This window comes from Lithobates pipiens, unplaced genomic scaffold, assembly GCF_037356315.1.
Source record: "Lithobates pipiens isolate NorthernLeopardFrog02 unplaced genomic scaffold, aLitPip1_a1.2 Scaffold_18, whole genome shotgun sequence".
Taxonomy (NCBI): Eukaryota; Metazoa; Chordata; class Amphibia; order Anura; family Ranidae; genus Lithobates; species Lithobates pipiens.
Genome location: NW_027507758.1, coordinates 553,567,455 through 554,527,425, shown reverse-complemented (window position 1 = coordinate 554,527,425; position 959,971 = coordinate 553,567,455). Strand labels below are relative to the sequence as shown.

At 45.0% G+C, this 959,971-nt stretch overlaps 2 protein-coding genes across 10 annotated transcripts; one reads left to right on the top strand and one right to left on the bottom strand.

The window, feature by feature from the left end:
* Positions 1-217,447: 217,447 nt before the first annotated feature.
* Positions 217,448-387,316, bottom strand: TNFRSF21 (TNF receptor superfamily member 21). The gene is made up of 6 exons (XM_077488914.1): positions 387,022-387,316; positions 326,779-327,388; positions 320,004-320,438; positions 295,021-295,286; positions 228,598-228,820; positions 217,448-223,842 (listed from the first exon to the last, which is right to left on the bottom strand). Exons 1-6 carry the CDS (start codon positions 387,076-387,078, stop codon positions 223,613-223,615), a joined length of 1,821 nt encoding a protein of 606 aa, XP_077345040.1. The 5' UTR covers positions 387,079-387,316; the 3' UTR covers positions 217,448-223,612.
* Positions 387,317-387,382: 66 nt separating this feature from the next.
* Positions 387,383-958,246, top strand: LOC143988956 (uncharacterized). Of its 9 annotated transcripts, none has more exons than XR_013276941.1 (15): positions 387,383-387,477; positions 434,104-434,203; positions 480,417-480,516; positions 518,063-518,162; positions 630,109-630,208; positions 670,268-670,367; positions 703,998-704,097; positions 738,824-738,923; positions 769,004-769,103; positions 801,714-801,813; positions 839,612-839,711; positions 882,152-882,251; positions 913,726-913,825; positions 929,758-929,850; positions 958,091-958,243. XR_013276941.1 is itself a non-coding variant. In XM_077488909.1 (14 exons), exon 1 carries the CDS (start codon positions 438,827-438,829, stop codon positions 440,165-440,167), a length of 1,341 nt encoding a protein of 446 aa, XP_077345035.1. In that variant the 5' UTR covers positions 438,365-438,826; the 3' UTR covers positions 440,168-440,758; positions 480,417-480,516; positions 518,063-518,162; positions 630,109-630,208; positions 670,268-670,367; positions 703,998-704,097; positions 738,824-738,923; positions 769,004-769,103; positions 801,714-801,813; positions 839,612-839,711; positions 882,152-882,251; positions 913,726-913,825; positions 929,758-929,850; positions 933,598-933,930. The 9 variants fall into 9 exon arrangements, 3 of the variants coding, with proteins under 3 accessions (XP_077345035.1, XP_077345037.1, XP_077345036.1); XR_013276942.1 differs by lacking the exon at positions 387,383-387,477 and adding an exon at positions 387,529-387,550; XR_013276943.1 differs by lacking the exon at positions 387,383-387,477 and adding an exon at positions 392,620-394,676.
* The last annotated feature ends 1,725 nt before the right edge of the window (positions 958,247-959,971 follow it).

Below are 959,971 nucleotides of genomic sequence, written 5' to 3'. Positions count from 1 at the left end.
CAAAGGAAAACTGAATGCTACTAGAATGGAAATACAAAATGTACTACAAAGGGTTGAAGAATCTGAAGCACACTTGGATGAACATAAAAAAGCAATTATGGATCTGTGGGTGAGGGCGGAATAGGATTAGCTGGAAATGAGGAATATACGTTACAGATTGGAGGACTAGGAGAACCGTAGTAAATGGAATTATTTGAGGATTCGTGGTCTACCTGAGTCCGTGAAAAACAGTGATCTTGAAAAAACAGTCTGTGAGGTGATTAATAAAATACTGGGCAAAGAAATATCATCTCCTATACATTTTGATAGAGTTCCCCGGATACAAGTAGTTTTACTCACTACGAAATAAAACAAGTCTCCTTTGGCATGAAAAGTGCTGCACCAATTAAATTCAATGGAAGCGAGATATTTATCTTTATGGATTTGTCACAAGAGACTCTGGTCAGAAGGAGAGCTTTGAAACCCCTGATCAACCAGCTACAGACAAAAAAATATCTCGTATGGATGGGGTTTGCCAGCTTGTCTGGTAGACAAAAATCAAGGGATATTAGCCACACTGTGATTCCCAGAAGACTTGAAAGACTTTTGTAGCAAATTAGATTTGCCATGCATTAACTTGGGAATTGGGTAAAAAAACAGAATGGGGGAAGATAACCGATCAGCAATGGAAAAAAGCTTAGTGTTCATTAAACAGAATATACTAGGGACTAAATAAACAAACAGCATGGGAGGGGTTAAGGGTATAATGGTTCACTAAGGGAGGAAACTTGCTTGGGGTGCATGGGGGTCCAGTGATGCCTGTCTGCTCCCCCAGTTCCATTCCTGAATTTGGGATGAGGACTGGGGGCCCAGACAGACATACTATAACCCCCAAGGGATACCCTGCTTGGCTAGGCGCTCACAATTTGAGCGACAGATATTCCTCTGATAAGAGATCCAAAGGAATAGCAATAGGGTTGGACAAAAATACATTTAATTTAAAAGCAATGGATTCTGATTCCAAAGGAAGGTATTTGTTCATCAAGGGTTCTATGTTCCATATTGATTATACATTGATGAACATATACTGTCCTAATATACATCCTTTCTGAGAAAAGTAATGAATAAGCTAGATAATTTTAAAGAAGAGAAAGTAATTATGGCAGGGAATTTCAATTTTGTGCTTAATCCAACCCTGAATACACAGCCCTTCTCCCTATGTTCAGAGGGCAAACATCTCAAGGTAGTAAAATAAAAACTACACCAGCATAAGCTTGTGGAGGCCTGGAGAATTATGCACCCTAGACGGAGGGATTTTACATATTATTCCCAGATACACTCCTCTTATTCGAGAATTGACCTTTTTTTTCGTCAAGAAGCTTTGGGGGCCTATATATCACTTCTATGTAAAGAAGGAAAGGATCCAACATTGTGTTCGAGCTATAGGCTGGTATCCCTGATCAATGAGGATGTTAAAATATATGTTCAGATTTTGGCCGACAGATTGAGACCACTTATGCCTGATTGTATTGAGAAAGATCAAGCGGATTTTGTTCCCGGGAGGGAGGCAAGAGATAATATATTAAGAACAACTTTATTAATGCATGTTGCAAAAAAGGGAAATAAATCTGCTCTTTTTCTATCAATAGATGCCAAAAAGGCTTTTGATAGATTAGATTGGGACTTTATATTACGGACATTGCATAGATTTGGTATAGACCCACGAATGCGGAGGTGGATAGAGGCTCTGTACTGGAATCCTAAGGCTAAAATTCAAGTTAATGGAACCCTGTCTGAGACCTTTTGGATGTTCAATGGTACACAACAGGGTTGCCCACTTTCACCTCTACTCTTCGTGTTCTCCTTGGAACCCCTTTTAGCTTCAATAAGAGCTAATCATACAATTAAGGGTATAGAAGTCGCGGGACAGCAACATAAGATATTCGCTTTTGCAGACGATGTTATGTTATACATAATGAACCACACACAAACACTCCCAGATATTTTGACAGAATTGAATAATTACGGGGGTATTTCAAACCTTAAGATAAATATGAAGAAGATATCTCAGTTCCCTTAGATGAGGGTAGGGATCTTAGAATTCTATACCCCTTTAAGTGGAGGAAGAGAGGATTGAAATATCTAGGAGTTTTTGTCAACACTAACAATTGATTTATATCAGGATAATTAACTGCCCCTACTCAATAAAATAAAAGAAGATTTGAAAGGTTACCCTGTTCATAGACTGTCATGGTTTAGCAGAATAAGCGTGATTAAAATGATGACCCTCCCAAAAGCCTTGTATATCTTTCAGTGTCTCCCGATAGACATTCCTGCTGCTTATTGTAAAACTCTTAGATTAATATTACAAAAACATATATGGAATAATAGAGGGAATCGTATTGCCTATACAATTTTGAGTAGATCAAAGGAGAGGGGGGGTTATTTCTCCCAGGTTTTGAAAAATACCACGAGGCGGCAGTATTGCGGAGAGTTATGGACTGGGACATGGCTCTCCATATAAAAAATGGGTGTCACTTGAGTCAGAGTTGAGTAATTCAGCTCTGAACCAGATTATCTGGATACCAAACCAACATAGGGGTCTCCCCAGAGATATGGCCCCAATTACCATAGAGACACTTAGAATATGGGATACGTTCTCTAAAAATAGATCTTGGCAATACAATAGCCCTTTGATGCCCCTCACAGGTAATAATTATTTCCCTCCAGGTAAGGATAATAAATTATATTTAAAATGGACTTCTTTGCACCATCTGAGGTTAAAAGATGTTCTGTTCATTATTGGAACTGCGAGAAAAATATGGTAAAATGCCTTGGGATGTATGGAGATATAGACAACATTTTGTAGGATCTCTTCCAAAGCCTCTTCGGTCAGCTAGGGGGCTGGATCCATGGGAAAGACCAAGGGGGAAAAAATAGACAAGGGATTTCCAATGTTTATAGCCTACTGATAACTCCCCAGGTGTGGACTCCATGTGTCTTTTGGAGAATTGAGAACTGGAACTAAATCATATACTGCCTGAAATAATGAGAAGTAAAGTTTTTGATTATGTTCACTTGTCTTCAATGGACACAAGGACAGAAGAAATTAATTATAAATTACTAATGAAGTGGTACTGTGTCCCAATAAAATTGCATAAAATTAATCCCGATCTATCGCCTATTTGTTGGAGGAACTGTGGGGAGGAGGGAACTCATGCACATATATGGTGGCAATGTCCCCTAATTCAACCATATTGGAGGGAAGTAGTAGACTGGATAAAGAAGATTAGTGGGATTGAAACTGAATTTGATCCTAGGCAATGCCTGTTTCACGTAACGTTGATACCAAGGAAGAAAGATAGAGAACCTATTACACCATTCCTGTTAAACGCAGCAAAGGTATTAATTCCATAACACTGGAAGTCAAAAAATATCCCAACAATGAAGGATTGGTTTAGGGAGATAGATAAAATTAGGTGTATGGCAGAAGTAATACACATGCAAAATAACTCTGAAATAAAACATGCCAATATTTGAAGAGTTGGCTGGAATTTAGACCAACCTAGGCTTATGTAAATTATATAGGGAGCAACTAGGGGCCTTGCTGTTCCCTATCCATTTTCCCCCCCTTTTTTTTGGATTATGTATATCACTAAGGAGAACTATTATGATGGAAGTAGGTCGCGACTTTCTTGGAGCAACTAGGGGCCCCGCTGTTCCCTATCCATTTCCCCACCCCCCCTTTTTTTTTTGGATTATGTATATCACTAAGGAGAACTATAATTATAGAAGTAGGTTGCGACTTTCTTCTCTTCATAAATAAATAAAATTGGGTTGGGGAAGTTACAGTATCACATGTATAAGGTGGAAGTCACATTAAAGTGGAATTTACAAAACACAGTAGGGGATAAAAGACAACTATGATCGGGAACAACAAGGAGGGGGGAGGGGAGTGGGGGTTATTAAAATATTATTAAAATAAAGGAAAAGGGTAATGGTATACACTTTAAAGTTTGGAGGTTTTTTTTGGATTATGTATATCACTAAGGAGAAACATAATGATGGTAGAAAGTTGCAACTTTCTCCTCTTCATAAATAAATACATTTGGGTTGGGTAAGTTACAGTATCACATATATAAGGTGGAAGTCACATTATAGTACAATTCACAAAACACAGTACCTGTATGGGATAAAAGACAACTATGATCGGGAACAACAAGGTGGGGGTTATTAAAATGAGGGAAAAAGGGTAATGAGATACACTATAAAGTTTGGAGAATTCTTTTTTTTTACCTGGGGGATTTGGGAGAGGAGGGAGATGATGGAATACCCTTAATATTTCTGGAATGTATTTTGAGATTGATCCATGTCTTATGCCGCGTACACACGACCGGACTTTCCGGCAGACTTGGTCTAACGGTCTTCCAGAGTTCCGACGTACCTTTGGAACGAACGGACTTGCTCACATATGAACGGACTAAGTCTGTTTGAAAGTCCATTCATTTTGAATGTGATGACGTAAGACGGGACTAAAAAAGGAAGTTCAATAGCCAGTAGCCAATATCTGCCTTTGCGTCATATTTGGTCCGTCGGACCAGCATGCAGACGAACGGTTTTCCCGATAAGAATTGAGTCCTTCGGACAGATTTGAAACATGTTCTATTTCTAGGTCTGTCTGATTTTTTTTTATGAAAAACGATCGGATTAGTCCACACACGATTGGATTGTCCGACGGACTGATTCCGTCGGACCTAGTCTGCTGGAAAGTCCGGTCGTGTGTACGTGGCATTATACTGACTGTGTTTTTTCATGTGTCTTATTTTTGTATGTATGTATATGTATGTTAAAGTATGCTTATATATAAGGTTTTGAAATTAAATGATACAGAACGTTTTTATGTGGAAAATATCTTAATAAAAATAATTGAAACATATAGTTTAAAACCATTAATTTTATTAAAAAATGTTCACTTCCATAGCAAACACTTACAATCTATTAGACATGTGCACACTGAAATATTTTGTTTCGGAATTTCATTTTTGTCTGAGAAAAACATTTATTTAGTTACTCCCGAAATCCGTTTTTTTATTTATTTCATTTTTCATTAACCACTTGCCTACTGGGCACTTAAACCCCCTTCCTGCCCAGACCAATTTTCAGCTTTCGGTGCTCTCACACTTTGAATGACAATTACTCAGTCATGCAACACTGTACCCAAATAAATTTTTTGTCCTTTTTTTCCCACAAATAGAGCATTCCTTTGGTGGTATTTGATCACCTCTGGGTTTTTTATTTTTTGCGGTATAAATGAAAAAAGAACAAAAATTTAGAAAAAAAAACACATTTTTCTTTGTTTCTGTGATAACATTTTGCAAATTATTAATTTTTCTTCATAAATTTTGGCCACAATTTATACTGCTACATATCTTTGGTAAAAAAATAACCCAAATTAGTCAATATTATTTGGTCTTTGTGAAAGTTAGAGAGTCTACAAGCTGTGGTGCGAATCATACAAAATTGATCACATCTGATGTACTGGTGGCCGATCTCATTTCTTGTGACCCGAACAAGTCAGGAAAGTACAAATACCCCCCAAATGACCCCTTTTTTGAAAGTAGACATTCCAAGGTATTTAGTAAGAGGCATTGTGAGCTTTTTGATGTTGTCATTTTTTCCCACAATTCTTTGCAAAATGAAGATTTTTTTATTTTATTAAAAAAAAATTCCACAAAATTGTCATTGTAATAGGTTATTTCTCTCACTTGGCATGTGCATACCACAAATAATGCCCCAAATTAAATTCTGCTACTCCTCCTGAGTATTACAATACCACATGTGTGGGACTTTTCCACAGCCTGGCCACATAGAGAGGCCCAACATGCAGAGCACCAGGACAATGACACGTGACACCGACGTGGCACTGATGACAGATGGCACTGATACGTGGCACTGATATGTGGCGCTGATGACAGATGCCTCTAATACGTGGCACTGATGACACGTGACACTGACACATGGCACTAATACGTGGCACTGATGACAGATAGCACTAATACGTGGCACTGATGACAGATGGCACTGATACCTGGCATTGATGACACGTGGCACTGATAACAGATGGCACGTGACACTGACAGGTGGCACTGATGACAGATGGCACTGATACGTCGCACTGATGACTGATGGCACTAATATGTGGCACTGATGACACGTGACACTGATATGGCACTGATGACAGATGGCACTATGTGGCACTGATGACACGTGGCACTGATGTGGCACTGATGACAGGTGGCACAATGTGGCACTGATGACACGTGGCACTGATGTGGCACTGATGACACGTGGCACTGATGACAGATGGCACTTATACGTGGCACTGGGGACAGGTGGCACTGGGGATAGGTGGCACTGATGACAGATGGCACTGGGGACAGATGGCACTGACGACAGGTGGCACTGATGACAGATGGCACTGGGGACAGGTGGCACTGGGGACAGATGGCACTGATGACAGGTGGCAGTGGGGGCAGATGGCACTGACAGGTGGCAGATGGCAGTGGGGGCAGGTGGCAGTGGGGACAGATGGGCACTGTATTTTCATTTTTTTTTTACACTGACCACTGCATCTTTGCAGCGGTTCATCTCTCCCTCCTCACACGCTGTCTGTGTGAGGAGGGAAAGCCGGCGATGAGAGTTGATCTCATATGTTTGCATATGAGATCATCTCTCATTGGGCATGCCGATCACGCTGTAAACAGCCGCTGTGATTGGCCATTTACAGCGATCTGTGACTGGCTTTGTCCGAGGGACAGAAGTTAAAGGGAGGACGTCCAGGGACACCCTCCCGGCAGTTAGCGTCCACGCTGCAGCCGTCTTTTGGCTATAGCGTGGGCGCGAAGTGTTAAAAATTGCATTCGTCCGAAAATCCGAATTAATTAAGGTCGAATCTGTCATTGAGGGCTTATGGTGTCTGTTGAATGTTCAAAGAAGATTCGACGGAACAGCTAAATTGTATGACACCATAAGCCAAAGATTCAAAGTTTTTATGTTTTCCACTGCTTTGTCGAATCTTTGTCGTTCATGTCGAATGTATATAGTTCAAACAGAAAATGGACTGGTGATAGTGATCACTGATCAGACAGGTAACAAGATAGGGTATATAGAATATCAATCTATAATATATAATCTATAACAATAAATCCCCCCCCCCCCCCACAACACGGGCAGCCTCTGAGGCTATCACAACACTAGCAACAATAGTATCATTATCAAGTTTACAACACTAACACAATAGCAGCAGATTATTATGAAAAAGTTAAGTTGAACTGTAGCTTGCTTCACTATTGTTCTGCTGCTGTGCTTATACTTAATTACTAAATAATTCAGGTTCTCTGACAAACGGACCAGCTAAGATTGACTGCCTTCTGAAATGATTCAGTGTGTTTGTCTCTCTCTCTCTGCTAGCAGATAATGTGGATAATGACAGAACTCTGGACGGCAGCACTCCAATGCTAAAACAATGCTTTATTCAAATAATATTTAGGACACAGCAAATGATATCACAGCGAAAGATGCTAACAGCTGACGCGTTTCGCACTAAGGCTAGTGCTTACTCATAGCTAGGTCTACTGTTACTGTGACTAAACAGTCTATCTTTGATATATCAGTCCAGAGCACATTGTTTTAGAAGATCTTGTCTTTGCCTATGTAGAACCCCCCCCCCCCAAATTTCTGGAGGCATGTTGGTCACCCCCGGAGTCAGCGAGGGCATACATTCCTCCTCAGGGTGCAGATTACTAGGCATGGTGGATGGTGTACAAGGTAGAAAGATGGGCACCAGTCACTTTTATGCTTGAACAAAGAAAAGTACATTTCTCACAAACAGGAATATGTGGGAGAGAGGGGATGGGGCTCAGGACACCCTTAGTCAAAAATGGTAGCGATTAGCAGACAGGCAGACTCCTTAGACAAAAAGGTGAGATAAGGCAGACCACTGTAGAGGAAAAGAGCCTTTAAGCTGAACCAGCACATCTGTACTTTGTAGGATAGGCTGTTTTCTGTTTACAAAAGATTTTTATTATGTAAAAAGCTCAGGGTATAAAACAGTTACAATGACGGTACAGGTATAAATTAAATTATCATTGATAGTGAATGTTGTACAGGAAGAGACAAAGGGTTAGTCTGGCAAAGAAGAAGAAAAACATTTTTTTACACAGTTTTATAATCAGGCATTTCGAGAGTAGTAGTGGAGGGAAGAGACAAGCAACAACTAATGCGTATGTGTTAGGAAGGGGAGGCGAGAGAAAAAAGAACAAAACCAAAACTTCTCCATCTTCTCTCTCTCCCCCCCCCCCCCCCCACGCACCCAACTTCATCATCAGTCAAATGGGTAGTATCCCATAGAATCCATTTTTTTTTTTTGATAGAGTAGCATTGAATCATATAACGTGTGGTGAATTCTTTCTGAAAGTTTGATGCTTGTCATGCGGTTGAGAATTTGTGGTCATGGTACCGCATTGGAGCGCCAATTAAAAGCTATGGCCCAATGTATAGAGCTAAGGAATGTATGGATAAGGTTAATCTTTGGAATATCATGTATAGGGGAGAACAGGAGACATGTCTGGGGTGTAAGGGCAAACTTTCTACCGGGAAATAGAGTTATATAGTGTTGCGAATGGCCTTTTATGTTGTGGTTAGTTTCGAATATAATTCGCTGGGCGATCGGGAGCCAGTGTAGGGATTGGCGGAGAGGGGTGGCCGACACTGAGTGGTTGGTAAGGTGGATAAGTCTGGCAGCAGCATTCATGGTAGACTGAAGAGGGATAACAAGGGAGTGAATGAGTAGCTTGGTGGTTTCATTTGTTAAAAAGAGGCAAATTTATAATATTCAATATAATAATGTAACAGCTGGAGGAGCAGACTGTATGTTCCTGTGCTTGCTTTCCTCATCCCCATGCCCATGCCCCTACCACGGTGCCACCAGCTAGAGGAGAGGCTGTGTGTGTTCCTTGGTCTGCTGTTCCCTCCATTCCCACCCACAGCTAGCGGCAAACAAACATGTTTGAAGGACAATTTGTCTATCCTTTCCTATGCAGGGCACCAGAAGTTAACTATAGACCAAAATCCAGCAATCCATGTCCACAGTGGGAAAAGGCACATATTTTAGGATGGTGGACAGCATCCACCGGTAAAAACAGTTATCAATGCACACAACCAGACCAAAGAAAGCACCAAAACAAATAAACTATAATGCAAGGGGGTAATGCAAGGTGAGTGAGTATGTGATTCCCAGAAGTGTGTAGTATATACAGTATATGTATACAGTATAATATACTTCAGGTGCTTTTTTTTTCACTATTATATATAATATTCAATACAATAATGTTACATAGTACGTTTTTCCACTTTCTCTTCATCAAATCTTTTTTATTTGGATCTGATATTGTTTTCTACACAATTTTTATATTTATTTTAATAAAATCTATAAATACATTGGGTGTGATTTTAACAATATTAAAAAAAACATCCTTGAATCCTTGAATTAGAACCGTTCACCCATCCTTTCCTATGTAAAGCCCCATACACACTATCAGCTTTTCTGATGTTTTTCCTTCAGGTTTACCAAAACCATGTAGTGCAAGGGCCTGCCTGATTGCATACAAATTGAAACTCCTAAGGTTTGACCTCATATTATATGGTTTTGGTAAATCTGAAGGAAAAACTGATAGTGTGTATGGGGCTTAAGGCTTTGCTCCTCCAGATTGGTGAAGAACGCTCACTTTTTACTCTGCCACGTTTGGTCTGTGAATGCAGCAAAGGTTTATGAATCACGTGGCTGGTGAAACATAAAAACATATCATTTGGAAGACAATACCGTTTATATGTACAGTATGTATTTCAACTGTATATTTAGCTTTTAGCCTAGAGTCCCACTTTAAGGTGAATCTGCCTTACATAAAGGCTGCAGTCAATTCCCCAAGCCACTTGAAATAATAATTTTTAGATTAAGCCATATGCTTTTCATAAAGATCCCTGAAACGCCATCTCCTTTCCCACACATATTTCTCCTTTGACAATCCGTATTCCCTTCTATAAGTCAGTAGGAGACAGTGTACTGCCTCCCGCTGTGTAGGAAGGGTTTGTTTGGGCGGGTAGGGATGGAGAAGAATTGTTCCTAGAGGAAGCCGGGTCAGTGACACTGGGGATTGCTGTGACATTTCTATTGAACATACATATTGCTGGCTACAGTACAGTGCTGTGTCCTTGTGCTGTGTTTACAGCTTGGCATTGCCTTTAACTTTCACATAATTCTCCATTCACACAAACAGACGGCTTGAAGAGTCAATAAATACGACTTTTTTTAACACAAAGATTTTTTTTTTCTTTGGGATGGTTCTGGCAACAGGCAGAAATTACAGATTGAGTTTTATTATCCCAGAAGAGGAAATAATAGTTGGTGCTGACAGACAAAATCTGTTTTATCAGACAGGATATTATTTATTCCTGTGGCATTATCCTGCTCTGTTTAACCTGCCAGCAGCCTAGAACTCCAGGAATGATATTTTTTGCATACTTATATTGGTCCGGCATCGCTCGATCTAAGTACAGCATCGCACAAAAGTGAGTACACCCAGGGGTCAAGTCCTGGGGAAAAAGTGTGGAAACTCACCCAAGATTCCCGCCCCCCCCCCCTTAAAATAAAAAAGTGTGTGTGTGTATATATATATATATATATATATATATATATATATATATATATATATATATATATTTACTGTATATACATATATATACACACAACGGGGTTGATTTACTAAAGAAAAATCTGAGGGGTAGATCTGAAATGAGGGGAAGCTCTGCTGACATTATCATCTAATCATGTATAAGCAAAAATGCTGTTTTTTATTTTTCTTGCATGTCCCCCTCGGATCTACAGCGATTGCACTTCCAAAGTGGATTTGCCTTTAGTAAATAAACTCCAATGTCCTCAGGCCGCCTGTGTTGATTGTACAGTGGGGCACAAGCCCCGGGCTGCTCAGCCTTACCAGTGCCCATTAAATGCAGCTTTACCAGTGCCCATCAATGTGGCCTTACCAGTGCCCATCAATGTGGCCTTACCAGTGCCCAGCAATGTGACCTCACCAGTGCCCAGCAATGCAGCCTTATCAGTGCCCAGCAATGCAGCCTTACCAGTGTCCAGCAATGCAGCCTGATCAGTGCCCAGCAGTGCAGCCTGATCAGTGCCCCCAGCAATGCAGCCTGATCAGTGTCCCCATCAGTGCAGCCTTACCAGTGCCAAGGGGGGTCAGTCCGCCCTGGGTGGCTGCTGTAACAAGGTCCCGCCTCCTATAATACAGGCCGTGACACCGCCATTGTTATACCTATCACTGGACTCCATTAGTACAGACCCCCCTCGATTAGTACAGACCCCCCCAGGACAAACCCCCCCTTCCATTACGGTACATAAAAACAGATGGGAGAACAGGTGGAGAACATATCGCAGCAGGCCCCGCCCCATTTTCCGTTCCATTATCGGGATGATTTCTCTTTCGGCAAATTGGCGAAAAGGCAATTTTCGGCCAAAATTTCGGGGCATCCCTAGTTCTGAGGCTGATTTGATGCAGATAAGGCACCAAGTGCGTTTACTTACCACCTTAATCAGCCACAGAACCTGTGTAATTAATGTATGTCCTGCATTAAAGGGATGATGTGCAACGCTACCTTCACACCCACTCTGCCTGCCACAGCTCGCAGCTCATGCGCCTGCTAATGGGAACGACGTTTCTGCTGTGAAAAAAGTACGGGAATGTCCTTCCCTGGCATTCCCGCAGGACTCAGGCCCTGAGTACACCCCTCACATTTTTGCAAATGTGTATTTATTCTGAAAAAGATGAATATTGTATGGTTCTAAAATACCCAGCCCCTCACTAGAAAACTCTGTCCCTATTATATGTGTGAACTCAGCCTAAATTGTGTAAACACATTATTGTTTACAGTTTAGATAGCGTTGCTTTTAACACATTGAATTTTGTGCTATTACAGACACAGATTCATTATATAAGCACTTTATTCATATAATTACATAGGGATTTGCACTTGCACTTGTTTTTAGATATGAATAATTACACAATTTAAGCTGATTTCACACATATAATAAGGGCAGAGTTAGGGGCTGGATATTTTAGAACCAGGGCTGGTACAAGGAGTAGGCGGAAGGGGCGTATGCCTTGGGCGGAGCAATTTATTGTAGGAAGTTGGGTGCCAGACAGTGTTTGTCCCCCAAATGTTTGCTTCCTGTGCCCCTTGAGTGGCTGGCGCCCTGTGATCCGGTGAATGGTGTCATGTGGTGGCCACGGCTGGCCTATCCGTGATCGCAGCAGGATGGCTTATCCACGATGTCAGCGGGCCTGGCCTATCCACGATCATGGTGGGGCTGGCCTATCCACGATCGTGGTTGCTCCTGGTGTCCTGCCTCCAGCTCCACCTCGCTGTGACCACCGCTGCTGTCTTCACCTCCTCCAGGCTCCCCCTCTTCTCCAGACTGATGGAAGCTGCAGGTGAGGGAGTGGATAAGGTCTGGGTAGAGAGGGTGCAGCCAGCCAGAGAGATAAGACAAGCAGTTAGAGTGAGTATAAATGAAAGAAAGGGCTGGTGTCAGTATAAGTGTAGTGTAGAGTTAAGTGTAGTGTAGTGGTCATTGCAGGACCATAGCGAGCTGCTGGTGTCCTGTCAAGAAAGGTGAACTTACACTTTAACCATTTGCCAACGCAGACGCAGTACATATACTGTGACAGAGCTACAGTAATTTATTGTTGTATTATTGTATTGTTTTAAGTGTTTCCTGGTTTTGAAAGGACACTTAAACCTCATACACACTATCAGATTTTCTGGTACCCAAGGCAAAGATGGCAAACTGTGCCCACCCCCCTACAAAAAAGAGTTAAGCCCCATACACACTATCAGATTTTCTGCTGATTTTTTCCTTCAGATTTATCAAAACCATGTAGTGCAAGGGCCTGCCTGATTGCATACAAATTGAAACTCCTATGACTGACCTCCTATTATATGGTTTTGGTAAATCTGAAGGAAAAAATTTGCAGAAAATCTGATAGTGTGTATGGGGCTTAACTCTTTTTTTATAGGGGGGTGGGCACAGTTTGCCATGTTTGCCCTGGGCACCAGATGGCCTTGTCCCGGCACTGTTTAGAACCATATAAAGTTCATCTTTTTCAGAATAAATACATATTTGGTGGGAATTGTCCACACACACTTGATATTTCATAGATTTGCGCTGCAAATTTGCTTATTCTTAATACCTACTAGTATTTTACTAGGAATGAGTGGCAGCATTCTTAATTGGGATCCACAATTGTCCTGGTATTTCTGTGGGGCTGATTCCTCTTTCTGTTGTGTGATTAAATGCTGTGTTTTGAGTTATTTTGAGGGGACAGCAAATTTACACTGTTATACAAGCTGTACACTCACTACTTTACATTGTTCTTCAGTGTTGTCATATGAAAAGATACAATAATATATTTACAAAAAAGTGAGGGGTGTACTCACTTTTGTGAGATACTGTATATCTGAAATTTGGAGGATCACTGGGGATGGTGCAAATCACCGAAGTCCATGCTACATACAGTGAGAGCCGTGATCTTCTGTGTTCTGTGTGAGCGGCTTCTTCTCTGGAGCACCGCCACCATTCACAGAACGCCTTGTATTTCTTTCAATTAATACAAGGCATTCTGTGATTGAATGAGGCAGAGATCATGATGCCATTTCCCCTCCTTCTTACTTTGTCTAGTCACAGAAAAAAAAATTTAATAAAAAATTATACAAGTGTAGCGCTACCCCCGTAGGAGCCACTATATATATTACCCAGACCTTCTCCTAGTCCAACTCCTGCTGCCAAGCACACAGTATTTTCTTCCACAGCCAGGCACATTCCTACCTCCACTCGTTTCTTCAATGATCAGTCTAGGGATTTTGGTTGATTTTGGTATTTTATTGTAGATCTAGGATGGGGAAGGGAATGTAGTGGGATAATCCAAATTCAAATTGTTACAAGGTGGATAGCATCTTTAACCAAACTGTGGAATTACTATCTGATACACTGTACACTCGTGATCAAGTCCTTTGTAGGAATAATGGACGGTTGCTCTTCATGACACTAGCCAGTCCCCCCTTTCCTGCTGACCCAGTAGCTGACTTTCCTAGCACAGAGGGGGGTAGCCAAGGAACTAGGCCCAAAGATCTTTACAGTCTATACTCAAAAGGCCTCTGAACTGAATGGGAGCCTGCTTCCAACCTTCCAGCAGCATCCTCTAGTGATCCCAGACAGATCACATGGGAACGTCTCCCCCTCAGTCAGCTCTTCAGGTAAGCATTTCAGCTCTCAGGCCTCCGGCCCGATCCCACATGGAAGTAAGTGCTGAGGAGGGCACAGCACCCCCTCCTCAGGTGGACTATCCTCTCAACTAAAAGACCACTTCCTGTATGTTCCACCAAATATAAATACCCCTCCCAGCATGCATAGTTGCCCCTATGCTTGTAATTGACTGAGATGGCATACATATTAATGCTCCTGATCTGCATGAGTCACTCCTATTCATCCAGCACTTTCCAAAGTTGCCGGGAAATAGAGGAGCCAATACAGTCACAGCAGCACTGTGAAACACACAGGACTTCCTGTTACTTTCCCGTTCCTGTGTCATGTTTTAAGAGACCACACTACACAAACCTACCTAGGAAGGTGCTATACAAGGAGTTCTATGAATGGTGGAGGTGCTGAGGGAGCATCCCCTGTTGCCAGTGTGCAGAGAGGAAGCCACGTGCACAAAACCTGTAAAATCACAACTCTCTCTATATGTAGCACCGGCAGTGGTTTACAGCATCCCCAGTGTCCAGATGTCAGATATAATTACACTGAGTCAAACGGGACCGATGTAAGTTTGCAAACAGTATCATTTCTGGACCTTAGCTTTAATGGCAATATTTTTTAATAGGTTAACCAGGAAATTCAAGTGTTTGTTCAGTTACATAAAAATTGGCAACACATCTCAGTCATTAAATAAGATAATACCAAGTAAATAAAGTGGTGTGTAGTTGTTTATCCACTTCAATACCAGGCACTTACACCCCCTTCCTGCCCAAGCCAATTTTCAGCTTTTAGCGCTGTCACTTTTTAAATGACAATTGTGCGGTCATGCTACACTGTACCCAAACAAAATTTTTATAATTTTGTTCCCACAAATAGAGTTTCTTTTGGTGGTATTTGATCACCTCTGCAGTTTTTATTTTTTGCTAAACGAATAAAAAATGACCAAAAATTTTGAAAAAAAAAAAGGTTTTCTTTGTTTCTGTTATAAAATTTTGTAAATAAGTAAGTTTCCTCCTTCACTAATGGGCACTGATAAGCTGCACTGATTGGCACTGATAAGGTGGCACAAATTAGATGGCCCTGATAAGGTGGCACTGATGGGCACTGGCAATGGGCACTGATAGGCAGCACTGGTGGGTGACACTAATATGCAGCACTGATGGGCATTGATAGGCAGCACTGATGGGCACTCGTAGGGGGCACTGGTGGGCACTGATGGGCACTTATAGGTGACGCTGATGGGCACTGAAAGGCTGCACTGATGGGTACTTATGAGTGGCACTGATAGACTGCACTGCTGGGCACTGATATGCGGCACTGCTGGGCACTGAAAGGTGGTACTGATAGACTGCACTGATAGGCATCACTGGTGGCACTGGCAGGCATTTTTAATTGCCACTGATTGGCAGCTGCCTGTGCACTAATTGGCAGCTGCCTGGGCACTGATTGGCATATCCCTGGTGGTCTAGGTTGGCATACCTGGTGGTCCAGTGTGGTGGCCATCCCTGGTGGTCCTGGCAGCATCCTGGTGGTCCTGGACGGGTAATCAGCACAGACCCCCCCCCCCCCATCAGGTAAGCAGCTGATGCGAGTGAGGAAAAGCTGATCAACAGCTCTTCCTGTTTACATTGTGATCAGCTGTGATTGGACTCGGCTGATCACATGGTAAAGAGCCTCCGTCAGAGGCTCTTTACCAAGATTGGTGTAGCAGTGTGTCAGACTGACACACTGCACCACCAATCGCCGCGATGCGAGCCCCCACGGGAGTGCGGTGGCTGTTATCCTGCTGGACATCATATGACGCCCAGTCCGGATAACTGAACAATCGCCCTGCTGTCATGCTGCTATAGGCCAGGGCGGGAAATGGTTAAATGCAATCAGACGTTCTGTTGTTAATGTACAAAGATAGCCACGCTCACACCCTTTGTGCATTAGCATTCATTTTTTTGTTTTTTATTTTGCTAGCAATCTGTTCGTTTTTAAACGTTATGTTTATTTTCGTGTGACTCGGTGGAGTCACTTTTCAGCGCTCAAATTATTCGGTTGAATAAAAATCTGTTCAAACCATACTACACGATTTGGCGCATTTTTGTTTTGTTTTTTCTGGTGATATGACGCTTCGAGGCCTATGAGAGGATCCGAGCGGATTTGGAGATTACGTGATATCCGAAGGATATCCGAAGGATTGGGTCGTTTTCCGGCTTTCTGTATCGAAGCGTCTATGTGATCGTATCTGCGCAGACTGACCTCCCTTAACAGGGGGTCACCGGTGATCTGGTAAGCCTCCATTCATTATTGATTTACAGAGGTGAAGGGTCCACGTGGTCAAGCATTATTATCGTTGTTTGAACAAACAAGATTAATCACTTTTTGTTTCATATTCACTTGGGACATTATTTATACTGTGCTGCATCATTTTTTATGATCATTTGGTTTTATAGTTTGTTTTTTCACTCTATTGGACACTTGAGTTATAGATAAACGTCTTTTGATTTCATTGGACATTTGAGTTTGAAAGTATTTTTCATTAATGACTTTCACATTTAGGTTTTTCACAAATATTTATATTTTTTTTATTAAGTCACATTCATATTTAGAGGCTAAGCACTGCACTTTTATTTCTTCTGTTTTCGTTGTGCCCAGTATCCTGGTTACAGTGTTCAGCTGCTGATTTTTATTTTTATTTTATTTTACTAAGCGCAGATTTTTTATTATTTTAATGTACAAAGATTGTGGCACCTTAGCACTCTGTATTCCCAGGATTAATTGGGGAAGAAGGAAAGGGGAAGGAATAAAGGGGCAAAAGGTAGGTTTAGTGAAGAGGCAGGAAGGAGGAGGGGTGAAGGGGATGGAACCGAGATATGGTTTTGGTTTTATCACTGTTGCTCTTTCCATGCACATAGCTCTATTACAGATCTGTGAAATCCCTGTTTTCTCTGCGTCTATCCAAGTTTTATCCTGTGTTGAGCCCAGATGAAGGGGGAGTGGTGTTGCCCCCTGAAATATGTTTGTTTTTTTATATGGATTTTTCACCAACAATTAAAACTATCTTGGACACTTTTATCCAATTTTGGCTTGGCTCTCCTTTTTGTATGTCTATGGTTTGGGTTACTGTAGGGTGTCTTGCTGTGTGGGAGCACCTCACCATATCTATTGAGCTTTTTCAAAGTTTTATCTGACTACATTTGCAAGTCTAAAAGTGCCTCTTTGAGTATGTTATTCTATAGTTACAAAGTCTGACTATAACCAACGATGTAAGTAAAGTGAATCTGCAGCACTCCATTGTAATGCTGACAGGTATGAGAGGGTACTGGGGAAATAGTATAGCTTTGAAAAACATCCCTTTTGCTAGTGTATAGATCTGCTGCCCTCTACTGTTAGCTGCTGATATTACAATGTTATGTAAAATTATGTTTTTAGCACTTCCTGTCATTGGTTTTGCTGGCTTAAGTCTCAGATGGAGGAAATGAAGAGAGAGAGAGAGAGAGAGAGAGAGAGGGAGAGGGAGAGAGAGAGAGAGAGAGAGAGAGAAGTCTCAGCCACATATCTTGCCCATTCTGTTAACTCCAGGTCAGTATGGACTATTATTTAAGTATCCCTATGTTCTATGTGTAACTTCAGCTGCCCATAGCTTCTTGAGTTTTCTATCTGAATCCTTATGACAGAGTATCTCAGTCCTATTGTTATTATCTTACATGCACAGTGCCAGATAGCTCAGTCTGTGCTATTGTATGTGTGCTGTGGCCACCCTCCAGTATATTAATAGGTAAATCTGTTTATTGCAATAGATTTTATATATAGCTCTTCTTATTTCATTTAGCCCTGTCCCTTCCAGTCTGAGATTCTATGGCTAGTTTTGGCTTAGGGCTTAATAACCAGCAAAGGCTTAAGCCAAGTTAGACATCCAACAGTCATGTCTGGTAGTTTGAGTTCCAGTTGCATGATAGATGAAAAACTACTAGGGACTAAGATGCAGAATGCATAGGCTGACTTGGAGATCCATACCACGGTTTTGGCTGGTGAGAATTTGCGTTCCAGGCTGGTTGGACAAAAGTTAGAGAGGATCTCCCTATCACTGCTGATCTTGTTCTCAGGTCCCTGACGCAAAGACGGACGCCATATCATAATCATGCTCAGGGGCCCCTGCAACTGAACTTTGCTGCAACTTCATCTGGAGGTATCTTTATAAATAACTATATATATACCCAGGTATATGTACACAATTCTACCAGGGCTCTTGTTAATACCTGTTTGTACTTTGTCTGTATGTTCAAATATTTTTTTTATTATTATCAGTTCACAGAGGCCCTGTTCTGGGTGGAGACACTCTTATTATCAAACCCACTAATCCACATAGCAAAGGTTCTGCTTCTGTTATTTACCTACAGGTTTAGTGCAATAACCTGTTTATTAAGGGCTATTCGTCCTAACCCCCTCCCCCCAAAATCAAGAGAGCTACACTAGTAACAATTAATTAAAATTTGGGCTTTAGGCTCAAAAACAAGTAAAATTACTAAATTGCAGGTTTTATTTTGGGGAGCACCAATAACAAACCCTGCTATATAGGCTGTTGCATTTTGAATACTTCTATTTGTATTTTTTTTTCCAATAACCCTGAGCCTGGTAACTAGAAAATCCTATATATTTTCCCATACTCTATTTTTTCTGCTAAGGGCATGCAATTATCATAAATATCAGTTTTTCAGAAAAAGCTTAGAACATTACCAGAAGAGCAGTAGTCATCAGTTTGCTAAGTGGCCTGACCCAAAGCCTAAATGACAGCCATTGATACGCATATGTCACAGCATTATATTTTATTACATACTCTACAAGAGTCCCCTGCATTCCTCACATAACGCACTCCTATCTATCAAAGAGCCCTTGACTCTTACAATAAATCTATTTTTTTTAAAGAGTCTGTGATAGCTACAGTACAGGCGCATACATTAGTATTATTAGGGGTGACAATTTTCATTGAAAACTGTGCTTTACATACAGTATCTCACAAAAGTGAGTACACCCCTCACATTTTTGTAAATACTTTATTATATCTTTTCATGCGACAACAATGAAGAAATGACACTTTGCTACAATGTAAAGTAGTGAGTGTACAGCTTGTATAACAGTGTAAATTTGCTGTCCCCTCAAAATAACTCAACACACAGCCATTACTGTCTAAACCGCTGACAACAAAAGTAGGTACACCTCTAACTAAAAACGTCCAAATTGGGCCCAAAGTGTCAATATTTTGTGTGGCCACCATTATTTTCCAGCACTGCCTTAACCCTCTTGGGCATGGAATTCACAGGTTACCACTGGAGTCCTCTTCCACTATTCCATGACGATATCACTGAGCTGGTGGATGTTAGAGACCTTCTGCTTCCCCTCCTTCCATTTGAGGATGCCCCACAGATGCTCAATAGGGTTTAGAATTGGAGACATGCATGCCCAGTCCATCACCTTTACCCTCAGGTTCTTTAGCAAGGCAGAGGTCATCTTGGAGGTGTGATTGGGGTCGTTATTATGTTGGAATACTGCCCTGCAGCCCAGTCTCTAAAGGGAGGGGATCATGCTCTGCTTCAGTATGTCCCAGTAGATGTTGGTATTCATGGTTTCCTCAATGAATTGTAGCTCCCCATTGCCAGCAGCACTCATACAGCCCCAGACCATGACACTCCCACCAGAATGCTTGACTATAGACAATACACACACAACAGCCATGAAAACCAGTTTGATACAGTATGCAGTGTATGGTCTGAGCACTGACAGGCTTACCCCCCACCCTTTCAACCTCTGTAGCAATTCTGACAGCACTCATATGTCTATTTCCCAAAGACAACCTCTGGATGGAACCTTTCCTGTTAAACTGCTGTATGGTCTTGGCCACCATGCTGCAGATCAGTATTTCAGGATTTCCACAAAAACATGGAAAATATTGAGTCAAATTGTTTAAAAAACTTTGTAGAATGTAAAGAATGGGGGAGTGTCTTAGGATATAGAGGAAAACAAGACGTATTTTCATTTTACTAAGGATGATTCTACCTATAAGGGACTAAGGGTGGTTGTCCCATGCTTCCAATTTTTGTTTGGTAATGGCTAACAAGGGCTATTAAAGGTATACCCATGTCACTGATATCGTGTTTGAGAAATTGGGTGTTTATATAATTACTCTGAGCCAAGCTGTCTCGCAAACTCACTTCCTGTTCTGTCTTTAATTAGTCATGCTGGCCAAATTGAATTATTACTCTTAGCCCCCACCTTTGTGGGGAGTGGAGGGGAGGATATAATGGGAGTAACAAGCATGGGCGTAGCATAAGGGGTTGCAGGGGTCACAATCGCATCCCCACCCCTAGCTCCAGGGGGCCCCTGCAGCCTCCCTGTCACATTATCATATCCTCCACAAAATCCAGCTCCTATCTGCCCTAGGGCCCCACAGCCATGCTCCAGTACTGGGCTTCTACTTTGCCTTGTACAGTCCACACCCTCTCCCCATTGGCTGGGGAGAAGCTGTGAGCCATTTCCTGAATGGAGAGGAGCACAAGGTGAGAACAGCCCAGTGTCTGTGCTGTGTGCTGGCAACATGGAATGGTAACTGAGCTCAGAGAGGCAAGAGGAGAAGAGTGCCATCCTGTAGCCACAATGGGACTGATGTCACTGGTGAGGTATGACACTGCTCAGTGTCTCCTAGTCACCAGCTGGGATCCTCTGTATGCCTGAAGGGCTGCAGGCTCCACATTTTGTGTCACATGGCTTTGCCCTCCCAGATCTAAGTTGCCCCCCCAAAGCCCCTTGACCACCCCCTCCACCCTGCATGCTATGCCTGGCTGCTGAGCTACTTTCCCATTACGGCACTCTATACTGCTCCTCCTCCACAGGACTGAAATCACATTCCTTTACAACACAGCCAGTCAGCCACGATCTTCACAGGGTGTATCTGCCTACTGCTGCACTGCCTACTACTGCCAACTACACTGCCGTTCTGACCAGAGAATTTCACAGGTCAGACGGCAACATGAAAGCCGGATACACCCTGTGAAGGCTGACAGACTGTGTGCAAAAGAATGTGATTTTAGCCCTGTGTAGTGTGGGGGGAGCTGTATAAAGTCCTGGAATGGGAAAGGAGCTCTGCCAAGTGACCTGCCAGGAGTACCTGTCCTCTGATTCTCCAGCGATGATCCCTGTCCTCTGATTCTCCAGCGGTGATCTCTGTCCTCTTTGTCCTCTGATGTAAAGAGGAACTCTGGGAATTCAAATCTCTTCAGCCCCTTTGAGTATCTTGGCATGCGGTGGATGTATCTGCACGCACGTTGGAAGTAGGGGAGGGGCCCAGGTCAACTTTTGCATCGGGGCCCACAAGCTTCAAGCTACGCCTCAGGTAACAAGGGAGTGGTTATTTTTAGGTGCACTTTCAACAAGAAAATTTAGTTTCTTAAAAGAAAGACACATGGTTAGAGTCACTCTTCTTCTTCTCTTCAGTTCTAACATATCTACATAAATCTGCATACAGACAGCTGCTCTCAGAACAAAGGAATTTTTTAGCTATCTCAAGCACATGTCTTGAACTTATATTTTTTGAAACAAACAACTTTATCTTATAATCTTTGATCTTATTTGAATCTACATTTATTTAGTATTTTAATCTGCAACATTTGTAAGTATTTTTGTAAAAATCAAATCACACTATTTGATTCAAGCTGATTCAGTCATAGAACTAAGAAATTTGTCTCACAATCATCTAGAAAAGGCAGAAGAGTATTTTCACAGTTATATTGACTTTATTACATCCAGCCAGTATCAATTTTGCAGAAGTTATTTTTACCATGTCCTTCCTTGATCAGAGGGGAGAAGTGATGTATTGAAATTAAACTTTGGAACTATTGAATGAACCTAGAAGAAAATCAATTGATGATTGTGAAGACTAGAGATTTTAATGTGGAAGTCTTGAAAGATGGTGAATTGAGATCAGCGCATAAAGGAGAAAGTCCTTTATTCAGTGTACAGAAATCATGAATGAAAGCAAATTGGAATTTAAAGTTTTAGAAAATCATGTGTCTTAACCATTCCACCTCCTTTTTTAATCCTCTCTGAAATTTTGTGTCTCAAAATGGGCTGTCCAAATCTCACTTACTGCACTATTATAGTTCTCTTCCAAATCCTACACTAAACTTAGTCCCTAACTATGGCAATATATATGCATTGATTTTGTACAAGATTTTTTATGAAGATTTTCTATGTATAACTTGTAATTTTTTGTAGCTAATATGTTATATCTATGCATACTCTCTGTACTGCATTTATGTATCAAATAAAAATAGTTTGTAAACAAAGAAAATCATGTGTCTGACACTGTCTTGTGGAAATCAATGTATGAACAATGTTTACAGGCGAATGTTGAGCACAGCACGCCTGTCTTGACGGCAATTGGCACCAACGGCGCTATTTAAAGGGGATCTTTGCCTTGCTGTCTTGCTGCCTGATCAACAGCATTTCTGTGTACTCTGCTACCCTGTATCCGAATCTACTTGAGCCGTATTGAACTTGGCCTGTTCCTGACTTCTCTGCTTGCTGCCTGCCCTGACCTTGGCTTCTGAACCTGACTATTCTCTTGGATTTCATTTTGGTACCTGATCTGCTCGCCTGTGTTTGACCCGGACTGTTTAACTACTCTGCAACCTGCCAGTTACCTGCCTACCGCTGCTGGACTACAGAACACCTACCCGTTCTCTGCTGTATCCGGCCAGTGCCTTCTGCTGTGTTCTGCTACCACCTGCATCCCGCTGTTGGACTACAGGACTCCTCCCTGTTGTTTGCTGCATTCTGCCCGCAGTCTGCATTCCGCCACTGGGCTACAAGGCACATCCCTGCTGTCCATTGCTTCCGGTCGGTACCGCCTGCTGCATATTGCTATCATCTGCATCCTGCTGCTGGACTACAGGACACCTCCCTACTACCAATGGTCTCCTGCCTTCTACACCGACCACCCAGTCAGGCGCTTGTGCTCCTTTGTGCTCCTGAGCCCCTGTCATCTCTACCAGGGCCTCCCGAGTCAGAGGTTTACGAGAAGCCGCTCCCTGCACTCCGGGCTCTGCCTTAAGGTATGTGACAGCAACTTACTTGTTTCTATTGCCAATGAGTAGGTCATTATAAATCACAGTGTAGGAAGTATGTAAGAAATATTGAGTTGAAAACATTGGGAAAGAAAATGGACTGATATCCATTCACCTTCGTCCCCACCTCCAGCAGAAGAAGTCAAGACTTTTTCTCCTTACACTCCTCCGAGGAAAGGGCTAAGAGAGATTGGTATGAATATGAATGCACATTCAACCAGTGAAATCAATGGGAGACAGCCATTATTGGCTTCCCTATGATGTAGAGGAAAAATAATTAATATCTCACAATCTAGATTATGTAGCTTCCATATTTCTAGACAAGAGTGGTGGTCCTTTTTTAAAAGCTAGAATTCTTGGGGTTTTTTTCCTTCGTCTGATTACTTCTGTGGAAAAGAGGTTCTATGAATGTGTCCAGCAATTAGTGGGCAATTATGCAGTAAAAGCAACAGAGCATATTGTAGGTTTTAACAAAATCATTTTACAGACACCACATAGTACCTTGAAGTGCCTTTATGAGTATAATGTTCCTGGAGTTTCCAAACAAAGATTTTCTCAATGGTTGTTGGCTCTGTCACCTAAACAAATATAGGTTGAACACAATGGCAAGTATATCCTTGGGCTAGAACATGAATGTTTGTGTGAAGTCCATGAGACTCACTCTCCTCTCTTCCATAGAGAGGCAGCGAAATGTAGAGGTTTTGTAGCTTCATCCAATAAAACCCTTGTGCAGAAAGTGACACTTGAATCAGTTTTTGAACTTGCAGAGAGAAATCCTCTGGCATATGCTATTGTAAAAATGTCACTACATATAAAAGACAATAGAGAGTTAACTGTAGGCAATCAAACAGCACACACATTAGCAAAGGAAGCAGCTTTGCATGGAGAACTAGTGATTCAATCTGAATCTGTCCCAGTTAATGTTGTAAGGAAAATAGACACACGGATTCTCTCATTTGCAGAGGAACAGAAAAGGAATACTTCTCTTTTTTCTTCTTCTCCGGGTGACCCAAAATCTTACTTTGTGAAAACGGGATCTTGTGTCATGACTTAGATGTGTTTCTGTGTCCTACAGGTGGAATTCACTAAATTCAATCATGAAAGTTTAGGCCACATTAGTAAGCAGAAATTCATTGAAATTCCTAAAGAGAAGTTTTATTGGGATAAAACGTATGAGACTGTAGACAGTGTAATTAAATCTTGCCTAATTTGTGCACAGATGAATCCTAGACCAAAGAGTCAGAAACCTCCATTACAAATAATTCCTCCAGCAGACGTACCTTGGTCCACTATACAAATATATTATATAGGACCAATACCATCAGGGAAAAATGGATTTAGATTTGCTTCAGTTTTGGTTGATGTTTTTTCATAGTGGATCGAGATCTTACCGGTTCGCAAAGAAGATGCTTTAACAACTGCTAGAATTAATCATGTTTTTTCCAGTTTGGGGTATACCAACAAACCTCACTTTACAGGTAAAATCATGCAGGTAATGTGCAAAATCTTGGGAATAGAACAGAGATTTCATTATTATTATTATTATTATAATAAGGGATATATATAGCGCCAACAGTTTGTGCAGCTCTTAACAAAATGAAGGCAGTAATTACATTTACATTACAATTTGGTAAAAGAGGAATCAGATATATATACATCTCATCACATATCATCCACAGTCTGCAGGTATTATGGAAAAAATGAATAGGACTATCAAATCTAGAATTTCAAAAATGTTGTTGACAGAGGAAATACTTGGGTTGATGTTGTACCATTTGTTCTGATGAGTGTCAGAAGCACATCATCTTCAATAACACAGTATTCTCCTTTTGTATTAATGACAGGAAGGAAAATGCCGATTGTGTTTCCCAATGAATCTTTTTTGTCTACACCGCAAAGAGAGGCAATATTGAAAACAAAATGGTTACAGATGTTACAGGACAATCTGAACAATATTTTGCCACAAGCAGCTACTTGTATGCAAAAAATGGCTCCTCCACATATTTCTAAGTTTGAGAAAGGAGGACAACTTATGATAACAATTTTCAGGAAAAGTGGACTATGGCAAAGTAATGGGGAAGGTCAATTTGACATTTTAGATGTTCAAGGTGTAATTGTGCAAGTTCAAAGACCTCTCAATTCAATGAAAAATTCACGTAGACAACAAAAAATGTGGGTACACACTGATCAATGCAAATTGTATATGCTGAGATAATGATGCTGCATTTCTTTTTTCAGGAATGATTTCTAAAAATCTGAACTGGAGGAGTCATGGATTTCAAAAAGAAGGAAAGATGACAACAAAAGAAAAAAAGTTTTAAAGAGAGAAAACATCATCATAATCACAGGAATCATCTTTTCTCTAGTGACAATTTTATCTGTGTTAAAAGATAACACAAACTGTTCCAGCAATGCAGAGGTTAACAGGATTGAAGATTAACACAACAAAGGCATTACATTATTCAGAAACAAAAGAGATGTAGACATTGATATCAGTATAGATAACAAAAGCTAGCAAGATATTGATGTCAATACAGATAATAAAAGTAATAAAGATATTGATATCAATACAGATGACAAAAGTGATAAAGACAACAATATCAATATACATGACAAAAGTGATAAATTAAGATACCCTGATATCAATACAGGTGATGATTTGTTTGGATATGTATGCATAGGACAAGGGTATACTTGCTGTATGGAATTGTATTTCATTCATAATATGATGTTGAAGTCAATGTTAAAATAAAATCTAAAACTTGTTAAAATGCAGGGATCTTATAAACTAAATAACAGAACCAGAACCTTTGAATGCCTTATAGTGGAAATGGGTTTGTGGTCAGTATTTGTAAAAGGTAATGACTCAACAATTTGGTCTGGAGATGTTACTAATAATATGATAAGGTCTGGGAAATTACTTTAAACAGAATTACAGTTTTATTACCTATTACAAAGTTTTGTAAAAATATGAGTTCCAGAACATTAAAATATAATAGGAGATGAAAAAGGGGACATTGTAAAAATATGGGATTTTAAAGTAACAAGAAAATTAGCTAAAATAAGTGTTACAATTAGTATTACTGTGGTAGATATGATTCTTACAGAAATAAAAGTGTCTCCACAGTCTTTAAAAATGATTGAAGACAAAGATAGTTTGCATTTGTAATGTAGTACACAGATATATTTACCTCGAAGTTCGTTGTTAACTTGGAAAAGGAATGGTGACTTTTTGGGTAGTTTTCTTTACAGTACTACTAATATAATTTATAAAGTACTTTTTGGTAGTGTGAATTGGATTAATGATAAATGTATTTATCACCAAAAGGTGTATCTTTAAATGATACCGGTATATATGAGTGCTGTATATCAATAGAAAACTATCTATTGAAATGTGCTAATGCAAGTGTTGTAATGTCTCCAAGGAAAACTCCATGTATTGTTAAGAAAAGTGTTCCTACTAATCCTTTCCAGATTAACCATTTCCAATCCAGACCTCTCTTGAGAGAGGGAAAGTTTGTCATTATATTGTGGAACTTTAATATTTCAGAATGGAAAATTTGTACAAGTTTCGACAATGTCAAGGACATTTGGTTAATATGGAATTGGGCATTGAAAGATGGTTTGTAAATAATAGTAGGAATTGTAATAGAAATAATCGTGGCATTGTTGAAGGTATTTTAGGAGGAGTCGGTACTATTGGAAGTATAACAAATAGTATGGATTTTAAAACTTTGAAGTCTGATCTTGAGACAGTTGGTTTAGTGTAAAGTAAAAGTATTAAGGTACAACAAAATCTAAATCAGATATTAGAAGATATGGTTATTAAAACAGCTAATGTAATGGGTCCATCTATATTACATGTGCAAAATATTATTCTTAATTTAATGACAGGTGCACAACATTCTCATATAGCCAGAGCATGTTTAGAGATCCAGACGGAATATTCCACTAATTTGAAAATAATTGTGCAGGCATTTCAGGGTGGAATAACTCCTCTTACCCAGAATTTACCCAGAGAATATGTATGTGCAATAAATCATACAATTTATGGGTAAATAAATGGATAGGATGCAATCAGAATGTATGTTATAGTTCTTTTATGATTCCAATAGCAAGGAAAGAACAAATATTGGTTCCAGTTACTGTCTTGGGATAACCTGTCAGCAATACACAATTATTATATTACAAATTACATTACATTACATTACAAGAGCGACTGCACTTCCAAGTGCACTTTCAGTGCAAAGTGGATTTGCCTTTTGTAAATAACCCCCTGTGTCTTGAAAAAGTATTGGTGGTTGCAGCCAGGTGGAGGAAAGGACAGAGTGGGCGCATCCAGGTGGAGGGGAGGACAGGGTGGATGCAGACAGGCTCATGGTCCCTCTTCTCCTCTCCCCTCCTCCTGCTCGACATGTTGCAGTCCCAGGGAATCATCCTGTGCCTGCTGGTATCCAGGACTGCATGTCCCATAATCCTCTATTGTTAGTATCCCAGCTACTCGGCTCAAAGAGGAGACGGAGGGGTGAAAATTCCCCTGCAGCTGCAGCTCTGCCTATGTCCCTTCACAGAGCCTGTCAGCAACAGCTGATGGGGGGTCAGCATCAGCACAGCCTGCTCACCTCGGGGAGGGGGGGAATTGACCCATTGCCCCCCTCCATGGTTCCACTCCAGCCCACAAGTGTTTTTTTTTTACCACTACTATTACTTTATATTGTCTTCTGCAATTTAAAAATGTAGCAATTTAGAAATTGGATGAAAGGTTTAGCACTGGGGAACACTTTTTGATAGATACATAGTGCATTTTATATACAACTATATAGATAAGGGCAAAATGAGAGAAATGAGAAGGAAAGAGGGACAGAGGAACTTTGTTCTGAATGAGAGACAGCCCCCCGAAATTAGGTACACTTGGGAGCTATGTAACTGTACTGCCCAATTTTTGTACAGGCATTTTAGGGACAGGAAGTAGGCGAAAACCTCTCCAGTGGGGGTAACAAACAAAAATAAAAACCTGAAAAATGTTATATGTTCCTCACTTTACTGAAAATATATTTTTTTACTTGTCTGCATGTTTCTTGCTTAAAGTGGTGTTGCCACCATAAAATAAAAAATAGTTGAAAATTCTTAAAAAAAATAAATAAAATAATTTGAAAAAAAAAAGTTTATTCACCTCTAAATACCTGTTGCTAGAGGGTCCCTCGTAGTCTGCCTTCTTCCTTGCCCAGGCTGGTGACATCACTTCCCCTCGTGCTGCACAGTCATCTGGGACCTGTTATGTGTCCTAGATGACCGTGAGGCATATCACGGCGCCCTGCGCCGCTCGCACATGCGCAGTGGGTGCCCGGCTGTTAAGCCACAGCCGGGTGCCCACAGTACGAATGACGGCGCCACGAGCGGAGCGGGGAACGAGGGGGGGCTTCATTCCCCCGCATCACTGGACCCTGGGACAGGTAAGTGTCCGATTATTAAAAGTCAGCAGCTGCAATATTTGTAGCTGCTGACTTTTAATTTTATTTTATTTATTTTTTTAGGGGGACCCCACTTTAAGCATTTTGTAAAGACATTTTTTTAATTAAAATATTAAACATGTTATACTCATCTGCTCTGATCCCCGAACCTCCTCTTGTGGGGGGCCTTGCCAGAAATCTGGCTCCTCCTCTTCTGTGTCTTCTCCCATAGCAAGCACTTGCTATGGTGACAGACATAAGAGCACACTAATGAGCAAGACGGTGTGTGTCCATAGACACACACAGCGCGGCTCAGCCTCAGGCCCCGCTCTCTGCTCACAGGATTTGACTGACAGCAGCAGGAGCCAATGAACCAATATGAAAAATATTGCCCCACTCCATGGAATCATATGAATGAAAACAAATTGTCAAAATTAATTATCTGTAGCTGCCACAGTTAACTCTATGTGCTAAACAAAAACATATGTCAAACATACAGTATACTGTATGTGAAATTGAAAACCACGCTGCTATCTACATCTTGACCTGTAAAGCCCACAGTGATCATTTTGATATAAAGCAATAATATGCTGTGATATAAAACCAATAACAGCAAACAGTCCAGTAAAAAGTCCCAGTATGACGGTGCTCTCAATATAAAGTGCTTGTGCTCCTATGGACATAAAATGTGCTCCATTCAAATTGTTTCTGTTGTCCTCATATGGACTGACACTCAGCACAAGATATTGTTCTACTACTCATATTTCTAGATAGGTCATACTGTGCTTTTTGGGATTGTTTGTGTATGTTTTCTACACCGTTCATACTTTACCCAATGGTCTTCCATGTGTATTGGGCCTCCACTCTCACCTCTCTTCCAGGTACACACCCGTCTTAGAACCCACAAACGGCTTCCAATCGGCTCCGTCCACAATTGTCTACTTTTCAGTTGCGCTTCAACTTCCCCAATGGCTCCCACTGTTCTCAGCAAAGCCTGTGAGATCAGAAAAAGAGGGAGAGAAGACCTGCTGCCGGACAGAGTGTTGGATCGATGGACAAGTAAATATTTGTTGGGTGAGTCACAACAAATGGCAACACATTTTTTTACCTTAATGCAAGGAAATGCATTATGTAAAAAATATTTAACCTTTAGAACCACCTTGACCTATTTATTAATTTCTCTATAATTTTAGCAAAAATCTGAAGATTTTGGTGAAATTTCGCCATATTGATGAATTGGAGTCAATGCGCAAGGTGAAATTATACTCTAAACCAAAAAACAAAAATGTAATATATTGCAGTAGCTTTACAGTGCTTAGGTGTGATGGCTGCATTCATTTTCTTTTTTCAAGCTTTTTTCCCTTTATTTTTACCTGGTAATCCACTTCCTACATATAGGTGGCCATATTTATTTCTTTACTGTGTCTATGGGGGCAGTCATGGTTGTCACTTAGGCTGGATTTCAGAAATGTTTGCCTTTGTTCATCTCCATCACATAGGTCACATTCACTCACTTGTTCCACGCTTCAGTGCCAGATCTTCCCCTCTTTTAGGCATCTGCTGACTTCCTGCTTCAGTCTATTATTTCTCAGAGGGACGTTTTGGACCATGCCTAGCCCAAATGGGAGCTTGGCTGTTTTGTACTGCCATGCTTATGCAACAGAGGGAAAGAAATACAAAGACGTGTTCAGATGTTTTTGCATGTTTGAAGTCACTCCATGTTGCTTTTCTAAAGCTCACAATACACGTTGCAAGTATGTAGTGAAAGGAACTGCTTGATTGGATAGACGTTGAATGGATTGTCTTGGTAGATCCTCATTTCACAAAGTTTTCAGAAATCTTATGCCCTGTACACACGGTCGGACATTCCGACCACAAAATCCGTCGGATTTTGTCCGACGGATTTTGTCCGAAAGTTGTGTTGCATACACATGGTCTACACATGGTCGGACAAAGTTGTTGGAAAATCCGATCATTCGGAACGTGGTGACGTTCGTTGGGTACGACGGGACTACATAGAGGCTAGTAGCCAATAGCTTTGGTCTCGTAATTTGATCGGAGCATGCGTGGCACTTTGTCCATCGGAATTCTCTACAAACGATCGGAAAAAGTCAGATCGGATTTTTTTGTTGGAAAATTTTAGATCCTGCTCTCAAATTTCCGACGGAAAAAGTCCGATAGAGCCCACACACGATCGGATTTTCCGACAATATAACCTGATCGGACCTTTTCTGTCGGAATTTCCAACCATGTGTACAGGGCATAATACTGAAAATGATCAAATTGCAATATGTATGGTGATCCTAAGATGGCTAATTCACACTGTGGGGGGTCTTTTGGAGGTTATGATGAGCCTACCTCATCATAACCTCTGTGTTCAGGATTATTTTTAGAAATTGGTAGAATCTATTGCTCTCTGACAATAAAAGTTTCTGAAAGAAAGAGATGACACGAGGACATTTGTGTGTTTCTGTCTGTTTCTCATAAATCTATTCTTACCATTTCCTAACCACAGTGATGCTCCCCCCATGGAATTAGCTGATGTCTCTGGAAGCTACACAGGATAAATAAAGGTCTTCTCTCCCTGGGAGGTCTGGCTTCTATTTTCAATAAAACATCTGTAGGAGAGCATTCTAGATTCATGGGTCTCGGTAACCAACTGTGGTGCCCAGCCAATGTATTTGTTATCAAGGACAATTCAGTCCGCATATTTAAATAATGTCATGTATTATAAACATGGAGGCCAATTTTACCAAATTTGGAATTTTACATGAGGGATGAGTGATGTCACCATTGCCTAGGAGAATAATACAAAAGCTGTGATCTAAGGTAGGTATTTTCTTCCTTCTTTTAGTTAAGTTTTTTTTGTTGTTATTAGGCTTAAGGATTTAGAATTGGGGATTGGTGGGGGAGGGGAGGAATACCTTATACTGTATGTCTTAGTTGCTCAGAGCTGCAAGACGACATCACTTGATTCCAGGACAGGTAAGAGTTCTAATATTAAAAGTCAGCAGCTGCAGTATTTGTAGTTACTGATTTAAAACATTTTCATGGGGGGGCTGGAGCACCACTTTAAAGCGGGGTTCCACCCTAAAGTGGAACTTCCGCTCATCGGAACCCTCCCCCCCCCTCTGGTGTTACAGTTAGCACCTTTCAGGGGGGAGGGGTTGCAGATACCGGTCTAAGACAGGTATTTGCACCCACTTCCAGGCATAGACTCCCACGGTGTTTCCTGTTTCCTGTCTCAGCGCGCTGTCTGTTGGGACACACACGGGTCCCAGAGACCCAAGAGATCGATCAGCCTCGGCTGCCGACATCGCTGGACCCTGGGACAGGTGAGTGTCCATTTATTAAAAGTCAGCAGCTGTAGTATTTATAGCTGCTGGCTTTTAATCATTTTTTTGTAGGTGGAATCCCTCTTTTAGTCACCTTGTAAATGAGCATATAGAATCATAAATCCTATGAAGTAGGAATTGACTTTTGTCTCAGCTGTATTGTTTTCAGGGAGTGCATTTTAAATTCAGTACGGCAATTCTACCAAACAGTAAGTTAAACCTGAACTTTATGCCAAGTAATTATATGACTTTCATGGAACGTAAGAACCATACCTAATAATTATGTCAGTTAGAGCATGTCAGGTGCCAATATACCACTTTACAGGCATAAAATTCTGAAGTATTTAAACAAAGGGTGTAAAAAAACGTTTGCACAACAAAATGACAAAATCCTCCTCTCTTCTGTAACTTCCCTTGAGTCGTGACACTTTGTTCCAATGCCCTGAGCATTCCAAGAAAAACAACAGAGGACAGGTCATAATCCCCATTTATCTCCTTGAACACCTTGTGCTGCTGCTAATATTTGGCAGTCAAAGCATCTAGCCTTGTTTTGTCTCCCACAATATCCCCCACCCCTTTTGACAATTGCCAACTGATCATCAAGACAAAAGGACAGTTTTGGGAGTTTGTTGCGACAGAAGGTAGTGTAACACAGCCTTCCTTTCCCTGTTATATTTGGGGAAATATAGTATATGTTTATACACCTGCAGTATTCTGACTAACAGTAATTAACAGAGAAAAACTGCATTTAGCCTATAAGAAAGTCCTGATTTGCTATAAAGGTCCCATTGATGAAATAGAATAATGTTTGATGAAAAACATTGGCCGCCAAAGTTGGGGCTCTTGAAGAAAGCACAACAGTTCCCAGCAGACAACAGATTAACTCGTAATAGTTTTGACATCATTTCCTGTTCCGATTGACGTTACTTCTGGTCCGTGGATGGCCGCTTCCTGTATCTACAGCTTTTTATCCATGCTTGTTTTCATTTCCAATAATTTTTATTGATTTTAACAGATAAAATGTACAATGAACATTTAGAAAATGCAAAGAAAGAAACAGAAACATGTCTAGGCCATCACGACCTATAAGGCTTTAAGACAGGGATCTCAAACTGGCGGCCCTCCAGCTGTTGTAAAACTACAAGTCCCATGAGGCATTGCAAGGCTGACAGTTACAATCATGGTTCCCACAAGCAGAGGCATGATGGGACTTGTAGTTTTGCAACAGCTGGAGGGCCGCCAGGTTGACTGTTCCAGTGTCACATTGTTTAAGGTACCAAGGGTGATCTAATCATTTCAATCAAATTTGGCTGAACTCTTCACATATGTGATTCGACTTTATTTACGAAAATCATGTATTTTTAAAAGAAAAAGAAACAAACAAAAACATAACACATAAAAGGAAAGGAGATAAAAGACATCAACTTTTTTTTATCTGTTTAGGCACATGGGATTGCCCACACTATACTTATTTTTGTATGGGAGGGGAGAGGGCAGGCGAGAGCCCCACCAGCCACCTCACATGGGATCACACTGTGGGTGGAGGGACTCCAGCCACCCCCCTCCCCCGGATTAAATGACCATGGGGCCTTCTGCTCCTTACAGGTCTGTCATGTAGGGTTCCAAAGGAAATAACTTGCAGAGGAGGAAAAATAAGGATAAAGGGGAAGAAAGAAGGAGAAATAAGAAACTAAAAAAAGGGGGGGGAGTGCACCCCTGTTATTCTCTGTTTAGTTATACTAACAGCTCATAAACCTTCAGACAGATATTTTAACCACGGTTCCCAGATCTTATCAAAAACTGGTTGTTTATCTTGTAAGATTGCTGAGAGGCGTTCATTAATCATGAAGTTGAAGGGGATTCCCGGCGCCCTCCAGAATCTAGCTACCGATATCCTGGCTGCCGTAAAGATAAATGATAGACATTTTTCGTGTGCCTTGGTACTCCCTCTATTTGGTCACCCAACAGCGCCTGTTGTGGTGATTTAGTTAGATTTACCTGTGTTATTGTGTAGATAAAATTATAAACAAGTATCCAAAAATGCCTAAGGCCGCGTACACACGCGGGGACTGTTCGCCCAACTTTGTCCGTCAAACAGTTTCGGCAAACAGTCCGCTCAAAATTAGCATGGACGGACATGGCCACACACGACGGACGAACAGTTTGCTGAAACCGTGCGCGATGACGTGAACGGAACGTACGACGGGGCGAAAAATACGACGTCCTATACACTGCATTATAACTTTCGGCGTGAAAATCCTTTCTGAGCATGCGCGCAACTTTGTTTGACGAACAAGCCTACACACGCGGGGACTGTCCGCTGAAACAAGGTTTCAGCGGACAGTTTTTCGGAATTTCCGAAAAACCTTGTTCAGCGGACTGTTCGCTGAAACTGTCCGCTGAAAGCCCACACACGAGCGGACTGTCCGCTGAAACTTGGTTTCAGCGGACAGTTTCAGCGAACAGTCCCCGCGTGTGTACGCGGCCTAACTTTTCGGGCATGTCCACCATATATGGTCTACTGTGCCTTCTATACCACAGCCCCTGAAACATAAAGAGGAGATGTTTGGGACATAAGTAGCCACTCTCGCTGGTACCATGTACCATCCTTATAATTCGCCTCTATCAGAGAGGTATTGATAAATGCTTTTGAGGCGGATTGCGCCATTTTAACCCATTTATCAAGTTCCATCGTTGTCTCTATATCCTGTTCCCACTTATTTATGTAAAATAGCTTTTAAGACTTTGAGGACAAGATACTGTATATTTTCGAGATGTGGCCTGTATGCTAATCAATGGACCTGCACAGGTATTCCATAGAGGTGGAGGTGGTGATATCATTTGCCCTTCATATAATGCACAATCTGGAGGTAGCGGTATAATTCGTTATCTCGCAAGTTGGTATTTTTCTGTTAGAGTTTGTTTCGATAAGATACCTTTGTGGTCGCACATATTGGCAATACGTATCAAGCCCTTATTAGTCCACCAGGCGAACTCCTGAGGATTAAGACCCGGGGGGGAAATTGGGGTTTCCCAACAATGGAGCTAGCGAGGAATGGGTGGAATGGAATGTATAAGGCTTCAACAATCTGTCCCATAGACTTAATGAAAAATATAAAGTAGGGCACAATATGATTGGTCTGTCATGCATGCATAACCACATCATGTGACTAATCGGTTTAGTGGGATGGAAGGATGATTCGATTTTTATCAATGATGGTTGAGCTAGTGAGGAGTAAGAACGAATTACTTGGGCTAGCTGTGCTTCTTCAAAGTATTTGGTTAGGTTCAGAACCCCCAAGCCCCCTCTCATTTTGGATGTATAGAGGGTGTGAATATTCACCCTGGGTCTTTTGTCTCCCCAAATAAACTTCATAATCTTATTCTGAAATGCTTCAATATCAGGTTTATGGATTGCGATTCGGAGCATTCTGAACATGTACAACAGTCACAGCAAGAGGTTACGTTTTATCGAGTACAGCCTGCCGAACCACGATGGTAGATTGTTAGTCCACCATTGAAGGTCCGCTGTCAGTTTTCTGTATATGGGAGGATAATTGGCCTGATATAGAGTCTGTAGGGAAGGAGTTAGGGAAATTCCTAAATATGGGAGGGCTTCGTTTTGCCACCTAAACTGGAATGATCTTTGAATTTGTTGCACCGTCTGTGGGTCCAATATGAGGTTTAGCGCTTCCGATTTTGAGTGGTTTATCGTGAGACCTGAAATAGCCGCGAAATGGCATAGGGTTTGATACAAGTTTGGCAGTGATGTTACTGGCGATGAAAGAAACATTAAAATATCATCGGCAAAGAGGGCGCATTTCCGATCCGCATCTCCACAGTAGATGCCTTTTATATCCGGGTGTTTTGTTAATTTGATTGCTAAGGGTTCCAATGCCAATATAAATAAGATGGGAGACATGGCAGCCTTTTCGTGTCCCTCTATGTATATCTATTGTGTGTGATCTATATCCTTTTATCAGGAGTCTGGCAGTAGGTGTGCTGTACAGTGTCCGCATTGTAGTCATAAAAGTAGGCCCGAATCCATATCTTTTCAATGCATAGTGAATGTACTCCCACGTCACTGAGTCAAACACTTTACAAAGATCTAATGACAATAGCATGCCTTTGTGTTTGCTCTGATTGTCCCAATTTGAATAAAGCGCTGCTATTATGTCTATCACCCATCTGGTTTGGTCAGGGGCCTGACGATTGGGTACAAATCCCACCTGGTCTGGGTGTATGTACTTGGAAAGGAAAGTGTTCATTCTAGTCCCTAAGATTTTGGTCATCAGTTTGAGGTCCACGATAATGAGCGAAATCGGACTATAATTAGCTGGGCCCCCATGGTCTTTCCCTGGTTTGGGAATTACATGTATGAAGGCAGTGTTCTCTTGTCTGGCCAAGGGTGTTCCCCTTCTTAATGCTTTGAAGAAGGAGCATAGATGTGGTGTCAAGATGTCTGCATATTTTCTATAGTAGTGGCCAGTAAAGCCATCTGGGCCCAGTGCTTTAGCAGGATTCAGGCTCTTAATTGTTGCCGCTATTTCTCCCTCTGTGAAATCATCTTCCATTAATTCTATATGCTACCTTCGGGAGGGGGATATCCTATAAGAATTTGTCCGCCTGGGTTACTGGGAATGGGTTTGGTTTCTTATATCGTTTTGAGAAGAAGTTTGAAAATTCCTCTATAATTAATTGGGGATTTTTAGTTAACTTTCCTTCCTGAGTCCGCAATCTCGGCATGGCAGGGTTGTACAGTCTGGGAGTGAGTTTCCTAGCCAGGAGCATAGTGGGTTTGTCTCCTAATGTGTATAATTGATGCCTAGACCAGCGTAAATACTTCTCAGTAGGGATGAGCTTCGAGTTCGAGTCGAACTCATGTTCTACTCGAACATTGCCTGTTCGCCTGTTCAGCGAACAGTGAACAATTTGGGCTGTTCGCAGCAAATTCGAAAAGCCAGAACACCCTATACAAGTCTATGGGAGAAATCTAAAGTGCTCATTTTAAAGGGTAATATGCAGATTACTGTCCTAAAAAGTGTTTGGGGACCAGGGTCCTGCCCCAGGGGACATGGATCAATGCAAAAAAAAGTTTTAAAAACGGCCGTTTTTTCAGGAGCAGTGATTTTAATAATGATTAAAGTGAAACAATAAAAGTGTAATATTCCTTTAAATTTCGTAGCTGGGGGGTATCTATAGTATGCCTGTGAAGGGGCGCATGTTTCTGGTGCTTAGAACTGTCGCTGCACAAAGTGTCATTTGTGCAGGAAAAAAGTCCTTTAAAATCACTTGCGGCTAAATTGTCGGGTCTCCGTAATACAGAGAACACTCAATGAGTGTTCTCTGTATTAGCCGACAATTCATTCATTCATTGATTAAAAAAAAAAAAAAAAAAAAGCGTGGGGGTTCCCCTAAATTCAATTACCAGGCCCTTCAGGTCTGACATGGATATTAAGGGGAACCCCGTGTCAAATTTTAAAAAAAAATTGACGTGGGGGGTCCCCCCAAATATCCATACCAGACCCTTCAGGTCTGATATGGATATTAAGGGGAACCCCGCATCAAATTTTTTTAAAAAATTGACGTGGGGGTCCCCCTAAAAATCCATATCAGACCCTTTATCCGAGCACGCAACCTGGCAGGCCGCAGGAAAAGAGGGGGGGACGAGAGAGCGGCCCCCCTCCCTCCTGAACCGTACCAGGCCACATACCCTCAACATTGGGAGGATGCTTTGGGGGTCTGTGACCCCTCAAAGCACCTTGTCCCCATGTTGATAAGGACAAGGGCCTCATCCTCACAACCCTGGCCGTTGGTTGTGAGGGTCTGCGGGCGGGGGGCTTATCAGAATCTGGAAGCCCCCTTTAACAAGGGGACCCCCAGATCCCGGCCCCCCCCCTGTTTGAAATGGTAAGGGGGTACAAAAGTACCCCTACCATTTCACAAAGAAAGTGTCAAAATGGTTAAATAAGACAAACACACTTTTGAAAAATTCCTTTATTAAAAATGAAAAAAAAAAAAAAAAAGATTCCAGCGGTGCTAATCCACTCTTGCTATCCAGCGACGGATCTCCGGGGTCCAGCGATGGATGATCATATCCAGCGACGGGGGAATCTCTCAGTCCAGCGCTGTCCATACATCCGTCTTCTGTCTCCTCTCCGGAGACACTGCAGAGAGCACAGCGCTGACGTTTCTTATATTGGGAGGGCGGGGCCACCCGTCACCTGACCCCGCCCCTCTGACGCTGGAGAGGGAAGCCAGGGGTTCCCCAGTGACGTGTGGGTGACCCCGCCCCCTCTGATGTAACGGAAACCTGCGTTACATCAGAGGGGGCGGGGTCACCCACACGTCACTGGGGAACCCCTGGCTTCCCTCTGCAGCGTCAGAGGGGCGGGGTCAGGTGACGGGTGGCCCCGCCCTCCCAATATAAGAAACGTCAACGCTGTGCTCTCTGCAGTGTCTCCGGAGAGGAGACAGAAGAAGGATGTATGGACAGCGCTGGACTGAGAGATCCCCCGTCGCTGGATATGATCATCCATCGCTGGACCCCGGAGATCCGTCGCTGGATAGCAAGAGTGGATTAGCACCGCTGGAATCTTTTTTTTTTTAATTTTTAATAAAGGAATTTTTCAAAAGTGTGTTTGTCTTATTTAACCATTTTGACACTTTCTTTGTGAAATGGTAGGGGTACTTTTGTACCCCCTTACCATTTCAAACAGGGGGGGGCCGGGATCTGGGGGTCCCCTTGTTAAAGGGGGCTTCCAGATTCTGATAAGCCCCCCGCCCGCAGACCCTCACAACCAACGGCCAGGGTTGTGAGGATGAGGCCCTTGTCCTTATCAACATGGGGACAAGGTGCTTTGAGGGGTCACAGACCCCCAAAGCATCCTCCCAATGTTGAGGGTATGTGGCCTGGTACGGTTCAGGAGGGAGGGGGGGCCGCTCTCTCGTCCCCCCCTCTTTTCCTGCGGCCTGCCAGGTTGCGTGCTCGGATAAAGGGTCTGATATGGATTTTTAAGGGGACCCCCACGTCAAATTTTTTTTAAAATTTGATGCGGGGTTCCCCTTAATATCCATATCAGACCTGAAGGGTCTGGTATGGATATTTGGGGGGACCCCCACGTCAATTTTTTTTTTAAATTTGACACGGGGTTCCCCTTAATATCCATGTCAGACCTGAAGGGCCTTTTGATTGAATTTAGGGGAACCCCCACGCTTTTTTTTTTTTTTTTTTTTTTTTAATCAATGAATGAATGAATTGTCGGCTAATACAGAGAACACTCATTGAGTGTTCTCTGTATTACGGAGACCCGACAATTTAGCCGCAAGTGATTTTAAAAGACTTTTTTTTCCTGCACAAATGACACTTTGTGCAGGGACAGTTCTAAGCACCAGAAACATGCGCCCCTTCACAGGCATACTATAGATACCCCCCAGCTACGAAATTTAAAGGAATATTACACTTTTATTGTTTCACTTTAATCATTATTAAAATCACTGCTCCTGAAAAAACGGCCGTTTTTAAAACTTTTTTTTGCATTGATCCATGTCCCCTGGGGCAGGACCCAGGTCCCCAAACACTTTTTAGGACAGTAACTTTCATATTACCCTTTAAAATGAGCACTTTAGATTGTGAACGTTCGGGTCCCATAGACTTTAATAGGGTTCTAAAGTTCACACGAAGTTTAGGTCTGTTCGCAGGTTCTGGTGCGAACCGAACAGGGGGGTGTTCGGCTCATCCCTACTTCTCAGCCCTAGTGGTGATATTAAGATTTAATGGTGTAGGCACCACTTCTATTTTATGACTCAGGTCTAGTTGGTGGTTCGATTTTTGTTCCTGGACTATATGTTGCAGTTCCTCCTCTTGTGGTTGTATCATTTGTGGGTGATTTCGTTTGGTTCTGGAGGCTATTTGAATCTGTTTATCACGAATTGTGGCCTTGTGTGCCACCCAGTTGACACAGGGGGAGGTATCTGTTGTGTGATTATCAATGAAATAATGGCGTAGGGCAGTCTCTATCTCAGTATATATGTTAGGATCATTAACTAGTGAGGCATTTAGACGCCACGCTGAGGGTTTTGGTCTGGTCCATATATCAGTTGAAATTAACACTGGAGAGTGGTCTGACCACGAGGTGGACAATATTTTGGCCGTGTCCATGGAAGGAAGAAATGTTGATGGCGTGAATACATGGTCTATGCATGAATATGTGTTTTGAACCTGAGAATAGTGAGTATAATCTCTGGTCATGGGATTGACTTCCCTCCAAATGTCTATGAGGTCATAGGAGTGTAATATCCGAGCCAGTTTACAACCCTGTTTGGGGGTATGTTTTAATATTAGTTTTTGTGCATTGGTTCTATCCAGGGCTTAATCTAAGGAGACATTACTATCTCCCCCTATTATGATATGGCCCTGCATATGTGGCATCAATATTTTGAGCATAATCTCAAAAAATTTCACTTGGCCTACTTTAGGGGCGTAATATGAGACTAGCGTGACTGTGTGTTCATTTGTTTTTCCCACCACCATGATATATCTTCCCTCTTTATCTTTAATCTTTTTTAGCACCCCCTTTGCTATACAGATCGCTACCCCTCCTTTTTTCTCTGTTCCATTAGATAGGTAGAAAGTGGGATATCTAGCATTCAAATATTTGGGAGCTGAGATGCGGGAAAAATGTGTTTCCTGGAGGAGCAGGATATCAATACCTAATTTGTGATATGTTTGGAAGGCCATAGTTCGTTTCGTAGGGGAATTGAGGCCCTGAACGTTATGCGTTAATATTTGGGTATGGGACGGATGGGTTATTGACATTTAGGTTTGGCAGACTGTACTCGCCTGTTGTAGTTACCCGTCTTCTCTCTCGCAATGTTGATGATTCGGTTGAAAACTTCCGACTTCGGGATCAGGGGTGCACTCAAAAATAAGGGTATGACATAGAAAAGAAAGAAGTAATAGTTATTATCGGGATGAGGTAAACTGGACCAACATTTACCTTCAACCCAGAGACAGAAAAACAACGTCAGCTGGCTTAATAGAAACAAAAACTTTGAGGTCCGGGAAATCAGAATTCCCATCAGGTAGTATGAGGTTGTCAACACCTGTCAGGTAACGAAAAGCTTACCGCCCTGGTCTTTACTTCTAAAATGTAATGAAAGGGGTTAGTACAAACCAGTGCATCTGCTTGAGCAAAAAAAAAACATTGTAAATAAGCCTGGGGAGAGATTATCATCTAACATCCTGGTATAGCCCATTAAACCAATCTTTTGTGTTTTCGTTTATCGTCCCCCCCCCCCCCCGAATAGGAGGGCCCCCCCCCAGAAGTCCGGTAAACCTATTATAACAAAGTAGCAATGTTAACTTAATAAAACTGTAAGCAACTGCGTAACTCTCAATCCGCTAGGGGGAAGCCTTTCACAGACGTTTGGTGATTCAAAATATCACGTGTGGGTATCATTCCCATGAAAAAGTCATTATGGTCATCCATTTGGTCCTGTGGGAGGGTGTAGTCTCTTGGATGAAAATCGCTGGCGTTGTTCCCATAATGGGGAGAGGGGGCGGCCTCTTGCCTGCTGCGCTGTGGAATAGAGAGGTTCTTTGGAAAGCAAACCCAGGCTCATGAGGACTTCCCCTCCGTCCGAAAAATTGGCGATGGAATGTGCCTTACCCTTATAGGTGAATTACAAACGAAAAGGAAATAACCAGAGGTATTTAATTTGGCGATGAGTGAGCTGGGCCAAGAGTGGTTTCAATGCATGTCTCTTTTGTATCTTCAGTGGAGATATGTCATTGTCCGCAAATATTTGTATTGGATGGCCCAGAAGGGTGACATAGCCTCTGACGTGGGCCGTGGCCATGACTTTAATTCTGTAAAAATATGGATTGACTATGACGTCTCTAGGTAGGCCATCCTGTCTAGGAGCCGTCAGGGACCGATGTACTCGATCAGTTTCCATTTGATGTGGTGCAATGTCTGGTATCAGATCCTGCATCAGGACGTGTACAGCCCCCTCAAGGTCAATCACTGTCTCAGGCAGGCCCCGTATTCTAAAATTGTATCGCCTGGACCTGTTCTCCTGGTCTTCAATTTTAGCGTTTGCCTGGTCCAGTTGATCTTGTGGAGAAGAGATCAAGTTAGAGTTTGATTAACCCTCCTCACTGTGCCATCCATCTTTGATTCAATAGTGTCTAGCCGTTCTCCAATGCTATTAAAATCATGCTTCATTTCAGCTGTAATAGATTGGCAGGCTTTAGATAGTTCTTGACAGATGGTGTCTCCTGAATATGGCTCGGGGAGTGGAGGGGATGATCACTCCCCGTGCTGTTCTGACTTAAGGCTAGTTCAGCTATTTCAGCCATGTTTCTATCCATAGATGAAGCTGGAGAATCAGCATTGTCCAATCCTTCCCCCTGATATGTATGAGAGGGAGAGAGAGAGAAGCATAGGGACTCATCCCTCTGCGGCTGTATCATGTCATCCTGAGACTGGGATGAGAAGGGATCCCTCTCATAATCTGCTTTAAAGGCAGCTGTGCTGTGGGGAGAAGTAGCCACTTGTGCAGGGAGGGCTGTGTTTTCCTGTGTCCCGCTCACCTGCTTGGCTGTGCTAGCCTCTGTCCTCTGGCCCGACGCCATCTTGGCTGGGGGAGTCCTGCCTGTCTCTGGTGCTGTGTTCCCAGAGCGAAACAAATAGGCGGGTGGCGGGGGTTTCTTTTTCGCTAGGCCCCCCGTTGCATGGTGTGGTTCGCTCTTCCTCTGTACTTGTTCCGGCTCCCCTAAGGCTTTTGGAAGCTTGGAATGACTGGCAGCGTGCGGAGCAGGTCAGATCATGTCCGCTCCCATGCCCGTGCACATGCGCACTGTCCATGCTTGTTTTCAAGCTTCTTTTTTGTAAGTACCGATCCCTATGCGCATTAAATTAACTTTTATAACAGTACTTCATTATTAGTCCATCCTCTATTCATTTCTGTGTGCCTGCTTATCCTGCTGAGAGCCTTCTATTGGAAATCTATCATCTGACGTTCTTACATCGATCTATGATCTGATGTTTTGACACCAGTCCATGTGTGTGGGATATCATTTACAAGCCTAAAGTGGCCCCTGGACTGCAAAGCTGGGGGTCATCCTGTTCTGGTGAGTGGGATACAAAAGGGGGTGTCACTGTACTCCTGCAGGTTTATGAAACATTTCTTGCACTTACTCCACTGCAGATCAACACTTCAGTTATAGTTATTTTGACTTTTTTGTTTATTTCACTGATTTATTTTCTTATCTACATTCATTCAAGTGATTAGCAACTTGTGTACAGCAGCTGCAATTTATTATCACTTAGTTGTTTCCATTAGGGTGAGTTTTATATTTAAAAATATATTGTCACAACTCGTAATATGTTATTCCTCTAAGGCCTCTTTCACACGGGGCGGATCAGTAATGATCCGCCCCGTGAAGATCCGCTCGCTCAGCGGGGATCGCTCCGTTGTCCCCGCTGAGCCGGCTGCGGACAGGGCGGTCTCCGCACACTGTGCGGGGACCGCCCTGTCAGCTCTCCGCTCTCCTCTATGGGGATCGGACGAGCACGGACCGTCTGTCCGTGTTCGTCCGATCCGCTCTGCAGACGGATAGAAAAATAGGATTTTCCTCCGTCTGCAGAATCGGACTGTTGCGGAGGCGGACAAAATCGGGTGTCTGCGGATGCTCATCCGCAGACACCCGCTATCCCATAGGGATGAATGTATGTCCGTATTTCATCCGCAAACGGATGGATGAAATACAGACATATCGTCCGCATGTGTGAAAGGGGCCTTACTAATCCCAGGACACTCTTTTCTGGGTCTCTGGACAGGTGCTCTTTTTCAGTACCAGTCCAGTTCAAGTCAGACGGGGATAGAAACTGCTGATGATCTTTCTCTTTCAATCCTTTTCCATCTCTGTTTTCCTTTCATACAAGTGGTGGGAGTGTTCTCTAGTACAGTCTGATCATACCAGGCATCCAAATCCCACCCTTCCAGGGGGAAGGTTCTCAGTCTCTTTGCTTCTCTGAGTTCTTGACCGATTGTAGTCAGCTATGGCAGGGATCTGTTCATCCCATAGCTGCAGTAGCAGCTCAGTCTCTTTCCCACACACATGCTTTCCTCCAGGACTGTCCCCTCACATGTAGCATTGCACAGAGTATGATAACAGCAACAGTTTCCAATCAGCCCTCTTCTCCTGGGGAGCACAGCATCAGATAGCTCCAGCAAACTCTGGCCACACACACCACTGTTCTCCCTTCACTGCAGCCTTGTGGTGCTCCCTCCCAGCTGCTTAACACAGGAGAATGGTTGCAGCAGCACATGGTCAACACAGTGGCTTCCTACCTGGCTGGTGGTACAACAGACCTCCCTTACTCCAGCAACACAGTTCACTCTCCATGTTCTGGTGCATCATTCAATCATTGTCCTCTAGACCCAGTCAAGATGGCTGCTGCCTGCATTGGAGACACTCCATAGATGAGAATCACAAAGTGGTCTCCTTAAAGCGGTATTAAACCCAAAAACCAAAAATGTAATATATGTCAGCTTACCGATTCTTAGATGTTGTGGCTGCATTAGCTTTCTTTTTTTAGTATTTTTTTCCTCTGTTTTTACCTGCTGATCTGACCAGTAACACAATTTGAGTGCACAACATAATTCAATTCTCAGAAAATAAGGGTGGAAGACAAGAAAAGAAGATTCTCATCACCCAAAATCCATCCCTGAAGACATCATCATGACGAAAAGTATAAGGTGGGGCTTGTGCAGCATTGGTCTGTGTGCCTGCAACCAGTGTGTGCAGCTGGAGCCGCCGCAGTTTAAGGTCTGATTTACACTTATGCAGGTTGCAGTTGGCATATTCCAGGTGCATTTTGCATTTTTCAATACATTAATAAAGTATATACAAAGCCGCGCCAACCCTCCACTACATATAATATAAAATTAAGATTAAACAAATAAATAAAATAAAATAAAATATGAAAATAAATACTGATACAATTATGCAAAAAGACCTCAAATAATGTGTAGATGACCAAAAAAGTCAAACATGGCATTAAAGTGAAAAAAGTCCAATTAGAAAAAAGTTCATAAGTGAATCCAAATGACGGACGTAAGTGTTCTTAAATGACAACACCACAGTGGTTCAACACTTTCCAAGGCGTGTGAGATACCCGTCACCATATGTTGAATGCGCTTACCAGAAAATATATGGAATGAAGCATATACAAATGATAAGTGGATGACATCCAGGTTAACCTTCCTCAGCTGGGTCAGCACTCCATCTCTTAGCGGTGTTTCCAAGATAATAGTCTGTTCAGTGGTCTCGATATGAAGCACTCAGAGACCCCCAGAAAAGAAAGGGACTGAAATAGCGTAATAACGTAGGAACAGTTTAAGAAATAAAAGTAATGCACTTACAAGTACGTAGATAAAATACAGCATATAGAAGCAATGTAAAAAGCCAGCCGGCAAACAGGAGCCCGTCCTCCTCTCCTACAACGTGGTGGCGTCACTGCATGCCTTCGCAGACGCGTTTCGTCATACCTGACGTTGTCAATGGGGAACGGGCAGCGCAGTGACGCTCTGCCTAATAAAGCTAACGAAGGGAACCAAGCCTCGTATTGAAATACGAGGCTCAGTAACGCTCCGCCTAATAGAACTAACGAAGGGAACCAAGCCTCGTTTTGAGATGCAAGACTTAGTCAACATACGCCATTACGGAAAATGGCAAATAACCCCAATACGAGCACTATCTATCCAGAATTGAAATATTATAGCAACCCGTAACGAACACACTTAACGTCTGTTAAATAGAACATCATAGATGAAAATCACATCCAACAGAAATATTGTGTGTTTAAAAAGAAAAGAAACATTAAAAAGTAAATAAATAAATGTGCTCGTGTAACACGAATAGAAAGTTGGCAATATCTAAATCGCATAACACTTCATTATCGCATATCCCTCCGTGAAACACGAACGAAAAAATCAGTTAAATCGTGAAACGAAGGAATTACATCCAGTCCTTCTAACGGGATTGGCGCGAAAAAGACGTCTGCATATATGGTGTCATATGCCAAATAGTATGCTGACAGTATGAAGAAATCGCATACCCTTCGCAATACACGAATAGAGATAGAAAATCAAAAGAAAATAAGTAAATACAAAAGGATTATTGGAGAAAATTATTTCACACAAATCCATGGGTATAGTGTTTATCTAAGTAGAAAAGACAAATGAAATAGATGTTAATGAAGAATATATATATATACTATGGAGTAGTCAATGCGCATAGATCCAACCGTAAATAATACGATGGAAAAAGTATGTAAACTGCGCTTGGGTGCAAAATAATAAAATAATAAATAAATAATAGGCCGCAGCTCAAAGTGAGATACAATCACTCAAATGCAAATATAAAAATTAAAAGAGCAGCTCCAGTAATGAAAAATAAATAAATAATAAATGACCATATATTGATGTTAACAGAGAAAGTATCACCAATCTGTGAACAATGAAAACTCTATATTAAATAGAATAGACATAACTCAAAATAGATATGAAATAAAAGTTCATCAGGAAGATTAGAAAATCCAGACGTTCAGCATATCACCACTGTGGTCACAAATAATTCTTGAAAAATCTTGTGCCCGTCACCAGATAAGTGATGCGCTTACCAGATAGACAAATAATTAAAGCCTTGGAGATATTAGCTCGAAGTAAGGAGACTCTAGCTCCAATCAGTCCTCCTGTGTCCTGAAACCCTCAACGTGGAAATATAGCCAAATCGCAATCTCTGGAGCTCCAATGGGTAAATCACCAGCAGCACCGTTGTTAAAAAGAAAAAGATGCTTCCATAGCGTAAAAACGTCAAACAATTTATTTGGAATAAAAGAATCTCACTTACAAATAGCAGCTTGTTAACGAGCGTTGAGACAGAGCAAAAGCACGCCGGCCGGCATACAAACAAACGAGCGTCCCGTCCTCCCCTCGTAGAGCGTGGTGGCGTCACTGCGTACCTTCCCAGACGCGTTTCGTCATAGATGACGTTATCAATGGGGAGATATGCAGGGGAGGACGGGACGCTCGTTTGTTTGTATGCCGGCCGGCGTGCTTTTGCTCTGTCTCAACGCTCGTTAACAAGCTGCTATTTGTAAGTGAGATTCTTTTATTCCAAATAAATTGTTTGACGTTTTTACGCTATGGAAGCATCTTTTTCTTTTTAACAACGGTGCTGCTGGTGATTTACCCATTGGAGCTCCAGAGATTGCGATTTGGCTATATTTCCACGTTGAGGGTTTCAGGACACAGGAGGCCTGATTGGAGCTAGAGTCTCCCTACTTCGAGCTAATATCTCCAAGGCTTTAATTATTTGTCTATCTGGTAAGCGCATCACTTATCTGGTGACGGGCACAAGATTTTTCAAGAATTATTTGTGACCACAGTGGTGATATGCTGAACGTCTGGATTTTCTAATCTTCCTGATGAACTTTTATTTCATATCTATTTTGAGTTATGTCTATTCTATTTAATATAGAGTTTTCATTGTTCACAGATTGGTGATACTTTCTCTGTTAACATCAATATATGGTCATTTATTATTTATTTATTTTTCATTACTGGCGCTGCTCTTTTAATTTTTATACGTAAATAATACGAGTTGGATACCCGCACATGGGCCAAACCCCATAACAACATAAAAATAAAAATAGCCTAATCTGTACGATCAATGGATCGTCTATAATAAAAGGATCCATATATAAAAATAAAAATAATACATATACCTAAAATGTATATCCAGAAATGGCGCACATATCTAGAATCTATGGACCAGTCTAGCATCTCACAACAGGCAAGGCCAAAAAGATATTGTATATAAAAAACTAGTATAACATTCGAAGTACAAAAAATACATAAATTAAATGTATAAAAAATATATATGAATAAAGAATCTAAACCAAACAGATAAAAAGAGAGGTTTAACTAAGAGTTATCAATGAAGGCGTTGACATCGGTGTCGATATTAAGCCCAAAAGGGGTATAAGTTTTGAGACGGTGGACCCAAGACATTTCCAGTTTAGAAATTTCTCTTACTAAAGAGCTGCCCCGCCAGTGAGGCTTATATTTATCAATCCCCAAGAAAAGGGTCTTAGAGGGGTCTTTACTATGAAATTTCAAATAGTGTTTGGACACAGAGTGGTTGGGGAAACCAATGATAATATTACTTATATGTTCATTGAGTCTCACCTGTAGGGGGCGCTTTGTGCGTCCCACATATTGCAGCCCACAAGGGCACTGCAACATGTACACCACTCCCACGGTGGCACATGTGATGCATGGTTTAATGCTATGGTTTAATCCAGTAGCTGTACTGCGAAAAGTGGTGGTCCGTCTCTGAACACAAGAATTCAAGGAACAGACCCTACACTTACCACATTTGTAGAATCCTGTGAGCTGGTCAAAAAAAACCCTACCTCTAGCTGGAGGGTCTATGACATTTGGTGCCAAACGATGACGGACTGACGATGCTCCTCTAAACACTATTTGGGGCCTCTCACTAACCACATTTTTTAAGATAGCATCGCTGCTAACAATGTGCCAGTGTTTGTTTATCAATCTCTTTATGCTCTTCTGTTGGAAAGAGTAAGTGGTAATAAAGGGGACTTTTCCTTGAGTGTCATTAACACGTGGGCCCCTTTCGACCAACAAATCAGCACGGTGAATATTGGTCACTTCATTGAGAGTCTTAATTAAGAAATCTTGTTGATATCCTTTTTCTAAAAATCTGGAGGTGAGAACTTCGGCCTGTGCCAAAAATTCCTCAACTTCAGAGCAGTTGCGCCTCAATCGGATGTATTGACTTTTGGGAACTGATCGAAGCCAGGGGACATGATGGCAACTATCAGTCGGGATGAAAGAGTTCCGATCAGTGTCTTTAAAGAACGTTGAGGTGACAAAACGATCTTTTTTTATAACAATATTAAGATCTAAAAAATTTATTTTCACCTGACTTATCTCATAACTGAGATGTATGCCCCTTTCGTTATCATTCAAGGAATCCATAAAGTGTCTCAAATCTCGCTCATGGCCATCCCAGAGGAGGAGGACGTCATCTATATACCTAGCCCACAAAACAATCTGAGGTATATCGTGGGCATAGATTTTCCTATTTTTCAATACATGTTTTTGATCCATTGAAGTCTATGGAATCAAAAAACAGAAAAAGTCCCTTTCCCTTTGCATAAAATGCACAGATGTGAACATGGCCCATAGGAAACCATGTTCAATGGACTGTACTGTGTTTCTGCAAAACTGAAAATAAAAAATGCATAGATGTGAACAAGGCCTAATAAAAGGATATTCAGCCTCCTGGCTTACACGTGCAGCATTGCAAAAATACCAAGCCACCTGGCTCTCTTCAGCAGCAGATGCACCACTGCTCAGGCTCCCACATGGAGCTCTCCTGTCTACTGTCAGCAACCTCAGACTCAGGTCTCTGGCTTACACAGTGCAGCCTGCACTCTCTTGCTATTTCAGTGCATATGTGCACTCTCTGGGTTCTCCCTTGCAAGCCTGGACTCCTCAGGAGGGTGAAGCCCAGAGCCATGGTCCTGACTCTACTATCAGGCCAACACACACCTGAACAATCAGTGTGCAGGTGAGTCTCAAATCCCGGACCCAGGACTGGGGATTTCATCCCACCCCGGATCTCTAAGCCCTTGTACACACAGTCGGAAAATCCATTGGAATGTGTCCTATCAGACCGTGTTGTCGGATATTCCGACTGTGTGTGGTATGCATCGGACTGATTCCGTCGGAATATCTGTCGGACCCAATTTTCCAACTTGTTGGAAATATTTCCCGACCAACTGGTTCGATCGGACATACTCCGATCATGTGTAGAGAATTTTGATCGGACCAAGTGCCACGCATGCTCAGATCAAATTCCTACATCAAAGCTATTGGCTACTAGCCTGAACGTAGTTCCATCGTAACGAAATTACGTCATCACGTTCTGAATGATCGGATTTTTTGACAACTTAGTCTGACCGTGTGTATGCAACAGTTTCAGACAAGATCCAACAGACAAAATCCGACGGACAAGATCTGACGGATTTGGTTGTCGAAATCTCCGACCGTGTGTACAGGGGCTTAGAAATCCCCAGGCTCCAGGTCCCAAAGTGGACTTTAGTAAATAATGAGTAAACTAAAAAGTCAGTTTCCTCTTCACGTTACAAGCTCTCTGGAGCCCCTCAACCCATCTGGTTGAGAATTCTGGGTACATGCACTGGTGGGGTACCACACTACCACAATATATATATATACATACACACACACACACACACACACACATATACACTATATTACCAAAGGCAGGGCTTGACAAATTTGCTTGGAATCTAGGAGCCAGCTTAAAAAGTTAGGAGCCAGGTCGGTAACAGCGATCCGGACCTGTCCCTGGCCTGACATAGAGACGAGTGAGGGGAAGATAGCACTGCCGTCTCCAAGTCATTGTCCATAGCTTTTAGAGGGACATTTTATTTCATTTTTTCAAATGACAATTATTTTTTTTTAATTGCATTTTAGTGTAAATATGAGATGTGAGGTCTCTCTGATCCCAGATCTCATATTTAAGAGGACCTGTCATGCTTTTTCTATTACAAGGGATTTTTACATTCCTTGTAATAAGAATAAAAGTGACACAATTTTTTTTTAAAAGAACAGTGAAAAAAAGAAAAAGAAAAAAGTTAAAATAAGAAAAAGAAAAACAATTTTTAAACGCGCCCTGTACCGCCCGCATATGAAAGCGGTGTTCAAACCACACATAGGAGGTATCGCCGTGATCGGTAGAGCAAGAGCAATAATTCTAGCCCTAGACCTCCTCTGTAACTCAAAACATGCAACCTGTAGAATTTTTTTAAAGTTGCCTATGGAGATTTTAAAGGGTAAGTTTGTCGCCATTTCATGAGCGGGTGCAATTTTGAAGCGTGACATGTGGGTATCAATTTACTCGGCGTAACATTATCTTTAACAATATAAAAAAAAATTGGGCTAACTTTACAGTTGTCTTATTTTTTTATTAAATTAATTTTCCCCCAAAAAAAAGTCCGCTGCGCAAATACGGTGTGAAAGACAGTATTGCAACAACCACCATTTTATTCTCTAGGGTGTTAGAATAAAAAATATATATATAATGTTTAGGGGGTTCTAAATAAAGGGAAGGAGATAGGCAGGCAATAAAAAAACAGACAGAGGAAGATCCATTAGCATTGCTGGTTGTCATACCAATGGCCACCACAAGAGGGTGTCAGATTCCAGAAGGAATCATAGGACCACAGAAGGCCTCAAAGCCGTGGCCTCAGTTACCGGCCGTCGGCGGAACGGCCCGACACGATCACGTCGGGGGGGTCCACGGAGAAAGGATACCCCCAGCTGTGCTGCCCCAGGCACCAGGTCGCTAATTCTAGTCGCAAATGCGACCTGGCGCCCAGGTTTTGTCGAGCCTTGACCAAAGGTATTGGGAAGCCTACCTTTACTCGCACATAAACTTTAACCACATCCCAGTCTTAGTCCTTAGGGTTCAATATCGCAATGGCCCACTCTTTGCAGCTATAACAGCTTTAACTCTTCTGGGAAGGCTGTCCACAAGGTTTAGAGGTGTGTCTATGGAAATGTTTGACCATTCTTCCTGAAGCACATTTGTGAGGTCAGGCACTGATGTTGAACAAGAAGGCCTGGCTCGCAGTCTCAGCTCCAATAGTCAGGACACTGTGCAGGCCAGTCAAGTACCTCCACCCCAAACTAACTCATCCATGTCTTTATGGATCTTGCTTTGTGCATTGGACCAAATCATTTGGTGGAGGGGGATTAGGGTGTTGGGTTGTTTTTCAGGGGTTCTAGTGAGGCCCCCCACCCAAGTATGTGCTGTGCAATTTTAACATAATTGGTTAATAAAATATTTTTTTATTTTATTAAAATAGTGTGATGTTTCCAAATCAGATATATGTATCTTTAAATTCCCCAAAATGATTTTGTTGTTGTTGTCCTGGTACCATATTGAAGGGGCAGGTACAACTCCCAAGAGGGGAATAATGTTTGTTAATGCCATGCACAATTATTTGCTGATTTACAAGGCTGCTGCTCAAGAACCATACCAAAAGCTCTACCTAATCTGACTGCAGGAGATTATTGGAGAGAGAATAATGCAGATACAGAAATTAGTAGATGTTGACAGGCTTTACTACATTTCTAAATAAATGGGAACCATTTTGTCAACATCCTCATTAACATGAGTGACATATGGCATCTCTCCCCTGACACTACAACTTGCAGATAAGGTGCCTTACCTGGGGCTGATAGGTTAATTAGATATGCATGGAGGTAATCAACTGTGACAGCAAATAGCTTTGAAAATATTAAAGTGGTGCATTGTCTAGACTTCTCTCTCACCGCTTTAGTTCAAAGCTTAAAGGAGCTGCTGAATAGGAATTCCTCGTTTAACAAGTCCTCCAACACTGATGACATACTTATGCTTCCCTTCCCTTGGGTCTGGAGGTCAGAAAGCTGTTTCTGGGTTTCTTCCATAAGCCTTATGTACACATGACCGAAGTTTCCGTCAGAAAAGGTCAGACGGAATCATTCCGACGGATATTACGATCATGTGTGGGTTTCATCTGACTTTTTTCTTCAAAAATTCTAACTGACCTAGAAATAGAACATGTTTCAAATCTGTCCGATGGCATCAATTTCTATCGGGGAAAACCATTCGTCTGCATGCTGGTCCGATGGACCAAATACGACGCAAGGGCAGCTATTGGCTACTGGCTATTGAACTTCCTTTTCTAGTCCCGTCGTACGTCATCACGTTCAAAACGAACAGACTTTGGTATGTTCGTGTCTCGGCAAGTCCGTTCGGTCGGAAGTCCATTGTAACTCCGTCGGAACTCCGTCAGGAAGACCGTCGGACCTTTTCTGCCGGAAAGTCCGGTCGTGTGTGTACGCGGCATTATACTACCAGTTACATGAATAATAGAAAAATAAAAGGGCGACAGCAGAAAAAGATACGATTCTTCATTGAGTCTGCCCCTTTTTTGATCTTTTCTTTTAGTATAAATTTATGTTTGACCCAAGCATGTTTTAGTTCAATTATTGTTGACTGACTCCCTACATCTGCTGGAAGTTTGTTAAAAGTATTGCCTATTCTTTTAGTGAAATTATTATTTTTTAGGTTAGTTCTGAAGTTTCCTCCTGCTAGTTTGAGGTTATGTCCTTGTGTTCTCAATCTTAGCTTAAAATATAGAAATACAACCTTGAATCTTATCCGAACCCTTAATGTATGTAACAGGTTTTAATCATGTCCCCCTTTTTCCCTCAAGAATGTATATATTAAGTGCCTGCAGTCTTTCCTGATATGTTTCATTTCTCAGACCTTTTACGACGTTGCCCATCTCTGGAGTCATTTGGGGTTGTTTTACTAAAGAGAGAGTGCAACATGGTACTCTAAGTGGTATTGTAAATGAGGTCTAACTAAGAATCATTATAGAGGAATCAGGACTTCCTTCCTCCCGATGGTGATCCTTATATGATAACTAAAGATCTATCTAGGAGAATCAGGACCTTCTACCTCCTGCTGATCAACCCTCTAGTGATAACTATAGATCTATTTTAGACCATCGGGACCTCCTTCCTCCTGATGGTGATCCTTATATCATAACTAAAGATCTATCTAGGAGAATCAGGACCCCCTACCTCCTGCTGCTGATCCCTTTAGTGATAACTATAGATCTATTTTAGACAATCGGGACCTACTTCCTCCTGTTGGTGTTCCCTCTAGTGATAACTGAAGATTTATATAGAGGAATCAAGACTTCTTCCTCCTGCTGATGGTCCGTTTAGTAATAACTAATGATCTATATAGGAAAATCAGGACAGCGTTCCTCCTGCTGGTGATCTCTCTATTTATTTTCCCCATTGCTAAGGCACGTTCTTTACTCATTTTGCAATCATCTGAAATAAGCACCGCGGAAAACATTTCTTTGGTAGGATGAATGCCGCAGAATAAGAAAGGTTCACAGGCCCACACATTATACAATCAGAAATCCCACTTCTATCCAGTTATACGAGTCTAAAAAAAAGGAAAATGTGAGGATAATCTGACTTTAGCATAAAAGCAGTATTTTCTTAGTAGTACCAGCAAATCACTGTATAGATTTTATCTGCTATCTGGTAAATATCATCAACAAGCACCAGTATTTAAACAGGCAATTAAATCCAAAAGCAAACATTTATTATATTGCAGCTTACCATTTCTTAGATGTGATAGCTGAAATCATTTTCTTTTTTAGGCTTTCTTACTCTCTTCTATTTTCATCTGGTGTTCCAGCCAGTAAGTCTGTTGTCTTTCAAGAGAAGAAGCTTTCCAGCAGAATGTAACAGTTACTGAAATGAGTCAAACCCTTTACCACTGGCAGGGGTGCTTACAACGAACCGCTTTTATTTATTTATTTATGTAAAACCTTTAGGCCAAAGGAACAAAACTGTTTGCTGAAAGTGCTAAGGAAAAAAGTCTTAAAGTGTTATTAAACCCACAACAGTAAAATCAGTCTGTATATGTAGTAAAACATGCTGGTTATACTCACTGTGAAACCTAATGGGTTAATACTGCACTGTGCGTAAAAATGCTGTTTGATTCGGTCTTTTTTAAACTTCCTCTTCTTTTACTTCTTCTTCCAATCCATCTCGAGCCTTGTAGGCACTCTGCACATGCTCAGTTTGGTGTGTTTTGCTAGTGTGTTTCTTTTTCTTTTTCTTTTTTGGTGAGGGTTCATGTGATCAGCACAGTCCAGACAAAGGGTCAGGGGTCAGGCAGCCTCAGAGGAGAATGAAAACTCCTCCTACAAGCTTTAACCAGTGCTCGGCCGGACACTGAGATAGAAGTCCCAAGACTGCTATATACTGCTGAGGAGAAAAGGTATTTAGCAACTTATATTTACTAAAAGAATTGCATTTTCATGTTTTTTGTACTGTGGGAGACCAGATAAAGTGAATGCAGGCTCGTGGGTTTAGTAACAGTGTAAAAACGAAAACAAAATCAACCACTAAATCTAATGATTGGAAAAAGTGAAAATAGATTACATATTTGGTTTTGCCTTTAATACCGTTTTAATTACTTGGCGTTGCAGGTTGCAAAAATCCATATTAAAATTTACATTTTTATTAAAGGATGTCCCTCTGATTAAAGGTCTTACCCTTTATCTCTTTACCCTCAACATAATGACTATGAGTACAGAGGATGGAGTTGAAGTTGATTATTTTATTAAAATCCCATAGCTGTAAAGAATCTGGGACTTTTCCACATGTTGCTCACTAGATCCCAAGTTCCCCTTGGACACAGACACAGCAGAATGTTTGAACAATAAAATATTCCATATTCAGAAATAAATATGAATTTAGAATGCAGTAGGTGAAAGTTCAAATCATTTATTCACTGCTTTCTGACACAATTAAGTGTTTTCTGCATTCCATAAAAGACCAGTCAATATTTTGTCTTAAAATAAATGAAAATGGACTTATTGCTTAACTTCATTTTAATAAAATATATTTAGATGTCATCTTGTTTTTTGGCTCACTTTATGATCTCTCAATGTTTTTGTACAGATTAATGTTTCTAAGTAAGTATATAGCCTGTCTTAGCGAAATAGAGCTTTCTTTTGGTGATATTTGATCACCTCTGCGTTTTTTTATTTTTTGCGCTATAAACAAACAAAAAGTAACAATTTGGGATTTTTTTATTTTATTTTTTTACTTTTTTCTATAATACATATCCAATATAAAAATATAAAAAAAAAATGTATTCATCAACTTAGGCCAATATATATTCTTCTACATATTTTTGGCAAAAAAAATATACAAAAATCACAATAGGTGTATATTGATCGGTTTGTGTAAAATTTATCGCGTCTACAAACTATGGGACAGATTTAGGTGGCAAGCTGCGGTGTTTAGCGGGACTGAGACATTGCGGCGGATCTGACCCCAAATGACACTTTTTGGGGACCAGTGATATTATTACATTGATCCTGCACCATCATTGTAATTTTTATTTACCTTGACCTTTTCCAGAAAAAAAATCGTTTGTAAACGGAAAAATGCACTGATCAATGTAAAAATTACACTGGCAGGGAAGAAGGGGGGGGGATCACGGGGTTAACTGTGTTTTCTCAGCATGTTCTAACTGTGGGGGAGATGACAGAGATCACTGTACCTGATCACTGGGAATAGTAGATCTCTGTCTTGTCACCTATCAGAATGGGGATCTGCCTTGTTTACAAAGGCAGATCCCCATTCTGCCTCTCCTCACCACGATCGTGGGTCGCCAGCAGCCATCGAGTCCACCCAAGCCGCGGGCATGCTCCTGCAGTGTTCATTGGGCATGAGAGCATGCTGCTGCCAGAGTATGCCTGCCCACAACTGCTCCTGCACGAGCCGACACAAAATGACGGCGATTTGTGCAGGAGAGCCAACCTGCCGCAGTACAACTGCGGCGGGCAGCCGTTAACTAGTTAAACCAAAGTCCTCTCTGTATCCTCCGTCATGCAAGTAAGAACCCAATGGTATTCTGTTGGTGAAGAGTACTAAATGCATTTCAGAATTTTATGTCACTTACATAGCGTATTTATGTATTATTAATGTTATTACAGCCATACTGTAGTTAAAAGAAAAACACTGACCTCATCCATCCATCACATTAGAGCTGCCATCAACATCTGTAAAGAAGCTAAAAGCTGGAGGGAACTCACTAAGGCCAACCATTCGCATCAACGGGGGAGAAAGCCAAAGTGTCCCAAAAGAACCTATAATGATAGAGCACAGAGCAACAAAAATTGAAAAATCTTAAACGTAAGGGAACCAATCCACAGCTGCTAAGCATATTCACACTCCCATAATCTGTGTATAAAATATTAAAAATAAACAAAATGCAGCGCTATGTGATATATCATTCAGGTGAAAAAATATATATAATTGGCGTGGGCAATGCACAAGTTTAATTTTTAATATGTGTAGCGCCAACTTTCTGGGAGCCTGGTAGTGACCCCCAGAAGCGGGGAGGGCTGACATACTCCCTCAGGGTGCAGGTTACTAGCCATGGTGGGTGATGAACAAGATAGAAACTGGGCGCAAGACCTAGATCACCTGACTTCTTCCAAATAAATAGCTTCTTCAAGCAAACATAGTGGCCAGTCTGATTGGCTGAGAAAGGTATGTTTATTCATAAACTGAATTCACTACAGCTCATCATATTAATGTCAAAGGCAACAGCGCCACCTACTGACAAAAAGGAGAAGACTGAACTAAAACAGGATTAGGAAGAAAACCATTAAACACTACAAGTTAGTTAGGCTGGCTACCACACAGCACAACTAAATTTACCTATATCCCTGCTTTCTGACAAGGGTGCTACATATGTCAGAAAGCAAATCCATGTTTGTGCTGATGTGCTGATGTGAAACAGTTACTAAAATGGGCATATATGGGATGATCTATATACAGCGGATATAAAAAGTCTACACACCCCTGTTAAAATGTCAGATTTCTGTGATGTAAAAAAATGTGACAAAGATAAATAATTTCCGAACTTTTTCCACCTTGTATGTGACTGATAAACTGTACAACTCAATTGAACAACAAACTGAAATCTTTTAGGGTGGGGGGGGGTCGAAGTAAAAATGTGTTCCCCCTAAGCCAGCTTAATTTCATCAGAGTATGTAGAAAAGTGTGCATTATCTCATCAATTTTTGGAGTTTAAAGGACATGGCAGTCTCCCTTTGGGTGGTGACAGTCGTGAGGTCATCCCGCCGGAAGTCCACCTGTGCACTAAGATGGGTGGAATCCCAGAAGAGACCGCAAAAGACCAGTGGGGGAGAGACAACGATCCCAGGCGATGGCCCGGGAAGAGTTCGGCTCCACTCACCGCTCATTGGGCCACTGAAAACAGACCGCCCGAACGAGACCATGCTCTGTGTGTGACGGGTGACCCCATACCAAAACAGTAAAGCATTCTAAATGGCTGATTTTGTGGACAATAGTTTATTAGGAGCCAATGGGGGGATACAAGTGGAGAGTGAGCCTCGAGCTGGGAGTAAGTGAGTAGCCAAGATGGTGGAGTTGTCTCCTAGTAAGATGCTTTGAGACCCCAATCTGGTCAAGACACATAAGAGGAAGTGAGGTGTTCTTGGTCAGCATGGCCATTGCTGGTGACCAACTAGAAGCCCGCTCACAAGTAAATAAGGAGACCTTGCTTTAAAACATATTAAAGCATAAGTGGAAAACTCAGGGTATCAGTGAATTCAAAAATAGGCCTGATGAAAAAACTGTAGAAAAGGAAAAGAGGACTTGGTATCCATTAAAGAATTTTCAGGTCATGTCAGATCATCCGTTAGTCCTGGGCATTTGATGGATACCGGCCAGTACTAAATAGAACGTTATGCTAACAAGCATCTGTCTTGAAGATACTTCCCATTTACACTAAATCCTCTAACATTTGTTTATGTTTTTTTTTTTTTATCAACCATGCTGCCTAATTTGCATGTTTTTTTTTTTTTTCAAGTTTGCTTCCTCGTTTGCACTTCAGTTACACTGTGTACTTTAAATTTCCGTGCTTAATTTGTAATTAGTCTGACAAAGGGGCCTACTATAAAAAATATAAAATGACAAGCTGTTGTTGACTACAGATGGCTACTCATCTTTTACTCCCTCCTCCTTTCTGGTGTTCTGTTTGCTTTCCAGTTGTTCCTGCCTTTTCCCTTTCTCCATTTCTGCTCTAATTTAGGATAACGTTTTTTTAACAATATGCTTTTCTACTCGGAAACCTTTTACGCTATGCCAAGGCTAGCTTTGTACACTTCTAACCCTTCTACTCATTTGTGATGACTCTTTGTGTATTGTTCTGATGTTTGGATGGACCTACTACTGTGTATCAGCCTCTGTCACGTTTTCTCTTACTCACAGTTTTTTATATGCCAGAAGCTTTGTACTTTGTTTAAAACTTTAAAACCCAATAAAACAATTTGTGAAATAAAAAAGATAAGATGATGTGCTGGACTGATCAAAACACTGTGTCCTACTGTATTTAAATCTATTGGACATCCATTCCTATAATAACACAGGAATTTTATGGTTCAAATTTATATGTCCTTACATAGGACACATCATAGCATGTTTTAATTTGTAACAAATAACTGTTAAAAAAAGCATGTAAAAGGCAGAAACAAGTTAGAGTCTAATCAATTTGACTAACTTTGCTACATTGCTTTCATATGTATGGTCCTTACTCACCATTTCCTGATACATTCATAAATTATCTGATTTATGGATGTTATAGTTGTTCCCAAGATATTGATTCCAGTAGGGTACTTTTCTCAACACTCTTCATAGACTACTGCTCTACTCCCTCATGTAAAATAGGAGGTATATATGCTGTATGCAACCATTGTCAGTTATGGACGGAGCCCAAAAATGTAACAGATTCACAGTACAGGGGGAAAACATCTGAAGACATACACAGGGAGTCCCCAAAAATTAAAGAAAACTATCAAACTATGGTCACTCAAGTAACTATAGTCTCTGAGCAAGGCTGCATGGGGAGTCTGTCTTCTCCTTTTGTCAATTTAATGCACTTGGCAAAAGCAAGTGTAGCGCTAACCCCACAGGAGCTGCATGGTATGATGTTCTGCCACAACTCCTTAAAGTGGAACTTTAGACCAAAAATAAAAAAAGGGTGAATAGGCAGAAATTTTAATGCAGTAGACACATGCTTTGTTTCTTCTGCATTAAAGTTACTTACCTGTCTGTCTGCTCCCGGACAGTGAGCTGCACACACACTGTACAAATTCGGCAATCCCAAAGCTGACTAAACTTTTATGCATGGGAGTGACAACTTCCCCATCTGGTCAATGAAAACAGGCAACAATCAAGGCCCGGGAACCAGCCACCCGGAGATGTCAGCAACCGGGTAGGGAGATCTTGGACGCTACATCACTGGGGCTGAGGTGAAAATAGTTCTGATTTATGCTCTGTCCCTCTTGACACACCTGTTTATAGCTTGCAGGTTGATCATACCTGTGTAATTTAAGAGTTAATATTTCGCTGCTCTATTATAGTACACCGAAAAATAGACCACCAAACAACTTGAAAAAGAATAGGATGAATGTATTATAAAGGGTAAGCAAATGCAATGCATAGAACAAATAAACAGGACATTAGAATATGTTAGAATAAATGACAAGGGGGTTAGCCTCACCTACAGCCATAAACTTACACCACAATAAGACTAAGGCATGTGTGAACCATCAATGGCATAAAAGAAACATTACTATAATTTGTAGTAACAACTACTCAAAGGGTGCACCCAAGGACACTCTGCACATATAGCCCTTTAGTGGATGGATGTACTCCTTCCTAACAAGGGAGTACCACTGGAGGTGACTGCAAAGTACCTGGCTCCCAATTGTCAGTTTTGGCCCACCTTAAGTAGGGCCCTACTGTAGGTGATGCAAATGTAGCTGTCCACTTGAGATTGTACACAAGGGATGGCTGATTGTCTGCTAAGTAAAGGAAGTCTTAGCATTGATTGTGAGCAGCAAGAGGTTAAACTCAGTAGTTCTGCTCACCACTCCAGGTATGAAACGGATCAGGTCCAGTACACTAGGCAATCAGTTGTTCCAGAACAAGGTCTCTCAGCTCTGGTCCCAAGATACAGTAGCTCTTGATGGCTCAGTCTCTAATGTACGACTCCAAAATCTGCACAGCTGCAGCCCAGCACTCAAGAACTCGGACCTTACAGTATCTCACAAACGTGAGTACACCCCTCACATTTTTGTAAGTATTTTATTCCATCTTTTCATGTGACAACACTGAAGAAATTACACTTTGTTACCATGTAAAATATTGAGTGTACAGCTTGTATAACAGTGTAAGTTTGCTGTCCCCTCAAAATAACTCAACACATAGCCATTAATGTCTAAACCACTGGCAAGAAAAGTCAGCACACCCCTAAGTGAAAATGCCCAAATTGGGCCCAAAGTGTCAATATTTTGTGCGGCAACCATTATTTTCCAGCATTGCCTCAACCCTCTTAGGCATGGAATTCACCAGAGATTCACAGGTTGCCACTGGAGTTCTCTTTCACTCCTCCATGACGACATCACAGAGCTGGTGGATGTTAGAGACCTTGCGCTCCTCCACCTTCCATTTGAGTATGCCCCACAGATGCTCAATAGGGTTTAGGTTTTTAGACATGCTTCGCCAGTCCATTACCTTTACCCTCAGTTTCTTTAGCAAGGCAGTGGTCATCTTGGAAGTGTCAGAGTGACGAAACGCGTAGGGCGTGGCCACGTTGCGTGCACCCATTCCAACAGATAAAGACTGCCGGCGGAGATTACATGCATGTGTTTTTAACATTAAATGTGAGTAGTTTTATTTAAATAAACGAATGATTCTGTTTAAAAACGTATTACACTATGGATGTGTCTTTCCTCATGTATAAACTTTAATGGAGATTACACGAACGGAACAGTGAAACTTTCCCCAGTGCATCAGCAGCAGCCAGACAGCGACACAGTGGCTTACATTGTGAAGGTCCATCCAGCCCCACAAGGGGCGTAAGTTCTGGTGAGAGCATTTACATACTATAGCACTGAGTGGCGCTCCGGGGATGAACGTTTCCCATTGAATACCCACACTGTTTGCACCAGTATTTTGCGGTGGCAGTATCATCAGCCAAAACACCAATATTGGATACGTGTAGAGAATACACATGCATCCTTATGTGATTATTGGTTGAACTTAGATTTGACTTTTAGTCTTTTTTGCACTTTCCTTGCACCTATTTACACGGTTCACTTTTCATTTTGAATGAGGACACTGAAGGATATTTCTAGTGTTTTTGTGCTGTCCAAAAGAACTTTTGTCATTTTTGTATAAGAACACAATATCTGTTATGGTCTATGTGAACATTTATCATATGAATTATTTGGGGTTTTACTTATTGTGAGATGACACTTATATGATGGTTTAATACTGATTGTATTTTACATTTATTTTTATTCAATTTTTCAAATATAATTAGGAAGCACTTGCACTTTAATCTATATAGCACTTTTTATATCACCAATTTTGACGATAGGTCATTTTGAGCACAATTATTTGGGTTTAGCACCATAACCTATCTATTTGACTTCTTAAATTTTACCTCCCCTCCTAAATTAGGAAGTGGGGGCTTCAGGTATAGGCAGCTCTAACCCCGTAAACAAATACTTTTTACCACATTGTGGTTTGTTTTTTACACACTTAGGGTGAACATTCCATAGCGCGACTTTACCCATTTACCCATCTTGGAAGTGTGTTTGGGGTCATTATCATGTTGGAATACTGCCCTGCGACCAAGTCTCCAAAGGGAGGTGATCATGCTCTGCTTTAGTATGTCAAAATACATGTTGGCATTCATGGTTCTCTCAATGCTCCCCAGTGCCGGAAGCACTCATGCAGGTCCAGACCATGACACTCCCAGCACCATGCTTGACTGTAGGCAAGACACACTTGTCTTTGTACTCCTCACCTGGTTGTTGCTACACATGCTTGACACCATCTGAACCAAATAAGTATATCTTGGGGTCATCAGACCACAGGACATGGTTCCAGTAATCCATGTCCTTAGTTTGTTTGTCTTCAGAAAACTGTTTGTAGGCTTTCTTGTGCACCATCTTTAGAAGAGGCTTCCTTCTGGGACGACAGCCATGCAGACCAATTTGATGCAGTGTGTGGCGTATGGCCTGAACACTGACAGGCTGACCCCCCACCCCTTCAACCTCTGCAGCAATGCTGGCAACACTCATTATTATTATTATTATACAGGTTTTATATAGCGCCAACGGTTTGCTCAGCACTACTCATACAACTATTTCCCAAAGACAACCCCTGGATATGAAGCTGAGCACGTGCACTCAACTTCCTTGGTTGACCATGGCAAAGCCTGTTCTGAGTAGACCCTGTCCTGTTAAACTGCTGTATGGTCTTGACCACTGTGCTGCAGCTCAGTTTCAGGGCCCTGGAAATCTTTTTATAGCCTAGGCCAACTTTAAGTAGAGCAACAATTCTTTTTTTCAGATCCCCAGAGAGTTCTTTGCCATGAGGTGCCATGTTGAACTTCCAATGACCAGTATGAGAGTGATAACACCAAATTGAATACACCTGCCTCCCATTCATACCTGAGACCTTGTACTGCTAACGAGTCACATGACACCAGGAAGTGAAAATGGCTAATTGGGCCCAATTTGGACATTTTCACTTAGGGGTGTACTCACCTTTGTTATCAGTGGTTTAGACATTAATTGCTGTGTGTTGAGTTATTTTGAGAGGACAGAAAATGTACATTGTTATACAAGCTGTACACTCACTACTTTACAATGTAGCAAAGTGTAATTTCTTCAGTGTTGTCACATGAAAAGATATAATAAAATATTTACAAAAATGTGAGGGGTGTACTCACTTTTGTGAGATACTGTATATGGTCCTCCATGACTTTGGCTTAGCTCTTATCCATTCTCTCGCTCTGTCTTTTACTGGGAGTGCAGACCCAGACAGCACAGGTCTGCGCTCTTTCTCCCCCTGTGTGACACTAATTTGTCCAGGAAAAAAACTGTATCTCTCCTACTGTATTGAACGTCTGCAGCCATTCACTTGTATTGTACAGTACCCCTTTAAGACTACATTTCCCATGATCCTCAGTTTCAGTATAGTAAGTACTCTCTCCACCTCTGATCGGTTCAGGTACACTGAACCATTGTGATGTGCAAAAATTAAGGAAGCTCAGGGTGAGAGGCAGCTGTGTCACACACAGTGACAAAAGTGAAGGGCAAGAGGCACATGCAGCTGGCAGAACAACCAGCAATGCAACTATTGGAGAATTGGCTCCTGGACTGTTTTCCAGCAAGTTCTTCTTATTGAATTTTCTAATGTGTATATTTATTAACACCCATATCCATAAAGTATTTTTACTTTTCATAGAAGCCTAATTTCTGATATCTAATGCAATCACTACTGACAACATTCTTTATAGCGAATTACAGTATATCAGTCTTGTAATGGCTTATTTGTATTCTGCAGAGAAGACCAGCCCAGCTGACATGTGAAACATTCAGCATTAAACTCACTCAGAGACTAAAGTTACTTGAATGACCATAGTTTACCTCAATGTGTAAATCCCCATCAGTTTTCCCTCTGTACTATGGATCTGGTTACCTTTTTGGACTCACCACATAACCAGCAATAGTAGCATCACCTTTATAACGTCTATGTCTTCTGAGGAAGCAGATTGGTAATCGGTGAAACACGTTGAGAAAACTATCTCTATCCCACTACTGGAATCAATGTCTTGGGAACAACTAATATCTAACAACTAATATCTATCAATGAAATAATATATGAATGCATTATGCAATGGTGATTAAGGGCCGGTTCACACAGCGAGGCGCGGCGAGGCGTCTCCGACTTGCCTCGCCGCGACCTGCGGGGACCTCAGCGGCGACTTGCAGAGGACTTCTGTATAGAAGTCAATGCAAGTCGCCCCCGAAGTCGCCCAGAAGTAGTACATGAACCTTTTTTCTGAGTCGGAGCGACTCGAGTCGCTCCTCTCAGAACGGTTCCATTGTACAGAACGGGGGCGACTTGCGGGAGCGAGGCGAGGCGAGCCGTGTCGCCTCGCATCGCCTCGCTGTGTGAACCGGCCCTAAGGGCCATACATGGGGCAACATACTGAACTTAGTCAAAATAAAGTATAACTAAAGGCATTTTTTTTTTGTTTTGGATACAGTGGAGAGGGATCAGAACATGTCAGTTTTGATTGCTGTCTGTGCCCTTGTTAGGGAGATTCACCCTATCTATTTGTCCCGTTTACCATTATCATTGAAAGTGAAAGTAAAACAAAAGTCCAAATTTTGGGTTCTCCCAAAAAAGTAATAGAAGTGAAATCTTCCAATAGGGATACTATTAGTGGTGGCCAGGAGGCCCCAAGAGATTCCCTTAATTTGCAGGGTTTTCCCCTCACTTGCTGTTTTGGCTATGGGACAAATCTTCCCAATGGGACACAGATGGCAAAAAATGCTGACCGGGTTATAACCCAAAATGTTTTGTCTATAATTCTACTAAATGAAAAAAAAATGTTTTTATTATATATGATCCTACGTGAGTTTGTGTTGCCTCAGCACTTTAAAAGTCTTGTGTTCTGATATGAACAATTGTCCCCTGACAAAGGAGCCTATCTATTTTGATATGATTTTCAACACAGTTAGCCATTAAAGTGAATTGTGTTTTCGTTTTATGACAAAAAACGACTTTCCCTACAAAATCTATGTGGGGACACTAATGATGGGATGTACACTATCCTCTCCTATGTGTCACTTATCATCTTACAGCTCTTCTGTATGATGTTCCTTAGGAGTAGACACTGGATAAGTACAGGGCATATAACATTCCTTAAAGTTCATAGTATGATCAATTTGGAAAAGGACAGACTTTCAAAACCCAAAGAATACTTGTACTGTGGAAGCCGTGCCAAAAAAATGACAAACAGAGTACAAATGGCTAGTCACCAGTATTTAGAGAAGAAAAAGTTCTGTGTGGGAATTTTACAGCTTCATAATACAACCACAATGAATATGTTACCAATATGTGTATGATCAGCATTGTGATTCATAGAAGCTACTGCAAATTATATGAACACCACACAGGCTGTATGCCATACAGTGACAGAATATTGTCTGTTTTGTTTCCTCTATCCATCGTCTCCATGTGAAATTTCAGGTCATGTGATTCTAAATGATGCCTTTAACAAAATAAGTCTTGATGATCCATAATATGATTATTATACTCAGCAGTGGTCCTGAACCCAGTTCCCTAGTGCAGCAAGATATAAAGCCACTTTATAAGAAAATAGATGGTCGGTCATACTGAGTTCGAAAATTATCATAAGCCTAAAATAATGATGAAAAGTTGCTGTTAATGAGTTTTTGCCCTTCTGTATAAACTCAGCATTAATCATTGTGTTTTGTGACATTGAAGGAAGCCATGCTGATTGTAAAATGACAAGATTGTAGGAACTAAACAGTTTTTTAGCCTATAGTTTCATAGTTTCATAGTTAGTAAGGTTGAATAAAGACACCAGTCCATCCAGTTCAACCTGAGTGCCTACAATTGTCCCTATCCCTGTACAGTACACACTCACATTGGTCCCTACCCTCAAGGAGCCCACAATCCAAGGTCCCCATTCATATACGAGGGCCAATTTTTGACAGAAGCCAATTAACCTACCTGCATGTCTTTGGTTTGCCTATAGATAGGCAATGGTTTCTAAGTTCCTGCTTCTCATTTCCTGTTCTGGTGGTGACATGCATAAAATGAGGGTAAAATCTCCCCTATAGGGATAGAGACAGTGATAAACACCCATCAGTCATTCTATGTAGTTCAGGTTGGAGTTAAGGGGAAGTATTGGAACCTTTGGCTTGGGGCATATAAAACCAACTGGTCCATTTATGGTAGAGACAGATTCATTTGGGCCAAAGAAAAAGAACTTTGCAACATATTCCATTTTGACACAGTGATTGGTGTGCATGATGAAAGACAGCTGTTTCTGAAGGGCGTGATTTATTGTGACAATCCTTTTAAAATCAGCCAGCATAATGTTTGCTTTGCACCCTTGTAATTTGATCACATTACATTTCAGAGTCACAATAAAGTCAGTGCTGCTGCCAGAATCTATGATCACAGGTCCAACAGGGAGCAGGTAGATGTATAATGTGTCACTTACTGCAGGTCCCACTCTAATCAATGTCTGAATGGTACAACATTTGTGTTCAGGGCTATCAGCACAGCATATATTATTAGTGCTGGCCCAGGGAACAAATGTCCCCTGCGCCTAAGCCAAGTACTCCCCTGCTTGAGTTACAATGTAAAAAAAAGTGTTTATTACTAGTGCTGTATCATGTACCTGGCAAAAACTGAGTAGATGAGTTGGACCTCCTGCCCAACACTCCTGAGGGAGGTGACAGAGAGTGTGAGGGCACAAAGTGCCACAAGTTCTGGAGTTTTCAGGCCAAACCAGATCAGGGGGCTGAGGATCACAAAAAATGAACTAGGTACAGGAGGTCAGTAACATAAATGTAGCGCCGCCTCCTGAAGAGCACATGCTATGTGTTTTTGTCATTTAACTTTACCCTTGAACCGCAGTTTGGTTTTGAGTTCAATTATCCTACATTTTTGGACCTCAGCACCTGTCTAGCTGGACTACCTGGTGTTCTGCCTGGCCATAGGTGGCGTTGTCATCATGGCGGGGTGCAGAAAGCAGTCAGAGGGTGCTTGAGGTGTGGATGTCACGTGTTTTGGGGTTTTGTTCCAGTCCAGAAGTGCTTTCTGGCTGATGGTCCTGGTCCTCCTGACCAGCCCCCAGGACAGTCATGGTCTGGGGGGCAGATCCACCCGACTACAGGTCTCGGGGCTGGCTAGCCCAAGGCAAGGAAACTGAAGGAAGGATTCGGAGGTGGTCTGGTGCCGTCTCAGTTAGTGGAGAGGCCCAGCAACTGTGAAGGTTTCCAGGGGAGGACGATTCGGGAGAAGGCCACGCAAGGGTTGGCTTCTCAATAAGAGCCTGGACAAGTTGGGAGACCCCAAGTGAATCCAATCTCGTGTGGTATCGCCAGATCGGCTGCAAGATACTGGTACCATACGAGGGTTCTACAAACTTCAGTTTCACTCAAGTGTTCTATAGCAAGTCTGTGGCAGAGACTGTATTTGTTTGAAGCACCCTTTTGGCTGCTAGGCCTGGTGAGAGAAGGACTGTCCAACAAGGGTGAAAATCCAGCTGTGAATGGCTATTCTCTGGATTTTCTACTGGTGAGAGACTTTCCCTATTGAAATTATCATTAAGAGTACCTGAACTTTTCCCTATCTTTTTCAAATAAAAATCCTTTTGAGTGGATCTAGCGTCAGTCTCTACAGTTCTTGGGCCATCTACCTTGGGAAACCCCTAGACGTGCACAAGGTGAAGAAGGTAACGGTAAGCCCAATTAATTCAGCCGCTCCTTCGGGATTCAGTGCTACATAAGGGCAGTGTGGTGCTAAATCAGGAGGCAAAGACAGAGTCCAGGAGACAAGCTGAGCTCAGTAACATATGGGCAAACAAGATCCAAGGCAGAAGGTGATAGTAGAATCCAGAAGGGAGGCCAGGTCTTACATATCTGTATATAAGCTATATATGACCCAACTTGGTGACTCTCAAAAACATAAAATTAGGACTGCAGTACAGAGAAGTGCCTTGACGTAGGCACTGCAGCTTCCACATGTATTTGCAAATGAGTGCAACTAAAACCTCTGTTTTTAGAGTAAATTATTGGACAGGGTCAATTTTTTTTTTTGCAAGCTATCTGGTAAGTGTGCTGGGAAATTTGTGTCTGTTTGTTTTCCACAGTGAGACAGAATCAGTAGGCCAGGTATCAGGAGGTAAACAAAGACAAGCTAAAGACCACTCAGCATCCTCCTACCGCAGTACTTAATTTTATATAGCTGATGAGAATCAGACCTTCCTTATACTAGAAAGAAAAAGTAAAACGACCTGTTGAACAAAAGTAGGAGGATTTTTGCATAAAGATCTGGAAATCTCAAGATAGCTATAAGGGTCAGATGTGCAGCCATTATCTTTCGGCGCACCGTGTTCTCTTTTGATTGACTGAGCATGTATGTTTATGCTATGGACTGCTCCATTATTAGTGTATCATGTTAATAAAAAAAAAAGAATGTCCATAGCGTCTCATAGACATGAGATTGTTGGACAATTTTCCCCAAAGCAGTATTGAGTTATCCATCTTCCTAGGTCTATGTAGACACCCTGATGGTAAAGAGACTGTATAATAGCATGGTTTTGAAATTTATTTTTAAAGATTTTTTTTTTTGATTTTTTTTTGTTTTAGACAAGAAGGAGTTACATGTGTCTTGGGCATATAAGCAAAACATCTGCAGGTTTACATTTATATTGACGTCATTATTACTGTTTTCCTTTGGATTTGGCAGCAAATTGTGAAATACTGGCGCTCAATAAATATACAGTGATAATAATTCTAATTGTCTCTTTTCCCTCCACTGTACCAGGAAGCAAGGCCAGCTACTACTGGAAGTAGGAGAAGCATGTATACCTCTGCCGATAGTAATAACATTTTATTGAGGTCAGCTCGCTCATTGTGCTATAAGAACAACAAGCTGTAATGGGTGTATAAGCAGTGTGGTAGTGCAAGATAACAAGCCCTAATCAGTTTTTTGTCTATATCACCAGCCTGGCTGCAAAACACACACAATGTCCACTCACCAATGCAGAGATTGGATGGGATAATACATGCCCCTGCACTAATTCACAGATGGTGAAGAATAATACACAATATCCACTAATCAGCTTGATGATCGCAGGGAATAACACATGCCCATACACAATCACAAAGGTTGTGTGAAATAGCACAACACCCACATACAAACACAAAGATTGCATTGAATAAGAGATTGTGGGGAATAACACTCAATGTTCAATCATTGAATCACAGATTATTTGGAATAACCCTTCAATCACCAGTAGAGAGTTCATGTATTAACACAGAATATTTACTCACAAACTGAGATTGTGTGGAATAACACAGTATATACCTTATAACACAGTGTATATAACAATGAGAAGATCTCCAGGAATGGTTTTACAGGTGGAGGCCACAGAGTTTGCATTTGGCTAGGGTACGTGTCACTACTGGTAGCATGAGATGATACCTGAACCCTATAGAGGTTGCACAGGCAGTCCAACTCCTTCAGGATGGCACATCAATATGTGCCATTGCTAGAAGGTTTGCTGTGTCTCCCAGCACAGCCTCAAGAGCAAAGGAGGAAATCCCAGGAGACAGACAGTTACTCTAGGAGAGCTGGACAGCATCATAGAATGTCTTTAACCCATCAGCAGGACCAGTTCCTGCTCCTTTGTGAAAAGAGGATGAGCACTGCCAGAGCCCTACAAAATGACCTCCAGTAGGCCACTGGTGTGAATATCTCTGACCAAACAATCAGAAACAGACTTCATGAGGATGGCCTCAGAGCCCAATGTCCTCTAGTGGGCCTTGTGCTCATTGCCCGACACTCTGGAGCTTGATTGACATTTGCCATTGAACACCAAATTTGGCAGGTTCGCCACTGGCGCCCTGTGCTTTTCACTGATGAAAGGATGAGAGCAGGTTCACGCTGAGCACATGTGACAGACGTGAAAGGATCTGAAGAAGCTGTGGAGAACGTTATTCTGCCTGTAACATTGTTCAGCATGACCGGTTTGGTGATGGTCTGGGGAGGCATATCCATGAAGGGATGCACAGACCTCTACAGGCTAGACATTGGTACCCTGACTGCCATTAGGTATAGGGATGAAATTCTGGGATCTATTGCCAGACTCTGTGCTTGTGCAGTGGGTCCTGGGCAGTGTTGGTCATCTTACTTTAAAAAGGTATTGGCAGGATATTGTAGAGTATTGTAGAGTATTGGCAGGGTATTGCAAAGTATTGGCAGGGTATTGCAGATTATTGGCAGGGTATTGCAGAGTATTGGCAGGGTATGGCAGAGTAGTGGCAGGGTATTGCAGGGTATTGCAGAGTATTGGCAGGGAATTGCAGAGTATTGGCAGGGAATTGCAGAGTATTGGCAGGGTATTGCAGAGTATTGGCAGGGTATGGAGGGATGGCTGTGACTTCAATTGACACAGAGCAGTGCTGTGGGCACTACAGATGCAGCCCACAGTGCTGCTGCCATCCAATCTTTACTCTCCACTGTACAGATCTGTACACAGAGGGGAGAGAGGAACCGGCATCATCATGACGCCAGTTTGTTTACAAGTGATCGCTCTGTCATTTGACGGAGCAATCACATTGTAAACGGCCGGAGGGTGCACCAAGATGGCCGCCGCTCTGGAGCTAGGCCGAAGCCATGGCCTTTCCTAAGGCCAAGGCGTGGAGCGTTCCGCGGATCGCGGCGGGTGCACCCCTAGTGGCGGTAGATGTAATTGCGGTAACACCGCCCAAGTAGTGGGAACGGCATTACCATGAGGGGAAGAGTAATCAGTTACATTACTCGTTTCCCTCTAAAGTAACAGCGTTAAGTAATGCCGTTTACTTTAACACCGTTAGTTACATCACTGGTCCTGGGTTCCTCCTGGTGCACTACAATGCCCGGTCTCATGTTGCAAGAGTATGCAGCCAGTTCCTGGAGGATGAAGGAATTGATACCATTGAATGGCCCCCACATTCGCCTGACCTAAATCCAATAGAACGCCTCTGCAGCATTATGTTTCGGTCCATCCAATGTCGCCAGGTTGCACCTCAATCTGCTCAGGAGTTCAGTGGTGCCATAGTCCAGAACTGAGAGGAAATACCCCAGGATACCATCCATCGTCTCATTAGGAGCATGCCCCAACGTTGTCAGGCATGTATACAAGCATGTGGGCACCATATAAATGACTGAGTACCAGTTTGAGTTGCTGCAATGAAATTTCAGCAAAAAAGACTAGCCTACTGCATCATTTTTCACTTTAATTTTTGGGGTGTCTTTGAATTCAGCCCTCCATATGTTGATAATTATAGTTGATAGTTGATATGATAGTTTTATAATATAAAAATTGTTCTTTCTGCCTGGAAACTGGAGATTGTACGTAGCAACCAAACTGTCCCTTTACATCAAAAGTGGTTTTAGACCAGCTAAAAAACAGCGATAATAAATTAGAATCACTCGCAGAATTGAACGATAGTGATTTGTGGGGAGATCTGTCATCAAATACTGAAAAGTAATGACAGCGACAATTCTGCAACTGAGCAAATTTCAGTGTTTTTGATTTGATTACATTATTGAATAATTTTTTTGTATTATTATATTATTATTTGGGATAATTCTATATAGTTATTTATTATATTTTCATTTATGATTTTGTTTTTCAAATTTTATCATACCCGGGATGTCCACTAGACTCTGGTTTGGACAGATTTAAGTGAGTTATTCCTAAGAATTACAGGCCTACAATATAAAACGCCAAATTTCCATGCAAAATAATGGTACTGCTTTCAGCACCAAAAATCTGAAATAATCATACCGCCAGAGAGGTTAATAATAGCAGGCAATGCCAAGCTGCGGTTTCTAAAGTGAGCAAAGTCCTTTCTTGTATTAAGAGAGGTATGGACTTCAGAGAAAGAGATATATTTTTTCCCCTGTTCAAATCATTAGTAAGACCTCATCTGGAATATGCAGTTCAGTTTTGGGCACCAGTTCTCAAAAAGGATATTGGGGAACTGGAGAAAGTGCAGAGAAGGGCAACCAAATGGATAAGAGGCATGGAGGAGCTCAGCTATGAGGAAAGATTAAAGGAACTGAATTTATTCACTCTTGATAAGAGGAGATTAAGGGGGGATATGATCAACATGTACAAATATATAAGGGGTCCAAATACTGAACTTCGTGTGGAGTTATTCACTTTACAGTCATTACTGAGGACACAGGGGCACTCTTTGCGTCTAGAGGAAAAGAGATTTACCGTATATACTCGAGTATAAGCCGAGATTTTCAGCCTCTTTTTTGAGGCTGAAAGTGCCCCCCTCGGCTTATACTCGAGTCATCGCTGTCTGCCCGCTCGATCAGCGTGTCGAGCAGACAGACAGCGGCCATTCTATAATTCAAAAGCTGCGCCTCCGGCTCCGCCTTCGCCTGTGATAGGCGGAACACTGAATTTCCCAGCAGCCTGTGTTCCGCCTATCACGGACATCGTATCATCCTCGTACTACGGACGAGGATGATACGATGTCCGTGATAGGCGGAACACAGGCTGCTGGGAAATTCAGTGTTCCGCCTATCACAGGCGAAGGCGGAGGCGCGGCTTTTGAATTTTACAATGGCCGCCGAGGCGCCGACGAAGAGGGCACGGGACGGAGGCAAGGCAAGGCACGGCACGGGACGGGACGGGACGGAGGCAAGGCAAGGCACGACACGGGACGGAGGCAAGGCACGGCACGGGACGGAGGCAAGGAGGCAAGGCACGGGACGGAGGCTCGGGACAAAGGCTCGGGACACAGGTAGGCTGGACACACACACACACACACACACACACACACACACACACACACACGGATGGATGGATGGAGACACACACACACACAGGGATGGATGGATACACACACACACAGGGATGGATGGATGGATGGAGACACACACACACAGGGATGGATGGATGGAGACACACACACACAGGGATGGATGGATGGATGGATGGAGACACACACACACAGGGATGGATGGATGGATGGACACACACACACACAGGGATGGATGGACGGACACACAGGGATGGACGGACACACAGGGATGGACGGACACACAGGGATGGACGGACACACACACAGGGATGGACAGGCATGTCTCACCCTCGGCTTATACACGAGTCAATAAGTTTGCCAGTTTTTTTGGGGGTAAATTGGGGGCCTCGGCTTATATTCGGGTCGGCCTATACTCGAGTATATACGGTAATCTCCAAATACGGAAAGGTTTCTTCACAGTAAGAGCTGTGAAAATGTGGAATAAACTCCCTCCAGATGTGGTTCTGGCCAGCTCAGTAGATTGCTTTAAGAAAGGCCTGGATTCTTTCCTAAATGTACATAATATAACTGGGTGCTAACATTTATAGGTAAAGTTGATCCAGGGAAAATGCGATTGCCTTTCTGGGATCAGGAAGGAATTTTTTTCCCCTGCTGTAGCAAATTTGGTCCTCCTTTTCTGGGGGTTTTTTCACCTTCCTCTGGATCAACAGTGGGTATAGGATTGGGTATATGGGATTGTATAATATTTTTTATTTTATTTACAGTTGCAAAAAAAAGTATGTGAACCCTTTTGGAATGATATGGATTTCTGCATAAATTGGTCATAAAATGTAATCTGATCTTCATCTAAGTCACAACAATCGACAATCACAGTCTGTTTAAACTAATAACACACAAAGAATTAAATGTTACCATGTTTTTATTGAACACACCATGTAAACTTTCCCAGTGCGGGTGGAAAAAGTATGTGAACCCCTAGACTAATGAGATCTCCAAGAGCTAGTTGGAGTGAGGTGTCAGCAAAACTGGAGTCCAATCAATGAGATGAGATTGGAGGTGTTGGTTACAGCTACCCTGCCCTATAAAAACACACACACACCAGTTCTGGGTTTGCTTTTCAAAAGAAGCATTACCTGATGTGAATGATGCCTCGCCCAAAAGAGATCTCAAAAGACCTACGATTAGTAATTGTTGACTTGCATAAAGCTGGAAGGGGTTATAAAAGTATCTCCAAAAGCCTTGCTGTTCATCAGTCCACGGTAAGACAAATTGACTATAACTGGAGAAAGTTCAGCACTGCTGCTACTCTCCCTAGGAGTGGGCATCCTGTAAAGATGACTGCAAGAGCACAGCGCAGACTGCTCAATAAGGTGAAGAAGAATCCTAGGGTGCCAGCTAAAGTCTGCCTTCGTCTTGGTCTTATCTCTAGAGACGCTCTCCTGTATTTCTGTTAAAGACTTGCTTGGCTGACATTTCTTCTGGCTTCAGATCCTGCTTGCTGTTCTACTACGCTCATCTCTAGCTCCCTGACGTTTTGGCTTGTCTGACTATGCGTTCTGGTTCCTGAACTCTGGATATGTTTTGACTACGTTTACTCTGTTTACCTTTTTAATTATTATTAAACAAGTGTGATTAAAGGGTACTTCTGTCTCAGTCTGATTCGTGGCTTCTGACACACAGACAGCAAAAACTGATAAGTGTTCTAATCCATCTCCACTCGATCCAAAGCTAAAAAAAAAGTTTTCCCAAAGTTTTCATGGTATCTTTGTCAATGGTGCCTCTATCTCAAAAAACAAATCCTGAAAATGCTTAACCTTTCCCACAGAGGATGAACTATACCAGGGGTGGGAAATTCATTTTTTCAAGGGGCCACATGAGAAACTGGGACCATTGTGAAGGGCTGAATAAAATTCTCTACATAAGAAATATTAATGTTCTACCTGAGAAGGTCCGTAAATAGAATAATAGGTACAACTGCTCATGAAATAGGTTTCTTTCAGATAGGCAGTCTGGGGTGGTAAAATTGGTTGCAGTTTTACTGCCCCCCTGGCTGCCTACCCAAACTGCAAAATCACAGCCCGGCAGGGTTGGTTACATGCCACAGTATGGTTTAACTTGGGCACAGATTTTGACAAGTGGTTTAGAAAGGCTCACTTAGAGAATGGAGGGCAATGTCCACACTCTTCAGCCAAAGCATATGTTCACTGATCAGTGCACTTACCACTTTATGAATTTGGTGTGACCCTGAATTAATTAAAATAAAATAGGAATATGTACAGTGGGGATCGAAAGTTTGGGCACCCCAGGTAAAAATGTGCATTAATGTGCATAACGAAGCCAAGGAAAGATGTAAAATCTCCAAATGGCATCAAATTACAGATTAGACAATCTTATAATATGTCAAAAAAAGTTAGATTTTATTTCCATCATTTACACTTTCAAAATTACAGAAAACAAAAAAATGGCGTCTGCAAAAGTTTGGGCACCCTGCAGAGTTAATATCTTGTACTGCCCCCTTTGGCAAGTATCACAGCTTGTAAACGCTTTTTGTAGCCAGCCAAGAGTCTTTCAATTCTTGTTTGAGGTATCTTTGCCCATTCTTCCTTACAAAAGTGTTCCAGTTCTTTGAGAATTCTGAGCTGTCTGTCACGCACTGCTCTTTTAAGGTCTATCCATAGATTTTCAATAATGTTGAGGTCAGGAGATTGTGAAGGCCATGGCAAAACCTTCAGTTTACGCCTCCTGATGTAATCCACCGTGGATTTTGAGGTGTGTTTAGGATCATTATCCATTTGTAGAAGCCATCCTCTCTTTAACTTCAGCTTTTCCACAGATGGTATCAAGTTGCCATCCAAAATTTGCTGAAATTTTATTGAATCCATTTTTCCTTCTACTCGTGAAATGTTCCCTGTGCCACTGGCTGCAATACAATCCCAAAGCATGATTGATCCACCCCATGCTGAACAGTTGGACAGAGGTTCTTTTCATTAAATTCTGTGCCCTTTCTTCTCCAAACGTACCTTTGCTCATTCCGGCCAAAAAGTTCTATTTTAACCTCATCGGTCCACAGAACTTGTTTCCAAAATGCCTCAGGCTTGTCTATATGTTCATTTGCAAAGTCCAAACGCTGATTTTTGTGGTGAGGACATAGAAAAGGTTTTCTTCTGATGACTCTTCCATGAGGACCATATTTGTACAAGTATCTCTTTATAGTGGAATAGTGTATCACAACTCCAGTGTCTGGAGGGATCTTTCTGGAGGGATCATGCAGTCAAACGTGGGTTTTGAATTGCTTTTCTCACAATCCTGCGAGCTGTTCTGTCTGATATTTTTCTTGGTCTTCCAGATCTTGCTTTAACTTCCACTGTTCCTGATGACTGCCATTTCTTAATTACATTCCGAACAGAGGATATTGACATCTGAAAGCGCTTTGCTATCTTCTTATAGCCTTCTCCAGCTTTGTGAGCGTCAACTATTTTCAGTTTCAGTTTTCTAGACAACTGCTTAGAAGAACCCATGGTGCTGATTGTTGGGGCAAGGTCAGATGAGTCTGGCCATTTAAAACCTTTGAGATTGACTTCAACTGGTCTTCCCAGACGATGATTGAGAACAATCCCTTACACTGGCAGGTCTCAGCTTTGCAAAGGGGGCAGTGCATGCTATAAATTCTGCAGGGTGCCCAAACTTTTGCAGACGCCATTTTTTTGTTTTCTGTAATTTTGAAAGTGTAAATGATGGAAATAAAATCTAACTTTTTTTGACATATTATAAGAATGTTTAATCTGTAATTTGATGCCATTTGTAGATTTTCCATCTTTCCTTGGCTTTGTTATGCGCATTAATACACATTTTTACCTGGGGTGCCCAAACTTTCGATCCCCACTGTAAGACTAATAATAAGTATAAAATGAATAGGGGAAGAAGTGTTCACAAAAATAAAGAAGGCAAATGGTAATCTTTACTGTTGGGAATTCAGTCCTACATTCACTGTCTCAGTTTGGATTATTGAGGAGTGTCATCCAATTTAAATTACATCCACTTTACAATGTAAACAAGAAAAAAAGGTTAAAAGGGACATTTTAACACAGATGATTTAGAAGCTCTAAACATGGTGTTCCATATTTTATTTTGAAAGATTAGGATTTCCTATCTTGGGAACATGTTAAAATCAAGATGTAACACATGGTGTCAAATCCAGAAATAGATTTCATTAGCTAATTGTTTATGTGGCAAATGTTCAAATCTGGCACTCAAGGGAAAGTGCTTAAAAGCTTCTTTTTGCCTCTCTAGCACTACGCATTGAGACATATCTAATCGTCACTTGACCTAACGCTAATTAAATGATAAGTGTGCTAAAAGTTCCAGTGAGGACCCACTTGTAAAATTATTGAGAGAATTCAGTAAAGCCTTTACAACACATTTCTGGAAGTTGTTTACTTTCAAACTACCTGCGCCTAATTTAGGCAACCATTTGCTCCAGTTTTAGTAACATTATAGACATGGTCAACAAAGTCAGTTAGTTCTTATTACTGCCACTCTAACCAGTTACACTCTAGAACAATGTTTTCATTTTTTTTTTGCACATGTGTTAAAAATCTGCATTTTTGGTTATGAAATTACTTAAGCCCCCCCCCCCCCCCCCCCCCAGAACATTTTGAGGCTCCATGCACACGATAAGCTAAAAAAAATACCAGAAAAGCGCTGGATGAAAAACGCTCATGATACCATTTTTGTGCCAGTTTTTAGCAGCAGTTAGGCATGTTCAGTTTTTTTTTTTATGCTGGCAAATTGTTCCCAAAAACGCAAACATAGGAGGTTTTTTTTCTGCCTCTAGAAGCTGAAGCTTCAAAAACACTTCTAGACTAAAATTCAGTGCATCCGGAAAGTATTTACAGCGCTTCACATTTTCCACACCTTGTTAAGTTACAGCCTTATTCCAAAATGGATTAAATACATAATTTTACTCAAACTTTTATAAACAGTACTCCACAATGACAACATGAAAGAAGTTGGTTTAAAATCTTTCCAAATTTTTGAAAATAAAAAACAAAAAAATCCTATGTACATAAGTATTCACAGCCTTTGCTCAAAACTTTGTTGACGCACATTTAGCACCAATTACAGCCTTGGGTCTTTTTGAGTATGATGCTACAAGCTTGGCATACCTATTTTTAGGCAGTTTCTCCCATTCTTCTTTGCAGGACCTTTCAAGCTCCATCAGGTTGAATGGGGAGTATCAGTGCATTGCCATTTTCTGATCTCTCCAGAGATGTTCAATCGAGTTTAAGTCTGGGCTCTGGATGGGCCACTCAAGGATATTCACAGACTTGTCCCATAGCCACTGCTTTGTTATCTTGTCTGTGTGCTTAGGGTCGTTGTCCTGTTGGAAGATGAACCTTTGCCCCTGTCTGAGGTCCAGAGCACTCTGGAGCAGGTTTTCATCAAGGATGTCTCTGTACATTGCTGCATTCATCTTTCCCTTGATACTGACTAGTCTCCCAGTTCCTGTCACTGAAAAACATCCCCACAGTATGATACTGCCACCACCATGCTTCACTGTAGGGATGGTATTGGCCAGGTGATGAATGGTGCCTGGTTTCCTCCAGTCACAACGCTTGTCATTCAGGCTAAAGAGTTCAATCTTTATTTCATCAGACCAGAGAATTTTGTTTCTCATGGTCTGAGAGTCCTTCAGGTGTCCTGGTGGTTCCAAACTTCTTGCATTTACAGATGATGGAGGCCACTGTGCTGATGGGCTGCTGTGCTGGGTCCTTCAATGCTGCAGAAAATTTTCTGTACCCTTCCCCAGATCTATGCCTCGGTACAAACAGTCTCAAACACTTACAAACAGGTACAAACAGTTTTTATTTTTAATACATTTGCAAAGATTTCAAACAAACTTCTTTCACTAGGGATGAGCCGAACACCCCCCGGTTCGGTTCGCACCAGAACTTTCGAATGGACCCCAAGTTCGCACGAACGTTAGAACCCCATTGAAGTCTATGGGACTCAAACGTTTGAAATTAAAAGTGCTAATTTTAACGGCTAATATGCAAGATACTGTCCTAAAAAGGGTTTGGGGACCTGGCTCCTGCCCCAGGGGACATGGGTCAATGCAAAAAAAAGTTTTAAAAACGGCCGTTTTGGCGGGAGCACTGATTTTAATGACGATTAAATTGAAAAAAAAAAGTGAAATATTCCTTTAAATATGGTGCCTGGGGGGTGTCTGTAGTATGCCTGTGAAGTGCCACGTGTTTCCCGTGTTTAGAACAGTCCCTGCACAAAATTACATTTAACGGAAATAACGTCATTTAAAGCTGCTTGCGGTTTTAATGTTATATCTGGTTCCTGCAATATGGTTGAAAATCATTGAGAAAAATGGCATGGGTAGCCCTCCCTGCCCATTACCAGCCCCTTTGGGTCTTGTACGCATATTAAGGGGAAGCCCGTACCCATATTAAAAAAAGGAAATGCGTGTGGCCCCCAGGCCCTATATACTCAGAACAGCAGTATACAGGCGGTGCAAACAAGACAGGGACTGTGTAGGTTTGTTGTGTTAAGTTGAATCTGTTTGTAATTTTCAACTGGTACATTTTTTAAGTGTAGCTCCAGTCAAAAAAAAATTTTTTAAGCTTTTTGGAAAACATAGGGAAGGGTTATCACCCCTGTATAATTTGTTTTATCGTCCATCTTTTTTCATCTCACTTGCTGTTGTCTCCTTCCTTTTGCAAGTAGGAGATGTTTGTAAGTTGGATGTTTGAAAGTAGGGGCCTGCCCTATATGCTCTGCAGAAATGGCAGAACAAGGTGTTGGTTTTGCCACAACATTGTAAGCCCTCAAAGTGACTCTTGGTGGGCGCTGGAGCGCCCTGCTGTGAATGATTATATCAAGAATTGTAATTACATGCCATTGTTGAACAGTGGTAGAAAAATTGACCTTTGGTGGTTGTGGTGCTGGTGCCACAACACTATAAGTCCTCACAGTTACTCTGGGTGGGCACAGGAACGGGCCCTCCTGTGAAATATTATATCAAGAATTGTAATTACATGTCCCTGTTAAACAGGGGCAGAAAAATTGGGCCTTAGGCACTGGTGCTGGTGCCACGACACTGCAACCTCTCCCATATACTCTAGTTTTATTGCAGGAATTAGCCCTGCTGCAAAGCATTGCATCAAAAATTGTAATTAAACACCCCTGTTAAACAGGGGCAGAAAAATTGGGCTTTAGGCACTGGTGCTGGTGCCACCACACTGCAACCTCTCCCATATACTCTAGTTTTATTGCAGGAATTAGCCCTGCTGCAAAGCATTGCATCAAAAATTGTACTTAAACGCCCCTGTTAAACAGGGGCAGAAAAATTGGGCCTTAAGCACTGGTGCTGGTGCCACCACACTGCAACCTCTCCCATATACTCTAGTTTTATTGCAGGAATTAGCCCTGCTGCAAAGCATTGCATCAAAAATTGTACTTAAATGCCCCTGTTAAACAGGGGCAGAAAAATTGGGCTGATGGCATCACCCAGAACCAGAAATGTTCTTCCAGCATATCATTGGAGGAGGAAGAGGATAGACAATCAACATAACAGGACAGTCACTCAGCATCAGCATAGGCAGTCTTGAAGGGATGTGATATTTCAAAAAAAAATATTCGGTTACATCAGCTTCAGGTGCTTGGTAGCTGTGGGTGATCCAAGACTAATTCATCTTGATGAAGGTCAGTCGATCAACTGATTCGGTAGACAGCCACACCCTGTGATCGGTAACAAAGCCTCCAGCAGCACTGAAGGTGCGTTCCGAAAGAACGCTGGATGCAGGACAGGCCAGTAGCTCAATTGCATACTGTGCAAGCTCTGGCCAGTGATCCATCCTCAAGACCCAGTAAGCCAGAGGATTTTCGGTGGGAAAGGTGTCCAAGTCTGACCTTGCCCCTAGGTATTCCTGCACCATGTAAATCAGACGCTGGCGATGGGTGCTGGAACCGATCATACCTTGGGGCTGCGGACTAAAAAATTGTCTGAAAGCATCAGTCAGACGGCCACCTTCTCCACCGCTCCTTCTGACCGATGCCTCAGCAACACGTTGTCCAGGACCAGGAGTTTGTAACCTCCCAGTCTCTGGGAACGCGTTGCACAGACCTTTCTGCAAGGCCTCCCGGAGATGTCTCATCCTCTGCTCCCTCTGCGATGGCAAGATAAGGTCGGCAACCTTACCCTTGTACCGTGGATCAAGGAGAGTGGCCAGCCAGTAATGGTCCCTCTCCTTGATCGGAAGAATACGAGGATCCTTCCGCAGGTTTTGCAGGATCAGGCAGGCCATGCAGCGTAGGTTAGCTGAGGCATTCGGTCCGGAGTCCTCTGGGTCACTAAGGACAACATGATCCGCAGCTACCTCCTCCCAGCCACGTACAAGTCCACGTGTTTCTTGGGACTGTAAATCATCCCTACAAGACTGCTGCTGCTGCTGCTGATGCTGAGTGCCAGCCTCCACCTCCATGCTGACATAATCATCCTCCTTCTCCTCTTCCTCCTCCTCATCCTCTTCCTGTGTGATGGGTGGCACAGCAGGAACACTGTCTGGATAAAGGGGGCCTTGAGAGGCAAGGAAGTCCTCCTCTTCCTGCCTCTGTTCTGCCTCAAGTGCCCTGTCCATTATTCCACACAGCGTATGCTCCAAGAGGTGGACAAGAGGTACAGTGTCACTGATGCATGCACTGTCACTGCTCACCATCCTTGTGGCCTCCTCAAACGGTGACAGGACAGTGCATGCATCCCTGATCATGCCTCACTGGCGTGGTGAGAAAAAACCCAGCTCCCCTGACCCTGTCCTGGTGCCGTAGTCGCACAGGTACTCATTGATGGCCCTCTGCTGCGTGTGCAGCCGCTGCAGCATGGCCAACGTTGAGTTCCACCTGGTGGGCATGTCACATATAAGGCAGTTCTTGGGCAGGTTCAACTCCTTTTGGAGCTCAGCCAGCCGAGCACAGGCATTAAATGATCGGCGGAAATGCACACAGACTTTCCTGGTCTGCTTCAGGACATCCTGTAAGCCGGGGTACCTGCCCAAGAACCGCTGCACCACCAGGTTAAGGACGTGAGCTACACAGGGCACATGGGTCAGTTGTCCCTGTTGGAGGGCAGAGAGGAGGTTGGTGCCATTGTCGCAAACCACCATTCCTGGCTTAAGCTGGCGTGGCATCAACCACCTCTCGGCCTGCCCCTGCAGAGCTGACAAAACATCCGCCCCAGTGTGGCTCCTGTCCCCCAAACAAACCAGCGCAAGCACGGCATGGCATTGTTTTGCCTGCGTACTTGCGTAGCCCCTGGAACGCCTACGGAGCACCGCTGGTTCTGAGGACAGAGCACTGGAAGAGGCCATGGAGGAAGAAGAAGAGGAGGGGGTGGAGGAGAGAGGTGTGTCACAACCAATAGTAGCATTTTGGAGGCGTGGTGGCGGAACAACCTCCAACACTACTGCACCTTGTCCTGCATCCTTCCCAGCTGCCAGAAGAGTGACCCAATGGGCCGTGAAAGACAGGTAACGTCCCTGTCCATGCCTGCTGGACCATGAGTCAGCAGTAATATGCACCTTACCGCTGACCGCCCTGTCCAGCGAGGCAAGGACATTGCCTTCCACATGCCGGTAGAGAGCCGGAATCGCCTTCCGTGAGAAAAAGTGGCGTTTGGGGACCTGCCACTGAGGAACCGCACATTGTACAAACTCACGGAAGGGGGCCGAGTCTACCAACTGAAAAGGCAGCAGTTGAAGTGCTAGCAATTTAGCCAAGCTAGCATTCAACCGCTGGGCATGTGGATGGCTGGGAGTGAACTTCTTTCGCCGGTCCAGCAGCTGGGGCAGGGACATTTGCCTGCTATAATCGGACGTGGGTGTACTGCTAGCAGAGTGCCCGGAAACACTTGGCTGTGACACACCTAATTCTACACCTTCATTCCTCTCAGAGCAGGTTTCAGAGAGGACTGAAGGTCTAGTGGGGTTGGAGATGCCAGCTGATGAGGAGCAAGGAGAGGGCCGCTTTGTTCTTTGGTGTGGGTCTTTGAGGTACGCTTGCCAACAAGCTGCATGGCAGGTCAACATATGTCTGGTCAAGCATGTGGTGCCCAAGCGGCTGATGTTTTGGCCACGTGAGATACGCTTGAGACATATGTTGCAAATAGCAGCGGTGCGATCTGATGCACTCGTCTCAAAAAAGGCCCACACCAAAGAACTTTTAGAATAACGTGCAGAGGCAGTGCCCTGCACAGGCGGAGCTCTGCGGTGTGATTCAGTCGGTGTGCTGCCCCTAAGCTGGCCCCCGGAGGGCATCCTGCCTCGTTGGACATGTGCCTCCTCCTCCTCCTCCTCCTCTCTCCTACCAGGCACCCACGTGGAGTCAGTGCCCTCATCATCCCCTCCCTCTTCATCGCTGTAGCAAACCTGGCAGTATGCTGCAGCTTGTGGAACATGACTGCCAGATTGCTGTCCTTCTTGAGCATCCCCTCTCTCAGCATTTACGCTACTGCCTTCCTCTAGCTGAGTGTCATCATCAGAGCCTACAAAACACTGGGCATCCTCCTGGAGCATGTACCCAACACTGTGCTCAAAGAGTTCAGGAGACTCCTCAGGAGGACGTGGTGGGTCTAGGGAAGGAGTCACTGATGATGACATTGAGAGGAGGGAAGACGATGCGTTGGCAGCTGCTTTGCTAGTACCCTGAGACTGGGTGAGAGAGGATGAGGAGGATGAAGAGGGCTTGGTCATCCACTCTACCAAGTCGTTGGCATGTTGCGGCTCAACATGTCCAGCTGCCTAAAAGAAGGACAAGCGTGTCCCATGCCCACGTGCTGATGACAATGCACCGCGTCCACGACCAGCACTGTTGTCTCTAGACACAGAGCCTGCTTGCCCTCTTTTATCGGCTTGCGCCTGTCTGCCTCTCCTTGCTGGCCTTCCAGACATGGTAATGGCCTGAAGGGAGTTGGGTAAAAAAGCAGTTGGGTAGTGTATATTGTGCTAGAGGCACACAACACCCACTAACTCCTGCAGATGCCTTTATTATAGAACACCAGAGATAAAGGGGTATATACAGATGTATACTGTGCTGTGCTGGAGGCACACACAACTTCCAATAACTCCTGCAGATGGCAAGTGGGCTCAAATAGAGAAGAGCTATGTAGGTGGATATAGCGGTATGTACTGGGTACAGAGCACGCAGACAGCACGCACAAGCTCCTAACACTACTGACTGCAAGCTATATTATAAAAGATAGATCACTAGCTATATAGGTGAGGTGAATATAGCGGCGTATACTGCGGTCAGGGCACGCAGACAACAACCACTACACAACAGCAAGATCGAAAATCGGCCGAAAACGATCGGTGTGTACTGTGTTGAAGGTACACAGAACACCCACTAACTCCTGCAGATGCCTTTACTATAGAACACCAGAGATAAAGGGGTATATACAGATGTATACTGTGCTGTGCTGGAGGCACACACAACTTCCAATAACTCCTGCAGATGGCAAGTGGGCTCAAATAGAGAAGAGCTATGTAGGTGGATATAGCGGTATGTACTGGGTACAGAGCACGCAGACAGCATGCACAAGCTCCTAACACTACTGACTGCAAGCTCTATTATAAAAGATAGATCACTAGCTATATAGGTGAGGTGAATATAGCGGTGTATACTGCGGTCAGGGCACGCAGACAACAGCCACTACACAACAGCAAGATCGAAAATCGGCCGAAAACGATCGGTGTGTACTGTGTTGAAGGTACACAGAACACCCACTGCTTTAGACGCCAACACACTACACAAGGCCGCCGCGCTGGCGGCCTTATATAGTGTGGGGCGTGCACTACACAGCCTGAGCTATGATTGGCCACAGGCATCCTGCCTTTGGCCAATCATGGCTCTCCTCGCTGCTGGCGCTGCGATTGGCCAAGCATGCGGGGTCACAGTGCATGCTTGGCCAATCATGAGCCAGCAATGCACTGCGCCATCGCAGTGCATTGTGGGCCGTGAGCGCCACACGAATTTGGCGTGAACGGACCAAAACGTTCGGACTTCGCCGAACGGGCGAACAGCTGATGTTCGAGTCGAACGCGAAGCTCATCCCTATCTTTCACATTGTCATTATGGGGTATTGTTTGTAGAATTTTAAGGAAAATAATGGATTGAATCCATTTTGGAATAAGGCTGTAACAAAATTTGGAAAAAGTGAAGCTCTGTGAATACTTTCTATATGCACTGTAGTGTTCATGGACACTTAGAATAACACTATTTGCTTCTAGAAGCAGCAAAAAAATGCAAAAAAAAAAAAAAAAAACAAGCTGTTGCTCTGAGCTTTTTTTTAGGTTAGTGTGCACGGAGCCTACATTTTCTGAAAGAAAGAGGCCTTGCAGAACAAAAATATAGTAGTTTAAATTTTTTATCTAACATATTTGTGCAACTGTTTATGAAATCTATATTTTTTACGAAAGTATACACTAAAATGAATGTTATTGAACACATACACAGTTTAATCCCTGATTTCTTTGTACAAAATAAAAAAACACTTTAAAGGGTTTTTGCAGCTCATCAGTTTATAGTAAACAATAAATGAAGGTCCTAGAATTATTGTTCTTACTCTGATGTTAACGGTGATATGTAACGTGTGGTGAGATTGCAAGATCTCCATACACGTGCACACCCAGTGAGTCCATTTGCATTTTTTTTATGAAAATATATATTTATTATTATTGTCTTTTTTTAGCTTGGAATGTGGTTTTCGCTCAAGAAAAATTATATGCAATGTGGTGCGCCTGTTCTAGAATTGTTTAAAACTAAATGAAATTTTTAAAGGGTTTTTAAAGGAAATGATTTGACTCATGAGGGTTGATTTTACTAAAGGCAAAAAGACTGCACTTTGCCAAGTGCAGTTGCTCCAGAGCTTAGTAAATGAGCAAAGGTTCAGCTGTTTTCCATCATCCAATCATGTGCTAGCAAAAATATATTTTTTTAAATTTTCATAGAACTTGTGCATTACATTGCATATGACTTTTCTTGAACAAAAACCACATTAACATTTAGAATTTTCCATCACGAGTTTTGAATTATTCATCACTACATATCATCGATTGCACTCTGTAAGTGTAGTTGCTTTAGAGCTTAGTAAATGAGGGGCATCTCTACTGACTTCCATCATCCAATCATGTGCAAGCAAGAAATTCATTTTTTTAAATAATTTTCCTTGCATGTGATTGGGTATTCTATGCAAAGTGAAACTGTATCTCAATACCTAAGCCCTGGAGCAACTGCACTTGCAAAGTGCTGTTTCAGTTTGCCTTTAGTAAATCAACCCCAATGAGTTCATCATTAACCACTTCAATACCGGGCAATAGTCATATGACGTCCACAGATGGGATCTCCCATCCTGTGTCATATGACGTCCTCAGTTTCTCGCCGCTCATGCGGGCTCCCGGGGGCCCGCAGCACGGCGATCGGGAATGAGGTGTGTCCCTCGGACACAGCCCATCACAGATCCGTGTAAAGAGCCAATAAAAAATGTCACTTTACCATGTGACCAGCTGTGTCCAGTCACAGCTGGTCACATGTACTGTCCACGTGCATGGCGTTCGTGCATGCCCCTAGGGCGTGCGCAGGGTGGTGATCGGGGACAAGGCTTGTCAACCTGACACAGCCCAACCTTGATCGTAGTAAAGAGCCAATGAAATTGTCTCTTTACTGCGTGACCGGCTGTGTCCAATCACAGCCGGTCACAGAATGTCAACACATCACGGTAATGAGATGTATGAGATGTAATGAGATGTGTGTGAGAAGGAGATTGCGGTAACATATCGTTACCGCTTACAGTGTACACCAATCACACTGATTGCCCCCCAATAAAGAGGACCTGTGCCACCCATCAAAGTACCTGTCACTGCCCATCAAAGTACCTGTCACAGTTCATCTGAGTACCTGAGTACCTTTCACAGTCCATCTGAGTACCCGAGTACCTGTCACAGTCCATCTAAGTACCTGACTATCTATCACAGTTCATCTGAGTACCCGAGTACCTGTCAGAGTTCATCTGAGTACCCCAGTACCTGAGTACCTGTCACAGTCCATTGAGTACCTGAGTACCTGTCATAGTTCATCTGAGTACACGAGTACCTGAGTACATGTCATAGTCCATCTGAGTACACAAGTACCCAAGTACCTGTCACAAGTCATCTGAGTACCCGAGTACCCAAGTACCTGAGTGCCTGTCACAGTTCATCTGAGTACACGAGTACCTGAGTACCTGTCACAGTGTATCTGAGAACCTGTCACAGCCCATCTCAGTACCTGAGTTTCTGTCACAGTCCATCTGAGTATCTGCCACAGTTCATCTGAGTACCTGTGTACCTATCACAGTTCATCTGAGTACCTATCACAGTTCATCTGAGTACCTATCACAGCCCATCTGAGTACCTGTCACAGCTCATCTGAGTACCTGAGTACCTGTCGCAGCCCATCTGAGTACCTGTCACTGCCCATCTGAGTACCTGTCACCAGCCCAACAGAGTACCCGAGTACCTGTCACCAGCCCATCAGAGTAACCGAGTACCTGTCTTCAGCCCATCAGAGTACCCGAGTACCTATCTGCTGCCTATGAGAGTACCCGAGTACCTATCTGCAGCCAAAGCATTATAGAATATATGCTGGGGTGTTTGCTTTTCAAAATGGGGTCATTTTGTTTGTAATTCCATTGTCCTGGTGCTCAAGGAACTTCAAAAGTGTGATAGGTAGGAATGAAATGAGGTGTAATTTATGCTAGGAGAATGCCTGAAGGTACTACTTCAATGTTTGGCCTCTTTGTGTGGCCAGGCTGTGTAAAATTCTCACACATGTGGTATCACCATACTCAGGAGGAGTAGCAGAATGTATTTTGGGGTGCCATTTTTGCTTTGAGTTAGAAATATCTTATAAACTGACCACTTTGTGGAAAAAAAATTAACTGTTCAAAAGACTCAGGCCGCGTACACACGCGGGGACTGTCTGCCGAAACTAAGTTCGTCAAACAGTCCGCTCAAACTTTTGAATGAACGAACACGCCCACACACGGCACTTTTTGAGCGGACAAATACGGCAAACTTTGTTCGTCGTACTAAGTCCGCGCAACTTTTGAAATGAACGGACTCGCCCACACACGAGGCAACAGTCCGCTCATTTCGAGCGCGTGTGCAGGTAGGCGGGGCCCGCGGCGGAGACGTCGCGGGCTCCGCCGCCTGGAATGTACTTAAAGGGGAACCCCAACGCTGAAAAAAATCGGCGTGGGGGTCCCCCCAAAGTCCACAACAGACCCTTGTCCGAGCACGCTACCCGGCCGGCCAGGAAAGGGGGGCGAGCGAGCGCGCCCCCCCTCCCGAGCCGTACCAGGCCGCGTGCCCTCAACATGGGGGGTGCCTTGGGGAAGGGGGGGCCGCGCGGCCCCCCCACCCCAAAGCACCTTGTCCCCATGTTGATGAGGACAAGGGCCTCTTCCCGACAACCCTAGCCGTTGGTTGTCGGGGTCTGCGGGCGGGGGGCTTATCGGAATCCGGGAGCCCCCTTTAATAAGGGGGCCCCCGGATACTGGCCCCCCACCCTATGTGAATGAGTATGGGGTACAATGTACCCCTACCCATTCACCTGTAAAATAAAAGTACCCAAAAAAAAACACAACACACGAGATAAAATATTTTATTGCACAGCTCCGGGGGTCTTCCGTCTTCGGGGGTCTTCTCGCCGGACTCCTCCGCTATCTTCTTGTAGCTCTTTTGCTAGCGGAGGAGTCCGGCTTTCACATGGGTTGGTCACATGGTGACCCCGCCCCCTTACGATGTCATAGTCCCCATGTGACATCAACCCATGTGACCAACCCATGTGACATATACCATGTGACACCGCCCCATTGTCACTATATAAGTGGCCGCGCAGCGCGGCTCTGGCATTCCGGCCGGAGAGAGCGACGTGTCAACATCTCCTGGAGAAGAAGAAGAAGAACAAGAAGAAGAACGGAAGGCGACCGGAAGGCGACAGCGGCGACAGAAGACCGGGCCACCGCCTCTAAAAGAGCTATAAGAAGGTGCGGTGGCCCGGCAGAAGAACGGAAGGCGGCGGCGACAGAAGACCGGGCCACCGCCTGTAAAAGAGCTATAAGAAGGCGCGGTGGCCCGGCAGAAGAACCGAAGAGGGGGACAAGACCCCCGAAGTCGGGAGAAGAGGCCGGCGGCGGGGAGGAAGAAAGCCGGACTCCTCCGCTAGCAAAAGAGCTACAAGAAGATAGCGGAGGAGTCCGGCGAGAAGACCCCCGAAGACGGAAGACCCCCGGAGCTGTGCAATAAAATATTTTATCTCGTGTGTTGTGTTTTTTTTTTTGGGTACTTTTATTTTACAGGTGAATGGGTAGGGGTACATTGTACCCCATACTCATTCACATAGGGTGGGGGGCCGGTATCCCGGGGCCCCCTTATTAAAGGGGGCTCCCGGATTCCGATAAGCCCCCCGCCCGCAGACCCCGACAACCAACGGCCAGGGTTGTCGGGAAGAGGCCCTTGTCCTCATCAACATGGGGACAAGGTGCTTTGGGGTGGGGGGGCCGCGCGGCCCCCCCTTCCCCAAGGCACCCCCCATGTTGAGGGCACGCGGCCTGGTACGGCTCGGGAGGGGGGGCGCGCTCGCCCGCCCCCCTTTCCTGGCCGGCCGGGTAGCGTGCTCGGACAAGGGTCTGTTGTGGACTTTGGGGGGACCCCCACGCCGATTTTTTCCGGCGTTGGGGTTCCCCTTTAAGTCCATACCAGGCGGCGGGGCCCGCGACGTCTTCTTCGCGGGCCCCGCCTACCCGGAGACGCGCTCGAAATGAGCAGACTTTCCTCCGAGCGGGAACAGTTTGCTCATTTCGAAAGTGGCCTACACACGGGCGGACTGTCCGCTCAAACCAAGTTTCAGCGGACAGTTTTTCGGAATTTCCGAAAAACTTTGTTCGTCAAACTGTCCGCTGAAACTGTCCGCTGAAGCCCCACACACGAGCGGACTGTCCGCTGAAACACTGTTCAGCGGACAAAGTTGAGGGAACAGTCCGCCCGTGTGTACGCGGCCTCATTGTGCCTCATAGAATAGACTTTGGGGTGTTTGCTTTACAAATTGGGGTCATTGTGTGGGTAATTCCACTGTCCTGGTACTCCAGGGCCTTGACAAATGTAATAGGTCATTAGGAAATTAGAGGTGTAATTTATGTTCCTAGAACCCCTGATGGTACTCCCTGCATGTTGGACCTCTCTGTGTGGCCAGGCTGTGTAAATGTCACACACATGTGGTATCGCCATACTCAGGAGGAGTAGCAGAATGTATTTTGGGTTGTAATTGAAAGTATGTGCGTGCTGTGTGTGAGAAATAACTTGTTATTATGACAATTTTGTGAAAAAAATAAATAAATAATTCTTCATATTCCCAAGAATTGTGGGAAAAAATTACAACTTCAAAAAACTCACCATGCCTCTTATTAAATACCGTTGACTGTCTACTTTTCAAAAAGGGGTCATTTGGGGGGTATTTGTACTTTTCTGACATTTCAGGGCCTCAGGAAATAAGATAGGCCGTCAGTGCATCAGGTGGGATACATTTTCAATGATTTGCACCATAGCCTGTAGACTCTATAAATTTCACAGAGACTAAATAATATTCACTACTTTGTTTTTGTTTTTTTACCAAAGAGATGTAGCAGTATAAATTTTGGCCCAAATTTATGTACAGAAATGACTTATTTGCAGACTGATAATAAGACTGATCTTATTGTGTATGACCCCTGGCCTGGCCTCTGATTCTCCTACCAGATTTCCAAGCTACCTGCCTTGTCTGGCTCGTTTCTAGTATGCCTGCCACACAGTGCATCCAGCTTTCTTCAACAGCTCCACGGTGATCAAGTCATCGTGCCACAGCCACCAGCAAACCCTGCTTCTTTGGGCACTGCATTCCCTGTTCCACCTTCAGGGTTATGCTTCACTTAGCCGCCAGGGGTGCCCTCTCAGCACCTTGGCCTCCAACTAGACTTCTGACAGTAGGGCTGTCCTCCACATTAACCTAGGAGATGTATTCCTCTCACTCCCCAAACAACTGGAGGGGAGAGAGAGGAGACGCCGGACCCCAGCACATGCTCCCACCATCTATATGTGTAAAGAGGGATGGTTAGGATATCTATAAGCTCACCCCTAAGATTAACCCCTGAGGTGTAATATGGTAAAAATAACAAACAAAACAGAGTTGGAGCGAGAGTGCTAAAAGTCATTATATCCTGCAGTAAGGCAGTGTTGAGGTAGAGCGACTGAATCAGTCAAAAACATGGCACTAAGACCTCTGCTTAGCTTGAGGATATAGGAAAAAGAGCAGCATACTAACGGCCTCCGGATGATGACTCCAGAGAGTCTTGGCAAATGAGTTCCTCGCTGGGAAACAGAACAGCTGGAATATACCTTCACAAAGAAGGAGAAAACATTTGGGAAACCAGCCCACAGAAAACATTGATGAGAAAGCTGTCACATCAGTTCATGTGTACCGACACTTACTCGTTACCTGTATCATCTGGAAGCAGGGCTCCACCATACTGCAAGATATATATCTCCAATTATAGTGATGGCATTTAGTTAAGGCAGCAAATGTAAGGTACATAGACAGCAGCAGGATTGTGCTCTTGATCGCCGCCCAGTTTGCTGTGGCCCGAGAAGCACGGTTTCTCCAAGGTGGGGCTGAGCACGACCATACCGTTGGTTGCGGGAGAAACAGCAGTCAAATTGGAACAGGGATAGGATCCATTTTCAGAAACATAAAGAAAGGTGGGAGGTCTATCGGTGTGCGGAGGGTGAACGATCATTGATCCTTCCTGAAATGTAGGTACAGATATCCCCACCTGTACATAGCACCAAGCTCATGGGCCAGCTACAAGACCGGGCGGAGCAGGGCACATCTGTGCAGAGTAGCTTTGGAGAGATCAGGCAGGATTTTCACAACTGCTCCATCAAAATCGATATCTTTGGCTTCCCACCCTTTAAGGGCAATGGAATCCTTGTGTCTGTTGTGGTGAATTCTGCAGACCACATCCCGCGTCATTCAGGATCTGTGGGTTTGGGGCCCAGGGCCCTGTGGATCCCGTCAAGTTCCACATTCACTGGGAGGATGCCATCAGCGATTCAACAAAAGACGGCCACTGCTGTCTCCACCAAGTTATCGGGTCCCATCACCTCAGGCAGGCCCCTAAGCCAGAGGTTATTTCACCTGCTCCTATCCTTCTTGTCCTCCATGTGAAGCTGCAGGGTCACTGCGGCGCTGGTGCGGGCATCCTGGAGGGATTCCATGGTGCTCACCTGTTGCCGCAACGATTCCAATGACGACTCTCCAGAAGTGAGCCGAGAGTAGTGGGGCTGCACATCCTTCTTGACCGCCAAAAAATCCCTGTGGTGCTGTTCATTCAATTGACCGATAAGAGACTCTATGTCTGCCTTAGTCAGGAGGGCATGGAGGAGTGCCCGCAGCTCTGAATCTACTCGTAAGTTAGGTGAGTCCAAAAAGTAAAACCCATCAGGGTTTACTTCCTCTTTAACTACAGGCTTTGGGAGTGTCATTTCCCATAACCCACCCCCCAAAGGAGATAAAGGTTTCTAAAGAAATAATTTTTTGCTCTAGTAAAAACTTTATTTCTCATCACTTTATTCTAGGGAATTCTGTTTGTGAGAATCAAGTGAGCTGAGTAATGTGCCCCCCCCCCACCCCCAGACCTTCAATAATAGTTACATAGTTAGTCTGGTTGAAAAAAAGACACAAATCCATCTTTTTCAACCAATAAAAAGGGGAAACAAAATGTTTACAATCCTATATACAAAATCCCATACACACAGTAGATCCGGAGGAAGGCAAAAAAAAAAAACCAGCACAGCATGGTCCAATTTGCTCCAGCAGGGGCAGCTGATAGGAAGCAGTTTGAATGATGATGGGCATGATTAAACCCGGTAGAGGATTGGTGATGGATCGCAAATAAGGTGATTCTGTGGGGGACAGCACCAGAGAGAAGGTGAGTATTGCATTTTTTAATGATTTTTTTTATTTAGAAGTGGAAATGTCAACATTCTCTGTTTGATGCCCTATAAATAAGTGAAATCAAACTTTTATCCAGATTCTTCTAGTTAGGATTTCACTAAATTGTAATGCTTACCCTGAGAAGTATTTCTGAACTGGTTTACACATTTTTATGAGAGACGGGACATTCTATTAAACCAACATCATATGTAAACACGCCAAATGCGAATCTTCAGACTTTGTAGACGATATTCTCAGATTCACTATGAGAACATTCCAGTTATAGAATATGATGATTACTAGTCCCCAGGAGGATTGTTTTTTTTAAATACTGGGAGAAGAGCAGACTGTGATAGCTCACATTAACCCCTTTTATCTTTTACTAGAAGGAAAATTTGCAGTGCGCTACATGAAACGCCGACTGAGCTTATCTCCTGGGAGTTATAACTAGCATGAAGGACAGCGACATATACTGCATATGGAGTAACACAGATAACTCTAGGGACCTGTAAAAGAGTTTAAGTGTCGCCTCGTGCTGAAAACTTTTCAAACAAAAATAATCTAAGAGACAAAATAAAGAGAGCCAAGATAACAAAACAGTTTTGAGCACCATTTAAAACAGAAGTCTGAACAAACAGCATTCAATATTTTTGAAATATATACACTAGTTAGTCAGAAAATGATGGACATCTGACCATCACATCTACATGAGCTTGTAGGATAGCCAGTTACAAAATCATTGGCTAAAACAGCCTCACTCTTTCAAAAAAAGCTTTCCAGCCATTTGTGAGACTGTTGGATTAAAAAACTTGTGGGGTTGAAGTCAGGGCTCTGTGCAGGCCACTTGAGTTCCTTCACACCAAACTCATAAAACCACTCCTGGACGTCATAAAGAGTGTCTAAGACACTCTTTAGAATTCCAATGAGCCTCCACACAAAAAATGTCGGTGTGGACAACAGATTTATGTACCTGTTGTACACAGGTACATGAATATGGGGCACAGACTGAATGAGGAGGCGCACTGAGAGAGGAGTGTCCATACAGATACTCCGACCTCAATACAGTGGCGCCCCCTCCTCTGTGCAGAAAATGTCACACAGACAGTGCATTGGTGGGGGGGTCCTGTACCGGGGGGGGGGGGGCAGTGCCTTATGGGATTTACAGACACTAGGTTTGCTCCCCTTGTGATTAAAAGCAGGCAGTGGGCAGATCCTTATTACATTAGCTATTGGCTAAAGAATCTACCCACTGCCTGCTGTCAATTACAAGGCAAGTGTGGACCTGATGGGAAACTAGTGTCTAAGTTTCCTCATCAAGCTCCACTCACTGCAGCATCATTGGCTGTGAAGCCAATAGCATCCTTAAAGAATAAGTCACCCCAACATTTCAAATTTCTGATATGTGTCTGTTGCACCATATACATGTATTTTAAAATATCTTGTTTTATTTGTATCGCTTCCTTTGTGTGAAATAGCTGGTGATCCTGCCTTAGGAGAATATCTATCCCAGTGTGGTCAGTTTTCTGGCAGTGTTGGGAGAACAGCCCATCTGTCCTCCAATAGCGAAGACTTGTGCTGACACCGCCCCCCTCCCCCTGCACAACTATATGATGGGAAAATCAGTCTACTGCTGTTTCTCCACCCCGATCTCTCCAAGCCCCTGTGAACAGAGGTCATGTGATCACTTATAAATATAAAAAAGGGTATTTATTATTTATTTTAATATATAAACACAGATGTTTGGCCTTTTAATTCTATTTTAAATTGAATGGGTTGTTTTTACAAGGTGAGGGTTTACATATACTTTGAAACGGATCTCCACCCTTTCAATCAAGTTGGCTCCTCTCCATCTCTTCATAAAGGTCCATAACGCCAAAAACAATCAACAGTCATGCTGGAACAGAAAATGTCCTTTCCCAAAATATTGTCACAAATAAAGAAAGGCACAACTGTCTAAAATGTCTTTGTATGTTGTAGCAAAAACAGTACTCCAATAGTTAAACTATGTACAAGGCATATCCTCACACTCATGTGTGTATGTGTATGAATTCATTCTGTTCAGCCACTTTAACGATTTACACACCCCTAAATGTTTATATTCCATTTGGCAGAATAACATGCATTTTATTAAGTTCATTTCCTAATTCCTGATAAATGTGGAAATGGTGAATAGTGAACAGTAGATGCCCAGGAGGGTGTGATTAACTTTATTACTTTTAGACTTAATTTATTAATCTAAACTGCAATAAGGCAGAATTAAAACCTAGATAAAATCCTGTACCCTAAGGTTTATTATGACAAGTATATCAGGATCTTTTTTTACATATATTTAAATCCTCGCACCGATGATATAATGTGTAGACATGCGGGGCTTAGTAAATAGACTGTACTGCTGTACACACAAGTAGCGAGCATCCTAGGGTGACAAGGCTGCTCCTGTATAGATAGACATAATAAAAGACAGACAACATGAACATTTAAAATGCAGCATTGATATTTCTATTATGACAAATTTACTTTAACTATCAGGACAGCAAAGTTCACAAGAAAAATGCAGCAATGACAAGCCACTTGGTGGAGATGTGTTTAATGAGTGAGTTTATGTGCAATGTTCATGGTAAAGTGTTTACAAAGCCAAAATACAGCAAGAATTAAAGGTAAAAGCCCCGGTAAGATTCACATTATTCTTTATGTCCCGCTGGAGAGATTCACCTTCTCTGCAGCGGCGCATTGCCGGCATTTTTAACCCTTTTTCAGCCGCTAGCGGGGTTTAAAAGCGCCTTGCTAGCAGTCACAAAGTGCCGCTAAAATGACGGTAAAATTATTGGCGCTTTACCGCCGACGACCCCCTGCCCCAGTGTGAAAGTGCCTTAATTGACCTTAATCTCTCCCAATGCAAGCTTGTCAGCTTTCTCTACAACAGCTTCCAATTCACTCACACTATGGCTGATCTGTGCCCCTCAATTTATAGTGACATATAGTATACATCTCAGGAGCCTATAGGCAGAGAATTCTGAAGCACCCCCACCCCAAAACAAAAGTCAGTAAGACCGACTTTTTTTTCATGATAAATTACAGCAAAGGTCTGTGAAACGCAATTTTGTTGTGAAAAACACACTAAACTACCTACATTATTGGTAAAATCTAAAAAATTTGGTTGCACCAAGTAAATAGATATCCAACATGTCAAACCTTACATTTAAGTGCACATGTGAAATGGCGACATACTTTAGCACCCTATATTTTCAATAGGCGACTCTTCAGTAATCAGTTTAGTGTTACGAAGGAGGTCTTGTGCTACTATTATTGCTTTCACACAGTGATATGTAACATGTGTATTGCAATCAATATTTTCACATGTAGGTACCCCCGACACATGCATTTACGTTTGTACATTCGTATATGTGGGGGTCAGGGTCCTCAAAATGTTTTTGGAGTGGGGTTCTATGTACTTAACTTTTTCCCATTGCATAGTGGACTAGTGGACAAAACATCCCCAATATGATGATTTTTAGGTGACATGTTCTCTTTAATAAGAAAAGCAGGGTATTTTAGACCCTGCATGTCTCCTTTGGGCTCAACTAAACGTATTGCAATTCACACCCACAATGCACACCCCCTTTCAGGGTCAGTGCAAGAATGGGAGGAGAGTGGACGTGTGTCCACTATTCTCCCGCCACGCCAACCACCGGCACCCACCATGACGGGCACGCAGATAGTGTGTGGAAGAAAATGAATGCCTCCACCAGGCAGGAGGCCACCTGTCAGTTTTACACACAATGCTGGTGGCTGCAGCCACTGGATTGTGTGTGAAACCCCTTGCTGTCAGGCAGTGAAAGGGTTAAAAAAACCTCATACAGTCGAAAGTGCACCTGTAGGCAGGGCCAGGACAAGTGGTGGGCAAGAGGGGAAGCCGCCCTGGACACTATGGTATCATGTGAGGTAGGAGGGGGAGGCCACAAGGGGAAAAGGGCAGAGAAGATGTGTGTTGGGTGGGGGAATTTGGGAGGCAGCATGGGCTAAGCTTGTTCTAGAAGAGGAAATTTGGAGGGGGTGCTAAAAGTTGTGATTTAGGAGGATTTGTGTTGGGAGGGGTGCTAGGGGGGAGGATTTGGATGGAATTTGTGATGGAAGGGGGGAGATGTGTACTAAGAGGGGACATTTTAGGGGTAGGGGATTTGTGCTAGGAGGGGAAATTATTTTTGGGGAGGGGCATTTGAGCTAAAGGGATATTTTTTTTGGGGGGGGGGCAAATATTTGTGCTGAGAGGAGGGATTTCAGAAATGGAGGGGGCGTTTGTACTGGGAAGATGGGGAATTTATGCTTATGGGGTAAGCATACAGTGTAGTGCTCAGTGTTTTTGTGGGGGGGGATTTTTGCTGTCACATAATGTTCATACATCTTGGGGGGGGGGGGGTTGTTTTGTTCTCTCTGGGCTCTAGATAACCTTGTCCTGGCACTGCCTGTAGACACATGCCTACAGTGCCTATTGGGAAATCCGGCCCTGGGTGTTGACTTAGCCAAAAGACCCCTTGTTGGCCCTGTAAGTCTGCTAGCCAAAGTGAATCTTTACAAAAATGTGCAGAGACCACAAATCTCTAACCCATAGTGACATCTAGAATTGAAAACAAAACACCGATGCATTCCAATTAAACTGCTCCACAGAGCTTAACCACTACAATACAGGGCACTTTCGCCCCCTTCCTTCCCAGCCCAATTTTCAGCTTTCATCGCTCTAGCACTTTCAGTGACAATTGCGCGGTCATGCTACACTGTACCCAAATGACATTTTTATAATTTTGTTCCCACAAATAGAGCTTTATTTTGGTGTTATTTATTCACGACTCCGTTTTTTATTTTTTGCGATATAAGTGCAAAAAAAGCGGAAATTTGGAAAAAAAACAATATTTTCTTTTTTCTATTTTAAAAGAAATCCAATAAAATCAAATTTTGTCATAAATTTAAGCCAAAATGTATTCTGCTACATGTTTTTGGTAAAAAAAATTCCGTTAAGTGTTGTGTGATCACGGACATATGTACGCAAATGATCATGTACAGATGTGTGCAGGTGATCACGTACATATGTGTGCAGATAATCATTGGAACATGTGATTTTAGTGGGACATATGTGGGGGACATGTGTTTTTTTATTTGGGGACATTTCTTTTTATTATTTGGGGACATGTGTGTTTTGGGGACATGTATGGTGACATGTGTATTGTGGTGACATGTGTGTTTACACTGTGTGGTGATGTGTGTTTACACTAGACTGGTGATCAGTTAGTAAAAAGCTGTGAAAACAGCTCATACTCACTGATCACCAGCCGGCTGCAGCGATTTGCTCTCCTCTCCTCAGCGATGACTTCTGTGTGAGGAGAGGAGAGCCGATTGCCTAGCAACCGGCTGTTTGTTTACATCACATGACGGCCGTGATTGGACACGGCCGTCATGTGATCAGGAGGGCCAATCACAGAGCCCTCCTGCTGATCCGAGGTGTGCCATGTCCGGGTGACACGAGCACATCGGGATTGCGCCGATGCGCGGGCACGCGCGTGCGCGATCCCCCTCCTTCTGAAGGACGTTCCTGAACGTCCTATCAGAAGTAGACGGCTCCCACCCGGCCGTATATGTACATTGGCCGGGTGGGAAGTGGTTAATATATGCCACCAAGAATAGCCACCATATATGGCACTGACTTGGCGGAATCTTGGTGCTGTTCCACCTCTCCTGCCGATTTTGATCACATATTTTGGCATTGTCAGCTGATACAGGAGTTTTGGACTGGGGTTACTCATGCTTTCCTGGACCAAGTTTCTATCCCAGTTCCTATGACCATTCCAATTTGCATTTTAGGTCCAGTGAAGGAGGTGGCACCACGCAAGGCCCAAAGCACCTTTCTTTAATTTTCCATCTTTATATATGTAAGGCCGTTTTATTGTGCTGGAAGAAACCGGAGGCTCCCTCCTTATCTTATTGGAAAGACATTGTTAACAAAGTTCTGCCTTTACAGTATCTAAAGCCACATACTTAAGTAGGGGCTGTCCCCAAAAGTTTGAAAAGGCATGGCAGTGTTGGCTTTCAGCCACTGACGCTCTAGATTGAACCTTACTTTTGATATTAATGTAATGGGTCTGATGTCTCTCTCCAATGTGAACTGAAGCTACTACCCCTGGCCGGGAGATCTTTATTGATTACATGTAAGATAATCTCTGTTAAAGTGGTTGTAAACCCTTACAACACACTTTGACCTACAGGTAAGCCTAGATTAAGGCTTACTTGTAGGTCTAAGAAATATCTCCTAAACCTACACGGTTTAGGAGATATTTGCCGAAACACAGGCACCGCTGTCTATGGCGCATGCACCGTAGACAGCGGCGCACAGGCGCACTGAGCACGCCACAGTTAACGGCGATATGCCGCGAGTGGCAGCTCCCGTGCGCATGCGCGGGAGTGACGTCATCACGGCTCCGACGAATGACAGCACCGGAGCAGCGAGACCCATCAAGAAGATGGAGGCTCCGGACTACAGGGGACAGAGGTGACTTCGTTGGCTCCTGTGTCAGGTAAGTGACACATAATGGACTACTATGCGATGCATAGTAGTCCATTATGCTTTACCTTTGCAGGGAATCAAAGAGGAAGTAAACTCATCAGTCCTCTTTAAGGTTTTGTGTACAGCTGAGCAGGCTAATGGGGCTATTTCATTCTCTTATGCACTTTATGGGATATTGCACTTATGGGGGGGGGGGTACTTTTGTGTATTTTTATCTAGCTAGCCTCTTTGTTAGTTAGGCTTCCGATCTGGTGAGATTTTTTTGCCGGGTTGTATTTGTTCTTACTGTTTGTATGGTTTCTTATGTCTGAAAAATTCTAATAAGAATAATTTTCCAAAATAAACATAAAACTGTTTTGGCTACATATATCCTTTAAGATAAAATAAATACAATTCTAATAACGTATCTGAGACCTTTGATGCCCAAAGTTGTTCCCATACATGGGAAGATATTTAAAAAAGTTTAATAGAGATTAGTGGAAAACTCGATGGTATGCCAACAAGCAATTATAGAGATCATCTTTTGTGCTTGTAATAGTAGCAGATATTTTTTAGTCTGCATCTGCCCCGTACTAATTTCAGCGACATGACTTGAAAGCCACCATCTGCAGAAAATAATTGTACAACAAGTTATAAAATTCTTTTGAGCACACGTCATTGATTATTTTTGTGTCTAGAATGCTGCATTTGTCACTTTGTATTTTGAAATAAAGACTCTTCTAAAAGAATCTTCTAAGTCTACGCATTGGGAAGCCTTTTGTTTTTATTTTCTTATTCTTTTCTAGACGAGTTATTATTTCAGCCATGTGACTCCTTTGTTTACACACAGCAGGGTGTCAGTGTATATTATCAAGTTTTGCCCTATAGATGAAATTAAAGAGACCCTGTCGCTAAGTTTAAAACTGCAGATAAAAGCACACAAAATAAAGTATTTTTACTGCTTACTTGCAGTGTTTTTTTCTTTCCATAAACAATTTTTATATATTTTCACTGAGCCTTTAAATGTGCGATAAAAGTTGAATTCTTTTGGAAGAGTCACTTCTCTAGCACAGTCCCCCCCTGTCCTCTTGCATAGTCCTCTCCCCCTTCTGGTAGTGTTGTCTAATTACTGTCTATGCTGGTCCAGCTCCTCCACCCCTCCCCTTACCTCCTTATATGACCTTTTTTGTATCAATCAGAGCAGAATACTATAGAGGAGGGGTGTCAAACTCAAATTCATCACAGGCCCTATCAGCATTATTGTCACCTTCAAGGGGCCGGTTGTATCTGTAGAACTAGATTTCCAGAGCAACCCTTCCACACCATATGTCAAGAGCCCCCCACCATCAGAAGTCAAAGATCCCCCACCTTACCTTACATCACAGTGCACCACCCTTACCTTGTGCTGATACAAGGTTGGGAAGCAGAAAGTATAGGGTCTGGAGGAAGACCAGAGGGGGGGGTGGAGTCAGCTGCTGGAGTCTGCTGAATGCTACATTTAGGGGAGGTGGGGACGAGGGGGTACTTCAGCTGGAGGAAGAGTTCTGCCCTCCTCTTTGCTGCTGACTGATGAGAATTGGAGAGGGCCAAGACAAGCCTCTCTGTGGCTGCAGGGAGAAGGGCAGAATCTGGAGGAAGAGTTCTGTCCTCTTCTTTGCTACTGACTGCTGAGACAAGGTGGGGTTGGAGATGAGGGGGTGCTGCCACTGCAGGAGAAATGTGAGGGCCACATAAAATGGCCTGGAGAGCTAGATTTGGCCCCCAGGGCCTTGTGTTTGACACAAACACACACACACAGAAGCCCAGAATCTGTGGGAGGAGTTCTGCCCTCCTCTCTGCTGTTGACTGCTGAGAAGGGAGGGGGCCAAGATGAGCCTTTTCTTAGTTGAAGGGAGAAGGGCAAGATCTGGCAGAGGAGTTCTGTCCTCCTCTGTGCTACCGACTTCTGAGACAAGGTGGAGGGGGGAGACGAGGGTGGTTCTACAGCTGCAGGACAGATGCAAGGGCCTCGTGAAAGGGCCTGGAGGGCTGAATTTGGCCCCGGGCCTTGTGTTTGACACATGTCCTATAGAGTATCACTTATGTGACAGCTCCAAGTCTGCTGGGGCTACTGACATCACATCTAAAAAGGCAATGCACAGCAGAAGCCTCAGGGCTTTTGGATGTCGACATACAGGAGGCTTTTGCAGGGAAATGATATGCATAAAATATGTTAAGTACACATATAATCTTATGGAAAGATTGCTGTTAATATGAATGTTGGAGACAGGATCAATTTATCTATGCCACTGTGTTGTTTTTGAATCAAAACTTTTTTTTATTGACAAGGATAATGGGTAACCGTCAAGTACAATAAAAAGTACATAGAAAGTAGCAACAGAAACGTATACATAGTGTATATACCTAAATGTATAGTATGCAGTTACCTGGTACCAAGCTCATATAATATTTTTACTGGTAAAACTTAAAACCAACAGAAAGAAAGAAAAAAAAAAACCCACCTTTCTCCATGCTTGTTTGTAGGCAAATGCAGGGCTCAAGTCCTGTGGGAACGCATGGGAACCGAGTTCCTGTACTTTTTCCACAACAGGAACTCAGTTCCTGTTAGCACTCGGGTCCTGCAAGACTTTGAAGTATGCGAGCTGTGTGGTAGGTGCTACACCAGCAGCTGCCGACACAGCTCACAATAGTAAATGCCGCACACCTGACCATTCAGGCATTGCCAGTATGGAAGCACAATTGAATGAATGCCGATTATTCAGAGAATTACCGTATTTATGTTTATTGAGGATTGTTTTTTTTTTATGTACTAACAGTTAAGCTTCATACACACAATACGAAAATTGGATGAAAAATACCACTTTTGAAGCGTTCGTGTATATGACCGTATCATTTATTTATTTTTTGGTGGGGGAGTGGATCTTGGGTGGGAGTTCCCACACTTTTTTCCCCAGGACTTGATCCCTGGGCAAATGCATTGAATTATGTTTCATCTACACATCATATATGATGTAGCAGAAGCCCCAAGCTCTAAAAGGAAACTCAAGAAACAATAAAGGTGTATAGAACTATAGCAATCTATCCATCACCAACTGTGGAGGAGCAAGGTTAGGGTTGTCCAACCAGTTCTGCCATATAAGGTTAACCTTTTTAACCGCATTGCGATGTCGATATTCCAACTGTTCCCTGAAGAGAAGAGAGTTAATAGAACATATGTATAATATACGCTTTGGACAGCGCCAGATCATATGTATGAAGTCTCCCCTATGGATGGTACACTTTGAGCATAAGGGAGAATCACTCATGCAATTGAACGGGTGTGCGGTAGGACCTAGGTAGTATGAATAATTGCGATAGTTTATGAGATACCGACACCACCGGGATTGATTCTAAGGTCATATCCCATTGGTCTCCATCTATACCTCCCACATCAGTGGACCAACGAGTTCTACATTTGAGAAGAGCAGGGTTCTGAATTGAGGAAACTAGTGTAGAGTAAGCTTGTGATTATACAGCTCTATGGTTTACTTCCTGAAGAAGTAAAGATTTAGCGACAGATAAATAACAGTCTGTGTGTGCCTGGGTTTGTAGCGCGTGCCTGAGTTGGAGGTATTGATAAAATTGTTTCCTTGTTAATCACTTGCCGACTACGGCATGTAGCTTTATGTCAGCAGAATGGTACGGCTGGGCAAATGGGCATACAGGTATGTCCCTTTGAATTTTCCGCTATGTGGTCACGTGCGTGCCCTGCTGGGAGCTCCGTGAGTAGGATCGCTGGTCCTGCAGACTTGATGTCCGCGGGGATACCCGCGATCGTCTCACGGAGCTGAAGAATGGGGAGATGCTAATGTAAACAAGCATCTCTCAGTTCTGCCTAGTGACACTGTCACTGATCATAGCTCCCTGTGATCGGGAGCTATGGTCAGTGATGTGTCACACACAGCCCCTCCCTCTAACAGTTGGAATCACTCCCCAGGACACACTTAACACCTTCACTGCTAGTGTCATTTTTACAGTAATCAGTGCAATGTTATTGCACTGATTGCTGTAAAAATGACAAAAGAAGTGTCAAAATTGTCCAACGTGTCCGCCATAATGTCGCAGTCCCGATAAAAATCGCACATCGCTGCCATTACTAGTAAAAAAAAATTAATAAAAAAATTCCATAAAACAAACCCCTATTTTGTAGACGCTATAATTTTTGCACAAACCAATCAATAAACGCTTCTTGCGATTTTTTTTTTTACCAAAAATATGTAGAAGAATACGTATCGGCCTAATCTGAGGAAAAAAATAGTTTTTTTATATATTTTTTGGGGATATTTATTATAGCAAAAAGTAAAAAAGAATGTGTTTTTTTCAAAATTGTCGCTCTAGTTTTGTTTATAGCACAAAAAATAAAAAACGCAGAGGTGATCAAATACCACCAAAAGAAAGCTCTATTTATGGACAAAAAAATGATGTCAATTTTGTCTGGGAGCCACATCGCAAGGCTGCGCAATTGTCAGTTAAAACTACGCCATGCCGAATTGAAAAATGTGCTCTGGTCTTTGGCCAGCAAAATGGTTCAGGGCTTAAGTGGTTAAGGAGAACTTGAGATGATCAAATGACTTGAGTACACTACGTCATATAATTGTTAAAAAAAAAACAGATCCCTTGTCATGTCCAAAGGAAGAAACCCAGCACATTGTGTTGTTTACATACAATATACATATATGATTGAACTTTCCTTAGTAATACATTTTGAGCTACATTTCTGAAATAATAGGCAGAGGATATAGGAAAAACTGGATGACAGCATGTTACAGGCGTCATCCATGATCTTTCTTATCAGTGTCAGTAATTCCATTTTGGTTGTCATTTTATTGCTGTATCATAAAAATACAATTAAGACTTTATATTATAGTGGGCTGAGTTACATGGACTACAACCTGCACATAATGTAAGGTTTGGAGGGATGACAGATGAGACACGGATGAGGAAAGGCAAGAATGACACTTGGAGGCAGAAGGAAAAAGGGAAAAGGTTTTCTTTAACCTGAGTCTCACCTGAACATTGATCAGTTCATTAAAAAGGTTAGCAAAACACTAACAAAAGTTTATTTAAATAAACCTTGAATAATCTTTGTAATTAATCATAAAGGTGATTGCTAGAACTTCAGATAATTGGAATTAAAGTATAACTAAAGGCAAAATCTTTTTTTAAATTTGGAAAGAGTACAGAAGAATTAGAGCCCCTGTCAGTTTTTATTGTTGTCTGTGCAGCCTGTCTTATTTGTCCTGTTTGCCCTTATTATTTAATGTGAAAGTAAAAAAAAATCCCAAATTTTGAGTTGTCCCCATACAAAAAAAAAAAGAGGAGAAATCTTTTAATGGAGACCCTAGTTCTGGTCACTTGGGTGTCCCCACGGAGTTCCCTTAATTTACAAATATTTCTCTCACTTCCTGTTTGGCTATGGGACAGGAAGTAAAGGGAAATCATCGCAATGAGACACAGATGGCGGGAAAAAAAATCTGACTCCCTTAATCTATCCAAAATAAAAATAAAAGTTGTGCCTATAGTTCTACTTTAAGTTTTACTCCTGGAGAAGACAACTTAATATACACCCCTGATCCCTTTTCAGTAATTCTGCTTATGTGCATTTAACCTTTTTTAACAATTGTCCACATTGTCACGTGTTGCAAATGTATTGTCATAATTGCCCATTTGTTGCCTTCATATTGTCACAACTCCCCACTTTGTTTCCCACATTTTATCACAATTGCCAATTTGTTTCATTTGTATTGTGTGTAATTACCATATTTATCGGCATATAACACACACTTTGTGTTATACACTGATCCCCGCTGATTGTGATGTTTTCTGTGGCTCTCGGCTGTTCTGGGTGGCCTTTGGCTATTTTCGGGCACTCTTGGAAGCTTTCAGCCGCTCTCGGCAGCTTTCGGACAGCCGAGTGCCGCCGAAAGCCGCCGAGAACGGCCGAATGCGGCCAAGAATAGCCGAAAGCCGCCTAAGTTACTGAGCACCGCCGAGATACACAGGACATCTGCTCTGTATCACGGCAGCACCATTTTTAAACGGCAAGCCTGCAAAAGACACTGACAAGGCTGCAAATGACTGACAAGGCTGCAATGGAAGGCTGCAAACGACACCATAAGGCTACATTGATGGGAATTTAAATGTAAGTTTTTTTCCTTAACCACTTCAATACCGGGCACTTAAACACCTTCCTGCCCAGACCAATTTTGAGCTTTCAGCGCTGTCGCACTTTGAATGACAATTGCGCGGTCATGCTACACTGTACCCAAATGAAATTTGTATAATTTTTTTCCCACAAATAGAGCTTTCTTTTGGTGGTATTTGATCACCTCTACGGTTTTTATTTTTTGCTAAACAAATAAGAAAATACCGAAAATTTTGAAAAAAAAAATGTTTTTTTTTTGTTTCAGTTTCAAAACTTTGCAAATAAGTACGTTTTCTCCTTCACTGATGGGCACTGATGGGGTTACACTGATGGGCAATGATAAGGCGGCACTGATGGGCACCGATGAGGTGGCACCAATGAAGTGGCACTGATGAGGTGGCATTGATGGACACCGATATGTGGCACTGATAGGCGGCACTGATGGGCGACACGGATGGGCACTGATAGGTGGCACAAATTGGCACGGATTGGCATGGATGGGCATGGATAAGTGGCACAGGTGGGCATGGGTTAGGCGGCACAGGTGGGCATGGGTAGGCGGCACAGGTGGGCATGGGTAGGCACTGATAGGCGGCACAGATGGGAACTGATAGGCGGCATTGTATTATAATATATTGCACTAATGGATGCCAATCAGTGCCAATCAATAATGCATGCCAATCAGTGATGCCAATTGTGGGCACTGATTGGCATCCATTATGGGCACTGATTGGCATCCATTGTGGCACTGACTAGAATCCCTGGTGGTCTAGGGTGGCATACCTTTACCTTGGCATCCCTGGTGGTCTGGTGGCGTCCCTGGTGGTCCAGTGTGGGCATCCTCGGGGGGGCTGTGCTGATAATCGATCAGCACAGACCCCCCCCTGTCAGAGAAGCTGACAGACGCGAGTGAGGAAAAGCCGATCACCGGCTTTTCCTATTTACACTGTGATCAGCCGTGATTGGACACGGCTGATCACGTGGTAAAGAGTCTCCGTCGGAGACTCTTTACCGAGATCGTAGTTGCCGGGTGTCAGACTGACACCCCGCAACAACGATCGCCGCGATGCGCGCCCCCGGGGGCGCGCAGCGCCTCATAATCCTGATCACGTCATATGACGTCCGGTCAGGATTATGAAACCACTTTGCCGCCGTCCATTTGCTATAGGGCGGGCGGCAAGTGGTTAAACTTCCCTCCTAAAAGTTTTTTTGCTTAAAATTCCCTCCTAAATTTGGGGTGCGTGTTATACGCCAGAGCGTGTTATACGCCAATAAATACGATACTCATTTGGAGCCCAGGTAATGTCAAGTTAGCCATTTTTACCCAGTCATAGCTGTTCAGAGCAGTGTTTCTCAACCTTTTCTCAATCAAATCACCTTTTAAAATTATGTACAATCTTGAGGCTACCCATTCTAAAATTTGAAAAACGAAAGAAATGGTGCCCATTTCCTTAGAAAATCTGTCATTTGGACAGTTTGTTCGTGTTTCGTCTAGTAGTTAATGGGCAAAAATCAGTTGTGTGACATTTTTGAACCAAAAAAATCAAAAGAAAAATTTGGAAAACTTCTGCCGAATGGATGATAAATTTATAGGTTAATGTGTTTCTCGCCCGTTAAAAAACTGTTGGTACTGCGCATATGTGACCCAGAAGCAAAAATCTAACGAGAAACTGATTCATTTATGATCATTGAGTGATTTATTGTTCAAAATTTGTTCATTACATGATGGGAATATCATTTGCGTTCACGACAGTGTGTTCGTTTTTCCGAAATGGGTTTAAAATGTTTTTCCAACTGGTGTATGTCTAGCATAACATTAGAGGTTCATTCTTCCAAAGCAAACATACCTTTGCACACTGATACTGACTAATGTCCCATACACATGGTCGGATTTTCCGACGGAAAATGTGCGATCGGATCATGTTGTCGGAAAATCCGTCCGTGTGTGGGCTCCATCGGACTTCTTCCGTCGGATTTTCCGATGCACAAAGTTTGAGAGCAAGATCTAAAGTTTTCCAACAAAATCTGATGATAGCATAAATTCCAATCGTGTGTAGACAATTCAAACGGTCAAAGTGTCACGCATGCTCAGAATAAACTAAGAGACGAAAGCTATTGGCTACTGACCTGTTTATAGTCCCGACGTACGTGTTTTACGTCACCTCGTTCAGAACGATCGGATTTTCCGACAACTTTGTTCGACCGCGTGTATGCAACACAAGTTTGGGCCAAAATCCAACAGAAAAAATCGGACGGATTTTGTGGTCGGAATGTCCGACCGTGTGTACAGGGCATAATAGCCCAATGTTTCTCTTCTCCCTCATTCAGCTAATGTAACTCCAGTGCTGATGGAGAGGGGCAGGTGAGGGGCAAACAAGGATGTTCTGCAGGCACCTACATCCTCCTTATCAACCGACGACGTCCTTGGTTGTTAGGAGACCAGCGGCAGAAAAATTGTAGTGGTGCACAATGAAAACTGGCTTGTATACAATTTTTTGGCAAATTTCAGAAATTTTGCCAAGGCATGCTGGTTCAAAATGGCTGGTTTAGAGGATTGTGTTAATCTAATTTAGTTTTGTCTTGGCCTGTCATTATTAAAGCACAACACATAATCCTTATGTTTGACTGCAGTTATTATCCTCATGTTTCGCCATGGCGCACTACTAATAAAACCTTGGATTTCATTTCATTCATTGTGCAGATACCTACATTTCACCACAGCACACGTTGATTTTTTTTTCTTCTTTTTACAAACCTGATTATATATAAAACATACAGATAAAGAAAGTCTTCACTGTCTCCAGTTTTGTTCTATCCATTATTAGTAAAAATTTATTTTCATGATTACCGTTGAAAATAATTGCGACTTATAGAGAAGGGGGGGGGGTAAAAAATTCAGGTGCCAATTAAGCTAGGTACAGCAGTGATTGCTGACTTTCTTGTTGAAGTCAATATTTAAAAAAGAGGGCACTCCAGGTTTTGTGGCTCCTAGAGTGCTCTGGAAGATAACTGAAACTATAGCAGGCACCCCTGGGTCTACTGCTTGGTTATGTACTAAGTAAGTGCAGATTTGCTTTAATGTGTCTTTTTTTATGCTTTTTCTCTCTGCATGTAGTAGGGTTGCCACCTGTCCAGGATTCACCCAGATAGTTCGGGTTTTGGATCATGTATCCAGGTTTCAGTCCACCTGCAACCCGGACACATTATTCTGACCAGGCTGTAGCTCCCCAAGTAACCGAGATAATCATACACAATTCTGTTGCCACTGTGGGCAGCTGTTTGGAGGTGGGTTTGGCATCATTGAAGGGTGGGGTGATGATGTCAGCAAGAGCAATTTGGCCACACCCACTAGTGCGCTCTGTGCGCTACATTACTACTCCCCTAGGGGCACCCAAATGTGTCCCAGGTCTTTTATAATCATATAGTGCTTACTGCAAAAAAATAAAAATAAATTGCCCTGTGCCGCAAAAGTGTTCGGGTTTGGCTTGAAGAAAAGGTGGCAATCCTAGCATGTAGAGATGAATGGGCAGAGGCTTGGGTGTGAGAACCAGCACAAGCACCCAAAGAGCTTCTCTCAAGGCTAATAATAAACTTAAACAGGAAGTGTCCACATGCTGCACATAACAAGCAAACAGAGACAAAATCACCAAACATGATTGAAGAACTCTTATTAATAATTTCCTCCTGAGAGGCAGGGAAGACAATTAGCCACCAGCGGATGGAGATACAGAATGTGCTATTTTAGCCTCTTTTAGGAAAAGGAAATCAATCATACAAGGATTGGCATCAATGAGTAGTGCATGTTGAAGGAGCGCCCTCAGCTGGTCACACAATTATCTATGTCTATAACCACATTATAGAACTGGCCACAGACAGAATGTTTGGATAACATGTTTTGAGAGAAACTATAGTGTTATTTTTGTCTTTACAAATTTGGGGTTATGACTGTAAATTGCATGAGCAATGTTGTGGGATGGAAGCATTCATACAACCACCACACTTGGGTGCACTGGGAACTTCGGTTGCACTAATACCATTTATTTATCCGCGAATACGTGTACCAATACTTTCGGTCAAGTGCTCCCCAATACCGAGTACCAATACCTTGCGGCACCGATACTTTTGCATCAATACAAAAAATTGTCAAAACTTACACTGCAAAAAAATCGCATTTGAACAGGAATGCGGTGCGATTCCTGTCTGAATCGCATTTAATTTCCCCCACTGCTTGTGTGTGTGTGTGTGTGTGCGTGTGTGTGTGTATAAAAGGGAAAAGCGCCATCTAGTGGGCAGTTTAAAAAATGTTAGAACTCACAGTATATATCTGGCCGCATGCAAAATAATCTACATAGGTATCCCAGTTCACGGATGATAGAAAATCAGGGCAACTGGAGGTGCTCACATGCCTGAAGGAGAAGTTCCAGGACCCCATGGGTATAAGACAGAAATTATGTCAGCTTGGGGCTGGACCGCCTCTACATTCCCTCCAGCCCTGTGAGCACCTCCAGTGGCCCTGATTTGCTATCATCGGCAGACTGGGACACCTATGTAGATTATTTTAAATGTGAAAAATCACAGATATGTACTGTGAGTTTTACTTTTTTAAGCTGCCCACTACATGGCACTTTAATCCCTTTCTATACACACACACACACACACACACACACACACACACACAAAGGAACGAGGGGGGGGGGCATCGCATTTGATTCGGAGAGGAATTGCACTGCATTTCTCTTCAAATAACATGCGATTATTTGCAGTGTGATTTACGCACCTTCATTTTGTATGGACGCAAATCGCACTGCAAATTATTGGTTTCAGTATCGGGAGCATTTGGCCGAGTACTGATGCTCACGCATATGTTTGGTATCGGCACCAATACCGGTATTGGTGCATTTCTACTGGGAACCATTAATTACATACTTGCATAGTTTCTAAGATTGAAAACAAAAAGTACTCCTGGTTCAACCTACATGTGTTTTTTTTTTGTTTCTGAATTTTATTCTCTAACTATTCCCTGTATATTCTGCTTCCTGAAGAAGACTCTTTCAGCTACTACCACCTTCTGGGAGAGAGAGTTCTTCATTTTTACTGCTTTTAAGCTGGCCATAGACAGCAGGAACCGGCCAAGATTCAAGCCAATGTATGGGCAGCCTGAATGTAGCAAAGTTAATTGATCAATCAATTTGGGTACACCCAACCTGTATTTTACATGCAATTATTGCTAACGGCTGCTATGGCCACTATCAATAATCACTGTGTTCTCCTAGTGGGGACGACTTCCCCCTGCCGGGAGAACACAACAGCTCTACGGGAGAGATTCACCTGTCAACACTGTCTGTGTTGATGGGGGAACCAAGAGATATTCTTTCCTGCAACCAGCGGTTTTGCCCTGTCTATGGCTGCCCTTACAGTAAAGAACCCTTTCCTCAATCTAAGGTCAAACCTTCTTTCTTCTAACCGCAAAACATAGCTGTGTGTCCTCTTCAACAACCTTTATACTGTTTTACAACTGTTTTACGACAGTTTATCACAGTTACTGAAGCCACCATTAACATACTGTTTTTGTACATTGTAATCATATCCCCAATTAAGCATCTTTTCTCCAGAGTGAAAAACTGTAATCTATTTAACCGATCCTCATAGTCCTCAATCATCAGACTCTTACAGGGTCCACTGGCAGAGAATAGAGCAGGGCGGCAATGAAGGAACACAACAGGTACAGAGCATTATCACCCTGTAACAGGAAGTGTCTACAGTACAGGGAGGACTTAAAAATCAAAAATTGCTGTGCTAACGCTAGAGCTGGGTTTCTCAACCAGGGTTCCTCCAGTGGTTGCTGGGGGTTCCTTGAGAAATGAGCAATTTCTGTCTCTCAGATAAGTCCCCACTGCCACCATTGATATTTTTAGCTATCTGTAAGGGGTAATTCTTCCCGGTGTCCACAAGCGTAAGGAGCATTCTTCCCACTGATCATCACACTTATGTATCATGAGTTGTAGACAGGGGCGGACATTGGGCCACTCGGGCACTGCCCGAGGCCCCCCGAGCCACTAGGGGGCCCCATCAGGGTTGCCAGCCTCAGTAAAACCAGGGACAGTATGTAAAAATCTGTGTTTTTTTTACATCTGTCTCTAAAATGTCCCTTACCGACATCCTTTTGGTCTAAAAATCCCAAGATTATAGCTGCCCCACCTCTCCAGTACCTTTTTAGCCAATATAAACATGTCTGTGTATACTGTGTGTATTTGCATGTGTATACGGTGTGATTGTGTGTGTATACTGTGTGGCCCCATAAACTCGGATTGCCTGGGGGCCCCATAATCTCCTATTGCCCGGGGGCCCCATGAGTTGTCAGTCCACCCCTGGTTGTAGATATAGTCATTTTTAGTAGGGGTTCCCCCGAGACTAGAAAGTTATATCAAGGGTTCCTCAGTGTTGAAAAGGTTGAGAAAAGCTGCGCTAGAGAGACAGACTGTGTCTTATATGACTATTTTGATTTTGCCTATTGTTACACTTTAGCCATAAATTTGCGCAGCTACGTTTTGAGGGACAACAAATATCAAGTGCAAGAACAATGGATGATTATGCTAATGTAGTTTTTCTACCAACACCGTGTTACTTGTTATGTACAACAAGTGTTAATGGCAGATACCTCCCAACTGATCGTGTCAAATATTTAGAGGAGCAAACGGATGGTAGGACAATAGCAGGAAATAGCTCCCAACTGTCCGGCAATCAATTATAACAAAGACAAAATCCACAGGGATGACACGTATTTGTGATTTAAAGGGACCAAAAATATTCATAGAATGTAAAGGAATTTAGATTGTTCATACAGCTGGCTAGTAGGAAATTGCAAACTGTGAGAATTGAGAGTTTCAGGCAGAATATAACTTGCCGCCAATATTAACAGAAAATAAAAGAAACTACAAAACGTCTACAGCCAAAATGAAATAAAACAGATCTTTTGGTTTTGATGTTCCTGAATTGGGTTCTAGAGTTTGGAGCCACGAGGAGCTTTGTGGGGGGAAGAAGATTCCAAACCAGTGTCCAGGTCTTGCACAGTTGTTATAATGGCAGGCTTGGGCATAGACCAGGGCTCACTGTAGGAGACAGGTGTGCTCTGCGCAGGAGCAAGCACTCCATGCTGGAGACCGGCGATTCCCTTGTCTAGGGGACTGAGAGTTGGGTCTGGAGGACTGAGGAAGCTGAGACAAGCACTGAGGGGATCTAGAGGTTTCGGGGTACTGATAAAGCCAGGACAGCTAAGACAGCCCAGAGAGCAATGTCCCCATTGGAAAACACTGTTCTGGTGACAACTGTGAAATCTTGGATTTCCAAACGCTTTCTATCTAAATGACAATGTTCACCCCTTTAACCCTTTTACCACCACTGCTGTAAGCCCTATGTTGGTGGCTGTGGTGTTTGTTTTGCACACTCCAGTGGCTGTAGCTGGCGGGAGTGTATGTAAAACTGCGAGCCAACTGTTGGCTGTGAGATAGAAATGATCCACCAGCTGTACAGCCGCCTGATCGCTTCAACACACCCCTGTGAGTACTGTGTATTTTTTTTTTTTTTTGCGGGGTGGGGGGCTTACTTGTCCCAAGTTTATCTACAAAATGCTTTGTTATGAAGCTGCTTTTGGAGCTGGACTCTCAGTGCTGCATGTGATTGTCCTATGTGCTATTATAGTAGAGGATCCTGATGTAGGACAGCCTGCACCAGAATATCAGTTAGCATTAGGTCTTAGATAAAAGCTCATCTCCAGTTAAGAAAATAAACTTCCCCTGTCTGCTTTGCCCCTAACTAATCACAAGTTGTTTTTTTTTTTCAAAACATCTAACTAAAAGCCAAAAACTAAAATCTTGGTCACTCGATAACTCACAATTCTTCCTATTTCTGCTCAGTAGTATGGGATCGTTCTTCTAGCAATACCCACATCACTTTCTGCTAACACGGACACTGCCCATTGACTGCCTCAATTGTCTAACTTAGGGTCCTCAAAGGGTCCTGAACAAGACTGGTATTGGTCTATCTTAGGGGTTCAGTGATGAGGGAGTTTGGGGGTTTAATGCTGGGAGGGGGCAAATGTTAGGTGATTACATGCTGTCAGAAAAGCAGAGATGGCCACATTAGTGTTTTTGCTCTTTGACCATTCATTATCAGAGGGCGGGGAGGTGACCTAACTGTGTTGCTTAGCCCAAGTTCACATTGGGCCAATTTGGCATGCAATTTGACAGGATTCCCTGATGAAGCCACGTGACTGTGACGAACACGCGTCGGAAAAACGAGATACCGGAAGTGACGTATACAAGCTTGCCGCTCGTCCTTGTTCTCTGCTTAGTTATCTGTTTTTAAAATGTGAGTACCATCTTTTTATGCTGCCTTAATAAAAATAGTCTTAAACAATACTGCACAATCAAGCATCCCTCTTGCTGTTTGCGAGGTACATCTACTGCATTTGATGAGAAAAGAGAGACTGCATATATACGCTTCAAGTGCATGTAGTGAAACTATCCTGGTGACACCCCGCTTGGGGACACACAAGGGTTTTAAAACCTATTTTTATGCTGTAACCTTACAGCAGTAAGGTAAGGGGACACCCATCTACTTAATGAACAGAGTAAATGAAAAGAGAATCACCCCCTATTACTGCACTACCTAGGAGCACTAGCACTTTACCTGGGATACCTTTGCACGGACACTTTTTGTATTGCATTTATTGCGAATCTTACACATTGTTTGCAGTGTTTGCAGGGACATTATTTTTACTTGGCACTTGCACTTTATATATAATTTTCTTGGATCATCACACAATTGCACTTTATATGGCAATAGCCTGTATGGACATTTTCTATTAAGTTGTTAAAATGTTTCTTTTTATAGTTTCGTATGAATATTCACTGATATATTCTACACCAAATTCAGTTAAATATTTTTTTACTAGAAGGAGTTTATATATATAGATAGAGTGTGATTGGAATACTGTTAATACACGGGATTATGTCATATTGACTTGAAATAGCCTCAATCTTTTATTACCATATATACCCCTCCTTTTTTCCCCTGCCCTTTACCCCTTCCCCCTTCTCTAATCTTACCAATTCCCCCTCCCTCTTGCCTCTTCTTCCCTCTCTTACATTGCGCAGCACTACCTCGTGCAAATAAAAAAAAAAAGTTTTGGCTTGACCCTGTAACTTCGACCTTGTCTGGACAGCTTGGTCTGTTAAAGTAAGTTGAAAAATTACAGACTTATTGGTCTAATTACCAGGTATAAATACAGGAAAATACAAGAAAATGAATGCAGCCACCACATCCACGTATCAGTAAGCTGCAATTTGAGAAATGTATGTTTTTGGGGTCAATACTGCTTTAAAAGGGTTAAGAGAGGGTACTTTCATGAAGGTAGACTTTATTTATTTTTTGTGTTCGGAGACATACAGAGGTTTCATTTGTTGCCAGGAGCCACATACCCAAAACTACCAATTCAGGTTTACTTTGCTGAGAACACAAAGATTGCTCTTTATTTACACATAACAGCTCTTTCTTCCTCCACCAACCTCCAGTAAATCCTAAAATTGCCCTGATAAACAAAAGCAAATATCAGCAAATATGGCCAGATAGAGCACATGACTGTAATAATCTAATGAATGAATAGAGCATGTCGTTAAAATGTCCACTGCATTCCTGCTGGATATACGAGAGCTGTACCAAAAGAAATGCAAAAGTGAGCATAACTTTTTATTAACTTACGAAGGTTGTTCAAATTTCACGTTACTAGAGTAACTTTTCCTCTATAGTAACTCTTCTTTTTTATTGCAAGTATATATTGGATTCCAAGCATAAGCAGTGTGTCGTCATTGAGTTCTTGATGAAGGAGGGGGTGCGGGCTGTCCGACATCCACAGAAAGCTACAGAATGTGTATGAAGGTAACACCATTGACAAGAGTAGTGTCTTGTCATTACAGATAACTGAACCTCTGCGCTACTATGTAACAGTTGCAAGTTAGTAATGATCACCAGTACAATGGTGAATGGTGAGGTTGCTGCTTAACACTTATATGTGTTCCCACATATAACAGTTTTGTCATTCATCACATGACTTTCTCAAGGAGTCCCCTTGAGAAAGTCACGTGACGAGTGACGAAATGCATCCGGGCAGAGCCACGTGACGTCATCAGGAAGGAAGGAATTCAACTGTTTACAAATTTGAAGTAACGCTATGTTTCAAAACAAAAAGAATAATAAAACTACATAAGGAATTGCCAACAGTAATATTACATATGTCTGATCTCTCAAGGTAGATATTGAACAAAGTGAATAAAAATTAATAAACGATCTACTGAGTTTGTACTTAAAGTGCTAGTGCTGCATCAAGCAGTACAAAAAAACAAAAATAAAAATAATTTTTTTTTGTCTTATCACAATCCAACTTTAACCACTTCCATGACCGGCACATTTACATATATGTCGGAAGGTTGGCGGCCCTGCACAAAATGACGTACAGGTACTTCGGCTTCTTTAAAAGCCTTAGCAGGCATGCACGCACACCCGCTAAACAGCGGGGGACCCGATGCGCATGGCTGGTGGTCGCAATGACCGCCGGCCACCCGTGATCATGGGCGCGAGAGACAGAATGGGGATCTGTGTGTGTAAACACACAAATCCTGGTTCTGTCAGGAGAGGAGAGACAGATCGTGTGTTCTCTGTAGTTAAGAACAGCGATATGTCTCCTCCTCTAGTCACTCCCATCCCCCCACAGTTAGAACACACACTGAAGGAACACATTTAACCCCTTGATTGCCCCCTATTTAACCCCATCCCTGGTAGTGACATTCACACAGTAATCAGTGGCTATTTTTAGCTCTGATTGCTGTATACATGTCAATAGTCCCAAAAAAGTGTCCCATCTGTCCACCGCAATGTTGCAGTCCTGCTAAAAATTGCTGCTCGCCACCATTACTAGTAAAAAATAAAATAAAAATGCCATATATCTATCCCCTATTTTGTAGATGCTATAACTTTTGCGCAAACCAATCAATATACGCTTATTGCGATTTTTTTTACCAAAAATGTGTACAAGAATATATATTGGCCTAAACTGATGAAAAAAAATTGTTTTTGGGGGATATATATTATAGCAAAGACTAAAAAATATTGTTTTTTTTTTTTCAAAATTGTCACAATTTTTTTATTTATAGCACAAAAAATAAAAAACGCAGAGGTGATCAAATACTACCAAAAGAAAGCTCTATTTGTGGGAAAAAAAGGATGTAAATTTTGTTTGGGTACCACTTCGCACGACGTGCAATTTTCAGTTAAAGCAACACAGTGCCATATCGCAAAAAATGGCCTGGTCAAGAAGTGGGCAAATTCTTCCAGGGCAGAAGTGGTTAAAAAAGTACCCCTACTAGGTTTTGTAGCCAAAAACACAAGTGCTGTAAAGAATGCAAAATTGTACAAAGATGTGCAAATAAGCAAAAATAGATTAAATATTAATCAATACAGTGATAAAGTGAAAAACAATCCAATTTAGTGACTTGATTTTCATATAACAGTGTCCATTAACAGAACAAAATCAGTGTATCTCGGGTTATCCATTGTGCAAATGTCATCAAATTCCTCAGTGATGTGATCACTCTCCCTTTCCAACTCAGTCCACACTGTATGTGCTAGCAGCTCACCTCATTCCCTAAACTAGAAGGCATTTAGGGTGTAAGCAATTCCTCTTCATGGATGGCTATATCATATCCTTTCTTCCAATCAGCAATGCGATGGTTTATGAGTCTGTCTACACTCTCTCCCACTATCCACTCTCCTCCAGTGGGTGATATGGTTATACAAGAAAGTACATCCTCATTTTGTAGTATTCCAGTTAAAATTTATTATATAAGAACGTATTAAGTCATATTTGAAATCGATTACAACAGCATCAGAAACCATGAACTTCCAGGATCGGCCTAAAACTGGAAGTGGCGTACCCAACTTCTTCCCGACTAGTTGCGTCACATACCACATGACTTCATCAGGGGTCTGATGCCGTTGCAATCAATTTTAAATGTGAGTTACTAAATTTTTATATAATACATTTTATAATAAATAATAACAATTCATGGAAGTAAAGTACAAGGCGTTTGGCAAGAACCTTTGCCAACAGTTTGGTATCAGTGTTAAAGGTCTATGAGAGCGCTGTGATACCTTGAGTGGGAATTACTCATTCATACAACACTGTATTCAAATAGATTTTATAACACTTTTTTGAGACAGATAGAACTTTATTGTGGTGGTATTTAATAACCACTGGGTTTTTTTATATATATTTTTTAAATTTCTTGTGTAAAATATATCAAATGTAAAAATTTCAAGACAGTACTAACTCCACCAAAGTGAGTCCTATGGAAAGTGGACATCACAAGGTGATCATATTTTTGCCACAGCATTTTGTAAATTAAGAAACATGAAGTGATGTTGGGGTAGGTAAAGTGCCCTTAGCCTGGAGAATGAAACTGCACTTTAGATGTCATTGATAAACCCAAAACATTTTCAACCCAATCCCACCCACCACCACCCAAAAAAAACAATCATACCACAATTATTGGTTGTCAGTGGCATTTTAACCCCACTCCTTATTGGTGATCAGTGGCACTTTAACTCTCCTTCCTGTTACAATTCTGCAACATTGGTGGTCAGTGAGATTTTAAACCCCACAACACTGGTGGTTATCTGCCTATGTACCCTTTACAGGAATATATATAATATCTTTTTTCCAGGTGTCTTCAGTCTGGTCCAGCAACGTCACAGATCCTTTTCACCTTCTTGCTCCAGCTGTGGGTGGGTCCTAAATGCTGCACACAGCAACACCACATAATGACATGGCTCTACTCTCTGCAGCATTTTCATGTGAGTCCAGTGCAGTGAGTAGAACCTTAACACATTGGGCTAACAAGAAGTAGGTTGAATGACTTCGTGCCTCAGTTAACCTGAACGAGGAATGTCTAAGCACTGTTGGATCAGTAGCAGGTGAGTGGGTGATAGAAGCCAGATCTGCATTTGACAGATGGCAGAAAAACTGACCAAATCATTCTTTGCTATATGTAAAATTATCCTTTTCTATAGTTTGAAAACGTATAATCAATCACTAATTGTTCCATAGCATTAGACTCAATGTAACACAATATAATGATATCCATGTATAAATCATAAAAACCTGACTTCTAACTACATTTCTGTCCCCCCCCCCCCCCCCCCCAGTTCTCTTTCCGGCATGTCATCTTCTCACTGGTGGAAGTGTCCTGACATTGGAACTCCTACCCCCTCTGAGAGTGAAGATGAGATTTCCTAGAATATATAAAGACAACTTCCCAACTTAAAATGGTTTAGGAAAAGCCACTTCAGGTCATTAAAAATAGTTTAAAAGAACAGATTTTTTTTTTTAGCCTCTCATTGTAAAACAGCAGTTAATTTTGAAGCTGACTTTCTGACAGCGGTCCTCATTCCATGTGAAATAAAATTTACAATGGAATATAAATACATGTTCAATCACAAATATAATATTGTAAACTAATAGTATGCTTACGCCTATTTTCCTTATAGAGTACATAGCATAGTTCTAGTAATATTCCCAAAAGTACACGTATTTATTAACTATTTATAAATCTGTAACTTTTAGCAGTGATATGTTGTTAACATTTCTTTTTATTAACATGCAGTTTGGATTTTCTGTTTTCACTCCATCCATCATGTCATATCATAAATACATTCAGGGCCATGGCAAGGGTAGGGGCAGGAGGGGCAGCTGCCCAGGGTGAAGTTTTTATCTGGGGGGTAGGGGACCACCACACATGACCATCATTCACTGCTACTCTTTAAACTTCTGAACTGCTAAACTCTATGGAATGAGAAGCACCCAGCTTAATTAGACTGGTGGGGTAGAGGGTACCCCCGCCCCCCCCCCCCCCCCCCGCTCACAGCTACCATATCTCATGTGTGACAGTGTGCTCCCTCTTACGGTAAACTTCAGTGAACTGCATTGCTTGGAAGGCAAGGCACAGCCGGAACAGAGCAGTGCCTCTTCGGTGGCAGCACCATCTATCCAACGTCAAGCACAAGCACTCGAGTCAGGCACCAACATCAGCAAGGGGCCACAGGATTACCTTCTTCTGTATGCACTGTCTACCACACAGCCCATTGTACCACCTCAGCCCCAACCGAGGGAAGGAGCGTGGGAGAGTTTAGCATCTTCGCCTTGGGCACTGATTAAACACCACGGTAGGAAACTTATTTTAGATTTGCAAGACTTTTTTGTTAGTATTGGATAGAATGGAGAGAGAATAGAACACCTGTAAAGTTTTTATTGCTGTGTCCCTTTAGGGAGATTCACCCCCTCTGTTTTGTTTATTATTAATATTAAATGTAAAGAAAAATCCCAAATTTTGAGTTTTCCTCAGAACAGTAAGGGATGGGAAATCTTCTAATGGGGACAATAGATCTGGTGACCCTGGTGACAATCAAGAATTTCCTAATTTTAAAGGGATTTCCTCTCACTTCCGGCTTTGGCTATGGAACAGGAAGTGAAGGGAAATCTCCCCAAAGGAATGCAGATAGTAGATAAAAAAACTGTTATGGGTTAAAAAAAAACTCTCAAAAGTTTTGCCTTTAGTTCTATTTTAAGTATAAGTTCACCTTTATCAACTTTTCCATAAATCCATCTTTGCAATCCATATCTTCTAAATAGAAGAGATCCTCCTGTTTCAAATGTGATACTTCTTCCCATTACACATGTAGCTGTGGGGAAAAAGGGGCACTCTGCAAAAAAAAACTATTCCTTAAATTCCCCTCTGTCCTGCCATTTGGTCTGGCTGGACCATACCATTGTGTATGCTCCAGGCTACTAAAACCACATACATGCGCAGTGCACTCTCTCTTTCTCTAGCTGAGCTTAGCCACCACAGAATAAGAATGTATACTGAGAATTAAACCCAGTATACAGAACAAGAAAGGTGCTACTTTGCAATAGTCATACAAGCAGGATAAAAACAGATACTTACACCTACATTTAATATGTGAATCAGTACTGTATCGCATTTACCTAAACAGAAATAAACTGCAAAATTCACATTTAGGGCCTTTTACTATTAGGAACATATCTGGATTCTTCCAAAATACGGGATAGCTGGCACGTATGTCAAGAAGAGGGCTGGTCAGGTCCAGTGGTGGCTGATGGGTCACGGGAAGGCAGCCCCCGACCCCCAGGTCGGTCGGTTGGCCAGGTAACAGGGGGTCACGGGCACCAGCCCCCCCTCACGGTTGCTCAGTCAGTCAATAGTCGGTGCCCCGCACTTAGCCCAATCTCGCAGGCAGCGTGGCAGGCGGCATCTGCTTTTCCCTGTGCTGTTCTCCCTGGCTGCTTGTTCGCTTCATCTGCGTCTCCTCCCTCCTCCTCCTGGCAGCCAATCTCATGACCCACTTCCTGTATGGCTGAGAGGAGAATCAGTGTTTCAATAGCGAATATTCATTTGCAGTTGTCACACAACTGGGTGGGCTTCAGGCACAATGCTCTGCGCACCGAGCCCACCCATTTTTGAAGTCTATTAGAGCCTCTAGCTCTAATCATGTGCTTAAACCACCCCCTTCCGCCAATTGAAATCCATTTGTCTGGTGCCCGGCATGCAGATCAGGGGGCCTGACGCATGGATGGGGGGGGGGTAGTACCCCAGCGCTCCTAATGGATAGGCCGCCACTGGTCAGGTCTCTGGTGAATAAAGAAAATGATCAGAGATTTGTACATTATGTGGGGTGAGAGTGGTAGAATTCTGTGGATTTTAGGCTGCACTTACATAGCTGTGGCTGCTGATTGCTGGATGCTGTTACTGAAATTATCTGGCATTAAAACTACTGAATTTTACGGTTTTGATATAGCATAAGATAACAGGATTGGAGGTAGATTTGGCTAGAACAATCAAGGACTGGATTTGGGAATTAAATAAACAGAAATTAACATTAATTTACACACTGTGCTTACCTCCCCCTTATCTGCAGATCCTGAATCAGTAGATTGGCAGAAAGTTGTCCTCCAAATAAAGACCATAGGATTAGTTTAAGCTAGAACATGGCTGACTTCATTTCACAAAGATATTAACTGTGCTTAAAATATTATTTGTTCTTAATTTGTCCCTGTTAATCTTTGAAATGAGAAAGGCAGCATTTATCATTTTCTAAGAAGACTCAATTCCCTGACTCGTTCTTAAGAACAATATTGTTCATTGTCACAAAAGATGACAAATGAAAGGACACTTCTTTAAAATCCTTGACAGTGAGGAGGCCCTGCCCTCATGGTAGAGACCAGATAAATGTGGAGTGACAAGCTGGTACACTGGGAAAGGGTGGAGAACACATCTGATAAGATTGTATTTGGACAGAAAATGCCAACATTATTGTTCATGTTCAGGCAAATCTTTCAGGGTTCATATATCACTGAAATCCAAAAAAACGATCCTTATATACATTTCTTAGGCTCTCGTGATATACACAATATGAGTAAATATGGCTAAATCATGACTTTTAGGTGTTTCCAATGTAGCACTTACTCCAAAGGAAGCACTGTGTTAACGACCCAAGCAATACCACACTGTCTGACATAGCAAGCCTGAAAGAAAGGTTGTTTATTTGGGCACCATGTTTGGTAAAGAAAATAGCAGCAACAACAACAATATTAAAAAATGGTGGCAAACAATGGCATATGGCAGTTGCTGCACCAATAACAAAAATATCAAACAACATGTTGTCTTAACCTCTTAAAAGTGTAATCCTTGTTCAAGTGGGTAGGGGGTAAACTTTATACCTCCTAGACCATGACTTAAGGGCATGTCCTAAATGGGAAAGATATACACTCCATGGCTAACGAGTCACAGCCCCTTATTATTGCCCTCCCACGGGTCAGAGTTAAGTAGCTGTTGGGACCCAAATCTACATTAGAGCACTCAAAACAGAGTTTTCGTATTTCTAATTTGGAAAAGGGGGATACTCCTTGGAAAAAACTCCATGGGGGTCCCAGAAAGGGGTGGTGCTGTCTCCTTAAGCAGAAGTATAGCAAATATGATGGCCAAAGGCATCTTGGCATCTTATCACTCAAGTTCATCAGAAATTCCTTCCCTTTTTATCGGCAACACTGGCTACACGAAAAGGCTAACACTTGTGGTCACTGAGGGTAAGGGCACCAGTCCTGAACACAGTAGCAGCAACCCTGGAATGAGCAGCAGATGTGCTGGGTGCAGATATTCTCTGCAGCATGCTGGGCCTTATAATACTAAGATGACATGGGTCTGGACACCACAACTTTAGTGAAAACCGATCAGGATAAGAAATGGGAACCAGTCTTTTAATGACTGTGGTGCACAGTCCTCCAGCTGCAGCTTTGTGAGTCCCTCCAGACCATGGTCCGCTGTGCACACGTTGCAGTCACCTTGGCAGTAGCAGCCACTAAACGGTGGCTTCAGTCTCCATGCTACAGCAAACAGGATCTTCTGGCAACACAGCTCCTTCCTCTCCCTTTCGCCACATGAGACTCCCCACAGCCTGTGCCTTTCCAGGCCTCTTTCCTCCTCCTTAGCAGCTCACTTCTCCTGGGACATGTAATACCACTTTTTCACAGGCTGCTTCTGGAGGACTACAGCGCCCAGCAGACCCTGTGCCTGCAGCTTCTCCTATCCAGTCTAGCTGTGGGAGCAGGATTCGGCTGTAACTCCTGCCAACTGTAAAGCCCAATGAACAGACCTGATGTACAAGGCTCCAGCCCCACTGATGGTAGCTGATCTCTCCGTTGATCTCCGCTGAGCCAGCAGATGATAGGTCCCTCTCTGCTCACTGAGCGGGGAGGGGCTTATTGAGTGCCTCTGCTTGCTATGGAGAGATTGGACGAAAAACGGACAGCATGTCCGTTTTCATCAGATCTCACCCAATCCAATCCACCAAGGACAGATGTGAATGTAGGGCCATCCATCTGATTTTAGCGGATTGGCCCGGGTCGGATGTCAGCAGACATGTCACCGCTGACAACCGTCGCTCCATAGACTAACATGGAGTGCCCGTTCAGGTCTGCTGACAAAACTGACAGGTGGACGTGAATGGTCCGACAGTGTGTAAGGGGCCTAATAGGGATAAAGACAGCAATAAAAACCTGGAAGTGAGTTTAACCTCTGAAATCTATCCAAATTTAAAATAAAAGTTTTGCCTTTAGTTACAGTTTAATTAAGAAAATAAATAAAATGCATTTTAACAACATTGTTGCATTTGTGTGATTTTTTTTTTCCACTGAGGGCCTGCACCACATTCACCATGCACGTGTTATGCCCTGTACACACAAGCAGAATGTCCGACAGAAAAAGTCAGACGGGAGCTTTTCATGGTATATTTGCCGTTCGTAAAAAATCAAATACCACTTTTTTTTTACGAAAATATATAAAATATGCACAGCACTAAAAACAAAATACAATTAGGGTGTCCACCAGGTAAACATAAAGTTGCTTTATCTTCTTTTTTCAAAGCAGCCACCCCCAGAAAAGACTATTAGAATAGGCACTTATCGGTTCTTGTGTGACCCATGCTACACCAAGGTCTCCATGTACAGGAAGAGGCTGTCTGAGCATGTTCATAGTACTAGGAAAGGGAAGAAATCCCATAGCTGTCATTGTAACTTTGTAATAAACATCCCAATGTCTTATGTTTTATGGGTTACAAGCTTGTAATGCATACTGGAGGGTTCTAATAGGCTTGGAGACGTTTCTAAAATAGGAACAAAAACGGGCTTTGAAGTTAATGCCTTGTTTCCAGATGGTTTACATTCAGATATTCATTTGAACTGTTTAATAAGTAATAATTATTAGGAGAGAAAAAAAACAGACTTTTAATTTCCCTGAAATTTCCCTGAAATTTTGTCATAATGGCCAAATGTATTGAAGTCAATTGTGAGAGCGAACTTTAGATGGTCCTTTTTATGAGTGCAATAGGCTCCCAGGGGTTAAGGAGGATCCTTTGAACTATATTGAACAAGTTTTAGTACCAAAAAATGGCCCACAAAGGATAAATACACAAAAAGGGGAAAAAAAACATAATTACCAAGCACACTAATTAAAATAAACATAAATACACCAAAATCACCCCACTTATGCCCAACAATTAACTTATATTTTAAGTGTGTAATATGTTAATATTTTTATTACTATATATTAATCTGCTAATTTACATTGGGGGTTATTTACTAAAGGAAAATATACTTTGCACTGCAAGTGCACTTGGAAGTGCAGTCACTGTAGATCCGAGGGGGACATGCAAGGAAAATAAAAAACAGCATTTTAGCTTGCACACGATTGGATGATAAAATCAGCAGAGCTTCCACTCATTTCAGATCTACCCCTTAGATTTAGAGCGACTGCACTTCCGAGTGTAATTACAGTGCAAAGTGGATTTGCCTTTCGTAAATAACCCCCATTGTGTCGATAAACTTTGGGATTGTGATGAGTAGCGACTGCATTAGTGATTGCGCACATAATTTTTTGACAGCGCACCACAGACATATTAGCACATTACTGCACATTGTATTACACACAGCGGGAGCCAATCAGTGGGTACAGTGGATTCGATGTCCGCTGGCACCCACCAATCATTAGGCAGAGTTAGAGCGGCAGTCTGCCTATGTAAACAAGGCAGGTTGCTGCTCTGACAGGTAGGAAGGGATGGCATTTTTGTCCCTGCAACAAATAATAATAATGAATACATTCCATCTCTTCCCCTAGTAAAAGCAACTCTAACAGTATAGTAAAACACTGGTTAGGCACATAGTTAACCAGGCTCTTCCTCTTGACTCTTCCCCACGTATGTGATGCGTCCAATGGGACTTCATCATAAGTCCCATTAGACATAAAGAGCACAGGAAGGGGGGCCACGTTCGGATGATGTCAACTGCTGCCATCCTGTGTGTGAGAAGGAAGCTTCGTCCTATGCATATAAGCCTGTATTACATGAGTGTATTTCACATTTTTTAATAAAGACTTGGCAAGTTTAGCAGAGAGCACTTAGATTTTAGTTTTATCTAGAGGTACATGGTAAATGCCCGGCACTTGCTGTCTACATCGTGGGTTTTTACCTTCACCCCAATTCAGGGGGACATGGGTGTATGGCTTCCTGTTAGCTCAGATGTCCATCATCTAAAGTGAGCAAGCAGGATACCCATTGGTGGAGGGTTTTGATACTCATTCTCTGCCTCTGGATCTCCTCTGCTTCTACATGTGGGTGTCTGTGTTGCTCTCTGGGCCATGTGGTGCTTTCTAAGAAACTTTGGACTTTTTTATTTATAGTGAATATTTCTGGAGTTATGTGAATATCCTCTAGTGTTCACCTGGTAATATATTATGTGCATCTCAGTTTGGTTGAACTGATTATACTTGTTATATACAATATCTCACAAAAGTGAGTACATCCCTCACATTTTTGTAAATATTTTAATGTATCTTTTCATATGACAACACTGAAGAAATGACACTTTGCTACAATGTAAAAGTAGTGGGCATACGGCCTGTATAACAGTGTAAATGTACTGCCCCCTCAAAATAACTCAACACACAGCCATTAATGTCTAAACTGCTGGCAACAAAAGTGAGTACACCCCTAAGTGAAAATGTCCAAATTGGGCCCAATTAGCAATTTTCCCTTTCCCCCCTCATAAAACAGTTTGCTGAAGACAAGCATATTAAGGACATGGATTACTGAAACCATGTCCTGTGGTCTGATGAGCCCAAGAGAAATTTATTTAGTTTGGATGGTGTCAAGCATGTGTGGCGGAAACCAGGTGAGGGGTACAAAGACAAGTGTGTCTTGCCTACAGTCAAGCATGGTGGTGGGAGTGTCATAGTCTGGGGCTGCCTGAGTGCTGCCAGCCCTAAGGAGCTACAGTTCATTGAAGCAACCATGAATACCAATATGTACTGTGACATAGTGAAGCATAGCATGATCCCCTCCCTTTGGAGACTGGTTCACAGGGCAGTATTCCAACATGATAACAACCCCAAACACACCTCCAAGATGACCACTGCCTTGCTAAAGAAGCTGAGGGTAAAGGTGATTGACTGACCAAGCATATCTCCAGACCTAAACCCTATTGAGCATCTGTGGGGCATCCTCAAACGGAAGGTGGAGGAGCGCAAGGTCTCTAACACCCACCAGCTCTGTGATGTTGTCATGGAGGAGTGGAAGAGGACTCCAGTGGCAACCTGTGAAGCTCTGGTGAACTCCATGCCCAAGAGGGTTAAGGCTGTGCTGGAAAATAATGGCAGCCACACAAAATATTGACAATTTGGGCCCAAGTTGGACATTTTGACTTAGGGGTGTACTTACTTTTGTTGCCAGCGGTTTAGACATTAATGGCTGTGTGTTGGGGTTATTTTGAGGGGACAGCAAATTTACACTGTTATATAAGCTGTACACTCACTACTTTACATTGTAGCAAAGTGTAATTTTTTTAGAGCCCATAGCAGCCTTCACCAACCTTTTTGCAGGCTAAACAATTTTTTGCGGGCAATGGCTGGTGTTGGCACTTCAATCATCATGCGGATTGTCACTTTCCATGTCACCTGCCACCATTTGCAGATTGTCACATGCCACATCACCTGCCACCAGATGTGGGTTGTCACTTGCCATATCACCTGGCACCAGATGTGGATTGTCACTTGCCAACCTAAGTGAATTGTCACCTGCCATGCCAGCCAGTGCCACCAAATGTGCATTGTCACTGCATTGGTAGCAGCACTGATTCCTTTAGTGAGGGCAGGAGAATGGTTATGTGGGGCGGGCAGTGAGAGATGATGTCATCTCTCTGCTCCCCGCCGCACCTAGCTCCCACTTTAAAGAGGCCCAGCTGTGAGGGCAGAAGAGCGGTGCTGTGGAGCGGGCGGAGAGAGATGATGTAATCTCTGCTCAACCGCCCACTCGCTCACTTCTCTCCTCTCATCCGCCTCTCTAAAGCAGCCCACCCACTCGCCACAGCCACGACCCACTGGTTAGGCAGGGACCCTGCGGCAAGAGACTTGGGGCTTTAGGCCTCAGATTCTGGGCTGTAGCCTCAATAGCCACCCCCTACAGATGCCACTAGTATAATGGTTATATCTTCTCCCCACATAGACTGCCTGTGGTCAGTTCCTAAACCCTGACCTGACCTGTGGCTGTTGTTCTGTTGACCAATTAGATGATGACACAGCAACCAATGATGCTGTGTGACCTAATTGCCAGTGCCCTAGTAACCAAACAAGCTGTGCATCATGGGTTGCTAGGATGCTGTTGGCTGGGCCATACAGCCTCATTGGTTGCTGGAATGCAGGTGGCTGGGCAGCACAGCCTCATTGGTTTTTATGGTGCAGGTACCCCAGGGGCTGAACGTATATATGACCAGCTGTCAAGGCCCTAGCAACCAGCTCAATAATGTTGCCATGTGTAAAGAGAGCAACATTACTGAGCCTCAGTGAGGAACAAGCCCCCCACGTCATTGGCAACACAGCCCTGTCTCTAAGATTTATAAAACACTTTTATGTCCAGCTACCCATGCAACCCAGATACCAGCTTTCTGTCCAGGTGTTCTAATCTTCTTTCTGATTGGCTGCTGCAGACTATTGTGTGTTACATAATTTCCCATCACATCACCGACAATAAAAAAAAAAAAAATACTGTTACAAATACTCATGGAAGAATTATTATTGCCTTGTAAATAAATCATTTTGCATGAGAATCTTAAATTGGCACTGACAAGTTGTATATAAACACTCCTAATTGCTTCCTTCCAGCAGATTACCAAAACATTTCCCTTCCTCTTCTCTTCATTGCTATTTCTCAGTGCAGCTTTTATGTAGAGAAGGGCCTCCATCTGCTGGCCAAATACTACAACTGCAGATCCGTCCATAGAAAGAAAATGACTTAAAAGTATTACTCCTGAACAGAAGACAGGATGGTGATCATTTGATTACATTTTAGTTATACTTTGGATCATAAAATAACTTTTATCAATATATTCATTCAATGTCTGATACATCTAATTGTGACACTGATTTCAGGTTCTCTTTGGAAATGTTTCAATATTACTTTGCTTTGTTTTGTTTTGGACTCCTCCTTCTCCTGTAGCGCAGACCTATTTACTGGTCCCACTGTTTTATCACTTGACTTCTGGAAGATTTACCCCCCTTCATGACCAGGCCATTTTTTGTGATACGTCACTGCTATTTATTTTTTTATTTCATTGCTGGTTATTTTAACTGACATTTGCACGGTTATGTAACGCTGTACCCAAATAAAATGTATGTGATTTTTTTCCACACAAATAGAGCTTTCTTTTGGTGGTATTTGATCACCACTGCGGGTTTTATTTTTTTGTGCTATAAACAAAAAAAAAGACTATTAAGAAAAAAAATTAAAAAATAAAATATATATATATATTTTTTTTTTTACTGTATGCTATAAAACAGATCCGATAAAAAAAATGTAAAAATTTTAACTTCTTCATAAATTTAGGCCAATATGTATTCTGTAACATGTTTTTTGTAAAAAAATTCCAATAAACGTTTAACGATTGATTAGAACCAATAGGAAAGTTATAGTATCTACAAACTGGTATATATTTACTTATGGAATTTTATTTAATTTTATACTAGCAAATGGCGACTTATAAATGGGACTGAGATATTGCAGCGGAAAATCGGACACTAACTGACACTTTTAACACTTTGCAGCAACCCATGACCCTAATACAGTAAAGTCCATCTAGTTCAACCAATTAAAAAAAAAATTACACAAACCCTTATACACAATCCTTCACCCACAGTTGATCCAAAAGGAAGGAGAAAACCCCAGCAAAACATGATCCGATTTGCTACAGCAGGGGAAAAAATTCCTTCCTGATCCCCTGAGGGGCAATCGGATTTTCCCTGGATCAACTTTACCTATAAATGTTAGTACCCAGTTATATTATGTACATTTAGGAAAGAATCCAGGCCTTTTTTAAAGCAATCTACTGAGCTGGCCAGAACCACCTCTGGAGGAATTCTATTGCATATTTTCAGAGCTCTTACTGTGAAGAAGCCTTTCCAAATTTAAAGATTAAATCTTTTTTCCTCTAGATGTAAAGAGTGTCCACTTGTCCTCTGTGATGACCTTAGTGACCTTTGTAGATTTTATTTCAAAACTTTTTTGTTCCTTTTGTTTTTTTCTTTCTTGATGGACTGTTTTTTTTTGGCACAAAAAAGGGTGATTTCTTAAACCCACAGGATTACACCCTTAAAAATAACCAAATTACACCATAAAGTGTATATCTAGTAGGACTGCAACTAACGATTTATTTCATTTTATTGTTTTGATTAATTCGAATAATAACCTTAAAAAAAAGTGTGGTGTATAATTTAGTTAATATGTAAAGGTTAAAAAAAGGCAATTTATTCTTAAATATCTCTATGCAGTGGTAAATATTAATAACCAACTATATGGTTAGGGAGCAAAATATCTAATCCACTCTGAGAATAACAGACATAAGAGATATACTGTATATACTATTAGAGGAGATATACTGTATATACTATTAGAGGAGATATACGGTATTTCCTGGCCAGCCTCACGTCAGCACACAATGGGTTAACCCCTTCCTCTAGTCTCTTAGTACCACCTTCTCTTAGCTGATAAAAGGGAGCCCCTCCTCCCCCGCCCTTGTCCCTTTTTTTTGGTCGGACTCCAGGCCACCATGCTCGTGGATTACCAAACCTACCCACCCAGTTTCAAGCCTCTCCTGGGATCAGAAGGTCCAGAACAATAGTTCCTTTTATCACACTGGACGCTCTATGTGCAGGAGCCATGCAGGCATACTAAGGCTTAAAGAGCTTACCATTTTAGGCTGTGGTGTTGCTGTAGTATTGTGCTTTCCTTTCCGACTTTCTGGGAGCTGCGCCGGCCGCCTCCCCTTTGTTTTCTGATGGTCGGTGATGACCTCACAGGGGGGCGGGGCTGTGGGGCTATAAAGCTTGGAGAGCCAAAAGCTCCAGTGCTGTTTGCCACAGCTAGTGAGGGAAGTGTACTGGTGAGTTTTCCTTCACAGAGGGGGAGGGGCGGCTGGGCTGTGTCAGTGTTTACTGAGCCTTGATCACAAAATGCATTACACTATGTGTTTACAGCTTTTCAGATACCCTACAAATCTTCTGCCACCCTGACTGACTCCATATCCAGTATTAAGGTAAAGTTATTTCCTTTAAAGAGCCAGTAAAAAAACTAAAAAGCGATAGAATAGGAAATTATTTTTTCTTATTTCTATATCATGTCTTTTTTTGCGGTAATATGAGCTCACCACAGCCCCAAAGTGCACGAAGATTGTGGGAAAGGTAGGAGGAGTCTACGAGGGCTACAAAACAAAAGAGTGCAACACCAGTCTACTAAGGTGTTTTGTCTTAAAAGTCCTGCCACCGCTCAAAATCTCTGCATACATCTGGGTCACACACAGAACATAGACCCCAAGCAACGGGCAGTCCACGCCGCAAAAATGCTCAGACAGCTAGGGCTTGGGCAGAACCAAGTGTGACAAGAGGCCGTCCCGCCGAAGGCCTCTGCTGGGCTTGTTCAGTGCCCTGAAAAGCTCTTGCACGCAGAAAGCAGAAGAGATGTAGCCACAGATAGAGAAACAGAGGCACGTAGGAAAAAGGACTATATTCAGGAGGTAGTGACGGAGAGTATGCAGGCGTAAGTGCCTCCGGGACTAAGCCTAGAGCCCAGAAAGCAGAAGGGAGACTCATCACCAGGGCTCTTCAGGAGATTATTCAGACTCTGATGAACTGTCGAAATATTTGTTCGACTTCCAACTCATAGACTCTTACATTGTAGCAGTGAAGGAGGCCATAGACTGGGAACAAGACACTCAGCCTCCGAAAAAAATTCAAAGATATTTCCCTAACTTGAAAAGGCAAAGTGCAGCCTTCCCGTTCATGACGGAGATCCGCAAATTATTCTATGAGGAATGGGGAAAGCCAGAAAGGAAGGCGAATATACAAAATCGCTTTTTAAGATTATACCCATTTAGCACCCCAGATGCTGCCTTTTGGGAGTAACCTCCAGGGGTAGATGTAGCCTTGCAGAGCCTAGCAAGGCAGGTGTCCCTGCCATTGCAGGATTCTACAACCTTCAGAGACCCGATGGACAGACGCACAGATACAGATCTAAGGAAGATTTATTTAACCGCTGGAGCAGCTTGTCGCCCAGCCATAGCCCTAACCTCAATCTCCAGGGCTCTGAAGGTCTGGGTCACAAATGTGGAGACGGCCCTGAAGTCTGACGTAGAGATGGCCAGAATCATTTCAGCAATGGAGGAACTTTATCTCTCAGCCGACTTTTTGGCAGAAGCCTCTACAAAACTGCTCGCAAGAATTATGACGTTTTCAGTAACGGCAAAAAGACCCTATGGTTACGCCATTGGGTGGCAGACAGTACCTCGAAACAGGCACTTTGTAACATTCCATACAAGGGCAAGATGCTTTTCAGGGACACCCTAGAGGAAGCTATTAAATGAGCTACTGGAGGGAAGTTGGGTCTGCTACCACAGAGACCCAAAAGAAGATAGTAAACAGCTCGGTCAGGCCAATAAGAGTTCAAAAGGGTGCAGGAGGCCAGGTCATATAGACCAGGCCCTGAATATACAAGACCCCAATGGAGAGGCTCACAAAGCTCCTTTCTTCGGAACGTGAAGGCTAAGGCCGCTCAGACCGCTAAGAAACCGGAGAAGTTCTTTTGACGGGTTGACCACCCATCACCCCCAGGTGGGTGCCAGGTTGGCATCCTTTTGGAATTTATGGGCGGAGAAAGTCAAGGACCAATGGGTCCAGCAAACAGTCAAGCGAGGGTACAAGATAATGTTTTGAGAAAAACCACTGGACATCTTTGTCCAGACAGAATGGCCACAAGATCAGAAGAAACAAAGGTGCTTGCAAGAATATGTGACCAAATTACTTCAGAAAGATGCAATCTCGCCGGTTCCTCTAAAGTAGCAGGGAACAGGGGTTTGCTCCCCAATTTTTCTGGTGCCCAAAGCGTCCCGAGATCTCAGACCGGTCTTAGAACTAAGATCTCAAAACCACTACATTGATCCCAAGACATTCAAGATGGAATCAATATTTACAATTATATAAATTCTGCAACCAGGGGACTGGCTAATATCAGTCAATTTAGCAGATGCCTACCTTCATGTCTCAATCAACAGGGATTCATGTTAGGGGAAGATCATTTCCAGTTCAAATGTCTTCCCTTCGAAATCAGCACAGCACCTTGAGTCTTTTCCAAGATCTTGCTAGCTACCATCGCTGTTTGAGGGGCATAAAAAATTTTCACTACTTATACGACATCTTGGTAGTGGCCCATGCAAGCAAGCGAGTTAACAGCACAAGGCTAAGTGGTGTTGAAAATTCTATTAGAATTTGGCTGGGATATCAACAAGCAGAAGAGCCAGTTGATTCCCTCCCAAGAGATGGAGTACCTAGGGCTTGTTTTCAACACAAGCAAAGGGCAGGTCTCGCTACCACATCGCAAGATAGCCGAGGATGATGGGACTGTGACATCATAATGGGCGGGGACATCATCCGGCGATGTCCCTATATAAGTTGCTGCACACCGCGTGTCTGTCATTGTTCCCCCCTTCCCCAAAGCACCCCCCCCCCATGTTGAGGGCACACGGCCTGGTATGCTCGCTCGTCCCCACCCCCTTTCCTGACCGGCCGGGTTGCATGCTCAGATAAGGGTCTGATATGGACCTGGGGGGGACCCCCACGCCGTTTTTTCGGCGTAGGGCTTCCCCTTTAACTCCATACCAGGTGACGGGGCCAGTGACGCTTCATTCGCTGGTCCCGGCTACCTGGAGCCACACTCAAAATGAACGGACTTTCCTCCGTGTGTGTGGGCAAGTCCGTTCATTTCAAAAGTATGGCGGAAGAGTCACGTGTGTGGGCAGGTCCGCTCGTTCGGATAGTCCGGTTTGTCCGCCAGACTAAGTCGCAGATTAAAAAAACACAAATTGCTGCAAAAACGCATTACATGCTTTTCTGCAGCTTCTCCATTGAGGTACATTGAACCAAGAAAAGCACTGTTTTGAGTTAAAAAAAAAAGTCCCTGACCCTTTCCAAAATGAACTGTAGTGCGTTTCTGCACAAATCACCAAAAAAAGCATAGATGTGAACCAGGCCTAAGACGTTTAGTAACATAATGGCGTTAAAAAAACTAAAATTAGCCCTTTATAGTACAAAAAAAAGGAGATAATCACTACTGTAAGGGGTTAATTTTTTTACTGTAAAAATGTGAAAGTAATATTTACAGTAGCGATTATTTTCTCTTTTTGTACTATAAAGGGCTCATTTTCATTTTTTTTTTAACCCCCATTATGTTATTGGCTGATTAATCAATTATGAATATAGTAATCGATTCATTTCATAATCGATTAGTTGTCGATTAATTGATTAGTTGTTTTAGCCCTAATATCCAGTGTAACGTGAAGGTGTATATCTTTTATCTTTATTTTTAAATAAAATGGGAGAAGGTTAAACCCCCTGTGAAGTTTTTGTTGTCTATGATTTCCTTGGGGAGATTCGCCCCTCTGCTTATACTGGTCCATTGTTACCGAGAAAGAATGTGAGAGTCATTCCAAAATTTTAATGGGGAATTCCACTCACTTTCTCAGAACTTCTTATTGCATCAACAGGCGAGGAAGTGAAGGAAAATGTACCCAATGGTATACAGACAGCTAAAAAAAAAAAAAAAAAAAAAAAAACATTTTGAGGGTTTAATGCCTTCTTCACTCTATCCAAAGAAAACAAACAAAAGAATGGAAAATTGTATCATACTTACCGTAATGTTCCTTTCCTGGTGCCTATCCATGGCAGCATACCTGTGATAAGCTCTGCCCCGGACTCCTCCCCTCAGGATAGTGAACTATTATTATTATAAAAGAAAGAACAATACCCCCCATAGCATTCTCTTGTCATATCGAATACCAAGAGAGGGCATGTATGCTGCCATGGATAGGCACCAGGAAAGGAAAATGACGGTGAGTATGATACAATTTTCTGTTTTCCTGGTGCTTCCATGGCAGCATACCTGTGATAAAATAACTAGCTGAAAAACTGGGTGGGTAATGCTCATAAGAAATGTATTAAGTAAACGCAAAAGCTGATTCAATTGCCCTTCTTCTGAACTCCACTGAAGTGAGTGCTCCTGGATCAATTCTATAATGTCGCATTAACGGGTTCGGAGAAGACCAAGTAGCCGCTCTGCAAATTGTCTCCAAAGACACATTAGCCCTTGCTGCCCAAGATGAAGAAACTGCCCTCGTTGAGTAGGCTTTTACCGTCAGAGGATCCATCCCTCTAGCCCTATATGCCCTTTGGATCAGCTTACAAATCCAAGAAGCAATTGTTCTCGAGGCTGCTTTCTTCCCTTTATTCTTACCCCAAGGGAGTATAAATAATTTATTTGATGCTCTGAAGGGCAATGTAGTGTAGGTAATATCTTAGAACTCTGGAAATGTCCAATTCATGCAAAGACTCTGACTGTGGCTCTAGAAAGGTAGGTAGTGCCCAAGCTTACGAGAGAGTGGATCGGGAAGATACCTTGAGAATAAAACCTTGAACTGTCCATAGCTCCACCCTATCTGGAAAAAAAGATATATGCTCATCTTCTGCCCCCAATGCTTGAAGTTCTGAGGCTCTTTTACCTAAAGTAGCTGCAATCAAAAAGGCAGTTTGGAGCATCAGGTTCCATAAAGAAGAGGATTCCGATGGTGCAAAAGGATGATTTGTTAGAAAGTCCAAGACAAAGGACAGATCTCCAGCAGGAAAAGATCGCTTTACTGGCAGCCAAATCTTCTTAACTGCTCTGAAGAATGGGATAATAAGCGCGTCTTCTGCCCATCTCTTCTGTGTTGCTGCTGAAATAGCCGCCACTTTAACCTTAAGGGTCGGTTCAAACTAGGACAACTTGTCAGGCGACTTAGCCGCCTGACAAGTTGCGTCCCGCTCTGTACAATGGAACCATTCCAATTGGAGCAACACAAGTCGCTCCGACTTAGAAAAAGGTTCCTGTACGTCTTTGGGGGCGACTTGAGGCGACTTGCATTGACTTCCATAGAGAAGTCGTTTTGCAAGTCGCCGCAGCGGTCGTGTCCAGGTCACCTGAGGCAGTCACGCTGCAAGTCGTGCTGCCTCAGTGTGAACCGACACTTAGAGAACTTGGTCTGAGACCAAGGTTTATGCCTGCTTGTAGGAAATCTAAGAGGAGTGAGGAAAAAGGGACAGCGGGGTCCGAACACTTGCCAGCTTAAGACATAAATTTATTCCAGATTTTTGTGTATATACAATTTGTTTATGGTTTTCTAGCCTTTAACAGTGTTGAAATTACTTCAGATGAGCAACCTAGGGATTGGAATTTTTTCCTTTCAACATCCACACATGAAGATTCAGCTTGTGAGACGCTGGGTGTACAAATCTCCCTTGAGAGAGAAGACGACGTAAGATCGGAATCTTGACCGGGCAACAGGTACTGAGGCACATTGCCCAAGGGAACAATGGCCTCCCTGGCTAGTATGGGAGAATTGCCACCACTCTAACCAATTCTTTCAGTATTCTGAGGAGGAACCTCGAGATTAGAGGTTTGGGGGGAAACGCAGATGCTGTCCTGCATTGCCAAGAACTCGAAAGGGCATCCACTGCTTCTGCCTGGGAATGAGGCAGACGAGAGAGGAACCTCAGTAATTGGGCATTCACTAATGAGATGAAGAGATCAATTTTCTAGGGATTCTAGAGACTTGTGATCCAGTTAAATATTGAGGGGTGAAGGAACCATTCGTTGCTGCTTGGAAAGTTCCAGGACAGATGATCTGCCTCCTCATTCAGGTGACCTGGAAATTAGACTGCCTTCAGATCCAGCAGGTTCCTTTCTGCCCACAACATAATGGGCTCTACTTTCCTCAATAAAGGGATGCAGTGAGTTTCCCCCTGCCATTGGATATACGACACCAACGCTCTGTTGTCCAAGTGTAACAGGACCGTTTTTTGTTGCAGATGATCTCCCAGGTTCACTAGGGCTAGATAGGCTGCTCGTATCTCCAGGACATTCGAGACTATTCCCGCAGTGGGGAAGTCCCATTTCCCTTCAACCGCAAATTGATTACAGTGCGCTCTCCAGCCCCTTGAACTTGCATCGGTAGTAAGTATGGTCAAGGAGTGGCACTGCAGATGATGCGGCTTTGAGATCAGATCTTTCTTCATCCACCATAAAAGACTCTTCTGCTTGGGGTTTGAGATGAATATCCGCAGATACAACGACTGTTTCTTCCACTGTGACAGGAGGCCTACTTGAAAAAAATCTCAGGTGCCAATGAGCCCAAGGCAGCATCGGGATACAGGATGACATGGTCCCGATTAAACGCAGACAACCTGATGCAGAGAGGTGGGATAGTGACCTGACATGACTCATCGTCTGGGAAATAGCTATTACTTTCTGGGGAGGAAGATACACTGTTCCGACTGAAGTGTTGAATAAGGCTCCTAGGTAGATCATTGATTGGGTTGGGGTGAGAAGACTCTTCTCCCGATTCCCTAGCCACCAGAATTATGCAAGGGTGGATATCAAGGTCTCTTTGTGTTCCGGATTGGGAGCTAGCAACAGGATGTCGTCCAGGTAGTGAAATACTCTCAGTCCTCTCTCTCTCTTAGAGGGGCTAGAACTGAAATCAGGACCTTTAAAAATACCCTCGGGGAGGTGCAGAGGCCAAAGGAGTGACACTGAAATTGGAGTTGTGTGTTTCACACTGCAACCCTTACATATTTTTGAAAGGTGGGAAGAATGGGAACATGGAAATAGGCATCTTGGAGATCCACTGAAATCATCCAATCTCCTGGCTGCACCATCTGGATGATCATTTGTAAGGATTCCATTGTGAAGGTATCTAAATGAATGAAATGATTTAGTGGTTTTAAATCCACCACCGGTCTCCATTCCCTATTCTTTTTGGGGACTAGAAAATGGTTGAATAGAACCCTTTGAACTTCTTGGAGGGAGGGACAGGAACTACAGCTTGTTGAACCTGCAACAGGAGTAGAAACTTTTGCAGTGCTTCTGCCTTCTGCGGGGAGACTGTAATTCTCATTGGGGCAAATGACTCTTGCGGGCGGTGGTCTGAAAACGTCCAGAAATGCCAAAAATGGATGGTGGATACCACCCAAGGATCTTTGCAACGGTTGAATCAGACCCTGGAGAAGCGACTTAACCTGGCCCCGACTGGAATCACTTGGGGTGGCCTTGCATCAAAAAGGTTTTGCCCCATCCTGGGGATTGGGAAGACTCCTCTGTTTACTAGATTTAAAAAAAGTGGCTTGAGTGCTTCTCTGGTTCTTTTTAGGGTCTCTGTTTTGACAAAACTGTGAGAAATTCCTCTTCCTGGAAGATTGAAATTGGAAGAGAATACCGATGAACCTCTCATACTTCTGTCTTGATGAAGTAATCCTGACTTCCCTCCAGTCACCCCGGAGGAGCGCTTTTTCAAGCCTGTACCCCAAATAATGCCTTCCCATCAAAGGGGATCTTGCACCAGTTTTGCTTACAGGCTGCATCTGCACCCCATGGTTTTAGCCACAAGGCCCATTTGGCCATAACTGCATGCAGCATAGCCCTAGCTGAATATCTTATTGAATCAATGGCAGCTTCCCCCACAAAATCAGCTGATATCTTGAGCTCTTCCAGTGCCTTTATGATATCATGTTTTTGGTACGTCTTGCCGAATGGCCACCTCTATGTTTTCCGTCCAGATTCTAATAGCGTTCAAGGCGTAAACACCACTGCTGGTCTGCAGGCGCCTCCAGCTGACTGGTATGCCTTTTTAAGGTCTGAATCAATGCGCCTATCTAAAGGATCCTTAAAGGAGGCTGAGTCCCCCTTTGGCAAGGTCATGTTCTTGACTAGGCCAACTACTGCAGCGTCAACCACCGGAGAGGTGTCCAAAAGAGCTGAGTTTAACTCAGCAAAAGGGTCAAGCTTATTTAAACGATTCAGGGAAAATCGTTTTTCCGTCTTTTTCCATTCATCCTCTGTGAGGTCCTTCACTTCCTCCATAAGAGGAAAAAAGGAAAGTCTCTTCTTCAAAAATGGAAAATAAGACCTCGACTTCTTAGGAGGTTCCTCGACCTCCTCCCAGCCTATTGCTTGCTTTACTGCTGAAACAAACGGCTGAACTAAAGAAAATCCTGACGGGTCAGTCTCATCAGCTAAAGGAGGAGGTAATGATGCAGACATTACAGGACCAGTGGCAGAAGGACCTGGGAGCACTACATCTGAAGTTTCACCCTGCCCACTTGTTACAGCCTTCTGAGAAGGTGTTGATCCCATTAGTTCCACTAGTGAGTCTTTGATGATTTTCTTGATCAAATCTGTCACTTGTTGAGCTTCAGCCTCCCCTTGAGTGGCATAGGTTCGGAAACAGTCCTTGCAGACCAACTTATTTGCCATAGGGACGGCTCCGCAAGCCCGACACCTTCTAGAACTTTCTCGTCTGGGAGAATTTGCCGATCTTTTAGATGAAGACCTTTCATCAGAATGATGTTGTGATCTAGACGATCAACTGCATTCGGGGCTTGGATGGGAATGACCTCCAAGTCGGCCAGAATTCTTGTTAGACTTATTTTGGCATATAGGGCTTAAACAAAAGCACTCTTTTAATTTCCTTTCAACATAATTGATTTCTTTTTTTCAGGAATGAGGAACCAAAGTGCATGTCCTTACCTAAGTAAGCGATGGTCTTGATCTGAAGGTGGCTGACTCATTACTGTGGGGCAGGCAGTAACAGTTAGAAATCAGATAGAAAAACTGGAAAGAAATAGAGAGAAAAAAAGACAGATTTTCAAAAATAAGCATTGGCATGGTCCAGCACGCCACAATTGCTAGTCTTATATTTCTCCCCTCTTTTGTATATCTTATTTTTTCTTTTTTTTTCTTAATAAAAAATATCACCCACCAGAGCACCAGCGATCTGGGGAATTCAGGAGCACTCAGTACAGAGAGGATCCAAAGCAGGCTGCTGTACAAACCTCCCCTCATCCTTAAATAGGAAAAGGGGAGGAGAAAGGGGAGCATGGGATTAACTTAGTCCACGCCCTCCCATTCCTCCTATTGTGAGGGCAAAACCTGAATCCGTTTCCCTCAAGGAAGATGGCACTAGAGCCACCCGCTAATCGTGCATGCGCCCTACGGCGACAAACGTCGCCCAGGTCCCGTCTACAGTCTCTAATTCATGGAGACTATATTTGTTATGACGGCGGCACGCTTGCCGCACAGCACAAAGGTTTCCACCAGACCTAAGGGAAGCTAAAGGGAGAGGAAAGAATGGAAACCAAAGGGAAAATTTTAAAGTTTAGCAAAAAATGACAGTGTCATACCAAACAAAAATAGGAGAGCTGCCTTACCTGCCCACACAGCCCATACTCAGAATACAGGTCTAATGCTCCAGGTTAGGAGACTGCTGCTGCCCCAAAAGACCCTTAGAAGGGGCTTCCCACATTATCAGCGCTTTTAGCAGCCCAAGGATGAGAACCACATCAGGGAGAGGCTGAACCCAGATGGAACCTGCACACAGCAGAGGCAGGGGCATGCAACAACACCATCCATGAGGTATGAGGAAAAAAAGGAGAATGATATAGGGAGTATTGGTCTTTCTTTTATAATATATTCACTATCCGGAAGGGGAGGAGTCCAGGCAGAGCTTATCACAGGTATGCTGCCATGGAGGCACCAGGAAAAAGTTTTGCCTATACATGCACTTTAATTTTGCCTTTTCATTGAATCCGTTACATTTCACAAAACTATCCTGATTTTGAATGAAAAGTTGTGGGAAACTGAAAATCTCAATTTTGCTCATCTCTAACCCCAATGTAATTGTGCACTGAACACTTGTGTTAGGGGGCATTTCTCCACTTACCACCAATGTTTGAGGGCTCTTTTTCTCTGACCAGCAACATAAGAAGGCATTTCTACACTGACCACTATCTAAAGATTATAATCCTATCCTGACCATTGCCTAGAGGGGTACTTTCTTCACTGACCACCAACATAAGGAGTAGTTCTCCACTGAGTACCAACATGAGGGGTAGTTCTCCACTGACCAGAAACATAAGGGGTTGTTCTCCACTGATCACCACATAAGGGGTTGTTCTCCACTGACCACCACCATGAGGGGTAATTCTCCACTGACCACCACCATGAGGGGTAGTTCTCCACTGACCATCAACATGAGGGGAGCCTTTGCTACTGACCACTGTATAAAGGGACATTTCTTTACTGGCCACTAATGCAAAAGTGGTCATACTTTTCTGCCCATTGTTATTAGTCAACTGATCCATGCCAGGTAGGTAGACTGCTGGATGCAAGGACATTGACAGTTGGTAAGTGTTGTCTTGCACCTAGGGGAGGATGGCTGATGATATCACGCATTAGTTCCAAATTACATCCCCAACTGCCCCTTAAGTAAAGGCACTTTCTAATTAGGACCAATTAGGCTCACCTATTTTTCATATGGGCCTGATTGAAAGCTCCATGTAGGTCTATGGGAGTATGAGAAGAGGACTGTGTCCTTTCATATTTTTGCAGACCTAAACATGCCAGATCAGAGGTAGCTTGATGCAAATGGACATAAATCTGTTTATATCGGCTACCCATAGAGCCATTGTAAGTGCACTCCTGTGCGCTGTGTGTATGTGGACACAAACTGAACAGATACGGATGTCAAAACACTGACATCTGCTCCAATTCAGCAGGGAATGCGCCCACGGATCCCCTGCTGAGCAGAGCGGCTTTGTTTGAAAGAACTCTAATGCTGGAAAGGCAGCGGAGGGGAATTTACATATTCCACAACTGCAATGCTTTTATCCCCACTGTCACCACCCACCATGTTGTCTGCTCAACAAAATGCCATTTAACTGCAATTGGGATTTTTAAGTGTTTAAAACAGGTGGTTGGGAGGTGATACAACTCCTCATCAGCACCAGCCACCTAATCTCTGAAGAGAAATCCAAATGTAGATTGCTTTTCAGAGAGCAATGCTAGTGTGAATTGTTTTGAAAAGATTTTAAATAATTATTGGAGCGTATGCTTCAGCTGATTTAAACACATGTTGCACCCTCTACCAATAGGTAGGTGCTAATAATAGGTTTTTACTAGGAACTGTCAGCGCAGGCAAATTTAGGCAGGCCTATGCTGCAAGCTAGGCCTGTCTGTTTTGATCTGGGGGCTGGGAGTGGTTAGAGTATTAGTGGGTGTGACATGTGCTCCAGTTCTGAGGCGCCTCCTTTGCTTCCAGGCAGAATGTTCTGGAAGAGGGTCTGGGCCTAGAACTGGAGTGGCAGGCAGCTCATGTGGGAGCCCTGACCAATCCCCAATTGGTATTGGCAGGGGGCAGACCTCCTATATAAGCTGAGGTAACATGCCACTGGGGGGAAATGTCAACTGAGTGAAGTGGAGGATGGGATACTAGGCAGTAGCAGGAGGGCACTCACATCTTGAGTGGCAGGCAGTTCATGTAGGAGCCCAGACCAATCCCCAATTGGTATTGGCAGGGGGTGGTCCTCCTATATAAGCTGAGGTAACATGCCACTGGGAGGAAATGTCGACTGAGTGAAGTGGAGGATGGAATACTAGGCAGCAGAAGGAGAGCACCCCCATCTGGGGGGAGGGGGTACAGTGATTGCAGGAGAAGGCCCAGGGAGAGCTGTGAAGGATCTTTGCCTCTATGTGTCATTGGCAATGTCTTTTTCATCACACAGTGATTGATAAAGAACTCCTGGAGCAGAGGGGAAGTTGAAGCTATCGGAACGTATGGTTCGGTCAAGTTCTCCATCAAGGAATCAGGACAATGAAAGGTCGGTGAGTGTTACCGCAGTGGAGGGCTGGATGTGCCAGAAAGTCTGTGAGGGAACTTTGCTTCTACACGGTCATTAGCAAAGTCTTCATCATTTACATGGTGAATGATGGGGAGTCCTGGATCAGAGGAGTGACTGTGGGGTTATGTGTCAAATTGATGTGGCCAGAAGGCACAGGATTTGCAAGCTGGGCTAGCTGGGAACAGTAGTCCACTATTAAAGAGAATGCTTTTAACCTACTAGGCCTCCAGGGAGAGGTGCTGCAGGCCTCTGGCTTAGTAGCCGTGAAGCAACCAGAGCCTGCTTAAGGATTTATTCAGAGTGGGTCCTTCTTGCTCAATAGAAGAACAATACAATTGTTTAAAACAACCTTGTAGGAGAAAAAAGTAATGAAAAGGCAGTAATAGTAACCAACAGCTCTGGAAAAGGCGATGTAACATTACTTCACTTCAGGATAAGTTTGTGCAGGAGGAAAGAAGTTCTGGGAACATCAGTCTTATGCCGCGTACACACGGTCGGAGAATCCGTCGGAATGCGTCTTATCGGACCGCGTCGTCAGATAATCCGACTGTGTGTGGTATGCATCGGACTGATTCCGTCCGAATCTCCGTCGGACCCAATTTTCCAACATGTTGGAAATATTTCCCGAACCAACTGGGCCGGTTGGACGTAATCCGATCATGTGTAGAGAATTTTGATCGGACCAAGTGCCACGCATGCTCAGATCAAATTCCTACATCAAAGCTATTGGCTACTAGCCTGAATGTAGTCCCATCGTAACTAAATTACGTCATCACGTTCTGAAAGATCGGATTTTTCGACAACTTAGTCCGACCGTGTGTATGCAACAGTTTCGGACAAGATCCGACGGACAAAATCCGACGGATTTGGTTGTCGAAATCTCCGACCGTGTGTACAAGGGCTTACACGGTCAGGAGTGATTTTCTCATTCTGTACACAGTATTGAATTTGGAATTCTTGGAAACAATAATCTGCGGGAGTTAAGTGCAGGAGGAGCAACAGTCTGCATGGAGATGCAGGAGGAGAATCATAACTGTTACTGATGCACGTCATATCTTCTGGCTCTAAATATGTGCTAGTGCATATAATCTCTAAAATATGATGGCAATTGAAACATCCTATGGGCATCCCATATAACCTTTTTTCCCCAACCAAGTTGCACCCCCAATAAAAAAAAAAAAAATAGCAAAAGACAGTTCATTGTCTCCGGAAGTGAAGTATGACGTTTGGCAGCGGGGTGAATGGGTGGATTGTCTGTTACTAGTGGCAACTACACCGCTACACACATAATCGCCATATTCTCATTAGCAAGGATGGGCTGAGGCATGTTTAGAGCCAAGTCTAATCTAATTTATAACAGGCTACAAGATAAAAATCAATTGAAGACAAAGCTGCATTTTTTTTTTTGTAAAGGTAGGTGGATGGAAGCGCATCGCGGTGTTTCCGGACTTCTCCGCCGAGGTCCAGAAGAAGAGGGCTCAGTTCACGGAGGCCAAGAGACAACTTCGTATCCGCCACTTGGCGTACGCCATGCTGTTCCCTGCTCGGCTCCGAGTTATACGCGACGGCAAGACCCACTTCTTTGAGGATCCTGCAGCTGTGCTGGCGTGGTTGGAACAACGCCCGGATGATGCTCCTGCTTAACCCTATCGCCTGCCGGGCTGTTCTCCTGCATCCCGGCTACTGCCCTTGTCGGGCGCGAATTTGACATGCCCCGTGCCGTGAGTAAACCCCCCCTTTTTTGTTTCCCGATGTTCTACTATGTTATGTTGACTGCTGGGTTTCACGTGCACACCTATGAGCCCCTTGATGCTCCTCCTATGCCCTGTCCTGCCGGGAATCATCTGTGTGTTATGTTGTTTGGCTCCCCCTGCTCCACAGATGCTTATGCAGCCGGATAGCTGAACACTGTTCTCGGCCGAGAACTCTTTATGCTGCGACTACCTACCCAACTGCACAACGAGACTAACTTTTGTTCGTCCCCGTACCTGACGGGGAGTGTGCCTGGTCACATGTTTTGCTTGATCCTGGATGCTCTTCCTTTTGTTTTTTGTGGCCAGGGGCACTCCTCCCTGTCATCCCAAGCACTGTTTCCCTGGCCGGCCTCAGCTCACATGTGTTTTTTGTGCTGCTGTGTACTTTCCATGCCCTGCCGGTCCAGTGTAGGCACTGTTCAACTGCACCTTCCCAGCCTTAGTTTCGGCTGGATGTTTCAGTTTTGTGTTTCCCCCCACCCCCCCCCCTTTTCTTTTCTTTTTACTTGTACGTTTAATATGCTGTGTCTGACGAATGTTACGCTACCTGATCATGTGTACCCAGCTTTACCTGTAATGCCCTCTGCTCCTTCCTTTGCTGTGGATAAGATCGCTGTGTATGGGAGTGGGGCGGGCCTGTGGCGGGTGGTCGGGCTGCCAGCCCTGTGCAGGCTGACTCCTGTGTGGGCCCTACGGCAGGGGATTGTGGGCCCAAGCTCTCCACTTCTGCTTTTATTGTTTTATGATGTAATAGTTGCCTGTGATGGGTCCCCTTAAACTGGTAACCTGGAATGTCCGAGGCCTGAGGGATAGATCTAAAAGGGTGGCGGTGCTCTCTCACCTCAAGCAAATGCACGCTGATATTATGGTGTTGGTCGAAACCCACGTTACGGGCCAGCTGCAGTTGTCCCTTAAAAGGCCGTGGGTGGGGTGGATGTACCATGCCCCTCACACTAATAACTCTAGCGGAGTGGCTGTGCTGGTGGCTAAAACTGCCCAATTTCACCTTCATAGCCTGAAATCGGATAGACGGGGACGTTATCTGTTCTTGCACATTACGGTTGGAGGCTTGGAATTCTTATTACTTGCCTTTTATATACCCCCCCCCCTTCCAATTTGAGGCCCTGCAGGAGGGGATTGATTTTATGCTTCAGCACCCCACGCTTCCAACTGTGTGGTTGGGGGATTTTAACTCAGTGGTCTCCCCCGCGCTGGATAGGTTCTCCTGTTCCCTGGGGTCCTCTCCCTCCCCCACGCGGACCAGATTCGGCAAGTTTCTTGCGGAATTTGCTCTGACGGACACCTGGAGATATAGGCATCCTGCTCGGAGGGAGTACTCCTGTTTCACGCCAGCGCATAATGCTATGTCCCGCATTGATCTGATCCTGTTCTCCCCCACCCTACTCCCATATTTGCGGGATGTGGGGTTTGGGACCAGGGTACTATCTGATCACTCGCCCTACTGGGCCAGCCTCGACCTGCCCTCCAGACCGGTGCCCCGGGTGTGGAGGCTGCACCCATTTTGGCTAACAGTCCTCCCCGATCTAGAGGACGTCCAGCGCGAGTGGGGGCATTACTTTAGGGCTAACATGGGCACTGCCCCGTTTGGTTTGGTGTGGGAAGCTTTTAAGTTACATGCCCGCATGCTCCTGTCCACTCGCATCAAGCGCTACAGAGACTCTTCGAGACTAGCTATACAGCAGGCGGAGAGGGCGCTTGGGGAGGCGGAAAGCGAGTTTTTGTCACACCCCACACCCTCCAACTCCGCCAAACTGAGAATGCAATCTAGGCTCACCGACCACTTGCACCTTGATAGGGCGGGCAAAAAGGTATTTTACAGTAAGCATAGAGTCTATGAACATGGCGAGCGGGCTGGGAGGTTGCTGGCCTACATGGCTCACTTGGATCATAGCCCCCCGGTTGTGGTTCAACTTCTGGATGCGGGAGGTGTCACGTTGTCCGATCCACTGGAGGTGGCTCAGGAATTTCGGCGGTTTTACGCTGACCTCTACACCTCTGAGGCTACTGGCTCCTTGGACGGACTGCGGGCCCTGCTGCAGACAGTGCACTTCCCGGTCCTCTCGGACTCTCAGGTGGAGCTCCTTGAGGCCCCCATAACTGAGGAATGTATAGCAGAGGCTATAGCTTGTTTGCCACCGTCCAAAGCACCGGGCTCGGATGGCCTCCCCCGGGAATTTTACACCCAGTTCCAGGAGGCTCTACTCCCCAGGCTTAGCCAACTCTACGCCCACATATTTGAAACAGGTGTGCTCCCCCGCACCATGAGTGAGGCCCTGCTGGTGCTGATCCCCAAGCCGGGTAAAGACCCCCTCCACCCCGAGTCATACCGCCCTATATCGCTCCTACAACTAGACATTAAAATACTGGCCAAAATCCTCGCCCTTAGACTCAATAAGGTAATCCTCTATCTTATACACACTGATCAAACTGGCTTTATGCCCGGTAAGAACACGGCTTTCAACCTACGCAGACTGTTTATGAACTTACAGGCCTGTCACGACAACACCGGGTCCAGGGTGGTGGTTAGTCTGGATGCCGCAAAGGCATTTGATTCGGTGGAGTGGGCGTATTTGTGGGAGTGCCTGCATAGGTTTGGGTTTGGCCCCAGGTTTGTGCGCTGGATACAACTTCTATATCAGGACCCCTCTGCCCGTATCTTGGTGAACGGACAGATTTCCAGCCCCTTCTCCCTTTCCAGAGGCACGCGTCAGGGGTGTCCCATCTCGCCACTGCTTTACGCGTTGGCAGCGGAGCCCCTGGCTATTGCCATCAGAGCGCACCCGGACATCCGCGGTCTCCGCATGGGGCAGCTCTCAGAGGTTATTAGCCTTTATGCGGATGACATGCTGCTGTACTTGGAAGACGCAGGCCCCTCCCTGACGACGGTGCTGGATGTGATTCGTCGCTTCGGTTTTTACTCGGGCCTTCGCATCAATTGGTCTAAGTCCCAAATTCTCCCCATTGACGTTTCCGTTCCCACGAGAGAGCAGTCCCTGCTACCCCTCGAGTGTACGGCTCAGATTAAGTACCTTGGCGTTCACTGCTCTCGCTCCCCCGCGGACTATGCTAGCCTTAATGTGGAACCCATGTTCCCACTTTTGAAGCGCAGGACCCAGGTCTGGTCCAGACTCCCTATCGGGGTCATGGGCCGACTGGGTCTTGTAAAAATGATCCTCCTGCCCAAGTTGCTCTATTTATTCTGGCACGCCCCGCTTTATCTACCGCGTCACTTATTCCGTGACATGGAGTCCATTCTCAACTCCTTCATTTGGGGCTCCTCCAGGCACAAGTTGGCCTGGCGGACCCTCAAATGCCCTGTCCACCTTGGGGGAGCTGCGTTGCCGGATCTGGAGTTGTACTATCTGGCCTCCCAGCTTTCTCATCTATACTACCTCAATTCCTACGACAAACTGAGATACTCCCACCTGGTGTGCACCTCGGTGACGGATGTAATAGCGCACCCCTACCAAATTATCTTTTGCAAACACCGGGGTCTCTCCGGACTGGGGACTGGACGTACCATGCTTGGGCATCATGCCCGTGTTTGGCGGGAGGCGCAGCTCAGGGCTGGCGCCGCCCCCCTGCATGCGCACACGCCCCTTTGGGACAACCTGGATCTGCCTGAATTGCTGGGGATACCGGACTATAAGGTGTGGATATGCAGGGGGGTCGTCTATTTGTCCCAGGTCTACGCGCCTCACGGTGTCAAGTCATTCCAGGTGCTTAAGGATGAATTCGGCCTCCCCAACCACGCGTTTTTTCGTTATTTACAGGTTCGCCATGCCTTGCAGGCCCAGTTTGGGAATGCGCCCCCGCCCCTGCCGCATTTGCCCCTGGTGCAACTGATTCTTGGTGATGACTCCCGTAAACTTATCTCTGCCATATATTCACATCTCCTTACCCCTGCGGCCACAGCTTATGCTTATAATCTCAAGCCTAGATGGGAGGCTGACATTGGGCAGGTGGATGACGAGCAATGGGGGGAGGCCCTGGCGGTGTCCGTCGAGGTCTCTCCCAAGCTGTCGGACAGACTCACTCACCTTTACATACTACACCGCTCCTATGTCACCCCCACCCGGCTAGCAAAATATAAACCCGATTTTGACCCTGTGTGCCCTAGATGTGGCGACGCGGCTAGCACTTATTATCATCTTATCTGGACCTGCCCCCCCATACAGCGGTACTGGGCACAAATAATTCAATTTCTTCACGATCACATGGGCTCCCCCCTCACTCTATGCCCTCGCCAATGTATTCTTGGCCTTCTCCCTACCCGCGAAGAGAGCAAATATCTTAGGATATTTCTTCAAGAGGTTCTCTTCACTGCTAGGATGCAAATAGCTCAACTATGGCTCCAACCCCAATCCCCAACGATTCAGCAGTGGAAGAGTGCCATCAACCGAACTATACCATACAAAAAAATCATCTATTCTAATCGTGGGTGCCCACAGAAATTTCACAAGATTTGGGATAGGTGGCTGGAGAGTTCCCTCAGCTGTGTGTGATGGGATGGCGGGGATGTGGGAAGGGGGTGGACTGTCACCCCTCGGGGTATCCTTCTGGGGGACTTGTGGGGTTCACTTGTATACTGCTTATGGATATTGTACCTTGTACACTGTGTCTTCTCTCTTATTATGTCAGACATGGAATATGTGCTCCTCCCTGATGTTTGGTGCCTGTTGCACCTATTCTCGACTGTGTATCCTTATGTCTACTCCTTTTTTTTGAATGCTCAATAAACTTTGACTTGGTTAAAAAAAAAAGGTAGGTGGATGGGGTCAGTGACATGGTCAGGGGGAGCTCCATCAGGTAGGCTGTACGGGGCCCCATGATTTCTAAAACCGGCCCTGATGATGGTGAACCCCGCCCCCCACACAAATTCTGATTATGCAATCATTGTGTCTAGTGGTGTGTGTGCTGAGAGCAGACCGACTGATACAAAGTATAATCGCAGCCTGAGTGGTGTGATAAGAAAGCACCGCAGTCACTGGGTATAATGGGAAGTATTTATGTTGGTGTCTCACAATACCTGTCAGTAAGGAGCAGAAATCCCTCGATTGTCTGGGAAATGATGCGGCTGAGTTGAATCACTCCTTGAATCACAGACATTCTTTCATCAATCCTCCGCTACTGGAGATGGCTGTGCTAGAGAGGATGGAGGAGTCTGGGAAAAAGCAGTGTCCTCACATAAACCTGCCTGCTAAAGAATGAAAAATGAAGCATATATATATATATATATATATATATATATATATATATATACACATGCAATATTTTAGCTATCCTGGGAGTTGACCTTAAGAACCAAAGAAGTCCTGGGAAATTTCATGTGCAATATATTCATGCTACCTAGCAGTGACGTACCTAGGGTACATTTCTTTAGTATCTACTCTGTGAATCAAAATTATTCTAAGTGATATATTAATAATACATATATAATGTATAGAAATCCATCCCCACCCACAAAGTGATGACTGATTAAAATGTGCTCCCCTCACATAGCAATATCAGCAAACAACCTAACGATATCATTCTAAGGGAATGAGACCCCACTTCAGACGCTGAGGTTAGAATGAACTCTGCTTTTTTATATTGCTACATATAAAGTGCTTTATATTTATTAATTGGGGAAAATGCATTTTACATCAAGAAGAGTGCAACATTCTTCCAACTCACCATCAATGTAAGGAACATTCTTCTTCCCACCGACCACCAATGTAAGGAACATTCTTCTTCCCACCGACCACCAATGTAAGGAACATTCTTCTTCCCACCGACCACCAATGTAAGGAACATTCTTCTTCCCACCGACCACCAATGTAAGGAACATTCTTCTTACCACTGACTACCAACGTAAGGAACATTCTTCTTACCACTGACTACCAATGTAAGGAACATTCTTCTTCCCACCGACCACCAATGTAAGGAACATTCTTCTACCCACTGACCACCAATGTAAGGAACATTCTTCTTACCACTGACTACCAATGTAAGGAACATTCTTCTTACCACTGACTACCAATGTAAGGAACATTCTTCTTCCCACCGACCACCAATGTAAGGAACATTCTTCTACCCACTGACTACCAATGTAAGGAACATTCTTCTTACCACTGACTACTAATGTAAGGAACATTCTTCTTACCACTGACTACCAATGTAAGGAACATTCTTCTTCCCACCGACCACCAATGTAAGGAACCTTCTTCTACCCACTGACTACCAATGTAAGGAACATTCTTCTTACCACTGACTACCAATGTAAGGAACATTCTTCTTCCCACCGACCACCAATGTAAGGAACATTCTTCTACCCACTGACTACCAATGTAAGGAACCTTCTTCTTACCACTGACCATCAATGTAAGGAACATTCTTCTTACCACTGACTACCAATGTAAGGAACATTCTTCTTCCCACCGACCACCAATGTAAGGAACCTTCTTCTACCCACTGACTACCAATGTAAGGAACATTCTTCTTACCACTGACTACCAATGTAAGGAACATTCTTCTTCCCACCGACCACCAATGTAAGGAACCTTCTTCTACCCACTGACTACCAATGTAAGGAACATTCTTCTTACCACTGACTACCAATGTAAGGAACATTCTTCTTCCCACCGACCACCAATGTAAGGAACCTTCTTCTACCCACTGACTACCAATGTAAGGAACATTCTTCTTACCACTGACTACCAATGTAAGGAACATTCTTCTTCCCACCGACCACCAATGTAAGGAACCTTCTTCTACCCACTGACTACCAATGTAAGGAACATTCTTCTTACCACTGACTACCAATGTAAGGAACATTCTTCTTACCACTGACTACCAATGTAAGGAACATTCTTCTTCCCACCGACCACCAATGTAAGGAACCTTCTTCTACCCACTGACTACCAATGTAAGGAACATTATTCTTCCCACTGACCACCAATGTAAGGAACCTTCTTCTACCCACTGACTACCAATGTAAGGAACATTCTTCTGCCCACTGACTACCAATGTAAGGAACATTCTTCTTCCCACTGACCACCAATGTAAGGAACATTCTTCTTCCCACCGACCACCCATGCAAGAAACATTTTTCTTCCCACTATTCACAAATATGTAGGCAGGTGTGGTCTATTTTCTTCACTGCATGTAACGCTCAATCACAAAGGCAATGCAGAGAGAGAGGAAGTCAAGAGGAACTTGGTTCCTCTATGGTTTTCTGGGCCACTGGGGCAGCGATTCGCTTGGATGCTGACAGGCCATGTGACTTTGGCAGCCATCTAGGGTCAGGCAGAGTCTGATTAAAATGGTTGTAAAGGCTGAAGGTTTTTTTTACCTTAAAGCATTCTGGGTAAAAAAAACTTCTGTGTGCTTCTGCCCCCACAGCACCCCCAACACTTACCTGAGCCACATCTGAATCCAGCACTGTGCACGGGAGCAACGTCTCTTCCAGGTCTCTCTCTCCTCATTGGCTGAGACACAGAAGAGCGAGCAGTGAGCAAGGGGTAGGGTTGAGCTTGCTCTGTGTGTCTCATAGCAAAACCATTGCACAGAGCAGGTAAGTACAGTGGTGTGAAAAAGTGTTTGCCCCCTTCCTCATTTCCTGTTCCTTTGCATGTTTGTCACACTTAAGTGTTTCGGAATATCAAACCAATTTAAACAATAGTCAAGGACAACACAAAACACAAAATGCAATTTGTAAATGAAGGTGTTTATTATTAAAGGTGAAAAAAAATCCAAACCATCATGGCCCTGTGTGAAAAAGTGATTGCCCCCCTTGTTAAAACATACTATAACTGTGGTTGTCCACACCTGAGTTCAATTTCTCTAGCCACACCCAGGCCTGATTATTGCCACACCTGTTCACAATCAAGGCATCACTTAAATAGGAGCTGCTTGACACAGTAAGGTCCACCAGAAGATCCTTAAAAGCTACACATCATGCCGAGACCCAAAGAAATTCAGGAACAATTGAGAAAGAAAGTAATTGAGATCTATCAGTCTGGAAAGGGTTATAAAGCCATTTCCGAAGCTTTGGGAATCCAGCGAACCACAGTGAGAGCCATTATCCACAAATGGCGAAGACATGGAACAGTGGTGAACCTTCCCAGGAGTGGCTGTCCGCCAAAAATTACCCCAAGAGCGCAGCGACGACTCATCCAAGAGGTCACAAAAGACCCCACAACAACGTCCAAGGAACTGCAGGCCTCACTTGCCTCAGTTAAGGTCAGCGTTCATGCCTCCACCATCAGGAAAAGACTGGGCAAAAATGGCCTGCATGGCAGAGTTCCAAGGAGAAAACCACTGCTGAGCAAAAAGAACATCAAAGCGTGATAAAAGGAACTATGAATTCTGCTGTCTACCAAGAGATCCTGAAGGAGAATGTCCGACCATCTGTTCTCAAGCTGAAACGAACTTGGGTTCTGCAGCAGGACAATGATCCTAAACACACCAGCAAGTCCACCACCGAATGGCTGAAGAAAAACAAAATGAAGACTTTGGAGTGGCCTAGCCAAAGTCCTGACCTGAATCCTATTGAGATGTTGTGGTATGACCTTAAAAAGGCCGTTCATGCTCGAAAACCCTCTAATGTAACTGAATTAGGACAATTCTGCAAAGATGAGTGGGCCAAAATTCCTCCAGGACGTTGTAAAAGCCTCATTGCACGTTATCGCAAACGCTTGGTTGCAGTTGTTGCTGCTAAGGGTGGCCCAACCAGTTATTAGGTTTAGGGGGCAATCCCTTTAATAATAAACACCTTCATTTACAAATTGCATTTTGTGTTTACTTGTGTTGTCCTTGACTATTGTTTAAATTGGTTTGATGTTCCGAAACACTTAAGTGTGACAAACATGCAGGAACAGGAAATGAGGAAGGGGGCAAACACTTTTTCACAGCACTGTATAACATGCTTGGCATTTACAAACCTCCTATAATTTGGAGGTTAGCTTTCTGGTTAGCAGCCCTCCTCTTACACGGTGGTGGGCTTACACTCCTGAATGGTGGTAATACATTTAACATCGGTGGTGGAACATCAGATGGACTTATGTATTTGGATTCTTGATAAATTGCATGGACAATTATCCTAACAAAATCAGACTTTATTGTAAAGTTTACTGCACAAGGTACTTTGGTGAATTGTTTTATATCACATATTGCACTTGACTAGGGGATGTGCTCATTTGTGAGGCTCTTCTATAACCACTTATACTCGAAATTACTTATCTAACAAATGACCAGACGACACATTATCCTCTTTGGAGTCGAATGGCCATAGCAGCCCATTTTTCTTTATTACAAACATATGAAAAAATACAAAAATACAAAAATACTCTGAAACATAACTTAAATGCATATAAATACATTTTCAACAAAAAACATTATAAACCAAATATATATACATCCAGCATTAACCCATTTTTTGATCTAGAGGTCTTTTAAGGTAAATTAGAATTTTAACCCACCAGTTGTATCGGTAAACCATAAACAGGCCCCCCGCCGTGTAATTACGCAAGCTCAGGGACAAACCAGCAACTTCCTTCCAGATACAACCTCCTCCATTCCATTATTAACCTTTTAAGGGAGAAAAAAGGACACCCATACCTCCATCTGTGCCCAACCCCCTTTAACCTCCATTATTTTTTCCAGCACCCCCTTCAAAGACCCCATAGACCTAACGCCACAGCAAGCGCATGTGACACCTTACATGCGTGACGCCCACCACATCCTAACTGCCCGTTGCACACCGTCTTGCACCCCCAGTTGCCAAAGGTCAAGTCCGATGGCATTCAAATGCACGCCATCAGAGCGCAAAAAACGCCAAGTCTCCTCCTCCAAATCCCGATGACGCACCGCCAGCCCTCCATTCCGGACAAAAAACTTGGCCACCGCCTTGTTTACCTTCACCCTGGCCCTATTCAAGCCCGCTACAGAGCGCGCCAAACGCCAAGCCGTCCTGGCCACAATATCGGACCAAATAAAAATTGTATCAGGGAAAGAGGCTTGCAACCGTAGCAGATCAAATTTTATATCCCTGATTAATTCCCGGGCACACCGCAAACCCAGATCATTACCACCCACATGTAACAAAACCACATTAGGAGGACGATCCAAGCGAGCGTACCTGTGTATTTCCGGCAACACCCTAGACCACAGCATCCCCGGGATACCCAACCAGCGAACCGTGCCTTCCTCCTTAGACAAACCCAACAACCTCCCATCCCTCCGGACCTCAGCCCTCCTGGCACCCCAATAAACATATGAGTGTCCAAGGATCCACACCAGACAGGCCTCTGAGTCTGAAAGAAAAGAAAAAACACAAAGGAATAGAGTGGCAGGGTGGGATGAGAGGAGAGCAAGGTTGCACAACGCTTCCTTAAAGAACAGAACGTACCAACCCGGCCCACCCCCGAAAGAAATAACTGCACCCCCCAATCCGACCGAGCCCCAGCATCACCCCGTACCTACAATAAATAAGGGCGGACGTACAACCTAAATTGCGCCGATTCCCAACGCCCAATGCTCTGAACAGCTTGGTCATCCAATCCCCACCGGACCGCCTCAGTGGCAGCCCCAATGCGGAAAGAGTGAGAAGAATAGTTGTTAACCGACAACCTCGCGGCCACCAAACACTTTTTAAATACCGCCTGAAATTGAAACCTAGACAAGGCCGTGCCATCCTCATGTCGGAAGAAAACCCCCTCCCCCTGGGGCCGGATACAGTAAAATTCCCCCACCGATGCCACCGGACACACAGGGGAACCCGGAATCGACCGCAATTCCACCCACACACCCTTGCCCAACCTATCTGTCTTGGACCTGCGCAAGAACACACCCAACGCTCCACCCCGCACAAACACTTCGCTCACGTCTAAACCCCCATCACCTCTCTTATTCCTACTCACAATCTCCCCAACCCAAAACGCCCCAAAAAAGGCCAAAACAAAAACCGCCCGGAACAACACCCTCTCAAAACGTGAAACGCAAACACGTTGCAACTGTTTTACCACCTCGCCCAAAAGCTGGAACGAAACCAGTCGCCTGGTATCAGCCACCGAGCGACCAGCGCGGTAACCACGCATAGCGCGCCGAACCATAAAAACCTTAGTAGCATCCCTCTGGCCCGCCAACTGAAACATAAAAGCCAGCCCGGCCAGCTTTTGCGACATATACGACGCCGACACTCCACTTTCAAAATTCTGACCAATAAAATAAAGCAGCAAATGAACCCTACCCTCCTCGCTACTGCAATCTCTCACCTCCTGTACCAAAGCGCCCCATTCACTCCAGACCTTACTGTACGCTGACCAGGTAGCTGCCGATACGGACTTACGAATCAACAGCTGTGCTGTGGTAAGGCGATGCTCCATAACCTCTCGGGGCACTGAAGCCCATGCGCCTCCGCTGCCGGTGCCAACTGACGGAATCTGTCCCACTGGAAACGAGACAACGCATCAGCCACTGAATTTTCTACTCCAGGAACATGCACAGCAGTCACAAAACAATTAAGACACAAACACTTAAGAACCAGATAGCGCAGCAAACGCACCACAGGAGGAGAAGATGCAGTGTTATTATTAATGGCGTGCACCACCCCCAGATTATCACAATGAAAGCGATTCCGGAAATCGCCCTCCCACAATTCGACGGCCAGTACAATGGGGAACAGTTCCAGTGCGGCCAGATTGCGAACCAAACCCGCTTCCCTCCAAGACACCGGCCATTCCCCAGCGCTCCACCGACCCTGAAAGAAAGCCCCAAAACCACCTGAACCAGCCGCGTCCGTGAACAATTCTATATCAAAGTTAGAAACCACCCTATCCAACCAAAGCGAGCGGCCGTTATAACTGGCCAAGAAGGAATCCCACACCAACAAATCAGCCTTGAGTTCCTGGCCCAAGCGGATGAAATGATGAGGAGCCCGCACGCCAGCTGTGGCCGCCGCCAAGCGCCGGCAGAAAACACGCCCCATCGGCATAATGCGGCAGGCGAAATTCAACTTGCCCAAGAGCGATTGCAGGGCCCGAAGCTGAATCTTCTTCGCCCGCAACGCCCCGGCCACCTCCCGCTGCAGATCCTCCAACTTGTCCATCGGCAAACGGCACTCCATCGCCATGGTGTCTATGACAATCCCCAAAAAACGCAGCTCTGTGGTCGGACCTTCCGTTTTATCCAGGGCCAACGGGACCCCAAAAACCTCAAACAAGCAGGCCCGATACACAGAAAGTCATCCAAATAATGGATGACGGAAGATAAACCAGAAACATCCCGCACCGCCCATTCCAAAAAAGAACTAAACTGCTCAAACAACGAACAAGAAATTGCGCACCCCATGGGCAAACACCGATCAACGTAAAACATGCCCTGCCACTGGCAACCCAACAAGTGGCAGCAATCCGGGTGAACCGGCAAGAGGCCGCCTCTACATCCGTTTTCGCCAACAATGCCCCCTTGCCGAAACGCTGCACCCAGTCAACCGCCGTATCAAAAGAAGTGTAAGACACTGTGCAGAGGCTGGGATCAATGGAGTCATTAACCGACCCCCCCGCGGATGGGACAAATGATGAATGACCCGAAATTTGTTCGGCTCCTTCTTCGGAACCACGCCCAATGGGGAGACCACCAAATTAGACATGGGCAGATCCCCAAACGGACCAGCCATGCGCCCCAAAGCAACTTCCTTGAGCAACTTGTCTGTGACAACACCCGCATGCTCCCTAGCCGACTTCAAGTTGTTCGCAACCGGCGGAACCACCTAAAGCTGACTATTCAACCGAAAACCCTCCGCATACCCCAACTCCAGCAACTTGGCTGCAACTCGATCAGGATAGCGCCTTAGAAAAGGCACCATCCTTCCTACCCTCACCGGCGTCACCCCCTTTTCCAGCGTCCCCCCCTTTCCCCCGTCCCTGCTTGAAGCACCGGGACTGGGAATGGGAACCTCCACACGCGGAACACTCGTGCCGGAATCGACACTTGGCCCCGAATTTGCAAGTGCCGGCATTGAATTGCCAACAGAAACCCATGCGGTTTCCGGCCGGTTGTCCGACGGCTGCCGGGCTCCCGGCCCCTCCCTGAAAGGGAGGCAAGGAGCCCCTCGGGGAGGACATCAGCTTCATCCAAAGACTAATGTCCTTGTGATCCCACCGCAAGGACGGGCGGACCGCCTTCTTCTGCCTAAATTGCTCATCATAGCGCAACCAAGCAGTCCCCCCGTAGACCCTCTGCGCCTCCCCGATGGAATCGAGGTAGCAAAAAAGTGGCGAGCAGTTTTCCGGCGCCTTCTCCCCAATAACGCTAGCCAGAATCGCAAACGCCTGCAATCAGTTTGCAAACGTGCGCGGGATCAGCCGGTACCGCCGCTTCTCTTCCTCCTCCTTCTTGCTCTCATCCGGCTTAACTTTGTCCAAGTTAAACTTCTCCAGAGGTAGCAAGGAAAAAATCTCCACATATTCCCCTTTCCAAATGCGGTCTCTCACCTCAGTCTTCAAGTGAGCGCCCAAAGGCCCCTCAAAACAGACGTAGACCTCACATTTCGCTGCGTCAGCTAGGCGCAGGCCATCCCCTCCCGCTACTCCCTTAGCGGCTACCGCCGCCTCACCAACCGCAGCCGGCGCAGCAACCACCGCCGTCGCAGCCGCAGGAACAACCCCCCCAACGGCCGGCCCAGGAGCAGCTGCCAGCGGACCGATCGCCGGCCCATCCGCAGCAGCCACCACCACAGGGGGAACCCCTGACGGCAAACCCCGAACCCCAGACTGCGCACCCAAGGCGCACGCAGCCACCGGAGATGCCTCCGCCGCCGGCCGTGAACCAGCCTCACAGCGCGCCAGAACCTCCCGCAAACCCGCCAACAAGGTGTGAACTACCCCCACATCTGGAGAACCCGCCCCAGGGCCGACCCCTAAGACGGCAGATGCCCCAGCGCCCCCCACCCCTCCCGAAGGACCCCCCTCAGGAAGGACAGAAAAAGAAGAAGAAGACAGAGTAGAAGGTCTCTTACCTGGCTGCCGCTGCCCAAGGGGACATCCAGCTGTAGGTCCCGTGCCTCGTGCCGTCCTCGGTACCTCATCCTCCTCCAGCTCGACCAGCTCCCCCTCCGACAAGCCGTCTTGGGAACTCCCAGCCTCCGATCGTGCCGCCACACCAGGCCGTGGGTCAGGATTCCTCGCCGGCATAGAGCGCCCTGCAGCACCGTCCGTACTGCGTGCCGTGGAGGTCCACAACCCCAGCTCAGCGTTCTCACCACGACGAGCCCTGGGCCGGGCCGGGGAAGCCCGCCTAGCCACAGATCCAGACCGCAATGCGGACCGGTCCCCCCGATGGAGCCGCAATGTCCCGGCCGTCCTGCTCCGCCCCCGTCCATCAGGATTACAGGCCCTGGCCGTTCCAAGCGACTGGCCAGCACCCGCCGAGGCCTCTCTCCCACGCCGAGCCCCCCTCGCTGCAGGCAAGAGGCCCGCAGAGGTAGCCGCCATCTGACCCCCCTCCCGCACCTGAGCAACTCGGCCCCCGGGATCGCCACCCCCCCGCGCATGCTGCGAACTAGCACTCCCCCCAACCGCCACCGGCCTACGCTTAGCCGGCGGGGTAGCGGTGTCCCTATCCGGGTTCCCCCCAGCCCTGTCAGCGGCCAGCTCGGGGCTGTTCCGCTCCGGAGGCCGGGATCTGCGGGCCCCGAGGCGGCCGGGAGGATGAGGGGGGGAGAGAGGGGGAGGGGGGCCGCCGAGCACCACGCACGAGGCCTGGCCGGGGCCCCGCAGCAAGCCTGCCACAGAGGCCTCCAACCAGCCAGCACCCCGGGTCACCGCCTCCTCCCGCAGCCTCGACAATACCGCATCCACGTCCATCATGTACACCAGTCAACACCGCCGGTCCGCCGGGCTCGATATGCTAAACGCAGGGGAGAGCTGAAAAAAAACTCTCCTCCTGCTTCCTATTCCCCCAGCGCGCACTGAAACTCTGCGCGCCGACTCCGCCCCCTTTCCTCGTCATCCCCCCGCTCAAGGGCCCACCTCCTCCACACTTCCTTTCCGCCCAGCCGAGCCTCACCGCCCCCACCCTCGTCATGTCGGCCCTCCCCTTATCCTAATGTCCGGGCCATTTCTTTATTATAAGAAGATAACATAATATACTTTATTATTAATATTATTGTTATTCACCATTTTCAATGTGGTACAAAATATAAAGTGGTTGTAAACCCTCAAGGTTTTTCATCTCATTCTATGCATTAAGATGAAAACCCTTCTGTGCTGCAGCCCCCAAGATCCCCCCCCTTTTCTTACCTGAACCTGATCGTTACAGTGACAAGCACAAGCCCAGCAGCTCCAGCAGCTGTCTCGGGTCCCCTTAGGATAGACTGATAGCAGCGGGAGCCATTGGCTTTCTTTCTCATACAAGTATATGGTACAGCAGGCACATATCAGAAATATGATGTGTTGGTTAACCTCTTTACTCCGGCAGGTTGGCTCCGCTGCTCGAAATCACTTCATTGTACGTGATCTTGCGAGGTCCGCATGGCAGGCTCTGCCGCAAGCTCCGTGAGTCCGACCGCAGGGATGCTAATGCAAACAAGCATTTCCCTGTTCTGCCTAGTGACACTGTCACTGATCACAGCTCCCTGTGATCGGGAGTGGAGATCAGGGTCATGTCACACATAGCCCAGCCCCCCCACAGTTAAAATCACTCCCCAGGACCCACTTAACCCCTACAGCGCCACCTAGTGGTTAACCCCTTCACTGCCAGTCACATTTACACAGTAATCAGTGCATTTTTAGCCACACTGATTGCTGCATAAATGTGAATGGTCCCAAAATAGCTCCAAAAGTGTCCAATGTGTCCGCCATAATGTCGTAGTCACGATAAAAATCACTGATCACCGCCATTACTAGTGGAAAAAAAAAATGATTAATAAAAATGCCATAAAACTATCCCCTATTTTGTAGACCGGGGATATGTAATTAGCGGACCTCCAGCTGTTGCAAAACTACAAGTCCCATCATGCCTCTGGGTGTATCAGCCTAAACTGAGGAAAAAATTTTTTTTATATATTTTTAGGGGATATTTATTATAGCAAAAAGTAAAAAATATTGCCTTTTTTTTCAAAATTGACGCTTTTTTTGTTTATAGCTCAAAAAAATCAAAACAGCAGAGGTGATCAAATACCACCAAAAGAAAGCTCTATTTGTGGGGAAAAAGTTAAAATGACGCAGTGCTGAATCGCAAAAAGTGCTCTGGTCTTTGGCCAGCCAAATGGTCCAGGGCTGAGTGGTTAACAAACACTTTAAAGGGGTTGTAGAGGTGTGTGTTAAGGTGAAAAAACATCCGACAATACCACCCCCCCCCCCCCCCCCCACCGTTTTACTTACCTGACCCCTCGAAAGTCCCACGCTCATCTCCTACATCCTCTTAGCCACTTGTTGATTGCTTACAGTGGATGGATTTAAAGTAGTGCAGCCATTGGCTTGCGCTGCTGTCAATCAAATACAATGACGCGGTGCGCCTGGGGGCGGGTCAAGTGATACAGTGAGCAGCTATGGTCGCCGTCTGTATCACGGGAGCGCGCCTGCAAGCACTCTACACCGTGCGAGGGAGCTCGCATGAAGGTGTTGAGTCCTTGCGGGGAGGAGCTGAGACAGCCGCCGAGGAACCCCAGAAGACCAGGTTTGGGGCCACTCTGTGCAAAACGAGCTGCACAGTGGAGGCAAGTATAACATGTTTGTTATTTAATAAAAAAAATATCTTTATTGATCCTTTAACCACTTCCCGACCAGCACACGACGATGTACGTCGACAGAATGGCACGGGCAGGCATATTGGCGTACAGGTACGTCCAATATTCAATGCCGCCCTGCCATCGGGAGCGCGCCGCCGGCGGCGACCTCCCGCGCTGGTCGGGACCCCCGTGAGTCCGGTCTCGGGACCCGATCACCGCGGGCATCCCCGCGATCGTCTCACGGAGCGGCCGAATGGAGGAAATGCCGTGTACACAACATTTCTCCATTCTGCCTAGCAACTAGTGACGCTGATCTCTGCTCCATGTGATTGGAGCAGAGATCAGTGTTCACTAAATGAAAGCCCAACCCCCCCACAGTTAGTAACACACCCCTAGGAACACTTAACCCCTACACTGCCACCCACTGGTTAACCCTTTCACTGCCAGTGTCATTTACACAGGAATCACTGCATTTATATAGCAGTGATTACTGTATAAATGACAATGGTCCCAAAAATGTCTGATGGGTCCCCCACAATGTCGCAGTCACAATAAAAATCGCTGATCGCCGCCATTACTAGTAAAAAAAAAATAATAAAAAATTATTAATAAAAATGCTATAAAACTATCCCTATTTTGTAAACGCTATAACTTTTGCGCAAACCAATCAATAATTGCTTATTGCGATTTTTTTACCAAAAATATGTAGAAGAATACGTATCGGCCTAAACTGAGGGAAAAAAATGTTTTTTTATATATTTTTGGGGGATATTTATTATAACAAAAAGTAAAAAATAATGCGTTTTTTTCAAAATTGTCGCTCTATTTTTGTTTATAGCGCAAAAAATAAAAACCGCAGGGGTGATCAAATACCACCAAAAGAAAGCTCTATTTGTGGGAAAAAAAGGACGTCAATTTTGTTTGGGAGCCACGTCGCACGACCGCGCAATTGTCAGTTAAAGCGACGCAGTGCCGAATCGCAAAAAGTGGTCTGGTCTTTGACCAGCAAAATGGTCCGGTCTGCAAGTGGTTAAGAAGTTAGCCAATAAAAGGAACACATCCCTAAATCTAAAATGTCTTCTTTCCCGTAACTGGGACCTCCCCGGACTCTGGATCTCTACCATTCCTTTAGATGGAGATACTCTGGATCATAGCGGGGAAATATTGTTAAACCCCGTCAGTTTTGGGTTACAACAGCTGATGGATAAGCATTATGGCCATACCGTTTATTTTTCTATATTGTTATGTGATGTTCTGAAAACTTAACGCCAATATGTCTATGTGTCTGGCTATCCTGAACTTGATTGTTCTTGGTCAATAAAAATATTGAAATATAAAATGTCTTCTTTCATTAATAGTAGCACATCACACCGATGCCACTAAATGTATTCAATCATTCAATACATTAAAAATTCATTTTTTTAAAACATCGGCACGCATTTTATCCCTAGTTACAGTATATAAGTGGCCATTAGATGGTGCCAGGAGGCTCTCATGCAGTAAGAGAAGTTACCATTGAGATTGTGTCATTCGGGAATGCAGCAGCATTACTTCTTTATGTCTCTCATCCTGCAATCTAATTATTTCCATTCCATGAGGGTGACTGGGTATTGCATTGTCATTATTTCAAATTTTTAAACCTGCTATTAAAGCAATACTCTACAACAGGACAGGCTGATGATGTTTGTTGGAGGGATATCATTTATGATGTGAGGAATGCAGGGATTACAGTTGAAGCAGATGTGTAGTATGGTGACTTATAGGTGTCATATAGCTGGCTGACGGAAAAAAAACAGTTTTACCGTAATGAGCTTGTGTCATTCCAGTGACTGCTTGTGATGAGAATTTATTTAGTAACTTGTTTTTTTTCTCTGTGCTGACTTGATTGGGACATTACAGACCATAGAAAAAAAATGTTATAATTTTTATAAGTTTTATATGTTTAAACCCAGAGGCCATTCATTCTTAATGGCACCCCAACACACCCTGCTAACTCCTGTGCATTGCAGCTCACTACAAAGCATGGTAACATTCTACAAGTGATAAGGCTACTTTCACACTGAGGCGGTCTTCAGGCGCTTTAGCGTCAGAAATAGCCTCCAATAAAGCACCTCTCATTCATTTTAGTGTGTCTTTTCACACTGGGGCGATGTGCATGCGGTATGTTCCAAAAATTCCTGCAAGCAGCATCTTTGGGGTGGATTGGGAGTGCTGTAAATAGCTTTTCCGAAACGTCCTGCCCATTGTAATGGGCAGTGCTTCCAAAGTGCCTGAAAAGTGCTTTGATAGCGCCGGCAAAACTGGAGTTTAAAAAAAAAAACATTTCGGTAAAAAGCCTCTTGCTAGCAGCCGAAAATTGCAGCAAAAGTGCTGCAAAAACGAGTGGCGCTTTAGCCAGTGTGAAAGGGGTCTTAAAGTTAATTTAGTTGTATACATACCTGGTATCTGAAACATAGCAAGTTCTCCCTATATGATTTTATGTACTTGCCTAAAAAAGGTCCCCAATACAGGTTTTAGACAATCATCCCTCCAACAAAGGGGCTACTTACCTTCTGGGAAATTACTCAGTATGTAACCCTGGAGTCCAGAAACTGGAATTGTAGGGAGTCTCTAATACTAGTGGAGTCTGGTCATACTAAAGTGTAGATCTTCCACACTTATCCAGTGAGTCCCGCAGCTAGCATCCACAAGGGGGAGGTAGGCGCAGGGACGGCATGACATGTGCTGGACTGCACAGTGGCCGTTTTAAGGGGAGTGTATGGCCGCTTTAAGGATTAGGGGTGGGCTGAGCCAGGGGGCGGAGCCACGGCATCCATTACGTGCTAGCAGGGACAATGCTAGCAGTTGGAGAGCGGAGGAGAAAGCAATCCCCACCCACCCTCCCTGGTTTGGTACGGGGCTTCGGTCTCGGGTGATAGTGTGTTTCATTGGGCGGTTCTGGGGGCTTTAGATGAGGAAGTGAGGTACAGGTAAAAGGCCTGTTGTACCCATCCATGGGATGGGAGTGGTTGTAGGTACTTCCAGGTTACGAGGGTTTAACCTGGAAGGGTTTAAAATGGGTAGGTCACTGCTACAGTTGGTTATAGCCTCCGAGACAGGGGTTGCCGTCTGGAGGTCAAGAGGTTACAGTTGAAGTTGTTGGCAGTGACCATTTTATGTTGTGATGCTACGTACCCATGACCCCTTGGAAAGGCTGGGAAAGTTTTTTACCGTATTTAAATGTTGGTATTTATTAAAGATTATATTTTGGTTAATAAAAAGTTTAGGCCTGATGGCCATTTACTCCAAAACCTGTCCAGTCATTTGTTAAGAGGGACAAGGTTTGGGAGGGGGCGGGTAAGCCGGGTCATGAAGGTTCCGAGGTAATGTAAAATATAACACTGGGTTGAGTCCTACAGATGTCATGCAGGCTTTTCAACATAGAACATTTACTATTTTACAGGGTGTAGAATAGCCATTCCCAAATTTGTGCTTTCAGGGCATATGAATAGAACTATCTTAATCCATATGGTCAAAATATATTTTACTGTATCAGTAGTTCACTTTCCTTAATTGTATTTACTGTATATACTTTCATCTCCATCCATTAATTATCCACTTCCAGTTCTTGGTATTGCTAACCTCCTTTTGTACCCTCATGGTTAATGCATCATTATTTAGGTGTCCAACATTGTTTGATTTTATTGAAGCAACCACTGCATTCTTAGGGAGGCCATCCCTAGTTCAAGCAGGGTGGTTCCATCTATGTACATTTTATTTACATTTATTTTAACTTAGTTAATTTAAAATAATTTCTTAGCATTGTGCCTACCTTTCCTTTTATTGTTCAATTACAGTGTTCTTGATTTTAGTCCATAGCAAATTGTATGTTGTTATTTTATTGTTACATTGATTTAAATTAGGGATGCACCGATACCGGTATCGGTGCCGATACTTGGCATTTTTTCGGGGGTATCAGTACTCGTGAAAATGCACCGATACCGGAAGTGACGTCAGCTTTGGCAGAGCTCGGGAACCGGATAAGGCTGCGGCCTCTCCACACGGCGGGTAGTGCTGTTTCCCTCATGACATGTTTTGCTGCTGCTGCGTCTGCTACATGGCTGCCCCACATGGGGAGCTTCCTCCTTAGTGAGTCAGTGAGTGCTCTTCTCTATTTCTAACTGTTTGCTTGCTTGCTTTCATATAACATGTTCTGTGAAATTTGCACTTTAACAGCTTTGTGACCAGCAAATAAACATGTTTTCTTTCACAATGTCTTTTGACTGCGTTTCAATTCCTCATATTATGGCGAAAATGTGTAATTTTTCATAATTCTTTTTAAAAATGGTCTCATGACCAAAATCAGGTATTGGTAATTGGTATCGGCGAGTACATGATGTCAAGTATCGGTACTCGTACTCGGTGTCAAAAAAGTGGCATCGGTGCATCCCTAGTTTAAATACATGAAATAATTTTTTTCATTATCAAGCAGGGGGCGTTTCCCCCCTTTGCTATCATTTGTTGGTCTTATATGTACAGGGGTCGCCCTGGGTTGGCATGGGTGGTCCCCTTCCACATCTACAAAGCTGACTGATCACTGACATTGGATGACTATGGAGGATAGCTTTACTTTAGGGGGGTTTTAATACATTTTTTTTACCCCTGACTTTTTTGGGGGTCCGGAGCCACCAACATACTATTTAATTAATCTATAACTAGATGCAATTAGGGTTTTTGTAAGAGATAGTCCTCTGGGGGTGTTACCTATCCCAGGGCTGGCTGTGTAGAGCCTGTGGTGAGTTTTTTAACATTATACTTTCACCTTCCACCAGTCTTGTCTGAACATGAGGGGTGACCACCTGTTTTCCAATTTTACTGCTATCCTTTTAATTAATTCAGTTTAAGTTTTCATATTTTTTCTAGGAAATTCGTAAACAAGATTTTCCTAAAGTCGCCTCAAAGTAGCCATTTTATTTATTTACTATTAGTTTATCATATGTCCATATGTCTTTTTTAACCCCTTTCCGCCGAGCGCACACAGATGTGCGTACTCGGCTTCCGGGGGTTATACCGGGATGATGCCCGCACCTGCAGGTATCGTTTTTCACAGCAGGCGATCGGCTTTCCAGCCATAACAACCGATGCGGCTAAAACCCGCTCGGCTGTTATGCCGGAGGAGCGGGAGCGGACGTCCCCCCTCCCGCCGCCTCCCACCATGACATCACTTCCCGTTTACTCGGCTGCCAATTGCGTTGATTTAAAAAAAATATACAGTATTCAGAATCGGCGTTTTCGGTCATCTGAATACATTGAAGTGTAAAGGAGGGATGGGGGTCTTTTAGACCCCCGATCCCTCCATAAAGAGTACCTGTCACCATCTATTACTGTCACAAGGGATGTTTACATTCCTTGTGACAGCAATAAAAGTGATCAAAAAAAGTTTTTTTTTAAAAAACTCTTTATTAATTTAAGATAAAAAAAAAAAAATTTTTAAAGCGCCCTCCGTCCCCACGAGCTTGCGAAGCAAAGAAAACGCATACGGAAGTCGCGCCCGCATATGTAAACGGTGTTCAAATCACACATGTGAGGTATCGCCACGATCGTCAGAGCGAGAGCAATAATTCTAGCACTAGATCTCTTCTGTAACTCTAACCTGGTAACCGTAAAAAAAATTTAAAGCATCACTTAATGAGAATTTTAGGTACCGTAGTTTGTCGTCATTCCACGAGTGAGTACAATTATAAAGTGTGACATGTTTAGTATCTATTTACTCGGCGTAACATTATCTTTCACATTATGCAAAAAAATTGGGCTAATTTTACTGTTTCATTTTTTTTTAATTCATGAAAGTGTCCCTTTTCCCAAAAAGTTGCATTTAAAACACCGCTATGCAAATACCGTGTGACATAAAATATTGCAACAATCGCCGTTTTATTATTTATTTAGTCTCTGCTAAAAAAATATATATAATGTTTGGGGGTTCCAAGTAATTTTCTAGCAAAAAATATGGATTTTAACTTGTAAACACCAAATGCCAAAAATAGGCTTATCCATGAAAGGGTTAATATAGCGCTAACAAAGGAGGAATCTCTTCCGGCAGCTTCTATATTTGAATACCCAAACAGTGACTGCATTTTACATAGTTAGCCTAAACCTACATCTTTCATAGTTTATTGTAGATCAATTCTCTGAGCTGGTTTACACCAGGAATTGTACAGGAAGGTGCTGTGTTGAATGGGCTGGATAACACTGGAAGTAGTGCAAAATACTGTGAAACTAGATTGCATGGTACTTGTATATCATGCAACCTGGAACATCATGTTGTGGGGATGCTTTTCTTCAGCAGAGACTGGGAAGCTGGTCAGAGTTGATGGGAAGATGGATTGAGCCAAATAGAGGGCATTCTTAGAAGAAATCCTATTAGAGTCTGCAAAAGACTTGAGACTGGGGCGGAGGTTCACCTTCCAGTAGGACAACGACCCTAAACATACAGCCAGAGGTACAATGGAAGGGTTTAGATCAAAGCACATTCATGGGTTAGAATGGCCCAGTCAAAGTCCAGACCTAAATCCAATTGAGAATCTGTGGCAAGACTTGAAAATTGCTATTCAGATGCTCTCCATCCAATCTGATAGAGGTTGAGCTATTTTGCAAAGAAGAATGGGCAAAAATGTCACTCTCTGTGTGCAAAGCTGGTAGAGACATACCCATAAAGACTTGCAGCTGTAATTGAAGGTAAAGGTGGTTCTACAAAGTATTGACTCGGGAGGGGGGGCTGAATAAAAATGCACACCACACTTTTCAGATATTAATTTGTAAAAAAATTGAAAACCATTTATCATTTTCCTTCCACTTCACAATTACGTGCCACTAGTGTTGGTCTATCACATACTGTAAAATCCCAATAAAATACATTTATGTTTTTTTAAAAGGCATTGTACTTTGAGACTGACTCCTCCTGTTCTACCTTCAGGGGAGTCTGGAACTTAGCCGCAAGGGAAGCCCTCTCACCATTGGCCTCCAGCACCAGGTATGTAATAAACAGGAAGTCAAAATCTTTACAAGGTGAGGGGACAGCTGCTACTGCATCAGATGTCTCTCTTTTAAGATTTCCTCTCACCTGTTCTGGTAACAACTGTAAAACTTTGAATCTTCAAAAATGTTACGTCCTATTGCTATACTGTATAGAGAGTGGATGTTATAAAACAAGTGGTAAAAGATCCTATACACATTTATTGGACTTTTGATCGACTAAAATCGTTTGTGGAGAAAGATTGCATCCAAGTATTCAGCTTGTCTGATGAACGAACGGCCGCCTGAGAATCTCATATATATATATTGACACAGCAAATCTGAGTGAAATCCCCAGGGTATGGTAAGCCAGTGTGTCTGAGAATCATTCATTTTTGGTGCAAGGCATCTTTTATGGAACCGCTGAATATATGGAACTTTAAAACACACAGTCACAGTATTATAGGAAAGTCTGACATGTGTGACAAATAGTGCACTTTAAATACGACTGAGTTTGAATATAATCAATTCACTGCCACTGATTGTTACAAGTTCATTTTCATTGACTGTCATTTATGCCGCTGCTTGCAAAAGGCTAAAAGTGAAGGTGAAGGCTTCACATGTCGGGTTCAGGTTTGCTACACTCGGCTGCAAGTGATTAAGTAGAAGGAGACTCAGAGCTATAATAATTGACTGAGAGATCTTCATGAGACTTTTATAATCACAAGCCTGTGATATTCCTATTTCAACTAAAGAGAATTGCAATGTAGGTTTAATGGAGGTACTAATGAGAGATTAGGACTGGTGACTGGTCATAATTATCCCCTTCTCCAATTACTGCTACCTTGATGACCATACATGTGCAGATTTCCGAGAGATTTTTATCTCATGCTTCCTAATAGAAGCGTAATATTGGAACCGCTGAATATATGGAACTTTCAGTCACAGTATCATAGGAAAGCTTGACATGTGTGACAAAAAGTGCGCTTTAAATACAACTGGATTTGAATATATTCAATTCACTGCCACTGATTGTTACATTTTCAGTATTGTCTGTCATTTATGCCGCTGCTTGCAAAAGGCTGAAAGTGAAGGCTTCAGGTTTCCTACCCCCTGCGACAAGTGATTAAGTAGAAGGAGACTCAGAGTTATAATAATTGACTGAACTAACTGAGAGATCTTCTTCATGAGACTGTTATAATCACAAGCCTGAGATATTCCTATTTCAACCAAAGAGAATTGCTATGTAGGTTGAATGGAGGTACTAATGAGAGATTAGGACCGTTGTCTGGTCATAATTATCCCCATTTCCAATTACTGCTACTTTGATGACCATACATGTGCAGATTTCCGAGAGATTTTTATCTCATGCTTCTAAATAGAAGCGTATTATTGGTACAATTTGATCATACTTGGTATATCACCACATGTATGGCCATAGGAGGCACCTCTATCTGTTTTTTTGTTGTATGTATGAGTATATCTGGTTTTGTTTGTTGAAAGTCAGGGTGTATGGACTGTGCAGATAAGGATGATCTTTGGGTCATCTTTGGTTAATGTTGTGTAAACATCTAGGATCGATTGATGCAATTCAATCAAGGTTTATTGTTTTTATGTATAGAAAGAAATAAAAATATTTTTGATATTAATCAAATGTCCTATGTGTTCACCGAAACCTAAGGTAGCTACTTTTCTTTTTTCCTGGTGTTGGTACGCAAGTTAAAAGCGGGACACAACAGCAGGGGAAAAGTCTCTTTTCTTTCTTTTTTTCTGACTATATGTTAGCTACGGCTTCGGCCTTGTAGACTCTGAGGAGTGACATAAGGACTTATTTCTTTCAGAGGGGCCCACTGCCACTATTTGGATTTATTCGGTAGGGACAGTGGATATGGTCATGTAACGGTATAAAGAGTGTGAATCTCTCCTGAGGGGATACAGACAGTAAAAAAACTCAACATGGGATCTAACTCCTTCCATACTCTGTAGAAAAACTAAAAATAAAGTTTTAACTTTAGCTATACAGTATGTTTAGCTGATGTTTTAAATGCATTGTTTGTTTATCAAATGTATTATACATTAAAAAACCATCCCTCCAATATCTATCTTAAAAATATTATCTTAATTTAAAAATAATTAATTTATAAGGCCTATACATATTATTTTATATGTGGTTTCATGGGCATCTTGGAAGCTATATTGTCTATCTGTTAAAAGGTGAATGTAAGTTCATTACTTGTGGACAGAGACTCTCACAGAAGATTTTAAGAGCCTTATTGCATAATCTCCCAGGTTGTAAATTGTGAGGGTCCTAGACAGCAAAATCAAGATAAGGATTGGCCATGGTGCCAGAATGCGTGTAATGAGACTGATGACTTATGTCTCAACTAACAAAATGAATAGAGACTGTGAATTTTTTTTCTCATTACTGGAAAAAAGAAAAGGGGGCTTATTTAAAAGTTGCCGTTGCCTTATGAATAAGTATTATTAATTGCAAGTAATTATATTAGCAATAATGCCTATTGTATTATTATTACATTATATGGAGTAGTTATATGCCTACTTATTTGAATAATTTCACATATCTTTTGTTTATGTACTTTTATAATATTCAACATTTATTTATATTTATATTGTTTGATTGTACTTATTGAAATATATTAGTAGATGTATTATTAATATGATGGTAGACTTTCGTAAAGCAATATATCTTAGGAAGAGACAATAAGTCTGACAGATACCACCATAAAATAGCCCATCCAATTTTATTTATGTTTTTTTTTAAGGCTGCGGTCAGAGGTTTTTTGAAAAAAAATCACAGTAGTTTTAAGGAAAGTTCCAAAATAATTTTTAATCCTATACTGCCCCCTTTAGGTAGTTGGAGTTATGGGTACATAGTAAATAAAACATCATTTGACAGCATTATTTAGTGGAAAACATATCCATGCCTACTTTCTTTAAGAGTTTGAAGAAAGATTAAGAGGGGGGAGAATGGAAAAAAATCAAGGAGGGGAAGAAGTGTCCAGTGGGACAAACAGCTGACATCTCTCAGACAAAGGATTTTGAGATTGCTGGTAAAGTATACATTTCAATTTATCTGTAGGAAATTGACTAGATATACATAAAGCTGAACCATTCTTTGTAGTATAAGATTTGGAATTGTAATAACTCTAACTGCAATATGAATTGTTCCTCTTTCAATCAAAGAGAGGAATACACACATGTATAATCTCATTGAAACTGACTTCAGTTTCTAGTAAATGGTTTAGTTATAATGTATGCTTAAAATAAAATAATTTGTTGGAAATTATCTTTGCCTTAAATATAAGTCTTGGTTAACCAATTCTGTGCATGGTACAACAAGTTTGTCCATATGCTGTTAACATAATTTGAGCTTGCAAAATCTGTTGACTGAGAGAGGTCACGTGTCAAAATCAGCACCTTTTTGTTTTCACATTCTACTGTGCCATTAATAAGCTCTTAATCACTTTTAAGGAATTACTCAATGTTTTGCTACATTGATATTTTGAAACAAGGTCCTGTGGTTATTTTCTCATCATCTGTATTATTCACATTATTGAAATGTTGATCCATATTCTGTGCTTGTCACCAATTATATTTTGATATTATTTTGCATTGATTTTTAGTAAATAAATAAATATATATATATATTTGCACACTTTTGTATCCCTTTTGTCTTCAGGTTAGCGTGAATAAACAAATTTGAGTTAGTTTGTTGATTTGTGGAAATAAGTGGAATTCTCCTTAACCACTTCTGGACCCCCGCATGCCAATATACATCCTAACATTGAAGAGGAATATCGTTGTTATGGCAGCAGCTAGCTGCCATAACCCCGGTATCCTCTTTTTTGGCCAGTGGTCCGGTGGTCTCAGCAGCGGATTTGCCACAAGATCACTTTTATCGACAGCGGGAGAGGGGCTCCCCTCCCGCCATGCTCCGGTGTCCTCCACCGCTTATCAGAGCCGGCGGCAGAGGCGATCAAGATCCTCTCACGTCAGTAGCATGGAGATGAGTGAGGGGAAGATGGCCCCCACCCGTCTCCATAACATTGCAGGTTGGAAGCAATTTCAAAACATCACTTTCACCCATAGCTCTTAAAAGGCCATTTTTTTTTTTAAATTTTTTTAAATTACAATTATTTTTTAATTGCATTTTAGTGTAAATATGAGATCTGAGATCTTTTTGACCCCAGATCTCATATTTAAGAGGTCCTGTTGTGCTTTTTTCCTATCACAAGGGATGTTTACAATTTTTTTTTAAAGAACTATTTTGAAGCATGACATGTTGGGTATCAGTTTACTTGGCATAAAATTATCTTTCACAATATAAAAATAATTGGGCTAACTTTATTGTTGTCTTATTTTTTAATTCAAAAAAGTAAATTTTTTTCCAAAAAAAGTGCGCTTGTAAGACCTCTGCGCAAATACGGGTGTGACAGAAAGTGTTGCAATGACCGCCATTTTATTCTCTAGTGTGTTAGAAAAAAAATATAATGTATAAAGTTTGGGGGTTCTAAGTCATTTTCTAGCAAAAAGAAATGTTTTTAACTCGTAAACAACAAATCTCAAAAAGAGGCTCTGTCCTTAAGTAGTAAATCATACATCCTTGCTTATTTTCATAAATATAAAACTGTTTAATATTGCAGCATTCTGACAGGAGTATTGGCTGCAGCTGAGAAGGTATTTCAACAGGGTGGAGGAGTTGGAGGTTATGTCAGTGTAAGAAAATTGGATAATTCTTTAAGTTGATATCCCCTTTAAATGTAACTATACGCTGCATGAATATCCAGAGCTTTGCTAGGCAGCTGAAGGGAGCAGTTAAATAGGCCATTAATATAGACCTAATCATCATGCAAAACCACATGCCATCATCCTACTTTTGCAATGTAAAGGAGACCCTTCAGCTGAGTGTAGAACTAAGGTAAATGAAATGATTACACTCAAAGCAATTAATATTAAAATTTTAAAACTGGAAAGTCATCTGCACATCTCATAAATAAATTCAGGAGTACAAAAGCTCTTCCTACCAATTATTTTTTAAATGTATTAAAGTCCTAAAATCCATTCTGATGATGCCTGCTCCTTGAGTGTTGATTGAAGTCAGTGTAGGGGAGTGTTCCTTTGTACACTGTCTGTGAGGTTGTTTACATTCATACCTGGTACTTACCAGAGAGTTCTTCTTACAAACTGATTCATCTTGCCCCTGCTTAAGGGTCAGGAAGCCCCTCAAGGCTATATACATACCTCCCAACTTTTGAACTTTGAATGAGGGACACTTGAGAGATGAAGTGTCACTACGCACGACACTGCAAAAATGGGTGTGGCCAAATGATTAAGAGTGGGAGGGGCTTATGGGGTGTGGTTAAACAAAACCTGGGCTTCCTGCTTTGATTGCTGTGTCACAAGCAAAAGTCTCACAAACACAAACCCCAGCATAATCGTTTAAAAATAAAAAGCTTCCATTACAAATGGTTTTGCACACACAGTGGAAGAGTGTGTTACACAGAGTGTGACGTTCAGGAGTGCATTGCGTACAGAGTGTGAGGTTCAGGAATGCGTTACGTACAGAGTGTGAGGTTCAGGAATGCGTTACGTACAGAGTGTGAGGTTCAGGAGTGCGTTACGTACAGAGTGTGAGGTTCAGGAGTGCGTTATGTACAGAGTGTGAGGTTCAGGAATGCGTTACGTACAGAGTGTGAGGTTTAGGAATGCGTTACGTACAGAGTGTGAGGTTTAGGAATGCGTTACGTACAGAGTGTGAGGTTCAGGAGTGCGTTACGTACAGAGTGTGAGGTTCAGGAGTGTGTTAGGTACAGAGTGTGAGGTTCAGGAGTGATTTACGTACAGAGTGTGTGGTTCAGGAATGCGTTACGTACAGAGTGTGAGGTTTAGGAATGCGTTATGTACAGAGTGTGAGGTTCAGGAATGCGTTATGTACAGAGTGTGAGGTTCAGGAGTGCATTACGTACAGAGTTTGAGGTTCAGAAGTGCATTACGTACAGAGTGTGAGGTTCAGAAGTGCATTACGTTCAGAGTGTGAGGTTCAGGAATGCATTACGTACAGAGTGTGAGGTTCAGGAATGCATTACTTACAGAGTGTGAGGTTCAGGAATGCGTTACGTACAGAGTGTGAGGTTTAGGAATGCGTTACGTACAGAGTGTGAGGTTCAGGAGTGCGTTACGTACAGAGTGTGAGGTTCAGGAGTGTGTTAGGTACTGAGTGTGAGGTTCAGGAGTGATTTACGTACAGAGTGTGTGGTTCAGGAATGCGTTACGTACAGAGTGTGAGGTTTAGGAATGCGTTATGTACAGAGTGTGAGGTTCAGGAATGCGTTATGTACAGAGTGTGAGGTTCAGGAGTGCATTACGTACAGAGTTTGAGGTTCAGAAGTGCATTACGTACAAAGTGTGAGGTTCAGAAGTGCATTACGTTCAGAGTGTGAGGTTCAGGAATGCATTACGTACAGAGTGTGAGGTTCAGGAATGCATTACGTACAGAGTGTGAGGTTCAGGAATGCGTTACGTACAGAGTGTGAGGTTCAGGAATGCGTTATGTACAGAGTGTGAGGTTCAGGAGTGCGTTACGTACAGAGTTTGAGGTTCAGAAGTGCATGACGTACAGAGTGTGAGGTTCAGGAGCGCATTACGTTCAGAGTGTGAGGTTCAGGAATGCATTACGTACAGAGTGTGAGGTTCAGGAATGCATTACTTACAGAGTGTGAGGTTCAGGAATGCGTTACGTACAGAGTGTGAGGTTTAGGAATGCGTTACGTACAGAGTGTGAGGTTCAGGAGTGCGTTACGTACAGAGTGTGAGGTTCAGGAGTGTGTTAGGTACTGAGTGTGAGGTTCAGGAGTGATTTACGTACAGAGTGTGTGGTTCAGGAATGCGTTACGTACAGAGTGTGAGGTTTAGGAATGCGTTATGTACAGAGTGTGAGGTTCAGGAATGCGTTATGTACAGAGTGTGAGGTTCAGGAGTGCATTACGTACAGAGTTTGAGGTTCAGAAGTGCATTACGTACAAAGTGTGAGGTTCAGAAGTGCATTACGTTCAGAGTGTGAGGTTCAGGAATGCATTACGTACAGAGTGTGAGGTTCAGGAATGCATTACGTACAGAGTGTGAGGTTCAGGAATGCGTTACGTACAGAGTGTGAGGTTCAGGAATGCGTTATGTACAGAGTGTGAGGTTCAGGAGTGCGTTACGTACAGAGTTTGAGGTTCAGAAGTGCATGACGTACAGAGTGTGAGGTTCAGGAGCGCATTACGTTCAGAGTGTGAGGTTCAGGAATGCATTACGTACAGAGTGTGAGGTTCAGGAATGCGTTGCGTACAGAGTGTGAGGTTCAGGAATGCGTTAAGTACATGCTGGCAGTTGTAGTCCCCCTGTCAGTTGGTCATGCTCGCAGTTGTAGCCCCAGTTGGGTATGCTGGTAGTTGTAGTCCCCCTGTCATGCTGGTAGTTGTAGTCCCCCTGTCATGCTGGCAGTTGTTGTTCCTCTGTCATGGTCATGCTGGCAGTTGTAGTCCCCCTGCCATGGTCATGTTGGTAGTTGTAGTCCCCCTGTCATTGTCATGTTGGTAGTTGTAGTCCCCCTGTCATGCTGGCAGTTGTAGTCCCCCTGTCATGGTCATGCTGGCAGTTGTAGTCCCCCTGTCATGGTCATGTTGGTAGTTGTAGTCCCCCTGTCATGCTGGTAGTTGTAGTCCCCCTGTCATGCTGCCAGTTGTTGTTCCTCTGTCATGGTCATGCTGGCAGTTGTAGTGCCCCTGCCATGGTCATGTTGGTAGTTGTAGTCCCCCTGTCATTGTCATGTTGGTAGTTGTAGTGCCCCTGCCATGCTGGCAGTTGTAGTCCCCCTGTCATGGTCATGCTGGCAGTTGTAGTCCCCCTGTCATGGTCATGTTGGTAGTTGTAGTCCCCCTGTCATGCTGGTAGTTGTAGTCCCTCTGTCATGCTGGCAGTTGTTGTTCCTCTGTCATGGTCATGCTGGCAGTTGTAGTGCCCCTGTCATGCTGACAGTTGTAGTGCCCCTGTCATGGTCAGGCTGGCAGTTGTAGTTCCCCTGTGATGCTGGCAGTTGTAGTCCCCCTGTCATGATCATGTTGGTAGTTGTAGTGCCCCTGTCATGCTGGCAGTTGTTGTCCCCCTGTCATGGTCATGTTGGTAGTTGTAGTCCCCCTGTCATGCTGACAGTTGTAGTGCCCCTGTCATGGTCATGTTGGTAGTTGTAGTCCCCCTGTCATTGTCATGTTGGTTGTTGTAGTCCCCCTGTCATGCTGGCAGTTGTTGTCCCTCTGTCATGGTCATGCTGGCAGTTGTAGTGCCCCTGTCATGCTGACAGTTGTAGTGCCCCTGTCATGGTCAGGCTGTCAGTTGTAGTTCCCCTGTGATGCTGGCAGTTGTAGTCCCCCTGTCATGGTCATGTTGGTAGTTGTAGTCCCCCTGTCATGCTGGCAGTTGTTGTCCTCCTGTCATGGTCATGCTGGCAGTTGTAGTGCCCCTGTCATGCTGACAGTTGTAGTGCCCCTGTCATGGTCAGGCTGGCAGTTGTAGTTCCCCTGTGATGCTGGCAGTTGTAGTCCCCCTGTCATGGTCATGTTGGTAGTTGTAGTCCCCCTGTCATTGTCATGTTGGTAGTTGTAGTCCCCCTGTCATGCTGGCAGTTGTAGTCCCCCTGTCATGGTCATGCTGGCAGTTGTAGTCCCCCTGTCATGGTCATGTTGGTAGTTGTAGTCCCCCTGTCATGCTGGTAGTTGTAGTCCCTCTGTCATGCTGGCAGTTGTTGTCCCTCTGTCATGGTCATGCTGGCAGTTGTAGTCCCCCTGTCATGCTGGCAGTTGTTGTCTCCCTGTCATGGTCATGCTGGCAGTTGTAGTGCCCCTGTCATGCTGACAGTTGTAGTGCCCCTGTCATGGTCAGGCTGGCAGTTGTAGTTCCCCTGTGATGCTGGCAGTTGTAGTCCCCCTGTCATGGTCATGTTGGTAGTTGTAGTCTCCCTGTCATGCTGGCAGTTGTTGTCCCCCTGTCATGGTCATGCTGGCAGTTGTAGTGCCCCTGTCATGCTGACAGTTGTAGTGCCCCTGTCATGGTCAGGCTGGCAGTTGTAGTTCCCCTGTGATGCTGGCAGTTGTAGTCCCCCTGTCATGGTCATGTTGGTAGTTGTAGTCCCCCTGTCATTGTCATGTTGGTAGTTGTAGTCCCCCTGTCATGCTGGCAGTTGTAGTCCCCCTGTCATGGTCATGCTGGCAGTTGTAGTCCCCCTGTCATGGTCATGTTGGTAGTTGTAGTCCCCCTGTCATGCTGGTAGTTGTAGTCCCTCTGTCATGCTGGCAGTTGTTGTCCCCCTGTCATGGTCATGCTGGCAGTTGTAGTCCCCCTGTCATGGTCATGTTGGTAGTTGTAGTCCCCCTGTCATGCTGGCAGTTGTTGTCCCTCTGTCATGATCATGCTGGCAGTTGTAGTGCCCCTGTCATGCTGACAGTTGTAGTGCCCCTGTCATGGTCAGGCTGGCAGTTGTAGTTCCCCTGTGATGCTGGCAGTTGTAGTCCCCCTGTCATGGTCATGCTGGCAGTTGTAGTGCCCCTGTCATGCTGACAGTTGTAGTGCCCCTGTCATGGTCATGTTGGTAGTTGTAGTCCCCCTGTCATTGTCATGTTGGTAGTTGTAGTCCCCCTGTCATTGTCATGCTGGCAGTTGTTGTCCCCCTGTCATGGTCATGCTGGCAGTTGAAGTGCCCCTGTCATGCTGACAGTTGTAGTGCCCCTGTCATGGTCAGGCTGGCAGTTGTAGTTCCCCTGTGATGCTGGCAGTTGTAGTCCCCCTGTCATGGTCATGTTGGTAGTTGTAGTCCCCCTGTCATGCTGGCAGTTGTTGTCCCCCTGTCATGGTCATGCTGGCAGTTGTAGTGCCCCTGTCATGCTGCCAGTTGTAGTGCCCCTGTCATGGTCAGGCTGGCAGTTGTAGTTCCCCTGTGATGCTGGCAGTTGTAGTCCCCCTGTCATGGTCATGTTGGTAGTTGTAGTCCCCCTGTCATGCTGCCAGCTGTAGTCCCCCTGTCATGGTCATGTTGGTAGTTGTAGTCCCCCTGTCATGCTGCCAGCTGTAGTCCCCCTGTCATGGTCATGTTGGTAGTTGTAGTCCCCCTGTCGTGCTGGTAGTTGTAGTCCCCCTTTCCTGCTGGCAGTTGTAGTCCCCCTGTCATGGTCATGTTGGTAGTTGTAGTGCCCCTGTCATGCTGGCAGTTGTTGTCCCCCTGTCATGGTCATGCTGGCAGTTGTAGTGCCCCTGTCATGCTGACAGTTGTAGTGCCCCTGTCATGGTCATGTTGGTAGTTGTAGTCCCCCTGTCATTGTTATGTTGGTAGTTGTAGTCCCCCTGTCATTGTCATGCTGGCAGTTGTTGTCCCCCTGTCATGGTCATGCTGGCAGTTGAAGTGCCCCTGTCATGCTGACAGTTGTAGTGCCCCTGTCATGGTCAGGCTGGCAGTTGTAGTTCCCCTGTGATGCTGGCAGTTGAAGTCCCCCTGCCATGGTCATGTTGGTAGTTGTAGTCCCCCTGTCATGCTGGCAGTTGTTGTCCCCCTGTCATGGTCATACTGGCAGTTGTAGTGCCCCTGTCATGCTGACAGTTGTAGTGCCCCTGTCATGGTCATGTTGGTAGTTGTAGTCCCCCTGTCATTGTTATGTTGGTAGTTGTAGTCCCCCTGTCATTGTCATGCTGGCAGTTGTTGTCCCCCTGTCATGGTCATGCTGGCAGTTGAAGTGCCCCTGTCATGCTGACAGTTGTAGTGCCCCTGTCATGGTCAGGCTGGCAGTTGTAGTTCCCCTGTGATGCTGGCAGTTGTAGTCCCCCTGCCATGGTCATGTTGGTAGTTGTAGTCCCCCTGTCATGCTGGCAGTTGTTGTCCCCCTGTCATGGTCATACTGGCAGTTGTAGTGCCCCTGTCATGCTGACAGTTGTAGTGCCCCTGTCATGCTGACAGTTGTAGTGCCCCTGTCATGGTCAGGCTGGCAGTTGTAGTTCCCCTGTGATGCTGGCAGTTGTAGTCCCCCTGTCATGGTCATGTTGGTAGTTGTAGTCCCCCTGTCATGCTGCCAGCTGTAGTCCCCCTGTCATGGTCATGTTGGTAGTTGTAGTCCCCCTGTCATGGTCATGTTGGTAGTTGTAGTCCCCCTGTCATGCTGCCAGCTGTAGTCCCCCTGTCATGGTCATGTTGGTAGTTGTAGTCCCCCTGTCATGGTCATGTTGGTAGTTGTAGTCCCCCTGTCGTGCTGGTAGTTGTAGTCCCCCTTTCCTGCTGGCAGTTGTAGTCCCCCTGTCATGGTCATGTTGGTGGTTGTAGTGCCCCTGTCATGCTGGTAGTTGTAGTCCCCCTGTCATGGTCATGTTGGTGGTTGTAGTGCCCCTGTCATGCTGGTAGTTGTAGTCCCCCTGTCATGGTCATGTTGTTAGTTGTAGTTCCACTGTCATGCTGATAGTTGTAACCAAGCATTCAAAACTGGAACGCAGACCGCGACTGGCCCACAGGCCGGACTCTATTTCCTGTAGTGGGTTTCGCAGCCCCTGGTCTGTGCCACCCATGAAGGAGGTGTCCTCCTCCTCTCTCTCCTCCTCCTCTCTCTCCTCCTCCTCTGCTACCTGACAGTCACTGCCCCCCCCCCCATCACTTCGCCACTGTCCGTCCCCCACCACCACCCGCGATCTCCATGCAGAGTGGGATCACAAATCACCGGATGACAGCGGGGGGATCTCGGGCTGTGACAGGTAGTGCACTGTATGTGAAATACCGATCTCTGTAATGTCCCTCCTCCCGTTGGCATTGTGATTGACAGTGCACTGTTCCAATGCAGGCGAGAGGTGGGAAACTACAGAGATTGGTGTTTCACATACAATACAATACCTGTCACAGTGGGTTATCCCCTGCTCTGTCATCCCCATGATTTCTGATAACTACCCCCATTCTGCACTGGTGGTCCTTGACATGCGTCATTGGTAGACACTGATAAGCTGCACTGGTCCCTGACATGTGACACTGATGAACACTGATAAGCTGCACTGGTGGTCCCTGACATGTGGCACTGGAGGTCCCTGAAATGATGCATTGGTGGTCACTGATAAGCTGCACTGGTGGTCCCTGACATATGGCACGGGTGGACACTGATAAGCTGCACTGGTGGTCCCTGACGTGGCACTGGTGGTTCCTGAAATGCCGCACTGGTGGACACTGATAAGCTGCACTGGTTTGCATTTATATTGAATGTATTAATTTAAATGTACATATTAAATGCATTAAATTTATATTATATTAATATTCATTTATATTAAAATGCTTTGCATTTATAAGGCTGTAACATATAATACCGTGTTACTGAGTAGTGTGGCTTGCTTGCCTGCAGAATGAGGGGTGTGTTTATGTTGAAGTGAGTGAGTTATCATTTACATGTAGAAGCCTAGTGTACCTCCCACATTCATTGCAATCCCAAGAATTCATGGGAAATGTAGTCTGCGGTTTTGAGCGGCCCGCCTGGTCTTTCTCAATTTAGTGTGCCGCGGGATCAGAGCTGTCAGATGAGCTCGATCCCCGGCACTGTGAGAAGCTCCTTGAGCTTCAAAAGTGGAAGTAAAGTGCAGAAGAGTGTGCTGTGCTCTCTGCTTCCCCCTACAGTGCAGTACCCGGCTGAATGAGGAAGCTGCAAAGGTATTGTACTGTGCTACAAGCTAAATTAGTGTTAAAAAGGGCTTTATTCATGTGTGTGTATGTATGTATGTGTGCGCATGTATGTGTGCATGTATGTCTGTATGTATGTGTGCGTGCACATATGTCTGTATGTATGTGTGTGTACACATGTGTCTGTATGTATGTCTCTATGTGTGTGCATTTATGTCTGTATGTATGTGTGTGTGCATTTATGTCTGTATGTATGTGTGTGTGCATATGTGTCTGTATGTATGTCTGTGTGTGTGTGTGCATGTATGTGTATGCGTGTGTCTGTACAGTATGTCTGTATGTATGTGTGTGTGCACATGTGTCTGTATGTCTGTATGTGTGTGCATGTATGTCTGTATCTGTGTGTGCACATGTGTCTGTATGTATGTCTGTATGCATGTGTCTGTATGTATGTGTGTGTGTGCGCATGTGTCTGTATGTATGTCTGTATGTAAGTATGTGTATGCATGTGTCTGTATGTATGTGTACGCATGTGTATGCATGTGTCTGTATGTGTGTGTGCACATGTGTCTGCTGTATGTATGTCTGTATGTGTATGCATGTGTCTGTATGTGTGTGCGGCGTGCATTCGTCTGTATGTGTGTCTGCATGTGTGTGCATGTGTCTGTGTGTATGTTACTTTTAATCCGGACCCCCCCCCCCCCATTCTTATACCATCAAAACTGCTTTTGTAGGGCTTGTGTGTGATATTAGCCAGGACATACACTCCAAAGACATGCAGGTAGGTTAATTGGCTTCTGTCCAAAATTGGCCTTAGTATATGAATGGACCTTAGATTGTGGGCTCCTTGAGGGTAGGGACCAATGTGAGTGCAATGTACAGGGATAGGGGTAGACACTCACTCAGGTTGAACTGGATGGACTGGTGTCTTTATTCAACCTTACTAACTATGAAAACTATGAAAACTTGACTGCTGCTCCTCTGAAAAGCAATCCATGCACAGATCTCTTTTCAGAGGCATTTGAATGGTGGTAAAGAGGCATTATGTTGCCTCCTCACCACCTGCTTTAAGCCCGTAAATGCAACATCTGTGTGGCTGCGTACTGTGTGTAGGGCAGCCCATTAATTTCAATGAACTTCCCTACTCACTAAAATGCTGGGAAGAAGTTCCCAAGCTTTTTTTTTTTTTAAATTGCACTGCACCAAAAGCACCCTACATTTTCCAATGTGTGGGGTACCATTAAGAATGAACGGTACCCCTAAAGTGCAGAGCATTCGTCTGTGTGTTGGGAACGAGTGCGACAAAGGCAAGAGAATTCTTGTTGGGCCGTGTATTAGTGCTTGGATGGACACACTTAGACCGAATTTTCAATGGTTCAAAGAATGTCAGGCAAAATGGTCGGCCCTCACGCATGTTCACTTCATCAAATCTGGCCCTCTTTGAAAAAAGTTTGGACACCCCTGGTTTAGAGAGAGAAGAGGATGTAATGCAATCACTGTTCTATAAGATCCTCCCGGCCAGAATTCAAGCAGCATTTTTTGAATCAGAGCTGATTCCCTGAAAATTCAAGACATTTCTATTAAACAGAAAGAAATTTCACAAATGTAACAACTGTTTAATGTTTTTTGTGGGGGGTGTACTAATGGGGGATTTTTTGAAAATCCCGGAGTTCTGCTTTAAAGACAGTTTTGCCAAAGTTCATAAGTTCTACCAACATGTGAATTTTGTAACAAGGGGGAACATACTGGACCTTGTTTATACAACAGAGAAAAATGCATACAAGGCTGAACCCCGCCCCACCTTCATTATTCAGATCACATCTCTGTAATCTTAATTCCAGCATACAAACCATTGCTAACACTTGCAAAACCGGTTCAAAACAAATCACAGTATGGCCAGACAATGCTACCCTAGTACTACAGGACTGCTTTCAGCACACAGACTGGAACATGTTTAAAGAGGCAGACACTTACAACAATCATACAGACTTAAAGCGGAGGTCCACCCTAAAGTGGAGCTTCCGCTCATTGGAACCCTCCCCCCCTCCGGCGCCACAATTGGCACCTTTCAGGGGGGAGGGGGGTGCAGGTACCTGTACAGTACAGGTATCTGCACCCACTTCCGGCATAGATATCTGCAGAATGTACGCCCCTTTCCGCAGAATCTACGCCCCTTTCCGAAGGTCCCCCGCTGTCTGCTGGGAAACACACGGATCCCAGAGACAGCAGGAACCATCCTTATTGCGCAGTGCGACTCGCACATGGACAGTAGGGAACCGGGAAATGAAGCCGCAAGGCTCCACTTCCTGATTCCCATACCCAAGATGGCAGCGGCAGCACCCGAGAGACGATCGAGAGATCGGCTTCGGGTGCCGACATTGCGGGCGCGCTGGGTGGGTAAGTGTCATTATTTTAAAAGTCAGCAGCTGCAGTATTTGTAGCTGCTGGCTTTAAAAAAAAAAAAAAATGGCGGACTCCCGCTTTAAACAAAGTACACTGAAACAGTGACTGCTTACATTAAAAAGTGCTTAAATGATGTGTCAGTCACCAAGATTATCACCACACATGCCAACCAGAAGCCATGGATGACAGCAGAGGTTTGTGGGGTGTGAAAGACCGGAGATGAGGTATTCAGATCAGGAGATAAATCAGCGCTCACAACAGCAAGAGCCAATCTGTCTTATGGCATCAAGAAGGCAAAACAACAATATGATCAAAAAATCAATCAACACTTTAGCGACAGCAAAGATACACGGGCCCTGTGGCAAGCCACCCAGGCCATCGCGGACTACAAGCCCCTGCCACAGGCCAGTGACAATGGTACTTCCCTCCCAGATGCACTCAAACACTTTTATGCATGGTTTGAGATGCAGAACCAAACACTTTCACAAAAACTACCCACATCCCAAAACCAGGCCAACGTAAGGAAGACCCTGTTCAGGATCAACTGACAGAAGGCTGCTGGCTCTGATGACATACCTGGATGTGTACTGAGAGACTGTGCTATACAATGTCCCTACAGATAACATGTCGCTGAGCCAGGCAGTTGTCCCTACATCTCTTAAATCCACCACCATAGTTCCAGTGCCAAAGAAGACACCTCTGTCCTGTTGGAATGACTATCGTCCCATAGCACTAACTCCAATAATGATGAAGTGCTTTGAGAGGTTAGTCATGCATCACATTAAGTCCAGTCTTCAATACACGCTGGACCCATATCAGTTTGCATTCCATCCAAACTGTTCCACGGACGATGCAGTATACTCTACCCTCCACCTGGTCCTTACCCACTTAGAAAAGAAAGACTCTTATATTAGAATGCTGTTCATTGACTTTAGCTCAGCATTTAATACAATAACTCCTCAGCAACTTATCACTAAATTTAACTTACTGGGCCTCAACCTGCTCCTCTGTAATTGGCTACTGGACTTTTGAAGAGGAAGACCTCAGTCATTCCATGTTGGCTGCAGCACCTCGAACACTACCATACTGAGCACGGGTGCCCGACGGATGTTTGCTCAGCCCGCTGCTCTTCACACTGCTGACCCACAAGTGTACTGCCAAGTTCAGCTCCAACCATATCATCATGTTTGTGAATGGCACAACTGTGCTAGGCCTCATCAGCAACAATGATGAAACACTCTACAGAAAGGTGGTGGCACAACTGTGCTAGGCCTCATCAGCAACAATGATGAAACACTCTACAGAAAGGTGGTGGCACAACTGGTTAAATGGTGTAGTACAAACAACCTGTCACTTAATGTAAGCAAAACAAAGGATGGGTTTCAGGAGAAATTCTGTTAATTGACTCCCACTGACCATGGACAGCTTGACTGTGGAGAGAGTCAGCAGTACTAAATTCCTGGGAGTGCACATCTCAGAGGATCTTACCTAGACAACCAACATCACATCACTAAGCAAGAAGGCACAACAGTGCCTATAATTTCTCTGCCGCCTTAAAAAAGGCAGTCTTCCTCCACCCATCCTTACTACATTCTATAAGGGAACCATTGAAAGCGTGTTGACCAGCTATATCATTGTCTGGTATGGGGACTGCAGTTCTGCTGACCGCAAGACCCTGCAGAGGCTAGTAAAGACAGCTGAAAAGATTATTGGTGTCTCTTCCCTCCATCCTAGACATTTTCCATACAGGATACTTCAGCAAAGCTATCAGTATCGTGAAGGATCCTACTCATCATTCCCACAGTCTCTTCCAGCTCTTGCCATCAGGTACAAGGTACCGGAGTATAAAAACCCAGACTGTCAGACAGCTCAACAGTTTTTCCCCCAGGTTGTGGGAGCCCTCAACCCCAATCCTCTTTGAAACCTCTTCTACGACCTGTATATTATGACCAGGAACATCTCACGTCCCCTTCTTTTTACTCTTGAATATGCACTAGACACTTTTACAAGCACTTGCTGCTAAAAAGACTCGTAGAAATACAGTATATGTACAGTTACGTAGTTCCCAGATGTGTATAGGTTTATATATTTTTTTATTTTAACTTCTTCTCTGTGTTTTATTCTTTGTATATTTATAATTATCTTTAATCTCTTGCCAACCAGCGTCATTATACTGCGACAGGTCTGCTCTCCTGCAAAAACCGCAATAGGTGTTTGTCGGTCTGTGCAGGGAGGCTAGCAGGCAAGTGCGCGCCTCCAGCGGCACAAGCCCGATACGTGCCACGGGAGCGTGCCACGGGAGCTTGCCTGCGGGTCTCGCGGACTCCATGTCCACCTGCAACTCGCGTTAACGGTGTACAGAGGCAAAACGGGGAACTGCCTATGTAAACAAGGCAATATCCTGTTCTGCCTAGTGACATGTCAGAGATCTTCTATTCCCAGTCATCGGGAACGGCGATCTCTGTCACGTCCTAGGTAGCCCATCCTCCCTACAGTTAGAACACACCTAGGGAACACAGTTAACCCCTTGATCGCCCCTAATGTAAACTCCTTCCTTACCAGTGACATTTATACAGTAATCAGTAGCTATTTTTAGCTCGAATCGCTGTGTAAATATCACTGGTCGCAAAAAAGTGTCAAAAGTGTCTGATCTGTTCATTGCAATGTCGCAGTTCCGCTAAAAATCGCAGCTCGCCACCATTACTAGTAAATTATAATAAAAATGCCATAAATCTATTCCCTATTTTGTAGAAGCTATAACCTTTGCGCAAACCAATCAATATATGCTTATTGCGATTTTTTTAACCAAAATTATGTAGAAGAATTTTTTTTTTATTTGGGATATTTATTATAGTAAAATTATATATATATATATATATATATATATATATATATATATATATATATATTTCAAAATTGTCTGTCTTTTTTTGTTTATAGCGCAAAAAATAAAAACCGCAGAGGTGATAAAATACCACCAAAAGAAATCTATATTTGTGGGAAAAAAGGAACATAAACTTTGTTTGGGTACAGTGTTACATGACCACGCAGATGTCAGTTAAAGCAACGCAGTGCCGTATCGAAAAAAAGGGCCTGGTCATTGAGAAGCCAAAACCTTCCGGTGTTGAAGTGGTTAATTAGTATGTATTACCATGGCCCTGTGACATACGACATTTAGTTCTACCTTACGTCCTCACGTGTAGTAGAATGACAAAAAAGCTTGATTTTGTTTCTTAGTTAAAGGGACAGGGTCACTTTAAAACATTAATACCCGTTAATAGGATTAGTTACATAAGGCTTACATTAACATATAGATTTACAGAGAAGTTAAAAGGACAATAATGTGCCGTTAAATTAGAAAAAATAACTTTACATTACATTAATACAACTTGCTATGCAGAAAATACTTTATCTAATTTTACCCAGATTATGCAACTTGTTCTGCCAAACGCCCACATTCAGCCGTATGTATATTTGTAAGCTGTTTTCTGCCTCAGTAAATTATCTGTGCCTATAATTCCGCCTCTTTTGATTTAGAACAGCGTGCCCCGCTGCGTGCACAATCAGACTCTGAATATTCCTTTAAAGGGCCAATTGTTTCTAGAAAGACCTTTGTTATGCGTTAATGAATGTGGAACTCTGTGCTGGTGAACGTGACTTCAGGAATGGATGGGGTTCCCATCTCCACTGCCATGACTTAGGGCATTGGCGTGAGCGTAGGTGACTCCGTTCATACAGAATGAGAGTAGAGGGTGACATATAAAATATTCTTTACGTCATTGTACAGAGCAGTGTGGGCACATGCCATTTAAAGCACAACTGCAGCAATTAGCTAAGTTACCAATTTGTGAACTGTATTAATTGCCAATGGATTTTCAATTCTGTCCAGCAAGTTTTGCGATTTATACACCTCTGCCAGACTGCACAGCTATTATTATTGCACTTATTGAGCGGATATAACAAAATAATTTTAATAGTATATTAAACAGACCAAAAGGGAGCAAATAAGAGAATTTCTATGTTAGGCTAGGTTGATATTGTTGCATTTTCTTCCCCATGTTAATGTGCATTGTGTTATAGCAGCCCTTTCATTTCTAAAATCTACAGCACAATTGCATGTGCTATTTTTTTTTTTATGTGGCACACTGCAGGGCACAGTAGTGCTTTATTGTACATTAGGGTGCAAAGCTGGGTATGTCCCTCAGCAGGGTGCATTGGGGTGCCTTTGAGAATGAATGACACCGCAGGACACCAATGTGCAAAATATACATTTTCAGCTGAGCCTTATACATTGTACACACAATCAGATTTTCCGACGTGAAATGTGTGATGACAGGCTGTTGGCGGAAAATCCAACCGTGTGTATGCTCCATTGGACAATTGTTGTTGGACTTTCCGACCAACAAATGTTGGCTAGCATTAGAATTTTCCGAGCATGTGTATGCAAGTCCAAAGTACAAACACGCATGCTCAGAAGCAAGGATGAGCCAGAAGTGGTCGGTCTTGTAAACTAGCGTTCGTAATGGAGAATTAATATTCGTGACGCGGCAAATTATGAAATCTAGAAATGCAGCTCACATTTTCTTCTTCTTTAATGGGATAATAATGAAGCTGCTTTGCTGGTGATACTGATGGACTTATTGCAAACAAATTTTCAAAGGCTTTTTTTTTTCTAGTGATATCAAGAATATTATTATGCTTTTTTTTTTAATTTGTGCAAGTTAACACAACACCATTATCCCGTAGTTTTTAAGATCAAAGACACAACTATGTTGGTGTCTCTTGTTAATTTTACATTGTATTTTTTTAAATGTAACTGCATACTCCCAAACTGTCATTGGAAGTAAAACACATAGCCAAGTATTATTCTACACAATTTTTTTCTTGTGCATTAAAAAAAGAAAACAAATAAAATTGGACATGCCAATAGAACTTAACCAAAAAGTGCATTCTATGCATCCAAAAATATAGAAAAATATAACAAGTAAAATCATTATTCAACCAAAAAAATTATGTCAAAGCAATAACTTCAAGGCCAATAATAAATAACACCTTATCCCCGCCGATTCCGCAACATTTCTGGTTGATGAACAGCCGATCAGAAACTAACTGAAAAACACGAAATGTAAAAAAGGCAAACTGAAAAGAGCTAAATGAAAAGCACGAATCAACACTCAAACTTTTACTAACATGAAATTAGCAGAAGGAGCCCAAAGGGTGGCGTTAAAGAGCTGAAAAAACATGTAGTACATCACTATGTTTGTGATTGTTGGCCAACAATTGTGTGTATGCAGGACAAGTTTGCAAGACAGAAGTCCACAGTTTTGTTGGCCAACAATCCGATTGTGTGTACGAGGCTTTAGAGTTTACAAATCATTACGGTTTATACCCACTGTGGACTTTTATGATGCCTCAGGATAAAAAACACACCAATACAATGTTAAAAATTCAGGGGAAATACTATCACCTTTACAATACAGATGATTAAAACTAGACATAAGCCAGACTACAATATTGTGACATAAAAGAAAAGAAATGGCATCCCCACCATAACTGTTTGCCAAGGGTCTCCAAACTTTCTAAACAAAGAGCCAGTTTATTGTACTTCAGACTTAAGGGGGGTCTGACTGTGGCCATTGGTAGTAGAAGAAGATCCAACGTCAGTGGGGATAAACAATGCCCCATCTTTGTTGTCAGTGGGAGGAATTGTGCCCCATCGTTGGTCTCATTGGGAGGAATTGTGACCTATCATTGGTGCCATCTGGCCTCATTGTTGGTGTCATTGGGAGGAATTGTGCCCCATCTTTGGTGTCATTGTAAGGATTTCTGCCCCATTACTGGTGTCATTGGGAAGGATTTTGCCCCTTCATTGGTGTCAGTAGGGGAAATGATGTCCGACTATAAGTATCAATGGATGAAAATAGTGACCCAAGGCCTAGATAAAAACAAGCAAAGGGCCGCATCTGGCCCCCGGGCTGTAGTTTGGAGACCACTGCTGCATACCATAACTGTATACCATGCACATGCATAATAAAGAATTTGTTTTTAACATGTGGTAGTAAATCTCCTCAATAAATGTAACACCCACTTTGGTTATAAGTGTTGTTCCTAAACATTTTCCACAAGAATCAATGCCTGTATCCTCATGAGGAAGGTAGGTGGGCGAGCCGCTCTCAAATTTTTCAATAAAATATAGTCACTCTATACTGGATGCAATCCCAAGTAGTCCCCACGCCTCCAAGATGCAAAAAAAATCCTCCCCCTGTGCAGGCTCCCCCGCTGTGTTCTTTGGCGAGTCCCCAAAAGATCCATGACACAGCAGATGGTGTATTACTATTTTTCTCTCCCCTCTTGTTATGGCCGGCTATTTTCTGGTTCCCTCTATGCTCCCCACGTCTGCACCTGGGGGATACCTGTCTCCAACTATCTCTGGTCTAGATGTCTAGGAAGCTGCAGGAATCCCAGGAATGGATGTACAAAGAGGCCACTTAAGATACAGGGCCACCCCACTGGAAAGGAAGTATTCTGGGGGCCACTAGCACAGTGCCTCCCACAGTTACTGGGGCTAAATATGAAGCTGTTTGCTCTTGGGCTTTCATTTGGTGGTTCGCATGCCAGGAACAATCAAGGTGATGATAGCTAATGTGCCCAATCACTGCTGTCTCATAAGGCACAGACTCTCTAAACACCTGAGGGTGTGATACAATGGAATTTATGTCCCCTGGACATGTTCAGGAGTCCTGGGGATTGTGGGAGCCCAAGGGATTAGGTTAAAAGGAATTAACGGGGCCTGGACCCAACACTGAGCAAGATGGGCAATGAGGGAATCAACTATAATACTATAGAGCAGTGTTTCTCAACCTTTTTTTCAGTCAAGGCACCCTTTAAAATTATAGACAAGCTTGCGGCACCACATTCTAAAATGTAAAAAACTATTCTAATAGTTTTACATAATGTGGCAGCATCGACACATGTAGGACACCAAACATTGGAGGTGATTTATTCTTCCAAAGCAAGTACACTTCTGTACACTGGTACAGACTAGTATTCCAAAGTTTCTCTTCTCCCTCAATTTCTCTCCATCACTCAGCTAAGATGACCCCAGTGTTGACAGAGAGGAGCAGGAGAGGGTCAAACAAGGATGCTGTGCAGGCAATCAATAACCTTATCAACATTGATGAAATCACTGGTTGTTGAAAGTTGAAATGGTGCATAAAAACCTGTGGCTTTGTGTAACTCATGCCGTGTACACACGGTCAGACTTTCTGGCAGAAAAAGTCAGACAGAATCATTTCATATTCCAATCGTGTGTGGGCTTTAGTGGATTTTTATTTTTTGAAAATTCTGACGGACCTAAAAATAGAACATGTTTTAAATCTTTCCAACGGAATCAATTCCTATCAGGAAAACCGTTTGTCTGTATGCTGTCCCGACGGACCAAAAACAACGCATGGGCAGCTATTAGCTACTGGCTATTGAACTTCCTTTTTCTAGTCCCGTCGTATGTGTTGTATGTCACCGCGTTCTAGACGATCGGACTTTGGTGTGATCGTGTGTAGGCAAGACTGTTTCAGCGGAACAACGTCGGAAAAACCGTCAGAGTTTATTCTGACAGAAAAACCGGTTGTGTGTAAGCGGCATCAGAGGCAGACTTGATCCACCTGCAGACTTGTATATATTTCTGGACAATTTTTTGGTATTTTGCCAAGGCACCCCTGAAGAAACCTCAAGGCACCCTGGTTGAAAAAGGCTGCTTTCTCGGTCTTTCTCAGATAGGGTGTCCAGGGGTTCCTTGATATGTGGCTAAAAGAAAATAAGTATTAGACAACAATTTTCATTTTCTTCATCAGAACTTTAGCAAAGTTTTAAGCTTAACAAAACTTTTTTTTCTATTCCTATAAGCATTATTACAGCTCAGTCATCACCTCCCTTATTGTCTGGTAGCAATAATAATGATTACACAACTGGCCTCTCAATGGCATTGTGTCTAGAAAATGGACCTTGTCAGGGAAACATTTCTTTTCTATCTGAGCCAGTTTCCAGGCACTTAAATATCTTGATAACCATAATGCGTTCCGTAATTGCTTACAAGACCCAGGTGTGCTTTTATTTGCCATTTATTTTTAGATTTCTTTTTTTTCTTTCCCCCAATTCTTTAAACATATTTTTTTATAAAGCTACTGCAGCCTTTCAGCTTTTTAATATTTCGCTGAAATTAATGTTGTTTGTTAGCTTGTCAGTAATTCCGATCTTTAATTTAGAATAAAATTAGTTTTTTGACTAAGTCGTTACTCCAATTGAGAAACTAATGTTTATCAGAACCTTTAATATAAAAAAAATACTTCCTGAATCCTTAAGGGTCGGTTCACACAGAGGCGACCCGTCAGAAGACTTATCCGCCTGACAAGTTGCGTCCCGCTCTATGCAATGGAACCATTCTAATCGGAGCGACTCAAGTCGCTCCAACTTAGAAAAAGGTTCCTGTACGACTTTTGGGGCGACTTGCATTGACTTCTATACAGAAGTCATTTCACAAGCCGCCGCTAAAGTCGGATCCCGGTCGCCTGAGGCAGTCGCGCTGCAAGTCATGCTGCCTCAGTGTGAACGGGCTCTCAAGGGAAACTGTGGGCAAATATATGATGCAGTTCATCACTAGCTATAACAAAGCAGGTTTTGTCTTTCTGAGCCCTCCCATAACAGTTTTATTTCCTATTGATCCTGCCAGTATGGCTGATATTTTTCTATGACACCCTGCATTCACAATGCTCTGCACTCACACATTCGCAGACATCTCAAGTCTCCCGGAAGGTGCGGGAGACTCCATTTCTGCGGTGGCTCCCACACACCCGCAAGCGCCTCCCGATCTTCCGGGAATGTTTGGTGTGGTGGCTGTCCCTCCTGCTGCACACCGATCATCCACAGCTTCTCTGTGTTCTCCTTCCCTGTCCCCCTCCATGTCCTTCTCTGCTCCCCCCTGTCCCCTGCAACCGGCTCCCCTCTTCTCCTGCCAGCTGTGGGGGGAACTTATAATTGGACACAGTGAGCGAGATCCCTCCTGTGTCCTGTGATTACTGAGCAGAGTAAACTATGTTTACTCTGCTCAGTTTATAAATGGACAGGAGCCTCTGTCTCCTGTTCATTCATCTTTAGTGCTGAGAAAGGGATTGGGGAATCGGTGCCCTCAGTCCCTTTGTCTGTCTCAAAGGGGAGATGTCAGCGGTCTCATCTCACCAAAGCCCCCCAAAAATAAAAAAATAAAATATTGTAAAAAAATTCTAAAAAATGAAAAAGTGTAAAAAAAATAAAAAAAATTTTGATTTTTTTTTAAACAAATTAAAATGTAAACAAATCAATTATTAAAAGTATTATTAAAAGTAAAAAAAACTACTGACACCATCCACTGCCACCCACCCCCACCCCCTTCCCCAGAAACACTATGGAAAAAAATATGGAGAAAGTGATTTAAATGATATTTTGCCACACCAAAATGTTGACATACATCCCAGGAGGCTTCATGAGCATTTTTTTGGTTTCATCTAAAGGAGGGGAGAAGGGGCTTTCTCAGCTAAGCATGCCCTCCTGTCTGCATGCCTGAGCTAAGGGCACAGAAGGATTCTAGGAAGTAAATGGAACATAAATTATGTGCCATTACTCAAGATGGCCATGGTTAGAAATGCTAGGGAGATGTTTTTCAAAATGATTTCTCAACAAAATGAAAGCATGGAGACATGGATGGATGGGTATGTTTGCTTTGAATATGATAAACATTAATGAAATGCGTTTTTTGATTTGTGGTACTCAGACAGTTTTGTTCCACTTTAACGGGAGTTGAATCTGTAAAATCAATATTAGATCAATAATAACCATTTTGCTGGCTACTAGGCTAGGGATTGTCAAACAATGGCATGGGGGCTGAGCAGTGACCTAGTAACCATGTACTAACGCAAGAGAAAATGTAAAAAAATTCAATTTGGCTGGGAGCAGCAATTTAACCACTTCAATACAGGGCACTTTCACCCCCTTCCTGCCCAGGCCAATTTTCAGGATTTAGCTCTGTTGCATTTTGAATGAACAATTCATGCAACACTGTACCCAAAGTATTATAGTTTTTCCCCCACAAATAGAGCTTTCTTTTGGTGGTATTTGATGACCACTGGGTCTTTTATTTTTTGCGCTACAAAGAAGTTTGGAAAAAAAAATGTTTTTCTTCGTTTCTGTAAAACATTGTAAATAAGTAGGTTTTCTCCTTCACTGATGAGCACCGTTGAGTCTGCACTGACAGGCACTGACAGGCACTGATGGGCACTAATAGGCAGAACTGATAACCAGCACTGATAGGCACTCATATGCAGCACTGATGGGTGGCACTGATAGGCAGCACTGGCAGGCATCACTGATGAGCACAGATTTGCATCCCTAATGGACACTGATTGGCATCCCTGGTGGGCTCTAGTGGGCATCCTGGATGGATCTGCACTGGTAATAAATGCGCTGATTATCAGCACATACACCCCCCCCCCCCCCCAATCGGGACAGCCGCCGATCTGCTCTCTTCTACTCGCACCTTGTCAGCACGGTTAGAGGAAAAGACCATAAACTGAACTTCCAGCCATAGCTGCTTTTTCTGCTAATTTTTGTTTTTTGTGACCACAGTTAGGATATAACAATTGTTTGTGCATTCAAAGCTCCCAGGTGGACAGGAAGAGAGTGAATATAGTAAATGATCCTGCTGTTGAAGTATGAGAAATCACTCCATCGATAACTAAAATATCTTATTTGGGTAGACCAATAGCATTTATCTAGATAAAATGTATCTATAGAACATGCAATGTTTCTATTAATTTCGTTTTTCTTATTTTTAGAGAAGCTATTGAGAACCCACACTTATTTTTCTTTGGGTTTCCATAGTGAAGACTGCAGCAAAAAAAAAAAAAAAAAAACTGGATGGGTAATACAGAAGAAATTACATTAGAACAATATTAGTAGAATAAGCGATTGTTCCGGCGTTTGTAAGACATGCACTGGACAGGAATACTTTGTATCTCCTGCCAATAAGATAACTAGATTAGCCTTTATAGGAGCTTCTAATCATTACCTATCTGCCTGAAAGCATACACTTTACATTAATAATGGTTAAAGCAGTTCTTCTGTATGTTCAGGGCTAATGTGAAGCTCTGGGTTTTTTCTCATCCACCCTCTTGGCTCTAATATTTACCATTGTGCTTAGAATTTCATTACTGGGCATGCTGTATAATTATTAGGGATATCAGTAATTCTCTGTTTGTCAGTATTAGGAATGAGCGAAATGATTTTGGCAAAATGACTTAAGTTTAGCAAACACGCAAAGTCTCAAATTCTCTTGTTGAACTTCTCAGATCAAATTTTCTTGAAATCTACATTTCCTTTATTTAAAGTAGTGGTCTCCAAACTGCGGCCCTTTGCTTGGTTTCATCCGGCCCTTGGGGTACCATTTCATCCACTGATACAAATAATGGAGCAAAATTCCCCCACTGACAATGAAAGGGCACAAATCTCTCCATTGACACCAATGAATGGTCACAATTCCTCCCAAAGACACCAATGATGGGGCAAAATTTCTCCCAATGATTTGGCACAATTTCTCCCGATACCAACAATGGGACACAAGTTTATCTAGTCCAGGGATATGCAATTAGCGGACCTCCAGCTGTTGCAGAACTACAACTCCCATAAGGCATAGCAAGACTCTGACAGTCACAAGCATGACACCCAGAGGCAGAGGCATGATGGGACTTGTAGTTTTGCAACAGCTGGAGATCCGCTAATAGCATATCCCTGATCTAGTCCATCTATATATATATATATATATATATATATATATATATATATAAAAAAGAGGGCCAGTATGGTGGCCCGTAATTATGGGAGGAGCCCGGAGGGTATTTAATCAGACCACCCACAACTGTCTGTGTCGGTTCCAGTGCAAGGTACTGCACATCAAGGGGCCGACTCTTCTCAGCTCCCTCACGGTCGACTATCTGTGCGTCCAATCGCAGGTGCACTTTGGCTTCTTCATTCGTGGTCTTCGTCGGCGGTTCCCGCTCATGGTCGCAGATAAATAGTATCCGAATCTTTTCATATCATGTGCAAACTTGCGGCTTATCATGCTTACTATCCTGCACCCCTTTCGCAAAACCTACCTCTGAGTTGTTGACACTCATGTCCCAACATCTTTCGGCACAGGCATAGTACATTCGTAAATTCCTTCTACCAAACATACGATTCATTCATAGGTCCAAGCCTCCGAGTCGCTGTCGGTTGTTCTCCAATATCACTCGCCATAGGCTTCACTGGTTATAAGATTCACTGTTCTCATCCTTTTTTGAGATAAACAGGTATTGTTTGTATGGGTTTCTGTGGCTGATTGAGGTGTAATTAAACCCACCTGATGTCTTTCCTGCACTTGACTAGCCTGGGGGGGATGGGTGGTCGATAGGTGTTTGGTTTCACAGTAAGGAATGGCATACACTCTACAACCAATTTGTATCAGATACTCCTTACTGCCAATTTATATCAGATTCATCTCATACATTTTTTAAGCTGATTCGTGTCAAATGCATTGCACAGGCTGACTCTGCCAACTCACTGCGTGTCCACGTAGTTGTACCTTCGAGATCGGTCGTATATCTTCATCGATTGTCCCACGCTCGGAACACTACACACTTGCTGTTGCAGGTAGGACTTTGTTGTTACCGCTCCTCTAAACTCTAGTAGTTACGTTATCATGTTCGTTTATCATGTTCGTTTTGCAAAAAAGTCGCACTTACGCCACCGTAAGTCTTTCTATGTCATCTTTCATGTATTTCATGCTTTCTACCCAACGTGGGTTTACTCGAGCCGTTCACTTCACGGCGATGCGGTCAAATCCGACATTCAAGCCCCTTACTCACCTCGCATCTACGGCCGATTAGAATCTAGTCGCAACTTCGCTTCTATGTTTCGGATCCTCGGCAATCACAAAGCCCCTTCAACCGCCATCACCATTTATTTGATTCAAACCCAGCCATATCATCGGCAATACGGTCAGATCTGTCATACGAGCCCCGCAGTCACCTCACATCTATGGCCGATTAGAATCTAGTCGCAACTTCGCTTCTATGTTTCGGATCCTCGGCAATCACAAGCCCCTTCAAATCACCATCACCATTTAGTCGATTCAAACCCAGCCATATCATCGGCAATACGGTCAGATCTGTCATACGAGCCCTGTAGTCACCTTGCATCTACGGCCGATTCGAATCTAGTCGCAACTTTGCTTCTATGTTTCGGATCATTGGCAATCACCAGCCCCTTCAACCTCCATCACAATTCAATCAATCCGAACCCAGCCATATCTTTAGCGATACGGTCGGATCCCATATACGAGCCTCTCAGTCGCATCTACGGAGGATTCGAGTCTAGTCGCAGCATAGGCGCAATGATTCCAGTCCTTGCCAAACGCAACTCTAACAACCAAGCCGAATCCTGTTGCATCACCGACTCAAATGAGTCAAATCTTTCGCAGACTATTCCATAGCTATAACCCAGTTCAAACTAGTCACATCGACTGTACGAATTCAGCAGTACTTACGTTTGACTTCCTCAGTCTATCCATACATGATCATACACAATTCTCGCCACCAATTTGCTCAGTGTTGTGCACGGTCATTCCTACATAATCACATTTTCTCTATAACCTTTTCTTTCGCCTTTCAACAAAGCTCCTTGCAATCGCTGCAAGCATCAATGCAATGGCTCAATACGGCCACTCATCTCCAGTAGCAACACGGCTGCTCTCCTCATTCCTACACACTTATAATTGAATTTAAAGATTCAAATAAAGCTGCTTTCTTGCAATCACTGCAAGCATCTCTGCAATAGCTTAATACGGCCACTCATCTCCAGTAGCAACACAGCTGCTCACCTCATTCATCCATTCATTCATTCTCACCTCATAATTCAAATAAGGCCGCTTCCTTGCAATCGCTGCAAGCATTTCAGCAAGTGGCTCAAACTGCCACTCATCGTCTCCAGTAGCAACACGGCTGCTCATCATTTTCTCTGTCGCTTTCCCCTTTTTAGGCCAGTTAGAACACCAGTTAGTCCACCCTGCACCAGGTTTGGACAGTATCTCCCAAAAAAAAAAAAGAAAAAAAAAAACCATTGTCGAGGGCTTGCATCTTCACCAGGGGGCCAGCTTTGCCCCAAACAGCTCTTTGCAATCCCCCTTGTCAAAACGAAATTCTCATGTCACCTTACTACAGGCTCCCGGTCAACTCAGTTCTCGACCCAACCAGTCGACTTCACAACTAGGGCATAAAGTCAGGTGTTTAGTTCAATGGGATTCCCCCTTTCTCTTAAACACTCTTTCACTACATATTTTTACTTCACATACAGAATTTGACCTGCTCCTGAGGTGTTAGCAACTGTCACATACTTCTGTGCACTTCACTCTGTTTTCGAAGCACAAGCCTTCAATACACAGACAAGGTCGCCTAATCTCCATACTTGCTGGCAGTGCAAGCATTAGTAGACCGAACCCACGTTAATTAACTACAGATCGCAACATTCCTACTTAGTATACCAGACTTCAGCTACCCACCCCAGTCCGCCCTGGGGCGCTCTGGTTCATTAGTCTGTGCCGAGCACAGACGGACACCAAGCTATCGGTTACCTAGCCAGTCACCTCCTGGCTCACCTCGGTTGTCACGCATTCTTTTGAGTTTTCTAAAGTCACTCAACAGCGCTCGAGCGCAAACCAACTGTCACTATGGCTGTCGTTCCTTGTCCTATTCTTCTTGTTTCCTTCCGCCTTTCATCTTATCTACCCAAACACAACTATCCCCTCCTACCTTTGCAACTTACCTCAAACATACGCACCCCCCCCCCTTGCTTTTAGTTGACGCCATGTCGCAGGCAGACAGTGAGGACTTTGCCTCAGCCCTGCCATCACCCTTTATGGGCTCAGCAAGCGGCGGTTTACAGTCTCACAAGAGCTTGGACCAATAAAAAAAAAAACTCATAGCAGAACGGTGTCGCAGGAGTAAATCCTACCCTGCCGCAGCCAGGAAACCAAGCCTTTAGGCTACTGTTTCCACCGCCAGTGGCAGCCCTTCCAGGCACCACTTCAGTCTATCTTCTTTGCGACTACTCAGCTGCACTCCTGGGTAACCACACTGTCAACAGCAGTCGCCGAAGTCCAAGCAGAGTGACAGCCCTGGAGGTACGCCCAGCCGTGCCCCTACCAGCTCCAGTCACCACCGTCATTCCTGTACCTTCACTTACAGATACACCCAACTTCTGCACCATCGTCTTCCCTGCACACCTTGTCCTAGCAGGGCATCTAGGAGGACATCTTGGATGACAACGACGTTAACTTAGCATCCCTCCTCATAGCAGTACAAAACTTGGCCTAGAACAAGTCATATTCGCGGGGAGATGTCTCCGTCATCCTGAAGGCCAGAGACCCTTTACTTAATCGCAAGCTCACTGTCACAGAGTTTGTGCTGGCCTTGGGGATAGTCAGAGACATGCTAGGCAGAGCAACCCCAACAGGAGGGTAGAATTGGACCCGTATCTGCATGCAGCAGGTCACAAGTACGCAGGGTGCCCATCCTTTGACTATCACCGCTCATTTTCAGCCAATGCAGCAGCCAGACTCAAGGTGATCCTTTACCTCCCACCTTTTAGTGTTTCTCTTCCAGGTAAAGACCCTGACTAAATCCTTAAATTAAGATGTGCCAGCTATAGCAGATCTGTCCATGGGAGTCGAATTTCTCACAAATTGGAATGGCATGCCAATGTGTATTCCCTCAGCATCTCTCTCTTCATCTCAGGTAGTCATGGTCACCACAGCCTCCACAGGTCCTCGCCTCAATTTTTGGCCAACTTGGGTTTATAGGGCCATGGCCGTCAGAAATCCTCTTGATTCCTGGGTTCAGCTAGTCCTCCTCTTTGTTTGACCTCTACCCCATTGTCGCAGCAGCTCAAGTCTGGTGCAACAACTGGGCAGGACAAACAGTGACGTTTGCCACAGACAACCAAGCCACAGCCAGTATTATAAATAAAGGAGGTCCTAGTAGCCGGCCATCGTGGCCTTCCTGCGCAGGCTGGTGCCACTATCCCCACAGCACCAATCTAACGTCCTATGCGTCCACATCCCAGACAAATGCAATAATCTGGCCGACACACTACCCGTTAACTTTGCTTCGTTATTTTTTGCAGGAACCTGGAACCGACCCGACCATGTCTCTTATCCCACACTGGTCGTAGCTAACCTCGGATTCAAACAACACTTTCACGACGCTACCTGCCTTATTAATCTTTCATTATCTCACAACACCCTGAAGGCCTACTGTGCAGCCTAGAGGTTCTACTGCATGTCAGGTTACTAGCCTCAAACCCCAGAGCAATACCAAGAGTTCTCCATCACATCCTGGTCTTCATATTATGCCACCACACACAGTGGGGCATTGTCACACAATACCTTAGACCCCACTCAGCTGACATCCAGTATTTCATCCCCTTATGAGATCCTAACAAACCGTCTTGTTTGCCGCCCATAATGTCAAGACCATGTTGTGTGGTATTCACAGGCAATGACCCCAAATCAGTATCAAACGGCTACCCGTCACCAGCACCATATTCCGATACGTGTCTTTCATCCTGTCACAATCCCCTTTGGCTGAATTCAGCCTGGTCATTCAAGCAGCCATCTACCTGGCTTTCTACAGCTTCTTACGCCCCAGTGAATACTGCCACCATCCCAGTTGTAAAGTGTTACGTAGACGCCACCTCACACGCCATCAGACTTACTTCATCTTGCTCCTCAGGGTGTCCAAAACACAATAGTCTGGTCCAGGGGTTGACATCAAACCTTTCCAAACCCTCAAAGCCTGGTGCCCCGTGTCCATCCTAGATCAATTTTTGGCCCATATGTTTGATCCTTCGCAGGACAGGCCATTACTACCGTTCCTGATTAGTACCCCAGGCAGCAACCAGTTCATTAGTCACGTCAGGTTCCTTTTGAGCAAATTAGGCCAGGACCTTGGTCATTTTCTTGGACATTCTTTCGCATTGGAGCAGCATCAGCAGCCTCACGAAACGGGGTCCCAGTCCACGCGATCAAAGATGGGCAGGCGGGAATCCACCTGCTTTACTCGATACATCTCCAATCCACAAGTGGAAATGTCCTGAGCCTTCAGCAACTTTGCCCCGTAGTGTCTTGTTGTACATAAATTAATAATTACTTCCCTAAACCAAGTCTTTTGCGGCCTTCTCTTGGCATATCGCCCAGCTCACCAGGGCTTACCTTACAGCAGACCAAGGGCACAATTCAGGTCTATTTTATGTTGTTAGTCTCGTGACATGTTTATGTGTTCTTTCATATCTCTTAGAGCGGAGGGCTCCGACCATAAATAAGAGGGCCAGTATGGTGGCCCGTAATTATGGGAGGAGTCCGGAGGGTATTTAATCAGACCACCCACAACGGTCTGTGTCGGTTCCAGTGCAAGGTACCCACCCACCCATTTCCCTTCTCAGAGTACTTCTCTTAAAACACGTTTCTCTACAGAAACATCCATTTACTTTCTTAAGGTATGCGGCCTTCTCTTGGCATATCGCCCAGCAGACCAGGGCTCACCACCCAGCTCACCAGGGCTTAAGTTACAGCAGACCAAGGGCACAATTCAGGACTATTTTATGTTGTTAGTCTCGTGACGTGTTTATGTGTTCTTTCATATCTCTTAGAGCGGAGGGCTCCGACCATAAATAAATAAATAAATATATATATATATATATATATATATATATATATATATATATTTATATATACACATACATACATACATACATACAATCATATACCCACAGTTGATCCAGAGGAAGCAGAAAAAAAATGCAATTTCACTCACAGTTAATTGAGTTAGGATCCTAAGATGGTCATTCGAGTCAATTTTTGAAGCTACTAGACATGATAGGGGGAGATTTACTAAAACTAGAGAGTGCTAAATTTGGTGCAGCTCTGCATGGTAGCCAGTCAGCCTGCAGGTTTTATTGGCGATGTTTAATTGAACAAGCTAAAGTTAGAAGCTGATTGGCTCCCATGTACAGCTCTGAGTGCTCCAGTTTTAGTAAATCTCCCCCACAGTTTTCTATTCATCATAGGTTTGATGTACAGTACCTGTCTTCATATATTATTACCTGTCTTCATATATCTGGAAAGAATGTGCCCCATGTGTGAGTGGCATGTAAAGGACTCCCATACAATGCACATTTACAGTAACTGTAATTAGAACCAGCAGCTGTGTAGGTATGAACTGGTGCATGAGTACAGAAGTTGTGTGTATCAATGGGAAATACATAGAATGTAGAAGGGAAGTCTGCTTAATTGGTTGTGAGTCAAGCTGAATCCCAGCTAGGTGAAGAAAAAACAGTCCTCACTGTTCAGGAGTAAAGAGAGGTACTGCAACAATCAGGGCTATTTTTAAGGCAAAAGGGGCAGCTGCCCTGGGCACCATCATTGTTATGGGGCCCAAAGCGGCTGACATACTTGCCAATTATGCTTTTTTAAATTCCCTTGTCCCTTGAAGTTTTAGTCCCTGCTGTGTCCCAATATCTCAATGTGAAGTTCTGTTAGTATTGCTGCTCAGTTCTGTCCTATTGCCGTTTACAGATGACTCACCTGCAGACCCCACGTTTACATGTAAATAACCAGCATTAATATGAAAATAGAGGTGACATTGATATGCAAATAGCTGTGGCCCAGCGGCATTGATATGTAAATAGAGGCAGCATTCATATGTATATAATGCCCCCTAGGGCAACATTCACCAACTGAAGGATGGCTGTGGACAATGTATTCCATTTTTCATGAAATCATCTTACTGTGTTTATTCGCCTCCTTGCAATGTCCTCCACAAATTGGAGAGCCAATCCTTTTCCTTTTCACATTTGTTTGTTTGGAACAACTGCTCTGTGCACACTACAAATCCCATAATCCATCTCAGGAGTGAGCAAGAGAGGGTGGCTACATACAGTGGGACCATGGACAATGAATGACCCTCTAACAGGAAGTTGGATCACAGTAGCAGCAAACAAAAAAGGAATATGGAGATTTGGAGGTGGGTGAGCAATAGAAGGTACTTTTTTGCGTTATAAATACATACTTAAACACAATATTTTTTACCGCCTCTTTAAGGGCAAAGCAAAGCCAAGGACAGAGGCCCACAAAGGTAGCCATTTTTGCCACCTTCCCCTGCCCCAGGGCAAAGATGCCAGCCTTGGGTGGCAGTAGCACTGCCATTTATACACACACGGCAGTTAGCTCATTGACATGGAGCCTGGGACGTATTGAGTGAAAGTCCCTGCCCAGCCAATGCACCTGTCTCCCAGGTAGGTGCAGTGGCCAGCAGTGCTCTGCTCAGTAATGGTGAGACTGTAGGTGGGGTGCAGTGTGGTGCGGAGTCAATAATCCGTACAGGCAGGTACAATAAACTAAAAACGCCTACAAAGCGCCCCGAAAGAGCCGCTCCTGTGTCTCCAATGTGAAAGCCCGAGGGCTTTCACACTGGAGCAGTGCGCTGGCAGGACGCTAAAAAAATTCCTGCTAGCAGCATCTTTGGAGTGATGAAGGAGCAATGTGTATACTGCTCCTCCACCGCTCCTGCCTATTGACATCAATGGGCAGAGTGGCTAAACCGCCGGCAAAGCACTGCTGCAGCAGCGCTTTGCGGGTAGTTTTAACCCTTTCTCCCCCGCTAGTGGGGGTAAAAGCGCCCCGCTAGCGTCCGAATAGTGCCGCAAAATTGATGACGCTAAAAATAGTGGCGATTTACCGCCGATGCACCCACCTCCCCAGTATGAAAGAGGCCTAATTAATTTATTCTTGCATGGTGTATAGATCATATACCATTTAAAGCAACAGCTACACAGGCTTTTTCTTTTGCACTTCTTTGTTAAAATAATTTTCTTTGTGCAAGTGATTTATTGTACTTGGTCTTAAACCCGGTGGGAAAGTCACCCAGCCAGCCACACTCACAGTTCAGTAGCATGACAGGAGTAGATTCCAGCCGGAATGATAGCATCTGTTAGGAGAGGACTGAGTTTGGCCTGGTCACCTTGTCCACTATCGGGAGAATGTTCAAAAGAGATGAGGTCCTACTCTTACCCCCCCCTCCTCAGGAACCTTTCCCTAGCACTGTTACTGTCCCTCACAGACAGTATACCATTCCCTACTCTGTCCACTTGCCAAAACCCAGGAGCCAAGTCTGTAAAAAGGTTCTTCCTGACCCAAAATGGCTACTTGAATGATGTGGAGCTGCAGCATTCAATAGGATAGCTTCCCCAGTGACCCAGGAAACCATAGAGGAACCTTGTTCCTCCTGACTTCCTCTCCAGCAACAGGGCCTCTGCAGAAGAGCGCCACCTGCTGTGGAGAAAGTAGACTTCACTTGCCTGCACAGTTAACACGCTCTGTTTCTGTCAGGTCACCTTGAGGTGAGGTGACAGATGCACACCATAGGGATCAGGAGTGCACCGCAAGGTTGTGGACCCTACGGCTGACTGCTGCACACGGGAGACAGATCCCACTGGGGTTCGAGCGTAAGATTCCCTGGGGCGCGGAGTCTAAGAGCCAGCAGGTGTTCGCCAGCGCCTCTAGTGGTGAGGATGGACTTGGCTGCAACTGGCTCCAGGTCGTGACCCCCAGGATCCCCCAGCTCACACCCACAGTAGGCAACAGGAGGATAGGGATCGTGAGGGACAAAGCCAAGGTCGGGGCCACAAGCAAAAAGGAATAGTCAGGGACACGCCAAAAGGTCAAGATCACAGGCAAACAGGGATAGTCAAGGACATGCCAAAGTCGGTAACGGAAAACAACAGAAGAGCACACGGCAGGTAACAGGAAGCTAACACACAAAGGTTGATCAGCAGGGTTGGCCTGCAGTGCACAGGTTAATATAGAGCTCCCTGATAGGAGCTAGGGTGGAGCCATGCCAGAGGATGGATTACAAAAGCAGACAGGTGAGGGTTGGCTGGTCTCTAGATGAACACATGGAAACAGGTAAGCAGACAAACTATTGCATAACCATGACAGTTTCATTGAAGAGGCTCCTTGTGTGACAGACGCAGTGGCTGGGCAAGGAGCTCAGTAATGCAGATCTGTAATTTTATCAGAACAGATTTCAGGAGGACGGCGTGTCCAGTATGAGTATAAAGTGTTTCCTGGTTTCAGCAGAAAATGGCGGACAGCTCGGAGTGCAGGTGTATAATATATCACACTGTACAATGTAAGGGGATGGATGGCACTGTCTCGTGCAGGCAGAAGGTTTCATTAGCAGACTGAATATTCATGTACACTGAGGGGGCAGCAAAGCTACGTATCTTCTTCTGTCACAGCAAGCTCTCTCCACAGATCCTGGCTGCGCTCCAGAATACGAATTACGGCCCCGAAAGCCATTTGGAAAGTTTAGTTACTCAATTTAAATAATGAAATATCACATTTGAAACTCACTGCCAGATAGGGCTATTGCTTAGTAATGGAAAGCGAGACATTCTGCTGACTGAAAATATTGGACAGATTTTCTGATTAACACAATCTCTATATTGTCTGTCAGGCAATAGACATTTAAAGTGGACTTGTCACCAACGCATATACACCAATCACCCTTAACATTATGACAGACAGCTAATTTTGAGAAGGTCCCCCTTTTGCCACCAAAACAGCTCTGACCCTTTGAGGCACAATCGGCACTACCTTTGAAGGCATCGTGCACCAAGCCATTAGTAGCAAATCCTGTAAGTTGCAAGATGGGACCTACATGGATTGGACTTGTTTTTTCCAGCACATCCCACGGATGCTCGATTGATTTGAGATCTGGAGAATTTGGAGACCAAGTCAACACTCTGCTGTGTTCCTCAAACCATTTTTGAATTCATCAGACCAGGACACCTTCTTCCGTTGCTCCATGGTCCAGTTCTGATGCTCATGTACCAATTGCAGGCATGCTTGTCTGTGGACATGGGTCAGCATGGGCTCCCTAACAAGTCAGCAGCGCCACAGCCCCATACGCAACAAACTGTGAGTTCTGACACCTTTTTTTCAGAATCTGTGGTATCTTTTTCAGCAATTTGAGCTATAGTAGCTCTTCTATTGGATCAGACTACACAAGCCAGACTTTGCTCCCCATGTACATCAATAAGTTTTGGCCACCATTGACCCTGTCACTTCTTCTACGTTTTTTTTTCTCTCCTTGGACCACTTTTGGTAGAACCGGACTATTGCAGATTGGGAACATCCCACAAGTCAAAGTTGCACAAATCCTTGTTTGCCCAATGTTTCTGCTTTCAACTTCATGGACAACATGTTTACTTGCTGCTTAATCTATCTCACCCAATTTCAGATGCCATTGTAACAAGATAATCAATGTTATTCACTTTATCTGTAAGTGGTCATAATGTTACGGCTCAGTGTATATATCTACTTATTACTTGAGCAAGTAATCTCAACCCTCCTCATTTCCTATTCTCCCTGCTGAGGATTTTTCCTGTAGTGAGAAAATAAAAAATAAAAATGTATTATGGCGATAAATACACCCACTCTCCAGTAATGGCCATATTTAATGACAGAATATCACTTAAAAATCAGACTTTTTAATGCTATAACAGTAAGCGCTCCCCCTCTGGGAAGAGTTTCTTACTTCCTGTTGTGCCTCTTTATCAAAAATTACGTGGGAATTTCTCCAAAACCATATAAACAACAAAATTCCGAGAGAATAGCTAACCCTGAAAAATTCTGAATTAACCCTCTGCACACTGCTGTGCACCCCTAGATATTACTTTTAAATATTCTATAGGGATTCTATATTCTCCCTGGCCTCTGGTCTCTACTCTACTGAAAAATGCCAAACACTTATTTGCTCATAGCATACGTTAACCATTTGCCAGGCCAATTCTGACATTTCTCTCCTACATATAAAAATCATAATTCTTTTGCTAGAAAATTTGCATAGAACCCCCAAACATTATATATGTTTTTTTTTTAGCAGACACCCTAGAGAATAATGCCGCGTACACACGAGCGGATTGTATGGCGTACTTAGTCCGTCGAAACACATTTCAGCGGACAATCCGCTCGTGTGTGGGCTTCAGCTGACTTTTTCAGCGCGCAGTCCGGAGTACTAAGAATTTCGGTTTTTTCGAAATTCTGTCCGTCGTACTTTGGTTTCAGCGGACAATACGGTCGTCAGTATGCTAGTTCGACGGACTAAGAATGGCGCATGCCCAGAAAGGATTTACACGGCGGAAGGGTGCTTTGCTGTGTCTTGGACTTCCTATTTCTAGTCCGGTCGTACGTGCTGTACACGTCATCGCGCAAGCTTTCGACGGACTGTTTGTGTATCCGTGTGTGGTCAAGTTCGTTCAGTGGAAACTACGACAGATTGTCCGTCGGATTGTATGACGGACTAAGTACGCCATACAATCCGCTCGTGTGTACGCGGCATTAGATGGCGGTCATTGCAACTTAACTCGCACAGTTTCATGCTTTAAAAAAAAAAAAAAACAGTAAAGTTAGCCCAATTTTTTTGCATAACATGAAAGATGATGTTATGCCGAGTAAATAGATACCTAACATGTCATGCTACAAAATTGCACATGCTAGTGGAATGGAACCAAAATTTGGTACTTAAAAATCCTAATTTTTTTACAGGTTGCATGTTTTGAGTTACAGAGGAGATCTAGGGCTAGAATTATTGATCTCGCTCTAACATTCGTGGCGATACCTCACATGTGTGGTTTGAACACAGTTTACATGTGTTTACATATACTTATATATATGCTTCTGCGTGCAAGCACACGGGAACAGGGACATTTTAAAAAAACATTTTATTTTTTATATTTTTTTATTGTTCATTTTATTTTTATAGTTTCACACTTTTGTTTTATATTTTTTTTGATCACTTTTATTCCTATTACAAGGAATGTAAACATCCCTTGTAATAGGAATAAGCATGACAGGTCCTCTTTACAGTGAGATATGGGGTCAATAAGACCCCAAATCTCACCTCTATGCTGGGAAGCCTGAAATAAAAAAACGATCTCAGCTTCCCAGCTGAGGCGTTGCCATTTGTTTGAATGCAGAGGCCGGGTGTGACGTCATAACATAAAATGTCTATGGTCAACATCCGGGGCTGGCGGATCCGTTCTCCGACTCACCAATGGCAGGGGTGAGGTGGGAGAAGCACCAGAGGGTGGCGGGGGGGGGGGAGAATTCCCTCTCACCACCTGTAAGAACTGAACAGCCGCTATGATCACTCTTATGGTGTAGGGAATCACTGGCTCTAAAAGACAGTATCTGAACGGTGCCTGTAGCTGCAGGCATCATTCAGATATCCCTGCTCAAAGTCAAGGATGTTACATGACGGGTGGTGGGCGGGAAGTGGTTAAGGAGAAACTTTACCCCCTCAGGATTATTTTAATATGAACTCTTTGGCTTCACTTAGACCAGGGGTCTCAAACTGGCGTCCCTCCAGCTCTTGCAGAACTACAAGTCTTATGAGGCATTGCAAGGCTGACAGTTACAACCATGACTTCCACAAGCAGAGGCATGATGGGACTTGGCAGCACTCTGTTATAAAAAAAGGATCCACCATAAGAAAAAAAAATGTGAGCGCAATTTGCTGAAAGGGGGAGGAGTCAGGTGGACAGAACACAAAAATAAGAGTAAAATTCATCCGGTAATGGACATATCTAGGGGTTTAACAAACTGGAATATATCTTTGTGTGAAAATATCAGTGCATTTTCTGTGCACCAAATCAACAACGCCTTGTCTATGTGTTGTAGCACTGGCCATGATGGTAAAAGTGATATGCAATAATTTCCATAGGGGCACCAAAATAATTAAACACTAATGCCAATGTTCTAAGAAAAATTGTTCTGAAATGTCCACCATCACCAGATCACCATAAATAGTGTAATGATGACAAATGGACAGCGAGGAGCAGCGCTGCAGGAGGAAGTGGAGAGGGAGATGTGCATCAACAGAAATGTCACCACTATCATGTAACTGGATAGATTTTTAGCCTTTAGGCTCGGTTCACACTGGAACCAGCTGCGGATCGCACAGGAGTGCTGTGTGTCCCTGTTACCCATTTCAGGGACAGATCTTTGCCTGAATTTGGTCATGAAACGGAGCCAAAGACGCACAGCGTTTCTGTGCAGTGCACTCCGCAGCCGCAACGGAGATATGTGAACCGGCTCCATAGGGAGCCAGTCACATTCTCCTGCTATGCGAATTGGATGCAGCGAAGCCCACATCTAATTTGCATAGGTGTGCACCCAGCCTTAGTTCTTGGTTTTCTGTGAAGGCATCAGACCCCTTGAATTACTGATTGTAGTATGCACTGCCTTTAAAGACCAGGTAAGGATGTTCTCAGGCTGATTGTGCATATCTATGTTAATACTGACCTCTCTAGAAAATAGTATTTGTTGTACTCACCGTAAAATCCTTTTCTCTTTTCGCTGACTGACACAGCTCCTTTCTTAGACCATTGGGTTGTTACGCCACCTTCAGGAGAGTACTAGGTAGAACATGTTAATATATTATAACAAAACTAGAACTTTCTAGTTCTGTCCAAGGGGCAGTCCCTTAGGTAACAACCCTCCAGCCTGCTACTGCAGCCTCAGTACGTCAACAAGTAGTATAACATAAAAATAGGAGGGGAAGGCGCTGTGTCAGTTGGTGAACTACAGAGAAAAGGATTTTATGGCGAGTACAAAAAATACTATTTTTTCTTACGTTCACCAACTGACACAGCTCCTTTCTTAGACCATCGGGATGTCTCCAAGCAGTGCCAAAACAAGGGGTGGGAAAACAGCATAAAAACTTCACCCACAATGGCATGTGGGAACCAGTATAAAAACTTTACCCACAAAAACAGTGTGTGGGAATGACAAATAATTTTTTACCCACAAAAAAGTGAATAGGTAGTCACTACCTACAAACCGCCTCCAAACTTGCGGTAACAAATGCAACAGTGCATTTACTTAAAAGGTACTGTGTTACCAAAAACCAGGAAAAAAAAAAAGTAAGTGCAATTGTGATTATACGGCCGCCTGCAAAACTTTGCGGCCAAAACAGGCATCAGCTGATGCACCGACAGCAACCTTGTAGAATTTTGTAAAAGTGTGAACAGATGACCAAGCCGCCGCTTTACACACTTGAGCGACAGACGCTTGATGTCGGAAGGCCCAAGACGTTCCAATTGACCTGGTGGAGTGGGCCAGGACCGGAAAGGAGGGCACCTGCCCCTTCAAGGCATAGGCCTGTACTACAATCTATCTGATATACCTGGAAATGGTGGCTGATGAGACCATCATGCCTTTTTTCGGACCAGCCACCGAAACAAACAAGGAGTCTGACTTCCGAAAGGGTGCCGTAGCAGATAAATACACCCTCAGAGCCTGAAACATGTCCAGGGAATGGAGGGCCACCTCCTTAGGATGTGTCGGCTTAGGACACAGAGATGGTAACACAATGTTTTCATTAATCTGGAACGCCGAAACCACCTTTGGCAGAAAGGAAGGTTGCGGACGCAACACCACCTTATACTTATGGATAACCAGATAGGGTGACTTGCAAGACAAGGCCGCCAGTTCCGAAACCCTCCTGGCCGATGTGATCGATAGAAAGACCACTTTCTGGCAAAGGGTCAACAGAAGGATCTCTATGATATTTTCAAAAGGCGGGTTCTGAAGCGCCAATAACACCAGGTTCAGATCCCACGGGGGTAACGGTGGGCACACCAGAGGAACTACATGTTGCACCCCTTGAACAAAAGTGCTCACTAGAGAGTAAAACGCCAGGGGTGGCTGAAAAAAGACAGCCAAAGCTGAAATTTGTCCTTTAATGGTGCTTAAAGCCAATTTCTGGTCTACTCCATGCTAGAGAAACAGCAGGATTCTGGATATAGAAAAGGAGTGTGGACGCCATCCTTTCTCTTCAAACATGGAGATGTAGACCTTCCAGGTACGATGATATATCTTCCGAGAAGAAGATTTCCGTGCTCTCAGCATAGTTGGAATACCGAGTCTGAAAGACCCCAGCTTCTCAACACCTGGCTCTCAATAGCCATGCTGTTAAAACCAGCGATGGTAAAGCAGGGTGGAGAATCGGACCTTGAGACAGAAGGTCCCCTCGTAACGGCAGTCGCCATGGGGCGTCCGCCACCAGACGCACTAGGTCTGCATACCATAGACGCTGGGGACAATCTGGGGCAATCAGTATTACTGGAATCCCCTCGGCCTCCACTCTGCGGTGCAGACGTGTTAACAGTTTTAGCGGAGGAAAGGCATAGATCAGCTGGTACTGATCCCACGGAGCCACCAACGTGTCTGACGCATCTGAACAAGGATCTCTTGTCCTGGTGACAAATCTCGGCACCTTCCGATTGAGACGGGAGGCCAGAAGATCCAAGTCCGGTGTGCCCCATCGCAGGCACAGTAGCCTGAACACCTCCTGATGCAACGCCCATTCTCATGGATCCAGCATCTGGCAACTTAGATAGTCCACCTTCCAGTTCTCCACTCCCGGGATGTAAGTGGTGATAGGGCCGGTACATGTCGCTCTGCCCACTGAAGCATGTGAGCAACCTCCAGTGCGGCGGCCGAGCTTCTTATTTCTCCTTGGTGATTGACATATGCCACCGTCGTGGCGTTTGACTGGATCTTGATCAGATGCCCTCAAAGTCTTAGCGACCATGTGGAGAGGCATAGTCTGATCGCTCACAGCTCGAGTACATTGATCGGCAACTTAGATTCCTCCTCCGACCAGAGGCCCGGGGCCGACTGAACTCCCATTACTCCACCCTAGCCGGTTAGGCTAGCGTCCGTTGTGACCATCATCCAATGTAGAGGTAGGAACGACTTCCCGGACAAAAGTGCCATGGACCTCAGCCACCAGAGCAGGGGGTCCCTGACTAACTGGCTCACCTGAATCTGCCAATCCAGGGATAATGGAGATTTGTCCCACTTTGTCAAGATCTCCTTCTGCAAGACTGAGCATATGGTACTGCCTCGAAGGAGGCCATCATGAGTCCCAGGATTCGCATGCAGAAGCGTAGTGACGATCACCTGCAGTTCATCAGCAGTTTTACCACGGCTCTAAGAGTCTGCAGCTTATCTGAAGGGAGAAACACTCTCGCTTCCATGGAGTCCAGCAGTAAGCCTAGGTACTCCAAACAGTACGATCACAGACTTCTTTTTTAGGTTCAACAGCTACCCAAATTCCTGCAGGGTCTGCATGGTGATCGCCACATCCTCCTATAATTCTGAGGCGGAACATGCTCTCAGGAGGAGTTTGTCTAGGTAACCTATGATCGCAATCCCACATTGACGCAGCAACGCCAAAACAGGAGCCAACACCTTGGTAAAGACTCGGGGGGCTGATGCCAAACCAAAGGGGAGAGCCACAAACTGGTAGTGGGCTTCTCCAATTGCAAATCGCAGAAACTTCTGATGCCGAAGACATATGGGTATGTGCAGGTACGCATCCTGGATGTCCAAAGATGCCAGGGAGTCCCCTTGATGGAGTGCAGCGACAACTGAGCGAACTGATTCCATTCTGAACCTCTGTACTTTTACAAAAGTAATTGAGGGCTTTTAGGTCCAAGATTGGACGTACCCCTTCCTTTTTGGGCACTACAGATTGGAGTAGAACCCCTGGAAACGTTCCGGCTCCGGAACAGGTACTATCACCCCGTGACTCAGCCGGTCCCTTACCGCCCCCATTAGCGTCTCCCGGCACGCTGCGAGTACGGATATACTGGAGGAGAAGAATCTGTTTTGTGCCCAAGAGAGGAACTCTATCTTGTAGCCAGGGGAAATCAGATCGCAGACCTATTGGTCGGACAGCCGAAAAGCACACCGGGCTGCAAACTCCCAAAGGAGACCCCCCCACCCGAGTTGCGGGCAGGGGCAAACCTTCATGAGGTAGCACTTTTGCTCGCAGGCTTGTTAGGCTTGCGGTTTTGTCCTTCAGAGGTCATCCTGTCGGGCTGGGGACGTTTAGGCGAAGCTCTGGGCAGACGAAAAAGCCGTTTATGAGCGGAAAATGAGGGCCCTTGCCTACGGCGTTGCTCCTTAGCCTTAGATGAAAAACAAGCTCTGGACTGCCGCACTCTTCAGAAAACCTCTTTTATTGGAAAATCACATCACAGCTCAACAAACACAGTGAACAAGGAAAAATTGCTGACCCTTAGCCTTCCTGGCCTGTGGGAGTAGTGTACTCTTACCACCTGTGGCATTTTTAATAATGTCATCCAATGAGGCTCCAAAGAGCCGCTCGCCAAGGCAGGGTAAATGCGTCAGGGCTTTTTTAGATGCCTGGTCAGCCGACCAGCGTTTTAGCCAAATCAGGCGCCTCAGCACCACTGCTGACACTGAAGCCCTGGCTAACAAAGTGTATCCCAGGCTGCATCACAAACGTACATAAGGCCTTGCACTAACTGGTCTGCTAGTTCCACGCAGATAGGAGAAGCCTGTTGCTCCCCCAATTCAAAAGTTTTGCCCACTCAGTAAGCGTCTGCGATGCGACACAAGTGCGGATGCCAGTACTGGTCGCATTGCTGACCTCACAACCGTAAACAAGGAACAAGCCACTGCCTCTGCCTTCCTGTCCGTGGGATCCTTAAAGGCAGGAGTCCCCTCTACCAGGATCGTGGTTACCTTGTTTAACATGGATACTGGGGGGTCCACGACCGGATGAGCCGACCATTTTTTGAGAAGGCTCTCCTCAAAGAGGTAACGCACCGCCATGTATTTGGGGACCGAAAAGTTCAGTTGCGGTCGGCCCCACTCCTTGTATATGAACTTATCGAAATAAGTCAGATACGGAAACACCTTAGGTGTACGGGCTGGCTTACGGGACCCAAAAGGGACCACTACATCAGCAGAGGGATCTGCTGGCTCCTGAACTTTCAGGGTATCACGCACAACTGTGATCAGTGCTCCAACAAGCACTTTGTCGCGCACGGACCCGGAAGGGGAATCATCAGTGTCGGTCAGTGTCATCTGAAACAGAGCAGGGGTCACCAGCCTCAGCAGGGTCGGCGCCTGCGTCAGAGCTCTCCCCTGAGGACCGGGGGGGGTTTTTTACCACCTTTGAGCCCACGCACTGCCTCCATCTTGGCATCAAATGAATTAAGGACCACCGACAAAGCGTCCAGAGGCACTGCACTGTCTGCAGGCGAACCGGTTGCAATTGCCTGGATTTTGGGGGAAGAAACACCAGTTTCTGAAGCCATGCTGACCCTACCCTGTCTGCCACCTGTTGGGGACTTAGGACAGTGATGGTCCCACCCTCCTAACTGTTGCAGGCTGAGAGATCCCTACCACAGGATTCACCACCCTGACCAAGTTCTGCGCCTTCCAGATAGGTGTGCCTGTGTCAGCTCCCAGATGCATAAGAGACAAAACCACGCTGTGCTGAGCTCCTCTGTATAGTGCTGAAGCTGAAAAACACATTCAGGCTTCAACAAAATGGCCGCAGAGCGTCCAGTATAAAGGAAAAATCGCAGGGAAAATGACCGCCGACTACAGTAAAATGGAGACAGAGCATGCTGCTCCCTGGTCACACCAAAAATGGCCACCGAACACTGTATGCAATGAAGAACAGTGACAAAACAGGCAGAGAAATGGTGGTAAACAGCGCTACAGCGATCAGCAGACACAGCCTCCAGACACCTCAGGGGAGTGACCTACAGACATCCAGGGTGCAGCTACCCAGCGCAGACTCCCCAGGTGAGAGCCCCCCCGGAGAGCCCCTGTCTATGGCACACACCGCTCAGCAGCCCATGCAGCATCCCCCACAGGGAAGGGAGGAGGGAAGATAGGGACAGGTAGAGAAGAGAGGGAGGTGAGGGACCCCCGAATCGACCTCCCAGCTGTTCAGCCCCACCAAGGCAAGGAGAGCTGTACTTACCAGTGCTGAAGAGCTGGGAGACATTCCATCACTGACCCACTCTCCGATGAGTACGGGGTGGCTGCTGACCCGGCACACTGTGATGCAAATATCAGTAGCCCGGTCATGTGTGCCCCAGGGCTTTACACCCACCAGCCGCCCCTGGAGCTGGGGGCATGTCGTGGCCAACCCAGCGTGGAGCTCTGGTCTGCACACGCTTGCTGGCCAGGCTGGGGAGACTACAAGGATAAGAGTATCCAGCCTGCCACCCAGCCGGCTGTTGATAGCAGTTCACAGGATCTTTAATCTTGCACAAAAAGCAAAACTTGTGCAGAAAAATCCATGGACCGATGGGCCCGCAGGGTCCCTAGGTCCTTCTCCTTCACTAGGCAGAAAAAAACTGAGGCTGCAGTAGCAGGCTGGGGGGTTGTTAGCTAAGGGGCAGCCCCTTGGGCGGAACTAGAAAGTTCTAGTTTTGTTATAACATATTAACATGTTCTGCCTAGTCCTCTCTGGAAGGTGGCATAACAACCCTATGGTCCAAGAAAGAAGCTGTGTCAGTCGGTGAACGTAAGAGAAAATACATTTTTATTGTTTAAATAAAATTGTGCTTTACAAGTTTTGTATTGATACGACTGTTTGTATATATTTTATTTATTAGAAGGCTTGTACCTCAAGTGGACAGTATTCCCCTGAGGAAGCCCAGGATGCGGGTGAAATGCCATCTAAAGTGCTGTATCCACAAGAACCATGTTTTGTGTACTTGCTACAATTGTTTTTAGACAATTTTTTATCTCTGTTTAATAAAATCCTTTTATACCAATTTTTCTTGTGATCACTGTATCACACTTGCACCTTAAAAATCCCATAAATCCCATTGACACAATCATGTAACACTTTTATTTACTTGTCACATAAAGCTCAAAATAAACATGTATATAGAAATTGGAAGATTTTTTTTTCATGCGTCAGTCTTTGTTAAATCCCCCCCAGTAGGGTCAATATGGTTCATTTATAATCTCCCGTGTTTATATGTGGTCACACCCTGCACCTCATGGATTATATACATAAGCTATTTGGGATATGAGGACAGACATTTGTCCTGCTTGACAGAAGATCTAATCCTTCCCCATTCAGAAAATGTTTTGGCTGGATTATCACTAGAGCCATTTGAGATCAGCCTGTGCTTTGCTTTTATTGCAAGATCATACCAGTCATTGTAAATTCATGGCATCTTAAAAGCTCATATGCACCCCAGGCAGGTATAGCTGGTGTCATTATCATCTCCATTAGTTGCTTGGAACGAGTGATGTTGCTCAAGCTATTTGTTTTCAATCATTTTCAAAGCTGGGCTGCATTGCCATTAAAAGTAATAGTCTTTGTATTGACATGGTTATAAACACTGTACACATAGCTCCCAACTGTCCCTGATTTGGAACAGTGTCCCTCTTTCCTCCTCATTTTGATTTGATCTATATAGTTGTATATAAAATGCACTTTTTATCTTTTAAAAAGTGTTTCTTAGTGCTAAACCTTTCATCCAATTTCTGCATGGCTGTCAAATCAATTACCCAATCCCAATTACCATGAATGGGACTTTCTGCACAGGGATGCACAGAACATCCCATACATTGCAGTAAAAATAGAATAGTGCATGGGAGTGCAGTGGCAGCGAGTGCAAAAATGCCCATGGGTACAGTAGTAATGAGTGTAAAAATGCCCATGGGTGCAGTAGTAATTAGTGTAAAAATGCCCATGGGTGCAGTAGTAGCAAGTGTAAGAAATGCCCACTGTGCATTTAGGAGTGAGCACAATTGCATCCAGTCCAATTGCATCCATCCAGTCATCAGTGCATGGGAGGGGGTGGTGATAAGCTTCAGGAAAGAATAGGATCATGCACATTCAGGTGTGAGGGGAGCTAGCTTTGCATTCCTTTTATCCCCTAGCCTCAGGCATGTACTGGCCATCGGGACTACAGGGAGTTTCCCGGTGGGCCGATGGCTCAGTGGGCCACTCTGATGTAAGGGGGCTGGTGATGGGACACTCTGATGTAAGGGGGCTGGTGATGGGACACTCTGATGTAAAGGGGCTGGTGATGGGACACTCTGATGTAAAGGGGCTGGTGATGGGACACTCTGATGTAAAGGGGCTGGTGATGGGACACTCTGATGTAAAGGGGCTGGTGATGGGACACTCTGATGTAAGGGGGCTGGTGATGGGACACTCTGATGTAAGGGGGTGCTGATGGGACACTGATGTAAGGGGGCTGGTAATGGGACACTCTCATGTAAGTGGGCTGCTGATGGGACGCTCAAAATGTAAGTGGGCCGGTCTGGATGAAGTCCAGGGCCAAATTTCTGTCCCAGTCCAGCCCTGCCTAGCCTACAGCAAAGTGTATGCAGCGTGCTTATGCGCTGTGGACATTTTCCATCATGATGGTGGCCGCACACACATGCATACATAGAGCTTCTGTAATGTCTGGGCACTTGTTTGGAGTAACACATTACACAACAAGTGGCCATCTGTATGCCTCAAAACATTTGTTGTGGATCGTGTACAATGATCTAAGTCGGGCACAACACAAACCAAGTTTTGATATAACGCACAATTCCAGCGTGATGTCATACAAACCGGCCAGCTGGATTCTGTCAATGTAAAGAAAACAATATCCACTGCTGAAATATAAATAATATTTTAATTTTTTTCTTAGAAAACAAGAAGAAAAAAAAAATGCACTTGCTTAATGCTCGCCATATCAGATTGCTCACTAGTCAGGTTAAATAAGTACACTGAAATATATATATTTTTCTTTTTTCCATGAACTGAATGTACAGAAGCAATTTCAATAACAAACATCTAGGATTTAGTAATAAATTAGTACTTGAAGGCAATTTCGTTCCGTCAGTCGTTTTTTTTTTCTCTTGAGCATGTGTAAAAGCACCAAAACATGGTAAATATTTTAATAAAACAGGAACAAAAAATGAAATATATGGAGATCCCTTGGGGAGTATAAGTAACGCACACCACCGCCGCTTTCATATGCACGACCAGGACACTTAAATTGACAGTTTGTGAAGGTTGTCAAAAGTCAGTGTGGTTTGCTTATGTATGGTTACACTGGGGGTTTTGTCAGACTTGGAGGGGGGTTTTGTTCCAGATATTTTAAAGTGCACCTATAGTTGCTTACAAGGACCTGTGAAAAATAAAGCTTTTGCAGCAGTGGCGAGGAGCTGTGAGATCACCTACATCTCCAATCACCAGAAGCTGGCCCAAAATATGTTATTTTTTTTTTTTTTTTGTACATTTTTGGTAAAAGCTTTATATTTTTACAGGTTTTTAAAAGTAATACAGTAGGTATTTGGGGGATAAAGAGTGTCAGTAAAGAAAACCTTTTTTTTTATTCTTGGATGTGTACTGGAGGAGGTATAAAAAGTTCAAAAAATCTCATCTGAAGGACTTTTTGAAACATTTAATAATTGAGAGAAATGCTGTCAACACATTTTGGGTACAAAAGCCTCTCCTTTCAGGAAGTGAGCTGTGTTTAAAAAAAAAAAAAAAAACGGCAACAGAATGCACTAAGAGAGGCTTGATGAAGACCAACGTCTCTGCGTGACCCCAAAGGTAGCCAACCAAGTCTCACCCATGGGCGTCAACTGCTCAAACGTTGAACTTTTTAACCCTAAAATGCATTGGCTGTATTCATTGCTCTTAAGCATTAAAAGGTTTCAAAAATTCCATCAAGTGAGATGAACTAGTACAAGAATTGACCACCCTATGGTAGCGAGGTATCAGCCTAGGACTGGAATAGGGTTCACCTATACTTTTATTTCAACCACGCCTCTGCTTCTTTGAAGGAAAAAAAAATCACTTTATGGTAGATTCTTGGGAACCAACTTTAACTTCTGTCAGTCCAGCTCACACATCAGGCCTTTTTATTTATTTTTTAAGGAAGGTCTGCTTTAAACCCATCATGGGAGAAATATGGAGACTGCTGAGGCTCTTCTTAAAGGAGTTCAGATTGGCTGATCTTTCAACAGAGCTAATCTGACCAAAGTTTATGTTTTTAGCCATGTGAGCAGTACTGCGGGGAACCTCAAGTAGCATTTGATCCAAAAATATTTTTGCTACTCATTACTCTTTTTTTTTTTTTTTTTATCTATTTCAAGACTGTTAAAGTGGTAATAAGCCCCAAAACAAAATGTATTATATCACAGTTTGCCAATTCTTAGCTGGGGTGGCTGCAGTTCTTTTTTTTTTATGTTTTTTTTTCTTTATTTTCTTCTGGTGATCAAGCCAGTACTGTGAACAAGTCTACTTTGCCGAAATGTGTTCGCATGTTTTATTGTCACTCCTGTATCTACAATAGAGTCTCAGAAGAGTATTTCTGGAGTTGCCGGCTCTTCCTACTACTTGTTTGTATCCAGAGATTGGAGGACACTTTTGGAGCCAGGGCATCCATGTTTATATTTCATTCATTTATTCCAGGGTGTGTTTCCTTTGAGAGCTCTGCTTTGTCTCCATTGCTTGTCCTGATCAAGCTAGTAAGTCTGTTTTTTAGATTCCTAAAGGAGTCAGGTAAAGACTTGAGACAAACCATTTAAAAGCCGAGTTCCAGGAATGGCTTTTCTGCATGGTAACATTGCTTCAACTTGGACCAGCGTAACCATGTATATTTTATACTTGTGGAAGTGGAGAGTCACTGTCGTAGTCCCTGCTACTATATTGATCTCCTCTTTCTCCAGGGTCCTGTGCCAAGTGGCTTCCCAGTTGTATAGTGTTCAAGGTGGGAAGGTACGTGTGCGTCATTGGCATCCTTCACAGAACGCCTTGCCATTTTCTCAGAGACTATAAAGCGTTCTGTGATTGGGCGAGGTGGAGATCATGACACTGCCTTTCCAGTCCATCCAAAAAGAGAATGCCTTACATTGAAAAATGCAAGATGTTCTGTGAATGACTGTCTTACTGAACAAGCGACCCACTATGTACTCCTCTGCGTACCAAGACAGGAAATGTGTTACTGGTCAGATCACGAGGTGAAAATAAATGAAACCCCGCCCCAAAAAAACTGCAGAGTCCATATTTAAGTATTGATAAGCTGCAGTACATTGCAATTTTGTGTCTGGGTTTAATACCACTTTAATGAATATATCTTCATTGCAACTATGTATTAATGATTACAAACAATTCCATCCATTTTTTTTAATACTGTAACAGCCATGCTGACGTAAAAATAAAAAGTTTAATAAAATGTGCCCAATGCAAATGAGGTGTTAGAACATCACATATCCTGCTCCCTGCGAGGAAGTAAACCCCCCTGATGGGTTTTACTTCCTCTGTTTCCCTGCAAAGGTAAAGCATAATGGGCTACTATACATCGCATAGTAGCCCATTATGTGTCACTTAGCTGACAAAGGAGCCAGCGATGTCACTGCTGTCCCCTCTTCCACGAAGCGTCCTTCTTCCTTCCGGGTATCGTCGCTCCAGCGCTGTGATTGGCCGGAGGCGTGATGACGTCACTTCTGTGCATGCCACTAACGTCACGATCGCCGTTAGCAGCGGCACACTCAGTACGCCTGCATGCTGCTGTCTAGCAGCGGTGCCCGTCTTTTGCACGGTTTAGGAGATATTTCTTGCACCTACAGGTAAGCCTTAATCTAGGCTTACCTGTAGGTAAAAGTGGTCTGTAAGGGTTTACAACCACTTTAAGGCCCCTTTCACATGAGAGATCCAGTCATGTCTGCCTGTTTATTTTTCTGGCAGGCACAATTGGACCCTCCCTCCTCCTCTATGGGCAGTAGTATGTAAACACTCCCAGAAGTGTAGAATTAATTTGATTTTTCCCAGTAGCGGCCTATCCACAAGTAAAGAGTGATCACCTATGTGGGGAATAGCAGAGGTGAACCTTAAACATCTTTGATGCAGGGGTCCTGTTTTTAAACTTTTTTCTTTAAGTTGCTTTAAAGACTTAGATCTGTTAACAGTTTTATTTTTTACAGTGAATATTACATTTGCTTTAGTAAGCAGAATTGCCTCTTAAAAGAAGTATGGCCGAAGCTTTTCTGGCCATGCTTCTCTTGTGGGTTACAGGAGTGCACTTACTTCTGCTCTGTCACCCAGAGTCAACCGATAGCGGTATTATGTTAAATTAGCATTATGATCACTGGGAACAATGCACATAGAGATAACTTAAAGGTTCATTGTTGTCAGTGGTTGTTTATCTGAGAGGCATACGTTGCTCAAGGATCCCCTAGCAACCTCTGGAGGAACCTTAAGTCGGCCATAGATGGTTCAAATCTCAGCCAGTTCAGCGGGAACCAGACAAAATTAGATTCATGTACGGGCAAGATGAATGTACCCAAGTTGATTGATCAATCATCTTGGGTACAACCAGCCTGCCAGATTTTACATGGCACAGCAGGGACAGCTTCCCCCACCAGGAGAACATTATAGATCAGCGGGAGGGATTCCCATCAACACCGACTGTGTTGAAGGGCTGATTGATTTTTTTTTTCCTGCAAAAGAAAATCGCTCCATCTATGGCCAGCTTTATCTGAGAGGCATACATTGTTCTTTGCTCCCCTAGCAACCTCTGGAGGAACCTTAGAGGGTTCATGGAACCCTGGTTAAGAACAGCTGCCCTAGATAGTAAAATGGAGAGGGTCTGCGATTGGTGACTTTTTCTTAGCAGTTTCAGTTTTCACTGCAGTTTGCAGCCTGCAGGTGTATGTTCAAGATCACCGACTTCCATCACAAAATAGCTAGCTGCCTGTGTCCTGAAGGCAGATGCATTTTAAATATCACACTAAGAAGCAAAAAAAAAAAAAGGAAAAAAAAAAAAGAGGTGCTCTCATCCTGAGAAAGGATAGTTCATATGACTAAATCTTTTTACTTTGTTTCACCTTTAAAGACAGAAGGGGCAACCCTCTCCCAAATAGAATTCATATGTTTGCATCTGAAAATTCAGCTCCTAAGCACACTTATTTTACTTAGAACCCCTCATGCAGGTGCTGTCCCCTTTGTGACAGTGGGTACCTCCTCCGGGGGTTTATATCTCTGGGTCCAAAATCTTTTCCGCCACTAGCTGCACCTAAGCAGTAATTTCCTATAAATCTAAATAAGGGGCCATGTTACTGCTGCAGAAGTATGGATCCATTAAGGTATATATGGAAATATTGTACAGGAACAGTCAGTACCATGGAGGATCACAGACCCGGGTATGGAAGTACGCTGCCAAGCATGGGTAGTCAAGAAAGAATCCTGCTGTTGACGATTTCTTATGAAAATGCTAGTTCCTTGGCTGCCATGCTAGTGCCATGGCTTCAGCTATTCACTGATAGGAACAAGTATAGAAATTAATAATTTTAGACTTTTCTGATGACAAATGACACCATGCTTGTTCCGGGTCTGTGACTCAAAGCTGTGATACCAGACATGGCCAAGCAACAAGCACTTTTTTTTCTATCTTTGAAGTGAGCCAGCAATGGCAGGCCTAGTACTTCACTTACGTATGACAAGATTCCTTTAAGAGGTTTGTTAACCCAGAAATTATATTTCCATTTTTGGAAACGGTCTACTCCACCATGGAGTCTTGCTCCTACAGCAGCTCTCTCTGCTAGCAGTTGAAGGTGGGCAAAGCAGGAAACATCAGTTAAGAGATCTTGCCAGTCTCGAGTCTACCGGTATTGCAAGATGGTGGGCGATTCAAACCAAGTTTTGGGTGGACTTACCCTTAAAGCATATCTAAATCCAAAAATGAAAAAAATTATATAATGCAGCTTAGTCTTTCAATGTGGTAGTAGCATTCATTATTCACCTCCTGTGAAATGGAAAGAAAGCACAGACATCCTTATCTATCTTGTTTAAATTAACACCCCTATCAATCCACCATGTAACAGATGAACAAAGGCAGACACAATTAATGTCCAGACTATGACTATCATGCCCCCTTCAATAAATCCTTTGGAGAAATGACTGTAGCCTTGCCTTAAGGGGCAGAAAGTGTATTGTTCACAGGACTAATAGACAAAAGTAAAGGGTAAAAGTCTTAAAAAAAAAAAAAAAAGAAAAAAAAAAGAAATGCAGCCACTAAATCCAAGAACTGGTAAGCTACAATATATAATTTTTTTGTGTTTTTAATTTAGATACACTTTCAACATGAGAGAAAAGCTCCTCTAGACGCATGGAGGAAGGTGTGGTATTTAAGACGAGTGCAGCATTTAAGAACGTAATAAGTCAATCCTGGAAACAGTCACCAGTGTGGTCATAGAATTTCCACTTGAGGATTCTAAACCATCTTTAGCGTACCGACTTCAGTATACTGTAGGTATGTACCATGCATTATAAGTCTATTTAGCAGCCAGAAAGGTAGGTAGGTGTCATCTCCGGCCCATTAACTGTAATCCAAAAACAGATCAGCAGACGCAGTCCAAAGTTCAACAATAAATACTGTCAATCAAGCAGCTGTTGGTGCTGTACAGAAGGCCATACTATGTAGAGCATGGGATCTGTCGATCTGGCTGTAGAATGCATCCTGATTATCATATGGTGCCAAGCATGTTTGGAATGCCTTCTGAATGCAAGATGTCCCGAGCAATGTCCAACACATGAAACACAACAAATGTGCTCTGCCAATGAAAAGATGTGAATTCCCTTAAACTGAAATAAACATGAGATGTACAAAGCTGCAAATGAAGTTATTTGCAGTTTTATTTGAAGCATCCAGAGAAAAGGGGCCAGTGTGTTGTTGGCTTTGGGTGGTTGAGGATGTTCATGGATGATATGAAGAAAGCAGTAAAACCACTTGTACAAGGCAAGCTGAACTCTCAACGCTCACTTGTAAGGCTACAGCAGGTCAGGGAGGTGGCTGTAGACAGAGTCCAGGAGTTTTTGGCTTGCCTCCTGGCTCTTGACGCCGGCGATCTCGAAGAGGCGGTCCAGTTTATCCTCTGCCTGCGGTATCTCATCAATGACCTGCAGCTCCTCTGGACTCAGGATGGGCAGCAAGTCATCAAAGATGGGCTGCAGGTCACAAGGGTCCAAGCGGACCTGGCGCAGAACGGTGTCTTTCTTTTCTGTATCAGGCAGAGTAGAGACATTATACGGTAAGCTAGGATGACATGAATGTGTGTTCTGAATAAATATTTATTGTCAGCAAAAACAAATTCAACCAACCTTGGAATGCATCAGTAAACCTTAGCAGACATTTGGAAATCACACTGTGTTCCTTGGAACACATCTTACTTTGTTCATCTACTGGAGTATTTCAGGAGTCTATTTGTCAAGTCTTTTTCGTAGGATTACAGGGCAGCATCCTTATTACAAAGGTCGTTGACTTAAAGTGGTATTAAACCCAAAAACAAAAATTTAAATTTTTTGCAGCTTAATAGTTTTTATGTGGTGGCTGCATTAGTTTTCCTTTTTCTAAGTTTTTTTAAATTTTATTTGACCTGTTGATCCAAGCAAGGAACTTTTATATTTCAACTTCCTTTAACAGACCAAGCTGTCCAGCTAAAGTGGCAAGAGGATGGAGACAAACCATTTATCACTGAAGGGTGCTTACAATGGTCAGCTTCTCTTACTTTATGTAAATTCTTTATTACAAAAGGGGGGGGTTAGTTTCTGTAAGGCTTTGTGTACACTGCTGCTGGTAAACGGATGTTTAGGAGCAGTTGGGCGCTTTTTCAGCTGCCTCTGAACTCTACTCTAAACAGGTTAGTTTATATTTGTTTCTAAGCAGTCGAGTTTAGAAGCATTTTTTGGAAAGCAAAAAGATGCGTTCAGGGCGGATGTTCACAGGCATTTGAAAAACGCCAAACGCGTGTAACAGCTTGTAAAAACACATAAACGTGGTAATTCGCATTTATGCGCATTTTATTTCCAGTTTTTAACTGCTTGCCGACCAGCCATCATTTTACTGCAGCAGGTTGGCAGGTAGCTATACGTCTGCTCGTGGAATCGGGATAGCAGGTGCACGAGCTGCACATCAGGGGTGCCGATGGTCGTGGCCAACAGTCACAATGACCGCTGGCCATGAGCGATCGTGAGCACGAGAGGCAGAACAGGGATGTGTGTGTGTGTGTGTGTGTGTGTGTGTGTGTAAACACACAAATCCCTGTTCTGTGAGGCGTGACAAATTGTGAGTTGCTATTAGCTAGTAACCACAATCCGTCACTTCCTCTAGGTCAGTCCCCTCCAGTTAGAAACACACATAGGGAACAGTGTTAACCCCTTGATCGCCCATAGTGTTAACCCCTTCCTGCCAGTGACATTTTTACAGTAATCAGTGCATTTTTATAGCACTGATCGCTGTATAAATGGCAATGGTCCCAAAAATGTGTTGAAAGTGTCCGATGTATCCGCCATAATGTCGCAGTCCTGATAAAAATCGCAGATTGCCACCATTGCTAGTAAAAAAAAAAAAAAAAAAATACAAAAAATGCTATAAATCCATCCCCTATTTTGTAGACGCTATAACATTTGTGCAAACCAATCAATATACGCTTATTGCGATTTCTTTTTACCAAAAATATGTAGAAGAAAACATATTGCCTAAACCGAGAAAAAAATTTTATAGCAAAAAGTCCAAAATGTGTTTTTTTCAAAACTGATGCTTTTTTGTTTATAGCGCAAAATATAAAAAAAAAAAAGGTGATCAAATGCAGTCAAAAGAAAGCTCCATTCGTGGGGAAAAAAAAAAAAAAGACGTCAATTTTGTTTACGTGCAACGTCGCACGACCGCACAATTGTCAGTTAAAGCGACGCAGTGGCGAATCGCAAAAAATGGCCCGGTCATTCAGCAGCCAAATCTTTCGGGGGTGAAGCAGTTAATTTTTGGCTATTTAAAGAAGGAAAAAAACAAAAACGATTAAACGCTTCTTCTAAATGTAAAAGTGCCTAAATGCGGCATGTAAATGCAGCAAAACTGACAATTTTAAAAGTCGTTTACAACCTGTCAAGTTGAATTGTTCAGGCAAGGTGGTAAAACATCCCGTGTACATTAAGCCTAACTGCTTGAAAATTGTTAGCTCAAGTTTGGCTTTAATTTGTAAGTCAAGTTCATTTAAATCTACTAGTACATCTAAACACCACCCTCTCCACAGACTGACCACCAGAGTGTGGTCACCCTAACAGAGGAAGTTACTGGCTGGATCACTAGGTAAAATTAAGGGGAAAAAGCCTAAAAAAGAAAAATGAAAGCAACCACCACATTTAAGGATGGCTAAGCTGTACTTCATAAAAAAAATGTTTTGGGGTTTATTACTGCTTTAATCTATTTATTGCTACGGACGTAAGGCTTAGGTCAGTGGTAGTGTAGGGTTTTATACACACTGGGGTAGATTTACTAAAGCTGGTGCACACAGAATTTAGTGTAGCTGTGCATGGTAGCCAATCAGCCTCTATTTCAGCTTGTTCATTGAAGCTTTGGCACTAAAACCTGGAATCTGGTTGGTTTCTATGCAGAGATGCACCAGATTTTGCACTTTCCAGTTTTAGTAAATAACCCCCACTGTGTATCTTTATGCGGTCTTTCACAAGCTGTCGGATATCTGATAAAAGTGACTGGGAAGCTATACAGTCACCCGATCGCTGGGGGTATTCGAGGACAGGGTTGAGAACCACTGATCTAAAGCACTGCTGACTCTGGCTGCTAGCCTCGCAAGATTCTGGGTGAGATTTGGTGAAGTCACTACTGTGCTGCTCACTGTTCTCCTTGCTGGAGAGAAAGCTGTACCTGAGAATCTGCAGTGTGAGGGAATCTGCTTTGTCAGTTCTGTTGATCTATGCTTTCCGTGTTGCCCCTACTGCTTTTACAATAATCCTTTACCAGTCATCAGAACCCCAGTCATTTATGGGACAGTTCTAACTTGAGAAAACAAAGCTCTGCCTCTACTAACATAGTTGCCTCCATGCAGAAACACGGTGCATGGCAATTCAGTCATGGGGAATACGTCTGTTTCAGAGAGACTACAGGCAATACAGGTAATAAATCCTTTGCCCTCTGCTTGCTTTTTTTTCCCTCAGCTTCCACAGTTCAGGTTACCATTAAAGAGGAAGTAAAGGCTAAAAAAACAACACACCCTGTAAGGCAAAGGCATAATGAGCTAGTATGCATAGCATACTAGCTCATTAGGAATAACTTACCTGAAAACAAAGCCCCCGAAGTGGTCCTCCGTCTTCATGTCCGCCACTGCCATGGATCCCGGAGTGACTTCCGGGTCTCGCTGCTCCGGCGCTGTGATTCGCGATGACGTCACGCCTGCGCACGAGAGCCGACACTCGCGGCATATCCCTGCGATCTGCAGCCTGCCCAGTGCGCCTGCGCACTGCTGTCTACGGCGCATGCGCCGTAGACAGCGGTGGCCGTCTTCGGGTAAATATCTCCTAAACTGTATAGGTTTAGGAGATATTTCTTGGACCTACAGGTAAGCCTTAATCTAGGCTTACCTGTAGGTCAAAGTTGGTTGTAAGGGTTTACAACCACTTTAACAGTTGCATGACTATACAAATAATCTACTTCTTTGATATCTTTGTCTGCTCACTCCAGTAACCCTCAAACTCACAGGTAAACTGTATGCATGTGTTGCCCTGAATCCCAAGTCTAGCATATTCCTGTCCTCCCCACCTTTACATCCCCTCAATACCATGCCCTATCAAACCTATAGAGAGGAGCAGGCATTACTAAGTAAGATGCAAATGTGTCCTAGAGCTTTAACTTGGGGCAAATGCACACAAAATGGGGGAGAGATACAAGGTGTAGGTCTGGCCACTGGCCTGCAATACAACAGAAACAAGATACACCTGTGCTCAGATCCCAATAGCTTGTACATGCATATAACCTACCAGGTGCTAAAGGGGTGTGACCACATGTTAAAACTAAAAATACTGAATGAACCCTCTGCATACGACTATATAGCCACTCTAGCAAACAGTGCAATAACAAAAAAGGGCTATTTAGTTTACACATATTGCAACACATGTTTAAGCTGGCCAACTGCATCAAAGTAATCCCTTTTTGGCCAGTCTCACCCTGGTTTGCCACTACAAATGCTACTGTGAACCAGTGGCAGCTGGTGGGGGGGGCGGATAACAACCCCTCCCCCTCCCACTCGAACAGTCACCACCAAAGTTGCGACACTCCTATCACACCTCTCCTCTCTCGGCCTGTCTCCTTCTATACATAGAAATCCCCCCATCAGACATGTCTCCCTCTAGATGTGTGCTCTGATCACAGCCACTCCTACCTCTACCGATCAGATCCCAAAAGAAGTCTCAGCACACCCTGCACCGCACACCGCTGCCCCCATCATTCTTGCTGTGCTTGTAGCCATCCTCCTCTCCGTGGTTTGCTCTAAGACTCCCAACCTATCGGGTCTCAGGAGCTGCTTCCTGATTGGCCAGAAGAAACAGTGCTTAAAAAATAAATAAAATAAAAAACCCATTGGAATCCATGCATCCGACACCCTGGATGTAGATTAGGGGCCGGGCCCATGTATTAGGGGGGTGGTGTCCCTTATCCCCCTGCTGTGGATAATGCCAACATGAGGCAAGCAGACAAAATGGGGGACAGCTACAAGGTTTAGGTCTGGCCACTAACCTGCAATACAACAGAAACAAGATTACACCCCTTTAGCACCTGGTAGATTATATGCATGTACAAGCTAATGGGATCTGAGCACAGGTATAGCTTGTTTCTACAGTTCTAACTTGGACAGCATCACTGATAAAATTAGGAATGTCTACCTTTCCTATCCTCCACTGTCATTATGTTAATTATTATAGCAGTGTGGTATTTTTAAATTACAACGTAGAAAGGCCTACATCATTACCTTTGGTTATAAACGAGCCTGTTCTGCTAAGGGCAGAGGAGCCACTGGAGGTGGAGTCACAGCGAAGGAGAGGTTCAGACTCATCAGCGAAGAAGCCTTTACTCTTGTCGAGAGGGGAGGGGTCTGTAGGCGGTGCAGCTTGGTCAGGAGCCTTGAGGCAGGTATCAGGAGCTGGCATTGGCTGGGTGGAGCTCACCTGGAGAGTAAGCTTCTCATCTTCTATCTAAGGAGAGAAGAAAGAAATATCATGTAATGTTTCTTCTTTTTGAATTAGTCACACATGCCTATTTCAAATATTTCTCAGAAACGTTCTTTGAATATTTAGTACATTTGGACAAATGGATTTTAGTTAAGGGTCGACCGATTATCGCAATTGCTTCAATGGGTTGTACCTGGGTGATGCATGCAGCTTCACGCTTCACCCCGGTACTGTTCTTTAGAGGGGATGGTCAGCTTTCTTGTAACAACTGATGGGGTTCAGCAGCTGCTTGGCTGTTATTACAAGCAGCGGGAGGGGGGACCCTCCACCGCCAATATCGGTTGACACCTAATTTTAGTATTAAAATTCCACAATCACCTGAACATAGAATGTGACCTTTTCATCATTCACAACCTGTATATTATGAATTCTGGTTTGGTGCCCTATGTGAGTTGTGAAAGCCCTATGAATGAGTATGGCAGCCGATCGCTAAAGTGTGCACCAAAACTCACCAATTTCTTTTGACTTTCCATCTCACTGTTCTCCAACCATCAACTGCTAAAAATAATAATTGTAATAATTAGCAATGCTGTGGTCTCCCCAGGACCCAGGAAGGTCATGTGGGCTCTGCTTGAACCACAGATCTTGACTATTAGCAGGCATTATGACTGCCCCTTCTTAGCTTTGCTCCAGGATTAGGAGCTGCCGTTAGGTATGCATTACAGAGTCCCCTTAGCTAGTTAGGAGGCGAAGATAAAAGGACAACTGGCACAATAGGAGGAGATAGGAAAATAGGTAAGGTTAGGATATAGACTTAACGCCAACTTTAGGGAAAGCAGCTGTGAAACTATGCATGTGTCCAAAAAAAGCAGGAGTAGAACACACCTTCAAAACAACATTAAAAAGCTCCATCAAATGAAAAAATTCATCAAATTTTGTAAAAAATTGTATTAGCTGAGCTGTTTAGAACGTTATTACCTGCGTACAGCTTGTCTCATTTTCTGATTAGCAGATTTCCTAAACCAGACTCCAGTAAGAACTTGCTCATCCCTACCTTTGCATCACCGCTCTCTTTAATTAAAGTAAAAAGGAGTATCAGGAATTGTAAGTGGCGTCATAATGATTGCTCTACAAATCAGACTGGTTATTGGAGATTGAGTTTAAGGTTTAGGTCAAGGTTATGATCAGCATAGAGTGGTGTAATGCCATGTAACATGGAATAATGTACTGAGCTGTTTTACTGCATACACCCTTTCAAACCTGAAGGTTGGAGGGTGCTTGACAAGTATTGAAAACAAAAATAAAAATAAGAATAAATAATTGCGCTTAGCGCAAACACAATAAAACTAGTAAGAGTGGTTTCACCCGGATGTTACTTTTTTTTTTTTACAAATAAACGGAACAAAAAAAGTATCAAAAACGTATATGGATGCCAATTTTTACATCCATTTTCATATCGGCCGACATCTGTTTTTTACCAAGAAAATTTTGTAAAAAAAGTGACTGAACTTCATACACTATATATAGCTAGTTGCTAAGGAGGGGGCCGTGCCCTTAACCGATGAGTCATCTACTGTCAGCTGGATTCCCATAAAATTCCCAGGATTTTGTAAAAATAAATAAATAAATAAATTGCTGGCCAAACAACCCCCCCCCCCCCCCACCAGGTCCATACCAGGCCCTTCAGGTCTCGTCTAGTCTAGTCTCCAGCCGTCATCTTCCCACAAAGCCTTCTCTACCACCGCTGTCTTCTTCCTCGCCACCGGTTACCAGCTTGAAAAAAAAAAAAATGTTGCTGTTCTTCTGTTGTAGTCTTCCTCCGTTGTGTTGCTGTCCAGCATTTGTTATATAGCCATGGGGCATGGCTATCCGATGACGTCACCTGGAGAGCTCGCCCTTGTGACGGCATGACACCAAAATACATACCAGACCCTTATCCGAGCATGCAGCCCGGCAGGTCAGAAAAGGGAGGGGACAAGTGAGCACACCCCCTCCTAAACCATACCAGGCCGCATGTCCTCAACGAGAGGGTGGGTGCTTTGGGGCAGGGGGGCTTTGCGCCCCCTCACCTCATAGAACCTTGCCTCCATGTTGATGGGGACAAGGGCCTTTTCCCGACAACCCTAGCCGGTGGTTGTCGGGGTCTGCAGGTGGGGGGGCTCATCGGAATCTGCAAGCCCCTTTAAACAAGGGGGCCCCCAGATCCTGGCCCTCGCCCACCCTGGTGAATGCATATAGGGTACATTGTATCCCTACCCACTTACCAAAAAAGTAGTGAAAAGTAAAAAAAAAAAAAAAAAAAAAAAAAAGTTTTTGACAAGTCTTTTAATAGCAGCTCTGAGCCGTCTTCTCCCTTATCCGCTGGTTACCAGCTTAAAAAAAAAAGCTGCTGTTCTGTGGCTGTCTGTCTCTGTTGTGTTGTCGCCCGCTGTCTGGCATTTGTTATATAGCCATGGGGCGTGGCTATCTGATGTCACTCGGAGAGCCCACCCTTGTGATGTCACAGGGTGGGGGCTCTTTTGGCAGGTAACCGGTGGCGAGGAATACGACAGCAGCAGAAGACAGCTGCAGGAGAAGACAGCTCAGAACTATTAATAGGACTTGTCCAAAAACAGCTATTTTTTACTTTTCACAGCTTTTTTAGTGAATGGGGGGGGGGGGGGCCCGCAGGCCCCAACAACCACCAGCCAGGGTTGCTGGGAAGATGCCATTGTCCCCATCAGCATAGGGGCAAGGTGCTTTGGGGGCGAAGCCCCCCACCCCAAAGCACTCACCCCCCCCTCCCATGTTGAGGGCAAGCAGAATGGTAAAGTTGGGGGGGCCCTTCCTTAGCAACCAGCTATATACAGTGTTTGAAGTTCAGTTACTTTTTGCTGTAAAAATCGGATGTCAGCAGACATGAAAACGGATGTAAAACATTCCTATCAGTTTTGATCTTTATTTTACAAAAAAATATATAAAAAAAATGACTGAACCAAAAAAAAACAAAAAAAAAACAAATCCAGTGTAAAACCAGCCTAAATCAAGTGCTGTGAAATCTATAAATCCAACTGCTGAGCGCCATCAGACTACTACTTGTATAATATCCTAAAAATTTAAATTTAAAAAATGGGTTCCGCTGTTGTAAATACAAAGATCCAAAAACAATTTCAATTAAAAAGCATTAAGTCCACAAAACAGTCCCAAAATGATTTTTCCAACTATAAACGACAAGTCACGAGAAGCCTCTACCAGCCTCAGTGCTCCAACCACCACCACATGGACATCCCCACCACAGACGGAGACCTCCTAAGAAAGGAGGTCTAATAATGCTTTAAATGTCTCCAGGAAACATTTCATACTAGAATAAAACACCAGCATCCACCAAATTGTCACATCCACCCCAGGCAGCACCTTGTACACAGAGAAGAGGGAGACCTTAGTATAGAATTTCCAATCATCATTTTATTAGTAACATTAATGAACTCACAGGATAGAAAACTGATAGTTATTCGCACAAAAGCGAACGCTGCATGCCAGGGTCAGCGTGAGGTCACTGCCTGGCTCCGCCCTTATGCGTATCGTCCCCTAGATCATCGTCAGTTGGTTCCCAGAGAAGCTGAAAGCATTCTTCCTTTACAGCATCTTTTTCACATCTTCCCTAAAACTTTTGCACAGTATGCAATAGATAGAGGGAAGGTCATTTGTGTTTGCATTAAAGTTAATGTTCTATGTGCTGAAACCCTCAATGTGATAGGTTTCTGGTGCCAGAAGTATTGCATCATAAGGAAAGACCCAGTTTATTCATGGAAGCGGAGGATTTTATTCTCGATTCAGAACTAGTCTGCTATGACATCTTGAGGAGGAGTGGTTGCATAGCCCCAGTTTATTGAAATGTTACCTATGTATTTAAGGGTCTGTGTTGATGAGCGTTCGGCTTGGGTAGATGCCATCAGTTTGAGACGCTCATACACAACTCACTGACAGCTGCATTTCACTTGTAGTTGACTTCCATCTGACCTGCAATTAACATGCTTCAAGCAGGTTTTGCATATCCATACATTTGCCTTGGAATGCAAAAACCACTTAAAACAAACGAAAGCCAGTCTACATGGGCCTCAATTATCATGAGAACCTCAGGAACACCAAGCAGTTATAGCTGTGCAGAAATTATAATGAAGCCATGTTAAGATGCAAACATTGCTTGGCTTCTCAACAGCTGTCTGATATATATAAGCCAAGTTCAAAGCAGTATATTCAGTCTAGGTCAATGTTACCTAAAGGTTGCCATTATTGTTTGATGTGATGGCTGCCTGGTCACAAAAATCAGAGGACACTGAAGGTAATGGTTAATCGGAGAGAAAGGAGGCAGAGCTGTCAATCACTGTCAATTAAAGGGAGGGGGCATGGTAGCAGGAGCTGCTCTCCTCATATCAGAGAGGCTCAGCGTGTGCCCTGACAGAAGAGCCTGTGTGAACGCCATGTGAATATGAATATCAGCCATAGATGAAAATATAAAAAACATTTAAAGTGAACTTGTACCTGTACTACAGCTGGCAAAGTAATAGATTCACTTTATAGCAGGCCAAGTACACACCCTTTACTTACCTTTCCATCATTGCCCTGCAACCAGAGACTAAACGCTTAGAAACCAAAGGCACCAAAATCTATATTGAAACAAGCATTGTATTATATATTGAAATAAGTATTGCATCATTGTATATAATATTTTGCACTCACTGGCCACTTTATTAGGTACAACTGTTCAATTGCTTGGTAACACAAACTGCTAATCTGTCAATCACATGGCAGCTACTCAATGCATAGAGGCATCTAGACATGGTGAAGACAACTTGCTGAAGTTCAAATCGAGCAACAGGATGGGGAAGAAAAGGAATTTAAGTGACTTTGAACGTGGCATGGTTGTTGGTGCCAGACGGGGCTGGTCTGAGTATTTCAAAAATCGCTGATCTACTGGAATTTTCACGCACAACCATCTCTCGGGTTTACAGAGAATGGTCCGAAAGAGAAGAATATCCAGTGAGCGGCAGTTGTGTGGGGAAAAAAAGTATTATTGATGACAGAGGAGAATGGGCAGACTGGTTCAAGGCGATAGAAAGGCAACGATAACTCAAATAACTACTCGTTACAACCAAAAGTATGCAGAATACCATGTCTGAATGCACAACACATTGAACCTTGAAGCAGATGGGCTGGCAGAAGACCACACCGCGTGCCACTCCTGTCAGCTGAGAACAGGAAACTGATGCAACAATTTGCACAGGATCACCAAAATTGGATAATAGAAGATTGGAAAAACGTTGCCTGGTCTGATGAGTCTCAATTTCAGCTGCAACATTCAGATGTTAGGGTCAGAATTTGGTGTACACATGAAAGCATGGATCCATCCTGCCTTTTATCAACGGTTCAGGCTGGTAGTGGTGGTGTAATGGTGGGGGGGATATTTCAATGGCACACTTTGGGCACCTTAGTACCAATTAAGCATTGTTTAAATGCTATGGCCTGTCTCCGTATAGTTGCTGACCATGTCCATCCCTTTATGACTACAATGTACCCATCTTCTGATGACCCCTTCCAGCAGGCTAAAGTACCATGTCACAAAGCTCAAATCATCTCACCACTTGTTTTTTTGAACAGGACAAGGGGGTCTCTGTACAGCAAAGGTCTCCAGATCTCAATCCAATAGAGCAAGGTTTCTCAATTTCAGTCCTCAAGTACCCCCAACAGGTCATGTTTTTAGGCTTTCCAATATTTTGCACAGGTGATTTGATCAGTTTCACTGCCTTATGCAGGCCATACATGTTCAAATTTTTTTTGTGGTCCGATGATGCCACCATTGATTTTCGAAATTCAGCTGACCAAGCCTTCAATTTCACCTCATGTTGCTACAGAAAAGAATTTTCGTGGCTGGGAATCTTCTTTTCTCTCCGTAAATTTTCTTTTCTTATTACATTTCTCACCCATCATTGATTAGAAAATCGTTCATTTTTCAAAAAATTTCCAACATGTCCGATTTCTCAAATTTGATTTCCACACGAAAATCGGCTGTTGCTACAGCCCACTGATGGTGCAAAATTTATATGAAAATTCTTAGATACGATTTTCGAAAGAAAATTCTTTCGAAATTCGAACCGTGTATGGCCGACATAAGTAATTACCACAGCCGTTTCATCTGAGGGAAATCCTGAAAATATGACCTGTTGGGGGTACTTGAGGACTGGAGTTGAGCAACATTGCAATAGAGCAGCTCACGGATGTGCAGCTGACAAATCTACAGAAACTACGTGATGCTATCATGTCCCTATGGACCAAAACCTCTGAGGAATGTTTCCAACACCTTGTTGAATCTATGCCACGAAAAAAATGAAAGCAGTTCTGAAGGTAAAAGGAGGTCCAACCCAGTACTAGCAAGGTGTACCTAATAAAGTGGCCGGTTAGTGTATATTATGTCTATGCTCCACAGTTTAAACCTTATTACACTCATATATTCACTTCAAAGACATGCTGGTAGGTTAATTGGCTTCTGTCTAAATTGGCTCTAGTATATGAATGTGAGTTAGGGACCTTAGAGTGTAAGCTCCTTGAGGGTAGGGACCGATGTGACTGTACAAAGTATATGTAAAGCGCTGCGTAAATTGACGGCGCTATACAAGTACCTAAAAGTGCTGTGCAACCAAAAAATAAACAAAAAATATAGCTCAAAATTCACAAAAAAAATTAAAATAATTGGAAAATAATTGGAAAAATTAGTCATTTACTCACCTCTAAATGGATGTTCCTGGGGGGTCCCTCGTAGTCTTCCTTCAATGCCCAGGCTGGTGATATCACTTCCCCTCGTGCCGCACAGTCATCTGGGACCTGTCACGTGTCCCAGATGACTGTGCGGCGTATCAAGGCGTCCGGCGCCACTCGCGCAATAAGTGCCCGGCTGTGAAGCCACAGACGGGTGCCCAAAGTAAGAATGCCGGCGCTGCGAGCAGAGCGGGGAATGAGGGGGGGCTTCATTCCCCCGCATTGCTGGACCCTGGGACAGGTAAGTGTCCGATTATTAAAAGTCAGCAGCTGCAGTATTTGTAGCTGCTGACTTTTAAAAAAAATTTTTTTTTTTTTAGGGGGCACCCCACTTTAAATAATAATAATAATAATATTAATGTATCCTTCCGCCAGTACACAGTGCTGTGACCGCTCTGTCACCACCAACCACAGAGATAGTAGCAGGGAGGGGGGTTGACAGTGCTGCAATATGCTGTAAGCTAAAACAACAACAAAATAAAAAATAAAGCCACCAAAGGAGATCACTGGCTTGGAAGACATTCAAAAGAGATATTCTAGATCACTTGAACATTTAACCAGTCCACTTGAGTTTCTAATGGCAAAAATTGATAAGCTGGATGCTATGAGCAGAACAACCCTTGAAGCAAAGTTGTTTTTTTTTTTTTTTTTTAATTAGCTCAGCACATGACTTTCATATCAGAAGAGACAGCAGCAGGAAAATTGCATGTTGCCAGCCTGCAATTTCTCTAGAATGCCACTTTTGCACTGCAGGGCCGTGTGCACAAATACAGAGGAGCTTACAACACTCAGAGCCGATGAGACATTAAATGACACCGGCTATCAGCAAGGAGGAGTACGAGTCACATGACCAGGGAGAGGCAGCTCATCTCTAGATTGTCATCTATTTAATATCATACAGACTGTACTGTAATCAGATAAAAGGCTTAGTTGGGTGGCATTATCCCCCTAGCGCAGTGTACAATCGCATATTCCTTGGCTGAAAAAAACAAAAAAGAAAAACAACACCTCAAAGGCCTATTCACATGTCGTTACAGCGTGCTTTACTGTTTGCGTTGGTGCAATGTGGTGTCATTTTTGGCGCCATACATCGCAAGGTGCGTTGGCGTGCCATTTAGAATAACTAGCATCACACCAATGCACTTAACATGTGCTGACATGCCTTACTGCAGCAACATGGTGTGAATGAGTCCCCATACCTCCCAACTTTTTGAGATGGGAATGAGGGACACCTATCAGCAAAAGTATGCAGGCATAGGACACACTTCTCCCTTAAAGGAGAATTGTACAAAAAAAACAAACGCGATTTGTTAAACCCACAAGTGCTTTTTTTAACCACTACTATTCATTTATATTGGCTTTTGGAATTTACAAATGCAGCAATTTAGAAATCAGATGAAAGGTTTAGCTCTGGAAAACACTTTTTGATAGATAAAAAGTGCATTTTATATACAACTATATAGATCAGACCAAAATGAGGGACAAATGAGGAGGAATGAGGGACAGAGGGATGTTGCTCCAAATCAGGGACAGTCCCTTGAATTCAGGGACAGTCCCTTGAATTCAGGGACAGTTGGGAGCTATGGGTCCCAGGGGCTCATGCATACCAGCCTAACTGGGATTCAATGACCATTGCATTCCCAAATACAAGACTTGCTTTATATGAGGCCTGTTTACACCAACGTACTGTATCGGTGTGCGCTGCAATAAAACAATGCCAGAACACATTTTATTGCAACGCAGAGCCTTACGACACTTTGCAACGCAACACAGCATGTGGACTCTCATAGGTTCGAATGGAGTGAAAGAAAGTTTAAATCAAGTATGCAATAGGGCTGGGGGTCCACCAATAGACCAGAGCTTTGGTGAAGAGGAGTAGGCCAAAGCTTGCTAGACCAGAGAGTCAGGGTAAGTAATACTGCCTGTTCCCATATAAACATGGTGTGAGAGCGTATATCAAGCACCACATCCCTAAGGGCCGGTTCACACTGGGGGCGATGCGAGGCGACACGACTTGCCTCGCCGCGACCTGCTGCGACCTCAGCGGCGACTTGCAAATGACTTCTGTATAGAAGTCAATGCAAGTCGCCCCGAGGTCGCCCAAAAGTAGTACAGGAACCTTTTTTCTAAGACGGAGCGACTCGAGTCGCTCCTCTTAGAACGGTTCCATTGTACAGAACGGGGGCGACTTGTCAGATCGCGGCACGGCAAGTCGTGTCGCCTCGTGTCGCCCCCTGTGTGAACCGGCCCTAAATTGTACACAACAAAAAATTTGTTGAAAAAAATATAGGACTAGGTGCTACACGTCTCAGGAAAGGACACACACTTAGTAGAATAAAAAATGTTTTTTATTACATAGTTAAATACAGATTCTGGTTATATCCAACAAGCCTTCATTAAAATATACCAGACACTTCCAGCCTCGGACCCACAATAAACATTTACAGGTGGTCCCGTAGTTACAAACATCTGACTTACAAACGACTCCTACTTACAAACGGAGGGAGACAACAGGAAGTGAGAGGAAATCTACCCCTAGGAAGGGAAATTCACTCCTGTAAGCCCTTGTACACACGGTTGGAGATTCCGACAGAATGTGTCCTATCGGACCGTTTTGTCGGATAATCCGACTGTGTGTGGTCTCCAACGGACTGTTTCGGTCGGAGTATCCGACGGACCAAGTTTTCCAACTTGTCCGTAAAATTTTCCAACAAAATGCTCCGATCGGACATACTCCGATCATATGTAGCCTACTCCGACGGACAAAGTGCCACGCATGCTCAGATCAAATTCCTAGACCAAAGCTATTGGCTACTAGCCTGAACGTAGTCCCGTCGTAACAAAATAATGTCATCACATTATGTACAATCGGATTTTCCGCCAACTTTGTCCGACCGTGTGTATGCAACAGTTTCGGACAAAATCCGTCAGACAAAATCCATCGGACAAAAAAAACGTGTGTACAAGGGTTTAGAGTTATTATGGGAATGAGGTGTCACCACTGAAGCTTTATCACCAAGGCTTGTTTCCACAACCCCAAATTTTCAAAATCCAATTTTCATTGGGACAGAAAGGGAGGTGAAATCTTCTGAACAGTAAAACAAACATTACAGGGGTGATAACCCTTCTCTATGCTATCCAAAAAGCTTAAAAATATATATTTTTTGGCTGGAGCTACACTTAAAAAAAATGTACCTGTTCTGACTTACAGATTCAACTTAACAAACCTAAAGACCCGATCTTAATTGTAACCCGGGGACCACCTGTATAGAGAATATACAAAAATTGTGACAATCCAAAACATGATATATATCAGATATAGTGGGATTTGGACATGGGATGTATTCTTCCATCTACCTTTATAGGTTTGTTTTTATATACTGAGCATACAGGTTAATCTTTATATTACATTTCAAGACCTTGATCCTAGTTTGAGCCAGCATTAATTTCGTTTTTTAAATTACCGCTATTTTTGTATTTTCGGAATATTTGATATTATGGTGTGTTGTTTTCTAAATAAAATGTAATTAAATTCAACCGTAGTGTTCAGTTCCTGCGACCCGTTTGGAAGGCCTTGCCCTTTCCTTTTTTTTCTTATATGCAGTTTCTGTGGTCGCATGGACTGCGCCATGTTGTTGATACTACATCGTGAAAGGTTGCAGTGATTACTATATTAATTATCTAAATAGTTGTATACTAATAGTGGGGTAGATACGGGCACCCCTTTTTTTTTCAGCGTTAATTTAGTTGACTAAAATATGTCCATTGACAAAATTAACACCAATTCTAATCAACTAAAATACGAATAAAACAAACAATTCAGATGACTAAAATAGAACAAACTAAAAAATGACATTTTAGTCAAAAGACTGACAAACTAAAATCGAAATTTGATGAGCCCCCCACATTTTGTGCCCTCCCTTCGGGGATGACTGGACTAGAGACTTGTACTGCCCGTGGCCCCTCACCCCTGTCCTCATCCTTTCTTTGGTTACAAGCAGCACCACCTATACTACTATACCAGTAGTGAGTAATAACTTAATGTAATGATCACATAGGTGAATGTATTTAGAAGCTTTAACAATGCTCATCTTTGTCATTACCAGCACTATTCTAGAACTCCTGAAGAAGCAACAGTAGCAAAACGCGTTGAGATCCTACAGCCTTTCAATCCCACTATATCTGTGATATCGGTTGGATTGCCACGTTTTGTATATTCTTTATTAAATGGTTATTGTGGGTCCAAGGCTGGACGGGTCAGGTATATTTAATGGACTGTTGGATAAACTCAGGATCTATTTTTCATTTTTTTGCATGTGATAGAGCTTTTTAGGCTCCATGCACACTGAAGCTCATAAACGGCCGTATTTGGAAGTTTGGGCATTTTTTATTTTTATTTTTTAACAGCCCATGAACTCCCCTCTATGTTACCCTGTGTCCATGTACACAGGGACGTTTTTGGATGTTTATCAGCAGTGGAGTTTATGGGCTGTTTTCTAAACACCATAAAATCACGTCCAGGAGTCGTTTTTCTGACCACAAAAAAAGCCAAATGTTCATAAATGCTGATAAACATTGAGAAATGCTCAAAAATGTTTCTCCCCAGCATTTAACGTTTTTGATTCATTGAAAAGAAAAACACTAAAAACGCTAACGCGTAAAAACGCTAGAAGTGCTAAGCCTAATAAGCACATCCCCTGTCACTTTGCTCTTTCCTTCTGAGACTGCTGCTAGCTAGCAAATGAGTACTGCAGCACAACTGCCATTCTCCTTGTGCTGCTTTTCCATTTGCTAGTCTGAGCTCTGCTGTGCAGTGGACCGCGAGAGGACGATAAGTTAAATTCAAAATTACACCGCTTGCATTAAAAAAAAAAAAAAAAAATGTAATGATGTATTCATGCACACAAAATGCCATTTATTTGTGTCTTTTATATCTGCTTGGAGCTCAGCTCTACAATCCTTTCGATATTCGTTTTATCTGGAGAGGACCTTTCTTCGCGTAGAATTGTGGCGATACACAACATGAGACGCAAATGGGCATTGATTGGAGGTCTAAGCCGATTTTGCTGCACAGTGGTCCATTATATATGTCAGCCATAAAACTACTGGGGCTCTCATTACCATGCCAGCATGAAAAAAAATAATTACACCTACCTCAAAATTACTACAATTAAGCGTAAACTTGCAGGCTAATGAATGGCGCTGCAATTTTTTTTTTTTATAGGCATAAAATGAAAAATATACATAAAATGTGGTAGTTTGATTTACAGCAAGCCTGAGCAAATACAAAGCACTCTTGTCTGCCTAAGATGAAAAACATGGCTGCAACTTTTTATGCTTTCAGGCTGCCAGAGGAAATGTCATTATTGACTCAATTATATACTGACTCAGTGAGCACCTGATTTAATACAGGAGTCTTTGTGAGGGTGGCAGCCTGTGTGCCAAGCAGACACAATTCATTATGAATGTGCCCGGCAAAATGTAACTGTATGTCTGCTCCAGAAGTACAGAATGGCTCAATGTCAGATCTCCCTATGCCGTCTGTTTTATCTCTACATCCTAATGTAAGGCCAAGCTACATGGCCGATTTCAAAGCAAAATCCAGTTGCTCAAGCCGTACAACCAGAAAACGACTCCCGGCTGCAGCCCACTCTGTGGGTGACCGCTAGACGTGCTGCTGTTATAAAATGCTCAAAAGTCGCATTGCTCTGGACTGTTGCTACAACACGTGAATGTGACAATGGGGGAGATTTAATAAAACTGGAGAGTTGCAAAATCTGGTGCAGCTCTGCCTATAAAAAAAACAAAAAACATTTACAGTGCCATGAAAACGTATTGATACACCTTGAAATTTTCCACATTTTGTCATGTCACAACCAAAAACGTACAGTGCAATGCAAAACTATTCACCTCCCTTGGCTTTTTACCCATTTTGTTACATTGCAGGCTTTAATGCCACATACACACGACCGGACTTTGACGGACTAAGTCCGATGGTCTTTCCGAATGACTTTCGGCGGAGTTCCGACGGACTTTCCGAATGAACGGACTTGGCCACACACAATCACACCAAAGTCCGACGGATTCGAACGTGATGACGTACGACAGGACTAGAATAAGGAAGTTTATAGCCAGTAGCCAATAGCTGCCCTAGTGTCGGTTTTTGTCCGTCGGACTAGCATACACACGAACGGATTTCTCGGTCCGGAGGAGTTCCGGTGGGAAAATTTAAAACATGTTCTATTTCTAAAGTACGCAGGATTTTTGGCAAGCAATGGTCCGATGGAGCCCACACACGATCAAATTGTCCGACGGACTCGTTCCGTCGGACCTTTGCTGTCAAAAAGTCCGGTCGTGTGTACGTGGCATAAGTCAATGTTTTTTTAATCTGAATTCTATGTGATGGATCAGAACACAATAGTCTAAGTTGGTGAAGTAAAATTAGAAAAATATATACATAAAACTATTTTTTCAGAAATAAAAAAACTAATAATTGCCATGTGTGCATGTATTCACCCCCTTTGTTATGCAGCCCATAAAAACAAAACTCTCTGAGAGGTCCAATTGTAGTCATTCCACCTATGTACCCCAGCACGAGGACATGCTAATAATTAACTCCATTAACAACCCAGTAGCAGGAAAACAAGTTCTATAGCAGGCACCAGACAGCAATAGAAAAACGCCTCAATCATATGGCTGGGTAATAATCGTAACAGTCAGCACTGCAGCCAACAGCTGAAAAGTTAATACAGGTGAGCAACGTAAAATATTTAACCAAGGTAAAAGGTCAATAGCCTCATTAAGAGCAGTTTAAAGCATAATTGAACTATTATTCGGGAGAAAACAGTTTTTACAAATTACTTTGGATTCATTATAGCTCCTTATTTTAAGGAGAAAACTTTAAAGTGGAGGTCCACACAAATTATTAAACCAATCTTAACCCCATCAGCGCTATGAAAAGATGTTCAAATTAACAAAAAAAAATGTTTGGTGCTGTATTTACCTTTGTATAGGTCAGGGATATGCAATTAGCTGACCTCCAGCTGTTGCAGAACTACAATTCCCATGAGGCATAGCAAGGCTCTTAGAGCCACAAGCGTGGCACCCAGAGGCAGAGGCATGATGGGACTTGTAGTTTAGCAACAGCTGGAGGTCCGCTAATTGCATATCCCTGGTATAGGTTTTCATACTGGCACTTCCTGTTTGTCACTCCCGCGGGAGTAGGTGTGTATAATCTTTTCCCCCTGCGGCGCACTGTCTCCTGGAAGTGCCAGGCTTCCCAGGAGTCAGTGCACAACGCTGCGGTGGTGAAATCGAGAGATCGTAAGAGAGTTTGTTTTGTATTGGTTTTGGCAACCTGGAAGTTTACAGTGCTCCACGCCGTTAACACTGAGCATGCGCGAGAACGAGCGATGAATGCTGCATCCAGGAAATGAATGCTTGTGGGCTTCACATGCCCACAAGCAAGATGGAACCGGCCCACATCTATTATAAGTTCAATTCAAAACCGGACATCGGGGGAGATATTACATCTAAAATGTGAGTGTTATATTGTCATTATGCAAGTGTCTTAATGGCTGAAAAAAAAAAAAAATGAATGGTTGGTGGACCTACGCTTTAAAAACCCATCACCAGTCAAAGAATAACCCCCAAAATGGCATCTCGGCATATATCATGCAGGCAGTTCCAGGTCAAAACAGAAGTGAAATAAAGAGAAGGGATATATTGCGCTAACCTTAAAAAATAAAAAAATAAAGCAGCTACACACGAATGTGACCAAATTCATACAAACAGAAAAACTACAATGTAGCGCTAAAATTAACACTGTAAAAAAAGAAAAATTAATGAGTCTTTGAAGTTCTTAACGTGTAAGTGTCACGCTCCAACGTGATAATTCACGCGGAGTATGTGCCAAAGGTGAAAATGTGTTATATCACACGAAGTATCCACAAAGAATGATCCGGGACAGGCTTAACTTCATTGGCATCGAAATAAGAAGAAAGGCTGGACCAGTGCGTGAACACTAGGTCATATAGGCATAGAAAAATGGAACCCCAATAGGTCAACGCCAATCTGTCAACCACTAGAAGGACTGTAGATCCTTACGTAGAACCTATCCTCCAACCAACCAGGGAATCTGCATCCAAATCCGTAATACCACAGAGGCTCCGATCCTTCTCTCCAGGAGTCACAAGATGGAAGGGCAAAAAAGGGGCGATTCCGACCAGTAGTAAGGCAGTGTGTAGAGCCAGACTCGTGATAAAAATCATGTAAAAAATAGAAAAGAAAAAAAGCTTCCCATAGTGTAGGTTTGCAAGAATATAAACTGTCTGTTTATTGGCATAAAACCAGCATGAAAAAAGCAAAGAAATTAAATATAAAAACGTGATCACATATTAAAAAGCAATACAGGGAACGCGATAACCTACACCCTATGCGTTTAGTCCAAATGGACTTCAACAGGGGCATATAACACATTTTCACTTTTGGTACATACTCCGCTTGAATTATCACGTTGGAGCGTGACACTTACACGTCAAGAACTTCAAAGACTCATTAATTTGAGATTTGGACACTTTTTTCCATTTTTCACATTGTTACTTTTAGCGCTACATTGTAGTTTTTCAGTTCCAGGTCACATCAGGTCTGTTCAGCATTTAGGATAATTGCCCTGAAAAATTGGGATGCTCTGATATGCCACCAACTCCAATCAATTCCAGTGACGGGCAGCCTCAATAACTGACTGTAAGGTACAAGAGGTGGGCAGAGCTGGCAGTCAAACTAGTTGCATTTCAGAGCACTGCCATTTTCCAGGTGTCTGGGCGCTCTTCTGAAAATCCAACAAGACGCTTGAACAAGTGCATCTTGAGGTTTTATTTGAAACAGATTTGCTTTAAAGTACAGGTTTTACCAAGTAAAAATTGAACTTTGCAGTTCTATGCTAGACAAGACACCAGCAAATGCCACCTTTTCCACATTCCCCTACAATCCAGATTATTAAAATATACCAGAATCTATAGGATTTGTCCAGAAGCGTGTATAATAAAAAGGGGTCTGATCACCGAAAAGTGGCATTTCAATTATGGGTGCATCTAAACCATGGGTGCTCCACCTGTGGCCCTCCAGCTATTTATTTTGATGACTAATCTCATGAGACATTGCAAGTTTGAACGGTTACAAGCATGACCCCCAAAGGCAAAAGCACAATGGGACTTGTAGTTCTGTAACTGCTGGAGGGCCACAGGTTGAGCAGCCATGATCTAAACCCAAGAACAAAAAATGTAAACATTGCAGCTTACCCATCCATGGATGTGATGGCTGAGGTTTTTCTTTTTATACTTTTTTGCTTCATTGTCACCTGGTGCTTCTGCTAGTATGCTTCGTATCCAAGGGTGCCAGCACTCATTCACTGTATTGTAATTATGAAGCACTTTAAAAATGTGTGACTTGAAATTTGCTAGAATGAGCAATCCCTGACTTTCTGCATCTCCCTAGGCATTCGATGATCCCCAATTTTCTAGCTCCGTTGCCATCTTCCTTGGAGTGCTGGCTGTTCCCATCCACATAGAATTCCTTTATTCAGATTTAAAAAAATATACATAACAGGGGCAGTAGGAATCCATTGTAATGGCTACAGTAAAAGTGAAAATCTAGAAACCAAATTCTCAAAGATATAATCAATGGAGCGCCCAAGAGTTATTGTACAGAAACTTTTCAGAGGGTTTTTGGCTCTACTGTCTACCAAACCCTAAATAAATGTTTAGGTGGACTGGCAAATCCCAACTACCCACCCTGGGTTGGGCTGTCCAATGGTAACATACACAGAAAGTCTCAGGGCTCATACAGTTGAGCATTAAAATTGCGTGTTTGGTATGTGAAGATAAAAAAAAAAAAAAAACAGGTATTTGATAATTACACGGATATTAATCACTGACGATTTTTTTTCTTTATAAATGTGTGCATATCATCAGTCCACATGCCTGTTGCTGTTTAATACTTCCGGCTCTTCATTACAGTCAGCGGGTGGTTGTTGCATCAGTTTCCTGCCATTTGTTACACCATGGTTCCTTGCAGTGCCCATAGTCTAGTGACTGTATGCTGCTCTTTCTGAGCCAAAGTGAAAAAACACATCCTGAGGCCCCATGTAGATGTGAATGTTCAGGGGAGAGCTAGTCACTGGATACTATAGACTTTAGCTATGCAGTCTGCTCATAACTTAGTCGATTACATTCTATCAGACCTGCTTCTGAAGCAATAATCAAGCTACTGATCCAATGTGCAGAAGGGAAGAACATGATCGTATAAAGGGATCCCGGAGAGGTGTTCTTTCATTTGGGCTTATCAATTCTTAATCACTTAATCTTTCTGCTCTCTGTATATCTGAATGGGTGGCTACAAGGGGAGATAGATACTGAGAGAGCAGAATGAACTGTAGACACAGGCATAAAGAAAATGAATGCAGATGGGAATCTTTGGTACCATTCTATGGTATTGATGGGGACTAAATGTACAAAGAATTTTAAAGAAACAAGATCAAACAAACAATTGAGAATTAAAACTTGAAATAGAATATGTAATTTTTGTGTTTTTTTACTTGTTGCACCTTAAAAGGGTAAAGTTCACCTTTACAGAAAATCTGTAACCTGTACATTGGACCCCAGCCCCCATGTCCCCACCGTCAGGCATCAGGACGTCGATTTACTGATGCAGGGATTTTAAAACCTTCTGGATTTCTCTCCTCTCCTCCCCTCCAGCGCTGACAGGATGAGCTAGGATGGTGCTGATTGGTCAGCGCTGTCCATGTGATGGTGTTGACCAATTAGAATGCCTCCTATCCATACACGCTGAGAAGTACAGATAGGAGATTAAGTCACTGGAAATTCAAATCCCTTAACTGGAGGAGCGGCGTCCCGATGTCTAACAGCGGAGATCGCTGGACTCTGGTACAGCGGGATTGGGGGGGGGGGGGGGGGGAGTTCCAGTGTACGTTCACCTTACAGATTTTCTGTAAGGTGAAATTACACTTTAAAGCTTCGGGTTTGGGCTCAGGTTGAGGCTCGATTGAACCCGCCCGCCGCACTGTCGCCACATACCCCATTATGGGGGAATCCACGAATGAAGCATCTCCAGTTGGTTGCTGATCCCGCTTTATGGACTAGATATGGTGTCACTACTCTGCAGCAGGTGATGCCTGGGGGCTCACTTATTCCCTTAGAGAGGAATATCAATTCCCCTCCAGAATGATTTTTCGCTATATACAACTACGCCATGCCCTAAGAGCACAATTTCCTGCAGGAGTAAGCCTGCACTCCAACAACGTTGAGAGATTTCTCATGGCCCAGGAGGCGGATCGTGTCCTCTCATCTCTTTACCTTAGGATTTCCACGGAGTCGCCCGAGGGGGGACGTGGCCTCTTCCAGAAATGGCTGGAGGACCTCCCCACCCTGGCGACTGATGATTGGGAGGAGGGGCTACAACAATACTTGCCACTGATGATATCAGCTAAGGACAGGTTCATACAGTTGAAATTTATTCACAGGGCGTACCCCGCAACGCCTGTCTAGAATATACCCGGGACACTCGGATAAATGCCCGAAGTGTACCACTGAAGTGGGATCCTTTCTGCATGTGGTGTGGGAGTGCCCGGTTATACGACGATTTTGGGAAGGTGTGGTGCGGGAGATCAACGAAGTTGGGGACCTCTCGGTGGGCTTGGATCCGGTAGTCTTATTATTGGGTATGTGTGACAGGGTGGCACCGAATATACATAGACAGCTGTTTGTGTTTTATGCAGCATTTTATGCCAGAAAGGCTATCCTTATGCAGTGGAAGAAGTCGGACCCACCTAGTATAACCCACTGGAAGGCTTTGATAGATTCTGCCCTTCTGCTGTATAAGCTTACTTATACGAGTCGTAAATGCCCTAAAAAGTTTACTAAGATCTGGGGTTGTTGGGTGCAGGAGTGAGGCAAAAGCCTGTCCGCTCCTGCTGAAATAGTCCTCAGTTTTATGGATCCCCCCGTTTCTAGAGGCCCCCCCTCCCCTCGCCCTGATTTAGTGTAGAAGACCGAATATCCGACTTAGATTACATGGCCTGGAACTCTGCAACAGCCAAACTAAAGTGTTGTCCCCTCTGGATACTGGATCAGGTAGGGGGAGGATGTGATCTGCAGACTGTGACTGCTAAGTCTGTCTATACGCTATGAGCTACTGAATGATTTTGCTCTGCTGATTTGTGAGTTTTTTTTCTTTTCTTTTTTCTTGTTCTCTATTTACTGCTTGTTACGCTGTATTTTATATGTAAAAACAAGCTGTGATGTACTGCTGTATCCGTTCAGAGACCAATAAAAACGTTTGTTAAAAAAAAAAAAAAAAGTAGAACTAGACTGCATCTGAGCATCACAAACCAAACCACTATTAAATTTAAATCAAATTAGTTTTTAATATTTAAAGCAAACTCCCCCATCCATTCAGGTCTCCATATTTTGCTGAGAAATCACTTTGAAAAACACCCACCTAGCATTTCTGATGATGACCAGAAATTAAGGGCAGATTAATTTACTTCCTGGAATCTGGAAGCCACCTGCCCTTGGCTCATACAGGAGGGTGTGCTTAGCTGAGAAAGCCCCCTCCTTCCCTCTTAAATACTGCTGGAATGCATGACATTCTTAGGCATGGGAACCATTAAGTAAATGAAGAAATAAAAAAATAAAAAAGTTTAAACACAAGTAAAATGTAATATCTTTTCCTATCCATTTATGATTATTAGCAGCATAAGAATTAAAAAAAATAGTAGTTGTTGATTGAGCGAGTGAAGTTCTGCTTTAACCACTTCCCACCCGGCCAATGCACATATACGGCTGGGTGGGAGCCGTCTACTTCTGATAGGACATTCAGGAACGTCCATCAGAAGGAGCGGGATCGCGCGCGCGTGCCCGCGCAGCGGCGCGATCCTGATGCGCCCATGTCACCCAGACACGGCGCATCTCAGATCAGCAGGAGGGCTCTGTGATTGGCCCTCCTGATCACATGACGGCTGTGTCCAATCACGGCCGTCATGTGATGTAAACAAACAGCCGGTTGCTAGACAATCGGCTCCTCCTCTCCTCACACAGAAGTCATCGCTGAGGAGAGGAGAGCAGATCGCTGCAGCCGGCTGATGATCAGTGAGTATGAGCAGTTTTTTACAGCTTTTTACTCACTGATCACCAGTCTAGTGTAAACACACAACACACCACACAGTGTAAACACACCACACAGTATAAACACAATGTCCCCACACATGTCCCCAAATAATAAATACACATGTCCCTAATAATAAAAACATGTCCCCCACATATGTCCCACTAAAATCACATGTCCCAATGATTATCTGCACACATATGTACGTGATCACCTGCACACATATGTACATGATCATTTGCGTACATATGTCCGTGATCACACAAACCAATTATTATACACTTAACGGAATTTTTTTTACCAAAAACATGTAGCAGAATACATTTTGGCTTAAATTTATGACAAAATTTGATTTTGTTGGATTTCTTTTAAAATAGAAAAAAGAAAATAGTTTTTTTCCCAAATTTCCGCTGTTTTTGCGCTTATATCGCAAAAAATAAAAAATGGAGTCATGAATAAATACCACCAAAATAAAGCTCTATTTGTGCGAACAAAATGATAAAAATTTCATTTGGGTACAGCGTAGCATGACTGCGCAATTGTCACTGAAAGCGCTAGAGCGATGAAAGCTGAAAATTGGGCTTGGAAGGAAGGGGGCGAAAGTGCCCTGTATTGAAGTGGTTAAGTATCCCCCGAATACCCATCTTAGACAACTGAGAACGACGTCTCATGCACATGCAGGGTGTAGTTTGACATCAAACAAGCCTGAACATTGGAAGCAAAATACATGGCTTCTCCCGGTGAGTGAGCGCTGTAGAATCCTGTCTGAATGACAGCAGTAGCTGGCTAATCTTCTGTATCCCACAACCAACCTGTGTGAGCCCATCACAAGGAGGCACTTTGACCACAAACCCGTATCTTATAATACATGTAAACCTTGTAGCCAGACTGAGTTGTATTAATGAAGAGCTCTTAATACATGTCAAGGTGAAGGGTGAGGAGGACAGGAGTTTCTAAAGTGGTTTATCAATTGCTCTGTCTTCCTCTTCGTGTTCCAGACAGTTGCAAAGATATGAATAAATCATAAATTGTCCGTCTCTGACCTGCTGACCAGATAATCCGCTGACTGGCATATTATTGACTGCCTTTAACATTCTGTGAAGGTAAAAAACGTCAGTGTGCATCTTGCCCCTCAGCGCCCCTAAGCCTGAGAGACATTGGCCGCTGAAGGTAATCTCGGGCCACAGTGCCTCCCAGCTCCAACAGTGCACCCCAAACTCCCACAGTGGCCCACAGTGCCCCTTCAGCCACCAATGTCTTTCAGGCTCCCAGCCTGCTGCAAATCCTCCAGCCCTCCATAGTGCCTCCAACAGTGTCCCACAGTGCCCCTTAGCTTCCCATAATGCTCCTCAGCCCCCTCCGGAAACCTCATCCCCTACAAGGCCACTCTACTCCAGGGTTCCGGCAGTGTAAACTCCGAGGAGCCCTGTCAGTGGCATTGATCGCCAAGCATCCAGGCAATCAGCTCCAGAGTCGGCTGTATCCCGGTAACAAGGGAAGGCTAGTGAGGGCCGCGAATGCAATGGAAACCAATGACGACTGTGTGTCCAGCTGCTGACAGTCCCAATGCACCAAGGCGCGGTTATGGAGAGAGCGTGGGGAATATAGTGCCCCTTCTTTGGCGTTCATGGAAAGAATAGTGCCCTATCATTTGTGTCAGAGGAAGAATTTTTGCTGCATCAATGTCAGTGGCAGGAATAATACCCCATTGTTGGTGTCAGAGGGAGGAATCGTGTCCCAAGGGCTGGATAATGTCAAGCAAAGGGCCACGGGCCCGTTTGGAGATCATCAGTCTTAGATCATCCACTAGACTAGTGAAGTGTTGGCTGGTATTGGACACTGTGGAAGTGGTGTTGTCATTCCCTCTGGTCATATGTTCTTCCATATTCAGAATTGCTGGCACAAAGCCTGAACTGCACGTTTGAGCTCTCCCCAGAGTGGCTCAATGATATTGAAGTCAGGAGACAGATGGCCACTCCAGAACCTTCACCTTATTCTGCTGTAGCCAATGACAGGTCGACTTGGCCTTGTATTTTGGATCATTGTCATGTTAGAATGTCCAAGTACGTCCCATGTGCAGCTTCCTGGCTGATGAATGCAAATGTTCCTCCAGTATTTACTACTAACATACTGCATTCATCTTGTCAACAATTTTGACCAAATGTCCTGTGCCTTTGTAGCTCACACATTCCCAAAACATTCCCAAAACATCAGCGATCCACCTCTGTGTTTCACAGTAGGAATGGTGTACCTTTCATGAGGGGCCTTGTTGACTCCTCTCCAAATGCAGCGTTTATGGTTAAGGCCAAAAAGCTCAATTTTGGTCTCATCACTCCAAATGACTTTGTCCCAGAAGGTTTGAGGCTTGTATCTGTGTTGTTTGGCATATTGTAAGCGGGATACTTTGTGGAATTCTTCTGGCAACTCGACCATGCAGCTCATCTTTCTTCAAGTACCTCCTTATTGTACATCTTGAAACAGCCACACCACATGTTTTGAGAGAGTCCTGAATTTACCTGAAGTTATTTGTGGGTTTTTCTTTGCATCTCGAATAATTTTCCTGACAGTTGTGGCTGAAATTTTAATTGGTCTACCTGACTGTGGTTTTATTTCAACAGAACCCCCTAATGCTGATTGGCATTCTCAATTCCTTGGATATCTTTTTATATCCCTTTCCTGTTTTATACAGTTCAACTACTTTTCCCTGCAGATCCTTTGACAACCCTTTTGCTTTCCCCATGACTCAGAATCCAGAAACATCAGTGTAGCACTGGATGAAAGATGCAAGGGTCTGTCAGGAGTCCAGAAACTCACTGACCTTTTATACACACACACCAATTACAAGCAAACAGATCACAGGTGGTTCCAAGTAATTTTCAAGCAGAAAATACTGTTTTTAACTTGTAAGCTACAAATGTCAGAAAAAGGCCTGGTCTTCAATTGGTTAAAGATTATATAAGATTTTATGGATTGGATTAAGATAGACTTTTAGGCCTGGTCTCCCCCACTTTTTTTTTGCTAAATAATGATCTGTACAAACGCAGTACAGAACACACCAGCTGCAATGCACCAATTCCAACTTGCTTAGTTTATTTTGCATGCTTGATAGACAGGTACACTTTCATGTACATAATACAGGCAGAATGTGAAATGTCAAAGCTCCATGCAGAAAAAGTAGCTGTCTCTTGCATTTTTATAGGCAGGTGCTGTAGCTGTTACTCCCTGGGGAAATCAGGTCTTTTTTTTTTTTTTTTTTCCTTTTTACAGATCCATCAATTCAGAGAGGCAACACAGAAAGCTACAGAGCTCTGCAACATTATGCTGAGCAGCCAAGAATATTGTTTGTCAACGAAATGCAAATCCATTTACCCCAGACTTTCCAGCTGGATCAGGAGAGGAATAAAACAATAAAATGATGCAGGAGGTACAGGTAAAATGACTGATCCTTGGGTTAGGTCACATGACCCATTTAAAGTGTTTGTTCACCTATATCAGCCTCTCTCAACCTTTTCAACACAGAGGAACCCTTGAAATAGTTCTCCGGTCTCGGGGAACCCCTGCTAAAAATTAGAAATTTTCAACTCATGATACATTAGTGTGATGGTCATTGGGAAGAATGGTCCTTACACTTGTGGTCATTGGGCAGAATTACCTCCTTACAGATAGCTAAAAAGATTAACGGTGTCGGTGGGAACTTATACGAGAGGCAGAAATGGCCCAATGCTGAGGGAACCCCTAAGAACCTCTGGAGGAACCCTAGGGTTCCACGGAACCCTGGTTGAGTATCACTGACCTATATAATAAAATGTATAGTACAATTAAGGGGCCCCAGTAGTTTCCCCAATTGTGGTGCCATATAGAGAAACTGATCTTTGTTTAAATTAAATACCTATAGGCCAAGTGAGTCTTCTTGACCTTCTCCACTGAAAACCGAAGTAACCTTCAGGACTGAATTACATCTCATACACATACATGTATGTGTATGTATGTGAGAATACACAAATTACCACAACGAACGTTTGCAACACCAGCAGGGCAGGACTGGGACAGAAATTCGGCCCTGGACTTCATCCAGACCGGCCCACTTACGTTTTGAGTGTCCCATCAGCAGCCCCCTTACATCAGATTCTCATCAGCAGCCCCCTTACATCAGATTCTCATCAGCAGCCCCCTTACATCAGATTCTCATCAGCAGCCCCTTTACATCAGATTCTCATCAGCAGCCCCTTTACATCAGATTCTCATCAGCAGCCCCTTTACATCAGATTCTGATCAGCAGCCCCCTTACATCAGATTCTCATCAGCAGCCCCTTTACATCAGATTCTCATCAGCAGCCCCTTTACATCAGATTCTCATCAGCAGCCGCCTTACATCAGAGTGTCCCGTCAGCAGCCCCTTACATCAGATTCTCATCAGCAGCCCCCTTACATCAGAGTCCCATCAGCAGCCCCCTTACATCAGAGTCCCATCAGCAGCCCCCTTACATCAGAGTCCCATCAGCAGCCCCCTTACATCAGAGTCCCATCAGCAGCCCCCTTACATCAGAGTCCCATCAGCAGCCCCCTTACATCAGAGTCCCATCAGCAGCCCCCTTACATCAGAGTCCCATCAGCAGCCCCCTTACATCAGAGTCCCATCAGCAGCTCTTTACATCAGAGTCCCATCACAAGCTCTTTACATCAGAGTCCCACCACCAGCTCCTTACATCAGAGTCCCACCACCAGCTCCTTACATCAGAGTCCCACCACCAGCCCCTTACATCAGCTTCCCTTCAGCAGCCCCCTTACATCAGAGTCCCGTCACCAGCTCCTTACATCAGAGGGCATAAATACATGGCTGGCAGGTGATCTAATCCCTCTCCACTCTTTCCCAAAACTAAGAAGAAAAGGTTTTGCCTTTAGTTATACTTTTAGTGAAACAAAACCGCTTTACATCCTCAGGGTACATCAGTGTTCTGACCAGAATCCTCCCTTACATCAGGGTCTGCCCTTACATCAGGGAGCCCATCAGGGCCCGCCCTTACATCAGGGAGCCCATCAGGGCCCGCCCTTACATCAGGGAGCCCATCAGGGCCCGCCCTTACATCAGGGAGCCCATCAGGGCCCGCCCTTACATCAGGGAGCACATCAGGGCCCGCCCTTACATCAGGGAGCACATCAGGGCCCGCCCTTACATCAGGGAGCCCATCAGGGCCCGCCCTTACATCAGGGAGCCCATCAGGGCCCGCCCTTACATCAGGGAGCCCATCAGGGCCCGCCCTTACATCAGGGAGCCCATCAGGGCCCGCCCTTACATCAGGGAGCCCATCAGGGCCCGCCCTTACATCAGGGAGCCCATCAGGGCCCGCCCTTACATCAGGGAGCCCATCAGGGTCTGCCCTTACATCAGGGTCCGCCCTTACATCAGGGTGCCCATCAGGGTCCGCTCTTACATCAGGGTGCCCATCAGAGTCCGCCCTTACAGGGTCTGCCCATCAGGGTCCTGCATTACTTTGGATACAAGTGAAGGTTGACGAAGCAGCGGAGACTGCACACATCAACTGTGGGCAAAGTCAAATCTTGTAGCGTGCCGCATGTCCGCATGTGACCTGCCGTGGCAGGTGTTCTAATTCCTCTCCACTCTTTCCCAAAACTAAGAAGAAAAGGTTTTGCCTTTAGTTATACTTTTAGTGAAACAAAACCGCTTTACATCCTCAGGGTACATCAGTGTTCTGACCAGAATCCTCCCTTACATCAGGGTCCGCCCTTACATCAGGGAGCCCATCAGGGTCCGCCCTTACATCAGGGAGCCCATCAGGGTCCGCCCTTACATCAGGGAGCCCATCAGGGTCCGCCCTTACATCAGGGAGCCCATCAGGGTCCGCCCTTACATCAGGGAGCCCATCAGGGTCCGCCCTTACATCAGGGAGCCCATCAGGGTCCGCCCTTACATCAGGGAGCCCATCAGGGTCCGCCCTTACATCAGGGTCCGCCCTTACATCAGGGAGCCCATCAGGGTCCGCCCTTACATCAGGGAGCCCATCAGGGTCCGCCCTTACATCAGGACCCGCCCTTACATCAGGGAGCCCATCAGGGTCCGCCCTTACATCAGGACCCGCCCTTACATCAGGGAGCCCATCAGGGTCCGCCCTTACATCAGGGAGCCCATCAGGGTCCGCCCTTACATCAGGGAGCCCATCAGGGTCCGCCCTTACATCAGGGAGCCCATCAGGGTCCGCCCTTACATCAGGGAGCCCATCAGGGTCCGCCCTTACATCAGGGAGCCCATCAGGGTCCGCCCTTACATCAGGGAGCCCATCAGGGTCCGCCCTTACATCAGGGAGCCCATCAGGGTCCGCCCTTACATCAGGGAGCCCATCAGGGTCCGCCCTTACATCAGGGAGCCCATCAGGGTCCGCCCTTACATCAGGGAGCCCATCAGGGTCCGCCCTTACATCTGGGTGCCCATCAGGGTCCGCCCTTACATCTGGGTGCCCATCAGGGTCCGCCCTTACATCTGGGTGCCCATCAGGGTCCGCCCTTAAATCAGGGTGTCCATCAGGGTCCGCCCTTACATCAGGGTCCGCCCATCAGGGTCCGCCCTTACATCAGGGTGCCCATCAGGGTCCTGCATTCCTTTGGATACAAATGGAGGGTGACGAAGCAGCGGAGACTGCACACATCAACTGTGGGCAAAGTAAAATCTTGTAGTGTGCCGCATGTTCGCATGTGACCTGCCGGTTGTAGTTTGGAGGCACCTGCTTTAATTGAATGTTCTGGACTAAAAACTCCTGAGTTCAGAATGATGAGCAAATGGTTGTTGCCAGTAATCTGCATGTCTATGAGCACAAAAAGATCTCAAAGTGCAAATCATTCTGAACTGAGGCTGCAAGTTTGTACATTTCAACCAATCCCCCCCCCCTCTGACGCCACTATAGACCTTGTTTAACAATCATTTGACAAAAATAAAGCTTCCTGACTCCATGACTCCAGCAGAACATCAGTAAACAAGGTGTGCCTGGCATCCAAGGTGTTCCTGGGTCACAAGTCCAGCTGAGCATGGACATTGTTTAAACATCGTGAGCATTGAACACACACAATAGATTCAATAACAGCAACTAGTACAATGTTCGTCATCACCAGACCCAACAGGTTATAAAGACCTCAATATACTATGTACTGTACATACCTGTATTAGAGCTTTAGTGCAGAAAAAGGGAACAACTGCAACTAAACGCAACCATGGGAGCAGTCTGCCGACCATCTCTATGGCTACTTAGATATTAGAGAAAGCTCACCAATCCTTGGCGTGGAAGATTGTGTCATAAACAGTAAAGATTATTCCTTAATTCAGAGTAGGGTGCCCACTCTGTGGGCAACTATGCATCCAGAATCGCTGTTTGTTGGCCATAATTAGTGTAAAGAAGCCATGGTTTTGGTGATATAGGGGTTGTTGACCAGTGAGGCCGTATAGTTACAATCATGTTGGCAAAAAAAAAAAAGAGAGAAAAAAAAAAATGGGAAATATTCCCCCGAACCAGTGCAAAGCAAAGCTAAAACCCGACTAAAGTACTCTGCTTACTTCACTTCAGCCAAACAAAAAATAAAATGGGGACCAAATCCTCATTTTATAATAGAGGGAGCAGCATTGCAAATCATCCCATTATGCCCTGCAGCCTGCTGTGCATCCAGAAGAGCCGATTTACATCACAGATACAGCTTATCGTTATTGCATGCAGCTATTTCAGGGATTCATGGATTCTAAGGAGTACAACTTGTATAGCATTAAGCCAATATAACCAGACAGGTCAGGATGAGACTAGAAGGAAAAAAAAAAACCCCTCTACTATACCAGAGCAAAGCATAGTTGTGCTTTGTTCTGGTGTAGGTATCTGCATGCTTCACTTGCATTGCAAATGCCAAAAGTAATGCTTATTCATCATTCCTCTACGAACCAGCGCTCCATGGACACGTCGCCATGCATAAGAGGCTGTATTTTAAAAAAAGAAAAGAAATGAACATGAAAAAATATGTTGTGTTCTTTAGGATCTGTCCACCCCAATATTGTGCTTTGCAGTGTGTTGCAATGTGTACATGGTATGTCATGCCTGGGCAAGGGGACAGGATCTCTGTAGACAGCATCTCGCAACCCCCACATACACTATATTGCCAAAAGTATTGGGGCTCCTGCCTTTACACACACAAACTTTAATGGCATCCCAGTGTTCGTCCATAGGGTTCAATATTGAGTTGGCATACCCTTTGCAGCTATAACAGCTTCAACACAGCTTAGGAGTGTGTCTATGGGAATGTTTGACCATTCTTCCATAAGGGCATTTGTGAGGTCAGACACGGATTTTGGACGAGAAGGCCTGGCTTGCAGTCTCTGCTCCAATTCATCCCAGAGGTGTTCTATCGGGTTGAGGTCAGGACTCTGTGCAGGCAAATCTAGTTCCTCCACCCTAAACTCACTCATCCATCTCTTTATGGACCTTGCTTTGTGCACTGGTGCGCAGTCATGTTGGAACAGGAAGGGGCCATCCCCAAACTGTTCCCACAAAGTTGGGAGCATGAAACTGTCCAAAATGTCTTGGTATGCTCACGCCTTAAAAGTCCCCTTTCACTGGAACTAAGGGGCCAAGCCCATCCCTGGAGAAAAAAAACAAAAAAAAAACAACCCCCCCCACCAAGAGATTTGGACCAGTGCACAAAGCGAGGTCCATAAAGACAGAGTGGAGCAGGTCACATGCCTGGTAAGGCTGGGATGATCCCAGCCCAAGTAAACAGAAAAGGTACCTGATGAGAAGAGTGTATAGCCACGTTTCTCTATTAGGGTTCCTCCACCGTATGAGCAATTTCTGCCTCTTCTCCCTCAGAGCTTTTCCCTCTGACCATCATGGTAATTGGGCCCCTCTTTCAATGATCACCAATATAAGGTGGCCCTTCTCCCACTGGCCATAATCATATTGAGGCTCCTCTCTCAATGACCAGAAATGTAAGGTAGACCTTCTCCCTCCGACCATCATGATAATGGGGCCTCTCTTTCAATGATCTCCAATGTAAGGTGACCCTTCTCTCATTAAACACCAAACTAAGGGGGCCCTTCTTCGCTGACCACCAGAAAAGAGGGCAACACACTAACCACCAGTGTAAGGTGCATCATGTTTGCTGAAGCCAATTGTGTTGTATAGAGCAGCCCCGGGTGTCAAATACTTAAAGTAGGTCATGTTTCTTACCCTTTTATTTATTCCTTTACCTAAACCTCTGTTTATGGCAATTTACCCTCAGCTGTTTATATAGCAATTGTTATCAGGGGTTCCTTGAGACCCCAAAGTGATTCAAGAGTTAAAGGGTGGAGAAAAGCCGTCTTCTAGAAAACACTGTATGCTTTCCTCATATTATAGAAGGTGTATCTAGGTCACTACCTTGGTCTATTTCTCTAGCGGTGCTTCTCTTGGCAGGCTAGATAAGGTGTGAATGTTATTGGCTCCCGGGGCAGAGTGACATCAGCCATGTAAACACTGGTTTTGCGATAATATTGTTATAACACTCCAAATATACATGCCTATGTGAGGTGTTGCTGGCGGGCTATGCTGGCCTTTAAGGGAGGCAATGTGCTCCTTAACTGACAATATTTCTCTACAGCATTTAATTAGAATTTTAAGAGCAGCAGAAGTGCTGTGTATGATTGCTGGAGGCGGCAGAGCCTACATTTTTTAGTTCTTAGACCCCTTTCACACTGAGAAGTTTTTCGGGCGTTTTTCAGGCGCTTTAGTGTTAAAAGAAGCGCCTGTAAAGCGCTTGAAAGAAGCTGCAACTGCAATCCCAATGTAAAAGCCAGAGTGCTTTCACACTGAGATCCCTTTCACACTGGAGCGTTTTTCGGGTGCTTTAGCTTTAAAAAAAGCACCTATAAAGCGCCTGAAAGAAGCCGCAACTGCAATCACAATGTAAAAGACCGAGTGCTTTCACACCGAGGCGCTGCGCTGGCAGGGCGTCAAAAAAAGTCCTGCAAGCAGCTTCTTTGTAGAGCTTTTGGAGCGGTGAATACATGGCTCCTAAAGCGCCCCTTCCCATTGAAATCAATGGAAAGTGCCTGTAAAACGCCTGAAAAGCGCTATTGGCAGCAGCGTTTTGTGGGCGCTTTTAACCCTTTATTTGGCCACTAGCAGGGGTTAAAAGCGCCCCAATAGCGCTCGAAAAATGCTGGTAAAGCGCTGCTAGTTTAAGCGGCGCTTTACGAGAGTTTTTCGGGCGCTGACATTGTGAAAGGGCTCTTAAAGCACTTGGGCTTTCACATTGGGACTGCAGATGAGGCTTGTTTCAAGCGCTTTACAGGCGCTTTTTTTTAATGCTAAAGGGCCTGAAAAACACCCCAGTGTGAAAGGGGTCCTTGTGCTAACACTTTAATGCAGCCTTCCTCAACCAATTTTACCCCAGAGGAAAATCATTAACAGTTACCAGGGAACCCTTAAAGTGAATTAGGTGTCTGTAGGAAAAAATGCCCCTTACATTGCTGGTCAGTAGAAAGAGTGCCCGTCCTAGATTGGTGGTCATGATGCCACTCTTGCATACAACTAAAACAGGGGTCTACAGTCTCTAAACAAAAAAGGAACAGCTTATGGTCTTTCAAACTATAGGAGGGCCAGATTGTGGCCACAGGGAAAATAAAATGACCTGGTATCAGTGGGACTAAACAATGCCCCATCTTTGGTGTCATTGGGAGGAGAATAGTGCAATATTTGTGTCAAAGGAAGCAATTGTGCTCCATCGTTGGTGTCAGCGGGCAGAATAATATCCCATGGTTTGTGTCAGTGACCGGAAGCATGCCCTATTGTTGGTGTCAGCAGATGGAATAGTGCCCCATGGGCCGGATAGAAGCAGGCAAAATGCTACATATGGCCTCTGGGTCACAGTTTGGAGACCAGTGTCATGCTGCTGGCTCTGCCAAATGGTGCTGGCCCCAGAACTATGCAGACACCATCAGATGGGAGGGCGATCAGCCACAGTTTAAGGAACCCCTAGAAAGATGTGAATCGCTATCTGTGAAAGCCCTAGCCCTCCCATCAGAGGGGAGGGCGATCAGCCACAGTTTAAGGAACCCCTAGAAAGCTGGGAACCCCTAGCTGTGAAAGCCCTAGCTGTTTAAGCCTCTAGAAAGCTGGAACCCTATGGTTCCACAGAACCATGCTTGAGAAAGGGTGCACAAGACTATCCTCTCTAAATTATTTTACACCAGAGGAAGAACGCTGGTTGATAATAGCTGCTTCAATACATCAGATCCTGTGTAAATACTAGAATTTTGAATAATAAGATGGCTGCATGTATGACAATCCCAGCCATTTCCCCAGCCTGGTAACATAATGCTGATGAAATCTCTCTATGACCCTGAGACAAGCGATAAATCTATATCCTCTCTGCCTCTAAAATGGAGCATCATCTCAATTTACCAGAAAGCCTATATCCTATACCGAATGACGCTGTGCACTACTCGGACAGCTAGGGCAGTTTGTGTACATAGAAAAAATATATATATATATTAGATAGCACTTCACATTCATCACAAGGTTATATTCCAGTTACACTGAACAATAAAGAGTCTCTTTAAAGCCCACTCCTGCAGCCCCTTCCCACAGATGCAACATAATATGAAGAAGGTCAGTTATGAAGGGGAATATAACTGGGTTGGGGTGGGCTTTAAAAGCACTTAATGACCACCCACTGTAAATATACTGTGGCAGGGCGGCCGCTCTGCCCCCAGATCATATACTCAGTATGTGATCTGACATTTCTGGGCCTGGGGCGCGTGCCGCTGGCGACCCGCTCCTGACTATTTCACATATCGGGAGCCTGGAGTCCGCGGCACCGCTTATTACACAAGACAAAGGCAGAACGACAATCTGCCTATATAAACCAGGCAGATTGTTGTTCTGTCAGAAGGGAAGGCATTGAACCTGTGTTTCTGCAAAGCATCTTCCCCACAGTGAGTATGCACAACCTAGCCACAGAGTTGACCCTTTGATCGCCCTTGATGTTATCCCTTCCCAGCCAGTGTCATTAGTACCGCAACCGTGCATATTTTTAGCAATGATCACTGTATTGTTGTCACTGGTCCCCAAAAAGTGTCAGGTGTCTGATACGTCCGCCACAATATTGCAGTCCCCACTACAATTCGTTGATCGCTGCCATTACTCTTAAAATAAATATATCCCATAGCTTGTAGATGCTATAACATTTGCGCAAAATCAATATACGGTTATTGGGATTTTTTTTACCAAAAATATGTAGCAGAATACATACTGGCCTAAACTGATAAAGAAATTACATTTTTTTAAATTAGTTGGGTATGTTTTATTTTAATCAGAAAGTAAAACTTTTTCTTTCAAAAATTTCCTTGTTTATAGTGCAAAAAAAAAGAAAACCCGCAGAGGTGATCAAATACCACCAAAAGAAAGCTCAAATTGTGGGGAAAAAAAAACGGATACATTTTTTTGTGTACAGCGTGGCACGACCGCGCAATTGTCAGTTATAGTAACGCAGTGCTGTATCGCAAAGAATGGCCTGGCCATGAAGGGGGGGGTAAAACTTCTGGTGTTCAAGCAGCAGGAGTGACATCGCAGCTCAGCCAACCAAGAGGCCAAAAAGTTGGGAATGTGGAAGAAAACTAGGAAGACCTGGCAGTCGTGGACGCATAGGTGCGGCAACTGGGAGTTAAAGCCCACTTTTCCTGCTGCATCATACATGCGTTATGTGGTCAATGAGAGGTTAATGCTTCCAGTGGATATTCTGTAAGGTGAATGGCCCGTAAACCAGGGCTATATAAACACACACTATCCTGTATAACACTTTCCCCACAACAACACACCAATCAGCGGCTATTTCTGGCCCTTTATATGTTTACTATGATGTGAAATGAAGAAGGATATATTTATAGATCGCAGATCGTTCAATCGGCCTGCTTTGTAAACATCACACCCCATGCAGAGAAATGTCTGTCCAGCTTCCTAGGGTAGCGGAAAATATTCTATTTATGTGTCCCACACACACAGACCACTGTAAGGGCGAGACTGTATATTATAATAACTGAAATAGCTATCGCTCCAAGCACAGGCTACAAAGTTTATGAATAGTTACCAAATGATCACATCTAAAGAGGGAGATCTTGTTTAAAGCTAAACTCAGGGCACAAAAATGTCGTTTAACCACTTAAGCCCCAGACCAATTTGCAGCCAAAGGACCAGGCCCCTTTTTTGTGATTCGGCACTGCGTCGCTTTAACTGACAATTGCGCGGTCGTGCGACGTGGCTCCCAAACAAAATTGGTGTCCTTTTTTTCCCCACAAATAGAGCTTTCTTTTGGTGGTATTTGTTCACCTCTGCGGTTTTTATTTTTTGCGCTATAAACAAAAATAGAGCGACAATTTTGGAAAATATGCAATATTTTTTTACTTTTTGCTATAATAAATATCCCCAAAAAATATCTAAAAAAATGTTTTCCCCTCAGTTTAGGCTGATATGTATTCTCCTACATATTTTTGGTAAAAAAACAAAAACAAAACCCAATTAGCGATTATTGATTGGTTTACACAAAAGTTATAGCGTTTACAAAATAGATAGTTTTATAGTATTTATTAAATATTTTTTTTTTTTGTTACTAGTAATGGCGGCGATCAGCGATTTTTATTGTGACTGCAACATCATAGCAGATACATCGGACATTTTTGACACATTTTTGGGAACCTTGTCATTTATACAGCAATCAGTACTATTTAAATGTGTAAATGACACTGGCAGTGAAGGAGTGAACCACTAGGGGGCGGGGAGGGGTTAAGTGTGTGTGTGTTTTTTTTAACTGTAGGGGGCGTGGCTTGGCGTCTGACATCACTGATCATCTTTCCCTATAACAGGGAACAGACAATCAGTGACAGGCTCAGTAGGAAGCACGAGGAGAGGTTTGTTTACACAGACCTCTCCTTGTTCTTCAGCTCTGTGACCCGATTGTGGGACACCGGCGGCTATCGGGTCCGCTGGTCCCGCAGCCACAGTGACAGGGCTCAGGACCGGGTCACGAGCGCGTTGCGCTCACGACCCACGGCTGGGCACTTAAAGAGCAACGTACCTGTACGTGCTTGTGCCCAGCCGTGCCGTTCTGCCGACCTATATGTGCAGGAGGCGGTCCTTAAGCGGTTAAATGACACTCCTGCACAGCTACAAAGGATGAAAATCCACTGTGTGCTCCAGTCCCTGCTGCAGAGAAATACCCCCAAACAGATTACACCTTCATGTTTTACTGTAGGAATGGTGTTATTTGGATGGTAAACTATATTGTATTTCCGCCACACATATCGATTGGTGTTGAGGCCAAATAATTCAGTTTTAGTCTCATCTGATCAGAACACCTTTTTCCACGTGGCCTCAGAATCTTCAAGGTGCTTTTAAGGTGTCAGTGGGCAGAATAATATCCCATTGTTTGTGTCAGCTTTAGAACAAGTACGGGGATCTATGTGTAAACACACAAATGCCCGTTCTGTCAGGAGAGTAGAGACAGAGCTTGTGTTCCTACCAAGTAGGAACAACGATCTGTCTCCTCCCCCAGTCAGTCATATCCCCATACAGTTAATCCCTTGATTTCCTCCTAGTGTTAACCCCTTCCCTGCCAGTGACATTTATACAGTACAGTAAAACCTTGGATTGCGAGCACAATTCGTTCCAGAAACATGCTTGTAATCCAAAGCACTTGTATATCAAAAGCGAATTTCCCCATAAGAAATAATGGAAACTCAAAAGATTCGTTCCACAAACATTTATTCATAAGTCTTTCAGTTTATAGTCCATATAAAAAGATTATAGCAATGTGACCAGGTTGTGTAACCATAAAATGTCCATCCACAAATGGAAGCCTCCACAAGGCGATCAGAAGCAAAGCCCATCAGGAGCTACAGAGTATACAGTAAGAGAAGAGAGGCACCTCTAAAGCATTAAAAAATGTTGCTCGCCTTTCAAAACGCTCTCAAACCAAGGTTTTACGGTAATCAGAGGCTATTAGGTCTGATCGCTGTATAAATGCCAATGGTCCCCAAAAAATGTCAAAAGTGTTGAATATGTCTGCTGCAATGTCGCAGTCCCGATAAGGAAAAAAACAAAAAAATCGCCGCCTATTACTAGTAAAAAATTAAATAATTAAAATGACATAAATTTATCCCCTATAACTTTTGCGCAAACCAATCAATATACCATTATTGTGATTTTTTTTTACCAGAAATATGTAGAAGAATATATATCAGCTGAAACTGATAAAGAAGTTTTACTTTTTTGGGGTGGGGGATATTTATTAAAGAAAAAATGACAAAATTGTGTTTTTTTCAAAATTGTTGTTTTTTTTGTTTATAGTGCAAAAAATAAAAACCGCAGAGATGATCAAATACCACTAAAAGAAAGCTCTATTTGTGGGGATAAGAAAAGACTCAGTTAGACTTACCGGTGACGGTATTTCTAAGAGCCTTTCAGGACAACCCCGGAGAGAGTGTAGCTCCACCTTGCAATCAGGAAAAACATGCCCACTTTAAAAACACCTCCTCCTCCTCCATGGCTTCAGTTATTGTGGCCTTCCGACGCTGGAAAACAAAGCACAGAAAGCACAACACCATGGTAGAACTTAATACATTTACTAAGCATAACCTAGGGAGGGAAGTAACGGTTGTCCTGAAAGGCTCTTAGAAATACCGTCACCGGTAAGTCTAACTGAGTCTTTCTCAAATCGCCTTTCAGGACAACCCCGGAGAGGATAACCGAGAAACTTACCCTAGGGCGGGACTACTGCCTGCAGTACCTTCCTGCCGAAGGCCTGATCTGCTGCAGACAGTAGATCTAACCGGTAATGCCGGAGAAATGTCGAATAACTGGACCAAGTGGCAGCCTTGCAGATTTGTTCAGGCGTGGCACCGGCCCTTTCAGCCCAGGAAACTGCCGTGGATCTAGTAGAGTGGGCAGCAATACCTGAGGGAGGTATTTCTCCTTTTGCTTTATAGGCTTCTGTTATAGCCAACTTAAGCCACCTACCCAGCGTACTTTTAGAAGCTTTCTCCCCCTTGCGTGATCCAGAAAATATCACAAAGAGGGCGTTTGATTTTCTAAATTCTTTAGTAACTTTCAGAAACTGTAAAAGACATCTTCTCACATCCAATGTGTGAAAAACTTCCTCTCCTGCATTTACTGGGCTTGCAGAGAATGTAGGTAACACTATTTCCTGTGATCGATGGAAAGTTGAGGATACTTTCGGTAGGAATGCTGGATCCGTCCTCAGTACCACCCTGTCCTGATAAATTCTAAGGAAGGGTTCTGTAATAGCTAGAGCTTGGAGCTCGCTGACTCTCCTGGCCGAGGTGATGGCCACCAAAAAGATTGTTTTTAAAACCACCTTCTGCAAAGAAGCTTCCTGTAAGGGTTCAAACGGTGCTCCCGAGAGACCCTGTAAAACTGTAGACAAATCCCAACTGGGAAAGTCTTTAAGGGCTACTGGTCTATTTCGAGCAAGAGCCCTAAAAAATCTAGAAATTAAAGTTTCTTTAGATAAAGTCTTTTCAAAGAAAACTGATAAGGCAGCCACCTGAGTCTTCAGGGTACTGGCTGCGAGACCCTTCTCCATTCCTTCATGGAGAAACTCCAAGACTGACACCGTGCTCTTGACCTTGAGTTCTCTAGAACTGCACCAGGAGTTGAACTTTTTCCAGACCTTCATGTAAATTGCCTGTGTAACTGCCTTCCTACTGGACAGCAGGGTCTTTACTACTTTATCTGAGAGACCTTTAGCCTTTAACAGGTCCTCCTCAGAAACCAGGCGGTTAGCTGCAGGAGTTCCACTTCTGGATGACTTACTGTCCCCTGGGATAACAGATCTTTTCTGAGTGGTAACCTCCATGGGGGCTTCGAGGCTAGGTTTCGAAGACCCGCGAACCAGGGTCTTTTTGGCCAAAAAGGAGTGACTAGTATTAAGTCTGTCCTTTCTTCCCTGAATTTCCTCAGTACTAGTGGAATTAGAGGAAAGGGGGGAAAGGCATAGCACAGCTGGTAATGCCAGGGGTGAGCGAATGCATCCAACCCTATTGCTGCATCTCCTCGGTGAAGAGAAAAGAATCTGTCCACCTTTGAGTTCTGCTGGCTGGCAAAAAGGTCTACCTGAGGAACCCCCCAGGCCTCGGAGATCATCAGGAACACTTCCTGATTCAGACTCCATTCTGCCTCTAGCAATTTGCGCCTGCTTAGGAGGTCCGCAAACAAATTCTGAGAGCCCTTCAGATGCACTGCCGATAGTGAGGCTGTGTTCTGTTCTGCCCAGGCTAACAACAGATTGGCCAGCTCCATCAAGCTCCTGCTTCTGGTTCCCCCTTGCTTCATAATGTAGGTAACCGCTGTTGTGTTGTCTGACAACACCTGAACATGGTGGCCTCTCAAACTCTGCTGAAATGCCACTAAACCCAGAAAGATCGCCTTCAACTCCCTCCAGTTGGATGATCTTTGAGCTTCCTGTTTGGACCAGACCCCCTGAGATGTCTGACCATCCAGATGGGCTCCCCAGCCCCAGGCACTTGCGTCTGTAGTAAGGCGCTTGTCCACAGGAAAGGTCCACACCAGGCCCCTTGAGAGGTTTGCCTGGTCTCTCCACCACCAAAGAGCCCTTTTCGTCTTTGACGAAATTTTTAGCTGTTTTTCCAAAGGATCCTGATGGGACCAGCTTGACAGAACCTCCCTCTGAAGGGGTCTGGAATGGAACCTGGCCCACTGAACAGCCGGGATTGCTGCCGTAAGCAGGCCCAGAACTGCCATAGCCATCCTGACTGAGACTGTCTGGTTGCTCTGTATCCGCTGTACAGCTAGCTGTAACTTTTCCTGTTTTTCCAACGGCAGGAAAACTTTCTGGAGAATCGAATTTAATGTATACCCCAGAAATTTCATTTCCTGTGAGGGGGTCAGGATTGACTTCTCTAGGTTTAGAAGCCATCCCAGGCCCTCGAGGTGAGACTGGGCCCTCTGGAGATTGACTAGGACCTGCTCCCTGGAGTCTGCAAAAAACAAAAGGTCGTCCAGATAAGGAACAACTGGAATCCCCTTCAATTTCAGGGGTTCCAAAGCCTCTGCCATAATCTTCGTAAAGACCCTGGGAGAGGACGAGAGTCCGAACGGCAGAGCCCTGAATTGGAGGTGCCATACCGAACTCCCTACCTTCAATGCCAGGCGCAGGAACTGCTGCGATGCCTGATGAATTGGTATATGAAGGTAGGCATCCCTTAGGTCCAGGGATGCCATGAAGCATTCTGGGGTCAACAGCTTTGTGATGGAGAAAATTGTATCCATCCTGAAATGTTTGTACCGAATGAACCTGTTCAGGAATTTCAGATTCAGGATTAGACGGTACTTCCCTGAGGGTTTTTTCACCAGAAAAATATGTGAATAAAAACCCCCGCCCTGCTGGTTTACTGGGACTTGAATCAGAACCTCTTGCTGTATCAGCTCCTGTAACAACAGCTTCATTGCAGAGGCCTTCTCCTGATCCCTTGGCAATGTTGTCACATAAAACCTGCTCGGGGGTAGTTCTGAAAACTCCAACCTGTACCCCTGATCGACAACGCTCTTCACGAACAGATTTGGAGACAGCCTGTCCCATTGTTCGCGAAAAGCTGACAGTCTCCCCCCCACTGGGGAGATATTGTCACTTGTTCTTAGGGGACTGCTCTGGGGGAGATCTAAAGAGGACTCCACCCCTGCCTTTGCCCTTCTGTGAACCCCATCTGCTCTTGTGCTCCTGGTCTTTTTTATGGGACTGCTGAAAAGCACGAAAATTCTTTTTAGCAATCTGCTTTTTCTTAACTGGAAAAGCCTTCTTTTTATCGGCTGTTCTATCCAGCACAGACTCTAAATCAGGACCAAAGAGCAAGTCACCCGAGAAGGGAAGACCACACAGCTTGACCTTAGAGGCAGTGTCCCCAGACCATGTTTTCAGCCAAACTGCTCTCCTGGCTGAATTTACAAGAGCCGAAGACCTAGCGGCCAGTTTAACTGATTCTGCTGATGCATCCGCCATGTATTTGACTGCATTCAGGATCAGTGGAAAGGACTCTAAGAGATCCTTGCGGGGTGTCCCCGCCTCAATATGGCTCTTCAGCTTCTCTACCCAACATTCCAGATTCCTGGCCACCACCGTAGCTGCCATTGCTGGTTTTAGACTGACTGACGCAGCATCCCAAGCTTTTTTAAGGATGGAGTCAGCTTTTTTGTCCATTGGGTCTTTAAGGATCCCCATATCTTCAAAGGCTAGATCCGTTCGTCTGGATACCTGCGAGAAAGCTGCATCGACTCTGGGTTTCTTGTTCCAAACCTCTGAGTCCTTATCTTCGAAGGGAAACCTTCTTTTGAGAGCTTTAGAGAAGAAAGGGGCTTTTTCTGGGTCCTTCCACTCCTTTCTCACTGAGTCTGAGAGGACCCTGTGGACAGGAAAAACTCGCCGTTTTGTTTCGTCCAACCCCTGGTACATTTTGTCATGAACTGACAGTTGTACTTTTTCTTCCTGAATTTCTAGAGTAGTGTAGATTGCTTTTAAAATATCATCTACTTCCTCTAGTGATAGCTTGAATTTGGAGCCCCTGCTATCTTCTTCCTCTTCCTCCTCCTCAGAATCCCTGAAGGAGATGAGAGTACTACCCCCTTCGTCTCCAGACTCTTCAGTTTCCACCTGTCTGGATGACGACGCCCTGGGGCTGGGCGGTAAGTTCTGAGGCTCGGTCTGTGCGGGAGGGTTTTGTATCAGGATGGACTTGACTGAACTCAAAGAGTTTGTCAGCTCTTTAACCGAAGAAAACAAATCCTTATATTGTTGAGATGTTTCCTCTTCCACCAATTCTCTGATACAATTTCTGCACATTGCCTTCTGCCATGAATCTCTGAGGGGGGTTTTGCAAGAAGGACATTTTCTCTGACCTGGTCTAGCTTTTCCTAGTGATTTTTCCTGAAACGACATACAGGTTTAATTCACTAAAAGCTCTCAACAACCAGTTGCTTAACACCAAGCCAGTGCAGAGACCCACCACCAAACAGACCTACTAGTGAGACCCCAGAACTAGGCTGCAAAAGGTCAGAGCGAAGTCCACCTCTGACCTGCAGCGACAGGCCCCCAAGAGGGGGGAACAAACAAAGACATACCCACAGTAAAGCAGAGGGTGCCAGTGCACCTTACGTACCTGGGCTGGACCGGTGCTGGGGGCGCCTGTCTCCGCCATAGCTGGCTTGCACTCTTCCATCGTTTGAGTGAGGCAGCTATTTTACAAACAGCTCTCATTTTAAATTTTCCCGGCCGCCGCGTCATCAAGGCCGGCCGGAAGCGGAAGCACACGGTCACCTGACCCGCCCCATGACCCCTGCGTTCCAGGCGCTGAACCACGGCGCCACGCCCCCTCAGAGCGCCCGCGCGTCACCGTGAACGACGCCGTCGCCGCCCGGGACCCGGCGCCGAAAACGGAGCCATGCCGCTGACCTGCAGCGGCCTCCGCCAGCAACAGAGCCCTCCCTGCGCTAACAAGCGGACACCGGGCACCCGACGCCGGCACTCCGAGGGTCCTTACTCCCGTGAGATGGCGGGACCAGGAGCTCCAGGAGTCCTCTCCCCGTGGAGATGCTGCTGGGGGTCAAAGAGAAACAACCTGCAACAAAAGGTAAGCCTTACTCCCCTGCAGAGAGTGTAGCTCTCCCTGGTTCAGGCACATGCTTCCTCCAAGGAGGAAACACAATAACTGAAGCCATGGAGGAGGAGGAGGTGTTTTTAAAGTGGGCATGTGTTTCCTGATTGCAAGGTGGAGCTACACTCTCTCCGGGGTTGTCCTGAAAGGCGATTTGAGAAAGTATGCCACTTTTGTTTGGGTACAGCGTCACACGACCCAGCAATTGTCAGTTAATGTGACGCAGTGCTGTATCGCAAAAATTGGTCTGGTCCGGGGTGGTGTAATCCTTCCAGGGCTGAAGTGGTTAAACCCCATTGAAAATATGTGGAATGACGTTAAGCCCCTGTACACACGGTCGGACATTCTGCCAACCAAATCTGTTGGATTTTGTCCGACGGACTGTGTCCGAAACTGTTGCATACACACGGTCGGACCAAGTTGTCGGAAAATCCGATCGTTCAGAACGTGATGATGTAATTTCGTTACGACGGGACTACGTTCACGCTAGTAGCCAATAGCTTTGGTCTAGGAATTTGATCTGAGCATGCGTGGCACTTTGTCCGATCAAAATTCTCTACACATGATCGGAGTATGTCCAATCGGACCAGTTTGTCAGAAAATATTTCCAACAAGTTGGAAAATTGGGTCCGACGGATATTCCGACGGAAACAGTCCAATGCATACCACACACAGTCGGATTATCCGACAACACGGTCTGATAGGACACATTCCGACGGATTCTCCGTCCGTGTGTACAAGGGCTTAGACTGCAGTCCACAAATGGTCACCATCAAATTTAAGTGAACTTGAGCAGTTCTGCAAAGAAGAGTGGACACATATTGTAAAGTCTAGATGTGCAAAGTTAATTGAGACATATCTCAACAGTCTAAAGGCTGTAATTAACCACTTCCCGCGTGCCATATAGCAAAATGACAGTGGGAAAGTGGTTTCATTATCCTGACTGGGTGTCATAGGACGGCCAGCAGGATAAGCCATGGAGGCACGCAGCCATCGGGGGTGTGGTGTGTCAGTCTGAGACACCGCATCTCTGATCTAGGTAATGAGCCTATGACAGCAATGGCAACCCCAGATGTTTTGGAACTACATTTCCAAGATGCAGGTACAATAACAAAGGCAGGCTGCATGCAATGCAGGTGCCAGGGCTGGTCTGAACAAACCCTTAACATTAAGAAAAAAGAAGTGTGGCTGGAGAATCCTCATGAGATATATGGCACCTCATCCCAATAAATTTGGCAACAAAATTGTATAATGAGGAAAGGTAAAGGGGATTATAGCGGTGCCATAGATTTAAGAAGTTCCAATATTTAAAGAGAAATGTATTAAAATTCAATTTATTTTATTACATGAACAACACAGAAAATTATAGAAATCAGTACATATGCAGTCAAGGGTGTGAATACAAATAGCACAATCATTTAAATAGACACACGGGCCTAGATGTTAGAAAGGCCAGTAGGTAATACAGGTCAATTCCGACATGTTTCACCAAAACATTGGCTTCCTCAGGGAATGATACATGCCTGTGTCAAAATTCTAGATTCTAAATAAAAAAGCAAAATATGAGATCTACATGCATATCAAATTATGAGTATAAACATCATTTATTAATAAGGAATGCATGACATGGCCATAAAATCTCCCACGACTGGTGGGTCCAGCCAACCACCACACCTACCTAACCCCTGGCCCCCGACGGTTGTCCCGGACCTGCTGGCCTTTCTAATATCTAGGCCCGTGTGTCCATTTAAATGATTGTGCCATTTGTGTTCACACCCTTGACTGCATATGTACTGATGTCTGTAATTTTCTGTGTTGTTCGTGTAATAAAATGAATTGAATTTTTATACTTTTCTCTTTGAATATTGGAACTTCTTAAATATAAAGCACCGCTATAATCACCTCATTATACAATTTTGAAACCCTTAACATTACAAAGCACTTACTTTTAAGTAAAAAGCACTTACAGTAAATAGGTAACTCGAAATATATATATTTTTCCTTATGTTAAAGGGACAATTTAACAAATATAAAGTAGGTGTTATTCCACTTTAGCTGTAAAAGTGGAATTACTTTAAACTTCAGCTTTAAAGTGGTTGTAAACCCTTACAAACCACTTTGACCTACAGGTAAGCCTACCTGTAGGTCCAAGCAATATCTCCTAAACCTATATGTTTTAGGAGATATTTGCCCGAAAACAGGCACCGCTGTCTACGGCGCATGCGCCGTAGACAGTGGCGCGCAGGCGCACTGAGCGCGGCATTCTCAGCGACGGAGCTGCCGCGCGTGTCGGCTCCCGTGCGCATGCGCGGGAGTGACGTCATCGCGGCTTTGCCGAATGACAGCGGCGGAGCTGCGAGATCCCACCAACAAGATGGATGCGGCGGACTACAGGGGACAGCGGCGACTTCGCTGGCTCCTGTGTCAGGTAAGTGACACATAATGGGCTACTATGCGATGCATAGTAGTCCACTATGCTTTGCAGGGAATGAAAGAGGAAGTAAACTAATCAGGGTTTACTTCCTCTTTAAGTAATGCAGAAAACAAGAGCAACCTTTTTCTGCAGATAAAATACAGAGATTTAAAGGCCTTGTTCACACAGGTGTACACAGGTGTACTTAAAGAATAGGTTAACCCAACATTTCACATTCCTCGTATGTGCCTGCTATACCATTGCACTATGAAAAAGTATCCTGTTCTTTTTGTATTGCTTCCCTTGTGTGAAATTCCTGGTGTTCCCGGCCAGTCCCTCTGCTTTCCTAACAAAAACTGACCATACTAGGCATAAGAGCCCATCCCAGCATGGTCAGCTTTGTAGCTGTGCTGGGAGCTCAGCCTTCTCTCTTCCAGTGATCACACGTGTGCTGATCAGTGAGGCATCACTGTAAAAAGCAATAACGGAAATAATCTATACAGCTCAAACAGACTGCATTTATGAAAAAAAAAAAAAAAGTTTACTAAAACGGAGATGGTGTTTTGGGTGAAGATGGTTCTGTTGGGGACCCCATTGGTGACAACATTCTCTGTAGATTAGTAAAGGACAGTGGGTAGAGCAGACAATTTCTTGTAAAGGTCTTGCAATCGGATCTGTAACTGATAAAGACAATGGCACTACTGAGATAATTACCGATTCTGTGTGCCATTTCTGCTGTCCTGCTCATTAGCTGCTTGAAGGACCGGGGGCAGAGCTGTCGGGATATTCTAGTTCTAAGGCGGTGAGGTTTGATTACAGTGTGCTGGGAACACGGAGTGCACAGCAGCCCCCATTCATTATTCAGAACACAGAGAGGAGCTGGGCTCAGCATATCTCCGGCACTCCCCGCTAATGTATTAAGAAAAACAAGTGCAGGGGTCAGCCCCGGGCAGGACGCCCTGTGAGAACAAAATGAAATGACACCAGCGGTCAAACAGCTAAATACACATACTTGGTTTTCCAATAGAATAATGCATGTAGGCCTGTGATTCAGCCCTGCTGTACAGTACGACTGAGAAGCATAAATAGAGCGAAAACATTCCACACATCTACAGGTTCTGTAGACTCCATAGCATGGCCTTGTTTACTGCCTGCTCTGGTGGAGATCACCGTGAAATAGTTCCCAGGTATTTGCCCAGAGCAGTGATGCATCACTGGGCTGATTCAGTTAGGTAAAGTAGAAGCTACAGGTGGTATTCTCTGGCTGCCAATCAGAATTCAATTTTCACTGATGCGACCTCAGTCAAGAGTTACGATTGGTTACTCTGGGCTACTGCTCTCTGGAGATCTCCATTGATCTTGGAATTGTCCTACTGAATAATCCTTGGTGTTTTCCCTTAAAGGCGACTCACCATTTACTTAACATTTAGAATGAAAGATCCAGGGATTCCCCCATGCATGCAAAACAGCATGGATAGAAGAATCAAATCTCCTGCTGCAGGGAACTGTATTCTGACAGCAAAGCACCCCCGGCTGCCAGAATGCCCAAACAGTGGCTGAAACCGATTGGCTGCAGTCACAGGTCAGCTGGCTTTTTTTCGGCCTAGTTCACTCGGTTAATTGAAATTGGTTCAGCCAGGTGGTAAGGGTAGGATCACCTACAGATGGAATTTTAGCCAGTTCATAAGAACCATACATGTGTAACTCGGGGTACATTCTCAGCACAGTGCTTGAATGCCAGTATGGATGAGTTCCTGCATATGTACACGTTACGTCATTCAGCACGAGCTTATGGAGAGCCAACTAGAAAAAGCCAGGAATAATAAGCCAGTGCTGGACTTCCTGGGCGTTGGAGGAGATGGGAGTATTTACAGAGTTTAATGTCCCCACCTATTCACCATCCAATGCTCTTAATTTCCATGAGTAAAGTCAATCAATGAATTGCGAATGCTAACTGGGAAATATTGCCCCTGTACTACAGTCACCAAGTTCATGCAACTTACATTTTTAAAAAGCAAAACCCCTGATATTAGCTGCAACAGCTTTTTTGTGGCCCCCACTTATTTAGGCGACTTGCTGGATTTCTGGAGTAAAGCTGGCCATACATGCTGGACTGAACGAAAAAAATTCCGAGATTCATCCATCTATGCTGTTGAGCATGAATGAGGCAATCTCCTGCTGTTGGCTATTGTATTCTGACAGCCAAAACCTGCAGCTGTCAGAAGACCCAAAGAGTGATGGTAGCTTGTTGGCTGCAGTCACTTTCAGTCAAAATGTCTCAAATCTGTCAAGCAAGCAGGGCCAGTCACAGCTCAAATAGGATGGAATTTGAGCTATATATATGGCCAAATTATTTATTATATAAACTTATATAGTACTGTCAATTTACGCTGTGCTTTACACATATAGTATATACATCACACATTCACATCAGTCCCTGCTCTCAAGCTTACAATCCAAGGTCCCCAACTCACATTCATACACACATACACACACACACACACACACACAATACCAGGGCCAATTTAGTCAGGAACCAATTAACCTACCAGCATGTCTTTGGGGTATGGGAGGAAAATAGCAGTACCTGGAGGAAACCCGCGCAAGCACAGGAAGAATATGCAAACTCCATGCAGTGCTTGGGATTCGAAAAGACAACTCTAGTTCTGATAGGTGGAAGTGCTAATCACTTAGCCACTGTGCTGTTCACTATAGTAGAACTAAACCTAAGTAAAAACAAATGAACAGGCAGAATCTTTATTGTAGATGAGACATACTATGGAGGGGCAGTCACTAAAACTGGAGAAGGCAAAATCTGATGCAGCTCTGCATAGAAACCAATCAGCTTCCAGGTTTTATTGCTAAAGCCTAACTGAACAAGCTGAAGTTAGAAGTTGATTGGCTACCATGCCCAGCTGCACCAGATTCTGTGTGCTCCAGTTTTAGTAAGGCCCCTTTCATACAGATGATCCGATCAGGTCTACCTATAAATTCTTCAGGCAGACCTGATCGGACCCTCTAGTCTCTATGGAGCGGTGGATGTCAACTGACACCTGCTGCCATCCCATCTGATCTACCAAAAACAGACGGATGTTAGTTCTGTTCCCCATCCGTCTGGTGGATCAGATGCCATCCGATTGCCCCATAGGAGGAGGAGAGCAGACTGTCTGCATAGAGGAGAAGACACAGACATGGATTCCACTTACCGGGAGGCACCCATGTGAAAGGGGCTCAAATCTCCCTGTATCTCTTCTGCAATAAAATAAACTCAGCTGCCTGTTCACAATCTTCTTCCAAATGTACACTAAGTTGCGCATGCGAGGCTCGGGGTATATTCTCAGCACACTGCCTGTGTGCCAGTATGAATGAACTCCTCCATAGGCAGAATTCCTTGCTAGCTGGTCAAAGCAGCCCAAGACTCGGCACCCAAAAAACTCCAGGGAGAAGATGCTGGCACCAAACCTCATGGATGTTGGAGGGAAATATTTGCAGGGTTAATTTCTGCTTCAAGTCACGTCCCTGTAGGTACACACCCCACCTACCCACCATTCTCCTGTCTAATAAAAAAAAAAGCCCTCACTTGCCAAGAGACTCGCAATGAGTTTTAAGGAGAACCAGTTTGAGCAGATTCTCCCTAACCTCAATTCAGCCCCTCGCTGACCTTATCTTTTTTTTTCAAACAAAAGCGGCAATGAAAACAGTACCTTAGCATGCAAGTACAGTGTACATTCAAATTAGTTTGCCAGCAGCCGGAGAAGAAGCTTTTATTGAAAAACAGGCATAGGCCCCGATTTACTACCAGTCTGATAAATAAGAATCAGATTGACATAGAAGTTTGCCAGTGGTGCACTATTGTAGTCACACAAAATTGAATGCATGGTTAGAGATGACCCAATGATGAATGTGAAAATCCGAGGATAAATGTAAAAAATGTTTGCATGTATGTCAGTCAAAGCAGCGCTATAGTCTACAAAGTGTTAAATATCAATAATAGGAGGTGAGGTGTGCATTACTGCACCCATTGCATGATCTTGCACATAAAACGTTAGTACCTTTTCTTACATACAGTGCCTTGCAAAAGTATTCACCTCCTTGGCTTTTTAACCATTTTGTTACATTACAGCCTTTAGTTCAATGTTTTTTTAATCTGAATTATATGTGATGGCTCAGAACAAAATAGTCTAAGTTGGTGAAGTAAAATTTATAAAAATATATACATAAAACTATTTTTCAGAAATAAAAAAAAATAATTGCCATGAATTCACCTCCTTTGTTATGAAGCCCATAAAAGTTCTGGTGCAACCAATTACCTTCAGTAGTCACATAATGATGTCCACCTGTGTGCAATCTAAGGGTCATATGATCTTTCATTACATATACACGCCTTTTTGAAAGGCCCCAGAGGCTGCAACACCTAAGCAAGAAGCACCACTAACCAAACACTGCCATGAAGACCAAGGAACTCTCCAAACAAGTAAGGGACAATGTTGTTGAGAAGTACAAGTCAGGGTTAGGTTATAAAAAAATATCCAAATCTTTGATGATCCCTAGGAGCACCATCAAATCTATCATAACAGAAAGAACATGGCACAACAGCAAACCTGCCAAGAGACGGCCGCACACCAAAACTCACAGACCGGGCAAGGAGGGCATTAATCAGAGAGGCAGCACAGAGACCTAAGGTAACCCTGGAGGAGCTGCAGAGTTCCACAGCAGAGACTGGAGTATCTGTACATAGGACGACAATAAGCCGTACGCTCCATAGAGTTGGGCTTTATGGCAGAGTGGTCAGAAGAAAGACATTACGGTCAGCAAAAAGACAAAATGGCACGTTTTGAGTTTGCGAAAAGACATGTGAAGACTCCCAAATGTATGGAGGAAGGTGCTCTGGTCTGATGAGGCTAAAATTGAACTCTTTGGCCATCAAAGAAAACGCTATGTCCGGCGCAAACCCAACACATCACATCACCCACAAAACACCATCCCCACAGTGAAACATGGCGGTGGCAGCATCATGCTGTGGGGATGTTTTTCAGCGGTCGGGACTGGGAAACTGGTCAGAGTTGAGGGAAAGATGGATGGTGCTAAATACAGGGATATCCTTGAGAAAAACCTGTACCACTCTGTGCGTGATTTGAGGCTAGGGTGGAGGTTTACCTTCCAGCAGGACAATGACCCCAAACACACTGCTAAAGCAACACTTGAGTGGTTTAAGGGGAAACATGTAAATGTGTTGGAATGGCCTAGTCAAAGCACAGACCTCAATCCAATAGAAAAACTGTGGTCAGACTTAAAGATTTCTGTTCACAAGCCCGAACCATCCAACTGGAAGGAGCTGGAGCAGTTTTGCAAGGAGAAAATGGGCAAAAATCCCAGTAGTAAGATGGGGCAAGCTCAGAGACTTATCCAAAGTGACTTGAAGCTGTGATAGCCACAAAAGGTGGCTCAAAGTATTGACTTTAGGGGAGTGAATAGTTACGCACATTGACTTTTTTTTGTTATTTTGTCCTATTTTTTGTTTGCTTCACAATAAAAAATAAAATAAAAATACATCTTTAAAATTGTGGGCATGTTAACAAATGCCAAGGGGGTGAATACTTTTGCAAGACACTGTAGTATGCGTTTTCTGCAACGGGAAGCTTTCCTGTAGGAACGTTTTTTTCTTTTCTTTTGTAAAATTCCGTTTTAAAAACATGCAATCCGCTCACTTTTTTGCACTAGATAAATGCAGGTCATCGGTAGGGCTCACAGAAAACAATTCTGGTGTTATGTTGTTGCCCAACAGTGTAATGGCATTAATAATAAAAAGGAAAAAAAAACTAAAAAAAGCAAGCAGTGCAATGTGCGGAGTTGACACAGCACTAGCCTGTACAGTACACTGTTTTTCCAAGCAGGCTAGTGTGAACGTCTCCTTAATGAGTTTTAATAACTTAACCAGCAAGCTTATCACATTTGTTCTGGAAGGGACTGCTGCCTCTTGTTATAGGAGTCTCCACCCTCCTTTTTGTGGTTTAATAAAAGGCAGTAACATTTTTCATAAGGTATGATGTAATTATAGAAAACACAATCTAATGTTCATTTTGTAACTTGGACTGGAGAGTTGGAATCTGGCAGCTCTGGCCAGTCATTTACCTATAAAGACCTCTACTGCATTGCGTGTTCGTTCCTTCAACTAAATGCACACTGGAAATGCATCATAACAAATCAACACAGCCAGGCTGGCCAAAATCTTGTGCAGGCTGCAGTTTTAAGACTTGCATCGTCCTTGGTGTCTACTAAAAGAAATAAGCCAGCGGCCCCTGTCATAGCCTATCAGTGAAACACGGCATGAAGAGGTCATCTGAGGGCACCTTCCTGCCTGCCACCAGAACCAACTGTTCAGGCTTCTGGAAGCAGTGCCCACATCATGGAAAGTAGATTGCAAGCTCTGTGGGTTGGTTATACCTACACCTGCAGAACTCCACAGGAGATCAATGGGGATTTAATAAAAAAAAAAAAAAAAAAAAAAAAAGGTGTCAGTGGACGTGACTAATGCCTTTTATTATCTTGTTTTTTTCAGAAGACAGAACAAGCCTCACCTCTAGTTCTGTCAGTGAGTTCTCTAGTCTTAAACGTCCTGTCAAGGTAAAATAAAATAAAAAATGCAGTTAATCCCTGCAAGACATGCACATTTCCCTGTTTTTTTATTATTTTTTTTGTTTTGTTTTTTAGCTCTTTAAAGGCCCTGCAAGTACAGAAAAATACCTGCTGATCTGCAAGAAATGCACTCAGTTCCTAAGTCTTGTTGTGGGCTGACACAGCTTTTGTGAGGACTGAGCGGTGTCAGCCCTGCCCAGTTGTCTATTGCTAAACTACTTTACCAGGTCGCTGCCTTCTCCCATCTCCATAGCATAAGCACTATCTGTAGTCCCAAGATAAGAACAAGAAAAGCTGATCTGACTTTAAAGCGCAACTCCACTTTTGTTGAGAAAAAAAAAAAAACACATTCCCCTCTGGGTGATCTCTGTACATTGCAAGGATTCTAACAATATTTGTTGCAGATTCTTACCCTGTGTTATTCGGAAGAAATCCATGTGCGTTTTTCTGTACTTCTTTGCTGAGTGAGTCTAAAGGGAGTGGTTCCATATTTATCAGTCAGCTGTGGCAGCTGCAGAGCACTAATGAGGAAATCTGCTGGGCCTGCATCCCTTTGGAAGCAATTTCCTTTTGGAAATATCTCACCAAAAATACAATTTCTGTTGCAGGGGATGCCTGAAATCTGGCGTGTATCTTAGTGCCGACTTCTGGGAAAATTGGGGAGCCAATCACACAAGCAGGAAATAATTTTTCTGGGGATTGGTCAGTACACATTCTGTGTACAGAACAACTCCATGTAGCCATGTTGCATTTCATTTATAGAAATTTACAGCAGTTGCAGATTAAAAAAAGGTAATTTTTGATAACATTCAATTATAATATGATGTGTATCGCAATTGTACACGCTATATATTATTTTTTCTTTGTTATTTTTTCCACCACGAAAGCAGAGTTACCCTTTAAGAACACAGGAAGTGTGTACAGGACACAAGACAGCTCTGAATTTCTAGCAGGAACAAAAAGGTTGTTTTTTTTTTCTTTAAAGCTATTAGACAAATGTAACAAAATGTTTCCAGCTATTTATTTAACCACTTGACCACTGGGCACTTAAACACCCTTAATAACCAGACCAATTTTCAGCTTTCAGTGCTCTCACAATTTGAATGACAATTACTCGGTCATGCAACACTGTACCCATCTGAAATTTTCGTCCTTTTTTTCCCACAAATAGAGCTTTCTTTTGGTGGTATTTGATCACCTCTGCGTTTTTTATTTTTTGTGCTATTAATGAAAAAATACCGAAAATTTTGTAAAAAAAAGCATTTTTCTTCATTTCTATTAAAATTTTTTGCAAATAAGTAATTTTTCTTCATAAATTTGGCCAAAAATGTATACTGCTAAATGTCTTTAGTAAAAATAACCCAAATTAGTGGATATTATTTATTCTGCGTGAAAGTTATAGGGTCTACAAGCTATGGTGCCAATCACTGAAAATGTATCAATTTGATCACAGCTGATGTACTGACAGTCTATCTCATTTCTGGAGACCCTAACAAGCCAGTAATGTACAAAAACCCCCCAAATGACCCCTTTTTGGAAAGTAGACATTCCAAGGTATTTAGTACGTGGCACGGTTAGTTTTTTGAAGTTGTAATTTTTTCCCACAATTCTTTGCAAAATAAAGATTTTTTTTATTTTAATTTTTTTTCACACCAAATTGTCATTTTACCAGGCTATTTCTCTCACACGGCATATACATTCCACAAATGAAACCCCAAAATACATTCTGCTGCTCCTCCTGAGTACGGTGATACCACATGTGTTAGACTTTTACACAGCCTGGCCACATACACAAGTCCAACATTGAAGTAGCAACTTCAGGCGTTCTAGGAGCATAAATTACACATCTAATACCTCAACCACCTATTACACTTATGAAGGCCCTGGAGCACCAGGACAATGGAAACGCCCACAAAGTGACCCCATTTTGGAAAGCTAACACCCCGACGTATAATCTATGAGGCATAATGAGTCTTTGGAACGGTTCATTTTTTTCCCAAAGTTTTTGGAAATTGTGGAAAAAAATGAAAATGCATTTTTTTTTACTAAAAGTTGTCCATTTATAAGATATTTCCAACACATAGCATGTACATAGCAAAAATGACACCCCAAAATATATTCTGCTACTCCTCCTGAGTATGGCGATACCACATGTGTTAGACTTTTACACAGCCTGGCCACATACACAAGTCCAACATTGAAGTAGCAACTTCAGGCGTTCTAGGAGCATAAAATACACATCTAATACCTCAACCACCTATTACACTTATGAAGGCCCTGGAGCACCAGGACAATGGAAACGCCCACAAAGTGACCCCATTTTGGAAAGCTAACACCCCGACGTATAATCTATGAGGCATAATGAGTCTTTGGAATGGTTCATTTTTTTCCCAAAGTTTTTGGAAATTGTGGAAAAAAATGAAAATGCATTTTTTTTTACTAAAAGTTGTCCATTTATAAGATATTTCCAACACATAGCATGTACATAGCAAAAATGACACCCCAAAATATATTCTGCTACTCCTCCTGAGTATGGCGATACCACATGTGTTAGACTTTTACACAGCCTGGCCACATACACAAGTCCAACATTGAAGTAGCAACTTCAGGCGTTCTAGGAGCATAAATTACACATCTAATACCTCAACCACCTATTACACTTATGAAGGCCCTGGAGCACCAGGACAATGGAAACGCCCACAAAGTGACCCCATTTTGGAAAGCTAACACCCCGATGTATAATCTATGAGGCATAATGAGTCTTTGGAACGGTTCATTTTTTTCCCAAAGTTTTTGGAAATTGTGGAAAAAAATGAAAATGCATTTTTTTTTACTAAAAGTTGTCCATTTATAAGATATTTCCAACACATAGCATGTACATAGCAAAAATGACACCCCAAAATATATTCTGCTACTCCTCCTGAGTATGGCGATACCACATGTGTTAGACTTTTACACAGCCTGGCCACATACACAAGTCCAACATTGAAGTAGCAACTTCAGGCGTTCTAGGAGCATAAATTACACATCTAATATCTCAACTACCTATTACACTTATGAAGGCCCTGGAGCACCAGGACAATGGAAACGCCCACAAAGTGACCCCATTTTGGAAAGCTAACACCCCGACGTATAATCTAGGAGGCATAATGAGTCTTTAGAACGGTTCATTTTTTTCCCAAAGTTTTTGGAAAATGTGGACAAAAATGAAAATGCATTTTTTTTACAAAAATTTGTCCATTTATAAGATATTTCTAACACATAGTATGTACATAGCAAAAATGACACCCCAAAATATATTCTGTTACTCCTCCTGAGTATGGCGATACCACATGTGTGAGACTTTTACACAGCCTGGCCACATACAAAGGCCCAACATTGACGTAGCAACTTCAGGCGTTCTAGGAGCATAAATTGTGCAGCCAATTTCCTTACAATCTATCACATTTTTGAAGGCCCTTCATATTTCTAACATAGCACGTACATACCAATAATTACACCCTAAAATACATTCTTCTGAGTAAGGGGTAAACAAAAAAAATTACCTGTGGTTTTAGTAGTCCAATTGTCCGCAGGAGAGCCCTGATCCAGGCAGCAGGCAGGGACATGGTCAGCGACAGTAAATGGAATTGTCCAGGTAGCAGGCAGGAATATTGTCCATCCTGGGAGTAAGCAGGGACATGGTCCGAGTAGCAGGCTATGAAATAATGGGGACAGGGGTAGAGGCTTCTCCCGCCCAAATCTCTTTGAAGCCTCCGAGTCTCCAGACCCTAATCCGGGAATGAGAAAACTAAAAAATTAGTTTTCTTCACCCAGAAAACAATTCTGGAGCCCCTCACATATGTGAGACCCCTTTGTTCCCACTAGCCTAGCAGGGTAAAAGATCAATCCAAGAGGCAGGCAAAAAACGTGGTCAAACAGTCCATGGTCAGTTCCAGAGCAGGCAGAGGTAGGTACAGTTTAGCGTTAGGCAGAAGCATGGTCGTATAACAGGCCAGGGTCAGTTCCGGAGAAGGCAGAAGTATTTTAGCGTTAGGCAGAAGCTTGGTTGTATAACAGGCCAGGGTCGGTTCCGGAGAAGGCAGAGGTACGTTTAGCGTTAGGCAGGAGCTTGGTCGTATAACAGGCAAGGGTCAGTTCCGGAGAAGGCAGAGGTATGTGTACAGTTCAGTGCAGTGGCATAAAGGGTGTGGAGGAAAATGACAGGAAATGAGAATTACGTTTACCATACTTCCCTAATAATGTAGAGAAGTATGGTAACGGCGGAAGCATTCACCTATACAGAGGCCTGGTTGGGAAGGACAATCGGGACAATAAAACGTGGTGTCTCTTCTAATTCCTCTTCTGGAGCACACCCGGCATTTCTTCTGACGCCTGTGGCCTGTTTCGGGGAGGGGGATTTTGTCAGGAAAGTGGCGCTCGTGGAGTCTGCTCACACAATCAGAGCGAATAGTTTCTGGTGGGCCTTCAGGGTACAAAAGGGCGGAAATAACTTCTTCTTGGTAGTACAGATAGGATACGGGGTTCACTGTAGATTTTTGGTAAAGGACATAAGTATTATACATGGCCAAACTGAAAAGATAAATGGACACTTTTTTATACCAGTGGCGGGATTTTCTTGTGGGAAGGTAGGGTTCAATCATCTGATCGTTAAAGTCCACTCCTCCCATAAACAAATTGTAATCATAGATGCAGGCTGGTTTCTGGATTGGGCCGTTTCTTCTGGAGACTTCTATGTAGGTGTCATTATGTATTGTCGTCAGCATGTGGACGTTTCGTTTGTCCCTCCACTTGACAGCCAATAGCTCCTGGTTCCGCAAAGATGCTGTCTCCCCTCGTTGTAGCCTTTCATTGACTAGTTTTTGCGGGAAGCCCTTTCTATTGGCCCTCACTGTACCACATGCTGGGGTGTCTCTCCGGTGAAGATTGCGGAAGAGGGGCAAGCTCGTATAAAAATTATCCACATAAAGATGGTATCCCTTTCCAAGGAGTGGATAGACAAGCTGCCAGACCACTCTTCCGCTGGCTCCAATGTAGTCTGGGCATTCAGGGGGGTGCAGTTGGGAGTCCTTTCCTTCGTACACCAGGAAGGAGTAGATGTACCCCGTGGCTCGTTCGCAAAGTTTGTACATTTTAACCCCATATCGGGCCCTTTTGCTGGGGATAAACTGCTTGATGCCAAGCCTGCCTGAGAATTTTACAAGGGACTCATCCACGGAAATGTTCTGATCGGGGGTATATAATTGGGGAAATTTTTCTGAGAAATAATTTAGGAGTGGCCGAATTTTAAATAATTTGTCAAAAGCTGGGTCATTTCGGGGAAGGCACTGGGTGTTGTCATTGTAGTGGAGGAACCGCAAAATCATTAGGTATCGTGATCTTGGCATATGGAATGAGAAGAGTGGAATGTGGTGGACAGGTTTGATAGACCAATAGGAGTACAATTGGTTTTTTTTTGAAAGTCCCATTGAAAAAGTTAGGCCTAAGAAAATTTTGAATTCCTCTACGGTTATTTCTCTCCACTGAAAGGGACGGGCATAACTAGAGCCAGGGTTGCTTACTATGTGCTGCTGTGCGTAGAGGTTGCACTGGGCCACAATGGATGATAGTAAGTCTTCGGTGAAAGCCAAATGAAAAAAATCTAGCATTGAAAAATCATCGGTGTTCACCTGGACACCTGGCTGGGCGGTGAAGGGGGGGATATTTGCTTCTCCGGAATTAGAGGGCAGCCACAGGGGGTGTTGAAGGGCATAGGGAAGGCTGGCATGGCCCCTATTCAAGGTGGACGGCACTGCTCTCGGGGTGGGCGGCACTGCTCTCGGGGTGGGCGGCACTGCTCTCGGGGTGGGCGGCACTGCTCTCGGGGTGGGCGGCACTGCTCTCGGGGTTGGCGGCACTGCTCTCGGGGTTGACGGCACTGCTCTTGAGGTTGACGGCACTGCTCTTGAGGTTGACGGCACTGCTCTTGAGGTGGACGGCTCTGCTCTCGAGGTGGACGGCTCTGCTCTGCCGTCCATGGTAGTAGGCTGCGGCTCCACACCAGAACGCCTTCTTTTCACTGGCACACATTCCTCTTCTGATTCTGTATCAGACCCGCTGCTTGTAACGGGTTCATAGGCCGAATCCGTATCAGACTGAGACTCAGAGAGCTCCCCGCTGCTCTCGCTGGTCATACTTAGAAGCTTGTAGGCTTCCTCACTACTAAAATATTTTTTTGCCATTCTTGTGGCTGGTGAGGCTGCACTGCAGAGCACTGTCGTGGCACAGGCGGCACAGGTGGGCACTGATGGACACAGGCGGCACAGGTGGGCACTGATGGGCACAGGTGGGCACTGATGGGCACAGGTGGGCACTGATGGACACAGGCGGCACTGATGGACACAGGCGGCACTGATGGACACAGGCGGCACTGATGGGGCACTGCAGTGGCACAGGTGGCACTGATGGGCGCAGGTGGCACTGATGGGCGCAGGTGGCACTGATGGGCACAGGTGGCACTGATGGGCACTATAGTGACTTTGGTGACACTGGTGTGGCTCTGGTGGCACTGATTAGCACACAGATGGCACTGGTGGGCACAGGCGGCACTGGTGGGCACAGGCGGCACTGGTGGGCACAGGCGGCACTGGTGGGCACAGACGGCACTGATGTGGCACTGCAGTGGCGCAGATGAGCACTGATGGGCACAGGTGGCACTGATGGGCACAGGTGGCACTGATGGGCACAGGTGGCACTGATGGGCACAGGTGGCACTGGTGTGGCACTGGTGTGGCACTGGTATGGCACTGGTATGCACTGTAGTGGCACTGGTATGCACTGGTATGCACTGGGGTGGCACTGGGGTGGCTCTGCTGGCACAGAGGTGGCACAGAGGTGGCACAGAGGTGGCACAGAGGTGGCACAGAGGTGGCACAGAGGTGGCAAAGGTGGCACAGGTCGCACAGGTGGCACAGATGTGGCACAGGTGATAGATGGCACTGGTCTGTCACTGGTCTGGCACTGTTCTGGCACTGTTGTGGCACTATTTGGGCACTGCTGGGCACTGCTGGGCACTCACGGTTATCTTTTCTTTTCACTGGGATGTTCTCCTCTCCTCTCACGCTGCATCGGTGTGAGGAGAGGAGACTGATGACCTTAGCTTGACCTGGCAAGCCGAATTGTTTACATTTGTGATCGCTCCGTCATTGGACGGAGCGATCACGTGGTAAAGGACCGCTGCCATTGGTCCTTTACCGCGATCCGTGTTGCGCCGGGTCCCGTGAACTCGGCGAGCACGGATGTTCCGGCGTGCGCGCCCCAGGGGGGCGCGCACGAACGATTCTCCGGGAGGCCGTTAATTAACGGCCTCTTAGAGATAGCAAACCGACCTATAGCCGTTAATCGGCTATAGGCCGGTTATTAAGTGGTTAACAGACATAGGCCCCTTTCACACGGGGCGGATCAGTAATGATCCGCCCCGTGATGATCCGCTCGCTCAGCGGGGATCGCTCCGTTGTCCCCGCTGAGCCGGCGGCGGACAGGGTGGTCTCTGCACACTGTGCCGGGACCGCCCTTTCAGCTCTCCGATCTCCTCTATGGGGGATTGGATGAACATGGACTGTCTGTCTGTGTTCATCCGATCCACTCTGCAGACGGACAGAAAAATAGGATTTTACTCCGTCTGCAGAATCGGACCATAGCGGAGACGGACGATATCGGGTGTCTGCAGATGTTCATCTGCAGACACCTGCTGTCCCATAGGAATGCATGTATGTCCGTATTTCATCCACAAACGGATGGATGAAATACGGACATAGGTTCCGCATGTGTGAAAGGGGCCTAACGGAGCAAAATAGGGAGGTTCTTTGTAACGGTTTGCCTACACTTTAAAGCAGAACTATACTCCCCTCCCGCCACCACTGCTTTGTCCCAGAGCTCCCTCACTATCCCGCTGACAACTTTAGACGGTCTTCCTCTGGGTTCCAATCTTTGGCCATTTTAAATGACTAGGCAAAGAGGATGTCACTCCATTAAATGTACGCAAGTTTTATTATCTTGGCCGATGACAAAATTGTACACCGAGCTGCGTGTATGCACAGCTCAATGTACAGTAACACAGTTACACACTTACGACAACCATTCAGCCTGTACCAGACAATAATAGGTTGACAAGAGCCATTGCTGTCCACACAATAGCATTTGAGTGTAGAGTGTAGAAACAGACCATCACCCCTATACATAGGCACAGACATAAAAAAAAAATAATAATAATAAAAAGTATTTCTCACCTATTGAAGTGTCCTGCCTTCTCTAATTACGTAGAAAAGTACACTTCAATAAATGAAAAATACAATTTTTTATTCTCTTTAGATTCAAATCCTGAATACCATTGGTTGACATTACATGACTACGTAGAGGATTCTTTACTGAAAGAGCGGCAAGGATGTGGAAAAAAACAATTAGATAAGCACCTGAATGACCACAACATACAGGGATATACAATATAATACTGACATATAACCACACACATAGGTTGGACTTGATGGATGTGTCTTTTTTTCGACCTCGCCTACTATGCAACTATGACTGGTTACAGCTCAGAATGGCAGCATATCTAGAGCAGCAACTTTTCCAAGCAATTAAGGTTTATTGAAGAACACCACACCCACACGCCAATACCAGTCATTAATAAAGTGAATAGCGGCTGCCATAAACATCGCCAACACAGTGTGCTCTTAAATGTCGTTTGAGGATTAATCTTCAGCTTTGTTCTAAAATCAATCCCTCCCAGCCTGATGAAACAGACTGAAAAAGAACATTTTTGAAGCACAGTGAGAGGGAGACATCCATAAAGACGCAGATGAGCCTTCGTTTTATTGCCTGCATCTAGAAACTGGGCCATTGCTTTTAGCATTGAAAAAAAAAAAAAACAGGAAGAAAAGACAGACATAACAAGAGACAGAAAAATAAAAGAGAAAGAGGCGGCAAGCAACTCCAATAACTGAAATCTTATATAAGCTTGTAATTTCAAGAGTTCTTTTCCATTTCTGCAGCTTTTTTACTTCAATAGGCAACAATCCTGGTTTGAAGGTCTTATACAGTCACCTCCTCCTTTTATGGGGTGACAAAGTTCTGTTCCTGTCTCACCTACGCGTGTGCATTACCATATGCTCTGTTACGCACAGGGAACAATGTAAATTCAGCCTAGGGTTCACACCTACTTTAATAAAAGACTTGTCTAACCTATTGAATATTGTTATTCATCTGTATATCGTTATCAGTGACAAAAAAGGTTCTAAAATGCCCCCCAGGGTAGAAATATTATATATATTTAATTGCATTCTATAGTTAAGATTTTTTTGTTTTCCAACAACTTCAACATATACAAAGTCCACATTGAGAACTACAAAAACGCAAGTGACTATAATGGTGCCAAACGTGAAAACCAGTCAGGTACAAGACAGACAGATTACAATAAGGTGTCACAAGTGGTTCTCGTCGAAAAGAATTACAAATGAATAGTAAGATAGTTTATTACCGTAATAGTTCCAAGGGCAGTCCATTGGGTGAAGCATTGATTAAGTCTAGAACATTGGTGCAAAATATCCTGTTAGCCATTAACATGAAGACTAAGGCCGGCCTTACATGGTTTGAATTTTCAGCCAGTTCAGCAGGAACTGCCGATATTCGAACTGGGTAGGCTGAATGTATCAAGTTGATCGATAGAGTACAACCAGCCTCCCGGATTCTCTTATGATTATTGTTAGCCCGGCAGGAGGGATTCCCCTGTCAACATTATCCATTTTGACGGGAGAGCCATGCAAACTTTCACTGTGTATGGCCAGCCTAACTCAGTCTTTCATAGAGGTTGGTTGGGAGGTCACTATATCTGGCTAAGGAAACACAAATTGTGAGGGATTGTTATCGAGTGGGAGCAGATAGAAGAGGGAGAAATCTAAGGTTGGTGAGAGGCGAGAAAGTGCTAACTGGGGTATCGGTTTTGTAGATGGGGGGTAGTATAGAGGTAGAATTTGTAATGTTACTCCCGGAGATTATTTCAGTTGCTCAAAAAATAAGATAGAGATTTTCATTGTTTGCTGTAAAGCATACACTTCATAAAACACTGAAAATCATCCCAAGCCCCCATGCGGGGGGCGGCAAACCATTGATTGCGATCTACCAGTCAACCATGGCAAGCCGAAAGATAGATCATGAACAGCGATCTGCCTTCCCCCAGCCTCTGCTGCTCTCATGTTCACTGCAGAGTGGAGAGCGGGAGGCATAGAGCTGCCTCAGTTAACTTGTCAAATTAACCTGTTGTGATGAGAAAGGGACTGCTTTGGGGGATGGGAAGACCAAGGACAGTACAGTGGGGAGATGTGAATGGGGGCAGGGGTCACATTTGGGGGAGAGGGTACAGGACACTACTGAGGAGGGGGGCAGAGGACACTAAAGTGGGAGAGCGACAGTGGACACATGGGGGGGCACAATGTGAAAGGGGGCAGAGGACATTACTGTGAAACACTATAGTATTATTCACGCCATCTTATTTATTTTTTAAAGGGTGCCGTCTATGAACCAATCTTTACAGTTCTCAACTGAGTTACCACCAGTGGAATTCTATTTCTACTCTATTTCTTCCCCTTCTTACTTTTCCTTTGAAGCTCTCCCTCTTGTTCCTCCTCATGTATAGGCATTGAGTCCCCTTAGATATTTTATGCCCCCGAATTACTATTTTCTCTTGCCCAAATCCAAGTACACACGATCAGAAAAATCACACAAAAAAATACAGCTTTTGAAGTGATCGTAAGATAATCTAATCATTAGTACACAGCTTTCGAGAGCCCATCATGACAGTTCTTCTGAAATTATCCAAAGGGACAAACACGAACATTTTTCTCGTATGATTTTCTTTAACCACTTCAGATCTGCCCCGTAGCAGTTTTGTGAAGGCAAATTTCCCAATATAAAATTAACCGTCCTTAATCGATAATCAAAAATCAGAGTTACACCGACAGTGCAAGCCGTGATGAGATATATAAAAAGTCCAAATTAAGATGAAGTTCCTTCCAGTGATATTAACACCATCCAACACCTCAAATTAAGTGTAACCTCCTCCATAAAAAAAAACACAACACTTAGTAGCTTGCATGAACCTCCTATCACGGGAGGTCTACACCACTTGTGGTAAATACCCAACCATGGCCTTTAGCCATACAAGAGGGGTACGAAGATGGCAATGCCCACCGTATATGGATTTCCCATGGCACAGGTTCAGACAACAATTGCAGCTCAGTCTAAGCTGAAACCCGCCACGGAGCCCATAATACACAAAATTCACCCTCAGATTGTCATGCTCATAGAAGTTCCTGGTTGTTCAGCCATATCCGGTCCATTCTCAATGGTTGTCATACCAGTTAGGTTTGCTGATCCTTAACTCCTGCTGTATTTCTTAGAAAGCTTGAGAATCCCTGCTTCCTGAGGCAGGTCGGAACAACAACAATCCCAGTCACGACTTCTCAAACTGGCTCAGTTGAGACCTTCTTTCACTTACTCTGGTCCTGTCTTATCATTCTGGGCTATTGGTCTCAAGCAGTTAAAATTGATGCATGACAGACTGGGTTCTCCCCTTACCCTTTGCATCAGTCTCCTCGGTCTGTTCCCCAAACCCGATGATAAATTTCAATCAAATGTTTTTGCAAGAATCTCTATTCACGGCCAGAATGCCGATTGCCCGTGCATGGCTTAGGGTGCTACCTTCGACTGTCTTAGAATGGGTGGCCACTGTTCATGCTGCCTTACCCTATAAGTGTTGTATGCTCATAGGGGGTGTCCTACTAAGTATTGTAAAATATAGGATAAATGGCTGGACCCTGCCTCCACCACTGTTGAAGCTGACAGTGCCGATGTGTAAAAGGTACTACTTCCTGTCCAAAATATTATAGGTTGCCCTCATTGGTTAGGGACTCTGTTATATGTGGCACTCACTTTGTACACTACACTGACATAAGTTTTTGGGACGCCTGCCTTTACACGCACATGAAATTTATTGGCATCCCAGTCTTTGTCCGTAGGGTTAAAATTGGAGTTGGCCCACCCTTTGCAGCTATAACAGCTTCAACTATTCTGGGAAGGCTGTCCACAAGGTTTAGGAGTGCGTCTATGGGAATGTTTGACCATTCTTCCAGAAGCGCATTTGTGAGGTCAGGTACTGACGTGGACCAGAAGGTCTGTCTAGCAGTCTCCTTTCTAATACATCTCAAAGGTCTTCTATTGGGTTGAGGTGGAGAGACTTTGCAGGCCAGTCAAGTGCCTCCATGTCTTTATCGACTGTGCTTTGTGCACTTGTCACGTTGCAACAGGAAGGGGCCATCCGCAAACTGTTTCCACAAAGTTGGGAGCATGAAATTGTCCAAAATGTCTTGGTATGTGGACACTTAAGAGTTCTCTCCACTAGAACTAAGGGGCAAAGGCCATTCCCCCCCTCTACCAAATTATTTAGACCAGTACACAAAGCAAGGTCTGTAAAGACCTGGATGAGCGGGTTATTTTTCGTTTTACGGACTGCTGTTCCTGCTGTATACTTTTTCACCGGTTGGTATAATTTCCTCATGCCATTATGGAAACTGTCATCACTTTACTGTGTAACTACATAAACCTTGTTGTATAAATGTCACTGTCCTATTTATGCTCTTCTCTAATAAAGAGTGCGTTAGTTCATTATTGATTTAAATGGGCTGTCTAAACACAGCACATATTAACGCATGATATAAAACTTGCGTTAATGCATGCGCCCAAACACCACAGCAGTATAGTGGTTAGAAAATTAGCTTTTAAGACCCTGAGTTAATCATTCGAACCTGCTATTACATGACCATTCCCAATGCTTCTTTCTGTAACAAAATGCTTGCTGCTCTCTGTGCAGCCAACCAGTTTTGTTGGTAGCCCTATTTATGTGACGTCATGACACCAAGACTTTACTAACAGAAGACCTGTGAAGACCCTTTGGTGGACTGTCCTGAAAGCCAATGAACATTGTCCATGTCAACAGAAAGCAATTCTGATACTGCAAGAAGAACCCTACATACAAAGAGAAGAATAGGGACCCTGCCTGTCACCTGGCCATGGCTTTAGATAATAAAAATTGTGTTTTTTATTTAAAGAACTATAGATCGCTGGGGATTGATGGAGTGGAATTTATTTTTTGGTTATTTAATGATCTTTGTTCTATAATTATGTAAACTTTGGGGGGTAAAAGCATGCATTATTCTTGTTTTTTTGTAAACACCGTTTTCCATTGCTGGCACTTTTTCTAAGCAGTAGCACTTTTCAGATACAGCATATATTTGGCTATTGCACAGATCTTGTTATTCGTAAAAACTAGTTATGAATATTTAGAATATAAAGTGTATATGGATCAAACAAATCAATTCAGAGCTGGATATAAGCTTCTGAGGAAGAATTTTTTTTTTGCAGTGGCAGAATTTTATTAAAGCCCAACTACAGCCAAAAAATTATTTTTGCAGAATAAGGGATAAGATTATCTCTCATGTCATCACATATTGCGAAAAGTGCTCATTCAACCAAAAAAAAAAAAAAAAATCAAAAAAGATAAAACAAAAATAGAAGACAATTCAAACATAAAATGCAATAAACAAATAAAAAATTAATGTAAAAAAAAAATCTCACCAAACTATGCATTTGTAAATGTGAATGTGTAAATGATGCTACGTACTATGAAAAACCCTTGTGTAAAGAAAAAAAGAAAAAAAAAAAAAAAAAAACAGTGTTTGGTTTAGCAATATGTCAACAGCTTCAGCAGGTAGTAAGATAACATGATATCGAATTCAATGTCAACGTGCCAGGAACGAGCTATGCTGAAATAAAACAATCCTTGGAATATGGATATAGATATGTCACTGGTTACATAGAGATAGAGGTTTGACACAGTTCCAGAGAGAGTCCGGAATGATAGAAGGGGAAACCCAGAATGAAAAGTCCTGTCTGTATATAAAAGATTGTTACAGTGAAATAACTGAATATTTCACAATAACATGTAAGAGGCGGGCGAATTAAGAAACAAACTGCTTTTGATGAAATTTAAAAATGTAGTTTCAAATTCAGCCACATTCATCTTTTTACTTGGTTAAACAAATATTTTTATGATCATTTAATCATTACATTTAAGGCCAGTATAAACTTCTTCACACATATTTGTAACACTAAAGTGATAGTAAAGTAAAAGGTTTTTTTTTCAATTAAAAAATAAAAAACTTGAAGAAATGATCTGCTCCGTGCAATGATATTGCACAGAGCCTTACATCTACCTTGGTGGTTCCCTGCCTGTGCTCTCTGCTCCTCGGGTCTTCCAAGTGGCCCATAGCAAGAGGTGTGTTATAGGGGCACCCATGCAGGCGAGCTCTACAAGCTGGGCTGTGTGTATCCATGGACAAAACACAGCATGGTTCAGCCACTGCCCCCCACCCCACTCCTTCCTCACAGGGTTTGACTGACAGCAGTCGCAGCCTATGGCTCCTGCTGCTCTCCGTGAAGCCAATGAATCCAGAAAGAGGAGAATGGGGCTTCTGTTGGGGATAGCACTGGATAATAAGAGGAGTCAGGAAAGTGTTTGGGGTGGGGAGAAGTAGTAGGGTGCTTTTTACCTTCATGCAGAGAATGCATTAAGCAAAAAAATAAAGCACACAAAACACACCTAAACCTCTCTTTGTACACTTTATCTCGGTTAATGACCTACAATGGTAACTCAAGCTAATTCCTGATCAACAGGTGTGTGTTTTCTCATGCCCTGGATAGAGGTCTGACTGTTTGCCTTTGATTATTCTTTTTGGTCTGCTACTACTAGACCCCGTTCACATGGGGCAATTACATGCGTGTCCCAAGCAGAGCCATTTTTTCTTGGCACAGGGATGCACAGGTGTTGCGTGCATCCCCGTGCCAGCGTCTTATTGTCATCTACTGGGATACACGGCTGCACAGACACAGTCGCTGTATCCCAATATGACATACAGGTGCGGGTCTCTGAACTCACACGTCACGACACACGTCATCGCCTTTTGTGAACAGGGCATTAGCACAGCTGGATTCCATTACTGCTGCTGGAATCTGGTGTATGATGAAAATGTGAAAATGTATACACAGAGGTTACCAGTGACAAACACATGACATTGTTCAGTAGATTCTGAGAAATAAGCAGCCAGAGTTGCATGGAAAGTTAGATTTCTTCTCCTAAAGTTGTCCTCCCAACATGATTCTCCATCAGTCCATAAACAAATAAACATTATACAAAAATGGCAACCTTTTAGAGTACACATTTAAAAGGGATCTTTTTCACCTAGACCATTTGCAAATTTTGAAATAACTAGTCAGCCAATAAATGGTGTTACATGTGTAGCGCGTGCCCCCCCATCTCCTTCCGTTGGATACACAGGATAGTATGTATGAGCGGCGCTCCCAGAAGCAACGGCCACCCAATCTACTCCCTCTACTGCTTCCTCAATCACTCTTATTCCTATTACAAGGAATGTAAACCTCCCTTGTAACAGAAAAAAAGCATGCCAGGACCCCTTAAATATGAGATCTGGGGTCAAAAAGACCTCAGATCTCATATTTACACTAAAATGCAATAAAAAATATATAAATTGTCATTTGAAAAAAATAAAAAAAATAAATGGGACATTTTATTTATTTAAGAGCTATGGGCAGAAGTGACGTTTTTACCCAGCAATGATATGAAGACCGGTGGGGGCCATCATACCAAGCCAGCAAGAGGACGCAATCGCCTCCGCCGACTGCTCTGGTAAGCAGGGGAGGGCACAGAAGCATGGCAGGAGGGGGCCTCTCCCGCCGCCGATAAACTTGATCTTGCGCCGCAGAGATCACTTTTATCTGAAAGCGGACTGCTCACTGAAGAGGATACTGGGGTTATGGCAGCTTGCCATAACAATGATATTCCTCTTCAAAGTAGCGAAATAAAATGACGGTGGGGTTATTTGCTGCTGTGGAATCCCCTGAAAGCAGCCCGACTATAGTCTTGAGTTATATTGCTCTTAATTCTCAGTTATTGCTCTCCTGTTAATTCACTTGAAAATATACTTCTACTGTGTTACTTTGCCACAGAAACTTTACAGTAAAGATAATTTCTGTGTTTTATCATAATGTGTGTGTTTCATTGGTGCTGCATTTACACTATTGCCAGGTGTGCCAGGGGGACTGAGAGGCAGAGTACAGAACCAAACATACTTAAGTAGCTCATCTGGGAGTAGCGCTACACATGCAAACATTGCAACCTTGGAACGTCAAATTTCTTATTAGCATGAAAAATGTATATTGGATTACAGGGCTGGACAATATAATGTTGGATTCGGGATCCAGCCATTCTAATCTAGAAGAGAGAATGCACTGTTAGAATCCAAGGAATATAAAAAAAAATAAAAAAGGGAAGGAGAAAAAGATACAAAAGCTTGTCTGGTGTAACTATGAAATGGAAGTAAACCATACCTGTACAGTATCCTCCATGAGGCCACGGATTTTCTCCACCACGTCATTGCGCCGATGCTGGCGTAAAGCACTGATGAGTTTTGCCAGGCTGGCTTCGGGGCCTCGGATGGTCCAGTGCTGTAAGGCTGCATAGGCCCGCTCATGATCTGCAGTGTAACCATTGGAAAAGGCTGCTACTTCGTGCTCATTGGCATTACACAAGAACTGGTAGATATCTTGCCACTGGCTGCCAACCTGAGCTGCCACCAGCTTCAGAATGTCAATTCCTGCAAAGGAAAGAGAACTTTGTTAGTGCCATCATGCATGGAAAGCCAAAACTTATTAACCACTTCCCAATTCTGACACTTGTAAAAATCTACTTTTTTTGCTAGGAAGTTACTTAGAACCAAACATTAGATAAATGTTTTTAGCACAGGCCCTATAGAATAAAATGGTGGGTGTTGCAATTTTTCAAACAGAATTATTTTGTAAAGAATACACTTTATTGAATGGAAAAAACCCCACAATATTAACCCCATTTTATTTTGTAATGTGAAAGATGAAGCTACGCTGAGTAAATATATACCCAACATGTTGCGCTTTAAAATTGCATCTGCCAGTGGAATGGCAGCAAACTACGGTGCTTAAAATTCTCCATAGGCAATACTTCAAACGACTTTACAAGTTACGGTTTAGAGATACACAGGAGGTCTGGTGCTAGAATTGCTCTTGCTCTGATGTTTGCAACAATACCTCTCGTGTGGTACATTCGCCATTTACAAAATGCATGCAGAAGTAACATATGCATTTGCATGTAAGAACGGGAGCTTTTAATAATTTTATTTTTATTAATATTTTATACAAAAATTGTTGTTGCAAAAAATAAATAAAAAACAACACTTTTTTTTGGATTAACTTTATTGCTATCACAAGGGATGAACAACATCCCTTGTGACAGGTTCTCTTTATGGAGAGATCTGGGTTGATCAGACCCCGAATCTCTCTGCTGGCCTCCAATGCAGACGATCAGACGCAGATCGGTCTGATCGACTGCTTTCCTGGCACTGATGACCAGGTAAACAAAGAGGCGGACCCTGAAGTGACGGCATACTTGTCGAGAGAGAGAGAGAGAGAGAGAGAGAGAGAGAGAGAGAGAGAGAGAGAGAGAGAGAGAGAGAGAGAGAGAGAGAGAGAGAGAGAGAGAGAGAGAGAGAGAGAGAGAGAGAGGCATGCCGCAAAGCATGTAATCACCTCCCTATTAAAGCTTAAAGGGGGGGTGGTGAAAAACAGTTTAACTGCAAATTTTTGCCACCCCCAAACTATGTCTAAATGAGGCCTAAATAAGCTGCTAGCGGCACTGCTTGAAGCTTGTTTAAAGCCTGCTAGAATCCTGTTTAACCACTTAAAGGTTTTTTTTTTTTTGTAGACGCTATAACTGTTGCGCAAACCAATTACCGTATATACTCGAGTATAGGCCGACCCGAATATAAGCCGAGGCCCCCAATTTACCCCCAAAAAACTGGAAAACGTATTGACTCGTGTATAAGCCGAGGGTGAGACATGGCTGTCCATCCCTGTGTGTCCGTCCATCCCTGTGTGTGTGTCCGTCCATCCATCCCTGTGTGTGTGTCCATCCATCCATCCATCCATCCCTGTGTGTGTGTCCGTCCATCCATCCCTGTGTGTGTATCCATCCATCCATCCATCCCTGTGTGTGTGTGTGTGTGTGTATTCATCCATCCATCCCTGTGTGTGTGTGTGTGTGTGTGTGTGTGTGTATCCATCCATCCATCCCTGTGTGTGTGTGTGTGTGTGTGTGTGTGTGTGTATCCATCCATCCATCCATCCCTGTGTGTGTGTGTGTGTGTGTGTGTGTGTATCCATCCATGTGTGTGTGTGTGTGTGTGTGTGTGTGTGTATCCATCCATCCATCCATCCCTGTGTGTGTGTGTATCCATCCATGTGTGTGTGTGTGTGTGTGTGTGTGTGTGTGTGTGTGTCCGTGCAGCCTTGTGTGTGTGTCCAGCCTACCTGTGTCCCAAGCCTCCGTCCCGAGCCGCCGTCGTCCCGAGCCTCCTCCGTCCCGTGCCGTGCCTCCTCCGTCCCGTGCCTCCTCCGTCCCGTGCCGTGCCGATGGATCGCCGCTCCAGGATCGCCGCTCTTCTCGGCGGCCATTCTACAATTCAAAAGCCGCGCCTCCGCCTCCGCCTGTGATAGGCGGAACACTCAATTTCCCAGCAGCCTGTGTTCCGCCTATCACGGACATCCTCTCATACTCGTCCGTAGTATGAGAATGAGCGGATGTCCGTGATAGGCGGAACACTGACTGCTGGGAAATTCAGTGTTCCGCCTATCACAGGCGGAGGCGGAGAAGGAGGCGCGGCTTTTGAATTTTAATGTCCGCCGTCTGTCTGCTCGATACGCTGATCGAGCAGTCAGACAGCGGTGACTCGAGTATAAGCCGAGGGGGCACTTTCAGCCTCAAAAAAGAGGCTGAAAATCTCGGCTTATACTCGAGTATATACGGTAATGTACGCTTATTACGATTTTTAGTACCAAAAATATGTAGAATACACATCAGCCTAAACTATGAAATAAATTAAATAAAAAAAAAAATTGGGGATATTTATTATGGCAAAAAGTACAAAATATTGTGTTTTTTTCAAAATTTTCACTTTTTTGTTTATAGCGCAAAAAATGAAAAAACGGCAGAGGTGATCAAATACCACCAAAAGAAAGCTCTATTTGTGGGGGGAAAAAAAAAGGACGTCAATTTTGTTTGGGTACAATGTCGCATGACCACGTAATTGTCAGTTAAAGAGCAAAAAAATGGCCTGGTCATTGAGCAGCCAAATCTTCCGGGCCTGAAGTGGTTAAGGACTGTAAGGAAAAAAATAATAATAATGTCTATCAGTTTAGGCCAATATGTATTCTTCTACATATTTTTGTTAAAAAAAAATTTCTCACAATAAGTATACTGGTTTGCGCAAAAAGTTATAGAGTCTACAAAATAGCGATTTTTAGCAGGATTGCGACATTGCGACAGACAGATCAGACACTTTTTGGGACCATTGACATTTCTACAGTGCTATAAAAATGCACCGATTACTGTATAAATGTCACTGGCAGGGAAGGGGTTAACATTAGGGGCGATCAAGGGGTTGAATGTGTTTCTAACTGGTGGGAGGGAACTGATAGTACAGAGAGATAGCGGTTCCTAATCACTAGGAACAGATGATCACTCTGAACTCCCATCAGAACGGGAATCTGTTTGTTTACATTGACAGATCCTCCTTCTGGCTCTGTGGCCATGCACATTGGCTCCCCCGCTGCGCCATGCGTGCCCGCTGTAGCTGTTAAAGGGACCGCTGTACAGCTATGGCGATTCGCGGGAATAAGCTGACCTAGTAGGCAAGTGGTTAAAGCGTTCTGCCCTGAAAAAAAATTAAAAATTTAAGTCAGCAGCTACAAATACTGCAGCTGCTGACCCGTCCCTCAGCTTTTGGTGAAGGAGCCAGCATCTTAAGTAAGGGAATCAGGATGTTAAGTCCTGCAGCTTTACAGCCTGTTACCCTGCTGTGCATGTGCCAGTCGCACTGCGCGTTCTGAGTGGTCCCTGCTGCCTTCTGGGACCTGTGCGTCTCCCAGAAGACAGCGGGGGGACAGAGGAGGGGCTGGACATGGCGTAGATCACCGTGGATAATGCGGCGATCTTTTACTGGAAGTTGGAGCAAATACCTGTATTAGGCATCTGCTCCCCCCTGAAATGTACCAAATGTGACAATTGGAGGGGGAGGAATTCAGACACCGGAAGTTCCATTTTTGGGTGGAACTCCGCTTTAAAGTGATAATCAGTACTCCTATTACAATCTATGTTAAACATTTCCAAACCGGATCTAAAGGGAGCTTTAATAGCTTAGAGAAAGCTGCTCTAAGGCCTCTTCCACATGGGAAGGACTCTGCCAGGACTGATCCCTGCTGGGCAGGCAGATGGCTGGACCGTGAACACTCCATTTATGCAAAGACACATCCTGCTCTCGTCTATGGGTGGCTGGATGTAAACGGGCCGCCTATATATTTACACCTGACTGCCAACTCATCCAAAACCGATCCCAAGCCATCTGTTTTTAGCGGATCGGATTGGATGTAGGCGGGTGTATAAGGACACTTGTCGGATTACTCCTGCTGCTCCATAGGAGACTGGAGGGTCTGATCGGGTCCACCTGAAAAACTGACAAGCAGACCGGATTGGGCCGTTCATGTGAAAGGGGCCTTAGCTTGTTCAAAGCTTGCTGAAAGTTTCATAAAATCTTACTGTTCACACTGTATTTATATATGCTGAAGCCCGTGTGAAAATGGACGTATATGGATGTTTCACCAAGTGGCTTTTCTCAATTCAAAAAGAATACAGGTAACACAAACCCATATTTATAGTCACACTGGCCATCTTAATCCAAAACTAAATCCAGATATAATCTTTATTTGCTGATAATTATCCTTTTTATGCACACGGTAAATAAACAACATCTTATTGTTATACAGTAGCCTTGATGTGAGACTGGAACAAAAGAAGGTTTAATTACATTGATGTCAATATGGAGGAACGACTTTTGCATTGTGTACACATCACCTTTTTAATCCCCTAATCTGGATAATATTATGCCTCTAAACATTCTGGGATTCAAGAATAATCTTCACAAATTACCTAGCTTCAATATTATATTCCGACTGGCCACTAATCCTAAACTAAAGATGTTCATTTCTATGCAGACGAACAGCTGAATCTATACCGGTGGGCATCGCTGTACAGAACTGAAGCTCATTTCTTCCAGAGAACAGGAACGTGTCTTAGAGCCCCTTTGAAACGCGGCGAGGACAGGCTGTACCTTGTTATAAAATAAAGTGCTGAGCACTGAAAAATATGACTCCAAACCCCTCCATCTACTCACTTTATGAATTTGCCATCTTGTGTTTTCCAGCGAGTAAAGCGTTTGGCTCAAGCTTCACTAAACGACTGTTTTGGCAAGGCTTTGTCCTTTAATGGCTGCTGAGTTCAGCGCAACAAAGAAAATGTCCGTAGAAAGGACGAGGGTTATCCTAGCTGGTGAGGAACAGGTGTTTACTAGGAACGAGGGAACTCAGTAAACAGAACTCCGAAAGCAATCTGTCGAATTGTAAGCCAATGGCTCATTTGGAGCTCAGTTTGCATATCTGTCAAGGGAAAAAAATGCCCCTGTCCTGTAATGCACCTTTGTAGGCATTTCATGGTGGGTAGAGGGATTTAAAAAATATTTAGTAAAATATAAAATAATGGCTTGCCTAGACAGGCAACAATCAGGACCTTGCAGATGCAACCCCCACAAGTTTGATGGGCTATTATCAGAGATATGCAATTAGCGGACCTTCAGCTGTTGCAAAACTACAAGTCCCATCATGCCTCTGCCTCTAGGTGTCATCCTTGTGGCTGTCAGTCTTGCTATTCCTCATGGGACTTGTAGTTCTGCAACAGGTGGAGGTCCGCTAATTGCATATCCCTGGGCTATATGATCAAAATACATGATATCTGGGCATAGCAAGGGTAAGCAACTAAGGGACATCATCATACACCATGGGGTTGGATTTACTAAAACTGGAGTGTGCAAAATCTGGTGCAGCTCTGCAGAAACACCAATCACCTTCCAGTTTTTTTTTAAAAGCTTGATTGAACAAGCTGAAGTTAGAAGCTGATCGATTACCATGCACAAATGCAACCTCTATATGGCCAAAAGATGTAGATACTCCTAATTATCCGATTTAGGTGCACAAAACATGGTGTGATAAGTTTGGTATGGAGGAACTCAAGTGGCGCAACAATTTTCTAATAGAATGTCCAACTAGGTGTGATGGTTAGGTGTCCACGAGCATTTGGGTGTATAATGCATTCCTGCAATTATGTTTGATGTCTGCCTACAAGGTTTTCCAGCCCAAAGCCACCATCATGAAAGTCTTAAATTCAGAAATTTGATGCTACAACCCTTCCACCTTATAAAATTTGGTTGAATTAGCCCTACCTTGCTCTCAGACCACAGGCAAAAATGAAAAGTCAGTAACAATGTATGCTGTGATGAAGTCATGTGACGCAACGCGTAGGACCCGTGACCGAAAGTGATGCGATACACCATGATTTGCTGAGTATACAGATCAATACATGCACTTTTGTGATTAGTTTAATGCAAGAATCTTTCTTAGTATATCGTTGTACATGCGATTTTAAACTATGGGAGGCTTGTTATTCTTTATCCCAACATGTTGCTGAGCAGATGCAGCGGAGGTATTAAGGACCATTGGCATCTTAAAAAGGGACCAGCACACTATTACCCTGGTTATCTATATATGAAAAGTGGAGATCACTGAAGCTCCTTAGAAACAGATTTATCACTAAAGGCTTATATGTATCCTTTATGAGGTGAGAGTTATTAGATATTAGATATTGCCGCATTGTCAAGTCTATTACTACACATTTTGATTTTGTGGATATAAGAATGTGGCTGGTATCTGTCACGACGGAAGATTGGATTTTGTTCAGTCACTTGTATGCACTCACAATATATTTGGACTTTGCTTCATATAAAATTTTTATTCTTTACAATATTCTGTTATGTTTATATACACATTCTTCATTGCATTCAACTTATTTGTTCTTGTGAGGCTGCACTACCCCACATTACACTTCAACGCGGTATGCTACACTCATATAATCTTCATTATTTCAGATCCATCAAGGTAGAGGGAAATCCAAAACACAAGCGTTGACGTGTTTCAGCCTTGATGGGCTTTAGTCTTGTTATGAATAAAGCCCATCAGGGCTAAAACGTGTCAACGCCTTACCAGTCTTTGATGTGGTGGCTGCATTACCTTTCATTTTGTTGGCCAAGAACATTTTCAGAAAGTACAGAAAATACCAGTTGATCGTGCCAGAAACGTGATGTCCTTGTCACTTACAGTGGGCTGAAAAAGCACAAACATGCTCATCTTTTAACTGTAAACTACTAGTGTGACAGTCCACCATGTAATGGTGATGAACAAAAGGCAAACATGCATCAAATACTATTATGCTTTACACCTGAGAGTTCTTACCTCCTGGACCTCCCGAAAGGCCCCAAATAGGTGGGAGGAAATAGAAATGAGTGTCACAACCCCGGTCCATCCTTGCTATATGCTCTGGCCTTCTACTTCCCTTCATATGCCCCAATTACGGAAAATCTGTTTGGCTGCAATGCTGTTCACCTTGTCTATTTGGAAAAGATGCTCCGAACGCTATTCCCTGTCCTCACCGTGCCCACCACTCTTGAATATCCTATTCAATCCAGACATCCCAGATAGCCTTTCTTATGACCGTAGCCAAGCAGGACTTTTACAACTACCCCACTTTGTTAATCCAGTGACACAACATACTGACTTTTCCTGACTTGCAAAGACAACATCAGATTCTCCAAAAGCTTTTACATTCATATTTACAGATTAGACATTTTTTCTCCACCAGATCCCCTTCTTTGACTCTGGAGAAGCCAACAGACTTTGAGACCCTATGCGCCAATGGTCCTTATGAGCCCCAAATTATCTCCACCATATAGAAAATATTCTGAAAAATATTAAGTCGTGCTAAGTGCACTATAACAAAATAGAGTGACAATGTAAATACAATACTGTTCTGCCCCCAACCAGTGGGGGAGCAAATAATATAAATGTTGTTCCCTGCCACACCCTTGAGTGGGCAGACCACAACTTATGCCGGCCATACACGGTTCGAATTTCGAAAGAATTTTCTTTCGAAAATCGTATCTAAAAAAAATTTTCGTATGAATTTCGCACCATTAGTGGGCTGCAGCAACAGCCGTTTTTTGTGCGGAAATAAAATTTGAGGAATCGGACATGTTGGAAATTTTTAGAAAAACAAACGATTTTCTAATCAATGATGGGAGAATCGTGCGAGAAACGTAATAAAATGTACGGAGATAAAAGAAAATGTACGGAGAGAAAAGAAGATTCCCAGCCAAGAAAATTCTTTTCTGTAGCAACATGAGGTGAAATTGAAGGCTTGTTTGGCCGAATTTCGAAAATCAATGGTGGCATCATCGGATCACAAAAAAAAAAAAACTAATTTTCTTATTTTGAAAAGAAAATTTGTTCGAAATTCGACCGTGTATGGCCTGCATTAGTGTACAAACTAAGTCTCTAAAAACGCACAGATTGATGAACAATAAATAAATGAAAAAAAGTCCAGCTGTAATGGATTAAATACAAATGGGATCCTCCATAAACGAAAAGTGTTCAATTCCACCACCAAATATCTGAAGTTACTTCTTACCAGAACTTCATCACCCCCCGCTACAGAGGATCACAGTGAGCATACAAGTATACGGTTGTCCCCCACTTCAAAGGAATCCTTCCTGTTCGCCTTAAACCACCCTTTCCATGTACGAATCGCTGGATGCATACAAAATATTGCATGAGGCTGTCCCTATGATGGTAAATAACCACCATTACATGAGAAAATGGTCTCAGATCTTGCAGCATGACATCTACTTGTTGGACTGGGAATCTCTTGATGTGTGACCCATAAGGAAACTGCATACAAAGTCCTGATGCATTGGTACAGGACCCCTGACATTCTACACGCCCGTAATCGATCATTCTCAAAACAATGTTGGAGATGTAATAATGCTGTAGGCTCTCACTACCATATTTTTTGGGAATGAAAAAAAATGAAAAAAGCTGCTAAAAACTGGAAAACTGCTTTACATTCCATTTTTGTTTTGGGTTTAGATGCTCAATGGAAATTTTTGTTTTAGTAAATCTAGTTGGTTTAAATTTCATTTTATGTGCAAAATCTGACACAGTTGTGTCCCACAAGGTGGAAAATTGGTAATCTTTAAAGCAAGCTTTGGGTCCATTTTCTCTACTCAAAAAAATGCAATGCATAAAGGGAATAATGACCAGAGATGCTAGAGAAGCCAACAGGCAATCTAAATTTTGAATGCACCAGTTACTTGGCTCCTGGGATCTCGCTAGTGCCGTGTACTGTATATATAGATAATCGAACACAAGTGCAAAGTAAAAGTAGAACTCCAGTCCGTATAAATACACTCATATACTTTCGCTGCAATCCTTTTACTGAGCATGACTTTGAGGAGCGCACAGTGGTGACCACAGAAAAAATATTAAATCACAGTTTTTATTTCCTTGTGTCAATCAGCTAAACTACGTGGCTTTCGGATAGTGTAGTATAAAGTTACCAAAAGAAGAGCATGAAGATTTTTTTTTAAGATAGCATAAAGCTGGTAGATCACACAGAAGGAACCTTCATCCACCTATTAACACAGATGGTTAGGCTAGTGGGAAGTACAAGCATTGCTTAACAGACTTGTGTACTTTGGATGGCTCATTGGATCCCTCAGAGGAAAAACAAATAATTTCCTCATTTCTTTGACATCTACAAAACAAGATTTTTTTTTTTATGTTAACAGAATTTATTCCGGATGTGACCAGTAACAAGCTGGAAGACTGCCGTAACCTCTACCTTATGAGGATGAGCAGACAGCAGTAAAAACGTCTTTTCTACATAAAATACACTATTCAAAGTATGTTGGGTAATTGCCCCATGACAGTCTACGAGGAAGCAACAGGAAGTGGTCCCATATATACGGTTTGGTATTCTAAACCCAAACAACCTCTCAGGGTATGGGCATTCTTTTCTCTGCCTGACAAATCCTAACCAATCTCCTGGCAAACAAATATTCAGCCACCCTCCGGCTTAGTACATAAAAATCTAGAAGACACCCTCTGTCTTGAAATATGAGGTGTCACCCTCCTGCTTGGCATAGAGCAATCTGAAGAAGCTTCTAAATCTGGGACGTTCCTCTGCTTAGTATATAAAAATCTGAGGTGCCCTCCTGCTTAGCATATGAGCTTTTGAAGCACCTTCCTGCTAGGCATATGAGAATTTGAGGCACCTTCCTGCTAGGCATATGAGAATTTGAGGCACCTTCCTGCTAGGCATATGAGAATTTGAGGCACCTTCCTGCTAGGCATATGAGAATTTGAGGCACCTTCCTGCTAGGCATATGAGAATTTGAGGCACCTTCCTGCTAGGCATATGAGAATTTGAGGCACCTTGCTGCTCGGCATATGAGAATTTGAGGCACCTTCCTGCTAGGCATATGAGAATTTGAGGCACCTTCCTGCTAGGCATATGAGAATTTGAGGCACCTTCCTGCTAGGCATATGAGAATTTGAGGCACCTTCCTGCTAGGCATATGAGAATTTGAGGCACCTTCCTGCTAGGCATATGAGAATTTGAGGCACCTTGCTGCTCGGCATATGAGAATTTGAGGCACCTTCCTGCTCGGCATATGAGAATTTGAGGTACTTTTTTTACTTGGCATATGGGGATTTGAGGCACCTTTGTGCTTGCCATAGTGAGAATTTAATTTGAGGCACCTTCCTGCTTGGCCTATGGGAATTTGAGGCACCTTCTTGCCTGGCGTATGGGAATTTGAGGCATATTCCTGCTTGGAATGTGAGTCAGAGGCACTTTCCCACTTGGAATATGAGCATCTGGGCCACTCTTCTGCTTAATATATGCAAATCTGAGCCATCCTCTTGCTTGTCATATGAGAGAGAATATGAGGTGCTGTTCTGCTTGGCATATGTTAATTTGAGGCACCTTCCTGTTTGGCATATGAATCAGGGGCACTCTCCTGTTTGGAATATGAGATGCTGATATAGCCTCCTGTTTAGCATTTAGAAATCCAAGGCACATTCTTGCTTGGCAAATGGTAATTGGAGGTACCCCTCTGCTTGGCATATGAAAATATATGAGGCACCCTTCTGCTTGGCATAGAAGACTCTCGGGCACCTCTTGCTTGACATGAGAATCTAAGGCACCCCTTCTGCTTAGTATTTTAAACAGGAAGCACCCTCCTGCTTGGCATATGGGAATCTGAGACACCCTCCTGTTTGGCATGTGAACATGAGGCACCTTCCAGCTTGACATATGAGACACCCTCATCCTTAACATATGAATCTGAGGTACCCGCCTGCTTGGCTAAATGCGTATCTGAGGTGCACTTGTCCTTTACATGTGAATCTGAGGTAACCTCATGCCTAGCTTATGAGACAAATTGTATACATATTCAGTACCAACAACCAGCCAGTTCTCCCTCTCATTATTCATTATTACCCCCCCCCCCCCCACCAAAAAAAAAAAAAAAATTACAATGCACAGGTATGAAAAATACTAAGGCTAGAAGAGGTAAACCATTGGCTCCATATCTACATGTATCTGGACTTCATTGGCAGTAGAAGCAGTTTTGGAGTCGGCAAGTAGTATGGGTACTGGTGGTTTGTTAACAGGTCACTGTTGCCAGTGATGCATTATAAGTGCTTTCCCCAGACTCCTGGAAGAAAAGGTAGTCCAGCCTAAACCAAGCTTATGTTATAAAATTCCTTATGTCATCTGAGAGATAAAGCCTGATTATGTGCCCTGGGTAATAGCTCTAAATTTCATTTCTCTGTCCATCACCCCCAGTGCAATAACAATGCAGCCGAGCGGTTTAATAATGAGCGTCCTGGCCATGTATACTTCTGGGACTTGCTATGCCTTTCATTTTTGAGCCGGATTGGGGGCACATCACATCACTGCAAAAGTGTTACTATTTTTGAAGACGACAGAACCTGAACGAACCAAGTGGGCAATTTTAAAAGTATTATCCTATCTATAGTCTGTAGTTACTATGGGAACTGTAGCCAGTAGCCAATAATGCGGTACAGAGGCTTCAGGTATGATTCGAAAAAGCAACGCTGTGCTTTCGGAAATCTATATTTGTGTATGTACTGAAGACGTAATTGGGTATTAACCCTTCACAAACTAGAAAGAAACATCACTGTGCTAATCTGACTGCGGTTTGATTTGGCATGCTATGTCAGCATGGCTACTGGCTACTAGTAATCCATAGCAGAATCACCAGATTATGAAGACTTTTTAAAACACCTATGGAAGCCCTATCTAAACAGATCACCCAAAAGAAGACAGTAATGTTAACAGCAAGGTGCATGAAGCCGGGAGGATACAATGCAGAGTCATGAAAGGGTGTGGGGACAGTCAAAGCTCAACTCCAGGCTCAAGTGGGCCTGCTCTGATCTTGATGGCATCAGCAACTTGACCAGTAGAATGTAAAGGTGCAGAAGCTGCACGGAGGAGCAGAAAATTCTAAGTAAAAAGTAGATTTCCTTTTATTGCTCCCCTAGATGTAAAAGAAGCAAGGGATAATTGCAAGGGATAATTTCTCATTCGCTCAGAGTCGGGCTTTAAATGCTTGCTGAGCCAAGTGTACAAGGATACGGATTAATACGTCCCTTAATCCTTGCTCTGGTAGGTTCCCCTCCATCCATTTGGCCACTCCTGTGAAGCCTCCTCTGTAAGACACTCCTAGCCGCAGTTGGATGCTCACCTCCTCCATATACCATGCAGGGTTATTAGTCCTGCATTGTGCTGAGGAAAGCGTTAGAGCATGGTGTAAGGTAAGTAATACAACCTCTTCAGTTCCTCTTAGTCCTAATGAGACTACACTTTGCAGCTTTGCAGAGTTTGTTTTTTCTCTCCATCCTGGAGTTGGGCTCTGAAGTGTACCCAAACTCAAACACAAGATTTTCTTCATTTTCACCTTTCAAATAACACTTCATGTCCTAGGGGTGCCAATGCTTACTCACCGTACTGTATCTATGGAGTAACAGCGTTATCAACCTAGGACAGGAAGCGTGGTAGGACTGCAGAACACCTTCTCTAATCCTCTTCATAGCATAGGAAGAAAATGTTCTGTAGGCCCCCCAAGAAAAAAACTCTTATTAGCAAAGTAACACAGGAAGCTCACATTTTCTGGCAGGATCAACAGGTAAAATGCTTTCAATTGCATAATTATATGTCCCCCTCTTTTTTTGGGGGGGGTGGGGGGGGGTGAGATTACCTGCTCCCAGTTCTGGTTGGACCACCTTGGTGATTCCACCAGAAGTTAGGCACCTCCTCTCCCTGCCCATAGTCTTCTAGGCTATGGCACAGCAAAGCTTGTGCATGTGCAATGGGAAGCCGCTGGTGAAGCTGCAAGAAGTCACAGCCAGTTTCCCACAATAAACATGCCGGCGTCAAGGACCTGAAGACTGACAAAGAACTGGCCTGGTTGAGGATGGCGCATGATACCTGGACAGGTGTTCTTTTTTCGAAAAGCCAGCAGCTAAGGTATTTGTGCTGCTGACTTTTTTTTTCGTTCACATGGGGGGGTACTACGGTGTACATCTGTGCGAGGGCTGAGTTTTTCCATACGGGGGTGGTGTTCTGTGCAGGTCGTTCCATATAATTGTCAATTGGGACACCGCAGTTGTTACTAATCTAACATCAGTGCGGGCGCACAGCCCTGAACACACACACACACAGATGCCAAACTGGGATCAGCGTCTGAATCTGAAGCTGCTGCACCCCAAAATGACACGAAACACCTGTGTACGCCCGTCTGAACAAGGCCATATAGGTTTATATACGTTTTCAATTGTGGGGGGATCATCACCCTGGCATGACTTTATGAAGGTGTGAGCTGTGTGGAGTCGGGAACCTTATCAAGTTATCACTTTTGGTGTCCCCAAGACACAAGATGTCAATGGGTGACATGGCCTGCAGGTGTCTATCCAGGATTTGTTTTGGACACACATGTTCACAGGTATATACACTCAATGGCCACTTTATTAGGTACACCTGTTCAATTGCTTGGTAACACAAATTAGGCAATCACATGGCAGCTACTCAATGCATTTAGGCATCTAGACGTGGAGAAGACGACTTGTCAAAAGTTCAAACTGAGCATCAGTATGGGGAAGAAAGGGGATTTCTATTGGTTGTATACTCCACTTGGACATTTTTACCTACAGGTAAGCCTATAATAAGGCTTACCTGTAGGTAAAATGAATATCTCCTAAACCTACACGGTTTAGGAGATATTCAACCCACAGGCAGCCGCTGACGTCAGCGGCGCATGCACAGAGAAGGTCCGGTGTATCATGCCTGGGATGGAGGACTCCCGTGTGCTTGCGCGGGAGTGACATCATGGCTCCAGCCACTCATCGCCAGAGCCAGCAACCCCAGAAAAAACTGCGAGGCAACATGTCAGCCCCCCTCTTCGTTCTAAGGCATTTCATAATGTGCTAGTATGCATACTAGCACATTATGCTAGTATGCATACTAGCACATTATGCTATTGTCTTGCAGGTTGTCCCCCCCCCCCAAATCAACGGTTTACTGCCGATTTGACTTTGAAATGGTTGTTGGTGTCAGATGGGCTGGTCTGAGTATTGCAAAAACTGCTGATCTACTGGGATTTTCACACACAATCACCTCTCGGGTTTACAGAGAATGGTCCGAAAAAGAGAAAATACCCAGCGAGTGGCAGTTGTGTGGACAAAAATGCCTTGTTGATGTCAGAGAATGGGCAGACTGGTTTGAGATGATAGAAAGGCAACAGTAACTCAAATAACCACTCGTTACAACCAAGGTATGCAGAATACCATCTCTGAATGCACAACACAGCAGATGGGCTACAGCAGCAGAAGACTACACAAATTGCCACTCCTGTCAGCTAAGAACAGGAAACTGTGGCTACAATTCCCACAGGCTCACCAAAATTTGAAATAGAAGATTGGCAAAAGGTTGCCTGGTCTGACAGATCTCAATTTCAGCTGCGACATTCAGATGGTAGGGTCAGAATTTGGTGTAAACATGAAAGCATGGATCCATCCTGCTTCGTATCAACAGCTCAGGCTGGTGATGGTGTAATGTTGTGGAGGATATTTTCTTGGCACACTTTGGGCCCCTTCGTAGCAATTGAGCATCGTTTAAACCCCTCAACCTACCTGGGTATTGCTGTTGACCATGTCCTTCCCTTTATGACTACAATGTACCCATCTTCTGATGGCTACTTCCAGCAGGATAATGCACCATGTCACAAAGCTCAAATCATCTCACCACTGGTTTCTTGAACATGACAATGAGGTCTCTGTACTCCAATGGACTCCACACTCACCAGATCTCAATGCAAGAGCACCTTTGGATGTGCGGCCGACAACTCTGCAGCAACTGTGTGATGCCATGTCAATATGGAACGAAATCTCTGAGGAATGTTTCCAACACCTTGTTGAATCTATTAATTGTAAACCCTTACAGACCACTTTGACCTACAGGTAAGCCTAGATTAAGGCTTACCTGAAGAAATATCTCCTAAACCTATATGGTTTAGGAGATATTTGCAAAAAGACAGTCACCGCTGTCTACGGCGCATGCGCAGGCTCACTGAGCATGCCGCTGACAATGGCAAAATGCAGTTAGTGGCGGCTCCGTGTGCATGCGTGGGACTGACGTCATCGCGGCTCCGGCCAATCACAGCGCCGGAGCCACGATAACTGGAAAGAAGATGGACGCTCCATGGAAGAGGGGACAGCGGTGACATCGCTGGCTCCTGTGTCAGGCAAGTGGGAAGTGACAGTGCGATGCATAGTAGCCCATTATGCTTTAGCTTTGCAGGGAAACAAAGAGGAAGTAAACCAATCAGGGCTTACTTCCTCTTCAAGGCAGTGCTGATGGCAAAAGGGAGTCCAACCCAGTACTAGCAAGGTGTACCTAATAAAGTGGCCGGCGAGTGTAGATTTCCTACACCAGTTTTTCCTTGTCTCATACCTCCACCCTTCTGTATACAGACACTTCAAATTCAACATTAAGTCAATATGGAATTCTAATGTTCTCCCGTCTACTCATTAGCAGAGAGGTATGCTGCCTGGTCTGTCGCTCCCACAATTTATGATGTCTAATAGCTTTAGTGTAATATTGCTGTTATCTCGCAGTCCCCTGGGGAAAGGGCTTTATGAGAGTCATTGGCAATGTTCTGCATTATGGCTGAATAGCTGGGATGAGCCGCGCTGGGGTGAGGCAGGATTGAACCGGCGGTGCAAGCCTCTGGGTGTGGGCGGCATGTTTTCTATGGAGAGGTTATCAACATACGGCCTGTGTAAGAGTCATTCTGTTTTTTTCTGTGAAGGATTCATTTCCCACGCTTACATTTACAGGAAACAATATCCTTATTTTTCAAAAAAATGATATACACATCCACTACTTAACGACCCTGCAATCAATTTTTTATTAACGTCTTAGCGTTTTTCTGTCTCCTTGTAATATCCTCTGTGAGCTCCCAAACCTCCTCTTTTCCTCCCTCATTTTAATTTGTTTGGAATAAGCAATTGCGATCATATGCACACTATAAATCCCAGAATCCATTTTAGAGAGAGGGTGGCCATGTTCTACATAAAGAGTGGGACCATGGAGAACGAACGTAACCATCATACAACAGGAAGTAAAATTGCAGGAGGAAAAAAATTAAAATGAACAAAAGAAGGAATTTGGAGATATGGAGAGCAATAGAAGGGACCTTACGTTAAAAAGACATAGTTCACTGTTACCAAAAAAACAGTGCAGATAAGGAGTGGCTAAATAAAATCCAACTGTGCAGCTTTAACTACAGTTGAATACCCTTACTTACTATAGGGGTAGTTAGGGTTGCCACCTGTCCAGGATTCACCCGAACAGTCCGGGTTTTGAATCATGTGTCTGGGTTACAGGCAGACTGAAACCTGGACACATTATCCAGACCGGAATGTGGCTCCCCAAGTACCCAAGATAGTCACACACAAATGTTGACATCTGAGAGCTGTAGGCAATTTTGGCATCCCTAGGGACGCGGGGCAATGATCTCAGCAAGAGCAATTTGGCCACACCCACCGTATCTTGCGGCATGCTATGCACACTGCATTACTACTCTCATTGGGGAACACAAAGGTGTCCAAGCCCGCTAAAGTGTTTTGGGTTTGGCTTGAAGAAAAAGTGGCAAACCTAGCGCCCACCCACATACTATAAATGGACAATGTCTGGGACAGAAATGGAATAATAAGGACAAAAACCCCTTTAGAACCAAAACTACTCTATCCCAACCGGCCCCCAAACACTTGAGAGCTTCTTCCCCAAAACAAAACCTGCATAGCATGGAGAACACGGTATAGGTCAGTCAACGACACCTGTAGAAGATTGCGAGAGATGCGCAAGCTGGAAGAGAAATACTAAAAATATAGTTCCATAAAAGCCCGCACGTCGAAAGAAAAAAAACATTCTGAACCCTGTATATAGGATGAGGTCCAACAGGGTATTCACACAAAGACACAACAGGATCTTGGCCAGCTCATGAAACTGAAGTAGCGATATCCAGCAGATCCAGTAAGTAAGTAAAAAAGTGAGCCTTTCCTTGATAGAGAACACGCAGTCTAGCTGGATAGAGCATGCTGTATGGAAGCTGTAGGCATTTCCTAATAGAGGGGAAAGTTGCCCGTTACTTTTGTGTAGCAGCTGAGAAATCTGGAAAAATATTAATGGGATTGCCGTTATACGATGCATGACCCTTCTCCCAAGCAGCTCTCGGGACCGCCTCTGTCACGAAAAAATATAGCACTTTGATGAGCACTGGACAGGGGGGTGCACCTGATGTCAGAGGGGCACCCTATGTACCCTTTCAATAGCAAATAAGGGGGAGAATGTGGAAGCTCCAAAAGTGGTAGTAAGCCAGTTCTACATAAATGTCTCAGGATCCCTGCCCTCAGCACTCTGGGAACCCCAGAGAGTGTAAATTGTTGCGTTGCAGACGATCTTCCAGGTCAGTCAATTTATCCACGGTGATTTCCTGACCTTTACGCAAATCAATGACTGTGCCTTGTAATGGACAACTTTCATCCTCCAAGTCACCAATACGTTGTTCTGCATTAGTGACCCTGTGACAGAGTTTATGCACATCCTGTTTAAGAAGAGACAGTCCATTTGTGTAGTGAGAGATGCTTGATGGTGCTGAATGGCCTCCATTATTTATAACAAAGTAGGCTCAGCAGCATTCCCCACAGGGAAACTTTCATTATGGAGCACCCGTCTTGTCAAGCTCTGAGGGGAGACTGGCTGGAAATTCAGCTAATCCACAGACTATGCAGACTCACCCGGTGGAGATGCAGCCTGGATAGTCTGTGTTCCTCCCACGCCACAAGGAGGGCCAGCGCCATCTTGCAGCTTTACACAGGAGGGAAGAGGAGCCTTGTATCTAGGGTTGCCACCTGTCCAGGAGTCACCCGGACTGAGTTTTGAATCATGTGTCTAGGTTTCAGACCGCCTGAAACCTGGACACAATATTCAGATGGGAATGTGGCTCAGAACAGGGCCCGATAGAAGGATGACGGGGCACTATTCACACGGCATTACTACTATCTTTGGAGCACCAAAAGGTGTTCCAGGTCTGTTAGAATCCTATAGTGTATGCTAAAAAAGGTTTCTGTGCGCCACTAAAGTTTTACATACCCCATGAAGCCTGGCCGGAAAACTCCTAGGACATTGTAAAGTGGGGCCTAGTCATCACTGCTCACCTCCACCCTCACAGGAGTGAGCTCTCAAATGCTGAATTGAAAGCTACTGTGTCAGAGGAGAGACATAGTATGCAAGGGGCTTTGAAACAGAGAAAGCTTACTCCTGTGATGGTGGAGGTGAGCAGTGATGACTAGACCTCACTTAGCAACACCCTAGCAATGTCCTGGGAGTTTTCAGACCAGGCTTCATGATGTATGTAAAAGGGCCTACATTTATAGCAAGGTCATTTTTTAGCTTTAGTCAAAGCTGCAGTTTGTTTTTATTAACAGAGACCCCTTATCTGCATAGGTAGTTTTTTAGTAAAAGGTGAACTCTTTAAGAACACATACTTGAGTAGGATTTTTTTTTTTTTTAAGCAGCGTTTAGTGACGCATTTGTGTTTCTATGGAAGCTTAAAGGAAAAACGTAAGGTTTTTTTAACATTTGCGACCATGGGGCGGTAAAAACAGGCATATGATCAACATTTTTGGCATTCCCCCAACACTAACTACCCATCTACAAGCAAACATGGAGCTGCTCAGTTGGGTACATATTGCTGTGTCACTTTGCCTGATAGTGCGGCAACCTCAATTGTACATGCCAAATCTGACCCCCCCCCCCCCCCTCCCGTCAGACTGTCCCAAATGAATGGGGCAGTGCAGCAACCACATGCAGTTATGGCATGTTCTAGTGAAGCAAAATTGCCGTCTGGCAATAAAAAATAAAAATAAAAAAAAGGCATCAGCAAGCGTCATCACCACCTCTTGGAACACCTGAAAATCACCTTTTTATGTCCTTTGAAAAGTGATCCACTGTGGAACAAAAAAATATGGTTGTGTAAAGGGGCTGCAAAAACTTCCACGTGCTAAAGAAACTCAAGCTTTATGTGGGAATCCCTCCCGTGGAGCCATTGTGTTCTCCCAGCTTAAGCCACTAGCAATATTCATATGCTAAAAATCCTACATGCTGGTTGAACCCAAAATTGATTGATGGATCAACTTGGGTACAATCAGGATACAATCAGCCGGCTCATAAATGGATCGAATATCTGCCAGTCCCTGCTGAATCAGCTGAGATTTGAGCCATCTATGGCTGGCTTAAAGTGTTTGTTACCTCAACATTTTATATTCCAGATATGTGCCTGCTGTACCATATACTTGTATGAGAAGGTAGCCTGTTATGTTTGTATTGCTTCCTTTGAAATCCCTGGCGTTTCTGCCAGTCCCCTCTGCTTTACCATTAAAATCTGACCGCACACCGTTGTCAGTTCTCTAGATAAGCTGGGAACTCAGCCTGCTCTCCTCCAATGATCAGACTTGTCCTGAGATGCCTCCCCTGCACAGCCATTCGCTGGGAAGCTCAGTGTGCTGTTGCTTCTCCTCCCCCAGCTCTTGTGCAACTGAGAACAGAGGGAATGCGATTATTTATAAAATACTTTTTTTTTTTTGTTTTATATATCTATACACAAATGTTTTGCATTTCATTTCGGTTTTAAACTGAATGGATTGTTTTACAAGGTGATTGTTTACAATCACCAAGTTTCCTGTGGCCAAATGATCCCAATGATCAATGAATTGGCCAAAAAATACCACTTTTGAAGCGATCATACGATAAGCTGATTGTTAGTACACAGTTTTTGTCCATTTTACAAGTTTGGTTTTCATCCAAAAATACAACGGGGATCTGCCTATGTAAAACAAAGCAGATCCCTATTCTGAGAGAGAAGTACTCAGATCTTCAGTTCCTAGTAATCTGTGTTCTTCCTGTCAGTCCATTCCCCACACAGTTAGAAAACACTTGCAGGGAACACACTTAACCCTTTGATCACCCCAGATGTTAACCCCTTCCCTGCCAGTGTCATTTATACAGTGATCAGTGTATTTTTTTATTTATTTATTTTTTTTAGCATTGATCACTGTATTTGTGTCACTGATCCCAAAAAAAGTGTCACTTAGGGTCAGATTTGTCTGCAACAATGCAGTCCCGCTAAAAATCGCTGCTCGCCACCAGTACCAGTATAAACAATCATATATAAAAAAAAATGTACAGACCATAAATCTATCCCATGGTTTGTAGACGCTATAGCTTTTGCGCAAACTAATGCTTACTGGGATTTTTTTTCATCAAAAATATGTAGAAGATTATTATATCATATTGGTCTAAATTGATGAAGAAATTAGTGTTTGTTTTTTGGAAGTGTATTATAGCAGAAAGTAAAAAATATTTTGTTTATAGTGCAAACAAAAACAAAAAAAACGCAAAGGTTATCAAATACCACCAAAAGAAAATCTCTATTTGTGGGTAAAAAAAAAAAAAGAAAAAAAAAGAAGAAGACATCAATTTTAATTTGGGTACAATGTTGCATGCCCGCCCAACAGTGCCGTATCACAAAAAATATTTCTAGCCCTAGTTTTTTTGTGCGTTTTTTTTTTTTTCCTTTTACCAGCACAATTGTTACCATAAATTCACATGTAATGGTTAATCGTAGATCTACCTTTATTTTTAAAGTGTCATCATTTTTTTTTTTTTTTTAAATCCTCTTTAACCTTGGTTATAAAAAAGGTACAACATGATATATCCATTACTGTACGAGAGTATTGGCAGCTGACAGAATTGCACAAGAGGGAGTGTGTGGGATGGAAACTCACACCATTATCAGTGTTACACACGGAGGGTAATTTTCCCGTTACAATGTTACTCATACTACTTAGTGATGTCATAATGTTCACAATTCCATTAGTATATATTAATTATAAAACAGTGAGATTTCTGCTGTGATCACACCATGCTAATTAATATTACACTACAAATCTTATCAGAGGGGAGCTGACTCAGAATGGAGACTGCAGAGAAGACCAAGATGGGATTTACAATAAAAATTACATTTAGTAATTGAAAATAAATCAAGGCTGGGTAAGCCGATGCAGATTTCAGGAGGATGTTAAAGCAGTCCTCCACCTGTACCGCTGCAAAATTGATTTAAAATCTTCTACTCACATGTAATAGCAGATACCTACAGCTTGCTTCTAATGAGTCCCACAACTTTCTAATATTCAAGTCTTGACTTAATCTAATGCTGCGTACACACGACCGGACTTTTTGACAGCAAAGATCCGATGGAACGAATCCGGCGGACAATTTGATTGTGTGTGGGCTCCATCGGACCTTTGCTGTCCAAAAATCTGACGGACTTTAGAAATAGAACGTTTCACATTTTTTCGCCGGAACTCCTCCGGACTCCGTTCCTATTGAGAAATCCGCTTGTGTGTATGCTAGTCCGACAGACAAAAACCGACGCTAGGGCAGTTATTGGCTACAGGCTATGAACTTCCTTATTCTAGTCCGTTCGTACGTTATCATGTTCGCATCCGTCGGACTTTGGTGTGATTGTGTGTGGCCGTTCATTCGGAAAGTCATTAGGAAATCCGCCGAAAGTCCGTTGGAAAGACCGTTGGACCTAGTCCGTCGAAAAGTCCACTCGTGTGTACGCGGCATAAGGAGTCCCACACTTGATTCCGCCCTCTGCATGTCACCTTACTGGTCCACAAAATATGAGGATTTCTTCCAACGAGCAACAGGAGGCATGGGAGGGTGCAGGCCAAGGACGACGATTTAGATGTTGCATTTGCAATAAAAGGGCTCTGTGTTTAAAAACTTCAAGGAGGACTTTAGAAGAAACTTTTGAACTCTGACAGTTAGGTGTTCCGGGAGTCCGCGTTTTTTTTTTTTTTTTAAAAGCCAGCAGCTACAAATACTGCAGCTGCTGACTTTTAAAATAGTGACACTTACCTGTCCAGCGCGCCCGTGATGTCGGCACCCGAAGCCGATCTCTCGATCGTCTCTCGGGTGCTGCCGCCGCCATCTTGGGTATGGGAATCAGGAAGTGGAGCCTTTCGGCTTCATTTCCCGGTTCCCTACTGCGCATGCGCGAGTCACGCTGCGCAATAAGGATGGACCCGCTGCCTCTGGGATCTGTGTGTTTCCCAGCAGACAGCGGGGGACTTTCGGAAAGGGGCGTAATCTACGCCCCTTTCCGCAGAGAGCTATCCCGGAAGTGGGTGCAGATACCTGTACTGTACAGGTACTTGCACCCCCCTCCCCCCTGAAAGGTGCCAATTGTGGCGCCGGAGGGGGGGAGGATTCCAATGAGCGGAAGGTCCACTTTAGGGTGGACCTCCGCTTTAAGGGAATGATTATGCCTACAAACTATGTCATTTTTTTTTAAAGGCAAATGTCGCTGCTACAAATGAAAAGTAGAGTAAGTAATGTAGGGGCTTTTCTGAAGAAAGCAATGCTTCAAGCTCCCCGCAGTGCTGCTCACATGACCAAAAACCTAAATGTTAGTTTAAATGATCTCTTGGTTAAAAAGATGAGGATCGTAATTAGAGCTCTTTCACATTGCTCCATTCAAAAACTGCATGCGTGTTTTGGTGCATTTTTCTGGTGACCCGACTCCAATCGTGCACCTATGAAAAATAGACACGCGACTCGAAAACTGCAACATCTGTGCATTTTTGATGAGTTTTCCGTTCTTTTCTTTTCAATAGGGAGGTGTGTTTTTGGGCCTTTGGTGCGCTTTCTAAACATGCGCAAAATATGCAGCATGCAGAACTTCTATAAAACGCACCTGCAGAACATTGGTGTGAAGAGTTCCATAGGATTTAAAGTGGCACACTTTTTGTGCATTTTGTTCTGCTTTTTAGACATCAAAAACCAATCAGTGTGAAAGGGACCTTAAGGTTTGCTAATCCTCCATAGCCTAGCCTTCTGGTCATGTGATGAGCAGAGAAAGAAGTCTAAAGCAGCATTTTCCCCAGGAAACGTAAGCATTTCAACCCATTTGTCACTCTATTTGTCCATTGCAACAAGACTGTTAAATTCTTAAAAAGGAGTTTGTAAAAAAAATAAAATAAAAAAGTAACAAAGTCAGCAGCTACAAATACTGTAGCTGCTAACATTAAATATAAGGACACTGTCTAGAGATCACGTGATGTCGGCACCACTAGCTGATTCGTCAACCGCCTTTGGATGCGGGCGCCAACATCTGTAGTAAGGGAAACAGAAAAAAAAAAGCCTTGAGGCTTCACAGCCCGTTTTCTACTGCGCATTCGTGATTTGCGCTGCGCTTTCTGAATGTATTCTGGGACCTATGTGTGTCCCACAAGGCAGCGGGAGGGAACAGGAGGAGGGCCGGAAATGTCGTAGATCACCGGGTGATCTTACCCAGAAGTTGGAGCGGGTACCTGTCAAAACCAAGTACCCCCCCCCCCCAAAAGGTGCCAAATGTGCCAGTGGAGGGGGGGGGGGTGAGAAAAGGCGGAGCTTCCCCTTTTGGCTGGAGCTCCGCTTTTAATACTTGCACTAAAGGTTCAAGATACCTCTACCTACCTGCACCTAACATTTGAATATAGATGTTAATCTTTAAAAAAAAAAAAAAAAATGTTGTTAGAGTTTGTGAATAGAAATCTATAGAGACAGCCATATTTGCCAGTCAAATGCACAGGCGTTTATTTACAAAAGGCAAATACACTATACACTTCGTAAGTGCAGTTGCACTCTGCAAAGGAATTTGTGCCAGAACTTAGTAAATCAGATAAAGCTTCAATATGCAAATAATACTCAAATCACATGTGAGGAAAATGAAAAACAGCATTTTTTTCTTGCACATGATTGGATGATTGAAGTCAGATGGAAGTCAGCAGAGCTTCCCCTCATTTACTAAGTTCTGGAGAAAATGTCCTTGCAGAGTGCAACTGCACTTTGCAAAGTACAAAAATCCATTTGCCTTTAGTAAATCAACCCAACAGTCTCTTTCTGCTTAAGTAAACATGTGCTTTGCTTAGTAAAGTCGCCTCAGGTCCTTACAACAGCCACCAGCAGATTACGGATTTGGTTCTTCTTTAGGGGCTCCAAGGATCGCTGTTCAGAGGGCATGTCACATGTGGCTGGGAGGTATTATTGCGCCTCCTCACTACCCATTTAAACCACTAAAAGCCCACAACACAGCAGCCGTGTGCATGGCACATGGTTACAGGGCAGTTGGGGTGCAGCCCATTTCATGTCGGACAGCAAAGTATCACTTGCTGCCACGCTGTTAGGCAAAGCACCACAGCTGCTGCAAGTGTACAACACCAGCTTAAGAGGGCAGTAAAACCGTGGCTCAAGCTCCTGTTTTTAACTGCCCCCACCTATTGCAAGTGTAACCTTAGCTTAAGTGTGAAAAAAGGTTGTTAAGGACTACGGCACTTAGTACATCACTGCTCTATGTACAGCCACAGCACATTCCAATTTTTAATAATACATAACTGGATTCAATGGTGTTCCCTTTAAATATATAGTATGTTGAGCTAATCTCAAGTCTCCATATACAATGTCACATTAGCAACTCTGTTACCCAAAGTAACCAGTTTTCCTAAAAAATGCAGTTTAGAAAAGCAGCAGTTAGATTGCTTCCTATTTCTTCCACTGTTAGCATGCATCGTTTTTACTGGTTTCCACTTACCGTGCCCATTGCAGTAGTAAATCCATTTCTCTCTGTTCTGGGTCAGAGCTGTGGTCTTCTTGAAGCCCGCTTTCTCCACAATAGAACTCGGATCTTGCTTTGGTCCTTTTTTGAGGGTGCGTGAGCTTTTCCTGACGCTGCAAACCACAATGATCACAAGTACAAGCAGCAAAAAGAGTACAATCATCCAAGGCAAGTGCTCATTGATGTCAAAATGGTGTGGGACTTGCCGGGGAGGCCCTCGCTTGGTGGTCTTGAAGACCGTGTTCTTGAGTCCATCCCCTCGGTTTCTCTCCACTCCTGGTGGCTGGGAACCTTCTGTCATCTGTGGAGGCTTCCTATGAGGTCTTTGATGGTTTCCTGCTCCTGGGTCTACTGTCGTGTTCAAGTATCTAGTTTCATTCTTTTCAGTTTCGTTGTAAACATCTGTAGGCTCTGAAACACGAGCAGAGATGGATTAGTTAGAAGTAAGGGTAGGACTTGAGCGCATAAAAAAAAAAAAAAAAAAGTTGTAGACTGTGGGTCTAAATGAACAACTAAACTCCAACCTCAGACTTCCTTGTATAAACTCAGGAGTGAGCCAAACATTCTTATTTTAGCACAAGTAAGCTTTCATATAGGCCGAGGTCGGGCTGCTTGATGATCTCACCTATTTATCTTGGCAAGTAACATTGCCTTAGACCGGCCGGGAAAACCGCACACCTGCCATAAGGCAAATTTGGGAGATCAGAAGCACATGTCAGGTAAAAGTATATGAAAAGGCTTCTCTGTGAGAACATAAAGAAATGTTTTTCTTTAAAGAGATAATCTTTTCCAGCACTTACAATGGGTCAAAATCTGCCTGTGAAATCCCTAAAGCTAACCCTGAGCCCCTGTACACACGGTCGGAGATTTTGCCAACCAAATCCGTCGGATTTTGCCTGTCGGATTTAGTCCGACGGATTGTGTCCGAAACTGTTGCATACACACGGTCGGGCCAAGTTGGCGAAAAATCCGATCTTTCAGAATGTGATGACATAATTTCGTTACGATGGGACTACATTCAGGCTAGTAGCCAATAGCTTTGATGTAGGAATTTGATCTGAGCATGCGTGGCACTTGGTCCGATGAAAATGCTCTACACATGATCGGATTAGGTCCGTCCGGCCCAGTTGGTCGGGAAATCTTTCCAACATGTTGGAAAATTGGGTCGGACGGAGATTCGGACGGAATCAGTCCGATGCATACCACACTCAGTCGGATTATCTGACGACACGGTCCGATAAGACTCATTCCGACAGTGTGTACAAGGGCTTACACTTAGAGGATCACTATAGTGAAAAATGTATGCTGGTCAATGGCTGGGGATTACTTATTAAAAAAAAAAAAAAAGTAGTATTTTTTTTATTCAATTTTTACCTTATATGCCTTTCCAGTAAAAATGGCAGTTCCAGGGTTAGTACAAACTATTAAACTAAGAGGCAGGTCCTTTGGCCCCCCCCCCCCCCCCAAGGTGAAGCTGCCAAGATGCTTTAATTTAACATTTATTTAAAGTGAGCCCTCACCCTAAATAGACAGGCATTTTCTCCTGCCTTCTCCTCCCTTTCTCACATTTGGAGAAAAGCGAAAAATGATGTTTTGCCGCTGTAGATTCTACATGTACACAGATGTGCCACAGTTTTCCCACAAAATCCTGTGGCACACATGAACACGCATGAGCTTACGATACATGCGCAAAGTTGAAGCAGTATGGAAGTCCCAGACTTTGCTCTATATGTGAAACAAGGGGAAATAAAACTGTACAAGTAGATTTTCATTTTGCTCTGACTTGAGACAAACTCTGTAGCCTACGATAGATCAGTAGTTCCCAAACTGTGGCCCTTTGCTTGCCTTTATCCAGCCCCTTGGGGCACCATTCTTTACACCAACACCAACCACGTGGATACCATTTCTGAAACTGACACCACTAATGGACCACCATTCCTTCCTTTGACACCAACAATAACATTTCTCCCACTAATTCTATTAACAGAGCATGATTTCTCCCAATGATGGGGCACCATTTCTCCCATTGATGGACAGGTGCAATGTCATTTTTTTACTCTCATTGACGACCAAGCCTGAAAAATTGTCTATTCCCATGGACCACCAAGCTGTGATATTATCTACTTATACTGGCCACAGTGCAGCCCCCCTAAAGTCTGAAGGCCCATAAACTGGCTCTTTGTTTAGAAAGTTTGGAGACCCTTGCTCTAGATGAAAAACACAATATCAAGGACTTTGTAAAACCATCAACCTCTGTCCTTTGTTTGTACACCCCCCCCCCACTCAGATTCAGCAAAACGTCATCGTTACATTTTAAGAACAATTCTATATTATTATATAATTGCAAGAGTCTCTAAATGTGACTCACAGCAAAGAACAGCCATAGCTACTGAGATTACAGTTATTTATCTGCTCTCTCATAGCATATCTGGCTAATGGCCATTCATTAGATTTCATCAGAAACTGTTGCACCATCATGTATTAACCCTCATCAGATACAGTTTCCCATTTGCCATGCTCATGGGTTTCAATAATAGGCAACAACGAACATTACTAACCAGTTATTAGTGTGGCTTTTCATCTGCGCTATCGTATAACCGAGATATTATAGTAATTGCAAATTCTGCAAACACCAACCAGAGGCATGACACCAGCCATGTGTTCAAATAGAACATTACTGCAATATTCATATACTGAACTCTGAAAGGTGAAGAGAAGGTAGCATAGGAAATCACCCAGATAACCCAGACTGGCCCAGGGAGGGAGATTGGAAGGTGGTCTTAATGGCCCATATCAGCTAATATATATATATACATATATACATTCTCTCATACAAAAGTGAGTACACCCCTCACAATTTTGTAAATATCTTATTATATCTTTTCATGTGACAACACTGAAGAAATTACACTTTGCTACAATGTAAATTTTCTGTCCCCTCAAAATAACTCACACAGCCAATAATGTCTAAACCGCTAGCAACAAACGTGAGTACACCCCTAAGTGAAAATGTCTAAAAATTGGGCCCAATTAGCCATTTTCTCTTCCTGGTGTCATGTGACTTGTTAGTATTACAAGGTCTCAGGTGTGAATGGGGATCAGGTGTGTTAAATTTGAAGTTATCATTCTCACATACTGGTTAGTGGAAGTTCAACATGGCACCTCATGGCAAAGAACTCCCTGATTATCTGAAAAAAAAAAAAAAAAAAAAGAATTGTTGCTCTACCTAAAGATGGCCTAGGCTATAACAAGATTGCCAAGACCCTGAAACAGCTTCAGCACGGTGGCCAAGACTATACAGAGGTTTAACAGGGCAGGTTCAACTCAGAACAGGCCTTGCCATGGTTGACCAAAGAAGTTGAGTGCACGTGCCCAGCATCATATCCAGAGGCTGTCTTTGTCACAGACGTCACACACTGCATCAAATTGGTCTGCATGGCCGTCGTCCCAGAAAAAAGCCACTTCTAAAGATGATGCACAAGAAAGCCTGCAAACAGGGCATGGATTACTGGAACCATGTCCTGCGGTCTGATGAGACCAAGATAAACGTATTTGGTTCAGATTGTGTCAGGCGTGTGTGGCAACAACCAGGTGAGGAGTACAAAGACAAGTGTGCCTTGCCTACAGTCAAGCATGTGTCATGGCCTGGGGCTGCCAGCACTGGGGAGAGGACAGCAAATTGTCACTGTTATACAAGCTGTACACCCACTACTTTACATTGCAGCAAAGTGTCATTTCTTCAGTGTTCTCACATAGAAAAGAAATCATAATAAAATATAATATAATAAAATATTTACAAAAATGAGAGGGTGTACTGCATCGGGTATGTATCCAGTCTCTCGCCCCCACCCCCACCGCTGCGCGCACACACACACACACTCCCAGTGTGGCCAGTTTAATATGCTGCCTGGGACCACACACCTCTGCCCCCCCCCCCCCCCCCACAGGCTCGCAGCGCAAGCTTTGCAAAGAAGAAGTGTACCAGCCAGCGCCGCCCCTCTTCACCTTCCACACATTGCCGCTTGGGACTGCCCGTCTCCACCTCCCACACAGGCTAGCAGCAGATTTTTGAAAAGAAATGCACCAGCCGGCACCGCTTAGGACTGCCCCTCTCTATTTCCCACACATCCCCGCACCGCACAGGCTAGCAGCTTTACAACAAGTGTACCAGCCTCCAGGGATTTCCCCTCTCCACCTCCCACACATCCAAGTAGTGCACTGATGCCTGACCCCCGTGACTGCAAGACAATGGTATGTGATAATATGACACTCTGTTGTGATGTTCTGGAGGCATTGGGGGATTGAACAAGAAGTTTGCTGGGAGTAAGTGGGGATTGAGAGCACATATGTGCTGGATTTGGGGGGGGGGGGTGTAATTGGAGGCATAGGTCTGAATCATCCCCCCCCCAATCAATTATACCTATGCCACCAATTCTGCTAGCCCTCCCCCAGTCTATCATACCTATGCCACCAATTCCGCCTATCCCCCCATCTATCATACCATATGATAGAATGGGGAGAGTAATTGAAGGCATAGGTATGATAGAATGGGGGGGGGGGGGGAAGAGGCGGAGGGGGCGGATCTGGAGGCATAGGTATGATAAAATGGGGGGGGGGTGGAAATGGGGGCCTAGGTATGCTGGTGAGGGGGGGCTGGAAGATGAGGTGTGCTGGGGGGTCGTTAAAAGCACAAGGTTGCTGGGGGGGGGGGCATTATAGGCAGAGACATACTGGGAAGAGGGATTTTAGGTATAGGAGGTGTGCTAGGAGAAGAAGGGATTGGAGACCTAGGTGTGATGGAGAGGAGAGGCATTGGAGGAGGCGTTTAAGGTAGAGATGTACAACGGGAGGTGATGGAGGTAGAGGTGTACTGTGGGAGGCAATGGAGGTAGAGGTGTTGAGCAAGGAATTTCTGTTTTTTTGCATGCGTGCCCTTCCATGTGCTCCTTGCTGTAAAGACCAGTTAGAGATGAGGGCAGTGACCATTTGTTCGTACTGTGAAAATATTGGTGATGGGATGCACTGGACACATTTGCTGCCATCTGCTGGGTGTCCAGTGTGCCCGTGTCATTAAGGAGGGGTGGACTCCCTCTAGGCTCACTTGCCCTCTGCCTCTCCATTATAATGCATGTGCTTAAATTGTGGAGGCTTATAAAAGTTAGAGTTAGGACTACAGAAAATACCGGGGTACCTTGACGGGGCTCTGTAGCTTATGCATGTATTTGCAAATGTGTGCAGACTAAACCCCCGTTTTTAACACATACTGTTAGACAGGACAATTCGGTTGTTTAGCAGGCTGGTCGGTAAGTTGAGCTGGGAATTTGTTTTTTTGCATGCGTTGCCCTTCCATATACTCCTTACTGCAAAAGCCAGTTATAGGTGAGGGCAGTGGCCATTAGTTTGTAATGTTAAAATATTGGTGAGGGAACATACAGGACATATTTGCTACCACTGTGTTATGTGCAAGGTGTCCAGTGCGCCTCTATGCCTTTAAGAGGTGGTCTCCCTCCAGGCTCACTTGCCCTCTGCCTATCCATTATAATGCATGTGCTTCCACTGTGGGGGCTCTCTAAATTTAGAGTTAGGACTACAGAAAATATTGGAGAGAGTAAGAGACCCAGGTGATCAGAGCGCGCAGGGATCACAGCGATAAGTTTTTTCAATTGCTGTGTTCCCCACCGTTCACTGTCAGATACAGCCCCGCCCCCTGGTCCCGGGACTTTGATAGACAGATCACTCATCCAATCCCGGTGACGGGTGATCTGTCAATGAAAGTTCCCTAGCCAGGGGGCGGGGCTGTATACGACGTTGAGCGGCGGGTATATGGCAATTGAAATGAAAGTGGTTATCGCTGTGTTCCCTGCGCTCTGATCACCTGGGTGGCTCTCTTGTTCCTCTCCTCCTCTGCACAGGTAGGCTGCATAGTGGACACGGATAAAGCTGTAATTAATAACTTAATTTTGCATAAAGCATTTAAGTGTAATTTCATGTGAATTTAGGGGTGAATTCAGGGGTGGAATTAGGGCTGGGGGAACTGGTGGCGAGTAACCCTTAAGTCCTGGCTAGTAGCTCAGGACTTTAAATATTGAGCCATGTGTGTTTGTTATATATTATATATATATATATATATATATATATATATATATATATATATATATATATATATATATATATATATATATATATATATATATATATACTCTTCTTTAGAATAACTTTAGTGTAGACCTGCACAAATACATATATTTATGTACTTATGTTTTATGTTTTTTCCTCCCCTGCCACTGTATTCAGCTACCAGAAGTGAAAGGAAAGCCATGTGTAAGTTACATGTGTAAGTGACATGTGTTGTAACTTACACAGATCTATGGATACCCCTTTGTGACAGCCGATTTTCCCAGACCTGTCACATAGTCCTTCGTACCTGAAAGAACCATGTGTTGCCTTCGACTCTTCGGCACTGAACAGAGCATCATGAAAATGAAGAAAATGCAAGTAGAAGCTGGAGCTGAAGGAAGAGAATCACATAGAAGGTTCTGCATTGAGGAGGGCAGTGCAAATCTTGTCATACAGATCAGCACATTAAATGTGTTCTTGTGTGGTGGGGGAGGAGTACATTTTAAAGCTGCTGTTTACAGGGGACGTTTTTACTTGAACAAGCACAAAAAACACTTGAGGTAGATCAAATGCAAATGATTTCAACCAAAAGATAGAAGACTATTACTATAAATAGTAAAGCAGGAGTTCTTACCAAATTCAGAGGACGAAGGGTAGAGGTCTGGAGCAGAAGAAGAAAGAGGTCCGCATACATTGTCTCGTTCTTTCGTACCAGGTTTGATGGTCACCAGGCCAAGCTCAGAGCAGTTGGTATGGGTCTTACATCTCATCGTACTAGAAGGCACATCAGAATAGGTACCATAGGAGCACATCCTACATTTGACATTTTCAGTTTCACTTCCTTTCTTCTTGACACCCCATCCTACCGGGCACATAGTGTGGTTGGCACAAGAGCCATTCATGAGGTATGTGCCAGGTGGGCATGAGCACTCGCCATCAGTCAAGGCAGAACACACTGTTTTTGTGACCATAGGCGGCTCACATGGTGGACTGCAAGGGTGACAACGTTCATTCCCATTTTCATGTTTGGTGAAGGTGCTATTGGGGCACGGGCTACACTCCCGGAGGTCAGACTCAGTACAGTGCTTGGACATATAGGTGCCTGCTGGGCATTTGTCACAGGATAAGATTTTTGTAGGTCCAAGTTTGGTGTTGTTATATTTCCCAGACAGCTGAAATATTGTCTTCTTGTTAGACAATTGCACCGACTCAGCTCTCACCAATTCAAGATGACACAGCAGAATCTGAAAGAAGAGAAACATTATCTTTTAACTTCCACCATACTGAGAAGTCCCGTTAATGAAAGACGATTGATTGCTATGGATTGCATGAGAGCAGCTTGGTAAATGTGAAAGGTCTCACGTACACGCAGGGGGCTACATGTTCAGAGAAACTCAATTAAGACTCCCAAAGCATCATCCACTCTTAAAGTCGAACGCCAGGAAAATAGATCCTGCAACTGTTGTACACATTGTGAAATATATACATGGGTAAATATTTACCTGCCAAAGGGATTTGCAAGGGTTTATGCAGATGGACACCAGTTTCTTGTATTTGACGTGCATTTGAAGCACATATAAAAAAAGGTAGTGGAGTAGGGTAATTCCCTGTACACACGGTCATTCCGACCACAAAATCCGTCTGATTTTTTCCAACGGATTTTGTCCGAAACTTTTGTTGCATACACATGGTCGGACAAAGTTGTCAGAAAAATCCAATAGTTTGGAACGAGGTGACGTTTTTTGCGTACGATGGCCCTACGTAGAGGCTAGTACCAATAGTTCTGGTCTCGTAATTTAATCTGAGCATGCGTGGCACTTTGTCCGTCGGAATTCTATCCGTCGGAAAGTCCGATCGGATTTTGTTTTCAGAAAATTTTAGATCCAGCTCTCAAATGTTTTCCATCGGTATTTCCGATGGAAAAAGTCTGATAGAGCCCGATGGACTTTCCAACAACCTAATCCAATCGGACCTTTTCCGTCATAAAGTCTGACCGTTTGTACAGGGCATTAGAGGGGGACTCCCAACTGGTTTACCCCAAAAGCTTGCAAGTTTACAATCACCTTTAAAAAAGGTACCAGCCTACAACCCAGGGTCTGAATACTCAGCCTGTGTCCTGCTCTATACAATTAAGATGTTGGCATTTTCCTCAGTGGCGTCATGTGGGCGAAAGTTCTGAGGCTACAATTGACCCAATTTGTGTCTTTAGATACAGGAGGTCCTATTAAGGTCCATGTGCACTGCAGGCAAAGCAGGTCAAATGCAGACATGCTATCCCTGAAGGAGCGATTTGACTCTGAAGCGCGTTGGATACCCATATGTGATCGCTGCATGTATAACGAAAAATAAGCATATATACACTATTTTGTGATTTGGTTTCCACTTTATTATGTTAAACTTTTAATCTTACTTGTACACCATTTATGGAATAATAAAAAAAAAAGGTACACATTTTAAGAGAATATGATCACTTTTTGAGCCTTTAAAGTCTCATTTAATGGGAGAACGTAACCATTGGTAGGAAAGCAGACATTTGATGCATTCTGCATTCGAATTTGAACGAAAAGCAAAAAACAGCATTTGCCTTTGACAACATGAGTGCACACAAATCCTATTTTTGTTTAGCTGGCTTGTGTTTTAGACATTCCTGCCAGACCGCACAGCCAGGTCTTTGACATGCACTGCAGCAGCTCCGTCTGGTTGGGAAAACACACAGCCTGCTTACTGGACAGCGAATGAGCAGTACATATTGATCTACTCTGCTCTCGCCTTCTGTCAGCATATTCCAAATCAATACATAAAATTACAGCAGAGTCTAAATGGCAACTAGAGCTGTCCTCCTTTCTGCTATGCAGGGGATTATAAGAGGCTTATATCAATACAAAGTCAGGAACAGTTAAAGTTTAAAACTATAGTACATGAATAACTGCATGATTGCTGATTTTATTTAGTATGTGGAGTTCAGTAGTAGGTACTGGCTCATACTTGGAACAGGGCTTTCAAGTGAAAGTAGCAGTTATAGAACAAACCGTGAAAAATCCAAATATAAGCATCTGGCTAAAGAAAAAAAAAAGTTTTAGTATTCGCTATACACTGGCTCACACTTGGCATATAACACTAAGGCTCGGTTCACACAGGGGCGGCACGACTTGCAGCGCGACTCACAGACGCGACCTGCACACGACTTCAGCGGCGACTTGCAAAACGACTTCTGTATAGAAGTCAATGCAAGTCGCCTGAAGTCGCCCCAAAAGTAGTACAGGAACCTTTTTTCTAAGTCGGAGCGACTTGAGTCGCTCCTATTAGAACGGTTCCATAGTACAGAACGGAGCGCGACTTGTCAGGCGGCTAAGTCGCCTGGACAAGTCGCCCCTAAGGCTTGAGCAAATATGAGATCACTGCCATCCAAACCAGCCAGTTTTAGCACCAGACACTTTCAGACCAAAAACCCCCAAAAAGAAACAAACTATGAAAGTCTTGTGTCAATGGTATTGTTGTTCTTGCACCCCTCTTTCCTCTCATCTGTTCATTTACAATGAGCATTTTCCCCCAATCAAATTTATATTTCAGAAGGAATTACTGGTCACTCAATTTTTTAAAACTGTGAATGATGAAGACCGTTTGAAAAATTACAAAGAACACACTAAGGATGCGAATATATGGATTGTCACTGGTGCTAGAGTGCCTGCTGATGGCATGTGCTACCAATAATACCAGTAACATCAATGTCACTATATGACCAAAAGCTTGCAGACATGCTTGTAAAAAAAAGTATTTTCCACAATAAAGTCACACAAGGAGACATGCTGCATATTATATAATCTTTTTACAGAACAAATCACATGATTGTACAAGGTTTTTAAGGTTTATTTTTGGGATTATAGAATTTCACAATGCTGACTCCTGAGCTGACAGGGGAGGAACTTTTTTTTGTACATGCCGTAAATAAATAAGATATCCCCTGAAAATAAGCCCTAGTGTTGTTTTGTAGCCAAAATCAATATAAGACCAGGTCTTATTTTCAGGGAAACACAGTATATGACCAATCATTTACAGTCACCGAATGTTCCTGGTCACCAAGCAGTCAGCTTCCCGATGTGCACACTTCCTGTAAGAGAGCAATGTCATTAGCTCCTCACATTCCGGGAAAGTCGGTGTAATCTATAACAACTCAAGAACGTGTTAGGTGAAAGTAGAAAGGGATTTCTCCATAGTGTACAGTCATTAAGCAGGAATTTGTCTAGTTACTCATTCATAATGCTCACTATGAGTCAGACAATGACATCGTCACTAGTTTCTGCAAAATGACAAAAGGCCCGACTAAAGAAAATAGATGACCTGCAAGTTTATTTACGGCAGATCAGATTGCGTTGTAACAGAGCACTGTGACCTTTGTTTAATAAGCTAAAGAACATAGTGATGCTCAAATGGCAGTTGGAGACCACAGATGATCCTACATCCCCTTCTATGTAGCTGCCATCATTTTGTTAATTGTAATAATGACCTATCAGTGCAGGCATACAGGAGAGGATGTTAGAACTTGCAGCAAACCTCCAAAAGATTGTGGACACCTGACCATCACACCTACAGGGGTTGGACAAAATTATGGAAACAAGTATGGTAGAAGAGCAAAATTGTTACCTAATATGGCGTTGGACCACCATTTGCATCCAAGAAGGCCTGCATGTTCCTGGGAATAGACAAATCTAAGTCTTGAATGCAGGGTAATAGAATCTGATGCCACTCTTTATGCACAAATACAGATCACAATCCTGTGCAATTCCTTTTTTGTCTTTCGGTCCGTTGACCACTATTGAGCTTATCAAACTAAGTTTTCCCAGAAACTGTACATGCCGTCATAACCTTTGATACTGTACCTCACAATACCGAAAATAAATTGGCAACTTCAGTCACAGGGTCACCAGCTAAGCTGGCACCAACAATATTGCCTCTTTGAAACTCCTCCGTAAGCTCTGACATGACTCCGTATTACTAGCAGCACATGCAGTGAAAGATGAAAGTGTGGCTTCCCACCTGTTAGCTAGGTATCTCATCATATGGCAGAAGCCAAAGAATGGTACATCACTTCCACTTTCATGGAAAACATGACATCACTTTCACACCTTCCATAATTTTGTCCAGCCCCTGTACATTATGGCCAAAAGTATATGGACACCCCTTCAAATTATAATTTCAGGTTTCTCAAGTGAAAGCCATTTACACTTTATAGTACAACATTCAAAGGCATTTTAGGCTGGCCATAGATGTCTCATGATTGCCTATGGCATGGCTCCTTAAGCCCCGTACACACGAGCGGACTTTTGGACATCCAAACTCCGACGGACTGAGTCCGTCAGACTATCCGATCGTGTGTGGGCTGCAACGGACTTTTGATTCGCCAAAGTCTGACGGACTTTAGAAATGAAGCATGCTTCAAATTTTCCCGACGGAACTCCGCCGGACCCGGTCCCCGTCGAAAAATCCGCTCGTGTGTATGCTACTCCGACGGACTAAAACCGACGCTAGGGCAGCTATTGGCTACTGGCTATGAACTTCCTTATTCAAATCCAGTCGTACGTCATCACGTTCGACTCCGTCAGAGTTTGGTGTGATGGTGTGTGTCCAAGTCCGTTCGGTCGAAAAGTCCGCCAGAACTCCGTCGGAATTCCGGCGGAACTCCGGCGGAACTCCTTTGGAGGTCTGTCGGAGATAAGTCCTCTCGTGTGTACGGGGCTTTAGCCTTCCTGACCTGTGGGAGTAGAGTACTCTTACCACCTGTGGCATTCTTAATAATGTCTTCCAAAGAGGCCCCGAAGAGCCGGTTGCCATGGAAGAGAAGATCTGTCAGGGCTTTTTTGGATGCCTGGTCAGCAGACCAGCAGTTCAACCACATCAGGCGCTTCAGCACCACTGCTGAAACTGAAGCCCTGGATAACAGGGGGAGGGTATCCAGGGCCATGTCACAAACGTACTTAAGGCCATGCACTAGTTGGTCTGCTAGTTCCTCGCAGACAGGAGAAGCCTTCCCCATATATGCAATGGATAGGATTCATGCATTGCATAAATCTATCCAAGGCCACTCCCTATTCATGCGTCCGGCCCCTTTCAGGGCTGGATGCATGAATTACAGCAGCTGTTTTTTTTTTGTTTTTTTTAAGCACCTGATTAGAGCCAGAGGCTGTAATAGGCTTCAAAATAGACTCACGATTGGCCGTGGAGGAGGAGGGAGGAAACGTAATATGCAGGATAACGGGAGGCCGCTGGTGATTGGGTAAGTGCCGACCCACCAATGGGGGGGGGGGGGGGGTGACATACTGTTTGATGCTCCCCCAAAAAAAAAATTCCACTGGCCTCACTGCCCAAGAGGCATCAGTAGTGTGCTTAAATCAGTTTAGGGATGTGGCAGTGCCATGCTCTTCCAGGGAGTTCTTTTTTCAGTTGTGTCCCACAACTGGAGATTACCCTTCACTGCCTGCTCTATAGGTTCAACAGGAAGCGAGAGGACATCTTTCAAAAGTAAGGCCCCTTTCACACATTCGTTTCATCAGTTCAGTCACTTTCTTTTTCAAAAGAAAAACGTGTGATGCTTACATCAGTTTTTCTTCCATTTTTACAGCACGTATTTACATCTGCCAGCTAGAGTAAACTTGCGTCCCAGAGCCATTCTTTCATGCAAAAAACGGACCATTTGTCCATTAACCCTTTTTTTTTAAAAATAGGGCTTTGATCCGTTCCAAAAAACAGATGTTGATGGAAGGGGATGTAAATGGATGGTCATCCATTACCTCTGATTTTTTGAATGAGATGCATTGTTGACCATTTCTCATCAATAGATGGATGAAAAACGGACTAACGGTCCCGCAAAGAGCCTTAGAGAAACTCATTCTTAGAGGGTTGTCACCCGTAACAAGTGTCCCCATTGGCACATTTCCACTTCCTGTTGTGGTGACAAAATGTAGCATTTTCCTTAAAGCGTGCGTTACCCCAACACATATATATTCCTGATATGTGGCTGCTGTACCATGTACTTGTATGAGAAAGCATTCTGTTTGTATTGCTTCCTTTATGTGGAATCCCTGGTATTTCTGCCAGTCCTTCTGCTTTCCTTGGCAAGGTTCATGTGCTAATGCTTCTCCTCTCCCCAGGTCTTATAAAGCTGAGACCAGAGGGAATGTGATCATTTTTGAAAAAGGGTATTTATAATGTTTTTCCTTTCATTTCTATTTAAACTGAATGGGTTGTTTTACAAGGTGATTGTTTACTATCACTTCACATTTTAATTTTGGGTGATATTGTTGATCAGAACAAATAGAGACAATAAAAATGTGGCAGTGGTTCTAAACCCAACACTTTATCAACAAAATAATAATAATAAAAATAAAAAAAACGCAAGTTTGGAGCTTTTTGTGCAGTTTTCAATTTACACACAATGTCGATTTAAATATAATTTTCCAATACATTGTACAATAGGCTCATGATTCTGAAGATGCAACATTTGCTCGCCTTTCAGCTAGGCATAAGAATACTAGGCACCGCTTTCATGCAAGTAGCCAGAAAATGAGACTTTGCTAGGAGAGGAGAGCTGGTCCACAATTTCACTAAGGAGTTGGAGAAATAATTATATATATATATATATATATATATATATATATATATATATATATATATATATATATATATATATATATATATATATATATATATACACACATACATACACATATATATATATATATATATATTATATATACATACATACACACACACACACACACACACACACACACACACACACATATACATATACATTATATATATATATATATATATATATATATATATATATATATACACACACACATATACATACACACACATCCATTATATTATATTATATTATATTATATATTGTAAGGGATCTTCCCGGGGTAGGGTGTGTTTGGACACAGTTCACAGCAGACTTGGAATTTATAAAGCAGATCTTGGCGTTTATTCGTGGTACAAACAGTCCAGCAAACAAAATATACAGCAACACCGTGCTTTCTAAGTACAACAAAAATAAAAGTCCTAGCCCGGCTGGGCGCTTACTAACAGGTTCTGCTCACCTATCTGACACTTACAAACACAGCGTCTTTCGCCTGGATATCGCAGGGTGAGTTTTAGCTCCAGCAGTGGCTGTGCTTGCAGCTTCCTTCAACACACAGATTGTTCATTCCCTGGCTGAGAGCAATCACCTGCAGACCCTGCAGTGCCTTTAGCTTCCCAGGCTAATTAGGATCAAAGCTCACCTGATCCCAAACCCAGAACTGGATCGGGGGATGTGGAATGACAGGTCCCTCTACCAAACCTACCTGCCATTCCATATAAACCCAGGCCCGGCAAAATTAAATAACAACTCAGCAGCATATCGCTGCTGAGAAACTGATCCATCCTGGATTTACCATCTCACACTGTGTAGCAACCTAGGTGAGATGTACACCCCCTCAACCACTTCTCCAGTGACATGTCTACAATATACACACACACACACACTATATTATATATATATATATATATATACATATACATACACACACATACATATATATACACATACACACACACACACACACACACATATATATATTTATTACACACACATATTACACACAAACATATACACATACTACATACACACACACTATATTTAGTGCACGAGAAGGAATTACCATTGCTCTTTCAAATACGCAGTATACAGCTAAACTAAAACTTGGCTTTGGTAAACTGGTTAGTCGCCAACCTGGAACAAAGAAGCAGCCAAGGAAGTCTGACAAGTTCAACTCACGCACCTCAAGCTTGTTCCAGGCCAGCAACTCGCTAGGTCGAGAAACCAAAAATCAGAATGACATGCTTGAGTTGCTATTCAAAAATCAGAATTGCACTTTTAGGAGCCCAATCAACAAATAGCATTTCCATTTTTTCTGTCCTCACTACCCCATGACCCTCCTACTACAACTGCTGATTGAAGGGGGTTCCCTCATGCTGAACCCCTGATCAGCTGTCCTGAAAGTGCTGCCAAATTATCTCGGAGCTTCTCAGCAGTCTTTATCACAGTGCAGCCTAGACTTGGAAATCCATTGCTAAATCAACAAGTTTCTAAGGCTGTGCTGGCACATCTAGCTCTTTCCACATTCATAAACAATGGATTTCCTAAGCTGGTCTTCATAGTGCCAAGAAACCAATACAGCTGTCTAAGCCTTGGTTGTCATGAAGAAGCTTGGCAGTTCTGTTAAAACAGCTGATTGGCAGGAGTGTTGAGCAAGGAGCCCTCCTAATCAGTAGCAAACTGGCACATCCTGGAAGTCTGATACAGTGACACATTCAGCTATTAGCAATATGCACTTTATTTTTTTTAAGCCACCATTTAGGCAAAAAGTGAATCTCAGAAGCATATACACCATATTGCTAAAATGTAGTCACCTATTCAAAATTAATAACTTCAAGTTTTTTCCAGTGAAGGATAACGTTAATGCTTCAGAAAACAAAAACATTTTATAAAAATTGTGTACAGTACTTCCAACTTTGTGTTGGAAAGGATGTTTTCAGTTCAAACATGACTTGTGTACAAAGTCAACTCCATCAAGACAAGAAGAGTCTGGTGTGGAGGAACTCAAGTGGCCTTAACTGAACCCCTTTAGGATGGGCTGGAGACACGCATTGTGAGCAGGTTTTCTCATTTGACCTCACAGATAGACACAAATTCCCGCAGAACACTACAAAACCTTGTGGAAAGCTTTCCAAGAAGCCAGACTAAAGCTAAAGCTGTAATGCACTGCAATTCCAGAGACCAGAGACATTTGTCCATATAATACAGCCTTTCTCAACCTTTTCAACACAGAGGAACCCTTGAAATAGTTCTCCGGTCTCGGGGAACACCTGCTAAAAAATAGAAATCTACAACTCATGATACATTAGTGTGATGCTCAGTGAGAAGAATGGTCCTTACACTTGTGGTCACCGGGAACAATTACCTCCTTACAGAGAGCTAAAAAGATCAATGGAGTCAGTTGGAACTTATCGTAGAGGCAAAAATTGCCCATTGCTGAAGGAACCCCTAGCACCCTCTGGAGGAACCCTAGGGTTCCACGCAACCCTGGTTGAGAATCACTGATATAGTATATAAACTAGCAGTTTATTTATATTCCAATTTTGATTCTTAAAATGTTATTCTTCAGAAAGATGCCAGGTTTTAATGTCTTTGGTGGCATCATTTACATCAGAAAGAACAGATGGGACACAAACTGCAGATAACTGGGGTAGTGGGAGAGAAACAAAATGAACATAACCACAAATCTTCATGTTCTAGACCACATCCTGGAGGGGGGTCACTGGGAAAAATTTGCTTACTTGAAACAGCAACATAATCTGTTAGAAATTTGAGTTTAAAAGAAGGAAATGAGAGTAGACTTATCTGACAAAACGGAAATTCAGTAGTGGGTGCGGACTTTAGTGGTGAACAGATGACAAATGCAAAGAGTCACAAGTCACAGATGTCTACTATAAAATTCTGCTTTACACAAGACTTGCACAAATAGCCTATTTACCACAGACAAAAACACCTTTCTATATCTTAATACTACTACCTTTGGTGGGGACAATATCTTTACACTTTATTTAATGAAAATAGACTAGATTTATTCTTGAATGCCCAGTCAACACACACACATACATAGATAGATATATATATATATATATACACACACACACACACACACTGGCCTGAGGATGTGTGCTGATAGCGAGTTCCCAGCAAACTGACCAAGCCCGTCAATGGCAGCTCTCGGCCAAAATGTCCAATCGGGAGCAAGCAGGGCCCGCAATCATGTGACCACTGACTGGCTCTCACAAGCAGACACTTGATAGAGAAGACATGCCCCCTCCAGGGCATTAAACCCACTTGAAGGGCCGCTTGGAGAAGGAGTAAAGAGGTTAAAGTGACCAATATGAAAGCTACATCAAATAATGCAGAGCTTAACTGTATCGGAGCACCACAATCTGAAAAGGCCATTTCATTTTTTTTAAATTCAAAGCAAACTCCACCATCCATGTCTTCATGCATTATTTGGTTGACTTTGAAAAACACCTTCCTAGAATTTCTATCTGCAGCCATCTTGAGAAAAGGCAGAAGATTCATGTAGGATTTAGATGCTGGAATCCATCTGCCCTTAGCTTAGGTATGCAGGTGGGGGGGGGGGTGCTTAGCTGAGAAAGGCCATCCTCCCGATCACAAAAAACATCCATAAAGACTACTGGGATGTAGGACATCATTTTGGCCTATGCCGTAAACCAGGAGCAAACTGAAGAAATGTAAAAAAACAAAAAAAAATAAACCCCCCAAAAATGTAATATAATATGCCTTACTATCTATTTACTGAGGCTAGCAGCACAAGGATAAAAATAGTTAAGGTTGACAGCTTCTTCTATAGCTCTGCTTTAAAATATGTCTAAAGCCAAAACTTATTTTCATTTTGAATATAACAAGAAATGGTAAGAAAGCCGGTCAGTTTTTTTGCAGTCTGTCACATTGGAAAGATTTCCCTCAACTTTCTTTCCAGTAGAGAAACAGAAAGTGAGGAGATCTCTCTAAAGTGAGGGAAATCCTCGCTATTTCTGTTGTGCTGATAACGCAAACCTTTGCATTTTTCTTTACGTTCTGTCCTGGAGATCATGGCCACCAGGACAAATTGAGGGTCAACTCCGCAGCAGGGGCACACAGAATGAAAGCCTGACAGAAGATCGGGGCACGATTCCTCCCAACGCAACCGACAAGGGGGCGCGATTCCTCCCAGCGCAACCGACAAGGGGGCACGATTCCTCCCAGCGCAACCGACAAGGGGGCGCGATTCCTCCCAGCGCAACCGACAAGGGGGCGCGATTCCTCCCAGCGCAACCGACAAGGGGGCGCGATTCCTCCCAGCGCAACCGACAAGGGGGCGCGATTCCTCCCAGCGCAACCGACAAGGGGGCACGATTCCTCCCAGCGCAACCGACAACGGGGCATGATTCCTCCCAGCGTAACCGACAACAGGGCACGATTCCTCCCAGCGCAACCGACAACAGGGCACGATTCCTCCCAGCGCAACCGACAACAGGGCACGATTCCTCCCAGCGCAACCGACAACAGGGCGCGATTCCTCCCAGTGCTACCAACAGGGCACGATTCCTCCCAGCGCAACCAACAGGGCACGATTCCTCCCAGCGCAACCGACATCAGGGCACGATTCCTCCCAGCGCAACTGACATCAGGGCACGATTCCTCCCAGCGCAACCGACAACGGGGCACAATTCCTCTCACCGCTACCAAGGACGGGGCACAATTCCTCCCACCGCTACCAAGGACGGGGCACAATTCCTCCCACCGCTACCAAGGACGGGGCACGATTCCTACCACTGATACCAATGATGGGGTACTATACCTTCTACTAACCACAAGCACAACGTAATTGCCTTACCCCACCAACAACCACACCCGAGTAATGACTCTGCTATGGACAGTGAGAGTAGAAAATGCCCCACAGCCCCCCTAAAGCCTGAAGGACCGCAATCTGGCCCTTTGGTTATATATTTTGGAGGCCCTTGCAACAGAGCAATGGTCATTAAAAACAGATTTTCAATTACTGAGTGAAAACCTAATTCTGATTGGCTTTCTTGAGTTATCATCCTGTACATGTTGTTCTACCCAATTAAGTAGGGTATTATAGAGTCACCAAGGAAGAGGTGCTGGTGGTTTCTGACTGAGAGTAAACTGTAAGTCACAAGAACATCTGAAGAGGAAATCCTTGCATCATACACCAACTAGACTAGAGCTGGACAAGTTTCCTAAATAGAATTTAGATGAAAGGCCATCAGTTTTTAGCGCTCAATCATATTTTCAGTCTGACCACAGACATCTGCAGGAATCTTTAAAAAAAAAAAAAAAGACATGACTAATTTTACAGCAGCTGAGGAAATAGCGCAGACTCACTGGGTGCATTTAGAAACATGTGAATTAAAGGTTATACTAAAGGCCATTTTTTTAAATTAAAATTATAAAAGATGTTACACTTATCTGCTCTGTGCAATAATATTGCATAGATCGGTCGCTTACGCCTGCCTTTGTATATCCCCCACCTCTGCTCCTCCTCAGCAAGCTGTGTGCGTCCATAGACAGACAGCATGGCCCGGCCTCACCCTCTGATTGCCAATGGCTCCCGCTGCTTCCTTTGTCTTCTGTAAGACCAGGAGGTCATTGGAGCAGTGTCGCAGATGGCAAACCCAGTGTTTAACAAGAAAAGTCTGCATTGGACTAACAGTTCAAACACCTCAATAGGACATGCTGCACCCAAACGCAGCCTCTGACCTGCCATGGTACTGCTCAATTAAAGTCAATGGGATTTTGCAAACTGATGTTAAAGGCTTGTTCCAAATGCATGTTAAAACACAGGAAAACAACCAAACATCTTTGTAGTCACTTTGGGCCATATAAAACCAATGGTGAGGGGGAAAAAAAAAAAAAGGAGGCTGAACACTTTGAATGAACTATTGTTCCAAAAATATCAAATAATGTCAATAATATCAAACAAATAATGAAGCCTACCCTCTGACAACCTGTTTTCAACAAGTTGCTACCAGCATATGGTTGACATTTTTAGCCACTTTGATGCATTGCATCACCTGAAAAAGAAACCTCCAGTGCACCTTACCTCACATGATCCAGGATAAGTGAAACTTTTTACATTTTTACTTTTTAGAATAAATTCAATGGATAGCCTGACAGCAGTCTGATCTTTCACAACGCCTTCGTTGTTCCATGCGACTAGCAATTATCAGGCAAAAAAACAAGGAGATTTATTGTTGTCAGCTATGGTTCAAAACAATCCCATGACAAGCGCGCAGTTCTAGAATACATCCACTGTGTATCTCAAGGGTTAAATACAGCAAAGTCAAAGATCCTGATATTTTTTGACTACCGGTAAATACAGGGATACACTGTAAGCTCAGGCCCGTTTACACTTACCCTCCTCCTAGTCCTCTTGTTGCACCCCCTATAAAAAAATTTGAAGTGTACATATTTTATTACTGCATCTCCTAGCAAGCCACACAAAGACCCGGGACCCTCCCTCGTCTCCTCTGGAAGATGAGATACAGTAGAACGGCATGCATATGACATCAGTACTGTTCAGCATCGCGAGGACACTTCTGCCACCGACTGAAAACGGTTCTGGGTGGATTGAGCCTTTAAAACCATATCCTGGTTTTCAGTTAGATATGGTTTCTACACCATTTACCAGGCCAAATACTAAAATGCCATGAGGATCGCATCCCCCTAAAGCAGTGATGGCGAACCTCGGCACTCCAGGTGTTTTGGAACTACATTTCCCATGATGCTCATCCACTCTGCAGTGTTGTTGAGCATCATGGGAAATGTAGTTCCAAAACATCTGGGGTGCCAAGGTTCACCATCACTGCCCTAAAGCATTGGTTCTCAACTCCTGTCCTCAGAACCCACTAACAGGCCAGGTTTGCAAGATAACTGAAATACTTCACAGGTGATATCATTTCCTGCTAAGCGATTGCAGTATTCTAGTCTGCATCTCTACCACGCGGCGTTTCCCCCAAAAATGTGTAAAATTCCAAAACAAAAACAAAAAAATTGGAAAATGTTTTTTTTAACTTACCTCTAAATGCCTGTTGCTAGGGGGTCCCTCGTAGTCTGCCTCCTTCAGTGCCGGGCATTCGATGTCACTTTCCCTCGGCGCAGTCAGTCATCTGGGACACGTGACAGGTCCCATATGACTGCGCGGTGTATCACGGCACGCGGCGCCGCTCGTGCATGCGCAGTGGGTGCCCGGCTGTGAAGCCACAGCCGGGTGCTCACAGTAAGCATGCTGGCGCCGCCGAACGGAGGGGGGGGATGAGCAGAGCTTCGTCCCCGCGCATCGCTGGACCCTGGGAAGGGTAAGTGTCCAATTATTAAGAGTCAGCAGCTGCAGTATATGTAGCTGCTGATTTTTTATATATTTTTTTAAGGGGCCCCCCACTTTAAAATCTGCCCTGTTAGTGGGTCCTGAGAACAGGAGTTGAGAACCGCTGCCCTAAGGCCAAACGGAATTTTGCTGTAGGTTAGAGTAGGAAAGGGTCATAGCTGTTGTCCTGATGAGGAAATCCCATCAGTGGGGACATAAGCAGCAGTAAAAACCTTCCCCTTGAAGAGGGGTCTATAGAGATCTCTGGCTAGCTTGCATTAGCGTAAAGTCTGGGTAAAGGACCTCTCAGAAGACTTAGGGCTCTTTCACACTACCAATCCGTTCAGGCGGACCTGAACAGATGCTCCATAGAGGTCGGATGGAGATGGAGCGTCGGATGTCAGCGGTGACATGTCCGCTGACATCCGACCTGCTCCGATCCGAAAAAGTCATAGCGGCTGTTCAGCTGCTTGATCGTTCTTACGGACAGCGAGATGGGACGTTCCCCCACCCCCTCCCTCTGGTGCTTCTACCAACTCACTGCTGCCACTGGTGAGTTGGAGACAGAATCCGCCGGCCCTAGATGTTTACCATAGAGATTTCCGGCAGACCAGATGGTCGTTGGAGTCTCTATGATCGTTCGGAGGCCGGGCGCAATGTTATGATGTCACGCACGGCCTCTGCATTCAAACAAAACGGTGCCACCTTGGCTGGGAAACAGATAGTTTTTTATTTTATTTCAGGCTTCCCAGCCTAAAAGGTGAGATGTGGGGTCTTATTGACCCCATATCTCAGTGTAAAGAGGACCTATCATGCTTATTTCTTATTACAAGAGATGTTTACATTCCTTGTAATAGGAATAAAAGTGATCAAATATTTAAATGTTTTCTTTTAATGTGTCACACTAAAAAAAATTAAGTAAAGCAAACGTATACGCAAGTCCCGCCCACATATGAAAACGGTGTTCAAACACCACATGTGAGGTATCGCCATAGATGTTGGAGTGAGAGCAATAATTCTAGCCCTAGACTTCCCTCTGTAACTCAAAACATGTAACCAGTAAAAAAAAAAAAAAAAAAAAAAAAAAAAAATCCCCATAGGCGACGCTTTCAAGTACCGAAGTTTGGCGCCATTCTATGAGCATGTGAATTTTTGAAGCGTGACATGTTAAGTATCTAGTTATTCTGCGTAACTTAATCTTTCACATTATGCAAAAGAGCTGGGCTAAGATTTTTTTTAAAGCATGAAACTATTTTTTTTCTCCCAAAATAAAAACTTGTTTGAAAAATTGCTGCGCAAATACCGTGCAAGATAAAAAGTTGCAACGACTGCCGTTGTATTCTCTAGGGTCTCTGCTTAAATAATAAATACAATTTTGTAATTTTCTAGCAGAAAAAAAAAATATTTTTACATGTAGGAGAGAAATGTCAGAATTTAGTGGTTAATCTAAATTAGGCCAGTTATTTCGTAGCTCTTAGCTCTGCTGTGGTGAAGGAGTTAACCTCCATCACTAAGTAAACCACACTCAGCCATTGAAAGGTATTTTGACCTGCTATGCTCATAAATAATGAACGGTTCATGACTTGCTCTGGATTCTGGAGGATATGTCGGTAATGCATGTTATTTAGTAAACAGCTTTCAGAGTTACTTTTCATTCTGTTCTCAGCCATAAGGACACTGCGAAGGACGGGTCACCTCCCCTCAAGGCAATAGACGGGGGATGAGAAGATCATGTACAGACAGCTGGATGTGATAGGGAGATACAGAATTCCCATGATGGCTCAGTCAAAGTCAATGAGAAATCTCTATTAAACAAGACAGGAGACCTTATACAACATATGTTGCACATCAGCTTAATAGGGATTTTTTTATTAGTTTTTTTTTTTATATAAATTATTTAAATAGGAAGAACATGCAGAAATACAGAATCATCCCCAATGGTAAGCATAAAGGTAGCATTGGGCTCCCCCCAAATATTGTCATTGGTACAGACATCGCATTATTGTAATAAGGGTCTTCTATCTGTAGGGAGTAGCACCTATCCACATTAGATTAGGGAGGGTCTGCATCCCGCATTACCAATTTTCCACAGCAAACTCTGCTGTATTTTTATTTTATTTTTTTAAAAGAAAAAAAAAAAAAAGTGGAGAAGCGACAAAAATACGCAGTGACGCCAAGGTCATGACGACCCTGGAGATGTAGTATGCAAGTACCATCCTGAAAGAGAGAAGAAAGTAGAGAGGGTAAAGGGGGGAGGGGGGGAGCGGAAAGGAAGGGAAGGGGAAAAAAACAAAAAGGGGGGAGGATTGTCTCCTTCCCTCCTTGGAGGGGGGGGGGGGGGTGGGTTGAGAAGATATATACCTCCGACCAGTCTCACCGGCCCCATCCGGGGAACTTAAGGATTCGCCGTACCACGGGGGAGCTAAGCCATCAGCTCCCAATATTCCTGAGAGTAGACGAATTCAGATTCGTGCCACTAAAACCATTTTTTTTTTTTGAGAATTACTCACCAAGGCCTTTCTCCATGGCCACCAAGTCCTCTATTGCTTTGATCTGTTACTTTTCGCAACCAGATGGCCACCAACGGGGGCTGTATCTGCTTCCAGAGCAGGGGGATGCAGCTTTATGCCGCTGTGAGGAGAGGCAAAATGGATCTCCTGTATACCTCGCTACGAATCCCGTGGTGGTGTAGGAGGAAGAACTCAGGGGTTGCCAGAATTTTTTCCCTATGCGATGCACTTCTGTCCAAAAAGGGCTGAAGGATGGGACAAGACCTTTTTCTTAGGTTTGAAAATGTATGTTTTATATGTCTACATATCCAAACTTTTTTCAGATCTTAAAGACCAAAGCTGGGCACAAAAAATAAATAAATCCTCTTGCAGTGGGGCTGCACAGGTTAATTGTCCGTTTTGTCCAGGGAAGCCATTTTACTTACCTGTTCCTCCAGCAGGCAGTACTTCTCCGTGATCCAGCAGTGAACTGTCCCTTGGCATTCTCATGTCCAGAGCAGGGCTATGGACCCGCTGTAAAGCTCTGCGCAACAAGTCAGCACTATAAACATGGAAAATAAATAATACAATTGAAAATAAAATAAAAAAGTATGTGAAGGGGAGGTTAATGGCTTCAAGCCTGTGGATGGGCAAATACTGGTAGATTTTTTTTTCAGTTATGAAAATGAATCAACCGTTTTTGCAGCAGAAAAAGAATAAAACTGATTTTGTTGGGCCGCTGGTTAGCAGATAATGCTTTAAAAAAAGGAGACAGGATATGAGAAGTAAAGAAAAAATTAGATTTTAGTGCATTCTCTCAACCACAAACCACCATAGACTCAAACTCTTCTCCCAGGGCCTGTCTGAAGATGATTAAAGGATTTCAGTCACATTTTTCCTCAAATAGGTGTTAATGGAATTCCAGTAGTCTCTAAGGCCTAGTCTGTAAATCCACAATATCAGAAAATCCCATCAACACATCTTCTGGAATCTAATTTGTAGCTCTAACTATTTGGCGCGCGGAGGCCAGGACAATTCAAGGTGTCCTCCACATAGGCTAGAAGGAAAAAGAACATCTGCAGGGTTCCTCCAGCTGAACGGGGACTACATGTACCAGCACCCTGCTTCTAATTCTTGCTCCAATTTTTTTTAAACAAATAAGTTTTCAAATAGTTAATCTTTAGCTTTCAATTAATATTGCTTGACCAGTTTAGGTTATATAAATAAGACTAGGTGTGATCATCCGTTTGGGGCTGAATTGAAACTCCAGGGAAGTAAAGGCAATTATTATATCTACGTCAGGTTCAAAGCATGTGTAGTCAGAGATCCAACACTAGTATGAAAAAATAAAATAAAAAAAACAACAGGACAGAGGGTGAAATTTACTAAAAAACGCAAAGTGCAAAATCTGGTGCAGCTCGGCAGAGAAACCAATCAACTTCCACGTTTAATTGTCAAAACTTTATTGAACCAGCTGAAGCTAGAAGCGGATTGGCTACCCCATACAGCAGAGTCTGAGTGCTGCAGTTTTAGGGAATTTCCCCCAGAGTATGGCAGCTTCGATCTGAGCCTTCTCGCCGGTACTTGTATGTTGTGACCGATTAACATTCTAGTTTTGTTAAGGAGGTTTAAAAAGTACCAAAAACAGCAAGCCTTGAATTTACTACTCTGAAGTATCACCTCCATCAAAAACTCAAGAGCTTATTTCTTGTGTAGGACTGAAATCCTCAGGGCCCATTACATTTCTTGTGGCGCACCCAGCGTGTCCATTTTTTCTCCTCAATACAGTACAATACTTTGTGGCATGCTACCACAGAGTACAATCCTGTATTGTTAGTACAGCGGCACCAACCGGAGCTGTGAGGTTTTTCTTTTTGTTACTACTGGTGTATACCAGGCCTTAGTCACTGACAAGTATGCAGCAACCGAAGACAGAAAAAACAGATCTACAAAATGTACCCGTTTCTGGTAAACAGCATGAGTATGATAGTCAGGCAAATATACATTTTCAGAAAATAAAAAATGGCAGCTTCCTCATTCATCTTCTGAAACTGTCCATTTGAGTTGTTCAAGACTATCGTCTCACGGCACTGGGATCTCCAAAGTTCCTAAACATAGGGGCAGTTTATTGTCCTTCAGACTTTAGAAGGGCCAGACTGTGGCCAGTGGGAGTAGAAAATGCCCTGGCATCACTGGGAGTAAACAATTCTCCAAGCTTGGTGGTCAGTAGGAGGCAGAATAGTGTCCATCCTTGGTATTAGTGTTGGTATGTGTAAGAGAAATAATGCCCCATCCTTGGTGTCATTGGAAGAAATTACTGTAGGTCAGTTGATGCCACATCATTGGTGTCAGCGGGTGGAATAGGGCAGCACAGTGGCTCAGTGGTTAGCACTTCGACTTGGCAGCACCAAGGTTGCCGGTTCGAATCCCAACCTAGGCACTACTTGCCTGGAGTATGTATGCACATGTTCTCCCTGTGCTGACATGAGTTTCCTCTGGGTACTTAGGTTTCCTTATACCCCCCAAAAACATGCTAGTAGGTTCATTGGATCCTGTCTAAATTGGCCATCGTGTACGAATCAGAGTTAGGAACCTCAGGAACGCAAGCTCCTTGAGGGCAGGGACTGATGTAAATGTACAATATATAAAGCGCTAGTTAAATTGACGGTGCTAGTTAAATACCTGTAATAAATAAAATAAAAAAGTGCCATAAAACCAAGCAAAGGCCCATGGGTCGCAATTTGGAGACTACGGATATAGCACATACACAGATTAAATTCTAAGATGCTGTAGGTTCATGATCACCTATTGGTGCAATATTTAAAACCTCTGAGTTCTACAAAGTAGGGAATGTAAAGCCGAGAACATAGAACCCAGACAGATAGCCAAAAGACAAAAAGACATAACAGATTATGGTGAAATGGTCAAAGGAACATGAGAGCCCTCCACTGAAATACCAGCCCCAAATGAAGAGAACTGGAAAATGGCCCTGGACATTTACATTTATAAAGGCAATTAGGGACTTTTGCACTGACAGCTCTTTCAAAATGAAGCCCCATACACACGATTTGATTTTCTGCAGATTTTTGTCTTCAGATTTACCAAAGCCATGTAGTGCAAGGGCCTGCCTGATTGCATACAAATTGAAACTCCTAAGGTTTGACCTCATATTATATGGTTTTGGTACATCTAAAGACAAATCTGCAGAAAATCTAATAGTGTGTATGGGGCTATCAGACTTCACCTTCTGATGTCAACAAAGTCAAATTTGATTGACTTGCACTGTATAGATAACAGTATTTTGCCTTTACAGAACAAGTCTTCTAGTCTAGCCCTCCTGTATTTGACACGACAGGACGTATAGGAACGTTGAGTGCGCTCTTCTTGCGCCAAGTGGTGTAAGAACACAGGCTTCAATAAATTCAATTATGCAACCTTCAACCAGAAGCAGAAGCACTGCAATACCCTGATCTCACTAATCACTGTCATAACATTTGTTATAAAAATCCACAGACATTGCTGGATAGGAGACACATATCCATGATTCATCACCCAGCACTAGACTATAGGAATCCTGTTTTTTCTCAGGGAAACTGACAGTCAATTTGCTATGCTGCACCAATGAGTGATGACTTCTAGATCTGGACGCAGAAAACACTGCAGTCAATATCCCCTGGAGATCTGGCTTGCAAACCCCGGAGATGCATCTCTTGACCGTTATTAACGCACACGCTGTATCTCATTTACAAGTGTTAAGAATTAAAATGTCACATCAATATAAAATGTATGCACAGGAGACAGAGGTACACTACTCAGTAGAGATACAATCTGCTGTTTTCTTCCCATCAATATGTCAACCTCCTAAATTTAAAGTGTGTGTGTGGGCACAACTTAAAAAAAAAATTCAGCACAGATCTCTAATACATGCAGATTTCCCCACGTAATGTCTCATAAAACATGCTGCAAGTGACAAAATAACGAATGATTGTGTCAGATATGCAATCAGCTCCAAACTGAGGTGGGGAAGACGACAGGTCATTGGTATGAGAAGAGAGAGTACCGAGAACGTAAAAAAAGGAGGCATTATAGACAGTAAGATGAGTGGATATAGTCCAACAGAGGAGAATTCCGGGACTAACCGTGCACACGATCCGAATATCATACGACAGATCGTACAACTTTTTTAGCTTAATAGTTGCAAGTAGAAATTAAATAGGTTACTCAAGTCATGAAAATTCTCGTATGACGGGAAAAAAAAACAAAAACAAAAAAAACTAAAACGTAAGTGATGCCGCGTTGGAATGTATTTGTATTGTATTTTCGGACCACTGTACTGATTAAACAAAAATCATACGATCTGGTATCGTAATAGGAAAATTTTCGTGCTTGTCCAACCTAATAATAATCGGATGAATTGTCGTGATCGGCTCTCGAAAGTTATGTACTAACGATCCGAATACATTATGATCGATTCAAAAGTATTTTTTTCTCCGATTTTTGGGTTTGTGTGTACGGGTCATGCATGGCCGACAACGCTACTTGGGAATTCAGTGCAGCAGTGGCAGTGTTGTGAGCCCTCTACGGGTAACTAGGTACTCACGGGAATTCTAATCAACAGGTATTTTTCTGTACTTGCCACATTTAGACCCCTTTCACACCACACCGCGTCGGCCGTAAATTTTTAGCGACGTTTTACTGCCGGATTTGCGGCACATTTCAGCCGCTAGCGGGGCGTTTTTATCCCCCACTAGCGGCTGAGAAAGGGTTAAAACCGCCAGCAATACACCGCAATAGTGGCGTTTTGCCAGCGGTATTACAGCGTTGCCCCATTGATTTCAATGGGGAGTAGCAGTGGAGGAGCGGTAAACACACCGCACCTAAGAAGCTGCTGGCAGGACTTTTCCCTGACGTCCTGCCAGCTCACTGCTGTAGTGTGAAAGCCCTCAGGCTTTCACACTACAGACAATGGTGCAGCTTTTTTTAGGGCGGATTGCAGGTGCTATTTCTAACGCTATATCGCCTGCAAAACGCACTGGGGTCTAAAAGTGGTTGTAAAGCCAGTGATCCCAATTCCTGTCAGCCCTTCCGTAATAATAATAATAATAATAATAATAATAATAATAATATCCAGAAATAAACTATGGGAATCTTGGCAAAGGAACTGGAGAGCACTCCACTGATACCAGCCACAAATAAAGGACTACAGTGGGAGTGGCTGAGATTTCCCTATGATGTCAGCTGGATGGTCACGTGACCGCACATCTGAAAAAAGGTCTTTAGGTGGAAATTTTTCAAAAATACACAAGTGTAGTATAGGTAGGTATCAAGGATCAGTAGCCATGATTACTGTGGTCAACACACCAAGAGGGACATAGGAACAGACAGGATCAACCTGGTATATTACAACATAGAATGGGACAAATTACACCACACAAGCACTATGTGGTTTAACATGGTTTGTCCACTTCAGCTCCAGAAGGTTTTACCCCCTTCCTGACCAGACCATTTTTTGTGACACTGCACTGTGTTGCTTTAACTGACAAATGCAGTCGTGCGATGCTGTACCAAATAAAATTTGTCCTTTTTTCCCCACAAATAGAGATTTCTTTTGGTGGTATGATCACCTCTGCGATGAAAAATTAAAAATAAAAATAAAATTTCTTCATTAAATTTAGGCCAATTATGTATTCAGCTACATTAGTTTTTTTTTTGTTTTGTTTTTTAACCAAAAAGCGGTTAAGATAACAGAGGAGAGTTCAGGGAGCAGCTGAAAGAAAAATGCCCAAATGCTCCTAAACGTCCGTTTACCAGCAATGTACATGAGGCCTAAACATGCATAATTTAGCACAGGGGTGCCCAACCTTTTGAAGAGCGAGGGCCACTTAAGCGACTTGGTAACCGGTCGCGGGCCACAATGAGCAGAGCAGGCGGATGACAGGTCCGTTCAGAGCGGACACGGACACAGCCCACTATACTCTACGGGTCCTCCGATCCGCCCTGACAGAAGGGATTAATCCCCTTCTGTTTTTTTGCAAATCAGATTGGAGGTAGGCGGGTGTAAAAGGACACAAATCTGGTTACATCTGCCGTTTCATAGAGGTGAATGGAGGGTCCGATTGAGTCGGAACGATTGTGTGAAAGGGGCCTTTCACACTAATGCAGCGCCGTGGACCTGTGTCTTTCCTGCGGGTTAGCTACATTTTGCCATAGACTTCTATTATATCCTGGAGGTGTGGTGCACTTTCTGAAACCCGCAGGTAATAACAAAAGTCTATGCCTCAGGTAACCTGAAGGTGCACTGCACCTGCGGATCAGTTTGAAAGCAGCCCAGTAACCACTGCGCAGATATGCCCATATATACACTGCAATTTTAGTAATAAACTGACCTTTAATAACTGTCTTCCATTCAGGTATCACCTGCTGTTGCTGTCCCTGGCAGGGTGCATTTGGCATCACTCCGCCTGTGGCAAGAGACGGCGCTATACAGGAAGCATCAGCTTTTACTACTCTGCTCCACAACTGCTTGCTTTGCTGGCTTCATTAACAACACAGATGCTCGGGGATGGCGGGTCTGCAACCCATGATCTGGGCTTGCCAATCTGCCATCCCACAGAAGGAGGTCGTGGGCCACATCAGAGGGCTCTGCGGGCCACTGGTTGGGCACCCCTGATTTAGGAATTAGAAAAATGCTTTGGGGAACACACACCCTAAAAAATGCATTACTATTACGTAGCCTTGCAGGAGTTGAATGTCATTCTAGTATGTGTGCGCTGTAATATTTTGTTCTGTTTGTATGGTCCTATGGTTACACCATCTTTAATGCCTTTTTTAGGCCCTTTTCAAACTGCTGACGCCTGGGCGGAGCTATTTGTCCGCTAACGGGGCGGTTTTAACCCCCGCTAGCGACCGAGAAAGGTTTAAAAACCACCGCAAAGTGCTGCTACAGCAGCGCTATGCCGGCGGTATAGCTGTGCTGCTCCATTGATTTCAATGGGTAGGAGCGGTGTATACGCCGCTCCAAAGATGCTGCTAGCAGGACTTTTTTTAGCGTCCTGCTAGCGCACCGCTCCAGTGTGAAAGCTCTCGCTGCTTTCACATTGGAGAGACAGCAGCGGCTGTTTCAGGGCGCTTTGATGGCTCTATTTTTAGTTCTGTATCGCATGCAAAGCGCCCCAGTGTGAAAGAGGTCTTAGGGTGTGCCCCCAAGTATTTGGCTATTGTACAAATCATTACCAGATCCCTTGGGATGAAGCACCCCCCCCCCCCCCCCCCTGCCATTACCTCTTATTAGTGTCCACCTGTGATATAGGAGTCCTTTATTTCTCCCATGGTTCAGAGAAGTCAAATCTTCCATTCTATGAATAGTGTAGGACCCACTGATAATGGGGTACTTTGACACAGTAAGTGGGCTTAAGCACCATATAGTGTGACCAAATCCCCATATTAATTGAAAATGTTCAGGCGTTTTAAATAGCCTTGCAGGAGTTAAAAGTCATTCTTGTATGTATGCGCTGTAATATTTTATTTCCTTTCACACTGGATGCAGCCAGTGACGTCACCGCTGCATACACTCTGAAGGTCCGGCATAGCTTGCCAGACCTTCAGAGCTCTTTGCTGGAGCTGAGGTCTCCGGCATGCAAGCACGGAATGGACGTCATCTCGTCTCCAGCTAAGGCAAGTATTTCATTATGTGCTAGTACCTGATGAATACTAGCACAATAAGCAATAACTTTACAGGGGAACTTTTATTTTCCCATCATGGTCTACAACCGCTTTAATGTGTTTTTCTGCTTCCTCCTGATCCTCTTCACTTCCAGTTGCTTGGAACGAGCAGTGCACGTTACAGTCACATGCACTGTTCTATACATACTAGTAGTCCCTACTCCACAGTCCTTCATCCATAGCACATCTAAGGAGTAACAGCTGCTGCAAAAACAGCATTTGGAGAAGACGGAGGAGAAGGAATTTTGTGGTGCATTAAATTATATCCTGCAATGTTCAGGGGTCGGTACCGCTGCTCAACACATTTAAAGCAGAGTTCCACCCAAAAGTGGAAGCTCCGTTTATCTGTCATCTCTCCCCTCCAGTGCCACATTTAGTGCCTGTGTTTGACATGTACATGTCCCCACTTCCGTTGGACCTTGCCATTGCGAGGTACGTCAGAATTTTGACCTCCACCTTCCCCGGCGCCTGACTATTCAGAAAGCGCAGTGCGCAGCTTTGTGCATGTGCAGTAGGGAAGGGGCTGTGAAGCCGCAAGGGCAGGGCTGTCAACGTTGCTGGATTCCAGGACAGGCACGTGTCCTAATATTAAAAGTCTTCAGTATTTTTTTGTGGGGGTGCTAGAGCACTGGTTTAAGTGAATGGTGCTGTGCCACTGCCAGGTAAATCGCTAGGCACGCAGCATTTCCATTGGAAAAACTCAGCATGCCTGTCAAAAATTTGTACTGCTCTCTGAAAAGAGATCCAGACTGCTTTTCAGAGAACATGGCCTAAGCCTAAAGGCTGGTGGTACACACAGGCTGAATATCACATACAACGTTCGGCCCGTGTGTACGGCAGGCCAGTCTGGCTTCTGTTGGTGGGGCATAATTGAAATAAGTCTGCCGATCGACATCCCATAAGTGCTGGCAGCAAATAGATGAGAGCACTAAGCAGTGTGTTCTGGTGGGTTGGGGGCGTGAAGTAGTCCCCATCGGAACACAAAGCGTCAGCGATGAGCTTGCTGTACTAACATCAAATAGCACATGCTCTCCTCCCAAGCACTTCCATTTTTTTCATTCAACCTGCTTGAACGTAAAAAAAACTGATAGTGTGTACTAGGCTTTACTCTGTAAACCTTCAGCTGATTACTCATCCTGTTGCATGCATATGCCAACAGGAACTCATCTCCAAGCAGTTGCCTGCTTAGGAGTTTTTGTGATGTTGTCATAGGGTGTAATAAAAACAGTTTCTCACTACAGGAACAAAGAAAAGAAAATAATCCTGGGACATGATCTGGAGGGAGCTATACACTTTAATTATTGCAATTAAAAATATATTGCATGAACTGACACATCTAGGGCTCATGCACACAGGACGTAAAAAAAAAAAAAAAAACGCTACTTGCGTTTTTTTTTTCAGCCTCTAAACCAGGGGTGTCCAAACTTTTTTCAAAGAGGGCCAGATTTGATGAAGTGAACATGCGTGAGAGCATGAACCATTAAACTTTGGTGTGTTGGTCCAAGCACTAATACACTGCCCAACAAGAATTCTCTTGCCATGAAGAGATTAGCTTGGGCATTCTCTATCTCTATATATCTATCCGCTGCTCAGGACTAAGGATGAGCTTGGGTGTGTTTATTTGGATAAACCTTACTTACTGGTGTATAACACGCACCTTTACTTTAAGAAGAAAAAGTGTCAGGAAAATTATTATTTTTTTTAAATAAAACTGTGAAGCAAAATAAGGGTCAGTGCCCATCAATGCAGCCTAACCAGTGCCCAAATGCAGCCTCACCAGTGCCAGGAATGCAGCCTGATCCATGCCCATCTGCAGCCTAGGAGGGGACAGGTGGGGGGGGAGATGGGACAAGTGCCGACAGATTACATACAGGAGAATCTGTTTACACAGTGGCCTTTTTAATACAAAGCCCCGCCTCCTACGATAGACAGAACAGTCATCCAATGCCAGCCCAGGAGGCAGGACTTCCTATTAAAGACGCCGCCGAGTAAACAGGAGATTCTCCTGTATATAATCTGATGATGGCACTCATCCCGCCCCCCTCTGAGGCAGCACCGATAAATACGGTATATATGGGGCCACAAAAGAGATAGATATAGATAGATAGAGATATATATTCTATATCTATCCATCTCCAAATTACCAGGGGGGGCTGTATTAAACCAGAATACAGTCCGCAATTGGCCCGCGGGCCGAACTTTGGACTTTGGACATGCCTGCGCTAAACTCACCTCTGTGTTAGGCATTTACAGGCGTATTAGAAGAGGAGCACAAAAAGATGCAAAAAAATAAAAAAGCCAACACACACGTTCAGGAGACTAGTTTAGGCAGAAAAAAATAAAAATAAATAAACTCTTGGCGTGCCTAAATGCTAGGAGATTTAACGTTCATTCAATCCAATAGCCAGAACAAATCAAAGCATTTGTCAAGTCTAAATCAATGGCCACTGCCAGCCCTTCTATTATAGGCAGGCATACCACACTATGCAGGTCATTTCTAAAAAACGAGGCTTGTAAATAACCATTTAGAGCCATCTTCAGGCCGGTCACGTGACTCGCAGCCTCTTTACAGCTCCGATACATGGCTTCTGCAGGAAGGGCCGATATCTACCTCCGACATCAGCCGGGGAGGTCAGGTGGCCGCTCAGCCCCTCCCACAGAAGCCCTGTCTCGGAGAAGTAAAGCGGTCGCGAATCATGTGACTGGCCCGAAGATGGCTCTAAATAGGCATTTATAAACCTATTTAAAAATAAATAAATTAAAAAAAAAAAAAACTTACAGTGTGGTATGCCTGCCTATAATATAAGAGGTGGCAGTCACTATTGTACATTTTTTATTTTTAATAATAGCAACGGGGGGGGGCAAGACAGAGGCACAGACACAGATCTGACAGGCAGAGAGGAGGGGCGAGAGGAGAGCAGAGAGGAGAGCTGCGGATGACGAAGGGTACGTACTCTGACCACGGTGTTCAGGGCTCAGCAGCTCTGATTTTTGTGGTCAGCACAGAGAGGGGAAGTTGCAGGTTTAGCCAGGTTTTTTAACAGTTTCGAGGGGGGCAGATTACACAGCACAAGCACTGTGCTGTTTAATCTGCTTTAAGGGACCAGGAGCTGATTTTTTTTTTTTATTTAACACACACACTATAATATTCTGGCCAATGGAATAAATGTGTTTGATGTGCCCAACCTGCAAAATGTGGCTTTAGGCATGTTTAAGCATGTTGGAGCAAAGGCCTCCAAGGGAAGAAAAAAGAAACACCCTGTGTGCATGAGGCCTTAATGCAGTGACATTCTAATGGCAAATACTTCTATGTATATTTCTTGATTTTTTTAATACAAGAAGATTCCCTGGAATTCACTGCTTTTCTATTTCATCTAGGCTGACCTGAACTTGTGGTTATCTGGGTTAGGAGGATTCCATTATCCATTTGGTTCTCTGACACAGGGACAGGACAGCATTCAGCAAGATCTGACAGTGGTGGAGCTCGAAGATTGCCATAGATTTGAAAATTGTGAAGAGGAATTAAAACGTCTGAGTTCAAAGACCTCAGTAAACACAATATGCCTGTAATAAATTGTAATGACGCCAAGATTTACAATGGGGACACAATATCCTATATGTTCACTCTACTCTGAATATTTACAGCATACAAAAATGGATTACGTTAGGTCAGAATCACTTTAAAGGGGACTGATCACCCACTCTACCCACTCCCATAGGCTCCTCTGCAATGCTAGACCGGTTCCCGCAACCTCTGGCGGTTTCAGTGCCTCAGATGTCATCAAGTACAATGCAGGGTCTATAGCAGTGATGGCTAACCTTGGCACCCCAGATGTTTTGGAACTACATTTCCCATGATGCTCATGCACTCTACAGTGTACTTGAGCATCATGGGAAATGTAGTGCCAAAACATCTGGGGTGCCAAGGTTCGCCATCACTGGTCTATAGCCTTGAACCGGAAATGAGAATGAGAAGGACAGTCTACAAGCTATAGAGTAGTGGAGTGCCAGCTGTGAGGGGTGTTGAAAAAGCAAGTAAAATTTCTTTTTCTGGTCCCCTAGACCTAAGCATCATTTAAGACAGGCCAGACACATTATGCAATTTTGGCTGCAGGAAAGAAAATTTCTTGAATCCCTCTCATGGGAGAACACAATAAATGCATACTAAAAATCCGACATGCTGGTTGTACCCCAGCCGATCAATGGATCAACTTGGGTACAATCAGCCTGCCCATAGATGGATCAAATCTTGACCGGTCCCTGCTGAACCAGAGATTTGTTCCATCTATGGCCAGCTTAAGCCTTGCAATGGGGTGTGGGGGGGCAACCCCACTGCAAGGAAGTACTCTTCCTTTCCATGAAGATGGGATTTATTGGCAGGTTATAAGTTTCAAGTGTGAATTGAGCACTTAGGCATCACTCGCACGGGGCATAAATAACAGGACGCTTGTGAGGAGCCACGTTTACCCACATGGGGTTGCAAAGGTGTGCCATGCATTGGCGTGCAGGCAGTCCCATTCATGTCAATTGGGGACACAGTAGCTATATGGGCTCAGCCACTGCTCCCAATGTGACATCTGCACAACCCCTAATGCATGCGGCCCTCCAAGTGCGTACAGTTATGTATCCCTCTCTGTAGGCCTCTTTCTTCAGTTATATTTTCAAAATGTTTTTTTTTTTTTCAGCACCGATTGGCAACCAGTGACCATGTGTCCTGATCAGCCTAGGAAAGAAATATTTTTTTTAATCCTATGGCTTTATGCACACAGCATCAAAAACTCTGCTTTTAAGGGCACTTGCCTTCTTTTTCTGCCTCTAAATATCTCTCCATATTTGGATTTTGCCCATCTATACATAGAAGTTTAGAGGCAGGGAAAAAAAAAAAAAAAAAAAAAAAAAAAACACACACCACCAACAAAAAACCAACACCAACCACACCACCAGTGTATACAGGTACAGGAGTTTTGTCAGAAACAGCACTTGATGCATGTAAACGTACATTAGTGCTACGTATGTCAAGCCTAAAAACATTTATACGTATCAAGCTTTTTTTTCTGCTGCCACGAGGAAAGGCATTTAGGAGAGCCCTATGGGCATGGGATGTAAATCATGGGATTTTGTTACATTGACTTGTGCACAACTGATCCATGTGAATGCCAATGACAGGTCCACTTAAGGAGGAGTTGTGTACACATGGAGAATGTGTCCTGTGTGCTGAAATGTCCATGACCTTTGCTCAGCACAAAGTGTTCTAAAACAATTTATTCTTTAGTGACCATCACACGATGCTGGCCCAGCTGCAGAGAGGAAACGTGTGGCTTCCAGTAAAACGGTCTCCATTGACTGAACACAGCACTATCTATATAGGATAGAAGACACAAGGGGGGCAGCGCCAGTCATGAATGACCACATTAATGTCGTATTAGTCACACCGCCGAGGACACCAGAGAAACACAAACGTTTTCTTATATAGAACAGCTATAAATATCAAGAACAAATGTTCTACAGTAGATAGAGCCAAGAAGTGAAGACATGAGCAATTATTTATGTAATGGAAAAGATCTTCACATTCTTGCACTGCCACCAATCTAAATGTTGCTCATACACTAGGAGATTTTCCATAGCAATATAACCCAAACCCAACGTCATGAGTAGAAACTGTGCGCTGGTTCACTGATGTTGGCAAATACTGGTTGACTATACATTTTTCATCTGACAGCATCTCTTAGGCTCTGTTCACACTAATGCGACTTTACATTCTCTGGCAGTCAAGTGGTATCAAAGTGGCACAGGAACCTTTTCAAAGTTGACTAAGTTGCATAGATTGGAACAGGTACTATTGAAACCAATGGGCTGCACCTTGTCACGTGACTGTGTCTAAAGTGGCAAGAAAAGTCGCACTAGTGTGAACAGAGCCTAAAGCGCTGTACACGGGCTGAAATCAGCCGGTACAATAGATACCAGCCCATATGTACGAGTCTTTGACAGAAACCAATCTCGCAGACTGGCTTCTGTTGAACGAGCATGCTAGAAAACCAGCAGCTGATTGGCATCCGATCACCACTCCCAGCCAATGGCTACAAGTGCTGACCAGTGTCTTCAGGCAGGGAGCAGTCCCCCCTGTCAGAACACAATAGTTCAGCAGGGAGATGGCTGTACTAATATCACATACCATGTGTACCAGATTTAGGCTAGCCATACATCAGTACTTTGCCCGGAAGGGCATTTTGTACTAAATTACTGCACACCAAGCATTTGACACGTGGGTGCAACTCACTCCCATTGACCCCACTAGGCGAGTCTGACAGGTGCCTGTCACCTATCAACCACTACAGCCTGCTTTAAAATTGCCATGAAGTAAAGCTTTGCGTGTGTAGCAGGCGTAGAGCTTCGTACATCTGTAATGTTAAAATTTCAGTGGCTGGGGAGTGGTAAAACCACAAATCAGTCGCTTGTTTTTAACGCCCCCTCCCAGCCGCCCTTGTACGAGCCGACATTTTTTGAGCAAGGTGGTGACAAAGCTCGAATTCTGGTTGATTCCTGCTGAATTGGCCCAAAATCAAGCTGAGGTTGGCCCTGCAAGCATCACCTCCCTTAACAAAAGTCGATAAAAAAACCGAGCAGGTGGGAAAACCATCAGCTGAACAGTGGCTGCATCCAACCAAATGTCCCTGTTCCACAGAGCCACTGCACTCAGGCAGCCACGGGTGCCACAGCTCTCAGATTACAAGAAGGCTACTTTCACACTGGGGCGTTGACGGTAAAGCGCTGCCATTTTTAGCAGCGCTTTACCGCCATTTTTGCAGCACTTTTCGGCTGTTAGTGGGGCTCTTTTAGCTTTGCAAGTGCTGCCCATTAATTTCAATGGGCAGGGGCACACCACTCCTACAGCACCTCAAAGATGCAGCTTGCAGGACTTTTTTGGCGTCCTGGCAGCACACCACTCTAGTGGGAAAGCACTCGGGCTTTCACACTGGAGTGATAGGAGAGGCGCTTTACAGTCGCTATTTTTAGCGCTATAGCGCCTGTAAAGGGCCTTAGTGTGAAAGCAGCCAAACTGCCCGATCAGCCCCTACCCTGTCCACCTTTAGGAGATCCCTAAAAACTCATTTATTCAGGGAAGTATACCTCACACCCACCTAACAACTGTCCCCGAGCCGCCCCCATCAAATCATTCTCTGCAGCTATTACTTTTGTACCACCACCCCCTCCCTTTAGAATGTAAGCTCTACGAACAGGGCCCTCCTGTACCTTCTGTATTTAACTGTAATTGTGTTGTCCCCCCCCCCCCCCATACATTGTAAAGCGCTGCGTAAACTGTTGGCACTATAGAAATCGTGTATGATAACAACTGGCAGCTGAGATATCTCCATTCGTGCTGCTTTTTGACTGATTTTCTCTTTCAACCCACAGGCTTAAAATGTTACTAAACCAAGGACCCTGCATTCACTATATCAGGTCTCCCACAGCACACAGCAATACAATTGTTTTAGTAAATATAAACTGCTCAAAAACCTTTGCTTATTATTCCTAGATAAAGCTTGCAAGAGTCATCATACTGCACTGACTGTCCTAGGAGGCTGCAGGAACCCTGACCCTCTGTCTGGACAGTGCAGATTGGCCCTGTGATGATCACATGCACTCTCCCAAGAAAAAAAAAAAATAGAAATACACACCTAACTGAGCATGTGCCACCTGACTCCAAAAGCTCCGTCTTATCCAGACAGATTTTGGGGGCAATGCAAGAAGAGGATCTGTGCATACAGGATCAAACACCCTTTTTACACAATGCAGAGGGTTAACCCTTTAGGTTCTACAGTGAGTATAACAAGCGTGCTTTAGGGCCGGTTCACACAGCGGGCGATGCGAGGCGACACGAAACGCCTCGCTCCCGCAAGTCGCCCCCGTTCTGTACAATGGAACCGTTCTGAGAGGAGCGACTCGAGTCGCTCCGACTCAGAAAAAAGGTTCCTGTACTACTTCTGGGCGACTTCGGGGGCAACTTGCATTGACTTCTATACAGAAGTCCTCTGCAAGTCGCCGCTGAGGTCCCCGCAGGTCGCGGCGAGGCAAGTCGGAGACGCCTCGCCGCGCCTGCAGTGTGAACCGGCCCTTACTGAATATATAGACTGATTTTACTGTTGTAAGTTTAGTAACACTATTATTGCTAAAAAAAAAACAAAAAAAAAAAACACACACATCAAACAAAGACACGTGGGACTAGCCCAAAGTTGACCACACAAGTTACAAAATGATTGTACAAAGATTGTAATGTGATCATAAAAGGGGATTGTACAGTCTCCTTTAAAATTTACCAACACTATGTCAGGAGAACCTAACTATTCATTTATATGCAATCTAGAATTCCCTTGCACTCCAAAGTTGATGGAAGATCTAAGGGAAATTGAACCATCAGACTAATGTGTATTGTAGGGAGCCATGGGATCTGTTCACAACTGTGCATTTCTCAGATTATCAGACTGATTTCACTATTTATGGCTCCCTATTTGGATATAAGATGGAAACATAGTGTTGTGGACTGAATTATGTGACAGTTTATGATTTCACAACATTCCTACAGTTGAGTAATGTGGCTGAGGAGCATATTGAAGCTGTGATAGGAGCAGTGTTGGCCATCAAGAGAACCGGTCACCATTCCCTGGTTGGACAAATTGACAGATTCTTTTTAAGAAAAAAGATGACCTGCTTCTTTGGACAGAGACTCAAGACATGGATGCCAGAGACAGACAGAAAGTTAGCATTTCCAAAAAAAAAAAAAAAAGGATCACAATGTTAACCAACATATTTCTTTTGAAAATATGGAAGAGTGGATGAAGAACATTTTTTAGCCAGGCCTAAAAACCCATTTCAAATATATTCACCCGGGCAATGCCTAGGTTTTGTGATCGTATGTAAAGGCAAAATTGATTCGCTATTTACGGCTCCCCATTTGGAAATAAGATTGAAATGTAGTGTTGTGGACTGAATTATGTGACAGCACATAGCCTAAAGGAGAAGGGTATATATATTGCATTGTAAAAGATTGGCATCATTGAACAAGAACACACAACACGGATTGCCGTGGGAGAGGCAAGATATAATTCAGGAGCGGACGAGCACATAACCAGCCTCGATGAATGGCAGTCGTTTATATGAGAAGACACAGATCACAGATGCTGGCAGACACATTCTGGAAATGGCGGATATCGCATCTGGATCAGGGACTGAAAAAACGACATGCATCATTAAAGTGAAACAGTGTTCAGATTGTGAATGTTCAAGTGTTTCCTCATTCTTAACAAGCCATAGATAAGTCTTAAAACAAGCCCTCACATAGCTCTGTAGCTACAGACACTGTGGAACAATTAATCCTCAGCGGAGCGGAGCTGCTTTGCAGCAGAAGCACTGAAGTCCCTGTGTAAGCCAGCTCAGGTACCTCTCCCAGGAGTGATGCTGCAACAGCACAATGCTCCCTCTTAGCAGTAATTCAGCAGCTAGGCTCACTCTGACCCTGCAGGGACTCAGCAGTACTTCTCAACCCCCCAGGAGAGACTCAATAGCTTTACTCACCATTCTCCCTTCCCAGCAGTGACTCAACAGCTCTGCACCCCCCCCCCCCCCCCCCCCACTCAGGAAAGACTTAATGCCTTTACTCACCTTGCTCCCCCTCTCAGAAGGGACTCAGCAGCTCCGCTCACCCTGCTCCTTCTCCCAGCAAGAAATATGCAGCTCCGTTCACCCATCTCCACCTCACAGCAGTGACTCAACAGCTCAGTACTTCCTCCCAGCAGAACTCAATAGCTTTACAGACCCTGCTCCTACTTTCAGCAAGGACTCAGCAGCTCCACTCATCCTGCTCTCCCTCCCAGCAGGAACAAAAGAGCCCTGCTCACCCTCCCAGCAGTGACTATTGTATTGTCCCCTGCTACACCCTCCCAGCAGGGTCTCAGCAGTACAAATGAGCTTGGGTGTCCTCTAAACTCATTCCTAACCTGAACTCTCACGTTTCCTTTTTTCTTTTTTTTTTTTAACAGTCCATTGAGCGGCAGATGGATCACTCCCCACCCTGTAGCTCACATAAAAAGGGGAGTTAAGAGTTCAGGTTAGAGATGAGTTCAGAGGACACCAAAGCTCATTTCCACTCAGCAGCTACACTCATCCTCTCCTTCCCAGCAATTACTCCATAGCTCAGCTCTCCCTGCTACTCTATCCCCAGCAGTCTTGAAGAAGAAAGGAGAAAGGATTGTTGGATCTACTGATTACTAACAATACAGACCTGATCATGCATGAGGAAATATGGGGCAATTTAGCAAAACAGCGATCACAGGTCAATTGGCTTCAGTATAAAATCACACAAATAGGAAACATAAGGGGAATACTGAATTTCAATAGAGCCAACTTACTTAAACTACAAACCTTGCTAGAAGGCAAATAAAATCTTAGGAACAAAGAACATGGAAGAGAGATGGGTTTGCTTTAAGAGCATATTAAATAAGGGCATCAGCCAATGCATCCCATTGGGTAATAAATTTAAAAACAAAAGTTCTGGATGGCTTAACGCCAATGTAAAAAATGCATATAAAAGCAAAGATGAAGGCCTTAAAAAAATACAAGGATCAAAAGATCATCATCAGCATTCAGACTTTATAAAGAATGCAACAAGAAATGTAAGGGTGCAATTAGGGTGGCAAATATAGAACATCAAAGAAACAAAGCGGAGGGGAGCAAAAAAAAAAAATCCCAAGAAATTCTTTAAGTATGTAAACAGTGAAAAGGGGAAAACAGACCATATTGGGCCCATAAAGAATGAGGAAGGACATCTGGTTACAAACTATGGGAAGATGGAAAAGGTATTGAATTTATTTTTCTCCTCAGTCTTCGGGGACTTCAGGGAATCGGAGGGCTTAAGTAACCAAAACTGCAGTGTTTATCCTCGTGACACAGCACAGGAAGCACCTCCATGGTTAACAGAGGACAGAATTAAAACTAGACTTGGGAAACATAACATTAATAAATCACTGGGGCCAGATGGTTTGCACCCGAGGGTACTTTGGGAGCTCAGTCAATTAAGTGCCAGACCATTGTTCCTAATTTTTATTGACAGTCTACTGACTGGAATGGTACCAGCTGATTGGAGAAAAGCCAATGTAGCACCAATATTTAAAAAAAGGGCCCAAAATACATCCCTGGGTATTACAGACCAGTTAACCTAAGCAATAGTATGCAAGCTCTTGGAGGGGATGATAAGGGACTATATACAAGATTTTAGTAATGAGAACGGTATCATTAGCCATAATCAGCATGGATTCCTGAAGAATCGTTCTTGCCAAACCAATCTATTAACCTTCTATGAGGAGGTGATCTGCCATCTAGATGAAGGAAGGCCCGTAGACGTGGTGTATCTGGATTTTGCAAAAGCATTTGACACCATTCCCCATAGTCATTTACTGTACAAAATAAGGTCCGTTGGCATGGACCATAGGGCGAATACATGTATTGAAAACTGGCTACAAGGGCGAGTTCAGAGGGTGGTGATAAATGGGGAGTACTCGGAATGGTCAGGAGTGGGTAGTGGGGTCCCCCAGGGTTCTGTCCTGGGACCAATCCTATTTAAATTTGTTCATAAACAACCTGGAAGATGGGGTAAACAGTTCAATCTCTATATTTGCGGACGATACCAAGCTAAGCAGGGCATTAGCTTCTCCACAGGATGTGGAAACCTTGCAAAAAGTTGTGAATTAAGGGGGCGGGCAACCACATGGCAAATGAGGTTTAATGTAGAAAAATTTTAAATAATGCACTTGGGTGGCAAAAATATGAATGCAATCTACACACTGGGGGGAGAATCTCTGGGGGAATCTAGGATGGAAAAGGACCTGGGGGATTGCTAGATAAACTCAGCAATGGCATGCAATGCCAAGCTGCTGCTAACCAAGCAAACATAATATTGGCATGTATTAAAATGGGAATCAACTCCAGGAGATAAAAAGTTAATTCTCGCGCTCTACAAGACTCTGGTCCGGCCACACCTGGAGTATGCTGCCCAGTTCTGGGCACCAGTCCTCAGAGAGAATGTGCTGGAAATGGAGCGACAACAAAGCTAATAAAGGTCCTGGAGGATATTAATTATGAGGAAAGGCTGTGATCACTGAACTTATTGTCTCTGGAGAAGAGACGCTTGAGGGGGGGATATGATTTCAATATACAAATACCATACTGGCAACCCCACAATAGGGATAAAACTTTTTCGCAAAAGGTAGTTTAACAAGACCTGTGGCCACTCATTAAAATTTGAAGAAAAGAGGTTTAACCTTAAGCTACGTAGAGGGTTCTTTACTGTAAAAGCGGCAAGGATGTGGAATTGCCTTCCACAGGTGGTGGTCTCAGCAGGGAGCACCGATAGTTTCAGAAAACTATTAGATAAGCACCTGAATGACCACATTATACAGGAATATACAATGTAATACTGACATATAATCACACACATAGGTTGGACTTGATGGCCTGTGATCATCAATATACTCCAAAATAAAGGCCAGTGACCATGTTGTATCGTTTAACTGCAGCAGACAAAAGTAAGTGCTGACCTAAGTATGCAATCCAGCAGAGGTGCCTAGATCACACGATGGGATGTACACAACTACAAATATTTTGTAAGACAAGACAGTTCACCTGTATAAATTTAAAGTGGAGTTTCACACAAAAGTGGAACTTCCGCTTTAAGAACTCCTTGCCCCCTTACATGTGGGCGTCTACTTTAGAGAGGAACTTCCTCTCCCACTTCCTTGTTCCGATTCCCGGCCGCCTAGGCGACCCCTCATCTCCCCCTAGGCAATCTTCTGGGACATGTCACAGGTCCCAGAAGATGGCCTGTCCACTCGTAAAGCACAGTGTGACCCGCGCAGTGAGCACCCAGCCGTGAAGCCACAAGCTGACACAGCCGGGTGCCCACAGTTTCAATAACGGCACCACAGAGAAGAGGGGGGAGTGGAGCGGGGGCTTCGGGCGCCCATATTGCTGGACGGGTAAGTGTTTGGAACAGGAAGGGACCACCTCCAGACTGTTCCCACAAAGCTGGGAGCATAATATTGTCCAAAATGTCTTGGTATGCCGACGCCTTGAGAGTTCCCTTCACTTAAACTAAAGGTCCAAGGCAAACCCCTGAAAAAAAAAAAAACAAGCCCACACCATAATCCCCCTCCACCAAATGATTTGGACCAGTTCACAAAGCAAGGTCCATAAAGACATGGATGAGCGAGTTTGGGGTAGAGGAACTTGACTGGTCTGTACAGAGCCCTGACCTCAACCTGATAGAACACCTTTTGGATGAATTAGAGCAGAGACTGCGCTCCAGGCCTTCGTCCACATCAGTGCCTGACCTCACAAATGTGTTTCTGGAAGAATGGTTAAACATTCTCATAGACACACTCCTAAAACTTGGGGACAGGCATCCCAGAAGAGTTGAAGCTGTTATTGCGGCACAGGGTGGGTCCACTCAATATTAAACCCTACGGACTAAGATGCCATTAAAGTTCATGTACGTGTAAAGGCAGGCATCATAATACTTTTGACAATATAGTGCATGTTGGTATTCCCCAAATTATGAATCGGCTACCTTTTTTGTCTAATTGCATTAACTTTGGGGAATCCTCATAGAAGTAACTATCGTTTTTCAGCTGCACAAAGTGGTGACTAGAATTCCCCTTTCCTATAAGGCGCCCATCAAGCTTTGAATAAAAACCATCTGGCTGCGAAATTGTTTATTTCTGTACACGCTGAGAGCACAATAGAGAACAGAAAAAGCCTGCAGCCAATAAAATTAAATGACAGAACTGCACACATCTATTGCCAGATCCGGGACACCTTGTCCTGGAATCATTTTCCAAAGCTTCTATAGTAAAAGAAGGAGGACCTCAGGGCAGCCATAGATGGCTAGATATCTCCAGGACCAGCAGAGGTGGAACCGTAAGCCCTTGTACACATGGTCGGAGAATCCGTCGGAATGTGTCCTATCGGACCGTGTCGTCGGATAATCCGACTGTGTGTGGTATGCATCGGACTGATTCCGTCGGAATATCCGTCTGACCCAATTTTTCAACATGTTGGAAATATTTCCCGACCAACTGGGCCGGTCGGACATACTCCGATCATGTGTAGAGAATTTTGATCGGACCAAGTGCCACGCATGCTCAGATCAAATTCCTACATCAAAGCTATTGGCTACTAGCCTGAACGTAGTCCCATCGTGACAAAATTACGTCATCACGTTCTGAATGATCGGATTTTTCGACAACTTAGTCCGACCGTGTGTATGCAACAGTTTCGGACAAGATCCGACGGACAAAATCCAACGGATTTGGTTGTCGAAATCTCCGACCGTGTGTACAGGGGCTAAGACATCAGACCACCTGGACCCATCATAGCGCTCAAAATGCAAAAAGCGCTAAAAATGCATAGGTGTGAATCCAGCCTTGGAAACTGCTACAAAAAGCTGGTACCAGCATTTAAGCTTTAAAAAAAAAAAAAAAAAAAACCCACACACGCTAGTGTACATGGAGCCTAAATATGTATAAACAAATGCATTTACTATCGAATAGAATAGGTTTACGTGCATAATATACATCGGTGGTCTCCAAACTACAGCCCGTGGACCGATTGCAGCCCTTTTGTTTACCTTTATTCTGCCCTTGGGGCACTTTTCAATGGGGCATAATTCCTACTACTAACATTAACAGGACACTATTTCTCCCATTGACACCAATGATGGAGCACTATTCCTTCCACTGAGGTCAATGTTGGGGCACTGTCCTTTCCGCTGATACCAACAATGGGGAATTTTTCCTTCCACCGATACCAATGATGGGACACTATTTCTTCTGCTAACACCAATGTTGAGACACTATTCTTCACCCTAGCACCAAAGATGCATGGTTTACTCCCACTGACACCAGGACAGTCTACTCCCAATGGCCACAGTCTGACCCCCCCCCAAAGTCTGAAGGACCGTAAACTAGCCCTTTGTTTAGAAAGTTTGGAGAACCTTGTTTTAGATCAAAGGAATGAACTTCGATCTGTAAATGAGGTTAGTTTAACCACTTAGACTAAACCTTTTTTGGATACTTGTTGCTTACAAGTTAAAAATATGTATGTATGTATGTATGTATGTATGTATGTATGTATGTATGTATGTATGTATGTATGTATGTATGTATGTATGTATGTATATATATTTTTTTTTTTATACACACACAGACCCTAGAGAATAAAATGGAGCTCTTTGCAATATTGTGCTGTATTTCAAAAGCAATTTTTGTTGTGTTTAGGGAAAAATATACGTCAATGATTTAATAAAAAAATGAAACCAGTAAAGTTAGAACAATTTTTTGTATAATGTGAAAGATGTTACGCCACGAGAATCGTGATTGCGCTTCTAATTTTATACAGAATCGTGCAGCTCTAATCTGCACAATTACGTTTTTTGCTTTATGCAAAGCAAATTCAGAAAAACCCAACTCTAGTGCACCCATTTTTACTGCCCAGCCCACTGCCAGCCTCAAGTGTGAAGGAAGCTAAGGGGCATTAGAGAGGTTCTTCTGTGATCACACATGGATTCTTGGCAGTGGCGTTTTAGATATCTGGAGACAGTTCACTGGCGATTCGTCGCAGCGTAGGAGATTTAATGTCACTTTTGTCTTGCCCAGTGACAATAGAACAGATGTAGATGCTGTAAGAGTGTAAAAATTGTTTATGGATTACGGTAATCCTATCACCCCTGTACATAATCCCTGCACTTTAATCTGTTATGATGACTTTGGCTCCATCCAGGAACAGCAGGCACGGCCTGCTTAGAACGTACGAAGTTTATGAGAACATCGGAGCGCAGCGTATGTCTGGACAATACGTCTCATTAAGTCTCAATAGGTCTTATTGAACCCCTTCCTAGCCAGAGCACAGGACACAACTGTTAACAATTCTTTTTCTATTCTGCTATATAGTGTTTGTGTCATTCACATCATGTGGTTGTAAAATAAGCCCCAGCATTTCAGCCTCCTGGCACATAAGGAAGGGATCTACACTGCAAAACCACCATATAATCTGCAAAATGCATCCCAAATATTGCAGCCAACATCCAAATACACCCTTCAATGTGTTAGTCATTAGATGTGTATACAGAAAAATAAAAAAAATGTCTGTTTTTTTCTGCAATTGTCCCTTGCAAATGGTGGCAGTCTGGGAGCAGCTCGCCGCTCCTGGCGTTTGTGCCTGTACACACCAAAGCACGATGCGGGAAACCCACATTCGGTTGGCATTTGCTGTACCACGTTCCTATACGATCCAGCACTAAGTGTGCCCAGGAGAGACTGGTACAATGTTCAGCCCCATCCAGCCACAACCTGCCATAGACTTTGACAGTCTGCCCCTCGGGTGCACTAAAAACACTGGGAGGGATGCACTATCCCTAGTCAGGCCGCGTGTGTCAGGGGTCTAAGATTTCATGCACAAGTTCATTAAAACACTTCTATCAATGCTGGATCTCTGGCAGGAGCTGCCAGAAAAATATGGGGTAGAAAACGCTTGTTTTGGCACATTTCTGTGTATCATGTATATCAGGGGTAGTGAATTAATATTCAACAAGGTCCGGTCACAAAAAAAAAAAAAAATCTGAATCACAAAGTCTGTGCCATGAAAGATTGTACGCATCTTTTATTTTTGCCGCAAGCTGCGTTTTTTTTTATGTTTTCTCCACACACTTTGGTAATACTCTGTATATGTAAAATGTCCCCAATCGTGTCACCCCCTTACATCAGGTACCCCTACCACAGTAACTCATTGCATGCCCCAATTAGCAGAGTGCCCCCTTACATCAGGTGTCCCCTTAACAAAATGTGTGCCCATCAGTTTGCCCCTAATTTTATGTTAAGGGCCACTCTTAACCTAGATTAAGGCTTACCTGTAGGTCCAAGAAATATCTCCTAAACCTATATGGTTTAGGAGATATTTGCCCGAAAACGGGCACCGCTGTCTACGGCGCATGCGCTGTAGACAGTGGCGTGCAGGCGCACTGAGTGCGGCATTCTCAGCGACGGAGCTGCCGCGCGTTTGGGCTCCCGTGCACGGGAGTGACATCATCGCGGCTTCGCTGAATGACAGCGGCGGAGCTGCGAGACCCCACCAACAAGATGGATGCGGCGGACTACAGGGGACAGCGGCGACTTCGCTGGCTCCTGTGTCAGGTAAGTGACACATAATGGGCTACTATGCGATGCATAGTAGTCCATTATGCTTTGCCTTTGCAGGGAATGAAAGAGGAAGTAAACTCATCAGGGTTTACTTCCTCTTTAAGGGACATGCTGATAGGCACATCGCTCGACCGTGGGCTGCCATTTAATGGCGGCTGATCTAAGCCATTTCCTCCCCAACATTTTAGTCCTTTCAATCACGGCGAGCTCAGCATCATGTCAGCATTATCTAGAGCGGTCTGCATGCAAATACAGTCTGCATGACATACACCCGTGAGGCATTTCAATATTTACTACGTTCCTCCCAAGCATCACTGCTGGTATCAGGGCTGAGAGCTCTTGAGACAAGTACTGAGACTGTTTTCAGGAAGCTATGTACACACCAGCCATGATCTACCTGCATTGAATAGAGAAGCACGGAGACCCAGTGAGGACTTAATGCGTATATAACAAAGATATTTAATTAAAGTTTTTAATTAAAAAAAAAAATAAAAAAAAATAAGTCATGATGAAGAGGGAAAGAAGGACCCCAAAGTGGCAAAATAAAAGCAGATTACGCTTCATGTTCATAAAAAGTCACCAATGGCAGCTCTTTCTTCCCTTCAGTTTAACAGAAGACAGACAGCATCACCTCATGCAGATTAGACCCGGCTCATAGTTTCCAAAACAAATAAAGCTCAATTAACCGAACGAACACACCCAGTCCTCAGTGCCTGTCACCCTCAGCATGGTGATGAATGGCGCTCTCAGAACATGACAGGGCACAACACTCTCCATTACACAGCGGACAACCCGGGTGGGGGAATCCAGACATACAAAGGCTTTCCTAAGTGCTCTTACCACAGGCCTTCCAATTGTACAAGATATGATGATAGACTCTTCCCAAGTCTGAAAAAAAGACACATTCAGCATGACAGATATTAGGGGTCTCAGCATGTCCCATCTATAAATATTCTGCTGGAAGGCAAACTCAGGTAAGGCCTTTGTTTACACATGTGGCCCTCATTTCTGCACCTCTAAAAAGCAATTCACAATCACCTCATTGCCTGTTTTTTAAACGTCACACCACAACGTTGTCGTTTCAGCGTGGCCCCCCATTCACTTGAATGGGTTGGTTTGCCATTTGGCAGTGCCCACCAATGATTTTTGTACAAAGCGTTGTGGCATGTGTGCACCACTATCTTATCGCCCACCCCCACCCATTACGTGCTGCCATTGTCAACAGGAGCATGTGCAGATGAACCGCCAGTCTCTTCCAGGCATTTGGGAGCCGGCAGAGACTGGTGACCAGTGTTAAATTTTGTTGACTAAAAATAATACTATTTTAGTTGACTAAAATGACATTTTAGTCGAAGATAGACTAAAACTAAATAGAATTTTATATCACAACAGCTAAATCTGTCCGAAGAGCATGTTCAAACATTAATACCATAATTAATAAACATGTTATTAGATTTTTACTCCAGGAGTATATAATGTTTGGCAGTTCTAAAGAAATAATTCAATAAAAATGAAACCAAACACATTCGAATTTAGTCAACTAAAATGTACTAGAGGTTTTTCGTTGGCTAATATACGACTAAAACAACTCAGATGAGTAAGTTACAGCAAACTAAAATGGCATTTTAGTCAAAAGACTATAACTAAAATCGAAATTTGATGTCAAAAGCTAACACTGCTGGTGACGCATCGGCGCATACATGCCACCAGCTCCCTGTAGCGTTTGTGTGCATGTGCAAATGTGCCCGAACTTGCAGCTTAGTAATGTACTGCCACCTGGGATAGCTGTGACATAGCAATCCCGGGGAGGGCAGCAGGGCCTGGCCTAGGCCAGAAACCAGGAAGTGCTGACCTGCAGCACAAAAATAAGCAAAATAGTAATAGAACAGAAAAATGTTTAACATTTGTGTAAGAGGGAAGGTGGAGGGACAACGTAGAAACTGTTGAGGTTCCACCTTAAGGGGGACTGGTTGGGGGGTGGTAAACACATTTTTACAGTCCCCTCAACTGCAAGCATATTGGAATTACGATTTTCCTAAAACTAAGAAAGCATCATTGACTGCCGAGATGGAAATTCAGCGTCGGCTCCTCTGAGGTTATAGGGCTCGTTCACATTATATGCAGACAACACAGGCTCAATGCAAGTGCACACAGAAAACAGTTGTTTTCTAGGTGTCCTGTTCACACCATAATGCTGTGTTGAGGTGCAGTGGGCCGGATGAAAAATGCGGCATGTCTACATTCACACAACACAATGTATGGCACCGCAGGGCGTAGTAACATACTGCATTGTTTAGGCTTGAATGCAATGTCACTTTACAAAATCAAACCTGTTGATATACAGCAACGGCGCACACAAAACTGGGCAGGGATCCATTCCAGAGACAGGATGTGTGCCATTGATTGCGGGGCGGATCACTTTTACTGCTACACGTCGGCCTCAACTGTTATTTGGCAATTGTGAGGAAAGTATTGACATACCATCTTCATTTAATTCAGAGGTACACATGTCGGCGAGAATCTGGGATTTATACTGGCAGAAAAAGTAGGCCAATGTACACCTTGTACCCAGTAATAATCCATGACCACATAAAGGATATGGATTCGCAGCTCATGCCGCCTTCCACAGGCAGCAAGTACTGCTGCAACCCATTCAAGTGACCACAGTGCCGTGGTTTGGATTTTTCAGGATAGATATGAGATTTTATATAATATATCTCGCTTGTAAACTGTCCTATGAAAAGAAATCCACCACTGATCCCTTTTCAGTGGAACGGCAAAGGCTGCCACAAATCTGAATGAGGCCTTTGCATCCAGGGACTGCGGTTTTGGCCGCACGCAAATATTCAAAGTTAAGCCACATTGAACCTCTATAGACTAGCTGCCTGTCTGAATTGTTGTGAGTTCTTATAGTGTAAATGTTAATACTCGATGAAAACCAAAAAACGTATTTTATTGCAGACAGAGCAAGATGGGGTAGAACCTGTGTCAGGATTTTATTGCTGTTCTTGTCCTTATTTGGGAACATGATGGGTGTCCCCAGTGGAAGAGATCTCCTCCACTGACAACTCCTGGATTACATCTCATTTTCAGTATTGGAGAGAGTGAATCTTTCCTGGGCAGGGACACCAACACTAACAAAAATGCATTGGGGTTCTAATCCCTCATCACCCAATCAAGAGAAAGGAAAAAAAAAAACAAAAAAAACAAAAAAAAAAACCACGCCTATACATGCAATTTAAAGTGGTTGTAAACCCTTACAATACACTTTGGCCTACAGGTAAGCCTAGATTAAGGCTTACCTGTAGGTCCAAGAAATATCTCCTAAAACTATACGGTTTAGGAGATATTTGCCCGAAGACAGGCACCGCTGTCTACAGCGCATGCGCTGTAGACAGCGGCGCGCAGGCGCACTGAGCGCGGCATTTCCAACGACTGAGCTGCCGTGCGCATGTGCGGGAGTGATGGCTTCGCCAAATGACAGCGGCGGAGCTGCGAGACCCCACTGAGAAGATGGATGCGCCGGACTACAGGGGACAGTGGTGACTTCGCTGGCTCCTGTGTCAGGTAAGTGACACATAATGGACTACTATGCGATGCATAGTAGTCCATTATGCTTTACCTTTGCAGGGAATGAAAGAGGAAGTAAACTCATCAGGGTTTACTTCCTCTTTAAACAAAGGTCAATATTCCTTTGCTTCTGAACCTTAACCCCCCTGACGGTATTCCCGAGTCTGACTCGGGGTGGATTTTTTATACCAAGAGCGGTATCCCCGAGTCAGACTCGGGACTGCATCGCTGGATCCAGGAGGAGGATTACTTACCTTCTCCCTCGGATCCAGCGTTGTCTCCCCGCTATACGAGCGAGCCGTGTCTCGCTCGATGCATCACATCGCCGATCTCCGTGCCCTGCGAGCGTTGCGACGCACGGGCACGGAGATCGGCGCCAAATTCAAAAAGTGAAACACACAGTATACATACAGTATAATGTAATCTTACAGATTACATTGCTGTATGTAAATATTTCACATCCCCGTTGTCCCTAGTGGTCTGCCCAGTGTCCTGCATCCAGTTTTATATTATAAAAACTGTTCTTTATGCCTGGAAACTGGAGATTGTCCATAGCAACCAAAACTATCCCTTTACATCAAAAATGGTTTTAGACCAGCTAGAAAACAGCGATAATAAATTAGAATCACTCGCAGAATTGAGGGATAGCGATTTGTGGGGAGATCCGTCATCGAATACTGAAAAGTAATGACAGTGACAATTCTGCAACTGAGCAAATTTCAGTGTTTTTGATTTGATTACATTATTGAATAATTTTTATTATTGTTATATTATTATTTGGTACAATTATTTATAATTATTTATTATATTATAATTTATGATTTCATTTTTCAAACTTTATCATACCCGGGATGTCTACTAGACTCTGGTTTGGACAGATTTAAGAGAGTTATTCCTAAGAATTGCAGGACTACAATATAAAACGCCAAATTTTCATGCAAAATAATGGTACCGCTTTTAGCACCTAAAATCCGAAATAATCGTACCGCCAGGGAGGTTAAAGAGGAGTTCTGCACCCCCACGAAAAATTAAAAGTCAGTAGCTACAAAGACTGCAGCTGCTGACTTTTAATATATGGACACTTACCTGTCCAGGGAGCCCGCGACGTTGGCACCCCAGTCGATCTTCGGATTGGCTGCTGGGTGTGGAAGTCTGCTCCCTGAAGCTTACTGCAATTTCTAATTGGTCCGGAGGCGGAGGAAGGAAGAGGGGGCCGAACTTCCAGGAGCCCGGGCCTGTCTCCCAAAAGTGGGGACCGGTACCTGTCAAAACCAGGTAACCGTTCCCCCAGCCCCACTGAAAAGGTGTTAAATGTGGCACTGGAGGGGGAGACAGATTAACAAACGTTCCACTTTTTAGTGGATCTCTGCATTAAAGTGGTTGTAAACCCTTATCTATAGCCAGTATATGGAAGTGACTGGCCTCATGTGATACACAGAGGTGAAACCAAACCTTTTACCTAAGCTGTACCTTTTTATCTGCAGTCTTCTTTTTGCTACAGGGGTTCAAAGTGCAGAATTTATAAAACATGAGAGTTCAGAAAAAGAGGGCGGATATCTGAAAGTTACACTTTGTAGAGTTCAATGAAGAGAGCTCTGAGAGCTCATTGGAGGGAAGACACGCACCTCTGATAGAGCACACAGGACAGAGCAGAGGTGGTCAATCACAGGCTGTGTGCTGAAACTCCCTCCCGTCATCTTTTTTTCTTGGTGTCAAATACTTGTCAGAAGTGACTCAAGCTGATAGCAGAGGAAGGAAGCAGCAGACAATAATGACACTTTGTGCTCTTAAAGTGGTTGTATAGACAATTTTTTTACTTTTACCTACAGGAAAGCCTATAATAAGGCTTACCTGTAGGAAAAAAAAAATCTCCTAAACGGTACAGGCTATGTGCACAAGGGGATTCACGGCTGAAAGCCCGGCAGAGGCCGGACCCTGCCGGAATGATATCTCTTGCGAGCATGCGTGGGAGTGACGATATCGCGGCTCCGGACACTCACAGTGCCGGAGCCGTGATACCCGGAAGAAACGTAGAGGGAGCATGTCAGCTCCCTCGGCGTGGATCGGGCAAGATGCCGGGGCCTCGTTCTAAGGTAAGTATTTCATAATGAGCTAGTATGCGGTGCATACTAGCTCATTATGACTTTTCCTTTGCAGGTTGGAAAAAAAACACAAAAAAACAAAAACAAAAACACATTAGCGGGTATACAACCGTTTTAATTGAGACATGCCCCCACTATAGGAGGGATATACTTTGTTCATACAGTATTTCATGTCTGAGGCTTACAACCACTTTAAGCTAAAACATATTGCTAAAACTAAAGCTAGACCATCAATTTCAAAATCTTCTCATACAATTACATTGACATTTAACAGATTATATTAATTTCCCTGTAAAAGCCCTGAGACCACTGCTGGGTGTCACCATCTTGGATGTGACGTCAGCAGCCCCAGCAGGCTCACAACTGTCACTCTACTCTATAGCAATGATGGCGAACCTTGGCACCCCAGATGTTTTGGAACTACATTTCCCCCTACACTGCAGTGTGCATGAGCATCATGGGAAATGTACCATAGTTCCAAAACATCCAAGGTTCACCATCACTGGTCTCGCACAGACAGTAATTGGATGCTTCCATAAAAGGGCTATGATGTGCAATAAGGTATAAGACTGTGCTAGGGAATTTATTATCTAGAGTCAAAATTACTAAAAAGTTTAAAGGCAAATTGATAGGAAAAAAAAAAAACACACCACAATTATGGAAAGGGAAATGCTGGAAGCTTTTATCTGCAGTTTTTTTAGATTAATGACAACTTACCACTCCCCTTTTACCTTCTATGTAATATTTGAAGTCTGATTATTATTAGAAGAAAAAAATGGTTGACTCAAAACTGTACCTATTTATAGGAAAGAGCTTTTGTGGCCACACGTAATCAGAACAAATCCATCGGGACGGAATTTTGTAGACGCATTGAGCACCCTTCTAATCAGGACATATAAAAAGGGGTCTATGTTTAGAACTGGATCTGGGCAGCAAATAGAATGGTTACCAAGAATCTTAAAAACATGGGGGGGGAGGGAAAAATCATTTTTATTTAAGCATTTTTTTTCAGTGTTGTAAAAGCATTTAAAATTGTTGTATTCAAGTCTCAGCGTTTATGTTTCAGCCAATGGGAAGCATTAGTAGGAGACCAGTTCTTACAAGCTCAAAATACCCGAAATACACTAGGTTTGATTGTCTACAGGCGTTTCCAGTCCATGGGGTCAAAAACATCCAAACGTCCCTCAAAAAGTAGCTCATGTAGCTTTTGGATCGCCAAGAAACAAGCTCCAGGCACCTAAGCGCACATATGTGAACAGCCACCATTTAATTACATGGGAATCGGTTTGTTGAGCGTTTTGGATCTTTGAGCCAGAAAACGCAGCTGTGAATTGGATCCTGAATAATAAATGTCAATTAAAATATTACTTTTCAACACACACTACCTAAAAAAGGGGGGGGGGGTACTGATTGCTGATTGGGGGGAAAGGACACAGCGTCCTTCACGGAGCACACAGGAACGGTGCAGGGGGCTGTCAATCTCTGGAGGTCCCTCCCGTCACCATTTATCTCTTGGTGTCAGGAAAATATGTCAGAAGTGATCCATGCTGACAAAAGTGACACTTTAATGACACTTAGTGCTCTGGATTGAGACAAGTACACACTGCATAGGGATATGCGTTGTTCATATTTCATATCTGAGGTTTACAATCACTTACAAAATGTAAAATCAGCTCTAGGTCCTAGAAAAAAAAAAATATATAGACTAGACTAATTTGAAAAGAGGGTTAACAACAACGCAAAAACATCAGCCAATCAGAAATTACCCTTTACGTAGAAATTCATTGCATAGTCACCCAAGTAAAAAGACGAGCATCAAGTTATTCAGACAGATGACAAATATATCCAAAACATTCATTATATCGATTTCTAGACTTATTTTATTTATTTTTTACAGCATGCTCTTTTGGAGTTCGTGGTAATATTTTCTTTATAATTACAAAGTAGTGAGGGGTGGGTGGGGGGGGGGGGGGGGAACACATGATGTCAAAAGTTCCCCCTGAAACAACGCTCATTACTAACAAACGGGTTTAGTCCATGAGCGCTCATGTCACCTTACGTCCTCTGTGCCCTGATAACGCACCCATCACTAACAAAAAATGCCCTGATTAGTCCACGAGCATGCACGTCAGCCATCCTTTGCACCCCGTTGCTATCAATCACAGGACGGAATTAGCAAGAGGGTGCCCAAGCATCTCCATCAGTTGCATGTTGTTGCTGACTATAGATGGCAGTTTCAAAGGCTGATTGCTGAACAACCAGAGGTCAGACATAAATCAAACATGGTGTTTTGCATTTATCAAGGTGGTATATGACCATTTAGCATTCAGAGTACTTCTAGGGTGAACTTCCATTGTTAGCAGCAATGTGTAACCTTGTTAAAATCAGTATATGGTCATTACTGGAGAACCATTGCGCCTTGCACGCTGCTACTGAATGAAATTGAGCATTCCTGGCACTGCCTCATAGTTTTTCTATAATCATGCAATGAGTGACGTACTACGAGCCCTTTGGGCCCCTTCTGCTAATTTTGTGTTTGGTGAACATTGATTCCGAGCATGCGTGTTTGTACTTCCGACTTGTGTGACGGATTTGTGTACGGACCATACAAAAATCTGACGTCAAACCGCTGTCGGCTGAAAATTTACTAGCCTGCCATTCAACATTTGTTGCCCGAAAATTGTACAACATTTGTCAAAAAGGAGCGTACTAATGGTAAGATTTTAGGACAACAGTCTGTTAATAGACAATCCCCTGCCAACAATCGTACCGTGTGTACGAGGCTTTAGTCTCAAATCAAACTGAGATTTAAAAAAACCAAAAAAAAAAAACCAAAAAAAAAAACCCCCCCAAAAAAAAAAAAGCATAGCATGTAAAAAGGTTATGATACACATTAAAGAAATATTATTTAAAGAAGTATTTAGAACTTCAAATCAGATGCACACCCATTCCATTGTCAATAACAGATAAAACCATTATCCAGTGGAGCAGCGAAGCAAAAACAGTGCGTCAACGAGATACTTTATGAGCCAATGTAACAGAACACATTGTGTAACAGAGCACCTGAGTCAACAACACCTACTGCCCATCTTATTTGCATTGCAGAGTGCCAACTGAGACAATTATGTTCCCAAGCTGGTTGTAGCTGGTACATTCAAGAGGGTATGAAAACTAGTTGGGATTCTAGTTTGATCTGTGTCACCAAGACAAACACCCCACAAAACCATACAATTCCCACAGGACTGATGACCTGAACTGGCACTGCACTTCCGAGCTGGGATGTATAAAGCCCCACACACACTATCAGATTTTCTGCAGATTTTTTCCATCAGATTTACCAAAACCATATAATATGGAGGTCAAACCTTAGGAGTTTCAATGTGTATGCAATCAGGCAGGCCCTTGTACTACATGGTTTTGGTAAACCTGAAGGAAAAAAAAATCAGCAGACAATCTGATAGTGTGTATGGAGCTTAAGCTGTACAAGTCATGTAGACCCATGCCCAAAGTTGATATGCACATTTATATACAGACCACCACCTGAGTCTGAAACACCTACTGCCTATCATATTTACAGAGAAAACGGTGCCAACTGAGACAAAAAGGTGTTCCCAAGCTGGTCATAGCTTGTACAGACAATAGGGAGTGAAAACAAGTTACATTTCTAAATTGTCACAAAAAACAAACACCCCACAAAACCATACAATTCACACAAAAGTGAGTACACCCCCCACATTTGTTTTATAAATATTTTATTATATCTTTTCATGTGACAACACTGAAGAAATGACACTTTGCTAAAATGTAAAGTAGTGTGTGTACAGCTTGTATAACAGTGTAAATTTGCTGTCCCCTCAAAATAACTCAACACACAGCCATTAATGTCTAAACCGTTGGCAAAAGTGAGTACACCCCTAAGTGAAAATGTCAAAATTGGGCCCAATTAGCCATTTTCCCTCCCTGGTGTCATGTGATTCGTTAGTGTTACAAGGTCTCAGGTGTGAATGGGGAACAGGTGTGGTAAATTTGGTATTATCGCTTTCACTCTCTCATATTAGTCACTGGAAGTTCAACATGGCACCTCATGGCAAAGAACTCTGAGGATCTGAAGAAAAGAACTGTTGCTTTACATGAAGATGGCCTAGGCTATAAGAAGATTGCCAAGACCCTGAAACTGAGCTGCAGCATGGAGGCCAAGACCATACAGCGGTTTGACAGGACAGGTTCCACTCAGAACAGTCCTCGCCATGGTTGACCAAAGAAATTGAGTGCACATGCTCAGCGCCATAACCAGAGGTTGTCTTTGGGAACTAGACATATGAGTGTGGCCAGCATTGCTGCAAAGGGGGGGGGGGGGGATGGGGGGGGGGGGATCGGGTCGTCAGCCTGTCAGTGCTCAGACCATATGCCGCATACTGCATCAAATTGGTCTGCATGGCTGTTGTCCCAGAAAGAAGCCTCTTCTGAAGATGATGCACAAGAAAGGTAAGTAGACCAAGTACATGGATTACTGGAACCATGTCCTGTGGTCCGATGTGACCAAGATAAACGTATTCGTTTCAGATTGTGTCAAGCATGTGTGGTGGCAACCGGTGATGAGTACAAAGAGAAGCGTGTCTTGCCTACAGTGAAGGATTGCGGTGGGAGTGTCATGGTCTGGGGCTGCATGAGTGCTGTTGGCACTGGGGAGCTACAGTTCTTTGAGGGAACCATGAATGCCAACATGTACTGTGACATACTGAAGCAGAGCATGACCCCCTCCCATCGGGGCAGCAAGGCAATATTCCAACATGATAAGGACCCCAAACACACCTCCAAGGCGACCACTGCCTTGCTAAAGAAGCTGAGGGTAAAGGTGACGGACTGGCCAAACATGTCTCCAGACCTAAACCCTATTGAGCATCTGTGGGGAATCCTCAAACAGAAGGTAGAGGTGCGCAAGGTCTCTAACATTCCTCCATGATGTTGTCATGGAGAAGTGGAAGAGGACTCCAGTGGCAACCTATGAAGCTCTGGTGACCTCCATGCCCAAGAGGGTTAAGACAGTGCTGGAAAATAATGGTGGCCTCACAAAATATTGACACTTTGGGCCCAATTAGGACATTTTCACTTAGGCATGTACTCACTTTTTTTGCCAGCGGTTTGTCTCCCTGGCAGTATTCCAGATTGTCACTCGGGGTAAGTTTCACTACCAAAAGCGGTAACCCTAAGCCACACTCGGGATTGCATCGCAGGATCCATATACAGCTTACTTACCTTGTCCCTATTGATCCTGCAAAGTCCCCCCACTGTGTTGTCCGTCGGATCATCCGCCTGATTCATCATTGTTCTGGAAACTGTTCCCTGCATGAAATCATTTCACCTCCCTTTTATCCAGTGCCCTGCATGCAGTTTTATATTATATATACTGTTCTTTCTGCCTGGAAATTTGATTGTCCATGGCATCCAAAAAGCGCCCCTTTACGTCAAAAGCGTTTTTTTGACCAGATATAAAACAGAGATAGTGAATAAGAATCACTTGCAGAATTAAGCAATAGTGATTTGTGGGAAAAATCGCCAGACACCAAAAGTGACAGCAACAATTCTGCGACTGAGCAAAATTTCAGTGTTATTGATTACATTATTGAATAAAATGTATTTGTTAAAATTATTTATAGTTTATCATATTAGAATTTATGATTTAGTGTTTCAAATTTTATCATACCCGGGATGTCTACTAGACTCTTGTTTGGACAGATTTAAGGTGTGTTATTACTAAGACTTGCAGGCTTACAATATAAGACACCAAATTTCCATGCAAAACAATGTACTGCTTTGAGGTTAAAAAATCTGACATAATCATAAACGTCAGGGAGGTTAATGGCTGTGTGTTATTTTGGAGGGGACAGCAAATTTACACTGTTATACAAGCTGTACACTCACTACTTTACATTGTAGCAAAGTGTCATTTCTTCAGTGTTGTCACATGAAAAGATGTAATAAAATATTTACAAAAATGTGAGGGGTGTACTAACTTTTGTGAGATACTGTATGAGTTGACTGAAGACCTGAACTGGCACTGCACTTAGAATGGGGACAATGCAGTGTATAAGTCCTGTTGCCCCTTGCTCACTGCTGATAAGTGCATTCTTATACAGACCACCACCTGAGCCAACATTTACTGCCCATATTATTTATGGAGCAGAGTGCCAACTGAGACAAATACATTCCCAAGCTCTTCATAGATTACATATACAAGAGGGTGTGAAAACTGAACTACTAGTATTGTCAAGACAAATAACCCATAAAGTTCTCACCAACAAGTTGGGTGATGACCTAAGCTAGCACCACACTTTAGAGCTGGGATGACGTAATGTATAAGTCATGATGACCTATGCCCAACGTTGAGAAGCACATTCTTAGCCCTTGTACACACGGTCGGAGATTCCGACAACCAAATCCGTCGGAGTAATTCTGGAAGAAGTCCGGAAGTGATGTTGCATACACACAGTCAGACTAAGTTGTCGGAAAATCCGATTGTACATAACGTGATGACGTTATTTAGTTACGACGGGACTACTTTCAGGCTAGTAGCCAATAGCTTTGGTCTAGGAATTTGATCTGAGCATGCGTGGCACTTTGTCCATCGGAGTAGGCTACACATGATCGGAGTATGTCCGATCAGAGCATTTTGTCTGAAAATTTGACCAGCAAGTTGGAAAAGTTGGTCCATCGGATATTCCGACGGAAACAGTCCGATGGAGACCACACACAGTCGGAATATCCGACAAAACGCTCCGATAGGACACATTCCGTCGGAATCTCCGACCGTGTGTACAAGGGCTAATAAAGACCACCTCATGCCTATCATTTTTACTGAGCAGAGTGCCAACTGAGACAAAAGGTGTTCCCAAGCTGGCCATAGCTTGTACAGACAAGAGGGTGTGAAAACTCGTTGAATTTCTAAAATGTTACCAAGACAAATACCCCACAAAACCATAAAGCTAGCATTACACTTTAGAGCTGGGGCAATGCAGTGTATACGGTAAGTCTTGTTGGTCTTTTCCCCATCGCTGATAAATGCCTTTTTATACAGACCATCACCTGAACCAAGAGATTTACTAAAACCAGAGAGTGTGAAATCTGGTGCAGCTTTGTATACAAACAAATTAGCTTACAGGTTTTTTGTCAAAGCTTAATTAAAACAAGTTGAAGTTATAAAGCCGATTAGCTACCATGCACAGCTGCACCAGATCTACCCCTTACTGTCCATCTTACTTACAGAGCAGAATGCCAACTGACACAAATATGTTCTGAGCTAGTCATAGCTTGTATATACAAGAGGGTGTGAAAACTAGTTGGATTACTAGTTTGTCACCAAGAAAAATACCCCAGAAACCATAAAGCTCTCTGATGGCCTGAGCTGTCTCCACACTTCAGAGCTAAAAACAATGCACAATGTGTGTACAAGCAAGTCATACTGACCCGTGCCCATCGCTGGCAAAGGGTCTCTTTATACAGAGCAACACAACATTGTGCTATATAATGTTGGATCTCTGACTGTGTCCAAGGGGAGAGCTGCTCAAAACTTGATATTGAAGAGTAAGACTGCCTAAGGCTGTACTCACAGGTTACCAAATGGTATAAAGTAGAGCTGCACGATTCTGGCCAAAATGAGTCGTTTTTTTTTTTGCTTAGAAAAAATAAAAAATAAAAAAGAAGATCACGATTCTCGCAACATAAAATCTTTCACAAAAGGTAAAAAGGTAGTGGTGCGCGGTACTATGGTGAAGAATCTAGTTAAAACAGGTTTAATATATTCAATAGGTACTCAAAAGATTAGAAGATAAATGTAATATCGTCTCCACTACAGGTAATAAATGGAACGTAGAAAAAGAAAAGACAATATATGTATATAAAAAAAAAATTATATATATATATATATATATATATATATATATATATATATATATATATATATATATATATATATATATATATATATATATATATATATATGTGTATATATAGTGAGGGACCCTCACTCCTATGCGTAGTAGTATTTTGAGTGGTAGACAAATGGATAAGAAAAACAAATTAATGATAAATAAGACTGGTGGTCCCAATGCGACGAGCTCGATTGCGTCACTTCCGGTAGCGTCCCGACTAGTGTTCGTCACGGTCACGTGACTTCATCAGGGGAACGTGACCGTGACGAACACTAGTCGGGACGCTACCGGAAGTGACGCAATCGAGCTCGAGGCTCGTTTATACACCATACAAAAACTCTGTCTGTTTGTGAGTACCAAAGCTGTTTTTATAAATAAATTTCAATACTGTTGAAAAATACTATACTATGGAGCTCCCTTCCTCCTTATCTGTTTAACCCCTTGCATAAAACCGCCGAGGTATACCACCAATTTGATTTATTTTCTTTGATTGTATGATTCTATTTAGTGCACTGCACCGATATTTAAGTCTGAGGTATAAAGACACCCGCACAGAGTCACTTTGCTTAACCCTCCCTTGGCTTTAACACCATATGCGATTTCTTTAGTCACAAGGCAAGCATTACTTACATCTTTTGCCTTATCTAGCTAATGATTACTTTTGTACACTGTTACACATATACTTTGACTTAGCAGATTTTCTTTTCAGATCTATTTATTGTTCAGCACTAGCACTTTGTATGCGTTTTTCGTCATTTTTAACAAATCGCATGGTGATTCACTTTATATATTTTTTATTTCGTCCACTATTTTATGTATAGTACTTTAGTCACTGAAACAAATACAGTAGTAGTTATTTTCACGGACCTTCTTTATATTCAGCACTGCCACTTTATGCAACTCTGCTACCTAAAAAAATCGCATTGGGACCACCAGTCTTATTTATCATTAATTGTTTTTCTTATCCATTTGTCTACCACTCAAAATACTACTACGCATAGGAGTGAGGGTCCCTCACTATATATACATATATATATATTTTTTATATTTTTTATATACATATATTGTCTTTTCTTTTTCTACGTTCCATTTATTACCTGTAGTGGAGACGATATTACATTTATCTTCTAATCTTTTGAGTACCTATTGAATATATTAAACCTGTTTTAACTAGATTCTTCACCATAGTACCGCGCACCACTACCTTTTTACCTTTTGTCTTCTCCAATTGGGGTTTAAGTACCCCATTTCAGTGTGTGCAGCGGTGCAACAATTAGATTACTCTTTGATTAGGGGCAGGAATATTCTCTTTTATAAAATCTTTCACATTATACAAAAAAAAAGGCCCAACTTTACCGTGTTTTTTTTTTTTTTTTTTTTTTAATTTTCCCCTAAAAAAAATTGCATATGAAAGACCACTGCACAAATATAGTGTGACATAAAATATTGCAACAATGTTTGGGTGCTCTAATTAATTTTCTAGCAAAAATAAATAAATAAAATGATTTCAACTTGAAACCAACAATATCTCAGAAAAAAGGTTTTGTGTATAAGAGGTTAAAAACTTTTTCACTTACACATCCCATTGACAATGTTTAGACTTAAAGCGTTTTTTTTTTTTTTTTAAAGCCAGCAGCTACAAATAGTGCAGCTGCTGACTTTTAAAATAATGACACTTACCCGCCCAGTGCGCCCGCGATGTCGGCACCCGAAGCCGATCTCTCGATCGTCTCTCGGGTGCTGCCGCCGCCATCTTGGGTATGGGAATCAGGAAGTGGAGCCTTGCGGCTTAATTTCCCGGTTCCCTACTGCGCATGCGCGAGTCGCGCTGCGCAATAAGGATGGTTGCCGCTGTCTCTGGGATCCGTGTGTTTCCCAGCAGACAGCGGGGGACCTTCGGAAAGGGGCGTAGATTCTGCGGAAAGGGGTGTACCTTCTGCAGATATCTATACCGGAAGTGGGTGCAGATACTTGTACTGTACAGGTACCTGCACCCCCCTCCCCCCTGAAAGGTGCCAATTGTGGCGCCGGAGGGGGGGAGGGTTCCAATGAGCGGAAGCTCCACTTTAGGGTGGACCTCCGCTTTAAGTTCAACTGATAAAGAATGTTTTGATTCTTGACAGACTGCCCGGTTTTTTCTCTTCCTTTCTTTTGATGGCTGTGGCTTCAAAAGAGCAGAGAGAATTTTTTGCATAGAAAGAAAATAGGGAAACACTTTAGTCAAGATCGTGATAACGCTTCTTGACGATTAATCATGCAGCTCTAATGTAAAGAGGTACTTTGTCAGTGATGAGCAATATGACTTATACACCACATTACATACAGGTATACCCCACTTTTAAGTACACAATGGGGTTTATTTACTAAAGCTGGAAAGTGCAAAATCAGGCTCACGTCTGCATAGAAACCAATGAGCTTCCAGGTTTTATCACCAAAGCTTAAATGAAGAAGCCGAGGTTAGAAGCTCATTGGTTTCTATGCAGAAATTAGCCTGATTTTGCACTTTCCAGCTTTAGTAAATACAGCCCATTGTGTACTTAAAAGTGTGGTATGTCTGTAGTTACATAGTAGGTGAGGATGAAAAAAAAGACACAAGTCCATCAAGTGTGTGATTATGTCAGTACTACATTGTATATGCCTGTATGTTGCGGTTGTTCAGGTGTGTATCCAATTGTTTTTTTTTAAACTATCACATGCTCTCCGCTGAGAACACAGCTTGTGGAAGGGAATTCCACATCCTTGCCGCTCCTACAGTAAAGAACCCTCTACGTAGTTTAAAGGTTACACCTCTTTTCTTCTAATTTTAATGAGTGGCCACGAGTCTTGTTAAAACTCACTTACAAGAAAAAGTTGTATCCCTATTGTGGGGTCACCAGTACGGTATTTGTAAATTGAAATCATATCCCCTGTCAAGCGTCTCATCTCTAGAGAGAATAAGTTCAGTGCTCACAGCCTTTCCTCATAACTAATATCCTCCAGTCCCTTTATTAGCTTTGTTGACCCAAGGTCCTTTTCCAATCTACATTGTTTTATCTCTGAAGTGTGGTGCCAGCTCAGATCATTGGTCAACACGTTGGTGAGACCTTTATGGCTTTGTGGGTTATTTGTCTTGGTGTCAAGAAATCAACTGCTACCAAGTTCCTACTAGGAGGATAGGTCTGGTGGTTAGCATTGAACCCAAAAAGGGTAAGTACCCACTCCTGCATTCACTGAGCTTCTAGTAACTACTCCCTAGCCCAAGTCATGGCCACAACACAGATGCTTTGCTTTCTACTGTTGCATCCCTGTAGACTCATGGATTCCTTGATGATTCTAGTGGCAACATTTCTGCACAATTACCAAAAAGACATACAAAGTGCAATAAGGAGAAAACACATCAGCGTATGTAAAGGAAAAACGTTTAAAAGCTCCAAAAGAGAATGGACAGTGCCAGGAAACTAAGGAAGATTTCTTCACTGGAGTAGCCAAATATAATCACAAGCCAGTATGTGCCTTCATATAAGTCATTACTAATCTCTATGGTGTGTATTGTACGGGTAGTGCCTGCAAGTTCCTTTTTAATAAATCCTTGCCAATCTGTCTGAGATTGTATGGTGTGTATTGTAGCTAAGGCTCCACATGTATACCTTAACCAGAGTTATATTCATTTTTCCCTAGATATTCTATCTCTTTTGCCATTATGTGAACATTCAAAATGAACAGAAAAAAAATATATATATATATATATATATATATATATATATATATATATATATATATATATATATATATACATACACACACACACACACACACATACATACATATATACACACACCAGGGCGTTTTGCAGGAGCTATAGCGTTAGAAATAGCGCCTGCAATCTGCCATAAAGAAGGTGCACCATTGTCTGTAGTATAAAAGCCCCGAGGGCTTTCACACTACAGCGGTGCGCTGGCAGGACGTCAGGGAAAAGTCCTGCCAGCAGCTTCTTTGGAGCGGTGAAGGAGCAGTGTGTTTACCGTTCCTCCACCGCTGCTCCCCATTGAAATCAATTGGACAGCGCAGTAATACCGCCGGCAAAACGCCGCTATTGCAGCGTATTGCCAGTGGTTTTAACCCTTTCTCGGCTGCTATCGGGGGGGTAAAAGCGCCCCGCTAGTGCCCGAAATGCGCCGCAAATCCAGCAGTAAAACACCGCTAAAAATAGTGGCGTTTTAACTCCCACGCTATGGGCGGTGTGGTGTGAAAGGGGTCAAAGGGTTACTAATCTGAGAGGCATAAACTGCTCATTGTACAAACAACCATTTAAAATGCCTTGACTTTCCCAATTATTTTACTCAGAGAAAACGCTAAAATAATTTTTCAGGCCTCCAGGACCCCTAAGCAACCTCTGGAGGAACTCTAGGAATCCAAGGAACCCTGGCTTAGAAACCTTTTTACCCATGTAAAGCACAGGAATTTGGTGATGTGAACTCCCGGGACCCCAGTAGTTCACAGCCACTTATAACCTGCACTTGGAATGACCCTTTTTGGGGTGTTAAATAGCAGATTATCCGATAGTACAAAGAACTACATCTGGTAGATGACTTCTCTGAGGACCAGCAGACAATCAAAGGTATTTCCTTGGGGTCAGACTTATTGGTAGAGGGAATTGTGGTACCCGATTTGGGGCACCTACCACCCTGGGCTGTGTGCTGATGGCACCAGTGTGATCCGGGGTGTTAGTGCCCTGGCACCTCCACCCATGATGAATGGAGTGCCACCATGAATTGTAGGGTGAGGCAGAGCAGCAGAGAGGGGAGTGTAAGCAGCACTGAGCATGGAGGGATGCTGGCACCGCAGGAGGAGGGTGGTACTTACAGCCAGAAGGCACACCGGCCGGGTGCCGCAGCCGTTCCTCCGCCGGGTAGCCGCCATGGCTAGGCTGTCAGGCGGTCCGGGAGCTGGCTCATGCCCTGGGCACCTCTCATCAGCAGAAGCCCCGCTGGCACACAGGGGGCCGGAGCCTCGGCAGGGCGGGCTGGGTGCGGGGAGGGACGCCGGGCTGTGTCTGGAAGGAGCTCGGGCTACCGGCCATCGCTGAGCCGAAACACGCACACCACTACCGGCCACCGGCTCACTCTGCGGATGGAGGATGAGCTGACACTGACAGGGAGCCGGAGGGGAGGGGCCGGGGACAGAGGCGCCACCCACTCCGCCTCTACACTACACGCAAAGGCAACGCCCACCACGTGACGTCGCGGAAAGGCAGAGCGAGCGCGCCCGGTCATCATCTTCATCACCGCCAGAGGGCGATCGGTACCGGCAACCGGTCCGGTATGTGCGTGCGATCGGCACCGACAACCGACATGTGTGTGCGATCGGCACCTGCAACTGATAAGTTTGTCACGTGAGAAATCTGTGTGTGATCGGCTGCATGAAAGTGGCCGTGTATGTAGCGGTCGGTGCAGTGATGTGACGCAACGTACGGAACGTGTCATAGAAGAACAGAATAGAGAGATTGATCGGTTTACTGGAGATAACATCGTACAGATAGAGATCTAAGGCTGGCCATACACCGATGGAGTTCGGTCTGGTTCATCAGGAATGATCAGTGTGTGTGACACCCCCCCCTCCCCCCATCATTTGAACTTGTAGAAGGGACATGCTCTGGGAAACGGTTGTCGATTAGCCGTTCAGCTTCCACCTCTGATCGGTGTGTGCTCGGATTCCTCCATACACCTGTGTGTGTGGATAAATCTGTTAGTTTTTTTTTTTTTTTTTTCCTGAATAGCTTTTTTCTTTCTTTTTTTTTTTTTTAATGCCAAAAATAAGAAAACCGTCTATGGCTAACTTGAGGGCCGGTGTTCTGGCATATAGTGTCCTGCCATCGCATACTGTCCGCCCTGTACTGCGCAGCGCTTGCGCAGTACGGAGCAGAAGATGCTTTGGAAAATCTCCGAAGATGAACGACGCCTGCGCCATGAGTCGAGGTCGTAGCCCCACCATCCAAGTGGACATAGGGCTGGCAAAATTAGAGGGCCCCTTACGGGCTCGCTTCGCTCTCGGCCTCGCAGTGCCCGGCTCTTTTTATTCCAACTCTATGTCCACTTGGATGGTGGGGCTAGAACCTGGACTCACGGCACAGGCACCGTTCATCTTAGGCTATTTTCAGAATCTGTGTGTGCTGTGTACTGCGCATGCGCAGTACACAGTGGACACTATCCGATGGGGGGCTCTATATGATAGGACACCGACTCACATCGGAAGCACTGGTTCACAGTTTGCAGCGATTTGGCACGTCAAATCGCATACCAAATCACTGGAAAGTGTGAACCAGTGCTTCCAATGTGAGCCGGCCCTCAAGCTGGCCATAGACAGGTGTCAAATTGCATGCCAAATTGCCAGCGATGGCACCATCCAAATCAGTGTGATGCCGCATTTTCAGTGCTGCACCGATTACCAAAAGTAGTTCCTGTACTACTTCTGGCGACTTCGGGGTGCCATTTCAATAGACATCTGCGTAGAAACCCGCACAGATGTCTCTGAAATCACAATCCCGTAAATGCGCTACGTCTGGAAATGCACTGAAACTGCATTGCATGGTGCTTTGGTAGCGTGCATTCCACTGCAGACAAATGCATCCAGTAATAACACAATTAGACTACAGTCTCAAAAACATTTTATATATATATATATATATATATATATATATACATACACAGGGGTTGACAAATTTGCTTGGAATCTAGGAGCCAGCTAAAAAAGTTAGGAGCCAGGTCCGTGACGGCGATCCGGACCTGTCCCTGGCCTGACATGGATGGAGACGAGTGAGGGGAAGATAGCCGCCCCCTCACCTGTCTCCAAGTCATTGCCCATAGCTCTTAGAGGGACATTTTATTTGTTTTATTTTTTTCAAATGACGATTTTTTTTTTAAATTGCATTTTAGTGTAAATATGAGATGTGAGGTCTCTCTGACCCCAGATCTTATATATAAGAGGACCTGTCATGCTTTTTTCTATTACAAGGGATTTTTACATTCCTTGTAATAGGAATAAAAGTGATACACTTTTTTTTTAAAAGAACAGTGAAAAAATAAAAGTTTAAAATAAAGAAAAAAAACAAACAAATTTTTAAATGCGCCCTGTCCCGCCAAGCTTGCATGCAGAAGCGAACGCATATATGAAAGCAATGTTCAAACCACACATGTGAGGTATCGCTGCGATCGGTAGAGTAAGAGCAATAATTCTAGCCCCAGACCTTCTCTGTAACTCAAAACGTGCAACCTGTAGAATTTTTTAAACGTCGACTATGGAGATTTTAAAGGGTAAAAGTTTGTCGCCATTCCATGAGCGGGCGCAATTTTAAAGCATGACATGTTGGGTATCAATTTACTCAGCGTAACATTATCTTTCACAATATAAAAAAAAAAATTGGGCTGACTTTACTGTTGTCTTATTTTTTTTTTTATGAAATAAATTATCTTTCCCCAAAAAAAGTGCGCTTGTAAGTCCGCTGTGCAAATATGGTGTGACAGACATTATTGCAACGAGCACCATTTTACTCTAGGGTGTTAGAATAAAAAAAAAAAAAGTGTGTGTGTGTATATATATACACACACACACACACACACACACACACACACACACACATTTATATACATATATACATACATACGTGTGTTTAGGTGTTCTAAGTAAATATCTCCATTAGCATTGCTGGTTTTAATTCCAACGGCCACCACAAGAGGGTGCCAGATTCCAGAAGGAATAGGATCACAGAAGGCCTCAAAGCCGGGGGCTCAATTACCGGCGGCACGGCCCGACGCGATCACGCCGGGGGGTCCACGGACACAGGATACCCCAGCTGTGCTGCCCGAGGCGCCAATCGCTAATTCTAGTCGCCAATGCGACCTGGCGCCCGGGTTTTGTCGAGCCCTGTGTATATATATATATATATATATATATATATATATATGTGTGTGTGTGTGTGTATATAGAGGGAGAGAGAAAAATACATACAGAGAAAGTTCTATATACTGTACTGATAAACGGATAGATAGATTACAGATAGATAATCGGCAGATAAATAGATCAATAACAGATAGATAGATAAGTGAGTAAGAGATACAAATAAATCCAGTATAGAATAGACTGTACTGTACAGAGAGGGGATTCAATAAAGGTAGAGCAACCAAACAGAAAGATAGATGGATAAATTACAGTGTAGAGATGTGTGTTACAAAATAGATACCGTATATACTCGAGTATAGGCCGACCCGAATATAAGCCGAGGCCCCCAATTTACCCCCAAAAAAACTGGCAAACTTATTGACTCGTGTATAAGCCGAGGGTGAGACATGCCTGTCCATCCCTGTGTGTGTGTCCGTCCATCCCTGTGTGTCCGTCCATCCCTGTGTGTCCGTCCATCCCTGTGTGTCCGTCCATCCATCCCTGTGTGTCCGTCCATCCATCCCTGTGTGTGTGTGTGTCCATCCATCCATCCATCCCTGTGTGTGTGTGTCTCCATCCATCCATCCATCCATCCCTGTGTGTGTGTGTCTCCATCCATCCATCCCTGTGTGTGTGTGTCTCCATCCATCCATCCATCCCTGTGTGTGTGTGTCTCCGTGTGTGTGTGTGTGTGTGTGTGTGTGTGTGTGTGTGTGTGTGTGTCCAGCCTACCTGTGTCCCGAGCCTTTGTCCCGAGCCTCCGTCCCGTGCCTTGCCTCCGTCCCGTGCCGTGCCTTGCCGCCGTGCCTTGCCTCCGTCCCGTCCCGTCCCGTCCCGTCCCGTGCCGTGCCTTGCCTTGCCTCCGTCCCGTGCCCTCTTCGTCGGCGCCTCGGCGGCCATTGTAAAATTCAAAAGCTGCGCCGCCGCCTTCGCCTGTGATAGGCGGAACACTGAATTTCCCAGCAGCCTGTGTTCCGCCTATCACGGACATCGTATCATCCTCGTCTACGGACGAGGATGATACGATGTCCGTGATAGGCGGAACACAGGCTGCTGGGAAATTCAGTGTTCCGCCTATCACAGGCGAAGGCGGAGCCGGAGGCGCGGCTTTTGAATTATAGAATGGCCGCTGTCTGTCTGCTCGACACGCTGATCGAGCGGGCAGACAGCGATGACTCGAGTATAAGCCGAGGGGGGCACTTTCAGCCTCAAAAAAGAGGCTGAAAATCTCGGCTTATACTCGAGTATATACGGTATATCTATTTTGTAACACACATCTCTACACTGTAAGAGACTGTACAGTACAGAGATAGATAGTAATTAGATAAATATACAGTGGAGATAGATAGATAACAGGCAGATATATAGATCAATAACCAATACATATTTCGTAGATAAATAGATCAATGACACACAAATAAATAGATTGATAATTGATAGGTAACAGATAGATATATAACACGCAGATAAATAGATTGATAATGAAAAGATAAATGGATAGAGATAGATAACAGGCAGATCAATGACAGATAGATACACAGATAGACAGATAAGATTGAGGTTGATAGATTAATAAAGTATATTTTACAGAGAAAGATTAGATATTAAAAAATATACAGATATACAAACAAAAAAGATAAACTGGCTGATAGATAACAGGTAGATAGACAATACTGTGCAAAGGGAAATGAGAGATCCAGTGAAAAGAGATAGAAAAATGAATAGACAGACGTAGATTAGACAGATAGTACACAGAGAGGGTTATTTATGAAAGGCAAATCCACTTTGCACTACAAGTGCAAACTACAAGTGCAAAGTACACCTGAAAGTGCCCTTGGAAGAGCAGTCGCTGTAGACCTGAGGGGGACATGCAAGGAAAAGTTAAGAAAAGCATTTTAGCTTGCACATGATTGGATGATAAAATCAGCAGAGCTTCTCCTCATTTCAGATCTACCCCTTAGATTTACAGCGACTGCACTTCCAAGTGCACTTTCAGCACAATTCCAGGTGCACTTTGCACTTGTAGTTTGCACCTGTAGTGCAAAGTGGATTTGCCTTTCGTAAATAACCCCCAGAGAGTGAGATAAAGAGAAATATACAGATAAAACCAGTTATATTGTATGAAGAGAGAAAGATTGATTAGATTGATATAGGGGAGAGAGCTAGATAGAGATATGTTACATTTGTCCTGTATACATAGAAATAGATAAACTGTGCTTTACATACAAATCGGTAAATATACAAAGAGATAAAGGAGTTGTAAACCCTCAAGGTTTTTCACATTCTGTGCATTTCTATGCATTAAGGTAAAAAGCCTTTTTGGTCTGCAGCTCCCCCCAGAGCCCCCCATTTATTTACCTGAACCCGATCTTTTCAGCGACAGGGACGAGCCCAGCAGCTCCAGCCATTGTCTCAAGTCCTCATTGGATAGATTGATAGCAGCAGGAGACATTGGCTCATGCTGCTGTCAATCAAATCAAGTGTGTGTGTGTGTGGGGGGGCAAGTCCTGCTGTCTGTGTCAATGGACATAGCAGCTGGACTGCAGCACGAGTGCTTCCATGGAAAGCGGCTCTCCGCGGGGGCACCCGAGAACAGGAGGAGCCAGGATTGCTGCCAGGGGAACCCCAGAAGAGGAGGATCGGAGCTGCTCCATGCAAAACCCTTACACAGAATAGGTAAGTATAACACATTTGTTATTTAACCGCTTGCCGACCAGCAGCCGTCATTATACAGCGGCAGGTCTTAGCTGTACATCGGTTCCTTTAAGCGGGATAGCAGGCTGGGGGAATTATACCATGTATGGCAATGACTTGCCAATCTTCAGACCAAAGTCTCCTGCTTGCTTACAGAAGTCAGAGCTAGTGCAGCAGATCTACAGATATCAGAGCCAGTGCAGCAAATATGCAGAAGTCAGAGTCAGCGCAGCAGATCTACAGATGTCAGAGCCAGCGCAGCAGATCTACAGATGTCAGAGCCAGCGCAGCAGATCTACAGATGTCAGAGCCAGCGCAGCAGATCTACAGATGTCAGAACCAGCACAGCAGATCTACAGAAGTCAGAGCCAGCGCAGCAGATCTACATATGTCAGAGCCAGCGCAGCAGATCTACAGATGTCAGAGCCAGTGCAGCAGATCTACACAAGTCAGAGCCAACGCAGCAGATCTACACAAGTCAGAGCCAACGCAGCAGATCTACAGATGTGAGAGCCAACGCAGCAGATCTACACAAGTCAGAGCCAGCGCAGCAGATCTACACAAGTCAGAGCCAACGCAGCAGATCTACACAAGTCAAAGCCAGCGCAGCAGATCTACAGATGTCAGAGCCAGCGCAGCAGATTTACAGATGTCAGAGCCAGCGCAGCAGATTTACAGATGTCAGAGCCAGCACAGCAGATCTACAGAAGTCAGAGCCAGTGCAGTAGATCTACAGATGTCAGAGCCAGCGCAGCAGATCTACAGAAGTCAGAGCCAGCGCAGTAGATCTATAGATGTCAGAGCCAGCGCAGCAGATCTACAGATGTCAGAGCCAGCGCAGCAGATCTACAGATGTCAGAGCCAGCGCAGGCGATCTACAGAAGTCAGAGCCAGCGCAGCAGATCTACAGATGTCAGAGCCAACGCAGCAAATCTACACAAGTCAGAGCCAACGCAGTAGATATACAGATGTCAGAGCCAGCGCAGCAGATCTACAGATGTCAGAGCCAGCGCAGGCGATCTACAGAAGTCAGAGCCAGCGCAGCAGATCTACAGATGTCAGAGCCAACGCAGCAAATCTACACAAGTCAGAGCCAGCGCAGTAGATCTACAGATGCCAGAGCCAGCGCAGCAGATCTACAGATGTCAGAGCCAGCGCAGGCGATCTACAGAAGTCAGAGCCAGCGCAGCAGATCTACAGATGTCAGAGCCAACGCAGCAAATCTACACAAGTCAGAGCCAACGCAGTAGATATACAGATGTCAGAGCCAACGCAGTAGATATACAGATGTCAGAGCCAGCGCAGGCGATCTACAGAAGTCAGAGCCAATGCAGCAAATCTACACAAGTCAGAGCCAACGCAGTAGATATACAGATGTCAGAGCCAGTGCAGGTGAACTACAGAAGTCAGAGCCAGCGCAGCAGATCTACAGATGTCAGAGCCAGCGCAGCAGATCTACAGATGTCAGAGCCAGCGCAGCAGAGTAAGAGCAGCACATTATGTCTAAAGACTTAGACCCAGCACAGTATGTCTAAACGAGTGAGAGCCAGATCAGTAGATCTAGAGGACTGAGAGCCAGCAAAGCAGAGCTACAGAAGTCAGAGCCAGCACAGTAGATCTACAGGAGTGAGAGCCAACACAGCACATCTACAGGACCGAGACCCAGTACAGTAGATCTACAGGACTGAGACCCAGCACAATATGTGTACAAGACTGAGAGCCATCACAGTAGATCTACAGGACTGAAAGTCAGCAAAATACATACACAGGACTGAGAGCCAGCACAATATATCTACAGAAGTGAGAACCAACACGGTATTCTGCTTCTACAGCCTGAAGGATAACCATGTACCACAAGAAGTCATCTTTTGTACATCATGGATGTGAAGGTAAGTTATATGAGCATTTGTGGATTTCCTGACAGCTAGAATAAGGCCGCGTACACACGGGCAGACTGTTCGCCCAACTTTGTCCGCTGAACAGTGTTTGGGCGGACAGTCCGCTCGTGTGTGGGCTTTCAGCGGACAGTTGGACGGACAAGGTTTTTCGGAATTTCCGAAAAACTGTCCGCTGAAACCTTGTTTGAGCGAACAGTCCGGCCGTGTGTAGGCTTGTTCGTCAAACAAAGTTGCGCGCATGCTCAGAAAGGATTTTCACGCCGGAATCTATAATGCAGTGTATAGGACGTCGTATTTTTCGTCCCGTCGTACGTGCCGTTCACGTCATCGTGCACGGTTTCAGCAAACTGTTCGTCCGTCGTGTGTGGCCATGTCCGTCCATGCTAAGTTTGAGCGGACTGTTTGCCGAAACTGTTGGACGGACAAAGTTGGGCGAACAGTCCGCGCGTGTGTACGCGGCCTAAGGCTTGTAATTCTCTTCCAAAGCCCCATACACACTATCAGTTTTTCTGCTGAGTTTTTCCTTCAGATTTACCAAAACCATATAATATGAGGTCAAACCTTAGGAGCTTCAATTTGTATGCAATCAGGCAGGCCCTTCTATTACATGGTTTTGGTAAATCTGAAGGAAAAAATCTGCAGAAAAACTGATAGTGTGTATGGGGCTTAAGATCTTCCAAATAACAAAGGGTCTTTAAAACAAACTTTTTTTTTATATCGCTCTCTGTATGAAATTGTAGTGTGAAAATTCCAAGCAGGCAGCAGTTTCAGAATTACTGCAAAATCACTAAACTCATTCGATGGTCAAAGTCCCCTAAATCATTGCATCTCCCCTTCTAGTTTTCGGTGGAACGACAGAACCTTTTGACGATGTCTCCATGCTTTTTGTTACAGCCTTGCGAATCGCTGTTGGGCTATTTGTGTTACTTATGCCGTGTACACACGACCGGACCTTCCAGCAGATTAGGTCCGACGGTCTTCCCGACGGACTTTTCAGCGGAGTTCCGACAGCCTTTCCGAATGAATGGATTTGGCCACACACCATCACACCAAAGTCCGATGGATTTGAACATGATTATGTATGACCAGACTAGAATAAGGAAGTTCATAGCCAGTAGCCAATAGCTGCCCTAGCGTTGGTTTTCATCCGTCAGACTAGCATACAGACGAACTGATTTTTTGACCAGACTCGAGTCCATTTGAAAGATTTGAAATATGTTCTAAATCTAAAGTCCGTCTGATTTTTTGACAGCAAAGGTCGGATGAAGCCCACACACGGTCGAATTGTCTGACGAAAAGTCCGGCCGTGTGTACATGGCATAACTCTAATAAAAATGATCAGTGAAAAAGATTGACTTACTTTTCCCTGCAAAGGCAATGCATAATGGGCTACTATGCATCACATAGTAGCCCATTATGTGTCACTTACCTGACACAGGTGCCAGCGATGTCCCCGATTTCCTCGCCGGCTCGAAGCATCCATCTTTCTTCCGAGGTCACGCACTCCGGCTCTGTGACTGGCTGGAGTCGCGTGACGTCACTCCCGCTCGTGTGCATGGGAGCTGCCAGTCACGGCATGTCATTTAATGAAAATGGCACGCCGTGACCCTTCTAAAGTACTCGGCGCATGCGCAGAAGAAATCCAGGGAAAGAGGGAATTGTAAATATCTCCTAAACCATGTAGGTTTAGGAGATATTTGCAGCACCTATAGGTAAGCCTTACTTGTAGGTTAAAGTGTGTTGTAAGGGTTTACAACCACTTTAAGTTTGGGCAAGCTTGGCAAGATGTAATCATCCATATCTGATATTTGGAGGGCACTGGAGATGCTGCCAACCATTGTAGCAGTCCGTGCTTTACGTGATAGCGGTGATTTTCTGGGTTCTGCTAAAGCGGGTTACCCTCTACACACAGGGTGTCTCTCACTTGGCACAACTGGCATTAATATTTATAGTGAATACAAGGCATTCTGTGATGGGACAATGGTAGATCCTGACGATACTGATGTCCTTTCTACCTCATCTAATTGGAGTATGCCTTGTATTCACTGTAAAAAAAGGTGTCCTTTGATGCGTGGCAGTGCTGAGCGAGCGACTCTCAGTGTGCCAAGGGGAAGCCACTTGAGCAGGACCTGGAAGATTGTTGCTATCACTGTATGTAGCGTAGGCTGTTACAGGGGTTTTCAGCATCCACAGCAGCCCTCTAGACATAGGATATCGATAATTAAACTGTGCTGAGCTGGATCAATATCAATTGAAAATAAAGATAATTCATAGAGTTCCACTTTACCATGTGTTAGTATGATAAAAATCTGCATTGTTATATTGTTTGTAATATGAACATGGGAGCAGCATATTTGTGCTAAAAGAGAACCCTTTAAAGAAGCATTAAAGTAAGCATTTCAAATCTGCAGGCGAGCAAGAAGGTGTATGTTACCTCCTGGATCTTTCTATTTTGTTTACAATTTACTGGTTCAATGAGTGCTCCTAGTATAGCTTTTGCTATACTCCAGTTTTCCAAGAGGTGGCAAATGGCTCTTCTACACAGCAGACAATCTGCCTGCCATCCTTTTCCCTGCCCATGCATCAAAAGCATTGGATTTTGTGAATAGGTTTACAGAATGTAAGTTCTATTATTAATAAATTGAATCGGTGATCATATTCCTGTGGGGTGCCAACATCCAAACTAGTTAAACACAAAAAATAAACCCCTAACTGGACTTGAAAGGCACTGGCGTAGTAGATTATTGAAAAAGGTAGAATTTATTAAACATAATACAACAAAATTAACAATAAATTTGTATTGGAATGATTACAGTTGCTGTACACAAAATCACCACACAGATTGCACTATGAAATTCTCTGGGTTTATCCGACGCGCTTCAGAGAATGTCTTTCTCTTCAGGGGTGTTATGAGAAGGTCAATCGTGTATCTACAATATAGTGGTTACAAAAGGTCACAAAGATTATTGTATAACAATCAGTGGTACAATATATGTCGCTATTAAATGTATTTGAACAAACTCACATAGAAGTGATGGAATTGAAAGTGAAAAACTATTAAAAACAACCATAGACAGAACTGTGTCTCCATAAACCTCCTGCTTAAATGGGCTGGTCTTGTCGATATGCTTTAGTATTGCATAGAAGTGTTGGAATTGAAATTGAAAAAAATGCCAGACTCCCCCAATGGACAATGGACAGCTAAGGACGCTGAAGCCAAACAAGCGGGCGACGCTCTGTGGGTAAAAATGATGATATATATAGTAAAGAGTAAACATAATAATATAACAAGTTCTAATTACCGTATGTTTACTCTATACTATATATCTGGCTTCAGCATCCTTAGCTGTCCATTGTCCCTTGGGGAGAGTCTGGCATTTTTTCAATTTCAATTCCATCATTTCTATGAAATACTAAAGTATATCAACAAGACCAGTCCTTTTAAGCAATAGGTTTTTGGAGACACAGTTCTGTCTATGTTTGTCTATGTTTTCCCCTCACAATTACTGCGACCACCTTCCCACTCTGTCCTCAACTCCCTAACCCACATCTTCAACCTCCCCCTCTGCTCCGGCACCTTTCCTTCCCCAATCAAACATGCACTGGTTACCCCCATACTCAAAAAACCCTCACCAGACCCCACCTGTTTGAACAATTTAATACCCATCTTCCTGCTCCCGTTTGCCTCCAAGCTCATGGACAACAACCTTCTTTACCCCCTACAGTCTGGCTTCCGCCCACAACATTCTGCTGAAACTGCCCTACTAAAACTCACCATTGACCTACTAACTGCTAAAACCAACGGCCACTACTCCATACTCATACTTTTAGACCTCTCTGCTGCCTTTGACACAGTTGACCACCTGTTCCTCCTCAGCAAATCACACTCCCTTGGCCACCATGATTCTGCTTTATCCTGGTTCTCCTCCTACCTATCTCAGAGTACTTTCAGTGTCACTTACAACTCCATCTCCTCCCCTCCCCTTCCTCTTTCTGTTGGGGTACCCCAAGTTTCCGTCCTTGGGCCCCTCCTTTTCTCACTCTATACCTCTTCCCTGGGCCAGTTGATAACCTCCTATGGCTTCCAATACCACCTCTATGCCGACGACACCCAGATATATCTCTCCACTCCTCAACTCATTCCATCGATCTCCTCACGGATCTCAAACTTACTGAATGACATATCAGTATGGATGTCACACCACTTCCTCAAACTCAATCTTTCTAAAACTGAGCTTGTTATATTTCCTTCTTCACAATTCCCCCCCCCCCCCCCCCGACTTCACCATTAATATCAACAACACAACCATTGGTCCCTCCACACATACCAGGGTCCTGGGTGTAATCCTTGACTCTGACCTCTCCTTCAGCCCCCACATCCAATCACTTGCTAAATCCTGCCGTCTTAACCTCCGCAATATCTCCAGAATTCGACCCTTCCTGACTAATGACACCACAAAGCAACTTATTCACTCCTTGATTATTTCCCGCCTTGATTGCTGCAACTCTCTCCTTAATGGCCTACCCTTAAGCAGGCTATCTCCCCTTCAGTCTATTATGAATGCTGCTGCTAGACTAATACACCTCACTAACCAATCCGTGACTGCTGCTCCTCTCTGCCAATCCCTTCACTGGCTTCCCCTACCCCACCGTGTAAAATTCAAAATGCTAACCATAACATACAAAGCCATCTACAACATCGCCCCCATCTACATCACCAACCTTATCTGCAGATATCGCCCAAATCGTCCCCTCCGCTCCTCTTAGGACCTACTGCATTCTAGCTCCCTTGTTACCTCCTCTCATGCTCGCATTCAAGACTTCACCAGAGCCTCTCACATCCTCTGGAACTCCCTGCCCCAGTCTGTCCGATCAGCCCCTACCCTGTCCACCTTTAGGAGATCCCTGAAAACTCATTTATTCAGGGAAGCCTATCCCACACCCACCTAACTGTCCCGAGCCGCCCCCATCAAATCATTCTCTGCAACTATTACCTTTTGTACCACCACCCCCTCCCTTTAGCATTTAAGCTCTACGAGCAGAGCCCTCTTGTACCTTTTGTATTGAACTGTACTGTAATTGTGTTGTCCCCCCCCTATACATTGTAAAGCGCTGCGTAAACTGTTGGCGCTATATAAATCGTGTATAATAATAATAATAATAATGTTTGTTTTTAATAGTTCTATGGAGTGTTTCATTGGTGACACCACAATATGCGTAAGTTTGTTCAAATACATTTAATATGGACATATATTGTACCACTGATTGTTATACAATAATTTTTGTGACCTTTTTGTAACCACTATATTGTAGATACACGATTGACCTTCTCATAACACCCCTTAAGAAAGAGATATTTGATAATCTGAAACGCGCCGGTTGAACTCAGAGAACACGTCGGGTAAACCCATAGTGCAACCTGTGTGGTGATTTTTTGTACAGCAACTGTAATCATTCCAATACATTTTATTGTTTATTTTGTTGTATTATGTTTAACCACTTTCAGACCGGACCATTTTGCTGGTAAATGACCAGAGGTCTTTTTACACTTTGGCACTGCGCTGCTTTAACTGGTAATTGCGCGGTCATGCAATGTTGTACCCAAACAAAATTTGCGTCCTTTTCTTCCCACAAATAGAGCTTTCTTTTGATGGTATTTGATTGCCTCTGCGATTTTTATTTTTTGCGATATAAACGTAAAAAGACCGCAAATTTTGAAAAAAAATGATATTTTCTACTTTTTGTTATTAGAAAAATCCAATAAACTCAATTTTAGTCATACATTTAGGCCAAAATGTATTCAGCCACATGTCTTTGGTAAAAAAAAAGTCAATAATTGTATATTTATTGGTTTGCGCAAAAGTTGTCACATCTACAAACTAAGGTACGTTTTCTGGAATTTACGCAGCTTTTAGTTTACGACTGCCTATCTCATTTCTTGAGGTGCTAAAATGACAGGGCAGTACAAAACCCCCCCAAATGACCCCATTTTGGAAAGTAGACCCCCTAAGGAAATTGATAAGAGGCATGTTGAGCCCATTGAATATTTTATTTTTTTGCCTCAAGCGATTGAATAATGACAAAAAAAAATTTTTTTTTTTTTTTTTACACAAAGTTGTCACTAAATGATATATTGCTCACACATGCTATGGGCGTATGTGAAATGACACCCCAAAATAAATTCTGCTGCTTCTCCTGAGTACGGGGATACCACATATGTGGGACTTTTTGGGAGCCTAGCCGCGTACAGGGCCCCGAAAACCAAGCACCGCCTTCAGGCTTTCTAAGGGCGTAAATTTTTGATTTCACGCCTCACTACCTATTACAGTTTTGAAGGCCATAAAATGCCAAGATGGCACAAAACCCCCACAAATGACCCCATTTTAGAAAGTAGACACCCCAAGCTATTTGCTGAGAGGCATGTTGAGTCCATGGAATATTTTATATTTTGCCACAAGTTGCGGGAAAATTACAAACTTTTTTTTTTTTTTTTTTTTTTTCACAAAGTTGTCACTAAATGATATATTGCTCATGCATGCCATGGGCATATGTGAAATGACACCCCAAAATAAATTCTGCTGCTTCTCCTGAGTACGGGGATACCACATATGTGGGACTTTTTGGGAGCCTAGCCGCGTACGGGGCCCCGAAAACCAAGCACCGCCTTCAGGCTTTCTAAGGGCGTAATTTTTTGAGTTCACTTCTCACTACCTATTACAGTTTTGAAGGCCATAAAATGCCAAGATGGCACAAAACCCCCACAAATGACCCCATTTTAGAAAGTAGACACCCCAAGCTATTTGCTGAGAGGCATGTTGAGTCCATGGAATATTTTATATTTTGCCACAAGTTGCGGGAAAATTACAAACTTTTTTTTTTTTTCACAAAGTTGTCACTAAATGATATATTGCTCACGCATGCCATGGGCATATGTGAAATGACACCCCAAAATAAATTCTGCTGCTTCTCCTGAGTACGGGGATACCACATATGTGGGACTTTTTGGGAGCCTAGCCGCGTACGGGGCCCCAAAAACCAAGCACCGCCTTCAGGCTTTCTAAGGGCGTTACAGTTTTGAAGGCCATAAAATGCCAAGATGGCACAAACCCCCCCCCCCCCAAATGACCCCATTTTAGAAAGTAGACACCCCTAAATTTAGGGGTACACTAGTGAGACTAGGTAATAAATGGCGGGTGCCCTGAAACTATAAAAAAATAACTAACCAACCAGCGTCACCTGTAACAGTTATATGGTGATCACTGGTGAAAGGGTTAACTAGGGGGCAATCAGGGGGCTTTATGCGGTAGTATATGGGGGTCCCTGGCGCTATAAAAAGCTGCGGCGAACCTAAATACCTACCTGCCTAACTAGCGTCACCTGTGACACTAATACAGCGATCAGAAAAACGATCGCTTATTAGGCTGGGTTCACACTGGAGCGATGCGGGAACGCCACGAATGCGCGGCGGGTTCCCGCATCGCATGCCTCCCGGCGGCAGTTCACACTGCCCTATGCGAACTGCTGGGAGTGTCAGTGAAATGTTAATGACACCCCCAGATCAGTTCGCATATCGCAGTGCGATCTGCAAACTTGGATCGCATGGTGTGAACACCCATGCGATCCGATTCTGCTGCGGACCAAAAAAAGGGTCCCGTGCGAGTTTGCGGCGGGTGCGGCGGGTGCGACACTAATTCAGCCATACTATCTGTATAGCTGAACTCGAATCGCACAGAGATCGGATGTGATTTGCACTGCAGTGCGGTGCGAATCACATCCGTTCTCATAAACCGCTGCAATGTGAACCCAGCCTTAGTGACACTGGCGACGGGGGGTGATCACGGGGTTAAACCTTTATTGGGGGGGTTAGGGGGGTACCTTAGAACTAAAGGGGGCTAACCCTAACTGCCCTAACAGTTATTAGTCACAAATGACACCTGCCGGGTGATCAGGGGGTTAAACCTTTATTAGGTAATAAATGGCGGGTGCCCTGAAACTATAAAAAAATAACTAACCAACCAGCGTCACCTGTAACAGTTATATGGTGATCACTGGTGAAAGGGTTAACTAGGGGGCAATCAGGGGGCTTTATGCGGTAGTATATGGGGGTCCCTAGCGCTATAAAAAGCTGCGGCGAACCTAAATACCTACCTGCCTAACTAGCGTCACCTGTGACACTAATACGGCGATCAGAAAAATGATCGCTTATTAGGCTGGGTTCACACTGGAGCGATGCGGAAACGCCGCGAATCCGCGGCGGGTTCCCGCATCGCATGCCTCCCGGCGGCAGTTCACACTGCCCTATGCGAACTGCTGGGAGTGTCAGTGAAATGTTACTGACACCCCCAGATCAGTTCGCATATCGCAGTGCGATCTGCAAACTCGGATCGCATGGTGTGAACACCCATGCGATCCGATTCTGCTGCGGGCCAAAAAAAGGGTCCCGTGCGAATTTGCGGCGGGTGCGGCGGGTGTGGCGGGTGCGGCGGGTGCGGCGAATGGCTGAACTCGAATCGCACAGAGATCGGATGTGATTTGCACTGCAGTGCGGTGCGAATCACATTCGTTCTCATAAACCGCTGCAATGTGAACCCAGCCTTAGTGACACTGGCGACGGGGGGTGATCACGGGGTTAAACCTTTATTGGGGGGGTTAGGGGGGTACATTAGAACTAAAGGGGGCTAACCCTAACTGCCCTAACAGTTATTACAGTCACAAATGACACCAATGCAAAAAAAAAAAAAAAAAAATGACATTGGTGTCACTGTGACTGGGGGGCAGGGGTAATTGGGGGGGTGATCGGGGGGTAAAGGGGGGGTGTGAGTGTGCCTGGCATGTTCTACTGTGTGTGGGATGTGTTGGTGCAACTCACTGATCCGCTCTCCTCCGTGTCGGAACGAAAAATACCGACACGGAGGAGAGAATACATCACTTCCTCTCCTGTGTTTACATTACAGGAGAGGAAGTGATGTCACCGGGGATTTCCATTCGTCGGGAGCGATCGCGAGGGGGTGGCCATGAATGAATGGCCGTCCCCTCGTCCGGGATCGCTCCCGAACGAAAACCGACCGCCGCAGGCACCGGGCGGGGGCCCGATCGGGCCCCCGACCCGCGGGAGGCAAAGGACGTACATGTATGTGCTTATGCCTGCCCGTGCCATTCTGCCGACGTACATCGGCGTGCGGCGGTCGGCAAGTGGTTAATAAATTCTACCTTTTCCAATAATCTACTACACCAGTGCCGTTAAAGTCCAGCTGGGGGTTTCCTTTTTGTGTTGTTCTATGATTGGGCAAAGGGAGAGGAAGGACGGCCAGTGCTGCTGCAAACAATGCTATGGCTACAGTGTAGGAGACCCAAAGTTGGGGTGGCGGAAGTAGTAAAGAGAGTTGCAGGAGGTGGTGTATGTACGCCTCATTATTTTTAACTTATTGTGTGCCAGCAGAAATTAAAAACATCTCCTGGAGTACTTCTTTAAGCCTCCAGGCCCCTCCCGCATTTGCTCCTGCTGGGACGTCTTGTAAATTTGATGGCCAAGGTCCTGATCTTCACGCCGGTGTTGATCTTTTGCTTCTATATTTACAGTCATATATTTTTTTTGTGGAAAATCAGTTTCAGCACTATGGATAGCTCCAGACAGTACATATACTGGCAGGAGCGAATGTGCTGTCTGGTATTGGTTATATTGGTATTGGGCTAATGTAATTAAAAAATATATATATTAGAAGTGATCTTTATATAAATAAATGTTTAATACGGGGTAAGCTGATGACTCAAAGGCGTTTTTTTTTTTTTTTAAATGAGACTCTATGCAGCCTGTGTGAACAATGCAGGCAGGGAGAGAGGAGCCACAGTTCACTTTTCTGATTTATTCATGTACTGTATGGCAGGGCTCAAAATTTCAAGTCCTGAGCTACTAGCCAGGTCTCAAGGGTTACTCGCCACCAGTTGCCATGCGAAACCCCTCCTCTGTCCCACCCTAATTCCACCCCTAAACACGCCCTCATAAATTATCTCCTGAAATTACACTTAAATGTTTTATGCAGAATTAAGTTATAAAAATAAATATTAACAGCGACTTTTATCCGTGCCCAAAGTGCAGCCTGTGCCCGCCAGTGTAGCCTGTGTCACCAATGCAGCCTGTGCCCGCCAGTGTAGCCTGTGTCCGCCAGTGTAGCCTGTGTCCGCCAGTGTAGCCTGTGTCCGCCAATGCAGCCTGTGTCCCCAATGCAGCCTGTGCCCACCAATGCAGCCTGTGCCCACCAATGCAGCCTGTGCCCACCAATGCAGCCTGTGTCTGCCAGTGTAGCCTGTGTCCACAATGCAGCCTGTGTCCCCAATGCAGCCTGTGTCCCCAATGCAGCCTGTGTCCGCCAGTGCAGCCTGTGTCACCAATGCAGCCTGTGCCCACCAGTGCAGCCTATGCCACTAGTGCAGCCTTTCACCAATGCAGCCTGTGTCCCCAGTGCAGCCTGTGCCACCAATACAGCCTGTGTCCCCAGTGCAGCCTGTGCCACCAATACAGCCTGTGTCCCCAGTGCAGCCTGTGCCACCAATACAGCCTGTGTCCTCAGTGCAGCCTGTGCCACCAATACAGCCTGTGTCCCCAGTGCAGCCTGTGCCACCAATACAGCCTGTGTCCCCAGTGCAGCCTGTGCCACCAATACAGCCTGTGTCCTCAGTGCAGCCTGTGCCACCAATACAGCCTGTGTCCCCAGTGCAGCCTGTGTCACCAATGCAGCCTGTGCCCACCAGTGTAGCCTGTGTCCCCCAATACAGCCTGTGTCCTCAGTGCAGCCTGTACCATCAATACAGCCTGTGTCCCAAGTGCAGTCTGTGACCCCAGTGCAGCTTGTCACTAATGGAGCCTACCTGTGCAGGGGAAGAGAGAGGAGAGCCACTGCTGCCTGGTTTATCAGAGCGTGAACATAACAGCTTTGATTTCAATAGCTGTGTGTTCCACAGCTCCTCTCTTGTCCAGGATTGGATGGGTGATCTGTCTATCAAAGTGCCTCGGACAAAGAGGAGGGGCAGTATATGACTGCGGTTGGCGGGGACCACGCAGCGATTGAAATGAAAGCTGTTATGTGCCCCGGCACTCTGATAAACCAGGCAGCAGCTTTCCTCTCTCTTCCCCTACAATCGCTGCCGGTGGTGCCCCCCACAACCCCCACCCGCTCCCAGGCAGCCCACACTTGCCAGCCCTCAAAATCCACTCGCAAATGTAATTGTCAGCCTGGGATATTGAGCTCTATAAAAAGCATTTTTTTTTTGTGATTGTAAATGCTTTTTTTTTTTCAAATAACAGAGATTTATACTTACCTGCACTGTGCAATACTTATACTTACCTGCTCTGCTCAATTGCACAGAGCAGTCCTGAAACTTTTATCCCTGGGTCCCCCGCCAGGTTCTTGGCTTTATGAGCTTGTTCCTGAGCTGCGCTGCTTGCGTTTATAGACACAGACAGAGGGACTTGATCTTGCCCCCCCCCCGGTTTCCTTATCACTGGCTTTGATTGACAGCAGCAGAAGTCAATGGCTTCCGCTGCCTCAGCAAAGCCTGTGGAACCCAAAAGTGTGGGGATAGAAGAGCTGCAGACATGCACAACACTGGATTGAATGAGGGCTCAGGTAAGTGTAGGGGGTTAAGTGGAGATCTGATACCTAAACATTTTTTTCCTTAAAAGAGAAGTAAAAGGATTTTTTTTTTTGCAGATTTATACTTACCTAGGTGGATGCAGCATCGGTTCGATGCTGCATCTGTCCAGTGGCAGCTCTGCGCTGTGAACTGATCAACCGAACACCGTTGATCGCTCAGTGTTCAGAGCTCTGTGATCAGAGAGCTGTAGACTGTCAGTCACATCTCTCTGCTCATTGAAGTGCTGAGCTGTGGAGGGGCGGGAATCAGGCATCTCAAGCTCACAGCGTCTCGCTGAGAGGCTGAGCCTGGTGTCAGTCCAGGCACCTGGCGAATCCAGACTCCGTGGTGCCTGGACTGATATCGGTGACGTCAGCAGAGAGCAGACTTCACTCCGTTCTCTGCTGAAAACGGGTTTTGCACTCCTGTGATCCATAAGAGAAGTACACTACAGCCAAACGAGCTTTGACTATATTTCTCCTTTAACGTATAGAATACATTAAAGGATAAGGTCACCTTTCATAACATGTTACACCCATATTTAGGGTATATCATGAGATATGTCAAAAACAGACCGGACCCGAGCTTCCCCCCGATCCCCCGCTCTGACAGCTAGTGAGGATCCCTCTCCCCCCTGTACGATGTATGGGCATGGAGATACACTGACAGGTCTGCAGGAGACCTGCATTGCACCAGCGATCAGCAGATCACTAGTGCCACGCTTTAGAGGCTCCAGAAACAAAAAAATAATAACTGCACATTTTTTTTACCTGCAAAAAAAATGCATTTATTATTTTTTGTTAAAAAGGTGAACTTTTCTTTTAAGATAAAAATAGTTAGGCTTTAGAAACACTTTAACAGACCATCTAAGAATATTTAACCTCCCTAGCGGTATGATTCAGTCTGGAATAAGGTGCTGAAAGCGGTACAATTATTTTGCACAGAAATCTGGCTTTTATTTTGTAGTCATGTAATTCTTAGGAATAACGCTCTTAAATCTGTTCAAACCAGAGTCTAGCAGACATCCCGGGTATGATAAAGTTTATAATATAATAAAGAATAATAAAATGTATTCAATAATGTAATAAAATCCTAAAACACTGAAAAATTGACAGTTTTTGGTTGCTATGGACAATCTCCAAATTCCAGGCAGTAAAAAACAGTATTTATAATATAAAAGTGCATGCAGGGCATTGCACAAACCACTAGGGACAAAGGGGGTGTGTATTTTTTGTAAACAGCACTGTAATCTGTAAGATTACAGTGCTGTGTGTGTTTAGTGTGTTTTAACTTTTTTGAATTTGCCGCCGTTCTCCGCTCCCGTGCGTCGTAACGTCGCAGGGAACGGAGCTCGGCGGCATTTGTCACTGTGAATCGAGCGGAGGACAGCTCGATCGCACAGCGCGGCGGACATCGCTGGATCCAGGGGACAAGGTGAGTAACGATCCCTGTGTCCTCCCCTGCATCGAGCGAAGCCATCCCGAGTCTGGCTCGGGGTTACCGCTCCTGTCAGTATATTCCTACCCCGAGCCAGACTCGGGATTACCGCTAGGGGGGTTAAGTACACCTGATGCCACATACACACGATCAGATTATCCGGCGGACTTGGTCCGCCAGACATTCCGCCCATGTGTGGGCTCTGGTGGACTTTTTCTTCCCAAAAAACTTAGAAAGATGTTTTGACTCAAAATTGTGAATGGACAATCCGCCCGTCTGTTTGCTAGCCCTCCGGACTTTTAAAATGAACGGACTTGCGCACACACTTTGTAAAGTCTGTTCATTTTGAACGTGACTCCAGGTAGACAGAACTAGCAAATGAAGTGAATGTCACCGCCTCCCTCAGCGAGATTGACACCTCGCTAGCCCTGTCCCTGGTATGGATTTAAAGGGGAAGCCCTACGCCCAAAAAACAGCGTGGGGGTCCCCCCAAAGTCCATAGCAGGCCCTTATCCGAGCACGCAGCCCGGCTGGTCAGGAAAGGGGATGCGGACGAGTGAGCGCCCCCCCCTCCTGAACCAGGCCGCGTGCCCTCAACATGGGGGGGTGCTTTTCCTATGGCCCCCCACCCCAAAGCACCTTGTCCCCATGTTGATGAGGACAAGGGCCTCTTCCCGACAACCCTGGCCATTGGTTGTCGGGGGCCGGCGGGAAGGGGGCTTATCAGAATCCGGGAGCCCCCTTTAATAAGGGGGCCCTCAGATTCTGGCCCCCCTACCCTATGTGAATGAGTATGGGGTACCATGTACCCCTACCCATTCACCTGGGGAAAAAAGTGTACATTAAAAAAAACACAACACGGTATTAAAATACTTTATTAGACAGCTCCAGAGGTCTTCTCTTCTTCCGTCTTCGGGGGTCTTCTCGCCGGACTATTCCGCTATCTTCTGCTCTTTTACTAGCAAAGGAGCCTGGCTTTCTCCTTTGTTGCCGCTGCCGTCCTGGAGTCTTCTTCTGACTTCGGGGGTCTGGCTTAGGACTACTGAGTATACATATAACTTATCGCGGCCATCCGCACAGTTTACAAATATCCTTACATATTTTGTGTTTTTTGCACTGTACACTTCATTTATGTATTAGGGTTTGGATTGCTGCCTGTAGGTTTTACCTGTACAAACCCTTTCGCACTGTTTTGCACTTTATAGCATTTTTGTTGCACTTATGCACCTTATTAGTTTACAGTTTATATATTTTTCACATATCTGCTGAAGCTACATTAGTAGTAGCAGTAGCAGTAGTACCGAGATTAAGACCTGAAGTCTCCTTGCATATACAGTAGAATAGTACTGTGTATGAGGGAATACATTCAGGTTTTTTCAATTTATAGGGGGGTATGTTACATATATGTATAGTTTTACTTTCTTCTTGAAGAAAGTAAAACTATACATAATTAAATGCAGCCACTGGAGCCCCATCATATGCAGCCACTTGTGTCCATCCTATGCAGCCACTTGTGCCCAACAAATGCCGACACTGTGCCCCCCTGCCTGCCTGCTGTCTGCCAGCACTTACCCCATCTTGGTGGTAGGTCAGGCAGCGGTGACGGCAGCGGGCTGTGGGATGGATCCTGTGTCCTCCATGCATCTCTTCTCATTCTGCTAGGCTTCCAATAGGAACACCTGTGCCTTTAGCCAATCAGGTGAGGGGTATTAGACCCACGCCCTCTGATTGGCAGAGAGGCAGTTTGGTGTTAGAAAAGCAAATATTCATTTGCTTTTCTAACACAACTGGGTGGGCTCTGAGCACAATGCCCTGCGCTTGAAGTCCACCTTTTTTGAAGCCTATTACAGCCTATGGCTTTAATCAGGTGCTTCAAAAAAACAACCCCGCCGCTGGAATTCAGGCACCCTGTGTCCGAAAAGGGACCAGACGTCTGAATAGGGGGTGGCAGCGGCGGCCATGGCTAGATTCATGCAATGCATGAAACTACAGGCATAACCCACTTTTAAGTACACAATGGGGTTTATTTACTAAAGCTGGAAAGTGCAAAATCAGATTCACTTCTGCATAGAAACCAATGAGCTACCAGGTTTTATTTCCAAAGCTTAATTGAACAAGCTGAGGTTAGAATCTCATTGGTTTCTATGCAGACGTGAGCCTGATTTTTGACTTTCCAGTTTTAGTAAATAAAACCCATTGTGTACTTTTAAGTGGGGTATGCCTGTATCCATTATTCATAGAGGGGGGTGGCGTGACAGAGAGAGCGGCACCCATTTGCCCTTAATAGACTCACCGCCACTGGTTGTTACTGACGTGATGAAAATTTCATGTGAATAGCGCTTTTAGAAATAGATTTACCTAAAAAAAGGTAATGTGTTCAATACTTATTTTACCAGGTGTACATGAGGGAGGTTTACTAGAACTGGATCACTCATAATCTGGTGCAGCTGTGCATGGTAGCCAATCAGATTGTAACTTCAGCTTGTTCAATTAAGCTTTCACAATAAAACCTGGAAGCTGATTGGCTTCTATGCAGAGCTGCACCAGATTTTGCACTCTCCAGGTTTAGTAAATCTCCCCCATAGTTATGTTGGTCTAAGCTGGACCAATGTAACTATGTGATATCCCCACAATTGGAATTCCTCTGTAGGTTAAGCTGTAGCCACAAAACACCAGAATCAGAGCTGTTACTATAGATAAAATCACACATAAGGATAATACTATAAAATGATGAAATAAGACATACAGTATATCTAAAAGCAAAGATTTAGCAGGAGGAAGCTTCTGTGATTTCATATATTTATCTGGAGGAAATTTGCAGTCTCATTTTAATTGCTTAGCGTAGTTGTCCTTTCACTATACCCCGATCTTTTTTTATCATTACTACAGCTAAAAATAGGCAGCGTTTTATTCTGTGGAATACACGAGCAGGGCCGTCTTTAATATTCATTGGACCCTGGGCAAAAATTTTCTTGCCCCCCCCATACAATTTCACTCTCCATCTGCTCTGAGACAGGCAATAAATAGCAGCTAGACTTAAAATCAGTTTAATGTATCAGATCAGGCAGCAATTGAGATTCGTTGCCAGTGGTTACAGCATATCATTACTGCTAACTGACTGGTTGCTAGAGGTTACAGCACACTACGAGTCACTGATTAGTTGCTAGAAGTTACAGCAAATGATTTCTGCTTCTTAATCGGTTGCTAGAGATTACTTTATAGTATTACTGCTCACTGGTTGCTAGAGGTTACAGCACATCATCTCCTCACTGCAGGGGAGCATGATCTACATATAAATGCCACCTTTACTTACATATCAATACAGCCGCCCGCAGCTATTTACATATGAATGCCGATTATTTACATGTAAACACAGGGTCTGCAGGTGAGTAATCTGTACACAACAGATTACTCAGAGCTGGGCAGCATTAGTACCAGCACATCACACTGAGATATTGGGATTGTTGGCAAGTATGAGGCAGCTGCTTTGGGCCCCACAACGACAGGGCCCAGGGCAGCTGCCCCTTTTGCCCTGCCTTAAAGATGGCCCTGTACACGAGTCAGCTCTTAATTCAGGTAAAATGGTTGTCGATCCAATACTCCCAACAGATCTTACATATGGGAAACAGATCTTACATATGATTCACTGCTGAAGCCACATTCCGTCCTCATTGCGGAAACCTTAGAGCTTCTAGAGTAAAGCACTGGGAGACATTTACTAAAACTGGAGGGGAAAGATTTACTAAAACTGGAGCATACAGAATCTAGTTCAGGTGTGCATAGCAACCAATCAGCTTCTAACTTTCAATCAGCTTGTTCAATTAAGCTTTGACAATAAAACCTAGAAGTTGATTGGTTACAATGCACTGCACCATATTCGGTGTGCACCAGTTTTAGTAAATCCCCCCTTAGACCCCTTTCACACTAGGTAATTTTAAGGGTATTTTTCAGGCGCTTTAGCATTAAAAAAAAACCTCTGTCAAGCGCTTGAAAGAAGCCTCATCTGCAAACCCAGTTTGAAAGCCCAAGTGCTTTAAGAGCCCTTTCACACTGCCAGCACCCAAAAAACGCTGGTAAAGCGCTGCGTAAAAGTAGCTGCGCTTTACCAGCATTTTTCAAGCGCTATTGGGCACTTTTAACCCCCGCTAGTGGCCAAATAAAGGGTTAAAAGTGCCCACAAAGTGCCGCTGCCAAAAGCGATTTGCAGGCGTTTTGCAGGCACTTCCCATTGATTTCAATGGGAAGGGGTGCGTTAGGAGCGGTGTATTCATCGTTCCAAAAGCGCTGCAAAAAAGCTGCTTGCAGGACTTTTTTTGATGCCCTGCCAGCCCAGCACCTCAGTGTGAAAGACCTGTGTAGTGTGGGGGCTGAGGAACTGTATACAGTGCTGAGATGGGAAAGGAGCAATGTCAAGTGACCTGCCAGGGGTCCCTCTCCTCTGATTCTCCAACGGTAATCACTGTCCTCTCATGTAAAGAGGAACTCAAAACTCTTAAGCCACTTTGGGTATCTTGGCATGCAGTGGGTGTTTCTGCACGCACGGTTGAAGTGGTGGGTGGTAATGAGGGGGGGTCCAGGCCAACTTTTGCATCGGGGCCCATAAGCTTCAAGCTATGCCTTGTGTGGTGCGATCGCTATTTACATAAGTATGCAGGACCTACATGCATGTTTACATTTGTGCATGAGCATGGGTGTATGGGGCGCTTACATTTTTTTTATTTTTGGATGAACTTTATTGCTATAACAAGGGATTAACAACACTCATGGGCTTTGATATATCCAGTTTAAGCCCATATCTCTCCTTTTGCCTCCAAAGCATGTGATCAAAGCAAGATCAGTTTGATCAGATGCTGTACAAACCAGTAATGGCTTCTAATCAAAACAAAAGTAATGTAACAGAAGAGGGGAAGAAACTCTTTCACAGTGATTGCGATTAGAGCGGTTATATCGGTAGTGGGCTCCCCGATGGGACAGGAGAGCCCGGTAAAGGTGGAGGGGGTCCCCCTTGCTCCATCTGTAAAAATGACCGAGAGGCTGTAGAGCCACTTGGACCATTTTTCCCCAAATAGCGAAACACTCAGAGAAAAAGGATAATACCAAGACCATTGTTGTAACTGCACTGATCCTGATCCTTGCTGAACTTGAATCCATGTATGACTGGCTTTAGTTTGCCTCTATAGATACCCTGTGCTGTTATTCCAGGTATAACAGGCCCCTGTGCACAAATGGCATCCCACACTGTGTATTTTTGGCCCAGGGATAACATCTAGCACCGTGTGTCACGGGCCCACAGATCAGGTGGCACACCGGATATGGCAATGGTACACTCATGAAAGGAGGATGGGAAAAGGGAAGTCTATTATAAAACATTTTCAGATGGGCATTCCAATCAGGTCCACCTATCAGTTTTTACGGCTGACTTGATTGGAAGGTCCATTCATCCCTATGGACAAGCAGCTGTACACAGACTTGTGTCCATTTACACCCGCCTACCCCTGGGTTCGATCAGGCCCTTAAAAAAAAAGGGTAGAGGACTCTCTCTTCAGTTTAAGGTGAAGCGGTTCCTACTGAACTGTCCGAGATTCAAACCATGTATGGGCAGGCTGATTGCACCCAAGCTTATTGATCAATCCACTTGGGTACAACTAGCCTGTTTGATTTTTCATGAGATCATTGCTAGAGGTTAAGCAATAATCACTGTGGCTCTCCCCATGAAGAGAACACAATAGCTCCACGGGATGGATTCCCCCATCAACATCAGTGTTGATGGGGGAATGCACCTATTTTCTTTCCTGCAACCACAGGTTGAAAATCTAACCATCTATGGCTGGCTTTACAGTCATTGGAGTTGCACCTGCTCTGACTAGATGGAGGTTGGAATCAGACCTGTGTTCCGGTGCATTGTGTTTAGAACGAATAAAAGAAAAAAAAAATTCTTACACACACTATTTATTTTTATTTCATTTTATTAAATGTTTTGCACAATATAGCAATAAAGTATATACGTAATTTCTTCTGCCATGATGCACCACAATGCATGGTAGTGCGTTAAACTGCATTGTGTTGAATTGTACTGCATGTGTGTTGGAAGTGCGTTTGGTCAATGTGTTGGGGTACCATTGACGATGGATGACACTGCACCACACTGATGCTTGTAACGTGAATTAAACAAAACATAGGTTGCGGTAATGCACATTTACCACAACACAATGGTGTGATTTGGCACTAAAGCATGGCAGTTCACAGAACCATCCAAAACACACATTTCCCCAGCATACTTACCAGCTAGCCAGCATAATATAACGAAAAAAAGGCTAAACTGTTTCTGCAATTTACATTGGATGCAAATATATGTGAAGCCGCACTGCCACGTCAAGGCCCCTCTGCAAAGTGCGGTCCCTAACTATAATGTTTCCAAATTGATAAATATATAGCAAGAAATAAATTGAGTGTCTAAACTAGTTGCAATTTTTTTTAAAAACAGAGGTTTTTGTTATATATTTGCATTCATAAGTGAAGCTACATAGAGCTCCCAGGGATCCCATTGGATCTTCCTTGTGGCTTGTGCTTGGTCACAGTGAGACCTCGTATGATTGGGATTTCTGTGTCCCTCTAATGTAATGTTTCCAGGGTATATGCCTGTTAACCCTCTAAGTCTTAGGTGCTCGCAGTGATACTGGTGTTAGGTTTAGAAAGTCTCTAGCACTCAAAAAGATTATTTCCACTTATTGTGAAAAAATTTCATATTATTCCAGCCACTGTTTTATTGCTGGTTTGATAGTACCAGAAAATAAAAAAAAAACTGGCCTCCAACCTCCCCTTATAGCCAGTCCAACACACACCTAAAAAGTATCAGCCTCCCGCCTGCAAAAAAACCCTGTGTCACTCCTTCTGGAGCCTGAATGGCCCACTCTGATAGAGCCAGAATGGGGGTGTCACACTCTCCTGGAGCCTGAAAAGGCCCATTCTTCTGGAGCCAAACTGGCCCATTCTTCTAGAGCCTGAACGGCCCGCTCTGATGGAGCCTGAACGGCCCGCTCTGATGGAGCCTGAACAGCCCGCTCTGATGGAGCCTGAACAGCCCGCTCTGATGGAGCCTGAACAGCCCGCTCTGATGGAGCCTGAACAGCCCGCTCTGATGGATCCTGAACGGCACAGTCTGATGGAGCCTGAACGGGGGTGTCACACTCTGATGGAGCCTGAACGGGGGTGTCACAGTCTCCTGGAGCCTGAAAAGGCCCATTCTTCTGGAGCCAAACTGGCCCATTCTTCTAGAGCCTGAATGGCCCGCTCTGATGGAGCCTAAACGGCCAGCTCTGATGGAGCCTAAACGGCCCGCTCTGATGGAGCCTAAACGGCACAGTCTGATGGAGCCTGAACGGCACAGTCTGATGGAGCCTGAACGGCACAGTCTGATGGAGCCTGAACGGGGGTGTCACACTCTGATGGAGCCTGAACGGGGGTGTCACACTCTGATGGAGCCTGAATGGGGGTGTCACACACTGATGGAGCCTGAACAGGGGGGTGTCACACTCTGATGGAGCCTGAACAGGGGGGTGTCACACTCTGATGGAGCCTGAATAGGGGTGTCACACTCTGATGGAGCCTGAATGGGGGTGTCACATTCTGATGGAGCTTTAACGGGGGTGTCACATTCTCCTGGAGCTTGAAAAGGCCCATTCTTCTGGAGCCAAACTGGCCCATTCTTCTAGAGCTAGAGCAGCCCACTCTTCTGGAGCCTGAATCTCCCACTCTTCTGGAACCTGATCGGCCCAATCTCCTGAAGCCTGAATCTCCCATTCTTCTGAAATCTGATCGGCCCAATCTCCTGGAGCCTGAATCTCGCACTCTGATGGAGCCTGAACATCGCACTCTGATGGAGCCTGAACCTCGCACTCTGATGGAGCCTGAACCTCGCACTCTGATGGAGCCTGAACCTCGCACTCTGATGGAGCCTGAACCTCGCACTCTGATGGAGCTTGAATGGGGGTGTCGCACTCTGATGGAGCCTGAATGGGGGTATCGCACTCTGATGGAGCCTGAACGGGGGTGTCACACTCTGATGGAGCCTGAACGGGGTTGTCGCACTCTTCTGGAGTCTGAACGCGGGCGACACACTTTTCTGGAGTTTGAACAATTTCTTCCAACTTGTTGGCAATCTTCACTCCCAAAAATTCTGCACCCCTCCCATTTAAGTGCAGTCCATCCCTTCCATAGAGCCGGGAAGCGACTGCAAAGTCAGACCAGTTCTCCATGAAGCCAAACTCCTCTTCTCTGCACCAGTTCTTCAGCCACTTGTTAAGCTCTCTAAGCTCCTGCTGCCTTTCTGGTGTGGCTTTAGGTACAGGCAGTATTTCTGAAAATACTGCTTTGGAGGTCCTTTTTTTCAACATAATCCCTATGTCCTTGAAATCATTTTGTAGACTGCTCCATCTTCCTCTAACTTGGTCATTTGTACCAATATGTACCAAGACAGCTGGGTCCTCTCCAGCCCCACGCAACAATCTTTCCATCCGATCTGCAATGTCCCGAACCCGAGCGCCTGGTAAACAACATACTGTTCGTAGTTGAGGGTCTTTGTGACAGATTGCCCTCTCTGTCCCTCTAATAATTGAGTCCCCTACCACCAGTATCTGCCTATTCTTTCTTGTAGCCTTGCCCCCATCTTTACTGGAGGAAATGTTCCCATGGTTCACCTGACATTTTGGTTGAGTCTCAATGTCGGGTACAGTCCCAATATGCACATGACACTCTTCTGGACTTTGCACACGAGCAACACGCTCTTCTGTAGTCTGAGCGGCGGCGGCGCACCCTTTTGGAGTCTGAGCGGCGGCTGCGTGCCCTTTTGGAGTCTGAGCGGCAGCGGCACGCCCATTTGGAGTCTGAGCGGCAGTGGCGCGCCCTTTTGGAGTCTGAGCGGCGGCGGCTCGCCCTTTTGGAGTCTGAGCGGCGGTGCGCCCTTGTGGAGTCTGAGCGGCGGCGGTGCGCCCATTTGGAGTCTGAGCGGCTGCGGCACGCCCATTTGGAGTCTGAGCGGCGGCGGCGCGCCCATTTGGAGTCTGAGCGGCGGCGGCACGCCCATTTGGAGTCTGAGCGGCGATGGTGCGCCCATTTGGAGTCTGAGCGGCGGTGCGCCCTTGTGGAGTCTGAGCGGCGGCGGTGCGCCCATTTGGAGTCTGAGCGGCTGCGGCACGCCCTTTTGGAGTGTGAGCGGCGGCGGCTCGCCCTTGTGGAATCTGAGCGGCGGCGGCGCGCCCTTCTGGAGTCTGAGCGGCGGCGCGCCCATTTGGAGTCTGAGCGGCGGCGGCGCTCCCATTTGGAGTCTGAGCGGCGGCGGCGCGCCCATTTGGAGTTTGAGCGGCGGCGGCACGCCCTTTTGGAGTCTGAGCGGCAGCGGCACGCCCATTTGGAGTGTGAGCGGCTGCGGCACGCCCTTTTGGAGTCTGAGCGGCGGCGGCTCGCCCTTGTGGAATCTGAGCGGCGGCGGCGCGCCCTTCTGGAATCTGAGCGGCGGCGCGCCCATTTGGAGTCTGAGCGGCGGCGGCGCGCCCATTTGGAGTCTGAGCGGCGGCGGCACACCCATTTGGAGTTTGAGCGGCGGCGGCACGCCCTTTTGGAGTCTGAGCGGTGGTGGCACGCCCTTTTGGAGTCAGAGCGGCGGCGGCTCGCCCTTCTGGAATCTGAGCGGCTGCGGCACGCCCTTTTGGAGTCTGAGTGGCAGCGGCTCGCCCTTCTGGAATCTGAGCGGCGGCGGCGCGCCCTTCTGGAGTCTGAGCGGCGGCGCGCCCATTTGGAGTCTGAGCGGCTGCGGCACGCCCATTTGGAGTCTGAGCGGCTGCGGCACACCCTTTTGGAGTCTGAGCGGCGGCGGCTCGCCCTTGTGGAATCTGAGCGGCGGCGCGCTCTTCTGGAGTCTGAGCGGCGGCGGCGCGCTCTTCTGGAGTCTGATGGGCGGCGGCGCGCTCTTCTGGAGTCTGAGCGGCGGCGCGCTCTCCTGGAGTCTGAGCGGCGGCGCGCTCTCCTGGAGTCTGAGCGGCGGCGGCGCGCTCTCCTGGAGTCTGAGCGGCGGCGGCACGCTCTTCTGGAGTCTGAGCGGCGGTGGCGCTCCCTTCTGGAGTCTGAGCGGCGGCGGCGCGCTCTTCTGGAGTCTGAGCGGCGGCGGCGAGCTCTTCTGGAGTCTGAGCGGCAGCGGCGCGCTCTTCTGGAGTCTGAGCGGCGGCGGCGCTCTCTTCTGGAGTCTGAGCGGCGGCGGCGCGCTCTTCTGGAGTCTGAGCGGCGGCCGCGCGCTCTTCTGCAGTCTGAGCGGCGGCGGCGCGCTCTTCTGGAGTCTGAGCGGCGGCGGCGCTCTCTTCTGGAGTCTGAGCGGCGGCGGCGCGCTCTTCTGGAGTCTGAGCGGCGGCGGCGCGCTCTTCTGCAGTCTGAGCGGCGGCGGCGCGCTCTTCTGCAGTCTGAGCGGCGGCGGCGCGCTCTTCTGCAGTCTGAGCGGCGGCGGCGCGCTCTTCTGGAGTCTGAGCGGCGGCGGCGCTCTCTTCTGGAGTCTGAGCGGCGGCGGCGCGCTCTTCTGGAGTCTGAGCAGCGGCCGCGCGCTCTTCTGCAGTCTGAGCGGCGGCCGCGCGCTCTTCTGCAGTCTGAGCGGCGGCGGCGCGCTCTTCTGGAGTCTGAGCGGCGGCGGCGCTCTCTTCTGGAGTCTGAGCGGCGGTGGCGCGCTCTTCTGGAGTCTGAGCGGCGGCGGCGCGCTCTTCTGCAGTCTGAGCGGCGGCGGCGCGCTCTTCTGCAGTCTGAGCGGCGGCGGCGCGCTCTTTTGCAGTCTGAGCGGCGGCGGCGCGCTCTTCTGCAGTCTGAGCGGCGGCGGCGCGCTCTTCTGCAGTCTGAGCGGCGGCGGCGCGCTCTTCTGCAGTCTGAGCGGCGGCGGCGCGCTCTTCTGGAGTATGAGCGGCGGCGGCGCGCTCTTCTGGAGTCTGAGAGGCGGCGGCGCACTCTTCTGGAGTCTGAATGTGGGCGACACGCTCTTCTGCAGTCTGAATGTCCCTTTCAATACTGCTCACTGTGGCAGGCCTGCCGTGTGAGCTGTGTCTGTAGTAGATCTCGCCTTCATCTGCAATAAAACCAGAGGAATTTGATTTAGCATCTTTACCTACATTTCATATATTTTTCTTTATACAACATCAAATTATGAAGAAAAAAATTCAAAGCTCCACTTCCAGGGAGAAATAGTAAACCCGACATGACAGTGACATAGGAAAAACTGCTATTGGCTTTTGTATAAAAATGCTGATTGCCTGGCAGTTATGCTGACCCACTAAAATTCCATGATTGGAAGTTTGGAAGCCAACAACAAGTATTTTTAGCAGTATAATAAAAAAGCATTTCCCAAACATAGGTAATTGCTGTGGGCACATTGTGTGGGCGGCTAAGCAATTACATGGTGTTGATCACGTGGTGGAGTGTCAGATCATTTTATCAACTGAATATCTATCATAGAGATACTACCCAATATTAATATCACAACTTATAGACTCTCTCTGTTTTTTCATATTTATTGTTTGCACATTGCTACTTACTGGGTGTGTAATATATATGTGTATTGTTTATGTTATCACATTACCTAGCGCCACTATTTACTTTTAACCTATGTTTGGTAGATGCTGTTTTATTATAGCATTTCTTTTAAAGTGGCTGCTCTATATGTATCAGGTTTGTCTTTGGCGCAGTGATAAGATCTTAGGTAGCGGCTCATTGTGATCTGGTTGTGTATTATTTTTAGCAGTATGATGTTGCACTTTCATAGTTAAATGAGTGGGCAGGTCACAAAGGAAATTGTGACAGGAAGTAGTGGTGCCACCTGCCTGGCTGTACATTGTGGCAGGGGTTTGTGAAACATCAGACCAGCTAAGCAGGGGCTTTGTTGAGTGGCAGTTTTGTCAAGAAAGTGTGTCATTATCAGCCCTGAGATCAGAACACCACAGCAGCAAATGGAACTCCCTACATGTGAAAGAAATCTGGAGACATTAAAAGAAATACTTTCCCTGGCCCCATTAGTTCAGCGGGGAGGGGAGTGTGTGTTTGTGTGTTGGGGGGCACTGCAGAAAGGAGACAATTTCTTCACATTCAGGCTGAGAGCTCTGCTGTTTCTTATAATTGAGCTAAAATCCCAGCCTCTTTTATATCAATCTACCGGATTCCTCTGGTGAATTTATATACAAGAGGCTGGGATTGAAGAATCGGCTCAGGTGAGGACAGCTGTGGATGTTTGGACAGGTAAGTGTCTCTATATTAAAAGTTAGCAGCTATAGTATTTGTAGCTGCTGACTTAAAATTTTTTGGGGGTAGACTGGAGCGCCTCTTTAAAGTCCCACACCTTGCAAAACCTTGGGATCAGTGGACATGCGTCCTACAAGTGTGTTTTTTTTTATTTTCTTTAGCCATGACAATTTCAGTTCTCTTATATGGGTTCAATTAAAGTGCTTATAAAGGCAGAGGGATTTTATCTTGCTGCATTTCTAAAAAAATAAATAAAAAATAAATGTATGCATGCATCATGGGGTAAACATATCTAAAAATAGCTGCTTTCTCCTCTTTAAATCCTCAGACTGGTGTTTACAAGACAAAAGACAGCAATGCCTATGGCCAGCCCTATACATGTGTACATAGGTTTAGTCTACTGAAAATTTTAAAAAGAGTTTGAAGACTTTTCTTTTTAGCAAATGTTTTTGAATTAAGTTATTTGTCTGTTTTTTTTATTGTAACTGTGTAGCACTTTGAGGTCTTTTGATGGAAAGTGCATTATAAATCAAATTTTTTATTATTATTATCATTATTATATGGGGGTGCCACTGTCATCAATGGGAGGAAAAAGAACCCAATGAAAGTATTTTGTATTGATCAATATCCATGAAACTTACCAGCCCTGCGTTTTTTGTCCCACTGTGGTTCATTGGCTTTACAGCCAGCATCAAAACATCCGATAACGGATCTGAAACAGCGACGTACAAATCGCACTGCCCTCCGCATTTTGGTGGGCTTCTTGAATAGGGGATCTGCAAGCTGTATATTGATCTCTCCTTCCATAGCTGGGCTTCCTTTGGTTGGTTTCTCAATATTGTTTTGAGAAACAATCTGTTTACTTGTAATTTGTCTCATTATGAAGAATAATAAGACACGCTTTAAGTCTGAGAAATTGCAATAAAACTGAATCGAATAAATCCAAATCCAATCAAACAGCAAGAGAAAGCTGGACAGAGATGTCTTCACTGTACAGCGAACAACTCACTACTGATGCCAGAAGAGCCCAGAGCAGCCTTATATTAGAGCAGGTGATGACATCATAGAGGGGTTTTTTTTAACTGACAATTTTTCTTAACGGCTTTTGTTGCCATGGTTACCAAAGCTTCCTATACACAGTGATGGGCTGTGGGGGATGGGCTGTGGGGGAGAGCACAGACACACCAATAGAGGACTATGATTGGGCAGTATTAATGGTAGCAATATGATGGGGCAGTTTTGATTGGGCAGTTTTGATGGTGGCAATAGGAGGAGGCAATTTTGATGGGAAAAAGAGGGGGGGGGGGACTTGGCTCAGGGTAAACAGATCTAAAAATAGCTGCTTTCTCCTCTTTAAAATAAATTCTCAGACTGGTGTTTACAAGACAAAAGACAGCAATGTCTATGGCCAGCCCTATACATGTGTACATAGGTTTAGTCTACTGAAAATTTTAAAAAGGGATTGAAGACTTTTCTTTTTAGCAAATGTTTTTGAATTAGGTTATTTGTCTGTTTTTTTATTGTAACTATGTAGCACTTTGAGGTCTTTTGATGGAAAGTGCATTATAAATAACATTTATTATTATTATTATTATTATTATTATTATTATTATTATTATTATATGGGGGGTGCCACTGTCATCAATGGGAGGAAAAAGAACCCAATGAAAGTATTTTGTATTTATCAATATCCATGAAACTTACCAGCCCTGCGTTTTTTGTCCCAGCGTGGTCCATTGGCTTTACAGCCGGCATCAAAACATCCGATAACGGATCTGAAACAGCGACGTACAAATCGCACTGCCCTCCGCATTTTGGTGGGCTTCTTGAATAGGGGATCTGCAAGCTGTATATTGATCTCTCCTTCCATAGCTGGGCTTCCTTTGGTTGGTTTCTCAATATTGTTTTGAGAAACAATCTGTTTACTTGTAATTTGTCTCATTATGAAGAATAATAAGACACGCTTTAAGTCTGAGAAATTGCAATAAAACTGAATCGAATAAATCCAAATCCAATCAAACAGCAAGAGAAAGCTGGACAGAGATGTCTTCACTGTACAGCAAACAAATCACTACTGATGCCAGAAGAGCCCAGAGCAGCCTTATATTAGAGCAGGTGATGACATCATAGAGGGGTTTTTTTTTTCAACTGACGATTTTTCTTAACGGCTTTTGTTGCCATGGTTACCAAAGCTTCCTATACACAGTGATGGGCTGTGGGGGAGAGCACAGACACACCAATAGAGGACTATGATTGGGCAGTATTAATGGTAGCAATATGATGGGGCAGTTTTGATTGGGCAGTTTTGATGGTGGCAATAGGAGGAGGCAATTTTGATGGGAAAAAGAGGGGGGGGTGGGACTTGGCTCAGGGTAAACAGATCTAAAAATAGCTGCTTTCTCCTCTTTAAAATAAATCCTCAGACTGGTGTTTACAAGACAAAAGACAGCAATGTCTATGGCCAGCCCTATACATGTGTACATAGGTTTAGTCTACTGAAAATTTTAAAAAGGGATTGAAGACTTTTCTTTTTAGCAAATGTTTTTGAATTAGGTTATTTGTCTGTTTTTTTATTGTAACTGTGTAGCACTTTGAGGTCTTTTGATGGAAAGTGCATTATAAATAACATTTATTATTATTATTATTATTATTATATGGGGGTGCCACTGTCATCAATGGGAGGAAAAAGAACCCAATGAAAGTATTTTGTATTTATCAATATCCATGAAACTTACCAGCCCTGCGTTTTTTGTCCCAGCGTGGTCCATTGGCTTTACAGCCGGCATCAAAACATCCGATAACGGATCTGAAACAGCGACGTACAAATCGCACTGCCCTCCGCATTTTGGTGGGCTTCTTGAATAGGGGATCTGCAAGCTGTATATTGATCTCTCCTTCCATAGCTGGGCTTCCTTTGGTTGGTTTCTCAATATTTTTTTGAGAAACAATCTGTTTACTTGTAATTTGTCTCATTATGAAGAATAATAAGACACGCTTTAAGTCTGAGAAATTGCAATAAAACTGAATCGAATAAATCCAAATCCAATCAAACAGCAAGAGAAAGCTGGACAGAGATGTCTTCACTGTACAGCAAACAACTGACTTCTGATGCCAGAGGAGCCCAGAGCAGCCTTATATTAGAGCAGGTGATGACATCATAGAGGTTTTTTTTTCAACTGACGATTTTTCTTAACGGCTTTTGTTGCCATGGTTACCAAAGCTTCCTATACACAGTGATGGGCTGTGGGGGAGAGCACAGACACACCAATAGAGGACTATGATGGGGCAGTATTAATGGTATCAATATGATGGGGCAGTTTTGATGGTGGCAATAGGAGGAGGCAATTTTGATAGGGCAGTTTTTTTATATGTATAGAGGACTGTGAATCTGGATTAAAGTTATTATTATAAAGCCCTCTATTTAAAGGCATAGTGATAGGTTGAGTGGTCAGAATTGATATTGATTATGTATATGTCGACACACGAAAGAAAATAAAAAGAAAAAATCCTGTTTTTCTTCAACGGTGACTAAAAAAAGTCGAAGTGAGGGTGTAGTGTATCTTCTAGAATGTCCTTGCCACATTCAATACATGGGAAGAACAAAAAGAGAACTCTGGAAGAGATTAAGAGAGCATGTTCAAAATATTAAAAAGGGTTTTGATAAACATAACCTATCGAGACACTATGCGAAGTTTCATAAAAAAGACCCCTCATCTTTATTAATTTGTGGTATTCAAAAATACAAGCCCCATTGGAGAGGTGATAATAAAATTATTAGGATTAGCCAATCTGAATCCCGATGGATTCATGAATTATGCACTTTAACAGCTTTTGGACATAACGTTGACTTTGATCTTAATTGTTTTATTTCTAATTATTAATTCAAGATTTTTGTGCATTTTATTAATATTAATGAATTTTTTTATATTTTTCGATATATACTTATATATATATATATAGATAGCATTGGGGTTAGATGTACTTCACTGATGAGGGGTTTTGTCCTCTCCCCCCTCCCCCTCCTGTTTTTTTTTTTTTCCGGTATTAATTTCCCAATTGATTGGTCCAGTCAAAACCAACGTTATGGCCAGTTATGAGATAGTTAAAATATAGCTATGGTATAGTTGTCCTTTTTTTCATAATATTGCTATGTATTTGAATGACTAGATGAACACAGTTAGCATTGCCTGTATAAAATGATGTAGTATGGCATTTAACCACAAGATGGCAGTGTCTTTGGAGCGATATATTTAGAATGTTATTTTACACTTATTTATGTGGAGAAAGTTATAACAATTACTTTGTGATTTTAGTAATGTTATTAGTAGATGTGGAAGTAATTTGAATATGCTTTTATTTTCAAGTTGTATCAGGAAGCTAGTAGTATTAAGGTATGGGGCGGTTGTTGTTTTGAGTTGCTATAGCCGCCCGCCCTATTTAAACTTCATCGACACCTGACCCCTTGACCCTTTGAAAAAGTCACGTGTCTGTGACGCAACGTGTCAGGGTGGTGCCAGGTGTCACGATCGTCACTTCCGGTCGCGGCCGAGACCGAAAGTTCCCTTGTTTACAAGCGCAAGATTCTGTTTTTTAATGTGAGTGGATATTTTACATTATTTTATTAAAGTTTACATTTCTACACATGAGAGTCCCCTTTCTTTCCCCCATGATCGTTGGTATTTTGGATTTTAATGTGAGGCTGAACGAATCATCTATAAGGAGCCAAATCAGCAATTTCCCCATTACTAGTAATGGCGGGGATCAGCGATTTTTATCATGACTGTGACATTACAGCAGACACATTGGACATTTTTGACACCATTGTCATTTATACAGCAATCGGTGCTATACGAATGCACTGATTCCTGTCTAAATGACACTGACAGTGAAGGGGTTAATCGCTAGGTGGCAGTGTAGGGGTTAAGTGTGTCCTGGGGCGAGTTTCTAACTGTGGGGCGGTGTGGCTGTGTGTGACACATCACTGATCACTCCTCCCGATCACAGGGAGAAGAGATCAGTGACACTGTCGCTAGGCAGAACAGGTAGATGCTTGTTTACATTAGCATCTCCCAGTTCTTCCTTCCCGTGAGACTATCGCGGGTATCCCCGCGGTGATCGAGTGCACGGGACTTGTGATCCGACTCACGGAGGTCTCACCCGGTATGCACGCGATGGCGGCATGCACATGATGGCGTGGCTCCAAATTTAAAGGGACGTACAGGTATGCCCATTTGCCCATCCATGCCATTCTGCCAAAGTACATCAGCATGCGCCAGTTGGGAAGTGGTTAATATAAGGATACTTACCTGTAGTGGTATCCCGTGATGTCGGCACCCCTAGCCGATTTGTCCATCAGCTTTGGGTGCAGGAGCGGCATCCTTATAAGGGAAATAGGAAGTGAAGCCCTGCGGCTTCCCAGCCTGTTTCCTACTGTGCATGTGTGAGTTGCACTGCCCTTATTGAAAGGTCCCACTCTCTTCTAGGACTTGTGTCTCCCAGAAGATAGCAGGGGGCATAAAATTCAGTAGATCAACGCAATCAATGTGCAGCGATCTTATCCGGGAAGAGGGAGCGGGTACCTGGTTTTGACAAAAAGTGCCAAATATGGCAGTGGGGGTGGGGGGGGGGCTGGTGTGAACAAGCAGAGCTTCCACTTTTGGGCTGAGCTCCACTTTAGACTTCAGTTCCAGTTTTAATTTGAGTATCGCTTAGGCTGACTTCACATTTGCGTGTCTGTTGTTTTCTGTGTTCTTTTGTTATTACCTTGGACAGGTACAGTGGTGTGAAAAAGTGTTTGCCCCCTTCCTCATTTCCTGTTCCTTTGCATGTTTGTCACACTTAAGTGTTTCGGAACATCAAACCAATTTAAACAATAGTCAAGGACAACACAAGTAAACACAAAATGCAATTTGTAAATGAAGGTGTTTATTATTAAAGGTGAAAAAAAATCCAAACCATCATGGCCCTGTGTGAAAAAGTGATTGCCCCCTAAACCTAATAACTGGTTGGGCCACCCTTAGCAGCAACAACTGCAACCAAGCATTTGCAATAACGTGCAATGAGGCTTTTACAGCGTCCTGGAGGAATTTTGGCCCACTCATCTTTGCAGAATTGTCCTAATTCAGTTACATTAGAGGGTTTTTTCTAGCATGAACGGCCTTTTTAAGGTCATACCACAACATCTCAATAGGATTCAGGTCAGGACTTTGGCTAGGCCACTCCAAAGTCTTCATTTTGTTTTTCTTCAGCCATTCTGTCAATATCGAGGTAAGGAGGCCGAGATGCTGAGAGGGCTCCCCTTGCGGCCGAGTGCAGTACAACCCTGAAGGTGACACAGGGATGCAGTGCCCACAGTAGCACAGGTTGCCGGGTAGCAGCAGGTGGAAAGCTGAGTAGGCAGTCTCTGGAGGCAACTGTGCTAGGAAGTCCAAGGCAGGGTCAGGGTCAAGCCGAAGGTCAAACACGGGAGATCAATCCGGAGGTGAGAGCGATGGATCCTGAGCTGGAGACCAGGAAACGGGAGTCAAGCCAAGCCGAGGTCGGGTGCCAGGAGCAGACAAGGAGTATCAGGGACAAGCCAGAAGTCGGAGCCAGGAGAGTAGCAGAAGCAGGTCAAACAAGCCGGGTCGGTAAACAGGAGATCAGACAGCAGGGATAACAGGCACAGGTACTCAGGAAAAGCTGACGATAAACCAGCAATGCGGCACTGTCAGGTGAACGTTTAAAAAGGCACGGCGCTGGGATTACGTCGTGAGCGCGCCATCGCGTTCGTACGCCTACGACGTGTAACGCTATGCGTTCGTCCTACCCCGCGTACTCGCACTTGAACAGAAGCTACATCAGGCGTTCGTCTGGGAATCACATTGCGTCTTCGTGAGCGCTGACGCGCGTTAACACGATCGTATGTTCTGAGGTAACGCCTATTTCCCTGACAGTGCCCCCCCCAAGGGGCAGCCTCCGGATGCCTAAACGAGCCCATTTTTCGGGATGAAGACTACGAAACCTGTGTATGAGCCTAGGTGCATGTACAAAATTTGCAGGTTCCCAAGAATTCTCTTCGGCAGAATACCCCTTCCATTTAATTAGAAATTGGATTGTCCTACCTCTCCGACGACAGTCAAAGATAGATTCGACTTCAAATTCGGTTTCGTCACCAACCTGAACCGGAGGCGGGGGCACTTCTTCCCTTCCTGAAAAAGGACTGGAGATGACACGTTTGAGAAGAGAGACATGGAAAACGGGGTGAATTCTGAAAGAGTTAGGTAAAGCAAGTTCAAATGCTACAGGGTTAATTTCACGTCTGATCTCAAAAGGGCCCAGAAACTTGGGTCCCAACTTCCGAGATGGACATGACAATTTTAGATTCACTGCAGAGAGCCACACTTTGTCCCCTATCCTAAAGGCAGGGTTAATTCTCTTCTTCTTATCATAATGTTTCTTGTATTCTTCCTGAGCCTTCTTCATAGTATCCTGGAGCATTTGATAGTTAGCTTGGATAAGGTTTACTCTGTCCTGAACTGCTGGGACCGTGGATTCAGGGATGGTATTGGGTAAAAATGAAGGGTGGAACCCGTAATTTGCCCAAAAGGGTGATTGGTTGGTAGAGGCGTGTACTGAGTTGTACGCGAATTCCGCACAGGGAAGCAAGGAAACCCAATCATCCTGGGAAAAGGAACAGAAGCATCGTAGGTATTGTTCAAGCGTCTGATTGGTCCTTTCCGTTTGTCCATTACTCTGTGGATGGTAGGCCGAGGATAGACATATTCTAATTGACAACGACCTACAGAGCTCCTTCCAGAACCTGGAGGTAAATTGTACCCCTCTATCTGATACAATGCTGTCGGGTACACCATGTAGTCGGACAATTTCCCTAATGAAGATTTTTGCAGTATCCAAGGCGGAGGGGGTCCCTTTCATCGGCAAAAAGTGCGCCATCTTAGATAAACGATCCACCACCACCAAGATGGTAGTGTACTCTTCAGAAGGGGGCAACTCCACGATGAAGTCCAAAGAGATTTCCTTCCAAGGTTGTTCTGGGACTGGTAGCGGCCTTAGCAGGCCCCAGGATCTAGCATTAGACCCCTTGTTTCGTTGGCAGGTTGTACAGGAATCAACGTACTTTTTACAGTCAGATCTTAGGGTAGGCCACCATAAGGACCGCTGCACAAGGTCAATCGTCTTCCGAACTCCGAAGTGGCCGGCTAGCTGATGGTCGTGGAAGGTCCTTAATACGGGTAACCTGGCCTGCTGAGGAACAAAGATTTTCCTGATGCCATAGAAGCCCTTCTTGGCTTCTCAGGGAAGAAGCTTCTATTTCTGTACACTGGCTAGAGGCCTGGACTAACGAGGCTCTTAGATCCGGTTGGATTAATAGGAAATTCTGAGGAGACAGGATAGTACTGGGTGTAATTTTTTCTGAGGAATCTGGGAACATCCGGGACAAGGCATCTGCCTTGCCATTTTTCGATCCTGGACGATAGGTCACATGGAAATTGAACCTCGAGAAGAATAAGGCCCATCGGGCTTGTCGGGGTCTTAGACGTTTGGCCGTGCGGAGATATTCTAAGTTTTTATGATCAGTGAAAACCAGAATGGGGTGAGCGGCGCCTTCCAAGAGGTATCTCCACTCTTCAAGGGCGGTCTTGATCGCCAGAAGCTCCCGGTCACCTACATCGTAGTTCCTTTCTGGGGAGCTCATCTTCCGTGAAAAGAAAGCTACGGGGTGTAATAATGCCTTGGGACCTTGACGCTGGGATAGAATTGCCCCTGTGGCCACCTCTGAGGCGTCAACCTCCAGTACGTAGGGTAAGGCAGGGTCTGGATGCTGCAGGATAGGTGCGGTAGTGAAGAGGGTTTTGAGCTGGTCAAAGGCGGACTGTGCTGCTGGGGACCAGAGGAACTTGGTATGCTGACGAGTGGTTTGCGTGATGGGTGCTACGATGGTGGAGAAGTTCCTTATGAATCTTCGGTAGAAGTTAGCAAACCCGATAAACCTCTGAACGCCCTTCTTGTCGGAAGGAGCGGGCCAGTCTAGGATGGATTTCACTTTCTGGGGGTCCATGGCGATTCCACCTGTTGTGATGATGAGTCCCAGGAATTGAATGGATTCTTTTTCAAAGTCACACTTCTCGGCTTTAACGAATAGTCCATGGGTTCTGAGAATACCTAGCACTTTCTTAACATGTATTCTATGGAGTTCCAGAGTGGTCGAGAAGATAAGAATGTCGTCCAAGTAGGCGACGACGAAGTGGTCCAAGTACTCCCGGAAAATGTCATTAATAAAGTGCTGGAAAGTTGCTGGGGCATTGCACAATCCGAAGGGCATGACTAAATATTCGAAATGCCCAAATCTTGTTCTGAATGCCGTCTTCCACTCGTCCCCCTCCCGAATACGGACAAGGTTATAGGCTCCACGTAGATCAAGTTTGGTAAAAACGCGGGAAGTGTGGAAACTTTGGAAAAGTTCTGGGATGAGCGGAAGTGGGTAGCGGTTCTTGAGGGTGATATTATTTAATTCCCTGTAGTCCACACATGGTCTTAAAGTCTTGTCTTTTTTTTCTACGAAAAAGATGCCGGCACCAGCAGGGGATGAGGAAGGACGGATGAATCCCTTTGCCAGATTCTCGTCTATATACTGTCTCAAGGCCCCAAGTTCAGTCTCAGAAAGAGGGAAAATCCGGCCGAAGGGAATGGGAGCTCCTGGCAATAATTCGATGGGGCAATCATAGGGACGATGCGGGGGTAAGATGTCTGCCTTTTTCTTGTCGAACACATCTCTGAATTCTTGGTAAGCTGCTGATATGTTGGGAGCAGGACTGGGTACGGGTTGAACGGTCAAACAGCTGGACAAGGTTCTTGACTCGGGATCCAGGCAGTATTGTTGGCAGTAGGCAGAAGTGAAGGTTATTTCTTTCTTGAACCAATCAATCCGAGGGTTGTGTGCCTGAAGCCACGGGATTCCTAGGATGACAGGAAACATGGGAGAACACAGGACGTCAAATTTAAGAAACTCCCGATGCCCTGAACCTGTGGTCGTTAGAATGGGTCTTGTTTCCCTGGTGACATGGCCAGAGCTAGGTAGGGAGCCATCGGCCAGACGGACAGTCAGTCTTTGTTTCTTTAAGAGAAGCGGGAGAGCAAGACTTTCAGCCAAGGATAAATCCAAAAAGCAGCTGCAAGCCCCAGAGTCAAGTATTGCCTGTAAGTGGACCTCCTGACCTGCCACCATCAGTGTGACAGGAAGGGTGATGTGGGCTGAAGCGGGCTTCGTAACTTGGAGGTGAAATGGAGCACAGTGGGTCGATTTGCTTGGTCTTGTGGGACAGTTGTTAATACGATGTCCTGACTCCCCACAATAGAAGCAGAGGTGTGCCTGACGGCGGTGAAGCTTTTCCTCAATGGTCAAGGGGGAGCGGAACAGGCCATTCGGAACAGAGGTTGCCACCGGGCAGACCGGGGGTGGAGCCTGGATAGGATTAAGAGTCCAAGTGCGTTCAGACTGGCGTTCACGTAGGCGCCTATCAAGCTGAATGGTAAGTTGGATAAGTTCCTCAAGTGTTGAGGGAACCTCCAATCTGGCTAGTTCATCCTTGAGGGCTTCGGACAGCCCCATCCGGTATTGATATTTTAGAGCTGCCTCATTCCAGCCAGCATCTGTAGACCAAGTACGGAACTCCACTGTATAGTCCTCTGCAGGCCGCTCACCCTGGCGAAGGGAGTACAAGGTTGCTTCGGCTGTAGCTGTCCGAAAGGGATCATCATATAAGCGAGCCATGGCTTGAAAAAACTGATCCAGAGTACTAATGAAGGAGCTGCGTTGCTCCAGTAGGCCGTGAGCCCATGTCTGGGGATCGTCCCTTAGTAGTGAGATGGTAAATCCCACCTTGGTCACTTCAGAAGAAAAAGTCTGAGGCTGCAGGGAGAAGTACAAATAGCATGAGTTCCTGAAGGACCTAAATTTTCGTCGGTTCCCATGAAAATACTCTGGTGCAGGGACTCGTGGCTCTGGAGAGGTTGAGATTATAGTGGTAGAACCTTGGCCAGAGAGGATAGGTGACTCAGGAGGGTGCTGCAGACGTTCCTCCAGCCGGAGATATTTCTCTTGGAGTCCCTGAATCGCTGGGATAAGGGCCATGACTTCCCGTAGGATGGCCTCTATCGGGGAGTTACCTCTGTCGGCCTCTGACATATGGCTGGTTTATACTGTCAATATCGAGGTAAGGAGGCCGAGATGCTGAGAGGGCTCCCCTTGCGGCCGAGTGCAGTACAACCCTGAAGGTGACACAGGGATGCAGTGCCCACAGTGGCACAGGTTGCCGGGTAGCAGCAGGTGGAAAGCTGAGTAGGCAGTCTCTGGAGGCAACTGTGCTAGGAAGTCCAAGGCAGGGTCAGGGTCAAGCCGAAGGTCAAACACGGGAGATCAATCCGGAGGTGAGAGCGATGGATCCTGAGCTGGAGACCAGGAAACGGGAGTCAAGCCAAGCCGAGGTCGGGTGCCAGGAGCAGACAAGGAGTATCAGGGACAAGCCAGAAGTCGGAGCCAGGAGAGTAGCAGAAGCAGGTCAAACAAGCCGGGTCGGTAAACAGGAGATCAGACAGCAGGGATAACAGGCACAGGTACTCAGGAAAAGCTGACGATAAACCAGCAATGCGGCACTGTCAGGTGAACGTTTAAATAGGCACGGCGCTGGGATTACGTCGTGAGCGCGCCATCGCGTTCGTACGCCTACGACGTGTAACGCTATGCGTTCGTCCTACCCCGCGTACTCGCACTTGAACAAAAGCTACATCAGGCGTTCGTCTGGGAATCACATTGCGTCTTCGTGAGCGCTGACGCGCGTTAACACGATCGTATGTTCTGAGGTAACGCCTATTTCCCTGACACATTCGGTGGTGGACTTGCTGGTGTGTTTAGGATCATTGTCCTGCTGCAGAACCCAAGTTCGTTTCAGCTTGAGTACACGAACAGATGGTCGGACATTCTCCTTCAGGATCTCTTGGTAGACAGCAGAATTCATAGTTCCTGTTATCACGGCAAGTCTTCCAGGTCCTGAAGCAGCAAAACAGCCCCAGACCATCACACTACCACCACCATATTTTACTGTTGGTATAATGTTCTTTTTATGAAATGCAGTGTTCCTTGTACACCAGATATACTTGGACACACACCTTCCAAAGAGTTCCACTTTTGTCTCATCGGTCCACAGAATGTTGTCCCAAAAGTCTTGGGGATCATCAAGATGTGTTGTGGAGAAATTGAGACGAGCTTTGATGTTCTTTTTGCTCAGCAGTGGTTTTCTCCTTGGAACTCTGCCATGCAGGCCATTTTTGCCCAGTCTTTTCCTGATGGTGGAGGCATGAACGCTGACCTTAACTGAGGCAAGTGAGGCCTGCAGTTCCTTGGACGTTGTTGTGGGGTCTTTTGTGACCTCTTGGATGAGTCGTCGCTGCGCTCTTGGGGTAATTTTGGGCGGCCGGCCACTCCTGGGAAGGTTCACCACTGTTCCATGTCTTCGCCATTTGTGGATAATGGCTCTCACTGTGGTTTGCTGGATTCCCAAAGCTTTGGAAATGGCTTTATAACCCTTTCCAGACTGATAGATCTCAATTACTTTCTTTCTCAATTGTTCCTGAATTTCTTTGGGTCTCGGCATGATGTGTAGCTTTTAAGGATCTTCTGGTGGACCTTACTGTGTCAAGCAGCCCCTATTTAAGTGATGCCTTGATTGTGAACAGGTGTGGCAATAATCAGGCCTGGGTGTGGCTAGAGAAATTGAACTCAGGTGTGGACAACCACAGTTATAGTATGTTTTAACAAGGGGGGAAATCACTTTTTCACACAGGGCCATGATGGTTTGGATTTTTTTTCACCTTTAATAATAAACACCTTCATTTACAAATTGCATTTTGTGTTTACTTGTGTTGTCCTTGACTATTGTTTAAATTGGTTTGATGTTCCGAAACACTTAAGTGTGACAAACATGCAAAGGAACAGGAAATGAGGAAGGGGGCAAACACTTTTTCACACCACTGTATGTTTGTCATGCGTTGACGTGTGCTGAAACTCCCATGAAAGGCTCATCAAAAGCATCAGTGGATTCAAAACTGGGAATGTTTTCAGCCAATGCGTGTCAAGGCACTGCACAGATCTGAATTGGCAGAATCCTGGCTTGTTTACACTCGTGTTGCTCTCTGAAGAGCGATCAGTATTGGATTGATCTTTGGAGGGTGTTTAACAGGTGTTGAGGAGGCATTATGTTGCCTGTTTTACCCCCTAAAAACCCCACCACCCCATTCAGTTGATTGAGTCTCATCTGTCAGTCGCTGTTGGCCGCCATGAGCGACAGTGCGGATAAATTTGGTTGCGCCGCAGTGGAAAGCATTGTGGCCATATGTACACCCCAATCCATTGCCTTTGCAGGTAGTAACGCTGCTCAGGTGTGTGTGTTTACAGTCCCCTAAATTCAAAGTGTAAATTTGCATTGCAAGTAGGGGGAAATAGTCCCCATCAACTCAAAACAACATGTCCATCTAAAGTCTAGTACACACTACTCATTTTTTCTTTCAGGGCTGAACAAAAAAAAAACTGACAGCTCCAGAGGAGCCGATGTACTAACTAAGAGATGTTAGTACAGCTATCTCCCCTACTGTGCTATTGTGTTCTGACAGGGGGGACTGCCATGTCCCTTTAATAGAAGCTGGCCACCTTCTGTTGGCTGCAGTACACGGGCAGAGCTTCTGGCGGTTTCTAGTGGACCAAGCGATGCTGCCCACCATTCAGCCCATGTGTACGGGCTTTAGACTCTTCTGTCTTACAGGGTGATGGTACATTATTATTATTATTATAATTATTATTATTATTATTATTATAATACATATTATTATATATATTTATATATATGAGATCTTGTACAATATATATAGTACATGATCTCACTGCAGAGTTGTCACGTTATAGGAAGTAGAAAAATATATGATCAATTGACAGGATCAACAGGTAACAGAAATACAATATATTGTCAAAAGTATTGTGACAGCTGCCTTTACACGCACATTAACTTGTTTTTTTTTGTTTTGTTTTTTCAAATAGCAATTTTTATTAGTCGTCATTGATTTTCAACAAAGGTAAAAAGCGTAACGTGAACGTACATGAACAAAAGCAAAATGTACACGACGGAAGTCCATTTAAGGTAGGAGCAAAATACAACAACCATAGTCATTGATACTACCGAAAATGTTACCGCACATGAACTTTAATGGCCTCCCAGTCTAAGGCTGGATTCACACCTACGCATTTTTATGTGCTTTTTGCATTTTGCTGATTTGCACTACAGATCGTGTTCCATAGGAAACCATGTTATATGGACTCTAGGGCAAATCTGCAAAATGCAAAAAGCACTAAAACTGTATAGGTGTGAATCCAGCCTTAGTCTGCAGGGTTCAGTATTGGGTTGGCCCACCCTTTGCAGTTATAACAGCTTCAACTCTTCTGGGAAGGCTGTCCACAAGGTTTAGGTGTGTGTCTATGGAAATGTTGGACCATTCTTCCAGAAGTGCGTTTGTGAGGTCAGGCACTGATGTTGGACGAGAAGGCCTGGAGTGCAGTCTCAACTCTAATATATCCCAAAGGTGTTCTATCGGGTTATAATACATATAAAAAATGCTTCAAAAACGTGTATATATGCGTTAAAACATACCAAAAATTCACTGGCAAATCTCTGGCAAAAATACGCTCTGCTCAGGTGTGAATGCAGCCTTGATGTATAATTAAAGACTTTTTTTTTTTGGGATAGTGTGGAGAGCAGGCATGTTCCGGCCATCGGGACTACTGGGAGTTTCCCGGTGGGCCGATGGCTCAGTGGGCCACTCTGATGTAAGGGGGCTGGTGATGGGACACTCTGATGTAAGGGGGCTGCTGATGGGACACTCTGATGTAAGGGGGCTGCTGATGGGACACTCTGATGTAAGGGGGCTGCTGATGGGACACTCTGATGTATGGAGGTGCTGGTAATGGGACACTCTGATGTAAGGGGGCTGGTAATGGGACACTCTGATGTAAGGGGGCTGGTAATGGGACACTCTGATGTAAGGGGGTGCTGATGGGACACTCTGATGTAAGGGGGTGCTGATGGGACACTCTGATGTAAGGGGGTGCTGATGGGACTCTCTGATGTTAGGGAGTGCTGATGGGACACTCTGATGTAAGGGGGCTGGTGATGGGACACTCTGATGTAAGGGGGTGCTGATGGGACACTCTGATATTAGGGAGTGCTGATGGGACACTCTTATGTAAGGGGGCTGGTGATGGGATACTCTGATGTAAGGGGGCTGGTAATGGGATACTCTGATGTAAGGGGGTGCTGATGGGACTCTCTGATGTTAGGGAGTGCTGATGGGACACTCTGATGTAAGGGGGCTGGTGATGGGACACTCTGATGTAAGGGGGTGCTGATGGGACTCTCTGATGTTAGGGGGTGCTGATGGGACACTCTGATGTTAGGGGGTGCTGATGGGACACTCTGATGTAAGGGGGTGCTGATGGGACACTCTGATGTAAGGGGGTGCTGATGGGACACTCTTATGTAAGGGGGCTGGTGATGGGACACTCTGATGTAAGGGGTGATGATGGGACACTCTGTTGTAAGGGGGTGCTGATGGGACACACTGATGTTAGGGAGTGCTGATGGGACACCCAAAATGTAAGTGGGCCGGTCTGGATGAAGTCCAGGGCCAAATTTCTGTCCCAGTCCAGCCCTGGTGGAGAGGGATCAGATCTGTGACCCCGTTAGGGAGACTCACCCTCTACTTTCATTTTTAACCATTATCATCGAAAGTGAAGGTAAAAGGAAATCACTAATTTTGGGTTGACGCCGAAACAGGATTGGCGGCACTAGTTCTGGTGACACCCAGGGATTCCCTCACTCAGGAGGGATTTCCTCTCACTTCCTGTATTTGGCTATGGGATAGGATGTGAAAGGAAGTCTCAACAACGAGCCACAGATGTGGAAAGTGGGGATGGTGTGTTGAGGGTGATGAGCTGTGTTGCTTTTACGCCAAACATATAGTTTTGCATTGTGGGCAAAAAGTTCGATTTTGGTTTCATCTGACCAGAGCACCTTCTTCCACATGTTTGGTGTCTCCCAGGTGGCTTGTGGCAAACTTTAGACAAGACTTTTTATGGATATCTTTGAGAAATGGCTTTCTTCTTGGCACTCTTCCATAAAGGCCAGATTTGTGCAGTGTACGACTGATTGTTGTCCTATGGACAGACTCTCCCACCTCAGCTGTAGTTCTCTGCAGTTCATCCAGAGTGATCATGGGCCTCTTGGCTGCATCTCTGATCAGTCTTCTCCTTGTCTGAGCTGAAAGTTTAGAGGGACGGCCAGGTCTTGGTAGATTTGCAGTGGTCTGATACTCCTTCCATTTCAAAATGATCGCTTGCACAGTGCTCCTTGGGATGTTTAAAGCTTGGGAAATCTTTTTGTATCCAAATCCGGCTTTAAACTTCTCCACAACAGTATTACGGACCTGCCTGGTGTGTTCCTTGGTCTTCATGATGCTCTCTGCTCTTTCAACAGAACCCTGAGACTATCACAGAGCAGGTGCATTTATACAGAGACTTGATTACACACAGGTGGATTCTATTTATCACCATCAGTCATTTAGGACAACATTGGATCATTCAGAGATCCTCGTTGAACTTCTGGAGTGAGTTTGCTGCACTGAAAGTAAAGGGGCCGAATAATTTTGCACACACCACTTTTCAGTTTTTTATTTGCTAAAAAAGTTTAAACTATCCAATAGATTTCCTTCCACTTCACAATTGTGTCCCACTTGTTGGTGATTCTTCACAAAAAATAAAGATTTGATATCTTTATGTTTGAAGCCTGAAATGTGGCTTTTCACAGGTTGAAAAGTTCAAGGGGGCCGAATACTTTTGCAAGGCACTGTGCATATATATATATCTATATATATATATCTATATATATATATATATATATAGAAGGAGAGAGAAAAATACATACAGAGAAAGTTCTATATACTGTACGGATAAACGGATAGATAGATTACAGATAGATAACCAGCAGATAAATAGATCGATAACAGATAGATAGATAAGTGAGTAAGAGATACAAATAAATCCAGTATAGAATAGACTGTACTGTACAGAGAGGGGATTCAATAAAGGTAGAGCAACCAAACAGAAAGATAGATGGATAAATTACAGTGTAGAGATGTGTGTTACAAAATAGATATATACAGAGACTGTACAGTACAGAGATAGATAGTAATTAGATAAATATATAGTGGAGATAGATAGATAACAGGCAGATATATAGATCAATAACCGATACATATTACATAGATAAATAGATCAATGACACACAAATAAATAGATTGATAATTGATAGGTAACAGATAGATATATAACAGATATATATATATAACAAATAGATATATAACACGCAGATAAATAGATTGATAATGAAAAGATAAATGGATAGAGATAGATAACAGGCAGATCAATGACAGATAGATACACAGATAGACAGATAAGATTGAGGTTGATAGATTAATAAAGTATATTTTACAGAGAAAGATTAGATATTTAAAAAAAAAAAAGATATACAAACAAAAAAGATAAACTGGCTGATAGATAACAGGTAGATAGACAATACTGTGCAAAGGGAAATGAGAGGTCCAGTGAAAAGAGATAGAAAAATGAATAGACAGACGTAGATTAGACAGATAGTACACAGAGAGGGTTATTTATGAAAGGCAAATCCACTTTGCACTACAAGTGCAAACTACAAGTGCAAAGTACACCTGAAAGTGCCCTTGGAAGAGCAGTCGCTGTAGACCTGAGGGGGACATGCAAGGAAAAGTTAAGAAAAAGCATTTTAGCTTGCACATGATTGGATGATAAAATCAGCAGAGCTTCCCCACATTTCAGATCTACCCCTTAGATTTACAGCGACTGCACTTCCAAGTGCACTTTCAGCACAATTCCAGGTGCACTTTGCACTTGTAGTTTGCACCTGTAGTGCAAAGTGGATTTGCCTTTCGTAAATAACCCCCAGAGAGTGAGATAAAGAGAAATATACAGATAAAACCAGTTATATTGTATGAAGAGAGAAAGATTGATCAGATTGATATAGGGGAGAGAGCTAGATAGAGATATGTTACATTTGTCCTGTATACATAGAAATAGATAAACTGTGCTTTACATACAAATCGGTAAATATACAAAGAGATAAAGGAGTTGTAAACCCTCAAGGTTTTTCACATTCTGTGCATTTCTATGCATTAAGGTAAAACGCCTTTTTGGTCTCCCCAGAGCCCCCCATTTATTTACCTGAACCCGATCTTTTCAGCGACAGGGACGAGCCCAGCAGCTCCAGCCATTGTCTCAAGTCCTCATTGGATAGATTGATAGCAGCAGGAGACATTGGCTCATGCTGCTGTCAATCAAATCAAGTGTGTTTGTGTGTGTGTGTGTGGGGGGGGGGGGGCAAGTCCTGCTGTCTGTGTCAATGGACATAGCAGCTGGACTGCAGCACGAGTGCTTCCATTGAAAGCGGCTCTCCGCGGGGGCACCCGAGAACAGGAGGAGCCAGGATTGCTGCCAGGGGAACCCCAGAAGAGGAGGATCGGAGCTGCTCCATGCAAAACCCTTACACAGAATAGGTAAGTATAACACATTTGTTATTTAACCGCTTGCCGACCAGCAGCCGTCATTATACAGCGGCAGATCGTAGCTGTACATCGGTTCATTTAAGCGGGATAGCAAGCTGGGGGGAATTATACCATGTATGGCAATGACTTGCCAATCTTCAGACCAAAGTCTCCTGTTTGTTTACAGAAGTCAGAGCCAGCGCAGCAGATCTACAGAAGTCAGAGCCAGCGCAGCAGATCTACAGAAGTCAGAGCCAGCGCAGCAGATCTACAGAAGTCAGAGCCAGCGCAGCAGATCTACACAAGTCAGAGCCAGCTCAGCAGATCTACAGAGGTCAGAGCCAGCGCAGCAGATCTACAGAAGTCAGAGCCAGCGCAGCAAATCTACAAAAGTCAGAGCCAGCGCAGCAGATCTACAGATGTCAGAGCCAGCACAGCAGATCTACAGAAGTCAGAACAAGCGCAGCAAATCTACAGAAGTCAGAGCCAGCGCAGCAGATCTACAGAAGTCAGAGCCAGCGCAGCAAATCTACAAAAGTCAGAGCCAGCGCAGCAAATCTACAGAAGTCAGAGCCAGCGCAGCAGATCTACAGATGTCAGAGCCAGCACATCAGATCTACACAAGTCAGAGCCAGTGCAGCAGATCTACAGATGTCAGAGCCAGCACAGCAGATCTACAGAAGTCAGAACAAGCGCAGCAAATCTACAGAAGTCAGAGCCAGCGCAGCAGATCTACAGAAGTTAGAGCCAGCGCAGCAGATCTACAGATGTCAGAGCCAGCACAGCAGATCTACAGAAGTCAGAGTCAGCGCAGCAGATCTACAGAAGTCAGAGTCAGCGCAGCAGATCTACAGAAGTCAAAGTCAGCGCAGCAGATCTACAGAAGTCAGAGCCAGCGCAGCAGATCTACATATGTCAGAGCCAGCGCAGCAGATCTACAGATGTCAGAGCCAGCGCAGCAGATCTACAGATGTCAGAGCCAGTGCAGCAGATCTACAGATGTCAGAGCCAGCGCAGCAGATCTACAGAAGTCAGAGCCAGCGCAGCAGATCTACAGATGTCAGAGCCAGCGCAGCAGATCTACAGATGTCAGAGCCAGCGCAGCTCTTCTACAGATGTCAGAGCCAGCGCAGCAAATCTACAGATGTCAGAGCAATAGCAGACGATCTACAGAAGTCAGAGCCAGTGCAGCAGATCTACAGAAGTCAGAGCCAGAGCAGCAGATCTACATATGTCAGAGCCAGTGCAGCAGATCTACAGATGTCAGAGCCAGCGCAGCAGATCTACAGATGTCAGAGCCAGCGCAGCAGATCTACAGATGTCAGAGCCAGCGCAGCAGATCTACAGATGTCAGAGCCAGCGCAGCAGATCTACAGATGTCAGAGCCAGCGCAGCAGATCTACAGATGTCAGAGCCAGCGCAGCTCTTCTACAGATGTCAGAGCCAGCGCAGCAAATCTACAGATGTCAGAGCAATAGCAGACGATCTACAGAAGTCAGAGCCAGCGCAGCAGATCTACAGATGTCAGAGCCAGCGCAGCAGATCTACAGAAGTCAGAGCCAGCACAGCAGATCTACAGAAGTCAGAGCCAGCGCAGCAGTTCTCTACTGAAGTCAGAGCCAGGGCAGCAGTTCTCTACTGAAGTCAGAGCCAGCACAGCAGAGTAAGAGCAACATATTATATCTAAAGACTGAGACCCAGCACAGTATGTCTAAACGAGTGAGAGCCAGATCAGTAGATCTAGAGGACTGAGAGCCAGCAAAGCAGAGCTACAGAAGTCAGAGCCAGCACAGTAGATCTACAGGAGTGAGAGCCAACACAGCACATCTACAGGACTGAGACCCAGTACAGTAGATCTACAGGACTGAGACCCAGCACAATATGTGTACAAGACTGAGAGCCATCACAGTAGATCTACAGGACTGAAAGTCAGCAAAATATATACACAGGACTGAGAGCCAGCACAATATATCTACAGAAGTGAGAACCAACACAGTATTCTGCTTCTACAGCCTGAAGGATAACCATGTACCACCAGAAGTCATCTTTTGTACATCATGGATGTGAAGGTAAGTTATATGAGCATTTATGGATTTCCTGACAGCTAGAACAAGGCTTGTAATTCTCTTCTAAGATCTTCCAAATAACAAAGGGTCTTTAAAACAAACTTTTTTTTATATCGCTCTCTGTATGAAATTGTAGTGTGAAAATTCCAAGCAGGCAGCAGTTTCAGAATTACTGCAAAATCACTAAACTCATTGCATGGTCAAAGTCCCCTAAATCATTGCATCTCCCCCTTCTAGTTTTCGGTGGAACGACAGAAACTTTTGACGATGTCTCCATGCTTTTTGTTACAGCCTTGCGAATCGCTGTTGGGCTATTTGTGTTACTTATGCCGTGTACACACGACCGGACCTTCCAGCAGATTAGGTCCGACGGTCTTCCCGACGGACTTTTCAGCGGAGTTCCGACTGACTTTCCAAATGAATGGACTTGGCCACACACCATCACACCAAAGTCCGACGGATTTGAAAATGATGACGTACGACCAGACTAGAATAAGGAAGTTCATAGCCAGTAGCCAATAGCTGCCCTAGCATTGGTTTTCAGACTAGCATACAGACGAACGGATTTTTCGACCAGACTCGAGTCCATCGGAGAGATTTGAAATATGTTCTAAATCTAAAGTCCGTCTGATTTTGTCGAATTGTCTGACGAAAAGTCCGGCCGTGTGTACATGGCATAACTCTAATAAAAATGATCAGTGAAAAAGATTGACTTACTTTTCCCTGCAAAGGAAATGCATAATGGGCTACTATGCATCAGATAGTAGCCCATTATGTGTCACTTACCTGACACAGGAGCCAGCGATGTCCCCGATTTCCTCGCCGGCTCGAAGCATCCATCTTTCTTCCGAGGTCACGAACTCCGGCTCTGTGACTGGCTGGAGTCGCGTGACGTCACTCCCGCTCGTGTGCATGGGAGCCGCCAGTCACCGCATGTCATTTAATGAAAACGGCACGCCGTGACCCTTCTAAAGTATGCATGCGCCGAGTTCATCGGCGCATGCGCAGAAGAAATCCAGGGAAAGAGGGAATTGTAAATATCTCCTAAACCATGTAGGTTTAGGAGATATTTGCAGCACCTATAGGTAAGCCTTACTTGTAGGTTAAAGTGTGTTGTAAGGGTTTACAACCACTTTAAGTTTGGGCAAGCTTGGCAAGATGTAATCATCCATATCTGATATTTGGAGGGCACTGGAGATGCTGCCAACCATTGTAGCAGTCCGTGCTTTACGTGATAGTGGTGATTTTCTGGGTTCTGCTAAAGCGGGTTACCCTCTACACACAGGGTGTCTCTCACTTGGCACAACTGGCATTAATATTTATAGTGAATACAAGGCATTCTGTGATGGGACAATGGTAGATCCTGACGATACTGATGTCCTTTCTACCTCATCTAATTGGAGTATGCCTTGTATTCACTGTAAAAAAAGGTGTCCTTTGATGCGTGGCAGTGCTGAGCGAGCGACTCTCAGTGTGCCAAGGGGAAGCCACTTGAGCAGGACCTGGAAGATTGTTGCTATCACTGTATGTAGCGTAGGCTGTTACAGGGGTTTTCAGCATCCACAGCAGCCCTCTAGACATAGGATATCGATAATTAAACTGTGCTGAGCTGGATCAATATCAATTGAAAATAAAGATAATTCATAGAGTTCCACTTTACCATGTCTTAGTATGATAAAAATCTGCATTGTTATATTGTTTGTAATATGAACATGGGAGCAGCATATTTGTGCTAAAAGAGAACCCTTTAAAGAAGCATTAAAGTAAGCATTTCAAATCTGCAGGTGAGCAAGAAGGTGTATGTTACCTCCTGGATCTTTCTATTTTGTTTACAATTTACTGGTTCAATGAGTGCTCCTAGTATAGCTTTTGCTATACTCCAGTGTTCCAAGAGGTGGCAAATGGCTCTTCTACACAGCAGACAATCTGCCTGCCATCCTTTTCCCTGCCCATGCATCAAAAGCATTGGATTTTGTGAATAGGTTTACAGAATGTAAGTTCTATTATTAATAAATTGAATCGGTGATCATATTCCTGTGGGGTGCCAACATCCAAACTAGTTAAACACAAAAAATAAACCCCTAACTGGACTTGAAAGGCACTGGCGTAGTAGATTATTGAAAAAGGTAGAATTTATTAAACATAATACAACAAAATTAACAATAAATTTGTATTGGAATGATTACAGTTGCTGTACACAAAATCACCACACAGATTGCACTATGAAATTCTCTGGGTTTATCCGACGCGCTTCAGAGTATCAAATGTCTCTTTCTTCAGGGGTGTTATGAGAAGGTCAATCGTGTATCTACAATATAGTGGTTACAAAAGGTCACAAAGATTATTGTATAACAATCAGTGGTACAATATATGTCTCTATTAAATGTATTTGAACAGAGTCACATAGAAGTGATGGAATTGAAAGTGAAAAACTATTAAAAACAACCATAGACAGAACTGTGTCTCCATAAACCTCCTGCTTAAATGGGCTGGTCTTGTCGATATGATTTAGTATTGCATAGAAGTAATGGAACTGAAATTGAAAAAAATGCCAGACTCCCCCAATGGACAATGGACAGCTAAGGACGCTGAAGCCAAACAAGCGGGCGACGCTCTGTGGGTAAAAATGATGAGATATATAGTAAAGAGTAAACATAATAATATAACAAGTTCTAATTACCGTATGTTTACTCTATACTATATATCTGGCTTCAGCATCCTAAGAGCCGGTTCACACAGCGGGCGATGCTAGTCGACACGACTCGCCTCGCCTCGCTCTCGCAAGTCGCCCCCGTTCTGTACAATGGAACCGTTCTGAGAGGAGCGACTCGAGTCGCTCCGACTCATAAAAAAAGGTTCCTGTACTACTTTTGGGCGACCTCGGGGCGACTTGCATTGACTTCTATACAGAAGTCATTTGCAAGTCGCCGCTGAGGCCGCGGCAGGTCGCGGCGAGGCAAGTCGGAGTCGCCTCGCCTCGCCTGCAGTGTGAACCGGCCCTTAGCTGTCCATTGTCCCTTGGGTGGAGTCTGGCATTTTTTCAATTTCAATTCCATCATTTCTATGCCAGTACTAAAGCATATCAACAAGACCACTTGCGACCACCTTCCCACTCTGTCCTCAACTCCCTAACCCACATCTTCAACCTCCCCCTCTGCTCCGGCACCTTTCCTTCCCCAATCAAACATGCACTGGTTACCCCCATACTCAAAAAACCCTCACTAGACCCCACCTGTTTGAACAACTTAAGACCCATCTCCCTGCTCCCGTTTGCCTCCAAGCTCATCGAACGCCTTGTCCATAACCAAATGAGTCCCTACCTCATGGACAACAACCTTCTCGACCCCCTACAGCAGGGCCGTCTATAAGGCAGGGCAAAAGGGGCAGCTGGCCTGGGCCCTGTCATTGTTGTGGGGCCCAAAACAGCTGCCTCATACTTGCCAACTATCCAGGTTTAAATTCCCTTGTCCCTTGAAGTTTTATTCCTGTGCTGTGTCCTAATATCTGTGTGAAGTGCTGCTACTAATGCTGTCCAGTTCTGCCCTATTGTGTGCAAGTGACTCACCTGCAGACCCTGGGTTTACATATAAATAACCAGCATTCATATGTAAATAGCAGTGACAATACTAAGTAAATAGCTGCGGCTGGCGCCATTGATATGTAAATAAAGGTGGCATTCCTAAGTATATCATGCTCCCCTGCTGTGAGGAGGTGATGTGTTGTAACCTCTAGCAACTAATCAGTGAGCCGTAACATGTGCTGTAACCCCTAGCAACTAGTCAGTAAGCAGTAATGATATGCTGTAACTGCTGGCAACCAATCACAATTGCTGCCTGATCTGATACAGAAAAATGATTTTAGGTCTAGCTGCTATTTATTGTATGTCTCAGAGTAGGTGGAGAGGGAAATTGCGTGGGGGGGCCCAAGAAAAATTTTGCCCAGGGCCCAATCTATATTAAAGACAGCCCTGCCCTACAGTCTGGCTTCCGCCCACAACATTCTACTGAAACTGCCCTACTAAAACTCACCAATGACCTACTAACTGCTAAAACCAACGGCCACTACTCCATACTCATACTTTTAGACCTCTCTGCTGCCTTTGACACAGTTGACCACCTGCTCCTCCTCAGCAAATTACACTCCCTTGGCCACCATGATTCTGCTTTATCCTGCATCTCCTCCTACCTCCCATGGTTTCCAATACCGCCTCTATGCCGACGACACCCAGATATATCTCTCCACTCCTCAACTCACCCCCTCGATCTCCTCACAGATCTCATACTTACTGAATGACATATCAGTATGGATGTCACACCACTTCCTCAAACTCAATATTTCTAAAACTGAGCTTGTTATATTTTCTCCTTGACAATCCCTCCCCCCCCGACTTCACCATTAATATCAACAACACAACCATTGGTCCCTCCACACATACCAGGGTCCTGGGTGTAATCCTCGACTCTGACCTCTTCTTCAGCCCCCATATCCAATCACTGGCTAAATCCTGCCGTCTTAACCTCCGCAATATCTCCAGAATTCGACCCTTCCTGACTAATGACACCACAAAGCAACTTATTCACTCCTTGATTATTTCCCGCCTTGACTACTGCAACTCTCTCCTTAATGGCCTACCCTTAAGCAGGCTATCTCCCCTTCAGTCTATTATGAATGCTGCTGCTAGACTAATACACCTCACTAACCAATCCGTGACTGCTGCTCCTCTCTGCCAATCCCTTCACTGGCTTCCCCTACCCCACCGTGTAAAATTCAAAATGCTAACCATAACATACAAAGCCATCCACAACATCGCCCCCATCTACATCACCAACCTCATCTGCAGATATCGCCCAAATCGTCCCCTCCGCTCCTCCCAGGACCGACTGCATTCTAGCTCCCTTGTTACCTCCTCTCATGCTCGCATTCAAGACTTCACCAGAGCCTCTCACATCCTCTGGAACTCCCTGTCCCAGTCTGTCCGATCAGTCCCTACCCTGTCCACCTTTAGGAGATCCCTGAAAACTCATTTATTCAGGGAAGCCTATCCCACACCCACCTAACTGTCCCGAGCCGCCCCCATCAAATCATTCTCTGCAACTATTACCTTTTGTACCACCACCCCCTCCCTTTAGCATTTAAGCTCTACGAGCAGAGCCCTCTTGTACCTTTTGTATTGAACTGTACTGTAATTGTGTCCCCCCCCTATACATTGTAAAGCGCTGCGTAAACTGTTGGCGCTATATAAATCGTGTATAATAATAATAATAATAATAATGTTTGCTTTTAATAGTTCTATGGAATGTTTCATTGGTGACACCACAATATGCGTAAGTTTGTTCAAATACATTTAATATTGACATATATTGTACCACTGATTGTTATACAATAATTTTTGTGATCTTTTTGTAACCACTATATTGTAGATACACGATTGACCTTCTCATAACACCCCTTAAGAAAGAGATATTTGATAATCTGAAACTCGTCAGTTGAACTCAGAGAACGCGTCGGGTAAACCCATAGTGCAACCTGTGTGGTGATTTTTTGTACAGCAACTGTAATCATTCCAATACATTTTATTGTTTATTTTGTTGTATTATGTTTAATAAATTCTACCCTTTTCAATAATCTACTACACCAGTGCCGTTAAAGTCCAGCTGGGGGTTTCCTTTTTGTGTTGTTCTATGATTGGGCAAAGGGAGAGGAAGGACGGCCAGTGCTGCTGCAAACCATGCTATGGCTACAGTGTAGGAGACCCAAAGTTGGGGTGGCGGAAGTAGTAAAGAGAGTTGCAGGAGGTGGTGTATGTACGCCTAATTATTTTTAACTTATTGTGTGCCAGCAGAAATTAAAAACATCTCCTGGAGTACTTCTTTAAGCCTCCAGGCCCCTCCCGCATTTGCTCCTGCTGGGACATCTTGTAAATTTGATGGCCAAGGTCCTGATCTTCACGCCTGTGTTGATCTTTTGCTTCTATATTTACAGTCATATATTTTTTTTGTGGAAAATCAGTTTCAGCACTATGGAGCCTGTGTGAACAATGCAGGCAGGGAGAGAGGAGCCACAGTTCACTTTTCTGATTTATTCATGTACTGTATGGCAGGGCTCAAAATTTCAAGTCCTGAGCTACTAGCCGGGTCTCAAGGGTTACTCGCCACCAGTTGCCATGCGAAACCCCTCCTCTGTCCCACCCTAATTCCACCCCTAAACACGCCCTCATAAATTATCTCCTGAAATTACACTTAAATGTTTTATGCAGAATTAAGTTATAAAAATAAATATTAACAGCAACTTTTATCCGTGCCCAAAAAGGCAGCCTGTCTGTGTCCACCAATGCAGCCTACCCATGTCCAGTCCACCAATGCAGCCTGTGCCCGCCAGTGCAGCCTGTGCCCGCCAGTGCAGCCTGTGTCCTCCAGTGCAGCCTGTGCCCGCCAGTGCAGCCTGTGCCCGCCAGTGCAGCCCGTGTCCTCCAGTGCAGCCTGTGTCCTCCAGTGCAGCCTGTGTCTGCCAATGCAGCCTGTGTCCACCAGTGCAGCCTGTGTCTGCCAATGCAGCCTGTACCCACCAATGCAGCCTGTGTCTGCCAGTGTAACCTGTGTCCACAATGCAGCCTGTGTCCCCAATGCAGCCTGTGTCCGCCAGTGCAGCCTGTGCCCGCCAGTGCAGCCTGTGTCCTCCAGTGCAGCCTGTGTCCTCCAGTGCAGCCTGTGTCTGCCAATGCAGCCTGTACCCACCAATGCAGCCTGTGTCTGCCAGTGTAACCTGTGTCCACAATGCAGCCTGTGTCCCCAATGCAGCCTGTGTCCGCCAGTGCAGCCTGTGTCCCCAATGCAGCCTGTGTCACAATGCAGCATGTGTCTGCCAGTGCAGCCTGTGTCACCAATGCAGCCTGTGCCCACCAGTGTAGCCTGTGTCCCCCAATACAGCCTGTGTCCCCAGTGCAGCCTGTACCACCAATACAGCCTGTGTCCCCAGTGCAGTCTGTGACCCCAGTGCAGCTTGTCACTAATGGAGCCTACCTGTGCAGTGGAAGAGAGAGGAGAGCCACTGCTGCCTGGTTTATCAGAGCATGAACATAACAGCTTTGATTTCAATAGCTGTGTGTTCCACAGCTCCTCTCTTGTCCAGGATTACATGGGTGATCTGTCTATCAAAGTGCCCCGGACAAAGAGGAGGGGCAGTACATGACGGCGCTTGGCAGGGACCACACAGCTATTGAAATGAAAGCTGTTATGTTCCCCGGCACTCTGATAAACCAGGCAGCAACTCTCCTCTCTCTTCCCCTACGATCGCTGCCGGTGGTGCCGCCCGCTCCCAGGCAGCCCACACTTGCCAGCCCTCAAAATCCACACGCAAATGTAATTGTCAGCCTGGGATATTGAGCTCTATAAAAAGCATTTTTTTTGTGAATGCTTTTTTTTTTTCAAATAACAGAGATTTATACTTACCTGCACTGTGCAATTCTTATACTTACCTGCTCTGCTCAATTGCACAGAGCAGTCCTGAACCTTTTATCCCTGGGTCCCCCGCCAGGTTCTTGGCTTTATGGGCTTGTTCCTGAGCTTCTCTGCTTGCGTTTATAGACACAGACAGAGGGACTTGATCTTGCCCCCCCCCCCCCGGTTTCCTTATCACAGGCTTTGATTGACAGCAGCAAAAGTCAATGGCTTCCGCTGCCTCAGCATAGCCTGTGGAACCCAAAAGTGAGGGGATAGAAGAGCTGCAGACATGCACAACACTGGATCGAATGAGGGCTCAGGTAAGTGTAGGGGGTTAAGTGGAGATCTGATACCCAAACATTTTTTTCCTTAAAAGAGAAGTAAAAGGATTTTTTTTTGCAGATTTATACTTACCTAGGTGGATGCCGCATGGGTTTGATGCTGCATCTGTCCAGCGGCAGCTCTGCGCTGTGATCTGATCGACCAAACACCGTTGATCGCTCAGTGTTCAGAGCTCTGTGATCAGAGAGCTGTAGACTGTCAGTCACATCTCTCTGCTCTTCTCCCTTCTCGCTCATTGGAGCGCTGAGCTGTGGAGGGGCGGGAATCAGGCATCTCAAGCTCACAGTGGCTCGCTGAGAGGCTGAGCCAGGTGTCAGTCCAGGGACCTGGCGAATCCAGACTCCATGGTGCCTGGACTGATATCGGTGACGTCAGCAGAGAGCAGACTTCACTCCATTCTCTGCTGAAAACGGTTTTTGCACTCCTGTGATCCATAAGAGAAGTACACTACAGCCAAACGAGCTTTGACTATATTTCTCCTTTAACGTATAGAATACATTAAAGGATAAGGTCACCTTTCATAAGATGTTACACCCATATTTAGGGTATATCATGAGATATGTCAAAAACAGACCGGACCCGAGCTTCCCCCCGATCCCCCGCTCTGACAGCTAGTGAGGATCCCTCTCCCCCCTGTACGATGTATGGGCATGGAAATACACTGACAGGTCTGCAGGAGACCTGCATTGCACCAGCGATCAGCAGATCACTAGTGCCACGCTTTAGAGGCTCCAGAAACAAAAAAATAATAACTGCACATTTTTTTTTTACCTGCAAAAAAAATGCATTTATTATTTTTTGTCAAAAAGGTGAACTTCTCTTTTAAGGTAAAAATAGTTAGGCTTTAGAAACACTTTAACAGACCATCTAAGAATATTTAAGTAAACCTGATGCCACATACACACGATCAGATTATCCGGCAGACTTGGTCCGCCGCCCATGTGTGGGCTCCCCTGGACTTTTTCTTCCCAAAAAACTTAGAAAGATGTTTTGACTCAAAATTGTGAATGGACAATCCACCTGTCTGTTTGCTAGCCCGCCGGTCTTTTAAAATGAACGGACTTGCGCACACACTTTGTAAATGTTCATTTTGAACGTGACTCCAGGTAGACAGAACTAGCAAATGAAGTGAATGTCACCGCCTCCCTCAGCGAGATTGACACCTCGCTAGCCCTGTCCCTGGTATGGATTTAAGGGGGAAGCCCTACGCCCAAAAAACAGCGTGGGGGTCCCCCCAAAGTCCATAGCAGACCCTTATCCGAGCACGCAGCCCGGCTGATCAGGAAAGGGGGTGCGGATGAGTGAGCGCCCCCCCTGAACCAGGCCGCGTGCCCTCAACATGGGGGGTGCTTTTCCTATGGCCCCCCACCCCAAAGCACCTTGTCCCCATGTTGATGAGGACAAGGGCCTCTTCCCGACAACCCTGGCCATTGGTTGTCGGGGGCCGGCAGGAAGGGGGCTTATCAGAATCCGGGAGCCCCCTTTAATAAGGGGGCCCTCAGATTCTGGCCCCCTACCCTATGTGAATGAGTATGGGGTACCATGTACCCCTACCCATTCACCTGGGGAAAAAAGTGTACATTAAAAAAAACACAGCACGGTATTAAAATACTTTATTAGACAGCTCCAGGGGTCTTCTCTTCTTCCGTCTTCGGGGGTCTTCTCGCCGGACTATTCCGCTATCTTCTGCTCTTTTACTAGCTCTTTTACTAGCAAAGGAGCCTGGCTTTCTCCTTTGTTGCCGCTGCCGTCCTGGAGTCTTCTTCTGACTTCGGGGGTCTGGCTTAGGACTACTGAGTATACATATAACTTATCGCGGCCATCCGCACATTTTACAAATATCCTTACATATTTTGTGTTTTTTGCACTGTACACTTCATTTATGTATTAGGGTTTGGATTGCTGCCTGTAGGTTTTACCTGTACAAACCCTTTCGCACTGTTTTGCACTTTATAGCATTTTTGTTGCACTTATGCACCTTATTAGTTTACAGTTTATATATTTTTCACATATCTGCTGAAGCTACATTAGTAGTAGCAGTAGCAGTAGTACCGAGATTAAGACCTGAAGTCTCCTTGCATATACAGTAGAATAGTACTGTGTATGAGGGAATACATTCAGGTTTTTTCAATTTATAGGGGGGTATGTTACATATATGTATAGTTTTACTTTCTTCTTGAAGAAAGTAAAACTATACATAATTAAATGCAGCCACTTGAGCCCCATCATATGCAGCCACTTGTGCCCATCCTATGCAGCCACTTGTGCCCAACAAATGCCGACACTGTGCCCCCCTGCCTGCCTGCTGTCTGCCCAACACTTACCCCATCTTGGTGGTAGGTCAGGCAGCGGTGACGGCAGCGAGCTGTGGGATGGATCCTGTGTCCTCCATGCATCTCTTCTCATTCTGCTAGGCTTCCAATAGGAGCACTCGTGCCTTTAGCCAATCAGGTGAGGGGTATTAGACCCACGCCCTCTGATTGGCAGAGAGGCAGTTTGGTGTTAGAAAAGCAAATATTCATTTGCTTTTCTAACACATCTGGGTGGGCTCTGAGCACAATGCCCTGCGCTTGAAGTCCACCTTTTTTGAAGCCTATTACAGCCTATGGCTTTAATCAGGTGCTTCAAAAAAACAACCCCGCCGCTGGAATTCAGGCACCCTGTGTCCGAAAAGGGACCAGACGTCTGAATAGGGGGTGGCAGCGGCGGCCATGGCTTGATTCATGCAATGCATGAAACTACAGGCATACCCCACTTTTAAGTACACAATGGGGTTTATTTACTAAAGCTGGAAAGTGCAAAATCAGATTCACTTCTGCATAGAAACCAATGAGCTGCCAGGTTTTATTTCCAAAGCTTAATTGAACAAGCTGAGGTTAGAAGCTCATTGGTTTCTATGCAGACGTGAGCCTGATTTTTGACTTTCCAGTTTTAGTAAATAAAACCCATTGTGTACTTTTAAGTGGGGTATGCCTGTATCCATTATTCATAGAGGGGGGTGGCGTGACAGAGAGAGCGGCACCCATTTGCCCTTAATAGACTCACCGCCACTGGTTGTTACTGACGTGATGAAAATTTCATGTGAATAGCGCTTTTAGAAATAGATTTACCTAAAAAAAGGTAATGTGTTCAATACTTATTTTACCAGGTGTACATGAGGGAGGTTTACTAGAACTGGATCACTCATAATCTGGTGCAGCTGTGCATGGTAGCCAATCAGATTGTAACTTCAGCTTGTTCAATTAAGCTTTCACAATAAAACCTGGAAGCTGATTGGCTTCTATGCAGAGCTGCACCAGATTTTGCACTCTCCAGGTTTAGTAAATCTCCCCCATAGTTATGTTGGTCTAAGCTGGACCAATGTAACTATGTGATATCCCCACAATTGGAATTCCTCTGTAGGTTAAGCTGTAGCCACAAAACACCAGAATCAGAGCTGTTACTATAGATAAAATCACACATAAGGATAATACTATAAAATGATGAAATAAGACATACAGTATATCTAAAAGCAAAGATTTAGCAGGAGGAAGCTTCTGTGATTTCATATATTTATCTGGAGGAAATTTGCAGTCTCATTTTAATTGCTTAGCGTAGTTGTCCTTTCACTATACCCCGATCTTTTTTTATCATTACTACAGCTAAAAACAGGCAGAGTTTTATTCTGTGGAATACACGAGCAGGGCCGTCTTTAATATTCATTGGACCCTGGGCAAAAATTTTCTTGCCCCCCCCATACAATTTCACTCTCCATCTGCTCTGAGACAGGCAATAAATAGCAGCTAGACTTAAAATCAGTTTAATGTATCAGATCAGGCAGCAATTGAGATTCGTTGCCAGTGGTTACAGCATATCATTACTGCTAACTGACTGGTTGCTAGAGGTTACAGCACACTACGAGTCACTGATTAGTTGCTAGAAGTTACAGCAAATGATTTCTGCTTCTTAATCGGTTGCTAGAGATTACTTTATAGTATTACTGCTCACTGGTTGCTAGAGGTTACAGCACATCATCTCCTCACTGCAGGGGGGCATGATCTACATATGAATGCCACCTTTACTTACATATCAATACAGCCGCCCGCAGCTATTTACATATGAATGCCGATTATTTACATGTAAACACAGGGTCTGCAGGTGAGTAATCTGTACACAACAATAGGACAGAGCTGGGCAGCATTAGTACCAGCACATCACACTGAGATATTGGGATTGTTGGCAAGTATGAGGCAGCTGCTTTGGGCCCCACAACGACAGGGCCCAGGGCAGCTGCCCCTATTGCCCTGCCTTAAAGATGGCCCTGTACACGAGTCAGCTCTTAATTCAGGTAAAATGGTTGTCGATCCAATACTCCCAACAGATCTTACATATGGGAAACAGATCTTACATATGATTCACTGCTGAAGCCACATTCCGTCCTCATTGCGGAAACCTTAGAGCTTCTAGAGTAAAGCACTGGGAGACATTTACTAAAACTGGAGGGGAAAGATTTACTAAAACTGGAGCATACAGAATCTAGTTCAGGTGTGCATAGCAACCAATCAGCTTCTAACTTTCAATCAGCTTGTTCAATTAAGCTTTGACAATAAAACCTAGAAGTTGATTGGTTACTATGCACTGCACCATATTCTGTGTGCACCAGTTTTAGTAAATCCCCCCTTAGACCCCTTTCACACTAGGTAATTTTAAGGGTATTTTTCAGGCGCTTTAGCATTAAAAAAAACCTCTGTCAAGCGCTTGAAAGAAGCCTCATCTGCAAACCCAGTTTGAAAGCCCAAGTGCTTTAAGAGCCCTTTCACACTGCCAGCACCCAAAAAATGCTGGTAAAGCGCTGCGTAAAAGTAGCTGCGCTTTACCAGCATTTTTCAAGCGCTATTGGGCACTTTTAACCCCCGCTAGTGGCCAAATAAAGGGTTAAAAGTGCCCACAAAGTGCCGCTGCCAAAAGCGATTTGCAGGCGTTTTGCAGGCACTTCCCATTGATTTCAATGGGAAGGGGTGCGTTAGGAGCGGTGTATTCATCGTTCCAAAAGCGCTGCAAAAAAGCTGCTTGCAGGACTTTTTTTGATGCCCTGCCAGCCCAGCACCTCAGTGTGAAAGACCTGTATAGTGTGGGGGCCGAGGAACTGTATACAGTGCTGAGATGGGAAAGGAGCAATGTCAAGTGACCTGCCAGGGGTCCCTCTCCTCTGATTCTCCAACGGTAATCACTGTCCTCTCATGTAAAGAGGAACTCAAAACTCTTAAGCCACTTTGGGTATCTTGGCATGCAGTGGGTGTTTCTGCACGCACGGTTGAAGTGGTGGGTGGTAATGAGGGGGGTCCAGGCTAACTTTTGCATCGGGGCCCACAAGCTTCAAGCTATGCCTTGTGTGGTGCGATCGCTATTTACATAAGTATGCAGGACCTACATGCATGTTTACATTTGTGCATGAGCATGGGTGTATGGGGCGCTTACATTTTTTTTTTTGGATGAACTTTATTGCTATAACAAGGGATTAACAACACTCATGGGCTGTGATATATCCAGTTTAAGCCCAAATCTCTCCTTTTGCCTCCAAAGCATGTGATCAAAGCAAGATCAGTTTGATCAGATGCTGTACAAACCAGTAATGGCTTCTAATCAAAACAAAAGTAATGTAACAGAAGAGGGGAAGAAACTCTTTCACAGTGATTGCGATTAGAGCGGTTATATCGGTAGTGGGCTCCCCGATGGGACAGGAGAGCCCAGTAAAGGTGGAGGGGGTCCCCCTTGCTCCATCTGTAAAAATGACCGAGAGGCTGTAGAGCCACTTGGACCATTTTTCCCCAAATAGCGAAACACTCAGAGAAAAAGGATAATACCAAGACCATTGTTGTGGCTGCACTGATCCTGATCCTTGCTGAACTTGAATCCATGTATGACTGGCTTTAGTTTGCCTCTATAGATACCCTGTGCTGTTATTCCAGGTATAACAGGCCCCTGTGCACAAATGGCATCCCACACTGTGTATTCTTGGCCCAGGGATGACATCTAGCACCGTGTGTCACGGGCCCACAGATCAGGTGGCACACCGGATATGGCAATGGTACACTCATGAAAGGAGGATGGGAAAAGGGAAGTCTATTATAAAACATTTTCAGATGGGCATTCCAATCAGGTCCACCTATCAGTTTTTACGGCTGACTTGATTGGAAGGTCCATTCATCCCTATGGACAAGCAGCTGTACACAGACTTGTGTCCATTTACACCCGCCTACCCCTGGGTTCGATCAGGCCCTTAAAAAAAAAAAGGGTAGAGGACTCTCTCTTCAGTTTAAGGTGAAGCGGTTCCTACTGAACTGTCCGAGATTCAAACCATGTATGGGCAGGCTGATTGCACCCAAGCTTATTGATCAATCCACTTGGGTACAACTAGCCTGTTTGATTTTTCATGAGATCATTGCTAGAGGTTAAGCAATAATCACTGTGGCTCTCCCCATGAAGAGAACACAATAGCTCCACGGGATGGATTCCCCCATCAACATCAGTGTTGATGGGGGAATGCACCTATTTTCTTTCCTGCAACCACAGGTTGAAAATCTAACCATCTATGGCTGGCTTTACAGTCATTGGAGTTGCACCTGCTCTGACTAGATGGAGGTTGGAATCAGACCTGTGTTCCGGTGCATTGTGTTTAGAACGAATAAAAGAAAAAAAAAATTCTTACACACACTATTTATTTTTATTTCATTTTATTAAATGTTTTGCACAATATAGCAATAAAGTATATACGCAATTTCTTCTGCCATGATGCACCACAATGCATGGTAGTGCGTTAAACTGCATTGTGTTGAATTGTACTGCATGTGTGTTGGAAGTGCGTTTGGTCAATGTGTTGGGGTACCATTGACGATGGATGACACTGCACCACACTGATGCTTGTAACGTGAATTAAAAAAACATAGGTTGCGGTAATGCACATTTACCACAACACAATGGTGTGATTTGGCACTAAAGCATGGCAGTTCACAGAACCATCCAAAACACACATTTCCCCAGCATACTTACCAGCTAGCCAGCATAATATAACGAAAAAAAGGCTAAACTGTTTCTGCAATTTACATTGGATGCAAATATATGTGAAGCCGCACTGCCACGTCAAGGCCCCTCTGCAAAGTGCGGTCCCTAACTATAATGTTTCCAAATTGATAAATATATAGCAAGAAATAAATTGAGTGTCTAAACTAGTTACAATTTTTTTTAAAAACAGAGGTTTTTGTTATATATTTGCATTCATAAGTGAAGCTACATAGAGCTCCCAGGGATCCCATTGGATCTTCCTTGTGGCTTGTGCTTGGTCACAGTGAGACCTCGTATGATTGGGATTTCTGTGTCCCTCTAATGTAATGTTTCCGGGGTATATGCCTGTTAACCCTCTAAGTCTTAGGTGCTCGCAGTGATACTGGTGTTAGGTTTAGAAAGTCTCTAGCACTCAAAAAGATTATTTCCACTTATTGTGAAAAAATTTCATATTATTCCAGCCACTGTTTTATTGCTGGTTTGATAGTACCAGAAAATAAAAAAAAACTGGCCTCCAACCTCCCCTTATAGCCAGTCCAACACACACCTAAAAAGTATCAGCCTCCCGCCTGCAAAAAAACCCTGTGTCACTCCTTCTGGAGCCTGAATGGCCCACTCTGATGGAGCCAGAATGGGGGTGTCACACTCTCCTGGAGCCTGAAAAGGCCCATTCTTCTGGAGCCAAACTGGCCCATTCTTCTAGAGCCTGAACGGCCCGCTCTGATGGAGCCTGAACGGCCCGCTCTGATGGAGCCTGAACGGCCTGCTCTGATGGAGCCTGAACGGCCCGCTCTGATGGAGCCTGAACTGCCCGCTCTGATGGATCCTGAACGGCACAGTCTGATGGAGCCTGAACGGTGTTGTCACACTCTGATGGAGCCTGAATGGGGGTGTCACACTCTGATGGAGCCTGAACGGGGGTGTCACACTCTGATGGAGCCTGAACGGGGGTGTCACAGTCTCCTGGAGCCTGAAAAGGCCCATTCTTCTGGAGCCAAACTGGCCCATTCTTCTAGAGCCTGAATGGCCCGCTTTGATGGAGCCTAAACGGCCCGCTCTGATGGAGCCTAAATGGCCCGCTCTGATGGAGCCTAAACGGCACAGTCTGATGGAGCCTAAACGGCACAGTCTGATGGAGCCTGAACGGCACAGTCTGATGGAGCCTGAACGGGGGTGTCACACTCTGATGGAGCCTGAACGGGGGTGTCACACTCTGATGGAGCCTGAACAGGGGGGTGTCACACTCTGATGGAGCCTGAACAGGGGGGTGTCACACTCTGATGGAGCCTGAACAGGGGGGTGTCACACTCTGATGGAGCCTGAACAGGGGTGTCACACTCTGATGGAGCCTGAACGGGGGTGTCACATTCTGATGGAGCTTGAACGGGGGTGTCACATTCTCCTGGAGCTTGAAAAGGCCCATTCTTCTGGAGCCAAACTGGCCCATTCTTCTAGAGCCTGAATGGCCCGCTCTGATGGAGCCTAAACGGCCCGCTCTGATGGAGCCTAAACGGCACAGTCTGATGGAGCCTAAATGGCACAGTCTGATGGAGCCTGAACGGCACAGTCTGATGGAGCCTGAACGGCACAGTCTGATGGAGCCTGAACGGGGGTGTCACACTCTGATGGAGCCTGAACGGGGGTGTCACACTCTGATGGAGCCTGAACGGGGGTGTCACACACTGATGGAGCCTGAACAGGGGGGTGTCACACTCTGATGGAGCCTGAACAGGGGGGTGTCACACTCTGATGGAGCCTGAATAGGGGTGTCACACTCTGATGGAGCCTGAACGGGGGTGTCACATTCTGATGGAGCTTGAACGGGGGTGTCACATTCTCCTGGAGCTTGAAAAGGCCCATTCTTCTGGAGCCAAACTGGCCCATTCTTCTAGAGCTAGAGCAGCCCACTCTTCTGGAGCCTGAATCTCCCACTCTTCTGGAACCTGATCGGCCCAATCTCCTGAAGCCTGAATCTCCCATTCTTCTGAAATCTGATCGGCCCAATCTCCTGGAGCCTGAATCTCGCACTCTGATGGAGCCTGAACATCGCACTCTGATGGAGCCTGAACCTCGCACTCTGATGGAGCCTGAACCTCGCACTCTGATGGAGCCTGAACCTCGCACTCTGATGGAGCCTGAACCTCGCACTCTGATGGAGCTTGAATGGGGGTGTCGCACTCTGATGGAGCCTGAATGGGGGTGTCGCACTCTGATGGAGCCTGAACGGGGGTGTCGCACTCTGATGGAGCCTGAACGGGGTTGTCGCACTCTTCTGGAGTCTGAACGTGGGCGACACACTTTTCTGGAGTTTGAACAATTTCTTCCAACTTGTTGGCAATCTTCACTCCCAAAAATTCTGCACCCCTCCCATTTAAGTGCAGTCTATCCCTTCCATAGAGCCGGGAAGCGACCGCAAAGTCAGACCAGTTCTCCATGAAGCCAAACTCCTCTTCTCTGCACCAGTTCTTCAGCCACTTGTTAAGCTCTCTAAGCTCCTGCTGCCTTTCTGGTGTGGCTTTAGGTACAGGCAGTATTTCTGAAAATACTGCTTCGGAGGTCCTTTTTTTCAACATAATCCCTATGTCCTTGAAATCATTTTGTAGACTGCTCCATCTTCCTCTAACTTGGTCATTTGTACCAATATGTACCAAGACAGCTGGGTCCTCTCCAGCCCCACGCAACAATCTTTCCATCCGATCTGCAATGTCCCGAACCCGAGCGCCTGGTAAACAACATACTGTTCGTAGTTGAGGGTCTTTGTGACAGATTGCCCTCTCTGTCCCTCTAATAATTGAGTCCCCTACCACCAGTATCTGCCTATTCTTTCTTGTAGCCTTGCCCCCATCTTTACTGGAGGAAATGTTCCCATGGTTCACCTGACATTTTGGTTGAGTCTCAATGTCGGGTACAGTCCCAATATGCACATGACACTCTTCTGGACTTTGCACACGAGCAACACGCTCTTCTGTAGTCTGAGCGGCGGCGGCGCACCCTTTTGGAGTCTGAGCGGCGGCTGCGTGCCCTTTTGGAGTCTGAGCGGCAGCGGCACGCCCATTTGGAGTCTGAGCGGCAGTGGCGCGCCCTTTTGGAGTCTGAGCGGCGGCGGCTCGCCCTTTTGGAGTCTGAGCGGCGGTGCGCCCTTGTGGAGTCTGAGCGGCGGCGGTGCGCCCATTTGGAGTCTGAGCGGCTGCGGCGCGCCCATTTGGAGTTTGAGCGGCGGCGGCGCGCCCATTTGGAGTCTGAGCGGCGGCGGCACGCCCATTTGGAGTCTGAGCGGCGGCGGCGCGCCCATTTGGAGTCTGAGCGGCGGCGGCGCGCCCATTTGGAGTCTGAGCGGCGGCGGCGCGCCCATTTGGAGTCTGAGCGTCTGCGGCGCGCTCATTTGGTGTCTGAGCGGCGGCGGCGCGCCCATTTGGAGTCTGAACGGCAGCGGCACGCCCATTTGGAGTGTGAGCGGCTGCGGCACGCCCTTTTGGAGTGTGAGCGGCGGCGGCTCGCCCTTGTGGAATCTGAGCGGCGGCGGCGCGTCCTTCTGGAGTCTGAGCGGCGGCGCGCCCATTTGGAGTCTGAGCGGCGGCGGCGCGCCCATTTGGAGTCTGAACGGCAGCGGCACGCCCATTTGGAGTGTGAGCGGCTGCGGCACGCCCTTTTGGAGTGTGAGCGGCGGCGGCTCGCCCTTGTGGAATCTGAGCGGCGGCGGCGCGCCCTTCTGGAGTCTGAGCGGCGGCGCGCCCATTTGGAGTCTGAGCGGCGGCGGCGCTCCCATTTGGAGTCTGAGCGGCGGCGGCGCGCCCATTTGGAGTTTGAGCGGCGGCGGCACGCCCTTTTGGAGTCTGAGCGGCAGCGGCACGCCCATTTGGAGTGTGAACGGCTGCGGCACGCCCTTCTGGAGTCTGAGCGGCGGCGCGCCCATTTGGAGTCTGAGCGGTGGCGGCGCTCCCATTTGGAGTCTGAGCGGCGGCGGCGCGCCCATTTGGAGTTTGAGCGGCGGCGGCACGCCCATTTGGAGTTTGAGCGGCGGCGGCACGCCCTTTTGGAGTCAGAGCGGCGGCGGCTCGCCCTTCTGGAATCTGAGCGGCTGCGGCACGCCCATTTGGAGTTTGAGCGGCGGCGGCACGCCCTTTTGGAGTCTGAGCGGTGGCGGCACGCCCTTTTGGAGTCAGAGCGGCGGCGGCTCGCCCTTCTGGAATCTGAGCGGCTGCGGCACGCCCTTTTGGAGTCTGAGTGGCAGCGGCTCGCCCTTCTGGAATCTGAGCGGCGGCGGCGCGCCCTTCTGGAGTCTGAGCGGCGGCGCGCCCATTTGGAGTCTGAGCGGCTGCGGCACGCCCAGTTGGAGTCTGAGCGGCGGCGGCACGCCCATTTGGAGTCTGAGCGGCGGCGGCACGCCCATTTGGAGTCTGAGCGGCGGCGGCACGCCCATTTGGAGTCTGAGCGGCTGCGGCACACCCTTTTGGAGTCTGAGCGGCGGCGGCTCGCCCTTGTGGAATCTGAGCGGCGGCGCGCTCTTCTGGAGTCTGAGCGGCGGCGGCGCGCTCTTCTGGAGTCTGAGCGGCGGCGGCGCGCTCTTCTGGAGTCTGAGCGGCGGCGCGCTCTCCTGGAGTCTGAGCGGCGGCGCGCTCTCCTGGAGTCTGAGCGGCGGCGGCGCGCTCTCCTGGAGTCTGAGCGGCGGCGGCGCGCTCTCCTGGAGTCTGAGCGGCGGCGGCGCGCTCTCCTGGAGTCTGAGCGGCGGCGGCGCTCTCTTCTGGAGTCTGAGCGGCGGCGGCGCGCTCTTCTGCAGTCTGAGCGGCGGCGGCGCGCTCTTCTGCAGTCTGAGCGGCGGCGGCGCGCTCTTTTGCAGTCTGAGCGGCGGCGGCGCGCTCTTCTGCAGTCTGAGCGGCGGCGGCGCGCTCTTCTGCAGTCTGAGCGGCGGCGGCGCGCTCTTCTGGAGTCTGAGCGGCGGCGGCGGCACGCTCTTCTGGAGTCTGAGCGGCGGCGGCACACTCTTCTGCAGTCTGAATGTGGACGACACTCTCTTCTGCAGTCTGAATGTCCCTTTCAATACTGCTCACTGTGGCAGGCCTGCCGTGTGAGCTGTGTCTGCAGTAGATCTCGCCTTCATCTGCAATAAAACCAGAGGAATTTGATTTAGCATCTTTACCTACATTTCATATATTTTTCTTTATACAACATCAAATTATGAAGAAAAAAATTCAAAGCTCCACTTCCAGGGAGAAATAGTAAACCCGACATGACAGTGACATAGGAAAAACTGCTATTGGCTTTTGTATAAAAATGCTGATTGCCTGGCAGTTATGCTGACCCACTAAAATTCCATGATTGGAAGTTTGGAAGCCAACAACAAGTATTTTTAGCAGTATAATAAAAAAGCATTTCCCAAACATAGGTAATTGCTGTGGGCACATTGTGTGGGCGGCTAAGCAATTACATGGTGTTGATCACGTGGTGGAGTGTCGGATCATTTTATCAACTGAATATCTATCATAGAGATACTACCCAATATTAATATCACAACTTATAGACTCTCTCTGTTTTTTCATATTTATTGTTTGCACATTGCTACTTACTGGGTGTGTAATATATATGTGTATTGTTTATGTTATCACATTACCTAGCGCCACTATTTACTTTTAACCTATGTTTGGTAGATGCTGTTTTATTATAGCATTTCTTTTAAAGTGGCTGCTCTATATGTATCAGGTTTGTCTTTGGCGCAGTGATAAGATCTTAGGTAGCGGCTCATTGTGATCTGGTTGTGTATTATTTTTAGCAGTATGATGTTGCACTTTCATAGTTAAATGAGTGGGCAGGTCACAAAGGAAATTGTGACAGGAAGTAGTGGTGCCACCTGCCTGGCTGTACATTGTGGCAGGGGTTTGTGAAACATCAGACCAGCTAAGCAGGGGCTTTGTTGAGTGGCAGTTTTGTCAAGAAAGTGTGTCATTATCAGCCCTGAGATCAGAACACCACAGCAGCAAATGGAACTCCCTACATCTGAAAGAAATCTGGAGACATTAAAAGAAATACTTTCCCTGGCCCCATTAGTTCAGCGGGGAGGGGAGTGTGTGTTTGTGTGTTGGGGGGCACTGCAGAAAGGAGACAATTTCTTCACATTCAGGCTGAGAGCTCTGCTGTTTCTTATAATTGAGCTAAAATCCCAGCCTCTTTTATATCAATCTACCGGATTCCTCTGGTGAATTTATATACAAGAGGCTGGGATTGAAGAATCGGCTCAGGTGAGGACAGCTGTGGATGTTTGGACAGGTAAGTGTCTCTATATTAAAAGTTAGCAGCTATAGTATTTGTAGCTGCTGACTTAAAATTTTTTGGGGGTAGACTGGAGCGCCTCTTTAAAGTCCCACACCTTGCAAAACCTTGGGATCAGTGGACATGCGTCCTACAAGTGTGTTTTTTTTTATTTTCTTTAGCCATGACAATTTCAGTTCTCTTATATGGGTTCAATTAAAGTGCTTATAAAGGCAGAGGGATTTTATCTTGCTGCATTTCTAAAAAATAAAAATAAATGTATGCATGCATCTCCCCCCCCAGCCCCCCCCCCCCCCCCCTAGGCTCTCTTGCTCCTCACTGGCTCAGTAAAAAAATAAAAAAAAATAATAAGCCAAAAAAGCCAATGCTGTAAAAAAAAACACACTATTGCAAAAATGTTGAAAAACTCACTGCAAAGCTACTGCCATTTTTATAACATTATTATAACGTCCGGTGTGCATGAGGAAGCTTTACCATCACTGTAATGTATGGCATTGGTTTAACCACTTAAGCCCTGGACCAATTGTCAGCCTAAGGACCAGAGGTCTTTTTACAATTTTGCACTGCACTGCTTTAACTGGCAATTGCACGGTCATGCAATGTTGTACCCAAACAAAATTTGCGTCCTTTTCTTGCCACAAATAGAGCTTTCTTTTGATGGTATTTGATTGCCTCTGCGATTTTTCTTTTTTACGATATAAAAGGAAAAAGACTATGTCCTCTCCTCGCAGTCCGGTCAAAAAGACCGCCCCAAGGAGAGTGAAATCGTAAACACAGGGAGGGGAAGCTTCTCATTCGCCAGGAGCGATGGAGAGGGGATGGACCCCCCACCCGCTGGAGGGCAGGCACGTACGGGTATGTGCTTGTGCCCATACATGCTATTCTGCCGACGTATAATTACATGCGGTGGTCCTAAAGTGGTTAATTATCTGCGTCTTGTAGAACGACTCCTATTGTAAATGAAAATACATTCTCCGCCTACAATGGCTTGCTACAGTTTCTGTGGAATATTTTTTTGACATTTTGGGAACTATGTATATGTGTTATGTAGGTAACAAGGGGTTAAACATGTATGTGGGGGTCTTTTCTTCCCATATTATAAATCTCTGCCATCTTGCTGGGTGGCATTGAGGTCATCAGTCCAGCCTGTAATAGGTAGCATGCAAGGCTTGTTCAAAAAAAAAAAGTCAGTTAGTAGGTGACAGTTGGAAAAAGAGGGGGGGGGGGTCTTGGCTTGGGGTAAACATATCTAAAAATAGCTGCTTTCTCCTCTTTAAAATAAATCCTCAGACTGGTGTTTACAAGACAAAAGACAGCAATGCCTATGGCCAGCCCTATACATGTGTACATAGGTTTAGTCTACTGAAAATTTTAAAAAGGGTTTGAAGACTTTTCTTTTTAGCAAATGTTTTTGAATTAGGTTATTTGTCTGTTTTTTTTTATTGTAACTGTGTAGCACTTTGAGGTCTTTTGATGGAAAGTGCATTATAAATCAAATTTTTTATTATTATTATCATTATTATATGGGGGTGCCACTGTCATCAATGGGAGGAAAAAGAATCCAATGAAAGTATTTTGTATTGATCAATATCCATGAAACTTACCAGCCCTGCGTTTTTTGTCCCACCGTGGTTCATTGGCTTTACAGCCAGCATCAAAACATCCGATAACGGATCTGAAACAGCGACGTACAAATCGCACTGCCCTCCGCATTTTGGTGGGCTTCTTGAATAGGGGATCTGCAAGCTGTATATTGATCTCTCCTTCCATAGCTGGGCTTCCTTTGGTTGGTTTCTCAATATTGTTTTGAGAAACAATCTGTTTACTTGTAATTTGTCTCATTATGAAGAATAATAAGACACGCTTTAAGTCTGAGAAATTGCAATAAAACTGAATCGAATAAATCCAAATCCAATCAAACAGCAAGAGAAAGCTGGACAGAGATGTCTTCACTGTACAGCAAACAACTCTCTACTGATGCCAGAAGAGCCCAGAGCAGCCTTATATTAGAGCAGGTGATGACATCATAGAGGTTTTTTTTTTTTCAACTGACAATTTTTCTTAACGGCTTTTGTTGCCATGGTTACCAAAGCTTCCTATACACAGTGATGGGCTATGGGGGATGGGCTGTGGGGGAGAGCACAGACACACCAATAGAGGACTATGATTGGGCAGTATTAATGGTAGCAATATGATGGGGCAGTTTTGATTGGGCAGTTTTGATGGTGGCAATAGGAGGAGGCAATTTTGATGGGAAAAAGAGGGGGGGGACTTGGCTCAGGGTAAACAGATCTAAAAATAGCTGCTTTCTCCTCTTTAAAATAAATCCTCAGACTGGTGTTTACAAGACAAAAGACAGCAATGTCTATGGCCAGCCCTATACATGTGTACATAGGTTTAGTCTACTGAAAATTTTAAAAAGGGATTGAAGACTTTTCTTTTTAGCAAATGTTTTTGAATTAAGTTATTTGTCTGGTTTTTTATTGTAACTGTGTAGCACTTTGAGGTCTTTTGATGGAAAGTGCATTATAAATAACACTTATTATTATTATTATTATTATTATTATTATTATTATATGGGGGGTGCCACTGTCATCAATGGGAGGAAAAAGAACCCAATGAAAGTATTTTGTATTTATCAATATCCATGAAACTTACCAGCCCTGCGTTTTTTGTCCCAGCGTGGTCCATTGGCTTTACAGCCGGCATCAAAACATCCGATAACGGATCTGAAACAGCGACGTACAAATCGCACTGCCCTCCGCATTTTGGTGGGCTTCTTGAATAGGGGATCTGCAAGCTGTATATTGATCTCTCCTTCCATAGCTGGGCTTCCTTTGGTTGGTTTCTCAATATTTTTTTGAGAAACAATCTGTTTACTTGTAATTTGTCTCATTATGAAGAATAATAAGACACGCTTTAAGTCTGAGAAATTGCAATAAAACTGAATCGAATAAATCCAAATCCAATCAAACAGCAAGAGAAAGCTGGACAGAGATGTCTTCACTGTACAGCAAACAACTGACTTCTGATGCCAGAGGAGCCCAGAGCAGCCTTATATTAGAGCAGGTGATGACATCATAGAGTTTTTTTTTTCAACTGACGATTTTTCTTAACGGCTTTTGTTGCCATGGTTACCAAAGCTTCCTATACACAGTGATGGGCTGTGGAGGAGAACACAGACACACCAATAGAGGACTATGATGGGGCAGTATTAATGGTATCAATATGATGGGGCAGTTTTGATGGTGGCAATAGGAGGAGGCAATTTTGATGGGGCAGTTTTTTTATATGTATAGAGGACTGTGAAACTGGATTAAAGTTATTATTATAAAGCCCTCTATTTAAAGGCATAGTGATAGGTTGAGTGGTCAGAATTGATATTGATTATGTATATGTCGACACACGAAAGAAAATAAAAAGAAAAAATCCTGTTTTTCTTCAACGGTGACTAAAAAAAGTCGAAGTGAGGGTGTAGTGTATCTTCTAGAATGTCCTTGCCACATTCAATACATGGGAAGAACAAAAAGAGAACTCTGGAAGAGATTAAGAGAGCATGTTCAAAATTTTAAAAAGGGTTTTGATGGGGCGTGGCCTGGACGGTGATGGAGTAGGTTGCACGTGAGTTGTGCTCCGCTCTCGGTCTATCCTGCATATCTATCCTGTGCATCAGCGACAGCTAAATACTAACGGGAATCGTTGGATTAAGACCCCAGCATCCAGTCTGCCATGTCTCCTTCCAAGAAGAACAGCACGGCGATGTCCTCCTTGGACAAATACCGCAGACAGGAGCGGGAGGCAGCTCAAGATGGCGCCTCCACGGCATCCTCTCCTCCGCCAGCGACGAACGACACTGAGAAGGTACTGGAGGCTATCTCGGCTTGCCAGTCCTCCCTCACTACTAAAATCGAGGAGATTCGGGTGGACGTATCCCTCATCAGGCAGGACATGTCCAAGCTTAAGGATCGTGTGAAGGAGACGGAGGACAGGATTAGCCAGGCGGAGGACGTGCTCCATCCGTTACAGCAATCCCATGAAGAGCTGAGGCGCCAACTTCATCTTCTCTCTCAGAAGCACGACGACCTCGAGAATCGATCCCGCAGGTCGAACCTTCGTTTCATCGGCCTTCCGGAGGGAGCGGAGGGCTCTGATCCACCTGCTTTTCTCGAGAACCTCCTGGCCCAGACCTACGGTAGGGAAGCTTTCTCTACCACTTTTATCGTGGAACGGGCACACCGTATGCCGGCGAGGCGCCCTCCGGAGGGTGCACCGCCCCGGACACTAATTGCCAAATTGCTGAACTTTAGGGATCGTGATGCCGTCTTGCGCCTGAGCAGGGAGAAGGGTAACATCCCGTACCGTGCAGGACACGTTATGGCCTTCCCGGACTTCTCTGCGGAGGTCCAGAAGCAACGGGCTCGCTTCACTGAGGTCAAGCGGAGGCTGAGGGTTAATCACCTGAAGTATGCCATGATGTATCCGGCGAAGCTGCGTGTTCTGGGAGAGGACCGTGCTCACTTTTTTGATGACCCGGCGCAGGCGATGGAGTGGCTGGACCGACAAGGGGCTGACCGGAACCGCCGGGCCTAGTGTGCGGACTGGAGTGGGCTCTCTGTGGTGATACACCGGATTACGGTTTCTGCTTGGACCGCAATTTATTGGCTGTTTGTATGAGGCCCGGGACCTATGTTCTTTCTTGCTCTGACTACTGCTTACTATAGTGGCTCTGCTTGCTGTGAACTGATGGTCCCTACAACCCTGCCTGCCTTCTACGGAAGATACTTTCCGGGGAGCCGGTACTGTCCGCTTTACCCTCGGATGCCACGATGCTCACTTGTCTGCCCCCCCATTTTGCATGCTGACACTGACTTGGTCCATCCTGGCACGTGTGGTTCTGTCCCTGTTGGCCTTCCTCCCCCGAGATGGCGGACTCCAGCCCCTTTTGCACTCTGATCTCCCTTTACTGCGGTGTACTTTGCTGGGACGACTGCTTCTGCCTTCTGTTCCCCCTTTTTTCAAAATCCTTTTTTTTTTTTTTTTTTTATTCTTCATGTACTTTCCCAATTTATTTCTTTAATCAATTTATTATTATTATTACTGCTGTTTCTACTGCTGCTCGCAGATGCTTGTTTGCCTGTTTTCCTGGCACCGGGGGCGGGGACCGCAGCTCTGGTTTTTGCGGCTGCTCCTGGGGCTGGATACAGCGAGTGTTCACCTTGTGTGTTGCGCCATGTCGTGTCTGCCCTCCTGGAGAGACAGCTGATTCGGGCGGCGGAGTGAAGCTGCGCTGGACGCTGTTGCTGGGATTCTGAGTTTGAGTTCGGTTGTGAGTTTATGGTAACTGAGTTTATGGTACAACAAAAAATGTCACTTCCTGCATTGCTAGGAACGCACTTATTATTGTGGGGGGGGTGTGGGGTGGGACCGCTATTGGTACTTAGCCTACCCCTCCCAGTGAATAGACTGTTCCTTATTGCTGTATGGCTCCAGTTAAATTCTTGACTTGGAACGTCAGGGGACTCCGGGATAAGCTTAAGCGCACGGCAGTTTTTACTTGTCTTAAGACATATAGGGCCGACATAATAGCGCTGATAGAAACACATGTTACTGGCCAACTTCAGTTGGCTCTTAGGCGACCCTGGGTTGGATGGGCGTATCACGCGACCCACACTCCCTACTCCCGGGGTGTGTCACTGCTGATTGCCAAAACACTGCCATTTCACCTGATTGATATGCATACTGATCCCCAGGGGAGATTTATTTTTTTGCATTGTACTGTACATGGTAGACGTTGCCTCCTCCTGGCCCTGTACATACCACCTCCGTACTCTGCTAGCCTGGTGACTGAGGGATTAGCTTTTATGGCCCAATATCCGGGCACCCCTGCCATTTGGCTTGGGGACTTCAACCTTGCCCTTGACCCGAGTATAGACAGGCTGCACGGAGGTTCTGCCCCCGCGGCCCAGATGGGATCTAGGCTGAGTCGCACCCTTGGGGACTTCTCACTGACTGACGTGTGGCGACATAGACACCCCACGGCCCGAGCCTTTACGTGTTTCTCGGCCACACATTCCACTATGTCTCGCATTGACTACATTCTTGCGTCGGACATTCTCCTTCCCCAGCTGGAGTATGCGGGGTTTCACGCAAGATCTCTATCAGATCATGCTCCATGCTGGGCTACCTTTTCTGTGACCCAGCAGGTGGTTCCTCGCGCCTGGCGCCTCAACCCCTTTTGGCTAAAGGCACTGGGGGAGCAGGATGACTTAGCGGAGGAATGGCGTCGCTTTTTTGCTGTGAATAAAGGGACAGCGTCGGGTCGTATTGTATGGGAGACCTTTAAGATCTATGCGCGCTCTACTTTGACTCGGCGTATCAATACCTTGAAGGGCTCTTCCAAATTACTAGCTGATCAGGCAGTCGAGCAGCTGGAAGCTGCTACCTGTCGGTTTGTGGCGAACCCCACGGCAGAAGCTGCCTCGGCGCTTAGGCTCCAGACTAGGGTCCTAGATCATTTGCGCTTCGAACAGGCCAGACGCAAACATTTTTTCTCGCGGCAGCGCATCTTCGAGCAGGGCGAGAGGGCGGGCAAACTGCTGGCGTTCCTCGCCCATCAGGACGCGAGGCCGCCGGTGGTGGTGTCCTTAATGGACGAGAGTGGGGTACTTATTTCAGACCCTGCGACGGTAGCCGAAATGTTTAGGTCCTACTATGAGGATGTTTATGCTTCCCGGGTGGAGGCCACCTCACGGGAGACCCAGACGTTCTTACAAGAGGTCCTCTTCCCGCACCTCTCTGTGTCACAGGTTGCTGAATTAGAGGCCCCGTTCACTCTGGATGAGGTTGTGTTGGCGCTCTCCTCCCTGGCAGCGTCCAAGGCCCCGGGACAGGATGGCCTACCTCTAGATTTTTACCACAAGTACTCCGAGGTGCTAGCCCCCGAACTGCTAAATTTGTATACTTCCCTTTTTGACTCTGCCACTCTCCCAGACACTCTACGTCAAGCGACGATAGTGGTTATTCCGAAACCGGGTAAAAACCCACACCGCCCTGAGTCATACCGCCCGATCTCGCTGCTTCAGGCGGATGTCAAAATTTTAGCCAAGATGTTAGCAACCCGCTTGAACTCTCACATTTTGTCCCTCATCCATCCGGATCAGACGGGATTCATGCCTGGCAAGAACACGACAATGAACCTCCGTAGGCTCCACATGAATCTGCAGGCTTCCCATGAGCACGTGGGTACTAGAGTTGTGGTGGCGTTGGATGCGGCTAGGGCATTTGACTCGGTGGAGTGGGAATATTTGTGGGAGTGCCTTCGACGGTTCGGGTTTGGCCCTAATTTTTTGAAGTGGGTTAAAATTTTATACTATTCCCCGGAGGCGCGGGTGGCGGTGAACGGGTGGCTGTCGGGTCCCCTTCCTTTGGGGTGGGGGACCAGACAGGGATGCCCGCTGTCCCCGCTCCTCTATGCCTTGGCGGCGGAGCCGCTGGCTATAACCCTTAGAACCAATGTCCACATCAGGGGCCTTAGGATAGGTACGTTAGTGGAAACAGTTAGCTTATACGCTGACGACATGCTCCTATACCTCGAAGATGAGGGGCCATCGCTGAGGGCAGCACTTTGTACTATCGAGGAATTTGGCAAACATTCAGGTCTTACTATTAACTGGGCTAAGTCTCAGATCCTCCCTATTGATGCGTCTCCTCCGATGCATGACGCAGCCTCCCTTCCGCTGAGTAGAGTATCCTCTATTCAGTACTTGGGAATCCAGATCACGAGGGAGCCCTCCGACTATATAGCCCATAATATTGAACCCCTGATTTCATATTTGAAGAGTAAAACCCAATCCTGGGCAAGGCTCCCCCTTGGGGTGATGGGCAGGATTAATCTAATTAAAATGATTCTGCTACCCAAATTCTTATACAAATTCTGGCACTCCTCCGTTTTAATCCCTCTTAAGTATTTTAAAACCTTGGATTCTATCCTTAATTCCTTCGTCTGGGGCTCTGGACGACACAAATTAGCCTGGAATACATTGAAAAACCCAACTGACCTGGGGGGAGCCGCACTGCCTGACTTCCATGCATACTATATTGCTGCCCAACTTTCCCATTTCTTTCACCTTCATAAAACAGATGCCCCTAGATATAGTACTTTGATTTGCAGAGTGCCTCATGGCCATGCTCACTCCCCCCTGCAGGTTCTGTTTCGGGGTAGGGAGACTACTAGGCGTGTGGGGGGCGCCCCTCTGCTTCTTCAGCACCAGCGGGTGTGGGGGATTGCCCTTAGGATGGTGGGGGCGGATTGGGTACATTCCCACACGCCCTTGTGGCGCAATCCCTGCCTGGGGGAGCTTCGGGAACTACCCGGGGCGGGTCTCTGGGCCGCCAGGGGGGTGGTGTACCTGTACCAGGTCGTCACCCCGCGGGGGGTGCGCAGTTTTCAGGCGTTGCAAGGGGAGTTTGGGATCCCTTCGCATATGGTGTTTCGATATGCGCAGCTGTCTCACGCCCTTGGGGCCCAATCCGGGGAGGGGTTCCCTGTTCCTCAGGAACTGTCACTGGTGGGCATTCTTATTGGTGAGGAGTCCTCCAAACTGATCTCCACTTTATATAGTTCACTTCGACGCCGTTCTGAGTCCAGGCTGGCTGAGGTAGCTAAACACAGGTGGGAAGAGGAACTGGGCCCGCTCGAGACTGAGGAATGGGAGGAGGTGTTGGATAATGTTAAACTGACTTCCCCCAAGATGTCCGACAGGCTGACTCAATTGTACATTGTGCACAAATCTTATCTTACTCCCGTGCGTATTTGTAGATATAAACCTACTCAAGACCCGGGGTGCCCGCGCTGTAGGACTGTCCCATGCTCCTTCTATCACTTGCTGTGGTCATGTCCACATGTTCAGACCTTCTGGCAGCAAGTTATTCAATTCCTTCATGATCGTATGGGTTCCCCGCTTCAGGTGGACCCTAAAACCTGCATCCTGGGTCTGCTGCCAGTCCCTATGACCGACCCTTCCCATGCGGTTTTATACAGGAAACTCTATTCAGCACTAGAAAGGTAATTGCCAGGTGTTGGATGCGGTCCGAGGCCCCGACGTTTGGGGCTTGGGTAGCTGAGGTAAATTTAACGCTGCCCATGAAAAAAGTCATTTACGCGCATAGGGGGTGCCCCAACAAATTTAATAAGATATGGGATCGCTGGCTTACTAACCCAGACACTTGTGTGGACTAGCCCCCCCTGGGCGGGGTGGTGTGGGGTGAGGTGTGTTCTCTTGGCCTGGTTCAGGGGACTGGATGTGGTGCTTATCAACGTCGCAGCAGATACTGGGTATGACCAAGATGGGATACTAGAGGAGCCTCTTACCCTATTTGTATTGAGCGGATTGACTCTATGCGGTCTGTCTCCTTATCAGCACCAGGGATGGGTGGGTACTCTGGATGTGTTTATATGAGTTACTGTCTTATTGATACAATATGCCATACAGTGCAAGTGCTCTGTTATTCTGCTGCCATTCTACCGGATCTGATCTGTATTTCTATACATCACTGTACTGATTTTGAAGTTTGTTGTCCTGTCCTGCTGGATGTACCTATGATGTCGAAATTTTTTCCTTCTTTTTTCCTGTCTACTGGCTTGTATACCAATAAACTCGTTGTTTTAAAAAAAAAAAAAAGGGGGTTTTGATAAACATAACCTATCGAGACACTATGCGAAGTTTCATAAAAAAGACCCCTCATCTTTATTAATTTGTGGTATTCAAAAATACAAGCCCCATTGGAGAGGTGATAATAAAATTATTAGGATTAGCCAATCTGAATCCCGATGGATTCATGAATTATGCACTTTAACAGCTTTTGGACATAACGTTGACTTTGATCTTAATTGTTTTATTTCTAATTATTAATTCAAGATTTTTGTGCATTTTATTAATATTAATGATTTTTTTATATTTTTCTATATATACTTATATATATATAGATAGCATTGGGGTTAGATGTACTTCACTGATGAGGGGTTTTGTCCTCTCCCCCCTCCCCCTCCTGTTTTTTTTTTTTTTCCGGTATTAATTTCCCAATTGATTGGTCCAGTCAAAACCAACGTTATGGCCAGTTATGAGATAGTTAAAATATAGCTATGGTATAGTTGTCCTTTTTTTCATAATATTGCTATGTATTTGAATGACTAGATGAACACAGTTAGCATTGCCTGTATAAAATGATGTAGTATGGCATTTAACCACAAGATGGCAGTGTCTGTGGAGCGATATATTTAGAATGTTATTTTACACTTATTTATGTGGAGAAAGTTATAACAATTACTTTGTGATTTTAGTAATGTTATTAGTAGATGTGGAAATAATTTGAATATGCTTTTATTTTCAAGTTGTATCAGGAAGCTAGTAGTATTAACCACTTTCAGACCGGACCATTTTGCTGGTAAATGACCAGAGGTCTTTTTACACTTTGGCACTGCGCTGCTTTAACTGGTAATTGCGCGGTCATGCAATGTTGTACCCAAACAAAATTTGCGTCCTTTTCTTCCCACAAATAGAGCTTTCTTTTGATGGTATTTGATTGCCTCTGCGATTTTTATTTTTTGCGATATAAACGTAAAAAGACCGCAAATTTTGAAAAAAAATGATATTTTCTACTTTTTGTTATTAGAAAAATCCAATAAACTCAATTTTAGTCATACATTTAGGCCAAAATGTATTCAGCCACATGTCTTTGGTAAAAAAAAAGTCAATAATTGTATATTTATTGGTTTGCGCAAAAGTTGTCACATCTACAAACTAAGGTACGTTTTCTGGAATTTACGCAGCTTTTAGTTTACGACTGCCTATCTCATTTCTTGAGGTGCTAAAATGGCAGGGCAGTACAAAACCCCCCCAAATGACCCCATTTTGGAAAGTAGACCCCCTAAGGAAATTGATAAGAGGCATGTTGAGCCCATTGAATATTTTATTTTTTTGCCTCAAGCGATTGAATAATGACAAAAAAAAATTTTTTTTATTTTTTTTACACAAAGTTGTCACTAAATGATATATTGCTCACACATGCTATGGGCGTATGTGAAATGACACCCCAAAATAAATTCTGCTGCTTCTCCTGAGTACGGGGATACCACATATGTGGGACTTTTTGGGAGCCTAGCCGCGTACGGGGCCCCGAAAACCAAGCACCGCCTTCAGGCTTTCTAAGGGCGTACATTTTTGAGTTCACTTCTCACTACCTATCACAGTTTTGAAGGCCATAAAATGCCAAGATGGCACAAAACCCCCACAAATGACCCCATTTTAGAAAGTAGACACCCCAAGCTATTTGCTGAGAGGCATGTTGAGTTCATGGAATATTTTATATTTTGCCACAAGTTGCGGGAAAATTACAAACTTTTTTTTTTTTTTTTTTCACAAAGTTGTCACTAAATGATATATTGCTCACACATGCCATGGGCATATGTGAAATGACACCCCAAAATAAATTCTGCTGCTTCTCCTGAGTACGGGGATACCACATATGTGGGACTTTTTGGGAGCCTAGCCGCGTACGGGGCCCCGAAAACCAAGCACCGCCTTCAGGCTTTCTAAGGGCGTAAATTTTTGAGTTCACTTCTCACTACCTATTACAGTTTTGAAGGCCATAAAATGCCAAGATGGCACAAAACCCCCACAAATGACCCCATTTTAGAAAGTAGACACCCCAAGCTATTTGCTGAGAGGCATGTTGAGTCCATGGAATATTTTATATTTTGCCACAAGTTGCGGGAAAATTACAAACTTTTTTTTTTTTTTTTTTTTCACAAAGTTGTCACTAAATGATATATTGCTCACGCATGCCATGGGCATATGTGAAATGACACCCCAAAATAAATTCTGCTGCTTCTCCTGAGTACGGGGATACCACATATGTGGGACTTTTTGGGAGCCTAGCCGCGTACGGGGCCCCGAAAACCAAGCACCGCCTTCAGGCTTTCTAAGGGCGTTACAGTTTTGAAGGCCATAAAATGCCAAGATGGCACAAACCCCCCCAAATGACCCCATTTTGGAAAGTAGACACCCCTAAATTTAGGGGTACACTAGTGAGACTAGGTAATAAATGGCGGGTGCCCTGAAACTATAAAAAAATAACTAACCAACCAGCGTCACCTGTAACAGTTATATGGTGATCACTGGTGAAAGGGTTAACTAGGGGGCAATCAGGGGGCTTTATGCGGTAGTATATGGGGGTCCCTGGCGCTATAAAAAGCTGCGGCGAACCTAAATACCTACCTGCCTAACTAGCGTCACCTGTGACACTAATACAGCGATCAGAAAAACGATCGCTTATTAGGCTGGGTTCACACTGGAGCGATGCGGGAACGCCACGAATGCGCGGCGGGTTCCCGCATCGCATGCCTCCCGGCGGCAGTTCACACTGCCCTATGCGAACTGCTGGGAGTGTCAGTGAAATGTTACTGACACCCCCAGATCAGTTCGCATATCGCAGTGCGATCTGCAAACTCGGATCGCATGGTGTGAACACCCATGCGATCCGATTCTGCTGCGGGCCAAAAAAAGGGTCCCGTGCGAATATGCGGCGGGTGCGGCGGGTGCGGCGAATGGCTGAACTCGAATCGCACAGAGATCGGATGTGATTTGCACTGCAGTGCGGTGCGAATCACATCCGTTCTCAAACCGCTGCAATGTGAACCCAGCCTTAGTGACACTGGCGACGGGGGGTGATCACGGGGTTAAACCTTTATTGGGGGGGTTAGGGGGGTACCTTAGAACTAAATGGGGCTAACCCTAACTGCCCTAACAGTTATTAGTCACAAATGACACCCGCCGGGTGATCAGGGGGTTAAACCTTTATTAGGTAATAAATGGCGGGTGCCCTGAAACTATAAAAAAATAACTAACCAACCAGCGTCACCTGTAACAGTTATATGGTGATCACAGGTGAAAGGGTTAACTAGGGGGCAATCAGGGGGCTTTATGCGGTAGTATATGGGGGTCCCTAGCGCTATAAAAAGCTGCGGCGAACCTAAATACCTACCTGCCTAACTAGCGTCACCTGTGACACTAATACGGCGATCAGAAAAATGATCGCTTATTAGGCTGGGTTCACACTGGAGCGATGCGGAAACGCCGCGAATCCGCGGCGGGTTCCCGCATCGCATGCCTCCCGGCGGCAGTTCACACTGCCCTATGCGAACTGCTGGGAGTGTCAGTGAAATGTTACTGACACCCCCAGATCAGTTCGCATATCGCAGTGCGATCTGCAAACTCGGATCGCATGGTGTGAACACCCATGCGATCCGATTCTGCTGCGGGCCAAAAAAAGGGTCCCGTGCGAATTTGCGGCGGGTGCGGCGGGTGTGGCGGATGCGGCGGGTGCGGCGAATGGCTGAACTCGAATCGCACAGAGATCGGATGTGATTTGCACTGCAGTGCGGTGCGAATCACATTCGTTCTCATAAACCGCTGCAATGTGAACCCAGCCTTAGTGACACTGGCGACGGGGGGTGATCACGGGGTTAAACCTTTATTGGGGGGGGTTAGGGGGGTACATTAGAACTAAAGGGGGCTAACTCTAACTGCCCTAACAGTTATTACAGTCACAAATGACACCAATGCAAAAAAAAAAAAAAAAAATGACATTGGTGTCACTGTGACTGGGGGGCAGGGGTAATTGGGGGGGTGATCGGGGGGTAAAGGGGGTGTGTGAGTGTGCCTGGCATGTTCTACTGTGTGTGTAGAGTGTTGGTGCAACTTACTGATCCGCTCTCCTCCGTGTCAGAACGAAAAATACCGACACGGAGGAGAGAATACATCACTTCCTCTCCTGTGTTTACATTACAGGAGAGGAAGTGATGTCACCGGGGATTTCCATTCGTCGAGAGCGATCGCGAGGGGGTGGCCATGAATGAATGGCCGCCCCCTCATCCCGGATCGCTCTCGACGGAATGCCGACCGCCGCAGGCACCGGGGGGGGGCCCGATCGGGCCCCCCACCCGCGGGCAGGCAGGGACTTATATATACGCCCATATGCCTGCCCGTGCCATTCTGCCGACGTATATCGTCGTGCGGCGGTTGGCAAGTGGTTAAGGTATGGGGCGGTTGTTGTTTTGAGTTGCTATAGCCGCCCGCCCTATTTAAACTTCATCGACACCTGACTCCTTGACCCTTTGAAAAAGTCACGTGTCTGTGACGCAACGTGTCAGGGAGGAGCCAGGTGTCACGATCGTCACTTCCGGTCGCGGCCGAGACCGAAAGTTCCCTTGTTTACAAGCGCAAGATTCTGTTTTTTAATGTGAGTGGATATTTTACATTATTTTATTAAAGTTTACATTTCTACACATGAGAGTCCCCTTTCTTTCCCCCATGATCGTTGGTATTTTGGATTTTAATGTGAGGCTGAACGAATCATCTATAAGGAGCCAAATCAGCAATTTCCCCTACAAGTGTGTTGGACCCTGAGGGGTCTTGTATTGAGGTGAGAGGCTGGGGGAAACGGGGGGTGCTCTGGTGGAGCACTGAAGGTGGACTGTCTCTCTCTTTTTGTGAAGCATGTCTGCATCTGTGACAACACTGCATGACTATTAGATATACTGTCACATTTGGATATCGAGCTACTGAATAGCACTGGAACATTTGTTTGAACACTTGTATTTGCACATGGACTTTTTTATTTTTATGTTTTTCTTCTTCTTTTTTAGCCATTTTTGTATTGTGATTCAGTCACATATTGTTTGCGATATTTGCACATTTCATGTCATTTGGATGTATCACTTTTTATATATGTGATTTTGCACTTTTTAAATATTATACACTACTGTGTTTTGCACGTTTATGGATGCACAGTGTTTTTACATTTGCACATTTATGTACGTATTTATTACAGTTATTGATTTGTGTCACATAATAGGTGGTGTATTTTAAAAGGCAGCGCTACATACCTTTTTTTACATATATATATATATATTTATATTTATTAACCACATGCCCTCTGGAATCTATGATTTACTCCCCTTCATGACCAGATCATGTTTTGCAATACGGCACTGCACTACTTATTTTAACTGACAATTGCGTGGTCATGCAACGCTGTATGCAAATAAAATGTATGTCTTTTTTTGACACATAAATAGAGCTTTCTTTTGGTGGGATTTGATCAACTCTGCAGTTTTACATTTTTTTGCACTATATACAAAAAGAGACTAAATGAAGGAAAACAGCAGAGCTTCCTCTCATTTCAGAGCTTCCCCTTAAATCTAGAACAAGTGGACTTGCAGGGCACAGTATATTTGCCGTTAATAAATCAACCTCATTGTGTCTACAATAAAATTTCTGCCTGCTCATATTTTTTTTTTAAAGAGGAGTTCCAGCCTGTATAAATAAAAAAAAAATGAAAAGTCAGGAACAGGGTGGCCATCCTCCTACAGTATTTTTTACTGACAAAACATGGAAAATTTACTGGCGGAGCACATTTTTTACTGGCATAAGAAATTACAGAACTCCTATTGAAAACTAAAACAGTGAATATTTGAACAGTATAAACATATATGAAAACACTGACAATACCTATACCAAAGTCATTTGCTTGATTTACACTTAAAAAGTCAACACAGCATGAAAATATCAGCCCCTGATATATAGGCCTCTTTCACGCGACTGATACGCTCAAGTCCGCCTTTTTTCAGGTGGACCTGAAAGGATGCTCCATAGAGGTCTATGGAGCGTCGGATGTCAGCGGTGACATGTCCAATGACGTCCGACCCGCTCCGATCCGAAAAAGTCTGAGGATCGGATCGGGTGACGATGGACTCTGCGGTCCGTCCTCATCCGATCCCCTATAGGGGAGAGCGGTGCTTGGACAGGTCCGTCCCTGCACGGTGTGCAGAGACAAACCTGTCCTCTGCCTGCTCAGTGGGGATCGACAGAGCGATCCCCGCTGAGCAAGCGGATGTCCACGGGGCAGATCAGCGCGGATCCGTTCCGTGTGAAAGAGCCGTTACTGGTAGTTATAAAAAAATCACCGATTTTTACAAACTGTCAGTAAATTTACTGGCGTTTGACAACCCTAGTCAGGAGCTACAAATAGTGTAGCTCATGAATGTTAACCACTTAAGCCCCAGACCACTTTTTGCGATTCGGCACTGCGTCTCTTTAACACAATTGCGCGGTCGTGCGACATGGCTCCCAAACAAAATTGACGTCCTTTTTTCCCCACAAATAGAGATTTCTTTTGGTGGTATTTGATCACCTCTGTGGTTTTTATTTTTTGCGCTATAAACAAAAAAAGAGCAACAATTTTGAAAAAAAAGCATTATATTTTACATTTTGTTATAATATAAAAAATATTTTTTTTCCTCAGTTTAGGCCAATATGTATTCTTCTACATATTTTTGGTAAAGAAAATCACAATAAGTGTTAACTAATTGGTTTGCGCAAAAGTTATAGCGTTTACAAAATAGGGGACAGTTTTATGGCATTTTTTTAAATAATTTTTTTTTTTTTTACTAGTAATGGCGGGGATCAGCGATTTTTATCGTGACTGTGACATTACAGCAGACACATTGGACATTTTTGACACCATTGTCATTTATACAGCAATCAGTGCTATACAAATGCACTGATTCCTGTCTAAATGACACTGACAGTGAAGGGGTTAATAGCTAGGTGGCAGTGTAGGGGTTAAGTGTGTCCTGGGGCGAGTTTCTAACTGTGGGGCGGTGTGGCTGTGTGTGACACGTCACTGATCACTCCTCCCGATCACAGGGAGAAGAGATCAGTGACACTGTCACTAGGCAGAACAGGTAGATGCTTGTTTACATTAGCATCTCCCAGTTCTTCCTTCCCGTGAGACTATCGCGGGTATCCCCGCGGTGATCGAGTCCACGGGACTTGTGATCCGACTCACGGAGGTCTCAGCCAGCATGCACGCGATGGCGGCATGCACATGATGGCGTGGCCCCAAATTTAAAGGGACGCACAGGTATGCCCATTTGCCCATCCATGCCATTCTGCCAAAGTACATCAGCATGCGCCAGTTGGGAAGTGGTTAATATAAGGATACTTACCTGTAGTGGTATCCCGTGATGTCGGCACCCCTAGCCGATTTGTCCATCAGCTTTGGGTGCAGGAGCGGCATCCTTATAAGGGAAATAGGAAGTGAAGCCCTGCGGCTTCCCAGCCTGTTTCCTACTGTGCATGTGTGAGTTGCGCTGCCCTTATTGAAAGGTCCCACTCTCTTCTAGGACTTGTGTCTCCCAGAAGACAGCAGGGGGCGTAAAATTCAGTAGATCAACGCAATCAATGTGCAGCGATCTTATCCGGGAAGAGGGAGCGGGTACCTGGTTTTGACAAAAAGTGCCAAATATGGCAGTGGGGGTGGGGGGGGGGCTGGTGTGAACAAGCAGATCTTCCACTTTTGGGCTGAGCTCCACTTTAGACTTCAGTTCCAGTTTTAATTTGAGTATCGCTTAGGCTGACTTCACATTTGCGTGTCTGTTGTTTCCTGTGTTCTTTTGTTATTACCTTGGACAGGTATGTTTGTCATGCGTTGACGTGTGCTGAAACTCCCATGAAAGGCTCATGAAAAGCATCAGTGGATTCAAAACTCGGAATGTTTTCAGCCAATGCGTGTCAAGGCACTGCACAGATCTGAATTGGCAGAATCCTGGCTTGTTTACACTCGTGTTGCTCTCTGAAGAGCGATCAGTATTGGATTGATCTTTGGAGGGTGTTTAACAGGTGTTGAGGAGGCATTATGTTGCCTGTTTTACCCCCTAAAAACCCCACCACCCCATTCAGTTGATTGAGTCTCATCTGTCAGTCGCTGTTGGCCGCCATGAGCGACAGTGCGGATAAATTTGGTTGCGCCGCAGTGGAAAGCATTGTGGCCATATGTACACCCCAATCCATTGCCTTTGCAGGTAGTAACGCTGCTCAGGTGTGTGTGTTTACAGTCCCCTAAATTCAAAGTGTAAATTTGCATTGCAAGCAGGGGGAAATAGTCCCCATCAACTCAAAACAACATGTCCATCTAAAGTCTAGAACACACTACTCATTTTTTCTTTCAGGGCTGAACAAAAAAAAACTGACAGCTCCAGAGGAGCCGATGTACTAACTAAGAGATGTTAGTACAGCTATCTCCCCTACTGTGCTATTGTGTTCTGACAGGGGGGACTGCCATGTCCCTTTAATAGAAGCTGGCCGCCTTCTGTTGGCTGCAGCACACGGGCAGAGCGTCTGGCGGTTTCTAGTGGACCAAGCGATGCTGCCCACCATTCAGCCCATGTGTACGGGCATTAGACTCTTCTGTCTTACAGGGTGATGGTACATTATTATTATAATTATTATTATAATACATATTATTATATATATTTATATATATGAGATCTTGTACAATATATATAGTACATGATCTCACTGCAGAGTTGTCACGTTATAGGAAGTAGAAAAATATATGATCAATTGACAGGATCAACAGGTAACAGAAATACAATATATTGTCAAAAGTATTGTGACAGCTGCCTTTACACGCACATTAACTTGTTTTTTTTTTTGTTTTGTTTTTCCAAATAGCAATTTTTATTAGTCGTCATTGATTTTCAACAAAGGTAAAAAGCGTAACGTGAACGTACATGAACAAAAGCAAAATGTACACGACGGAAGTCCATTTAAGGTAGGAGCAAAATACAACAACCATAGTCATTGATACTACCGAAAATGTTACCGCACATCAACTTTAATGGCCTCCCAGTCTAAGGCTGGATTCACACCTATGCATTTTTATGTGCTTTTTGCATTTTGCTGATTTGCACTACAGATCGTGTTCCATAGGAAACCATGTTATATGGACTCTAGGGCAAATCTGCAAAATGCAAAAAGCACTAAAACTGTATAGGTGTGAATCCAGCCTTAGTCTGCAGGGTTCAGTATTGGGTTGGCCCACCCTTTGCAGTTATAACAGCTTCAACTCTTCTGGGAAGGCTGTCCACAAGGTTTAGGTGTGTGTCTATGGAAATGTTGGACCATTCTTCCAGAAGTGCGTTTGTGAGGTCAGGCACTGATGTTGGACGAGAAGGCCTGGAGTGCAGTCTCACCTCTAATATATCCCAAAGGTGTTCTATCGGGTTGAGGTCAGGACTCTGTGTAGTCCAGTCAAGTTCCTCCACCCCAAACTCACTCATGCATGTCTTTATGGACCTTGCTTTTTGCACTGGTCCAAATCATTTGGTAGAGGTGGGGGTTATGGTGTGGGGTTGTTTTTCAGGAGTTGGGATTGGCCTCTTAGTTCCAGTGAAGGAATCTCTTAAGGCGTGAGCATACCAAGACATTTTGGACAATTTCTGCTCCCAGCTTTGTGGGAACAGTTTGAGGATGGCCCTTTCCTGTTCCAACTTGTCTGTGCACCAGTGCGCAAACTTGACTGGCCTGCACAGAGTCCTGACCTCAACCTGATAGAACACCTTTGGGATGAATTAGAGTGGAGACTGCGAGCCAGGCCTTCTCATCCAACATCAGTGCCTGACCTCACAAATGCTCTTCTGGAAAAATGGTCAAACATTCCCATAGACACACTTCTAAACCTTGTGCTCAGCCTTCCCAGAAGACTTGAAGCTGTTATAGCTGCAAAGGGTGGGCAATGCAATACTGAACCCTACGGACTAAGACTGGGATGTCATTAAATGTCATGTGTGTGTAAAGGCAGGCGCCCCAATGCCTTTACACACAGTTTATTCTGGGAACTCAGAAACAAATGCTGTTAATTCTGGAAATAGACGGCATCATGTATAGCATTTTTTATTTCAGTCATAGTTTCATTCATAGCTTTTACAAAGAAAACATTCTGACTGGGTTCTCTCTCCCTAACGAGCATACGTGTCATCACTCCATTAATTCCTATAGATGATCTGTACAGTACTCTTGGTAGCCACCAGTCACCCAGCAGAGTAGGAATCAGGGTGGATATAAATAAATGATTTTATTTTTTTATCTGATTTTTTTTTTGATTTTTTTTTATCAATTTTTTTAATAAAATGCTTTTGGGGTAAAAATCTATCTAAAGATAAATTTCTATTTAGGATGCATTAATAATTTAGTTTATTCAGCATGAAATGGAGCTTAGTTATGTAACATGAGGCTGTATATTCTGCAATATTTACATTTTTTGATAAACTCATTCAATGAATCCAAGCTCTGCAAGCTGAGATAACAGGCACTGCATTGATGTATTCACAGTAACCAGGCGATAAAACAAAATTCAGGAATATTCCTTTATCCCATTATTTTGCAAATCTATGTACACTACAAACTGTATGATTGAATAGGCTCAGATATCACTGATTTACTAACCTGACAGCTTATTATTCTAAATAAGAAACCTTCATTTTGTTTGCAAATATTAAAGATTCTAACTACCAATAAGTCCTTACGTTTAAAGAGCACCTGTCACTTCAGATCCATCATGGCAGCACTTGTTAGCGGGCATCCACTCACCTGCTGCCACCACGTCCCTCACCTTGTTGTGTCACTGCCACATCACCAGCTGTCCCATTAAAGTGAATGGGACTGTCGGTGAGTCAACAGCGGGTCAGAGGAGGAGCCACTGCGGGACAGAGATGACAGTTGCTGTTTAACCACTTGACATCCGTGCTATGGCTGAATGACGGCCACAGTGAATTCAAATCCACCCTGGTAGGAATCATCCATAGTAATGAATAGGGCCCCTGGGTGCATGCATGGTAGGAAGAGGACCTGGATGAGACACTTTCCTTGCAAAGGCTCTGTAGTGCCAATCAGGACTTACCAATGAGGACCATGGAAGTCGGAAGAATGGAAATTTACTAGGAAGACTGCAATTAATGAGATGGTTCTAAAGTTGTCCTTTAAGCAGGAAGTCTGAGCAACAAATAGTTTTCTGTGTTCTTTCTTTTTTATGTATTCTTTATTAAGGCCCCAATCAAATCTGATTACGTAGATTCATGCAGATTTATCCTATTCAAATTCAATGGGTGTGTCTGAATATGCGCTGCACAAGTATTTATGTGCATTTTTCAAGCATTTCTCTGCCTAACAACTAGGCTCCTTCTCCTCCTCCTGAAGCTTATAATACATAGAAAAAATGCTTCAAAAACGTGTATATATGCGTTAAAACATACCAAAAATTCACTGGCAAATCTCTGGCAAAAATACGCTCTGCTCAGGTGTGAATGCAGCCTTGATGTATAATTAAAGACTTTTTTTTTTTTTTGGATAGTGTGGAGAGCAGGCCCACTCCCACCGGGAGTTTCCCAGTGGGCCGATGGCTCAGTGGGCCACTCTGATGTAAGGGGGCTGGTGATGGGACACTCTGATGTAAGGGGGCTGCTGATGGGACACTCTGATGTAAGGGGGGTGCTGATGGGACACTCTGATGTAAGGGGGCTGCTGATGGGACACTCTGATGTAAGGGGGCTGCTGATGGGACACTCTGATGTAAGGGGGCTGCTGATGGGACACTCTGATGTAAGGGGGGTGCTGATGGGACACTCTGATGTAAGGGGGCTGCTGATGGGACACTCTGATGTAAGGGGGCTGCTGATGGGACACTCTGATGTAAGGGGGCTGCTGATGGGACACTCTGATGTATGGAGGTGCTGGTAATGGGAAACTCTGATGTAAGGGGGCTGGTAATGGGACACTCTGATGTAAGGGGGCTGGTAATGGGACACTCTGATGTAAGGGGGTGCTGATGGAACACTCTGATGTAAGGGGGCTGCTGATGGGACACTCTGATGTTAGGGTGTGCTGATGGGACACTCTGATGTAAGGGGGCTGGTAATGGGACACTCTGATGTAAGGGGGTGCTGATGGGACACTCTGATGTAAGGGGGTGCTGATGGGACACTCTGATGTAAGGGGGTGCTGATGGGACTCTCTGATGTAAGGGGGTGCTGATGGGACTCTCTGATGTTAGGGAGTGCTGATGGGACACTCTGATGTAAGGGGGCTGGTGATGGGACACTCTGATGTAAGGGGGCTGCTGTTGGGACACTCTGATGTAAGGGGGCTGCTGATGGGACACTCTGATGTATGGAGGTGCTGTTAATGGGACACTCTGATGTAAGGGGGCTGGTAATGGGACACTCTTATGTAAGGGGGCTGGTGATGGGACTCTCTGATGTTAGGGGGTGCTGATGGGACACTCTGATGTAAGGGGGTGCTGATGGGACACTCTGATGTTAGGGAGTGCTGATGGGCCACTCTGATGTAAGGGGGCTGGTGATGGGCCACTCTGATGTAAGGGGGCTGGTGATGGGACACTCTGATGTAAGGGGGCTGCTGATGGGACACTCTGATGTAAGGGGGGTGCTGATGGGACACTCTGATGTAAGGGGCTGCTGATGGGACACTCTGATGTAAGGGGGCTGCTGATGGGACACTCTGATGTAAGGGGGCTGCTGATGGGACACTCTGATGTATGGAGGTGCTGGTAATGGGACACTCTGATGTAAGGGGGCTGGTAATGGGACACTCTGATGTAAGGGGGCTGGTAATGGGACACTCTGATGTAAGGGGGTGCTGATGGGACACTCTGATGTAAGGGGGCTGCTGATGGGACACTCTGATGTTAGGGTGTGCTGATGGGACACTCTGATGTAAGGGGGCTGGTAATGGGACACTCTGATGTAAGGAGGCTGGTAATGGGACACTCTGATGTAAGGGGGTGCTGATGGGACACTCTGATGTAAGGGGGTGCTGATGGGACACTCTGATGTAAGGGGGTGCTGATGGGACTCTCTGATGTAAGGGGGTGCTGATGGGACTCTCTGATGTTAGGGAGTGCTGATGGGACACTCTGATGTAAGGGGGCTGGTGATGGGACACTCTGATGTAAGGGGTGCTGATGGGACTCTCTGATGTTAGGGGGTGCTGATGGGACACTCTGATGTTAGGGTGTGCTGATGGGACACTGATGTAATGGGGCTGGTAATGGGACACTCTGATGTAAGGGGACTGGTAATGGAACACTCTGATGTAAGGGGGTGCTGATGGGACACTCTGATGTAAGTTGGTGCTGATGGGACTCTCTGATGTAAGGGGGTGCTGATGGGACTCTCTGATTTAAGGGGGTGCTGATGGGACTCTCTGATGTAAGGGGGCTGGTGATGGGACACTCTGATGTAAGGGGGTGCTGATGGGACTCTCTGATGTTAGGGAGTGCTGATGGGACACTCTTATGTAAGGGGGCTGCTGATGGGACACTCTGATGTAAGGGGGCTGCTGATGGGACACTCTGATGTAAGGGGGCTGCTGATGGGACACTCTTATGTAAGGGGGCTGGTAATGGGACACTCTGATGTAAGGGGGCTGGTAATGGGACACTCTGATGTAAGGGGGCTGGTAATGGGACACTCTGATGTAAGGGGGTGCTGATGGGACACTCTGATGTAAGGGGGCTGCTGATGAGACACTCTGATGTACGGAGGTGCTGGTAATGGGACACTCTGATGTAAGGGGGCTGGTAATGGGACACTCTGATGTAATGGGGCTGGTAATGGGACACTCTGATGTAAGGGGGCTGGTGATGGGACACTCTGATGTAAGGGGGTGCTGATGGGACTCTCTGATGTTAGGGGGTGCTGATGGGACACTCTGATGTTAGGGAGTGCTGATGGGACTCTGATGTTAGGGAGTGCTGATGGGACACTCTGATGTAAGGGGGCTGGTGATGGGACACTCTGATGTAAGGGGGTGCTGATGGGACTCTCTGATGTTAGGGGGCGCTGATGGGACTCTCTGATGTTAGGGAGTACTGATGGGACACTCTTATGTAAGGGGGCTGGTGATGGGACACTCTGATGTAAGGGGTGATGATGGGACACTCTGTTGTAAGGGGGTGCTGATGGGACACACTGATGTTAGGAGGCGCTGATGGGACACTCTGATGTTAGGGAGTGCTGATGGGACACTCTTATGTAAGGGGGCTGGTGATGGGACACTCTGATGTAAGGGGGTGCTGATGGGACTCTCTGATGTTAGGGTGTGCTGATGGGACACTCTGATGTAAGGGGGCTGGTAATGGGACACTCTGATGTAAGGGGGCTGGTAATGGGACACTCTGATGTAAGGGGGTGCTGATGGGACTCTCTGATGTTAGGGTGTGCTGATGGGACACTCTGATGTAAGGGGGCTGGTAATGGGACACTCTGATGTAAGGGGGCTGGTAATGGGACACTCTGATGTAAGGGGGTGCTGATGGAACACTCTGATGTAAGGGGGCTGCTGATGGGACATTCTGATGTACGGAGGTGCTGGTAATGGGACACTCTGATGTAAGGGGGCTGGTAATGGGACACTCTGATGTAAGGGGGCTGGTAATGGGACACTCTGATGTAAGGGGGCTGGTGATGGGACACTCTGATGTAAGGGGGTGCTGATGGGACTCTCTGATGTTAGGGGGTGCTGATGGGACACTCTGATGTTAGGGAGTGCTGATGGGACTCTCTGATATTAGGGAGTGCTGATGGGACACTCTGATGTAAGGGGGCTGGTGATGGGACACTCTGATGTAAGGGGGTGCTGATGGGACTCTCTGATGTTAGGGGGCACTGATGGGACTCTCTGATGTTAGGGAGTACTGATGGGACACTCTTATGTAAGGGGGCTGGTGATGAGACACTCTGATGTAAGGGGTGATGATGGGACACTCTGTTGTAAGGGGGTGCTGATGGGACACACTGATGTTAGGGGGCGCTGATGGGACTCTCTGATGTTAGGGAGTGCTGATGGGACACTCTCATGTAAGGGGGCTGGTGATGGGACACTCTGATGTAAGGGGGTGCTGATGGGACACACTGATGTTAGGGGGCGCTGATGGGACACTCTGATGTTAGGGAGTGCTGATGGGACACTCTTATGTAAGGGGGCTGGTGATGGGACACTCTGATGTAAGGGGGTGCTGATGGGACTCTCTGATGTTAGGGTGTGCTGATGGGACACTCTGATGTAAGGGGGCTGGTAATGGGACACTCTGATGTAAGGGGGCTGGTAATGGGACACTCTGATGTAAGGGGGTGCTGATGGAACACTCTGATGTAAGGGGGCTGCTGATGGGACATTCTGATGTATGGAGGTGCTGGTAATGGGACACTCTGATGTAAGGGGGCTGGTAATGGGACACTCTGATGTAAGGGGGCTGGTAATGGGACACTCTGATGTAAGGGGGCTGGTGATGGGACACTCTGATGTAAGGGGGTGCTGATGGGACTCTCTGATGTTAGGGGGTGCTGATGGGACACTCTGATGTTAGGGAGTGCTGATGGGACTCTCTGATATTAGGGAGTGCTGATGGGACACTCTGATGTAAGGGGGCTGGTGATGGGACACTCTGATGTAAGGGGGTGCTGATGGGACACTCTGATGTTAGGGAGTGCTGATGGGACTCTCTGATGTTAGGGAGTGCTGATGGGACACTCTGATGTAAGGGGGCTGGTGATGGGACACTCTGATGTAAGGGGGTGCTGATGGGACTCTCTGATGTTAGGGGGCGCTGATGGGACTCTCTGATGTTAGGGAGTAAGGATGGGACACTCTTATGTAAGGGGGCTGGTGATGAGACACTCTGATGTAAGGGGTGATGATGGGACACTCTGTTGTAAGGGGGTGCTGATGGGACACACTGATGTTAGGGGGCGCTGATGGGACTCTCTGATGTTAGGGAGTGCTGATGGGACACTCTCATGTAAGGGGGCTGGTGATGGGACACTCTGATGTAAGGGGGCTGGTGATGGGACACTCTGATGTAAGGGGGTGCTGATGGGACACTCTGATGTTAGGGAGTGCTGATGGGACTCTCTGATGTTAGGGAGTGCTGATGGGACACTCTGATGTAAGGGGGCTGGTGATGGGACACTCTGATGTAAGGGGGTGCTGATGGGACTCTCTGATGTTAGGGGGCGCTGATGGGACTCTCTGATGTTAGGGAGTAAGGATGGGACACTCTTATGTAAGGGGGCTGGTGATGAGACACTCTGATGTAAGGGGTGATGATGGGACACTCTGTTGTAAGGGGGTGCTGATGGGACACACTGATGTTAGGGGGCGCTGATGGGACTCTCTGATGTTAGGGAGTGCTGATGGGACACTCTCATGTAAGGGGGCTGGTGATGGGACACTCTGATGTAAGGGGGTGCTGATGGGACACTCTGTTGTAAGGGGGTGCTGATGGGACACACTGATGTTAGGGGGCGCTGATGGGACACTCTGATGTTAGGGAGTGCTGATGGGACACTCTTATGTAAGGGGGCTGGTGATGGGACACTCTGATGTAAGGGGGTGCTGATGGGACTCTCTGATGTTAGGGTGTGCTGATGGGACACTCTGATGTAAGGGGGCTGGTAATGGGACACTCTGATGTAAGGGGGCTGGTAATGGGACACTCTGATGTAAGGGGGTGCTGATGGGACTCTCTGATGTTAGGGTGTGCTGATGGGACACTCTGATGTAAGGGGGCTGGTAATGGGACACTCTGATGTAAGGGGGCTGGTAATGGGACACTCTGATGTAAGGGGGTGCTGATGGAACACTCTGATGTAAGGGGGCTGCTGATGGGACATTCTGATGTACGCAGGTGCTGGTAATGGGACACTCTGATGTAAGGGGACTTGTAATGGGACACTCTGATGTAAGGGGGCTGGTGATGGGACACTCTGATGTAAGGGGGTGCTGATGGGACTCTCTGATGTTAGGGTGTGCTGATGGGACACTCTGATGTAAGGGGGCTGGTAATGGGACACTCTGATGTAAGGGGGCTGGTAATGGGACACTCTGATGTAAGGGGGTGCTGATGGGACTCTCTGATGTTAGGGTGTGCTGATGGGACACTCTGATGTAAGGGGGCTGGTAATGGGACACTCTGATGTAAGGGGGCTGGTAATGGGACACTCTGATGTAAGGGGGTGCTGATGGAACACTCTGATGTAAGGGGGCTGCTGATGGGACATTCTGATGTACGGAGGTGCTGGTAATGGGACACTCTGATGTAAGGGGGCTGGTAATGGGACACTCTGATGTAAGGGGGCTGGTAATGGGACACTCTGATGTAAGGGGGCTGGTGATGGGACACTCTGATGTAAGGGGGTGCTGATGGGACTCTCTGATGTTAGGGGGTGCTGATGGGACACTCTGATGTTAGGGAGTGCTGATGGGACTCTCTGATATTAGGGAGTGCTGATGGGACACTCTGATGTAAGGGGGCTGGTGATGGGACACTTTGATGTAAGGGGGTGCTGATGGGACACTCTGATGTTAGGGGGTGCTGATGGGACACTCTGATGTTAGGGAGTGCTGATGGGACTCTCTGATGTTAGGGAGTGCTGATGGGACACTCTGATGTAAGGGGGCTGGTGATGGGACACTCTGATGTAAGGGGGTGCTGATGGGACTCTCTGATGTTAGGGGGCACTGATGGGACTCTCTGATGTTAGGGAGTACTGATGGGACACTCTTATGTAAGGGGGCTGGTGATGAGACACTCTGATGTAAGGGGTGATGATGGGACACTCTGTTGTAAGGGGGTGCTGATGGGACACACTGATGTTAGGGGGCGCTGATGGGACTCTCTGATGTTAGGGAGTGCTGATGGGACACTCTCATGTAAGGGGGCTGGTGATGGGACACTCTGATGTAAGGGGGTGCTGATGGGACACACTGATGTTAGGGGGCGCTGATGGAACACTCTGATGTTAGGGAGTGCTGATGGGACACTCTTATGTAAGGGGGCTGGTGATGGGACACTCTGATGTAAGGGGGTGCTGATGGGACTCTCTGATGTTAGGGTGTGCTGATGGGACACTCTGATGTAAGGGGGCTGGTAATGGGACACTCTGATGTAAGGGGGCTGGTAATGGGACACTCTGATGTAAGGGGGTGCTGATGGAACACTCTGATGTAAGGGGGCTGCTGATGGGACATTCTGATGTATGGAGGTGCTGGTAATGGGACACTCTGATGTAAGGGGGCTGGTAATGGGACACTCTGATGTAAGGGGGCTGGTAATGGGACACTCTGATGTAAGGGGGCTGGTGATGGGACACTCTGATGTAAGGGGGTGCTGATGGGACTCTCTGATGTTAGGGGGTGCTGATGGGACACTCTGATGTTAGGGAGTGCTGATGGGACTCTCTGATATTAGGGAGTGCTGATGGGACACTCTGATGTAAGGGGGCTGGTGATGGGACACTCTGATGTAAGGGGGTGCTGATGGGACACTCTGATGTTAGGGGGTGCTGATGGGACACTCTGATGTTAGGGAGTGCTGATGGGACTCTCTGATGTTAGGGAGTGCTGATGGGACACTCTGATGTAAGGGGGCTGGTGATGGGACACTCTGATGTAAGGGGGTGCTGATGGGACTCTCTGATGTTAGGGGGCGCTGATGGGACTCTCTGATGTTAGGGAGTAAGGATGGGACACTCTTATGTGAGGGGGCTGGTGATGAGACACTCTGATGTAAGGGGTGATGATGGGACACTCTGTTGTAAGGGGGTGCTGATGGGACACACTGATGTTAGGGGGCGCTGATGGGACTCTCTGATGTTAGGGAGTGCTGATGGGACACTCTCATGTAAGGGGGCTGGTGATGGGACACTCTGATGTAAGGGGGTGCTGATGGGACACTCTGATGTTAGGGGGTGCTGATGGGACACTCTGATGTTAGGGAGTGCTGATGGGACTCTCTGATGTTAGGGAGTGCTGATGGGACACTCTGATGTAAGGGGGCTGGTGATGGGGCACTCTGATGTAATGGGTGATGATGGGACACTCTGTTGTAAGGGGGTGCTGATGGGACACACTGATGTTAGGGAGTGCTGATGGGACACTCAAAATGTAAGTGGGCCGGTCTGGATGAAGTCCAGGGCCAAATTTCTGTCCCAGTCCAGCCCTGGTGGAGAGGGATCAGATCTGTGACCCCGTTAGGGAGACTCACCCTCTACTTTCATTTTTAACCATTATCATCGAAAGTGAAGGTAAAAGGAAATCACTAATTTTGGGTTGACGCCGAAACAGGATTATCGGCACTAGTTCTGGTGACACCCAGGGATTCCCTTACTCAGAAGGGATTTCCTCTTAATTCCTGTATTTGGCATGGGATAGGATGTGAAAGGAAGTCTGAACAACGAGCCACAGATGTGGAAAGAAAACTGACGGGTGGTTGTAACCCTCCCTTGCTCTATTAAAAAGAAAAAGAAAAAAAATTTGGTCTACAGTTCAACAATAAGGGCTCATTTACTTGGGCACCATACAGCATTAGGACCCCTTTCACGCTGAGCCGTGGCCGCATTAGCGCTAAAGCAGTGAGCATTTTAGCTGCACTTTAGTGATGTTTAATCAGGGTGTTTAACCCCCACTAGCTGGGCACTTTTAACCCCCGCTAGCGGCTGAAGAGGGGGTTAAACGTACCCATGTTGTGGCGCTTCCGAAGTACTTTTCAGGCTCTTTGGAAGCGCTGCCAATTCATTTCAATGGGCAGGGTGTTTTGGAAGCTTTGTATACAGCACTCCCAATCCGCTCTAAAGATGCTGCTTGCAGGACTTTTCCTAACGTCCCCCAAGCGCACCGCCCCAGTGTGAAAAGACACACTAAAATGTATTATAAAAAGGAATCCCCTGGGGGAGGATTTTAAAGGCACGTACAACTTGATTGAAAAACAATGAAAAATATTTTATTACATAAAACAAACAAGGAAGTAATATACAATATACATAAAAAAAATATCTCTGGGTACAATTATAAAGACACTGTTAATAACAATGTGCACCACATAGGTTTATAATATAATCCATGTAGGTATAGCCACCCTACGCGCTTCGGAGCTTAATAAAGCATATCCTTCTTCAGGGGTGTAGATACAACATTAACATGGAATCTGTTGAATAACGGAGGACAAGATATTAGAGCGGGAGATGTAAGCGCCCAGATGTAATCCACATATAAACTGACAAAAGAATCCATATAAGCCATGGGAATACCATGGATTTGGGGGTGACAAATAATGAACTAAAAAATGGTCATGTAATAGAGTTGCACAAAATGCTGAAGGCCTCCCTCGCCCTTAAAGGTACAGAATAAAATAATTAGCTTCAAACACTGGCAAAATAGAACGATAATCAATTATTATAGTGCAATATAACTCTACTGCTTAGTTTAACAATAACACAATCATACAACAGTTCATTTAGCAATAACGCCATCAAAATAAATAATAGTACATATTGGATGACTTATATGTAAAAAGCGCAAAAGATGACAAAAAAAGATAGTGGTATAAATATCATAAGTATAAGTAGCTAATTCCCTATTGTTTCCTACCCCCTGAGACGAACCCTTCCAAAAACGGTTTGAACCAAATAGTGTCGTTAAGACCCGGAGACTGAGTAGCTTTCAAGGAGTGAATCCATCTGCAGGAGAATTTTGTTCCAATCTCCCCCCCTGTGGTTTGGGTGAATTCTGTCCAAGATGAGGAATTTGATTTTGGGGAGTTTCCCCCATGGACTAAGGTGGTGTGGCGGCCTAGGGGGAGGTCCGGATCACAGGTGCGCATACTAGTAATATGCCTATATGCACGTTTCCAAAATTCCTGTTTGGTTTTGCCAACGTAAAAACAACTGCACTCACACAGGAGCAAATAAATTACTCTGAATGTGTGGCAGTTGGCAAAGTGTTTTGGGTGAAAGATTTTGCCATTGGGCAAAAGTGGATTTTTTTGTGTCAACATAAATTTGCAGTTATGACATTTACCGCATGTAAAAGTGCCTTTGTATTTGCAGTGTGTAAAACTTGTAGCGTCTCGAAATTCACTTTTCACAAGGGTGTCACCAATGGATGTGGCTTGTTTGAAAGTAAAGGAGGGTTTTGATGTCACAAATTTGCCTAGAGACGGATCGCATGTAAGAATGTGCCAGCATTTTTCAATCATTTTCTTAACCTGCTCTTGTTGGTTGCTAAATTTAGTTATAATTCTGATATCCTCAGTTTCCTTTTTAGATTTTTTGCGATGTATAAGGTTGATTCTATTGTGAAGGCAAGCTCGTTTGAAGGCGCGCTTCAGGGAGGTATGGGAATAGCCCCGCAAAAGCAATCTCTTGCGGAGCTGATTGGCCTCCTCCCGAAACACGACCTCATCCGAGCAATTACACCTAACTCGAAGGTACTGGCTGTACGGGATGGAATTTATTAGGGGTTTGGGATGAAAGCTTGACACGTAGAGAATAGAGTTGCCTGCAGTTGGCTTCCTAAATAGTTTACTTAACACTTTGCCAGATTCACCCCTGTAAATCTCCACATCAAGGAAGGTGATGCGATCAAGATCAGAGTTCATAGTAAAATGTAGATTAAAGTTATTCTTGTTAATTCTCAGGAGCCACTGTTCTAACGGGTCATGGGGGCCGTCCCAGATGATGAAGATGTCGTTGATGTACCGGTACCAACAAAGAATGTGGTCCGAGTACATCGACAAGTCCTCATCATCCAGAACCATTGCCTCCCACTCCCCCAGGTACAGGTTGGCGTAGGATGGGGCATAGCAGGTCCCCATCGCTACCCCCTGCACCTAGAGGAAGTAGGAGCCGTTGAAGGTGAATACATTGTGTTGTAAAATGAAATCTAAAATTGACATGATAAACTCCCCGTATCTCGGGTCGATCTCGGGGTTCTTGGATAGAAAGTGTTGAACAACTGCTATCCCCTTTTATCGTGAGGGATCGAGTTGTAAAGGGATTCTGCATCCACTGCTACAAAGATGGCGTGGTCCAGAATGATTAAGGAATCAATGACTTGAAGAAACTAAAGAGTATCCTTAACAAAGGAAGGCAAGGAGGAAACTTTGCTAGTGTTGTCACTGACAGCCAACGCCTGAGATAATTGGCCTACCAGGGGGGTTGTTTGCATTCTTGTGAATTTTTGGCAAAGCATAAAATACGGGAACACGTGGAAATTTATTTTGAACAAATTCCCAAGTTTGTTGGGTGATAATTTGATTAGAGAAGGCCGAATCAATGATAGCATAAAACTCAAGGGTGTACTTCTTCACAATGTTGGCAGGGACACAACGGTACACATTTCGATGTATGTTGTATTGTCAAGAAGGACAATATTTCCTCCCTTATCTGATGTTTTAATTGTGATATTTTTGTTAAGTGAGAGTTGTTTAAGGGCTATGTGTTCCTGTCTACTGAGGTTGGCTAGGACCTGCGTTTCCAGATTTTTAACGCTTCCAAATCATTGTAGATGAGCTTCAAAAATGCTGCGGCATTAGGGCATGTACTGGGGGCAGGGCAAAAGTCAGATTTCTTCTTAAGATTGGATTTAGTTTACCTTAAAAGGGATATCCTGTGGATCTACTGTGTCCTCCAACAAGGAGGTTAAATCGAGTTGATCAATAAGGTCAATTGGATTATTTTCTTTCAAAAGGGCCACTAATTGGTCCAGTGCTTGTGTTTCTTGGGAGGTGTGTGTAGTATGAACTTCCTTATTGGAGAAAAGTTTCTTTAGAAGTAATTTACGAACAAATAATTGAAGGTCTTTATATACGTCGAATACATCAATATCTTGGGTAGGGCAAAAATTGAGGCCTTTCCTCAGGACGTTAATTTCATCAACAGGGAGCTTGTAAGAAGAAAGATTAACTTTGGTTAAATCAGATAATAACTCGCCTGCAAAAACGGCTCTCCTGCAGTCTGTGTGGAAGCCCCAAGTGCTTTCACACTGAGGAGATGCGCTGGCAGGACTTTAAAAAAAAGTCCTGCAAGCAGCATCTTTTGAGTGGTGTATACCGCTCCTCCACCACTCCTGCCCATTGAAATGAATGGGCACCACTGCCGAAGCACCTGCAATGCGATTTGGCAGCTGAGCTTCACGGGCACATTTAACCCCTTCCTGGGCCGCTAGCTGAATTATAAGTGCCCCGCTAAAATGACGGTAAAGCGCTGCTAAAACTGGCAGCGTTTTACCGTCAACGCCTGCTCGCTCCAGTGTGAAAGCAGCCTTAAGACCCCTTTCACACCAGGGTGTTTTGCAGGCGCTATAGCGTTAGAAATAGAGCTTGCAAAACGCCCTAAAGAAGCTGCACCATTGTGTGTAGTGTGAAAGCCCGAGGGCTTTCACACGACAGCGGTGCACTGGCAGGATGTCAGAAAAAAGTCCTGCCAGCAGCTTCTTAGGAGCGGTGTGTTTACCGCTCCTCCACCACTGCTCCCTATTGAAATCAATGGGGCAGCGCTGTAATACTGCCGGAAAACACGCTATCGGTGGTGTGGTGTGAAAGGGGTCTTGGTGATACAGAAAATTTCTTACATTAACCACTTGCTTACTGGGCACTTAAACCCCCCTCAGTCCCAGACCAATTTTCAGCTTTCAGCGCTGATGCACTTTGAATGACAATTGCGCGGGCATACAACACTGTACCCAAATGAAATTTTTATCATTTTTTTCCCACAAATAGAGCTTTCTTTTGGTGGTATTTAGTTACAGCTCGGAGTTTTATTTTTTGCTAAACAAACAAAAAAAGATGCAAAAAAAAAAAAAAAAAATCATGTTTTAATAGTTTGTTATAAAATTTTGCAAACGGGTCATTTTTCTCCTTCATTGAAGTGCGCTGATGAGGCGGCACTGATGGCTGCATTGGTGGGCACTGATGGGCTGCATTGGTGGGCACTGATAGGCTGCATTGGTGGGCACTGATAGGCTGCACTGGTGGGCACTGATAGGCATAGTTAAGGCGGCACTAATAGGCACAGATAAGGCGGCACCGATGGGCACAGATAAGGCGGCACTGATGGGCAAAGATGGGCACAGATAAGATGGCATGGATGGGTGGCACGGATAAGTGGCACGGATGGGTGGCACGGATGGGCACTGATAGGTACCACTGATAGATGGGACTGATGGGCACTGATAGGTGGCACTGATAGGTGGCTCTGATAGGTGGCACTGCTGGGCACTGATGGGCGGCACTGCTGGGCACTGATGGGCGGCACTGCTGGGCACTGATGGGCGGCACTGGGGTGCAGCACCTTTGAGGCACATTGTGGGCACTGTGGGTGGCACTGTTGGTGGCACTGCTGGATGGCACTGTGGGTGGCACTGTGGGTGGCACTGTGGGTGGCACTGTGGGCACTATGGGCACTGTGGGTGGCACTGATGTGGGGGAACTTACTTTTATTCAGGATGGCACTGCGGTGGGCAGGTGGGCACTGGCAGGGGGCAGGTGGTCAGCTGTATTGCTGGCCGTGATCGGGACTGATGTCCCGATCACGGCCGCCGGTGATTGGCTTTTTTTTTCTCTCCTCGCGCTGTCAGCGCGAGGAGGAATAATAGCCGATTACCGGCTCCGTTCTATCACATGATCAGCTGTCATTGGCTGACAGCTGATCACGTGATAAGGGGTCGGGATCGACCCCTTGCACGGATCGGTGATCAGGCGAGTCTCACGGACTCGCCGATCACAGAGCGCGCCGCGCGCGCCCCTTAGGGCGCGCGCAGGCCGCTCGTACCCGGGACGACGTCAATAGACGTAGTCCCGGAAAAGTAGATCCGCGCTAATGCCGTCATTTGGCAATAGCGCGGATCCCAAGTGGTTAAACAAAACAAACATCCAAACAGTTCACGTGTATGTATAATTTAGAATTATATATATATATATATATATATATATATATATATATATACATATAAAAAAACAGGTAATCAAAACTTTTGGATGAAAAAAAATGGGCTAACTTTACTGTTTTTTTTTTTTTTTTTTTTAAATCTGTGTATTTTTTCCCCAAAAAATTGAGTTTGAAAGACCGCTGCGCAAATACCGTGTGACATAATATATTGCAACAACCGCTATTTTATTCCCTAGGATCTCTGCTAAAAAATATATATATATATAAGTTTTGGGGGTTCTAAGTGAATTTCTAGCAGAAAATACTGGATCTTTATTTGTAAGCATCAAGTGTCAAAAAAGATTTAGTCTTTAAATGGTTAAACTGAGAACTTCTACACACAGAGTTCAATTCATTCATTCAAGTGTAAACATTGTATCATTTTGATCTTTTCTTGGCAGACTGCCCAGGAGACAAGTCACTGAAGTCATTTGCAAGTTGCGCTGAATATATCATCGGCCTTTTTTAACAGAACAATCGGCCGATGCCGATTAATTAAAAAACGCCAAATATCGGCTGATATATCGGTCGACCTCTAGTTGAGACTGTACAATTATGGGGGGTGCCCACAAGGATTTGTTCTAAAAAAGAAGGATCATTGGAAACGGTGTCAATAGAAGTAATAGTAATTGGGTTTTGATTTACAGTGCTAGTGTGGGTGTTAGGAGCGGCTTCCGGAACAGCCGCGGAAGGTGTAACCAACTGCCCCGGAAGTGATGTAGATGGAGGTGCAGATTGAGGATGTGTAATCATATAGAGTGTGAGTTTTTTAGCTTGTTGCTTTTCGGTGGAATCGCCGGAATATAAATTAGTACTCGGTGTGGTCTTGGATTTTTGATTAGATTGGGAATGTGAGGGGTGCGACTGATACGAGGAGTTTGATGTAGAACGGGGAAAAGAGGAAGTGTTTCTAATTGGTTGAGTAGAATTAACCGAGGGGTGTGGTAGATTTAAAGGGCCTTTACTTAAATTGGGTTTGTTGGAGGTAAAGGTCCATGTATGTATATTATATGTTACTTCCTTGTTTGTTTTATGTAATAAAATATTTTTGATTGTTTTTCAATCAAGTTGTATGTGCCTTTAAAATCCACCCCCACGGGATTCCTTTTTATAAACCATTTTTTCCGGATGTGGCACAACTAATACCGAAATGGGATCAGGAGATCAAGTCGTAGTCAAACATAATAGCGAATGGGGATTCATTTTGGATTTTCATATGCAATACAAAGTGGTAGAAGATATCTTCAAGCGGCATTGGCATGTCCTTTTGCTAGATAAAAAACGAAATCCTGCATTTCCATCTCAACCTCAATTTATTTATAGGAAGGCCCCAAATTTCGGTGACAAAATTATAAAAGAAAGTGGTTGACCCCCCGAAACCTCCAACTACTTTTTGGGATCGAAATGGCTTTTTTGCTTGCCGGAGATGCAAAGCTTGCTGAGAAATCTCTAGGCCAGTTAGATCATTATACAATTTTTCCTCTCCATCAAATAATCGAGTGTTCAACATAAAACAGTTTATTACATGTAACAGCACTCACGTTGTATATGCTTTAAAATGCCCTTGTGGGTTGATGTATATTGGAAGGACAAAAAGAAAATTTAGAGTGAGAATCGCTGAACACATTCATAAAATTAAAATTGGATTCAAAGACCATAATGTGTCGTTACATTTCAAACTCAAATATAATATGGACGCCACTGGTCTCCAATTTTGGGGAATTGAACAAATCAAACCCTATTGGAGAGGAATCAATATGGTACGGGAATTGTCAAAACACGAGACTCAATGGATATAATTAGTTGATGTTTTGAGTCCTAGGGGCCTGAATATCGAATTGGACATCAATTGCTTTATAAGTGACACTTAATCAGATTATATCAATTACATGGATGCGCCCCCTGTGGTGGATTAGATCATTTACGCTCTACCATTCATGCATTGTTAGAAGGGGTTGGATACACAGAATTATCTATATAAAGGAAAACCAGAGACGATCCTGTATAAAAGAACCACATCCGAGTACACACAAAGATCAATGATGATCGTAGAGTAGTGTGCATAAAAGTAATTACATAAGAGCAATCATATAAAAAGAATGACACACGTACGGATGGACTTACTATAGACGCTTCTGTGAAATATATACACAGATTTTCATTTGAATTAAAAATCATTTTCCAGTTAAAAATAATTTTTAAACTATAATTTATTTCTTAAACTAAAATCAATTTAGATTTGAATTTGTTCCTCGATTTTTTGATTATAGATGGGTTATTTACTAATCAAAATAAAAGGGCATAATCTATCATGGTGTTAAATCCCCATAATTTCTAAACCAGTTCCGGATTTATTCATTTCATTCTTAAGGTACTGTAATTTTAAATCTTTTTTTTTTTAATATATATTTTTTAATGAATTAATTAGTTTTAATTCATTAAATAATAGTGTGCTTGCTCTTACTTTCACAGCGATACCTCACATGTGTGGTGCCATGGGCATAGCATAAGGGGTTGCAGGGGTCACAATGGCAACCCTGTCCCTAGCTCCAGGGGGCCCCAGCAGCCTCCCTGCCATATTATCATATCCTCCACAAAGTCCAGCTCTGATCTGCCATAGGGCCCCACAGCCACGCTCCAGTACTGGGTTTCCATTTTGCCTTCCACAATTGACACCCCTCCAATCTCATTGGCTGTGAAGCATTTCCAGAATGGAGAGGAGCATGAGGTAAGAACAGCCCAGGATGGGTAAGTGTCTGTGCTGTGTGCTGGCAACATGGAATGGTAACCGTGCTTAGCGAGGCAAGAGGAGGAGACTGCTGCTGTCCTATAGCCATGATGGGACCTTCATGTGTCTTCTAGTCACCAGCTGGGATACTCTGTACGCCCCCACTCGGGGATGTCTGCTTACCCCGACTTCCCTGACAACTGGGGAAAAGATATACACCTCCGGGAGGTGACCTTCCCCCAACACCTTCCAAAACTCACAGAGAAACCTTCAGAAATTGCTAAAACAAATCCCTTAACATCTCATCAGGGGGCCCCTGAAGGGCTACTGGCTCCAGATTTCATGTCACATGGCTTTGCCGTCCCAGATCTAAGTTGCACCCCCCCAAAGCCCCCTGACCACCCCACTGCCCTGGATACTATGCCCGGCTGCTGAGCTCCTTTCCCATTACAGCACTCTATACTGCTCCTTCTCCGCAGGGCTGAAATCACATTCCTTTACAACACAGCCAGTTAGCCATGATCTCCACAGGGTGTATCTGCCTACTGCAAATACACTGCCGTTCTGACAGAGAATTTCGCAAGTCAGAAGGACAACATAAAAGCCAGAAACACCCTGTGAAGACTGAGAGACTGCGTGTAAAGGAATGTGATTTCAGACCTGTGTAGTGTGGGGGCCGAGGAACTCTATACAGTGCTGAGATGGGAAAGGAGCAATGTCAAGTGACCTGCCAGGGGTCCCTCTCCTCTGATTCTCCAACGGTAATCACTGTCCTCTCATGTAAAGAGGAACTCAAAACTCTTAAGCCACTTTGGGTATCTTGGCATGCAGTGGGTGTTTCTGCACGCACGGTTGAAGTGGTGGGTGGTAATGAGGGGGGTCCAGGCCAACTTTTGCATCGGGGCCCACAAGCTTCAAGGTATGCCTTGTGTGGTGCGACCGCTATTTACATAAGTATGCAGGACCTACATGCACGTTTACATTTGTGCATGAGCATGGGTGTATGGGGCGCTTACATATCTTTTTTTTTTTTGGATGAACTTTATTGCTATCACAAGGGATTAACAACATTCATGGTCTGTGACATATCCAGTTTTTAAGCCCATATCTCTCCTTTTGCCTCCAAAGCATGTGATCAAAGCAAGATCAGTTTGATCAGATGCTGTACAAACCAGTAATGGCTTCTAATCAAAACAAAAGTAATGTAACAGAAGAGGGGAAGAAACTCTTTCACAGTGATTGCGATTAGAGCGGTTATATTGGTAGCGGGCTCCCCGATGGGACAGGAGAGCCCGGTAAAGGTGGATAGGGTCCCCCTTGCTCCATCTGTAAAAATGACCGAGAGGCTGTAGAGCCAATTGGACCATTTTTCCCCAAATAGCGAAACACTCAGAGAAAAAGGATAATACCAAGACCATTGTTGTAGCTGCACTGATCCTGATCCTTGCTGAGCTTGAATCCATGTATGACTGGCTTTAGTTTGCCTCTATAGATACCCTGTGCTGTTATTCCAGGTATAACAGGCCCCTGTGCACAAATGGCATCCCACACTGTGTATTTTTGGCCCAGGGATGACATCTAGCACCGTGTGTCACGGGCCCACAGATCAGGTGGCACACCGGATATGGCAATGGTACACTCATGAAAGGAGGATGGGAAAAGGGAAGTCTATTATAAAACATTTTCAGATGGGCATTCCAATCAGGTCCACCTATCAGTTTTTACGGCTGACTTGATTGGAAGGTCCATTCATCCCTATGGACAAGCAGCTGTACACAGACTTGTGTCCATTTACACCCGCCTACCCCTGGGTTCGATCAGGCCCTTAAAAACAAAGCGTAGAGGACTCTCTCTTGAGTTTAAGGTGAAGCAGTTCCTACTGAACTGTCCGAGATTCAAACCATGTATGGGCAGGCTGATTGCACCCAAGCTTATTGATCAATCCACTTGGGTACAACTAGCCTGTTTGATTTTTCATGAGATCATTGCTAGAGGTTAAGCAATAATCACTGTGGCTCTCCCCATGAGGAGAACACAATAGCTCCACGGGATGGATTCCCCCATCAACATCAGTGTTGATGGGGGAATGCACCTATTTTCTTTCCTGCAACCACAGGTTGAAAATCTAACCATCTATGGCTGGCTTAACAGTCATCGGAGTTGCACCTGCTCTGACTAGATGGAGGTTGGAATCAGACCTGTGTTCCGGTGCATTGTGTTTAGAACGAATAAAAGAAAAAAAAATTCTTACACACACTATTTATTTTTATTTCATTTTATTAAATGTTTTTCACAATATAACAATAAAGTATATACATAATTTCTTCTGCCATGATGCACCACAATGCATGGTAGTGCGTTGAACTGCATTGTGTTGAATTGTACTGCATGTGTGTTGGAAGTGCATTTGGTCAATGTGTTGGGGTACCATTGACGATGGATGGCACTGCACCACACTGATGCTTGTAACGTGAATTAAAAAAACATAGGTTGGGGTAATGCACATTTACCACAACACAATGGTGTGATTTTGCACTAAAGCATGGCAGTTCACAGAACCATCCAAAACACAAATTTCCCCAGCATACTTACCAGCTAGCCAGCATAATATAACGAAAAAAAGGCTAAACTGTTTCTGCAATTTACATTGGATGCAAATATATGTGAAGCCGCACTGCCACGTCAAGGCCCCTCTGCAAAGTGCGGTCCCTAACTATAATGTTTCTAAATTGAGAAATATATAGGAAGAAATAAATAGAGTGTCTAAACTAGTTACAATTTTTTTTAAAAAACAGAGGTTTTTGTTATATATTTGCATTCATAAGTGAAGCTACATAGAGCTCCCAGGGATCCCATTGGATCTTCCTTGTGGCTTGTGCTTGGTCACAGTGAGACCTCTTATGATTGAGATTTCTGTGTCCCTCTAATGTAATGTTTCCAGGGTATATGCCTGTTAACCCTCTAAGTCTTAGGTGCTCGCAGTGATACTGGTGTTAGGTTTAGAAAGTCTCTAGCACTCAAAAAGATTATTTCCACTTATTGTGAAAAAATTTCATATTATTCCAGCCACTGTTTTATTGCTGGTTTGATAGTACCAGAAAATAAAAAAAAACTGGCCTCCAACCTCCCCTTATAGCCAGTCCAACACACACCTAAAAAGTATCAGCCTCCCGCCTGCAAAAAAACCCTGTGTCACTCCTGGAGCCTGAACGGCCCACTTTGATGGAGCCAGAACGGGGGTGTCACACTCTCCTGGAGCCTGAAAAGGCCCATTCTTCTGGAGCCAAACTGGCCCATTCTTCTAGAGCCTGAACGGCCCGCTCTGATGGAGCCTGAACAGCCCTCTCTGATGGATCCTGAACGGCACAGTCTGATGGAGCCTGAACGGCCCGCTCTGATGGAGCCTGAACGGCACAGTCTGATGGAGCCTGAACGGCCCGCTCTGATGGATCCTGAACGGCACAGTCTGATGGAGCCTGAACCGTCCGCTCTGATGGAGTCTGAACGGGGGTGTCACACTCTGATGGAGCCTGAACGGGGGTGACACGTGCTGATGGAGCCTGAACGGGGGTGTCACACGCTGATGGAGCCTGAACGGGGGTGTCACATGCTGATGGAGTCTGAACGGGGGTGTCACACTCTGATGGAGCCTGAAAGGGGGTGTCACACGCTGATGGAGCCTGAAAGGGGGTGTCACACTCTGATGGAGCCTGAAAGGGGGTGTCACACTCTGATGGAGCCTGAAAGGGGGTGTCACACTCTGATGGAGCCTGAACGGGGATGAGACGCGCTGATGGAGCCTGAACGGGGGTGTCACACGCTGATGGAGCCTGAACGGGGGTGTCACACTCTGATGGAGCCTGAAAGGGGGTGTAACACTCTGATGGAGCCTGAACGGGGGTGTCACATTCTCCTGGAGCCTGAAAAGGCCCATTCTTCTGGAGCCAAACTAGCCCATTCTTCTAGAGCCAGAGAAGCCCACTCTTCTGGAGCCTGAATCTCCCAATCGTCTGGAACCTGATCGGCCCAATCCCCTGAAGCCTGAATCTCCCATTCTTCTGAAACCTGATCGGCCCAATCTCCTGGAGCCTGAATCTCGCACTCTGATGGAGCCTGAATCTCGCACTCTGATGGAGCCTGAACTTCGCACTCTGATGGAGCCTGAACTTTGCACTCTGATGGAGCCTGAACTTCGCACTCTGATGGAGCCTGAACTTCGCACTCTGATGGAGCCTGAACTTCGCACTCTGATGGAGCCTGAACCTCACACTCTGATGGAGCCTGAACCTCGCACTCTGATGGAGCTTGAATGGGGGTGTCGCACTCTGATGGAGCCTGAACCTTGCACTCTGATGGAGCCTGAATGGGGGTGTCGCACTCTGATGGAGCCTGAATGGGGGTGTCGCACTCTGATGAAGCCTGAACGGGGGTGTCGCACTCTGATGGAGCCTGAACGGGGTTGTCGCACTCTTCTTGAGTCTGAACGTGGGCGACACACTTTTCTGGAGTTTGAACAATTTCTTCCAACTTGTTGGCAATCTTCACTCCCAAAAATTCTGCACCCCTCCCATTTAAGTGCAGTCCATCCCTTCCATAGAGCCGGGAAGCGACTGCAAAGTCAGACCAGTTCTCCATGAAGCCAAACTCCTCTTCTCTGCACCAGTTCTTCAGCCACTTGTTAAGCTCTCTAAGCTCCTGCTGCCTTTCTGGTGTGGCTTTAGGTACAGGCAGTATTTCTGAAAATACTGCTTTGGAGGTCCTTTTTTTCAACATAATCCCTATGTCCTTGAAATCATTTTGTAGACTGCTCCATCTTCCTCTAATTTGGTCATTTGTACCAATATGTACCAAGACAGCTGGGTCCTCTCCAGCCCCACGCAACAATCTTTCCATCCGATCTGCAATGTCCCGAACCCGAGCGCCTGGTAAACAACATACTGTTCGTAGTTGAGGGTCTTTGTGACAGATTGCCCTCTCTGTCCCTCTAATAATTGAGTCCCCTACCACCAGTATCTGCCTATTCTTTCTTGTAGCCTTGCCCCCATCTTTACTGGAGGAAATGTTCCCATGGTTCACCTGACATTTTGGTTGAGTCTCAATGTCGGGTACAGTCCCAATATGCACATGACACTCTTCTGGACTTTGCACACGAGCAACACGCTCTTCTGTAGTCTGAGCGGCGGCGGTGCGCTTATTTGGAGTCTGAGCGGCGGCGGCGCGCCCATTTGGAGTCTGAACGGCGGCGGCGCGCCCATTTGGAGTCTGAGCGGTGGCGGTGGCGCGCCCATTTGGAGCCTGAGCGGCGGCGGCGCGCCCTTTTGGAGTTTGAGCGGCGGCGGTGCGCCCATTTGGAGTCTGAGCGGCGGCGGCGCGCCCATTTGGAGTCTGAACAGCGGCGGCGCGCCCATTTGGAGTCTGAGCGGTGGCGGTGGCGCGCCCATTTGGAGCCTGAGCGGCGGCGGCGCGCCCTTTTGGAGTTTGAGCGGCGGCGGCGCGCCCATTTGGAGTCTGAGCGGCGGCGGCACGCCCATTTGAAGTCTGAGCGGCGGCGGCGCGCCCATTTCGAGTCTGAGCGGCGGCGGCGCGCCCATTTGAAGTCTGAGCGGCGGCGGCGCGCCCATTTCGAGTCTGAGCGGCGGCGGCGCGGCCATTTCGAGTCTGAGCGGCGGTAGTGCGCCCATTTGGAGTCTGAGCGGCAGTGGCGCGCCCATTTGGAGTCTGAGCGGCGGCGGCACGCCCATTTGGAGTCTGAGCGGCGGCGGCGCGCCCATTTGGAGTCTGAGCGGCGGCGCGCCCATTTGGAGTCTGAGCGGCGGCGGCGCGCCCTTTTGGAGTCTGAGCGGCGGCGGCGCGCCCATTTGGAGTCTGAGCGGCGGCGGCGCGCCCATTTGAAGTCTGAGCGGCGGCGGCGCGCCCATTTGGAGTCTGAGCGGCGGCGGCGCGCCCATTTCGAGTCTGAGCGGCGGCGGCGCGCCCATTTGAAGTCTGAGCGGCGGAGGCGCACCCTTTTGGAGTCTGAGCGGCGGCGACACGCCCTTCTGGAATCTGAGCGGCAGCGGCGCGCCCTTTTGGAGTCTGAGCGGCGGCGACGCTCCCTTTTGGAGTCTGAGCGGCGGCGGCGCGCCCTTCTGGAATCTGGGCGGCGGCGGCGGCTCGCCCTTCTGGAATCTGAGCGGCAGCGGCTCGCCCTTCTGGAGTCTGAGCAGCGGCGGCACGCTCTTCTGTAGTCTGAGCGGCGGCGGCACGCTCTTCTGTAGTCTGAGAGGCGGCGGCGCTCTCTTCTGGAGTCTGAGAGGCGGCGGCGCTCTCTTCTGGAGTCTGAGCGGCGGCGGCACGCTCTTTTGCAGTCTGAGCGGCGGCGGCGCGCTCTTCTGCAGTCTGAGCGGCGGCGGCGCGCTCTTCTGTAGTCTGAGCGGCGGTGGCACGCTCTTCTGTAGTCTGAGAGGCGGCGGCGCTCTCTTCTGGAGTCTGAGCGGCGGCGGCACGCTCTTTTGCAGTCTGAGCAGCGGTGGCGCGCTCTTCTGCAGTCTGAGCGGCGGCGGCGCGCTCTTCTGGAGCCTGAGCGGCGGCGGCGCTCTCTTCTGGAGTCTGAGCGGCGGCGGCACGCTCTTCTGGAGTCTGAGCGGCGGCGGCACGCTCTTCTGCAGTCTGAGCGGCGGCGGCGCGCTCTTCTGCAGTCTGAGCGGCGGCGGCGCGCTCTTCTGCAGTCTGAATGTGGACGAAACTCTCTTCTGCAGTCTGAATGTCCCTTTCAATACTGCTCACTGTGGCAGGCCTGCCGTGTGAGCTGTGTCTGCAGTAGATCTCGCCTTCATCTGCAATAAAACCAGAGGAATTTGATTTAGCATCTTTACCTACATTTCATATATTTTTCTTTATACAACATCAAATTATGAAGAAAAAAATTCAAAGCTCCACTTCCAGGGAGAAATAGTAAACCCGACATGACAGTGACATAGGAAAAACTGCTATTGGCTTTTGTATAAAAATGCTGATTGCCTGGCAGTTATGCTGACCCACTAAAATTCCATGATTGGAAGTTTGGAAGCCAACAACAAGTATTTTTAGCAGTATAATAAAAAAGCATTTCCCAAACATAGGTAATTGCTGTGGGCACATTGTGTGGGCTGCTAAGCAATTACATGGTGTTGATCACGTGGTGGAGTGTCGGATCATTTTATCAACTGAATATCTATCATAGAGATACTACCCAATATTAATATCACAACTTATAGACTCTCTCTGTTTTTTCATATTTATTGTTTGCACATTGCTACTTACTGGGTGTGTAATATATATGTGTATTGTTTATGTTATCACATTACCTAGCGCCACTATTTACTTTTAACCTATGTTTGGTAGATGCTGTTTTATTATAGCATTTCTTTTAAAGTGGCTGCTCTATATGTATCAGGTTTGTCTTTGGCGCAGTGATAAGATCTTAGGTAGCGGCTCATTGTGATCTGGTTGTGTATTATTTTTAGCAGTATGATGTTGCACTTTCATAGTTAAATGAGTGGGCAGGTCACAAAGGAAATTGTGACAGGAAGTAGTGGTGCCACCTGCCTGGCTGTACATTGTGGCAGGGGTTTGTGAAACATCAGACCAGCTAAGCAGGGGCTTTGTTGAGTGGCAGTTTTGTCAAGAAAGTGTGTCATTATCAGCCCTGAGATCAGAACACCACAGCAGCAAATGGAACTCCCTACATCTGAAAGAAATCTGGAGACATAAAAGAAATACTTTCCCTGGCCCCATTAGTTCAGCGGGGAGGGGAGTGTGTGTTTGTGTGTTGGGGGGCACTGCAGAAAGGAGACAATTTCTTCACATTCAGGCTGAGAGCTCTGCTGTTTCTTATAATTGAGATAAAATCCCAGCCTCTTTTATATCAATCTACCGGATTCCTCTGGTGAATTTATATACAAGAGGCTGGGATTGAAGAATCGGCTCCGGTGAGGACAGCTGTGGATGTTTGGACAGGTAAGTGTCTCTATATTAAAAGTTAGCAGCTATAGTATTTGTAGCTGCTGACTTAAAAATGTTTTGGGGTAGACTGGAGCGCCTCTTTAAAGTCCCACACCTTGCAAAACCTTGGGATCAGTGGACATGCGTCCTACAAGTGTGTTTTTTTTATTTTCTTTAGCCATGACAATTTCAGTTCTCTTATATGGGTTCAATTAAAGTGCTTATAAAGGCAGAGGGATTTTATCTTGCTGCATTTCTAAAAAAATAAAAAATAAATGTATGCATGCATCTCCCCCCCAGCCCCCCGCCCCCCTAGGCTCTCTTGCTCCTCACTGGCTCAGTAAAAAAAAAGAAATAATAATAATAGGCCAAAAAAGCCAATGCTGTAAAAAAAACACACTATTGCAAAAATGTTGAAAAACTCACTGCAAAGCTACTGCTATTTTTATAACATTATTATAACGTCCGGTGTGCATGAGGAAGCTTTACCATCACTGTAATGTATGGCATTGGTTTAACCACTTAAGCCCTGGACCAATTGTCAGCCTAAGGACCAGAGGTCTTTTTACAATTTTGCACTGCACTGCTTTAACTGGCAATTGCACGGTCATGCAATGTTGTACCCAAACAAAATTTGCGTCCTTTTCTTGCCACAAATAGAGCTTTCTTTTGATGGTATTTGATTGCCTCTGCGATTTTTATTTTTTACGATATAAATGGAAAAAGACTGAAAATTTTGAAAGAAAAAAAGATATTTTCTACTTTTTGTTATAAGAAAAATCGAATAAACTCAATTTCAGTCATACATTTAGGCCAAAATGTATTCAGCCCCATGTCTTTAGTAAAAAAAAGTCATTAAGCGTATATTTATTGGTTTGTGCAAAAGTTATAGCGTCTACAAACTAGAGTACATTTTCTGGAATTTACACAGCTTTTAATTTATGACTGCCTATCTCATTTCTTGAGGTGCTAAAATGGCAGGGCAGTACAACCCCCCCCCCATGACCCCATTTTGGAAAGTTGAAACCCCAAGAAAATTGCTGAGGGGCATGTTGAGACCATTGAATATTTTATTTTTTTTGTCCCAAGTGATTGAATAATGACACAAAAAAAAAAGTTTGCAAAAAGTTGTCACTAAATGATATATTGCTCACAATGCCATAGTTATATGTGGAATTTCACCCCAAAATATATTCTGCTGCTTCTCCTGAGTACGGGGATACCACATATGTGGGACTTTTTGGGAGCCTAGCCGCGTACGGGACCCCGAAAACCAATCACCGCCTTCAGGATTTCTAAGGGTGCAAATTTTTGATTTCACTCCTCACTACCTATCACAGTTTCGAAGGCCATAAAATGCCAAAATAGCACAAAACCCCCCCAAATGACCCCATTTTGGAAAGTAGACACCCCAAGCTATTTAATGAGAGGCATGTTGAGTCCATGAAATATTTTATATTTTGCCACAAGTTGCGGGAATATTACAAACTTTTTTTTGTGCACGAAGTTGTCACTAAATGATATATTGCTCACACATGCTATGGGCATAAGTGAAATTACACCCCAAAATAAATTCTGCTGCTTCTCCTGAGTACGGGGATACCACATGTGGGGGACTTTGTGGGAGCCTAGCCGTGTACCGTAAAACGCTACCAAAAAATACTGTTAGCGATGGCAGGGATCAGGCCTGACTCTGCAAACGCTGCAGTTATGTGTTTTGTAAGTGACAGTGATCAATCGATACTGCACTTGGGTGGGCTGGGCGGAGGGGCAAAACGCAGGTGCTAGCAGGTATCTGGGCTGGTCCCGCTAACAATGCTTTTTTTGTCGATTTGTGTGCCTATGTGTACCTACGTGTCAGTGTAGTGATTGGTGCACACTTACTACGTCCTCTTCTCGCAGTCCGGTCAAAAAGACCGCCCGAGGAGAGTGAAATCGTAAACACAGGGAGGGGAAGCTTCTCATTCGCCAACGGCCATCCCCTCATCCTGGATCGCTCCTGAAGCTAAACGGACCGCCGCAGCCAGTGGGAGGGGGTCCGATCGGACCCCCCACACGCTGTAAGGCAGGCATGTACGGGTATGTGCTTGTGCCCATACATGCCATTCTTCCGACGTATAATTACATGCGGTGGTCCTAAAGTGGTTAATTATCTGCGTCTTGTAGAACGACTCCTATTGTAAATGAAAATATATTCTCCGCCTACAATGGCTTGCTACAGTTTCTGTGGAATATTTTTTTGACATTTTGGGAACTATGTATATGTGTTATGTAGGTAACAAGGGGTTAAACATGTATGTGGGGGTCTTTTCTTCCCATATTATAAATCTCTGCCATCTTGCTGGGTGGCATTGAGGTCATCAGTCCAGCCTGTAATAAGTAGCATGCAAGGCTTGTTCAAAAAAAAAAAGGCAGTTAGTAGGTGACAGTTGGAAAAAGAGGGGGGGGGGGACTTGGCTCAGGGTAAACATATCTAAAAATAGCTGCTTTCTCCTCTTTAAAATAAATCCTCAGACTGGTGTTTACAAGACAAAAGACAGCAATGTCTATGGCCAGCCCTATACATGTGTACATAGGTTTAGTCTACTGAAAATTTTAAAAAGGGATTGAAGACTTTTCTTTTTAGCAAATGTTTTTGAATTAAGTTATTTGTCTGTTTTTTTATTGTAACTGTGTAGCACTTTGAGGTCTTTTGATGGAAAGTGCATTATAAATAACATTTATTATTATTATTATTATTATTATTATTATATGGGGGTGCCACTGTCATCAATGGGAGGAAAAAGAATCCAATGAAAGTATTTTGTATTTATCAATATCCATGAAACTTACCAGCCCTGCGTTTTTTGTCCCACTGTGGTCCATTGGCTTTACAGCCGGCATCAAAACATCCGATAACGGATCTGAAACAGCGACGTACAAATCGCACTGCCCTCCGCATTTTGGTGGGCTTCTTGAATAGGGGATCTGCAAGCTGTATATTGATCTCTCCTTCCATAGCTGGGCTTCCTTTGGTTGGTTTCTCAATATTGTTTTGAGAAACAATCTGTTTACTTGTAATTTGTCTCATTATGAAGAATAATAAGACACGCTTTAAGTCTGAGAAATTGCAATAAAACTGAATCGAATAAATCCAAATCCAATCAAACAGCAAGAGAAAGCTGGACAGAGATGTCTTCACTGTACAGCAAACAACTCACAACTGATGCCAGAAGAGCCCAAAGCAGCCTTATATTAGAGCAGGTGATGACATCATAGAGGTCGTTTTTTTTAACTGACGATTTTTCTTAACGGCTTTTGTTGCCATGGTTACCAAAGCTTCCTATACACAGTGATGGGCTGTGGGGGATGGGCTGTGAGGGAGAGCACAGACACACCAATAGAGGACTATGATTGGGCAGTATTAATGGTAGCAATATGATGGGGCAGTTTTGATAGGGCAGTTTTGATGGTGGCAATAGGAGGAGGCAATTTTGATGGGAAAAAGAGGGGGGGGACTTGGCTCAGGGTAAACAGATCTAAAAATAGCTGCTTTCTCCTCTTTAAAATAAATTCTCAGACTGGTGTTTACAAGACAAAAGACAGCAATGTCTATGGCCAGCCCTATACATGTGTACATAGGTTTAGTCTACTGAAAATTTTAAAAAGGGATTGAAGACTTTTTCATTTTAGCAAATGTTTTTGAATTAAGTTATTTGTCTGTTTTTTTATTGTAACTATGTAGCACTTTGAGGTCTTTTGATGGAAAGTGCATTATAAATAACATTTATTATTATTATTATTATTATTATTATTATTATTATATGGGGGTGCCACTGTCATCAATGGGAGGAAAAAGAACCCAATGAAAGTATTTTGTATTTATCAATATCCATGAAACTTACCAGCCCTGCGTTTTTTGTCCCAGCGTGGTCCATTGGCTTTACAGCCGGCATCAAAACATCCGATAACGGATCTGAAACAGCGACGTACAAATCGCACTGCCCTCCGCATTTTGGTGGGCTTCTTGAATAGGGGATCTGCAAGCTGTATATTGATCTCTCCTTCCATAGCTGGGCTTCCTTTGGTTGGTTTCTCAATATTGTTTTGAGAAACAATCTGTTTACTTGTAATTTGTCTCATTATGAAGAATAATAAGACACGCTTTAAGTCTGAGAAATTGCAATAAAACTGAATCGAATAAATCCAAATCCAATCAAACAGCAAGAGAAAGCTGGACAGAGATGTCTTCACTGTACAGCAAACAACTGACTTCTGATGCCAGAGGAGCCCAGAGCAGCCTTATATTAGAGCAGGTGATGACATCATAGAGGTTTTTTTTTCAACTGACGATTTTTCTTAACGGCTTTTGTTGCCATGGTTACCAACGCTTCCTATACACAGTGATGGGCTGTGGGGGAGAGCACAGACACACCAATAGAGGACTATGATGGGGCAGTATTAATGGTAGCAATATGATGGTGCAGTTTTGATGGTGGCAATAGGAGGAGGCAATTTTAATGGGGCAGTTTTTTTTATATGTATAGAGGACTGTGAAACTGGATTAAAGTTATTATTATAAAGCCCTCTATTTTAAGGCATAGTGATAGGTTGAGTGGTCAGAGTTGATATTGATTATGTATATGTCGACACACGAAAGAAAATAAAAAGAAAAAATCATGTTTTTCTTCAACGGTGACTAAAAAAAGTCGAAGTGAGGGTGTAGTGTATCTTCTAGAATGTCCTTGCCACATTCAATACATGGGAAGAACAAAAAGAGAACTCTGGAAGAGATTAAGAGAGCATGTTGAAAATATTAAAAAGGGTTTTGATAAATATAACCCTCGAGACACTATGCGAAGTTTCATAAAAAAGACCCCTCATCTTTATTAATTTGTGGTATTCAAAAATACAAGCCCCATTGGAGAGGTGATAATAAAATTATTAGGATTAGCCAAGCTGAATCCTGATGGATTCATGAATTATGCACTTTAACAGCTTTTGGAGATAACGTTGACTTTGATCTTAATTGTTTTATTTCTAATTATTAATTCAAGATTTTTGGGCATTTTATTAATATTACCGTATATACTCGAGTATAAGCCGAGATTTTCAGCCTCTTTTTTGAGGCTGAAAGTGCCCCCCTCGGCTTATACTCGAGTCATCGCTGTCTGCCCGCTCGATCAGCGTGTCGAGCAGACAGACAGCGGCCATTCTGATTCAAAAGCCGCGCCTCCGGCTCCCCCTTCGCCTGTGATAGGCGGAACACTGAATTTCCCAGCAGCCTGTGTTCCGCCTATCACGGACTTCGTATCATCCTCGTACTACGGACGAGGATGATACGACGTCTGTGATAGGCGGAACACAGGCTGCTGGGAAATTCAGTGTTCCGCCTATCACAGGCGAAGGCGGCGGCGCAGCTTTTGAATTTTACAATGGCCGCCGACGAACGAAGAGGGCACGGGACGGAGGCAAGGCACAGGACGGCACGGCACGGGACGGGACGGGACGGGACCGGAGGCAAGGCACGGCGGCGAGGCACGGCGGCGAGGCACGGCGGCGAGGCACGGAGGCAAGGAGGCTCGGCACGGGACGGAGGCTCGGGACAAAGGCTCAGGACACAGGTAGGCTGGACACACACACACACACACACACACACACACACACACACACACACACACACACACGGATACACACACACACACAGGGATGGATGGATGGATGGAGACACACACACACAGGGATGGACGGACACACAGGGATGGACGGACACACAGGGATGGACGGACACACAGGGATGGACGGACACACACACAGGGATGGACAGGCATGTCTTACCCTCGGCTTATACACGAGTCAATAAGTTTGCCAGTTTTTTTGGGGGTAAATTGGGGGCCTCGGCTTATATTCGGGTCGGCCTATACTCGAGTATATACGGTAATGAATTTTTTATATTTTTCTATATCCACTTATATATATATAGATAGCATTGGGGTTAGATGTACTTCACTGATGAGGGGTTTTGTCCTCTCCCCCCTCCCCCTACTGCTTTTTTTTTTTTTTTTCGGTATTAATTTCCCAATTGATTGGTCCAGTCAAAACCAACGTTATGGCCAGTTATGAGATAGTTAAAATATAGCTATGGTATAGTTGTACTTTTTATCATAATATTGCTATGTATTTGAATGACTAGATGAACACAGTTAGCATTGCCTGTATAAAATGATGTAGTATGGCATTTAACCACAAGATGGCAGTGTCTGTGGAGCGATATATTTAGAATGTTATTTTACACTTATTTATGTGGAGAAAGTTATAACAATTACTTTGTAATTTTAGTAATGTTATTAGTAGATGTGGAAGTAATTTGAATATGCTTTTATTTTCAAGTTGTATCAGGAAGCTAGTAGTATTAAGGTATGGGGTGGTTGTTGTTTTGAGTTGCTATAGCCGCCCGCCCTATTTAAACTTCATCAACACCTGACTCCTTGACCCTTTGAAAAAGTCACGTGTCTGTGACGCAACGTGTCAGGGAGGAGCCAGGTGTCACGATCGTCACTTCCGGTCGCGGCTGAGACCGAAAGTTCCCTTTTTTACAAGCGCAAGATTCCGTTTTTTAATGTGAGTGGATATTTTACATTATTTTATTAAAGTTTACATTTCTACACATGAGAGTCCCCTTTCTTTCCCCCATGATCGTTGGTATTTTGGATTTTATTGTGAGGCTGAACGAATCATCTATAAGGAGCCAAATCAGCAATTTCCCCTACAAGTGTGTTGGACCCTGAGGGGTCTTGTATTGAGGTGAGAGGCTGGGGGAAACGGGGGGTGCTCTGGTGGAGCACTGAAGGTGGACTGTCTCTCTCTTTTTGTGAAGCATGTCTGCATCTGTGACAACACTGCATGACTATTAGATATACTGTCACATTTGGATATCGAGCTACTGAATAGCACTGGAACATTTGTTTGAACACTTGTATTTGCACATGGACTTTTTTATTTTTATGTTTTTCTTCTTCTTTTTTAGCCATTTTTGTATTGTGATTCAGTCACATATTGTTTGCGATATTTGCACATTTCATGTCATTTGGATGTATCACTTTTTATATATGTGATTTTGCACTTTTTAAATATTATACACTACTGTGTTTTGCACGTTTATGGATGCACAGTGTTTTTACATTTGCACATTTATGTACGTATTTATTACAGTTATTGATTTGTGTCACATAATAGGTGGTGTATTTTAAAAGGCAGCGCTACATACCTTTTTTTACATATATATATTTATATTTATTAACCACATGCCCTCTGGAATCTATGATTTACTCCCCTTCATGACCAGATCATGTTTTGCAATACGGCACTGCACTACTTATTTTAACTGACAATTGCGCGGTCATGCAACGCTGTATGCAAATAAAATGTATGTCTTTTTTTGCCACATAAATAGAGCTTTCTTTTGGTGGGATTTGATCAACTCTGCAGTTTTACATTTTTTTGCACTATATACAAAAAGAGACTAAATGAAGGAAAACAGCAGAGCTTCCTCTCATTTCAGAGCTTCCCCTTAAATCTAGAACAAGTGGACTTGCAGGGCACAGTATATTTGCCGTTAATAAATCAACCTCATTGTGTCTACAATAAAATTTCTGCCTGCTCTTATTTTTTTTTAAAGAGAAGTTCCAGCCTGTATAAATAAAAAAAAATGAAAAGTCAGGAACAGGGTTGCCATCCTCCTACAGTATTTTTTACTGACAAAACATGGAAAATTTACTGGCGGAGCACATTTTTTACTGGCATAAGAAATTACAGAACTCCTATTGAAAACTAAAACAGTGCATATTTGAACAGTATAAACATATATGAAAACACTGACAATACCTATACCAAAGTCATTTGTTTGATTTACACTTATAAAGTCAACACAGCATGAAAATATCAGCCCCTGATATATAGGCCTCTTTCACGCGACTGATACGCTCAAGTCCGCCTTTTTTCAGGTGGACCTGAACGGATGCTCCATAGAGGTCTATGGAGCGTCGGATGTCAGCGGTGACATGTCCGCTGACGTCTGACCCGCTCCGATCCGAAAAAGTCTGAGGATCGGATCGGGTGACGATGGACTCTGCGGTCCGTCCTCATCCGATCCCCTATAGGGGAGAGCGGTGCTCGGACAGGTCCGTCCCTGCACGGTGTGCAGAGACAAACCTGTCCTCTGCCTGCTCAGTGGGGATCGACAGAGCGATCCCCGCTGAGCAAGCGGATGTCCACGGGGCAGATCAGCGCGGATCCTTTCCGTGTGAAAGAGCCGTTACTGGTAGTTATAAAAAAATCACAGATTTTTACAAACTGTCAGTAAATTTACTGGCGTTTGACAACCCTAGTCAGGAGCTACAAATAGTGTAGCTCATGAATGTTAACCACTTAAGCCCCAGACCACTTTTTGCGATTCGACACTGCGTCTCTTTAACTGACAATTGTGCGGTCGTGCGACATGGCTCCCAAACAAAATTGACGTCCTTTTTTCCCCACAAATAGAGATTTCTTTTGGTGGTATTTGATCACCTCTGTGGTTTTTATTTTTTGCGCTATAAACAAAAAAAGAGCAACAATTTTGAAAAAAAAGCATTATATTTTACATTTTGTTATAATATAAAAAATATTTTTTTTTCCTCAGTTTAGGCCAATATGTATTCTTTTACATATTTTTGATAAAGAAAATCACAATAAGTGTTAACTAATTGGTTTGCGCAAAAGTTATAGCGTTTACAAAATAGGGGACAGTTTTGTGGCATTTTTTTAAATAATTTTTTTTTGTTTACTAGTAATGGCGGGGATCAGCGATTTTTATTGTGACTGTGACATTACAGCAGACACATTGGACATTTTTGACACCATTGTCATTTATACAGCAATCAGTGCTATACAAATGCACTGATTCCTGTCTAAATGACACTGACAGTGAAGGGGTTAATAGCTAGGTGGCAGTGTAGAGGTTAAGTGTGTCCTGGGGCGAGTTTCTAACTGTGGGGCGGTGTGGCTGTGTGTGACACGTCACTGATCACTCCTCCCGATCACTAGGCAGAACAGGTAGATGCTTGTTTACATTAGCATCTCCCAGTTCTTCCTTCCCGTGAGACTATCGCGGGTATCCCCGCGGTGATCGAGTCCACGGGACTTGTGATCCGACTCACAGAGGTCTCAGCCAGCATGCACGCGATGGCGGCATGCACATGATGGCGTGGCCCCAAATTTAAAGGGACGTACAGGTATGCCCATTTGCCCATCCATGCCATTCTGCCAAAGTACATCAGCATGCGCCAGTTGGGAAGTGGTTAATATAAGGATACTTACCTGTAGTGGTATCCCGTGATGTCGGCACCCCTAGCCGATTTGTCCATCAGCTTTGGGTGCAGGAGCGGCATCCTTATAAGGGAAATAGGAAGTGAAGCCCTGCGGCTTCCCAGCCTGTTTCCTACTGTGCATGTGTGAGTTGCACTGCCCTTATTGAAAGGTCCCACTCTCTTCTAGGACTTGTGTCTCCCAGAAGACAGCAGGGGGCGTAAAATTCAGTAGATCAACGCAATCAATGTGCAGCGATCTTATCCGGGAAGAGGGAGCGGGTACCTGGTTTTGACAAAAAGTGCCAAATATGGCAGTGGGGGTGGGGGGGGGGGCTGGTGTGAACAAGCAGAGCTTCCACTTTTGGGCTGAGCTCCACTTTAGACTTCAGTTCCAGTTTTAATTTGAGTATCGCTTAGGCTGACTTCACATTTGCGTGTCTGTTGTTTCCTGTGTTCTTTTGTTATTACCTTGGACAGGTATGTTTGTCATGCATTGACGTGTGCTGAAACTCCCATGAAAAGCTCATGAAAAGCATCAGTGGATTCAAAACTGGGAATGTTTTCAGCCAATGCGTGTCAAGGCACTGCACAGATCTGAATTGGCAGAATCCTGGCTTGTTTACACTCGTGTTGCTCTCTGAAGAGCGATCAGTATTGGATTGATCTTTGGAGGGTGTTTAACAGGTGTTGAGGAGGCATTATGTTGCCTGTTTTACCCCCTAAAAACCCCACCACCCCATTCAGTTGATTGAGTCTCATCTGTCAGTCACTGTTGGCCGCCATGAGCGACAGTGCGGATAAATTTGGTTGCGCCGCAGTGGAAAGCATTGTGGCCATATGTACACCCCAATCCATTGCCTTTGCAGGTAGTAACGCTGCTCAGGTGTGTGTGTTTACAGTCCCCTAAATTCAAAGTGTAAATTTGCATTGCAAGCAGGGGGAAATAGTCCACATCAACTCAAAACAACATGTCCATCTAAAGTCTAGAACACACTACTCATTTTTTCTTTCAGGGCTGAACAAAAAAAAACTGACAGCTCCAGAGGAGCCGATGTACTAACTAAGAGATGTTAGTACAGCTATCTCCCCTACTGTGCTATTGTGTTCTGACAGGGGGGACTGCCATGTCCCTTTAATAGAAGCTGGCCGCCTTCTGTTGGCTGCAGCACACGGGCAGAGCGTCTGGCGGTTTCTAGTGGACCAAGCGATGCTGCCCACTATTCAGCCCATGTGTACGGGCATTAGACTCTTCTGTCTTACAGGGTGATGGTACATTATTATTATAATTATTATTATAATACATATTATTATATATATTTATATATATATATGAGATCTTGTACAATATATATAGTACATGATCTCACTGCAGAGTTGTCACGTTATAGGAAGTAGAAAAATATATGATCAATTGACAGGATCAACAGGTAACAGAAATACAATATATTGTCAAAAGTATTGTGACAGCTGCCTTTACACGCACATTAACTTGTTTTTTTTTTGTTTTGTTTTTTCAAATAGCAATTTTTATTAGTCGTCATTGATTTTCAACAAAGGTAAAAAGCGTAACGTGAACGTACATGAACAAAAGCAAAATGTACACGACGGAAGTCCATTTAAGGTAGGAGCAAAATACAACAACCATAGTCATTGATACTACCGAAAATGTTACCGCACATCAACTTTAATGGCCTCCCAGTCTAAGGCTGGATTCACACCTACGCATTTTTATGTGCTTTTTGCATTTTGCTGATTTGCACTACAGATCGTGTTCCATAGGAAACCATGTTATTTGGACTCTAGGGCAAATCTGCAAAATGCAAAAAGCACTAAAACTGTATAGGTGTGAATCCAGCCTTAGTCTGCAGGGTTCAGTATTGGGTTGGCCCACCCTTTGCAGTTATAACAGCTTCAACTCTTCTGGGAAGGCTGTCCACAAGGTTTAGGTGTGTGTCTATGGAAATGTTGGACCATTCTTCCAGAAGTGCGTTTGTGAGGTCAGGCACTGATGTTGGACGAGAAGGCCTGGAGTGCAGTCTCACCTCTAATATATCCCAAAGGTGTTCTATCGGGTTGAGGTCAGGACTCTGTGTAGTCCAGTCAAGTTCCTCCACCCCAAACTCACTCATGCATGTCTTTATGGACCTTGCTTTTTGCACTGGTCCAAATCATTTGGTAGAGGTGGGGGTTATGGTGTGGGTTTTTTTTCAGGAGTTGGGATTGGCCTCTTAGTTCCAGTGAAGGAATCTCTTAAGGCGTGAGCATACCAAAACATTTTGGACAATTTCTGCTCCCAGCTTTGTGGGAACAGTTTGAGGATGGCCCTTTCCTGTTCCAACTTGTCTGTGCACCAGTGCACAAACTTGACTGGCCTGCACAGAGTCCTGACCTCAACCTGATAGAACACCTTTGGGATGAATTAGAGTGGAGACTGCGAGCCAGGCCTTCTCATCCAACATCAGTGCCTGACCTCACAAATGCTCTTCTGGAAAAATGGTCAAACATTCCCATAGACACACTTCTAAACCTTGTGCACAGCCTTCCCAGAAGACTTGAAGCTGTTATAGCTGCAAAGGGTGGGCAACGCAATACTGAACCCTACGGACTAAGACTGGGATGTCATTAAATGTCATGTGTGTGTAAAGGCAGGCGCCCCAATGCCTTTACACACAGTTTATTCTGGGAACTCAGAAACAAATGCTGTTAATTCTGGAAATAGACGGCATCATGTATAGCATTTTTTATTTCAGTCATAGTTTCATTCATAGCTTTTACAAAGAAAACATTCTGACTGGGTTCTCTCTCCCTAACGAGCATACGTGTCATCACTCCATTAATTCCTATAGATGATCTGTACAGTACTCTTGGTAGCCACCAGTCACCCAGCAGAGTAGGAATCAGGGTGGATATAAATAAATGATTTTATTTTTTTATCTGATTTTTTTTTTTGATTTTTTTTTATCAATTTTTTTAATAAAATGCTTTTGGGGTAAAAATCTATCTAAAGATAAATTTCTATTTAGGATGCATTAATAATTTAGTTTATTCAGCATGAAATGGAGCTTAGTTATGTAACATGAGGCTGTATATTCTGCAATATTTACATTTTTTGATAAACTCATTCAATGAATCCAAGCTCTGCAAGCTGAGATAACAGGCACTGCATTGATGTATTCACAGTAACCAGGCGATAAAACAAAATTCAGGAATATTCCTTTATCCCATTATTTTGCAAATCTATGTACACTACAAACTGTATGATTGAATAGGCTCAGATATCACTGATTTACTAACCTGACAGCTTATTATTCTAAATAAGAAACCTTCATTTTGTTTGCAAATATTAAAGATTCTAACTACCAATAAGTCCTTACGTTTAAAGAGCACCTGTCACTTCAGATCCATCATGGAAGCACTTGTTAGCGGGCATCCACTCACCTGCTGCCACCACGTCCCTCACCTTGTTGTGTCACTGCCACATCACCAGCTGTCCCATTAAAGTGAATGGGACTGTCGGTGAGTCAACAGCGGGTCAGAGGAGGAGCCACTGCGGGACAGAGATGACAGTTGCTGTTTAACCACTTGACATCCGTGCTATGGCTGAATGACGGCCACAGTGAATTCAAATCCACCCTGGTAGGAATCATCCATAGTAATGAATAGGGCCCCTGGGTGCATGCATGGTAGGAAGAGGACCTGGATGAGACACTTTCCTTGCAAAGGCTCTGTAGTGCCAATCAGGACTTACCAATGAGGACCATGGAAGTCGGAAGAATGGAAATTTACTAGGAAGACTGCAATTAATGAGATGGTTCTAAAGTTGTCCTTTAAGCAGGAAGTCTGAGCAACAAATAGTTTTCTGTGTTATTTCTTTTTTATGTATTCTTTATTAAGGCCCCAATCAAATCTGATTACGTAGATTCATGCAGATTTATCCTATTCAAATTCAATGGGTGTGTCTGAATATGCGCTGCACAAGTATTTATGTGCATTTTTCAAGCATTTCTCTGCCTTACAACTAGGCTCCTTCTCCTCCTCCTGAAGCTTATAATACATATAAAAAATGCTTCAAAAACGTGTATATATGCGTTAAAACATACCAAAAATTCACTGGCAAATCTCTGGCAAAAATACGCTCTGCTCAGGTGTGAATGCAGCCTTGATGTATAATTAAAGACTTTTTTTTTTTTTTTGGATAGTGTGGAGAGCAGGCATGTACCGGCCATCGGGACTACTGGGAGTTTCCCGGTGCGCCGATGGCTCAGTGGGCCACTCTGATGTAAGGGGGCTGGTGATGGGACACTCTGATGTAAGGGGGCTGCTGATGGGACACTCTGATGTAAGGGGGGTGCTGATGGGACACTCTGATGTAAGGGGCTGCTGATGGGACACTCTGATGTAAGGGGGCTGCTGATGGGACACTCTGATGTAAGGGGGCTGCTGATGGGACACTCTGATGTATGGAGGTGCTGGTAATGGGAAACTCTGATGTAAGGGGGCTGGTAATGGGACACTCTGATGTAAGGGGGCTGGTAATGGGACACTCTGATGTAAGGGGGTGCTGATGGAACACTCTGATGTAAGGGGGCTGCTGATGGGACACTCTGATGTTAGGGTGTGCTGATGGGACACTCTGATGTAAGGGGGCTGGTAATGGGACACTCTGATGTAAGGGGGTGCTGATGGGACACTCTGATGTAAGTTGGTGCTGATGGGACTCTCTGATGTAAGGGGGTGCTGATGGGACTCTCTGATTTAAGGGGGTGCTGATGGGACTCTCTGATGTAAGGGGGCTGGTGATGGGACACTCTGATGTTAGGGAGTGCTGATGGGACACTCTTATGTAAGGGGGCTGCTGATGGGACACTCTGATGTAAGGGGGCTGCTGATGGGACACTCTGATGTAAGGGGGCTGCTGATGGGACACTCTTATGTAAGGGGGCTGGTAATGGTACACTCTGATGTAAGGGGGCTGGTAATGGGACACTCTGATGTAAGGGGGCTGGTAATGGGACACTCTGATGTAAGGGGGTGCTGATGGGACACTCTGATGTAAGGGGGCTGCTGATGAGACACTCTGATGTACGGAGGTGCTGGTAATGGGACACTCTGATGTAAGGGGGCTGGTAATGGGACACTCTGATGTAAGGGGGCTGGTAATGGGACACTCTGATGTAAGGGGGCTGGTGATGGGACACTCTGATGTAAGGGGGTGCTGATGGGACTCTCTGATGTTAGGGGGTGCTGATGGGACACTCTGATGTTAGGGAGTGCTGATGGGACTCTGATGTTAGGGAGTGCTGATGGGACACTCTGATGTAAGGGGGCTGGTGATGGGACACTCTGATGTAAGGGGGTGCTGATGGGACTCTCTGATGTTAGGGGGCGCTGATGGGACTCTCTGATGTTAGGGAGTACTGATGGGACACTCTTATGTAAGGGGGCTGGTGATGGGACACTCTGATGTAAGGGGTGATGATGGGACACTCTGTTGTAAGGGGGTGCTGATGGGACACACTGATGTTAGGGGGCGCTGATGGGACACTCTGATGTTAGGGAGTGCTGATGGGACACTCTTATGTAAGGGGGCTGGTGATGGGACACTCTGATGTAAGGGGGTGCTGATGGGACTCTCTGATGTTAGGGTGTGCTGATGGGACACTCTGATGTAAGGGGGCTGGTAATGGGACACTCTGATGTAAGGGGGCTGGTAATGGGACACTCTGATGTAAGGGGGTGCTGATGGGACTCTCTGATGTTAGGGTGTGCTGATGGGACACTCTGATGTAAGGGGGCTGGTAATGGGACACTCTGATGTAAGGGGGCTGGTAATGGGACACTCTGATGTAAGGGGGTGCTGATGGAACACTCTGATGTAAGGGGGCTGCTGATGGGACATTCTGATGTACAGAGGTGCTGGTAATGGGACACTCTGATGTAAGGGGGCTGGTAATGGGACACTCTGATGTAAGGGGGCTGGTAATGGGACACTCTGATGTAAGGGGGCTGGTGATGGGACACTCTGATGTAAGGGGGTGCTGATGGGACTCTCTGATGTTAGGGGGTGCTGATGGGACACTCTGATGTTAGGGAGTGCTGATGTGACTCTCTGATATTAGGGAGTGCTGATGGGACACTCTGATGTAAGGGGGCTGGTGATGGGACACTTTGATGTAAGGGGGTGCTGATGGGACACTCTGATGTTAGGGGGTGCTGATGGGACACTCTGATGTTAGGGAGTGCTGATGGGACTCTCTGATGTTAGGGAGTGCTGATGGGACACTCTGATGTAAGGGGGCTGGTGATGGGACACTCTGATGTAAGGGGGTGCTGATGGGACTCTCTGATCTTAGGGGGCGCTGATGGGACTCTCTGATGTTAGGGAGTACTGATGGGACACTCTTATGTAAGGGGGCTGGTGATGAGACACTCTGATGTAAGGGGTGATGATGGGACACTCTGTTGTAAGGGGGTGCTGATGGGACACACTGATGTTAGGGGGCGCTGATGGGACTCTCTGATGTTAGGGAGTGCTGATGGGACACTCTCATGTAAGGGGGCTGGTGATGGGACACTCTGATGTAAGGGGGTGCTGATGGGACACACTGATGTTAGGGGGCGCTGATGGGACACTCTGATGTTAGGGAGTGCTGATGGGACACTCTTATGTAAGGGGGCTGGTGATGGGACACTCTGATGTAAGGGGGTGCTGATGGGACTCTCTGATGTTAGGGTGTGCTGATGGGACACTCTGATGTAAGGGGGCTGGTAATGGGACACTCTGATGTAAGGGGGCTGGTAATGGGACACTCTGATGTAAGGGGGTGCTGATGGAACACTCTGATGTAAGGGGGCTGCTGATGGGACACTCTGATGTTAGGGTGTGCTGATGGGACACTCTGATGTAAGGGGGCTGGTAATGGGACACTCTGATGTAAGGGGGTGCTGATGGGACACTCTGATGTAAGGGGGTGCTGATGGGACACTCTGATGTAAGGGGGTGCTGATGGGACTCTCTGATGTAAGGGGGTGCTGATGGGACCCTCTGATGTTAGGGAGTGCTGATGGGACACTCTGATGTAAGGGGGCTGGTGATGGGACACTCTGATGTAAGGGGGCTGCTGATGGGACACTCTGATGTAAGGGGGCTGCTGATGGGACACTCTGATGTATGGAGGTGCTGTTAATGGGACACTCTGATGTAAGGGGGCTGGTAATGGGACACTCTTATGTAAGGGGGCTGGTAATGGGACTCTCTGATGTTAGGGGGTGCTGATGGGACACTCTGATGTAAGGGGGTGCTGATGGGACACTCTGATGTTAGGGAGTGCTGATGGGCCACTCTGATGTAAGGGGGCTGGTGATGGGCCACTCTGATGTAAGGGGGCTGGTGATGGGACACTCTGATGTAAGGGGGCTGCTGATGGGACACTCTGATGTAAGGGGGGTGCTGATGGGACACTCTGATGTAAGGGGCTGCTGATGGGACACTCTGATGTAAGGGGGCTGCTGATGGGACACTCTGATGTAAGGGGGCTGCTGATGGGACACTCTTATGTATGGAGGTGCTGGTAATGGGACACTCTGATGTAAGGGGGCTGGTAATGGGACACTCTGATGTAAGGGGGCTGGTAATGGGACACTCTGATGTAAGGGGGTGCTGATGGGACACTCTGATGTAAGGGGGCTGCTGATGGGACACTCTGATGTTAGGGTGTGCTGATGGGACACTCTGATGTAAGGGGGCTGGTAATGGGACACTCTGATGTAAGGGGGCTGGTAATGGGACACTCTGATGTAAGGGGGTGCTGATGGGACACTCTGATGTAAGGGGGTGCTGATGGGACACTCTGATGTAAGGGGGTGCTGATGGGACTCTCTGATGTAAGGGGGTGCTGATGGGACTCTCTGATGTTAGGGAGTGCTGATGGGACACTCTGATGTAAGGGGGCTGGTGATGGGACACTCTGATGTAAGGGGTGCTGATGGGACTCTCTGATGTTAAGGGGTGCTGATGGGACACTCTGATGTTAGGGTGTGCTGATGGGACACTGATGTAATGGGGCTGGTAATGGGACACTCTGATGTAAGGGGACTGGTAATGGAACACTCTGATGTAAGGGGGTGCTGATGGGACACTCTGATGTAAGTTGGTGCTGATGGGACTCTCTGATGTAAGGGGGTGCTGATGGGACTCTCTGATTTAAGGGGGTGCTGATGGGACTCTCTGATGTAAGGGGGCTGGTGATGGGACACTCTGATGTAAGGGGGTGCTGATGGGACTCTCTGATGTTAGGGAGTGCTGATGGGACACTCTTATGTAAGGGGGCTGCTGATGGGACACTCTGATGTAAGGGGGCTGCTGATGGGACACTCTGATGTAAGGGGGCTGCTGATGGGACACTCTTATGTAAGGGGGCTGGTAATGGGACACTCTGATGTAAGGGGGCTGGTAATGGGACACTCTGATGTAAGGGGGCTGGTAATGGGACACTCTGATGTAAGGGGGTGCTGATGGGACACTCTGATGTAAGGGGGCTGCTGATGAGACACTCTGATGTACGGAGGTGCTGGTAATGGGACACTCTGATGTAAGGGGGCTGGTAATGGGACACTCTGATGTAAGGGGGCTGGTAATGGGACACTCTGATGTAAGGGGGCTGGTGATGGGACACTCTGATGTAAGGGGGTGCTGATGGGACTCTCTGATGTTAGGGGGTGCTGATGGGACACTCTGATGTTAGGGAGTGCTGATGGGACTCTGATGTTAGGGAGTGCTGATGGGACACTCTGATGTAAGGGGGCTGGTGATGGGACACTCTGATGTAAGGGGGTGCTGATGGGACTCTCTGATGTTAGGGGGCGCTGATGGGACTCTCTGATGTTAGGGAGTACTGATGGGACACTCTTATGTAAGGGGGCTGGTGATGGGACACTCTGATGTAAGGGGTGATGATGGGACACTCTGTTGTAAGGGGGTGCTGATGGGACACACTGATGTTAGGGGGCGCTGATGGGACACTCTGATGTTAGGGAGTGCTGATGGGACACTCTTATGTAAGGGGGCTGGTGATGGGACACTGATGTAAGGGGGTGCTGATGGGACTCTCTGATGTTAGGGTGTGCTGATGGGACACTCTGATGTAAGGGGGCTGGTAATGGGACACTCTGATGTAAGGGGGCTGGTAATGGGACACTCTGATGTAAGGGGGTGCTGATGGGACTCTCTGATGTTAGGGTGTGCTGATGGGACACTCTGATGTAAGGGGGCTGGTAATGGGACACTCTGATGTAAGGGGGCTGGTAATGGGACACTCTGATGTAAGGGGGTGCTGATGGAACACTCTGATGTAAGGGGGCTGCTGATGGGACATTCTGATGTACGGAGGTGCTGGTAATAGGACACTCTGATGTAAGGGGGCTGGTAATGGGACACTCTGATGTAAGGGGGCTGGTGATGGGACACTCTGATGTAAGGGGGTGCTGATGGGACTCTCTGATGTTAGGGGGTGCTGATGGGACACTCTGATGTTAGGGAGTGCTGATGGGACTCTCTGATGTTAGGGAGTGCTGATGGGACACTCTGATGTAAGGGGGCTGGTGATGGGACACTCTGATGTAAGGGGGTGCTGATGGGACTCTCTGATCTTAGGGGGCGCTGATGGGACTCTCTGATGTTAGGGAGTACTGATGGGACACTCTTATGTAAGGGGGCTGGTGATGAGACACTCTGATGTAAGGGGTGATGATGGGACACTCTGTTGTAAGGGGGTGCTGATGGGACACACTGATGTTAGGGGGCGCTGATGGGACTCTCTGATGTTAGGGAGTGCTGATGGGACACTCTCATGTAAGGGGGCTGGTGATGGGACACTCTGATGTAAGGGGGTGCTGATGGGACACACTGATGTTAGGGGGCGCTGATGGGACACTCTGATGTTAGGGAGTGCTGATGGGACACTCTTATGTAAGGGGGCTGGTGATGGGACACTCTGATGTAAGGGGGTGCTGATGGGACTCTCTGATGTTAGGGTGTGCTGATGGGACACTCTGATGTAAGGGGGCTGGTAATGGGACACTCTGATGTAAGGGGGCTGGTAATGGGACACTCTGATGTAAGGGGGTGCTGATGGAACACTCTGATGTAAGGGGGCTGCTGATGGGACATTCTGATGTACGGAGGTGCTGGTAATGGGACACTCTGATGTAAGGGGGCTGGTAATGGGACACTCTGATGTAAGGGGGCTGGTAATGGGACACTCTGATGTAAGGGGGCTGGTGATGGGACACTCTGATGTAAGGGGGTGCTGATGGGACTCTCTGATGTTAGGGGGTGCTGATGGGACACTCTGATGTTAGGGAGTGCTGATGGGACTCTCTGATATTAGGGAGTGCTGATGGGACACTCTGATGTAAGGGGGCTGGTGATGGGACACTCTGATGTAAGGGGGTGCTGATGGGACACTCTGATGTTAGGGGGTGCTGATGGGACACTCTGATGTTAGGGAGTGCTGATGGGACTCTCTGATGTTAGGGAGTGCTGATGGGACACTCTGATGTAAGGGGTGATGATGGGACACTCTGTTGTAAGGGGGTGCTGATGGGACACACTGATGTTAGGGGGTGCTGATGGGACTCTCTGATGTTAGGGAGTGCTGATGGGACACTCTCATGTAAGGGGGCTGGTGATGGGACACTCTGATGTAAGGGGGTGCTGATGGGACACTCTGATGTTAGGGGGTGCTGATGGGACACTCTGATGTTAGGGAGTGCTGATGGGACTCTCTGATGTTAGGGAGTGCTGATGGGACACTCTGATGTAAGGGGGCTGGTGATGGGGCACTCTGATGTAATGGGTGATGATGGGACACTCTGTTGTAAGGGGGTGCTGATGGGACACACTGATGTTAGGGAGTGCTGATGGGACACTCAAAATGTAAGTGGGCCGGTCTGGATGAAGTCCAGGGCCAAATTTCTGTCCCAGTCCAGCCCTGGTGGAGAGGGATCAGATCTGTGACCCCGTTAGGGAGACTCACCCTCTACTTTCATTTTTAACCATTATCATCGAAAGTGAAGGTAAAAGGAAATCACTAATTTTGGGTTGACGCCGAAACAGGATTATCGGCACTAGTTCTGGTGACACCCAGGGATTCCCTTACTCAGAAGGGATTTCCTCTCAATTCTTGTATTTGGCATGGGATAGGATGTGAAAGGAAGTCTGAACAACGAGCCACAGATGTGGAAAGAAAACTGACGGGTGGTTGTAACCCTCCCTTGCTCTATTAAAAAGAAAAAGAAAACAAATTTGGCCTACAGTTCAACAATAATGGCTCATTTACTTGGGCACCATACAGCATTAGGACCCCTTTCACGCTGAGCCGTGGCCGCATTAGCGCTAAAGCAGTGAGCATTTTAGCTGCACTTTAGTGATGTTTAATCAGGGTGTTTAACCCCCACTAGCTGGGCACTTTTAACCCCCGCTAGCGGCTGAAGAGGGGGTTAAACGTACCCATGTTGTGGCGCTTCCGAAGTACTTTTCAGGCTCTTTGGAAGCGCTGCCAATTCATTTCAATGGGCAGGGTGTTTTGGAAGCTTTGTATACAGCACTCCCAATCCGCTCTAAAGATGCTGCTTGCAGGACTTTTCCTAACGTCCCCCAAGCGCACCGCCCCAGTGTGAAAAGACACACTAAAATGTATTATAAAAAGGAATCCCCTGGGGGAGGATTTTAAAGGCACGTACAACTTGATTGAAAAACAATGAAAAATATTTTATTACATAAAACAAACAAGGAAGTAATATACAATATACATAAAAAAAATATCTCTGGGTACAATTATAAAGACACTGTTAATAACAATGTGCACCACATAGGTTTATAATATAATCCATGTAGGTATAGCCACCCTACGCGCTTCGGAGCTTAATAAAGCATATCCTTCTTCAGGGGTGTAGATACAACATTAACATGGAATCTGTTGAATAACGGAGGACAAGATATTAGAGCGGGAGATGTAAGCGCCCAGATGTAATCCACATATAAACTGACAAAAGAATCCATATAAGCCATGGGAATACCATGGATTTGGGGGTGACAAATAATGAAATAAAAAATGGTCATGTAATAGAGTTGCACAAAATGCTGAAGGCCTCCCTCGCCCTTAAAGGTACAGAATAAAATAATTAGCTTCAAACACTGGCAAAATAGAACGATAATCAATTATTATAGTGCAATATAACTCTACTGCTTAGTTTAACAATAACACAATCATACAACAGTTCATTTAGCAATAACGCCATCAAAATAAATAATAGTACATATTGGATGACTTATATGTAAAAAGCGCAAAAGATGACAAAAAAAGATAGTGGTATAAATATCATAAGTATAAGTAGCTAATTCCCTATTGTTTCCTACCCCCTGAGACGAACCCTTCCAAAAACGGTTTGAACCAAATAGTGTCGTTAAGACCCGGAGACTGAGTAGCTTTCAAGGAGTGAATCCATCTGCAGGAGAATTTTGTTCCAATCTCCCCCCCTGTGGTTTGGGTGAATTCTGTCCAAGATGAGGAATTTGATTTTGGGGAGTTTCCCCCATGGACTAAGGTGGTGTGGCGGCCTAGGGGGAGGTCCGGATCACAGGTGCGCATACTAGTAATATGCCTATATGCACGTTTCCAAAATTCCTGTTTGGTTTTGCCAACGTAAAAACAACTGCACTCACACAGGAGCAAATAAATTACTCTGAATGTGTGGCAGTTGGCAAAGTGTTTTGGGTGAAAGATTTTGCCATTGGGCAAAAGTGGATTTTTTTGTGTCAACATAAATTTGCAGTTATGACATTTACCGCATGTAAAAGTGCCTTTGTATTTGCAGTGTGTAAAACTTGTAGCGTCTCGAAATTCACTTTTCACAAGGGTGTCACCAATGGATGTGGCTTGTTTGAAAGTAAAGGAGGGTTTTGATGTCACAAATTTGCCTAGAGACGGATCGCATGTAAGAATGTGCCAGCATTTTTCAATCATTTTCTTAACCTGCTCTTGTTGGTTGCTAAATTTAGTTATAATTCTGATATCCTCAGTTTCCTTTTTAGATTTTTTGCGATGTATAAGGTCGATTCTATTGTGAAGGCAAGCTCGTTTGAAGGCGCGCTTCAGGGAGGTATGGGAATAGCCCCGCAAAAGCAATCTCTTGCGGAGCTGATTGGCCTCCTCCCGAAACACGACCTCATCCGAGCAATTACACCTAACTCGAAGGTACTGGCTGTACGGGATGGAATTTATTAGGGGTTTGGGATGAAAGCTTGACACGTAGAGAATAGAGTTGCCTGCAGTTGGCTTCCTAAATAGTTTACTTAACACTTTGCCAGATTCACCCCTGTAAATCTCCACATCAAGGAAGGTGATGCGATCAAGATCAGAGTTCATAGTAAAATGTAGATTAAAGTTATTCTTGTTAATTCTCAGGAGCCACTGTTCTAACGGGTCATGGGGGCCGTCCCAGATGATGAAGATGTCGTTGATGTACCGGTACCAACAAAGAATGTGGTCCGAGTACATCGACAAGTCCTCATCATCCAGAACCATTGCCTCCCACTCCCCCAGGTACAGGTTGGCGTAGGATGGGGCATAGCAGGTCCCCATCGCTACCCCCTGCACCTAGAGGAAGTAGGAGCCGTTGAAGGTGAATACATTGTGTTGTAAAATGAAATCTAAAATTGACATGATAAACTCCCCGTATCTCGGGTCGATCTCGGGGTTCTTGGATAGAAAGTGTTGAACAACTGCTATCCCCTTTTATCGTGAGGGATCGAGTTGTAAAGGAATTCTGCATCCACTGCTACAAAGATGGCGTGGTCCAGAATGATTAAGGAATCAATGACTTGAAGAAACTAAAGAGTATCCTTAACAAAGGAAGGCAAGGAGGAAACTTTGCTAGTGTTGTCACTGACAGCCAACGCCTGAGATAATTGGCCTACCAGGGGGGTTGTTTGCATTCTTGTGAATTTTTGGCAAAGCATAAAATACGGGAACACGTGGAAATTTATTTTGAACAAATTCCCAAGTTTGTTGGGTGATAATTTGATTAGAGAAGGCCGAATCAATGATAGCATAAAACTCAAGGGTGTACTTCTTCACAATGTTGGCAGGGACACAACGGTACCAGTCAGTGTTGCTGAGTATTTTAGTGCACATTTCGATGTATGTTGTATTGTCAAGAAGGACAATATTTCCTCCCTTATCTGATGTTTTAATTGTGATATTTTTGTTAAGTGAGAGTTGTTTAAGGGCTATGTGTTCCTGTCTACTGAGGTTGGCTAGGACCTGCGTTTCCGGATTTTTAACGCTTCCAAATCATTGTAGATGAGCTTCAAAAATGCTGCGGCATTAGGGCATGTACTGGGGGCAGGGCAAAAGTCAGATTTCTTCTTAAGATTGGATTTAGTTTACCTTAAAAGGGATATCCTGTGGATCTACTGTGTCCTCCAACAAGGAGGTTAAATCGAGTTGATCAATAAGGTCAATTGGATTATTTTCTTTCAAAAGGGCCACTAATTGGTCCAGTGCTTGTGTTTCTTGGGAGGTGTGTGTAGTATGAACTTCCTTATTGGAGAAAAGTTTCTTTAGAAGTAATTTACGAACAAATAATTGAAGGTCTTTATATACGTCGAATACATCAATATCTTGGGTAGGGCAAAAATTGAGGCCTTTCCTCAGGACGTTAATTTCATCAACAGGGAGCTTGTAAGAAGAAAGATTAACTTTGGTTAAATCAGATAATAACTCGCCTGCAAAAACGGCTCTCCTGCAGTCTGTGTGGAAGCCCCAAGTGCTTTCACACTGAGGAGATGCGCTGGCAGGACTTTAAAAAAAAGTCCTGCAAGCAGCCTCTTTTGAGTGGTGTATACCGCTCCTCCACCACTCCTGCCCATTGAAATGAATGGGCACCACTGCCGAAGCACCTGCAATGCGATTTGGCAGCTGAGCTTCACGGGCACATTTAACCCCTTCCTGGGCCGCTAGCTGAATTATAAGTGCCCTGCTAAAATGACGGTAAAGCTCTGCTAAAACTGGCAGCGTTTTACCGTCAACGCCTGCTCGCTCCAGTGTGAAAGCAGCCTTAAGACCCCTTTCACACCAGGGTGTTTTGCAGGCGCTATAGCGTTAGAAATAGAGCTTGCAAAACGCCCTAAAGAAGCTGCACCATTGTGTGTAGTGTGAAAGCCCGAGGGCTTTCACACGACACTGGCAGGACGTCAGAAAAAAGTCCTGCCAGCAGCTTCTTAGGAGCGGTGTGTTTACCGCTCCTCCACCACTGCTCCCTATTGAAATCAATGGGGCAGCGCTGTAATACTGCCGGAAAAACGCCGCTATTGCGGCGTATTGCTGGCGGGTTTAACCCTTTTGCGGCCGATAGTGGGGGTAAAAGTGCCCCGCTAGCACCCGAAATGCGCCGCAAATCCGGCGGTAAAACGCCACTAAAAATAGCAGCGTTTTACCACCCACGCTATCGGTGGTGTGGTGTGAAAGGGGTCTTGGTGATACAGAAAATTTCTTACATTAAACAAAACAAACATCCAAACAGTTCACGTGTATGTATAATTTAGAATTATATATATATATATATATATATATATATATATATATATACATATAAAAAAACAGGTAATCAAAACTTTTGGATGAAAAAAATGGGCTAACTTTACTGTTTTTTTTTTTTTTTTCTTTAAATCTGTGTATTTTTTCCCCAAAAAATTGAGTTTGAAAGACCGCTGCGCAAATACCGTGTGACATAATATATTGCAACAACCGCTATTTTATTCCCTAGGATCTCTGCTAAAAAATATATATATATAAGTTTTGGGGGTTCTAAGTGAATTTCTAGCAGAAAATACTGGATCTTTATTTGTAAGCATCAAGTGTCAAAAAAGATTTAGTCTTTAAATGGTTAAACTGAGAACTTCTACACACAGAGTTCAATTCATTCATTCAAGTGTAAACATTGTATCATTTTGATCTTTTCTTGGCAGACTGCCCAGGAGACAAGTCACTGAAGTCATTTGCAAGTTGCGCTGAATATATCATCGGCCTTTTTTAACAGAACAATCGGCCGATGCCGATTAATTAAAAAACGCCAAATATCGGCTGATATATCGGTCGACCTCTAGTTGAGACTGTACAATTATGGGGGGTGCCCACAAGGATTTGTTCTAAAAAAGAAGGATCATTGGAAATGGTGTCAATAGAAGTAATAGTAATTGGGTTTTGATTTACAGTGCTAGTGTGGGTGTTAGGAGCGGCTTCCGGAACAGCCGCGGAAGGTGTAACCAACTGCCCCGGAAGTGATGTAGATGGAGGTGCAGATTGAGGATGTGTAATCATATAGAGTGTGAGTTTTTTAGCTTGTTGCTTTTCGGTGGAATCGCCGGAATATAAATTAGTACTCGGTGTGGTCTTGGATTTTTGATTAGATTGGGAATGTGAGGGGTGCGACTGATACGAGGAGTTTGATGTAGAACGGGGAAAAGAGGAAGTGTTTCTAATTGGTTGAGTAGAATTAACCGAGGGGTGTGGTAGATTTAAAGGGCCTTTACTTAAATTGGGTTTGTTGGAGGTAAAGGTCCATGTATGTATATTATATGTTACTTCCTTGTTTGTTTTATGTAATAAAATATTTTTGATTGTTTTTCAATCAAGTTGTATGTGCCTTTAAAATCCACCCCCACGGGATTCCTTTTTATAAACCATTTTTTCCGGATGTGGCACAACTAATACCGAAATGGGATCAGGAGATCAAGTCGTAGTCAAACATAATAACGAATGGGGATTCATTTTGGATTTTCATATGCAATACAAAGTGGTAGAAGATATCTTCAAGCGGCATTGGCATGTCCTTTTGCTAGATAAAAAACGAAATCCTGCATTTCCATCTCAACCTCAATTTATTTATAGGAAGGCCCCAAATTTCGGTGACAAAATTATAAAAGAAAGTGGTTGACCCCCCGAAACCTCCAACTACTTTTTGGGATCGAAATGGCTTTTTTGCTTGCCGGAGATGCAAAGCTTGCTGAGAAATCTCTAGGCCAGTTAGATCATTATACAATTTTTCCTCTCCATCAAATAATCGAGTGTTCAACATAAAACAGTTTATTACATGTAACAGCACTCACGTTGTATATGCTTTAAAATGCCCTTGTGGGTTGATGTATATTGGAAGGACAAAAAGAAAATTTAGAGTGAGAATCGCTGAACACATTCATAAAATTAAAATTGGATTCAAAGACCATAATGTGTCGTTACATTTCAAACTCAAATATAATATGGACGCCACTGGTCTCCAATTTTGGGGAATTGAACAAATCCAACCCTATTGGAGAGGAATCAATATGGTACGGGAATTGTCAAAACACGAGACTCAATGGATATAATTAGTTGATGTTTTGAGTCCTAGGGGCCTGAATATCGAATTGGACATCAATTGCTTTATAAGTGACACTTAATCAGATATCAATTACATGGATGCGCCCCCTGTGGTGGATTAGATCATTTACGCTCTACCATTCATGCATTGTTAGAAGGGGTTGGATACACAGAATTATCTATATAAAGGAAAACCAGAGACGATCCTGTATAAAAGAACCACATCCGAGTACACACAAAGATCAATGATGATCGTAGAGTAGTGTGCATAAAAGTAATTACATAAGAGCAATCATATAAAAAGAATGACACACGTACGGATGGACTTACTATAGACGCTTCTGTGAAATATATACACAGATTTTCATTTGAATTAAAAATCATTTTCCAGTTAAAAATAATTTTTAAACTATAATTTATTTCTTAAACTAAAATCAATTTAGATTTGAATTTGTTCCTCGATTTTTTGATTATAGATGGGTTATTTACTAATCAAAATAAAAGGGCATAATCTATCATGGTGTTAAATCCCCATAATTTCTAAACCAGTTCCGGATTTATTCATTTCATTCTTAAGGTACTGTAATTTTAAATCTTTTTTTTTTAATATATATTTTTTAATGAATTAATTAGTTTTAATTCATTAAATAATAGTGTGCTTGCTCTTACTTTCACAGCGATACCTCACATGTGTGGTGCCATGGGCATAGCATAAGGGGTTGCAGGGGTCACAATGGCAACCCTGTCCCTAGCTCCAGGGGGCCCCAGCAGCCTCCCTGCCATATTATCATATCCTCCACAAAGTCCAGCTCTGATCTGCCATAGGGCCCCACAGCCACGCTCCAGTACTGGGTTTCCATTTTGCCTTCCACAATTGACACCCCTCCAATCTCATTGGCTGTGAAGCATTTCCAGAATGGAGAGGAGCATGAGGTAAGAACAGCCCAGGATGGGTAAGTGTCTGTGCTGTGTGCTGGCAACATGGAATGGTAACCGTGCTTAGCGAGGCAAGAGGAGGACACTGCTGCTGTCCTATAGCCATGATGGGACCTTCATGTGTCTTCTAGTCACCAGCTGGGATACTCTGTACGCCCCCACTCGGGGATGTCTGCTTACCCCGACTTCCCTGACAACTGGGGAAAAGATATACACCTCCGGGAGGTGACCTTCCCCCAACACCTTCCAAAACTCACAGAGAAACCTTCAGAAATTGCTAAAACAAATCCCTTAACATCTCATCAGGGGGCCCCTGAAGGGCTACTGGCTCCAGATTTCATGTCACATGGCTTTGCCGTCCCAGATCTAAGTTGCACCCCCCCAAAGCCCCCTGACCACCCCACTGCCCTGGATACTATGCCCGGCTGCTGAGCTCCTTTCCCATTACAGCACTCTATACTGCTCCTTCTCCGCAGGGCTGAAATCACATTCCTTTACAACACAGCCAGTTAGCCATGATCTCCACAGGGTGTATCTGCCTACTGCAAATACACTGCCGTTCTGACAGAGAATTTCGCAAGTCAGAAGGACAACATAAAAGCCAGAAACACCCTGTGAAGACTGAGAGACTGCGTGTAAAGGAATGTGATTTCAGACCTGTGTAGTGTGGGGGCCGAGGAACTCTATACAGTGCTGAGATGGGAAAGGAGCAATGTCAAGTGACCTGCCAGGGGTCCCTCTCCTCTGATTCTCCAACGGTAATCACTGTCCTCTCATGTAAAGAGGAACTCAAAACTCTTAAGCCACTTTGGGTATCTTGGCATGCAGTGGGTGTTTCTGCACGCACGGTTGAAGTGGTGGGTGGTAATGAGGGGGGTCCAGGCCAACTTTTGCATCGGGGCCCACAAGCTTCAAGGTATGCCTTGTGTGGTGCGACCGCTATTTACATAAGTATGCAGGACCTACATGCACGTTTACATTTGTGCATGAGCATGGGTGTATGGGGCGCTTACATATTTTTTTTTTTTTTGGATGAACTTTATTGCTATCACAAGGGATTAACAACATTCATGGTCTGTGACATATCCAGTTTTTAAGCCCATATCTCTCCTTTTGCCTCCAAAGCATGTGATCAAAGCAAGATCAGTTTGATCAGATGCTGTACAAACCAGTAATGGCTTCTAATCAAAACAAAAGTAATGTAACAGAAGAGGGGAAGAAACTCTTTCACAGTGATTGCGATTAGAGCGGTTATATTGGTAGCGGGCTCCCCGATGGGACAGGAGAGCCCGGTAAAGGTGGATAGGGTCCCCCTTGCTCCATCTGTAAAAATGACCGAGAGGCTGTAGAGCCAAGTGGACCATTTTTCCCCAAATAGCGAAACACTCAGAGAAAAAGGATAATACCAAGACCATTGTTGTAGCTGCACTGATCCTGATCCTTGCTGAGCTTGAATCCATGTATGACTGGCTTTAGTTTGCCTCTATAGATACCCTGTGCTGTTATTCCAGGTATAACAGGCCCCTGTGCACAAATGGCATCCCACACTGTGTATTTTTGGCCCAGGGATGACATCTAGCACCGTGTGTCACGGGCCCACAGATCAGGTGGCACACCGGATATGGCAATGGTACACTCATGAAAGGAGGATGGGAAAAGGGAAGTCTATTATAAAACATTTTCAGATGGGCATTCCAATCAGGTCCACCTATCAGTTTTTACGGCTGACTTGATTGGAAGGTCCATTCATCCCTATGGACAAGCAGCTGTACACAGACTTGTGTCCATTTACACCCGCCTACCCCTGGGTTCGATCAGGCCCTTAAAAACAAAGCGTAGAGGACTCTCTCTTGAGTTTAAGGTGAAGCAGTTCCTACTGAACTGTCCGAGATTCAAACCATGTATGGGCAGGCTGATTGCACCCAAGCTTATTGATCAATCCACTTGGGTACAACTAGCCTGTTTGATTTTTCATGAGATCATTGCTAGAGGTTAAGCAATAATCACTGTGGCTCTCCCCATGAGGAGAACACAATAGCTCCACGGGATGGATTCCCCCATCAACATCAGTGTTGATGGGGGAATGCACCTATTTTCTTTCCTGCAACCACAGGTTGAAAATCTAACCATCTATGGCTGGCTTAACAGTCATCGGAGTTGCACCTGCTCTGACTAGATGGAGGTTGGAATCAGACCTGTGTTCCGGTGCATTGTGTTTAGAACGAATAAAAGAAAAAAAAATTCTTACACACACTATTTATTTTTATTTCATTTTATTAAATGTTTTTCACAATATAACAATAAAGTATATACATAATTTCTTCTGCCATGATGCACCACAATGCATGGTAGTGCGTTGAACTGCATTGTGTTGAATTGTACTGCATGTGTGTTGGAAGTGCATTTGGTCAATGTGTTGGGGTACCATTGACGATGGATGGCACTGCACCACACTGATGCTTGTAACGTGAATTAAAAAAACATAGGTTGGGGTAATGCACATTTACCACAACACAATGGTGTGATTTTGCACTAAAGCATGGCAGTTCACAGAACCATCCAAAACACAAATTTCCCCAGCATACTTACCAGCTAGCCAGCATAATATAACGAAAAAAAGGCTAAACTGTTTCTGCAATTTACATTGGATGCAAATATATGTGAAGCCGCACTGCCACGTCAAGGCCCCTCTGCAAAGTGCGGTCCCTAACTATAATGTTTCTAAATTGAGAAATATATAGGAAGAAATAAATAGAGTGTCTAAACTAGTTACAATTTTTTTTTAAAAACAGAGGATTTTGTTATATATTTGCATTCATAAGTGAAGCTACATAGAGCTCCCAGGGATCCCATTGGATCTTCCTTGTGGCTTGTGCTTGGTCACAGTGAGACCTCGTATGATTGGGATTTCTGTGTCCCTCTAATGTAATGTTTCCAGGGTATATGCCTGTTAACCCTCTAAGTCTTAGGTGCTCGCAGTGATACTGGTGTTAGGTTTAGAAAGTCTCTAGCACTCAAAAAGATTATTTCCACTTATTGTGAAAAAATTTCATATTATTCCAGCCACTGTTTTATTGCTGGTTTGATAGTACCAGAAAATAAAAAAAAACTGGCCTCCAACCTCCCCTTATAGCCAGTCCAACACACACCTAAAAAGTATCAGCCTCCCGCCTGCAAAAAACCCTGTGTCACTCCTGGAGCCTGAACGGCCCACTTTGATGGAGCCAGAACGGGGGTGTCACACTCTCCTGGAGCCTGAAAAGGCCCATTCTTCTGGAGCCAAACTGGCCCATTCTTCTAGAGCCTGAACGGCCCGCTCTGATGGAGCCTGAACAGCCCTCTCTGATGGATCCTGAACGGCACAGTCTGATGGAGCCTGAACGGCCCGCTCTGATGGAGCCTGAACGGCACAGTCTGATGGAGCCTGAACGGCCCGCTCTGATGGATCCTGAACGGCACAGTCTGATAGAGCCTGAACCGCCCGCTCTGATGGAGTCTGAACGGGGGTGTCACACTCTGATGGAGCCTGAACGGGGGTGACACGTGCTGATGGAGCCTGAACGGGGGTGTCACACGCTGATGGAGCCTGAACGGGGGTGTCACATGCTGATGGAGTCTGAACAGGGGTGTCACACTCTGATGGAGCCTGAAAGGGGGTGTCACACGCTGATGGAGCCTGAAAGGGGGTGTCACACTCTGATGGAGCCTGAAAGGGGGTGTCACACTCTGATGGAGCCTGAAAGGGGGTGTCACACTCTGATGGAGCCTGAACGGGGGTGACACGCGCTGATGGAGCCTGAACGGGGGTGTCACACGCTGATGGAGCCTGAACGGGGGTGTCACACTCTGATGGAGCCTGAAAGGGGGTGTAACACTCTGATGGAGCCTGAACGGGGGTGTCACATTCTCCTGGAGCCTGAAAAGGCCCATTCTTCTGGAGCCAAACTAGCCCATTCTTCTAGAGCCAGAGAAGCCCACTCTTCTGGAGCCTGAATCTCCCAATCGTCTGGAACCTGATCGGCCCAATCCCCTGAAGCCTGAATCTCCCATTCTTCTGAAACCTGATCGGCCCAATCTCCTGGAGCCTGAATCTCGCACTCTGATGGAGCCTGAATCTCGCACTCTGATGGAGCCTGAACTTTGCACTCTGATGGAGCCTGAATCTCGCACTCTGATGGAGCCTGAACTTCGCACTCTGATGGAGCCTGAACTTCGCACTCTGATGGAGCCTGAACTTCGCACTCTGATGGAGCCTGAACCTCGCACTCTGATGGAGCCTGAACCTCGCACTCTGATGGAGCCTGAACCTCGCACTCTGATGGAGCCTGAACCTCGCACTCTGATGGAGCTTGAATGGGGGTGTCGCACTCTGATGGAGCCTGAACCTTGCACTCTGATGGAGCCTGAATGGGGGTGTCGCACTCTGATGGAGCCTGAATGGGGGTGTCGCACTCTGATGAAGCCTGAACGGGGGTGTCGCACTCTGATGGAGCCTGAACGGGGTTGTCGCACTCTTCTTGAGTCTGAACGTGGGCGACACACTTTTCTGGAGTTTGAACAATTTCTTCCAACTTGTTGGCAATCTTCACTCCCAAAAATTCTGCACCCCTCCCATTTAAGTGCAGTCCATCCCTTCCATAGAGCCGGGAAGCGACTGCAAAGTCAGACCAGTTCTCCATGAAGCCAAACTCCTCTTCTCTGCACCAGTTCTTCAGCCACTTGTTAAGCTCTCTAAGCTCCTGCTGCCTTTCTGGTGTGGCTTTAGGTACAGGCAGTATTTCTGAAAATACTGCTTTGGAGGTCCTTTTTTTCAACATAATCCCTATGTCCTTGAAATCATTTTGTAGACTGCTCCATCTTCCTCTAATTTGGTCATTTGTACCAATATGTACCAAGACAGCTGGGTCCTCTCCAGCCCCACGCAACAATCTTTCCATCCGATCTGCAATGTCCCGAACCCGAGCGCCTGGTAAACAACATACTGTTCGTAGTTGAGGGTCTTTGTGACAGATTGCCCTCTCTGTCCCTCTAATAATTGAGTCCCCTACCACCAGTATCTGCCTATTCTTTCTTGTAGCCTTGCCCCCATCTTTACTGGAGGAAATGTTCCCATGGTTCACCTGACATTTTGGTTGAGTCTCAATGTCGGGTACAGTCCCAATATGCACATGACACTCTTCTGGACTTTGCACACGAGCAACACGCTCTTCTGTAGTCTGAGCGGGGGCGGCGCACCCTTTTGGAGTCTGAGCGGCGGCTGCGCGCCCTTTTGGAGTCTGAGCGGCGCGCCCATTTGGAGTCTGAGCGGCAGTGGCGCGCCCTTTTGGAGTCTGAGCGGCGGCGGTGCGCCCTTTTGGAGTCTGAGCGGCGGCGGTGCGCCCATTTGGAGTCTGAGCGGCGGCGGCGCGCCCATTTCGAGTCTGAGCGGCGGCGCGCCCATTTCGAGTCTGAGCAGCGGCGGCGCGCCCATTTGAAGTCTGAGCGGCGGAGGCGCACCCTTTTGGAGTCTGAGCGGCGGCAACGCGCCCTTCTGGAATCTGAGCGGCAGCGGCGCGCCCTTTTGGAGTCTGAGCGGCGGCGACGCTCCCTTTTGGAGTCTGAGCGGCGGCGGCGCGCCCTTCTGGAATCTGGGCGGCGGCGGCGGCTCGCCCTTCTGGAATCTGAGCGGCAGCGGCTCGCCCTTCTGGAGTCTGAGCGGCGGCGGCACGCTCTTCTGTAGTCTGAGCGGCTGCGGCACGCTCTTCTGTAGTCTGAGAGGCGGCGACGCTCTCTTCTGGAGTCTGAGCGGCGGCGGCACGCTCTTTTGCAGTCTGAGCGGCGGCGGCGCGCTCTTCTGCAGTCTGAGCGGCGGCGGCGCGCTCTTCTGTAGTCTGAGCGGCGGTGGCACGCTCTTCTGTAGTCTGAGAGGCGGCGGCGCTCTCTTCTGGAGTCTGAGCGGCGGCGGCACGCTCTTTTGCAGTCTGAGCAGCGGTGGCGCGCTCTTCTGCAGTCTGAGCGGCGGCGGCGCGCTCTTCTGGAGCCTGAGCGGCGGCGGCGCTCTCTTCTGGAGTCTGAGCGGCGGCGGCGCGCTCTTCTGGAGTCTGAGCGGCGGCGGCGCGCTCTTCTGCAGTCTGAGCGGCGGCGGCGCGCTCTTCTGCAGTCTGAGCGGCGGCGGCGCGCTCTTCTGTAGTCTGAGCGGCGGTGGCACGCTCTTCTGTAGTCTGAGAGGCGGCGGCGCTCTCTTCTGGAGTCTGAGAGGCGGCGGCGCTCTCTTCTGGAGTCTGAGCGGCGGCGGCACGCTCTTTTGCAGTCTGAGCGGCGGCGGCGCGCTCTTCTGCAGTCTGAGCGGCGGCGGCGCGCTCTTCTGTAGTCTGAGCAGCGGTGGCACGCTCTTCTGTAGTCTGAGAGGCGGCGGCGCTCTCTTCTGGAGTCTGAGCGGCGGCGGCGGCACGCTCTTTTGCAGTCTGAGCAGCGGTGGCGCGCTCTTCTGCAGTCTGAGCGGCGGCGGCGCGCTCTTCTGGAGCCTGAGCGGCGGCGGCGTTCTCTTCTGGAGTCTGAGCGGCGGCGGCACGCTCTTTTGCAGTCTGAGCGGCGGCGGCGCGCTCTTCTGCAGTCTGAGCGGCGGCGGCGCGCTCTTCTGTAGTCTGAGCGGCGGTGGCACGCTCTTCTGTAGTCTGAGAGGCGGCGGCGCTCTCTTCTGGAGTCTGAGCGGCGGCGGCACGCTCTTTTGCAGTCTGAGCAGCGGTGGCGCGCTCTTCTGCAGTCTGAGCGGCGGCGGCACGCTCTTCTGGAGTCTGAGCGGCGGTGGCGCGCTCTTCTGCAGTCTGAGCGGCGGCGGCGCGCTCTTCTGCAGTCTGAGCGGCGGCGGCGCGCTCTTCTGCAGTCTGAATGTGGACGAAACTCTCTTCTGCAGTCTGAATGTCCCTTTCAATACTGCTCACTGTGGCAGGCCTGCCGTGTGAGCTGTGTCTGCAGTAGATCTCGCCTTCATCTGCAATAAAACCAGAGGAATTTGATTTAGCATCTTTACCTACATTTCATATATTTTTCTTTATACAACATCAAATTATGAAGAAAAAAATTCAAAGCTCCACTTCCAGGGAGAAATAGTAAACCCGACATGACAGTGACATAGGAAAAACTGCTATTGGCTTTTGTATAAAAATGCTGATTGCCTGGCAGTTATGCTGACCCACTAAAATTCCATGATTGGAAGTTTGGAAGCCAACAACAAGTATTTTTAGCAGTATAATAAAAAAGCATTTCCCAAACATAGGTAATTGCTGTGGGCACATTGTGTGGGCTGCTAAGCAATTACATGGTGTTGATCACGTGGTGGAGTGTCGGATCATTTTATCAACTGAATATCTATCATAGAGATACTACCCAATATTAATATCACAACTTATAGACTCTCTCTGTTTTTTCATATTTATTGTTTGCACATTGCTACTTACTGGGTGTGTAATATATATGTGTATTGTTTATGTTATCACATTACCTAGCGCCACTATTTACTTTTAACCTATGTTTGGTAGATGCTGTTTTATTATAGCATTTCTTTTAAAGTGGCTGCTCTATATGTATCAGGTTTGTCTTTGGCGCAGTGATAAGATCTTAGGTAGCGGCTCATTGTGATCTGGTTGTGTATTATTTTTAGCAGTATGATGTTGCACTTTCATAGTTAAATGAGTGGGCAGGTCACAAAGGAAATTGTGACAGGAAGTAGTGGTGCCACCTGCCTGGCTGTACATTGTGGCAGGGGTTTGTGAAACATCAGACCAGCTAAGCAGGGGCTTTGTTGAGTGGCAGTTTTGTCAAGAAAGTGTGTCATTATCAGCCCTGAGATCAGAACACCACAGCAGCAAATGGAACTCCCTACATCTGAAAGAAATCTGGAGACATAAAAGAAATACTTTCCCTGGCCCCGTTAGTTCAGCGGGGAGGGGAGTGTGTGTTTGTGTGTTGGGGGGCACTGCAGAAAGGAGACAATTTCTTCACATTCAGGCTGAGAGCTCTGCTGTTTCTTATAATTGAGATAAAATCCCAGCCTCTTTTATATCAATCTACCGGATTCCTCTGGTGAATTTATATACAAGAGGCTGGGATTGAAGAATCGGCTCCGGTGAGGACAGCTGTGGATGTTTGGACAGGTAAGTGTCTCTATATTAAAAGTTAGCAGCTATAGTATTTGTAGCTGCTGACTTAAAAATGTTTTGGGGTAGACTGGAGCGCCTCTTTAAAGTCCCACACCTTGCAAAACCTTGGGATCAGTGGACATGCGTCCTACAAGTGTGTTTTTTTTATTTTCTTTAGCCATGACAATTTCAGTTCTCTTATATGGGTTCAATTAAAGTGCTTATAAAGGCAGAGGGATTTTATCTTGCTGCATTTCTAAAAAAATAAAAAATAAATGTATGCATGCATCTCCCCCCCAGCCCCCCGCCCCCCTAGGCTCTCTTGCTCCTCACTGGCTCAGTAAAAAAAAAGAAATAATAATAATAGGCCAAAAAAGCCAATGCTGTAAAAAAAACACACTATTGCAAAAATGTTGAAAAACTCACTGCAAAGCTACTGCCATTTTTATAACATTATTATAACGTCCGGTGTGCATGAGGAAGCTTTACCATCACTGTAATGTATGGCATTGGTTTAACCACTTAAGCCCTGGACCAATTGTCAGCCTAAGGACCAGAGGTCTTTTTACAATTTTGCACTGCACTGCTTTAACTGGCAATTGCACGGTCATGCAATGTTGTACCCAAACAAAATTTGCGTCCTTTTCTTGCCACAAATAGAGCTTTCTTTTGATGGTATTTGATTGCCTCTGCGATTTTTATTTTTTACGATATAAATGGAAAAAGACTGAAAATTTTGAAAGAAAAAAAGATATTTTCTACTTTTTGTTATAAGAAAAATCGAATAAACTCAATTTCAGTCATACATTTAGGCCAAAATGTATTCAGCCACATGTCTTTAGTAAAAAAAAGTCATTAAGCGTATATTTATTGGTTTGTGCAAAAGTTATAGCGTCTACAAACTAGAGTACATTTTCTGGAATTTACACAGCTTTTAATTTATGACTGCCTATCTCATTTCTTGAGGTGCTAAAATGGCAGGGCAGTACAACCCCCCCCATGACCCCATTTTGGAAAGTTGAAACCCCAAGAAAATTGCTGAGGGGCATGTTGAGACCATTGAATATTTTTTTTTTTTGTCCCAAGTGATTGAATAATGACACAAACAAAAAAGTTTGCAAAAAGTTGTCACTAAATGATATATTGCTCACAATGCCATAGTTATATGTGGAATTTCACCCCAAAATATATTCTGCTGCTTCTCCTGAGTACGGGGATACCACATATGTGGGACTTTTTGGGAGCCTAGCCGCGTACGGGACCCCGAAAACCAATCACCGCCTTCAGGATTTCTAAGGGTGCAAATTTTTGATTTCACTCCTCACTACCTATCACAGTTTCGAAGGCCATAAAATGCCAAAATAGCACAAAACCCCCCCAAATGACCCCATTTTGGAAAGTAGACACCCCAAGCTATTTAATGAGAGGCATGTTGAGTCCATGAAATATTTTATATTTTGCCACAAGTTGCGGGAATATTACAAACTTTTTTTTGTGCACGAAGTTGTCACTAAATGATATATTGCTCACACATGCTATGGGCATAAGTGAAATTACACCCCAAAATAAATTCTGCTGGGGATACCACATGTGGGGGACTTTGTGGGAGCCTAGCCGTGTACCGTAAAACGCTACCAAAAAAAACTGTTAGCGATGGCAGGGATCAGGCCTGACTCTGCAAACGCTGCAGTTATGTGTTTAGTGTTTTGTAAGTGACAGTGATCAATCGATACTGCACTTGGGTGGGCTGGGCGGAGGGGCAAAACGCAGGTGCTAGCAGGTATCTGGGCTGGTCCCGCTAACAATGCTTTTTTTGTCGATTTGTGTGCCTATGTGTACCTACGTGTCAGTGTAGTGATTGGTGCACACTTACTATGTCCTCTCCTCGCAGTCCGGTCAAAAAGACCGCCCCGAGGAGAGTGAAATCGTAAACACAGGGAGGGGAAGCTTCTCATTCGCCAGGAGCGATGGAGAGGGGATGGCCAGAAACCAACGGCCATCCCCTCATCCTGGATCGCTCCTGAAGCGAAACGGACCGCCGCAGCCAGTGGGAGGGGGTCCGATCGGACCCCCCACACGCTGTAAGGCAGGCATGTACGGGTATGTGCTTGTGCCCATACATGCCATTCTTCCGACGTATAATTACATGCGGTGGTCCTAAAGTGGTTAATTATCTGCGTCTTGTAGAACGACTCCTATTGTAAATGAAAATATATTCTCCGCCTACAATGGCTTGCTACAGTTTCTGTGGAATATTTTTTTGACATTTTGGGAACTATGTATATGTGTTATGTAGGTAACAAGGGGTTAAACATGTATGTGGGGGTCTTTTCTTCCCATATTATAAATCTCTGCCATCTTGCTGGGTGGCATTGAGGTCATCAGTCCAGCCTGTAATAAGTAGCATGCAAGGCTTGTTCAAAAAAAAAAGGCAGTTAGTAGGTGACAGTTGGAAAAAGAGGGGGGGGGGGACTTGGCTCGGGGTAAACATATCTAAAAATAGCTGCTTTCTCCTCTTTAAAATAAATCCTCAGACTGGTGTTTACAAGACAAAAGACAGCAATGTCTATGGCCAGCCCTATACATGTGTACATAGGTTTAGTCTACTGAAAATTTTAAAAAGGGATTGAAGACTTTTCTTTTTAGCAAATGTTTTTGAATTAAGTTATTTGTCTGTTTTTTTATTGTAACTGTGTAGCACTTTGAGGTCTTTTGATGGAAAGTGCATTATAAATAACATTTATTATTATTATTATTATTATTATTATTATATGGGGGTGCCACTGTCATCAATGGGAGGAAAAAGAATCCAATGAAAGTATTTTGTATTTATCAATATCCATGAAACTTACCAGCCCTGCGTTTTTTGTCCCACTGTGGTCCATTGGCTTTACAGCCGGCATCAAAACATCCGATAACGGATCTGAAACAGCGACGTACAAATCGCACTGCCCTCCGCATTTTGGTGGGCTTCTTGAATAGGGGATCTGCAAGCTGTATATTGATCTCTCCTTCCATAGCTGGGCTTCCTTTGGTTGGTTTCTCAATATTGTTTTGAGAAACAATCTGTTTACTTGTAATTTGTCTCATTATGAAGAATAATAAGACACGCTTTAAGTCTGAGAAATTGCAATAAAACTGAATCGAATAAATCCAAATCCAATCAAACAGCAAGAGAAAGCTGGACAGAGATGTCTTCACTGTACAGCAAACAACTCACAACTGATGCCAGAAGAGCCCAGAGCAGCCTTATATTAGAGCAGGTGATGACATCATAGAGGTCGTTTTTTTTAACTGACGATTTTTCTTAACGGCTTTTGTTGCCATGGTTACCAAAGCTTCCTATACACAGTGATGGGCTGTGGGGGATGGGCTGTGAGGGAGAGCACAGACACACCAATAGAGGACTATGATTGGGCAGTATTAATGGTAGCAATATGATGGGGCAGTTTTGATAGGGCAGTTTTGATGGTGGCAATAGGAGGAGGCAATTTTGATGGGAAAAAGAGGGGGGGGGACTTGGCTCAGGGTAAACAGATCTAAAAATAGCTGCTTTCTCCTCTTTAAAATAAATTCTCAGACTGGTGTTTACAAGACAAAAGACAGCAATGTCTATGGCCAGCCCTATACATGTGTACATAGGTTTAGTCTACTGAAAATTTTAAAAAGGGATTGAAGACTTTTTCATTTTAGCAAATGTTTTTGAATTATGTTATTTGTCTGTTTTTTTATTGTAACTGTGTAGCACTTTGAGGTCTTTTGATGGAAAGTGCATTATAAATAACATTTATTATTATTATTATTATTATTATTATTATTATTATATGGGGGTGCCACTGTCATCAATGGGAGGAAAAAGAACCCAATGAAAGTATTTTGTATTTATCAATATCCATGAAACTTACCAGCCCTGCGTTTTTTGTCCCAGCGTGGTCCATTGGCTTTACAGCCGGCATCAAAACATCCGATAACGGATCTGAAACAGCGACGTACAAATCGCACTGCCCTCCGCATTTTGGTGGGCTTCTTGAATAGGGGATCTGCAAGCTGTATATTGATCTCTCCTTCCATAGCTGGGCTTCCTTTGGTTGGTTTCTCAATATTGTTTTGAGAAACAATCTGTTTACTTGTAATTTGTCTCATTATGAAGAATAATAAGACACGCTTTAAGTCTGAGAAATTGCAATAAAACTGAATCGAATAAATCCAAATCCAATCAAACAGCAAGAGAAAGCTGGACAGAGATGTCTTCACTGTACAGCAAACAACTGACTTCTGATGCCAGAGGAGCCCAGAGCAGCCTTATATTAGAGCAGGTGATGACATCATAGAGGTTTTTTTTTCAACTGACGATTTTTCTTAACGGCTTTTGTTGCCATGGTTACCAACGCTTCCTATACACAGTGATGGGCTGTGGGGGAGAGCACAGACACACCAATAGAGGACTATGATGGGGCAGTATTAATGGTAGCAATATGATGGTGCAGTTTTGATGGTGGCAATAGGAGGAGGCAATTTTAATGGGGCAGTTTTTTTTATATGTATAGAGGACTGTGAAACTGGATTAAAGTTATTATTATAAAGCCCTCTATTTTAAGGCATAGTGATAGGTTGAGTGGTCAGAGTTGATATTGATTATGTATATGTCGACACACGAAAGAAAATAAAAAGAAAAAATCGTGACTAAAAAAAGTCGAAGTGAGGGTGTAGTGTATCTTCTAGAATGTCCTTGCCACATTCAATACATGGGAAGAACAAAAAGAGAACTCTGGAAGAGATTAAGAGAGCATGTTGAAAATATTAAAAAGGGTTTTGATAAATATAACCCTTGAGACACTATGCAAAGTTTCATAAAAAAGACCCCTCATCTTTATTAATTTGTGGTATTCAAAAATACAAGCCCCATTGGAGAGGTGATAATAAAATTATTAGGATTAGCCAAGCTGAATCCTGATGGATTCATGAATTATGCACTTTAACAGCTTTTGGACATAACGTTGACTTTGATCTTAATTGTTTTATTTCTAATTATTAATTCAAGATTTTTGGGCATTTTATTAATATTAATGAATTTTTTATATTTTTCTATATCCACTTATATATATATAGATAGCATTGGGGTTAGATGTACTTCACTGATGAGGGGTTTTGTCCTCTCCCCCCTCCCCCTACTGCTTTTTTTTTTTTTTTTCGGTATTAATTTCCCAATTGATTGGTCCAGTCAAAACCAACGTTATGGCCAGTTATGAGATAGTTAAAATATAGCTATGGTATAGTTGTACTTTTTATCATAATATTGCTATGTATTTGAATGACTAGATGAACACAGTTAGCATTGCCTGTATAAAATGATGTAGTATGGCATTTAACCACAAGATGGCAGTGTCTGTGGAGCGATATATTTAGAATGTTATTTTACACTTATTTATGTGGAGAAAGTTATAACAATTACTTTGTAATTTTAGTAATGTTATTAGTAGATGTGGAAGTAATTTGAATATGCTTTTATTTTCAAGTTGTATCAGGAAGCTAGTAGTATTAAGGTATGGGGTGGTTGTTGTTTTGAGTTGCTATAGCCGCCCGCCCTATTTAAACTTCTTCAACACCTGACTCCTTGACCCTTTGAAAAAGTCACGTGTCTGTGACGCAACGTGTCAGGGAGGAGCCAGGTGTCACGATCGTCACTTCCGGTCGCGGCTGAGACCGAAAGTTCCCTTTTTTACAAGCGCAAGATTCCGTTTTTTAATGTGAGTGGATATTTTACATTATTTTATTAAAGTTTACATTTCTACACATGAGAGTCCCCTTTCTTTCCCCCATGATCGTTGGTATTTTGGATTTTATTGTGAGGCTGAACGAATCATCTATAAGGAGCCAAATCAGCAATTTCCCCTACAAGTGTGTTGGACCCTGAGGGGTCTTGTATTGAGGTGAGAGGCTGGGGGAAACGGGGGGTGCTCTGGTGGAGCACTGAAGGTGGACTGTCTCTCTCTTTTTGTGAAGCATGTCTGCATCTGTGACAACACTGCATGACTATTAGATATACTGTCACATTTGGATATCGAGCTACTGAATAGCACTGGAACATTTGTTTGAACACTTGTATTTGCACATGGACTTTTTTATTTTTATGTTTTTCTTCTTCTTTTTTAGCCATTTTTGTATTGTGATTCAGTCACATATTGTTTGCGATATTTGCACATTTCATGTCATTTGGATGTATCACTTTTTATATATGTGATTTTGCACTTTTTAAATATTATACACTACTGTGTTTTGCACGTTTATGGATGCACAGTGTTTTTACATTTGCACATTTATGTACGTATTTATTACAGTTATTGATTTGTGTCACATAATAGGTGGTGTATTTTAAAAGGCAGCGCTACATACCTTTTTTTACATATATATATTTATATTTATTAACCACATGCCCTCTGGAATCTATGATTTACTCCCCTTCATGACCAGATCATGTTTTGCAATACGGCACTGCACTACTTATTTTAACTGACAATTGCGCGGTCATGCAACGCTGTATGCAAATAAAATGTATGTCTTTTTTTGCCACATAAATAGAGCTTTCTTTTGGTGGGATTTGATCAACTCTGCAGTTTTACATTTTTTTGCACTATATACAAAAAGAGACTAAATGAAGGAAAACAGCAGAGCTTCCTCTCATTTCAGAGCTTCCCCTTAAATCTAGAACAAGTGGACTTGCAGGGCACAGTATATTTGCCGTTAATAAATCAACCTCATTGTGTCTACAATAAAATTTCTGCCTGCTCTTATTTTTTTTTAAAGAGAAGTTCCAGCCTGTATAAATAAAAAAAAATGAAAAGTCAGGAACAGGGTTGCCATCCTCCTACAGTATTTTTTACTGACAAAACATGGAAAATTTACTGGCGGAGCACATTTTTTACTGGCATAAGAAATTACAGAACTCCTATTGAAAACTAAAACAGTGCATATTTGAACAGTATAAACATATATGAAAACACTGACAATACCTATACCAAAGTCATTTGTTTGATTTACACTTATAAAGTCAACACAGCATGAAAATATCAGCCCCTGATATATAGGCCTCTTTCACGCGACTGATACGCTCAAGTCCGCCTTTTTTCAGGTGGACCTGAACGGATGCTCCATAGAGGTCTATGGAGCGTCGGATGTCAGCGGTGACATGTCCGCTGACGTCCGACCCGCTCCGATCCGAAAAAGTCTGAGGATCGGATCGGGTGACGATGGACTCTGCGGTCCGTCCTCATCCGATCCCCTATAGGGGAGAGCGGTGCTCGGACAGGTCCGTCCCTGCACGGTGTGCAGAGGCAAACCTGTCCTCTGCCTGCTCAGTGGGGATCGACAGAGCGATCCCCGCTGAGCAAGCGGATGTCCACGGGGCAGATCAGCGCGGATCCTTTCCGTGTGAAAGAGCCGTTACTGGTAGTTATAAAAAAATCACAGATTTTTACAAACTGTCAGTAAATTTACTGGCGTTTGACAACCCTAGTCAGGAGCTACAAATAGTGTAGCTCATGAATGTTAACCACTTAAGCCCCAGACCACTTTTTGCGATTCGACACTGCGTCTCTTTAACTGACAATTGTGCGGTCGTGCGACATGGCTCCCAAACAAAATTGACGTCCTTTTTTCCCCACAAATAGAGATTTCTTTTGGTGGTATTTGATCACCTCTGTGGTTTTTATTTTTTGCGCTATAAACAAAAAAAGAGCAACAATTTTGAAAAAAAAAGCATTATATTTTACATTTTGTTATAATATAAAAAATATTTTTTTTCCTCAGTTTAGGCCAATATGTATTCTTCTACATATTTTTGATAAAGAAAATCACAATAAGCGTTAACTAATTGGTTTGCGCAAAAGTTATAGCGTTTACAAAATAGGGGACAGTTTTGTGGCATTTTTTTAAATAATTTTTTTTTTGTTTACTAGTAATGGCGGGGATCAGCGATTTTTATCGTGACTGTGACATTACAGCAGACACATTGGACATTTTTGACACCATTGTCATTTATACAGCAATCAGTGCTATACAAATGCACTGATTCCTGTCTAAATGACACTGACAGTGAAGGGGTTAATAGCTAGGTGGCAGTGTAGAGGTTAAGTGTGTCCTGGGGCGAGTTTCTAACTGTGGGGCGGTGTGGCTGTGTGTGACACGTCACTGATCACTCCTCCCGATCACTAGGCAGAACAGGTAGATGCTTGTTTACATTAGCATCTCCCAGTTCTTCCTTCCCGTGAGACTATCGCGGGTATCCCCGCGGTGATCGAGTCCACGGGACTTGTGATCCGACTCACAGAGGTCTCAGCCAGCATGCACGCGATGGCGGCATGCACATGATGGCGTGGCCCCAAATTTAAAGGGACGTACAGGTATGCCCATTTGCCCATCCATGCCATTCTGCCAAAGTACATCAGCATGCGCCAGTTGGGAAGTGGATAATATAAGGATACTTACCTGTAGTGGTATCCCGTGATGTCGGCACCCCTAGCCGATTTGTCCATCAGCTTTGGGTGCAGGAGCGGCATCCTTATAAGGGAAATAGGAAGTGAAGCCCTGCGGCTTCCCAGCCTGTTTCCTACTGTGCATGTGCGAGTTGCGCTGCCCTTATTGAAAGGTCCCACTCTCTTCTAGGACTTGTGTCTCCCAGACGACAGCAGGGGGCATAAGTTCAGTAGATCAACGCAATCAATGTGCAGCGATCTTATCCGGGAAGAGGGAGCGGGTACCTGGTTTTGACAAAAAGTGCCAAATATGGCAGTGGGGGTGGGGGGGGGGGGGGGGGGCTGGTGTGAACAAGCAGAGCTTCCACTTTTGGGCTGAGCTCCACTTTAGACTTCAGTTCCAGTTTTAATTTGAGTATCGCTTAGGCTGACTTCACATTTGCGTGTCTGTTGTTTCCTGTGTTCTTTTGTTATTACCTTGGACAGGTATGTTTGTCATGCGTTGACGTGTGCTGAAACTCCCATGAAAAGCTCATGAAAAGCATCAGTGGATTCAAAACTGGGAATGTTTTCAGCCAATGCGTGTCAAGGCACTGCACAGATCTGAATTGGCAGAATCCTGGCTTGTTTACACTCGTGTTGCTCTCTGAAGAGCGATCAGTATTGGATTGATCTTTGAACTCTAGGGCAAATCTGCAAAATGCAAAAAGCACTAAAACTGTATAGGTGTGAATCCAGCCTTAGTCTGCAGGGTTCAGTATTGGGTTGGCCCACCCTTTGCAGTTATAACAGCTTCAACTCTTCTGGGAAGGCTGTCCACAAGGTTTAGGTGTGTGTCTATGGAAATGTTGGACCATTCTTCCAGAAGTGCGTTTGTGAGGTCAGGCACTGATGTTGGACGAGAAGGCCTGGAGTGCAGTCTCACCTCTAATATATCCCAAAGGTGTTCTATCGGGTTGAGGTCAGGACTCTGTGTAGTCCAGTCAAGTTCCTCCACCCCAAACTCACTCATGCATGTCTTTATGGACCTTGCTTTTTGCACTGGTCCAAATCATTTGGTAGAGGTGGGGGTTATGGTGTGGGGTTGTTTTTCAGGAGTTGGGATTGGCCTCTTAGTTCCAGTGAAGGAATCTCTTAAGGCGTGAGCATACCAAGACATTTTGGACAATTTCTGCTCCCAGCTTTGTGGGAACAGTTTGAGGATGGCCCTTTCCTGTTCCAACTTGTCTGTGCACCAGTGCACAAACTTGACTGGCCTGCACAGAGTCCTGACCTCAACCTGATAGAACACCTTTGGGATGAATTAGAGTGGAGACTGCGAGCCAGGCCTTCTCATCCAACATCAGTGCCTGACCTCACAAATGCTCTTCTGGAAAAATGGTCAAACATTCCCATAGACACACTTCTAAACCTTGTGCTCAGCCTTCCCAGAAGACTTGAAGCTGTTATAGCTGCAAAGGGTGGGCAATGCAATACTGAACCCTACGGACTAAGACTGGGATGTCATTAAATGTCATGTGTGTGTAAAGGCAGGCGCCCCAATGCCTTTACACACAGTTTATTCTGGGAACTCAGAAACAAATGCTGTTAATTCTGGAAATAGACGGCATCATGTATAGCATTTTTTATTTCAGTCATAGTTTCATTCATAGCTTTTACAAAGAAAACATTCTGACTGGGTTCTCTCTCCCTAACGAGCATACGTGTCATCACTCCATTAATTCCTATAGATGATCTGTACAGTACTCTTGGTAGCCACCAGTCACCCAGCAGAGTAGGAATCAGGGTGGATATAAATAAATGATTTTATTTTTTTATCTGATTTTTTTTTTTTGATTTTTTTTATCAATTTTTTTAATAAAATGCTTTTGGGGTAAAAATCTATCTAAAGATAAATTTCTATTTAGGATGCATTAATAATTTAGTTTATTCAGCATGAAATGGAGCTTAGTTATGTAGCATGAGGCTGTATATTCTGCAATATTTACATTTTTTGATAAACTCATTCAATGAATCCAAGCTCTGCAAGCTGAGATAACAGGCACTGCATTGATGTATTCACAGTAACCAGGCGATAAAACAAAATTCAGGAATATTCCTTTATCCCATTATTTTGCAAATCTATGTACACTACAAACTGTATGATTGAATAGGCTCAGATATCACTGATTTACTAACCTGACAGCTTATTATTCTAAATAAGAAACCTTCATTTTGTTTGCAAATATTAAAGATTCTAACTACCAATAAGTCCTTACGTTTAAAGAGCACCTGTCACTTCAGATCCATCATGGCAGCACTTGTTAGCGGGCATCCACTCACCTGCTGCCACCACGTCCCTCACCTTGTTGTGTCACTGCCACATCACCAGCTGTCCCATTAAAGTGAATGGGACTGTCGGTGAGTCAACAGCGGGTCAGAGGAGGAGCCACTGCGGGACAGAGATGACAGTTGCTGTTTAACCACTTGACATCCGTGCTATGGCCGAATGACGGCCACAGTGAATTCAAATCCACCCTGGTAGGAATCATCCATAGTAATGAATAGGGCCCCTGGGTGCATGCATGGTAGGAAGAGGACCTGGATGAGACACTTTCCTTGCAAAGGCTCTGTAGTGCCAATCAGGACTTACCAATGAGGACTATGGAAGTCGGAAGAGTGGAAATTTACTAGGAAGACTGCAATTAATGAGATGGTTCTAAAGTTGTCCTTTAAGCAGGAAGTCTGAGCAACAAATAGTTTTCTGTGTTCTTTCTTTTTTATGTATTCTTTATTAAGGCCCCAATCAAATCTGATTACGTAGATTCATGCAGATTTATCCTATTCAAATTCAATGGGTGTGTCTGAATATGCGCTGCACAAGTATTTATGTGCATTTTTCAAGCATTTCTCTGCCTAACAACTAGGCTCCTTCTCCTCCTCCTGAAGCTTATAATACATATAAAAAATGCTTCAAAAACGTGTATATATGCGTTAAAACATACCAAAAATTCACTGGCAAATCTCTGGCAAAAATACGCTCTGCTCAGGTGTGAATGCAGCCTTGATGTATAATTAAAGACTTTTTTTTTTTTTTTGGATAGTGTGGAGAGCAGGCATGTACCGGCCATCGGGACTACTGGGAGTTTCCCGGTGGGCCGATGGCTCAGTGGGCCACTCTGATGTAAGGGGGCTGGTGATGGGACACTCTGATGTAAGGGGGCTGCTGATGGGACACTCTGATGTAAGGGGGGTGCTGATGGGACACTCTGATGTAAGGGGCTGCTGATGGGACACTCTGATGTAAGGGGGCTGCTGATGGGACACTCTGATGTAAGGGGGCTGCTGATGGGACACTCTGATGTATGGAGGTGCTGGTAATGGGAAACTCTGATGTAAGGGGGCTGGTAATGGGACACTCTGATGTAAGGGGGCTGGTAATGGGACACTCTGATGTAAGGGGGTGCTGATGGAACACTCTGATGTAAGGGGGCTGCTGATGGGACACTCTGTTAGGGTGTGCTGATGGGACACTCTGATGTAAGGGGGCTGGTAATGGGACACTCTGATGTAAGGGGGTGCTGATGGGACACTCTGATGTAAGGGGGTGCTGATGGGACACTCTGATGTAAGGGGGTGCTGATGGGACTCTCTGATGTAAGGGGGTGCTGATGGGACTCTCTGATGTTAGGGAGTGCTGATGGGACACTCTGATGTAAGGGGGCTGGTGATGGGACATTCTGATGTAAGGGGGCTGCTGATGGGACACTCTGATGTAAGGGGGCTGCTGATGGGACACTCTGATGTATGGAGGTGCTGTTAATGGGACACTCTGATGTAAGGGGGCTGGTAATGGGACACTCTTATGTAAGGGGGCTGGTGATGGGACTCTCTGATGTTAGGGGGTGCTGATGGGACACTCTGATGTAAGGGGGTGCTGATGGGACACTCTGATGTTAGGGAGTGCTGATGGGCCACTCTGATGTAAGGGGGCTGGTGATGGGCCACTCTGATGTAAGGGGGCTGGTGATGGGACACTCTGATGTAAGGGGGCTGCTGATGGGACACTCTGATGTAAGGGGGGTGCTGATGGGACACTCTGATGTAAGGGGCTGCTGATGGGACACTCTGATGTAAGGGGGCTGCTGATGGGACACTCTGATGTAAGGGGGCTGCTGATGGGACACTCTGATGTATGGAGGTGCTGGTAATGGGACACTCTGATGTAAGGGGGCTGGTAATGGGACACTCTGATGTAAGGGGGCTGGTAATGGGACACTCTGATGTAAGGGGGTGCTGATGGGACACTCTGATGTAAGGGGGCTGCTGATGGGACACTCTGATGTTAGGGTGTGCTGATGGGACACTCTGATGTAAGGGGGCTGGTAATGGGACACTCTGATGTAAGGGGGCTGGTAATGGGACACTCTGATGTAAGGGGGTGCTGATGGGACACTCTGATGTAAGGGGGTGCTGATGGGACACTCTGATGTAAGGGGGTGCTGATGGGACTCTCTGATGTAAGGGGGTGCTGATGGGACTCTCTGATGTTAGGGAGTGCTGATGGGACACTCTGATGTAAGGGGGCTGGTGATGGGACACTCTGATGTAAGGGGTGCTGATGGGACTCTCTGATGTTAGGGGGTGCTGATGGGACACTCTGATGTTAGGGTGTGCTGATGGGACACTGATGTAATGGGGCTGGTAATGGGACACTCTGATGTAAGGGGACTGGTAATGGAACACTCTGATGTAAGGGGGTGCTGATGGGACACTCTGATGTAAGTTGGTGCTGATGGGACTCTCTGATGTAAGGGGGTGCTGATGGGACTCTCTGATTTAAGGGGGTGCTGATGGGACTCTCTGATGTAAGGGGGCTGGTGATGGGACACTCTGATGTAAGGGGGTGCTGATGGGACTCTCTGATGTTAGGGAGTGCTGATGGGACACTCTTATGTAAGGGGGCTGCTGATGGGACACTCTGATGTAAGGGGGCTGCTGATGGGACACTCTGATGTAAGGGGGCTGCTGATGGGACACTCTTATGTAAGGGGGCTGCTGATGGGACACTCTTATGTAAGGGGGCTGGTAATGGGACACTCTGATGTAAGGGGGCTGGTAATGGGACACTCTGATGTAAGGGGGCTGGTAATGGGACACTCTGATGTAAGGGGGTGCTGATGGGACACTCTGATGTAAGGGGGCTGCTGATGAGACACTCTGATGTACGGAGGTGCTGGTAATGGGACACTCTGATGTAAGGGGGCTGGTAATGGGACACTCTGATGTAAGGGGGCTGGTAATGGGACACTCTGATGTAAGGGGGCTGGTGATGGGACACTCTGATGTAAGGGGGTGCTGATGGGACTCTCTGATGTTAGGGGGTGCTGATGGGACACTCTGATGTTAGGGAGTGCTGATGGGACTCTGATATTAGGGAGTGCTGATGGGACACTCTGATGTAAGGGGGCTGGTGATGGGACACTCTGATGTAAGGGGGTGCTGATGGGACTCTCTGATGTTAGGGGGCGCTGATGGGACTCTCTGATGTTAGGGAGTACTGATGGGACACTCTTATGTAAGGGGGCTGGTGATGGGACACTCTGATGTAAGGGGTGATGATGGGACACTCTGTTGTAAGGGGGTGCTGATGGGACACACTGATGTTAGGAGGCGCTGATGGGACACTCTGATGTTAGGGAGTGCTGATGGGACACTCTTATGTAAGGGGGCTGGTGATGGGACACTCTGATGTAAGGGGGTGCTGATGGGACTCTCTGATGTTAGGGTGTGCTGATGGGACACTCTGATGTAAGGGGGCTGGTAATGGGACACTCTGATGTAAGGGGGCTGGTAATGGGACACTCTGATGTAAGGGGGTGCTGATGGAACACTCTGATGTAAGGGGGCTGCTGATGGGACATTCTGATGTACGGAGGTGCTGGTAATGGGACACTCTGATGTAAGGGGGCTGGTAATGGGACACTCTGATGTAAGGGGGCTGGTAATGGGACACTCTGATGTAAGGGGGCTGGTGATGGGACACTCTGATGTAAGGGGGTGCTGATGGGACTCTCTGATGTTAGGGGGTGCTGATGGGACACTCTGATGTTAGGGAGTGCTGATGGGACTCTCTGATATTAGGGAGTGCTGATGGGACACTCTGATGTAAGGTGATGGGACACTTTGATGTAAGGGGGTGCTGATGGGACACTCTGATGTTAGGGGGTGCTGATGGGACACTCTGATGTTAGGGAGTGCTGATGGGACTCTCTGATGTTAGGGAGTGCTGATGGGACACTCTGATGTAAGGGGGCTGGTGATGGGACACTCTGATGTAAGGGGGTGCTGATGGGACTCTCTGATGTTAGGGGGCACTGATGGGACTCTCTGATGTTAGGGAGTACTGATGGGACACTCTTATGTAAGGGGGCTGGTGATGAGACACTCTGATGTAAGGGGTGATGATGGGACACTCTGTTGTAAGGGGGTGCTGATGGGACACACTGATGTTAGGGGGCGCTGATGGGACTCTCTGATGTTAGGGAGTGCTGATGGGACACTCTCATGTAAGGGGGCTGGTGATGGGACACTCTGATGTAAGGGGGTGCTGATGGGACACACTGATGTTAGGGGGCGCTGATGGGACACTCTGATGTTAGGGAGTGCTGATGGGACACTCTTATGTAAGGGGGCTGGTGATGGGACACTCTGATGTAAGGGGGTGCTGATGGGACTCTCTGATGTTAGGGTGTGCTGATGGGACACTCTGATGTAAGGGGGCTGGTAATGGGACACTCTGATGTAAGGGGGCTGGTAATGGGACACTCTGATGTAAGGGGGTGCTGATGGAACACTCTGATGTAAGGGGGCTGTTGATGGGACATTCTGATGTACGGAGGTGCTGGTAATGGGACACTCTGATGTAAGGGGGCTGGTAATGGGACACTCTGATGTAAGGGGGTGCTGATGGGACTCTCTGATGTTAGGGTGTGCTGATGGGACACTCTGATGTAAGGGGGCTGGTAATGGGACACTCTGATGTAAGGGGGCTGGTAATGGGACACTCTGATGTAAGGGGGTGCTGATGGAACACTCTGATGTAAGGGGGCTGCTGATGGGACATTCTGATGTACGGAGGTGCTGGTAATGGGACACTCTGATGTTAGGGAGTGCTGATGGGACTCTGATGTTAGGGAGTGCTGATGGGACACTCTGATGTAAGGGGGCTGGTGATGGGACACTCTGATGTAAGGGGGTGCTGATGGGACTCTCTGATGTAAGGGGGTGCTGATGGGACTCTCTGATGTTAGGGAGTGCTGATGGGACACTCTGATGTAAGGGGGCTGGTGATGGGACACTCTGATGTAAGGGGTGCTGATGGGACTCTCTGATGTTAGGGGGTGCTGATGGGACACTCTGATGTTAGGGTGTGCTGATGGGACACTGATGTAATGGGGCTGGTAATGGGACACTCTGATGTAAGGGGACTGGTAATGGAACACTCTGATGTAAGGGGGTGCTGATGGGACACTCTGATGTAAGTTGGTGCTGATGGGACTCTCTGATGTAAGGGGGTGCTGATGGGACTCTCTGATTTAAGGGGGTGCTGATGGGACTCTCTGATGTAAGGGGGCTGGTGATGGGACACTCTGATGTAAGGGGGTGCTGATGGGACTCTCTGATGTTAGGGAGTGCTGATGGGACACTCTTATGTAAGGGGGCTGCTGATGGGACACTCTGATGTAAGGGGGCTGCTGATGGGACACTCTGATGTAAGGGGGCTGCTGATGGGACACTCTTATGTAAGGGGGCTGGTAATGGGACACTCTGATGTAAGGGGGCTGGTAATGGGACACTCTGATGTAAGGGGGCTGGTAATGGGACACTCTGATGTAAGGGGGTGCTGATGGGACACTCTGATGTAAGGGGGTGCTGATGAGACACTCTGATGTACGGAGGTGCTGGTAATGGGACACTCTGATGTAAGGGGGCTGGTAATGGGACACTCTGATGTAAGGGGACTGGTAATGGGACACTCTGATGTAAGGGGGCTGGTGATGGGACACTCTGATGTAAGGGGGTGCTGATGGGACTCTCTGATGTTAGGGGGCGCTGATGGGACTCTCTGATGTTAGGGAGTACTGATGGGACACTCTTATGTAAGGGGGCTGGTGATGGGACACTCTGATGTAAGGGGTGATGATGGGACACTCTGTTGTAAGGGGGTGCTGATGGGACACACTGATGTTAGGGGGCGCTGATGGGACACTCTGATGTTAGGGAGTGCTGATGGGACACTCTTATGTAAGGGGGCTGGTGATGGGACACTCTGATGTAAGGGGGTGCTGATGGGACTCTCTGATGTTAGGGTGTGCTGATGGGACACTCTGATGTAAGGGGGCTGGTAATGGGACACTCTGATGTAAGGGGGCTGGTAATGGGACACTCTGATGTAAGGGGGTGCTGATGGGACTCTCTGATGTTAGGGTGTGCTGATGGGACACTCTGATGTAAGGGGGCTGGTAATGGGACACTCTGATGTAAGGGGGCTGGTAATGGGACACTCTGATGTAAGGGGGTGCTGATGGAACACTCTGATGTAAGGGGGCTGCTGATGGGACATTCTGATGTACGGAGGTGCTGGTAATGGGACACTCTGATGTAAGGGGGCTGGTAATGGGACACTCTGATGTAAGGGGGCTGGTAATGGGACACTCTGATGTAAGGGGGCTGGTGATGGGACACTCTGATGTAAGGGGGTGCTGATGGGACTCTCTGATGTTAGGGGGTGCTGATGGGACACTCTGATGTTAGGGAGTGCTGATGGGACACTCTGATGTAAGGGGGCTGGTGATGGGACACTCTGATGTAAGGGGGCTGGTGATGGGACACTCTGATGTAAGGGGGCTGGTGATGGGACACTCTGATGTAAGGGGTGCTGATGGGACTCTCTGATGTTAGGGGGTGCTGATGGGACACTCTGATGTTAGGGTGTGCTGATGGGACACTGATGTAATGGGGCTGGTAATGGGACACTCTGATGTAAGGGGACTGGTAATGGAACACTCTGATGTAAGGGGGTGCTGATGGGACACTCTGATGTAAGTTGGTGCTGATGGGACTCTCTGATGTAAGGGGGTGCTGATGGGACTCTCTGATTTAAGGGGGTGCTGATGGGACTCTCTGATGTAAGGGGGCTGGTGATGGGACACTCTGATGTAAGGGGGTGCTGATGGGACTCTCTGATGTTAGGGAGTGCTGATGGGACACTCTTATGTAAGGGGGCTGCTGATGGGACACTCTGATGTAAGGGGGCTGCTGATGGGACACTCTGATGTAAGGGGGCTGCTGATGGGACACTCTTATGTAAGGGGGCTGGTAATGGGACACTCTGATGTAAGGGGGCTGGTAATGGGACACTCTGATGTAAGGGGGCTGGTAATGGGACACTCTGATGTAAGGGGGTGCTGATGGGACACTCTGATGTAAGGGGGCTGCTGATGAGACACTCTGATGTATGGAGGTGCTGGTAATGGGACACTCTGATGTAAGGGGGCTGGTAATGGGACACTCTGATGTAAGGGGGCTGGTAATGGGACACTCTGATGTAAGGGGGCTGGTGATGGGACACTCTGATGTAAGGGGGTGCTGATGGGACTCTCTGATGTTAGGGGGTGCTGATGGGACACTCTGATGTTAGGGAGTGCTGATGGGACTCTGATGTTAGGGAGTGCTGATGGGACACTCTGATGTAAGGGGGCTGGTGATGGGACACTCTGATGTAAGGGGGTGCTGATGGGACTCTCTGATGTTAGGGGGCGCTGATGGTGCTCTCTGATGTTAGGGAGTACTGATGGGACACTCTTATGTAAGGGGGCTGGTGATGGGACACTCTGATGTAAGGGGTGATGATGGGACACTCTGTTGTAAGGGGGTGCTGATGGGACACCCTGATGTTAGGGGGCGCTGATGGGACACTCTGATGTTAGGGAGTGCTGATGGGACACTCTTATGTAAGGGGGCTGGTGATGGGACACTCTGATGTACGGGGGTGCTGATGGGACTCTCTGATGTTAGGGGGTGCTGATGGGACACTCTGATGTTAGGGAGTGCTGATGGGACTCTCTGATATTAGGGAGTGCTGATGGGACACTCTGATGTAAGGGGGCTGGTGATGGGACACTCTGATGTAAGGGGGTGCTGATGGGACACTCTGATGTTAGGGGGTGCTGATGGGACACTCTGATGTTAGGGAGTGCTGATGGGACTCTCTGATGTTAGGGAGTGCTGATGGGACACTCTGATGTAAGGGGGCTGGTGATGGGACACTCTGATGTAAGGGGGTGCTGATGGGACTCTCTGATGTTAGGGGGCGCTGATGGGACTCTCTGATGTTAGGGAGTACTGATGGGACACTCTTATGTAAGGGGGCTGGTGATGAGACACTCTGATGTAAGGGGTGATGATGGGACACTCTGTTGTAAGGGGGTGCTGATGGGACACACTGATGTTAGGGGGCGCTGATGGGACTCTCTGATGTTAGGGAGTGCTGATGGGACACTCTCATGTAAGGGGGCTGGTGATGGGACACTCTGATGTAAGGGGGTGCTGATGGGACACTCTGATGTTAGGGGGTGCTGATGGGACACTCTGATGTTAGGGAGTGCTGATGGGACACTCTGATGTTAGGGAGTGCTGATGGGACACTCTGATGTAAGGGGGCTGGTGATGGGACACTCTGATGTAATGGGTGATGATGGGACACTCTGTTGTAAGGGGGTGCTGATGGGACACACTGATGTTAGGGAGTGCTGATGGGACACTCAAAATGTAAGTGGGCCGGTCTGGATGAAGTCCAGGGCCAAATTTCTGTCCCAGTCCAGCCCTGGTGGAGAGGGATCAGATCTGTGACCCCGTTAGGGAGACTCACCCTCTACTTTCATTTTTAACCATTATCATCGAAAGTGAAGGTAAAAGGAAATCACTAATTTTGGGTTGACGCCGAAACAGGATTATCGGCACTAGTTCTGGTGACACCCAGGGATTCCCTTACTCAGAAGGGATTTCCTCTCAATTCCTGTATTTGGCATGGGATAGGATGTGAAAGGAAGTCTGAACAACGAGCCACAGATGTGGAAAGAAAACTGACGGGTGGTTGTAACCCTCCCTTGCTCTATTAAAAAGAAAAAGAAAAAAAATTTGGTCTACAGTTCAACAATAAGGGCTCATTTACTTGGGCACCATACAGCATTAGGACCCCTTTCACGCTGAGCCGTGGCCGCATTAGCGCTAAAGCAGTGAGCATTTTAGCTGCACTTTAGTGATGTTTAATCAGGGTGTTTAACCCCCACTAGCTGGGCACTTTTAACCCCCGCTAGTGGCTGAAGAGGGGGTTAAACGTACCCATGTTGTGGCGCTTCCGAAGTACTTTTCAGGCTCTTTGGAAGCGCTGCCAATTCATTTCAATGGGCAGGGTGTTTTGGAAGCTTTGTATACAGCACTCCCAATCCGCTCTAAAGATGCTGCTTGCAGGACTTTTCCTAACGTCCCCCAAGCGCACCGCCCCAGTGTGAAAAGACACACTAAAATGTATTATAAAAAGGAATCCCCTGGGGGAGGATTTTAAAGGCACGTACAACTTGATTGAAAAACAATGAAAAATATTTTATTACATAAAACAAACAAGGAAGTAATATACAATATACATAAAAAAAATATCTCTGGGTACAATTATAAAGACACTGTTAATAACAATGTGCACCACATAGGTTTATAATATAATCCATGTAGGTATAGCCACCCTACGCGCTTCGGAGCTTAATAAAGCATATCCTTCTTCAGGGGTGTAGATACAACATTAACATGGAATCTGTTGAATAACGGAGGACAAGATATTAGAGCGGGAGATGTAAGCGCCCAGATGTAATCCACATATAAACTGACAAAAGAATCCATATAAGCCATGGGAATACCATGGATTTGGGGGTGACAAATAATGAAATAAAAAATGGTCATGTAATAGAGTTGCACAAAATGCTGAAGGCCTCCCTCGCCCTTAAAGGTACAGAATAAAATAATTAGCTTCAAACACTGGCAAAATAGAACGATAATCAATTATTATAGTGCAATATAACTCTACTGCTTAGTTTAACAATAACACAATCATACAACAGTTCATTTAGCAATAACGCCATCAAAATAAATAATAGTACATATTGGATGACTTATATGTAAAAAGCGCAAAAGATGACAAAAAAAGATAGTGGTATAAATATCATAAGTATAAGTAGCTAATTCCCTATTGTTTCCCACCCCCTGAGACGAACCCTTCCAAAAACGGTTTGAACCAAATAGTGTCGTTAAGACCCGGAGACTGAGTAGCTTTCAAGGAGTGAATCCATCTGCAGGAGAATTTTGTTCCAATCTCCCCCCCTGTGGTTTGGGTGAATTCTGTCCAAGATGAGGAATTTGATTTTGGGGAGTTTCCCCCATGGACTAAGGTGGTGTGGCGGCCTAGGGGGAGGTCCGGATCACAGGTGCGCATACTAGTAATATGCCTATATGCACGTTTCCAAAATTCCTGTTTGGTTTTGCCAACGTAAAAACAACTGCACTCACACAGGAGCAAATAAATTACTCTGAATGTGTGGCAGTTGGCAAAGTGTTTTGGGTGAAAGATTTTGCCATTGGGCAAAAGTGGATTTTTTTGTGTCAACATAAATTTGCAGTTATGACATTTACCGCATGCAAAAGTGCCTTTGTATTTGCAGTGTGTAAAACTTGTAGCGTCTCGAAATTCACTTTTCACAAGGGTGTCACCAATGGATGTGGCTTGTTTGAAAGTAAAGGAGGGTTTTGATGTCACAAATTTGCCTAGAGACGGATCGCATGTAAGAATGTGCCAGCATTTTTCAATCATTTTCTTAACCTGCTCTTGTTGGTTGCTAAATTTAGTTATAATTCTGATATCCTCAGTTTCCTTTTTAGATTTTTTGCGATGTATAAGGTCGATTCTATTGTGAAGGCAAGCTCGTTTGAAGGCGCGCTTCAGGGAGGTATGGGAATAGCCCCGCAAAAGCAATCTCTTGCGGAGCTGATTGGCCTCCTCCCGAAACACGACCTCATCCGAGCAATTACACCTAACTCGAAGGTACTGGCTGTACGGGATGGAATTTATTAGGGGTTTGGGATGAAAGCTTGACACGTAGAGAATAGAGTTGCCTGCAGTTGGCTTCCTAAATAGTTTACTTAACACTTTGCCAGATTCACCCCTGTAAATCTCCACATCAAGGAAGGTGATGCGATCAAGATCAGAGTTCATAGTAAAATGTAGATTAAAGTTATTCTTGTTAATTCTCAGGAGCCACTGTTCTAACGGGTCATGGGGGCCGTCCCAGATGATGAAGATGTCGTTGATGTACCGGTACCAACAAAGAATGTGGTCCGAGTACATCGACAAGTCCTCATCATCCAGAACCATTGCCTCCCACTCCCCCAGGTACAGGTTGGCGTAGGATGGGGCATAGCAGGTCCCCATCGCTACCCCCTGCACCTAGAGGAAGTAGGAGCCGTTGAAGGTGAATACATTGTGTTGTAAAATGAAATCTAAAATTGACATGATAAACTCCCCGTATCTCGGGTCGATCTCGGGGTTCTTGGATAGAAAGTGTTGAACAACTGCTATCCCCTTTTATCGTGAGGGATCGAGTTGTAAAGGGATTCTGCATCCACTGCTACAAAGATGGCGTGGTCCAGAATGATTAAGGAATCAATGACTTGAAGAAACTAAAGAGTATCCTTAACAAAGTAAGGCAAGGAGGAAACTTTGCTAGTGTTGTCACTGACAGCCAACGCCTGAGATAATTGGCCTACCAGGGGGGTTGTTTGCATTCTTGTGAATTTTTGGCAAAGCATAAAATACGGGAACACGTGGAAATTTATTTTGAACAAATTCCCAAGTTTGTTGGGTGATAATTTGATTAGAGAAGGCCGAATCAATGATAGCATAAAACTCAAGGGTGTACTTCTTCACAATGTTGGCAGGGACACAACGGTACCAGTCAGTGTTGCTGAGTATTTTAGTGCACATTTCGATGTATGTTGTATTGTCAAGAAGGACAATATTTCCTCCCTTATCTGATGTTTTAATTGTGATATTTTTGTTAAGTGAGAGTTGTTTAAGGGCTATGTGTTCCTGTCTACTGAGGTTGGCTAGGACCTGCGTTTCCGGATTTTTAACGCTTCCAAATCATTGTAGATGAGCTTCAAAAATGCTGCGGCATTAGGGCATGTACTGGGGGCATGGCAAAAGTCAGATTTCTTCTTAAGATTGGATTTAGTTTACCTTAAAAGGGATATCCTGTGGATCTACTGTGTCCTCCAACAAGGAGGTTAAATCGAGTTCATAAATTCATTTCAATGGGCAGGGTGTTTTGGAAGCTTTGTATACAGCACTCCCAATCCGCTCTAAAGATGCTGCTTGCAGGACTTTTCCTAACGTCCCCCAAGCGCACCGCCCCAGTGTGAAAAGACACACTAAAATGTATTATAAAAAGGAATCCCCTGGGGGAGGATTTTAAAGGCACGTACAACTTGATTGAAAAACAATGAAAAATATTTTATTACATAAAACAAACAAGGAAGTAATATACAATATACATAAAAAAAATATCTCTGGGTACAATTATAAAGACACTGTTAATAACAATGTGCACCACATAGGTTTATAATATAATCCATGTAGGTATAGCCACCCTACGCGCTTCGGAGCTTAATAAAGCATATCCTTCTTCAGGGGTGTAGATACAACATTAACATGGAATCTGTTGAATAACGGAGGACAAGATATTAGAGCGGGAGATGTAAGCGCCCAGATGTAATCCACATATAAACTGACAAAAGAATCCATATAAGCCATGGGAATACCATGGATTTGGGGGTGACAAATAATGAAATAAAAAATGGTCATGTAATAGAGTTGCACAAAATGCTGAAGGCCTCCCTCGCCCTTAAAGGTACAGAATAAAATAATTAGCTTCAAACACTGGCAAAATAGAACGATAATCAATTATTATAGTGCAATATAACTCTACTGCTTAGTTTAACAATAACACAATCATACAACAGTTCATTTAGCAATAACGCCATCAAAATAAATAATAGTACATATTGGATGACTTATATGTAAAAAGCGCAAAAGATGACAAAAAAAGATAGTGGTATAAATATCATAAGTATAAGTAGCTAATTCCCTATTGTTTCCCACCCCCTGAGACGAACCCTTCCAAAAACGGTTTGAACCAAATAGTGTCGTTAAGACCCGGAGACTGAGTAGCTTTCAAGGAGTGAATCCATCTGCAGGAGAATTTTGTTCCAATCTCCCCCCCTGTGGTTTGGGTGAATTCTGTCCAAGATGAGGAATTTGATTTTGGGGAGTTTCCCCCATGGACTAAGGTGGTGTGGCGGCCTAGGGGGAGGTCCGGATCACAGGTGCGCATACTAGTAATATGCCTATATGCACGTTTCCAAAATTCCTGTTTGGTTTTGCCAACGTAAAAACAACTGCACTCACACAGGAGCAAATAAATTACTCTGAATGTGTGGCAGTTGGCAAAGTGTTTTGGGTGAAAGATTTTGCCATTGGGCAAAAGTGGATTTTTTTGTGTCAACATAAATTTGCAGTTATGACATTTACCGCATGCAAAAGTGCCTTTGTATTTGCAGTGTGTAAAACTTGTAGCGTCTCGAAATTCACTTTTCACAAGGGTGTCACCAATGGATGTGGCTTGTTTGAAAGTAAAGGAGGGTTTTGATGTCACAAATTTGCCTAGAGACGGATCGCATGTAAGAATGTGCCAGCATTTTTCAATCATTTTCTTAACCTGCTCTTGTTGGTTGCTAAATTTAGTTATAATTCTGATATCCTCAGTTTCCTTTTTAGATTTTTTGCGATGTATAAGGTCGATTCTATTGTGAAGGCAAGCTCGTTTGAAGGCGCGCTTCAGGGAGGTATGGGAATAGCCCCGCAAAAGCAATCTCTTGCGGAGCTGATTGGCCTCCTCCCGAAACACGACCTCATCCGAGCAATTACACCTAACTCGAAGGTACTGGCTGTACGGGATGGAATTTATTAGGGGTTTGGGATGAAAGCTTGACACGTAGAGAATAGAGTTGCCTGCAGTTGGCTTCCTAAATAGTTTACTTAACACTTTGCCAGATTCACCCCTGTAAATCTCCACATCAAGGAAGGTGATGCGATCAAGATCAGAGTTCATAGTAAAATGTAGATTAAAGTTATTCTTGTTAATTCTCAGGAGCCACTGTTCTAACGGGTCATGGGGGCCGTCCCAGATGATGAAGATGTCGTTGATGTACCGGTACCAACAAAGAATGTGGTCCGAGTACATCGACAAGTCCTCATCATCCAGAACCATTGCCTCCCACTCCCCCAGGTACAGGTTGGCGTAGGATGGGGCATAGCAGGTCCCCATCGCTACCCCCTGCACCTAGAGGAAGTAGGAGCCGTTGAAGGTGAATACATTGTGTTGTAAAATGAAATCTAAAATTGACATGATAAACTCCCCGTATCTCGGGTCGATCTCGGGGTTCTTGGATAGAAAGTGTTGAACAACTGCTATCCCCTTTTATCGTGAGGGATCGAGTTGTAAAGGGATTCTGCATCCACTGCTACAAAGATGGCGTGGTCCAGAATGATTAAGGAATCAATGACTTGAAGAAACTAAAGAGTATCCTTAACAAAGTAAGGCAAGGAGGAAACTTTGCTAGTGTTGTCACTGACAGCCAACGCCTGAGATAATTGGCCTACCAGGGGGGTTGTTTGCATTCTTGTGAATTTTTGGCAAAGCATAAAATACGGGAACACGTGGAAATTTATTTTGAACAAATTCCCAAGTTTGTTGGGTGATAATTTGATTAGAGAAGGCCGAATCAATGATAGCATAAAACTCAAGGGTGTACTTCTTCACAATGTTGGCAGGGACACAACGGTACCAGTCAGTGTTGCTGAGTATTTTAGTGCACATTTCGATGTATGTTGTATTGTCAAGAAGGACAATATTTCCTCCCTTATCTGATGTTTTAATTGTGATATTTTTGTTAAGTGAGAGTTGTTTAAGGGCTATGTGTTCCTGTCTACTGAGGTTGGCTAGGACCTGCGTTTCCGGATTTTTAACGCTTCCAAATCATTGTAGATGAGCTTCAAAAATGCTGCGGCATTAGGGCATGTACTGGGGGCATGGCAAAAGTCAGATTTCTTCTTAAGATTGGATTTAGTTTACCTTAAAAGGGATATCCTGTGGATCTACTGTGTCCTCCAACAAGGAGGTTAAATCGAGTTGATCAATAAGGTCAATTGGATTATTTTCTTTCAAAAGGGCCACTAATTGGTCCAGTGCTTGTGTTTCTTGGGAGGTGTGTGTAGTATGAACTTCCTTATTGGAGAAAAGTTTCTTTAGAAGTAATTTACGAACAAATAATTGAAGGTCTTTATATACGTCGAATACATCAATATCTTGGGTAGGGCAAAAATTGAGGCCTTTCCTCAGGACGTTAATTTCATCAACAGGGAGCTTGTAAGAAGAAAGATTAACTTTGGATAAATCAGATAATAACTCGCCTGCAAAAACGGCTCTCCTGCAGTCTGTGTGGAAGCCCCAAGTGCTTTCACACTGAGGAGATGCGCTGGCAGGACTTTAAAAAAAAGTCCTGCAAGCAGCATCTTTTGAGTGGTGTATACCGCTCCTCCACCACTCCTGCCCATTGAAATGAATGGGCACCACTGCCGAAGCACCTGCAATGCGATTTGGCAGCTGAGCTTCACGGGCACATTTAACCCCTTCCTGGGCCGCTAGCTGAATTATAAGTGCCCCGCTAAAATGACGGTAAAGCGCTGCTAAAACTGGCAGCGTTTTACCGTCAACGCCTGCTCGCTCCAGTGTGAAAGCAGCCTTAAGACCCCTTTCACACCAGGGTGTTTTGCAGGCGCTATAGCGTTAGAAATAGAGCTTGCAAAACGCCCTAAAGAAGCTGCACCATTGTGTGTAGTGTGAAAGCCCGAGGGCTTTCACACGACAGCGGTGCACTGGCAGGACGTCAGAAAAAAGTCCTGCCAGCAGCTTCTTAGGAGCGGTGTGTTTACCGCTCCTCCACCACTGCTCCCTATTGAAATCAATGGGGCAGCGCTGTAATACTGCCGGAAAAACGCCGCTATTGCGGCGTATTGCTGGCGGGTTTAACCCTTTCGCGGCCGATAGTGGGGGTAAAAGTGCCCCGCTAGCACCCGAAATGCGCCGCAAATCCGGCGGTAAAACGCCACTAAAAATAGCAGCGTTTTACCACCCACGCTATCGGTGGTGTGGTGTGAAAGGGGTCTTGGTGATACAGAAAATTTCTTACATTAAACAAAACAAACATCCAAACAGTTCACATGTATGTATAATTTAGAATTATATATATATATATATATATATATATATATATATATATACATATAAAAAAACAGGTAATCAAAACTTTTGGATGAAAAAAAATGGGCTAACTTTACTGTTTTTTTTTTTGTTTTTTTTAAATCTGTGTATTTTTTCCCCAAAAAATTGAGTTTGAAAGACCGCTGCGCAAATACCGTGTGACATAATATATTGCAACAACCGCTATTTTATTCCCTAGGATCTCTGCTAAAAAATATATATATATAAGTTTTGGGGGTTCTAAGTGAATTTCTAGCAGAAAATACTGGATCTTTATTTGTAAGCATCAAGTGTCAAAAAAGATTTAGTCTTTAAATGGTTAAACTGAGAACTTCTACACACAGAGTTCAATTCATTCATTCAAGTGTAAACATTGTATCATTTTGATCTTTTCTTGGCAGACTGCCCAGGAGACAAGTCACTGAAGTCATTTGCAAGTTGCGCTGAATATATCATCGGCCTTTTTTAACAGAACAATCGGCCGATGCCGATTAATTAAAAAACGCCAAATATCGGCTGATATATCGGTCGACCTCTAGTTGAGACTGTACAATTATGGGGGGTGCCCACAAGGATTTGTTCTAAAAAAGAAGGATCATTGGAAATGGTGTCAATAGAAGTAATAGTAATTGGGTTTTGATTTACAGTGCTAGTGTGGGTGTTAGGAGCGGCTTCCGGAACAGCCGCGGAAGGTGTAACCAACTGCCCCGGAAGTGATGTAGATGGAGGTGCAGATTGAGGATGTGTAATCATATAGAGTGTGAGTTTTTTAGCTTGTTGCTTTTCGGTGGAATCGCCGGAATATAAATTAGTACTCGGTGTGGTCTTGGATTTTTGATTAGATTGGGAATGTGAGGGGTGCGACTGATACGAGGAGTTTGATGTAGAACGGGGAAAAGAGGAAGTGTTTCTAATTGGTTGAGTAGAATTAACCGAGGGGTGTGGTAGATTTAAAGGGCCTTTACTTAAATTGGGTTTGTTGGAGGTAAAGGTCCATGTATGTATATTATATGTTACTTCCTTGTTTGTTTTATGTAATAAAATATTTTTGATTGTTTTTCAATCAAGTTGTATGTGCCTTTAAAATCCACCCCCACGGGATTCCTTTTTATAAACCATTTTTTCCGGATGTGGCACAACTAATACCGAAATGGGATCAGGAGATCAAGTCGTAGTCAAACATAATAACGAATGGGGATTCATTTTGGATTTTCATATGCAATACAAAGTGGTAGAAGATATCTTCAAGCGGCATTGGCATGTCCTTTTGCTAGATAAAAAACGAAATCCTGCATTTCCATCTCAACCTCAATTTATTTATAGGAAGGCCCCAAATTTCGGTGACAAAATTATAAAAGAAAGTGGTTGACCCCCCGAAACCTCCAACTACTTTTTGGGATCGAAATGGCTTTTTTGCTTGCCGGAGATGCAAAGCTTGCTGAGAAATCTCTAGGCCAGTTAGATCATTATACAATTTTTCCTCTCCATCAAATAATCGAGTGTTCAACATAAAACAGTTTATTACATGTAACAGCACTCACGTTGTATATGCTTTAAAATGCCCTTGTGGGTTGATGTATATTGGAAGGACAAAAAGAAAATTTAGAGTGAGAATCGCTGAACACATTCATAAAATTAAAATTGGATTCAAAGACCATAATGTGTCGTTACATTTCAAACTCAAATATAATATGGACGCCACTGGTCTCCAATTTTGGGGAATTGAACAAATCAAACCCTATTGGAGAGGAATCAATATGGTACGGGAATTGTCAAAACACGAGACTCAATGGATATAATTAGTTGATGTTTTGAGTCCTAGGGGCCTGAATATCGAATTGGACATCAATTGCTTTATAAGTGACACTTAATCAGATTATATCAATTACATGGATGCGCCCCCTGTGGTGGATTAGATCATTTACGCTCTACCATTCATGCATTGTTAGAAGGGGTTGGATACACAGAATTATCTATATAAAGGAAAACCAGAGACGATCCTGTATAAAAGAACCACATCCGAGTACACACAAAGATCAATGATGATCGTAGAGTAGTGTGCATAAAAGTAATTACATAAGAGCAATCATATAAAAAGAATGACACACGTACGGATGGACTTACTATAGACGCTTCTGTGAAATATATACACAGATTTTCATTTGAATTAAAAATCATTTTCCAGTTAAAAATAATTTTTAAACTATAATTTATTTCTTAAACTAAAATCAATTTAGATTTGAATTTGTTCCTCGATTTTTTTGATTATAGATGGGTTATTTACTAATCAAAATAAAAGGGCATAATCTATCATGGTGTTAAATCCCCATAATTTCTAAACCAGTTCCGGATTTATTCATTTCATTCTTAAGGTACTGTAATTTTAAATCTTTTTTTTTTAATATATATTTTTTAATGAATTAATTAGTTTTAATTCATTAAATAATAGTGTGCTTGCTCTTACTTTCACAGCGATACCTCACATGTGTGGTGCCATGGGCATAGCATAAGGGGTTGCAGGGGTCACAATGGCAACCCTGTCCCTAGCTCCAGGGGGCCCCAGCAGCCTCCCTGCCATATTATCATATCCTCCACAAAGTCCAGCTCTGATCTGCCATAGGGCCCCACAGCCACGCTCCAGTACTGGGTTTCCATTTTGCCTTCAACAATTGACACCCCTCCAATCTCATTGGCTGTGAAGCATTTCCAGAATGGAGAGGAGCATGAGGTAAGAACAGCCCAGGATGGGTAAGTGTCTGTGCTGTGTGCTGGCAACATGGAATGGTAACCGTGCTTAGCGAGGCAAGAGGAGGAGACTGCTGCTGTCCTATAGCCATGATGGGACCTTCATGTGTCTTCTAGTCACCAGCTGGGATACTCTGTACGCCCCCACTCGGGGATGTCTGCTTACCCCGACTTCCCTGACAACTGGGGAAAAGATATACACCTCCGGGAGGTGACCTTCCCCCAACACCTTCCAAAACTCACAGAGAAACCTTCAGAAATTGCTAAAACAAATCCCTTAACATCTCATCAGGGGGCCCCTGAAGGGCTACTGGCTCCAGATTTCATGTCACATGGCTTTGCCGTCCCAGATCTAAGTTGCACCCCCCCAAAGCCCCCTGACCACCCCACTGCCCTGGATACTATGCCCGGCTGCTGAGCTCCTTTCCCATTACAGCACTCTATACTGCTCCTTCTCCGCAGGGCTGAAATCACATTCCTTTACAACACAGCCAGTTAGCCATGATCTCCACAGGGTGTATCTGCCTACTGCAAATACACTGCCGTTCTGACAGAGAATTTCGCAAGTCAGAAGGACAACATAAAAGCCAGAAACACCCTGTGAAGACTGAGAGACTGCGTGTAAAGGAATGTGATTTCAGACCTGTGTAGTGTGGGGGCCGAGGAACTCTATACAGTGCTGAGATGGGAAAGGAGCAATGTCAAGTGACCTGCCAGGGGTCCCTCTCCTCTGATTCTCCAACGGTAATCACTGTCCTCTCATGTAAAGAGGAACTCAAAACTCTTAAGCCACTTTGGGTATCTTGGCATGCAGTGGGTGTTTCTGCACGCACGGTTGAAGTGGTGGGTGGTAATGAGGGGGGTCCAGGCCAACTTTTGCATCGGGGCCCACAAGCTTCAAGGTATGCCTTGTGTGGTGCGACCGCTATTTACATAAGTATGCAGGACCTACATGCACGTTTACATTTGTGCATGAGCATGGGTGTATGGGGCGCTTACATATCTTTTTTTTTTTTGGATGAACTTTATTGCTATCACAAGGGATTAACAACATTCATGGTCTGTGACATATCCAGTTTTTAAGCCCATATCTCTCCTTTTGCCTCCAAAGCATGTGATCAAAGCAAGATCAGTTTGATCAGATGCTGTACAAACCAGTAATGGCTTCTAATCAAAACAAAAGTAATGTAACAGAAGAGGGGAAGAAACTCTTTCACAGTGATTGCGATTAGAGCGGTTATATTGGTAGCCGATGGGACAGGAGAGCCCGGTAAAGGTGGATAGGGTCCCCCTTGCTCCATCTGTAAAAATGACCGAGAGGCTGTAGAGCCAATTGGACCATTTTTCCCCAAATAGCGAAACACTCAGAGAAAAAGGATAATACCAAGACCATTGTTGTAGCTGCACTGATCCTGATCCTTGCTGAGCTTGAATCCATGTATGACTGGCTTTAGTTTGCCTCTATAGATACCCTGTGCTGTTATTCCAGGTATAACAGGCCCCTGTGCACAAATGGCATCCCACACTGTGTATTTTTGGCCCAGGGATGACATCTAGCACCGTGTGTCACGGGCCCACAGATTAGGTGGCACACCGGATATGGCAATGGTACACTCATGAAAGGAGGATGGGAAAAGGGAAGTCTATTATAAAACATTTTCAGATGGGCATTCCAATCAGGTCCACCTATCAGTTTTTACGGCTGACTTGATTGGAAGGTCCATTCATCCCTATGGACAAGCAGCTGTACACAGACTTGTGTCCATTTACACCCGCCTACCCCTGGGTTCGATCAGGCCCTTAAAAACAAAGCGTAGAGGACTCTCTCTTGAGTTTAAGGTGAAGCAGTTCCTACTGAACTGTCCGAGATTCAAACCATGTATGGGCAGGCTGATTGCACCCAAGCTTATTGATGAATCCACTTGGGTACAACTAGCCTGTTTGATTTTTCATGAGATCATTGCTAGAGGTTAAGCAATAATCACTGTGGCTCTCCCCATGAGGAGAACACAATAGCTCCACGGGATGGATTCCCCCATCAACATCAGTGTTGATGGGGGAATGCACCTATTTTCTTTCCTGCAACCACAGGTTGAAAATCTAACCATCTATGGCTGGCTTAACAGTCATCGGAGTTGCACCTGCTCTGACTAGATGGAGGTTGGAATCAGACCTGTGTTCCGGTGCATTGTGTTTAGAACGAATAAAAGAAAAAAAAATTCTTACACACACTATTTATTTTTATTTCATTTTATTAAATGTTTTTCACAATATAACAATAAAGTATATACATAATTTCTTCTGCCATGATGCACCACAATGCATGGTAGTGCGTTGAACTGCATTGTGTTGAATTGTACTGCATGTGTGTTGGAAGTGCATTTGGTCAATGTGTTGGGGTACCATTGACGATGGATGGCACTGCACCACACTGATGCTTGTAACGTGAATTAAAAAAACATAGGTTGGGGTAATGCACATTTACCACAACACAATGGTGTGATTTTGCACTAAAGCATGGCAGTTCACAGAACCATCCAAAACACAAATTTCCCCAGCATACTTACCAGCTAGCCAGCATAATATAACGAAAAAAAGGCTAAACTGTTTCTGCAATTTACATTGGATGCAAATATATGTGAAGCCGCACTGCCACGTCAAGGCCCCTCTGCAAAGTGCGGTCCCTAACTATAATGTTTCTAAATTGAGAAATATATAGGAAGAAATAAATAGAGTGTCTAAACTAGTTACAATTTTTTTTTAAAAACAGAGGTTTTTGTTATATATTTGCATTCATAAGTGAAGCTACATAGAGCTCCCAGGGATCCCATTGGATCTTCCTTGTGGCTTGTGCTTGGTCACAGTGAGACCTCGTATGATTGGGATTTCTGTGTCCCTCTAATGTAATGTTTCCAGGGTATATGCCTGTTAACCCTCTAAGTCTTAGGTGCTCGCAGTGATACTGGTGTTAGGTTTAGAAAGTCTCTAGCACTCAAAAAGATTATTTCCACTTATTGTGAAAAAATTTCATATTATTCCAGCCACTGTTTTATTGCTGGTTTGATAGTACCAGAAAATAAAAAAAAACTGGCCTCCAACCTCCCCTTATAGCCAGTCCAACACACACCTAAAAAGTATCAGCCTCCCGCCTGCAAAAAAACCCTGTGTCACTCCTGGAGCCTGAACGGCCCACTTTGATGGAGCCAGAACGGGGGTGTCACACTCTCCTGGAGCCTGAAAAGGCCCATTCTTCTGGAGCCAAACTGGCCCATTCTTCTAGAGCCTGAACGGCCCGCTCTGATGGAGCCTGAACAGCCCTCTCTGATGGATCCTGAACGGCACAGTCTGATGGAGCCTGAACGGCCCGCTCTGATGGAGCCTGAACGGCACAGTCTGATGGAGCCTGAACCGCCCGCTCTGATGGAGTCTGAACGGGGGTGTCACACTCTGATGGAGCCTGAACGGGGGTGACACGAGCTGATGGAGCCTGAACGGGGGTGTCACACGCTGATGGAGCCTGAACGGGGGTGTCACATGCTGATGGAGTCTGAACGGGGGTGTCACACTCTGATGGAGCCTGAAAGGGGGTGTCACACGCTGATGGAGCCTGAAAGGGGGTGTCACACTCTGATGGAGCCTGAAAGGGGGTGTCACACTCTGATGGAGCCTGAAAGGGGGTGTCACACTCTGATGGAGCCTGAACGGGGATGACACGCGCTGATGGAGCCTGAACGGGGGTGTCACACGCTGATGGAGCCTGAACGGGGGTGTCACACTCTGATGGAGCCTGAAAGGGGGTGTAACACTCTGATGGAGCCTGAACGGGGGTGTCACATTCTCCTGGAGCCTGAAAAGGCCCATTCTTCTGGAGCCAAACTAGCCCATTCTTCTAGAGCCAGAGAAGCCCACTCTTCTGGAGCCTGAATCTCCCAATCGTCTGGAACCTGATCGGCCCAATCCCCTGAAGCCTGAATCTCCCATTCTTCTGAAACCTGATCGGCCCAATCTCCTGGAGCCTGAATCTCGCACTCTGATGGAGCCTGAATCTCGCACTCTGATGGAGCCTGAACTTCGCACTCTGATGGAGCCTGAACTTTGCACTCTGATGGAGCCTGAACTTCGCACTCTGATGGAGCCTGAACTTCGCACTCTGATGGAGCCTGAACTTCGCACTCTGATGGAGCCTGAACTTCGCACTCTGATGGAGCCTGAACCTCGCACTCTGATGGAGCCTGAACCTCGCACTCTGATGGAGCTTGAATGGGGGTGTCGCACTCTGATGGAGCCTGAACCTTGCACTCTGATGGAGCCTGAATGGGGGTGTCGCACTCTGATGGAGCCTGAATGGGGGTGTCGCACTCTGATGAAGCCTGAACGGGGGTGTCGCACTCTGATGGAGCCTGAACGGGGTTGTCGCACTCTTCTTGAGTCTGAACGTGGGCGACACACTTTTCTGGAGTTTGAACAATTTCTTCCAACTTGTTGGCAATCTTCACTCCCAAAAATTCTGCACCCCTCCCATTTAAGTGCAGTCCATCCCTTCCATAGAGCCGGGAAGCGACTGCAAAGTCAGACCAGTTCTCCATGAAGCCAAACTCCTCTTCTCTGCACCAGTTCTTCAGCCACTTGTTAAGCTCTCTAAGCTCCTGCTGCCTTTCTGGTGTGGCTTTAGGTACAGGCAGTATTTCTGAAAATACTGCTTTGGAGGTCCTTTTTTTCAACATAATCCCTATGTCCTTGAAATCATTTTGTAGACTGCTCCATCTTCCTCTAATTTGGTCATTTGTACCAATATGTACCAAGACAGCTGGGTCCTCTCCAGCCCCACGCAACAATCTTTCCATCCGATCTGCAATGTCCCGAACCCGAGCGCCTGGTAAACAACATACTGTTCGTAGTTGAGGGTCTTTGTGACAGATTGCCCTCTCTGTCCCTCTAATAATTGAGTCCCCTACCACCAGTATCTGCCTATTCTTTCTTGTAGCCTTGCCCCCATCTTTACTGGAGGAAATGTTCCCATGGTTCACCTGACATTTTGGTTGAGTCTCAATGTCGTGTACAGTCCCAATATGCACATGACACTCTTCTGGACTTTGCACACGAGCAACACGCTCTTCTGTAGTCTGAGCGGCGGCGGCGCACCCTTTTGGAGTCTGAGCGGCGGCTGCGCGCCCTTTTGGAGTCTGAGCGGCGCGCCCATTTGGAGTCTGAGCGGCAGTGGCGCGCCCTTTTGGAGTCTGAGCGGCGGCGGTGCGCCCTTTTGGAGTCTGAGCGGCGGCGGTGCGCCCATTTGGAGTCTGAGCGGCGGCGGCGCGCCCATTTGGAGTCTGAACGGCAGCGGCGCGCCCATTTGGAGTCTGAGCGGTGGCGGCGCGCCCATTTGGAGTTTGAGCGGCGACGGCGCGCCCATTTGAAGTCTGAGCGGCGGCGGCGCGCCCATTTCGAGTCTGAGCGGCGGCGGCGCGCCCATTTCGAGTCTGAGCGGCGGCGCGCCCATTTCGAGTCTGAGCGGCGGCGGCGCGCCCATTTGGAGTCTGAGCGGCGGCGGCGCGCCCATTTGGAGTCTGAGCGGCGGCGGCGCGCCCATTTGGAGTCTGAGCGGCGGCGGCGTGCCCATTTGGAGTCTGAGCGGCGGCGGCGCGCCCATTTCGAGTCTGAGCAGCGGCGGCGTGCCCTCTTTTAGTCTGAGCGGCGGCGGCGCGCCCATTTCGAGTCTGAGCGGCGGCGGCGCGCCCATTTGAAGTCTGAGCAGCGGAGGCGCACCCTTTTGGAGTCTGAGCGGCGGCGACGCGCCCTTCTGGAATCTGAGCGGCAGCGGCGCGCCCTTTTGGAGTCTGAGCGGCGGCGACGCTCCCTTTTGGAGTCTGAGCGGCGGCGGCGCGCCCTTCTGGAATCTGGGCGGCGGCGGCTCGCCCTTCTGGAATCTGGGCGGCGGCGGCTCGCCCTTCTGGAATCTGAGCGGCAGCGGCTCGCCCTTCTGGAGTCTGAGCGGCGGCGGCACGCTCTTCTGGAGTCTGAGCGGCGGCGGCACGCTCTTTTGCAGTCTGAGCGGCGGCGGCACGCTCTTCTGTAGTCTGAGCGGCGGCGGCACGCTCTTCTGTAGTCTGAGAGGCGGCGGCGCTCTCTTCTGGAGTCTGAGAGGCGGCGGCGCTCTCTTCTGGAGTCTGAGCGGCGGCGGCACACTCTTTTGCAGTCTGAGCGGCGGCGGCGCGCTCTTCTGCAGTCTGAGCGGCGGCGGCGCGCTCTTCTGTAGTCTGAGCGGCGGTGGCACGCTCTTCTGTAGTCTGAGAGGCGGCGGCGCTCTCTTCTGGAGTCTGAGCGGCGGCGGCATGCTCTTTTGCAGTCTGAGCAGCGGTGGCGCGCTCTTCTGCAGTCTGAGCGGCGGCGGCGCGCTCTTCTGGAGCCTGAGCGGCGGCGGCGCTCTCTTCTGGAGTCTGAGCGGCGGCGGCACGCTCTTCTGGAGTCTGAGCGGCGGCGGCGCGCTCTTCTGCAGTCTGAGCGGCGGCGGCGCGCTCTTCTGCAGTCTGAGCGGCGGCGGCGCGCTCTTCTGCAGTCTGAATGTGGACGAAACTCTCTTCTGCAGTCTGAATGTCCCTTTCAATACTGCTCACTGTGGCAGGCCTGCCGTGTGAGCTGTGTCTGCAGTAGATCTCGCCTTCATCTGCAATAAAACCAGAGGAATTTGATTTAGCATCTTTACCTACATTTCATATATTTTTCTTTATACAACATCAAATTATGAAGAAAAAAATTCAAAGCTCCACTTCCAGGGAGAAATAGTAAACCCGACATGACAGTGACATAGGAAAAACTGCTATTGGCTTTTGTATAAAAATGCTGATTGCCTGGCAGTTATGCTGACCCACTAAAATTCCATGATTGGAAGTTTGGAAGCCAACAACAAGTATTTTTAGCAGTATAATAAAAAAGCATTTCCCAAACATAGGTAATTGCTGTGGGCACATTGTGTGGGCTGCTAAGCAATTACATGGTGTTGATCACGTGGTGGAGTGTCGGATCATTTTATCAACTGAATATCTATCATAGAGATACTACCCAATATTAATATCACAACTTATAGACTCTCTCTGTTTTTTCATATTTATTGTTTGCACATTGCTACTTACTGGGTGTGTAATATATATGTGTATTGTTTATGTTATCACATTACCTAGCGCCACTATTTACTTTTAACCTATGTTTGGTAGATGCTGTTTTATTATAGCATTTCTTTTAAAGTGGCTGCTCTATATGTATCAGGTTTGTCTTTGGCGCAGTGATAAGATCTTAGGTAGCGGCTCATTGTGATCTGGTTGTGTATTATTTTTAGCAGTATGATGTTGCACTTTCATAGTTAAATGAGTGGGCAGGTCACAAAGGAAATTGTGACAGGAAGTAGTGGTGCCACCTGCCTGGCTGTACATTGTGGCAGGGGTTTGTGAAACATCAGACCAGCTAAGCAGGGGCTTTGTTGAGTGGCAGTTTTGTCAAGAAAGTGTGTCATTATCAGCCCTGAGATCAGAACACCACAGCAGCAAATGGAACTCCCTACATGTGAAAGAAATCTGGAGACATAAAAGAAATACTTTCCCTGGCCCCATTAGTTCAGCGGGGAGGGGAGTGTGTGTTTGTGTGTTGGGGGGCACTGCAGAAAGGAGACAATTTCTTCACATTCAGGCTGAGAGCTCTGCTGTTTCTTATAATTGAGATAAAATCCCAGCCTCTTTTATATCAATCTACCGGATTCCTCTGGTGAATTTATATACAAGAGGCTGGGATTGAAGAATCGGCTCCGGTGAGGACAGCTGTGGATGTTTGGACAGGTAAGTGTCTCTATATTAAAAGTTAGCAGCTATAGTATTTGTAGCTGCTGACTTAAAAATGTTTTGGGGTAGACTGGAGCGCCTCTTTAAAGTCCCACACCTTGCAAAACCTTGGGATCAGTGGACATGCGTCCTACAAGTGTGTTTTTTTTATTTTCTTTAGCCATGACAATTTCAGTTCTCTTATATGGGTTCAATTAAAGTGCTTATAAAGGCAGAGGGATTTTATCTTGCTGCATTTCTAAAAAAATAAAAAATAAATGTATGCATGCATCTCCCCCCCAGCCCCCCGCCCCCCTAGGCTCTCTTGCTCCTCACTGGCTCAGTAAAAAAAAAGAAATAATAATAATAGGCCAAAAAAGCCAATGCTGTAAAAAAAACACACTATTGCAAAAATGTTGAAAAACTCACTGCAAAGCTACTGCCATTTTTATAACATTATTATAACGTCCGGTGTGCATGAGGAAGCTTTACCATCACTGTAATGTATGGCATTGGTTTAACCACTTAAGCCCTGGACCAATTGTCAGCCTAAGGACCAGAGGTCTTTTTACAATTTTGCACTGCACTGCTTTAACTGGCAATTGCACGGTCATGCAATGTTGTACCCAAACAAAATTTGCGTCCTTTTCTTGCCACAAATAGAGCTTTCTTTTGATGGTATTTGATTGCCTCTGCGATTTTTATTTTTTACGATATAAATGGAAAAAGACTGAAAATTTTGAAAGAAAAAAAGATATTTTCTACTTTTTGTTATAAGAAAAATCGAATAAACTCAATTTCAGTCATACATTTAGGCCAAAATGTATTCAGCCACATGTCTTTAGTAAAAAAAAGTCATTAAGCGTATATTTATTGGTTTGTGCAAAAGTTATAGCGTCTACAAACTAGAGTACATTTTCTGGAATTTACACAGCTTTTAATTTATGACTGCCTATCTCATTTCTTGAGGTGCTAAAATGGCAGGGCAGTACAACCCCCCCCATGACCCCATTTTGGAAAGTTGAAACCCCAAGAAAATTGCTGAGGGGCATGTTGAGACCATTGAATATTTTTTTTTTTTGTCCCAAGTGATTGAATAATGACACAAACAAAAAAGTTTGCAAAAAGTTGTCACTAAATGATATATTGCTCACAATGCCATAGTTATATGTGGAATTTCACCCCAAAATATATTCTGCTGCTTCTCCTGAGTACGGGGATACCACATATGTGGGACTTTTTGGGAGCCTAGCCGCGTACGGGACCCCGAAAACCAATCACCGCCTTCAGGATTTCTAAGGGTGCAAATTTTTGATTTCACTCCTCACTACCTATCACAGTTTCGAAGGCCATAAAATGCCAAAATAGCACAAAACCCCCCCAAATGACCCCATTTTGGAAAGTAGACACCCCAAGCTATTTAATGAGAGGCATGTTGAGTCCATGAAATATTTTATATTTTGCCACAAGTTGCGGGAATATTACAAACTTTTTTTTGTGCACGAAGTTGTCACTAAATGATATATTGCTCACACATGCTATGGGCATAAGTGAAATTACACCCCAAAATAAATTCTGCTGGGGATACCACATGTGGGGGACTTTGTGGGAGCCTAGCCGTGTACCGTAAAACGCTACCAAAAAAAACTGTTAGCGATGGCAGGGATCAGGCCTGACTCTGCAAACGCTGCAGTTATGTGTTTAGTGTTTTGTAAGTGACAGTGATCAATCGATACTGCACTTGGGTGGGCTGGGCGGAGGGGCAAAACGCAGGTGCTAGCAGGTATCTGGGCTGGTCCCGCTAACAATGCTTTTTTTGTCGATTTGTGTGCCTATGTGTACCTACGTGTCAGTGTAGTGATTGGTGCACACTTACTATGTCCTCTCCTCGCAGTCCGGTCAAAAAGACCGCCCCGAGGAGAGTGAAATCGTAAACACAGGGAGGGGAAGCTTCTCATTCGCCAGGAGCGATGGAGAGGGGATGGCCAGAAACCAACGGCCATCCCCTCATCCTGGATCGCTCCTGAAGCGAAACGGACCGCCGCAGCCAGTGGGAGGGGGTCCGATCGGACCCCCCACACGCTGTAAGGCAGGCATGTACGGGTATGTGCTTGTGCCCATACATGCCATTCTTCCGACGTATAATTACATGCGGTGGTCCTAAAGTGGTTAATTATCTGCGTCTTGTAGAACGACTCCTATTGTAAATGAAAATATATTCTCCGCCTACAATGGCTTGCTACAGTTTCTGTGGAATATTTTTTTGACATTTTGGGAACTATGTATATGTGTTATGTAGGTAACAAGGGGTTAAACATGTATGTGGGGGTCTTTTCTTCCCATATTATAAATCTCTGCCATCTTGCTGGGTGGCATTGAGGTCATCAGTCCAGCCTGTAATAAGTAGCATGCAAGGCTTGTTCAAAAAAAAAAAGGCAGTTAGTAGGTGACAGTTGGAAAAAGAGGGGGGGGGGGGACTTGGCTCGGGGTAAACATATCTAAAAATAGCTGCTTTCTCCTCTTTAAAATAAATCCTCAGACTGGTGTTTACAAGACAAAAGACAGCAATGTCTATGGCCAGCCCTATACATGTGTACATAGGTTTAGTCTACTGAAAATTTTAAAAAGGGATTGAAGACTTTTCTTTTTAGCAAATGTTTTTGAATTAAGTTATTTGTCTGTTTTTTTATTGTAACTGTGTAGCACTTTGAGGTCTTTTGATGGAAAGTGCATTATAAATAACATTTATTATTATTATTATTATTATTATTATTATTATATGGGGGTGCCACTGTCATCAATGGGAGGAAAAAGAATCCAATGAAAGTATTTTGTATTTATCAATATCCATGAAACTTACCAGCCCTGCGTTTTTTGTCCCACTGTGGTCCATTGGCTTTACAGCCGGCATCAAAACATCCGATAACGGATCTGAAACAGCGACGTACAAATCGCACTGCCCTCCGCATTTTGGTGGGCTTCTTGAATAGGGGATCTGCAAGCTGTATATTGATCTCTCCTTCCATAGCTGGGCTTCCTTTGGTTGGTTTCTCAATATTGTTTTGAGAAACAATCTGTTTACTTGTAATTTGTCTCATTATGAAGAATAATAAGACACGCTTTAAGTCTGAGAAATTGCAATAAAACTGAATCGAATAAATCCAAATCCAATCAAACAGCAAGAGAAAGCTGGACAGAGATGTCTTCACTGTACAGCAAACAACTGACTTCTGATGCCAGAGGAGCCCAGAGCAGCCTTATATTAGAGCAGGTGATGACATCATAGAGGTTTTTTTTTCAACTGACGATTTTTCTTAACGGCTTTTGTTGCCATGGTTACCAACGCTTCCTATACACAGTGATGGGCTGTGGGGGAGAGCACAGACACACCAATAGAGGACTATGATGGGGCAGTATTAATGGTAGCAATATGATGGTGCAGTTTTGATGGTGGCAATAGGAGGAGGCAATTTTAATGGGGCAGTTTTTTTTTATATGTATAGAGGACTGTGAAACTGGATTAAAGTTATTATTATAAAGCCCTCTATTTTAAGGCATAGTGATAGGTTGAGTGGTCAGAGTTGATATTGATTATGTATATGTCGACACACGAAAGAAAATAAAAAGAAAAAATTGTGACTAAAAAAAGTCGAAGTGAGGGTGTAGTGTATCTTCTAGAATGTCCTTGCCACATTCAATACATGGGAAGAACAAAAAGAGAACTCTGGAAGAGATTAAGAGAGCATGTTGAAAATATTAAAAAGGGTTTTGATAAATATAACCCTTGAGACACTATGCAAAGTTTCATAAAAAAGACCCCTCATCTTTATTAATTTGTGGTATTCAAAAATACAAGCCCCATTGGAGAGGTGATAATAAAATTATTAGGATTAGCCAAGCTGAATCCTGATGGATTCATGAATTATGCACTTTAACAGCTTTTGGACATAACGTTGACTTTGATCTTAATTGTTTTATTTCTAATTATTAATTCAAGATTTTTGGGCATTTTATTAATATTAATGAATTTTTTATATTTTTCTATATCCACTTATATATATATAGATAGCATTGGGGTTAGATGTACTTCACTGATGAGGGGTTTTGTCCTCTCCCCCCTCCCCCTACTGCTTTTTTTTTTTTTTTTCGGTATTAATTTCCCAATTGATTGGTCCAGTCAAAACCAACGTTATGGCCAGTTATGAGATAGTTAAAATATAGCTATGGTATAGTTGTACTTTTTATCATAATATTGCTATGTATTTGAATGACTAGATGAACACAGTTAGCATTGCCTGTATAAAATGATGTAGTATGGCATTTAACCACAAGATGGCAGTGTCTGTGGAGCGATATATTTAGAATGTTATTTTACACTTATTTATGTGGAGAAAGTTATAACAATTACTTTGTAATTTTAGTAATGTTATTAGTAGATGTGGAAGTAATTTGAATATGCTTTTATTTTCAAGTTGTATCAGGAAGCTAGTAGTATTAAGGTATGGGGTGGTTGTTGTTTTGAGTTGCTATAGCCGCCCGCCCTATTTAAACTTCATCAACACCTGACTCCTTGACCCTTTGAAAAAGTCACGTGTCTGTGACGCAACGTGTCAGGGAGGAGCCAGGTGTCACGATCGTCACTTCCGGTCGCGGCTGAGACCGAAAGTTCCCTTTTTTACAAGCGCAAGATTCCGTTTTTTAATGTGAGTGGATATTTTACATTATTTTATTAAAGTTTACATTTCTACACATGAGAGTCCCCTTTCTTTCCCCCATGATCGTTGGTATTTTGGATTTTATTGTGAGGCTGAAGGAATCATCTATAAGGAGCCAAATCAGCAATTTCCCCTACAAGTGTGTTGGACCCTGAGGGGTCTTGTATTGAGGTGAGAGGCTGGGGGAAACGGGGGGTGCTCTGGTGGAGCACTGAAGGTGGACTGTCTCTCTCTTTTTGTGAAGCATGTCTGCATCTGTGACAACACTGCATGACTATTAGATATACTGTCACATTTGGATATCGAGCTACTGAATAGCACTGGAACATTTGTTTGAACACTTGTATTTGCACATGGACTTTTTTATTTTTATGTTTTTCTTCTTCTTTTTTAGCCATTTTTGTATTGTGATTCAGTCACATATTGTTTGCGATATTTGCACATTTCATGTCATTTGGATGTATCACTTTTTATATATGTGATTTTGCACTTTTTAAATATTATACACTACTGTGTTTTGCACGTTTATGGATGCACAGTGTTTTTACATTTGCACATTTATGTACGTATTTATTACAGTTATTGATTTGTGTCACATAATAGGTGGTGTATTTTAAAAGGCAGCGCTACATACCTTTTTTTACATATATATATTTATATTTATTAACCACATGCCCTCTGGAATCTATGATTTACTCCCCTTCATGACCAGATCATGTTTTGCAATACGGCACTGCACTACTTATTTTAACTGACAATTGCGCGGTCATGCAACGCTGTATGCAAATAAAATGTATGTCTTTTTTTGCCACATAAATAGAGCTTTCTTTTGGTGGGATTTGATCAACTCTGCAGTTTTACATTTTTTTGCACTATATACAAAAAGAGACTAAATGAAGGAAAACAGCAGAGCTTCCTCTCATTTCAGAGCTTCCCCTTAAATCTAGAACAAGTGGACTTGCAGGGCACAGTATATTTGCCGTTAATAAATCAACCTCATTGTGTCTACAATAAAATTTCTGCCTGCTCTTATTTTTTTTTAAAGAGAAGTTCCAGCCTGTATAAATAAAAAAAAATGAAAAGTCAGGAACAGGGTTGCCATCCTCCTACAGTATTTTTTACTGACAAAACATGGAAAATTTACTGGCGGAGCACATTTTTTACTGGCATAAGAAATTACAGAACTCCTATTGAAAACTAAAACAGTGCATATTTGAACAGTATAAACATATATGAAAACACTGACAATACCTATACCAAAGTCATTTGTTTGATTTACACTTATAAAGTCAACACAGCATGAAAATATCAGCCCCTGATATATAGGCCTCTTTCACGCGACTGATACGCTCAAGTCCGCCTTTTTTCAGGTGGACCTGAACGGATGCTCCATAGAGGTCTATGGAGCGTCGGATGTCAGCGGTGACATGTCCGCTGACGTCTGACCCGCTCCGATCCGAAAAAGTCTGAGGATCGGATCGGGTGACGATGGACTCTGCGGTCCGTCCTCATCCGATCCCCTATAGGGGAGAGCGGTGCTCGGACAGGTCCGTCCCTGCACGGTGTGCAGAGACAAACCTGTCCTCTGCCTGCTCAGTGGGGATCGACAGAGCGATCCCCGCTGAGCAAGCGGATGTCCACGGGGCAGATCAGCGCGGATCCTTTCCGTGTGAAAGAGCCGTTACTGGTAGTTATAAAAAAATCACAGATTTTTACAAACTGTCAGTAAATTTACTGGCGTTTGACAACCCTAGTCAGGAGCTACAAATAGTGTAGCTCATGAATGTTAACCACTTAAGCCCCAGACCACTTTTTGCGATTCGACACTGCGTCTCTTTAACTGACAATTGTGCGGTCGTGCGACATGGCTCCCAAACAAAATTGACGTCCTTTTTTCCCCACAAATAGAGATTTCTTTTGGTGGTATTTGATCACCTCTGTGGTTTTTATTTTTTGCGCTATAAACAAAAAAAGAGCAACAATTTTGAAAAAAAAAGCATTATATTTTACATTTTGTTATAATATAAAAAATATTTTTTTTCCTCAGTTTAGGCCAATATGTATTCTTCTACATATTTTTGATAAAGAAAATCACAATAAGTGTTAACTAATTGGTTTGCGCAAAAGTTATAGCGTTTACAAAATAGGGGACAGTTTTGTGGCATTTTTTTAAATAATTTTTTTTTTGTTTACTAGTAATGGCGGGGATCAGCGATTTTTATCGTGACTGTGACATTACAGCAGACACATTGGACATTTTTGACACCATTGTCATTTATACAGCAATCAGTGCTATACAAATGCACTGATTCCTGTCTAAATGACACTGACAGTGAAGGGGTTAATAGCTAGGTGGCAGTGTAGAGGTTAAGTGTGTCCTGGGGCGAGTTTCTAACTGTGGGGCGGTGTGGCTGTGTGTGACACGTCACTGATCACTCCTCCCGATCACTAGGCAGAACAGGTAGATGCTTGTTTACATTAGCATCTCCCAGTTCTTCCTTCCCGTGAGACTATCGCGGGTATCCCCGCGGTGATCGAGTCCACGGGACTTGTGATCCGACTCACAGAGGTCTCAGCCAGCATGCACGCGATGGCGGCATGCACATGATGGCGTGGCCCCAAATTTAAAGGGACGTACAGGTATGCCCATTTGCCCATCCATGCCATTCTGCCAAAGTACATCAGCATGCGCCAGTTGGGAAGTGGATAATATAAGGATACTTACCTGTAGTGGTATCCCGTGATGTCGGCACCCCTAGCCGATTTGTCCATCAGCTTTGGGTGCAGGAGCGGCATCCTTATAAGGGAAATAGGAAGTGAAGCCCTGCGGCTTCCCAGCCTGTTTCCTACTGTGCATGTGCGAGTTGCGCTGCCCTTATTGAAAGGTCCCACTCTCTTCTAGGACTTGTGTCTCCCAGAAGACAGCAGGGGGCATAAGTTCAGTAGATCAACGCAATCAATGTGCAGCGATCTTATCCGGGAAGAGGGAGCGGGTACCTGGTTTTGACAAAAAGTGCCAAATATGGCAGTGGGGGTGGGGGGGGGGCTGGTGTGAACAAGCAGAGCTTCCACTTTTGGGCTGAGCTCCACTTTAGACTTCAGTTCCAGTTTTAATTTGAGTATCGCTTAGGCTGACTTCACATTTGCGTGTCTGTTGTTTCCTGTGTTCTTTTGTTATTACCTTGGACAGGTATGTTTGTCATGCGTTGACGTGTGCTGAAACTCCCATGAAAGGCTCATGAAAAGCATCAGTGGATTCAAAACTCGGAATGTTTTCAGCCAATGCGTGTCAAGGCACTGCACAGATCTGAATTGGCAGAATCCTGGCTTGTTTACACTCGTGTTGCTCTCTGAAGAGCGATCAGTATTGGATTGATCTTTGAACTCTAGGGCAAATCTGCAAAATGCAAAAAGCACTAAAACTGTATAGGTGTGAATCCAGCCTTAGTCTGCAGGGTTCAGTATTGGGTTGGCCCACCCTTTGCAGTTATAACAGCTTCAACTCTTCTGGGAAGGCTGTCCACAAGGTTTAGGTGTGTGTCTATGGAAATGTTGGACCATTCTTCCAGAAGTGCGTTTGTGAGGTCAGGCACTGATGTTGGACGAGAAGGCCTGGAGTGCAGTCTCACCTCTAATATATCCCAAAGGTGTTCTATCGGGTTGAGGTCAGGACTCTGTGTAGTCCAGTCAAGTTCCTCCACCCCAAACTCACTCATGCATGTCTTTATGGACCTTGCTTTTTGCACTGGTCCAAATCATTTGGTAGAGGTGGGGGTTATGGTGTGGGGTTGTTTTTCAGGAGTTGGGATTGGCCTCTTAGTTCCAGTGAAGGAATCTCTTAAGGCGTGAGCATACCAAGACATTTTGGACAATTTCTGCTCCCAGCTTTGTGGGAACAGTTTGAGGATGGCCCTTTCCTGTTCCAACTTGTCTGTGCACCAGTGCACAAACTTGACTGGCCTGCACAGAGTCCTGACCTCAACCTGATAGAACACCTTTGGGATGAATTAGAGTGGAGACTGCGAGCCAGGTCTTCTCATCCAACATCAGTGCCTGACCTCACAAATGCTCTTCTGGAAAAATGGTCAAACATTCCCATAGACACACTTCTAAACCTTGTGCTCAGCCTTCCCAGAAGACTTGAAGCTGTTATAGCTGCAAAGGGTGGGCAATGCAATACTGAACCCTACGGACTAAGACTGGGATGTCATTAAATGTCATGTGTGTGTAAAGGCAGGCGCCCCAATGCCTTTACACACAGTTTATTCTGGGAACTCAGAAACAAATGCTGTTAATTCTGGAAATAGACGGCATCATGTATAGCATTTTTTATTTCAGTCATAGTTTCATTCATAGCTTTTACAAAGAAAACATTCTGACTGGGTTCTCTCTCCCTAACGAGCATACGTGTCATCACTCCATTAATTCCTATAGATGATCTGTACAGTACTCTTGGTAGCCACCAGTCACCCAGCAGAGTAGGAATCAGGGTGGATATAAATAAATGATTTTATTTTTTTATCTGATTTTTTTTTTTTGATTTTTTTTATCAATTTTTTTAATAAAATGCTTTTGGGGTAAAAATCTATCTAAAGATAAATTTCTATTTAGGATGCATTAATAATTTAGTTTATTCAGCATGAAATGGAGCTTAGTTATGTAGCATGAGGCTGTATATTCTGCAATATTTACATTTTTTGATAAACTCATTCAATGAATCCAAGCTCTGCAAGCTGAGATAACAGGCACTGCATTGATGTATTCACAGTAACCAGGCGATAAAACAAAATTCAGGAATATTCCTTTATCCCATTATTTTGCAAATCTATGTACACTACAAACTGTATGATTGAATAGGCTCAGATATCACTGATTTACTAACCTGACAGCTTATTATTCTAAATAAGAAACCTTCATTTTGTTTGCAAATATTAAAGATTCTAACTACCAATAAGTCCTTACGTTTAAAGAGCACCTGTCACTTCAGATCCATCATGGCAGCACTTGTTAGCGGGCATCCACTCACCTGCTGCCACCACGTCCCTCACCTTGTTGTGTCACTGCCACATCACCAGCTGTCCCATTAAAGTGAATGGGACTGTCGGTGAGTCAACAGCGGGTCAGAGGAGGAGCCACTGCGGGACAGAGATGACAGTTGCTGTTTAACCACTTGACATCCGTGCTATGGCCGAATGACGGCCACAGTGAATTCAAATCCACCCTGGTAGGAATCATCCATAGTAATGAATAGGGCCCCTGGGTGCATGCATGGTAGGAAGAGGACCTGGATGAGACACTTTCCTTGCAAAGGCTCTGTAGTGCCAATCAGGACTTACCAATGAGGACTATGGAAGTCGGAAGAGTGGAAATTTACTAGGAAGACTGCAATTAATGAGATGGTTCTAAAGTTGTCCTTTAAGCAGGAAGTCTGAGCAACAAATAGTTTTCTGTGTTCTTTCTTTTTTATGTATTCTTTATTAAGGCCCCAATCAAATCTGATTACGTAGATTCATGCAGATTTATCCTATTCAAATTCAATGGGTGTGTCTGAATATGCGCTGCACAAGTATTTATGTGCATTTTTCAAGCATTTCTCTGCCTAACAACTAGGCTCCTTCTCCTCCTCCTGAAGCTTATAATACATATAAAAAATGCTTCAAAAACGTGTATATATGCGTTAAAACATACCAAAAATTCACTGGCAAATCTCTGGCAAAAATACGCTCTGCTCAGGTGTGAATGTAGCCTTGATGTATAATTAAAGACTTTTTTTTTTTTTTTGGATAGTGTGGAGAGCAGGCATGTACCGGCCATCGGGACTACTGGGAGTTTCCCGGTGGGCCGATGGCTCAGTGGGCCACTCTGATGTAAGGGGGCTGGTGATGGGACACTCTGATGTAAGGGGGCTGCTGATGGGACACTCTGATGTAAGGGGGGTGCTGATGGGACACTCTGATGTAAGGGGCTGCTGATGGGACACTCTGATGTAAGGGGGCTGCTGATGGGACACTCTGATGTAAGGGGGCTGCTGATGGGACACTCTGATGTATGGAGGTGCTGGTAATGGGAAACTCTGATGTAAGGGGGCTGGTAATGGGACACTCTGATGTAAGGGGGCTGGTAATGGGACACTCTGATGTAAGGGGGTGCTGATGGAACACTCTGATGTAAGGGGGCTGCTGATGGGACACTCTGATGTTAGGGTGTGCTGATGGGACACTCTGATGTAAGGGGGCTGGTAATGGGACACTCTGATGTAAGGGGGTGCTGATGGGACACTCTGATGTAAGGGGGTGCTGATGGGACACTCTGATGTAAGGGGGTGCTGATGGGACTCTCTGATGTAAGGGGGTGCTGATGGGACTCTCTGATGTTAGGGAGTGCTGATGGGACACTCTGATGTAAGGGGGCTGGTGATGGGACATTCTGATGTAAGGGGGCTGCTGATGGGACACTCTGATGTAAGGGGGCTGCTGATGGGACACTCTGATGTATGGAGGTGCTGTTAATGGGACACTCTGATGTAAGGGGGCTGGTAATGGGACACTCTTATGTAAGGGGGCTGGTGATGGGACTCTCTGATGTTAGGGGGTGCCGATGGGACACTCTGATGTAAGGGGGTGCTGATGGGACACTCTGATGTTAGGGAGTGCTGATGGGCCACTCTGATGTAAGGGGGCTGGTGATGGGCCACTCTGATGTAAGGGGGCTGGTGATGGGACACTCTGATGTAAGGGGGCTGCTGATGGGACACTCTGATGTAAGGGGGGTGCTGATGGGACACTCTGATGTAAGGGGCTGCTGATGGGACACTCTGATGTAAGGGGGCTGCTGATGGGACACTCTGATGTAAGGGGGCTGCTGATGGGACACTCTGATGTATGGAGGTGCTGGTAATGGGACACTCTGATGTAAGGGGGCTGGTAATGGGACACTCTGATGTAAGGGGGCTGGTAATGGGACACTCTGATGTAAGGGGGTGCTGATGGGACACTCTGATGTAAGGGGGCTGCTGATGGGACACTCTGATGTTAGGGTGTGCTGATGGGACACTCTGATGTAAGGGGGCTGGTAATGGGACACTCTGATGTAAGGGGGCTGGTAATGGGACACTCTGATGTAAGGGGGTGCTGATGGGACACTCTGATGTAAGGGGGTGCTGATGGGACACTCTGATGTAAGGGGGTGCTGATGGGACTCTCTGATGTAAGGGGGTGCTGATGGGACTCTCTGATGTTAGGGAGTGCTGATGGGACACTCTGATGTAAGGGGGCTGGTGATGGGACACTCTGATGTAAGGGGTGCTGATGGGACTCTCTGATGTTAGGGGGTGCTGATGGGACACTCTGATGTTAGGGTGTGCTGATGGGACACTGATGTAATGGGGCTGGTAATGGGACACTCTGATGTAAGGGGACTGGTAATGGAACACTCTGATGTAAGGGGGTGCTGATGGGACACTCTGATGTAAGTTGGTGCTGATGGGACTCTCTGATGTAAGGGGGTGCTGATGGGACTCTCTGATTTAAGGGGGTGCTGATGGGACTCTCTGATGTAAGGGGGCTGGTGATGGGACACTCTGATGTAAGGGGGTGCTGATGGGACTCTCTGATGTTAGGGAGTGCTGATGGGACACTCTTATGTAAGGGGGCTGCTGATGGGACACTCTGATGTAAGGGGGCTGCTGATGGGACACTCTGATGTAAGGGGGCTGCTGATGGGACACTCTTATGTAAGGGGGCTGGTAATGGGACACTCTGATGTAAGGGGGCTGGTAATGGGACACTCTGATGTAAGGGGGCGTGTAATGGGACACTCTGATGTAAGGGGGTGCTGATGGGACACTCTGATGTAAGGGGGCTGCTGATGAGACACTCTGATGTACGGAGGTGCTGGTAATGGGACACTCTGATGTAAGGGGGCTGGTAATGGGACACTCTGATGTAAGGGGGCTGGTAATGGGACACTCTGATGTAAGGGGGCTGGTGATGGGACACTCTGATGTAAGGGGGTGCTGATGGGACTCTCTGATGTTAGGGGGTGCTGATGGGACACTCTGATGTTAGGGAGTGCTGATGGGACTCTGATATTAGGGAGTGCTGATGGGACACTCTGATGTAAGGGGGCTGGTGATGGGACACTCTGATGTAAGGGGGTGCTGATGGGACTCTCTGATGTTAGGGGGCGCTGATGGGACTCTCTGATGTTAGGGAGTACTGATGGGACACTCTTATGTAAGGGGGCTGGTGATGGGACACTCTGATGTAAGGGGTGATGATGGGACACTCTGTTGTAAGGGGGTGCTGATGGGACACACTGATGTTAGGAGGCGCTGATGGGACACTCTGATGTTAGGGAGTGCTGATGGGACACTCTTATGTAAGGGGGCTGGTGATGGGACACTCTGATGTAAGGGGGTGCTGATGGGACTCTCTGATGTTAGGGTGTGCTGATGGGACACTCTGATGTAAGGGGGCTGGTAATGGGACACTCTGATGTAAGGGGGCTGGTAATGGGACACTCTGATGTAAGGGGGTGCTGATGGGACTCTCTGATGTTAGGGTGTGCTGATGGGACACTCTGATGTAAGGGGGCTGGTAATGGGACACTCTGATGTAAGGGGGCTGGTAATGGGACACTGATGTAAGGGGGTGCTGATGGAACACTCTGATGTAAGGGGGCTGCTGATGGGACATTCTGATGTACGGAGGTGCTGGTAATGGGACACTCTGATGTAAGGGGGCTGGTAATGGGACACTCTGATGTAAGGGGGCTGGTAATGGGACACTCTGATGTAAGGGGGCTGGTGATGGGACACTCTGATGTAAGGGGGTGCTGATGGGACTCTCTGATGTTAGGGGGTGCTGATGGGACACTCTGATGTTAGGGAGTGCTGATGGGACTCTCTGATATTAGGGAGTGCTGATGGGACACTCTGATGTAAGGTGATGGGACACTTTGATGTAAGGGGGTGCTGATGGGACACTCTGATGTTAGGGGGTGCTGATGGGACACTCTGATGTTAGGGAGTGCTGATGGGACTCTCTGATGTTAGGGAGTGCTGATGGGACACTCTGATGTAAGGGGGCTGGTGATGGGACACTCTGATGTAAGGGGGTGCTGATGGGACTCTCTGATGTTAGGGGGCACTGATGGGACTCTCTGATGTTAGGGAGTACTGATGGGACACTCTTATGTAAGGGGGCTGGTGATGAGACACTCTGATGTAAGGGGTGATGATGGGACACTCTGTTGTAAGGGGGTGCTGATGGGACACACTGATGTTAGGGGGCGCTGATGGGACTCTCTGATGTTAGGGAGTGCTGATGGGACACTCTCATGTAAGGGGGCTGGTGATGGGACACTCTGATGTAAGGGGGTGCTGATGGGACACACTGATGTTAGGGGGCGCTGATGGGACACTCTGATGTTAGGGAGTGCTGATGGGACACTCTTATGTAAGGGGGCTGGTGATGGGACACTCTGATGTAAGGGGGTGCTGATGGGACTCTCTGATGTTAGGGTGTGCTGATGGGACACTCTGATGTAAGGGGGCTGGTAATGGGACACTCTGATGTAAGGGGGCTGGTAATGGGACACTCTGATGTAAGGGGGCTGGTAATGGGACACTCTGATGTAAGGGGGTGCTGATGGAACACTCTGATGTAAGGGGGCTGTTGATGGGACATTCTGATGTACGGAGGTGCTGGTAATGGGACACTCTGATGTAAGGGGGCTGGTAATGGGACACTCTGATGTAAGGGGGTGCTGATGGGACTCTCTGATGTTAGGGTGTGCTGATGGGACACTCTGATGTAAGGGGGCTGGTAATGGGACACTCTGCTGTAAGGGGGCTGGTAATGGGACACTCTGATGTAAGGGGGTGCTGATGGAACACTCTGATGTAAGGGGGCTGCTGATGGGACATTCTGATGTACGGAGGTGCTGGTAATGGGACACTCTGATGTTAGGGAGTGCTGATGGGACTCTCTGATGTTAGGGGGTGCTGATGGGACACTCTGATGTTAGGGTGTGCTGATGGGACACTGATGTAATGGGGCTGGTAATGGGACACTCTGATGTAAGGGGACTGGTAATGGAACACTCTGATGTAAGGGGGTGCTGATGGGACACTCTGATGTAAGTTGGTGCTGATGGGACTCTCTGATGTAAGGGGGTGCTGATGGGACTCTCTGATTTAAGGGGGTGCTGATGGGACTCTCTGATGTAAGGGGGCTGGTGATGGGACACTCTGATGTAAGGGGGTGCTGATGGGACTCTCTGATGTTAGGGAGTGCTGATGGGACACTCTTATGTAAGGGGGCTGCTGATGGGACACTCTGATGTAAGGGGGCTGCTGATGGGACACTCTGATGTAAGGGGGCTGCTGATGGGACACTCTTATGTAAGGGGGCTGGTAATGGGACACTCTGATGTAAGGGGGCTGGTAATGGGACACTCTGATGTAAGGGGGCTGGTAATGGGACACTCTGATGTAAGGGGGTGCTGATGGGACACTCTGATGTAAGGGGGTGCTGATGAGACACTCTGATGTACGGAGGTGCTGGTAATGGGACACTCTGATGTAAGGGGGCTGGTAATGGGACACTCTGATGTAAGGGGACTGGTAATGGGACACTCTGATGTAAGGGGGCTGGTGATGGGACACTCTGATGTAAGGGGGTGCTGATGGGACTCTCTGATGTTAGGGGGCGCTGATGGGACTCTCTGATGTTAGGGAGTACTGATGGGACACTCTTATGTAAGGGGGCTGGTGATGGGACACTCTGATGTAAGGGGTGATGATGGGACACTCTGTTGTAAGGGGGTGCTGATGGGACACACTGATGTTAGGGGGCGCTGATGGGACACTCTGATGTTAGGGAGTGCTGATGGGACACTCTTATGTAAGGGGGCTGGTGATGGGACACTCTGATGTAAGGGGGTGCTGATGGGACTCTCTGATGTTAGGGTGTGCTGATGGGACACTCTGATGTAAGGGGGCTGGTAATGGGACACTCTGATGTAAGGGGGCTGGTAATGGGACACTCTGATGTAAGGGGGTGCTGATGGGACTCTCTGATGTTAGGGTGTGCTGATGGGACACTCTGATGTAAGGGGGCTGGTAATGGGACACTCTGATGTAAGGGGGCTGGTAATGGGACACTCTGATGTAAGGGGGTGCTGATGGAACACTCTGATGTAAGGGGGCTGCTGATGGGACATTCTGATGTACGGAGGTGCTGGTAATGGGACACTCTGATGTAAGGGGGCTGGTAATGGGACACTCTGATGTAAGGGGGCTGGTAATGGGACACTCTGATGTAAGGGGGCTGGTGATGGGACACTCTGATGTAAGGGGGTGCTGATGGGACTCTCTGATGTTAGGGGGTGCTGATGGGACACTCTGATGTTAGGGAGTGCTGATGGGACACTCTGATGTAAGGGGGCTGGTGATGGGACACTCTGATGTAAGGGGGCTGGTGATGGGACACTCTGATGTAAGGGGGCTGGTGATGGGACACTCTGATGTAAGGGGTGCTGATGGGACTCTCTGATGTTAGGGGGTGCTGATGGGACACTCTGATGTTAGGGTGTGCTGATGGGACACTGATGTAATGGGGCTGGTAATGGGACACTCTGATGTAAGGGGACTGGTAATGGAACACTCTGATGTAAGGGGGTGCTGATGGGACACTCTGATGTAAGTTGGTGCTGATGGGACTCTCTGATGTAAGGGGGCTGGTGATGGGACACTCTGATGTAAGGGGGTGCTGATGGGACTCTCTGATGTTAGGGAGTGCTGATGGGACACTCTTATGTAAGGGGGCTGCTGATGGGACACTCTGATGTAAGGGGGCTGCTGATGGGACACTCTGATGTAAGGGGGCTGCTGATGGGACACTCTTATGTAAGGGGGCTGGTAATGGGACACTCTGATGTAAGGGGGCTGGTAATGGGACACTCTGATGTAAGGGGGCTGGTAATGGGACACTCTGATGTAAGGGGGTGCTGATGGGACACTCTGATGTAAGGGGGCTGCTGATGAGACACTCTGATGTATGGAGGTGCTGGTAATGGGACACTCTGATGTAAGGGGGCTGGTAATGGGACACTCTGATGTAAGGGGGCTGGTAATGGGACACTCTGATGTAAGGGGGCTGGTGATGGGACACTCTGATGTAAGGGGGTGCTGATGGGACTCTCTGATGTTAGGGGGTGCTGATGGGACACTCTGATGTTAGGGAGTGCTGATGGGACTCTGATGTTAGGGAGTGCTGATGGGACACTCTGATGTAAGGGGGCTGGTGATGGGACACTCTGATGTAAGGGGGTGCTGATGGGACTCTCTGATGTTAGGGGGCGCTGATGGTGCTCTCTGATGTTAGGGAGTACTGATGGGACACTCTTATGTAAGGGGGCTGGTGATGGGACACTCTGATGTAAGGGGTGATGATGGGACACTCTGTTGTAAGGGGGTGCTGATGGGACACCCTGATGTTAGGGGGCGCTGATGGGACACTCTGATGTTAGGGAGTGCTGATGGGACACTCTTATGTAAGGGGGCTGGTGATGGGACACTCTGATGTAAGGGGGTGCTGATGGGACTCTCTGATGTTAGGGGGTGCTGATGGGACACTCTGATGTTAGGGAGTGCTGATTGGACTCTCTGATATTAGGGAGTGCTGATGGGACACTCTGATGTAAGGGGGCTGGTGATGGGACACTCTGATGTAAGGGGGTGCTGATGGGACACTCTGATGTTAGGGGGTGCTGATGGGACACTCTGATGTTAGGGAGTGCTGATGGGACTCTCTGATGTTAGGGAGTGCTGATGGGACACTCTGATGTAAGGGGGCTGGTGATGGGACACTCTGATGTAAGGGGGTGCTGATGGGACTCTCTGATGTTAGGGGGCGCTGATGGGACTCTCTGATGTTAGGGAGTACTGATGGGACACTCTTATGTAAGGGGGCTGGTGATGAGACACTCTGATGTAAGGGGTGATGATGGGACACTCTGTTGTAAGGGGGTGCTGATGGGACACACTGGTGTTAGGGGGCGCTGATGGGACTCTCTGATGTTAGGGAGTGCTGATGGGACACTCTCATGTAAGGGGGCTGGTGATGGGACACTCTGATGTAAGGGGGTGCTGATGGGACACTCTGATGTTAGGGGGTGCTGATGGGACACTCTGATGTTAGGGAGTGCTGATGGGACTCTCTGATGTTAGGGAGTGCTGATGGGACACTCTGATGTAAGGGGGCTGGTGATGGGGCACTCTGATGTAAGGGGGCTGGTGATGGGACACTCTGATGTAAGGGGGTGCTGATGGGACTCTCTGATGTTAGGGGGTGCTGATGGGACACTCTGATGTTAGGGAGTGCTGATGGGACTCTCTGATATTAGGGAGTGCTGATGGGACACTCTGATGTAAGGGGGCTGGTGATGGGACACTCTGATGTAAGGGGGTGCTGATGGGACACTCTGATGTTAGGGGGTGCTGATGGGACACTCTGATGTTAGGGAGTGCTGATGGGACTCTCTGATGTTAGGGAGTGCTGATGGGACACTCTGATGTAAGGGGGCTGGTGATGGGACACTCTGATGTAAGGGGGTGCTGATGGGACTCTCTGATGTTAGGGGGCGCTGATGGGACTCTCTGATGTTAGGGAGTACTGATGGGACACTCTTATGTAAGGGGGCTGGTGATGAGACACTCTGATGTAAGGGGTGATGATGGGACACTCTGTTGTAAGGGGGTGCTGATGGGACACACTGATGTTAGGGGGCACTGATGGGACTCTCTGATGTTAGGGAGTGCTGATGGGACACTCTCATGTAAGGGGGCTGGTGATGGGACACTCTGATGTAAGGGGGTGCTGATGGGACACTCTGATGTTAGGGGGTGCTGATGGGACACTCTGATGTTAGGGAGTGCTGATGGGACTCTCTGATGTTAGGGAGTGCTGATGGGACACTCTGATGTAAGGGGGCTGGTGATGGGGCACTCTGATGTAATGGGTGATGATGGGACACTCTGTTGTAAGGGGGTGCTGATGGGACACACTGATGTTAGGGAGTGCTGATGGGACACACTGATGTTAGGGAGTGCTGATGGGACACTCTGATGTTAGGGAGTGCTGATGGGACACTCTGATTTAAGGGGGCTGGTGATGGGACACTCTGATGTAAGGGGTGCTGATGGGACTCTCTGATGTTAGGGGGTGCTGATGGGACACTCTGATGTTAGGGTGTGCTGATGGGACACTGATGTAATGGGGCTGGTAATGGGACACTCTGATGTAAGGGGACTGGTAATGGAACACTCTGATGTAAGGGGGTGCTGATGGGACACTCTGATGTAAGTTGGTGCTGATGGGACTCTCTGATGTAAGGGGGTGCTGATGGGACTCTCTGATTTAAGGGGGTGCTGATGGGACTCTCTGATGTAAGGGGGCTGGTGATGGGACACTCTGATGTAAGGGGGTGCTGATGGGACTCTCTGATGTTAGGGAGTGCTGATGGGACACTCTTATGTAAGGGGGCTGCTGATGGGACACTCTGATGTAAGGGGGCTGCTGATGGGACACTCTGATGTAAGGGGGCTGCTGATGGGACACTCTTATGTAAGGGGGCTGGTAATGGGACACTCTGATGTAAGGGGGCTGGTAATGGGACACTCTGATGTAAGGGGGCTGGTAATGGGACACTCTGATGTAAGGGGGTGCTGATGGGACACTCTGATGTAAGGGGGCTGCTGATGAGACACTCTGATGTATGGAGGTGCTGGTAATGGGACACTCTGATGTAAGGGGGCTGGTAATGGGACACTCTGATGTAAGGGGGCTGGTAATGGGACACTCTGATGTAAGGGGGCTGGTGATGGGACACTCTGATGTAAGGGGGTGCTGATGGGACACTCTGATGTTAGGGGGTGCTGATGGGACACTCTGATGTTAGGGAGTGCTGATGGGACTCTCTGATGTTAGGGAGTGCTGATGGGACACTCTGATGTAAGGGGGCTGGTGATGGGACACTCTGATGTAAGGGGGTGCTGATGGGACTCTCTGATGTTAGGGGGCGCTGATGGGACTCTCTGATGTTAGGGAGTACTGATGGGACACTCTTATGTAAGGGGGCTGGTGATGAGACACTCTGATGTAAGGGGTGATGATGGGACACTCTGTTGTAAGGGGGTGCTGATGGGACACACTGATGTTAGGGGGCGCTGATGGGACTCTCTGATGTTAGGGAGTGCTGATGGGACACTCTCATGTAAGGGGGCTGGTGATGGGACACTCTGATGTAAGGGGGTGCTGATGGGACACTCTGATGTTAGGGGGTGCTGATGGGACACTCTGATGTTAGGGAGTGCTGATGGGACACTCTGATGTTAGGGAGTGCTGATGGGACACTCTGATGTAAGGGGGCTGGTGATGGGGCACTCTGATGTAAGGGGTGATGATGGGACACTCTGTTGTAAGGGGGTGCTGATGGGACACACTGATGTTAGGAGGCGCTGATGGGACACTCTGATGTTAGGGAGTGCTGATGGGACACTCTTATGTAAGGGGGCTGGTGATGGGACACTCTGATGTAAGGGGGTGCTGATGGGACACTCTGATGTAAGGGGGCTGGTAATGGGACACTCTGATGTAAGGGGGCTGGTAATGGGACACTCTGATGTAAGGGGGCTGGTGATGGGACACTCTGATGTAAGGGGGTGCTGATGGGACTCTCTGATGTTAGGGGGTGCTGATGGGACACTCTGATGTTAGGGAGTGCTGATGGGACTCTCTGATATTAGGGAGTGCTGATGGGACACTCTGATGTAAGGGGGCTGGTGATGGGACACTTTGATGTAAGGGGGTGCTGATGGGACACTCTGATGTTAGGGGGTGCTGATGGGACACTCTGATGTTAGGGAGTGCTGATGGGACTCTCTGATGTTAGGGAGTACTGATGGGACACTCTTATGTAAGGGGGCTGGTGATGAGACACTCTGATGTAAGGGGTGATGATGGGACACTCTGTTGTAAGGGGGTGCTGATGGGACACACTGATGTTAGGGGGCGCTGATGGGACTCTCTGATGTTAGGGAGTGCTGATGGGACACTCTCATGTAAGGGGGCTGGTGATGGGACACTCTGATGTAAGGGGGTGCTGATGGGACACACTGATGTTAGGGGGCGCTGATGGGACACTCTGATGTTAGGGAGTGCTGATGGGACACTCTTATGTAAGGGGGCTGGTGATGGGACACTCTGATGTAAGGGGGTGCTGATGGGACTCTCTGATGTTAGGGTGTGCTGATGGGACACTCTGATGTAAGGGGGCTGGTAATGGGACACTCTGATGTAAGGGGGCTGGTAATGGGACACTCTGATGTAAGGGGGTGCTGATGGAACACTCTGATGTAAGGGGGCTGCTGATGGGACATTCTGATGTACGGAGGTGCTGGTAATGGGACACTCTGATGTAAGGGGGCTGGTAATGGGACACTCTGATGTAAGGGGGTGCTGATGGGACTCTCTGATGTTAGGGTGTGCTGATGGGACACTCTGATGTAAGGGGGCTGGTAATGGGACACTCTGATGTAAGGGGGCTGGTAATGGGACACTCTGATGTAAGGGGGTGCTGATGGAACACTCTGATGTAAGGGGGCTGCTGATGGGACATTCTGATGTACGGAGGTGCTGGTAATGGGACACTCTGATGTTAGGGAGTGCTGATGGGACTCTGATGTTAGGGAGTGCTGATGGGACACTCTGATGTAAGGGGGCTGGTGATGGGACACTCTGATGTAAGGGGGTGCTGATGGGACTCTCTGATGTAAGGGGGTGCTGATGGGACTCTCTGATGTTAGGGAGTGCTGATGGGACACTCTGATGTAAGGGGGCTGGTGATGGGACACTCTGATGTAAGGGGTGCTGATGGGACTCTCTGATGTTAGGGGGTGCTGATGGGACACTCTGATGTTAGGGTGTGCTGATGGGACACTGATGTAATGGGGCTGGTAATGGGACACTCTGATGTAAGGGGACTGGTAATGGAACACTCTGATGTAAGGGGGTGCTGATGGGACACTCTGATGTAAGTTGGTGCTGATGGGACTCTCTGATGTAAGGGGGTGCTGATGGGACTCTCTGATTTAAGGGGGTGCTGATGGGACCCTCTGATGTAAGGGGGCTGGTAATGGGACACTCTGATGTAAGGGGGTGCTGATGGAACACTCTGATGTAAGGGGGCTGCTGATGGGACATTCTGATGTACGGAGGTGCTGGTAATGGGACACTCTGATGTTAGGGAGTGCTGATGGGACTCTGATGTTAGGGAGTGCTGATGGGACACTCTGATGTAAGGGGGCTGGTGATGGGACACTCTGATGTAAGGGGGTGCTGATGGGACTCTCTGATGTAAGGGGGTGCTGATGGGACTCTCTGATGTTAGGGAGTGCTGATGGGACACTCTGATGTAAGGGGGCTGGTGATGGGACACTCTGATGTAAGGGGTGCTGATGGGACTCTCTGATGTTAGGGGGTGCTGATGGGACACTCTGATGTTAGGGTGTGCTGATGGGACACTGATGTAATGGGGCTGGTAATGGGACACTCTGATGTAAGGGGACTGGTAATGGAACACTCTGATGTAAGGGGGTGCTGATGGGACACTGATGTAAGTTGGTGCTGATGGGACTCTCTGATGTAAGGGGGTGCTGATGGGACTCTCTGATTTAAGGGGGTGCTGATGGGACCCTCTGATGTAAGGGGGCTGGTGATGGGACACTCTGATGTAAGGGGGTGCTGATGGGACTCTCTGATGTTAGGGAGTGCTGATGGGACACTCTTATGTAAGGGGGCTGCTGATGGGACACTCTGATGTAAGGGGGCTGCTGATGGGACACTCTGATGTAAGGGGGCTGCTGATGGGACACTCTTATGTAAGGGGGCTGGTAATGGGACACTCTGATGTAAGGGGGCTGGTAATGAGACACTCTGATGTAAGGGGGCTGGTAATGGGACACTCTGATGTAAGGGGGTGCTGATGGGACACTCTGATGTAAGGGGGTGCTGATGAGACACTCTGATGTACGGAGGTGCTGGTAATGGGACACTCTGATGTAAGGGGGCTGGTAATGGGACACTCTGATGTAAGGGGACTGGTAATGGGACACTCTGATGTAAGGGGGCTGGTGATGGGACACTCTGATGTAAGGGGGTGCTGATGGGACTCTCTGATGTTAGGGGGTGCTGATGGGACACTCTGATGTTAGGGAGTGCTGATGGGACTCTGATGTTAGGGAGTGCTGATGGGACACTCTGATGTAAGGGGGCTGGTGATGGGACACTCTGATGTAAGGGGGTGCTGATGGGACTCTCTGATGTTAGGGGGCGCTGATGGGACTCTCTGATGTTAGGGAGTACTGATGGGACACTCTTATGTAAGGGGGCTGGTGATGAGACACTCTGATGTAAGGGGGTGCTGATGGGACTCTCTGATGTTAGGGTGTGCTGATGGGACACTCTGATGTAAGGGGGCTGGTAATGGGACACTCTGATGTAAGGGGGCTGGTAATGGGACACTCTGATGTAAGGGGGTGCTGATGGAACACTCTGATGTAAGGGGGCTGCTGATGGGACATTCTGATGTACGGAGGTGCTGGTAATGGGACACTCTGATGTAAGGGGGCTGGTAATGGGACACTCTGATGTAAGGGGGCTGGTGATGGGGCACTCTGATGTAAGGGGGTGCTGATGGGACTCTCTGATGTTAGGGGGTGCTGATGGGACACTCTGATGTTAGGGAGTGCTGATGGGACTCTCTGATATTAGGGAGTGCTGATGGGACACTCTGATGTAAGGGGGCTGGTGATGGGACACTCTGATGTAAGGGGGCTGGTGATGGGACACTCTGATGTAAGGGGGTGCTGATGGGACACTCTGATGTTAGGGGGTGCTGATGGGACTCTCTGATGTTAGGGAGTGCTGATGGGACACTCTGATGTAAGGGGGCTGGTGATGGGACACTCTGATGTAAGGGGGTGCTGATGGGACTCTCTGATGTTAGGGGGCGCTGATGGGACTCTCTGATGTTAGGGAGTACTGATGGGACACTCTTATGTAAGGGGGCTGGTGATGGGACACTCTGATGTAAGGGGTGATGATGGGACACTCTGTTGTAAGGGGGTGCTATTGGGACACACTGATGTTAGGGGGCGCTGATGGGACTCTCTGATGTTAGGGAGTGCTGATGGGACACTCTCATGTAAGGGGGCTGGTGATGGGACACTCTGATGTAAGGGGGTGCTGATGGGACACTCTGATGTTAGGGGGTGCTGATGGGACACTCTGATGTTAGGGAGTGCTGATGGGACTCTCTGATGTTAGGGAGTGCTGATGGGACACTCTGATGTAAGGGGGCTGGTGATGGGGCACTCTGATGTAATGGGTGATGATGGGACACTCTGTTGTAAGGGGGTGCTGATGGGACACACTGATGTTAGGGAGTGCTGATGGGACACTCAAAATGTAAGTGGGCCGGTCTGGATGAAGTCCAGGGCCAAATTTCTGTCCCAGTCCAGCCCTGGTGGAGAGGGATCAGATCTGTGACCCCGTTAGGGAGACTCACCCTCTACTTTCATTTTTAACCATTATCATCGAAAGTGAAGGTAAAAGGAAATCACTAATTTTGGGTTGACGCCGAAACAGGATTATCGGCACTAGTTCTGGTGACACCCAGGGATTCCCTTACTCAGGAGGGATTTCCTCTCAATTCCTGTATTTGGCATGGGATAGGATGTGAAAGGAAGTCTGAACAACGAGCCACAGATGTGGAAAGAAAACTGACGGGTGGTTGTAACCCTCCCTTGCTCTATTAAAAAGAAAAAGAAAAAAAATTTGGTCTACAGTTCAACAATAAGGGCTCATTTACTTGGGCACCATACAGCATTAGGACCCCTTTCACGCTGAGCCGTGGCCGCATTAGCGCTAAAGCAGTGAGCATTTTAGCTGCACTTTAGTGATGTTTAATCAGGGTGTTTAACCCCCACTAGCTGGGCACTTTTAACCCCCGCTAGCGGCTGAAGAGGGGGTTAAACGTACCCATGTTGTGGCGCTTCCGAAGTACTTTTCAGGCTCTTTGGAAGCGCTGCCAATTCATTTCAATGGGCAGGGTGTTTTGGAAGCTTTGTATACAGCACTCCCAATCCGCTCTAAAGATGCTGCTTGCAGGACTTTTCCTAACGTCCCCCAAGCGCACCGCCCCAGTGTGAAAAGACACACTAAAATGTATTATAAAAAGGAATCCCCTGGGGGAGGATTTTAAAGGCACGTACAACTTGATTGAAAAACAATGAAAAATATTTTATTACATAAAACAAACAAGGAAGTAATATACAATATACATAAAAAAAATATCTCTGGGTACAATTATAAAGACACTGTTAATAACAATGTGCACCACATAGGTTTATAATATAATCCATGTAGGTATAGCCACCCTACGCGCTTCGGAGCTTAATAAAGCATATCCTTCTTCAGGGGTGTAGATACAACATTAACATGGAATCTGTTGAATAACGGAGGACAAGATATTAGAGCGGGAGATGTAAGCGCCCAGATGTAATCCACATATAAACTGACAAAAGAATCCATATAAGCCATGGGAATACCATGGATTTGGGGGTGACAAATAATGAAATAAAAAATGGTCATGTAATAGAGTTGCACAAAATGCTGAAGGCCTCCCTCGCCCTTAAAGGTACAGAATAAAATAATTAGCTTCAAACACTGGCAAAATAGAACGATAATCAATTATTATAGTGCAATATAACTCTACTGCTTAGTTTAACAATAACACAATCATACAACAGTTCATTTAGCAATAACGCCATCAAAATAAATAATAGTACATATTGGATGATTTATATGTAAAAAGCGCAAAAGATGACAAAAAAAGATAGTGGTATAAATATCATAAGTATAAGTAGCTAATTCCCTATTGTTTCCTACCCCCTGAGACGAACCCTTCCAAAAACGGTTTGAACCAAATAGTGTCGTTAAGACCCGGAGACTGAGTAGCTTTCAAGGAGTGAATCCATCTGCAGGAGAATTTTGTTCCAATCTCCCCCCCTGTGGTTTGGGTAAATTCTGTCCAAGATGAGGAATTTGATTTTGGGGAGTTTCCCCCATGGACTAAGGTGGTGTGGCGGCCTAGGGGGAGGTCCGGATCACAGGTGCGCATACTAGTAATATGCCTATATGCACGTTTCCAAAATTCCTGTTTGGTTTTGCCAACGTAAAAACAACTGCACTCACACAGGAGCAAATAAATTACTCTGAATGTGTGGCAGTTGGCAAAGTGTTTTGGGTGAAAGATTTTGCCATTGGGCAAAAGTGGATTTTTTTGTGTCAACATAAATTTGCAGTTATGACATTTACCGCATGTAAAAGTGCCTTTGTATTTGCAGTGTGTAAAACTTGTAGCGTCTCGAAATTCACTTTTCACAAGGGTGTCACCAATGGATGTGGCTTGTTTGAAAGTAAAGGAGGGTTTTGATGTCACAAATTTGCCTAGAGACGGATCGCATGTAAGAATGTGCCAGCATTTTTCAATCATTTTCTTAACCTGCTCTTGTTGGTTGCTAAATTTAGTTATAATTCTGATATCCTCAGTTTCCTTTTTAGATTTTTTGCGATGTATAAGGTCGATTCTATTGTGAAGGCAAGCTCGTTTGAAGGCGCGCTTCAGGGAGGTATGGGAATAGCCCCGCAAAAGCAATCTCTTGCGGAGCTGATTGGCCTCCTCCCGAAACACGACCTCATCCGAGCAATTACACCTAACTCGAAGGTACTGGCTGTACGGGATGGAATTTATTAGGGGTTTGGGATGAAAGCTTGACACGTAGAGAATAGAGTTGCCTGCAGTTGGCTTCCTAAATAGTTTACTTAACACTTTGCCAGATTCACCCCTGTAAATCTCCACATCAAGGAAGGTGATGCGATCAAGATCAGAGTTCATAGTAAAATGTAGATTAAAGTTATTCTTGTTAATTTTCAGGAGCCACTGTTCTAACGGGTCATGGGGGCCGTCCCAGATGATGAAGATGTCGTTGATGTACCGGTACCAACAAAGAATGTGGTCCGAGTACATCGACAAGTCCTCATCATCCAGAACCATTGCCTCCCACTCCCCCAGGTACAGGTTGGCGTAGGATGGGGCATAGCAGGTCCCCATCGCTACCCCCTGCACCTAGAGGAAGTAGGAGCCGTTGAAGGTGAATACATTGTGTTGTAAAATGAAATCTAAAATTGACATGATAAACTCCCCGTATCTCGGGTCGATCTCGGGGTTCTTGGATAGAAAGTGTTGAACAACTGCTATCCCCTTTTATCGTGAGGGATCGAGTTGTAAAGGGATTCTGCATCCACTGCTACAAAGATGGCGTGGTCCAGAATGATTAAGGAATCAATGACTTGAAGAAACTAAAGAGTATCCTTAACAAAGGAAGGCAAGGAGGAAACTTTGCTAGTGTTGTCACTGACAGCCAACGCCTGAGATAATTGGCCTACCAGGGGGGTTGTTTGCATTCTTGTGAATTTTTGGCAAAGCATAAAATACGGGAACACGTGGAAATTTATTTTGAACAAATTCCCAAGTTTGTTGGGTGATAATTTGATTAGAGAAGGCCGAATCAATGATAGCATAAAACTCAAGGGTGTACTTCTTCACAATGTTGGCAGGGACACAACGGTACCAGTCAGTGTTGCTGAGTATTTTAGTGCACATTTCGATGTATGTTGTATTGTCAAGAAGGACAATATTTCCTCCCTTATCTGATGTTTTAATTGTGATATTTTTGTTAAGTGAGAGTTGTTTAAGGGCTATGTGTTCCTGTCTACTGAGGTTGGCTAGGACCTGCGTTTCCGGATTTTTAACGCTTCCAAATCATTGTAGATGAGCTTCAAAAATGCTGCGGCATTAGGGCATGTACTGGGGGCAGGGCAAAAGTCAGATTTCTTCTTAAGATTGGATTTAGTTTACCTTAAAAGGGATATCCTGTGGATCTACTGTGTCCTCCAACAAGGAGGTTAAATCGAGTTGATCAATAAGGTCAATTGGATTATTTTCTTTCAAAAGGGCCACTAATTGGTCCAGTGCTTGTGTTTCTTGGGAGGTGTGTGTAGTATGAACTTCCTTATTGGAGAAAAGTTTCTTTAGAAGTAATTTACGAACAAATAATTGAAGGTCTTTATATACGTCGAATACATCAATATCTTGGGTAGGGCAAAAATTGAGGCCTTTCCTCAGGACGTTAATTTCATCAACAGGGAGCTTGTAAGAAGAAAGATTAACTTTGGTTAAATCAGATAATAACTCGCCTGCAAAAACGGCTCTCCTGCAGTCTGTGTGGAAGCCCCAAGTGCTTTCACACTGAGGAGATGCGCTGGCAGGACTTTAAAAAAAAGTCCTGCAAGCAGCATCTTTTGAGTGGTGTATACCGCTCCTCCACCACTCCTGCCCATTGAAATGAATGGGCACCACTGCCGAAGCACCTGCAATGCGATTTGGCAGCTGAGCTTCACGGGCACATTTAACCCCTTCCTGGGCCGCTAGCTGAATTATAAGTGCCCCGCTAAAATGACGGTAAAGCGCTGCTAAAACTGGCAGCGTTTTACCGTCAACGCCTGCTCGCTCCAGTGTGAAAGCAGCCTTAAGACCCCTTTCACACCAGGGTGTTTTGCAGGCGCTATAGCGTTAGAAATAGAGCTTGCAAAACGCCCTAAAGAAGCTGCACCATTGTGTGTAGTGTGAAAGCCCGAGGGCTTTCACACGACAGCGGTGCACTGGCAGGACGTCAGAAAAAAGTCCTGCCAGCAGCTTCTTAGGAGCGGTGTGTTTACCGCTCCTCCACCACTGCTCCCTATTGAAATCAATGGGGCAGCGCTGTAATACTGCCGGAAAAACGCCGCTATTGCGGCGTATTGCTGGCGGGTTTAACCCTTTCGCGGCCGATAGTGGGGGTAAAAGTGCCCCGCTAGCACCCGAAATGCGCCGCAAATCCGGCGGTAAAACGCCACTAAAAATAGCAGCGTTTTACCACCCACGCTATCGGTGGTGTGGTGTGAAAGGGGTCTTGGTGATACAGAAAATTTCTTACATTTAACAAAACAAACATCCAAACAGTTCACGTGTATGTATAATTTAGAATTATATATATATATATATATATATACATATAAAAAAACAGGTAATCAAAACTTTTGGATGAAAAAAAATGGGCTAACTTTACTGGTTTTTTTTTTTTTTTTTTTTTTAAATCTGTGTATTTTTTCCCCAAAAAATTGAGTTTGAAAGACCGCTGCGCAAATACCGTGTGACATAATATATTGCAACAACCGCTATTTTATTCCCTAGGATCTCTGCTAAAAAATATATATATATAAGTTTTGGGGGTTCTAAGTGAATTTCTAGCAGAAAATACTGGATCTTTATTTGTAAGCATCAAGTGTCAAAAAAGATTTAGTCTTTAAATGGTTAAACTGAGAACTTCTACACACAGAGTTCAATTCATTCATTCAAGTGTAAACATTGTATCATTTTGATCTTTTCTTGGCAGACTGCCCAGGAGACAAGTCACTGAAGTCATTTGCAAGTTGCGCTGAATATATCATCGGCCTTTTTTAACAGAACAATCGGCCGATGCCGATTAATTAAAAAACGCCAAATATCGGCTGATATATCGGTCGACCTCTAGTTGAGACTGTACAATTATGGGGGGTGCCCACAAGGATTTGTTCTAAAAAAGAAGGATCATTGGAAATGGTGTCAATAGAAGTAATAGTAATTGGGTTTTGATTTACAGTGCTAGTGTGGGTGTTAGGAGCGGCTTCCGGAACAGCCGCGGAAGGTGTAACCAACTGCCCCGGAAGTGATGTAGATGGAGGTGCAGATTGAGGATGTGTAATCATATAGAGTGTGAGTTTTTTAGCTTGTTGCTTTTCGGTGGAATCGCCGGAATATAAATTAGTACTCGGTGTGGTCTTGGATTTTTGATTAGATTGGGAATGTGAGGGGTGCGACTGATACGAGGAGTTTGATGTAGAACGGGGAAAAGAGGAAGTGTTTCTAATTGGTTGAGTAGAATTAACCGAGGGGTGTGGTAGATTTAAAGGGCCTTTACTTAAATTGGGTTTGTTGGAGGTAAAGGTCCATGTATGTATATTATATGTTACTTCCTTGTTTGTTTTATGTAATAAAATATTTTTGATTGTTTTTCAATCAAGTTGTATGTGCCTTTAAAATCCACCCCCACGGGATTCCTTTTTATAAACCATTTTTTCCGGATGTGGCACAACTAATACCGAAATGGGATCAGGAGATCAAGTCGTAGTCAAACATAATAACGAATGGGGATTCATTTTGGATTTTCATATGCAATACAAAGTGGTAGAAGATATCTTCAAGCGGCATTGGCATGTCCTTTTGCTAGATAAAAAACGAAATCCTGCATTTCCATCTCAACCTCAATTTATTTATAGGAAGGCCCCAAATTTCGGTGACAAAATTATAAAAGAAAGTGGTTGACCCCCCGAAACCTCCAACTACTTTTTGGGATCGAAATGGCTTTTTTGCTTGCCGGAGATGCAAAGCTTGCTGAGAAATCTCTAGGCCAGTTAGATCATTATACAATTTTTCCTCTCCATCAAATAATCGAGTGTTCAACATAAAACAGTTTATTACATGTAACAGCACTCACGTTGTATATGCTTTAAAATGCCCTTGTGGGTTGATGTATATTGGAAGGACAAAAAGAAAATTTAGAGTGAGAATCGCTGAACACATTCATAAAATTAAAATTGGATTCAAAGACCATAATGTGTCGTTACATTTCAAACTCAAATATAATATGGACGCCACTGGTCTCCAATTTTGGGGAATTGAACAAATCAAACCCTATTGGAGAGGAATCAATATGGTACGGGAATTGTCAAAACACGAGACTCAATGGATATAATTAGTTGATGTTTTGAGTCCTAGGGGCCTGAATATCGAATTGGACATCAATTGCTTTATAAGTGACACTTAATCAGATTATATCAATTACATGGATGCGCCCCCTGTGGTGGATTAGATCATTTACGCTCTACCATTCATGCATTGTTAGAAGGGGTTGGATACACAGAATTATCTATATAAAGGAAAACCAGAGACGATCCTGTATAAAAGAACCACATCCGAGTACACACAAAGATCAATGATGATCGTAGAGTAGTGTGCATAAAAGTAATTACATAAGAGCAATCATATAAAAAGAATGACACACGTACGGATGGACTTACTATAGACGCTTCTGTGAAATATATACACAGATTTTCATTTGAATTAAAAATCATTTTCCAGTTAAAAATAATTTTTAAACTATAATTTATTTCTTAAACTAAAATCAATTTAGATTTGAATTTGTTCCTCGATTTTTTGATTATAGATGGGTTATTTACTAATCAAAATAAAAGGGCATAATCTATCATGGTGTTAAATCCCCATAATTTCTAAACCAGTTCCGGATTTATTCATTTCATTCTTAAGGTACTGTAATTTTAAATCTTTTTTTTTTAATATATATTTTTTAATGAATTAATTAGTTTTAATTCATTAAATAATAGTGTGCTTGCTCTTACTTTCACAGCGATACCTCACATGTGTGGTGCCATGGGCATAGCATAAGGGGTTGCAGGGGTCACAATGGCAACCCTGTCCCTAGCTCCAGGGGGCCCCAGCAGCCTCCCTGCCATATTATCATATCCTCCACAAAGTCCAGCTCTGATCTGCCATAGGGCCCCACAGCCACGCTCCAGTACTGGGTTTCCATTTTGCCTTCAACAATTGACACCCCTCCAATCTCATTGGCTGTGAAGCATTTCCAGAATGGAGAGGAGCATGAGGTAAGAACAGCCCAGGATGGGTAAGTGTCTGTGCTGTGTGCTGGCAACATGGAATGGTAACCGTGCTTAGCGAGGCAAGAGGAGGAGACTGCTGCTGTCCTATAGCCATGATGGGACCTTCATGTGTCTTCTAGTCACCAGCTGGGATACTCTGTACGCCCCCACTCGGGGATGTCTGCTTACCCCGACTTCCCTGACAACTGGGGAAAAGATATACACCTCCGGGAGGTGACCTTCCCCCAACACCTTCCAAAACTCACAGAGAAACCTTCAGAAATTGCTAAAACAAATCCCTTAACATCTCATCAGGGGGCCCCTGAAGGGCTACTGGCTCCAGATTTCATGTCACATGGCTTTGCCGTCCCAGATCTAAGTTGCACCCCCCCAAAGCCCCCTGACCACCCCACTGCCCTGGATACTATGCCCGGCTGCTGAGCTCCTTTCCCATTACAGCACTCTATACTGCTCCTTCTCCGCAGGGCTGAAATCACATTCCTTTACAACACAGCCAGTTAGCCATGATCTCCACAGGGTGTATCTGCCTACTGCAAATACACTGCCGTTCTGACAGAGAATTTCGCAAGTCAGAAGGACAACATAAAAGCCAGAAACACCCTGTGAAGACTGAGAGACTGCGTGTAAAGGAATGTGATTTCAGACCTGTGTAGTGTGGGGGCCGAGGAACTCTATACAGTGCTGAGATGGGAAAGGAGCAATGTCAAGTGACCTGCCAGGGGTCCCTCTCCTCTGATTCTCCAACGGTAATCACTGTCCTCTCATGTAAAGAGGAACTCAAAACTCTTAAGCCACTTTGGGTATCTTGGCATGCAGTGGGTGTTTCTGCACGCACGGTTGAAGTGGTGGGTGGTAATGAGGGGGGTCCAGGCCAACTTTTGCATCGGGGCCCACAAGCTTCAAGGTATGCCTTGTGTGGTGCGACCGCTATTTACATAAGTATGCAGGACCTACATGCACGTTTACATTTGTGCATGAGCATGGGTGTATGGGGCGCTTACATATTTTTTTTTTTTTTGGATGAACTTTATTGCTATCACAAGGGATTAACAACATTCATGGTCTGTGACATATCCAGTTTTTAAGCCCATATCTCTCCTTTTGCCTCCAAAGCATGTGATCAAAGCAAGATCAGTTTGATCAGATGCTGTACAAACCAGTAATGGCTTCTAATCAAAACAAAAGTAATGTAACAGAAGAGGGGAAGAAACTCTTTCACAGTGATTGCGATTAGAGCGGTTATATTGGTAGCCGATGGGACAGGAGAGCCCGGTAAAGGTGGATAGGGTCCCCCTTGCTCCATCTGTAAAAATGACCGAGAGGCTGTAGAGCCAATTGGACCATTTTTCCCCAAATAGCGAAACACTCAGAGAAAAAGGATAATACCAAGACCATTGTTGTAGCTGCACTGATCCTGATCCTTGCTGAGCTTGAATCCATGTATGACTGGCTTTAGTTTGCCTCTATAGATACCCTGTGCTGTTATTCCAGGTATAACAGGCCCCTGTGCACAAATGGCATCCCACACTGTGTATTTTTGGCCCAGGGATGACATCTAGCACCGTGTGTCACGGGCCCACAGATCAGGTGGCACACCGGATATGGCAATGGTACACTCATGAAAGGAGGATGGGAAAAGGGAAGTCTATTATAAAACATTTTCAGATGGGCATTCCAATCAGGTCCACCTATCAGTTTTTACGGCTGACTTGATTGGAAGGTCCATTCATCCCTATGGACAAGCAGCTGTACACAGACTTGTGTCCATTTACACCCGCCTACCCCTGGGTTCGATCAGGCCCTTAAAAACAAAGCGTAGAGGACTCTCTCTTGAGTTTAAGGTGAAGCAGTTCCTACTGAACTGTCCGAGATTCAAACCATGTATGGGCAGGCTGATTGCACCCAAGCTTATTGATCAATCCACTTGGGTACAACTAGCCTGTTTGATTTTTCATGAGATCATTGCTAGAGGTTAAGCAATAATCACTGTGGCTCTCCCCATGAGGAGAACACAATAGCTCCACGGGATGGATTCCCCCATCAACATCAGTGTTGATGGGGGAATGCACCTATTTTCTTTCCTGCAACCACAGGTTGAAAATCTAACCATCTATGGCTGGCTTAACAGTCATCGGAGTTGCACCTGCTCTGACTAGATGGAGGTTGGAATCAGACCTGTGTTCCGGTGCATTGTGTTTAGAACGAATAAAAGAAAAAAAAATTCTTACACACACTATTTATTTTTATTTCATTTTATTAAATGTTTTTCACAATATAACAATAAAGTATATACATAATTTCTTCTGCCATGATGCACCACAATGCATGGTAGTGCGTTGAACTGCATTGTGTTGAATTGTACTGCATGTGTGTTGGAAGTGCATTTGGTCAATGTGTTGGGGTACCATTGACGATGGATGGCACTGCACCACACTGATGCTTGTAACGTGAATTAAAAAAACATAGGTTGGGGTAATGCACATTTACCACAACACAATGGTGTGATTTTGCACTAAAGCATGGCAGTTCACAGAACCATCCAAAACACAAATTTCCCCAGCATACTTACCAGCTAGCCAGCATAATATAACGAAAAAAAGGCTAAACTGTTTCTGCAATTTACATTGGATGCAAATATATGTGAAGCCGCACTGCCACGTCAAGGCCCCTCTGCAAAGTGCGGTCCCTAACTATAATGTTTCTAAATTGAGAAATATATAGGAAGAAATAAATAGAGTGTCTAAACTAGTTACAATTTTTTTTTTAAAAACAGAGGTTTTTGTTATATATTTGCATTCATAAGTGAAGCTACATAGAGCTCCCAGGGATCCCATTGGATCTTCCTTGTGGCTTGTGCTTGGTCACAGTGAGACCTCGTATGATTGGGATTTCTGTGTCCCTCTAATGTAATGTTTCCAGGGTATATGCCTGTTAACCCTCTAAGTCTTAGGTGCTCGCAGTGATACTGGTGTTAGGTTTAGAAAGTCTCTAGCACTCAAAAAGATTATTTCCACTTATTGTGAAAAAATTTCATATTATTCCAGCCACTGTTTTATTGCTGGTTTGATAGTACCAGAAAATAAAAAAAAACTGGCCTCCAACCTCCCCTTATAGCCAGTCCAACACACACCTAAAAAGTATCAGCCTCCCGCCTGCAAAAAAACCCTGTGTCACTCCTGGAGCCTGAACGGCCCACTTTGATGGAGCCAGAACGGGGGTGTCACACTCTCCTGGAGCCTGAAAAGGCCCATTCTTCTGGAGCCAAACTGGCCCATTCTTCTAGAGCCTGAACGGCCCGCTCTGATGGAGCCTGAACAGCCCTCTCTGATGGATCCTGAACGGCACAGTCTGATGGAGCCTGAACGGCCCGCTCTGATGGAGCCTGAAAGGCACAGTCTGATGGAGCCTGAACCGCCCGCTCTGATGGAGTCTGAACGGGGGTGTCACACTCTGATGGAGCCTGAACGGGGGTGACACGAGCTGATGGAGCCTGAACGGGGGTGTCACACGCTGATGGAGCCTGAACGGGGGTGTCACATGCTGATGGAGTCTGAACGGGGGTGTCACACTCTGATGGAGCCTGAAAGGGGGTGTCACACGCTGATGGAGCCTGAAAGGGGGTGTCACACTCTGATGGAGCCTGAAAGGGGGTGTCACACTCTGATGGAGCCTGAAAGGGGGTGTCACACTCTGATGGAGCCTGAACGGGGATGACACGCGCTGATGGAGCCTGAACGGGGGTGTCACACGCTGATGGAGCCTGAACGGGGGTGTCACACTCTGATGGAGCCTGAAAGGGGGTGTAACACTCTGATGGAGCCTGAACGGGGGTGTCACATTCTCCTGGAGCCTGAAAAGGCCCATTCTTCTGGAGCCAAACTAGCCCATTCTTCTAGAGCCAGAGAAGCCCACTCTTCTGGAACCTGAATCTCCCAATCGTCTGGAACCTGATCGGCCCAATCCCCTGAAGCCTGAATCTCCCATTCTTCTGAAACCTGATCGGCCCAATCTCCTGGAGCCTGAATCTCGCACTCTGATGGAGCCTGAATCTCGCACTCTGATGGAGCCTGAACTTCGCACTCTGATGGAGCCTGAACTTTGCACTCTGATGGAGCCTGAACTTCGCACTCTGATGGAGCCTGAACTTCGCACTCTGATGGAGCCTGAACTTCGCACTCTGATGGAGCCTGAACTTCGCACTCTGATGGAGCCTGAACCTCGCACTCTGATGGAGCCTGAACCTCGCACTCTGATGGAGCTTGAATGGGGGTGTCGCACTCTGATGGAGCCTGAACCTTGCACTCTGATGGAGCCTGAATGGGGGTGTCGCACTCTGATGGAGCCTGAATGGGGGTGTCGCACTCTGATGAAGCCTGAACGGGGGTGTCGCACTCTGATGGAGCCTGAACGGGGTTGTCGCACTCTTCTTGAGTCTGAACGTGGGCGACACACTTTTCTGGAGTTTGAACAATTTCTTCCAACTTGTTGGCAATCTTCACTCCCAAAAATTCTGCACCCCTCCCATTTAAGTGCAGTCCATCCCTTCCATAGAGCCGGGAAGCGACTGCAAAGTCAGACCAGTTCTCCATGAAGCCAAACTCCTCTTCTCTGCACCAGTTCTTCAGCCACTTGTTAAGCTCTCTAAGCTCCTGCTGCCTTTCTGGTGTGGCTTTAGGTACAGGCAGTATTTCTGAAAATACTGCTTTGGAGGTCCTTTTTTTCAACATAATCCCTATGTCCTTGAAATCATTTTGTAGACTGCTCCATCTTCCTCTAATTTGGTCATTTGTACCAATATGTACCAAGACAGCTGGGTCCTCTCCAGCCCCACGCAACAATCTTTCCATCCGATCTGCAATGTCCCGAACCCGAGCGCCTGGTAAACAACATACTGTTCGTAGTTGAGGGTCTTTGTGACAGATTGCCCTCTCTGTCCCTCTAATAATTGAGTCCCCTACCACCAGTATCTGCCTATTCTTTCTTGTAGCCTTGCCCCCATCTTTACTGGAGGAAATGTTCCCATGGTTCACCTGACATTTTGGTTGAGTCTCAATGTCGGGTACAGTCCCAATATGCACATGACACTCTTCTGGACTTTGCACACGAGCAACACGCTCTTCTGTAGTCTGAGCGGCGGCGGCGCACCCTTTTGGAGTCTGAGCGGCGGCTGCGCGCCCTTTTGGAGTCTGAGCGGCGCGCCCATTTGGAGTCTGAGCGGCAGTGGCGCGCCCTTTTGGAGTCTGAGCGGCGGCGGTGCGCCCTTTTGGAGTCTGAGCGGCGGCGGTGCGCCCATTTGGAGTCTGAGCGGCGGCGGCGCGCCCATTTGGAGTCTGAACGGCAGCGGCGCGCCCATTTGGAGTCTGAGCGGTGGCGGCGCGCCCATTTGGAGTTTGAGCGGCGACGGCGCGCCCATTTGGAGTCTGAGCGGCGGCGGCACGCCCATTTGAAGTCTGAGCGGCGGCGGCGCGCCCATTTCGAGTCTGAGCGGCGGCGGCGCGCCCATTTGAAGTCTGAGCGGCGGCGGCGCGCCCATTTCGAGTCTGAGCGGCGGCGGCGCGCCCATTTCGAGTCTGAGCGGCGGCGCGCCCATTTCGAGTCTGAGCGGCGGCGGCGCGCCCATTTGGAGTCTGAGCGGCGGCGGCGCGCCCATTTGGAGTCTGAGCGGCGGCGGCGCGCCCATTTGGAGTCTGAGCGGCGGCGGCGTGCCCATTTGGAGTCTGAGCGGCGGCGGCGCGCCCATTTCGAGTCTGAGCAGCGGCGGCGTGCCCTCTTTTAGTCTGAGCGGCGGCGGCGCGCCCATTTCGAGTCTGAGCGGCGGCGGCGCGCCCATTTGAAGTCTGAGCAGCGGAGGCGCACCCTTTTGGAGTCTGAGCGGCGGCGACGCGCCCTTCTGGAATCTGAGCGGCAGCGGCGCGCCCTTTTGGAGTCTGAGCGGCGGCGACGCTCCCTTTTGGAGTCTGAGCGGCGGCGGCGCGCCCTTCTGGAATCTGGGCGGCGGCGGCTCGCCCTTCTGGAATCTGGGCGGCGGCGGCTCGCCCTTCTGGAATCTGAGCGGCAGCGGCTCGCCCTTCTGGAGTCTGAGCGGCGGCGGCACGCTCTTCTGGAGTCTGAGCGGCGGCGGCACGCTCTTTTGCAGTCTGAGCGGCGGCGGCACGCTCTTCTGTAGTCTGAGCGGCGGCGGCACGCTCTTCTGTAGTCTGAGAGGCGGCGGCGCTCTCTTCTGGAGTCTGAGAGGCGGCGGCGCTCTCTTCTGGAGTCTGAGCGGCGGCGGCACACTCTTTTGCAGTCTGAGCGGCGGCGGCGCGCTCTTCTGCAGTCTGAGCGGCGGCGGCGCGCTCTTCTGTAGTCTGAGCGGCGGTGGCACGCTCTTCTGTAGTCTGAGAGGCGGCGGCGCTCTCTTCTGGAGTCTGAGCGGCGGCGGCATGCTCTTTTGCAGTCTGAGCAGCGGTGGCGCGCTCTTCTGCAGTCTGAGCGGCGGCGGCGCGCTCTTCTGGAGCCTGAGCGGCGGCGGCGCTCTCTTCTGGAGTCTGAGCGGCGGCGGCACGCTCTTCTGGAGTCTGAGCGGCGGCGGCGCGCTCTTCTGCAGTCTGAGCGGCGGCGGCGCGCTCTTCTGCAGTCTGAGCGGCGGCGGCGCGCTCTTCTGCAGTCTGAATGTGGACGAAACTCTCTTCTGCAGTCTGAATGTCCCTTTCAATACTGCTCACTGTGGCAGGCCTGCCGTGTGAGCTGTGTCTGCAGTAGATCTCGCCTTCATCTGCAATAAAACCAGAGGAATTTGATTTAGCATCTTTACCTACATTTCATATATTTTTCTTTATACAACATCAAATTATGAAGAAAAAAATTCAAAGCTCCACTTCCAGGGAGAAATAGTAAACCCGACATGACAGTGACATAGGAAAAACTGCTATTGGCTTTTGTATAAAAATGCTGATTGCCTGGCAGTTATGCTGACCCACTAAAATTCCATGATTGGAAGTTTGGAAGCCAACAACAAGTATTTTTAGCAGTATAATAAAAAAGCATTTCCCAAACATAGGTAATTGCTGTGGGCACATTGTGTGGGCTGCTAAGCAATTACATGGTGTTGATCACGTGGTGGAGTGTCGGATCATTTTATCAACTGAATATCTATCATAGAGATACTACCCAATATTAATATCACAACTTATAGACTCTCTCTGTTTTTTCATATTTATTGTTTGCACATTGCTACTTACTGGGTGTGTAATATATATGTGTATTGTTTATGTTATCACATTACCTAGCGCCACTATTTACTTTTAACCTATGTTTGGTAGATGCTGTTTTATTATAGCATTTCTTTTAAAGTGGCTGCTCTATATGTATCAGGTTTGTCTTTGGCGCAGTGATAAGATCTTAGGTAGCGGCTCATTGTGATCTGGTTGTGTATTATTTTTAGCAGTATGATGTTGCACTTTCATAGTTAAATGAGTGGGCAGGTCACAAAGGAAATTGTGACAGGAAGTAGTGGTGCCACCTGCCTGGCTGTACATTGTGGCAGGGGTTTGTGAAACATCAGACCAGCTAAGCAGGGGCTTTGTTGAGTGGCAGTTTTGTCAAGAAAGTGTGTCATTATCAGCCCTGAGATCAGAACACCACAGCAGCAAATGGAACTCCCTACATGTGAAAGAAATCTGGAGACATAAAAGAAATACTTTCCCTGGCCCCATTAGTTCAGCGGGGAGGGGAGTGTGTGTTTGTGTGTTGGGGGGCACTGCAGAAAGGAGACAATTTCTTCACATTCAGGCTGAGAGCTCTGCTGTTTCTTATAATTGAGATAAAATCCCAGCCTCTTTTATATCAATCTACCGGATTCCTCTGGTGAATTTATATACAAGAGGCTGGGATTGAAGAATCGGCTCCGGTGAGGACAGCTGTGGATGTTTGGACAGGTAAGTGTCTCTATATTAAAAGTTAGCAGCTATAGTATTTGTAGCTGCTGACTTAAAAATGTTTTGGGGTAGACTGGAGCGCCTCTTTAAAGTCCCACACCTTGCAAAACCTTGGGATCAGTGGACATGCGTCCTACAAGTGTGTTTTTTTTATTTTCTTTAGCCATGACAATTTCAGTTCTCTTATATGGGTTCAATTAAAGTGCTTATAAAGGCAGAGGGATTTTATCTTGCTGCATTTCTAAAAAAATAAAAAATAAATGTATGCATGCATCTCCCCCCCAGCCCCCCGCCCCCCTAGGCTCTCTTGCTCCTCACTGGCTCAGTAAAAAAAAAGAAATAATAATAATAGGCCAAAAAAGCCAATGCTGTAAAAAAAACACACTATTGCAAAAATGTTGAAAAACTCACTGCAAAGCTACTGCCATTTTTATAACATTATTATAACGTCCGGTGTGCATGAGGAAGCTTTACCATCACTGTAATGTATGGCATTGGTTTAACCACTTAAGCCCTGGACCAATTGTCAGCCTAAGGACCAGAGGTCTTTTTACAATTTTGCACTGCACTGCTTTAACTGGCAATTGCACGGTCATGCAATGTTGTACCCAAACAAAATTTGCGTCCTTTTCTTGCCACAAATAGAGCTTTCTTTTGATGGTATTTGATTGCCTCTGCGATTTTTATTTTTTACGATATAAATGGAAAAAGACTGAAAATTTTGAAAGAAAAAAAGATATTTTCTACTTTTTGTTATAAGAAAAATCGAATAAACTCAATTTCAGTCATACATTTAGGCCAAAATGTATTCAGCCACATGTCTTTAGTAAAAAAAAGTCATTAAGCGTATATTTATTGGTTTGTGCAAAAGTTATAGCGTCTACAAACTAGAGTACATTTTCTGGAATTTACACAGCTTTTAATTTATGACTGCCTATCTCATTTCTTGAGGTGCTAAAATGGCAGGGCAGTACAACCCCCCCCCATGACCCCATTTTGGAAAGTTGAAACCCCAAGAAAATTGCTGAGGGGCATGTTGAGACCATTGAATATTTTTTTTTTTTGTCCCAAGTGATTGAATAATGACACAAACAAAAAAGTTTGCAAAAAGTTGTCACTAAATGATATATTGCTCACAATGCCATAGTTATATGTGGAATTTCACCCCAAAATATATTCTGCTGCTTCTCCTGAGTACGGGGATACCACATATGTGGGACTTTTTGGGAGCCTAGCCGCGTACGGGACCCCGAAAACCAATCACCGCCTTCAGGATTTCTAAGGGTGCAAATTTTTGATTTCACTCCTCACTACCTATCACAGTTTCGAAGGCCATAAAATGCCAAAATAGCACAAAACCCCCCCAAATGACCCCATTTTGGAAAGTAGACACCCCAAGCTATTTAATGAGAGGCATGTTGAGTCCATGAAATATTTTATATTTTGCCACAAGTTGCGGGAATATTACAAACTTTTTTTTGTGCACGAAGTTGTCACTAAATGATATATTGCTCACACATGCTATGGGCATAAGTGAAATTACACCCCAAAATAAATTCTGCTGGGGATACCACATGTGGGGGACTTTGTGGGAGCCTAGCCGTGTACCGTAAAACGCTACCAAAAAAAACTGTTAGCGATGGCAGGGATCAGGCCTGACTCTGCAAACGCTGCAGTTATGTGTTTAGTGTTTTGTAAGTGACAGTGATCAATCGATACTGCACTTGGGTGGGCTGGGCGGAGGGGCAAAACGCAGGTGCTAGCAGGTATCTGGGCTGGTCCCGCTAACAATGCTTTTTTTGTCGATTTGTGTGCCTATGTGTACCTACGTGTCAGTGTAGTGATTGGTGCACACTTACTATGTCCTCTCCTCGCAGTCCGGTCAAAAAGACCGCCCCGAGGAGAGTGAAATCGTAAACACAGGGAGGGGAAGCTTCTCATTCGCCAGGAGCGATGGAGAGGGGATGGCCAGAAACCAACGGCCATCCCCTCATCCTGGATCGCTCCTGAAGCGAAACGGACCGCCGCAGCCAGTGGGAGGGGGTCCGATCGGACCCCCCACACGCTGTAAGGCAGGCATGTACGGGTATGTGCTTGTGCCCATACATGCCATTCTTCCGACGTATAATTACATGCGGTGGTCCTAAAGTGGTTAATTATCTGCGTCTTGTAGAACGACTCCTATTGTAAATGAAAATATATTCTCCGCCTACAATGGCTTGCTACAGTTTCTGTGGAATATTTTTTTGACATTTTGGGAACTATGTATATGTGTTATGTAGGTAACAAGGGGTTAAACATGTATGTGGGGGTCTTTTCTTCCCATATTATAAATCTCTGCCATCTTGCTGGGTGGCATTGAGGTCATCAGTCCAGCCTGTAATAAGTAGCATGCAAGGCTTGTTCAAAAAAAAAAAGGCAGTTAGTAGGTGACAGTTGGAAAAAGAGGGGGGGGGGGGACTTGGCTCGGGGTAAACATATCTAAAAATAGCTGCTTTCTCCTCTTTAAAATAAATCCTCAGACTGGTGTTTACAAGACAAAAGACAGCAATGTCTATGGCCAGCCCTATACATGTGTACATAGGTTTAGTCTACTGAAAATTTTAAAAAGGGATTGAAGACTTTTCTTTTTAGCAAATGTTTTTGAATTAAGTTATTTGTCTGTTTTTTTATTGTAACTGTGTAGCACTTTGAGGTCTTTTGATGGAAAGTGCATTATAAATAACATTTATTATTATTATTATTATTATTATTATTATATGGGGGTGCCACTGTCATCAATGGGAGGAAAAAGAATCCAATGAAAGTATTTTGTATTTATCAATATCCATGAAACTTACCAGCCCTGCGTTTTTTGTCCCACTGTGGTCCATTGGCTTTACAGCCGGCATCAAAACATCCGATAACGGATCTGAAACAGCGACGTACAAATCGCACTGCCCTCCGCATTTTGGTGGGCTTCTTGAATAGGGGATCTGCAAGCTGTATATTGATCTCTCCTTCTATAGCTGGGCTTCCTTTGGTTGGTTTCTCAATATTGTTTTGAGAAACAATCTGTTTACTTGTAATTTGTCTCATTATGAAGAATAATAAGACACGCTTTAAGTCTGAGAAATTGCAATAAAACTGAATCGAATAAATCCAAATCCAATCAAACAGCAAGAGAAAGCTGGACAGAGATGTCTTCACTGTACAGCAAACAACTCACAACTGATGCCAGAAGAGCCCAGAGCAGCCTTAAATTAGAGCAGGTGATGACATCATAGAGGTCGTTTTTTTTAACTGACGATTTTTCTTAACGGCTTTTGTTGCCATGGTTACCAAAGCTTCCTATACACAGTGATGGGCTGTGGGGGATGGGCTGTGAGGGAGAGCACAGACACACCAATAGAGGACTATGATTGGGCAGTATTAATGGTAGCAATATGATGGGGCAGTTTTGATAGGGCAGTTTTGATGGTGGCAATAGGAGGAGGCAATTTTGATGGGAAAAAGAGGGGGGGGACTTGGCTCAGGGTAAACAGATCTAAAAATAGCTGCTTTCTCCTCTTTAAAATAAATTCTCAGACTGGTGTTTACAAGACAAAAGACAGCAATGTCTATGGCCAGCCCTATACATGTGTACATAGGTTTAGTCTACTGAAAATTTTAAAAAGGGATTGAAGACTTTTCATTTTAGCAAATGTTTTTGAATTAAGTTATTTGTCTGTTTTTTTTATTGTAACTATGTAGCACTTTGAGGTCTTTTGATGGAAAGTGCATTATAAATAACATTTATTATTATTATTATTATTATTATTATTATTATTATTATTATATGGGGGTGCCACTGTCATCAATGGGAGGAAAAAGAACCCAATGAAAGTATTTTGTATTTATCAATATCCATGAAACTTACCAGCCCTGCGTTTTTTGTCCCAGCGTGGTCCATTGGCTTTACAGCCGGCATCAAAACATCCGATAACGGATCTGAAACAGCGACGTACAAATCACACTGCCCTCCGCATTTTGGTGGGCTTCTTGAATAGGGGATCTGCAAGCTGTATATTGATCTCTCCTTCCATAGCTGGGCTTCCTTTGGTTGGTTTCTCAATATTGTTTTGAGAAACAATCTGTTTACTTGTAATTTGTCTCATTATGAAGAATAATAAGACACGCTTTAAGTCTGAGAAATTGCAATAAAACTGAATCGAATAAATCCAAATCCAATCAAACAGCAAGAGAAAGCTGGACAGAGATGTCTTCACTGTACAGCAAACAACTGACTTCTGATGCCAGAGGAGCCCAGAGCAGCCTTATATTAGAGCAGGTGATGACATCATAGAGGTTTTTTTTTCAACTGACGATTTTTCTTAACGGCTTTTGTTGCCATGGTTACCAACGCTTCCTATACACAGTGATGGGCTGTGGGGGAGAGCACAGACACACCAATAGAGGACTATGATGGGGCAGTATTAATGGTAGCAATATGATGGTGCAGTTTTGATGGTGGCAATAGGAGGAGGCAATTTTAATGGGGCAGTTTTTTTTTATATGTATAGAGGACTGTGAAACTGGATTAAAGTTATTATTATAAAGCCCTCTATTTTAAGGCATAGTGATAGGTTGAGTGGTCAGAGTTGATATTGATTATGTATATGTCGACACACGAAAGAAAATAAAAAGAAAAAATCCTGTTTTTCTTCAACGGTGACTAAAAAAAGTCGAAGTGAGGGTGTAGTGTATCTTCTAGAATGTCCTTGCCACATTCAATACATGGGAAGAACAAAAAGAGAACTCTGGAAGAGATTAAGAGAGCATGTTGAAAATATTAAAAAGGGTTTTGATAAATATAACCCTCGAGACACTATGCGAAGTTTCATAAAAAAGACCCCTCATCTTTATTAATTTGTGGTATTCAAAAATACAAGCCCCATTGGAGAGGTGATAATAAAATTATTAGGATTAGCCAAGCTGAATCCTGATGGATTCATGAATTATGCACTTTAACAGCTTTTGGACATAACGTTGACTTTGATCTTAATTGTTTTATTTCTAATTATTAATTCAAGATTTTTGGGCATTTTATTAATATTAATGAATTTTTTATATTTTTCTATATCCACTTATATATATATAGATAGCATTGGGGTTAGATGTACTTCACTGATGAGGGGTTTTGTCCTCTCCCCCCTCCCCCTACTGCTTTTTTTTTTTTTTTTTCGGTATTCATTTCCCAATTGATTGGTCCAGTCAAAACCAACGTTATGGCCAGTTATGAGATAGTTAAAATATAGCTATGGTATAGTTGTACTTTTTATCATAATATTGCTATGTATTTGAATGACTAGATGAACACAGTTAGCATTGCCTGTATAAAATGATGTAGTATGGCATTTAACCACAAGATGGCAGTGTCTGTGGAGCGATATATTTAGAATGTTATTTTACACTTATTTATGTGGAGAAAGTTATAACAATTACTTTGTAATTTTAGTAATGTTATTAGTAGATGTGGAAGTAATTTGAATATGCTTTTATTTTCAAGTTGTATCAGGAAGCTAGTAGTATTAAGGTATGGGGTGGTTGTTGTTTTGAGTTGCTATAGCCGCCCGCCCTATTTAAACTTCATCAACACCTGACTCCTTGACCCTTTGAAAAAGTCACGTGTCTGTGACGCAACGTGTCAGGGAGGAGCCAGGTGTCACGATCGTCACTTCCGGTCGCGGCTGAGACCGAAAGTTCCCTTTTTTACAAGCGCAAGATTCCGTTTTTTAATGTGAGTGGATATTTTACATTATTTTATTAAAGTTTACATTTCTACACATGAGAGTCCCCTTTCTTTCCCCCATGATCGTTGGTATTTTGGATTTTATTGTGAGGCTGAACGAATCATCTATAAGGAGCCAAATCAGCAATTTCCCCTACAAGTGTGTTGGACCCTGAGGGGTCTTGTATTGAGGTGAGAGGCTGGGGGAAACGGGGGGTGCTCTGGTGGAGCACTGAAGGTGGACTGTCTCTCTCTTTTTGTGAAGCATGTCTGCATCTGTGACAACACTGCATGACTATTAGATATACTGTCACATTTGGATATCGAGCTACTGAATAGCACTGGAACATTTGTTTGAACACTTGTATTTGCACATGGACTTTTTTATTTTTATGTTTTTCTTCTTCTTTTTTAGCCATTTTTGTATTGTGATTCAGTCACATATTGTTTGCGATATTTGCACATTTCATGTCATTTGGATGTATCACTTTTTATATATGTGATTTTGCACTTTTTAAATATTATACACTACTGTGTTTTGCACGTTTATGGATGCACAGTGTTTTTACATTTGCACATTTATGTACGTATTTATTACAGTTATTGATTTGTGTCACATAATAGGTGGTGTATTTTAAAAGGCAGCGCTACATACCTTTTTTTACATATATATATTTATATTTATTAACCACATGCCCTCTGGAATCTATGATTTACTCCCCTTCATGACCAGATCATGTTTTGCAATACGGCACTGCACTACTTATTTTAACTGACAATTGCGTGGTCATGCAACGCTGTATGCAAATAAAATGTATGTCTTTTTTTGCCACATAAATAGAGCTTTCTTTTGGTGGGATTTGATCAACTCTGCAGTTTTACATTTTTTTGCACTATATACAAAAAGAGACTAAATGAAGGAAATCAGCAGAGCTTCCTCTGATTTCAGAGCTTCCCCTTAAATCTAGAACAAGTGGACTTGCAGGGCACAGTATATTTGCCGTTAATAAATCAACCTCATTGTGTCTACAATAAAATTTCTGCCTGCTCTTATTTTTTTTTAAAGAGAAGTTCCAGCCTGTATAAATAAAAAAAAATGAAAAGTCAGGAACAGGGTTGCCATCCTCCTACAGTATTTTTTACTGACAAAACATGGAAAATTTACTGGCGGAGCACATTTTTTACTGGCATAAGAAATTACAGAACTCCTATTGAAAACTAAAACAGTGCATATTTGAACAGTATAAACATATATGAAAACACTGACAATACCTATACCAAAGTCATTTGTTTGATTTACACTTATAAAGTCAACACAGCATGAAAATATCAGCCCCTGATATATAGGCCTCTTTCACGCGACTGATACGCTCAAGTCCGCCTTTTTTCAGGTGGACCTGAACGGATGCTCCATAGAGGTCTATGGAGCGTCGGATGTCAGCGGTGACATGTCCGCTGACGTCCGACCCGCTCCGATCTGAAAAAAGTCTGAGGATCGGATCGGGTGACGATGGACTCTGCGGTCCGTCCTCATCCGATCCCCTATAGGGGAGAGCGGTGCTCGGACAGGTCCGTCCCTGCACGGTGTGCAGAGACAAACCTGTCCTCTGCCTGCTCAGTGGGGATCGACAGAGCGATCCCCGCTGAGCAAGCGGATGTCCACGGGGCAGATCAGCGCGGATCCTTTCCGTGTGAAAGAGCCGTTACTGGTAGTTATAAAAAAATCACAGATTTTTACAAACTGTCAGTAAATTTACTGGCGTTTGACAACCCTAGTCAGGAGCTACAAATAGTGTAGCTCATGAATGTTAACCACTTAAGCCCCAGACCACTTTTTGCGATTCGACACTGCGTCTCTTTAACTGACAATTGTGCGGTCGTGCGACATGGCTCCCAAACAAAATTGACGTCCTTTTTTCCCCACAAATAGAGATTTCTTTTGGTGGTATTTGATCACCTCTGTGGTTTTTATTTTTTGCGCTATAAACAAAAAAAGAGCAACAATTTTGAAAAAAAAGCATTATATTTTACATTTTGTTATAATATAAAAAATATTTTTTTTCCTCAGTTTAGGCCAATATGTATTCTTCTACATATTTTTGATAAAGAAAATCACAATAAGCGTTAACTAATTGGTTTGCGCAAAAGTTATAGCGTTTACAAAATAGGGGACAGTTTTGTGGCATTTTTTTAAATAATTTTTTTTTTGTTTACTAGTAATGGCGGGGATCAGCGATTTTTATCGTGACTGTGACATTACAGCAGACACATTGGACATTTTTGACACCATTGTCATTTATACAGCAATCAGTGCTATACAAATGCACTGATTCCTGTCTAAATGACACTGACAGTGAAGGGGTTAATAGCTAGGTGGCAGTGTAGAGGTTAAGTGTGTCTGGGGCGAGTTTCTAACTGTGGGGCGGTGTGGCTGTGTGTGACACGTCACTGATCACTCCTCCCGATCACTAGGCAGAACAGGTAGATGCTTGTTTACATTAGCATCTCCCAGTTCTTCCTTCCCGTGAGACTATCGCGGGTATCCCCGCAGTGATCGAGTCCACGGAACTTGTGATCCGACTCACAGAGGTCTCAGCCAGCATGCACGCGATGGCGGCATGCACATGATGGCGTGGCCCCAAATTTAAAGGGACGTACAGGTATGCCCATTTGCCCATCCATGCCATTCTGCCAAAGTACATCAGCATGCGCCAGTTGGGAAGTGGTTAATATAAGGATACTTACCTGTAGTGGTATCCCGTGATGTCGGCACCCCTAGCCGATTTGTCCATCAGCTTTGGGTGCAGGAGCGGCATCCTTATAAGGGAAATAGGAAGTGAAGCCCTGCGGCTTCCCAGCCTGTTTCCTACTGTGCATGTGTGAGTTGCGCTGCCCTTATTGAAAGGTCCCACTCTCTTCTAGGACTTGTGTCTCCCAGAAGACAGCAGGGGGCGTAAAATTCAGTAGATCAACGCAATCAATGTGCAGCGATCTTATCCGGGAAGAGGGAGCGGGTACCTGGTTTTGACAAAAAGTGCCAAATATGGCAGTGGGGGTGGGGGGGGGGGCTGGTGTGAACAAGCAGAGCTTCCACTTTTGGGCTGAGCTCCACTTTAGACTTCAGTTCCAGTTTTAATTTGAGTATCGCTTAGGCTGACTTCACATTTGCGTGTCTGTTGTTTCCTGTGTTCTTTTGTTATTACCTTGGACAGGTATGTTTGTCATGCGTTGACGTGTGCTGAAACTCCCATGAAAAGCTCATGAAAAGCATCAGTGGATTCAAAACTCGGAATGTTTTCAGCCAATGCGTGTCAAGGCACTGCACAGATCTGAATTGGCAGAATCCTGGCTTGTTTACACTCGTGTTGCTCTCTGAAGAGCGATCAGTATTGGATTGATCTTTGGAGGGTGTTTAACAGGTGTTGAGGAGGCATTATGTTGCCTGTTTTACCCCCTAAAAACCCCACCACCCCATTCAGTTGATTGAGTCTCATCTGTCAGTCACTGTTGGCCGCCATGAGCGACAGTGCGGATAAATTTGGTTGTGCCGCGGTGGAAAGCATTGTGGCCATATGTACACCCCAATCCATTGCCTTTGCAGGTAGTAACGCTGCTCAGGTGTGTGTGTTTACAGTCCCCTAAATTCAAAGTGTAAATTTGCATTGCAAGCAGGGGGAAATAGTCCCCATCAACTCAAAACAACATGTCCATCTAAAGTCTAGAACACACTACTCATTTTTTCTTTCAGGGCTGAACAAAAAAAAACTGACAGCTCCAGAGGAGCCGATGTACTAACTAAGAGATGTTAGTACAGCTATCTCCCCTACTGTGCTATTGTGTTCTGACAGGGGGGACTGCCATGTCCCTTTAATAGAAGCTGGCCGCCTTCTGTTGGCTGCAGCACACGGACAGAGCGTCTGGCGGTTTCTAGTGGACCAAGCGATGCTGCCCACCATTCAGCCCATGTGTACGGGCTTTAGACTCTTCTGTCTTACAGGGTGATGGTACATTATTATTATTATTATTATAATTATTATTATAATACATATTATTATATATATTTATATATATATGAGATCTTGTACAATATATATAGTACATGATCTCACTGCAGAGTTGTCACGTTATAGGAAGTAGAAAAATATATGATCAATTGACAGGATCAACAGGTAACAGAAATACAATATATTGTCAAAAGTATTGTGACAGCTGCCTTTACACGCACATTAACTTGTTTTTTTTTTGTTTTGTTTTTTCAAATAGCAATTTTTATTAGTCGTCATTGATTTTCAACAAAGGTAAAAAGTGTAACGTGAACGTACATGAACAAAAGCAAAATGTACACGACGGAAGTCCATTTAAGGTAGGAGCAAAATACAACAACCATAGTCATTGATACTACCGAAAATGTTACCGCACATCAACTTTAATGGCCTCCCAGTCTAAGGCTGGATTCACACCTACGCATTTTTATGTGCTTTTTGCATTTTGCTGATTTGCACTACAGATCGTGTTCCATAGGAAACCATGTTATTTGGACTCTAGGGCAAATCTGCAAAATGCAAAAAGCACTAAAACTGTATAGGTGTGAATCCAGCCTTAGTCTGCAGGGTTCAGTATTGGGTTGGCCCACCCTTTGCAGTTATAACAGCTTCAACTCTTCTGGGAAGGCTGTCCACAAGGTTTAGGTGTGTGTCTATGGAAATGTTGGACCATTCTTCCAGAAGTGCGTTTGTGAGGTCAGGCACTGATGTTGGACGAGAAGGCCTGGAGTGCAGTCTCACCTCTAATATATCCCAAAGGTGTTCTATCGGGTTGAGGTCAGGACTCTGTGTAGTCCAGTCAAGTTCCTCCACCCCAAACTCACTCATGCATGTCTTTATGGACCTTGCTTTTTGCACTGGTCCAAATCATTTGGTAGAGGTGGGGGTTATGGTGTGGGGTTGTTTTTCAGGAGTTGGGATTGGCCTCTTAGTTCCAGTGAAGGAATCTCTTAAGGCGTGAGCATACCAAGACATTTTGGACAATTTCTGCTCCCAGCTTTGTGGGAACAGTTTGAGGATGGCCCTTTCCTGTTCCAACTTGTCTGTGCACCAGTGCACAAACTTGACTGGCCTGCACAGAGTCCTGACCTCAACCTGATAGAACACCTTTGGGATGAATTAGAGTGGAGACTGCGAGCCAGGCCTTCTCATCCAACATCAGTGCCTGACCTCACAAATGCTCTTCTGGAAAAATGGTCAAACATTCCCATAGACACACTTCTAAACCTTGTGCTCAGCCTTCCCAGAAGACTTGAAGCTGTTATAGCTGCAAAGGGTGGGCAATGCAATACTGAACCCTACGGACTAAGACTGGGATGTCATTAAATGTCATGTGTGTGTAAAGGCAGGCGCCCCAATGCCTTTACACACAGTTTATTCTGGGAACTCAGAAACAAATGCTGTTAATTCTGGAAATAGACGGCATCATGTATAGCATTTTTTATTTCAGTCATAGTTTCATTCATAGCTTTTACAAAGAAAACATTCTGACTGGGTTCTCTCTCCCTAACGAGCATACGTGTCATCACTCCATTAATTCCTATAGATGATCTGTACAGTACTCTTGGTAGCCACCAGTCACCCAGCAGAGTAGGAATCAGGGTGGATATAAATAAATGATTTTATTTTTTTATCTGATTTTTTTTTTTGATTTTTTTTATCAATTTTTTTAATAAAATGCTTTTGGGGTAAAAATCTATCTAAAGATAAATTTCTATTTAGGATGCATTAATAATTTAGTTTATTCAGCATGAAATGGAGCTTAGTTATGTAACATGAGGCTGTATATTCTGCAATATTTACATTTTTTGATAAACTCATTCAATGAATCCAAGCTCTGCAAGCTGAGATAACAGGCACTGCATTGATGTATTCACAGTAACCAGGCGATAAAACAAAATTCAGGAATATTCCTTTATCCCATTATTTTGCAAATCTATGTACACTACAAACTGTATGATTGAATAGGCTCAGATATCGCTGTTTTACTAACCTGACAGCTTATTATTCTAAATAAGAAACCTTCATTTTGTTTGCAAATATTAAAGATTCTAACTACCAATAAGTCCTTACGTTTAAAGAGCACCTGTCACTTCAGATCCATCATGGCAGCACTTGTTAGCGGGCATCCACTCACCTGCTGCCACCACGTCCCTCACCTTGTTGTGTCACTGCCACATCACCAGCTGTCCCATTAAAGTGAATGGGACTGTCGGTGAGTCAACAGCGGGTCAGAGGAGGAGCCACTGCGGGACAGAGATGACAGTTGCTGTTTAAACACTTGACATCCGTGCTATGGCTGAATGACGGCCACAGTGAATTCAAATCCACCCTGGTAGGAATCATCCATAGTAATGAATAGGGCCCCTGGGTGCATGCATGGTAGGAAGAGGACCTGGATGAGACACTTTCCTTGCAAAGGCTCTGTAGTGCCAATCAGGACTTACCAATGAGGACCATGGAAGTCGGAAGAATGGAAATTTACTAGGAAGACTGCAATTAATGAGATGGTTCTAAAGTTGTCCTTTAAGCAGGAAGTCTGAGCAACAAATAGTTTTCTGTGTTCTTTCTTTTTTATGTATTCTTTATTAAGGCCCCAATCAAATCTGATTACGTAGATTCATGCAGATTTATCCTATTCAAATTCAATGGGTGTGTCTGAATATGCGCTGCACAAGTATTTATGTGCATTTTTCAAGCATTTCTCTGCCTAACAACTAGGCTCCTTCTCCTCCTCCTGAAGCTTATAATACATAGAAAAAATGCTTCAAAAACGTGTATATATGCGTTAAAACATACCAAAAATTCACTGGCAAATCTCTGGCAAAAATACGCTCTGCTCAGGTGTGAATGCAGCCTTGATGTATAATTAAAGACTTTTTTTTTTTTTTTTGGATAGTGTGGAGAGCAGGCCCACTCCCACCGGGAGTTTCCCGGTGGGCCGATGGCTCAGTGGGCCACTCTGATGTAAGGGGGCTGGTGATGGGACACTCTGATGTAAGGGGGCTGCTGATGGGACACTCTGATGTAAGGGGGGTGCTGATGGGACACTCTGATGTAAGGGGGCTGCTGATGGGACACTCTGATGTAAGGGGGCTGCTGATGGGACACTCTGATGTATGGAGGTGCTGGTAATGGGAAACTCTGATGTAAGGGGGCTGGTAATGGGACACTCTGATGTAAGGGGGCTGGTAATGGGACACTCTGATGTAAGGGGGTGCTGATGGAACACTCTGATGTAAGGGGGCTGCTGATGGGACACTCTGATGTTAGGGTGTGCTGATGGGACACTCTGATGTAAGGGGGCTGGTAATGGGACACTCTGATGTAAGGGGGTGCTGATGGGACACTCTGATGTAAGGGGGTGCTGATGGGACACTCTGATGTAAGGGGGTGCTGATGGGACTCTCTGATGTAAGGGGGTGCTGATGGGACTCTCTGATGTTAGGGAGTGCTGATGGGACACTCTGATGTAAGGGGGCTGGTGATGGGACACTCTGATGTAAGGGGGCTGCTGTTGGGACACTCTGATGTAAGGGGGCTGCTGATGGGACACTCTGATGTATGGAGGTGCTGTTAATGGGACACTCTGATGTAAGGGGGCTGGTAATGGGACACTCTTATGTAAGGGGGCTGGTGATGGGACTCTCTGATGTTAGGGGGTGCTGATGGGACACTCTGATGTAAGGGGGTGCTGATGGGACACTCTGATGTTAGGGAGTGCTGATGGGCCACTCTGATGTAAGGGGGCTGGTGATGGGCCACTCTGATGTAAGGGGGCTGGTGATGGGACACTCTGATGTAAGGGGGCTGCTGATGGGACACTCTGATGTAAGGGGGGTGCTGATGGGACACTCTGATGTAAGGGGCTGCTGATGGGACACTCTGATGTAAGGGGGCTGCTGATGGGACACTCTGATGTAAGGGGGCTGCTGATGGGACACTCTGATGTATGGAGGTGCTGGTAATGGGACACTCTGATGTAAGGGGGCTGGTAATGGGACACTCTGATGTAAGGGGGCTGGTAATGGGACACTCTGATGTAAGGGGGTGCTGATGGGACACTCTGATGTAAGGGGGCTGCTGATGGGACACTCTGATGTTAGGGTGTGCTGATGGGACACTCTGATGTAAGGGGGCTGGTAATGGGACACTCTGATGTAAGGGGGCTGGTAATGGGACACTCTGATGTAAGGGGGTGCTGATGGGACACTCTGATGTAAGGGGGTGCTGATGGGACACTCTGATGTAAGGGGGTGCTGATGGGACTCTCTGATGTAAGGGGGTGCTGATGGGACTCTCTGATGTTAGGGAGTGCTGATGGGACACTCTGATGTAAGGGGGCTGGTGATGGGACACTCTGATGTAAGGGGTGCTGATGGGACTCTCTGATGTTAGGGGGTGCTGATGGGACACTCTGATGTTAGGGTGTGCTGATGGGACACTGATGTAATGGGGCTGGTAATGGGACACTCTGATGTAAGGGGACTGGTAATGGAACACTCTGATGTAAGGGGGTGCTGATGGGACACTCTGATGTAAGTTGGTGCTGATGGGACTCTCTGATGTAAGGGGGTGCTGATGGGACTCTCTGATTTAAGGGGGTGCTGATGGGACTCTCTGATGTAAGGGGGCTGGTGATGGGACACTCTGATGTAAGGGGGTGCTGATGGGACTCTCTGATGTTAGGGAGTGCTGATGGGACACTCTTATGTAAGGGGGCTGCTGATGGGACACTCTGATGTAAGGGGGCTGCTGATGGGACACTCTGATGTAAGGGGGCTGCTGATGGGACACTCTTATGTAAGGGGGCTGGTAATGGGACACTCTGATGTAAGGGGGCTGGTAATGGGACACTCTGATGTAAGGGGGCTGGTAATGGGACACTCTGATGTAAGGGGGTGCTGATGGGACACTCTGATGTAAGGGGGCTGCTGATGAGACACTCTGATGTACGGAGGTGCTGGTAATGGGACACTCTGATGTAAGGGGGCTGGTAATGGGACACTCTGATGTAAGGGGGCTGGTAATGGGACACTCTGATGTAAGGGGGCTGGTGATGGGACACTCTGATGTAAGGGGGTGCTGATGGGACTCTCTGATGTTAGGGGGTGCTGATGGGACACTCTGATGTTAGGGAGTGCTGATGGGACTCTGATGTTAGGGAGTGCTGATGGGACACTCTGATGTAAGGGGGCTGGTGATGGGACACTCTGATGTAAGGGGGCTGGTGATGGGACACTCTGATGTAAGGGGGTGCTGATGGGACTCTCTGATGTTAGGGGGCGCTGATGGGACTCTCTGATGTTAGGGAGTACTGATGGGACACTATTATGTAAGGGGGCTGGTGATGGGACACTCTGATGTAAGGGGTGATGATGGGACACTCTGTTGTAAGGGGGTGCTGATGGGACACACTGATGTTAGGAGGCGCTGATGGGACACTCTGATGTTAGGGAGTGCTGATGGGACACTCTTATGTAAGGGGGCTGGTGATGGGACACTCTGATGTAAGGGGGTGCTGATGGGACACTCTGATGTAAGGGGGCTGGTAATGGGACACTCTGATGTAAGGGGGCTGGTAATGGGACACTCTGATGTAAGGGGGCTGGTGATGGGACACTCTGATGTAAGGGGGTGCTGATGGGACTCTCTGATGTTAGGGGGTGCTGATGGGACACTCTGATGTTAGGGAGTGCTGATGGGACTCTCTGATATTAGGGAGTGCTGATGGGACACTCTGATGTAAGGGGGCTGGTGATGGGACACTTTGATGTAAGGGGGTGCTGATGGGACACTCTGATGTTAGGGGGTGCTGATGGGACACTCTGATGTTAGGGAGTGCTGATGGGACTCTCTGATGTTAGGGAGTACTGATGGGACACTCTTATGTAAGGGGGCTGGTGATGAGACACTCTGATGTAAGGGGTGATGATGGGACACTCTGTTGTAAGGGGGTGCTGATGGGACACACTGATGTTAGGGGGCGCTGATGGGACTCTCTGATGTTAGGGAGTGCTGATGGGACACTCTCATGTAAGGGGGCTGGTGATGGGACACTCTGATGTAAGGGGGTGCTGATGGGACACACTGATGTTAGGGGGCGCTGATGGGACACTCTGATGTTAGGGAGTGCTGATGGGACACTCTTATGTAAGGGGGCTGGTGATGGGACACTCTGATGTAAGGGGGTGCTGATGGGACTCTCTGATGTTAGGGTGTGCTGATGGGACACTCTGATGTAAGGGGGCTGGTAATGGGACACTCTGATGTAAGGGGGCTGGTAATGGGACACTCTGATGTAAGGGGGTGCTGATGGAACACTCTGATGTAAGGGGGCTGCTGATGGGACATTCTGATGTACGGAGGTGCTGGTAATGGGACACTCTGATGTAAGGGGGCTGGTAATGGGACACTCTGATGTAAGGGGGTGCTGATGGGACTCTCTGATGTTAGGGTGTGCTGATGGGACACTCTGATGTAAGGGGGCTGGTAATGGGACACTCTGATGTAAGGGGGCTGGTAATGGGACACTCTGATGTAAGGGGGTGCTGATGGAACACTCTGATGTAAGGGGGCTGCTGATGGGACATTCTGATGTACGGAGGTGCTGGTAATGGGACACTCTGATGTTAGGGAGTGCTGATGGGACTCTGATGTTAGGGAGTGCTGATGGGACACTCTGATGTAAGGGGGCTGGTGATGGGACACTCTGATGTAAGGGGGTGCTGATGGGACTCTCTGATGTTAGGGAGTGCTGATGGGACACTCTGATGTAAGGGGGCTGGTGATGGGACACTCTGATGTAAGGGGTGCTGATGGGACTCTCTGATGTTAGGGGGTGCTGATGGGACTCTCTGATGTTAGGGTGTGCTGATGGGACACTGATGTAATGGGGCTGGTAATGGGACACTCTGATGTAAGGGGACTGGTAATGGAACACTCTGATGTAAGGGGGTGCTGATGGGACACTCTGATGTAAGTTGGTGCTGATGGGACTCTCTGATGTAAGGGGGTGCTGATGGGACTCTCTGATTTAAGGGGGTGCTGATGGGACTCTCTGATGTAAGGGGGCTGGTGATGGGACACTCTGATGTAAGGGGGTGCTGATGGGACTCTCTGATGTTAGGGAGTGCTGATGGGACACTCTTATGTAAGGGGGCTGCTGATGGGACACTCTGATGTAAGGGGGCTGCTGATGGGACACTCTGATGTAAGGGGGCTGGTAATGGGACACTCTGATGTAAGGGGGCTGGTAATGAGACACTCTGATGTAAGGGGGCTGGTAATGGGACACTCTGATGTAAGGGGGTGCTGATGGGACACTCTGATGTAAGGGGGTGCTGATGAGACACTCTGATGTACGGAGGTGCTGGTAATGGGACACTCTGATGTAAGGGGGCTGGTAATGGGACACTCTGATGTAAGGGGACTGGTAATGGGACACTCTGATGTAAGGGGGCTGGTGATGGGACACTCTGATGTAAGGGGGTGCTGATGGGACTCTCTGATGTTAGGGGGTGCTGATGGGACACTCTGATGTTAGGGAGTGCTGATGGGACTCTGATGTTAGGGAGTGCTGATGGGACACTCTGATGTAAGGGGGCTGGTGATGGGACACTCTGATGTAAGGGGGTGCTGATGGGACTCTCTGATGTTAGGGGGCGCTGATGGGACTCTCTGATGTTAGGGAGTACTGATGGGACACTCTTATGTAAGGGGGCTGGTGATGAGACACTCTGATGTAAGGGGGTGCTGATGGGACTCTCTGATGTTAGGGTGTGCTGATGGGACACTCTGATGTAAGGGGGCTGGTAATGGGACACTCTGATGTAAGGGGGCTGGTAATGGGACACTCTGATGTAAGGGGGTGCTGATGGAACACTCTGATGTAAGGGGGCTGCTGATGGGACATTCTGATGTACGGAGGTGCTGGTAATGGGACACTCTGATGTAAGGGGGCTGGTAATGGGACACTCTGATGTAAGGGGGCTGGTGATGGGACACTCTGATGTAAGGGGGTGCTGATGGGACTCTCTGATGTTAGGGGGTGCTGATGGGACACTCTGATGTTAGGGAGTGCTGATGGGACTCTCTGATATTAGGGAGTGCTGATGGGACACTCTGATGTAAGGGGGCTGGTGATGGGACACTCTGATGTAAGGGGGCTGGTGATGGGACACTCTGATGTAAGGGGGTGCTGATGGGACACTCTGATGTTAGGGGGTGCTGATGGGACTCTCTGATGTTAGGGAGTGCTGATGGGACACTCTGATGTAAGGGGGCTGGTGATGGGACACTCTGATGTAAGGGGGTGCTGATGGGACTCTCTGATGTTAGGGGGCGCTGATGGGACTCTCTGATGTTAGGGAGTACTGATGGGACACTCTTATGTAAGGGGGCTGGTGATGAGACACTCTGATGTAAGGGGTGATGATGGGACACTCTGTTGTAAGGGGGTGCTGATGGGACACACTGATGTTAGGGGGCGCTGATGGGACTCTCTGATGTTAGGGAGTGCTGATGGGACACTCTCATGTAAGGGGGCTGGTGATGGGACACTCTGATGTAAGGGGGTGCTGATGGGACACTCTGATGTTAGGGGGTGCTGATGGGACACTCTGATGTTAGGGAGTGCTGATGGGACTCTCTGATGTTAGGGAGTGCTGATGGGACACTCTGATGTAAGGGGGCTGGTGATGGGGCACTCTGATGTAATGGGTGATGATGGGACACTCTGTTGTAAGGGGGTGCTGATGGGACACACTGATGTTAGGGAGTGCTGATGGGACACTCAAAATGTAAGTGGGCCGGTCTGGATGAAGTCCAGGGCCAAATTTCTGTCCCAGTCCAGCCCTGGTGGAGAGGGATCAGATCTGTGACCCCGTTAGGGAGACTCACCCTCTACTTTCATTTTTAACCATTATCATCGAAAGTGAAGGTAAAAGGAAATCACTAATTTTGGGTTGACGCCGAAACAGGATTATCGGCACTAGTTCTGGTGACACCCAGGGATTCCCTTACTCAGGAGGGATTTCCTCTCAATTCCTGTATTTGGCATGGTATAGGATGTGAAAGGAAGTCTGAACAACGAGCCACAGATGTGGAAAGAAAACTGACGGGTGGTTGTAACCCTCCCTTGCTCTATTAAAAAGAAAAAGAAAAAAAATTTGGTCTACAGTTCAACAATAAGGGCTCATTTACTTGGGCACCATACAGCATTAGGACCCCTTTCACGCTGAGCCGTGGCCGCATTAGCGCTAAAGCAGTGAGCATTTTAGCTGCACTTTAGTGATGTTTAATCAGGGTGTTTAACCCCCACTAGCTGGGCACTTTTAACCCCCGCTAGCGGCTGAAGAGGGGGTTAAACGTACCCATGTTGTGGCGCTTCCGAAGTACTTTTCAGGCTCTTTGGAAGCGCTGCCAATTCATTTCAATGGGCAGGGTGTTTTGGAAGCTTTGTATACAGCACTCCCAATCCGCTCTAAAGATGCTGCTTGCAGGACTTTTCCTAACGTCCCCCAAGCGCACCGCCCCAGTGTGAAAAGACACACTAAAATGTATTATAAAAAGGAATCCCCTGGGGGAGGATTTTAAAGGCACGTACAACTTGATTGAAAAACAATGAAAAATATTTTATTACATAAAACAAACAAGGAAGTAATATACAATATACATAAAAAAAATATCTCTGGGTACAATTATAAAGACACTGTTAATAACAATGTGCACCACATAGGTTTATAATATAATCCATGTAGGTATAGCCACCCTACGCGCTTCGGAGCTTAATAAAGCATATCCTTCTTCAGGGGTGTAGATACAACATTAACATGGAATCTGTTGAATAACGGAGGACAAGATATTAGAGCGGGAGATGTAAGCGCCCAGATGTAATCCACATATAAACTGACAAAAGAATCCATATAAGCCATGGGAATACCATGGATTTGGGGGTGACAAATAATGAACTAAAAAATGGTCATGTAATAGAGTTGCACAAAATGCTGAAGGCCTCCCTCGCCCTTAAAGGTACAGAATAAAATAATTAGCTTCAAACACTGGCAAAATAGAACGATAATCAATTATTATAGTGCAATATAACTCTACTGCTTAGTTTAACAATAACACAATCATACAACAGTTCATTTAGCAATAACGCCATCAAAATAAATAATAGTACATATTGGATGACTTATATGTAAAAAGCGCAAAAGATGACAAAAAAAGATAGTGGTATAAATATCATAAGTATAAGTAGCTAATTCCCTATTGTTTCCTACCCCCTGAGACGAACCCTTCCAAAAACGGTTTGAACCAAATAGTGTCGTTAAGACCCGGAGACTGAGTAGCTTTCAAGGAGTGAATCCATCTGCAGGAGAATTTTGTTCCAATCTCCCCCCCTGTGGTTTGGGTGAATTCTGTCCAAGATGAGGAATTTGATTTTGGGGAGTTTCCCCCATGGACTAAGGTGGTGTGGCGGCCTAGGGGGAGGTCCGGATCACAGGTGCGCATACTAGTAATATGCCTATATGCACGTTTCCAAAATTCCTGTTTGGTTTTGCCAACGTAAAAACAACTGCACTCACACAGGAGCAAATAAATTACTCTGAATGTGTGGCAGTTGGCAAAGTGTTTTGGGTGAAAGATTTTGCCATTGGGCAAAAGTGGATTTTTTTGTGTCAACATAAATTTGCAGTTATGACATTTACCGCATGTAAAAGTGCCTTTGTATTTGCAGTGTGTAAAACTTGTAGCGTCTCGAAATTCACTTTTCACAAGGGTGTCACCAATGGATGTGGCTTGTTTGAAAGTAAAGGAGGGTTTTGATGTCACAAATTTGCCTAGAGACGGATCGCATGTAAGAATGTGCCAGCATTTTTCAATCATTTTCTTAACCTGCTCTTGTTGGTTGCTAAATTTAGTTATAATTCTGATATCCTCAGTTTCCTTTTTAGATTTTTTGCGATGTATAAGGTCGATTCTATTGTGAAGGCAAGCTCGTTTGAAGGCGCGCTTCAGGGAGGTATGGGAATAGCCCCGCAAAAGCAATCTCTTGCGGAGCTGATTGGCCTCCTCCCGAAACACGACCTCATCCGAGCAATTACACCTAACTCGAAGGTACTGGCTGTACGGGATGGAATTTATTAGGGGTTTGGGATGAAAGCTTGACACGTAGAGAATAGAGTTGCCTGCAGTTGGCTTCCTAAATAGTTTACTTAACACTTTGCCAGATTCACCCCTGTAAATCTCCACATCAAGGAAGGTGATGCGATCAAGATCAGAGTTCATAGTAAAATGTAGATTAAAGTTATTCTTGTTAATTCTCAGGAGCCACTGTTCTAACGGGTCATGGGGGCCGTCCCAGATGATGAAGATGTCGTTGATGTACCGGTACCAACAAAGAATGTGGTCCGAGTACATCGACAAGTCCTCATCATCCAGAACCATTGCCTCCCACTCCCCCAGGTACAGGTTGGCGTAGGATGGGGCATAGCAGGTCCCCATCGCTACCCCCTGCACCTAGAGGAAGTAGGAGCCGTTGAAGGTGAATACATTGTGTTGTAAAATGAAATCTAAAATTGACATGATAAACTCCCCGTATCTCGGGTCGATCTCGGGGTTCTTGGATAGAAAGTGTTGAACAACTGCTATCCCCTTTTATCGTGAGGGATCGAGTTGTAAAGGGATTCTGCATCCACTGCTACAAAGATGGCGTGGTCCAGAATGATTAAGGAATCAATGACTTGAAGAAACTAAAGAGTATCCTTAACAAAGGAAGGCAAGGAGGAAACTTTGCTAGTGTTGTCACTGACAGCCAACGCCTGAGATAATTGGCCTACCAGGGGGGGTTGTTTGCATTCTTGTGAATTTTTGGCAAAGCATAAAATACGGGAACACGTGGAAATTTATTTTGAACAAATTCCCAAGTTTGTTGGGTGATAATTTGATTAGAGAAGGCCGAATCAATGATAGCATAAAACTCAAGGGTGTACTTCTTCACAATGTTGGCAGGGACACAACGGTACCAGTCAGTGTTGCTGAGTATTTTAGTGCACATTTCGATGTATGTTGTATTGTCAAGAAGGACAATATTTCCTCCCTTATCTGATGTTTTAATTGTGATATTTTTGTTAAGTGAGAGTTGTTTAAGGGCTATGTGTTCCTGTCTACTGAGGTTGGCTAGGACCTGCGTTTCCGGATTTTTAACGCTTCCAAATCATTGTAGATGAGCTTCAAAAATGCTGCGGCATTAGGGCATGTACTGGGGGCAGGGCAAAAGTCAGATTTCTTCTTAAGATTGGATTTAGTTTACCTTAAAAGGGATATCCTGTGGATCTACTGTGTCCTCCAACAAGGAGGTTAAATCGAGTTGATCAATAAGGTCAATTGGATTATTTTCTTTCAAAAGGGCCACTAATTGGTCCAGTGCTTGTGTTTCTTGGGAGGTGTGTGTAGTATGAACTTCCTTATTGGAGAAAAGTTTCTTTAGAAGTAATTTACGAACAAATAATTGAAGGTCTTTATATACGTCGAATACATCAATATCTTGGGTAGGGCAAAAATTGAGGCCTTTCCTCAGGACGTTAATTTCATCAACAGGGAGCTTGTAAGAAGAAAGATTAACTTTGGTTAAATCAGATAATAACTCGCCTGCAAAAACGGCTCTCCTGCAGTCTGTGTGGAAGCCCCAAGTGCTTTCACACTGAGGAGATGCGCTGGCAGGACTTTAAAAAAAAGTCCTGCAAGCAGCATCTTTTGAGTGGTGTATACCGCTCCTCCACCACTCCTGCCCATTGAAATGAATGGGCACCACTGCCGAAGCACCTGCAATGCGATTTGGCAGCTGAGCTTCACGGGCACATTTAACCCCTTCCTGGGCCGCTAGCTGAATTATAAGTGCCCCGCTAAAATGACGGTAAAGCGCTGCTAAAACTGGCAGCGTTTTACCGTCAACGCCTGCTCGCTCCAGTGTGAAAGCAGCCTTAAGACCCCTTTCACACCAGGGTGTTTTGCAGGCGCTATAGCGTTAGAAATAGAGCTTGCAAAACGCCCTAAAGAAGCTGCACCATTGTGTGTAGTGTGAAAGCCCGAGGGCTTTCACACGACAGCGGTGCACTGGCAGGACGTCAGAAAAAAGTCCTGCCAGCAGCTTCTTAGGAGCGGTGTGTTTACCGCTCCTCCACCACTGCTCCCTATTGAAATCAATGGGGCAGCGCTGTAATACTGCCGGAAAAACGCCGCTATTGCGGCGTATTGCTGCCGGGTTTAACCCTTTCGCGGCCGATAGTGGGGGTAAAAGTGCCCCGCTAGCACCCGAAATGCGCCGCAAATCCGGCGGTAAAACGCCACTAAAAATAGCAGCGTTTTACCACCCACGCTATCGGTGGTGTGGTGTGAAAGGGGTCTTGGTGATACAGAAAATTTCTTACATTAAACAAAACAAACATCCAAACAGTTCACGTGTATGTATAATTTAGAATTATATATATATATATATATATATATATATATATATATATATATATATATATATATATATACATATAAAAAAACAGGTAATCAAAACTTTTGGATGAAAAAAATGGGCTAACTTTACTGTTTTTTTTTTTTTTTTTTAAATCTGTGTATTTTTTCCCAAAAAAATTGAGTTTGAAAGACCGCTGCGCAAATACCGTGTGACATAATATATTGCAACAACCGCTATTTTATTCCCTAGGATCTCTGCTAAAAAATATATATATATAAGTTTTGGGGGTTCTAAGTGAATTTCTAGCAGAAAATACTGGATCTTTATTTGTAAGCATCAAGTGTCAAAAAAGATTTAGTCTTTAAATGGTTAAACTGAGAACTTCTACACACAGAGTTCAATTCATTCATTCAAGTGTAAACATTGTATCATTTTGATCTTTTCTTGGCAGACTGCCCAGGAGACAAGTCACTGAAGTCATTTGCAAGTTGCGCTGAATATATCATCGGCCTTTTTTAACAGAACAATCGGCCGATGCCGATTAATTAAAAAACGCCAAATATCGGCTGATATATCGGTCGACCTCTAGTTGAGACTGTACAATTATGGGGGGTGCCCACAAGGATTTGTTCTAAAAAAGAAGGATCATTGGAAACGGTGTCAATAGAAGTAATAGTAATTGGGTTTTGATTTACAGTGCTAGTGTGGGTGTTAGGAGCGGCTTCCGGAACAGCCGCGGAAGGTGTAACCAACTGCCCCGGAAGTGATGTAGATGGAGGTGCAGATTGAGGATGTGTAATCATATAGAGTGTGAGTTTTTTAGCTTGTTGCTTTTCGGTGGAATCGCCGGAATATAAATTAGTACTCGGTGTGGTCTTGGATTTTTGATTAGATTGGGAATGTGAGGGGTGCGACTGATACGAGGAGTTTGATGTAGAACGGGGAAAAGAGGAAGTGTTTCTAATTGGTTGAGTAGAATTAACCGAGGGGTGTGGTAGATTTAAAGGGCCTTTACTTAAATTGGGTTTGTTGGAGGTAAAGGTCCATGTATGTATATTATATGTTACTTCCTTGTTTGTTTTATGTAATAAAATATTTTTGATTGTTTTTCAATCAAGTTGTATGTGCCTTTAAAATCCACCCCCACGGGATTCCTTTTTATAAACCATTTTTTCCGGATGTGGCACAACTAATACCGAAATGGGATCAGGAGATCAAGTCGTAGTCAAACATAATAACGAATGGGGATTCATTTTGGATTTTCATATGCAATACAAAGTGGTAGAAGATATCTTCAAGCGGCATTGGCATGTCCTTTTGCTAGATAAAAAACGAAATCCTGCATTTCCATCTCAACCTCAATTTATTTATAGGAAGGCCCCAAATTTCGGTGACAAAATTATAAAAGAAAGTGGTTGACCCCCCGAAACCTCCAACTACTTTTTGGGATCGAAATGGCTTTTTTGCTTGCCGGAGATGCAAAGCTTGCTGAGAAATCTCTAGGCCAGTTAGATCATTATACAATTTTTCCTCTCCATCAAATAATCGAGTGTTCAACATAAAACAGTTTATTACATGTAACAGCACTCACGTTGTATATGCTTTAAAATGCCCTTGTGGGTTGATGTATATTGGAAGGACAAAAAGAAAATTTAGAGTGAGAATCGCTGAACACATTCATAAAATTAAAATTGGATTCAAAGACCATAATGTGTCGTTACATTTCAAACTCAAATATAATATGGACGCCACTGGTCTCCAATTTTGGGGAATTGAACAAATCAAACCCTATTGGAGAGGAATCAATATGGTACGGGAATTGTCAAAACACGAGACTCAATGGATATAATTCGTTGATGTTTTGAGTCCTAGGGGCCTGAATATCGAATTGGACATCAATTGCTTTATAAGTGACACTTAATCAGATTATATCAATTACATGGATGCGCCCCCTGTGGTGGATTAGATCATTTACGCTCTACCATTCATGCATTGTTAGAAGGGGTTGGATACACAGAATTATCTATATAAAGGAAAACCAGAGACGATCCTGTATAAAAGAACCACATCCGAGTACACACAAAGATCAATGATGATCGTAGAGTAGTGTGCATAAAAGTAATTACATAAGAGCAATCATATAAAAAGAATGACACACGTACGGATGGACTTACTATAGACGCTTCTGTGAAATATATACACAGATTTTCATTTGAATTAAAAATCATTTTCCAGTTAAAAATAATTTTTAAACTATAATTTATTTCTTAAACTAAAATCAATTTAGATTTGAATTTGTTCCTCGATTTTTTGATTATAGATGGGTTATTTACTAATCAAAATAAAAGGGCATAATCTATCATGGTGTTAAATCCCCATAATTTCTAAACCAGTTCCGGATTTATTCATTTCATTCTTAAGGTACTGTAATTTTAAATCTTTTTTTTTTAATATATATTTTTTAATGAATTAATTAGTTTTAATTCATTAAATAATAGTGTGCTTGCTCTTACTTTCACAGCGATACCTCACATGTGTGGTGCCATGGGCATAGCATAAGGGGTTGCAGGGGTCACAATGGCAACCCTGTCCCTAGCTCCAGGGGGCCCCAGCAGCCTCCCTGCCATATTATCATATCCTCCACAAAGTCCAGCTCTGATCTGCCATAGGGCCCCACAGCCACGCTCCAGTACTGGGTTTCCATTTTGCCTTCCACAATTGACACCCCTCCAATCTCATTGGCTGTGAAGCATTTCCAGAATGGAGAGGAGCATGAGGTAAGAACAGCCCAGGATGGGTAAGTGTCTGTGCTGTGTGCTGGCAACATGGAATGGTAACCGTGCTTAGCGAGGCAAGAGGAGGAGACTGCTGCTGTCCTATAGCCATGATGGGACCTTCATGTGTCTTCTAGTCACCAGCTGGGATACTCTGTACGCCCCCACTCGGGGATGTCTGCTTACCCCGACTTCCCTGACAACTGGGGAAAAGATATACACCTCCGGGAGGTGACCTTCCCCCAACACCTTCCAAAACTCACAGAGAAACCTTCAGAAATTGCTAAAACAAATCCCTTAACATCTCATCAGGGGGCCCCTGAAGGGCTACTGGCTCCAGATTTCATGTCACATGGCTTTGCCGTCCCAGATCTAAGTTGCACCCCCCCAAAGCCCCCTGACCACCCCACTGCCCTGGATACTATGCCCGGCTGCTGAGCTCCTTTCCCATTACAGCACTCTATACTGCTCCTTCTCCGCAGGGCTGAAATCACATTCCTTTACAACACAGCCAGTTAGCCATGATCTCCACAGGGTGTATCTGCCTACTGCAAATACACTGCCGTTCTGACAGAGAATTTCGCAAGTCAGAAGGACAACATAAAAGCCAGAAACACCCTGTGAAGACTGAGAGACTGCGTGTAAAGGAATGTGATTTCAGACCTGTGTAGTGTGGGGGCCGAGGAACTCTATACAGTGCTGAGATGGGAAAGGAGCAATGTCAAGTGACCTGCCAGGGGTCCCTCTCCTCTGATTCTCCAACGGTAATCACTGTCCTCTCATGTAAAGAGGAACTCAAAACTCTTAAGCCACTTTGGGTATCTTGGCATGCAGTGGGTGTTTCTGCACGCACGGTTGAAGTGGTGGGTGGTAATGAGGGGGGTCCAGGCCAACTTTTGCATCGGGGCCCACAAGCTTCAAGGTATGCCTTGTGTGGTGCGACCGCTATTTACATAAGTATGCAGGACCTACATGCACGTTTACATTTGTGCATGAGCATGGGTGTATGGGGCGCTTACATATTTTTTTTTTTTTGGATGAACTTTATTGCTATCACAAGGGATTAACAACATTCATGGTCTGTGACATATCCAGTTTTTAAGCCCATATCTCTCCTTTTGCCTCCAAAGCATGTGATCAAAGCAAGATCAGTTTGATCAGATGCTGTACAAACCAGTAATGGCTTCTAATCAAAACAAAAGTAATGTAACAGAAGAGGGGAAGAAACTCTTTCACAGTGATTGCGATTAGAGCGGTTATATTGGTAGCGGGCTCCCCGATGGGACAGGAGAGCCCGGTAAAGGTGGATAGGGTCCCCCTTGCTCCATCTGTAAAAATGACCGAGAGGCTGTAGAGCCAATTGGACCATTTTTCCCCAAATAGCGAAACACTCAGAGAAAAAGGATAATACCAAGACCATTGTTGTAGCTGCACTGATCCTGATCCTTGCTGAGCTTGAATCCATGTATGACTGGCTTTAGTTTGCCTCTATAGATACCCTGTGCTGTTATTCCAGGTATAACAGGCCCCTGTGCACAAATGGCATCCCACACTGTGTATTTTTGGCCCAGGGATGACATCTAGCACCGTGTGTCACGGGCCCACAGATCAGGTGGCACACCGGATATGGCAATGGTACACTCATGAAAGGAGGATGGGAAAAGGGAAGTCTATTATAAAACATTTTCAGATGGGCATTCCAATCAGGTCCACCTATCAGTTTTTACGGCTGACTTGATTGGAAGGTCCATTCATCCCTATGGACAAGCAGCTGTACACAGACTTGTGTCCATTTACACCCGCCTACCCCTGGGTTCGATCAGGCCCTTAAAAACAAAGCGTAGAGGACTCTCTCTTGAGTTTAAGGTGAAGCAGTTCCTACTGAACTGTCCGAGATTCAAACCATGTATGGGCAGGCTGATTGCACCCAAGCTTATTGATCAATCCACTTGGGTACAACTAGCCTGTTTGATTTTTCATGAGATCATTGCTAGAGGTTAAGCAATAATCACTGTGGCTCTCCCCATGAGGAGAACACAATAGCTCCACGGGATGGATTCCCCCATCAACATCAGTGTTGATGGGGGAATGCACCTATTTTCTTTCCTGCAACCACAGGTTGAAAATCTAACCATCTATGGCTGGCTTAACAGTCATCGGAGTTGCACCTGCTCTGACTAGATGGAGGTTGGAATCAGACCTGTGTTCCGGTGCATTGTGTTTAGAACGAATAAAAGAAAAAAAAATTCTTACACACACTATTTATTTTTATTTCATTTTATTAAATGTTTTTCACAATATAACAATAAAGTATATACATAATTTCTTCTGCCATGATGCACCACAATGCATGGTAGTGCGTTGAACTGCATTGTGTTGAATTGTACTGCATGTGTGTTGGAAGTGCATTTGGTCAATGTGTTGGGGTACCATTGACGATGGATGGCACTGCACCACACTGATGCTTGTAACGTGAATTAAAAAAACATAGGTTGGGGTAATGCACATTTACCACAACACAATGGTGTGATTTTGCACTAAAGCATGGCAGTTCACAGAACCATCCAAAACACAAATTTCCCCAGCATACTTACCAGCTAGCCAGCATAATATAACGAAAAAAAGGCTAAACTGTTTCTGCAATTTACATTGGATGCAAATATATGTGAAGCCGCACTGCCACGTCAAGGCCCCTCTGCAAAGTGCGGTCCCTAACTATAATGTTTCTAAATTGAGAAATATATAGGAAGAAATAAATAGAGTGTCTAAACTAGTTACAATTTCTTTTTAAAAACAGAGGTTTTTGTTATATATTTGCATTCATAAGTGAAGCTACATAGAGCTCCCAGGGATCCCATTGGATCTTCCTTGTGGCTTGTGCTTGGTCACAGTGAGACCTCGTATGATTGGGATTTCTGTGTCCCTCTAATGTAATGTTTCCAGGGTATATGCCTGTTAACCCTCTAAGTCTTAGGTGCTCGCAGTGATACTGGTGTTAGGTTTAGAAAGTCTCTAGCACTCAAAAAGATTATTTCCACTTATTGTGAAAAAATTTCATATTATTCCAGCCACTGTTTTATTGCTGGTTTGATAGTACCAGAAAATAAAAAAAAACTGGCCTCCAACCTCCCCTTATAGCCAGTCCAACACACACCTAAAAAGTATCAGCCTCCCGCCTGCAAAAAAACCCTGTGTCACTCCTGGAGCCTGAACGGCCCACTTTGATGGAGCCAGAACGGGGGTGTCACACTCTCCTGGAGCCTGAAAAGGCCCATTCTTCTGGAGCCAAACTGGCCCATTCTTCTAGAGCCTGAACGGCCCGCTCTGATGGAGCCTGAACAGCCCTCTCTGATGGATCCTGAACGGCACAGTCTGATGGAGCCTGAACGGCCCGCTCTGATGGAGCCTGAACGGCACAGTCTGATGGAGCCTGAACGGCCCGCTCTGATGGATCCTGAACGGCACAGTCTGATGGAGCCTGAACCGCCCGCTCTGATGGAGTCTGAACGGGGGTGTCACACTCTGATGGAGCCTGAACGGGGGTGACACGTGCTGATGGAGCCTGAACGGGGGTGTCACACGCTGATGGAGCCTGAACGGGGGTGTCACATGCTGATGGAGTCTGAACGGGGGTGTCACACTCTGATGGAGCCTGAAAGGGGGTGTCACACGCTGATGGAGCCTGAAAGGGGGTGTCACACTCTGATGGAGCCTGAAAGGGGGTGTCACACTCTGATGGAGCCTGAAAGGGGGTGTCACACTCTGATGGAGCCTGAACGGGGATGACACGCGCTGATGGAGCCTGAACGGGGGTGTCACACGCTGATGGAGCCTGAACGGGGGTGTCACACTCTGATGGAGCCTGAAAGGGGGTGTAACACTCTGATGGAGCCTGAACGGGGGTGTCACATTCTCCTGGAGCCTGAAAAGGCCCATTCTTCTGGAGCCAAACTAGCCCATTCTTCTAGAGCCAGAGAAGCCCACTCTTCTGGAGCCTGAATCTCCCAATCGTCTGGAACCTGATCGGCCCAATCCCCTGAAGCCTGAATCTCCCATTCTTCTGAAACCTGATCGGCCCAATCTCCTGGAGCCTGAATCTCGCACTCTGATGGAGCCTGAATCTCGCACTCTGATGGAGCCTGAACTTCGCACTCTGATGGAGCCTGAACTTTGCACTCTGATGGAGCCTGAACTTCGCACTCTGATGGAGCCTGAACTTCGCACTCTGATGGAGCCTGAACTTCGCACTCTGATGGAGCCTGAACCTCGCACTCTGATGGAGCCTGAACCTCGCACTCTGATGGAGCCTGAACCTCGCACTCTGAAGGAGCTTGAATGGGGGTGTCGCACTCTGATGGAGCCTGAACCTTGCACTCTGATGGAGCCTGAATGGGGGTGTCGCACTCTGATGGAGCCTGAATGGGGGTGTCGCACTCTGATGAAGCCTGAACGGGGGTGTCGCACTCTGATGGAGCCTGAACGGGGTTGTCGCACTCTTCTTGAGTCTGAACGTGGGCGACACACTTTTCTGGAGTTTGAACAATTTCTTCCAACTTGTTGGCAATCTTCACTCCCAAAAATTCTGCACCCCTCCCATTTAAGTGCAGTCCATCCCTTCCATAGAGCCGGGAAGCGACTGCAAAGTCAGACCAGTTCTCCATGAAGCCAAACTCCTCTTCTCTGCACCAGTTCTTCAGCCACTTGTTAAGCTCTCTAAGCTCCTGCTGCCTTTCTGGTGTGGCTTTAGGTACAGGCAGTATTTCTGAAAATACTGCTTTGGAGGTCCTTTTTTTCAACATAATCCCTATGTCCTTGAAATCATTTTGTAGACTGCTCCATCTTCCTCTAATTTGGTCATTTGTACCAATATGTACCAAGACAGCTGGGTCCTCTCCAGCCCCACGCAACAATCTTTCCATCCGATCTGCAATGTCCCGAACCCGAGCGCCTGGTAAACAACATACTGTTCGTAGTTGAGGGTCTTTGTGACAGATTGCCCTCTCTGTCCCTCTAATAATTGAGTCCCCTACCACCAGTATCTGCCTATTCTTTCTTGTAGCCTTGCCCCCATCTTTACTGGAGGAAATGTTCCCATAGTTCACCTGACATTTTGGTTGAGTCTCAATGTCGGGTACAGTCCCAATATGCATATGACACTCTTCTGGACTTTGCACACGAGCAACACGCTCTTCTGTAGTCTGAGCGGCGGCGGCGCACCCTTTTGGAGTCTGAGCGGCGGCTGCGCGCCCTTTTGGAGTCTGAGCGGCGCGCCCATTTGGAGTCTGAGCGGCAGTGGCGCGCCCTTTTGGAGTCTGAGCGGCGGCGGTGCGCCCTTTTGGAGTCTGAGCGGCGGCGGTGCGCCCATTTGGAGTCTGAGCGGCAGCGGCGCGCCCATTTGGAGTCTGAACGGCGGCGGCGCACCCATTTGGAGTCTGAGCGGTGGCGGCGGCGCGCCCATTTGGAGTCTGAGCGGCGGCGCGCCCTTTTGGAGTTTGAGCGGCGGTGGCACGCCCATTTGAAGTCTGAGCGGCGGCGGCGCGCCCATTTCGAGTCTGAGCGGCGGCGGCGCGCCCATTTGAAGTCTGAGCGGCGCCGGCACGCCCATTTCGAGTCTGAGCGGCGGCGCGCCCATTTCGAGTCTGAGCGGCGGTGGTGCGCCCATTTGGAGTCTGAGCGGCGGCGGCGCGCCCATTTCGAGTCTGAGCGGCGGCGGCGCGCCCATTTCGAGTCTGAGCGGCGGCGGCGCGCCCATTTCGAGTCTGAGCGGCGGCGGCGCGCCCATTTGAAGTCTGAGCGGCGGCGACGCTCCCTTTTGGAGTCTGAGCGGCGGCGCGCCCTTTTGGAGTTTGAGCGGCGGTGGCACGCCCATTTGAAGTCTGAGCGGCGGCGGCGCGCCCATTTCGAGTCTGAGCGGCGGCGGCGCGCCCATTTGAAGTCTGAGCGGCGCCGGCACGCCCATTTCGAGTCTGAGCGGCGGCGCGCCCATTTCGAGTCTGAGCGGCGGTGGTGCGCCCATTTGGAGTCTGAGCGGCGGCGGCGCGCCCATTTCGAGTCTGAGCGGCGGCGGCGCGCCCATTTCGAGTCTGAGCGGCGGCGGCGCGCCCATTTCGAGTCTGAGCGGCGGCGGCGCGCCCATTTGAAGTCTGAGCGGCGGAGGCGCACCCTTTTGGAGTCTGAGCGGCGGCGACGCGCCCTTCTGGAATCTGAGCGGCAGCGGCGCGCCCTTTTGGAGTCTGAGCGGCGGCGACGCTCCCTTTTGGAGTCTGAGCGGCGGCGGCGCGCCCTTCTGGAATCTGGGCGGCGGCGGCTCGCCCTTCTGGAATCTGAGCGGCAGCGGCTCGCCCTTCTGGAGTCTGAGCGGCGGCGGCACGCTCTTCTGTAGTCTGAGCGGCGACGGCACGCTCTTCTGTAGTCTGAGAGGCGGCGGCGCTCTCTTCTGGAGTCTGAGAGGCGGCGGCGCTCTCTTCTGGAGTCTGAGCGGCGGCGGCACGCTCTTTTGCAGTCTGAGCGGCGGCGGCGCGCTCTTCTGCAGTCTGAGCGGCGGCGGCGCGCTCTTCTGTAGTCTGAGCGGCGGTGGCACGCTCTTCTGTAGTCTGAGAGGCGGCGGCGCTCTCTTCTGGAGTCTGAGCGGCGGCACGCTCTTTTGCAGTCTGAGCAGCGGTGGCGCGCTCTTCTGCAGTCTGAGCGGCGGCGGCGCGCTCTTCTGGAGCCTGAGCGGCGGCGGCGCTCTCTTCTGGAGTCTGAGCGGCGGCGGCGCGCTCTTCTGGAGTCTGAGCGGCGGCGGCGCGCTCTTCTGCAGTCTGAGCGGCGGCGGCGCGCTCTTCTGCAGTCTGAGCGGCGGCGGCGCGCTCTTCTGCAGTCTGAATGTGGACGAAACTCTCTTCTGCAGTCTGAATGTCCCTTTCAATACTGCTCACTGTGGCAGGCCTGCCGTGTGAGCTGTGTCTGCAGTAGATCTCGCCTTCATCTGCAATAAAACCAGAGGAATTTGATTTAGCATCTTTACCTACATTTCATATATTTTTCTTTATACAACATCAAATTATGAAGAAAAAAATTCAAAGCTCCACTTCCAGGGAGAAATAGTAAACCCGACATGACAGTGACATAGGAAAAACTGCTATTGGCTTTTGTATAAAAATGCTGATTGCCTGGCAGTTATGCTGACCCACTAAAATTCCATGATTGGAAGTTTGGAAGCCAACAACAAGTATTTTTAGCAGTATAATAAAAAAGCATTTCCCAAACATAGGTAATTGCTGTGGGCACATTGTGTGGGCTGCTAAGCAATTACATGGTGTTGATCACGTGGTGGAGTGTCGGATCATTTTATCAACTGAATATCTATCATAGAGATACTACCCAATATTAATATCACAACTTATAGACTCTCTCTGTTTTTTCATATTTATTGTTTGCACATTGCTACTTACTGGGTGTGTAATATATATGTGTATTGTTTATGTTATCACATTACCTAGCGCCACTATTTACTTTTAACCTATGTTTGGTAGATGCTGTTTTATTATAGCATTTCTTTTAAAGTGGCTGCTCTATATGTATCAGGTTTGTCTTTGGCGCAGTGATAAGATCTTAGGTAGCGGCTCATTGTGATCTGGTTGTGTATTATTTTTAGCAGTATGATGTTGCACTTTCATAGTTAAATGAGTGGGCAGGTCACAAAGGAAATTGTGACAGGAAGTAGTGGTGCCACCTGCCTGGCTGTACATTGTGGCAGGGGTTTGTGAAACATCAGACCAGCTAAGCAGGGGCTTTGTTGAGTGGCAGTTTTGTCAAGAAAGTGTGTCATTATCAGCCCTGAGATCAGAACACCACAGCAGCAAATGGAACTCCCTACATCTGAAAGAAATCTGGAGACATAAAAGAAATACTTTCCCTGGCCCCATTAGTTCAGCGGGGAGGGGAGTGTGTGTTTGTGTGTTGGGGGGCACTGCAGAAAGGAGACAATTTCTTCACATTCAGGCTGAGAGCTCTGCTGTTTCTTATAATTGAGATAAAATCCCAGCCTCTTTTATATCAATCTACCGGATTCCTCTGGTGAATTTATATACAAGAGGCTGGGATTGAAGAATCGGCTCCGGTGAGGACAGCTGTGGATGTTTGGACAGGTAAGTGTCTCTATATTAAAAGTTAGCAGCTATAGTATTTGTAGCTGCTGACTTAAAAATGTTTTGGGGTAGACTGGAGCGCCTCTTTAAAGTCCCACACCTTGCAAAACCTTGGGATCAGTGGACATGCGTCCTACAAGTGTGTTTTTTTTATTTTCTTTAGCCATGACAATTTCAGTTCTCTTATATGGGTTCAATTAAAGTGCTTATAAAGGCAGAGGGATTTTATCTTGCTGCATTTCTAAAAAAATAAAAAATAAATGTATGCATGCATCTCCCCCCCAGCCCCCCGCCCCCCTAGGCTCTCTTGCTCCTCACTGGCTCAGTAAAAAAAAAGAAATAATAATAATAGGCCAAAAAAGCCAATGCTGTAAAAAAAACACACTATTGCAAAAATGTTGAAAAACTCACTGCAAAGCTACTGCCATTTTTATAACATTATTATAACGTCCGGTGTGCATGAGGAAGCTTTACCATCACTGTAATGTATGGCATTGGTTTAACCACTTAAGCCCTGGACCAATTGTCAGCCTAAGGACCAGAGGTCTTTTTACAATTTTGCACTGCACTGCTTTAACTGGCAATTGCACGGTCATGCAATGTTGTACCCAAACAAAATTTGCGTCCTTTTCTTGCCACAAATAGAGCTTTCTTTTGATGGTATTTGATTGCCTCTGCGATTTTTATTTTTTACGATATAAATGGAAAAAGACTGAAAATTTTGAAAGAAAAAAAGATATTTTCTACTTTTTGTTATAAGAAAAATCGAATAAACTCAATTTCAGTCATACATTTAGGCCAAAATGTATTCAGCCCCATGTCTTTAGTAAAAAAAAGTCATTAAGCGTATATTTATTGGTTTGTGCAAAAGTTATAGCGTCTACAAACTAGAGTACATTTTCTGGAATTTACACAGCTTTTAATTTATGACTGCCTATCTCATTTCTTGAGGTGCTAAAATGGCAGGGCAGTACAACCCCCCCCATGACCCCATTTTGGAAAGTTGAAACCCCAAGAAAATTGCTGAGGGGCATGTTGAGACCATTGAATATTTTATTTTTTTGTCCCAAGTGATTGAATAATGACACAAACTAAAAAGTTTGCAAAAAGTTGTCACTAAATGATATATTGCTCACAATGCCATAGTTATATGTGGAATTTCACCCCAAAATATATTCTGCTGCTTCTCCTGAGTACGGGGATACCACATATGTGGGACTTTTTGGGAGCCTAGCCGCGTACGGGACCCCGAAAACCAATCACCGCCTTCAGGATTTCTAAGGGTGCAAATTTTTGATTTCACTCCTCACTACCTATCACAGTTTCGAAGGCCATAAAATGCCAAAATAGCACAAAACCCCCCCAAATGACCCCATTTTGTAAAGTAGACACCCCAAGCTATTTAATGAGAGGCATGTTGAGTCCATGAAATATTTTATATTTTGCCACAAGTTGCGGGAATATTACAAACTTTTTTTTGTGCACGAAGTTGTCACTAAATGATATATTGCTCACACATGCTATGGGCATAAGTGAAATTACACCCCAAAATAAATTCTGCTGGGGATACCACATGTGGGGGATACCACATGTGGGGGACTTTGTGGGAGCCTAGCCGTGTACCGTAAAACGCTACCAAAAAAAACTGTTAGCGATGGCAGGGATCAGGCCTGACTCTGCAAACGCTGCAGTTATGTGTTTAGTGTTTTGTAAGTGACAGTGATCAATCGATACTGCACTTGGGTGGGCTGGGCGGAGGGGCAAAACGCAGGTGCTAGCAGGTATCTGGGCTGGTCCCGCTAACAATGCTTTTTTTGTCGATTTGTGGGCCTATGTGTACCTACGTGTCAGTGTAGTGATTGGTGCACACTTACTATGTCCTCTCCTCGCAGTCCGGTCAAAAAGACCGCCCCGAGGAGAGTGAAATCGTAAACACAGGGAGGGGAAGCTTCTCATTCGCCAGGAGCGATGGAGAGGGGATGGCCAGAAACCAACGGCCATCCCCTCATCCTGGATCGCTCCTGAAGCGAAACGGACCGCCGCAGCCAGTGGGAGGGGGTCCGATCGGACCCCCCACACGCTGTAAGGCAGGCATGTACGGGTATGTGCTTGTGCCCATACATGCCATTCTTCCGACGTATAATTACATGCGGTGGTCCTAAAGTGGTTAATTATCTGCGTCTTGTAGAACGACTCCTATTGTAAATGAAAATATATTCTCCGCCTACAATGGCTTGCTACAGTTTCTGTGGAATATTTTTTTGACATTTTGGGAACTATGTATATGTGTTATGTAGGTAACAAGGGGTTAAACATGTATGTGGGGGTCTTTTCTTCCCATATTATAAATCTCTGCCATCTTGCTGGGTGGCATTGAGGTCATCAGTCCAGCCTGTAATAAGTAGCATGCAAGGCTTGTTCAAAAAAAAAAGGCAGTTAGTAGGTGACAGTTGGAAAAAGAGGGGGGGGGGACTTGGCTCGGGGTAAACATATCTAAAAATAGCTGCTTTCTCCTCTTTAAAATAAATCCTCAGACTGGTGTTTACAAGACAAAAGACAGCAATGTCTATGGCCAGCCCTATACATGTGTACATAGGTTTAGTCTACTGAAAATTTTAAAAAGGGATTGAAGACTTTTCTTTTTAGCAAATGTTTTTGAATTAAGTTATTTGTCTGTTTTTTTATTGTAACTGTGTAGCACTTTGAGGTCTTTTGATGGAAAGTGCATTATAAATAACATTTATTATTATTATTATTATTATTATTATTATTATTATATGGGGGTGCCACTGTCATCAATGGGAGGAAAAAGAATCCAATGAAAGTATTTTGTATTTATCAATATCCATGAAACTTACCAGCCCTGCGTTTTTTGTCCCACTGTGGTCCATTGGCTTTACAGCCGGCATCAAAACATCCGATAACGGATCTGAAACAGCGACGTACAAATCGCACTGCCCTCCGCATTTTGGTGGGCTTCTTGAATAGGGGATCTGCAAGCTGTATATTGATCTCTCCTTCCATAGCTGGGCTTCCTTTGGTTGGTTTCTCAATATTGTTTTGAGAAACAATCTGTTTACTTGTAATTTGTCTTATTATGAAGAATAATAAGACACGCTTTAAGTCTGAGAAATTGCAATAAAACTGAATCGAATAAATCCAAATCCAATCAAACAGCAAGAGAAAGCTGGACAGAGATGTCTTCACTGTACAGCAAACAACTCACAACTGATGCCAGAAGAGCCCAGAGCAGCCTTATATTAGAGCAGGTGATGACATCATAGAGGTCGTTTTTTTTAACTGACGATTTTTCTTAACGGCTTTTGTTGCCATGGTTACCAAAGCTTCCTATACACAGTGATGGGCTGTGGGGGATGGGCTGTGAGGGAGAGCACAGACACACCAATAGAGGACTATGATTGGGCAGTATTAATGGTAGCAATATGATGGGGCAGTTTTGATAGGGCAGTTTTGATGGTGGCAATAGGAGGAGGCAATTTTGATGGGAAAAAGAGGGGGGGGACTTGGCTCAGGGTAAACAGATCTAAAAATAGCTGCTTTCTCCTCTTTAAAATAAATTCTCAGACTGGTGTTTACAAGACAAAAGACAGCAATGTCTATGGCCAGCCCTATACATGTGTACATAGGTTTAGTCTACTGAAAATTTTAAAAAGGGATTGAAGACTTTTCATTTTAGCAAATGTTTTTGAATTAAGTTATTTGTCTGTTTTTTTATTGTAACTGTGTAGCACTTTGAGGTCTTTTGATGGAAAGTGCATTATAAATAACATTTATTATTATTATTATTATTATTATTATTATTATTATTATTATTATTATTATATGGGGGTGCCACTGTCATCAATGGGAGGAAAAAGAACCCAATGAAAGTATTTTGTATTTATCAATATCCATGAAACTTACCAGCCCTGCGTTTTGTCCCAGCGTGGTCCATTGGCTTTACAGCCGGCATCAAAACATCCGATAACGGATCTGAAACAGCGACGTACAAATCGCACTGCCCTCCGCATTTTGGTGGGCTTCTTGAATAGGGGATCTGCAAGCTGTATATTGATCTCTCCTTCCATAGCTGGGCTTCCTTTGGTTGGTTTCTCAATATTGTTTTGAGAAACAATCTGTTTACTTGTAATTTGTCTCATTATGAAGAATAATAAGACACGCTTTAAGTCTGAGAAATTGCAATAAAACTGAATCGAATAAATCCAAATCCAATCAAACAGCAAGAGAAAGCTGGACAGAGATGTCTTCACTGTACAGCAAACAACTGACTTCTGATGCCAGAGGAGCCCAGAGCAGCCTTATATTAGAGCAGGTGATGACATCATAGAGGTTTTTTTTTCAACTGACGATTTTTCTTAACGGCTTTTGTTGCCATGGTTACCAACGCTTCCTATACACAGTGATGGGCTGTGGGGGAGAGCACAGACACACCAATAGAGGACTATGATGGGGCAGTATTAATGGTAGCAATATGATGGTGCAGTTTTGATGGTGGCAATAGGAGGAGGCAATTTTAATGGGGCAGTTTTTTTTATATGTATAGAGGACTGTGAAACTGGATTAAAGTTATTATTATAAAGCCCTCTATTTTAAGGCATAGTGATAGGTTGAGTGGTCAGAGTTGATATTGATTATGTATATGTCGACACACGAAAGAAAATAAAAAGAAAAAATCGTGACTAAAAAAAGTCGAAGTGAGGGTGTAGTGTATCTTCTAGAATGTCCTTGCCACATTCAATACATGGGAAGAACAAAAAGAGAACTCTGGAAGAGATTAAGAGAGCATGTTGAAAATATTAAAAAGGGTTTTGATAAATATAACCCTTGAGACACTATGCAAAGTTTCATAAAAAAGACCCCTCATCTTTATTAATTTGTGGTATTCAAAAATACAAGCCCCATTGGAGAGGTGATAATAAAATTATTAGGATTAGCCAAGCTGAATCCTGATGGATTCATGAATTATGCACTTTAACAGCTTTTGGACATAACGTTGACTTTGATCTTAATTGTTTTATTTCTAATTATTAATTCAAGATTTTTGGGCATTTTATTAATATTAATGAATTTTTTATATTTTTCTATATCCACTTATATATATATAGATAGCATTGGGGTTAGATGTACTTCACTGATGAGGGGTTTTGTCCTCTCCCCCCTCCCCCTACTGCTTTTTTTTTTTTTTTTTCGGTATTAATTTCCCAATTGATTGGTCCAGTCAAAACCAACGTTATGGCCAGTTATGAGATAGTTAAAATATAGCTATGGTATAGTTGTACTTTTTATCATAATATTGCTATGTATTTGAATGACTAGATGAACACAGTTAGCATTGCCTGTATAAAATGATGTAGTATGGCATTTAACCACAAGATGGCAGTGTCTGTGGAGCGATATATTTAGAATGTTATTTTACACTTATTTATGTGGAGAAAGTTATAACAATTACTTTGTAATTTTAGTAATGTTATTAGTAGATGTGGAAGTAATTTGAATATGCTTTTATTTTCAAGTTGTATCAGGAAGCTAGTAGTATTAAGGTATGGGGTGGTTGTTGTTTTGAGTTGCTATAGCCGCCCGCCCTATTTAAACTTCATCAACACCTGACTCCTTGACCCTTTGAAAAAGTCACGTGTCTGTGACGCAACGTGTCAGGGAGGAGCCAGGTGTCACGATCGTCACTTCCGGTCGCGGCTGAGACCGAAAGTTCCCTTTTTTACAAGCGCAAGATTCCGTTTTTTAATGTGAGTGGATATTTTACATTATTTTATTAAAGTTTACATTTCTACACATGAGAGTCCCCTTTCTTTCCCCCATGATCGTTGGTATTTTGGATTTTATTGTGAGGCTGAACGAATCATCTATAAGGAGCCAAATCAGCAATTTCCCCTACAAGTGTGTTGGACCCTGAGGGGTCTTGTATTGAGGTGAGAGGCTGGGGGAAACGGGGGGTGCTCTGGTGGAGCACTGAAGGTGGACTGTCTCTCTCTTTTTGTGAAGCATGTCTGCATCTGTGACAACACTGCATGACTATTAGATATACTGTCACATTTGGATATCGAGCTACTGAATAGCACTGGAACATTTGTTTGAACACTTGTATTTGCACATGGACTTTTTTATTTTTATGTTTTTCTTCTTCTTTTTTAGCCATTTTTGTATTGTGATTCAGTCACATATTGTTTGCGATATTTGCACATTTCATGTCATTTGGATGTATCACTTTTTATATATGTGATTTTGCACTTTTTAAATATTATACACTACTGTGTTTTGCACGTTTATGGATGCACAGTGTTTTTACATTTGCACATTTATGTACGTATTTATTACAGTTATTGATTTGTGTCACATAATAGGTGGTGTATTTTAAAAGGCAGCGCTACATACCTTTTTTTACATATATATATTTATATTTATTTTTGAAATATAGATGTTTATTGGGTTTTAACATGAAATACAGATGACTTTACGGTATAATATCATCAAAATGTATACATTCGTTGACAAATCAATCAATAACAGAATTGACCTAGAGTGGGTCATAAGCAATACAAGATAAACAGCAAAAATAAAAGTGGAGTACTGTACTATACAGGAATTAGCAAGTAGTAGAGAAGTTGTCTTGTTGCATGTGTAAACCTAGGGGACTTTAGAACCTCCTCCCGTGCACCCCTTACGGGAACAATGCTGTGCCCGAGAGGAGACCCCATCCCCCAATGTAAAATAGAATGCTAATGGCTAGTACATAAGGCACATATAAAAGTATAATACCATAATACGTGTGATTGACAACAACCGTGGCGTAAATAGTAGTAATATTAGTATTCCTGTATTTAAAAATCTACAAGCGGGTTTACAACGGTACCTTCAGAAGGTAGCGGGAGGTTAGTTTGGTGGTCGACCCATGTTGACCATGGTAACCATGCCCGGGAACTGCGGGCTAAGGTGCCCTGGCAGCGGGCTATCGTTTGTTCATAGGTGAAATGCAGGTGAGTCATTCTCACCACTTCTCCCACTGTGGGTGGTGAAGGATTCCTCCATAGTCTAGTGATACAAAGTCTGGCTGAGAGTAGGACATGAACGATCGTATGTTTGAGGTGTCTGGGGTAAATATCCAGGTTCAAGGAAAGAAGTGCTAAGCCGGGTTGAGAGATTACTGGTATAAGAGCTATTTCAGAGAGCAATTGGAAAATTGACTCCCAGAAAGAGGTCAGTTTGGGGCAGCTCCAAAAGGTGTGGAGCATGTCCCCTTTATTGCCACATTGTCGCCAGCACCGGTCATCATGGGGTGCACAAAATTTCGATAATCTCGTGGGAGTTCGATACCAACGTTGTGCCATTTTGATAGTAAGTTCCCAGAGATTAGAGCACTTGGTGACCTGAAAGGTGGAGTTATAAGCAGTAAGCCACTGTTCAGAGGAGTATGTGTTGCCTAAATCTGATTCCCATGCAAGCATGGAGTTGCTCTTGGTGAAAATGTTTTTTTGTCTAAGTAAGTTGTAAAAAAGGGAAATACCTCGTTTGGTGGTGGGTTGGGACGTAAAGAATTGCCCTGCAGGATGAGGGAGTGTGCAAGACCATTCCGAAGTCGTAAGTAGGTAATGTCTCGTCCGGAGATAAAGGTAAAGATCAGTATTAGGTAAATGGAATTCTGCTTGTAGGGCAGGAAAGGATTTAAGTTTGTGGTTGGAGAAGAGATCATTTATGTGGAGGATGCCTGCTTGTTGCCATTGAGTAAAGGAGATTAGGTCAATCTTGTATTGGAGAACTTGTAATGGGATTCGTAAGGCGGTTTTGGTAGGGTATGGTTGGCTGAGGAGTATACATTTTTTCCAAACTTGGGCTGTAGCAGTCATTGTAGGAGGGATATGAGAATGAGGCGATGGAGACCTAGGATTAGATAAAAGCCATGCAGATAGATTCTTACTATGAACATAAGAAGCTTCGATTTGTCCCCATTCTGTAGATGGGGAGGATGAGAACCAGTCTTTAGTCTGGGTCAGAATTGATGCCATATAATAGTCCTGAAAGTCAACATATCCAGCCCCCCCAGCCTTTCGGTGTTTGATTAATTTTGTGTGTGCGCTTCTACTTTTTTTACCCTGCCACATATATGAGGACAGGAGGGACTGCAGGGACCTAAAATAGTGAGCGGGAATGGGTATAGGCAAGGTCCGGAACAGGTACAATATTTGGGGGAGGTGTAACATTTTAAAGGCCGCTAGTCGCCCCATCCAGGACAGTTCGAGAGACGCCATCTTGCGCAGATCTTCCTGCAATCTGGCTTTAAAGGGAATAAAATTATGCGTAAAAAGTTCTGCAGTTGTTTTGGTCAGTTGGACGCCCAGGTAAGTTATACTTTTATCGGCCCAAGTAAATGGTGTTTGTTGTTGTATAAGCAAACTAGTAGTTGAGTCTACTCCTAAATTCAAAATGCAGGATTTGGTGTCATTAACTTTGTAGTAGGATACCTTGCTGAAGGAGGCTAGCGTCTCTCGGACCGCCGGGAGGGAGGTGAGGGGATCAGATAATATGAGGATTACATCGTCCGCAAATAAGCTAATTTTATGTGATCTGTCTCCTACGTTGATACCCTTGATTAGAGGATTAGTGCGAATCGATTGTGCCAATGGTTCCATAATTAAGTTGAATATTATGGGGGATAGGGGGCAGCCTTGTCTGGTGCCATTGGATATGGCAAATGGGGAGGATAGAGCTGCAGCAGAGTATACTTGGGCTGAAGGGGAAGAATATAATGCCATAATAGCGTTGTAAATTGGACCCTGAAAACCAAATTTGTGTAAGGTGGAAGACAGGTACCCCCAATGCACTCTGTCGAACACTTTTTCAGCGTCTAGGGACAAGAGTACAGAGGGGGTACCTGAGCTCCCGGCATGATGGATGATGTCAATCATCCTTCTAGTGGCATCAGAGGATTGACGGCCTGTTGTGAAACCAGATTGGTCTTTTTGTATAAGAGTGGGAATGATGTGAAGTAGTCGATTGGCCAATAATTTGGCATAAATTTTTACATCCACGTTTAATAAGGATATAGGGCGAAAATTTTGGGGGACATTTGGCGCTTTACCAGGTTTTGGGAGTGTGACTACTATTGCGTTTAGCATCTCAGGTGGGAAGGAGGAAGAGGAGACAGCGGAGTCGTAGACTGCGCAAAGTGTGGGAGTCAGGAGGTGTTGAAAGGTTTTGTAATATTCACCATTGAGACCATCTGGTCCCGGGGATTTATGATTTGGAAGCTTGTTGATAGCCTTCAGTGTTTCAGGAACTGTGAAAGGGGCATTAAGAGAATCTAGTTGTTCCTGTGAGACGGAAGGCAATTTGATTCGTTCTAGGAATGTATTTATTACCTCCTGTGTTGGTTGAGGTGTTTGATTATCCTCCCTAAGATTGTATAAATCCTTGTAGTAGGTTCCGAACGCATTCGCTATATCGTGAGGTTTCAGGAGTTTTTGTTTGGAATGAGGATGAATCAAAAACGGAATTTTGGATTTAGTTTTGTACCCTTTTATTCGCAAGGCCAATAATTTCCCCGCCTTATTACCCGTGGAATACGTAGTCGCTTTAAGTTTGGTAAGTGTCTTCCCATATGATTCTAGGAGAAGTGAGCGTAGTTCGTGGCGTAGCTTAAAAATTTGCGTTTGAAGTGCAGGGGAGGGGTTCTGTTTATTTTGGGAGTCAAGGGATTCAATGGCGGTCGTGAGTTGGTCAAGTTTCAATGATCTCCGTTTTTTTTCCCTAGCTGCCAATTGGAGAAAGATCCCTCTAATAACAGCCTTGTGGGTTCTCCACACCAGCACCGGGTCAGACACCGATTGGGAGTTAATAGAGAAGAATTCCTCTAAATTTTGTTTAAGAGAATTTGCAGTGTGTGGATTATGAAGAAGGTAGTTGTTTGTTCTCGAAAGATAGGAGTTAGGCACACGTAGCTTAGAATTGATAGTGATGCTGATGGGGGCGTGGTCTGACCAGGTGGTGGCGTGGATCTCTGAAGCCGACACTTGTTGTAATAAACATTTATCAGTAATAAACAGATCTATTCGCGAGTAGGTGTTGTGACGCGGTGATAAGTACGTATAGTCGCGTTCAGTCGCGTGACAACACCTCCACACGTCGAACATTTCATTAGAATACAGGAAACTACTCAATGGTGAAGTAATTCTTTTGGTCCCGGCGGAAGAGTCAATACTATAATCTGGTACGATGTTAAAGTCTCCACACCATATAAGGTTACCCTGTTTGCAAGAATTCACTTTCTCCAGAAGGTCCCTTAGAAAGGACATCTGGCGATAATTCGGTGCGTACAACGAAACTAACGTATATTGGACGTTGTCTATTGTGCAGACCAGAATAATGTATCTTCCTTCTGTGTCGGTAATGCAGTTCTGTAGCTGGAAAAGGACAGTGTCCCGAACAGCAATCGTTACACCTCGTTGCTTTTTAGAATAGAAGGCTTGGAAGATATGAGGAAATGCTTTGTGCTGGCAGCGGGGTGGGGAATCTCTCATAAAATGCGTTTCCTGGACACAGAGCAGATCGCATTTGAGTGACAAAGCCGTTTTCCACAGTGATGTGCGTTTGGCCGGGTGGTTTAGGCCTTTTGCATTGAGAGAGACAACAGTAATTGACATTTTTAGCCCAATGGATGGAGCAGAACAGTTAGTAGACTTACAGTTGGGAGAAGCGAGGTGTTGTCGGCAAGGATATCTCTAACGCCAGCGGAGAGCGGATACCGGGTAAGATGATGAACAGAGGTTCCGTGGCGTTGGTCAGATATTCAAAATACGAGGTGAAGTTGCTTTGGATACTCTAGGTGATACTCTACGGGTATAAGTCACAGTTATAATGCAGAGCAACGATACAGCACGATGTGAGGCAGTGAAAATAACAAAGTAAAACAAAACAAAACAGCTTAACTTGAAATAAGAGAACCAGTATTGTAGAAAACAGGTCAGCGATGAATATCCCTAATGGGCGCTGACGTAACCAGGGGGAAAGTTCGGGCTCTAGAATCAATGAAGGAAACGGTCAGCCGAACCGGATTCTGAAGGTAGCTCTACTTGAGACACGGAGAATTATACTTCGCATAGCATCAAATCAGCTGTGGGTGATGGTTTCTGCGGGCAGATCCCCGATGAGATCCCCGATGAGGGGAAACACCTCCCCTGGGTGGTGGAGGATGGCCAGCCGGCGCCTCCGGGCCAATGCCCCATGACTGTAGAAGTTTCGTGCCACCTTCCACCGTAGAGATGGAATGAGGAATACCGTTGTGTAGGACTAGAACAGTGGCGGGGTGGCGCCATTTATAGGCGATTTTATGGTTAAAAAGAGCTTTAGTAATGGATTTCAACTGTCTGCGTAGTTGAAGAGTGTGCTGGGAGAGGTCCGCAAAAAGTTGAATCTCTGAATAAGGGGCTGGCAGGGTGTTGAGGGTTCTAGCTTTAGAAAGGATTTGTTCCTTCGCTTGGTAAAAGTGGATCCTTAGTAATACATCTCTGGGAACCGTGTCCGCTAGATGGCCTGGTTTAGGGATCCGGTGTATGCGGTCTATAGTGAGTTCAATGGGCGTCAGCTCAGGTAGCATGGTAGAAAACATGGTGGTCGCAAATTTATGCAGGTCTGTGGGAGGGACCGATTCCGGAATACCGCGTATCTTTATGTTATTGCGGCGGGAACGATCTTCAAGGTCTGCGATTTTGGATTTGATCCAATCAGTATCATCTTTCTGGGCCATACATGAGTCAACCAAGTCGTTAACAGTAATCGTGCACTCCTCCATTTTCTCTTCCATATACTGCACCCTGTCCCCCATCTGCCTCATATCAGTGGTAAACTTGTGGATCAGTGATGATAGGTTGGTCATGAGGGATGATTGTAAAGAGAGGAGCATGTCCTTCATCGTGGTGTCAAGGACCGGCTGGCCTGAGGTGGGGAAGGCCGCAATGGAGGATTGCAGGGATGAGATGGCGTGTGAGTTATGCAGTTCTGTACTAACTGTGGCCTGGGCCTTGTCCGCTGTATCCAGGCGCATCCGCGCTTTTACTGGGCTTCTGGAGGATGGAGATGCTGGAGGTGAGCGGGCGGATGGGCATGGAGATGTTTCCCCGTCTGGATCTCCAGGATCGCAGCTAGGCAGGTCTGTGTACGCTGAGGCCTGGCGTGCGGCGGTCCCGCCGGCGCCATCTTGACTAGGCCTCTCGCGCAGGAAGGAGAGAGCTGTAAGCTTTTGGAGGTTCTTTTCCTCCTTTCGTTTGCGGGACATCGCTGCGTGTCGGTCCGGAACCTCTCCGGGGTGGGATGCCGGTTCGCCGGGTGTCGCTGGGGTCCGTGTCGCTGTGAATGTCCGGCCGGCCGACGGGAGCTCCAGGCTTAGGCTGCCATCTCGCTCGCGCGCAAGCCACGCCCCCCTATATTTATATTTATTAACCACATGCCCTCTGGAATCTATGATTTACTCCCCTTCATGACCAGATCATGTTTTGCAATACGGCACTGCACTACTTATTTTAACTGACAATTGCGTGGTCATGCAACACTGTATGCAAATAAAATGTATGTCTTTTTTTGCCACATAAATAGAGCTTTCTTTTGGTGGGATTTGATCAACTCTGCAGTTTTACATTTTTTTGCACTATATACAAAAAGAGACTAAATGAAGGAAAACAGCAGAGCTTCCTCTCATTTCAGAGCTTCCCCTTAAATCTAGAACAAGTGGACTTGCAGGGCACAGTATATTTGCCGTTAATAAATCAACCTCATTGTGTCTACAATAAAATTTCTGCCTGCTCTTATTTTTTTTTAAAGAGAAGTTCCAGCCTGTATAAATAAAAAAAAATGAAAAGTCAGGAACAGGGTTGCCATCCTCCTACAGTATTTTTTACTGACAAAACATGGAAAATTTACTGGCGGAGCACATTTTTTACTGGCATAAGAAATTACAGAACTCCTATTGAAAACTAAAACAGTGCATATTTGAACAGTATAAACATATATGAAAACACTGACAATACCTATACCAAAGTCATTTGTTTGATTTACACTTATAAAGTCAACACAGCATGAAAATATCAGCCCCTGATATATAGGCCTCTTTCACGCGACTGATACGCTCAAGTCCGCCTTTTTTCAGGTGGACCTGAACGGATGCTCCATAGAGGTCTATGGAGCGTCGGATGTCAGCGGTGACATGTCCGCTGACGTCCGACCCGCTCCGATCCGAAAAAGTCTGAGGATCGGATCGGGTGACGATGGACTCTGCGGTCCGTCCTCATCCGATCCCCTATAGGGGAGAGCGGTGCTCGGACAGGTCCGTCCCTGCACGGTGTGCAGAGACAAACCTGTCCTCTGCCTGCTCAGTGGGGATCGACAGAGCGATCCCCGCTGAGCAAGCGGATGTCCACGGGGCAGATCAGCGCGGATCCTTTCCGTGTGAAAGAGCCGTTACTGGTAGTTATAAAAAAATCACAGATTTTTACAAACTGTCAGTAAATTTACTATTAACCACTTCCCAACTGGCGCATGCTGATGTACTTTGGCAGAATGGCATGGATGGGCAAATGGGCATACCTGTACGTCCCTTTAAATTTGGGGCCACGCCATCATGTGCATGCCGCCATCGCGTGCATGCTGGCTGAGACCTCTGTGAGTCGGATCACAAGTCCCGTGGACTCGATCACCGCGGGGATACCCGCGATAGTCTCACGGGAAGGAAGAACTGGGAGATGCTAATGTAAACAGGCATCTACCTGTTCTGCCTAGTGATCGGGAGGAGTGATCAGTGACGTGTCACACACAGCCACACCGCCCCACAGTTAGAAACTCGCCCCAGGACGCACTTAACCTCTACACTGCCACCTAGCTATTAACCCCTTCACTGTCAGTGTCATTTAGACAGGAATCAGTGCATTTGTATAGCACTGATTGCTGTATAAATGACAATGGTGTCAAAAATGTCCAATGTGTCTGCTGTAATGTCACAGTCACGATAAAAATCGCTGATCCCCGCCATTACTAGTAAACAAAAAAAAAATTATTTAAAAAAATGCCACAAAACTGTCCCCTATTTTGTAAACGCTATAACTTTTGCGCAAACCAATTAGTTAACACTTATTGTGATTTTCTTTATCAAAAATATGTAGAAGAATACATATTGGCCTAAACTGAGGAAAAAAAATATTTTTTATATTATAACAAAATGTAAAATATAATGCTTTTTTTTCAAAATTGTTGCTCTTTTTTTGTTTATAGCGCAAAAAATAAAAACCACAGAGGTGATCAAATACCACCAAAAGAAATCTCTATTTGTGGGGAAAAAAGGACGTCAATTTTGTTTGGGAGCCATGTCGCACGACCGCACAATTGTCAGTTAAAGAGACGCAGTGTCGAATCGCAAAAAGTGGTCTGGGGCTTAAGTGGTTAACATTCATGAGCTACACTATTTGTAGCTCCTTACCTGTAGTGGTATCCCGTGATGTCGGCACCCCTAGCCGATTTGTCCATCAGCTTTGGGTGCAGGAGCGGCATCCTTATAAGGGAAATAGGAAGTGTAGCCCTGCGGCTTCCCAGCCTGTTTCCTACTGTGCATGTGTGAGTTGCGCTGCCCTTATTGAAAGGTCCCACTCTCTTCTAGGACTTGTGTCTCCCAGAAGACAGCAGGGGGCGTAAAATTCAGTAGATCAACGCAATCAATGTGCAGCGATCTTATCCGGGAAGAGGGAGCGGGTACCTGGTTTTGACAAAAAGTGCCAAATATGGCAGTGGGGGTGGGGGGGGGCTGGTGTGAACAAGCAGAGCTTCCACTTTTGGGCTGAGCTCCACTTTAGACTTCAGTTCCAGTTTTAATTTGAGTATCGCTTAGGCTGACTTCACATTTGCGTGTCTGTTGTTTCCTGTGTTCTTTTGTTATTACCTTGGACAGGTATGTTTGTCATGCGTTGACGTGTGCTGAAACTCCCATGAAAAGCTCATGAAAAGCATCAGTGGATTCAAAACTCGGAATGTTTTCAGCCAATGCGTGTCAAGGCACTGCACAGATCTGAATTGGCAGAATCCTGGCTTGTTTACACTCGTGTTGCTCTCTGAAGAGCGATCAGTATTGGATTGATCTTTGGAGGGTGTTTAACAGGTGTTGAGGAGGCATTATGTTGCCTGTTTTACCCCCTAAAAACCCCACCGCCCCATTCAGTTGATTGAGTCTCATCTGTCAGTCGCTGTTGGCCGCCATGAGCGACAGTGCGGATAAATTTGGTTGCGCCGCAGTGGAAAGCATTGTGGCCATATGTACACCCCAATCCATTGCCTTTGCAGGTAGTAACGCTGCTCAGGTGTGTGTGTTTACAGTCCCCTAAATTCAAAGTGTAAATTTGCATTGCAAGCAGGGGGAAATAGTCCCCATCAACTCAAAACAACATGTCCATCTAAAGTCTAGAACACACTACTCATTTTTTCTTTCAGGGCTGAACAAAAAAAAACTGACAGCTCCAGAGGAGCCGATGTACTAACTAAGAGATGTTAGTACAGCTATCTCCCCTACTGTGCTATTGTGTTCTGACAGGGGGGACTGCCATGTCCCTTTAATAGAAGCTGGCCGCCTTCTGTTGGCTGCAGCACACGGGCAGAGCGTCTGGCGGTTTCTAGTGGACCAAGCGATGCTGCCCACCATTCAGCCCATGTGTACGGGCATTAGACTCTTCTGTCTTACAGGGTGATGGTATATTATTATTATTATTATAATTATTATTATAATACATATTATTATATATATTTATATATATGAGATCTTGTACAATATATATAGTACATGATCTCACTGCAGAGTTGTCACGTTATAGGAAGTAGAAAAATATATGATCAATTGACAGGATCAACAGGTAACAGAAATACAATATATTGTCAAAAGTATTGTGACAGCTGCCTTTACACGCACATTAACTTGTTTTTTTTTTGTTTTGTTTTTTCAAATAGCAATTTTTATTAGTCGTCATTGATTTTCAACAAAGGTAAAAAGCGTAACGTGAACGTACATGAACAAAAGCAAAATGTACACGACGGAAGTCCATTTAAGGTAGGAGCAAAATACAACAACCATAGTCATTGATACTACCGAAAATGTTACCGCACATCAACTTTAATGGCCTCCCAGTCTAAGGCTGGATTCACACCTACGCATTTTTATGTGCTTTTCGCATTTTGCTGATTTGCACTACAGATCGTGTTCCATAGGAAACCATGTTATTTGGACTCTAGGGCAAATCTGCAAAATGCAAAAAGCACTAAAACTGTATAGGTGTGAATCCAGCCTTAGTCTGCAGGGTTCAGTATTGGGTTGGCCCACCCTTTGCAGTTATAACAGCTTCAACTCTTCTGGGAAGGCTGTCCACAAGGTTTAGGTGTGTGTCTATGGAAATGTTGGACCATTCTTCCAGAAGTGCGTTTGTGAGGTCAGGCACTGATGTTGGACGAGAAGGCTTGGAGTGCAGTCTCACCTCTAATATATCCCAAAGGTGTTCTATCGGGTTGAGGTCAGGACTCTGTGTAGTCCAGTCAAGTTCCTCCACCCCAAACTCACTCATGCATGTCTTTATGGACCTTGCTTTTTGCACTGGTCCAAATCATTTGGTAGAGGTGGGGGTTATGGTGTGGGGTTGTTTTTCAGGAGTTGGGATTGGCCTCTTAGTTCCAGTGAAGGAATCTCTTAAGGCGTGAGCATACCAAGACATTTTGGACAATTTCTGCTCCCAGCTTTGTGGGAACAGTTTGAGGATGGCCCTTTCCTGTTCCAACTTGTCTGTGCACCAGTGCGCAAACTTGACTGGCCTGCACAGAGTCCTGACCTCAACCTGATAGAACACCTTTGGGATGAATTAGAGTGGAGACTGCGAGCCAGGCCTTCTCATCCAACATCAGTGCCTGACCTCACAAATGCTCTTCTGGAAAAATGGTCAAACATTCCCATAGACACACTTCTAAACCTTGTGCTCAGCCTTCCCAGAAGACTTGAAGCTGTTATAGCTGCAAAGGGTGGGCAATGCAATACTGAACCCTACGGACTAAGACTGGGATGTCATTAAATGTCATGTGTGTGTAAAGGCAGGCGCCCCAATGCCTTTACACACAGTTTATTCTGGGAACTCAGAAACAAATGCTGTTAATTCTGGAAATAGACGGCATCATGTATAGCATTTTTTATTTCAGTCATAGTTTCATTCATAGCTTTTACAAAGAAAACATTCTGACTGGGTTCTCTCTCCCTAACGAGCATACGTGTCATCACTCCATTAATTCCTATAGATGATCTGTACAGTACTCTTGGTAGCCACCAGTCACCCAGCAGAGTAGGAATCAGGGTGGATATAAATAAATGATTTTTTTTTTATCTGATTTTTTTTTTGATTTTTTTTATCGATTTTTTTTTTTTTTATATATATATATATATATATATATATATATATATCAATTTTTTTTTTAATAAAATGCTTTTGGGGTAAAAATCTAAAGATAATTTTCTATTTAGGATGCATTAATAATTTAGTTTATTCAGCATGAAATGGAGCTTAGTTATGTAGCATGAGGCTGTATATTCTGCAATATTTTCATTTTTTGATAAACTCATTCAATGAATCCAAGCTCTGCAAGCTGAGATAACAGGCACTGCATTGATGTATTCACAGTAACCAAGCGATAAAACAAAATTCAGGAATATTCCTTTATCCCATTATTTTGCAAATCTATGTACACTACAAACTGTATGATTGAATAGGCTCAGATATCGCTGTTTTACTAACCTGACAGCTTATTATTCTAAATAAGAAACCTTCATTTTGTTTGCAAATATTAAAGATTCTAACTATCAATAAGTCCTTACGTTTAAAGAGCACCTGTCACTTCAGATCCATTATGGAAGCACTTGTTAGCGGGCATCCATTCACCTGCTGCCACCACGTCCCTCACCTTGTTGTGTCACTGCCACATCACCAGCTGTCCCATTAAAGTGAATGGGACTGTCGGTGAGTCAACAGCGGGTCAGAGGAGGAGCCACTGCGGGACAGAGATGACAGTTGCTGTTTAACCACTTGACATCCGTGCTATGGCTGAATGACGACCACAGTGAATTCAAATCCACCCTGGTAGGAATCATCCATAGTAATGAATAGGGCCCCTGGGTGCATGCATGGTAGGAAGAGGACCTGGATGAGACACTTTCCTTGCAAAGGCTCTGTAGTGCCAATCAGGACTTACCAATGAGGACCATGGAAGTCGGAAGAATGGAAATTTACTAGGAAGACTGCAATTAATGAGATGGTTCTAAAATTGTCCTTTAAGCAGGAAGTCTGAGCAACAAATAGTTTTCTGTGTTCTTTCTTTTTTATGTATTCTTTATTAAGGCCCCAATCAAATCTGATTACGTAGATTCATGCAGATTTATCCTATTCAAATTCAATGGGTGTGTCTGAATATGCGCTGCACAAGTATTTATGTGCATTTTTCAAGCATTTCTCTGCCTAACAACTAGGCTCCTTCTCCTCCTCCTGAAGCTTATAATACATATAAAAAATGCTTCAAAAACGTGTATATATGCGTTAAAACATACCAAAAATTCACTGGCAAATCTCTGGCAAAAATACGCTCTGCTCAGGTGTGAATGCAGCCTTGATGTATAATTAAAGACTTTTTTTTTTTGGATAGTGTGGAGAGCAGGCATGTACCGGCCATCGGGACTACTGGGAGTTTCCTGGTGGGCCGATGGCTCAGTGGGCCACTCTGATGTAAGGGGGCTGGTGATGGGACACTCTGATGTAAGGGGGCTGCTGATGGGACACTCTGATGTAAGGGGGGTGCTGATGGGACACTCTGATGTAAGGGGCTGCTGATGGGACACTCTGATGTAAGGGGGCTGCTGATGGGACACTCTGATGTAAGGGGGCTGCTGATGGGACACTCTGATGTAAGGGGGCTGCTGATGGGACACTCTGATGTATGGAGGTGCTGGTAATGGGACACTCTGATGTAAGGGCTGCTGATGGGACTCTCTGATGTTAGGGAGTGCTGATGGGACACTCTGATGTAAGGGGGCTGGTGATGGGACACTCTGATGTAAGGGCTGCTGATGGGACTCTCTGATGTTAGGGGGTGCTGATGGGACACTCTGATGTAAGGGGGCTGGTAATGGGACACTCTGATGTAAGGGGGCTGGTAATGGGACACTCTGATGTAAGGGGGTGCTGATGGGACACTCTGATGTAAGGGGGTGCTGATGGGACACTCTGATGTAAGGGGGTGCTGATGGGACTCTCTGATGTAAGGGGGTGCTGATGGGACTCTCTGATGTTAGGGAGTGCTGATGGGACACTCTGATGTAAGGGGGCTGGTGATGGGACACTCTGATGTAAGGGGGCTGCTGATGGGACACTCTTATGTAAGGGGGCTGGTAATGGGACACTCTGTTGTAAGGGGGCTGGTAATGGGACACTCTGATGTAAGGGGGCTGGTAATGGGACACTCTGATGTAAGGGGGCTGGTAATGGGACACTCTGATGTAAGGGGGCTGGTAATGGGACACTCTGATGTAAGGGGGTGCTGGTGGGACACTCTGATGTAAGGGGGCTGCTGATGGGACACTCTGATGTAAGGGGGGTGCTGATGGGACACTCTGATGTAAGGGGCTGCTGATGGGACACTCTGATGTAAGGGGGCTGCTGATGGGACACTCTGATGTAAGGGGGCTGCTGATGGGACACTCTGATGTAAGGGGGCTGGTAATGGGACACTCTGATGTAAGGGGGTGCTGATGGGACACTCTGATGTAAGGGGGTGCTGATGGGACACTCTGATGTAAGGGGGTGCTGATGGGACTCTCTGATGTAAGGGGGTGCTGATGGGACTCTCTGATGTTAGGGAGTGCTGATGGGACACTCTGATGTAAGGGGGCTGGTGATGGGACACTCTGATGTAAGGGGGCTGCTGATGGGACACTCTTATGTAAGGGGGCTGGTAATGGGACACTCTGTTGTAAGGGGGCTGGTAATGGGACACTCTGTTGTAAGGGGGCTGGTAATGGGACACTCTGATGTAAGGGGGCTGGTAATGGGACACTCTGATGTAAGGGGGCTGGTAATGGGACACTCTGATGTAAGGGGGTGCTGGTGGGACACTCTGATGTAAGGGGGCTGCTGATGGGACACTCTGATGTAAGGGGGGTGCTGATGGGACACTCTGATGTAAGGGGCTGCTGATGGGACACTCTGATGTAAGGGGGCTGCTGATGGGACACTCTGATGTAAGGGGGCTGCTGATGGGACACTCTGATGTAAGGGGGCTGCTGATGGGACACTCTGATGTATGGAGGTGCTGGTAATGGGACACTCTGATGTAAGGGCTGCTGATGGGACTCTCTGATGTTAGGGAGTGCTGATGGGACACTCTGATGTAAGGGGGCTGGTGATGGGACACTCTGATGTAAGGGCTGCTGATGGGACTCTCTGATGTTAGGGGGTGCTGATGGGACACTCTGATGTAAGGGGGCTGGTAATGGGACACTCTGATGTAAGGGGGCTGGTAATGGGACACTCTGATGTAAGGGGGTGCTGATGGGACACTCTGATGTAAGGGGGTGCTGATGGGACACTCTGATGTAAGGGGGTGCTGATGGGACTCTCTGATGTAAGGGGGTGCTGATGGGACTCTCTGATGTTAGGGAGTGCTGATGGGACACTCTGATGTAAGGGGGCTGGTGATGGGACACTCTGATGTAAGGGGGTGCTGATGGGACTCTCTGATGTTAGGGAGTGCTGATGGGACACTCTTATGTAAGGGGGCTGGTGATGGGACACTCTGATGTAAGGGGGCTGCTGATGGGACACTCTTATGTAAGGGGGCTGGTAATGGGACACTCTGTTGTAAGGGGGCTGGTAATGGGACACTCTGATGTAAGGGGGCTGGTAATGGGACACTCTGATGTAAGGGGGCTGGTAATGGGACACTCTGATGTAAGGGGGTGCTGGTGGGACACTCTGATGTAAGGGGGCTGCTGATGGGACACTCTGATGTACGGAGGTGCTGGTAATGGGACACTCTGATGTAAGGGGGCTGGTAATGGGACACTCTGATGTAAGGGGGCTGGTAATGGGACACTCTGATGTAAGGGGGTGCTGATGGGACTCTCTGATGTTAGGGGGTGCTGATGGGACACTCTGATGTTAGGGAATGCTGATGGGACTCTCTGATGTTAGGGAGTGCTGATGGGACACTCTGATGTAAGGGGGCAGGTGATGGGACACTCTGATGTAAGGGGGTGCTGATGGGACTCTCTGATGTTAGGGGGTGCTGATGGGACTCTCTGATGTTAGGGAGTACTGATGGGACACTCTTATGTAAGGGGGCTGGTGATGGGACACTCTGATGTATGGGGTGATGATGGGACACTCTGTTGTAAGGGGGTGCTGATGGGACACACTGATGTTAGGGGGCGCTGATGGGACACTCTGATGTTAGGGAGTGCTGATGGGACACTCTTATGTAAGGGGGCTGGTGATGGGACACTCTGATGTAAGGGGGTGCTGATGGGACTCTCTGATGTTAGGGGGTGCTGATGGGACACTCTGATGTTAGGGTGTGCTGATGGGACACTCTGATGTAAGGCGGTTGGTAATGGGACACTCTGATGTAAGGGGGTGCTGATGGGACACTCTGATGTAAGGGGGTGCTGATGGGACACTCTGATGTAAGGAGGTGCTGATGGGACTCTCTGATGTAAGGGGGTGCTGATGGGACTCTCTGATGTTAGGGAGTGCTGATGGGACACTCTGATGTAAGGGGGCTGGTGATGGGACACTCTGATGTAAGGGGGGTGCTGATGGGACTCTCTGATGTTAGGGAGTGCTGATGGGACACTCTTATGTAAGGGGGCTGGTGATGGGACACTCTTATGTAAGGGGGCTGCTGATGGGACACTCTGATGTAAGGGGGCTGCTGATGGGACACTCTGATGTAAGGGGGCTGCTGATGGGACACTCTGATGTATGGAGGTGCTGGTAATGGGACACTCTGATGTAAGGGGGCTGGTAATGGGACACTCTGATGTAAGGGGGCTGGTAATGGGACACTCTGATGTAAGGGGGCTGGTAATGGGACACTCTGATGTAAGGGGGCTTGTGATGGGACACTCTGATGTAAGGGGGTGCTGATGGGACTCTCTGATGTTAGGGGGTGCTGATGGGACACTCTGATGTTAGGGAGTGCTGATGGGACTCTCTGATGTTAGGGAGTGCTGATGGGACACTCTGATGTAAGGGGGCTGGTGATGGGACACTCTGATGTAAGGGGGTGCTGATGGGACTCTCTGATGTTAGGGGGCGCTGATGGGACTCTCTGATGTTAGGGAGTACTGATGGGACACTCTTATGTAAGGGGGCTGGTGATGGGACACTCTGATGTAAGGGGTGATGATGGGACACTCTGTTGTAAGGGGGTGCTGATGGGACACACTGATGTTAGGGGGCGCTGATGGGACTCTGATGTTAGGGAGTGCTGATGGGACACTCTTATGTAAGGGGGCTGGTGATGGGACACTCTGATGTAAGGGGTGATTATGGGACACTCTGATGTAAGGGGGTGCTGATGGGACTCTCTGATGTTATTGGGTGCTGATGGGACACTCTGATGTTAGGGAGTGCTGATGGGACACTCTTATGTAAGGGGGCTGGTGATGGGACACTCTGATGTAAGGGGGCTGGTGATGGGACACTCTGATGTAAGGGGGCTGCTGATGGGACATTCTGATGTAAGGGGGCTGCTGATGGGACACTCTGATGTATGGAGGTGCTGTTAATGGGACACTCTGATGTAACGGGGCTGGTAATGGGACACTCTGATGTAAGGGGGCTGGTAATGGGACACTCTGATGTAAGGGGGTGCTGATGGAACACTCTGATGTAAGGGGGCTGCTGATGGGACATTCTGATGTATGGAGGTGCTGGTAATGGGACACTCTGATGTAAGGGGGCTGGTAATGGGACACTCTGATGTAAGGGGGCTGGTAATTGGACACTCTGATGTAAGGGGGCTGGTGATGGGACACTCTGATGTAAGGGGGTGCTGATGGGACTCTCTGATGTTAGGGGGCGCTGATGGGACTCTCTGATGTTAGGGAGTGCTGATGGGACACTCTTATGTAAGGGGGCTGGTGATGGGACACTCTGATGTAAGGGGTGATGATGGGACACTCTGTTGTAAGGGGGTGCTGATGGGACACACTGATGTTAGGGGGCGCTGATGGGACTTTCTGATGTTAGGGAGTGCTGATGGGACACTCTTATGTAAGGGGGCTGGTGATGGGACACTCTGATGTAAGGGGGTGCTGATGGGACTCTCTGATGTTAGGGTGCGCTGATGGGACTCTCTGATGTTAGGGAGTACTGATGGGACACTCTTATGTAAGGGGGCTGGTGATGGGACACTCTGATGTAAGGGGTGATGATGGGACACTCTGTTGTAAGGGGGTGCTGATGGGACACACTGATGTTAGGGGGCGCTGATGGGACTTTCTGATGTTAGGGAGTGCTGATGGGACACTCTTATGTAAGGGGGCTGGTGATGGGACACTCTGATGTAAGGGGGTGCTGATGGGACACTCTGATGTTAGGGGGTGCTGATGGGACACTCTGATGTTAGGGAGTGCTGATGGGACTCTCTGATGTTAGGGAGTGCTGATTGGACTCTCTGATGTTAGGGAGTGCTGATGGGATACTCTGATGTTAGGGGGTGCTGATGGGACACTCTGATGTTAAGGATTGCTGATGGGACACTCTTATGTAAGGGGGCTGGTGATGGGACACTCTGATGTAAGGGGTGATGATGGGACACTCTGTTGTAAGGGGGTGCTGATGGGACACTCTGATGTTAGGGAGTGCTGATGGGACACTCTTATGTAAGGGGGCTGGTGATGGGGCACTCTGATGTAATGGGTGATGATGGGACACTCTGTTGTAAGGGGGTGCTGATGGGAAACACTGATGTTAGGGAGTGCTGATGGGACACTCAAAATGTAAGTGGGCTGGTCTGGATGAAGTCCAGGGCCAAATTTCTGTCCCAGTCCAGCCCTGGTGGAGAGGGATCAGATCTGTGACCCCGTTAGGGAGACTCACCCTCTACTTTCATTTTTAACCATTATCATCGAAAGTGAAGGTAAAAGGAAATCACTAATTTTGGGTTGACGCGGAAACAGGATTATCGGCACTAGTTCTGGTGACACCCAGGGATTCCCTTACTCAGGAGGGATTTCCTCTCAATTCCTGTATTTGGCATGGGATAGGATGTGAAAGGAAGTCTGAACAACGAGCCACAGATGTGGAAAGAAAACTGACGGGTGGTTGTAACCCTCCCTTGCTCTATTAAAAAAAAAAATAAAAAAAATTTGGCCTACGGTTCAACAATAAGGGCTCATTTACTTGGGCACCATACAGCATTAGGACCCCTTTCACGCTGAGCCGTGGCCGCATTAGCGCTAAAGCAGTGAGCATTTTAGCTGCACTTTAGTGATGTTTAATCAGGGTGTTTAACCCCCACTAGCGGGGCACTTTTAACCCCCGCTAGCGGCTGAAGAGGGGGTTAAACGTACCCATGTTGTGGCGCTTCCGAAGTACTTTTCAGGCTCTTTGGAAGCGCTGCCAATTCATTTCAATGGGCAGGGTGTTTTGGAAGCTTTGTATACAGCACTCCCAATCCGCTCTAAAGATGCTGCTTGCAGGACTTTTCCTAACGTCCCCCAAGCGCACCGCCCCAGTGTGAAAAGACACACTAAAATGTATTATAAAAAGGAATCCCCTGGGGGAGGATTTTAAAGGCACGTAAAACTTGATTGAAAAACAATGAAAAATATTTTATTACATAAAACAAACAAGGAAGTAATATACAATATACATAAAAAAAATATCTCTGGGTACAATTATAAAGACACTGTTAATAACAATGTGCACCACATAGGTTTATAATATAATCCATGTAGGTATAGCCACCCTACGCGCTTCGGAGCTTAATAAAGCATATCCTTCTTCAGGGGTGTAGATACAACATTAACATGGAATCTGTTGAATGACGGAGGACAAGATATTAGAGCGGGAGATGTAAGCGCCCAGATGTAATCCACATATAAACTGACAAAAGAATCCATATAAGCCATGGGAATACCATGGATTTGGGGGTGACAAATAATGAAATAAAAAATGGTCATGTAATAGAGTTGCACAAAATGCTGAAGGCCTCCCTCGCCCTTAAAGGTACAGAATAAAATAATTAGCTTCAAACACTGGCAAAATAGAACGATAATCAATTATTATAGTGCAATATAACTCTACTGCTTAGTTTAACAATAACACAATCATACAACAGTTCATTTAGCAATAACGCCATCAAAATAAATAATAGTACATATTGGATGACTTATATGTAAAAAGCGCAAAAGATGACAAAAAAAGATAGTGGTATAAATATCATAAGTATAAGTAGCTAATTCCCTATTGTTTCCTACCCCCTGAGACGAACCCTTCCAAAAACGGTTTGAACCAAATAGTGTCGTTAAGACCCGGAGACTGAGTAGCTTTCAAGGAGTGAATCCATCTGCAGGAGAATTTTGTTCCAATCTCCCCCCCTGTGGTTTGGGTGAATTCTGTCCAAGATGAGGAATTTGATTTTGGGGAGTTTCCCCCATGGACTAAGGTGGTGTGGCGGCCTAGGGGGAGGTCCGGATCACAGGTGCGCATACTAGTAATATGCCTATATGCACGTTTCCAAAATTCCTGTTTGGTTTTGCCAACGTAAAAACAACTGCACTCACACAGGAGCAAATAAATTACTCTGAATGTGTGGCAGTTGGCAAAGTGTTTTGGGTGAAAGATTTTGCCATTGGGCAAAAGTGGATTTTTTTGTGTCAACATAAATTTGCAGTTATGACATTTACCGCATGTAAAAGTGCCTTTGTATTTGCAGTGTGTAAAACTTGTAGCGTCTCGAAATTCACTTTTCACAAGGGTGTCACCAATGGATGTGGCTTGTTTGAAAGTAAAGGAGGGTTTTGATGTCACAAATTTGCCTAGAGACGCATTTTTCAATCATTTTCTTAACCTGCTCTTGTTGGTTGCTAAATTTAGTTATAATTCTGATATCCTCAGTTTCCTTTTTAGATTTTTTGCGATGTATAAGGTCGATTCTATTGTCAAGGCAAGCTCGTTTGAAGGCGCGCTTCAGGGAGGTATGGGAATAGCCCCGCAAAAGCAATCTCTTGCGGAGCTGATTGACCTCCTCCCGAAACACGACCTCATCCGAGCAATTACACCTAACTCGAAGGTACTGGCTGTACGGGATGGAATTTATTAGGGGTTTGGGATGAAAGCTTGACACGTAGAGAATAGAGTTGCCTGCAGTTGGCTTCCTAAATAGTTTACTTAACACTTTGCCAGATTCACCCCTGTAAATCTCCACATCAAGGAAGGTGATGCGATCAAGATCAGAGTTCATAGTAAAATGTAGATTAAAGTTATTCTTGTTAATTCTCAGGAGCCACTGTTCTAACGGGTCATGGGGGCCGTCCCAGATGATGAAGATGTTGTTGATGTACCGGTACCAACAAAGAATGTGGTCCGAGTACATCGACAAGTCCTCATCATCCAGAACCATTGCCTCCCACTCCCCCGGGTACAGGTTGGCGTAGGATGGGGCATAGCAGGTCCCCATCGCTACCCCCTGCACCTAGAGGAAGTAGGAGCCGTTGAAGGTGAATACATTGTGTTGTAAAATGAAATCTAAAATTGACATGATAAACTCCCCGTATCTCGGGTCGATCTCGGGGTTCTTGGATAGAAAGTGTTGAACAACTGCTATCCCCTTTTATCGTGAGGGATCGAGTTGTAAAGGGATTCTGCATCCACTGCTACAAAGATGGCGTGGTCCAGAATGATTAAGGAATCAATGACTTGAAGAAACTAAAGAGTATCCTTAACAAAGGAAGGCAAGGAGGAAACTTTGCTAGTGTTGTCACTGACAGCCAACGCCTGAGATAATTGGCCTACCAGGGGGGTTGTTTGCATTCTTGTGAATTTTTGGCAAAGCATAAAATACGGGAACACGTGGAAATTTATTTTGAACAAATTCCCAAGTTTGTTGGGTGATAATTTGATTAGAGAAGGCCGAATCAATGATAGCATAAAACTCAAGGGTGTACTTCTTCACAATGTTGGCAGGGACACAACGGTACCAGTCAGTGTTGCTGAGTATTTTAGTGCACATTTCGATGTATGTTGTATTGTCAAGAAGGACAATATTTCCTCCCTTATCTGATGTTTTAATTGTGATATTTTTGTTAAGTGAGAGTTGTTTAAGGGCTATGTGTTCCTGTCTACTGAGGTTGGCTAGGACCTGCGTTTCCGGATTTTTAACGCTTCCAAATCATTGTAGATGAGCTTCAAAAATGCTGCGGCATTAGGGCATGTACTGGGGGCAGGGCAAAAGTCAGATTTCTTCTTAAGATTGGATTTAGTTTACCTTAAAAGGGATATCCTGTGGATCTACTGTGTCCTCCAACAAGGAGGTTAAATCGAGTTGATCAATGAGGTCAATTGGATTATTTTCTTTCAAAAGGGCCACTAATTGGTCCAGTGCTTGTGTTTCTTGGGAGGTGTGTGTAGTATGAACTTCCTTATTGGAGAAAAGTTTCTTTAGAAGTAATTTACGAACAAATAATTGAAGGTCTTTATATACGTCGAATACATCAATATCTTGGGTAGGGCAAAAATTGAGGCCTTTCCTCAGGACGTTAATTTCATCAAAGGGGGGTGATAAGAAGAAAGATTAACTTTGGTTAAATCAGATAATAACTCGCCTGCAAAAACGGCTCTCCTGCAGTCTGTGTGGAAGCCCCAAGTGCTTTCACACTGAGGAGATGCGCTGGCAGGACTTTAAAAAAAAGTCCTGCAAGCAGCATCTTTTGAGTGGTGTATACCGCTCCTCCACCACTCCTGCCCATTGAAATGAATGGGCACCACTGCCGAAGCACCTGCAATGCGATTTGGCAGCTGAGCTTCACGGGCACATTTAACCCCTTCCTGGGCCGCTAGCTGAATTATAAGTGCCCCGCTAAAATGACGGTAAAGCGCTGCTAAAACTGGCAGCGTTTTACCGTCAACGCCTGCTCGCTCCAGTGTGAAAGCAGCCTTAAGACCCCTTTCACACCAGGGTGTTTTGCAGGCGCTATAGCGTTAGAAATAGAGCTTGCAAAACGCCCTAAAGAAGCTGCACCATTGTGTGTAGTGTGACAGCGGTGCACTGGCAGGACGTCAGAAAAAAGTCCTGCCAGCAGCTTCTTAGGAGCGGTGTGTTTACCGCTCCTCCACCACTGCTCCCTATTGAAATCAATGGGGCAGCGCTGTAATACTGCCGGAAAAACGCCGCTATTGCGGCGTATTGCTGGCGGGTTTAACCCTTTCGCGGCCGATAGTGGGGGTAAAAGTGCCCCGCTAGCACCCGAAATGCGCCACTAAAAATAGCAGCGTTTTACCACCCACGCTATCGGTGGTGTGGTGTGAAAGGGGTCTTGGTGATACAGAAAATTTCTTATATTAAACAAAACAAACATCCAAACAGTTCACGTGTATGTATAATTTAGAATTATATATATATATATATATATATATATATATATATATATACATATAAAAAAACAGGTAATCAAAACTTTTGGATGAAAAAAAATGGGCTAACTTTACTGTTTTTTTTTTTTAAATCTGTGTATTTTTTCCCCAAAAAATTGAGTTTGAAAGACCGCTGCGCAAATACCGTGTGACATAATATATTGCAACAACCGCTATTTTATTCCCTAGGATCTCTGCTAAAAAATATATATATATATAAGTTTTGGGGGTTCTAAGTGAATTTCTAGCATAAAATACTGGATCTTTATTTGTAAGCATCAAGTGTCAAAAAAGATTTAGTCTTTAAATGGTTAAACTGAGAACTTCTACACACAGAGTTCAATTCATTCATTCAAGTGTAAACATTGTATCATTTTGATCTTTTCTTGGCAGACTGCCCAGGAGACAAGTCACTGAAGTCATTTGCAAGTTGCGCTGAATATATCATCGGCCTTTTTTAACAGAACAATCGGCCGATGCCGATTAATTAAAAAACGTCAAATATCGGCTGATATATCGGTCGACCTCTAGTTGAGACTGTACAATTATGGGGGGTGCCCACAAGGATTTGTTCTAAAAAAGAAGGATCATTGGAAATGGTGTCAATAGAAGTAATAGTAATTGGGTTTTGATTTACAGTGCTAGTGTGGGTGTTAGGAGCGGCTTCCGGAACAGCCGCGGAAGGTGTAACCAACTGCCCCGGAAGTGATGTAGATGGAGGTGCAGATTGAGGATGTGTAATCATATAGAGTGTGAGTTTTTTAGCTTGTTGCTTTTCGGTGGAATCGCCGGAATATAAATTAGTACTCGGTGTGGTCTTGGATTTTTGATTAGATTGGGAATGTGAGGGGTGCGACTGATACGAGGAGTTTGATGTAGAACGGGGAAAAGAGGAAGTGTTTCTAATTGGTTGAGTAGAATTAACCGAGGGGTGTGGTAGATTTAAAGGGCCTTTACTTAAATTGGGTTTGTTGGAGGTAAAGGTCCATGTATGTATATTATATGTTACTTCCTTGTTTGTTTTATGTAATAAAATATTTTTGATTGTTTTTCAATCAAGTTGTATGTGCCTTTAAAATCCACCCCCACGGGATTCCTTTTTATAAACCATTTTTTCCGGATGTGGCACAACTAATACCAAAATGGGATCAGGAGATCAAGTCGTAGTCAAACATAATAACGAATGGGGATTCATTTTGGATTTTCATATGCAATACAAAGTGGTAGAAGATATCTTCAAGCGGCATTGGCATGTCCTTTTGCTAGATAAAAAACGAAATCCTGCATTTCCATCTCAACCTCAATTTATTTATAGGAAGGCCCCAAATTTCGGTGACAAAATTATAAAAGAAAGTGGTTGACCCCCCGAAACCTCCAACTACTTTTTGGGATCGAAATGGCTTTTTTGCTTGCCGGAGATGCAAAGCTTGCTGAGAAATCTCTAGGCCAGTTAGATCATTATACAATTTTTCCTCTCCATCAAATAATCGAGTGTTCAACATAAAACAGTTTATTACATGTAACAGCACTCACGTTGTATATGCTTTAAAATGCCCTTGTGGGTTGATGTATATTGGAAGGACAAAAAGAAAATTTAGAGTGAGAATCGCTGAACACATTCATAAAATTAAAATTGGATTCAAAGACCATAATGTGTCGTTACATTTCAAACTCAAATATAATATGGACGCCACTGGTCTCCAATTTTGGGGAATTGAACAAATCAAACCCTATTGGAGAGGAATCAATATGGTACGGGAATTGTCAAAACACGAGACTCAATGGATATAATTAGTTGATGTTTTGAGTCCTAGGGGCCTGAATATCGAATTGGACATCAATTGCTTTATAAGTGACACTTAATCAGATTATATCAATTACATGGATGCGCCCCCTGTGGTGGATTAGATCATTTACGCTCTACCATTCATGCATTGTTAGAAGGGGTTGGATACACAGAATTATCTATATAAAGGAAAACCAGAGACGATCCTGTATAAAAGAACCACATCCGAGTACACACAAAGATCAATGATGATCGTAGAGTAGTGTGCATAAAAGTAATTACATAAGAGCAATCATATAAAAAGAATGACACACGTACGGATGGACTTACTATAGACGCTTCTGTGAAATATATACACAGATTTTCATTTGAATTAAAAATCATTTTCCAGTTAAAAATAATTTTTAAACTATAATTTATTTCTTAAACTAAAATCAATTTAGATTTGAATTTGTTCCTCGATTTTTTGATTATAGATGGGTTATTTACTAATCAAAATAAAAGGGCATAATCTATCATGGTGTTAAATCCCCATAATTTCTAAACCAGTTCCGGATTTATTCATTTCATTCTTAAGGTACTGTAATTTTAAATCTTTTTTTTTTAATATATATTTTTTAATGAATTAATTAGTTTTAATTCATTAAATAATAGTGTGCTTGCTCTTACTTTCACAGCGATACCTCACATGTGTGGTGCCATGGGCATAGCATAAGGGGTTGCAGGGGTCACAATGGCAACCCTGTCCCTAGCTCCAGGGGGCCCCAGCAGCCTCCCTGCCATATTAGCATATCCTCCACAAAGTCCAGCTCTGATCTGCCATAGGGCCCCACAGCCACGCTCCAGTACTGGGTTTCCATTTTGCCTTCCACAATTGACACCCCTCCAATCTCATTGGCTGTGAAGCATTTCCAGAATGGAGAGGAGCATGAGGTAAGAACAGCCCAGGATGGGTAAGTGTCTGTGCTGTGTGCTGGCAACATGGAATGGTAACCGTGCTTAGCGAGGCAAGAGGAGGAGAATGCTGCTGTCCTATAGCCATGATGGGACCTTCATGTGTCTTCTAGTCACCAGCTGGGATACTCTGTACGCCCCCACTCGGGGATGTCTGCTTACCCCGACTTCCCTGACAACTGGGGAAAAGATATACACCTCCGGGAGGTGACCTTCCCCTAACACCTTCCAAAACTCACAGAGAAACCTTCAGAAATTGCTAAAACAAATCCCTTAACATCTCATCAGGGGGCCCCTGAAGGGCTACTGGCTCCAGATTTCATGTCACATGGCTTTGCCGTCCCAGATCTAAGTTGCACCCCCCCAAAGCCCCCTGACCACCCCACTGCCCTGGATACTATGCCCGGCTGCTGAGCTCCTTTCCCATTACAGCACTCTATACTGCTCCTTCTCCGCAGGGCTGAAATCACATTCCTTTACAACACAGCCAGTTAGCCATGATCTCCACAGGGTGTATCTGCCTACTGCAAATACACTGCCGTTCTGACAGAGAATTTCGCAAGTCAGAAGGACAACATAAAAGCCAGAAACACCCTGTGAAGACTGAGAGACTGCGTGTAAAGGAATGTGATTTCAGACCTGTGTAGTGTGGGAGCCGAGGAACTCTATACAGTGCTGAGATGGGAAAGGAGCAATGTCAAGTGACCTGCCAGGGGTCCCTCTCCTCTGATTCTCCAACGGTAATCACTGTCCTCTCATGTAAAGAGGAACTCAAAACTCTTAAGCCACTTTGGGTATCTTGGCATGCAGTGGGTGTTTCTGCACGCACGGTTGAAGTGGTGGGTGGTAATGAGGGGGGTCCAGGCCAACTTTTGCATCGGGGCCCACAAGCTTCAAGGTATGCCTTGTGTGGTGCGACCGCTATTTACATAAGTATGCAGGACCTACATGCACTTTTACATTTGTGCATGAGCATGGGTGTATGGGGCGCTTACATATTTTTTTTTTTTTTTGGATGAACTTTATTGCTATCACAAGGGATTAACAACATTCATGGTCTGTGACATATCCAGTTTTTAAGCCCATATCTCTCCTTTTGCCTCCAAAGCATGTGATCAAAGCAAGATCAGTTTGATCAGATGCTGTACAAACCAGTAATGGCTTCTAATCAAAACAAAAGTAATGTAACAGAAGAGGGGAAGAAACTCTTTCACAGTGATTGCGATTAGAGCGGTTATATTGGTAGCGGGCTCCCCGATGGGACAGGAGAGCCCGGTAAAGGTGGATAGGGTCCCCCTTGCTCCATCTGTAAAAATGACCGAGAGGCTGTAGAGCCAATTGGACCATTTTTCCCCAAATAGCGAAACACTCAGAGAAAAAGGATAATACCAAGACCATTGTTGTAGCTGCACTGATCCTGATCCTTGCTGAGCTTGAATCCATGTATGACTGGCTTTAGTTTGCCTCTATAGATACCCTGTGCTGTTATTCCAGGTATAACAGGCCCCTGTGCACAAATGGCATCCCACACTGTGTATTTTTGGCCCAGGGATGACATCTAGCACCGTGTGTCACGGGCCCACAGATTAGGTGGCACACCGGATATGGCAATGGTACACTCATGAAAGGAGGATGGGAAAAGGGAAGTCTATTATAAAACATTTTCAGATGGGCATTCCAATCAGGTCCACCTATCAGTTTTTACGGCTGACTTGATTGGAAGGTCCATTCATCCCTATGGACAAGCAGCTGTACACAGACTTGTGTCCATTTACACCCGCCTACCCCTGGGTTCGATCAGGCCCTTAAAAACAAAGCGTAGAGGACTCTCTCTTGAGTTTAAGGTGAAGCAGTTCCTACTGAACTGTCCGAGATTCAAACCATGTATGGGCAGGCTGATTGCACCCAAGCTTATTGATGAATCCACTTGGGTACAACTAGCCTGTTTGATTTTTCATGAGATCATTGCTAGAGGTTAAGCAATAATCACTGTGGCTCTCCCCATGAGGAGAACACAATAGCTCCACGGGATGGATTCCCCCATCAACATCAGTGTTGATGGGGGAATGCACCTATTTTCTTTCCTGCAACCACAGGTTGAAAATCTAACCATCTATGGCTGGCTTAACAGTCATCGGAGTTGCACCTGCTCTGACTAGATGGAGGTTGGAATCAGACCTGTGTTCCGGTGCATTGTGTTTAGAACGAATAAAAGAAAAAAAAATTCTTACACACACTATTTATTTTTATTTCATTTTATTAAATGTTTTTCACAATATAACAATAAAGTATATACATAATTTCTTCTGCCATGATGCACCACAATGCATGGTAGTGCGTTGAACTGCATTGTGTTGAATTGTACTGCATGTGTGTTGGAAGTGCATTTGGTCAATGTGTTGGGGTACCATTGACGATGGATGGCACTGCACCACACTGATGCTTGTAACGTGAATTAAAAAAACATAGGTTGGGGTAATGCACATTTACCACAACACAATGGTGTGATTTTGCACTAAAGCATGGCAGTTCACAGAACCATCCAAAACACAAATTTCCCCAGCATACTTACCAGCTAGCCAGCATAATATAACGAAAAAAAGGCTAAACTGTTTCTGCAATTTACATTGGATGCAAATATATGTGAAGCCGCACTGCCACGTCAAGGCCCCTCTGCAAAGTGCGGTCCCTAACTATAATGTTTCTAAATTGAGAAATATATAGGAAGAAATAAATAGAGTGTCTAAACTAGTTACAATTTTTTTTTAAAAACAGAGGTTTTTGTTATATATTTGCATTCATAAGTGAAGCTACATAGAGCTCCCAGGGATCCCATTGGATCTTCCTTGTGGCTTGTGCTTGGTCACAGTGAGACCTCGTATGATTGGGATTTCTGTGTCCCTCTAATGTAATGTTTCCAGGGTATATGCCTGTTAACCCTCTAAGTCTTAGGTGCTCGCAGTGATACTGGTGTTAGGTTTAGAAAGTCTCTAGCACTCAAAAAGATTATTTCCACTTATTGTGAAAAAATTTCATATTATTCCAGCCACTGTTTTATTGCTGGTTTGATAGTACCAGAAAATAAAAAAAAACTGGCCTCCAACCTCCCCTTATAGCCAGTCCAACACACACCTAAAAAGTATCAGCCTCCCGCCTGCAAAAAAACCCTGTGTCACTCCTGGAGCCTGAACGGCCCACTTTGATGGAGCCAGAACGGGGGTGTCACACTCTCCTGGAGCCTGAAAAGGCCCATTCTTCTGGAGCCAAACTGGCCCATTCTTCTAGAGCCTGAACGGCCCGCTCTGATGGAGCCTGAACAGCCCTCTCTGATGGATCCTGAACGGCACAGTCTGATGGAGCCTGAACGGCCCGCTCTGATGGAGCCTGAACGGCACAGTCTGATGGAGCCTGAACGGCCCGCTCTGATGGATCCTGAACGGCACAGTCTGATGGAGCCTGAACCGCCCGCTCTGATGGAGTCTGAACGGGGGTGTCACACTCTGATGGAGCCTGAACGGGGGTGACACGTGCTGATGGAGCCTGAACGGGGGTGTCACACGCTGATGGAGCCTGAACGGGGGTGTCACATGCTGATGGAGTCTGAACGGGGGTGTCACACTCTGATGGAGCCTGAAAGGGGGTGTCACACGCTGATGGAGCCTGAAAGGGGGTGTCACACTCTGATGGAGCCTGAAAGGGGGTGTCACACTCTGATGGAGCCTGAAAGGGGGTGTCACACTCTGATGGAGCCTGAACGGGGATGACACGCGCTGATGGAGCCTGAACGGGGGTGTCACACGCTGATGGAGCCTGAACGGGGGTGTCACACTCTGATGGAGCCTGAAAGGGGGTGTAACACTCTGATGGAGCCTGAACGGGGGTGTCACATTCTCCTGGAGCCTGAAAAGGCCCATTCTTCTGGAGCCAAACTAGCCCATTCTTCTAGAGCCAGAGAAGCCCACTCTTCTGGAGCCTGAATCTCCCAATCGTCTGGAACCTGATCGGCCCAATCCCCTGAAGCCTGAATCTCCCATTCTTCTGAAACCTGATCGGCCCAATCTCCTGGAGCCTGAATCTCGCACTCTGATGGAGCCTGAATCTCGCACTCTGATGGAGCCTGAACTTCGCACTCTGATGGAGCCTGAACTTTGCACTCTGATGGAGCCTGAACTTCGCACTCTGATGGAGCCTGAACTTCGCACTCTGATGGAGCCTGAACTTCGCACTCTGATGGAGCCTGAACCTCGCACTCTGATGGAGCCTGAACCTCGCACTCTGATGGAGCCTGAACCTCGCACTCTGATGGAGCCTGAACCTCGCACTCTGATGGAGCTTGAATGGGGGTGTCGCACTCTGATGGAGCCTGAACCTTGCACTCTGATGGAGCCTGAATGGGGGTGTCGCACTCTGATGGAGCCTGAATGGGGGTGTCGCACTCTGATGAAGCCTGAACGGGGGTGTCGCACTCTGATGGAGCCTGAACGGGGTTGTCGCACTCTTCTGGAGTCTGAACGTGGGCGACACACTTTTCTGGAGTTTGAACAATTTCTTCCAACTTGTTGGCAATCTTCACTCCCAAAAATTCTGCACCCCTCCCATTTAAGTGCAGTCCATCCCTTCCATAGAGCCGGGAAGCGACTGCAAAGTCAGACCAGTTCTCCATGAAGCCAAACTCCTCTTCTCTGCACCAGTTCTTCAGCCACTTGTTAAGCTCTCTAAGCTCCTGCTGCCTTTCTGGTGTGGCTTTAGGTACAGGCAGTATTTCTGAAAATACTGCTTTGGAGGTCCTTTTTTTCAACATAATCCCTATGTCCTTGAAATCATTTTGTAGACTGCTCCATCTTCCTCTAATTTGGTCATTTGTACCAATATGTACCAAGACAGCTGGGTCCTCTCCAGCCCCACGCAACAATCTTTCCATCCGATCTGCAATGTCCCGAACCCGAGCGCCTGGTAAACAACATACTGTTCGTAGTTGAGGGTCTTTGTGACAGATTGCCCTCTCTGTCCCTCTAATAATTGAGTCCCCTACCACCAGTATCTGCCTATTCTTTCTTGTAGCCTTGCCCCCATCTTTACTGGAGGAAATGTTCCCATGGTTCACCTGACATTTTGGTTGAGTCTCAATGTCGGGTACAGTCCCAATATGCACATGACACTCTTCTGGACTTTGCACACGAGCAACACGCTCTTCTGTAGTCTGAGCGGTGGCGGCGCACCCTTTTGGAGTCTGAGCGGCGGCTGCGCGCCCTTTTGGAGTCTGAGCGGCGCGCCCATTTGGAGTCTGAGCGGCAGTGGCGCGCCCTTTTGGAGTCTGAGCGGCGGCGGTGCGCCCTTTTGGAGTCTGAGCGGCGGTGCGCCCATTTGGAGTCTGAGCGGCGGCGGTGCGCCCATTTGGAGTCTGAGCGGTGGCGGCGGCGCGCCCATTTGGAGTCTGAGCGGCGGCGGCGCGCCCTTTTGGAGTTTGAGCGGCGGCGGCGCGCCCATTTGGAGTCTGAGCGGCGGCCGCGGCACGCCCATTTGAAGTCTGAGCGGCGGCGGCGCGCCCATTTCGAGTCTGAGCGGCGGCGGCGCGCCCATTTGAAGTCTGAGCGGCGGCGGCGCGCCCATTTCGAGTCTGAGCGGCGGCGGCGGCGCGCCCATTTCGAGTCTGAGCGGCGGTGGTGCGCCCATTTGGAGTCTGAGCGGCAGTGGCGCGCCCATTTGGAGTCTGAGCGGCGGCGGCGCGCCCATTTGGAGTCTGAGCGGCGGCTGCGCGCCCATTTGGAGTCTGAGCGGCGGCGCGCCCATTTGGAGTCTGAGCGGCGGCGGCGCGCCCTTTTGAAGTCTGAGCGGCGGCGGCGCGCCCATTTGGAGTCTGAGCGGCGGCGGCGCGCCCATTTCGAGTCTGAGCAGCGGCGGCGTGCCCTCTTTTAGTCTGAGCGGCGGCGGCGCTCCCATTTCGAGTCTGAGCGGCGGCGGCGCGCCCATTTGAAGTCTGAGCGGCGGAGGCGCACCCTTTTGGAGTCTGAGCGGCGGCGACGCGCCCTTCTGGAATCTGAGCGGCAGCGGCGCGCCCTTTTGGAGTCTGAGCGGCGGCGACGCTCCCTTTTGGAGTCTGAGCGGCGGCGGCGCGCCCTTCTGGAATCTGGGCGGCGGCGGCGGCTCGCCCTTCTGGAATCTGAGCGGCAGCGGCTCGCCCTTCTGGAGTCTGAGCGGCGGCGGCACGCTCTTCTGTAGTCTGAGCGGCGGCGGCACGCTCTTCTGTAGTCTGAGAGGCGGCGGCGCTCTCTTCTGGAGTCTGAGAGGCGGCGGCGCTCTCTTCTGGAGTCTGAGCGGCGGCGGCACGCTCTTTTGCAGTCTGAGCGGCGGCGGCGCGCTCTTCTGCAGTCTGAGCGGCGGCGGCACGCTCTTCTGTAGTCTGAGAGGCGGCGGCGCTCTCTTCTGGAGTCTGAGAGGCGGCGGCGCTCTCTTCTGGAGTCTGAGCGGCGGCGGCACGCTCTTTTGCAGTCTGAGCGGCGGCGGCACGCTCTTCTGTAGTCTGAGCGGCGGCGGCACGCTCTTCTATAGTCTGAGAGGCGGCGGCGCTCTCTTCTGGAGTCTGAGAGGCGGCGGCGCTCTCTTCTGGAGTCTGAGCGGCGGCGGCACGCTCTTTTGCAGTCTGAGCGGCGGCGGCGCGCTCTTCTGCAGTCTGAGCGGCGGCGGCGCGCTCTTCTGTAGTCTGAGCGGCGGTGGCACGCTCTTCTGTAGTCTGAGCAGCGGTGGCGCGCTCTTCTGCAGTCTGAGCGGCGGCGGCACGCTCTTCTGGAGTCTGAGCGGCGGCGGCGCGCTCTTCTGCAGTCTGAGCGGCGGCGGCGCGCTCTTCTGCAGTCTGAGCGGCGGCGGCGCGCTCTTCTGCAGTCTGAATGTGGACGAAACTCTCTTCTGCAGTCTGAATGTCCCTTTCAATACTGCTCACTGTGGCAGGCCTGCCGTGTGAGCTGTGTCTGCAGTAGATCTCGCCTTCATCTGCAATAAAACCAGAGGAATTTGATTTAGCATCTTTACCTACATTTCATATATTTTTCTTTATACAACATCAAATTATGAAGAAAAAAATTCAAAGCTCCACTGCCAGGGAGAAATAGTAAACCCGACATGACAGTGACATAGGAAAAACTGCTATTGGCTTTTGTATAAAAATGCTGATTGCCTGGCAGTTATGCTGACCCACTAAAATTCCATGATTGGAAGTTTGGAAGCCAACAACAAGTATTTTTAGCAGTATAATAAAAAAGCATTTCCCAAACATAGGTAATTGCTGTGGGCACATTGTGTGGGCTGCTAAGCAATTACATGGTGTTGATCACGTGGTGGAGTGTCGGATCATTTTATCAACTGAATATCTATCATAGAGATACTACCCAATATTAATATCACAACTTATAGACTCTCTCTGTTTTTTCATATTTATTGTTTGCACATTGCTACTTACTGGGTGTGTAATATATATGTGTATTGTTTATGTTATCACATTACCTAGCGCCACTATTTACTTTTAACCTATGTTTGGTAGATGCTGTTTTATTATAGCATTTCTTTTAAAGTGGCTGCTCTATATGTATCAGGTTTGTCTTTGGCGCAGTGATAAGATCTTAGGTAGCGGCTCATTGTGATCTGGTTGTGTATTATTTTTAGCAGTATGATGTTGCACTTTCATAGTTAAATGAGTGGGCAGGTCACAAAGGAAATTGTGACAGGAAGTAGTGGTGCCACCTGCCTGGCTGTACATTGTGGCAGGGGTTTGTGAAACATCAGACCAGCTAAGCAGGGGCTTTGTTGAGTGGCAGTTTTGTCAAGAAAGTGTGTCATTATCAGCCCTGAGATCAGAACACCACAGCAGCAAATGGAACTCCCTACATGTGAAAGAAATCTGGAGACATAAAAGAAATACTTTCCCTGGCCCCATTAGTTCAGCGGGGAGGGGAGTGTGTGTTTGTGTGTTGGGGGGCACTGCAGAAAGGAGACAATTTCTTCACATTCAGGCTGAGAGCTCTGCTGTTTCTTATAATTGAGATAAAATCCCAGCCTCTTTTATATCAATCTACCGGATTCCTCTGGTGAATTTATATACAAGAGGCTGGGATTGAAGAATCGGCTCCGGTGAGGACAGCTGTGGATGTTTGGACAGGTAAGTGTCTCTATATTAAAAGTTAGCAGCTATAGTATTTGTAGCTGCTGACTTAAAAATGTTTTGGGGTAGACTGGAGCGCCTCTTTAAAGTCCCACACCTTGCAAAACCTTGGGATCAGTGGACATGCGTCCTACAAGTGTGTTTTTTTTATTTTCTTTAGCCATGACAATTTCAGTTCTCTTATATGGGTTCAATTAAAGTGCTTATAAAGGCAGAGGGATTTTATCTTGCTGCATTTCTAAAAAAATAAAAAATAAATGTATGCATGCATCTCCCCCCCAGCCCCCCGCCCCCCTAGGCTCTCTTGCTCCTCACTGGCTCAGTAAAAAAAAGAAATAATAATAATAGGCCAAAAAAGCCAATGCTGTAAAAAAAACACACTATTGCAAAAATGTTGAAAAACTCACTGCAAAGCTACTGCTATTTTTATAACATTATTATAACGTCCGGTGTGCATGAGGAAGCTTTACCATCACTGTAATGTATGGCATTGGTTTAACCACTTAAGCCCTGGACCAATTGTCAGCCTAAGGACCAGAGGTCTTTTTACAATTTTGCACTGCACTGCTTTAACTGGCAATTGCACGGTCATGCAATGTTGTACCCAAACAAAATTTGCGTCCTTTTCTTGCCACAAATAGAGCTTTCTTTTGATGGTATTTGATTGCCTCTGCGATTTTTATTTTTTACGATATAAATGGAAAAAGACTGAAAATTTTGAAAGAAAAAAAGATATTTTCTACTTTTTGTTATAAGAAAAATCGAATAAACTCAATTTCAGTCATACATTTAGGCCAAAATGTATTCAGCCCCATGTCTTTAGTAAAAAAAAGTCATTAAGCGTATATTTATTGGTTTGTGCAAAAGTTATAGCGTCTACAAACTAGAGTACATTTTCTGGAATTTACACAGCTTTTAATTTATGACTGCCTATCTCATTTCTTGAGGTGCTAAAATGGCAGGGCAGTACAACCCCCCCCATGACCCCATTTTGGAAAGTTGAAACCCCAAGAAAATTGCTGAGGGGCATGTTGAGACCATTGAATATTTTTTTTTTTTTGTCCCAAGTGATTGAATAATGACACAAACAAAAAAGTTTGCAAAAAGTTGTCACTAAATGATATATTGCTCACAATGCCATAGTTATATGTGGAATTTCACCCCAAAATATATTCTGCTGCTTCTCCTGAGTACGGGGATACCACATATGTGGGACTTTTTGGGAGCCTAGCCGCGTACGGGACCCCGAAAACCAATCACCGCCTTCAGGATTTCTAAGGGTGCAAATTTTTGATTTCACTCCTCACTACCTATCACAGTTTCGAAGGCCATAAAATGCCAAAATAGCACAAAACCCCCCCAAATGACCCCATTTTGGAAAGTAGACACCCCAAGCTATTTAATGAGAGGCATGTTGAGTCCATGAAATATTTTATATTTTGCCACAAGTTGCGGGAATATTACAAACTTTTTTTTGTGCACGAAGTTGTCACTAAATGATATATTGCTCACACATGCTATGGGCATAAGTGAAATTACACCCCAAAATAAATTCTGCTGGGGATACCACATGTGGGGGACTTTGTGGGAGCCTAGCCGTGTACCGTAAAACGCTACCAAAAAAAACTGTTAGCGATGGCAGGGATCAGGCCTGACTCTGCAAACGCTGCAGTTATGTGTTTAGTGTTTTGTAAGTGACAGTGATCAATCGATACTGCACTTGGGTGGGCTGGGCGGAGGGGCAAAACGCAGGTGCTAGCAGGTATCTGGGCTGGTCCCGCTAACAATGCTTTTTTTGTCGATTTGTGTGCCTATGTGTACCTACGTGTCAGTGTAGTGATTGGTGCACACTTACTATGTCCTCTCCTCGCAGTCCGGTCAAAAAGACCGCCCCGAGGAGAGTGAAATCGTAAACACAGGGAGGGGAAGCTTCTCATTCGCCAGGAGCGATGGAGAGGGGATGGCCAGAAACCAACGGCCATCCCCTCATCCTGGATCGCTCCTGAAGCGAAACGGACCGCCGCAGCCAGTGGGAGGGGGTCCGATCGGACCCCCCACACGCTGTAAGGCAGGCATGTACGGGTATGTGCTTGTGCCCATACATGCCATTCTTCCGACGTATAATTACATGCGGTGGTCCTAAAGTGGTTAATTATCTGCGTCTTGTAGAACGACTCCTATTGTAAATGAAAATATATTCTCCGCCTACAATGGCTTGCTACAGTTTCTGTGGAATATTTTTTTGACATTTTGGGAACTATGTATATGTGTTATGTAGGTAACAAGGGGTTAAACATGTATGTGGGGGTCTTTTCTTCCCATATTATAAATCTCTGCCATCTTGCTGGGTGGCATTGAGGTCATCAGTCCAGCCTGTAATAAGTAGCATGCAAGGCTTGTTAAAAAAAAAAAGGCAGTTAGTAGGTGACAGTTGGAAAAAGAGGGGGGGGGACTTGGCTCGGGGTAAACATATCTAAAAATAGCTGCTTTCTCCTCTTTAAAATAAATCCTCAGACTGGTGTTTACAAGACAAAAGACAGCAATGTCTATGGCCAGCCCTATACATGTGTACATAGGTTTAGTCTACTGAAAATTTTAAAAAGGGATTGAAGACTTTTCTTTTTAGCAAATGTTTTTGAATTAAGTTATTTGTCTGTTTTTTTATTGTAACTGTGTAGCACTTTGAGGTCTTTTGATGGAAAGTGCATTATAAATAACATTTATTATTATTATTATTATTATTATATGGGGGTGCCACTGTCATCAATGGGAGGAAAAAGAATCCAATGACAGTATTTTGTATTTATCAATATCCATGAAACTTACCAGCCCTGCGTTTTTTGTCCCACTGTGGTCCATTGGCTTTACAGCCGGCATCAAAACATCCGATAACGGATCTGAAACAGCGACGTACAAATCGCACTGCCCTCCGCATTTTGGTGGGCTTCTTGAATAGGGGATCTGCAAGCTGTATATTGATCTCTCCTTCCATAGCTGGGCTTCCTTTGGTTGGTTTCTCAATATTGTTTTGAGAAACAATCTGTTTACTTGTAATTTGTCTCATTATGAAGAATAATAAGACACGCTTTAAGTCTGAGAAATTGCAATAAAACTGAATCGAATAAATCCAAATCCAATCAAACAGCAAGAGAAAGCTGGACAGAGATGTCTTCACTGTACAGCAAACAACTCACAACTGATGCCAGAAGAGCCCAGAGCAGCCTTATATTAGAGCAGGTGATGACATCATAGAGGGCGTTTTTTAACTGACGATTTTTCTTAACGGCTTTTGTTGCCATGGTTACCAAAGCTTCCTATACACAGTGATGGGCTGTGGGGGATGGGCTGTGAGGGAGAGCACAGACACACCAATAGAGGACTATGATTGGGCAGTATTAATGGTAGCAATATGATGGGGCAGTTTTGATAGGGCAGTTTTGATGGTGGCAATAGGAGGAGGCAATTTTGATGGGAAAAAGAGGGGGGGGTCTTGGCTCAGGGTAAACAGATCTAAAAATAGCTGCTTTCTCCTCTTTAAAATAAATCCTCAGACTGGTGTTTACAAGACAAAAGACAGCAATGTCTATGGCCAGCCCTATACATGTGTACATAGGTTTAGTCTACTGAAAATTTTAAAAAGGGATTGAAGACTTTTCTTTTTAGCAAATGTTTTTGAATTAAGTTATTTGTCTGTTTTTTTATTGTAACTGTGTAGCACTTTGAGGTCTTTTGATGGAAAGTGCATTATAAATAACATTTATTATTATTATTATTATTATTATTATTATTATTATTATTATTATTATATGGGGGTGCCACTGTCATCAATGGGAGGAAAAAGAATCCAATGAAAGTATTTTGTATTTATCAATATCCATGAAACTTACCAGCCCTGCGTTTTTTGTCCCACTGTGGTCCATTGGCTTTACAGCCGGCATCAAAACATCCGATAACGGATCTGAAACAGCGACGTACAAATCGCACTGCCCTCCGCATTTTGGTGGGCTTCTTGAATAGGGGATCTGCAAGCTGTATATTGATCTCTCCTTCCATAGCTGGGCTTCCTTTGGTTGGTTTCTCAATATTGTTTTGAGAAACAATCTGTTTACTTGTAATTTGTCTCATTATGAAGAATAATAAGACACGCTTTAAGTCTGAGAAATTGCAATAAAACTGAATCGAATAAATCCAAATCCAATCAACCAGCAAGAGAAAGCTGGACAGAGATGTCTTCACTGTACAGCAAACAACTCACAACTGATGCCAGAAGAGCCCAGAGCAGCCTTATATTAGAGCAGGTGATGACATCATAGAGGTCGTTTTTTTTAACTGACGATTTTTCTTAACGGCTTTTGTTGCCATGGTTACCAAAGCTTCCTATACACAGTGATGGGCTGTGGGGGATGGGCTGTGAGGGAGAGCACGGACACACCAATAGAGGACTATGATTGGGCAGTATTAATGGTAGCAATATGATGGGGCAGTTTTGATAGGGCAGTTTTGATGGTGGCAATAGGAGGAGGCAATTTTGATGGGAAAAAGAGGGGGGGGACTTGGCTCAGGGTAAACAGATCTAAAAATAGCTGCTTTCTCCTCTTTAAAATAAATTCTCAGACTGGTGTTTACAAGACAAAAGACAGCAATGTCTATGGCCAGCCCTATACATGTGTACATAGGTTTAGTCTACTGAAAATTTTAAAAAGGGATTGAAGACTTTTCATTTTAGCAAATGTTTTTGAATTAAGTTATTTGTCTGTTTTTTTTATTGTAACTATGTAGCACTTTGAGGTCTTTTGATGGAAAGTGCATTATAAATAACATTTATTATTATTATTATTATTATTATTATTATTATTATTATATGGGGGTGCCACTGTCATCAATGGGAGGAAAAAGAACCCAATGAAAGTATTTTGTATTTATCAATATCCATGAAACTTACCAGCCCTGCGTTTTTTGTCCCAGCGTGGTCCATTGGCTTTACAGCCGGCATCAAAACATCCGATAACGGATCTGAAACAGCGACGTACAAATCGCACTGCCCTCCGCATTTTGGTGGGCTTCTTGAATAGGGGATCTGCAAGCTGTATATTGATCTCTCCTTCCATAGCTGGGCTTCCTTTGGTTGGTTTCTCAATATTGTTTTGAGAAACAATCTGTTTACTTGTAATTTGTCTCATTATGAAGAATAATAAGACACGCTTTAAGTCTGAGAAATTGCAATAAAACTGAATCGAATAAATCCAAATCCAATCAAACAGCAAGAGAAAGCTGGACAGAGATGTCTTCACTGTACAGCAAACAACTGACTTCTGATGCCAGAGGAGCCCAGAGCAGCCTTATATTAGAGCAGGTGATGACATCATAGAGGTTTTTTTTTCAACTGACGATTTTTCTTAACGGCTTTTGTTGCCATGGTTACCAACGCTTCCTATACACAGTGATGGGCTGTGGGGGAGAGCACAGACACACCAATAGAGGACTATGATGGGGCAGTATTAATGGTAGCAATATGATGGTGCAGTTTTGATGGTGGCAATAGGAGGAGGCAATTTTAATGGGGCAGTTTTTTTTATATGTATAGAGGACTGTGAAACTGGATTAAAGTTATTATTATAAAGCCCTCTATTTTAAGGCATAGTGATAGGTTGAGTGGTCAGAGTTGATATTGATTATGTATATGTCGACACACGAAAGAAAATAAAAAGAAAAAATCGTGACTAAAAAAAGTCGAAGTGAGGGTGTAGTGTATCTTCTAGAATGTCCTTGCCACATTCAATACATGGGAAGAACAAAAAGAGAACTCTGGAAGAGATTAAGAGAGCATGTTGAAAATATTAAAAAGGGTTTTGATAAATATAACCCTTGAGACACTATGCAAAGTTTCATAAAAAAGACCCCTCATCTTTATTAATTTGTGGTATTCAAAAATACAAGCCCCATTGGAGAGGTGATAATAAAATTATTAGGATTAGCCAAGCTGAATCCTGATGGATTCATGAATTATGCACTTTAACAGCTTTTGGACATAACGTTGACTTTGATCTTAATTGTTTTATTTCTAATTATTAATTCAAGATTTTTGGGCATTTTATTAATATTAATGAATTTTTTATATTTTTCTATATCCACTTATATATATATATAGATAGCATTGGGGTTAGATGTACTTCACTGATGAGGGGTTTTGTCCTCTCCCCCCTCCCCCTACTGCTTTTTTTTTTTTTTTTTCGGTATTAATTTCCCAATTGATTGGTCCAGTCAAAACCAACGTTATGGCCAGTTATGAGATAGTTAAAATATAGCTATGGTATAGTTGTACTTTTTATCATAATATTGCTATGTATTTGAATGACTAGATGAACACAGCATTGCCTGTATAAAATGATGTAGTATGGCATTTAACCACAAGATGGCAGTGTCTGTGGAGCGATATATTTAGAATGTTATTTTACACTTATTTATGTGGAGAAAGTTATAACAATTACTTTTTAATTTTAGTAATGTTATTAGTAGATGTGGAAGTAATTTGAATATGCTTTTATTTTCAAGTTGTATCAGGAAGCTAGTAGTATTAAGGTATGGGGTGGTTGTTGTTTTGAGTTGCTATAGCCGCCCGCCCTATTTAAACTTCATCAACACCTGACTCCTTGACCCTTTGAAAAAGTCACGTGTCTGTGACGCAACGTGTCAGGGATGAGCCAGGTGTCACGATCGTCACTTCCGGTCGCGGCTGAGACCGAAAGTTCCCTTTTTTACAAGCGCAAGATTCCGTTTTTTAATGTGAATGGATATTTTACATTATTTTATTAAAGTTTACATTTCTACACATGAGAGTCCCCTTTCTTTCCCCCATGATCGTTGGTATTTTGGATTTTATTGTGAGGCTGAACGAATCATCTATAAGGAGCCAAATCAGCAATTTCCCCTACAAGTGTGTTGGACCCTGAGGGGTCTTGTATTGAGGTGAGAGGCTGGGGGAAACGGGGGGTGCTCTGGTGGAGCACTGAAGGTGGACTGTCTCTCTCTTTTTGTGAAGCATGTCTGCATCTGTGACAACACTGCATGACTATTAGATATACTGTCACATTTGGATATCGAGCTACTGAATAGCACTGGAACATTTGTTTGAACACTTGTATTTGCACATGGACTTTTTTATTTTTATGTTTTTCTTCTTCTTTTTTAGCCATTTTTGTATTGTGATTCAGTCACATATTGTTTGCGATATTTGCACATTTCATGTCATTTGGATGTATCACTTTTTATATATGTGATTTTGCACTTTTTAAATATTATACACTACTGTGTTTTGCACGTTTATGGATGCACAGTGTTTTTACATTTGCACATTTATGTACGTATTTATTACAGTTATTGATTTGTGTCACATAATAGGTGGTGTATTTTAAAAGGCAGCGCTACATACCTTTTTTTACATATATATATTTATATTTATTAACCACATGCCCTCTGGAATCTATGATTTACTCCCCTTCATGACCAGATCATGTTTTGCAATACGGCACTGCACTACTTATTTTAACTGACAATTGCGCGGTCATGCAACGCTGTATGCAAATAAAATGTATGTCTTTTTTTGCCACATAAATAGAGCTTTCTTTTGGTGGGATTTGATCAACTCTGCAGTTTTACATTTTTTTGCACTATATACAAAAAGAGACTAAATGAAGGAAAACAGCAGAGCTTCCTCTCATTTCAGAGCTTCCCCTTAAATCTAGAACAAGTGGACTTGCAGGGCACAGTATATTTGCCGTTAATAAATCAACCTCATTGTGTCTACAATAAAATTTCTGCCTGCTCTTATTTTTTTTAAAAGAGAAGTTCCAGCCTGTATAAATAAAAAAAAAATGAAAAGTCAGGAACAGGGTTGCCATCCTCCTACAGTATTTTTTACTGACAAAACATGGAAAATTTACTGGCGGAGCACATTTTTTACTGGCATAAGAAATTACAGAACTCCTATTGAAAACTAAAACAGTGCATATTTGAACAGTATAAACATATATGAAAACACTGACAATACCTATACCAAAGTCATTTGTTTGATTTACACTTATAAAGTCAACACAGCATGAAAATATCAGCCCCTGATATATAGGCCTCTTTCACGCGACTGATACGCTCAAGTCCGCCTTTTTTCAGGTGGACCTGAACGGATGCTCCATAGAGGTCTATGGAGCGTCGGATGTCAGCGGTGACATGTCCGCTGACGTCCGACCCGCTCCGATCCGAAAAAGTCTGAGGATCGGATCGGGTGACGATGGACTCTGCGGTCCGTCCTCATCCGATCCCCTATAGGGGAGAGCGGTGCTCGGACAGGTCCGTCCCTGCACGGTGTGCAGAGACAAACCTGTCCTCTGCCTGCTCAGTGGGGATCGACAGAGCGATCCCCGCTGAGCAAGCGGATGTCCACGGGGCAGATCAGCGCGGATCCTTTCCGTGTGAAAGAGCCGTTACTGGTAGTTATAAAAAAAATCACAGATTTTTACAAACTGTCAGTAAATTTACTGGCGTTTGACAACCCTAGTCAGGAGCTACAAATAGTGTAGCTCATGAATGTTAACCACTTAAGCCCCAGACCACTTTTTGCGATTCGACACTGCGTCTCTTTAACTGACAATTGTGCGGTCGTGCGACATGGCTCCCAAACAAAATTGACGTCCTTTTTTCCCCACAAATAGAGATTTCTTTTGGTGGTATTTGATCACCTCTGTGGTTTTTATTTTTTGCGCTATAAACAAAAAAAGAGCAACAATTTTGAAAAAAAAGCATTATATTTTACATTTTGTTATAATATAAAAAATATTTTTTTTCCTCAGTTTAGGCCAATATGTATTCTTCTACATATTTTTGATAAAGAAAATCACAATAAGCGTTAACTAATTGGTTTGCGCAAAAGTTATGGTGTGAACAAGCAGAGCTTCCACTTTTGGGCTGAGCTCCACTTTAGACTTCAGTTCCAGTTTTAATTTGAGTATCGCTTAGGCTGACTTCACATTTGCGTGTCTGTTGTTTCCTGTGTTCTTTTGTTATTACCTTGGACAGGTATGTTTGTCATGCGTTGACGTGTGCTGAAACTCCCATGAAAGGCTCATGAAAAGCATCAGTGGATTCAAAACTCGGAATGTTTTCAGCCAATGCGTGTCAAGGCACTGCACAGATCTGAATTGGCAGAATCCTGGCTTGTTTACACTCGTGTTGCTCTCTGAAGAGCGATCAGTATTGGATTGATCTTTGGAGGGTGTTTAACAGGTGTTGAGGAGGCATTATGTTGCCTGTTTTACCCCCTAAAAACCCCACCACCCCATTCAGTTGATTGAGTCTCATCTGTCAGTCGCTGTTGGCCGCCATGAGCGACAGTGCGGATAAATTTGGTTGCGCCGCAGTGGAAAGCATTGTGGCCATATGTACACCCCAATCCATTGCCTTTGCAGGTAGTAACGCTGCTCAGGTGTGTGTGTTTACAGTCCCCTAAATTCAAAGTGTAAATTTGCATTGCAAGCAGGGGGAAATAGTCCCCATCAACTCAAAACAACATGTCCATCTAAAGTCTAGAACACACTACTCATTTTTTCTTTCAGGGCTGAACAAAAAAAAACTGACAGCTCCAGAGGAGCCGATGTACTAACTAAGAGATGTTAGTACAGCTATCTCCCCTACTGTGCTATTGTGTTCTGACAGGGGGGACTGCCATGTCCCTTTAATAGAAGCTGGCCGCCTTCTGTTGGCTGCAGCACACGGGCAGAGCGTCTGGCGGTTTCTAGTGGACCAAGCGATGCTGCCCACCATTCAGCCCATGTGTACGGGCTTTAGACTCTTCTGTCTTACAGGGTGATGGTACATTATTATTATTATTATTATTATAATTATTATTATAATACATATTATTATATATATTTATATATATATATGAGATCTTGTACAATATATATAGTACATGATCTCACTGCAGAGTTGTCACGTTATAGGAAGTAGAAAAATATATGATCAATTGACAGGATCAACAGGTAACAGAAATACAATATATTGTCAAAAGTATTGTGACAGCTGCCTTTACACGCACATTAACTTGTTTTTTTTTTGTTTTGTTTTTTCAAATAGCAATTTTTATTAGTCGTCATTGATTTTCAACAAAGGTAAAAAGCGTAACGTGAACGTACATGAACAAAAGCAAAATGTACACGACGGAAGTCCATTTAAGGTAGGAGCAAAATACAACAACCATAGTCATTGATACTACCGAAAATGTTACCGCACATCAACTTTAATGGCCTCCCAGTCTAAGGCTGGATTCACACCTACGCATTTTTATGTGCTTTTTGCATTTTGCTGATTTGCACTACAGATCGTGTTCCATAGGAAACCATGTTATTTGGACTCTAGGGCAAATCTGCAAAATGCAAAAAGCACTAAAACTGTATAGGTGTGAATCCAGCCTTAGTCTGCAGGGTTCAGTATTGGGTTGGCCCACCCTTTGCAGTTATAACAGCTTCAACTCTTCTGGGAAGGCTGTCCACAAGGTTTAGGTGTGTGTCTATGGAAATGTTGGACCATTCTTCCAGAAGTGCGTTTGTGAGGTCAGGCACTGATGTTGGACGAGAAGGCCTGGAGTGCAGTCTCACCTCTAATATATCCCAAAGGTGTTCTATCGGGTTGAGGTCAGGACTCTGTGTAGTCCAGTCAAGTTCCTCCACCCCAAACTCACTCATGCATGTCTTTATGGACCTTGCTTTTTGCACTGGTCCAAATCATTTGGTAGAGGTGGGGGTTATGGTGTGGGGTTGTTTTTCAGGAGTTGGGATTGGCCTCTTAGTTCCAGTGAAGGAATCTCTTAAGGCGTGAGCATACCAAGACATTTTGGACAATTTCTGCTCCCAGCTTTGTGGGAACAGTTTGAGGATGGCCCTTTCCTGTTCCAACTTGTCTGTGCACCAGTGCACAAACTTGACTGGCCTGCACAGAGTCCTGACCTCAACCTGATAGAACACCTTTGGGATGAATTAGAGTGGAGACTGCGAGCCAGGTCTTCTCATCCAACATCAGTGCCTGACCTCACAAATGCTCTTCTGGAAAAATGGTCAAACATTCCCATAGACACACTTCTAAACCTTGTGCTCAGCCTTCCCAGAAGACTTGAAGCTGTTATAGCTGCAAAGGGTGGGCAATGCAATACTGAACCCTACGGACTAAGACTGGGATGTCATTAAATGTCATGTGTGTGTAAAGGCAGGCGCCCCAATGCCTTTACACACAGTTTATTCTGGGAACTCAGAAACAAATGCTGTTAATTCTGGAAATAGACGGCATCATGTATAGCATTTTTTATTTCAGTCATAGTTTCATTCATAGCTTTTACAAAGAAAACATTCTGACTGGGTTCTCTCTCCCTAACGAGCATACGTGTCATCACTCCATTAATTCCTATAGATGATCTGTACAGTACTCTTGGTAGCCACCAGTCACCCAGCAGAGTAGGAATCAGGGTGGATATAAATAAATGATTTTATTTTTTTATCTGATTTTTTTTTTTGATTTTTTTTATCAATTTTTTTAATAAAATGCTTTTGGGGTAAAAATCTATCTAAAGATAAATTTCTATTTAGGATGCATTAATAATTTAGTTTATTCAGCATGAAATGGAGCTTAGTTATGTAACATGAGGCTGTATATTCTGCAATATTTACATTTTTTGATAAACTCATTCAATGAATCCAAGCTCTGCAAGCTGAGATAACAGGCACTGCATTGATGTATTCACAGTAACCAGGCGATAAAACAAAATTCAGGAATATTCCTTTATCCCATTATTTTGCAAATCTATGTACACTACAAACTGTATGATTGAATAGGCTCAGATATCGCTGTTTTACTAACCTGACAGCTTATTATTCTAAATAAGAAACCTTCATTTTGTTTGCAAATATTAAAGATTCTAACTACCAATAAGTCCTTACGTTTAAAGAGCACCTGTCACTTCAGATCCATCATGGCAGCACTTGTTAGGGGGCATCCACTCACCTGCTGCCACCACGTCCCTCACCTTGTTGTGTCACTGCCACATCACCAGCTGTCCCATTAAAGTGAATGGGACTGTCGGTGAGTCAACAGCGGGTCAGAGGAGGAGCCACTGCGGGACAGAGATGACAGTTGCTGTTTAACCACTTGACATCCGTGCTATGGCTGAATGATGGCCACAGTGAATTCAAATCCACCCTGGTAGGAATCATCCATAGTAATGAATAGGGCCCCTGGGTGCATGCATGGTAGGAAGAGGACCTGGATGAGACACTTTCCTTGCAAAGGCTCTGTAGTGCCAATCAGGACTTACCAATGAGGACCATGGAAGTCGGAAGAATGGAAATTTACTAGGAAGACTGCAATTAATGAGATGGTTCTAAAGTTGTCCTTTAAGCAGGAAGTCTGAGCAACAAATAGTTTTCTGTGTTCTTTCTTTTTTATGTATTCTTTATTAAGGCCCCAATCAAATCTGATTACGTAGATTCATGCAGATTTATCCTATTCAAATTCAATGGGTGTGTCTGAATATGCGCTGCACAAGTATTTATGTGCATTTTTCAAGCATTTCTCTGCCTAACAACTAGGCTCCTTCTCCTCCTCCTGAAGCTTATAATACATATAAAAAATGCTTCAAAAACGTGTATATATGCGTTAAAACATACCAAAAATTCACTGGCAAATCTCTGGCAAAAATACGCTCTGCTCAGGTGTGAATGCAGCCTTGATGTATAATTAAAGACTTTTTTTTTTTTTTTGGATAGTGTGGAGAGCAGGCATGTACCGGCCATCGGGACTACTGGGAGTTTCCCGGTGGGCCGATGGCTCAGTGGGCCACTCTGATGTAAGGGGGCTGGTGATGGGACACTCTGATGTAAGGGGGCTGCTGATGGGACACTCTGATGTAAGGGGGGTGCTGATGGGACACTCTGATGTAAGGGGCTGCTGATGGGACACTCTGATGTAAGGGGGCTGCTGATGGGACACTCTGATGTAAGGGGGCTGCTGATGGGACACTCTGATGTATGGAGGTGCTGGTAATGGGACACTCTGATGTAAGGGGGCTGGTAATGGGACACTCTGATGTAAGGGGGCTGGTAATGGGACACTCTGATGTAAGGGGGTGCTGATGGGACACTCTGATGTAAGGGGGCTGCTGATGGGACACTCTGATGTTAGGGTGTGCTGATGGGACACTCTGATGTAAGGGGGCTGGTAATGGGACACTCTGATGTAAGGGGGCTGGTAATGGGACACTCTGATGTAAGGGGGTGCTGATGGGACACTCTGATGTAAGGGGGTGCTGATGGGACACTCTGATGTAAGGGGGTGCTGATGGGACTCTCTGATGTAAGGGGGTGCTGATGGGACTCTCTGATGTTAGGGAGTGCTGATGGGACACTCTGATGTAAGGGGGCTGGTGATGGGACACTCTGATGTAAGGGGTGCTGATGGGACTCTCTGATGTTAGGGGGTGCTGATGGGACACTCTGATGTTAGGGTGTGCTGATGGGACACTGATGTAATGGGGCTGGTAATGGGACACTCTGATGTAAGGGGACTGGTAATGGAACACTCTGATGTAAGGGGGTGCTGATGGGACACTCTGATGTAAGTTGGTGCTGATGGGACTCTCTGATGTAAGGGGGTGCTCATGGGACTCTCTGATTTAAGGGGGTGCTGATGGGACTCTCTGATGTAAGGGGGCTGGTGATGGGACACTCTGATGTAAGGGGGTGCTGATGGGACTCTCTGATGTTAGGGAGTGCTGATGGGACACTCTTATGTAAGGGGGCTGCTGATGGGACACTCTGATGTAAGGGGGCTGCTGATGGGACACTCTGATGTAAGGGGGCTGCTGATGGGACACTCTTATGTAAGGGGGCTGGTAATGGGACACTCTGATGTAAGGGGGCTGGTAATGGGACACTCTGATGTAAGGGGGCTGGTAATGGGACACTCTGATGTAAGGGGGTGCTGATGGGACACTCTGATGTAAGGGGGCTGCTGATGAGACACTCTGATGTACGGAGGTGCTGGTAATGGGACACTCTGATGTAAGGGGGCTGGTAATGGGACACTCTGATGTAAGGGGGCTGGTGATGGGACACTCTGATGTAAGGGGGTGCTGATGGGACTCTCTGATGTTAGGGGGTGCTGATGGGACACTCTGATGTTAGGGAGTGCTGATGGGACTCTGATATTAGGGAGTGCTGATGGGACACTCTGATGTAAGGGGGCTGGTGATGGGACACTCTGATGTAAGGGGGTGCTGATGGGACTCTCTGATGTTAGGGGGCGCTGATGGGACTCTCTGATGTTAGGGAGTACTGATGGGACACTCTTATGTAAGGGGGCTGGTGATGGGACACTCTGATGTAAGGGGTGATGATGGGACACTCTGTTGTAAGGGGGTGCTGATGGGACACACTGATGTTAGGAGGCGCTGATGGGACACTCTGATGTTAGGGAGTGCTGATGGGACACTCTTATGTAAGGGGGCTGGTGATGGGACACTCTGATGTAAGGGGGTGCTGATGGGACTCTCTGATGTTAGGGTGTGCTGATGGGACACTCTGATGTAAGGGGGCTGGTAATGGGACACTCTGATGTAAGGGGGCTGGTAATGGGACACTCTGATGTAAGGGGGTGCTGATGGGACTCTCTGATGTTAGGGTGTGCTGATGGGACACTCTGATGTAAGGGGGCTGGTAATGGGACACTCTGATGTAAGGGGGCTGGTAATGGGACACTCTGATGTAAGGGGGTGCTGATGGAACACTCTGATGTAAGGGGGCTGCTGATGGGACATTCTGATGTACGGAGGTGCTGGTAATGGGACACTCTGATGTAAGGGGGCTGGTAATGGGACACTCTGATGTAAGGGGGCTGGTAATGGGACACTCTGATGTAAGGGGGCTGGTGATGGGACACTCTGATGTAAGGGGGTGCTGATGGGACTCTCTGATGTTAGGGGGTGCTGATGGGACACTCTGATGTTAGGGAGTGCTGATGGGACTCTCTGATATTAGGGAGTGCTGATGGGACACTCTGATGTAAGGTGATGGGACACTTTGATGTAAGGGGGTGCTGATGGGACACTCTGATGTTAGGGGGTGCTGATGGGACACTCTGATGTTAGGGAGTGCTGATGGGACTCTCTGATGTTAGGGAGTGCTGATGGGACACTCTGATGTAAGGGGGCTGGTGATGGGACACTCTGATGTAAGGGGGTGCTGATGGGACTCTCTGATGTTAGGGGGCACTGATGGGACTCTCTGATGTTAGGGAGTACTGATGGGACACTCTTATGTAAGGGGGCTGGTGATGGGACACTCTTATGTAAGGGGTGATGATGGGACACTCTGATGTAAGGGGGTGCTGATGGGACTCTCTGATGTTAGGGTGTGCTGATGGGACACTCTGATGTAAGGGGGCTGGTAATGGGACACTCTGATGTAAGGGGGCTGGTAATGGGACACTCTGATGTAAGGGGGTGCTGATGGAACACTCTGATGTAAGGGGGCTGTTGATGGGACATTCTGATGTACGGAGGTGCTGGTAATGGGACACTCTGATGTAAGGGGGCTGGTAATGGGACACTCTGATGTAAGGGGGTGCTGATGGGACTCTCTGATGTTAGGGTGTGCTGATGGGACACTCTGATGTAAGGGGGCTGGTAATGGGACACTCTGATGTAAGGGGGCTGGTAATGGGACACTCTGATGTAAGGGGGTGCTGATGGAACACTCTGATGTAAGGGGGCTGCTGATGGGACATTCTGATGTACGGAGGTGCTGGTAATGGGACACTCTGATGTTAGGGAGTGCTGATGGGACTCTGATGTTAGAGAGTGCTGATGGGACACTCTGATGTAAGGGGGCTGGTGATGGGACACTCTGATGTAAGGGGGTGCTGATGGGACTCTCTGATGTAAGGGGGTGCTGATGGGACTCTCTGATGTTAGGGAGTGCTGATGGGACACTCTGATGTAAGGGGGCTGGTGATGGGACACTCTGATGTAAGGGGTGCTGATGGGACTCTCTGATGTTAGGGGGTGCTGATGGGACACTCTGATGTTAGGGTGTGCTGATGGGACACTGATGTAATGGGGCTGGTAATGGGACACTCTGATGTAAGGGGACTGGTAATGGAACACTCTGATGTAAGGGGGTGCTGATGGGACACTCTGATGTAAGTTGGTGCTGATGGGACTCTCTGATGTAAGGGGGTGCTGATGGGACTCTCTGATTTAAGGGGGTGCTGATGGGACTCTCTGATGTAAGGGGGCTGGTGATGGGACACTCTGATGTAAGGGGGTGCTGATGGGACTCTCTGATGTTAGGGAGTGCTGATGGGACACTCTTATGTAAGGGGGCTGCTGATGGGACACTCTGATGTAAGGGGGCTGCTGATGGGACACTCTGATGTAAGGGGGCTGCTGATGGGACACTCTTATGTAAGGGGGCTGGTAATGGGACACTCTGATGTAAGGGGGCTGGTAATGGGACACTCTGATGTAAGGGGGCTGGTAATGGGACACTCTGATGTAAGGGGGTGCTGATGGGACACTCTGATGTAAGGGGGTGCTGATGAGACACTCTGATGTACGGAGGTGCTGGTAATGGGACACTCTGATGTAAGGGGGCTGGTAATGGGACACTCTGATGTAAGGGGACTGGTAATGGGACACTCTGATGTAAGGGGGCTGGTGATGGGACACTCTGATGTAAGGGGGTGCTGATGGGACTCTCTGATGTTAGGGGGTGCTGATGGGACACTCTGATGTTAGGGAGTGCTGATGGGACTCTGACGTTAGGGAGTGCTGATGGAACACTCTGATGTAAGGGGGCTGGTGATGGGACACTCTGATGTAAGGGGGTGCTGATGGGACTCTCTGATGTTAGGGGGCGCTGATGGGACTCTCTGATGTTAGGGAGCACTGATGGGACACTCTTATGTAAGGGGGCTGGTGATGGGACACTCTGATGTAAGGGGTGATGATGGGACACTCTGTTGTAAGGGGGTGCTGATGGGACACACTGATGTTAGGGGGCGCTGATGGGACACTCTGATGTTAGGGAGTGCTGATGGGACACTCTTATGTAAGGGGGCTGGTGATGGGACACTCTGATGTAAGGGGGTGCTGATGGGACTCTCTGATGTTAGGGTGTGCTGATGGGACACTCTGATGTAAGGGGGCTGGTAATGGGACACTCTGATGTAAGGGGGCTGGTAATGGGACACTCTGATGTAAGGGGGTGCTGATGGAACACTCTGATGTAAGGGGGCTGCTGATGGGACATTCTGATGTACGGAGGTGCTGGTAATGGGACACTCTGATGTAAGGGGGCTGGTAATGGGACACTCTGATGTAAGGGGGCTGGTAATGGGACACTCTGATGTAAGGGGGCTGGTGATGGGACACTCTGATGTAAGGGGGTGCTGATGGGACTCTCTGATGTTAGGGGGTGCTGATGGGACACTCTGATGTTAGGGAGTGCTGATGGGACTCTCTGATATTAGGGAGTGCTGATGGGACACTCTGATATAAGGGGGCTGGTAATGGGACACTCTGATGTAAGGGGGCTGGTAATGGGACACTCTGATGTAAGGGGGTGCTGATGGAACACTCTGATGTAAGGGGGCTGCTGATGGGACATTCTGATGTACGGAGGTGCTGGTAATGGGACACTCTGATGTAAGGGGGCTGGTAATGGGACACTCTGATGTAAGGGGGCTGGTAATGGGACACTCTGATGTAAGGGGGCTGGTGATGGGACACTCTGATGTAAGGGGGTGCTGATGGGACTCTCTGATGTTAGGGGGTGCTGATGGGACACTCTGATGTTAGGGAGTGCTGATGGGACACTCTGATGTAAGGGGGCTGGTGATGGGACACTCTGATGTAAGGGGGCTGGTGATGGGACACTCTGATGTAAGGGGGTGCTGATGGGACACTCTGATGTTAGGGGGTGCTGATGGGACTCTCTGATGTTAGGGAGTGCTGATGGGACACTCTGATGTAAGGGGGCTGGTGATGGGACACTCTGATGTAAGGGGGTGCTGATGGGACTCTCTGATGTTAGGGGGCGCTGATGGGACTCTCTGATGTTAGGGAGTACTGATGGGACACTCTTATGTAAGGGGGCTGGTGATGAGACACTCTGATGTAAGGGGTGATGATGGGACACTCTGTTGTAAGGGGGTGCTGATGGGACACACTGATGTTAGGGGGCGCTGATGGGACTCTCTGATGTTAGGGAGTGCTGATGGGACACTCTCATGTAAGGGGGCTGGTGATGGGACACTCTGATGTAAGGGGGTGCTGATGGGACACTCTGATGTTAGGGGGTGCTGATGGGACACTCTGATGTTAGGGAGTGCTGATGGGACTCTCTGATGTTAGGGAGTGCTGATGGGACACTCTGATGTAAGGGGGCTGGTGATGGGGCACTCTGATGTAATGGGTGATGATGGGACACTCTGTTGTAAGGGGGTGCTGATGGGACACACTGATGTTAGGGAGTGCTGATGGGACACTCAAAATGTAAGTGGGCCGGTCTGGATGAAGTCCAGGGCCAAATTTCTGTCCCAGTCCAGCCCTGGTGGAGAGGGAACAGATCTGTGACCCCGTTAGGGAGACTCACCCTCTACTTTCATTTTTAACCATTATCATCGAAAGTGAAGGTAAAAGGAAATCACTAATTTTGGGTTGACGCCGAAACAGGATTATCGGCACTAGTTCTGGTGACACCCAGGGATTCCCTTACTCAGAAGGGATTTCCTCTCAATTCCTGTATTTGGCATGGGATAGGATGTGAAAGGAAGTCTGAACAACGAGCCACAGATGTGGAAAGAAAACTGACGGGTGGTTGTAACCCTCCCTTGCTCTATTAAAAAGAAAAAGAAAAAAAATTTGGTCTACAGTTCAACAATAATGGCTCATTTACTTGGGCACCATACAGCATTAGGACCCCTTTCACGCTGAGCCGTGGCCGCATTAGCGCTAAAGCAGTGAGCATTTTAGCTGCACTTTAGTGATGTTTAATCAGGGTGTTTAACCCCCACTAGCTGGGCACTTTTAACCCCCGCTAGCGGCTGAAGAGGGGGTTAAACGTACCCATGTTGTGGCGCTTCCGAAGTACTTTTCAGGCTCTTTGGAAGCGCTGCCAATTCATTTCAATGGGCAGGGTGTTTTGGAAGCTTTGTATACAGCACTCCCAATCCGCTCTAAAGATGCTGCTTGCAGGACTTTTCCTAACGTCCCCCAAGCGCACCGCCCCAGTGTGAAAAGACACACTAAAATGTATTATAAAAAGGAATCCCCTGGGGGAGGATTTTAAAGGCACGTACAACTTGATTGAAAAACAATGAAAAATATTTTATTACATAAAACAAACAAGGAAGTAATATACAATATACATAAAAAATATATCTCTGGGTACAATTATAAAGACACTGTTAATAACAATGTGCACCACATAGGTTTATAATATAATCCATGTAGGTATAGCCACCCTACGCGCTTCGGAGCTTAATAAAGCATATCCTTCTTCAGGGGTGTAGATACAACATTAACATGGAATCTGTTGAATAACGGAGGACAAGATATTAGAGCGGGAGATGTAAGCGCCCAGATGTAATCCACATATAAACTGACAAAAGAATCCATATAAGCCATGGGAATACCATGGATTTGGGGGTGACAAATAATGAAATAAAAAATGGTCATGTAATAGAGTTGCACAAAATGCTGAAGGCCTCCCTCGCCCTTAAAGGTACAGAATAAAATAATTAGCTTCAAACACTGGCAAAATAGAACGATAATCAATTATTATAGTGCAATATAACTCTACTGCTTAGTTTAACAATAACACAATCATACAACAGTTCATTTAGCAATAACGCCATCAAAATAAATAATAGTACATATTGGATGACTTATATGTAAAAAGCGCAAAAGATGACAAAAAAAGATAGTGGTATAAATATCATAAGTATAAGTAGCTAATTCCCTATTGTTTCCTACCCCCTGAGACGAACCCTTCCAAAAACGGTTTGAACCAAATAGTGTCGTTAAGACCCGGAGACTGAGTAGCTTTCAAGGAGTGAATCCATCTGCAGGAGAATTTTGTTCCAATCTCCCCCCCTGTGGTTTGGGTGAATTCTGTCCAAGATGAGGAATTTGATTTTGGGGAGTTTCCCCCATGGACTAAGGTGGTGTGGCGGCCTAGGGGGAGGTCCGGATCACAGGTGCGCATACTAGTAATATGCCTATATGCACGTTTCCAAAATTCCTGTTTGGTTTTGCCAACGTAAAAACAACTGCACTCACACAGGAGCAAATAAATTACTCTGAATGTGTGGCAGTTGGCAAAGTGTTTTGGGTGAAAGATTTTGCCATTGGGCAAAAGTGGATTTTTTTGTGTCAACATAAATTTGCAGTTATGACATTTACCGCATGTAAAAGTGCCTTTGTATTTGCAGTGTGTAAAACTTGTAGCGTCTCGAAATTCACTTTTCACAAGGGTGTCACCAATGGATGTGGCTTGTTTGAAAGTAAAGGAGGGTTTTGATGTCACAAATTTGCCTAGAGACGGATCGCATGTAAGAATGTGCCAGCATTTTTCAATCATTTTCTTAACCTGCTCTTGTTGGTTGCTAAATTTAGTTATAATTCTGATATCCTCAGTTTCCTTTTTAGATTTTTTGCGATGTATAAGGTCGATTCTATTGTGAAGGCAAGCTCGTTTGAAGGCGCGCTTCAGGGAGGTATGGGAATAGCCCCGCAAAAGCAATCTCTTGCGGAGCTGATTGGCCTCCTCCCGAAACACGACCTCATCCGAGCAATTACACCTAACTCGAAGGTACTGGCTGTACGGGATGGAATTTATTAGGGGTTTGGGATGAAAGCTTGACACGTAGAGAATAGAGTTGCCTGCAGTTGGCTTCCTAAATAGTTTACTTAACACTTTGCCAGATTCACCCCTGTAAATCTCCACATCAAGGAAGGTGATGCGATCAAGATCAGAGTTCATAGTAAAATGTAGATTAAAGTTATTCTTGTTAATTCTCAGGAGCCACTGTTCTAACGGGTCATGGGGGCCGTCCCAGATGATGAAGATGTCGTTGATGTACCGGTACCAACAAAGAATGTGGTCCGAGTACATCGACAAGTCCTCATCATCCAGAACCATTGCCTCCCACTCCCCCAGGTACAGGTTGGCGTAGGATGGGGCATAGCAGGTCCCCATCGCTACCCCCTGCACCTAGAGGAAGTAGGAGCCGTTGAAGGTGAATACATTGTGTTGTAAAATGAAATCTAAAATTGACATGATAAACTCCCCGTATCTCGGGTCGATCTCGGGGTTCTTGGATAGAAAGTGTTGAACAACTGCTATCCCCTTTTATCGTGAGGGATCGAGTTGTAAAGGGATTCTGCATCCACTGCTACAAAGATGGCGTGGTCCAGAATGATTAAGGAATCAATGACTTGAAGAAACTAAAGAGTATCCTTAACAAAGGAAGGCAAGGAGGAAACTTTGCTAGTGTTGTCACTGACAGCCAACGCCTGAGATAATTGGCCTACCAGGGGGGTTGTTTGCATTCTTGTGAATTTTTGGCAAAGCATAAAATACGGGAACACGTGGAAATTTATTTTGAACAAATTCCCAAGTTTGTTGGGTGATAATTTGATTAGAGAAGGCCGAATCAATGATAGCATAAAACTCAAGGGTGTACTTCTTCACAATGTTGGCAGGGACACAACGGTACCAGTCAGTGTTGCTGAGTATTTTAGTGCACATTTCGATGTATGTTGTATTGTCAAGAAGGACAATATTTCCTCCCTTATCTGATGTTTTAATTGTGATATTTTTGTTAAGTGAGAGTTGTTTAAGGGCTATGTGTTCCTGTCTACTGAGGTTGGCTAGGACCTGCGTTTCCGGATTTTTAACGCTTCCAAATCATTGTAGATGAGCTTCAAAAATGCTGCGGCATTAGGGCATGTACTGGGGGCAGGGCAAAAGTCAGATTTCTTCTTAAGATTGGATTTAGTTTACCTTAAAAGGGATATCCTGTGGATCTACTGTGTCCTCCAACAAGGAGGTTAAATCGAGTTGATCAATAAGGTCAATTGGATTATTTTCTTTCAAAAGGGCCACTAATTGGTCCAGTGCTTGTGTTTCTTGGGAGGTGTGTGTAGTATGAACTTCCTTATTGGAGAAAAGTTTCTTTAGAAGTACCGTATATACTCGAGTATAAGCCGAGATTTTCAGCCTCTTTTTTGAGGCTGAAAGTGCCCCCCTCGGCTTATACTCGAGTCATCGCTGTCTGCCCGCTCGATCAGCGTGTCGAGCAGACAGACAGCGGCCATTCTATTCAAAAGCCGCGCCTCCGGCTCCGCCTTCGCCTGTGATAGGCGGAACACTGAATTTCCCAGCAGCCTGTGTTCCGCCTATCACGGACATCGTATCATCCTCGTACTACGGACGAGGATGATACGACGTCTGTGATAGGCGGAACACAGGCTGCTGGGAAATTCAGTGTTCCGCCTATCACAGGCGAAGGCGGCGGCGCAGCTTTTGAACTTTACAATGGCCGCCGACGAAGAGGGCACGGGACGGCACGGCACAGGACGGGACGGGACGGGGGCAAGGCAAGGCAAGGCACGACACGGGACGGGACGGATGCAAGGAGGCAAGGCACGGGACGGAGGCAAGGAGGCAAGGCACGGGACGGAGGCTCGGGACAAAGGTAGGCTGGACACACACACACACACACACACACACACACACACACACACACACACACACACACACACACACACATGGATGGAGACACACACAGGGATGGATGGATGGATGGATGGAGACACACACACACAGGGATGGATGGATGGATGGATGGAGACACACACACACAGGGATGGATGGATGGATGGATGGAGACACACACACACAGGGATGGATGGATGGATGGACACACACACACAGGGATGGATGGATGGATGGACACACAGGGATGGATGGACGGACACACAGGGATGGACGGACACACAGGGATGGACGGACACACAGGGATGGACGGACACACACACAGGGATGGACAGGCATGTCTCACCCTCGGCTTATACACGAGTCAATAAGTTTGCCAGTTTTTTTGGGGGTAAATTGGGGGCCTCGGCTTATATTCGGGTCGGCCTATACTCGAGTATATACGGTAATTTACGAACAAATAATTGAAGGTCTTTATATACGTCGAATACATCAATATCTTGGGTAGGGCAAAAATTGAGGCCTTTCCTCAGGACGTTAATTTCATCAACAGGGAGCTTGTAAGAAGAAAGATTAACTTTGGTTAAATCAGATAATAACTCGCCTGCAAAAACGGCTCTCCTGCAGTCTGTGTGGAAGCCCCAAGTGCTTTCACACTGAGGAGATGCGCTGGCAGGACTTTAAAAAAAAGTCCTGCAAGCAGCATCTTTTGAGTGGTGTATACCGCTCCTCCACCACTCCTGCCCATTGAAATGAATGGGCACCACTGCCGAAGCACCTGCAATGCGATTTGGCAGCTGAGCTTCACGGGCACATTTAACCCCTTCCTGGGCCGCTAGCTGAATTATAAGTGCCCCGCTAAAATGACGGTAAAGCGCTGCTAAAACTGGCAGCGTTTTACCGTCAACGCCTGCTCGCTCCAGTGTGAAAGCAGCCTTAAGACCCCTTTCACACCAGGGTGTTTTGCAGGCGCTATAGCGTTAGAAATAGAGCTTGCAAAACGCCCTAAAGAAGCTGCACCATTGTGTGTAGTGTGAAAGCCCGAGGGCTTTCACACGACAGCGGTGCACTGGCAGGACGTCAGAAAAAAGTCCTGCCAGCAGCTTCTTAGGAGCGGTGTGTTTACCGCTCCTCCACCACTGCTCCCTATTGAAATCAATGGGGCAGCGCTGTAATACTGCCAGAAAAACGCCGCTATTGCGGCGTATTGCTGGCGGGTTTAACCCTTTCGCGGCCGATAGTGGGGGTAAAAGTGCCCCGCTAGCACCCGAAATGCGCCGCAAATCCGGCGGTAAAACGCCACTAAAAATAGCAGCGTTTTACCACCCACGCTATCGGTGGTGTGGTGTGAAAGGGGTCTTGGTGATACAGAAAATTTCTTACATTAAACAAAACAAACATCCAAACAGTTCACGTGTATGTATAATTTAGAATTATATATATATATATATATATATATATATATATATACATATAAAAAAACAGGTAATCAAAACTTTTGGATGAAAAAAAATGGGCTAACTTTACTGTTTTTTTTTTTTTTTTTTTTAAATCTGTGTATTTTTTCCCCAAAAAATTGAGTTTGAAAGACCGCTGCGCAAATACCGTGTGACATAATATATTGCAACAGCCGCTATTTTATTCCCTAGGATCTCTGCTAAAAAATATATATATATAAGTTTTGGGGGTTCTAAGTGAATTTCTAGCAGAAAATACTGGATCTTTATTTGTAAGCATCAAGTGTCAAAAAAGATTTAGTCTTTAAATGGTTAAACTGAGAACTTCTACACACAGAGTTCAATTCATTCATTCAAGTGTAAACATTGTATCATTTTGATCTTTTCTTGGCAGACTGCCCAGGAGACAAGTCACTGAAGTCATTTGCAAGTTGCGCTGAATATATCATCGGCCTTTTTTAACAGAACAATCGGCCGATGCCGATTAATTAAAAAACGCCAAATATCGGCTGATATATCGGTCGACCTCTAGTTGAGACTGTACAATTATGGGGGGTGCCCACAAGGATTTGTTCTAAAAAAGAAGGATCATTGGAAATGGTGTCAATAGAAGTAATAGTAATTGGGTTTTGATTTACAGTGCTAGTGTGGGTGTTAGGAGCGGCTTCCGGAACAGCCGCGGAAGGTGTAACCAACTGCCCCGGAAGTGATGTAGATGGAGGTGCAGATTGAGGATGTGTAATCATATAGAGTGTGAGTTTTTTAGCTTGTTGCTTTTCGGTGGAATCGCCGGAATATAAATTAGTACTCGGTGTGGTCTTGGATTTTTGATTAGATTGGGAATGTGAGGGGTGCGACTGATACGAGGAGTTTGATGTAGAACGGGGAAAAGAGGAAGTGTTTCTAATTGGTTGAGTAGAATTAACCGAGGGGTGTGGTAGATTTAAAGGGCCTTTACTTAAATTGGGTTTGTTGGAGGTAAAGGTCCATGTATGTATATTATATGTTACTTCCTTGTTTGTTTTATGTAATAAAATATTTTTGATTGTTTTTCAATCAAGTTGTATGTGCCTTTAAAATCCACCCCCACGGGATTCCTTTTTATAAACCATTTTTTCCGGATGTGGCACAACTAATACCGAAATGGGATCAGGAGATCAAGTCGTAGTCAAACATAATAACGAATGGGGATTCATTTTGGATTTTCATATGCAATACAAAGTGGTAGAAGATATCTTCAAGCGGCATTGGCATGTCCTTTTGCTAGATAAAAAACGAAATCCTGCATTTCCATCTCAACCTCAATTTATTTATAGGAAGGCCCCAAATTTCGGTGACAAAATTATAAAAGAAAGTGGTTGACCCCCCGAAACCTCCAACTACTTTTTGGGATCGAAATGGCTTTTTTGCTTGCCGGAGATGCAAAGCTTGCTGAGAAATCTCTAGGCCAGTTAGATCATTATACAATTTTTCCTCTCCATCAAATAATCGAGTGTTCAACATAAAACAGTTTATTACATGTAACAGCACTCACGTTGTATATGCTTTAAAATGCCCTTGTGGGTTGATGTATATTGGAAGGACAAAAAGAAAATTTAGAGTGAGAATCGCTGAACACATTCATAAAATTAAAATTGGATTCAAAGACCATAATGTGTCGTTACATTTCAAACTCAAATATAATATGGACGCCACTGGTCTCCAATTTTGGGGAATTGAACAAATCAAACCCTATTGGAGAGGAATCAATATGGTACGGGAATTGTCAAAACACGAGACTCAATGGATATAATTAGTTGATGTTTTGAGTCCTAGGGGCCTGAATATCGAATTGGACATCAATTGCTTTATAAGTGACACTTAATCAGATTATATCAATTACATGGATGCGCCCCCTGTGGTGGATTAGATCATTTACGCTCTACCATTCATGCATTGTTAGAAGGGGTTGGATACACAGAATTATCTATATAAAGGAAAACCAGAGACGATCCTGTATAAAAGAACCACATCCGAGTACACACAAAGATCAATGATGATCGTAGAGTAGTGTGCATAAAAGTAATTACATAAGAGCAATCATATAAAAAGAATGACACACGTACGGATGGACTTACTATAGACGCTTCTGTGAAATATATTGAATTAAAAATCATTTTCCAGTTAAAAATAATTTTTAAACTATAATTTATTTCTTAAACTAAAATCAATTTAGATTTGAATTTGTTCCTCGATTTTTTGATTATAGATGGGTTATTTACTAATCAAAATAAAAGGGCATAATCTATCATGGTGTTAAATCCCCATAATTTCTAAACCAGTTCCGGATTTATTCATTTCATTCTTAAGGTACTGTAATTTTAAATCTTTTTTTTTTAATATATATTTTTTAATGAATTAATTAGTTTTAATTCATTAAATAATAGTGTGCTTGCTCTTACTTTCACAGCGATACCTCACATGTGTGGTGCCATGGGCATAGCATAAGGGGTTGCAGGGGTCACAATGGCAACCCTGTCCCTAGCTCCAGGGGGTCCCAGCAGCCTCCCTGCCATATTATCATATCCTCCACAAAGTCCAGCTCTGATCTGCCATAGGGCCCCACAGCCACGCTCCAGTACTGGGTTTCCATTTTGCCTTCCACAATTGACACCCCTCCAATCTCATTGGCTGTGAAGCATTTCCAGAATGGAGAGGAGCATGAGGTAAGAACAGCCCAGGATGGGTAAGTGTCTGTGCTATGTGCTGGCAACATGGAATGGTAACCGTGCTTAGCGAGGCAAGAGGAGGAGACTGCTGCTGTCCTATAGCCATGATGGGACCTTCATGTGTCTTCTAGTCACCAGCTGGGATACTCTGTACGCCCCCACTTGGGGATGTCTGCTTACCCCGACTTCCCTGACAACTGGGGAAAAGATATACACCTCCGGGAGGTGACCTTCCCCCAACACCTTCCAAAACTCACAGAGAAACCTTCAGAAATTGCTAAAACAAATCCCTTAACATCTCATCAGGGGGCCCCTGAAGGGCTACTGGCTCCAGATTTCATGTCACATGGCTTTGCCGTCCCAGATCTAAGTTGCACCCCCCCAAAGCCCCCTGACCACCCCACTGCCCTGGATACTATGCCCGGCTGCTGAGCTCCTTTCCCATTACAGCACTCTATACTGCTCCTTCTCCGCAGGGCTGAAATCACATTCCTTTACAACACAGCCAGTTAGCCATGATCTCCACAGGGTGTATCTGCCTACTGCAAATACACTGCCGTTCTGACAGAGAATTTCGCAAGTCAGAAGGACAACATAAAAGCCAGAAACACCCTGTGAAGACTGAGAGACTGCGTGTAAAGGAATGTGATTTCAGACCTGTGTAGTGTGGGGGCCGAGGAACTCTATACAGTGCTGAGATGGGAAAGGAGCAATGTCAAGTGACCTGCCAGGGGTCCCTCTCCTCTGATTCTCCAACGGTAATCACTGTCCTCTCATGTAAAGAGGAACTCAAAACTCTTAAGCCACTTTGGGTATCTTGGCATGCAGTGGGTGTTTCTGCACGCACGGTTGAAGTGGTGGGTGGTAATGAGGGGGGTCCAGGCCAACTTTTGCATCGGGGCCCACAAGCTTCAAGGTATGCCTTGTGTGGTGCGACCGCTATTTACATAAGTATGCAGGACCTACATGCACGTTTACATTTGTGCATGAGCATGGGTGTATGGGGCGCTTACATATTTTTTTTTTTTTTTGGATGAACTTTATTGCTATCACAAGGGATTAACAACATTCATGGTCTGTGACATATCCAGTTTTTAAGCCCATATCTCTCCTTTTGCCTCCAAAGCATGTGATCAAAGCAAGATCAGTTTGATCAGATGCTGTACAAACCAGTAATGGCTTCTAATCAAAACAAAAGTAATGTAACAGAAGAGGGGAAGAAACTCTTTCACAGTGATTGCGATTAGAGCGGTTATATTGGTAGCGGGCTCCCCGATGGGACAGGAGAGCCCGGTAAAGGTGGATAGGGTCCCCCTTGCTCCATCTGTAAAAATGACCGAGAGGCTGTAGAGCCAATTGGACCATTTTTCCCCAAATAGCGAAACACTCAGAGAAAAAGGATAATACCAAGACCATTGTTGTAGCTGCACTGATCCTGATCCTTGCTGAGCTTGAATCCATGTATGACTGGCTTTAGTTTGCCTCTATAGATACCCTGTGCTGTTATTCCAGGTATAACAGGCCCCTGTGCACAAATGGCATCCCACACTGTGTATTTTTGGCCCAGGGATGACATCTAGCACCGTGTGTCACGGGCCCACAGATCAGGTGGCACACCGGATATGGCAATGGTACACTCATGAAAGGAGGATGGGAAAAGGGAAGTCTATTATAAAACATTTTCAGATGGGCATTCCAATCAGGTCCACCTATCAGTTTTTACGGCTGACTTGATTGGAAGGTCCATTCATCCCTATGGACAAGCAGCTGTACACAGACTTGTGTCCATTTACACCCGCCTACCCCTGGGTTCGATCAGGCCCTTAAAAACAAAGCGTAGAGGACTCTCTCTTGAGTTTAAGGTGAAGCAGTTCCTACTGAACTGTCTGAGATTCAAACCATGTATGGGCAGGCTGATTGCACCCAAGCTTATTGATCAATCCACTTGGGTACAACTAGCCTGTTTGATTTTTCATGAGATCATTGCTAGAGGTTAAGCAATAATCACTGTGGCTCTCCCCATGAGGAGAACACAATAGCTCCACGGGATGGATTCCCCCATCAACATCAGTGTTGATGGGGGAATGCACCTATTTTCTTTCCTGCAACCACAGGTTGAAAATCTAACCATCTATGGCTGGCTTAACAGTCATCGGAGTTGCACCTGCTCTGACTAGATGGAGGTTGGAATCAGACCTGTGTTCCGGTGCATTGTGTTTAGAACGAATAAAAGAAAAAAAAATTCTTACACACACTATTTATTTTTATTTCATTTTATTAAATGTTTTTCACAATATAACAATAAAGTATATACATAATTTCTTCTGCCATGATGCACCACAATGCATGGTAGTGCGTTGAACTGCATTGTGTTGAATTGTACTGCATGTGTGTTGGAAGTGCATTTGGTCAATGTGTTGGGGTACCATTGACGATGGATGGCACTGCACCACACTGATGCTTGTAACGTGAATTAAAAAAACATAGGTTGGGGTAATGCACATTTACCACAACACAATGGTGTGATTTTGCACTAAAGCATGGCAGTTCACAGAACCATCCAAAACACAAATTTCCCCAGCATACTTACCAGCTAGCCAGCATAATATAATGAAAAAAAGGCTAAACTGTTTCTGCAATTTACATTGGATGCAAATATATGTGAAGCCGCACTGCCACGTCAAGGCCCCTCTGCAAAGTGCGGTCCCTAACTATAATGTTTCTAAATTGAGAAATATATAGGAAGAAATAAATAGAGTGTCTAAACTAGTTACAATTTTTTTTTAAAAACAGAGGTTTTTGTTATATATTTGCATTCATAAGTGAAGCTACATAGAGCTCCCAGGGATCCCATTGGATCTTCCTTGTGGCTTGTGCTTGGTCACAGTGAGACCTCGTATGATTGGGATTTCTGTGTCCCTCTAATGTAATGTTTCCAGGGTATATGCCTGTTAACCCTCTAAGTCTTAGGTGCTCGCAGTGATACTGGTGTTAGGTTTAGAAAGTCTCTAGCACTCAAAAAGATTATTTCCACTTATTGTGAAAAAATTTCATATTATTGCAGCCACTGTTTTATTGCTGGTTTGATAGTACCAGAAAATAAAAAAAAACTGGCCTCCAACCTCCCCTTATAGCCAGTCCAACACACACCTAAAAAGTATCAGCCTCCCGCCTGCAAAAAAAACCCTGTGTCACTCCTGGAGCCTGAACGGCCCACTTTGATGGAGCCAGAACGGGGGTGTCACACTCTCCTGGAGCCTGAAAAGGCCCATTCTTCTGGAGCCAAACTGGCCCATTCTTCTAGAGCCTGAACGGCCCGCTCTGATGGAGCCTGAACAGCCCTCTCTGATGGATCCTGAACGGCACAGTCTGATGGAGCCTGAACGGCCCGCTCTGATGGAGCCTGAACGGCACAGTCTGATGGAGCCTGAACGGCCCGCTCTGATGGATCCTGAACGGCACAGTCTGATGGAGCCTGAACCGCCCGCTCTGATGGAGTCTGAACGGGGGTGTCACACTCTGATGGAGCCTGAACGGGGGTGACACGTGCTGATGGAGCCTGAACAGGGGTGTCACACGCTGATGGAGCCTGAACGGGGGTGTCACATGCTGATGGAGTCTGAACGGGGGTGTCACATGCTGATGGAGTCTGAACGGGGGTGTCACACTCTGATGGAGCCTGAAAGGGGGTGTCACACGCTGATGGAGCCTGAAAGGGGGTGTCACACTCTGATGGAGCCTGAAAGGGGGTGTCACACTCTGATGGAGCCTGAAAGGGGGTGTCACACTCTGATGGAGCCTGAACGGGGATGACACGCGCTGATGGAGCCTGAACGGGGGTGTCACACTCTGATGGAGCCTGAAAGGGGGTGTAACACTCTGATGGAGCCTGAACGGGGGTGTCACATTCTCCTGGAGCCTGAAAAGGCCCATTCTTCTGGAGCCAAACTAGCCCATTCTTCTAGAGCCAGAGAAGCCCACTCTTCTGGAGCCTGAATCTCCCAATCGTCTGGAACCTGATCGGCCCAATCCCCTGAAGCCTGAATCTCCCATTCTTCTGAAACCTGATCGACCCAATCTCCTGGAGCCTGAATCTCGCACTCTGATGGAGCCTGAATCTCGCACTCTGATGGAGCCTGAACTTCGCACTCTGATGGAGCCTGAACTTTGCACTCTGATGGAGCCTGAACTTCGCACTCTGATGGAGCCTGAACTTCGCACTCTGATGGAGCCTGAACTTCGCACTCTGATGGAGCCTGAACTTCGCACTCTGATGGAGCCTGAACCTCGCACTCTGATGGAGCCTGAACCTCGCACTCTGATGGAGCCTGAACCTCGCACTCTGATGAAGCCTGAACGGGGGTGTCGCACTCTGATGGAGCCTGAACGGGGTTGTCGCACTCTTCTGGAGTCTGAACGTGGGCGACACACTTTTCTGGAGTTTGAACAATTTCTTCCAACTTGTTGGCAATCTTCACTCCCAAAAATTCTGCACCCCTCCCATTTAAGTGCAGTCCATCCCTTCCATAGAGCCGGGAAGCGACTGCAAAGTCAGACCAGTTCTCCATGAAGCCAAACTCCTCTTCTCTGCACCAGTTCTTCAGCCACTTGTTAAGCTCTCTAAGCTCCTGCTGCCTTTCTGGTGTGGCTTTAGGTACAGGCAGTATTTCTGAAAATACTGCTTTGGAGGTCCTTTTTTTCAACATAATCCCTATGTCCTTGAAATCATTTTGTAGACTGCTCCATCTTCCTCTAATTTGGTCATTTGTACCAATATGTACCAAGACAGCTGGGTCCTCTCCAGCCCCACGCAACAATCTTTCCATCCGATCTGCAATGTCCCGAACCCGAGCGCCTGGTAAACAACATACTGTTCGTAGTTGAGGGTCTTTGTGACAGATTGCCCTTTCTGTCCCTCTAATAATTGAGTCCCCTACCACCAGTATCTGCCTATTCTTTCTTGTAGCCTTGCCCCCATCTTTACTGGAGGAAATGTTCCCATGGTTCACCTGACATTTTGGTTGAGTCTCAATGTCGGGTACAGTCCCAATATGCACATGACACTCTTCTGGACTTTGCACACGAGCAACACGCTCTTCTGTAGTCTGAGCGGCGGCAGCGCACCCTTTTGGAGTCTGAGCGGCGGCTGCGCGCCCTTTTGGAGTCTGAGCGGCGCGCCCATTTGGAGTCTGAGCGTCAGTGGCGCGCCCTTTTGGAGTCTGAGCGGCGGCGGTGCGCCCATTTGGAGTCTGAACGGCGGCGGCGCGCCCATTTGGAGTCTGAGCGGTGGCGGCGGCGCGCCCATTTGGAGTCTGAGCGTCAGTGGCGCGCCCTTTTGGAGTCTGAGCGGCGGCGGTGCGCCCATTTGGAGTCTGAACGGCGGCGGCGCGCCCATTTGGAGTCTGAGCGGTGGCGGCGGCGCGCCCATTTGGAGTCTGAGCGGCGGCGGCGCGCCCTTTTGGAGTTTGAGCGGCGGCGGCACGCCCATTTGAAGTCTGAGCGGCGGCGGCGCGCCCATTTGGAGTCTGAGCGGCGGCGGCGCGCCCATTTGAAGTCTGGGCGGCGGCGGCGCGCCCATTTCGAGTCTGAGCGGCGGCGGCGCGCCCATTTCGAGTCTGAGCGGCGGTGGTGCGCCCATTTCGAGTCTGAGCGGCAGTGGCGCGCCCATTTGGAGTCTGAGCGGCGGCGGCACGCCCATTTGGAGTCTGAGTGGCGGCGGCGCACCCATTTGGAGTCTGAGCGGCGGCGCGCCCATTTGGAGTCTGAGCGGCGGCGGCGCGCCCTTTTGAAGTCTGAGCGGCGGCGGCGCGCCCATTTGGAGTCTGAGCGGCGGCGGCGCGCCCATTTCGAGTCTGAGCAGCGGCGGCGTGCCCTCTTTTAGTCTGAGCGGCGGCGGCGCGCCCATTTCGAGTCTGAGCGGCGGCGGCGCGCCCATTTGAAGTCTGAGCGGCGGAGGCGCACCCTTTTGGAGTCTGAGCGGCGGCGACGCGCCCTTCTGGAGTCTGAGCGGCGGCGGCGCGCCCTTCTGGAATCTGGGCGGCGGCGGCGGCTCGCCCTTCTGGAATCTGAGCGGCAGCGGCTCGCCCTTCTGGAGTCTGAGCGGCGGCGGCACGCTCTTCTGTAGTCTGAGCGGCGGCGGCACGCTCTTCTGTAGTCTGAGAGGCGGCGGCGCTCTCTTCTGGAGTCTGAGAGGCGGCGGCGCTCTCTTCTGGAGTCTGAGAGGCGGCGGCGCTCTCTTCTGGAGTCTGAGCGGCGGCGGCACGCTCTTTTGCAGTCTGAGCGGCGGCGGCGCGCTCTTCTGCAGTCTGAGCGGCGGCGGCGCGCTCTTCTGGAGTCTGAGCGGCGGCGGCGCGCTCTTCTGCAGTCTGAGCGGCGGCGGCGCGCTCTTCTGCAGTCTGAGCGGCGGCGGCGCGCTCTTCTGGAGTTTGAGCGGCGGCGGCACGCTCTTCTGTAGTCTGAGAGGCGGCGGCGCTCTCTTCTGGAGTCTGAGCGGCGGCAGCACGCTCTTTTGCAGTCTGAGCAGCGGTGGCGGGCTCTTCTGCAGTCTGAGCGGCGGCGGCGCGCTCTTCTGGAGCCTGAGCGGCGGCGGCGCTCTCTTCTGGAGTCTGAGCGGCGGTGGCACGCTCTTCTGGAGTCTGAGCGGCGGCGGCGCGCTCTTCTGCAGTCTGAGCGGCAGCGGCGCGCTCTTCTGCAGTCTGAGCGGCGGCGGCGCGCTCTTCTGCAGTCTGAATGTGGACGAAACTCTCTTCTGCAGTCTGAATGTCCCTTTCAATACTGCTCACTGTGGCAGGCCTGCCGTGTGAGCTGTGTCTGCAGTAGATCTCGCCTTCATCTGCAATAAAACCAGAGGAATTTGATTTAGCATCTTTACCTACATTTCATATATTTTTCTTTATACAACATCAAATTATGAAGAAAAAAATTCAAAGCTCCACTTCCAGGGAGAAATAGTAAACCCGACATGACAGTGACATAGGAAAAACTGCTATTGGCTTTTGTATAAAAATGCTGATTGCCTGGCAGTTATGCTGACCCACTAAAATTCCATGATTGGAAGTTTGGAAGCCAACAACAAGTATTTTTAGCAGTATAATAAAAAAGCATTTCCCAAACATAGGTAATTGCTGTGGGCACATTGTGTGGGCTGCTAAGCAATTACATGGTGTTGATCACGTGGTGGAGTGTCGGATCATTTTATCAACTGAATATCTATCATAGAGATACTACCCAATATTAATATCACAACTTATAGACTCTCTCTGTTTTTTCATATTTATTGTTTGCACATTGCTACTTACTGGGTGTGTAATATATATGTGTATTGTTTATGTTATCACATTACCTAGCGCCACTATTTACTTTTAACCTATGTTTGGTAGATGCTGTTTTATTATAGCATTTCTTTTAAAGTGGCTGCTCTATATGTATCAGGTTTGTCTTTGGCGCAGTGATAAGATCTTAGGTAGCGGCTCATTGTGATCTGGTTGTGTATTATTTTTAGCAGTATGATGTTGCACTTTCATAGTTAAATGAGTGGGCAGGTCACAAAGGAAATTGTGACAGGAAGTAGTGGTGCCACCTGCCTGGCTGTACATTGTGGCAGGGGTTTGTGAAACATCAGACCAGCTAAGCAGGGGCTTTGTTGAGTGGCAGTTTTGTCAAGAAAGTGTGTCATTATCAGCCCTGAGATCAGAACACCACAGCAGCAAATGGAACTCCCTACATCTGAAAGAAATCTGGAGACATAAAAGAAATACTTTCCCTGGCCCCATTAGTTCAGCGGGGAGGGGAGTGTGTGTTTGTGTGTTGGGGGGCACTGCAGAAAGGAGACAATTTCTTCACATTCAGGCTGAGAGCTCTGCTGTTTCTTATAATTGAGATAAAATCCCAGCCTCTTTTATATCAATCTACCGGATTCCTCTGGTGAATTTATATACAAGAGGCTGGGATTGAAGAATCGGCTCCGGTGAGGACAGCTGTGGATGTTTGGACAGGTAAGTGTCTCTATATTAAAAGTTAGCAGCTATAGTATTTGTAGCTGCTGACTTAAAAATGTTTTGGGGTAGACTGGAGCGCCTCTTTAAAGTCCCACACCTTGCAAAACCTTGGGATCAGTGGACATGCGTCCTACAAGTGTGTTTTTTTTATTTTCTTTAGCCATGACAATTTCAGTTCTCTTATATGGGTTCAATTAAAGTGCTTATAAAGGCAGAGGGATTTTATCTTGCTGCATTTCTAAAAAAATAAAAAATAAATGTATGCATGCATCTCCCCCCCAGCCCCCCGCCCCCCTAGGCTCTCTTGCTCCTCACTGGCTCAGTAAAAAAAAAGAAATAATAATAATAGGCCAAAAAAGCCAATGCTGTAAAAAAAACACACTATTGCAAAAATGTTGAAAAACTCACTGCAAAGCTACTGCCATTTTTATAACATTATTATAACGTCCGGTGTGCATGAGGAAGCTTTACCATCACTGTAATGTATGGCATTGGTTTAACCACTTAAGCCCTGGACCAATTGTCAGCCTAAGGACCAGAGGTCTTTTTACAATTTTGCACTGCACTGCTTTAACTGGCAATTGCACGGTCATGCAATGTTGTACCCAAACAAAATTTGCGTCCTTTTCTTGCCACAAATAGAGCTTTCTTTTGATGGTATTTGATTGCCTCTGCGATTTTTATTTTTTACGATATAAATGGAAAAAGACTGAAAATTTTGAAAGAAAAAAAGATATTTTCTACTTTTTGTTATAAGAAAAATCGAATAAACTCAATTTCAGTCATACATTTAGGCCAAAATGTATTCAGCCCCATGTCTTTAGTAAAAAAAAGTCATTAAGCGTATATTTATTGGTTTGTGCAAAAGTTATAGCGTCTACAAACTAGAGTACATTTTCTGGAATTTACACAGCTTTTAATTTATGACTGCCTATCTCATTTCTTGAGGTGCTAAAATGGCAGGGCAGTACAACCCCCCCCATGACCCCATTTTGGAAAGTTGAAACCCCAAGAAAATTGCTGAGGGGCATGTTGAGACCATTGAATATTTTATTTTTTTTGTCCCAAGTGATTGAATAATGACACAAACAAAAAAGTTTGCAAAAAGTTGTCACTAAATGATATATTGCTCACAATGCCATAGTTATATGTGGAATTTCACCCCAAAATATATTCTGCTGCTTCTCCTGAGTACGGGGATACCACATATGTGGGACTTTTTGGGAGCCTAGCCGCGTACGGGACCCCGAAAACCAATCACCGCCTTCAGGATTTCTAAGGGTGCAAATTTTTGATTTCACTCCTCACTACCTATCACAGTTTCGAAGGCCATAAAATGCCAAAATAGCACAAAACCCCCCCAAATGACCCCATTTTGGAAAGTAGACACCCCAAGCTATTTAATGAGAGGCATGTTGAGTCCATGAAATATTTTATATTTTGCCACAAGTTGCGGGAATATTACAAACTTTTTTTTGTGCACGAAGTTGTCACTAAATGATATATTGCTCACACATGCTATGGGCATAAGTGAAATTACACCCCAAAATAAATTCTGCTGGGGATACCACATGTGGGGGACTTTGTGGGAGCCTAGCCGTGTACCGTAAAACGCTACCAAAAAAAACTGTTAGCGATGGCAGGGATCAGGCCTGACTCTGCAAACGCTGCAGTTATGTGTTTAGTGTTTTGTAAGTGACAGTGATCAATCGATACTGCACTTGGGTGGGCTGGGCGGAGGGGCAAAACGCAGGTGCTAGCAGGTATCTGGGCTGGTCCCGCTAACAATGCTTTTTTTGTCGATTTGTGTGCCTATGTGTACCTACGTGTCAGTGTAGTGATTGGTGCACACTTACTATGTCCTCTCCTCGCAGTCCGGTCAAAAAGACCGCCCCGAGGAGAGTGAAATCGTAAACACAGGGAGGGGAAGCTTCTCATTCGCCAGGAGCGATGGAGAGGGGATGGCCAGAAACCAACGGCCATCCCCTCATCCTGGATCGCTCCTGAAGCGAAACGGACCGCCGCAGCCAGTGGGAGGGGGTCCGATCGGACCCCCCACACGCTGTAAGGCAGGCATGTACGGGTATGTGCTTGTGCCCATACATGCCATTCTTCCGACGTATAATTACATGCGGTGGTCCTAAAGTGGTTAATTATCTGCGTCTTGTAGAACGACTCCTATTGTAAATGAAAATATATTCTCCGCCTACAATGGCTTGCTACAGTTTCTGTGGAATATTTTTTTGACATTTTGGGAACTATGTATATGTGTTATGTAGGTAACAAGGGGTTAAACATGTATGTGGGGGTCTTTTCTTCCCATATTATAAATCTCTGCCATCTTGCTGGGTGGCATTGAGGTCATCAGTCCAGCCTGTAATAAGTAGCATGCAAGGCTTGTTCAAAAAAAAAAGGCAGTTAGTAGGTGACAGTTGGAAAAAGAGGGGGGGGGGGACTTGGCTCGGGGTAAACATATCTAAAAATAGCTGCTTTCTCCTCTTTAAAATAAATCCTCAGACTGGTGTTTACAAGACAAAAGACAGCAATGTCTATGGCCAGCCCTATACATGTGTACATAGGTTTAGTCTACTGAAAATTTTAAAAAGGGATTGAAGACTTTTCTTTTTAGCAAATGTTTTTGAATTAAGTTATTTGTCTGTTTTTTTATTGTAACTGTGTAGCACTTTGAGGTCTTTTGATGGAAAGTGCATTATAAATAACATTTATTATTATTATTATTATTATTATTATTATATGGGGGTGCCACTGTCATCAATGGGAGGAAAAAGAATCCAATGAAAGTATTTTGTATTTATCAATATCCATGAAACTTACCAGCCCTGCGTTTTTTGTCCCACTGTGGTCCATTGGCTTTACAGCCGGCATCAAAACATCCGATAACGGATCTGAAACAGCGACGTACAAATCGCACTGCCCTCCGCATTTTGGTGGGCTTCTTGAATAGGGGATCTGCAAGCTGTATATTGATCTCTCCTTCCATAGCTGGGCTTCCTTTGGTTGGTTTCTCAATATTGTTTTGAGAAACAATCTGTTTACTTGTAATTTGTCTCATTATGAAGAATAATAAGACACGCTTTAAGTCTGAGAAATTGCAATAAAACTGAATCGAATAAATCCAAATCCAATCAAACAGCAAGAGAAAGCTGGACAGAGATGTCTTCACTGTACAGCAAACAACTCACAACTGATGCCAGAGGAGCCCAGAGCAGCCTTATATTAGAGCAGGTGATGACATCATAGAGGTCGTTTTTTTTAACTGACGATTTTTCTTAACGGCTTTTGTTGCCATGGTTACCAAAGCTTCCTATACACAGTGATGGGCTGTGGGGGATGGGCTGTGAGGGAGAGCACAGACACACCAATAGAGGACTATGATTGGGCAGTATTAATGGTAGCAATATGATGGGGCAGTTTTGATAGGGCAGTTTTGATGGTGGCAATAGGAGGAGGCAATTTTGATGGGAAAAAGAGGGGGGGACTTGGCTCAGGGTAAACAGATCTAAAAATAGCTGCTTTCTCCTCTTTAAAATAAATTCTCAGACTGGTGTTTACAAGACAAAAGACAGCAATGTCTATGGCCAGCCCTATACATGTGTACATAGGTTTAGTCTACTGAAAATTTTAAAAAGGGATTGAAGACTTTTCATTTTAGCAAATGTTTTTGAATTAAGTTATTTGTCTGTTTTTTTATTGTAACTATGTAGCACTTTGAGGTCTTTTGATGGAAAGTGCATTATAAATAACATTTATTATTATTATTATTATTATTATTATTATTATTATATGGGGGTGCCACTGTCATCAATGGGAGGAAAAAGAACCCAATGAAAGTATTTTGTATTTATCAATATCCATGAAACTTACCAGCCCTGCGTTTTTTGTCCCAGCGTGGTCCATTGGCTTTACAGCCGGCATCAAAACATCCGATAACGGATCTGAAACAGCGACGTACAAATCGCACTGCCCTCCGCATTTTGGTGGGCTTCTTGAATAGGGGATCTGCAAGCTGTATATTGATCTCTCCTTCCATAGCTGGGCTTCCTTTGGTTGGTTTCTCAATATTGTTTTGAGAAACAATCTGTTTACTTGTAATTTGTCTCATTATGAAGAATAATAAGACACGCTTTAAGTCTGAGAAATTGCAATAAAACTGAATCGAATAAATCCAAATCCAATCAAACAGCAAGAGAAAGCTGGACAGAGATGTCTTCACTGTACAGCAAACAACTGACTTCTGATGCCAGAGGAGCCCAGAGCAGCCTTATATTAGAGCAGGTGATGACATCATAGAGGTTTTTTTTTTCAACTGACGATTTTTCTTAACGGCTTTTGTTGCCATGGTTACCAACGCTTCCTATACACAGTGATGGGCTGTGGGGGAGAGCACAGACACACCAATAGAGGACTATGATGGGGCAGTATTAATGGTAGCAATATGATGGTGCAGTTTTGATGGTGGCAATAGGAGGAGGCAATTTTAATGGGGCAGTTTTTTTTATATGTATAGAGGACTGTGAAACTGGATTAAAGTTATTATTATAAAGCCCTCTATTTTAAGGCATAGTGATAGGTTGAGTGGTCAGAGTTGATATTGATTATGTATATGTCGACACACGAAAGAAAATAAAAAGAAAAAATCCTGTTTTTCTTCAACGGTGACTAAAAAAATTCGAAGTGAGGGTGTAGTGTATCTTCTAGAATGTCCTTGCCACATTCAATACATGGGAAGAACAAAAAGAGAACTCTGGAAGAGATTAAGAGAGCATGTTGAAAATATTAAAAAGGGTTTTGATAAATATAACCCTCGAGACACTATGCGAAGTTTCATAAAAAAGACCCCTCATCTTTATTAATTTGTGGTATTCAAAAATACAAGCCCCATTGGAGAGGTGATAATAAAATTATTAGGATTAGCCAAGCTGAATCCTGATGGATTCATGAATTATGCACTTTAACAGCTTTTGGACATAACGTTGACTTTGATCTTAATTGTTTTATTTCTAATTATTAATTCAAGATTTTTGGGCATTTTATTAATATTAATGAATTTTTTATATTTTTCTATATCCACTTATATATATATAGATAGCATTGGGGTTAGATGTACTTCACTGATGAGGGGTTTTGTCCTCTCCCCCCTCCCCCTACTGCTTTTTTTTTTTTTTTTTCGGTATTAATTTCCCAATTGATTGGTCCAGTCAAAACCAACGTTATGGCCAGTTATGAGATAGTTAAAATATAGCTATGGTATAGTTGTACTTTTTATCATAATATTGCTATGTATTTGAATGACTAGATGAACACAGTTAGCATTGCCTGTATAAAATGATATAGTATGGCATTTAACCACAAGATGGCAGTGTCTGTGGAGCGATATATTTAGAATGTTATTTTACACTTATTTATGTGGAGAAAGTTATAACAATTACTTTGTAATTTTAGTAATGTTATTAGTAGATGTGGAAGTAATTTGAATATGCTTTTATTTTCAAGTTGTATCAGGAAGCTAGTAGTATTAAGGTATGGGGTGGTTGTTGTTTTGAGTTGCTATAGCCGCCCGCCCTATTTAAACTTCATCAACACCTGACTCCTTGACCCTTTGAAAAAGTCACGTGTCTGTGACGCAACGTGTCAGGGAGGAGCCAGGTGTCACGATCGTCACTTCCGGTCGCGGCTGAGACCGAAAGTTCCCTTTTTTACAAGCGCAAGATTCCGTTTTTTAATGTGAGTGGATATTTTACATTATTTTATTAAAGTTTACATTTCTACACATGAGAGTCCCCTTTCTTTCCCCCATGATCGTTGGTATTTTGGATTTTATTGTGAGGCTGAACGAATCATCTATAAGGAGCCAAATCAGCAATTTCCCCTACAAGTGTGTTGGACCCTGAGGGGTCTTGTATTGAGGTGAGAGGCTGGGGGAAACGGGGGGTGCTCTGGTGGAGCACTGAAGGTGGGCTGTCTCTCTCTTTTTGTGAAGCATGTCTGCATCTGTGACAACACTGCATGACTATTAGATATACTGTCACATTTGGATATCGAGCTACTGAATAGCACTGGAACATTTGTTTGAACACTTGTATTTGCACATGGACTTTTTTATTTTTATGTTTTTCTTCTTCTTTTTTAGCCATTTTTGTATTGTGATTCAGTCACATATTGTTTGCGATATTTGCACATTTCATGTCATTTGGATGTATCACTTTTTATATATGTGATTTTGCACTTTTTAAATATTATACACTACTGTGTTTTGCACGTTTATGGATGCACAGTGTTTTTACATTTGCACATTTATGTACGTATTTATTACAGTTATTGATTTGTGTCACATAATAGGTGGTGTATTTTAAAAGGCAGCGCTACATACCTTTTTTTACATATATATATTTATATTTATTAACCACATGCCCTCTGGAATCTATGATTTACTCCCCTTCATGACCAGATCATGTTTTGCAATACGGCACTGCACTACTTATTTTAACTGACAATTGCGTGGTCATGCAACGCTGTATGCAAATAAAATGTATGTCTTTTTTTGCCACATAAATAGAGCTTTCTTTTGGTGGGATTTGATCAACTCTGCAGTTTTACATTTTTTTGCACTATATACAAAAAGAGACTAAATGAAGGAAAACAGCAGAGCTTCCTCTCATTTCAGAGCTTCCCCTTAAATCTAGAACAAGTGGACTTGCAGGGCACAGTATATTTGCCGTTAATAAATCAACCTCATTGTGTCTACAATAAAATTTCTGCCTGCTCTTATTTTTTTTAAAAGAGAAGTTCCAGCCTGTATAAATAAAAAAAAATGAAAAGTCAGGAACAGGGTTGCCATCCTCCTACAGTATTTTTTACTGACAAAACATGGAAAATTTACTGGCGGAGCACATTTTTTACTGGCATAAGAAATTACAGAACTCCTATTGAAAACTAAAACAGTGCATATTTGAACAGTATAAACATATATGAAAACACTGACAATACCTATACCAAAGTCATTTGTTTGATTTACACTTATAAAGTCAACACAGCATGAAAATATCAGCCCCTGATATATAGGCCTCTTTCACGCGACTGATACGCTCAAGTCCGCCTTTTTTCAGGTGGACCTGAACGGATGCTCCATAGAGGTGTATGGAGCGTCGGATGTCAGCGGTGACATGTCCGCTGACGTCTGACCCGCTCCGATCCGAAAAAGTCTGAGGATCGGATCGGGTGACGATGGACTCTGCGGTCCGTCCTCATCCGATCCCCTATAGGGGAGAGCGGTGCTCGGACAGGTCCGTCCCTGCACGGTGTGCAGAGACAAACCTGTCCTCTGCCTGCTCAGTGGGGATCGACAGAGCGATCCCCGCTGAGCAAGCGGATGTCCACGGGGCAGATCAGCGCGGATCCTTTCCGTGTGAAAGAGCCGTTACTGGTAGATTTTTACAAACTGTCAGTAAATTTACTGGCGTTTGACAACCCTAGTCAGGAGCTACAAATAGTGTAGCTCATGAATGTTAACCACTTAAGCCCCAGACCACTTTTTGCGATTCGACACTGCGTCTCTTTAACTGACAATTGTGCGGTCGTGCGACGTGGCTCCCAAACAAAATTGACGTCCTTTTTTCCCCACAAATAGAGATTTCTTTTGGTGGTATTTGATCACCTCTGTGGTTTTTATTTTTTGCGCTATAAACAAAAAAAGAGCAACAATTTTGAAAAAAAAGCATTATATTTTACATTTTGTTATAATATAAAAAATATTTTTTTTCCTCAGTTTAGGCCAATATGTATTCTTCTACATATTTTTGGTAAAGAAAATCACAATAAGTGTTAACTAATTGGTTTGCGCAAAAGTTATAGCGTTTACAAAATAGGGGACAGTTTTATGGCATTTTTTTAAATAATTTTTTTTTTTTACTAGTAATGGCGGGGATCAGCGATTTTTATCGTGACTGTGACAATACAGCAGACACATTGGACATTTTTGACACCATTGTCATTTATACAGCAATCAGTGCTATACAAATGCACTGATTCCTGTCTAAATGACACTGACAGTGAAGGGGTTAATAGCTAGGTGGCAGTGTAGAGGTTAAGTGTGTCCTGGGGCGAGTTTCTAACTGTGGGGCGGTGTGGCTGTGTGTGACACGTCACTGATCACTCCTCCCGATCACTAGGCAGAACAGGTAGATGCTTGTTTACATTAGCATCTCCCAGTTCTTCCTTCCCATGAGACTATCGCGGGTATCCCCGCGGTGATCGAGTCCACGGGACTTGTGATCCGACTCACAGAGGTCTCAGCCAGCATGCACGCGATGGCGGCATGCACATGATGGCGTGGCCCCAAATTTAAAGGGACGTACAGGTATGCCCATTTGCCCATCCATGCCATTCTGCCAAAGTACATCAGCATGCGCCAGTTGGGAAGTGGTTAATATAAGGATACTTACCTGTAGTGGTATCCCGTGATGTCGGCACCCCTAGCCGATTTGTCCATCAGCTTTGGGTGCAGGAGCGGCATCCTTATAAGGGAAATAGGAAGTGAAGCCCTGCGGCTTCCCAGCCTGTTTCCTACTGTGCATGTGTGAGTTGCGCTGCCCTTATTGAAAGGTCCCACTCTCTTCTAGGACTTGTGTCTCCCAGAAGACAGCAGGGGGCGTAAAATTCAGTAGATCAACGCAATCAATGTGCAGCGATCTTATCCGGGAAGAGGGAGCGGGTACCTGGTTTTGACAAAAAGTGCCAAATATGGCAGTGGGGGTGGGGGGGGGCTGGTGTGAACAAGCAGAGCTTCCACTTTTGGGCTGAGCTCCACTTTAGACTTCAGTTCCAGTTTTAATTTGAGTATCGCTTAGGCTGACTTCACATTTGCGTGTCTGTTGTTTCCTGTGTTCTTTTGTTATTACCTTGGACAGGTATGTTTGTCATGCGTTGACGTGTGCTGAAACTCCCATGAAAAGCTCATGAAAAGCATCAGTGGATTCAAAACTCGGAATGTTTTCAGCCAATGCGTGTCAAGGCACTGCACAGATCTGAATTGGCAGAATCCTGGCTTGTTTACACTCGTGTTGCTCTCTGAAGAGCGATCAGTATTGGATTGATCTTTGGAGGGTGTTTAACAGGTGTTGAGGAGGCATTATGTTGCCTGTTTTACCCCCTAAAAACCCCACCGCCCCATTCAGTTGATTGAGTCTCATCTGTCAGTCGCTGTTGGCCGCCATGAGCGACAGTGCGGATAAATTTGGTTGCGCCGCAGTGGAAAGCATTGTGGCCATATGTACACCCCAATCCATTGCCTTTGCAGGTAGTAACGCTGCTCAGGTGTGTGTGTTTACAGTCCCCTAAATTCAAAGTGTAAATTTGCATTGCAAGCAGGGGGAAATAGTCCCCATCAACTCAAAACAACATGTCCATCTAAAGTCTAGAACACACTACTCATTTTTTCTTTCAGGGCTGAACAAAAAAAAACTGACAGCTCCAGAGGAGCCGATGTACTAACTAAGAGATGTTAGTACAGCTATCTCCCCTACTGTGCTATTGTGTTCTGACAGGGGGGACTGCCATGTCCCTTTAATAGAAGCTGGCCGCCTTCTGTTGGCTGCAGCACACGGGCAGAGCGTCTGGCGGTTTCTAGTGGACCAAGCGATGCTGCCCACCATTCAGCCCATGTGTACGGGCATTAGACTCTTCTGTCTTACAGGGTGATGGTACATTATTATTATAATTATTATTATAATACATATTATTATATATATTTATATATATATATGAGATCTTGTACAATATATATAGTACATGATCTCACTGCAGAGTTGTCACGTTATAGGAAGTAGAAAAATATATGATCAATTGACAGGATCAACAGGTAACAGAAATACAATATATTGTCAAAAGTATTGTGACAGCTGCCTTTACACGCACATTAACTTGTTTTTTTTTTTGTTTTGTTTTTTCAAATAGCAATTTTTATTAGTCGTCATTGATTTTCAACAAAGGTAAAAAGCGTAACGTGAACGTACATGAACAAAAGCAAAATGTACACGACGGAAGTCCATTTAAGGTAGGAGCAAAATACAACAACCATAGTCATTGATACTACCGAAAATGTTACCGCACATCAACTTTAATGGCCTCCCAGTCTAAGGCTGGATTCACACCTACGCATTTTTATGTGCTTTTTGCATTTTGCTGATTTGCACTACAGATCGTGTTCCATAGGAAACCATGTTATATGGACTCTAGGGCAAATCTGCAAAATGCAAAAAGCACTAAAACTGTATAGGTGTGAATCCAGCCTTAGTCTGCAGGGTTCAGTATTGGGTTGGCCCACCCTTTGCAGTTATAACAGCTTCAACTCTTCTGGGAGGGCTGCCCACAAGGTTTAGGTGTGTGTCTATGGAAATGTTGGACCATTCTTCCAGAAGTGCGTTTGTGAGGTCAGGCACTGATGTTGGACGAGAAGGCTTGGAGTGCAGTCTCACCTCTAATATATCCCAAAGGTGTTCTATCGGGTTGAGGTCAGGACTCTGTGTAGTCCAGTCAAGTTCCTCCACCCCAAACTCACTCATGCATGTCTTTATGGACCTTGCTTTTTGCACTGGTCCAAATCATTTGGTAGAGGTGGGGGTTATGGTGTGGGTTTTTTTTCAGGAGTTGGGATTGGCCTCTTAGTTCCAGTGAAGGAATCTCTTAAGGCGTGAGCATACCAAAACATTTTGGACAATTTCTGCTCCCAGCTTTGTGGGAACAGTTTGAGGATGGCCCTTTCCTGTTCCAACTTGTCTGTGCACCAGTGCACAAACTTGACTGGCCTGCACAGAGTCCTGACCTCAACCTGATAGAACACCTTTGGGATGAATTAGAGTGGAGACTGCGAGCCAGGTCTTCTCATCCAACATCAGTGCCTGACCTCACAAATGCTCTTCTGGAAAAATGGTCAAACATTCCCATAGACACACTTCTAAACCTTGTGCACAGCCTTCCCAGAAGACTTGAAGCTGTTATAGCTGCAAAGGGTGGGCAATGCAATACTGAACCCTACGGACTAAGACTGGGATGTCATTAAATGTCATGTGTGTGTAAAGGCAGGCGCCCCAATGCCTTTACACACAGTTTATTCTGGGAACTCAGAAACAAATGCTGTTAATTCTGGAAATAGACGGCATCATGTATAGCATTTTTTATTTCAGTCATAGTTTCATTCATAGCTTTTACAAAGAAAACATTCTGACTGGGTTCTCTCTCCCTAACGAGCATACGTGTCATCACTCCATTAATTCCTATAGATGATCTGTACAGTACTCTTGGTAGCCACCAGTCACCCAGCAGAGTAGGAATCAGGGTGGATATAAATAAATGATTTTTTTTTTATCTGATTTTTTTTTTTATTTTTTTTAGCGATTTTTTTTTTTTTTATATATATATATATATATCAATTTTTTTTTTAATAAAATGCTTTTGGGGTAAAAATCTAAAGATAATTTTCTATTTAGGATGCATTAATAATTTAGTTTATGCAGCATGAAATGGAGCTTAGTTATGTAGCATGAGGCTGTATATTCTGCAATATTTACATTTTTTGATAAACTCATTCAATGAATCCAAGCTCTGCAAGCTGAGATAACAGGCACTGCATTGATGTATTCACAGTAACCAGGCGATAAAACAAAATTCAGGAATATTCCTTTATCCCATTATTTTGCAAATCTATGTACACTACAAACTGTATGATTGAATAGGCTCAGATATCACTGATTTACTAACCTGACAGCTTATTATTCTAAATAAGAAACCTTCATTTTGTTTGCAAATATTAAAGATTCTAACTACCAATAAGTCCTTACGTTTAAAGAGCACCTGTCACTTCAGATCCATCATGGCAGCACTTGTTAGCGGGCATCCATTCACCTGCTGCCACCACGTCCCTCACCTTGTTGTGTCACTGCCACATCACCAGCTGTCCCATTAAAGTGAATGGGACTGTCAGTGAGTCAACAGCGGGTCAGAGGAGGAGCCACTGCGGGACAGAGATGACAGTTGCTGTTTAACCATTTGACATCCGTGCTATGGCTGAATGACGGCCACAGTGAATTCAAATCCACCCTGGTAGGAATCATCCATAGTAATGAATAGGGCCCCTGGGTGCATGCATGGTAGGAAGAGGACCTGGATGAGACACTTTCCTTGCAAAGGCTCTGTAGTGCCAATCAGGACTTACCAATGAGGACTATGGAAGTCGGAAGAATGGAAATTTACTAGGAAGACTGCAATTAATGAGATGGTTCTAAAGTTGTCCTTTAAGCAGGAAGTCTGAGCAACAAATAGTTTTCTGTGTTCTTTCTTTTTTATGTATTCTTTATTAAGGCCCCAATCAAATCTGATTACGTAGATTCATGCAGATTTATCCTATTCAAATTCAATGGGTGTGTCTGAATATGCGCTGCACAAGTATTTATGTGCATTTTTCAAGCATTTCTCTGCCTAACAACTAGGCTCCTTCTCCTCCTCCTGAAGCTTATAATACATATAAAAAATGCTTCAAAAACGCGTATATATGCGTTAAAACATACCAAAAATTCACTGGCAAATCTCTGGCAAAAATACGCTCTGCTCAGGTGTGAATGCAGCCTTGATGTATAATTAAAGACTTTTTTTTTTTTTTGGATAGTGTGGAGAGCAGGCATGTACCGGCCATCGGGATTACTGGGAGTTTCCCGGTGGGCCGATGGCTCAGTGGGCCACTCTGATGTAAGGGGGCTGCTGATGGGACACTCTGATGTAAAGGGGGTGCTGATGGGACACTCTGATGTAAGGGGCTGCTGATGGGACACTCTGATGTAAAGGGGGTGCTGATGGGACACTCTGATGTAAGGGGCTGCTGATGGGACACTCTGATGTAAGGGGGCTGCTGATGGGACACTCTGATGTAAGGGGGCTGCTGATGGGACACTCTGATGTATGGAGGTGCTGGTAATGGGACACTCTGATGTAAGGGGGCTGGTAATGGGACACTCTGATGTAAGGGGGCTGGTAATAGGACACTCTGATGTAAGGGGGCTGGTAATGGGACACTCTGATGTAAGGGGGCTGGTAATGGGACACTCTGATGTAAGGGGGCTGGTAATGGGACACTCTGATGTAAGGGGGTGCTGATGGGACACTCTGATGTAAGGGGGCTGCTGATGGGACACTCTGATGTAAGGGGGTGCTGATGGGACACTCTTATGTAAGGGGGCTGGTGATGGGACTCTCTGATGTTAGGGGGTGCTGATGGGACACTCTGATGTAAGGGGGTGCTGATGGGACACTCTGATGTTAGGGAGTGCTGATGGGCCACTCTGATGTAAGGGGGCTGGTGATGGGCCACTCTGATGTAAGGGGGCTGGTGATGGGACACTCTGATGTAAGGGGGCTGCTGATGGGACACTCTGATGTAAGGGGGGTGCTGATGGGACACTCTGATGTAAGGGGCTGCTGATGGGACACTCTGATGTAAGGGGGCTGCTGATGGGACACTCTGATGTAAGGGGGCTGCTGATGGGACACTCTGATGTATGGAGGTGCTGGTAATGGGACACTCTGATGTAAGGGGCTGGTAATGGGACACTCTGATGTAAGGGGGCTGGTAATGGGACACTCTGATGTAAGGGGGTGCTGATGGGACACTCTGATGTAAGGGGGCTGCTGATGGGACACTCTGATGTTAGGGTGTGCTGATGGGACACTCTGATGTAAGGGGGCTGGTAATGGGACACTCTGATGTAAGGGGGTGCTGATGGGACACTCTGATGTAAGGGGGTGCTGATGGGACACTCTGATGTAAGGGGGTGCTGATGGGACTCTCTGATGTAAGGGGGTGCTGATGGGACTCTCTGATGTTAGGGAGTGCTGATGGGACACTCTGATGTAAGGGGGCTGGTGATGGGACACTCTGATGTAAGGGGTGCTGATGGGACTCTCTGATGTTAGGGGGTGCTGATGGGACACTCTGATGTTAGGGTGTGCTGATGGGACACTCTGATGTAATGGGGCTGGTAATGGGACACTCTGATGTAAGGGGACTGGTAATGGGACACTCTGATGTAAGGGGGTGCTGATGGGACACTCTGATGTAAGTTGGTGCTGATGGGACACTCTGATGTAAGGGGGTGCTGATGGGACTCTCTGATGTAAGGGGGTGCTGATGGGACTCTCTGATGTTAGGGAGTGCTGATGGGACACTCTTATGTAAGGGGGCTGCTGATGGGACACTCTGATGTAAGGGGGCTGCTGATGGGACACTCTGATGTAAGGGGGCTGCTGATGGGACACTCTTATGTAAGGGGGCTGGTAATGTGACACTCTGATGTAAGGGGGCTGGTAATGGGACACTCTGATGTAAGGGGGCTGGTAATGGGACACTCTGATGTAAGGGGGTGCTGATGGGACACTCTGATGTAAGGGGGCTGCTGATGGGACACTCTGATGTACGGAGGTGCTGGTAATGGGACACTCTGATGTAAGGGGGCTGGTAATGGGACACTCTGATGTAAGGGGGCTGGTAATGGGACACTCTGATGTAAGGCGGCTGGTGATTTGACACTCTGATTTAAGGGGGTGCTGATGGGACCCTCTGATGTTAGGGGGTGCTGATGGGACACTCTGATGTTAGGGAGTGCTGACGGGACTCTCTGATGTTAGGGAGTGCTGATGGGACACTCTGATGTAAGGGGGCTGGTGATGGGACACTCTGATGTAAGGGGGTGCTGATTGGACTCTCTGATGTTAGGGGGCGCTGATGGGACTCTCTGATGTTAGGGAGTACTGATGGGACACTCTTATGTAAGGGGGCTGGTGATGGGACACTCTGATGTAAGGGGTGATGATGGGACACTCTGTTGTAAGGGGGTGCTGATGGCACACACTGATGTTAGGGGGCGCTGATGGGACACTCTGATGTTAGGGAGTGCTGATGGGACACTCTTATGTAAGGGGGCTGGTGATGGGACACTCTGATGTAAGGGGGTGCTGATGGGACTCTCTGATGTTAGTGGGTGCTGATGGGACACTCTGATGTTAGGGTGTGCTGATGGGACACTCTGATGTAAGGGGGCTGGTAATGGGACACTCTGATGTAAGGGGGCTGGTAATGGGACACTCTGATGTAAGGGGGTGCTGATGGGACACTCTGATGTAAGGGGGCTGGTGATGGGACACTCTGATGTAAGCGGGTGCTGATGGGACTCTCTGATGTTAGGGAGTGCTGATGGGACACTCTGATGTAAGGGGGCTGGTGATGGGACACTCTGATGTAAGCGGGTGCTGATGGGACTCTCTGATGTTAGGGAGTGCTGATGGGACACTCTTATGTAAGGGGGCTGGTGATGGGACACTCTGATGTAAGGGGGCTGCTGATGGGACACTCTGATGTAAGGGGGCTACTGATGGGACACTCTGATGTAAGGGGGCTGCTGATGGGACACTCTGATGTATGGAGGTGCTGGTAATGGGACACTCTGATGTAAGGGGGCTGGTGATGGGACACTCTGATGTAAGGGGGCTGCTGATGGGACACTCTGATGTAAGGGGGCTGCTGATGGGACACTCTGATGTATGGAGGTGCTGGTAATGGGAAACTCTGATTTAAGGGGGCTGGTAATGGGACACTCTGATGTAAGGGGGCTGGTAATGGGACACTCTGATGTAAGGGGGCTGGTAATGGGACACTCTGATGTAAGGGGGTGCTGATGGAACACTCTGATGTAAGGGGGCTGCTGATGGGACATTCTGATGTACGGAGGTGCTGGTAATGGGACACTCTGATGTAAGGGGGCTGGTAATGGGACACTCTGATGTAAGGGGGCTGGTAATGGGACACTCTGATGTAAGGGGGCTGGTAATGGGACACTCTGATGTAAGGGGGCTGGTGATGGGACACTCTGATGTTTGAGGGTGCTGATGGGACACTCTGATGTTAGGGAGTGCTGATGGGACTCTCTGATATTAGGGAGTGCTGATGGGACACTCTGATATTAGGGAGTGCTGATGGGACACTCTGATGTAAGGGGGCTGGTGATGGGACACTCTGATGTAAGGGGGTGCTGATGGGACACTCTGATGTTAGGGGGTGCTGATGGGACACTCTGATGTTAGGGAGTGCTGATGGGACTCTCTGATGTTAGGGAGTGCTGATGGGACACTCTTATGTAAGGGGGCTGGTGATGGGACACTCTGATGTAAGGGGGCTGCTGATGGGACACTCTGATGTAAGGGGGCTACTGATGGGACACTCTGATGTAAGGGGGCTGCTGATGGGACACTCTGATGTATGGAGGTGCTGGTAATGGGACACTCTGATGTAAGGGGGCTGGTGATGGGACACTCTGATGTAAGGGGGCTGCTGATGGGACACTCTGATGTAAGGGGGCTGCTGATGGGACACTCTGATGTATGGAGGTGCTGGTAATGGGACACTCTGATGTAAGGGGGCTGGTAATGGGACACTCTGATGTAAGGGGGTGCTGATGGAACACTCTGATGTAAGGGGGCTGGTGATGGGACACTCTGATGTAAGGGGGTGCTGATGGAACACTCTGATGTAAGGGGGCTGCTGATGGGACATTCTGATGTACGGAGGTGCTGGTAATGGGACACTGATGTAAGGGGGCTGGTAATGGGACACTCTGATGTAAGGGGGCTGGTAATGGGACACTCTGATGTAAGGGGGCTGGTGATGGGACACTCTGATGTAAGGGGGTGCTGATGGGACTCTCTGATGTTTGAGGGTGCTGATGGGACACTCTGATGTTAGGGAGTGCTGATGGGACTCTCTGATATTAGGGAGTGCTGATGGGACACTCTGATGTAAGGGGGCTGGTGATGGGACACTCTGATGTAAGGGGGTGCTGATGGGACACTCTGATGTTAGGGGGTGCTGATGGGACACTCTGATGTTAGGGAGTGCTGATGGGACTCTCTGATGTTAGGGACTGCTGATGGGACACTCTGATGTAAGGGGGCTGGTGATGGGACACTCTGATGTAAGGGGGTGCTGATGGGACTCTCTGATGTTAGGGGGTGCTGATGGGACTCTCTGATGTTAGGGAGTACTGATGGGACACTCTTATGTAAGGGGGCTGGTGATGAGACACTCTGATGTAAGGGGTGATGATGGGACACTCTGTTGTAAGGGGGTGCTGATGGGACACACTGATGTTAGGGGGCGCTGATGGGACTCTCTGATGTTAGGGAGTGCTGATGGGACACTCTTATGTAAGGGGGCTGGTGATGGGACACTCTGATGTAAGGGGGCTGCTGATGGGACATTCTGATGTACGGAGGTGCTGGTAATGGGACACTCTGATGTAAGGGGGCTGGTAATGGGACACTCTGATGTAAGGGGGCTGGTGATGGGACACTCTGATGTAAGGGGGTGCTGATGGGACTCTCTGATGTTTTGGGGTGCTGATGGGACACTCTGATGTTAGGGAGTGCTGATGGGACTCTCTGATGTTAGGGAGTGCTGATGGGACACTCTGATGTAAGGGGGCTGGTGATGGGACACTCTGATGTAAGGGGGTGCTGATGGGACACTCTGATGTTAGGGGGTGCTGATGGGACACTCTGATGTTAGGGAGTGCTGATGGGACTCTCTGATGTTAGGGAGTGCTGATGGGACACTCTGATGTAAGGGGGCTGGTGATGGGACACTCTGATGTAAGGGGGCTGGTGATGGGACACTCTGATGTAAGGGGGCTGGTGATGGGACACTCTTATGTAAGGGGGCTGGTGATGAGACACTCTGATGTAAGGGGTGATGATGGGACACTCTGTTGTAAGGGGGTGCTGATGGGACACACTGATGTTAGGGGGCGCTGATGGGACTCTCTGATGTTAGGGAGTGCTGATGGGACACTCTCATGTAAGGGGGCTGGTGATGGGACACTCTGATGTAAGGGGGTGCTGATGGGACACTCTGATGTTAGGGGGTGCTGATGGGAAACTCTGATGTTAGGGAGTGCTGATGGGACTCTCTGATGTTAGGGAGTGCTGATGGGACACTCTGATGTAAGGGGGCTGGTGATGGGGCACTCTGATGTAATGGGTGATGATGGGACACTCTGTTGTAAGGGGGTGCTGATGGGACACACTGATGTTAGGGAGTGCTGATGGGACACTCAAAATGTAAGTGGGCCGGTCTGGATGAAGTCCAGGGCCAAATTTCTGTCCCAGTCCAGCCCTGGTGGAGAGGGATCAGATCTGTGACCCCGTTAGGGAGACTCACCCTCTACTTTCATTTTTAACCATTATCATCGAAAGTGAAGGTAAAAGGAAATCACTAATTTTGGGTTGACGCCGAAACAGGATTGGCGGCACTAGTTCTGGTGACACCCAGGGATTCCCTCACTCAGGAGGGATTTCCTCTCACTTCCTGTATTTGGCTATGGGATAGGATGTGAAAGGAAGTCTCAACAACGAGCCACAGATGTGGAAAGTGGGGATGGTGTGTTGAGGGTGATGAGCTGTGTTGCTTTTACGCCAAACATATCGTTTTGCATTGTGGGCAAAAAGTTGGATTTTGGTTTCATCTGACCAGAGCACCTTCTTCCACATGTTTGGTGTGTCTCCCAGGTGGCTTGTGGCAAACTTTAGACAAGACTTTTTATGGATATCTTTGAGAAATGGCTTTCTTCTTGCCACTCTTCCATAAAGGCCAGATTTGTGCAGTGTACATCTGATTGTTGTCCTATGGACAGACTCTCCCACCTCAGCTGTAGTTCTCTGCAGTTCATCCAGAGTGATCATGGGCCTCTTGACTGCATCTCTGATCAGTCTTCTCCTTGTCTGAGCTGAAAGTTTAGAGGGACGGCCAGGTCTTGGTAGATTTGCAGTGGTCTGATACTCCTTCCATTTCAAAATGATCGCTTGCACAGTGCTCCTTGGATGTTTAAAGCTTGGAAAATCTTTTTGTATCCAAATCCGGCTTTAACCACTTGCTTACTGGGCACTTAAACCCCCCTCAGTCCCAGACCAATTTTCAGCTTTCAGCGCTGATGCACTTTGAATGACAATTGCGCGGGCATACAACACTGTACCCAAATGAAATTTTTATCATTTTTTTCCCACAAATAGAGCTTTCTTTTGGTGGTATTTAGTTACAGCTCGGAGTTTTATTTTTTGCTAAACAAACAAAAAAAGATGCAAAAAAAAAAAATCATGTTTTAATAGTTTGTTATAAAATTTTGCAAACGGGTCATTTTTCTCCTTCATTGAAGTGCGCTGATTAGGCGGCACTGATAGGCTGCATTGGTGGGCACTGATGGGCTGCATTGGTGGGCACTGATAGGCTGCACTGGTGGGCACTGATAGGCATAGTTAAGGCGGCACTAATAGGCACAGATAAGGCGGCACCGATGGGCACAGATAAGGCGGCACTGATGGGCAAAGATGGGCACAGATAAGATGGCACGGATGGGTGGCACGGATAAGTGGCACGGATGGGTGGCACGGATGGGCACTGATAGGTACCACAGATAGATGGGACTGATAGGCACTGATAGGTGGCACTGATAGGCTGCATTGGTGGGCACTGATGGGCTGCATTGGTGGGCACTGATAGGCTGCACTGGTGGGCACTGATAGGCATAGTTAAGGCGGCACTAATAGGCACAGATAAGGCGGCACCGATGGGCACAGATAAGGCGGCACTGATGGGCAAAGATGGGCACAGATAAGATGGCACGGATGGGTGGCACGGATAAGTGGCACGGATGGGTGGCACGGATGGGCACTGATAGGTACCACAGATAGATGGGACTGATAGGCACTGATAGGTGGCACTGATAGGTGGCTCTGATAGGTGGCACTGCTGGGCACTGATGGGCGGCACTGCTGGGCACTGATGGGCGGCACTGGGGTGCAGCACCTTTGAGGCAGATTGGGTGGCACTGTGGGTGGCACTGTGGGTGGCACTGTGGGCACTATGGGCACTGACGGGGGGCACTTACTTTTGCTTTTACTTCAGGATGGCACTGCGGGAGGCAGGTGGGCACTGGCAGGTGGCAGGTGGTCCCTTGTATTGATGGCCGTGATCGGGACTGATGTCCCGAACACGGCCGCCGGTGATCGGCTTTTTTTTTATCTCCTCGCTCTGTCAGCGCGAGGAGGAATAATAGCCGATTACCGGCTCCATTCTATCACATGATCAGCTGTCATTGGCTGACAGCTGATCACGTGTTAAGGGGTCGGGATCGACCCCTTGCACGGATCGGTGATCAGGCGAGTCTCATAGACTCGCCGATCACAGAGCGCGCCGCGCGCGCCCCTCAGGGGGCGCGCAGGCCGCTCGTAACCGGGACGACGTCAATAGACATAGTCCCGGAAATGTAAGTCTGCGCTAATGCCGTCATTTGGCAATAGCGCGGTACCGAAGTGGTTAAACTTCTCCACAACAGTATTACGGACCTGCCTGGTGTGTTCCTTGGTCTTCATGATGCTCTCTGTGCTTTCAACAGAACCCTGAGACTATCACATAGCAGGTGCATTTATACAGAGACTTGATTACACACAGGTGGATTCTATTTATCACCATCAGTCATTTAGGACAACATTGGATCATTCAGAGATCCTCGCTGAACTTCTGGAGTGAGTTTGCTGCACTGAAAGTAAAGGGGTCGAATAATTTTGCACGCACCACTTTTCAGTTTTTTATTTGCTAAAAAAGTTTAAACTATCCAATAGATTTCCTTCCACTTCACAATTGTGTCCCACTTGTTGGTGATTCTTCACAAAAAATAAACATTTGATATCTTTATGTTTGAAGCCTGAAATGTGGCTTTTCACAGGTTGAAAAGTTCAAGGGGACCGAATACTTTTGCAAGGCACTGTGCATATATAGCTATATATATATATATATATATATATATGTGTAGGAAGGCCAGTGTGGTGGCCTGAATTTATGGGAGGAGCCCGGAGGGTATTTAACCAGCCCGCTCGCCTGTGGTCTTTGTCGGTTTCCGGTGCGCGGCACTACGTCACTAGGCCGACTGCTCGTGTTTTGTTGCCGCTCGGACAAAACGTCTCTCTACTAGAATCTCGTGGTTTACGATTCCTGTTCGTTTTTGTACAAACGTCGCCGGCTAGACTGCCGCAGGTAAGGGTCTCGATTGACCTTCCTGTACTATTTTTGAGTGTCGTTAAAACCTGAAATATCGAATCATTCGTTATGATACCGGGTTGTTATCACTCAAAACGCACTATTTTCGCAGCGCCCTTCATTTCACGGGCGTCATTTCGGTAGTTATTGCTTGTAGGAAAAACTGCACTGTTTTAGTAACTTGTTATGTAGTCTCGTTGCCGTGTTCCACAGTCAAATCGTTGCCAGTCGTATCTCACGGCACAACGGACTCGTACCTCTGCCATAGCTGGCTCACGTAGGTCATTTCATCATTTCACTCATTTCTGTCACGCACTGCGCTCCGATTCGAATCCAGTCGCATCCCTAAATGCGGCGGTTCGTTCCGGTGTGTCCCTAGTTGCTTGGCCTCATTTCGGTACATGCTCCAGAGCCCGCTCGTTGCTAATCGACCCACGTCTCTGTCATGGGAGTCATTTCACCTCACCTATTACGTTCGAATCGAAACCAGTCGCTTTTCTCAAAACGCACAGGTTCGATCGACGTGTCCCAGTTGCGTTGGCCTCATTTCGGTACATGCTCTAGAGCCCGTTCGTTGGCGGTCGCAGGTTGCGTCCTCTCCGATTCGTAGCTCTATCATGGGAAACATTTCATTGTCACGTAGTACGTTCAGTTCGGATCCGGTCGCATCCCCGTGCATCGATTCGTCCGGACGGCCCCAGGTATTTTCGGCCTCATTTCAGTACATGCTCCAGAGTCCCGTTCGTTGTCAGTCGCAGGTTGCGGCGCTCCAATTCGTGCCCCTGTCATGGGAAATCATTTCACTGTCACGTATCACGTTCCGATACGAATCCAGTCGCATCTACGATGCACCAATTCGTCCCGGCGTGCCCCAGGTATTTTTTCGGCCTCATTTCAGTACATGCTCCAGAGTCCCGTTCGTTGTCACTCGCAATCGCGGCACGACCGGTTCGGGCCTCTGTCATGGCAAACTTTGTCACTCATTTCACTGTCACTTACCGTGCTCCGATTCGAATCTAGTCGCATCCGTGATGCACCGATTCGTTTCGATGTGCCCCAGTTGGTCACGGCCTCATTTCAGTACATGCTCCAGAGTCAGGATTCATTATTGGTCGCAGTTTTCGGTTCTCTGATTCATGACTCTGTCATGGGAAATCATTTCACTGTCACATATCACGCTCCGATACGAATCCAGTCGCATCGTGCGCTAATTCGTCTCGGCGCGCCCCAGGTATTTCAGCCACATTTCAGTACATGCTTCAGAGCATGCACGATTAACGGATAGTCGCAACAGCGGCATGATTGATTCGTGCCTCTGTCATGGCAATCAAAATTAATTTCACCACCACGTGCCGCGCTCCGTTTCGAATCCAATTGCATACATGCACCGATTCGTTACGGCGTTCCCCAGTGCTTTAGCCTCGTTTCAGTGCATGCTCCAGAGTCCGGTTCATCTTCAGTCACAGTCACGGCATGACCGGCTTATGCCTCTATCATAACAGGTTTTTTTTTTTCCCATTAAATTTACCGTCATATATCATGCCCCGATTCGTTCCGGCGTGCTCCAGTTGTTTTCATTCGTACGACCGATTCATAACGGATTCATTCCATACACATCCTAGAAACAACATCTTGCGAAATCGCTGCTAGCGCGCACCTAAGCATACACTCCCTGCAATCATTGCAAACACATTCCCAGGCACAGACTTCTCGCAATCGTTGCAAGCATGCATTCAAGCATAGACTTCTTGCAATCCTTGCAAACACGCAACCAAGCATAGACTTCTTGCAATTGTTGCAAGCATGCATCCAAGCATAGACTTCTTGCAAATCGTTGCAAGCACACATTCAAGCATGGATGTCTTGCAGTCGTTGCAAGTTCGCATTCAAGTGTAGACTTCTGGCAACAGTTGCAAGCACGCCTTCAAGCATAGACGCCTTGCAGTCGTTACAAGTACGCACACAAGCGTAGACTTCTTGCAATCATTGCAAACACGCATCCAAGCATAGACTTCTTGCAATCGTTGCAAGCATGCATCCAAGCATAGACTTCTTGCAAATCGTTGCAAGCACACATTCAAGCATGGACGTCTTGCAGTCGTTGCAAGTTCGCATTCAAGTGTAGACTTCTGGCAACAGTTGCAAGCACGCCTTCAAGCATAGACGCTTTGCAGTCATTACAAGTACGCACACAAGCGTAGACTTCTTGCAATCATTGCAAACACGCATCCAAGCGTAGACTTCTTGCAATCGTTGCAAGCACGCATCCAAACATATACTTCTTGCAATCGTTGCAAACAAGCAGTCAAGCATGGACATCTTGCAGTTGGTGCAAGTACGCATACAAGCGTACACTTCTTGCAATTGTTGCGAACACGCATCCAAGCGTAGACTTCTTGCAGTCATTACAAGCACGCATCCAAGCGTAGGCTTCTTGTAATCATTGCAAGCACGCATCCAAACATAGACTTCTTGCAATCGTTGCAAGCACGCATTCAAGCATGGACGTCTTACAGTCGTTGCAAGTACGCATACAAGCGTAGACTTCTTGCAATCGTTGCAAGCACGAATCCAAGCATAGACTTCTTGCAAATCGTTGCAAGCACACATTAAGCATTAACTTCTTGCAATCGTTGCAAGCACGCATTCAAGCATGGATGTCTTGCAGTCATCGCAAGTACGCATACAAGCATAAACTTCTTGCACTCGTTGCAAACACGCATCCAAGTGTAGACTTCTTGCAATCATTGCAAACACGCGTCCAAGTGTAGACTTCTTGCAGTCATTGCAAGCACGCATCCAAGCGTAGACTTCTTGCAATCGTTGCAAGCACACATTCAGGCATAGACCTCTTGCAGTCATTACAAACACGCATTGGAGCATAAGACCTCTTGCAATCATTGCAAGCAGATGTCCAGGCACAAACTTATTGCAATCATTGCTAGCAGGCAGTTCTGGCTGGCTCAATAGATTGCTTTAGGAAAAGCCTGGATACTTTCCTAAAGGTACATTATAACGGGGTACTTATATTTATAGGTAAAGTTGATCCAGGGTAAATCCGATTGCCTCTCGAGGGATCAGGAAGGAATTTTTCCCCTGTTGTAGCAAATTGGGCTATGCTCTGCTGGGGTTTTTGCCTTCCTCTGGATCAGCTGTGGGTGTAGAATTGGGTGTGTCGGGTTGTGCGGTATTTTATTTGTTTGATTCGTGGTTAGGACTGGATGCACTTCTGTCTTTTCCGACCTGGCTACCCATGTATCTTACCATAACTCCTTGCAATTGTTGCAGGCACGCATCCTAGCATAACATCTTGCAATCATGGCAAGCACGCATCCTGGTGCGACTCCTTGCAATCGTTGCAGGCACACATCCTAGCATATCATCTTGCAATCGTTGCAAGCACGTATCTTGGCATAACATCTTGCAATCGTTGCAAGCACGCATCCAAACACATGTTCAAGTACAACTCCTGCAGTCTTTGCAAAGCACATGCGGTAACACGAATTTCTCATAGTCACTACCAACACATCTCCAGTGACAAACTCCCGCGCAATTGTCGCAAGTACACGTTTAAACACTACTTTTGCAATCATGCCAAGGCTCGCGACTTAGCATAACTTCTTGCAATCATTTTTTTGCAAGCACATTCTCAGTGGCACAAACTGGCTACACGTCGTTTTCAGCAGCACTTAATTGACCACTTGTCTCCTGTGGCTTTTCTTACAAGCCACTCACCGTTTCCTGTCTGTCTGTCTCTCCCTTTGGACAGTTGAGTGCAACTTCCATCCTGCACCAGGATCATATTGACACACGCAACTGGCTTCTTCCTGTAACATGCTCAGGCTATACCTAGCCAGCGTTCAGCATTTCTTATCCTTACAGGGCCCGGAGAGCCATCCGTCTTTACGGCCCATACAGCAAGATCCCCACTACGAGGCATCCAGAGGCATCGCCCATAGCCAACGGCAAACGACGCCCATCACAACTGCCATCCTTACAGACATATAAAAATCCTCGCATATTCCCCAGTCTAGTCATCCAAGCGGCCATCTACCTGGCCCTTTGTGGTTTTCCATGGCCTAGCCAATTTATTGTTGGTAGCACTGGCAGCCAGGTTCTACACACACACTACCTGACGAACGTTCAAATCGGCAATACGGGTCATTCCCCAGGGTCGATCTTTATGTCACGCCTCCTGGTCCTCCTCTCACGGACACAGGACCCTTCTCAGATCCTTAATTTAGATGCCGTGGCAATAGCAGACCTATCTATGTCGGAAGGTTCCTTACTGCATGGATTGGTGTAGCGATGTTTAGACCATCTACGATGCCCCTGTCACCCCTGGTAGTGACGGATGCCACAGCCCCCACAGGCTCGCTGCAATTTTTGGCCACCACTAGTTACAGAACCATGGCATCAGGGATACTCCTAAACCCCGGGTTTACCTGGACTTCCTCCCTCTTCAAGCTATACCCGGTCATGACAGCCTCTCGAATCTGGGGTTATGTCAGGACAGGACAGGCTGTGGCTTTCACCACCGACAACTGGGCCGAGGCTCACCTTGTTGATGAAGCCAGGTCTGGCCGCTCTCCGTTGTGTCCTTCCTGCGCAGACTGCTGCAGTTATCTTGATGGCACCAGTTAAAGTCCATTGTATGGGCATTCCAGGCCTTCAGCAATCCCGCAGGCCAAGTCCGGCATAGTCGTCACTTGGCTCGCTACCAACACCATTTCATCCTCCACCTTGCAGTGTCTAAAACCCAGCAATCTGGCTCCAGGATAGACGTCCATTTCTATAGAATAGGCAGTGCTTGGTGTCAAGTAACCATACGCGACTACCTACTGTCACTCCTACCGGAATGCCTAAACTCCAGTTCCCTATTGCCTTTTCGTGCTAACACTTGTGTACCTGCCAGTTTCCCAAACACATGGGGTTCTTCTACGCAGCCTACACCTCAACCCCGGTCCATACCGTGGTCACTTTAGTATTTGAGCACCCTTGGCAGCATGTTGGCATGGGTCCAAAGTCACGTCATTGAGAGTCTAAGCAGTTGGAACCCTGCCTACCTCGCCCGGTACATCCCCAATCCTCGGATGGAAATGGCACAAGCATTCACCAAACTTGCTCAACTAATTAAGCTAAAACTAATAAAACTACACCCCTACCTGAATGTTTTTGCCCCCTTATTTTGGTATACCGATCATGAGACCAGGGCACACTTCAGGTCCATTTCATGTTGTTAATCTTATGGTAAAGTCTATTTGTTTATATCCGTATCGGCCATAGGGCTTTGACCATAAGTAGGAAGGCCAGTGTGGTGGCCTGAATTTATGGGAGGAGCCCGGAGGGTATTTAACCAGCCCGCTCGCCTGTGGTCTTTGTCAGTTTCCGGTGCGCGGCACCCAAGTTGGGGTGGCGGAAGTAGTAAAGAGAGTTGCAGGAGGTGGTGTATGTACGCCTCATTATTTTTAACTTATTGTGTGCCAGCAGAAATTAAAAACATCTCCTGGAGTACTTCTTTAAGCCTCCAGGCCCCTCCCGCATTTTCTCCTGCTGGGACATCTTGTAAATTTGATGGCCAAGGTCCTGATCTTCACGCCGGTGTTGATCTTTTGCTTCTATATTTACAGTCATGTATTTTGTGGAAAATCAGTTTCAGCACTATGGATAGCTCCAGACAGTACATATACTGGCAGGAGCGAATGTGCTATCTGGTATTGGTTATATTGGTATTGGGCTAATGTAATTAAAAAAAAAAAAATATTAGACGTGATCTTTATATAAATGTTTAATACGGGGTAAGCTGATGACTCTCAAAGGCGTTTTTTTTTTTTTTTTAAAGTGAGACTCTATGCAGCCTGTGTGAACAATGCAGGCAGGGAGAGAGGAGCCACAGTTCACTTTTCTGATTTATTCATGTACTGTATGGCAGGGCTCAAAATTTCAAGTCCTGAGCTACTAGCCAGGTCTCAAGGGTTACTCGCCACCAGTTGCCATGTGAAACCCCTCCTCTGTCCCGCCCTAATTCCACCCCTAAACACGCCCTCATAAATTATCTCCTGAAATTACACTTAAATGTTTTATGCAGAATTAAGTTATAAAAATAAATATTAACAGCGACTTTTATCCGTGCCCAAAGTGCAGCCTGTGCCCGCCAATGCAGCCTGCGCCCGCCAGTGTAGCCTGTGTCACCAATGCAGCCTGTGCCCGCCAGTGTAGCCTGTGTCTGCCAATGCAGCCTGTGTCCCCAATGCAGCCTGTGCCCACCAATGCAGCCTGTGTCTGCCAGTGTAGCCTGTGTCCACAATGCAGCCTGTGTCCCCAATGCAGCCTGTGTCATCAGTGCAGCCTGTGTCCCCAATGCAGCCTGTGTCATCAGTGCAGCCTGTGTCCCCAATGCAGCCTGTGTCATCAGTGCAGCCTGTGTCATCAGTGCAGCCTGTGTCACCAATGCAGCATGTGTCTGCCAGTGCAGCCTGTGTCACCAATGCAGCCTGTGCCCGCCAGTGTAGCCTGTGTCCGCCAGTGCAGCCTGTGTCACCAATGCAGCCTGTGTCACCAATGCAGCCTGTGTCCGCCAGTGCAGCCTGTGCCCACTAGTGCAGCCTGTGTCACCAATGCAGCCTGTGTTCCCAGTGCAGCCTGTGCCACCAATACAGCCTGTGTCCTCAGTGCAGCCTGTGCCACCAATACAGCCTGTGTCCCCAGTGCAGTCTGTGACCCCAGTGCAGCTTGTCACTAATGGAGCCTACCTGTGCAGGGGAAGAGAGAGGAGAGCCACTGCTGCCTGGTTTATCAGAGCGTGAATATAACAGCTTTGATTTCAATAGCTGTGTGTTCCACAGCTCCTCTCTTGTCCAGGATTGGATGGGTGATCTGTCTATCAAAGTGCCCCGGACAAAGAGGAGGGGCAGTATATGACTGCGTTTGGCGGGGACCACGCAGCTATTGAAATGAAAGCTGTTATTTTCCCCGGTACTCTGATAAACCAGGCAGCAGCTTTCCTCTCTCTTCCCCTACGATCGCTGCCGGTGGTGCCCCCCGCAACCCCCGCCCGCTCCCAGGCAGCCCACACTTGCCAGCCCTCAAAATCCACTCGCAAATGTAATTGTCAGCCTGGGATATTGAGCTCTATAAAAAGCATTGTTTGTGATTGTAAATGCTTTTTTTTTCAAATAACAGAGATTTATGCTTACCTGCACTGTGCAATACTTATACTTACCTGCTCTGCTCAATTGCACAGACTGAACCTTTTATCCCTGGGTCCCCCGCCGGGCTCTTGGCTTTATGGGCTTGTTCCTGAGCTGCGCTGCTTGCGTTTATAGACACAGACAGAGGGACTTGATCTTGCCCCCCCGGTTTCCTTATCACTGGCTTTGATTGACAGCAGCAGAAGTCAATGGCTTCCGCTGCCTCAGCAAAGCCTGTGGAACCCAAAAGTGAGGGGATAGAAGAGCTGCAGACATGCACAACACTGGATTAAATGAGGGCTCAGGTAAGTGTAGGGGGTTAAGTGGAGATCTGATACCTAAACATTTTTTTCCTTAAAAGAGAAGTAAGGATTTTTCTTTTTTTTTGCAGATTTATACTTACCTAGCTGGATGCAGCATGGGTTTGATGCTGCATCTGTCCAGCGGCAGCTCTGCGCTGTGAACTGATCGACCGAACACTGTTGATCGCTCAGCGTTCAGAGCTCTGTGATCAGAGAGCTGTAGACTGTCATTCACATCTCTCTGCTCTTCTCCCTCCTCGCTCATTGGAGTGCTGAGCTGTGGAGGGGCGGGAATCAGGTATCTCAAGCTCACAGCGTCTCACTGAGAGGCTGAGCCTGCTGTTAGTCCAGGCACCTGGCGAATCCAGACTCCATGGTGCCTGGACTGATATCGGTGACGTCAGCAGAGAGCAGACTTCACTCCGTTCTCTGCTGAAAACAGGTTTTGCACTCCTGTGATCCATAAGAGAAGTACACTACAGCCAAACGAGATTTGACTATATTTCTCCTTTAACGTATAGAATGCATTAAAGGTTAAGGTCACCTTTCATAAGATGTTACACCCATATTTAGGGTATATCATGAGACATGTCAAAAACAGACCGGACCCGAGCTTCCCCCCGATCCCCCGCTCTGACAGCTAGTGAGTATCCCTCTCCCCCCTGTACGATGTATGGGCATGGAGATACACTGACAGGTCTGCAGGAGACCTGCATTGCACCAGTGATCAGCAGATCACTAGTGCCATACTTTAGAGGCTCCAGAAACAAAAAAATAATAACTGCACATTTTTTTTACCTGCAAAAAAAATGCATTTATTATTTTTTGTTAAAAAGGTGAACTTCTCTTTTAAGGTAAAAAAAGTTAGGCTTTAGAAACACTTTAACAGACCATCTAAGAATATTTAAGTAAACCTGATGCCACATACACACGATCAGATTATCCGGCGGACTTGGTCCGCCAGACATTCCGCCCATGTGTGGGCTCCCTTGGACTTTTTCTTCCCAAAAAACTTAGAAAAATGTTTTGACTCAAAATTGTGAATGGACAATCCGCCCGTCTGTTTGCTAGCCCGCCGGACTTTTGAAATGAACGGACTTGCGCACACACGGAGTAAAGTCTGTTCATTTTGAACGTGACTCCAGGTAGACAGAACTAGCAAATGAAGTGAATGTCACCGCCTCCCTCAGCAAGATTGACACCTCGCTAGCCCTGTCCCTGGTATGGATTTAAAGGGGAAGCCCTACGCCCAAAAAATAGCTTCTCGCCGGACTATTCCGCTATCTTCTGCTCTTTTACTAGCAAAGGAGCCCGGCTTTCTCCTTTGTTGCCGCCGCCGTCCTGGAGTCTTCTTCTGACTTCGGGGGTCTGGCTTAGGACTACTGAGTATACATATAACTTATCGCGGCCATCCGCACAGTTTACAAATATCCTTATATATTTTGTGTTTTTTGGACTGTACACTTCATTTATGTATTAGGGTTTGGATTGTTGCCTGTAGGTTTTACCTGTACAAACCCTTTCACACTGTTTTGCACTTTATAGCACTTTTGTTGCACTTATGCACCTTATTAGTTTACAGTTTATATATTTTTCACATATCTGCTGAAGCTACATTAGTAGTAGCAGTAGCAGTAGTACCGAGATTAAGACCTGAAGTCTCCTTGCATATACAGTAGAATAGTACTGTGTATGAGGGAATACATTCAGGTTTTTTTCAATTTATAGGGGGGTATGTTACATATATGTATAGTTTTACTTTCTTCTTGAAGAAAGTAAAGCTATACATAATTAAATGCAGCCACTTGAGCCCCATCCTATGCAGCCACTTGTGCCCAACAAATGCAGACACTGTGCCCCCTGCCTGCCTGCTGTCTGCCCAGCACTTAGCCCATCTTGGTGGTAGGTCAGGCAGCAGTGACGGCAGCGAGCTGTGGGATGGATCCTGTATCCTCCATGCATCTCTTCTCATTCTGCTAGGCTTCCAATAGGAGCACCCGTGCCTTTAGCCAATCAGGTGAGGGGTATTAGACCCACGCCCTCTGATTGGCAGAGAGGCAGTTTGGTGTTAGAAAAGCAAATATTCATTTGCTTTTCTAACACATCTGGGTGGGCTCTGAGCACAATGCCCTGCGCTTGAAGTCCACCTTTTTTGAAGCCTATTACAGCCTATGGCTTTAATCAGGTGCTTCAAAAAAACAACCCCGTCACTGGAATTCAGGCACCCTGTGTCTGAAAAGGGACCAGACGCCTGAATAGGGGGTGGCAGCGGCAGCCATGGCTAGATTCATGCAATGCATGAAACTACAGGCATACCCCACTTTTAAGTACACAATGGGGTTTATTTACTAAAGCTGGAAAGTGCAAACTCAGGCTCACTTCAGCATAGAAACCAATGAGCTGCCAGGTTTTATTTCCAAAGCTTAATTGAACAAGCTGAGGTTAGAAGCTCATTGGTTTCTATGCAGACGTGAGCCTGATTTTTGACTTTCCAGTTTTAGTAAATAAAACCCATTGCGTACTTTTAAGTGGGGTATGCCTGTATCCATTATTCATAGAGGGGGGTGGCGTGACAGAGAGAGCGGCACCCATTTGCCCTTAATAGACTCACCACCACCGGTTGTTACTGACGTGATGAAAATTTCATGTGAATAGCGCTTTTAGAAATAGATTTACCTAAAAAAAGGTAATGTGTTCAATACTTATTTTACCAGGTGTACATGAGGGAGGTTTACTAGAACTGGATCACTCATAATCTGGTGCATCTGTGCATGGTAGCCAATCAGATTGTAACTTCAGCTTGTTCAATTAAGCTTTCACAATAAAACCTGGAAGCTGATTGGCTTCTATGCAGAGCTGCACCAGATTTTGCACTCTCCAGGTTTAGTAAATCTCCCCCATAGTTATGTTGGTCTAAGCTGGACCAATGTAACTATGTGATAGCCCCACAATTGCAATTCCTCTGTAGGTTAAGCTGTAGCCACAAAACACCAGAATCAGAGCTGTTACTATAGACAAAATCACACATAAGGATAATACTATAAAATGATGAAATAAGACATACAGTATATCTAAAAGCAAAGATTTAGCAGGAGGAAGCTTCTGTGATTTCATATATTTATCTGGAGGAAATTTGCAGTCTCATTTAAATTGCTTAGCGTAGTTGTCCTTTCACTATACCCCGATCTTTTTTTATCATTACTACAGCTAAAAATAGGCAGCGTTTTATTCTGTGGAATACACGAGCAAGGCTGTCTTTAATATTCATTGGACCCTGGGCAAAAATTTTCTTGCCCCCCCATACAATTTCACTCTCCATCTGCTCTGAGACAGGCAATAAATAGCAGCTAGACTTAAAATCAGTTTAATGTATCAGATCAGGCAGCAATTGAGATTCGTTGCCAGTGGTTACAGCATATCATTACTGCTTACTGACTGGTTGCTAGAGGTTACAGCACACTACGAGTCACTGATTAGTTGCTAGAAGTTACAGCAAATGATTTCTGCTTCTTAATCGGTTGCTAGAAATTACTTTATAGTATTACTGCTCACTGGTTGCTAGAGGTTACAGCACATCATCTCCTCACTGCAGGGGGGCATGATCTACATATGAATGCCACCTTTACTTACATATCAATACCCAGCACCTCAGTGTGAAAGACCTGTGTAGTGTGGGGGCCGAGGAACTGTATACAGTGCTGAGATGGGAAAGGAGCAATGTCAAGTGACCTGCCAGGGGTCCCTCTCCTCTGATTCTCCAACGGTAATCACTGTCCTCTCATGTAAAGAGGAACTCAAAACTCTTAAGCCACTTTGGGTATCTTGGCATGTAGTGGGTGTTTCTGCATGCACGGTTGAAGTGGTGGGTGGTAATACGGGGGTCCAGGCCAACTTTTGCATCGGGGCCCACAAGCTTCAAGGTATGCCTTGTGTGGTGCGACCGCTATTTACATAAGTATGCAGGACCTACATGCACGTTTACATTTGTGCATGAGCATGGGTGTATGGGGCGCTTACATATTTTTATTTTTTTTTTGGATGAACTTTATTGCTATCACAAGGGATTAACAACATTCATGGTCTGTGACATATCCAGTTTTTAAGCCCATATCTCTCCTTTTGCCTCCAAAGCATGTGATCAAAGCAAGATCAGTTTGATCAGATGCTGTACAAACCAGTAATGGCTTCTAATCAAAACAAAAGTAATGTAACAGAAGAGGGGAAGAAACTCTTTCACAGTGATTGCGATTAGAGCCGTTATATTGGTAGCGGGCTCCCCGATGGGACAGGAGAGCCCGGTAAAGGTGGAGGGGGTCCCCCTTGCTCCATCTGTAAAAATGACCGAGAGGCTGTAGAGCCAATTGGACCATTTTTCCCCAAATAGCGAAACACTCAGAGAAAAAGGATAATACCAAGACCATTGTTGTAGCTGCACTGATCCTGATCCTTGCTGAGCTTGAATCCATGTATGACTGGCTTTAGTTTGCCTCTATAGATACCCTGTGCTGTTATTCCAGGTATAACAGGCCCCTGTGCACAAATGGCATCCCACACTGTGTATTTTTGGCCCAGGGATGACATCTAGCACCGTGTGTCATGGGCCCACAGATCAGGTGGCACACCGGATATGGCAATGGTACACTCATGAAAGGAGGAAGGGAAAAGGGAAGTCTATTATAAAACATTTTCAGATGGGCATTCCAATCAGGTCCACCTATCAGTTTTTACGGCTGACTTGTTTTGAAGGTCCATTCATCCCTATGGACAAGCAGCTGTACACAGACTTGTGTCCATTTACACCCGCCTACCCCTGGGTTCGATCAGGCCCTTAAAAACAAAGCGTAGAGGACTCTCTCTTGAGTTTAAGGTGAAGCGGTTCCTACTGAACTGTCCGAGATTCAAACCATGTATGGGCAGGCTGATTGCACCCAAGCTTATTGATCAATCCACTTGTGTACAACTAGCCTGTTTGATTTTTCATGAGATCATTGCTAGAGGTTAAGCAATAATCACTGTGGCTCTCCCCATGAGGAGAACACAATAGCTCCACGGGATGGATTCCCCCATCAACATCAGTGTTGATGGGGGAATGCACCTATTTTCTTTCCTGCAACCACAGGTTGAAAATCTAACCATCTATGGCTGGCTTAACAGTCATCGGAGTTGCACCTGCTCTGACTAGATGGAGGTTGGAATCAGACCTGTGTTCCGGTGCATTGTGTTTAGAACGAATAAAAGAAAAAAAAATTCTTACACACACTATTTATTTTTATTTCATTTTATTAAATGTTTTTCACAATATAACAATAAAGTATATACATAATTTCTTCTGCCATGATGCACCACAATGCATGGTAGTGCGTTGAACTGCATTGTGTTGAATTGTACTGCATGTGTGTTGGAAGTGCATTTGGTCAATGTGTTGGGGTACCATTGACGATGGATGGCACTGCACCACACTGATGCTTGTAACGTGAATTAAAAAAACATAGGTTGGGGTAATGCACATTTACCACAACACAATGGTGTGATTTTGCACTAAAGCATGGCAGTTCACAGAACCATCCAAAACACAAATTTCCCCAGCATACTTACCAGCTAGCCAGCATAATATAACGAAAAAAAGGCTAAACTGTTTCTGCAATTTACATTGGATGCAAATATATGTGAAGCCGCACTGCCACGTCAAGGCCCCTCTGCAAAGTGCGGTCCCTAACTATAATGTTTCTAAATTGAGAAATATATAGGAAGAAATAAATAGAGTGTCTAAACTAGTTACAATTTTTTTTTAAAAACAGAGGTTTTTGTTATATATTTGCATTCATAAGTGAAGCTACATAGAGCTCCCAGGGATCCCATTGGATCTTCCTTGTGGCTTGTGCTTGGTCACAGTGAGACCTCGTATGATTGGGATTTCTGTGTCCCTCTAATGTAATGTTTCCAGGGTATATGCCTGTTAACCCTCTAAGTCTTAGGTGCTCGCAGTGATACTGGTGTTAGGTTTAGAAAGTCTCTAGCACTCAAAAAGATTATTTCCACTTATTGTGAAAAAATTTCATATTATTCCAGCCACTGTTTTATTGCTGGTTTGATAGTACCAGAAAATAAAAAAAAACTGGCCTCCAACCTCCCCTTATAGCCAGTCCAACACACACCTAAAAAGTATCAGCCTCCCGCCTGCAAAAAAACCCTGTGTCACTCCTGGAGCCTGAACGGCCCACTTTGATGGAGCCAGAACGGGGGTGTCACACTCTCCTGGAGCCTGAAAAGGCCCATTCTTCTGGAGCCAAACTGGCCCATTCTTCTAGAGCCTGAACGGCCCGCTCTGATGGAGCCTGAACAGCCCTCTCTGATGGATCCTGAACGGCACAGTCTGATGGAGCCTGAACGGCCCGCTCTGATGGAGCCTGAATGGCACAGTCTGATGGAGCCTGAACGACCCGCTCTGATGGATCCTGAACGGCACAGTCTGATGGAGCCTGAACCGCCCGCTCTGATGGAGTCTGAACGGGGGTGTCACACTCTGATGGAGCCTGAACGGGGGTGTCACACTCTGTTGGAGCCTGAACGGGGGTGACACGTGCTGATGGAGCCTGAACGGGGGTGTCACACGCTGATGGAGCCTGAACGGGGGTGTCACATGCTGATGGAGTCTGAACGGGGGTGTCACACTCTGATGGAGCCTGAAAGGGGGTGTCACACGCTGATGGAGCCTGAAAGGGGGTGTCACACTCTGATGGAGCCTGAAAGGGGGTGTCACACTCTGATGGAGCCTGAAAGGGGGTGTCACACTCTGATGGAGCCTGAACGGGGATGACACGCGCTGATGGAGCCTGAACGGGGGTGTCACACGCTGATGGAGCCTGAACGGGGGTGTCACACTCTGATGGAGCCTGAAAGGGGGTGTAACACTCTGATGGAGCCTGAACGGGGGTGTCACATTCTCCTGGAGCCTGAAAAGGCCCATTCTTCTGGAGCCAAACTAGCCCATTCTTCTAGAGCCAGAGAAGCCCACTCTTCTGGAGCCTGAATCTCCCAATCGTCTGGAACCTGATCGGCCCAATCCCCTGAAGCCTGAATCTCCCATTCTTCTGAAACCTGATCGGCCCAATCTCCTGGAGCCTGAATCTCGCACTCTGATGGAGCCTGAATCTCGCACTCTGATGGAGCCTGAACTTCGCACTCTGATGGAGCCTGAACTTTGCACTCTGATGGAGCCTGAACTTCGCACTCTGATGGAGCCTGAACTTCGCACTCTGATGGAGCCTGAACTTCGCACTCTGATGGAGCCTGAACTTCGCACTCTGATGGAGCCTGAACCTCGCACTCTGATGGAGCCTGAACCTCGCACTCTGATGGAGCTTGAATTTATGTACGTATTTATTACAGTTATTGATTTGTGTCACATAATAGGTGGTGTATTTTAAAAGGCAGCGCTACATACCTTTTTTTACATATATATATTTATATTTATTAACCACATGCCCTCTGGAATCTATGATTTACTCCCCTTCATGACCAGATCATGTTTTGCAATACGGCACTGCACTACTTATTTTAACTGACAATTGCGTGGTCATGCAACGCTGTATGCAAATAAAATGTATGTCTTTTTTTGCCACATAAATAGAGCTTTCTTTTGGTGGGATTTGATCAACTCTGCAGTTTTACATTTTTTTGCACTATATACAAAAAGAGACTAAATGAAGGAAAACAGCAGAGCTTCCTCTCATTTCAGAGCTTCCCCTTAAATCTAGAACAAGTGGACTTGCAGGGCACAGTATATTTGCCGTTAATAAATCAACCTCATTGTGTCTACAATAACATTTCTGCCTGCTCTTATTTTTTTTAAAAGAGAAGTTCCAGCCTGTATAAATAAAAAAAAATGAAAAGTCAGGAACAGGGTTGCCATCCTCCTACAGTATTTTTTACTGACAAAACATGGAAAATTTACTGGCGGAGCACATTTTTTACTGGCATAAGAAATTACAGAACTCCTATTGAAAACTAAAACAGTGCATATTTGAACAGTATAAACATATATGAAAACACTGACAATACCTATACCAAAGTCATTTGTTTGATTTACACTTATAAAGTCAACACAGCATGAAAATATCAGCCCCTGATATATAGGCCTCTTTCACGCGACTGATACGCTCAAGTCCGCCTTTTTTCAGGTGGACCTGAACGGATGCTCCATAGAGGTCTATGGAGCGTCGGATGTCAGCGGTGACATGTCCGCTGACGTCCGACCCGCTCCGATCCGAAAAAGTCTGAGGATCGGATCGGGTGACGATGGACTCTGCGGTCCGTCCTCATCCGATCCCCTATAGGGGAGAGCGGTGCTCGGACAGGTCCGTCCCTGCACGGTGTGCAGAGGCAAACCTGTCCTCTGCCTGCTCAGTGGGGATCGACAGAGCGATCCCCGCTGAGCAAGCGGATGTCCACGGGGCAGATCAGCGCGGATCCTTTCCGTGTGAAAGAGCCGTTACTGGTAGTTATAAAAAAATCACAGATTTTTACAAACTGTCAGTAAATTTACTGGCGTTTGACAACCCTAGTCAGGAGCTACAAATAGTGTAGCTCATGAATGTTAACCACTTAAGCCCCAGACCACTTTTTGCGATTCGACACTGCGTCTCTTTAACTGACAATTGTGCGGTCGTGCGACATGGCTCCCAAACAAAATTGACGTCCTTTTTTCCCCACAAATAGAGATTTCTTTTGGTGGTATTTGATCACCTCTGTGGTTTTTATTTTTTGCGCTATAAACAAAAAAAAGAGCAACAATTTTGAAAAAAAAGCATTATATTTTACATTTTGTTATAATATAAAAAATATTTTTTTTCCTCAGTTTAGGCCAATATGTATTCTTCTACATATTTTTGATAAAGAAAATCACAATAAGTGTTAACTAATTGGTTTGCGCAAAAGTTATAGCGTTTACAAAATAGGGGACAGTTTTGTGGCATTTTTTTAAATAATTTTTTTTTTGTTTACTAGTAATGGCGGGGATCAGCGATTTTTATCGTGACTGTGACATTACAGCAGACACATTGGACATTTTTGACACCATTGTCATTTATACAGCAATCAGTGCTATACAAATGCACTGATTCCTGTCTAAATGACACTGACAGTGAAGGGGTTAATAGCTAGGTGGCAGTGTAGAGGTTAAGTGTGTCCTGGGGCGAGTTTCTAACTGTGGGGCGGTGTGGCTGTGTGTGACACGTCACTGATCACTCCTCCCGATCACTAGGCAGAACAGGTAGATGCTTGTTTACATTAGCATCTCCCAGTTCTTCCTTCCCGTGAGACTATCGCGGGTATCCCCACGGTGATCGAGTCCACGGGACTTGTGATCCGACTCACAGAGGTCTCAGCCAGCATGCACGCGATGGCGGCATGCACATGATGGCGTGGCCCCAAATTTAAAGGGACGTACAGGTATGCCCATTTGCCCATCCATGCCATTCTGCCAAAGTACATCAGCATGCGCCAGTTGGGAAGTGGTTAATATAAGGATACTTACCTGTAGTGGTATCCCGTGATGTCGGCACCCCTAGCCGATTTGTCCATCAGCTTTGGGTGCAGGAGCGGCATCCTTATAAGGGAAATAGGAAGTGAAGCCCTGCGGCTTCCCAGCCTGTTTCCTACTGTGCATGTGTGAGTTGCGCTGCCCTTATTGAAAGGTCCCACTCTCTTCTAGGACTTGTGTCTCCCAGAAGACAGCAGGGGGCGTAAAATTCAGTAGATCAACGCAATCAATGTGCAGCGATCTTATCCGGGAAGAGGGAGCGGGTACCTGGTTTTGACAAAAAGTGCCAAATATGGCAGTGGGGGTGGGGGGGGGCTGGTGTGAACAAGCAGAGCTTCCACTTTTGGGCTGAGCTCCACTTTAGACTTCAGTTCCAGTTTTAATTTGAGTATCGCTTAAGGCCCGTACACACGGTCGGACTTTTTGACAACAAACATGCAAATTAGCTGTTTTGGAGCAACATCCGACTGTGTGTACGCTCCATCGGACAAACTTTTTCTGTTTTCATCGGACTTTTGTTGGCTCTGCGAACGGACAAACTTTTTGACAACAGAAGTCCGATGGAGCAAAGTCCGACCGTGTGTATGCAAAAGCATCGGACTTTTGTACAAGGTACAAACACGCATGCTCAGAACCATTGCAAACGATCAGACTACAATACAGAAGTTGACCAAAGGTGGCGCTGGAGTCATTGAACGTCCTCTTTTGAAGCGGCGTCAGTACGTTGTGACGTCATTACGTTCGTGTTTGTTGTCAAAAAGTCCGACCGTGTGTATGCAATACAAACTTGTGGACAACACACTTTGTACAAAAGTCCACGGAAAAGTTTGTACAAGTCCGACCGTGTGTATGGGGCTTAAGGCTGACTTCACATTTGCGTGTCTGTTGTTTCCTGTGTTCTTTTGTTATTACCTTGGACAGGTATGTTTGTCATGCGTTGACGTGTGCTGAAACTCCCATGAAAAGCTCATGAAAAGCATCAGTGGATTCAAAACTGGGAATGTTTTCAGCCAATGCGTGTCAAGGCACTGCACAGATCTGAATTGGCAGAATCCTGGCTTGTTTACACTCGTGTTGCTCTCTGAAGAGCGATCAGTATTGGATTGATCTTTGGAGGGTGTTTAACAGGTGTTGAGGAGGCATTATGTTGCCTGTTTTACCCCCTAAAAACCCCACCACCCCATTCAGTTGATTGAGTCTCATCTGTCAGTCGCTGTTGGCCGCCATGAGCGACAGTGCGGATAAATTTGGTTGCGCCGCAGTGGAAAGCATTGTGGCCATATGTACACCCCAATCCATTGCCTTTGCAGGTAGTAACGCTGCTCAGGTGTGTGTGTTTACAGTCCCCTAAATTCAAAGTGTAAATTTGCATTGCAAGCAGGGGGAAATAGTCCCCATCAACTCAAAACAACATGTCCATCTAAAGTCTAGAACACACTACTCATTTTTTCTTTCAGGGCTGAACAAAAAAAAACTGACAGCTCCAGAGGAGCCGATGTACTAACTAAGAGATGTTAGTACAGCTATCTCCCCTACTGTGCTATTGTGTTCTGACAGGGGGGACTGCCATGTCCCTTTAATAGAAGCTGGCCGCCTTCTGTTGGCTGCAGCACACGGGCAGAGCGTCTGGCGGTTTCTAGTGGACCAAGCGATGCTGCCCACCATTCAGCCCATGTGTACGGGCATTAGACTCTTCTGTCTTACAGGGTGATGGTACATTATTATTATTATTATTATAATTATTATTATAATACATATTATTATATATATTTATATATATATATGAGATCTTGTACAATATATATAGTACATGATCTCACTGCAGAGTTGTCACGTTATAGGAAGTAGAAAAATATATGATCAATTGACAGGATCAACAGGTAACAGAAATACAATATATTGTCAAAAGTATTGTGACAGCTGCCTTTACACGCACATTAACTTGGTTTTTTTTTGTTTTGTTTTTTCAAATAGCAATTTTTATTAGTCGTCATTGATTTTCAACAAAGGTAAAAAGCGTAACGTGAACGTACATGAACAAAAGCAAAATGTACACGACGGAAGTCCATTTAAGGTAGGAGCAAAATACAACAACCATAGTCATTGATACTACCGAAAATGTTACCGCACATCAACTTTAATGGCCTCCCAGTCTAAGGCTGGATTCACACCTACGCATTTTTATGTGCTTTTTGCATTTTGCTGATTTGCACTACAGATCGTGTTCCATAGGAAACCATGTTATTTGGACTCTAGGGCAAATCTGCAAAATGCAAAAAGCACTAAAACTGTATAGGTGTGAATCCAGCCTTAGTCTGCAGGGTTCAGTATTGGGTTGGCCCACCCTTTGCAGTTATAACAGCTTCAACTCTTCTGGGAAGGCTGTCCACAAGGTTTAGGTGTGTGTCTATGGAAATGTTGGACCATTCTTCCAGAAGTGCGTTTGTGAGGTCAGGCACTGATGTTGGACGAGAAGGCCTGGAGTGCAGTCTCACCTCTAATATATCCCAAAGGTGTTCTATCGGGTTGAGGTCAGGACTCTGTGTAGTCCAGTCAAGTTCCTCCACCCCAAACTCACTCATGCATGTCTTTATGGACCTTGCTTTTTGCACTGGTCCAAATCATTTGGTAGAGGTGGGGGTTATGGTGTGGGGTTGTTTTTCAGGAGTTGGGATTGGCCTCTTAGTTCCAGTGAAGGAATCTCTTAAGGCGTGAGCATACCAAGACATTTTGGACAATTTCTGCTCCCAGCTTTGTGGGAACAGTTTGAGGATGGCCCTTTCCTGTTCCAACTTGTCTGTGCACCAGTGCACAAACTTGACTGGCCTGCACAGAGTCCTGACCTCAACCTGATAGAACACCTTTGGGATGAATTAGAGTGGAGACTGCGAGCCAGGCCTTCTCATCCAACATCAGTGCCTGACCTCACAAATGCTCTTCTGGAAAAATGGTCAAACATTCCCATAGACACACTTCTAAACCTTGTGCTCAGCCTTCCCAGAAGACTTGAAGCTGTTATAGCTGCAAAGGGTGGGCAATGCAATACTGAACCCTACGGACTAAGACTGGGATGTCATTAAATGTCATGTGTGTGTAAAGGCAGGCGCCCCAATGCCTTTACACACAGTTTATTCTGGGAACTCAGAAACAAATGCTGTTAATTCTGGAAATAGACGGCATCATGTATAGCATTTTTTATTTCAGTCATAGTTTCATTCATAGCTTTTACAAAGAAAACATTCTGACTGGGTTCTCTCTCCCTAACGAGCATACGTGTCATCACTCCATTAATTCCTATAGATGATCTGTACAGTACTCTTGGTAGCCACCAGTCACCCAGCAGAGTAGGAATCAGGGTGGATATAAATAAATGATTTTTTTTTTTTATCTGATTTTTTTTTTGATTTTTTTTTATCAATTTTTTTAATAAAATGCTTTTGGGGTAAAAATCTATCTAAAGATAAATTTCTATTTAGGATGCATTAATAATTTAGTTTATTCAGCATGAAATGGAGCTTAGTTATGTAGCATGAGGCTGTATATTCTGCAATATTTACATTTTTTGATAAACTCATTCAATGAATCCAAGCTCTGCAAGCTGAGATAACAGGCACTGCATTGATGTATTCACAGTAACCAGGCGATAAAACAAAATTCAGGAATATTCCTTTATCCCATTATTTTGCAAATCTATGTACACTACAAACTGTATGATTGAATAGGCTCAGATATCACTGATTTACTAACCTGACAGCTTATTATTCTAAATAAGAAACCTTCATTTTGTTTGCAAATATTAAAGATTCTAACTACCAATAAGTCCTTACGTTTAAAGAGCACCTGTCACTTCAGATCCATCATGGCAGCACTTGTTAGCGGGCATCCACTCACCTGCTGCCACCACGTCCCTCACCTTGTTGTGTCACTGCCACATCACCAGCTGTCCCATTAAAGTGAATGGGACTGTCGGTGAGTCAACAGCGGGTCAGAGGAGGAGCCACTGCGGGACAGAGATGACAGTTGCTGTTTAAACACTTGACATCCGTGCTATGGCTAAATGACGGCCACAGTGAATTCAAATCCACCCTGGTAGGAATCATCCATAGTAATGAATAGGGCCCCTGGGTGCATGCATGGTAGGAAGAGGACCTGGATGAGACACTTTCCTTGCAAAGGCTCTGTAGTGCCAATCAGGACTTACCAATGAGGACCATGGAAGTCGGAAGAATGGAAATTTACTAGGAAGACTGCAATTAATGAGATGGTTCTAAAGTTGTCCTTTAAGCAGGAAGTCTGAGCAACAAATAGTTTTCTGTGTTCTTTCTTTTTTATGTATTCTTTATTAAGGCCCCAATCAAATCTGATTACGTAGATTCATGCAGATTTATCCTATTCAAATTCAATGGGTGTGTCTGAATATGCGCTGCACAAGTATTTATGTGCATTTTTCAAGCATTTCTCTGCCTAACAACTAGGCTCCTTCTCCTCCTCCTGAAGCTTATAATACATATAAAAAATGCTTCAAAAACGTGTATATATGCGTTAAAACATACCAAAAATTCACTGGCAAATCTCTGGCAAAAATACGCTCTGCTCAGGTGTGAATGCAGCCTTGATGTATAATTAAAGACTTTTTTTTTTTTTTTGGATAGTGTGGAGAGCAGGCATGTACCGGCCATCGGGACTACTGGGAGTTTCCCGGTGGGCCGATGGCTCAGTGGGCCACTCTGATGTAAGGGGGCTGGTGATGGGACACTCTGATGTAAGGGGGCTGCTGATGGGACACTCTGATGTAAGGGGGGTGCTGATGGGACACTCTGATGTAAGGGGCTGCTGATGGGACACTCTGATGTAAGGGGGCTGCTGATGGGACACTCTGATGTAAGGGGGCTGCTGATGGGACACTCTGATGTATGGAGGTGCTGGTAATGGGAAACTCTGATGTAAGGGGGCTGGTAATGGGACACTCTGATGTAAGGGGGCTGGTAATGGGACACTCTGATGTAAGGGGGCTGGTAATGGGACACTCTAATGTAAGGGGGTGCTGATGGAACACTCTGATGTAAGGGGGCTGCTGATGGGACACTGATGTTAGGGTGTGCTGATGGGACACTCTGATGTAAGGGGGCTGGTAATGGGACACTCTGATGTAAGGGGGTGCTGATGGGACACTCTGATGTAAGGGGGTGCTGATGGGACACTCTGATGTAAGGGGGTGCTGATGGGACTCTCTGATGTAAGGGGGTGCTGATGGGACTCTCTGATGTTAGGGAGTGCTGATGGGACACTCTGATGTAAGGGGGCTGGTGATGGGACACTCTGATGTAAGGGGGCTGCTGATGGGACACTCTGATGTAAGGGGTCTGCTGATGGGACACTCTGATGTATGGAGGTGCTGTTAATGGGACACTCTGATGTAAGGGGGCTGGTAATGGGACACTCTTATGTAAGGGGGCTGGTGATGGGACTCTCTGATGTTAGGGGGTGCTGATGGGACACTCTGATGTAAGGGGGTGCTGATGGGACACTCTGATGTTAGGGAGTGCTGATGGGCCACTCTGATGTAAGGGGGCTGGTGATGGGCCACTCTGATGTAAGGGGGCTGGTGATGGGACACTCTGATGTAAGGGGGCTGCTGATGGGACACTCTGATGTAAGGGGCTGCTGATGGGACACTCTGATGTAAGGGGGCTGCTGATGGGACACTCTGATGTAAGGGGGCTGCTGATAGGACACTCTGATGTATGGAGGTGCTGGTAATGGGACACTCTGATGTAAGGGGGCTGGTAATGGGACACTCTGATGTAAGGGGGCTGGTAATGGGACACTCTGATGTAAGGGGGTGCTGATGGGACACTCTGATGTAAGGGGGCTGCTGATGGGACACTCTGATGTTAGGGTGTGCTGATGGGACACTCTGATGTAAGGGGGCTGGTAATGGGACACTCTGATGTAAGGGGGCTGGTAATGGGACACTCTGATGTAAGGGGGTGCTGATGGGACACTCTGATGTAAGGGGGTGCTGATGGGACACTCTGATGTAAGGGGGTGCTGATGGGACTCTCTGATGTAAGGGGGTGCTGATGGGACTCTCTGATGTTAGGGAGTGCTGATGGGACACTCTGATGTAAGGGGGCTGGTGATGGGACACTCTGATGTAAGGGGTGCTGATGGGACTCTCTGATGTTAGGGGGTGCTGATGGGACACTCTGATGTTAGGGTGTGCTGATGGGACACTGATGTAATGGGGCTGGTAATGGGACACTCTGATGTAAGGGGACTGGTAATGGAACACTCTGATGTAAGGGGGTGCTGATGGGACACTCTGATGTAAGTTGGTGCTGATGGGACTCTCTGATGTAAGGGGGTGCTGATGGGACTCTCTGATTTAAGGGGGTGCTGATGGGACTCTCTGATGTAAGGGGGCTGGTGATGGGACACTCTGATGTAAGGGGGTGCTGATGGGACTCTCTGATGTTAGGGAGTGCTGATGGGACACTCTTATGTAAGGGGGCTGCTGATGGGACACTCTGATGTAAGGGGGCTGCTGATGGGACACTCTGATGTAAGGGGGCTGCTGATGGGACACTCTTATGTAAGGGGGCTGGTAATGGGACACTCTGATGTAAGGGGGCTGGTAATGGGACACTCTGATGTAAGGGGGCTGGTAATGGGACACTCTGATGTAAGGGGGTGCTGATGGGACACTCTGATGTAAGGGGGCTGCTGATGAGACACTCTGATGTACGGAGGTGCTGGTAATGGGACACTCTGATGTAAGGGGGCTGGTAATGGGACACTCTGATGTAAGGGGGCTGGTAATGGGACACTCTGATGTAAGGGGGCTGGTGATGGGACACTCTGATGTAAGGGGGTGCTGATGGGACTCTCTGATGTTAGGGGGTGCTGATGGGACACTCTGATGTTAGGGAGTGCTGATGGGACTCTGATGTTAGGGAGTGCTGATGGGACACTCTGATGTAAGGGGGCTGGTGATGGGACACTCTGATGTAAGGGGGTGCTGATGGGACTCTCTGATGTTAGGGGGCGCTGATGGGACTCTCTGATGTTAGGGAGTTCTGATGGGACACTCTTATGTAAGGGGGCTGGTGATGGGACACTCTGATGTAAGGGGTGATGATGGGACACTCTGTTGTAAGGGGGTGCTGATGGGACACACTGATGTTAGGGGGCGCTGATGGGACACTCTGATGTTAGGGAGTGCTGATGGGACACTCTTATGTAAGGGGGCTGGTGATGGGACACTCTGATGTAAGGGGGTGCTGATGGGACTCTCTGATGTTAGGGTGTGCTGATGGGACACTCTGATGTAAGGGGGCTGGTAATGGGACACTCTGATGTAAGGGGGCTGGTAATGGGACACTCTGATGTAAGGGGGTGCTGATGGGACTCTCTGATGTTAGGGTGTGCTGATGGGACACTCTGATGTAAGGGGGCTGGTAATGGGACACTCTGATGTAAGGGGGTGCTGATGGAACACTCTGATGTAAGGGGGCTGCTGATGGGACATTCTGATGTACGGAGGTGCTGGTAATGGGACACTCTGATGTAAGGGGGCTGGTAATGGGACACTCTGATGTAAGGGGGCTGGTAATGGGACACTCTGATGTAAGGGGGCTGGTGATGGGACACTCTGATGTAAGGGGGTGCTGATGGGACTCTCTGATGTTAGGGGGTGCTGATGGGACACTCTGATGTTAGGGAGTGCTGATGGGACTCTCTGATATTAGGGAGTGCTGATGGGACACTCTGATATAAGGGGGCTGGTGATGGGACACTTTGATGTAAGGGGGTGCTGATGGGACACTCTGATGTTAGGGGGTGCTGATGGGACACTCTGATGTTAGGGAGTGCTGATGGGACTCTCTGATGTTAGGGAGTGCTGATGGGACACTCTGATGTAAGGGGGCTGGTGATGGGACACTCTGATGTAAGGGGGTGCTGATGGGACTCTCTGATGTTAGGGGGCGCTGATGGGACTCTCTGATGTTAGGGAGTACTGATGGGACACTCTTATGTAAGGGGGCTGGTGATGAGACACTCTGATGTAAGGGGTGATGATGGGACACTCTGTTGTAAGGGGGTGCTGATGGGACACACTGATGTTAGGGGGCGCTGATGGGACTCTCTGATGTTAGGGAGTGCTGATGGGACACTCTCATGTAAGGGGGCTGGTGATGGGACACTCTGATGTAAGGGGGTGCTGATGGGACACTCTGATGTTAGGGGGTGCTGATGGGACACTCTGATGTTAGGGAGTGCTGATGGGACTCTCTGATGTTAGGGAGTGCTGATGGGACACTCTGATGTAAGGGGGCTGGTGATGGGGCACTCTGATGTAATGGGTGATGATGGGACACTCTGTTGTAAGGGGGTGCTGATGGGACACACTGATGTTAGGGAGTGCTGATGGGACACTCAAAATGTAAGTGGGCCGGTCTGGATGAAGTCCAGGGCCAAATTTCTGTCCCAGTCCAGCCCTGGTGGAGAGGGATCAGATCTGTGACCCCGTTAGGGAGACTCACCCTCTACTTTCATTTTTAACCATTATCATCGAAAGTGAAGGTAAAAGGAAATCACTAATTTTGGGTTGACGCCGAAACAGGATTATCGGCACTAGTTCTGGTGACACCCAGGGATTCCCTTACTCAGAAGGGATTTCCTCTCAATTCCTGTATTTGGCATGGGATAGGATGTGAAAGGAAGTCTGAACAACGAGCCACAGATGTGGAAAGAAAACTGACGGGTGGTTGTAACCCTCCCTTGCTCTATTAAAAAGAAAAAAAATGTGGCCTACAGTTCAACAATAAGGGCTCATTTACTTGGGCACCATACAGCATTAGGACCCCTTTCACGCTGAGCCGTGGCCGCATTAGCGCTAAAGCAGTGAGCATTTTAGCTGCACTTTAGTGATGTTTAATCAGGGTGTTTAACCCCCACTAGCTGGGCACTTTTAACCCCCGCTAGTGGCTGAAGAGGGGGTTAAACGTACCCATGTTGTGGCGCTTCCGAAGTACTTTTCAGGCTCTTTGGAAGCGCTGCCAATTCATTTCAATGGGCAGGGTGTTTTGGAAGCTTTGTATACAGCACTCCCAATCCGCTCTAAAGATGCTGCTTGCAGGACTTTTCCTAACGTCCCCCAAGCGCACCGCCCCAGTGTGAAAAGACACACTAAAATGTATTATAAAAAGGAATCCCCTGGGGGAGGATTTTAAAGGCACGTACAACTTGATTGAAAAACAATGAAAAATATTTTATTACATAAAACAAACAAGGAAGTAATATACAATATACATAAAAAAAATATCTCTGGGTACAATTATAAAGACACTGTTAATAACAATGTGCACCACATAGGTTTATAATATAATCCATGTAGGTATAGCCACCCTACGCGCTTCGGAGCTTAATAAAGCATATCCTTCTTCAGGGGTGTAGATACAACATTAACATGGAATCTGTTGAATAACGGAGGACAAGATATTAGAGCGGGAGATGTAAGCGCCCAGATGTAATCCACATATAAACTGACAAAAGAATCCATATAAGCCATGGGAATACCATGGATTTGGGGGTGACAAATAATGAAATAAAAAATGGTCATGTAATAGAGTTGCACAAAATGCTGAAGGCCTCCCTCGCCCTTAAAGGTACAGAATAAAATAATTAGCTTCAAACACTGGCAAAATAGAACGATAATCAATTATTATAGTGCAATATAACTCTACTGCTTAGTTTAACAATAACACAATCATACAACAGTTCATTTAGCAATAACGCCATCAAAATAAATAATAGTACATATTGGATGACTTATATGTAAAAAGCGCAAAAGATGACAAAAAAAGATAGTGGTATAAATATCATAAGTATAAGTAGCTAATTCCCTATTGTTTCCTACCCCCTGAGACGAACCCTTCCAAAAACGGTTTGAACCAAATAGTGTCGTTAAGACCCGGAGACTGAGTAGCTTTCAAGGAGTGAATCCATCTGCAGGAGAATTTTGTTCCAATCTCCCCCCCTGTGGTTTGGGGGAATTCTGTCCAAGATGAGGAATTTGATTTTGGGGAGTTTCCCCCATGGACTAAGGTGGTGTGGCGGCCTAGGGGGAGGTCCGGATCACAGGTGCGCATACTAGTAATATGCCTATATGCACGTTTCCAAAATTCCTGTTTGGTTTTGCCAACGTAAAAACAACTGCACTCACACAGGAGCAAATAAATTACTCTGAATGTGTGGCAGTTGGCAAAGTGTTTTGGGTGAAAGATTTTGCCATTGGGCAAAAGTGGATTTTTTTGTGTCAACATAAATCTGCAGTTATGACATTTACCGCATGTAAAAGTGCCTTTGTATTTGCAGTGTGTAAAACTTGTAGCGTCTCGAAATTCACTTTTCACAAGGGTGTCACCAATGGATGTGGCTTGTTTGAAAGTAAAGGAGGGTTTTGATGTCACAAATTTGCCTAGAGACGGATCGCATGTAAGAATGTGCCAGCATTTTTCAATCATTTTCTTAACCTGCTCTTGTTGGTTGCTAAATTTAGTTATAATTCTGATATCCTCAGTTTCCTTTTTAGATTTTTTGCGATGTATAAGGTCGATTCTATTGTGAAGGCAAGCTCGTTTGAAGGCGCGCTTCAGGGAGGTATGGGAATAGCCCCGCAAAAGCAATCTCTTGCGGAGCTGATTGGCCTCCTCCCGAAACACGACCTCATCCGAGCAATTACACCTAACTCGAAGGTACTGGCTGTACGGGATGGAATTTATTAGGGGTTTGGGATGAAAGCTTGACACGTAGAGAATAGAGTTGCCTGCAGTTGGCTTCCTAAATAGTTTACTTAACACTTTGCCAGATTCACCCCTGTAAATCTCCACATCAAGGAAGGTGATGCGATCAAGATCAGAGTTCATAGTAAAATGTAGATTAAAGTTATTCTTGTTAATTCTCAGGAGCCACTGTTCTAACGGGTCATGGGGGCCGTCCCAGATGATGAAGATGTCGTTGATGTACCGGTACCAACAAAGAATGTGGTCCGAGTACATCGACAAGTCCTCATCATCCAGAACCATTGCCTCCCACTCCCCCAGGTACAGGTTGGCGTAGGATGGGGCATAGCAGGTCCCCATCGCTACCCCCTGCACCTAGAGGAAGTAGGAGCCGTTGAAGGTGAATACATTGTGTTGTAAAATGAAATCTAAAATTGACATGATAAACTCCCCGTATCTCGGGTCGATCTCGGGGTTCTTGGATAGAAAGTGTTGAACAACTGCTATCCCCTTTTATCGTGAGGGATCGAGTTGTAAAGGAATTCTGCATCCACTGCTACAAAGATGGCGTGGTCCAGAATGATTAAGGAATCAATGACTTGAAGAAACTAAAGAGTATCCTTAACAAAGGAAGGCAAGGAGGAAACTTTGCTAGTGTTGTCACTGACAGCCAACGCCTGAGATAATTGGCCTACCAGGGGGGTTGTTTGCATTCTTGTGAATTTTTGGCAAAGCATAAAATACGGGAACACGTGGAAATTTATTTTGAACAAATTCCCAAGTTTGTTGGGTGATAATTTGATTAGAGAAGGCCGAATCAATGATAGCATAAAACTCAAGGGTGTACTTCTTCACAATGTTGGCAGGGACACAACGGTACCAGTCAGTGTTGCTGAGTATTTTAGTGCACATTTCGATGTATGTTGTATTGTCAAGAAGGACAATATTTCCTCCCTTATCTGATGTTTTAATTGTGATATTTTTGTTAAGTGAGAGTTGTTTAAGGGCTATGTGTTCCTGTCTACTGAGGTTGGCTAGGACCTGCGTTTCCGGATTTTTAACGCTTCCAAATCATTGTAGATGAGCTTCAAAAATGCTGCGGCATTAGGGCATGTACTGGGGGCAGGGCAAAAGTCAGATTTCTTCTTAAGATTGGATTTAGTTTACCTTAAAAGGGATATCCTGTGGATCTACTGTGTCCTCCAACAAGGAGGTTAAATCGAGTTGATCAATAAGGTCAATTGGATTATTTTCTTTCAAAAGGGCCACTAATTGGTCCAGTGCTTGTGTTTCTTGGGAGGTGTGTGTAGTATGAACTTCCTTATTGGAGAAAAGTTTCTTTAGAAGTAATTTACGAACAAATAATTGAAGGTCTTTATATACGTCGAATACATCAATATCTTGGGTAGGGCAAAAATTGAGGCCTTTCCTCAGGACGTTAATTTCATCAACAGGGAGCTTGTAAGAAGAAAGATTAACTTTGGTTAAATCAGATAATAACTCGCCTGCAAAAACGGCTCTCCTGCAGTCTGTGTGGAAGCCCCAAGTGCTTTCACACTGAGGAGATGCGCTGGCAGGACTTTAAAAAAAAGTCCTGCAAGCAGCATCTTTTGAGTGGTGTATACCGCTCCTCCACCACTCCTGCCCATTGAAATGAATGGGCACCACTGCCGAAGCACCTGCAATGCGATTTGGCAGCTGAGCTTCACGGGCACATTTAACCCCTTCCTGGGCCGCTAGCTGAATTATAAGTGCCCTGCTAAAATGACGGTAAAGCTCTGCTAAAACTGGCAGCGTTTTACCGTCAACGCCTGCTCGCTCCAGTGTGAAAGCAGCCTTAAGACCCCTTTCACACCAGGGTGTTTTGCAGGCGCTATAACGTTAGAAATAGAGCTTGCAAAACGCCCTAAAGAAGCTGCACCATTGTGTGTAGTGTGAAAGCCCGAGGGCTTTCACACGACACTGGCAGGACGTCAGAAAAAAGTCCTGCCAGCAGCTTCTTAGGAGCGGTGTGTTTACCGCTCCTCCACCACTGCTCCCTATTGAAATCAATGGGGCAGCGCTGTAATACTGCCGGAAAAACGCCGCTATTGCGGCATATTGCTGGCGGGTTTAACCCTTTTGCGGCCGATAGTGGGGGTAAAAGTGCCCCGCTAGCACCCGAAATGCGCCGCAAATCCGGCGGTAAAACGCCACTAAAAATAGCAGCGTTTTACCACCCACGCTATCGGTGGTGTGGTGTGAAAGGGGTCTTGGTGATACAGAAAATTTCTTACATTAAACAAAACAAACATCCAAACAGTTCACGTGTATGTATAATTTAGAATTATATATATATATATATATATATATATATATATATATATATATATATATATATATATATATACATATAAAAAAACAGGTAATCAAAACTTTTGGATGAAAAAAATGGGCTAACTTTACTGTTTTTTTTTTTTTTTTTTTTAAATCTGTGTATTTTTTCCCCAAAAAATTGAGTTTGAAAGACCGCTGCGCAAATACCGTGTGACATAATATATTGCAACAACCGCTATTTTATTCCCTAGGATCTCTGCTAAAAAATATATATATATAAGTTTTGGGGGTTCTAAGTGAATTTCTAGCAGAAAATACTGGATCTTTATTTGTAAGCATCAAGTGTCAAAAAAGATTTAGTCTTTAAATGGTTAAACTGAGAACTTCTACACACAGAGTTCAATTCATTCATTCAAGTGTAAACATTGTATCATTTTGATCTTTTCTTGGCAGACTGCCCAGGAGACAAGTCACTGAAGTCATTTGCAAGTTGCGCTGAATATATCATCGGCCTTTTTTAACAGAACAATCGGCCGATGCCGATTAATTAAAAAACGCCAAATATCGGCTGATATATCGGTCGACCTCTAGTTGAGACTGTACAATTATGGGGGGTGCCCACAAGGATTTGTTCTAAAAAAGAAGGATCATTGGAAATGGTGTCAATAGAAGTAATAGTAATTGGGTTTTGATTTACAGTGCTAGTGTGGGTGTTAGGAGCGGCTTCCGGAACAGCCGCGGAAGGTGTAACCAACTGCCCCGGAAGTGATGTAGATGGAGGTGCAGATTGAGGATGTGTAATCATATAGAGTGTGAGTTTTTTAGCTTGTTGCTTTTCGGTGGAATCGCCGGAATATAAATTAGTACTCGGTGTGGTCTTGGATTTTTGATTAGATTGGGAATGTGAGGGGTGCGACTGATACGAGGAGTTTGATGTAGAACGGGGAAAAGAGGAAGTGTTTCTAATTGGTTGAGTAGAATTAACCGAGGGGTGTGGTAGATTTAAAGGGCCTTTACTTAAATTGGGTTTGTTGGAGGTAAAGGTCCATGTATGTATATTATATGTTACTTCCTTGTTTGTTTTATGTAATAAAATATTTTTGATTGTTTTTCAATCAAGTTGTATGTGCCTTTAAAATCCACCCCCACGGGATTCCTTTTTATAAACCATTTTTTCCGGATGTGGCACAACTAATACCGAAATGGGATCAGGAGATCAAGTCGTAGTCAAACATAATAACGAATGGGGATTCATTTTGGATTTTCATATGCAATACAAAGTGGTAGAAGATATCTTCAAGCGGCATTGGCATGTCCTTTTGCTAGATAAAAAACGAAATCCTGCATTTCCATCTCAACCTCAATTTATTTATAGGAAGGCCCCAAATTTCGGTGACAAAATTATAAAAGAAAGTGGTTGACCCCCCGAAACCTCCAACTACTTTTTGGGATCGAAATGGCTTTTTTGCTTGCCGGAGATGCAAAGCTTGCTGAGAAATCTCTAGGCCAGTTAGATCATTATACAATTTTTCCTCTCCATCAAATAATCGAGTGTTCAACATAAAACAGTTTATTACATGTAACAGCACTCACGTTGTATATGCTTTAAAATGCCCTTGTGGGTTGATGTATATTGGAAGGACAAAAAGAAAATTTAGAGTGAGAATCGCTGAACACATTCATAAAATTAAAATTGGATTCAAAGACCATAATGTGTCGTTACATTTCAAACTCAAATATAATATGGACGCCACTGGTCTCCAATTTTGGGGAATTGAACAAATCAAACCCTATTGGAGAGGAATCAATATGGTACGGGAATTGTCAAAACACGAGACTCAATGGATATAATTAGTTGATGTTTTGAGTCCTAGGGGCCTGAATATCGAATTGGACATCAATTGCTTTATAAGTGACACTTAATCAGATTATATCAATTACATGGATGCGCCCCCTGTGGTGGATTAGATCATTTACGCTCTACCATTCATGCATTGTTAGAAGGGGTTGGATACACAGAATTATCTATATAAAGGAAAACCAGAGACGATCCTGTATAAAAGAACCACATCCGAGTACACACAAAGATCAATGATGATCGTAGAGTAGTGTGCATAAAAGTAATTACATAAGAGCAATCATATAAAAAGAATGACACACGTACGGATGGACTTACTATAGACGCTTCTGTGAAATATATACACAGATTTTCATTTGAATTAAAAATCATTTTCCAGTTAAAAATAATTTTTAAACTATAATTTATTTCTTAAACTAAAATCAATTTAGATTTGAATTTGTTCCTCGATTTTTTTGATTATAGATGGGTTATTTACTAATCAAAATAAAAGGGCATAATCTATCATGGTGTTAAATCCCCATAATTTCTAAACCAGTTCCGGATTTATTCATTTCATTCTTAAGGTACTGTAATTTTAAATCTTTTTTTTTTAATATATATTTTTTAATGAATTAATTAGTTTTAATTCATTAAATAATAGTGTGCTTGCTCTTACTTTCACAGCGATACCTCACATGTGTGGTGCCATGGGCATAGCATAAGGGGTTGCAGGGGTCACAATGGCAACCCTGTCCCTAGCTCCAGGGGGTCCCAGCAGCCTCCCTGCCATATTATCATATCCTCCACAAAGTCCAGCTCTGATCTGCCATAGGGCCCCACAGCCACGCTCCAGTACTGGGTTTCCATTTTGCCTTCCACAATTGACACCCCTCCAATCTCATTGGCTGTGAAGCATTTCCAGAATGGAGAGGAGCATGAGGTAAGAACAGCCCAGGATGGGTAAGTGTCTGTGCTATGTGCTGGCAACATGGAATGGTAACCGTGCTTAGCGAGGCAAGAGGAGGAGACTGCTGCTGTCCTATAGCCATGATGGGACCTTCATGTGTCTTCTAGTCACCAGCTGGGATACTCTGTACGCCCCCACTTGGGGATGTCTGCTTACCCCGACTTCCCTGACAACTGGGGAAAAGATATACACCTCCGGGAGGTGACCTTCCCCCAACACCTTCCAAAACTCACAGAGAAACCTTCAGAAATTGCTAAAACAAATCCCTTAACATCTCATCAGGGGGCCCCTGAAGGGCTACTGGCTCCAGATTTCATGTCACATGGCTTTGCCGTCCCAGATCTAAGTTGCACCCCCCCAAAGCCCCCTGACCACCCCACTGCCCTGGATACTATGCCCGGCTGCTGAGCTCCTTTCCCATTACAGCACTCTATACTGCTCCTTCTCCGCAGGGCTGAAATCACATTCCTTTACAACACAGCCAGTTAGCCATGATCTCCACAGGGTGTATCTGCCTACTGCAAATACACTGCCGTTCTGACAGAGAATTTCGCAAGTCAGAAGGACAACATAAAAGCCAGAAACACCCTGTGAAGACTGAGAGACTGCGTGTAAAGGAATGTGATTTCAGACCTGTGTACTGTGGGGGCCGAGGAACTCTATACAGTGCTGAGATGGGAAAGGAGCAATGTCAAGTGACCTGCCAGGGGTCCCTCTCCTCTGATTCTCCAACGGTAATCACTGTCCTCTCATGTAAAGAGGAACTCAAAACTCTTAAGCCACTTTGGGTATCTTGGCATGCAGTGGGTGTTTCTGCACGCACGGTTGAAGTGGTGGGTGGTAATGAGGGGGGTCCAGGCCAACTTTTGCATCGGGGCCCACAAGCTTCAAGGTATGCCTTGTGTGGTGCGACCGCTATTTACATAAGTATGCAGGACCTACATGCACGTTTACATTTGTGCATGAGCATGGGTGTATGGGGCGCTTACATATTTTTTTTTTTTTGGATGAACAAGGGATTAACAACATTCATGGTCTGTGACATATCCAGTTTTTAAGCCCATATCTCTCCTTTTGCCTCCAAAGCATGTGATCAAAGCAAGATCAGTTTGATCAGATGCTGTACAAACCAGTAATGGCTTCTAATCAAAACAAAAGTAATGTAACAGAAGAGGGGAAGAAACTCTTTCACAGTGATTGCGATTAGAGCGGTTATATTGGTAGCGGGCTCCCCGATGGGACAGGAGAGCCCGGTAAAGGTGGATAGGGTCCCCCTTGCTCCATCTGTAAAAATGACCGAGAGGCTGTAGAGCCAAGTGGACCATTTTTCCCCAAATAGCGAAACACTCAGAGAAAAAGGATAATACCAAGACCATTGTTGTAGCTGCACTGATCCTGATCCTTGCTGAGCTTGAATCCATGTATGACTGGCTTTAGTTTGCCTCTATAGATACCCTGTGCTGTTATTCCAGGTATAACAGGCCCCTGTGCACAAATGGCATCCCACACTGTGTATTTTTGGCCCAGGGATGACATCTAGCACCGTGTGTCACGGGCCCACAGATCAGGTGGCACACCGGATATGGCAATGGTACACTCATGAAAGGAGGATGGGAAAAGGGAAGTCTATTATAAAACATTTTCAGATGGGCATTCCAATCAGGTCCACCTATCAGTTTTTACGGCTGACTTGATTGGAAGGTCCATTCATCCCTATGGACAAGCAGCTGTACACAGACTTGTGTCCATTTACACCCGCCTACCCCTGGGTTCGATCAGGCCCTTAAAAACAAAGCGTAGAGGACTCTCTCTTGAGTTTAAGGTGAAGCAGTTCCTACTGAACTGTCCGAGATTCAAACCATGTATGGGCAGGCTGATTGCACCCAAGCTTATTGATCAATCCACTTGGGTACAACTAGCCTGTTTGATTTTTCATGAGATCATTGCTAGAGGTTAAGCAATAATCACTGTGGCTCTCCCCATGAGGAGAACACAATAGCTCCACGGGATGGATTCCCCCATCAACATCAGTGTTGATGGGGGAATGCACCTATTTTCTTTCCTGCAACCACAGGTTGAAAATCTAACCATCTATGGCTGGCTTAACAGTCATCGGAGTTGCACCTGCTCTGACTAGATGGAGGTTGGAATCAGACCTGTGTTCCGGTGCATTGTGTTTAGAACGAATAAAAGAAAAAAAAATTCTTACACACACTATTTATTTTTATTTCATTTTATTAAATGTTTTTCACAATATAACAATAAAGTATATACATAATTTCTTCTGCCATGATGCACCACAATGCATGGTAGTGCGTTGAACTGCATTGTGTTGAATTGTACTGCATGTGTGTTGGAAGTGCATTTGGTCAATGTGTTGGGGTACCATTGACGATGGATGGCACTGCACCACACTGATGCTTGTAACGTGAATTAAAAAAACATAGGTTGGGGTAATGCACATTTACCACAACACAATGGTGTGATTTTGCACTAAAGCATGGCAGTTCACAGAACCATCCAAAACACAAATTTCCCCAGCATACTTACCAGCTAGCCAGCATAATATAACGAAAAAAAGGCTAAACTGTTTCTGCAATTTACATTGGATGCAAATATATGTGAAGCCGCACTGCCACGTCAAGGCCCCTCTGCAAAGTGCGGTCCCTAACTATAATGTTTCTAAATTGAGAAATATATAGGAAGAAATAAATAGAGTGTCTAAACTAGTTACAATTTTTTTTAAAAAACAGAGGTTTTTGTTATATATTTGCATTCATAAGTGAAGCTACATAGAGCTCCCAGGGATCCCATTGGATCTTCCTTGTGGCTTGTGCTTGGTCACAGTGAGACCTCGTATGATTGGGATTTCTGTGTCCCTCTAATGTAATGTTTCCAGGGTATATGCCTGTTAACCCTCTAAGTCTTAGGTGCTCGCAGTGATACTGGTGTTAGGTTTAGAAAGTCTCTAGCACTCAAAAAGATTATTTCCACTTATTGTGAAAAAATTTCATATTATTCCAGCCACTGTTTTATTGCTGGTTTGATAGTACCAGAAAATAAAAAAAAACTGGCCTCCAACCTCCCCTTATAGCCAGTCCAACACACACCTAAAAAGTATCAGCCTCCCGCCTGCAAAAAAACCCTGTGTCACTCCTGGAGCCTGAACGGCCCACTTTGATGGAGCCAGAACGGGGGTGTCACACTCTCCTGGAGCCTGAAAAGGCCCATTCTTCTGGAGCCAAACTGGCCCATTCTTCTAGAGCCTGAACGGCCCACTTTGATGGAGCCAGAACGGGGGTGTCACACTCTCCTGGAGCCTGAAAAGGCCCATTCTTCTGGAGCCAAACTGGCCCATTCTTCTAGAGCCTGAACGGCCCGCTCTGATGGAGCCTGAACAGCCCTCTCTGATGGAGCCTGAACAGCCCTCTCTGATGGATCCTGAACGGCACAGTCTGATGGAGCCTGAACGGCCCGCTCTGATGGAGCCTGAACGGCACAGTCTGATGGAGCCTGAACGGCCCGCTCTGATGGATCCTGAACGGCACAGTCTGATGGAGCCTGAACCGCCCGCTCTGATGGAGTCTGAACGGAGTGTCACACTCTGATGGAGCCTGAACGGGGGTGACACGTGCTGATGGAGCCTGAACGGGGGTGTCACACGCTGATGGAGCCTGAACGGGGGTGTCACATGCTGATGGAGCCTGAACGGGGGTGTCACACTCTGATGGAGCCTGAAAGGGGGTGTCACACGCTGATGGAGCTCTGATGGATCCTGAACGGCACAGTCTGATGGAGCCTGAACGGCCCGCTCTGATGGAGCCTGAACGGCACAGTCTGATGGAGCCTGAACGGCCCGCTCTGATGGATCCTGAACGGCACAGTCTGATGGAGCCTGAACCGCCCGCTCTGATGGAGTCTGAACGGAGTGTCACACTCTGATGGAGCCTGAACGGGGGTGACACGTGCTGATGGAGCCTGAACGGGGGTGTCACACGCTGATGGAGCCTGAACGGGGGTGTCACATGCTGATGGAGTCTGAACGGGGGTGTCACACTCTGATGGAGCCTGAAAGGGGGTGTCACACGCTGATGGAGCCTGAAAGGGGGTGTCACACTCTGATGGAGCCTGAAAGGGGGTGTCACACTCTGATGGAGCCTGAAAGGGGGTGTCACACTCTGATGGAGCCTGAACGGGGATGACACGCGCTGATGGAGCCTGAACGGGGGTGTCACACGCTGATGGAGCCTGAACGGGGGTGTCACACTCTGATGGAGCCTGAAAGGGGGTGTAACACTCTGATGGAGCCTGAACGGGGGTGTCACATTCTCCTGGAGCCTGAAAAGGCCCATTCTTCTGGAGCCAAACTAGCCCATTCTTCTAGAGCCAGAGAAGCCCACTCTTCTGGAGCCTGAATCTCCCAATCGTCTGGAACCTGATCGGCCCAATCCCCTGAAGCCTGAATCTCCCATTCTTCTGAAACCTGATCGGCCCAATCTCCTGGAGCCTGAATCTCGCACTCTGATGGAGCCTGAATCTCGCACTCTGATGGAGCCTGAACTTCGCACTCTGATGGAGCCTGAACTTTGCACTCTGATGGAGCCTGAACTTTGCACTCTGATGGAGCCTGAACTTTGCACTCTGATGGAGCCTGAACTTCGCACTCTGATGGAGCCTGAACTTCGCACTCTGATGGAGCCTGAACCTCGCACTCTGATGGAGCCTGAACCTCGCACTCTGATGGAGCCTGAACCTCGCACTCTGATGGAGCTTGAATGGGGGTGTCGCACTCTGATGGAGCCTGAACCTTGCACTCTGATGGAGCCTGAATGGGGGTGTCGCACTCTGATGGAGCCTGAATGGGGGTGTCGCACTCTGATGAAGCCTGAACAGGGGTGTCGCACTCTGATGGAGCCTGAACGGGGTTGTCGCACTCTTCTTGAGTCTGAACGTGGGCGACACACTTTTCTGGAGTTTGAACAATTTCTTCCAACTTGTTGGCAATCTTCACTCCCAAAAATTCTGCACCCCTCCCATTTAAGTGCAGTCCATCCCTTCCATAGAGCCGGGAAGCGACTGCAAAGTCAGACCAGTTCTCCATGAAGCCAAACTCCTCTTCTCTGCACCAGTTCTTCAGCCACTTGTTAAGCTCTCTAAGCTCCTGCTGCCTTTCTGGTGTGGCTTTAGGTACAGGCAGTATTTCTGAAAATACTGCTTTGGAGGTCCTTTTTTTCAACATAATCCCTATGTCCTTGAAATCATTTTGTAGACTGCTCCATCTTCCTCTAATTTGGTCATTTGTACCAATATGTACCAAGACAGCTGGGTCCTCTCCAGCCCCACGCAACAATCTTTCCATCCGATCTGCAATGTCCCGAACCCGAGCGCCTGGTAAACAACATACTGTTCGTAGTTGAGGGTCTTTGTGACAGATTGCCCTCTCTGTCCCTCTAATAATTGAGTCCCCTACCACCAGTATCTGCCTATTCTTTCTTGTAGCCTTGCCCCCATCTTTACTGGAGGAAATGTTCCCATGGTTCACCTGACATTTTGGTTGAGTCTCAATGTCGGGTACAGTCCCAATATGCACATGACACTCTTCTGGACTTTGCACACGAGCAACACGCTCTTCTGTAGTCTGAGCGGCGGCGGCGCACCCTTTTGGAGTCTGAGCGGCGGCTGCGCGCCCTTTTGGAGTCTGAGCGGCGCGCCCATTTGGAGTCTGAGCGGCAGTGGCGCGCCCTTTTGGAGTCTGAGCGGCGGCGGTGCGCCCTTTTGGAGTCTGAGCGGCGGCGGTGCGCCCATTTGGAGTCTGAACGGCGGCGGCGCGCCCATTTGGAGTCTGAGCGGTGGCGGCGGCGCACCCATTTGGAGTCTGAGCGGCGGCGCACCCTTTTGGAGTTTGAGCGGCGGCGGCGCGCCCATTTGGAGTCTGAGCGGCGGCGGCACGCCCATTTGAAGTCTGAGCGGCGGCGGCGCGCCCATTTTGAGTCTGAGCGGCGGCGGCGCGCCCATTTGAAGTCTGAGCGGCGGCGGCACGCCCATTTCGAGTCTGAGCGGCGGCGGCGCGCCCATTTGGAGTCTGAGCGGCGGTGGTGCGCCCATTTGGAGTCTGAGCGGCGGCGGCGCGCCCATTTGGAGTCTGAGCGGCGGCGCGCCCATTTGGAGTCTGAGCGGCGGCGGCGCGCCCTTTTGAAGTCTGAGCGGCGGCGGCGCGCCCATTTGGAGTCTGAGCGGCGGCGGCGCGCCCATTTCGAGTCTGAGCAGCGGCGGCGTGCCCTCTTTTAGTCTGAGCGGCGGCAGCGCGCCCATTTCGAGTCTGAGCGGCGGCAGCGCGCCCATTTGAAGTCTGAGCGGCGGAGGCGCACCCTTTTGGAGTCTGAGCGGCGGCGACGCGCCCTTTTGGAGTCTGAGCGGCGGCGACGCTCCCTTTTGGAGTCTGAGCGGCGGCGGCGCGCCCTTCTGGAATCTGGGCGGCGGCTCGCCCTTCTGGAATCTGAGCGGCAGCGGCTCGCCCTTCTGGAGTCTGAGCGGCGGCGGCACGCTCTTCTGTAGTCTGAGCGGCGGCGGCGGCACGCTCTTCTGTAGTCTGAGAGGCGGCGGCGCTCTCTTCTGGAGTCTGAGAGGCGGCGGCGCTCTCTTCTGGAGTCTGAGCGGTGGCGGCACGCTCTTTTGCAGTCTGAGCGGCGGCGGCGCGCTCTTCTGCAGTCTGAGCGGCGGCGGCACGCTCTTCTGTAGTCTGAGAGGCGGCGGCGCTCTCTTCTGGAGTCTGAGAGGTGGCGGCGCTCTCTTCTGGAGTTTGAGCGGCGGCGGCACGCTCTTTTGCAGTCTGAGCGGCGGCGGCACGCTCTTCTGTAGTCTGAGCGGCGGCGGCACGCTCTTCTGTAGTCTGAGAGGCGGCGGCGCTCTCTTCTGGAGTCTGAGAGGCGGCGGCGCTCTCTTCTGGAGTCTGAGCGGCGGCGGCACGCTCTTTTGCAGTCTGAGCGGCGGCGGCGCGCTCTTCTGCAGTCTGAGCGGCGGCGGCGCGCTCTTCTGTAGTCTGAGCAGCGGTGGCACGCTCTTCTGTAGTCTGAGAGGCGGCGGCGCTCTCTTCTGGAGTCTGAGCGGCGGCACGCTCTTTTGCAGTCTGAGCAGCGGTGGCGCGCTCTTCTGCAGTCTGAGCGGCGGCGGCGCGCTCTTCTGGAGCCTGAGCGGCGGCGGCGCTCTCTTCTGGAGTCTGAGAGGCGGCGGCACGCTCTTCTGGAGTCTGAGAGGCGGCGGCGCTCTCTTCTGGAGTCTGAGCGGCGGCGGCATGCTCTTTTGCAGTCTGAGCAGCGGTGGCGCGCTCTTCTGCAGTCTGAGCGGCGGCGGCGCGCTCTTCTGGAGCCTGAGCGGCGGCGGCGCTCTCTTCTGGAGTCTGAGCGGCGGCGGCGCGCTCTTCTGGAGTCTGAGCGGCGGCGGCGCGCTCTTCTGCAGTCTGAGCGGCGGCGGCGCGCTCTTCTGCAGTCTGAGCGGCGGCGGCGCGCTCTTCTGCAGTCTGAATGTGGACGAAACTCTCTTCTGCAGTCTGAATGTCCCTTTCAATACTGCTCACTGTGGCAGGCCTGCCGTGTGAGCTGTGTCTGCAGTAGATCTCGCCTTCATCTGCAATAAAACCAGAGGAATTTGATTTAGCATCTTTACCTACATTTCATATATTTTTCTTTATACAACATCAAATTATGAAGAAAAAAATTCAAAGCTCCACTGCCAGGGAGAAATAGTAAACCCGACATGACAGTGACATAGGAAAAACTGCTATTGGCTTTTGTATAAAAATGCTGATTGCCTGGCAGTTATGCTGACCCACTAAAATTCCATGATTGGAAGTTTGGAAGCCAACAACAAGTATTTTTAGCAGTATAATAAAAAAGCATTTCCCAAACATAGGTAATTGCTGTGGGCACATTGTGTGGGCTGCTAAGCAATTACATGGTGTTGATCACGTGGTGGAGTGTCGGATCATTTTATCAACTGAATATCTATCATAGAGATACTACCCAATATTAATATCACAACTTATAGACTCTCTCTGTTTTTTCATATTTATTGTTTGCACATTGCTACTTACTGGGTGTGTAATATATATGTGTATTGTTTATGTTATCACATTACCTAGCGCCACTATTTACTTTTAACCTATGTTTGGTAGATGCTGTTTTATTATAGCATTTCTTTTAAAGTGGCTGCTCTATATGTATCAGGTTTGTCTTTGGCGCAGTGATAAGATCTTAGGTAGCGGCTCATTGTGATCTGGTTGTGTATTATTTTTAGCAGTATGATGTTGCACTTTCATAGTTAAATGAGTGGGCAGGTCACAAAGGAAATTGTGACAGGAAGTAGTGGTGCCACCTGCCTGGCTGTACATTGTGGCAGGGGTTTGTGAAACATCAGACCAGCTAAGCAGGGGCTTTGTTGAGTGGCAGTTTTGTCAAGAAAGTGTGTCATTATCAGCCCTGAGATCAGAACACCACAGCAGCAAATGGAACTCCCTACATCTGAAAGAAATCTGGAGACATAAAAGAAATACTTTCCCTGGCCCCATTAGTTCAGCGGGGAGGGGAGTGTGTGTTTGTGTGTTGGGGGGCACTGCAGAAAGGAGACAATTTCTTCACATTCAGGCTGAGAGCTCTGCTGTTTCTTATAATTGAGATAAAATCCCAGCCTCTTTTATATCAATCTACCGGATTCCTCTGGTGAATTTATATACAAGAGGCTGGGATTGAAGAATCGGCTCCGGTGAGGACAGCTGTGGATGTTTGGACAGGTAAGTGTCTCTATATTAAAAGTTAGCAGCTATAGTATTTGTAGCTGCTGACTTAAAAATGTTTTGGGGTAGACTGGAGCGCCTCTTTAAAGTCCCACACCTTGCAAAACCTTGGGATCAGTGGACATGCGTCCTACAAGTGTGTTTTTTTTATTTTCTTTAGCCATGACAATTTCAGTTCTCTTATATGGGTTCAATTAAAGTGCTTATAAAGGCAGAGGGATTTTATCTTGCTGCATTTCTAAAAAAATAAAAAATAAATGTATGCATGCATCTCCCCCCCAGCCCCCCGCCCCCCTAGGCTCTCTTGCTCCTCACTGGCTCAGTAAAAAAAAAGAAATAATAATAATAGGCCAAAAAAGCCAATGCTGTAAAAAAAACACACTATTGCAAAAATGTTGAAAAACTCACTGCAAAGCTACTGCCATTTTTATAACATTATTATAACGTCCGGTGTGCATGAGGAAGCTTTACCATCACTGTAATGTATGGCATTGGTTTAACCACTTAAGCCCTGGACCAATTGTCAGCCTAAGGACCAGAGGTCTTTTTACAATTTTGCACTGCACTGCTTTAACTGGCAATTGCACGGTCATGCAATGTTGTACCCAAACAAAATTTGCGTCCTTTTCTTGCCACAAATAGAGCTTTCTTTTGATGGTATTTGATTGCCTCTGCGATTTTTATTTTTTACGATATAAATGGAAAAAGACTGAAAATTTTGAAAGAAAAAAAGATATTTTCTACTTTTTGTTATAAGAAAAATCGAATAAACTCAATTTCAGTCATACATTTAGGCCAAAATGTATTCAGCCCCATGTCTTTAGTAAAAAAAAGTCATTAAGCGTATATTTATTGGTTTGTGCAAAAGTTATAGCGTCTACAAACTAGAGTACATTTTCTGGAATTTACACAGCTTTTAATTTATGACTGCCTATCTCATTTCTTGAGGTGCTAAAATGGCAGGGCAGTACAACCCCCCCCATGACCCCATTTTGGAAAGTTGAAACCCCAAGAAAATTGCTGAGGGGCATGTTGAGACCATTGAATATTTTTTTTTTTTTGTCCCAAGTGATTGAATAATGACACAAACAAAAAAGTTTGCAAAAAGTTGTCACTAAATGATATATTGCTCACAATGCCATAGTTATATGTGGAATTTCACCCCAAAATATATTCTGCTGCTTCTCCTGAGTACGGGGATACCACATATGTGGGACTTTTTGGGAGCCTAGCCGCGTACGGGACCCCGAAAACCAATCACCGCCTTCAGGATTTCTAAGGGTGCAAATTTTTGATTTCACTCCTCACTACCTATCACAGTTTCGAAGGCCATAAAATGCCAAAATAGCACAAAACCCCCCCAAATGACCCCATTTTGGAAAGTAGACACCCCAAGCTATTTAATGAGAGGCATGTTGAGTCCATGAAATATTTTATATTTTGCCACAAGTTGCGGGAATATTACAAACTTTTTTTTGTGCACGAAGTTGTCACTAAATGATATATTGCTCACACATGCTATGGGCATAAGTGAAATTACACCCCAAAATAAATTCTGCTGGGGATACCACATGTGGGGGACTTTGTGGGAGCCTAGCCGTGTACCGTAAAACGCTACCAAAAAAAACTGTTAGCGATGGCAGGGATCAGGCCTGACTCTGCAAACGCTGCAGTTATGTGTTTAGTGTTTTGTAAGTGACAGTGATCAATCGATACTGCACTTGGGTGGGCTGGGCGGAGGGGCAAAACGCAGGTGCTAGCAGGTATCTGGGCTGGTCCCGCTAACAATGCTTTTTTTGTCGATTTGTGTGCCTATGTGTACCTACGTGTCAGTGTAGTGATTGGTGCACACTTACTATGTCCTCTCCTCGCAGTCCGGTCAAAAAGACCGCCCCGAGGAGAGTGAAATCGTAAACACAGGGAGGGGAAGCTTCTCATTCGCCAGGAGCGATGGAGAGGGGATGGCCAGAAACCAACGGCCATCCCCTCATCCTGGATCGCTCCTGAAGCGAAACGGACCGCCGCAGCCAGTGGGAGGGGGTCCGATCGGACCCCCCACACGCTGTAAGGCAGGCATGTACGGGTATGTGCTTGTGCCCATACATGCCATTCTTCCGACGTATAATTACATGCGGTGGTCCTAAAGTGGTTAATTATCTGCGTCTTGTAGAACGACTCCTATTGTAAATGAAAATATATTCTCCGCCTACAATGGCTTGCTACAGTTTCTGTGGAATATTTTTTTGACATTTTGGGAACTATGTATATGTGTTATGTAGGTAACAAGGGGTTAAACATGTATGTGGGGGTCTTTTCTTCCCATATTATAAATCTCTGCCATCTTGCTGGGTGGCATTGAGGTCATCAGTCCAGCCTGTAATAAGTAGCATGCAAGGCTTGTTCAAAAAAAAAGGCAGTTAGTAGGTGACAGTTGGAAAAAGAGGGGGGGGGGGGACTTGGCTCGGGGTAAACATATCTAAAAATAGCTGCTTTCTCCTCTTTAAAATAAATCCTCAGACTGGTGTTTACAAGACAAAAGACAGCAATGTCTATGGCCAGCCCTATACATGTGTACATAGGTTTAGTCTACTGAAAATTTTAAAAAGGGATTGAAGACTTTTCTTTTTAGCAAATGTTTTTGAATTAAGTTATTTGTCTGTTTTTTTATTGTAACTGTGTAGCACTTTGAGGTCTTTTGATGGAAAGTGCATTATAAATAACATTTATTATTATTATTATTATTATTATTATTATATGGGGGTGCCACTGTCATCAATGGGAGGAAAAAGAATCCAATGAAAGTATTTTGTATTTATCAATATCCATGAAACTTACCAGCCCTGCGTTTTTTGTCCCACTGTGGTCCATTGGCTTTACAGCCGGCATCAAAACATCCGATAACGGATCTGAAACAGCGACGTACAAATCGCACTGCCCTCCGCATTTTGGTGGGCTTCTTGAATAGGGGATCTGCAAGCTGTATATTGATCTCTCCTTCCATAGCTGGGCTTCCTTTGGTTGGTTTCTCAATATTGTTTTGAGAAACAATCTGTTTACTTGTAATTTGTCTCATTATGAAGAATAATAAGACACGCTTTAAGTCTGAGAAATTGCAATAAAACTGAATCGAATAAATCCAAATCCAATCAAACAGCAAGAGAAAGCTGGACAGAGATGTCTTCACTGTACAGCAAACAACTCACAACTGATGCCAGAAGAGCCCAGAGCAGCCTTATATTAGAGCAGGTGATGACATCATAGAGGTCGTTTTTTTTAACTGACGATTTTTCTTAACGGCTTTTGTTGCCATGGTTACCAAAGCTTCCTATACACAGTGATGGGCTGTGGGGGATGGGCTGTGAGGGAGAGCACAGACACACCAATAGAGGACTATGATTGGGCAGTATTAATGGTAGCAATATGATGGGGCAGTTTTGATAGGGCAGTTTTGATGGTGGCAATAGGAGGAGGCAATTTTGATGGGAAAAAGAGGGGGGGACTTGGCTCAGGGTAAACAGATCTAAAAATAGCTGCTTTCTCCTCTTTAAAATAAATTCTCAGACTGGTGTTTACAAGACAAAAGACAGCAATGTCTATGGCCAGCCCTATACATGTGTACATAGGTTTAGTCTACTGAAAATTTTAAAAAGGGATTGAAGACTTTTCGTTTTAGCAAATGTTTTTGAATTAAGTTATTTGTCTGTTTTTTTATTGTAACTATGTAGCACTTTGAGGTCTTTTGATGGAAAGTGCATTATAAATAACATTTATTATTATTATTATTATTATTATTATTATTATTATATGGGGGTGCCACTGTCATCAATGGGAGGAAAAAGAACCCAATGAAAGTATTTTGTATTTATCAATATCCATGAAACTTACCAGCCCTGCGTTTTTTGTCCCAGCGTGGTCCATTGGCTTTACAGCCGGCATCAAAACATCCGATAACGGATCTGAAACAGCGACGTACAAATCGCACTGCCCTCCGCATTTTGGTGGGCTTCTTGAATAGGGGATCTGCAAGCTGTATATTGATCTCTCCTTCCATAGCTGGGCTTCCTTTGGTTGGTTTCTCAATATTGTTTTGAGAAACAATCTGTTTACTTGTAATTTGTCTCATTATGAAGAATAATAAGACACGCTTTAAGTCTGAGAAATTGCAATAAAACTGAATCGAATAAATCCAAATCCAATCAAACAGCAAGAGAAAGCTGGACAGAGATGTCTTCACTGTACAGCAAACAACTGACTTCTGATGCCAGAGGAGCCCAGAGCAGCCTTATATTAGAGCAGGTGATGACATCATAGAGGTTTTTTTTTCAACTGACGATTTTTCTTAACGGCTTTTGTTGCCATGGTTACCAACGCTTCCTATACACAGTGATGGGCTGTGGGGGAGAGCACAGACACACCAATAGAGGACTATGATGGGGCAGTATTAATGGTAGCAATATGATGGTGCAGTTTTGATGGTGGCAATAGGAGGAGGCAATTTTAATGGGGCAGTTTTTTTTATATGTATAGAGGACTGTGAAACTGGATTAAAGTTATTATTATAAAGCCCTCTATTTTAAGGCATAGTGATAGGTTGAGTGGTCAGAGTTGATATTGATTATGTATATGTCGACACACGAAAGAAAATAAAAAGAAAAAATCCTGTTTTTCTTCAACGGTGACTAAAAAAAGTCGAAGTGAGGGTGTAGTGTATCTTCTAGAATGTCCTTGCCACATTCAATACATGGGAAGAACAAAAAGAGAACTCTGGAAGAGATTAAGAGAGCATGTTGAAAATATTAAAAAGGGTTTTGATAAATATAACCCTCGAGACACTATGCGAAGTTTCATAAAAAAGACCCCTCATCTTTATTAATTTGTGGTATTCAAAAATACAAGCCCCATTGGAGAGGTGATAATAAAATTATTAGGATTAGCCAAGCTGAATCCTGATGGATTCATGAATTATGCACTTTAACAGCTTTTGGACATAACGTTGACTTTGATCTTAATTGTTTTATTTCTAATTATTAATTCAAGATTTTTGGGCATTTTATTAATATTAATGAATTTTTTTTATTTTTCTATATCCACTTATATATATATAGATAGCATTGGGGTTAGATGTACTTCACTGATGAGGGGTTTTGTCCTCTCCCCCCTCCCCCTACTGCTTTTTTTTTTTTTTTTTTTTCGGTATTAATTTCCCAATTGATTGGTCCAGTCAAAACCAACGTTATGGCCAGTTATGAGATAGTTAAAATATAGCTATGGTATAGTTGTACTTTTTATCATAATATTGCTATGTATTTGAATGACTAGATGAACACAGCATTGCCTGTATAAAATGATGTAGTATGGCATTTAACCACAAGATGGCAGTGTCTGTGGAGCGATATATTTAGAATGTTATTTTACACTTATTTATGTGGAGAAAGTTATAACAATTACTTTGTAATTTTAGTAATGTTATTAGTAGATGTGGAAGTAATTTGAATATGCTTTTATTTTCAAGTTGTATCAGGAAGCTAGTAGTATTAAGGTGGTTGTTGTTTTGAGTTGCTATAGCCGCCCGCCCTATTTAAACTTCATCAACACCTGACTCCTTGACCCTTTGAAAAAGTCACGTGTCTGTGACGCAACGTGTCAGGGAGGAGCCAGGTGTCACGATCGTCACTTCCGGTCGCGGCTGAGACCGAAAGTTCCCTTTTTTACAAGCGCAAGATTCCGTTTTTTAATGTGAGTGGATATTTTACATTATTTTATTAAAGTTTACATTTCTACACATGAGAGTCCCCTTTCTTTCCCCCATGATCGTTGGTATTTTGGATTTTATTGTGAGGCTGAACGAATCATCTATAAGGAGCCAAATCAGCAATTTCCCCTACAAGTGTGTTGGACCCTGAGGGGTCTTGTATTGAGGTGAGAGGCTGGGGGAAATGGGGGGGTGCACTGGTGGAGCACTGAAGGTGGACTGTCTCTCTCTTTTTGTGAAGCATGTCTGCATCTGTGACAACACTGCATGACTATTAGATATACTGTCACATTTGGATATCGAGCTACTGAATAGCACTGGAACATTTGTTTGAACACTTGTATTTGCACATGGACTTTTTTATTTTTATGTTTTTCTTCTTCTTTTTTAGCCATTTTTGTATTGTGATTCAGTCACATATTGTTTGCGATATTTGCACATTTCATGTCATTTGGATGTATCACTTTTTATATATGTGATTTTGCACTTTTTAAATATTATACACTACTGTGTTTTGCACGTTTATGGATGCACAGTGTTTTTACATTTGCACATTTATGTACGTATTTATTACAGTTATTGATTTGTGTCACATAATAGGTGGTGTATTTTAAAAGGCAGCGCTACATACCTTTTTTTACATATATATATTTATATTTATTAACCACATGCCCTCTGGAATCTATGATTTACTCCCCTTCATGACCAGATCATGTTTTGCAATACGGCACTGCACTACTTATTTTAACTGACAATTGCGTGGTCATGCAACGCTGTATGCAAATAAAATGTATGTCTTTTTTTGCCACATAAATAGAGCTTTCTTTTGGTGGGATTTGATCAACTCTGCAGTTTTACATTTTTTTGCACTATATACAAAAAGAGACTAAATGAAGGAAAACAGCAGAGCTTCCTCTCATTTCAGAGCTTCCCCTTAAATCTAGAACAAGTGGACTTGCAGGGCACAGTATATTTGCCGTTAATAAATCAACCTCATTGTGTCTACAATAAAATTTCTGCCTGCTCTTATTTTTTTTTAAAGAGAAGTTCCAGCCTGTATAAATAAAAAAAAATGAAAAGTCAGGAACAGGGTTGCCATCCTCCTACAGTATTTTTTACTGACAAAACATGGAAAATTTACTGGCGGAGCACATTTTTTACTGGCATAAGAAATTACAGAACTCCTATTGAAAACTAAAACAGTGCATATTTGAACAGTATAAACATATATGAAAACACTGACAATACCTATACCAAAGTCATTTGTTTGATTTACACTTATAAAGTCAACACAGCATGAAAATATCAGCCCCTGATATATAGGCCTCTTTCACGCGACTGATACGCTCAAGTCCGCCTTTTTTCAGGTGGACCTGAACGGATGCTCCATAGAGGTCTATGGAGCGTCGGATGTCAGCGGTGACATGTCCGCTGACGTCCGACCCGCTCCGATCCGAAAAAGTCTGAGGATCGGATCGGGTGACGATGGACTCTGCGGTCCGTCCTCATCCGATCCCCTATAGGGGAGAGCGGTGCTCGGACAGGTCCGTCCCTGCACGGTGTGCAGAGACAAACCTGTCCTCTGCCTGCTCAGTGGGGATCGACAGAGCGATCCCCGCTGAGCAAGCGGATGTCCACGGGGCAGATCAGCGCGGATCCTTTCCGTGTGAAAGAGCCGTTACTGGTAGTTATAAAAAAATCACAGATTTTTACAAACTGTCAGTAAATTTACTGGCGTTTGACAACCCTAGTCAGGAGCTACAAATAGTGTAGCTCATGAATGTTAACCACTTAAGCCCCAGACCACTTTTTGCGATTCGACACTGCGTCTCTTTAACTGACAATTGTGCGGTCGTGCGACATGGCTCCCAAACAAAATTGACGTCCTTTTTTCCCCACAAATAGAGATTTCTTTTGGTGGTATTTGATCACCTCTGTGGTTTTTATTTTTTGCGCTATAAACAAAAAAAGAGCAACAATTTTGAAAAAAAAGCATTATATTTTACATTTTGTTATAATATAAAAAATATTTTTTTTCCTCAGTTTAGGCCAATATGTATTCTTCTACATATTTTTGATAAAGAAAATCACAATAAGCGTTAACTAATTGGTTTGCGCAAAAGTTATAGCGTTTACAAAATAGGGGACAGTTTTGTGGCATTTTTTTAAATAATTTTTTTTTTGTTTACTAGTAATGGCGGGGATCAGCGATTTTTATCGTGACTGTGACATTACAGCAGACACATTGGACATTTTTGACACCATTGTCATTTATACAGCAATCAGTGCTATACAAATGCACTGATTCCTGTCTAAATGACACTGACAGTGAAGGGGTTAATAGCTAGGTGGCAGTGTAGAGGTTAAGTGTGTCCTGGGGCGAGTTTCTAACTGTGGGGCGGTGTGGCTGTGTGTGACACGTCACTGATCACTCCTCCCGATCACTAGGCAGAACAGGTAGATGCTTGTTTACATTAGCATCTCCCAGTTCTTCCTTCCCGTGAGACTATCGCGGGTATCCCCGCGGTGATCGAGTCCACGGGACTTGTGATCCGACTCACAGAGGTCTCAGCCAGCATGCACGCGATGGCGGCATGCACATGATGGCGTGGCCCCAAATTTAAAGGGACGTACAGGTATGCCCATTTGCCCATCCATGCCATTCTGCCAAAGTACATCAGCATGCGCCAGTTGGGAAGTGGTTAATATAAGGATACTTACCTGTAGTGGTATCCCGTGATGTCGGCACCCCTAGCCGATTTGTCCATCAGCTTTGGGTGCAGGAGCGGCATCCTTATAAGGGAAATAGGAAGTGAAGCCCTGCGGCTTCCCAGCCTGTTTCCTACTGTGCATGTGTGAGTTGCGCTGCCCTTATTGAAAGGTCCCACTCTCTTCTAGGACTTGTGTCTCCCAGAAGACAGCAGGGGGCGTAAAATTCAGTAGATCAACGCAATCAATGTGCAGCGATCTTATCCGGGAAGAGGGAGCGGGTACCTGGTTTTGACAAAAAGTGCCAAATATGGCAGTGGGGGTGGGGGGGGGGGGGGCTGGTGTGAACAAGCAGAGCTTCCACTTTTGGGCTGAGCTCCACTTTAGACTTCAGTTCCAGTTTTAATTTGAGTATCGCTTAGGCTGACTTCACATTTGCGTGTCTGTTGTTTCCTGTGTTCTTTTGTTATTACCTTGGACAGGTATGTTTGTCATGCGTTGACGTGTGCTGAAACTCCCATGAAAAGCTCATGAAAAGCATCAGTGGATTCAAAACTCGGAATGTTTTCAGCCAATGCGTGTCAAGGCACTGCACAGATCTGAATTGGCAGAATCCTGGCTTGTTTACACTCGTGTTGCTCTCTGAAGAGCGATCAGTATTGGATTGATCTTTGGAGGGTGTTTAACAGGTGTTGAGGAGGCATTATGTTGCCTGTTTTACCCCCTAAAAACCCCACCGCCCCATTCAGTTGATTGAGTCTCATCTGTCAGTCGCTGTTGGCCGCCATGAGCGACAGTGCGGATAAATTTGGTTGCGCCGCAGTGGAAAGCATTGTGGCCATATGTACACCCCAATCCATTGCCTTTGCAGGTAGTAACGCTGCTCAGGTGTGTGTGTTTACAGTCCCCTAAATTCAAAGTGTAAATTTGCATTGCAAGCAGGGGGAAATAGTCCCCATCAACTCAAAACAACATGTCCATCTAAAGTCTAGAACACACTACTCATTTTTTCTTTCAGGGCTGAACAAAAAAAAACTGACAGCTCCAGAGGAGCCGATGTACTAACTAAGAGATGTTAGTACAGCTATCTCCCCTACTGTGCTATTGTGTTCTGACAGGGGGGACTGCCATGTCCCTTTAATAGAAGCTGGCCGCCTTCTGTTGGCTGCAGCACACGGGCAGAGCGTCTGGCGGTTTCTAGTGGACCAAGCAATGCTGCCCACCATTCAGCCCATGTGTACGGGCATTAGACTCTTCTGTCTTACAGGGTGATGGTACATTATTATTATAATTATTATTATAATACATATTATTATATATATTTATATATATATGAGATCTTGTACAATATATATAGTACATGATCTCACTGCAGAGTTGTCACGTTATAGGAAGTAGAAAAATATATGATCAATTGACAGGATCAACAGGTAACAGAAATACAATATATTGTCAAAAGTATTGTGACAGCTGCCTTTACACGCACATTAACTTGTTTTTTTTTTTGTTTTGTTTTTTCAAATAGCAATTTTTATTAGTCGTCATTGATTTTCAACAAAGGTAAAAAGCGTAACGTGAACGTACATGAACAAAAGCAAAATGTACACGACGGAAGTCCATTTAAGGTAGGAGCAAAATACAACAACCATAGTCATTGATACTACCGAAAATGTTACCGCACATCAACTTTAATGGCCTCCCAGTCTAAGGCTGGATTCACACCTACGCATTTTTATGTGCTTTTTGCATTTTGCTGATTTGCACTACAGATCATGTTCCATAGGAAACCATGTTATTTGGACTCTAGGGCAAATCTGCAAAATGCAAAAAGCACTAAAACTGTATAGGTGTGAATCCAGCCTTAGTCTGCAGGGTTCAGTATTGGGTTGGCCCACCCTTTGCAGTTATAACAGCTTCAACTCTTCTGGGAAGGCTGTCCACAAGGTTTAGGTGTGTGTCTATGGAAATGTTGGACCATTCTTCCAGAAGTGCGTTTGTGAGGTCAGGCACTGATGTTGGACGAGAAGGCCTGGAGTGCAGTCTCACCTCTAATATATCCCAAAGGTGTTCTATCGGGTTGAGGTCAGGACTCTGTGTAGTCCAGTCAAGTTCCTCCACCCCAAACTCACTCATGCATGTCTTTATGGACCTTGCTTTTTGCACTGGTCCAAATCATTTGGTAGAGGTGGGGGTTATGGTGTGGGGTTGTTTTTCAGGAGTTGGGATTGGCCTCTTAGTTCCAGTGAAGGAATCTCTTAAGGCGTGAGCATACCAAGACATTTTGGACAATTTCTGCTCCCAGCTTTGTGGGAACAGTTTGAGGATGGCCCTTTCCTGTTCCAACTTGTCTGTGCACCAGTGCACAAACTTGACTGGCCTGCACAGAGTCCTGACCTCAACCTGATAGAACACCTTTGGGATGAATTAGAGTGGAGACTGCGAGCCAGGTCTTCTCATCCAACATCAGTGCCTGACCTCACAAATGCTCTTCTGGAAAAATGGTCAAACATTCCCATAGACACACTTCTAAACCTTGTGCACAGCCTTCCCAGAAGACTTGAAGCTGTTATAGCTGCAAAGGGTGGGCAACGCAATACTGAACCCTACGGACTAAGACTGGGATGTCATTAAATGTCATGTGTGTGTAAAGGCAGGCGCCCCAATGCCTTTACACACAGTTTATTCTGGGAACTCAGAAACAAATGCTGTTAATTCTGGAAATAGACGGCATCATGTATAGCATTTTTTATTTCAGTCATAGTTTCATTCATAGCTTTTACAAAGAAAACATTCTGACTGGGTTCTCTCTCCCTAACGAGCATACGTGTCATCACTCCATTAATTCCTATAGATGATCTGTACAGTACTCTTGGTAGCCACCAGTCACCCAGCAGAGTAGGAATCAGGGTGGATATAAATAAATGATTTTATTTTTTTATCTGATTTTTTTTTTTGATTTTTTTTATCAATTTTTTTAATAAAATGCTTTTGGGGTAAAAATCTATCTAAAGATAAATTTCTATTTAGGATGCATTAATAATTTAGTTTATTCAGCATGAAATGGAGCTTAGTTATGTAGCATGAGGCTGTATATTCTGCAATATTTACATTTTTTGATAAACTCATTCAATGAATCCAAGCTCTGCAAGCTGAGATAACAGGCACTGCATTGATGTATTCACAGTAACCAGGCGATAAAACAAAATTCAGGAATATTCCTTTATCCCATTATTTTGCAAATCTATGTACACTACAAACTGTATGATTGAATAGGCTCAGATATCACTGATTTACTAACCTGACAGCTTATTATTCTAAATAAGAAACCTTCATTTTGTTTGCAAATATTAAAGATTCTAACTACCAATAAGTCCTTACGTTTAAAGAGCACCTGTCACTTCAGATCCATCATGGCAGCACTTGTTAGCGGGCATCCACTCACCTGCTGCCACCACGTCCCTCACCTTGTTGTGTCACTGCCACATCACCAGCTGTCCCATTAAAGTGAATGGGACTGTCGGTGAGTCAACAGCGGGTCAGAGGAGGAGCCACTGCGGGACAGAGATGACAGTTGCTGTTTAAACACTTGACATCCGTGCTATGGCCGAATGACGGCCACAGTGAATTCAAATCCACCCTGGTAGGAATCATCCATAGTAATGAATAGGGCCCCTGGGTGCATGCATGGTAGGAAGAGGACCTGGATGAGACACTTTCCTTGCAAAGGCTCTGTAGTGCCAATCAGGACTTACCAATGAGGACCATGGAAGTCGGAAGAATGGAAATTTACTAGGAAGACTGCAATTAATGAGATGGTTCTAAAGTTGTCCTTTAAGCAGGAAGTCTGAGCAACAAATAGTTTTCTGTGTTCTTTCTTTTTTATGTATTCTTTATTAAGGCCCCAATCAAATCTGATTACGTAGATTCATGCAGATTTATCCTATTCAAATTCAATGGGTGTGTCTGAATATGCGCTGCACAAGTATTTATGTGCATTTTTCAAGCATTTCTCTGCCTAACAACTAGGCTCCTTCTCCTCCTCCTGAAGCTTATAATACATATAAAAAATGCTTCAAAAACGTGTATATATGCGTTAAAACATACCAAAAATTCACTGGCAAATCTCTGGCAAAAATACGCTCTGCTCAGGTGTGAATGCAGCCTTGATGTATAATTAAAGACTTTTTTTTTTTTTTTGGATAGTGTGGAGAGCAGGCATGTACCGGCCATCGGGACTACTGGGAGTTTCCCGGTGGGCCGATGGCTCAGTGGGCCACTCTGATGTAAGGGGGCTGGTGATGGGACACTCTGATGTAAGGGGGCTGCTGATGGGACACTCTGATGTAAGGGGGTGCTGATGGGACACTCTGATGTAAGGGGCTGCTGATGGGACACTCTGATGTAAGGGGGCTGCTGATGGGACACTCTGATGTAAGGGGGCTGCTGATGGGACACTCTGATGTATGGAGGTGCTGGTAATGGGAAACTCTGATGTAAGGGGGCTGGTAATGGGACACTCTGATGTAAGGGGGCTGGTAATGGGACACTCTGATGTAAGGGGGTGCTGATGGAACACTCTGATGTAAGGGGGCTGCTGATGGGACACTCTGATGTTAGGGTGTGCTGATGGGACACTCTGATGTAAGGGGGCTGGTAATGGGACACTCTGATGTAAGGGGGTGCTGATGGGACACTCTGATGTAAGGGGGTGCTGATGGGACACTCTGATGTAAGGGGGTGCTGATGGGACTCTCTGATGTAAGGGGGTGCTGATGGGACTCTCTGATGTTAGGGAGTGCTGATGGGACACTCTGATGTAAGGGGGCTGGTGATGGGACACTCTGATGTAAGGGGGCTGCTGATGGGACACTCTGATGTAAGGGGGCTGCTGATGGGACACTCTGATGTATGGAGGTGCTGTTAATGGGACACTCTGATGTAAGGGGGCTGGTAATGGGACACTCTTATGTAAGGGGGCTGGTGATGGGACTCTCTGATGTTAGGGGGTGCTGATGGGACACTCTGATGTAAGGGGGTGCTGATGGGACACTCTGATGTTAGGGAGTGCTGATGGGCCACTCTGATGTAAGGGGGCTGGTGATGGGCCACTCTGATGTAAGGGGGCTGGTGATGGGACACTCTGATGTAAGGGGGCTGCTGATGGGACAATCTGATGTATGGAGGTGCTGGTAATGGGACACTCTGATGTAAGGGGGCTGGTAATGGGACACTCTGATGTAAGGGGGCTGGTAATGGGACACTCTGATGTAAGGGGGTGCTGATGGGACACTCTGATGTAAGGGGGCTGCTGATGGGACACTCTGATGTTAGGGTGTGCTGATGGGACACTCTGATGTAAGGGGGCTGGTAATGGGACACTCTGATGTAAGGGGGCTGGTAATGGGACACTCTGATGTAAGGGGGTGCTGATGGGACACTCTGATGTAAGGGGGTGCTGATGGGACACTCTGGTGTAAGGGGCTGCTGATGGGACACTCTGATGTAAGGGGGGTGCTGATGGGACACTCTGATGTAAGGGGGCTGCTGATGGGACACTCTGATGTATGGAGGTGCTGGTAATGGGACACTCTGATGTAAAGGGGCTGGTAATGGGACACTCTGATGTAAGGGGGCTGGTAATGGGACACTCTGATGTAAGGGGGTGCTGATGGGACACTCTGATGTAAGGGGGCTGCTGATGGGACACTCTGATGTTAGGGTGTGCTGATGGGACACTCTGATGTAAGGGGGCTGGTAATGGGACACTCTGATGTAAGGGGGTGCTGATGGGACACTCTGATGTAAGGGGGTGCTGATGGGACACTCTGATGTAAGGGGGTGCTGATGGGACTCTCTGATGTAAGGGGGTGCTGATGGGACTCTCTGATGTTAGGGAGTGCTGATGGGACACTCTGATGTAAGGGGGCTGGTGATGGGACACTCTGATGTAAGGGGTGCTGATAGGACTCTCTGATGTTAGGGGGTGCTGATGGGACAGTCTGATGTTAGGGTGTGCTGATGGGACACTGATGTAATGGGGCTGGTAATGGGACACTCTGATGTAAGGGGACTGGTAATGGAACACTCTGATGTAAGGGGGTGCTGATGGGACACTCTGATGTAAGTTGGTGCTGATGGGACTCTCTGATGTAAGGGGGTGCTGATGGGACTCTCTGATTTAAGGGGGTGCTGATGGGACTCTCTGATGTAAGGGGGCTGGTGATGGGACACTCTGATGTAAGGGGGTGCTGATGGGACTCTCTGATGTTAGGGAGTGCTGATGGGACACTCTTATGTAAGGGGGCTCCTGATGGGACACTCTGATGTAAGGGGGCTGCTGATGGGACACTCTGATGTAAGGGGGCTGCTGATGGGACACTCTTATGTAAGGGGGCTGGTAATGGGACACTCTGATGTAAGGGGGCTGGTAATGGGACACTCTGATGTAAGGAGGCTGGTAATGGGACACTCTGATGTAAGGGGGTGCTGATGGGACACTCTGATGTAAGGGGGCTGCTGATGAGACACTCTGATGTACGGAGGTGCTGGTAATGGGACACTCTGATGTAAGGGGGCTGGTAATGGGACACTCTGATGTAAGGGGGCTGGTAATGGGACACTCTGATGTAAGGGGGCTGGTAATGGGACACTCTGATGTAAGGGGGCTGGTAATGGGACACTCTGATGTAAGGGGGTGCTGATGGGACACTCTGATGTAAGGGGGCTGCTGATGGGACACTCTGATGTTAGGGTGTGCTGATGGGACACTCTGATGTAAGGGGGCTGGTAATGGGACACTCTGATGTAAGGGGGCTGGTAATGGGACACTCTGATGTAAGGGGGTGCTGATGGGACACTCTGATGTAAGGGGGTGCTGATGGGACACTCTGATGTAAGGGGCTGCTGATGGGACACTCTGATGTAAGGGGGCTGCTGATGGGACACTCTGATGTATGGAGGTGCTGGTAATGGGACACTCTGATGTAAGGGGGCTGGTAATGGGACACTCTGATGTAAGGGGGCTGGTAATGGGACACTCTGATGTAAGGGGGTGCTGATGGGACACTCTGATGTAAGGGGGCTGCTGATGGGACACTCTGATGTTAGGGTGTGCTGATGGGACACTCTGATGTAAGGGGGCTGGTAATGGGACACTCTGATGTAAGGGGGTGCTGATGGGACACTCTGATGTAAGGGGGTGCTGATGGGACACTCTGATGTAAGGGGGTGCTGATGGGACTCTCTGATGTAAGGGGGTGCTGATGGGACTCTCTGATGTTAGGGAGTGCTGATGGGACACTCTGATGTAAGGGGGCTGGTGATGGGACACTCTGATGTAAGGGGTGCTGATAGGACTCTCTGATGTTAGGGGGTGCTGATGGGACAGTCTGATGTTAGGGTGTGCTGATGGGACACTGATGTAATGGGGCTGGTAATGGGACACTCTGATGTAAGGGGACTGGTAATGGAACACTCTGATGTAAGGGGGTGCTGATGGGACACTCTGATGTAAGTTGGTGCTGATGGGACTCTCTGATGTAAGGGGGTGCTGATGGGACTCTCTGATTTAAGGGGGTGCTGATGGGACTCTCTGATGTAAGGGGGCTGGTGATGGGACACTCTGATGTAAGGGGGCTGCTGATGGGACTCTCTGATGTTAGGGAGTGCTGATGGGACACTCTTATGTAAGGGGGCTGCTGATGGGACACTCTGATGTAAGGGGGCTGCTGATGGGACACTCTGATGTAAGGGGGCTGCTGATGGGACACTCTTATGTAAGGGGGCTGGTAATGGGACACTCTGATGTAAGGGGGCTGGTAATGGGACACTCTGATGTAAGGGGGCTGGTAATGGGACACTCTGATGTAAGGGGGTGCTGATGGGACACTCTGATGTAAGGGGGCTGCTGATGAGACACTCTGATGTACGGAGGTGCTGGTAATGGGACACTCTGATGTAAGGGGGCTGGTAATGGGACACTCTGATGTAAGGGGGCTGGTAATGGGACACTCTGATGTAAGGGGGCTGGTGATGGGACACTCTGATGTAAGGGGGTGCTGATGGGACTCTCTGATGTTAGGGGGTACTGATGGGACACTCTGATGTTAGGGAGTGCTGATGGGACTCTGATGTTAGGGAGTGCTGATGGGACACTCTGATGTAAGGGGGCTGGTGATGGGACACTCTGATGTAAGGGGGTGCTGATGGGACTCTCTGATGTTAGGGGGCGCTGATGGGACTCTCTGATGTTAGGGAGTACTGATGGGACACTCTTATCTAAGGGGGCTGGTGATGGGACACTCTGATGTAAGGGGTGATGATGGGACACTCTGTTGTAAGGGGGTGCTGATGGGACACACTGATGTTAGGGGGCGCTGATGGGACACTCTGATGTTAGGGAGTGCTGATGGGACACTCTTATGTAAGGGGGCTGGTGATGGGACACTCTGATGTAAGGGGGTGCTGATGGGACTCTCTGATGTTAGGGTGTGCTGATGGGACACTCTGATGTAAGGGGGCTGGTAATGGGACACTCTGATGTAAGGGGGCTGGTAATGGGACACTCTGATGTAAGGGGGTGCTGATGGGACTCTCTGATGTTAGGGTGTGCTGATGGGACACTCTGATGTAAGGGGGCTGGTAATGGGACACTCTGATGTAAGGGGGCTGGTAATGGGACACTCTGATGTAAGGGGGTGCTGATGGAACACTCTGATGTAAGGGGGCTGCTGATGGGACATTCTGATGTACGGAGGTGCTGGTAATGGGACACTCTGATGTAAGGGGGCTGGTAATGGGACACTCTGATGTAAGGGGGCTGGTGATGGGACACTCTGATGTAAGGGGGTGCTGATGGGACTCTCTGATGTTAGGGGGTGCTGATGGGACACTCTGATGTTAGGGAGTGCTGATGGGACTCTCTGATATTAGGGAGTGCTGATGGGACACTCTGATGTAAGGGGGCTGGTGATGGGACACTTTGATGTAAGGGGGTGCTGATGGGACACTCTGATGTTAGGGGGTGCTGATGGGACACTCTGATGTTAGGGAGTGCTGATGGGACTCTCTGATGTTAGGGAGTGCTGATGGGACACTCTGATGTAAGGGGGCTGGTGATGGGACACTCTGATGTAAGGGGCTGCTGATGGGACACTCTGATGTAAGGGGGTTGCTGATGGGACACTCTGATGTAAGGGGGCTGCTGATGGGACACTCTGATGTATGGAGGTGCTGGTAATGGGACACTCTGATGTAAGGGGGCTGGTAATGGGACACTCTGATGTAAGGGGGCTGGTAATGGGACACTCTGATGTAAGGGGGTGCTGATGGGACACTCTGATGTAAGGGGGCTGCTGATGGGACACTCTGATGTTAGGGTGTGCTGATGGGACACTCTGATGTAAGGGGGCTGGTAATGGGACACTCTGATGTAAGGGGGCTGGTAATGGGACACTCTGATGTAAGGGGGTGCTGATGGGACACTCTGATGTAAGGGGGTGCTGATGGGACACTCTGATGTAAGGGGGTGCTGATGGGACTCTCTGATGTAAGGGGGTGCTGATGGGACTCTCTGATGTTAGGGAGTGCTGATGGGACACTCTGATGTAAGGGGGCTGGTGATGGGACACTCTGATGTAAGGGGTGCTGATGGGACTCTCTGATGTTAGGGGGTGCTGATGGGACACTCTGATGTTAGGGTGTGCTGATGGGACACTGATGTAATGGGGCTGGTAATGGGACACTCTGATGTAAGGGGACTGGTAATGGAACACTCTGATGTAAGGGGGTGCTGATGGGACACTCTGATGTAAGTTGGTGCTGATGGGACTCTCTGATGTAAGGGGGTGCTGATGGGACTCTCTGATTTAAGGGGGTGCTGATGGGACTCTCTGATGTAAGGGGGCTGGTGATGGGACACTCTGATGTAAGGGGGTGCTGATGGGACTCTCTGATGTTAGGGAGTGCTGATGGGACACTCTTATGTAAGGGGGCTGCTGATGGGACACTCTGATGTAAGGGGGCTGCTGATGGGACACTCTGATGTAAGGGGGCTGCTGATGGGACACTCTTATGTAAGGGGGCTGGTAATGGGACACTCTGATGTAAGGGGGCTGGTAATGGGACACTCTGATGTAAGGGGGCTGGTAATGGGACACTCTGATGTAAGGGGGTGCTGATGGGACACTCTGATGTAAGGGGGCTGCTGATGAGACACTCTGATGTATGGAGGTGCTGGTAATGGGACACTCTGATGTAAGGGGGCTGGTAATGGGACACTCTGATGTAAGGGGGCTGGTAATGGGACACTCTGATGTAAGGGGGCTGGTGATGGGACACTCTGATGTAAGGGGGTGCTGATGGGACTCTCTGATGTTAGGGGGTGCTGATGGGACACTCTGATGTTAGGGTGTGCTGATGGGACACTGATGTAATGGGGCTGGTAATGGGACACTCTGATGTAAGGGGACTGGTAATGGAACACTCTGATGTAAGGGGGTGCTGATGGGACACTCTGATGTAAGTTGGTGCTGATGGGACTCTCTGATGTAAGGGGGTGCTGATGGGACTCTCTGATTTAAGGGGGTGCTGATGGGACTCTCTGATGTAAGGGGGCTGGTGATGGGACACTCTGATGTAAGGGGGTGCTGATGGGACTCTCTGATGTTAGGGAGTGCTGATGGGACACTCTTATGTAAGGGGGCTGCTGATGGGACACTCTGATGTAAGGGGGCTGCTGATGGGACACTCTGATGTAAGGGGGCTGCTGATGGGACACTCTTATGTAAGGGGGCTGGTAATGGGACACTCTGATGTAAGGGGGCTGGTAATGGGACACTCTGATGTAAGGGGGCTGGTAATGGGACACTCTGATGTAAGGGGGTGCTGATGGGACACTCTGATGTAAGGGGGTGCTGATGAGACACTCTGATGTACGGAGGTGCTGGTAATGGGACACTCTGATGTAAGGGGGCTGGTAATGGGACACTCTGATGTAAGGGGACTGGTAATGGGACACTCTGATGTAAGGGGGCTGGTGATGGGACACTCTGATGTAAGGGGGTGCTGATGGGACTCTCTGATGTTAGGGGGTGCTGATGGGACACTCTGATGTTAGGGAGTGCTGATGGGACTCTGATGTTAGGGAGTGCTGATGGGACACTCTGATGTAAGGGGGCTGGTGATGGGACACTCTGATGTAAGGGGGTGCTGATGGGACTCTCTGATGTTAGGGGGCGCTGATGGGACTCTCTGATGTTAGGGAGTACTGATGGGACACTCTTATGTAAGGGGGCTGGTGATGGGACACTCTGATGTAAGGGGTGATGATGGGACACTCTGTTGTAAGGGGGTGCTGATGGGACACACTGATGTTAGGGGGCGCTGATGGGACACTCTGATGTTAGGGAGTGCTGATGGGACACTCTTATGTAAGGGGGCTGGTGATGGGACACTCTGATGTAAGGGGGTGCTGATGGGACTCTCTGATGTTAGGGTGTGCTGATGGGACACTCTGATGTAAGGGGGCTGGTAATGGGACACTCTGATGTAAGGGGGCTGGTAATGGGACACTCTGATGTAAGGGGGTGCTGATGGGACTCTCTGATGTTAGGGTGTGCTGATGGGACACTCTGATGTAAGGGGGCTGGTAATGGGACACTCTGATGTAAGGGGGCTGGTAATGGGACACTCTGATGTAAGGGGGTGCTGATGGAACACTCTGATGTAAGGGGGCTGCTGATGGGACATTCTGATGTACGGAGGTGCTGGTAATGGGACACTCTGATGTAAGGGGGCTGGTAATGGGACACTCTGATGTAAGGGGGCTGGTAATGGGACACTCTGATGTAAGGGGGCTGGTGATGGGACACTCTGATGTAAGGGGGTGCTGATGGGACTCTCTGATGTTAGGGGGTGCTGATGGGACACTCTGATGTTAGGGAGTGCTGATGGGACTCTCTGATGTTAGGGAGTGCTGATGGGACACTCTGATGTAAGGGGGCTGGTGATGGGACACTCTGATGTAAGGGGGTGCTGATGGGACTCTCTGATCTTAGGGGGCGCTGATGGGACTCTCTGATGTTAGGGAGTACTGATGGGACACTCTTATGTAAGGGGGCTGGTGATGAGACACTCTGACGTAAGGGGTGATGATGGGACACTCTATTGTAAGGGGGTGCTGATGGGACACACTGATGTTAGGGGGCGCTGATGGGACTCTCTGATGTTAGGGAGTGCTGATGGGACACTCTCATGTAAGGGGGCTGGTGATGGGACACTCTGATGTAAGGGGGTGCTGATGGGACACACTGATGTTAGGGGGCGCTGATGGGACACTCTGATGTTAGGGAGTGCTGATGGGACACTCTTATGTAAGGGGGCTGGTGATGGGACACTCTGATGTAAGGGGGTGCTGATGGGACTCTCTGATGTTAGGGTGTGCTGATGGGACACTCTGATGTAAGGGGGCTGGTAATGGGACACTCTGATGTAAGGGGGCTGGTAATGGGACACTCTGATGTAAGGGGGTGCTGATGGAACACTCTGATGTAAGGGGGCTGCTGATGGGACATTCTGATGTACGGAGGTGCTGGTAATGGGACACTCTGATGTAAGGGGGCTGGTAATGGGACACTCTGATGTAAGGGGGCTGGTAATGGGACACTCTGATGTAAGGGGGCTGGTGATGGGACACTCTGATGTAAGGGGGTGCTGATGGGACTCTCTGATGTTAGGGGGTGCTGATGGGACACTCTGATGTTAGGGAGTGCTGATGGGACTCTCTGATATTAGGGAGTGCTGATGGGACACTCTGATGTAAGGGGGCTGGTGATGGGACACTCTGATGTTAGGGGGTGCTGATGGGACACTCTGATGTTAGGGGGTGCTGATGGGACACTCTGATGTTAGGGAGTGCTGATGGGACTCTCTGATATTAGGGAGTGCTGATGGGACACTCTGATGTAAGGGGGCTGGTGATGGGACACTCTGATGTTAGGGGGTGCTGATGGGACTCTCTGATGTTAGGGGGTGCTGATGGGACACTCTGATGTTAGGGAGTGCTGATGGGACTCTCTGATATTAGGGAGTGCTGATGGGACACTCTGATGTAAGGGGGCTGGTGATGGGACACTCTGATGTAAGGGGGTGCTGATGGGACACTCTGATGTTAGGGGGTGCTGATGGGACACTCTGATGTTAGGGAGTGCTGATGGGACTCTCTGATGTTAGGGAGTGCTGATGGGACACTCTGATGTAAGGGGGCTGGTGATGGGACACTCTGATGTAAGGGGGTGCTGATGGGACTCTCTGATGTTAGGGGGCGCTGATGGGACTCTCTGATGTTAGGGAGTACTGATGGGACACTCTTATGTAAGGGGGCTGGTGATGAGACACTCTGATGTAAGGGGTGATGATGGGACACTCTGTTGTAAGGGGGTGCTGATGGGACACACTGATGTTAGGGGGTGCTGATGGGACTCTCTGATGTTAGGGAGTGCTGATGGGACACTCTCATGTAAGGGGGCTGGTGATGGGACACTCTGATGTAAGGGGGTGCTGATGGGACACTCTGATGTTAGGGGGTGCTGATGGGACACTCTGATGTTAGGGAGTGCTGATGGGACTCTCTGATGTTAGGGAGTGCTGATGGGACACTCTGATGTAAGGGGGCTGGTGATGGGGCACTCTGATGTAATGGGTGATGATGGGACACTCTGTTGTAAGGGGGTGCTGATGGGACACACTGATGTTAGGGAGTGCTGATGGGACACTCAAAATGTAAGTGGGCCGGTCTGGATGAAGTCCAGGGCCAAATTTCTGTCCCAGTCCAGCCCTGGTGGAGAGGGATCAGATCTGTGACCCCGTTAGGGAGACTCACCCTCTACTTTCATTTTTAACCATTATCATCGAAAGTGAAGGTAAAAGGAAATCACTAATTTTGGGTTGACGCCGAAACAGGATTATCGGCACTAGTTCTGGTGACACCCAGGGATTCCCTTACTCAGAAGGGATTTCCTCTCAATTCCTGTATTTGGCATGGGATAGGATGTGAAAGGAAGTCTGAACAACGAGCCACAGATGTGGAAAGAAAACTGACGGGTGGTTGTAACCCTCCCTTGCTCTATTAAAAAGAAAAAGAAAAAAAATTTGGTCTACAGTTCAACAATAATGGCTCATTTACTTGGGCACCATACAGCATTAGGACCCCTTTCACGCTGAGCCGTGGCCGCATTAGCGCTAAAGCAGTGAGCATTTTAGCTGCACTTTAGTGATGTTTAATCAGGGTGTTTAACCCCCACTAGCTGGGCACTTTTAACCCCCGCTAGCGGCTGAAGAGGGGGTTAAACGTACCCATGTTGTGGCGCTTCCGAAGTACTTTTCAGGCTCTTTGGAAGCGCTGCCAATTCATTTCAATGGGCAGGGTGTTTTGGAAGCTTTGTATACAGCACTCCCAATCCGCTCTAAAGATGCTGCTTGCAGGACTTTTCCTAACGTCCCCCAAGCGCACCGCCCCAGTGTGAAAAGACACACTAAAATGTATTATAAAAAGGAATCCCCTGGGGGAGGATTTTAAAGGCACGTACAACTTGATTGAAAAACAATGAAAAATATTTTATTACATAAAACAAACAAGGAAGTAATATACAATATACATAAAAAAAATATCTCTGGGTACAATTATAAAGACACTGTTAATAACAATGTGCACCACATAGGTTTATAATATAATCCATGTAGGTATAGCCACCCTACGCGCTTCGGAGCTTAATAAAGCATATCCTTCTTCAGGGGTGTAGATACAACATTAACATGGAATCTGTTGAATAACGGAGGACAAGATATTAGAGCGGGAGATGTAAGCGCCCAGATGTAATCCACATATAAACTGACAAAAGAATCCATATAAGCCATGGGAATACCATGGATTTGGGGGTGACAAATAATGAAATAAAAAATGGTCATGTAATAGAGTTGCACAAAATGCTGAAGGCCTCCCTCGCCCTTAAAGGTACAGAATAAAATAATTAGCTTCAAACACTGGCAAAATAGAACGATAATCAATTATTATAGTGCAATATAACTCTACTGCTTAGTTTAACAATAACACAATCATACAACAGTTCATTTAGCAATAACGCCATCAAAATAAATAATAGTACATATTGGATGACTTATATGTAAAAAGCGCAAAAGATGACAAAAAAAGATAGTGGTATAAATATCATAAGTATAAGTAGCTAATTCCCTATTGTTTCCTACCCCCTGAGACGAACCCTTCCAAAAACGGTTTGAACCAAATAGTGTCGTTAAGACCCGGAGACTGAGTAGCTTTCAAGGAGTGAATCCATCTGCAGGAGAATTTTGTTCCAATCTCCCCCCCTGTGGTTTGGGTGAATTCTGTCCAAGATGAGGAATTTGATTTTGGGGAGTTTCCCCCATGGACTAAGGTGGTGTGGCGGCCTAGGGGGAGGTCCGGATCACAGGTGCGCATACTAGTAATATGCCTATATGCACGTTTCCAAAATTCCTGTTTGGTTTTGCCAACGTAAAAACAACTGCACTCACACAGGAGCAAATAAATTACTCTGAATGTGTGGCAGTTGGCAAAGTGTTTTGGGTGAAAGATTTTGCCATTGGGCAAAAGTGGATTTTTTTGTGTCAACATAAATTTGCAGTTATGACATTTACCGCATGTAAAAGTGCCTTTGTATTTGCAGTGTGTAAAACTTGTAGCGTCTCGAAATTCACTTTTCACAAGGGTGTCACCAATGGATGTGGCTTGTTTGAAAGTAAAGGAGGGTTTTGATGTCACAAATTTGCCTAGAGACGGATCGCATGTAAGAATGTGCCAGCATTTTTCAATCATTTTCTTAACCTGCTCTTGTTGGTTGCTAAATTTAGTTATAATTCTGATATCCTCAGTTTCCTTTTTAGATTTTTTGCGATGTATAAGGTCGATTCTATTGTGAAGGCAAGCTCGTTTGAAGGCGCGCTTCAGGGAGGTATGGGAATAGCCCCGCAAAAGCAATCTCTTGCGGAGCTGATTGGCCTCCTCCCGAAACACGACCTCATCCGAGCAATTACACCTAACTCGAAGGTACTGGCTGTACGGGATGGAATTTATTAGGGGTTTGGGATGAAAGCTTGACACGTAGAGAATAGAGTTGCCTGCAGTTGGCTTCCTAAATAGTTTACTTAACACTTTGCCAGATTCACCCCTGTAAATCTCCACATCAAGGAAGGTGATGCGATCAAGATCAGAGTTCATAGTAAAATGTAGATTAAAGTTATTCTTGTTAATTCTCAGGAGCCACTGTTCTAACGGGTCATGGGGGCCGTCCCAGATGATGAAGATGTCGTTGATGTACCGGTACCAACAAAGAATGTGGTCCGAGTACATCGACAAGTCCTCATCATCCAGAACCATTGCCTCCCACTCCCCCAGGTACAGGTTGGCGTAGGATGGGGCATAGCAGGTCCCCATCGCTACCCCCTGCACCTAGAGGAAGTAGGAGCCGTTGAAGGTGAATACATTGTGTTGTAAAATGAAATCTAAAATTGACATGATAAACTCCCCGTATCTCGGGTCGATCTCGGGGTTCTTGGATAGAAAGTGTTGAACAACTGCTATCCCCTTTTATCGTGAGGGATCGAGTTGTAAAGGGATTCTGCATCCACTGCTACAAAGATGGCGTGGTCCAGAATGATTAAGGAATCAATGACTTGAAGAAACTAAAGAGTATCCTTAACAAAGGAAGGCAAGGAGGAAACTTTGCTAGTGTTGTCACTGACAGCCAACGCCTGAGATAATTGGCCTACCAGGGGGGTTGTTTGCATTCTTGTGAATTTTTGGCAAAGCATAAAATACGGGAACACGTGGAAATTTATTTTGAACAAATTCCCAAGTTTGTTGGGTGATAATTTGATTAGAGAAGGCCGAATCAATGATAGCATAAAACTCAAGGGTGTACTTCTTCACAATGTTGGCAGGGACACAACGGTACCAGTCAGTGTTGCTGAGTATTTTAGTGCACATTTCGATGTATGTTGTATTGTCAAGAAGGACAATATTTCCTCCCTTATCTGATGTTTTAATTGTGATATTTTTGTTAAGTGAGAGTTGTTTAAGGGCTATGTGTTCCTGTCTACTGAGGTTGGCTAGGACCTGCGTTTCCGGATTTTTAACGCTTCCAAATCATTGTAGATGAGCTTCAAAAATGCTGCGGCATTAGGGCATGTACTGGGGGCAGGGCAAAAGTCAGATTTCTTCTTAAGATTGGATTTAGTTTACCTTAAAAGGGATATCCTGTGGATCTACTGTGTCCTCCAACAAGGAGGTTAAATCGAGTTGATCAATAAGGTCAATTGGATTATTTTCTTTCAAAAGGGCCACTAATTGGTCCAGTGCTTGTGTTTCTTGGGAGGTGTGTGTAGTATGAACTTCCTTATTGGAGAAAAGTTTCTTTAGAAGTAATTTACGAACAAATAATTGAAGGTCTTTATATACGTCGAATACATCAATATCTTGGGTAGGGCAAAAATTGAGGCCTTTCCTCAGGACGTTAATTTCATCAACAGGGAGCTTGTAAGAAGAAAGATTAACTTTGGTTAAATCAGATAATAACTCGCCTGCAAAAACGGCTCTCCTGCAGTCTGTGTGGAAGCCCCAAGTGCTTTCACACTGAGGAGATGCGCTGGCAGGACTTTAAAAAAAAGTCCTGCAAGCAGCATCTTTTGAGTGGTGTATACCGCTCCTCCACCACTCCTGCCCATTGAAATGAATGGGCACCACTGCCGAAGCACCTGCAATGCGATTTGGCAGCTGAGCTTCACGGGCACATTTAACCCCTTCCTGGGCCGCTAGCTGAATTATAAGTGCCCCGCTAAAATGACGGTAAAGCGCTGCTAAAACTGGCAGCGTTTTACCGTCAACGCCTGCTCGCTCCAGTGTGAAAGCAGCCTTAAGACCCCTTTCACACCAGGGTGTTTTGCAGGCGCTATAGCATTAGAAATAGAGCTTGCAAAACGCCCTAAAGAAGCTGCACCATTGTGTGTAGTGTGAAAGCCCGAGGGCTTTCACACGACAGCGGTGCACTGGCAGGACGTCAGAAAAAAGTCCTGCCAGCAGCTTCTTAGGAGCGGTGTGTTTACCGCTCCTCCACCACTGCTCCCTATTGAAATCAATGGGGCAGCGCTGTAATACTGCCGGAAAAACGCCGCTATTGCGGCGTATTGCTGGTGGGTTTAACCCTTTCGCGGCCGATAGTGGGGGTAAAAGTGCCCCGCTAGCACCCGAAATGCGCCGCAAATCCGGCGGTAAAACGCCACTAAAAATAGCAGCGTTTTACCACCCACGCTATCGGTGGTGTGGTGTGAAAGGGGTCTTGGTGATACAGAAAATTTCTTACATTAAACAAAACAAACATCCAAACAGTTCACGTGTATGTATAATTTAGAATTATATATATATATATATATATATATATATATATATATATATATATACATATAAAAAAACAGGTAATCAAAACTTTTGGATGAAAAAAAATGGGCTAACTTTACTGTTTTATTTATTTTTTTTTTTTAAATCTGTGTATTTTTTCCCCAAAAAATTGAGTTTGAAAGACCGCTGCGCAAATACCGTGTGACATAATATATTGCAACAACCGCTATTTTATTCCCTAGGATCTCTGCTAAAAAATATATATATATAAGTTTTGGGGGTTCTAAGTGAATTTCTAGCAGAAAATACTGGATCTTTATTTGTAAGCATCAAGTGTCAAAAAAGATTTAGTCTTTAAATGGTTAAACTGAGAACTTCTACACACAGAGTTCAATTCATTCATTCAAGTGTAAACATTGTATCATTTTGATCTTTTCTTGGCAGACTGCCCAGGAGACAAGTCACTGAAGTCATTTGCAAGTTGCGCTGAATATATCATCGGCCTTTTTTAACAGAACAATCGGCCGATGCCGATTAATTAAAAAACGCCAAATATCGGCTGATATATCGGTCGACCTCTAGTTGAGACTGTACAATTATGGGGGGTGCCCACAAGGATTTGTTCTAAAAAAGAAGGATCATTGGAAACGGTGTCAATAGAAGTAATAGTAATTGGGTTTTGATTTACAGTGCTAGTGTGGGTGTTAGGAGCGGCTTCCGGAACAGCCGCGGAAGGTGTAACCAACTGCCCCGGAAGTGATGTAGATGGAGGTGCAGATTGAGGATGTGTAATCATATAGAGTGTGAGTTTTTTAGCTTGTTGCTTTTCGGTGGAATCGCCGGAATATAAATTAGTACTCGGTGTGGTCTTGGATTTTTGATTAGATTGGGAATGTGAGGGGTGCGACTGATACGAGGAGTTTGATGTAGAACGGGGAAAAGAGGAAGTGTTTCTAATTGGTTGAGTAGAATTAACCGAGGGGTGTGGTAGATTTAAAGGGCCTTTACTTAAATTGGGTTTGTTGGAGGTAAAGGTCCATGTATGTATATTATATGTTACTTCCTTGTTTGTTTTATGTAATAAAATATTTTTGATTGTTTTTCAATCAAGTTGTATGTGCCTTTAAAATCCACCCCCACGGGATTCCTTTTTATAAACCATTTTTTCCGGATGTGGCACAACTAATACCGAAATGGGATCAGGAGATCAAGTCGTAGTCAAACATAATAACGAATGGGGATTCATTTTGGATTTTCATATGCAATACAAAGTGGTAGAAGATATCTTCAAGCGGCATTGGCATGTCCTTTTGCTAGATAAAAAACGAAATCCTGCATTTCCATCTCAACCTCAATTTATTTATAGGAAGGCCCCAAATTTCGGTGACAAAATTATAAAAGAAAGTGGTTGACCCCCCGAAACCTCCAACTACTTTTTGGGATCGAAATGGCTTTTTTGCTTGCCGGAGATGCAAAGCTTGCTGAGAAATCTCTAGGCCAGTTAGATCATTATACAATTTTTCCTCTCCATCAAATAATCGAGTGTTCAACATAAAACAGTTTATTACATGTAACAGCACTCACGTTGTATATGCTTTAAAATGCCCTTGTGGGTTGATGTATATTGGAAGGACAAAAAGAAAATTTAGAGTGAGAATCGCTGAACACATTCATAAAATTAAAATTGGATTCAAAGACCATAATGTGTCGTTACATTTCAAACTCAAATATAATATGGACGCCACTGGTCTCCAATTTTGGGGAATTGAACAAATCCAACCCTATTGGAGAGGAATCAATATGGTACGGGAATTGTCAAAACACGAGACTCAATGGATATAATTAGTTGATGTTTTGAGTCCTAGGGGCCTGAATATCGAATTGGACATCAATTGCTTTATAAGTGACACTTAATCAGATTATATCAATTACATGGATGCGCCCCCTGTGGTGGATTAGATCATTTACGCTCTACCATTCATGCATTGTTAGAAGGGGTTGGATACACAGAATTATCTATATAAAGGAAAACCAGAGACGATCCTGTATAAAAGAACCACATCCGAGTACACACAAAGATCAATGATGATCGTAGAGTAGTGTGCATAAAAGTAATTACATAAGAGCAATCATATAAAAAGAATGACACACGTACGGATGGACTTACTATAGACGCTTCTGTGAAATATATACACAGATTTTCATTTGAATTAAAAATCATTTTCCAGTTAAAAATAATTTTTAAACTATAATTTATTTCTTAAACTAAAATCAATTTAGATTTGAATTTGTTCCTCGATTTTTTTGATTATAGATGGGTTATTTACTAATCAAAATTCCGGATTTATTCATTTCATTCTTAAGGTACTGTAATTTTAAATCTTTTTTTTTTAATATATATTTTTTAATGAATTAATTAGTTTTAATTCATTAAATAATAGTGTGCTTGCTCTTACTTTCACAGCGATACCTCACATGTGTGGTGCCATGGGCATAGCATAAGGGGTTGCAGGGGTCACAATGGCAACCCTGTCCCTAGCTCCAGGGGGCCCCAGCAGCCTCCCTGCCATATTATCATATCCTCCACAAAGTCCAGCTCTGATCTGCCATAGGGCCCCACAGCCACGCTCCAGTACTGGGTTTCCATTTTGCCTTCCACAATTGACACCCCTCCAATCTCATTGGCTGTGAAGCATTTCCAGAATGGAGAGGAGCATGAGGTAAGAACAGCCCAGGATGGGTAAGTGTCTGTGCTGTGTGCTGGCAACATGGAATGGTAACCGTGCTTAGCGAGGCAAGAGGAGAAGACTGCTGCTGTCCTATAGCCATGATGGGACCTTCATGTGTCTTCTAGTCACCAGCTGGGATACTCTGTACGCCCCCACTCGGGGATGTCTGCTTACCCCGACTTCCCTGACAACTGGGGAAAAGATATACACCTCCGGGAGGTGACCTTCCCCCAACACCTTCCAAAACTCACAGAGAAACCTTCAGAAATTGCTAAAACAAATCCCTTAACATCTCATCAGGGGGCCCCTGAAGGGCTACTGGCTCCAGATTTCATGTCACATGGCTTTGCCGTCCCAGATCTAAGTTGCACCCCCCCAAAGCCCCCTGACCACCCCACTGCCCTGGATACTATGCCCGGCTGCTGAGCTCCTTTCCCATTACAGCACTCTATACTGCTCCTTCTCCGCAGGGCTGAAATCACATTCCTTTACAACACAGCCAGTTAGCCATGATCTCCACAGGGTGTATCTGCCTACTGCAAATACACTGCCGTTCTGACAGAGAATTTCGCAAGTCAGAAGGACAACATAAAAGCCAGAAACACCCTGTGAAGACTGAGAGACTGCGTGTAAAGGAATGTGATTTCAGACCTGTGTAGTGTGGGGGCCGAGGAACTCTATACAGTGCTGAGATGGGAAAGGAGCAATGTCAAGTGACCTGCCAGGGGTCCCTCTCCTCTGATTCTCCAACGGTAATCACTGTCCTCTCATGTAAAGAGGAACTCAAAACTCTTAAGCCACTTTGGGTATCTTGGCATGCAGTGGGTGTTTCTGCACGCACGGTTGAAGTGGTGGGTGGTAATGAGGGGGGTCCAGGCCAACTTTTGCATCGGGGCCCACAAGCTTCAAGGTATGCCTTGTGTGGTGCGACCGCTATTTACATAAGTATGCAGGACCTACATGCACGTTTACATTTGTGCATGAGCATGGGTGTATGGGGCGCTTACATATTTTTTTTTTTTTGGATGAACTTTATTGCTATCACAAGGGATTAACAACATTCATGGTCTGTGACATATCCAGTTTTTAAGCCCATATCTCTCCTTTTGCCTCCAAAGCATGTGATCAAAGCAAGATCAGTTTGATCAGATGCTGTACAAACCAGTAATGGCTTCTAATCAAAACAAAAGTAATGTAACAGAAGAGGGGAAGAAACTCTTTCACAGTGATTGCGATTAGAGCGGTTATATTGGTAGCGGGCTCCCCGATGGGACAGGAGAGCCTGGTAAAGGTGGATAGGGTCCCCCTTGCTCCATCTGTAAAAATGACCGAGAGGCTGTAGAGCCAATTGGACCATTTTTCCCCAAATAGCGAAACACTCAGAGAAAAAGGATAATACCAAGACCATTGTTGTAGCTGCACTGATCCTGATCCTTGCTGAGCTTGAATCCATGTATGACTGGCTTTAGTTTGCCTCTATAGATACCCTGTGCTGTTATTCCAGGTATAACAGGCCCCTGTGCACAAATGGCATCCCACACTGTGTATTTTTGGCCCAGGGATGACATCTAGCACCGTGTGTCACGGGCCCACAGATCAGGTGGCACACCGGATATGGCAATGGTACACTCATGAAAGGAGGATGGGAAAAGGGAAGTCTATTATAAAACATTTTCAGATGGGCATTCCAATCAGGTCCACCTATCAGTTTTTACGGCTGACTTGATTGGAAGGTCCATTCATCCCTATGGACAAGCAGCTGTACACAGACTTGTGTCCATTTACACCCGCCTACCCCTGGGTTCGATCAGGCCCTTAAAAACAAAGCGTAGAGGACTCTCTCTTGAGTTTAAGGTGAAGCAGTTCCTACTGAACTGTCCGAGATTCAAACCATGTATGGGCAGGCTGATTGCACCCAAGCTTATTGATCAATCCACTTGGGTACAACTAGCCTGTTTGATTTTTCATGAGATCATTGCTAGAGGTTAAGCAATAATCACTGTGGCTCTCCCCATGAGGAGAACACAATAGCTCCACGGGATGGATTCCCCCATCAACATCAGTGTTGATGGGGGAATGCACCTATTTTCTTTCCTGCAACCACAGGTTGAAAATCTAACCATCTATGGCTGGCTTAACAGTCATCGGAGTTGCACCTGCTCTGACTAGATGGAGGTTGGAATCAGACCTGTGTTCCGGTGCATTGTGTTTAGAACGAATAAAAGAAAAAAAAATTCTTACACACACTATTTATTTTTATTTCATTTTATTAAATGTTTTTCACAATATAACAATAAAGTATATACATAATTTCTTCTGCCATGATGCACCACAATGCATGGTAGTGCGTTGAACTGCATTGTGTTGAATTGTACTGCATGTGTGTTGGAAGTGCATTTGGTCAATGTGTTGGGGTACCATTGACGATGGATGGCACTGCACCACACTGATGCTTGTAACGTGAATTAAAAAAACATAGGTTGGGGTAATGCACATTTACCACAACACAATGGTGTGATTTTGCACTAAAGCATGGCAGTTCACAGAACCATCCAAAACACAAATTTCCCCAGCATACTTACCAGCTAGCCAGCATAATATAACGAAAAAAAGGCTAAACTGTTTCTGCAATTTACATTGGATGCAAATATATGTGAAGCCGCACTGCCACGTCAAGGCCCCTCTGCAAAGTGCGGTCCCTAACTATAATGTTTCTAAATTGAGAAATATATAGGAAGAAATAAATAGAGTGTCTAAACTAGTTACAATTTTTTTTTAAAAACAGAGGTTTTTGTTATATATTTGCATTCATAAGTGAAGCTACATAGAGCTCCCAGGGATCCCATTGGATCTTCCTTGTGGCTTGTGCTTGGTCACAGTGAGACCTCGTATGATTGGGATTTCTGTGTCCCTCTAATGTAATGTTTCCAGGGTATATGCCTGTTAACCCTCTAAGTCTTAGGTGCTCGCAGTGATACTGGTGTTAGGTTTAGAAAGTCTCTAGCACTCAAAAAGATTATTTCCACTTATTGTGAAAAAATTTCATATTATTCCAGCCACTGTTTTATTGCTGGTTTGATAGTACCAGAAAATAAAAAAAAACTGGCCTCCAACCTCCCCTTATAGCCAGTCCAACACACACCTAAAAAGTATCAGCCTCCCGCCTGCAAAAAAACCCTGTGTCACTCCTGGAGCCTGAACGGCCCACTTTGATGGAGCCAGAACGGGGGTGTCACACTCTCCTGGAGCCTGAAAAGGCCCATTCTTCTGGAGCCAAACTGGCCCATTCTTCTAGAGCCTGAACGGCCCGCTCTGATGGAGCCTGAACAGCCCTCTCTGATGGATCCTGAACGGCACAGTCTGATGGAGCCTGAACGGCCCGCTCTGATGGAGCCTGAACGGCACAGTCTGATGGAGCCTGAACGGCCCGCTCTGATGGAGCCTGAACGGCCCGCTCTGATGGATCCTGAACGGCACAGTCTGATGGAGCCTGAACCGCCCGCTCTGATGGAGTCTGAACGGAGTGTCACACTCTGATGGAGCCTGAACGGGGGTGACACGTGCTGATGGAGCCTGAACGGGGGTGTCACACGCTGATGGAGCCTGAACGGGGGTGTCACATGCTGATGGAGTCTGAACGGGGGTGTCACACTCTGATGGAGCCTGAAAGGGGGTGTCACACGCTGATGGAGCCTGAAAGGGGGTGTCACACTCTGATGGAGCCTGAAAGGGGGTGTCACACTCTGATGGAGCCTGAAAGGGGGTGTCACACTCTGATGGAGCCTGAACGGGGATGACACGCGCTGATGGAGCCTGAACGGGGGTGTCACACGCTGATGGAGCCTGAACGGGGGTGTCACACTCTGATGGAGCCTGAAAGGGGGTGTAACACTCTGATGGAGCCTGAACGGGGGTGTCACATTCTCCTGGAGCCTGAAAAGGCCCATTCTTCTGGAGCCAAACTAGCCCATTCTTCTAGAGCCAGAGAAGCCCACTCTTCTGGAGCCTGAATCTCCCAATCGTCTGGAACCTGATCGGCCCAATCCCCTGAAGCCTGAATCTCCCATTCTTCTGAAACCTGATCGGCCCAATCTCCTGGAGCCTGAATCTCGCACTCTGATGGAGCCTGAATCTCGCACTCTGATGGAGCCTGAACTGATGGAGCCTGAACTTTGCACTCTGATGGAGCCTGAACTTTGCACTCTGATGGAGCCTGAACTTTGCACTCTGATGGAGCCTGAACTTCGCACTCTGATGGAGCCTGAACTTCGCACTCTGATGGAGCCTGAACTTCGCACTCTGATGGAGCCTGAACCTCGCACTCTGATGGAGCCTGAACCTCGCACTCTGATGGAGCCTGAACCTCGCACTCTGATGGAGCTTGAATGGGGGTGTCGCACTCTGATGGAGCCTGAACCTTGCACTCTGATGGAGCCTGAATGGGGGTGTCGCACTCTGATGGAGCCTGAATGGGGGTGTCGCACTCTGATGAAGCCTGAACGGGGGTGTCGCACTCTGATGGAGCCTGAACGGGGTTGTCGCACTCTTCTTGAGTCTGAACGTGGGCGACACACTTTTCTGGAGTTTGAACAATTTCTTCCAACTTGTTGGCAATCTTCACTCCCAAAAATTCTGCACCCCTCCCATTTAAGTGCAGTCCATCCCTTCCATAGAGCCGGGAAGCGACTGCAAAGTCAGACCAGTTCTCCATGAAGCCAAACTCCTCTTCTCTGCACCAGTTCTTCAGCCACTTGTTAAGCTCTCTAAGCTCCTGCTGCCTTTCTGGTGTGGCTTTAGGTACAGGCAGTATTTCTGAAAATACTGCTTTGGAGGTCCTTTTTTTCAACATAATCCCTATGTCCTTGAAATCATTTTGTAGACTGCTCCATCTTCCTCTAATTTGGTCATTTGTACCAATATGTACCAAGACAGCTGGGTCCTCTCCAGCCCCACGCAACAATCTTTCCATCCGATCTGCAATGTCCCGAACCCGAGCGCCTGGTAAACAACATACTGTTCGTAGTTGAGGGTCTTTGTGACAGATTGCCCTCTCTGTCCCTCTAATAATTGAGTCCCCTACCACCAGTATCTGCCTATTCTTTCTTGTAGCCTTGCCCCCATCTTTACTGGAGGAAATGTTCCCATGGTTCACCTGACATTTTGGTTGAGTCTCAATGTCGGGTACAGTCCCAATATGCACATGACACTCTTCTGGACTTTGCACACGAGCAACACGCTCTTCTGTAGTCTGAGCGGCGGCGGCGCACCCTTTTGGAGTCTGAGCGGCGGCTGCGCGCCCTTTTGGAGTCTGAGCGGCGCGCCCATTTGGAGTCTGAGCGGCGGCGGTGCGCCCTTTTGGAGTCTGAGCGGCGGCGGTGCGCCCTTTTGGAGTCTGAGCGGCGGCGGTGCGCCCATTTGGAGTCTGAGCGGCGGCGGCGCGCCCATTTGGAGTCTGAACGGCGGCGGCGCGCCCATTTGGAGTCTGAGCGGTGGCGGCGGCGCGCCCATTTGGAGTCTGAGCGGCGGCGGCGCGCCCTTTTGGAGTTTGAGCGGCGGCGGCGCGCCCATTTGGAGTCTGAGCGGCGGCGGCACGCCCATTTGAAGTCTGAGCGGCGGCGGCGCGCCCATTTTGAGTCTGAGCGGCGGCGGCGCGCCCATTTGAAGTCTGAGCGGCGGCGGCACGCCCATTTCGAGTCTGAGCGGCGGCGGCGCGCCCATTTGGAGTCTGAGCGGCGGTGGTGCGCCCATTTGGAGTCTGAGCGGCGGCGGCGCGCCCATTTGGAGTCTGAGCGGCGGCGCGCCCATTTGGAGTCTGAGCGGCGGCGGCGCGCCCTTTTGAAGTCTGAGCGGCGGCGGCGCGCCCATTTGGAGTCTGAGCGGCGGCGGCGCGCCCATTTCGAGTCTGAGCAGCGGCGGCGTGCCCTCTTTTAGTCTGAGCGGCGGCGGCGCGCCCATTTCGAGTCTGAGCGGCGGCAGCGCGCCCATTTGAAGTCTGAGCGGCGGAGGCGCACCCTTTTGGAGTCTGAGCGGCGGCGACGCGCCCTTCTGGAATCTGAGCGGCAGCGGCGCGCCCTTTTGGAGTCTGAGCGGCGGCGACGCTCCCTTTTGGAGTCTGAGCGGCGGCGGCGCGCCCTTCTGGAATCTGGGCGGCGGCTCGCCCTTCTGGAATCTGAGCGGCAGCGGCTCGCCCTTCTGGAGTCTGAGCGGTGGCGGCACGCTCTTCTGTAGTCTGAGCGGCGGCGGCGGCACGCTCTTCTGTAGTCTGAGAGGCGGCAGCGCTCTCTTCTGGAGTCTGAGAGGCGGCGGCGCTCTCTTCTGGAGTCTGAGCGGTGGCGGCACGCTCTTTTGCAGTCTGAGCGGCGGCGGCGCGCTCTTCTGCAGTCTGAGCGGCGGCGGCGGCGCGCTCTTCTGTAGTCTGAGAGGCGGCGGCGCTCTCTTCTGGAGTCTGAGAGGCGGCGGCGCTCTCTTCTGGAGTTTGAGCGGCGGCGGCACGCTCTTTTGCAGTCTGAGCGGCGGCGGCACGCTCTTCTGTAGTCTGAGCGGCGGCGGCACGCTCTTCTGTAGTCTGAGAGGCGGCGGCGCTCTCTTCTGGAGTCTGAGAGGCGGCGGCGCTCTCTTCTGGAGTCTGAGCGGCGGCGGCACGCTCTTTTGCAGTCTGAGCGGCGGCGGCGCGCTCTTCTGCAGTCTGAGCGGCTGCGGCGCGCTCTTCTGTAGTCTGAGCAGCGGTGGCACGCTCTTCTGTAGTCTGAGAGGCGGCGGCGCTCTCTTCTGGAGTCTGAGCGGCGGCACGCTCTTTTGCAGTCTGAGCAGCGGTGGCGCGCTCTTCTGCAGTCTGAGCGGCGGCGGCGCGCTCTTCTGGAGCCTGAGCGGCGGCGGCGCTCTCTTCTGGAGTCTGAGCGGCGGCGGCACGCTCTTCTGGAGTCTGAGCGGCGGCGGCGCGCTCTTCTGCAGTCTGAGCGGCGGCGGCGCGCTCTTCTGCAGTCTGAGCGGCGGCGGCGCGCTCTTCTGCAGTCTGAATGTGGACGAAACTCTCTTCTGCAGTCTGAATGTCCCTTTCAATACTGCTCACTGTGGCAGGCCTGCCGTGTGAGCTGTGTCTGCAGTAGATCTCGCCTTCATCTGCAATAAAACCAGAGGAATTTGATTTAGCATCTTTACCTACATTTCATATATTTTTCTTTATACAACATCAAATTATGAAGAAAAAAATTCAAAGCTCCACTTCCAGGGAGAAATAGTAAACCCGACATGACAGTGACATAGGAAAAACTGCTATTGGCTTTTGTATAAAAATGCTGATTGCCTGGCAGTTATGCTGACCCACTAAAATTCCATGATTGGAAGTTTGGAAGCCAACAACAAGTATTTTTAGCAGTATAATAAAAAAGCATTTCCCAAACATAGGTAATTGCTGTGGGCACATTGTGTGGGCTGCTAAGCAATTACATGGTGTTGATCACGTGGTGGAGTGTCGGATCATTTTATCAACTGAATATCTATCATAGAGATACTACCCAATATTAATATCACAACTTATAGACTCTCTCTGTTTTTTCATATTTATTGTTTGCACATTGCTACTTACTGGGTGTGTAATATATATGTGTATTGTTTATGTTATCACATTACCTAGCGCCACTATTTACTTTTAACCTATGTTTGGTAGATGCTGTTTTATTATAGCATTTCTTTTAAAGTGGCTGCTCTATATGTATCAGGTTTGTCTTTGGCGCAGTGATAAGATCTTAGGTAGCGGCTCATTGTGATCTGGTTGTGTATTATTTTTAGCAGTATGATGTTGCACTTTCATAGTTAAATGAGTGGGCAGGTCACAAAGGAAATTGTGACAGGAAGTAGTGGTGCCACCTGCCTGGCTGTACATTGTGGCAGGGGTTTGTGAAACATCAGACCAGCTAAGCAGGGGCTTTGTTGAGTGGCAGTTTTGTCAAGAAAGTGTGTCATTATCAGCCCTGAGATCAGAACACCACAGCAGCAAATGGAACTCCCTACATGTGAAAGAAATCTGGAGACATAAAAGAAATACTTTCCCTGGCCCCATTAGTTCAGCGGGGAGGGGAGTGTGTGTTTGTGTGTTGGGGGGCACTGCAGAAAGGAGACAATTTCTTCACATTCAGGCTGAGAGCTCTGCTGTTTCTTATAATTGAGATAAAATCCCAGCCTCTTTTATATCAATCTACCGGATTCCTCTGGTGAATTTATATACAAGAGGCTGGGATTGAAGAATCGGCTCCGGTGAGGACAGCTGTGGATGTTTGGACAGGTAAGTGTCTCTATATTAAAAGTTAGCAGCTATAGTATTTGTAGCTGCTGACTTAAAAATGTTTTGGGGTAGACTGGAGCGCCTCTTTAAAGTCCCACACCTTGCAAAACCTTGGGATCAGTGGACATGCGTCCTACAAGTGTGTTTTTTTTATTTTCTTTAGCCATGACAATTTCAGTTCTCTTATATGGGTTCAATTAAAGTGCTTATAAAGGCAGAGGGATTTTATCTTGCTGCATTTCTAAAAAAAATAAAAAATGTATGCATGCATCTCCCCCCCAGCCCCCCGCCCCCCTAGGCTCTCTTGCTCCTCACTGGCTCAGTAAAAAAAAAGAAATAATAATAATAGGCCAAAAAAGCCAATGCTGTAAAAAAAACACACTATTGCAAAAATGTTGAAAAACTCACTGCAAAGCTACTGCCATTTTTATAACATTATTATAACGTCCAGTGTGCATGAGGAAGCTTTACCATCACTGTAATGTATGGCATTGGTTTAACCACTTAAGCCCTGGACCAATTGTCAGCCTAAGGACCAGAGGTCTTTTTACAATTTTGCACTGCACTGCTTTAACTGGCAATTGCACGGTCATGCAATGTTGTACCCAAACAAAATTTGCGTCCTTTTCTTGCCACAAATAGAGCTTTCTTTTGATGGTATTTGATTGCCTCTGCGATTTTTATTTTTTACGATATAAATGGAAAAAGACTGAAAATTTTGAAAGAAAAAAAGATATTTTCTACTTTTTGTTATAAGAAAAATCGAATAAACTCAATTTCAGTCATACATTTAGGCCAAAATGTATTCAGCCCCATGTCTTTAGTAAAAAAAAAGTCATTAAGCGTATATTTATTGGTTTGTGCAAAAGTTATAGCGTCTACAAACTAGAGTACATTTTCTGGAATTTACACAGCTTTTAATTTATGACTGCCTATCTCATTTCTTGAGGTGCTAAAATGGCAGGGCAGTACAACCCCCCCCATGACCCCATTTTGGAAAGTTGAAACCCCAAGAAAATTGCTGAGGGGCATGTTGAGACCATTGAATATTTTTTTTTTTTTGTCCCAAGTGATTGAATAATGACACAAACAAAAAAGTTTGCAAAAAGTTGTCACTAAATGATATATTGCTCACAATGCCATAGTTATATGTGGAATTTCACCCCAAAATATATTCTGCTGCTTCTCCTGAGTACGGGGATACCACATATGTGGGACTTTTTGGGAGCCTAGCCGCGTACGGGACCCCGAAAACCAATCACCGCCTTCAGGATTTCTAAGGGTGCAAATTTTTGATTTCACTCCTCACTACCTATCACAGTTTCGAAGGCCATAAAATGCCAAAATAGCACAAAACCCCCCCAAATGACCCCATTTTGGAAAGTAGACACCCCAAGCTATTTAATGAGAGGCATGTTGAGTCCATGAAATATTTTATATTTTGCCACAAGTTGCGGGAATATTACAAACTTTTTTTTGTGCACGAAGTTGTCACTAAATGATATATTGCTCACACATGCTATGGGCATAAGTGAAATTACACCCCAAAATAAATTCTGCTGGGGATACCACATGTGGGGGACTTTGTGGGAGCCTAGCCGTGTACCGTAAAACGCTACCAAAAAAAACTGTTAGCGATGGCAGGGATCAGGCCTGACTCTGCAAACGCTGCAGTTATGTGTTTAGTGTTTTGTAAGTGACAGTGATCAATCGATACTGCACTTGGGTGGGCTGGGCGGAGGGGCAAAACGCAGGTGCTAGCAGGTATCTGGGCTGGTCCCGCTAACAATGCTTTTTTTGTCGATTTGTGTGCCTATGTGTACCTACGTGTCAGTGTAGTGATTGGTGCACACTTACTATGTCCTCTCCTCGCAGTCCGGTCAAAAAGACCGCCCCGAGGAGAGTGAAATCGTAAACACAGGGAGGGGAAGCTTCTCATTCGCCAGGAGCGATGGAGAGGGGATGGCCAGAAACCAACGGCCATCCCCTCATCCTGGATCGCTCCTGAAGCGAAACGGACCGCCGCAGCCAGTGGGAGGGGGTCCGATCGGACCCCCCACACGCTGTAAGGCAGGCATGTACGGGTATGTGCTTGTGCCCATACATGCCATTCTTCCGACGTATAATTACATGCGGTGGTCCTAAAGTGGTTAATTATCTGCGTCTTGTAGAACGACTCCTATTGTAAATGAAAATATATTCTCCGCCTACAATGGCTTGCTACAGTTTCTGTGGAATATTTTTTTGACATTTTGGGAACTATGTATATGTGTTATGTAGGTAACAAGGGGTTAAACATGTATGTGGGGGTCTTTTCTTCCCATATTATAAATCTCTGCCATCTTGCTGGGTGGCATTGAGGTCATCAGTCCAGCCTGTAATAAGTAGCATGCAAGGCTTGTTCAAAAAAAAAAGGCAGTTAGTAGGTGACAGTTGGAAAAAGAGGGGGGGGGGGACTTGGCTCGGGGTAAACATATCTAAAAATAGCTGCTTTCTCCTCTTTAAAATAAATCCTCAGACTGGTGTTTACAAGACAAAAGACAGCAATGTCTATGGCCAGCCCTATACATGTGTACATAGGTTTAGTCTACTGAAAATTTTAAAAAGGGATTGAAGACTTTTCTTTTTAGCAAATGTTTTTGAATTAAGTTATTTGTCTGTTTTTTTATTGTAACTGTGTAGCACTTTGAGGTCTTTTGATGGAAAGTGCATTATAAATAACATTTATTATTATTATTATTATTATTATTATTATATGGGGGTGCCACTGTCATCAATGGGAGGAAAAAGAATCCAATGAAAGTATTTTGTATTTATCAATATCCATGAAACTTACCAGCCCTGCGTTTTTTGTCCCACTGTGGTCCATTGGCTTTACAGCCGGCATCAAAACATCCGATAACGGATCTGAAACAGCGACGTACAAATCGCACTGCCCTCCGCATTTTGGTGGGCTTCTTGAATAGGGGATCTGCAAGCTGTATATTGATCTCTCCTTCCATAGCTGGGCTTCCTTTGGTTGGTTTCTCAATATTGTTTTGAGAAACAATCTGTTTACTTGTAATTTGTCTCATTATGAAGAATAATAAGACACGCTTTAAGTCTGAGAAATTGCAATAAAACTGAATCGAATAAATCCAAATCCAATCAAACAGCAAGAGAAAGCTGGACAGAGATGTCTTCACTGTACAGCAAACAACTCACAACTGATGCCAGAGGAGCCCAGAGCAGCCTTATATTAGAGCAGGTGATGACATCATAGAGGTCGTTTTTTTTAACTGACGATTTTTCTTAACGGCTTTTGTTGCCATGGTTACCAAAGCTTCCTATACACAGTGATGGGCTGTGGGGGATGGGCTGTGAGGGAGAGCACAGACACACCAATAGAGGACTATGATTGGGCAGTATTAATGGTAGCAATATGATGGGGCAGTTTTGATAGGGCAGTTTTGATGGTGGCAATAGGAGGAGGCAATTTTGATGGGAAAAAGAGGGGGGGGGACTTGGCTCAGGGTAAACAGATCTAAAAATAGCTGCTTTCTCCTCTTTAAAATAAATTCTCAGACTGGTGTTTACAAGACAAAAGACAGCAATGTCTATGGCCAGCCCTATACATGTGTACATAGGTTTAGTCTACTGAAAATTTTAAAAAGGGATTGAAGACTTTTCATTTTAGCAAATGTTTTTGAATTAAGTTATTTGTCTGTTTTTTTATTGTAACTATGTAGCACTTTGAGGTCTTTTGATGGAAAGTGCATTATAAATAACATTTATTATTATTATTATTATTATTATTATTATTATTATTATTATTATATGGGGGTGCCACTGTCATCAATGGGAGGAAAAAGAACCCAATGAAAGTATTTTGTATTTATCAATATCCATGAAACTTACCAGCCCTGCGTTTTTTGTCCCAGCGTGGTCCATTGGCTTTACAGCCGGCATCAAAACATCCGATAACGGATCTGAAACAGCGACGTACAAATCGCACTGCCCTCCGCATTTTGGTGGGCTTCTTGAATAGGGGATCTGCAAGCTGTATATTGATCTCTCCTTCCATAGCTGGGCTTCCTTTGGTTGGTTTCTCAATATTGTTTTGAGAAACAATCTGTTTACTTGTAATTTGTCTCATTATGAAGAATAATAAGACACGCTTTAAGTCTGAGAAATTGCAATAAAACTGAATCGAATAAATCCAAATCCAATCAAACAGCAAGAGAAAGCTGGACAGAGATGTCTTCACTGTACAGCAAACAACTGACTTCTGATGCCAGAGGAGCCCAGAGCAGCCTTATATTAGAGCAGGTGATGACATCATAGAGGTTTTTTTTTCAACTGACGATTTTTCTTAACGGCTTTTGTTGCCATGGTTACCAACGCTTCCTATACACAGTGATGGGCTGTGGGGGAGAGCACAGACACACCAATAGAGGACTATGATGGGGCAGTATTAATGGTAGCAATATGATGGTGCAGTTTTGATGGTGGCAATAGGAGGAGGCAATTTTAATGGGGCAGTTTTTTTTATATGTATAGAGGACTGTGAAACTGGATTAAAGTTATTATTATAAAGCCCTCTATTTTAAGGCATAGTGATAGGTTGAGTGGTCAGAGTTGATATTGATTATGTATATGTCGACACACGAAAGAAAATAAAAAGAAAAAATCGTGACTAAAAAAAGTCGAAGTGAGGGTGTAGTGTATCTTCTAGAATGTCCTTGCCACATTCAATACATGGGAAGAACAAAAAGAGAACTCTGGAAGAGATTAAGAGAGCATGTTGAAAATATTAAAAAGGGTTTTGATAAATATAACCCTTGAGACACTATGCAAAGTTTCATAAAAAAGACCCCTCATCTTTATTAATTTGTGGTATTCAAAAATACAAGCCCCATTGGAGAGGTGATAATAAAATTATTAGGATTAGCCAAGCTGAATCCTGATGGATTCATGAATTATGCACTTTAACAGCTTTTGGACATAACGTTGACTTTGATCTTAATTGTTTTATTTCTAATTATTAATTCAAGATTTTTGGGCATTTTATTAATATTAATGAATTTTTTATATTTTTCTATATCCACTTATATATATATAGATAGCATTGGGGTTAGATGTACTTCACTGATGAGGGGTTTTGTCCTCTCCCCCCTCCCCCTACTGCTTTTTTTTTTTTTTTCGGTATTAATTTCCCAATTGATTGGTCCAGTCAAAACCAACGTTATGGCCAGTTATGAGATAGTTAAAATATAGCTATGGTATAGTTGTACTTTTTATCATAATATTGCTATGTATTTGAATGACTAGATGAACACAGTTAGCATTGCCTGTATAAAATGATGTAGTATGGCATTTAACCACAAGATGGCAGTGTCTGTGGAGCGATATATTTAGAATGTTATTTTACACTTATTTATGTGGAGAAAGTTATAACAATTACTTTGTAATTTTAGTAATGTTATTAGTAGATGTGGAAGTAATTTGAATATGCTTTTATTTTCAAGTTGTATCAGGAAGCTAGTAGTATTAAGGTATGGGGTGGTTGTTGTTTTGAGTTGCTATAGCCGCCCGCCCTATTTAAACTTCATCAACACCTGACTCCTTGACCCTTTGAAAAAGTCACGTGTCTGTGACGCAACGTGTCAGGGAGGAGCCAGGTGTCACGATCGTCACTTCCGGTCGCGGCTGAGACCGAAAGTTCCCTTTTTTACAAGCGCAAGATTCCGTTTTTTAATGTGAGTGGATATTTTACATTATTTTATTAAAGTTTACATTTCTACACATGAGAGTCCCCTTTCTTTCCCCCATGATCGTTGGTATTTTGGATTTTATTGTGAGGCTGAACGAATCATCTATAAGGAGCCAAATCAGCAATTTCCCCTACAAGTGTGTTGGACCCTGAGGGGTCTTGTATTGAGGTGAGAGGCTGGGGGAAACGGGGGGTGCTCTGGTGGAGCACTGAAGGTGGACTGTCTCTCTCTTTTTGTGAAGCATGTCTGCATCTGTGACAACACTGCATGACTATTAGATATACTGTCACATTTGGATATCGAGCTACTGAATAGCACTGGAACATTTGTTTGAACACTTGTATTTGCACATGGACTTTTTTATTTTTATGTTTTTCTTCTTCTTTTTTAGCCATTTTTGTATTGTGATTCAGTCACATATTGTTTGCGATATTTGCACATTTCATGTCATTTGGATGTATCACTTTTTATATATGTGATTTTGCACTTTTTAAATATTATACACTACTGTGTTTTGCACGTTTATGGATGCACAGTGTTTTTACATTTGCACATTTATGTACGTATTTATTACAGTTATTGATTTGTGTCACATAATAGGTGGTGTATTTTAAAAGGCAGCGCTACATACCTTTTTTTACATATATATATATTTATATTTATTAACCACATGCCCTCTGGCAGATTTACTCCCCTTCATGACCAGATCATGTTTTGCAATACGGCACTGCACTACTTATTTTAACTGACAATTGCGTGGTCATGCAACGCTGTATGCAAATAAAATGTATGTCTTTTTTTGCCACATAAATAGAGCTTTCTTTTGGTGGGATTTGATCAACTCTGCAGTTTTACATTTTTTTGCACTATATACAAAAAGAGACTAAATGAAGGAAAACAGCAGAGCTTCCTCTCATTTCAGAGCTTCCCCTTAAATCTAGAACAAGTGGACTTGCAGGGCACAGTATATTTGCCGTTAATAAATCAACCTCATTGTGTCTACAATAAAATTTCTGCCTGCTCTTATTTTTTTTTAAAGAGAAGTTCCAGCCTGTATAAATAAAAAAAAATGAAAAGTCAGGAACAGGGTTGCCATCCTCCTACAGTATTTTTTACTGACAAAACATGGAAAATTTACTGGCGGAGCACATTTTTTACTGGCATAAGAAATTACAGAACTCCTATTGAAAACTAAAACAGTGCATATTTGAACAGTATAAACCATATATGGAAACACTGACAATACCTATACCAAAGTCATTTGTTTGATTTACACTTATAAAGTCAACACAGCATGAAAATATCAGCCCCTGATATATAGGCCTCTTTCACGCGACTGATACGCTCAAGTCCGCCTTTTTTCAGGTGGACCTGAACGGATGCTCCATAGAGGTGTATGGAGCGTCGGATGTCAGCGGTGACATGTCCGATGACATCCGACCCGCTCTGATCCGAAAAAGTCTGAGGATCGGATCGGGTGACGATGGACTCTGCGGTCCGTCCTCATCCGATCCCCTATAGGGGAGAGCGGTGCTCGGACAGGTCCGTCCCTGCACGGTGTGCAGAGACAAACCTGTCCTCTGCCTGCTCAGTGGGGATCGACAGAGCGATCCCCGCTGAGCAAGCGGATGTCCACGGGGCAGATCAGCGCGGATCCTTTCCGTGTGAAAGAGCCGTTACTGGTAGATTTTTACAAACTGTCAGTAAATTTACTGGCGTTTGACAACCCTAGTCAGGAGCTACAAATAGTGTAGCTCATGAATGTTAACCACTTAAGCCCCAGACCACTTTTTGCGATTCGACACTGCGTCTCTTTAACTGACAATTGTGCGGTCGTGCGACATGGCTCCCAAACAAAATTGACGTCCTTTTTTCCCCACAAATAGAGATTTCTTTTGGTGGTATTTGATCACCTCTGTGGTTTTTATTTTTTGCGCTATAAACAAAAAAAGAGCAACAATTTTGAAAAAAAAGCATTATATTTTACATTTTGTTATAATATAAAAAATATTTTTTTTCCTCAGTTTAGGCCAATATGTATTCTTCTACATATTTTTGGTAAAGAAAATCACAATAAGTGTTAACTAATTGGTTTGCGCAAAAGTTATAGCGTTTACAAAATAGGGGACAGTTTTATGGCATTTTTTTAAATAATTTTTTTTTTTTACTAGTAATGGCGGGGATCAGCGATTTTTATCGTGACTGTGACAATACAGCAGACACATTGGACATTTTTGACACCATTGTCATTTATACAGCAATCAGTGCTATACAAATGCACTGATTCCTGTCTAAATGACACTGACAGTGAAGGGGTTAATAGCTAGGTGGCAGTGTAGAGGTTAAGTGTGTCCTGGGGCGAGTTTCTAACTGTGGGGCGGTGTGGCTGTGTGTGACACGTCACTGATCACTCCTCCCGATCACTAGGCAGAACAGGTAGATGCTTGTTTACATTAGCATCTCCCAGTTCTTCCTTCCCATGAGACTATCGCGGGTATCCCCGCGGTGATCGAGTCCACGGGACTTGTGATCCGACTCACAGAGGTCTCAGCCAGCATGCACGCGATGGCGGCATGCACATGATGGCGTGGCCCCAAATTTAAAGGGACGTACAGGTATGCCCATTTGCCCATCCATGCCATTCTGCCAAAGTACATCAGCATGCGCCAGTTGGGAAGTGGTTAATATAAGGATACTTACCTGTAGTGGTATCCCGTGATGTCGGCACCCCTAGCCGATTTGTCCATCAGCTTTGGGTGCAGGAGCGGCATCCTTATAAGGGAAATAGGAAGTGAAGCCCTGCGGCTTCCCAGCCTGTTTCCTACTGTGCATGTGTGAGTTGCGCTGCCCTTATTGAAAGGTCCCACTCTCTTCTAGGACTTGTGTCTCCCAGAAGACAGCAGGGGGCGTAAAATTCAGTAGATCAACGCAATCAATGTGCAGCGATCTTATCCGGGAAGAGGGAGCGGGTACCTGGTTTTGACAAAAAGTGCCAAATATGGCAGTGGGGGTGGGGGGGGGCTGGTGTGAACAAGCAGAGCTTCCACTTTTGGGCTGAGCTCCACTTTAGACTTCAGTTCCAGTTTTAATTTGAGTATCGCTTAGGCTGACTTCACATTTGCGTGTCTGTTGTTTCCTGTGTTCTTTTGTTATTACCTTGGACAGGTATGTTTGTCATGCGTTGACGTGTGCTGAAACTCCCATGAAAAGCTCATGAAAAGCATCAGTGGATTCAAAACTCGGAATGTTTTCAGCCAATGCGTGTCAAGGCACTGCACAGATCTGAATTGGCAGAATCCTGGCTTGTTTACACTCGTGTTGCTCTCTGAAGAGCGATCAGTATTGGATTGATCTTTGGAGGGTGTTTAACAGGTGTTGAGGAGGCATTATGTTGCCTGTTTTACCCCCTAAAAACCCCACCGCCCCATTCAGTTGATTGAGTCTCATCTGTCAGTCGCTGTTGGCCGCCATGAGCGACAGTGCGGATAAATTTGGTTGCGCCGCAGTGGAAAGCATTGTGGCCATATGTACACCCCAATCCATTGCCTTTGCAGGTAGTAACGCTGCTCAGGTGTGTGTGTTTACAGTCCCCTAAATTCAAAGTGTAAATTTGCATTGCAAGTAGGGGGAAATAGTCCCCATCAACTCAAAACAACATGTCCATCTAAAGTCTAGAACACACTACTCATTTTTTCTTTCAGGGCTGAACAAAAAAAAACTGACAGCTCCAGAGGAGCCGATGTACTAACTAAGAGATGTTAGTACAGCTATCTCCCCTACTGTGCTATTGTGTTCTGACAGGGGGGACTGCCATGTCCCTTTAATAGAAGCTGGCCGCCTTCTGTTGGCTGCAGCACACGGGCAGAGTGTCTGGCGGTTTCTAGTGGACCAAGCGATGCTGCCCACCATTCAGCCCATGTGTACGGGCATTAGACTCTTCTGTCTTACAGGGTGATGGTACATTATTATTATTATTATTATTATTATTATTATAATACATATTATTATATATATTTATATATATGAGATCTTGTACAATATATATAGTACATGATCTCACTGCAGAGTTGTCACGTTATAGGAAGTAGAAAAATATATGATCAATTGACAGGATCAACAGGTAACAGAAATACAATATATTGTCAAAAGTATTGTGACAGCTGCCTTTACACGCACATTAACTTGTTTTTTTTTTTGTTTTGTTTTTTCAAATAGCAATTTTTATTAGTCGTCATTGATTTTCAACAAAGGTAAAAAGCGTAACGTGAACGTACATGAACAAAAGCAAAATGTACACGACGGAAGTCCATTTAAGGTAGGAGCAAAATACAACAACCATAGTCATTGATACTACCGAAAATGTTACCGCACATCAACTTTAATGGCCTCCCAGTCTAAGGCTGGATTCACACCTACGCATTTTTATGTGCTTTTTGCATTTTGCTGATTTGCACTACAGATCGTGTTCCATAGGAAACCATGTTATATGGACTCTAGGGCAAATCTGCAAAATGCAAAAAGCACTAAAACTGTATAGGTGTGAATCCAGCCTTAGTCTGCAGGGTTCAGTATTGGGTTGGCCCACCCTTTGCAGTTATAACAGCTTCAACTCTTCTGGGAGGGCTGCCCACAAGGTTTAGGTGTGTGTCTATGGAAATGTTGGACCATTCTTCCAGAAGTGCGTTTGTGAGGTCAGGCACTGATGTTGGACGAGAAGGCTTGGAGTGCAGTCTCACCTCTAATATATCCCAAAGGTGTTCTATCGGGTTGAGGTCAGGACTCTGTGTAGTCCAGTCAAGTTCCTTCACCCCAAACTCACTCATGCATGTCTTTATGGACCTTGCTTTTTGCACTGGTCCAAATCATTTGGTAGAGGTGGGGGTTATGGTGTGGGTTTTTTTTCAGGAGTTGGGATTGGCCTCTTAGTTCCAGTGAAGGAATCTCTTAAGGCGTGAGCATACCAAAACATTTTGGACAATTTCTGCTCCCAGCTTTGTGGGAACAGTTTGAGGATGGCCCTTTCCTGTTCCAACTTGTCTGTGCACCAGTGCACAAACTTGACTGGCCTGCACAGAGTCCTGACCTCAACCTGATAGAACACCTTTGGGATGAATTAGAGTGGAGACTGCGAGCCAGGTCTTCTCATCCAACATCAGTGCCTGACCTCACAAATGCTCTTCTGGAAAAATGGTCAAACATTCCCATAGACACACTTCTAAACCTTGTGCACAGCCTTCCCAGAAGACTTGAAGCTGTTATAGCTGCAAAGGGTGGGCAACGCAATACTGAACCCTACGGACTAAGACTGGGATGTCATTAAATGTCATGTGTGTGTAAAGGCAGGCGCCCCAATGCCTTTACACACAGTTTATTCTGGGAACTCAGAAACAAATGCTGTTAATTCTGGAAATAGACGGCATCATGTATAGCATTTTTTATTTCAGTCATAGTTTCATTCATAGCTTTTACAAAGAAAACATTCTGACTGGGTTCTCTCTCCCTAACGAGCATACGTGTCATCACTCCATTAATTCCTATAGATGATCTGTACAGTACTCTTGGTAGCCACCAGTCACCCAGCAGAGTAGGAATCAGGGTGGATATAAATAAATGATTTTTTTTTTATCTGATTTTTTTTTTTATTTTTTTTAGCGATTTTTTTTTTTTTATATATATATATATATATATATATATCAATTTTTTTTTTAATAAAATGCTTTTGGGGTAAAAATCTAAAGATAATTTTCTATTTAGGATGCATTAATAATTTAGTTTATTCAGCATGAAATGGAGCTTAGTTATGTAGCATGAGGCTGTATATTCTGCAATATTTACATTTTTTGATAAACTCATTCAATGAATCCAAGCTCTGCAAGCTGAGATAACAGGCACTGCATTGATGTATTCACAGTAACCAGGCGATAAAACAAAATTCAGGAATATTCCTTTATCCCATTATTTTGCAAATCTATGTACACTACAAACTGTATGATTGAATAGGCTCAGATATCACTGATTTACTAACCTGACAGCTTATTATTCTAAATAAGAAACCTTCATTTTGTTTGCAAATATTAAAGATTCTAACTACCAATAAGTTCTTACGTTTAAAGAGCACCTGTCACTTCAGATCCATCATGGCAGCACTTGTTAGCGGGCATCCACTCACCTGCTGCCACCACGTCCCTCACCTTGTTGTGTCACTGCCACATCACCAGCTGTCCCATTAAAGTGAATGGGACTGTCGGTGAGTCAACAGCGGGTCAGAGGAGGAGCCACTGCGGGACAGAGATGACAGTTGCTGTTTAAACACTTGACATCCGTGCTATGGCTAAATGACGGCCACAGTGAATTCAAATCCACCCTGGTAGGAATCATCCATAGTAATGAATAGGGCCCCTGGGTGCATGCATGGTAGGAAGAGGACCTGGATGAGACACTTTCCTTGCAAAGGCTCTGTAGTGCCAATCAGGACTTACCAATGAGGACCATGGAAGTCGGAAGAGTGGAAATTTACTAGGAAGACTGCAATTAATGAGATGGTTCTAAAGTTGTCCTTTAAGCAGGAAGTCTGAGCAACAAATAGTTTTCTGTGTTCTTTCTTTTTTATGTATTCTTTATTAAGGCCCCAATCAAATCTGATTACGTAGATTCATGCAGATTTATCCTATTCAAATTCAATGGGTGTGTCTGAATATGCGCTGCACAAGTATTTATGTGCATTTTTCAAGCATTTCTCTGCCTAACAACTAGGCTCCTTCTCCTCCTCCTGAAGCTTATAATACATATAAAAAATGCTTCAAAAACGCGTATATATGCGTTAAAACATACCAAAAATTCACTGGCAAATCTCTGGCAAAAATACGCTCTGCTCAGGTGTGAATGCAGCCTTGATGTATAATTAAAGACTTTTTTTTTTTTTTGGATAGTGTGGAGAGCAGGCATGTACCGGCCATCGGGATTACTGGGAGTTTCCCGGTGGGCCGATGGCTCAGTGGGCCACTCTGATGTAAGGGGGCTGCTGATGGGACACTCTGATGTAAAGGGGGTGCTGATGGGACACTCTGATGTAAGGGGCTGCTGATGGGACACTCTGATGTAAAGGGGGTGCTGATGGGACACACTGATGTAAGGGGCTGCTGATGGGACACTCTGATGTAAGGGGGCTGCTGATGGGACACTCTGATGTAAGGGGGCTGCTGATGGGACACTCTGATGTATGGAGGTGCTGGTAATGGGACACTCTGATGTAAGGGGGCTGGTAATGGGACACTCTGATGTAAGGGGGCTGGTAATGGGACACTCTGATGTAAGGGGGCTGGTAATGGGACACTCTGATGTAAGGGGGCTGGTAATGGGACACTCTGATGTAAGGGGGTGCTGATGGGACACTCTGATGTAAGGGGGCTGCTGATGGGACACTCTGATGTTAGGGTGTGCTGATGGGACACTCTGATGTAAGGGGGCTGGTAATGGGACACTCTGATGTAAGGGGGTGCTGATGGGACACTCTGATGTAAGGGGGTGCTGATGGGACACTCTGATGTAAGGGGGTGCTGATGGGACTCTCTGATGTAAGGGGGTGCTGATGGGACTCTCTGATGTTAGGGAGTGCTGATGGGACACTCTGATGTAAGGGGGCTGGTGATGGGACACTCTGATGTAAGGGGGCTGCTGATGGGACACTCTGATGTAAGGGGGCTGCTGATGGGACACTCTGATGTATGGAGGTGCTGTTAATGGGACACTCTGATGTAAGGGGGCTGGTAATGGGACACTCTTATGTAAGGGGGCTGGTGATGGGACTCTCTGATGTTAGGGGGTGCTGATGGGACACTCTGATGTAAGGGGGTGCTGATGGGACACTCTGATGTTAGGGAGTGCTGATGGGCCTCTCTGATGTAAGGGGGCTGGTGATGGGCCACTCTGATGTAAGGGGGCTGGTGATGGGACACTCTGATGTAAGGGGGCTGCTGATGGGACACTCTGATGTAAGGGGGGTGCTGATGGGACACTCTGATGTAAGGGGCTGCTGATGGGACACTCTGATGTAAGGGGCTGCTGATGGGACACTCTGATGTAAAGGGGGTGCTGATGGGACACTCTGATGTAAGGGGCTGCTGATGGGACACTCTGATGTAAAGGGGGTGCTGATGGGACACTCTGATGTAAGGGGCTGCTGATGGGACACTCTGATGTAAGGGGGCTGCTGATGGGACACTCTGATGTAAGGGGGCTGCTGATGGGACACTCTGATGTATGGAGGTGCTGGTAATGGGACACTCTGATGTAAGGGGGCTGGTAATGGGACACTCTGATGTAAGGGGGCTGGTAATGGGACACTCTGATGTAAGGGGGCTGGTAATGGGACACTCTGATGTAAGGGGGCTGGTAATGGGACACTCTGATGTAAGGGGGCTGGTAATGGGACACTCTGATGTAAGGGGGTGCTGATGGGACACTCTGATGTAAGGGGGCTGCTGATGGGACACTCTGATGTTAGGGTGTGCTGATGGGACACTCTGATGTAAGGGGGCTGGTAATGGGACACTCTGATGTAAGGGAGTGCTGATGGGACACTCTGATGTAAGGGGGTGCTGATGGGACACTCTGATGTAAGGGGGTGCTGATGGGACTCTCTGATGTAAGGGGGTGCTGATGGGACTCTCTGATGTTAGGGAGTGCTGATGGGACACTCTGATGTAAGGGGGCTGGTGATGGGACACTCTGATGTAAGGGGGCTGCTGATGGGACACTCTGATGTAAGGGGGCTGCTGATGGGACACTCTGATGTATGGAGGTGCTGTTAATGGGACACTCTGATGTAAGGGGGCTGGTAATGGGACACTCTTATGTAAGGGGGCTGGTGATGGGACTCTCTGATGTTAGGGGGTGCTGATGGGACACTCTGATGTAAGGGGGTGCTGATGGGACACTCTGATGTTAGGGAGTGCTGATGGGCCACTCTGATGTAAGGGGGCTGGTGATGGGCCACTCTGATGTAAGGGGGCTGGTGATGGGACACTCTGATGTAAGGGGGCTGCTGATGGGACACTCTGATGTAAGGGGGGTGCTGATGGGACACTCTGATGTAAGGGGCTGCTGATGGGACACTCTGATGTAAGGGGGCTGCTGATGGGACACTCTGATGTAAGGGGGCTGCTGATGGGACACTCTGATGTATGGAGGTGCTGGTAATGGGACACTCTGATGTAAGGGGGCTGGTAATGGGACACTCTGATGTAAGGGGGCTGGTAATGGGACACTCTGATGTAAGGGGGTGCTGATGGGACACTCTGATGTAAGGGGGCTGCTGATGGGACACTCTGATGTTAGGGTGTGCTGATGGGACACTCTGATGTAAGGGGGCTGGTAATGGGACACTCTGATGTAAGGGGGTGCTGATGGGACACTCTGATGTAAGGGGGTGCTGATGGGACACTCTGATGTAAGGGGGTGCTGATGGGACTCTCTGATGTAAGGGGGTGCTGATGGGACTCTCTGATGTTAGGGAGTGCTGATGGGACACTCTGATGTAAGGGGGCTGGTGATGGGACCCTCTGATGTAAGGGGGCTGCTGATGGGACACTCTGATGTATGGAGGTGCTGTTAATGGGACACTCTGATGTAAGGGGGCTGGTAATGGGACACTCTTATGTAAGGGGGCTGGTGATGGGACTCTCTGATGTTAGGGGGTGCTGATGGGACACTCTGATGTAAGGGGGTGCTGATGGGACACTCTGATGTTAGGGAGTGCTGATGGGCCACTCTGATGTAAGGGGGCTGGTGATGGGCCACTCTGATGTAAGGGGGCTGGTGATGGGACACTCTGATGTAAGGGGGCTGCTGATGGGACACTCTGATGTAAGGGGGGTGCTGATGGGACACTCTGATGTAAGGGGCTGCTGATGGGACACTCTGATGTAAGGGGGCTGCTGATGGGACACTCTGATGTAAGGGGGCTGCTGATGGGACACTCTGATGTATGGAGGTGCTGGTAATGGGACACTCTGATGTAAGGGGCTGGTAATGGGACACTCTGATGTAAGGGGGCTGGTAATGGGACACTCTGATGTAAGGGGGTGCTGATGGGACACTCTGATGTAAGGGGGCTGCTGATGGGACACTCTGATGTTAGGGTGTGCTGATGGGACACTCTGATGTAAGGGGGCTGGTAATGGGACACTCTGATGTAAGGGGGTGCTGATGGGACACTCTGATGTAAGGGGGTGCTGATGGGACACTCTGATGTAAGGGGGTGCTGATGGGACTCTCTGATGTAAGGGGGTGCTGATGGGACTCTCTGATATTAGGGAGTGCTGATGGGACACTCTGATGTAAGGGGGCTGGTGATGGGACACTCTGATGTAAGGGGTGCTGATGGGACTCTCTGATGTTAGGGGGTGCTGATGGGACACTCTGATGTTAGGGTGTGCTGATGGGACACTCTGATGTAATGGGGCTGGTAATGGGACACTCTGATGTAAGGGGACTGGTAATGGGACACTCTGATGTAAGGGGGTGCTGATGGGACACTCTGATGTAAGTTGGTGCTGATGGGACACTCTGATGTAAGGGGGTGCTGATGGGACTCTCTGATGTAAGGGGGTGCTGATGGGACTCTCTGATGTTAGGGAGTGCTGATGGGACACTCTTATGTAAGGGGGCTGCTGATGGGACACTCTGATGTAAGGGGGCTGCTGATGGGACACTCTGATGTAAGGGGGCTGCTGATGGGACACTCTTATGTAAGGGGGCTGGTAATGTGACACTCTGATGTAAGGGGGCTGGTAATGGGACACTCTGATGTAAGGGGGCTGGTAATGGGACACTCTGATGTAAGGGGGTGCTGATGGGACACTCTGATGTAAGGGGGCTGCTGATGGGACACTCTGATGTACGGAGGTGCTGGTAATGGGACACTCTGATGTAAGGGGGCTGGTAATGGGACACTCTGATGTAAGGGGGCTGGTAATGGGACACTCTGATGTAAGGCGGCTGGTGATTTGACACTCTGATTTAAGGGGGTGCTGATGGGACCCTCTGATGTTAGGGGGTGCTGATGGGATACTCTGATGTTAGGGAGTGCTGACGGGACTCTCTGATGTTAGGGAGTGCTGATGGGACACTCTGATGTAAGGGGGCTGGTGATGGGACACTCTGATGTAAGGGGGTGCTGATTGGACTCTCTGATGTTAGGGGGCGCTGATGGGACTCTCTGATGTTAGGGAGTACTGATGGGACACTCTTATGTAAGGGGGCTGGTGATGGGACACTCTGATGTAAGGGGTGATGATGGGACACTCTGTTGTAAGGGGGTGCTGATGGCACACACTGATGTTAGGGGGCGCTGATGGGACACTCTGATGTTAGGGAGTGCTGATGGGACACTCTTATGTAAGGGGGCTGGTGATGGGACACTCTGATGTAAGGGGGTGCTGATGGGACTCTCTGATGTTAGTGGGTGCTGATGGGACACTCTGATGTTAGGGTGTGCTGATGGGACACTCTGATGTAAGGGGGCTGGTAATGGGACACTCTGATGTAAGGGGGCTGGTAATGGGACACTCTGATGTAAGGGGGTGCTGATGGGACACTCTGATGTAAGGGGGCTGGTGATGGGACACTCTGATGTAAGCGGGTGCTGATGGGACTCTCTGATGTTAGGGAGTGCTGATGGGACACTCTGATGTAAGGGGGCTGGTGATGGGACACTCTGATGTAAGCGGGTGCTGATGGGACTCTCTGATGTTAGGGAGTGCTGATGGGACACTCTTATGTAAGGGGGCTGGTGATGGGACACTCTGATGTAAGGGGGCTGCTGATGGGACACTCTGATGTAAGGGGGCTACTGATGGGACACTCTGATGTAAGGGGGCTGCTGATGGGACACTCTGATGTATGGAGGTGCTGGTAATGGGACACTCTGATGTAAGGGGGCTGGTGATGGGACACTCTGATGTAAGGGGGCTGCTGATGGGACACTCTGATGTAAGGGGGCTGCTGATGGGACACTCTGATGTATGGAGGTGCTGGTAATGGGACACTCTGATTTAAGGGGGCTGGTAATGGGACACTCTGATGTAAGGGGGCTGGTAATGGGACACTCTGATGTAAGGGGGCTGGTAATGGGACACTCTGATGTAAGGGGGTGCTGATGGAACACTCTGATGTAAGGGGGCTGCTGATGGGACATTCTGATGTACGGAGGTGCTGGTAATGGGACACTCTGATGTAAGGGGGCTGGTAATGGGACACTCTGATGTAAGGGGGCTGGTAATGGGACACTCTGATGTAAGGGGGCTGGTAATGGGACACTCTGATGTAAGGGGGCTGGTGATGGGACACTCTGATGTTTGAGGGTGCTGATGGGACACTCTGATGTTAGGGAGTGCTGATGGGACTCTCTGATATTAGGGAGTGCTGATGGGACACTCTGATATTAGGGAGTGCTGATGGGACACTCTGATATTAGGGAGTGCTGATGGGACACTCTGATGTAAGGGGGCTGGTGATGGGACACTCTGATGTAAGGGGGTGCTGATGGGACACTCTGATGTTAGGGGGTGCTGATGGGACACTCTGATGTTAGGGAGTGCTGATGGGACTCTCTGATGTTAGGGAGTGCTGATGGGACACTCTTATGTAAGGGGGCTGGTGATGGGACACTCTGATGTAAGGGGGCTGCTGATGGGACACTCTGATGTAAGGGGGCTACTGATGGGACACTCTGATGTAAGGGGGCTGCTGATGGGACACTCTGATGTATGGAGGTGCTGGTAATGGGACACTCTGATGTAAGGGGGCTGGTGATGGGACACTCTGATGTAAGGGGGCTGCTGATGGGACACTCTGATGTAAGGGGGCTGCTGATGGGACACTCTGATGTATGGAGGTGCTGGTAATGGGACACTCTGATGTAAGGGGGCTGGTAATGGGACACTCTGATGTAAGGGGGCTGGTAATGGGACACTCTGATGTAAGGGGGTGCTGATGGAACACTCTGATGTAAGGGGGCTGGTGATGGGACACTCTGATGTAAGGGGGTGCTGATGGAACACTCTGATGTAAGGGGGCTGCTGATGGGACATTCTGATGTACGGAGGTGCTGGTAATGGGACACTCTGATGTAAGGGGGCTGGTAATGGGACACTCTGATGTAAGGGGGCTGGTAATGGGACACTCTGATGTAAGGGGGCTGGTGATGGGACACTCTGATGTAAGGGGGTGCTGATGGGACTCTCTGATGTTTGAGGGTGCTGATGGGACACTCTGATGTTAGGGAGTGCTGATGGGACTCTCTGATATTAGGGAGTGCTGATGGGACACTCTGATGTAAGGGGGCTGGTGATGGGACACTCTGATGTAAGGGGGTGCTGATGGGACACTCTGATGTTAGGGGGTGCTGATGGGACACTCTGATGTTAGGGAGTGCTGATGGGACTCTCTGATGTTAGGGAGTGCTGATGGGACACTCTGATGTAAGGGGGCTGGTGATGGGACACTCTGATGTAAGGGGGTGCTGATGGGACTCTCTGATGTTAGGGGGTGCTGATGGGACTCTCTGATGTTAGGGAGTACTGATGGGACACTCTTATGTAAGGGGGCTGGTGATGAGACACTCTGATGTAAGGGGTGATGATGGGACACTCTGTTGTAAGGGGGTGCTGATGGGACACACTGATGTTAGGGGGCGCTGATGGGACTCTCTGATGTTAGGGAGTGCTGATGGGACACTCTTATGTAAGGGGGCTGGTGATGGGACACTCTGATGTAAGGGGGCTGCTGATGGGACATTCTGATGTACGGAGGTGCTGGTAATGGGACACTCTGATGTAAGGGGGCTGGTAATGGGACACTCTGATGTAAGGGGGCTGGTAATGGGACACTCTGATGTAAGGGGGCTGGTGATGGGACACTCTGATGTAAGGGGGTGCTGATGGGACTCTCTGATGTTTTGGGGTGCTGATGGGACACTCTGATGTTAGGGAGTGCTGATGGGACTCTCTGATGTTAGGGAGTGCTGATGGGACACTCTGATGTAAGGGGGCTGGTGATGGGACACTCTGATGTAAGGGGGTGCTGATGGGACACTCTGATGTTAGGGGGTGCTGATGGGACACTCTGATGTTAGGGAGTGCTGATGGGACTCTCTGATGTTAGGGAGTGCTGATGGGACACTCTGATGTAAGGGGGCTGGTGATGGGACACTCTGATGTAAGGGGGCTGGTGATGGGACACTCTGATGTAAGGGGGCTGGTGATGGGACACTCTTATGTAAGGGGGCTGGTGATGAGACACTCTGATGTAAGGGGTGATGATGGGACACTCTGTTGTAAGGGGGTGCTGATGGGACACACTGATGTTAGGGGGCGCTGATGGGACTCTCTGATGTTAGGGAGTGCTGATGGGACACTCTCATGTAAGGGGGCTGGTGATGGGACACTCTGATGTAAGGGGGTGCTGATGGGACACTCTGATGTTAGGGGGTGCTGATGGGACACTCTGATGTTAGGGAGTGCTGATGGGACTCTCTGATGTTAGGGAGTGCTGATGGGACACTCTGATGTAAGGGGGCTGGTGATGGGGCACTCTGATGTAATGGGTGATGATGGGACACTCTGTTGTAAGGGGGTGCTGATGGGACACACTGATGTTAGGGAGTGCTGATGGGACACTCAAAATGTAAGTGGGCCGGTCTGGATGAAGTCCAGGGCCAAATTTCTGTCCCAGTCCAGCCCTGGTGGAGAGGGATCAGATCTGTGACCCCGTTAGGGAGACTCACCCTCTACTTTCATTTTTAACCATTATCATCGAAAGTGAAGGTAAAAGGAAATCACTAATTTTGGGTTGACGCCGAAACAGGATTGGCGGCACTAGTTCTGGTGACACCCAGGGATTCCCTCACTCAGGAGGGATTTCCTCTCACTTCCTGTATTTGGCTATGGGATAGGATGTGAAAGGAAGTCTCAACAACGAGCCACAGATGTGGAAAGTGGGGATGGTGTGTTGAGGGTGATGAGCTGTGTTGCTTTTACGCCAAACATATCGTTTTGCATTGTGGGCAAAAAGTTGGATTTTGGTTTCATCTGACCAGAGCACCTTCTTCCACATGTTTGGTGTGTCTCCCAGGTGGCTTGTGGCAAACTTTAGACAAGACTTTTTATGGATATCTTTGAGAAATGGCTTTCTTCTTGCCACTCTTCCATAAAGGCCAGATTTGTGCAGTGTACATCTGATTGTTGTCCTATGGACAGACTCTCCCACCTCAGCTGTAGTTCTCTGCAGTTCATCCAGAGTGATCATGGGCCTCTTGACTGCATCTCTGATCAGTCTTCTCCTTGTCTGAGCTGAAAGTTTAGAGGGACGGCCAGGTCTTGGTAGATTTGCAGTGGTCTGATACTCCTTCCATTTCAAAATGATCGCTTGCACCGTGCTCCTTGGATGTTTAAAGCTTGGAAAATCTTTTTGTATCCAAATCCGGCTTTAACCACTTGCTTACTGGGCACTTAAACCCCCCTCAGTCCCAGACCAATTTTCAGCTTTCAGCGCTGATGCACTTTGAATGACAATTGCGCGGGCATACAACACTGTACCCAAATGAAATTTTTATCATTTTTTTCCCACAAATAGAGCTTTCTTTTGGTGGTATTTAGTTACAGCTCGGAGTTTTATTTTTTGCTAAACAAACAAAAAAAGATGCAAAAAAAAAAAATCATGTTTTAATAGTTTGTTATAAAATTTTGCAAACGGGTCATTTTTCTCCTTCATTGAAGTGCGCTGATTAGGCGGCACTGATAGGCTGCATTGGTGGGCACTGATGGGCTGCATTGGTGGGCACTGATAGGCTGCACTGGTGGGCACTGATAGGCATAGTTAAGGCGGCACTAATAGGCACAGATAAGGCGGCACCGATGGGCACAGATAAGGCGGCACTGATGGGCAAAGATGGGCACAGATAAGATGGCACGGATGGGTGGCACGGATAAGTGGCACGGATGGGTGGCACGGATGGGCACTGATAGGTACCACAGATAGATGGGACTGATAGGCACTGATAGGTGGCACTGATAGGCTGCATTGGTGGGCACTGATGGGCTGCATTGGTGGGCACTGATAGGCTGCACTGGTGGGCACTGATAGGCATAGTTAAGGCGGCACTAATAGGCACAGATAAGGCGGCACCGATGGGCACAGATAAGGCGGCACTGATGGGCAAAGATGGGCACAGATAAGATGGCACGGATGGGTGGCACGGATAAGTGGCACGGATGGGTGGCACGGATGGGCACTGATAGGTACCACAGATAGATGGGACTGATAGGCACTGATAGGTGGCACTGATAGGTGGCTCTGATAGGTGGCACTGCTGGGCACTGATGGGCGGCACTGCTGGGCACTGATGGGCGGCACTGGGGTGCAGCACCTTTGAGGCAGATTGGGTGGCACTGTGGGTGGCACTGTGGGTGGCACTGTGGGCACTATGGGCACTGACGGGGGGCACTTACTTTTGCTTTTACTTTTACTTCAGGATGGCACTGCGGGAGGCAGGTGGGCACTGGCAGGTGGCAGGTGGTCCCTTGTATTGATGGCCGTGATCGGGACTGATGTCCCGAACACGGCCGCCGGTGATCGGCTTTTTTTTTATCTCCTCGCTCTGTCAGCGCGAGGAGGAATAATAGCCGATTACCGGCTCCATTCTATCACATGATCAGCTGTCATTGGCTGACAGCTGATCACGTGTTAAGGGGTCGGGATCAACCCCTTGCACGGATCGGTGATCAGGCGAGTCTCATAGACTCGCCGATCACAGAGCGCGCCGCGCGCGCCCCTCAGGGGGCGCGCAGGCCGCTCGTAACCGGGACGACGTCAATAGACATAGTCCCGGAAATGTAAGTCCGCGCTAATGCCGTCATTTGGCAATAGCGCGGTACCGAAGTGGTTAAACTTCTCCACAACAGTATTACGGACCTGCCTGGTGTGTTCCTTGGTCTTCATGATGCTCTCTGTGCTTTCAACAGAACCCTGAGACTATCACATAGCAGGTGCATTTATACAGAGACTTGATTACACACAGGTGGATTCTATTTATCACCATCAGTCATTTAGGACAACATTGGATCATTCAGAGATCCTCGCTGAACTTCTGGAGTGAGTTTGCTGCACTGAAAGTAAAGGGGTCGAATAATTTTGCACGCACCACTTTTCAGTTTTTTATTTGCTAAAAAAGTTTAAACTATCCAATAGATTTCCTTCCACTTCACAATTGTGTCCCACTTGTTGGTGATTCTTCACAAAAAATAAACATTTGATATCTTTATGTTTGAAGCCTGAAATGTGGCTTTTCACAGGTTGAAAAGTTCAAGGGGACCGAATACTTTTGCAAGGCACTGTGCATATATAGCTATATATATATATATGTGTAGGAAGGCCAGTGTGGTGGCCTGAATTTATGGGAGGAGCCCGGAGGGTATTTAACCAGCCCGCTCGCCTGTGGTCTTTGTCGGTTTCCGGTGCGCGGCACTACGTCACTAGGCCGACTGCTCGTGTTTTGTTGCCGCTCGGACAAAACGTCTCTCTACTAGAATCTCGTGGTTTACGATTCCCGTTCGTTTTTGTACAAACGTCGCCGGCTAGACTGCCGCAGGTAAGGGTCTCGATTGACCTTCCTGTACTATTTTTGAGTGTCGTTAAAACCTGAAATATCGAATCATTCGTTATGATACCGGGTTGTTATCACTCAAAACGCACTATTTTCGCAGCGCCCTTCATTTCACGGGCGTCATTTCGGTAGTTATTGCTTGTAGGAAAAACTGCACTGTTTTAGTAACTTGTTATGTAGTCTCGTTGCCGTGTTCCACAGTCAAATCGTTGCCAGTCGTATCTCACGGCACAACGGACTCGTACCTCTGCCATAGCTGGCTCACGTAGGTCATTTCATCATTTCACTCATTTCTGTCACGCACTGCGCTCCGATTCGAATCCAGTCGCATCCCTAAATGCGGCGGTTCGTTCCGGTGTGTCCCTAGTTGCTTGGCCTCATTTCGGTACATGCTCCAGAGCCCGCTCGTTGCTAATCGACCCACGTCTCTGTCATGGGAGTCATTTCACCTCACCTATTACGTTCGAATCGAAACCAGTCGCTTTTCTCAAAACGCACAGGTTCGATCGACGTGTCCCAGTTGCGTTGGCCTCATTTCGGTACATGCTCTAGAGCCCGTTCGTTGGCGGTCGCAGGTTGCGTCCTCTCCGATTCGTAGCTCTATCATGGGAAACATTTCATTGTCACGTAGTACGTTCAGTTCGGATCCGGTCGCATCCCCGTGCATCGATTCGTCCGGACGGCCCCAGGTATTTTCGGCCTCATTTCAGTACATGCTCCAGAGTCCCGTTCGTTGTCAGTCGCAGGTTGCGGCGCTCCAATTCGTGCCCCTGTCATGGGAAATCATTTCACTGTCACGTATCACGTTCCGATACGAATCCAGTCGCATCTACGATGCACCAATTCGTCCCGGCGTGCCCCAGGTATTTTTTCGGCCTCATTTCAGTACATGCTCCAGAGTCCCGTTCGTTGTCACTCGCAATCGCGGCACGACCGGTTCGGGCCTCTGTCATGGCAAACTTTGTCACTCATTTCACTGTCACTTACCGTGCTCCGATTCTAATCTAGTCGCATCCGTGATGCACCGATTCGTTTCGATGTGCCCCAGTTGGTCACGGCCTCATTTCAGTACATGCTCCAGAGTCAGGATTCATTATTGGTCGCAGTTTTCGGTTCTCTGATTCATGACTCTGTCATGGGAAATCATTTCACTGTCACATATCACGCTCCGATACGAATCCAGTCGCATCGTGCGCTAATTCGTCTCGGCGCGCCCCAGGTATTTCAGCCACATTTCAGTACATGCTTCAGAGCATGCACGATTAACGGATAGTCGCAACAGCGGCATGATTGATTCGTGCCTCTGTCATGGCAATCAAAATTAATTTCACCACCACGTGCCGCGCTCCGTTTCGAATCCAATTGCATACATGCACCGATTCGTTACGGCGTTCCCCAGTGCTTTAGCCTCGTTTCAGTGCATGCTCCAGAGTCCGGTTCATCTTCAGTCACAGTCACGGCATGACCGGCTTATGCCTCTATCATAACAGGTTTTTTTTTTTCCCATTAAATTGACCGTCATATATCATGCCCCGATTCGTTCCGGCGTGCTCCAGTTGTTTTCATTCGTACGACCGATTCATATCGGATTCATTCCATACACATCCTAGAAACAACATCTTGCGAAATCGCTGCTAGCGCGCACCTAAGCATACACTCCCTGCAATCATTGCAAACACATTCCCAGGCACAGACTTCTCGCAATCGTTGCAAGCATGCATTCAAGCATAGACTTCTTGCAATCCTTGCAAACACGCAACCAAGCATAGACTTCTTGCAATTGTTGCAAGCATGCATCCAAGCATAGACTTCTTGCAAATCGTTGCAAGCACACATTCAAGCATGGATGTCTTGCAGTCGTTGCAAGTTCGCATTCAAGTGTAGACTTCTGGCAACAGTTGCAAGCACGCCTTCAAGCATAGACGCCTTGCAGTCGTTACAAGTACGCACACAAGCGTAGACTTCTTGCAATCATTGCAAACACGCATCCAAGCATAGACTTCTTGCAATCGTTGCAAGCATGCATCCAAGCATAGACTTCTTGCAAATCGTTGCAAGCACACATTCAAGCATGGACGTCTTGCAGTCGTTGCAAGTTCGCATTCAAGTGTAGACTTCTGGCAACAGTTGCAAGCACGCCTTCAAGCATAGACGCTTTGCAGTCATTACAAGTACGCACACAAGCGTAGACTTCTTGCAATCATTGCAAACACGCATCCAAGCGTAGACTTCTTGCAATCGTTGCAAGCACGCATCCAAACATATACTTCTTGCAATCGTTGCAAGCAAGCAGTCAAGCATGGACATCTTGCAGTTGGTGCAAGTACGCATACAAGCGTACACTTCTTGCAATTGTTGCGAACACGCATCCAAGCGTAGACTTCTTGCAGTCATTACAAGCACGCATCCAAGTGTAGGCTTCTTGTAATCATTGCAAGCACGCATCCAAACATAGACTTCTTGCAATCGTTGCAAGCACGCATTCAAGCATGGACGTCTTACAGTCGTTGCAAGTACGCATACAAGCGTAGACTTCTTGCAATCGTTGCAAGCACGAATCCAAGCATAGACTTCTTGCAAATCGTTGCAAGCACACATTAAGCATTAACTTCTTGCAATCGTTGCAAGCACGCATTCAAGCATGGATGTCTTGCAGTCATCGCAAGTACGCATACAAGCATAAACTTCTTGCACTCGTTGCAAACACGCATCCAAGTGTAGACTTCTTGCAATCATTGCAAACACGCGTCCAAGTGTAGACTTCTTGCAGTCATTGCAAGCACGCATCCAAGCGTAGACTTCTTGCAATCGTTGCAAGCACACATTCAGGCATAGACCTCTTGCAGTCATTACAAACACGCATTGGAGCATAAGACCTCTTGCAATCATTGCAAGCAGATGTCCAGGCACAAACTTATTGCAATCATTGCTAGCAGGCAGTTCTGGCTGGCTCAATAGATTGCTTTAGGAAAAGCCTGGATACTTTCCTAAAGGTACATTATAACGGGGTACTTATATTTATAGGTAAAGTTGATCCAGGGTAAATCCGATTGCCTCTCGAGGGATCAGGAAGGAATTTTTCCCCTGTTGTAGCAAATTGGGCTATGCTCTGCTGGGGTTTTTGCCTTCCTCTGGATCAGCTGTGGGTGTAGAATTGGGTGTGTCGGGTTGTGCGGTATTTTATTTGTTTGATTCGTGGTTAGGACTGGATGCACTTCTGTCTTTTCCGACCTGGCTACCCATGTATCTTACCATAACTCCTTGCAATTGTTGCAGGCACGCATCCTAGCATAACATCTTGCAATCATGGCAAGCACGCATCCTGGTGCGACTCCTTGCAATCGTTGCAGGCACACATCCTAGCATATCATCTTGCAATCGTTGCAAGCACGTATCTTGGCATAACATCTTGCAATCGTTGCAAGCACGCATCCAAACACATGTTCAAGTACAACTCCTGCAGTCTTTGCAAAGCACATGCGGTAACACGAATTTCTCATAGTCACTACCAACACATCTCCAGTGACAAACTCCCGCGCAATTGTCGCAAGTACACGTTTAAACACTACTTTTGCAATCATGCCAAGGCTCGCGACTTAGCATAACTTCTTGCAATCATTCTTTTGCAAGCACATTCTCAGTGGCACAAACTGGCTACACGTCGTTTTCAGCAGCACTTAATTGACCACTTGTCTCCTGTGGCTTTTCTTACAAGCCACTCACCGTTTCCTGTCTGTCTGTCTCTCCCTTTGGACAGTTGAGTGCAACTTCCATCCTGCACCAGGATCATATTGACACACGCAACTGGCTTCTTCCTGTAACATGCTCAGGCTATACCTAGCCAGCGTTCAGCATTTCTTATCCTTACAGGGCCCGGAGAGCCATCCGTCTTTACGGCCCATACAGCAAGATCCCCACTACGAGGCATCCAGAGGCATCGCCCATAGCCAACGGCAAACGACGCCCATCACAACTGCCATCCTTACAGACATATAAAAATCCTCGCATATTCCCCAGTCTAGTCATCCAAGCGGCCATCTACCTGGCCCTTTGTGGTTTTCCATGGCCTAGCCAATTTATTGTTGGTAGCACTGGCAGCCAGGTTCTACACACACACTACCTGACGAACGTTCAAATCGGCAATACGGGTCATTCCCCAGGGTCGATCTTTATGTCACGCCTCCTGGTCCTCCTCTCACGGACACAGGACCCTTCTCAGATCCTTAATTTAGATGCCGTGGCAATAGCAGACCTATCTATGTCGGAAGGTTCCTTACTGCATGGATTGGTGTAGCGATGTTTAGACCATCTACGATGCCCCTGTCACCCCTGGTAGTGACGGATGCCACAGCCCCCACAGGCTCGCTGCAATTTTTGGCCACCACTAGTTACAGAACCATGGCATCAGGGATACTCCTAAACCCCGGGTTTACCTGGACTTCCTCCCTCTTCAAGCTATACCCGGTCATGACAGCCTCTCGAATCTGGGGTTATGTCAGGACAGGACAGGCTGTGGCTTTCACCACCGACAACTGGGCCGAGGCTCACCTTGTTGATGAAGCCAGGTCTGGCCGCTCTCCGTTGTGTCCTTCCTGCGCAGACTGCTGCAGTTATCTTGATGGCACCAGTTAAAGTCCATTGTATGGGCATTCCAGGCCTTCAGCAATCCCGCAGGCCAAGTCCGGCATAGTCGTCACTTGGCTCGCTACCAACACCATTTCATCCTCCACCTTGCAGTGTCTAAAACCCAGCAATCTGGCTCCAGGATAGACGTCCATTTCTATAGAATAGGCAGTGCTTGGTGTCAAGTAACCATACGTGACTACCTACTGTCACTCCTACCGGAATGCCTAAACTCCAGTTCCCTATTGCCTTTTCGTGCTAACACTTGTGTACCTGCCAGTTTCCCAAACACATGGGGTTCTTCTACGCAGCCTACACCTCAACCCCGGTCCATACCGTGGTCACTTTAGTATTTGAGCACCCTTGGCAGCATGTTGGCATGGGTCCAAAGTCACGTCATTGAGAGTCTAAGCAGTTGGAACCCTGCCTACCTCGCCCGGTACATCCCCAATCCTCGGATGGAAATGGCACAAGCATTCACCAAACTTGCTCAACTAATTAAGCTAAAACTAATAAAACTACACCCCTACCTGAATGTTTTTGCCCCCTTATTTTGGTATACCGATCATGAGACCAGGGCACACTTCAGGTCCATTTCATGTTGTTAATCTTATGGTAAAGTCTATTTGTTTATATCCGTATCGGCCATAGGGCTTTGACCATAAGTAGGAAGGCCAGTGTGGTGGCCTGAATTTATGGGAGGAGCCCGGAGGGTATTTAACCAGCCCGCTCGCCTGTGGTCTTTGTCGGTTTCCGGTGCGCGGCACCCAAGTTGGGGTGGCGGAAGTAGTAAAGAGAGTTGCAGGAGGTGGTGTATGTACGCCTCATTATTTTTAACTTATTGTGTGCCAGCAGAAATTAAAAACATCTCCTGGAGTACTTCTTTAAGCCTCCAGGCCCCTCCCGCATTTTCTCCTGCTGGGACATCTTGTAAATTTGATGGCCAAGGTCCTGATCTTCACGCCGGTGTTGATCTTTTGCTTCTATATTTACAGTCATGTATTTTGTGGAAAATCAGTTTCAGCACTATGGATAGCTCCAGACAGTACATATACTGGCAGGAGCGAATGTGCTATCTGGTATTGGTTATATTGGTATTGGGCTAATGTAATTAAAAAAAAAAAAAATATTAGACGTGATCTTTATATAAATGTTTAATACGGGGTAAGCTGATGACTCTCAAAGGCGTTTTTTTTTTTTTTTTTAAAGTGAGACTCTATGCAGCCTGTGTGAACAATGCAGGCAGGGAGAGAGGAGCCACAGTTCACTTTTCTGATTTATTCATGTACTGTATGGCAGGGCTCAAAATTTCAAGTCCTGAGCTACTAGCCAGGTCTCAAGGGTTACTCGCCACCAGTTGCCATGTGAAACCCCTCCTCTGTCCCGCCCTAATTCCACCCCTAAACACGCCCTCATAAATTATCTCCTGAAATTACACTTAAATGTTTTATGCAGAATTAAGTTATAAAAATAAATATTAACAGCGACTTTTATCCGTGCCCAAAGTGCAGCCTGTGCCCGCCAATGCAGCCTGCGCCCGCCAGTGTAGCCTGTGTCACCAATGCAGCCTGTGCCCGCCAGTGTAGCCTGTGTCTGCCAATGCAGCCTGTGTCCCCAATGCAGCCTGTGCCCACCAATGCAGCCTGTGTCTGCCAGTGTAGCCTGTGTCCACAATGCAGCCTGTGTCCCCAATGCAGCCTGTGTCATCAGTGCAGCCTGTGTCCCCAATGCAGCCTGTGTCATCAGTGCAGCCTGTGTCCCCAATGCAGCCTGTGTCATCAGTGCAGCCTGTGTCATCAGTGCAGCCTGTGTCACCAATGCAGCATGTGTCTGCCAGTGCAGCCTGTGTCACCAATGCAGCCTGTGCCCGCCAGTGTAGCCTGTGTCCGCCAGTGCAGCCTGTGTCACCAATGCAGCCTGTGTCACCAATGCAGCCTGTGTCCGCCAGTGCAGCCTGTGCCCACTAGTGCAGCCTGTGTCACCAATGCAGCCTGTGTTCCCAGTGCAGCCTGTGCCACCAATACAGCCTGTGTCCTCAGTGCAGCCTGTGCCACCAATACAGCCTGTGTCCCCAGTGCAGTCTGTGACCCCAGTGCAGCTTGTCACTAATGGAGCCTACCTGTGCAGGGGAAGAGAGAGGAGAGCCACTGCTGCCTGGTTTATCAGAGCGTGAATATAACAGCTTTGATTTCAATAGCTGTGTGTTCCACAGCTCCTCTCTTGTCCAGGATTGGATGGGTGATCTGTCTATCAAAGTGCCCCGGACAAAGAGGAGGGGCAGTATATGACTGCGTTTGGCGGGGACCACGCAGCTATTGAAATGAAAGCTGTTATTTTCCCCGGTACTCTGATAAACCAGGCAGCAGCTTTCCTCTCTCTTCCCCTACGATCGCTGCCGGTGGTGCCCCCCGCAACCCCCGCCCGCTCCCAGGCAGCCCACACTTGCCAGCCCTCAAAATCCACTCGCAAATGTAATTGTCAGCCTGGGATATTGAGCTCTATAAAAAGCATTGTTTGTGATTGTAAATGCTTTTTTTTTCAAATAACAGAGATTTATGCTTACCTGCACTGTGCAATACTTATACTTACCTGCTCTGCTCAATTGCACAGACTGAACCTTTTATCCCTGGGTCCCCCGCCGGGCTCTTGGCTTTATGGGCTTGTTCCTGAGCTGCGCTGCTTGCGTTTATAGACACAGACAGAGGGACTTGATCTTGCCCCCCCGGTTTCCTTATCACTGGCTTTGATTGACAGCAGCAGAAGTCAATGGCTTCCGCTGCCTCAGCAAAGCCTGTGGAACCCAAAAGTGAGGGGATAGAAGAGCTGCAGACATGCACAACACTGGATTAAATGAGGGCTCAGGTAAGTGTAGGGGGTTAAGTGGAGATCTGATACCTAAACATTTTTTTCCTTAAAAGAGAAGTAAGGATTTTTCTTTTTTTTTGCAGATTTATACTTACCTAGCTGGATGCAGCATGGGTTTGATGCTGCATCTGTCCAGCGGCAGCTCTGCGCTGTGAACTGATCGACCGAACACTGTTGATCGCTCAGCGTTCAGAGCTCTGTGATCAGAGAGCTGTAGACTGTCATTCACATCTCTCTGCTCTTCTCCCTCCTCGCTCATTGGAGTGCTGAGCTGTGGAGGGGCGGGAATCAGGTATCTCAAGCTCACAGCGTCTCACTGAGAGGCTGAGCCTGCTGTTAGTCCAGGCACCTGGCGAATCCAGACTCCATGGTGCCTGGACTGATATCGGTGACGTCAGCAGAGAGCAGACTTCACTCCGTTCTCTGCTGAAAACAGGTTTTGCACTCCTGTGATCCATAAGAGAAGTACACTACAGCCAAACGAGATTTGACTATATTTCTCCTTTAACGTATAGAATGCATTAAAGGTTAAGGTCACCTTTCATAAGATGTTACACCCATATTTAGGGTATATCATGAGACATGTCAAAAACAGACCGGACCCGAGCTTCCCCCCGATCCCCCGCTCTGACAGCTAGTGAGTATCCCTCTCCCCCCTGTACGATGTATGGGCATGGAGATACACTGACAGGTCTGCAGGAGACCTGCATTGCACCAGTGATCAGCAGATCACTAGTGCCATACTTTAGAGGCTCCAGAAACAAAAAAATAATAACTGCACATTTTTTTTACCTGCAAAAAAAATGCATTTATTATTTTTTGTTAAAAAGGTGAACTTCTCTTTTAAGGTAAAAAAAGTTAGGCTTTAGAAACACTTTAACAGACCATCTAAGAATATTTAAGTAAACCTGATGCCACATACACACGATCAGATTATCCGGCGGACTTGGTCCGCCAGACATTCCGCCCATGTGTGGGCTCCCTTGGACTTTTTCTTCCCAAAAAACTTAGAAAAATGTTTTGACTCAAAATTGTGAATGGACAATCCGCCCGTCTGTTTGCTAGCCCGCCGGACTTTTGAAATGAACGGACTTGCGCACACACGGAGTAAAGTCTGTTCATTTTGAACGTGACTCCAGGTAGACAGAACTAGCAAATGAAGTGAATGTCACCGCCTCCCTCAGCAAGATTGACACCTCGCTAGCCCTGTCCCTGGTATGGATTTAAAGGGGAAGCCCTACGCCCAAAAAATAGCTTCTCGCCGGACTATTCCGCTATCTTCTGCTCTTTTACTAGCAAAGGAGCCCGGCTTTCTCCTTTGTTGCCGCCGCCGTCCTGGAGTCTTCTTCTGACTTCGGGGGTCTGGCTTAGGACTACTGAGTATACATATAACTTATCGCGGCCATCCGCACAGTTTACAAATATCCTTATATATTTTGTGTTTTTTGGACTGTACACTTCATTTATGTATTAGGGTTTGGATTGTTGCCTGTAGGTTTTACCTGTACAAACCCTTTCACACTGTTTTGCACTTTATAGCACTTTTGTTGCACTTATGCACCTTATTAGTTTACAGTTTATATATTTTTCACATATCTGCTGAAGCTACATTAGTAGTAGCAGTAGCAGTAGTACCGAGATTAAGACCTGAAGTCTCCTTGCATATACAGTAGAATAGTACTGTGTATGAGGGAATACATTCAGGTTTTTTTCAATTTATAGGGGGGTATGTTACATATATGTATAGTTTTACTTTCTTCTTGAAGAAAGTAAAGCTATACATAATTAAATGCAGCCACTTGAGCCCCATCCTATGCAGCCACTTGTGCCCAACAAATGCAGACACTGTGCCCCCTGCCTGCCTGCTGTCTGCCCAGCACTTAGCCCATCTTGGTGGTAGGTCAGGCAGCAGTGACGGCAGCGAGCTGTGGGATGGATCCTGTATCCTCCATGCATCTCTTCTCATTCTGCTAGGCTTCCAATAGGAGCACCCGTGCCTTTAGCCAATCAGGTGAGGGGTATTAGACCCACGCCCTCTGATTGGCAGAGAGGCAGTTTGGTGTTAGAAAAGCAAATATTCATTTGCTTTTCTAACACATCTGGGTGGGCTCTGAGCACAATGCCCTGCGCTTGAAGTCCACCTTTTTTGAAGCCTATTACAGCCTATGGCTTTAATCAGGTGCTTCAAAAAAACAACCCCGTCACTGGAATTCAGGCACCCTGTGTCTGAAAAGGGACCAGACGCCTGAATAGGGGGTGGCAGCGGCAGCCATGGCTAGATTCATGCAATGCATGAAACTACAGGCATACCCCACTTTTAAGTACACAATGGGGTTTATTTACTAAAGCTGGAAAGTGCAAACTCAGGCTCACTTCAGCATAGAAACCAATGAGCTGCCAGGTTTTATTTCCAAAGCTTAATTGAACAAGCTGAGGTTAGAAGCTCATTGGTTTCTATGCAGACGTGAGCCTGATTTTTGACTTTCCAGTTTTAGTAAATAAAACCCATTGCGTACTTTTAAGTGGGGTATGCCTGTATCCATTATTCATAGAGGGGGGTGGCGTGACAGAGAGAGCGGCACCCATTTGCCCTTAATAGACTCACCACCACCGGTTGTTACTGACGTGATGAAAATTTCATGTGAATAGCGCTTTTAGAAATAGATTTACCTAAAAAAAGGTAATGTGTTCAATACTTATTTTACCAGGTGTACATGAGGGAGGTTTACTAGAACTGGATCACTCATAATCTGGTGCATCTGTGCATGGTAGCCAATCAGATTGTAACTTCAGCTTGTTCAATTAAGCTTTCACAATAAAACCTGGAAGCTGATTGGCTTCTATGCAGAGCTGCACCAGATTTTGCACTCTCCAGGTTTAGTAAATCTCCCCCATAGTTATGTTGGTCTAAGCTGGACCAATGTAACTATGTGATAGCCCCACAATTGCAATTCCTCTGTAGGTTAAGCTGTAGCCACAAAACACCAGAATCAGAGCTGTTACTATAGACAAAATCACACATAAGGATAATACTATAAAATGATGAAATAAGACATACAGTATATCTAAAAGCAAAGATTTAGCAGGAGGAAGCTTCTGTGATTTCATATATTTATCTGGAGGAAATTTGCAGTCTCATTTAAATTGCTTAGCGTAGTTGTCCTTTCACTATACCCCGATCTTTTTTTATCATTACTACAGCTAAAAATAGGCAGCGTTTTATTCTGTGGAATACACGAGCAGGGCCGTCTTTAATATTCATTGGACCCTGGGCAAAATTTTTCTTGCCCCCCCATACAATTTCACTCTCCATCTGCTCTGAGACAGGCAATAAATAGCAGCTAGACTTAAAATCAGTTTAATGTATCAGATCAGGCAGCAATTGAGATTCGTTGCCAGTGGTTACAGCATATCATTACTGCTTACTGACTGGTTGCTAGAGGTTACAGCACACTACGAGTCACTGATTAGTTGCTAGAAGTTACAGCAAATGATTTCTGCTTCTTAATCGGTTGCTAGAAATTACTTTATAGTATTACTGCTCACTGGTTGCTAGAGGTTACAGCACATCATCTCCTCACTGCAGGGGGGCATGATCTACATATGAATGCCACCTTTACTTACATATCAATACCCAGCACCTCAGTGTGAAAGACCTGTGTAGTGTGGGGGCCGAGGAACTGTATACAGTGCTGAGATGGGAAAGGAGCAATGTCAAGTGACCTGCCAGGGGTCCCTCTCCTCTGATTCTCCAACGGTAATCACTGTCCTCTCATGTAAAGAGGAACTCAAAACTCTTAAGCCACTTTGGGTATCTTGGCATGTAGTGGGTGTTTCTGCATGCACGGTTGAAGTGGTGGGTGGTAATACGGGGGTCCAGGCCAACTTTTGCATCGGGGCCCACAAGCTTCAAGGTATGCCTTGTGTGGTGCGACCGCTATTTACATAAGTATGCAGGACCTACATGCACGTTTACATTTGTGCATGAGCATGGGTGTATGGGGCGCTTACATATTTTTTTTTTTTTTTTTGGATGAACTTTATTGCTATCACAAGGGATTAACAACATTCATGGTCTGTGACATATCCAGTTTTTAAGCCCATATCTCTCCTTTTGCCTCCAAAGCATGTGATCAAAGCAAGATCAGTTTGATCAGATGCTGTACAAACCAGTAATGGCTTCTAATCAAAACAAAAGTAATGTAACAGAAGAGGGGAAGAAACTCTTTCACAGTGATTGCGATTAGAGCCGTTATATTGGTAGCGGGCTCCCCGATGGGACAGGAGAGCCCGGTAAAGGTGGAGGGGGTCCCCCTTGCTCCATCTGTAAAAATGACCGAGAGGCTGTAGAGCCAATTGGACCATTTTTCCCCAAATAGCGAAACACTCAGAGAAAAAGGATAATACCAAGACCATTGTTGTAGCTGCACTGATCCTGATCCTTGCTGAGCTTGAATCCATGTATGACTGGCTTTAGTTTGCCTCTATAGATACCCTGTGCTGTTATTCCAGGTATAACAAGCCCCTGTGCACAAATGGCATCCCACACTGTGTATTTTTGGCCCAGGGATGACATCTAGCACCGTGTGTCATGGGCGCACAGATCAGGTGGCACACCGGATATGGCAATGGTACACTCATGAAAGGAGGAAGGGAAAAGGGAAGTCTATTATAAAACATTTTCAGATGGGCATTCCAATCAGGTCCACCTATCAGTTTTTACGGCTGACTTGATTGGAAGGTCCATTCATCCCTATGGACAAGCAGCTGTACACAGACTTGTGTCCATTTACACCCGCCTACCCCTGGGTTCGATCAGGCCCTTAAAAACAAAGCGTAGAGGACTCTCTCTTGAGTTTAAGGTGAAGCGGTTCCTACTGAACTGTCCGAGATTCAAACCATGTATGGGCAGGCTGATTGCACCCAAGCTTATTGATCAATCCACTTGTGTACAACTAGCCTGTTTGATTTTTCATGAGATCATTGCTAGAGGTTAAGCAATAATCACTGTGGCTCTCCCCATGAGGAGAACACAATAGCTCCACGGGATGGATTCCCCCATCAACATCAGTGTTGATGGGGGAATGCACCTATTTTCTTTCCTGCAACCACAGGTTGAAAATCTAACCATCTATGGCTGGCTTAACAGTCATCGGAGTTGCACCTGCTCTGACTAGATGGAGGTTGGAATCAGACCTGTGTTCCGGTGCATTGTGTTTAGAACGAATAAAAGAAAAAAAAATTCTTACACACACTATTTATTTTTATTTCATTTTATTAAATGTTTTTCACAATATAACAATAAAGTATATACATAATTTCTTCTGCCATGATGCACCACAATGCATGGTAGTGCGTTGAACTGCATTGTGTTGAATTGTACTGCATGTGTGTTGGAAGTGCATTTGGTCAATGTGTTGGGGTACCATTGACGATGGATGGCACTGCACCACACTGATGCTTGTAACGTGAATTAAAAAAACATAGGTTGGGGTAATGCACATTTACCACAACACAATGGTGTGATTTTGCACTAAAGCATGGCAGTTCACAGAACCATCCAAAACACAAATTTCCCCAGCATACTTACCAGCTAGCCAGCATAATATAACGAAAAAAAGGCTAAACTGTTTCTGCAATTTACATTGGATGCAAATATATGTGAAGCCGCACTGCCACGTCAAGGCCCCTCTGGAAAGTGCGGTCCCTAACTATAATGTTTCTAAATTGAGAAATATATAGGAAGAAATAAATAGAGTGTCTAAACTAGTTACAATTTTTTTTTAAAAACAGAGGTTTTTGTTATATATTTGCATTCATAAGTGAAGCTACATAGAGCTCCCAGGGATCCCATTGGATCTTCCTTGTGGCTTGTGCTTGGTCACAGTGAGACCTCGTATGATTGGGATTTCTGTGTCCCTCTAATGTAATGTTTCCAGGGTATATGCCTGTTAACCCTCTAAGTCTTAGGTGCTCGCAGTGATACTGGTGTTAGGTTTAGAAAGTCTCTAGCACTCAAAAAGATTATTTCCACTTATTGTGAAAAAATTTCATATTATTCCAGCCACTGTTTTATTGCTGGTTTGATAGTACCAGAAAATAAAAAAAAACTGGCCTCCAACCTCCCCTTATAGCCAGTCCAACACACACCTAAAAAGTATCAGCCTCCCGCCTGCAAAAAAACCCTGTGTCACTCCTGGAGCCTGAACGGCCCACTTTGATGGAGCCAGAACGGGGGTGTCACACTCTCCTGGAGCCTGAAAAGGCCCATTCTTCTGGAGCCAAACTGGCCCATTCTTCTAGAGCCTGAACGGCCCGCTCTGATGGAGCCTGAACAGCCCTCTCTGATGGATCCTGAACGGCACAGTCTGATGGAGCCTGAACGGCCCGCTCTGATGGAGCCTGAATGGCACAGTCTGATGGAGCCTGAACGACCCGCTCTGATGGATCCTGAACGGCACAGTCTGATGGAGCCTGAACCGCCCGCTCTGATGGAGTCTGAACGGGGGTGTCACACTCTGATGGAGCCTGAACGGGGGTGTCACACTCTGATGGAGCCTGAACGGGAGTGACACGTGCTGATGGAGCCTGAACGGGGGTGTCACACGCTGATGGAGCCTGAACGGGGGTGTCACATGCTGATGGAGTCTGAACGGGGGTGTCACACTCTGATGGAGCCTGAAAGGGGGTGTCACACGCTGATGGAGCCTGAAAGGGGGTGTCACACTCTGATGGAGCCTGAAAGGGGGTGTCACACTCTGATGGAGCCTGAAAGGGGGTGTCACACTCTGATGGAGCCTGAACGGGGATGACACGCGCTGATGGAGCCTGAACGGGGGTGTCACACGCTGATGGAGCCTGAACGGGGGTGTCACACTCTGATGGAGCCTGAAAGGGGGTGTAACACTCTGATGGAGCCTGAACGGGGGTGTCACATTCTCCTGGAGCCTGAAAAGGCCCATTCTTCTGGAGCCAAACTAGCCCATTCTTCTAGAGCCAGAGAAGCCCACTCTTCTGGAGCCTGAATCTCCCAATCGTCTGGAACCTGATCGGCCCAATCCCCTGAAGCCTGAATCTCCCATTCTTCTGAAACCTGATCGGCCCAATCTCCTGGAGCCTGAATCTCGCACTCTGATGGAGCCTGAATCTCGCACTCTGATGGAGCCTGAACTTCGCACTCTGATGGAGCCTGAACTTTGCACTCTGATGGAGCCTGAACTTCGCACTCTGATGGAGCCTGAACTTCGCACTCTGATGGAGCCTGAACTTCGCACTCTGATGGAGCCTGAACCTCGCACTCTGATGGAGCCTGAACCTCGCACTCTGATGGAGCCTGAACCTCGCACTCTGATGGAGCCTGAACCTCGCACTCTGATGGAGCTTGAATGGGGGTGTCGCACTCTGATGGAGCCTGAACCTTGCACTCTGATGGAGCCTGAATGGGGGTGTCGCACTCTGATGGAGCCTGAATGGGGGTGTCGCACTCTGATGAAGCCTGAACGGGGGTGTCGCACTCTGATGGAGTCTGAACGGGGTTGTCGCACTCTTCTGGAGTCTGAACGTGGGCGACACACTTTTCTGGAGTTTGAACAATTTCTTCCAACTTGTTGGCAATCTTCACTCCCAAAAATTCTGCACCCCTCCCATTTAAGTGCAGTCTATCCCTTCCATAGAGCCGGGAAGCGACTGCAAAGTCAGACCAGTTCTCCATGAAGCCAAACTCCTCTTCTCTGCACCAGTTCTTCAGCCACTTGTTAAGCTCTCTAAGCTCCTGCTGCCTTTCTGGTGTGGCTTTAGGTACAGGCAGTATTTCTGAAAATACTGCTTTGGAGGTCCTTTTTTTCAACATAATCCCTATGTCCTTGAAATCATTTTGTAGACTGCTCCATCTTCCTCTAACTTGGTCATTTGTACCAATATGTACCAAGACAGCTGGGTCCTCTCCAGGCCCACGCAACAATCTTTCCATCCGATCTGCAATGTCCCGAACCCGAGCGCCTGGTAAACAACATACTGTTCGTAGTTGAGGGTCTTTGTGACAGATTGCCCTCTCTGTCCCTCTAATAATTGAGTCCCCTACCACCAGTATCTGCCTATTCTTTCTTGTAGCCTTGCCCCCATCTTTACTGGAGGAAATGTTCCCATGGTTCACCTGACATTTTGGTTGAGTCTCAATGTCGGGTACAGTCCCAATATGCACATGACACTCTTCTGGACTTTGCACACGAGCAACACGCTCTTCTGTAGTCTGAGCGGCGGCGGCGCACCCTTTTGGAGTCTGAGCGGCGGCTGCGCGCCCTTTTGGAGTCTGAGCGGCAGCGGCGCGCCCATTTGTAGTCTGAGCGGCAGTGGCGCGCCCTTTTGGAGTCTGAGCGGCGGCGGCTCGCCCTTTTGGAGTCTGAGCGGCGGCGGCTCGCCCTTTTGGAGTCTGAGCGGCGGCTCGCCCTTTTGGAGTCTGAGCGGCGGTGCGCCCTTTTGGAGTCTGAGCGGCGGTGGTGCGCCCATTTGGAGTCTGAGCGGCGGCGGCGCGCCCATTTGGAGTCTGAGCGGCGGCGGCGCGCCCATTTGGAGTCTGAGCGGCGGCGGCGCGCCCATTTGGAGTCTGAGCGGCGGCGGCGCGCCCATTTGGAGTCTGAGCGGCGGCGGCGGCGCGGCCATTTGGAGTCTGAGCGGCGGCGGCGCGCCCATTTGGAGTCTGAGCAGCGGCGGCGCGCCCATTTCGAGCCTGAGCGGCGGCGGCATGCCCTCTTGGAGTGTGAGCGGCGGCGGCGCGCCCATTTCGAGTCTGAGCGGCGGCGGCGCGCCCATTTGAAGTCTGAGCGGCGGAGGCACACCCTTTTGGAGTCTGAGCGGCGGCGACGCGCCCTTCTGGAATCTGAGCGGCAGCGGCGCGCCCTTTTGGAGTCTGAGCGGTGGCGACGCTCCCTTTTGGAGTCTGAGCGGCGGCGGCGCGCCCTTCTGGAATCTGAGCGGCGGCGGCTCGCCCTTCTGGAGTCTGAGCGGCGGCGGCACGCTCTTCTGGAGTCTGAGCGGCGGCGGCGGCACGCTCTTCTGGAGTCTGAGCGGCGGCGGCGCGCTCTTCTGGAGTCTGAGAGGCGGCGGCGCTCTCTTCTGGAGTCTGAGCGGCGGCGGCACGCTCTTCTGGAGTCTGAGCGGCGGCGGCGCGCTCTTCTGGAGTCTGAGCGGCGGTGGCGCGCTCTTCTGCAGTCTGAGCGGCGGCGGCGCGCTCTTCTGGAGTCTGAGCGGCGGCGGCGCGCTCTTCTGCAGTCTGAGCGGCGGCGGCGCGCTCTTCTGCAGTCTGAGCGGCGGCGGCGCGCTCTTCTGCAGTCTGAATGTGGACGAAACTCTCTTCTGCAGTCTGAGTGTCCCTTTCAATACTGCTCACTGTGGCAGGCCTGCCGTGTGAGCTGTGTCTGCAGTAGATCTCGCCTTCATCTGCAATAAAACCAGAGGAATTTGATTTAGCATCTTTACCTACATTTCATATATTTTTCTTTATACAACATCAAATTATGAAGAAAAAAATTCAAAGCTCCACTTCCAGGGAGAAATAGTAAACCCGACATGACAGTGACATAGGAAAAACTGCTATTGGCTTTTGTATAAAAATGCTGATTGCCTGGCAGTTATGCTGACCCACTAAAATTCCATGATTGGAAGTTTGGAAGCCAACAACAAGTATTTTTAGCAGTATAATAAAAAAGCATTTCCCAAACATAGGTAATTGCTGTGGGCACATTGTGTGGGCTGCTAAGCAATTACATGGTGTTGATCACGTGGTGGAGTGTCGGATCATTTTATCAACTGAATATCTATCATAGAGATACTACCCAATATTAATATCACAACTTATAGACTCTCTCTGTTTTTTCATATTTATTGTTTGCACATTGCTACTTACTGGGTGTGTAATATATATGTGTATTGTTTATGTTATCACATTACCTAGCGCCACTATTTACTTTTAACCTATGTTTGGTAGATGCTGTTTTATTATAGCATTTCTTTTAAAGTGGCTGCTCTATATGTATCAGGTTTGTCTTTGGCGCAGTGATAAGATCTTAGGTAGCGGCTCATTGTGATCTGGTTGTGTATTATTTTTAGCAGTATGATGTTGCACTTTCATAGTTAAATGAGTGGGCAGGTCACAAAGGAAATTGTGACAGGAAGTAGTGGTGCCACCTGCCTGGCTGTACATTGTGGCAGGGGTTTGTGAAACATCAGACCAGCTAAGCAGGGGCTTTGTTGAGTGGCAGTTTTGTCAAGAAAGTGTGTCATTATCAGCCCTGAGATCAGAACACCACAGCAGCAAATGGAACTCCCTACATCTGAAAGAAATCTGGAGACATAAAAGAAATACTTTCCCTGGCCCCATTAGTTCAGCGGGGAGGGGAGTGTGTGTTTGTGTGTTGGGGGGCACTGCAGAAAGGAGACAATTTCTTCACATTCAGGCTGAGAGCTCTGCTGTTTCTTATAATTGAGATAAAATCCCAGCCTCTTTTATATCAATCTACCGGATTCCTCTGGTGAATTTATATACAAGAGGCTGGGATTGAAGAATCGGCTCCGGTGAGGACAGCTGTGGATGTTTGGACAGGTAAGTGTCTCTATATTAAAAGTTAGCAGCTATAGTATTTGTAGCTGCTGACTTAAAAATGTTTTGGGGTAGACTGGAGCGCCTCTTTAAAGTCCCACACCTTGCAAAACCTTGGGATCAGTGGACATGCGTCCTACAAGTGTGTTTTTTTTATTTTCTTTAGCCATGACAATTTCAGTTCTCTTATATGGGTTCAATTAAAGTGCTTATAAAGGCAGAGGGATTTTATCTTGCTGCATTTCTAAAAAAATAAAAAATAAATGTATGCATGCATCTCCCCCCCAGCCCCCCGCCCCCCTAGGCTCTCTTGCTCCTCACTGGCTCAGTAAAAAAAAAGAAATAATAATAATAGGCCAAAAAAGCCAATGCTGTAAAAAAAACACACTATTGCAAAAATGTTGAAAAACTCACTGCAAAGCTACTGCCATTTTTATAACATTATTATAACGTCCGGTGTGCATGAGGAAGCTTTACCATCACTGTAATGTATGGCATTGGTTTAACCACTTAAGCCCTGGACCAATTGTCAGCCTAAGGACCAGAGGTCTTTTTACAATTTTGCACTGCACTGCTTTAACTGGCAATTGCACGGTCATGCAATGTTGTACCCAAACAAAATTTGCGTCCTTTTCTTGCCACAAATAGAGCTTTCTTTTGATGGTATTTGATTGCCTCTGCGATTTTTATTTTTTACGATATAAATGGAAAAAGACTGAAAATTTTGAAAGAAAAAAAGATATTTTCTACTTTTTGTTATAAGAAAAATCGAATAAACTCAATTTCAGTCATACATTTAGGCCAAAATGTATTCAGCCCCATGTCTTTAGTAAAAAAAAGTCATTAAGCGTATATTTATTGGTTTGTGCAAAAGTTATAGCGTCTACAAACTAGAGTACATTTTCTGGAATTTACACAGCTTTTAATTTATGACTGCCTATCTCATTTCTTGAGGTGCTAAAATGGCAGGGCAGTACAACCCCCCCCATGACCCCATTTTGGAAAGTTGAAACCCCAAGAAAATTGCTGAGGGGCATGTTGAGACCATTGAATATTTTTTTTTTTTTGTCCCAAGTGATTGAATAATGACACAAACAAAAAAGTTTGCAAAAAGTTGTCACTAAATGATATATTGCTCACAATGCCATAGTTATATGTGGAATTTCACCCCAAAATATATTCTGCTGCTTCTCCTGAGTACGGGGATACCACATATGTGGGACTTTTTGGGAGCCTAGCCGCGTACGGGACCCCGAAAACCAATCACCGCCTTCAGGATTTCTAAGGGTGCAAATTTTTGATTTCACTCCTCACTACCTATCACAGTTTCGAAGGCCATAAAATGCCAAAATAGCACAAAACCCCCCCAAATGACCCCATTTTGGAAAGTAGACACCCCAAGCTATTTAATGAGAGGCATGTTGAGTCCATGAAATATTTTATATTTTGCCACAAGTTGCGGGAATATTACAAACTTTTTTTTGTGCACGAAGTTGTCACTAAATGATATATTGCTCACACATGCTATGGGCATAAGTGAAATTACACCCCAAAATAAATTCTGCTGGGGATACCACATGTGGGGGACTTTGTGGGAGCCTAGCCGTGTACCGTAAAACGCTACCAAAAAAAACTGTTAGCGATGGCAGGGATCAGGCCTGACTCTGCAAACGCTGCAGTTATGTGTTTAGTGTTTTGTAAGTGACAGTGATCAATCGATACTGCACTTGGGTGGGCTGGGCGGAGGGGCAAAACGCAGGTGCTAGCAGGTATCTGGGCTGGTCCCGCTAACAATGCTTTTTTTGTCGATTTGTGTGCCTATGTGTACCTACGTGTCAGTGTAGTGATTGGTGCACACTTACTATGTCCTCTCCTCGCAGTCCGGTCAAAAAGACCGCCCCGAGGAGAGTGAAATCGTAAACACAGGGAGGGGAAGCTTCTCATTCGCCAGGAGCGATGGAGAGGGGATGGCCAGAAACCAACGGCCATCCCCTCATCCTGGATCGCTCCTGAAGCGAAACGGACCGCCGCAGCCAGTGGGAGGGGGTCCGATCGGACCCCCCACACGCTGTAAGGCAGGCATGTACGGGTATGTGCTTGTGCCCATACATGCCATTCTTCCGACGTATAATTACATGCGGTGGTCCTAAAGTGGTTAATTATCTGCGTCTTGTAGAACGACTCCTATTGTAAATGAAAATATATTCTCCGCCTACAATGGCTTGCTACAGTTTCTGTGGAATATTTTTTTGACATTTTGGGAACTATGTATATGTGTTATGTAGGTAACAAGGGGTTAAACATGTATGTGGGGGTCTTTTCTTCCCATATTATAAATCTCTGCCATCTTGCTGGGTGGCATTGAGGTCATCAGTCCAGCCTGTAATAAGTAGCATGCAAGGCTTGTTCAAAAAAAAAAGGCAGTTAGTAGGTGACAGTTGGAAAAAGAGGGGGGGGGGGGACTTGGCTCGGGGTAAACATATCTAAAAATAGCTGCTTTCTCCTCTTTAAAATAAATCCTCAGACTGGTGTTTACAAGACAAAAGACAGCAATGTCTATGGCCAGCCCTATACATGTGTACATAGGTTTAGTCTACTGAAAATTTTAAAAAGGGATTGAAGACTTTTCTTTTTAGCAAATGTTTTTGAATTAAGTTATTTGTCTGTTTTTTTATTGTAACTGTGTAGCACTTTGAGGTCTTTTGATGGAAAGTGCATTATAAATAACATTTATTATTATTATTATTATTATTATATGGGGGTGCCACTGTCATCAATGGGAGGAAAAAGAATCCAATGAAAGTATTTTGTATTTATCAATATCCATGAAACTTACCAGCCCTGCGTTTTTTGTCCCACTGTGGTCCATTGGCTTTACAGCCGGCATCAAAACATCCGATAACGGATCTGAAACAGCGACGTACAAATCGCACTGCCCTCCGCATTTTGGTGGGCTTCTTGAATAGGGGATCTGCAAGCTGTATATTGATCTCTCCTTCCATAGCTGGGCTTCCTTTGGTTGGTTTCTCAATATTGTTTTGAGAAACAATCTGTTTACTTGTAATTTGTCTCATTATGAAGAATAATAAGACACGCTTTAAGTCTGAGAAATTGCAATAAAACTGAATCGAATAAATCCAAATCCAATCAAACAGCAAGAGAAAGCTGGACAGAGATGTCTTCACTGTACAGCAAACAACTCACAACTGATGCCAGAAGAGCCCAGAGCAGCCTTATATTAGAGCAGGTGATGACATCATAGAGGTCGTTTTTTTTAACTGACGATTTTTCTTAACGGCTTTTGTTGCCATGGTTACCAAAGCTTCCTATACACAGTGATGGGCTGTGGGGGATGGGCTGTGAGGGAGAGCACAGACACACCAATAGAGGACTATGATTGGGCAGTATTAATGGTAGCAATATGATGGGGCAGTTTTGATAGGGCAGTTTTGATGGTGGCAATAGGAGGAGGCAATTTTGATGGGAAAAAGAGGGGGGGGACTTGGCTCAGGGTAAACAGATCTAAAAATAGCTGCTTTCTCCTCTTTAAAATAAATTCTCAGACTGGTGTTTACAAGACAAAAGACAGCAATGTCTATGGCCAGCCCTATACATGTGTACATAGGTTTAGTCTACTGAAAATTTTAAAAAGGGATTGAAGACTTTTCTTTTTAGCAAATGTTTTTGAATTAAGTTATTTGTCTGTTTTTTTATTGTAACTGTGTAGCACTTTGAGGTCTTTTGATGGAAAGTGCATTATAAATAACATTTATTATTATTATTATTATTATTATTATTATATGGGGGTGCCACTGTCATCAATGGGAGGAAAAATAATCCAATGAAAGTATTTTGTATTTATCAATATCCATGAAACTTACCAGCCCTGCGTTTTTTGTCCCACTGTGGTCCATTGGCTTTACAGCCGGCATCAAAACATCCGATAACGGATCTGAAACAGCGACGTACAAATCGCACTGCCCTCCGCATTTTGGTGGGCTTCTTGAATAGGGGATCTGCAAGCTGTATATTGATCTCTCCTTCCATAGCTGGGCTTCCTTTGGTTGGTTTCTCAATATTGTTTTGAGAAACAATCTGTTTACTTGTAATTTGTCTCATTATGAAGAATAATAAGACACGCTTTAAGTCTGAGAAATTGCAATAAAACTGAATCGAATAAATCCAAATCCAATCAAACAGCAAGAGAAAGCTGGACAGAGATGTCTTCACTGTACAGCAAACAACTCACAACTGATGCCAGAGGAGCCCAGAGCAGCCTTATATTAGAGCAGGTGATGACATCATAGAGGTCGTTTTTTTTAACTGACGATTTTTCTTAACGGCTTTTGTTGCCATGGTTACCAAAGCTTCCTATACACAGTGATGGGCTGTGGGGGATGGGCTGTGAGGGAGAGCACAGACACACCAATAGAGGACTATGATTGGGCAGTATTAATGGTAGCAATATGATGGGGCAGTTTTGATAGGGCAGTTTTGATGGTGGCAATAGGAGGAGGCAATTTTGATGGGAAAAAGAGGGGGGGGGACTTGGCTCAGGGTAAACAGATCTAAAAATAGCTGCTTTCTCCTCTTTAAAATAAATTCTCAGACTGGTGTTTACAAGACAAAAGACAGCAATGTCTATGGCCAGCCCTATACATGTGTACATAGGTTTAGTCTACTGAAAATTTTAAAAAGGGATTGAAGACTTTTCATTTTAGCAAATGTTTTTGAATTAAGTTATTTGTCTGTTTTTTTATTGTAACTATGTAGCACTTTGAGGTCTTTTGATGGAAAGTGCATTATAAATAACATTTATTATTATTATTATTATTATTATTATTATTATTATTATTATTATATGGGGGTGCCACTGTCATCAATGGGAGGAAAAAGAACCCAATGAAAGTATTTTGTATTTATCAATATCCATGAAACTTACCAGCCCTGCGTTTTTTGTCCCAGCGTGGTCCATTGGCTTTACAGCCGGCATCAAAACATCCGATAACGGATCTGAAACAGCGACGTACAAATCGCACTGCCCTCCGCATTTTGGTGGGCTTCTTGAATAGGGGATCTGCAAGCTGTATATTGATCTCTCCTTCCATAGCTGGGCTTCCTTTGGTTGGTTTCTCAATATTGTTTTGAGAAACAATCTGTTTACTTGTAATTTGTCTCATTATGAAGAATAATAAGACACGCTTTAAGTCTGAGAAATTGCAATAAAACTGAATCGAATAAATCCAAATCCAATCAAACAGCAAGAGAAAGCTGGACAGAGATGTCTTCACTGTACAGCAAACAACTGACTTCTGATGCCAGAGGAGCCCAGAGCAGCCTTATATTAGAGCAGGTGATGACATCATAGAGGTTTTTTTTTCAACTGACGATTTTTCTTAACGGCTTTTGTTGCCATGGTTACCAACGCTTCCTATACACAGTGATGGGCTGTGGGGGAGAGCACAGACACACCAATAGAGGACTATGATGGGGCAGTATTAATGGTAGCAATATGATGGTGCAGTTTTGATGGTGGCAATAGGAGGAGGCAATTTTAATGGGGCAGTTTTTTTTATATGTATAGAGGACTGTGAAACTGGATTAAAGTTATTATTATAAAGCCCTCTATTTTAAGGCATAGTGATAGGTTGAGTGGTCAGAGTTGATATTGATTATGTATATGTCGACACACGAAAGAAAATAAAAAGAAAAAATCGTGACTAAAAAAAGTCGAAGTGAGGGTGTAGTGTATCTTCTAGAATGTCCTTGCCACATTCAATACATGGGAAGAACAAAAAGAGAACTCTGGAAGAGATTAAGAGAGCATGTTGAAAATATTAAAAAGGGTTTTGATAAATATAACCCTTGAGACACTATGCAAAGTTTCATAAAAAAGACCCCTCATCTTTATTAATTTGTGGTATTCAAAAATACAAGCCCCATTGGAGAGGTGATAATAAAATTATTAGGATTAGCCAAGCTGAATCCTGATGGATTCATGAATTATGCACTTTAACAGCTTTTGGACATAACGTTGACTTTGATCTTAATTGTTTTATTTCTAATTATTAATTCAAGATTTTTGGGCATTTTATTAATATTAATGAATTTTTTATATTTTTCTATATCCACTTATATATATATAGATAGCATTGGGGTTAGATGTACTTCACTGATGAGGGGTTTTGTCCTCTCCCCCCTCCCCCTACTGCTTTTTTTTTTTTTTTTCGGTATTAATTTCCCAATTGATTGGTCCAGTCAAAACCAACGTTATGGCCAGTTATGAGATAGTTAAAATATAGCTATGGTATAGTTGTACTTTTTATCATAATATTGCTATGTATTTGAATGACTAGATGAACACAGTTAGCATTGCCTGTATAAAATGATGTAGTATGGCATTTAACCACAAGATGGCAGTGTCTGTGGAGCGATATATTTAGAATGTTATTTTACACTTATTTATGTGGAGAAAGTTATAACAATTACTTTGTAATTTTAGTAATGTTATTAGTAGATGTGGAAGTAATTTGAATATGCTTTTATTTTCAAGTTGTATCAGGAAGCTAGTAGTATTAAGGTATGGGGTGGTTGTTGTTTTGAGTTGCTATAGCCGCCCGCCCTATTTAAACTTCATCAACACCTGACTCCTTGACCCTTTGAAAAAGTCACGTGTCTGTGACGCAACGTGTCAGGGAGGAGCCAGGTGTCACGATCGTCACTTCCGGTCGCGGCTGAGACCGAAAGTTCCCTTTTTTACAAGCGCAAGATTCCGTTTTTTAATGTGAGTGGATATTTTACATTATTTTATTAAAGTTTACATTTCTACACATGAGAGTCCCCTTTCTTTCCCCCATGATCGTTGGTATTTTGGATTTTATTGTGAGGCTGAACGAATCATCTATAAGGAGCCAAATCAGCAATTTCCCCTACAAGTGTGTTGGACCCTGAGGGGTCTTGTATTGAGGTGAGAGGCTGGGGGAAACGGGGGGTGCTCTGGTGGAGCACTGAAGGTGGACTGTCTCTCTCTTTTTGTGAAGCATGTCTGCATCTGTGACAACACTGCATGACTATTAGATATACTGTCACATTTGGATATCGAGCTACTGAATAGCACTGGAACATTTGTTTGAACACTTGTATTTGCACATGGACTTTTTTATTTTTATGTTTTTCTTCTTCTTTTTTAGCCATTTTTGTATTGTGATTCAGTCACATATTGTTTGCGATATTTGCACATTTCATGTCATTTGGATGTATCACTTTTTATATATGTGATTTTGCACTTTTTAAATATTATACACTACTGTGTTTTGCACGTTTATGGATGCACAGTGTTTTTACATTTGCACATTTATGTACGTATTTATTACAGTTATTGATTTGTGTCACATAATAGGTGGTGTATTTTAAAAGGCAGCGCTACATACCTTTTTTTACATATATATATATTTATATTTATTAACCACATGCCCTCTGGCAGATTTACTCCCCTTCATGACCAGATCATGTTTTGCAATACGGCACTGCACTACTTATTTTAACTGACAATTGCGTGGTCATGCAACGCTGTATGCAAATAAAATGTATGTCTTTTTTTGCCACATAAATAGAGCTTTCTTTTGGTGGGATTTGATCAACTCTGCAGTTTTACATTTTTTTGCACTATATACAAAAAGAGACTAAATGAAGGAAAACAGCAGAGCTTCCTCTCATTTCAGAGCTTCCCCTTAAATCTAGAACAAGTGGACTTGCAGGGCACAGTATATTTGCCGTTAATAAATCAACCTCATTGTGTCTACAATAAAATTTCTGCCTGCTCTTATTTTTTTTTAAAGAGAAGTTCCAGCCTGTATAAATAAAAAAAAATGAAAAGTCAGGAACAGGGTTGCCATCCTCCTACAGTATTTTTTACTGACAAAACATGGAAAATTTACTGGCGGAGCACATTTTTTACTGGCATAAGAAATTACAGAACTCCTATTGAAAACTAAAACAGTGCATATTTGAACAGTATAAACATATATGAAAACACTGACAATACCTATACCAAAGTCATTTGTTTGATTTACACTTATAAAGTCAACACAGCATGAAAATATCAGCCCCTGATATATAGGCCTCTTTCACGCGACTGATACGCTCAAGTCCGCCTTTTTTCAGGTGGACCTGAACGGATGCTCCATAGAGGTGTATGGAGCGTCGGATGTCAGCGGTGACATGTCCGATGACATCCGACCCGCTCTGATCCGAAAAAGTCTGAGGATCGGATCGGGTGACGATGGACTCTGCGGTCCGTCCTCATCCGATCCCCTATAGGGGAGAGCGGTGCTCGGACAGGTCCGTCCCTGCACGGTGTGCAGAGACAAACCTGTCCTCTGCCTGCTCAGTGGGGATCGACAGAGCGATCCCCGCTGAGCAAGCGGATGTCCACGGGGCAGATCAGCGCGGATCCTTTCCGTGTGAAAGAGCCGTTACTGGTAGATTTTTACAAACTGTCAGTAAATTTACTGGCGTTTGACAACCCTAGTCAGGAGCTACAAATAGTGTAGCTCATGAATGTTAACCACTTAAGCCCCAGACCACTTTTTGCGATTCGACACTGCGTCTCTTTAACTGACAATTGTGCGGTCGTGCGACATGGCTCCCAAACAAAATTGACGTCCTTTTTTCCCCACAAATAGAGATTTCTTTTGGTGGTATTTGATCACCTCTGTGGTTTTTATTTTTTGCGCTATAAACAAAAAAAGAGCAACAATTTTGAAAAAAAAGCATTATATTTTACATTTTGTTATAATATAAAAAATATTTTTTTTCCTCAGTTTAGGCCAATATGTATTCTTCTACATATTTTTGATAAAGAAAATCACAATAAGTGTTAACTAATTGGTTTGCGCAAAAGTTATAGCGTTTACAAAATAGGGGACAGTTTTATGGCATTTTTTTAAATAATTTTTTTTTTTTACTAGTAATGGCGGGGATCAGCGATTTTTATCGTGACTGTGACAATACAGCAGACACATTGGACATTTTTGACACCATTGTCATTTATACAGCAATCAGTGCTATACAAATGCACTGATTCCTGTCTAAATGACACTGACAGTGAAGGGGTTAATAGCTAGGTGGCAGTGTAGAGGTTAAGTGTGTCCTGGGGCGAGTTTCTAACTGTGGGGCGGTGTGGCTGTGTGTGACACGTCACTGATCACTCCTCCCGATCACTAGGCAGAACAGGTAGATGCTTGTTTACATTAGCATCTCCCAGTTCTTCCTTCCCATGAGACTATCGCGGGTATCCCCGCGGTGATCGAGTCCACGGGACTTGTGATCCGACTCACAGAGGTCTCAGCCAGCATGCACGCGATGGCGGCATGCACATGATGGCGTGGCCCCAAATTTAAAGGGACGTACAGGTATGCCCATTTGCCCATCCATGCCATTCTGCCAAAGTACATCAGCATGCGCCAGTTGGGAAGTGGTTAATATAAGGATACTTACCTGTAGTGGTATCCCGTGATGTCGGCACCCCTAGCCGATTTGTCCATCAGCTTTGGGTGCAGGAGCGGCATCCTTATAAGGGAAATAGGAAGTGAAGCCCTGCGGCTTCCCAGCCTGTTTCCTACTGTGCATGTGTGAGTTGCGCTGCCCTTATTGAAAGGTCCCACTCTCTTCTAGGACTTGTGTCTCCCAGAAGACAGCAGGGGGCGTAAAATTCAGTAGATCAACGCAATCAATGTGCAGCGATCTTATCCGGGAAGAGGGAGCGGGTACCTGGTTTTGACAAAAAGTGCCAAATATGGCAGTGGGGGTGGGGGGGGGCTGGTGTGAACAAGCAGAGCTTCCACTTTTGGGCTGAGCTCCACTTTAGACTTCAGTTCCAGTTTTAATTTGAGTATCGCTTAGGCTGACTTCACATTTGCGTGTCTGTTGTTTCCTGTGTTCTTTTGTTATTACCTTGGACAGGTATGTTTGTCATGCGTTGACGTGTGCTGAAACTCCCATGAAAAGCTCATGAAAAGCATCAGTGGATTCAAAACTCGGAATGTTTTCAGCCAATGCGTGTCAAGGCACTGCACAGATCTGAATTGGCAGAATCCTGGCTTGTTTACACTCGTGTTGCTCTCTGAAGAGCGATCAGTATTGGATTGATCTTTGGAGGGTGTTTAACAGGTGTTGAGGAGGCATTATGTTGCCTGTTTTACCCCCTAAAAACCCCACCGCCCCATTCAGTTGATTGAGTCTCATCTGTCAGTCGCTGTTGGCCGCCATGAGCGACAGTGCGGATAAATTTGGTTGCGCCGCAGTGGAAAGCATTGTGGCCATATGTACACCCCAATCCATTGCCTTTGCAGGTAGTAACGCTGCTCAGGTGTGTGTTTACAGTCCCCTAAATTCAAAGTGTAAATTTGCATTGCAAGTAGGGGGAAATAGTCCCCATCAACTCAAAACAACATGTCCATCTAAAGTCTAGAACACACTACTCATTTTTTCTTTCAGGGCTGAACAAAAAAAAACTGACAGCTCCAGAGGAGCCGATGTACTAACTAAGAGATGTTAGTACAGCTATCTCCCCTACTGTGCTATTGTGTTCTGACAGGGGGGACTGCCATGTCCCTTTAATAGAAGCTGGCCGCCTTCTGTTGGCTGCAGCACACGGACAGAGCGTCTGGCGGTTTCTAGTGGACCAAGCGATGCTGCCCACCATTCAGCCCATGTGTACGGGCATTAGACTCTTCTGTCTTACAGGGTGATGGTACATTATTATTATTATTATTATTATTATTATTATAATACATATTATTATATATATTTATATATATGAGATCTTGTACAATATATATAGTACATGATCTCACTGCAGAGTTGTCACGTTATAGGAAGTAGAAAAATATATGATCAATTGACAGGATCAACAGGTAACAGAAATACAATATATTGTCAAAAGTATTGTGACAGCTGCCTTTACACGCACATTAACTTGTTTTTTTTTTTGTTTTGTTTTTTCAAATAGCAATTTTTATTAGTCGTCATTGATTTTCAACAAAGGTAAAAAGCGTAACGTGAACGTACATGAACAAAAGCAAAATGTACACGACGGAAGTCCATTTAAGGTAGGAGCAAAATACAACAACCATAGTCATTGATACTACCGAAAATGTTACCGCACATCAACTTTAATGGCCTCCCAGTCTAAGGCTGGATTCACACCTACGCATTTTTATGTGCTTTTTGCATTTTGCTGATTTGCACTACAGATCGTGTTCCATAGGAAACCATGTTATATGGACTCTAGGGCAAATCTGCAAAATGCAAAAAGCACTAAAACTGTATAGGTGTGAATCCAGCCTTAGTCTGCAGGGTTCAGTATTGGGTTGGCCCACCCTTTGCAGTTATAACAGCTTCAACTCTTCTGGGAGGGCTGCCCACAAGGTTTAGGTGTGTGTCTATGGAAATGTTGGACCATTCTTCCAGAAGTGCGTTTGTGAGGTCAGGCACTGATGTTGGACGAGAAGGCTTGGAGTGCAGTCTCACCTCTAATATATCCCAAAGGTGTTCTATCGGGTTGAGGTCAGGACTCTGTGTAGTCCAGTCAAGTTCCTTCACCCCAAACTCACTCATGCATGTCTTTATGGACCTTGCTTTTTGCACTGGTCCAAATCATTTGGTAGAGGTGGGGGTTATGGTGTGGGTTTTTTTTCAGGAGTTGGGATTGGCCTCTTAGTTCCAGTGAAGGAATCTCTTAAGGCGTGAGCATACCAAAACATTTTGGACAATTTCTGCTCCCAGCTTTGTGGGAACAGTTTGAGGATGGCCCTTTCCTGTTCCAACTTGTCTGTGCACCAGTGCACAAACTTGACTGGCCTGCACAGAGTCCTGACCTCAACCTGATAGAACACCTTTGGGATGAATTAGAGTGGAGACTGCGAGCCAGGTCTTCTCATCCAACATCAGTGCCTGACCTCACAAATGCTCTTCTGGAAAAATGGTCAAACATTCCCATAGACACACTTCTAAACCTTGTGCACAGCCTTCCCAGAAGACTTGAAGCTGTTATAGCTGCAAAGGGTGGGCAACGCAATACTGAACCCTACGGACTAAGACTGGGATGTCATTAAATGTCATGTGTGTGTAAAGGCAGGCGCCCCAATGCCTTTACACACAGTTTATTCTGGGAACTCAGAAACAAATGCTGTTAATTCTGGAAATAGACGGCATCATGTATAGCATTTTTTATTTCAGTCATAGTTTCATTCATAGCTTTTACAAAGAAAACATTCTGACTGGGTTCTCTCTCCCTAACGAGCATACGTGTCATCACTCCATTAATTCCTATAGATGATCTGTACAGTACTCTTGGTAGCCACCAGTCACCCAGCAGAGTAGGAATCAGGGTGGATATAAATAAATGATTTTTTTTTTATCTGATTTTTTTTTTTATTTTTTTTAGCGATTTTTTTTTTTTTATATATATATATATATATATATATATCAATTTTTTTTTTAATAAAATGCTTTTGGGGTAAAAATCTAAAGATAATTTTCTATTTAGGATGCATTAATAATTTAGTTTATTCAGCATGAAATGGAGCTTAGTTATGTAGCATGAGGCTGTATATTCTGCAATATTTACATTTTTTGATAAACTCATTCAATGAATCCAAGCTCTGCAAGCTGAGATAACAGGCACTGCATTGATGTATTCACAGTAACCAGGCGATAAAACAAAATTCAGGAATATTCCTTTATCCCATTATTTTGCAAATCTATGTACACTACAAACTGTATGATTGAATAGGCTCAGATATCACTGATTTACTAACCTGACAGCTTATTATTCTAAATAAGAAACCTTCATTTTGTTTGCAAATATTAAAGATTCTAACTACCAATAAGTTCTTACGTTTAAAGAGCACCTGTCACTTCAGATCCATCATGGCAGCACTTGTTAGCGGGCATCCACTCACCTGCTGCCACCACGTCCCTCACCTTGTTGTGTCACTGCCACATCACCAGCTGTCCCATTAAAGTGAATGGGACTGTCAGTGAGTCAACAGCGGGTCAGAGGAGGAGCCACTGCGGGACAGAGATGACAGTTGCTGTTTAACCACTTGACATCCGTGCTATGGCTGAATGACGGCCACAGTGAATTCAAATCCACCCTGGTAGGAATCATCCATAGTAATGAATAGGGCCCCTGGGTGCATGCATGGTAGGAAGAGGACCTGGATGAGACACTTTCCTTGCAAAGGCTCTGTAGTGCCAATCAGGACTTACCAATGAGGACCATGGAAGTCGGAAGAATGGAAATTTACTAGGAAGACTGCAATTAATGAGATGGTTCTAAAGTTGTCCTTTAAGCAGGAAGTCTGAGCAACAAATAGTTTTCTGTGTTCTTTCTTTTTTATGTATTCTTTATTAAGGCCCCAATCAAATCTGATTACGTAGATTCATGCAGATTTATCCTATTCAAATTCAATGGGTGTGTCTGAATATGCGCTGCACAAGTATTTATGTGCATTTTTCAAGCATTTCTCTGCCTAACAACTAGGCTCCTTCTCCTCCTCCTGAAGCTTATAATACATATAAAAAATGCTTCAAAAACGCAAATATATGCGTTAAAACATACCAAAAATTCACTGGCAAATCTCTGGCAAAAATACGCTCTGCTCAGGTGTGAATGCAGCCTTGATGTATAATTAAAGACTTTTTTTTTTTTTTGGATAGTGTGGAGAGCAGGCATGTACCGGCCATCGGGATTACTGGGAGTTTCCCGGTGGGCCGATGGCTCAGTGGGCCACTCTGATGTAAGGGGGCTGCTGATGGGACACTCTGATGTAAAGGGGGTGCTGATGGGACACTCTGATGTAAGGGGCTGCTGATGGGACACTCTGATGTAAAGGGGGTGCTGATGGGACACACTGATGTAAGGGGCTGCTGATGGGACACTCTGATGTAAGGGGGCTGCTGATGGGACACTCTGATGTAAGGGGGCTGCTGATGGGACACTCTGATGTATGGAGGTGCTGGTAATGGGACACTCTGATGTAAGGGGGCTGGTAATGGGACACTCTGATGTAAGGGGGCTGGTAATGGGACACTCTGATGTAAGGGGGCTGGTAATGGGACACTCTGATGTAAGGGGGCTGGTAATGGGACACTCTGATGTAAGGGGGCTGGTAATGGGACACTCTGATGTAAGGGGGTGCTGATGGGACACTCTGATGTAAGGGGGCTGCTGATGGGACACTCTGATGTTAGGGTGTGCTGATGGGACACTCTGATGTAAGGGGGCTGGTAATGGGACACTCTGATGTAAGGGGGTGCTGATGGGACACTCTGATGTAAGGGGGTGCTGATGGGACACTCTGATGTAAGGGGGTGCTGATGGGACTCTCTGATGTAAGGGGGTGCTGATGGGACTCTCTGATGTTAGGGAGTGCTGATGGGACACTCTGATGTAAGGGGGCTGGTGATGGGACACTCTGATGTAAGGGGGCTGCTGATGGGACACTCTGATGTAAGGGGGCTGCTGATGGGACACTCTGATGTATGGAGGTGCTGTTAATGGGACACTCTGATGTAAGGGGGCTGGTAATGGGACACTCTTATGTAAGGGGGCTGGTGATGGGACTCTCTGATGTTAGGGGGTGCTGATGGGACACTCTGATGTAAGGGGGTGCTGATGGGACACTCTGATGTTAGGGAGTGCTGATGGGCCTCTCTGATGTAAGGGGGCTGGTGATGGGCCACTCTGATGTAAGGGGGCTGGTGATGGGACACTCTGATGTAAGGGGGCTGCTGATGGGACACTCTGATGTAAGGGGGGTGCTGATGGGACACTCTGATGTAAGGGGCTGCTGATGGGACACTCTGATGTAAGGGGCTGCTGATGGGACACTCTGATGTAAAGGGGGTGCTGATGGGACACTCTGATGTAAGGGGCTGCTGATGGGACACTCTGATGTAAAGGGGGTGCTGATGGGACACTCTGATGTAAGGGGCTGCTGATGGGACACTCTGATGTAAGGGGGCTGCTGATGGGACACTCTGATGTAAGGGGGCTGCTGATGGGACACTCTGATGTATGGAGGTGCTGGTAATGGGACACTCTGATGTAAGGGGGCTGGTAATGGGACACTCTGATGTAAGGGGGCTGGTAATGGGACACTCTGATGTAAGGGGGCTGGTAATGGGACACTCTGATGTAAGGGGGTGCTGATGGGACACTCTGATGTTAGGGAGTGCTGATGGGCCACTCTGATGTAAGGGGGCTGGTGATGGGCCACTCTGATGTAAGGGGGCTGGTGATGGGACACTCTGATGTAAGGGGTCTGCTGATGGGACACTCTGATGTATGGAGGTGCTGTTAATGGGACACTCTGATGTAAGGGGGCTGGTAATGGGACACTCTTATGTAAGGGGGCTGGTGATGGGACTCTCTGATGTTAGGGGGTGCTGATGGGACACTCTGATGTAAGGGGGTGCTGATGGGACACTCTGATGTTAGGGAGTGCTGATGGGCCACTCTGATGTAAGGGGGCTGGTGATGGGCCACTCTGATGTAAGGGGGCTGGTGATGGGACACTCTGATGTAAGGGGGCTGCTGATGGGACACTCTGATGTAAGGGGCTGCTGATGGGACACTCTGATGTAAGGGGGCTGCTGATGGGACACTCTGATGTAAGGGGGCTGCTGATGGGACACTCTGATGTATGGAGGTGCTGGTAATGGGACACTCTGATGTAAGGGGGCTGGTAATGGGACACTCTGATGTAAGGGGGCTGGTAATGGGACACTGATGTAAGGGGGTGCTGATGGGACACTCTGATGTAAGGGGGCTGCTGATGGGACACTCTGATGTTAGGGTGTGCTGATGGGACACTCTGATGTAAGGGGGCTGGTAATGGGACACTCTGATGTAAGGGGGCTGGTAATGGGACACTCTGATGTAAGGGGGTGCTGATGGGACACTCTGATGTAAGGGGGTGCTGATGGGACACTCTGATGTAAGGGGGTGCTGATGGGACTCTCTGATGTAAGGGGGTGCTGATGGGACTCTCTGATGTTAGGGAGTGCTGATGGGACACTCTGATGTAAGGGGGCTGGTGATGGGACACTCTGATGTAAGGGGTGCTGATGGGACTCTCTGATGTTAGGGGGTGCTGATGGGACACTCTGATGTTAGGGTGTGCTGATGGGACACTGATGTAATGGGGCTGGTAATGGGACACTCTGATGTAAGGGGACTGGTAATGGAACACTCTGATGTAAGGGGGTGCTGATGGGACACTCTGATGTAAGTTGGTGCTGATGGGACTCTCTGATGTAAGGGGGTGCTGATGGGACTCTCTGATTTAAGGGGGTGCTGATGGGACTCTCTGATGTAAGGGGGCTGGTGATGGGACACTCTGATGTAAGGGGGTGCTGATGGGACTCTCTGATGTTAGGGAGTGCTGATGGGACACTCTTATGTAAGGGGGCTGCTGATGGGACACTCTGATGTAAGGGGGCTGCTGATGGGACACTCTGATGTAAGGGGGCTGCTGATGGGACACTCTTATGTAAGGGGGCTGGTAATGGGACACTCTGATGTAAGGGGGCTGGTAATGGGACACTCTGATGTAAGGGGGCTGGTAATGGGACACTCTGATGTAAGGGGGTGCTGATGGGACACTCTGATGTAAGGGGGCTGCTGATGAGACACTCTGATGTACGGAGGTGCTGGTAATGGGACACTCTGATGTAAGGGGGCTGGTAATGGGACACTCTGATGTAAGGGGGCTGGTAATGGGACACTCTGATGTAAGGGGGCTGGTGATGGGACACTCTGATGTAAGGGGGTGCTGATGGGACTCTCTGATGTTAGGGGGTGCTGATGGGACACTCTGATGTTAGGGAGTGCTGATGGGACTCTGATGTTAGGGAGTGCTGATGGGACACTCTGATGTAAGGGGGCTGGTGATGGGACACTCTGATGTAAGGGGGTGCTGATGGGACTCTCTGATGTTAGGGGGCGCTGATGGGACTCTCTGATGTTAGGGAGTACTGATGGGACACTCTTATGTAAGGGGGCTGGTGATGGGACACTCTGATGTAAGGGGTGATGATGGGACACTCTGTTGTAAGGGGGTGCTGATGGGACACACTGATGTTAGGGGGCGCTGATGGGACACTCTGATGTTAGGGAGTGCTGATGGGACACTCTTATGTAAGGGGGCTGGTGATGGGACACTCTGATGTAAGGGGGTGCTGATGGGACTCTCTGATGTTAGGGTGTGCTGATGGGACACTCTGATGTAAGGGGGCTGGTAATGGGACACTCTGATGTAAGGGGGCTGGTAATGGGACACTCTGATGTAAGGGGGTGCTGATGGGACTCTCTGATGTTAGGGTGTGCTGATGGGACACTCTGATGTAAGGGGGCTGGTAATGGGACACTCTGATGTAAGGGGGTGCTGATGGAACACTCTGATGTAAGGGGGCTGCTGATGGGACATTCTGATGTACGGAGGTGCTGGTAATGGGACACTCTGATGTAAGGGGGCTGGTAATGGGACACTCTGATGTAAGGGGGCTGGTAATGGGACACTCTGATGTAAGGGGGCTGGTGATGGGACACTCTGATGTAAGGGGGTGCTGATGGGACTCTCTGATGTTAGGGGGTGCTGATGGGACACTCTGATGTTAGGGAGTGCTGATGGGACTCTCTGATATTAGGGAGTGCTGATGGGACACTCTGATGTAAGGGGGCTGGTGATGGGACACTTTGATGTAAGGGGGTGCTGATGGGACACTCTGATGTTAGGGGGTGCTGATGGGACACTCTGATGTTAGGGAGTGCTGATGGGACTCTCTGATGTTAGGGAGTGCTGATGGGACACTCTGATGTAAGGGGGCTGGTGATGGGACACTCTGATGTAAGGGGGTGCTGATGGGACTCTCTGATGTTAGGGGGCGCTGATGGGACTCTCTGATGTTAGGGAGTACTGATGGGACACTCTTATGTAAGGGGGCTGGTGATGAGACACTCTGATGTAAGGGGTGATGATGGGACACTCTGTTGTAAGGGGGTGCTGATGGGACACACTGATGTTAGGGGGCGCTGATGGGACTCTCTGATGTTAGGGAGTGCTGATGGGACACTCTCATGTAAGGGGGCTGGTGATGGGACACTCTGATGTAAGGGGGTGCTGATGGGACACTCTGATGTTAGGGGGTGCTGATGGGACACTCTGATGTTAGGGAGTGCTGATGGGACTCTCTGATGTTAGGGAGTGCTGATGGGACACTCTGATGTAAGGGGGCTGGTGATGGGGCACTCTGATGTAATGGGTGATGATGGGACACTCTGTTGTAAGGGGGTGCTGATGGGACACACTGATGTTAGGGAGTGCTGATGGGACACTCAAAATGTAAGTGGGCCGGTCTGGATGAAGTCCAGGGCCAAATTTCTGTCCCAGTCCAGCCCTGGTGGAGAGGGATCAGATCTGTGACCCCGTTAGGGAGACTCACCCTCTACTTTCATTTTTAACCATTATCATCGAAAGTGAAGGTAAAAGGAAATCACTAATTTTGGGTTGACGCCGAAACAGGATTATCGGCACTAGTTCTGGTGACACCCAGGGATTCCCTTACTCAGAAGGGATTTCCTCTCAATTCCTGTATTTGGCATGGGATAGGATGTGAAAGGAAGTCTGAACAACGAGCCACAGATGTGGAAAGAAAACTGACGGGTGGTTGTAACCCTCCCTTGCTCTATTAAAAAGAAAAAAAATGTGGCCTACAGTTCAACAATAAGGGCTCATTTACTTGGGCACCATACAGCATTAGGACCCCTTTCACGCTGAGCCGTGGCCGCATTAGCGCTAAAGCAGTGAGCATTTTAGCTGCACTTTAGTGATGTTTAATCAGGGTGTTTAACCCCCACTAGCTGGGCACTTTTAACCCCCGCTAGCGGCTGAAGAGGGGGTTAAACGTACCCATGTTGTGGCGCTTCCGAAGTACTTTTCAGGCTCTTTGGAAGCGCTGCCAATTCATTTCAATGGGCAGGGTGTTTTGGAAGCTTTGTATACAGCACTCCCAATCCGCTCTAAAGATGCTGCTTGCAGGACTTTTCCTAACGTCCCCCAAGCGCACCGCCCCAGTGTGAAAAGACACACTAAAATGTATTATAAAAAGGAATCCCCTGGGGGAGGATTTTAAAGGCACGTACAACTTGATTGAAAAACAATGAAAAATATTTTATTACATAAAACAAACAAGGAAGTAATATACAATATACATAAAAAAAATATCTCTGGGTACAATTATAAAGACACTGTTAATAACAACGTGCACCACATAGGTTTATAATATAATCCATGTAGGTATAGCCACCCTACGCGCTTCGGAGCTTAATAAAGCATATCCTTCTTCAGGGGTGTAGATACAACATTAACATGGAATCTGTTGAATAACGGAGGACAAGATATTAGAGCGGGAGATGTAAGCGCCCAGATGTAATCCACATATAAACTGACAAAAGAATCCATATAAGCCATGGGAATACCATGGATTTGGGGGTGACAAATAATGAAATAAAAAATGGTCATGTAATAGAGTTGCACAAAATGCTGAAGGCCTCCCTCGCCCTTAAAGGTACAGAATAAAATAATTAGCTTCAAACACTGGCAAAATAGAACGATAATCAATTATTATAGTGCAATATAACTCTACTGCTTAGTTTAACAATAACACAATCATACAACAGTTCATTTAGCAATAACGCCATCAAAATAAATAATAGTACATATTGGATGACTTATATGTAAAAAGCGCAAAAGATGACAAAAAAAGATAGTGGTATAAATATCATAAGTATAAGTAGCTAATTCCCTATTGTTTCCTACCCCCTGAGACGAACCCTTCCAAAAACGGTTTGAACCAAATAGTGTCGTTAAGACCCGGAGACTGAGTAGCTTTCAAGGAGTGAATCCATCTGCAGGAGAATTTTGTTCCAATCTCCCCCCCTGTGGTTTGGGTGAATTCTGTCCAAGATGAGGAATTTGATTTTGGGGAGTTTCCCCCATGGACTAAGGTGGTGTGGCGGCCTAGGGGGAGGTCCGGATCACAGGTGCGCATACTAGTAATATGCCTATATGCACGTTTCCAAAATTCCTGTTTGGTTTTGCCAACGTAAAAACAACTGCACTCACACAGGAGCAAATAAATTACTCTGAATGTGTGGCAGTTGGCAAAGTGTTTTGGGTGAAAGATTTTGCCATTGGGCAAAAGTGGATTTTTTTGTGTCAACATAAATTTGCAGTTATGACATTTACCGCATGCAAAAGTGCCTTTGTATTTGCAGTGTGTAAAACTTGTAGCGTCTCGAAATTCACTTTTCACAAGGGTGTCACCAATGGATGTGGCTTGTTTGAAAGTAAAGGAGGGTTTTGATGTCACAAATTTGCCTAGAGACGGATCGCATGTAAGAATGTGCCAGCATTTTTCAATCATTTTCTTAACCTGCTCTTGTTGGTTGCTAAATTTAGTTATAATTCTGATATCCTCAGTTTCCTTTTTAGATTTTTTGCGATGTATAAGGTCGATTCTATTGTGAAGGCAAGCTCGTTTGAAGGCGCGCTTCAGGGAGGTATGGGAATAGCCCCGCAAAAGCAATCTCTTGCGGAGCTGATTGGCCTCCTCCCGAAACACGACCTCATCCGAGCAATTACACCTAACTCGAAGGTACTGGCTGTACGGGATGGAATTTATTAGGGGTTTGGGATGAAAGCTTGACACGTAGAGAATAGAGTTGCCTGCAGTTGGCTTCCTAAATAGTTTACTTAACACTTTGCCAGATTAACCCCTGTAAATCTCCACATCAAGGAAGGTGATGCGATCAAGATCAGAGTTCATAGTAAAATGTAGATTAAAGTTATTCTTGTTAATTTTCAGGAGCCACTGTTCTAACGGGTCATGGGGGCCGTCCCAGATGATGAAGATGTCGTTGATGTACCGGTACCAACAAAGAGTGTGGTCCGAGTACATCGACAAGTCCTCATCATCCAGAACCATTGCCTCCCACTCCCCCAGGTACAGGTTGGCGTAGGATGGGGCATAGCAGGTCCCCATCGCTACCCCCTGCACCTAGAGGAAGTAGGAGCCGTTGAAGGTGAATACATTGTGTTGTAAAATGAAATCTAAAATTGACATGATAAACTCCCCGTATCTCGGGTCGATCTCGGGGTTCTTGGATAGAAAGTGTTGAACAACTGCTATCCCCTTTTATCGTGAGGGATCGAGTTGTAAAGGGATTCTGCATCCACTGCTACAAAGATGGCGTGGTCCAGAATGATTAAGGAATCAATGACTTGAAGAAACTAAAGAGTATCCTTAACAAAGGAAGGCAAGGAGGAAACTTTGCTAGTGTTGTCACTGACAGCCAACGCCTGAGATAATTGGCCTACCAGGGGGGTTGTTTGCATTCTTGTGAATTTTTGGCAAAGCATAAAATACGGGAACACGTGGAAATTTATTTTGAACAAATTCCCAAGTTTGTTGGGTGATAATTTGATTAGAGAAGGCCGAATCAATGATAGCATAAAACTCAAGGGTGTACTTCTTCACAATGTTGGCAGGGACACAACGGTACCAGTCAGTGTTGCTGAGTATTTTAGTGCACATTTCGATGTATGTTGTATTGTCAAGAAGGACAATATTTCCTCCCTTATCTGATGTTTTAATTGTGATATTTTTGTTAAGTGAGAGTTGTTTAAGGGCTATGTGTTCCTGTCTACTGAGGTTGGCTAGGACCTGCGTTTCCGGATTTTTAACGCTTCCAAATCATTGTAGATGAGCTTCAAAAATGCTGCGGCATTAGGGCATGTACTGGGGGCAGGGCAAAAGTCAGATTTCTTCTTAAGATTGGATTTAGTTTACCTTAAAAGGGATATCCTGTGGATCTACTGTGTCCTCCAACAAGGAGGTTAAATCGAGTTGATCAATAAGGTCAATTGGATTATTTTCTTTCAAAAGGGCCACTAATTGGTCCAGTGCTTGTGTTTCTTGGGAGGTGTGTGTAGTATGAACTTCCTTATTGGAGAAAAGTTTCTTTAGAAGTAATTTACGAACAAATAATTGAAGGTCTTTATATACGTCGAATACATCAATATCTTGGGTAGGGCAAAAATTGAGGCCTTTCCTCAGGACGTTAATTTCATCAACAGGGAGCTTGTAAGAAGAAAGATTAACTTTGGATAAATCAGATAATAACTCGCCTGCAAAAACGGCTCTCCTGCAGTCTGTGTGGAAGCCCCAAGTGCTTTCACACTGAGGAGATGCGCTGGCAGGACTTTAAAAAAAAGTCCTGCAAGCAGCATCTTTTGAGTGGTGTATACCGCTCCTCCACCACTCCTGCCCATTGAAATGAATGGGCACCACTGCCGAAGCACCTGCAATGCGATTTGGCAGCTGAGCTTCACGGGCACATTTAACCCCTTCCTGGGCCGCTAGCTGAATTATAAGTGCCCCGCTAAAATGACGGTAAAGCGCTGCTAAAACTGGCAGCGTTTTACCGTCAACGCCTGCTCGCTCCAGTGTGAAAGCAGCCTTAAGACCCCTTTCACACCAGGGTGTTTTGCAGGCGCTATAGCGTTAGAAATAGAGCTTGCAAAACGCCCTAAAGAAGCTGCACCATTGTGTGTAGTGTGAAAGCCCGAGGGCTTTCACACGACAGCGGTGCACTGGCAGGACGTCAGAAAAAAGTCCTGCCAGCAGCTTCTTAGGAGCGGTGTGTTTACCGCTCCTCCACCACTGCTCCCTATTGAAATCAATGGGGCAGCGCTGTAATACTGCCGGAAAAACGCCGCTATTGCGGCGTATTGCTGGCGGGTTTAACCCTTTCGCGGCCGATAGTGGGGGTAAAAGTGCCCCGCTAGCACCCGAAATGCGCCGCAAATCCGGCGGTAAAACGCCACTAAAAATAGCAGCGTTTTACCACCCACGCTATCGGTGGTGTGGTGTGAAAGGGGTCTTGGTGATACAGAAAATTTCTTACATTAAACAAAACAAACATCCAAACAGTTCACGTGTATGTATAATTTAGAATTATATATATATATATATATATATACATATAAAAAAACAGGTAATCAAAACTTTTGGATGAAAAAAAATGGGCTAACTTTACTGTTTTTTTTTTTTTTTTTTTTTAAATCTGTGTATTTTTTCCCCAAAAAATTGAGTTTGAAAGACCGCTGCGCAAATACCGTGTGACATAATATATTGCAACAACCGCTATTTTATTCCCTAGGATCTCTGCTAAAAAATATATATATATATAAGTTTTGGGGGTTCTAAGTGAATTTCTAGCAGAAAATACTGGATCTTTATTTGTAAGCATCAAGTGTCAAAAAAGATTTAGTCTTTAAATGGTTAAACTGAGAACTTCTACACACAGAGTTCAATTCATTCATTCAAGTGTAAACATTGTATCATTTTGATCTTTTCTTGGCAGACTGCCCAGGAGACAAGTCACTGAAGTCATTTGCAAGTTGCGCTGAATATATCATCGGCCTTTTTTAACAGAACAATCGGCCGATGCCGATTAATTAAAAAACGCCAAATATCGGCTGATATATCGGTCGACCTCTAGTTGAGACTGTACAATTATGGGGGGTGCCCACAAGGATTTGTTCTAAAAAAGAAGGATCATTGGAAATGGTGTCAATAGAAGTAATAGTAATTGGGTTTTGATTTACAGTGCTAGTGTGGGTGTTAGGAGCGGCTTCCGGAACAGCCGCGGAAGGTGTAACCAACTGCCCCGGAAGTGATGTAGATGGAGGTGCAGATTGAGGATGTGTAATCATATAGAGTGTGAGTTTTTTAGCTTGTTGCTTTTCGGTGGAATCGCCGGAATATAAATTAGTACTCGGTGTGGTCTTGGATTTTTGATTAGATTGGGAATGTGAGGGGTGCGACTGATACGAGGAGTTTGATGTAGAACGGGGAAAAGAGGAAGTGTTTCTAATTGGTTGAGTAGAATTAACCGAGGGGTGTGGTAGATTTAAAGGGCCTTTACTTAAATTGGGTTTGTTGGAGGTAAAGGTCCATGTATGTATATTATATGTTACTTCCTTGTTTGTTTTATGTAATAAAATATTTTTGATTGTTTTTCAATCAAGTTGTATGTGCCTTTAAAATCCACCCCCACGGGATTCCTTTTTATAAACCATTTTTTCCGGATGTGGCACAACTAATACCGAAATGGGATCAGGAGATCAAGTCGTAGTCAAACATAATAACGAATGGGGATTCATTTTGGATTTTCATATGCAATACAAAGTGGTAGAAGATATCTTCAAGCGGCATTGGCATGTCCTTTTGCTAGATAAAAAACTAAATCCTGCATTTCCATCTCAACCTCAATTTATTTATAGGAAGGCCCCAAATTTCGGTGACAAAATTATAAAAGAAAGTGGTTGACCCCCCGAAACCTCCAACTACTTTTTGGGATCGAAATGGCTTTTTTGCTTGCCGGAGATGCAAAGCTTGCTGAGAAATCTCTAGGCCAGTTAGATCATTATACAATTTTTCCTCTCCATCAAATAATCGAGTGTTCAACATAAAACAGTTTATTACATGTAACAGCACTCACGTTGTATATGCTTTAAAATGCCCTTGTGGGTTGATGTATATTGGAAGGACAAAAAGAAAATTTAGAGTGAGAATCGCTGAACACATTCATAAAATTAAAATTGGATTCAAAGACCATAATGTGTCGTTACATTTCAAACTCAAATATAATATGGACGCCACTGGTCTCCAATTTTGGGGAATTGAACAAATCAAACCCTATTGGAGAGGAATCAATATGGTACGGGAATTGTCAAAACACGAGACTCAATGGATATAATTAGTTGATGTTTTGAGTCCTAGGGGCCTGAATATCGAATTGGACATCAATTGCTTTATAAGTGACACTTAATCAGATTATATCAATTACATGGATGCGCCCCCTGTGGTGGATTAGATCATTTACGCTCTACCATTCATGCATTGTTAGAAGGGGTTGGATACACAGAATTATCTATATAAAGGAAAACCAGAGACGATCCTGTATAAAAGAACCACATCCGAGTACACACAAAGATCAATGATGATCGTAGAGTAGTGTGCATAAAAGTAATTACATAAGAGCAATCATATAAAAAGAATGACACACGTACGGATGGACTTACTATAGACGCTTCTGTGAAATATATACACAGATTTTCATTTGAATTAAAAATCATTTTCCAGTTAAAAATAATTTTTAAACTATAATTTATTTCTTAAACTAAAATCAATTTAGATTTGAATTTGTTCCTCGATTTTTTTGATTATAGATGGGTTATTTACTAATCAAAATAAAAGGGCATAATCTATCATGGTGTTAAATCCCCATAATTTCTAAACCAGTTCCGGATTTATTCATTTCATTCTTAAGGTACTGTAATTTTAAATCTTTTTTTTTTAATATATATTTTTTAATGAATTAATTAGTTTTAATTCATTAAATAATAGTGTGCTTGCTCTTACTTTCACAGCGATACCTCACATGTGTGGTGCCATGGGCATAGCATAAGGGGTTGCAGGGGTCACAATGGCAACCCTGTCCCTAGCTCCAGGGGGCCCCAGCAGCCTCCCTGCCATATTATCATATCCTCCACAAAGTCCAGCTCTGATCTGCCATAGGGCCCCACAGCCACGCTCCAGTACTGGGTTTCCATTTTGCCTTCCACAATTGACACCTCTCCAATCTCATTGGCTGTGAAGCATTTCCAGAATGGAGAGGAGCATGAGGTAAGAACAGCCCAGGATGGGTAAGTGTCTGTGCTGTGTGCTGGCAACATGGAATGGTAACCGTGCTTAGCGAGGCAAGAGGAGGAGACTGCTGCTGTCCTATAGCCATGATGGGACCTTCATGTGTCTTCTAGTCACCAGCTGGGATACTCTGTACGCCCCCACTCGGGGATGTCTGCTTACCCCGACTTCCCTGACAACTGGGGAAAAGATATACACCTCCGGGAGGTGACCTTCCCCCAACACCTTCCAAAACTCACAGAGAAACCTTCAGAAATTGCTAAAACAAATCCCTTAACATCTCATCAGGGGGCCCCTGAAGGGCTACTGGCTCCAGATTTCATGTCACATGGCTTTGCCGTCCCAGATCTAAGTTGCACCCCCCCAAAGCCCCCTGACCACCCCACTGCCCTGGATACTATGCCCGGCTGCTGAGCTCCTTTCCCATTACAGCACTCTATACTGCTCCTTCTCCGCAGGGCTGAAATCACATTCCTTTACAACACAGCCAGTTAGCCATGATCTCCACAGGGTGTATCTGCCTACTGCAAATACACTGCCGTTCTGACAGAGAATTTCGCAAGTCAGAAGGACAACATAAAAGCCAGAAACACCCTGTGAAGACTGAGAGACTGCGTGTAAAGGAATGTGATTTCAGACCTGTGTAGTGTGGGGGCCGAGGAACTCTATACAGTGCTGAGATGGGAAAGGAGCAATGTCAAGTGACCTGCCAGGGGTCCCTCTCCTCTGATTCTCCAACGGTAATCACTGTCCTCTCATGTAAAGAGGAACTCAAAACTCTTAAGCCACTTTGGGTATCTTGGCATGCAGTGGGTGTTTCTGCACGCACGGTTGAAGTGGTGGGTGGTAATGAGGGGGGTCCAGGCCAACTTTTGCATCGGGGCCCACAAGCTTCAAGGTATGCCTTGTGTGGTGCGACCGCTATTTACATAAGTATGCAGGACCTACATGCACGTTTACATTTGTGCATGAGCATGGGTGTATGGGGCGCTTACATATTTTTTTTTTTTTTTGGATGAACTTTATTGCTATCACAAGGGATTAACAACATTCATGGTCTGTGACATATCCAGTTTTTAAGCCCATATCTCTCCTTTTGCCTCCAAAGCATGTGATCAAAGCAAGATCAGTTTGATCAGATGCTGTACAAACCAGTAATGGCTTCTAATCAAAACAAAAGTAATGTAACAGAAGAGGGGAAGAAACTCTTTCACAGTGATTGCGATTAGAGCGGTTATATTGGTAGCGGGCTCCCCGATGGGACAGGAGAGCCTGGTAAAGGTGGATAGGGTCCCCCTTGCTCCATCTGTAAAAATGACCGAGAGGCTGTAGAGCCAATTGGACCATTTTTCCCCAAATAGCGAAACACTCAGAGAAAAAGGATAATACCAAGACCATTGTTGTAGCTGCACTGATCCTGATCCTTGCTGAGCTTGAATCCATGTATGACTGGCTTTAGTTTGCCTCTATAGATACCCTGTGCTGTTATTCCAGGTATAACAGGCCCCTGTGCACAAATGGCATCCCACACTGTGTATTTTTGGCCCAGGGATGACATCTAGCACCGTGTGTCACGGGCCCACAGATCAGGTGGCACACCGGATATGGCAATGGTACACTCATGAAAGGAGGATGGGAAAAGGGAAGTCTATTATAAAACATTTTCAGATGGGCATTCCAATCAGGTCCACCTATCAGTTTTTACGGCTGACTTGATTGGAAGGTCCATTCATCCTTATGGACAAGCAGCTGTACACAGACTTGTGTCCATTTACACCCGCCTACCCCTGGGTTCGATCAGGCCCTTAAAAACAAAGCGTAGAGGACTCTCTCTTGAGTTTAAGGTGAAGCAGTTCCTACTGAACTGTCCGAGATTCAAACCATGTATGGGCAGGCTGATTGCACCCAAGCTTATTGATCAATCCACTTGGGTACAACTAGCCTGTTTGATTTTTCATGAGATCATTGCTAGAGGTTAAGCAATAATCACTGTGGCTCTCCCCATGAGGAGAACACAATAGCTCCACGGGATGGATTCCCCCATCAACATCAGTGTTGATGGGGGAATGCACCTATTTTCTTTCCTGCAACCACAGGTTGAAAATCTAACCATCTATGGCTGGCTTAACAGTCATCGGAGTTGCACCTGCTCTGACTAGATGGAGGTTGGAATCAGACCTGTGTTCCGGTGCATTGTGTTTAGAACGAATAAAAGAAAAAAAAATTCTTACACACACTATTTATTTTTATTTCATTTTATTAAATGTTTTTCACAATATAACAATAAAGTATATACATAATTTCTTCTGCCATGATGCACCACAATGCATGGTAGTGCGTTGAACTGCATTGTGTTGAATTGTACTGCATGTGTGTTGGAAGTGCATTTGGTCAATGTGTTGGGGTACCATTGACGATGGATGGCACTGCACCACACTGATGCTTGTAACGTGAATTAAAAAAACATAGGTTGGGGTAATGCACATTTACCACAACACAATGGTGTGATTTTGCACTAAAGCATGGCAGTTCACAGAACCATCCAAAACACAAATTTCCCCAGCATACTTACCAGCTAGCCAGCATAATATAACGAAAAAAAGGCTAAACTGTTTCTGCAATTTACATTGGATGCAAATATATGTGAAGCCGCACTGCCACGTCAAGGCCCCTCTGCAAAGTGCGGTCCCTAACTATAATGTTTCTAAATTGAGAAATATATAGGAAGAAATAAATAGAGTGTCTAAACTAGTTACAATTTTTTTTTAAAAACAGAGGTTTTTGTTATATATTTGCATTCATAAGTGAAGCTACATAGAGCTCCCAGGGATCCCATTGGATCTTCCTTGTGGCTTGTGCTTGGTCACAGTGAGACCTCGTATGATTGGGATTTCTGTGTCCCTCTAATGTAATGTTTCCAGGGTATATGCCTGTTAACCCTCTAAGTCTTAGGTGCTCGCAGTGATACTGGTGTTAGGTTTAGAAAGTCTCTAGCACTCAAAAAGATTATTTCCACTTATTGTGAAAAAATTTCATATTATTCCAGCCACTGTTTTATTGCTGGTTTGATAGTACCAGAAAATAAAAAAAAACTGGCCTCCAACCTCCCCTTATAGCCAGTCCAACACACACCTAAAAAGTATCAGCCTCCCGCCTGCAAAAAAACCCTGTGTCACTCCTGGAGCCTGAACGGCCCACTTTGATGGAGCCAGAACGGGGGTGTCACACTCTCCTGGAGCCTGAAAAGGCCCATTCTTCTGGAGCCAAACTGGCCCATTCTTCTAGAGCCTGAACGGCCCGCTCTGATGGAGCCTGAACAGCCCTCTCTGATGGATCCTGAACGGCACAGTCTGATGGAGCCTGAACGGCCCGCTCTGATGGAGCCTGAACGGCCCGCTCTGATGGAGCCTGAACGGCACAGTCTGATGGAGCCTGAACGGCCCGCTCTGATGGATCCTGAACGGCACAGTCTGATGGAGCCTGAACCGCCCGCTCTGATGGAGTCTGAACGGGGGTGTCACACTCTGATGGAGCCTGAACGGGGGTGACACGTGCTGATGGAGCCTGAACGGGGGTGTCACACGCTGATGGAGCCTGAACGGGGGTGTCACATGCTGATGGAGTCTGAACGGGGGTGTCACACTCTGATGGAGCCTGAAAGGGGGTGTCACACGCTGATGGAGCCTGAAAGGGGGTGTCACACTCTGATGGAGCCTGAAAGGGGGTGTCACACTCTGATGGAGCCTGAAAGGGGGTGTCACACTCTGATGGAGCCTGAACGGGGATGACACGCGCTGATGGAGCCTGAACGGGGGTGTCACACGCTGATGGAGCCTGAACGGGGGTGTCACACTCTGATGGAGCCTGAAAGGGGGTGTAACACTCTGATGGAGCCTGAACGGGGGTGTCACATTCTCCTGGAGCCTGAAAAGGCCCATTCTTCTGGAGCCAAACTAGCCCATTCTTCTAGAGCCAGAGAAGCCCACTCTTCTGGAGCCTGAATCTCCCAATCGTCTGGAACCTGATCGGCCCAATCCCCTGAAGCCTGAATCTCCCATTCTTCTGAAACCTGATCGGCCCAATCTCCTGGAGCCTGAATCTCGCACTCTGATGGAGCCTGAATCTCGCACTCTGATGGAGCCTGAACTTCGCACTCTGATGGAGCCTGAACTTTGCACTCTGATGGAGCCTGAACTTTGCACTCTGATGGAGCCTGAACTTCGCACTCTGATGGAGCCTGAACTTCGCACTCTGATGGAGCCTGAACCTTGCACTCTGATGGAGCCTGAACCTCGCACTCTGATGGAGCCTGAACCTCGCACTCTGATGGAGCCTGAACCTCGCACTCTGATGGAGCTTGAATGGGGGTGTCGCACTCTGATGAAGCCTGAACGGGGGTGTCGCACTCTGATGGAGCCTGAACGGGGTTGTCGCACTCTTCTTGAGTCTGAACGTGGGCGACACACTTTTCTGGAGTTTGAACAATTTCTTCCAACTTGTTGGCAATCTTCACTCCCAAAAATTCTGCACCCCTCCCATTTAAGTGCAGTCCATCCCTTCCATAGAGCCGGGAAGCGACTGCAAAGTCAGACCAGTTCTCCATGAAGCCAAACTCCTCTTCTCTGCACCAGTTCTTCAGCCACTTGTTAAGCTCTCTAAGCTCCTGCTGCCTTTCTGGTGTGGCTTTAGGTACAGGCAGTATTTCTGAAAATACTGCTTTGGAGGTCCTTTTTTTCAACATAATCCCTATGTCCTTGAAATCATTTTGTAGACTGCTCCATCTTCCTCTAATTTGGTCATTTGTACCAATATGTACCAAGACAGCTGGGTCCTCTCCAGCCCCACGCAACAATCTTTCCATCCGATCTGCAATGTCCCGAACCCGAGCGCCTGGTAAACAACATACTGTTCGTAGTTGAGGGTCTTTGTGACAGATTGCCCTCTCTGTCCCTCTAATAATTGAGTCCCCTACCACCAGAATCTGCCTATTCTTTCTTGTAGCCTTGCCCCCATCTTTACTGGAGGAAATGTTCCCATGGTTCACCTGACATTTTGGTTGAGTCTCAATGTCGGGTACAGTCCCAATATGCACATGACACTCTTCTGGACTTTGCACACGAGCAACACGCTCTTCTGTAGTCTGAGCGGCGGCGGCGCACCCTTTTGGAGTCTGAGCGGCGGCTGCGCGCCCTTTTGGAGTCTGAGCGGCGCGCCCATTTGGAGTCTGAGCGGCAGTGGCGCGCCCTTTTGGAGTCTGAGCGGCGGCGGTGTGCCCTTTTGGAGTCTGAGCGGCGGCGGTGCGCCCATTTGGAGTCTGAGCGGCGGCGGCGCGCCCATTTGGAGTCTGAACGGCGGCGGCACGCCCATTTGAAGTCTGAGCGGCGGCGGCGGCGCGCCCATTTCGAGTCTGAGCGGCGGCGCGCCCATTTGAAGTCTGAGCGGCGGCGGCGCGCCCATTTCGAGTCTGAGCGGCGGCGGCGCGCCCATTTCGAGTCTGAGCGGCGGTGGTGCGCCCATTTGGAGTCTGAGCGGCAGTGGCGCGCCCATTTGGAGTCTGAGCGGCGGCGGCGCGCCCATTTGGAGTCTGAGCGGCGGCGGCGCGCCCATTTTTTAGTCTGAGCGGCGGCGCGCCCATTTGGAGTCTGAGCGGCGGCGGCGCGCCCTTTTGAAGTCTGAGCGGCGGCGGCGCGCCCATTTGGAGTCTGAGCGGCGGCGGCGCGCCCATTTCGAGTCTGAGCAGCGGCGGCGTGCCCTCTTTTAGTCTGAGCGGCGGCGGCGCGCCCATTTCGAGTCTGAGCGGCGGCGGCGCGCCCATTTGAAGTCTGAGCGGCGGAGGCGCACCCTTTTGGAGTCTGAGCGGCGGCGACGCGCCCTTCTGGAATCTGAGCGGCAGTGGCGCGCCCTTTTGGAGTCTGAGCGGCGGCGACGCTCCCTTTTGGAGTCTGAGCGGCGGCGGCGCGCCCTTCTGGAATCTGGGCGGCGGCGGCGGCGGCTCGCCCTTCTGGAATCTGAGCGGCAGCGGCTCGCCCTTCTGGAGTCTGAGCGGCGGCGGCACGCTCTTCTGTAGTCTGAGCGGCGGCGGCACGCTCTTCTGTAGTCTGAGAGGCGGCGGCGCTCTCTTCTGGAGTCTGAGAGGCGGCGGCGCTCTCTTCTGGAGTCTGAGCGGCGGCGGCACGCTCTTTTGCAGTCTGAGCGGCGGCGGCGCGCTCTTCTGCAGTCTGAGCGGCGGCGGCGCGCTCTTCTGTAGTCTGAGCGGCGGTGGCACGCCCTTCTGTAGTCTGAGAGGCGGCGGCGCTCTCTTCTGGAGTCTGAGCGGCGGCGGCACGCTCTTTTGCAGTCTGAGCAGCGGTGGCGCGCTCTTCTGCAGTCTGAGCGGCGGCGGCATGCTCTTCTGGAGTCTGAGCGGCGGCGGCGCGCTCTTCTGCAGTCTGAGCGGCGGCGGCGCGCTCTTCTGCAGTCTGAGCGGCGGCGGCGCGCTCTTCTGCAGTCTGAATGTGGACGAAACTCTCTTCTGCAGTCTGAATGTCCCTTTCAATACTGCTCACTGTGGCAGGCCTGCCGTGTGAGCTGTGTCTGCAGTAGATCTCGCCTTCATCTGCAATAAAACCAGAGGAATTTGATTTAGCATCTTTACCTACATTTCATATATTTTTCTTTATACAACATCAAATTATGAAGAAAAAAATTCAAAGCTCCACTTCCAGGGAGAAATAGTAAACCCGACATGACAGTGACATAGGAAAAACTGCTATTGGCTTTTGTATAAAAATGCTGATTGCCTGGCAGTTATGCTGACCCACTAAAATTCCATGATTGGAAGTTTGGAAGCCAACAACAAGTATTTTTAGCAGTATAATAAAAAAGCATTTCCCAAACATAGGTAATTGCTGTGGGCACATTGTGTGGGCTGCTAAGCAATTACATGGTGTTGATCACGTGGTGGAGTGTCGGATCATTTTATCAACTGAATATCTATCATAGAGATACTACCCAATATTAATATCACAACTTATAGACTCTCTCTGTTTTTTCATATTTATTGTTTGCACATTGCTACTTACTGGGTGTGTAATATATATGTGTATTGTTTATGTTATCACATTACCTAGCGCCACTATTTACTTTTAACCTATGTTTGGTAGATGCTGTTTTATTATAGCATTTCTTTTAAAGTGGCTGCTCTATATGTATCAGGTTTGTCTTTGGCGCAGTGATAAGATCTTAGGTAGCGGCTCATTGTGATCTGGTTGTGTATTATTTTTAGCAGTATGATGTTGCACTTTCATAGTTAAATGAGTGGGCAGGTCACAAAGGAAATTGTGACAGGAAGTAGTGGTGCCACCTGCCTGGCTGTACATTGTGGCAGGGGTTTGTGAAACATCAGACCAGCTAAGCAGGGGCTTTGTTGAGTGGCAGTTTTGTCAAGAAAGTGTGTCATTATCAGCCCTGAGATCAGAACACCACAGCAGCAAATGGAACTCCCTACATCTGAAAGAAATCTGGAGACATAAAAGAAATACTTTCCCTGGCCCCATTAGTTCAGCGGGGAGGGGAGTGTGTGTTTGTGTGTTGGGGGGCACTGCAGAAAGGAGACAATTTCTTCACATTCAGGCTGAGAGCTCTGCTGTTTCTTATAATTGAGATAAAATCCCAGCCTCTTTTATATCAATCTACCGGATTCCTCTGGTGAATTTATATACAAGAGGCTGGGATTGAAGAATCGGCTCCGGTGAGGACAGCTGTGGATGTTTGGACAGGTAAGTGTCTCTATATTAAAAGTTAGCAGCTATAGTATTTGTAGCTGCTGACTTAAAAATGTTTTGGGGTAGACTGGAGCGCCTCTTTAAAGTCCCACACCTTGCAAAACCTTGGGATCAGTGGACATGCGTCCTACAAGTGTGTTTTTTTTATTTTCTTTAGCCATGACAATTTCAGTTCTCTTATATGGGTTCAATTAAAGTGCTTATAAAGGCAGAGGGATTTTATCTTGCTGCATTTCTAAAAAAATAAAAAATAAATGTATGCATGCATCTCCCCCCCAGCCCCCCGCCCCCCTAGGCTCTCTTGCTCCTCACTGGCTCAGTAAAAAAAAAGAAATAATAATAATAGGCCAAAAAAGCCAATGCTGTAAAAAAAACACACTATTGCAAAAATGTTGAAAAACTCACTGCAAAGCTACTGCCATTTTTATAACATTATTATAACGTCCGGTGTGCATGAGGAAGCTTTACCATCACTGTAATGTATGGCATTGGTTTAACCACTTAAGCCCTGGACCAATTGTCAGCCTAAGGACCAGAGGTCTTTTTACAATTTTGCACTGCACTGCTTTAACTGGCAATTGCACGGTCATGCAATGTTGTACCCAAACAAAATTTGCGTCCTTTTCTTGCCACAAATAGAGCTTTCTTTTGATGGTATTTGATTGCCTCTGCGATTTTTATTTTTTACGATATAAATGGAAAAAGACTGAAAATTTTGAAAGAAAAAAAGATATTTTCTACTTTTTGTTATAAGAAAAATCGAATAAACTCAATTTCAGTCATACATTTAGGCCAAAATGTATTCAGCCCCATGTCTTTAGTAAAAAAAAGTCATTAAGCGTATATTTATTGGTTTGTGCAAAAGTTATAGCGTCTACAAACTAGAGTACATTTTCTGGAATTTACACAGCTTTTAATTTATGACTGCCTATCTCATTTCTTGAGGTGCTAAAATGGCAGGGCAGTACAACCCCCCCCCATGACCCCATTTTGGAAAGTTGAAACCCCAAGAAAATTGCTGAGGGGCATGTTGAGACCATTGAATATTTTATTTTTTTTGTCCCAAGTGATTGAATAATGACACAAAAAAAAAAGTTTGCAAAAAGTTGTCACTAAATGATATATTGCTCACAATGCCATAGTTATATGTGGAATTTCACCCCAAAATATATTCTGCTGCTTCTCCTGAGTACGGGGATACCACATATGTGGGACTTTTTGGGAGCCTAGCCGCGTACGGGACCCCGAAAACCAATCACCGCCTTCAGGATTTCTAAGGGTGCAAATTTTTGATTTCACTCCTCACTACCTATCACAGTTTCGAAGGCCATAAAATGCCAAAATAGCACAAAACCCCCCCAAATGACCCCATTTTGGAAAGTAGACACCCCAAGCTATTTAATGAGAGGCATGTTGAGTCCATGAAATATTTTATATTTTGCCACAAGTTGCGAGAATATTACAAACTTTTTTTTGTGCACGAAGTTGTCACTAAATGATATATTGCTCACACATGCTATGGGCATAAGTGAAATTACACCCCAAAATAAATTCTGCTGGGGATACCACATGTGGGGGACTTTGTGGGAGCCTAGCCGTGTACCGTAAAACGCTACCAAAAAAAACTGTTAGCGATGGCAGGGATCAGGCCTGACTCTGCAAACGCTGCAGTTATGTGTTTAGTGTTTTGTAAGTGACAGTGATCAATCGATACTGCACTTGGGTGGGCTGGGCGGAGGGGCAAAACGCAGGTGCTAGCAGGTATCTGGGCTGGTCCCGCTAACAATGCTTTTTTTGTCGATTTGTGTGCCTATGTGTACCTACGTGTCAGTGTAGTGATTGGTGCACACTTACTATGTCCTCTCCTCGCAGTCCGGTCAAAAAGACCGCCCCGAGGAGAGTGAAATCGTAAACACAGGGAGGGGAAGCTTCTCATTCGCCAGGAGCGATGGAGAGGGGATGGCCAGAAACCAACGGCCATCCCCTCATCCTGGATCGCTCCTGAAGCGAAACGGACCGCCGCAGCCAGTGGGAGGGGGTCCGATCGGACCCCCCACACGCTGTAAGGCAGGCATGTACGGGTATGTGCTTGTGCCCATACATGCCATTCTTCCGACGTATAATTACATGCGGTGGTCCTAAAGTGGTTAATTATCTGCGTCTTGTAGAACGACTCCTATTGTAAATGAAAATATATTCTCCGCCTACAATGGCTTGCTACAGTTTCTGTGGAATATTTTTTTGACATTTTGGGAACTATGTATATGTGTTATGTAGGTAACAAGGGGTTAAACATGTATGTGGGGGTCTTTTCTTCCCATATTATAAATCTCTGCCATCTTGCTGGGTGGCATTGAGGTCATCAGTCCAGCCTGTAATAAGTAGCATGCAAGGCTTGTTCAAAAAAAAAAGGCAGTTAGTAGGTGACAGTTGGAAAAAGAGGGGGGGGGGGACTTGGCTCGGGGTAAACATATCTAAAAATAGCTGCTTTCTCCTCTTTAAAATAAATCCTCAGACTGGTGTTTACAAGACAAAAGACAGCAATGTCTATGGCCAGCCCTATACATGTGTACATAGGTTTAGTCTACTGAAAATTTTAAAAAGGGATTGAAGACTTTTCTTTTTAGCAAATGTTTTTGAATTAAGTTATTTGTCTGTTTTTTTATTGTAACTGTGTAGCACTTTGAGGTCTTTTGATGGAAAGTGCATTATAAATAACATTTATTATTATTATTATTATATGGGGGTGCCACTGTCATCAATGGGAGGAAAAATAATCCAATGAAAGTATTTTGTATTTATCAATATCCATGAAACTTACCAGCCCTGCGTTTTTTGTCCCACTGTGGTCCATTGGCTTTACAGCCGGCATCAAAACATCCGATAACGGATCTGAAACAGCGACGTACAAATCGCACTGCCCTCCGCATTTTGGTGGGCTTCTTGAATAGGGGATCTGCAAGCTGTATATTGATCTCTCCTTCCATAGCTGGGCTTCCTTTGGTTGGTTTCTCAATATTGTTTTGAGAAACAATCTGTTTACTTGTAATTTGTCTCATTATGAAGAATAATAAGACACGCTTTAAGTCTGAGAAATTGCAATAAAACTGAATCGAATAAATCCAAATCCAATCAAACAGCAAGAGAAAGCTGGACAGAGATGTCTTCACTGTACAGCAAACAACTGACTTCTGATGCCAGAGGAGCCCAGAGCAGCCTTATATTAGAGCAGGTGATGACATCATAGAGGTTTTTCTTTCAACTGACGATTTTTCTTAACGGCTTTTGTTGCCATGGTTACCAACGCTTCCTATACACAGTGATGGACTGTGGGGGAGAGCACAGACACACCAATAGAGGACTATGATGGGGCAGTATTAATGGTAGCAATATGATGGTGCAGTTTTGATGGTGGCAATAGGAGGAGGCAATTTTAATGGGGCAGTTTTTTTTATATGTATAGAGGACTGTGAAACTGGATTAAAGTTATTATTATAAAGCCCTCTATTTTAAGGCATAGTGATAGGTTGAGTGGTCAGAGTTGATATTGATTATGTATATGTCGACACACGAAAGAAAATAAAAAGAAAAAATCCTGTTTTTCTTCAACGGTGACTAAAAAAAGTCGAAGTGAGGGTGTAGTGTATCTTCTAGAATGTCCTTGCCACATTCAATACATGGGAAGAACAAAAAGAGAACTCTGGAAGAGATTAAGAGAGCATGTTGAAAATATTAAAAAGGGTTTTGATAAATATAACCCTCGAGACACTATGCGAAGTTTCATAAAAAAGACCCCTCATCTTTATTAATTTGTGGTATTCAAAAGTACAAGCCCCATTGGAGAGGTGATAATAAAATTATTAGGATTAGCCAAGCTGAATCCTGATGGATTCGTGAATTATGCACTTTAACAGCTTTTGGACATAACGTTGACTTTGATCTTAATTGTTTTATTTCTAATTATTAATTCAAGATTTTTGGGCATTTTATTAATATTAATGAATTTTTTATATTTTTCTATATCCACTTATATATATATAGATAGCATTGGGGTTAGATGTACTTCACTGATGAGGGGTTTTGTCCTCTCCCCCCTCCCCCTACTGCTTTTTTTTTTTTTTTTCGGTATTAATTTCCCAATTGATTGGTCCAGTCAAAACCAACGTTATGGCCAGTTATGAGATAGTTAAAATATAGCTATGGTATAGTTGTACTTTTTATCATAATATTGCTATGTATTTGAATGACTAGATGAACACAGTTAGCATTGCCTGTATAAAATGATGTAGTATGGCATTTAACCACAAGATGGCAGTGTCTGTGGAGCGATATATTTAGAATGTTATTTTACACTTATTTATGTGGAGAAAGTTATAACAATTACTTTGTAATTTTAGTAATGTTATTAGTAGATGTGGAAGTAATTTGAATATGCTTTTATTTTCAAGTTGTATCAGGAAGCTAGTAGTATTAAGGTATGGGGTGGTTGTTGTTTTGAGTTGCTATAGCCGCCCGCCCTATTTAAACTTCATCAACACCTGACTCCTTGACCCTTTGAAAAAGTCACGTGTCTGTGACGCAACGTGTCAGGGAGGAGCCAGGTGTCACGATCGTCACTTCCGGTCGCGGCTGAGACCGAAAGTTCCCTTTTTTACAAGCGCAAGATTCCGTTTTTTAATGTGAGTGGATATTTTACATTATTTTATTAAAGTTTACATTTCTACACATGAGAGTCCCCTTTCTTTCCCCCATGATCGTTGGTATTTTGGATTTTATTGTGAGGCTGAAGGAATCATCTATAAGGAGCCAAATCAGCAATTTCCCCTACAAGTGTGTTGGACCCTGAGGGGTCTTGTATTGAGGTGAGAGGCTGGGGGAAACGGGGGGTGCTCTGGTGGAGCACTGAAGGTGGACTGTCTCTCTCTTTTTGTGAAGCATGTCTGCATCTGTGACAACACTGCATGACTATTAGATATACTGTCACATTTGGATATCGAGCTACTGAATAGCACTGGAACATTTGTTTGAACACTTGTATTTGCACATGGACTTTTTTATTTTTATGTTTTTCTTCTTCTTTTTTAGCCATTTTTGTATTGTGATTCAGTCACATATTGTTTGCGATATTTGCACATTTCATGTCATTTGGATGTATCACTTTTTATATATGTGATTTTGCACTTTTTAAATATTATACACTACTGTGTTTTGCACGTTTATGGATGCACAGTGTTTTTACATTTGCACATTTATGTACGTATTTATTACAGTTATTGATTTGTGTCACATAATAGGTGGTGTATTTTAAAAGGCAGCGCTACATACCTTTTTTTACATATATATATTTATATTTATTAACCACATGCCCTCTGGAATCTATGATTTACTCCCCTTCATGACCAGATCATGTTTTGCAATACGGCACTGCACTACTTATTTTAACTGACAATTGCGTGGTCATGCAACGCTGTATGCAAATAAAATGTATGTCTTTTTTTGCCACATAAATAGAGCTTTCTTTTGGTGGGATTTGATCAACTCTGCAGTTTTACATTTTTTTGCACTATATACAAAAAGAGACTAAATGAAGGAAATCAGCAGAGCTTCCTCTCATTTCAGAGCTTCCCCTTAAATCTAGAACAAGTGGACTTGCAGGGCACAGTATATTTGCCGTTAATAAATCAACCTCATTGTGTCTGCAATAAAATTTCTGCCTGCTCATATTTTTTTTTTTAAAGAGGAGTTCCAGCCTGTATAAATAAAAAAAAAAAGAAAAGTCAGGAACAGGGTGGCCATCCTCCTACAGTATTTTTTACTGACAAAACATGGAAAATTTACTGGCGGAGCACATTTTTTACTGGCATAAGAAATTACAGAACTCCTATTTAAAACTAAAACAGTGAATATTTGAACAGTATAAACATATATGAAAACACTGACAATACCTATACCAAAGTCATTTGCTTGATTTACACTTAAAAAGTCAACACAGCATGAAAATATCAGCCCCTGATATATAGGCCTCTTTCACGCGACTGATACGCTCAAGTCCGCCTTTTTTCAGGTGGACCTGAACGGATGCTCCATAGAGGTCTATGGAGCGTCGGATGTCAGCGGTGACATGTCCGATGACGTCCGACCCGCTCCGATCTGAAAAAAGTCTGAGGTTCGGATCGGGTGACAATGGACTCTGCGGTCCGTCCTCATCCGATTCCCTATAGGGGAGAGCGGTGCTCGGACAGGTCCGTCCCTGCACGGTGTGCAGAGACAAACCTGTCCTCTGCCTGCTCAGTGGGGATCGACAGAGCGATCCCCGCTGAGCAAGCGGATGTCCACGGGGCAGATCATCACGGATCCGTTCCGTGTGAAAGAGCCCTTACTGGTAGTTATAAAAAAATCACAGATTTTTACAAACTGTCAGTAAATTTACTGGCGTTTGACAACCCTAGTCAGGAGCTACAAATAGTGTAGCTCATGAATGTTAACCACTTAAGCCCCAGACCACTTTTTGCGATTCGGCACTGCGTCTCTTTAACTGACAATTGCGCGGTCGTGCGACATGGCTCCCAAACAAAATTGACGTCCTTTTTTCCGCACAAATAGAGATTTCTTTTGGTGGTATTTGATCACCTCTGTGGTTTTTATTTTTTGCGCTATAAACAAAAAAAGAGCAACAATTTTGAAAAAAAAGCATTATATTTTACATTTTGTTATAATATAAAAAATATTTTTTTTCCTCAGTTTAGGCCAATATGTATTCTTCTACATATTTTTGGTAAAGAAAATCACAATAAGTGTTAACTAATTGGTTTGCGCAAAAGTTATAGCGTTTACAAAATAGGGGACAGTTTTATGGCATTTTTTTTAATAATTTTTTTTTTTTTACTAGTAATGGCGGGGATCAGCGATTTTTATCGTGACTGTGACAATACAGCAGACACATTGGACATTTTTGACACCATTGTCATTTATACAGCAATCAGTGCTATACAAATGCACTGATTCCTGTCTAAATGACACTGACAGTGAAGGGGTTAATAGCTAGGTGGCAGTGTAGGGGTTAAGTGTGTCCTGGGGCGAGTTTCTAACTGTGGGGCGGTGTGGCTGTGTGTGACACGTCACTGATCACTCCTCCCGATCACAGGGAGAAGAGATCAGTGACACTGTCACTAGGCAGAACAGGTAGATGCTTGTTTACATTAGCATCTCCCAGTTCTTCCTTCCCGTGAGACTATCGCGGGTATCCCCGCGGTGATCGAGTCCACGGGACTTGTGATCCGACTCACGGAGGTCTCAGCCAGCATGCACGCGATGGCGGCATGCACATGATGGCGTGGCCCCAAATTTAAAGGGACGTACAGGTATGCCCATTTGCCCATCCATGCCATTCTGCCAAAGTACATCAGCATGCGCCAGTTGGGAAGTGGTTAATATAAGGATACTTACCTGTAGTGGTATCCCGTGATGTCGGCACCCCTAGCCGATTTGTCCATCAGCTTTGGGTGCAGGAGCGGCATCCTTATAAGGGAAATAGGAAGTGAAGCCCTGCGGCTTCCCAGCCTGTTTCCTACTGTGCATGTGTGAGTTGTGCTGCCCTTATTGAAAGGTCCCACTCTCTTCTAGGACTTGTGTCTCCCAGAAGACAGCAGGGGGCGTAAAATTCAGTAGATCAACGCAATCAATGTGCAGCGATCTTATCCGGGAAGAGGGAGCGGGTACCTGGTTTTGACAAAAAGTGCCAAATATGGCAGTGGGGGTGGAGGGGGGGGGGGGGGGGCTGGTGTGAACAAGCAGAGCTTCCACTTTTGGGCTGAGCTCCACTTTAGACTTCAGTTCCAGTTTTAATTTGAGTATCGCTTAGGCTGACTTCACATTTGCGTGTCTGTTGTTTTCTGTGTTCTTTTGTTATTACCTTGGACAGGTATGTTTGTCATGCGTTGACGTGTGCTGAAACTCCCATGAAAGGCTCATGAAAAGCATCAGTGGATTCAAAACTCGGAATGTTTTCAGCCAATGCGTGTCAAGGCACTGCACAGATCTGAATTGGCAGAATCCTGGCTTGTTTACACTCGTGTTGCTCTCTGAAGAGCGATCAGTATTGGATTGATCTTTGGAGGGTGTTTAACAGGTGTTGAGGAGGCATTATGTTGCCTGTTTCACCCCCTAAAAACCCCACCACCCCATTCAGTTGATTGAGTCTCATCTGTCAGTCGCTGTTGGCCGCCATGAGCGACAGTGCGGATAAATTTGGTCGCGCCGCAGTGGAAAGCATTGTGGCCATATGTACACCCCAATCCATTGCCTTTGCAGGTAGTAACGCTGCTCAGGTGTGTGTGTTTACAGTCCCCTAAATTCAAAGTGTAAATTTGCATTGCAAGCAGGGGGAAATAGTCCCCATCAACTCAAAACAACATGTCCATCTAAAGTCTAGTACACACTACTCATTTTTTCTTTCAGGGCTGAACAAAAAAAACCTGACAGCTCCAGAGGAGCCGATGTACTAACTAAGAGATGTTAGTACAGCTATCTCCCCTACTGTGCTATTGTGTTCTGACAGGGGGGACTGCCATGTCCCTTTAATAGAAGCTGGCCGCCTTCTGTTGGCTGCAGTACACGGGCAGAGTGTCTGGTGGTTTCTAGTGGACCAAGCGATGCTGCCCACCATTCAGCCCATGTGTACGGGCTTTAGACTCTTCTGTCTTACAGGGTGATGGTACATTATTATTATTATTATTATTATTATTATAATTATTATTATAATACATATTATTATATATATTTATATATATGAGATCTTGTACAATATATATAGTACATGATCTCACTGCAGAGTTGTCACGTTATAGGAAGTAGAAAAATATATGATCAATTGACAGGATCAACAGGTAACAGAAATACAATATATTGTCAAAAGTATTGTGACAGCTGCCTTTACACGCACATTAACTTGTTTTTTTTGTTTTGTTTTTTCAAATAGCAATTTTTATTAGTCGTCATTGATTTTCAACAAAGGTAAAAAGCGTAACGTGAACGTACATGAACAAAAGCAAAATGTACATGACGGAAGTCCATTTAAGGTAGGAGCAAAATACAACAACCATAGTCATTGATACTACCGAAAATGTTACCGCACATCAACTTTAATGGCCTCCCAGTCTAAGGCTGGATTCACACCTACGCATTTTTATGTGCTCTTTGCATTTTGCTGATTTGCACTACAGATCGTGTTCCATAGGAAACCATGTTATTTGGACTCTAGGGCAAATCTGCAAAATGCAAAAAGCACTAAAACTGTATAGGTGTGAATCCAGCCTTAGTCTGCAGGGTTCAGTATTGGGTTGGCCCACCCTTTGCAGTTATAACAGCTTCAACTCTTCTGGGAAGGCTGTCCACAAGGTTTAGGTGTGTGTCTATGGAAATGTTGGACCATTCTTCCAGAAGTGCGTTTGTGAGGTCAGGCACTGATGTTGGATGAGAAGGCCTGGAGTGCAGTCTCAACTCTAATATATCCCAAAGGTGTTCTATCGGGTTGAGGTCAGGACTCTGTGTAGTCCAGTCAAGTTCCTCCACCCCAAACTCACTCATGCATGTCTTTATGGACCTTGCTTTTTGCACTGGTCCAAATCATTTGGTAGAGGTGGGGGTTATGGTGTGGGGTTGTTTTTCAGGAGTTGGGATTGGCCTCTTAGTTCCAGTGAAGGAATCTCTTAAGGCGTGAGCATACCAAGACATTTTGGACAATTTCTGCTCCCAGCTTTGTGGGAACAGTTTGAGGATGGCCCTTTCCTGTTCCAACTTGTCTGTGCACCAGTGCACAAACTTGACTGGCCTGCACAGAGTCCTGACCTCAACCTGATATAACACCTTTGGGATGAATTAGAGTGGAGACTGCGAGCCAGGTCTTCTCATCCAACATCAGTGCCTGACCTCACAAATGCTCTTCTGGGAAAATGGTCAAACATTCCCATAGACACACTTCTAAACCTTGTGCACAGCCTTCCCAGAAGACTTGAAGCTGTTATAGCTGCAAAGGGTGGGCAACGCAATACTGAACCCTACGGACTAAGACTGGGATGTCATTAAATGTCATGTGTGTGTAAAGGCAGGCGCCCCAATGCCTTTACACACAGTTTATTCTGGGAACTCAGAAACAAATGCTGTTAATTCTGGAAATAGACGGCATCATGTATAGCATTTTTTATTTCAGTCATAGTTTCATTCATAGCTTTTACAAAGAAAACATTCTGACTGGGTTCTCTCTCCCTAACGAGCATACGTGTCATCACTCCATTAATTCCTATAGATGATCTGTACAGTACTCTTGGTAGCCACCAGTCACCCAGCAGAGTGGATGGATATAAATAAATGATATTTAAAAAAAAAAAAAAAAATTTTTTTTAATTTAAATCGATTTTTTTGATTTTTGTCAAATTTATTTTAATAAAATGCTTTTGGAGTAGGAATCTATCCAAAGATAGTTTTCTATTTAGGATACATTAATAATTTAGTTTATTCAGCATGAAATGGAGCTTAGTTATGTAGCATGAAGCTGTATATTCTGCAATATTTACATGCACTGCATTGATGCATTCACACAATTTCACAGTAACCATGAGATAAAACAAAGTTCAGGAATATTCCTTTTAGACATGTGCACTGACAAAAAATTTGTTCATTTTCATTTCATTAGTTTGTTTGATTTTTTCGGAAAATTGAAAGTGTGGAAATTCGAAAATTCGGAAATTTAGAAATTCGAATTTTCTGAATTCGGAAATTTCGGATTTACAAATTTTCGATTTTCTGAACTTACGAATTTACAATTTTCAAATTTCAGATTTCCAAATTTTTCGAATTTCGGATTTTCGAAACTCCGAATGTCTAAAAAATTTGAAAATCTGAAAAAAAGAAAGAAAATCAGCTTAATCAATAACTAACTATTAAATTAACGAGTACGAATTCATCCGAAGTTACGAATTATCCAGTGGCATAACTAGAGCCTTCAGGGCCCCGATGCAAGAAACCATGAAGGGCCCCCCTGAACCCCAGCCAGGGCCCTTCCCTCCGAGACCGGCGGTGGAACTCCAGGGCGTGGTCACAGGTGTGACCTTTGTGAGCCCTGTAGTTCCACCACTGGTATCAGTAGTTTTTTTTAATAATTTTTTTTTCATTTTTAGGTGCCCCATTGGGGGACTGTCCCTAGGCAGGATGGGGTCCCCATCTCCAGAAGAGATGAGGTCCTTTTCTCCAGGGCAGATGAAGTTACTGCCCCCAGGTGAGAAGGGGTCCCTGTCCCCACGTGAGAAGGGGTCCCTGTCCCCAGGGGGAGATGGAGGGGGTATGTAATGGTGTGTGGGGGATGGGGTCCTCTCACTCACCATGACCAAGCTGCAGGCCGCACACTCATCCATGTTGGTCTGGGCTCCATCCAGTGTGCTGGACGGGTGATCAGCATATCTCCCAGAAAGACTTTTCATCATCTGTGTATGACGAGGAGGAGGGGGGCTGGCAGACAAGCCTGCAGTGTCCTCATAGGACTGGACTGCATCTGTGTGCTTAAAGTTTGTTTATCCGGGAGAAGTATGCAGTGCAGTGTGGGCTGGACTCAGGGAGGGCGGACCAGGAGAGGGGTACTCTGAGGAGCCGGCCGAGGACACAGGTCATGCGGGGAATGCACAACTAAAGAGCAGCCAGTGCGATAGTCGAGCATGGAGCTCTGCTAGTCACCCTCCAGCCACCCGTGTGCATGATGCACTGGTATCCCTAGCTGCCTATGCTGAGGGGGCTGCATGGGCCCCCTGCATCACAGGGCCCAGTTGTGGTCGCAACTGCTGCACCCCCTATAGTTACGCCCCTGGAATTATCTGAAATAACAAATGCCTCATCTAAACAAATGGAAGGGAACAAATCAGTAATAAATAATTAATAATAAATAATGAATAATAATAAAAAGGTTTCATTATTATTATTAGATTGTTACGTTCCATTTGTTTAGATGTGGCATTCGTTATTTCAGATAATTCGTAACTTCGGATAAATTTGTACTCGTTACGTTCACTAACAGACAAATTTGAAAGGGAATTCCAATACCTATAATTTAATAGTTATTATTTAGAATTAAACAGATATTCTTTCTTTTTTTCTGATTTTCAAATTTCTGAATTTCCAAAAAGTTGGAATTCAGAAATTCGGAAATCCGTAATTCGGTGACACCCAGGGTTCTGGTGACACCCAGGGATTCCCTCAGTGACACCCAGGGTTCAGGTGAAACCCAGGGATTCCCTCACTCAGGAGGGATTTCCTCTCACTTCCTGTATTTGGCTATGGGATAGAATGTGAAAGGAAGTCTCAACAACGAGTCACAGATGCGAAAAGAAAACTGACAGGAGTGGTTATAACCCTCCCTTGCTCTATCCCAAAAAAAATAATTTTGGCCTATAGTTCAACAATAAGGGCTCATTTACTTTGGCACTATACAGCATTAGGACCCCTTTCACACTGAGCCGTCGCAGCTAAAATGCTCACTGCTTTAGCGATGTTTAAGCAGCGCTTTTAACCCCCGCTGTCGGGCACCTTTAACCTCCGCTATCGGCTGAAGAGGGGGTTAAACGTGCCCATGTTGTGGCGCTTCCGAAGTACTTTTCAGGCTCTTTGGAAGCGCTGCCAATTCATTTCAATGGGCAGGGTGTTTTGGGAGCTTTGTATACAGCACTCCCAAACCGCTCCAAAGATGCTGCTTGCAGGACTTCTCCTAACGTCCCCCAAGCGCACCGCCCCAGTGTGAAAGGTGTGAAAAGACACACTAAACCACCTCAGTGTGAAAGGGGTCTAAGAGCCATTTGTTAAGCTTGCTGCCCTAATGCTGTGTGAAACTGCATCCAATTCACAATAGCAGGAGATTTTGACAGATGCCTCTGTTGAAGACCCTTAGTGTCGAAACACGTTAGTACAGCATTTACTGCACCCCACATTGCTTTTATATTTACTTTTCTAACTTTTCTAAGGTCTAAGAGACATTTGTTAAGCTTGCTGCCCTAATGCTGTGTGAAACTGCATCCAATTCACAATAGCGGGAGATTTTGACAGATGCCCCTGTTGAAGACCCTTAGTGTCGAAACACGTTAGTACAGCATTTACTGCACCCCACATTGCTTTTATATTTACTTTTATTTTTGTGATCACTTTTACTCGTGTCATTTATATATTTTTTATGACATATCCCAATAAGCCTATTGGTTTTGACCTGCACCATCCGGAGCCCCCTTTTGTTTTCTCTTTCATATTTCCATTATGAAAGTTTCTTACTGCGATAGCCAGCTATAGGTGTGAGTGGGTGGCATCTTTTTGTATCACTGTTGTGTTTTTTGGTCAGTCTCACTGTCACCTGTGTTGCCATTGTGCTGGGTGTTCAGTGAGCTCCTGTACCTTTAAGAAGGGGTGGCTCCCCTTCAGTCCACCTGCTCTCACCTATCCATCAGAATGCATGTGCCTCCACTGTGGGGACACTCATAAATTAGTGTTAGGTACCACAGATACTGGGGTGCCTTTGCGGGGCTCTGTGGCTTACGCATGCATTTGCAAATGTGTGCAGACTAAACCCCTGTTTTTAACGCATACTGTTAGACAGGTTAATTGGTTGTCTGCGGGCTGGTGGTAAGTGAAGCTTGGTTTTTTCCTCGGTTTATCCTTGGGTTTGTTTGTATCCATTATGAGTGTAGCACTAACCCCCGAAGGAGCTGCTGGTTATTTTTGGGCTTAACGTTACCTTCCGTTCTCCTTGTGACACGTCAAGGGGATGTCCCGTGGTAAATGGCCCAGTAACTTGAGACTGACAATAGATCCACTTGAATGGAGTTTATTTGCAAAAACGCGAACCATTGAACAGTCTTTCAACTTGGGATCAGAGGGTTGGGAAGGAGGTTCAGGTACTCTCAATTGCAAAAACGCGAACCATTGAACAGTCTTTCAACTTGGGATCAGAGGGTTGGGAAGGAGGTTCAGGTACTCTCAATGTCAAAGTCTATGAATGTTAAGGAACTTACTTACTTTGACTGCATCCAGAGAATAGCTATTCACAGCTGGATGAACACTCAGGTTGTACAGTCCCTCTCTTACAAGGCCTAGCAGCCAACAAGGTGGTTATTCAGGAACAAAGTCTTTGTCTCAGACGTTGTTGCAAAACACGTAGGATACTAAGCTGTAGAACACTTGTAGGATACCTGGATCTTTCGGCCTGCTTGGCGATATCCACAAGACCGGATTCTCTCGGTTACTTCAGCCTTTCCAGGCTCCTGTTAAGAAAACCAAACTCACAGGTGGTGTTCTTCTAAAGAGTCCTCCCCTGGAATGCTCGAAGTTCAATGGGTCTCTCCCGAACTGGAAATGGCACCCAACCACCTCAGAATCCTCCTTTAGTTACCCTGCCTCGGGCTAGCCAGCCCCAACGCATTAAAGTTAGGTGGATCCGCACCCCAGGCCATAGCCTTCCTGGGGGCTGGTCAGGAGGATCAGGACCAAGTAAACAGCACATCATACTGGACCGGAACCCTGAACCACGTGATGTCCGTATCTTAAATACCCTCTCAGAGGGCACAGCGAGAGGCCACTCCCACTGACCTGACTCCAAGAAGGAATAATTCAAGCGCCTAACCAGACCATAGTTTCACGCCTGCCACCAGAGACAGTGCCCCCTGTGGCCAGGCTGAACATCTCACAGTCCAGTCAGACTGACACAGAAGTCAAATTTAGACAAATAGACCCAAACCAAAAAGTTTTACTTTGAAAAACATATAGCACGTGCTCTTCAGGAGCCTGCCGCTACATAAGTCTTTGAGAAGCTATTCCTGAGTACACTCATTCTTGAGTGCACGTTTTCTTGGAGTTCGCAGATTGTGAATCCGGGACCTGGTACCAGATTTATCCGACCATCGCCCATGTACAACATCTGATCCGGACTACCTAGGATTTCAAGCCTTACTGACTCACTGTCGTACGACATGTGTGTCCAACTTTATCGGTAATACCGCGTACACATGTAGCTGACTATCCGACGTACTTAGTCTGACGGACTTTCCGCCAGACTGTCCGTAGGACTTTCCGAACGAGCTACTTGCCCACACACGGCACTTTTTCAGCGGACTAATATGGCGTACTAAGTCCGCCGTACTATCCGCCCTACTTTTGAAATGAACGGACTCGCCCACACACGCGGAGGAAAGTCCACTCATTTCGACCGCGTCTCCAGGTAGGCGGGGCCCGCGAAGAAGACGTTGCTGGCCCCGCCAGCTGGTATGGACTTAACGGGGAACCCCAACGCCGAAAAAAATCGGTGTGGGGGTCCCCCCAGGTCCACATCAGACCCTTGTCTGAGCACGCTACCTGGCCGGCCAGGAAAGGGGGGGTGAACGAGCGCCCCCCCCCCTCCGAGCCGTACCAGGCCACGTGCCCTCAACATGGAGGCCCCCCACCCCAAAGCACCTTGTCCCCATGTTGGTTAAGGCAAGGGCCTCTTCCCGACAACCCTGGCCGTTGGTTGTCGGGGTCTGCGGGTGGGGGTCTTATCGGAATCCGGGAGCCCCCTTTAATAAGGGGACCCCCGGATACCGGCCCCCCACCCTATGTGAATGAGTATGGGGTACAATGTACCCCTACCCATTCACCTGTAAAATAAAGTACAAAAAAAACACAACACACAAGATAAAATAGTTTATTGCACAGCTTCGGGGGTCTTCTCGCCGGACTCCTCCGCTATCTTCTTGTAGCTCTTTTGCTAGCGGAGGAGCCCGGCTTTCTTCCTCGCCGCCGGCCTCTTCTTCCGACTTCGGGGGTCTTGTCCCCCTCTTCGGTTCTTCTGCCGGGCCACCGGAGGGGGGGGGGGGGCGCTCGCTCGTCCCCCATTTCCTGGCCGGCCGGGTAGCGTGCTCGGACAAGGGTCTCATGTGGACCTGGGGGGACCCTCACGACGTTTTTTTCCGGCGTTGGGGTTCCCCTTTAAGTCCATACCAGGTGGCGGGGCCAGCGACGTCTCCTTCGCGGGCCCCGCCTACCTGGAGACCCGTTCGAAATGAGCGGACTTTTCTCCGGGTGGGAAAAGTCCGCTCATTTCAAAAGTACGGCGGACTAGCACACACATGGCCGGATTGTGCTCCGAAATGCGAGTCTGGCGGGAAGATTGGAGTGCAAAACTACTTTCTAAGTCCGCCGTACTTTCGGGTCAAAAAAGTATGCCGGAGGCTACACACAGGGGGATTGTCCGGCGGACTTCAGTTTGCCGGACTTTTCCACCCAATTGTTTGATCGTGTGTACGCGGCATAAGAGTACCCATTTTCTTATCAATGAAAGGTTACACTGAAGTGACTACAGACAACTTGTCACCTTTCTTCGCTTAGTAGAGTTCCTCTCTGTTTTGGCGTTTTTCTACAGGAAGAATTGCATCTGCACATTTTGTGTTCATGTGGACTATTTGGCCATAGGATAAATTGAAGTTTATCCCTCCAGTTTGGACATTACACGCATTGAGTTTTTTTCTTTTTCTTTTGTGTTCAGCACATTTATGCATATTTTTGCTGTCAGATATTGTCCATCCATTTAGACATTTTTGTATTTGGCACCAATACTCACATTGTGTTTCTAGTTACACTTTTTTTATATATTTGCACTCACTAGTAAGCACCACACTAATTACCTACCATTCCATTTAGCTTTGTTTGCTTGAGTGTTAGCTGCTTTCTCAATACATTCACATTTAGCACAGTTTTTTCCTTTTTTTATTTGTTGCACAAAAAATAAAAATCTCAGAGGTGATCAAATACCACCAAAAGAAAGCTCTATTCGTGGGAACAAAATGATAAAAAATGTGTTTGGGTACAGTGTTGTATGAACACGCAGTTGTCATTCAAAGTGCGACAGCGCTGAAACTTGGCTTGGGCAGGAAGGTGTCAAAGTGCCTGGTATTGAAGTGATTAATTAATATAAATATAAATGAATAACACCTCCCCATTGACATGCATTGAAAAGGCAGGAAGAACACATTAAAAAATGCACACGTGTTTAGTTTTTGATGCATTTTTTCAGTCACATAACCTATGAAAAACACACCATAAGCAAGGTAAAATTGCAGGCATTTTAGGGAGCCATTATCGGCACCATTTTTTTTCTTTCATCACAACGCTAAAACCCCTATTTTCGGTCAATAATTTTAAGCAACTGAAATTTCAGCGCATCACATATATTAACAACACAAAACTGGCGTATTTCCCTTTGATACCTTTCACACTGGGGCCGTCCGTGTGTTAGCGGTAAAGTGCCGCTCGTTTTAGCAGCCCTTTACCGCTGTTTAAGCACCGCTTTTCAGCTGCTAGCGGGGCCCTTCAAACCCCAAAGAAGTGGTTGAAAATTCCCGTGTTGCGGCACTTCCGAATCGCTTTTCAGGGGCTTTCGAAAGTGCTGTCCATTCATCGCAATGAATATACAGCACACTCAAACTGCACCAAAAATGCTGCTTGCAGGACTTTTTCTAATGTCCCCGCAAGCGCACGGCCCGGATGTGAAAGCACCCATTGCAATGAATGGGAGGCATTTTTTAGGTGCTAAAATGCCTGAAAACTGCCTCAGTGTAAAAGGGGTCTTTGTTAGTTCCCTCAGTGTGCCCACCTTGAAGATGTTGTCTCTGAGTGTTTTATCTGAGTGTGACATAATATTAATCTACTGTCATGTACTGAGCCTGTCCCTTTATTATTTATGTGACATTCTTCTAATGTACATATGTACGCAATGAAATCTATTATTCTATATATTTATTATATTGGATCTCAGATGACATATTTTGGCTGCACTGGGCCTCTGAGGAAATGGTGGCTGGTAACCTAGCAACAGGAGTAAGCTGAGATCTGTGTATAAGTGGAGGGGTACAGGGAGTACAGTACTATGACCCTGTGGGGCTCAAAGTTTGGGATGTGAGGGGAGAACTCTGCAGGTACAGGGGTGTACAGTACAGTGACCCTATGGGGGCTCAGATATTGGGGTGTGAGGAGAGAACTCTGATTAAGGTGGTAATTAAACTCACTTGGTGCCTTATATGCATTTAATTAGCCTCAGAACCTGTGTAATTCAAAGGTGTCCGGGTTTAAAGGGATGAGGTGGCAGTTCTACTGGCAGGTGACATGCGATGCGGAACCTGCACTGGAATCACGCTGGTTCCCGCATGGCATATATGTGTACCGGCAGTCAAGCAGCAAACAAAAAATCAACCATAAACTAACAATTAAAAACAGTTGAACACTTAGGCCTCAATCACACGTGCATAAGGGGATGGGGAGATATGGGGAAAGCAAAAAAAAACACGATACTCGGTCACCAAAATTAATTAACCAGTGACCTTTTAACCCCGTGAGGTGTTGCTGTCATTACTTTAATGCTTATAGAAAAGAAAAAAGGGATTTAGACCAATAGAACCGGTCTTTGTGATTCGGTTATGGGACTGATTGTCCTTTCAAATGGAAAAAGATAACTATATTTATATATAGTGGTTCTAGCAGACTATAGCAACGTGTCTGGACTTATGTGATGTGTTTAGTGTTGTTTTATGTTTGTCCCGTCTTGTTCAATTTGTCTTTTAGCAGCACAATTTAAGGTCGGCTTGAAAAGAGATTATTTTTGAGGAACTGCATTGTTGTAAATGAAAAGAATCTTTTTTGATATTTAATAAAATTTAACTTTAAAATAATTAATTGTTGCTGTCAATAGTAACCCTTTTTTAGACCGGTTCTATCGGTCTAAATCCCCCTTTTCTTTCCTCAAGCACACATGGCTTACAAAATGCTTCTTTTACAGGTGTTGGGCATTTTTTTAAAAATCTGTAAAAGCACCTCTATGTAAGTCAATGTCTCCATGCACACGTAGGCATTTACAGGCGTATTAGAAAAAGGAGTGTCTACAGGCTGAACAAAGCAGCAAAAAAATGCTAGACGCACCTAAACGTTTGTAAACATGCCTAAAAGCTAGATGCATCAAGCATTTGGGCATTGATGCATTCCCATTGTGAGAATAGTAAAATATTTTGGCCAATGGAATCCATTAACATGCTTGACGCACCTAAACACTTTTACCACGTTTTTTAAGCAGCTATTCTTCTACCAGGAGCAATGGTGTTCAGAGGGGTTAAACAGATGCTCTGTGTACATGAGGCCTTATAGCGTGGGTCAGCAACCTGTTGATCGTGATCTTCCAGTTGATCACAGCCAGATGACTGGTAGATCATGCCCTTGGCTTGCCGACCCACCATCCTCATCGCATCAAATGCATTGCAGTGCTATATAAGCAGAGGGACTACTTTTGTAGTTTCAGCTGTGCTATGGAGCGAGCTGGTGGCCGCATCTGCTGATATCTCTTCTGCAGTCCCAGCTGTAGTATAAGGCGGAGTGATATCAACTGCACTCCGCCTCTTATCCCTGCTAATATCATCCAGAGCGTTTACTACCCCATAACTGCACCCTCTTTAGCTGTAGTGGCCAGGGGTGTACACCTGTTGTGGCTGCTACAAGAATTATATGCCCTGTCACGCTTGGCAGGTATAGCAAGCCAAGCATGACCTATTCAAGTGTATGAGGCAACTCTGCAAGTGCCCTGTAATCTTGTGCAGTCCAGCGACCAAGGAGTTAAAGTGGGAGGTGAGGAGGTGTTGCATCGCCTACTCAACAACTACTTTAAGCCCTTGGACCCCGCACAAGTATGCAGTTGCAGGGCGCTTGCAGAGCGGCCTTATTTAGTTGAATGGGTTGCGTTTGGCGGGCGGTAGTGCCCACTGTAGTGGTAGTGCCCACTATAATTCCTGCTGTAGCATGTGTACACCCTAGGATTTTTGCACCATTGCTCCTCTGAAAAGCAATTCAAGTATGTTTTTTGCAGCTAGTGAGGTGGCGAAAGTGATTGTTGATTGCGATGCGGTAGGACAACAGTTCTAGGTTTAAATCAGGCGTTGAAGGGGCGACATTGCACCCTATGATCTCTGACTTCTCCCATGTTGTTGAGATAGATCTCCTTGATTCTAAGGTTGTCTACCCCTGCTGTACAGTGATTCACATCTAGATAATCCAATAAATGAATAAAGTGTAGCGCTCAAATTGCACAATACCTGACAGCAGAGTTTGTTTACACCCGGCTGCCCATAGTGCTGATGGGGGTCCTCTCCTGTGCTCCTTGTTTCTGCCCAGTAGACAGATCTCAAAACACTGCCGACTTCACACCATGTAAAAAGGGTCCTAAAACATACATCATCGTGTTTTCCATAAAAAAACAAGTTTATTAAAATAAAAGATTAAAAATGGATTGCTCATCAGGTCTCCATATATCAACCTCTATATGACTAATACAGATTGATTCTACATCCTCAAACGCCTGGGAACACTTCAACAGCTGCCAAGACCTGGGATTGAACCAGGGACCTTTAGATCTTCAATCTAACGCTCTCCCTAACGCTCTCCCAACTGAGCTATTTTGGCAAGTTAAGGGCCATATATTTTATTAATTAGACATTGAGTTTGCTTAGAGGTGGGGTATGGTGGATTTTGGAGCGCTGCTCTTTATTAATTTGTTTCATGAACTTGGCAATACATTTCTGGGCGCTTTCCTGTGCCGAAGGAGCTGCAGGTGCTTCATACATTGAAGGAATTTTTTTTTTTTTGTATAATCTTTATTTAAATTTATAGAGAGACATATACCAAGACATGTTCAACATTTTGCATAGAGTATGATTGTTGACCCACCAGGGTCTTACATATGCTAACGGTATAAATAAACAAGATGAACAAGAAAACATGTACAACCACCAGAGTGGTGATGTTGGGTGTTGTGTGGGAAGACTTGTGGGGCCTACACCCTTTTAGTAGGTTTATGGTTGGCATCCCGGAGGCGGTAACATGGAAGCTATGGTGGTGTGATAAATAGGGGGGGATATATCAGCCCTCTCTTATGACATCTCTTTCCCCCGGTGGTGAGCCAGGAGGGAGCTATCCATAACAGCGTTCTGAGAGTGTGGTCCCGCGACCTGCAGTGAGGGCAAGGGGGGGCAATGGTCTCCATCAAACCGCCCCCCGCGCACAGCATGGGCACCGAAAAGCCACCGTGTACACGCCTATAAGATGTTCAGTTTCCCCGGTGTGGCAGGGATCTGTCCCCCTCGCGCACCAGGCTGTTTGCAACTATGACCACCAGTGGGATGCCAATCGGATGTTTAACCTACATCATCAAAGTAAAGGAGGCATATAATCTTCAGGATGTACAGAAAAAGGAAAATAGGGGAGAAAAAGAAGAAAAGAAGAGAGGGTGGATGGAGGGGGGGGGGGAGAGATCTGAGCGTACCTGCATTGTTGTAAGAAGCCTTCTTCGCACCCACACCAAGCACACCACCACCAACCAGGGTCTTCTGTTTACCTGATTTCTGGGGGCTACAGTCCGTCGGGGGGACAAGGTTTTTACTTCTAAGTTTTGGATTGCCTGTGGGTTTTAAGGGATGGATCTGAGGGTTCCAGTAAAGCTCTATCTAAGCTAGAGGGAACGTAGCTAGAATCTGCGGAGTATTCCGACCAGGGTGTCCAGGTACTGACGACTCGGTCCCGGGAGCCCCCGCAGGTCGCCACCCAGTATTCTACCTCTCGGGCTGCACTCACTCCGCTGATCCACTCCTCCCTAGTAGAGATTTTATATAAAATAAATTGGGATAAAACGCCTTGCTGCATTCAGCAGGTGGGGCAGCACGCTTTTTTTTTGTACTGGCTGGATGATGTCGGAGGGACATGCAGGAGGAAGTGCACTGGAGAGAAGGGGACATCTGTCTCCGTTATAATCTTTATTTGGTCTTTAATGTCTTCCCAGAAGGGTCTGATTAGGGGGCAATCCCACCATATGTGGATTAGTGTGCCTTTATGTCCACACCTGTGCCAGCACAGTTCTGACTCGGAGGGGTATATGCGTGCCATGTCTGCCGGTACATGGTACGAGCAGGACATTATTTTAAAGTTTGTTTCCTGGTTTTTGGAATCTATCGAAGACGAGTGGGTAAAGTGATATAAGTAGGTTAATTGTGTGTCTGTAAGTTCTCGCCCTAGATCTCCTTCCCACCTTCGGATGTATGCGGATTTATTTAGATGGGTGGCCGAGCTCAGGAGTCGGTATAACTCCGACACCATGTGGTGAGTGGAGTCCTCTTTTGTGAAAAGGCGCTCAAACGGGGTGAGGGAAGAGGGGTCTCAAATTGATCGGCCGTTTTTCTCAAAGAAGTGGAGTAGTTGTCTGTATCTCCAGAAAGGGAAAATGTATTTGATCCTCTGCTGAATTTTTATGTTTGCCTACTTACAAAAACTGACAAAAAAATGATCAGTCTATAATTTTAATGGTAGATTTATTTTAACAGTGAGAGACAAAATAACAACAAAAATATCCATAAAAACACATTTAAAAAAAGTTATGAATTGATTTGCATTTTTATGAGTTAAATAAGTATTTGATCCCCTGTCAATCAGCAAGATTTGTGGCTCCCAGGTGTCTTCTATACAGGTAACGGGCTGAGATTAGGAGCACTCTCTTAAAGGGAGTGCTCCTAATCTCAGCTTGTTACTTGTATAACAGACACCTGTCCACAGAAGTAATCAGATCTTTCACCGTGGCCAAGACCAAAGAGCTGTCCAAGGATGTCAGGGACAAGATTCTAGACCTACACAAGGCAGGAACAGTCTACAAGACCATTGCCCAGCAGCTTGGTGAGAGGGTGACAAGAGTTGGTGCAATTATTCGCCATTGGTAGAAACACAAAATAACTGTCATTCTCCCTCGATTTGGGGCTCCGTGCAAGATCTCACCTAGTGGAGTTTCAATGATCATGAGAACGGTGAGGAATCAGCCCAGAACTTCAAGGAAGAATCTTGTCAATGATCTCAAGGCAGCTGAGACCATAGTCACCAAGAAAACAATTGGTAACACACTATGCCGTGAAGGACTGAAATCCCAAAGCCCGTAAGGTTAAGCAAGCACATGTATGGGCCAGTCTGACATTTGCTAATGAACATCTGAATGATTCCAAGTGAACTGGGTGAAAGTGTTGTGGTCAGATGAGTCCAAAATCTAGCACTTTGTCATCAACTCAACTCGCCATGTATGGAGGAGGAGGAATGCTGCCCATAACCTCAAGAACACTATCCCCACCGTCAAACATGGAGGTGGAATTAATATGCTGTGGGGGTGTTTTTCTGCTAAGGGGACAGTACAACTTCACTGCATCAATGGGACGATAGACGGAGCAATGTACCTTTAAATCTTGGGTGAGAGCCTCCTTTCCTCAGCCAGGGCATGGATGGGTATTTCAGCATGACAGTCACCCAAAGTACACAGCCAAAGAAAAGGAGATTAAGGTCTGGTGTGACCCCTCTGACACCTCCATCCCTAATAATGCACAAAGAAACAAGAAAAATAGCCCTGGGACTTTAAATGAGGTGAGAGAGGTTTAGCCAATGTCCACGGAAAACACTAAGACAAAATCAATTTATGTATTTGTTTCAAAATGTTATGTAACAGAGCGGCAACAGCAATGATTGTGAGTTACCCGGCATAATAGCCAATGTACACAACACAGATGAAAGTAAATATACAAAGATTTATTACAAATGTTGGAAATCCATGAGCAACAATAAAATGTAAAAGTTGCTGGGTCAGTAAATACACATACACAGTAAGAAAATAAAATGTACATCCAGGTGGACAGGGAAGTATGCAAACATAATGCAGACATCAATAATACCCAGCATGTACTGGCATAAAACAAGCATCAATAAAGCCTATGCATTTCGCAAGACCCTGAATGTTGTATCTGCAATGCAAATAATAAGATCAATAAATGTATGTTCTCTGCCTATAGTACAAGCAAAATCCCTACCTGGGGAAAGAGAGAGAGCAGTGCGGAACCATGTTACCGTGTTATGGGGGGGGGGGGGGGGGTTGTAAGTTTTACTGCCAATCCATAAACAAGCTGGAGGAGGGGGGTTAACATTTATTGCCAATCCAATGCAGAAGCAGGGGATTAAAAATTCCTGCCACTGACCACCAGTGCAGGGAAGGTTACATTGCACTACCAAATACTAACAATGTGGGGGGCTGGGGGAGACACCTGGGGCATATTATTGAACTCATTCACACCAATGCTGGGGGTGCTGTGGTACAAAACAGCGCTGCTATTGTGTGACCCTCTGAAGGTGTCAGGGGTGGCACTTGAGGAACTCTGTAATTTTCTGGTTGATCATGACTGGTCTGTGCTCTTAAATAATGTTGCAGTGACAATGTGTTCCCCAGACAGGAAGTGAGGATAAATTTGCAATAGGGACAAGGAAAGGCAGACATATCTGTTTAGTATAGAGTTTCACCCTCTGTATTGTGACCATCACCCCCAGGACACAAAAGTGAAGGGAAGTCCAAACTTTTACAGAAGTCCCCATAACACTAAGCCCTTGTACACACAGTCGGAGATTCTGTCGGAATGTGTCCGTTCGGAGCGTTTTGTCAGATATTCCGACTGTGTGTGGTCTGCATCGGACTGTTTCCGTCGGAATATCCGTCGGACCAACTTTTCCAACTTGCCGGAAATATTTTCCGCCAAAATGCTCCAATCGGACATACTCCGATCATGTGTAGAGAATTCCGATCGAACAAAGTGCCGCGCATGCTCAGATCAAATTCCTACACCAAAGCTATTGGCTACTAGCGTGAACATAGTCCCGTCGTAACGAAATAACGTCATCACGTCGGATTTTCCGACAACTTTGTTCCGACCGTGTGTATACAACAGTTTCAGCAAAATCCGTCGGACAAAATTCGATGGATTTGGTTGTTGGAATCTCCAACAGTGTGTACAAGGGCTTAGAGAAGGGGAAGTGTTGGCGTTATCACTACTTTGATCTTTTGCTCTATAACCTGATGTAAAAAATGCATCTTTAAAACACAGTGTCTCCTGTTGCCTTCATTTGACAGAATCTGCATCATTCTGAAGATCTCCAAAGTCTGTGACAAGGTGCTCCATCTATAGAAGACTGCACAGGAGGGCTATACAAGGCTGGATTACAGGTACAGCACACACCTCCATTTACTGATATGTAGTACAAGAAGTACTGCATAGGACACTTTATGGTGACTTTTTTTGTTATTTTTGTTTTAATTTCTGATTTATAAAAAAGCGCAGCACTATAAATTGATAAATATGTGTATTCCACAGCCAAATATTTTTTTATCAAGAAATAAGTTTATTAAAGTAAACATATAAATACATACTGAAGGCACATACATATTCAAGCACATGTTCAAGCAACAAGGACATCAAACTTGCTTAATTTAGCAAACTGTACAATTCTTGATCTCGCCTACATCATATATTCTTCTATACATTTCTTGCCCATCTTAGTTTTTCCTCCAACCATGTTCTTTAATCAGGGTCTTACCATCAACAAAGACTTAGCTCAATTGGTCTAGTATTTAAAGACATCAAATGCCCACTCCCATTAATCTGCCCATGACCAGATCCACCGGGACAAGCCCCGGTACATCCAGCCACAGTCCTCAGAGTTTCTCAAACTTTTGGGGGCAACCCCTGTGTTGGTAAATTATTTTTTCTTTCCTAAGCATTTCTCCCACAGCATTTATCCACTCTTTTAGAGCAGGAGGATCTTCTTATATCCAGTGAGTCATTATAAGTTTATGTGCCAGGAACAAAGATCTGATTACTGTCACCTTAGTGCTGTCTTCCCATTCTAACTCATCAAGTACGGTACATTAAGTATGCAATGTCTCGGGTTCGTAGGCATCGACACCCGAAACACCCTGTTTATGGTGTCCACCACTCCTCCCAAATATGGTTGGAGCTTCAGGCACCTCCATATCTGGTACACAGTGGGGTGGGCCTAAGCCCCATAGCATACAGTCGGTGGGGGCGGGTGTATTATACTCATAGCAGTATATATATTTGCATCAATCTGTGTGATACGTTAAAGGAGCGCGTAGGCCAGCATTCGCAGGGGATGTTTGCCCAGAAAGCTTTGTAGTAACACACTATAGCATTGTGATATAAAGCCCTTAGTGTTGACAGCTCTTGCAATAAAATTAAACAGGGGGGTTGGTGAAGGGGTCCATTCCGTGGATCTGCTCTGGGCAACTATGGCATGTTGCAGTTGCATATAATAGAACCGCATGGACTGAGGCAAACCAAAAAGTTCCTGCAGGGCCATGTATTATTGAGACAGATTGGACTGTAGTCCGTATAGGCTGTCACCCTCTCCAAGTATTTTGTTTTGTTCCAAATTTTTTGAATAAGATTGTAGGTCGGGTATTGTTTATTGTTTATTTGGTTTGCCCTTCTGGAAAGGGTGCAGCGGCCGGGGGAAACCATTGGGTGGTGAAGGCCCGGCTCATTGGGACATCTCTCCAGGCTCCAATCACCAGGAAACTTCTCCAACAGGATCTCAGATCCAAGAAGCCTTGTATGACCCCCCCAAATAAGGGCGGTCACTTACTTTCTGGTAAGCCTCCTGTCTCTTTGTGATGGTCTTCTCACATGGTCAAGTCTATCTTATGTCCCACTATTTATGAATGATTCACTTCACAGCACACCAGGATTTTATCTTATGAACTCAAGTCACTTATCAACTATAATAGAATGTCTATATTTGTACTTTGTGTACTATTGAAGCATTGGACACTTGCTCAATCAATTGTGGTGCACTGTATTGATTTTTACTGATTTTCATGATTTAAGGTTCAAAATCATGGATATTATTTGCTCTTTTGCACTTTAATATTTAGCTGTGACATACACACATTTATCAATTTATAGCGCTGCACTTTTTTGCTATATATCTGCTCATGTGCCTACTATCTGGGTTATAGTGCTTAGCTACTGTATGCTATTGTTGTCCATTATAGCGCAGATATTTCTTTTATTTTTCATTCTGATTTATAAAAGTCTTATCAATGATTTTCTTCACCAGGGAATTTTCCAGGTCATCCCTTTTCCAATTGGTCTTTTGTTAAAGAAGTCCAGCCAGAGGTTTTTAGGTTGGCCTCTCCGCTGACGTCACTGCAATAGGTCGAGGCAGCACGTCACCCCTTACTCACTTAGGAGGTCTGGATCCGCCAGCTGCCTTGACTGCTGTCAGTCTCAGTAAGCCGCTGAAATGGCCGCTTCCCACCCCTCCACAGCCCAGTGCTCCAGTGAGCATGAGAAACAGAACAGGAGAGATGCTGACTGACAGTCAGCAGCTCTCTGCTCGGGAAGGAGTGAGAACCGAGCCATCAGTGGGCTGATGCTGCATCCACCTAAGTGGGGCAGCACAGTGGTGGAGTGGTTAGTACTCTCTCCTAGCAGTAAAAAGGGTCACTGGTTCAAATCCCAACCACGACACTACCTGCCTGGAGCCTGCATGTTCTCCCTGTGCCTGCATGGGCTTCCTCCAGGTACCCTGGTTTCCTCCCACACTCCAAAGACATGCAGGTAGGTTAATTGGCTTCTGTCCAAAAATTGGCCCTAGTATATGAATGTGGACCTTGGAATGTGGGCTCCTTGAGGGTAGGGACTGATGTGAGTGTGCAATGTACAGGGATAGGGACAATTGTAGCCACTCACCCCCATACTTCTCTTTTAACTGTTTTCTGATGTTTACCGTAGCTTTCTCGAGTTATTGGAGAAACTGGAGTAACCATTGTAACTAGTGCCCCCTAGTGTCACAGGAGGGAATCTTGTCCTGTTTTTCAGGCCACTCATGTGTAGTGTGTACTCTCTCCTGTTGCCTATGATGAGCTCAGCAGCTGTGGCAGAAGAGAGTACACACTGCGTATGTGCAGCCCAAAAGAAAAGGACGTTATTCTGTTCCATGATACTAGGGGGACGCTGGTCCCAATGGATGCTCATTATTACTACAAAACAGCTATTAGGCTGTGTGATCTTGGAAAGTTTTATGTGTTTAATAGTAGAATGCCAGGGTGATGAAAATTGGCTACATTTCTATTTTGAAAATTAAAGCATGATTGAAGCCTTCTTTTATACTGTAATGCAGTCAGGTTGCATAAACTGTAATAGATGTGGGAATTTTTTTCATCTTGTTTTTTAACGTACTATTGTGCTGCAGCGAGGGTTAAAGTGGAATTAAAGTCAAATATGAAATGCTAACGATTGTGCAGGCTTTTTATTGCAGCAGAGACATCCAATGGCTAGTCTGAAATAAAATAAACGTATCTGGATGTTCGCTGTGTTCTCTAGACAGTATACATACTGTAGCTCTGCATGCAGACTTCCATGTCTGTGACTGTTTATACAGCCTGACTGCATTACAGTAATAAGCAAAGGAGACTTCCATTGTGCTTTACAAAAATGCACTTCTATCCTGACAGGATATATACAGGGCCCAGGTTCAATGCAGTATGTGACTTATTCATCTAGGTTGCTGTATATCTTTGTGCTGGGTCTTAGTTCTGTATTATACTGCCCTCTTCTGGCCAAACTCATCAATGGAAAGCAATCTATACTGTGTGCTGATTGTTCTTTCCTTTCCTTTCTTCTCTTCTCTTGAATTTTGTGTGCAGCTCCACTACTTGGGCACACAAAAATCTGTGGATTCCTGCCGCTTGAATTGACAGATGTATGCGAATAGCTGCTGAGTCCGTAAAGTGCAATGACAAGCTGGCTGGTTTCCCCTCAAGCCCGTTGGCCCTCCGAGGGAGAGGGGTCATTGAGGAGGGGGTACTGTCAGGGCTGGCTTAGCCCTTCCTTCTCTGGGCTGGCCGCTCAGCTGCCGGCTAACTGCCAGCTCTCTTCTCTCTCCACAGTTACCAGCTGTTCCCGATGATGCTCTTCTGACCTGCCTACTTAAAGCCTTCCAGCTCACTTCACCTCTGCCTTCGCGTTGGTCACATCACAAGGAACCATCTCCTGCGGTTTGTTTCAAGACTGGCTTGCTGACATCCCTCCTGTCTCCTTATCCTGCTTGCAGTTGCTCTACTTGGTTCCCTGACTTCTGGTCTGGCTGATTACCCGATCTGGTTATTGAACTTTGGACTGGCTGACTACCCGATCTGGTTACTGGACTCTGGCTATGCTTGACGATGCTTTTTCTGTTTAATTTTTTATTTTTATTAATAAACAAGTGTTATTTAATTGTACTTCTGTCTCAGTCTGAATCATGGTTTCTGACAACCTATTACCATGGGCAGAGTTTGCTCACAACAGTGCCTTGAATTCTGCCTCCTGATTGTCTCCATTTATGGCGAATTATGGTTTCCAACCTTCCATGTTGCCTGACTTGTTTGCTCCGCGGAGTATTCCTGTGTTAGAGGAGCATCTCCGTGGTCTTCGTTCCACTTGGGTACAAGTCCAGGAGGCTTTGCGACATGCTAATGATAGGTACACGCCTTCCTACCAGGTTGGGGACGGGGTCTGGCTGTCATCTAGCAATCTCCGGCTTCGTGTTCCCGCACTGTAGTTTGCACCTCAGTTTATTGGGCCTTTCCGTATCCTTTGCAGGATTAACCCAGTGGCTTACGCGTTGGATCTTCCTCCTAGTATGCACATCTCAAATGTGTTTCATGTCTCCTTAGTGAAACCGTTGGTCAGTAACCGATTTACCACCTCAGTGCCACGTCCTCACCCTATTCAGGTTGAGAACCATGAGGAGTATGAGGTACAATCCATTGTTGACTCCCGTAGGTTCCGTGGGTGCATACAGTGCCTGGTGCATTGGAAGGGGTACGGTCCAGAGGAACTCTCATGGGTTTCATCCTCGGACGTACATGCCCCTGTTCTCCTCCGCGAGTTCCATAGATGTTTTTCCCTCAAGCCTGGTGACCCTCCGAGGTAGAGGAGTCATTGAGGAGGGGGTACTGGCAGGGCTGGCTTAGCACTTCCTTCTCTGGGCTGGCTGCTCAGCTGTCGACTAATTGTGCTCCATAATGAAGAAGAGATCTTCCTTTAACAGACAGAGAGAAATATATAGGTTCAAAAAGGAAAAGTGTATGTGAGGTTTGTGTTTTGTCAGAATATACTTATGATAGCACAGGGCAGCACTGGATTTCTGGCAGCATCAACAGGTATTTTTCTGCTCTTATTGATCAGATATAGCAAAATACTTTGATTTGTATATTTAATAGACCAAGTGGGAATAAACAAGAGATGGTCACTGTTGGGTTTACATACACTTTAAATATAAGGCCCCATACACACTATTAGATTTTCTGCATATTTTTGTCTTCAGATTTATCAAAACCATGTAGTGCAAGGGCCTGCCTGATTGCATATAAATTGAAACTCTTAAAGTTTGACTTCATATTATATGGTTTTGGTAAATCTGAAGGAAAAAAATCTACAAAAAATTGTATAGTGTGTGTATCCAGCTTAAGTTCATAATAAAGTCATAATACGATGATTGGCAGGAACTTTAAATATATACTGAACATCCTTCCTCATTGGGAAAGCAATATACAGAGCCACATAACATGCAAACATGTTCTACCAGGCTACCATTACAGTGACTCTGTCATGAGAGAAGTACAGGGGCTAAACCAGATCCAAGTCAGTGACAGCAATGCCAATGTAAGAGCAACACTTAGGGGGAGAGAACCAGAATTCCCAACTTTCTACAATGGCAGCCACCATAATTCTCTCATGTCCGAGCCTCTGTGAAGCTGGACCATCTTTAATGTTTTTCTAGTTTGGGGATTTGTTTCTAGGTCTTTGCTGGACTTGGAGATCAGATGGATAATATGGACGTTATTTGATGAGTGATTGATAGGAATGTGACACTTACTTTTGATTGGAAGGTTCCATAAGCGTGTGTGCAAAAAGGACTCTCTCCAACTTCTTCAAGTGTTTGTCTCTCTATAAGGATACTTTTAGGATCTTCTTTTAATAATTGCCTCTTCTTTACCACCTTGACTGCCAGTTTCTGGTCTGTGGCAGGATGGGATGCCAGGGCTACCTAAAAAAACACAGGACACAAATGATTAGAGCTGATTCAGCACCAGGTTCTTAAAAGGTTACCTCTGAGTCCCCAGCAGCAACCGCCAGCCTGGCTACAATTGTTATGCCTCGTGCACATGATCGGAAATTTTGGCAGCAAAAGTCCGATGTGAGCTTTTTGTCTGAAATTCCGACCATGTGTACGCTCCATCGAACTTTTGCTGTCGGAATTTCCTCCAGCAAAAGATTGAGAGCAGGTTCTCTATTTTTCCATCGGAAAAAGTTCCTATTGGAAATTCCGTTCGCCTGTATGCAATTCCGACGCGCAAAAAAACACGCATGCTCGGAGACAATTTGACATATACTCGGAAGCATTGAGCGTCATAGTGTTGTACGTCACCGTGTTCTTGACGGTCGAAAGTTCACAGAACTTTTGTGTGACTGTGTGTATGCAAGCCAAGCTTGAGTAGGATTTTAGAAAATTGTAAGTGGTTTTGGCTGTTAATCACTAACTTAGTGAATGGGGGTAGCTTTAAATGGGCTTTTAACAGGTTGCAGTAGGCTTATAGCAAATTTAGAGAAAACTACAGCCAGCACTCACTCTTAAAGAGGAAGTAAATCCTTTACAGGTTACCAATTTCAATTTACACATGAGATCTAGTGCTAGAATTACTGTCCTTGATATGACATTAACGGTGATAACTGACATGTGTGGTGCAATCGTTGTTTTTGCATGTGTAGGACTGACAAGTGCATTCGCCTTTCAATGCAGAAGACGGGGGCACTTTAAAAAAATTTAATTATTTATTTTTATACTGTCGCTTTCATTTTTTTAATCACTTATTGTTATCACAGGGAATGGGAATATCTCTTGTGACAGAAATAGGCAATGACCGGTGCCCTTTACTGAGAGGTCTGGGGTCTATTAGACCCCAGATCTCCCCTCTGCCCTTAAAAGCTAATTAGCTGCTAGGATAGCTTTTACAAGAAAGCTGACTTCTGGCTGTGTGCAGTTGCAGGCATCATCCCTGTATAACCACCCCAAAGTCCAGCGAAGTACTGGTACATAGCTGGTCATCAGGTGGTTAACATTTGGACAGAGTAGTGAGGGTTTGAAGTACTGTCATGTTTTTATTGCTGCCTGTGTCCCCATTAGGGAGATTTACTCCCTCATATTGTCCCGATCATAAATGTCATATACAATGACAGGGTAAGAGCAAAATTTGGAGTAGCCACCAGAATTGGAATAGAGAGGAAAAAACAGAAAGTGTTTTATCCCAACTGGTACTGTTCCCCATAACAAACAGCTTGTATCTTTTATTTTTTCCTCACAGCTTAAAAAATTGAAATTTAGAAGAAAAGTAGCTGCATTTCGGTACAAACAAATTCATCAACCCCTGAAAATCCCCCCCCCCCGAGTATACCATCATTTTCCATGTGTCAAATCACCAATGTCATTACACAAGTTATCTTTGTTTATTGCGACAGATGTGACCAAATCTCATTGCATATAATGTACCTGTTATATTGTTTCTAATAATGTCTGATATAATTTAACTCTTACACCAATGTCCACCATCTAGGGTTGCAACCTGTGCAGGATTCACCTGAAAAGTCCGGGTTTGGAATCATGTGTCCAGGTTTCAGACTGTTTGAGACCCAGACACATTATTCAGACAAGACTATGCTTTCCCAGCAGGGTTACTGGCTGCGGTTGTCTAAGCCAAGGGTGTCTGTTACACTCTCTTTAACAATGCCCAAAGCCAGCACTATCAATCCCCCCCCAAACACACACAGATGGGAAAGAAGAGAGAGTTCGATCTACACCTCTTTATCCCACCCCTACCCCTCTTTGTCTGCCCACACTGCAATCCCCAGGGCTGTGCCTCAGAAAAGGAAAGTGAGGGCGGGAAGTTTGAAGACCAGCAGCCTCAGATACATCTGGATGAGAGGTGCTGACTGCCAAGGGGTGAATGAGCTCACCATCCATCCCTGTCTGTGACTGAAGTCTCCCCTCTTCTCTCTGAGTACACTAAGGTAAATCAGGGTTCTCAGAACACTCATTACATCAGAGCTCACCTTTACACCAGAGGCTACAGTGTATTCCCTTATATCAGAGTCCTCTCTGTACACCAGAGCATCCCATATGTTAGAGTCCCCGGAGGTTCTCCCTTCCATCAGTCTACAGAGTCCTCCCCTTACAGTGAAAGGGAACTCTGCGAGTTCAGATGTAAAAGGGGAACTCTGTGGACTCTGATGTAAAGGGGGATTCTTGTGATTAACTTCATATGATTAGAAATGTTATTACAACATCTATGCATAATTTATCTATGCATACTATGAAAAATAATTGCTGTGTGGCGCTGAAGTGTTTGGGTTTGAAGAAAAGGTGGCAACCTACCACCATCACCTGATTAATCACTTGACCACTGGGCACTTAAACACCCTTAATAACCAGACCAATTTTCAGCTTTCGGTGCCCTCACATTTTGAATGACAATTACTCAGTCATGCAACACTGGACCTATAGGAAATGTTTGTCCTTTTTTTCACATAAATGGAGCTTTCTTTTGGTGGTATTTAATCACCGCTCGTTTTTTTATTTTTTGTGCTATAAAAGAAAAAATACAGAAAATTCTGTAAAAAAATGAATTTTTCTTTGTTTCTGTTATAAAATTTAGCAGATTAGTAATTTTTTCTTCATAAATTTTGGCCAAAATGTATACTACTACATATCTTTGGTATAAATAAGTACAAATTGGTGGATATTATTTGGTCTTTGTGAAAGTTATAGAGTCCACAAGCTATGGTGCCAATATCTGAAAATTGATCACACCTGAAGTACTGACGGCCTATTTCAATTCTTGAGACCCTAACATGCCAGAAAAGTACAAATACCCCCCAAATGACCCCTTTTTGGAAAGAAGACATTCCAAGGTATTTAGTAAGAGGCATGATGAGTTTTTTTGAAGTTGTCATTTTGTGCCACAATTATTTGCAAAATCAAGATTTTTTTTACTTTTTTTTTTTTTCACAAAATTGTCATATTATCAGTTTATTTCTCACACACAGCATATGCATACCACAAATTACACCCCAAAACACATTCTGCTATTACTCCCGAGTACGGTGATACCACATGTGTGAGACTTTTACACAGCGTGGCTACATACAGAGGCCTAACATGCAGGGAGCACCATCAGGCGTTCTGGAGCACCCAGGACAATTCTGACATTTCTCTCCTACATGTAAAAAATCATCATTTATTTGCTAGAAAATTACATAGAATCCCCAAACATTATATATGTTTTTTTAGCAAACACCCTGGAGAATACAATGGTGGTCGTTGCAACTTTTTATCTCGCACGGTATTTGCGCAGCAATTTTTCTAATGCTTTTTTTTGGAAAAAAAAACAGTTTTGTGCTTAAAAAAATAAAAATAAAGAAAACACAGTAAAGTTAGCCCAATTTTTGCATAATGTGAAAGATGAAGTTACACCGAGTAAATAGATACCTAACATGTCACTCTTCAAAATTGCACACGCTTGTGGAATGGCGCCAAACGTCTCTACTTAAAAATCCCCATAGGCGACGATTTAATTTTTTTTTACTGGTTATATGTTTTGAGTTACAGAGGAGGTCTAGGGCTAGAATTATTGCTCTCGCTCTAACGTTCGCAGCGATACCTCACATGTGTGCTTTGAACACCATTTTCATATGTGGGCTGGACTTACGTATGTGTTCGCTTCTGCATGCGAGCACATGGGGACAGGGGCGCTTTTAAAAAAAAAAAAAATGTATTGTTCATTTTACTTTATTTATTTTAGTTTGATATTTTTTCCCCAAAAATAATTTTTTTGATCACTTTTATTCCTATTACAAGTAATGTAAACATCCCTTGTAATAGGAATATGGCATGACAGGTCCTCTTTACAGTGAGATATGGGGTCAATAAGACCCCGCATCTCACCTCTAAGCTGGGAAGCCTGAAAAAAAAAAAAAAAGATTCTGGCTTTGATCGTATTGGCGAGTCGGTAGAAGCACCGGAGGGCGGCAGGAGGGGGGGGTGTCTATGGCTGGGTATTGCAGGGTATCACCGACTATGGCTGGGTGTCTCCGAGTATTGCTGGGTATCTCAGAGTATGGCGTTGCAGAGTATTGCAGGATATTGGCGGGTGTTGCAGAGTGTTGCAGGGTATTGGTGGGTGTTGCAGAGCATTGCAGAGTGTTGTAGGGTATTGGCGGGTGTTGCAGAGCATTGCAGAGTGTTGCAGGGTATTGGCGGGTGTTGCAGAGTGTTGCAAGGTATTGGCGGGTGTTGCAGAGTGTTACAGGGTATTGGTGGGTGTTGCAGAGCATTGCAGAGTGTTGCAGGGTATTGGCGGGTGTTGCAGAGCATTGCAGAGTGTTGCAGGGTATTGGCAGGTGTTGCAGAGTGTTGTAGGGTATTGGCGGGTGTTGCAGAGCATTGCAGAGTGTTGCAGGGTATTGGCAGGTGTTGCAGAGTGTTGCAGGGTATTGGCGGGTGTTGCATAGTGTTGCAGGGTACCGGCGGGTGTTGCAGAGCATTGCAGAGCGTTGCAGGGTATTGCAGAGTGTTGCAGGGTATTGCAGGGTATTGCAGAGTGTTGCAGAGTATTGCAGAGTAGTGCAGAATAATGGCAGGAAATTGAGGGGTTAAATTTCAGTGAGCAGCGATGTGGGCACTGCAGATGCAGCCCACAGCGCTGCTGACACCGATCTCTTCCCCCTCCGCTGTACCAATCGGTACAGAGGGGGGGAGGGAGGAACCAGCGTCATAACATGACGCCGGTTTGTTTACAAGTGATCACTCCGTCATTTGACGGAACGATCACGTGGTAAACGACCGCGATGAGCCGCTGTTTACCGTGATTCGTGATGTGCCGGGTCCTGTGGACCCGGCGTTCACGGGTGCTCTCGAGAGCAGAATTCTGGGAGGACATCATATGACGACCTCCCAGAGTTAAACAACCGCCCTGTAGCCGTCATTCGGCTATGGGCCAGTTGTTAAGTGGTTAATGTAAATACTGTAGCGAGGAGGGGCCCTGGAGAGCAAGGAGCAGCACTGTAAGAGGGAGACGAGGGGGGTGACAGTGATTGCGAGAGATGTAAAGCTGACCATTTCACCTGATACTGTTGTCCTGCAGTCTTTTAGTCTCTATTCAACACTGGGAAAAATTAAATGCCCCCTGTAACAAAACTTTTTGTTGTTAGTACCTGTAATGATGTTATTTAGTATTTGATATTTCTATCTTTTACTGTACATGGAAAGGAACAGAAAAACTCTGGATAGCTGCACTCCGGATCAGATAAAGTGAATTGTGCCTTTATTGTTTCCACTAAAAAACCTTCACATCATACAGTTCACAACAGCAAAGGGAAAAAGAATATAGAACAAAAAGTGCTGACGCGTTTTGCACTAAAATTAGTGCTTACAAATAGATATTTTACTGTACATGCCTGTACTTCTAGGAAGGAAGGGTAACCCCCAGAAGTCACACACCTATGGTGTCCTACTGCAATGAATGGAGTGGCAACCCCAGCCTGGACCCCGACCAGGCCAACGTGCCCCACTCCGCCCACCCCCAGAGCCCAGTCATGGGGAGGCCTGTACTTCCCCTAGATTACCAGGCATGTCAAACAAACAATAGAACACTGATGGTATACATACAACTGGTCAGCTTTAACTTGTGTTTTTTTGTTTTTTTTTGTAATCTTTTTATTGAGTATAAGACATACAAACAAACAACAGTAAACCTGACACTGACAGGGATCAGTGCCAGCCGGCAATTGGGCTGCTTCCATCATTAGTGAAATACAGCTTTAGCACGTCCACAAGAAAACAACAAACAACCTAGTGCTGCATTGGCTCCTGCTCAATTGAAATATCTAAGGATCAAATCTTACAGTCGAGACCCAAGGGACAATAGATATCAAATAAACCCATATCTGAGATTACAATACAAACAAGTCACTCAATATATCAAAATCACATCCACCCATAGAGTGGTATTATGTACATGCTCAATCAGTCTGCGGTTGCTGTGGAGGCCTCAGCTAGCCACTTGGCCCACACTCTATTGTATTTTTTGGGGCCTCCTCTATTTTGGTAGGTTTCCTTAGAGTGGTAGTACTTTATTGGCATGAGTTTTCCATAGCAATATCGACGGTGGGGAGCTTTAACTTGTGGTTTAATCATTTTTTTCTTAACCACTTGACCTCCAGAAGATTGCATGTCCTTTTTTTCCCACAAATAGAGCTTTCTTTTGATGGTATTTGATAACCTCCGCGTTTTTTATTTTCTGCGCTATAAACAGAATAATACCGACAATTAAAAAAAAAAAAAACACATTATTTTTACTTTCTGCTACAAAACATATCCAATAAAAATATAGAAAAATAAAATGTCTTCATCAATTTAGGCCAATATGTATTCTGCTACATATTTTTGGTGATAAAAATACCAATAAGCGTATATTAATTGGTTTGCTCAAAAGTTATAGCGTCTACAAATTGTGGGATATTTTTTTTTATTTTTTTTTTTACTAGTGATGGCAGCCATCAGTGCTTTATAGTGGGATTGCGATTATTCAGCGGAAAATTTGGACACCAACTCAGACTTTTTGGGGAATAGTGACATCATTACAGTGATCAGTGCTTAAAATATACACTATTCTAATGACACTGGCAGGGAAACGGTTAACATCATGGACGCTCAAAGGGTTAAATGTGTTCCTAGCCAGTGCTTGTGTACTGTGGGGGAGGTGCTTTTACAAAGGGAAGGCATAGATCTGTGCCCCTGCTTTGCAGGAACACAGGATCAATGCCTTCCCTATTGACAGAACACCACCCTGCCTTGTTTACAGATCACCATTCTGCCTGTGTACTAAACAATCGGCGTGTGCTGGTGGACATCGAATCTACAGTATCCACAGCACAGAGCCACTATATTGGAATATAAACCTAGCTGCGCATGTGCAGCTTAGTGCACATGTTAAAGGATAAGTTCACCTTTTGAAAAAAAAATATGCACATCTTCTTTCATGTAAAAAGGTTTTATTATTTTTTTTTGTAAGGAGCTTGCAAAAGTTTGCACCCACAGTCAGATCACAGGTGCAATGTCAGGCTCCTGTAGACTCTCATGACAGATGTCTGCCCGTACCTCCTGCACGGGCAGGTAGTTACTTGAGAGCAGGAAGATAAGTGAACTTCGAGAACTCTCACATGTTTGGGAAGGTAATTTAGCCTTTAACATGAACAACAAGCAGGTAGATACGTTTACTTTATTGCAAAAGAAACATTGCATTAGCCTGTCTGCTCACATTTTTTTCTAAATTTAGACTTCACGTCTGTGTTTCACTGTATTCTCTATTGCTTTGGGCAGGTGTGTTGTTACACGTTGACATGCCCTAAAATTCCCATCCAAGCGTCACTGAATTAAAAGATGAAAAAAAAGAAAGCGATGACTGGATCATATATGGCATTTTTTTATACTGACCATAGCTTAAAGTAATACTAAAGTCTTGTTTTTTTTCTTTAAAAAAAAACTTGTTATACTTACCTGCCCTATGCAGTGGTTTTGCACAGAACAGTCCAGAGCCTTCTCTTCTCGGGTCCCTCTTTGGTGCTCCTGGCCCCTCCCTCCTGTCAAGTGCCCCACAGCAAGCAGCTTGCTATGGGGGCACCTGAGGGTTCGGCCCTTCCCCCCTCTCCTCATTGGCTAAGTGACTTTGATTGACCAGCGTGGGAGCCAATGGCGCCACTGTTGTGTCTCAGCCAACCAGGAGGGAAACTCCTGGACAGCTGAAGAACTTATGTACAACACTGGATCGAGATTATTTTTATCATACTGGATTTATATAACAGTTTACTCATAGCTCCCAACTGTCCCTGATTTCGAGGGACTGTCCCTGATTTAGAGCAATGTCCCTCATTCCTCCTCATTTGTCCCTCATTTTGGTCGGATCTGTATAGATGTAAATAAAATGCACCTTTTCTCTATGAAAAAGTGTTTTCCAGCGCTAAGCCCCCATTCACACCTATGCAAATTAGATGTGGCTTACACTACATCAAATTCGTAGGACATTTTAACCACTTCAGCCCCGGACCAATAAACACCTTAAGGACCAGAGGTCTTTTTCCAATTTCGCACTGCGCTGCTTTAACTGGTAATTGCGCGGTCATGCAATATTGCACCCAAACGAAATTTGCGTCCTTTTCTTCCCACAAATAGAGCTTTCTTTTGATGGTATTTGATTGCCTCTGCGATTTTTTTTTTTTGCGATATAAATGGAAAAAGAGCGAAAAATTTTGAAAAAAAAAGATATTTTCTTCTTTTTGTTATAAGAAAAATCGAATAAACTAAATTTTAGTCATACATTGAGGGCAAAATTTATTCAGCCACATGTCTTTAGTAAAAAAAATGTCAATAAGCGTATATTTTTTGGTTTGCGCAAAAGTTATAGCGTCTACAAACTAGAGTACATTTTCTGGAATTTACACAGCTTTTAATTTATGACTGCCGATCTCATTTCTTGAGGTGCTAAAATGGCAGGGCAGTACAAATCCCCCCCAAATGACCCCATTTTGGAAAGTAGACACCCCAAGGAAATTGCTGATGGGTATGTTGAGCCCATTGAATATTTATTTTTTTTGTCCTAAGGGATTGAATAATGACAAAAAAAATAATAAAAATTTTTGGGAGTCTAGTCACGCACGGCACCCCGAAAACCAATCACCACCTTCAGGATTTCTAAGGGTGCAAATTTTTGATTCAACTCCTCACTACCTATCACAGTTTCGAAGGCCATAAAATGCCAAAATAGCACAAAACCCCCCAAAATGACCCCATTTTGGAAAGTAGACACCCCAAGCTATTTACTGAGAGGCATGTTGAGTCCATGGAATATTTTATATTTTGCCACAAGTTGCGGGAATATTACAAACTTTTTTTTTTTTGCACAAAGTTGTCACTAAATGATATATTGCTCACACATGCTATGGGCATATGTGAAATGACACCCCAAAATACATTCTGCTGCTTCTCCTGAGTACGGGGATACCACATGTGTGGGACTTTTTGGGAGTCTAGTCGCGCACGGCACCCCGAAAACCAATCACCACCTTCAGGATTTCTAAGGGTGCAAATTTTTGATTTAACTCCTCACTACCTATCACAGTTTCGAAGGCCATAAAATGCCAAAATAGCACAAAACCCCCCCAAATGACCCCATTTTGGAAAGTAGACACCCCAAGCTATTTACTGAGAGGCATGTTGAGTCCATGGAATATTTTATATTTTGCCAAAAGTTGCGGGAAGATTACAAACTTTTTTTTTTTTTGCACAAAGTTGTCACTAAATGATATATTGCTCACACATGCTATGGGCAGAAGTCAAATTACACCCCAAAATAAATTCTGCTGCTTCTCCCGAGTATGGGGATACCACATGTGAGGGACTTTTTGGGAGCCTAGCCACGTACGGGACCCCGAAAACCAAGCACTGCCTTCCGGATTTAAATATAAAATGCTACCAAAAAACCTGTTAGCGATGGTAGGGATCAGGCCTGACTCTGCGATCGCTGCAGTTATGTGTTTAGTGTTTTGTAAGTGACAGTGATCGATCGATACTGCACTTGGGTGGGCTGGGCAGAGGGGCAAAACGCAGGTGCTAGCAGGTATCTGGGCTGATCCCGCTAACAATGCGTTTTTTTGGAACCCTAAACTGCTGGGGACGCTAGTATAGATCTGATCAGATCAGATATTGATCTGTTCAGATTCTATAGCACTACGGGAGGTGTATGCTTTGGGGGTTCACATTTTTATTAGGTAGTATATGGGGGTCCCTGGCGCTATATAAAAACCTGACGGGGAACCTAAATAACTAACTGGCTAACCAGCGTCACCAGTGACACTTATACTGTGATCGCTGGTGAAAGGGGGTGAAAGGGTTAACTAGCAGCAATCAGGGGGTTAAAACCATTATTGGGTAGTATATCGGGGTACCTAGCGCTATAAAAACCTGGCGGTGAACCTAAAAAAATAACTAGCTACCTAGCGACACATGCAGCGATCAGAAAAATGATCGCTTAGTGACACTGGCAAAAGGGGGTGAAAGGGTTAACTAGCGGCAATCAGGGGGTTAAAACCATTATTGGGTAGTATATCGGGGTACCTAGCGCTATAAAAACCTGGCGGTGAACCTAAAAAAATAACTAGCTACCTAGCGACACATGCAGCGATCAGAAAAATGATCGCTTAGTGACACTGGCAAAAGGGGGTGAAAGGGTTAACTAGCGGCAATCAGGGGGTTAAAAACATTATTGGGTAGTATATCGGGGTACCTAGCGATATAAAAACCTGGCGGTGAACCTAAAAAAATAACTAGCTACCTAGCGACACATGCAGCGATCAGAAAAATGATCGCTTAGTGACACTGGCAAAAGGGGGTGAAAGGGTTAACTCTAGGGGCAATCAGGGGGTTAAATCTTTATTGGGGGGTGATAGGGGGCTACCCTGGACCTAACACTAACTGTCCTGACAGTTTTTACTGTCACAACTGACACTGAATGCATTGATCAGTAAAGAAATGATCAATGCAATCAGTGACACTGTGACTGGGGGGGGGAGGGGGGGCGGGGGGGATCGGGGGGGGGGGGGGGGTTTGTGTGCCTGTGTGTACCTACATGTCAGTGTAGTGTTGGTGCACACTTACTATTAGTCTTCTCCTCGTAGTCCGGTCAAAAAGACCGCCCCGAGGAGAATGACATCACTTCCTCCTTCCTGTGTAAACAATACACAGTGGGAGGAAGCTTCTCATTGGCCAGGAGCGATCCAGAGGGGGTGGCCGAAAACCAACGGCCATCCCCTCATCACGGAGCGCTCCTGGAGCGAACCGGACCGTCGTATCCAACGGGAGGGGGTCCGATCGGACCCCCCACCCGCTGGAAGGCAATCACGTACATCTACGTGATTGTGCCTGCCTGTGCCATTGTGCTGACGTACATTGGCAATACGGCGGTCCTGAAGTGGTTAAAGTACATTCATTTGAATGCATCTGATTCACATATGTGCGTTGCATTCGAACTGCGCATTGCACAAAAAACATATGCGTTTTCTGGGCATTGCGGTGCGAATTACAACCCATTATCTTCTATGGGAACACATCTGATTTGCAGATGCATTCCGTTCTGAACACAAAATTCTCTCCTTCTCCTCACTACACCTTCCCCCCCGCTCACTGATCCGCAGCTAAAACGTAGAGGAACCTCTGAACAACTGATTTTTATCTTCGCAGTGAAACCGGAGCTTCAATTCGCAACGCACATGTGTGACCCCGGGCTAAACCTTTCATCTGATTTCTAAATTTCTGCATTTGTAAATTCCAGAAGCCAATATAAAGGCATATAGTAGTCGTAAAAATTACTTGTGGGGTTAACCAATCTTGTTTTTTTGTATAAAGAAAACTCTGAAAAAATGGTTCAACTCCTACAGAAGGTGAGTTAATCCATCAAGAAAGAGTTAAAAACAGCGCGTATTATTTCTAAATACAGACAGTAACAATAATAAGCATTCACATAGTTTAAAAATCTCCTCAAAATATTCAAACCAAAAAAATGCTAAATGATTTCCAAGCTCAATGTTTTATATTGTGTCCATTTAAACCAATGTCCAGCTCAAAATTAGTGCTTGGTAACGGAGATATCGATCTCACAATTATTCAACATAGTTCATTGGAAATTATATATTGCACTATTGCCCGACATGCACCTCCACACGTGCATACATGTAAAACACTGCCCGAGATTGTTGCCAGTAAAGAGATAGTCCCCCTTAGGTATTACTCTTACCAGACGTTGGCTGGTTTCTCGCAGTTAATCAAGAAATCCTCATAGGCGAAAGATGCAGGCGTCTTCCTTTCTTCCTTCATATACTCCTCCACTCAATCTCCGTCGAAGGTATAATTAGAAAGAAAAGTGCATATAGCGTAATTCCGTAAAACCAATGAATGCTTTATTAGATTTAAAAACCCACAAATATTACACTCACAAACGTAAAGAGATTTCAAGCATAAATTCAATATGCAGATTGACAGCTAGGGTCAGGTAGAGATAGCTAGGCTAAACGATGGTCCTACCGCCCTCAGCGACAGATCACTCAGCTGATATTCCTCGGCTTAGCGCTTCTCCCCTTCTTACTCCTGTCACTCCTGCTGTGTTCAACCTCATATGGTTCCACCCTGGCGCGTTTCGTCTTACTGACATCATCTGAGGGTGGGGCCATACGTTCCCATTCCCTTTTTATATCTATTCGGGTAAATTAACTCATTAACCCTTCGTAAACCATTTTCGTATCTATTCTAATAGACCTCTATGTTATATGTACCCTGCTTGTTGCTGAGAAGTCTTGCAAAAATCATTATAGATAGTTCTACCAAATCACCTTATCTTATATTATTCCTCTTCAAATAACATTTCTAACCGAGTCATGGCTAACATGTGGGACGGGGCTGAATCTATGGAAGGTGAATTAGCAGATGACATGTACTAGATTAGTAATATAATGGTAGTATTTGCAGCGGGAAACTGAAGATACAAATAGATGCCCTCTCATCTCGGGAGGAACATGAAATTGGCTTTGGAGGAGAATGTGTATTATCATTTAGATGAGCGCCGATGCGCGCTGTGGAGTCCGCCGGTCACCCTAAATACATTATTTGATGTGGGTAATGTACATTGCCCAGTAAGGAGGACCATTCAGCAACCTCTTAAGGAAAGTGGCTATCATCATACGCTCTCCATGCTATATTGCTTTCCATCAGCGCTGACGCGCGCTGTTGTATCCACCGCTGCTTCTAAAAGTTAGCACCCTGAGCAGATATCCTGAAAGGTTAAAACACTCGGGTGAGTCCCCCACTAAGGGTGACCATTAAGGGTGACCATTTACTCATTCCCCGAGGAGGATGTTCAACATTACATTCTTCTGATGAGCGCTGAAGCGCGCTGCTGAATGTGATGGTGTTCCGCACATGTGGAATGCTTTGATAGACAACAGATTCATTGCCTCTTCTTTATTCTCTGTTTGTTTATTCTCTGTTGGTCTATTTTCCATATACTTGCCGTCGTTTTTTACTTATTGTATATGCTTAGCAGCATGAAGGTATTTATATATTTTTTTAGATTATATATATTTTTTTCATGTTAGCCATGACTCGGTTAGAAATGTTATTTGAAGAGGAATAATATAAGATAAGGTGATTTGGTAGAACTATCTATAATGATTTTTGCAAGACTTCTCAGCAACAAGCAGGGTACATATAACATAGAGGTCTATTAGAATAGATACAAAAATGGTTTACGAAGGGTTAATGAGTTAATTTACCCGAATAGATATAAAAAGGGAATGGGAACGTATGGCCCCACCCTCAGATGATGTCAGTAAGACGAAACGCGTCAGGGTGGAACCATATGAGGTTGAACACAGCAGGAGTGACAGGAGTAAGAAGGGGAGAAGCGCTAAGCCGAGGAATATCAGCTGAGTGATCTGTCGCTGAGGGCGGTAGGACCATCGTTTAGCCTAGCTATCTCTACCTGACCCTAGCTGTCAATCTGCATATTGAATTTATGCTTGAAATCTCTTTACGTTTGTGAGTGTAATATTTGTGGGTTTTTAAATCTAATAAAGCATTCATTGGTTTTACGGAATTACGCTATATGCACTTTTCTTTCTAATTATACCTTCGACGGAGATTGAGTGGAGGAGTATATGAAGGAAGAAAGGAAGACGCCTGCATCTTTCGCCTATGAGGATTTCTTGATTAACTGCGAGAAACCAGCCAACGTCTGGTAAGAGTAATACCTAAGGGGGACTATCTCTTTACTGGCAACAATCTCGGGCAGTGTTTTACATGTATGCACGTGTGGAGGTGCATGTCGGGCAATAGTGCAATATATAATTTCCAATGAACTATGTTGAATAATTGTGAGATCGATATCTCCGTTACCAAGCACTAATTTTGAGCTGGACATTGGTTTAAATGGACACAATATAAAACATTGAGCTTGGAAATCATTTAGCATTTTTTTGGTTTGAATATTTTGAGGAGATTTTTAAACTATGTGAATGCTTATTATTGTTACTGTCTGTATTTAGAAATAATACGCGCTGTTTTTAACTCTTTCTTGATGGATTAACTCACCTTCTGTAGGAGTTGAACCATTTTTTCAGAGTTTTCTTTATACAATAGTGATAAGGTTGTATCAGCGTATAGAACCGAATTAAAACAGCTGCGAAATAGGAACATAATTCCACATCCTCCAGAATACGCACACATACAGTTTTAGATGTGAGCGCTTGTTAATTTTTTTACATCTAGCTAGGCGGCGCGAAGTGTAGGAAAATTGTGGTATAATCTTGTTTTTTTTTTATAATTCTCCTTTAAGGGGGTGTGGCGGGCGGTGTCCTATACTTTTGCTGATATGTGTCCCTTATTCCCATCTCAAAAAGTTGGGAGGTATGGTTTACTTAGTGCTTTACAACATAGATGGGAGACAATACAGTTACAATACAATAAAATAGAAGAGGGTTAAAAGGGCCCTGCTCAGAAGAGCTTACAATCTAATAGGGTGGGGCAAGTGGTACAAAAAGGTTGTAACTGTGGAAAATGAGCTGATGGAAGTGATAGGAGATTAGTTGGAGGCATGATATGCTTCCCTGAAGAGATGAGTTTTCAGGGATTGCCTGAAGGCAACAAAAATAGGAGATAGCCGAACAGTTGGGAGGTAGAGAGTTCCAGAGGATGGGAGAGGCTCTGAAGAAGTCCTGGAGATGAGCATGAGAGGAGGAGACAAGGGAGCTTGAGAGAAGGAGGTTTTTGAGAGGAGCGGAGAGGACAGTTTTGGTGATATTTGGATATAAGATTGGTGATGCAGCTTGGGGCAGAGTTGTGAATGGCTTTGTATGTTGTAGTTAATATGGGGCTCAGGTAAGTATTAGGGGGCTGCTGCACACAGAAAGGGTTTTATCTTAATGCATAGAATGCATTAAAGCGGGAGTCCGCCGGGAGTCCATGTTTTTTTTTCTTTTAAAAGCCAGCAGCTACAAATACTGCAGCTGCTGACTTTTAAAATAGTGACACTTACCTGTCCAGCGCGCCCGCGATGTCGGCACCCGAAGCCGATCTCTTGATCGTCTCTCGGGTGCTGCCGCCGCCATCTTGGGTATGGGAATCAGGAAGTGGAGCCTTTCGGCTTCATTTCCCGGTTCCCTACTGCGCATGCGCGAGTCGCACTGTGCAATAAGGATGGACCCGCTGCCTCTGGGATCTGTGTGTTTCCCAGCAGGCAGCGGGGGACTTTCGGAAAGGGGCGTAATCTAGATTACGCCCCTTTCCGCAGAGAGCTATCCCGGAAGTGGGTGCAGATACCTGTACTGTACAGGTACCTGCACCCCCCTCCCCCCTGAAAGGTGCCAATTGTGGCGCCGGAGGGGGGGAGGGTTCCGATGAGCGGAAGGTCCACTTTAGGGTGGACCTCCGCTTTAAGATTAAAAAAAAACTTCTGTCTTTAGAATCACTTTATCCACTTCATTACAGGGCACTCTTACCACCTTCCTGCCCAGGACAATTTTCAGGTTTCAGCGATGTCACGCTTTGAATGACAATCGTGCAGTCATGCTACACTGTACCCAAACAAATTTTTTATCATTTTGTTCACACAACTAGAGCTTTCCTTTGGTGGTATTTAATCACCACTGGGTTTTTTTATTTTTTGTTAAATAAACAAAAAAAGACTGAATGTTTTGAAAAGAAAAATGTTTTTCTTTGTTTCTGTTATAAAATGTAGCAAATAAATAATTGTTCTTCATACATTTAGGTCAAAATGTATTCTGCTACATTTCTATGGTGAAAATAACTCAAATCAGTGTATATTATTTAGTCTACAAGAAGGTTATAGAGTCCACTAACTATGGTATACATCTGAAAATTTACCAACCCTGATGTACTGATGGCATTTCTTGAGGCCCTAAATTGCCAGAACAGAACAAATATCCCCCAAATGACCCCATTTTGGAAAGTAGACAGTCCAAGGTATATTTAGTAAGAGACCTGGTGAGTTTTTTGAAGTTGTAATTTTTTGCATTATTTGAATAATAAAGAAATAAAAAAAATCTAATTTTTTTTTATGCTGACACCAGTGCAGTACAGTGTCATCAAATAACTGGCGTGGCGTTGGTCAGGAGCACTGACTAGTGGCAGTACAAAAAAAGTAATTATTTTACATTTTTATTTTTTATTAACTTTATATTCTTTTTTTACAATGTATTTTAAAACACAGTGACCAGAGCATCATATTGTTATTGTTTTTTTTTTTTGTTTTTTTTTATAGTGTTTTTTTTGTTCTTTTTTTGTTTACATTGGATTGCTATTAGCAAGCAGTTTACTGAATGAAACGGATTCATTCTGTTTGGTTTGTTGTGATTAGCGATTATTTGTCAAAGCTAATCACATTGTACAGATGGACTGTGATTGGCCCTGTCTGTACCATGTGATCAAATTGACCAGTCACAGCTAGCAACATCGTCATTATGACAAATGAGGAATATATTGCGATGTGCCAAAAGGTTGTTACAAATAAATGATGGTACAAACCTATCTCAAAGGGTGTGGTTGAAAAATTCAACGACACCTTTTGTGATTTGCTTGATGGGGCTTTCTGCAATGGAGCCATTGACAAGGATGTCTGGGAATACATCAGAACGTCCTATCTGCATACTCCGACATTGTATTGCCTCCCGAAAATACATAAGAATCAAAAGAATCCTCCAGGCTGTCCCATTATTTCTGGGAATGGCTCAATATCGGAAAATTTGAGCAAGTTTGTCGACAGCCACCTTAGACCCTTTGTTGCTGGTTTATTTTCATACATCAAAGACACCATTCATTTATTGCAAAATTTAGAAGAACTACATATTCCACCTGATTCTTTTTTAGTAGCTATTGACATGGAAGCAATATATAGCTCAATTCCCCATAACCTAGGTCTTTCGGAAATAAAACATGTTATATCTCAATCTCATAAAGACGACTTAAAACTAAATTCCTTTTTGATTGAGGCGTTGGAATTCATTCTAACGCACAATACGTTTTTGTTTGATGGGTCCCGCTACCTCCAGATACAGGGGGTTGTGATGGGGAATTGTTGTGCCCCGTCATATGCCAACCTGTATCTGGGGGAGTGGGAACAATTTCTTTTATCTGATGACAGTCTAACATGTTATACCACCCATGTAGCAGCATGGTTAAGGTATATAGATGATATACTGATGGTATGGAATGGTACATCGGAGGATTTACAATCTTTCATACATACCATGAACAAAAATGTATTTAATCTTTATTTCACAATGACGTTTAGTGATACTTCTATCACATTTCTCAATTTAAGTATCACAAATTTAGCAGATGGTTCATTATCCAGCGGTCTCTATCACAAGGAGACTGCTGGAAATACCATTTTACATGCGTCCAGTTGACACCCTGAATCCTTAGTGTTGTCCATTCCATATGGACAATATCTGAGGCTGAGACAAAATTGCTCCATGGACACTGATTTTGTCCGTGGGGCAAATTTGTTGAAGAATCGCCTCCTAGATCGAGTTTATTCATCTACTTGCCTTTAAAAAGGCTTTTAAATGTGCAAGTGGATGCGAAAGGCAAGAAGTCCTTTTTTTCCCCAAAAAATCTGATAGTTCACCATCACCAGACTAAAAACAACTTAGGCCGCGTACACACGCGCGGACTGTTTGCCCAACCTTGTTCGTCAAACAGTTTCGTCAAACAGTCCGCTCAAAATTTGCATGAGCGGACTTGCCCACACACGAGCGGACTGTTTCAGCGAACTGTTTGCCAAACAGTTGGCTCAACTTTTGAAATGAACGGACTCGCCCACGTAAGGAGGAGGCAAATCCGCCCATTTCGAGCGCGTGTAAAGGTAGGCGGGGCCCGCGAAGGAGACGTCGCGGGCTCCGCCGCCTGGAATGGGCTTAAAGGGGAACCCCAACGCCAAAAAAAATCGGCATGGGGGTTCCCCCAAAGTCCACACCAGACCCTTGTCCGAGCACGCTACCCGGCCGGCCAGGAAAGGGGGGCGAGCGCGCCCCCCCTCCTGAGCCGTACCAGGCCGCGTGCCCTCAACATGGGGGGGTGCCTTGGGGAAGGGGGGGGCCGCGCGGCCCCCCCACCCCAAAGCACCTTGTCCCCATGTTGATGAGGACAAGGGCCTCTTCCCGACAACCCTGGCCGTTGGTTGTCGGGGTCTGCGGGCGGGGGGCTTATCGGAATCCGGGAGCCCCCTTTAAGAAGGGGGCCCCCGGATACCGGCCCCCCACCCTATGTGAATGAGTATGGGGTACAATGTACCCCTACCCATTCACCTGTGAAATAAAGTACAAAAAAAAACACAACACAGGGGAAAAAATATTTTATTGCACAGCTCCGGGGGTCTTCCGTCTTCGGGGGTCTTCTCGCCGGACTCCTCCGCTATGTGTGTGTAGCTCTTTTACTAGCGGAGGAGTCCGGCTTTCTTCCTCCCCGCCGCCGGCCTCTTCTCCCGACTTCGGGGGTCTTGTCCCCCTCTTCGGTTCTTCTGCCGGGCCACCGCGCCTTCTTGTAGCTCTTTTACAGGCGGTGGCCCGGTCTTCTGTCGCCGCTGCCTTCCGTTCTTCTGTCGCCGCCTTCGGTTCTTCTGCCGGGCCACCGCGCCTTCTTGTAGCTCTTTTACAGGCGGTGGCCCGGTCTTCTGTCGCCGCTGTCGCTGTCGCCGCCTTCCGTTCTTGTTCTTCTTGTTCTTCTTCTTCTTCTCCAGGCGATGTTGACACGTCGCTCCCTCCGGCCGGAATGCCAGAGCCGCGCTGTGCGGTCACTTATATAGTGACAATGGGGCGGTGTCACATGGTATATGTCACATGGGTTGGTCACATGGGTTGATGTCACATGGGGACTATGACATCGTAAGGGGGCGGGGTCACCATGTGACCAACCCATGTGACATATACCATGTGACACCGCCCCATTGTCACTATATAAGTGACCGCACAGCGCGGCTCTGGCATTCCGGCCGGAGGGAGCGACGTGTCAACATCTCCTAAAGAAGAAGAAGAAGAACAAGAACGGAAGGCGGCGACAGCGACAGCGGCGACAGAAGACCGGGCCACCGCCTGTAAAAGAGCTACAAGAAGGCGCGGTGGCCCGGCAGAAGAACCGAAGGCGGCGACAGAAGAACGGAAGGCAGCGGCGACAGAAGACCGGGCCACCGCCTGTAAAAGAGCTACAAGAAGGCGCGGTGGCCCGGCAGAAGAACCGAAGAGGGGGACAAGACCCCCGAAGTCGGGAGAAGAGGCCGGCGGCGGGGAGGAAGAAAGCCGGACTCCTCCGCTAGTAAAAGAGCTACACACACATAGCGGAGGAGTCCGGCGAGAAGACCCCCGAAGACGGAAGACCCCCGGAGCTGTGCAATAAAATATTTTTTCCCCTGTGTTGTGTTTTTTTTTGTACTTTATTTCACAGGTGAATGGGTAGGGGTACATTGTACCCCATACTCATTCACATAGGGTGGGGGGCCGGTATCCGGGGGCCCCCTTCTTAAAGGGGGCTCCCGGATTCCGATAAGCCCCCCGCCCGCAGACCCCGACAACCAACGGCCAGGGTTGTCGGGAAGAGGCCCTTGTCCTCATCAACATGGGGACAAGGTGCTTTGGGGTGGGGGGGCCGCGCGGCCCCCCCCTTCCCCAAGGCACCCCCCCATGTTGAGGGCACGCGGCCTGGTACGGCTCAGGAGGGGGGGGCGCGCTCGCTCGCCACCCTTTCCTGGCCGGCCGGGTAGCGTGCTCGGACAAGGGTCTGGTGTGGACTTTGGGGGAAACCCCACGCCGATTTTTTTCGGCGTTGGGGTTCCCCTTTAAGCCCATTCCAGGCGGCGGAGCCCGCGACGTCTCCTTCGCGGGCCCCGCCTACCTGTACACGCGCTCGAAATGGGCGGACTTTCCGAGCGGGAACAGTCCGCTCATTTCGAAAGTAGAGCGGACAGGCCCACACACGGGCGGACTGTTCGCTCAAACACAGTTTCAGCGGACAGTTTTTCGGAATTTCCGAAAGACTTTGTCCGTCCAACTGTCCGCTGAAACTGTCCGCTGAAAGCCCACACACGAGCGGACTGTCCGCCCAAACACTGTTCAGCGGACAAGGTTGGGCGAACAGTCCGCCCGTGTGTACGCGGCCTTACAGTAAACAACATAAAGCAATTTAAAAAAATCTTACAGAAAACTGCCATCTATTACAAATTGATCCAAATTTAAAACCGCATGTATCTGCAACACCCACCATTACTTTTAGACGAGCACACTCAGTAAGAGACCATTTAGTCAAAAGCGAGTATACTGGCATCTTTCACTCTGATGTTTGTACACGGGTTGAAACTTTTACTTGTGGTGGATGTACAATATGTCGATACATGAACACACAATTAAAATTTGTTTTACGAAACGGTAAAATGTACAGACCTAGACATTACACCATTTGCAAAACGCCCGGAGTAATTTACTTATTAACATGCCAATGTAAATGTTTTTACATTGGCAAAACCAAAATAGAGTTTCACAAGAGAGCAGCACGTCATATTACTAGCATGAAGTGTGCAAATCTGGCCCTCCCCCTGGGGCGACATGTGCAAGATCATCATGCGGGAAAATTTCCCTGTGTTCTATTCACCATTCTTGATTGAGTCCATCCGGACAGTAGAGGTGGTTACTGGAACAAAATCTTGCTCCAGAGAGAGGTCCGTTGAATTGCTGATTTCAATGCAACCCATTTTCCAGGACTCAATACTCAATTCAGTTTCCGACCATTTTTAAATGGATTTGTTTCGAGAGGATGTGAAAAGGAGTAACTTCCTAGCTAGGTATTCACTATATGATATTTGTAAAAATGTTGTTTTTTGGAACCTCTGATGTATTATTTGTTTTGATATATCTTTTTCCCAAGCTATGTCTGGATGTCCCATTATTTCATCTTCATCTTTTCAACATGTATTCTGTATACTGAGATCACTATATGATTTATTTGCAAATATATCATTTGTGTTTATGTACAAAAAATAGTCAATATTAATATTACTGTTGTCAATGGGCCCCGCTGTCTGCTCAGTTCATCCCCGCCTGGCACACGGGGGCCTGTTAGTTTTCCCCTCTTTTTGAGGGAGACAGCTGGCTCCTTTAAGATGTTGCATGTCCCACCAGCCTGTTTTTCTCGGGCTGGTTATGATTTTGCAATTATAGTGCGTCAGTAGGCTTTACCTGCATGGCGCTACCCCACCACACAGGTGGTGGCCGGGCACCCTGCAGATCTTGCCCTGAGGTGTTTCCCCGTGTGTATTTCCTCACGACTGTCTCCATATGTTTCCCTTTTTTTCCCCTTCTCTTTTACAAATGGATGCCATTATTGATATCTATTTGTTGAATTGATTAACTTGGAGAGGTCTGGGGCGTGGTTCTCCAACGAAAGTATGAGATGTTGTAATCTGCTCTGTTTTTACTCCAATCTGCTCTGTTTTTACTCCAAAGGCACTTATCCACCCCTGTGGATAAGCATAGTCTGCTGACACTAAACAAATGAAACAGCACTGCGCAGGCGCTGGCGGCCTTTATTAGTCCTCCGGCGCTTTGGCTCAGTGCAATTCCTGCCTGTCATGGACAACAATGCCCCAGCCATCTGTACCCATTAATCTCATCGAAAGTAAGTAAATATTTCACCTGCCATGGTTTCTTTTTCCTTTTCTCATCGAATCATTTATAATTGAAGAGGTGGGAAATGATATTTGAGTTCTCTTCTTCTTTTTTTGTTCAATCTTATTTAGAGGAACAACATGGGAAACACATTTTTTTTTCTTCGTTTTTAGTTTTTAATAGCCCTTCTCAACTGTGTTGATGAGGGCTGTTCAATACATCCATGTGATAATTTAATTAACTGAATGGGATTTATTTATAGCCCTTGATTTTCAAAAAGATTTATATATGCAATTTTACTACAAAGTATCTCATTATTCTTCAAGATCTATCTGTGGCTGTGTTGTGGTGGTCACTCCGGGGGGATCCTTGTGAGGGCTCTTCTGAGCTCAGGCAGTGTTCATTGTCCCGTGGTGGACAGACAGCAGCAAAGTTTTTCCAAATCTTTTGGAAAATTATTTTAAGCACGCATACAATATATTCTCACATAAATTCAGCATTGGTATGTATGTCGGATATGTTCAAACACTGCAAAATGTTTTTGTTAAGACCTTTCCTACTCTTTTTCAGAATATACTTACACTCTGCTAAAAGAACACCTCTGAAGAAGGGATTCTATCCTGAAACATGTCAGTCGATTGGAGGATTTGTTGTATTAGTTTTTGAATTTATTAAAAATGTATTGTATGTGAACCTTTTTTGTGCTCTACATATAATGTATTTTATACATATTTAAAAAAAATGTTTTTGAAATAAATTATATTTTATTAAAAACGTTTTTTCTGTTTGCCTTAAAGTCCCACTGTACCAGGGGGTACTTGTGTCCCTCTTTGAGGAGCCTTATATAATTGATTTTGGGATGTTGGCAACATTGTTGGAGAATTTAATATTTCTCTGTGTGGTTAATTACCTGTGTACTCAGTTTGCTGAAGACAAGCAGACTAAGGACATGGATTACTGGAACCATGTCCTGTGGTCTGATGAGACCAAGAGAAACTTACTTGGTTCAGATGATGTCAAGTGTGTGTGGCGGCAAACAGGTGAGGTGTACAAAGACAAGTGTGTCTTGCCTACAGTTAAGCATGCTGTTGGAAGTGTCATTGTCTGGGGCTGCATAAGTGCTGCCGACACTGGGGAGCTACAGTTCATTGAGGGAACCATGAACATGTACTGTGACATACTGAAGCAGAGTATGATATCCCCCCTTCGGAGACTGGGAGATAGGGCAGTATTCCAACATGATAATGACCCCAAACACACCTCCAAGATGACCACTGCCTTGCTAAAGAAGCAGAGGGTAAAGGTGATGGACTGGCCAAGCATGTCTTCAGGCCTAAACCCTATTGAGCATCTGTGGAGCATCCTCAAACGGAAGGTGTAGGAGTGCAAGATCTGTAAAATCCACCAGCTCCACAATGTAGTCATGGAGGAGTGGAAGAGGACTCCAGTGGCAACCTGTGAAGTTCTGGTGATCTCCATGCCCAAGAGGGTTAAGGCAGTGCTGGAAAATAATGGTGGCCACACAAAATATTGACACTTTGGGCCCAATTTTGACATTTTTCACTTAGGGGCGTACTCACATTTGTTGCCAGCGATTAAGAACATTAATGGCTGTGTAGAGTTATTTTGAGGGGACAGCAAATTTACACTGTTATACAAGCTGTACACTCACTACTTTATATTGTAGCAAAGTGTAATTTCTTCAGACATTTTTCTACAAAAATGTGAGGGTGTACTCACTTTTGTGGGATACTGTACATATAGCAAAGTTTTTTTGTTCATGTTAGATGTTTGTTTTTGTTGTATTGTTTTTGTAACAGCAGTACAGGAATAATATCCTTTAAAGCGGGAGTCCACCGGGAGTCCACGTTTTTTTTTTTTTTTTTAAAAGCCAGCAGCTACAAATACTGCAGCTGCTGACTTTTAAAATAGTGACACTTACCCGCCCAGCGCGCCCGCGATGTCGGCACCCGAAGCCGATCTCTCGATCGTCTCCCGGGTGCTGCCGCCGCCATCTTGGGTATGGGAATCAGGAAGTTTCGGCTTCATTTCCCGATTCCCTACTGCGCATGCGCGAGTCGCGCTGCGCAATAAGGATGGACCCGCTGCCTCTGGGATCTGTGTGTTTCCCAGCAGGCAGCGGGGACTTTCGGAAAGGGGCGTAATCTACGCCCCTTTCCGCAGAGAGCTATCCCGGAAGTGGGTGCAGATACCTGTACTGTACAGGTACCTGCACCCCCCTCCCCCCTGAAAGGTGCCAATTGTGGCGCCGGAGGGGGGGAGGAATCCAATGAGCAGAAGGTCCACTTTAGGGTGGACCTCCGCTTTAAGCTGAACCAGCACATCTGTACTATGTAGGGCAGGTTGTCTCCTCTAGTAACTGAACTTTTAATCACTGCTTCATGCACTGATTCTCTTGGATGAGTTCTCTCTGAAGTTGTCCCAGCCACT

What these genes read in the sequence shown, in the direction of transcription:
- TNFRSF21 (XM_077488914.1), bottom strand. Translation starts at nt 387,078, where the DNA reads ATGGCGGCTACCCGGCGGAGGAACGGCTGCGGCACCCGGCCGGTGTGC. An exon ending in CCCTTCGTCCTCTGAATTTG is followed by an intron (nt 320,439 to 326,778) that starts GTAAGAACTCCT and finishes CTCGTGTTTCAG; the next exon opens with AGCCTACAGATGTTTACAAC. An exon ending in AGGCTCGTTTATAACCAAAG is followed by an intron (nt 223,843 to 228,597) that starts GTAATGATGTAG and finishes TGCCTGATACAG; the next exon opens with AAAAGAAAGACACCGTTCTG.
- LOC143988956 (XM_077488911.1), top strand. Translation starts at nt 438,827, where the DNA reads ATGGCAATGACTTGCCAATCTTCAGACCAAAGTCTCCTGTTTGTTTAC.